The sequence below is a fragment of the Caretta caretta genome, chromosome 16 (assembly GCF_965140235.1).
Source record: "Caretta caretta isolate rCarCar2 chromosome 16, rCarCar1.hap1, whole genome shotgun sequence".
Classification (NCBI taxonomy): Eukaryota; Metazoa; Chordata; order Testudines; family Cheloniidae; genus Caretta; species Caretta caretta.
In genome coordinates this window covers 1,461,593-2,615,025 of record NC_134221.1, presented here as the reverse complement: position 1 = coordinate 2,615,025, position 1,153,433 = coordinate 1,461,593, and the positions used below count along the sequence as shown (strand labels likewise).

Genomic DNA, 1,153,433 nt, shown 5'->3' with positions numbered 1-1,153,433 from the left:
AAGACACATTACTGTTGCTCATTGTCAAAATTGTGCCTCAAAGTCTCCCTGATTCGAATAGCCTCCCATTGTGCCCCTCTAATAGCACTGGTATCTGGCTCCCTAAAATCAGCCGCCAGACAATCTGCCTCTGCACTCCATTCTGGGGGAAACTTTTCATCTTTAGCCTCACAAATATTATAGAGCGCACAGCAGGTTGCTACGACCATGGGAATATTTTCCTCATTTACACCTAACCTGCCAGAAAGGCAGCACCAGCGCACTTTTAATATGCCAAATGCACATTCTACTGTCATTCTGTACCTGCTCAGCTTGTTGTCAAAGTGCTCCTTGCTGCTGTCCAGGTTTCCTGTGTAAGGCTTCATGAGCCATTAGAGTAAGGGGTATGCTGGGTCTCCAAGGATCACTATGGGCATTTCAGCAGCCCCCATTGGAATCTCCTGGTAAAGAAAGTCCCTGCATGCAGCTTTCTACACAGGCCAGTGTTTCTGAAGATGCATGTGTCATGCACCTTCCCTGACCACCGCACATTCGATGTCAGGGGAAGGCCCATGATGATCCACAAGTGCCTGCAATACCACAGAGAAGTACCTCTTTCTACTGATGTACTCTGTTGCAAGATGGTCCAGGGCCAAAATTGGGAGATGTGTGCCATCTATCACCCTGACGCAGTTTGAGAATCCCATTGCTGCAAAGCCATCCATTACTTCACACACATTTCCAAGAGTCAGAGTCCCTCACAGCAGAATACAATTAATGGTGTTGTAAATGTGTGTTAACACAACCCCAGTGATGACCTTCCTGACTCCAAACTGATTTGCAACTGACTGGTAGCAGCCTGGAGTCGCCAGCTGCCACAAAGGTATCACCATGTGCTTTTCCACTGAGAAGGCAGCTCTCATTTTGATGTTCTTACACCGCAGTGCTGAGATGAGCTCTGCACACAGTTCCAGGAAGGTGGCTTTCTGCCTGTGTTCCCTGTAAGCTGTGCGCTTGGGTGGCTGCACAGAAGAGATTCAAATGCCACCCAGCTGATAGCAGAAGGGGAACAGCCATCAGCATGTGTTCAGGTGCCCCTCCCCACAAGTTGCTGTGTCCTGAAGCTGCTCCTGGGACCCTCCTGCTGGCTGTGCAGAGTAGGGGTGGGAGGGGAGGAGGGTGCTGATGTCAGGGTGTCCCCCTCCCCCCACCCCTGTACCCCATCTCCACAGAGCAGGGCAGAGGGGACAGCTTGGCTCAGGAGGACTCAGAGCTGCTGCAGTCTGAGGTCTGCATGGTGAGTGGCTGAGTGCCTTTCTTAAAGAGACAGTGCACTGTTTCTGAGATTTCCCCAGCAGCCAGCTCACACAGTCTCTGTCTCTCCCCCTCCCCCTGCCCATGTACCCCATCTCTGCAGAGCAGGGGAGGGGAGTCAACAGAGCTCAGGACAAAGCAGGGGAGCTTTCAGTAAGTGTCTTAAAGAGACAGAGCACGGCTTTCGCCAGCAGCTAGCACACACACTGACTGTGACACACACTGTCACACACACTCTGCGTCTCTCACACACACGGAGTCTCTGTCACACAGAGTCTCTGTGTCTCTCTCTCACACACAGACACTGTCTTTCTCTCTGTCTCTCTCACACAGACAGTCTCCGTGTTACAGACACACACACAGAGCTTGTAGGTACAGAAAACAGGACCCCTCAGTCAGGTCCATCTTGAGGGGTGGGGAGCCCAGACCCAGGTTTTGGGCCTCTCCCTGCTCCCCACCCCAGCTAGCTCCAAGCTGAAACTCCCTCCAGCAGTCTCACTCAGCCACACACCCCAGCTCCTCCTCCAGCCTTTGTCTAGTTTTCCAGGCAGAAGGCGTCACCTGGCTCCAAACCATCAAGTATCATCCCTCAAGTTAAGTCACACCCTTATATCCCACCACCATCTAGTATCAATGCAGTCAGTAAACTAGTAAAACTCCCATGCAACATTACCAGGTTAATACTCCCTACTTCATCACACACAACCCCTCAATACAGCTCTCAACGATTTCAGCTTAGTCAGGGAGCCTTACTGCTGGTGCACACTGTCCCACAGTAGGTCTAATACTTAGATCAACCTATCAGTGATTTGAGCTCTGCAGCACATAACAAAACTCTTAATTGAGTCTAAATTAGCTCTTTTATTATACCATAGAGAGAGAAAGGATCAAATGAGCCAGGACCAGCACAAAAACCTATCCGTACCCTCTTTCAACTCATTGGGCTTTGGAACCCATGTCCCCTGCCTAGCAAGTGCTCTTCAGTTGAGGGTGAATCCCTCCATTGGGGTATGCCAGGTACAGTTCTGTTGCCCTTCGTTCACACAACAAGGATAACAAACCTTTATTACTCTTGCCCCAATAACAAGGAGACTGGGGATCCAACACCAGCCACAAGTGATCATTTGGGAAAGCAGTCCCATCATGCTGAGCACCTAGGCAGGGTCGGTGTGTCCATGCAAACAAGATCAGCTTCTGCAATCTTTTTCCACAGCTCACCACTAGATGTCAGGGGAGAGCTCATCCAGACTCTGCTTACATCAGCTTACTGAAGGATTGGCTAATGGCATGGGTTTTGGGTAAGATCTGAAGTATACTCTGACCTGGAGTGAGTGGCTGGCTCTCCAGAGCTGGAAGATCCTAACGTGTAATGAATTGTGGGTTTAATAGCTTTTCATCATAAAGTCTGGTTTGTCTGGGAGGGCCATGAGGGGCTGAGGGCCTGAAGGGGACTGTCTGTGGTTTCATAATAACTAGTATAGTATTTTGGAGCACACATTTGTGACTGGCTTGGTGATGTCTTATGACAGAGTTCAGTGGGTTCCCTGTATACACTGGGGTTGCATTCTTGAAAAGAGAGATGGATACTGAAACAATGGATACTGGGGAATTTTTCCCCATAAGAAATAATGGGATGGGGAGGATGCGTTCACAACTTCTCCACACTTGCCTATGACAATGGTCTTTTCACCTAAACAGTGTCCCTTTTTACAGCAACAGGTTACACAATAATACACATAAAATATTGAATGAAATAATGCAGACCGCTACTAATACCGTTCAAACACAGAACATTTTAATACAGTAAATACAGTACAGTAATACAGTATAAAACAGTGTCAATTATGCTAAACTTAGGTAGGGGTGGAGGCTGGGTTTTCTTGGGCTGGCTTTTCTGTGGCTGGCTTTTTGGTTGCAGAAGTCTTAAGGAAGGATTTTATCAACATCTGCTCTCCTGCATGAATCTTTGAGTGATAGATCTCCCTGTAGCAAGCCACTGCATCATTGAGAGCCCTGGAGGCTTTGGCAGACAGTTCACAAAAAGGATCACTGCTCTGTATGATTTCTGTCATCTCATACAGCAATCCAAAGAAACAGGAAAGATTCTTTGTCATCAGACTTCTGGTTTCCTTCTCTACGTCATCATCAGCATCGTCCTTGCTTTCTTTGGCTATCCATTGTTCATCCAGCTCAATCAGTTCCCCATTTGTCAGTTGCTCCATGTGAGATTCCAAAAACTCCTGTACATCCTCCTCTACCTCCTCGAAGCCAACATCCTTCACTCAACTTAAATGTATGCCCCAAATTAAAAAACACAGTAAGAGAACCCAAAAAGTGCCACCGGGGCTAAACAACAAAAACAGGAATAAAACTACCTCTGTAGCATAGAAAAATTCACAAGCTAAAACAAAAGATAACCGAATGCATTTCCTTGCCCTACTTACAATTTTTGTGGTTTTATTCTTGTTTTTGTAACTGTGAAGCTGAGCTAGAGGGGAATCCTCTGTGTTTTAAATATTTTATTTACCCTGTAAAGTTACCTTCAATCCTGATTTTGCAGGTGTGATTCTTTTATTTTTTTTCTTTATAAATAAAGTTCTTCTTTTAAGAACCTGATTGATTTTCAGAGTTCTGAAGACAAATGGTCTGGTTTGTGCTCACATTGCTAAGGCAATTGGTTGGTATATTATTCTCAAGTCTCCCCAGGAAAGGGGGTGAAGAGGCTTGGAGGGATATTTTGCGGGGGATAGGGATTCCAAGTGACCCTTCCCTAAATTTTTCTGTAAATCACTTGGTGGTGGCAGCAATACAGTCCAAGGACAAGGAAAGGAATTTGTGCCCTGGGGAAGTTTTAACTTAAGCTGGTAGAATATACATTTAGGGGGTCTTTCATGTGGGTCCCCAAATCTGTACCCCAGAGTTCAGAGTGTGTGGGGGAACCCTGACAACTCATATCCAGCTTCTCATCCACTGTAATCCCCAGGTTCTTTTCTGCAGAACTGCCGCTTAGCCAGTCGGTCCCCAGCCCATAGCAGTGCATGGGATTCTTCCGTCCTAAGTGCAGGATTCTGCACTTGAACCTCATCAGATTTCTTTTGGCCCAATCCTCCAATTTGTCTAGGTTACTCTGGACCCTAGTCTCCAGCGTATCTACCTCTCCCCCCAGCTTAGTGTCATCCATGAACTTGCTGAGAGTGCATTCCTTCCCACCATCCCTGATCATTAATGAAGATGTTGAACAAAACCGGCCCCAGGACAGACCTCTGAGAGACTCCACTTGATACCAGCTGCCAACTAGACATCAAGTTGTAGATCACTACCCATTGAGCCCAGTGATCTAGCCAGCTTTCTATCCACCTTATAGTCTATTCATCCAATCCATACTTTTTAAACTTGCTGGCAAGAATACTGTGGGAGACCATAGCAAAAGCTTTGCTAAAGTCAAGATATATCACGTTCACTACTTTCCCCATATCCACTGAGCCAGTTATCTCATCATAGAAGGCAATCAGGTTGGTCAGGCATGACTTGCTCTTGGTGAATCCATATTGACTGTCTCTGATCACCTTCCTCTCCTCCAAGTGCCTCAGAATGGAAGTATTATTTATTCCTTCTCATAACACAAGAACTAGGGGTCACCAAATGAAATTAATAGGCAGCAGATTTAAAACAAACAAAAGGAAGTATTTCTTCACACAACACACAGTCAACCTGTGGAACTCTTTGCCAGAGGATGTTGTGAAGGCCAAGAGACTATAACAGGGTTCAAAAAAGAACTAGATAAATTCATGGAGGATAGGTCCATCAATGGCTATTAGCCAGGATGGACAGGAATGGTGTCTCTAGGCTCTGTTTGCCAGAAGCTGGGAATGGGTGACAGGATGGATCACTTGATGATTCCCTGTTCTGTTCATTCCCTCTGGAGCACCTGGCACTGACCACTGTCGGAAGACAGGATACTGGGCTAGATGGACCTTTGGTCTGACCCAGTATGGCCCTTCTTATGTGTTCCAATTCACATCGGTCCTGATCCATGCAAACAACGGCGGATATGCGGATCAGGACCAATGTAAATTGGAACACATTCCCCTATTGATGAGCGATGGATATCCAAAGCAATGAATTAGGGGGAAATGTATACCGGGGACTCCCTGTACACCACCAGGCTGGGGGACATGCCTGTTTTCTGCCAGTCTGACCTGAGATTGGCGCTCTGAGCTGTGTCCTATACCAGGCAGCCCTGACAGGGAAACCAAAATAGCAGTCCCTTTGGTAGCCACTGGGAGTGGGTTTTGCCATCACTGGACACAGCAGGCCCAGTTTCAAACTTGGCAGCCAAATACCTGTTTTAGGTGCCCAGCTGCTGATGTAAATGGCCTGGTAATACTACTCAGCTCTTCTAGGTCCTGAGCCAAAGCTCACTGAAGTCAGTGGAAAGACACCCACGGGTTTGGATCAGAGCCCGACAGAAAGTTCAGTGTCATCATCCCCATTACCAGTGCCGGGGGTGGGGGGGCAGCTTTTCCACAGCAGCTCAGTGGCAGAGCCAGGAAGAGAACGCAGCTCTGTCCATTGGACCATGCTGCCTCCCAGAGGGAGCATTTGGTGTTTATGTAGATACCACAGGGCAGCATCTACTCTCAGTGGCTCTGCGATGCAGTGATTCTCAATGTGTTTATACAATACCCAGTCTGTCTGGGCCCTTTAGAGTCGACCCTCCTCAAATGTAACTAATAGCTAGCAATGATCATGAGAACTGAGTTAATCAGACTGATTCTGGATTGTCACTGAGGGAACTGAGACAGGATCTGGCCCCAAAAAGCAGACCCAGGTCAGATCCTGGAATCAGTGGGAGTTAGGTGCCTAAACACTTTGAGGAGCTGGGCCTCTGTCCTCAGTTACACACCAGTTAGCTAAACAGAGACGCCAGCCTGCACTTGTGTGACAATCCAGACTCCCCAGGAAGAGAACAGGGAGTCAGAACCCAAAGAACAAGCAACTGAATCAACGGATCATATACAACATTCTTATACTACAAAAGTGTACCAAGTGAGGTTCATGTAAAAACTGGGGACTTGCTGCTCCAGAGTATCCTTGTGTAGTATATGGATGGGATGTGTACAAAGCGTGAAGGTGTGCTGGAAATGTCTCCCTCCAGGTGCGTGGGAGGCCGTGCAGAAACCCAGCCTGCCCTAGATAAAGGAATGTAGATTTGCCGCTCTGCCAGAACGAGCCCAAGACACTGAAAGTACATCGACATATGAGGTAAACAAAGCAGCCAGCTTGGTGAGCACACCAGGGCCCAGAGTCTGCACCCCAGGAAGCCTTCCTGGCACTGGAAGTATAGACAATGGACTATGGGTAATATATGAGGGGAGAAAAAAGCCATTGGCATTATTCATCACAGAGGGGAATAGTGTCCCCGAGCCTGTGAAAGTTGGATCCTCTCATCTGGACGGCTAGGGATGCTGGTAACTTGACTAAGAAAGAAAACTGTTTAGGCAAATATTGTAATGTGGTAAAATAAAGTTCTAGTTACTAGAAAGTGTGTTTTGTTTTATTAATAGCCTGATCTGTCTCTCTTTCTCTTGCCTAGTATCACTTCAATGCCTCTTCTTTGTTAATAAATTTCTTTTATTACAATACCATCTGGTGCTGTGTATTAAAGTGAAGTGTGAGTCTTCAGCTAACCTAACAGGCTGATGTGTGCTCCATCTCTCTGGAGGCAGTGAACCTAATAATATCTGTGAGTGTCCAGTGAGGGACTGGACACTGCAGGGAGATGTCTCTGTGGAATTCAGGAACTTTGTTGCAGCCCAGGGGATCTTTCCATTCACTCGTATATATAAAATATCCTTTGTGATTGTTATAAAAATAAAGGGAAGGGTAACCACCTTTCTGTATACAGTGCTATAAAATCCCTCCTGGTGTGAATGGCTGCTATCAAGTTGGTCTCTGATCTGTAGACAATGGCAGGCCTAGGTAAAGCTGGTGGGTGTGCTAAGCACACTTCATTCAGCAATTAAGGTCCTTTGATGTAGCGATAGCTGGAAACAATAGAAACCACCACCCAAGGCACTTGGCTGCATGGCAAGGTCTGCTTAGCACTACACCTTGTATCAAGTTGCATGTATGAATGAGGCAGAACACCAGGATACAAGGAGAAAAGCAGCGGAGTGTGCACATGAGACAGAGCACCTTGGAAACAGAACACGCTTCAGAGATAGGCTTGGGGATCTGAGAACAAGGAAGCTGCTGCTGTTGTTTCCTCTGTGCTCAGGACCCCGGACTTTGTATATTCTTTGTAACTGAACAGACCTGCACCAATGAAAGCCCCAACTCATGTCAGCCAGCTCTCCTCCTGACAGAAACAACTGGCATTACCCTGGGTACTACTGCTTGGGCCAAAGGGGAAGCACCATTAAAATATTTCTGGTGCCAACTAAATGAGTCCAGTGACCAGCTGGGCCTGCCAGAGTCCTGGGTCTGGTCACTCCACAGCAGAGTTAAGGGAGCAGCTGGCCCCAGAGAGATCTGGATCAACTCAAAAGTCAGAGAAGCAGGATTTTCAGATAGACAGGGGTGGCATGTTTGTGTAATTTTTGGTGGTGCCCAGAACAGGTCCATGTCCTGCCTCCCTGTAACGAAGCAGCCTCTGGCAGGACACAACTGAGAGTATCAATTCAGGACAAAATTGCTTAGAGCAGGGCAGTTACAGCCCAAAGCTTGAGTTCCTTTACTATTAAGGCACACCAAACCAGCCAAACAGAAAGGACTTTGGTTTTACCCCGCTGGCTAACCAGAAGTCATACAAGCAATTCCCTCAGATAATCCAGTTCCCTTGTATCACCACCAGCACCGCTCCTTATGGGGATGAATGGTTATGAAAACCAATACCCCAGTACAAGAAAAAAGGTTCTCCCGATCCCAAAGGACCAAGCCCCAGACCCAGGTCAATAGACAAATCAGATCTTACTCACAAATCACACTGTTGCCAATCCTTTAGAATCTAAAATCTAAACATTTATTCATAAAAAGAAAGAAATATAGATGAAAGTTAAAATTGGTCAAATTAATTAATTATATACTGCAATGGCAAAGTTCTTGGTTCAGGCTTATAGCAGTGATGGAATAAACTACAGGCTTAAATCAAGTCTCTGGAGTACATCCACAGCTTGGATGGGTCATTTGGTCTTTTTTTCAGAGCTTCAGTGTAGCAAAGTTCCTCCAGAAGTAAGAAGCAGGATTGAAGACAAAATGGAAGTGATACAGCTGCCTTTTATAGTCCTTTTGCCATGTGGCTTGTGTTTCCTTTGTTCCAAATACAAGCTACCAAGCACAGGGCCTGGAAAACCCTTAGAGTTCTCCCCATAGGCAGGCCCCTGCATGCCTTGCTGAGTCACAAAGTGTAGCTGCCATCTCTCAATGGGTCAGTTGTGTAGCTGATGGTCCTTAATGGGCCAACAAGCAGGCTAGGCAGTGCTGACGCCAAATTATCTGGGGTGTCACCCAGAAGCACAGCACACATTTGAAATACAAACAGTATAGAGCCAATACTTATAACTTTAAATACAAAAATGATACATGCCTACAGATACCATAATCATAACCAGCACATCATAACCTTTTCATGGACACCTTACTTGACCTCCTTTGTACAAGATTTGGTGCCACTATAGGACCTTGGTTGCAACAATGATCTATACGGTCACAGTTTTCATCAACAACATCACACACACCCCAAACCTGCCTCAGTAGCCGATATATATTTTTTTAAATAATGTAAAACTGTGAGGGCTTTGGGGCGAGACTGGGGATGAGGAGTTTGCTGTGCAGGCAGGCTGCCCCGGGTCTGGGGCCAGAGAGGCGGACTCACCACAGCCCTCTCCCCGCCAGCAGCAGTGAGCTCCAGGGGAGGGGCCCCCCTCTCTCCTCTGGCAGCACACTCACCTCACACCACTGTCACTGCACATGCTCCTAGGGCCCCTCTCAGGTCCAGGAAGCCCCCTTGCCTTCCCCGTGGTGGGTGCCGAATGGGGGGGCTGCCATCCCATGTGCGAATCCTCCCCTGCTTCTGACCCTCACTGTAGCCTCGCTGGGAGTGGGGGATGTGGCTGCCCCTTTCCCGACGTGGGACAGGAGCAGTGACTGCGGGTGGGGTAGGGGGGCAGTGCTGGTGGAGGATCCCGCTGCAAAAGGGAAGGGTCTGAGGTGGAAGGGCAGGGGCTGGGTCAGCCTGCCCTAACACTAGTGGAGCCAGTAGAGCAGAGGCAGCGTGGAGCTGCAGGGGAGAGGCAGAGACGCTCTGGGGTCTGGGGGAGGCGCACAGGGGCGGCAAGTGGGGGCCGAGGGACACTGGGGGAGGCGCATGTGGGCAGCAGGCAGGGCAGGGGAAGAGACCCCGCCCCAAACATTGGTGGAGCCGGGCCCCTGGGCCCTGAATATTGCTGGAGCCCGGCCACCATGGGCCCATATAACTCCCCGCCCCTGCAGATAGATCAACTTCCTTGGGATGGGGGAGGGAGGGTGGCCCGGGGCTCCGTGTTGAACCCTTCAGGACAGTCCTTCTGGCATCTTTGTCCTCTGACCCTTCATGGATCTTCGCTCTCCTCCCTTGACCCATCTGGGTTTGTAATAAAAACTTATAAAATAAAAATATCTGCAGCCTGTCCCCCGAAGGTGGTCACAGCCCCCTCTCTCCCGGAGCGCCTGGGTTCTTCTCTTAATAGCACCTGGGCCCTTCTCTCTGCTGCAGGGAGGAAACAGGCCTGTTTTCCAGCTCAGGGTTTCTGGCTAAGTCTTCACCCCGCGCCAGCTCCAGGTCACTCTGGCCCTAGGCTTCTCTCTCTCCTCCCCTCCTGCTCAGAGTGGAGCAGTCACCCCATCCAGGAGCCTCGCTCATTGGCCCCAGTCCCTATGGAGCTCTCTGTAATTGCTGGCCAGAGCCAGTGGGAGATGTCAGACCTGCACGCCCTGCGAGGGAACCCAAGAGGCTTCCACAGAAAAACACTTGGTGGCCACAGCCAGGCTTATGCCACATTGGTGCACTGTCTTTGTACGTCAGGGTGTGGCCACACTGCTCAAAAGCCCCCCAGCTGGCTCTTGCTGGTATTTCTCACGATCCCATCCTGCCATGAATCTTGCTCTTGCAACAAGCACCAGGAAGGATTATTAAATGTAAAAACTGTAATAACCACAGGAGTCACCATGGTGAAAAGAAAACGTAGTTTCTCAGCTGCCTGGGACGAAGAATTTAAATTCATGTAAAGAAGTAGGAAAGGAGAGAACTATGCATTTTGCAGCTACTGTGATACTGATGTTTCGATTCATGGTGAAGGTAACGTAATAGAACACTCTGAGACAGCCAAATGTATATGAAATGCAACGGATGTTACAAAAAGTTCAAATAGGCACTGTTAGTTCAGAAGTTCACGTACTGCCATTGAGGATAGTGGTACTTCAGCAGAACTCACCAAAACGTTTCAAGCTGTTAAGCACCCTCCACTTCTAGTGATGTTCACAGACATTTTCAGACATTCCGAACCTGCTAAAAGCGTATCCTGTGGAGAACATACACCAAAAGCACTTTGTGAAAATGCACTAGCCCCATATTCTGTTTCTAAGCTTACAGATTACCTTCAAGAGAATGACATTTATTATCTGATATCCACTGATGCCACTAACAAAGACTACATTAAATGTTCCCCACTTGCCACAAGCAGGATTCACAAACATAAAACCATGAGCAAAAGACCCACCCCAGACAACGTTAGGAAGTATCCTTTTGCCTCAGGTTCTTGAATCCTACAACAAAGTTCCTTCAATGTGCTCCTCCCTTCTTTCTCCACCTCACCCCACTTACCGTAGTTGTCCTTGGTCAGTGAAGACCCAGAATTCAGAGGTGCATTTGCGTGAGTTCACCTGCCACTGTGGCAGGGTGTGGGGGAAGAAGGTATCTTGCTTGCTCTGCCATCTGGGCGCTTGCTCTGACATCAGCTGCCCTGCCAGCTGTGACCACCACTCTGCTGCGTCCAGTAGTCACTGCTCCACTCCATCTGGCAGTCAGTCACTTCGTCAGCCACTACCTTCTGCTGCCACCTGTATAGGCGCTGACTTCCCCGTGGGTGCTCGACCCCCCCCCCCCGGTCCCGCTCCTGCCTGCCCCAATTCCACCCCCTTCCCCCAAGTCCCTGCCCCGCCTCCCTACTGCCTCGTCCCCTGAGCGCGCTGCTTCCCCACTCCTCCCCCTCCCTCCCGGAAAGTCCTAAGCACCACCAAACAGCTGTTAGGCGGTGGGCGGGAAGCGCTGGGATGGGGAGGAGCAGGGACACAACATGCTCGGGAGAGAAGGAGGTGAGGTAGGGGTGGGGGTGGGGGAAGCTTGGCTGCCGGTGGGTGCAGAGCACCCATTAATTTTTCTTTTCAGCCCCGCAACACCCACAGAGTTGGCGCCTATGGCCACCTGCCTCTCTACTGTGACCTCTGCAAGTCAGTCTCTTGAGGTTCCACCCAGCTATCAGTGATTTTCTACTTAGTTGGGGAGCCTTAGTGCTGAAGCAGGCTGAGCAGAAATGCTGTCCCGCAACAGATGATTTCAGCTCTAGTAATCACTTAACAAAACAAAAAACTCCTAATGGAGCCTTAGTTAGCTCTGTCTTTGAACAGTGGGTAAGGGCAGGTTAAACCATGCCTAGGACTCTTAGGCAAAGCCCACACCTCCAGGCAGAGACACCTGTCCCCACCAACCTTACTTTTCACAGGGATCTGGCATCTGAGCCCCTTGATTAGGGGTTCAGTTCAGTTGAGGGTGACCCTCTCAATCAGAACTATCCGAGCACGCATCTGCTGCCCTTTACTTCTACAGAAAGGATAACATTTCATTACCCTGCATTCCATGCTAAAGTGATTTGTAACCCAACACCAGCCAACTTTGTTACCTGCACACTTTAGGGCACTCACCTTTATTCAGTTCCTAGGGCTCACGATGTAACCCACACTTACCCAGGGCTCAGGGCATACGCTTCTGTGGGTTTGCAGGACCTTTCACTGTACACAGTAATATCTTTAACCTCTAGTTATTAACAATCATCAAGCAGAATATACACCTAAGCATACAATGATATGCTCAGTGTATCATTAATGGATATGAAGTTATGAGAATTGTGTTGTATGGTGGTCACTAAAACATGCTGTAAGTTGGGGAATCAGCCAGATGTTAGCTCCTCAGAGACAACAGCAAGGAAAGTAACCAACGCCCGGGCAGGGTGTCAAACAACCATCAACAGCCATTGTCCAGCAAGGGAGCTACAATGCAATGACTCACCTGCATGAGGCCACATCAGGGGAATTGATCCTACCACGGATCAGCTGTTTCGTGGCGTCTGGAGGCACTGGTGGGAGGAGCGAGATCACAGTGTGCTCGGGGGAGGGGGCGGAACTGGGCGGGGAAGGGGCGGGAAGAGGCGGGGAAGTGGTGGGGCAGGGCCTTAGGGGAAGGGCTGGAGTTGGGGTGGGGCCTGGGTGGAGCATTCCCCGGCAGATTAGAAACTCAGTGCCTACTCCACGCGTGCCTAGGAGCCCTGCGACCCGCTTGGGCGATTTAAAAGGTCCTGGTGTCCTGACTGCTACCACCACTCCCACTCAATCACTTAAAATTTGTTTTGTAGTCAATAAATTTGTTTAACTGTTTATCTTTACCTGTGAGTTTGCCTGAAGTGTTTGGAAATCTGCTCAGGTTTGCAAAGGCTGGTGTAAATCCACTTTCCATTGATGAAGCAGTGAACCAATTAATAAATATGCACTTCTCATCTTGAGCAATGCCAATGCCTGAGATGATGATGATGCCTGAGATGATGGGGCGCCCAGGATTTCCAGGTTTATGGATCTTGGGTAGTAGATAGAATATCCCAGGTCGGGGTTCCAGGGGTGTGTCTGTGAGGATTTGATCTTGTGCTTTTTCAGGAAGTTTCTTGAGCAAATGCTGTAGTTGCTTTTGGTAACTCTCAGTGGGATCATAGGGTAATGGCTTGTAGAAACTCGTGTTGGAGAGCTGCCGAGCAGCCTCCTGTTCATATTCCCACCTATTCATGATGACAACAGCACCTCCTTTGTCAGCCTTTTTGATTATGATGTCAGAGTTGTTTCTGAGGCTGTGGATGGCGTTGCGTTCCGCATGGCTGAGTTTATGGGGCAAGTGATGCTGCTTTTCCACAATTTCAGCCCGTGCACGTCGGCGGAAGCACTCTATGTAGAAGTCCAGTCTGCTGTTTCGACCTTCAGGAGGAGTCCATCTAGAATCCCTCTTTCTGTAGTGTTGGTAGGGAGACCTCTGTGGATTAGTATGTTGTTCAGAGGTATTTTGGAAATATTCCTTGAGTCGGAGACGTTGAAAATAGGATTCTAGGTCACCACAGAACTGTATCATGTTCGTGGGGGTGGAGGGGCAGAAGGAGAGGCCCCGAGATAGAACAGCTGCTTCATCTCAGGCATTGGCACCCTGACAGCAGGATTGTCTGGCTATGTAGACTCCCTCCTCAGGCCCTACGCTACCAGCACTCCCAGCTACCTTCGAGACACCACTGACTTCCTGAGGAAACTTCAATCCATCAGTGATCTTTCTGATAACACCATCCTGGCTACTATGGATGTAGAAGCCCTCTACACCAACATTCCACACAAAGATGGACTACAAGCCGTCAAGAACACTATCCCCGATAATGTCACGGCTAACCTGGTGGCTGAACTTTGTGACTTTGTCCTTACCCATAACTATTTCACATTTGGGGACAATGTATACCTTCAGATCAGCGGCACTGCTATGGGTACCCACATGGCCCCACAGTATGCCAACATTTTTATGGCTGATTTAGAACAACGCTTCCTCAGCTCTCGTCCCCTAAAGCCCCTACTCTACTTGCGCTATATTGATGACATCTTCATCATCTGGACTCATGGAAAAGAAGCCCTTGAGGAATTCCACCATGATTTCAACAATTTCCATCCCACCACCAACCTCAGCCTGGTCCAGTCCACACAAGAGATCCACTTCCTGGACACTACAGTGCTAATAAACAATGGCCACATAAACACCACCCTATACCGGAAACCTACTGACCGCTATTCCTACCTGCATGCCTCCAGCTTTCACCCTGACCACACCACACGATCCATCGTCTACAGCCAAGCTCTGCGATACAACCGCATTTGCTCCAACCCCTCAGACAGAGACAAACACCTACAAGATCTCTGTCAAGCTTTCTTACAACTACAATACCCCCCTGCAGAAGTAAAGAAACAGATTGATAGAGCCAGAAGAGTTCCCAGAAGTTACCTACTACAGGACAGGCCTAACAAAGAAAATAACAGAACGCCACTAGCCGTCACCTTCAGCCCCCAACTAAAACCCCTCCAACGCATTATTAAGGATCTACAACCTATCCTAAAGGATGACCCAACACTCTCACAAGTCTTGGGAGACAGGCCAGTCCTTGCCTACAGACAGCCCCGCAACCTGAAGCAAATACTCACCAACAACCACATACCACACAACAGAACCACTAACCCAGGAACTTATCCTTGCAACAAAGCCCGTTGCCAATTGTGCCCACATATCTATTCAGGGGACACCATCACAGGGCCTAATAACATCAGCCACACTATCAGAGGCTCGTTCACCTGCACATCCACCAATGTGATATATGCCATCATGTGCCAGCAATGCCCCTCTGCCATGTACATTGGTCAAACTGGACAGTCTCTACGTAAAAGAATAAATGGACACAAATCAGATGTCAAGAATTATAACATTCATAAACCAGTCAGAGAACACTTCAATCTCTCTGGTCACGCAATCACAGACATGAAGGTCGCTATCTTAAAACAAAAAAACTTCAAATCCAGACTCCAGTGAGAAACTGCTGAATTGGAATTCATTTGCAAATTGGATACTATTAATTTAGGCTTAAATAGAGACTGGGAGTGGCTAAGTCATTATGCAAGGTAGCCTGTTTCCTCTTGTTTTTTCCTACCCCCCCCCCCCAGATGTTCTGGTTTAACTTGGATTTAAACTTGGAGAGTGGTCAGTTTAGATGAGCTATTACCAGCAGGAGAGTGAGTTTGTGTGTGTATGGGGGTGGGGGGGATGTGAGAAAACCTGGATTTATGCAGGAAATAGCCCGACTTGATTATGTAAAGAGTTGTCACTTTGGATGGGCTATCACCAGCAGGAGAGTGAATTTGTGTGGGGGGGTGGAGGGTGAGAAAACCTGGATTTGTGCTGGAAATGGCCCACCTGTTGATCACTTTAGATAAGCTATTACCAGCAGGACAGTGGGGTGGGAGGAGGTATTGTTTCATATTCTCTGTGTATATATAAAGTCTGCTGCAGTTTCCACGGTATGCATCCGATGAAGTGAGCTGTAGCTCACGAAAGCTCATGCTCAAATAAATTGGTTAGTCTCTAAGGTGCCACAAGTACTCCTTTTCTTTTTGCGAATACAGACTAACACGGCTGTTACTCTGAAACCTGTCATCTTGAGCAGTGCAAGATGGTATATTCCTGAGTCAAAGTGCTGGGAGATTAACCAGCCCTTTTGGTAGCGTATATGTAGTCTTGCATGTTGCACCATGAACGTTGTGGCTGCCAGGTGTCCTAGCAGTTGTGGGACAGTACGAGCCAGTATTTGAGGGCTGACTCATACCTCTGAGATAAGATTTGTCAGAGTTGTGAATCTGATTGAGATGTGCCCCAATGAAGACCAGTTGTTGGACTGGGATTAGAGTGATAGTGGTTTGGATAGTGGATGTGATAGTCCGTTGTTTCTTGTTGAGTTGGTCCTCTGAGAAGGTAATCGTCCAGGTAAAGGAAGATCATCATTCCCTGTTTGCGTAAATATGCTGCAACTTCCGCTAGGATTATGGAGAAAACTCTTGGAGCAGTAGATAGGCCGAATGGTAGTACTCTGTACTGAAAGTGTTTGTGTCCTACTGTGAATCACAGGTGTTTTCTGTGAGCGGGATGAATGGTGATATGGAAATAAGCATCTTGGAGGTCAAGGGCTGAAAACCAGTCCCGCTGTTGCAGCACTGGAAGTATTGTGCCCAGTGTGACCATTTTGAACTTTTGGGAGTGTACGAACTTGTTGAGCTTCCTGAGGTCCAAGATAGGTCTCCATCCCGCATTCTTCTTCTGGGTCAAGAAATAATGGGAGTAAAATCTCTTCCTCCTGTATTGTGAAGACACTTGTTCCATGGCATCTAGTTGTAGAAGATAATTAATTTCTTGTCGTAACAGGTGCTCGTGAGAAGGGTCCCTGAAGAGGGACGGGTAGGTGGGTGGGGTAGGTGGTTGGGAGATGAAGGGATGGTATATCCCAAACGGATGATTTCTAAATCCCATTGGTCCGATGTTATTAAGGCCCAGATGTGATAGAAGGAATGAAGGCGATGACCAAAACATGGGAATGGATTGGACATAGGCACTGCTTAGTGGGGGAGACAATTTATGTTGCCTCTATATAAATCCAGGGTATGCCCACACCTTGAATACTGCATGCAGATGTGGTCATCCCGTCTCAAAAAAGAAATATTGGAATTGGAAAAAGTTCAGAAAAAGACAACAAAAATGATTAGGAGGATGGAACAGTTTCCATATGAGGAGAGATTAATAAAATTGGGACTTTTCAGTTTGGAAAAGAGAAGACTAAGGGGGATATGATAGAGGTCTATAAAATCATGACTGGTGTGGAGAAAGTAAATAAGGAAGTGCTATTTACTCCTTCTCTTAACACAAGAACCAGGGGGCCACCAAATGAAATTAATAAGCAGCAGGTTTAAAATAAACAACAGGAAGTATTTTTCACACAATGCATGGTCAATCTGTGGAACTCTTTGCAGGAGGAGGTTGTGAAGGCCAAGAGACTATAACAAGGTTTAAAAATGAACTAGATAAATTCATGGAGGATAGGTCCGTCAATGACTATTATCCAGGATGGTCAGGGATGGTGTCCCTAGCCTCTGTTTGCCAGAAGCTGGGAATGAGCAACAGGGAGTGGATCACTTGATGATTACCTGTTCATTCACTCTGGGACACTTCGCATTGGCCACTGTCGGAAGACAGGATACTGGGCTAGATGGACTTTTGGTCTGACCCAGTATGGCTGTTCTTATGAGGTCATTCAGACCATTAACCAAATCTTCAAAAATTGTGGTTTAGGAAGAGCCGATTGGGAAGTTGGCCCTTGGGATTGGGGTGCTCTCAGATGCTGTGAGTGTTGCTGTTGATTATTGTAAGGCCATTGTTGCTGTTTATTGTTGGAGGGATCTCTGATAAGGTTGGTATTTTCTTCTCTTTGTAGGTGGGGGTATAAATCCCCAGAGTGCGCAGAGTGGCCCGAGAGTCCTTCATTGAGTGGAGCACCTCATCAGTTTTATTCGAGAACAACTTTTCTCCATCCAAAAGTAAGTCAGTCTTCTACTTTAGTTTGTAGTTCTCTAGGGATGTCCGAGGCCTGCAACCAGGATGCCCGGGGCATCCCTACGGCTGTGGTTCTGGCTGCTGTGTCCACAATGTCTAGGGACACTTGGAGGGCTGTTCTGGCTATTAGTTGACCCTCATTTACAATGGGCTGAAATTGTGATTTGTTTCTCCTTGGGGAGCTCTGTTGTGAACACGCTCAGTTTCCCATAGTTATCGTAACCTTATTTTGCCAACAAGGCGGAATAGTTGGCAACTCTGAATTGTAATGTGCCTGAAGAATAAACTTTTCCCCTGAACAGGTCAAACCTCATGTGTTCTTTTTCCTGTGGTGTCAATCTATACTGGGTTTGCTTGCTGCATTGGTTAGCGGCATTGACTACCAATGAGTTGGAAGGCAAAGAGGAAGCCTGCCCCTTTTGCTGGGACATAATACTTTCTATCTGCCCTTTTGCGCGTTGGTAGAATTGAGGCCGGTATCTGCCAGACTGTTTCCGCTGGCTCCAAGAGGACATCATTGATGGGAAGAGTAATGTTGGAGGTACATGATAATTGTAATATTTGTACCTGTGTATGCTGGTTCATCTGTGCTTCCTTCAATGGGATATCCTGGCTTTGGGCAACCTGTTTAAACAGCTCCTGGAACTGTTTGAAATCGTCCGCCAAAGTAGGCAGTGGTGGCATAATTGCCTTATCTGGGGAGGAGGAAGAATTTTGTGCAGGAGACGTGCAGCCTTCCATGTCATCCCCACCTTCCTGAGCCTTGGGTGGCCTGGAGTGTGGACCTGAGTAAGTTGCCCAGGGTTCCCAGTGTGCCCATTGTATGGGGAAGGCCATTGGAGGGTACATCCATGGGGATCCACACCATAGTTGAGCTGTCTGGTGGTATCTTGGCCCCATATGGCTCCAAGGTGGTCAGTGTGCTTTCGGTGAGGGATGGTGCAGTGAGAATGTGCTTTGTTTCTGCATCTCATCACTGTCTTTGCTAGAAACATGTGCCACATCATGAGAGCTGTTGGGATCTCCCCCACAGACTGTAGGGGAGCCCTCGGTACTGAGTATCAGGAGTGTGGTCCCGACAATATCATCAAGTCTCTTGGGTGCAGCAGAGACTGTTGGTGCTGATGCCTGGACTGGCGCCGACTGCTGCTATGAATGTTTGCTTGGTGTGGTCTTGGTTTTCTCCACTGGTGCGGACTGCGCTGTCGGTGCCGGGGGCAGAGGCATGATGCTGGAGGAGACACATGGTGCCAGATCCCTTACGGGTGAACTTGGTGCCGTGGGGGAGGCATGTGTTTGTCTGTGCCTCGACTCAGTCTCCTTTGCTCAGGCCTCGGCGATGCTGGAGGTCCCCGGAGCATCGCAGGTGCTCACCCGAGCATATGTCGGTACCGGGGGTAGCGACCTGGCAGGAGACTGCTGATGTTTTTGCAGTGCTCTCTGAGGAGAACTTTGAGCCCTCTTTGGTCTTTTAGAAGGTACGTTTCCATTTTCAGTTGGCGGAGTGCCTGGAGAGGCAGTCTGCTTGTCCAAGTTGTTTTGGTGAGTATCTGAGTGTGTGTTTGTTGTGAGGATCTGAGTGTTGTATCTGAGTGTTTGTTGTGAGGACAGTTTGACCGTGTGTTTGATTGGTTGGTTGGTTGAAAAGAGCGGGAACTGAGAGTGCTTTGTTCCAGGTGAGCCTGACTGTATAAAAAGCCAGTCGGCAGTGAACCAGCTGAGCGGCGGGGAACCGCAGAGCAGCTAACAGCAGGAGTTTGCCTGGGAGTTCACCTGGGGAGAGCCCACTGAGGCTTACGTCTTGCCGGCTTCTCTGAGTAGTTACTGCATCTCCTGAGGAAGCTCGTTGAAGGAAGGTAATATGGATGGGGGGGCGTTCAGCTGTTGTGACTTGCACTGGATGTGCCATGTTTGTCTTTCTTCCACAGGACAGAAGCGACTTTGTCTGTACAAAGTGCAAGCTGGTCTCCATATTGGAAGAGAAGGTTCAAGGTCTGGAGCAACAGGTATCGACCCTGCGTTGCATAAGAGAAACTGAAGATTTTCTGGACAGACATCAGGATATGCTTCTACGGGCACAAGGTTCTGAAGATTCAGAGCAGGCTGCGCAGTGGGGACAGGAGGACGGTGAAGAAATTTGGCATCCTGTGACCTCCAGAAGAAGAAAGGGGAACGTCCATGTACCAGCAACGCAGATACAGGTAAGCAACCGTTTTCATGTTCTCTCCACAGGTACCAATGCGGAGAGTGGACTAGATGATACGTCTGAGGGAAGGGAACAGAAGGAGACTCCGCCATTGGAAGGCATGAGATGCACTGTCCTAGGGTTGGGGGTTCCACGACCACCGCTCCCAAGAGAAGGAGGCGGGTGGTGGTGGTCGGGGACTCGCTCCTCAGGGGGACTGAGTCATCTATCTGCCGCCCCGACTGGGAAAAACGAGAAGTCTGCTGCTTGCCAGGAGCTAAGATTCGCGATGTGACGGAGAGACTGCCGAGACTCATCAAGCCCTCGGATCGCTACCCCTTTCTGCTTCTCCATGTGGGCACCAATGATACTGCCAAGAATGACCTTGAGCAGATCACTGCAGACTACGTGACTCTGGGAAGAAGGATAAAGGAGTTTGAGGCGCAAGTGGTCTTCTCGTCCATCCTCCCCGTGGAAGGAAAAGGCCTGTGTAGAGACCGTCGAATTGTGCAAGTCAACGAATGGCTACGCAGGTGGTGTCAGAGAGAAGGCTTTGGATTCTTTGACCATGGGATGGTGTTCCAAGAAGGAGGAGTGCTAGGCAGAGATGGGCTCCACCTAACGAAGAGAGGGAAGAGCATCTTCACGAGCAGGCTGGCTAACCTAGTAAGGAGGGCTTTAAACTAGCTTCACCGGGGGAATGAGACCAAAGCCCTGAGGTAAGTGGGGAAGTGGGATACCTGGAGGAAGCACGAGCAGGAGCGTGTGAGAGGGGAGGGCTCCTGCCTCATACTGAGAACAAAGGGCGATCAGCGGGTTATCTCAAGTGCCTATACACAAATGCACAAAGCCTAGGAAACAAGCAGGGAGAACTGGAGGTCTTGGCAAAGTCAAGGAATTATGATGTGATTGGAATAACAGAGACTTGGTGGGATAACTCACATGACTGGAGTACTGTCATGGATGGATATAAGCGGTTCAGGAAGGACAGGCAGGGCAGAAAAGGTGGGGGAGTTGCACTGTATGTAAGGGAGGAGTATGACTGCTCAGACCTCCGGTATGAAACTGCAGAAAAACCTGAGAGTCTCTGGATTAAGTTTAGAAGTGTGAGCAACAAGGGTGATGTGGTGGTGGGAGTCTGCTATAGACCACCGGACCGGGGGATGAGGTGGACAAGACTTTCTTCTGGCAACTCGAAGAAGCTACTAGATCGCACGCCCTGGTTCTCATGGGAGACTTCAATCACCCTGATATCTGCTGGGAGAGCAATACAGCGGTGCACAGACAATCCAGGAAGTTTTTGGAAAATGTAGGGGACAATTTCCTGGTGCAAGTGCTGGAGGAACCAACTAGAGGCAGAGCTCTTCTTGACCTGCTGCTCACAAACCGGGAAGAATTAGTAGGGGAAGCTAAAGTGGATGGGAACCTGGGAGGCAATGACCATGACATGGTCGAGTTCAGGATCCTGACACAAGGAAGAAAGGAAAGCAGCAGAATACGGACCCTGGACTTCAGAAAAGCAGACTTCGATTCCCTCCGGGAACTGATGGGCAGGATCCCTTGGGAGAATAGCATGAGGGGGAAAGGAGTCCAGGAGGGCTGGCTTTATTTTAAAGAATCCTTATTGAGGTTACAGGGACAAAACATCCCGATGTGTAGAAAGAATAGTAAATATGGCAGCCGACCAGCTTGGCTTAAAAGTGAAATTCTTGATGATCTTAAACACAAAAAAGAAGCTTACAAGAAGTGGAAGATTGGACAAATGACCAGGGATGAGTATAAAAATATTGCTCGGGCATGCAGGAGTGAAATCAGGAAGGCCAAATCACATCTGAAGTTGCAGCTAGCAAGAGATGTTAAGAGTAACAAGAAGGGTTTCTTCAGGTATGTTGGCAACAAGAAGAAAGTCAAGGAAAGTGTGGGCCCCTTACTGAATGATGGAGGCAACCTAGTGACAGAGGATGTGGAAAAAGCTAATGTACTCAATGCTTTTTTTGCCTCTGTCTTCACGAACAAGGTCAGCTTCCAGACTACTGCACTGGGCAGCACAGCATGGGGAGGAGGTGACCAGCCCTCTGTGGAGAAAGAAGTGGTTTGGGACTATTTAGAAAAGCTGGACGTGCACAGGTCCATGGGGCCGGATGCATTGCATCCGAGAGTGCTAAAGGAGTTGTCGGATGTGATTGCAGAGCCATTGTCCATTATCTTTGAAAACTCATGGCGATCGGGGGAAGTCCCGGACAACTGGAAAAAGGCTACTGTAGTGCCCATCTTTAAAAAAGGGAAGAAGGAGGATCCTGGGAACTACAGGCTAGTCAGCCTCACCTCAGTCCCCGGAAAAATCATGGAGCAGGTCCTCAAAGAATCAATTCTGAAGCACTTAGAGGAGAGGAAAGTGATCAGGAACAGCCAGCATGGATTCACCAAGAGCAAGTCCTTGCCTAGGGAGGTGGTGGAATCTCCTTCCCTAGAAGTTTTTAAGGTCAGACTTGACAAAGTCCTGGCTGGTATGATTTAGTCGGGGATCGGTCCTGCTTTGAGCCGGGGGTTGGACTAGATGACCTCCTGAGGTCCCTTCCAACCCTGATATTCTGTGATTCTATGAAGTCATGCCTGACTAATCTAATTGCCTTCTATGACGAGACAATTGGTTCTGTGGATGAAGGAAAGCAGTGGACATGTTGTTCCTTGACTTTAGCAAAGCTTTTGACGCTGTCTCCCACAGTATTCTTGTCAGCAAGTTAAAGAAGTATGGGCTGGATGAATGGACGATAAGGTGGATAGAAAGCTGGCTAGACTGTCGGGCTCAACGGGTAGTGATCAATGGCTCCATGTCTAGTTGGCAGCCGGTATCAAGTGGAGTGACCCAAGGGTCGGTCCTGGGGCCGGTTTTGTTCAATATCTTCATAAATGATCTGGAGGATGGTGTGGATTGCACTCTCAGCAAATTTGCGGATGATACTAAACTGGGAGGAGTGGTAGATACGCTGGAGGGGAGGGATAGGATACAGAAAGACCTAGACAAATTGGAGGATTGGGCCAAAAGAAATCTGATGAGGTTCAATAAGGATAAGTGCAGGGTCCTGCACTTAGGACGGAAGAACCCAATGCACAGCTACAGACTAGGGACCGAATGGCTAGGCAGCAGTTCTGCGGAAAAGGACCTCGGGGTGACAGTGGACGAGAAGCTGGATATGAGTCAGCAGTGTGCCCTTGTTGCCAAGAAGGCCAATGGCATTTTGGGATGTATAAGTAGGGGCATAGCGAGCAGATCGAGGGACGTGATCGTTCCCCTCTATTCGACATTGGTGAGGCCTCATCTAGAGTACTGTGTCCAGTTTTGGGCCCCACACTTCAAGAAGGATGTGGATAAATTGGAGAGAGTCCAGCGAAGGGCAACAAAAATGATTAGGGGTCTGGAACATATGAGTTATGAGGAGAGGCTGAGGGAGCTGGGATTGTTTAGCCTGCAGAAGAGAAGAATGAGGGGGGATTTGATAGCTGTTTTCAACTACCTGAAAGGGGGTTCCAAAGAGGATGGCTCTAGACTGTTCTCAATGGTAGCGGATGACAGAACGAGGAGTAATGGTCTCAAGTTACAGTGGGGGAGGTTTAGATTGGATATTAGGAAAACCTTTTTCACTAGGAGGGTGGTGAAACACTGGAATGCATTACCTAGGGAGGTGGTAGAATCTCCTTCCTTAGAGGTTTTTAAGGTCAGGCTTGACAAAGCCCTGGCTGGGATGATTTAACTGGGAATTGGTCCTGCTTTGAGCAGGGGGTTGGACTAGATGACCTTCTGGGGTCCCTTCCAACCCTTATATTCTATGATTCTATGATCCTGTTTTGAGCAGGGGGTGGGACTAGATGATCTCCTGAGGTCCCTTCCAACCCTGATTCTCTATGATTCTAAGTTGGGTTGTAGGGATTTTCCCATTACAATCATTTTTAGCCTGAGAACCTGGTCACATCAGGCTCTGGCTTTCAAATTGCTACAATGGACATCTTTTGGAAGAATATGCACCTCACGCAGACAGCGTATGCACAATGAGTGTCAGTCTGAAACAGGCATAGCTTTGCGGCAGAAGCAGCAGTGTTTGATGCGTAGGGAGCCAGGTATTTTAACAGCTAACCGTCCCCCACAGGGAGGAGCTAAAGAAATAAATCAATTTTTTTCCCAATAAAACTAGCTATAACTTTCTAACTAACGAGCTATTTAAAATATTTTTCTAATGGTTTTAGGGAAGAGTGCCAATGCTGCCTCAGTGCTCTGTCTTCAGCTGAGGATGGTTGAGAAGGGACTGGAGGGGTCGGGTCATGTGTGCACTAGAAGTGGGACCAATCGCACTGCAAGACGCCTACTGTGCACGTGTGACCCATGCGGACTCTGCTACCGTAAATCTCCGATGGACGGCACCGGGATGCACTGACACCTCAAGTGGAGCATCCACGGGGCAGCACTCGAAGAACTTTGGGTGACAAGAAGAAGGAGCCCATTGTAACAGGCTACCACTGCCTTGTCTCCCCCAGACCAGGATCCCCGGTAGCTTTGGTGGGAGGTGTGTCCATTAGAAACAGCATCCAACAAAGCGTTATTTTTCAGAGGGGCGGCATGGATCTACCTTCTGCTTCCTCAGATCCTTCCTGCGAACCCCTTCTGCCACGAACGCTTTCTACACGAGTGTTCACATTGATCTCTCCGCACCCTCCTGTGCTTGACTTGTTGTCCTGCCTGTGTTGAGTTCTTCAGCAAGACCTCATCATGTTATCTGCAGTGCCAGGTCCATATAAGGTGCTACCTCCATTACTAGTGCAGTTGCTTGGTAACTAGCATTGCATAATGATAACTAAGCACTACTCATGGGTTTTGGCACAATCCTCTCGTCTTTCATCCTACCACCAGGGAGAGCTAAGGACATGTAGCATTACAACTCCCCTCTACCAGGGAACAAGAGGAAAAAAGGAATCATGGCCCAGTCTGCCACTTCTCTGCCACCAGAGAAGATGGCAAAGAGCATTGAAATGGGAGAAGGAAGTGCCAGGCTGGATGGCAGCACCACTCCTTCAGGGGGAGGAGGGCAGGATGGGAGAAGAGAATTACGAGGGAGGGTGTGATAAATAAAGGGGGGGATAGCTCCCTTTGATGGACACCCAGCCAGCCAGTTAGTTGTAAAATCCTTCTTCATAGCTTTACTATGTTCTTTACTTTGAACATGTTCTTTACTTGCTTTACCTGTAAAGGGTTAAAAAGTCCCCCAGGTAAAGGAAAAAAAAAAGTGGGCACCTGACCAAAAGAGCCAATGGGAAGGCTAGAACTTTTTAAAATTGGAAAAAAAAACATTCCCTTTGCCTGTTGTTCTCTGGGCTGGAGGAACAGAGCAGCCATGCTATAAGCAGCTTAAGCCAGGTATGATCATAAATCATCAGATCATACCTAGAACTACTTACCTGAACCCCAAATGTGTAAGTAGATCAGAATGTGTAGCTAGACGCGATTAGGGTTATTTCTTTTATTTCTTATTGGCTTGTGGATTTCTCTGTGCTAACCCCAGATGCTTTTGTTTGCTTGTAACCTTTAAGCTGAACCCCCAACAAAGCTATTTTGGGTGCTTGATTTTTGGAATTGCTCCTTTAAAATCTAGCAAAAGCCTAAGTTCCAGATGCATTTTCTTTTTTTGTTTTTAATAAAATTTACCTTTTTAAAGAACAGAATTGGATCATTGGTGTCCTAAGAGGTTTGTGCGTGTTTGATTAGCTGGTAGCCACAGTTAATTTCCTTTGTTTTCTTTCTCAGCTTTTCCCCAGGGAGGCCGGGGGTGAAAGGGCTTGAGAGTACCCCACAGGGAGGAATTCCAACGTGCTCCTTCCTGGGTGGGTTTTTTTCATTTGGGTGGTGGCAGCGTTTACCAAGCCAAGGTAAGAGAAAAGCTGTAACCTTGGGAGTTTAATACAAGCCTGGAGTGGCAAGTATTAATTTTTAAAATCCTTGCGGGCTCCACTTCTGCACTCGGAGTCACAGAGTTGGCATTCACCCTTGACAGAGGGGCTTGCCTCTCTCACTTTCTCCCACCTATCAGCAGATGGAGGAAGCAGCTTTACCATGCTGGGGAGCCCTGGGAGGCAAGGAGGCATACTTGGATGAGAAGAGATCTAGAACTTTATGAGCAGGTGTGGAGAGCACCATGATTGTTGCCTTCTTCTCCTCAGGAATAGAAACCAGGTTCCCCCCTCCCAGGAATCTCAGCACAGAGACACTTGTCTTGCTTGGGATTCTGGTACTTGCTTCACACACAAGCAAGGAAGCAGAGTGATGTACCCTCTTGCAACAGCAGATGATTACCAAACCTTCCTGAGAAGATACATAGAACTTCAGCACCCTTAGCGCCCAGAGGCCATCACCCCAGCCCATGGAGAAACAGGGTTTGGGACAGGATGGCAAATATGGAATTGGGTGTTCATCTTCCGGATGACTGCTGATGAAAGATGGAATGTCATCTCAGGGAAGAGCGGAAGACAGAGACTGAGTCGGGGCCTAGGAGACAAAGTGAGACCAATTCTTACATCTGTCTGGGCAGACGTCACTGTAGCTAAAATTGTCACCTTAAAGACATTTTGAGGGCTCAAAGGGGGTGTAAGAGCATGAGAGTATGGACAGAAGTAGAGACTGTTCTATACAGCTGACAAAAGGATCTGGCCCGTGGTCAACCTGACTGTTATGATGCTCTCCCTGGGACTGTGAAACGATGCAGTGATGGCCATGTGCCTGGAAAGACCCTGTGAAATCAGCAGAGATCAAGGTTTTAATCTCCTCTCAACAGAGTTAAATGCAAAAATCTTGTCAACATGATCACATCAAGTCAGAAGTCAGGCACTGAAATTAAGGTTTCCATGGTAACCTTGGCTTCCCCCACGCTGGACATATGGAGTATTCTGATTTAGTATTTATGCTGAGAAATTTACACCTTAACCTATCCAGAGCCAGAATCTGCACTCTGGCTGCACTATTCCAGTTTGGTTTTGATGTGAGGTGCACAGAGGTAAGTGGGCAAAATTGGGTCCTGTATGTATAGTGCAGGCAAGAGTTCAGTCTTCTCTGAGAACACTTTCTGTGTTTCTTAGCTTTGAGTTTTACAATCGTAACCATCATTACAATGACTTGGGGAGCCCAGGCTCTCTAAGGGAGAGATTCAGTTCAGGTGGAGGAGGATACAAGGTACAGGAAAGCTGGATTTGTCTTGGTAAACAGAAAATTAAAGCAAGTCATTAAAAATGTTTTCCTGGCACCCTCCCCTTCTCCTTTTACCTTAAACTCTTAAGGGTTGCATCTACTCACATAGCTTTAACCATGACGAGAAGCTGGATATGAGTCAACGGTGTGCCATTGTTGGCAAGAAGGCCAATGGCATTTTGGGGTGTATAAGTAGGGACATTGCCAGCAGATCAAGGGACGTGATCGTTCCCCTCTATTTGACATTGGTGAGGCCTCATCTGGAGTACTGTGTCCAGTTTTGGGCCCCACACTACAAGAAGGATGTGGAGAAATTGGAGAGAGTCCAGTGAAGGGCAACAAAAATGATTAGGGGACTGGAACACATGACTTCTGAGGAGAGGCTGAGGGAACTGGGATTGTTTAGTCTGCAGAAGAGAAGAATGAGGGGGGATTTGATAGCTGCTTTTAACTACCTGAAAGGTGGATCCAAAGAGGATGGATCTAGACTATTCTCAGTGATAGCAGATGACAGAACGAGGAGTAATGGTCTCAAGTTGCAGTGGGGGAGATTTAGGTTGGATATTAGGAAAACCTTTTTCACTAGGAGGGTGGTGAAACACTGGAATGGGTTACCTAGGGAGGTGGTGGAATCTCCTTCCTTAGAAGTTTTTAAGGTCAGGCTTGACAAAGCCCTGGCTGGGATGATTTAGTTGGGGATTGATACTAAACTGGGAGGAGTGGTAGATACGCTGGAGGGGAGGGATAGGATACAGAAAGACCTAGACAAATTGGAGGATTGGGCCAAAAGAAATCTGATGAGGTTCAATAAGGATAAGTGCAGGGTCCTGCACTTAGGACGGAAGAACCCAATGCACAGCTACAGACTAGGGACCGAATGGCTAGGCAGCAGTTCTGCGGAAAAGGACCTAGGGGTGACAGTGGACGAGAAGCTGGATATGAGTCAGCAGTGTGCCCTTGTTGCCAAGGCCAATGACATTTTGGGATGTATAAGTAGGGGCATAGCGAGCAGATCGAGGGACGTGATCGTTCCCCTCTATTCGACATTGGTGAGGCCTCATCTGGAGTACTGTGTCCAGTTTTGGGCCCCACACTTCAAGAAGGATGTGGATAAATTGGAGAGAGTCCAGCGAAGGGCAACAAAAATGATTAGGGGACTGGAACACATGAGTTATGAGGAGAGGCTGAGGGAGCTGGGATTGTTTAGCCTGCAGAAGAGAAGAATGAGGGGGGATTTGATAGCTGCTTTCAACTACCTGAAAGGGGGTTCCAAAGAGGATGGCTCTAGACTGTTCTCAATGGTAGCAGATGACAGAACGAGGAGCAATGGTCTCAAGTTGCAGTGGGGGAGGTTTAGATTGGATATTAGGAAAAACTTTTTCACTAAGAGGGTGGTGAAACACTGGAATGCGTTACCTAGGGAGGTGGTAGAATCTCCTTCCTTAGAGGTTTTTAAGGTCAGGCTTGACAAAGCCCTGGCTGGGATGATTTAACTGGGAATTGGTCCTGCTTTGAGCAGGGGGTTGGACTAGATGACCTTCTGGGGTCCCTTCCAACCCTGATATTCTATGATTGGTCCTGCTCTGGGCAGGGGGTGGGACTAGATGACCTCCAGAGGTCCCTTCCAACTCTGATATTCTATGATTCTATGACCCCTGTGCTGAAGACTCATTGATCTACCTCTCCACTTCTGACCGATCTCCCTCCATCTACTCCTGCATCTTGGCCTCTCTCTGATATACCACATTGGGTAATTTGCCATCAACTTCAACTAACATGATCCAAACTGAGCTCCATATCTAACCTCTTCAGAGCAGAGACTATCTTAGCATGTGTGTTTGTAAGGCCAGCAGCACAATGGGCCCTCAAGTCCGACTGGGGCTTTTGGGAGCTAGTGTAATACAAACAACAAACATCACTTGAATGGAGACCTCATGAAAACAACTCAAAGATGAAACCTTATGCAAGTTCGATAAAAGTAGCATCCCAGTTGTACAGTCCAACCTTCAGCTGCTAATAGGATTCCATGTCTGACCATGCTTTTAGAGTGCACGTTTGCTCTCTTATTTTATCTATCACCATTCATTCCAGAGTGCTTTACAAGTTCCACAGGGATCACTTCCTCTCCTATGGAAAAAAGAGTGAGGGGGGATTTGATAGCAGCATTCAATACCTGAAGGGGGGGGTGGGTTCCAAAGAGGATGGAGGTAGGCTGTTCTCAGTGGTGGCAGATGACAAAACAAGGAGCAATGGTCTCAAGTTGCAGCAGGGTAGGTCTAGGTTGGATATTATGAAACATTATTTCACTAGGAGGGTGGTGAAGCACTGGAATTGGTTACCTAGGGAGGTGGTGAAATCTATAGGGGTTGTTAAGGCCTGGCTTGACAAAGCCCTGGCTTGAATGATTTAGTTGGGGTTGGTCCTGCTTTGAGCAGGGGGTTGGACTACGTGATCTCCTGAGGTCTCTTCCAACCCTAATCTATGAGTCTATGAAATGCAGCAATCTTCTCGGAAGCAGCTCATGTAGCCAAAAGAACAATGGTTCTAGTGAATCTTGACCCATTTTTTGATTAGGAAGATATGGTAGGTAGGAACAAAGCACCTCAGCTCTTGCTTAGGTAGGACTTTACTCCCAGATGCCCCAATATCTGTTCTGTACTATTTGATGGTATACCTAATGCAGTAATGCAAGTTACGCAGTGGAGACCAAGGTTTGATCTTAAGGTAGTGTGTCCAACCCCACGTTGTTTCCGAATGGTGACATGGAGGGTGGGGGAAGCACTGAGTGAGGTTTTATGATATGCGAGTCCATCAGCAGCAAGCAACAGGTGGCTAATACCTCCAGAACGCCCGATGTTCTGCTTGGAAAATTTGCCTTTTAAACTGACACACTACAAAAATACAGTGCTATCATATAGCTGAACAGCAATTTACCTACAGCAATTTATAAGAGACATAATCCACATGTGTCCTGGGGTGGCTTTGGCTCCAAGAAATTGCTGCTTCTACCAGCCATGAGTTGGCTGATTGCGTTTACCAGCCATCCAAAAATCAAGTGAATTGGTACCTCCTGAAATACAACAAAGCTAGAGTCAATGTGCTTCTGCAGAAGCTTCCGCACTAACACAAATGGCTACTCCATGCTTTGTTTAATCCAAAAGCTGCAAACTGGAGGTGCTAGCTAAAAACCTGCAGAAACGAATTTTCAAAGAGAAAGCCCAATCCACAGATTAACTGCTTCTGACAGGCATAATCCTGTATGTTCAGCACTGCTAGCTGGGGCATTTCCTAGGTGCATACTCAAAGAACTGGGGGAAGACCCATTTAATTCAGTCACAGGCTAGCGAGCATCTTCTGGATCAACACGGGCCACTGCACCTTGTTAGAGTGGAACAATCCTGTCAGCAATACAGCTTCTTGGTGGGGGTTCCCCAGCTGGCCTCCCAACACAAGTGCCTGGCACACTAGACTTCAGAGGGGAAGGACTATGTTCAGGCCACTCCTGAGGCTGCATTCGCCATAGTATCATGAATGTTTAGGTGGTGCTCAGCATTGATCCTCATCTTCCCCGTGAGACAGAACGAGCATCCCCACCCTATAAGGGGAGAACTGAGACTCCGATTAATGCAGCAGAGACAAGAACTGAACCCCGATCTTGAATCCCAGGGCAGTTAGTTAACCACAAGGCCAGCTTTCCTCAAAGCTGCTTCAAAGGTGTGTGTGTGTGCACACGCGCATATTAGGAAGTGTGTGTGTGTATATGTGTGTAGTTGCGGGGGAGTCTCTATAGCCCCTTTTCTCTTTAGGGGAATGTTTAGGAAAGCAATGACTACCATGATTGTTACTTGTTCCAGCCATTCCAGTGCTGACTGTGTTTTGGGCTGAGAAATCCTGGCCCTCAGAAACAGACAAGGGACCATGTCAGTCAAATTGGGCTAATGATTCGGTTTGGGAAAATCTCTAGAATCCCACCCCACACCCAAAAAAAAAAAGAAAAAGAATTGACACAGCGCAGTAGAATGTTTTAATGAGATTTACAGAGATGCTGCAGCCTTGTGCTAGCTGGAAAGTGAAACCATCTAGGAAGTGACTATAAAGAGGAAAGAAACCAATGACTCTATTGTTATTGGCCCAGGTGACACAAATGCAATACTTGAACAAAGCACAGAAGGGGAGAAAATTCAGATTTTTTAAAGTTTTAAATTTGAACAATCCTCTTCCGGTGTTTAGTAAACACACAAGGAATTTTTTTTAAGCTATGGTTTGTCCCTGACAGGGTCCCTTTAAGGAAACAGCTACTAAGTCATCAGGAAGGATTGAGAGCACTGGCCTCTTGTGAAACTGCCCTGGAAGGTCATGAAGTCTCCTGAGTTCAAGCAAGTGTTGCAATGGTTAAGCTGTGTACATAAGAAAAGGTTCAGAGGCAGATGTGTACAATAGAGAGCTTTATAGTCAGAATGGAGTGCACTAGGTTTTCCAATGCAAAATGGAACATGATCCAAAATCTTTACAGAGCAGAAGCACTTTCAAAAACACTTGTCCAGCTGTACCGCAAATGTCATTTCCTTTTTGGAGCAGAGGCTGCAAACTGGTTTGTATTCTTCCCTGGTGTGTGAAGTTTGAAATGTCCCATGCAAATTCTCCAAAGTGTCACACGAAACAAAACACTTTGAGCCAGGCAACTGCTAATGGAAAACGTACCTGAAATGATACTCCGCTCATGCAGCAAGACCCCAGTTTGTTGTATATAGAAAGTTACAAGTGCATTTCTCAGGAAAAAAAAATGGAGCAATGGTCTATAGTTCAAGGCAACTCTGAAGTGGAGGATGGATCCAAAGCAGTATCCCACTGATTGGGGAAGTGGAAGGAAACCTGAGTTTGGATTTCATCTAGTTTCCTTCAGACAGTCCACATTTTACTACTAAAAAGAAAAAAACAACCCACACGCAATAGGGCTATTTAATAAATGCACAAAAATTTGAACGGGCTTCCCAGGGCTGAGCCTTGGAGGGAATACAACACAATAGGGTCATAAGTATTAACAAGTATCAGAGGGGTAGCTATGTTAGTCTGTATCCACTGTATCCAGTCAGACTCCTCATTGTTTTTGAATATTAACAGGATCTTTAAAGATGGGGGGGCCACTCACCAAGACAGTGGAAGGCATGAATGGCAGGGCAAGGGCGTCAACCATCCATGACCTACGCTGCTGTGCATGCACCATACATGGTTCTTTGATACCAGAGCCAAAATTAAAAGGCTTTCAAAGCTCATGTGACAATAGGTGGTTCTGCATTCCACTCTGGGCAAGGAAGTGTCCCACACTAACTGCTAGGTGGCCTAGTAAACCTGGCTTTCAGTGTCTGGAGAACTTGATGGACACTCTCCCCAGCTCGAGTGGTTTCCCCATTCAGTGCAGAGGCAGCCTTTGTTTTACAGCATACCCTGAGAAGCGAACGCCTTGCCATGCTAACACAGTTCTGTAAACTCTCTTGAAATTCTGGTATCTTCATTTCCATTTGGCAGTCATGTCCCTGAGAGGTGCTGTAGGGCTGGATTACTAGTGTATTCAAATTCAAGGCCGGGGCGTCAAGGAGTGTTTAGGGGAAAGTGTCAATTTAGTTTCTTTTCTAAAAGATAACTTTCCATTGTCTTCCCAACTGCACAGCGGCTTACATATAGCGCCAGAGACAATGGGGCCATAGGAATCAATGAGGCTTCATAGATTCCAAAAGCAGCACCACTGAGAGTTAATTATTCTGCTGTGCAGAAAGATCCCCAAATTATACTCACTCTTATTTCAGGCCCTGCAGCTGCTTCATTAAGAGCTGTACAATCAGATATTTTGCTAATTTAAAGCTTGTTGATTGCCTTACGGCGCAAAGGCCAACAACACCTTTCTCATTAAAAAATATGAAGGATAAAAAGTTGAAGACTTGATTATTCACAAGGTGACAGCACGATGCATTCAGATGGCATATTTTGCTGCATTCATTTATTTATTAAAACAGGAATTTCAGGGGTGCAGCAGTGGAATATGGTGGGGGTGGGAACAGGTCCACTCATCTTTCCCTCCCCACCCCCTGACAACTACCAGATTGGAACTCTCTGGAGAAAGGAAAGAGGGTTAGACACTGGTAGGGGGAAATGATAAGTCATTGCCACGATACCATACTGTGAACTTTAACCTTCCTCAAGTATACCACGGCTGTGTTTTCCTTCCACACAATGACTGCACCAGAACAGCACACACAGATGTAAAGCTTTTTTGTTCCACCCTCTCTGTTTCAATAGTACTTATGGCAGACAGCCAAAGCTTTACACATCTGTACACGTCCTGGCATGGCTTGTATGGAGAGTTGGTGGCAGGCCCCAATGGAGTCTGCTGATTGTACACACTGCAGGCCTACAGCTCCTCATAGTCCCCACCCCCTTGCTGCTTGCTGGCGCTGGCTCCTCCTCCCAGAAAGGCCTCCAGTTCATCTATCTCATTGTTTTTCTCCTTGCTTCTTTTTTTCTTTTTCTTCTTCTCATCTTTGCTCTCCTCCTTCTCCTTGCACTTCTTGTGTTTGCTTTTCTTCTTCGTAGACTTCTCTTCTTCCTGCAAGATGAGAAGGCAATTAAAGCTTTTTTCTAATGGCACCAGTAACCCATCATGCATCATCCTGAAAGTGGGACCCTAGGGAGGAAGCCTACCTATCGTGGGAATTTTATATGGAAGGAATAAAATCCAATATCTAGGAGGGATGGCGTTAGTGATCTCGGACCCGTCTGCTATTATAGATGGGGATCATGTGAAGCAACGTTTGATTTACACTAGCCGTCCTGTCAGATAAGGATGGCTAGTCAGAATGCCAACAAGTTTAGAGAGAGAAGGTGGGTGTGGTAATATCTTTTATTAGACCAACTTCCGTTGGTGAGAGAGACAAGCTTTTGAGCTACACAGAGCTGGGAAAGTTTAGAACTGATGCACCTCACTGAAGAACAAATCTGCTGATTATCTCTGGTTAGCTCTTAAGATTTATTCTTTCTTGGACACTGCTGAATTGAGAGAGAATTTTGTTGCTAGATAGTACATATGCTGTCTGTTCTATATGCATGCTCTGTACAATCAAATCCTATACTACATTACATCTCTGATTTTAACTTAAGTTTTACAAATTTCCTTGTAAGTTGGAAACTGGCTAATAGCCTGGAGACTTGGGGACTCCAGATCCCCTTGCCTCTCCAGGGTTGGAATATGGAAGAGAAACCAGTCACTAAGAGAGCCAGCCACAATTCCTGTAGCATGCCAGCCCCCCTCTGGCAGACTGGCAGAGAACATGCTGATGGAGTTTACACCGGGGAATGAAGCTGTACCTCTTTGCTCTTCTTTTTCTTCTTCTTTTTCTCCTTGGAAGGAGGTTTTTCTTTATCTGTTCAAACAAAAAACCCAAAAAGTTGTTTTCTCTAGCAAAATTAAATGGTTAAAAAAGCCCTCCTCTCCTGCTGCTAAGGAGGACACTGTATATGGTTCATTAGAGCTGAATGGAGGGGAGATCCTGATTCACAACACCAAACTGCATGGCACTGAGAAAATAGCTTCTTCCCCAGGAATGTTAGCTACAAATGTGGGGCTGTTCTTTACTTTACAATTATAAAGCTATGTCCATTACTAAGTCTCTGGGCACATGTTCAAATATAACTGACATGTACTTGTTGACTGGGGTCAGCTAAATGGAACCTCAACAGATCCAATCACTACATTTCTCCTGGAAAAGCCTGAGCAAACAGATAAGCCCACAAGTCAAACAAACTCACAGTTAAATTCCCTAGTAAAGGGGCAGCTGCTGAAAACATACTGCCTCCAGCCCTTCAGTTCAACTCTAGGGTCTGTGGACAGAAGCATTCCAGCTGATCTTGACTACCACAATAGGGCACAAGAGGATGAAGGCAGCTAGTCAGCTGAGTTCACCAGTGAAGGAAGGCAGGTGTGACACTCAGAGTCTAGACACCCAGGGGAAAACAGGGGGTTTTAACCCCAAAGAATAAACAACTGAATCAACCGATTTATAGTAAATAATACTGTATACCAGGGTGGCCAAACTTACTGACCTGCTGAGCCACATACAATAATCTTCAGAAGTTCGAGAGCCAGGGACACTTCGGAAGGCGCCTGCTGGGGCTCAGGGTTTCAGCCCTGCTCCTCCTGAGGCTAAAGCCCCGAGTCCCCCTTCCCCACTAATCAGAAGCTTCCGTCCCACCACCCCGTTGCAAGGTAGAGGTCCCAAGCTCCCCGCAGCAAGTCCGATAGGTAGAGAATGGAGGTGGGAGGGACGGGGCTCTGCGAACGGCACTTTAACTGTAAAAGAGCTGCATGCAGCTCACGAGCCACAGTTTGGCCACTCCTGCTGTATACAAAGTGTATTGAGTAAGATCTTATGAAAGCTGATGAGACACAGATCAATATCACTGTGAAATGTCAGTATTAACACTATATGAGGTATTATGGATATTATGCTTTAAAGTCTGCGACCAAACCAAGGGAGAAACAGCTTCTCCTCCTGACAGGTGTGAAGGCAGCTGTCTCCCTGTCTCTATAAATTAAGCATTGTGGAACCAAAACAATGGAAGCCCAATTTACATACAAGTCAACCGGGGGATGGGAAGTCAATAAGACGAGAAAAACAGCAGAGGCTATCCCGACTCCTAGGGACAAATCAATGCATTCTGGGAAATAGAAGGAAAGGCAAAATGCCATTTTGTTATCCATCACAGAGGACAAAGTGGCCAGCACCCTCTAGCTCTGTGTACACTCAGGGGCTGAAGATGCTGGTGGTGTGATGTAAGATGCAAGCTGCTTAGGCAAAGATTGTAGCTTGCTAAAGTTAAGTCTTAGACACTAGAAAGTGGGTTATTTTTGTTTGTATCTAGACCTGTCTCTTCTCTTGCTTAGTATCACTTCCTAAGAGCACTTCCGTCTCTGTTCTTTATTATTAAACTTATTCTGAGTTTTACTATAAACCATCTCAGTGCTCTATATTAAAGTGAGGTGTGGGTCCCCAGCTAGTATAACAGGCTGGAGTGTGCACTCTCTCTATACAGGCAGCAGACTTAGTAATTTCTGGAAGTGTCCAGTAAGAGACTGGACACTGCACGGAGATGTCTCTGGGGAACTCGGGTTTCACTGAATGTTACCTGCAAGGCAAAGGTTAGGTTGGCAGGATCTCTCAGATTTTGCTGGGGAGGCAGACAGTGGTGTGGCAGGGAGCAGACAGACAGTTCAAGCTCCAGCAAAGCTCTCTCTTGTTCAGGCAGAGAGGTAACAGTGGCTTACGTTTCCAGGCTCCCTGAGGAGAGAGAGTCAAAGTAGGACTGTGTGGTTCTCCCCCCTGCCCTTTTCCTTAACTTGCAAATACTCTACAAGGCAGAACCCATAAGGGGAGGAAAACAGCACATTGCTAACACCATTGCTAGCTCTTCCTCTGCCTACCCTTGGGGGCCTCCCCCGCTCAGACTTGCATCCTGAGCCTGGTGACTTTTACCCAGGCCCTGGTCTTGCCTTGCTTGGAATGCAGCCTGCAAGCCCCTGCTGACGAAAGCCAGGCAGCGGGAACTAGCTGGTGTTAGGCATGTGTCTGGTGGTGAAGTCCATCAGGAAGTAGGGAAGAGAGGTGAAGGAGGAGGTGGCTTATCTGCACAGCATCTGGGAGCACGAGGACTTCATTAACAGGATAACATCTGGCATAGAGGATGCTTGCCAACTACCAACGACAACAGCAACACCAAAGGAGGAAGGAGTACTGGCTGCTCGCCCCCTTGGGCAGTAGGGTGTGTTCCACCCCATCCAACCATTGAGAGAAAGAACCAGTATACTGTACTTGCAATAGGAGGTGAGGAGCAGACCCCAGTGGCTGAAGAGGGCCCACCTGCTCCCAAGACTGGGAGGTCCATGGCCACTGCACCTAAGAGGAGGATGTGTAGGGTGCTGGTGGTCAGAGACTCCCTTCTGAGGGGGATAAAACCATCCATCTGCCAACCTGACGATGTCCCTGCATGCACGTTGCCTGCCGGGAGCCCAGATCTGAGGTGTTATGGAAAGGTTTTCGAGGCTCTGGGTAATAATGAAACTGCCAGGTATGACCCTGAGCAGATTAGCAGTGAGTACAGGTCTCTGAGAGCAAGGGTGAAGTGGTTGCGGGAGAGGGGGCACAGATTGTGTTCTCATCTATCTTCCAATTAAGGGTAAGGACCTATTCAACTCCAGGATGGACATATGGCTGCACAGATGGTGTTAACAGTAAAGCTTCAACCTCTTTGACTATGAGATGCTGTTCCAGGAAGGAGGTATTCTGGAAAGACATGGGGGTCTACCCGATGAAGAAGGGAAAAAGCATTGGGGGGGGGGGGGGGTGGAGAGAACAGAGAGATGTGAAAAATTACAATAGTGTCATAGAAGCAGCAAAAGGAAATTAGTGGGAGAATACACTCAACATCTTGGATGTCTATACACAAGTGCAAGGAGTATGGTGAATACACAGGAAGAACTGCAAGTATTAGTTCATAATTAAGTCATAATTTAGCACCATAGAGACTTGGTCGGATACATCTCATGATTGGAATATTGTTATAGAGGAGTACGCTTGTTCAGGAAAGACAGGCAGGATAAAAAGGGAAGAGGTGAAGCAAGAATACATACACTTGTTCTGAGCTCCAGAAGGTGGTGATATGCAAATCAGTTCAAAGTCTCAGGGTAAAGATAAAAGGGGGGGAAATAGGGGTGATGTCATGGCAAGGATTATTATAGGCCACCAACTCAGGTAGAGGCATTTCTAGAACAAATATTGGAAATATCCAAAACACAAACCTGGTAGTAATGACGGACTTTTAACTACCTCACACATCTGTTGGAAAAGTAATACACCAAAAGTAAAATATCCAGTAAGTTACTGCAACGTGTTGGGAACAGTTTTTTTTGTTTCAGAGAGTGGAGGAAGTAAACATGGGGGTTTTATGCTGACAAACAGGAAGGAACTGGTTGTGAATCTGAAAGCTGAAGGCATTTTGGGGCAAGTGATCATGAAATTAGAGATTTCACAAGTCTAAGGAAAGGAAGGAGTGACAGCAGCAGAATAATAAGGACAATAGATTTCAAAAAAAGAGAAGGTTACTCATCTTGTGCAGTAACTGAGGTTCTTCGAGATGCGTCCCCCCATGGGTACTCCACTTCAGGTGTCGGTGCGTCCCACACTGCTGATCTGAGATTTTCAGTAGCAGTGCCAGGTTGGGATGCGTGTGTGCAGTAGCTGTCTCGCAGTGCTGTTGGCACTTCATCTAGTGCCCTCGTGTCCCAACCCCCTCAATTCCATCTCTATCATAGAGTCCTTACTGTGAACTCCAAAGCAGAGGGGAGGAGGATGCGTAGTGGAGCACCCATAGGGGGACACATCTCGAAGAACCTCAGTTACTGCAAACAGTGAGTAACTTTCTCTTCTTCTTCGAGTGATGTCCCTGGGGGTGCTCCACTTCAAGTGAATGTAGAGCAGTGCCTTCCATGAGGAAGGAAGTGACTTCAGAGTGGAGTTTATTGCTGAGGCTAGTATAGTGAGGCCTAGTCGTGTGTCTGAGCTTGAACTGAGCGTAATTGCATAGTGGTTCGTGAATGTGCGTTCAGAGGCCCACGTGTCCGCTGTGCAGATGTCTAAAATGGGAACATTATCTACCTCCATAGCATTCCTGCACAAATTTCTTGTTGTGTGGGTTCCGATGCCCGGAGGGGCTTCAGTGTAGTGAATAGCACATATGATACAGCTGGATATCCATTTAGATAATCTTTGCGTCGATATGGCAGAGCTCTTCAATCGTTCTGTTGTTGACACAGAGCATCAAGGTGACTTTCGAAAGCGCTTCATCCTGTCCAGATAAAACACCAAGGCACAGTGCACATCCAATGTGTGCAGGACCGCCTCTTGAGCGCTGGTGTGTGGTTTTTGATGGAATGTAGGCAAGTGAATTGGTTGGTCGAGGTGGAACGAAGACAATATTTTGGGCATAAACTTAGAAAACATCCTAAGTGTCACTTTATCCTTGAAGAATATTGTGTATGGGTGTGAGCCATGAGAGCCCCTAGCTCCCTGACTCTTCACACCAATGTAATGGCAACTAGGAATGCCACTTTCCTAGATAAGTGAAATAAACAGCATGTGGCTAATGGTTCAAAAGGGGCTCTGGTTAGACTTCTAAGAATCAGATTTAGGTCCCATGCAGGCAGGGGTTCTTGGATGTCTGGGTACATATTCTGTATGCTTAGTAATTGGGTGAGCGAATACTGACATTCCGTCTATCTGTTGATGGAAAACTGTGATGGCAGCGAGGTAAACTCCGAGCCCTGAGTTCTTTAAGGACAATAAATAATCTAGGATTAGTGGAAGTGGTGCCCGGCTTGCAGATATTTGTTTGTTCTGGCACCACAGGAAGAATCTTTTCCATTTTTGGAGGTAAGTAGAACGCGTGTTGTGTTTTCTGCTGTTTATTAACACTTGTTTTACTTGCTCTGAGCAGGTTAGTTCATCGTGGTGCAGCCATGAAGGAGCCATGTCTTCAGGTGAACTTTCTCCAGGTCCAGATGGAGGACTTGACAGTCGTCCTGAAAAATAAGATTCTGTAGGAAAAGGAGAGTGAAAGGTGTGCAGGTTGCCATGTAAGGGAACCATTTCTGTCTGGGCCATGTTGGTACAATGAGTATTATTTTGCCGTCGGTTCGTATTTCGTGCATCACTCTGGAGATTAGACGTATCAGTGGGAATGCGTATAGAAGAGGAGCATTCCATTTGATGAGGAAAGCATCCCCCAGGTATCATGCTCCTAGTCCTGCTCATGAGCAAAACTTTGGGCATTTCTTGTTCATTGATGTTGTGAACAGGTCTGTGTGTGGGGGGATCCCCACATGTGAAATATATGTAGTGTTAAGTCATCGTTCAGTTCCCATTCGTGCTCTTGGGAAAACTGTCTGCTTAAAGTGTCTGCCATCATGTTCAGTCAGCCCGGGAGGGATGCTGCTGTAACAGATGTGTTTTATGCACCAGTTCCATAGTTTTAAGGCCTTCTTGCATAAGGAGTGGAAACATGCCCCACCTGAAGGTTTATATAGAACATACACACAATGTTGTCCATCAAGACCCTTATCGTTTTGCCTCATAAACTGGGGAGGAAATGTAGGCGCACGCTGCAGACTGCGGGTAATTCAAGCACGTTGATGTGTAAGAGTGTTTCCGTGGGGGGCTACTTGCCTTGGATTGTATGTTGGGTTAGGTGAGCTTCCCATCCAATCAGTGAGGCATCTGCTGTAATTTGTATGGAAGGCAGATCCTGTTGAAACGGGATGCTTGAGCAAACTTTTATTGGGTTTGTCCACCCTCACAGTGAATGTGGAGTCGTTTGTGTAGGCTGTGCTTTCGTGGAATATATACTCAGTTCAGCCGCCCTTGAAGGCAGCGCAGGTGCAGTCTGGTGTGTTTTAACAGAAGGGGTGGCCACCACATATCCCAGGAGTTGTAGGCAGGTGCGTGCAGACACCCACGGGCTATCTGAGACCACCGATATGAGGGAGGTCATCACTGTGAATCAGGGCATCGGCAGCGATGCTTTGGCCTCCACTGAGTCCAGGTGTGCTTCTATGAAGTCCAATTGTTGTACTGGAGTTAGGGCAGATTTCTTTCTGTTGATTTGTAGCCCTAGCGAGTGAAAAGAGATGGTCTGTCGAGTGATGTGTAATATTTCCATCTGGGTAGGGCCTTTGAGTAGGCAATCGTCTAAGTACGGGAATACCAGTATTCGCTGTCTGCGCAAGTGAGTAGCTACCACCACTAGGGTTTTGGTAAAGACTCGTGGGGCTGTTGACAGTCCGAATGGTAGTACTCTGCACTGGAAGTGATCTTGTCCCACTAAGAATCATAGGAATCATCTGTGAGCAGCATGGATGGTAATGTGGAAAATAAGCACCTTGTTGGTTGAGGGCGGAGAACCAGTCCCCCTCTTCGAGCACAGGGATGATAGAATTCAGTGTGACCATTTTGAATCTGTGGGTACGCACAAATTTGTTGAGTTTTCTGATATCGAGTATGGGTCGCCAACCTCTGTTTTTCTTTAGAGTCAGGAAATAATGGGAATAAAATCCCTTCCCTCTGTGTTGTGTTGGACGGCCCCTAATTGTAGAAGGTGATGTACTTCTTGTCTCAACAGGTGCTAATGAGAAGGATCCCTGAAGGAGGACAGGGAAGAGGGATGGGTAGGTGGGATGGAGATAAATGGGATGGTATAACCCCTTCGGATGATCTCCAAAACCCGATGGTCCATGGGGACAGTGGACCACATATGGTAAAATGGTCAAAGCCGATCACCAAAGATTTGGGTTGCTTGTTCTTGTGGCGCTGGTTGTCAAGGGAGGTCGCTCAGACCCTTGACCAACGCTTCAAAATTGCATCTTGTTTGGTGATAAATATTATTTAAAAAGTTGACCGGTTAACCAATTAAAGAGAAAGGGAATGGGGCTGCTCTGGCCAGCAGGTGCAAAACCCAGGGCTGCTCCTGGGGTTGACTGGCTGGCGCGGTCTGAGGCTCCGGCCAGCAGGGGCTGCGTTCGGTTAGTGTGGCCCGTGGCTCCAGCCAGGGCTGCGACTGGGGTTGGCCGGCCACCGTGGCCTGCGGGGCTGGGCTTGGCCGGCCAGTGCAGCTGGGACTATGCTGGCTCACCCAGGCCTCGGGTTTAATGGTTAAGATGGGTTAACCGGTAAGACTAAAGCTTACTGGTTAACTTGTTTACTGTTTTACATCCCTACTGGCTAGGCAGTAATATCGCTGAAAAAGAACTGGGAGCTATAATGGATAGCAAATTGAATGAGTCAACAATGTGATGCAGTTGCAAAAAAAGGCCAATATTCCAGACTGTCTTAATAGCAGTACTGCAGGTAAGACACAGGAGGTAACTGAGCCGCACTTGCCACCGGCACAGCCTTATCTCTAGTACGGTGTCCAATTCTGGGTGCCACACTTTAGGAAAGATGCTGATAAACTGGAAAGAGTCCAGAGGAGAGCAACTAAAAAAATAAATACTGACCTATTCGGAAAGGTTAAAAAACACAGGCATGGTTAGTGTTGAGAAAAGACGACTCAGGGGTGACCTGATAATCTTCAAATATGTTAAGGGCTTTTATAAAAGGGTGGCGATCTATTTGTTCTCCATGTCCACTGAAGGTAGATAGGACAAGAATTAATGGTCTTAATCTACAACCAGGGACATTTAGGTTAGATATTAGGAAAAACTTTCTGATTATAAGTGTAGCTAAGCTCTGGAATAGGTTTCCAAGAGAGGCTGTGGAATCCCATCATTGGAGGTTTTTAAGAAGAGGTTGAATCAACTCCTGTCAGGGATGGTCTGATCCCACCTCAATGCAGGGGACTGGACTTGATGACTTTGAGGTTCCATCTAGACCTACATTTCTATGATAAGGAGTAAGGCAGTCTCTAAGCTAGCCAGGACCCAAAATACTTATGATTTTAGTTATCAAAAGCTACCCCTTGAATTGCATCTGGAAATGACTTGGAAACCAGCGCATACTTCAAAAATTAACAAGTCTTCTGCATCTATCACTGCCAAGGAAGCCAATCCTGCATTAGCTGAAGCTTCTGAGTGGTTGTCAAGGGCAGTCCATGTAAAGTGTATTTGTAGTAATCTGGCCGACACAAAGGTCTGGATAACAGTGTCAAGACCCACATTAAAGGGGGAAGGGAAGATCACAGCCTTCTGCTAAAAACTCTTTGCTTAAGAAAATTCTTTAACTCCAGGAGGACCCGTAAATTTCGAGCCGAGGACAAATACTGTGCTTACTCTCGAATAACAAGGACTGACACCAAACCTGTTGCACCTTCTAGATCTTCCACCATACTTGCCAACATCCTTCTCATCTGCTCTGTGCAAAGCTTCATCTAACTTACTCTCATCCACCAGTTCAAGGACTAGATACTGGGGAAACAGCTAAACTGCACGGCTTGGGTCTGACTGAAAAGACAGGCCTGTCTATTGATGGCACCACAGTCCAAACCATTTCATTCTCTGCCCTTCTGGCATCATGGATGCATTGAACAGAAGGGCTGACAGAAGGGAAGCCATGTAAACACCCTTGGGGCAGATAAGCAATTACCCAACCCCACTATTTGGGGTGGGGCTTCAGAGGAGAGAACGGAGTAACTGAAGTTTAATTCCACCCACTCAAGTCACTTACACCTCATAGGTCAACACTGAAAGTTGCTGACACCTGGCCTCGTCCATCATTAGCAGTAATCTATCAGGCCCAACACAACAGGGCAGCGTAGGTTATGGGAAGTCATAGGGCTAAAAGCAAGGCAAAATTAAATGTGAGTTATTGATTGAGGCCTCTGTAGAGAGAGTCCCATCCAGCTGGGCTCTGCAGGTACAGAAGATGACAGGCTGATAGAGCTTGGATAGGCTTTGACATCTTAGTCATAATTTTAGAACAACTAATCAATGTCAAATCCCTTCTACGCCTCTTACAGCTCCCCCGCCACTCCCAAAGAGTCTTTAACGTCCCATCATTCCAGGTTACTTCCCAGGCAGATCAACAGGAAGCAGTCACGTGGTAATGCCAATCCATCCACAGAAACCTCTCTGCATAAGCTATGGTTGGCTCTTGGGACGGGGAGGACCCACAATAATACTCAGAGCATGCCAGTCCTACTGCTCCACTTACACCCTTCCCAAAAAGTGATGGTTAGCAATGGCCAAAGTGCTCAGACTTGATGCCGCAAACGCACAGCTCCAAACCCTACATGCTCCAGTACCGTGGTGTCGGGCACAGAGTCTTAAGCATGCAAAGCTGGGCAGGAAATCTCAAGAAAAGGCTCTCAAGAAGTGCCCTTACTTCTAGTAGGGCAGGAAAAAGCGCAGTAGTCTCTCCCAAGGCATCAGCAAGTGCTCCCCCAGCTGAGGTTAGTCAGGGCAGGCATGGGAGAAAGTGAAAGAAAGTTAATTATGCTTTGGCAAAGCTCATTAAATGCTCACACAGGGCGTTGGGTGAAGTTGGGGATGTTTTACTTAATGCAAAATTGATTTGCTTAACTTTGGACCTATTCAGCGCAGTGAAAAACCCAGCAGGACAGGCTCAGACATATGACCTATTTTTACCTTCATCACTGCTCTCTTTGGGGCCTGTTTCTTCCAAACCCAAGCCAAACAGATCAGAGTCATTTTTCAGCTTGAAGGAGTGGATTGTAGGCTTCATGGGCTGAGGCGGCTTTGCTAACGAGGTGTCTTCATCTGAGATGTCAGAGGGGTCTTCTCGGACTGGGAATTCACCCTAGAGAATGAAAGTAGACATATCATGGACCCAATCTCAGCTACCAAGGAGTCTAAACTGATTGCTCAAGCAAAAGCCCCATCTCCCCTCTACCTAGGATACATTTCTGCTCTCTAAAGGGGAGCTGGGGGGGTGGTAGAACGGAGGTATTTTCAAGAAGCTGTCACAGTTTCATCCAAAGGGCAGTTCTACCTATTTCATGCCATGATGGAACTGCCTAGACAGCACTGGAACTGTAGCTCTGGTGTGAAATGCCCTGTGGTGCTTAACATTTGTACTCAAAAGGCCAGCCTCTTGGTGCTGTGGGGTTAAACATGAGTCCCAGATACATCAGGCTTACCAATTGCACTAACAGGCACCGCCATCCTGGAAAACCTTCAAATACAATGGACTCAAACCTATATTGTGCCCTGGCAGAGTCACAGAGGGGAATCCATGCCATCCTGGGGTCAAAAGGCAGCACATATCCAGGGGAAACATTTCATGGGGCTGGAGCAAACCCCCTCTGCTCAAGGAAAGAGGGAGCTGCATCTCTCATGATACAGAGGCTAAAAGCTGGGAAATTGCAGGGGCCAGGTAAAGCCTCAGAAGGCTCCTCTCACCCTGCAGCTGTGCCCTGATCCTGGAGCACAGACATCTCACCATGTTTGCCACTTGACACTTAAGGAGTTAACTTATTTCCTTTACAGTATTCTTAGCACTAGTCCAAACATGACCTGCCTCTCTTGCTGAGCTGCCTTTCCGGCTCTGTATGCAGCCCTCCCCGTTAGTGGAAGGGGCACAGCTTCTTTCACTGCTCAACCTGACCAACACATTGTGCACTGAAGAAGCGTTCTTCTATGGAGGGGTATCTCCCTGACGCCACTACAATGCGGCGCTTCCCAGCAAATCCTGCTGTCTAATCAGGTACCAGAAGTCATAACCTTGCTCAGAAAGCCACTGTTTTTACAGTGAAATACTTGGAACGGTGAGCATTGGCCACACTAAGAGAACAGAGTGTTACTGAATGAGGCCAGTATGACACATGGCCAACGTCATGGACAAACTAGGACAGGTTTCAGAGTAACAGCCATGTTAGTCTGTATTCGCAAAAAGAAAAGGAGGACTTGTGGCACCTTAGAGACGAACCAATTTATTTGAGCATAAGCTTTCGTGAGCTACAGCTCACTTCATCGGATGCATACACTAGGATAGTGACTCTCCCCACACAATCATGATGTGACATCAAACCAACTCTATAGGAGCCCTCTACAGTTACTGGCTCAGTATACAGTACTTTGTCTGCAAGCATAGGGGCTTCTTTACACAGTCAATCATGGCTAGTTGTTTCTGTACAGATGAGCCTAATGGTTCTAACTGTGGACTATCTAAGGCAGGGACATCCAGAGTTTGCTCATGTAAAGGCCACAACAGGGAACTGCTAGGATCTCTAAGAATTCACTGACTTCTCTCATCTTTAATATGAAGGAAGGCCCAGGGGAGATGCCAGGTCCTCTCTGATCTGGGCAGTCTTTTGCAGGTTGCATCTATGTTAAAGTTGAGCAGCTGCAACCTATCTTGGGAATGTCGTGGATATGCTATGGATACTCCAACTTCAGCTGTATGTTGGATTGCCCCTCTATAATGGCATTTGGGGCTTCAATAGACTTTGCCAAGCAAAGGAAGGATTCAACACAACTTCACCATGGCTTTTCGATTCTTGTGTTGAAAACAGGGAACTGTGTGCACACATTCACTCTCCCTCCCTCCTCTTTCCCCATTCTCCCCCCCTCCCCCAACCTTTAGTACATGAAGATCCAGATAAAAAATCCTCAGCATTTGGGTTTCATACTTTCCATGTGGCTGCTTGAGCTCAGTTTATCTACAGTTACTGAGAATAATCTGTATTAGGGCTGTCGATTAATTGCAGTTAACTCACACAATTAATTAAAAAAAATTAACTGTGATAAAAAAATTAATCGCCATTAGTCACACTGTTCAACAGAATACCAATTTAAATTTATTAAATATTTTTGGATTTTTTCTACATTTTCAAATATATTGATTTCTATTACAACAAAGAATACAAAGTGTACACTGCTCACTTTACATTATAATTTTTATTACAAATATTTGCACTGTAAAAATGATACACAAAAATAGTATTTTTCAGTTCACCTCATACAAGTACTGTAGTGCAATCTCTTTATCATGAAAGTATAACTTACAAATGTAGTTTTTTTTGTTACATAACTGCACTCAAACAAAACAATGTAAAACTTCAGAGCCTACAAATGCGCTCAGTCCTACTTCTTGTTCAGCCAGTTGTTAAGACAAACAAGTTTGTTTACATTTACAGGAGATACTGCTGACTGCTTCTTATTTACAATGTCACCTGAACGTGAGAACAGGCGTTCACATGGCACTTTTGTACCTTGCAATGCTGGTTATTTATGTGCCAGATATACTAAATATTCGTATGCCCCTTCATGCTTCGGCCACCATTCCGGAGGACATGCTTCTGTGCTGATCATGATTGTTAAAAAAAAAAATGCATTCATTAAATTTTTAACTAAACTCCTTGGGGGAGAATTCTATGTCCCCTGCTCTATTTTACACGTGCATTCTGCCATGTACTTCATGTTCTAGCAGTCGTGGATGATGACCCAGCACATGTTCATTTTAAGAACACTTTTGCTGTAGATTTGACAAAATGCAGAGAAGGCACCAGTGTGAGATTTCTAAGGATAGATAAAGCACTTGACCCAAGGTTTAAGTATCTGAAGTGCCTTCCAAAATCTGAGAGGGACGAGGTGTGGAGCACGCTTTCAGATGTCTTAAAAGAGCAACACTCCGATGCAGAAACTACAGAACCCGAACCACCAAAAAAGAAAATCAACTTTCTGCTGCTGGCATCTGACTCAGATGATGAAAGTGAACATGCGTCGGCCCGCTCTGCTTTGGATCGTTATCGAGTAGAACCTGCCATCAGCATGGATGCATATATTCTGGAATGGTGGTTGAAGCATGAAGGGACATATGAATCTTTTGTGCATCTGCCACATAAAGGGATAGCTCAGTGGTTTGAGTATTGGCCTGCTAAATCCAGGGTTGTGAGTTCAATCCTTGAGGGGGGCCATTTAGGGATCTGGGGCAAAAATTGGGGATTGGTCCCGCTTTGAGCAGGGGGTTGCACTAGATGACCTGCTGAGGTCCCTTCCAACCCTGGTATTCTATGATAAATATCTTGCGATGCCGGCTACAACAGTGCCATGCAAACACTTACTCTCACTTTCAGGTGACATTGTAAACAAGACACGGGCAGCATTATCTCCTGAAAATTGTAACCAAACTTGTTTGTCTGAGCGATTGGCTGACGTAGGACTGAGTGAACTTTTAGATACTAAAATTTTACATTGTTTTATTTTTGAATGCAGTTATTTTTTGTACATAATTCTACATTTGTAAAGTTCAACTTTCATATAAAGAGATTGCACTACAGTACTTCTATTAGGTGAATTGAAAAACACTATTTCTTTTGTTTTTTACAATGCAAATATTTGCAATCGAAAATAAATATAAAGCAAGCACTGTACACTTTGTATTCTGTGTTGTAATTGAAATCAATCTATTGGAAAATATGTAGAAAACATCCAAAAATATTTAAATAAATGGTATTCTATTATTGTTTAATGGTGCGATTAATCGTGATTAATTTTTTTAATCGCTTGACAGCCCTAATCTGTATACTTAAAAATACAACTGAGAGACGCTACCATTCGGCTTCAACAATGAGAAGAACATTAGTGGCCTGTGTTTGAACAATAATGCTCTTCAGATGGTTTAACCCTTGTCTTGCAGCTGGCGCTCTTGGGATACTTGGAGATCAGACAAGATCACTCCATTGCTGCTTCTAGGCTGAGCTAGAAAGCAGTGACGCATGCATGTTATTTACCACTTTCTTCCTTTGGCTGTCAGACTCCTCGCTTTCAAAGTCCGGGTCATCCATCACAAATGAAAGCATCTGGGTGGCTATCGGTCCCTCCTCATCACTGTCAGACTCCTCAGGCTTTTCTTCTTTGCTCCCCTTCAGTTTGGAAGCCGAGTCCTTGTTCTGGGACATGGTCCTTTGTGCCTGGACTGATGCTGTCTCTGTAGGAGCAGCAGCTCCAGTGGCTGGCAGATCGATGGGGAGCTTTGGGCTGCTGTGTTTCTCAGATCCAGAATGGGGAGGTAAGCTGCCTGGAGGCTTCTGGTCAGGTGCTTTGGTGGAAGCTGCTTCCTTTTGTGGTTTAACTGAATTTTTGGAAGACCTTTAAAAAAGGTAACAAGTTGTCAGCTACAACTCTGTAACAACCACAAAAGGGTGAGCTTGGAGCCCTCCCATCATATCCCAGCTGTGCAGGGGCTGCAGGCCCACTAAGTCACAAGGAGCCAGGTGTGGTGGAAACAAAGAGGGAAATGTCCACCTTGGATCCATCAGGAGTGGTCCCACCACACAATTAAGCTGCCCCAATGGGCTGTTTCAGAAGGTCAGACCGCTGGAGTAAGGAAGATATTGGAATCTGCCAGACTCCACCAGGGACACTGGAATGTTAATGTTTGACTAATACTTTTCTCCATTACAATTGAGGCCTCCCTGATCATATGGAAAGGGGGAAGCATAACTAGTTGATTTTGTTAGAAATCAGTTTCATATAGACAAATATTTCCTTATTCAGATCCTCCCAAAGAGGCAGCACTCGAAGGGATAGAGGAACGTTGATTAAAAGCATGGGATTTATACAGTCACAGTCTTAGCAAGTTGGAACCCCTGGCTTTCATCCTATGACCTCATGCCAAATCCCTTCTCCTGCATGAAGGAAAGGAGGACTTGTGGCACCTTAGAGACCAGGACTAACTGTGAGCCCTCGGGAGACAGGAGGTATCTTAACATAACATGCGTTATCTTTCTTATGACACTCAGATAGTGACAGTGTTTGAGGAAAACCAAGAGGCTCCACCTCTTGCCTGTACTCTTCCATGTCTACTCCCCTTATCTCTCACACTGAACAAGTGAAACAAAGTGACTAATAGTAACTAATCAGTTAGCGGAACCTATTCTAGGGGATTTCTCTCATCTACACCTAAGCAGTGATGAGACTCTATAGGTTTTATACTAGCACTCAGACCCTGGAAATCTTTCTGGCAGTAAGCCAAATGCTGAAAGATAGCCCAGACATCCCTGAGGACACAAATACTTGAGATCAACGCACTTGCTTGTGGGCAAAGCCCTGTTGCATTATTTATATGACGGCACACTTCCTATTCCATGCAATTTACACCATATTCTGTGGGATCCAATCTCCAGCAAGAGCAGCAATGCCATTCCCCCATGCCAAAGTGCTGCTTGTTTTGGTGCACAGAGAGGGCATCACAAGCGCCGTCTGTGCCCTAAGCAATGAGTCTTGAGACCCACCCACACCCACTATGAAAAAGTGCTCAACGGCTTACCCAGCTCCTCTTGTTCAAATTTTGGAAGAAGGCTGGGCCACTCCCTCATGAAGAGCGGCTCACACTCTGTGGAAGGATTGCTTGATATGACAAATCAAGTTAGCCCTTTGGCTCCATTTGTGTTACAATTTCATCCAAACTGAATAAACTGGATGGTGATCAGTAATACTACTATGCACTTCCATAGCACCTTCCATCAGAGAATCTGTAGTTTGTGAACTGTTGCAAAGTTGGCCTCAGTTGGTGAGGCACAGATAACCCCATTTTACAGCTAGGGAAACAGGCTCAGTGAGATTAAGTGAGCTGGTTAAGGCCACAGTGAGTCAGTGGCAGGACTGAAAAAAGACCTACATCTCCCAACTCCCAGTTTCATACTTTAGCTAGTAGACTATACTCCTTCATACCATTGTGTCTTGTAGTCAATGTCAATGTCTTCATCAGCCACGATGGTGACCATAGCATCCTCCATTTCTGCCTCCTCCTCACTTGACAAAGTAATATTTTTGCTTGGTACAAGTTCTGTTGCCAATGAGGGTTTGCTGGGCACTTTGTCATCTAGATCCAGATCATCTTCAAAACCAGCTACCATGGGATTCCCTTCAAGAGCCTCCCCATCACTGTAAGATACAGAAGTGTTAAACAGAACCCCTCAGGGTGCATTCAGATGCATACACTCCTACTTCTAGAATGCAAACGAAGCACTGGTGTTCCAGACTAATGCAACCTGAGTTCTAGGATCTCTTCCCTACCTTAATGGAGGGCCATCTGTGGTTAGTCCGGGTCATCTGAAGATACCAGTGTCCTATTTGACCGTGCACTCCCTGACCTGCCATAGAGCTCAGGCAGTATCTGATCACCAGAGCCAGAGGCCTGGCACAGCCCAAGTTCCACACTGGATTATAACATGGGGAGTGTGGTGGGGCAGCAAGTAGTGGTTAGTACAACCAAGATCTTGGGTGAGACCTCACAGCTGCAGAACATCTTTGTGCCTCAGCGAGGACTTTACAGGAACATTTCCCGAACACTGTGCACGGTATGAGTTAATTAAAAACCAACAGGAATCGCATGCCTTAATCCCCATGTCCTGTGATTCAGAAATATCCCATATTGTCACAGTGGCAGGAATATACCTTCAGCGTTTAGCTCCTCTGTGTTAATTCTATTCTATAGTGCTCCCTGAAGTAGGCAGCTACCCAGACACTATAACAATGCTTAACATTCCCCAAATTAAATTAACCTAAGGACACATTTTAGAGTGTAAGAGCCCTTAAGGCTCCCTTGACTGAACAGGGTTATGGATTCTGAGACATCTTGATAGGGAGTTTCACTGCAGAATTATAAACTGGGAATTCTTGGCTTGATTTCCCAAGGACCTGCCATATTAATGCTTTCCTCAAGATTTGCTCACGTCAGGAATACAGATTATTTTCACAATTCAGACCCAGGAGACTTTATATCCCCTTCCCTTATCCTGCCTGCTTTCTCTATTAAGTAGTTTTTATTCAGAGAGGATCATTTGCTTTTGATAAATGGATGTATTATGTTGGTGTCCAAACCACATAGAACATTCACCTTCCTTTTAATGACTTGTTAAAGATTTCACAAACTCATCTCATTAGCTTCCAAATACAAAAAATAACATTTATGGCATGTGATGGTTAACACTTCAGAGGGTTAAAGGAAGGCGCTGGGACTCCTCCTCAGGTGGGAGGGATAGCTCAGTGGTTGGAGCATTGGCCTGCTAAACCCAAGGTTGTGAGTACAATCCTTGAGGGGGCCATTTAGGGATCTGGGGCAAAAATTGGGGACTGGTCCTGCTTTGAGCAGGGGGTTGGACCAGATGACCTCCTGAGGTCCCTTCCAACCCTGATAGTCTATGATTCTATGACTGACTAATCGTCCCTCAAGCTTCAGACCTGGTTTTCTAGTTGGTGTCTATCATCACTCAGACCCCCCCCGGCCAATGCCCAGCAGGACACTGACCAGCTGTGGATGGTGGAAGCTGCCACACGTGCTTGCTAAAGGAACATGACGTTCAAAGGACTTTAGTTGATTCCATTTCTACTCACCCAGCCATTTTTTTTTTTTTTTTTACAGACTATCATTCTCAAGTGGATGGTCTCAGGAATTTGTACCTTTACCAACTGAGTGTGTATGATGGAGAGAGCTCATTTCAAATTTGACACTGCGGTAAGTGTTGATTTCAACTGACCATTTGCCTAGATCATCATGCAAAATTCAGGTTTTACATGCAATCCCCTTGGGGATTCCTCTGCCTCCCTTCTGGAGTGCTAAAGAGACCCTCTGCTTTCTAAACACTGCAGCCACCAATGCTCCAGCTGAGGGAGGCTGCCCAGGATTCCTTCTAGAGCCCAACACTGCTGCTGCCACGATGAACCAAAGAGGTGTTGACTGCTGAGCATTAGGGACATGCTGCCCCCCAGGCTGAGTGGGTTGCCACTGCAGCCCTCACAGCCCACACCAGACTCATGAACAAGAGAGAACTGGCTCCTGAACCCTGATCTCCCATATAAGAGGGCACAGGCTCACCCCACAAAAACGAGCTAAAACATGACACCGGGGGAAAGGGAGGGAGGGAGGTTAAAAAGAGGTTTCTGGGGATTAAAAAGAATGTGAGTGAATTTCCCTTAAATGTCTTAGAAACAATGCTGCAGGTGGCTTTATTTTAAAATGCTATTGGTGGCGTGACATGCTCTAGAAACCTCACTCTCTAGATTATAGTACTGTCTTGAATATACAGCAGTAGCTTAATTAATGCAACTATAGCTATCACCTGCTGTTAGTGCAATTATCTTCCCACCAATCAGCACACACACTAGACTTAGGCACGGATCTTTAAAATGTCCTCAGTCTGGATAGAAAGAACATGTACACGCACAGGTGAACAAAGTGGCTCATCCCCACATGCAGCATATATGTAAAGAGACTGACTGCCTCCATCACTAGCTTCTACACAAATCTCCTAGCTGCAGCTTAAACAGCAAAACAATGAAGTGAAAATACATCAGGAAAAACACTGCTGCAATACAAACAAGGTCCGACAATGCAAAATTAGTATCACTTTGTGGCACTGACTCGCGGGTTGGAAGGAACTTGCAAAGAATGCAAAAATAAGCATACTGCACCAGTCTCAACAGCCTGCCAAACCTGCATTAATCCTGCACTACTGTGGTCCCCAATATGGGCACCCAGCACCAAAGAAGTATGAGATTTAAGGTAAACCCTGCTGACATGATGCCAAAGAACATGCTAGGTGAGGCCCCCCATACTGAGGCTCAGTGGCATATAGGGCAAACTCCATTTCAAATCCTGAGTGTACTGCTTTCAGTTCAGAAGAAACGGAGCAGCCTTAGCTCTCTCCCTAATGTACCTTCCCCTACAGAGAGGCTGAACAAACTCCTCCTGCCACTTTAATTTAGGAGCTAGAGAAACAGAGGGGAAGGAACTAAAATCTAGTTCAGCAAGGAAGCTGGAGGGAACTTGTGCTGTGGGAGAGGGGTGGTATGAGCATGCGCCAGGGCAAGGGGAGGCTCCACAGTGTGAAGGAAACCCTGTCGTCAGTTCCCCTCACTTGCACTCTCAACACAGCTGGGTGACACTACTGAAACAGCTGTCCATGGAGGTGTATATGGGGGGGAGCGGGGAGGGCAAGAAAACGACTGGGACGACAGACAAGTTCAGAGTGATGCAGATTTAAGGATATAGAAAGATAACTAGATGGTTAGTAAAGATAAAAGTCTAGTGAGGTGGTGAAAACAGATCCACAGTTTCACACAGAACTCACCTTTCTAATCCTGTATCCCACCCATAAGCATAACTTAACTACTTCCGGCAAGGCCAGGAACAGAGAAGAAATGGGGACGTCTATTCTGAGTCTGATAAGCTTCTTTAATACCCTTCAAATACATCTTAGCATAGTGCATCAGACTAAGGATAAGCCAGGCAAGCCCTGTGACCGGGAAATAGGAAATATAACTGTCTCAATGAGCTGCTCAAGGAACATATATTTCAAGAGTTCTCCCTATACACTACAGGACAGAAAACAGGCCTTAAAAAAACCAACAAAAAAAAATGGAACTTGGGACACAATCCCATAAGTCTTCAAAGACTTGTCCTTGTGCTGGTTGTTAGCCATGTGATTCCAATTTACTTTAAAGAGGAATTACATAGCTCAGCCGTTCTCAGCTTGTGGTCTGTGAACAACCCACAGTCCTCCCATGGGGCTGGCTCACTTCAGCTAGGCCACATTTCAAGACTGCTAAAGTACACAGATATATTGCTCTAATATGACTTTTCCATGTCAGTAATTGGTGCAGTGGCCAAAGGGATATTATGGAATCACAAGGGGACGGAAGGGGTCCACAAAGCATAACATGGTCAACACTGAAATCATTTGAGAATCCCTGATATAGCAAAAACCATGTAGCATCCTAATGCCAGTTTGATGTTGCTGCTGCCTCTTCAGTTCATGGAGCAGGTCCTCAAAGAATCAATCCTGAAGCACTTAGAGGAGAGGAAAGTGATCAGGAACAGTCAGCATGGATTCACCAAGGGAAGGTCATGCCTGACTAATCTAATCGCCTTCTATGATGAGATTACTGGTTCTGTGGATGAAGGGAAAGCAGTGGATGTATTGTTTCTTGACTTTAGCAAAGCTTTTGACACGGTCTCAAACAGTATTCTTGTCAGCAAGTTAAAGAAGTACAGGCTGGATGAATGCACTATAAGGTGGGTAGAAAGTTGGCTAGATTGTCAGGCTCAACAGTAGTGATCAATGGCTCCATGTCTAGTTGGCAGCTGGTGTCAAGTGGAGTGCCCCAGGGGTTGGTCCTGGGGCCGGTTTTGTTCAATATCTTCATAAATGATCTGGAGGATGGTGTGGATTGCACTCTCAGCAAATTTGCGGATGATACTAAACTGGGAGGAGTGGTAGATACGCTGGAGGGCAAGGATAGGATACAGAGGGACCTAGACAAATTGGAGGATTGGGCCAAAAGAAATCTGATGAGGTTCAATAAGGATAAGTGCAGGGTCCTGCACTTAGGACGGAAGAACGCAATGCACAGCTACAGACTAGGGACCGAATGGCTAGGCAGCAGTTCTGCGGAAAACGACCTAGGGGTTACAGGGGACGAGAAGCTGGATATGAGTCAGCAGTGTGTCCTTGTTGCCAAGAAGGCCAATGGCATTTTGGGATGTATAAGTAGGGGCATAGCGAGCAGATCAAGGGACGTGATCGTCCCCCTCTATTCGACATTGGTGAGGCCTCATCTGGAGTACTGTGTCCAGTTTTGGGCCCCACACTACAAGAAAGATGTGGATAAATTGGAAAGAGTCCAGCGAAGGGCAACAAAAATGATTAGGGATCTGGAACACATGACTTCTGAGGAGAGGCTGAGGGAACTGGGATTGTTTATTCTGCAGAAGAGAAGAATGAGGGGGGATTTGACAGCTGCTTTCAATTACCTGAGAGGTGGTTCCAGAGAGGATGGTTCTAGACTATTCTCAGTGGTAGAAGAGGACAGGACAAGGAGTAATGGTCTCAAGTTGCAGTGGGGGAGGTTTAGGTTGGATTTTAGGAAAAACTTTTTCACTAGGAGGGTGGTGAAACACTGGAATGCATTGCCTAGGGAGGTGGTGGAATCTCCTTCCTTAGAAGTTTTTACGGTCAGGCTTGACAAAGCCCTGGCTGGGATGATTTAATTGGGGATTGGTCCTGCTTTTGAGCAGGGGGTTGGACTAGATGACCTCCTGAGGTCCCTTCCAACCATGATATTCTATGATTCTATGATATGATTCTATAACACAGAAAGAAAACATGTCAAGGCAAAGCAAAAGTGTTCTTCTGAATGAAGTCACCACACTAGTAAGTCTCATGAAGGGCTCAATTACAAGAAATCCTACTCCACTGTATCGAGGATGGGCATCTAAAGGTTATGCCTACATTAGCACTTTTGTCAGTAAAAAAAATGGTTACCTACCTTCTCATAACTGTTGTTCTTTGAGATGTGTTGCTCATGTCCATTCCAAGTAGGCGTATGCATGCTGCGTGCACAGTCACCGGAAGGTTTTTCCCCTAGCGGTACCTGTCAGGTCAGCCAGGGCGCCCCCTGAAATCACGCCTTCAAGGCGCTGCATATAGGGCCCTGCTGCCTCTTCAGTTCCTTCTTGCCGGAGGCACCATTAGAGGGGAAGGTGGATGGGCCTTGGAATGGACATGAGCAACACATCTCTAAGAAAAATAGGTGTGAGAAGCTAGGTAACCGTTTTTGATTCTTCTAGTGCTTGCTCATGTCAATCCCAAGTAGGTGACTCCCAAGCAGACCACTGGAGGAGGGATCAGAGCTCATAGGTCAGCGTTCACTGACTGAAGCACCGCTCTGCCGAAAACTGCATCATCCCTGGCATGCTGGATGATGGCATAATGCGAAGTGATTGTGTGGCTCGACAACCAGGTCACTGCCCTGCAAATCTCCTGTATAGGGACTTGTGCCAGGAATGTGGCCAAAGAGGCCTGCACCCTTGTAGAATGCGCTGTTAGGGTTGGGGCTGGTACTTTTGCCAGGTCATAACAAGTCCGAATGTAGGACATAATCCACAGAGAAATTCTTTGGGACGATACTGGGAGGCCCTTCATCCTGTCTGCTATCGCGAATAGATGGTTAGACTTCCAGAATGGTTTTGTCCTTTCAATATAGAAGGCCAGAGCCTGCCTCACATCCAGGGAATGGAGTCTTTGTTCCCTGCTGTTAGCGTGTGGCTTAGGGCAAAACACTGGGAGGAAGATGTCCTGACTTGTGTAAAATTGAGATACCACCTTTGGCAAGAAGGCTGGATGAGGCCGCAACTGGACCATGTCCTTATAAAAGACCCTGTATGGAGGTTCAGATGTCAAGGCTTTGATCCCAGACACCCTCCTGACAGAAGTTATTGCCACCAGAAATGCTACTTTCCACAAGAGGTAGAGGACTGAGTATGTTGCTAAGGGCTCGAAGGGAGGTCCCATTAACCTGGAGAGCACCAGGTTAAGATCCCATGTTGGTATCGGATGGCGGACAGGAGAGTATACCCTGTCCAGGCCCTTGAGAAAATGACTTACCATCAGGCTAGCAAAGACCAATCGACTATCCACCCCTGGGTGGAATGCCAACATGGCTGCTAGGTGAACCTTTACAGGTGACACCACCAGATCTGACTGCATCCAGTGCAGTAGATAGTCTAAGATGAAGGGTACTGATGCTTGAGTTGGAGACGTGCCCCTTTGTGTTGCCCAGATCGAAAATCTCTTCCACTTAGCTAAGTAAGTAGCTCTAGTGGACGGCTTTTGGCTGCTGACGAGGACATCTCTGACATGGGGTTTAGTCATGAAGCTTCCATGCTGTGAAGTGGAGAGATTCAAGGTTGAGGTGCTGGAGGTGACCATGGTCTTGGGTGATCGGAGTGGCTACTGACAGTTCCAGGAGTGATGCGTACCAGTGTTGGCGGGGCCAGGCAGGTGCTATTAGAATGACAGACGCCCTGTCCCTTCTGATCTTGAGCAGGGCCTTGTGAATGAGCGGAAAGGGTGGGAAACGCATAGAACAGATGGTCCTTCCCAGGGAGAGGAAACATCTGTGGTTGAGCCCAGGCTGTGATTCAGGAAGGTGCAAAACTACCGATACTTCCTGTTTGTTTTCTTTGTGAACAGGTCCACCTGGGGAATTCCCCACTGTTGGAAGATGCTGTTCATGATGTCCGAGCAAATGGACCACTCGTGGCCATGGAATGATCTGCTGAGATGGTCCGCCAGCTTGAAGGCTTCCTGGCACAGAGGGGAGGAGCATGCTCCACCTTGTCTGTTTTATATAAAATATCGCTGTTGTACTGTCCGTCATGACTGATCCAATCCTACCTGGAGGGCAGAAGTGTAAGGTTTGAGAGGCTAAGCGAACCACCTTCAACTCTCTGATGCTGATATGGAGCAAGACTTCTGTTTGGGACCAGAGACCTTGCGTCCTGAGCTAAGTTCCCTCTAAGCCATGCAGCAGCCTTTCAAGGGCTGCGGCGGGGAGAGGCACCTCTCCCGCAGCCCCGACCTGCCGTGGCGGCTTCGGGACTGGGGCCGCAGGAGAGGTACCTTTCCCAGCCGCTGCGGCTCTAGGGCGGGGGCCGAGTTTGTATTTTGCATTCCAGCCCTTCACTCTCTCTAACTCAAATCAAAGCCCAGCTGAAGCCAGAGTTCCTACAGTTCCTGTTTCACTGAGTTTTGAAAGGACAGTTTCCTCACGGAACCCATCAAGCAGCCCCAGGTTCACACAAAAGGGTCACAACAAACCCTTTCAGCAAAGCTGGCCTGAGCTTGAGGTTTGTAACAAAACTTAGATCCAGGAGAGTCGTGTACAGTTTTGCCTTTGCTGTGAATACTTCCCCCAGCACATCTCTCATGTTGTTTACCAGTGTCAAAATGGTATTATGGGTATGGACACTTCTTACAGCTGCTGAAAATTTTAACAGTTTTCTTACCGAGGGAGTGAAATCTTGCTGTCCATTGCACTGGTGTAAATCCAGTGTAACTCCATTAATATCCATGGTGTGACTAAATGCTGAATTTGGCCCGTAGTCTGTTATTCAGCTGTGAAATTTTCTGCTTGATATTAATCCCAGAAGAACCCAAGTCTTCCTCTTGAGCAGAGGCTACTGGGGGAGAGGTGCCTCTCCCCACCACAGCAGGTCCGGGGCTGCTGTGGTGAGAGAGGGCTGGGGGGAGACCTCTCTCCCCGCCACAGTCCTGGGGCAGCCTGCACCCCAAATCCCTCATCCCCAGCCCAGACCCGCAGCCAGAGCCCTCACCCCCCCACACACCCCAACCCTCTGCCCCAGTCCTGAGCCTCCTCCCACAATCTGAACCCCTCAGTCCCACCCCCACCACACATCACCTCTCACCATGGACAAGTGCCCTCTATTGTTCTTGTGCCTCTTGTGAGGCGCTGGTGAGTGCGAGCAGTGCCGTGTTGCTGTCATGGACTTTGGCGCTGTGGAGTGATGGTGCCGAGGGTTTCTATAGCTTCTCTAATGGAGGCCGGCATGCTCTGCATGGAGGTGCTGGGTGCCGTGTCCTGCTGGCCTGGAGCCAGTTGGGGATGAAGAACTGCCTCCATGAGGAGCTGCTTGAGCCTGAAGTTCCTTCCCTTTTTAGTTCTAGGGCAGAACCCTTTGCAGATCCTGCAACAAAACTGTTTGATGTGCTTCCCCCAGGCACTTTAGACAGGAGTCGTGGAGATCGCCCTTTGGCATGGGCTTGTTGCAGGTCCCGCACGGTTTAAACCCTAGGGATCAAGGCATGCCCAAAACCCGAAGAGGGGAACGAACTGTGTTTGGGGGACCCGCAAACACTAACTAGCTACTAACTAACTACAACTAATACTAACTATTTAAATATTTACAGATTGAAGATACAAAAATAACTAGAGGAAACGCTTGCTGAAGCAAGAGAGACACTCAGCTCCAACAACCATTACTGGCGGTAAGAAGGAACTGGGGAGGCAGAGGGTCAGCAGGGACCTATATGCAGCGACTTGAAGGCGCGATTCCAGGGTGCACCCAGGCCGACACGATGGGTACTGCTAGGGGAAAAACCTTCCGATGACTGTGCACTTGGCACGCACCCACCTACTTAAGCAAACACTTGAAGAACGTATGTGAAAAACACGCCCTCCTGACCGACGTAAGTTACACCAACAGAAGCGCTGGTGTGGACAGCGCAATGTCGGTAGGAGATGCTCTCCCACCAACATAGCTACCATTGCTCGTTGGGGATCGTTTAATTATGTCGACGGGAGAGCTCTCTCATCAGCATAAAGCGGCTACATGGGAGATCTTACAGCAACACCACTGCATGGTCTCTACTATAGACATGGAAGCATGTCCTCTGGAATGGCGGCTGAAGCATGAAGGGGCATACGAATGTTTGGCATATCTGGCACATAAGTACCTTGCAATGCCAGCTACAAAAGTGCCATGTGAATGCCTGTTCTGACTTTCAAGTGACATTTTAAAAAAGAAGCAGGCAGCACCATCTCCTATAAATGTAAACAAACTTGTTTGAGTGATTTGCTGAACAAGAAGTAAGACTGAGTGGACTTGTCGGCTCTAAAGTTTTACATTGTTTTAGAGTGCAGTTATGTTACAAAAAAATGGACATCTGTAAGTTGCACTTTCATGATAAAGAATGCACTACAGTACTTACATGAGATGAACTGAAAAATACTATTTCTTTTATCATTTTTATAGTGCAAACATTTGTAATAAAAAATATAAAGTGAGCAGTGTACACTTTGTATTCTATGTTGTAATTAAAATCAATATATATGAAAATATAGAAAAACATCCAAAATATTTAATAAATTTCAATTGGTATTCTTTTGTTTAACAGTGCGATTAAAGCTGCAATTAATCACAATGACTCTGTTTGAATTAACTGCATGAGTTAACTGCGCTTAATCGACAGCTCTATTTGTAACAGACGCTTCCAAGTGAGACTCTCGAGTAAAGTCACAAAGTGACACAGCCTTTCAGTTTTGGAGCACGATCAAAGCCAGAAACAAAATTAGGCTGCAACGCAGCTTTCTGGCATTCGAAGGGTGTCAGGAAGAACAATGCTTGGCAATGACAAACTCATCCTGCCAATGCAGTAAATGGGATTCTTCAAGCATCTGCTGCCAGGGCAATTTACAGAAGAGCAGCAACTGTTTAATATCGAGAGCTAACATAGAGGCCAATAGTAGAAGAGGCTAGAAAGCAATCAGGGAGAAGTGCAGGGGGGGATGGGATTTGGAAAGTATATAATTCACTCTCAACCACTGCTTCCATCATTGGCTCTGGATGACAGTAAATTCCTGAGTGGAGTTCAAGGTAGTGGTTCTAAGCGGTTTTGGGACCTGGCTAATGGGAGAGAGACCCAACCTCTCTTCCTGTGAGCGATACTATAATTACGGCTAGCAGACGTGCTCGAGTTGGCAGCCTCTCCAATTTAACAGGGATAGGTGTTGCTAGCAGGGCATGCTGCAAGCCATTTGATTTCTTGGGTGTTCAGGAAAGGAAGAGAAAGTGTCTGAGGTGAGGTCGGTTACCTTACTGGGATACATACACACTCTTTTGGGGTTTGCACTCTGTGTAGCATACTGTGTGTATTAAGACCATAAGGCCCTAGAGAATGCTGAGGAGTCACACATGATCCCTCAGTCACGCAGACTGCACTTCCGAGTGCTATTTCTATCCCACTCCTCTTCCCCCACCCCCAGTTCCTGTCCTCCTTACCTGTCGCTTTCACTGGGGTCCTTAGTCCTAGTTATCCCCTTGTCTCTCTGAGGGATTGGATCTTCCAGAAAGCTGCGGTCCAGGCTGTCATCGGGAATAAAGTCCTCCACACTCTGCACTTTTGCAGGGACTTCACTGGGGGGAGTAGTAGCAGCATCTGTAGATGGAACAGTGATCAGGTAACACACAACAGAACAGTTTGGCACAATTGGCGCAGCTGATGTGGCAGAGAATTTACTCCTCTAAGCATCTCAAACCCATGCTTCTCTAGCATGCGGAGGGTCACTTCTGTGTGCAGACGTGTAGCTAACACCACAACAGTCTTCGACATTTGCTGTGTAGCAGAAGGAATGCAACAGGCCATTCAGATCAAACCACTGCTTCGCATGAAGGTAGCCATGAGCGGCCTTTTGGCTACTGCTGGTTTAGCATGTACCAAGCTCAACTTATCTTTTCCTCCTTAAAACTCACCTATGCCACTATAACCTACAGAGTGCTGCCAGCTGATAACAGGGGTTGTGATTACAGCCAGGACTGGCTTTTTACACCTATGAAATGTGCACAAAGCTAGTCCATGTTAAAACTCCCGGTTACTGTTCCCTTGCCTTTCACCCGGCTTTTTCGCACACATGATTTTGTCATTTAAATTGTAAACCTTTCGGGGCAAGGACTGTCACTTACTCTATCTTTGTAAGCTACCTAGCAAGAGGCCTCCAACAGATCAATGCCCTTAGGTGTTACGTAAAATAAGAGTTACTTTAATAGGTCTTATTTGTGGAGCAATCTTTATTCTTCTCCTAGGTTAATCTTCATCCCAGATTCTTAACACAAAGAAAAGCAGTTCTCAAACAGATATGAAAAGTGTGACTATTTGCACTTTTGTTTGCAGCATCCTTTAAGATGAACAATGACTTTTCCTGATTGCCCTAGTGCAAGTTTTCCTAAAGAAGCAGAGCCTAACGTGACTTTTTGTTCACTTCCTTGCTTGGGTAACAGCATCACTGACATCAGGGAATAACTTAAAAAAAAAGTTACTGCTGCAGAACATGTATGTGTAGCTCAAACTTTCTTTTGCAGATCTTATAAAAACACACTAGCTTTCTGAAAGTTACTCTGACAAAATAATGGATAAAAAGGTTATAACACTGGGGTTGGACTGTGTCTATTTTTCTTAGTGAACCCATTGCCTCTCTGCATTCAGTTCTATGTGATTTCATTTCCAGTGTAAATTGTGAAGGAGACTGGCCACATCTTGCTGTTCATTTGCATTTTCACTTTTTTGTTTCTTTGGACAAAGCATAAAAAGACCTGCAGATCAGGAGTTTCCAACTTTCCTCCTTTCTCCCTATTTCCTGCTTCCAGGGAACCGGCACAGGTAAGAAGAGTTATAAAATTGCAATTGGTGGGTTTTGTCACAACTGATAATAGATCCAGGAGATAAGACATCATGTACAGAATTAAAACTGAACTTGAGTGTGCATTTTGAGCGCCTCCCCCTTTCTGTGGGTGTCTTGATAGCTTTATGAACTCCTTAAAGTGACAGTTTGAAGGAGGAGGTTATTTAGCAAAGGGTGACTCAAACCCCTGTCATGCTAATAATCGCTAGGCAGTGGCAGCTCCAGTCAGCTTTGTAGGTAAAGTGAATGTAATGGGCAAATTAAGGTCTAGCTCAGTAGAAATGAAAGCAAAGAACAAATAGATATAAACTGGTCATCAGGAAGTTTAGACTTAAAATTAGACGAAGGTTTCTAACCTTCAGAGGAGTGAAGTTCTGGAATAGCCTTCCAAGAGGAGCAGTGGAGATAAAAGACATAACTGGCTTCAACACTAAGCTTGATAAGTTTATGGAGGGGATACGATGGGATAGCCTAATTTTGGCAATTAATTGATCTTTGACTATTAGCGGTAAATATGATCAATTGCCTATGGTGGGACACTAGATAGGGTGGGATCCGAGTTGCCACAGAGAATTCTTTCCTGGGTGTCTGGCTGGTGAGTCTTGCCCATGTGCTCAGGGTTTAGCTGATCGCCACATTTGGGGTCGGGAAGAAATTTTCCTCCAGGGCAGACTGGAAGAAGCCCTGGAGGTTTTTTGCCTTCCTCTGCAATGTGGGGCATGGGGTCACTTGCTGGAGGATTCTCTGCACCTTGAAGTCTTTAAACCACTATTTGAAGACTTCAGTAGCTCAGACATAGGTCAGGGGTTTGTTACAGGAGTGGGTGAGTGAGATTCTGTGGCCTGCATTGTGCAGGAGGTCAGACTAGATGATCATAATGGTCCCTTCTGACCTTAAAGTCTATGATTCTCTGATTCAATGAACAGCCCTGGATGTCTCTGCACTGGGACGGTCTGATACTCGTTCTCCATGACCTTGGCATTACTTTGCTCTGCTGTTTATTAACAATAAGACGTAACCATGGGCCACTCTCCTCCTCCTGCCAGCTGTGCTGGTGCATATTTCCCCAGAGAGAAATCTACTGCAGATCCAGAACAGTGCTGCAGTTGTGTGATCACTTCAGATTTCTGGCTGAATGATTATGTTCCTTAAATACAAACAGTAGACTGCTCTTTGTTAACATGCAAGTGTGCTTTGCAGCTGACACACCTACATACAGGCATCAGCTGCATGGGTTTCTATTACCCTTTTGATTTTTATGCAAGTGGCACAGGCCCAGCAGTGGGGAAGGACACACTCCTACTCAGAAGCTGACAGTTTATTACTTTCCCCAGGAGCGCTCTATATCGAACCCCTCCCAGCCTCGAAGTTCAACATCACAGCCATCATCCTGCTGCTGATGGGAGTCCCTTTCCGCGGCTAGCACGAGCCCTGCTGGAGGTACATGGCGAATCAAGCAAGGCAGCTGGAAGAAAAGAACGAAGCAACTGCTCTACACTCTTTGGATTTGTACTGAACAGATATTAGCCTCGCGCTGCTCAGACAGGAGGGCTGCTGGCTCTGCCTCCAACAGGGAGCAGAAGGGCTACAGCAAAGAAACAGGGACAGTGGGGATGTGCAATATTGTAAGCATGACCATGCACCCACTAACAGACAGAAAAATCCAGGTTCTCTCTGCATCAGCACCTACCTGGCTGGGGAGGAGACGTCTCTGGGGCCGGAGAAGTTCCAAAGAGGCGGGAGATAATGCTGCGCTTTTGCAGTGGGACTGCAACAGGCATTGCTGGGGAGGTTGTAGCTGGGGATGATGTTTGCGGTAGCTGAGCCTCTAGGGGAGGCACTGGTGACAAGGATGATGGAGGCTCAGGGGACGTTGTTGCATTGGCAGGCGGCTGCTGAGGTTGTGGTGGCTGGGGGGTACCCGGACTGGAACTGTCTGTTGACGTGCAGCTGGGAGGTACTATGGGCGACTGGGAGCCAGAGGAAGGGCTCTGTCCATTAGTCGCCATTGGGGACGCGTGTCCTCGACTTCGGGCTTCCATCATTTCAAGAAAGCTGCAGAAAAGAATGGAGTGCAGACATAAGGACTGGAACAGCACAATCCACGGAGCTTCTCATTAACGACACTGCTTCTCTGGCTGCAGCCCATGGCTAGGAGCCAGGAGAGCACGGTTCCAGGCCCAGTGCTGCCAGCGACTTCCTGGGCAACCTTAGACAAGTCACTTCACCTCTCTGCGCCTAACTCACCCCAAATGGAAACCTAGCACACAATGAGGACCAAAGGTTAATCAGTGTTTGAGAAAGTGCAGTGAGCTCCTTGGATGGAAGGCACCAAGATACGCAAAGGGTTAGAATCTACCTCATTCCATGTTCGCACAGTAAGTTCTCTGGCATGAGTCTCCAGGAGGAAGCCCCGTACAGCAACTCCAGCAGTCAAGTCACCCTCAGACAGTGGTTCCTAACCTTTTCTCTGCTGCAGCACTCCTTGATAACTTAATTATTGAAGGCATCCGATGAAGTGAGCTGTAGCTCACGAAAGCTTATGCTCAAATAAATTGGTTATTCTCTAAGATGCCACAAGTCCTCCTGTTCTTTTTGCGAATCCAGACTAACACGGCTGCTACTCTGAAACCTTAATTATTGAAGGCACACCACCATATTATCTTCAGATGAGCAATTCAGAACAAGGCTAGCAGGGTTAAAATCAAAACCGCCATGACAGCTAAGGTTAGATCGCAATCTGTCTTTTGTGCCAGAATTGTCAACAGTGGAAACTAACATTAAAGCTAAATATAAGAACTCCGGACAAAAGCATGCTCAGTGGAGAAAGTGACATGCACTTGAGAATATTATTTTGGGATGACAAGCAATTAATAATTAGTCATTTCTTCTCATTCCCAAAATAGTCTTCCCAAGGGTGTGTAACTTTCTTTGCTGTTTTTAAATACAATATAATTAAGTCCCACTCACAGTATTGCCAAACTCAAGAGATCAAAAAATAAATGAGTCAGAACCCAACACATCTGGAGACCGTAAATAAGGGCCAAAGAGAGGATACTGTTTTTTCAGTCTAACAATTGGTGAACTGCCCCTGCCGCTCCCCAGAGAGAGTTAGTGCTGCCCATGCTCCCACATGTATTGGGTACAAGGATTCTGGCCCCTGTTGCAGGAGGTCTCACCCCCACATCTGCCCATCCCCTGCCCAGCAATGAACCCTGCTCCTCAACTTCCAAATCAATCCCGTGCCTCTAGTATCCAAATCAGTTCTCCAGCCCCCATCAGTTCTGTACTCACCCTTCCCTAGTCCAGCCCCTGCCTCACCCCAATTCTGCCCCACACCCCTAGTTCTGCCTCCCCAGCTCCCCCACCTCACACACAGCCCCCTAGCCACCAGTTCAGTTCCCCCCACCTCACCTCTGCTTCTCCCAACCCTGGGGGGCTGCAGCAAGGTCCTGCTTCTCTTCCAGGCTCTTCCCCCACCCCGTGCCTGGCAGATGCAGGAGGGAGGGGCAGAGGAGCCAACTAATTGCTCACAGGAGAGGAGTGGGGAGGAGAGGGAGATTGAGATTGGTTGCTCTGCCCTTGGAGGAGGCGGGGCAGTGAGGCAGATGGCCAATGAGAAGGCAGATTCCCCGCTTTCTTCCCCCTCCCCCACTCCACATGTAGTTTTTCAAAACATGCCGCATCACACTTGTTGGGGCCTGCCAGCACACCAGCTGGGAAACACTGCTCTACAACAATGGAATACCAGCCCCCAGCCCCCCCATATTTGTACACAGCACAAAGTGAGCCTGGGAGGGGACACTTGAATATTCACCTAAAGGATAAGAGCCAGCACCGGGCACTCCCACTGAGGGTTGCTGGAATTCCCCCCCTCAATAAGGCACCAGATACAATGCAGTCCCCTCCTCCCCCTCAGCACTGAGGAGCGAAAATCCTAAAGAAACTGCTGTCCAGATTGGGTCTCATGTCGCAGAGCTCTAAGGCTCTTACCATCAGAAAGGCTGCAGCTTTACACCCTTAGCCCTGGTCTACACTAGGACTTTAGGTCGAATTTAGCAGCGTTAAATCAATGTAAACCCTGCACCCGTCCACACAATGAAGCCCTTTATTTCGACTTAAAGGGCTCTTAAAATCGATTTCCTTACTCCACCCCTGACAAGTGGATTAGCGCTTAAATCGACGTTGCCGGCTCGAATTCGGGGTACTGTGGACACAATTCGATGGTATTGGCCTCCGGGAGCTATCCCAGAGTGCTCCATTATGACCGCTCTGGACAGCACTCTCAACTCAGATGCACTGGCCAGGTAGACAGGAAAAGAACCGCGAACTTTTGAATCTCATTTCCTGTTTGGCCAGCGTGGCAAGCTGCAGGTGACCATGCAGAGCTCATCAGCACAGGTGACCATGATGGAGTCCCAGAATCGCAAAAGAGCTCCAGCATGGACCGAACGGGAGGTACGGGATCGGATCGCTGTTTGGGGAGAGGAATCCGTGCTATCAGAACTCCGTTCCAGTTTTCGAAATGCCAAAACCTTTGTCAAAATCTCCCAGGGCATGAAGGACAGAGGCCATAACAGGGACCCGAAGCAGTGCCGCGTGAAACTGAATGAGCTGAGGCAAGCCTACCAGAAAACCAGAGAGGCGAACAGCCGCTCTGGGTCAGAGCCCCAAACATGCCGCTTCTATGATGAGCTGCATGCCATTTTAGGGGGTTCAGCCACCACTACCCCAGCTGTGTTGTTTGACTCCTTCAATGGAGATGGAGGCAATACGGACGCAGGTTTTGGGGACGAAGAAGATGATGATGATGAGGAGGTTGTAGATAGCTCACAGCAAGCAAGCGGAGAAACCGGTTTTCCCGACAGCCAGGAACTGTTTCTCACCCTAGACCTGGAGCCAGTACCCCCCGAACCCACCCAAGGCTGCCTCCTGGACCCAGCAGGCGGAGAAGGGACCTCTGGTGAGTGTACCTTTTAAAATACTATACATGGTTTAAAAGCAAGCATGTGAAAGGATTACTTTGCCCTGGCATTTGCGGTTCTCCTAGATGTAGTCCTAAAGCCTTTGCAAAAGGTTTCTGGGGAGGGCAGCCTTATTGCGTCCTTCATGGTAGGACACTTTACCACTCCAGGCCAGTAACACGTACTTGGGAATCATTGTAGAACAAAGCATTGCAGTGTATGTTTGCTGGCATTCAAACAACATCCGTTCTTTATCTCTCTGTGTTATCCTCAGGAGAGTGAGATATAATTCATGGTCACCTGGTTGAAATAGAGTGCTTTTCTTCAGGGGACACTCAGAGGAGCCCGTTCCTGCTGGGCTGTTTGCCTGTGGCTAAACAGAAATGTTCCCCGCTGTTAGCCACAGGGAGGGGGGAAGGTTGAGGGGGTAGTCACGCAGTGGGAGGAGGCAAAATGCGACCTTGTAACGAAAGCACATGTGCTATGTATGTAATGTTAACAGCAAGGTTTACCCTGAAAGAATGTAGCCACTGTTTTATAAAATGTGTCTTTTTAAATACCGCTGTCCCTTTTTTTTTCTCCACCAGCTGCATGTGTTTCAATGATCACAGGATCTTCTCCTTCCCAGAGGCTAGTGAAGCTTAGAAAGAAAAAAAAAACGCACTCGCGATGAAATGTTCTCCGAGCTCATGCTGTCCTCCTACACTGACAGAGCACAGACGAATGCGTGGAGGCAAATAATGTCAGAGTGCAGAAAAGCACAAAATGACCGGGAGGAGAGGTGGCGGGCTGAAGAGAGTAAGTGGCGGGCTGAAGACAGGGCTGACGCTCAAATGTGGCGGCAGCGTGATGAGAGGAGGCAGGATTCAATGCTGAGGCTGCTGCAGGACCAAACCAGTATGCTCCAGTGTATGGTTGAGCTGCAGCAAAGGCAGCTGGAGAACAGACTGCCACTGCAGCCCCTCTATAACCAACCGCCCTCCTCCCCAAGTTCCATAGCCTCCACACCCAGACGCCCAAGAACGCAGTGGGGGGGCCTCCGGCCAACCAGCCACTCCACCACAGAGGATTGCCCCAAAAAAAAAGAAGGCTGTCATTCAATAAATTTTAAAGTTGTAAACTTTTAAAGTGCAGTGCTTAAAGTGCTGTGTGGCATTTTCCTTCCCTCCTCCACCACCCCTCCTGGGCTACTTTGGTAGTCATCCCCCTATTTGTGTGATGAATGAATAAAGAATGCTTGAATGTGAAGCAACAATGACTTTATTGCCTCTGCAAGCGGTGATTGAAGCAAGGAGGGGCGGGTGGTTAGCTTACAGGGAAGTAGAGTGAACCAAGGGGCGGGGGGTTTCATCAAGGAGAAACAAACAGAACTTTCACACCGTAGCCTGGCCAGTCATGAAACTGGTTTTCAAAGCTTCTCTGATGCGTGCCGCGCCCTCCTGTGCTCTTCTAACCGCCCTGGTGTCTGGCTGCGCGTAACCAGCAGCCAGGCGATTTGCCTCAACCTCCCACCCCGCCATAAACGTCTCCCCCTTACTCTCACAGATATTGTGGAGCACACAGCAAGCAGTAATAACAGTGGGAATATTGGTTTCGCTGAGGTCTAAGCGAGTCAGTAAACTGCGCCAGCGCGCCTTTAAACGTCCAAATGCACATTCTACCACCATTCTGCACTTGCTCAGCCTGTAGTTGAACAGCTCCTGACTACTGTCCAGGCTGCCTGTGTACGGCTTCATGAGCCATGGCATTAAGGGGTAGGCTGGGTCCCCAAGGATACATATAGGCATTTCAACATCCCCAACAGTTATTTTCTGGTCTGGGAATAAAGTCCCTTCCTGCAGCTTTTGAAACAGACCAGAGTTCCTGAAGATGCGAGCATCATGCACCTTTCCCGGCCATCCCACGTTGATGTTGGTGAAACGTCCCTTGTGATCCACCAGAGCTTGCAGCACTATCGAAAAGTACCCCTTGCGGTTTATGTACTCGGCGGCTTGGTGCTCCGGTGCCAAGATAGGGATATGGGTTCCGTCTATAGCCCCACCACAGTTAGGGAATCCCATTGCAGCAAAGCCATCCACTATGACCTGCACATTTCCCAGGGTCACTACCCTTGATATCAGTAGATCTTTGATTGCGTGGGCTACTTGCATCACAGCAGCCCCCACAGTAGATTTGCCCACTCCAAATTGATTCCCAACTGACCGGTAGCTGTATGGCGTTGCAAGCTTCCACAGGGCTATCGCCACTCGCTTCTCAACTGTGAGGGCTGCTCTCATCTTGGTATTCATGCGCCTCAGGGCAGGGGAAAGCAAGTCACAAAGTTCCATGAAAGTGCCCTTACGCATGCGAAAGTTTCACAGCCACTGGGAATCGTCCCAGATCTGCAACACTATGTGGTCCCACCAGTCTGTGCTTGTTTCCCGAGCCCAGAATTGGCGTTCCACAGCATGAACCTGCCCCATTAGCACCATGATGCATGCATTGGCAGGGCCCATGCTTTCAGAGAAATCTGTGTCCATGTCCTGATCACTCACGTGACCGCGCTGACATCGCCTCCTCGCCCGGTATCGCTTTGCCAGGTTCTGGTGCTGCATATACTGCTGGATAATGCGTGTGGTGTTTAATGTGCTCCTAATTGCCAAAGTGAGCTGAGCGGCCTCCATGCTTGCCTTGGTATGGCGTCCGCACAGAAAAAAGGCGCAGAACGATTGTCTGCCGTTGCTCTGATGGAGGGAGGGGCGACTGACGACACGGCTTACAGGGTTGGCTTCAGGGAGCTAAAATCAACAAAGGGGGTGCCTGTACATCAAGGAGTATTTCAGGCAGGACTTCACGGAGGGTTCCAATAAGAAATGGTGCACCTAAGTTATTGTTCTTATTGGAACAAGGAGGTTAGCCTGGCCTCTGATTGATACATGGCTAGATTTACCTCGCTTCACCTTCTCTGTGAGTGACTGCAGTGTGACCTAGAGGAATGAGTCCCCTAGACAGGGGAGGAGGCAAATGAGTACAAAACAAATCTGGTCTATTTCTTGTTTTGACCCACTCCATCTATCTTTTACATCTTTGGCTGGTAGCAGACGGTGCAGAAGGACTGCATGCCATCCACATCTCATGGCTGCTCGGCAGAAGATGGTACAGTACGACTGCTAGCCATCCTCATCTCTTGCCTGCCTGGCAGAAGATGGTACAGTACGACTGCTAGCAGTCCGTATCGCCTGCCCGCTCACCATAAGACGGTTCAATAGGACTGACTGCAGGACTAAAGAGAATGACCTGGTCAAGTCACTCCAAATTTAGTCCCTGCGCCCATGTCTGCCCAGGCGCTCCCAGCCGACGTGGCCAGGAGCACCTCGGACATGACGATGACGGCTACCAGTCGTACTGTACCGTCTGCTGCCACAAGGCAAGGGGTTGCTGCTACTGTGTAGCAATGCCGTACCGCGTCTGCCAGCACCCAGGAGACATAGGGTGACGGTTATCTGAGCGGGCTCCATGCTTGCAGTGGTATGGCGTCTGCACAGGTAACTCAGGAAAAAAGGCGCGAAACGATTGTCTGCCCTTGCTTTCACGGAGGGAGGGAGGGAATGGGGGCCTGACGATATGTACCCAGAACCACCCGCGACAATGTTTTAGTCCCATCAGGCATTGGGATCTCAACCCAGAATTCCAATGGGCAGCGGAGACTGCGGGAACTGTGGGATAGCTACCCACAGTGCAACGCTCCGGAAGTCGACTCTAGCCTCGGTACTGTGGAAGCGCTCCGCCGAGTTAATGCACTTAATGCACTTAGAGCATTTTCTGTGGGGGGACACACACTCGAATATATAAAACCGATTTCTAAAAAAACGACTTCTATAAATTCAACCTTATTCCGTAGTGTAGACATACTCTTAGAGAAGAGCAAAGTAAATGCCAATTTTGACGTAGTTCTGCTTTACAGTCAGGATGATTATTGACTCCTTTAGTTCAGACATACATCAAAGGACACTATGTGGGAAATGGGCAACAGGGGACGTATCACTCTATGATTACCTGTTCTGTTCATTCCCTCTGGGGCACCTGGCATTGTCCAGTGTCGGAAGACAGGACACTGGGCTAGATGGACCTTTGGTCTGACTCAGTGTGGCCATTCTTATGTTCTTATATTAACAGAAAGATTTTAAATGGCAATAGCCCCTGCTAAACTATGAAATGGTCTCAGAATAAGATAGAGCAGCCATATGAAGTAAAGCTGAAAGATGCAAGGAGGATCCCTAAATGAGAACTCCCACTTAGAAGTTCCAACAGATGCTATGGGCACTGCTTGTATTTCACGAAGCTTAACTAGGTCTCCTGTGCAGAAGCTATGAATTTAAATGCATCCCTTATAACGTCAGCAGCCTCAGCAATAACTTTGTGCAGCAGACAGACAGTGGATACACCAAAACAGTGAATACTACCTGATACAGATCACCACTACATCCTTTGGGAGACCAAACCAGCCCACCTTCTCCAGCAGAGATATTCCCAGTTGTGAAAGAGCAGCTTGATCTAAAACCCCTCAAGGTCCCTTTGAAGAGAGGATTTCATGGGGTCAGGAGTGAGAACATGTGCTTTATAATCAGTAGCTGTGGAGCCTTCGTGAACAGCCAAAGAACAGGCTTGCCTCACAAGGAGGCAACATTCATGTTGAGTTACAACCTGCTAGGAATCCAGCTGTTGCTGGAGCAAGAACGCTCCATTTCCAAGAGCTGGACAGCTCAGCACTAACAACCTCACACAGTTACGAAAGCTGAACAGTTCACAAGCAATCCACTAAGCAGGGGGCTCATCTGCAGAGCCCTGCAAATCTGCAGATATCGGTAGACCATGTTTGCAGATCGCAGATCAACTGTGGATACAAATTTTGGGATGACCAGCAATTAATAATTGTCATTCCCAAAATAGTCTTCCCAAGGTTGTGCAACTTTCTCCGCTGTTTTTAAATGCAGTATAATTAAGTCCCATTCACAGTATCGCCAATCTCAAGAGATCAAAAAATAAATGAGACCGACCCCAACAAATCATGAGATTGGCCCCCAAAATGGTCTCTATTCATCTGACCATGTAGAAGAGCAACCTGTGGAGGTTCCCTAACAGGCTCGACATCAAACCTGGGGCAGGATGGAGATTCCTTAAAGAAACATAAGGGACACCTCACTATCTGACTTAAAGGAAACTGGTGCCCTCTAAAAATCCTGTGTGCACATCTCATTCCCCCACCACCCAATCTTGCCCTGGCAGCTGGCTATCTGGGGTGACAGCCCCTCACTGATGTGGACTGCACCTCAGAATATCAAACCCTCCTTCTGCAATGAACTTTTCTGGACTCAGAGTTCCAGAGCGGATCACTTGCTACAAGCAAGACGGCAGAAATAAACCAGGACAGAAACAGACCTGATTATATGGGAGTTTAGAGGCAACAAGACTAGGACCTGCTGTACTTTATACCTCCCAGAGGATGCACCAGAGGGTTTCCTGAATGTGCTTTACACCCCAGAAAGCCAACTGCCAGGGTCATTGCCTCTGCTAAGACTGCTATTAAGAAGGCTAATTAGCACCATACTGTGGTGGTTATATGGATACATCTATTGTGAAGTCCTCCTGAGTCCCCACTCAGCATTAAGGATTTTTGCCTTGAATTAGCCCTTGACTCCAACAAAGAGATGTGAACCCACAGAATTACTTCTGGGGGAATTCTGTGCCACTTGCACACGCACAGAATTCATGTCCCCCGCAGAATAATAGAGTCTGACGGGGAAGCTGCAAAAAGGGAGCCTGAGGGTCCAGTATGATGGGAAAGGGAAGTCAATCTCCAGGGGAAAGGAGAGGTGAGGGCATAAAGTTGTGTCCTCGGGGGGGGGGGGGCAGTGAGTGTGGGAGGAGTAGCTGAGGGGGATCAGTCCCTGTGGCAAGGGTAGTGAAGGAGGGGGAGCTCAAGAAAAGTGGGAGGCTAGGAGCAGCTAAGTGGGTCTTGTGGTCTGTTTGCCCCCAGAGAAACTGAGAGCACCTTCGCCTGTCCCTGGGAAGAGACTGGGGACAGACCCCACTAAGCTAATGTATTCTCTGAACTGACTTAATCTGCTCTCTACCTTCCTTCCCATCTCTCCTATTAGAGTAATTTATACCTTGATCCTGCAATGAGAATCCATGTGGGCACAGGGGTCTGCCCACCTAGAGTTCACAACTTCAGCAGGTCTGTAATGTGCAAAGTTCACTGACATAAGAATGGCCCTACTGGGTCAGACTAAGAGTCCATCTAGTCCAGTATCCTGTCTTCCAACAGTGGCCAGTGCCAGGTGCCCCAGAGGGAATGAACAGAACAGGGAATGATCAAGTGATCCATCCCCCATCACCATTCCCAGATTCTGGCAAACAGAGGCTAGGGACACCGTTTCTACCCATCCTGGCCAATAGCCACTGATGGACCAAATCCTCCATGAACTTATCTAGTTCTTTTTTGTTATGGTCTTGGTCTTCACAACAACCTCTGGCAAGGAGTTCCACAGGTTGACTGTGCTTTGTGAGAAGAAATGCTTCAAATACTTTTATTTGTTTTAAACTTGCTGCCTATAAATTTCATTTGGTGACCCCTAGTTCTTGTCTTATGAGAAGTAGTAAAAAAACTTCCTTATCTACTTTCTCTATCATTCACGATTTTATAGACCTCAATCATATCACCCTTTAGCTGTCTCTTTTCCAACCTGAAAAGTCCCAGTTTTATTAATCTCTCTTCATACGGAAGCCGTTCCATACCCCTATTAATTTTTGCTGCCCTTTTCTGAACCTTTTCCAGTTCCAATGCATCTTTTTTGAGATGGGGCAACCACATGTGCGCACAGTATTCAAGATGTGGGCGTACCATGGATTTATATAGAGGCAACATGATATTTTCTGTCTTATTATCTATCCTTAATTATTCCCAGCATTCTGTTTGCTTTTTTTCCTGCTGCTGCACACTGTATGGATGTTTTCAGAAAACTATCCACAAAGACTCCAAGATCTCTTTTTTGAGTAGTAAAAAATGGTTACTTACTTTCTCTTAACTGTTGTTCAAGATTCCACATTAGGTGTGCGCACGCCGCATGCACGAGCGTCGGAAACTTTTTCCCTTAGCGGCTCCCGGCGGGCCCCCCGAGTGGCGCCACTGCGCCCCGCATATATAGCCCTACTGGCCTGACCCCCTCCAGTTCCGTCTTGCTGGTGACACCGACAGAGGGGTAGGAGGGTGGGCGGTGGAATGGACGTGAATAACACATCTCGAAGAACTACAGTTACGAGAAAGTAAGTAACCAGTTTTTCTTCTTCGAGTGCTTGGTCACGTCCATTCCACATTAGGTGAATCACAAGCTTACCTCTGGAGGAGGGTAGGAGTCATGGAGCAACTGCTCGGAGGACCGCTCTGCCAACTGCCGCATCCTCTCTGGCCTGCTGGTTGACCGCATAGTGGGTCGTGAAGGTGTGCACCGAAGACCAGGTGGCTGCTCTGCAGATCTCCTGGATCAGGACCTGTGCCAGGAATGCTGTGGAAGTCACCTGCGCCATAGTCGAGTGGGCCGTGACCGGAACACCTGCGAGCTCATAGCACGCCCGGATGCAGCTTGTAATCCAAGACTAAATCCACTGTGCCGACACTGGGAGGCCTTTTCACCTCTCAGCCACAGCCACAAACAGCTGCGCAGATTTGCGAAAGGGCTTGGTGTGCTCCAAATAGAACGCCAGCACTCGACGCACATCCAAGGTGTGCAAGCTGTGGTGACTCGGGTCCGTATGGGGTTTCGGGAAGAACACTGGCAGACAAATATCCTGGCCCAGATGGAATTTGGGACTCCACCTTATGGAGGAACTTGGGGTGCGGCCGGAGCTGCACCTTGTCCTTGTGAATACTGTATGGGGGCTCACAGGTGAGGGGCCCTCAGTTCAGACACCCTTCTGGCTGAGGTAATGGCAACCAGAAACGCCACCTTCCAGGAAAGGTGGAGGAGAGAATAGGTAGCGAGGGGCTCAAAAGGGGGTCCCATGAGTTTAGAAAGGGCCAGGTTAAGGTTCCATGGAGGGACTGGGGGGGCGGGAGTACGGGAACACTCTCTCCAACCCTTTAAGGAACCGCCCCACCATTGGGTGGGAAAACACCGAGCCCCCCAAGAACCCCAGATGCAAGGCAGAGATGGCTGCCAGGTGCACTCTGAGTGAGTACGGGGCTAGCCCTTGCTGCTTGAGGTGCAGGAGGTACTTCAGGATGGCCTGCACCAGGGCCTGGCCCGGCTGCACCTGTTGGGGTTCACACCAACATGAGAACCTTTTCCACTTTGCCGTAGAGGGCTTTCTACTGCCAAGCAGAATCTGCTGCACGGGAAGGGAGCACTGGCTCTCCAGGGCGTTTAGCCACAGAGCCTCCACGCCGTCAGGTGCAGTGACTGCAGATCGGGGTGGAGAAGCCACCCACCATCCTGTGTAATGAGGTCCCAGTGTAGGGGCAGGACTACTGGGGTGTCCACCGACAGCTCTAGGAGTGATGTGTACCAGTGTTGGCTGTCAAACAGCCAAGTGAAAGTGCAGTGCCTGACAGTGTTGCCGAGTTGGTTCCCCATTTTGAATTTGCGAGCTTCTGGAGTATGTTGTTCTAGGTGCTAATTTGGTCTTTTCTCTTCTCCATGTATGCTTGAAAGAAAGCGTGGTCTAGCATCACTCCAAGGTAGACAGGATTCCAGCAGTGGGCAAGCAATACCCCATTTCAGATGAGTTGTCTATTGGCTTCATGATTTGAATGATAGAAAAAGAATCACTTGCATTTTGGCTGGGTTGGTGCACAATTAGTTCTTGCTGTAATAGACTGAGAGCCCAGAGAGTGCCACTGTTAACATAGCTTCAATCTGAGAGAGATCTTTGGCTTGGGAAGCGATGCATAGGAAAAACAGGAAGCCTGCTAAACAGCCAGTGAGGCAACTGGATGATCGAGATGTTAAAGGAGCACTCAAGGATAAGATGACCATTGCGGAGAAACTAAATGAATTCTTTGCATCAGTCCTCACAACTGAGGATGTGAGGGAGATTCCCAAACCTGAGCCATTCTTTTTAAGGTGACAAATCTGAGGAACTGTCCCAGATTGAGGTGTCATTAGAGGTGGTTTTGGAACAAACTGATAAATTGAACAGTAATAAGTCACCAGGACCAGATGGTGTTCACCCAAGAGTTCTGAAGGAACTCAAATGTGAAATTGCAGAACTACTAACTGTAGTCTGTAACATATCATTTCAATCAGCTTCTGTACCAAATGACTGGAGGATAGCTAACGTGATGCCAATTTTTAAAAAGAGCTCCAGAGGTGATCCGGGCAATTACAGGCCAGTAAACCTGACCTCAGTACCGGGCAAATTGGTTGAAACTATAGTAAACAACAAAAGAAAAAAAAAATGAGCCCTGCTCATGACAGTGATCCAGAAGTAAAGAAACAGATTGATAGAGCCAGAAGAGTTCCCAGAAGTTACCTACTACAGGACAGGCCTAACAAAGAAAATAACAGAACGCCACTAGCCGTCACCTTCAGCCCCCAACTAAAACCCCTCCAACGCATTATTAAGGATCTACAACCTATCCTAAAGGATGACCCAACACTCTCACAAGTCTTGGGAGACAGGCCAGTCCTTGCCTACAGACAGCCCCGCAACCTGAAGCAAATACTCACCAACAACCACATACCACACAACAGAACCACTAACCCAGGAACTTATCCTTGCAACAAAGCCCGTTGCCAATTGTGCCCACATATCTATTCAGGGGACACCATCACAGGGCCTAATAACATCAGCCACACTATCAGAGGCTCGTTCACCTGCACATCTACCAATGTGATATATGCCATCATGTGCCAGCAATGCCCCTCTGCCATGTACATTGGTCAAACTGGACAGTCTCTACGTAAAAGAATAAATGGACACAAATCAGATGTCAAGAATTATAACATTCATAAACCAGTCGGAGAACACTTCAATCTCTCTGGTCACGCAATCACAGACATGAAGGTCGCTATCTTAAAACAAAAAAACTTCAAATCCAGACTCCAGCGAGAAACTGCTGTATTGGAATTCATTTGCAAATTGGATACTATTAATTTAGGCTTAAATAGAGACTGGGAGTGGCTAAGTCATTATGCAAGGTAGCCTGTTTCCTCTTGTTTTTTCCTACCCCCCCCCCCCCAGATGTTCTGGTTTAACTTGGATTTAAACTTGGAGAGTGGTCAGTTTAGATGAGCTATTACCAGCAGGAGAGTGAGTTTGTGTGTGTATGGGGGTGGGGGGGATGTGAGAAAACCTGGATCTATGCAGGAAATAGCCCGACTTGATTATGTAAAGAGTTGTCACTTTGGATGGGCTAGCACCAGCAGGAGAGTGAATTTGTGTGGGGGGGTGGAGGGTGAGAAAACCTGGATTTGTGCTGGAAATGGCCCACCTGTTGATCACTTTAGATAAGCTATTACCAGCAGGAGAGTGGGGTGGGAGGAGGTATTGTTTCATATTCTCTGTGTATATATAAAGTCTGCTGCAGTTTCCACGGTATGCATCTGATGAAGTGAGCTGTAGCTCACGAAAGCTCATGCTCAAATAAATTGGTTAGTCTCTAAGGTGCCACAAGTACTCCTTTTCTTTTTGCGAATACAGACTAACACGGCTGTTACTCTGAAACCAGTGATCCAGCTGTTGCTTCAAAGTGAAGTTACCAAAGAAAACACAAGGTGGCACACAACAGACTTATTCAGCTTATGTAGTTTATCCTCTAGACCAGTGGTCTCCAAAGTTTTTGGATCACGCACTCCCACGGTGCCGCCGAAGAAAGAAGAGCGGAAGACCTGTTGCTGAAGGTCACCTCTACGAACTGTGTGAGCATCTTATCTTAAACCTGCTATCACCACTCCTTGAAAAGCACATAATCCCAGAGCAAGATTGGTGCCTGACTTGCCAAGGCAGAATCCATCAAGTGCTGCTGAACATCATTCAATACATCAAAGATAGATTTGAAAAGGGTACAGTAACAGGTACAGTGTTTTGTCGATCTATCAGCTGCATGACACAGTGAATCACTGAAGGCTTCTCACTAAAATATTCAACATGATAAAAGATCACTATTAGAGAACTGATGTTTTTACATCCAACTATGCAGGAGGTGGAGCTGATGAAATGGCTTACCACAAAGGAGTGCACTCTCGCCAATACTATTCAGTATCTACACAAAAGATCAACACGAGGTTTTCTCTGTGCTAACATAAGAATGGCCATACTGGGTCAGGCCAAAGGTCCATCTACTCCAGTATCCTGTCTTCTGGCAGTTGCCAATGCCAGGTGCCCCAGAGAGACTGAACAGATCACGAAATCAAGTAATCCATCCCTGACACCCATTCCCACCTTCTAGCAAACAGAGGCTAGGGATACCATCCCTGCCCATCCTGGCTAATAGACACTGATGGACCTATCCTCCATGAATTTATCTAAAGTTCTTTTTTGAACCCTGTTATAGTCTTGGCCTTTACAATATCCTCTGGCTCATTTTTTTTGTCCTTGGTCACGTCCAGTACATCAACACAAACAGACAAAACTTGATTACTTAGTGCTGTTTGGACCCATGTGCACTTCAAAAGGGACACTTTCAGTTTTCTTGATCCCATAGCTTTTACCCACCACATGGGCTGGGGGGGGGGGGGGAATCAACTGGGATGTGCCTATTTAAAAGGCTTCACCAAACATTGCTACCCCTTGCGGCGGATATGCGGATTGACTCTTTAGAGACAATGGATATAATGGAGATATATATATATATATATATATATATATATATATATATATATATATATATATATATATATATATATATAAATAATGGATATAACACAATGGATATAAACTGTTTAGGAAGGGCAGGCAGGGCAGAAAAAGGTAGTTCCCAGGATCCTCCTTCTTCCCTTTTTTAAAGAGGGGCACTACATTAGCCTTTTTCTAGTCATCCGGGAACCTGAAAGCCAACCTGTGTTCTGTCTGGCTTGTACATTACTACAATAAATACCCTGCAGTTGGAAGTTATTGAACACAACTGTTGATACACCCAAATTTGAACAGAATCCGATTTATTCCTCCAGAGCGGTACTGGTTCTACAAGGCTAACCGGAGTAGAAACTCACTCAAAGCAGGAAACTAAGTGGATATGATACTGAACACACAGGAAACATACTCTGAAATATGACCACATTTTAATAAGCTTCTAGAACTATTGAAGAGATCAACAGAAAATACCTTAATGTCTCAGAGACAAAATGAGCGCTAACGCGATTAGCCAGAAGACGACAGCCAAAAGAATGGGAACTGTTTCCTTGCTGAAGCACTAGAGTGCACTGTGAGCACTCCCTTCCACCAGGAGAGGCTGTGACATACTCCTCCATCACCCTTGCACCACGTGCCTCATTCGCGCTCTGCCATTTCATCTCATCCAGCTCCCTTCAATTTCTCCCCCTCCCATAGGTCACATGTCTGAAGGGAATCCAAAGAACAAGCTTTGCATTGGAGAATCTCCTATTTTACATAAGAAATGAAGTATCCAAACAAATACTAAATGATATCCATTGGACCTCCCCTGGTTGATGTAAAGTGCAGTGCTGCCCAACAGACAAGAGCTATGTAGATTTCAGCAAAAAGATTAGAAAGGAGGGCTCAATGACATACATTTCGTAGTTTTGGTCCTCTGTCTCCTGCTGCACTGAGAGCTCTTCCAACGTAGCGTCAATATCGAGCTGATTCGTCTCCAGCTGCCGTAGCAACGTCTCCCTCTGAAGAAAGGAAAATAAAACAGAAGTCTGAGTAGGAACAGTCACTGTACTAGATATCTGGGAGCTTGCCAGTACTGCGAGGTCTTGTATCCGCACTAATGTCACCATTCCACCCATCATAATGAATTAAACAGCAGCTACGGCCCCCGACAAGGTGTTCAACTTAAATAAAGGAATACAATGGAAAGCAGAGGGGCCGAAACAAGGTATTCATTCTGAAAGTCAGCATCCTCTGTTGTAAGGATGAGTGTGTGTCACAAACATGCTGTGTGCAGGAAAGTGTAATATGCTACAGAGCAATAATAAAAGAATTTCAACTAAACGATTGCTTATGTCCCTTTATGAGAAGAATATACAAAATGATACACATCAGCGACATCACTACTTTGCACCAACACTGTTTGTAGATTCTCTGGATACAAGAACTCTCCATTATCACCAAGAGGCAGGGTTCAGCTGGTGCAGTGAGCGGGTCGCGCATTTGCTTTCTAATGGGACTTAATTCAGTCATCCAGCTGGATGAATATAAAAGAACGATGCTCCTATTAGTGTACAGACGCACTGAAGATACTGACACCAAGGAATTCATTTGCCTTTACAGCAGACATAATGGCTGCTTAAGAGAAGGCTCATTTCTAAGCCATCCCAACACCTGGCCTTTCTTCTTTATAATCAGGGCCCTACGTATTCTGCAGCCAAGCAATTTGCCACAGAACTATGATTTGGAATCAAAGCTTGGATTTTAGAAAGCTATGTTTCTAGTCAACATGGTTGTGACAATAACCCTGTAAACATGAATTGAATGTAAACCAGTGTGGCCAACCCTTGAAATTCTAATCAGGAGAGTCACAATATTTGATGTTTTATTTACAATCGTCCTCCCGCCCCCATTGCTGGAATCAAATTATTTAAGAATTTCAGCTTTATTAATTATTATTAAATGAAAGTGTCTAGCCCTCAGGACTGCAGAGACGAGATTGAAACTATGACCTCAAGAACCAGAGGGCAAAGAAAAAAGAACCCAACATTATTTAAAATTTAAATTTTATTTGTATTTAAAATTCTTATGATTTTTAAGCCACTCATGAATTCCGGAGCTTGGTTCACATGTTTCCAACACTTGGGGTTGGCAATATGCTAAACCAAGGCAGTGTTGTCTTCCTGAACATGGACAGCCGGAGGCTGTGTCTAAACTAGCAAGCCTACAGCAGCACAGCTGAATGGATGCAGCTGCACTGCTGTGAGACTGCTCGTGCAGCCGCTCTGTGCCAACAGGAGAGAGTTCTCCTGTTGACATAATAAAACCACCTCCAGGAGCAGCAGTAGCTATGTCAGCGGGAGAAGCTCTCACAGACACAGCCTATGCACTCTACCACTTATGCCGGCGAAACTTACGTCGCTCGGGGGGGTGTTTTTTCACACCCGAGCGACATAGTTATACCAACAAAAGTTTCAGAGTAACAGCCGTGTTAGTCTGTATTCGCAAAAAGAAAAGGAGGACTTGTGGCACCTTAGAGACTAACCAATTTATTTGAGCATAAGCTTTCGTGAGCTACAGCTTTTGTGAGCTACAGCTCACTTCATCGGATGCATCCGATGAAGTGAGCTGTAGCTCACGAAAGCTTATGCTCAAATAAATTGGTTAGTCTCTAAGGTGCCACAAGTCCTCCTTTTCTTACCAACAAAAGTGGTAGTGTAGATATGGCCTGAGACAATGGCTCGGAGGTGTGAACAGTCCCACTTAACTCAGCCGTTTCTTAGCTCTGAAACAGAAAGACAACACTTTAAAATGTCACATTAACTATTTCACTGCTGACTTCTTAGAAGAAACATCTTGCTAATGTGCTTGATGAATAATCCCAGACTGCCTCTGCAGGTGTTCAAGTCTCAACTGTCCCATACCCAGATGCTAAAACCTTCAGCTTCTGACTCCATACCATATGGGAAAATTCACCACCACCAGCCTGCTCGCCTTTCCTCACAAAAAAAAGTCAACTAAAAGCACACCACACTGGGCTAGGTTTTGATAGTGACTGAACAAACGTGGGCTCCATCCATAGCTTTTTGATGTAGGCCTCTTGGGGAGTCTCACGCAACAAGCTACACAGATTTATGATGACACTAAGAGCCAGGACATTCCATGTCTGGAGTGGCACCATCCACGTCTCCCACAGGCTAGGGACCAAGAGGTGCAGGAAGTGGCCATCTGTGCCTGAGCACAAACATGTCCCGATTATTACTTTTACCATGGCAGTACCCCTTTCCATGAGGGCCCACTTGTGCCAGGGACTGTAGATACACAATTCCTACCCCAAAGAGCTTACAGTCAACTTGAAGCATGAGAAAAGGGGGAGGGAGAAAGATGTCCCAAGTTTGACCCTGAACTGTGAAGTCTTTTTTTAATAATTCCCTAACCCTCAATGTTCCTTCAAGTTGTCTGCTATGAGAACGAACTTGAGGTTTATTTTTAGTAATCCATGGGCTATATTTTTACTTCATGTATTAGAACTGGGGTGAGGAATGTTGCATCATTCAGTGCAGGGAAATCTCTAATAGCCTCAAATGCAAGTGAGAAAAACTAGCGTGTAGTCCACAGACCAAAATCCTAGTGAGAAGGCAAACATTTTTTGAACAGAGTGATATTTGGTCAGCCAACACACATGCTGTTACACACAGACACATACTAAACCGTGTTGTTGACTTTTGGAGCTAACAGTCAGTCATGTGTAGACTTAAAAAAAAAAAAAAAATCAAACTCAGTGTTCTACAGAACAAGCCAAGCAACTAGTCCACCCTAGAATTTTTCAATCTAAACCTCAAACTTATTTTAACACTAAATTACTCATTAGAACTGAGTTAACTGAGCTCTAGATAATGCTTTGACTGAATGCCACCTTCAGTGCTCCAGTGGAAAAGGCAATTAGATGAACTGTCTATGCACAGAATAGTCTCTTTACATGGACTGTTCTGAAGGGATGGCTGAACCTCTGACAGTCACACACCAACGGTGCCCAGGAAAGGCCTGTCAGGAATACCTGGTGGACTGAACTGCTTTCTGGAGTTAATCAGTCCAGCTCATGGCAGGCAGCTGATAAATAAGTGAGGAGACTGGGCTGCTGGAGGGGACTTGCTTTATATTCAGAGTATGAGTTTCATCCTCCGCTCTCTTGTTGCAAGATTCATGAGTAAGATGAAGACAGGGAAGCGTAATTTAAAACTAAGCCACACCACCACACACCAGACAGGAAGGAGAACACTGGCCCTGTGAGAGCAACCTGGGATCTCAGATACAATTAACTAACCCACTAAGAGCTGTAAGATGTTATGTTTCGGTACATGAAGAGACCAGTCACTATCAGGCAGAATGGCTGACTAAACTGTATTTGCCTTTTGCACCGGAGAGATTTCCTCTCCTTTACCCTTACTTTGTAAGGTAGAGAAAGGGCAGTTAGTTTTTTGTTTTTTCTGGAGACTGAGTCACTATGAAAGCAAGAACAGCATCACTGTGGGCTAGGTCTAGTGCATTCATCACACACTGTTCTCCAACATGTTGCACTTCCTCTCTGTAGTGAGCCCCAAAGGGTCCACTCCTACTCCCACTGAATCCAAGAGCAAGATTCTCATTAGTACAGCAGGAGAAGGCAGAGGCCTGGAGTGACTGAGCCACATAAGTTAGTGGTTTGTTTCCCAAGAGACCTGGTTACAAATACAGGTGACACAGGAAACACTCATTCTGTGGTTTCTGAGCTTTGGGACAGGAAGCGCTGCATTCAAAACCCTGCATATGTTTGTGAGAGGTGGCTGGAGAGCATGTCAATGGCCTGACAGATTCTGACAAGCACGGAGAAACAAATTCTGGGCTGAGGGAAGTGAAATTCCAAGTACCTTTGTAAGTGGCATCAACTGGAGTCGGTCCATCTTAGCCTTTTAATGATAGGGAGAGGTCAAAGCTCATCAGCTGCAGGCTTTTAGTGCAGGAGGCAAACATATCTGCATGCATTTTTATCTAACAATGATGTCAGTGTGTATGCCAATCAAAGTCCTGCCTCTGGCCCTTGTGCTTAGTTGTGTCCCACTGTCGCAGTAAAACATAATTTATTTTTATACTACAAATTACATCACATATTATACAAGGTAGAAAGTTTAATATTTCATGTCACTTTAAGTTAAAATACTACTCAAAGATCTAAATTCAAACATCTTTCTTAATCATGCTTGCTTCATGGGTGTAGGAATATTAGCAGAAGCCTGTTCTAGATAAGCTAATGGTCCTTGAGGCATTTCTGCAGGTTTTTTGTGTTGCACATTCATGTCTTCTAGAACCTGCTGCCAGTGACGCAGTTTACCCAAATGCTTCTGAATTAGTGACAGAGCAGGCTCCTGCTTGAATCCTCTCCCACCCTCAATGTGAACCTAACAGCTCAAGCAAAGAGTCTAGAGTAACTGGTTAAACAGTAACCTCTTCACACATTAACTCTGGATTTGCATTTCAGGTATTGCTGCAGCCAGCTGCACCCAGCACCACAGTCCGTGAACTGTACTGGATGGCATCTCTAATGAACAGAAGAGACTTGGAATGCAAGTAGGTCATCTCAAGCACATCACCCATCTGAGCAATGGCCACTCAATCTTAGCACCACAGGGACTCTAAATCACATTCTTTGCGTTTCCATGTAAACAGACATTAATTACCTCTTGATTCAGTTCAGTTATTTTATTATACTGCATTGTTTAAAGATTATTAAGCAGCCTTATTTGCTTCAATTCTCAGTTACATAAATCATGTACATCAAGTTTGTTTTTTCTCAGCATATATAAATGAAAGGTCCCTTAAGATTCCCCTCTCACTAAAGGTGCTAAAGCACAGACAAAGCTATGAAAAACTTGAGCACTTTCTGGTAATGCCTCCATTTAAGACAATCATTCCACATATTGACAGGAGAGAGTATCATTATGAACTGTGATCAGAAGCCCAGTGAGTCTGGCAGAAAGCCTGAGCTGGCTCTCCCCGGGTAGATATGGAACAAGGGGAGACCTGTAAGAGTGCATTCCAGCAGTAATATGGGAACAGGTTATTCTGCGTGGTTTTTGGCAGGATGGCACTTTATTGTAGAAACCGAGGCTGCAAACCCCAAATATCTGTACCACCAGACTGTAGCTGTAGGGATTTCGACATTCTCTACTGAGTGCAGAGATGAGTGCAAGTGTCAGATTTATACAGTTTCTCCTTGGAGAATTTACTATCTAGCTGGATTTCACTGTGTTTTTATACCAAGGTCTCTCTTTCTTTGCTGTGTTTGCTTTACGGAGTACTGAATGGATGACAGACATTAACTGAGCTTTAACCAGTCTGGACTAGCATTTGAGCTATGTTTGTTCTTCTAGATACACACACACACACACATACACAAAATGTATTCTTTAAAGTTAATTTAGTGCTGATGAAAGACACTAGAGTGTGATCTGAAGTCCTCTGACCATGGAGAGGGTACAGCCATGGCAGTGCCACCAGACCACACGCGTCCCCGCACTATGCCAGCAGGACCACAGCCCCTGTGGGGTACAAGGTATTTCAGCCACCATGGCCCATTCAGTCCTTGCCTCTCTGATGAGGCTGCCAACAAGGGGGAGAGATTTCCAAGATGCAGATACCTGTCCAAAGGAACCAGACAGACTGCTGAACAACCATGTCAGAGTCAAGATCTGTGGCTGCCACCAAAGGGGGCTTAATTTCAATTGAAAATCAGGACACACAACTTTTCACACATCCCATAAGCCATTCAGTTCACTGATGGATATTTTCTTAATGGAGTTTTAATTAATTGGCCACATTTAAGAAAAGTTTGTATATTAACAAAAATACACGTGTGTAACAGTTTAGATACCATTTTGACTTGTTGGCCTATTAACACTGCAATGTACAGATTTATTCCTGCACATCCTGTACATTGCACGGTACAGACCCTTGGAACCTTTATACATTGATAAGGGTATGCTTAGGTAGGTAATGAAGAGCACGCACTTCACCAGCAGTGACACATTGCAGTTATGGGAAACAAAATGCTCAGTCACTTTTGTTAACAACACTCTCCTGAAAGCAATAATCTGTCCAGGCTCCTTTAACAACTGAAAAGCAGGTCATCAGAGGAAAAGGATCCCCACATGAGTTCCTGTGGAAAGGATAGTTCTCCCCACCCACTCTGCACCATGTAAATCCCGGACTCTTACCTGCAGCTGCAAGAATGGGATGTTGAAGAATTTGTGCAGGTACTTGAGGCCAAAACTGTTCTTCATGGAAGATTCAGCATAGCGAAAATAAGATGAGCCAGGAGGTCTGTTCCAAATCAGATGAGCAGAGGAAAGAAAATTACACAGAGACCAACTGACTACATACAAAGCAGAGGCACGTGCTGACTCCTATACCGTGAGCAATCCTCATCTCTCAGGAAAATCTTCAACCCCAAGACTTGGGCTGACAGTTCACCCTGCTAGGGGGCTCATTATTTTGTTTACAGCTCATAAGGAGCCAAATTAACTCTTTACCCCTTTAGAAGGCTGGTGAGGAAAGGCTTAAGTGCAGCTGTTGTGTTATTGTGTCATGCAACCGACAGTCCGAACTGCTCTGCTGGGACGCTGGGCCAATGGCTTACTGAACCAAGTATTTCACAGCTGTACAAGTGCATTTCTTACAGTGCATTTTTATTTCTAATACCATAAACAGACCTAAATGAAGCTATTAAAAACCTCGGCACTGGGCATGAAAGTTACATTAGTTCACCTTGGATAACGGTGTGTATAATATGAATAGATGTGGCTATAAAAGAACTAGTACAAAGCCACTCTTTGTGATGGATTCCATTTCTACATGTCTGATGTAGGCATAAGTGAGTGAGAGACTTTACAAGAAAACGTGTTACACAAAAAAGCTTTTGTAAAAACCCTCAGAAGGAGAAAGGCAGGATGAGGTGGATTGATTGATTGCTGCCGAACAAGGGCAGTATCTATAATGAAAGAAAAGGAGTACTTGTGGCACCTTAGGTACTGCTTTTCTTTTTACGGATACAGACTAACACGGCTGCTACTCTGAAACCTATAACGAAAGAGAGCCTTGTGGCCAGATTCCAAGAAATGCCAGAGTAGAGGCTTGGCAGGCAGTTGGGAGAACACAGCCTGGAAGTGATCAGGATCTGTAGTCTTGCAATGGGGATGCTCGATCTCTAGGGTGTGGGAGAGAGGGAGAAAAAGCTAGTGGCACTATGCTGGTTTCAGAGCATGGATGCTCATAGAACAGTTGTGTAGGGGGAAGTAATATGCAAAATCTTTCAGCAAGGAAAAAAAAAAAAAAAAGACAGCCCAAAAGGAAGGGCTGAAGTACAATTCCATTTGGATAGAGCAGTTCTGAAAGGCCTGCACCACAGGGACTCTCACTGCTATTCACTGACTCTGTGAACTGAGAATCACCCCCCCCAGTGCAGGCCTTTTAGGTTCGGTAGGAACACCACAGAGTGAGAAGAAAGCCCAGTATAAAGGGACAATATACAGGGATATCAAACCCAAAAGGATGAGAAGGGAGCAATTCAATGGCTCACACATGTCTGGAAGATAACAGCAATGCTGTTAACTGGGGCTGGATTGCATGGAAAAGAAGGGGAGGCGTGCTGCTCTCCCAGAAAGCCAGTATGGTGCCAGCCCTGTTTACCTGTTCAGATTATCAATGAACTCCCGCATGTCATCTGGCAGAATGACCCTGTGCTCTCCCATATCACGGTAATTCCCAAGCACACACACTGGAACATGGGTGGGCACTTTAGGAAGCTCCCTCAATATGTAGTTAAATGTCCTTTACCAAATAAAAGGCGAAACAAATAATTAGTGTGAGCACACTTGATGGGTTAGTTGAACTCTCAGCAATATTACATTTACAGCTTACATGCACACAATGGAAACTAGCATACATAGTCAGAAAAGTTGCAAAGCAAACAGAAAAATTCAAAGTACAAATCTCACATGTGAGTTTCCTCTGAGGCCCACCTACAGACGACACAGACACATTCTGAGTTAATATTGTTATTTCACAGAGAACAGCCCAACTACCTCAGTCCTGTACCTTGAGCAGGGACCCATATAAAATAGTCTAGAAGGCTACACTCTGCACTGTTGTGTGAGGATAGGGAGAATATTCTCCTCACCCCAGCTGGTGATTGGGATTATGCCCTTTTTGCTCTTGTTGTCATCAAAGATAGTGTAAGTTACTCCTGGGGGAATTCCGTGCCACTGTGCACAGGAAGGAAACATGTCCCCACTGCAGATTTCTTTGCTTCCCTGCAGAAAGTGACAGGGAAGTTGTGCCAGGGTAGGGGTGGGGCTGGGAATGCCCAGGGATGTAGTTTGGAGGGGTGTTGCCCCCAAAACAGAGGCAAGGTGGGGGGGGCACACGGAGTCATGTGCCACTGCCCCCCCACTCAAATTCTGTGGGCGCAGAGGTGCCTGGATGCTGCCTCGAGTCCCCGTGCCAGTTGTGCTTGCCTTCTGTGTGCTGGGATCCACCCTGTCCAATAGTGAGCGCCCTGGTGGGGCAGGTCGAGGGGGGTGGGGGTGGGCGTGGTAAGGCTGGAGGAAAAAGGCAATGGGAAAGGAAGGGGGTTGAGATATGGGAGAAGGTGGGGAAAGGGGAGGTTGTGGGGTGGGGGGATGGGATGGGATGGTGGGGCGGGAGTCCAGCATGCGGCATCCCCTCTGCAGCAGCTGCAGTTGGGGCTCCCCCATTAAGGAGGCACATCGAACCCCCACCGCCCCTGCACCACCCCGATGAGCCCCCCCAGACACCGACCCCACTGAGCCCCAACCAGCTGCACCTGCACCCCCACCCGACCTCCCTCACATCCAGACCCCCATGCTGAGCCCCAACCCCCTTCACCTGGACTGCCCTGCACAGTCCCATTGCCCCTGCACCTGGAACCCCCCAATGAGCCCCTGTACATTCAGATCACCCACGGAGCTGCCCACACCCAGACTGCCCCACACAGAACCCTCTTCCCCACACTAAGCCCCTCTACACTTGGATCCTGCTAGGCTGAGCCTGCATGCCCTGATGCAGAGGGGCAGGACCCCAGGGTGTTTCTGGGGCAGGCTTGGCCCTTACACAGTCTCATAGTCAGGTGCAGCTTCACCGCGGAGTCCCTGTTCAGGGGTGGGGGGGCTGTAGGATGATCTCCCACCTCAGTGCAACCAATGGCCTGTGCTCCTCACTGCTAGGCTGAAGCCTCCACATTTATTTACTGACAAATAAAATCTGCAAAATTTTAAAATATTGTGCTCAGAATTTTTAATTTTTTGGTGCAGAACGCCCTCAGGAATAGGAAGTGCAATTCTTATACACAGAATCAGCAAGTTTGCTAAGCTATTTGCCTTTACAATTCGGTGTGGTAGTGAGTTCCACAGGTTATATGCTACATATAGAAATATTTCCTTTGATCCACTTTAGGTTTATCATTTTAACTGAGGGCCCTCCTTGTCTCGTGCTAAGGAATTTGTGTTCAAGTATCCCTGTCTTGCAGCCAGTACACACTGTACCGATACAGAGTGGCTAAAGTTGCATGATCTATATCCCAGTGTCTAGACAGGCTGATCTATTATACGGATAAGTAAAATAGCTTTAGCACCTGTCTATTTTGAAGTGCTGGAGTGCAGAAGTCTGCCAAGAACTCTAATGAAATTAAAGAGCATACCAAACAACACTGCATCGGGTGGTGAGGCCTACAGAAGAGAGTTCCAGCAATGGGTAACCCTCTCCCATTAGGATTTCATGTATTACTGCCCATAGGGGTTCATGACATCTTTTCACCCAAAAGACAGCAATTCTCCCTTGTAAGCTGAAGGCACAAGCGGTAGCTTGGGCCAATCAATGTCCCTGACACACTAGGACTACTCTCAAAAAGAAAAGGAGTACTTGTGGCACCTTAGAGACTAACCAATTTATTTGAGCATGAGCTTTCGTGAGCTACAGCTCACTTCATCGGATGCATACCGTGGAAACTGCAGAAGACATTATATACGCAGAGACCATGAAACGTCTTCTGCAGTTTCCACGGTATGCATCCGATGAAGTGAGCTGTAGCTCACGAAAGCTCATGCTCAAATAAATTGGTTAGTCTCTAAGGTGCCACAAGTCCTCCTTTTCTTTTTGCGAATACAGACTAACACGGCTGTTACTCTGAAACTAGGACTACTCTATTTGTTTTCCTCTTCCCCAGTTCCTGCCACCCCTGCACTCTCACTTTCACCTTCCCTTCCCATCCCCACTTCCATGTTTCCTCTCCCTTAGCAGAGGGAATAAAAAAAGAGCCCAACAAATGAAGCCCCAAGCTGTGTCCACAGAGCACTTACAAACCCACATTTCCCTATTCCCCTCGGGCTCTCTTCCCTGTTCCCCACTGTTTGTGACTTTCACCTCTCCCATTAAATATTATGCCTACACTTGAGACTGGAAGCTCTTTGGAGCAGGGACTTTGTCATCTACCTTTGGAGGTGCTCAACACACTCTGGGTGCTGGATAAGTAACTTCTGCAAAAGGCATTTTCTAATTGTTTCCCCTCAGCCTGCTGCACAGTGGGAATTGCAGATCAGTGGACATGGAGGGAGACAGCTAGTTTAGAACAGATTAAGTTGTGTTTTACAGGGGAATAGATTAAAAACAGGCAAAATTATTTTAGGTGCCAGGAACCTGTTTCAGCTCATTGGACCTTTATGTGCTTAGAAATCACAGAATCTAAAGATCATTTGTTTTGATTAAACAAGTGAGACTCAAGCTGCATGTATCACTGCTCCTCTCTTACCACTGCTTGGTGATGTCGAACATCATCACTACTCCATTGCAGTTTTTATACACATCAAGAAACTCCGCATCCAGAGCCAACTCTGACTCTGCCTGGAAACAGAAAGAAACACAAACCGTAAATACTCCAGCTCTTACAGCTTCAGACTTCTAAGAAAAACAAATCGGTATCAAGAAGAGTACCAAGGTTTCCAATGGGAGCATTTCCACAAAAAAGAGCACCACTGGATTTTACCCCACCACTTGAACAAGGCTTCTCAAATAGCTCACTGCTTACACCGCCTGAGTGAGCACGATCTGAGAGCTGCCAGTGTTCTGTGAAAAGCTAAGTGTTCGATTTAAGAGAGCAGGAGTATTTTAGCACTTGCAATCTCATTCTCCTCTCGAGCCCATCACCCTAGATCCCCTCTTGACAAGCTGATTCCATAGACAGCTACAGGATACAATAGGCCAGTAGTTCTCAAACTTTTGTACTGGTGACCCCTTTCATATAGCGAGCCTTTGAGTGTGACCCCCCCCCTTATAAATTAAAAACACTTTTTAATATATTTAACACCATTATAAATGCTGGATGCAAAGTGGGCTTTGGGGTGGAGGCTGACAGCTTGCGACCCCACCATGTAATAACCTCACGACCCCCTGAGGGGTCCTGACCCCCCAGTTTGAGAACCCCTGCAATAGGCAAAACATGTCTAGAGTAAAGCAGCTCCCTTTCTTTGTTCCTTTCCAAACCTGAACGTTTGCTGTGCTATGCACTGCTGATCTGCACAGCCAGAGAGTGTCTTCTGCTGCACCCTTCCCCAGCCCTGAGTGAGACTGGCACTTTCTAGCAGCAATATTGATTGGTAACAATAGTACACTTTGCCGCATTAAGATTGTTTTCCAAATTCAGTATTTGCAGTCCTAATTGCAAATTTGCAGGATCCCATTACAATCTTGTACCTGCAGCAGGGCTACATCTTAATGTGAAATTACCCTCCATTCTAATGGCACAGCAGCAGTATGATTTGCTTTCATACATAGCTTCACACTGGGAAAGTGGGCTTCGAACTTATGACTGGGCATGTCATGGCCAGAGAAACACCTGAATCAAAGGGAGTCTCTTTATCTATGTGCTAGCAGGGAAGTCACTAGATTGGGAATGAATTAACCCCTTCTGTACACCAACCATATTGGCCCATTGATTTCAATAGAATGGTTACAGAGCACAAAGTGGGATACTTCTCATTCACTGGGCCCTGCAGGGAACCATCACATGACCAAGAGCAACGAAGCACTTCAAGAATTAAAAGAGATTAAGTGAGCAGAGACTTCAAGCCACCCTTTCCTGAAAGGGGAGCACAATGGGATTTTTGTGAAAGAAGCTCTAAGTGCATCTGGGGTCAAAACGCTGTCTGGGGAGGCAGGCGTCACATGTCCTGACTTCACATGTATACATGTCGTGCACAACAGCAATGCTGCTGTCAAGAGGGCATATGCTCCCTTCAGTTTGCTCCCATCATAATATCTGGTACTAATACTCCCCTTTCCACCTGCACATTTCAAAATACTTTTAAAAAGGTGAGTGATCGCTTTCCCCACTGTACAGCTGATCAGCTAAGGCATCGCGTTAAGTGATTTGCCTCAGATCACACAATGAGTCAATGACGAACCCTGAAAAGGTACCTTGGTCTCCCTGTTCTGGTTCTATCTCCCTTTTGTCATCATAACTCAACAGATACAATGCCCTAGAGGGAACAGGGGAGGGTGGAAACTGCCAGAATTGCTGCAGTGGGTCAGACCCTCCGTGCAATGCCCTGGGGCAGCCTAGCGCCTCAGCCTGGAAGCAAGTTCCGGCTGACGTGTCAGCCACATCACCCTGAACACAGATATGAGTGCGAGCTACATCTGAACTTTGACATAAGAGATTGCATGTTGTCAGCTGTCAATCACTTAACAAGAACAGGGAGACACATTTGCATCTCAAAGGTGGCTCACCTCCTGAGGGTCGTTCTCCAGTTTCAAACCATCTCCACGTTTTTTGCATTTTCCTTAGAAAGGAGAGAGTTATGGAAGAAACATTAAATTAGGCAGAGCATTCCCCAGTTGACATTTGACCTTGGTGTCACCCAGAGATTTGTGGATTTTCAGACTGAGCCAGATCTGGGAACTAAACTCTACAATGCCTGGTAAAACGCTATTGCTCAAATAAATTGGTTAGTCTCTAAGGTGCTACAAGTACTCCTTTTCTTTTTGCGAATACAGACTAACACGGCTGTTACTCTGAAACCTGCTATTAACTCTAGTCTCTCTGGCTGGTGCAATGGTCATCAAGAGTTAGGTCAACCCAGCTGCGTGGCTTGGGGGAGTGAAAAATCCATCTCCAAGCAACGTAGTTAAGCCAACCGAACCCCCAGTGTAGACAGAATTAAGTCAAGGGGAGAATTCTTCTGTTGACCTAACTACCACCTCTTGGGGAGGTGGATTGACTAGTGACAGGAAAACCCTCCCCATTGCTGTAGTGAGTATCTACACTGAGGCACTAAGCTGCACACCTGCAGCATTTCTAATGAAGACATAGCCTCAGTAGACTATGTGTGTTTGAGGATAATTTCTCAGTGGCAGGTTTGTCCTTGGACAGGATAAAGTGTTTTGCATCCTACATTTAAAGCAGACCCACTTCTTTCTATAAGCTTGATAGAGGGGGAGTCAGCCGGCCTTGAGGGGAAATACTATCAGGTCTGTTTAACATGAAGGTTAATAGAAGGAAAGCCTACTGCAGCCCTCCTGGCAAACAACCAGAAACGAATGAAAGAACACCACCTGGGGCCTGCTCTCTGTAAAGAAAGAAAAGAGGCTCTGACTGTTCCACCTTTTGTTCCTGCTAGCACTGGAGAAGCACAGTGCAACAATACCTGACAACTGAATTGCACAATATAGCCAACTGCAAAAAGGCAAACATTTCAGGATGCAACCTTCCCAGGAAAGATTATGAGAGCTCAGTGCTGTTGCATAAACCTGAAGCAAACAGTATTATGAATGCTTTAAATGTGGTTTTAGAGAATCCATTAGGTGCTTTGGTTTGAACTGCTGTAAGGGAATTTAACAACCAATATGATTAGGGGCAAATGGGACAAACTCCTGAGGAAAGACAAAAAAGCTAAAAACCATGCAACTTGTCTAAACCCTAAAGGAGGATTGTGGTGGGGAGAGGGGGAAGAGAAACACCCCACAAGTATACGAAGGGAAGGCCAGGAAGAGGCTGCACAAAGGGAATCTTATGGCAATTTATAAGATGCACCAATCCAAAGAAGCATGCACAATAAATTTAAGTGAAAGGGCAGGAAAAGCTTAACAATAAGGCCTGGTCTACACTACAGAGTTAAGTTGACACAGGGACAGCCCCGTGGCGGTGGTGGGGTGGAAGGGTGGCTGCAGCGGTGAGCCCCACGGCAGCGGGTAGGGGTGGGGGGTTGCAATGGTGAGCCCCGTGGTGGTGGAGGGGGGTCTGGGGGGGCGGGGAAGAGACTACCTGCAGCGGTGAGCTCTGAGGTGGGGCTGACAGCCCCAACATTGCTCCACTTAAGTTGTTGCAACCATTCCTGGTGATGACACGCATCACCTGCAGAAGGAGGGTAACGCAGACATGAAAAGCCACAGTAATTACTGTGGTGGCTGTACATTGACCTAACTTGGGCCGATATAATTCTTTAATGTAGACAAGACCTAAGATCTATTGGGCTGTGGAATCATCTCACAAGAGAAGGGAATTTGGCACTCAACACATTTCAGAATTCAACTGGACAAAAAACTAGAAAATGTACTACCAAAAACCAGTCCTCCAGTACATTGGCCAAAGGCTAATCTAGATGAGCCAAACAGTCTTCTTACTGAGGAAGGTCACAGAAGTTAGAGTACTGCTAAAATACAACTTTCATATACAAAAAACAACCCTCAGCCTCTTTCTGTCTTGGATAACATACAAACACCCTTACAGGGATTCACCCCTTTTCATCTGCTCAATATTCACTTTAAAAAAAGCTGTTAAAACTGTTGCATGTATCCTGAGAGGAATAAGAAAAGGAGTACTTGTGGCACCTTAGAGACTAACCAATTTATTTGAGCATGAGCTTTCGTGAGCTACAGCTCACTTCATCAGATGAAGTGAGCTGTAGCTCACGAAAGCTCATGCTCAAATAAATTGGTTAGTCTCTAAGGTGCCACAAGTACTCCTTTTCTTTTTGCGAATACAGACTAACACGGCTGTTCCTCTGAAACCTGAGAGGAATGTGAACATTAGGGCTTGTCTACACATCGACACTATTGCAAAAATTAGCCAGCATGTGAATTTAAAACACAAAAGCGATTCTATACTGGCTCCCAGGGTGGACACTCTTATGCTGCACTAAGACTGCTTTTGCGTGGTTGAACTTAATCCTGCTATTCTAGGTATTTCCCCATGTAGAAATGCTCAGTTAAGAAACTGCTTCATATACCTTAACTCTCCCCCATAGGGATGACAGCACCTTACTGTATTGTTCTTTTGGGAGTGGGGAACATATGCCTCAACTGCCGGAACCAAATGGCATGGAATCCTCCTATGCAGTGTTAACGTCTTTAGTCGCAACTGTGCAGCTCAAAACTAAGTGGCAGGTTTACGTATCCAATGTGACGCAAAAGTAATTAGCTCCCATATTAAAGCTGCTATGCAGGCCATGTTAAGGGACCCACAGGACTGTATTTAAAGGAGTCATTTGGCATTGTGAGGTGTACTGAGAGAAGGGCATTTTTTGCTCGGGAGAGAGACGATACTGTGATGTTCTTAACTCCCACTGCCCAAAGGTTAAACCAGCATTACCCCAACATTTGAAAGCTGAAGCCTCCTTCAAGAAAATTAAACTAAATCAATTAATCTAAAATCAACCTCACCATGGGCTGTTAAAGATCACCCAGAATTTTAATTAAAGGAAATTAAATTGTATTTTAAAATGCGTCCTTAAAATTTTTAGGAATATTGTACATTCATACGGGATGTTAAGAAATGTTTGAATGTGTGATTTTAAACTGAAATAGAACATTGCTGTGCAAGATTACAGTCATATTCCTTAACGAATTAAAAAAAAACCTTGCAACTAAGTAGCAACATTCAATTTTTTCATTAACAAAACACCGCACTCCCCTGGGTCCTTGGGCTTGGCTGCTCTGCGGGGTTTGGATGCCTTGCTGGGGTTGGCACCTTTTAGACTAGGGGAAAGAATAAGTGGTATCTTCCAAGCCCTCCTACTCACGGCATCAAAATGAATGGTCATTCAGAGTAGATTGTGGAGAGCTTTATATTGTGATCCTTCCTCTCCTTTCTTTGATTATTTCATTGCTCTGAAAAGAATGTAAGCGGACATTTAAAGTATCACTATGGGCACCCGATCTAGCACACATTAAAACATATGGTGTGGCTCACCCCTCAGAGCTATTGTTTCAGGTTCTTTGCAAATTCCAGCTGCCTTGGTTAAGCTTTTTCCTCTACAATCACAACAGCTAGAGACAAATGAAAGCTGAGGTGCTAGAGAAGAACTGATCATTTATCTATGTTCAAGTTAAAGAAAAAAACAACCTCTAGTGAACTGACTGCCAGTTAACTCAAGTTCACTAACATGTTCTTATAAATCACAAACACGTGGGGTGTTCAGACTAGCATGGACAAGCGAGTTAGCTAATTTGAAACAAAAAGGCAATCATTTAACTCAAATTAAAAATTCTAGTGTACACAACTCTGAGAACCCTGTAACCGTCCCTCCCCACTCCTCCAGGGGGTGCAGCCCATACTTTGCAAAACACTGGCTTAACACAGCTGTTCACAATTTGTTTAGAGTCACACGAATTGAAATACATCATGGATTAAATACCACAGTTAGTACTAGTGAGTTCACTTATCACATTTTACAGATACTGATTTTGTTTTAGAAATTAAAAGAAGAGCAAACTTAGAAAGTGTTCTTCTGAATTAACTCTGCCCCCAACTAAAACCTCTCCGACGCATTATCGAGGATCTACAACCTACCCTGAAGGACGACCCATCACTCTCACAGATCTTGGGAGACAGGCCAGTCCTTGCTGACAGACAGCCCCCCAACCTGAAGCAAATACTCACCAGCAACCACACACTACACAACAGAATCACTAACCCAGGAACCTATCCTTGCAAGAAAGCCACTTGCCAACTGTGCCCACATATCTATTCAGGGGACACCATCATAGGGCCTAATCACATCAGCCACACTATCAGAGGCTCGTTCACCTGCACATCTACCAATGTGATATATGCCATCATGTGACAGCAATGCCCCTCTGCCATGTACATTGGTAAAACTGGACAGTCTCTACGTAAAAGAATAAATGGACACAAATCAGATGTCAAGAATTATAACATTCATAAACCAGTCGGAAAACACTTCAATCTCTCTGGTCACTCGATTTCTGACCACAAAGTGACTATCCTTCAACAAAAAAAAGTCAAAAACAGACTCCAAAGAGACTGCTGAATTGGAATTAATTTGCAAATTGCATACAATTAACTTAGGCTTGAATAGAGACTGGGAGTGGTTGAGTCATTATACTAAGTGAAACTATTTCCCCTTGTTTATCCCCCCCAACTGTTCCTCAGACGGTCTTGTTAACTCCTGGAAATGTGCTGGAAATGGTCCACCTTGATTATCACTTCAAAAGGTTCTCTCTCCCCCTACCCCACTCTCCTGCTGGTAATAGCTCATCTTAAGTGATTACTCTCCTTACAATATATATTTTTTCATGGTCTGTGTGTATATAAAATCTCCTCACTGTACTTTCCACTTTATGCATCCGATGAAGTGAGCTGTAGCTCACGAAAGCTTATGCTCAAATAAATTGGTTAGTCTCTAAGGTGCCACAACTCCTCCTTTTCTTTTTGCCAATACAGACTAACACGGCTGCTATCCTGAAACCTTTGTTCCAGATGTTCATGACCAAAAAGGTTTAATGGAATTATAGAACTGCAGAATCTGACACTGAAATTCCTTACTGCAATCTATAGATCAGTCTATCTTCAACAGAACCTATTCTGACAGTTTGAATGCTCCTGCTACTCATTTCTGTTGAGTAAAAGAAGCCTTTGATGCCAGCCCCGCAGCAAAGAAATGAAATGCTTTTATAACCATTTTATTTTCAGTGTTTAATCCATCTGAAAAATACAGAATGAATGCTTGTAAAATATGCTTTTTTGGCAGATGTGGATGTAAAACAAATCGTGACAACAGGAAATGTGTTTAGCTTTTCCTTGTTGAGGTCAAGGACAAAATAGAGCAGTTAACCAATAAATGCTCTCCTCAGAGGATTTAAACATGATAGTGCTTCGCCTGTGAAATCAGAACAAAGGAAGCCAGCAGCTTAGGAATTCTTCCATGAAATAGTCTGGCCCATCATAAACTCCTCAGCAGGTTTACTAGAAAATATTAATCCATAAATGTTCACACTCAAAATGGCACTCCCCATGATAAGCAGTCCTTACAGAATTCCAGTATTCGACAACTGAAATAATTTCTGTTGCTAATGACTGGTTACAAAAGGGTTAACCCAAAACAACGGGGGTATGGTTATTCATTGGAAAGCTTCAGACAGGCAGCAGAATGGTGGTCAGCCACGCTTCCCAGCTAGTAGATATCAAGAAATTAATGTTAGCTTTAAAAAAAAAGTTCGGAGCACTTTCTGAACAATGGAACAACAACTTCAAAATGCCACATTCAGAGTGTACGAGTTGGTGGCATTTTCAAAGGCAGTTTTGTAAATGCAGCACACTGCACAACTCTAAGTATACACATTACACAGGGTCCACTAGGAGAGGGTAAAGCAAAGATCAGATCCCATCAGCATTCAACTGCAACAGCACTGGAGGCTTTGCTAAGAAATGGCTACGGTCTAGACTAGTGTCACTCTCACCCAAAGCATCATGCAGGAGGATTTTTTGGCCTGAGTGCACATGACGAAAAATTAAATGAGATCATATTAAAGGATGAAACAGTGAGATATGAACAATTCCTTAATGGCTAGTTTGCATTTTTGCTTGAGGTGCGTTTATCACAGAATTGCACTACTGTCAGAGTTGGACTGCATTACACTGCACTAACTAAGCACATAAACCTGTAACTACTTAAAAAAAACTTGGGTTTGTTTATTCCATAAACAGGGATTCTAACAATGACATTTTCCCCTTTAAACTTCAGGCACACTCCACCACCGGAAGTCAGTTAACTTCTGCAAATGCCAGGTCTGTCTTAGCCTGTTTTGCCACCAGGATGACAAATCTTTGGAGTTTAAAGTGCAGCTCTGCTCTGAGAAGTAACTCAGATATAAAATAAAATACTGGCGTCACAGGATCACAAGTTCACAGTAGAATCATAGAATATCAGGGTTGGAAGGGACCTCAGGAGGTCATCTAGTCCAACCCCCTGCTCAAAGCAGGACCGATCCCCAATTAAATCATCCCAGCCAGGGCTTTGTCAAGCCTGACCTTAAACACTTCTAAGGAAGGAGATTCCACCACCTCCCTAGGTAACGAACGCACTCCAGTGTTTCACCACCCTTCTAGTGAAAAAGTTTTTCCTAATATCCAACCTAAAATCTTCCCCAATGCAACTTGAGACCATTACTCCTTGTTCTGTCATCCGCTACCACTGAAAATAGTCTAGATCCATCCTCTTTGGAACCACCTTTCAGGTAGTTGAAAGCAGCTATCAAATCCCCCCTCATTCTTCTCTTCTGTAGACTAAACAATCCCAGTTCCCTCAGCCTCTCCTCAGAAGTCATGTGTTCCAGACCCCTAATCATTTTTGTTGCCCTCCGCTGGACTCTCCAATTTTTCCACATCCTTCTTGTAGTATGGAGCCCAAAACTGGACACAGTACTCCAGATGAGGCCTCACCAGTGTCGAATAGAGGGGAACGCTCACGTCCCTCGATCTGCTCGCTATGCCCCTACTTATACATCCCAAAATGCCATTGGCTTTCTTGGCTACAAGGGCACACTGTTGACTCATATCCAGCTTCTCGTCCACTGTAACCCCTAGGTCCTTTTCTACAGGACTGCTGCCGAGCCATTCGGTCCCTAGTCTGTAGCTGTGCATTGGATTCTTCCGTCCTAAGTGCAGGACTCTGCACTTGTCCTTGTTGAACCTCCTCAGATTTCTTTTGGCCCAATTCTCTAATTTGTCTAGGGCCCTCTGTATCCTATCCCTACCCTCCAGCGTATCTACCTCTCCTCCCAGTTTAGTGTCGTCTGCAAACTTGCTGGGGGTGCAATCCACACCATCCTCCAGATCATTAATGAAGATATTGAACAAAACCGGCCCCAGGACTGACCCTTGGGGCACTCCGCTTGATACTGGCTGCCAACCAGACATGGAGCCATTGATCATTACCCGTTGAGCCTGACAATCTAGCAATTACTAGATTCAGTCAGTCAGTCAATTACTTCCCTATAGACAAATCTGGTATGAAATAAAAAAAAAGATGGACTTCCTGGATGCCAGCGCTGCATGCTTAGAGTAACTTCTGAAAGTGAAGCTGGGGTCTGGCTCGCACTTCACCAGTAATCCTGATTCAACTGAGCTCTAATAAAGATTAATTTAAAGCGCACGTGAGTGGCACACTTCTGTACACTTTGAGATAAAAGAGTGCTCCTGGGATTTAATTCATGGTTCTGTTGAGGGTATGGAAGCCAGAACAGATTCCAGCTGAGTCTCCCAAGGCTCTAAGGGTTCTGCAGGAATGGAAAAACAGGAGTAAGATGATAAAAATGTAAATTTTCATCACTAGTCAGCAGATCTGATCCAGATCACAAAGGATTACATAAAGGGCAGATCTCCAGAGTAAGGGGGTGCTATTTTTACAAAGTATTTTTCTAACCATTATTGCACTTTTAAAAGGATATATGTCCAAGTCATTTTCCCAAATCAAACAACTTCAGTTCATGCAAAAGAATGTGCTGCTATAAATGGAATTCATATGTAACTCTTTTCTGTCAACAGCTTCCAACTGTGTGTTTGGTACAGCTTTTGGCTTCCTAAGAACTAGAAATACAGTTCTCTTTCTGATATGCTATCATGTTTTAAAAGCTACATTTTGTCATCACATGTAAATACTCAGCTCCCAAGACTTTGTTCAAAAATGTATATATTTTAAAACACATGCTGTTTTTTTCCCTAGTAGGCATGTTATACAAATGGTTTAGATTAGTGCACAGAAAATGCAATGATTTAACCGGATCTAAGTAATTCACTTTAAACAAAAAAAAACCCCACACTATTTTGCACAGTGAAACTATCCTTCTAACAAGATTATTCCTTCAAAAAGACAGTTCAATGGGTACTACTATAAACAGAATGAACTAGTGGCCTAACAAGGGAGAGGAAATGAAGTTTACCAAACATACTAGGAATCAGATCATTTGGTCCATTTTTGAATGAATGGAGCCAACTTCGTGAGAAGTTCAGGCTTCTTGCAACTGCTTCTAAATTCTTTGTTCACCCTGAAGTTAAGATGGCAAATCTGAGCCATCTGAGCCCCTCTGGTAATGAGGGAGAATTCCCAGCCCTGCAAGGTTACTTCAGGAAATTAACACAAACATTTCTATCAAAGAAAGGAAAGCAAATAGTTTATAAATTTCACATAAAAATTCTTCTAATTTAAGTTTTAAAAAAAGGAACTAAGTAGCATTAGAAAGGAAACAGTAAGTCTTTACCTTTGTCAACTACGTCCCAGACTTCAACCTTTACGATATCATCAGTGGCTAGAAGTGGAATAAGGACACAAAACTTTAGAAGGGAGGATTTGGAAAAAAACAAAACAAAACACTAACCCAAAGCAAATAGGTTACAAAGCTAAAAGAAAGAAACAGAATATCTAAATGCAAATAAAAACCCCTTAAAAACCCCACAGCATTCCCTCTCTGATGTACTTCAACTGCTGCTCTCTTTAAAGAGCTCCTTGAAAATTCATGGTAATAGATGAGAGATTTATAGACAATTTTTTAAATTAAGTTGCAAATTTGGAACACATTACTTCATGAGCGCATCAAAACCCCATTTGGATTCTTTTTTGTATCATACAGAGAGCTGCCACCCTCTTTTTTAAGACTAGAAGTTAATTAAATGCTGAGAACAAAGATCTTTATGACAGAAAACTTCAGAGTAGAGGTATTCTAAGGAGATCAACTTTACTAATATTTTTAAAACCCTCACACAAATGCACCAAACAGGAATTGAAACATATATCAAACAAGTCACACACACAAGGTCTGTTTCTGTGCGAATTCCAAGTCATATTAGCTTACTCTGACAAAAAAAAAAATATTTTTACTCCTGAAAGCACTACAGAGCCAACAGCTATAGGAGAGTAAACTGGATTTGTCTAACTCAGATTTATTAACTAAGTTCCAACTGCAGAAACTTTATTACTAATGATGCATGAGCCAGAAACAGCTCAGCTTCATAGTGCAGGGTAAGTTTCAGAGTAACAGCCGTGTTAGTCTGTATTCGCAAAAAGAAAGAGGAGTAACTTGTGGCACCTTAGAGACTAACCGATTTATCTGAGCATAAGCTTTCGTGAGCTACAGCTCATTTCATTGGTTAGTCTCTAAGGTGCCACAAGTACTCCTTTTCTTAGTGCAGGGTAAGCAGTTGCAGTTAGAAAGCCACACTTTTGATCAGTCTGAGTAAGCGATCTGATACCATAAGTAACACAGCCCCCCACAATGCCTTTGTTAAAGCGTTTCTCTTCAGAGAAGTGCACACTAGGGACTGAAACAACAATTTGTACTGGCAACACCTATAAGTACACAGCAACTGAGCAAAGATTGAGCAATTGAGCACAGTGGCCCAAGTAATAAAAAAAATATTCCCCTATCACACTGATTAAATTTAACCGACTATGACTTTCAATCCAGGAAACCATGCACTGTTGGTTTAGCTAACAAGTATGAAAATCCTGTAAAAAGAGTAACCAGTACAAATAGAAAAGGTCTCTTTGAACTTATGCATGATTGCCCGTCTAGCCCAATATAGTGCCCATATTTAAAAAAGTGAAGAACGAACCTGGGGAACTACAGACCAGTCAGCCTCATTTCAGTCCCCGGCAAAAACATGGAGCAGGTCCTCAAGAAATCCATTTTGAAGCACTTGGAGGATAGGAAGGTGATCAGGAACAGTCAACATGGATTCACCAAGGGCAAGTCATGCCTGGCCAACCTGATTGCCTTCTATGAGGAGATACCTGGCTCTGTGTCATAGAATATCAGGGTTGGAAGGGACCTCAGGAGGTCATCTAGTCCAACCCCCTGCTCAAAGGAGGACCAATCCCCAATTAAATCATCCCAGCCAGGGCTTTGTCAAGCCTGACCTTAAACACTTCTAAGGAAGGAGATTCCACCACCTCCTTAGGTAATGCATTCCAGTGTTTCACCACCCTCCTAGTGAAAAAGATTTTCCTAATATCCATCCTAAATCTCCCACACTGCAACTTGAGACCATTACTCCTTGTTCTGTCATCTGCTACCACTGAGAACAGTCTAGAGCCATCCTCTTTGGAACCACCTTTCAGGTAGTTGAAAACAGCTATCAAATCCCCCCTCATTCTTCTCTTCCGTAGACTAAATATCCCCAGTTCCCTCAGCCTCTCCTCAGAAGTCATGTGTTCCAGTCCCCTAATCATTTTTGTTGCCCTCTGCTGGACTCTCTCCAATTTTTCTACATTCTTCTTGTAGTGTGGGGCCCAAAACTGGACACAGTACTCCAGATGAGGCCTCACCAGCGTCGAATAGAGGGGAACGCTCACGTCCCACGATCTGCTGGCAATGCCCCTACTTATACAGCCCAAAATGCCATTGGCCTTCTTGGCTACAAGGGCACATTGTTGACTCATATCCAACTTCTCATCCACTGTAACCCCGAGGTCCTTTTCTGCAGAACTGCTGCTGAGCCATTCAGTCCCTAGTCTGTAGCGGTGCATTGGATTCTTCCGTCCTAAGTGCAGGACTCTGCACTTGTCCTTGTTGAACCTCATCAGATTTCTTTTGGCCCAATCCTCCAATTTGTCTAGGTCACTCTGTATCCTATCCCTACCCTCCAGCGTATCTACCTCTCCTCCCAGGTTAGTGTCATCTACAAACTTGCTGAGGGTGCAATCCACACCATCCTCCAGATCATTTATGAAGATATTGAACAAAACCAGCCCAAGGACCGACCCTTGGGGCACTCCACTTGATACCGGCTGCCAACTAGACATGGAGCACTTGATCACTACCCCTTGAGCCCGACAATCTAGCCAGCTTTAAATCCACCTTATAGTGCATTCATCCAGCCCATACTTCTTTAACTTGCTGACAAGAATACTGTGGGAGACCATGTCAAAAGCTTTGCTAAAGTCAAGGAATAACACATCCACTGCTTTCCCCTCATCCACAGAGCCAGTTATCTCGTCATAGAAGGCAATTAGATTAGTCAGCCATGACTTGCCCTTGGTGAATCCATGCTGACTGTTTCTGATCACTTTCCTCTCCTCTAAGTGCTTCAGAATTGATTCCTTGAGGACCTGCTCCATTATTTTTCCACGGACTGAGGTGAGGCTGACTGGCCTGTAGTTCCCAGGATCCTCCTTCTTCCCTTTTTTAAAGATGGGCACTACAGTAGCCTTTTTCCAGTCGCCCGGGACTTCCCCGATTGCCATGAGTTTTCAAAGATAATGGCCAATGACTCTGCAATCACATCCACCAACTCCTTTAGCACTCTCGGATGCAACGCATCCGGCCCCATGGACTTGTGCACGTCCAGCTTTTCTAAATAGTCCCGAACACTTCTTTCTCCACAGAGGGCTGGTCACCTCCTCCCCATGCTGTGCTGCCCAGTGCAGTAGTCTGGAAGCTGACCTTGTTCGTGAAGACAGAGGCAAAAAAAGCATTGAGTACATTAGCTTTGTCCACATCCTCTGTCACTAGGTTGCCTCCATCATTCAGTAAGGGGCCCACACTACCCTTCACTTTCTTCTTGTTGCTAACATACCTGAAGAAACCCTTCTTGTTACTCTTAACATCTCTTGCTAGCTGCAACTCCAGGTGTGATTTATCCTTCCTGATTTCACTCCTGCATCCCCGAGCAATATTTTTATACTTCTCCCTGGTTATTTGTCCAATCTTCCACTTCTTGTAAGCTTCTTTTTTGTGTTTAAGATCAGCAAGCATTTCACTGTTAAGCCAAGCTGGTCGCCTGCCATATTTACTATTCTTTCTACACATCGGGATGGTTTGTCCCTGCAATCTCAATAAGGATTCTTTACAATACAGCCAGCTCTTCTGGACTCCTCTCCCCCTCATGTTATTCTCCCAGGGGATCTTGCCCATCAGTTCCCGGAGGGAGTCAAAATCTGCTTTTCTGAAGTCCAGGGTCCGTATTCTGCTGCTTTCCTTTCTTCCTTGTGTCAGGATCCTGAACTCGACCATCTCATGGTCATTGCCTCCCAGGTTCCCATCCACTTTTGCTTCCCCTACTAATTCTTCCTGGTTTGTGAGCAGCAGGTCAAGAAGAGCTCTGCCCCTAGTTAGTTCCTCCAGCACTTGCACAAGGAAATTGTCCCCTACATTTTCCAAAAACTTCCTGGATTGTCTGTGCACCGCTGTATTGCTCTCCCAGCAGATATCAGGGTCATTGAAGTCTTCCATGAGAACCAGGGCCTGCGATCTAGTAACTTCTGCGAGTTGCTGGAAGAAAGTCTCATCCCCCTGGTCCGGTGGTCTATAGCAGACTCCCACCACCATACCACCCTTGTTGCTCACACTTCTAAACTTAATCCAGAGACTCTCAGGTTTTTCTGCAGTTTCATACTTGAGCTCTGAGCAGTCATACTGCTCCCTTACATACAGTGCAACTCCCCCACCTTTTCTGTCCTGCCTGTCCTTTCTGAACAGCTTATATCCATCCATGACAGTACTCCAGTCATGTGAGTTATCCCACCAAGTCTGTTATTCCAATCACAATTCCTTGACTTTGCCAGGACTTCCAGTTCTCCCTACTTGTTTCCCAGGTTTCATGCATTTGTGTATAGGCACTTGAGATAACTCACTGATCGCCCCTCTTTCTCAGTATGAGGCAGGAGCCCTTCCCGCTCACGCGCTCCTGCTCCCTCCTGGTACCCCACTTACCTCAGGGCTTTAGTCTCCTGTGGATGTGATATATCTTGACTTTAGCAAAGCTTTTGATACAGTCTCCCACGGTATTCCTGCCAGCAAATTAAAGTATAGATTGGATGAATGGACTGTAAGGTGGATAGAAAGCTGGCTAGGTTGTTGGGCTCAACCGGTAGTGATCAATCGCTTGATACCAGCTGCCAACTAAACATCGAGCTGAGTACCCCAGGGGTCGGTCCTGGGGCCGGTTTTGTTCAACATCTTTATTAATGATCTGAACGATTGGATGAATTGCACACTCAGCAAGTTTGCAGATGACACTAAGCTGAGGGGAGAGGTAGATATACTGGAGGGTAGGGATAGGGTCCAGAGTGACCTAGACAAATTGGAGAATTGGGCCAAAAGAAATCTGATGAGGTTCAACAAGGACAAGTGCAGGGTCCTGCACTTAGGATGGAAGAATTCCATGCCCCGCTACAGGCTGGGGATAAACTGGCTAAGCGGCAGTTCTGCAGAAAAGGACCTGGGGATTACAGTGGATGAGAAGCTGGATATGGAGTCAACAGCATGCCCTTGTTGCCAAGACGACTAATGGCATATTGGGCTGCATTTGTAGGAGCACTGCCAGCAGATTGAGGGAAGTGATTATTCCCCTCTATTAGGCACTGGTGAGGCCTCATCTGGAGTACCGTGTCCAGTTTTGGGGCCCCCACTACAGAAATGATGTGGACAAATTGGAGAGAGTTCAGCGGAGGGCAACGAAAGTGATTAGGGGGATGGGGCACATGATTTATAAGGAGAGGCTGAGGGAAGTGGGGTTATTTAGTCTGCAGAAGAGAAGAGTGAGGGGGGCATTTGATAGCAGCCTTCAACTACCTGAATCGGGGTTCCAAAGAGGATGGAGCTCGGCTGGTCTCAGTGGTAGCAGATGACAGAACGAGGAGTAATGGTCTCAAGTTGCAGTGGGGGAGATCTAGGTTGGATATTAGGAAACACTATTTCACTAGGAGGGTGGTGAAGCAGTGGAATGGGTTACCTAGGGAGGGGGTGGAATCTCCTTCCTTAGATATTTTTAAGGTCAGGCTTGACCAAGCCCTGGCTGGGATGATTTAGTTGGGGTTGGTCCTGCTTTGAGCAGGGGGTTGGACTAGTTGACCTCCTGAGGTCCCTTCCAACCCCGATCTTCCATGATTTTATGATTGCATCTCATCTCTGGCGAAGGGCTAGTCTACACTTGCAATGCTAAAGTGCTGCCAGAGCGGCGCTCTAACGGGGCTGTATAGTCACAGCAGAGCCCTGGGAGAGAGCTCCCCCTGCGCTCTAAAACAAACAACAACAAAAACCACCATCTCCACGAGGGGCGTAGCCACCGGCGCTTTACAGCGCTGAAACTTGCTGCACTCAGGAGGGTGTTTTCCCATACCCCCGAGAGAGAAAGCTGCAGCGCTGTAAATTGCCACTGTAGACAAGCCTTAAGTCTGGTTTTGCAAAGCAACTCCTACTCTGCATCCAATTTTCTAGCCTGACTGATTGAGGCACAAGGTGATCAAGTGACTTGCCCAAAGTCAGAGTGCCACAGGCCTTGCTGGACTAAAAACCATGATCTTCTGAGTACTGAGCCTTTTGTTCAGCCAACGAGACAACACAGTCCTTTGTCTCTATCGCAGGACGTTTCTCAAGTCATCCATTCACAAGGCCAGATTTTGCCACTCTTGCTCATACTGAGTAGAATCTTACTCCACAAATAGTTCCACTAAAATCAACAGGGCTGCTTGCAGAGTACTGCTCACTGTGGCTACATCTACACGACACACCACTCCTGGCAGCTGGTAAGGTATTCAGCTATATGACTCCATGAAAAACAAGCTATGCCCATTCTGCAGCGTGTAGCTACACATGTCAATGAAAGGTTTTGGAAGGGGGGGGAGGCAGTGGGGAAAGGCTCCCCCCGCCAAGCTTTTCCCTATTGCTGGAGTCCTTGCAGGGAAATAACCTTGCAGACACAAAACAAATGTGGACTGTACATACGGTACTGCCTTCTTGAACCTGCAGATAGAGCTAGTACAGCTACGCAGCACGAGAGTGAAATTAAGGACACTGATCAGGTTTACGACCAGAGCCTGGGTCTGGATACAACGTGTCAATTTTACACTCCTGCAGAAAGCTGTGGAGACAGTGGAGTGATTCAGAGAAAGACAACACACCAGACTTGCAGACAGTTAGGAGGAACACAGCACAAATCTGTCTCCAAACACACACTTACAGCAGCCAGAAGGCTGAGAGGAGAGGCAGAGTAATAGAAACACCCTCTTCCCCATGCAGCAGCCAAGATACTTTGCAGAGAGGTAAAGTCAGTGAGACCCTCCACCCTCTTAACATGCAAGAGGCTGGGGGAGGGGGGATGGAGGAGGAGAAGAGGAGAGAGGAAGCTCCTCTTCCCTTCCAGCAGCTAGAGGGAATTGGGGCCTTAGAAGCCATCGAGAGAGAATAGCATGGCATATAGAAGCAAGAGGGAAATGGGTAAGTATTTGCGATACAAATGATCCAAGGGAAAATGATTTTCATAAGTACTTACTGGGTTAAATAAAACAAGGAGTCCTTGTGGCACCTTAGAGACTAACCAATTTATTTGGGCATAAGATTTCATGGGCTAGAACCCACTTCATCAGATGTAGGAAGTAAAAGATACAGGAGCAGGTATAAATACATGAAAGGATGTGGGTTGCTTTACCAAGTGTTAAGTCAATCTAACGGGATAAATCAATTAACAGCAGGATACCAAGGGAGGAGAAATCTCTTTTGAAGTGGTAAGAGTGGCCCATTGCAGACAGTTGACAAGAAGATGTGAGTAACAGTAGGGAGAAATTAGTATTGGGGAAATTAAGTTTAGGTGTTCTAATGACCCAACCACTCCCAGTCTTTATTCAGGCCTAATCTGGTGGTATCTAGTTTGCAAGCTAATTTCAGTTCTGCAGCTTCATGTTGGAGTCTGTTTTCGAAGTTTTTTTGTTGAAGAATTCCCACTCTGAGGTCTGTTATTGAGTGACCAGAGAGACTGAAGTGTTCTCCTACTGGTTTTTGAATGTTATGATTCCTGATTCAAATTTGTCCATTTATTCTTTTGCGTAGAGACTGTCTGGTTTGGCCAATGTACATGGCAGAGGGGCATTGATGGCTCATGATGATGTCCCTTGAATAGATATGTGGATAGAGTTGGCACTGAGGTTTGTAGCAGGGTTGGTCCCTGGGTTGGTGGGTTTGTTGTGGTGTGTAGTTGCTGGTGAGTATTTGCTTCAGGTTGGGGGGCTGTCTGTAAGCAAGGACTGGCCTGTCTCCCAAGGTCTGTGAGAGTGAGGGGTCATCCTTCAGGATAGGTTGAAGATCCTTGATGATGCACTGGAGAGGTTTTAGTTTGGGGCTGTAGGTGATGGCTAGCGGCGTTCTGTTACTTTCTTTGTTGGGCCTGTCTTGTAGTAGGTGACTTCTGGGTACCCTTCTGGCTCTGTCAATCTGTTTCTTCGCTTCACCAGGTGGGTATTGCAGTTTTAAGAATGCTTGATAAGGATTCTGTAGGTGTTTGTCTCTGTCTGAGGGATCAGAGCAAATGCGGGTGTATCTTAGAGCTTGGCTGTAGACAATGGATCGTGTGATGTGGTCTGGATGAAAGCTGGAGGCATGTAGGTAAGTATAGCAGTCCATAGGTTTTCGGTATAGGGTGGTGTTTATGTGACCATCGCTTATTAGCACTGTAGCGTCTAGGAAGTGGACCTCTTGTGTGGACTGGTCCAGGCTGAGGTTGATGGTAGGGTGGAAATCGTTGAAATCTTGGTGGAATTCAACTTGGGACACCATCGTAAGACCTAGCCACATCAGCTACACCATTCGGGGCTTGTTCACCTGCACATCTACCAATGTGATATATGCCATCATGTGCCAGCAATGCCCCTCTGCCATATACATTGATCAAAATGGACAGTCTCTACGTAAAAGAATAAATGGATACAAATCAGACGTCAGGAATTATAACAGTCAAAAAACAGTCTGAGAACACTTCAATCTCTTTGGTCAGTCGATTACAGACCTCAAAGTGGCAATTCTTCAACAAAAAACTTCAAAAACAGACTCCAACATGAAGCTGCAGAACTGGAATTAATTTGCAAACTAGATACCACCAGATTAGGCCTGAATAAAGACTGGGAGCGGTTGGGTCATTACAAAACCTAAACTTAATTCCCCACAATACCAATTTTCTCCCTACTGTTACTCACACCTTCTTGCCAACTGTCTGCAATAGGCCACTCTCTTACCACTTCAAAAAGAGATTTCTCCTCCCTTGGTATCCTGCTGTTAATTGATTTATCCCGTTAGATTGACTTAACACTTGGTAAAGCAACCCACATCCTTTCATGTATTTATACCTGCTCCTGTATCTTTTACTTCCTACATCTGATGAAGTAGGTTCTAGCCCATGAAAGCTTATGCCCAAATAAATTGGTTAGTCTCTAAGGTGCCACAAGGACGCCTCGTTTTTTGATACAGACTAACACTGCTACCACTGAAACTGGGTTAAATGTTATTTTCCCATGCTAAAAATGAACAGTAGTTATACCAATTGTTATACTCTACACACAGTCTAGTTTTTAATTAGCCACTGCATTCCTGACTATATCATGAATATACAAGCAGATGATTAGCTCTTAGTGCTGCTAGGTTAGCCTTTATGACATAGAAGACATTATGGGCAGCATTTCACCTCAGTTGCTTCTGAAGGCAAGTATCTACACCGGGAGAGTTACAGCACCGCTCAGAGAGAACTGAAGGGAAACCGCTGTTGTGCGTTCACACTATCAGCTGCCTGAGCAATAGGACTTGCAGCACTTAGTGGTATTTGGAGCACTGCACTCTGGGCAGCTATCCCAGAGAGCACCTCTTTCTCTTCTGCCACTAAGATATGGGAAGGCAGAGAGGATCACGGGGCATCCTGGGTCCTGTCCCAGTGCCCCACGATGCATTGCTTCGCATCCCAGAAATCCCTGTGCTTCAATCAATTTAGCTCCAAATTTCAATGGTTTCTGTACTGCACACCCTGCCTCCTCGGGCTGCAGGAATGGATCCCAAACTGTTGACCAGGATGCTGCTCGCTCCAACCAACACATCACGAGTGGCAGTGGAGTTATTCCTTAAACTACAAAGGTAAGAGCAGTCAGACATTGATCTCCCCGTGCATAGTAGCTACAACACAAGATTGCCTGTGGCATTCACGGAGGTGCTGACCACAGAGGAATGGCGCTTTTGGGCTCGGGAAACCAGCACTGAGTGGTGGGATCACATTGTGATGCACGTCTGGGATGACGAGCAGTGGCTGCAAAACTTTCGCATGAGGAAATCCACATTTATGGGACTGTGTGATGAGCTCGCCCCAGCCCTGTAGCGCCAGGACAGAAGAATGAGAGCTGCCCTGTCGTTGGAGAAGCACGTGGCGATTGCACTGTGGAAGCTGGCTACTCCAGACTGCTACCGATCAGTCACCAACCAGTTCGGAGTGGGAAAGTCGACCGCTGGACTCGTATTGACGAAAGTCCGCAGGACCATTAATCGTATCCTGCTCCGAAAGACCGTGACTCTAGGCAAGGTACGTGACATTGTGGATGGCTTTTCACAAACGGCCTTCCCTAACTGTGGAGGGGCAACAGATGGCATGCATATTCCAATTCTGGCATCAGACCACCTAGCCACCGAGTACATTAATCGCAAGGGGTATTTCTCAATGATTCTCCAGGCACTTGTAGATCACCGTGGGCGTTTCACAGACATTAACACAGGCTAGTCCGGAAAGGTGCAGGACGCACGCATCTTTCAGAACACTGACCTGTTCAGGAAGCTGCAAGCAAGGACTTTCTTCCCGGACCAGAAGATCACCGAAGGGGAAGTCGAAATGCCCACTGTGATCCTGGGAGACCCTACCTACCCCTTAATGCCGTGGCTTATTAAGCCATACACAGGGCAACATGACAGAAGCAAGGAGCGATTCAACAACAGGCTGAGCAAGTACAGAATAACTGTGGAGCGTGCTTTTGGCCATTTAAAAGCCCGCTGGCACGGCCTCTGTGGGAAGCTGGACCTGGATGATGACAATATTCCTATACTTATAGCCATGTGTTGTACGCTCCATAATATTTGTGACGGGAAGGGTAAAAGCTTCACTCAGGACTGGACCGCAGAGGTTCAGCACCTGGAGGTTGAGTTTGAACAGCCAGAGACCAGGTCAATTAGAGGGGCGCACAGTGGGGCCATAAGGATCAGAGATGCCTTGAGGCAGCAATTTGAAGCTAAAAGCCACTAATATTTTGTTGCTATGCTCAGGAGTGCAGTGCTTGTAATGCTGGCAGGTGATTGGTGCAGACGACGCAATATGTGAGTTTAACATAATTGTATGTTGCTTTGCGGGGCTCTTCTTGCTTTCAATTAATAGAATAAAGATTGCTTTCAAACCAACACAATTCTTTTATTAAAAAACAACAACTGGAGGAGAGTCAAACCAAAAAAAACCATCAGCAGCAAGGGGATTGCGGAAGGCAAGGCCCCAGGAAGAGGAGGGGTCCTGGGATGGTTAAAAATTTTGTATGTCCAGGGATCATATCCAGCCTTCTCCTTTGGAGTACAATGTAGCTGGTACTGTACTTCAGCAGGGCCGAACTGCAGAGGGATGGGTGTTCAGTGCAGTGGGAGTCCGCAGTGCTGGACTGTGAGGGGGGAGGAGTGGAATGCAGCAGGTAGAAACTGGAGCCAGGAGGTTGATAAGAGTGTTGGCAGTGTCTGGGGGGAGGATGAGAGAGTTTTGCGGCAGCGGCAGCAAGGGAGATCAGGCACAGAGCTGTTCAGCTTGAAGAGCTAGTATCGCGTGGAGCATGTCCTCTAGGACCTCCATAACCTTTAAGAGCCGCTCCATGGCTTCATTCTGGCATGCTACATTCTCCTTTCGGTCCCTCTTCTCGCTGTCCCACCACTCCTTCAATTCCTGTTGCTCAGCAGCGGAGTGCATCATAACATCACACAGAAAGTCCTCCTTAGATCTTCTTGGCTGCTTTCTAATTCTGCACAGCCATTCCGCCGCCGATAACAAAGAGGGAGGCTGGGTTCCCAAGGTCATCTCCATGAAGTTTAAACACAACATTTTACAGAAGCAGTATTGTTTGCAACACAGACAACACTGATTCAGTGCTTTAAAACACAGCCGGTACTCACACACCTGTCACTAACTGGCTGACCCCAAGCAAGCACACATGAGTCACGAAACCCCAAAAAGGTAAGCAGCCACAGGGGAGAGTAAATCCATCTTCCCGGATCCTGCTGTACACTGGGCATATGGCTCTTGGGGAAAGCCAGCACTGTGGGGGGCTGATAATTACTCCAGTCCCCACACTTTCCATAGGACATGATCATTATGGACGATATCTCGCTGCTGAGGGTCAGCAGGGAATCAAGGGAGGGTCTTCTCCAAGACTGTGGATTCCGCCCTGGCCCCATGTGGCTCGCCTGTGTGCGGCAATGGTCTGCCGTCCCCCCATGTCGGAAACTGTCAAGGTTCCTCCCCCACTCTGAACTCTAGGGTACAGATGTGGGGACCTGCATGAAAAACCTCCTAAGCTTATCTTTACCAGCTTAGGTCAAAACTTCCCCAAGGTACAAAATATTACACCCGTTATCCTTGGAATGGCCGCTACCACCACCAAACTAATACTGGTTACTGGGGAAGAGCTGTTTGGACGCGTCCTTCCCCCCAAAATACTTCCCAAAACCTTGCACCCCACTTCCTGGACAAGGTTTGGTAAAAAGCCTCACCAATTTGCCTAGGTGACTACAGACCCAGACCCTTGGATCTTAAGGGCAATGAACAATCCTCCCAACACTTGCACCCCCCCTTTCCTGGGAAATGTTGGATAAAAAGCCTCACCAATTTGCATAGGTGACCACAGACCCAAACCCTTGGATCTGAGAACAATGAAAAAGCATTCAGTTTTTACAAGAAGACTTTTAATAAAAAATAGAAGTAAATAGAAATAAAGAAATCCCCCCTGTAAAATCAGGATGGTAGATATCTTACAGGGTAATTAGATTCAAAAACATAGAGAACCCCTCTAGGCAAAACCTTAAGTTACAAAAAAGATACACAGACAGAAATAGTTATTCTATTCAGCACAATGCTTTTCTCAGCCATTTAAAGAAATCATAATCTAACACATACCTAGCTAGATTACTTACTAAAAGTTCTAAGACTCCATTCCTGTTCTGTCCCTGGCAAGAAGCAGCATACAGACACACACAGACCCTTTGTTTCTCTCCCTCCTCCCAGCTTTTGAAAGTATCTTGTCTCCTCATTGGTCATTTTGGTCAGGTGCCAGCGAGGTTACCTTTAGCTTCTTAACCCTTTACAGGTGAGAGGAGCTTTCCCCTGGCCAGGAGGGATTTCAAAGGGGTTTACCCTTCCCTTTATATTTATGACAGAAACAAAGCAGCTCTGCCGAAGAACCTGCAGCAGCAGATTGCCCAGTGTCTCCACGAGAGTTTCCAGGAGATCTGAAGGAGAGTCCTGTGAAGTGAAGGAGTCAATCAGCAGCCTGTTCCACGGCTCAGACTTGGCAAGTGGTGGGAGACAAGCCTGCTTTCTGCAACCCTCCTTCCCCCAACAACTCACTTCAGCGATTCTCAAAATCAAATCCACTTACCAAGGGCCTCCTTTCTTGTTTGCACTTCGCAAACATCCGATAGCTGTGCCTGGCTAGCCACCTCCAGGATAGAAGAGAGTTCCTGGCTGCATGCATCTCTGACCTCCGAGTCATCCTCTGCGTCCCCCCACCCTCCACATCCTCGTCCAAGATTTCCTCCTCCTGGCTTGGTCCACTATCAACTGGCATGCGAGCCACCAACGTATCCACAGTGGCCTTTGCAGTGAAGTTGGGGTCGCTGCCAGGTATCACATCCAGCTCTTTGTAGAGCCGGCAGCTCCGCGTGGGCACAGCACCGGAGTGGCAGTTTGCCTCCCGCGCCTTGTGGTAGGCGTTCCGCAGCTCCTTCACTTTGACCCTGTGCTGCAGTGTGTCCCGGTCATGGCCCCTTCCTGTCATGCACCGTGAAGTCTGTCAGTATCCTAATTCTTACGGCTGGTGCGCAGCTGGGACTGGACAGCCTCCTCTCCCCAAATGCTGAGGAGGTCCAGCAGCTCGGCATTGCTCCAAGCGGGGGTTTGCCTGGTGCGTGGAGCAGGCCTGGCCACCTGGAAAGATGCGCTGAGACCACTGCACGCGTCACCGAGCAGACAGGACGGGGACTTTCAAAATTCCCAAGGAATTTAAGGGGTGGGATGATGGTTGGTCACCAGAGGGCAGGGCAGTGGAGTTCAAACCGATGACCAGAGAGGTGAGAACAGGCATTGTGGGGCACCTCCCAGAGGCCAATCGCAGCGCTGTAATCAACCACTGTGTCTTCACTGGCACCACAACAGTAGCCCCGGAGCAGAAAGCTCTACACCGCTCATCGGGGTGGCTTTTTTACAATGCGACAACTGCGCAGTTTCTGCGCACTCAGTGGCTTGGCAGTGCGCACACCTCAGGAGTTACAGCGCAGAACGCTGCTTTACTGTGCAGAAACTTGCCAGTGTAGACAGGGCCTAAAGCTTACCAAATTCCACAGACAAGAGATCAATGGATCAGAGAAACAGTTTGGTTCATTCTCAGAAGAAAAAATCCACATCCCTCTAATAAAATGAATTCTTTGCCAGCAGTCTAAGATTTCAGAATAATCACAAACAACTACTTAAGGATCTCAGAATAATTGTTTGAAATTTAATTAGTCTTGGGAAATGGCCGACACGGTCCTCGTTATTCACACAGCATGAGTGTGGCACAGGCAAAAGAAATTGTAGTCTTCCCCCTAACAGAAGAAATTAGCCAGCAAGACAGTAATTACGTCTGGGCTGACTTCTCAAAATGCCCATGTCTTGTCTATCTTCAGTGGTAAGTTTTTCACAGCAGGAAACGTCTCTTATTATGTTTGTTAAAAGCTGTGAGGTTTTTTTTTTACAGCACTGAGTAATTTTTAATAAGATCAGCAAGTGAAATTCTTTCCCATTAATTCTCTAAAAGTACAAAACAATTATTTTCTTTAAAGTGAAACAAACTGACAGCAAGAGACAAAATGTCAGCTCTGTAATCTCTCAAGTGTCCGTCAGACTCCCCTCTCCCCACCGCATATTTCCCCTTGAGAAAAGCCCTTCACCTTGCAATACACATGGCTATCATTTCCAAACACCAAGTTCTATTATAACAGAGCTTTACATTAACTTTGGCCTTACACAAAAATTGCCTTCAGTTATTGGATTCCCAGCAAAACCAGCCTGCTAAATGGGCTGCCTCTACACTAGAAAACATGGAACCTGGGATCCAACAAGTACAGATGCAATCCAGTGTTTGGAAACAAACTGCTTGGTTTCCCTCCACCTATGGAGCACAGCTTTCAAATATTTTGGGCATGTAATTTGATCGCCTAATTAGTGCAAGTGCATGCACAAAGCAAGTAATTGGTGCTGTAAGGCGGGGTGGGGGGTTGTTTGTTTTTAAAATCAGACCTCAGTTTCCATTGCAGTATTTATGAATAGTATGTGCATTATCCCTTTTGCTTAGGGTAAAGGCTGGGGGGGGGGGGGGGAGGGAAACCACCACAGAACATGAAAAAATATTGCTTCTACAGATGTAGCCACCATTTGGATGTTAACTGCCTTTAGGTTTGCCCACTACCATGGAAAAAGAATTTCCCTGTTTCTTATTTTGATCTCTGACAGCTCTGCTCGTAAAATAGTCTGGAGAATACTCCAAACTATTTTCGAAGTCTTTCTTGTACTCCACAATAAGACTGACATTCCAAGAAGCCAGAGAGAGGGAAGAGAGCTGAGTGACAGGTCTCTGCCTTACACAAGGAAGTACCAGAAGAGCCTTTATGCACTGCAGAGGCTGCAAGACCATGACTAAGTTGCGCAGCCGAGTAAGTGCCTTATACCAGCTAATGCGAGACAAACAGAAAGAGGTGCTCCTAAAGTAAAGGTGCATAGGGGTGTGACAGAGTCACAGGTCCGATGCTCTGGAACTTCTCTTTATGACGACAGAGAAGACTCAGGGTAGCATGATTCCCCGCAGGGCATGCTGTCCAGGGCAAGGAGCACCCCCGGCCCTCTGAGTTCCCAACAGCAGACTGCCCAGGTTCCAGCAACTCCTCCCTCCAGAGCCCTGCCACTGGACCTGCTCCACAAAGTTTTGCTACTGTCCCGCCAGGCAGAGATGCATGCCTGCTGTTAATGGGGGGGCCCCACAATTTAAAGGTTTGGCCATCCCCAGAACAGCTCGAGTCACCCCCTCCCCCCACACCTCCCAAGCAGGCCACCCACTTACCCTCAGTCTCCCATTCTGGAAAGCAGTGGCCCCTCCCTGCAGCTCCCAGCTGTTGCTCCTGCCTCTCCCCAAGCACAGCTCCCCAGCCTGGCCACACCATGCGCCCGAGTGGGCCTGGCAGAACTTGGAACAGCAGTCTGCCTGCGCTGGCACACTGCGAGCTGGGGAGCCAGGCTCTGGAGGGTCCAGCCGCCCCTGGCAGAGGCCAGCAGCTCTACAGCGCCAATTCTGCAGGAAAAAATGAAATTCTGTGCAGAGCATTGATTCTGCGAAAATTCTGCATTGCGAAGTGGTGCAGAATTCCCCCAGGAGTAACAGCTGGGAAGACCAAACCTTTTAAATTCTAGTCAGGGTAGATCAGCCAGAGCCATTGGCAGAGAGGAAGCAATAGAAGGCAGCCACAGAATCAGTTTAGTAACAGAAAAGTCTACTTACACCTTTGCAGACCCAATTTAATATGCTATTTAGCTCTAAGGGGATGATTCTGGGGTGCAACTCTGGGAGGCAAAGCACAAAACCCACAGTCTGGAATTGGGAGGGTGCAGCTAATGGGGCTTTAAACCACCTCTGACCCCCCCATAATACCTTAGAATTGGGAGGGTGCAAAGCAGCCCTCAATGAAAGTTGTCTGCCAAAGTTATTGCAGCCCAAGATGAGTTGCCTACAAATGGCAGTGCAACCCAGAACTGTGGGCACTGCAGTATGCCAGGGTGGACTAGGTCCAGAGACCCCCTTCTGGAGGCCTTGTGGTAATGCAACACCCTGCGCCCGATAGAGCAGAGAGAAGTCCTCCAGGCAACTAGAGTGGCTGCAGAGAAGCAGCCAATCCGGGGGCAGAAGAGCCCTACATAAGACAAGCAGCAGAGCAGAGAAGCTTAGTTACTGCATGGAGTTTGAGGGAGGGAGGACTGGGTGTCTGGCTGGCTAGACGAGCAGCAGGCCACAGACAGCTCACTACAGAGAGTTCACCAGGCAGAACTGAGCCCAGGGAAGGCTGCCGAAGACCGGATGCCCGGCTGGCTGGCTAGAGTAGCAGCAAGACCATGAAAAGGTCAGTGCGGGCAGGCTGAGCCCAGGACCAATCCAAACCAGGCAAGGGTACAGAGATCATAGGATTGGAAGAGACCTCAAGAGGTCACCTAGTCCAGTCCCCTGCACTCATGGCAGGATTATATTATCTAGACCATTCCTGATAGGAGTTTGTCTAGCCTGCTCTTAAAAATCTCCAATGATGGAGATCCCTAGGCCATTTATTCCAGTACTTAACCATCCTGACAGTTAGGAAGTTGTTCCTAATGTCCAACCTAGACATCCCTTGTTGCAATTTAAGCCCACTGCTTCTTGTCCTATCCTCACAGGTTAAGAAGAAAATTTCTCCCCCTCATTGTAACAACCGTTTATGTACTTGAAAACCATTATGTCCCCCATCAGTCTTCTTTTCCAGACTAAACAAACAGTTTTGTTTTTTATTTTTTCAATCTTCCCTCATAGGTCATGTTTTCTAGACTTTTAATCATTTTTGTTGCTCTTCTCGACTTTCTCCAATTTGTCCACATCTTTCCTGAAATGTGGCACCCAGAACTGGACACGCTACTCCAGCTGAGGCCTAATCAGTGTGGAGTAGAGTGGAAGAATTACTTCTCCATGTCTTTCTTACAACACTCCTGCTAATACATCCCAGAATGATGTTCACTTCTTTTGCAACAGTGTCACACTGACTCATTTAGTTTGTGGTCCACTATGACCCCCAGATCCCTTTCCGTAGTACTCCTTCCTTGGCAGTCATTTCCTATTTTGTATGTGAACTGATTGTTCCTTCCTAAATAGATTGCATTTTGTGGCAAAGTACCTTGTTCGCATCAGCAGGCCCAGTTCTTTTTAGCCTTGGAGACACAGGTTTGGGCAAGGCAGTCCTTCTGGGTGGCACAAGGTCAGGCTATACCTTTCCTCAGTCAGTCCCTTGTGCCTGTTTTCCTTTCCCTTCTGGGGAGGGAATGCAGCCTCCCTTCCTGGAAAGGTTCGGTGTCTTGCTGCTCCTAGTCTACTGGCAGCTTCCCTGCTTCTTTCACTCCCCCTCCCCCTTTCCTAACAGGGGAGGGTTTTAAAAGGTCTCAAGCAGTTGGAGTCAGCTGAACCTAATTGGTTCTCTAGCAACCCCTTTTCAGCTGAACCCTATTAACCTGTGGTTACCTCTCCTCAGTGGATAGGGAGGGGCCTTTTAACCTTCTGGGACTGATTACTACCCCCTGCTTTGTAGCTGTTTGTCCTGGGTTTACCACAATTTGTCCTTATTGAATTTCATCCTGTTTACTTCAGCCATTTCTGAAGGGTACAGAGATCATATAGTTTTGAATTTTAATCCTAACTGCCAAAGCACTTGCAACCCCTCCCACTTGGTATTGTCAGCAAACTTTATAAGTGTACTCTCTATGCCAATATCTAAATCACTGATGAAGATATTGAACAGAACCGGACCCAGAACTGATCCCTGTGGGACCCCACTCATTATACCCTTCCAGCATGACTGTGAACCACTGATAACTACTCCCTGGGAACTGTTTTACAACCAGTTATGCACCCACCTTATAGTAGCTCCATCTAGGTTGGATTTCCCTAGTTTATGAGAAGGTCATTCAAGACAGTAACAGTATCAAAAGCTTTACTAAAGTAAAGACATATCCCATCTACCACTTCCCCCCCATCCACAAGGCGTGTTAGCTTTCCTTGACAGGGTATCAAGTTGGTTTGACATGATTTGTTCTTGACAAATCCATGCTCACTGTTACTTATCACCTTATCTTCTAGATGTTTGCAAACTGATTGCTTAATTATTTGCTCCATTATCTTTCCAGGTACAGAAGTTAAGCTCACTGGTCTGTAATTCCCTGGGTTGTCCCTATTTCCCTTCTTATAGGTGCCATTTTCCAGTCATCTGGAATCTCTCCAGTCTTCCATGACTATTCAAAGATAAATCACTAATGGCTCAGATATCTCCTCCGTCAGCTCCTTAAGTATTCTATGATGCATTTCATCATGCCCTGGTGACTTGAAGACATCTAACTTGTCTAAGTAATTTTTAACTTTGTTCTTTTCCTATTTTAGCCTCCGATCCTACCTCATTTTCACTGACATTCACGATGTTAGACGTCCAATCACCACCAACCCTTTTGGTGAAAACCGAAACAAGCCATTAAGCACCTCTGCAATTTCCACATTCTGTTATTTTTCTTCCTGCACCCCTTTGAGTAATGGGCCTATCCTGTCCTTGGTCTTCCTCATTCTACAAATACATTTGAAGCAAATTTTCTTATTACCCTTTGTCTCTAGCTCGTTTGATCTCGTCAGAGATGGGCACTGTTGGTCTGGTTGCAGACTGAGTCCAGGGACAGCTGCTGGAAAAGGACACCAGCTGAGGGTACTGAGATGGGCCCCAGATGGGTGACTGAAAAAGGCAGTGCCTCAGGGAAGAAGCCTTAGAGCTACAGCCCCATACCAGGGCCGAGAAAGAACTTGGACTATATACCCTGGAAGGGGGGACAGCGTGGGTGGCTCGGCTAGCGGAGAGAACCAGCAGCCAAGGGGGTGCCTGCGAGAGGCAGGCACCACCCTGATGTAAAACCAAAGCAGGCTCACACCTAACCAAGAGGAAGGGGACCCGTGAAATGACTGTCTGCAGGCACAATTGGCCAGAGAAAAGGGGGCACACATGGGAGGCAGGTGGGTGCTGACACCATTATAGGCATGCACCATGGCCCTGCTACCTCTTCCCCTAAGCCTACCCGCTTCTGCCTCCTATGATTGAGCTATGAAAGGGACTCCTAAAATAATCTGCTGCTGTTTTATGTATTTTCTGCATCAGCAACGTTCTGCCCACGCTGTAAAAATTCCAGTTCCTTTATGCTGCCATAGCAGGAAGAAGACTTCTACCCCATCTCTGCAACTCAAGCAAGTATCTTCGAGTATCATTGACAAGATGTAGTAATTCTGTTTTTCAATGCTTCTTACTTGTATTAATATCTCTACATAAGATTATTAGAACTACAAGCATTTAAAAAAATCTAATTCACTTTTCATCATTGTCCAGTATGGATTTACACTCCCAACTGCACAGTGAGACTGCTCATTTTCACCTGCTGGTACTAAATGTACTAACGCAGTACTCTTGTACTTTAGTATCCAGCCCCCTAGGGACACAGTTCAATATCATCTGTTTTCATTGAAACAGCAAAAAAATACAATGAACATTTCAATTCATATTCACATTTTGTTAAATTTCTTCCTGTGATTTTTAACTACTGAGGACATCTGTTTAAATGGTTGGTAATGTAATTACTGAGTGAAAGAATTAAAAAACAGGATTATTTGAATAATCAAGTAAGAGTGATGGGGACCCATTTTAACTCCAAACTGGACAAAACCGCAAGAGACAGCTGAGGCTACAGAGGAATTCCTGCCTCCAAAGCAGAGACTATTCCTTCCCCAGGCACCCTCCATTCCCTCTCCCTTCTTACTTTTATAGTTCCAGTGGATGCTGGTGACTTGGATCTCCTGAGTAGGAATATATTCTTCAACAAACTTCTTCCCCTGGAGTCGATGCCAGAGTGTGGTTTTCCCTGTGTTCCTGTCCCCTCGGATTACAATTTTCACTGGGGGTGGGGGGAGAAGTACAAAAAGTTGATTAAAACAAATCTTGGGAATGCTTGGAAAACTTAATTTGAAAGTGTTATTCTGACGTAATTAGATCTTTCATGTTACACATGCATGGTATTTCATTACAAGGTATGAGCAACAGCCATTCAAATTCCTGCTTACTCAGCTGCCTAATTTAGTTCGGCAGGAAGAAACAACTTCAAGATGAAGCCACTTATCTTTACCCTTAGGGCCTTGCATAACTTCACTCTATGTCTCTGCCCACATTTCTGCCTAGTTCCCATCCTGCTGCCTTCCCCCCCTCACCACCCTGGGTAATCTTAACACCTGCTCAAGTTTCAAAAAGTTCTTCCACACTTATCTTTGAGCTTGCACCATCCTCCTCCTCCTCCCCACATGCCCTCCCCTCGTTTTCAAATTTTCCTTAAATAGTTTTCTTATCCTCAAGAAAATAATGATCTCCTAAAGCTATCTGCACAACTTTGAAACTGGCCAGTCAGCTTGGATATCTGAACTGCTCTGTCTGAGGGCCTGCCTCCTTGAGAAGGTTGCACGAGTTTTATTTAAAAGGTGTGAATTTAAAATGATAGAATTACACTGGTGCAAATGGCTGTGTGGCCACTCTTTGGTTTAAGCATGGCCTATTTTAATTTCATTTAAGTTGATTAGGAACAAGTTTAATCTAAAAACGAGCATGGCCTACAGTGATTTGCACTGGTTTAACTATATCCCTGTAACCACCAATTTAAATTAAATCAGCGCATCTTATTTCTGTAGAGAAGACCTGTCTTGTCTCTGATTTAGGGCACATCTACACTGGCAAAGTTACAGCGCGGGCAGTTACAATGGATTTTCTTCAGCACTCTCTGAGCGCCACTGTGTGTTCACACGGTCAGCTGCCTGCACAATAGCGTGTTCACACTTGCAGCAGTATTCAGAGCAGTGCACTCTGGGCAGCTATCCCACAGAGCACCTCTTTCTCTTCTGCCACTAAGACTTGTGGGAAGACAAAGGAGGTCAAAGGGCATCCTGGGTCCTGTCCCAATGACCCATGATGCATTGCTTCGCATCCCAGAAATCCTTGTGCCTCCGTCCGCATTTGGCGCCATCTTTCAACAATCTCTGTACTGTGTGCCCTTGTGTGCCCTGCCTCCTCGGGCTGCAGGAATGGATCCCAAACTGTTGACCAGTACGCTGCTCGCTCCGACCAACACGTCATGAGTGGCAGTGGAGTTATTCGTTAAACAACAAAGGTAAGAGAAGTGAGACATTGATCTCCCCACGCATAGTAGCTACAACACAAATTGCCTGTGGCATTCACAGAGGTGCTGACCACAGTAGAATGCCGCTTTTGGGCTCGGGAAACAAGCTCTGAGTGGTGGGATCACATCGTGATGCACGTCTGGGATGATGAGCAATGCCTGTAGAACTTTCAGATGAGGAAAGCCACGTTCATGGGACTGTGTGATGAGCTCGCCCCAGTCCTGCGGCGCAAGGACAGGAGAACGAGAACTGCCATTGAAGAAGAAGTGTGTGGCAATTGCACTGTGGAAGCTGGCTACTCTAGACTGCTACCGATCGGCCTCTAAACAATTCAGAGTGGGAAAGTTGACCGTTGGACTTGTGTTGACGGAAGTCTGCAGGGCCATTGATCGCGTCCTGCTCTGAAAGACCTTGACTCTGGGTAACGTGCGTGACATTGGCATTCCCTAACTGCAGAGGGACAACAGATGGCACACATTCCAATTCTAGCACCAGACCACCAAGTCACAGAGTACATTAATCGCAAGGGGTATTTCTCAATGATTCTCCAGGGACTTGTGGATCACCGTGGCGTTTTACAGACATTAACACAGGCTAGTCTGGAAAGGTACAGGATGCATGCATCTTGCAGCGTTCTGAACAGGTCAGTTGTCTGAAAGCAAGGACTTTCTTCCCGGACCAGAAGATCACCGTAGGGGAAATCAAAATGCCCACTGTTATCCTGGGAGACCCCACCAACCCCTTAATGCTGTGGCTTATGAAGCCATACACGTGGCAAGTTGAAAGCAGCAAGGAGCAGTTTAACAACAGTCTGAGCAACTACAGAATGACTGAGTGTGCTTTTGGCCATTTAAAAACTCGCTGGTGCTGCCATAGGAATATGACAATATTCCTATGCTTATAGCCATGTACTGTACGCTCCATAATATTTGTGACGGGAAGGGTGAAAGCTTCACTTAGGGCTGGACCGCAGAGGTTCAGCACCTGGAGGCTAAGTTTGAATAGCCAGAGACCAGGGCAATTAGAGGGGCTCAGCGCGGGGCCATAAGGATCAGGGATCCCTTGAGGCAGCAATTTGAAGCTTTCAGAGTAACAGCCGTTTTAGTCTGTATTCGCAAAAAGAAAAGGAGTACTTGTGGCACCTTAGAGACTAACCAATTTATTTGAGCATAAGCTTTCGTGAGCTACAGCTCACTTCATCGGATGCATACTGTGGAAAGTAATTTGAAGCTGAAAGCCACTCATATTTGTTGCTATGCTCAGGAGTGTCTGAGAGTCTCTGGATTAAAGTTTAGAAGTGTGAGCAACAAGGGTGATGTCATGGTGGGAGTCTGCTATAGACTACCAGACCAGGGGGATGAGGTGGACGAGACTTTCTTCCAGCAACTCGCAGAAGTTACTAGATCGCAGGCCCTGGTTCTCATGGGAGACTTCAATCACCCTGATGTCTGCTGGGAGAGCAATACAGCGGTGCACAGGCAATCCAGGAAGTTTTTGCAAAACGTAGGGGACAATTTCCTGGCGCAAGTGCTGGAGGAACCAACTAGGGGCAGAGCTCTTCTTGACCTGCTGCTCACAAACCGGGAAGAATTAGGAGGGGAAGCAAAAGTGGATGGGAACCTGGGAGGCAGTGACAATGAAACGGTCGAGTTCAGGATCCTAACACAAGGAAGAAAGGATAGCAGCAGAATACAGACCCTCGACTTCAGAAAAGCAGACTTCGACTCCCTCCGGGAACTGATGGGCAAGATCCCCTGGGAGAATAACATGAGGGGGAAAGGAGTCCAGAAGAGCTGGCTGTATTGTAAAGAATCCTTATTGAGGTTACAGGAACAAAACATCCCAATGTGTAGAATGAAGAGTAAATATGGCAGGCGACCAGCTTGGCTTAACAGTGAAATCCTTGCTGCTCTAAATACAAAAAAGCAGCGTACAAGAAGTGGAAGGTTGGACAACTGACCAGGGAGGAGTATAAAAATATTGCTCGGGGATGCAGGAGTGAAATCAGGAAGGCCAAATCACACCTGGAGTTGCAGCTAGCAAGAGATGTTAAGAGTAACAAGAAGGGTTTCTTCAGGTATGTTAGCAACAAGAAGAAAGTCAAGGAAAGTGTGGGCCCCTTACTGAATGAGGGAGGCAACCTAGTGACAGAGGATGTGGACAAAGCTAATGTATTCAATGCTTTTTTTGCCTCTGTCTTCACAAACAAGGTCAGCTCCCAAACTACTGCACTGGGCAGCACAGCATGGGGAGAAGGTGACCAGCCCTCTGTGGAGAAAGAAGTGGTTCGGGACTATTTAGAAAAGCTGGACGAGCACAAGTCCATGGGGCCGGATGCGTTGCATCTGAGAGTGCTAAAGGAGTTGGCGGATGTGATTGCAGAGCCATTGGCCATTACCTTTGAAAACTCATGGCGATCGGGGGAGGTCCCAGATGACTGGAAAAAGGCTACTGTAGTGCCCATCTTTAAAAAAGGGAAGAAGGAGGATCCTGGGAACTACAGGCCAGTCAGCCTGAACTCAGTCCCTGGAAAAATCATGGAGCAGGTCCTCAAGGAATCAATCCTGAAGCACTTGGAGGAGAGGAAAGTGATCAGGAACAGTCAGCATGGATTCACCAAGGGCAAGGCATGCCTGACTAATCTAATTGCCTTCTATGACGAGATAACTGGCTCTGTGGATGAAGGGAAGGCAGTGGACGTGTTGTTCCTTGACATTAGCAAAGCTTTTGACACAGTCTCCCACAGTATTCTTGCCAGCAAGTTAAAGAAATATGGGCTGGATGAATGGACTATAAGGTGGATAGAAAGTTGGCTAGATTGTCAGGCTCAAGGGGTAGTGATCAATGGCTCCATGTCTAGTTGGCAGCCGGTATCAAGTGGAGTGCCCCAAGGGTCGGTCCTGGGGCCGGTTTTGTTCAATATCTTCATAAATGATCTGGAGGATGGTGTGGATTGCACCCTCAGCAAGTTTGCAGAGGACACTAAACTAGGAGGAGAGGTAGATACGCTGGAGGGTAGGGATGGGATACAGAGGGACCTAGACAAATTGGAGGATTGGGCCAAAAGAAATCTGATGTGGTTCAACAAGGACAAGTGCAGAGTCCTGCACTTAGGACAGAAGAATCCAATGCACCGCTACAGACTCAGACCGAATGGCTCGGCAGCAGTTCTGCAGAAAAGGACCTAGGGGTTACAGTGGACGAGAAACTGGATATGAGTCAACAGTGTGCCCTTGTTGCCAAGAAGGCCAATGGCATTTTGGGATGTATAAGTAGGGGCACAGCGAGCAGATCGAGGGACATGATCGTTCCCTTCTATTCGACATTGGTGAGGCCTCATCTGGAGTACTGTGTCCAGTTTTGGGCCTCACACTACAAGAAGGATGTGGAAAAATTGGAAAGAGTCCAGCGGAGGGCAACAAAAATGATTAGAGGACTGGAACACATGACTTATGAGGAGAGGCTGAGGGAACTGGGGATGTTTAGTCTGCGGAAAAGAAGAATGAGGGGGGATTTGATAGCTGCTTTCAACTACCTGAAATGGGGTTCCAAAGAGGATGGCTCTAGACTGTTCTCAGTGGTAGCAGATGACAGAACAAGGAGTAATGGTCTCAAGTTGCAGTGGGGGAGATTCAGGTTGGATATCAGCAAAAACTTTTTCACTATGGGGGTGGTGAAACACTAGGGAGGTGGTGGAATCTCTTTCCCTAGAAGTTTTTAAGGTCAGGCTTGACAAAGCCCCGGCTGGGACGATTTAGTCGGGGATCGGTCCTGCTTTGAGCAGGGGGTTGGTCTAGATGTCCTCCTGAGGTCCCTTCCAACCCCGATATTCTATGACTCTATGAGTGCAGTGCTTGTAATGTTAGCAGGTGATTGGTGCAGACGACTCTATATGGGAGTTTAACATAATTGTATGTTGCTTTGCAGGGCTCTTTTTGCTTTCAATTAATAATAAATAAAGATATTATAAAGCGAATAAAGATCGCTTTCAAACCAACACAATTCTTTTATTAAAAACAACCCGAGAAGAGAGTCAAACCAAAAAAAAACAAACCATCAGCAGTGAGGGGATGGGAGAAGGGAAGGTCCCAAGAGGAGGAGGAGGGGTCCCGGGATCGCTAAAGATTTTGTCTGTCCAGGGATCATATCCAATCTTCTCCTTTGGAGTACAATGCAGCAGGTACTGTACTTCAGCAGGGCCAAACTGCAGAGGGAAGGGTGTTCAGTGCAGTGGGAGTCTGCAGGGCTGGACTGTGAGGGAGCGAGGAGTGGAATGCTGCAGATAGAGACTGGAGCCAGGAGGTTGATAAGAGTGTTGGCAGTGTCTGGGGGGCGCATGGGAAAGAGCTTTGTGACAGCAGCTACAGGGGAGGGAGGGCGCGGAGCTGCTTGTTTTGAAGAGCTAGTGTCACCTGGAACGTGTCCTCTTGACAGTCCATAACCTTGGCACTCTGTGGTTTCATTCTGGCGTGCTGTGTTCTCTTTCCGGTCCCTCTTCTTGCTGTCCCGCCACTCCTTCAATGCCTGTTTCTCGGCAGTGGAGTGCATCATAACATCATACAGAAAGTCCTCCTTAGTTCTTCTTGGTTGCTTTCTAATTCTGCACAGCCGTTCCGCTCCCGATAACAAAGAGGGAGGCTGGGCTCCCAAGGTCATCTCTGAAGTTTAAACGCAACATTTTACAGAAGTAGTATTGTTTGCAACACAGACAACACTGATTCAGTGCTTTAAATCACATCCAGTACTCTCACACTTGTCACTAACTGGCTGACCCCAAGCAAGCACACTTGAGTCACGAGACCCCAAAAAGGTAAGCAGCCACAGGGGAGGGTAAATCCCTCTGCCCGGACCCTGCTGTACACTAAACACATGGCTCTTGGGGAAAGCCAGCACTGTAGGGGATTGGGGGGGAGGGGGCTGATAATCATTCCTGTCCCCACACTTTCTACAGGACGTGATCATTATGGAAGATATCTCACTGCTGAGGGTCAGCAAGGAATCAAGGGAGGGTCTTCTCCAAGCCTGCTGCTTCTGCCCTGGCCCCTATGCAGATCATCTCTGTGCAGCAATGCTGTCCCCCCTCGACAGCACAGTGGCACGGGAATGTTACCATTCATGGGGCAAAAACAAAACAGCTCTGCCAAAGAAACTGCGGCAGTGGATTGCCCAGTATCTCCATGACAGTTTCCTGGAGGTCTCTAAGGGAGATTCCCGTGAAGTTAGGTAGGGAGTTAATCAACAACCTGTTCTGACGCTCAGACTAGGCATGCGGTGGGAGACAAGCCCGCTTTCTCCAACCCTTCTGCCCCCAACAACTCATTTCAGCGATTCCCAAACTCAGATCCACTTACTGGGGGCCTCCTCTCCTGTTTGTGCTTCGCCAATCTCCGACAGCTATGCCTGGCTAGGCTCCTCCAGGGTAGAAAAGAGCTCCTGGTTGCATGCATTTCTGGCCTCTGAGTCCCCCTCCCACTCCACATCCTCATCCAAGATTTCCTCCTACTGGCTTGGTCCACTCTTGACTGGCACATGAGCCAACCAAGTATCTACAGGGCCTTCGCAGTACAGGTGGGGTCACTGCCAAGTATCGCGTACAACTCTTTGTAAAACCGGCAGCTCCGGAGCGATGGTTTGCCTCCTGTGCCTTGTGGTAGGCGTTTCGCAGCTCCATCACTTTTACCCTGTGCTGCAATGTGTCCCGGTCATGGCCCCTTTCTGTCATGCATCATGAAAACTGTCCATAGGTATCCTAATTCCTACAGTTGGAGCGCAGCTGGGACTGGACAGCCTCCTCTCCCCAAATGCTGATGAGGTCCAGCAGCTCAGCACTGCTCCAAGCAGGGGATCGCCTTGTGCGTGGAGCAGGCATGGCCACCTGGAAAGATACGCTAAAACCACTGCATGCATCACCGAGCAAACAGGAAGGGGACTTTCAAATTTTCAAAGGAATTTACGGGGTGGGGATGACAGTTGGTCACCTGAGGGCAGGGCAGTAGAGTTCAAACCAATGACTAGAGGTGAGAAAAGGCACTGTGGGACACCTCCCAGAGGCCAATCATAGCGCTGTAATCACCACTACACTGGCAACATAGCGCTGTAGCCCTGGCGCAGAAAGCTCTATGCCTCTCGTGGGGATGGTTTTTTTTACAGCGCTACAACCGTGCACTAAGTGGCTTGGCAGTGTGTTCACCTCAGGAGTTAACAGTGCAGAAAGCCACTTTACTGTGCAGAAACTTGCCAGAGCCTTAGAGTGCAAGTGCCTTGCAGCAAGGACCACATCTTCTACTCTACTCTTACGAGAAGCAGAACACAGCAGTGATTCTCAGCAAAGTAATACAGAAAAGTTGAGACAGTCTGGACTCACTGTGGAAGGTATATGTGCCTGAGGCAAAGTCAGAAAATGCCAATATAATCAAATGCATTTGTAATGACTGGAAACCAACAGCATAGGCCACCAGTCTGCTCTAGTAAAGACTGAGAGACTACATGTACACACACACACAAATTGAAAAGCCACTCAATCAAGGAACCTAATTGTGTGTGAAGAAAAAACCCACGTACTCTAAGGATAAGAACTGACCAAAACATCATGCTGAAAAGCTAACAATATAAATGGGATTCACCACAGCTTCATCGAGCACATGACCTTAACAACTCAAAGATAAGCAATGAATTCTGTGTTATTTCTAGAAGCCTGCTCTCACCTTCAGAATGTACAGAAAGTATAGCAAATATGGCAGGCGACGAGCTTGGCTTACCAGAGAAATCTTCAGTGAGCTTAAACACAAAAAGGAAGCTTACAAGAAGTGGAAGCTTGGACAGATGAGTAGGGACAAGTATACAAATATTGCTCAAGCATGCAGGGGTGTAATCAGGAAGGCCAAAGCACAATCGGAGTTGCAGCTAGCAAGGGATGTGAAGGGTAATAAGAAGGGTTTCTACAGATATGTTAGCAACAAGAAGGTGCTCAGGGAAAGCGTGGGACCCTTACTGAATGGGGGAGGCAACCTAGTGACAGATGAGGTGGAGAAAAGCTGAAGTACTCAACGCTTTTTTTGCCTCAGTCTTCACAGACAAGGTCAGCTCCCAGACTGCTGCACTGGGCAGCACAGTATGGGGAGGAGGTGAACAACCCTCAGTGGTGAAAGAACAGGTTAAGGACTATTTAGAAAGCTGGACATGCACAAGTCCATGGGGCCAGATGCATCCAAGGGTGCTGAGGGAGTTGGCTGATGTGATTGCAGAGCCATTAGCCATTATCTTTGAAAACTAATGGCAATCGGAGGTGGTCCCAGACAACTGGAAAAAGCTGAAGACAATTGGAAAACAGAAAATATAGTGCCCATCTTTAAAAAAGGGAAGAAGGAGAATCCAGGAACTACAGACCAGTCAGCCTCACCTCAGTCCCCCAAAAATCATGGAGCAGCTCCTCAAGGAATCCATTAAGAAGCACCTGAGGAGAGGAAAGTGATCAGGAACAGTCAACATGGATTCACCAAGGGCAAGTCATGCCCGACCAACCCGACTGCCTTCTATAATGAGATAACTGGCTCTGTAGATATGGGGAAAGCAGTGGACATGATATACCTTGACTTTAGCAAAGCTTTTGATACAATCGCCCACAGTATTCTTGCCAGCAAGTTAAAAAAGTATGGATTGGATGAATGAACAAGAAGGTAGATAGAAAGCTGGCTAAATCGTCCGGCTCAATGGGTAATGATCAACGGCACGATGTATAGTTGGCAGCTGGTATCAAGCGGAGTGTCCCACCAGCTGGTCCTTGGGCTGGTTTTGTTCAACATCTTCATTAATGATCTGAATGATGGAATGAATTGCACCCTCAGCAAGTTTGCAGATGACACTAAGCTGGGGAGAGAGGTAGATACACTGGAGGGTAGGGATAGGGTCCAGAGTGACCTAGACGAATTGGGAAGATTGGGCCAAAAGAAATCTGACGAGGTTCAACAAGGACAAGTGAAGAGTTCTGCACTTAGGACAGAAGAATCCCATTCACTGCTACAGGCTGGGGACCAACTGGTGAAGCAGCAGTTCTGCAAAAAAGGACCTGGGGATTACAGTGGATGAGAAGCTGGATATGAGTCAACAGCATGCCCTTGTTGCTAAGAAAGCTAATGGCATATTGGGCTGCATTTGTAGGAGCACTGCCAGCAGATCGAGGGAAGTGATTATTCCACTCTGTTAGGCACTGGTGAGGCCTCATCTGGAGTATTGTGTCCAGTTTTGGGGCCCCCACTACAGAAAGTATGTGGACAAATTGGAGAGAGTTCAGCGGACGACAACAAAAATGATTAGGGGACTGGAACACATGATTTATGAGGAGAGGCTGAGGGAACTGGGCTTATTTAGTCTGCAAAAGAAAAGAGGGGGGATTTGATAGCAGCCTTCAACTACCTGAAGGGGGGTTCCAAAGAGGATGGAGCTAGGCTGTTCTCAGTGGTGACAGATGACAGAACAAGTTGCAGTGGGGGAGGTCTAGGTTGGATAGTAGGAAGAACTATTGCACTATGAGGCAGGTTTCAGAGTGGTAGCCATGTTAGTCTGTATCAGCAAAAACAACAAGGAGTCTTTGTGGCACATTAGAGACTAAAGTTTATTTGGGCATAAGCTTTTGTGGGAGGTCATCTAGTCCAACCCTGTGCCCAAAGCGGGACCAACCCCAACTAAATCATCCCAGCCAGGGCTTTGTCAAGCCAGTCCGTAAAAACCTCTAAGGATGGAGGTGGGTTCCACTTCCAAGGACTCTTCGTTGTTTTCACTGGGAGTGTGGTGAAGCACTGGAATGGGTTACCCAGGGAGGTGGTGGAATCTCCATCCTTAGAGGTTTTTACGGCCCGGCTTGACAAAGCACTGGCTGGGATGATTTAGTTGGGGTTGGTCCCACTTTGACCACGGGGTTGGACTAGATGACCTCCTGAGGTCTCTTCCAACACCAACCTTCTATGATTCAGCATCAGGGTCTAGTTCTTTTAGACATTGGTCTAATTTTTTAAGTTTGATTATCTTGTCAGATTAAATCAGAAATCATTAGGTGAAATCCTGGCGCCACTGAAGTCAATGGGAGTTTTGCCATTGACTTCAATGGAGCCAGGATTTCACACACGACTTTGAGGCAAAGAATTTGTTCCTCCTTAGGAAATGGACTGCTCTTAAGTAATTTCTCACCCCTGAAACTGGAACAAGTGATTAGCATTAAATTCTGCGTCATTTTGCCAAAGTAGCCTAATAACAAAAGGCAGCCCTTCGTCCAATGTTCATACTGTATCTAAAGGAAAGAGATACAAGTGGAGGACTGCTATTGCTTGGTTTCAAGATGTTTGTATCACGCACTTAAATATTTTAAATAATGTACAATATATAAGCAGCCATTAAAAATGTTAGTTAAAAATTATAGTTGCCTTTTTTTGGGACTATGTTTATATAAATACATGACTTTAAAAGACCAAAAATAAGGTTAAAATAATATGCAGTACTTATAGTGTTTTGCACCTATAGATGTGACAGAATCCTTAAAGAGGTAGGTAAACATTATTATCTCCATTTTCAAATGGAGAAATACATACAGAGAGGTGAAAGGCTAATTTTTTTGGTAAGCAATTTTCCTTAAATCATGCAGCAGGTCAGCAGTAGGGCTGGAACAGGAGCCCAGGTCTCCTGCCTCAGAGCTATGCCCTACCCAAAGGATCAGACTACCTCCCCTCGAGAGTCCTTTAAAAATCTATGCCCAATATTAAATTACAGCTTAGGTTATTAAAAGGGAAAGACTTAGAACTCAGATGTATCTTTCACCATTTATGCTGTTCACACATCTCAGTTTGAAAAAGGTAATTATGCTGGCCAGTTTAACTTTTGCTTATAATTTGTCTCAATTTTTGCTTCTCTTGAACTGTGCTGTTGGGTTTGGGTTAACTCTTCAGTGGTGTGTTAAAACAGAAAAAGTTTAGTTCCAAAGGCTTAGAAGTCAGGTCTTCTGAAACATTTTAAACACCACACAAAAACCTACATTTGAAACCCCCACTAAGTTGAGTTGGACATTTTTATGTTACCTTAAAATACCATGCATTTGCTGGTTAAGGGCAACCACACCATTATTATCTCTCTTGTGGTGCCTACTGTTTGTAACAGCAGGGGATGGATCACTGAAAAACTGCCCTATTATATTCATTCCCTCTAAAGTACCTGGCCTTGACTACTGTCAGACGACAGGATACTGAGCTAGATGGACAACTGAATCATAGAATATCAGGGTTGGAAGTGACCTCAGGAGGTCATTTAGTCCAACCCCCTACTCAAAGCAGGACCGATCCCCAGCCTGACCCAGTATGGTCATTCTTATACTGTGCAACTTGTGCCAAGACACTCAGAATAACCACTCAAATAACAATAGGGTGAATTTAACACTGCCTTTGTTTTTTTAATTACAATCACACCCTCCTTATTTTAGGGTAGGTTTTTAAAATGTAATATGCCCAGGCTATCTATTTCTTCATTTATCATGTGTCAAACACTCTTGCCACTGCTGCATGTATGTAACTCCGATAAGGTACCGGGTATCATTAAAAAAAAAAAAAAAAAAAAAAGACATACAGCATCACCAGTAACTCAGCACTCAGGATTACCTGATTGTCTCTGGCCAACAGCCCTTTGGATACTCTTAAATTTGAAATGAGGAACATCAATAAGGTACATATAGGTATTACCACTTATGATAAAGGTAGGCTTGCAGCTTTAATTTGATCGTAAATAGTGGTTTAAATTAAAGCAACACCCACAGGTTTTTAACAAGCATCAGAAGTAATTTGTGGGGGACAGAAAAATGTGAGGAAAAAAAAGTAACAAACTGAGGTGTGTTCACCTACTGTAATACAATAATACAAATAAACTATAATATATAAATAATAAACTATAACAAAGAAAATCAGGTTTCAAAACTTCATAAAAGGATACAATATATCCATGAGACCATTTTTCTACTTTCACAGGGAGAAAAGCAGAAGACTGGTAGAATATTTGATTTCCCAAAACCACTGGCCTCAATATTTCCTACTAGTGGGTGATTTTTAGGCAGAGCTTACACAGCATGTGTCTGTCAGTATTATATTGATCTATTTCCAAAGCCATCTGAAAGGAGAACACAGACTTCTTCCTTTTGTTCTGTGACGTGCCTGCCCTCTCAAACAGTTTGAGGGAGGCAGCCCAGCGGGCTCCCATCTCCAGGCAAGAAAGAGAATATGATAGCTAGATCTTTCAAACTGCTTCACATCTTTTGCTCTGATCAGTTACCATCAATGGGTAGTTTCAAGGGAATCCTCAGACATATAATCCCAGAAAGGCTGGGAGAGGAAGAAATGAACGAATGTGGCTGAAGGCCTATCACCACCGTATGTAAACTTTCAGTTTGTAGTATGGCAGTGCTTATAGTTTATTTTCTTCTCCGATACTAAAAAGCCAAGTATGGTGGTATGCCCACAAGGCACAGTGTGGATGAGGAGTATGTGAAAATACACGTGTGGTACAAGTATGAAAATATATTTTGAAATATGATTCTCCATTGAATATTAGTGGCTGCTGCTTAGGCTATTAGGCCTTGCCCTATTCTGAAATCATACCCTACAAAGACGCCAACCTCTTCTCTTCGTTTGAAAAGTCTATATTATTGGGCAGGGAGTGGAAGGGGTTTCCTCAACAAAGTGCTTCAATGTATTTTTTCCTATAACCAATGCCAGCTGTCCAGAACTCATAAGCATAACTCAGCACTTAATATAGTTAAAGAACTATCCACCTGAGGGTTTTCTTCCACTTCTTTTCTTAAATATACTACACAGCTATGGAAACTGGCACAAAGAATCACAGAATATCAGGGTTGGAAGGGACCTCAGGAGGTCATCTAGTCCAACCCTCCACTCAAAGCAGGACCGATCCCCAACAAAGAGGTGAAATGACACAACCAAAACCACACAAATCAGTATCTGAGCCAGATTTAGAATGTAGGAATTCCTGACTGCCAGTTCATTAGCTATAGCTCTTATGAGCAATCCTTCAACAAGTCAGTGTATGAGCTAAATAAATGTGTGGTAAGGAAACAGAGTTCAGTTTCATGTTTTGAATGGATCATCACCAAAAAAAAGGGAGCATTTTTGTAACAGCCACGACAGCGAACCAAAAATTTGGATTTGTGCAAATGTAGGAAAAAAGGGGGTTAAAGGCATGACATTTATTTATATACAATGGCCATGAAAAGCATTTTCATTTTTCCCCTTGAATTTCTTTTTTTTTTTTTTTTTTTAAAAACTTACAAAGGAGCATTGGCAAAATAATGTAAGAGTTTTCCCCACAGGAACACCCTTTCTGCCTGACATCCCTTACTATCCTATATCCAACTCATGTTATAACTTTGGCTAAGATTGTATCATGGTTATTTTTAGTAAAAGTCACAGACATGTCATAGGCAACAAAAAAAATTCACGGAAGCCCTGACGTGTCTGACTTTTGCTACTACAGCTCCATGGTTTCCCCTGCCACCATGGTGGCTGGGAGCTGTGGGGTTCCCCCTCTGCCCATGGCTGCTGGAAGCTGCAGGGAGAGGATATCGGCCAAAGAGAAAACAGGACACCCCCAGCCGCTCACCTGAGGCATCCCGCTGCCCCCCACCCCCACCCCACGTGAGGCTGTTGCCCATCGCTGAAACCCTGAGGGCCCCCTCAGGAGTTTGTCACCTGTTGCTGGAACCCTGAAGGGGGGCTGCTGTCGTCTGTCACTGGAACCCTTCCAGGACCCAGCTGGCTGCCAGCTCCAGAGCCCACAGCCCCTGAGACTGAAGCACAGAATGTCACAGAGGTCTCTGGAAGTCACAGGTAGCCTTAGTTACAACGCCTCATGCTAAGACTGTCCAACCTGCAAGGGCCACACACGCATGGCATTCAAAAATAAATACACCACGTGTGTCTTAGTGGACCACCTCCCAAACCCTTTCACAAGCTGGCCTGCATCTTCTGTAATTATTATATAAGAGCAACACTGAGAGAAGAGTTACTATGGCAATTGGAAAGCTTCCCCCAAGGCAGCGACAGAAAGATTCAGTTCCATCATCAATATTAAAAACAGTAATCCGAACACAAGTACTGTCAAGTCACCAAACAAAACCCTTCCACAAGCTTTTAGCAATGTAACAAAGGTAAAATGGATGTACTTGCTAAGGATTCAATAGGACTATGCTTGGTGGCTTTAGTGTCTGCATTTTTGACCAACTGTATTAATCTTAAAAATGGATATAGCTCCACACAATTGCCACACATTCTAACAGGTTTCAGAGTAGCAGCAGTGTTAGTCTGTATTCGCAAAAGAAGAAGTACTCGTGGCACCTTAGAGACTAACCAATTTATTACACATTATTCTTAGTATGCCTAACAGATGCGAACCAAATGCTTCCTCTGGTATAACAAAAACACATACACATCCCAGCTCAGAAGGGCTGCTGACCATCCTTTCTACATTTCTAATGCTAGCCTCTCCCTTCCCCTCAACTGTGGTTTCTATCCCCCTCACATCTCCCCAGCTGTGCAGACATGCATAGAAAACTATTCAAGTCCAACATTTACAAATCAGACATTATTCCACACTGCTGATCTCCTCGCAAGCCATCTGCACTCTGACTTCACTACCTACACAGATCCATCCAGGTGAGCTAATACTCACCGTGCTGGTGTGTGTCTATTTTCAGAATGGATGATATAACTATCGCCTTATGTCAGTGTTTCCCAAAAGTGGGTCTCAACCGACCCCTGGACCGCGGGAAGGTTTAGGTGGGTTGCAGGCCTGATTTGGAGAGGAGAAGACTGGAGAGGGAGCCTGCACAGTGGTGGCTCCTGTCCCACAGGGCTGGGCCCATCTCCCTATTCTGGGCATTGGAGATCGAGCCTGCTCCACACTCACCCCCACAGCAGCAGTCCCTGTCCCAGGGGGCTGGACCTGGCTCTCCAGGCATTGCGACCTGCTGCACGGCATTGCAGCACCACTCAGGTTTGGCTCAGCTGTGGAGGGGCGATCTCCAATGCCCCTGCAAGACCTCTCCTCTGCACTGGAATTAGGGCTGCAGTGCCAGAGCAGAGGGTACTGCTATGGGTGGTCAGTGCCACAGCCTCGGAGGAGCAAGGAAAAGGCGACAGCAGCGGAGGACACTGCCGACTTACGGTTTTTGGCCCCTGGGTGGGTCTCAAAAAGAGAAAATGCAGCTGCTGAATTGCTTAAGTAAAAATTGCTTAAGTGTTTTGGAACCACTACCCTGTGTGTCACAATTATTACTTGTGCACGTATTTCACCTAGTGCCCCTCTGGGTCTCAAGAAATGTTTTATTAGAAATAAGAGATGCTGCAATTGCCTACGAGAAAACATTCATTTAAATGCCTATTGAAAAAGAATTCTAAAAAATGTACCTGCATAAACTGATGCCCAATGTGAGACTAATGGACCTAATAAAACTAGATATGGCGCCTTCTTCACCTTTCACTAACCTTTACGACGGCAAAATTCCACAATATTCATTTAATAACAAACAGCGATTAGCACCTGATTGGAAAGAACCACTTTCCTGGGATGTAGCAAAGATCATCCAAATGTGGGGGGGGGGAGGGGGGGAAGGAGGAGAATGGAGGGAAAAAAATTTCCTGGCATTTTAATGGACTGATCTTGAGAAATGTTGCGCTCCTATAACTGCCGATGAAGTCAGCAGAGGTATGTGTGGGGGGTGTAGGCCTTCAGCACCACCCAGCCCCTAAAACAGGAAAAGTTTTTGAAACAAGCATTAAAGATTTGAGTTTTCTGTCTTTCTCCCTTTCCTTTCACTCCATCTCCCACATCTAGTGGAGCTATTTAATGCCACAAAGCGTTTCGGGGACACTTTGTGAGAGGAACAGCACACAAAACAAAGGGCTAGTACTGTGTGGTTACAGTTTCATTCCTCTGCACACAACAGCAGGAATGATGCCGCTCTCAGGGCACGGACGTTTCCAACCCGAGAGATTATTCCCCGCCCTCGTATTTCCGCACCCCCAAACCTTCAAGCTCCTACTCACTGTTATACTGGACCCCCTTGGCAAACCTCCTCTGCAGAGCCTGGTTCATGGACTGCAGCCCTGCAGGGATGTTCTTGTCGCGGACGGGAGCCTGGTCCGAGCCCACGAGTTTCTTCAGGGCCGAGAACATCTTCCTCGCCCCCCGCCTTCCCAGGGGCGCGGACCCTGAACAGCGCGCAGGAAACGCGCCTCCCGCCGGAGCTCGGCAGCCGCCCGTCCAGGGCAGCGCGCGGGGCGGGGGCGGTTTATGGGGCCATCGGGGGCCCAAGCAGACACAGTTCTGTGCCGGGGGAGGAATCACCCCGTTGCACTCCCAGGCCTGCCCCCCGGCGCGGGCTGCGGGGCAGGACGCGGGCGGCAGCTCGGGGCTGGCCCCGCACAGACCGAGCGGGCGGGGAGGTCCCGGCGCTGCGTCGGGAGGTTAACGCCGCATCCCCGGTCCTGGGGCAGAGAGCGGCGTGGCCGAGTCTCGACGCTGCCCAGGGCTCCTCTGGGTCGGGCTCAGCCCCGCCAGGCCCTCGCAGGCGCCGCCGGCCGCCGACATAAGAGACATGGCTCGGCCCCCAGCGCGGCCGCCATCTTGATCCTGTCGCTTTAAGGAGAGAGGGACGCGCGCAGCCAGCGCAGCTACGGAACGGCGCGCGGGACAAGAGAGTGACCCTGACGCACACCGGCCCGCCGTCCTATCCAGCCCCGCCCACTCAGCCATGCCCCGGCTCCGCATCCCGCCCCTCCCCACCATCCTGCCCAGCTCTGCCCACGCAGCCCCGCCCCCGCCGCACTGGCCCCGCCCCCTTCCCGCGCGTCAAGCCGGGCTCGCGCACCGCCGTCCTGTGGCCGGAGCCGCCGGGGCAGTGCGGGCCGCGAGCCCGGCCGCGGGGGGGCGGGCGCTGGGCGCTCGGGTTGCCGCGCGGGCCGGGGCTGACTGGCCCGGCTGGCTTGTGGACTTTCCCGCTCTCAGAGAGAGGGGGCGGGCCCGAGTCGCCTGCAGTGGGGTCGGGGCTCCCGGGGCGGGCTGTCGAAGGGAGACGGGCCGCGGCGTGGCCTCCGGGCGGGGAGCTGGGGTAGCCCTGGCCTTCTCCTGTGGAGGTGGCTTGTTTGTCCCCTGCCTTTCAAAGGTGATAACCCTACTCAGCGCCTGACAGGATTGGGCCCTCACCAGCCCAGCCGCGGCGCTGACAGCTTCTCGTGGCGCTGAGTGGGCCTGGGCAGCATGAGGCCAGCCGAGCAAAGTGAAGAGCTTTATTAAGCCTGAAATAAATTTGCTTTTGGTGTGAGAGGGTGGCCCGGGGCCTTAGGGGCCTTTCCGGCCTCCTCGCTGCTTCTTCTTGGCTGCCTTGGTCATGGTTTCAATCAGGCGCACACCCTGCTTTTTGATCTCGTCCCGGTTGGGCACGTAGCTGTGGTCAATGTCAGCAAAATCAAAGGCATCTGTAAAAGGACAAAGCCTAGTGAAGCAGGCTGGGACAGCACCTGGCACTGGAGCAGCTGCTGCTTTTCAGCTGTAACACAAGGGGCTAAATCCCCAGCAGAGGTCCCTAGTATTAGGGCTTATGGCGTCTTTCTAGGCCTCAAGCTGGCAGTGGGCAGCACAGTCACATCAGCTTGAAGAAATCTGGTGCTATCCAGCAAAGCACAGTTGTCAGTACATTCATTGCAAGCTACATTCCCATTCCCAGTGCCTCGGACTCTGAGCTGTCAGGACTCAGCTCACTAAAATAACTGCAGTGTTGCCATCTCTCATGCCATATGATGTTTTCTATAAAGCTGCAGCTCCTGGAGCCATGTGATTATGTGTGAATCTCAGCTTTCATTTAAAAGAAACCTAAGTTTCTAGCTGTAGTGGTTGCGGAATAAAGCTCAGAAACTTGAGGCTCCAACAGCAGAAGGTGAATAAACAGACCTCAACATGAATTAGTCTTTAAAATTGCATGAGGTTTAAGGCAATCTGATGCCGTTGGAGGCCTGACTCCTCATTTTTGAAGGGGATAGCAATGCTATAACTAGGCAGGAGAATGGCGAGGATGTACATAGAAGGTGAGAGATATTTACCCTTGACTGGAGGTTGCAGAGGAGCAGCCCATAGGATTCACCCATTTCTTACTCTCCTACCATCCTGAAATCCCCTAGACTGTAGTGAGAACCCTTGGCCTTGGAGGGAGGGATGTGGCTCCCCACACACAAACCATGTGAGCCGCAGGACTGACTGGCATCTCCAGTTTTCTAAACCAGCACCAATTTTGTGTTAGTCAGTGGGGGTCCATGTCTGATCCTTCAGTGGAATGCAGTTGATGGGACTCTGAAGTTACAGAGGATGGAGAGGCTGTTGCGAATGTTGCTGAAAGCTCTCCCCAGCAGCTGGCTGGGATCTCCATTCTAACTACAGGTCCTCAGTGCTCTCCCAATTCCAAGATCTTCATACCTCTAACGGCGGCATCTTCATCCTCAAAAGAAATCTTCAGGTTCTGACGCTCATTCCTTGTACTTTCCTCCAGGAAATTCCTAACTTTCACATAGGTCTGTAAAAAAACACTTCAGTTTAAATATTGCATAGGTGGGGAGGGGGACAAGACGGGGGCAATGGACACAGGGTATGTCTACATTTCCAGCTGAAGAGGTAATTTCCAGGTCAAGGAGACATTACCCGTGTTAGCTATTTGCAAGCTAACATGCTAAACATGGAGCATAGCCACGGAGGTGCGAGCAGTGAGTGAGGCTAGCCACCGGAGTACAATCCCATCAGAGACATGAGACGTACTCAGTGTGGCAAGTCTTAGCCTATAGCCCAGGAGGGGTCAGCCAACCTGTGTGTAAAGCACCACTAAACTCTGGAGGCTGCTGCGATCACAATGGTGCAATTCATGGCTGGGACACGGAGTCTCTGGTTGCTAGATGTTGCTTCTTGATATCCCTGATTTGCACTATTTTTACTGCACGGTGCTCAGATGCTGCTTGGCAGGGGCTTATACACACATGAAACAAGTGAAAGATAAGGGCAGCTGCAATGTGCCTGGGAGCTCCTGGCAAGTTACCAGTGCAGCCCCTTTGGCTGGGCAAAGTTTGGGCATCTCCAACCTGTCAGCACGACTGTGTTCTGGGACCTCCTCCAGGCTTTAGAGAGAGGAGACCTACTTCCTGGGGACTTCAGTAGCAGTGCCGCTGTCCTGCTGCCTGGGCCCCTCTCAGGGGAAGGCCCCCATGCCTGACCAGGAGGAATAGCACACCTCATTGTTCTCCTCCCTGCTGAAGTTGTAGGATGGAAGGTTGGTCATGACCTTTGTCAAGTGCAGCAGCTTTGTCTCACAGAACTGCAGCTTGTCGTAAGCGTCACTGGTGTCCACGCGAATGTCACCCTAGGGGCAAGGAGACAAAGTGATACAGATGATGCTGTCTCCTGAGATTTCTTCCAGTGTCTGGGGTGCAGAGGGAGCCAGCAAGTGGGAACAAACACCCAGGAGGTTCAGGACAGGGGATGAGAGTCCTCGGCAATTGGGGAATTGCTTGCCCAGGCTGGGTGCTGGGCAGAGGGAAATTTATAAAGTGCCTTTCCCCACATGGCTGCAGTCACACCAACTGGGATGTGTTTAAATTAGCATCCGAAAAGCATGTTGGATTTGTGCCCAAACAATAAGAATAGGGCATTTGCCACCTAGCTTCAGCCACACACTGAGCCACACGCTGAGCTTGGCCACCCAGCTTCAGCACTAGGCTCTGCTGAGATCCTCAACTCCCCCTGACCTTGACCTCTCCTGTTCTTTCCAAGGGGCAATGAAAGCTCGTTCTGCCATGGTTGTGTACAGTGAGATTCCATGGTCATGCAGAAGTTGCAGTGCCTTCTCTGTCTGCAACTTCCACATTACTGAACCCCTGAACCCCAGCCCCAGCGAAAGCAAAGGAGGCCTGGAGCCCTCCTGCTGCAGAGAAACTGCTGGGATATATATATATCTCGGTTCTTTGCCTTTGTTTACTAGGCCTTCTACCCACACAGTTCCAAAGATTCCATCGCTATTAGGGCTGTCGAGTAATCTCAGTTAATTCACATGATTAACTCAAAAAAATTAATTGCGATTTAAAAAATTAATCATGATTAATCACAGTTTTAATCACAATGATAAACAATAGAATACCAATTGAAATTTATTAAGTATTTTGGATGTTTTTCTACATTTTCATATACATTGTATTCTGTGTTGTAATTGAAATCAAAGGGTATATTATTTTTTATTACAAATATTTGCACTGTAAATATGATAAAAGAAACTGCTTTTTTCAATTCACCTCATATGTCATAAATATAAAGGGAAGGGTAACCACCTGTCTGTATACAGTGCTATAAAATCCCTCCTGGCCAGAGGCAAAACCCTTTCACCTGTGGAGGGTTAAGAAGCTAAGATAACCTTGCTTGCACCTGACCAAAATGACCAAAGCTGGGGGGGAGAACAAAGGGTCTTTCTGTCTGTGCGATGCTTTTGCTGGGACCAGAGCAGGAATGCAGCCTTACAACTCCTGCAAAATTAGTAAGTAATCTAGCTAGAAATGCGTTAGATTTTCTTTTGTTTAATGGCTTGTAAAATAAGCTGTGCTGGGTGGAATGTGTATTCCTGTTTTTGTGCCTTTTTGTAACTTAAGGTTTTGCCTAGAGGGATTCTCTATGTTTTGAATCTGATTACCCTGTAAGGTATTTACCAACCTGATTTTACAGAGGTGATTCTTTTACTTTTTCTTTAATTCAAATTCTTCTTTTAAGAACCTGATTGATTTTTCATTGTTCTTAAAATCCAAGGGTTTGGGTCTGTGTTCACCTGTACCAATTGGTGAGGATTATTATCAAGCCTTCCCCAGGAAAGATGGTGTAGGGCATGGGGGGGATATTTTGGGGGAAGACGTCTCCAAGTGGTCTCTTTCCCTGTTCTTTGTTTAAAACTCTTGGTGGTGGCAGCATACTGTTCAAGGACAAGGCAACGTTTGTACCTTGGGGAAGTTTTTAACCTAAGCTGGTAAGAATAAGCTTAGGGGGTCTTTCATGCAGGTCCCCACATCTGTACCCTAGAGTTCAGAGTGGGGAAGGAACCTTGACATCATACAAGTACCGTAGTGCAATCTCTTTGTTGTGAAAGTGCAACTTACAAATGTAGGGGTTTCTGTTACATAACTGCACTCGGAAACAAAACAATGTCAAACTTCAGAGCCTACAAGTCCACTCAGTCCTACTTCTTGTTCAGCCAATCGCTAAAACATACAAGTTTGTTTACATTTACAGGAGAGAATGCTACCTGCTTCTTATTTACAATGTCACCAGAAAGTGAAAATAGGCACTTGCATGGGACTTTTGTAGCTGGCATTGCAAAGTATTTACGTGCCAAATATGCTAAACATTCGTATGCCCCCTCCATGTTTAGGCTGCCATTCCAGAAGACATGCTTCCATGCTGATGACGCTCGTTAAAAAAATAATGCGTTAATTAAATTTGTGACTGAACTCCTTGGAGGAGAATTGTATGTCCCTTGCTCTATTTTACCTGCATTCTGCCATATATTTCATGTTATAGCAGTCTTGGATGATGACCCAGCACATGTTCATTTTAAGAACACTTTCACTGCAGATTTGACAAAATGCAAAGAAGGTACCAATGTGAGATTTCTAAAGATAACTACAGCACTCGACCCAAGGTTTAAGAATCTGAAATGCCTTCCAAAATCTGAGAGGGACGAGGTGTGGAGCACGCTTTCAGAAGTCTTAAAAAAGCAACGCGCCGATGCAGAAACTACAGAACCCGAACCACCAAAAAAAGAAAATCAACCTTCTGCTGGTGGCATCTGACTCAGATAATGAAAATGAACATGCGTCAGTGCGCACTGCTTTGGATCGTTATCAAGCAGAATCCGTCATCAGCATGGACACATGTCCTCTGGAATGGTAGCTGAAGCATGAGGGGACACATGAATCTTTAGCGCATCTGGCATGTAAATATCTTGCGACACCAGCTACAACAGTGCCATGAGAATGCCTGTTCTCACTTTCGGGTGACATTGTAAACAAGAAGCGGGCAACATTATCTCCTGTAAATGTAAACAAACTTGTTTGTCTGAGCAATTGGCTGAACAAGAAGTAGGACTGAGTGCATTTGTAGGCTCTGAAGTTTTACTTTGTTTTAATGTAGTTTTTTTACATAATTCTACATTTGTAAGTTCAACTTTCATGCTAAAGAGATTGCACTACAGTACTTGTATTAGGTGAATTGAAAAATACTATTTCTTTTGTTTTTATACAGTGCAAATACTTGTAATAAAAATAAATATAAAGAGAGCACTGTACACTTTGTATTCTGTGTTGTAATTGAAATCAATCTATTTGAAAATGTAAAAAACACACAAAAATATTTAAATAAATGGTATTCAATTATTGTTTAACTGCGCGATTAATCTCACAATTAATCGCAATGAATTTCTTTAATCGCTTGACAGCCCTAATATATATATTGGTTCTTTGCCTTTGTTTACTAGGCCTTCTACCCACACAATTCCAAAGATATCTATATCTATATCTTTGGAATTGTGTGGGTAGAAGGCCTAGTAAACAAAGGCAAAGAACCAATTACACGACGGAATGAATTATAAATGGTTGCCTATGATTTCTGCAAATTGGAGTTGTTTATTGATCCAGAGTCCCATGTGAATATAGACGTGGTTTTTGCTGGCTCCCCGCATCTTATGATCGAAAGGAATCTCAACTGACCATCGGGACCATTCTGACCTTTGGACTCTGGTATAGTATATTTGGGGCGTGAATGTGGAGTGAGTAAGGTTTGTTTTGTAATCAATAAAGAGCATTTAGAGTATTATATACAAACACTGTGTCCGGTATCTGCCTGCTTCCCATCCCGTAGAGAGACTTTTTGCGGGTCTAACAAAACCTTCAAAATATGACCCAGACATAAACTGATGCAGGGAGGCCTGCCTGAGTCTGCAGCCAGCCAGCACGAAGCATGAGCTCTAAGCGGAGTGAACTGCCCCAGTAATCTTTAGGAGGGGAATTACTGTTTGAGTGGAGGGGAAGAGAGCCCTTTTAGGTGATGTCTGCACTGCTTGCATACCCATTCTCTCATCGAGCTAGTACACATACAAATAGCTACGTAGCAGTGGCTGAGCCAATGCCAGGTGCCCCAGAGGGAATGAACTGTACAGGCAATCAAGTGATCCATCCCCTGCTGTCCAATCCCAGCTTCTGGCTGTCAGAGGCTAGGGACACCCAGATAGGGACGCCAGAACAGGGAAGGCCAAGAGGCCATGGTTTGTCCACTTTTTGCCATGGCCCTGGCCCCTGCCCCTTCTCTTCCCCATGAGGCCCCGTCCCCCGGCCAGCTGGAACCCGGCCGATAAGAGTGTCCAGGGAGCCTGGGCAGCTGTGGGGAGCTGCAGACCATCCATCTACCCAGGGTTGGGAGGCCTGAGAGCAGCTTCCAGCCTGTGTCCTCGTCTCCCAGACCCCCACTCCAGGCAGATGGAGACTCTGCAGCTCCCCACAGCAGCATAGGCGGCTCTTACCATGGCCCAGCTGCAGCTCTTTGGCCCCCAAGGCCCTTCCCCCAGGTCAGGCAAGTTGGAGCCGGGTCAGGGTAAGAGCTGCACAGGCAGCTGTGACCCCCCCCCCCCCCACTTTTAGGAAGAATCTGTCACCCCTGCACCCAGAGCATAGGGTTGCATCCCTGAGCATCCTAGCTATTAGCCACCGTTGGACCTCTCCCCCCTGAACTTAGCTAATTCTTTTTTGAACTCTGCTATAGTTTTGGCCTTTGGAAATGGAAAGAGCATGCAATCTGCTGTGGCTGAATGTGACGGGGTCTACAGGCCCCATACTGAACCAGGTCTGGGAGCAGAGCAATGCTGGGCTAGGCAAGTGCAGGGCACATTCGCCAGTGGAAGAACAATGTAAAAGGACACTGGTAGCCCAGAAAAGCGGGGGAGACACAAGGTGGGCACACCAGGCTGATACTGAGAGCTGTACCAGAAGTGGCAACAGCTATGTGAAGGCTGCTGTAGCAGCATGGAGAGCGAGCGTGCAATACACTGCCACGAGTGAGGGAGAGTACCGCTTCTCCGTGGGAATGACAAGGTGGCGATGGTGATGTAGTGGGTTGGGGGTGAGCCTAGTTACAAGCTCTCAGAGCAAATGACATGATGCTGAAGAGGTAGGAACAGAGAGCCCTCTCCTGCCCAGCCCAGCCCAGCTCTGCACTGCACTGTGATAGGAAGGGCAGGAAGAAGGGGATTTAGGGCACATACATGGCCAGGCACAGTGATCCCGCACAGGCGAATGAGGAGGTTGTCAACGCCATTTTCAAAGCTGAGCAGAAGCTCCTGATTCTTCTGCGTTTGGGTGTGCACCTGGTGTAGCCGGACCTCTTCCTCCTCCAAATTCTTCTTCAATTCTTCCTCCAGTTTCCTAGAGCTAGAGGGTGAACACACACACATACACACAGAGGCGCACCCACACACACACACACGCATATACACACAGGCACACATGTTCCATCACACACGCACACACACAGGGCCCAGGAAGGCTGTTATTCATTCGGATTATACTTATGGAGCCCCATCCACACAGCATCTGGATGCTCTTTACATGGCTTCGGTAAGCGCTGTCAGACACTGTACAGGAGCACACATGCCGCGAATCCTGCACCACAGCAACGTTAAAGGGCAGGCATGGAGGAAATCTAACCAGTGGGCACCTTGACCGAGATTCTGGAGCCTGCAGCTGGGGGGCAGCCTGGGCCATGAAGTGCATCTTACAAGGCCTGGCTTTCATGTGTTTCCAGGAGGGGCGAATTCTGGAAGTGAAGGCCTGCAGCTGAGAATGCCGTGCTCCCTCCAAGAGGGACCCTGGTTCTGCACAAGTGGCACTTGTGGGTCTCGGACACATACCAGAATCCTTTGCCCCAGATGCCATGTCATCTCTTTTGCAGCACTGCTGCAAACAGTGCTCAGGATTCCAGCGGAATCAAAGATGTGCCCTGCAGAAATGCAGAGGATGAAGTGGGGGGAAGGGAGCAGGCTGTGAGGATTTAGAGGACATCAGATCCCATCCTCACACCCAGGGCACCAGTAGTTATGGGGCTGGCACCAGCCATGGTAGAAAATGCACCCTATGAGCCTGAATTGCAACATGTGCCCTCCTGTCAGAAGCTAAGTCACCAGGGTGAAGAGCCAGGAGCAGATGGTGGCAGCACAGAGCCCAGCCAGCACTGTGCACGGGGTAAATACGTACCTTATGGAGCTTGGGGACTGATGGAATTTCAGCTCAGCACGTTCCAGTTCCAGCTCCTTCAGCTTGGCCTCCAGCTCCTCACGCTTCTGCTCACACTCCACTATCTGCTGTTGCAGGTTCTCCCCAGTCTTCTGCTGGGCCAGGAACCTCCCTGCGATGTCCTGGCCAGGAGGAGGCATCAAAACAAAATGCATCAGACCAGGAAGAATACAGGACCTATGAGATCCCAGCTCCACTCCCGGAGCGTGGGGGCTTCCACCAGCTAGCCAGCCACGCAAGCCACACCCTGGAGCATGTGAGATCAGCACTGCCCAGTTACAGGGATAGTTCCCACTATTTTGGGGGATCATTGGAGGGACTCCTCAGTAGGAGCAGTGCAGCAACAGGCTGTGGCTTTGGGGTCCCACATTAGACCTCAGCAAAGCCCCTTAGATGTTGCAGGTGACTTCTTAGCCCTTGTCTAAGGCCATCCCTGCCAACTAGGGCCTGGCATCAGTGGGCCAGATCCTGAGCACTGGAGTCACTCCTCAGTCCTTAATCAGGCAACAATTCCAATTCAGAGCTGACTCTGATGCCTCTTTTCCCTTTGCGCATGTCCCAAGAATCTTGTCCCTTCACGACACAGTGTCTGCTGCTACCTTAGCTCTGAAAATCAAACTGCTCTAGTGAGCTGGAGCAAATGGGGAAGGGAAAAGAGCAGCACACTGTCCAGCCACTCTGGGCCAAGGCAGAAGGGGGCTCAGACAGCAGCTCCCAGCACACAGGATGCCCTGAGGGAGTCACCAGGATGCTCTCAGCAGTCAGGGCTGTTGAGAGAGAGACAAGCACTCAGCTCTGGGTGAGTCTGCTCAGGTTTCTGGGGATACCACTCCCTAGACGCTTCAGAGGGTCAACAAGGGCATAAGCGTAGTCACGCTGGTATAAATATTACATCCCCTTAGCACAGGCACACTCATGCTCCTAGCAGATCCCGGGCCTGGCGGACAGGACAGGGACATGGGCAGGGCAGGGGGGAAGCTATCCACACCCAGGGGTGCCGGAACAATTTGTACAGTGGGGGTGCTAAGAGCCACTGAACCAAAATGTAAACCCTCTATATGATGAAAACCACTTCAAGCCAGGGGGTGCAGCAGCAACCCCTGAACCCCTAGTTCCAGCACCTATGCCCACACAGGACAGGAGCTTTCGGCTCCAAGGCTGACAATCCAACATTACCTCCCTAGTAGCAAAGCCCCCAAGCCCTGAGTGCCTTACCCAGAGGTGTGAGCACTGCACTGCACACTTTATCTTGTCTACATCAGATGTCACTTGGTCTTGATACTCAATCTGGGCTTTGGAGGCCTCCAGCTTTGCACCTAGGCATGGGGAGGAAGCAGCAGAGAGAATACCAAAGTTATATCCCCCAGCCTGGGGCAGGCTTGGTGGCCAGAGGAGGGGATGGAACAGGGCAGGTGTGCAGGGGGTCACAGAATGACATCCAAATGATGGCCAGGGGTTGGAGCAGCAGGAATGAAGAATCTATGGGCAAGGTATAAAATAACAACTGAGTTCAGATAAGAGCTAAAGAGACATTCCCTAAAACCTCCCAGATCTCCCCTACACCAAACACACACAAATCTACAGCAACATGGCAGGGGACAACCCACTTGACAAATGAAACACTAGGTTAAGCATTCCAATACAAAGACAGGATCTCATTAGCTAATCATGCCCTGCTCCTAGCAAGGTCTGTCTCCCTCTTTAATGCCATCCTTGAGCCAGGTCCGTCTGTCCGTCCCCATGCAGGGCCAAAGAAAAAAAACCCTTCCTGGTATGCAGGGGCCCAGAGGTAGCTCCCCGAGGTGTAGTGACAACCGTGTCAAAAGGACCAAGTATCACTATTAAATTTGTACGGGGTTTCCTGGTTCTGCTTGCAGACTAGCTAGGCTAAGGGGGCTCTGTGCAAGGGAAGTGTGCAATCTGGCCCTTGAGTGGCCAGTCTGCAGCCAGCCAGTCTAGAGTGAGGTGGAGTAAGTTGTGTCTCTCTGCTACAGGGAGCAGCCTGCTTTGTCTCTCTCTTGTTTTGGTTCTTGTGTGTTATTGTTCTGGATTCTAAGAAATAAAGTTGTTTGACATTACAATTTCCAGCAAGAGTATTTATGGTTTTTATCTAACTGCTCTATGTGTGTTCCATGAAAATAACACTCCCCACACAGTGGTGCCCCACCAAGAGGCTTAAGTGATGCAGGGAGCCTGGGGTTGCGCTGAATTTCACCCAGGCTTGGGGTCAGTGCTGTCCCCAACGACCTCAGCAAGAGCAGGATGAGGTTGCATGGGAGCAGACAACTCCCAGCCAGAGCTGCCAGTGATGAATACTCATTGAGTGTGTTCTCTGGGAAGAGACCTCAGGCAGAAGAGAAATAGTCACTCCCAGAAACCAGGGTTGCCCATCTCCAAGCTGGACATTCACACCCCCTGCCTGACACCCTGCCTCAGGCAGCAGCCAACACCTGTTTTCAGAGGCCTTGGGGTGCTGCCTGAGCCCTCAGCAGGCTGCACCCTGGAGCAGCTCCCGGAGTTACGAATGCTAAGCCACCAGGGTACTGGGCTCCAGTCCTTCCTTTCCATCAGCATGTGCACAGCAGAGGAAGCTTCCAGTAGCAGGCCTGGCCGAAATGCAACCTCACCTTTCAGCGACTCACGCGACATCAGGCCTGGGAAATCCACATTGAGCTCTCGCCTGGCTTGCTGCAAGGGAATTAGAAGCAACTGAATGATTCACCGAAAAGCCTGGGAGGAAATGAGGCACCTGGACCATGCCAAGCCAACTTGGCTTCAGGGCAGAGCCAACCCAAGAGGTTGGGTCCCTGGTAATGATCCAGACATGTAGCTTCTCTCAGCCGGGGGGATCCCAAAGCACTTTATAGACAGGGGCCAGGTTCTGGCTAGATTATATGCTTATCTGGCCCCCATCACCACAGTGTCTGGCTGCCTCCCAATCTCTAATGTTTTTACCCTGTGCGACAGTGCAGGAGTATTATCCTCATTGTACAGACGAGGAGCTGAGGCCCAAGGACTTGCCTATGGTCACCCAGGGTATCTGTGGAGGAGCAGGCAGGTGAATGCAGGTCTTCCATTTCCTAGGTCAGCACCTGAACCACGGGATGATCCTTCCCGTCAGATCTCACGTCCACCAATGTAACTCCAGAGTAAATCCACTGTCGCCTCCCAGTCTGAGGCCCCTTGTACTTTGCATTGTCGCTGACACCAGGGAAGAGAAACTGTAAAATGCCACTGTTGTGTTTCACACCCACTCTGCCAAGGTGTCAGTCCTGACACAAGTGTAGGGTCACAGGGATCAGGCCCAGCACACGTGGCCATCAGTCATTGAGTCAATGCACCCATCCTGCACCAGCAACCTCCTGCAGCTTTCTGGCTCGGCAGAGAAGGACAATTTCTCCAAGGGACCCTGAAGGGGGAGCCTTAAGTAGGTGAATGTCATTACCCAAGCTGGGGCCTGCCCGGCACCAGGGATAACAACTCATTTCTGGTATGAGGAAGAGGATGGTCCTGCAGTTATAGTACAGCGCTAGGACTCCTGGGTCCTAGTCCCAGCTCTGCCACAGGCTCATTTTGTGACCTGGCAGAAGTCACTGTCCCTCTCTGTGCCTCAGTTTCCACACCTGCAAAGTGGGGATAATGGTACTGATCTACCTCACAGGAGGTTGAGAGGCTTCAGTCTTTCTGTTTGAAGACCCATGACTGGAAGGAGCGATGAGGGCAAAGGATGATTGTAACCAAGAGCCAGGACTTGGGTTTCTGGCTCATCCAAAGAGCACCATTTCCAGCAGCAGCCCTGCTGACTCAAAGGAAAGAATCGCCTAGGACAGGTCCTTCTGCAGCGGCTGGAGTCAGGGCAAGGGCTACATTACCCCCACTGCTCCTCGTGGAGTTCACTCTCCCACCCAAGCACTGGCTGTGCTTAGCTTCTGGGAGCTGAAGAGACCCCAGCCCAACGCCGCACTTTTCACATTGGATTCCATCAGTCAAGCCACAGGAGTTGATGTTCACTGGGCAGCTGCTCACCCCAAAGGCATCCTGTGCTAGGGGCTGTCAGGGTCGAGAAGGCCATAAATATTCCCCTGCTGGGGCAAACTTCCCATTCATGATCCCCAAGCCAGGCACACAGCGTGAGCTCACTTGCCCTTCTGCGCCCATAGCTCACGTGGACTCACCACTCTCCTGTGCCGCTCGCTCGCATCCTTGACCCGGATCCTGTCAATCTGCTTCTTTTGGAAGTTTAGGGAATTCTCCCTGAACTTTCTCTCTGCAATGAACTCAGTTTCCATATTGATCATGTCCGCCTGGAGTGTGGCACAGTCAGGGAAGGGAATAACAATTATCACATCAATAAAGCCTCTTCCATGCCAAAGTACTGCACAAGCTGCATCCCCACTGCACTGCTACAATGCAGCCACCTCTGGGGCAGAGGGTGGCAGACAACTGGCCCATAGTGCACTGCACAGCATGGCCAAGGATGCCTCGGCAAGCCCCTACATCCTACGAAATGTGCCGTGGGATCTTTAGAGCCTGGGCAGGGCAGCCAGGCCCTCAGCTTTTAAGGTCTTTTCCAAAAGATTCTCCACAAAATAAATTGCCAGGGACACTGAAGCAGCCAGGGTTTGAACCCGTCTGGGTATTTCATACCTAGTACTTTCAGCAAGCTGTCCCCAGCACCCAGGTGTGGGGTGGCTCTAGGGCAGGGGAAGCCTGGTGGGCACTGGAATCCCCCACTCAGTTTGTTCTGCTCTTTATGGCAAGAAAATTAACCGGAGTAGGGGCCTAAGTCATTCCTAGAAAGGTCACTGCATGCAACAGATGCTGCAGCCCTTGAGCCAGGACCTCTCCCAACATGCCCAGTACCTGATTCCCAAGCAGAGTTCTCACCTTGGCTGCTTCTGTCGCTTCGGTGGCATCCACAGCCATCAGTCTCATGCCCTTCAGCTCCACCTGGTAGACTTCTACCATGTGCTGAAGGACGTTCAGCTGCAAAGGGAGCTGGGCTAATTCCTACGCACAGAGACACAGACAGCAATTCTCACGACCTATAGCACATGCTGGTGCAGTACAACCCTGTGCCCCCACCCAGCATAATGGAGAATCAATGAACCAGCTCTGGAATCAACAAGGAACTCAACGGCAAAACTCCTGGGCCAGATTCTCGCCTGCACAACATGGGTACGGGGAAGGGGCGTTGGATGCTAAGGGACCACAGACCAACTAAGAACAACTGTAAGGGAGCAAAGTTTCACCCCATCCTACTCTGTTTCCCCTCACTCCCATTACATCTCCTCTCTCTCCTGACACAGCCCCTATGTTGGTGGGGCAGAGCCGGCTCCAAAGAAATTCCCAACTGGCCAGATCATACCACACCTAGTACCACTCATGTAAAGAACAGGGGCTTGGGGTGCTTTTAGCTCCCCAGAATTTAGGGATTGCATTAATAAATCAAGGAGGCACAGAGTTTGGAACCAGAGCTTGTTTAGCTCACAAATTTAGTCCTGGCACAAAACTGCGCACAAAAACATAAAACAGGAATAAAAAGAACAATTTACAAATGTGAAAAAGTTGCAAACAATGATTTTTGCTCTGCATTGCTTGCAATGAATTCTTCTGCAACATCTGTAAATTATCAGCTTTGTCCTTGTGTACATGTAAAAAATCACACACCGTTGAGCTGTGATTGTCCCATTGTGGATCAAAGCCATAGTTTAACACGCTGAAGAGTGCTGAAACTACCTTCACTTACACCATTGGTTGCTGTTCCAGCAAAATCAGGTATATCAACTTCACTGCTTTGGAAAACAGCCAATGTTTGGTTTGGCAGAGCAAGCTGAGATATTTATGAACAGCCTTCACCAATCTTTCTGTAAGATGACAGTTGACTTGAAATAGATGAGGCTGAGTAACCAGTTGATCATGGTCGAAATCGGAACAATACCTCTGTAGCACATCTTGAAATTGCGTCCCTGTTACAGTTCGTGTTGTTATGAGCGTATTATTTTTAATAATTTGTAGCCTCTCTGTTCAAATCTTGATTGAACACTAAACGTGTAAAATAAATTACTTTGAAGTAGATGTACTTATCAAATTTCTTTGTGTATTTGGGTAGCTGAGTTCACCTGTTCCTATTTGCATTTTCTTCAGAACTTTTCTCTTTCTTGGAAGCTTGTGCCTTCTATCTTCAATTTCAAACTTCTCTGGCAGATTTTCTCCCAGAGTAAGTTGTAGTTTTCATCCGATTGGATGGACTGAAGTGAATTCAGTGTCATTTTCATATGGGATTGACCTTCTATTGCTGAAACGTCTGACCCTTGCAGAATATGATACATTGTCTACTGTTTTTAGGACTTCTCAACCTAGTTCAATACCAAGAGGAAATTTAACTTTTCCATTTGAATTCTGAGCTCTAATTTCAGGATCTTTCATTGCGTCCTTTGCAACCTCTCAAGTTGTCCACAGTGAAAAGTAGCTCTCAAATGAAGCCAATGCTTCTGCACAGAGAGTCCATTGCTGGACAGAGGACACAGATGTTTGGTGGTGTACTGAACACTTCATATTTTATGTCCTGAAGTACAGCATCTTGTTGGGGTGACTTTTTTACATCATTTTGTAATTTCATAAGTGGTATCTTTCAGGATAGAATTGTCACAGACATTGCAACCCCATGCAGTAGCTTTGGGGATCATTGTATTAAACTTATGAATGGTTTCTATATGTTTGTGTTCTGCTCCGGGGGAGGGTTACCACAGCGCCTCCAGGAACTAAAAACAGAGGGCGTGGTTACTCCTGGGGATTGGAAACAACCCCAAAGAAGCACCACCCTGGGGTGGTTTGCATATACTGGCTCATGCTGGGTTTTCCACAGATTAGAAAACAAAGAAAGGGTTTTTGGTATAAAAGGATGAGCTTGAACTGATCCAGGGCCTTCTCTCCAATCTGGCAAATGGATGTGAACTTTTGTCCAAGGGGCTCCAATCCTGCTGAAGGGTTGGGAGGACCTTGACCTTTGCCCCAAAAGACTGAGGGTGACTCCTGGTATAATTATGGGTGTTTACATCTGTTTACTGTTTTTATACTTTTTCTCTGTGATGCTTTTACCTCAAGAATAAAGGTGCTTGCCTAGAAAGAGCTGGGTTATAGCTTGTAAGTGTTGACAGTACACTGGTCATCGCCTTCAGAGACAAAGGAAAGCACAGGGACTGGCCTGCAGGCAGACTGGCTTGCTGAGTATATCACAGTGTAAGGCAGGGAGCTGTGCAGAATTAACCCCCCACTCTCCCAGGCAGAATGAAGTGGAACAAAGGACCCTGCCCAGAGACAGGTGATGGCTAGAAGCCTGAAACTTTAAGTGCACACCCTCCAGGGGGAGTACAGGTACAGTTACCTCTGAAACTGCAACAAGTATTATTTTTAATAGCATCCTGACATGCTTATGATTCCTCCTGTTGAAATCTGGTTGCTGCACCTGATACAACCTGGCATATTAATGGCACCAACCCAGCATTGTCCATGACAGTTGTTGATCCTCAGATTTAGGCACAATAATACCTTTAATAACTGATACCATTACCTCTGTCAATGTGCAGGCCACATTGTACAATGCAATGAACTCCTCATGCACATTCATCTCATCACCGACATATTGTAGGCATAAAGCCACTTGCTCTTTGTTGGAGAAATCCGTTGTTTCATCCATCATCACTGTACACCTCTGCCCAGAAACCCTCTCAGAAATCTGCCTTCCCACTTTAAGAGCCACCATGTCTATTAGCTCATTTTTAATAACTGAGCTTGGGAATTTGTCTTGACTCTTTTTCAGCCCCTTTGAAATACCAGAATCACATTCTGTCTGCAAGCAATGCAGCTGAATACAGCTACAGTTGAACTCTCCAGGTAAGGCCCATTTTTGGGTTGTTCAGTATAAGGGTCTTCCAATGCAAGTCCCTGTCTGGCAAGATACCACGTATGACTTAGTATTTCCATTAGGATCTTCTGGTTTTATTCTTTCTTCTGAGAGTACTGAAAACTTAGCATGACCCTGACATTCTCTGGGTCTTTTGAAGAACATCAACCACTGTTCAACACGGCTGTTACTCTGAAATCAACCACTGAGCCACTGAAAACCATGAAACCAAGATGAGCAGAGAGAACAGTCTTTTCCCCAAAGGGATCTGCAGGGAAAGACTTATGTCATGGCTGATGAGATGTCTCAGAAATGCTAGCGGGCATTTGGTTTCTGTTACAAATGATAGTGAGACAGCTTAGTTTTATAACCAGCAGGGATTGATCCACTCCTTGGTTGGAAGCGTTGGTTCCTCCTGTTTTAAGTGATTTCATTTCAGCCTTGAAAATATCCACTTTGTTTCTGTACTTCATGCAGTCACTGCTCACTTAGTGAGAAAGGCATAGGATTGCAGAATTGAAACACACACACACAATCTCTCCTGGTAAATTGAAACATTTAGATGGCCTCTTGGTTTCTGAGTCACTGTGTACTTTAGAGGTCCGTCTAGAAGGAGGCAGAAAGAAGAAAGCGAACAGCCTACACCTGATCTGTTGGTTACTGAATGTAAGGGGACTGTTGGCCCCTTACTAAAACTCATGAGGTTTTTTTGGTTGGCCATCTCCCAGTACCAAAAGGAAGGGGAAGGGAAGGTGGGAAATCAGGACCCTGAGACTGACAGTCCCCAAGAGCAATGGGGAGAGGCCAATGCTTCAGATCAGTCTGATTGACAAGGTGGGTGGGCTAACGAGGGAATCGGAAGACCAGGGTGGTCCTGTCCTCCAGGTGAGCTGGAATTGCCTGGGTCGGACAGTGTTGGGCCAAGATAAGGGGAGAGCAGGGGCCCGAGCTGAGCTGTGGAGCAGGGCCGTGTCAGCCAGAGAAGCAGCCCAGGGAGCAGACCTGCACTGGGAGCAGAGGGGCCAGAGGAGCGGCCCAGGGAGCAGACCTGCACTGGGAGCAGAGGGGCCAGAGGAGCGGCCCAGGGAGCAGACCTGCACTGGGAGCAGAGGGGCCAGAGAAGCAGCCCAGGGAGCAGACCTGCACTGGGAGCAGAGGGGCCAGAGGAGCGGCCCAGGGAGCAGACCTGCACTGGGAGCAGAGGGGCCAGAGGAGCGGCCAGGGAGCAGACCTGCACTGGGAGCAGAGGGGCCAGAGGAGCGGCCCAGGGAGCAGACCTGCACTGGGAGCAGAGGGGCCAGAGGAGCGGCCCAGGGAGCTGCGTTGAAGGCAGAGCAGCATCAGGGCTGTGGCACAGTGGGGCTGGGGCTGGGGCTGGAGCAGTCTGGAGCTGGGTGCAGGGAGCTGCTGGGAAGAGTGCTGGGGGACCCTGGGCAGGGGGCCTAGTGCAAGAAGACACCCCCAGCCAGAGGCCTTGCAGGCCAGACTTAGAGGGGAAATGTAACCCCGATGGGGGAGTGGGGCTGAGGCTGGGAAGAAGGGTCCTGCCACCTGGAGCCTGAGGGCATGTGGCCACCACCAGAGCAAGTATCCAACCCGCAGCATCCCTGCAGCACAGCCAGGGCCTGGGCAGGGGCTTGGGCTGGGGGAGGGACAGACTGTGAACTGCCCAGACGCTCCAGAGACGCTGGTTGTGACGTCCCTGGGCCACAGAGTGGGGTGACGGGTTTTCCTTTCACCTTTCCCATTTTTTCCTTATTTTTAAAACTGATTCCTGTTTAATAAATTGAATTTGCTTTGAACTGTATGGAACGATCAGTGGGTCAGGGAAGCATCCAGAGCACAGAGAGCACCCCGGAGTGGGGGCACCCTAGTCTCTGTCCTGCGTGACCACAACAAGGTGGGGGGTCGAGCCCCCCAGGAATCCTGGGCCCAGCCTTGTTGGAGTTATGAGGACTCTGCCACCCAGGAGAGTGGAAGGGAGCCCTCGAGGTCAGGCAGGCCTCGGGGTAAAGGGAGTGGGAGCGAGGACTCAGATCCTTTCGCTAGCCCACTTCACTGGTGTAGTGTGTAAGCAGGGAATTCCCCACACTAATGGGACCATTCCCCCGCTTACATGTAGCAGGCTTTGCTCAGGGGCCAGTAGACCTAGTAGTCAATCTGCGGCAGTCTCTCCGAGCCTTGAGGCAGTTCTTCCAGGCACTCTGGGGGCCCAGCAGCCAACCCACAGTTCGTCACCTGCCACCCAGGAGGCCAGGGGAAGAGAGAAGGAAGCACAGGAGGACCTGGCCCCTCCTTGTCCCCCAGGTCTGGCCCAGGGCCCAAGTAGAGAGAGGCAAGGGGTGACTCAGTCCCTTCCAGCTGCCATTCCAGCTCAGCCTCCCCTGGGCCACTTCCTACCTTCCCTGTTTCCCTTCAGTTTGGGGCATGGCTCCAGCCTTATGTCTACACAGTCTTGCTAGTTGAGGGCTTCAGTTGAGGTGGGGGAGATGTTTCCCAGCTCACCCTCAGAGTCCAGTAGTCCCCCCTTAGTTGCAGGAAGTGGATTCTGGGTGAGTCTGACTCACAGTCCCAGTCCTTCCCCGATCCATTGCTCTGCTCAGTGGCTGCAGCCAGTCTTTCCTCCTTGCACGCTCCCCACTCCCTCCTGCCAGACTGCCAGGGCTCCATGCCCAGCAGCTGTTGGGGGAAAGGCCTTCTTGGCCCAATACTGCTCCCCCACTCCTCTGCCCTTAGTGGGGGCTGTCTTATGCTGGGAAGCCACTCTTCTGTTCTCTTTACATGGCCCTCGGGTGCCTCCTCAACCAGCGACTCTGACAAGAAGAGGGAAGCTGGAGCCCTTAGCCACCCAGGTGAAGGATCCTGGGCCAGAGGCTGCACAAGAACAGGTGAAGGATCCTGGCACTTAGATGTCTGGCCTGGCCTCCCCTATCCCTTTGTGAAAAGAGCACATGCAACTCAGCACAGGGCAGGAAAAAGAGAAGAGCCAGTCAGGTGGCTCTGGGAGCCAGCCCCAGAGGAATGGCCACTGGCTGGACCTGTCTCAGGTCTCCTTCATGAGAGAGGATCTGGATTCCAAAGTCCTTGTGCACCGAAGAAGAGAGAAGAGAGCTGCAGGAAGAGGGGGAGAAGCACAGATGGGGGTCTCACCCAGGCACTCAGAATTCCCCCTCACAAGAAGAAGAGGCCCTGCTTGCTGAGCCATTTCCGAGCCAGGGAAGAAAGGAGTCAGAGCCTGGCACAGGAGAAACCTTCCCCATCCCTGATGACCAAGGGCCAGCTAATACCAAGGGACATGAAGCAACCCTCAGAGTCCCCCCTGGATTCAAGAGAACAGAGTTATCAGCAGACTGTGCCTACTACAATAATTACATCATGTCAGAATGAGAATCTGCAGCTGTTATTTGATTATTTTTCACTCTAGCCCCTTTCCCCTCCCCCTCCAAATAGACAGGCCTTGTCTACCCCTGCAGACGGTGCAAAGGGGCAGAATGGGAGCTGACTCTGGATCTTCAAAATACAGTTGTGTTTTCCAAACAGCTCCATACAGCATGCTTTGTTGTCCTCTCCTTGAAGCGTTACCCCCTGCAATGTTGCACACCACCTGCTTCTGGTTTCTCAATGCCTGCCAGACTGCAAATCACACCCCCAACAGCTCCTGGCTTTCTCACTGCAGCATTGCCCAGCCCATGCTTTGCAATAACATACACTACAGCAGAGGTTCTCAAACTGTGAGCCGTGGAGAGCTCCATGCAGCTGGTCCGCAGATAGTTCCCTCTAAGGTGCGTGCCTGGATGGCCGCACACAAGAGGATGAAGGGCCACGCACCTAATTAGTGGAGCCGTGCAGGCATGGCTCCACTAATTAGGTGCTTGGATCCTGGGGAAGATGCACATGTAAGGTGAGGTGGTGGCCATGGGGGGCAGGGGGCAGTGGGGAGAGAAGGAGGGGTGGGGGGAATTTGGGAAGTGCAGTTCTGTGGTGGCCAGAGAAAAAGGTGACCTTTCAGAGCTGCAGCTGCTGGGGAGAGACGGCCCTCCTTCCCAGCCCCAGCTCAGGGGCTGCTGCGGCAGGGGAGAGAGGGAGAGACCCTCCTCCTTCTTTTACAGGGGCTGCTGCAGCGGGGGAGAGAAGGCACATCCATCACATTAGAAAGGTAAGACTACTGGTATTAAAATATGAGTTTTGTACTTTTATTTGTAGAACAAAAAAAGGGTAATTATTAAGGGTTTTTTTATATAGTGCTTTTATCCAAAGCACTTAACAATAGTTAGCTAACGGTACAAACAACATTTGGAAAGATCATTAAGTAGTCCGCCAAGACCCTCAGCAATGTTCAAGTGGTCCGCGAAAAAAAGGTTTGAGAACCACTGCACTACAGATTTCTCGCCACATCACTGCATGGACTGCACACTGCAGATTCCTCACTGCATAACTTCATGGATTGCACACTGCAGATTCCTCTCCACAGCCCTGCATGGACTGCACACTGCAGATTCCTCACCGCAGCATTGCATGGCTTGCACACTGCAGATTCCTCACCGCAGCACTGCATGGACTGCACACTGCTGATTCCTCACCGCAGCATTGCATGGCTTGCACAGTGCTGATTCCTCACCGCAGCACTGCATGGACTGCACACTGCAGATTTGTCTCCACACCACTGTGTGGACTGTTCTCGGCACACTGAATCTCAGAGATGTCTGCATTTATCGACACAAACTGGTAACATGAATTGCTTGGATTTTTTAACAAGACACTGTTTACACCGACATTCAGCACTGGTGACTTCCCAGGACATGAATGTCTGATTGCCTTTTAGACCAAAAATGCCTTTCCCAAGATGAGCCTATTATGATCTGCTGACTTCACCATATTCCCCAATTCTAAAGCTCTCAATCCAGAATGAAAACACATCAGCAGGACTGCGGCTTTTCCAAACACGCGCCAATCATGTTATTGTTCTGGCAGCCCCAGCTTGCACCCTACTGTGGAGACATGTAAGGACAATAGGCAGCTTCTCCAAAGAGATAGGTTTGCCACCCGTCCGGTTTTCTCCCAGACAATCCGGGTTTCAGCTCGTGTGTCTTGGTGCCATTGGACAGGCCCTGGTGTCCGATGTTTTGATCTGTGAAGAAGGTGGCAACCCGAGGTAGAAGGAAGGAGACAGCTCAGCAGCAGCTGCCGCCGCTGCCTCCTGCAGTTTGTGGCGGCACATGGTGCTCAGGGGCAGGGCCTTGGGGGAAGAGGCAGAGAAGGGGCAGGGCCTCGAGGGAAGAGGTGGAGCAGGGCGGAGCCTTGGGAGAAGAGGCGAAGAGGGTCAGGGCCTTGGAAGGAAGAGTCAGGGCAGGAGGCGGGGCCTCGGGTGTCTGATTACCAGCCATTAGAAAGGTGGCAGCCCTCCAAAGAGGGCCAGCATGGGGCTTGGAAAGGGAAGCCATCTCACATATCTGGGCCTGTAAATCCCAGAGCCAACTCCCAGGGATAAGGCTGTGGTCCAGGAGACAGGAGCTGGTCTCAGTGAGATGATTCTCACTGGACCAGCACAAGTCCATGGGGCCGGATGCGCTGCATCTGAGAGTGCTAAAGGAGTTGGCGGATGTGATTGCAGAGCCATTGGCCATTATCTTTGAAAACTCATGGCGATCGGGGGAGGTCCCGGACGACTGGAAAAAGGCTAATGTAGTGCCCATCTTTAAAAAAGGGAAGAAGGAGGATCCTGGGAACTACAGGCCAGTCAGCCTCACCTCAGTCCCTGGAAAAATCATGGAGCAGGTCCTCAAGGAATCAATTCTGAAGCACTTAGAGGAGAGGAAAGTGATCAGGAACAGTCAGCATGGATTCACCAAGGGCAAGGCATGCCTGACTAATCTAATTGCCTTTTATGACGAGATAACTGGCTCTGTGGATGAGGGGAAAGCGGTGGATGTGTTGTTCCTTGACTTTAGCAAAGCTTTTAACACAGTCTCCCACAGTATTCTTGTCAGCAAGTTAAAGAAGTATGGGCTGGATGAATGGACTATAAGGTGGATAGAAAGTTGGCTAGATTGTCAGACTCAATGGGTAGTGATCAATGACTCCATGTCTAGTTGGCAGCCGGTATCAAGTGGAGTGCCCCAAGGGTCGGTCCTGGGGCCAGTTTTCTTCAATATCTTCATTAATGATCTGGAGGATGGTGTGGATTGCACCCTCAGCAAGTTTGCAGATGACACTAAACTGGGAGGAGAGGTAGATACGCTGGAGGGTAGGGATAGGATACAGAGGGCCCTAGACAAATTAGAGGATTGGGCCAAAGAAATCTGATGAAGTTCAACAAGGACAAGTGCAGAGTCCTGCACTTAGGACGGAAGAATCCAATGCACCGCTACATACTAGGGACCGAATGGCTCGGCAGCAGTTCTGCAGAAAAGGACCTCGGGGTTACAGTGGACGAGAAGCTGGATATGAGTCAGCAGTGTGCCCTTGTTGCCAAGAAGGCCAATGGCATTTTGGGATGTATAAGTAGGGGCATTGCCAGCAGATCAAGGGACGTGATCGTTCCCCTCTATTCGACGTTGGTGAGGCCTCATCTGGAGTACTGTGTCCAGTTTTGGGCCCCACACTACAAGAAGGATGTGGAAAAATTGGAGAGTCCAGCAGAGGGCAACAAAAATGATTAGGGCCTGGAACACATGACTTCTGAGGAGAGGCTGAGGGAACTGAGATTGTTTAGTGTGCGGAAGAGAAGAATGAGGGGGGATTTGATAGCTGCTTTCAACTACCTGAAAGGGGGTTCCAAAGAGGATGGATCTAGACTGTTCTCAGTGGTAGCTGATGATAGAACGAGGAGTAATGGTCTCAAGTTGCAGTGGGGGAGGTTTAGATTGGATATTAGGAAAAACTTTTTCACTAAGAGGGTGGTGAAACACTGGAATGCGTTGCCTAGGGAGGTGGTGGAATCTCCTTCCTTAGATATTTTTAAGGTCAGGCTTGACAAAGCCCTGGCTGGGATGCTTTAGTTGGGGATTGGTCCTGCTTTGAGGAGGGGGTTGGACTAGATGACCTCCTGAGGTCCCTTCCACCCCTGATATTCTATGATTCTATGATTCCAGGTAGAGACTGGCTTGAGCCAAGACTCTGGATCCAAACACCCAGGAGCTGTGGGGAAGTTGCAGTTTACAGCTGAACACTATGGCTGGTTTATCTCTAGCCGCAAAGCAGACCCAGCACAGCAAGATCATTAGTGCAATCAGCTTCTCTTAAACAATGCACCTGGCACCTAATTTCCAGGTGGACAAGGGGTTGTCTTGAGTGATCCCCTCTGGCCAATGCCTGGACCTGCTCCTTTATGCTACTCCATGGTCCATGAGTTGGGTTCTAGTCCCATCCCACAACTGTTTTGCTCTAAATTAACGAATTAGAGCTTGATCCTGCCCACACCAGTGGCAAAGGGTGGGGCCCTAAGGTGGCATTATGACCCTGTTTGGGGCATACGGTAGCCTGGGGAGATCATATGGTGCGGGGAGGAGGCTCACATCCTTCAGGAAATCAACCATCTTCAGATACAGATAATAAATCTTTTCACCAGTCCTGATTTTCATAAGCATTTTCTCTGTGTTATTCTCCAGCTGACGAATCACCTGCAACAGAGAAGGATCTTGTGTCGCTTTGCTGGGTTGCCTGGAACATGAGACTGCTCCTGGGGACCAGATGGGCCAACTCAGAGTCCTGGGGCTGGCTGGCTAGGGCTGCAGAGCCCTCAGGAATGGGGAGGGCCAATTGGTTTGGTGCTCCAGTAGACTTATATTCATTTAAAATCTCTTTTTGACACAGCCCCGGGGCTCTCCTCTGGTAGGTTAGGATTCTTCCAGGCTGCATTGCCCTTAGCCATGGACTGAAGCCCAGCATCCTCCCCATGAGAGGCCACTGACTGTGTGAGCTCCTTTCTTCTGGCGGCTACAGGGGACAGGAGGGATACTGATAATGGATTCCAGCTAGGGGTGACAGTGGGAAGGCTGCATGCTGCTGGTGTACAGAGCAGGGCAGCCAGCCTGGGAACTTCTGGGTGCATGAGCCCAGGAAATGGGGCTTCAGACCTGCCTTTCATCTCCTCTCTTTGCTGCTCCTGCCCAGTAGCATTAGTAGGTTAGTTTGTACTGGGCCCAGGTTCTCTTCCGCTGCGGACTTTGTGGTACTAGCGGTGCAGTGGAAGGACTGGGGTCAGTCTCTGCAGCCAGGGGAAGGTCTGGGGTCACTCTGTGGCCACCCCTCTGGCTGAACTAGAATTGGAGATGGACTCCCCAGGGGGTTCCTCATCCAGGCCTCTGCAGCTGGAACAAGGTCCCTGTGATGTGGGGCCTTCACGGTGCAGAAGTGCAAGTGAGCACACAGGTGCATGTATGGCCTAAGTGTGCACATGCATGAGTGTGCTTGGTTGGGTATGAGTGCCCATGAAAACTGGGAAGGACATGGGGACTGTCCAGAGCTAACCATCATCCAAAAAAGCCACATCTTGGGCTGGTTCCAGAGATGCCCATGCCCCTGCAGGTCCAACTGAAGTCAGTTGGACCTGTAAGTTCACAGCCCTTCCCGGGACCTGGCCCATTGCTATTACCACAGATTTCTGGCATGCACAGTCTTCCACTGGAGCTGAGCCCTTATCACCTGCTGTTGTATCTGGCCCTGTCTGTCCACTCCTTCCATGTCTGCCAGGTGTCGCAGCTTTCTCTGCAGCCCCTCCAGCATCCCGCCCCGCTTCTTCACCTCATACAGCAGCACATTGTGCTCATTCATTCTGTCAAAGATGGAGTTTTGCAGCTTCTCTCGGGCGGCCTGAAAGAGACACAGTGGCACTCAGGGAGCACTGGGTGGGCTCACCCACGAGCAGCCTGCAGAGGGCTTGGCCCCAAGTGAGCTTCTGAACCACCCCACCCTCAGCCAGCCCAAAGGCAGCCTGGCGATAGGCAGAGATCCCAAAGGGAGGAGAGCCAGGGATGAGGTGATGGCCACAATAGCTGCTGATTGTGCATGGCAGGTGCCCAGATACCACAGTGACAGGAGCAGGATAAGCCCTAAGATCGATGTCAGACAGAGCCTCGAGCTGGAGTCCTGCTGGGTGCAGGCTGGGAGATCTGGGCTCTGGGGTGTGGGTTTGGCCCAGTGTAAAGAGTGGGACCCATCACTGGAGCTCATGCAAGCTGTGACACACCAGGTAGGAATCCATGCAGGGGCTCTTTGCAGAATGCAGATCTGGGTCTGAAAGTCAGTGGAAAAGTCTGATGCTCTAATCCCACCAAAGCCTGGAAATCAGTAGTACACACCTGTGCCCCCAGAATCCCTCTCCTCTCCCTGGTGCTGCTCCCGCCAAGGGAAAACAGGGCCACTGGGGCTGGAAGTGACCGCTGATCTGCCAGCAGTGAGGGCCCCAGCTGAGCTGATGCTGTAGCCCCTGCTGCTCCCCTGTTAACCTCTGGCATGTCTTGAATCCAGCAGGAAGGGAAGGTCCCTAGCTAGGGTGAGGACAGCACCGGGGCAGTACGTCACGGTGACAAGCCTTTGAACTGACAGTAGTTGGTGTGACTGGCAGGAACACATTGTAACACAAGGGAGCCACATGAACCTTTCCTGGGGTCTCTGCTGCACACTGCCACTGTTCAGAGATCTTCTCTGTGACAATAGCACAGACCCTCCTGCTCCAGAAACAAAGGCCTTGCCACCTGAGCTAGAGGAGAATCTCCAGTAACTGTTAGCAGTATAGGGTCTATGGCACACAGTCGAGCAGTTCTGATTCCATCCAGCACAGGGTGGTGGGACACACATGAGTGTGTTCACACATGCACACACACTCCCCAACTCACTACAGTACAGTCCCCTGGAGCAGAGGTTTGATGGCATATCACTGAGAGGGACAATTTCCTTTAGGGCCACCTCCAGTCCTCTTTCCCCCGTTTTCTCTGCTCTGTCACTGAGCAGTAAATGCCAGACAGACTGGGTGTGTGCTCTGCCAATTACCTCCACGGTGCTCCTGGCTAAATGCATCTTCAAGCGCTTTTGCTCCCAGCATGCCCGGGAAATCGTCACCTTGTCATACTGTGGGCAGGAGAGGAGCAGAGAGAAACTTGGGATCAAAGTTCTACTTCTAATAATTTGTGAGTGCATCCGCACACAGTAATTGTTAATGCATTATTCCCAGTCAAGGGCTGACCTCCCTCCCAACCCCCAGCTACGGGAGCATCCTCAGCTGCCAATGGCTGAAAGCAAGGCAGGGTAAGGCGAAAGTGTCTACACATTTTAGGGGCCTCAATTTTTGGCTTCCCCTCCTGAGACAGCTAGAACCTGCCTTTCAGAGGGGCTGAACTTCCACGCCCCCGGCTGACTAGTGTGGGTGCTCTCAGCACTCAGTGCCTCTGGAAACCAGGCCCAGGATAGATCATGTTGGGGCCCAAAGCACAGATGCCCCAAACTATGCCATAGTGACTTGCCCAAGATCTCACAGCAAGTGAGATTGTCAGAGCTTGGCTTAATACTCAGGAATTCCTGGGCCCCCGTTTTTACTCAGACTGCTAGGCCATACTGCCCCCTGTAGCCAGCCCAGTTCTGACTAGCAGGCCAGTTTTCAATGTCCAAGGGGCAGAGCTGCTTGGGGCAGCTGTAGCTGGCCCATGAAGAAACAGCCCTGCCCCACGGAGCTCACACTGCACTGCAGAGCCAGTGGGAGAAGCTCAGACCCTGGGAGGACACACGGGTCACTGCTGGGGGAGGTCAGCATTGTGGGCAGGGGAGCCTGGAAGGCAGCACAAGGATGATGGGGAGAAGGATCCAAAGGGGGCACGGAGGGAGGGGAGCAGGAGGAGAGCTGGCCAGGGCCTCCCTGGGAGAAGCGGCCTCCCTGAGAGAAGCAGCCTGCCTGTGCTGGGGGGCACAGCGGGGGCAGTGCCCGGAGCTGGGGAAGTGCGTGACATGGGCAGGACGGGGGTTAGTAGCAGCCCTGGCTGGGCAGCGAGGTGGCTGAGGGAGTCCAGGGGAGAGATGCCCAAGGCTGGGAGCAGGGTGTGGGGGGATGAAGAGCAGAGGGGCAGCCTGGGGTGGGCAGGGGGCCCGGGGGGCTGCAAAGCTGGGTGTTGGGGCAGGAGAACAGGGACCAAGGGGGCAGGAGGGGATCCAGGCAGCAGTACTGAATGGTATTTCCCTTTGTCTCCTGCTGGCCCCGGGGGTGGAAGGTGAATCCGCTCAGACCTGCACAGTGTTGGAGAGCCTCAGCTGGAGCAGTTTGGGGTGCTGGGGCTCAGGGATTGCACACACCCTGATGGCTCTCTGGGTTAGGCTTAGCAAGCTTGCCCCTTGGCATGAGGGCAGAGCCAGGCGCTGGCAGAGCAATGCCCCGGCTGGGGGCGTGGGTACCTTCTGAGCCACGCCCAGGGTGCACATCTCCTTGTGCACATTCCCGCGAAGGAAGCTGATGAGCCCTTTGTTCTGAGTGAGCTTCTCCTCCGTCGAATGCGCAAAAAGCTTCTTCCCTTGTTCTAGAGGTAAACTGAGGATTTCAGTCAAAGGGCAGACCCAGGTCCCTCGCCACGATGCGCCAGGCTCTGACGGGGAAGGCCTGGCACTGCATGCTCCGCTGCGAGTGGGTGGAACTCACCGTCACAGAATTGGTGCCCAGGGCATGTCACTGAGGTGACCAGCTGAGGATCTGGCTCCACGTTTAACCCCCACCCCTTCTGGATTGGATAATTCTATGGAAACATCTTGGGATTTCCATTGTAGAGGTCAAATTCTGCATCCTCAGCCAGCCACACATTGCTGCTGCAGAAGCCAGACAGCCCCATGCACCCGTGGTCTGACCTACAGCAGCCCCAGCCCAGACTTTGGGCAGGTGACTCCCAGTCTGGGGTGCCCCTCAACAGCTCCTTTCACCGAGGGCCAGCACAGCAGCCTCTCTGGGTTTTTTTTGCAGGACCCAGACCTCCCTCTGCCCAGGGGATTTCTGGTGTGTGTCCATAAGTGTTAGGCAGCCAGGATTTGGACCCATATTTCTAAAGGCTCACAATGCCCATCAGGCATCATTGAGGGTTATTGGTCACTAGACCTCCATGCCCACCCCCACCTCCCAGCTCATCAATATCTGTGGGGTTTCCTTCTCCCACATCTCATCTGAGCCCTTTCTGGAGCCTGCTGCAAACCCAGCTACAACCTCATCGGACCTGCTGCCTAGGATTGCACTTGGCTCCTGGGTCCTGGCAGCTTGACGGGCTCAGGAAGGCTTTTCACTCCAGCCTGTCACAGCCTGGCCAAGAAAGAGAGCATCACCTTGCAGTGAGATGATGGCACGCAGCTCCCGGATCTGCTGCTTGATGTCCCTCTTCCTCTGGAACTTCATGGTGGCAGAATGAGGCAGAGAGTATCCTGTCACAGTCACTCAGACTTTGGGTCCCTGCCTGGAGACACTTCTAGCCCTCTCCTCCCACCAGCCGCTGAGCAGGAGAGAGATCTGCCTTTAGAATCAGCTTTTCTATTGTCCTTGTACTGTGACATCAGGAGGATCTTTGTGACACAGTCACGCATCACTGGGTTCTCAGTGGTGGCAGTTGGGTGCGTGTGTGTTCTCTTTGCGTGCTGTCACAGCCTGCACAGGGAGCTGGTCTGACAGGCCTCAATAACACTACCTAGAAAGACCACAGACTGGGTTCATAGAATCATAGAATATCAGGGTTGGAAGGGACCTCAGGAGTCATCTAGTCCAACCCCCTGCTCAAAGCAGGACCAATCCCCAATTTTTGCCCCAGATCCCTAAACGGCCCCCTCAAGGATTGAACTCACAACCCTGGGTTTAGCAGGCCAATGCTCAAACCACTGAGCTATCCCTCCCCCCTTTGTTCCGTGGCAAAGGCCTTGGCCAGGTTTATTGTCAACGGAGCACGGCCCTAGGACCCTGGCTCCCTGGTTACAGGGACACTAGCACATGTATGCCCATGACAATGGACCAGATCAGCCAGCAGCAGGACTGTCTGCTGCCCCCTCAGCTGCCCCCACAGCCCCTCCAGCGGCTGCTCCTTCCACACATCGATACAAACAAGTTCATCCATCAGCCTGTCCTCCCATCCTTGTCTTACTTGGGTCGTGTGTTCCTGTGCCAGCTCCCAGCATTGTGCTTATATCGCACCTGTGTGCTGGGGTGGACCTGGGCTTGCCTTCCGGAACGTGTTTACATGAATACCCAGGGCCTAGGACTTCCTGGGAGTGCCTGTGTTGCAGCAACGCGAGCTATGCCTTTGCCAAGTTCATGTGCAGGACATGAACTTCCAAGCAAGCATCTGGTTTACGATGATTGGCAATCCCTCGATTCGAGGATGATCTATACCACAGATTTGCATATGGGTCCTGAACTGACTCAGGAGTCTGATCCTGGAACCGCAAATCCACCCACAGTACCATGTAGGTACTGACATTTTGTGGCAGGCCAGCGGCTTGCGAGGAGAAAGTTATTTCTTTTTCCTTCCTCCTCTTTCTCTTTTCAGCTTCAAGGACAAGACGCTTCTCCACAAAGCAGGCCACTGCCTGATGGAGGATATGGCGCCATTGGGGTCGGTTGGTGGCTTGCTCCTCCCAGCTTGTGATGTCCACATCAGTTTTCTTAAGATACACTTTCAGTGTGCCTTTGTAACATTTCCTCTGACCACCACAGGATCTTTGACTATGGGTGAGCTGAGAGTAGAGGACTGGTTTTGAGAGGCGAGAGTCTGGCATCCGCACACAATGTCCAGCCCAGCGAAGTTCGTGCATAAGAATCATTGCTTCACTGCTGGTGACATTGGCTTCAGTGAAGGATGCTGGCGTTAGTGTGGCAATTTTGCCACTTGATGAAAAGGATCTTCTCGAGGCATCCTTGGTGATACCTCTCCAGACTCTTGTGGTGCTGTCGATAGGTCACCCAGGTTTCGCATCCATACGGAAGTGTAGGAACTACAATTGTCTTATAGACCTGGATCTTGGTGTCCTGCTGTAGGTCACAGTCCATGAAAACGCATCGGAGCAATTTCCCAAAGGAAGCATTTGAGCACTAGATCATGTGCTGGATCTCATTCTCGATTTTTGCATTTTGAGAAAGTTGGCTACAGAGGTAGCAAAAGTGCTCAACTGTCTCCAAAGTCTGACCCTCGATGAAGATTTGTGGTGGGTCATGTGCAAGGCTTGAAGCAGGTTGATAGAGCACTTTAGTCTTCCCTATATTGAGTGAGACTGTCTCCTCTTGAAGTCTAAGGTCTTCAGGGTGTTGGGATATATATATACATTGTGATTCATATATCCATGTAATATGTTATAGGTCATTGTGGCCTGGTATGAATGACGCGTGCTTGACATGAATGCGTGCATTGCAAGTTAGCAACCAAAGCAAGGACTTAAGGTCAAGGACTATTAGAACTCTGTGCAAAAACAATCTTATGTTCTGAGAAAAATATGGAAAATCATCAGAAAAGGAAATAACACCAGCTGGACTGATATAAAATTGTATAAGAATTGGAGGAAATGGCACACCTGGGATCATGGCGGCCCGCCTAGGATTGTCTCTTTGGAATTGTGTGGGTAGAAGGCCTAGTAAACAAAGGCAAAGAACTGATGATGAGACAGAATGGACTATAAATGGGTGCCTATGATTTCTGCAAATCGGAGTCGTTTATTGATCCAAAGTCCCGTGTGGATATAGATGTGGTTTTCGCCAGCTTCCCGCAACTTATGATCCTATCCTGATGGAAGGAACCTTGACTGGCCAATGGGACCATTCTGACCTTTGGACTCTGGTATAGTATGTTTGGGGCGTGAATGCGGAGTGAGTAAGGTTTGTTTTGTAATCAATAAAGAGCATTTAGAGCAGGGGCAGGCAACCTAGGGCACGTGTGCTGAAGGCGGCACGCGAGCGGATTTTCAGGGGCACTCACGCTGCCCGGGTCCTAGCCACCGGTCCGGGGGGCTCTGCATTTTAATTTAATTTTAAATGAAGCTTCTTAAATATTTTTAAAACAGTATTTACTTTACGTACAACAATAGTTTAGTTATATATTATAGACTTATAGAAAGAGACCTTCTAAAAACATTAAAATGTACGACTGGCATGTGAAACCTTAAATTAGAATGAATAAATGAAGACTTGGCACCCCACTTCTGAAAGGCTGCCGACCCCTGATTTAGAGTATTATATACTAACACCGTGTCCAGTATCTGCTTGCTCCTGTATCCCCTAGGAAGACCTCTATTGCGGGTCTAACAAGTGGTGGAGAATGCGGAGGGGAGAGAGATATTAAGGAGTGCCGGTTTTCGAGATGGGGTCTTACAATGTTGGGGGAGTCCTTATTTAAGACTAATAAGGGTGATTCTTTATTTGTGAAATGTGTGAGAAAAAAAAAAAACGTGTGAGATACCACGTGGTGTTAGTGTAATAATGTTTAAAACACTGTTTAAGAAGAGAAGTAAAGGAGTGGAAGAGGCACCCCAGTGGACTAAAGTTAAAGTCCCTTCTCTGTTAGAGAAGGAGATTATTGCATTTGGGACATGGTCTTGGATGGAAGGTGCGGTGGAACCAGATGTACATTTGATACTTTAGAGAACAGGTTTGAGAAATATGTACAGCTGTACAAGCCTAATGCCAGTAAAAAGCAAACGGCTGTAGTATGGCTGTTGTAGCAACCTGTAAAAAAGGTAATTGCGTGTAAGGGGGAAATCTGTGAAGAGTTGCAAACATTACAAGAGAATTTTAAAACTTGCCAGGAAAATATGGAATGGGAAGTGAGGCAAGCACAGATAATGCAAACTCAGAACTAATGGGGAAACAAAATAGGGAATTGGAGAAAAGAATGATGGATTGGGAAAAGATTAAAGGAGACAAAGATAAATTAGATCATCAAGTGATAGGAATGAAACAGTTAATTTGAGATTTCTCTAAGGAAAAGGAAGAGGCGATCACAAGCATTTCTCACTGTTGGTGCCAGAAAACTATAGCAGCATTGAAAAAGCAAGAGCAAACACAGGAGCTGCAAGTTGTGGCTGTATGTCAGAAAGAGAGAGATTTGGATTTGGATTCCAATGATATTTGGTATGGAGAGGATTTGTGAGGGGGGTCAAGAGAAAAGGGAATTTGGCCAACATTGAGAGGGGCTTTATACTATGTTGAGGGAAGAAATAAGAAACTGTTCGGGAGAGCCTAAGCCAGGAAAGTCTGTAGCAGCGAGAGAACCGAGATCAACCATTAAGGATGCAGCGGGGGAGATACAGTCAGAGCAGACACAAATAATCCTTGCTAGTTCATCAGACTTACAATTGATGGTAAAGTCAGTAGGCCCAGTGAATATGAAAAATTTAGCCACATGGCTAGTACAGTGGGCAGAATTAGGAGGAACAGAGAATTTAAATATGAGTGAATTTTATAGGTTAATCAGGGCAGCTACCACTGGAGAGATTAGACAGGCAGTAGATAGAGTGAAAAATGCTTTGGATAGGCAGCCAGAAGCACAACATCTGATACCATGATTTATTATGCTGTTAGGGAAAGAGACAGGTCAAAGACCCATGAAGGTGTTAACCAGTGCAGATTACATGAAGCCTGGAGATTCACCCAGGGATTACCTGTTAAAGAGAATAACTTTGGGATTTGTTACCAGCTTTGCCTGTTACTTTTGGGTATGCTCATTTATTAGGGTTACTCTCTTGGGGGTGGGGGAGGTGTCTGTACTTCTATCAATGGACTGCTTGTGACACTTGTGTTCTCACACAGAGCTCTACCTCTCCCTGCTGCAAGTTCCCTCCCAATGGAGCTATCCTGGAGGACCTAGGTTCCCCAGGGCTGGGTTCTTCCAGCCCCAGAATCAGATGAACACACAAACACAGATACATTAACAGAGCACATCTGAAAGGACCAAGTTAATCAGCACTCCCAAGCTGACCCCTTATATGTCCCAGGACTCAGCAGGCTGAATCCAACAGCACCTCTAAGCTGCCACCCTCATATGTCCCTGGTTCAGCACGTCTCTACCCCCACTTCCACGTTACAATTGTTCTGGTCGTAACCCACAGGAGGAGCAAACCCCACAGGATTTTTCGGCGCTGCAGGGATCTTTAGCTTAGGTACGAGGAGTGTTGCTGCAGAGCGAATGAGGAAACCAAAGAACACCAACGAGGGGGAGAGAGAGAGAGAAGCAACCAGCTTAATCATGAAAGTTATTTATTGCCAGGTAATAAACATAGGGGAGCCAAGCAAACAAAACAGTTATAATATTGAATCTAACTTAAACTTGATTATGAAAATCAGGTTTAGAAAACTAAAACTGATCACGCAAATCAGGGTCAGAAGGCTATATCTAGAGAGAGAGAGCTGGGTTCTCACCACTCCGTGAAGCTGGAATCGACCAGGGGTCCCAGGTGGTGGTGGTAGCTGAGGGACAGGCAGAGCCCCCAGCATGATCAGTCAGGAGAAGTTGAAGTCCCAATGGACCTGATGCAGATTTTGGATCCAGGCATCAGAGCACTCACTTGAGCATGGGTCGGGGTTTTTGTAGAGAAACAGTGGTTCAAGGGAGAACACTAGATCTGTTTGTGTAAAACTGATGGCTCAAGGGAGTATCCCAAACTTGTTTTGTTCAGGTTAGATAATGGGAGCTGATCATCCCTGGCTATGGGTGGTGTTCCTTGGAGGGAGCTCACAATGTAATTAGGGAGCTTCACTATTTTGGATTTATTACTAGAATTGGTCTGATAACTACTGAGCTGGGTGTGTGTAGGCGTGGGTTCATTAACATCTGGAGCAGAGATCCCCCATCATGCAGTGCTTCCCTGCTTTTCTGGTCCCAGAGTTCCATGCGGTTCTTGCCTTGGAATCTCTGTTCTCCATTCTATATGCTAATGGAGATGCCTCCTTGTCCCATCGTTGATGTAAATGAGGCTAGGGGAGTTTCTTTAATCCTGTCACCCTTAACCCAGGGGTTTAGGTGTGTCTCCCACGGCCTTTTCATTGCTTTTTGTAAGTCTTTCTTCTGATCAGTTTTGCTTCAAGCAGAGGCTGCAGGGGGGAAGGTCTTTCATAAGTCAGACCGGCTGGGTACTGCGCCCTAGTTCCCCAAGAACACAGAGCTGCAAGGTTATTGGCTGGAGAAATTGGAGGTTGCCAGACATGTCACAGATGGTTCTTTGATGGCAGTTCATTTGAATCAGAGGGAATTTTGGAATGATGTGTTTAAAGGATTAGACAGACATTTTTTAGCGCTGTCTACTAATTTGGTGAACCAAGCAGCCCAGGATGAGGGGTTAACTGTTATGGATGCACTGGAGCACTGGATAGTATGCCAAAGAATAATTAAAGGGGGAAGACAGGTAGAAGGATTGAAACCCAGAGTACCTTTTAACGTATTCAAAGGAGAGTGCTGATCGATCAGGATACCGTGAGAGAGAAAGAGGCCGCGGTAGAGGACAAAACATCCCACCTCAAGGAGGTAGAGGGTGGAATAATCAAAATGAGCCCCAAAAGGGAGTAGACATGGAGACGTGGGATGGGAGACGAACTGATGAATTGACCAGAGAAACGCAAAGGATGGAAGGAAAAATGTTTAAGGAGCAGAAAAAGGTTGCAGCTGGGCAAGCTGAGGGTTCAGCGAAACCGGCTCCACAGGGAAGCCCAGATGACCAGTCGCTCCCCCTGGAAATGGGTCCTGAGGAGTGGGAGACGGTAACTAGAGTACGATGGGATTCAAACAGGAGGCCTAGGACAACTGTCATTGTGGGAGATAATGGACCCAAAAGTGTCCTATTGGATAGTGGGGCTGGTGTAAATATTGTAAATAGAAGTTGTGATTTGACTCGATATGTGTCAGAGATCATTACAGCAGCCTCCTTTATTGGGGAAAGAGTGATAGGAAAAATGTATCATTCAGTCGAAGTAGCTATACCCAGAGAGAGTGGGGGATTTTTGTTGTAAAGAATCAATGTTTCAGATAGATCAGGCGGCTGACCCAGTAATATTGGGGACTCCTTTTTTGAAGAGGAATCGGGTCGTTTTGGATTTAATGAATGGAGTTCTGTGGCATGTGCTCGGCTGGACGGAAAGTGTCCTGACAGCAGGGTACACTCCAGGAATACGTGCTGCAGACGCAGTAGAGGAGATTATACCGGATCAACAGGATGTGGGTAAAGAGGTTTCCCGACGTATGGATTAAGAATAAAGCAGCATGTGGTAAAATCACAGGGGACGAAGTGCCACCACAGAGACAATATAAATATCCTTTGCAAGCAGAGGCAGGAATTAAGAAAATAATTGAATCATTAGAACAACCCGGAGTGATTGAAAAGGGGAATTGTGCGTACAATAGCCCAATTTGGCCTGTATTAAAAGCCTCTGGAGGTTGGAGATTGATAGAGGGTTTAAGACAAATTAATAAAGCTGCCCCGCCTCCCGCACCCCTCCAGGCATGAACAGTAGCAGATCTACCTCAAGTGATGGCAAGAACACAGGGCCCTAAATGGCTCTCTGTCACAGATTTGGCAAATTGTTTTTTCACCAACCGACTGCATCCCGATTCTTGGGCCTGCTTTGCGTTTACTTTCAAGGGAAGACAGGACTTATTTAAAAAAATTCCCCAGGGCCTGCACGGTGCCCCGGCTATTGTACACCAACATGTGGTGTGAATGCTGCATCAATTATCCAAAGAGGATCGGGAGAATGTCACCTCATATGTAGACAACAGATTAGTGTGGGGGACACTGAAGAGGAGGCGACTGAGTGGACTACAAAAGTGTTAAGAGTAATCCAAGAAACGGTTTTCAAGGCTAACAAAGAGAAAGCCCAACTAGTGCAGAGAAGAGTGAATTATTTGGAGAGCAAGGAATTCAGGTAGAAATTTACCAAGGCCAGAGGATTCTCATGCATTGAGGGTGATGTTAGGAGGGTTTAACTATTTAAGGAAACACACCTGGAATTCTGCTGCTATAACTGGACCCTTGTGGAGTTTACTAAAAAAGAAAGTAGAACGGGACTGGGGGCCGGAACAAGAAAAAGCTTTTTGTCATTTAAAACAAGCCTTGATGCAAACTCCAGCTTTGAAATTCCCAGAGATAAACCAGCCATTTGTGATTAAGTTGGCAGCAACTCAATGAAGTCTAGTGGCGGTATTGATGCAGGAAATTGACAGGAAGTTAATCCTGGTAGCATACAAGTCTAGAAGATTAACTCCTACGGAGCAGCAGTTTGGGATCTGTGAAGGAGAATGTTTAGCTGCTGTGTGGGCCATTGAAGCTTTTGCTTTGACTGCTGGCCCAGCCGCTATTCTAATGCAACACCTCACTCTCCCCTGAAGTATATTTTACCAGGGAAACTGCAGGGGAAAGGCGTATTCAATAGCAGGATGGCCCAATGGACCTTGATGTTAACTAGCAGAGATGTTACTTATGAGAATAACAAGCAAGCAATGATGTTACCATATGCCCTCCTGACGGAAGGAGAGGAGCCTGAATGCCCACTTCCAGAAACTGCACCAAAGTTAGTTGAAGAAGCACCCCCGGTAGATGAAGTGTTAAGCCGCAGGGAAAAAGAGGTTTGGTTTACAGACGGTAGTTCATACCATGAGAACTCAAATTGAGGGGGAAACTATTTCTGATTCTATGAGTTTGACTTCAGCTCAGGGAGCAGAGGTCAGAGCTCTTGGTGACCAGCTTAAACAGAAAAATAATGTTGCAGACTGTCTTTATGTCTATATGAATTCAGACTTTGTGGAACAAGGACTGTTATACTGGATTGGGATTTGGAAAAAGAATCATTGGGAAACAGCTGAGGGGAAAAATGTGGTCCAAAAGAAGGATTGGAAATCTATCTATGATTGGTTGAAAAAAGACCCAGGAAAATTAAGAGTAAGACATATTAAAGGTCATCAAAAGCGGGAAGGGAATGAAAAACATTGGAATGATAAAGTGAATGCATTAGCTAAATTAGCAGCAAAGGAACCTTTGGGAGTTATTTCAGATTAACAGCCGTGTTAGTCTGTATTCGCAAAAAGAAAAGGAGTACTTGTGGCACCTTAGAGACTCACCAATTTATTTGAGCACAAGCTTTCGTGAGCTACAGCTTTTGTGAGCTACAGCTCACTTCATCGGATGCATCCGATGAAGTGAGCTGTAGCTCACGAAAGCTTATGCGCAAATAAATTGGTTAGTCTCTAAGGTGCCACAAGTACTCCTTGTCTTTTTGGGAGTTATGGAAGTTATTAGAGCTCAAGCCATAAAACAGGAGGTTAAACCTGAGGAAAGATGGGGAAACTGGAATATGCAAGGTGGCTATGTGGTGAATAAGAAAACAGGAGAGGTAAAGTGGCTACCTGACAAACTTCAAAGAGAAGAGATTATTAACCTGTGTCACTCTATGGCCCACCAAGGAATAGAGCAGGAGTCGGCAGCCTTTCAGAAGTGGTGTGCCCCAGTCTTCATTTATTCGCTCTAATTTAAGGTTTCACGTGCCAGTCGTACATTTTAATGTTTTTAGAAGGTCTCTTTCTATAAGTCTATAATATATAAGTAAACTATTGTATGTAAAGTAAATACTGTTTTAAAAATATTTAAGAAGCTTCATTTAAAATTAAATTAAAATGCAGAGCCCCCCGGACCGATGGCCAGGAGCCGGGCAGTGTGAGTGTCACTGACAATCAGCTCGTGTGCCGCCTTTGGAACATGTGCCAGAGGTTGCCTGCCCCTGGAATAGAGAATACTCTCTTTAAGATAAAACCAATTGGAATATGCCCTGAGGCGCAAGAGGACGTAGAAAACTTTGTTAAAAACTGCATAAGGTGTGCAGCAGATGGGAATAGACCACCGAATTCGGGACCCTTGTTGCACGAAAGAATTTGTGGGGCCATGGAGTAGAATACAGATTGATTATATTGTTAAATTGCCTAAGACCCAAAGGGGGAATCAGTATTTATTAGTGATAGTAGATTTCTTTTCTCATGGGTGGAGGCGATTCCCACCAGAAATCATACTGCAGAGACCACTGCCAAAAAGTTGCGAGAAGTAGTGTTTAGTAGTAGTGTTTTAGTACTGTTTACTTTACTCCAAAAGTAACTGATTCAGATAATGGGCCACATTTTGTAGGAAGAGTAATTAAAAGTTTATTAAAAACCTTAGGAATTAGTGATCATCCTCCAGAGACAGTCGAAAGGACGAATCAAACTATTAAACAAGCTCTACGCAAAGCAGTGCAAGAAACTGGCAAAGATTGGGACGATAAATTGCCAGTGGCGTTGGTGGGAATACAAAGCAGTGATCAGCTGGGTCCTGGCTACCAGTCTATCAAATTCTCTTTGGAAGGCCTATGAGACTGTGGAGCCCTTTACTGTATGAGGAAGAAGAAGAAGAAGAAAAAGAAGAGGTATCAGTTACCAAATGGGCCAGGGAGTTACCAATAGAACTTAAGAAAATGGAATTTAAACTGACTGACGCCATTGAAAAAGCAAGAGACTATGTGGATTCTCATGTGGCTCAGGACAGTAAATTATGGAAAACCAGAGATACAGTAATGTATTTGAAATTAACATCGAAAAATCATGTCCTGGAGTCTAAATGGGTTGGACCATTTTCCATCATGAATAAAATGTCACCTACTGTAGTGCAGATTAAAAAGGGGGGAAAGGGAAAGTGGGTCCACACATCACAATTAAAGTTATGGATTAAATAATGTTCCTTTCTTTTTCTTTTAGTTTATCTTCCAGAGGGAAAGGAATGCCCAGTTGCACCGGAGATTATCCTGTATGGACCTTGGATTTGGAGTTTGTATATGGTGTTACAATTTTTGTAATTGGTTTATTGCTTATGTTTGCTTTGCTTTGCATTTTGTGCTTAGTAAAAGAATTATGTTGTGTGCATTATATTTTAGGAAGAAAAAAATAATACCGGAGCTTGAGCGAAGATAGACGAGGTTAGTGTAAGTATTTAGAATAATACGGCTGGAAGCATCAGACATTATTCCTATGGAATAATGGCCATGGGTGTAATATTGAGGATCCTCATAATTCAAAAAGGGTGGAAATATGGTTTCTGGCTTTTATGTTTTTTGAATATTTGGGGAAATTTAGGGGTACGTGGACATACATATGGGTGCATCTCTAAGATGGAGGTGTGGATGATAGGGAATTATACATTTGACTACTCATGGGACAGAATGGGAAAACAGGATCAAACAAAACCAGATGTAAAGAAAAACCTTTTGAGGTAAAATTTGAAATATGGTGGGAAGATGGCAAAAATGTGACATGGGAGTATCTAAAGCCAAAAGTTTTGGAAGAGCAATGGAGATATTTGTACATACTAAGGAGCGAAGGTCACCTAAGGTTTAGATTTAGTAATGATGAGAACAATCTGAATATGAGTACTCTGAACTGTATCTTTTGGAGTTTGGGATTTGATGTAGTCACCCTAGATGTGACTAATGAACAAGAATTGGCTATTACTCATGTGGGATGGAGTGAGTCAATGGCTCTGAAATTATGGGAATATGGTGTAGTAGCAAATCCTTCCATAATGATAAGACTGAGTTGTTTTAGGCAAATCAATGCGGGAATATATTTTTGGGGATATGGTTGTTTTTTTTGTTTATTAATCAGATACCACTAAACAAGATTGCACCAAGAATCATGGCAGATGAGCACCCATATAGGAGGGGAGAAGTAATTGAAGCCCCAACCGTTGTGGATAAAACAATCTGGTTGGAAGGAGCGTGGCAACAACAGTGAGCAGACGGGACTATACGAAAGAAGAGCGGTTTAGGGGAATGATCGTAGCTAGTATTGGAGCTGGAGTTTGAAACTTTGCTATTGAGATGTTACAAGGGGAAACGTCAGCTTTGGGTAAGATTTTGGGGGCTCAACAGACACGTGTGACACACAATTTTGGTGCATTATCGGAAAAAAGAATAAGTGTGGAACTCCAATTGAAACAAGCCCAAGCCTTGAAAATGTCTCTAAATGTAAATCTATTGGGTGTGTCTGGGATGGACAATAAAACTGAACCAGCAATACGACGTGTACAGATGCAGACTTAGGGGGTACAATACGTAGAGAGAATGGTCAATCTGTCAAGTAATGGGCAATGGCCTTTTGAATGGTTCAAAGATCCCCATATATAGAATCAACGAATTACAGGGTGAAAGAAACATATGGAGTTTAATTGGGATCAAGCCACTCTGAGGGGAGAGTAGAAAGGCAGAATGCTGTTACACAACACAGGGAAGCAACGAAAAGCAGCAATGGACTGGGTGTTGTCAAAAATTATTAATGGAGAGTTATGGCAAATAGAAATAAGTGGGACACGCTTGATTCAAGAAGAAGGGGATTATAAATTAGTAGAATTAACAAAACATTGTGAAGAGTGGGGATGAAGCAAATGGGCGTGCTCACAACTAACTTAGTCCCTAGACAGATGTCATTTGAACCATTCAAGCGGACAATGTACCACGCAATATTTAGCCTCTAATGGCACAAGAGTGTTTGATTTAGGCAATGGGTGTATTTGTGTGATAACTACTGAAAAACATGTATTTTGTGGAGGTATGACAGAAAAAGGCCCAACTGAGTCATGTAAATGTAATGTAACAGAGGTCAGTATGAATGGAATTATTTACCGAGGGGCTCTATTTTTAAAAAGGGAAATTGTTTGGGAACCAAAAGGTGCGGACCGGGCCTTTGATCTGGGGATACATGGGGAACAGTGGGAGAAAACTGATGAATGAAAGCGAAAAAATCAGGCAATATGCAAAAGATGTCTCCAAGCCTGCTCAGCTGGGGAAAATTAACATCCTGATCCACACGGGTCAGATATTAAACCTGGGGAAAGAAGGAGAAGAATTGGTGATTTCTCATTGGTTTCATGTTTTTAAAGGATGGTCTCCCAGGGTACCAGCTCTTCTAAATTTAATGCTACATCCTAGTGTGATATTATTTGCATTCATGAGTTTGTTAACCTTTATTATGCTATGTTTATACTGCCAAATAACAAAGTGACAAGAAGTTTTGGAGCAAGTGATCTATAAAATTGAATTGCTTGCGAAATTATAATGTGATACAATAAGTAATGGCATTAATCATGTATCAAGGGAGGGAATGTTGGGATATATATTGTGATTCATATATCCATTTAATATGTTATATGTCATTGAGGCCTAGTATGAATGACGCGTGCTTGACATGAATGCGTGCATTGCAAGTTAGCAATCAAAGCAAGGACTTAAGGTCAAGGACTTATAGAACTCTGTGCAAAAACAATCTTATGTTCTGAGAAAAATATGGAAAATCATCAGAAAAGGAAATAACTGATATAAAATTGGATAAGAATTGGAGGAAATGGCATGCCTTAGATTATGGCGGCCCGCCCAGGATTGTCTCTTTGGAATTGTGTGGGTAGAAGGCCTAGTAAACAAAGGCAAAGAACCGATGATGAGACAGAATGGACTATAAATGGGTGCCTATGATTTCTGGAAATCGGAGTTGTTTATTGATCCAAAGTCCCGTGTGGATATAGATGTGGTTTTCACCAGCTCCCCATATCTTATGATCTTATCCTGGCGGATGGAACCTCAACTGGCCAATGGGACCATTCTGACCTTTGGAGTCTGGTATAGTATGTTTGGGGTGTGCATGTGGAGAGAGTAAGGTTTGTTTTGTAATCAATAAAGAGCATTTAGAGTATTATAGACGTTCTTGTTAAACCCTGGATTTGTGCTGGAAATGGCCCACCTTGATTATCATACACATTGTAAGGAGAGTGATCACTTTAGATAAGCTATTACCAGCAGGAGAGTGGGATGGGGGGAGGTATTTTTTCATTCTTTGTGTGTATATAAAAAGATCTTCTACACTTTCCACAGTATGCATCCGATGAAGTGAGCTGTAGCTCACGAAAGCTTATGCTCAAATAAATTGGTTAGTCTCTAAGGTGCCACAAGTCCTCCTTTTCTTTTTGCGAATACAGACTAACACGGCTATTACTCTGAAACCTATACCAACACTGTGTCCAGTATCTGCTTGCTCCCCATCCCGTAGGGAGACCTCTATTGAGGGTCTAACAATATGCTGATGATTGTGTCATCCTTGCGCACACTGAGAATGACCTTCAGCCGGTACTGGTTTTTCTTGCAAAAGCTTACCGAAGCCTAGGACTCTCACTCAATATTGACAGGTTTCAGAGTAGCAGCCGTGTTAGTCTGTATCCGCAAAAAGAAAAGGAGGACTTGTGGCACCTTGGAGACTAACAAATTTATTTGGACATAAGCTTTCGTGAGCTACAGCTCACTTCATCAGATGCATTCACTGGAAAATACAGTGGGGAGATTTATATACACAGAGAACATGAAACAATGGGTGTTACATACACACTGTAACGAGAGTGATCAGGTAAGGTGAGCTATTATCAGCAGGACAGCGGGGGTTGGGGGGAAACTTTTGTAGTGATAATCAAGGTGAGTGATTTCCAGCAGCTGACAAGAACGTCTGAGGAACAGTGGGGGGGCAAGGGGAGGGATGAACATGTAATGACCCATCCACTCCCAGTCTTTATTCAAGCCTACACCAACATTCCACACAAAGATGGACTACAAGCCGTCAGGAACAGTATCTCCGATAATGTCATGGCAAACCTGGTGGCTGAACTTTGTGACTTTGTCCTCACCCATAACTATTTCACATTTGGGGACAATGTATACCTTCAAATCAGCGGCACTGCTATGGGTACCCGCATGGCCCCACAGTATGCCAACATTTTTATGGCTGACTTAGAACAACGCTTCCTCAGCTCTCGTCCCCTAATGCCCCTACTCTAATTGTGCTATATTGATGACATCTTCATCATCTGGACCCATGGAAAAGAAGCCCTTGAGGAATTCCACCATGATTTCATCAATTTCCATCCCACCATCAACCTCAGCCTGCACCAGTCCAAACAAGAGATCCACTTCCTGGACACTACGGTGCTAATAAGCGATGTTCACATAAACACCACCCTATACCGGAAACCTACTGACCGCTATTCCTACCTACATGCCTCCAGCTTTCATCCAGACCACACCACACGATCCATTGTCTACAGCCAAGCTCTACGATACAACCACATTTGCTCCAACCCCTCAGAGAGAGACAAACACCTACAAGATCTTTATCAAGTGTTCTTACAACTACAGGTTTCAGAGGAACAGCCGTGTTAGTCTGTATTCGCAAAAAGAAAAGGAGTACTTGTGGCACCTTAGAGACTAACCAATTTATTTGAGCATGAGCTTTCGTGAGCTACAGCTCACTTCATCAGATGTTTACCGTGGAAACTGCAGCAGACTACAGCAGGAAATAGCCCGACTTGATTATGTAAAGAGTTGTCACTTTGGATGGGCTAGCACCAGCAGGAGAGTGAATTTGTGTGGGGGGGTGGAGGGTGAGAAAACCTGGATTTGTGCTGGAAATGGCCCACCTGTTGATCATTTTAGATAAGCTATTACCAGCAGGACAGTGGGGTGGGAGGAGGTATTGTTTCATATTCTCTCTGTGTATATAAAGTCTGCTGCAGTTTCCACGGTAAACATCTGATGAAGTGAGCTGTAGCTCACGAAAGCTCATGCTCAAATAAATTGGTTAGTCTCTAAGGTGCCACAAGTACTCCTTTTCTTCTTACAACTACAGTACCCACCTGCTGAAGTGAAGAAACAGATTGACAGAGCCAGAAGAATACCCAGAAGTTACCTACTACAGGACAGGCCCAACAAAGATAATAACAGAATGCCACTAGCCATCACCTTCAGCCCCCAACTAAAACCTCTCCAGCGCATCATCAAGGATCTACAACCTATCCTGAAGGACGACCCATCACTCTCACAGATCTTGGGAGACAGGCCAGTCCTTGCCTACAGACAGCCCCCCCAACCTGAAGCAAATACTCACCAGCAACCACACACCACACAACAGAACCACTAACCCAGGAACCTATCCTTGCAACAAAGCCCGTTGCCAACTGTGTCCATATATCTATTCAGGGGACACCATCATAGGGCCTAATCATATCAGCCACACTATCAGAGGCTCGTTCACCTGCACATCTACCAATGTGATATATGCCATCATGTGCCAGCAATGCCCCTCTGCCATGTACATTGGCCAAACTGGACAGTCTCTACGTAACAGAATCAATGGGCACAAATCAGATGTCAAGAATTTTAATGTTCAAAAACCAGTCGGAGAACACTTCAATCTCTCTGGTCACTTGATTACAGACCTAAAAGTGGCAATTCTTCAACAAAAAAAAGTCAAAAACAGACTCCAACGAGAGACTGCTGAACTGGAATTAATTTGTGAACTGGATACAATTAACTTAGACTTGAATAAAGACTGGGAGTGGATGGGTCATTACACAAAGTAAAACTATTTCCCCATGTTTATTCCCCCCCCCCACACACACACTGTTCCTCAGATGTTCTTGTCAACTGCTGGAAATGGCCCACCTTGATTATCACTACAAAAGGTTTCTCCCCTCCCCCCCTCTCTCCTGCTGGTAGTAGCTCACCTTACCTGATCACTCTGGTTACAGTGTGTATGGTAACACCCATTGTTTCATGTTCTGTGTGTATATAAATCTCCCCACTGTATTTTCCACTGAATGCATCCGATGAAGTGAGCTGTAGCTCAATATTGAGAAGACTGAAGCTTTATGATAGGACCCGACTGGCTCACTGCCTGGCTTTTGCTGCGTTTGGTTCAGGCCTCAGGTCCTGCACCAGGCCCGGTGCTCCAGGCACTCTCTCTGTGTGCCCTTCAGCAGTTTCTGCTGTCTCAGGACTCCCTGCCTCCATAGGCGAGCCTGGCAATGACAGGCCAGTCGCCTCATGTCAGTCCCAGGCAATTGGCTGAAGCTGTAGAGAAGAGCAGAAGTCTCAGACACATAAATGAAAACAATTTCTTGGGGAAGAGTTAACATGGCTTCGGTAAAGGGAAATCATGCCTCACCAGTCAGACAGCTGCAGCTGCACAGGAGCCAGCAAGCAGAGCTGTAACAGGGGAGTCTGAGGGGGAGTGTGCAAGGGGAGTTTGTCTTGTGGTGCTTGTTGGGGGTTTGTTTTTGCTGTGGGGGGTGGGGTTTTGGTGGGGTTTGTGTTTCCCAGATTAACAGGGTTTAGGTGGGAAGGCGATGACAGACACAGAGGCAGCAGTGGGAGTGACCCATGTCGTGGAAGACACAATGGGGATGACTGTATGTGGAAGCTGCCGTATGTCCATGATCCTGGAGGGGGTACCTGATAAGAGTTTTGTCTGCATGAAATGCCGTCTAATAGAGCTGATGGAAGAAAAGATCCGAGGATTGGAGATGCAGGTGGAAAGTCTGCTTGAGTTTAAAAGGGGGTTCAAGCAGATTATGGAGCAAAGACACGAGGCGGCTGAAGGGAAAATCTCAGACTTGCAGATGAAAGCCAGACCGAAGGACTCTGAGGGGAGACTGCTGGGTGAAGAAAATGGACAGTGGAAGCATGTGACTAAAAGAACCAGGCAGAGGAAAAGACGGGCTAGTGAAGGAGAAATAGAGCTCAAGAACAGGTTTGCAGAGTTGGAAAATGAAGAAGGGGCTCAGCAGGTGGTCACTGAAGGTGGAAGGGCAAGGAAGAAGAGAAGAGCGGCTAGTCCTATAGGAAAAGGGGAAGAGTCAATGGAGACTACACCAAATATGAGCCCCACATGGATACAGGATGGGTCCAAGAGCATTACAAGGGAGAATAGGAATGGAAAGAACTTGCAGCCAGAGGGAACAGGGGATAGACCGGAGAATCGCACCGTCACCAGGAAAAGGCAGGTCTACATGATCGGGGACTCCTTACTGAGAAGAATGGACAGGCCTGTAACTAGAGCTGATCCAGAGAATAGAAGGGTGTGCTGTCTATCAGGTGCTAAGATATGGGATGTGGACCTGAGGTTGAAGAGGATCCTAAAGGGAGCAGGAAAGAATCCCCTAATTATCCTGTGAGAACAAATGATATAGCTAGATTCTCGCTGGAACATATCAAGGGAGACTATGCCAGGCTGGGGAAGACACTTAAAGAAATTGGGGCTCAGGTGATCTTCAGTGGGATTCTGCCTGTACCTAGAGAAGGGCAACAAAGGTGTGACAAGATTATGACTATCAACAGATGGCTCAGGCAGTGGTGCTATAAGGAGGGCTTTGGGATGTATGGTGACTGGGAGGCATTCATGGACAGAGGACTGTTCTCTCGGGATGGACTTCATCTGAGTAGGAAAGGAAATAGACTTCTAGGATGGAGGCTGGCACAACTGATTAAGAGAGCTTTAAACTAGGAATTTGGGGGAGATGGTTGCGAGATGTCCAGGTAATCTCCCCGCCGGATTTTAACATTAAGAGGGAAGAAAACAAAGTAAGAAAGGGTACAGACATGGGTAGGAGAATGGACATAAGGAGGAAGGGCAGTGTGGATACCAGTCTAATAGGTGATACTGGCGGTAGAATGTCTGTGCCTAATCGGGTAAAGAATGTGAGTGAGGCCAAACAGCAAAAATGAAGATGTTTGTACACCAATGCGAGGAGCCTAGGTAACAAAATGGAGGAACTAGAGCTACTGGTGCAGGAAATGAAACCAGATATTCTAGGGACAACAGAAACATGGTGGAATAGGAGTCATGACTGGACTACAGGTATTGAAGGGGATGTGCTGTTTAGGAAAGACAGAAATAAAGGCAAAGGTGGTGGAGTAGCATTGTCTATCAATGAGGAGGTAGACTGTAAAGAAATAAGGAGCGATGGAATGGATGAGACAGAGTCCATCTGGGCAAAAATCACATTGGGGAAGAAAACTATTAGAGCCTCCCCTGGGATAGTGCTTGGGGTGTGCTATGGACCGCCGGGATCTAATCTGGATATGGATAGAGCCCTCTTTAATGTTTTTAATGAAGTAAATACTAATGGGAATTGTGTGATCATGGGAGACTTTAACTTCCCAGATATAGACTGGAGGACAAGTGCTAGTAATAATAATAGGGTTCAGATTTTCCTAGATACGATAGCTGATGGATTCCTTCACCAAGTAGTTGCTGAGCCAACAAGAGGGGATGCCATTTTAGATTTGGTTTTGGTGTGCAGTGAGGACCTCATAGAATCATAGAATATCAGGGTTGGAAGGGACCCCAGAAGGTCATCTAGTCCAACCCCCTGCTCAAAGCAGGACCAATTCCCAGTTAAATCATCCCAGCCAGGGCTTTGTCAAGCCTGACCTTAAAAACCTCTAAGGAAGGAGATTCTACCACCTCCCTAGGTAACGCATTCCAGTGTTTCACCACCCTCTTAGTGAAAAAGTTTTTCCTAATATCCAATCTAAACCTCCCCCACTGCAGCTTGAGACCATTACTCCTCGTTCTGTCATCTGCTACCATTGAGAACAGTCTAGAGCCATCCTCTTTGGAACCCCCTTTCAGGTAGTTGAAAGCAGCTATCAAATCCCCCCTCATTCTTCTCTTCTGCAGGCTAAACAATCCCAGCTCCCTCAGCCTCTCCTCATAACTCATGTGTTCCAGTCCCCTAATCATTTTTGTTGCCTATGATTCTATGATTCTACAAGGAGTGGAAGATGGGAGGGATTAGTAAGGAAAGCTACCTTATTGAGGTCAGAACATGACAATCCAGGAAGTTTTTGGAAGTTTTTGGAAACTGTAGGGGACAATTTCCTGGTGCAAGTGCTGGAGGAACCAACTAGGGGCGGAGCTCGTCTTGACCTGCTGCTCACAAACCGGGAAGAATTAGTAGGGGAAGCAAAAGTGGATGGGAACCTGGGAGGCAGTGACCATGAGATGGTCGAGTTCAGGATCCTGACACAAGGGAAAAAGGAAAGCAGCATAATACAGACCCTGGACTTCAGAAAAGCAGACTTTGACTCCCTCAGGGAACTGATGGGCAAGATCCCCTGGGAGAATAACATGAGGGGGAAAGGATTCCAGGAGAGCTGGCTGTATTTTAAAGAATCCTTATTGAGGTTATAGGGACAAATCATCCCGATGTGTAGAAAGAATAATAAATATGGCAGGCGACCAGCTTGGCTTAACAGTGAAATCCTTGCTGATCTTAAACACAAAAAAGAGGCTTACAAGAAGTGGAAGATTAGACAAATGACCAGGGATGAGTATTTAAATATTGCTCGGGCATGTAGGAATGGAATCAGGAAGGCTAAATCACACCTGGAGTTGCAGCTATCGAGGGATATTAAGAGTAACAAGAAGGGTTTCTTCAGGTATGTTGGTAATAAGAAGAAATCCAAGGAAAGTGTAGGCTCCTTACTAAATGAGGGAGGCAACCTAGTGACAGAGGATGTGGAAAAAGCTAATGTACTCAATGCTTTTTTTGCCTCTGTCTTCACGAACAAGGTCAGCTCCCAGACTACTGCACTGGGCAGCACAGCATGGGGAGCAGGTGGCCAGCCCTCTGTGGAGAAAGAAGTGGTTTGGGACTATTTAGAAAAACTGGACGTGCACAAGTCCATGGGGCCGGATGCGCTGCATCCGAGAGTGCTAAAGGAATTGGCGGATGTGATTGCAGAGCCATTGGCCATTATCTTTGAAAACTCATGGCGATCGGGGGAAGTCCCGGAAGATTGGAAAAAGGCTAATGTACTGCCCATCTTTAAAAAAGGGAAGAAGGAGGATGCTGGGAACTACAGGCTGGTCAGCCTCACCTCAGTCCCCGGAAAAATCATGGAGCAGGTCCTCAAGGAATGAATTCTGAAGCACTTAGACGAGAGGAAAGTGATCAGTAACAGTCAGCATGGATTCACCAAGGGAAAGTCATGCCTGACTAATTTAATTGCCTTCTATGACAAGATAACTGGTTCTGTGGATGAAGGGAAAGCAGTGGACGTGTTATTCCTCGACTTTAGCAAAGCTTTTGACACGGTCTCCCACAGTATTCTTGTCAGCAAGTTAAAGAAGTATGGGCTGCATGGATGCACTACAAGGTGGGTAGAAAGTTGGCTAGATTGTCGGGCTCAAGGGGTAGTGATCAATGGCTCCATGTCTAGTTGGCAGCCGGTATCTAGCGGAGTGCCCCAAGGGTCGGTCCTGGGGCCGTTTTGTTCAATATCTTCATTAATGATCTGGAGGGTGGTGTGGATTGCACCCTCAGCAAGTTTGCGGATGACACTAACCTGGGAGGAGTGGTAGATACGCTGGAGGGTAGGGATAGGATACAGAGGGACCTAGACAAATTGGAGGATTGGGCCAAAAGAAATCTGATGAGCTTCAACAAGGACAAGTGCAGAGTCCTGCACTTAGGACGGAAGAATCCAATGCACCGCTACAGACTAGGGACCGAATGGCTCGGCAGCAGTTCTGCAGAGAAGGACCTAGGGGTGACAGTGGACGAGAAGCTGGATATGAGTCAACAGTGTGCCCTTGTAGCCAAGAAGGCCAATGGCATTTTGGGGTGTATAAATAGGGGCATTGCCAGCAGATCGAGGGACGTGATCGTTCCCCTCTATTCGACATTGGTGAGGCCTCATCTAGACTACTGTGTCCAGTTTTGGGCCCCACACTACAAGAAGGATGTGGAGAAATTGGAGAGAGTCCAGCAAAGGGCAACAAAAATGATTAGGGGACTGGAACACATGAGTTATGAGGAGAGGCTGAGGGAACTGGGATTGTTTAGTCTACGGAAGAGAAGAATGAGGGGGGATTTGATAGCTGCTTTTAACTACCTGAAAGGTGGATCCAAAGAGGATGGATCTAGACAATTCTCAGTGATAGCAGATGACAGGACAAGGAGTAATGGTCTTAAGTTGCAGTGGGGGAGGTTTAGGTTGGATATTAGGAAAAACTTTTTCACTAAGAGGGTGGTGAAACACTGGAATGCGTTACCTAGGGAGGTGGTGGAATCCCCTTCCTTAGAAGTTTTTAAGATCAGGCTTGACAAAGCCCTGGCTGGGATGATTTAGTTGGGATTGGTCCTGCTCTGGGCAGGGGGTTGGACTAGATGGCCTCCAGAGGTCCCTTCCAACTCTGTTATTCTATGGTTCTATGATTCTAAGGGATAAAGTGAGACAGGCTAAAAGTCAAGTAGAGTTGGACCTTGCAAAGGGAATTAAAATCAATAGTAAAAGGTTCTATAGCCATATAAATAAGAAGAAAACAAGGAAAGAAGAAGTGGGACCGCTAAACACTGAGGATGGAGTGGAGGTTAAGGATAATCTAGGCATGGCCTAATATCTAAACAAATACTTTGCCTCAGTCTTTAATGAGGCTAATGAGGATCTTAGGCATAATGGTAGCATGACAAATGGGAATGAGGATATGAAGGTAGATATTACCATATCTGAGGTAGAAGCGAAACTCAAACACCTTAATGGGGCTAAATTGGGGGGCCCAGATAATCTTCATCCAAGAATATTAAAGGAATTGGCACATGAAATTGCAAGCCCATTAGCAAGAATTTTTCATGAATCTGTAAACTCAGGGGTTGTACCGTATGACTGGAGAACTGCTAACATAGTTCCTATTTTTAAGAAAGGAAAAAAAAGTGATCCGGGTAATTACAGGCCTGTTAGCTTGACATCTGTATTATGCAAGGTCTTGGAAAAAATTCTGAAGGGGAAAGTAGTTGAGGACAATGGTAACTGGGACAAAATAAAACATGGCTTTACAAAAGGTAGATCATCTCTGATTCTGGGAGAAGGGCCCTTGGTGGCTCAGCCCTGTCACATTCTGTCTTGTCTGGCTCAGCGAGCAGCTCCGATCCCTCAGAGTTAGCCCTTCCTATGCACTCCTTTGATCCTTTCTGTCTCTTGCTTGGAGGCTTTGTGCATGCCCTTGGAACAGCCCCCCCCCTCCTATATGCACCAAGTTCCTTTCCTCTACTGCTTTGATGGGGCCATCCTACCCAGAGCTCCTCCCCAGAAACACTTATCCTGCTGAGCCGCCTTGCACTGGTGCCATTGGCCTGCACCTTGAATCTGCAGGGCAGTGTCGCTGCAGGCCTCTGGACTGCTGTGCGCCCTGCCAGTGTCCAAAAAATCAAGGGGCTTTTTAATTCTGCAGACAAGAGAGAGAGATCATCGTCTCACTGTCTCACTGCTTGGGGAGCCACAGGTTTCCTTCTGCAGCCCCTTGGAAGGACTCATCCAGCCAATCTGAGAACCACCATGAAATGGGCCAAACCCCAAACCTTTTAGCCTAGCCCCCTCCCAGCTCCATATGATGGGGGTCTGGCTAAAACAGCAGCCAGCAATTTTGTAAAATCAGAGAGATGAGATTTGCGGGGGAAGAGGCAGGACAGGTGGTTTGGTGGTTGATGCATAGGACTGGGGATTGGGACCATTTCTATTCCCACTTCTGCCACTGACTCATTCTGTGACCTTGGGAAAATAATTCCTTTGTGCTGTGCCTCAGTTTCCCCATTTGTGAGATGGGAAGAATACTTCCCATGCTCACAACAGGGTGGCAGGCTAACGCCATCCTTTCTACAGCTCTTTGAGATCCTCCCATGGAAAGAGCTTCAGAAATATTAGTATTGGGTTAAAACAACCTCAGCCCGAATCATCCCAGTTTGCCAATGACAGAGGCAGCCCCAAACCAAACCTTTTATCCGCCCTCCTGTCCCTGCGGCAACAAACCCAGATGGTTCTTATACCAGGGAACCTGTCTCCAAAGCAGCTCTGGGTCGCTTTGGAAAAACTAAAGCAGCTGTTGGAGGAGCATCTGGCTCATGTTGCTCCGGGGCGGGGGGCACACAGCCCCTCATGGCTGCAGGCTTTTATCAGAGACTCTAGCAGGAGTCTGCAGGATGACCCACGCACCCAGAGCCGGGGGTGGGGCAGGGCTCGGCTGGAATGAAATTGCCCCAACAGGGAGAGGAGCCAGTTGCTAGCTGAAAACCTCGGGGTTGCTGCAGATCATTCCCCAAGCTTTAATTGCCCACCGTGCCTTTCTTGGATGAAGCACTAGAACTGCTGCTTTGACTGACAGGAAACAGCTGTGCCCAGTATCCAGCATACCACAGTGATACCTCCTCCCATGAGAGCTCTCGTTGGCCTGGCAATGGCAGTGGTCCCACTGTGCAATGCACAGCCATCTGCTGGCGAAAGGCACTGGCTTGATAGGCCTGGAGAGGGACCCTCACAGCCCGAGACAAGAGCCCTGTGAAGGGTAACGACCTGCTGCTGGTGAGTCGAAGGACGGAAAGACGGAGGAGAGTGTGGCCAGTGTGAAACCAGCAAGGAGGCCTGCCATGAAATCTCTGCTCTCTCTGCTGGGAGATGATTAGCCAAGGAGCCAGGAAGCAGGGGCTGGAGGGCCAGAGCTAAAATTCACTGCCCAATACTTCGTTAATGCAGAGATTAACTTGAGTGGCAGCACCTTGCACCCCGCCAGAGCATTAGTGCACCTCAACTTGACCCTCTGAAAACCAGGAACTACCCACCAGGCATCCCCAATCCCTGTCACACTGCCCTCCCCACTCCCCCATCTCCATCCCCAGCCTCACCCACCCCATGGCCATCAGCATCCTCAAGCCCTTCCGGTCCTATTGCCACCTCCAACCCCAACCCTTGGCTCCATCCCCATCCCCAATCCACCCCGACTCCATGGGCTGGGAGTCAAGACTCCTGGATTCTATTCCCAGCTCTGGGAGGGGGTATGGCGGGACCTTGGGCTCCAACCCTGCCTGTTACTGGCTCATGTGTGATGCTGGGCCAGTCACTTTCCCTCGCTGTGCCTCGCTTTCCCAGCTGGGACGTGGGTAACAATGCCCACTCCTCCCTGGAAAGCATGGTGGGGATCTGGGTGAAAAGCCACCAGTGAGTCCTGAGAACAACTGGTGTGAGCTAGCTCTGCAGGCCACGCCTCAGTTGCAGTGCACAAGCCCAAGTCTTCACATGCCCCTGGGAAGGTTTGCTCCTAACCCAGGTGCGTAGATTGTCCTGGCTCCCCGGGTAGCAATGCTTTGAGAGCCTGGGCCTCACTGCTGGGTTTCATTGTCCTGGCCCACAAGGTGGAACCACCTCGAACCTCTGCAGGGTCTGAGAGTTGACAAGTCTGTTCCCCCAACTCCTCTGCAGCCCTGGGCCCTGCTGGCAAGAGCTGCATTCCCACACCTAGTGTAAGAATCCTGCTTTGTGGCCCTATCAGCTAGTCCTGGGGCAGCTAGCCTTTTGCCAGTGGGGGGCAGTGCCAGGACTCGGCACATTGGGCACATCACAAGGGGAAACTCAGGGGCCTACAGGATCAGGCGACAGCTGAGAGGTGGTTTGGAGAATCACAGAAATGGGCTGGAAGGGACCTTGAGAGTTCATCAGGTCCATCCCCCGCATGCTGCGGCAGGACCAAGTTAGCTTAGCCCAGCAGTTCTCAAACTGTGGGTTGAGACCCCATTGTAATGGGGTCATCAGGGCTGGCGTTCGACTTGCTGGGGCCCAGGGTTGAACCTTGAACCTGGAAACCAAAGCCTGAGACCCACCGCCAGGGGCCAAAGCCCACAGGCTTCAGCCCTGGATGATGGGGCTCAGGCTTTTGGCTTTGGCCCCTCCCCTGGGGCAGTGGTGCTCAGGTGGGCCATCCTCTTGGGGTCGTGTAGTAATTTTTGTTGTGCGAAGCAGGTCGCAGTGGAATGAACTTTGAGAACCTCTGGCCTAGCCCATCCCTGACGGGTGTTTGTCAAACCAGTTCTTAGAAACGTCTCATGATGGCGATTCCACAAACGCCCTAGGTAATCGAATGCCAACAGCACAAAGCGCTGCACAGACACTGGCTTCTAATTTTCCCCAGGGATGCTCAACCTTCACTCAGGCTCTGGCCCTGCCCCCACTCCACCCCTTCCTCCAGCCCCCACCCCACCCAGCCCCACCTCTTCCTGCTCCCACTCCACCCTTGGCCCCACTCCTGGCCCCACCCCCGCTCCACCCCTTCCCCCCAGACCCCACCCTCCCTCTTCCCCATCTCTTTCCATCCCCTCCCCCAAGTGTGCCCCCTCCCACTTCCTCCCAACACCTCCTGCATGCCGTGGAACAGCTGATCACAGCGAGCAGGAGGCGCTGGGAGGGGGTGAAGTAGATTGGTCAGGCCGCCAGTGGGTGGGAGTGCGGGGGAAGGGAGGGGAGTTTGGCTGCTGGTGGGTGCTGAGCACCTGCTAATTTTTCTCCATGGGTGCTCCAGCCCTGGAGCACCCATGGAGTCGGAGCCTGTGCTTCAGGGCTTGAAGAGGCAATTAGGGACCTCAGCCCACAGTCTCGCCTTCAACAGTGGCTTTAAGAGATATTGATTCTTGTTCCAGCTTATTGCTCACCATGGGGTGGGAAATGTTCTGCATCCCTTACTTGGAGCCAACCCTGAGCCCCACGGGACTGGGCCTCAGCTGCATCGTGGCACTAACCATTGTGAACTAATGGCTTCGGGTGACTTGCCGTGTGTACCTGCCCCCCGAGCACCTGCACAGCAGCTTTCAATGCCTGGAACCCCCACCATCCATGCTGCACCCAGGAGGGAGCCGGTGAACTGGAGGACCCAAGACTTTTAGCTTCCAAATTTCAGCTTCTCTTTCACATTTTCTGTGTTTCCCACCCCCCATTTCTCTTAGTTCATCAAGTATCTAATCAGAGTTCTCTTCAAAACAAGCGCTGGGGGTTCTTACGGGCCTATTCCCCATTGTTAAATTAGAACTGCCTGCCTGGAACATCCCAGTTCGGGACCATGGGAAGAAGCCTGAATCCAGAAGGGTGTAGGCCCTATTCAGAAACACAGATCCTGGTTTCATGCTAACGTCCCCAGGTCCATCAGAGAGCAGAGACTCAGGAAACAAAGGAGACACAGAAACAGAATCTTACTCCAAGTTTTCCAGGAGGCATCAAATGCTGCGCAAGGCTGGAAGCGAAACCAGGCCTGGTTAGATAAAGACCAGGAAGCGTGACTTTGCTGGCTGCAGAGGACACGGTGAAGGGAGCATGGCAGGAGAGGGTGGTGGGAAAGAGAGTCGGAAGTGATGGATGGATTGCATCAAAGAAGATGGGGAGCTAGTGGCTCTTAGTGCTGCCTCGGACAGCTGATGGTGGCAGATGCTTACACATCTTGGTGATGGGATAAGGGGAAGACCAAGAAGAAAGCCCAAGGGATGTGTGCACACACACACTATGCTCATTTATCATTGTTTATTTGAGAGAGATTTCCTGTTCATTGAACCTGATCTGCACACAATCAGCACAAACATTATTCCAAATGCTCTCCTAGCAGGGGCTCCCTGCTGGGGCTTTTTAGCGATTCCAGCTGTCACTCCCCGTCCCCGGGTCCCCTTCAGTTGGACAAACCCAGAAATTCCTCCTCTCCTATAAGAAAAGGGAGAAAACGGGTCACCACAGGCTATGCACAGAGCTGCACACGCACCCAGAGGCCGTGGCCACGCGCATGGTGTGAGTGCTGGACAGGCAGCCGTGGAGTCCCGCCGACACCAGAACTGTTCGATCAATACAGACACGGAATTAGGAAACAATTTCTTTCAGTGGGGTCACAGGTCTGCACCCCCTGGGAGGGTGCTTCCCAGCATGGGTACACACACACTAGCTCTGCTTGAGCCAGCGTGCTAAATAGCAGTGTCACCAGCCATTAGCTCAGGCCAGCCACCTGACTACAAACCCGCCCGGACCCCCAGGGACAGACGCAGGTGGCTATCCCAAGCTGCCCCCCGGCCACCCTGCTATTTTTAGTGTGCTAGCTCGAGCAGACCTAGCACCTGTCTGCCAGCCCATGCCGGGAAGCCCGGTCCCAGCTGCAGTGCAGGATAATACTGCTGCCTACTGAGATCAGCCTGACCATCAGCCCCAGAGTCTGTACCCTGCAGCAGCCACTCTCCCTTCCAAATGCTTCTCAGGGCCTTTTGAATGTCTTCATTGGTTTCTCATCTATGGGATTTCTAAGGGGTCCATCACCAGAGGCTCGGGTACACAGGGGCAGATTCGACATTCCCTACTTAGGCCAAAGACTCTAAGCTCATGGAGAGCGAGGCCTGCCTGACAGGGCCTCCACTGCAGAAAGGCAATGGCAGCAGCAGGTTGACAGTCGCTATGTATGTGAAACTCCTGAGCAATAGCATAGCCGCTTGCCAGTGGCTGGAGCCCTCATCCAGCCCAAGGTACACTCAGTGGGGAACAGGTGAGCTGCAAGACCCTCCCTTCCATCACAGACATGACTTCCTTAATCCTTGACCCACACAGCTGGCACATGATATAACCCCAGAATTAGTCCTTCTTCCCATCAGAGCTCAGCAGGGTCTGCCAACTTTCCCTTGAGATACTGGCACTGGGCTGGGTACCTGGCAGATCTGGGATGTACCTGTGACAGGAGGCAGAAGCCAAGTGGTTAATGGAAACCTATTTGCCAATAGCAGCTCAGAGCTAAGTGCATCGTGTAACAGAGCTGTTGACGCATTCAAGACCAACCCAGAGGGGAGTAGTACCTACTGGCTAGAGTAGGGAACTGGCCAAAAGGATACCTAAATTCTGTTCCTGCTTCTGCCACTGACTCAAGTGACCACGAGAAAGTCACTTAGGAAAACACTTTCCAAGGTGGGTGCCTGCAGTGAGCACATAGAGTTGTGGTTCCCAAACTGGGGTTCATGAAATGTTACAGGGGTTCTCAGGGAAAAAATTCCCTAATGGCCGACAGAGCTGTCCCTAGGGACCCCGGGCAGCATGGGGCGAGCAGCCCGGAGCCCCTGGACTTCCAAGAGCGAAGCAGATTAAAGCAAGCATATCTATCACACTGAGGAGATTTAAACTTCAAGATTCTTTGTAAGAAATAGAAAGGGAGGTGGATATTTTTTGCTGTTTTTAAAATTAAATAGGCAGCTAGTATTGTTTTTAAAATGATTATGAAGAACAAGTTTAAGCTTTGTTGGAACATGCGTCGTTTGCCTGGACTGCTCAAGACCTGAATGCTTGTGTAGAAGGAACTCTTTGAGTTGGCTTCTTAAATCCGTTCATGCTGTTTCGCAGCTGATACTCCTTGATGAAACCTAGGAGCCTTGTCTTATAACAGGCTTATTCAAAGTGATACAAGCTACGAAAGTGAGATCTGGGAAGAGTGTTGCTGTTTTCATAATGTAATAAAAATACTGTAATGATAAATTAATAATAAATAGTGTGTAATAAGCATGTCATAAAAACAAATTTTATATTTCCAAGATCACTGCTTTTATAATTTATACTCAGGTAAAGGAGAGAATCCCTGGAAATATTCATTTTTAGAAGGGGGATCACGAGACTTGACATTTTAGTGAAAGGGGTTCACAGGTTGTTAAAGTTTGGGAACCACTGCCCTAGAGCCATAAACCAGGCACACTGTGAATAGAACCAGCCAGATTTTCCAGCGTGTTGCCTTTACTTGGAGCTGCAGGGACTCAGGGTCTCTGAAATCCAGGCTTTTATATATGGATTTAGATACTTAACTGTAGGCACCAAGTTTGATAATGTTGGCACTAGCCTGTCTCTGTGGTGTGCCTCAGTTTCCCTGCCTATTAAAAAGGAGCAACCTATTCTCCACAGATGTAAAGGACTGCTGAAAAGTGCTGCATGGCAGGAAGCAGGGCCTGCCACAGAGCCAGTCTCCGGGTAACCTAAAGAGCGCAGCTGGCCTGTAGCCAATGAGAAAAGCCAGCAGACCAGTCTTAAGCCCAGCAGCGGCAGTTTAGTGGCTGCTCAGAGCACTCGCTCCCGACTGTGATAGCTCTTGTTCACTGCCAGCCCTGCTCCTGCCTTGTCTCACTCCAGGTGACGTCGGCTCTGACCCTTGGCTCTGGTTCTGACTCTGGGCACCAGCTCCTGTGCTAACCATGAGGCATGGCTCCCGCTTTTATCACAGGGCATGATCACTCACTTCCCAGTCACTGATGCAACATTAGTGCCAAGCTCTTGTTATGGTTTCAAATGGTTAACTCTGCTCACTCACCAGCGGGGGCAGGCAAAGCAAAAGACAATAGGAGACTGAGGGGAGAAAAGGGGGGCCCAGGTGTGGGGATTTTCACCCCAGGGGGAGACCTGTGTGCAGCCGTGGCACCTCTGAGCAGGGCAGGAAAGAGGACGTGAGAGGCATAGGCACCAACTCTGTGAGTGCTCCAGCTCCGGAGCACGAAAACGAATGAGTGGGTGTTGAGCACCCACTGGCAGTAGGGTTGCCGCCTTTCTATTTGCACAAATCCGAACACCCTTGTCCCGCCCCCTGCCTCACCCTGCCCTGCCCCTTCTTCAAGGCCCCGCCCACTCCATCCCTCCTCCCTCGGTCTCTCGCTTTCCCTCACCCTCGCTCATTTTTCACTGGGCTGAGGCAGGGGGTTGGATGCGGGAAGGGGTGAGAGCTTCGGCTGGGCCAAGGATGAGGGGTTTGGGGTGCAGGAGGGGGCTCCAGGCTGAGGCCGAGGGGTTCGGAGTGCAGGAGGAGGTGGGGAGGGGCTCCAGGCTCAAGTTTGGGTGCAGGAGGGAGCTCAGAGCTGGGGCAGGGGGTTGGGGTGCAGGAGGAGGTTCAGGGTTCAGACTCCGGCCTCAGGCAGCTCCTGGAAGCAGCTGGTATGTCCCTGGGAGGCCTGGGATGGAGCTGGGGTGGGGGGCGCCCAGAGGAAGCCAGTGCCTGAAGCGAGAGAATCTGGGGGCAGGGCTGAGGGGGTAGAGAGACGGGGTGTCTGCTGCGGTGTCAGGTTACATCCTCAGTAGAAGAACCAACTTCCCCGAGCTGCAAATGCTGGTGGGCGGAGAGGGCCGGAGCCGATGGCTGCTGCAGGAGAGTTAGCTTTGAGGTAGTACCGTGCGAGCCGTACCGTCTGCTGGGACCCCGCAGTACTCCTTGCACTCCTTCTCCGTGTAGAACTTGTTCCCGTTGCCCTGGCAGCCTCCATAGTTGAAGGTAGTGCACTTGCCCTGGCTTGCGTCAAAGGCCCAGAGCATCACTGGTTGCTGACAGGGCCCTGGAACGATGGGTAACCTGCAGGCCGCTGGGAGAAAGAGACAAGAGGGGAGAAAGTGGAGCACCATTCTTCCCAGGCCCAAGGCCTGGGCCCGCCCCCAGTTATGGACCGGGAGCCCGTGGAGGGAAAAGGATGCATGCAGTGGGTGTAGCCCGGACCTGAGGCCTTTCTAGAGAGCCCATCACCGTAGTATCTAGGCATGTTCTCTCCATCCCCTCATTTCACTCCACAGAGATGGACTGGAACGGATTTCCCAGGGTTGCTCTGAGCCCAGTGCAGCAGTTCAGGGCAGAGAGGTTGGAAAGGTGCAAGACACCACAACAGTACAGCAGTTGGGGCAGTGGCACAAGGACAAACCCACAATTCCCTGACCGCAATCAGCCAGGCTCGCCACGGGGCTTGTTTGGTTAGGCTCATTGTGCCGCCCGCCCTGCAGCTGAGTATCTTATATTTATTGTTGGGGATAGCTGTGGCTGAAGGCCCCAGGGTAATCCAGGGGGGAGACTTGGGAAGTTAACCGGATCAGGTCTTTTATGGCAAACAGTAAATTTCACTGAAAAATGCTTTTTGGGGGGCACTGAAACTATTTGGAAATTTGGGTCGAATTCAGTGAATAGTTTCAGCCTCCAAAAAAAGAAAAGGAAAAAATTGTTAGAAAACAAGAAAACAACTTGTTTCAGCCATTTCAGTATGAAATGTTTCGAGTTTTATTTTAAAATTGTGTTTCCTTTAGAAATATAGCTAATATTAAACAAAAGGTGAAAACCACCCAAAAATGACCCAAAATGAAACACCAAAAATAATTTCATTTTGGGTCAAAGGAATCGTTTTGTTGGATCCAAAACAGATGGGTTTTGCTTTGGCCCCTGAATCACAAAAATCAGATCTCGCCACCTCTCCATTTTCAAGTCACCTCCTGCAGTCGGGCCTTGGACACGGATGCCGTCTTGTCTCATTTTGGCCCCTGGCTGATTTCTCAGAGCTGTCCCCACTGCGCTGAGCTCCCTCCACACTGACAGCACATGAATGTGTCACTTCCCCCTGGCACGGAGCCTGGGTCACTTGAACAAGGAAAGAGCTCTGAAGCAGGAAGCCTTGACCACAAAGGAGGAGCAAAAGGCTGGGGGCCCACAGATCAGAGGGATGGTGAAATCTGCCCCTCCTGCACTGGCCAGGGACTGCATAGACGGTTGCTTGGACTTTAAAGGGCTTCCCCCCCTTACCCTCGGTTCTGCAGGTCTGAAGACACTCCTTTTCCGAAGGGAAGTTGTTCCCATTCCCAAGACAGCCGCCATAGTGGAAGATCTCACAGGCCATAGAAGAGGAGTTGTAGAAGAACCGAACTTTCATCCCCATGCAGGGGCCCACATCTTTATTCAGCAGGCAGAAATCTGAACACATCAAGAGGGTTGATCCTAGTGAGCTGCATTTTACGGCCACAGAACCACATGCTGTGTGATGGTGACATCCAGGGGCTACATGGCCGTGTCCTCTTCCCTCTGCCCACTGAGCTGTCTCCCCGGGGACATAGCCTAACCCCCAAACCTCTGAGGAGATTCAAACATCTCCCATTTCCATGTGCTGCTTTCCCCCACCTGTGGGATTTCCCATGGAGATCACCCAGCTCTGTGGGGCAGGGGGAGCAATGGTTAGATCTGGACTAGGGGCAGGTTTGTAGCATAGGAAGCTGTGTCCCACAGGAAAAGGCAGAGAGTCCCAGCTCTCTGATGGCCACACAGCAGTTGCCAGTAGCCCTGGAAGGTCCCGAGGCAGGAGACTTTAAAGTGATAGCACCTGGCTGCCTAGAAAAGCTATTGCAGGTAAAAATCGAGGTTTTCAACATGAATTTATTCTGTGTTTCTGCTCCTGCTGAGGTCTGTGCACAGCCATCCCTTTTCCAAGCAGAAGGAGAAGAGTTCCAGTGGGAGTACTCCAGCCGTCCCCAGAGAGTGGTGATAACTTCATCCCACCCCACCCCCACCGTGCAGAGACGCCATCTTTGTACAGACCTTCCTTTTTGCTGCTGAGTGGTAGCAGGGGACCTGCAGCTGAGCCCTCTTGCTCAGGCAGGACAGCTCTCCGAGACCTCTGCACACAGAAGAAAGAGCAGCCTATTAGGTGAATAAGTTTCCATCGACAATGCAATGGAACAACCGTGAGCCATAAGTCCCAGCATCTTTCCAAGGATGGCAACGAACGCAGAAATTCCCCAGGCCTATAAGATGAGGGACACACAACCCTGCTGGGAGCAGGAGCAGGAGCAGGTCCATGGGCGGAACCTATTCTCCCAAGTGAAGGATGGGCCCAGGAAATCACTGGGATTTCTAACAGAGCTTCTGCAGCATTCTGCAGCTTCCGCTCCCTCTTCACCCCTGGGAACAGCTGGGTGGGGTGGGGGTGTCAGTCCCAGTTTGGCTAGATGTATGGGGGGGTCAGCTGGGGGGGGGTCGTCCCGGCTCGAGTGGATGTACCAGCGGCGGGAGGAGGGGACAGCTGGGGGTGTCCATCCTAGCTCTGGCTCTCTCTGCTCCTGGCGGGTGGGCTCCAGCCAGCTACCCAAGTACGTCCCTGGGGGACGCATGGGACTGCACTCACGTGGCTAGTCCATCCGTGTCACAGTGGCCATGCTGCTATTTCAGCTTCACCAGAGCTAGCACAGCGGCTGGGCTGCACAGAGGCACCCACGGAGCCAACCCGAGCAGCGCCGTCAGTAACGAAGCGAGCAGCTGTCGTCTATCAGGCAAAGGAGTTTGTGCACCCCTAAGAACGGGCTACCAAGGCCGTAGAACAAAGAGCTGCAGCTTGCGCTGGGTGCCCCATTCGAGAGGACCCGCAAGCCAAGTGGCATGACCTGGAGTCACAGTGCCAGTCAGTGAAGTTTGGCTCTGCTCTTGGCCTCCGTGATATCTTGTAGCAGTGAGTTCCACAGACTAAGTGTGTGTTATGTGAAAAAGTACGTTAGGTCATCCTGTGATTTGGCAGGAGCTGGGACAGGTAATGGGACATGAAGCCTTTCGCCTCTTTGTCACCTAAAAGTTATTGGCCATTTGATAGCCCCTGTATGCCATGCATTTAGTGGTCTCAGACCACTTCCTACTGAGCAAGTGTCTCACAAATAACCTCCACTACAGCTGAGACTAATTGAGGGGCTGTTGGTACCAATTGGCACAAATTTACCCAGCTGAGGGCTTGGCCCTAAGGTTTAAACAGGCCACAGATACTGACATGCCTTCTCTCTCTTCAAAGAGGGTCCCTCTGAGTCCAGGTGGGGCACATAGGTGGACGGCGGGGCCTCCCGGATCCAGAACTAGCTACTTGCACCAAACATGGAACATTAAAGTAAAATCAAATGTAACAAAGCAGAGTCTTCATGGGGTCTTGCCTCTGCTTAGAAGTTAATCCCTTGCGTGCATTTCGTTCCACTGTACCCTAGGCTCCTTACAAGGTCTACTGTCATCAGGGATACAAGCACATCAGGAGACGTCAGTGCTGGTGAAGGGCCATCTCCCAAGGTGGCTGAGAAAGCCAGGCTGGGCCCTTCTGAAGAGCTGCCAGCCTGAGCAGCATGCACCCCCTTAATCCAGCGGCCTGGTTACCACAATGAACGTGGAAATCCAGACTGCATTTTCTGGAGGGATGCCTAATGCTCCAGCACAATTCTCTGAAGACCCAGGAAATTCAGCTTGTGAGGTTCCTTCCAGTCCCGCAACTCACCTTGGGTTCAGGTTGGGTCTCACTGGGAACACATTCACCTGCACCAAGGGACGGGACAGGAGAGCGTTAGTAGGATGGGAGAGAGGAGTTGGAAACGGATGGAGAGGCAGCTCCTAACTGGCCTGCCCAACTCTGTGAAGTTTGCCTCTATCATCACAGGACACATGCACTCTCTGTGGACTTCTAGGAGGCCCCAAGCTCCCCCCAATGTCTGCACACAGAGCGAAGCCTAGGAATCCCACCATTGTTCCATGCTATCTCCATGGCCCCTTGTTGCGGGTGGAGTCTGAACTACATGGAGCTGGCGAAGGCAAGAGCGGGCAGAGTGAGGGCAGGAGGAATGGGCAGGTGCAGCTGGTTGGGCCCTTGGATTCTCTCCCACCACCCAAGACCTATGTGACAGATGTTAAGGCAGCCCCAGGCTTTAATACCAGGCATTGCTAGGGAATAGGCTGGCAAGGCTCTCATGGACCGTGCTGCGTATCTGTGTCAATACAGCCCTGTCCCCATATAGCAAATGAACAGAAAGGCTGAGACCTACCCTGCCTGCCCCCATCAGGAGAGTTTCCTGCATAGAACGTCTGTGATTTCCTCACCCTCCCCTCTGGCCTTTTACTCACCCATCAATCACCCAATGCTTACACTTCTGTTTGGATCGCATCACCCTGAAATTGCAAGCCCACCCGCACGGCCACAGCTGTACAGTGCCTGGCATGAGCAGGTGGGGGCAGTTCAGCGTCTAGAACCAGAGAAGTGTGGGGCTGGAAGGGACCTGGAGAGGCCATCTCATCCAGCCAAACAGGACCAAGTACCTCTCCCCCATCCCTGACGGGGTCTGTCCAACCGGTTCTTAATCCCTCCAAAGACAGGGATTCCGCAACCTCCCTCACGAACCTATTCTAGTGCTTCACTGTCCTAACATCCAGCCTAAATCTCCTTTGCTGCAGATTACCCCCGTTCCTTCTTGTCCTGCCTTCGTGGACACTGATCTTTATAACAGCCCTTAACATGTCTGAAGCCTGTTGTCAGATCCCGACTCAGGGTTTGTTTCTCAAGACTAGGCGGGCTCAGTTTTCTGAACCTTTCCTCACATCTTTCCTAACGTGCAGCGCCCAGAACTGCACACAGCACTCCAGCCAAGGCCTCCCCAGTGCCAAGCAGGGCAGGGCAGTTACCTCCTGTGTCCTCAGGGAGCTCCCCATCAGGTGATTCAAATGCAGAGTGACTGTGTGTCTTAGTAGTTCAGCCCTTCCAATGCCACAGCCCATGCTCCCCTTTGGGGCCTAGGATCACACTACAGATAGTTTGCCTCAGTTTCCCCTCTTGGAGTGTTCAAATAAAACATCCCCCAAGCCTTCCCTTGGCCAGAAGGACTCCTCCTTGGGGACTGGGTTTATTCATATGAAATAAATTACAAATAAAACTCAAAATCCACATCAGAGTCCTCCCAATATACAGTTTCTCTTCCTCCTGACAGGCTCCTGGCCTAGGGCAACTGCCTGGTCTCAGGCACCTCTCTGCAGAAGCCTTTCATCACACTCTGCAACAGCTTCCCCCACTGCAGCCTCTTGCTGCTCTCCCCAGGCACTCACCCTCCCCGCATTGCGCACTCAGCCATTGCACAAGCCACCCTGGTACAGCCATATGGACAGTTCAGTCCCTGGTTCTTGTCCCTTTCCTTCTCCACCGTGGGGGCTCAGCAGAGCTGCGGCTGCAATGAGCTGAGCAGGGGGGGCTGTGGGTGGACTGTCATTCACCAGGGACCTCTCTGGCCAGCTAGCGCACGAGCTCATGGAGGGGATTCTGTCTAACTCATCAGTGGAAACGTATGCAACCTCGCCGGTAGGGAGCACAAGTGGGCGTAGTGTGAGGAACTCCCCCTCCCTGCCGGGGAACTCCTGGCATTCAGGAGCTGGGCAGCATGTGTGGGGCAATCACCCAGCAACGAGCGAGGGTGCTGCTGACACGTCGGGGCTGGGAATGAGGACAAGGGTTCCCATTCTCCACACTAGTGGGAAATGATGCTGCTTGGGGGTGCACTATGCCTAAGCCTCCTGGAGGCCTGCAGCCATCTAACTAACCCGTGCCCATCACCACAGCATCTGGGCACCTTCGAGCCCATCATGCGGCTCTGTTCTGGATTGTAGCTGAAGGTGCGTGGGGCCTGGGAGCCTGATCCATTCAGAGACGGCCAAGTCGCCTTGTCTCCACACAGCTCCTCTCTGCTACTTCTTACTCACCACAGATGTCTCTTCCTTTCTCCCACTTTCCTGCCTCTTGTCCACCCCTTCAAGCCCCTGGCTGCTCGGCTCTTCTGACCTGCCTGTGGTTCTACACCCCATAGTCTTCATAGTAATATTATTATGATATGATTATGGCATAATTATGATGTATTTTGTGCAAGATAAGGCATGTGAGATATCATTGGAAAGGTTATGATTTACTGAATGTGATTATCCTATTCGTGTGCATGTATCATGTTGGTATCTAAAGTTAGGAATATTGTCTACGCATCTATTACAAATATATTTACATATGGGGAATGCCCACTAGACAGAATGCAATCAGTCTAGATGGCTCGCTGGGAAGAGCCATTAGGGAAAACAAGAGGTCTGAGAACAGGGGTGGGCACACTTTTTGGCTCAAGGGCCACATCAGGGTTCCAAAACTGTATGGAGGGCCGGGTAGGGAAGGCTGTGCCCCCAAACAGCCTGGCCCCTGCCCCCATCTGCCCCCCTCCCACTTCTCACCCCCTGATTGCCCCCCTCAGAACCTCCTACCCATCCAACCCCCCCTGATCCTTGCCCCCTGACCGCCTCCTCCCAGGACCCCCTGCCCCTAACTGCCCCTTGGGATCCCACCCATCCAACCCCCCCTGCTCCCTGTCCCCTGACTGCCCCGACCCCTATCCACACCCTCATCCCTGACAGGCCCCCCGGGACTCCCACACCTATCCAACCACTCCCCGTCCCCTGACTGCCCCCTGGGACTCCCTGCCCCTTATCCAAACCCCCCTGATCCCTGCATCCTTACCATGCCGCTCAGAGCAGCAGAACTGGATCTGTGCCGCCCGGCCGGAGCCAGCCACGCCACCGCGCTGCCCATCAGGAGCTTGCAGCCCTGCCACCCAGAGTGCTGGGGGCACAGTGAGCTGAGGCTTCTGGGGAGGAAGGACAGCAGGGGAGGGGCTGGGGGCTAGTCTCCCCAGGCAGGAGCTCAAGGGCTGGGCAGGATGGTACCATGGGCCAGATGTGGCCCGCGGGCTGTAGTTTGATCACCTCTGTCTTAGAAGATGCTAATCTCCCACCGGGGAGCCTTCCTGGGGACACTTCCTGAGGATGCTACAAACAGCCTCCGAGTAATGTCTGCTGTGTCCCTACAGGGGCATGTGACCAAGTCACCTGGTACTGGACTCCATCTTGAAATACCAGTGTTTTTCCACTGACTGGGTGTGGAAACTAAGAGACAAAGGGTTCCCGCCATATACAAAAGCTATTTAAGGCAGGGGAGTGACACAATTGTGGTTCTTCACTGACTCCCTGCCCAAGAAGATTGCTGGAAACACCTGAGAAACAAAGACTGGACTAGGGAAGAAGGGCTGAACCCAGGCTAGAGGGATTTGTAGCCTGTGAAAGAAATACCTGGAGTTTTGAGCTGCAAACAAGTTTAGCTTGCCCTCAAGAATCTCTACCAACTGCCTAAAACAAAACTTAGGGTGAGAATTTGCTACTGACATCCAATCTCTTTAGTATATTAGGCTTAGATTGTGTTTTAGTTTATTTGCTAGGTGATCTGTTTGCTATCCCTTATAATCACTTAAAATCTATCTTTTGTAGTTAATAAACTTGTTTTTGTTTTGTCTAAAACCAGTGTATGGGAATTATAACTGGGGGTAGTAAGCTGTTGCATATCTTCCTCCACATTGAGGGAGGGGGTGAATTTCCTAAGCTTGCACTGTACAGTTTCCTGTGCAGTGTAAGATGGTATAATTTTGGGTTTACACTCCAAAGGGGGGACGCATACCTTAGAAAGTGTGAGGTGCCTTTGCGGAGCCTTCCCATGCAGAGAATCCCTAGATCTCAGCATGTGTGTGTAGTTGCAGCTGGGTGTGTCCCTACCAGTATGTGTGCTGGAGGGCGCTTGAGGCCCTGTCACAGCAATACAAGTGAACCCAGGTTTGTGGGTGGACTCAGTGGTGGGTGGACTCAGGTTTGTGGGTGGACTCAGGTGGACTCAGTGGTACCCCAATTCCAGGTGGCACCCTGGGGGGAACCCATCACACAGCCATGCTGCATTCTCCCTCCCTGCTATCGGGCTGGAGTGTGGTCTGGGAAGACCGGGCGAGTAACAGAACATAGAGACCATGGAGGTGCCTGAGGCTGAGGGGAAGAGGGGGGCCCTGCAGTGACATCTGATCATAGATGGGTTACCTTTGTTAATCATGATGAAGATGGAGTCCTCAGGAATCCCCATCTCCTGAGCAAACTGCCTGAAATCCACAATAAGGCCTTCTCGCAGCTCCGGGCTCCTGCCTGGAGAGAACCCAAACTTCAGCAGGTGTGTGAGTGGTGTATGGGTTGGGAGAGGGTTTGAAATCCCACCTCCTCTTCCCTCCCACAAAGCTCCTGTAGCTAAAGGCAGGCCCACTCTGGGCAAGCTTCCCCTTCCCAACTCAGTGTGAGGAGCACACCATTTAGAGTATCAGGTCAGACCTTTGCTCCATCAGCCTGTCCCCAGCAGTGGCCAAGTACTTGTAAGGACCAATATTTGTATTGCACCTCAATCCTGATGAGACACAACCCTTGACACCCTAGCCCTGGGCCTCTCCTGAGCAGACCCTGCCAAAGCCAGAGCAGATGACCCCTAATTGGGGGGATAATTGTGTGTGGACTGTGACCAAAGTTGGGCTGGGCCAGACTCTCCAGTTCGGAACAGGTGGGGAGCCCCACGCAGGTCAGATCACACCCGGGCAACAGCCTCACTGTCACCCCGTGATGGATGCTGGGGCCTGAGCGCTTTGCCGGCACCACAGCCAGATGCCATGGTCACAGACACCTGCCATAGAGTTTGGCTGTAATGGTCAGTCCGAAGCTACTTTTCTTCTGCATTAGAATGACGGCGTATTCCTCATAGTTGGTGTGCACCACGTAGAAGTCGATGGTCACGTCCCAGCCTGCAGAAAAGGAAATACACACACAGCTGCAAGAGGGCACTTCTCTAAAGGGACGTGAATAGGGGATAATCTGCCATTTGAAAGTGGGCTAGATGAAATGAGGCAGCTGGGCCAGGGTCCTAGCCTGTGCTATTTGCTGAACCTGGCTGCTTCTGCCTAAGCCGTGGTGGCTTTGAAGTTGCCACAGTTTGAGCTAACCTGGCCTCACTGCAGGGAGAATGTACCATCCTTGCAGGGCCCCAAGGCTACCCCACAGTGTATGCGCTGCACCTGACCTGATTTCACTGGCCATGATTCACTGCTGCATTACTCTCATTTTATACCCAGGTAACTTCACTGCATCTAAGAGAGTTAAAAACAATGGGTGATAAACAACTTAAACTGATTCAAAAGAGAAACTGACAGGGCTCTTTTAATTACGATTGCTGTTCGGGGATCTTCAAAGTTAGAGGAGGAAGAGATCTGGAACAGGATTGGCCCCTGCACTACTTTCTTCGGACCTTTATCCCAAAGCCTGGATTTAAATGTCCTAAGCTACGGAGCTTCTACCACTCCATTGGGAGATTGTTTCACAGTCTCTACTAGATTTCCATGTTAGACTTTACTTCCCAGGTTGGTTGCATTTTCCTTCTCTTCATTCCATCCTAGCTGGGCTGTCGTCCCTTCTTTTTCTACATCAGGTTCTGCATCCAATGGTTCTGGGTACATGCAGCTCTAGGAGAAAAGCAGAGTTGTCCTTCCCACACTTACTGGGGTTATAGTAGGTGTATTTTCCAGGTACGTTGGTTTTTTGGCACTCTCCGGAAACCTGTGTGCAGACACCTTGCCTGGGAAAGGGAGAGAAAACCTCTAATAACTGCAGCTATTCCCAGTCCCACTCCAATCACGGGCCACCCGAGTTCTTTAGTCACTGCCAAGTGATGCACTGTAGGCCCCTAAGGCAGTGGATCCATTGGCCCTGCCCCCACCCCAGCACCCATCACAAGAGACCTTCAACTCCTCCCCCCCCCCCCCGACTACTTTCTGTCCCAATGAGTCTGGTGGACCTGGGCCTCCACAGATGAGAAATAAGGAGCAGGATCTGACCCTGCATGATTAGTATAGTGGGACAGTACCAAGCAGTTTTGCCTCCTTTTATTTTGTACTGTCATTTTAAGGCTTTTTAGGCTTTGGTGCTGGAAGCAGGGAGGAGCCTGTGTAAACGTCTTTTGATGCTTCCAAGTCAAAAGGTCCCAGGCACCTCCAGTAACATCAGCATTAGTCAAAGCTGCACTTGCTCCTCAGCTGGAGTAGATAACAGCTCTGCAATCAACTTGTGTGTCTGTTCAGGGGCTCCCTGACAATCACGTGGGAGGTTTGAATGTTTGTACTTCCATTGAAATCCATTCCCTCCTTCCAGGGTGTAATTCCAACCAAGAGATGCCTGCGATTGAGAGTTAATTTCTCCTTTGGCTCCTTCCCGCTGTGCCCAGACTCTCCTCTCATTTCACCCCCAGAGCTCAAGGGGTTTTATGAATAGGCTGTTTAGCGATACCCCCATTTTGTAGCTGGTGAATCTCAGGCACAGGCGGGGGAGCCATGTGTCCATCATTGCAGCAGGCGGCATGTAAGCAGCCCCCTGCAATACTGAATCGCAATGGGCCCAATTTTCAGGACCATCCAGCTGAAGCCAGTAGGACCTGCAGGGGGCAGAAGCTCTGAAATAGGCCACTGGAGGGAGCTGCAGCTCTGAGTCTCCGGGGTGCACAGTACATCCTGTGTTTTGGGTAACTGGGGAACAGTAGTTCCTGGGAGCCTACCTGAGTCTGGTGCTGTTGGTGCTGATCCGATTACTGGTCAGCCCTGGTCCCAGTACCAGCGTGCCCATGTTGAATTTATCCTTGTATTGCTTCATCCAGGTGCACGTTGTGCCCGTGGCAATGTCGTACCATTTCCCGTAGATCTAGGAGAAAGGAAAGCACAGCCTGTGACTGCTCAACCTGCGCCCCAGACAGGCCCGCCAGGGACATTCCACCTCTGCTGAGGATTTGGGGAATTTTCAGGGTTTTCTGCAGAGTTTAAACTTTCATTGCAAAATACTGATGAGCCTGATCTTGTGGGGCACCAAGGGTCAGCTTAGGTGCCCAAATAGCTCTGAGGGCCTGGGCCTGAGACCCTACAAATCCCACGGACTTCAGTGGGGTTACAGGCTTTTCAGGAGCAGGTCCCTGCTCTTCTGGCTGCTTTAGGAGTGTGAACCAGGCCTGACTTGCCTGGTCTTCAGCCAGCCTGCACCAATGACAGTGCTAAGAGGGGTGAGCTACGCCATACATCTCCAAGGTATACGAATTCCAAAATCTAATGATTGCAATTTAAATGTTATCATTAACATTTCACTGTGGGTTGTCCAGAAACATCTGGCTAATGCACTTCTACTTGCCCTCCCAACTTAGTGTCAGACCACTGCCTCCTGATTCTGCTGGTGGGGCAGCAGGGAAAGCTGCTGCTGAATCCTAGCTGTTCCTTCCCTGCTGGGCTCAAGCTCCAAACCCTTATTCTCACATAGCTGCGCATTACACCACTGGGCCAGCCCTGTAGCCATGTCTCTGACCAACAGCTTGTGCCAAGGCTGAAGAGACAAAGTAGTTAATGCACAGTGCAAAGCCTAGATCAGAGGTCCCCAGACTGTGGGGCATGCCCCTGGCGGGTGGGCAGAAGAACATTTGCGGGGGGAGGGGGGGTGCTGCTGGGGCCCTGTTTGCTGCTGGGGCCCAGGCAAGGCCACATGGGAGGAGGGGAGGGAGCGCCACCCAGCTCTGCTCCTGGCCCCAGCCCTGGCTGCTTGCCCCACACCTGGGGCTCCACTCCCGGCCAGCCCTGGCTGCCAGCCCAGTCCTCAGGGCTCCTCTCCTGGCCCACCCCTGGCTGTGGCCCCAGCCTTGGCCTTCTTATCCCTATCCATGTCCGCCCCCCATCCCGGAGCTTCAGCCCACTCCCGGCCCTGGCTCTGGAGGGAGGGGCATAGACAGGGGTAAGGTGGGGCATGAGGTAAAAAGTTTGGAGACCCCTGGCCTAGATAGATACCTAGGTTATGTCTACACTACAGCCGGTGTCGGCAAAACTTATGTTGCTCAAGGGTGTGAACATTCCACCCCCAATAACAGAAGTTACGTGACATAAGCATTCCTGGGCACCGTGCTCTGTCGGCGGGAGGTTCTCCTGCCAACACAGCTTCTGCCCATCGCAGTGGTGGTTCTGCTATGCCGATGGAGAGCTCTCTTCCCCACACACGCTGCACTGACCCGGACAGCCTCACCATGGCTCAGCCTGGTAAGCAGTCTGACTCCTTCTCAGGGTGGCCTTTGAAAAAAGTGTTGTCTATTAAACGCCACTTAAAAGGAATCGGACGGGGACCACTTGGCTCCAGAGACTGGCACTGGTTCATGTGACAGCTCTGCCCACAAGATAGTTTCCCCTCAGATTCCCTTGACTGGTTGCTCCCACTGCAGTCTATCCGGATTCTTTTCCACAAAGCAAATTGTTCCCTGTCTGATACAAATCCTGCAGCCCCACAGCCATGTACATGGGCACCCTACATGGGAAAGGTGCATTGCCCATATCTGTTATATCACAGACGCTCACTCATTCACTTCCCCCTCTGCACACACTTAAGCCCTTCCTATCAGGGTGTCTGCAGTGAGATGCAGCACCTATCCCAATATGCATTCATCACAGGTGCACCCAGACTAGCACCCTAGCTCCGTACCCCCCTACCTGATGTGGGTCAGAGTGAGACCTTTCCAGCTCTGGCCCAGCTCTTGTTGGAAGAGGACCTGAGACGATGACTGAAAACACTGGCATTTTTAGAGACAAAACACACTTCACTTTTCTAATCTGCTCCTGAGAATTAATGTAAGCGCTAGACAGTTGTTACCCGTTCAGGGTCGAAATTCTCCTGCACTTGGATATCCTGGGCTTGGCTCCCAGTCGGGCTCCCTCTGGCTGTGGGCAGATTGGAAAGAAAGAGAAGGAAGAAGACCCCCTGGAACTTCATGGCCCCGAGGTTTGTTGTGCCCCTCAGCTTCAGAATGGACGGACTCAGCCCTGGAAAGTGGATGCTGCAAAATGTGAACTCCAAACCCCTGGCCACTGCAAGAGGTGAATGGCCGTGGGTGGGCAGAGCATGTCTGAGTACATCCCAGGCAGCCAATCAAACAGAGAGCGCAGCCCTGAGGGATTCAGATAGTGCAGGCTCAGTGAAATGGAGACTTCTGGATCAAGCTGGGGGCTTGCGGCGTCAGAACCGCTTGCACCTTTCAGGTGGCTGACCAGTTCACATTGTTTGATGGGCTGTTTCGCTGCCAAACAGAAATGAGCTGGTTTCTCTGGTGAAGCAGCAACGGGGTTAACACAACAACCCGCAGCATTTTAGATGTTGTTAGCAGCAGTCACTGTCAAATAGCTTTGTGTGAATGCAAGTGTCTTGAAAATGAGGGACTGATAGTCCTGGCTAGAACAAAGCTTGCTCCTCACAGCTCTGCCTGTGCCCTTTGTTCAGCCCTGGGATCGCTCTATGTCCAGCTCTGCTACTGCCCCTCAGTCCTGACCCACAACCTGCCCCACTACCACCACCAAGGCTGATCCAGCCCCGGGATCTCCACATGCAGCTCTGCCAGTGTACCTCAGTCCAGCCCTGGACTTCTCTCCCAGACTGAGAAGCATGTTGAACTAAGTGGCATTTTGGTGATTTGAACCACTGTCCACTAACGACTCAGAGGAGAAACCTTGGTGCTATTTTTGTTTGTGCCCTGAGACAGAAGATACATGTACAACTGCTGAGCTAAAAGGCTAGTCAGAACAACACTGCATTCTTCGAGCATCTTCCAGCTGAGTCCTAAAGGCCCCCTCTGACAGGGATGATGGAAGTCTCCTCCTGCCGCTGAGATGGAGGTGCAGTGAGACATGCTTGCAGCAATGCTGTTGAGCCACTCAATGCCTCAGTGCTGTCCTAAGAGTCCAGAAAAGTGAGGGGTCTCCAAGAATGAAGCCAGGAGATCACTTGTTTTGTTTGTGGCGCATGGCTCCCAAATAAAAGCCCATTGTTTAAGAAGGTCTGTGGCTCTGTATGTTATTACAGCAGGGAAGCAGCATTGTGTCCACTTTTCAGATGGGGAAACTGAGGCCCAGAGTAGTGAAGTGATTTGCCTAAGGTCACAGAGTGAGTCTGTGACAGAGCCAGGAACAGATCCCAGGTCTTCTAATCCTCCATCCTGATGTTTAACTATAAGACTTTCCTTCTCCAGGACTAACCCACAGGGACTAACCCACCATCTGGTGAACAAAGCCTTCTCTCCCTTGGTTACTTAGGAGCCATAGAGAATGGAAAGACAATGTTTTCCATGTGTAGCTCCCTGGTGATATCTATACTTAGATTGGATTTGATGGGTTACTGCAATCAACAAACGGCCGAACTTCTTGTTTCCTCCTCCACAGATAGGATCAGAGGTTGCAACAAACATTGTGTTTGCATCAGTTCCCACTGCAATCTCTTCTAGAAGCCATCATGTAACCATCAGCCATAATTAACTAGCTGTTGGCATGGCCAAACCACAATAAATCTTAGCAACTGACAATGAACCTTTATCCTCTAGCCCCAGAGAGGCTCTTTCACTCTCTTACAGTAGCAATGGAAAGGGTTTAATACAGATCAGTCATGCAAGGCCAGGTTGGCTTCATGTTCCCCTTGCTGCTCCCCATCACTGTTTGTGTTCAAAGACTGATTAACTAAATCAAACAGTGAGAGGGAAACTGCAAACAGCGCCAAGGACAACCCCCCCCAAAAAAAAAAAGTTTAAAATCAAGGTTTTTAACCTAATATTTGCAAATAAAGGAGCAGAACCAGAGAAGCTGGCTGCAAACCCCATCCTGCCCTTTCCCCACTCCTGCAGAATTTTCCAATCTCTTCTTCTGGGCTTTTTGCCTGAGAGAGGCATGAGTAACCAGCTGCCTTTAGTCCCTCCCCTTTGTAACTGAGAACGCCTTCAATTATTAAAGCTGAAAGAATGTTTAACTAAACACTGAATTCAGCCTTCAACTAAAAAACAACAAGGAGTCCAGTGGCACCATAAAGACCAACAGATTCATTTGGGCATAAGCTTTTGTGGATAAAAAACCCACTTCTTCAGATCTATGCATCTGAAGTGGGTTTTTTACTCACAAAAGCTTATGCCCAAATGAATCTGTTGGTCTTTACGGTGCCACTGGACTCCTCGTTGTTTTTGTGGATACAGACTAACATGGGTACCCTCTGATACATGGTAGCCTTCACCTAGGATGCGATTTGCTAGTGCAAGATCTTCCACTCTCCTTCTCAAGTGTGGAGCTGTGTGAGAGAGGGAATGAGCTTCCCACACCTGGGTGCATGTCACTGGCCAATAAAGCTGCGCATATACATTTGTGTTGCCAAGAGTGGGCCAGAAGAACAGCATGTGTGAGAGTGACTGTAAGCAGATATGTTGCATTGACACAATGCTGAGGTCTATGACAACAGCCACAAACAACTGGGGGCTTCTCTCCTAAGCACTATTTTAACAACTGCCTGATTGTTATGGTGGGCAACTGCCTGACTACTCCCAGATGAGCTCTGTCCTGACACATGGACCAATCCAGACTCGATGGAGGCCTAGGAGATAGGCTGGAGCCTGTACTTCCATGTGTCATTTAGAACTGGCCTTGTTTGGAGTCTGTTATACTTAAGGAATCCAGAGATGTTCTACAAAGACTAGAGCTCAATGCCTGTAATGAAATGGAGCCACCACTGTCGCACAATAATAGCTGGCACAGAGCTGTGGAACGGTTATATTAGAGGGGAAATATGGGTGGGCCACCTCAGTAAGTGTTTGGGGTTTTAACTTCCACATGGACACCCACTGGCAAACAGCTTGGGTCAGCATCTGACCCAAAGGGTAGCATCCCCAAGGGTGGCCTAAACAGGCATGAACCTGGAATAGGAATGGAACCTAGGAATGGCCATACTGTGTCAGACCAATGGTCCATCTAGCCTGGTGTCCTGTCTTTCAACAGTGGCCAATGGCAGGTGCTCCAGAAGGAGTGAATAGGAGCATGGCAATCACTGAGTGATCCATCCCCAGTCATTCAGTCCCAGCTTCTGGCAGTCAGAGGCTAGGGGCACACCTAAAGGATGGGGTTGCATCCCTAACCATGTTGGCTAATTGCCATTGCTGGAACTGTCCTCCATGAACTTATCTAGTTCTTTTTTGAACATCCCCTGGCAATGAGTTCTACAGGTTGACTGTGCTTTGTGTGAATTACTTGCTTATGTTAGTTTTAACCCTACTGCCTATTAATTTCATTGGCTGACCCCTGGTTCTTGTGTTATGTGAAGGGGAAAATAACTCTACATTATTCATTTTCTCTACAACAGTCGCAATTTTATATATCTTCATCATATCCCTTCTTAGTCGTCTTTTTTCCCCCCAAGCTGAATAGTTCCAGTCTTTTAAATCTCTCCTCATATGGAAGCAATTCTATACCCCTGGTCATTTTTGTTGCCCTTGTCTGTACCTTTTCCAATTCCAATATAACTTTTTTGAGATGGGGTGACCACATTTGCACAAAGTATTCAAAATGTGGACCTACAGTGGATTTATATAGTAGAATTATGATATTTTCTGTTTTATTATCTATCCCTTTCCTAATGGTTCCTAACATTCTGTTCGCTTTTTAGACTGCTGCTGCACATTAAGTGATTGTGGATAATTCTCTGAAAACAGAAAAGGAGTACTTGTGGCACCTTAGAAACTAATGTCTCCAAAATCTCTTTCGTGAATGATAACAGCTAATTTAGACCCCATTATTTTATATATATAGTTGGGATTATGTTTTTCAATGTGCATTATTTTGCATTTATCAACATTGAATTTCATCTGCCATTTTCATGCTCAGCCACCCAGTTCTGTGAGATCCCTTTGTAACTCTTTGTAGTCTGCTTTGGACTTAAATATCTTGAGTCAATATAATCTGCAAACATTGCCATCTCATTGTTTACCCCCTTTTCCAGATCATTTATGAATCAGTTGACCAGCACTGTCCCAGTCCAGATCTTTGTGGGACCTAGTATTTACCTCTCTCCACTTTGAAAACTGGCCCTTTATTACCACCCTTTGTTTCCTCGCTTTTAATCAGTTACTGATCCAGGGAGCATCTTCCCTCTTATCCCATGACTGCTTACTTTGCTTAGAGTAGGGGTGGGGAATGCTAGCTGGCATATCAAACTGAACAAAAGCAGTGTCACTTGCCCCATAACCTCAGCCGAGCAGAACACAACACCATCCACAGCCTCAGAAACAACTCTGACATTATAATCAAAAAGGCTGACAAAGGAGGTGCTGTCGTGATCATGAATAGGTCGGAATATGAGCTAGGCAGCTCTCCAACACCACTTTCTACAAGCTATTACCCTCTGATCCCACTGAGAGTTACCAAAAGAAACTACACCATTTCCTCAAGAAACTCCCTGAAAAAGCACAAGAACAAATCCGCACAGACACACCCCTGGAACCCCGACCTGGGTATTCTATCTGCTACCCAGATCCATAAACCTGGAAATCCTGGACGCCCCATCATCTCAGGCATTGGCACCCTGACAGCAGGATTGTCTGGCTATGTAGACTCCCTCCTCAGGCCCTACGCTACCAGCACTCCCAGCTACCTTCGAGACACCACTGACTTCCTGAGGAAACTACAATCCATCGGTGATCTTCCTGAAAACACCATCCTGGCCACTATGGATGTAGAAGCCCTCTACACCAACATTCCACACAAAGATGGACTACAAGCTGTCAGGAACAGTATCCCCGATAATGTCACGGCTAACCTGGTGGCTGAACTTTGTGACTTTGTCCTCACCCATAACTATTTCACATTTGGGGACAATGTATACCTTCAGATCAGCAGCACTGCTATGGGAACCTGCATAGCCCCACAGTGTGCCAACATTTTTATGGCTGACTTAGAAAAACGCTTCCTCAGCTCTCGTCCCCTAATGCCTCTACTCTACTTGTGCTATATTGATGACATCTTCATCATCTGGACTCATGGAAAAGAAGCCCTTGAGGAATTCCACCAGGATTTCAACAATTTCCATCCCACCATCAACCTCAGCCTGCACCTGTCCACACAAGAGATCCACTTCCTGGACACTATGGTGCTAATAAACCATGGTCACATAAACACTACCCTATACCGGAAACCTACTGACCGCTATTCCTACCTACATGCCTCCAGCTTTCACCCTGACCACACCACATGATCCATCGTCTACAGCCAAGCTCTGCGATACAACCACATTTGCTCCAATCCCTCAGACAGAGACAAACACCTACAAGATCTCTATCAAGCATTCTTACAACTATAATACCCACCTGCTGAAGTGAAGAAACAAATTGACAGAGCCAGAAGAGTACCCAGAAGTCACCTACTACAGGACAGGCCCAACAAAGAAAATAACAGAACGCCACTAGCCATCACCTTCAGCCCCAACTAAAACCTCTCCAACGAATCATCAAGGATCTACAACCTACCCTGAAGGACGACCCACCACTCTCACAGATCTTGGGAGACAGGCCAGTCCTTGCTGACAGACAGCCCCCCAATCTGAAGCAAATACTCACCAGCAACCACACACCACACAACAGAACCACTAACCCAGGAACCTATCCTTGCAACAAAGCCCATTGCCAACTCTGTCCACATATCTATTCAGGGGACACCATCATAGGGCCTAATCACATCAGCCACACTATCAGAGGCTCATTCACCTGCACATCTACCAATGTGATATATGCCATCATGTGCCAGCAATGCCCCTCTGCCATGCACATTGGCCAAACTGGACAGTCTCTACGTAAAAGAATAAATGGACACAAATCAGATGTCAAGAATTATAATATTCAAAAACCAGTCAGAGAACACTTCAATCTCTCTGGTCACTCGATTACAGACCTAAAAGTTGCAATATTACAACAAAAAGACTTCAAAAACAGACTCCAACGAGAGACTGCTGAATTGGAATTAATTTGTGAACGGGATACAATTAACTTAGGCTTGAATAAAGACTGGGAGTGGATGGGTCATTACACAAAGTAAAACAATTTCCCCATGTTTATTTCTCCCCACCTCCCACCATTCCTCAGACGTTCTTGTTAACTCCTGGAAATGGTCCACCTTGATTATCACTACAAAAGGTTTTCTCCCCGCCCCACCCCCCACTCTCCTGCTGGTAGCTCATCTTAAGTGATCACTCTGGTTACAGTGTGTATGGTAACACCCATTGTTTCATGTTCTGTGTGTATATAAATCTCCTCACTGTATTTTCCACTGAATGCATCTGACGAAGTGAGCTGTAGCTCATGAAAGCTTATGCTCAAATAAATTGGTTAGTCTCTAAGGTGCCACAAGTACTCCTTTTCTTTTTTAGTAGTGGTTTGTTTATATAATCAGCTGATCTGAGAGGACACATTCATCATGGTCTAATCTTGTGCCATCAGAACCAATATATTTTTATTAATATTTATGAACATTTTAAACTCTTTAATATGACAAAATCTATATCAGTTAACAAACAAAGTATGTCTTTTACCAAATTACATCTCTTATTTTCTTAAATTTGCAGCTCTAAGCTGAGAGAGTGTGTCACATAAAAACAAGTTTTGAAACTTATCAAATGCCAAAAAATTAACAAGTGTCTAAATCTGAGGCCCGCCTTGGAGCTTGAGGCTCAGGCCAAATGGCCCTTCTGGGCCCCCCACAATTAGCCCTGTCCACAAGAGGGGTGGAGCCTATGTCATTGTCTGTGTAGATGCTGCTGTTACTTACATCAGCTGTTTCCTGCCATCAGCTATTGGCTGTCATTCTTGTCAGTTTCATAGCTCCTTGCCAGAGGCATCATTTTGGAGGGTAGGGGGGGCTCCTGCCCCTCCCTGAGTTTCATACAGGAGGTGTGCTCCCAGGCCGAGCTCTTAACTGCAGCACAGTGGAATGGGAGTTCTGCAGTGGAGAGGTGCCCCTGGGGCAGGGAGCCAGTATTTTGTTTACAAACGGAGGCAGGGTGATTAAGGGTATGTCTACAGTACGGAATTAGGTCGAATTTATAGAAGTCATTTTTTTAGAAATCGGTTTTATATATTCGAGTGTGTGTGTCCCCACAGAAAATGCTCTAAGTGCATTAAGTGCATTAACTCGGCGGAGTGCTTCCACAGTACCGAGGCAAGCGTCGACTTCCGGAGTGTTGCACTGTGGGTAGCTATCCCACAGTTCCCGCAGTCTCCGCTGCCCATTGGAATTCTGGGTTGAGATCCCAGTGCCTGATGGGGCTAAAACATTGTCACGAGTAGTTCTGGGTTCATATCGTCAGGCCCCCGTTCCCTCCCTCCCTCCGTGAAAGCAAGGGCAGACAATCGTTTCGTGCCTTTTTTCCTGAGTTACCTGTGCAGACGCCATACCACGGCAAGCATGGAGCCCGCTCAGGTAACCGTCACCCTATGTCTCCTGGGTGCTGGCAGATGCGGTACTGCATTGCTACACAGCAGCAGCAACCCATTGCCTTCTGGCAGCAGACGGTGCAATACGACGGGTAGCTGTCATCGTCATGTCCGAGGTGCTCCTGGCCATGTCGGCCAGGAGCGCCTGGGCAGACATGGGCGCAGGGAATAAATTTGGAGTGACTTGACCAGGTCATTCTCTTTAGTCCTGCAGTCAGTCCTATTGAACCGTCTTATGGTGAGCAGGCAGGTGATACGGATTGCTAGCAGTCGTACTGTACCATCTTCTGCCGGGCAGGCAAGAGATGAGGATGGATAGTAGTCATATTGCACCATCTTCTGCCAGGCAGGCAAGAGATGAGGATGGCTAGCAGTTGTATTGCACCATCTTCTGCTGAGCAGCCATGAGATGTGGATGGCATGCAGTCCTTCTGCACTGTCTGCTGCCAGCCAAAGATGTAAAAGATAGATGGAGTGGATCAAAACAAGAAATAGACCAGATTTGTTTTGTACTCATTTGCTACCCCCCCATCTAGGGGACTCAATCCTCTAGGTCACACTGCAGTCACTCACAGAGAAGGTGAAGCGAGGTAAATCTAGCCATGTATCAATCAGAGGCCAGACTAACCTCCTTGTTCCAATAAGAACAATAACTTAGGTGCAGCATTTCTTATTGGAACCCCCCGTGAAGTCCTGCCTGAAATACTCCTTGATGTAAAGTCACCCCCTTTCTTGATTTTAGCTCCCTGAAGCCAACCCTGTAAGCCGTGTCGTCAGTCGCCCCTCCCTGCGTCACAGCAACGGCAGACAATCGTTCCGTGCCTTTTTTCTGTGCAGACGCCATACCAAGGCAAGCATGGAGGCCGCTCAGCTCACTTTGGCAATTAGGAGCACATTAAACACCACACGCATTATCCAGCAGTATATGCAGCACCAGAACCTGGCAGAGCGATACCGGGCGAGGAGGCGACGTCAGCGCGGTCACGTGAGTGATCAGGACATGGACACAGATTTCTCTGAAAGCATGGGCCCTGCCAATGCATGCATCATGGTGCTAATGGGGCAGGTTCATGCTGTGGAACGCCAATTCTGGGCTCGGGAAACAAGCACAGACTGGTGGGACCGCATAGTGTTGCAGGTCTGAGACGATTCCCAGTGGCTGTGAAACTTTCGCATGCGTAAGGGCACTTTCATGGAACTTTGTGACTTGCTTTCCCCTGCCCTGAGGCGCATGAATACCAAGATGAGAGCAGCCCTCACAGTTGAGAAGCGAGTGGCGATAGCCCTGTGGAAGCTTGCAACGCCAGACAGCTACCGGTCAGTTGGGAATCAATTTGGAGTGGGCAAATCTACTGTGGGGGCTGCTGTGATGCAAGTAGCCCACGCAATCAAAGATCTGCTGATATCAAGGGTAGTGACCCTGGGAAATGTGCAGGTTATAGTGGATGGCTTTGCTGCAATGGGATTCCCTAACTGTGGTGGGGCCGTAGACGGAACCCATATCCCCATCTTGGCACCGGAGCACCAAGCCGCCGAGTACATAAACCGCAAGGGGTACTTTTCGATAGTGCTGCAAGCTCTGGTGGATCACAAGGGACGTTTCACCAACATCAACGTGGGATGGCCGGGAAAGGTGCATGATGCTCGCATCTTCAGGAACTCTGGTCTGTTTCAAAAGCTGCAGGAAGGGACTTTATTCCCAGACCAGAAAATAACTGTTGGGGATGTTGAAATGCCTATATGTATCCTTGGGGACCCAGCCTACCCCTTAATGCCATGGCTCATGAAGCCGTACACAGGCAGCCTGGACAGTGGTCAGGAGCTGTTCAGCTACAGGCTGAGCAAGTGCAGAATGGTGGTAGAATGTGCATTTGGACGTTTAAAGGCGCGCTGGCGCAGTTTACTGACTCGCTTAGACCTCAGCGAAACCAATATTCCCACTGTTATTACTGCTTGCTGTGTGTTCCACAATATCTGTGAGAGTAAGGGGGAGAGGTTTATGGTGGGGTGGGAGGTTGAGGCAAATCGCCTGGCTGCTGGTTACGCGCAGCCAGACACCAGGGCGGTTAGAAGAGCACAGGAGGGTGCGGTGCGCATCAGAGAAGCTTTGAAAACCAGTTTCATGACTGGCCAGGTTACGGTGTGAAAGTTCTGTTTGTTTCTCCCTGATGAAACCCCCTGTCCCTTGGTTCACTCTACTTCCCTGTAAGCTAACCACCCTCCCCTCCTCCCTTCAATCACTGCTTGCAGAGGCAATAAAGTCATTGTTGCTTCACATTCATGCATTCTTTATTCATTCATCACACAAATAGGGGGACGACTACCAAGGTAGCCCAGGAGGGGTGGTGGAGGAGGGAAGGAAAATGCCACACAGCACTTTAAAAGATTACAACTTTAAAATTTATTGAATGCCAGCCTTCTTTTTTTTGGGCAATCCTCTGTGGCGGAGTGGCTGGTTGGCCGGTGCCCCCCCCCACCACGTTCTTGGGCGTCTGGGTGAGGAGGCTATGGAACTTGGGGAGGAGGGCGGTTGGTTATAGAGGGGCTGCAGTGGCAGTCTGTGCTCCAGCTGCCTTTGCTGCAGCTCAACCATACACTGGAGCATACTGGTTTGATCCTCCAGCAGCCTCAGCATTGAATCCTGCCTCCTCTCATCACGCTGCCGCCACATTTGAGCTTCAGCCCTCTCTTCAGCCCACCACTTACTCTCTTCAGCCCGCCACCTCTCCTCCCGGTCCTTTTGTGCTTTCCTGCACTCTGACATTGTCTGCCTCCATGCATTCATCTGTGCTCTGTCAGTGTGGGAGGACAGCATGAGCTCAGAGAACATTTCATCATGAATGCATTTTTTTTCTTTCTAATCTTCACTAGCCTCTGGGAAGGAGAAGATCCTGTGATCATTGAAACACATGCAGCTGGTGGAGAAAAAAAAAGGGACAGCGGTATTTAAAAAGACACATTTTATAAAACAGTGGCTACATTCTTTCAGGGTAAACCTTGCTGTTAACATTACGTACATAGCACATGTGTGCTTTCGTTACAAGGTCGTATTTTGCCTCCCCCCACTGCGTGGCTAGCCCCTCAACCCTCCCCCATCCCCGTGGCTAACAGCGGGGAACATTTCTGTTCAGCCACAGGCAAACAGCTCAGCAGGAACGGGCTCCTCTGAATGTCCCCTGAAGAAAAGGACCCTATTTCAACCAGGAGACCATGAATGATATCTCACTCTCCTGAGGATAACACAGAGAGATAAAGAACGGATGTTGTTTGAACACCAGCAAACATACACTGCAATGCTTTGTTGTACAATGATTCCCGAGTACGTGTTACTGGCCTGGAGTGGTAAAGTGTCCTACCATGAAGGACACAATAAGGCTGCCACCCCCCCCCCCCCCAGAAACCTTTTTCAAAGGCTTTGGGAGTACATCCAGAAGAGCTGCGAATGCCAGGGCAAATTAATCCTTTCACATGCTTGCTTTTAAACCATGTATAGTATTTTAAAAGGTACACTCACCGGAGGTCCCTTCTCCACCTGCCGGGTCCAGGAGGCAGCCTTGGGCGGGTTCGGGGGGTACTGGCTCCAGGTCCAGGGTGAGAAACAGTTCCTGACTGTCGGGAAAACCGGTTTCTCCGCTTGCTTGCTGTGAGCTATCTACAACCTCATCATCATCATCATCATCATCATCTTCTTTGTCCCCAAAACCTGCTTCCGTGTTGCCTCCATCTCCATTAAAGGAGTCAAACAACACAGCTGGGGTAGTGGTGGCTGAACCCCCTAAAATGGCATGCAGCTCCTCATAGAAGCGGCATGTTTGGGGCTCTGACCCGGAGCTGCCGTTCGCCCCTCTGGTTTTCTGGTAGGCTTGCCTCAGCTCCTTAAGTTTCACGTGGCATTGCTTCGGGTCCCTGTTATGGCCTCTGTCCTTCATGCCCTGGGAGATTTTGACAAAGGTTTTGGCATTTCGAAAACTGGAACGGAATTCTGATAGCACGGATTCCTCTCCCCATACAGCAATCAGATCCCGTACCTCCCGTTCGGTCCATGCTGGAGCTCTTTTGCGATTCTGGGACTCCATCATGATCACCTCTGCTGATGAGCTCTGCATGGTCACCTGCAGCTTGCCACGCTGGCCATACAGGAAATGAGATTCAAAAGTTCACTGTTCTTTTCCTGTCTACCTGGCCAGTGCATCTGAGTTGAGAGTGCTGTCCAGAGCGGTCACAATGGAGCACTCTGGGATAGCTCCCGGAGGCCAATACCGTCAAATTGTGTCCACAGTACCCCAAATTTGACCTGGCAAGGCCGATTTAAGCGCTAATCCACTTGTCAGGGGTGGAGTACGGAAATCGATTTTAAGAGCCCTTTAAGTCGAAATAAAGGACTTCATCGTGTGGACGGGTGCAGGTTTACATCGATTTAACACTGCTAAATTCGACCTAAAGTCCCAGTGTAGACCAGGGCTAAGATAAGAAAGGGCTGGTGATTAAATTAAGAATCTGGATGTAGACAGATGAGCCTGTAAAACAGGAATCCCTCTGCAAGGGTGGGGGGTGTTGAAGAGAGAACGCAAGGGAATGGAAGAAATACAGCCAAGCCCTCTCTGAGCCAAGGTTACATTAAGAAAAGGGGGAAATTTGAGGGGTGTAGGTGAAAAGAAGGGGCCAAACTCAGGGAAGGGTTAACAGTGGTACAGAGACATTCCCATGCTACCTGTGGTACTTATGTGGCCCCATCACCATAGTATCTGAGGCGGCACCTCACAAGGTCTCACCTGTTTCTCCTCCCAGCCCCTCGGTGAGGTCAGGCCATGCTGTTATCCCCATTGTACAGATGGGGCACTGAGGCATACACAAACTAAAGCTAGATTTTCAAAGGTATTTAGGCACCTCATGGGATTTTCAAAAGTGCCTACAAGGTTAAGTTCTTTGTAAACCCCACTAGATGCCTAGCTACATCTTTGGGTGCCTAAGAAGGCTTTGAAACTCTGTCCCTAGGCACTGGTCAGAGGTCGTACAGGAAGTTCCTGGGGGGAAGTAGCACCCAGGTCTCTCAGCGTTAGTTCCCTATCCACTGGACCAGCCTCTCTTTGCTGCATACTGCAAAAAAGGAGGACTCGAATAGATGGGAGCAAAACCAAGGCGTCCAGTTCTCTGAGCCCCAGTCTACACTACAGGGTTAGATCCTATTTAGCTGCATTAGGTCGATTTTATAATGAATGCGTCTACACAACCAACCCCGTTCCGTCGCCCTAAAGGGCTCTTAAAATTGTCTTCTGTACTCCTCCCCGGCGAGGGAAGTAGCGCTAAAATCAACCTTGCTAAGTCAAATTTGGGGTAGTGCGGACACAAATCAATGTTATTGGCCTCTGGAAGCTATCCCAGAGTGCTCCAATGTGACCGCCCTGGACAGCCCTATCAACTCCGATGCACTAGCCAGGTACACAGGAAAAGCCCTGGGAACTTTTGAATTTCATTTCCTGTTTGGTCAGCGTGGCGAGCTCAGCAGCACAGGTGACCATGCAGTCCCCCCAGAATCGCAAACGAGCTCCAGCATGGAGTGAACGGGAGACACTGGAGCTGATTGCTGTATGGGGAGACGCATCTGTGCAGGCTGAACTCCGATCAAAAAGAAGAAATGCTGATATATATGCCAAAATCACACAGGGCATGGAGGAGAGAGGCTACACAAGGGACACACAGCAGTGCCGCGTGAAAGTCAAGGAGCTCAGGCAAGCCTTCCAAAAGACAAAGGAGGCAAACGGTCACTCCGTGTCAGAGCCCCATACATGCTGCTTCTGTGATCAGCTGCATGGCATTCTAGGGGGGGACCCTACCACTACCCCACCACTGTCCATGGACAACTGCAAGGGGGCAGTCTCACACAACACAGAAGAGGATTTTGTGGATGAAGAAGAAGAGAAGGAGGAGGAGTAGAATGCGCAGCAGGCAAATGGTGAATCCCCGGCAGCCAGGATCTTTTGATCACCCTGGAGCCAATACCCTCCCAAGGCCAGATCCCCAACCCTGAAGGCGGAGAAGGCACCTCTGGTGAGTGCACATTTGTAACTACAGTACAGGGTTTAAAAGCAATAGTGTTTAATGTTTGATTTGCCCTGAAGACTTGGGATGCATTCGCAGCCAGTACAGCTACTGGAAAAGTCTGTTAACGTGTCTGGGGATGGAGCGGGAATCCTCCAAGGTCATCTCCTTGAAGCTCTCCTGGAGGTACTCTGAAAGCCTTTGCAGAAGGTTTCTGGGGAGGGCTGCCTTATTTCGTCCTCCAAGGTAGGACACTTTACCACTCCAAGCGAGTAGCAAGTAGTCTGGAATCATTGCAGCACAAAGCATGGCAGCAAATGGTCCTGGGTTTTGGTCTCATTCAAGCAACATTCGATCTTTATCTTTCTGTTTCAGCCTCAGGAGAGTGATATAATTCACGGTCACCTGGTTGAAATAGGGGAATTTTTGTAAGGGAACAGTAAAAGGACTCCGTTCATGCTGGGCTGTTTGCACTTGGCTAAAAGGGATCATCCCAAAGCCACACAGAGGGGTGGGGGGGAGGTGTGTGCTGCACATCCACCCCAAAACCACAGCCCCTCCTTTTAAATGGCAAACCCAACTGGCATTGCATGCTATGGGAAAGGAGGATGCTGCAGTTTGAAAACATTCTTACATGTTATGAAGGCGTTAGAAGCCAACCCCCCGTATCCTTTGGCTTACCATGGCTGCCTGGAAACCTAATTTTGTTGCCCAGCCATGTCACCATACCGGCAGGCTCAATATAAAAGGCACAGCGCACCTACCTCTTCTAATCGTCCTGGTGTCTGGCTGTTCAAAATTGGCAGCCAGGCAATTTACCTCAACCTCCCACCCCACCATAAATGTCTCCCCCTTACAGATATTATGGACCATACAGCAAGCAGTAATAACAATAGAAATATTGGTTGCACTGAGGTCTAACCTAGTCAGCAAACAGTGCCAGCGCGCTTTTAAATGTCCAAAGGCACATTCTGCCACCATTCTGCACTTGCTCAGCCTATAGTTGAACCGCTCCTTACTACTGTCCAGGCTGTCTGTGTACAGCTTCATGAGCCACGGGAGCAAGGGGTAGGCTGAGTCTCCAACGATAACTATCGGCGTTCCACTGTATCAACCAGCCCCACTGCCGCCATAATGTCCCAATTGCCACATCCCCCGTGCTTTCAGGAACATCTGTGTCCATGTCCTCCTCACAATCGTGAGGGGTTTACAATACTCACAACAGCAGCGGTGAGCTGAGCGGGCTCCATGCTTGCCGTGCTATGGCGTCTTCATGGGTAACCCAGGAAAAAAGGCAAAAATTATTGTCTGAAGTTGCTTTCATGGAGGGAGGGAGGGGAGACTGACACGTACCCAAAGCCACCCGCGACAATGTTTTTGCCCCATCAGGCATTGGGAGCTTAACCCAGAATTCCAATGGGCAGCAGAGACTGCTAGAACTGTGGGAAGCTATCCTTCCCACAGTGCACTGCTCCATGAGTCGATGCTAGCCACGGTAATGAGGACGCAGTCCGCCGACTTAATACGCTTAGGGGGGACATACACAATCGACTGTATAAAATTGATTTCTAAAAATCGACTTCTATAAAATCGACCTAATTTCATAGTGTAGACATACCCTGAGACTCCAGCAAATGGTCCCAGGTGATCAGGAAGGATGTCCTGGCTGACAGCATGAAAAGCAGCACAGAGGTCAGGAAGGATGAAGAAAGAGAGACAATGAGAGTCAGATGAGAGGAGAGCACTTAACCCCCAATGGGTGGCAGGCTCTGCCCCATGCTGGGTTGTACTGGCTGCTGTGCAATTTTAGATTCTAACTGAAAGCCATTTTGTTTTGTCATTTTTTGTTCTGAGCTGGAGAAAAGGAAGGAATGAGAAAGAGTTGTCTGAGTATCAGATGTGATTATACATCAAATTCTTAGGGTTTCAGATGTATCCAGGCCAATTCCAGAACAAAGAACAGAAATTGCATCCACAGAGTCCATAAAGTCGATGATTATTGTCAAGATTTGTATTATTCACTGGGCACCATCTGTGTGCTCAGCACTGTTCAGAATATGCCAGAAAATGTAGTCCCTGAGCCAATGCATATAAGATGTGTAGCCCAGGATAAGATGGCTCAGATATTTAAGTATGAAGGGTAGAGTTGAGCACTTGCTAATAACTGTGAGTGGAGGCACTGATGGGAATAGAAGTTTTATTTAAGGACTAGAAGATTTGACTTTCCAACTTTCTTTCAAGAGGAAGAGCTGCCCAGAGCTCCTGTGTCTATTTTCCTTTCCTGTCTTCAGTGGCCCTGATATAGCTCAGAAGTCTCAATTTTTTTCTCAACTTTAAAATGTGTTTGGTTTTAACTATTCTCCTGTGAGAATTGTAACTCAATCACTGCACTGTTGTGTTTAAGAGCCGTCTGGAAAGTCACGAGCCTTTTAAACTGAAGGGAAAGCCGTGTTGCCAACTCTCATGATTTTGTCATGAGTCACATGATAATTGTTTCCTTAAAGCCCCAGCTCCTGGAGTCAAGGGGAGATGTGATGATTTCAGCCCTGAGTCTTAAAGAAAAATGAAGTTTCTAGTCCTTGTGACTGTGGAGAAAGCTTCAAAATGTGACCCCAGTGCACCTAAAGATTCAAAAAGCAGAAGGCAAAGGAAAAGAACCCCACAGCTATGATTTGTACATAATCCCATGATTTTAAAGCCAATCCCATGATTTTTTGGTGATCCTGACTCAGGATTTTTAACATGTGGGGTTGCAGTACTATGAATTCCACTTGAAACTGTCAGTTTCACTCCTGTTCAAGGTCAGTTTCTAATCTATTATTTGTAGTGATAGAGCTCCAGGCAGGTGCAGTATAAACTCATGGGGCCTTGCCCTTTTAGGATTCTTCCAAAAGTGAAATGATCTATTCCAAAGCTTGGGGAATGGCAAAAGAGTGACAGAAAGTAACCTAGATTTTTCTACAAATGTTTCAATTGTTGTACTGAAGAGTTAGTAGCAAAGTAAGAATATACATTAAAATTTTAAATGTAACCAGTGTCCCTTAAGTGACTTGTCACAAGATGTCAGAACATGTTAGTATTAGAGCTGAGTGGGTCTAATATTTATTTATTTTCCTTTCTTTATATGGGAATTCTGCTGCAAAATCCTACCTCAGCGCCTCATCGTGGCACAGCGGTGACCCTGGCCGTCTGACAGCTATGGTAGTGGGGCATATACCCTGGTAGGCGTAAACATGCTACAAAGGTGTCAGACTATCCAATCCAGGGAGGGGGATTGCTCTCTCAGAGGAAAGAGCGCTTTTCCTTCTCCTTAGAGGTTGAAGGCTAGCTAAGCTTGAGGAGGTACGCATGTGTGCTCGCCTAGCCAGTGGGATGGCTTGAAGTTAACAGCTAAACAACACGAGTAAATGGGTCTTAGGTCCCTGCACGTCATTGAACCATTCTATGGTGGTGGAGCGGAAATTGAGCAACGAGAGGTTGCTAAAAATGCCAGGTGCCAGGCCAACATGGAAAAGGCCGACGTTCGCTGCGTGTACTTACAACTGTAGGTCGCTGGCAAGGGAGGAAACTTTAAACCATCTGATGGAGGAGAAGAAAAGGATAAGATGTGATATCCTCGGTGTCTGCGAAACCCGACGAAAGAAGGAGCTGGAAGTTAACTGGAAGGATGGAAGCGCTGTGAGGCTCGGAAAGGGAGATGGTGCTAGAAATGTTGGAGGAGTCGGATTTATCGTCAGTAAGGATTGGTCTTCGAAAGTCATATCATGCCAGCTAATATCATCACGTACTGATGTGCTGCATCTTCAGATGAGTCAAAAGCTACCCTCAAGGTCATCCAGGCCTACGCTCCCACAAGTGCAAGTGAGGACAAAGAAGTGGAAGAAATCTACTGAGAGCTCGAAAGAACCCTTGCGCAAAAGTCCATTTACACTGTCACAATGGAAGATTTCAATGCCAAGGTCAGGAGAGGGAAAGCTGGCAAAAAGTTCATAGGGAGATAAGGCAGCAGCGAAAGGAATGAAAGAGGAGAAAGGCTGGTAGCAATGGCAGAAATGAAAGAACTGTACGTGGCAAACACCTGGTACAAAAAGAAGACCACAAGAAGGTGGACGTGGAACATGCCAAATGCAAAGAGCAAGAATCAAATCAACTATATTTTAGCCAATAAAAGGCACATCGTTCAAGATGTCTCTGTGGTGCAGCCCTTCAACACCGGCAGTGACCATCACCTGCTTAGAGCGAAGTGGTTTTCGACGAAGCGGTGGAAAAGAAGGCGCTACAGATGGCAAACAGGAAACAGCGGCCGAAGACATTCGATGAAGCAAAACTGAAGAAAGCGATTTCTGGGCTTGACTGGAGCCAGACGGAAAAATGTGATGAGGACTATAGTGTCTTTGCTGACAAGCTGAGACACTGCATAAAAGCAGCTGAAATTGAAAAGCTGAAGAAGGCAAAGGGAAGAATCTTGAATGAAACAAAAAGCTTGTTGGAGAAGAGGAGGAACATGAAAAAGAGCTTGGATAACAACCTCGAGTACTCCATTCTGTGCAAGCTTATACGGCAAAAACTGAAGGACAGCTTTGAGAACTTCCAGAAAGAAAAGCTCCTCAAAACAGCTGAATCACACAAGAGCCTCAAGACATGCAAGCAGGAATTGATGCAGTATAGATTGAGCATAACAGCATTGAAGAACAAGGACGGAGAGACAGTAATCGACAGAGCAGGGATGGAGGAGGTCTGCAAGGACTTCTATACAGAACTGTTCAAATCAAGAATCAACGTCCCTCTCCCAATGCTCCAAGAGTCAGAAGAACGCATCCCCCCAGTAATCATCAGTGAAGTCCGAAGCGCACTACACCAGATGAAGAAGGGAAAAGCTCCAGGCAAAGATGGAATAATGTCAGAAATTATTTCTGCAGGAGGCGAAAAACTTTGGAAGGCCCTCGCTTTAAGAGTTAGTCGATATCTTGAAGAAGGAAAAATACCATCAAGCTGGAAGGAGTTGAATACCATCTTGCTGCACAAGAAGGGTGACAGAGAAAATCTTAAGAACTACCGCCCTATATGCCTGTTCTCTCACATCTACAAGCTCTTTACAAAGGTAATAAGGAACCGACTCTCGCAGAGTCTGGATGAACAACAGCCCAGAGAGCAGGCAGGGTTTAGAAGAAATTTCAGCACGATCGGCCATATATTTACCCTTAGCCAGCTCCTAGAAAGAGCAAGGGAATACAAACTCCCGCTGTGCATTGCTTTCATCGACTATGAAAAGGCCTTCGATAGCATCAAGTTTAATGCACTATTAAAGACGCTCATAGAGCGGGGCATTAACACGCAGTACATCAGTTTGTTGAAGGAAGTGAATACTGGATGTACAACAGACATTACTCTCCTCGAAACTCCCCTCCGCATTCCAGTCGAGAAAGGCGTAAAGCAAGGAGATACGATTTCACCGAAACTATTCAACACCTGCCTCAAAATGGTTATGAACAAGATCAATTGGAGGAGGGGTGTCAACATAAACGAAGAATGATTATCCCAGCTCAGATTCACGGATGACATCATATTAATTGCCGAAAGCACCAACCAACTGCAAAGCATGCTATGAAGTCTCGACAAGAAAAGCAGTCAGGTTGGCCTGAAAATGAACAGCTGCAAAACGAAATACACGCGATCAGACGTCTGTTTGCCTTTTTGACTGCCGCTGCACACTGCAGAGAAAGAAAAGGAGTACTTCTGGCACCTTAGAGACTAACCAATTTATTTGAGCTTAAGCTTTCATGAGCTACAGCCGCTGCACATCTTCAGAGAAAGAAAAGGAGTACTTGTGGCACCTTAGAGACTAACCAATTTATTTGAGCATAAGCTTTCGTGAGCTACAGCTCACTTCATCGGATGCAATTGGTATGCATCCAATGAAGTGAGCTGTAGCTCACGAAAGCTTATGCTCAAATAAATTGGTTAGTCTCTAAGGTGCCACAAGTACTCCTTTTCTTTTTGCGAATACAGACTAACACGGCTGTTACTCTGAAACCTGTCTTCAGAGAACTATCCATAATGACTCCAAGATCTTTCTCCTGCTTAGTTGTAGCTAAATTAGCCCCCATCATATTGTATGTATAGTTGGGGTTATTTTTTCCAATGTGCATTACTTTACATTTATCCACATTAAATTTCATTTGCCATTTTGTTGCTCAATCACTTAGTTTTATGAGATCTTTTTGAAGTTCTTCACAGTCTGCTTTGGTCTTAACTATCTTGAGCAGTTTACTATCATCTGAAAACTTTGCCACCTCACTGTTTACCCCTTTCTCCAGATCATATATGTCCTAGGACTGAACCTTGGGGAACACCACTAGTTACCCCTCTCCATTCTGAAAATTTACCATTTATTCCTACCCTTTGTTCCCTGACTTTTAACCAGTTCTCAATCAGATCTTCCCTCTATCCCATGACAACTTAATTTACGTAAGAGCTTTCTGGAAATCTAAGTACACTATGTCCACTGGATCTGCCTTGTCCACATGTTTGTTGACCCCCTCAAAGAACTCTAGTAGATTAGTAAGACATGATCTCCCTTTACAGAACCCATGTTGACTTTTGCGCAACAATTTATGTTCTTCTATGAACATCTGAGAGTGCTAAAGGAGTTGGTGGATGTGATTGCAGAGCCATTGGCCATTATCTTTGAAAACTCATGGTGATCGGGGGAGGTCCCGGACGACTGGAAAAAGGCTAATGTAGTGCCCATCTTTAAAAAGGGGGAAAAGAAGGATCCGGGGAACTACAGGCCAGTCAGCCTCACCTCAGTCCCTGGAAAAATCATGGAGCAGGTCCTCAAGCAATCAATTCTGAAGCACTTAGAGGAGAGGAAAGTGATCAGGAACAGTCAGCATGGATTCACCAAGGGCAAGTCATGCCTGACTAATCTAATTGCCTTCTATGATGAGATAGCTGGCTCTGTGGATGAGGGGAAAGCAGTGGACGTGTTGTTCCTTGACTTTAGCAAAGCTTTTGACACGGTCTCCCACAGTATTCTTGCCAGCAAGTTAAAGAAATATGGGCTGGATGAATGGACTATAGGTGGACAGAAAGCTGGCTAGATCGTCGGGCTCAATGGGTAGTGATCAATGGCTCCATGTCTAGTTGGCAGCCGGCATCAAGTGGAGTGCCCCAAGGGACGGTCCTGGGGCCGATTTTGTTCAATATCTTCATAAATGATCTGGAGGATGGTGTGGATTGCACCCTCAGGAAGTTCGCAGATGACACTAAACTGGGAGGAGAGGTAGATACACTGGAGGGTAGGGATGGGATACAGATGGACCTAGACAAATTAGAGGACTGGGCCAAAAGAAATCTGATGAGGTTCAACAAGGACAAGGACAGAGTCCTGCATGTAGGATGGAAGAATCCCATGCACCACTAGGGACAGACTAGGGACCGAATGGCTCAGCAGCAGTTCTGCAGAAAGGACCTAGGGGTTACAGTGGACGAGAAGCTTGATATGAGTCAACAGTGTGCCCTTGTTGCCAAGAAGGCCAATGGCATTTTGGGATGTATATGTAGGGGCATTGCCAGCAGATCGAAGGACATGATCATTCCCCTCTATTCGACATTGGTGAGGCCTCATCTGGAGTACTGTGTCCAGTTTTGGGCCCTACAAGAAGGATGTGGAAAAATTGGAAAACATCCAGCGGAGGGCAATAAAAATGATTAGGGGACTGGAATTCATGACTTCTGAGGAGAGGCTGAGGGAACTGGGATTGTTTAGTCTGCGGAAGAGAAGAATGAGGGGAGATTTGATAGCTGCTTTCAACTATCTGAAAGGGGGTTCCAAAGAGGATGGCTCTAGACTGTTCTCAGTGGTAGCAGATGACAGAACAAGGAGTAATGGTCTCAAGTTGCAGTGCGGGAGGTTTAGGTTGGATATTAGGAAAACTTTTTCACTAGGAGGGTGGTGAAACACTGGAATGCGTTACCCAGGGAGGTGGTGGAATCTCCTTCCTTAGAGGTTTTTAAGGTCAGGCTTGACAAAGCCCTGGCTGGGATGATTTAGTTAGGGATTGGTCCTGCTTTGAGCAGGGGGTTGGACTAGATGACCTCCTGAGGTCCCTTCCAACCCTGATATTCTGTGATTCTATGTGTCTGACAATTTTATTCTTTCCTGTTATTTCAACTAATTTGCCCGGTACTGATGTTAGACTTACTGGTCTGTAATTGCCAGGATCACCTCTAGAGCCCTTTTTCAAATATTGGCGTTACATTAGCTCTCTTCCAGTCATTGGGTACAGTAGCTACTTTAAAGGACAGGTTACAAACCATAGTTAAGAGTTCCGCAATTTCACATTTGAGTTCTTTCAGAACTCTTGGATGAATGCCATCTGGTCCCGGTGACTTGTTACTGTTAAGTTTCTCAATTAATTCCAAAACCTCCTCTAGTGACATTTCAATCTGTGACAGTTCCTCGGATTTGTCACCTACAAAAGATGGCTCAGCTTTGGGAATCTCCCTAATATCCTCAGCAGTGAAGACTGAAGCAAAGAATTCATTTAGTTTCTCTGCAATGATTTTTTTGTCTTTAAGTGCTCCTTTTGTATCTCAATCGTCCAGGGGCCCCACTGGTTGTTTAGCAGGCTTCCTGCTTCTGATGTACTTAAAATATATTTTGTTATTACGTTTTGAGTTCCCCCAGAGTAAAATGTAGAGCTCAAAGGGATCATTGTAGGGGGCTGGACTGGATGTGGCAGGATCCTGTAAACCTAGACCATCCCTGATGGGTGTTTGTCCAACCTGCTCATAGAAACCTCTGGTGATGGGGATTCCACAACCTTCCTGGGAAGCCCGTCCAAGAGCTCACCTGCCCTTATCATTAGAAGGCTTTCCCTACTATCTCACCAAAATCTTCCTCACTACAGATTAAGCCCATTACTTCTTGTCCTACCTTCAATGGACCTGGAGAACAATTGATCCCTGTGCTCTTTCTAACGGCCCTTCACTTATTTGAAGACTGTTATCAGGTCTCCCCTCAGCCTTCTTTTCTAAACATGTCCAGGGTTTTAACCTTTCCTCATAGGGCAGGTTTTCTAAACTTCAATTTTGTTGCCCTGCTGTGGACTCTCTCCAATTTGTCCACAGCATTCTTAAAGTGTGGTGCCCCAAACTGGACACCATACTCCAGCTGAGGCCTCACCAGTGCTGAGTCGAGCGGGACAATGACCTCCCATGTCTTACATACTACACTCCTGTTAATATAGGCCAAAATGATATTAGCTTTTTTTTCGCAACTGCATCACATTGATTCACATTCAATTTGTGATCCACTGTAACCCCCAGATTGTTTATAGCCATACCACCACCTAGCTAGTTATTCCCCATTTTGTAGTAGTGCACTGATTTTTTTTCCTTCCTAAGTGAAGTATTTGGCACTTCTTTTTATTGAGTTTCACCTTGTTGATTTCAGACCAATTCTCCGATTTGTCAAGGTGAATTTTGTATTCTAATTCTGTTCTCCAAAGTGCTTGCAGCCTCTCCCAGCTTGGTATCATCTGCAAATTTATAAGCATGTTCTCCATTCCATTATCCAAGTTATTAATGTAAATATTGAATAATACCAGACCCAGGACTGATTCCTGTGGGACCCCACTAGATATGCCCTCCAAATTTGATAGTGAACCATTAATAACTATTCTTTGACTACTGTCTTTCAACCAGTTGCACCCCCCCCAGAGGTGATGCGGGGGGGAGGGCATGGAGGATCAAGTGCTCCCCCCCAGATTGGCTTGCCGGGGGTGGGAGGGAGAGGGGCTCTGTTCTGCTCTCCCTGCGCCTCCTCCGGGCACGTTCGCCACTCTCCCTGGCACGTTCGCCGCTCTCCCTGGCAGCTGGGTGTGGAGCAGGATGGAGCCACTTCTGCCTGAGAGAGCCTGGCTGGGAGTTAGCAGCAGCCTGCTCCCTGCCTGAGCTGGGCTGCTGGGGACAGGACCGAGCCTGTTGCGGGGGGGGGAAACTCTCGTATCCGTCCACATATTCAAGTTAGGCTGACTGGTCTGTCATTCCCAGGGTCCTCTTTGTTCCCCTTTTTAAAGATAGACACTGTGTTTGCCTGATCCAGTCCTCCCTCTGGGACATCACCCATCCTCCAGGAATTCCCCAAGATAATTGTGAACGGTTCCAAGATTCAGATTCAGCTAGTTCCTTAGGTATCTAGGATTAATTTCATCAGGCCCTGCTGAACTGAATACATCTAATGTATCTCAATATTCTTTAATCTGTTATTTCCCTATTTTGACTTGCGTTCCTTCCCCCTTGTCAATATGAGTTGTGTTGAGTGTCTGATCACCATTAACCCTTTTAGTGAAGACTGAAGCAAAATACGCATTAAATAGCTCAAAAAGAAAAGGAGTACTTGTGGCACCTTAAAGACTAACCAATTTATTTGAGCATAAGCTTTTGTGAGCTACAGCTCACTTCATTGGATGCATACTGTGGAAACTGCTCTAAGGTGCCACAAGTACTCCTTTTCTTTTTGCGAATACAGACTAACACGGCTGTTACTCTGAAACCTGTCATTAAATACCTCAACATTCTTGATGTCACTGTTCTTAGTTCTGCTTTTTCACTAAGTAGAGGACCTACACTTGCCTTCATCTTTTTCTTGCTCCTAATGTATTCAAAGAATCTCTTATTGCCTTTATATCCCTTGCTAGGTGTAACTCATTTTGTGTCTTTGCCTTTCTGGTTTTGTGCTGTTCTATTATCCTCCTTAGCAATGTAACCATTGTGACAGGGTTGGGCCAGATGGCTATAGGAGAGTAATAGAAGGCAGATATATTAGCCCCAGGTTAAGTAGGTCCCTTTTCCCGGGGTAAGGTAACAGGGAAGGTTCCAGAACAATCAGGAACCTTCTCAAGACAATTAAGACAGGCTGATGAGAACACCTGTAGCCAATCAAGAAGCTGCTAGAATCAATTAAGGCAGGCTAATCAGGGCATCTGGGTTTTAGAAAGGAGCGCACTTCAGTATGTGGTGTGCGTGTGACGAGCTGGGAGCAAGAGGCACTAGGAGCTGAGAGTGAGAACACGGAATGTTGGAGGACTGAGGTGTACAAGCATTATCAGACATCAGGAGGGAGGTCCTATGGTGAGGATAAAGAAGGTGTTGGGAGGAGGCCTTGGGGAAGTAGCCCAGGGAGTTGTAGCTGTCGCCCAGCTGTTCCAGGAGGCACTCTAGACAGCTGCATTCCACAGGGCCCTGGGCTGGAACCCGGAGTAGAGGGCAGGCCCGGGTTCCCCCCCAGATCCTCCCAACTCCTGGTCAGACACAGGAGGAGTCGACCTGGACTGTGAATTCAGAAAAACGGCCAAGCTGAGGGCTGCCATGAAGCTCCAAGGCGAGCAAATCCGCCAATAAGCGCAAGACCCACCAAGGTAGAGTAGGAACTTTGTCACACCATGTTTCCACTTTGTGTATCATTCCTCTTTGATGTTCGGGTCATTAAAGAGCTCCTGATGGAGCCATATTGGCCTCTTACTATATGTCCTGTCTTTCGTTCACATTGGATTAGTTTGCAGTTGTGCCTTTAATATTGTCTCCTTGAGCAACCCTCCTCTCCTGAACTCCTTTTTTCCTTAGATTTTCTTCCCATGAGACCTCACTTTGATATTACACCCCATATTCTTCATAGAAATATTGTTGTGATATGAATAGGCACTGTGTTTGATATGTAAAGATATGTTTTATGCAAGATGGGTCCTGTGGGGTATAAGTGAAAAGGTTATGATCTATTGAATGTGTTTATCCAGTTTGTATGCATGTATCATTTCTGTACCTGAAATTAGGAATATTGACTATGTAACAATTACCTCTGTGTGTATATTTGGGGGAACGCCCACCAGACAGTAGGCAATCAGTCACAATGGTCCATTAGGAAGAACAATAAGATTTGGAAGATACTAATCTCCTGCCTTCCTGAGAAGCTCCTGGGGTTGCTTCTTTGACACTGCAGGGTCAGGTGATCGTGTCACCTGGTACTAAACCCCCATCTTGGGCTTTCAGTGTTTTTCCATTAAGAGGGGGTGCGGGGGAGTCAGACTGGGAAACAAAAGATTCCCGCCTTATGTAAATTCTATGTAAGGCTGGGCAGTAAGTCAAGTAAGTAAGTAAGTAAGTCGGACTCTTCTCCATTGCCTCCCATCCAAGAAGGAAGATTACTGAAAACCCCTGAAGGGAAAGGCAGGGGATGAGTCCAGGCTGAGATAGGGGTCCAGTCTGTAAAGAGAAATAACTGGAACTCTGAGCTACAGAAACTCTGCAACCTGCCTAAGTCAACATTTAGTGTGAAAAATTACATTATGTAACCTGTTTCTTGACTGTATTAAGCTTAGTTTGCACATTTTGTTTTATTTGCTCAGTAATCTGCTTTGTTCTATTTGCTATCCCTTATAACAGGAGTGGGCAAACGTTTTGGCCCAAGGGCCACATCTGGGACTAGGAATTGTATGGCGGGCCATGAATGCTCATGAAATTGGGGTTGGGGTGCGGGAGCGGGTGAGTGCTCTGGTTGGGGGTGCAGGCTCCGGGGTGGGGCCAGAAATAAGGAGTTAGGGTGCGGGAGTGGGCTCCGCGCTTTGGGATGGGCTGGCGATGAGGGGTTTGGGGTGCAGGAGGGTGCTCCAGGCTTGGATCGAGGAGTTCAGAGAGCAGGAGGGGGATCAGGGCTGGGGTAGGGGATTGGAGCATGGGGAGAGGCTCAGGGGTGTAGGCTTTGGGCAGCACTTACCTCAAGAGGCTCCCAGAAGCAGCAGCATGTCCCTTCTCCTGCTCATACACGGAGGTGCAGCCAGGAGGCTCTGCACACTGCCCCGTCCGCAGGCACCACTCCTGCAGCTCCCATTGGCTATGGTTCCCAGCCAATGAGAGCTGCAGGGGCAGTACTTGAGGCGGGGGCAGCGTCCAGAGCAGAGCCCCCTGGCTGACCCTACATGTAGGAGCTGGAGGGGGGACATGCCGCTGCTTCCAGGAACCATGTGGAGCGGCCCCTGACCCTGCTCCCCAGCTGGAGCGCCGGAGCATGGCAAGCCCCAGACCCTGCTCCCCAGTGGGAGCTCGAGGTCCAGATTAAAACGGCTGGTGGGCAGTTTGCCCACCCCTGCCTTATAATCACTTAAATTTTTTTTTGTACTTAATAAACTTATTTCTTGTTTATTTCAAAACCCAGTTTGTGCAATTTGTATCTGGAGGGACGGGGAGGGCAAAAAGCTGTGCACATCTCTCGCTGCCCTGAGGGAGAGGGCAAATTTTTATGAACTTGCACTGTACAGATCTTTCTATGCAGCGCAAGACAATATTATTTTGGGTTTATACTTCAAAGGATGTGTGCACGTGTGTGCTGGCCATTCTCCTAGCTGACCTCAGTCTGTGTCTGCAGCTGCATGTGGCCTTATCTGTGTGCGTGCTGGAGAAGGCTGGAGAGCCTAGCATGGCAAGAACAGGGTCAGGAAACCCAGGCTGGTGGAAAGAGCGGGGCTCAGTGAGACCCCAGCACATCGGGTGGCACTCCAAGGAGTGGGGTCCAACCTGTCACAGTTACCTACCAGTTTGAGTTTGTTAAAGTCTTTTTTTTAAGTCCATTGTCCTTATTTTGCTACTCACTCTTTCCTTTCCTTAGACTCATGAAATCTATCAACTATCCATGCCACAGAAGATCACAAAGGAGGCCTATGTTCAGCTGCAGGTCACAAGAGGACCTTAGTCTTCTGATCCTCACTATCTCTCTCCCTTGCTTGTTGACAACCCTGGATAATGCACTCCTGGTTGCCTGGTAACAAGATGGCATGGTTCCAGTGTGTAAATTTGCTCACTAAAAATTATTCCTGCAAAAATGGAAATGTCTATCCCCACCAAACACTGATGCCTGGCTCAGTGATATGGCTGACCTCGCACCTAACAAACAACTGGCATTCTGCTGAAGGAGAATGCCCGAAAAATTCAAAGCAATGTGGGCTTCCTTTTTAGAGGCTTATGATTAATGTGGACCCTGAAGATAAAAATGTCTCTTCTCTCCCTTTATTGTGACCTTTTTTACTTATGTTGTGTATTGTGATGAATCAGGTATTCTAGTGTATCTGTTAGGTTTGGAAAAAATAATAAATTATAAATACCCGAAAAAAACCACTAGATGGTGCAATAGACTAAGGCATGAGCTACTCACTTCTGCAGATCGTCAAGTCCAACAAACAGCTAGTGAAATCCAACAAAACCCATTGCCAACTGTGTCCACATATTTATTCAAGTGACACCATCATAAGACCTAATCACAATAGCCACGCCATCAGGGGCTCGTTCACCTGCACATCTATCAATGTGATATATGCCATCATGTGCCGGCAATGCCCCTCTGCCATGTACATTGGCCAAACCAGACAGTCTCTATGTAAAAGAATAAATGGACACAAATCTGACATCAGGAATCATAACATTCAAAACCCGGTAGGAGAACACTTCAGGCTCTCTGGCCACTCAGTAAAAGATTTAAGGGTGGCAATTTTGCAACAGAGAAGCTTCAAAAACAGACTCCAACGAGAAACTGCTGAGCTTGAATTAATATGCAAACTAGATACCATTAACTCGGGTTTGAATAGAGGCTGGGAGTGGCTGGGTCATTACACATATTGAATCTATTCCCTTAAGTTAAGTATCCTCACACCTTCTTGTCAACTGTCTAAATGGGCCATCTTGATGATCACTACAAAAGTTTTTTTCTCCTGCTGATAATAGCTCATCTTAACTAATTAGCCTCTCACAGTTTGTATGGTAACGTCCAACTTATCTGTATGTGTATGTATATATATCTCTTACTATATGTTCCTTTCTATGTATCTGATGAAGTGGGCTGTAGCCTACGAAAGCGTATGCTCTAATAAATTTGTTAATCTCTAAGGTGCCACAAGTCCTCCTGTTCTTTTTACAATATATTTGGGGGATTTGGCAGCTTTTCCTCTTTGGGAACTGATCCCAGCTTTCCCCAAACTGTATATTATCCTTCTGTTTGCTGAACAGTTTGGGGGAACATATTCAACCCCGTAGGTTTACACAAATTCTCTTCACAGAATGCTCCTTCCAGTACTTCGTATCTGTGTGAATGATCACCCTAAGCCATAGGGGACAGCTTCTGTTCTGTAAGTGGGTGAGTTAAGGAGGAATTATTGGGAGCTGAATCTCTCATGGACAAGGTGGAGAGTATCTAAGAGAAAGAGACTTGGTCAACAGCTAAACATTAGATTGACCTAGTGACGTTGCTCCAGGCTGAATAAACAACCAAACAAACAAAAAACACACCAAAAAAAGAAAAGGAGTACTTGTGGCACCTTAGAGACTAACCAATTTATTTGAGCATGAGCTTTCGTGAGCTACAGCTCACTTCATCGGATGCATACCGTGGAAACTGCAGCAGACTTTATATATACACAGAGAATATGAAACAATACCTCCTCCCACCCCACTGTCCTGCTGGTAATAGCTTATCTAAAGTGATCATCAGGTGGGCCATTTCCAGCACAAATCCAGGTTTTCTCACCCTCCACCCCCCCACACAAATTCACTCTTGCCACAAGTACTACTTTTCTTTTTGCGAATACAGACTAACACGGCTGTTACTCTGAAACCTGTCAATTTATTTGAGCATAAGCTTTTGTGAGCTACAGCTCACTTCATCGGATGCAATAAAAAAAAGCAGTGCCGCTGATCTGAAGGTATACATTGTCCCCAAATGTGAAACAGTTTTGGGTAAGGACAAAGTCACAAAGTTCAGCCACCAGGTTTGCCGTGACATTATTGGGGATACTGTTCCTAACGGCTTGTAGTCCATCTTTGCGTGGAATGTTGGTGTAGAGGGCTTCTATATCCATCGTGGCCAGGATGGTGTTTTCAGGAAGATCACCGATGGATTGTAGTTTCCTCAGGAAGTCGGTGGTGTCTCGAAGGTAGCTGGGAGTGCTGGTAGTGTGGGGCCTGAGGAGAGAGTCTACATAGCCAGACAATCCTGCTGTCAGGGTGCCAATGCCTGAGATGATGGGGCGCCCAGGATTTCCAGGTTTATGGATCTTGGGTAGCAGATAGAATACCCCTGATCGGGATTCCAGGGGTGTGTCTGTGCGGATTTGATCTTGTGCTTTTTCAGGAAGTTTCTTGAGCAAATGCTGTAGTTGCTTTTGGGAACCCTCAGTAGGATCATAGGGTAATGGCTTGTAGAAACTTGTGTTGGAGAGCTGCCTAGCAGCCTCTTGTTCATATTCCGACCTATTCATGATGACGACAGCACCTCCTTTGTCAGCCTTTTTGATTATGATGTCAGAGTTGTTTCTGAGGCTGTGGATGGCATTGCGTTCCGCATGGCTGAGGTTATGGGGCAAGTGATGCTGCTTTTCCACAATTTCAGCCCGTGCACGTCGGCGGAAGCACTCTATGTAGAAGTCCAGTCTGCTGTTTCGACCTTCAGGAGGAGTCCACCTAGAATCCTTCTTTTTGTAGTGTTGGTAGGGAGGCCTCTGTGGATTAGTATGTTGTTCAGAGGTATTTTGGAAATATTCCTTGAGTCGGAGACGTCGAAAATAGGATTCTAGGTCACCACAGAACTGTATCATGTTCGTGGGGGTGGAGGGGCAGAAGGAGAGGCCCCGAGATAGGACAGCTGCTTCTGCTGGGCTGAGAGTATAGTTGGATAGGTTAACAATATTGCTAGGTGGGTTGAGGGAACCATTGCTGTGGCCCCTTGTAGCATGTAGTAGTTTAGAAAGTTTAGTGTCCTTTTTCTTTTGTAGAGAAGCAAAGTGTGCGTTGTAAATGGCTTGTCTAGTTTTAGTAAAATCCAGCCACGAGGAAGTTTGTGTGGAAGGTTGGTTTTTTATGAGAGTATGCATTTCTGAGAGCTCATTCTTAATCTTTCCCTGTTTGCTGTAGAGGATGTTGATCAGGTGATTCCGCAGTTTCTTTGAGAGCGTGTGGCACAAGCTGTCAGCATAGTCTGTGTGGTATGTAGATTGTAATGGATTTTTTACCTTCAGTCCTTTTGGTATGTCCATCTGTTTGCATTTGGAAAGGAAGATGATGTCTGTCTGAATCTGTATGAGTTTTTTCATGCAGTTGATAGATTTCCACTCCATACGGCTAAATGCAGTGCCTTGCATAATGACAGGTTTCAGAGTAACAGCCGTGTTAGTCTGTATTCGCAAAAAGAAAAGGAGTACTTGTGGCACCTTAGAGACTAACCAATTTATTTGAGCATGAGCTTTCGTGAGCTACAGCTCACTTCATCGGATGGATCGGCTACAAAGTCTTATATTTGCTATTCCCTTGTCAGATGTGCTCATATAAATATACCTATGTGCACAGTCCCACCTGAAGAGGCTGTTTTCAGGCCTTCACCTGGGTCTTTGAATTGACTACTTAAAACATAAGGTCTCATGTGCAGCATACCCTTTTACTGTCCGCCAAAGGCAGGGATGGAACCCATTGGTCTTCACTATATGTCACATTGTCATTCCCAACATCTTCTCCCACTTACATGAATGCACGTCCCAGATAATTCCCCGACACCCACATACCATGTATAGTGAGCCAGGTCCCCACCAAGCAGTTTATGTTCACCCAGTCTCCATCAATCAGGCTTCTGTGTCCAGCACACAGACTTTCATTTATAATGTGAATAGCAGCTAAAACCCACCCTAAATCCAACATTTACAAATTCAGTCCCTGGCTGCAGCAGACCCAGTCATGACCCACCCTTTTGCCAAACATGGTCTTAGAAAGTGTATCATAGAATCATAGGGTTAGAGGGGACCGAATGGATGATCTAGTCTAACCCCCTGCCAAGATGCAGGATTTGTTGTGTCTAAACACATGGCTCTAGCCTGCTTTTGAAAACCTCCAGTGAAGGAGCTTCCACAACCTCCCGAGGCGTCTGTGCCATTGTCCTACTGTTCTGACAGGTAGGAAGGTTTTCCTGAGATTTCATCTAAATCTGCTGTAGTTTGAACCCAGTGCCTCTTGTCCTGCCCTCTGTGGAAAGAGAGAACAACTTTTCTCCATCTTTTTTTATGGCAGCCTTTCAAGTATTTGAAGACCACTCTCATGTCTCCCCTTAATCTCCTCTTCTCCAAACTATACCTACCCAGCTCCTTCAGCCTTTGCTCGTGTGACTTGCGTTCCATCCCTCTGACTCTGGCTCCTTTCCAGTTTCTCTGCATCCTTTCTATCCATTGGTGATCAAAATTGGACACAGTGCTCCAGCTTTCAGAGTAACAGCCGTGTTAGTCTGTATTCGCAAAAAGAAAAGGAGTACTTGTGGCACCTTAGAGACTAACCAATTTATTTGAGCATAAGCTTTCGTGAGCTACAGCTCACTTCATCGGATGAGGCTCCAGCTGAGGCCTAACCAGTGCCGAGTAGAGCAGTACTATTGCCTCTCATGCCTTGCATGTTATGCCTCTGTTAATGTAACCTACAATTGTCTTTGCTTTTTTTGCAACAGCATCGCATTGTTGACACATGTTGAGGTGTGATCCACCACAGCTCCCAGATCCTTCTCAGCAGTGCTGCTGCCAAGCCAGTTCTTCCCCATTCTGTATTTGTGCATTTGGTTTTTCTTCCCTACGTGTAACGCCTTACATTTGTCTTTGTGGAATTTCATTTTGTTGTCTATAGCAGCGTTTCTCAAACTGGGGTCCGCGAGGGAACTCCAAGGGTCCGAGGGCCCCGCTGATCAACTCCTCCCCGTCCCTCCCAGCACCTCCTGCACACCCGGGAACAACTGTTCAGCAGTGTGCAGGAGGCACTGGGAGGGAGTGGGAGGAGCAGGGACATGGCGCACTCAGGGAAGGGGGTAGAAAGAGGCAGGGAAGAGGAGGGGCAGGGGTGGAGCAGGGGTGGGAAGAGGTGGGGCGGGATAGGCCTTGGGGGAAGGGGTGGAGTGGGAGTGGAGCCTGAGGCTGAGCAGGGTGCTTGGGGGTCCGTGAAAATTTTTAAATCAAAATGGGGGTCCTCGAGTTGCTAATGTTTGGGAACCGCTGGTCTATAGCCCACTTCTGCAATTTATCCAGATCCCACTGAATTTTAGCTCCAGCCTCCAAAGTGCTGGCACACCCCTCCACACACACCAGGTTTTGTGTTATCTGCCAATTTGATCAGTGTGCTCTCTAGACCTACATCCAGGCCATTAATAAAACTGTTAAACCACATCAAACCCAGAACAGATTCCTCTGGAACCCCACTAGAGACCTCCCTCCAATCTGACATCATTCCATTAATAGTTACTCTTTGTTTGTGGATGTTTACGCAATTATGTGTCCACTTAATGGTCGTTCCGATGAGCCCGCATTTCTCCTGCTTACTTGTCGGAATGTCATGTGGGATGTGTCAAAAGCCGTGCTGAAGTCCAGGTATATTATACCAGTCCAGGTCCACTGCATTCCCCCTATCCACCAAATCAGTTACCCTGTCGAAGAAGGAAATCAAGCTGGTTTGGCCTGATTTGTTCTTGGTAAATCCAGGCTGGATGCTGGTGATCACCCTCCATCCTGCAGGTGTTTGCAAACTGAATGATATATACATTGCTCTCGTAGCTTCCCAGGTATCAGACTCAGACTGATGGGTCTTCTAGTTCCCCAGCTCCTCCTTTCCCCCCTTTTTAAAGATGGGCACCACATTAGCCCTTCTCCAGTCTTCTGGGACCTCTCCTTCATCCATGAGTTTGTAAATATTATTGCCAAGCTTTCTTCAGCTAATTCCTTCAGTACCCCTTCAGGTTCTCATGGGAGACTTCAATCACCCTGATATCTGCTGGGAGAGCAATACAGCAGTGCACAGATAATCCAGGAAGTTTTTGGAGCGTGTTGGGGACAACTTCCTGGTACAAGTGCTGTAGGAACAAACTAGGAGCCGTGCTCCTCTTAACATGCTGCTTAAAAACAGAGAAGAATGGTAGGGGAAGTTGAAGTGGGAGGCAACCTGGGCAGCAGTAACCATGAGATGGACGAGTTCAGGATCCTGACAAAAGAAAGAAAGGAGAGCAGCAGAATACAGACCCTGGACTTCAGAAAAGCAGACTTAGATTCCCTCAGGGAACTGGTGAGCAGGATCCCCTGGGAGGCTAATATGAAGGGGAAAGGAGTCCAGAAGAGCTGGCTGTATTTTAAGGGCACAGAAACTAACCATCCCAATATGCAGAAAGAATAGCAAATATGGCTGGCAACCAGCTTGGCTTAACAGTGAAATCTTCGGTGAGCTTAAACACAAAAAGGAAGCTTACAAGAAGTGGAAATGGAGGAGTATAAAAATATTGCTCAAGCATGCAGGGGTGTAATCGGGAAGGCCAAAGCACAATTGGAGTTGCAGCTAGCAAGGGATGTGAGGGTAATAAGAAGGGTTTCTACAGGTATGTTAGCAACAAGAAGGTGGTCAGGGAAAGCGTGGGACCCTTACTGAATGGGGGAGGCAACCTAGTGACAGATGATGTGGAAAAAGCTGAAGTACTCAATACTTTTTTTTGCCTTGGTCTTCACAGACTCCTAGACTGCTGCACTGGGCAGCACAGCATGGGGAGGAGGTGACCAGCCCTCTGTGGAGAAAGAAGTGGTTCGGGACTATTTAGAAAAGCTGGACGAGGACAAGTCCATGGGGCCGGATGTTCTGCATCCGAGAGTGTTAAAGGAGTTGGCGGATGTGATTGCAGAGCCATTGGCCATTATCTTTGAAAACTCATGGCAACCAGGGGAAGTCACGGACGACTGGAAAAAGGCTAATGTAGTGTCCAACTTTAAAAAAGAGAAGAAGGAGAATCTGGGGAACTACAGACAGGTCAGCCTCACCTCAGTCCCTGGAAAAATCAGGGAGCAGGTCCTCAAGGAATCCATTTTGAATCACTTGGAGGAGAGGAAGGTGATCAGGAACAGTCATGCCTCACCAACCTGATCTCCTTCTATGATGAGATAACTGGCTCTGTGGATATGGGGAAAGTGGTCGATGTGATATACCTTGACTTTAGCAAAGCTTTTGATATGGTCTCCTACAGTATTCTTGCCAGCAAATTTAAAAAGTATGGATTGGATGAATGGACTATAAGGTGGATAGAAAGCTGGCTAGATAGTCGGGCTCAACAGGGAGTGATCAACGGCTCAATATCTAGTTGGCAGCTGATATCAAGCAGAGTGCCCCAGGGGTTGGTCCTGGGGCCGGTTTTGTTCAATATCTTCATTAATGATCTGGAGGATTGGGATGATTTGCACCCTCAGCAAGTTTGCGGATGACACTAATCTGGAGGGAGAGGTAGATACGCTGGAGGGTAGGGATAGGGTCCAGAGTGACCTAGGCAAATTGGAGGATTGGGCCAAAACAAATCTGATGAAGTTCAACAAGGACAAGTGCAGAGTCCTGCACTTAGGATGGAAGAATCCCATGCACTGCTACAGGCTGGGGACCGACTGGCTAAACAGCAGTTCTGCAGAAAAGGACTTAGAAATTACAGTGGACGAGAAGCTGGATATGAGTCAACAGTGTGCCCTTGTTGCCAAGAAGGCTAACGGCATATTAGGCTGCATTAGGAGGAGCATTGCCAGCAGATCAAGGGAAGTGATTATTCCCCTCTCTTCGGCACTGGTGAGGCCACATCTGGAGTACTGCATCCAGTTTTGGGCCCGTCACTATGGAAAGGATGTGGACAAATTGGAAAAAGTCCAGTGGAGGGCAACGGAAATTATTAGGGGGCTGGGGCACATGGCTTACGAGGAGAGGTTGAGGGAACTGAGCTTATTTAGTCTGGAGAAGAGAAGAGTGAGGGGGGATTTGACAGCAGCCTTCAACTACCTGAAAGGGGGTTCCAAAGAGGATGGATCTAGACTGTTCTTGGTGGTACCAGATGACAGGACAAGGAGTAATGGTCTCAAATTGCAGTGGGGGGAGGTTTAGGTTGGATATTAGGAAACACTATTTCACTAGGAGGGTGGTGAAGCACTGGAAAAGATTACCTAGGGAGGTGGTGGAATCTCCATCCTCAGAGGTTTTTAAGGTCAGGTTTGACAAAGCCCTGGGTGGGATGATTTAGTTGGGGTTGGTGTGACATTCCCCTGGTGTTATCTGGACTGGTGATCTGCTAGATCACTCCAATCCTTGACTCTGGGAGCAAGCCTTACCCTGCTCTGCTGTGAGAACCCCCACTCCTGGGCTGTTCATGCACAGCATCTAGCATGTCAGCTGCTCCTTGGATTTTGAAACCGAATGACACGAGCCAATATCTCTGGTCCCAGACACAACCCTGGGAACCTCCATCTTGCAGTGTCCAGTTATGCCCACTGGACTCCGCAACCTAAAATGAGTTTGTCAATTTAACAAAGAAATTGATACGTACCAGGTTTGTTATCCCAAAGCGAATCTCTGACACGCTTCAAACCAAACACACTGCTTCAGGTAGAATAAACAAACACATTTATTACTACAAAAGATAGATTTTCATAGAATCATAGAATCATAGAATATCAGGGTTGGAAGGGACCTCAGGAAGTCATCTAGTCCAACCCCCTGCTCAAAGCAGGACGAATCCCCAACTAAATCATCCCAGCCAGGGCTTTGTCAAGCCTGACCTTAAAATTATCTAAGGAAGGAGATTCCACCACCTCCCTAGGTAACGCATTCCAGGGCTTCACCAACCTCCTAGTGAAAAAGTTTTTCCTCATATCCAACCTAAACCTCCCACACTGTAACTTGAGACCATTACACCTTGTTCTGTCATCTGCTGTCACTGAGAACAGTCTAGAGCCATCCTCTTTGGAACCCCCCTTCAGATAGTTGAAAGCAGCTATCAAATCCCTCCTCATTCTTCTCTTCCGCAGACTAAACAATCCCAGTTCCCTCAGCCTCTCCTCAGAAGTCATGTGTTCTGTTAGGATAAAGATATTCAGGCCTGTCTGCAAAGGCCTGTACTTTAAGAATTTAGGTGTATTCTTATCACTTGGCTAGTTCTAGAGGTATAAAAGAAAGAATCAAAATCACTGTCTGCTGTTGTAAGGGTCTTCTCTTACTGTGACAGTCTGAGGCCCTGTTCTTAGGCTCAGGCCTTTGGCTAAGCAGCAGAGGCAGCCATAAGCTGGGAAGCGAATGGTCACATCCTCACATTCCAAACTAGTCACACTGAAATAAGGTGCTATTGGGCTGTTAGGAATACAATCCTGTCCTGATAGTGCCTATCACCTCCAGAGAAAGGGAAGTGCCTAGAAAATGTAAAAGAAAACTTAGTTTGATAGCATCCTGTCTGGCAAGAACTCACTTATCAATAGCTGGGATGTGAAATCCTCACTTTTGTATTGTTTTGTCATTATAGTTCCCACTTTGCTGATGAAGTGAGCTGTAGCTCACGAAAGCTCATGCTCAAATAAATTGGTTATTCTCTAAGTTAGTCTCTAAGGTGCCACAAGTACTCCTTTTCACTTTGCTACTGTTTGTCTGTATAATCTCTCGGGTTCTGTGATTGTTCCTGTCTGCTGTATAATTAATTTTGCTGGGTGTAAACTAATTAAGGTGGTGGGATATAATTGGTTACATAATCGTGTTACAATATGTTAGGATTGGTTAGTTAAATTTCAGGAAAATGATTGGTTAAGGTATAGCTAAGCAGAACTCAAGTTTTACTATATAATCTGTAGTCAATGAGGAAGTGAGTGGGTGTGGGTGGGCATGGGCATGGGCATGCAGGTGAGGGAAATGGGAACAGGGAATGGGGCTGGGGAAATTGGAATCATGTTTGGCTAAGGGTAGGAATGGGAACAGGGACACAGGTGTAAGGCTCTGTGATGTCAGAGCTGGGAAGGAGGATACTAAGGAAGGAAACTGTAATCATGCTTGCTGGAAGTTCACCCCAATAAACATTGAATTGTTTGCACTTTTGGACTTCAGGTATTGTTGCTCTCTGTTCATGCGAGAAGGATCAGGGAAGTAAGTGAGTGAAGGAATAAGCCCCCTAACATGTTCCAGCCCCCTAATCATTTTTATTGCCCTCCGCTGGATGTTTTCCAATTTTTCCACATCCTTCTTGTAGTGTGGGGCCCAAAACTGGACACAGTACTCCAGATGAGGCCTCACCAAAGTCGAATAGAGGGGAACGATCACGTTCCTCGATCTGCTGGCAATGCCCCTACTTATACCGCCCAAAATGCCATTGGCCTTCTTGGCAACAAGGGCACACTGTTGACTCATATCCAGCTTCTTGTCCACTGTAACCCCTAGGTCCTTTTCTGCAGAACTGCTGCCTAGCCATTCGGTCCCTTGTCTGTAGCAGTGCATGGGATTCTTCCGTCCTAAGTGCAGGACTCTGCACTTGTCCTTGTTGAACCTCATCAGATTTCTTTTGGCCTAGTCCTCCAATTTGTCTAGGGCCCTCTGTATCCTATCCCTACCCTCCAGTGTATCTACCTCTCCTCCCAGTTTAGTGTCATCTGCAAACTTGCTGAGGGTGCAATCCACACCATCCTCCAGATCATTAATGAAGATATTGAACAAAACCGGCCCCAGGACCGACCCTTGGGGCACTCCACTCGATACCGGCTGCCAACTAGACATGGAGCCATTGATCACTACCCATTGAGCCCGACAATCTAACCAGCTTTCTATCCACCTTATAGTCCATTCATCCAGCCCATACTTCTTTAACTTGCTGGCAAGAATACTGTTTTAAGTGATTATAAGTCAAAGCACAGTCCCAAACTGACCAAAGGAAGGGGGGTGACTCACTCGAGAGTCCAACAGATCCTTTGTTGCTGTCTAGGCCAGTGTCCTTTCTTCCTGTTAGGCTGAGCTGGGTTTGTCTCAAACATGCCCTGATGAGGTGTGAACTGCCCCTCTGCTCTTGGGGAGTTTTTGCCTGGGCTTGCTTTAAGCCATAAGGACTCATTTTCAGCCTCATAACTATATACATGAAATTACAACATATAACATTACTATAACAACAATTACTATACCATAACAACAATGCTCAGTACATCATGAGCCTTCTGAAGACACCCGACATGACAAACTTTACATTAGATACCACACAATCAGATGAAAGGATGAACATGGGGGTGGAGGGTGTTCCCACGAGGTACAGAACATCACAGTTGGTCCTGCTTTGAGCAGGGAGTTGGACTAGATGACCTCCTGAAGTCTCTTCCAACACTGATCTTCTATGATTCTATGAATAGCATCTGGCCCCACTGATTTGAATTCATTCAAATTGGTCTTAAAGTCTTTGATGTGTTCTTTCCCTATCCTGATCTGCATTCTTTCCCCTTTATTGTCTGTGGTAACTTCACTAGTCGTCCGATCATATGTTATTTTTTGTGAGAAGACTGAAGCAAAGTAGGCATTGAACAGCTCTGTCTTTCTCTCGTCTTCTGTTACCAGCTCACCACCTCCATTGAGCAGCAGACCCACACCATCCCTGAGTTTTCTTTTTTGTCTGACATATTTGAAGAACCCCTTCCTGTTATCTCTAACATTTCTTGACAGCTGTAACTCATTCTTTGCCTTCACTTTCCTGATTTTGACCCTACATGTTCGTGCTATTCCCATGTATATTTCCTTGGTGGCATGCCCCTCCTTCCTTTTCCTGGATGGATCCCTCTTGGTTTGTAGAGAGCTAAAAAGCTCCTTGTGCAGCCACATTGGCCTCCTGTGGCTCTTCTTATCTTTCCTCTGCGTGGGAATAGCTTGATGTTAGCCTATAGCATTACATCTTTTAGGAACTGCCAGTCCCATTTGACTTCTTGTCTTCCTAATTGGTCTTTCCATGGGACCTTGCCTGCTATTTCTCTGAAATCCTGTTGAAATCCTCCTTTCTGAAGTCCAGTGCCCTTGTTTTGCTGTTCTCATGTCCTCCTTTCCATAGGATCTTGAATTCTATCTGATCATAATCACTTCCTCCCATGAACTGCCGGCTGAGGGAGGCTAGCCCCCAGCCCCACCCTTTCTGCCCAAGGTGATGCCTCTTCCATGCCCCCCTCCCGCTGGAGCCCAGCGCCCGCCCCGCTCCCAACCCTGGAGCACTGGGAAGGTGAGCGGCACGGCCCGAGCTGGGGCCACCCCACAGGGTGACTGGAGCCAGGCCAAGAGGGAAATGGTGGGGGGGGCGGTTGGGGGCGGAGCGTGGGCAGGGCCAGCCTGGCTGTTTGGGGAGGGACAGCTTCCCCCAGACTCTGGTACCCACTACCCGTTCTTCCTCCCAAGTTTCCAACCACCTTCACATTCGCAGCTAATTCATCCCTGTTGGTCAAAACCAAATCCAAAACTGATGTCCCCCACATTGTTTCTACACATGCTAAGAATTTGCAGGACATATTCTGTTTTGCTCTACTTGTCATCCAACAGACAGTGTTGGTCCTGCTTTGAGCAGGGGGTTGGACTAGATGACGTCCTGAGGTCCCTTCCAACCCTGAGATTCTATGATTCTATATTCTGGAGCGTGCACCAAGCAGCAGGATCTGGCTGCCCTGTTCTGATGTCTGCCCAAGGGTGCAGTTAACTGTTAAATCCAAGCTCTGTGGGCCTTAGTGTGAGCAGCCCCGTCCCAGGGCCCATCACGCTGCACCAGGATCTCCTGCTCACCAGAGGCGCTATTATTTGAATCCTGCCAGGGCTCTGCTGTGCTTGGTGCTGCCCTGTCCCCCCAGAGAGGCAGGTGGCCAAAATCCACCTCCGGGGGTTAAGCACCAGAGACCACTCCCACCCTCCTCAGTGGAAAGAGCCTCACTGGAGTCCGTGGGAGTCAAAGCAGGTGCTAAACAGGTCGAGGGAGGAACAGGGAGAGAATGTCTCTGGGGTGCTCCATTCCTGATCACCAGGAGTCTTTGAGGGGTCCAATTAGCCTCTGGAGTGAGCGCCCCACAGCCCACTACAACCAGGAGGAGCCCCTGCCCATAGGCACTGACTTCATGAGTGCTCCGGGGCTGGAGCACCCACAGGGGAAAATTAGTGGGTGCTCTGCACCCACCGGCAGCCAAGCTCCCCTTACCCCTTGCCCCACCTCCTTCTCCTACCTCCTGAGCACGCCGCATCCCCGCTCCTCCGTCTACCTCCCAGCCACCACCAAACAGCTGTTTGTCAGTGTAGCAAGCTCTGGGAAGGAGGAGCAGGAGCAGGAACATGGCACACTCAGTGGAGGAGGCAAGGAAGAGGCAGGGCTGGGCTGGGGATTTGGGGAAGGAGTTGGAATGGGGCAGGGAGGGGGCAGAGTTGGGGCAGGGACTTTGGGGAAGGGGTTGGAATAGGGGCAGGGAGGGGGCAGAGTTGGGGCAGGGACTTTGGGGAAGGGGTTGGAATAGGGGCAGGGAGGGGACAGAGTTGGGGCAGGGACTTTGGGGAAGGGGTTGGAATAGGGGCGGGGGGGGCAGAGTTGGGGCAGGGACTTTGGGGAAGGGGTTGGAATAGGGGCAGGGAGGGGGCAGAGTTGGGGCAGGGACTTTGGGGAAGGGGTTGGAAGAGGCGGGGCAGGGGTGGGAAAGGGCAGGGCAGGGGCAGGGACTCTGGGGAAGGGGTTGGAATAGGGGCAGGGAGGGGGCAGAGTTGGGGCAGGGACTTTGGGGAAGGGGTAGGAATAGGGGCAGGGAGGGGGCAGAGTTGGGGCTGGGGATTTGGGGAAGGAGTTGGAATAGGGGCAGGGAGGGGGCAGAGTTGGGGCAGGGACTTTGGGGAAGGGGTTGGAATAGGGGCAGGGAGGGGGCAGAGTTGGGGCAGGGACTTTGGGGAAGGGGTTGGAATAGGGGCAGGGAGGGGGCAGAGTTGGGGCAGGGACTTTGGGGAAGGGGTTGGAATAGGGGCAGGGAGGGGGCAGAGTTGGGGCAGGGACTTTGGGGAAGGGGTTGGAATAGGGGCAGGGAGGGGGCAGAGTTGGGGCTGGGGATTTGGGGAAGGAGTTGGAATAGGGGCAGGGAGGGGGCAGAGTTGGGGCAGGGACTTTGGGGAAGGGGTTGGAATAGGGAAAGGGGGGGCAGAGTTGGGGCAGGGACTTTGGGGAAGGGGTTGGAATAGGGGCGGGGGGGCAGAGTTGGGGCAGGGACTCTGGGGAAGGGGTTGGAATAGGGGCAGGGAGGGGGCAGAGTTGGGGCTGGGGATTTGGGGAAGGAGTTGGAATAGGGGCAGGGAGGGGGCAGAGTTGGGGCTGGGGATTTGGGGAAGGAGTTGGAATAGGGGCAGGGAGGGGGCAGAGTTGGGGCAGGGACTTTGGGGAAGGGGTTGGAATAGGGGCAGGGAGGGGGCAGAGTTGGGGCAGGGACTTTGGGGAAGGGGTTGGAATAGGGGCGGGGGGGCAGAGTTGGGGCAGGGACTCTGGGGAAGGGGTTGGAATAGGGGCAGGGAGGGGGCAGAGTTGGGGCTGGGGATTTGGGGAAGGAGTTGGAATAGGGGCAGGGAGGGGGCAGAGTTGGGGCTGGGGATTTGGGGAAGGAGTTGGAATGGGGCAGGGAGGGGGCAGAGTTGGGGCAGGGACTTTGGGGAAGGGGTTGGAATAGGGGAAGGGGGGGCAGAGTTGGGGCAGGGACTCTGGGGAAGGGGTTGGAAGAGGCAGAGCAGCGGTGGGAAAGGGCAGGGCAGGGGCAGGGCCTTGTGGAAGGGGTGGAGTGGGAGTGGGCTAAGGGGGCGTCAAGCATCCAGAGGAAAGCGGGGAAGTCGGCGCCTATGCCCCCTGCCACCCGGCTCCTAGCCTGGGCACTGGGGCTGCCTGGAGCTGAACGGGAGAGCAGAAGAGACTCGGAGGGAGGGAGAGGCAGGTGGCTGGCTTGGTACGTCTGTACTTGGAGCTGGCCGTGCAGCTTTCAGTACGGGTTGATGTACGTGCATCACCCCGAGCGTGAGCTCGCCTGCGCGGTTAGTACGTCCTGCCACCCACGCTACACGCTGCTGTCAGTGCCCAGCTGGGAACCCAGCTCCAAGTGTAGACGCCTTCTGTCTGGTTCTCAAAAAGAAAAGGGGTCTAGTGGCACCTTAGAGACTGACCAGTTTATCTGAGCATGAGCTTTCCACTGAGTGCACCCGATGCAGTGAGCTGTAGCCCACGAAAGCTTCTGCTCAAATAAATTTGTTAGTCTCTAAGGTGCCACAATCCTCCTGTTCTTCTTGCAGATACAGACGAACAAGGCTGCTGCTCCGAAAGCTGTCTGGTTCTGTTAGTGTGTGTGCAGCAGCCAGCTCTGTGGGTTTGTGTGGGGCAGTAGGTGGCCCAGTGTCTCCTTGAGAGTATGTTTGTGTGTGTGTGACAGGGCGAGAGCCTCTCTTTGTCTGGGCGTGTCAGTGTGTGCATCCCTGCATGTGTTAGTGGGCCTGTGTGTCAGGCACCACTCTGTGTCTGGGAGTGTGAGTGACTCTTGGCCTGTCTGGCTGAGCGCCCCCCCTCTGGCTGGCTGGCTGGCTGGGTGCGTGTCCCCTTTGGCTGGCTGGCCTGCAAAAATAAATCACAGGCAGTGATGTCTGGGGGGCTCAGGCTGCCTGCCCTGGCCCCACGCTGCTCCCAGAAGCAGCTGGTTGCTGGCATGTCTTTGCAACTCCTGTGGGGAGGAGGGCAGCTTCGCCCACTGCCCCCGCCTCCAGCACCGTCCCCACAGCTCCATTGGCCAGTTCCCAAACTCCCTCCCAGACCCCGCACCCCTCCTGCACCCCAATCCCCTTCCCAGCCCCCTCCTGCACCAAACTCCCTCCCAGACCCCGCACCCCTCCTGCACCCCAATCCCCTCCCCAGCCCCCTCCTGCACCAAACTCCCTCCCAGACCCCGCACACCTCCTGCACCCCAATCCCCTCCCCAGCCCCCTCCTGCACCAAACTCCCTCCCAGACCTCGCACACCTCCTGCACCCCAATCCCCTTCCCAGCCCCCTCCTGCACCAAACTCCCTCCCAGACCCCGCACCCCTCCTCCACCCCAATCCACTCCCCACCCCCCTCCTGCACCAAACTCCCTCCCAGACCTCGCACCCCTCCTGCACCCCAATCCCCTCCCCAGCCCCCTCCTGCACCAAACTCCCTCCCAGGAAAAAGACTTGTATACAGTGGCCCCACAAAATCTAATAGCCCCGGGCCCACAGGTGAGTTAATCTGGCCCTGGCTAGCTGGGTGCATGTCCCCCTCTGGCTGGCTGGCTGGGTGTGAAGGAGGCCCAGCTCCCCCATTCAGGTATTGGCTGTGAGCGCTGCCCCGGGCTGGGAAGAGCCCAAGGTCGGAGCACGACTCTCCCTGCACCTTTGACAGCGTAGCCTGGCCCGACAGATGGCTCCAAAGCAGCCCACGGGCTACAGTTTTAACCCTGACATGCAACTTCTTTTTGTTGCCTTTCCTTCTGTGTCGCCCTCGCCCCCACCCCTTTGCCCCCCTTCTCCTCCCCCCCCCCCCCCCCCCCCCGCTCAAACCACACACACAAGTGAACTTCGCTGCATTTTCCAGCCTTTAAAAGAATAACGCAACAGTTGTCTGCAGGCAGGGCATGGATCCTGGCGGCCTTGATTTTCTGTGTGGCTGGGCCGGGTGAATGGGGCTATTGAGACCCCGACGACTGGCACCTCCGAGAAGGGATTGTCTCCCCTTCCCCCTCCCCCTGCCTTTCCCCTCCTGCCCACCCTCCTTCTCGCTTTCAATTCCGTCCCGGGGAGAGGTGCTCATTGGCCAGGGGCCTGAAAAGGAACAGAGGAGACAAGGGCAGGATTAAAGGCACACTGGTTAGGAACAGGCAGTCTGAATGCAAGATGCGCCGTCTGGGAAAGAATGGGGGCTCAGTGGGGCACCAGATCAGTGCGCCTCCCCCCATTCAGTCCTGCCCGCATTCCTGCATCGCTAAGCAGGGCCTTTTCTCCCCACAGCCAGGCCTGCCAGCTCCAGGCTGCCTTGGAGTGCACCTGCCATTGCAGGTAGGCATGGGGGCAGGGTCTGTCTGTGCTGACTGCACATAGTCCGTTGGTATTTGGTTCAGCTGTAGGTGCCAGGCCCGGTGAAGGCTGGGGGTGTGTCAGAGGGATGGGGGAGAGGGGAAAAGGAGCAAAGACATTTTGCTAGGGAATAACCCCCCCGGCACTCACAGGGTGACCTCTCGGCGCAGCGCCGTGCCCTCTGCCTGCGGGCAGTCACTCTGCTTTGGGTGGGGTGGGGAAGCCTCGTGCACAGGCGGTGGGCAGAGCTAGTCAATACTTCCCCACTGTTCAGTGGTTTCAGCCGTGACATGGGTATGGAGTGCAGGGGACACCAAGCTGGGAGGGGAGGCTGCTGCTTCGGGTAACAGAGTTAGACTCTGGCAAATTACAGAAATGGGCTGAAATCAACAAGATGAAATTCAGCAAAGGCAAGTGCAGAGTACTTCACTTAGGAAGGAAAAACCAGATGCACAGCTACAGAGTGGGGAGTAACTGACGAGGCAGCAGCATTGCTGAAATGGATCTGGGGTTATAGTGGGTCACAAATTGAATGTCACCAATGTGATGCAGCTGCAAGAGAGGCTGACGTTTTGGGCTGGATTAACAGGAGTGTTGTATGTAAGCCACAGGAAGTAACTGTCCGGCTCTGCTCAGCACTGGTGAGCCCTCAGCTGGCGCACTGTGTTCAGTTCTGGGCGCTACACTTCAGGAAAGAGGTAAATTGGAGAGTCCACAGGAGAGCAACAAAAGTGGTCAAAGGGTCAGAAAATCTGACCTGTGGGGAAAGGTTAAAAATCCTGGGCATGTTTAGTCTTGAGAACAGAAGACTGAGGGGGGACCTGATAACTGTTTTCAAATCTGTTAGGGGCTGTTATAAAAAGGAGGGGGATCATTGTTCTCTGTGACCACTGCCACAAGGGAGCAAGGGAGATTTAGGTCAAGTTTTAGGAAAACCTTTCAAACTCAGAGGCGCTAAGCTCTGGAACAGGCTTCCCAGGGCAGTTGTGAAATCCGTCCTTGAAGGTTTTTAAGAACAGGTGGGACAAACAGGTCTCTGTTTACTTGGTCCAGCCTCAGCACAGGGGGCTGGACTCGATGGCCTCTGGAGGTCCCTGTCAGCCCACGGCTATGACCTGAGGCCTGGCATGGCACCGTGTGCCAGGCTGATCAGTGCTGAGATGACCTTAGGGGTCCTGGGCAGATGCTAGCAATGGAATCCCCAGAGTCCCCATTTCACAGGTGACAGCACAGAGGGATGAAATGGCTCAGCTGAAGCCATGCAACAATGTGCTGACAGATGGGGGGCCTGGCTGCCAGCCGGATGCTTCATTTACTAGCCTCCATGTAGGAGTGATACATACTGGTGACCGAAAGGCAACCCATAGCCTTGCCGCTGCCATTGGTCTCCTCTTGCTAGTCCAGCACCAGGTTTTGCAGTTGTGACTTAAATCAGGCCTTGACCACAGGCCCTGGCCCCCATGAAAACCTTGGGCACTACTGACTCCCATCCCCCACTCATGAGGCTGAGGCTGCACACGGTGGAGCAGAGGACTGGCCACGGGAGGTGGCAGGCAGGGAGTGGGGACAGCTCTAGGTCTTGGCCCTTTCCCTGATCCCACTGTGATTAACCTGGGTGGAGAGGAAGGGGTCAGTGTGGCTCTCCTGTGGGAGCCCAGCGCAGTGGCGGGCAGTGCCCCTCACTGTCTGTCACTAACCCAAACCAGCACTTCCCAGGAGGAGACACCTGGCCTGTGGGATGGAGCTGCCTTTGCTGGAATCTGCTCTGTGACTCTTGCCAATGGTGCTGAGGATCCTGTGTGTGGTCCCAGTGGGAGGCCTTGGGAACGGGAGCAGCGGTGTCCGCCCACAGGACACCGTGGCAGCTGTGCTGTGCCCTTAGACAGTGGGAGGCCGCAAGCTCTGGCAGGTGGGAGCCAGGAACGCAGTCTGGGTTCTTACAGGACCCCTCCACCATGGGACCAGCTCAGCACCCAGTGTCCCACTGTGACACCGGTGCTGAGCTCTCAGAAACCTCCAGCTCATGTGCTCCCAAACAGCCAGATCTTTATCCTCCCAGCACCATGGTACCTGCCTGGGGAAGGAAAGAGCCTTCACCTGACTCCCTCTGCGGGGCTGAGCCCTGTTCCCGCACTGCTGCCAGGTGAGCCAGGCTGGACCTTGGTCACCTCCCTGGAGCTTGAGTGGCTGGTCAGATGACACACGCATGGCCATGCCACCACAATGGCGCAGCCCCCAAAGCCCAGCAGGAGGCGCCTGTACGTGTGCCCTGGGCGTGGCATGAAGCCTGCCTGCCCACCCCCACCCCCCCCACGGAGAGGGCAAGAAGGGGCTGGGGATGAGCACGAGCCCTCATCCCCCATGGGGAGCTCAGCTCCCATGCAGCAGTGCCTCCCCTGCGCCCCCCAGGGCTGTGCGTGCAGGGGCCAGGCGCTGCCCCAGGCCACAGCCGCCGCTTGGAGGCTCTGGCAGGTGCATGGGCATCACCTGCGGGCTTGTTCTGAGGCTACAGGAGCCATGTATGGGGCAGCGATGACGATGCTTTGCATGTCTGTGGTGCTCTCCGCTCCCAAACCACCTTCAGATCTCCCCAGGGGTGAGAGACGGGCAAACAGCGGAGGCTAGGGCTGGGCCTGTCCAGCCAGGCTCAGCATGAGGCACCCAACTCCCACCGACTTGCCCCGACTCCTGTGAAAACCCCTGCCTGAGGGTTCAGCCCAAAGTGACGTGAAAAGCTGGGGAAAGGGCTCAGCTCTCCTCAGAGCGGGGCCAGAGCTGTTTGCCCAGGGCGGCCTCCCCCCAGCCAGAGCATGTCTGGCTGCGGCTAGCAGAGCTCGCGCGGCCAAACCAGGTCGCACGCGTCTGCACTGCGCTCGCAGCATATGGAGCAGCTTGAGCAGATGCTCCCAGACGTGGCAAGTGGGGGCATCCTGGCTGGACAGGCCCGTCCAGACCTGGGGAATTGACTTCCATGCCATGGCTTCACTGCTTTGGTAGCCAGGCTCACTGGGTAGGTTTGCCAACTTTCGAATTGCACAAAACTGAACACCCCTGCCCTACCTTCTGCCCGAGGAACTGCCCCTACCCTGCCCCTTCTCTGAGGCCCCGTCCCTGCTCACTCCATCCTCCTCCCTCCTTCTCTTGCTCTCCCCAGCTCCCACTCACTTTCACCGGGGTGGGGCAGGGGGTTGGCATGCAGGAGGGGGTGAGGACTCCGGCTGGGGGTGTGGGCTCTGGGAAGTGGCTGGGGCAGAGGGGTTTGGGGTGCAGGAGGGGGCTCAGTGCTGGGGCAGAGGGTTGCGGTGTGTGAGGGGGAGCAGGATGCAGGCTCCGGGAGGGAGTTTGGGTGTGGGAGGGGGTTGAGGGCTGGGGCAGGGAGTGCAGGGTGCGAGCTCTGCGAGGGAGTTAGGGTGCAGGAGCGGGCTCTGACCGGGGCAGGGGATTGGAGTGCAAGAGGGGGTTCGGGGTATGGGCTCCGGCCGGGCGGTGCTTACCTCAGGTGGCTCCCAGAAGCAGCAACATGTCCCTCTGACTCCTAGGCGCAGGGGCAGCCCTGGGGGCTCCGCGGGCTGCCTGCACCCACAGGTTCCCAGCCAATGGGAGCTGCGGAGCTGACACTGGGGGCAGGGGCAGCGTGCGAAGCTGCCATGGCCGCCCCTGCACCTAAGAGCTGGACATGTCAGCAGATTCCCGGGAGCCGCACAAAGCCAGGGCAGGCAGACAGGGAGCCTCCCTTAGCCCTGCTGTGTCGCCAACCGGACTTTTAGCAGCCTGGTTAGTGGTGTTCGACTGGAGCCACCAGGGTCCCTTTTTGCCCAGCGTTCCAGTCAAAATCCCGCCATCGAAATGCAGACACACCCTTCGTTAACTCCCAAAGCAAAACCCCCCCAACGTCTGGGGAAAACAAGGTGAAGTCCGGAACTCTTTGGGTTCTGCACAGCCCCCGTCCCCACAGAGAGGGCAGAGTCCAGGTTGCTGGGGGAAGCTCAACTGGGCCCTGATTGACAGCAGCTGGTCAGGAAAAGCCCATTCATCAAAATTGAAACTTTTTGTGGGAAGGGCTTGGGTTCAACTCAACTTATATCAGGAAGGTCTCTCAGGGCCAGGGTCTCTGGTCATGACAGACAGGCAGGCAGAGAGCACCACCCGCCCCAGACTTGCCAATAGGCCAGTGGTTAGCGACAGCACCTGCCATGGAGGAGGCTCCATTTTAAGTCCCTAACCTGACTCAACAGTCTGGAAAAGCTGTTGTCTGGCCAGCTCTCGTTCTGAGGTTCCAGGGTGAAGTTCTCGGAATTCACACCCTGATTGCATGCGGTTTTACAAAGAGCCCAGGAGGCCCCAGAGCTGGAGTCTGTGCTTTGAGTCGGAGTCTGCACTATAGTTTCTTAGGGGTGAGATTGCAGCTTGGGCTGGCCTACAGGTGCTAGCTTTGATCTAGCTAGTGTGACTGAAGATGAAGCTACCCAGGCTAGCAGTGTGAGTAGGGACGGCATGGTTTGTGCTGCTGTGACTTTCAAGCTTGATTAAAGCTATGGTATGTCTACCCGGGCTGCAATTACCCCTCCCACTGCCAGGGAGACGTCTCTTGGGTGGGGCAGTGCTTGCTGGCTGCCCAGAAGAGCTGGCAGCTGAGCTGGTTGACAAATGAAGAATTAGTTTCATACAAAGTTTTTTAGTTGATATAGTTTTCTAAACAAGCCCATTTGCCCATTTTCAGCTTTTTAAAAAACTTTTATTTCAATTTCTCCCCCTCAGTGTTTTTATTGCAAATGTGTTCAGAGCTGGGCTTTTGGTAAATCGAAAATGTCGATAACATTTTTGAAAACTGTAGTGAAAAGAAGGCCCGATTCTGTTATCAAACAGTGGGGAAGGTGGGTGTCTATAGCGTTCCATGGAAAATTCCATTGGCCACTGTCGGCAGACAGGATACTGGGCAAGATGGACCTTTGGTCTGACCCAGTGTGGCCGTTTTTATGTTCTTTATGCAAAAAAAAAGAAAAAAGGCAATTTTTCATCCCCAAAACTTTTTGACCAGCCTATATGGCAGGGAAAGAGAGGGTTAAAACACATAAGCATTCAAATATACCACAAGGACCAACAAAGGCTGGGAAGGTAACACTGCGAGCGCTGACTCAATAGAGACCTTCTGGGATTGAACACTAGCAATAAACTGGGGAAACCCACCACACACTGAGGGAGCTGCTGGAACCAATGTCGATTTCCCAGTTACTATGATTTACTATCCGTCTTGCAGCAGTGCCCATTCACGCAAGCCAGGATCAGGACCCTATTGTGCCAGGTGCTGCATGTACATGGTAAGAGAGGGCCCAGCCCCTGAGAAAGGGTGGGGGGCAGGATTGCAACCCACATGCAAGTGATCGGGGGAGGCTGGCAGCAGGCATGTGAGTTACATGATTTTTATTTTTCGGTGGGTTTCTCTAGATCTGTAAGTGCCCGGGCACACGTGCGCACAAGCACACGCACACACTCGTACATACACCCGCGATACATAAACGTTGAAGCTGCCTTAGGAATTTAGATGCTCTTTTCCTATTAATCTCTCATGGGAGCTGGGTGCTGAGCTCCTACAGTAACGGCGAATGTCAGCTAGCTGTCCTCTGGGGCTGGCTCTCCTGGGAATCTCACTACCAGACGCAGCGGCACGCTCCTTTTTGTGCTGTGTGATTGCGTGTCTCCCACAGCAGTGGAGATCGGAGCAGGCCCTAATGGCACTGGGGCCCCACAGTGCAGTGCCACCAAGGAAGAATGGAGAAAGAATAGCAAGTCTTTCCTCAAAGTTTGGGCTCCTGGGCTAGATTAAATAGTATAAACTGAACTATTTCCTTTCCTAACCCTTGCTGGGCTTAACCGACAGCACTGTTAGCAGTGCCGGTAGCAGGATTTGTTACAATGCTCCTTGGATTCACATTCCTCACAGGGGGAGGGATAGCTCAGGGGTTTGAGCATTGGCCTGCTAAACCCAGCGTTGTGAGTTCAATCCTTGAGGGGGTCATTTAAGGATCTGGAGCAAAAATTGGGAATTGGCCCTACTTTGAGCGGGGGGTTGGACTAGATGACCTTCTGAGGTCCCTTCCAACCTTGATATTCTGTGATTCCAGCACAGAAGTGTTTGTTTGCTTTTAAAGGGAGCCTCCTTGAACATACAAAGTTGAGCTGCCAGCTGGCCAAGGCTTTGTCCATGTGATGCTTTAGTCCACGCTAGAGGGGTATAAATTCTAGCACCCACTGGCATGCTGCACGCTGACTGGCCCTGCTGGCCCCTGCTGGCACTCACTAAAAGTTCCCTAGTCCACATAGTGTCGTCCTGTGCCAAACAGGTCTCCACTAGGGAGTTTTTAGTGTGCGCCACCAGGGCCCACCTGGGCCAGTTAGTGTGTAACACTCTAGTGCACAGTAGGATTTACACCCTGCATTGTGGACTAGCACAACATGTAGACAAGCCCCTGGTGTGTTTTTTGGTCACTCCTGGGTCACTAGGTTCAAGGTCTTCAGGGGCCATGTCACCACAGCTGGAAGGCTCCATGACGAAGCCCATCATGGGTCAGTCCCAGCCCGCGCTTTCCTTGCAGCTCCCCGTGGGTCCTGAGCCCCTCCATCCCCGCCAGCCCTCAGCAACTGCAAGCGCACCAGCTGAAATTCTCAATGGCTGTGCGGCCCCTCTGGCGAGTCTCCCATGGATCTCCTTATAGCGAGCATGTGCCTCGGTAATGCCAGCTCCTGGAGTCACGGGAACGAGCTGAGTCTCCGCTCTCATCTGGTAAAGTGAGTTTCTTGCCCTTGTAACACAGGAAAGTTCGGGGGCCCCTGAGCCCCCACGCGCGCTGGGGGCGGAAGCAGAACAGGACCCTCGGGTTTATCATGATGTGAAATCTGATTTTCAAACCAAGCTCACACCTTTTGCAGCATCGCTCCTGGGTTTGAACGCTGGGTGTTGGCAATTGCGCAAGGACAGGGAGTGATTCTTAGTGCCTCCATCTTTGGGTTTTCCAAGAGAGGCCCTTTAAAGGAACATGATTTTCAGAGGGTGAGTATCTCTGCTTGGGGCCCCCAACACCATGAATCGCTTTTGACCAGTTCGGCTGCCCCAGGTAATAGAATGGATGGGTGGGAATAATGTGCACTACTGCCCTCTGCTGGGTGGAATCAGAACGGCTCAACTGTGGATGGTCATGTTGCCTTCTTGTGATTTAGATCTACAAACTCAATATATGGCCCAATGGTAGTTCCAGGACTACAGTGTCCAAGCTGGGGGAGCTGAGGTCACATGTTCTTGTCTGTGCTCTTGCTGATGGCTAGGATGATTATGGACATGGCAAGTGCACAAGACACAATGTCCCTGCTGGGGCCCAGCACGCTCTATGCTGCCATGAAATGTGCACTGCATGAGATGGACATCCTGGAACCTAGCGGAAGCAGCTATCAACATTAATAAGGCTGGAGCAAGGAGATTCTGAGTTGGTACCATCGCAGTCTAGAACTGACAAAGGCTGAATCAGTTCATCCCCCAGCCTTCCGGAGCAGGGACCCAACCAACCAGCACTGCCCACTGTCAGGCCACTGCCAAAGGAGAGGTTATGTTTACTCCTGCCATCTCATGGCAGGTTTTCCACTGCTGGCTGCTTCCACCTGATGACAGCTGGCACAGATCCAGGGCTGAATTTCACCCAAGATCCCCCCCCCCCCCCCTTTGGAGATGACTCTAAAACTGGAGGCAAAGAACATGTCATTTGCATGCACACATACACACATCTCACGCACACCCCCATCTCATACACACACCCATATATACCCACGCCTCATACAAACACACATCCATGTGTCCACTGACACACACACCTGGTCTTATTCCACTCAATGAGATCAGAAATTATTTGCATAAGAAAACCTGAATGATCAGGTTACTTGTGACAGGGAACATGCAGACTAAGGTGAGTGATTTAGTGACCGAGGCTCCAGTCCTTTAGCATCTGTGTAATTTTAAGCATGTTGTGAGTCTTTGCAGCTATGCACATGCTAAAAGTTATGCCTGTGCTTACAAACCTTGCTGAATTGGGGCCCCAAGCAGAGCACTGGGAATCAGGATATTCTGCCAACTGCTGCGTGAACACATGCAAGTCACATGGGGCCAGATTTTCAGAAGAGCTCTGAGACAGATTCTCAGGTGCTTGGCACCCACAATCAGGCTGAGTGCTTTTGAACATCTAGCCCTTAAAGAGACATGGTCATAGGGGGCTGGGCTTTTCAAATAGGGGCGGTTTTGGGGGAAGGGGGGGGTTAAAAACATACATGAATTTTCAAGTGTCTGTTTGTGCGCCAGTGGACAGAGTATTCCATATGGATTTGAACTTTCTCCTGCAGTCACTAACGTATGAGAACCTGGAAGCAAAACTACTAGGAAGTGAAAAGAAATGTGGGTGTTGGGAAGAGCTGGATTTTCAGTCTGGTTTTGGCCCATCTGTTATTCAAGAAGTGAAGTCCATGTGCCTTTCTAAGAGTGTGCGTATGGGTATTGGTAAAAAAGCAATCCCTCCCCTAGGCTTTGTCTAAACAGGGAGGGATTTTGCTGATGTAGTTAAACCAGCAGTAACCTCCGCTGTGCCCAGTCATACACAACTCCAGTATAGACAGTGAAGCATGTTAGTGTAGATGCTTCCTAAATCGACACCAGGGCGAGACACACGCTAGGTCAGCAATTTGTCGGACAAGGTGGGTGAGGTTCTGTGGCCGATGCTATGCAGGAGCTCAGGCTAGATGAACACAATGGTCCCTCCTAGACTTAACATCTCTCTTTCCTCTTGGCTAGTTTGGGGCCTGTGTCCCTCAGTGGGGTGTTTGTTCCACATTTGGTAAGCAGAGAGTTCTGAATGACAGACAGACAGACACTTCAGCTGGTGCCTCACGAGCACAGAGCAGAGCCCCTTGCTGCAGTGACTCCTCCATGGTACACGAGATGGGGAGCTCTTGTTAGCAGCTCCCCCATCGTTCTGCTCCAGCCAGTGCAAAGGCTGAGTGTTTACATCTGATTTCCTAACAAAACCAGCAGCTGCGCACGCCGCTCGGCGGAAACCTGAACACGGCAAAGAACAAAACCTCCACAGAGGAGTAAAGGCCTTGGCCACCAAAGAAAAATGAAATTAGCAGCACAGGTGAAAGAAAATAATCTGCCTGTGGGCTGCGCGGGGCCCTTTGTCCCCCCTCCTGCTCGGACGAGGGCTGAGAAGTGTAGTATTTACAAATTCTGCAGCAGACACAACCCCAGTGCCGCGAAGCCCTGCATCTGGGAGCCCTTCCTTCTGCCTTATTTGGGGGAGATGTGCAGTGTGGTTTGGTTTGGTTTTTATGCAGTGCTATGAATACCCCGGGCCTTTCTGCTCACTGTTTAATGGATTTGAATGTGAAAAGGTGGGGAAATTGGGGAGAGGGCAAAGGGAAGAGGAGGGGGGCTGCCCTTTTTGTTCGGGAATGCCGCTCCCGCGGTGGATTTATTTAGCTTTTGGAGGGCTCGGGGTCTTTCTCTCTCCCCCTCACAGAGGCTCTCTTCCTTTCTGCCTTGCGCTCATTAGCATAGCAGCTGCTCCATGAGAAGGGCTAGTCAAGAGAAAAGGACAGAGGCGTCCTGGGAATGAATAGGGGGGAAATAGCTGAAAAGGATAGAGGCTTTGAATGAGGGGGAGGCTGAAAGATGTCGCTATAGCTTTGAATTTGTTCAGAGCGAAATAAGAGGGTGCTCTCAAAGGGACAGCCATGGAAGGGGAGCGGGTGGGAGGGACAGCCCCTCCCCCCTCCCCTCCCGAGGGTGACTGCTGCAGGAGGACAGGAGAAAGCAGGAATAGCAGCTAGAGAGCAGTGAGGGACATCGGACCCCATAGAACAGCGCTGGGGGAGGGGGCAGAATGGAGGGGATCCGACCCTGGAGAGAAGAGTGCAGGGATCACAACGGGCCTCCCTTCAGGCCGCCACCCCGGGCTCCATTCAGCAGGGGAAGGTGTTGAAATCCACCTGGAGAGAAGCATGCGCATGGCATCCACTTCTGTCAGCAGCCCTTAAAATAGTGTCCTTTGGCCACCTCTGTCCTGCAGACCAGCCCCACCAGCCAGCCCCACAGGCTGAAAGGACTCCTGCCCCAGTTCCCCTCTGGAGTGGGGTGCTGTTACGCTAGCCAGCTTCCCAGCAGAGGGTGCTGCAGTGTGCTTATGTCCAGGGTCACATCCAGGAACACGGTACCTGCGGAAGCAGGAATAAAGATGGAACGATGCACTTTCTTGGCTCTGCCTTCACGCTCACACACAGAACATGGGTTCAGAAGGGAATTGGCTTTCACAGGCATGTGAAATCAGAAACTAGGACTAGTGCAAAAAAAACAAAACCAAAAACCCAGAGAGTAAACAGTTATCCTGGCAGCAAACCTGATCCCTCTCCCTGAGCAGATGGACAGGAAAGAGGATGAGTTCAGCAACTGGACAGTCTTTAGAGTACAATGGGAAAACTACAAAATTGCAGCAGGCCTGGATAAAAGGGAAAAGAAAATAAGAGCAGCCACACTCTAGCAGGAATGGGCAAAGGCTGTCACATGCTTCAGAAGCACCTGAAGATGTCAGAGGCAGATTGAGATGTCAAATGCTAGAAATGCTCCAAAAACATTTTCAACCCATAAAAGATGGCATATATACAAAAGGGACATTTTTAATAATTGTTATCACAAATCTGGAGAAACAACACAGCCATATACTGCCCAACTGTGTGAAATGGCTGACTCGTGTGACTATCAAATCTTAAAAGATGAACTGATTTATGAGAGATTAGTAATAGGGATGAAAGATGCAGGCGCTCGAATCAGAATGCTTAGAAAACCTACTCAAACTTTGCCAAGAGCTATAGACATGCATAGCTAGTGAACAAAGTCCCACCCCAATGCAGAGCATAAGTAGAGCATAAGACAGAAGTAATTCATCAAGTAGCACAAGGAAAGCATAAAAGTACACCAAAAGTTGTGCAAAAGCAAATGCACAAATACAAAGCAAAGAAAATAAGCAAAATGCAAAGGAAGACCTGTGGGTGCCGTGAAGAAAAACATGATACTGGCAAATGCCCTGCCTATGGGGTCATATGTAATTATTGTGACAAGAGAAATCATTATGCTAAAGCTAAAACTTGCCAGCAAGTAAAGCAAAGAAAAAAATGCACCCAATTGAGGACACAAGCAGTGATTAAAAGAAGGAGATTTTGCATGTGCATGATGTAAATATGGTACAAAAAAGCAAACTGAAATGGCTTGTAAAGCTCAGACGAGCACCAAATGCAAAGCCAATGCAGCAGCCCACAACCAAACAGGAAATTGAATGCCATCTAGATAGAGGGGCATCCAGGAATGTGTGAGGCTGCAAAGACATCTTCAGTAGGAGGAGAAAGCGAAATTGCACCCAAGCAAAGCCAGATTGAAATTAGATGCTGGAATGATTGGAATGCCATTAAATGATAGTGTAAATTACAAGCAGAAATTTCAGGTAACACACACAACACAGAAGCTACTGTATTCAGCTAAAGCAATTTCTAAACCTTGGACAGACAATTCTTACAATAGAATCATAGAACCATAGGGTTAGAAGGGGCCACAAGGGTCAGCTAGTCCAACCCCCTGCCAAGATATAGGATTTGTTGTGCCTAAGCCATCCAAGGCAGATGGCTCTCCAGCCTCCTTTTGAAAACCTCCAGTGAAGGAGCTTCCACAACCTCCCTAGGCGTCTCTGCCGTTGTCCTACTGTTCTGACAGGTAGAATATTTTTCCAGAGATTTCATCTAAATCTGCTGTGCTGTGTAGTTTGATCCCATTGTCTCTTGTCCTGTCCTCTGTGGCAGAAGAGAACAACTTTTCTCCATCATTTTTATGGCAGCCTTTCAAGTATTTGAAGACGGCTATCGTGTCCCCCCTTAATCTCCTCTTCTCCAAACTAAACCTACCCAGCTCCTTCAGCCTTTGCTCATATGGCTTGTGTTCCATCCCTCTGTCATCTTTGTGGCTCGCACCTGGATCCTCTCCAGTTCCCCTACATCCTTTCTATCCATTGGTGGCCAAAACTGGGCACAGTGCTCCAGGTGAGGCCTAACCATCGCCAAGTAGAGAGATACTATCACCTCTTGTGACTTACATGCCTTGCCTCTGTTAACACAACATACAATTTCATGGTTTTTTGCAACGGCATCGCATTCCTGATGCCTGTTGAGGTGTGATCCAGCACAGCTCCCAGATCCTGCTCAGCAGCGCTGCTGTCAAGCCAGTTCTCCGCCATTCTGCATTAAGAGGAAAAAATAATGGAAACAATAAAGCAAATGGGAGAAGAAGTCAAAGACCCAAGCAATGTAAACAGAGCACTGGGAAGAGATGACTACCAAATAATTACAACTGAAGAACTATTACCTGACTTGGCAAAAGCAAAAATCTTGTCAGTACTGAAGCCAAAGATATTGGCACGTGCTATTGGATACAAAAAGCAGCTGTTGCTCCACATTCTGGACATTAGCAGGTCGCCACAGAGGCTGAGAATCCCATTTGGGATCAAACCTGTGATGGAAGCTTATCAAAACCGCCCAGAAGATGTGCACACAGGACTTGCAGGGATCAGCCTCATAGCTTATGGCGCTTTGGTGTACAGATGCGGAGGCATCATTGTGTAAGCAATGGCAGATCACGATCACAACTTCATCAGTCTGCTACAAACAGACGGAACATCTGAAACTGAATAAAAAGAAGATGAAATTGTGACTGGCCGCCGTCCTATACATGGGACTTATGCTGACCTTCATGTGCTACGACCTGACCCTGAAAAGATAAAAGCAATGCAGCAGATGCCCATACTTCGCAATATTAAATCAGGTCAGAGACTATTCGGATTTGTAAATGAAATTTCTTCCAAGCCTCTTGGCTGTGTGCAGATGCCTGAGGCAACTTCTGGACAAAGATGCAGCATGGACCTGGTTACTTCAAAGTACTGAGGAGCTGGGGGCGACTATCCCACTGAAATATTATGGTTTGAATGACGAGGCAACTGATACAACGTATGCCAACGTGACGGGGCTTGGGACATCACTCCTACAAAAGGGACAGCTTGTAGCTTTCTCATCAAAGTCACTGTCACCAACAGAACAAGGATACACCCACATTGAAAAGGAATGTCTTGCAATAGTGTTTGAATGTGACAAGTTCAGCCAGGCCAGGATGGGAAACCGTTTGAGTAGATAGTGCTCATAAACCACTAGAGAGTATTTTTTAAAAGCTGCTGCTGATAACTCCTAAGCATCTTCAGTGCATGATACCGAAACAGAAATGCTACATCTTATCTGTATGCTACAAGGCAGTGACTTCAATGTACACAGCTGACTTCTTATCCAGAGCAGCCTTGTTGCATGAAAATACAACAACTGAACAAGAATATCAGATCCTCAACATGCTAGAAACACAGAAAACAGAAAGATACAGAAATCATCACCCAAGCCAGATATGTGCTGATTGAATAAATCTGAAAACAAATGATCCGAGACAAAGCTTCACAAGTGCTAATATCTGCCATTCTGTCAGGATAGCATAAGGAGAAGCCCTGCCTGCCTCTCAGGGATATTGGAACTAACAAGGTGAACTCAGTTACTATGTAGCATCAGATATAAAGGCAGTCAAATCAAAATATCCAGATAATTGAGAACAGAACCTCACTCAAGAATACATTGGAGCCATTTTGCAACAGAAACATGTGTCCGGGAAGCCTGTGATACCAAACGTATATGGGCCAAACATAACCGTGGGTATCCGAGGACTGGTGAGCAGTTGGGATCCATGTGGAGAAATGCAGGCTGCAGCAAAAAGAAACAACGAAAATACACACCCTCCTCAACAGACCTTGGAAAGTAGGAATGGACCTTTTCACCACAAGCCACAAAGACTACCCCATTCTTGTAGATGGCTATTCATACTTCTGCGAAATAGATGAACTGCCAGACACTACTGCAGCAACCATCACAGACAAAGCAAGGAAGCATATCAGCAGGCATGGTATCCCGAGCTGTATAGGTTCAGAAAATGGACCCCAGTTGACTTGCAGTGAGTGTGTGCAATTTACCTGGGGATGGGAATTCAGTCATATCACATCATCAGCCTACCATGGCCCATCAAATGGCAATGCCAAATCAGCCGTTAGAATTGCTAAGATTCTCTTAAAGAAAGTTGAAAAAGCAAAGACAATGCCTGGCCATCCTTGAATGGAGAAACACTCCTGTAGAAGGCACGAATAGCAGCCCAGTAGAGCGCTGGATGTCAGGATGCACAGGTTGCCTCTGAGTTTGGGAAGGTTGTTCTTTCACACCTGAGTATTGTGCCAATAGCCCCAGCAGAACTGTGAGCAGCAGTGGTGGAAGGACTACCAGACAAAAACAAGAGAGGAACACAAAGGCCAACACCTACCATGACTGATGAGCTGAAGACCTCCCAGAACTACAATGAGGAGACCCAGTCAGGATAAAATTACTTCCTCAGAACAAATCATGCACTTGGGAACAAGCTCCATGTGTTGAACAGATCAATCCTAGTTTATATAATGGCATATATTACACTGGAAACACAAATATATACACCCACTACGAACACAAGACAAAAATAATGATGTGGAGGATGGTGACATATGTCCTCCGCTGAGACTAGATCAGCAGGACCCAGAAAGAACCCAGGCTGATGAGTGAGTGATAGGTCTTGGAACAGACTGTCAGAACTACCCCACCAGGAGAAAGAAGTGCAAGGTTATGTCATCATAAGAAAGACTCGCACATGCTCCAACATAGAATCATAGTACTGCAAGGGACCTTGAGAGGTCATCTAGTCTAGTCCCCTACACTCAAGTTAGGACTAAGTATTATCTAGACCATCCCTAACAGGTGTTTGTCTAACCTGCTCTTAAAAGTCTCCAGTGACAGAGATTCCACAACGTCCCAGTGCAATATATTCCAGGGCTTAACTACCTCGACAGGAAGTTTTTCCTAATGTCCAACTTAACTTCAAACTGTCTGCAAAAAACATGCAAGACTATATTATACAAAGATGTGAAATAACAACCCACTCAGTTCCAGAGGAAAATACCTTAGTTTCCAAGAAAGTTAAGATTTATTTAATTTAAAAAAAGAGTTAGTGTTAAGTTGTGTTAAATGTTATATGCATATACACACACACACACACACTCTTAATGGGGATATAATAGAAAGTTAAGTATGGAAGCTGGTTCTGGTATTCATTTTTAATTTTGCTTTCTCCAATCAATGCGATAAAAGGGTTGTTTAATAGCTAATTAGCTTCCTGGCAGGAGGCGCTACAATGTGATGATGTACAGGGGCAGGTCTCGGAACTTGGAGAACTCACTTTCGGGAAGTGCTTGATGAGGGAGGATAGTAAATATGGAGGAAGGAATGAAGCTGGAATATTGCAGGGTCTTGGCTTTCTCTCTCTTTGTGCTGGCATGCAGAACGGGCTGTATGTGACACAAAGGATAATGCCCAGTGACTACTGTCTCTCTTTATGAGACATTTGGAGGATATTTTCTTGGGAAGGGGAGGTTTGTCATGATTCCATAACCAATGAACTGCTGCTCCCGCCATTCCCTGCCCCTTACACCTGGGGCCTGGATCAAAGGAGAGGCATCATAGGCATGCGCAGCACATTTAATTAGGGCATGCACGCAGGGAGCCCCGCCCTAGCCCTGCCCCCACCCCGCCCCACCCCCATCCCCTCCATCCCACTTCCTGCCTCCTGACTGCCCCCCTCACAATCCCCAACCCACTCTGCTCCTTGTCCCCTGACTGCCCCCTCCTGGGACCCCTCCCACTGTAACTGCCTCCCTAGGACCCTACCCCCTACCTGTCTCCTGACTGCCCTGACCCTTATCCACACCCCCACCCCCAGACAGACCCGCAGGACTCCCACACCTATCCAACCACTCCCCGCCCCCTGACAGGACACCCAAAACTCCCGACCCATGCAACTCCCCCTGCTCCCTGCCTTCCCCAACCCCTCTCCACACCGCTGCCCCAACAGGCCCCCCAAGAACCCCCGACCCATCCAACCCCCCTGCTCCTTGTCCCCTGACTGCCCCCTCCAGAGACCCCCCCCATCCCCTAATCAGCCCCCAGGACTCCACCCCCCCGTCCCAACTGCTCTGACCCCTAGCCACACCCCTGCCCCCTGAGACTCCCACGCCCTATCCAGCGCCCCTGTTCCCCATCCCCTGACTGCCCCCAAGACCCTCTGGCCCGTATCCAACCCCCCCGGCCCAGCTGAGCCCCTTACCACACTGCTGCTCAGAACAGAATCCCCACCAAATCCCACCCTCTCATGGTTCCCTCCCCACTCTGAACTCTGGGGTACAGACACTGGGACCCGCATGAAAGACCTCCTAAGCTTATTCTACCAGCTTAGGTTAAAAACTCCCCAGGCACAAATTCTCCCTTGTACCTTGGGTTTAAGTAACACTGCCACCACCAAGTGATTTTAACAAAGAACCAGGGGAAAGGACCAGTTGGAGTTCCACTTCCCCCAGCAAACCCCTGGGTCTTGGAACAATGGAAAAATCAGTCAGGTTCTTAAATGAAGGATTTTATTTAAAGAAAAGGTAAAAGAATCCCCTCTTTAAAATCAGGATGGTAAATACTTTACAGGGTGATCAGATTCAAAACAGAGAGGACTCCCCTCTAGGCAAAACTTTAAAGTTACCAAAAAATGAGATAAACCTCCCTCTACCAAAGGGAAAATTCACAAGTTGAAAACAAAAGGTAATCTAAAGCGTCTTGCCTTATTTACTTACTCTTTTTGTAATATCAGAGACTTGTACAGGATGGTTTATACGAGAAGGAGTTTTTTTCACCTGATGCTTCTCTGCTTTCCCCAGAGAACACACCACAAAGCCTTCCCCCACCCAAGATTCGAAAGTATCTTCTTTCCCCGTTGCTCCCTTTGGTCAGGTTATTTGAGCTTCTTAACTCCTTACAGGTAAGGAGGAATTCTAGGCTACCCTTAGCTGTATGGTTATGGCACACCCCCTGGACATCCCCTTGACCAATGACATGAATCAAGCCGGAGCGCAGCGGTGGAAGAGCGCTATGACTGACCTAAGTCAACAAAGGTCACATGTAGCGCTGGGGAGGCGGCGATTGGCTGGGTGGGCCCAGGCAGGCGGGGGCCCAAGGGGGGGATCACGGTAGCAGCATGGGATTCGCTGTGTGACACAATTACAATAACTGTGCAGCTGCTGGGGAAGTTTGTATAGGCAACAAATACACCCTGTGCGGGCAGGCGGGGGGACCCTGTCACCAGGAGTGGCAGGTTTGGAGAAATTTTGGTGGTGCCCAGAACTCGCCCGCACCCAAACTCCACCCCAAACAAACTCTGCCCCCCACCTGCCCAAGGCTCTGGGAGGGAGTTTGGGTGGGGGAGGTCTGGAGTGCAGGCCCTAGGCTGGGGCAAGGGATTGGGGTGCAGGGTGGAGACTCTGGGCGGGAGCTTGGGGATGGGAAGGGGTGTGGAGGGAGGGGGTGCAGGTTCTGGGAGGGACTTTTGGGGATGGGAGGGGTGCAGAGGTGAGGGGTGTGGGGTGAGGGCTGTGGCTGCAGATGAGAGGTTTGGGTGTGGGAGGGGTTCAGGATGACAGTAGGGGTGTAGGGGGTGAGGGCTCTGTCTGGGGCTGAGAATGAGGGGTTTGGGGTGTAGGAAGGGCTCAGGATGAGCGTAGGAGTGTCGGGAGTGAGGGCTTTGTCTGGGGCGGGGGTTTGTGGTGTTGGAGGGGGCTCAGGGCTCGGGCAGAGGGTTGGGGGGATGAGGGCTCTGTCTGGGCCTGGAGATGAGGGATTTGTGATGTTGGAGGGGGCTCAGGGCTGGGGCAGAGGGTTGCGGTGCAGGGGATGAGGGCTCTGTCTGGGACTGGGGATAAGGTGTTTGGGAGGGGCTCAGGGCTAGGGTAGAGGGTTGAGGGTGCGGTGGGGGGGTGAAAGCTCTGGCTGGGGTGTGGGCTCTGGGGTGGGGCATGGCTGGGGATGAGTTTGGGGTGCAAGCAGGCTGCTCCGGGACAGGGGCCAGAGAGGACGACTCCCCCCAGCCCTTTCCCTGACGGCAGCAGCGAGCTCTGGGGGAGGAGCCCCCTTTCCCACCCCCCGAGCAGCACACTCCCCCCACCCCCCCACTGTCAGTGCATGTGGTCCTAGGGCCCCTCTCAGGCCCAGGAATCTCCCTTGCCTCCCCCGTGGTGGGTGCCGGGGGGGGAGCTGCGTGCACCTCCTCCCCTGCTGTTGCCCCTGCCTGTAGCCTCACTGGGGGCGAGGGATGGGGCTGCCCCTTGCCCAGCGTGGGGCAGGAGCGGTGATTGCGGGCGGGGGGGCCCCCTTTGCTGGTAGAGGGTCCCGCTGGAAAAGGGAAGGGTCTGAGGTGGAAGGGCAGGCTCAGAGTCAGTCTGCCCTGGCAGTCAAGAGGGGCGGTACTGTTGTAGTAGCCAGGAAAGGTACTAACAAACTTCAGCAGGACTTGATTTTTTAAAGTGGAAACCTCTTTTCCAAGCTGCTGCTGCACCCTCGGTAGCTCTCCCTCAGCCTCTACAACTCCTCCCCCCTCCTTTCTGTTTCCTGTCCTTTCAGACTCCAACAGCCAGTGCTCCCAGTTCTAATCATTACAAGCAACATCTAAACACCACAGTCCCTCCTCTCTTAAGAAACTCTCCCAATTACAATAAACGTTGTTCTAACCACAGGAACAAATAGGAAACAAGGCACTATATTGTTGACAGAAATATTACACTAAAAACACTGTAGATACTACATAACATAGTCTCTAGTCCAGACAGGTGGTCGTCTGGGTCTGACAGGCCGTCTCTCAAGCCCTGGTTCCAGGGCAATGTCCTGTTGTGTTGATACTATGGTGAAGTCATCCAGTGCAGACTGGGTGTTGGCATAATCTCCTCTTGCTGCATAGGCAGGTGCAAGATAAGAAGCATTCCATACCCGCCCATCAGAAAGTTGATAGATGTCAGGTCCCTTCTTCTCTATGGTTTTAAGAGGAGCTGTGAATTTATGGTCCCCTTTGTATAAAATTCCAGGTTTTCGTATTCTAACGAAGGAACCGCACTCAAACTTTGGTTCTTTAGCACCCCACCACTTGTCTCTGAAAGCCTTAGACTTTGCTTGGTTCTGTTCAACTGTTTTTCTCACATCATCCTCGGTTGGGGCCTCAGGTCATGCCTTTAACAATCCAGAAATGTTCAGTTTAGTATTCATCTGCTTCCCATGCAGTAACTCTGCGGGTGATCTTTGCGTTGTGGCATGTCGTGTAGCCCGGCATGCTTGCAAGAAATCAGTAGTGAAGATTATCCACAATCAACCTTCCAGTTTAGCCATTTGCAAACTCTCTTTCAAACTTCTGTTAAACCATTCCATTTCCCCATTGGCTTGAGGATAGTATAGGGATGACCTTCTGTGTAAAATGTTCCTCTCTGCCAGAAAAATTTCAAACTCCAGGGAAGTAAATTGACTACCATTATCTGAAACCAGTTCTTTGGGGTTACCTTCCCTCCTAAAAACTGAAGAGAGGAGCTTAATTACTGTAGCAGAGGAGATTTGCGATGTAAATGCTACCTCAGGCCATTTATTGAAATCATCTATTAAGGTTATTGTGACAGGGTTAGGTTCACCACTGCAGCGCCTCCTGCTGTTCACTCTGGGAATTAGCTCAGTTCATGTGCAGTGCCCCCTGCCAGTGGTGTCCCGTCCATCTCTTGCCCTAGATTGGCGTCTCAACCCGCGTTGCTCCCAGCTTGCAGTGTCCTCTTCAGGACACTTCCCTCCGGCAGTGCCCACTGCTCCAGTCTCACCCCCTTCCGGGGGTTTGGTGTTATCAGCAGTCCTTCTCTTCGCCCCAGTCACAATGGCCAACCACACCCCAAAGTCTAACCCCTTTTGGCAGGGGTCTGGTGCAGTCTGTGATGGCCACTCCTAATGGCCAGGTGGAAGGGGGGACCCAGGCCCACCCTCTACTCTGGGTCCCGACCCAGGAATCCTTTGGCAGCAGCCTTCCTGCCTGCCCTCCTTCTCTCCCTTTGTCCATCTCTCTCCCTGGGCCGTTTCCCCTTTGGCCCCTTTGCACCGGCTAGGCCCTTTTTCTCAGGGCCCGCAGCCTGGCAGGTACCAGGCGGGAGTTCCCTTCTGCTCCCCCAGCCTGTCCAGCACTGCGCTGTCCCTGGTGCTAGTCTCCTCATGCAGGAGACAGACCTTCACCCTCCTGGGCAGCCTTTATATAGGGCCTAGCCTAGCCCTGATTGGCTGGCTGTAATACTCTCCCTGATTGGCTCTCTAACAGGCCCTCCCTGATTGTCTGCTGCCTTGTGCAGTTGCTCTGGCCTGTTGTAGCCCAATCTGGCATGGGGGTGGGGCACCACACCACCACAGTGATGGCATAACTACAGTCACTTGGAGCAGTATCAAAGGGTCCTAAAAAGTCAATCGCCACTTCTTCCCATGCAGATTCAGGAAGAGGAACAGGCTGTAATGGAGGGGTACAGGTCACTGCTGTCTTATCATGCATTTGGCAAGTCACACAGGATTTTATGAATGCTTCCATTTGAGAGTCCATCCCTCACCATCAATACAGATCCTGTAGTCGTTGTTTGGTTTTGAAAATTCCTCGATGAGTATCGTGTGCCAGGTGTATGAGTTTTGACTGTAATTCTTCTGGCACAAGTAGCCGGTGTGTACCTCGTAGCACACAGCCATTGAGCAAAGAAAGTTCATCCAGAACTCTAAAATAAGGCAGCAAAACTGGGTCATGGTTTTTAGGATTACTGGGCCATCTGTTTGTCAGAAATTCCCATAGTTTTTGTTGAATTGGATATGCTGAACAAGCAGCTTGAAATTGTTCTCTTGTAACTGCAGTAAGAGTGCTTGTAATAAGCACAACTACTACATCCTCATCCTCCGGTGGACCATCTGGAGAAGACAAAGGCAGGCGAGAAAGGCAATCAGCTACCACATTTTGGTTTCCAGGCTTATATTCCAGTTCGTAATTGAAAGACAGTAGTCTTGCAGACCATCTAGCAATATGATATCCTGCTCTTCCCAGTCCTTTCGTGGTGAGCAACGTCATCAAAGGGCTGTGGTCTGTGCACAACTTGAACATGCGGCCCCACAGGTAAATTCTAAATTTTTCAGTCGCCCAGACGCAAGCAAGTGCTTCTTTTTCGACTGTCGAATATTATCTCTCAGCATTACTTAGAGTCCTTGAAGCAAATGCAACAGTCCTCTCTGTGTTGTCCTCATGAAGTTGTGTGAGGACAGCCCCAAGTCCATAATCAGAAGCATCAGTAGTTACAATTGTGGGCAATGCAGGAGTGAATAGTGCAAGTACTGGACTACGTACAATCAAGTCTTTCACCATTTCAAAACTAGCTTGTGCTTCCATTGTCCACACTAAGGTTGAACTTCCCCGTAGTAATTCTTGTAATGGTTCAATGACAGAAGCATAATTGGGAATGAATTTTGAATACCAGGAGGTAAGATCCAAGAAGGAACGTAAGGTCTGCAAATCTATTGGAGGAAGAGCATTTGAAATTGCCAGGATATGAGCCAGATCAGGTTTTAGTCCAGCCTGTGAAATTGTATGCCCCAGAAAGGAGAGTTCAGTTTGTCTAAATTTGCATTTGGACTATTGAGCTTGAGGCCTGCTTTGCTGATGCAGTTTAGTACAGACTGCAGGTTATTGTCATGCTCGTCAGAAGTATTTCTGAACACGATAATATCATCCAAATAGCGCTGAACTTCATGTTGATTCTTCAGAATAAATGACATCATTTTTTGGAAGGCACTTGGGGCTGATGCGAGATCATATGGAACATGTTTAAAATGGAATAGTCCCTCGTGTAATAAATGCTGTGAGGTCTCTGCTATCTTCATGCAACATAACCTGGTGGTATGCGCTCTGCAAATCAAGAGTAGAAAACATCTTTGCTCCATGGAGTTCTGCAAATACTTCTTCTATGTGAGGAAGAGGATGGCTGTCAATCACAATAGCTTTATTTGGCTCCCTTAAATCCACGCAAAGGCAAATGCCTCCACCCTTCTTCTGCGTCACTACTATAGGTGAAATCCATTCCGAGGAGTCAATCTCTTCAATAATGTCCTCTTGAATAAGTTTTCTAAGTTCCTCTGAAACAGCTTCCCTGACTGAAAATGGTAAGCACCGTAATTTCTGTCATATAGGCATCACATTATTCCGCATTTTAACTTTATGCAGAAACCCATAAGCACAGCCGAGTTTCTCCTCAACCTGGTGTTGGGTCCCAGCTGAAACTGGTGTGTGTACTTCAAGAGTGCTTTGCTGAGGAAGATCAATTTGTCCGTTAACTATCCTGAGATTTAAAGCAGCCAATAAATCTCTGCCAAGGATAGGAGTGCCTTTGTGGACAATGTAGAACTCTGCAGTTACACAGCAATCACCAAAAGTGACTATTGCTGGCAGGCAGCCACGTACTGGAATATGGTTTTTCAAATAGCGCACCAAGTGAAGTTTGGGTTCAGTAAGAGGCACATCTTTAAAGTAATGCAAATAGATGGAATCAGGTAGTATAGATACTGCTGAGCCAGTGTCCAACATTAACTGAATAGAGTGTGATTTGCCTGAGGGTATGGCAGAAACCTTTACAGTGCACTTTATTTGTTCTGGAATATGTGCAGTAGTGATTTTGTCCATGCTCAGCACAGTAACATCTGGTATTGTAACTGCATGCACCTGTTGATTGGACTGGCTGCTGTGACATACTTTAGCAAAATGCCCAATCTTTTTGCAATCATTGCACTGAGCTACTTTTGCTGGACATCCTGTTTTGCTTAAAAGGTGTTGTGGGTATCCACAGTGAAAGCATGCCTTTACTGTATTTTGAATTTGCTGATTTGGTGGTTTTTCATTAATCTCTTGTAATTGTTTGTCTGCAGCGATAATGAACTTTTCTGCAAAGGAGTCACAGCCTGGACTGTGCCTCCTGTATCCATGCTCATTATTTTGGCTTCAGCTGTAGCTGACTCAATCTGGGTAGCAATGGTTATTGCTTTTTCTAGTGTAAGTTGTGGTTCTCGAAGTAAATGTTCTCTTACACGAAGCATGGTTGTTTTCTCAATGAGCTAGTCTCTAATCATCTCATCTGCCGTATTCCCAAAGTCACAAGTTACAATCAGACTCCTCAGGGAAGCAATATACTGCATTATAGTCTCCCCTGGTTTCTGTTCACGCTGGCGAAATCTGTAGCGATTAGCTACTACATTCACTTTTGGTACAAAAATTTCTTTAATGCAATGAGTGCAGTCTCATATTTCTCGTCTGCAAGGGGGAAAGTGTAAAATATACGCTGCCCTTCTGCTCCAAGGCAGTGGATTAGCAGAGCATGCTTTTTTACTTCAGAAATCTCTACAGCACTGATTGCAAGCAGATAAGTCTCAAACATATGGATCCAGGCAGTAAAAGCAATTGGAGGCTCACCTGGGCTTTGTAGAAAGGGTGCAGGTGGGTTCAGAGGCAGAAGATCCATTCTCATTGCCAGAATGTTGTATAGCCAGGCAAGGTACTAACAAACTTCAACAGGACTTGATTTTTTAAAGTGGAAACCTCTTTTCCAAGCTGCTGCTGCACCCTCAGTAGCTCTCCCTCAGCCTCTTCAACTCCTCCCCCGTCCTTCCTGTTTCCTGTTCTTTCAGACTCCCAACAGCCACTGCTCCCAATTCTAATAATTACAAGCAACATCTAAACACCACAGGTACTAGGACCCTGCGACAGCAGTTGCTGCAGGGTGGCAGCATTGAGCTGCAGGGAAGAGGCAGGGACACTCTGCTCCAGGGCCCGGGGAGGTATGCGGGGGAAGCAAGAGGAGGTTGGGGGAGGCACGGGGGGGCAGCAGGTGGGGCCAGGGGGACACCCGGCCCCAAATATTGGTGGATCTGGGCCCCTGGGCCGACTCCACTCACCCCACGCTGCTGGGGCCAGCAGCACAGCAGTGATGTAAACACGGCTCCACCGCCATCGCTGCCTGCAACTGCTGCAGCCTCCTCCTCTTCCTCCTCCCACCCCCCCGTGAGCCTCCAGTGGGGGAGGGGGGAGGAGCAGCCTTCCCAGCCAGAGCTCAGGGCATTAGGGTGTGCCTGGGCACACCTGGCACACCCCATGCACACGCCTGTGAGCAGCATACTTCCTGTGGTCTCACGTAACACTGGTCTGCTGAGCCTTGTGGCAGCAGAATGCCTCCTGGGAGGGTTTACAGCCACTTAGTGCCAGCTTTTCAAAGAGTGCCCATCAGTACCGAGCTCACCAGAAAACTGAGCTCTGATTATGGGTGCTGAGCCCTTGGAAATCTGGCCCTGAGCTCTTGGAAAAACCTGATTGTGATGGGTTACCCCCCACTCCAGGATGCCACCTGATATACTGGGGTACCACTGAGTCTGCCTTTTCCACCAGCCTGGGTTCCCTCACCCTGTCCTGCTGAGCCAGGCCCTCAAGCCTCCTCCAGCACACATGTACAGGTAGGGACACACCCAGCTGCAGAAAAACACAGACACTGAAATCAGCTCTGCTTGGGAAGACTTAGCTCAGGAATTGCCCAGCACTCAAGTGCACACCCCCTCTGCAGAGCAAACCCAAAATTGTATTGTTTTGCGCTGCACAGAAATCTGTACAGCATAAGCTCATGAAAATCACCCCCTCCTTCCAATGTGGAGGAAGATATGCACAGCTTTCCCTGCCCCTTCCCCCAGTTATGAATTGCACAAACTGGGTTTTGGAAAACAAAACATGTTTATTAACTACAAAGGATAGATTTTAAGTGATTATAAGGGTGAGCAAATAGATCAAGGCAGATTACTGATCTCTGAGTAGTTACTACAACTCCTGAGTGAGCTCGTGGAAGGAAGGTAAAATGGATGGGGGGTGTTCAGCTGTTGTGACCTGCACTGGATGTGCCATGTTTGTCTTTCTTCCACAGGACAGAAGTGAGTTTGTCTGTACAAAGTGCAAGCTGGTCTCCATATTGGAAGAGAAGGTTCAAGGTCTGGAGCAAAGGGTATCAACCCTGCGTTGCATAAGAGAAACTGAAGATTTTCTGGACAGACGTCAGGATATGCTTCTACAGGCACAATGTTCTGAAGATTCAGAGCAGGCTGCGCAGCGGGGACTGGAGGACGGTGAAGAAACTTGGCAGCATGTGACCTCCAGAAGAAGAAACGGGAGCATCCATGTACCAGCAATGCAGATACAGGTAAGTAACCGTTTTCATGTTCTCTCCACAGGTACTAATGCAGAGAGTGGACTAGATGATACATCTGAGGGAAGGGAACAGAAGGAGACTCCGCCAATTGGAAGGCATGAGATGCACTGTCCTAGGGATGGGGGTTCCACAACCACCGCTCCCAAGAGAAGGAGGCGGGTGGCGGTGGTCGGGGACTCTCTCCTCCGGGGGACTGAGTCATCTATCTGCTGCCCCGACCGGGAAAACCGAGAAGTCTGCTGCTTGCCAGGAGCTAGGATTCACGATGTGACAGAGAGACTGCCAAGACTCATCAAGCCCTCGGATCGCTACCCCTTTCTGCTTCTCCACGTGGGCACCCATGATACTACCAAGAATGACCTTGAGCGGATCACTGCAGACTACGTGGCTCTGGGAAGAAGGATAAAGGAGTTTGAGGCACATGTGGTCTTCTCGTTCATCCTCCCTGTGGAAGGAAAAGGCCGGGGTAGAGACCGTCAAATCGTGAAAGTCAACAAATGGCTATTTAGGTGGTGTCAGAGAGAAGGCTTTGGATTCTTTGACCATGGGATGGTGTTCCAAGAAGGAGGAGTGCTCGGCAGAGACGGGCTCCACCTAACGAAGAGAGGGAAGAGCATCTTCACAAGCAGGCTGGCTAACTTAGTGAGGAGGGCTTTAAACTAGGTTCACCGGGGGAAGGAGACCAAAGCCCTCAGGTAAGTGGGGGAGTGGGATACCGGGAGGAAGCACGAGAAGGAGCGCGCGAAAGGGGAGGGCTCCTGCCTCATACTGAGAAAGAGGGACGATCAGCGAGTTATCTCAAGTGCCTATACACAAATGCAAGAAGCCTGGGAAACAAGCAGGGAGAACTGGAAGTCCTGGCACAGTCAAGGAATTATGATGTGATTGGAATAACAGAGACTTGGTGGGATAGCTCACATGACTGGAGTACTGTCATGGATGGATATAAACTGTTCAGGAAGGACAGGCAGGGCAGAAAAGGTGGGGGAGTTGCACCGTATGTAAGGGAGCAGTATGACTGCTCAGACCTCCGGTATGAAACTGCAGAAAAACCTGAGTGTCTCTGGATTAAGTTTAGAAGTGTGAGCAACAAGGGTGATGTCGTGGTGGGAGTCTGTTATAGACCACCGGACCAGGGGGATGACGTGGACGAGGCTTTCTTCCGGCAACTCACATAACTTACTAGATCACAGGCCCTGGTTCTCATGGGAGACTTCAATCACCCTGATATCTGCTGGGAGAGCAATACAGCAGTGCACAGACAATCCGGGAAGTTTTTGGAAAGTGTAGGGGACAATTTCCTGGTGCAAGTGCTGGAGGAACCAACTAGGGGCAGAGCTCTTCTTGACCTGCTGCTCACAAACCAAGAAGAATTAGTAGGGGAAGCTAAAGTGGATGGGAACCTGGGAGGCAGTGACCATGAGATGGTCGAGTTCAGGATCCTGACTTAAGGAAGAAAGAAGAGCAGCAGAATACGGACCCTGGACTTCGAAAAGCAGACTTCGACTCCCTCAGGGAACTGATGGGCAGGATTCCCTGGGAAAATAACATGAGGGGGAAAGGAGTCCAGGAGAGCTGGCTGTATTTTAAAGAATCCTTATTGAGTTTACAGGGACAAACCATCCCGATGTGTAGAAAGAATGGTAAATATGGCAGGCGACTGGCTTAACAGTGAAATCCTTGCTGATCTTAAACACAAAAAAGAAGCTTACAAGAAGTGGAAGATTGGACAAATGACCAGGGAAGAGTATAAAAGTATTGCTCGGGCATGCAGGAGTGAAATCAGGAAGGCCAAATCACACCTGGAGTTGCAGCTAGCAAGAGATGTTAAGAGTAACAAGAAGGGTTTCTTCAGGTATGTTAGCAACAAGAAGAAAGTCAAGGAAAGTGTGGGCCCCTTACTGAATGAGGGAGGCAACCTAGTGACAGAGGATGTGGAAAAAACTAATGTACTCAATGCTTTTTTTGCCTCTGTCTTCACGAACAAGGTCAGCTCCCAGACTGCTGCACTGGGCAGGCAGCACAGCATGGGGAGGAGGTGACCAGCCCTCTGTGGAGAAAGAAGTGGTTCGGGACTATTTAGAAAAGCTGGATGTGCACAAGTCCATGGGGCCGGATGCGTTGCATCTGACAGTGCTAAAGGAGTTGGCAGATGTGATTGCAGAGCCATTGGCCATTATCTTTGAAAACTCATGGCAATCGGGGGAAGTCCCGGACGACTGGAAAAAGGCTAATGTAGTGCCCATCTTTAAAAAAGGGAAGAAGGAGGATCCTGGGAACTACAGGCCAGTCAGCCTCACCTCAGTCCCTGGAAAAATCAGGGAACAGGTCCTCAAGGAATCAATTCTGAAGCACTTAGAGGAGAGGAAAGTGATCAGGAACAGTCAGCATGGATTCACCAAGGGCAAGGCATGCCTGACTAATCTAATTGCCTTCTATGACGAGATAACTGGCTCTGTGGATGAGGGGAAAGCGGTGGACGTGTTGTTCCTTGACTTTAGCAAAGCTTTTCACACGGTCTCCCACAGTACTCTTGCCAGCAAGTTAAAGAAGTATGGGCTGGATGAATGGACTATAAGCTGGATAGAAAGTTGGCTAGATTGTCGGGCTCAAGGGGTAGTGATCAATGGGTCCATGTCTAGTTGGCAGCCGGTATCAAGTGGAGTGCCCCAAGGGTCAGTCCTGGGGCCGGTTTTGTTCAATATCTTCATAAATGATCTGGAGGATGGTGTGGATTGCACCCTCAGCAAGTTTGCAGATGACACTAAACTGGGAGGAGAGGTAGATATGCTGGAGGGTAGGGATAGGATACAGAGGGCCCTAGACAAATTAGAGGATTGGACCAAAAGAAATCTGATGAGGTTCAACAAGGACAAGTGCAGAGTCCTGCACTTAGGATGGAAGAACCCCATGCACCGCTACAGACTAGGGACCAAATGGCTCGGCAGCAGTTCTGCAGAAAAGGACCTAGGGGTTACAGTGGACGAGAAACTGGATATGAGTCAACAGTGTGCCCTTGTTGCCAAGAAGGCAAATGGCATTTTGGGATGTATATGTAGGGGCATTGCCAGCAGATCGAGGGACATGATCGTTCCCCTCTATTCGACATTGGTGAGGCCTCATCTGGAGTACTGTGTCCAGTTTTGGGCCCCACACTACAAGAAGGATGTGGAAAAATTGGAAAGAGTTCAGCGGAGGGCAACAAAAATGATTAGGGGACTGGAACACATGACTTATGAGGAGAGGCTGAGGGAACTGGGGTTGTTTAGTCTGCGGAAGAGAAGAATGAGAGGGGATTTGATAGCTGCTTTCAACTATCTGAAAGGGGGTTCCAAAGAGGATGGCTCTAGACTGTTCTCAGTGATAGCAGATGACAGAACAAGGTGTAATGGTCTCAAGTTACAGTGTGGGAGGTTTAGGTTGGATATGAGGAAAAACTTTTTCACTAGGAGGGTGGTGAAACACTGGAATGCATTACCTAGGGAGGTGGTGGAATCTCCTTCCTTAGATATTTTTAAGGTCAGGCTTGACAAAGCCCTGGCTGGGATGATTTAGTTGGGGATTTGTGCTGCTTTGAGCAGGGGGTTGGACTAGATGACCTCCTGAGATCCCTTCCAACCCTGATATTCTATGATTCTATGATTCTATGATCAGAGCAAATAAAACAAACATGCAAACTAAGCTCAATACACTAAAGAAACTGGTTACAAGTAGCAATTTCTTATGCTAAATGTTGTTTTAGGCATTTCTTTCACAGGCCAGACACCTTTTCCAGCCCAGACTCAGCTCTTCTCCCCTACTCCCCGCCCCAGTCTTTGTTTCTTGGATCTTCTCAGCAGTCATCCTGGGCGGGAATTCAGTGAAGCAGGAGCCCTGATTAACTCACTTCCCTGCCTTAAATAGGATTTACATATGGCGGGAATCTTTTGTTTCCCTGTTTGGGCTCCACCCCTTTTTGTGGAAAAATACTAGCAGGTCAAGATGGGGTCCAGTACCAGGTGACATGATCACATGACCCTGAAGTGTCAAAGCAGTATCCCAGGAAGCTACTCAGGAAGGTGAGAGATTGGCATCGTCAAAGTCCTATTGTCCTTCCTAATGGCCCATCCAGGCTGATTGCCTACTTTGTGGTGGATGTTCCCCAGGTGCAAACACTTGATTGATACAGAGTCAATATTCCTAACTGCAGATACATGCATAGAAATAGTATAATCATAGTCAGTACGTCATAACCTTTCCAATGATACATCACATGACCCATCTTGCATAAAACACATCTTAGTTATGCCATATTCACATCACAACAATATCTCTGTGAAGAATATGGGACATAGTGTCACACTGGCGTCATCTTCTTTTGCACTGTTATTGTTTTGTCACCTCTTTCCTGGCTGCGGGTGTGAATATGGGGGCACCAGAAGAGGGAAATCATTCCATTTCTTCACAGTCACCATGCATTTTCAAAAGTGCTTCATGAAATTCTTCCTCTAATCTAAAAAAGAAAAGGAGGACTTGTGGCACCTTAGAGACTAACCAATTTGTTTGAGCATAAGCTTTCGTGAGCTACAGCTCACTTCATTGGATGCATTCCTCTAATCTATCTGTTTGTCTGCCTGTCCTTTGGGTATTTATATCATACCAAAGCGATGCTGGTTGAGCACACTTGTTTACTAAGGAGAATGCTGTCAAGTAGTATAGGCTCACAATGTCATCTTCTTCGTTGTCTTTATTTTTTAATTTATTTTTTGTAACTAAATCAAAATAACAGAAGGCCAGAGCCTTGGGCTGTGTGAACAGAGCTAGGGTGAGTTACACCAGCTGGGAATCTAGCCTAGCGGTTGGAGAAACTAATCTGAATGTTTTCAGTAAATAAATAAAAGTTTTGAGTGAAGACAGGTCTAAACCTTCTTCCCCCGCAATTCTGTTTAATCATTTGCCTGCAACCTAAACACAACTGCATCCCAAGACATGGAAAATGCAATGGAGGAGATGCAGAACATGAAACTGACCTGACCAATCTAGTTCACTGTCCAGATTGAGTGAAATCCCCTAAAAGTAAATGGTGGAAAGTAGAGAAGACGAGTAAGATATGTTTGGTCTTAAATCAACTCACATGTTAGCAACCGAAGGTAGGATTTTGTTTTAATCTTGGTATTGTCCCTTTAACATACCACAGAAAAATATACTGTCCCTTTTTTCCCCCTGTTTTTGGCACTGGCTTTTTAATGAGCTTTCCTGCGTGACGGAAATGATTATTAACAGACTGGTAATTAACAGAGTTCCTAGAACGAAATGCTAGTTGCTTTAGAGCTCAGGTTAAATCAATGAATAAATAAACAAATCACCAAGTTCTGGCTGGGAATAGCTGCACGAAGCCCAGCCAGATTTTGGGGCAGGCCAGACATGGAAGGGGGAGATGTGAGATCTCAGATTTGTATCAATGGTGATTCCCATTTTTAGATCAGCATAAATTAAGGCCTCAATCCTGCAACCAAACCCATGTGAAAAGTGTCTGGCTCCCATGTGGAGCCCCAATGGGACACTAGGCCCTGCTTAGTCCTACTCCTTTGTCTCTGACTGTGTCACTTTTTAATAGTACTTGGTGTTGAGCTGTTCCTTGGCGGGGAAACACAGTGATGGTCTAGCAGAGCCCTGGGGTGACGTTTCAGACTGGAGCAGCTTCAGTTTAGTGGGTGACGTTTCAGACTGGAGCAGCTCAATGTTTATGGAGTGAAGATGAAATTAATGCCAAATCCTGCACCTGCTGATGTGGATATATTTCAGTGCAAAAATAATCTAATCTAATTTAATTTAACCTAATCTATCATATTTCTAAGGCACCTGTCACTGAGGTTTCTCATATTTGTGTATAAAGTACTCTTGTGAATGACGCCTGTGTGTAAACTATGGTGCTGCAGAAATAATAATAAAGATGGTGATGATGTCTCTGCTTCGGCCCTGCATTGACTTGCACCTTTCTCTCTGTATCAGCCGTAGGGGATGTGTATGCTAGAAACACTACAGCACCGTAGCATAGACACCACTTTCCATCACTGTAGGAAATCCTCCTTTCTGAGAGGCAGTAGCTAGGTCAACAGAAGAATTCTCCCATTGACTTAGCACTCCCACACTGCGGCTTTCGTCAATCTACTTCCATTGCACAGGGAGTGGGGGTAAGACAATCTAACTTTACAGCAAAAAGAAAAGGAGGACTTGTGGCACCTTAGAGAAGCTGGTGCATGCATCCGATGAAGTGAGCTGTAGCTCACGAAAGCTTATGCTCAAATAAATGGGTTAGTCTCTAAGGTGCCACAAGTCCTCCTTTTCTTTTTGCGGATACAGACTAACACGGCTGCTACTCTGAAACCTGACTTTATAGAGCAGACCAGCCCTTATACGGCACAAGTCGCAGTGTCACACCCAACTCCTAGGCCCGTCTCAGCTCTGCTCCCTCTCTGGGAGGGAACAGTCTCTGGCAGATTCCCCACTCCAGCACCCTGGGGGGCAGCATGGAGCCTGGCACACCTGAAAGACAGGCTGGATGGAGGGGATGTGGTTCAACAGAGTGACCAGGTAGAGCGGCCACTCACCATGTGTCTCCCTCGGAGCCCACAGTGGAGGAGGAAGAGGGCAAGGACAGTGCTGATGGGTGTCTTCTAGCAAGTAGATGCACTGTCCCAGCAGAAGCGCCTGCAGATGTCATACCCCCTCGCGCACCCAAAGAGGGTGCAGCATGTGAGCCCATCCATGGCCAACCAGCTCCTCTGGCCAGTGCAGCTGGGGAAGCCAGAAGGGCCCTGGCACTAAGTCCCTCCTGCCCTTTGTGGAGCTGATCACCACTAATCCCAGGCACCCTGAGTGTGAGGATACCCTTTGTGCCTGGCTCCCACCACTGTCTCCTGCCATGCACACCCACCACCCCTGAGTCCTGATCAGTCCCAAGCATATGTCGGGTGAAAAGCAGCCTCACCAGTGATGCAGGACCAGGGCAAGGACCACAGGGACATTCCAACAGAACCAGGACTGCCTGTAATGACTGTGGTTACGCAGGCCACGCCGACGCAGGGCAGGGTTGTCTGAGGTCTCCTCAGGCTAAAGAGAAATGGAGGCTGAAAGGCCCAGCGCCTCTCCTACAGAAAATCACATGTAGTGAGAGCCCCACTGGACACAATGGCTGGGGAAAGGCCAGGTCTAAAGCAGAGCACACTCACTAGGGCAAGGTATGCACGTTCTGGAGCCTACCCGTGAGAAAGGCATCGCCAGGCAGACAGAGCCCTCCCAGCCAAGCACAGACTCGGCTGGGATCCATCGTGCAAGTGGGCGTAACACGTGGGCTTCCTCTCCTCGGGAAGGCTGCCAATAGTACTGAGCAATGGGGGCAGGGAGCAATGGCTCTGCCCAAATCCCACATTCAGGAGGGGATGCAATCATGCATAAGCCGCTGCTCCACTGGGCCCAGACCTGTGTCCTTCAGGCCCTGCGTACTCTGGCAAGCTGGACTGAAATCCCCCCGCAGGTCACTGTGGGGTGGGGTGCTCTGCAGTGGCCACGGAAAATTGTCCAGGCAGTTCTGTGCCACTGACAAAGTGGAGGTCTGGAGCAGATTAAACCTGAAGCTGAGCCCCGTGCTCAGGGCAGGCGCTGTGGGGCTGGTATTCGTCCCACTGATTGGATGCCATGCCCATTCGCAGTCATCAAAGGGCAGCAGATTCTGTATTGACAATACACCAACTGCCTGACTGAACTGGGGCACTTGGGAGCTGGGTTGGCGAGGGAGGTAGCTAGAGCCGGTGGGATAAGCACATTCACTGGGCGTTTCTGGTGCCATGCACAGTGCTGAAATAGTGAATGGTGTCACCGTTTGACTTACTCTGGGCCCCACTGACCACAGCTCCCAGGTTTCTTTTGTAAATGATTCTGGATCCCATTCTGCAGCAAGAGGATGAGCAGGGTCTGACTGCCTGCCAGTTTTCAGCTGCACAAGGGTACACTTGGGGCTCTGCTAATGTTGTTAGAGCTCAGCTTGGCTGTGGAGCTCAAGGCCACGTTTGGCCAGAACAAAGAGCGTGCAAATCCAGAGAGCAGGTCTCACCCCAGCCCGCTGCTGAGTCTAACTAGCCACAGAGGTGAACAGCCTGTGTTACAATATGTACATACAAACTGAAAGCCATTGCAGAGACACACTCTGGTTAGGCACCATTCAAACGAGGTCCACTAATGCAAACCAGGGCAATACAATAGACACGTGACAGTATATACAATAACAGTACAATAGACACGTGATGCATAGCCTGCTTGTACGCTCAACCCAGGGCTAACCACACAGAAGTGCCCCAGGGATGGCAAGCTGGCACAGTTGGCTCCTATACTTGCCTCCCTGCTGCCCCTGTGCAGAGGTCACCGGGGCTGTGTCCAAGCGGAGCGGGGGGAGGGTTGAATATGCTGCGCTCCTCAGCTGGCCGATGCCTTTCCCCCGCCCCCCCACCCAACTGTTCTAAAATGTGCAGAGAATCTGGAAGCTGTAACTGGCTCCCAAACATCCCCCATGCCCACCGTTGCACTATGGACAACTTGCCTACACGTTGGTGCTTTGCCCATGCAAGATGGTGCAGATAAGCCAGGACTTGTCTCACAATAAGCATGAACTCTGCTTAGTACAACTGAGACTTGCTGGATCAGTCACTTGCATCAGAAGGAAAGGGCAGATGCCAAAGAACAAGCATGTACAGTGGGGAAAGGAAATGCAAATTCCACAGAGTGCCCACAAGCAAGGGCACTGCGAGGCAGACAGAACCCAGCAGCAGCAGGCGTTCCAGCTCCACAAGGGCACAGACCCTGAAGGGAGCTGCTAAGGGAGCTGCAACAGCGTATGGCATGGGCATGGGCATGGGCATGGGCATGGGTCCCCTTGGGTCTCCGGAACTGTCCCTTGCTATGGAGCGATGATGTGTGCATGCGTGAGGCATGGCATCAGACTGCAGGAAGAGGCCTAAGAACCAGCAGCAGCCGAGCAGGGTATTTTGAGCCAGGCACGGACTCTGCACATGCCTGCCTGGAAAATGTGAGCTGGGCTGAGATGCCTGGTTCGTGACTCTGGGTCTTGCTTGGTTCTGAATAGTCCCTGCTTTGGAGCCTCCTGCACCCGTTTCCCAGCATGCCCTTGTGCTCAGAGCCCCAGTGCTCCCTTTGAACCCTGTGATTTTAGACCAGGTCTCTGTGGGAAACATGCAGCTGACCCCCTGCTGGAATGAGACCTTGACAACCTGGCCAGGAAGGGAAACTTTTACCTGGAATGACAACTAATGACCCGAAGGCTTCCAAGCGTTGCTTGTGTTCCCACCCTATTGATGGTGATGAGTCACGCTCAGGGGCAAGACTGGACTAGGTACCCCCTTCCGCTGTGTGTGGGCTCCGTGGATCATGGCGCAGAAGTGGGAAGGACTGCAGGGTATGACATGCAGGGGGAGGTGTAAGTGGAGCTGACCTGGCCAAGGTCTCTAACATATTCCCTCCCCACCGGAGCAACCAGAGAAATAATTGTGCCTCTTAGGCTCCAAATTCATTCCCAGCTCTTACTCTGGGAGGTCCCCGCCTAGTCTCACATCACCATTGCTTCTATTGCTCATACTGATCTTGGCAGCATGCTGGGCCCAGCCCAGTACAAGCCCAGAGCCCCAAGGAGCGTCGAGGTTAATCTGAGCTCTGCAGTGCAGGTGAGAGTACCAGCCTAGGGGAGGCAGCACGGGATGTCAGCGGGACACAGTCATGTATTAGGGCTGTGCCTGTTTTAAGGCACACTGAAGCTGATGGCCAATGAGCTCACTCTTTAGAGTCATAGACTTTAAGCCAGAAGGGACCATCTTGATCATCTAGTTCAGTGTTTCTCAAATGCGCACCAGGGGCTTTTCTTGTGGCCACAGCTGCCTGGGCTGTGATGGGGGAGAGAGGGGGTCTTCAGTAGTGGTTGGGCCCTGCCTCCCTCTGGAGAGACAAAAGCTGGAGGAGCAGGCAGCCAGTGAGTTCCTCACCTTCCCGGGGTTGTTGGGTCGGGGTTCAGCCCATGGGTGGTGGGTGGCAGGCTCCGGCCATGGGGCTTCAGGCTCCGTTCCCTGGCCTCGCGGTGGTGGGCTCTGGCCCCAGTCTCTCACTCCCCATCACCCTGGCCCTCGCTGCCTCCCCCAGTGCCTCTGCACCCACCCTGTGGTGTTTAGGTGTTGCTTGTAATGATTAGAACTGGGATCACTGGCTGTTGGAGTCTGAAAGGACAGGAAACAGGAAGGAGGGGGGAGGAGTTGAGAGGGTGGGAGAAAGCTACAGAGGGTGCAGCAGCAGCTTGGTAAAGAGGTTTCCACTTTGAAAATAAAGTCCTGTTGAAGATTTTTAGTACCTTGCCTGGTTGATACAACACCACCTCCCCATCCAGGGCTTAATTTGTCCCCAGGCTTGCCGGGACTGAGTAAGTCTGCTGTGAAAAGTGATATTTGTATGTTTGTTAATATCACTTTTCACAACAGATCATAGGGCTGTGATTCTATAGAATCATAGAATCATAGAATCTCAGGGTTGGAAGGGACCCCAGAAGGTCATCTAGTCCAACCCCCTGCTCGAAGCAGGACCAATTCCCAGTTAAATCATCCCAGCCAGGGCTTTGTCAAGCCTGACCTTAAAAACCTCTAAGGAAGGAGATTCTACCACCTCCGTAGGTAACGCATTCCAGTGTTTCACCACCCTCTTAGTGAAAAAGTTTTTCCTAATATCCAATCTAAACCTCCCCCACTGCAACTTGAGACCATTACTCCTCGTTCTGTCATCTGCTACCATTGAGAACAGTCTAGAGCCATCCTCTTTGGAACCCCCTTTCAGGTAGTTGAAAGCAGCTATCAAATCCCCCCTCATTCTTCTCTTCTGCAGGCTAAACAATCCCACCTCCCTCAGCCTCTCCTCATAAGTCATGTGTTCTAGACCCCTAATCATTTTTGTTGCCCTTCGCTGGACTCTCTCCAATTTATCCACATCCTTCTTGTAGTGTGGGGCCCAAAACTGGACACAGTACTCCAGATGAGGCCTCACCAATGTCGAATAGTAACAGATGTACTGTAAAAAAGCAAAAGAAACAACAAGAAAAAAGACAAGAATGTGCAAAACACATTATCTGTGTTTCTATTCTGTTTAGGTCCACTAAAGAATAGAGACAACTGTACATTATTTTTAATATTGAGTCTTCAAAAAAAATCCTACATAAATAAATTACAATGATTTGGGCATGTATTTGTGCATATTTATTTGTTTTTCCTAAAGTTAATTACGTATTTTAGGAAAAATTGTGAGAGCAACCCCCAGCAAGAGTTGGTAGCCGCACTCTTGAGGCCGCCAAAAATTTTGTTGTGAGAACCCCTGGTCTAGTCTGACCTCCTGCTCAGTGCAGGCCACAGAACCTCACCCACCCACTCCTGTTATGGACCCTAACCTCTGGCTGAGTTACTGAAGTCCTCAAACATGATTTAAAGACTTCAAGTGACAGAGAATTCACCATTTATACTAGTTTAAACCTGCCAGTGACCCATGCCCCATGCTGCAGAGGAACGTTAACGCATGCTTTCCCCCCGCCCCACCCCCCGGGTCTCTGCCAATCTGGTATGGGGGGAAATTCCTTCCTGATCCCAAATATGGTGATCAGTTGGACACTGAGCATTTGGGCAAGACACACCAGTCAGACACCTGGGAAATAATTCTCTGTAGTAACTCAGAGCCCTCCCCCTCTCGAGTCCCATCTCTGGGTGTTAGAGATATTTGCTAATAGTAGGTTTCAGAGTAGCAGCCGTGTTAGTCTGTATTCTCAAAAAGAAAAGGAGTACTTGTGGCACCTTAGAGACTAACCAATTTATTTGGGCATAAGCTTTCGTGGCTACAGCCCACTTCATCGGATGCATAGAATGGAACATACAGTAAGAAGATATATATATAGATACAGAGAAAGTAGAAGTTGCCATACAAACTGTAAGAGGCTAATTAATTAAGATGAGCTATTATCAGCAGGAGAAAAAAACTTTTGTAGTGATAATCAAGATGGCCCACCTGCTGATAATAGCTCATCTTAATTAATTAGCCTCTTACAGTTTGTATGGCAACTTCCACTTTCTCTGTATGTATATATATATCTTCTTACTGTATGTTCCATTCTATGCATCCGATGAAGTGGGCTGTAGCCACGAAAGCTTATGCCCAAATAAATTTGTTAGTCTGTAAGGTGCCACAAGTCCTCCTGTTCTTTTTGCTAATAGTAGTCGCAGATGGGCCATATGCCATTGAGGGCAACTCATCATATAACCTATCAAGCTCAGTCTTGAAGCCAGTTAGGTTTTTTGTCCCCACTGCTCCCCTTGGAAGGTTGCTCCAGAACTTCACTGATCTGATGGTTAGAACCCTTCATCTAATTTCAAGGCTAAGCTTGTTCATGGCCTTGTAGCAACACAGCCATTTTAGGAAGGGTTTGAATGAGGAGAAGGCAGTGGTGTGGTGAACGGGAATTGTGAGGGGGGCAGGAGGTCCATGCACTTGGACAGTGTGGGATGTCCCTGTGGGTAGGCCTCGGTGTCAGGGAAGCTCTGAGGCCAAGTGTCTCTTGGACTTCCTGCAGACGGGATTTATGTTTCTGGGGAGGTTAGCAACTGGCAGGGGAGTCCAGGCTGGGAGCCCCACCCCCCAGGACTCCTTCCCTAGTTTGGTGTTGGGCCTTTCTCAGGAAGGAACTGAAAACTGAGCTGAGAACTAGTGTCCCATTTTGAATTGATTTTGGGCTCCTCACAAATGAGGCCTAGGATGAAATGAAGCTGTCTCAGCTTACTCAGGCCCTAGTGCAGAATGTGAACCCATCCTTTGCACTCCAAGCACCAGCTCCAGGAGCCTTTGGTCTCACTTTCATAGTAGCTCAATGGCAAAACCTTCACATTTCCCCCCAATAGCACATGGTGGGCATTTACCCAAGCACTGGGATTAAGTGCTAAAGGCATAGAGAAGCAGAGGCAAAAACGTAAGCCTGGAAACATAGCTGCCTTGAACTTCTATACTTAAACCCTCTTCCTCCCCGCAACCCTAAAGAGTAGTCAACTGTGTTTTTTAAAAAGGTAACTCCTGTTCTGATCTCCAGTCTGGTGCATTATCATAGTCATACAAACTCCCAACAAAGCATCTATTTAAAATGGGCTGAATTTTGATTACAGGCCTTCCCCTCTCTCTCACAGGCTTTCTTTCTCATTCAGTACTTACTGTGTTAAGCTCCCTGAAATTCAAATAAAATCCCCCGCCCCCCATGTGTTGTTTGATTCAACCCTGATGTCTAAGCTTGCCGAATGAAGGGGAATCTAACAGAAAGACAAAGCTGTGGGCTATGTTGACTTCCCATCATCCCCGAGGACTGGGGAGACTGATCCATCTGTTTTGGAGTCAGTAGTACAAACAAAAGCAAGAGACAATGGCAGGAAACACTTGAAAGTTCAGATTCTTTCTTTGGTTTCTCTTGGAACAGCAGAATCTACGTAATGTGGCCAGCGGACAATAACATGCAGCCAGGGAGGCACAAAAATGCCAGAAGAATGTGCTTACGACACGAAACAAAGACATTTTGGAACAAAAATAGAAAAGGGGGGGGGAAATCTTTGGAGTTCCTAGATTTCTTGGATTTGGTTTCTGTAGAGCAGAGGGCTGCAAATCAATGTAGCCGTGTGAAACTTCTGCTAATAATTCTGATAAAGGAAAATCTTTTATGACACCTGATTGTATTTTTCCTTAAAGCGGTGCAACATAGTCTAGAAAACAACTTTCCTATCCTGCAGTTGTGATTACATTGTATTCTCTTCCATCGCCGTCTCTACAGCAAGATGCAAAACATTCCCATGATATTGTGAGTTTCTCCTGAATTTCTTACCCATGCAGATGCAGGAGATGTGAAGTAGCTTATCATGTATTGAGACTGGAGCCAGACTTGGGCCAGTTTCATATCTGTTGCCTGCAAAGGTTCTATGTCCATGGTCATATCCTGCTTGCCTTATTCATACAGGTCATGCCACTGTAGGATGAGTAGGGGCTGCAGGATCGGACACACTGAACAGTTGAGCTTTACCGCCTTGATTTGGCTGTAGAGCTACAAAGCACTGGATGGTGAGTTTTACAGTGGTATAAGATATATGGTAATCTGCTGAGGTTCAACAAGGACAAGTGCAGAGTCCTGCAGTTCGGACGGAAGAATCCCATGCACCGCTACAGGCTGGGGACCGACTAGCTAAACTAAGTGGCAGTTCTGCAGAAAAAGACCTGGGGATTACAGTGGACGAGAAGCTGGATATGAGTCAACAGTGTGCCCTTGTTGCCAAGAAGGCTAATGGCATATCGGGGGAGGAAGATAGCTCAGTGGTTTGAGCATTGGCCTGCTAAACCCAGGGTTGTGAGTTCAATCCTTGAGGGGGCCATTTAGGGATCTGGGGCAAAAATTAGGGATTGGTCCTGCTTTGAGCAAGGGGTTGAACTCGATGATCTCCCTTCCAACCCTGATATTCCATGATTCTATGATTAGGAGGAGCATTGCCAGCAAGGGAAGTGATTATTCTCCTCTCTTTGGCACGGGTGAGGCCACATCTGGAGTATTGTGTCCAGTTTTGGGCCCCCCATTACAGAAGGGATGTGGACAAGCTGGAGAGACTCCAGTGGAGGACAACAAAAATTATTAGGCAGCTGGGCCACATGATTTACGAGGCGAGGCTGAGGGAACTGGGGTTATTTAGTCTACAAAAGAGAAGACTGAGGAGGGATTTGATAGCAGCCTTCAACTACCTGAAGGGGGGTTCCAAGGAGGCTGGAGCTCGACTGTTCAAAGTAGTGGTAGAGGACAGAACAAGGAGCAGTCTCAAGTTGCAGTGGGGAGGTCTAGGTTGGGTATTAGGAAAAACTATTTCACTAGGAGGGTGGTGAAGCATTGGAATGGGTCACCTAGGTAGGTGGTGGAATCTCCATCCTTAGAGGTTCTTAAGGCCCAGCTTGACAAAGCCCTGGCTGCGATGATTTAGTTGGGGTTGGTCCTGCTTTGAGCAGGGGGTTGGACTAGATGACCTCCTGAGGTCTCTTCCAACCCTAATCTTCTATGATTCTATATGGTGCCAGGGAATTGATGAGCCCAATCCATTTCCAATTACAGTTAACCGAGTAACTCGGTGGGAGTTGCAGGAAAAGCAGCTAGCAGGAGAGTGCAGGAAGGTGGAAGGTAAAATAGGCCAGCCAGTACTTCCACTGGCAACTCTTCTGGGTGCTCAGGATAGAAAAGACAGCAGTGGAGACTCCCTGGCCAATGCGTAAATAACTCCACAGCTGAGTTTGGCCCGAAGTATTTGGCCTTCTAGAACATTTGGGCTTTGAAAAATTATTTTTCTGACTGACTTATCCCAGTGTACCCTTGTCAACTGAGCCTCTCAGAGAGGAGCTAGTGAGGGCAGAGCAACGGTTATGGCTGATAACTAGAAGCCAGGATAAGGAAACTGAAGTGTTATAGACAGAGGCATGAAGGGGTCTGTGAAAGATGTGCCCCAGGCCGTAACGGGAGCCCAGGGTTGGATTAGAGCTGATCCTATGATCAGCACACTACGCCAGTAGTTTTCCAACCTGTGAACCCTGGACCCCTTGGGGTCCACAGACTATGGCTAAGATTTCCAAAGGTATGCACCTCCATTTAAAATGTTTTAGGGGTCTGCAGATGAAAAAAGGTTGAAACCCATGGCACTGGCCCACAGCTATACACCCACATTACATTTCTGGCTGGCACTGGATCCTGACTATGGCAGTGTCCAGGCCAGACAGTTCAGATATGCTCACACTCCAGACATGTGTCCTCACTCCACGAGGGACAGCAGTGCATTCTACATGGTCTGTAAGATGTAAAGTAGGCTAGTCATTGGATTTGGACGTGTTTCTTAGCCCTAGTCTACACTACAGGGTTAGGTTGAATTTAGCTGCGTTAGGTCGATTTTATAATGAATGCGTCTACACAAGCAACCCCGTTCCGTCGACCTAAAGGGCTCTTAAAATTGACTTCTGTACTCCTCCCCGATGATGGGCGTAGCGCTAAAATTGACCTTGCTTGGTCGAATTTGGGGTAGTATGGACGCAAATCAACGTTATTGTCCTCCAGGAGCTATCCCAGAGTGCTCCAATGTGACTGCTCTGGACAGCACGTTCAACTCCGATGCACTAGTCAGGTACACAGGAAAAGCCCCGGGGAACTTTTGAATTTCATTTCCTGTTTGCAAAAAGAAAAGGAGTACTTGTGGCACCTTAGAGACTAACCAATTTATTTGAGCATGAGCTTTCGTGAGCTACAGCTCACTTCATCGGATGCATACCGTGGAAACTGCAGCAGACTTTATATACACACAGAGATCATGAAACAATACCTCCTCCCACCCCACTGTCCTGCTGGTAATAGCTTATCTAAAGTGATCATCAAGTTGGGCCATTTCCAGCACAAATCCAGGTTTTCTCACCCTCCACCCCCCCACACACAAACTCACTCTCCTGCTGGTGATAGCCCATCCAAAGTGACAACTCTCTACACAATGTGCATGATAATCAAGGTGGGCCATTTCCTGCACAAATCCAGGTTCTCTCACCCCCTCACCCCCTCCAAAAACCACACACACAAACTCACTCTCCTGCTGGTAATAGCTCATCCAAAGTGACCACTCTCCCTACAATGTGCATGGTAATCAAGGTGGGCCATGTCCAGCACAAATCCAGGCTTTCTCACCCTCAGTTTGGATGAGCTATTGCCAGCAGGAGAGTGAGTTTGTGTGTGTGTGTCTGTCCCCGGGAAAGAAAAAAAAAGGGGGGTGGGGTGGGGGGTGAGAAAACCTGGATTTGTGCTGGACATGGCCCACCTTGATTACCATGCACATTGTAGGGAGAGTGGTCACTTTAGATAAGCTATTACCAGCAGGACAGTGGGGTGGGAGGAGGTATTGTTTCATGATCTCTGTGTGTATATAAAGTCTGCTGCAGTTTCCACGGTATGCATCCGACGAAGTGAGCTGTAGCTCACGAAAGCTCATGCTCAGATAAATTGGTTAGTCTCTAAGGTGCCACAAGTACTCCTTTTCTTTTTGCGAATACAGACTAACACGGCTGTTATTCTGAAACATTTCCTGTTTGGCCAGCGTGGCGAGCTCAGCAGCACAGGTGACCATGCAGTCCCCCCAGAATCGCAAACGAGCTCCAGCATGGAGTGAATGGGAGACACTGGAGCTGATTGCTGTATGGGGAGAAGAATCTGTGCAGGCTGAACTCCGATCAAAAAGAAGAAATGCTGATATATATGCCAAAATCACACAGGGCATGGAGGAGAGAGGCTACACAAGGGACACACAGCAGTGCCATGTGAAAGTCAAGGAGCTCAGGCAAGCCTTCCAAAAGACAAAGGAGGCAAATGGTCGCTCCGTGTCAGAGCCCCATACATGCCGCTTCTATGATCAGCTGCATGGCATTCTAGGGGGGGACCCTACCACTACCCCACCACTGTCCGTGGACACCTGCAAGGGGAGAGTCTCACGCAACACAGAGGAGGATTTTGTGGATGAGGAAGAGGAGGAGGAGCAGAATGCGCAGCAGGCAAGTGGTGAATCCATTCTCCCTGGCAACCAGGATCTTTTGATCACCCTGGAGCCAATACCCTCCCAAGGCGGGATCCCCAACCCTGAAGGCGGAGGAGGTACCTCTGGTGAGTGCACATTTGTAACTACAGTACAGGGTTTAAAAGCAATAGTGTTTAATGTTTGATTTGCCCTGAAGACTTGGGATGCATTCGCAGCCAGTACAGCTACTGGAAAAGTCTGTTAACGTGTCTGGGGATGGAGCGGGAATCCTCCAGGGTCATCTCCATGAAGCTCTCCTGGAGGCACTCTGAAAGCCTTTGCAGAAGGTTTCTGGGGAGGGCTGCCTTATTTCGTCCTCCATGGTAGGACACTTTACCACGCCAAGCGAGTAGCAAGTAGTCTGGAATCACTGCAGCACAAAGCATGGCAGCAAATGGTCCTGGATTTTGGTTTTGATTTTGGAAGCAACATTCGGTCTTTATCTTTCTGTTAGCCTCAGGAGAGTGATATCATTCACGGTCACCTGGTTGAAATAGGGGAATTTTTGAAAGGGAACAGTAACAAATAGCCACGTGGAGGGGTGGGGGGGAGGTGTGTGCTGAACATCCACCCCAAAACCGCAGCCCCTCCTTTTAAATGGTAAACCCAACTGGCATTGCTTGCTATGGGAAAGGAGGACACTGCAGTTTGAAAATATTCCCACATGTTATGAAGGTGTTAGAAGCCAAACCCGTGTACCCTTAGGCCTACCATGGCTGCCCAGAAACCGAATTCTGTTGTCCAGCCGTGTGTGATGTGTCACCATACCGGCACATGCTCAATATAAAACGCAAAATGCGACCTTGTACCTAAAGCACATGTGCTGTCTGCTGTGAATTGCTTGATTCACTGTGAAAGAGTCTCCCTTTTGTTCTCAGAAATGTATCATCTAAAATTTTACTTTCCCTTTTTATCCCCCTGCAGGTGCAAATGTTTCTATGCTCCCCCCATCATCTCCGTCCCTAAGGTTATTGCAGATTAGAAGGCAAAAAAAACATACTCGCGATGACATGTTTTCAGAGCTCATGCAGTCGTCCCGCACTGATAGGGCACAGCTGAATGCATGCAGGCATTCAGTGGCAGAGTCCAGGAAAGCATTAAGTGAGCGCGATGAGAAGAGGCAGGATGCAATTCTGAGGCTAATGGAGGAGCAAACGGACATGCTCAGGGGTCTGGTGGAGCTGCAGGAAAGCCAACAAGACCACAGATGGCCGCTGCATCCACTGTACAACCGCCTGCCCTCCTCCCCAAGTTCCATATCCTCCTCACCCAGACACCCAAGAACGCGGGGGGAGTCTCCAGGCACACAGCCACTCCACTCCAGAGGATGGCCCAACCAACAGAAGGCTGTCATTCAAACAGTTTTGATTTGTAGTGTGGCTACAATAAGCAATGTGCCCTTGTCCTTCCCTCCCCCCCACCCCACCCTACCCCACCTGGGTTACATTATCAGTTATCTCCCTTTTTTTTTAATTAATAAAGAAAGAATGCATGGTTTCAAAACAATAGTGACTTTATTTCCTTTCCCAGCTGTGATTGAAGTGGGGAGGGTGGTTGGCTTACAGGGAATTAAAATGAACAAAGGGGGCAGGTTTGCATCAAGGAGAAACACACACAATTGTCACACTGTAGCCTGGCCAGTCATGAAACTGGTTTTCAAAGCCTCTCTGATGCACAGCACACCTACCCATGCTCTTCTAATTGCTTTGGTTTTTGGCTGTTCAAAATTGGCAGCCAGGTGATTTGCCTCAACCTCCCACCCCACCATAAACATCTCCCCCTTACTCTCACAGATATTATGGAGCACACAGCAAGCAGTATTAACAATGGGAATATTGGTTGCGCTGAGGTCTAACCTAGTCAGCAAACAGCACCAGCGAGCTTTTAAATGTCCAAAGGCACATTCTACCACCATTCTGCATTTGCTCAGCCTATAGTTGAACTGCTCCTTACTACTGTCCAGGCTACCTGTGTATGGGAATAGGGTTAGGCTGGGTCTCCAAGGGTAACTATTGGCATTTCAACATCCCCAACAGTAATTTTCTGGTCTGGGAAGTAAGTCCCTTCTTGAAGCTGCTCAAACAGCCCGGAGTTCCTAAAGATGCAAGCGTCATCCCATGTTGAGGTCGGTGAAACATTCCTTGTGATCCACCAGTGCTTGCAACACCATTGAGAAGTACCCCTTGCAGTTTATGTACTGGTTGGCAAGGTGGTCCGGTGACAAGATAGGGATATGCATTCCGCCTATCGCCCCACCACAGTTAGGGAAACCCATTGCAGCAAAGCCATCCACTATGACCTGCACATTTCCCAGAGTCTCTACCCTTGATAGCAGAACATTAGTGATTGCATTGGCTACTTGAATCACAGCAGTCCCCACAGTAGATTTGCCCACTCCAAATTGATTCCCGACGGACCGGTAGCAGTCAGGCATTGCAAGCTTCCACAGGGCTATCGCCACTCACTCCTCAACTGTCAGAGCAACTCTCATCTTTGTTATTCCTGCGCTTCAGGGTGTGGGAAAGCAACTCACAGAGTTCCAGGAAAATGGCCTTATGCAAGCGAAAGTTTCCCAGCCAATGGGAATCATCCCATACCTGCAAGACTATGCAGCCCCGCCAGTCTGTGCTTGTTTGCCGGGCCCTGAATCGGTGTTCCACTGTATCAACCAGCCCCACTGCCGCAATGATGTCCCAATTGCCACATCCCGTGCTTTCAGGAACGTCTGTGTCCATGTCCTCCTCACAATCGTCCTCGTGCTGCCGTCTCTTAGCCAGGTTCTGCACATACTGCAGTATAATGCGCGAGGGGTTTACAATGCTCACAACAGCAGCGGTGAGCTGAGCGGGCTCCATGCTTGCCGTGCTATGGCGTCTCCATGGGTAACCTAGGGAAAAAGGTGCAAAATGATTGTCTGAAGTTGCTTTCATGGAGGGAGGGAGGGGAGACTGACATGTACCCAAAACCACATGCGACAGTGTTTTTGCCCCATCAGGCACTGGGAGCTTAACCCAGAATTCCAATGGGCAGTGGAGACTGCAGGAACTGTGGGATAGCTTCCCACAGTGCACCGCGCCGTGAGTTGATGCTAGCCACGGTAGTGAGGACGCACTCCGCCGACTTAATACACTTAGTGGGGACATATACAATCGACTGTATAAAATCGATTTCTAAAAATCGACTTCTACAAAATTGACCTAATTTCATAGTGTAGACATACCCTTAGAGCCTTGACTACTATGTGGGCTGAGGGTGCTCAGTTTCTTGGCCTCAGTGTGCCTCCATTTCCCTCACTGTAATGGGGAAAATGCCCCTTGTGCCTCAAAGGGGGATTGTTGAGCAGCTCAGCTTGCGAAGCACGCAGTGTTTCTCCTGGGTGTCAGGTGTGGTACAGATTCTACCCAGTGCATAGGCTCTGAGCCGAGCTCTCTGGCTCTCTCCCACAAACAGGAGCATGTAAGACCTCAGGCAGAAGCCAGTTCGGCAAGCGCCGTGCACCTGGAGCTCTCTGTGAACTCAATGGGAGCGCTGTGCTGGAGCGGCTGACGGCCTGTTCCCATGGATGCATCTGCTGTAGTGACAGTGGCTCCCATGGGTTTGGATTCGTTAACGTTTCAAAATGAAGCTGGGACGCAGGTCAGAGCCATAGAGTTCAAGGCCAGAAGGGGTCACCAGCTGCCCCCAGATGTCACACGCCACCTCCCTCTTCTGCACACTAACCCAGAGCTGTGGATTCTTTACTATTTTGCCCCTAGAAGGCTGGAGCTGGAGAAGGCTCTGTCCTGGAACTCCTAAGCTAGGCCTCACAAGAGCCTCCCACATGCTGCTGCCTCCCACATGCTGCTGCCTCCCACATGCTCACCCTCCCATTGCCACCCCGAAGCACTAACCCCACCGAATTGGCCTCCCACCCACTCCTGACTGCTGCTCAGAGCCCTGGGCAATACAAATGCACTGAGACAAAATGTTAGGACTGGTGGCTTGGGAAGGTTTTTTCCTGTTAAAAATGGAGGGATTATTAATGTGCTGCTCTTCCACCCCAGCCATACACAAGCTGCAAGCAGCCTGTGTGTAAACAGCAGCCAAAAGCAGCAACTGCTAAGTCACAACTGCATGCCCACCTCACCGGCCGCTCCTGAGGCTGTTGCAGGCTGTTTGTGATGCTACTCTTCAGCATAGCTCAGTTTCCCAATAGCTCAGGAGCCAACACCCATGCAGGAGCCATGCAGGAGCCATTGCCAGAACAAGCTCCATTAGGGTAGGAAGCTCTGGAGGAAATGAATTACTTGTGGACACAGCTATTTTTCCTCCTCTAACTGTTGTGAGGTTTGTAATTAGGCATTTTCAGTGCCAGCAAAATTATCATGAAAAATGCTCCAAAAGCAAAGGCCTGGTCCTGACTCAGCCAAACCTGCAATCAGCTTCCTTGTGAACACTGCCTCAGCCAAGCTCGAGTGGACAGCAAGCGCAGAGTGGGATCTTGCCTCCTCCATGTGCTGGGCCTTTGGGCAACTCTGAAGTCAAAAGAATGCTACTCTCTACACTCCTCCTGCCCAGGGAAGACCCTTCCAAGTGTGGGCCCAACCTCACACCATCACAGCCTGTGGGAACCCACTGGGAGTGAAGCAGTGGAGTTAAGGGGCTGACCCCTTTTCAGGGGTTCAGAAGTGTTTGCTCCAGGCTGCAGCCTGGGCTGCAATTAGTTTTATGCAGTTTTCAAAATAAAAATCATTGCTTGCTGTAGTCAAGGGATTGGCAGCATTCTAGGGAGAGCTGGGCAGTTTCTGCCCCTTCCTGGCATTTAACTGAAATATGTTTCTAAATAAAACGTACAGGGTCTTACTTCATAAGGCATATCAGCCCATGCTAGTATCACACCAGTACTGCACCCAGGCTGGTATCACACAGATGTGATCCAGACAATGCTGAATGTTTCCCAGAGCAGCTGGGCAGTCAGCTTGCTAGGGTTATATATGCTTGTGTATTCACATTTTGGCAAACCATGCTCAGGGCTCTGGTAATGCACATCAGGAAGTGCTCTCTCACCAGCCTATGTGCAGGGTCCAAAATTGTTAGCCTGGGGCTCGATCCAGCATCCATATAAGCCAACAGCAAAACTCCTGTGGATATCCATGGATGCAGGATTGGGCATTTATAGAAAGATGGGGCAACCCCAAACCTGGAGCTAATCTCCACCAGCCCTTGGGAATGTTCAGACTAGGGTCCTAAGCTTTGCATGATGTATGGCCCGATCCTGCTCCCATTGAAATCAACAACAAAACATCCACTGACTTCAAGGGGTGTAAGCTCGGGCCCACAGTTCCAGTAACAAGAGTCTTTATCTAGAAGTGTGCATGAGCAGATCTTGCCACACAGCAGCAGAGGAGCCTCCTGCAGAATGCTGAGCACCTACAAGGCCAGCGGGGCTGGGCAGGGCAGCTTACACCTCTCACACATTGCCACAGAGCTTGGGTTTTTCCATTTAACTTTATTTTCAGCACATTAAACTGAAACACTCCACTCAGGAATCAGTAACAGCCGTGTTAGTCTGTATTCGCAAAAAGAAAAGGAGTACTTGTGGCACCTTAGAGACTAACCAATTTATTTGAGCATGAGCTTTCGTGAGCTACAGCTCACTTCATCAGTAGCTCACGAAAGCTCATGCTCAAATAAATTGGTTAGTCTCTAAGGTGCCACAAGTACTCCTTTTCTTTTTCCACTCAGGAAGTGACTTCAACTCCCAAACCCAGCAACTTAAAGTGTAACCTAAAGCACCCTCATCAGCCTGCGTGGCTCAGGGACAATGGGGTTTACGAAATAATGTGCTGGGTGTGTGATGGGGAATATCTACATGCCCATTAGCCTGATCCAGGAGGTGCTCCCATAGACTTCACAGTGGAGCGAAGGATGCCCAACACTTCACAGGATCAGAACCTAGATGCTGGGATTGAACGATGACAATGCCTTGCAACCCTCTGAATGACACCTCTGGAGTTAGTTCGATGCAAGGCTGCTATATTTAATTTTTCTATACAAATGAATGGAGACAGCAGTTTAATAACTTAGACATGGGATTTCAAATCTAGGGGATAGAATTGTATTGAAGCCATGGCTAGAGGAAGATAGTATTTGCTCATCATCCTGATCTAAACCAGCATATTCAAGGAATAATTAGCACAGAGGTAAATGCAACATGTGATTAAAAGAGAGAGAGAGAGACACTAACTAGTTCACTGTCAGAAAATGAGAGTACAATCCTGTAGCATTTACAAGCCTGAGATTTATTCTACTCCCTATTGCTTGGAAATGCTTCACAAATCTTTATTTACTCCAGAGTTCAACAGATGCATTGGCTTTCCATGTTCCGCGTTTTCAAATACATTCAAGGACACTTGGATAAAAGGCAGTGTACAACACAAGCTTCTGATCAACGTTTTCAACACTGGACAGGAGCAATGCCTTTGCAATGTAGCTAACTGCTTTCTTGTCCCAGGCACATGGGGAGTTGTCACTACCAAGACTGTCACTTCACTGATGTACGTGTGGGAAAGAACAAACCAAAAAGCCACATTTTTTTTTATAAAAAGAAAATGAAAAATTTATTTATAAATTTCTCACTCTGGGGCTACAAGTCTATGTCAGACACTCCGGAATATGCTGTACTGTACAGACTTTATCCAGTTAGAAATGATCATATAGTGACCCACATACAGCTTCAATATAAGCCTAAAAATTCTTAACATTAATTAACATAATTAAAAAAGGTATTCGCATCTAGAGAAAAATCTACAGAAAAACTCCTTTCTGGAGCAATCTGTGCATCAGCGTCAATGTCTGCTTCCTTCACCGACATTATCAATATAGTCTTCTGACAAAAAACAACAACAACAAAAAAGATGACTGCCAAAAGGTGACCAGTCATGCACAAAAGAGCCTCCCCCAACCTGTCTTTTTTCTTCTACTCCCCATTTTGGCATGAAGGGTCAGCAGCACTATGAGCCAAACAAGAGGGGGGAAAAAAAACCTCATTTAAATTTGAATAAATCAGCATCCCTTTTATTTCTCAGGATAACAAAATATATATATATATATATATATCTCTGGGGTTTGCGGGGTTGCATAGAAAATTGAAACTATAGGGACTAGGAAGGGCAGCAGCTTTTCAGTAAAATAAATTTAAAAAAAAAGTGATGCAAAAATACATCAACGCACAATTCCAGAGCAAACCCCCTTCCCCAATGTACAATTTTCGAATTCAAATCATGCCTAAAGCTCCAAGAAGCCGAAGAGGAACAATACTTTTCTTAAACTCACTTAGCAATTCACACAAGAGATTCACAGTCTTAACAGTTATTTTATAAAAATATAAATATGGGTTACATTATGTTGTCTTTACAACACTGGACAGAACTCCCTTTAGCATTGGGTTTATAACCAAGATTTCTTTTAAAAAATCAATCTAGAACTTGGCTTTGAAATACACGATGGTTTTAATAGTATGCCATAAATGTTATGACACGTCATGGTGGCAAATCCATTAGTTTAAAAAAATGTGCAACCGTCTGGTAACTGTAATAAAACCTCATTAGAAAAGATATTGTCCCCCCCCAACAGAGAAGCACCAACCATCTTCAGTGCTCACAGAGAAAGTTTGCAAACTAAGAAGTTCCTTTTAAATTACAGCATTAACAATAGACACTTTCGAAAGGGCTTCTTTTTTTTAAATCTGGAACTTTTTAATCATATAAATTGTTTAAGAGAGAAAAAACTGCAGGTGAAACCATCATAGACAAAGCAGAATATTCAGTGCAATGAAAAAAAACACCCATGGCAGACTCAAGTTTAGTTTTAAGACTAGAAAAAATGCATATTTTCCAAACCGTACTTTGAACCATTCACAAATAGCTTCAGACGAAACCAGGCACACAAACGTCACCCACAAATATATACATATATGATAAATAGTTATAACAACAACAACAACAAAACAGTAGATAACTATTTTTTTAATTGTAATGGTTTGGAAAAGGGGAATACGAGAGGACAGCAAGGAGATGGCAGTGGTAAGGGGTTTAGTGCAGACAAACCTAGAGGGATAAAAGGCCAACCGTGGAAAGGAGACTTCTGAAATTTTCTGCATTTTTTTTAAATGGATGTTATTGTGCCATGGCAACAAAAAGCAGCATTGCAATTCCATGTGCAGTCACTTCCAAATGCAGGTTAAGATGGGTTCCTCTTCCGCCCTTTCATTTATATGAAGTCAGATGGAATCATTCTGCATTGAGAAGTGTTCGCCAAGTTTCACCAAAGTTAGAAAAAGAAAAAATCCCAAACTATTTCTCAGTAGTTTTCGGGTTGTCCTTGAAACTTTCCTCCTAGACTGCAGGGGGCGCTCACGCTCTTTTCCTGTGCAAAAGCAATTCCTCCGCCCGGAGAGTTGAGTCCGTTTCACGTCCCTCGTTTCGCCGCCCGGGTTCGCGCGTCCCGCCAGCGTCCGCCTGCCCGGGACGGGTCGCGCGCCCCTGCCGCGAGCGCCGCGCGCGGGGTGGGTTCACGAGCAGGCCCGGGCCGGGTCCCACGCTCCAGGCGGGAGGCGGCGGCGGGCGGCGGGGGACGTGTCTGCCGGGCTGCGGAGCGGAGCCGCAGGAAGCGGAGCGGGCTGCCGGGGGGGCGGGAGTTCAGCTCGGCCACCCGCCCCGCGCGTGGGGCGCCCGAGAGCCTCCGCTCGCGCCGAGCTGCGGGGCTTGCCCGGCCACAGAACGCGAAGGCCGAGCACCGACGGGCGTTCCGCAGATCGCATCGTGAGCGGATAAAAACGCCGGAATGGATTCACTTCGGAGCCAGCACGCTTTCCACGGGACTGACACGCCACCAAACGCATCAGCTGGGGGGTCCCGGGAGCGGGAGGCGAGCGCACGTTAAAGCATCTGACCAGATCTCTGCCTGAAACCGTGAATACTGTGAGCGCAGCCGAGGTAGATGGCAAAAAAAAAAAAAACAAAAAAACAAAAAAAAACAAAAAAACCAAACACACCCCAAACCAACCGAGACCGAAGACAAATTACAGTAGGAGAAAAAACCCTTGGCAGACAAAACCCCTTGGAAAGCAGTTAAATGGTTTTTCAGTAAAATCTTTGTGGGCCCCCAGATTTCTTTGCAAAAAACATGGAGTCCGAGCAGCTTTGTCATTTAAACAAAAATAAACAATCCACCCAAGCCCCACCTCTCCCCTGGGTCCGGCGATGCGGCTGCTTCGCCCGCCCCGAGGCGGGTCAGTCACGGCTCCCGGGCCGCGGCCCCCCAGCCCACAGGCGGCCGGCTAACCTCCCGGGGGGCGCCCGCAGCTCGGGGCAGCGGGCGGGCGCGATTTAGGAAGGCACCGTGGTCCCGGGCTAGGCAGCCGGGGGGAGGAAGGGCCCAGCCCGCCCCTCGGAGCGGTCCCCCATCTCCTGGAGGGCCGGGTCCTGCCCTGCCTGCCTCACCCGGAGCAGCCCGCGGGGCGCAGCGCGCTGGCCCAGGGCGGCCCCTCCGGCGCCCGGGGCTGGAGTCCGCAGGGCGCCCGGCGCGGGGCAGGGGCAGGAGGCAGCCCGGGCGGGAGCCGGGTGCGTGCGGGGCGGGGATGTCCCGGGGTTGCCCGCTCCCAGAGCGGCCCGAGCAGACACGGCCCCTGTCCCCGCCCCGGGGGGCTCCAGCCGCCCGCCCAGCCGGTCCTGCAGAGCGCGCCGCTCCCCGCCACGGGGAGCCCCGGCCCGGCCCCGGCCCGCTGCGCCCCGGCCCCGGCCCGGCGGCCGCGGCGTCACCGGCTGCCCGCGGAGTACTTGGCCTTGGTGATCAGGTAGAGCACGATGTCCTGGTGGCCCCCGAAGGCGGCGATGTGCAGCGCGCTCCAGCCGTCGCGGTTGGCCAGGCGGATGTCGGCGCCGAACTTGACCAGCAGCTTGACGAGCTCCAGGTTGCCGTCGATGACGGACTGGTGCAGGGCCGTCTGCCCCTCGGGCCCGAACGAGTTCACGTTGAACTCGCAGTTCGTCATGTTCTGCAGCAGCGACTGCAGCTCCTTGGTGTTGCCCTTGCGCACCGCCTCCTGGAAGATGCGCTGGCTCTGCGGGGCCGAGCAGGTGGACAGCTCCGTCTGGCTCATGGCCGCGGCCGGGCAGCGGGATCCGGGCGCAGCGGTGCCGGGCGGGCGCAGGTCTCCGCGCCGCCTCGCCCCGCTCGCCCGGGGCGCTCGGCGAGCCCGAAGCTAGGGGCGGGGGCTCGGTGCACCCTGCGGCTGAGCGCGCGGCCCCCGGGCGCGGATGCTCATGGAAGCCCGCGGAGATCCGAGCGCGGCGGCGGCGGCGGCGGCGGGGGGCCGGGGCGCGGGGCAGCCCGGGGGCTGGCGGATCGGATCGGGCCCGGCTAAGGGGCCCCCTGGGCACCACGCTTCCCCGCGGTGCGGCTGCGCGGCCCCCCGCGCCCGGCCCAGCGACTTCCGTGCGGCTCCCAGGCTGCGCGAGGCGGGCGGCCGGCGAGCGCCCCGCTGCTGCCGCCGCCGCGGCTACCCGCCCCGGCGGCGCATCCAGGTGCAGCCCGGCGGCCGGAGGGGGAGCCTTGCTCGGTCCCTCGCAGCGGCGGAGGCGGCGCTTGGAGTCTCTGGTGTTGAGCCCGCGGCCAGGGGGAGATGGGGCAGCTGCTGTGCCTGTCCCGGAGAGGGGCTCTCGTCGGGCAGCGGATCCCCCCTTTTCCTGAGCGCTCCCCCAGGCGAATCCCCCCGCAGCCACGTCCCTGGGCGTCTTTAGAGGGCAGGGTACCCCGGGCAGCTCCTTTTAGGCAGCTTTTATTTGCATAACAATAGCAAGTCCGTGACGCTTCGCCGTATCCACAGGGGCGGGGAGGGCGGACGGTGATTGGATTTCACCCAACGGGGAAGGCGGGGGGGAGGGGATGGGACATTGATACATTGCAGAGGGCGGAGCTCCCCCCGCCCCCCCCCCCCCCGACCACGCTGGGGGGAGGGGCGGTGATCGATGGAATGTTGATACGTTTAATTTAAGAAAAAAACCCGCCCCCCGTGACTAGGACCCTGTGGGGAGCTGCGGGGAGGGCAGGCGTGGGGGTGTCTGCATTGCGCCGTGCTCTTCTCCATGCATTGCAGTGACCAGTTCGGAGCAGCCGGAGATGCTGTTTGGGGCAGAAATACGGCACGTGAAGTTCCTAGTTTCTGTAGATTTTATTTTTGTGACGGGGGCATGTAAAGCGTGTTGAGCTCCAAAGGCCACCACGTGCAGAGTGCGACCCTATTTTCCCTTCCGATCTACAGGTCGTGCTTTCCTTCTCCTGCCCCTCATGCAAAGGATCCGTGGCCTATGGGTTTGAAAATACTCAATACAGCTTGATCTGAAATAAATGTGGAAAGAATTCAAACCACGTAGGATTATTGCGCTCTCTAAAGGTAGGGGTCGCTAGTGGACAAAAATGGAAACCAGAGGGCTCTGAATTTCTGTGCTTCGCAAGGAAACAGCCTGCAAAGGGTGAAAGGGATAAGCAGCGTGACCCGGGGTCAGTTATTTACAGTGTGAAGAGGCAAAAACTCGGACTAGGACCCTCCGGCTTTTCTCCCTTTGTAAAACATCCAGGGGACTTGTAATATTTCTCCCCACCCACGCCCCGCACCTTGTGCTACATAACTACGGAGCAGATTTGTAAGTGACACACAACACCAATGATAAACAGGTCGGCAGTTTTTAACTTTCCAAAATGGGTAAGGGGCATTTATTTAGAAAATAAGGCAATCTCTTCTTTTCACCCCTCTGTTGATCACTGCAGGAAATGGGTTCCTTTTAATCACAGACTTTTACTTGTATTTTGTCTTTGGGGAGTTGCCATTTGTTGCTCTTGCCTGTTATAATCTCCACATCAGCTCATGTTGTAATTAATCTTCTGAAAAGGGAGGCTGCCTTGACTACCAGTCGGATTCAGATGGTGGACTTTAGTACAACTAAGGAATTGCTGCCAATTTACTACTAATATATTATTTCCCAATCCTCCAAAACCAACAATCTGTGAAGGCTGAAGACTGGTCATTAAGGAGACTACAAGTAATGAAACTCTTAGCCCCAGAAAAGCCAGGATAGGCTGTTGCACAAGATCCAGTAGAATCCTGTGATTACTCTGGTTTTTTTGGAGCACTCCCAAATCAGTGTGAGATCTCTGATCGTATTAATAAAAGCAAAAATGCTTTAAGAATATGGGTGCTGAAGAGATGCTGGGGGTGGAGAAACAGGAGATTTTGCAACTAGTTTGAGGACCTCACCAGGCTAGTAGAAATGTGAGAAAGCCATAGCCTCCTTCCTTGTGACAGCACTAGCTAGCTACCAGGATGTTTAGTGCTTTAAAAAGCCTCCCTCCTTCTCTACAAATAAAAGGTATCACTTCTCCTTATATCATGTAATGGCAATTCTGAGATGTACCTTTGTCTCAGACATGGCTCAGGTTCTGCACTCGGTTAGGTGGCTGTGTGACTGAAGAAAGTGCCTGATCCTGGGAAGCGCCAAGCGCCCAAACTCCAGGATCAAAATTTGGAAGCACACTGCGTTGAACTCCCTGTGTAACTGAGAGCAAAATCTAGCCCCATATTTTTAAATTAATGACTGCACCTTTTCTAATACATTTTTTCAGCAGCAAGTTCCAGCCGTCAGGTTCCCTCTTGGTTTTTTATAGTTTATGGCTTGTCCTGTGGTTGCTGGAAATTAAAAAGAAATAATTCTTGATAGGTTACAGAACAAGATACACATCCTTGCATTGTATGGCATGTTACAACTTGTGTCCCCTTTGAAACAGTCCTGCTGGCATTCAGATTTGTGAGGGGATTCTCTCAACTTCCAGTGTGGGGCTGCAGTCAGTGAAAGGGGAAGAAAATTTATGATTGCATAAATATCTGAGCAGACTGCAAGCATGACTCCTCCTACAGACCCCTCCTCCAAATAACAGCATCAGTAAAGCCAAGACCTGGAGAAAAGATATATACATACAGACTATTGGCCATGCATCCGTCAGTGCTCTATAGCCAGGTGGATAACATGGACTAGCAGCCTGGGCTAATGCTAGTTAATATAATATTTAGCAAACAAAAACCTGAAGATCAGATAGCATTTCTCAGCAACATTACACTGCAGACACAGCTAACAGCATATGCAGTGAGGGAAGTACAGGCCAGGCCTGCTTTGCAGCTCTATTTGGAGCTCAAGTGAACCCAGTTGAGGGCATTTTCGATGGAGCTTTCAATGGCTGAAATGTTGCAAAAGAGGATTTTCATTAGGGCTGTCAATTAATCACATGATTAACTCAAAAAAATTAATCAAAATTTAAAAAATTAATCGCAGTTTTAATCGCACTGTTAAACAATAGAATACCAATTGAAATTTATTAAATATTTTGGATGTTTTTCTACATTTTCATATCCATTGTATTCCGTGTTGTAACTGAAATCAAAGTGTATATTTTTATTACAAATATTTTCACTGTAAAAATGATAAACAAAAGAAATAATATTTTTCAATTCACCTCATACTAGTACTGTAGTGCAATCTCTTTGTCCTGAAAGTGCAATTTACAAATGTAGATTTTTTTTTTGTTACATACCTGCACTCAAAAACAAAACAATGTAAAACTTCAGAGCCTACAAGTAATAGAATCATAGAATATCAGGGTTGGAAGGGACCTCAGGAGGTCATCTAGTCCAACCCCCTGCTCAAAGCAGGACCAATCCCCAACTAAATCATCCCAACCAGGGCTTTGTCAAGCCTGACCTTAAAAACTTCTAAGGAAGGAGATTCCACCACCTCCCTGAGTAACGCATTCCAGTGTTTCACCAGCCTCCTAGTGAAAAAGTTTTTCCTAATATCCAACCTAAACCTCCCCCACTGCAACTTGAGACCATTACTCCTTGTCCTGTCCTCTTCTACCACTGAGAACAGTCTAGATCCATCCTCTTTGGAACCCCCTTTCAGGTAGTTGAAAGCAGCTATCAAATCCCCCCTCATTCTTCTCTTCCGCAGACTAAACAATCCCAGTTCCCTCAGCCTCCCCTCATAAGTCATGTGTTCCAGACCCCTAATCGTTTTTGTTGCCCTCCGCTGGACTCTTTCCAATTTTTCCACATCCTTCTTGTAGTGTGGGGCTTCCTTCGATGGCCATGAATTTTCAAAGATAATGGCCAATGGCTCTGCAATCACATCCGCCAACTCCTTTAGCACTCTCGGATGCAGCGCATCCGGCCCCATGGACTTGTGCGCGTCCAGCTTTTTTAAATAGTCCCAAACCACTTCTTTCTTCACAGCGGGCTGGTCACCTCCTCCCCATGCTGTGCTGCCCAGTGCAGAAGTCTGGGAGCTGACCTTGTTCGTGAAGACAGAGGCAAAAAAAGCATTGAGTACATTAGCTTTTTCCACATCCTCTGTCACTAGGTTGCCTCCCTCATTCAGTAAGGGGCCCACACTTTCCTTGACTTTCTTCTTGTTGAAGAAACCCTTCTTGTTACTCTTAACATCTCTTGCTAGCTGCAACTCCAGGTGTGATTTGGCCTTCCTGATTTCACTCCTGCATCCCCGAGCAATATTTTTATACTCTTCCCTGGTCATTTGTCCAATCTTCCACTTCTTGTAAGCTTCTTTTTTGTGTTTAAGATCAGCAAGGATTTCACTGTTAAGCCAAGCTGGTCGCCTGCCATATTTACTGTTCTTTCTACACATTGGGATGGTTTGTCCCTGTAACCTCAATAGGGATTCTTTAAAATACAGCCAGCTCTCCTGGACTCCTTTCCCACTCATGTTATTCTCCCAGGGGATCCTGCCCATCAGATCTCTGAGGGAGTCAGTGTCTGCTTTTCTGAAGTCCAGGGTCCGTATTCTGCTGCTCTCCTTTCTTCCTTGTGTCAGGATCCTGAACTCGACCATCTCATGGTCACTGCCTCCCAGGTTCCCATCCACTTTTGCTTCCCCTCCTAATTCTTCCCGGTTTGTGAGCAGCAGGTCAAGAAGAGCTCTGCCCCTAGTTGGTTCCTCCAGCACTTGCACCAGGAAATTGTCCCCTACATTTTCCAAAAACTTCCTGGATTGTCTGTGCACCGCTGTATTGCTCTCCCAGCAGATATCAGGGTGATTGAAGTCTCCCATGAGAACCAGGGCTTGCGATCTAGTAACTTCCGTTAGTTGCTGGAAGAAAGCCTCGTCCACTCAGTCCTACTTCTTGTTCAACCAATCACTAAGACTAACACGTTTGTTTACGTTTACAGGAGATAATGCTGCCCTCTTCTTATTTCCAGTGTCACCAGAAAGTAAGAATGGGCATTTGCATGGCACTTCTGTAGCCAGCATTGCAAGGTATTTGCATGCCAGATACGCCATAGGCGCTGACTCCATGGGTCCTCCGGGGCTGGAGCACCCACGGGGACAAATTGGTGGGTGCTCTGCACCCACCAGCAGCTCCCCGCCCTGCACCCCCACCCCAGCTCACCTCCACCTCTGCTCCGCCTCCTCCCCTGAGCGCGCTGCGGCTCCACTTCTCCCCCTAGCTCCCAGCGCTCGGGGAAGAGGGGGGGCCGGGGCGGGGATTTGGGGAAGGGGGTCCAATAGGTGAAGGGAGGGGGCGGAGTTGGGGTGGGGACTTTGGGGAAAGGGTTGGAATGGGGGCGGGGCAGGGGTGGGGGCGGGGCCGGGGGGGTTGAGCACCCACCAGTGCTGGGAAAAGTTGGCGCCTATGAGAGATGCTAGACATGCGTGTGTCCCTTCATGCTTCGGCCGCCATTCCAGAGGACAGGCTTCCCTGCTGATGACGCTCATTAAAAAAATAATGCGTTAATTAAATGTGTGACAATGAGTTAATTACATTAGTGACTGAACTCCTTGGAGGAGAATTTCATGTCCCCTGCTCTGTTTTACTCTCATTCTGCCATATATTTCATGTTATAGCAGTCTTGGATGATGACCCAGTCCATGTTGTTCATTTTAAGAACACTTTCACTGCAGATTTGACAAAACACAAAGAAGATACCCAATGTGAGATTTGTAAAGATAGCTACAGCACTCGACCCAAGGTTTAAGAATCTGAAGTGCCCTCCAAAATCTGAGAGGGACGAGGTGTGTGGAGCATGCTTTCAGAAGTCTTAAAAGAGCAAGACTCCGATGCGGAAACTACAGAACCTGAATCACCAAAAAAGAAAATCAATGTCTGCTGGTGGCATCTGACTCAGATAATGAAAATGAACATGCGTCAGTCCGCACCGCTCTGGATTGTTATCGAGCAGAACCAGTCATTAGCAAGGACGCATGTCCCCTGGAATGGTGGTTGACGCATGAAGGCACATATGAATCTTTAGCGCATCTGGCATGTAAATATCTTGTGACGCCGGCTACAATAGTGCCATGAGAACACTTGTTCTCACTTTCAGGTGCCATTGTGAACAAGAAGTGGGCAGCATTATCTCCTGCAAATGTAAACTAACTTGTTTGTCTGAGCAATTGGCTGAACAAGAAGTAGGACTGAGTGGACTTGTAGGCGCTAAAATTTTACATTGTTTTATTTTTGAATGCAGTTTTTTGTACATAATTCTACATTTCTATAACAGTTCAAAAAAGAACTAGGTGAGTTCATGGAGGATAGGTCCATCAATGGCTATTAGCCAGGATGGGCAGGAATGGTGTCCCTAGCCTCTGTTTGCCAGAAGCTGGGAATGGGCAACAGGGGATGGATCATTTGGTGATTACCTGTTCTGTTCATTCCCTCTGAGGCATCTGGCATTGGCCACTGTCAGAAGACAGGATACTGGGTTAGCTGGATCTTTAGTCTGACCCAGTAGGGCTGTTCTTATGTGCTTCTTATGTATTAAAAATACCCATGACAAAATCTTAACCTTAATAATAAGACAGAAAATATCATAATGCCACTCTAAAAATCCATGGCACCCACAACTGTGTGCAGTTCCAGTCACCCCATCCCAAAAACATATTTTAGAATTGGGGAAAAGTACAGAGAAGGGCAACAAAAATTATGAGGGATACAGAACATCTTCTGTACAAGGAGAGATTAAAAAGACTGGGAGTGTTCATCTAAGAAATGACTAACGGGATATGAGAGAGGTCTGTAAAACATGACTAATGTGGAGAAAGTGAATAAGGAATAGGAAGTTACTCACCTTGTGCAGTAACGATGGTTCTTCGAGATTTGTGTCCTGTTGGTGCTGTAGTGTAGGTGTGTCTGTGTCCTTGCACTGCCGATTTGACAACTTTGGTAGCAGTGTCCATTTGGCCCACAAATGCGCCATCTCTCCTCATGCTGTGCCATGAGGTTAGCAAGCATGTGGGCGCTAACCATCCTCGGGTCCTTCTCTACCCAGAGTCATAGTGAGAACTCTGAAGTAGAGGAAAGGAGGGCAGGTCATGGAGCACCCACATGGTCAGGGACACATATCTTGAAGAACCATCGTTACTGCACAAGGTGAGTAACTTCCTCTTCTTTGAGTACTGTCCCTATGGGAGTCCACTGTAGGTGACTCCAGAGCAGTGTCCCCCTTGGAAGGCTGGGACTTCAGAGTCGGGTCAGTCACAGATGACAGTACTGTGGAGCCAAAGATGGTATCGGAGGCAGAGTCCCCAGCAATCACATAATGTTCTGCAGAGGTGTGGGCTGACGCCCACCTCGCCACTCTGCAGATCTCTGAGATGGGGACGTCCTTGAGGAAGGTGACAGATGAGGAGATCGACCTCGTGGTCAGTGACCCCAGAAGCATCACATTATGAATTTGGTAGCTGCCTGATGCAATTCAAGACCCACTTGGAGAGTCTTTGAGCTGATATTGCTGAGCCCTTAGATCTTTCCACCATAGAGAGAAATAGTCTACGGGACTTCCTGAAGGCCCTTGTCCTATGGAGGTAGAATACAAGGGCTCTCCTAACATGTAAGGTGTGTAGTATGGCCTCCCTATTGTCTCGGTGAGAATCATAGAATCATAGAATATCAGGGTTGGAAGGGACCTCAGGAGGTCATCTAGTCCAGCCCCCTGCTCAAAGCAGGACCGATCCCCAATTAAATCATCCCACCCAGGGCTTTGTCAAGCCTGACCTTAAAAACTTCTAAGGAAGGAGATTCTACCACCTCTCTAGGTAATGCATTCCAGTGTTTCACCACCCTCCTAGTGAAAAAGTTTTTCCTAATATCCAACCCAAATCTCCCCCACTGCAACTTGAGACCATTACTCCTTGTTCTGTCATCTGCTACCACTGAGAACAGTCTAGAGCCATCCTCTTTGGAACCCCCTTTCAGGTAGTTGAAAGCAGCTATCAAATCCCCCCTCATTCTTCTCTTCCGTGGACTAAACATCCCCAGTTCCCTCAGCCTCTCCTCATAACTCATGTGTTCTAGGTGTGAGGCGTGGGGTAGAAGGCAAGAAGATAAATAGATTGATGTGAAACAAGGAGATCACTTTAGGGGTGAACCTGTGATGCAGCCTAAGTGTAACCCTGTCCAGGAAGAATACTGTATATGGGGGATGCGCCATCAGAGTTGCTATTTCCCCTATTCTTCTCGCCGCGGTAATTGCAAACAGAAAGACCGTTTTCATCAATAGGTGTGCTAGCAAAGAGGTGGCCATTGGTTCGAAGGGGGGCCTAGTCAGCCCTTTCAACACTACGATTAGGTCCCACGAGGGGGAAGGAAGTCAAGGTTGAGGGAAGAGGTGTGATATTCCCTCGTAGTGGTTGGGTGTGATACTGCCGAGCACCTAAGTTCCCTCTAAGCTGCATGGTTGCACAGCAGGCTATAAAGGGCCACGGAGTCATGCAGTCACAGGGGCCTGGAGAGGTAGGGGTGGGCAGGGACTGGAGAGGGGAGCAAGCTGGGGCATGCAGGGCTGCCATGGGCCTCTCCCCCGGCCCCAGAGCTCCTGACACTGGGGAGAGGGCTCAGGGGAGTCGTCTGGCCCCAGCCCCGGGGCAGCCTTCACCCCAGACTCCTTATCCCTGGCCCCACCTCAGAGTCCTCATGCCCAGCTAGAGTCCTCACCCCTGCACCCCAGTCATCTGCCCCAGCCCTGAACCCCCTTCCACACTCTGAATCCCTCGGCCCCCACCCCCACCACACATCACCTCCATATTGGTGCATATAACAAAATTCATTCTGCACATGGATGTAAAATCTTAGAGGGAACATTGCTGAGTACCCTTCTAAGGTTTGGTGAAATGCTGTCATAGCTGCTAGGTGGACCCTGAGCGAGCACAGGAATAACCCCAATTTTCTAAGGGTCAGAACATATTCCAGAATATGTGGAAGAGTTGCTGACGCCAGCAAGATCTGTTGGGACGTGCACCAAATCTAGAACCTGGACCATTTCTGCAGGTAAGTGTGCTGTATGGCAGACTTTCTGCTGTGCAGTAGAACCTCTTGCACTTCCTCTGAGCATGAGCTGTCTAGATGCTGGAACCACATAGCAGCCATGCCTTGAGGCGAAGGAGCCCCATGCTGGGATGTATGGTGCGCCCTTTGTTCTGAGAGAGAAGGTGCAGAGTGGCCAGAAGGGAGATCAGTGGGCACATCACAAGCTGCATCTGGCAAGGGTGCCAGGTCTGTCTCGGACACATAGGAGCAATCAGAATTATGTGAGCTCCGTCCCTCTTTATCTTCAGCAGGACCTTCAGCAGAAGAGGAAACTGACGGAAGGCATAAAGACAGTCCTTGTCCCAGAGAGTGCTGTCCACTCCCCACCTTGGAACAGTATCATAGACACTTCTTGTTCTGGTAAGTGGTGAACAGGTTTGTGGATGGTGTTCCCCACCATGTGAATAAGTTGTGAAGTACTGACGAGTGCATCTCCCACTGGTGGTCATGCAGGAATGTCTGACCAAGTTTGTTCACTATCTTGTTGTGCATGCCCAGGAGGTAAGCCATGTACAAGGAGACGTTGTGAGAGATGCACAGTTCCACAGTTTCATTGCCTCCATGCAAAAAGAGGGCAATCTGGCTCCTCCGTGGTGATTGAAATAGTATATGCAGGCTATGTTGTCAGTTAGGATCTTTATTTGCGACCCTGTTATCAGTGGAAGAAAATGGGCACAGGTGTTCCTGCCTGCTCTCAACGCGAGGCGATTGATATACAGAGATATCTCCATTTGCCTTGCGCTGGGAGGCATTCAAATGCGTGCCCCGTCCTAGGAGGGATGCATTGGTGGTAAGGAGCAACAAGGGTGGTGCCTGAAAAAAGGAGATCCCTTTGCCTACATTGGCTGTGTTCTTCCACCAGTCCAAGGAGTTCCTGATCCGGGTGGGCAGTGACAGGGGTTTGGCCAGACTGTCCCTGTTCAGTCTGTGAACGAAGCTGAACCACAGCTGTAGGCATTGTATGTAAAGTCTGGCGTATGAAATCACCGCCGTGCCGGTTGCCGTATGCCCCAGGAGCTAGAGGCAGATTGTAGCTGGCACTCAAGGGCTGCATTGAGCCATTTCTATAAGTGATACCAGGGATAGAAACCTGTCCTGAGTTAGGAAGGCTTTGGCCTGTCGTGCGTCTTAGGTCAGCCCCTATGAATTCCAGGTGTTGCACTGGTGTGAGGATTGACTTCTGGGAATTGGTCTGTAAGCCCAGCTCTGTGAACAAGCGTATCATGTCCTCAGTGGCTCGACAAGCCTCCAGAAGTGACTGGGCTCTGAAGAGATAATCGTCCAGGTAAGGGTAGATCATTATCCCATGGGATTTTAGATGGGTGACTACCACTGAGAGAACTTTGGAAAATACTTTCAGGGATGATGAAAGTCCGAAGGGGAGGACCCTGTATTGGGAATGGTCGTTTCCCAGAGTGAACCTGAGGAAACATCTGTGAGCCAGTAGTATTGAAATATGAAAGTAGGTGTCTTGTGGGTCAAGGGCCGAAAACCCGTCTCCCTGTTCCAGTGACAGAATGATTGTCAATAATCTGACCATCGTGAACTTCTGAGCTTTGATGAACTTGTTGAGAACTCTGAGGTCCAGGATGGGTCTCTAACATCCCTTCTTTTTGTGTGTTAGGAAATAGCGAGAGTAGAACCCTTTGCCTTGTAGCTGTTGAGGTATTGGTTCCATGGCTCCTAACTGCAGGGGGCGATCTGCCTCCTGCATAGTAGACTGTTGTGAGAAGGGTCCCTGAAGAGGGACGGGGAAGGGTGTTGTGGAGGGGTAGGAAGGTGAAGTGGATAGAATATCCTGATCTGATGATGTCCAGGACCCATCTGTCCAAGGTTAGGCACTCCCAGGCACTGCAGAACACTGCCAAATGGTGGCTAAATGGGTGCATGGTCATAGATAGTAGTGGGGAGTGGTTTCGCGGTGCCTCGACCTGCCTGTCAAAAGTGGTGTTTAGGGGCAGGGGGTTGGGTTGAGGTCTGGGAGCCCAAAGACATTCGCTTTGAGAGCTTTCCCTTTTTCCCTGGGGCTCATGGTTCCATTGTGACAGGAATTAGGATGAATAAGGCCTCTGTTGGTATTGGGGGCTAAAACATCTCTTTTGTCCTGGTGTGTAGATTCCCAGTGACCCCAGAGTGGCCCTGGGATCCTTCAAGGAGTGGAAAGAGGCATCGGTCTTCTCAGCGAAGAGCTTTACCCCTCCAAAGGGGGGGATCCCCCACCGTGGTCTGCACCTCCTTTGGGAATCCCAAGAGGTGGAGCCACGATGCCCGTCTCATCACCACTGCCATGGAGTGTCGAGGGCCGATTGCAACGATGTGTTTGCAATAGGTTGCCCCTCCTGGATGATGGCCTTGAAGGAATACCGGGAGCTCCCCGGCAGCTTATCAATAAAGTTGTGTAATTTATTGTAATTTGTGTCATACTTTGTCATGAGTGCCTGGTAGTTGGCATTGTGAAATTGCAAGGTGGCCAAGGAGTACGCCTTCCTACCAAAGAGAGCAAGGTGTTTCCAATCTCTGTCATAGGGTGTTGTCGTAGAATGGTGCTGTCGGCCATGAAGTTCCCAACATCTACCACAATGGAATTGAGTGGTGGGTGGGTGAATGGGAATTCTGATTCCTTTGTGAGGACGTAATATTTTTTGTCCACTTGCTTTGTCCCCCCTCCGGTGTCAACACAAGAACAAAGTCTTTTCTTTCTTCTTTTTGTTAGTTTTGGGGTTTTTTTCCATTTTTTTTAGGCACAGCCATATAAAAGCCAAAAGAAAGCTAAAGGTTTCTAAAAGCTAAAGATTAACAACTGAAAAGGAGAGTTAATGATCTGCTAACAGACAGCTAAAGGCTCCATTTCTAGTCAGGGCAGTTGAGAAGCCGCTGATGATAGTGTAGCAGGAAGAGAGACAGCGAACTGACACCGTTATGGAAGTTCTCCGCTCAGCAGAGCAGGGACACAGACGTACCTACAATGGAGCACCCATAGGGATACTACTCAAAGAAGAAGTTATTTACCCCTTCTCATAACACTCGAACCAGGGGTCAGCTAATGAAATTAACAGGCAGCAGGTTTAAAACAAACCAAAGGAAGTATATCTTCACACAATCCACAGTCAACCTGTGGAACTTGTCAGGGGATGTTGTGAAGGCCAAAATATAATAGGGTTCAAAAAAGAACTAAATAAGTTAATGGAGGATAGGTCCAGCAATGGCTATTAGCCAAGATGGTTAAAGACCCAACCCCATGCTCTGGGTTTCCCTAGCCTCTGACTGCCAGAAGCTTGGACTGGACGAGTGGGGATGAATCACTCAATGATTGCCTGTTCTCGTCACTCCCTCTGAAGCATCTGGCATTGGCCACTGTTGGAAGACAGGATACTGGGCTAGATGGACCTTTGATCTGACCCAGTCTGTCCACTTGTATGTCCTGAAGGTTCCAACAAAGGCATGTTTTCTCCTTGTTGCCTTTGTGGGCCTGGCCCTTCCTAATGTTATTGGCCGACAATCTAGAGGCTCCTACTACCTCTGCATCCCTGTGGTTATGAGTATAATGCACTTAAGGCCAATGAGAGCTTTCCATGAAAATATCTGTCAGGGGAGCCAGGGAACTCTGGGAGCTTCACCTTGCCAAGTTTCTTTGGAATCATCCCATGGGGGAAGGGGGAGCTGCCCCCATGGAGCAGGCAGTGGTTGTCGATATGCAAAAGATCCATGGGGAAATCCCGTGGTCCCAGGGCATCTAGAGGTCTAGTGCCTTCATGTGGCAGCCCAGCCTAGCCCCCGCCAGTATCCCAGTTGTGCTTGGGCAAACCATCCCCTTCAGTAAGGCTGGCACATCACAGAATGGGAGCGAGAGTCTGTGGAAACCCCCTTGGGTTTACAGGTAGATGATGCCACAGAGCTTGGTTTATTCTAGGCTCATGCCCACACGGGAAGAAAAGAACAGGTAATATATTTAAATAAATACAAATAGATAGGTGCCTTGACATACCCAGAATGTTTTGCAGAACAGCAGCTGAGTTGTCCCTGAATGTACCTGAAATAATTGACAAGTGACTAAATAACTTGGGATCCAACTTTAATAATGTGTATTTTGGTGCACTGAAAGCTGTGTTAAAATTACAAGCTATCACTTTAAGTTATAAGGGTTTCCTGGTTCTGCTGGTAGGCTAGGGGAGTCTGCAGGGAAGAAGCAAGTGATTACAGCTGCAAAGAGTTGGCCTCTAGAGTGGAGTGAGTTGTGTTTCTCTGCTTTGGGGTGCAACCTGCTTTTTTTCTCTCTGTTTTTGTTTCTTGTGTGTTAGAATTCTGGATTCTAAGAAATAAAGTCGTGTTATGTTGTAACTTCCAGAAAGAGTATTTTATGTTTTCATCTACTTTTTCCATGTGTGTGCAATGAACATAACACATATAAACTCATATTTCCCTGTCCCTGAGTTCCTTGGCAGCTCCGTCTAGATCTCTAACTGTAAAGGGCCCCTGGGGAGGGTAGTGGACCTTGAATCTGTCTGTGCTTGCAAGGGAACATAGTACATGGTACAATGGTTGCTGACTTTCTGGCTCATTAGGGCTGACAGGAGGCAGATTCTAGTCCTGTGAGAGCATATAGTGGAGAGGGAAGTGCTTCCACGTGGGCAGGAACCTGGAAAACTGGGGTGTGCTTAGGACTTAGGTGTACTTGTCTACACTGAGCTTTTTGCTGCCCCCAGACCAGCTCTTTGGTTGGTAGCAATGGTTGGGGAGCTGGTTAGCGTAAAGAACAAGATATTTTTTCACCACAGTGTTGATTTAATTTGCCATGAACATGGCTAGACACATGTGCATGGTCTATTCCAGAGCTCTTACCATTAATGGCAGTGCCATGGTGGTAGGTTCTAGGAACAATGCTTGGGGGCAGACACAGCCTTTTACTTACAGCGCCTGGTGAACTAGGGACCATTTCCTGGCTGCACAGATGAATGATCATTACTCAAGAGAGAAACCTGTATGAACTGTGGAATATTTCTGGGTGAATGATGTCCTTTATTGTATATGTGCCCTCTGCTTGGGCTCCAGGGACAACAAGACTACATAACTGGGTGCTTTGGATTACTGTGCCCACTGCTTTGAACAAATTATAAAGTTTTACAGGCAAACAGCATGATCAGAAACCTAGGGTACTTGAGCCCAGTGGAATCTTGCCTACCCTTCAGGAATGTTAATTGCTGTTTAACTGTTCATGTACCAAAGTGTTCTGTGCCCATCTGAAAGCTGTGAGTGTGATTTATATTGTGTAGAGATGGTCTAAACTCACTTTAGAGGCTGCTTGTCTTCCTCAGTGAACATGGTGGCTGACCCAGACCACCATCCTGCCCAGAAGGGCCTCACTCAATACAATTCAGACACAATGTGCTTTATCTAGGATCAAATCTCTTTCAAAGCAAATGACTGAATTGCTGAAGACAAAAGTGCAGGAATTGCTGACTATAAATGTTTCTGGGAACAACATGCAAGAATGGAAACTGAATGTGGATGGAAAGCCTGGGGAAAATGTACCAAAATATTACACCATATTGGGTAACAAAACTATGTTTGAATAACGGGTGTTTTGGCATTTCATTCTAGGGCTTTATCTCTGATTTACAAAGGCTATCCCTATTCTTACCAGCTCATTCCCAAAACAAATGATCCCAAACTCCTCTAATTCCCAGCATCATTCACCTCTGACACCACCTTGTGTCTCTCCATATGGCCACTGGGAAAGCCAGTCTTGGTGGTGGATCTGGCAGTGTAATGTCTTCCATTTGGCCCAGCTCTAGAGCAAATGGTGAAACCTGGGTGGGAAATGTAAAGCTGGCCACCTCATTAGAAAAGTTGGGTGTGACATTTTCATGGCAATTATGTCCACTGAAACAGGCAGCATAAAAATACATCCATCCAAATAAAGGATCACATGATAAAATCTTACTGGTAAAGACAGCTTAGTATCAGCATAGCGCTAAACTCCTCTATTCTGGCATCACCACGGAGACAGCACTGCTCATGCTAACGGCAGTGAGAATAGCCGAGCTGCCTACAGGTTGCTTTCAGAGAATATTTTTCCTGCCTGGCATTGCTGGGCTGGGATTCTGTGATTAGGAGAGGTACAGTAAAAACCAAGTCAAACCCCAAATGAACTCTCCTGAACTAAATATACTGGGACCTAAACAGCAGACTGATGCTTGGAGCTACTATATCACCACTCCGAAGACAACAACACACGTCGAACTGCCTTTCCCTTCCCCCAAGCCACCCGGAGTGCGCTCTTCACACGGTGGACTCAGTTGGAGTTAACTTTCTGTGACCCAACTACCCAGAGTGGGCACATTTGCAGTATGGTTCTCTGTGCTCCAGATCCCGTGAGTTGGATTTCCACTAGGAAGGAAAGCCCTTTTCGTGCCAGAGGACTACTCAGCCCATGATATGGCCTGCACTCAGCGAAGGAGTTCCATGGTGTGGGAAGATAGCTGTCGGTTGGGTGCAATCCAAGAAATTGGTTTCCAGGGCCATTCTGCATCAACTGAGACACAGACGACACCTCTCCAAGCTGTTCCGTACCCTGAGTTTTACTGGCCATCACTGATTTCATATGGCCTATGATTTAGCCTTTCCCACTCCTGTCTCCTCCCGCCTTCCCAAACACAGCTTCTCCCACCCCTGCCCATGCCCTGCCTCATGAGTGCAGCCTCTCCCTCCCTGCTCCTCCCCACCCTCCCTCCCATGTCCATCCCCTCCGCTCCGCCTCCCAAGCACGGCCCCTTTCGTGTGCCTTAGGGTACAGCCTTGCCTCATACCGTCCCAGGCTGGTTTTCCCACTGGCTGTGTGGTGGCACAGGGCCGAGTACTGAGGGAGGCTGTCGGAGGCAGGATCTCTGTGCTTCGTTTGCTGCAGTGCAGAAGTTAGAAAGGGTGTCATGAACGAAGCAGGGGCTGTGGGGAGAGAGAGGATGGATCCATGGTTCAGGCAGTTAATAGCCACTCTGGAGAATTTGGGTCTATCTCTACCTCAGAATTCCTGTGTGATGTTGGGCAAGTCTCTTAAACCAAATTGGTCATAGGTGGTCACCTTGTGACCCAGCGTGAAACCCCGGGGTCTTATTGCAGAAATGCTGAGCACTGGGAGCTGGGTTTTGAACCTAGAACGTGCTGCAGAATGCTAAGGACTCAAAAAAACAGGTCCTAGATGTCTCAAATTGAGCACCCAAAACCAGAGGGTACTTTTTTACCTTAATCTCTCTGTTCTCTCAGCTCCCCAGTTGTGAAATGGGGATAATACCCACTCATTTCACAAGGGCATTGTGAAAATAAGTGCATTCATGTTTGTGCATTCATTCAATGCTATCATGGTGAGCACCAGAGAAAAGCCCATGAGGAAATAAATAATTCTGTCTGGAGAGGATGGTTTGAATAGTAAATGAGTGCATGGGGCCATCCATTGAAGACTGAGGATAAAACAAAATACCGAATAGTTGCTCATTAAGTGAGCACCATCCATCCTGTGCACTGAATGAGGCAGGGTCCTACGGGAAAGAATAGCATGTGATCATGTAATTAAAGACTGTCTCCTAATGCATACACACAAAGGGGAGCACATGAAGGCAGCAGAGGCAACCTTAATTCTGGCATTACCTCATTTTTGAGTGCTTGACTTTGTTATCCTAATAATGTTCTTTGAACACAGTTTTGTGTGGGTAATACAAATATAAATCTTAGGGGTTGTCTGAACACAGACTGGCACTGAAAAACAAAATGGGGTGAATTTCAGATCTGTTATTTCAGTGCCCATCTGAGTGTGGACTCTCTCAGAGTTTTTTATTTCGATTTAACTGAAATTGGTTAAGACCCTCAAAGGTGTGACTGACTCACCATCATGCTGGCAAAGGTGTGGATACAACTGTCAGTGCCAGTGTGTGCCTTAGCGAATGCTCTTTTTCTACAGCACAGAATATGTGGGATGTGCAGCATTGCTGGCCTGTGCCGTCACACGCTCCCGTGTCCCTTTGCATGCACACACAAGCCCGTTTTGCTTCACAAATGTAAAAAGTATTTTTAATTGTTCCCTTTCCACCATTTCCTCTGCACAGGAGCCTTTACTGCGGAGTTGTACAGTACAGGACTTAATGTCACAGGCAAAGAATTGACTACGTGCAAATCTGGAACTGAATTAACCCCACACCCCCAAGCATGCACAACAGGGGTTTGGAATGAGCTCACTTTGGCCCACTCAGGCTCCCTCCACCATTGGAAAGAGCCTTGATGGTTAGGGTTAGACTGGGACCTGGACTCCATGTCTCTGTCCAGGAACAATGGGGACTAAGAACTCCTAACACACCCTGGTGTGGACACCTGGCCCTTTGGACTGGGTGCACCAAAGGAAGCGTGGGTGCGAGTGAACAGCGTGGTGGGGAGTGGAGCAGCCTCTCAGCCAGCTGAGCTGGCCTGGGGTGGCTGCTGCCATTTGCTGATGGTCTAAGCCAGGCGCAAATGTTATCTCCCCTCCCTCTCCTCCTCCCCTGTCCCTGGAACAAGGGGGCTGCAGGGAGGGAACTGCGGCTTTGGGGGGAGGATATCTCTGACTCACAATGTCTCCAGCCTATCCCTGGCTTAGAGCTGTGTTGAAAGGCTTCCTAACCAAGCTATGCATCAAACCAAACTGAAGTGTTTGGGCTAAGTCTTTATATCACAGGAGTCCATGCAATAAGGAAGGCCAAGCAGAAAGCCAGCCTGCAATGACAGCTAAGCGAGACAGGGTGTTTGGGATGAGCAGACTGGAGCACTGTCCGTGGCTCTTAGTGCATTCCTGCTTCCCACAGATGGACATCACGAGTTATCGCATTCAGCACAGATCCACGGCTATTAAGGGAAACCCCTGGAAACAGAGAATTGCCCACAACGGTTTTACTCAGGAGAAACTTGTCTCCTTCCTTTCAGGAGGTAGTAAGCAAAAGCTGGAAAAAGGGGGAAATGGCTTTTGTTGTGTGTATCTGACGTTTGACAGACGCAGTGTGAGCAGACCAAGGCCGCTCTGTGATATCCGGTGTGGGAAAAGTGGCACTGATAATTCCACGAACCTAGTTAGTAAATCCCTGTCATCTTCCTGCTTCAGCTGCAGTGAGCTGGAGTTTAACCAGGCAAGCTGTGAATTCCTTGGCAAAAGGAGACCCTCGGCTCCTAAAGGGGCCAATTCTGCCACCTTTTCTCTGGCTGAGTAGCACCCGACTGCTCAAACAGTTCCCTGGAAGCCAAAGGGGCTGCTCGTGGAGTAAACTGTTACTCAAGTAAGGGTGTCTGAGTCTGGCCCAAAGGTGGCAGAATCGAGCCCAAAGTAAGCTCCTTCCTAGGGGCTGTGTCAATCAGCTACTCATGTCACCTCATTTTGTTATTGTTCTGCCCTATCTAAATATTCCAGATCAGCCAATTTTGCTACAAGAAAGCTGGACACCTATCATGGGCCCAACCTGTGAGGTGCTGAACATGCTCAAATTTCCATTGCAAACAATGGGAGCTGGGGATGCTTAGCACCTTGCTGGATTGGGCCCTGACTGCAGGAGTGTTGCCACTGCAAGCAAACTGGTGAGCAAAATAACTAATCAGACAGGAAAAGCACAGTACAAATGTTAATTACTGGCAGAGGGGCAGGAATCCATGTTGGGGAAAGGCCAGAAAAAACTCCAATTTAACACACAACAGTATTTGAAGTTTCAATTTTTGAATGAAAGACAAACCATGTGATAGGTTTCAGAGTAAGGTATTGTTTCATGGTCTCTGTGTATATAATGTCTTCTGCAGTTTCCACAGTATGCATCCGATGAAGTGAGCTGTAGCTCACGAAAGCTTATGCTCAAATAAATTGGTTAGTCTCTAAGGTGCCACAAGTACGCCTTTTCTTTTTGCGAAACCATGTGATGTGTTTCTGTGTCTCTCCCAAACCTAGGTCGGCTTTCTGACACCAGTTAGAGTTTCAGGGTGTTGAGAGCTGGGATTGTAGCCAAACTGGTGGCAATAACTTTCAAAAGCCCAACAGATATTCCACCTCCCCCAACTCTTGGGTTTTCCTTGCAAAACCAGTAGTCGCACCCAGTGATTTATCTGTTCTGTTCTAGGAATAGGGGGGTGGGGGGATGTCACACAAAGGTCTGGATGCTGCAGACATGGGAATGGGGGAGGGGGGTGAACAGTGCACTGTAATACGGTTAGCAAATGACCATGCAAAACAACAGAGAAAAACAGAGAGAGGGAGAGACAGAGGAAGAAAATATTTTCCCTGCTTAGGAAAATTTAGTGCCAGAGATCAGGGGCTGATGTTCCCCTGGCTTCTTCTTAATCCCAGCCGCATTGACTGAGAACGTGTTGAATCCTTGGGCTTAAATGTGCTTTACAACACTCAGCGCTGTGGACTGGGCGAGCTGGATTTCTGTTTGCAAAGAGCAGCAGCCAGGCAGTGTCCTTTGGGGAAGGATGCACAAGAGAGCCCAGCAACCCGCCGAGGCCTCCTTAAAGGGAGCCGAGGAACCCAGGGGGAGGGGCCAGAGGCAATCAGGATGGGGGCGTGGCCCCCAGTTAATTCATTGAAATGTGTCAGAGAGAGCGTGGGAAAGAGCAGAGCTTTTCTTCCCAGCGCCAGAGGAGAAAGAGAGGGAGAGTGGATAGCGATCAAACAACAAACAGGCTCAGGGCAGGCTGAGAGGAAGCACTGGGCCTAGTGCAGGAACTGTGGCAGACAGGCACTGGGCAGGACAGGCCTTGGGCCTTTGCCTTCGCCGCCAGCATCAACGTCAATCCGAATTTATGACTGAAGATGTATTTCGGAGGGGGACGGGATGTTGACTGATGCCCTGGCACAGGGCAGGGGGCCATCTTGGATGCCCTGGGCTGAGCTCTTGGGCATTTTTCTTCGCTGCTGGGTTTTTTCTTGTGATTTAAAAAAAATGCAAAAAATGTTCAGTGATCATTGTTAGCTGCAGGAAACAGATCCAGATTCCCAGGTCACTCTCGCAGTTTGCATTCCTATAATATAAATAACGAGGGCTGGAGATGGAGTGCAAGGGAAGAGACAAGTGCTGGCTATGGATGTAAAAATTTAGGGGTTTTCCTTGCAAACTGCTGAGTACCCCTAATGCCCCCTGGTTTCAAAGGAACCTGAAGCTGGTGAATACCGTGCAGGGTAGTGGTCTCCCATCCAATCCGTGCATCACGTTTACACAGCACCCAATGTGCCCTCACCAGTGTACAAACCAGTCATCTCATAGGCTGCCAGAGGATGCACCGTGCGGTTCTGGGCATCAGAACTGCTGCTGCACAAAATCCCATTCTAGCTGGAGCAGCCCTACCAAACACATGCCAAAGGAAGAGTTCAGAGAGTATAGACAATGAAGGGAAATCATTCACCACTCAAAGGTCCGAGCTAATCTTTACCTACAATGGCCCATTGGAACAAATAGGGCTACTCACGGAGTAAAGACTGTTCACACGAAGAAGAGTTTTCAGGATCAGTCCTGTTCGAGTCATAGAATTTCAGGGTTGGAAGTGGCCTCAGGAGATCATCTAGTCCAATCCCCTGCTCAAAGCAGGACCAATCCCCAATTTCTGCCCCAGATCCCTAAATGGCCCCCTCAAAGGATTGAGCTCAACGCTAGGTTTAGCAGGCCAATGCTAAAGCCACTGAGCTGTCCCTCCCTCTCTCCCATTAGAATATCAGGGTTGGAAGGGACCAGGGAGTGCCAGTTCTAAACCCTGCTTAGAACCAGGCCCCAGTTCAGCTCAGAACTTCTGCCTGTGTGTAAGTCCCACTGATTTTTGGGCAGCTGAGATATTCAGCGCCTTACTAGCTCCAGCCTGAAGTTGGCAAGTGCTTGGAGAAATCAGGCAGCCAGAAGTGAGTGGAATTACAAAGCCAGGGCCCTTGAAGAAGTGCAGGAAAGGCCTAGCTGATACACAGCAAAGGCTGCCACTCCTGCTGCTAACCCCTTCACACACACACGCAAAGTGGGAGATGAAGGTGTGGGGCAGCTTTGGTCACATGTGCTCTCTGAATGACACTTCAGCCTTTGACAGTTGCATGGGAAACTACAAATTGCACATTCCAGGTTACCCTGGAATCCATAGAGAGCCTGGTCAAACACAGGCCCTGATCCTGGAAAGACTCATGCACATACTTACATTCACTCTTCTGCTGACATCAGTGGGATTAGTCACAGTGCATAAAGTTAGGCAGGGTCATAGGTGCGGATCCTGCAATGGGATCCAAGCCAGGGGGCACTTAGGCCTACCCGGGGATCCATGGACCCCAGGCAGGTGTCTGCACAGGCCCTGGGAGCAGCAGTGCAGATCCAATTGCCCTAGTGCGGCCTTAGATTAGACTAGCCTCCCAGAGTGTTTGCAAACAGCGTTTCACAGCCATGGAGAGGAACACCATGCTTTGAAGTTTAATACATCAGGTATTTCCATTTCCTCCCCATGGCAACAGTCACTAGGCCATATGACAAGCCGGCTCAGTCAAACAGCATCAGAGTGGATTTGGCTTAACCAAGAACAGACATTTGTCAAAAATGGTAAACAGGGACTATTGGCACCAGTATAAATGTAAGAGAAATGGTTTCTGGTTTATGTGGTTTTATTTGCTCTGGAGTTTATGCCATATTTTAGCTTGAAAATAATTTTATGGCTCGTTTAATACTCAATCCCTAATGCTAACAGTTGATAATGGCAACCCTGCAATCTGACAGCAGGAAAATGCTTCTAGGCCAGTGGTTCTCAAACTATTTACCATTGTGGGCCGCATATGCAGCTCTCTGTATTTTAGGCAGGCCACATCCACACAATATCTATACTACCTGCATGGCCCTGATGTCACATGGGCCGCAGCTATGTGCTGTTTGGGCCGCAAGCGGCCCACAGGCTGTGGGTTGAGAACCACTGTTCTAGGCCCTGGGCTTCATGGTTTTAATACATTTACATATGGAGAAATCTCCCCCCTCATTCCTTGGCTAGGATCCGAGTCCAGTGGATCCTCCAGCAGCTCTCTGATCCCTGGGATGCTATATTCAGTGGATCCCCTGTCAGCTCTCTGATCATGGGACGCCATGTTCAGTGGATCCCCACCCTGGTTGCCGCCTGATACATGGGATGCCATGTTCAGGGAGCTATTATATAGATATCAAATGGTAACAACTTTTTGTCACTACCACCGGGGCTGATTTCAGGGCATTCTGAGTGGTCTCTTGAGCCAGCCAAGCCCCAGACATTGTTCATTTTATACAGGGAATATTCAGCCAGAGTGGAACGTTTGATTCCTAACCAGGACTTTGTCCTGTGAAATCTCCATTCCAGGCTTTGCCATGAGCCCAGGGCATGTTGGGACAGGACTTGGGGACTTTAGTCTGCACTGGGCTGCATGAAGTCCAGGCAAGGCTTGTGATGTATATATTTCATTGCCTAAGTCAGTGCCTTGATTTGAGGCTCTCTCCTGTCCTCTGGGGTGTAACTATAACCCTCCTTCAGAGACACCCCGAAGGGAACCCTGAAGCAGGGGCATGCTCATGGCTGAGTGAAGATGTTGAATAGACCAGAAGCTGTTTGCGCCTATAGGTGGCCTATGAGAAGTGTTGCCTTGGGTTCAACCTAAGTCCCAGGGGGCAAGTATCCACTTTGCACACGAAAATACCCCCCCACAACCAGCCACTAACTGCCCCCCCAGCTGGCAGCCAAACCAAGGAGAACACCCCACCCAACCAGGTCAGCACGTCAGCACAATGCGGGACAGCGTGCATTGCCACGGCCTCTGCTGTAGCCCCACTGGGTACCTAGACGGAGTCTCTTCCCAGCGCTGCTGTTAGCCTTCATTTAAAAGGCTGCCAAGGCCATCTGAGGACTCGATCACTGCACCTAGTTCTTGAACTCACCCAGCCATGAGCCAAGTAAAGGAAGCAAAAATCTGTAGCTTTACGTGTTGCCTCTGCTCAGCGCTCTGAGCCCAGAGATAGCGCCGGAGGACAGGGCTTAGCCAAAGCCTTTGCTTCACAGAGGTGTCCCCCAGTATGGGTCTGACCTCCCCCAGCCCGGCTCCAATTCAAGCCACAAAGTCACGGCATGGACAGCTAAGCTGCTTGCTCACTGAGCCAGTCAAATATGCAGCATGGTTTCCGCTCCAGATTACACCAGGAAGGAAGTTGGCTCGGAAGGGGATGGGGCTGAGGTGGGGGGGAGAGGGGAGGGAAGCACATTCCTGGCTAGTGAGGAATAGTGTTTAAAAATTCATTTGTAAACGGAAGCTAGCTGGAGCGCCAAACACCTTGTCCCTATCAAACTCATAAGGCTATGCAGGGAATACACAAGGGGGAAACCAGTACTCAGACAACGTAAGAAGTAGCATGCAATTGGTCAGTGTTTGCAGTTCAGCTGGGCAAATTGTGTTAATCAAAGCAAGAAATCCAGCTCTGGGCTAGTCACTCAGTGTCAACAGCGCAGTATCACTGCTACCCAACAGTGTTTAGCTCTGAAACAAACCCAGCCCACAAGCCCTGCTCAGGCCGCCGGGACGCACAGCTGTGTTCAAGACAACCCCCGTCCGAAGGTGGATTTCCGAGCACTTTGAAAACTCAGCGGCTCCACAGTGAGCTAGACTGAGCCTTAACTGCACTGGTGTCCTGCCCCACTGGAATAAACACCAGCCGGGCCAAATGGCACATTTGAGCAATCAAGCGATTTGCTCAGTGTAGGCCAAGGAGAGTGTGTGATCAAGTGGGATTCAGTGACACTGGGTCTCAGCCGGCTGAGTCTTAATCACTTCCCATTTCTGGGCTTCAGTTTCCCCATCAGTGAGACATGCCATCGTAATAGCTCCTTCCCTCTCTGCCAGGGTGTTACACACTGTCACCGAGCACACCGTTAGCCTGGGGAACTCACTGCCTCACTGAGGCCAAACCTTTGCAAGTTTCAAAAAGAGCTTGGCCATTGATACGGCTGGCAAGCCAATCCAGCGTCAGAATGGTAGAACAAGAGCTTTTCAGAGGCCCATTCTGCTCCTCAGTCTGACCTCCTGCAGAGCGCAGGCAAGAGAGCCCTGCTCTTTTGAAGGGCTATCAAGCCTTCTGCTTCAGGGATTGAGCCACCCTCACATAGAGGGGGTCCCTCAGAGGCAGATTATCTCATTGCTGCCTGCTGCAGGGTCCCTGCATCTTCCATCCAGCACTAAGCACAGGCAGAGTTTAGCAGCTAAACTGGGCTGGCCAGTCCTGGGTGCCTGGGCTGAAATCTGCTGTGCGGTATTTGTGCAAAAGGCTCTACAGGAGGGGGCATTACTGTTACTGCTGGTAGCCGGGGGGGAGAGGAAGGCCAACCATGAGTGTTAACAGGAGCTTTCGCAAAGGGGCTTTTCAGTGGAAAAAGGCCTCCATTCCCAGGCCAAGCGCAGTGCCAGCCGTCTCCCCACCAGAAAGGGAACAACGTCCCTGGGCAGCCAGTGTCTCTCAGGTGAGCTCCTTCCACCTCATGCCTTCATTTATGAACCACATGTGCCTAACACACCCGGGCTGCCCTTGCCACATAGGCTCAAACAACAAAGAGAAAGGGCTCATTACCGTGCTAATCAATGTTAAACATTAGTACAGCAGCAACAATGGCTTCAAAAAAAGCCGCCAATTAGGAAAACAGTATTTTTGTCTGATTAAAAAGCTGGGTTGAATTCTCTTTGATGTTTACCCGCCATTCAAAACTGGCCAGTTTATGACTTCCTGAGTGCTGCTCAAGGCCGGTTGGGCAAGGAGCTGGGCTTTGAATCCACCTTTATTACTAGAGATAAGCTTGGCACGCAGATTACATCGCCAGCATCGTGGCCTTTGTGCAAGGTGGAGCCGAGTCCCAAGCCACTGGGAGCCAGCACTTGGAGCCTTGCTTCAGATGGCTCAAACCTACCACCTGCAGATCACAGCCTAGGCTGCTTCCACTTCCGCCATCGGTATAACTGGTGAGGTGGAAAAACATATTGCCATCCTCTTTGTGGGCCAGTCCATACAAGGAGTCAATACACAGCTCTCCTGGGGGTTACACAAGGATGTGTTATCCAGCAGAGTTCTGGCTTCTAGCCCACTGGGAACCGTAAGGTCTAGTGGTTACAGACAACATAGCTCCATGTAACAATGATCCTGCAACCAGGCCATTTGCTTCTAAACAGACGAGCTGTTACTACTTAAACTGACAGCACGAGCAGAGCCACAAACCTTTACAGGTGGTTGGGTGGGGGAGGGACACAGAGCCAACGTTTTGTGTGGGTTACACAAGCACATTCTGAATGACTGTAAGGTAAAGTGGCTGGAAGGCGGGGCTCTTATACTAGAGATCTGGGTTCTCATTTTAGTTCTGCCTGATGTGACCTTGTGCAAATGCTCAGTCACTTTAGCTGTGAAAAGGATGATGGACAGTAATCCCCCCCACCCCCACCCCCATGCAGGAAAACTTGGCACATGCTAAGCAGCAGGAAGAGTGCAGTGATATTAACACTAATCAGTGAAAGCGCTGGGACCTGACGAGCTGGGAGGCGTGTTGCATTCACTCCGCTCTCCCGTCCCCCAAACTGTGTGCCAGCCAGAATATTTCACGGCATGACTAGGTCATAGACTATCATGGTTGGAAGGGACCTCAGGAGGTCATCTAGTCCAACCCCCTGCTCAAAGCAGGACCAATCCCCAATTTTTGGCCCACATTTCTAAATGGCCCCCTCAAGGATTGAACTCACAACCCTGGGTTTAGCAGGCCAATGCTCAAACCACTGAGCTATTCCTCCCTACAACCAGGGATAAACACACCTCGCTGGCCGGAGAGGCACCAGCATCAGCAATGCTGAGCTCGGATTTCTATGGCAAGCTTTTGTTTTAGCCTGTGTGGGGTGGGGAAGAGTGCAGCGGGCCTGACCCACTCACCCAAGAAGATTATGCCCTGGCTTCTGAGGTAAGAATGGGGGAGGGGGCTGCTGCCTGTGCCCTCCCTGCCTCTCTGGGCATGGTGAGAGGACCCCTGCTGTGGCTCCTGAGGGGAGGGGACTCTGGTGCCATGACTGGGGAGAAAAAGGGAACCCCTGGGCCGCTTCAAGAAGGGGATGGCATCATGGGGTGGGGATGGGCCCCTGTGTCATGGGGTGCTTAGAGTCCCAGATGGCCTCAATGCGGCCCCCACGCCTGACCAGCCCCAAAAAGATCCCTGTAACAGCTGCATCTAAAAGTCTGTGAGAGAGATTCTGACCCAGTTATGTTGGTGTAAATCTGGAGCCACTGCAGTTTAAATTAAAAGGTTCCTCTGACTTCCCAGCAAGGTGTCTGAGACCAGGATCTGGCCTGGCCACTCCAGCTCTCTGTCCCGAGGAAGACAAAGAGAATTTTCTTCCAGAATTACCAAGCTGGCTTGCCAAGCCAGGTTTGCAGCACTTCCACCACGGCATTCCCGCTGGGAATTTGACTTCTCTCCCTTCTTGCCCTAACGCAGCCAAGAGTTTGGCTGCAGGAAACAGGGTCCCCATCTCTCACAGCTGTCCATGCCTGCAGCGGTCCCTGAGCCAAAGGCTGGGGTCTGGCCTGGCAGCTCCTAACCACGGCTTTGTTTAGTTAAGGGGCTCGGCAGGGCTAAGGGCAGTAGCTAAGGGCTGGTCTGCAAATGGAGAGGCGCTGAAATAACGCCAAGTCCCAGCCAGTCAGTTCAGTGCGAGGTTGGGGGTGGACACGCATATTTGGGGGTAAAAGTGGATGAGCGAAGAGCTGGGACGCAGCCTCCCCATCGCTCTGGGGGTTTCTGAGAAGGAGAATAACAACACGTCTGGCTCGTCTGCTCTGAAAGCACCATCGGTTTGACGTGGGAGGCATAGAAGGGACATCAACCACAAGCCTCTTGCCCCGTATGCCACTCCCCAAAGGGTAACAACAAGCTGAGGGAGTAAAATCACCCACAGCTTTTCAGACCCCAGGCTGCTCAGAGTGGCTCACACCCCCGCCCCCTGAAGAGCTGTAGGCTCCCCCAGAGTAGCCAAAGCAACAAGTCTGCTGCAGAGCACGTGGAGTGGGACAAGAACTGTGCCCCATAAAACCAGCTTCCCTGAGTCTTTGGGCCAGCTTGGCTCACCTCCCTCTGTGTAGCCCAGCCCTGCTGCAGGTCTGGCCATGAACCCATTGTGCCTGATGCCCTGTGCCCCACAGGCCAGGAAGAGGCATCTGCTTATCAAAGCTGGTAGCTACATTCAGGACCAGGCTTACAATGACGCTGGGCCCACACTGGCAAGGGGCCCATCATGGACCCATCTAACCCGTCCTCACAGCAGGGTCTGGCCCCTCACCCAGGCAGTCCAGCGCCCAGGCCTTGCTATGTGAGTGGCTCCCAGCCAGCAGGTCCCGCTGGCCTGCAGGGGGTTTGCCACCCAGCCGCTGGGCTCTGCCATGTGGGCTGGGCAGGGCTGCTGGTTGTGGGGCCAGTGGGCATGGCCAGCCCAGGCAGGTTCGTGGGGGTTGAGTTCCAAAGGTCTGCCCTGCTCCCCAGCATGGCTCCGGCTCCAGCTCCAGCTCCAAGCAGTCTCTGCTGCCCGCCACTTGTGGGGTCCCGCCCGCCTCCGCGGGGCTGAGCCACCGGGGACTGATGCAGAGGCCTGGCATGTCTCAGCCAGTAGGAGGGGAGGAGCGCGAGGGGCTCGGGCAGGCCCCACAAGGCAAGTGGGTCCTGAGGGAGCCCAGCCCGGCCAGGCCCCAGCCTGCTCTGGCCTGGCTGATCGCACTGTTCCCAAGGGGCTGACGTGATCTCCTCCCTGAAGGGACATCCCCATTGCCTCCAGCTGGCCCCTCGCTCCAGAGAACGACCCTCCCCCCCGCACTATGCCCCATTGCCCCCATGGGAGCCCACAGATATGTTTGGCACCAGGCCCACAAAAGGTTAATGAGCCCTGGCTGTATTGTCCTGTGAGATGAGGGGCTGCAGGACTGGGACTGACTCTTGCTCATGGTAACTAGATTTGCTGAGGGCTCGCCTCCATGGTCTTGTCCCTCAGGGCTGGGGCGTGATTTGCTGCAATTACCCACACAGCGTACACAGTGGGGAGCCACCCACACAGCAAGGACACGTGTTCAGCCCTTCTGTGTCCAGATGGGGTCATGAGCACAACTCCCCTCCTTCCTCCTTTTTGCAGGAACAAGGACTGAGCTGAGGGGATCCCATCAGCAACAGACCAAGTGTCTCTGCCTGAGAGTGGAGACAGCATTTTGGGAGCAGCAGTAAAGCCCAGGGAGACCAGTTTACTACCAGCTTTGCTTCAGGGACACAGCAGAGAGGACCAATGTATCTGTCCAGCAGGCAGAGCAGGGCAGGGTCCTGTCTGATCAGCTGGCAATTGGAGGCATTCCAGTGTTTACTCCATCCGTTCATGCAATGGGACAAATTCAATCCCGCAATTTTCAACTCTATTCAACAAACTGTAGAAGGCTCAGGCTGGCGTCCATGGAATCTACCAAGGAGGAAAGCGAAGCCCGTACCTTTCCCCCAGCACATGATTTACCACAACTGGTTGCTGCCATGCGTCGCTTACCACTGGCATGGATTATCCCAGGCATTTGGTGAGTTCGTCCAAGGAAACTCAGGAGAATGTCAGACAGTTCTGTGACAGTCATTCTAAGCATGGTCACCCTAAGGCCTGGGAGACTCCAGTCCCCTATCCTGCCACAGACTTTGTGTGTGTGTCCTGGGGCAAGTCACTTAGGTGCTCTGTACCCCATGGGTAAGAATGGGATAATACGACTTCGTTAGCTCACAGGGTGTTGGGCGGATAAATACATTAAAGCTTGGGAAGTGCTGTGAGCGTGACTGATGAATATGCTCGGTAAGAGATAGGGATGATTATTATTTCTACGGCACCTTTCAGTCCACAGTAGTCCAAGCCTTTTACACACACAGCAAGCTGAAATATGTATTATTGGCAGGGATTATGGCACCCACCACTTGAAATGCACCCATCTCTGGGGTGGAACACAGGAGCTGTTTAACAGCACAGGGCAACACGACACAATAGGTCAGTGCTGGAAGCTAAGACAAACCTTGTTATCACTTGATACTGCTGGGAGACAGGAATGGAATTACAGAGGTGGGAATTCAGCCATGACTCTGAGGCACACCTCTACCTTTATAAAAAATGCCATGCAATTGTCATTCTCACACCTGGCTAGGACCTGGCTTTTACATCTTATCTCAAAGATAACCCAGATCACAATTACTTGCAGCCTTGGTGCAGCATGGGGCCAGAGGACAGCATGACCAGCACTCTATGCAGCATGCTGGGGCTGTTTCTTGGAGGTCCCATGCCCGATCTGACCAGAGTGGTCTGGGTTAGCCTGTGAGCCCTAGGACGAGAGCTGCACAGGGTGGTACAGCTGGCATAGGGCCGTTCAGAGATCAGGTTATTTTGGCCAGTGTTTCCCAAAGGGTTGAAAACTGAGCCCTGCTTCAGAAAATCATGCTCCCCTTCAGTCCCGCCACGTGTGGTTAAAGGCCTGCACATTGCCCCGCCCTGTGGGAAACCCTGGGGTGTGTGTTTTATAGTCATGTAATCCACTCGTCTTAATACTAAGGCATTGCTAGTCACTGAACAACAGGAGTTAATATCTAGCCAGAGCTTCTTAACTGTGGTCACGGTCTGACTAAGGAAAACCCAACAGCCACTGTCAGCTCCCCACCGTAGAGAGTCTCGTCATTCTCTTAAAGCCGCAGTAACACCATGTTAATTTATTTCCATTTAGCTATATAGCTATAGATCAGAATTAGCTCAACAGCACTCTGTAAGTCTTGCCACAAGTTTTCTTTGACACAATGACCGTCTATATTTGCTTCTATATTTGCTGTTTTACTGAAGGTCGTATTATTTGGAGGAATGATGGCATTTGCATTGTCTTGCAGCTTTTGGAGCACTACTGTGTCATTTCTTCTTTCAGCTGAGTCTAGCCTTGCAGGTGACACTTGCCAATGTCTCTGATTTAGTCTAGACACTTGTCCATTAGTAGCCGTGACATCAGAAGCTAGCAGTGCTACCTTTCCCCATAATTTGCAAACTGGATACAATTAGCTTAGGCTTGAATAGAGACTGGGAGTGGATGGGTCATTACACAAAGTAAAACTATTTCCCCATGTTTATTTCCCCACCCCCATCCCCCACTCTTCCTCAGATGTTCTTGTTAACTGCTGGAAATGGCCCACCTTGATTATCACTACAAAAGCCCCCCCCCCCCCCCCCCGCTGGTAATAGCTCACCTTAAGTGATCACTCATGTTACACCCATTGTTTCATGTTCTCTGTGTATATAAATCTCCCCACTGTATTTTCCACTGAATGCATCCGATGAACTGAGCTTCAGCTCACGAAAGCTTATGCTCAAATAAATTGGTTAGTCTCTAAGGTGCCACAAGTCCTCCTTTTCTTTTCCCCATAGTGGCTCTCTGAGCCCAAATTCTACCATTTCAGAACATATTCTATCATTCACTTTCAAATAAGGTGGTTCTTGTGATTCTCAATCCTAGTAATTCTTTTGAAAAACCTGACTGATATTTAATCCTTTCCCTATAGCCTTCTTAAAAACCCTGGGTAATCTGTTTCTAAGCTTTCTGTTAAATAACAACTGTGCAGGTGATAAACCTGGTTGTAATGGCAATGGTCTACAATTTAATAATGCCAGAAATAAATCGTATTTGTTTCTTCAGCTTTTGTTTAACACTATTTTCAGCTAGCCCATTATCTTGTGGGTAACCTGGACTTGATGTACTATGTTTGAAATCCTATGACATGGCAAGACTTTTATAGACTCATACACATTAAGGCCAGAAGGTCATGATCATCTGTCTGACCTGCACATTGCAGGCCACAGCACCTCACCCACCCACTCCTGTAATAGACTCCTAACGTCTGGCTTTTAAATCCTTGAGTGTGAAACTGAAATCTTTCATTTCTTTTTGGTAAACAGTATTCCTCAAATTCTTTAAGACAAACTCATAGTCAACTTGTACTCTAAGCTTAAGCTCAAAATATTTTTTTATTAAAGCTAATGTTAAAAATGATATAATACACAGGTTAAGGAAAGAGTGTCTGTAAGTCTGGGTATAGTGCTTAGTCCTTTGGGCCCTCTACTGGTTTAAGCATTTCCAGTCCAACAGGTCATTTTCAGCTTCTCATAACTCTCTCAAAGGTTTGAATTTGGCAGTATGTTCATTCTTAGCACTCTCACACTTGTTCTCAGTACGCTCAACTTCAACACAACTGATCTAAGGGCTAGTCTACACTACCGCGCTCCATCGCCACAGCTGCACGGATGCAGCCGTAGTGCATCTGGTGAAGACACGCTATGCCGACAGGAGAGCCGTCTCCCATCAGCATAATTACTGCACCTCAACTAGAGCCTCTTCCGCCGACATAGTGCAGTGTGGACACCGCTCTAAGTCAGTGCAACGTATGTCGCTTGGAGGGGAGGGGGGGCTTTTTCACCCCCCCCCGAGCAACATAATGTACATTGACTTAACGAGTAGTATAGACAAGCCCTCCGAGTGCTTGCTACCAGCATGCTGTTCATCAGTACCCTGCTCTCCGCACGCCTGCGCACAGAGCGCTCATTCTCAGTGCACGCGCTCAGGACGCCCACTCGCCGCAGCCTAGTCCTCACCACGCGTGCTTGCAGCATGCTCACTCCCTGTACACTTGTGCTCAGCATGGTCACCCTTCGCGTGTGAGCTCCGCATACTCATTCACAGCACGCTCATGCTCGCCAGGCTAATCCTCAGCACGCTCGCTCACCAGACGCTTGCTCTCAGTACGGTCACTCTCAGCAGGCTGGCATTTAGTCAGGGAGCCACTGGTCTCTGGAAATGTCTCCAGTTGACCAAGCTGTTGTCAAGTACAGAAACTGAAAAAGAAAACAAATGCCATTTTTCTGATAACATAAAAAATGACGTGAGCATTTTTAACCAGCTCTCATGCCCCAGTGAGGGCTGATGGGCCCTGTGAGCGAGACGAAGGCCCCGCCCAACATGCACTAGGGACTTACAGGTTTCTCTGGTGCATAACATTAGGTGCGGCTGACATGCTGTGCTGGCTGCGGGGGCCATCGTCCCCAGGTTGCCTGCAGACCGGTTGGTGGGCTGAGTTCACTGAGCCTTAACAAATGTACTTCATGCTGGCAACAACCACCTTTGCTTTGTCACTTCCGAATGATTCACTTGACATCCTTGCAGTGCAGTCAGTGTGTCTGGAATACGCTAGACCGTGCTCTGCCCCTGCTCTAACAACACTGGCATTTGCAATAGGAACATAAAAGTTGTGGATTATTTTAGCTGCAGTGACAAGGAGCAGAATAGCCAGGGACAGAGCTATTGCTCTACCCTTCAGCTGGCCTAGGATCTGAGCATGTTACACTTGCCTAGAAGTTGAATTAAGAAGAATCTCAGGGCTGGGGTGGTCAGTTTGAGCTGGCTGCCTTGTCCTGGCTCTGGTCTCCCACTGCTGTACTCAGCTACATGCAATCTGGTCCCACTAAACTATCCTATCTTCCTGTATTTGAGCTAATCTCTGTTCCCAGCATGGCAGCCCCCAGGGTGCGAGCCTAGGTTTGAACTACACAGACACTCTGGAGGCCCAGGACTCAGTCCGAGCTGGGTCATAGAATATCAGGGTTGGAAGGGACCTCAGAAGATCATCTAGTCCAACCCGCTGCTCAAAGCAGGACCAATCCCCAATTTTTGCCCCAGATCCCTAAATGGCCCCCTCAAGGATTGAACTCACAACCCTGGGTTTAGCAGGCCAATGCTCAAACCACTGAGCTATTCCTCCCCCCACCCCTTCATCCTCGGAAAGTACTGTAGAGCAGGGTTCTCAACTTCCTTCTTTCTGAGGCCCCCTCAACATGCTATAAAAACTCCATGGCCCACCTGTGCCACAACAACTGGTTTTCTGCAGATAAAAGCCAGGGGCAGAGTGAGGAGGGGAGCAAACAGGGCAGTTGCCCAGGCCCCAGGCCCCAGGGGGCCCCCACGAAGCTACATTGCTCAGGCTTCGGCTTCAACCCTGAGTGATGGGGTTCAGGGCCCTGGGCTTCAGCCCCATGCAGTGGGGTTCGGCTTTCCACCCTGGACACCAGGGAGCCTAACACTAGCCCTGCTTGGCGGACCCCCTGATGCCTGCTCGCAGCCACCCCAGGGGGCCCCAGCCCCCTGGTGGAGAACCACTGCTGTAGAGAACCCAAGTACCCTGTAGCTAGTTACATGGGGGTCTTTCAGATGAGCCTTTACAGCCCTGTTCGACATAGACCCTGAAGCCCCCCGGGCATTTCTGAGAAAGCAGCAATGTGTCTTGGCCATGCTTTTCCCCATGGCTGTTGTGTGCATTGTTGGTGGGGCTGGCAAAGTGGGGGCTGCTAGTTTGGGACACTTCCCAGTGGGGCTCACTATGGAACTGGCAGCTTTTATTCACTCCTGGAGCTCAAAGTGAAACTGGCTGTTTCCTCCATCACCTGATGGGCAATCGAACCCCAAATGCAGCGTCATCACCCTTGCAATTGTCACTGCTGTGCTGGGGAGCTAAGAGACTGGGACAGCCTTGTCAGTATGAGGATGAGTGGGGAGGGAGGGACCACAAGCTGCTGAGGCCCTGGACAAGCCAAGGAGTTTGCTGTTCCTAGGCAGCATGGCCATCACCAATCTCAGACCAGCGGAGCAAGGGCTCTTTGGAAAGGGCAGTTTTAGTATCACCAGTGGGGACTCGAACAGGGACGAATGACTAAATAAAGCTGCACAGGTCATTGGAGGGATCCAACTGGCTGCCTTTGCCCCTGCCCCTGCCGGCTCAGCACTGTGGGTGAACACTGGCTGCCTGAAGGCTGTGGCCTGGAGGGCGGGAGCCGCAGCGTTAGCATGGTGAGAAGCGTTTGGAAGACATGTCTGGGAGTGCAGCGTGAGCTGCCTGTGCAGGAATTCCACTGGCCCGTAAATGACATGCTGAAGCCAAGAGACCCTCAGGCCCTGTTAGCAATAACAGCAGTTCCTGGCAGTTAATGAGGATTAAGTGAGGATTTCTGCAAATGCTCCTTCCATAAACGAGGGTGGAGCTTTTCCAGCCTGCCACGGCTGTGAGCAGCACAAAGCCAGCAGTGCCTTAATGCTGAGAATAACACCAGGCAGTTCACAGCTCCTCTGGCTGAGGGCCTCCCAGTGAAGCTGGTGGCAATGTCACGGTTACCTCTGTGCCTTCCAGCAGGACCCCTGCTCCAGCTCCCCTAGCACTGGCCACATTGCCCAGTGGGAGTCCCGGAGGAGACCACTTGACCACAAGGAGACTTTCTGTGGCTCACGGAGGTGTGCCCAGGGCCCTCCTTTGCTCACAGAGCTCTGCCATTGGGCATCCCACAACTCCCTACATTTCTCCTTAGCGCTGGGGTCCTGAGCTCAGTGTCCCGCATCAGCCACCACTTGCTGCACATCCCTCTTCCCCAGCCCTTGACCTTTGTTTTCATTTCAGTTGGCTTTGGGGACCTCCCAGCGCACTGATGAATGGGCCATTGTTGCTCTCCTGGGCAGGGCCTGGCCTGGCATCCACTTAGGGCAGTAAGTCTGCACCCTTGCCTACACCCATGCATGCTTTGTCCATGGGCACCCGAGTAAGGCAATTCAGCCATCGGCTGGCTAGCTCCAAGCCGAAGAGAGGCTGCTTTGGAGCGCCCTCAGGCAGTGGCTTGCAGGCATTTGTGGTTGGAGGGCTTTAAACTAGGTTAGACGGGGTCAGGTGAACTAAGCCCACAGGTAAGTCAAAAACATGGAATTATGAGAGAAGGGTCGGAATCGGGGGGGGAGCATGGGCTGTTATAGCAGGGATAAAGGAGAGATAAGACAGAACTGGGGGGGAAATTAAATCAGCATCTTAGATGTCTGTATACTAATGTGAGAAGTATGGGGAATAAGCAGAAAGAACTCAAAATGCTAGTAAATAAACAGAACTATGAATATTGGTATAGAAGGGTACAGCTTGCTCAGGAAGGACAGGCAGGGGGAAAAGAGAGGAGGTGTTGCCTTCTATATTAAAAATATACACACGTGGGCTGAAGTTGAGATGGAAATAAGAGACAGACTTGTTAAGAGTCTCTGGGGAAGGATGAAAGGGGTAAAAAACAAGGGTGAGGTCACGGTCGGGGGCTACTACAGACCCCCTAGCCCGATAGAAGAGGTGGATGAGGCTTTTTTAAACAACTAACAAAATCACCCAAAGCCCAGGACTTGGCAGTGAGGGGGGACTTCAGCTCCCCAGGCATCTGCTGGGAAAATAACTCAGCAGGGCACAGATTATCCAACAAGTTCTTGGAATGCATTGGAGACAATTTTTTATTTCAGAAGGTGGAGAAAGCTACTAGGGAGGAGGCTGTTCCAGATCCGATTTTGACAGTAACTGGTTGAGAAATGAAAGTGGAAGGCAACTTGGGTGAAAGTGATCATGAAATGACAGAGTTCATGATTCTAAGGAATGGTAGGAAGGAGAACAGCACAATAAAGACAGTGGATTTCAAGGAGGCAGACTTTAGCAAACTCCGGGAGTTGGTAGGTAAAATCCCATGGGAAGCTAGTCTAAGGGGAAAAACAATTGAAGAGAGTTGTCAGTTTTTCAAAGAGACATTATTAAGGGCACAAGAGCAAACTATCACACTGTGTAGGAAAGATAGGAAGTATGGCAAGAGACCACCCTGGCTTAACCAGAGGTCTTCAATGATCTAAAACTCAAAAGAGAGTCCTACAAAAAGTGGAAACTCGGTCAAATTACAAAGGATGAATATAAACAAATAACACAAATATGTAGGGGCAAAATTAGAAAAGCCAAAGCACAAAATGAGATCAGACTAGCTAGGGACATAAAAGGAAACAAGAAAACATTCTACAAATACATTAGAAGCAAGAGGAAGACCAAGGACAGTGTAGGCCCGTTACTCAATGAGGGGGGAAAGACAATAACAGAAAATGTGGAAATGGCAGAGGTGCTCAATGACTTCTTTGTTTCAGTTTTCACCAAGAAGGTTGGTGGCAACAGGATGTCTAACATAGTGAATGCCAGTGAAAATGAGGTAGGACCAGAGGCTAAAATAGGAACAAGTCAAAAGTTAGATGTCTTCAGATCACCAGTCCTGATGAAATGCATCCTAGAATACTCAAGGAGCTGACTGAGGAGATATCTGAGCCATTAGCGATTATCTTGGAAAAGTCATGGAAGACAGGAGTGATTCCAGAAGGCTGGAAGAGGGCAAATATAGTGCCCATCTATAAAAAGGGAAATAAGGACAACCCAGGGAATTACAGACCAGTCAGCTTAACTTCTGTACCTGGAAAAAGAAAAGGAGTACTTGTGGCACCTTAGAGACTAACCAATTTATTTGAGCATAAGCTTTCGTGAGCTACAGCTCACTTCATCGGATGTGAAGTGAGCTGTACCTGGAAAGAGAATGGAGCAAATAATTAAGCAATCAATTTGCAAACACCTAGAAGATAATAAGGTGATAAATAACAGTCATCATGGATTTGTCAACCAACCTGATAGCTTTCTTTGACAGGGTATCAAGTCTTGTGGATGGTTTGGGGGGAAGCGGTAGATGTGTCTCTGGACTTTAGTAAGGCTTTTGATACTGTCTTGCATTACCTTCTCATAAACAAACTAGGAAAATACAACCTAGATGGAACTACTATAAGGTGGGTGCATAACTGGTTGGAAAATCGTTCCCAGAGAGTAGTTATCAGTGGTTCACAGTCAAGCTGGAAGGGCATAACAAATGGGGTCCCACAGGGATCGGTTCTGTGTCCGGTTCTGTTCAATATCTTCATCAGTGATTTAGATAATGGCACAGAGTGTACACTTACAAAGTTTGAGAACGATATCAAGCTGGGAGGGGTTGTAAGTGCTTTGGAGAATAGAATTAAAATTCAAAATGATCTGGACAAACTGGAGAAATGGTCTGAAGTAAATAGGATGAAAGTCAATAGGATAAATGCAAAGTACTCCACTTAAGAAGGAACAATCAGTTGCACACATACAAAATGGGAAATGACTGCCTAGGAAGGAGTACTGAGGAAAGGGATCTGGGGGTCATTGTTAATCACAAGCTAAATATGGGTCAACGGTGTAAGACTGTTGCAAAAAAAGCAAACATCATTCTGGGATGTGTTAGCAGGAGTGTTGTAAGCAAGACACTAGAAGTAATTCTTCTGCTTTACTCAGCGCTGATTAGGCCTCAGCTGGAGTCTTGTGTCCAGTTCTGGGCGCCAAATTTCAGGAAAGATGTGGACGAATTGGAGAAAGTCCGGAGAAGAGCAACAAAAATGATTAAAGGTCTAGAAAACATGACCTATGAGAGAAGATTGAAAAAAGTTGGGTTTGTTTAGTCTGGAGAAGAGAAGACTGAGAGGGGACATGATAACAGTTTTCAACATAAAATGCTGTTACAAGGAGCAGGGAGAAAAATTGTTCTCTGAGGAGAGGACAAGAAGCCATGGGCTTAAATTGCAGCAAGGGCAGTTTACGTTGGACATTAGGAAAAACTTCCTGTCAGAGTGGTTAAGCACTGGAATAAAGAGGGTTTTGCATACAGCTTTAGTGCCCATGGGCATTGCCAAGGCTTCTGCTGCCCACTGGGAGCCTAGCTGGCATGGGGCATGGTTTGTGCTGCTGGAGTGTCAAGAGGGGCGAACATCAGAGCCTACAATATGGTTTCTATCTAGCTTTGCTAGTGGCACAGCAACCCGGTGCTGCGCGCCAGGCCCGTGCCTCCCGGTGTCGGCTCTGGCACCAGCACTGGCCTTCTAGGAGCACCGGCGTGGTGCATACACCCCTCTTCCGCAGTCCCACAGTGTCCAACCCTGTTGGCAACGGAGGGGAGGGAGGGAGCCGGGGAAGTTCACCAGAGACAAGTCAGTGGCTTTGCAGCCTTGCATGACCACCGCACTGTGCCCTCTGAGGCATGAGGCCGATGGTAATGTAGAGCAAGCTGGGGGGGAGGGGGTGCAACCTCCTCCCTTTTTTCCCAGCATGGCAGAGCAGCTAGGGGGCTGCCATGCTACCACTAAGGGTACGTTTACACAGCCTACAGCTGTGAGCCTCCAAGGCCAGCTCAACAGATGTGGGCTCATGGGGCGTGATACAGCTGTGTAGACGTGACGGTTTGGGCAGAAGCTTGGGCTTCGGAGCCCCACGCTACAGCAAAGCGCTCGGTAGCGTGAGCCCGAGTCTTTCGCTCCGGGTTGTGGCGGGGGAGGGCTTGCTGCTGCTGACTGTGTAGACGAGCCTTAAGTGGCCTCCCACCTGCCCTGCTGTGCTGTCTGACAGCCCCAATGAACACTGCTTGCTCTGGGTGTGTGTTGCCTCTCCCTGAGAATGGCCAGAGGCTGTCGCTGGCTGTGAGGGTGAGCAGGAGTGACCAGGTTTCCAGTAACCCCTCCATGTTCCAGAGCTGAGCCATGCATCTCTCCACCCAATGGCAGCTTAGTGTAGGCACCATGGGATCCCAGGGCCCTGAGTTCAATGGATTTGGGAGCATGCAGTTCTGGAGATCCACCCTCTGCTGTGTGGGATTAGCACCCCCAGGGTCCCCGCATTTTCAAAGATTAGTTATCAATGGTTGGCTGTCAAACTGGGAGGGTGGAAATAGTGGGATCTCGCAGGGTCAGTCCTGGGTCCAGCACTATTCACTATTTTCATTAATGACTTGCATAATGGAGAGGAGAGTAGGATCTGAAATTTGCAGGTGACGCCAAATTGGGAGGGGTTACAAGCACTTTGGAGGACAGGATTCGAATTGAACAAATTGGAGAATAGGTCTGCAAGAGGAAATTCAATAAAGACAAGTGAAAAGTACTTCATTTAGTAGAGAAAAATCAAATGCACATCTACAAAACGGGGAATAACTGGCTAGGTGATAGGACTGCTAAAAAGGCTCCGGGGTTATAGTGGATCACAAACGGAGCCTGAGCCACCAGTGTGATGCAGTTGTGAAAAAGGCTAATATCACGCTGGGTGTATTAGCAGGAGTGTCGTATGTAAGACATGGGAGGTGATTGTCCAGCTTTACTCGGCTCTGCTGAGGTCTCGACAGGAGTTATGTGTGCAGTTGTGGGCGCCGCACTTCAGCAAAGATGTGGATTAACTGGAGGGAGTGCAAAGAAGGCCAATGGCATTTTGGGATGTATAAGTAGGGGCATAGCGAGCAGATCGAGGGACGTGATCGTTCCCCTCTATTCGACATTGGTGAGGCCTCATCTGGAGTACTGTGTCCAGTTTTGGGCCCCACACTTCAAGAAGGATGTGGATAAATTGGAGAGAGTCCAGCGAAGGGCAACAAAAATGATTAGGGGTCTGGAACACATGAGTTATGAGGAGAGGCTGAGGGAGCTGGGATTGTTTAGCCTGCAGAAGAGAAGAATGAGGGGGGATTTGATAGCTGTTTTCAACTACCTGAAAGGGGGTTCCAAAGAGGATGGATCTAGACTGTTCTCAATGGTATCAGATGACAGAACGAGGAGTAATGGTCTCAAGCTGCAGTGGGGGAGGTTTAGATTGGATATTAGGAAAAACTTTTTCACTATGAGGGTGGTGAAACACTGGAATGCGTTACCTAGGGAGGTGGTAGAATCTCCTTCCTTAGAGGTTTTTAAGGTCAGGCTTGACAAAGCCCTGGCTGGGATGATTTAACTGGGAATTGGTCCTGCTTTGAGCAGGGGGTTGGACTAGATGACCTTCTGGGGTCCCTTCCAACCCTTATATTCTATGATTCTATGATTCTATGAAAGGAGAGAAACAAAAATGACGAAAGATTCAGAAAACCTGACCTGTGAGGAAAGGTTAAAAAAAAGGGCATGTTTAGTTTTGAGAAAAGAAGACTGCGGGGGACAGGACCTGACATCAGTCTTCAAATATGTGAAGGGCTGTTACAAAGAGGCCTGTGTTCAATTGCTTTCCATGTCCACTAAAGGTAGGACAAGAAATCGGCTTAATCTGCAGCAAGGGAGATTTAGGTTTGATAGTAAGAAAAACTTTCAAACTCTAAGGCTAGCTAAGCTCTGGAACAGGCTTCCCGGGGAGGTTGTGGAATCCCTGTCACTGGAGGGTTTAAGCACAGGGTGGGCAGACCCCGTCAGGGATGGGCTAGGGCAGGGGTGGGCAACCTATGGCCTGCGGGCCGGATCCAGCCTTCCAGCCATTTTAATCTGGCCCTCGAGTTCCCACTGAGGAGTGGGGTCTGGGGCTTGCCCCGCTCTGGCGCTCTAGCCAGGGGGCAGGGTTGGGGGCCACTCCGCACAGCTCCTGAAAGCAGTGGCTATGTGTAGGAGCAGCCAGGGGGCTCCGCTCTGCATGCTGCCCCCCCCCAAGCACCGCCCCACAGCTCCCACTGGCCTGCGGATGGGGCAGTGCACAGCAGAGCCGCCTGGCCGAGCCTCCATGTAGGAGCCGGAGAGGGGACATGCCGCTGCTTCCGAGAGCTACTTGAGGTAAGCACCACCCAGAGCCTGCACCCCTGAGCCTCCCCGCACACCCCAACCCCCTGTCCCAGCCTGATCCCCCTCCTGCCCTCCAAACCCCTCGATCCCAGCCCAGAACACTCTCCTGCACCCCAAACCTCTCATCCCCAGCCTCACCCCAGAGCCTGCACCCCGAGCTGAAGCCCACTTCCCCCCAGCTGGGAGCCCCTTCCCGCACCCTGAACTCCCCATTTCTGGCCCCACCCCGGAACCCACACCCCCTCCCACATCCCTACCCCAATTTTGTGAGCATTCATGGCTTGCCATACGATTTCTATACCCAGATGTGGCCCTCGGGCCAAAACGTTTGCCCACCCCTGGGCTAGGGTCACTTGGGCCTGGACTAGATGGCCTCTTGAGGGCCCTTCCAGCCCTACTGATCTATGATTTTATGCTGAATTGGCTGGTCAGGATTTGGCTCCCACTGCCTGAGAACAAAGGGAGCTGACCCCAATTAGCTGTGCCAGGAGCCCCTTGCTCCGTTCTGGTGGGAGCCCATTCCAAGAGGTGGACACCCCCACCAGCAAGGCAGGGAGGAGCAGTCATCAAGAACCTCATTACCACAAAGGCTGGGGGAAAAGACAGAGCCCCTCCATCTAACAGCTGGGTGTGAAGCACATTCTCCTCATCCCACCCATCTCAGAAACGGTCAGGGGACAGCGGTGATGGGGGCCTACCCTTCAAATCTGGGGGACCTGGGCCTCACCCCTGGTTACGACTGTCGCCTCCATCTCCACCCATCCATTGGCACTGCATGTCTGCCCTGTGGAATCCGACCAACGCTTGCCGGCTGCTTCCCACCAGACCTTTCCCTGTCTCCTACAGAGCCCCATTCTGCCAGTGGGGCCACCATGTTCTGTAAGGTGACCCGTGGCCCTTGGCTCTGCACAGGACGAGGCAGTGTGGCCACAGTTGGTTCTTGGTGTGATGCTGGCAGACCAGGTCTGATCAGGGCCACAGGCCAATTCACTTGTGTATTAGTCTAGATAAAGTGAGTGTAAATGTAAGAGTGTATTCAGGTGTGAAAGCTAGTGGAATGTTACTTGTATTATTTTCATGTATCTGTTCCTGTTATAATGTAATAGCAAACATCTACATTGTGTACACCCCTGTAACGAAACAACCCATCAAAGAAATCTTGTGAAATGCTAAGGAAAGACGTAAAGACTTTAACAGAATATCCTAATTTCAAAGCAAGTGGCCATTATGTATAATCGTTCAAGGTCAAAAGACTAAGTGAATTCCTCACTCTCCATTATCAAAGGAAAAGCCCATGTGGAAAGAGACACTGTCAACTTGTCTTCTGTCAGAAGATATAAGAATGGATTCAGGGAAAGACCCTTCATGTCTGTACTGTTTGGACTCTTACAGCGAAGTGTACTGGGTGCAAAGCAGAGATCCCCAGAGACAACCTGGGTACCCTGAAAGACTTTTGGGAAACTGGCAGTTTATTACATCACTGACACCACTTGGAGTTACAAACTGTGACTCACCTGTGCATATATTTTACCTGCTTTAACCTCAATAACTCTCATTTCCCTTTCTTAGCTAATAAACCTATGGTTAGTTTACTATAGAATTGGGTGCCAGCCTTGTCTTTGGAGTAAGATCTGGAGTACCAGCTGATCTGGGGTGACTGGTCTCTTGGGACTGGGAGAAACCTGATGTGGTGTGGTTTGGAGTTTAAAGAACCTTTTATCACAAAGTTCAGCTTGCCTGGGTGGCAAGATAGACTGGAGAGTCTGAGAGGACTGTCTGTGATTCCATGGTGAGCCTGGTGGAGTGATCCAGGAGTTCACATTTGTTATTGGCTTGGGGAAATGTAATTACAGACCACACCGCCAGTTTGGGGTGACTGGCCTTGTTTTCTGACAGTCTGCCCTGAGGTAGGCACTCACAGTTGTGAGCCATTCCAGACAGCGTGACATGTAGCCTAGTTTGGGGATGGGGGTCTGCTGCTGACTGAGCCCCACAGCCCCACTGTCTCTGCCTGGGGTTGGGAGGGGAAGATGGGGGAATGGAGACCAAGCTCCCCACCAATGAATAACCTCGCTGGGAGCCCCCGAAGTCCTAGCCCTGGCCCTGTCTCCCCAGACTGGGAGGTCCAGCATCCACTGCCTCCCAGTTAGCTGAGCAGTCAGCCCTTCGGACAAAGATGGCCACTACTTGTTGCATTTCAGATGAGCTAGGTGAAGCCCTGGGGTCCTGGCGATTTGCTAAAGGGTCCTTGGCTGGGCAAGGCCTGAATATCACCCATGCTGCAGGGCAATGTTACGGGGAGACAAGAAATGATACAGTGCTTCATGGGAGCAAAGGGAGGCACTCAGCACCTTCTGGAGGAGCCTCCAGTGCCTCTCAGGATCAGGCCCAAGAGAGAGACAGCTGAAGCCTGGGGACTGAGGAGGTGGCCAGCTCAGTGCCTGCAGGCTGGGAGGTGTTGGGAGGCAGTGGAGTTCCTCACATCACACTCACGTCCCACTCTGGAGCTGGAGGGAGCTGCTCTGTGGCAGGAGGGCTGTGTGGATGGGGGTTCTCTGAGGGCGGCATGGACATGGCTCCATGGGTGGCTAGTGAGCAACACCCCTTCCCCCAGTGACACCAGTGCAACAGAGGACAGGGATTGGTCCTGGAACATCTCAGATTTAATGATCTCCTTGGAGGCCATTTGATATCAGGCCTGTAGGTACCATGGCCCATTACAGTATGGATTATGATAACCCTTTGCCCCAAACCTCAGATAATGGCTCCCCCGAGGAACCAAACTCCCATCCCTTAACATCAAACCAAAGTCCATTTCCTGTTAAAGCCGCAGTGGCTCATCGGGGAATCAGGATCCAGCAGAGATTCCCAGTCCCTAGTCAGGAACCCTCCACCTCAGCTCAGCTCAGCTCATAGAAGCTTTGGCTTCCCTCTGCGGTGCCCAAAGCTTCCTTAAACTGAGAGACCACTCGCCCAAAGTGTGAGCCCTCCCAGAATACTTTGCCACACTGGGTGCAACAGTAGAAGTAAGACAGGTCTGCTTTGCCCAGCACCCCAGGCGGGATGGCTGCTAGCTGCAGGGAGGCACCTGTGGCCAGCGTCATGGTCTCCACATTGAGGTCTGAATCCTCTAGCCACTGGCAGTTTGGATTGTAAACTGGCTGCGGGTAGTCAAATTCTGAGGTGTCAGACGCTGGGTTTGTCTTTTGTTTCTCTTCAGACTTTGCCAGCCACTCTGTGGAAACAGGAGAGAACAAACAGACACTGAATACTGAGTAACAGGTGTGATTAGCTGGGTTGGTGCTCAGCTACCTTCCCCCCATGTAACCTTTCTTTACTCTAGGTTCATCAGCCACGCAAGGAACTGGGATTGCAGGCAGAGGGCTGAGGAGACTGTAAGACTTTCTGATTCTGGGCTGCTGCATGGGCCGATGCAATTCTGGAGTTTGCTTTAAGGGTCTGTCTCTCCTGCAGTCAGAGGTGTGACTACAGCACAGGTGGATGTCCCCAAGCTGGCTTTGATCTAGCTAGCTCGGATAACAACAGAATGGACTAGCCGCTTGAATAAATACCCAGAGTCCTGGCTGGCCTTGTCCACATTGCAAGGGAATGTGCAGGCAGGCATAACCATGCTAGCTTCACTCTAACTGGAATACAATACTGAAGACATGGTGACACAGGCTTCAGAGCAGGGTAGAAACCCAAGTATGTACCCAGGGTTCTGGCAGGCTTGTGATCTGATTGGTAGCCCATGCTAAAGCCCTTGCCACCAATGCTAGCTAGATTAAAACTAACCAGGGTAAAATGACCTGTGCTACATCACACCTTCCCTTGCAGCGTAGACATACCTTATCTTTAGGGCCCTGTGTAAATCACAATTTCATGAAGGGCACAGAAATTGTGATAATGCCCCCAAACCGTGATATTTACAATATATTTTAAAAGGAAAATGTCCATAATAAAGTATTTAACACAAGAGATGACCTCAGCTTACAGTGCTGTGTGCATGCAGAAGAACAGAGTTCTGTGCACATGCAGGGGCAATCCATGAATGAGGAACGGTTGAGGTTCCTTCCCCACTCTGAACTCTAGGGTACAAATGTGGGGACCTGCATGGAAGACCCTCTAAGCTTATTCTTACCAGCTTAGGTTAAAAACTTCCTCAAGGTACAAACTTTGCCTTGTCCTTGAACCCTATGCTGCCACCACCAAGCGTGTTAAACAAAGAACAGGGAAAGAGCCCACTTGGAGATATCTTCCCCCAAAAATATCCCCCCCCCCCAAACCCTACACCCCCTTTCCTGGGGAAGGCTTGATAAAAATCCTCACCAATTTGCATAGGTGAGCCCAGATCCAAACACTTGGATCTTAAGAACAATGAAAAAGCAATCAGGATCTTAAAAGAAGAATTTTAATTAAAGAAAAAGTAAAAGAATCACCTCTGTAAAATCAGGATGGTAAATACCTTACAGGGTAATCAGATTCAAAACATAGAGAATCCCTCTAGGCAAAACCTTTCGTTACAAAAAGACACAAAAACAGGAATATACATTCCACCCAGCACAGCTTATTTACCAGCCAGTTAAACAAAAGGAAATCTAACGCATTTCTAGCTAGATTACTTACTAACTTAACAGAAGTTCTGAAGAGCATTCCTGACCTGGTCCCGGCAACAGCATCATACAGACAGACAGACAGACCCTTTGTTCCCCCCCCCACCCCCAGCTTTGAAAGTATCTTGTCTCCTCATTGGTCATTTTGGTCAGGTGCCAGCGAGGTTATCCTAGCTTCTTAACCCTTTACAGGTGAAAGGGTTCTGCCTCTGGCCAGGAGGGATTTTATAGTTCTGTATACAGAAAGGTGGTTACCTTTCCCTTTATATTTATGACAGGAATGAGTGAAGTGACTAATGATGCTTAACTTCAATTCACAAATAAAACAGAAATAAGCAAACATTTAGGGGATTCCAGATGCTTGTGTTTGCTGCAGATTTTAATTGTAAAAAATCATTTACATTCAATTGTAATATTCATTCCATGCATATGCCTTGAAATTGATTAACTTTACTTGTAAACTTCATTCTGGAAACTCTGTGAAATTCAAGATTTTTGCCATTGACACTGCCATGAATTTTCTAAAAACATGAATCGTGACTCAGCCAGGGTGTCAGTTACAGCAGCCTCTCTGGTGGTGGTGCCTCAAAGCAGGACAGCTGTAGTCATGGGCACTGCTTCCCAGGCCCTGGGTCCACCCTCCGCATGCTCCTACCCTGGGGGAATGTAGGGTGTGTGCCTATCGTGGCCCACAGCAGTGCCTACACCAAAGGAATTCTCCCTTGGCCCCAGTGACATACAGGGGCCAGAGTGAGGAGCTGGGGGGACCCTACCCCCAGAGTATCATCTGTGGCTGCTGTAGACTGTATGGTAATGGGGAACTCTGCTGATTGCTGTGGCCAAATGAGGACACACAGAGCCCCCAAGTTAAGCTTCAGCAACTGCTGCTCATCCAGGCGGCCTGCAGCCATGTCACTTTGGGTTGCCTGGATGTGCTTGGATAGGAAACCACCAAGGAAAATGCAGGTCCTGGTGATCAGAGGCAGGGTCTCTACTGAACCAATGGCAAAATGTGTTGCTTGTGGGTCAAGTGCTCATGGTAGTGCTGTCTGTTATGTGTACTTTGAAACTGAGGTCTAAACAATTGAAGCTCATTAAATATCAGACTGCACATTCCACAAGAGAAAGGATATTAACCAATGTCTTGGATAAATGCCAGTTTGGGCAACACATTCTGTAATTCCCTCTAAAGTTTATGTCGATATGGTATGCTTTGCTTCCTGACATGAGATGTTGTGTAGTTGCTGTGTACTTTCAAACTGGTGTTGCGCTACACCCCAGAGGTGGCTGCATTTCAGAGGACACCGATAGAGAGAGAAAGCAGAAAGCTTGCAAAGTGTTTTGTGATCTGTGAGGATGAAAGGAGCTGTGCAAATGTTAGATAGCATTATGAATTATTATCTGGATTAGCGATCAGCTTTGGAAAAGTAATTGACTCAATTAACAATCTACACTGGATTGTTCTAGATTCAGGTCCTAAAGGCATAAGGCACTAGATGGTCTAGGTGTAGTGTTTTGCAGAAACACAGAATTGGAGCACAGTTATGCAACCCCCTTGTTCCTCCCCTCTGTCCCCCCAAAACAAGGTGATGTTTGTTCTGAGGTGAAAGAAGCCAAAGAGACATGCTCCTCTGACTCCAGGTGATGTGATCCTGCACTGATAGCTCCCTGGGGAGTTCAGTCTGTGCACCTGCTCCTGGCAGGCAGCTTTGGCTGGGCACTTCCTAGAGCATACGTGCTTCCATCTAAAATCCCATTGTGGGTGCAGGGACTGATGCCATTGCCAACAAAGACACAACACCTATTAGTTTTTGGCACTGCAATGCAGGTTTTCATTGCTTGTGTCCCAGTGGCGAGGGCGCGGCTGGGTCTTGGGATCAAGGAGGCAAAAGTCCAAGATTGACTTGACTGTCATCCATCAGGAAGTCTGGCAGAAAGTGACACAGGGAGGCAGACTGAGTATATTAGCAGGGGCTGATTCATCCTTGGCATGGAGAGCTCTCCTGCCTAGACAACAGTTATAAAACAAAAGGCAACTTACATCTATCTGGTATGACATCACTGGGGCTGTTCCTCTCCAGGACACAAGAGAGCTCCGTCAGGAGTTGCCTCACTGTTCCAGGGAGTGCAGTAGAGTAATACAGGAATTGTACTTAGCTCTTCAGCCCTAGATCTCAAAGCACTCTGCACAGACGCCCAGTGCCATTCTCCAGTGCCTGTGGCAAGTGATGAAGTGACCTGCCTGAGGTCACAAAGCAGAGCTAGGGCTGACTCCTGGGCCAGTGACTCCTCCACCGGCCCGTAATGCCCCACGTGGGTGGAGACTGGAATTCAAACACAGGGTGGTGTTGCTGGAGAAAAATCCTAGGGTTGAAACCAAGAGGGTTCTAGAGACGTATGTAATATGTTCTGTAGAAATGGCTCTGAAATCCTATGGGGATAAATTCTGTTCTGTCTCCTGAGAGCCACAGCCCAGGGGGGCAGGGGAGGGGGAGCTTTAAATCATGTTTACACTCTCCAGAGTCTGTGCTGCTGTGGGGACTGCATGAGCAGCCCCAGGGACGGCCAAGAATCCCCCCGGCCCCAGCACTCAGTGTGTTGATACTCCCTGTCCTGAGCCCACCGTGCCCTGAGGCAGAAGCTGCAAGAGAGGGCTGTGGAGAAGCCCTTACAAGGGTCTTGCACAGCTGGAGGAATCTTTCTCCTGCCTCTTCTCGCTCCCTCTGTGGCCCAGGAATGCCCCAGAGCGGCACACAGGAGTGGAGCAGAATAAGCCCTGTGGAAGGTCCAGACGCAGGTCCTTCCTTCGGGCTGGTTAACCCTCGCTTAGAATTCCATGGCAGGGAGAGTTCAGCTGCCTGCCCCACAGCGCTGTGTGACCATGCATGGAAAGAGTAAGGGCCACCTCAATAGAGGTGTATTCCCAAGCCAGGAGCGCTGCTAAGCATACTCTGAGCGCCTGGCTATGCAGGGCCTGTACCATGTGTATGCATTTACACCTCTGCCAAGAGGCTATGAATTGCTATCAAACCAGAGGAAGGGTGGCCGTGTGGTCAAAGCACATGGTTGGCACTCAAGGGCCCAGGTGCCTGGTTCCAACTCCGATAGAGCTGATCTTGGAGAAGCCACTTCCTCCTTTGTGTCTCAATTTCCTCATCTGTAAAACTGGGGTAATAATCCCTCCCTCCCTATCCCACAGTGGCATTCAGAGACTTCACTAATTAATGTATAAAGTACATTCAGATCCTCTGATGGAAGGTGCTGGAGAAGGATCCAGTATTATTATTCTAAAATAACGGGTTTCTCAGCATGCGTCTATAATCCTGGCCCCAAGGGGTGTGAGAGTCATGACAGACACAGCTACCACGTTAGCTGATACATTTAAAAATGTCTAAGCACCCTGTGACCAGATCCAAGCACTGCTGATCAGTAAAACGGGAATGCCCTGTGAATGTATTATATGCCTTTTCTAACATTCCATGTGGGATCTCTTTTCTAAACTATCCGACCGCCACAGAAAGGAAACAAAGAACTGGGTAAATGTGATGACAGACCCTGACCAAAATGTAAAGACATGAGGGCTGTCACTCAAACCAACACCACCCAGGAAGATTTCAGGACACAGTCTATGGCTGGCTTAAGACACTCCTTGTCCTAAGCTTGTTGTGTTCAAGTCCATCCATGGAGTCTTTAAATCAAGGCTGGATGTCTTTTGAAGGGAGCCACGTGCTGTTAAATTCAGTGCAGGAGTCACTGGGGCAGTTCTTTGCCCAGTGCTATGTAAGAGCTCAGCATAGATGATCACAGTGGTCCCTTCTGGCTTTAAAAATCTGCAGATCTAGGTAGGGACTTTTCAGTTTATTTTGCCTGTTTGACAAGGGGCAGGCAAAGCCGAGGGAGGCACCGATTCCAGGCCAGAAGGGACCACTGTGATCATCTAGGTGGAGCTCCTGCACAGCACAGGTCAGAGACCTGCCCAACAGTCATTCCTACCGCAGAACTTTTAGAAAAACATCCAGCCTTTGACTTTAAAACTGCCAGTGAAGGAGAATCCACTAGGACCTTGGTAAGTGGTTCTAGTGGTTTATTATTCTGACTGTTAAACATTTACCCCTTATTTCCAGTCTGGAACACAGACTGACTGTGTGACCGAGGACAAGTGATTACTCTCTTGGGCCTCACTTCTGCAGAATGGAGAGAATAATCCTTCCTTTCTCCTGCCCACCTTTCTTCTGTCCTGCCTATTTAGATTGTAAGCTCCTAGGGATGGAGACTGGCTCTCACTATGTATCTGGGCAGCGCTCAGCATGACGGGGCCTTGCACCTTGGCTGGAATCTCTAAATGCTACTGTAATACCGATAATCAGGGGTCACCCAATGAAATTAACAGGCAGCAGGTTTAAAACAAACAAAAGGAAATATTTCTCACACAACGGACAGTCAGCCTGTGGAACTCATTGCCAGAGGATGTTGTGAAGGCCAAAACTATAACTGGGTTCAAAAAAGAACTAGGTAAATTGATGGAGAATAGGTCCATCAATGGCTATTAGCCAAGATGGTCAGGGATGTAATCCCATGCTCTGGGTTTCCTAAGCCTCTGCCAGATGCTGGGACTGGAAGACAGGGGATGGATCACTCGATAATTGTCCTGTTCTGCTCATTCCCTCTGAAGCATCTGGCTCTGGCCACTGTCAGAAGACAGGATAGGGGCTAGATGGACCATTGATCTGGCCCAGTATGGCTGTTCTTAAATTCTAATAATGATCAATAATAATGATGACCTTAAACACAGCAGTGTGGAGCCCCCAGAAGTATCGACCTGATTTTCAGGTCGGTGGCTGTATTCAAAAATAAAATGAAAAAAAAAAGACAAACTGAAATTTGGTCTTTGTCTCACTGAAATGAAAACCCACAAAAAAGTCATTTGGGTTGAACGAGGCAACATTTCAGAACATACTATTTGCCAAAAAATCCACCAGCTCTAGTGCTGGGGATGTGGTAAAATCCCTGGTTTGCCCTATCACATCGCCCCCCTTCTGTCTTTGAAAATGCATGTTCAGCCCTGAAATGGTTAAATATAAACACCCCTTTCGGTTTTCTTCTCTGAAGGTACCAAGCTGTCATGGTTGGGCTTTACTGATAGTCAGTTGAGCTTTTGTGCTCTTCCAGGAAGGCCTGGCATTTCCCCGTCTCTTTGGAAATCTCCCTGTCTGTCAGCCATGGTGCAGCCCTGCGAGCTCTCAGCCCCGGGGACTTCACACCTCTCCCACCGCTAGCATGTGGGATTTAAAAAAAAAATTCCTCAAGGCAGCCTGTACAGCGTGAAGTACCAGCTCCCCCTGGCCACCACTCCCCTTCCCCTGTGGGATGTGGCTGGTGAGACGGGAGGGGGCGGGAGGGTCATCGTTACAAAGAGAAGGAGAGAAAGGCTTGTGACACCCAGCATTTTGCCTTTCGATCGGCCCCAGCCCCCTCTTAATTGTGGTGCTTCAATGGGTTGAAAATGCAACATCACTTCAAAGTAACAATTTTTCAATGGGCGCTTGTAAAGCTCCCGCCCCACCCCCCTTGATGGAATTCGGTTCAAAGGCTTTTGAAGATGCCTGTGTCCCTGTGGCAGCCTGTCTGAAAAGGCCACTGGGAGCCAGTAAGCAGGGTGCCAACTCGGCAAACAATCTTAGAAAAAAGTTGCTGTGAAAAGGTCATCTCCGTGGTGGCTCTGGAGAGAAAGGGCTTCGTCTGGAAGGGGCTGGGGGAGGAGAGGGGAAGATTTCTTTAAGGAGGGATTTTTCTCCCCCTTCCTTTCCTAAAGCAGGGTAAATATGGCGCCTTATATTGTGAGAGTGCTAAAATACACAAAAACGAGGCGTCCTTGTGGCACCTGAGAGACTAACCAATTTATTTGGGCATCAGCTTTCGTGGGCTAGAACACGGGCTCTGGGACGAAAGAGTCCAACAGCCTTTGTGCAAAGGGATTTCTGACATTTTATTCTGTGTACGATTTATAGCCCACCAAGGGTTTGACGAGCAGAATGTATCTCCCTGCTTTTAAACAACTAAGAAGTGTGCTAAAAGCAGGGGTGTAATTGGGAAGTGACAAGTAGAGCTATTCTTCCAAACTCCTCCCACAAACTAAGCTCCGCCCACTGGAGCTGCCAAAAGGAGCTGCCACAGACAGCATAGGTTGCACAGATCTTCACAATATGCATGCCCTTTCCCCATGTTCTGTGTGCCAGAACTTCAGTGGCATTAGCAATGCTGACTTTCCCCTCAGGATACAGGTTACCTCATGAGACTCTCTTGGGCAATGGCAGACTCCTTCATGCACACCCATTGACGTGGGTCTCATTACCCCACTGCGCACAGCGCCCAACCTTCTGCTCTCCTAGTGCTGGCTCAACCTAGGAAACTGGATAAGAATTATAGAATCATAGATTATCAGGGTTGGAAGGGACCTCAGGAGGTCATCTAGTCCAACCCCCTGCTCAAAGCAGGACCAATCCCCAATTTTTGCCCCAGATCCCTAAATGGCCCCCTCAAGGATTGAACTCACAACCCTGGGTTTAGCAGGCCAATGCTCAAACCACTGACCTATCCCTCCCCCCAAGTGATGGCCATGTCCTATGCCCTATGCGATGTCCTATGCTCATGAAAAAAGAGACACTGAGAGGACCAGAAATCCTCATTTCCCTCCACTCTTTATCTAAGAGTCTTCTCCCAGTCATCTCTGCCAGGGCTGCGACTTGATGCTTGGGTTCCAGGATCCAAATGCAGCTGCAGCAGCTGCGCTGACATGGTATGCGTCCGATGAAGTGAGCTGGGGCTCACGAAAGCTGATGTCCAAATAAACTGGTTCGTCTCTAAGGTGCCACAAGTCCTCCTGTCCTTTTAGCAGTAGTAGTAAATATTTATGAGGGTGGCACTGGAACGACGGGATGGTCTCCATGACAGCAGGTGTTGCTAGCGCCGTAGAATCCAGATTAGCCAAACTGCCGGAGTGGTTCTGATATTGGGAGGCAGGAAGAGGATCACAAAGAGCCTGTGGGAGGGCTGGAAGGAGTGGCAGGCCAGCTTCCTGGGTCCCACTGTAACAATTTTCATGGCCTATTCCAGGGCCTCACTTTCACACTGGTAGCAGTGCTTAATCCCGCGCTATTTAGGGTGAAATGGGACTTCTTGCCTGTTGAGACAAACCCAGTGTTGCAGGGAGTCAACTAATCTCCATGAAGAGGAGTTGGGGCTCTGGAAAAGGGGACATGCCTACACCTTGTGAGGACAGCTGAATGCCCAGGCAGCTCTGAGGTCATGAGGGGTAAAAATAAGGGGGTATTCTTATTGATGAAGTTCATTCTTGGAGAAATGAAGCCCCCCCAGAGAGGGGAAACAATGCTGGCAGCAATCCAGCTCTCAGAGTGTGAGGGAGTGCTTCTCTGACCTGCTGTCTTCCCGAATAAACGCTCCCCCACTGGTCAAACACATAAATAACGACCCCGCTCACTGTCCAGCTACAGATCCCCAAACACTCTGCTTTACAAAGCATTAACTCCACTTTACAGACAGGGCAGACAGGCCCTGTGAGGCTAAGTAACTTGCAAGCGAGTGTCGGAGCTGGGACCAGATCCCAGCCCCCTGATTCCTATCCCATGCTCTTTGCCCTCTGTGTAAAGTGGTGGCTAATGAGAAGCCAGGCTGGAGGCTGGCCCAGCTTGAGGGGGATTTGTTTGAGAGACGAAGGACTAGAAGGGGGAGACCTGGTGATCAGAAGCACTGAATTCTCCCTGCAGAATATGATTGTGGTACATTCTACCCACTCTTGTTAAGGACGCCAGTGGAAGGCATGAGCTGACCAGTCCCCCCAGTGTCCTTTATTCATGACAAAGCACTCTGCAGAACCAGGTCCTTGCGAGCCTGGGTCCCATTGTTAGCAGGATCCCCCGCACACCAGCACTGAGTTGGGCACAGGGCTGGGGAATTCCTAGCATAGCACCCATGGGAAGAGCAATGGACCAGGAGCAGGGGAAAGGTGGTTTTCAAGGATGGGATTTTTTAATGGAGCTTTGCTTCTCCATCACTTAGGCATTTTGAAACCCCTACTCTTAAATGTTTGCTTAGGCCAAACAATGGTAGACACCATGCTTAAAAATACTCTCCATATGTCGTGTGAGTTCCAGGCTGGGGTAGGAGGCTCTCCCAAACTTGGACCCTGTCGGAGGGTATTAACCTAGTCTCACTTGGGGTGCTTATGCCACCCCAGCAAAGGGTCCATCTCCTATTATTTTCTCATACAGGCCCACCTATGGCAGACAGCCTGCATTCCTACCCGTGAGGCTGGAGAGTTTGGACCTGGGCACCAATGCTCTGGTGTCTGTACTGGCTGGGTAGCAGCAGTAGGTCCCTGTGGAAGTGTGATCCTCGAGGAATAATGGCCACCTGCCATATCCTGAGACACACAAAGTTCTGCCAGGCAGTTCTGACATGCTCACAGCCACACCTGGCTCTCAGGGCTGTCACTGTGAGCACTTCCCTCACACTGGCAACATACTCCCTTGTAATGTGGCTATTAAGAGCTAGGTGTTCTGAAGAAAGCACTTGTCATAAAGACTTTGCACTAGTCTGAAAACACACCCGGGAGCATTCTTGGAGGACAAAGGTCCATGAGAAACCTTCCCTTGGTGAGAGATGGCTCCTGATAAGGGAAGTTCCGAGCCTGAGAAACACACTCTATTGAAGGGAACTGAAGATGCCTGATTATCTTTTCCTTCCAGATAATTGTGATAAGCAAAGGACAAAGGACTCTGGATTGTGCAACCAGTGCAACACAGGAGGGGCCAAGTTCTTAGGGCTTTCTCGGAGCCAGGTAGGATGGAGATTGGGTGCTAAGCCCTGTGCCCCTCTTTGCCCTGCTGATGCAAAACAAGAAGGCAAAAAATGACATGAAGCAGTCCAAGACTCTCCTCGCTCTCAATAGGGTTTCATGGAAGGGAAAGGGATCATGCTGGATTCTCTGCCTTCCCCCTAGCCTCCCCAGAAACCCTGCCTGGGTTGTCCCCGACAAGTGAGCACAATGTTTTGTTTTCCTAGGTTTTACTCTTGCATAAGCAAAGGACAAAGTTGGCTCTTGCTTATTCTCTGCTCACCGTCAGTATAATACTGATGTGATGTCTGCACGGCTCTGGGAACCCACAGCTACTACCTGTCAGGGTATCTGCAGCATGGGAGGGGGAAGGGGGCTGACAGACATTTCTAATGAACATCCAGCCTCTGAGACATTCATGCCGGGCTCTAGGTCTATCCCCAGCTCTGTCCCGACCTGCTTTTCGGGGCCGGGACTCTCTCGCTGTGTATGTAGAGCACCCGGCACAGTTCAATGCCATTACTATTTGATATTTATATTGTGGTATTGCCTAGAGATCTCAAACAGGCTGGGGCATGTTGTGCTAGGTGCTGTACAAACCTGTAGGAAAAATGGGGCCCCAATCTCATCTGGGGACGCTAGGTGAGCCTGTAATAAATAATAATAATTCAGAACAACATATTATGGTTATGGGGTTGCTCTTTCTAGTGTACACTCAACCTTGCACTGAATGCTAATCTTTCTGGGGCAGTTTGGTCTAACGGTTGAGGATGGGAGTGAATATCAGGACTTCTGCCTTCTATCCCTGGCTCTGCCACTCACTGCCAGACCTCATGGAAGCTCCATCACCTAGCCGTGCCTCAGTTTCCCCACGTGCAAGCGGGAATAATAGTGCTCACACACCTTTGCCATTGATGAGTGAAAAGGGGTATGTGGCTCCTTCAGCTGGAGATCCCTGAGCACTGTCCCTTGGGGTCATTACCCTAAGCCCGCTGCGCGTGTTCATGGATGTCTGGGCTGGGTAACTGCATGTCCACCCTTATGTGGCAATCGGATCGGCACAACATTCAACATGGAGTGCCAGAGTGCTGGCTTCTACGCCTGGTAGTGGAGCGAGCCAAAGTAGCATGCAAAGGTCAGGCATGAGGTTCTGTAGCATCTGATGAAGTGGGTTTTAGCCCACGAAAGCTTATGCCCAAATAAATTTGTTAGTCTCTTAGGTGCCACAAGGACTCCTTGTTGTTTCTGTAGCCCTCTCGTGAGTGCTCAAGCCTACCTTATTTTAAAGTGCAGCTCCATCTCAGCTTCAAGTTTAATTAACGGAGGGCTCTAAACAGACTGATGCCTCTTTAGCTGCAGGCTTGAGTCCAGGGCTAAGGAGGCGGTGGGGTTCACCAAGTTGTGAGGAAGTGCCGGTGGGTTTTGTGCATTACCCTGGCAGCCCCTAGTGTCAGAATCACTGGCCTGGTTCCAGAGAGCTTTGGTGGAGAAGGGGGGGGATGTAGAAAGACCCCAACTCTTCCCTGGGAGACATGGGGCGTAAACCTCAGCACAGAACAATTTATAGCTGCAAAGCTTTCCCTGTTTGGCTGCTTCCTCCCCCCTTCCTGAGATCACAGGCCACACCGCAGAGTGAAGGGCTGAGAAAATTCTCACGCTGTAATCAGCAGTGCAGTGAAGAGTGACCTTAAGAAGCTGGGGGGAGGAAGGGAAAGAAATACTGAGTCACTTCTGCGGGCAAGTGAGTGGGAAACGTGCTAAACAAACAGGTGTCCAGGGTCACAGCCAGGGAAGCGCTCATGGGCTGTATGCACAGCAGCCTATTTGCAGCAACCCCATCTTAACAGTCATTTTTCCCATGCTGTTTTTGTGACATAAACAAGGATCCTCCATCCACCCTCTTGCCATTTGCACTGTCCCACACCGAGGGTGCCTCTGGAGCCCACCACACTGCACAGTGCTGCGTTCACAACCACCAGACCTTTTAATGAACAGCCCTGGGTCTCTCCAGGGATTTATTCCCAGCTCTGCTGCTACATGGAGCAAAATCTGGGAGGACTGGAAGGATCAGTAGCATCAGCTTGAGCCTGGCTCAGTGCAGGAATCTCAATCCTGACCTGCAGCATCCTGCTCGTCAGTCCTGGGCCTGCACGTGTTGCGCCAGCGCCCCTCAATATCCCTGTTTGTCTAGCGTCGGGGATCGTCACTACTGCCACACAATACCCCCAGCCAGTCCAGCCTGAGCCGCCCTGCTACAGCTCCCCACCTCTGCCCGCCCTGCCACCCCCGGCCGGTCCAGCCTGAGCCGCCCTGCTACAGCTCCCCACCTCTGCCCGCCCTGCCACCCCCGGCCGGTCCAGCCTGAGCTGCCCTGCTACAGCTCCCCACCTCTGCCCGCCCTGCCACCCCCGGCTGGTCCAGCCTGAGCTGCCCTGCTACAGCTCCCCACCTCTGCCCGCCCTGCCACCCCCGGCCGGTCCAGCCTGAGCTGCCCTGCTACAGCTCCCCACCTCTGCCCGCCCTGCCACCCCCGGCCGGTCCAGCCTGAGCCGCCCTGCTACAGCTCCCCACCTCTGCCCGCCCTGCCACCCCCGGCCGGTCCAGCCTGAGCTGCCCTGCTACAGCTCCCCACCTCTGCCCGCCCTGCCACCCCCGGCTAGTCCAGCCTGAGCTGCCCTGCTACAGCTCCCCACCTCTGCCCGCCCTGCCACCCCCGGCCGGTCCAGCCTGAGCCGCCCTGCTACAGCTCCCCACCTCTGCCTGCCCTGCCACCCCCGGCCGGTCCAGCCTGAGCTGCCCTGCGTTCTGTCAATGCCTGCCAGTCCTGACCTACAGCTCCCCACCTCTGCCCGCCCTGCCACCCCCGGCCGGTCCAGCCTGAGCCGCCCTGCTACAGCTCCCCACCTCTGCCCGCCCTGCCACCCCCGGCCGGTCCAGCCTGAGCTGCCCTGCTACAGCTCCCCACCTCTGCCTGCCCTGCCACCCCCGGCCGGTCCAGCCTGAGCTGCCCTGCGTTCTGTCAATGCCTGCCAGTCCTGACCTACAGCTCCCCACCTCTGCCTGCCCTGCCACCCCCGGCCGGTCCAGCCTGAGCTGCCCTGCTACAGCTCCCCACCTCTGCCCGCCCTGCCACCCCCGGCTAGTCCAGCCTGAGCTGCCCTGCTACAGCTCCCCACCTCTGCCCGCCCTGCCACCCCCGGCTGGTCCAGCCTGAGCTGCCCTGCGTTCTGTCAATGCCTGCCAGTCCTGACCTACAGCTCCCCACCTCTGCCCGCCCTGCCACCCCCGGCTAGTCCAGCCTGAGCTGCCCTGCGTTCTGTCAATGCCAGCCAGTCCCGACCTACAGCTCCCCACCTCTGCCTGCCCTGCCACCCCCGGCTGGTCCAGCCTGAGCTGCCCTGCGTTCTGTCAATGCCTGCCAGTCCCGACCTACAGCTCCCCACCTCTGCCTGCCCTGCCACCCCCGGCTGGTCCAGCCTGAGCCTCCCTGCTACAGCTCCCCACCTCTGCCCGCCCTGCCACCTCCGGCTAGTCCAGCCTGAGCTGCCCTGCGTTCTGTCAATGCCTGCCAGTCCTGACCTACAGCTCCCCACCTCTGCCCGCCCTGCCACCCCCGGCTCGTCCAGCCTGAGCTGCCCTGCGTTCTGTCAATGCCTGCCAGTCCTGACCTACAGCTCCCCACCTCTGCCTGCCCTGCCACCCCCGGCTAGTCCATGCCTGGACAAACTTTCAGCAAAGACTCCCACCCTGCCAAAGGAACCATGGCACAATATACAGGCAAGGTGGAAAAACACCCACTGGAGATGAGGACGAGGTCACCAAGATTGTTTTGCTACTGACCTAGAGAGGATTGGAACCCGTCAGGAGTGAATGCCAAGATGATGAACCCGTTGTGAATCCTCGGGCTGAGAGCTTTAGCCACGATCTTCCACTTCCCATGGGGGTCACCATCACTGGTAGAGGAGAAGAGCCATGTTCTGCCACGTCCTCTTCCTCCCTCTGCAATCTCAGCCACCAGAATGAGGCCCCAGAATGCACTGACTTCTCCCTCTGGGGCACATCCATCAGAGAGTGACAGCACCTTATGCAGCAGCTGCAGGGTGGATGAGGTAGCTCTGAGGACAGCCATCCGCAGCAGGGCCAACCATGGTAGTAAAGTCAGATCTGTCACATGGCAGCCCCCTTCCCTGGGCAGCAGGTGCGGGTCGCACCCCTCTAGTGTGAGAGGCAGATATCCAATTGCTGCTGCAAAGGCTGTTCTATTTCAGCTGGTTGAGCTTGGGGGGGCACGGATGGGTCTTTCAGAAAGGTCTGATCTATTTCACTTCTATGGGCTTTCAGTGCAAGCTGTGAGGAAGAGGGGGGTGGAGATCCAGTCAAAATGCAACAGAGTAAGTTGTTGTTACAAGTGCTCTGCAGTTTGCTTATACTAGTGCGTCACATTGACTCAGCAATTCCCAGATTCCCAGACCAGAAGGGATCATCTAGTCTGATCCCCTGCATAGCACAGGCCAGGGAACATCCCCAAAACAATTCACTGTGAAATAGAGCAGCTCTCTTAGAAAAACAGCCAGTCTTGGTACAAAACTTGCCAGCGACGGAGAATCCACCATGACTCTGGGTAAGTTGTTCCAATGGTTAATTACAGCTTCAACATGCTTTACAAGTCCTGGCTCAGTGCACCTCCAGTCCCCTGTGAGGCAGGCCAGTATTATTCCCATTTTTCAGATAAGGAAACTGAGGCACAGAGAAATCAAGTGATTTACCTAAGGGTAGCCAGCATCAGAGCTGGAATCTGAAGCTGGTTCCAGATTCCCAATCCCCTAGCTAAGCCACTTGATTACACATCTCATAGGAGCCACTGCAAATCCTGAATGTGGCAACCTCTTGTGATGAAGATTGTAATGTGAGTTGGAAACACTGCACACCAGCTATCAGCTGAGACAAAAAGTCTGCACACAACAACCTGCCCAAGTATTTGCTCTCTGTTCTCAGAGCTAGGACACCCCCTCTGCATGCTATGAAACAGCTGCGAGCTTGACATCCAACACGTCAGCAACACATCCAGCCCAGAGCAGCCTGCTCTGCCACTGTGCACAGCATTGCAATCAGGAGCAGGGCATCCCAAGGTAACCGTCTGGTCCCTCCTCATATGTCCTAGGTTGATATATCTGATCCTCCATCATTCTCAAGCTTGGAATGGCAAAAGGAGTCATAGACAGCATAGAAAAATCACAGGTGCAGTAATGAAAACCGACTCATACATTTGAAAACCAGAAGGGGTTGATCATCTAGTCCAGGGTTCATCAACCTTTGGCATGCGGCCCGTCAGGGAAATCCGCTGGCGAGCCAGGACGGTTTGTTTACCTGCAGCATCCGCAGGTTCGGCTGATTGCAGCTCCCACTGGCCGTGGTTCGCCGTGCCAGGCCAATGGGAGTTGCGGGAAGCGGCAGCCAGCACATCCCTGGGCCCATGATGCTTCCCGCAGCCCCCATTAGCCTGGAACGGTGAACAGTGGAAGCTGCGATCAGCTGAACCTGCGGACGCTGCAGGTAAACAAACCAGCGCGGCCCGCCTGCCGATTTCCCTGACGGGCTGCGTGCCAAAGGCTGATGATCCCTGATCTAGTCTGACCAACTATATAACTTAGGGCCTAGAATTTCTCCCATCAAATTCTGTATCAAGGTCATAACCCCTGGTGGAGCTAGAACATGTTTTTAAAGAAGAAGAATATCAAAGGCAATGAAAAGATGCTACTAGGAGGCAGAACAAGGCTGGCTGTTTATATGTTTGCTCCTGATTTGTTGGGAGGCCGTTACCAGAGCTTGCCAGATTGAAGACAGGCAGACATGAATGTGTCTGAGTGCATGGCATATATGGGACATAGCCAGGCATGTCTACAAAAGTCAGCAAAAATAGTGACAATTTTTCACAAAAAAATTCAAATTTTTAATCTAAAGTACCCAAGCATGACTTGTGTCTGGGTTCTCACATTGCCTGATTTCTCCTGTCACAGCCCTACTAAGATATCAGTCACCAGGGCTGGCCCCCATTACAGTGAGTCTAGGCAAGTGATATTTTTGATCTCCCCTGGCCTGGTTCAAATGACCTATGTGACGGTCTCCCATTCCACACTGTGGCTGAAACAAGGCTGGCCAGCGGGTGGCGCTCCACCGTAGTGTCCCTGGAAACGTGGTGACCTAGGTGTGGGCATGTGTCGCCTGGGCCTAGTGGCCCCATTAGGGACCCCACATTACGTCCCATGTAATTTTTAGGTGTCTTATCATTTCAGTCTTGTTTTTGCAAAATCAGTTTTGCAGCAGAATCCTCCCCAGCGATGTTCTTGGGGTTCGCAGCGCTGGGGTGAGGGTGCAGTGCTAAGCTAAGGGAAGGCACAGCTCAGTGAGCCTGAACCATCAACCCACAAACACAAAACTGACTTGCTCATTTTCCCCCCTTTGTCATGGATACATAAACCACCCCTGGGAAAGCGGTGGGGACCACCATGCTGGGAATTCCAGCTGAGGCAGTTCTGTCTGGGCTTGTGAGCAATTTCTGGCAAATCTGGATAAACCCTAAACAGACTGGATTGGAAAATGTGCCCAAACCTTGGGAAACCTGTACAAAGCCCAAGGTAAAAATTCAAATGAGTTATTATACAAGAATTAAATGTCCATTAATAACATAAAAGCCCAGCCATAAAAGGAAGGGAAACAAGTCAAACAGAACGGCACGGAAAAATACCTTACTAGAGACGTTTCCAACATGGCAAGTGCCAAGGGGTTCTTGTCATTCACCGCCTGAACCCCTCGCAAAACTGATCGGCCTTAGCAAATGGCCCTTTGCAGCTTCAGGCCCATCTGCGTGCAGAAGGCCAAAACCGTGCTAGCTGCATCCTTTAGTTGCATTTCAGTCCCTCGGGCATGGTCTCCATCCATATGTGACTCACACAGACAGTTGCTTTAGCATCACATACTCCGTTATCTCACTGTTCAGTCCCCTAGCAATCACAATTATCCTCCCAAAGACCCTGAAAAGCCCACAGTTGAAAACATTTGAGGAGACAGTCCCCAGCCTTGCTTGGAGAGAGTGGAGGAGATGCATGGGTTATTGTGGAGAAACTGGAGATTATTCTCATTTCAAGTAACTGTGGGATGCAAAGGGCTGGATCCTTCAGGGCAGAGTGGCTGCTTTGTGTTGCACTGCCAGCATAATCTGGCTACAACCACAACCCATGGAGTATTGCCCCAGTGCAAAGGTGACCTTGCAGTGACAGAGCGAATGCTGCATGCCCTCTCTGGTCCTAAAATCTATGAATCAAGGTTCCCCTAAAATCTCTCAGCCAGAATTGCTGGCATGTGATTCAGATTATTGGCTGAGCAAAGCGAGGGCCTATGCTCAGCTCAGTGGCCTTTCTCTGCCTGCCTACCTGCCTGTCTGGATGTAATGCAATAACTTTTGGACACTGCATCTGATTTCAGGGATGTTCTAGATGCTGGAACTAGGGTGCTGCTTCACCCCTTGGCTTGAAGTGGTTTCCATTATATTCAGGGTTTACAGTAGGGGTCAGCAGACTTTCAGAAGTGGGGTGCCAAGTCTTCATTTATTCACTCTAATTTAAGGTTTCACATGCCAGTTGTACATTTTAATGTTTTTAGAAGGTCTCTTTCTATAAGTCTTTAATATATAACTAAACTATGTTGTATGTGGGCTGAACCTATTGATTGCAGTAAAAAACAGAAAACCAGATCTCCCAGAAAGAAAAAAATAAAATAAGAACAGAAGGGGGGGGCACAGTATGGGGGAGGGACATACAGAGCCCCTGGTACTGGGAACACACACAGAGCCTCTGGCATGGGAAGGAATGAAGCACCCAGGCATGAGAGGAGAGCGAATGGGGGGTATAGAAAGTGGCAGGTGTGTGGGACAATGGTATGAGGGAGGGGATACACAACGTGGTTGCAGGGAGTCCCTGAAAAAGGGGAGGGGAGGGTAGGACATAGGGAGTTTGTGGGGGGGGCACTAGGGGAATGCAGTAAGCCCCAGGTGTGTGCATTGAGCTCAGCTGGCAGAAGCAATGACGTGCGAGACCCTCTAGTCACATCACACTCCCTACGTACTAGGCTCTGAGGAGAAAGGGGCACCTATCACAGCTGAATATAAACCAAAGCATTTCTCTTTTCCCATCCAGGACTCTGGAAACTGGCTGAACAGGCTGGGCCAGCCTTGGGCTACTGTGGAACGGGAACAGCTCTCAGCAGGGAAAGCTCTGACAGGACAATTCCCCCCAGCCAGGCAGAGTACTGGGAATGACAACCACACAGCTACTGCATCTTCCCCTCAGCCCAAAGGTCCTTGCATTTAATCAGTAGTAAACCCTTTGCATTTATAGAGCTCCAAGTGTTTCACAAAATAAAGGAATGATCATTGTCCATACACTATAGAGACAGGGAAACTGAGGCAAGGCCAGATTAAGTGACTTGCTTAAGGCTGCGCTGTGGGTCAGTGGCAGATCCAGCAATGAACTCAGATCTCCAGACTCCTCTTCTAGTGCACTGCCCACTGGACCTCATTGCCTCTCATCACAAACTGCTTCTATGTCACTCACTGAAATGCTGCCACAACGGGGCTGAAGCACAGCAGCTGCAGCCAACACCACAGCAGAGCAGATTGAGACAGGAAATGAAGAATACCTCCCCACCGTGTCTCTAAGGCAGTTCGAGCTGGACTGTAATCGCTCCAGCTGCAATTTGACCCAGTTTAAGAGTAGCCGTGGAGGCAGCATCTGAGGCGTTAGAGACACTAGCAATGAGAAGTCACTTTGCAGCCTGTGGTTGACACAGTTTGCAGAGAGTTAGATGGGAAAGTCCTTCGACTGTAACTAATGCATCTACAGGAAATCATTGCACCCAGCATTCAAACAGCCCTCTCCACCCAACGGCCAGTGGACAAGTTCTTCTAAATCATAGTGCAAAGGAAAAGAATCCGTGTGGCTGGATTACTATAGCTGTACTTAGAGGTCCGGAAGTTTTTCTGATCAGGGTCTTTTTTTGCAAGCTCAGAAGGGTCTTGTCTATGGTGCAAGTCCTTGGCAAACCTACACCAGGTCTGGAAATGCTCTTTCCTGGCTGAGCCTGATTCCCTGGCACTCCGCACCCTGTGCAGACAGGTACACCAGCACAAAGCGGGGGTGAAAGACTCTGAGTCTGATCTGGTAACGTTTTACACGCTGCACCACAAGGTGCAGCCTGCAGAATCAGAGGCTTCCTGTCTGGAAAGGGCTAGAATATCATCTGTGTGGGGCTGGGTTTTTCCAAAGGGGGAGCTAGCCCCCCAACTCCCATTGGCTTTGAGTTGGGTCCCTAACTCCTTCTGTAAAAGCGGCAAAGAGTCCTGTGGCACCTTATAGACTAATAGACGTATTGGAGCATAAGTGGAGCATAAGTATTTTGCTCCAATATGTCTGTTAGTCTGTAAGGTGCCACAGGACTCTTTGCCGCTTTTACAGATCCAGACTAACACGGCTCCCCCTCTGATACTTAACTCCTTTTGGAAAGCCCAGCTGTAGTTCTTGCTGCAACGTTTCTATTTTATGGAACTGCAATCTCAGTAAAAAGACTCAGAAATGAGTCCTTCAATTAAAAAGGCCACACAAATAACAAGGGGCTTTAGGAGTGGCTACGGCTACTATCTTTACAATACCCAGCTGCATGGAAATTGCTGGGGAGAAGAGATGATCGAGGAATTGCAACACAGTGCTGACTTCACCTATTGCAGCTCTGTACCTGAACACTGTCCACACACCAATACTATTGTGTGGGTCTAAATCTTTGTAACTTATTTTTGTACTGAAGTCAAATGACCAACAAATCACAAGCACAAAAAAGCTGTTATAAAATGTCCACTTTAAACACAATCCTCATCCTGCAGTTACTAGGGCTGGGTTCTCAGCTGGTGGGTAGCTCTTACCTGTTGCTTTCTACCCAGAGACCTAAAAGAGCTTTCCAAAGGTTGGTATCCTTATCTCCATTTTACAGATGGGGAAACTGGGGCATGGGGCAGGGAAGTGACTTGCCCAGGGAGGGGAGAGGTCAAACCAGAAACTCAGGTATCCTGTGCCCCAGTGCTGTATCCACTAGTCACACTGCATCCCATGGATTCCCTTTTCTGTTTTGCCTGTAAATCAGACTGAAAGGTAAAAGTCTGTCCATGACCACGCTGACCATCTTAGGCAGTTGATCACTCCCCCGCTATGGGCTCCCCCAACCCGTGTCTGGCTGTGCCCTGAAGCAGACGGAGCGACACTGATTTACACCATCTGAGGAACTGGCCTGCAGAGCCTCAGGATGCTGAGACATTTAACAAATCTGGAGTTGGTCCCTGGGCTATTGCAAATCCTGCCAACAGAGTGCAAAGGTGCTCCAAGCACAGGAGCACAGTCCCCTCACCGGCTCAGGCAGGAACGCAAACCCCTGGCCAGGCTGCATTAACCTGGTAGGTGCCCACTCTGTTACCTGCATTATCTTCTTCTGTTAAGAGTCCACCGAACTGCATCAGTTGCCTCATTTGGTCTTTGGAGATCTTCAAGTACTTGTCGCAATTACACAACTGGCAAAAGGAAGAGAGAGGAAGATTAGAAAGAGGGTGGTAGCGGAGTCCTCTGCCGCTCTGCAGCACCTTCTGTCCAAGGATCTCACAGCATTTTGCAAACCAATGAATTCAGCCCCACAATGGCCCTCTGAGGTTGGTCAGCATCATTAGCATGTTACAGCTGAGGAAACTGAGGCACAGGGTCAGAGAGTGAGGCTGTGACAGCACTAGGGTAGGACACAGATCTCCAGAGTCCCAGGCTTTGACCCTCCTTCCTGTAGTAGAGGGCAATAGGGAAACCCACAAGAGAGTTACAAGATCAGGGGGAAAAAAGCAACACCCCAACCCAACTCATGGCTGCTCACACTGGCTATGCAGCCGGGGTGGCACTCCCAGCCTGCTGCCGCGTCACAGGGCTGCCACATGCTCCTCCAATGACCCTGCATCCCCAGCCCAGTGTCAGGCACAGAGATGAGCTGTGCCCTGCGCCAGGCCTGCAGCAACATGCTGCCTTGTGCCCACTTTGGATTCTGTCATGGCCTCTGCAGCCAGCTGGCTAGGTGGAATGTGAACTCTTGACCCATCTGACAGTGCAGCCCCAGCTCAGGGATTTCAAGGGATCTGTTCAGGCTTCCCCAGATGTCAGCCAGCTCAAAGTGAAGAGTGGGGTATATGTGTGGGTCTGGAGGGAGGTAGCTGGGGGAGGCACTCTGCCCCAGCTAGTCACTTACAGCAAACCCAGTTTATAGCTTGAACTCTGGGTCAAAGTCTCAAGAGAAAAAATAGCTGCCCAGCTTTATTGTGTAATGCTCCCATAAAGAATAGTGTATCGAGATGACCATTAAAAGCCCATGATAGGGCTTCTTCATTAAGAGCTCATAATTTAACATGGCAAATTTTCTGCGGAAAAGGACCTAGGGGTGACAGTGGACGAGAAGCTGGATATGAGTCAGCAGTGTGCCCTTGTTGCCAAGAAGGCCAATGGCATTTTGGGATGTATAAGTAGGGGCACAGCGAGCAGATCGAGGGACGTGATCGTTCCCCTCTATTCGACATTGGTGAGGCCTCATCTGGAGTACTGTGTCCAGTTTTGGGCCCCACACTTCAAGAAGGATGTGGATAAATTGGAGAGAGTCCAGCGAAGGGCAACAAAAATGATTAGGGGTCTGGAACACATGAGTTATGAGGAGAGGCTGAGGGAGCTGGGATTGTTTAGCCTGCAGAAGAGAAGAATGAGGGGGGATTTGATAGCTGCTTTCAACTACCTGAAAGGGGGTTCCAAAGAGGATGGCTCTAGACTGTTCTCAATGGTAGCAGATGACAGAACGAGGAGTAATGGTCTCAAGCTGCAGTGGGGGAGGTTTAGATTGGATATTAGGAAAAACTTTTTCACTAAGAGGGTGGTGAAACACTGGAATGCGTTACCTACGGAGGTGGTAGAATCTCCTTCCTTAGAGGTTTTTAAGGTCAGGCTTGACAAAGCCCTGGCTGGGATGATTTAACTGGGATTTGGTCCTGCTTCGAGCAGGGGGTTGGACTAGATGACCTTCTGGGGTCCCTTCCAACCCTTATATTCTATGATTCTATGATTCTATGATTCAAATCCAGCCGTGCTCTCTAGGAATCCCCATCCTGCCCCCCAAATAAATGAATGCCTTCAACCTTTCATGGCTAGCCAACTCCAGCCCAGCTCAGCACTGGGAGGACAGACACCTGCTGCTTCGTACCCTGAAGTATAACTCACTCAGCTGGGACCTGGATGCTGCCATAAAGCACCAGAAGCTGAGACTGTCTGTAAATGTCAGCAAGACCCTATGAGCCAGAGTTACAGCTTTGAAACTCACTCTTTGGCTCTCCCTACAATATTTGCATAAATAGGCACAGAACTGAAAAGCTTGCTGAGGTAATGAGCTTTCTTAATGGGGCACCGTTGCCTTACAAATCACTTCTCTGGGACAGATTTTACTTATCACAAGTAACACACATGGGCCCACAGTCTCCAAAATGACTAGTGATTTAGGGGTCCCAATCTGAAACATCTTAAAGGGGCCTGGTTTTCAGAAAGCACTGAGCTCTGTGACAGGTTTCAGAGTAGCAGCCGTGTTAGTCTGTATTCGCAAAAAGAACAGGAGGACTTGTGGCACCTTAGAGACTAACAAATTTACTTGAGCAGAAGCTTTCGTGGGCTACAGCTCACTTCATCGGATGTTGTAGCTCACGAAAGCTTATGCTCAAATAAATTTACTAGTCTCTAAGGTGCCACAAGTCCTCCTCTTCTTTTTGAGCTCTGTGAAAATCTGACCCCTTCACGTTGTGCTGGGGTTGGGCCTCAGCAACTGAACACACCGGGTCACTCTGCACTTTGGAAATCTTAGGCCAAGATTCCTAGCACTGAGATTGGAGGAAAAAATATTTCTCTCTCTTTTCCAGTTGGTTGCGACTGCAGGTAAAAATCCTGGCACAAGTGAAGTCAGTGCTCAATCTCCCACTGACCTCAATGGGGCCCGGATTTCACCCAGGGCCTTTAGCGGTGCTCTGTTGCATCAGTTTCACTGTTCTCCCTTGTACCGGCAGTTAGTGTAGGTCTTCCACACAGCAAAAGGGGAGAGACAAACTATTTAAAACGCGGGACAATGTGACTAATGCCACAAAAATTTATAGGGGGACTCAGGTGTGATTCCCAAAGTGACCTGTAACTCACTAAAAATCCCAAAGGATTAGGCTCCAAGTTGACTAGTCCCTTGAAAGAGCTGCAGCCAAGACAAGTGATTAGAATCATAGAATCTCAGGGTTGGAAGGGACCTCAGGAGGTCATCTAGCCTACCCCCCTGCTCAAAGGTGCATACATTTTAAATGCAGTGAGTTTCCTGGTTGGGGTCTGATCCAAAGTCTACTGTATGAAGTGAGAGTTTCACTGACTTCAGTGGGCTTTGGATCAGGTCTTTAGCACTTTTGATATGTTTGTGGAGCACTAGCTGGACGCGGCAGAGAGGTCACATCTGGGGGCTATGGCTCCCCTTCTCCTCAAGTGGGAGAATCAGAGAGGAAAGTGGGACAACTATTCGTTAGAAAAAAATATACAATCACAGCTCTGGCACCCACCTCTCAAACCACACGCAGGGATGGGGCAGAGCTGTCCCCAGTCTGGACAATAACTTGGCAGTCAGGCACTCCAAGAAATGAGGCAATAAACCCCAGCCTGCAAATGACTCAGACTGTAAAAGGCCTCTGCCTTCCGCTCTCTGAAGCTGCATTTCAAGCAAAGCCTGAGACAGTGGGTAAAACGGAAAGTCTCAGAGAGGCCATGCTATCGGGGACGAGAACTCTTCAGAGAATTCACTTTCCATGCACTGTGGCAAATGCTTTGAGTTCTCTGATCAGCCACTTCCTTCCAGCCCTGTAAGGCTGTTTTGCAGAGTACAAGGTGCCCTAAATGCAGTAACATCCATTTTCCCCCTCCTCTCCTCAGTGCCTGGGCCTTGCCACATGACTGGATCAGATCAGACTGGTTTGGAATCCAGCAGTGACCAAAACCTTTGCAAAGGAAGGAGACTATCCCCAGGGTTGCTGGCCCATTGAACTGTGCTGTACAGGGAGGGCTGGAAGGAAGCCTCCCCTCAGACCCTGCTTATGCCCTTCAGTAGGAAAGCTGATTTGATTATAATTTTAGGGCCAGATTCTGGGATTCTCCTTGGGTGGGGGAGAGAGGAAGCAGGGGCTCCCTGGCACACCTGGTCCGTGGCAAAGCTCCCACTGACTTCAATAGGTCCCGGATTTCACCCCAAGTGGGGTGGGGAAGTCAGATGCCCCAAAGGGGGTGTGGCTGAGTAAGGATGGCCCCAGGGCCTCAAGCCCTTTCTGCACCAGCTAGTAGCTCAAAAAGTGTATGGGAACCTCACCTCTGTGCCCTGGAGCCTGCTGGGGGCTCCCCGAACCTCTCCCTATGGTGGCGGTGACTCTAGAGACCATGATAATGGCCTTGGTTTGCAAAGCTACCCAGGGTATTATCCACTGAACCCAGAGCTGTGGGAAGGGAACAGTGTAGCCCCAGTCTGGGTTCGCTGACTCCTTGTGGATAGATCACAGAACAGCCTGACCGGCAAGCCTGGAGGCCTTGTGTGGAGTCCAATGCACACAACCTGCCAATGCCCTGCAACTTCCTCTCTTGTCAGCAGGCTCAGACAATGCAGTCAGCCAGTGGTCACAGGGCCTGACAGAGCAGCACATGGATGGCGCAGGCATAACCTGGGGAGCTGAGGTGATGTGGCAGGAAGAGGAGCTCATCACTTTGAGGAGCTTGCAGGGGGATTAACTTCTCCAGCCATCAGAGGTCTCTGCTCTCCAGCCAGCCAGGTAGTGGACAGCTTTGGACTCAGCACTGATCTGCGACTCTCAGATTACAACAGTGTTATGAAATGCTGGCTTCCCATTCTGCCTGGTGCCCTCTTCTCAGGCAGGACCTGATCACCCTTCAATCCCTCCAAGCCAGCCTACAACAGATCACTCTGCCTGGCATGAAGGCAAAGGCCACAGAGGAATGACAGCTTACAGAGCCCCACCGAATCACGTCTCCTACGCAACAAGGGCACTGCTCTAGCTCCTCATTCAACACCTGGTCACAATCTAGGACCTGGTCCTGATCTTTAAGGCCTTCAACAGACTCAGGCCTAGCTACGACCGGAGATGTGAGGGGCCAGGGAAAAATGGAAACTGGCGGGGGGGAGGAGGACATTTTTTCCCTGTTTTTTTCTGACACCTGGTATGAAAGAACTGGAAATTTTGGGACAAACGTAAAAGAAGCTGTTACATACAATATTTTCTCTCAGAATGAACAGTGAAAGAACTTTCAGAGTAATGTTTAAAGCAATGTTACTGCTGCCCTTCTAATGCTTTCTAATACTAGTAAGTATTGAAAATGAAGATACTTTAGAAAAGTACAGTATTAGAAGTAAAGAAAGTTTAGTTTTGATAAGCAAGTAACTACTGCAGATATTTCAACTTTTCCCAGAATTTTGGGGGAGGTTTGAAAACCCCCAGAAACACACATTTTTTCCCCATGCCTTCAAATTTTTCTGAAACTTTACATCCCTAGTGACAGCACCTCAGAGACTGCTCCTCCATCTGTGACCCAACTGCCCTCCAGGGGGCTCTGCAGATGCTAGGGTTTGTGGGGCAGGACGTTCTCAGGGAAAGGCCCTCACCTGTGGAGCTTCACACCAATGGAAATCAGATCGGACTCAAGGCAGACTCCACTTACACTCAGCGTAAGACCTCCTTTTTCACACTGCCTGATCCCAACAGCCAGGGCTGGCTTGGCAATAAGGATGGAGAAAGGAGATAGAAGAAGTGAAAGAAGGAAATCTAAGTAATGGCCCCTGATTCCAAGAGTGTAGGGGAGAAAAGAGACCTCTGTAGGGTAGTGTCACTAAGTATTCAGAGCCTATATACAGTACTTCATTACTGAGAGAGTGAAAGAGAAACATGGTGATGACAGACAGGCGGACAGAGTCAGTGGCCTACTCCCCTCCTAAGTACGGTTCTAAATCAACAATGCCAGGATCACTTTTTGATACCACATGATTTGCAAGTTGTCTGCACACATGGGAAGAGGGACCCTGCAATCTGATTCCTCATTTCTTGTTATATGCTCTGTATTAAAACATGAGGCTTCCCAATTCTTCCAGTTCTCAGATGCTGCAGAGCAAGCAGCTTTCGATCCTTTCCCAAGCATTCACTTCCCTGAAAACCTGCACAGGCTTGTTGCTTTTGGGGTTGGTTTGTTGTTTTTTTTGACACTTTCATGGAATGAATCTGGTTCAGTGGGTGGTGCCCAAGTGACTCCCCCCAGCGGTAGGAACACAAATGGTCAGACGTGACACAGAGCTCCTGCCAGAGTCTGGGAAATACACAGCCCAGGGAGGGAGTGGTGCCGATGCAGCCAGATGGAAAAGGGCAAAAGAGCTTTGCAAAAAATTTACGGAAACATTTTCAAATTCACCTACATGATGTAGGAGCCTAAGCCCCATTTTCAAATGTGACCTAAACCCCACAGATTTTCAATGGGACTTAGGCTCCAAATGCCCATGGCACTTTTGAAAATGGTGCTTCAGCTCCTAGGTCACTTAGACCCAAATCCTCAAAGGTATTTATGCTCCTAATGCCTATGGATTTCACGGGGCCAATGTGGGCCACAGGCACTTTGGAAATGTTACCCTTAATCAATATTTCTATGTCTTTTCTTCCTTAGCATTTCAAGAAGTGTTGGCCAACTCAGGCACCAGTGAATGCATGGGAAGCGTGAGACCTGAGCGTGCTCATGATTACCAACAGGAGCGAAATCTAGGTCCAGCTCTGGGCCACATGAGAAATCCCTGCAAGTCTCCCATTCCAAGGAACCGTGTCTGCCCACTGAAAACAAACATTCCTCCTTCACTCTCTTTTTTAAAAAGACTCAACCAAGGAAAAAGTGACACCAGATGCGCTCTTCTGAAACACCAGGAACTCAGGGGAAAACCTGGTTGGGAGAACCAGAATTCTTACAGAAGTCAGGTCTGCACTGTGAAGAATCACGAGGGAGTCACTTCTGATTTCCCGAGGAACAAAACATAAGGCAGGGTTAAATTATAACTTCAGGAGGTTATCGGATCAGATCTTCTCAGGGTTTAACTGTCTTGAATAAACACAGACCTTAAATCTCATGATTGTCTCACTTTTCATTTGCGTGCCACTCCTGCATTTTAACTGCATCTCTTCTAGGTGTAACCATGCTAGGGCTTAGACAGAAACTCAGAAATGCTTCTGCACAACTTGCAGGTGAGGTTGAGATGGGACCAATTTACTGAAATGCCCTGAAAAATGTTTGAGAAAAACTGGTGCACTTTTTGACCACAGGGGAAGAGACTGTTTCTCTTTTCATTGAACATGAGCTCTGTCTGCACGGCAGCTGGGAATCGACATGGACTCCCGTCAGTATTTCCCATCTCTGAGGCCAGCTGAAATGCTGATGTCCAAGCTCTTGATAACAGAAGCTCTGGGTCGACTGAAGGTCAGTTAGGGATTACTGTCTGAAGCTCAGCTCCTGAGCTGTGCAGGATCATCTCCAGAGTCTCTAAGAGCAGAGACCTACTGCAACTTCTTTCCTGAGAAGTTCAGGAGCCCCTCAAACCAGTTCACTCTCCTCTATCCTTCTCATTGCTCTGACACTCCTGAGTATGACCCTGAGGTCTGTTTACACATGTTACTGGGAGTTAGGCCCATCACTGGTTCCTCCCTGCAGTGGGCGAGCAGACCCCTTTGTGGGGAGGTTCTACAGCCTTCTCACGTACGCATCTGCCTTTGCACACTCCACTTGCATGGGAGACTGCTGGGGCAAGGCCTCTTTTGAGTGATGCTGGCCCCTACAAGCTAAGAAATTTTCTCCTGGGCAAGATTTGCACGTGATGCTGAACAGAGCTACAAAGGCTGCTGCTCTGCAGGGCACCTGTGACCTACCCAATGTGTATGTCTCACAAGCCGCCTTGGGACATCTGGCATGGAAGGTGCCTTATACATTTTATTGGATTGCAACACAGCAGACAAAGGTGAATTGGCCGCATTTATTGCATTCCCTTCCTTGTCACACATGCAACTTGGAAAGCTTGTGCCAAAGTCTACACAAGGCAGCCACCCTCACTATACAGCTCCCAGTTCCATCCAGAAGGAAAGAGCACCTTGTTTGATTTGTTCAGAAGGTATTACAAGGTGACTGAGCCAGCTCTGTGCCTGGGAGAGCAAACAGTCAGGCTTTTGAGTGTGTTTTCCGTCAAGCAGTATCATTCTTCCAAAACATGGAGTGCCGAGTGTTGCAGGTTCACACAGCACTGTACAAACACAGATAAGGAAACGTTCCCTGCCCCGAAGAGCTGACAGTTTAAATAAGACAGGCAACCCTAAGCTATTCCAGATGGGAAGAACTTAGGGGAGGCTGGTGTAGGTCTAGAAAACAGGAGACAAGATGCTCAGGAAGGAGGAGAGAAAAAGGCTATTGGCAGATGAATGAGAGAGTCTTGCGGGAGTAGGGGGCAGTGTGATGGTAGCCATGGACCTGAGGGTGGGAAGAAGAGACAAAGGAGATGGAAGGGGTCAGGCCTGGGAAGAGGCCAGATCTCCTGGCTTCCAGCCCAGTGCACTGTCTATTGGTTCATGCCAGCACTTGCTGGTCCCCATTGTTAAGAGTCTCAACATGAGGCCAAGGGCTGGATGGGCCATGGAGGCAAAACTTCCCTCTGGCCTCAAGAAGTGGTCAGACCTGAGACACATTGGTAGGAGGAGGAGCTGATGTTTCTGTTGTGGGGATATGCACAGACTGGCCATCTCTAGAGCACAAAATCACATTAGCAATAATTCCAGCTGTTCAAAATGAAATCTCTCCTTGCAGTTTGGCAGAGTGCTCCAGTGGACAAGGCACAGGACTAGGACTACTAGGTTCTCTCCCCAGCTTGGCCACAGATCAACTGGGTGACCTGGTGGCCTATGGGGGGAATAAGGTTTATCTCCTAGTCCTAGACCAGAGGTGGGCAAACTACGGCCCGCGGGACCGTCCTTGCCTGACCCTTGAGCTCCTGGCTGGGGAGGCTAGCCCCCAGCCCCTTCCCGGCTGTCCCCCCTCCCCTGCAGCGTCAGCTCGCTGTGTGGATAGTGTGGCTGGCTCCATCCAGGCAGCTGGGCTGTGAGCTCCTGCTGCTCTGAGCGGCATGGAAAGGGAGCAGGGGTGGCGGGGGCTGGGGTGGGATAAAGGGTAGGGGGTCTCGCGGGGCAGTCAGGGGACAGGGATCGGGGGCAGTTGGATGGGGCAGAGGTTCTGGGGGGTGCGGTCAGGGAATGGGGAACAGGGGGGGTTGGATAGGGCGTGGGAGTCCCGTGGGGCCTGTCACAGGGCAGAGGTGTGGATGGGGCCAGGGAGCAGAGGGCTTAGATAGGGGGTGGGATCCCGTGGGGGAGGAGGGGTAGGATTGGGGCAGGGGGGTCCTGGAAGCGGGCAGTCAGGGGACAAGGAGCAGGGGGGATTGGATGGGTCGTGGGTTCTGAGGGGGGCAGTCAGGGGGTGGGAAGTGGGAGAGGGAGAATAGGGGGTAGGGGCCAGGCTGTTTGGGGGCACAGCCTTCCCTACCCGGCCCTCCATACAGTTTTGCACCCTGATGTGGCCCTCGGGCCAAAAAGTGTGCCCACCCCTGTCCTAGACACTCTCTTGCTATAAGGCTACCCTCCCTCCTGCAACACCCCCGCCTCCTGGGCCATGAATGCCACGACCAACAAAGCCAACCCCAGGCCCCAGCTCCCAAAGGAGTGGGGCAGGCACAGCAGACAAATAACCACTTTGTGGCAGTGGCAATTAATCATCATAAAAATTTCAATGAAAATGGGTTTAATATCCCCCCTAAACATGGTGGAACCAATCGAACGGCGTGGGCAGCTTCCCGTCAGGAACGCTGCCCTGATCAAAGCGCACCAGCCATCTCCTGTAGAGGGGCGAGACGAGCCTGCCGGGGCGTGCCGCGGCAATGCTGTCCCAGAGCAGCCTTCTCAGGCTGAGCTCCGCTGATGGGGAGTTATACAGAGGTACTGGTGGGGAAGGAAGGAGCCTCTCAATGGGAAAAGGACTGACTTGCATACGTCTGTTTTCCCTGGACCTGTTGTGCTAGGTTAGAAAAAACAGGGCCCAGAAAAGGTGGTGCAGATATAATTAAAGCCAAAATTCATGGGAACATTCTTCAGCCCTTACTGACGATGACACAACTAACACGAGCCTTGCAGTTCCGATGGGAAAATATTCAGAGGGGTTGAGACAGCTAAGGCGGAATGCAACTGCCTGGCCACATGACTCCCCTCAGCCAACGGGACCGGGAAGGGGTTGCATTTGAACAGGGGCAGGCAAGCCGTTCGTCAGGTAGCAAAGGGAGAGACAATGTCTCCTTTGGAGCAGCAGCAAGAGGACATCAATCAGAGCTGCCTGAGCGTGACAGTGACGGGCTGCAGCTCCGCCTGGAGAGCCGTTTGGCTTCCCTGCGCACGACACCTGCTAGAGCTTGTAGCTGCGCCAGGAGGGTGCAGGGAGCCTCAGCACTGCCCCTGCAGCAGCCACACGCAGCGATGAGCCGACCTGCTGACTCCAAACCCCTGGCACATGCCCAGTGAATGGGCAGGAGCAGAGCAGCCAGTGCCTCTCCTCTTCCTCCATGCACAACATCTCAGGTGAAGTTCATGCCACATAATCCCAAGCCCCTGTGGAGCAAGGAGAGCATCATCTCTCCAGGCGCCCCAGCCCTGTCCTGAGTGGCATCAGGGCTAGGGCTGGCTCAGTCTCTGGGGACTCTCTGCTCAGATGGCTGCCAGCTGCTGTTAATGGGATGTTATTCCATGGGCCGAGAGCAGCTGGCAGGGGATCCCCTTTGGCGATTGCCAGCCGGGGCTGGCTTCACGCTGCTGACCTGGAGGTGAAAAGCTCTGCCCCAAACCCCGCGGGTCTCCAGGAACACAGGGCACCAGGTCTGGGACACGTGAGCAGGGCAGAGAAGTGCTGAGAGAGAGAGGGCTGGCAGAGAAATGCAGGTTGCCGCAGAGCCTTTATTCCAGGTGAGCACACAGCAGAGGAGGAGCCCTCCCTTTCTCACGCTAGGGCAGCCCTTGCCAGCTCACGCTTAGTCACCGGCAAATCCCAGGCTAGCTTCGTTCTGCCCCCTGTGAAATGGATCTTGGCTGCGCCCCTGCTGAGGCAATCCCAGACCTCGGGAGCTGTGGCAGGTGTGTGTTCCCACGGCAGCCCTGCTTCCAGCTGCCAACTGCTAGGCACAAAGAGTGCACGGCGCTAGCCCCATCGGGCACAGGAATCAGGCATCTCACACATGGCCCGTCTGTCTGACAAGGGCTAGGTCAGAAGCCAGGAAAGCCGAGTTTCCTGGCTTGGAGGGTGATTTGGGGGAATGAATAATTTCCCAGCTCATTGGAAAGAGGAAAAATAGGGGTGACTGTCAGCTAGAGCCAAAGGTGTTTAAAGACTCAGTGGTTAGAAGGGAGGGCTTGGGGGTTAGGACTCCTAGCTGCCACTGACTCACTGTCTGGCCATCAGCAAGCCTCATGGCCCTGCCATGCCTCAGTTTAAATGGAGATAAAACGCCCCATCTTTGTATGGTGCTCTGAGCTCGGTGGCTGGCGGGGGACGTAAGCGCTGAGTACAATAATAACCAGGTGAGTGCAAAGGCTTCAGCCAAATGACCCCCCCAGCATGGCCAAGGCTGAACTGAAGCATTCTGCACGGAGACTGCTGGGCAAGGCACGTGTGGAGCCTCTTCCGCAGCAGAGCTACCTGGGGCGGGGGTTGTACTCTTCGCTACCGGGCGGCCCCTGAACTGCTACTTCCCTTGGAGCAAAGACTCTCAGAAGCAGCTCAGACAAGGGCCCTGCTGGCACGACTGGCTCTGATTTCCAAGCTGTTTGACTGGGGGACGCAGATAAATGGCATACAGCTGCCCAGCAGCAACTTCTCCATGCACAGAGGTGCAGGACAAGTAACCCAAGGAGAGTGCCTTGTCATCTGTGACAGCCTCCTGCTAAGAGGGGAGAGAGTGAGATTGTAGGGAAATCACTTTAGACAAGAAGATGCATAAAGAAATGCATTATTGAGCCCTAGAGAACAGAGGGGACAGTCCTGAAAGCCACGTCCTTCCTGAGCCCCAGGGAGTGGTGTGGCCAACCCATGAGCCAGCAGGCTTTCCTGAATGGCCAGCAGCCTGGGATGGTGATTCTTTGTCAGGGTTATGGCCTAGTGCAGGGGTAGGCAACCTATGGCATGTGTTCCAAAGGTGGCACGCAAGCTGATTTTCAGCAGCACTCACACTGCCCGGGTCTTGGCCACCGCTCCAGGGGGCTCTGCATTTTACTTTAATTTTAAATGAAGCTTCTTAAACATTTAAAAAACCTTATTTACTTTACATACAACAATAGTTTAGTTATATATTAAATACTTATAGAAAGAGACCTTCTAAAAAAGTTAAAATGTACGACTGGCAAGCAAAACCTTAAATTAGAGTGAATAAATGAAGACTCGGCACCCCACTTCTGAAAGGTTGTTGACCCCTGGCCCAGTGGATGGGGACGTGCTATGGCTATAAACCTATGCTTTGCCCCCTAAGTCTCCCTGCTGTTTCTATTAGCTACAGCCCTGTTCCCCATTCTGGTCCTGAACAGCTGTGCTATTTTCTAGGATTAGGGGTGTGGGAGTATTCTTGCAACAGAACCCTCAGATTGGGGTGCATTTAATGGGAAGGAGAGATGGGAGGGGAGTGGAGTGGAGCAGGCTGGGGACACATGTCCCTAATGGGGCAATGGCTAGTTCTCTCCTGCCCCCTAAAGCCTTCCATACTCCCACCCTGACTTACAGCTTCCCCTCTGCCTCACCACAGCCTTTCAGCCTCCTCCTGTAGAAACTCTCCCTTTTTCAACAAAACCTGCTTCTCCTGACCGGCTTGCTCCGTGATGTCACAACTCAGTGTTTACGACACTGAGGTGCTGGTGAATGTGATGTCACCAACGCTGGATTGTGACACCACGGAGTGAGTCATGCAGGAGGAGCGGCTGTTTCTACCCAGCTATCTTACAGACTCAGTGAGGATCTGGCCATGTCACAGGGTTAATGTCTTTGCCTAGGCTGGCTGGGGCATGTCAGAGGTTCTTTAAGATCTCTGTCCAGAGCCACTGCTGTGAGCTCCCTGAAATCTGTAAGGACAGGGATCAAGTTGCAAGCATGCCCACTGCAAACTAGATATCTTCAGAAATCTGAGCAGACTCAGACAGAGCTGAATCCTGGGACTGCCCTGTTTAGTGCATACTGAATATGACACAGTTCAAAGGAATTAATGAGCCAAACGGAGCCAGGGGAAACACCCCTGATGGTCAGATTTTCTCTGTGTATATTGGACAGGGAGGAGAATGCAGGTGAGAATGCCTCTGGAATGGCAGGACCAACTGGGGAGCTGGTTTGATACTGGCTCTTCTGGATCCTGTTTGTGCAGAATGATACCTACCTTCTCTCTCCCACCTGGGTGGGGAATTGATACGCAGGTTATTTCAGATAGGGAAGGTGATGCAAACTACAGATGACATTCTTCCCTTCCCAGAGCTAAATGCTGAGCCAGTGACAGAGGAAACCTCAAAGGGCGCCAAGCTTTGGATGCTCTGAGCTGGAATCCTGACAGTTTCAGTGACCTCTCCAGCTCCTCTCAGACTCACAGGGGGAACAGCTCCTCTATTTGGGCTTCCATCCCAGCTCCAACCCAGGAAGCTGAGAAGCTTAATGAAAAACTTACAAGACACAACTTTAACAACCAAACTTTCTGGAATTCTACAAAGCTCCCAGGGCCTAGGGTGAGCTTGGCTGAAGTTCTGGAGGTTGGTTGGTTCATATTTAGGTGAAGGTTCTGGTGGTTCATATTTTAACTAAACCATTTTTGCTGAGCCCTTTATCTGCCCACCCTTAGTCGTCCTAGGAGACCCATCAACCTAGTATGAAATCATCAACCTAGTACTAAATCAGGGGATTGGTCCTGCTTTGAGCAGGGAGTCGAATTAAATGATCTCCTGAAGTCCCTTCCAACCCTGATATTTTATGATTCTATGATGATTTAGGCTTTGAACACAATAATTTAGGTAGCTGTAATAATGTCCAAAAGAAAATCCACCTCTCTTTGGCCCCATGACAGCAGAGGTTGTTTCATTATTTCTGTAGTTAAATGGAACAATGTGAACCTCATGCTGCCTGTTTAAGCCATTATATGGACTGTGAGTTGAATGTTAGAACTGGCTTGGCTGGATCTACACTGGGGAAGTGTCACCTCCTTGCACCCCTGGGACTTTCTGGCTTGGGAAAACCCTCGGTAAGTCAAAAGAAATTGTAAATGTCAAATAGGTTTCCAAGTGCAACAAGTTAACTCCTAGCAGCGCCTGAGGTCAGCGCAACACAACAGCTGTCTTTTACTCAGCATCTCTCTTTTCCTAATCAGGTCCCAATCTCTTCCATTCCTTTCCTTCCCCACCATCAGTGCATGGTTGAGCCAGATGTCACCTGGGGGAGTGATACTGAGAAAGGGCCACTCCCTGATGAATGGTTTCAGAGGAACAGCCGTGTTAGTTTGTATTCGCAAAAAGAAAAGGAGTACTTGTGGCACCTTAGAGACTAACCAATTTATTTGAGCATGAGCTTTCGTGAGCTACAGCTCACTTCATCAGATGTTTACCGTGGAAACTGCAGCAGACTGCAGTTTCCACGGTAAACATCTGATGAAGTGAGCTGTAGCTCACGAAAGCTCATGCTCAAATAAATTGGTTAGTCTCTAAGGTGCCACAAGTACTCCTTTTCTTTTTCCCTGATGAATGCAGATTGCGGGTCTCATTTCTGCTGTTACAATCAATGAGCCTGTCGTTAAACACAGGGTCCTGGGCATCCAAAATCTTAATTCAGTTGTGCATCCAGATTAGAAAATTCACCACAATGGAAATGAAATGAACCTGAAAAGCCTGGCTAAGTTTCCTCATCCTAATGGCTCATCAGATCAAACTGTCCTCCACCACCAGAGGCAATACAGGGAGAACAAGGGTTTCTCTTGAGAGTTTGGTGCTTCTGCTCCTGCCCCAAAGCAGGAAGTCCAAAGATTTGAGGAAAAATTAAAAGTAAAAAAAAAGGGTAACGAGATTTTACAAATTTCAAATAAAGGTTTGTGTTTTGGTTTGGTCTCAGTTTGGATTGAAGGTTTGTGCCTGGTTTTATTTGATCTGTATTGGTTTGCCCAGGCCCCGTGTGTGTTCAAGAATGTTTACCAGTGTCGGTGTATGAAAGTGTGTGTGTGTACTTTTGTATATATTTATATTTTCCATCACTCTTTTCCCAAGTTTCCAGCTCCTCCTTGTGACATACACAGTTCTGACCCCCAGACAATCCCATCTTGTTCTCATAAACTCACTGGGCCTAATTCTCTGCTGCCATCATGCACCTTGTGGTGTCATTTACACCGGTGTAAATGACGTCTGCAAGTGCAGAGGAGGGAGAGTCAGCCTATGGACAGCCACTCCTTCCCTTGGAGAGAATGGCCATCACTCAGACATGGCTTCAGAGAACAACAAATTTCTGAGCATCCTGAGGTGTTTCTATTTTCCCTTTGCACTAGGCAACTTTTATCTTGAGCTACTGACATCCTGGTAGCCGGGAATTCTACAGCTGATGTCAACATGTGGCAGCCAGGGAAGATTTAATACCATCCCAGTGTAGGTGGTGGTGGGGCAGTGAAGAGATGGCATGCTCTTTGCTCATTTTCTCTTGTTGCTTTTAAAATGAACTTACATCTTGCCATCGTCTATCCCCTGAAGGATCCCAACGTGCTCTACACCTACAGTCTATGCCTGACTGATCAGCGATCACACGCAAGGCTCTGCTAGCCCACCCCAGAAAAGCAGCAAAGATTTGACAGCACACAACAGCTCAAGTGACCCATTGTGGACAAACACTGATGAGCACTGTATCCTGTTTGATTATATAACAGGGTGGCCTGTGAGAGCAAGGGCCATGATTCAGTGACCAAGGAGGTCCCTTAGTCCTAAATTAAATCTGCAGGGGGAATTTAGGGAGGCAGAATGTGACGTCCTAAGCTGGAATTTGGCCAGGACTAACATCCCTATTTGTTCAAGAAACGATGGTATTGTTATGACCGTAAGAGGCAGGTCTCTGCCTGTCACTGGGGAAATGGGAGTCGTGTTGGGGCAGTGGTACACTATTTATTGATTCATCAGCATCACTTCCCTCATGGGCACCCAGGCGTTCCTTAGAGGTCTCTCATGCAAGTACTGAGCTAGCCCAACCCGCTCAGCTGGTAAACTCTGTGGGATCACAGCCCATGACAATACAGCATTCCCACTGCTTTCTCTGCTCCCTCTTCACTATTAGTCATAGGTTTCTGGAAGGTTTCTCATGCATAAGAAAGTGTTTCAACTTATATCAGCCAAATACTCCTATTGTGAGTGACCCACTCCAGCTACTGTGAAATACAGAGTTGAAACATGATGTTTCTATTCCCCTTGGAGGTAAAAGGTGTGGGAAATCAAACATAAGGAATGTCTTTAATTAGTCTCATTTGCATAGCAGTTGGAGAGGCTCACCTGATTGTTAAGGGCCTCATTTGTTTGGGAGCATAAAACAAGAACCTCAGTGCATTCAAATGGAGCAGATTAGCGGAGGTTCTGTGATGACAAGATTGGGAGATACAGCTGGAGGTAGGTCATCCATGGGTCAGAGTCAAACTGGCCAGAATTGAAGGCCAGACTTGTTGGGTGACTTTAAAAGGTACTATCTCCAGCTGTGTTTTATTTTCAGCACTCTGAGGAATTGCTCCTTGGAAGACATCTCCTCCTGCTTATACAGCCATTTTCTTATGGCTGCCCATATCAAGAGGTTAATAGCAACAGGCCTGATCCTGTGAGGTGCCGAGCATATTCTGGGACCTACACCGAGGGGATGGACATGTGTAAGAACCCAGGTGGAACAGAACAGAAATGACGTCAATGGGAGTTCAGAGTTTGGATACCCCCCCAAAAAGTGCTCAGCAGGGTCTATAGTGGTTGCTGCCCAAGTCAGCTGTGCTCTGAGAATCCAGTAGCCAAGGCAGCTGTTTCACTCATGGACAAAGCTGTTGGTACCGACCAATAAGATATCAATTCCAGCATGCGTTGGTTATTGTCGGTCTGTCTGAGTGTGCTACAGGAGACACTCAGAGCAGCTACTTGGATCCCCCAGTCAGCTAGCACAGGCCATGCCATTGTCATTCGTGAGCTTTATTCTGGGAGCTTTAGAAATACATGAAGGAACTTTGCTTTCAATGACCGTAGTGATGTTCCAGTGCTCAGAGAGCGTGGGAAATACAGTGGGCCTGGAGAGTGGTACTGAGTTCTTTGAGGACTGCTAAGCTTTTTGCATACTCTGGATACATGACACCCACACTACTGTCCCTAGCTTGTCACACTCAGACACTTGCTGAGTATGCACACAGCCTGGGATACACGCTGTCATGGGGCAGCCCTGCTTGGCACACCCTCCTGCCGTGGGCTGTCGCATGACAGGCACACTTGCTTCACTTTTCCCTCTCCAGCTTTCTTGTCTCATTACTACCCCTCCTTAGGGCTGGTTTATTACAACAGCACAGTCCAAATAGTCCATACCGAAAGTCCCAACCCTGCAGTCCGTTCCTCACTCCAGTGCAGGCAGTAACTAAAACTCTGACATCTCGTCTCTTAATGGCACCAGCACCTTGGCCACACCTGGACTTGCTGTCAGTCCTCCCCAGCCCTGATACCAGTACAGCCATCCCAGCCCTTTCAACTGAAGTGCAGTCTCGCTCTTCCCAGTGTGAGCCCCAAAGCCTCTCTGCTGGGAGCATCCCTGGACCTCTCGCTGTCCCCCTGGGTACAGCTCTCTGACTCCTCGAGATGGCAGTGGGCAAGCTCCTCGCTGCCTGCAGCCCTCTTTAGTTCTTGGCAACAGCTCTCCAGCTTACAGCCAGCAGGCAAGGCCCTCTTGCTGCCCGCCTGCCTTCAGCCTTCCTCCAGGAACCACCTTCTGCTTCCTTCCAGGACTCCTCCAGTTCCCTGGTCTCTGGCAGCTTTCACCTGCCCTTCCTGGCTGAACGAGCCTGCTCTGATGCACTGGAACCTCCCCCTGGCCTCCAGTTCACCAAGTCTCTCCTCTACCAGGTCTTGTCTTCACCGATCCTTCATAGCCCCAAGGTGCTGCCACGCCCTCTTACCCGACTAGCTGGGAGAGGCCGTGGCAGCTCTGATACAGGAGAGCTGGACCTACTGCACTTCATTTACTGGGGCCAGCTACGCTGTGACACACACCCAATTCCTCAGTGTGCACCATGTACACACAACAGCATGCCCTCGCCACACATACCCATTCCCAGCATGCCCCTGCTGCATGCATCCCCCGTGTGCAGCACATCCATGGGTTCACAGTGCATGCCACCCACACCCAGACCCACAAGGGTGCACTGCTGACACTCATCCACAGCCTGTGAAGCATGACACACTTGTGGCATGCCCTGGACATCCTGATCCACAACCTCCCCAGCATGTGCACCCCCTGCCGCCAACGAGCTGCACTGCAATCCACGGATGATCCACTGAGCTCAGAACAGCATGTATCACTGAACCTGGCCCACGGGGCTTTGTCTCACAAGCCTGGCACATCCAGCAATGAAGCATTTAACCCTCCAGAACCAGATCCATGGCAATGGCATGCAGTACGTTTCCATTTCTTTGTATATACAGTATATGCCATCCCGCAAAGCTTGTACACAGCAGTGCAACTCACTGATCACTGGGCCCCCCTCATTCTACTGCCTTAATACTACATTGCCTTGGGCATATAAACTGAACTTCCTGGGCTTAGTCTCTCTGAAATGAAGAGTTTCATGTCAATGAGACTGTCCCTATCTTGCACTAAAACCATATGCAGAATTTAATTAACACAGATCTCAAACTGCATATCTTTATTTTTCTACTCTCCTTCTGCACATCAATAAGCAGCCAAACCAATAAGCATCCAAACTTGCATTCGTCCTGACATCTTGCCAGCTAAAGTTTGGTCCAAATCAGAACATATGAAGAACAGCTGTGGTCTACACCCTTTTAGAAAGCTGGGTCTGCAGAAGACCTAACACAACCTTAACTGCAGAGCCCAGCAAACGCTGCAGCAGGAGCACGGTTTGCACAGCGCCTAGCACAGTAGGGTCCTGGTCCATGACAGCTGGGGCTTCTATGGGGCTAGGGGAACACAAACAATAAAGAAAGAAAGAGTGTTGCCTAGCATCGCCCAAGCTTTAGTTTAGAGAGTAGCATGCCCACTTTTAGCTGTGGATGGTCCATCATTATGAGGAAACCAGGAGGGGGTGAGGGGCTGGTCTCAGCCCAACTGTAGGAACATCTTGCTCTGTACTTGGTTAGAGAAAACGAAACCAGCCCATTTCCATTCTCATTCCTGCTGCACCTGGTTGCACCCTGTCCATGCACATAACATGCCTTGCACCAGCTCAGCACGTCGCATTCATGCCCGGCTGAGAGCATCTTCGTGATGCCATACACCTCCCAGAACAGGATGGACCTTTCCTGTGTGTGTGAATGTGCAACGTGACACCATCAAACGCTGGAAATGTGAAACACACAAGTCTGCTCCTGACCATTCATGTGACTGACAGAGGCAGGACCACCTTAAAAAAGCATGATGGTTTCCTTGCTGGTACAGCACGGCAGAAGAAGGGTTAACATTCCAGGGCTCAGTCGAATTACTGTTACTCTTGATCATGCTGAGCTGTATCCAGCTAGCTACACCTCTCCCGCTGAATACCGGAGTCTGTTCTTTTTGGACTGAAGATGGCCAGGCCTGGTGAATTTGGATTTGTTTCTTCTTTTTAATATGTTTGAGCTAAAATTGACCCAGGTGCTTTAGAGTTATTCATGTGTGACAAACATCAGGGTTCTTCCCCTCTGCTCCAACTGGAAACGCTGCATCTAGAAACCTGAAACACAACCTACGCTCTCGTGAAAGCCATTGAGGTTGGCTTGCTCTGCAGTGCTCACTGAGACCAAAGGCCAAGAAGGGGACAGCAAGGGGCACACTGGGGGCACGCTGGGGCATCAAGGGGGCATGCTGGGGGCAGCAAGGGGGCACCAAGACAGGCATTCTGGGGGCACCAAGAAGGCAGCAAGGGGGCACACTGGGGGCACGCTGGGGTCATCAAGGGGGCACGCTGGGAGCGGCAAGGGGGCACACGGGGGGCAACAAGGAGGCAGGAAGGGGCACGCTGGGGGCATCAAGGGGGCACACGGGGGGCAGCAAGGAGGCACGCTGGGGGCACCAAGGCGGCAACAAGGGGGCACCAAGACAGGCACACTGGGGGCACCAAGGAGGCAGCAAGGGGGCACACTGGGGGCACGCTGGGGGCATCAAGGGGGCATGCTGGGGGCACCAAGGAGGCAGCAAGGGGGCACACTGGGGGCACGCTGGGGGCACCAAGAAGGCAGCAAGGGGGCACGCTGGGAGCGGCAAGGGGGCACACGGGGGGCAGCAAGGAGGCACGCTGGGGGCACCAAGGAGGCAGGAAGGGGCACACTGGGGGCACGCTGGGGGCATCAAGGGGGCACGCTGGGGGCGGCAAGGGGGTACACGGGGGGCAGCAAGGAGGCACGCTGGGGGCACCAAGGCGGCAGCAAGGGGGCACCAAGACAGGCACACTGGGGGCACCAAGGAGGCAGCAAGGGGGCCTGCTGGGGGCCCGCTGAGGGCAACAAGGGGGCATGCTTGAGGCAGCAAGGGGGCCCACTGGGGGCACCAAGACAGAAACTCTGAGCACGATAATTGTGCCTCCTGGGCAGCTGCAAAGCTGTGGGTGTTTTATGCCTGAGAAAGACCCAGTTTTGTCACACTCGGCGCAATACTTCATACAAACCCGACGGCGCGTTTGTTTATTCAGCGGCACTACTGCAAGTTCAGGTCATGAAATCAAGCTCTGAGATGGCAGCTCATTCGAAAAATGAAGACTGAATGGTCACCCTTAACTCTGCCCTCCAAAGCACGCACTGACATCGAACGCTGGCCGCCCCTTTCACACTGTCTCCCATTCATCAAGTAACACAAAACATGATACGCACATGCAGCAGGCACATGTCTGACTACCACGTAACACAGACTCTGCGTCTGACAGTACCAAAAGCCAGCCCCTCTGTCGGCAAAAGCCTTCAGAGCAGGAGCAGTGGAATTTCCCGAAAAGGGGGGGGGGCACGAGAGCCTGAATCATGGCCCCGTCCCAGCATTGCCCCTTCCCCCCAATGCCCTGCCACCACACTGCCCCTTCCCCCAAAGACCCGCCCCCATGCCACACCCAAGGCCAAGGCCACACCCCCACACCGCTTCTTCCTCCCAAGCACCTGCTTGCCCCACCTCCAGTGCTGTGGATGTGACTGAGACAGGCCAGAAGGGCCCGGCTCCCTTTCAACCTGACTCGTTACAGCCGAGTCCCCACTGGTGCAGTGTTGAGGGGCACAAGCAAGTGCTGGGGGGTGGGAAGGGAGGGATCATGTTTCAGTTGTTGTCTTAAGCTGGGAACACATGCTCCTGTACGGTGCACTATGGAGTCCTGAGGGGACGCTCTGCCCCGCACATTTGAGTTGGATCCCAGCTGATCACTGCCTGCTGCTGTGTGTTTACTCCAAGCTCCCCTTTCCACCTCAGCCAGCAGGAGCTTGGTTCCTAGGCAGCGCTAACTCGGGCGTGTCCCCCTCCCACCATCATTTCTGGTGTGACATTAGTGGGCCATATAAGTAGGGGCATTGCCAGCAGATTGAGGGACGTGATCGTTCCCCTCTATTCGACACTGGTGAGGCCTCATCTGGAGTACTGTGTCCAGTTTTGGGCCCCACACTACAAGAAGGATGTGGAAAAATTGGAAAGCATCCAGCGGAGGGCAACAAAAATGATTAGGGGGCTGGAACACATGACTTATGAGGAGTGGCTGAGGGAACTGGGATTGTTTAGTCTGCGGAAGAGAAGAATGAGGGGGGATTTGATAGCTGCTTTCAACTACCTGAGAGGTGGTTCCAAAGAGGATGGTTCTAGACTGTTCTCAGTGGTAGAAGATGACAGGACAAGGAGTAATGGTCTCAAGTTGCAGTGGGGGAGGTTTAAGTTGGATATTAGGAAAAACTTTTTCACTAGGAGGGTGGTGAAACACTGGAATGCGTTACCTGGGGAGGTGGTGGAATCTCCTTCCTTTGAGGTCCCTTCCAACCCTGATATTCTATGATTCTATGATCAGACTGGGCACGTTTCACACCCACTTTACACTGGTGTGAATGACTGTGCAAGATGCAGGGCAATGGGGAATCAGGCAGCAAACAAAGAGCAAACTGAAGATCCTTCCAGACAAGGAAGAGGAGCGTACCACTGTACACAAGTCAGGCCTTGGATTAGGCTGGGTACATCGGCGCTGGAGTCTAACAGCCAGAACCTGCTATCTCTGTCCTTCTGCATCCCCAGTCAGAAGTATCTATGGCTCGGCTCTGGCATGCCCCCAACAATGCTCAGAGCCCTTCACTACAACACAGGGTTGGCCCAAAGCACGAGCCACTGTATTCCAACAGTGCAGTCTACAGGCACCCTCATCTTTGTTAGGAGGTGTGGCCATAGACAGGAGCCAGAGAGAGCAAGACATGCTGGGACTTACAGGCTTCATAGGCTGTAGCCAAGATGAGGACAGCTGCTGGGCAAATTAAGTGCTGCCACTGGATCCTGGCAAGTGGTTAAGATGGCTCCTGGCTAGGCAAAGTTTAGGCAACCCCCTGAGTCCTGAACACAGTAACATAAAGCCTAAAGCAGTGGTTCTCAAACATTTGTACTGGTGACCACTTTCACACAGCAAGCCTCTGAGTGTGACCACACCCTTTCTGAATTAAAAACTCTTTTTAAAAAATATTTAACACTATTACAAATGCTGGAGTGAAGCGTGGTTTGGGGTGGAGGCTGACAGCTTGTGACCCCCCCATGTGATAACCCTGTGACCCCCAGTTTAGACCCCCTGGCCTAAAGGCTCAAACTCCAGAAGCTTAGTCAGATTGTCAGCTCTTCGAGGCAGGGACTGTCTTTTTGTTCTGCGTTTGTGTCAGACCTGTCCTGGAGCTCCTCTAAATACGGCTCCTACCATTAATACGGAGAAGGCAAACAAGGAACCCAACATTTATTATTGTTATGACTCTCTCAATTTTAAAGCCAATTTCTTGATCTTTAAGGCTTCAGTTTGGTGGCCCTGTAACCATTCATCTTCAGGTCTTGTGGGATGGATGGCATCAGGGCAGAGCATGGCACCTCACCCACCCCGAGTGCTAGGATCCTTAGGTGTGTTTCAAATGCTGCTTTTTCTAGTGAGACTTAAACAGAAGCTGCAGTAGAAAATGGGAATTACAAAAAAAAAAAAAAGCGTGAGAAAGGAAACGTGAGCCAGCCCCGAAGCGATGTAACCAATCCAGCAGAAACAATAGCCCGGGAAGAAAAACCAGTTCCTACACACAAGGTGGAATAGGCAGGGAGAGGGAGGGGGAAGGGCATAGAAAGGCAAACCCAGTGCACTTTCAAGCACTGCAAAACAACAAGGCAATTATTAGCCTGAGAGCTGCTAAGGGCAACGCTCCCCCCTTCCCTGGGGGCCCATGTGAAATCAAGATGGATAGCATGGCAAATGTGCCTTCCCAGACGGCAGGGCTGCGGGGTGCCCCCGGCCACTTCCCAAACTGGCTAAGCAGCTGGGGTGCCAGGATTGCTGGTGTCTGAGGGCAGATCTCCAGAGCGAAAAACACCCTGCGCAGTGAGGCTTAGAGCCTGGCTCACCTGCGGTAGATGTTTGGGCTCAGGAGCCTGGACTCCAAACCGCGCCCGAATGGCTACACTGCTGTTTTTAGCCCTGCAGCACGAACCCCGCAAGCTTAAGACAATTGACCGAGGCTCTCAGACTTGCTGCTGAGGGTTTTCTTTCGCTGTGTAGACGTACCCTAAGCCACTTGACATAGGAGCCTGACCGGAAAAAGCCGCTACTCGCGGGCAAGACACTGACACCCCAAAAGGCCCTGCCTGCCCATCACTATGATGGGAGGCCTGGCTGCCCCTGCTGGGTAGGCAGAGTGACACAATAGCTGCCCTCTAAGTCCCACAGCGGGGCCAGATTGTCAAAAGAGCTCCCACTGAGGAACCTAAATAAGGGATCAGAGTTTCAAAGGGCTCCTGGGGAGAGTGTACATGCATGTGCCTGGGTTAGCATACGTACATGCCCATATGTGCGCTTGTACATGCGTGTCTGTGCGTGCAGGTGTACATGTGCGAGTATGTATGTGTGCATGTGCATGCGTGTTTAAGTGTGCTTGGGGGTGCACACGTACCAGTGAGCATGGGAGTGCATGTACATGTGTTCTGGTGGGTACTTGTGGATGCGCACGTGTGCGTGTGTGCACATGTTGGGCATTGAACCCTGGTGAAAAGGTAGCCCTGATTTAGGAGCCTAAATGGGAGCTGAACTCCCTTGGGGGGAGGGATAGCTCAGTGGTTTGAGCATTGGCCTGCTAAACCCAGGGTTGTGAGTTCAATCCTTGAGGGGGCCATTTAGGGATCTGGGGGGCAAAAATTGGGGATTGGTCCTGCTTTGAGCAGGGGGTTGGACTAGATGACCTCCTGAGGTCCCTTCCAACCCTGATATTCTATGATTCTAAGCATCTGGCCCCATCTTGGGATGGATTTCTAGCAAAGCAGATCATCTGCTACTAACTCCTAATACACAGGATTTGGGTCCACCAGATACCTTGCTTTGGGAGATACAAGGATGGTCCTTAGGGGAGATGGAAAGGGACACGCTGAACATCACTGAATTCTGGGGGATGGGGGGTTGGACTGGACAGAGGGTAGGAACGTCTTCTCATCTGTACGTTTCAGAAATCATCATCAATAAATTACACAGGTAATCTGTCCATCTGTCTCTCCCTGGCACATAAGCCAATAGGGTCCTTTTGAGACACAAGCCAGCAGAATATAACCTGTTTGCCAGGTCAGTTAATGGGGTTATCTACTTGGTCTGGTTTTTCTTCAAGGGTCAATAAGGATACAAACTATTGCTGCCTATTGACCTAGACTCAGGACAGACAGCCAATCAGCTCCATGGATTGGCTCCAAGTTGCTAATGTTCCTAGACACCTCCGTGAGGAGCGCCCATGGCATGTGGCGAGTGCAGCGTGAAGGCCTACCAAGCTAGGTTGTAACAAATGCCTCATGCTGGCGAACTAACTACTCCTGGCCAAGAGGCCTTGATATTTATCCAGTAGTGCTGCCCAGCCCGGGAGTGCACTGGCAACTTCCCAAGCCGGATGGAGGCAATGGAGCCAACTGCAGGGGCCTTCATCTGACACAGTGGACGATGGGTCTCCAAGGAATCTGTCTCAGGACTAAAGCCCAGATTCTCTCTTTGTTGTGAGATCAACCACCAACCTGAGAAGATCGACAAGACTATTGGCCACCAGAACTGCGGGAGGGGAACGTCGATGGGGGGCTAATGGAATGTCTGGCTCTGCTGATGCCATCTCTAGTCCTGGAGGACTGATTGTGTCCTGAAATGCCTCAACCTCCTCTTCAGGTCCAGGCTACCGGTTATTACACCAGGATTCCTACCGCTCCTTGCCAATAAATGGGAGCAGGGTGAAGTGCCTTCCTCCCCGACACTGTCTCATCCGCACTCGCCAGGAACTCATATAGCAAGCGGATGCTGTTTGCCCATGTCTGTACTAGGGACATTTCCTCACTGATACCACCCCCAGATCAGCTCTGAGGTCCACAATGCAATGGGGATAGCTGGCTGCCAGAGGTAACAGGTATGCCTGAGAGTCACATCGACGGATCCCCTAATTTCCAAAGTCCTGGCTGGTTAACTCGGCCTGGGATGCTCTCCACTAGGCAGGATGCACCACAGCTTGCTCCCTCAGGCTTACACAATCTTGAGGAGGAGCCAGAAGCAAGCATGTGCCCCTCCACACACAGTTTCTGCAGCAGATCAGCACTGGCCCTGGACCTCACATTGAGATTCCGAGTCAGTTGTTACCATCACTAGCCCTGCTTTTATACACAGGGAAAGTGCAGCCTAGAGACAGGAGGGGAATCGAACAAGGTCACACAAAGAGTCACTGGGCGAGCTCAGAACAAAACCCTTGTGTGTCATTCACAGCCCCCTGGGCTAACCACTAGACACAAGGCCTCTGCCTTTCAGTCCAGAGTGAAGTCAAATGCCATTGGCTCACATACTCAATGGTATCTCAGCAACCAGAAGGGGTAGAGACTTTTGTTTTTAGAAGAGAAGCTTAGACTCTGTAGAAAACATCACAATATGCAAAATCTGTAAGGGCTTTTCTTACCTTGTTGATTTCAATTGCCCCGGCCATTAGTATACAGCCCGCATTAGAGCTGCCTCTGCTCCTAGTATTCATGAATGTTTCTTCCATGGTTCGAATGCAGAGCCCATGGCCATGGGATCCTAGCATCATCCCAGGATCCTCTCAGTTAGATATGGACAATTCATGGGTAGTCAAATCAATGTGGGGACAACAAAATCACATCATGTTTCCATAGGCTGTGCTGAGTTTGTCCTCTGGGTCAGCGAGCCGATATAAACAGCATGGGAAGACACAGTCCTAGCTCTTCCTTCTGGCTATTACAGGCCAAGCAAGAGTTCGTGTACGTCTCCGGTTTTTGCTGTGGCTCAGAAGAGGGTGAGGATGTAGCTCTGTTCCCAGCAGATGTTTCTGCCTTGACACGCGGTGAGCCCTCAGAACACTGCAGCTGGATTGCTGCTTCCCATCATGCTGAGTCAGCTTTCCAGGAGGCAGAGCTCTCTCGCTCCCAGAGACCACCAAAGGGGGCCTTGGATTTTCAAAATACCTGTCTGAACTCAACAGAAGATGGCTGTCCAGGGTGGTGGTGGTGGGGGGTGTTTTTAAATAATTGGTATCAGCATCTTGATAGCCCGAAGTTCTCATGGTTACTCCTGTAACCTGTCAATCTTAGCACTCATTGATAACTCACAGTTGGCTTGGAATCTTGGCCACACAGTGATCGGCTGCTGTGTGACTGCAGCTTGTCCGAGACACATGCAGATATGTGACCTGAGTACCTGACATCCAAATTCAGCCCTTCAGTTAATAAAGGAATAAAGATCTGAGGGCAGGGATCCCACATTTGCAACACTGTGGGCTCCACAGGCAACTTTCCAGTAGCCTGAGGGTGGCATGTATGTTGCACACCCAGGTACATGCAGTCTACCCCAGAAATAAACCCAAATGGCCATTCCATATGATGGGGGTAGCTGTGCCTGTACAGGGTGGAGTACATGATCCCTGTCACCCTGATCCGCATGGCACTTTGGACTCCTAGCTCCACAAGTATGACACCTTGGCTGTCTGAAGGCAGAGGCGGAGTGAAGGGGTCACAGATGCATTACGGGCTTGCAGGTTGCACTTTGGTCTGCCCAGCAAAAGGAGACTAAAAGGCCAACAAGAAAACTCTGGGAGGCTGGGAACAATTCACAGAGATCCTCACAGCAGAGTTTTCCTCTGTGTCAATGGCACTGGGGAGTCCATGCTTCTTGGTCAGTGGCTCCAGGTCAGCTCTGCTCAGCTCTTGGTTCTTCTATTTGCTGCTCCTCCAAACTGAGTCTGGGTGGGATCTTTCCGGATCACACATCCTCAGCAATAAAGCATCACCAATTGCAGCGTTGTCCTCAGTGAGCGGGAACTGAACCCACCTCCCTCTCCCAAAACCACGCTTTTGTCTGCGGCACCGCTGCAGTGAGGAAAGCCAGCAGACACCGCTCTGATTCAGACAAGGAGCCAGCTATGAGAAGATGCCATTACATGCAATCACATTTCAGAGTAGGACAGCTGCTGTCTACTCTAATACTGAGTGCTTCCCATTCACTGATCCTTGTATCTCATTTTGGAATCTTCCTTTTGAAAGCCTCATTTATTTACAGTGATCAAATGCTCCCAGTTTCCATAAGATAGCTAAAGGTGTGCATTAAGACCCAGAGATTACAGCTCCAAGCATGCAATTCTCCTCCTTAATCAAAGTGACCAGAACTTTTAGATCAGAGGAGTAGACGTCATGATGGGATTTCTCTGTAATGTATGCTTTGAGTGACACACTTGCAAAAGGGCTGCTTTTATTGTATACCTCAGCCCCTTGTGCGCTATTGTGATCACCTCCACATTTGTTGCAAGCTAATCTTTTCTCTGCCATTTGTTTCCCCTTATGTTCTATCTTTGTGCCTTGGGATGCATTTTCAATTAGATGCACTTCAGTACTTTCACTGCTTGCTGATGCTTTCACTTAAGCAGATTTCCCAAGTTCTCCAAATATCCACTCTTCTTTCCAAAGCCAAGTCCTATTTCTCATAATAACCCTTGTTATCAGTTATGCCACAACAAAATTAGACCCATCAGACCACCTGTGAACTGTTCAAACTCACACAGTTTCGCTTTATTCCATAGGTTGTAACATACTGGCCAATCTTCTCACCGAGAACCTGGTTTCTTGTGAAGAAAACGTGCCTTTTTCACGTGACGTCCTTGTATGGGTCACAGGACCTTCTCAGGTTTCTGAAGGCCTCTGCCTAGCAGTTTGCAGTCCTTCCTGCCCTTGTGGACATGCTATCGCTCTCCAGTGCCTCTGGACCTACCATACGCAGCATGGCGGAGAATTTCACCCTCCTAGAGTTGCCAGCTCACACTATTTTATCAGAAGCTGGGAGTGGGCGACGGGGGATGGATCACTTGATGATTACCTGTTCTGTTCCTTCCCTCTGGGGCACCTGGCATTGGCCACTGTTGGTAGACAGGTTTCAGAGTAACAGCCGTGTTAATCTGTATTCGCAAAAAGAAAAGGAGGACTTGTAGCACCTTAGAGACTAACCAATTTATTTGAGCATAAGCTTTCGTGAGCTACAGCTCACTTCATCAGATGCATACTGTGGAAAGTGTAGAAGATCTTTTTATACACATAAAGCATGAAAAAATACCTCCTCCCACCCCACTCTCCTGATGGTAATAGCTTATCTAAAGTGATCACTCTCCTTATAATGTGTATGACAATCAAGTTGGGCCATTTCCAGCACAAATCCAGGTTTTCTCAATCCCCCCCCCCCAACAAAGCCCGTTGCCAACTGTGCCCACATATCTATTCAGGGGACACCATCACAGGGCCTAATAACATCAGCCACACTATCAGAGGCTCGTTCACCTGCACATCTCCCAATGTGATATATGCCATCATGTGCCAGCAATGCCCCTCTGCCATGTACATTGGTCAAACTGGACAGTCTCTACGTAAAAGAATAAATGGACACAAATCAGATGTCAAGAATTATAACATTAATAAACCAGTCGGAGAACACTTCAATCTCTCTGGTCTCGCGATTACAGACATGAAAGTTGCGATATTACAACAAAAAAACTTCAAATCCAGACTTCAGCGAGAAACTGTTGAATTGGAATTCATTTGCAAATTGGATACAATTAACTTAGGCTTGAATAGAGACTGGGAGTGGCTGAGTCATTATGCAAGGTAACCTATTTCCCCTTGTTCCCCCCCCCCATGTTCTTGTCAAACCCTGGATTTGTGCTGGAAATGGCCCACCTTGATTATCATACACATTGTAAGGAGAGTGGTCACTTTAGATAAGCTATTTCCAGCAGGAGAGTGGGTTTGTGTGTGTGTGGGGTGTGTGTGTGTGTGTGTGAGAAAACCTGGATTTGTGCTGGAAATGGCCCAACTTGATTATCATACACATTGTAAGGAGAGGTTTCAGAGTAACAGCCGTGTTAGTCTGTATTCGCAAAAAGAAAAAGAGTACTTGTGGCACCTTAGAGACTAACCAATTTATTTGAGCATGAGCTTTCGTGAGCTACAGCTCACTTCATCAGATGCATCTGATGAAGTGAGCTCTAGCTCACGAAAGCTTATGCTCAAATAAATTGGTTAGTCTCTAAGGTGCCACAAGTACTCTTTTTCTTATTATAAGGAGAGTGATCACTTTAGATAAGCTATTACCATCAGGAAAGTGGGGTGGGAGGAGGTATTTTTTCATTCTTTGTGTGTATATAAAAAGATCTTCTACACTTTCCACAGTATGCATCCGATGAAGTGAGCTGTAGCTCACGAAAGCTTATGCTCAAATAAATTGGTTAGTCTCTAAGGTGCCACAAGTCCTCCTTTTCTTTTTGTTGGTAGACAGGACACTGGGCTAGATGGACCTTTGGTCTGACTCAGTATGGCCGTTCTTATGGTCTGATGAGTCTCCTGACATTTGGCATTTGCTCCTGGAGTTAAATGATTACCCAAGAATCTCAGTTTTCATTAGAGAAAAAAAATTGTAGCTTCCTTGGTTGTGGAGTAAATCCAGGAAGCAAATGAGCAGAACCCTCAATGTATGATTTTAAAAAATCTTGTGGTTTTTGTGAGCCTGATGTGATCTGTGAACTCCTGAAGTTGGCAATACTAGATTTCTCTTTGATGCCACTCTGGCTGGGCTGCAGCCACCTGCTCCCATTCTCTGCCAGGATCCCTTCCAGACAGGGATTCGGCTGGTTTCCTTTGCTTCACTTTTGTCCGAGATGTCATTTACATGTGACACCATGTAACACTGGTGCGACACACAGGAATGCCAGTACCGCAGACTGGTCTTGCTTCCTACTCACAAACCTCATGACCCGGGTCAGGCTAATACCCCTGTGCCCCATGGCAGGGTTAGTATATGTTGCCTGTAGTGATTGCTGTTCCAGCCCTTGGTTTTACAATGTTTGAAAATCCCTGGCTTCCAACTCTCCCCTCGCTGTCCCCTTTCACAGGGCAGGAGCTCTTACAGATGCAGGGAGGCTCAGCTGATGAGCTCATGGCTGCAATCCATGACAATAACAGGAGACATGCCTGCAAAAACTGAAGGCTCAACACAAACATGTTGTTTCTCTGTCTTGCTGACCCAACCATACAGCTCTGATTGTGCAATCAACTAAGCCACAATCCAACCCGTGGCACTCAGCACAGACATGCTGTCACCATCTGCCTCTAGGCCTGCCGGGTTCCCTGGAATCTCTGACTTCTCTGGGGCCGATGCCACTCAGCTCACATGTCTACTTTCCGTACCAGGGCCAGGTTTTGTGAGCTGCAATACAGAAGGTGCAGCCCAGGAGGAGCAGGGGAAAAGGCGGCTTTAAACGTGCTTTGTGCCATCTGGATTCTGGGCTGGTGCAGGAGCGAAAGTGGCATAAATCACAGCAACCTTTCCTGGTTGTCCATGGCCTGAATCACAGCCCATAATGCCTAGCGCTATGGCTGCTCTCCCTCCTGCCACTGGCAGAGCATGGGTGAGTGCAGAATAAAGCAGCTTGTGACAGCCCTATGCTGCTCCCATGCTGGCCCCCTACAGCTCACTGATCACCCCTATCTGCCTCTGGAACAATTTATAACCGGGGCAGTGCGGGGGGCAGAACCAGCCCTGGATATTTTAAGAGATTGTTTCATTGGATTAATACAACCACAGAACCAAGGTGTGTCATGAGGATAAGTGTGAAACTGACCGAATCCCCAGTGTTTTTCTCCTGTTTCTATGGAATTCTTTAGATATTTTCCCCACAACAAATGGTTCAGTGCATTTTTTCCTTAAAGCACCCTAATAGCTAGCAACCCATGGGCAACCCCACAATAATAAATAGGACCCTGCAGCCCACTGCTCATGAGCAACCCTGCAATACTAAACAAGTATGTTTAACCCACCATCCATATGAAACATTACAAACCAATACGGAGAAAAAGGGTGCAAGCAAATACATTTCAGTTTCCAGCGTCCAGAGGCTGTGATTAACATATGACTGATCTCTGGCAATGCCTTGACACATCAAACTTTGATGAGATGTCAGAGAAAGTCTCCCTCTGTCTCCAACAGCTGGGGTGAAGAGAAGGAATCTAAGCGGATCTCCTAGCACCCTACCAAGCTCACAGAAAATGGATCTGCTCTCTGTCCAGGCGAGCTGTCACCAGCAATGGGGCTGGAGCGGGTGGGTAGGAATGCCGGACGTATGAGCAACTTAAGTGAGACATGGTGAATGTGTGGCAGGGAAAGGTCTTGTTCCACCATGTGGAAGATCTAGAAAGAGACAGGCATGGTGCCCCAGCACGCTATTATCTCGGGATGCTGCTGACTGAGAGGCCCAATCTCCGCAGCAGAAAGAGCTGGAAGAGCCTAAAACACTCACTGGAGGGAAAAGGTAAAAGCGAGAGCTACGTGGAAGCTGCTGGATCCTGTCATTTATTGTGCTCCAAATCCTGCTGCCTATGTAAAGAACATGCACCCAAGGAGCCCAGTCCCTGCCATTCTGTAGCAAAACAACAACACTGATCTTGGGCATGAATCCCTGCTGGGTTCTGCACCCAAGCCCCTTAAATTCCACTGTGAAACTCACCTGGGTCCTGCTAACATGGCATTGCATGGCCATGCTGCAGGGACCCCCAGCTGTGATGGTTGGCCTCTCTGCACCTACACCCTGCCCGAACAACTGTGCTTGTACCAGTGCATTCTGGGAAACAGTCTTAGCTGCTGGGGTGGGGGACAGAGGGTTGTGGGGTGTCTCCCCACTGCACAGGCCTGGGATTGGTAACCTATTTACGCAAGGCACAGGTGGAAGGACCTAGGGGGAGCCTGACACTTGGGTTACAGTCATCTGATGACCATGAATGTGACACTGCTCAGTAAAAACAGCGAGGGAATGCATCTTGGGACGGATTTGCCCCACCCAGCCTGGCTCTGTGTGCTGCTGCAGCAGCCTACGTGAACTGAGGAAGCCCCTGATAACTCCTAGTGCAGGGACTACATAAGGCTTCAGTGACTCTTGTAAACCACAGTTTAGGGGCGTTCCGGAGGTGGGACGAGGTAGGGGTGTAGCACATAGATCCTGGGTGGGGCAGCCAGAGACGGGCTAGCTAAATTGTATCAGGAACTGTGCCAGCCCCTGGAACAGTCTAGGATGGAGAGGACACAACACTGTTAAAAGCCACCCCTAGGCTGCACGCACAATCCTGCCCCCAGCATTCACCCAGAGCCCTCCAGGTGCTGTGGGGCAGGAATCTGTTGGGCTGATTGGAGTGTCCTGGTGTGACTGAGAGTTGAGTTTAGCCCATGGGCAGAGGCAGATTGCAATTTATTGAGGCCCTAGGCACAAAGAACCTTTGGGCCCCCCACATTCTGGTGGCCCAGAGGCACCAGAACCGGGGCAGCCATAGCCCCCCCACTTTTGAACATGGGCGTAGTAGCCTCAGGCAGGTGTGGAACAGCGGCAGAATGGGCATAGTTCGGAGGGCAGGGGGGATGTTGCCTCCTCAAACTGCAAGGCTCAGGCCAGACAGGACAGGACAGTAACGTGGTTACTATCTTGGCACAAAGCCCACGTGGCAGGCTGAGGAGCAAGAAGGCTGAGCCAGAAGCAACGGGAGTTGGACCAGAAGAGCCCTCCCTGCTTGTGACCTTCCCGGGGCTCCCCACCGCCTCCCAACCAGGGCAGGGCCTCTTCTCCCAACAGATCATGTCTGCAGGCCTTGAGGAGGGGCAGAGGGCCAGACTGGAGCCCCCGCCCTGCGTCCCACCAGCAGCAGTGTGCTCTGGGGGCTGGGGACACAGGGTGGGGGCTGCTCTCAGGCACCACCCCACCCCCTGTCCAGGACAGGTGCTGTGTTTTGGGATCCCCACAGCAGCCCTGGCTCTTACCACTGCCTGGCTTTGGCTTCTGGCCTGGCCAGCGGGTAGGGCCCCGGGGGAAAGAGGAGAAGCAGGGAGTGGGGCCTCAGTTCTGGCACCAGTGGCCTCTCCACTTGTACCCAGGTTCCAGTGCTCCTGCGGGGGCCCCTAAACTGGCTGGGGTCCCTGGGCATGGGGCCCATGGGCCCAGGCATTAATCCACCACTGCCCATGGGCTGTCTATTTCTGGGCTGGGTGAAAATCTGTCAAGCTCAGGGCCTCCCTGGTATCATGCTGCCCTGTGAAAAGGTCCCTATAAGTCATCACAGCCAGGCCCTTGTTGGATATGCTCAGCAGAGGGGCCAAGGGTCGAATAGGCCGTGGAGAGAAAACTCTCCTCTGACCACAGAGGGGGTAGGTCTGGGGTGGGGGTGAAGCTCACTCTTAGGGTACCTGGGGGAACCGTGCACAGCCACTAGCCATGCTGTCTGTGAGCTTGGGGTGCCAGGTTCCAGGGCGTGCATCTCAACACACAAGAATCCCTTGTAATTCAGCCCAGCCAACACTACTTTGGCATGAACTGTCATGTGCCCCAGCACTGGGCACTCTCCTTCGCCATGGCTACGCTCCTGGGCAGGGCATCCCTCATAGTAAAAGAAACCTGAATGAACCCTCTGCAGAAGCAACTCATATCAATTCCCCCACTTAACCCCACTTCCCGGCTGGCCTCTCCCAGCACAGGGGTGACCTCATGTGGACTGTCTGAATACACAGGGATTGCCCTGTCTGTCTCATGCCAGCACTGAATCTCTGGCTTTACTGCAGGGACCACTAGGCAAATGGCATTCTAAGGAGTTTGCAGCCCTCGTGCAGTCTCTGTTGGTTGCAGGTTCACACCCACAACCGGTCCACTCAGTCTGCGGTTTAGGAAGCTCCTGGATTCCTCACCAACACAAAGCTCACATCTAGCAGCATCCATAAGCAATGCTTTCGATCATCTCTGGGTGGTTAGGAGACTCTGTCCCCTCCTGGCCTCAGTTATACCCACTGTCATCACCTCTCACCTGGGCTACCACCATGCCACATACCTGGGCACTAAGCCATCAGTGTTTAGGACTCTCCAACTAGTTCAGCACATCTCAGCAACACAGCACGGCTTCCCACAGAAGAGACAATCCAGTTGAAAGTCTCCATCCTTATCTACAAGGCGCTCCATGGAGTGAGTCCAGGATAGCAAAAAGATTACCTCCAGCTGCAGGATGAAGACTATGGCCAACAAATCCACTCTTCTGGCCCAATGGGATTCTCAACAGTAAGGATAAAGCTCATGGCTGCAGGAGACAGAAGCTTCTTGGGGGGCGGGTCCAAGATCACGGAATGAACTCCCCCAGGAGCTAACAACCATCACAAATCAACCTAGCTTCTACTGCAAGTGCCGGGCGCACTTCCCATACTGGCCTTCTCTAACATACTGTGTGTAGATAATATATATACATACAAATTCAACACAAGACACTCCCCCGAGAACAGGACCATGGAATTACATTTCTCCTCTGCACTTAGGGCCTGATCCAAAGCCCTTTGAAGTTAATGGAGTCCTTGTACTGGGCTTGACTGGGCTTTGGATCAGGTTCTAAGAATTGACCAGTCGCGTCTCAGGGCTTTTCCTGCCCCTTTTTCGCTGCACAACGACACAGCCCAAGGGGTTGCACGGCTTGTCCCCAGTGGGTCAGGAAGCTGCACTCCGCTGGAAGGGCACACTTTGTGGGGTTATACCTGATCATTCATCACAAAACTCAGGAGGTCTCTGGGGTGGAGAGGGAAATGATGGGAACAGGAAACAAAGGAAGGTAAAGAAAAGGGCCAATGAATTTCTAAGCGGCATCCCATTTAACTGCACTGCCTGGATCTGTAGCTTGAGCAGTTCACTTTGCCGCAGAATAAAGAAAGGAGGGACCCATGAATATCTGAAGTCCCGAAATCCTGTTGTAATGGGAGTAATAATTCAGTGTCTCTTAGTGTATCATTCAAACCCAGAATTAGCCCTTCAGTCGGGCTCCAAACAGGTGAATTCTCCCATGCCTGTGCACTAAGGGCTGCCTTCCCCAATGACTTTTAGTGTAGGTCCCAGGCACTGGGACTCTCATCATCTAGAACTCTCATCATCAACCTATGAAGCCCACACTCACCATCAGATGGCAAAGATGCTTGGAGTGGAATCCCCATTACTCCCTGTAGGGCTGAAACCATTTCCTCTGCAATGGAAACATGATCCCAAGGTGCAATCCCATGGCCTGTTGATTTCATAGTGTATCCGGATCCCAAGGCAATGAACCACAAAGCTCGCTACTGATAACAAATCCATGCAGGGAGCAAGGAAAGGTGGCCTTCAGTGCAGCTGTCTGCTGGAGGTTCTGCACTGCATGGGATGGGGAATTAGAGACAGAAGAGCCAAGGTAGACATAGGAAGGCAAATGGAAGCCACAGGGCTTTAAGGTGGAGACCAGATGTGAGCATCCACCTGGGCGAAGAAAAGGGCAGTGTCTGGTCACATCCCTGCATAGGCTGGGAGCTGGACTTGGAGCAGGTTTATGGAGGGATTTAGGTTGGGAAAGGGCACGGAGCCCACGGTTCCCAGGAAACCTCTGCCACACAGACCTTCTGGGTTGGTTTTTGCTCAGAGACCAACTCATCACCCCCCTGCACCTCCAACCCTGCATCCCCAGCCCCACCCCAGAGCCCGCACCCCCAGCTGGAGCCCTCACCCCTCCTGCCCCCCAACCTCCTGCCCCAGTCCAGAGCCCACTCCCACACCCCGAACTCCTCATTTCTGGCCCCACCCCAGAGCCCTCACCCCCTCCCGCACCCCAGCCCCCAATTTCATGAGCATTCTTGGCCCGCCATACAATTTCCATACCCAGATGTGGCCCTCGGGCCAAAAAGTTTGCCCACCCCTGCTCTATCTCCTACCCACTCACCTGGCTGCACATTGCATCTCATGCCCACATTAAACACGAGCACAGTAGCCAGCCTGTGGGCAGGCTGGGGAGCGAGGAGGAAGGGAGGGTGCATTCACAGATTCATACATTCTAGGGCCACAGTGGACTATTGTGATCATGGTCTGACCTCCTGCAGAACACACGCCTGAGGACTCTCCACAATAATTCCTACAGCAGATCTTTCAGAAAAACATCCAGTCTTCATTTAACAATTGTCAGTGACCTGGTAAATTGTTCCAGTGCTTCATTATTCTCCAGGTTAAAAATGTAAGCCTTATTTCCAATCTGAATTTGTCTAGCTTCAACTTCCAGCCATTGGAGCATGCTACACGCTCTGTGCTAGACTGAAGAGCCCAGTATTAAATATTTGTTCCCCATGTTGGTACTTATAGACTGTGATCAAGTCACCCCTTCCCTGTCAGCACCATGCTTCTGCAGTTAGAGCGGGTGAGATGCAGCGCTCCTCTGTGCAATGTGCCAATGAACTGAGGGAGCAGGACTAGCTTGGGCTGAGCAGGCTGCCACATGAAGGCTGGGCTGAGAGACACCCCACTGGCCATCCCTCACTGGCAGCCAGCTGCCTCATTCCCACTGGAAGTCAATGGGTATTGCGCACCTCACTCTCATCCGTGCCTTGGAAGGTCTTCCCCAAACGACCATCTGGACAGGAATGGTTTCATGATTTTTTCAGACAAGGCTTTCCCCTTGTGGATTGGGAAGCCAAACGCCACAACACTCTGCTACTTCCTGCCTGAGAACCAGAGCCCGAAACTAACGACAGACACAGTTAAACTCAATTGGTTGCAACAGATCAGGGCAGCTTCTCTCCTCCAGCTGAATGAAACCCACAGAGCCCACAAGCAGCAGGATGCCACAGAAGCATGCTCAAATGGGAGCACTCTTCCAGTAGGGATAATCAAGGCTGTTGTTACTAACACAGGCAGGAAAATATTTGGGACAGAATTTGCAAATGCGGGTGCCTCACCTACTCCCGCCTCTGGTTCCCACCCTCTGGGAGATGTGTTGCACAGCCCCATTGAAAAGCAATCCTGACAACATTGTCACCCTGGCGTTAGGCACTGCATCCAGATTTAGGCACCTGAATACAAGTGGCTGATTTTCAGAGGTGCTCAGCAGCTACAGCTGGCTACAAGGGAAGTCAGGTTTTCCCAAGGAGCAGGGCAGCAACCAGATGGTAACTCTGAGGGTCTCAATCTGCTCAGGGGACGGTGCCAGCTCTTTGGTGCTTCCTCCCTGTTCCGTTCCAGCTCAGCTGTCCTGGCCAGCGGGTGCATAGGGCAGGCAGAGCCAACTCCCTGTCCACTGTCACTCTGAGAGAGAAGTCACAGCGCAGAGGCAGCTGTTCTCCCTCCACAAAGGCTCTGGTGAAGCACGTGGCCTGTACAGGGATGTAAGGGGCTCCTTTCACCTTGCCCCCTGCTTGGGCCCAGCCAGACTCACTGCAGAGCCCAGCATGCACTGGGGATGCTCAGAATCAGGCAGGGGACTCAGCACCCCTAACTCACAGCACTTGCCTATTGGCAGAACGGGGCCCTCAGTTAAGGGCCTGCAGACGTGTGGCCACCTCACTGTGCCCCCTAGTATCCTAAGGACAGCACTCCACCTCATTTTCCCTTCTTATCTGGGACCCCCAAATAAATTCCTCTCAGGGTTTTCCAATCCGGCCACAGCAGCCCTCCTTAAGGGCTGATTTGTTAATGTAACGCTCAAAACTAACTACAAACATCTTCCTTTCAGCCTTTGCTGGGCACAGCCCAACACCCCTCTCTGAGTCCTTCCCCGCCCTATCTAGCTGGAGCCATTCCCTTGCTCAGGGTCTTCCTTGCAGGTGCCTCTTTCACATCCCCTGTCTCAGTACAACCTCCTGAGCTTCCCCCTTCCTGCAGCCACCAACCAGCCACCTTTCTAGCAAAGGTGAGGCCCACTCTGTGAGCAGGGCTGGCTTGGCCCCAGGGTCTGAACCCAAGGCAAAGCCACCCTGCTACAGGACTGAAATGTGGATTTCGTTGCCTAACCTAAGGGACAAAAGTTGCACAATGTTGGACATTCTGCTTTCTGTTGTCATTGCACAAAAAAGCTTTGGCTCCCCTGAGTGATGGGGCCCACACCTGACAGTGCTGCTGTTAGAAAGAGGGCTGTTCTGAGTGCACGGCTGGATCCTTGTGCAGCATGGCTGGGGCTCAGCACATGACATGATTTGTCACCTGCCGCACAGAAATAGCACCAGAAGCTGGGTACGGCTTTGGTTTATATGATAAAGAACAAAGTTCTTTCGGTGACTCTCCTCCCAAGTTTGTGTCTGTTCCACTATTTCTCTTTTTGCAACAGGGCAAGCTGCTGTTCTTATTTCCCATGTTAGAGGACACGAGGGTTGTGAAGGGGATGGGTCAGGAAAAAACACAGGAAGCTTTCTGAATCCAGTGCACTGGATCCATTTTTTTTGCCAGGTTCAGATAAGGACCCTCCTTCTGGGGAATGGGGTAACCTATGGGATTGGAATCAAGACTTTGGGGATGGGGAATGGGCAGTGGAAAAAGGCAGAAAAAATGGTAACCTTTGCCCTGGGTGCACTGGTGTCCTGATTTTTATGGGGACTGTTCTATACTCTGCTCCACTTTGCTGTCATTTCACCCAGCAAAACAGCAGAGGTCAGCTCGATAAAAGGAGTGTTTCTCTGCTATCTGGCAATCCAGCAGGCTCATTCCTGTACGTTTGCCTTCGACCATCCAAACACACTCATTCTCTTACTAACTCAGTGACTGCAAACAACAGAGTTCATGGAAGTGAATGACTCTCCCTCCTTATTTACCCTCTTCTCATGATGCTTCCCCATGGCCTCCCCACGCCTCCTCCCCATGCCCAGGAGCTGGGCCCATGGTGAGAATGCTATTTACTCACAAAACAGAAGCACACTTGCCAATTTGTCCTGACAAGAGGGCTGCCCATTTAAACAGCTGTCCGGAAAGCTAGTAAAACGGGCTGACTGTCTGTAAATGGACACAGCATCTGGCAGGGCTGGGACAATGCAGAGACAAACAGCTCAGCAATCAGGGCTTGTGCTCCGTTGGTGGCAGGAGGCAGAGACAATGCCCTCGGCTCATCCAGCTGCAGGAAAAGGGCTCTCTCTTCTATCCACACATGGGATCTTCCACAAGACAGGAGCCAAATCGGCACTGGATCAAAGAGCTGCACGGCTCTACAGGGCAGCCATGTTGGTTGTGTTTTGCTGATGTCAGGCCCTGATGTGCTCCTGACACATTCCCACCTGCTTGGGAGGCAGTGGGGAAAGTGACACTCCTTAGGACATTTAACGGGATGCACTGAGCAATGGTCCGTAAGGAACAATCAGGAGATGGATGACATGGGTCCTAGGAGGGATTCCACTTCCAAGGCCTATGACAGGAACAGCCTCAGCCTCAGATTCCAAGTCCCCCGGACCTGTGATGAACACAGGAATTAAAGTGGGTTGGAAGGTGGCTTTAAGTCGTCAGTGTGCTGCGGCTCTCTGGGTTTGCCTGCCAGCCAGCTTCACTCAGAACAGTGTTGGGAAGCACAGAACAGCCACAGCACAATGTGCTCCAGTCACGTTACCCTCCCCTCCCCTCTCCCACCCCAATCCAAGGCCTGGACCAAGGCAGGTAGTGGCGGAGAGCTCCCTCGCCCAGCGGCTATTCCCGAGGGCCGTTTCCACCCCCTCTAGGTCCCATACAAGGACAACAGCACAAGGATCAACTGAGCCCGTGGATCTGTGGGCAGGAGGGGGTGAGAATGAGGCTGTGACCACGGAGGGCGATTATGCCTTGGGGGGGCCCTCGATCCTCCAGCCCTGCTCTGGGAAGGGGATCAGGATGTCAGTCTGTCAGCACTTTCTCCCTTCTTCTAAATCTCTCAGGCATTTATATAGTGCCCCTCACTGTGGCATCGGGGCTGCTCTCTGGGCAAGTGACCAGCTGAGGAGACTGTGAAGCCAGCTATGAAGTCCAGCCCAGTGGGGCAGCCCCTCCTGGGTCTGCCTGCTCTTGGCTCAGAAGCAGCTCAGCTGAGCTCACGCACCTTGCCTTCCATGTCTTGCTGGACGAGTTTGAATGGATTTTTCTCCCTCGAGGTAACTGAGCTCACACAGCCTAGAAACAACCTCAACCCAGCTACATGGAACTATCCCGACTGGTTGAGAAACTGACAAGAGCCAACCGGCCCTGTCTCTGAATGTAGTTCAGAGCCATCTGCTTCTGACAGGCAAGCAGTCGGGGCGTGCACGCCATGCGACTTGTTCTGTCACTGCCAGACCCCCAGCCAACACAGACAATCCCCAGGAGGCGCAGGAGCTGTTTGACCAGAGGAAGCCTTGCTTTTCATGTCTCAGATAATGGTGGTGAGGATCGAATGGTTTCCCCTGGGTTGTCTCTGCCCATTCAGCATGGCATCTCCATCTCTCACTGCTCTTGGTGCCACCTCCCAGCTTACGTCGCCTTCTTCAGTGAGTCCTCCTTCACCTCATCTCTCTCCCAGAACTGTCCAATGAGCGTGGGCCCTCCCCAGAGGTGTGGGAAGTACTGGCCCAGCTATCAGGTCTCTTTCCCATCAGCCAGCTGGCAGCAGAGGGCCTAGTGTAGCTTCTCATTTCCACCAGAGTCCTTTCTGGTGCAGAGTCCCTCCCAGAGCATCAGCACTCGGCATCACAGCTTCCGTTACTGCCCCATGCTTGGCTACCCGAGGCAGGCAGCACATGGTACTAGAACTGCCATGCACCTGGAGTCAAATTCCCTTGGCCAAATTCACTGCAGTTGTTTGGCTCTCAAGTCAGCTGAACCTGGACGTGCCCATTACTCTTAAGAGTCCGGTTTAGCTGTGCGTGTATTTCCCTTTGCATCTTGCATCACTCTGATGAATTTTCGTGCTTGTGACAGTAGCATGGTGTACATGCCACTGGTAGGCACGCTGTGGGCAGTACCTCGGTTGTTATCAGCATCCTCTGCTGTTCCCACAATGGACATCCCCTGAGCAGAGGCGGTCACATTTCCAAAGGACATTTGGTGGCTTCGCAATGTGGACAAAACCCACCAAGGGTCTAGTCTGAGCTCAGCAAACCCCAGTTCTTCCAATTAGCTTAAACTTTACTTTTGTGTTGCATGCAATGAAAAGGGTTAACGAGCATGCATGGGATGCACTCACCCACACACATATACACTGGGATGCACCCACACATGTACGTGCATGGGATGCACTCACACACATACACATGGGTTTGCACGCATATATACACACATGGGCATGTACTCACCTACATAACAGGGTTATGCAACCACATACATATACACACATGGGTAAGCACTCACATTTGTGGGTATACACACAGGCTCACACGCAGATTCATACACATTCACATGTGCACACAAACACACTCACATATATAGGTGCAGAATGGGACTCTTCAGGTTGAAGTTAAAGTTAGGTACCTGCTAAAGCACTTTGCTGGATTGGGACCATGGCGCTCAGCTCCTTGCAGGATCGAGCCCTTTCTCTGCCCCTGGATATTTTAACCATTCAGCATGACTCCTTTCGCTACACATTGCACTCGCAATAGGAGACTTATCCCACACAGGACAAGGGCTGTTAATCTCATTAGACTGGCTGCCCTTCTGTAAACACCTCCCCACATGCACACACACATCTACACACACTCATTAGTGAGCAGAGGAGTTTGCAATAACTGACCCGGAGTGAGGCAGATCAAAGCTCTTAGTTTGCTAACAACTATTAGCCAAACTGTCTGTGGGTTTTGGTGGCTTTGCTGAGAAGGAACCGTTCTCTGGCTCAGCCCCCACTCTGCTAAGATGTGTCACCATGAGACGGGCAACACTTCCTTCTTCATTCACGGCCGAAGCACTGCTGTGTGGGGCGTATCTGGGCCCCCTCCCCGCAAGGTAAAGGGAGAGCCTGAGAGGGCAGAGACTTGACCTTTCTACAAAGCCGTCACTAGCAGGAATGTTGTGATCACTTTGGGAAGCCCTTGGGCTGCTTCTAAGCTAAAAATACTCTCCAAAGACATTTCAAAATCTGCCCTCCTTCCTCTGGGAGCAGGCTAACCCTGCCATGCCTTCAGAGATGTGCAACAGACTGCAGCAAAGACAAGATGTGCCTGTCTGGAGCCCAGAATTCGGCATTCACTGTGCGCTGTCCTATTTGCTAACCCCCTTTTCTTGCTCTCTGTCTATCTGCACCTGCCTCCCACATACCTGAAGTGGCTTTCACATAAGACTAGCACACTGCAGCTGCTAACCCTCTCAATGACCCTGTAGAAATGATGGTGCCATTAGATCCTTGCTCATTAATCCCTGACCCAAGGAAAGCCAGTGGAGTATGTGCAGATACCGTTAGAAAGCACATAGCCACCTCTGTGGTGATGGGAGCCACGTGATATACTGTGATCACCGGCACTCTGCCCACCACGCCATCGCCAAGGGCACTAAGCCGCAGGGCCCCATCTCCGTGCAGCCTCGCACAGCAGCCACTGGAGAAAAGAACTGACCTGCTGCAGGAGTGTCAGTGACGTGCTGCTGCCCTGTTCAGAGCTGTCTCGATTCTGGAGAGATGTGACTCAATGTCTCTGCCCACTTTACCTCTCTTCTGTGATTTGCGTTGCCCTGGTATGTGGCCAGTCTGCTCCCTCCCCGGCTGGTCCAGAGAGATGCACACATAGTGTTAGATCTCAGCAGCGTGGCTTGGCAGAGCCCTGATCGGAGGAGCACTCCTAGATGTTGAGCAGGGCCAGGAGGGGTCCCCTCCCCAGTGCCCAGCTCCCTGCTCTGGCCAGGCAGCATGGGAAGCACTGGTGAGCAGAGTGGATGAGGGAAAGCAGCAGGAGGCTGTGGTGAAGGTCTCTCCCACTGGCAAGGCCTCTCATTGCTTCCTTGTGCTCTCCCATCCCCGTTTTCTCTTGTCTCAGACTGTCAGTTCTTTGGGGGAAGGGCTCTCTTTGTTCTGTGTCTGTACATCACCTAGGGGTACAGGGTCTGGGCGGAGGCCCCAGGTGCTATGGTAATACAAATTCATACAGAATAATAGTAATAATATAATCACAGGTTGAGGTTGAGCAACTTCTTGAAAATGGACAGCAGCAGGAGTCTACAATCCCCAGCAAATTCCAGTTCCATCCCAGCTTTTCCAGCCTGGCTAGGTTTCTTTGTATCAGGGAGTGTTCAGAATGGTTCACTGCCTGCTTGACTAATGAGAAGAGAGATTTCCCTGGGCCACTAAGAACAGGTCCCCTCCTGGGGCACTCCTGACTCTGAGAGCCCTGTCCTATGCTGTGAATGGGCAGAGAGCAAGGCGCCTAGCACACAGTGAGTGCCAGCTTGGAGCACTCTAACGTCAGCAGCAGTGACTCTGAACTAGGCTGTAGCAGAAATCAGGGCAACCAGCTCTTCCCCCGGCAAAGGGCTTGCCTGATAATTCTGTGAGTTACTGAGGAGCTGTCAAAGGTAACCCGCTGGACCACTATGCTATAAATTGATTTGTAAGCAGTACTGTGTAAATACCATTTCAAGCAAGGCAGACAAATCGCATCTTGAACTTTTAGCAAGAAAAGTTCAAAGGGATCCAAGTTACAGTAACAGCTCTTCCGCCCTTGGAAAACTCTCTGCATGACCCCGTCGGAAAAGGCAATGCTTGCAGTGCAGAGTAGCTAACCTGTCAAATGAGGGGACTATTACACAGTCTTGCGCTGCTGGCCACTGTGGCTTGACCAGTGTTTTAGCATGTGAACAGCAGGTTCCCAACAAGCCAAACTGGGTAACATGATGTCCCACCATCAATTCCTCGAAGGTTTCGAATGATCAGTTTCCTGCTAAAATGCATCTCCCCTGTGCATTGTGCTGCTGGAGGAGCACAAAGACACTGGGGTCCAGGCTCTGGTTTCAGCAGGATTTTTGTCTCATAAATCACAGCAATCTTACACGCACGCAGAACCTTTTCCGCTAAAGCAGAGCTCGCAGCTGGTGTAAGATGAGTGAGGCTGCACTGACCCCAAAGGAGCCACCCCACTCTACACCAGCTAGCCCAGGCCAATGCACTCAGACTCAGCTAAATATTGGTTGTTGCCCACACTGCTCACTTACAGAGCTATAGAAAGCAGAGAAAGGACCCAGGTGCCTCCTCCCCATCCCCTGCAGACACAGGACATTTATCCTGTATCTAGACCCTGCTCGCCCTGACAGACTCTCATCCCTGCTCAGCACCGCAGAAGGACCAAAGCCTTCAAGCCCCGGCCAGCAAGCCATGTCTCCCAGAACCCATAATGTGCTGATCAATTCACACTTGGGCAAGAATCCTCGGGTTACGTGTCTAATCCCATTCAGACCCGTGGAGACCTTTGACCAGGCACAATTGTAAGTGAAAAGGATCCTGCATGGAAGAAACCAAATTCCTTTCCCCGCTGCATTTCCTGGGCTTGCTCACAGCCCAGGAGTCCCCAGCATTTCCCCAGGGAGATCAGCCTCCTGGTTCAGCCAACAGTGCCCTGGAGGAGCTGCCTCAGTGGGTCAGGCAGTTCCAGTACAAAGGGGGGGGGGCTTGGTATGAAAGAGGGCGTTGTACTGGCACCCCTTCTGAGATGCATTAGCTCCCGGGGGCTCCACCTGAAGCTATGCTTGAGCCGCCTTTGAGGGTGTAAACGTGCATTGTATCCCTGGGAAAAACAACAGTCTTAGAAAGGCTTAACCAGGAAACCCTTTGGTACAGGAGACAGTGCAGGCAGATGATTGGTTCCTGGAAGAGGGGAAACCCATGGCAGCCCAGGTTGGCTGCAGGCCTCCTAATGGCCTTGCTTGGCTCTGCTTTGGCGCTTATCTTGCCAGGGCATTTTGAAACCTGCCTTGCCCTACGTCTGGCAATAGGGAAGGGCTTGTGAGTTAACGGGCAGTCCCTTTACTGGCATGGCAGAAGCAAAGCACAGAGCAATGTAGGTCCTCCAGAAACAGTAATTGTTGCCTTGCTCTTTAATTAAGAGACAGAGTGGTGGACTCGTGGTTGTTTTTAACTGCGTGGACAATCACTTTTAGTGGAGATCAAATTCCGGGCAAAGGAGCACTGCATGCTCCAGGGATCAAGAGTGGAATATGGACTTATTCAAATCAAGCCCAGGTTGGCAGTGACCAAAAACTATGACTATCTGGCCAGCTGCTTGGTGGAAAGAGGGGGTGACTCTCCAGTGTCAGTGAAAGTTGGTGTCAGTAGCACAAAAACACCATCGCAGCTGGCACTAATTGGTGACAATTTCACCAGAGACACCAAGGACAGAACATGCCCTGGAGACTGAACTCTCCTACCTGCCCTAAGTGAGGGCGAAGTCACACTGGTGGGGCCATAGCAACTGGGTGGCATCTCTTTAAAAAGTCCGAGCGTCTTTAGTGATGCTCACTGTGTTCTGAGTTTTAGAACCCAGCCAGAGCAGCAGTACGTACACAGCAGTACTGTGTATAGTGAACAAATAGTTATTTGGATCCCCCCTTGCCCCTGAGGTTTCTTTGTGTTATTAGTGTTGGGCAAAATACACAACAACTGGCAAGCTTGTTCTGCTGATGTCTCTGCTGTGCCTCCTCTGGAAGTGACTGGAAGACTTAGGGTTCGATCCAGTGCTTATTAGGATTGCCAACTTCCTGCTTGCACAAAACTGAACACCCTTGCCCTGCCACCTGTCCCTCCCTCCTCCGAGGCCCAGTCCCTTGCTCACTCCATTCCCCCCCCACCCCCGTTGCTTGCTCTCCCTACCTTCACTCAGTCACTCATTTTCAACAGCCTGGCTGAGGGGGTTGGGGTGCGGGATGCGGGGTGAGGGCTCCGGCTGGGGGTGCAGGCTCTGGGGTGGGCCAGAAATGAGGAGTTCAGGGTGCGGGAAGGGATTCCGGGCTGAGGCAGTGGGTTGGGATACGAGAAGGGGTGAGGTCTCTGGCTGGGAGTGTGGGCTCCGGGGTGGGGCCAGGGATGAGGGCTTTGAGGTGCAGGAGGGGGCTCAGGGCTGGGGGGTGGAGCCGAGGGATTCGGAGAATGGGATGGGGCTCTGAGCTGAGGCCGGGGGTTGGGGTGTGGGGGTGGTACAGGTTTTGGGCTGGGGGTGCAGGTTCTGGGGTGGGGCCAGAAATTAGGGGTTCAGAGAGTGGAAGGGGGCTTTGGGCTGAGGCAGGTGGTTGGGGTGTGGGGGGAAGTGACAGCTCTGGCTGCGGGTGCGGGCTCTGGGGTGGGGCTGGGGATGAGGAGTAGGAGGTGCTCCGGGCTGGGACCGAGGGGTTCGGACGGCGGGAGGGGGATCGGGGATAGGATCTCTATGGTTTGCCCGGGTGATTTAAAAGGGCCTGGGGTTCTCGGCCACTGCCACTGCTTCTGCACCCTGTGCAATTGCCCCCTTTACCCCCCCCGTCGGCAGGCCTGACTGGGTTAAATGGGCTGGAGGGGGGCTACTGGGAGCACAGCCTGCCCAGGGAGATCAGGGATGGAAGAAGATCAAGGCTGACAGAGGGAGCAAACCGGCCCCACCTCTCCTGTCCCACAGAGGCGACACACGGCAGTCAAAGGGAACTTTACCTGCTTGCAGACTAAGCAGCGGGACTAAGCAGAGCTTTCCAGCCTGGGAGTGGAGTCTAAGTCACAATCAGGGCTGGTATGCACATCGAGGACACAGGGCCCAGGGCCAATTCAGAGCTATCAAACACCCGTGAAACACCAGGGTGCTCCAAAGACCCTCCGTGCTCATGTGGGCAAAGTCTTCTTCCAGGTAAAGCTGTCACAGCCCAAGTGTCGTGCAGCTGGCAGAAGCCGCACCGGCACTCCCCTGGCTCCCTGCCCCTCACCCCAGCCCACCCGAAGCTGGGCCAGGGCAGTGCATGCATACAGTGCCTGGCTGCGCTGGGCGTGCACACACTCCAGCCAGTGGCCATGCACAGGGTGTGTGGAGTCAGCATGGCCCTGCCGTGGGAAGGCCGGGGCTCTGCAGGAGGAAGCCAGGCACCGGCTGGTGTGGGTTTGTCGAGTTGCACAGGACCAAGCAGCCGTTTGGCTGCAGATCAACCCCCTGAGCGAGGCAGAGGTTGGCTGCTGGGGCTGAACTCTGGCTGCCACGTCACAGAAGGGAATCTCTGCTCTGCATGAACGGCTAAGCCCCCTGAAAGAACCAAAGCCCTGCCACTTAGTTTGGAGTAGCCCCTAATGCCAGCCCCAGTGCATGCTGACCGCCTGTGCTCCCATCATCTGCAGAGTCCAGCAATGCCGCTGCCTAAGGGGAACAAGCTTGGCAGCCAAGCTATTCTGTGTCACCTGAACCGTACCTGCTGGGAGCGGAGTTATGTTCACGCTCAAACAAGGCAGGCTTCTAGTCCGCTTTCCCTGACCAGCGTAGCTAGGGATTAGAATCATAGAATCTCAGGGTTGGAAGGGACCTCAGGAGGTCATCTAGTCCAACCCCTGCTCAAAGCAGGACCAATCCCCAACTAAATCATGTTTGGGAACCATGTTACGAAGCTGCTATAGGCTACCCTGTGAAGTGTGCTCTGCACACCTTGATTTGGAGGAAAACCCTCTCCACGGTGACATCACACAGAGGTTTAAGACAGGAAGTGACGAATAACGCCGTCAATGGGAACCACACAAGGAATTTCAGGCAGGAAGGACATGACTGCTAGGAATGGAGTTTGCCGGGCTCTAGGGTCAACACCCTTCTCTAGCCAAGGAGCTGTACAGTCCACAGGGGCGTAGGGACATTCACTTCCCCTCCCATCCAGCGGCAGCTCAGAGGGAAGAGGGCCCCTCACTGAGTCACCATCCCACAGCGTGGCTGGCAGGGCGGGATCAGCAGCAGCAGCATTCCTGGAGCGCTGTCCCCAGGCACCATGTTGAGAGGTTCAGGGGGGTTCTGTCATCCCAGCCCCCTGTGTTGCTCTCATGGAGGGGATTTTGCAGACTAAAGTGCTCCCTGGGCCTGCCGCTCTCGCAGTGGGAGACAGCAGTGCTCCTATTCGACCCACGGGGCCCTCCCAGCAACACCACTCCACAGCAACGCCTGCTGGCAGGGCAAGGGACAGCCGCCCATCCCGGCTCCAGAGCAACGCTCCTTCCCGGGCACAGTGCCAGCAGCTAATGGGAAAGGTCAGGGGGCAAGGAGGGCAATGGGGATAGGCACATAAAGGACTCATTGTGCGGCCGGGTCCTCTCGGCTGTATTCATGCAGGGCTAGTAGTTAAAAAACAAAACGCAGGCCAGAAATATGACAAGACACCTCTTTCCCAGGCTGCTGTTAAATTCTAATTAAACATTTCAGCACGCTTGAGCCGACGTCTGCTTCTCAGGCCCAGATACTCAGCTGGAAAACATCCCGCGCAGCCTCCCCTCCAGTGGGAACGTGCTTGCACGAATACTGACCCCGAGAGACGCCTGGGGCTGATGTGGGGGGTGGGAGGATCGGCATTAAGGCAAGCAGCCTGTTCCCAGCCCTGACAGAGCTTGGCAACCCCAAACCATTTCTCCTGCATGTTTCCAGGGAGCGCGGACATGCCTGGTGCAGAGAAGGGAATGGGAGGATTTCATTTCCAGGTGTCATTGGAGCAGCCCTCGGAGAGGGCAACACCTGCCACCAGCTGCGAGATGCTTGGCTGGGCAGAGCGAACAGGACCAGCTCCAGAAACGTTCAGGCATTGTCAGGCCAGGGGACTCGCCTGACAACCCTTCTCCATGTGTGTCTGGCACAGGGCAGAGCGCCTCTCCCTCCTCCTAGCCCATCCTCACACCAATCACCCCACACTGAAGGAAAGGGGAGCAGGAGGAGTGGTTCTCCCTCCAACACCCTGTTATACACCCTTCTCTGAGTCTACCCCAAGCACGGAGCTGTCAGCCAGCTCCCCACACAGACCCATTCCCCAGCTCTTTCTCCAACACCCCCCAGCCCCCTGCAGCTCCCTGGGACACTGCCAGACAGGCAGAAATAGGAGTGCTAGGTCCATCCACCCACAATGGCAGGGCACAGTCCTCTGAGACAGCAGATACGAGAGAAGGAATGGGCAGCTTCACCCAACTGGAAGGGCCAGGTAGTCAGGGGACTCAAACATAGCCTAATGGTCCCGTGCACACCTTTGGCCACCCCCTCCGCAGGGAAATGCCCCGTCTCCTCCAGGCTCACACCTACACACACCTCCCCTCCGTGCTGGGCCCACTGAGCCCTGGTCTATACTGGGAAAAAGCACCAGGCAGAAAACATGGCAGTATGGCCAAGGGCAGTCGTGTGTGAGCTGGCCCTGATTAACCCACACGGCGCACTTTCTCCAGGCCTCGATTCCCCATCGGGAGAGAGGACTAATGACACTTCCCCTCTACCCAGCCCAGGAGCAGCCTGAGGCGGGGTCTGTCTCTGGCGCCCATGGGACACACATCTTAAACTCTTCTGTCACCATCAGCAAGTCTTTAGCCAGACCCTGTGCACGGAGGAGTGATCAGGGTGGCCGGGAATCTGTTATGCTTGGGGGTGGGGGGAGTGGGGAATCCAAGACAAGCTCTGTTCCTCGTTATCCAATCGACGCCTGTAACAATTTATACAACAGAGCTTTAGCAGCCGCACTAGGGTGGGCAGCTGGCTCCCTTTTATTAGTTATTTATATTACCCAATATATATTATTGTTCTAGGCGCTGCACATTGTTTATTAGGTGTATTATGGTAGCACGCTGGAGCCCCAGTCCTGGCCCAGGCCCCACAGTGCTAGGCGCTGTACATTTCTTATTAAGTTTTGTAGCAGGCTGCACTCCGATCCTGCCTTCCAGCACAACAGAAACCACTCCGACTACAGTGGTTGTGTATCCACACCTTGTCAATTACTCGTGTTCCCTCCAAAAGCACCTTCACAGTCCCAAGCAGCAGTGCTGGTTACAGCTTCCCCTGAGCTTTTGGCTCTTTCCCCAGGGCCTGAGAGGAACAGAGGTCTCCCTTCGCTAAGGTCTCTGTGAGACTGGCTCAGCTAGCCCTAGGCCTGTCCCTCACTTCCTTTCTGTGCCCTTCTGAGCAGTCGTGAGCTGATGGGCTAATTGGCTCTTCAGCACACCCAGCCTGCCAGCCTGATTAGTTAATTACATCCCAGCCCCAATGTGCCCTCTCTGGAGAAACCGATTAGTGCCATCTCCAAGCCATGTCACAGGAGTGTTACGGTAGCACCTAGAAGCCCCGGTCATGGCCCAGGACCCCTTCGTGCTCGGTGCTGTACAAACACAGAACTGCTGCTACAAACTAGCGCACGAACCATTTGTGTCATCACAAGGCCTGTACCTTGTCCTGATCCCTGCATCGCCAACCTCCAATATTCACAAATCATGAGTTGCCCCCAGCTCCAATAATCAGACTGACTTTAAACTCATGAGATGTTTTAAAAAAAATAATCAGTATTGGTAATCTTGCTGTCAAACTTTTCTCCCCAACCAGGAGGGGTAGACACTTATTGTTTGTTTGTAAATGAAAGCTGAGATTCTTATATAATCACAGGACTCCAGAAGCTGGGGTTTTAAGGGAAACAGTAAATAGCATGAGATCTGTGATAAAATCGCAGTGTCTGTAACACAGTGACACTGGGGTATAGCTACAGGGCTCAGTCTTGTGTTTTGAAGGCTCATAGGCACCCTCTTGGTTTTCATTCACAAAGAATGTGGCACATTATTGGGCCCTGACTTCTAGCTGGTTCTGAACTATTAACAACAACAAATAATAAATTAACACAAGAGCCAGCAGGAGAATTTTCATTCAAAACAAAATGTTAATGGTGAGCAGGTTTCCAGGACCATTTTCACATGCGTCCTGAAATCTCTTCCCGTCATTTTCTGACAAGCTGAAGTAAAACAAAATGGGGATTGTGCCCCTTTTCTGCTTTTTCGTGGTCGACAGAGGTGGTTATGAAAGGTGGTGTGTTATTTTTTTCAAACAAAAATGCCCATGGCTCAGTGGAGTGGGGTGATGTGCAGAATTATGCAGCTTGGTCTAACTTCACATTGAACAGTGACAGAGTTAGGCCAACAATGAGTCATTCTGAAAAATCTCACCCTTAGGTCTCATCTAGACTTTAAGATCACGTTGACTGGAGAACTAGTGAAATGATGGCACAGCAAGAGGCGAAAGATGAGGTAATGCTGAGTTGGGGTTTGACTCACACTGTTCAAAATTCTTTGTTGTTAATGTCTGTAAAATTTCAACAACTACTTATCACTCTGCAGAAAGGAAGTCTTTGCTAAAGATTTAATGGGCTGATTGGCTCTTCCAATCAAGGTGTGTTTGCTAACAATGAGCAGACTTCAGTAAGTGCTTCAGAAGAACCAGGCAAAAGCAGAGTTGACATTCCTGATATTTTAAAGATAAAAACAAGCAGAAAAACAAAACGAAACTGATGGAGAAAAGTTCGAGTGCTTTTTTATCCACCAGAAAGAACCATAGAATCATAGAATATCACGGTTGGAAGGGACCTCAGGAAGTCATCTAGTCCAACCCCCTGCTCAAAAGCAGGACCCATCCCCATTTAACTCATCCCAGCCAGGGCTTTGTCAAGCCTGACCTTAAAAACTTCTAAGGAAGGAGATTCCACCACCTCCCTAGGCAACGCATTCCAGTGTTTCACCACCCTCCTAGTGAAAAAGTTTTTCCTAATATCCAACCTAAACCTCCCCCACTGCAACTTGAGACCATTACTCCTTGTCCTGTCCTCTTCCACCACTGAGAATAGTCTAGAACCATCCTCTCTGGAACCACCTCTCAGGTACTTGAAAGCAGCTATCAAATCCTCCCTCATTCTTCTCTTCCGCAGACTAAACAATCCCAGTTCCCTCAGCCTCTCCTCATAAGTCATGTGTTCCAGACCCCTAATCATTTTTGTTGCCCTTCGCTGGACTCTTTCCAATTTATCCACATCCTTCTTGTAGTGTGGGGCCCAAAACTGGACACAGTACTCCAGATGAGGCCTCACCAATGTCGAATAGAGGGGAACAATCACGTCCCTCGATCTGCTCGCTGTGCCCCTACTTATACATCCCAAAATGCCATTGGCCTTCTTGGCAACAAGGGCACACTGCTGACTCATATCCAGCTTCTCGTCCACTGTCACCCCTAGGTCCTTTTCCGCAGAACTGCTGCCTAGCCATTCAATCCCTAGTCTGTAGCTGTGCATTGGGTTCTTCCGTCCTAAGTGCAGGACCCTGCACTTATCCTTATTGAACCTCATCAGATTTCTTTTGGCCCAATCCTCCAATTTGGCTAGGGCCCTCTGTATCCTATCCCTGCCCTCCAGCGTATCTACCACTCCTCTCAGTTTAGTATCATCCGCAAATTTGCTGAGAGTGCAATCTACACCATCCTCCAGATCATTTATGAAGATATTGAACAAAACCGGCCCCAGAACCGACCCCTGGGGCACTCCACTTGACACCGGCTGCCAACTAGACATGGAGCCATTGATCACTACCCGTTGAGCCCGACAATCTAGCCAACTTTCTACCCACCTTATAGTGCATTCATCCAGCCCGTACTTCTTTACCAAAATAAGGGCAAAGCCCCAATGTTTTTAAATTGATTTGGAGATCACCTTTAATACATGGAAATAGTACAATAACTGGTCGAGATAAAAGAAGAAGAGTCAAAACATCTGAGGAACCAACATCTATCTATCTGGCAACTCTCAGCTGTTTTTTTTTGGGTTCTTTTGCACAGCTGTCTAGGTTTATTAAATACAAGTGGAGGTTTGAATATTAGTTGCAATAATATATCAGTGTACCTGTTCCCAGGCACTTAGAGACCATCAAAACACAACAACTCACATGGACTCCAGCAAAGTTCATGTGTCCATATTGTCCTATATTAATCAGTTTGTTACTGGATTAAATTATAACACTGTGCAAAGCACGTCTCTAAAAGGCTCTTTTAAAGAGTAACAGGCTGAATCCACATCAAAAGTTGCATCTCCACTTTGCAGGACAAAGTAGCTGCCCCCAAACTGTTGTTTTGCTGAGCTCTTTTTTGCCTGAGTTTCCAGTATCTGCTTATGCCATTTTTAAGAGACGTAACATTCCCCTGCCCTGACTCAGGTAAGTAACCGAGCTGTAATGTTCTGGCACGATGTCATGTTGTTTGCCTGGGTGTATTCTGTAGGGAGCAGCTTTGCACCTCAGGCGTGATTCAATCTGAAAGGCTGGGGCAGAGAGAACCAACTGTACTGAACTTTCCCACCCTCGGGAGAGAGCTGCCGCACTACCCCTCGACAGCACGAGGTCGCCCTGTGTCCGCGCACGGTGGCACTGTCTGCACCTAGAGCTGGGGGTGTGATTCCCACGCGCCCAGGCATGCTGGTGGTGGCTCTCATCAAGCTATCGCGCTACAGGAGCAGAGCTGTGGGAGCTCAGACCATGGCGACACAGGCTAGCCACTCCACGTGCGTGCCCACAGAGCCCGGGCGGCTGCCTGGGCTTTAGCCTGCTGGTGAGGAGAGAACGAGTATGGCTGCGGGAGCATCATACCCCCAGCTCCAAGTGTAGACGTAGCTGAGTTAAGCAGAGCTTTTAAGAGCTTGACTTCACTGCAGTGCTAGCTCAAGGCAGAGCCTGAGTGTTGCCCCAGCCCAACTCCTGTCCACACTGTAATCTCTAGCTCGAGTTACGTGGTGTTTTAAATTCAAGCTAGCTGCCTTGCTGAGGGCAGGGTTGAAGCTTGAGCAACCACTGACACTAGAGCTACTACTGCAGCGGGGACTCAGCCAATCCAGCGCCCCGTGCAGCTCCAAGACGGCTTTGCAGGTGACGCTCTCCGTCGAGCTAGGCTAACTCGGATAACTTGAGCTAACATAGCAGCGAAGACAAGCCCTAAGACTATCTATGATAGCGCCATCCAGTGGCTCCCAAATATATGACACAAGTGACCATTGCAATGTGTTGAAAAAGTATAAAAACTAAACCCACCAAAAAATGAGGAAAATCCTTGAAACCGTCCACCAAGCCTGGCAACGTGATCCAGTGCCCTTTACCTGCAGATCACTGGCTCAGCTCTGGACCAGCTTGCAACCTAAAGTCATTCGCACTAGACAGTTCTTTGCTAGCCAACATGAAATAAGCTGCAGTTTCAGTCCATGCCCTTATGAATGATATCCATGTAATAAAAACCACCACTACAGCTAACAGCCCCAACCCCCTGGAAAGACTGTAAATCCATCATTCCAAACTTGCAAGGCCCTAGCACCCTGTCCTGCCCTGTCGGTCACAGACCAGACGGTGACAGTTTGTTCTGGGGATGCAGTGGTTCGAATTTAGACTCCTGGGTGGGTGGAATTCTGTGGAACTGGTCTCTCCTGCTCTGAGAACATTCCATCCTCCCTGCTTGCGTAATTGGAATTAAACTCCCCTAGTAAATATAGTGGTTCTTTTCTAATTCACCTTCGAACTTATTAACTGTTGCTCCAACACACAACCTCCCCTCCGGCACAACAGGACTGGCCGGGGGCAGCTGAACTTCCCTCTCCCCCAGCCTGTTCAGAGTTGAGACATATGGGTTGAGGGCACTGGAATAGCCTTGCACTGCTGCGATCCACGCTGTACCTGTTTCACGCACTCAAGACTGAGTAATGGAGCATTTTTCTCCAGCATGGAATTCCCCTAAGAAAAAGAGAAAAACCACCCTCCATCTGTGCCAATCTGTGTGAGCAGCAGCAAGGAATTGCTGCTCACAGCCTGTGGACTCCGTGGAGTCCACAGTCCCCCATCACTGCAGTGGCACAAGGGGTCACAGGACTCCCTACATTCTTAGTAAGTTGCTGCAGCAGAATGGCTGGCAATACAATTGAAGAATGGAGAGCCACAGGCCAGATCTTTACTTGGAAGCTGCAAGTTCTGTATTTGCAGGTGTCATTTGCACTATTCTTCAGTCAGGCTATTAAGGTAGCCAAGCGAAAGTGTACCTCACTGGAAAGCAGTGGATGTTGGTTAATTTCAACCTCACCTGTAGAGAAGTTGTTGCACACAAATCTTACTCACAATATCAGGGCTTTGGAACAGTCTCCCCAGGGAACAGAGGTGCCTGCTCCATGCACGGGCCATTGAGAATTAGGTTATGCAAATCACTAGATGATTTACTGTTGGCACAATCCTGGGGAATGGACCACATGGAACCTAACAGATCTTTCCCAATGCTGGCTTCTTGTATTCTGTGTTAATTTGCATCCCCATAAGCCTGCAGGGGACAGTGAGACGCAGCTTCCACCCTGACAGGTTTCAGAGGAACAGCCGTGTTAGTCTGTATTCGCAAAAAGAAAAGGAGTACTTGTGGCACCTTAGAGACTAACCAATTTATTTGAGCATGAGCTTTCGTGAGCCACAGCTCCACGATAAACATCTGATGAAGTGAGCTGTGGCTCACGAAAGCTCATGCTCAAATAAATTGGTTAGTCTCTAAGGTGCCACAAGTACTCCTTTTCTTTTAGCTTCCACCCTGAATCCCATTCCCTAGGGGTGGGAAGTTTATAGCTGCACTGTTTTAACATGCACTAGACTGAACTGCAGAAGTACATCTCCCCTTAGCCTAGGCCTGAAAGCACAGGGCTGCTACTGTGGTTGTGTGGCAGGGGTCCAGGGATGGGAATCAAGAGAGCTAGTTCCCAGCCTTACCACACACTTGTTGAGTGGCCTTGGGTGATCTTTGTGCCTCAGTTTTCCCACCTGTACAAATGGCTAGGGCCATTTATCTGCTCCGAGGCGCTCTGAGGTTCTCAGATGAAACGGCAATTTGTAAGTGCTAAGTAGCAGCGTTATTGATGCGAATTGTCCCAGCTGCGCCTGGCTCCCACTCTCCCCTTCTCCCTCTGCCCTGGGTCAAGAATGGTCCTCAGGGCCATGGGGACACCGGTGTATAAAAGATATGCTCCAATACAAACTGGATTAGTTCAGGGAAGCCCTGTAGACGGTGCTCTGCCAGAGGTCAGACTAGATGATCACAGTGGTCCCTTCTGGCCTTAGAATCTATGATTAGTGCACACAAATGCAAGGGACCCTGTTGGCTGCTTTGTTACCTTCCCAGCACTGACCAGCTCACACCTTCCTTTGCACCCATTAGTCACGCCCAGCACAGACGGAGGCTGCAGGAGCCCCCAAGTTGACTGACATGCTGAGGAGCAGAGAGGGAGGATCAGAATTCCCCGGCCAGGCTACAGCGTAACTGGGTCAAGAGAGGGCAATACCGCAGTGCACACACAGGGCCCTGGGCAGCTGCTGAATGCCAACCTCTGACTGGTGCTAGGTGCCCACCAGCTAGGTGGAGTGCAGATGGTGGGCGCATGCATCAGCATTCCCCACCCGGGGCATCTTGCTCCATCGTGGCCATAAGACCAAACCCAGTGACCTCACTCATGTATTGGTCTCTGCACCCCTATCATCCTGTTGCTGTTTGTTTTTAAACACCCTGCTGCAGAACCTCAGATCAGGAGACACCAGGCTGATCGCTGACTTAGTTGACAAGTTCTCAGGCTTTTCCACAGCCTGCCAATGCCCTCCCTCACTCCCCTTGAGGAAGCGTGCTCCTGATGAGAGAGTATCACGAGTAAGAAAGAAAAGGAAACAAAGACTCTGACATGTTCTGCCCTCCTGTCATCTTGACACGGAAGGAGGAATGCTGGCAGGGAGGGAAGGGTTCCCAGGGAGTACGAACTTCTCCCTGGGCTGCTGTCACCTCATAGTCCCTGGGGTGTGAGAATCAGACTCTTTATCCCTTCATTAGGCACTAACATACTGTACTAACCTTTTCACATGAAAGCTACAGTCTGTTCTCCAACAAAAGCTCAGAGTTAGTTCCCAGGCATGGGGGAAAATCAACAATCCTGAGCAGGGGCTCTGGGGCAGGCAGCCTTTCCCTGTTAGCGCTTTGTCAAGATCAAAGGCCAAGTGCTGATGGGCGCCCCAGTGCCAAGGGCTGTGTGTGATGCCTCCTTATAGGGGAGCAACACCCTCTGACACCAGCCTCAGCCAGAGAGGAGCCTGTGCTGATCTGTACTGATGTGGCTCAGGCTAGCTCAACCCACTGAGCGAGAGGATTGTGGTGATATGGCTGAAAGCTGAGGCAGGAATTAGGAGGGACAGCAGCAGGGTCTCTGGCGAAGCTGAGACACATCTGTCTAGGAAAGTTGAACCCCATTGTGAACTGATGGCCATGCAGACCATGGGCCTCTGTTGACTTCAGTAGCATCCCCTCTGATGCATGCTGGTTTGGAGAACAGAGCCATATCCCAGAAGCTGGCAGGGCACATAACCAGCAGAGATTCCTCTCTCCTATTCCCTGCTGTCCAGTGGGGTTCAAGGGAACGGGTTACAGGGCCCCACTTGTGGGTGGATGCTGTGGTAATTGGCTTCCTAGCTAATTAATCACACAGCCAAGGAATACTGGGAACAGGTAGTGATGCACAGAGGCTGCATTGTGGGAGGGACAGAGATGAACCCTCCAGAGATGAGGCAGTGGCTGGGATACCCACTGCAAGTGAAAGAATCAGCAGAGCCGCAACCTGCGCTGAAGTGAACTGAGGCTTCAGGGGCTTGGCTTGTTTCTCTGAATTGTTTTTGCCCATGTCCTCACTTCAGCCCAGATGGAAGCTGGAAGGACCAAAGCACCACACTTCTTCTGGCAACTCTGGCCAGCAAGATTCCCAGGCCACCAGATGGACAAACATGGAAGCTTCTGCAGCTACTGTTCAGTGTGGCTGGGTAACTGTTACCACACCCATTTTACCCATGGAGGACCCAAAGACCCCATTTTCAGAAGAGCTCAGCTCCCGGATAAGCCCATAAATGGCCAAGTCTTCAAGAGGGCTGAGCACATGGGTGCGCATTGGCTGCTGAGCTCTGTGAGGGAGGAACACGTCACACTGGCCAGGAGATCCCTCTATGGTGTACAGCAGGAAGGAAGGGGAACACTGCTAATTTGCTGTGGGAACAACTTTCCTCCTCAGGCTGTGTATTGAAGGTGATTGGCAAACGGTGGAAAATTGAGTTTGTGCCTTTTTTTTTTTTTGCTTCTTGATATAAAAAAGTGCGCTCCAGAGGGTCCTGTGTTAACTGAAAACAGGAGTATTTTTATGCTTTTTAAAAACTTTAACATAATCAGAAATGTCAAGTCTTGTTATCCCTGTTTTTGCTGGAGAACTCTTTCGTTGACTCAGTAAGTGGAGCTGAGAGGTTTCTCAGCCCTGAATTGAAGGAGTTGGGGTGCTGAATGCTTAACAAAGAGAGCTTTTCCCCAGAGTATTTGGAAACAACAAAGAGTTTTAAAGACTCTGAATAAAAATCGCCTCCCTTCTCACTTAATCAGGTGTCACGGCCTCACTGCTTCTGCTGTCGGAAACACACAAGTTCCCTGGGTGTCCCTAGTCTTCCAGGGTAGACAAAACCTGAATTTCTAATGCGACAAACAAACACCCACACACCCCTCCCGGCCCTTCTTTCTTCATGACAGAGAAACAAAAAGGGCCATGATCCCATGTTATTTCTTTTGCAGATCTCCTGTAACTCACTTCTCAAGTTATTCATCTCTGTAGCTGTACCTGTTGTGTTACCAATCATATGTGATGGCAGGCTTACTCTGAGAGCTGGTATCCCATCCTTTAGGATGATTTAGGAAATTAGTGCACACTGTATGGTTCATTCAGCCCTTGACCGTACTGAGAAGGTAACGTTGGTGGGTTTTGTGCTGTGGACACATGTTCACTAGGTCCTGGACTGAGACCACTGAGTCATTTCCTTAGGGCCTCTGGAGAGCCAGGGGATGGAAACCATAGGCATAGTTTGACTTCTATATTTGGGGTGGGAGACTGGAGGGGGGGGCATGGGGCTTAATACTATCAATAATAGGTATAGGTCTAATTTCTGAATTTACTGATTGCTAGTGGTACTTAAATTACAGTGTACTTGGAATCACAAACACAGTTTACATTCATTATTTAATTACCCTTTATTTTTTATTTTAACTTAATTAGTTGCCATGTTTACCAGCTACCACTTAAAAATCAACATTAGCAGAAAAACAACAGATACTTGACTACACAGAACAGAGCACTTTCAGGTAACTATGAATCATGTCTCACTGGTTTTCGATATACATAAACATGTGATGCACACACCAGACAAACCCATCACTAAAGCTTGTCCCCTTTCCTATCTGCCTAAGCGCGTTCCACTCCCATGTAACCTTCCCTGCTCGCTCTGTCACTACCCTGGGCTGGACACAGTCAGTGCTGTATGTTGCACAGACCCTTGGGACACACCTCAGATCTTATGTTCACTTGCTCCAGTGTACCCGTGCCGGTTAGAATGTGGCCCCTGTGGCTAGATGCTTGTGATTCTGGAGCAAGACTCTAATTTTATAGACTAGCAAAAATGAAACGGCCCCAAGCTGGAGCTCTGTTGTGAGGGTCAGGAGCTGCTCTCCTGCCCTCCCCTTAAGCAGCCCATGTAGAAAAATGAACCTGGATGCACAGAGTGCCTGGAGTCACCACTCCCCCCACCAAATGTTCCTCCGCAGGGAGGAAGCAGGCCCAGATAGATGGGAGAAATCCAGGCGCACCCCTAGAGTTACCAGGAGTCCAGGTTTCGACCAGAACTCCTGGTCGAAAAGGGACCTTGGTGGCTCCAGTCAGCACTGCTGACTGGGCCATTAAAAGTCCAGTTGGCGGTGCAGGCAGGCTCCCTACCCGGCTCCATGTGACTACCAGGAAGCTGCCAGCATCTCCCTCTGGCTCCTAGGCGTAGGGGCAGCCACAGGGGCACCGCACGCTGCCCCCGCCCCCAACGCAAGCTCAGCAGCTCCCATTGGCCAGGAACTGCGGCCAATGGGAACTGAGAGGGCAATGCCTGCAGGCAGGGGCAGTGCGCAGAGCCACGGGGCTGTGCCTACGCCTGGGAGCCAGAGGGAGGTGTCGCTGCTTCCTGGGAGCTGCCTGAGGTAAGCGCCACCCGGAGCCCAAAACCCCTCCCGCGCCTCAACCCCCTACTCCAGCCCTGAGCCCCCTCCTGCGCTCTGAATCTCTTGGCCCCAGCCTGGAGCCCCCTCGTACATCCCAAACCCCTCATCCCCATCCCCAGCCCAGAGCCCGCACCCCCAGCTGGAGCACTCATCCCCTCCTGTACCCCTGCCCCAGCCTTGAGCGCCCTCCTGCACCCTAAACACCTTATTTCTGGCCCCATCCCAGAGCCCGCAACCCCACACCAGAGCCCATACCCCCTCCCATACCCCAACCCCCTGCCCCAGCTTGGAGCCCCCACCCACACACCGAACCGCTCGGATCCACCCCCCAGCCTAGAGCCCCCTCTTGCATTCCAAACCCCTCATCTCTGGCCCCAACCCAGAGCCTGCACCCCCAGTTGAAGCCCTCACCCCCTCTTGCACCCCAACCCCCTGCCCCAGCCCAGTGAAAATGAGCGAATGAGAAAGGGTTGGGGAAAGCGAGCGACAGAGGGAGGGGGGTGGAGTGAGGAGGAGCCTAGGCCCCCAGAGAAGGGGTGGGGCAGGGGCGGGCCTTGGGGAAGGAGCGTGGCAAGAGAGGTCGGTTTTCTGCAAATAGAAAGTTGGCAACCCCATCATGTGTCGCCTCTGTGACGTATCCAGTTTCGGGGGGCAATGCCCCTCATGCTTCCCCCGATCTCCGCCCATGATGGTAACAGCTTCCAGGAGTTTCACTGCTAGTGTCACACACCCACATAATGGTATAATTAGTGCGACACGTCACTCTGTAAAGTAACAGAGTTAAAACTAGTAAAATGCAGTGGTGCTGCCTGCCTGGAGACATACCGTAGCCCGTCCTGGGGGCGCCCCACGGGAGTCTCCTGAGGTAGCTAAGCTGCTCTTACAGGAAGGCCACTTTTCTTCGAAGCTGCTGTCGTCTGATTTGGGTCATCGGGTTTGATCCAACCATATCAGAGGAATGGAATTCAGAGAGAAGCAAAGGTAAGATAAACGCACTCTATACAGGGGCCTCTCCTGGGCTTGGTTCGTTGCGGTGAGTTGAGTTAAGCAGTCAGGTTCACTATGACTGTGAAATACTGGTTACACAAACCCGCTGAGAAACACTGCACGAGTTTAACTTATTGTTCGGTACGGGTGCCTCAGGATCTGACAATGTGTGCAAACCCTACTGTATGTGTGGAATAAATATTTTAGCTAATATGCACTTCTTATTCACTATTTGTATTTCAGTAGCATCTGAAGACCCCAAATCAGAGCAGGGCCCCATTGTGCTGGGTGCTGTACAGAGAGTGAGAGACAGTCCCTATCTTAGAGAACTTGCCGTATAAATGGATAAGACACAAGATGGGAGAGGAAACTGAGGCACAGAAACTTGCCCAAGGTCACATGGCAGGCCAGTGGCAGAGCCAGGGACAGAACTCAGGTCATCTCAGGTCAGTCAAGGAGTAGTTGCAGCCAGGTCTACATTAAAAGGTTAAGCCGACCCAGCGATGTCGCTCAAGGGCATTAAAAATCTCAGCCCAATGCCCTGCCCATTGTACTCATGTCCCCTCAGGAGCTCACAATGCTTTAACCAAAGGTGATGTGTTAAATCTCACTACAGTCCTGAGAAGTCGGCTTTCTCAGACCCATACTGCAGATGGCAAAACTTAGGCCTTCCAGGCGAAGCCATTTGCCCATGGTCCCACAGCCAACTGAGGAGTACCACTGGGAATAGAACCCAGGAGTCCTGACCCCTAACATCCAGCTGGCTTGCCCTGGTCTGACGCTCCACAGCATATGCTGGCAGCTTGGCACAGGACAGCCAATCTGAGACCCTGAAGTGTCCTTTTAGTCTAAAGATTTAGGCCCAGATCCTCAAAGGTATTTAGGCTCCTAACTTCCATTGATATCTAGGTTCCTAAGTACCTCTAGGTTGCGTTTGTCCTGGATGAGGGTGGATTTCGGTTTCTGAAAGGCCTCCCTGATGTTTGTTTACGGGAGGCTCCAATGCAGACACCATGCTCTCTCTCTGTTTTGAATCTGCCATGGCCTTTGGGTTTCGGTCCTTTTCCCAGGCTGCCACCTGCGATGCAGGTGGTCAAGGCAGGGCAATAAGCCCGCACCGCGCAGCCCACTGGTCCCTTGAACAGGAATGTTAGATGCCCCTGAGTTAGGAACCCTAGTGATGCCCCTCTGGGCATCTGATGGTCTGGCAGGATGGTTTCTCTTTGGATCAGAAATCTGTGAGAGAGTCTGGGGGACATTCATGGGGCATTCTGCTTAGTTACAGGAATATACCCCATGTCCTGCTTCCCCGAGCAGTAGGAGCATAGACACCAACCTCTGCAGAAAATCCTCAGCCAGACGCTCCAGCCCTGTGTCAGGGGTAGCTGCAGCCAGGTCCACACTAAAATGTTAAGCTGACCCAGCGACACTGCTCAGGGGTGTTAAAAATCCACCCGCCTGAGCAATGTTGGGAAGCCAACTGAACCCACAGTGCAGACAGCTCCCACGTCTCGGGGAGATGTATTCACTACAGCGACAGGAGAACCCTGCTCATCACAACAGTGATCGGCTACACTGAAGCATGCGCTGCAGCGGTTTAAGTGTAGACATAGCTTGCGACTCTGCTCCTTTTTTTCAGGGTCCCACTGCAACTGCCTCTGCCCACTCACACACAGCATGGACTCAACCCTGGCTGCATGGGCTGGTCACCTGGCTCCAGGCATGAGCCCCCCTTGCGTCCAACTGTTCTGCACTACAAAACTCCCTGGCTCCTACTGATGGGCACGACGGAGAACTCTTCTCCCCCGCACCCCCCACTGAGGCCTGTGATTGTCTTGCACAGAAGACGCCTGCTGGGTGCCATTAGCACTTTTCAGCATAACAGTACCCATGTCCTCAGGCTAAACTATCCTCTGCTCAGTTTCACCCATTCCTCTTCTTACAGACCTGATTCCCAGCCCCGTTGGGGTGCCTTCTGTATATGAGTGGATGGAGCAAAAAGTCTTTCTAGGAGGCTAGTCCACCCGGGAGCTCGATTTCCTGTTGCTCTCTATCTGGCCAGGCATCCTGGAATGTACATATGCATGATACCGACACAAATATTTGCCTTGTGCCACTGCCCCAATCCCAGGCATTTAAATGTGGTCTCTCACCAGCCACAGGGGGCCTGGCCTGAAGGCTGGCTTCCGGCCCTGGCTCTTGGGCTTGGACCTGGCTGTAGCTGATGACAGCCTAGCTCCAGCGGGGCAGCTCGATAAGTGGCCTCCTGGGTCGCTGCTGCTAAGGCTGTTGTGCTTGAGAGTGATGCACTCAGTCCTCTAGCTGCACGTGTGTGCTGGGAGGATCAAGGAGCTAGCCCAGCTCCTGCACACTCAAGGAGAGACTCTGGCTCTTTGGTGCTTGCCTGTGAGCTGAATACGGCACCCATTGATGCTCAAGCTATTCCGGCCTTTGAGAATCTCCAAGCAGTTCAGCAGAATCCACCTGGGCAATGCACATGGACTCCATTGCTAACTCCACAAATCGTATTATGCTCAGTCCAGCTCCAGGGCCTTCTGCACAAGACATGACGCAACCCCATGCCGGAAGCTGGGACTGGATGACGGGATGGATCACTCAAAATTGCCCTCTTCTGTTCATTCCCTTTGGGGCACCTGGCATTGGCCACTGTCGGAAGACAGGACACTGGGCGAGATGGACCCTTGGTCTGACCCAGTAGGGCCGCTCCTATGCTCTGCATGGCTCTGAGCCAGCGCAACTGATCAGGGGCTCCAGAGGGACAGAGTCTGCACTGGCTGCACAGCAGCTCAACCCCCTGCTGCACATGGAGAGCACGGGAGAGAGGGCTGGAGAGCCCAGTGGGGCTGGACCTTGGTGATGTCAGTGCTGTGTCATGGGGCTGGCGGGAACCCGGCTTGCCTCACCCCTGCCTTTCTTCTTTGGCTGGAAGTTCCTGTTGTCCTGTGATTGCAGCCTCAAAGTGCTCCTGCAGCCAATCCCAGCCAGCCATGGATTTCACTGAGTTAACTGGAGCTGAACAGATACACCACCCTAGCCCTGCTGCGTGGCTACATGAACGTAAGAATGGCCCTACTGGGTCAGACCAAAGGTCCCTCCAGCCCAGCCTCCTGTCTTCCGACAGTGGCCAATGCCAGGTGCCCCGGAGGGAATGAACAGAACAGGGAATCATCAAGTGATCCATCTCCTGTCATCCACTCCCAGCTTCTGGCAAACAGAGGCTAGGGACACCATCCCTGCCATCCGACTAACAGCCATTGATGGACCTATCCTCCATTAATTTATCTAGTTCTTTTTTGAGCCCTGTTATAGGATTCATCCTCCCCTGCAGTGTTTATCCAGTCAAGCCTGGCCATTATTATTTCCAGGGGACAGATGTCTTTGCCCCCTCGAGTCACTGCAGTCTGATCGGAAGCTCCCAGCTGGCTTGGACTGGCTTTGTGGAACCAGGGACAGCAGCACTGTATGTGGCAGCAGCGGGCAGCGGGAGGGACAGTGAGCACCTCTGGTTTTAAGCTCGGGGACTGAAACACACGAGGCCACTTGAGCCCCGATTGCGCCTCCTCCAGGAACGAGCAGCAGCACTTGGCAGCGCTTGTCCATCTTGCTCCCTGCCTCAGCAGCGGGTCTGACGGAGGAAATTGAAAGCAAACCTCTCTGAGGGACCTGTCTCCTTAAGACAGGAGTTCACAGCCGCTGTGGGAGCATTGGGAATGGGGGCCTGAGCTGGTCAGAAGGGGGGGCCAGCTGAGGGGGCGGGAAGAACTCTGGGAGGACTGTTCCCAGTGAGCAAATGGCCACAAATCACCAGACCCACTATCCCTGAGGCTGAAGACTGACTGGGCCAGGGGGACCACACTGCCCTTCTGGCCCTGGCAGACAGGCCTCAGGCGCTCTGGCAGAGCAGTGCAGGGGAAGCTTAGCCTGCCAATGCCTGTTCTGTCTCTGTTTTGTGTATCCCTAAAAGGCTGCAGCCCTCCAAGGCTGCCAGTCCAGCCCTTTCCCCAGCCCTCATGTTGCACGCAAAGGCAACATAAAAACGACATGAAAAGATCCACATCCAGGCCCCTGACTAGAGCCTAGTCTGGGAGACAGTGGCATGGTTTGAGCTTCGTGACTGAGCTATTGTCCCGGCCTTTCTGTGCAAGGCATGTATGCAGCTCCCACACAAGCGCAGGGCTTCCAGCCTGCGGTCTCCGCTCACTTTACAAGACACGGAAAATGATTCCCATAAAAGTGAGAGTTACAGGGAGTTTTGAAGCAGAACGCCCTTTGGCGGCCCGTCTGCCAGAGACGCATCTGCTTGCTCCTGTTTAGTCTGACTCCTCTCAGGATCACTGCTACTCTGGCTTTGTCTTGGCCAAAGGATTGTTCATAATAAAAGGGCACCTCTGGCTCCATGCCGTCTGTGCCCTGCTAAAATTACAGAGTCCGAGTGGAACAACAAACAAGGCATCGAAACATCTAGGCTGGCATGCAGCTGGACTGCTGGAGAGCATCCAGGGCTAATTAGATGCAGATTAAAATACAGAGAGAAAGAGCAAAGGGGCCTGAGTTTGGATTCTGAAAACACTGCAGACACCATCACTATCTGTCACGTTTCCAGCAGCTTGGTTAGTAGTTTGTCAGCACAAGTGGGAAGGGGCTGCCTCCCAGCCACATTGCCAGGGCACTCGGATCACCTCCTGGAGGCTGAGATCCAGGATCAAGCTGGCTGAGTAGCTGAGCTTGCTCCAGTTCTGCTCATTCCCTGAGGACAATCCATCCTGGCCACTGATCACCTGGCACAGTCCCAGCGAAACCCGAGGCAGTAACGCCGGTCCGGTGCTATAGTAAATGGAGCCCATGACGCACCGTGTCCATAGTGTTGTGACCATCCCCTTCATTTGTGGGATCTAACTGTGCAGCTGAAAACCCAGGGAAGGAACGACCTGGTCCCAGGGGCACAGAGAGCAACTTGAGGAGACTGGGAGTCAAGAGGAGGCAGCATGAGCCACACAGCTTTCAGGGGAGGAGAGGAGAGAGCTCATGCTGCAGCCCTGTTGGCTGACCTCTACCAGCAGCAGGCATCCTTGGCTGGCAGTCGGCTGTCATTTCCTTCTCCCTCAGCCATGGGCAAGCAGATGCTTCAAAGGAGACCACTGCCCAGACGCAAGAGGCAAGGAAGGCCCAGATGTAGAAAGGGAAACGAGCACTCAGGCAGAAGTGCAAGCACATGGCGCCTTCACCAGGGATCGGCAGTGATGCTTGGGAAAGCAGCACCAGAGCCGAGGTTGGTGCAGTCGCACCCTGTCCTTTCGTCCAGCCTCAGCTGACGTTGTAAAGCCACCTTTCTAGGAGGGTCTAGTGCTGTGTGCAGTGGGGTGACAGGGTCGTGATCTCCCATTCATAGAGCTGTCACTCCTATGGTGAGAGCAGATCCAGAGTGGTGGGTTCCACAGATCTGCTGCTACGAGAGACGAGGCAGCGAGTTCAGAATCCGGCCCTTCCCGTAGACTGACACTTTTGTAGGTCAGCAGTGTCTTGGCCAGGCACCCCCCTCTCTGAGGGGGTTGGTATTCTGCAGGGCTGTGGACCTTGCGGCCTGCGAGGTGGATGTGCGTGGTGAGGTCTCCAGGGGTTTGGATAAGAGTCTGAACTTTGCGATGCTTATCTAAGGCAAACCCATGCTCCAGTCGTTTCAGGGTAAGGCCATTGTTCATTTCCATGTGGAACAAGATGCCTGGGTACTGCTTTGGAGCAGTAAGAAAAGGTTGAGCCACCAGGCAGGAGTGGGTGTTGATGGGGACTCTCATTTCACATGCCCCAGTAATTCTCCTTTTAGACTGGTGCTTGACCCATGTACACAGCTCCTAACCCCATCTGTGCAGGGCTATTTACCCTCACCAGGAACCTCCTAGCTTAGAGACAGCATCTAGAGAATCAAGAAAGCTGCTCAGCTGGAGAGACCTCCTGGGATGAGCTGCACTCTGAATTCCCCAACACCATCCCAAATCCCAATAATAGAATCATAGAAGATCAGGGTTGGAAGAGAACTCAGGAGGTCATCTAGTCCAACTCCCGCTCAAAGCAGGACCAATCCTCAACTATATCATCCCATTCAGGGCTTTGTCAAGCCGGGCCTTAAAAACCTCTAAGGAAGGAGATTCCACCCCCTCCCTAGGTAACTCATTCCCGTGCTTCACCACCCTCCTAGGGAAATAGTGTTTCCTAATATCCAACCTAGACCTCCCTCACTGCAACTTGAGACCATTGCTCCTTGTTCTGTCAGCTGCCACCACTGAGAACAGCCTAGCTCCATCCAATTTGGAACCCCCCTTCAGGTAGTTGAAGGCTGCTACCAATCCCTTCCTTACTCCCCAAACCCGTCCAACCTTTAGATTGGAGGCTCTAAGCTGCAACACTGGCCCTGCTGGAAGAGGCCTCCCCATACAGTCCGACCAGTGCCAGACCCTGTTCCAGACACAGGCACAAAACTCCATCTACAACTGCTGCCAACTGTGACTTTTCACTGCTGCTCAGCTGCTAGTCCTCTGGGGCTTGATAAACCTCTTACAGAAAGAACAACACTAGGAATCTGGCAGTATAATAAACTTTGGCATTTAATTCCTCAAAGTCAGATTTGCAATTTCTTCTGCTGATGACCAACTGATTGTTCCTTCTTAAGTGGAGTACTTTGCATTTATCCTTATTGAATTTCATCCTTTTTACTTCAGACCATTTCTCCAGTTTGTACAGATCATTTTGAATTATAATCATAGAATCATAGAATATCAGGATTGGAAGGGACCTCAGGAGGTCATCTAAATCCCATCCTCCAAAGCATTTACAACCCCTCCCAGTTTGGTATCGTCCACAAAATGTATAAGTGCACTCTCTATGCCATTATCTAAATCACTGATGAAGATATTGAACAGAACCAGACCCAGAATTGATCCCAGCAGGACCCCACTCATTATGCCCTTCCAGCTTGACTATGAACCACTGATAACTAGGGCTGTCAAGAAATTAAAACAATTTTAAACTGGTAACAATAATAATATACCATTTATTTAAATATTTTGGATGTTTTCTACATTTTCAAATAGATTGATTTCAATTACAACACAGAATACAAAGTGTACAGTGCTCTCTTTATATTGATTTTTGATTACAAGTATTTGCACTGTATAAAAACAAAAGAAATAGTATTTTTCAATTCACCTAATACAAGTACTGTAGTGGAATCTCTTTATATGAAAGTTGAACTTACAAATGTAGAATTATGTACACAAAATAACTGCATTAAAAAATAAAACAATGTAAAACTTTAGAATCTACAAGTCCACTCAGCCCTACTTCAGCCAATCGCTCAGAGAAGCAAGTTTGGTTACAATTTGCAGGAGATAATGCTGCCCGTGTCTTGTTTACAATGTCACCTGAAAGTGAGAGTAGGTGTTTGCATGGCACTGTTGTAGCCGGCATCCCAAGATATTTATGTGCCAGATGTGCAAAAGATTCATCTGTCCCTTCATGCGTCAATCACCATTCCAGAGGACATGCGTTCATGCTGATGACGGGTTCTGCTCGGTAACAATCCAAAGCAGAGCGGACCGATGCATGTTCATTTTCATTATCTGAGTCAGATGCCGCCAGCAGAAGGCTGATTTTCATTTTTGGTGGTTTGGGTTCTGTAGTTTCCGCATCAGAGTGTTGCTCTTTTAAGACTTCTGAAAGCGTGCTCCACACCTCGTCCCTCTCAGATTTTGGACGGCACTTCAGATTCTTAAACCTTGGGTCGAGAGCTGTAGTTATCTTTAGAAATCTTACATTGGTACCTTCTTTGCATTTCGTCAAATCTGCAGTGAAAGTGTTCTTAAAATGAACATGTGCTGGGTCATCATCCGAGACTGCTAGAACATGAAATATATGGCAGAATGCAGGTAAAATAGAGCAAGGGACATGCAATTCTCCTCCAAGGAGTTCAGTCACACATTTAATTAACACATTATTTTTTTAACGAGTGTCATCAGCATGGAAGCATGTCCTCTGGAATGGCGGTTGAAGCATGAAGGGGCATACGAACATTTAGCCTATCTGGCATGGAAATACCTTGCAATGCCAGCTACAAAAGTCCCATGCAAATACCTGTTCTTTCTGGTGACATTGTAAATAAGAAGTGGGAAGCATTAGCTCCCATAAAAGTAAACTTGTTTGTCTTAACGATTGGCTGAACAAGAAGTAGGACTGAGTGGACTTGCAGGCTCTGAAGTTTTACATTGTTTTGTTTTTGAGTGCAGTTATGTAACAAAAAAACTACATTTGTAAGTTGCATTTTCACGACTAAGAGACTGCACTACAGTACTTGTATAAGGTGAACTGAAAAATACTATTTCTTTTGTTTATCTTTTTACAGTGCAAATATTTGTAACAAAAATAATATACACTTTGATTTCAATTACAACACAGAATACAATGTATATGAAAATGTAGAAAAACATCCAAAATATTTACTAAATTTCAATTGGTATTCTATTGTTTAACAATGCAATTAAAACTGAGATTAATCACAATTCATTTTTGTAATCGCGATTAATTTTTTTGAGTTAATCGCGTGAATTAACTGTGATTAATCGACAGCCCTACTGATATCTACTCCCTCGGAATGGTTTTCCAACCAGTTATTCAGCCACTTTATAGTAGTTCCACCTACGCTGTATTTCCCTAGTTTGTTTACGAGAAGGTCACGCGAGACAGTATCAAAAGCCTTATTAAAGTCAAGATACCCCACATCTAACGCTTCCCCCCATCCACAAGGCTTGTTACCACAGGCGCCACCGGCTTCCTCCAGGCACCAGGGATGCTCAAACCTCCACTCTGCCCCAGGCCTTGCTCCCACCTGACCCGTTTCCCCAAGCCCCCACCCTCGCCGTGCCTCTTCCTGCCCAGTTCCACTCCCTCCCCCGAGTGCACCGCAACCCCGCTCCTCCCCGTCCCCCTCCCAGTACCTCCTGCACACCTCAGAACAGCTGATTGCGGCGGGCGAGAGGTGCTGGGAGGGAGCGGGCGGAGCTGATTGGCAGGGCTGCTGGCAGACAGGAGGCGCTGAGGGTGAAGTGGGGAGCTGGCTGCCGGTGGATGCTAAGCCACTAATTTTTCCTGTGAGTGCTCCAGCCCTGGAGCATCCATGGAGTGGGCGCCTATGCTTGTTAGCCTGTCAAAGAAAGGTATCAGGTTGGTTTGACACAATTTGTTCTTGACAAATCCATGCTCACTGTTACTTATCATCCTATTATCTTCTAGATGTCTTGCTTAATTATCTTTCTGGGTACTGAATTTAAGATGACTGGTCTGTAATTCCCCAGATTGTGTTTATTCGCCGTTTTGTATACTGGCACTATATATGCCCTTTTCCAGCCCTCTGGAATCTCTCCCATCTTCCACGACTTTTCCGAGATAATCATTAGGGCCCTATCAAATTCAGGGGCCATTTTGGTCAATTTCACGGTCATAGGATTTTAAAAATCGTAAATGTCATGATTTCAGCTATTTAAATTTGAAATTTGACAGTGCTGTAATTATAGGGGTCCTGACCCAGAAAGGACTTGTGGGGCGGTCACAAGATTATTGTAGGGGGGTTGTTGTACTGCTACCCTTACTTCTGCGCTGCTGCTGACGGCGGCGCGGCCTTCAAAACTTAGCGGCTGGAGAGTGGCGGCTGCTGGCCGGGAGCCCAGCTCTGAAGGCAGAGCCGCTGCCAGCAGCAGCGCAGAGGTGAGAGTGGCCTGGTACGGTGTTGCCACCCTTGCTTCTGCGCCGCTGCTGGTGAGGTGCTGCCTTCGGAGCTGGGCTCCCACCCAGCAGCCGCTGCTCCCTAGCTGGCCAGCTCTGAAGTCAGCACAGAAGTAAGGGTGGCAATACCATGTCCCCCCTAAAATAACTGTGTGACCCCCCCACAACTTCCTTTTTGGGTCAGGACCCCCAATTTCAGAAATGCTGGTCTCCCCCATGAAATCTGTATAGTATAGGGTAAAAGCTCACAAAAGACCAGATTTCAGGGGGGGGAGACCGGATTTCATGGTCCGTGATGCATTTTTCATGGCCACCAATTTGGTAGGGTCCTAATAATCACTAATGGCTCAAATATCTTGAAAAACAGCTCCTTGAGTATTCTTGGATGTATTTCATCAGGCTATGGTGACTTGAAGACATCTAACTTGTCTACATGATTTTTAATTTGTTCTTTCTCTATTTGAAACTCTGATCCTAAGTCATTTTCACTGGCATTCACTCTGTTAGATGTCCAATCACTACTAACCTTGTTGGTGAAAACTGAAAAAAAAAAAAAGTCATTTAGCACGTCTGCCATTTCCACATTTTCTGTTATTGTTTCTCCCCCCTCACTGAGTAATGGGCCTACCCTATCCTTGGTCTTAGTTTTGCTTCTAATGTATTTGTAGAATAATTTCTTGTTACCCTTTAGGTCTCTAGCTGGTTTAATTTCGTTTTGTTCTTTGGCCTTTCTAATTTTCTCTCTACATGCTTGCATCATTTGTTTATGTACGTGCTTTGTAATTTGACCTAGTTTCCACTTTTTGTAGACTCTTGTTTGATCACTGAAGATCTCCTGGTTAAGCCAGGGTAGTCTCTTGCCAGACTTCCGGTCTTTCCTACACAGTGGGATGGTTTGCTCTTGTGTCCTTAATAACGTCTCTCTGAAACCCTTCCAACTCTCTTGAACTATTTTTTTCCCTTAGACTTGCTTCCCATGGGATCTTACCTACCAACTCCTTGAGTCTGCTAAAGTCTGCCTCTTTGACATCCATTGTCTTTATTGTGCTGTTTTCCCTCCTACTCTTCCTTAAAATCATGAACTCTCTCATTTCATGATCACTTTCACCCAAGCTTCCTTCCACTTTCAATTTTTCAACCAGTTCCTCCCTATCTGTCAAACTCAAATCTAGAACAGTCTCTCTCCTAGTAGCTTTCTTCACCTTCTGAAATAAAAAATTGTCTCCAATGCATTCCAAGAACGTGTTGGATAATCTGTGCTCTGCTGAGTTATTTTCCCAACAGATGTCTGGGTAGCTGAAGTCCCCCATCACTGCCAAGTCCTGGGCTTTGAATGGTTTTGTTAGTTGTTTATAAAAAGCCACACCTACCTCTTCTTCCTGGCTAGGTGGTCTGTAGTAGCCCCCGACCATGACATTATCCTTGGTTTTTACCCCTTTCATCCTTACTCAGAGACTTTCAACAAGTCTGTCTCTTATTTCCAACTCAATGTCAGTCCAAGTATATACATTTTTGATATATAATGCAACACCTCCTCCCTTTTTACCCTGCCTGTCCTTCCTGAGCAAGCTGTCGCCTTCTCTACCGGTATTCCAGTCGTGTAGTTACTTGATTTGTATCTGAAAACATGGGGCTAGCTTGGTGCAGTGGATTCATGCACAATTTGCACAGCTCACCTATTACACAGGCCCACGGAATGCTTGACCTGACAGGTTAGTTTAGAAGATATCATCTCAAATATCCAATTGTCTCAATGAAGTTCAGCAGCCAAATTCCAATATGCCCTTTTATCCAATGCGCATTCCTCCAGCTGCTGTCTGACCCATGCTCAAGGCCCTTCCATCTAAAGGCTTTTACACGTGCTGCTCCTTAGACTTCTGCATACATTGGGCCAAAACATGTGGTTTCATTCCTGGGCACTGAGCTCTCCCTGGCTCTGAATGATGACAGAGCCATGTGAAATTTGGTGGTTTCTGGTCACTGTGGTTCCTGGATCATGATCATAAGATCATAGTTTATCAGGGTTGGAAGGGACCTCAGGAGGTCATCTAGTCCAACCCCTTGCTCAAAGCAGGACCGATCCCCAACTAAATCATCCCAGCCAGGGCTTTGTCAAGCCTGACCTTAAAAACTTCAAAGGAAGGAGATTCCACCAGCTCCCTAGGTAACCCATTCCAGTGTTTCACCACCCTCCTAGTGAAAAAGTTTTTCCTAATATCCAACCTAAACCTCCCCCACTGCAACTTGAGACCATTACTCATGAGCCACACAGGGTTCCAGTCTCTCCATTCCTCACTGACTGAGGTGTGAAACCAAAGCCCAGTTCAGCCCAAACTGCCAAGTTTTGCCTGCTCTCACATATGTGCAAAGCTGTGAGGTTCTCTTGCTTTCACCACGGAGCCATAACCTGGCCCAGACTGGCTTGAAGATGTCTGGCCTCTTGACGAGCTTGGGCTGGGTTCTGCATCTGGAATGAAACACAAGTTTTTCCTGTGTCTATAGTGAACATTCATGAGGTTGAGAGGCTGCCCTGTAGTCACTTATTTCCTCAATAGTTAGAGCGTCAAAGGAAGCATCTCTTCCCTCCCCCGCCCACTGTAGCAAGTGGCTTTTCACAAAGCTTTAAAAAGTTCCGCTGACTTTAAGGGTTCACACACTCCCCACTTCCTGGTTTTGGCTGTGAAAGGAAGCTGAAGTACAGAAAGGCTCTAGTGAGAGTACTGATTCCTAGCCTTGAGGACACCAGGTGGTCCTTGAATATCATGGGAAAACCTCAGTCTCACATCCCCAGCCCAAGCAGATCTGCTAAATTCACATACACATCTGAAATTCTAGGGCTCACCCAAAGTGAACTAAACCCCCTTAATAATATGAGATGCAACCACTACATGTCACACTTGGGTGCATTTTTTTTTGTCTGAGCTGTTTTTCCTTTTCTGCTCTGGTGCTTGTGAATCTGCTGAAGAAATCTGGTTTGTACAATATAGTCAAGCTGGAATTCCCACTCCACAACCAGACGATTGTTTGGTTCTGCCCCAGCAGTGGTGCCATGGTGGTAATTCTAGTGTAGACAGGGCAGCCTCAGGTGTCTTAACTGCAGCTGCTTAGCAAAATACAACAATATTTTTTGTGAGATAAACTTTTTGTAGATAAACCAAAACCTGAAAACTTTTGATTCTGAAATTCTCTCTCGAAACGACATTGAACATTCCTGCACGGAAATGTTTCATTGATGTTTCTGGAACCAAACCAAAGTATTTATTAGTTTTGACTTTGTTCACCGTTGAACTGTGTGTCACATGGTAATGGGCCCCTGTACGTGGAAATGGGGCCAGCCGCCAGCCACAGCTATGCCATAATTAATTAGATGCTTCCCAGTCTGATTGAGACTGATAAGGACAGACAACTGGGCCTTATAGAAGGCCTGAGAGCGCAGTCTGGATGTGGGGCCAGGGCAGCAGACAAGCTCCTGTGGACGGCCCTGAGCCAGGCTCTGCAGGTGGCTGAGTGCTCCAGGGGAGCCACCATGAGGGTCCCGGGCTCTACAGCAGAGCAGGGAAGGATGCAAGAAACAGAGCCTAGAAAGGGGCTGACAATGGCTCCAGGGAACCAGCCTGGGAGAGGGGAAAGACTCTCACAGGTACCCCAGAAGGGGCTGGGAACAGGGCCTAGAAAGCAAGCTGAAGTAAAGACCCGAAGGGCTTTCTGTTTGTCTGGTATTCTTCATTTGGACTTTTGCTACTCTGGAAGGGGTTATGTTTGTTTATCATTTGGCCAGAGGGCTAAGCTACATCTCCAGCACAGACTGGTGTGTGGAAAACCAAGGGGGGAGGGAAACTGAGGCAGGGAGTGGTAGCCATGCTACACTTAGCTAGCAGGGGACACTACGGGGCAGCCATGTCCTATGACACTGTGTCCTGCTGAGTCGCAGTGGTGCCTTATGGGAATTGTCATTTGGGTGCCTCATGCCCTCATTTTCTTCTATGGGCTGGGGACCCTCGCTGGACTACATATCCCAAGATGCACTACTCTCTCCCATCTTGCTGAGCTGTTGTGGTGCTTCATGGGAGATGTAGTCTGGCTGGCCCATAGAGGAGGATGGGAGCATGAGGCACAGCAGAGGCATTGCCAAATCAAGCTTTTTGGTTTTCAGGTGTTTGTTCTCTCAACAACAAAAAAAAAAAAAATAAAAAAAATCAGTTTTTCCCCACAGAAAGCAGATATTTTTCATGAAAAAATTCCTTTAGCTGCAAAGGTGATTTGTCATTGAAAACAGACTTGACAGAATTAAACATTATTCACAGCAGGGCTACATGGCACCGAGCATAACACACCGCTGGCTGCTGTTCCCCTGCCTATGCCAGCGCTCCTACCCTCTGCTGCTGTTGGTGGAGCTGAGTCAGTGACTGCAACAGTAGGAAAACTCGCAAAAGCAGCCTACATACAACCAAGGTTAGGCTTTGCTAATCAGCTCCCCACTACAGCATCTGGGCACCAGTTCCAACTGGCAAGCACCTTCCAACCAGCACCCATGACTTGCCCTGTTATGATGCCCCACAAGTATCTCAGCCAAGGCATAACCCCAGGTAGTGCCATTAACTTGACTGCAGCCATTCTCTATACAGGAGATTCTGGGGTGCTTCCAGCCTGGGAAGCATAGTAGAAATGAAGACAGTGGACCTTCATAACGAATAAAGTGATTCACTGAGAAAAAAGCATCTGCATTGTTAATTGAGCCTATAAAATGTCGATGTAGTGCTGAGTAAAAGGCAAAAATTACAGCTGTAAAGCTCCCCATGCAGCTTCCAAGATTCTCAAACAGGGACAGAAAACATCATAATGCCACTATATAAATCCATGATACACACCAACACCTTGAATACTGTGTGCAGTTCTGGGCACCCCATCTCAAAAAAGATAGGCTAGAATTGGAAGAGTTACAGAGAAGAGCAACAAAAATGATTAAGGGTATGGAACAGCTTCCATATGAGGAGAGATTTTTAATCTGGGACTTTTCATCTTGGAAAAAAGACAACTAAAGGGGATACGAAAGAGGTCTATAAAATCGTGACTGGTGTGGAGAAAGTGAGTAAGGAAGTACACAAGAACTCGGGGTCACCCAATGAAATTAATAGGTAGCAGGTTTAAAACAAACAAAACAAAGTGCTTCTCCACACAGCGCACAGTCAACTTGTGGAACTTGTTGCCAGGGATGTTGTGAAGGCCAAAAGTATAAGTGGGTTTAAAAAAGAACTAGGTAAGCTCATGGAGGATAGGTCCATCAATGGCCATTAGGCAAGATGGTCAGGGATGCAACCCCATGCCAGAGTGTCCAGCCTCTGAGTGCCAGAAGCTAGGAGTGGACAACAGGGGATGATCGTCTGTTCTGTTCATTCCCTCTGAAGCACCTGGCATTGGCCACTGTCGGAAGACAGGACACTGGGCTAGATGGACCGTTGGTCTGACCCAGTATGGCCATTCTTATGTTTGTTGAGCACTGGGCTGACGTCACCAGCTCATTTCACATCAGCCACCAGATGGTAACAGCTTACAGTAATTACTAAGATTGGAGTTGGGGCCTTAAAGGAGGAAGACTGAAAGGGTGTGTATCCCCTGGATAATTCCACGAGCCATCCAGCCTTCCCATCTCCATTTCAGAGGGCATGAAATCAACCAACACTCACCCCATCTCCTTCCACCTCGGCCCACCTGGATTTTTCTTCCCTCCCAATGTGACCTCTCTTCCTTTACCGCACCTAGATTCCCTGCATAGATCCTCCTGATAAGGACCTCCAATCCTTTTTTATGAAACTCTGCGCAGTCTTGTTGTTGAGCCAGCCAGACATAGAGAAATAGAACCCCGCAGGCATATCTAGTGGTTGTACAGTGCTTCTGGGACAACTTTTACCAGGGCAAACCCTCCCCCACGATGCACTAGTGGTAGAGGCAGAGGCATGGCATGGCAGGCACATACAGGGCAGGAGTTTGATTAAACAACACAGGGGAGTGGAGTTACCAGGGGAAAGCAGCTGGGAGAATGGTTTTTGTTGAAGGAATTTGAGTTTGGAATAGACAGGGAGGACTTGGGATCACGAGGGCATGTTGAAAATTATGTAAGTTTTCCTGCAACCAGTGCACTGGGCCACATCACTTCTCTATACAGCCCTGCTGGAAACCAGCAAACCTCTTTGATCATACTGAGTCAAACCTCCTCCTGCTGAACTTTAACCAAGTAAGGCCCACACCAGTCAAGAGAACTGCTGTATAAATTCCTTTCACCAATATTTTATCACAATATTTCACTATACTCTATTTGCTACATACAAACCTTTTTATGACTGTACTGAACTGGCCAGTGCATGTGTGTGCATGCACATGTGTGTAGCACCCCCCACTGCTGGATCAAGTCAGAATTCCTCAACTATGTTTCATAGTCCCAACACTGCTGATAGCTAGGGAACAGTCTCCTATTTCAAGTGATAGAGCCTGTGCTGTGGGGGCAGGAGAACCTGAGCTCTCTCCCTCCTGCCACCGTGATGTCCTGCATAGCCGTGGCATGCAGCAGAGTATGGGCTGCTTCAAGAATTTCATGTATGTTTCTTTCCAAGAAAACCCAGTAAAGGTTATTTTGGTTTATAAAATGTGCAGAAAACCCTGCTCGCTGGGATCCACATGGAGCACTGACAAAGAAACATGGGGCCAATCTGACCTTTCCATGCAGGAGCTCGGCTCTGCACCAGCCTGCCTCCATGCTATATAGGATGAACAACTCCTTCAGCACATGTCCCCCTGGAGACTTCCAGCCAACATCCTGACTGCACTGCAGGGGCTGCAGGTCACAGAACCGCTGCTCTGAGCTTTGTATCTTGCTGCCTGTGGTAGCTGAAGCTGAGCATCAGCCTGCAGTTTTGCTCAGAGGAGGGCTGCCGTGCAGTCTGTGCCCTGCCGGGCTCCGAGTGAGCAGTGAGTGAGCTGTGCACAGTGAGGAAGCCGCTTCTGCTACCCTGGGAAAGTACAAAGTTCAGACGATACCTTCACGCTGTGCTGAGAGCCACAAGGCGTAGACAGCAGGGAAATGCTTGCTGAGCTTCCCCTGATTTCTCATCACCTCTGCGCTTCTCAGCCCTGCTGCCTGCGGACTCTTTCATCTGAAAGAGCAAGTGGCCCTTTCATCTTGATCAAACTGCAAGGAGGTGAGAATCCACACAGCAATTCCTCTCCGATTGCAGCAACATTTCACTCTTTGCAAACAGCCCTGGTGATTTCCATGGTACCTTGGCGGTTAATTGGATAAAAACCTCTGTGACCAAATGGCTTGTAGTCAAAACAACACCACTTCCCCCATTTGTTCTCATCAGTCTGGGTCACTTGGCAAAACTGCTCATCTGCAAGGAACAGTTTCAGATGGGTGAGGAAGGAACGTATCACTGGCCAAAGCTCGTGCCTGAAACCATGCTTAGGCACCGATATTCAACGTAGTCAACATTTGCTTAGGGTGCTCAGCTCCCTGAAAATCTGGCCCCTTTTACTTTGGTACCTACAGACAGGCTTAGATGCCTAGCTCTAGGTAAGAATGGTTTGAAATTTTTGGCGTTTCTTTCTTTCTTTTCATCACTGCTGTTGTGAAGCATAAGGAGATGTCAGGTTTTGTTCTGGACTCACTTACACCACTGTAAACCATTAATAATTCCACTCATCTCACTGGAGTTACGCTGATGTAAAACCGAACCTAAGTAAGAGCAGGACCAGCTATATCTGGACTGGTAGATTTCCCCAACACATTTGGAAGGCCACTTTCAATGAGAATTGTCAGGTGATCCATAGATTTGCCCATTAGAAGGTACCATTATAATCATCTAGACTGACCTCCTGTGTAACACAGGCCAGAGAATTTCACCAGGGATTCCTTCAAGTAACCCAACAATTTATGTTGAATTAGAACACATTTTTTAGAGAAAAGAAAAGGAGTACTTGTGGCACCTTAGAGACTAACCAATTTATTTGAGCATAAGCTTTTGTGAGCTACAGCTCACTTCATCGGATGCATAAATTGGTTAGTCTCTAAGGTGCCACAAGTCCTCCTTTTCTTTTTGCGAATACAGACTAACATGGCTGTTGCTCTGAAACCTGCCATTTTTTAGAGAGTCGTCCCTTCTGCATTAAAGTCTTCAAATACTAGCCATACAGAAATCACTAGCCACAGAAACTTGCCAGTTCTTTAACAGGAAGCCAGAATTCTCATTAGTCTCACATCTACCCACATAAATAAGAATAAAATTAATAATGATTCAGCAAACAGCCTTAAACTATACAGCTTCCACCAGCAGAGCATTCCACATCCAAGTTTTGCCAGTGTTGATACTCCCTAGCTAGCAGCACAAGGGACTCTGAACTGGTGAGCAGCAGAGGATATTAATTCATAGCCAGCTGCTGGGAGTAAGGTATGTGGTGACTTGAATTCAACCTTACCCTTGCTGCACCTTGAAGAGACACAGAATGATCTTGTGCTTAATGAAAAGTACTGGAAGTAAGAATGCCTGAATTCTGTTCTTTGCTCTTTGCGTGACCAGAGACAGCATCAGCTTCCCTGTGCCTGAGTCTCCCTGGCTGTGTTATACTTCCCCACACAACATCAATGTTGCGAGGCCAAATCAGTCAATACTCATGATGTGCTTTGAGATCCTCCAAAAGGAATAGGTTAGAGGAGGAAAAGTACCTATCTGCTGTTGGTATAACCCAGGAATGTCATTCATTCCCTAGCCTCCCCGAGATGAGTTGTCTCATACTCCATGCTGTGCAGATGGTGTGGGGATGGAGGCTGAGAACTGCTTCTTCATCATCCATATGCAAAAACCCAAAGGCATCAGGGACGGCACACTTGCTTCCTTTAGGAGGGGAGAATCCCCCAGCCAGTGTCACCATTTCTCATTACCTTTATAGGACTATACCAAACCTGGCACAGTACAGACAAGGGCCCTGCCCTAACAAGAGAGGCTGCACTGGGAGGCCCGGAGAAGGCACAGTTTGTGGGAGCATAACAGAGAGAAGAAAAGGAGAAAGGCAGATTGGAGAGGAACTCAAAGAGGAGGGTGCACATAGTTAAAAGCACTGCTGGACATTGGAGCAGGTGTGCACAGATGTGCAGAAGCAGTGACGATGGGGGGAGATACTGGTTTAGCACAAGGCAGGACTAAGGCTGAAAGAATCAATAATGCAAATATAAGCTGCACATGCCAGCCGCACAGTCACATTGCAGGAGGGAGAGCTCCCTGGCCACAGTCTCCAAGATCAGTCAGACTGGAGGCATTAAAACCACAAGAGGCCCTAAATTCAAACTCAAACCATGATCAAAATATATGTTGGGGTGACAAAGCAGGACCCAGGCCAGGCTGGATCCTAACAGATACAAGAACAGAAGATACCACAGCTACTACCAGAGAGTTTAGGAAGAGAATGCATGGTCAACAAAATTCTAGAAGCTCTTAAAATAGGAATGAAAATCTTTATAATGCAATGTCAACCAAAAAGGAGATGAGGGATTTCCACCAAATACAAAATAAATGTCTGGCCGGAATCCATAAAAAGCCGTAAAAACAACGAGGAGTCCTTGTGACACTTCAGAGACTAACAAATATATTTGGCCATAAGCTTTCATGGGCTAAAACCCACTTCATCAGATGCATGGAGTGAAAAATGCAGTAAGCAGGATATATATTACAGCAAATGAAAAGATGGGAGTTCCCTTACCAAGTGGGGGGTTTTAGCCCACGAAAGCTGATGCCCAAATACATTTGTTAGTCTCTAAGGTGCCACAAGGACTCCTCGTTGTTTTTGCTGATACAGACTAACACGGCTGCCCCTCTGAAACCTAAAAAGCTGTTTCAGAGTAACAGCCGTGTTAGTCTGTATTCTCAAAAAGAAAAGGAGTACTTGTGGCACCTTAGAGACTAACCAATTTATTTGAGCATGAGCTTTCGTGAACTACAGCTCACTTCATCGGATGCATACTGTGGAAACTGCAGAAGACATTATATACACACAGAGATCATGAAACAATACCTCCTCCCACCCCACTGTCCTGCTGGTAATAGCTTATCTAAAGTGATCATCAAGTTGGGCCATTTCCAGCACAAATCCAGGTTTTCTCACCCTCCGCCCCCCCCACACAAACTCACTCTCCTGCTGGTAATAGCCCATCCAAAGTGACCACTCTCTTTAAAATGTGTATGATTATCAAGGTGGGCCATTTCCTGCACAAATCCAGGTTCTCTCACCCCCCTCCAAAAACCACACACACAAACTCACTCTCCAGCTGGCAATAGCTCATCCAAACTGACCACTCTCCTTACAATGTGCATAATAATCAAGGTGGGCCATTCCCCACATATCTATTCAGGGGACACCATCAAAGGGCCTAATAACATCAGCCACACTATCAGAGGCTCGTTCACCTGCACATCCACCAATGTGATATATGCCATCATGTGCCAGCAATGCCCCTCTGCCATGTACATTGGTCAAACTGGACAATCTCTACGTAAAAGAATAAATGGACACAAATCAGATGTCAAGAATTATAACATTCATAAACCAGTCGGAGAACACTTCAATCTCTCTGGTCACGCAATCACAGACATGAAGGTCGCTATCTTACAATAAAAAAACTTCAAATCCAGACTCTAGCGAGAAACTGCTGAATTGGAATTCATTTGCAAATTAGGTACTATTAATTTAGGCTTAAATAGAGACTGGGAGTGGCTAAGTCATTGTGCAAGGTAGCCTATTTCCCCTTGTTTTTTTCTACCGCCCCCCCCCCCCGATGTTCTTGTTAAACTTGGATTTATGCTGGAAATGGCCCACCTTGATTATCATGCACATTGTAAGGAGAGTGGTCACTTTGGATGAGCTATTACCAGCAGGAGAGTGAGTTTGTGTGTGTGTGGGGGGGGGGGGAATGAGAAAACCTGGATTTGTGCTGGAAATGGCCCACCTTGATTATCATGCACATTGTAGGGAGAGTGGTCGCTTTGGATGAGCTATTACCAGCAGGAGAGTGAGTTTGTGTGTGTGGTTTTTGGAGGGGGGCGGAGGGGTGAGAAAACCTGGATTTGTGCTGGAAATGGCCCACCTTGATTATCACACACATTTTAAAGAGAGTGGTCACTTTGGATGGGCTATTACCAGCAGGAGAGTGAGTTTGTGTGGGGTGGGGCGGAGGGTGAGAAAACCTGGATTTGTGCTGGAAATGGCCCAACTTGATGATCACTTTAGATAAGCTATTACCAGCAGGAGACTGGGGTGGGAGGAAGTATTGTTTCATGGTCTCTGTGTATATAATGTCTTCTGCAGTTTCCACAGTATGCATCCGATGAAGTGAGCTGTAGCTCACGAAAGCTCATGCTCAAATAAATTGGTTAGTCTCTAAGGTCCCACAAGTACTCCTTTTCTTTTTGCTAAAAAGCTGTGTGAGGCTGTGTGGGACTGATGGTTCCACAACCTACTAACCTTGGGGAAAACGCAATGGGTGGGATTTTCAACAGCATCTAAGTGATTTAGGAGCCTCAATGAAAATCATTGGGATTTGCACTCCTGAACCACTTAGCCTCCACCCAATGGTTCCCAGCTTGGCTTTATAAAGTGTAAGTCAATCTTCCTCTGCAAACTCTTCATAAAGCAGACAGACACCCTGTAGGGTCAATGTGAAGTACCAGTGTATACATGTGTGCACACACAGACACATATCATGGCCCAGATTCTCATCTCATTTACACCAGTGTCAAACTGGAGTAACTCAGCTGGCTTCAACAGAGTTAGTGCAGATACCAGTGGTGTCACTGAGTTCAGAATGTGACCTTGAGTAACAAACCATGCCGCTCTCACCATGTGCAGCAGTATTTTATTAATAAAGTCTAATAACAAGCTCTTACTCTACCCACCCTGTAGACACTAAAGCTAAGCTAACAGCCAGGAGGCTGGAATGGCTCAGACGGGCATCAACAGTCTGACCAAACAGGTTTTGTACCAAGCATAAGGCAAGTGTTTAATGTTGTCCATTGAAACAATTTGGTCCCGCCTCCTCCCATGTGAAATTAGCTCCGCATCGGTACTGTGACAGGGGGTGGATGGGATCGGAATCTAACTGCAACAGCTGAAGCTGCTGACCCAACGGTGAGCATGAGAATGGGCTGTAGGCACATTGGTGGAGGCATAAGGGCATAAGGGAAGGCAAGTACGTCAGACAAAAACAAAACAGTTTGTGACCAATCAGTTGCTGCCTTCGTTTACAGCAAACGGCCCAGTCCAAGCCAGAGGTGACACTGCAAATTCAGGGGGCTTGGGAAGAAACTCACCTGTGAAAGAAACACGGAGATCACTTTGTACCTGGGCACGATCTGCTGAGTCAGGCCCTGTCTACACTAAATTGGCAGTGCTGCGATCGATGCAGTGGTATCGATTTAGAGGGTCTAGTGAAGACATGCTAAGTCGATGGGAAAGCGCTCTCCCGTCGACGTCTGTACCCCGCCTTCCCAAGAGGCAGAAGCTATGCTGGTAGGAGAGCATCTCCCGTCGACACAGCGCACTACAGACACCGCTCGAAGTCAACCTAAGTTACATGGACTTCAGTTACATAACTCACCTACCTGAACTGGCGTAACTGAGATTGACTTGCCGCATCAGTGTAGGCCAGCCCTTAGTGCTGCTACTCGGGTGCAAATGCAGCCTTTAGCACTTTACACAGCCAGGCTGGGACGTAGCTACATCCCAGCCTGCAGCAGAATGTCTTGGGTCCCAGGACAAAGACACTCATGAAGCAATTGAGATACGGCTGAGAAAACACCAGCGGGAGGACAAAAGAAGCCAGGATGAGGCTGTTTGGTCATGGTTAGCTGTAAACCTGTTTGTGATGGTGTCAAGAATCCTGGGGTAGAAGGAGGATGGTTAGGAGGGGGAGTAAGAAAGGGGGAAAGGAGTGGAGGAGGGGGCTTAAAACACTTTCAGAAATACTTCCATGAACTCTATTTGCCTTTCTGATCGCTTTGAATTTAGACATTTGAAAGTAAAACAACCCCTTGTCCCAGGCAGTAGATCATCTCCTTCTCTGTCTTAGATCATGAGTCCCGACCCTGGAAGGAGCTGTATAAATGGAATTGATTTGCTGTCATTCATGAAGTTTGTTTACCTCATATCTGTCCAGATTTTAGAACAATAACAAGAGTAATACATAGGGACGGATCCTAAGCTGTGAGGGGATGGATAGAGCTCCACTGACTTTGATTTACATCAACTGTGGAGCTGGTCCACAGGCCAAGGCTTTCCAAAGTGACTAGTGATTTTGGATGCCCAACTTGAGGCACCTTAAAGGAACCTACTTTTCAGAAAGTTTTGAACATCTCCCCTCTCAAAAATAGGCCCCTGTATAAATGCCTCAAGTAGGGCATGCAAAATCACCAGTCTTTCTGGAAAACCTTGGCCAAAAGGTACAAAATGGGTCTTGACGGTGGGCTTGGCATTTCCTGCTTCTGCCACAAATAGCCAAATGCTTAGTGAAGAACAGATTGAAAGCAGCTAATGAACCAAGCTCTCTTCAAACAAATCAATGATTGGCACCTTCCCCTTCTTCATTCATCCCTTGTGCCTGGTTCTCTATCTCACACAGAGTGCCCCTGCTCTCTGTCCTCCACCTTGCCTTCTACACTTCCAGGCAATCTTCTCTCCATTCTTTCTGGTTGTTTCCCTCATGCTAATTTCCCAGCAGTTTTCATCCTTCTGTAAGGGTCTGTCCCCCTCTTTGCTCCACCCCCACTTTCTTTCCTCATAACATCTCTTTGCTTTCCCAACTGGCCTTCCTCCTTCTAGCTCTTTTTACCTGGAACAATTTCTCTCTCTTCCCCCCTTACTATTTTCTCGACCATTCTTTCTTCCCTTTATTTCTCCTTCTCCCTTAGTTCTTTCCCTGTCACTGTCTTCTGTTTCATCCTCAACTTGACCTCCCCTCACACCAGTTCCCCGCCCCATGTTCTCTTCCCGCATCCACCACTCACTCACTGCAGAAGACTCTAGTGTGAGCATTTTGCACTGTTGGTCCCATCGGTTCAGTTCTGTGGGGGAAGCACTGGTGGGAGTGCAGTTATCAATTGTTCTAATTGCCATTTCATCTGGCCCTGTGCTGAGCAGGTTCAATGGCATGTAACTTGAGATTCCAGCAGCTGGAATACACTAGCATTCTCCCCGTTGGTGACAGCCATGCTGAGGAATTTTAAGAAGAAAGTCTAGTGGATGCAAAGCCTGGAAAATGTGACAGGTCACTGAAGCTCAAGTTCTGACTCAGTTTCCCCACTGCAACCCATCTAAAGGCTAGCTGTGTCCGTTGAGTTGGCCCCACCAGCTTATTCAGAGATTCCTCCCCAAACACACTAGATGATGACTTGTGTTGCAGAAATGAATGAACTGCAGTTCAAGAAACTGAAAGCCACAGGGGCAGTTCTAGAGCTGTCCCACTTGATCAGTCAGAGGTTCCCTTGTCATTTCACTCCCCCCAGTTCCACAGGTACCAGAATAATTAGCCAGGACAATCTGGGGGCAGAGGGAGAGACAGACACATATTTGGTAGGAGTGGCTGGGGAAGAGGTTGCTACTGATATGCCCTGGGCTCCATGAACTTTCTGGAGGGATGGAATGAATTAAAGAAAACAAACAAAGCAGGGAGTTCCCCCTCCTGGAGAGGGTCACTTGGGACGCCTGCACTTTTTCAATCCATTTCCAGTTTGGCTCCTGCTTCCGCCTTTATCTGAAACCAGTTTCCGTTGTTTATCCCCAGCGCAGCAGATTATGAATGAGACACTATTAAAAGGTTCATTCTTCTGGCTGTCAGGAACAGCAGAACTGCCCCAGCTTTAGTGTGAAAAGTCTGCACATCTCTTGGATCGAGATAAAGGTGCGTGTTTGTGGATGGAGGGGTGTGCGTGTGCAAGTGTAAGGAAGGGAATAAAGGTGTGAAATGGACGGCACAGCTATCTGCCTCCATGGATGCTCCCTCAAGGGCCTGGGATTTTCGTCACTCCATGTCCTGACTAACACGGCAGTGAGCTCCGCAGCAGGAAAGGCTTAAAGGCTCAGGATGGGAAGGCTATGAGCAGAGGGGCTTGGAGATAGCCAGTGCTGAAATGGTTGAGGAGGATCAATGCTGTTTTGTCGCTCTGGAAAACCAGCTCTTACCTATTGAAATAAACAGTGCAGGAGGACAGTGGAGTGTTAGACCTGTTATTGAGCGAACAGGAAACAGCTGTATTCGATTAGGCCGGACTAATTTGGTGACTCCGATAGCCTGGGAAAAAAGCTCCCACTCCAGCACTATTTCTTTTCTACAGAAAATCAAACAGAAAGTAAACACCCTGGCCACATGGGGAGGGAGAGTGCCAACATTTCCCTCACTCCCCTTCTAGGGTCTGCAGGGAGGGGTCTGAGTGACAGCTCCTCCCGAAGGCCAATACCATGTGGTTAATCTGTGGGTCAGACAAGCCAAGGGAGCCACTGGTTGTGGGGAGATGCATGGCCTGTGGTGGTTCAGTGGCTGAGGTCATACAGGACAGTGTGATGGGCTGAGTGGGGGTCCTTCCAGCAGGGCTGGTGTCCTCTCTCCCTGCTGATCACCTGGAGATGACACTGAGATGAAGGGATTTGAGGAAATGGCAGAAATCCTGGCCTCATCCGCTAGCGAGGGCACCTGCCCACCAACCCTGAGATGGTGCCCAGACAGCTCCACTAGAATTGTCACCCGAATAGCAGCAATGCCCAGCCAGGGACCTTTGCCTGCGTAGAGGCCTAAGTGCTCTTCCAGCTGCAGCCTTGTCTGAGGCCATTCATGCCCCCGTCACGTCTAAGCTGCCCTCTTGCACGGTGCTATACCTAAGGCTGAGTGTGGAGGCCAGACCAAAGCATCAGCTGCTAGAATAAATAGAATCCCAGCTCCTGATCCTGGCCAGCTCCCGGAACAGAGTTAGACTAGTTGGTTTTGTGCCATCCCTCTGCCCCAGGCCCCAGCTCAGTCCTTTCAGCGAGTGGGGAAGGAAAGCTGAACGGTTTGGGCATGGCTACACTGGAAACTTCAAAGCATTGTTGCAGCAGCGCTCTGAAGGGCGAGTGTGGTTGCACGCGAGCGCTGGGAGAGAGCTCTCCCAGCGCTCCTGGTAATCCACCTCCACAAGGGGATTAGCTCCGAGAACTGGGAGTGCGGCTCCCAGTGCTCAGAGCCTGTTTACACTAGTGCTTTAAAGCGCTGACTTGCTGTGCTCAGGGGGGTGATTTTTCACATCCCTGAGCCACCAAGTTAGAGCGCTATAAAATGTTAGTGTAGCCAAGCCCTCTGTGTGCCCCCTCCACTCCCATGGTCAGGAATCTCCTGCGCTTGCCAAGTGCTGACTCCTCACCGATCACATTCCTGCTCTCTCATCTCTCCTGAGTCGCTGGTGGTGGCACAGAGCAAGTGAGTCCAGACCCACTGGATTCAGAAGCCTGGCTTCTCCCCTTCCAAATTCTAACCCAGGGGGCACTTGACAGCCCCCAGAAGCCCTTACTCAGCACTTTTGAGCTGCCCTGAACATCAGGACAGGTGGTGACTCTCATTCCACCCACCAGAGAGCCAAAATCTCGCTTCTCGGAAGCCAGGCCTGTTTCCTTCACAGCTCTTTGAAAGAACTGGCTGTTGCCCAGCCTTAATAGAGATAGGCTGCCTCTTCAGCTCCTAAACTCCCAAGTGGCCTCTAAGAATATTTATACTGCTGTCCACACAGATTTCTCAGAGATGGTAACGTGTCTCCTGAGCGAGCGGTGCTGTGCTGGGCGTCTCAGTGACGACCATATTCCCTGCTGGCCCAGTCACACACCAAGCTGCCTTGTTTTGCCAGCATAAGCCTGATTCTTAGAGGAGGCTTTTGTTTTTCATCCGTGAAATTTCTCACCTGGAGAAACACCACCCCACGGTGGGCAGCAGCAAACATGTTCGTTGCTTTCCTGCTTTGTCTCACTGCTGGAAAGCTAACACCAAGTCCTGGGGTGACACATGCACATGGCTTATTCAGAGGCTTACGTATCAGCCTGTCTGAGCTTTCATTATACTGCAGCTTCAGCTGGCCAAGGCCTTGGAGTCATACATTACTGGGATCTGTAGTGAGAGCCACCAAGCTGATACGGAGAGTGAGATGCTCAGAAGCAAGCTTGCATCCTCACCTCTAGGCGAGTCTTTGCAAATATAACTCATCCGAATGACTCAGTTCCAACAACAGGAGTAAGAACAAAGGTGAGAGGTAGGAGTTATCTCCTAAAGAGTCACCTGTTGACTGAGACATAAAACCAAGGCCCTGACCACTTGTGGTCACTAAAGGATGCATGGCATTTTTTGTCAGAGTAGTTAGTCTTGGAGCCATTCAAAGGGACAAAGTGTTCTTCACCGCCTGTCCTCCACTGTAGTGTAGTGTTGCTGCAAGCCGCTAACATTGGTTGTGTTCGACCCTGAAGATGGATGCATTTTAATGCTGATGAAGTAATCTCTTTGGGTGTGTAAGTGTGTGTGTCCAAGCACCCACACACAGACCAGAAAACTGGTTTGAATCCTTTTGGATAAAACACAGTAAACATACAATATCCCTAATAGAAATGTTTAAGCATCCCTCTGTTATTAGCAGCCTCTTGCCCTAGAACCTGTACAGAATTTAAGATTGCCTGTGGGGTTCTTGCTGTCAGCTTGGGGGATTAAACACTCCATGACTGGTGCAGGACTTAGTCAAGGGAATTTGCTCCCCTGGGTGCTTTGCTAGATTCTAGCAAGCATCACAACCTGATGCAAAGACAGCTGAATTTGATTTACCTTCACTCTGGTTTGGGTTTTTTATTTGGTTAGTTAGTTAGCCAGACAAATGCGCACTGGGTTTTTAATGCTACCTGGTCTGGAGTGACGTGTACTTTCTATGGCAGTGTGGCCTCACTGTGAAGTTAAGAGTTAGGGAAGTTCTGATCTGCATCTGAACTTCCTGCCTGATTCCGATCCCTAGAAACCAGAACCTGGACTTTGATGAAACTCAGATCCAGACCTGAGCTGTGCAGCTTCCAGGGCATTTCTCTAATATTCCCCCACAAAGGCAGCAGGTTGAAAATAGAGCATTTCCCTTCCAAGTTCATGTCTTGCTGTGAGACTTGACTGGTCAGATAAGAACCCTGAAGATGGAGTCAGTGCTGATCTCTCCTGCCCTGCCTGCTGTGGTTGCAGAGAGAGCAACGGTTTCCGAGATATTCCCTGTACTTGAACTGGAGACGCTGCTAGAGCCAGTGACATCCAGAATCAGGATGGTCTGTCTGAGTGAACCCTCTCTAGCGTTTCTGAGGACTGGCTGGTAAAGGGAAAGGAAACCAACACTTGTCAGGTCCATTTGTGTTACCCAGGGAGTGAACCTGCCCCATCTCCTCTGTCTGGGAAATGTTATTGCTACAGGGATATGCCAAATGGCCAGGATAAAAGACAAAGCCTCTGACCAAACCTTCCCTCAGGCCTTTCCTGGAGGGCTGATAAACTCTGAGTCACTTGTTTTCCATTTCACCTGCTTCAATCTGGGCTTCCTGCTTCCAGTGAGTCCTGCGGAGAGGCCACCAGGAAGGCTGTTCTGGTGAGACCTGTGCCTTGGTCACAAGCAGGAACATGTGGTTCCCATCCCAACGCTGCAGCTCTACAGAGGTGGATTAACACCCCAAATTTAGGATCCTCATGCACATGGAAAGGCACCTTTTAGCCTTTGGAGAGTCCCCCCTCACTGCTCTGGGATTGCTCCTACAACCTTTTCTCATCCTGAATACTATTGTACAGTGCATTCTAGGCTGGTTTCTCACCAGTGTCTCACCAGGGTTACGGTTGTGTCTCACCAGGAAACTGGCTAAAGCCCAAGAGGCTATTCTGGGTACAGATTGTAAATCAATACTTGAACCTCATGCGGAACTGATGAAGCACAAGGTCTGTCAGCACATTTGCCTTCAGCGTCAGCCAGACCCTAAACCGAATGGGAATCTCAGCTTGTATCTGTGAGGATCCCAGTGACAGTGGCCTATGCAGGCCCCTGGCCTAGGCCAGAGCGTGTGCTGAGTTCTGGGATGCTGGTTCCCACGTACTGCTATGACATAGCCAGCAGAACGCAAGAGAGAGGGAGTGAAAGAGGGGCCCTTTCAAGTGTGACAATAGAGCTTTCCCCCATCATCACTAGGCAGCGAGATACATGCTGCGCTGACATGGAACTCTGCACAACAAAAGCCAGTGTCCAAACAAATCTTCTCAGGCACTGGAGTCCCCCGGGTGACCTGGGGTTAGCCTGGACTTTTGCTACTGCCTGGCCCTCTGGAGGAAGAATGTCCCTTTACACTGTGCGCCACGACCGGTTCCCACGGATTTCAACCTGCTCCTCTATTTATCAGCACCGATCCTCTAATCCCTTTTGTGAAGCTCTGATTCAAGCTCAGTACAATGTAGCAAAAAGGGAGAGGGGAAGAGAAACAGCCCCAAAGAAGGAATTAAAACCCTTTACCTTTCCATGGCAATTCCCAGCCGCACTCTTAGGCCTTTACCTTTGTTTGTAGAGCTAACCTGTGGAAATGAAGCCAGGAGGAATCTAATCGGCTGGTGACTAGACTCTAGGCTGTGTTTAACAAAAAGTGCTAGCTGTTTTCTCCCAGGTTAATCCAGTTTTGAGTCTCTTTTGTGTTTTTTCAGAGACCAGAACATTCTAACTCCCAATGACTTCCTTCAGCATCTCTAAGAAATCAGGCCACTTGTACACAGGGCCTTAAATGTGGATCCAGGTACCTACTTTAAGGCAACCACCGTTACAAATTTTTGCACTAAGGGACTTTCCAGTCAGTACCAGAGCTGGGAATAGACTCTCAGTCTCCTGTTCTAACCACTAGACCATAGTCCATCCTGGATAACACAATCTCTGCTGAGCAAATGTCTCATTTCAGGAGCAGTGACAACTACACCCCAGAATATGCTTTCTGCGTGCAGATTGACCAAAGCTGGATGCTTGATTTGATGCTGCCTACAGATACTTTTTAACTAACACCATTCCTTCCCCCACTTAAACCCCTCTACTGACTCCTGTGTGCATTAACAGAGGATCCTTGAGCCCTTCCCGAGATAACTTGGGAACAAAACAGTTTCCATGGGTTGTGCTCCTTACAAATGAGTGGTTTTCAACCCATTGTCCTAAATCCAATGCTGTTTTCTTTGCAAACGGCAGGAAAAAAAAAAAGTAAAAGAGGAAGAGACAACCCCAAATGCTAATCTTGTTAGGTCAAACTGTTCTCTAAACAGATGGAGATATAAGGCAATGGGATTTTTGTCTTTTCTGGGAAGGGGTTAGATTTGCAGGGCACTAGAGGTCATTCCGGGCAAACTGGCAGCTTTGGTCTTTGTGTCACAAAAGCGAGCAGAAAGTAGAGTTATAATAAATGCTTGGAGCTCAGCCCTTTATTTGGGGGTCTGAGACTGGTTAGGGATTTACTTGCTGCCATCATTGTCTCTCCAGGATAAAGCTACCGTGAACCTTGGCTCCAGGTCCCACCTCCAACAAGGCCCAGTAAAAGTTGGGAGACTAACGTACAGAATAAAAGGCACCTCAGGATGAAGACTCGGTAAGAAAACCCAGAGGTTCATTTCAGCACAGAGCTCTACAAATGCGCCTTGCTCAAGGAGTGCCGTTCCCCAGCTGGAGAGTCCCTTCCCCATCGCAGCGTAGGGCTGGCAATGGGGAACAGCCAGAGAGACACCAAATAATTCTTCCTCATTAGGGTTTGCCATGGCTCTCGTGTCTACAGGCCTATGCCAGGTCCCTGTGCCGCTGTACGTAGGATATGGCCAGGCCCTGAGATGCCAAACATGCTGCTGATTTAATTAATAACCCTTAGTATGAGACCACCCAAAGCTCAGCAGCACAGCACCAGTTCAAACACAGGGCCTGCAGCGCCCAGCACAAACACAAATGTCACCCCCACGCACACAACCATATGCATACCCTAATAAAATGGGGAAAATTCCACAGGCCGCATGCAGGCAAAACCTTCATCGAAGGCAAAGTATTTCACAACGAATGGGCCCAGCTCCTGACCTGGGTTCTGCCAACAGGACAGGGCTGGTAGAGAAGAGTCTGGTTGTAGCAGGGGGCTCAACAGAAAAAAGTACCAGCAACCCCCATTCTGCCTTGTCCCCAGTCTCCCTGAGGTGCATTGACTGAGTGCATCTCCCAGAATGTCTCCAAAGCCAGGACTACTGTGGAACTCCAGCCAGTTTTAAAGCCACTCCCCAGGGAGGAGCCTCAGGAGGAGGGTCCTGGGGTATCCCTGGGGTGCAGCTCCCATCAGGGAGGTACAATCTATATATCCATGTGCTCAGAAACTGAGTTCATACAAGCACCTTAAGGCTGCAATTTTCAAAGGAGATTTGGACATGCAATTCCCATGAATTAATGTTAATAGGACTGGTGCACCTAAACCCTTAGGAGGCTTGGCAAATCTCAGCCTAGGGTTCAGAAACTCCTGAGAATCTGATGGGCAAAGCGAGCCCAGCTGGCTCTGCAGTGAGACAGGCTCTCACATTAGATTTGTAGCACATGCTGCTCCCACTGGGGTGGCAGAGGCATGAGAAAGGCCTCTGTGTCAGTGTGTTCATTCCTGGGCCTGGCCCAAGACAGAGGCGAAAGGGAGCTCAGCAAGGTTTAGTTTGGGGCGGGGGAGGGGGAGGTTTGTACTTTCCCCAGACTGGTTCATTGATCCCTTGCTACTTCCCAGACTCAGCCAGCTCGAGGCAAACAGCTGGCCTAGGACACTGGGAGCTCCAAACTGCACAGAAACCAGCAATTGTCCTGCAGCCATCCCCTCTTCCAGGCCACTTGGCTGACCCTCATGCCCTGCCATTTGCTCACAAGGTGCTGACTCCAGCAGCCTGCTCCAGAGGGCAGCTCCCCAAAGGAATCCCTGAGTTTGCTGTCCAGATGGAGACCAGTACTACCTAGCCGTACGGTTGCCAACTTTCTAATCACACATAATGTGAACACCCCTGCCCCGCCCCTTCTCCCCCCCCCCCCCGTGCTGCTCCCCTGCCCTGCACATCCCTAGGGGACTGTGAGGGGGGAGTGAGGAGCAATGTCAGGGCTCCCTGCATCCAGGTGACTTTCCCTGCCCGGGCTGCGTATGGAGAGGGCAGGAGAGCAGCAGCTCCTGATGCCTCAGCCCAGCCCAGGTGGGGAAAGTGACCTGGATGCAGAAGCCCTGGTGTGTGTGTTGGGGGGACTGTGTGAGGGAGACTGTGTGTGTGTGAGAGAGAGTGTGTGGGTAAAACCAGCGAACAAAAGCCAGAGCTGGCCAAAACACCAGCCATATGCTGCTCCCCCTAAAAGGGAACCATCTCACTAGCTCGTCCTTCACATTTCTCATCTCTCTCTACCAGGGCTTGAATTAAATGTTTGTATGACATTGGGGTGAATTAAAAAGCCGTTTAAAATGTTTTAAAAATAAAAAATATGAAAAACTTTAATACATTTTATTTACAGTGTCATTATTCATACTAGTCTTGCTAGTCCTTCCCCCCAGGCAGAGAGGCACAGAGACTAGGATCAGGACAAGCTGTGCCCTCAAAAGACCAGGCCCAGCCTCCAAACTGGACCAGACCCACATCCCTCCCCAGACCAAACCCCTGAACTGAACCAGACCCACATCCCTCCCTAGACCAGAGGCGCTGGTGAGGGGATGGGGCAGGGGGAACTGGGTCTCCCCCAGGAGTGCTGGTGAGGAGATGGGAAGAGGGCAGTGGGTCTCCCCCAGGGGTGCTGGTGAGGAGATGGGAAGAGGGCAGTGGGTCTCCCCCAGGGGTGCTGGTGAGGAGATGGGAAGAGGGCAGTGGGTCTCCCCGCGGGGTGCTGGTGAGGAGATGGGAAGAGGGCAGTGCGTCTCCCCCAGGGGTGCTGGTGAGGAGATGGGAAGAGGGCAGTGGGTCTCCCCCAGGGGTGCTGGTGAGGAGATGGGAAGAGGGCAGTGGGTCTCCCCGAGGGGTGCTGGTGAGGAGATGGGAAGAGGGCAGTGGGTCTCCCCGAGGGGTGCTGGTGGGGAGATGGGAAGAGGGCAGTGGGTCTCCCCGAGGGGTGCTGGTGGGGAGATGGGGCAAAGGGACTCCAGTTGCTCCGTGGAGCCCACGCTGAGGGCGCTTACCTGGAGCAAGGAGCACCCCCTCGCCAGGGTGTCCGTCCACTGGGTGCTGTTGCCACCTCCTGCCCAGCATGGACCGGGAGCCCCACGGTCCCCTGGCCTCCGCATGTGAATAATGGTGGGGCCAGGGGCGGGAGGCTGCATGCGCAGCACCCTTCCACCAGCGATGCCCCAGGCCTGGCAGGGGCCCCGAGAGCCCAGGGAGGAGGCGGGGGCCACGCCACGGTGGAGCCCAGAAACCCCTGGGCCTGCTGCCTAGCCTCCCCCCACCCCCTGCTCGCTCCACCAAGTGGTAGGAGCCCCTGGGAGAGGAGGTGGGGCCGGAGTGGAGCTGCAGCGGCTGAGGGCTCCTCTCCGCCCCGTCACTGGCCGGAGGCCTCAGCTGGCGGCCGGCTGGTTGAGAGGAACAAGTTGGATGGGGGAGGAGCAGGGAGAAGGCACCCCTGGGCCTGCCAGCCCAGAGGAGCGAGGCGGGGAGGGAGGGGCTGGGCTCGGGGGAGAGAACCAGAGCCATTACCCTTCCACTTTCTCCCCTGGGTGGGTGCTTTGCCCTCAAAAGGCGTCAGCAGGGAGTAGTTTCTGTTCTCAGGAGAGCAGTTGGTCTGCACTGCTTTGGATCGTTATCAAGCAGAACTCATCATCAGCATAGACGCATGCTCCCTGGAATGGCGACTGAAGCATGAAGGGACATATGAATTTTTAGTGCATCTGGCATGTAAATATCTTGCCACGCCAGCCACAACAATGCCATGCAAATGCTTGTTCTCACTTTCAGGTGACGCTGTGAACAAGAAGCGGGCAGTAAATGTAACCAACCTTGTTTGTCTGAGTGACTGGCTGAACAAGAAATAGGACTGAGTGGACGTGTAGGCTCTAAAGTGTTACATTGTTTTATTTTTAAATGCAGGTTTTTTTGTACATAATTCTACATTTGTAAGTTCAACTTTCATGATAAAGAGATTGCCCTACAGTATTTGTATAACTATTTCTTTTGTTTTTATGCAGTGAAAATATTTGTAATAAAAATAAATACAAAGTGAGCATTGTACACTTTGTATTCTATGTTGTAATTGAAATCAACATATTTCAAAATGTAGAAAACATCCAAAAATATTTAATTAAATGGTCATCTATTATTGTTTAACAGTACGATTAATCACATGATTAATCGCGATTAATTTTTTTAATTGCTTGACAGCCCTACTATAAATCCAATCCCAAGGAGAATACTGCTAAAGTCCGGGTGAGTTAGCAAATGCAGACCTTCCACTCTGCCCATTCCAGCCACAAGGATGCCCGCAAGAACCCTGTGCTCCCCCAGAGTGACACCAGCATGGGAGTGTCCCATTGCTGGGAATCCCAGCACAGCAGGGCCAGCCCCTCTAGGACCAGCCTGGGAAGCGTCCCTTGAAGGATGTAGCAACACCAAGTTACTAACGGACTCTCAGAGAAAGATACTGAAACCTGGGTGTCTGCACTTCGGTACCTAAATCTATATATGGATGCCTAAGTAACGAGCCTGATTTGAAATGGCCCTGGCTTCACATGGGAGCTACTAGTGCTCTGCGCTAAAACTCAGGCCACATATTTTGGTGTTTAACTTATAAAATCTTAGCATCCAGCCTCAGCCACAGATGTTTGGTTGTTGCCATCTGGGGATTTCAGTTCCAGCCACCTGTAGAATCAAATGCACTTGGCAAACAAGAGATAACTCTGCTCCTGACTAGGGGAGAGCAAGGGTGTGCGTCTCCTATGCAGAAGGCACAACACCCTACCTTACTCCTGCACTTGATTATGACTCCAACAGAAAAACCCACCTGTCTAGGCAAGAGGCCTCTAATTGGGTGTAGATGTCACATTCTGCACTTCCCAATGCCCTCCCATGCCCCAAAGACTTTGGTTGTTTTACAAACAGAAGCAGAAGCATATAGTTTCCTCTCTGTACCGTCCCAATCCCCTTGAATGCTGCTTTTGGAGACATTCCTAAAGGGCTCGAGCTGCTGCTACGATTATTTCTCTCTTGCTTTTTCATCAGGAGAGACAGAAAAGAGAAGTGTCAGCTCTGTGCTAAGCTGAGAGAAAGTGAGGCCCAGTTCCCAGACTCAGGGGAAGTTCTAGGCCAGGCGGACATGCCTGCCTGAGAGCAGACGTGGCCCCATGGGAGCCGAGTGTGAGAACCTGCTGATTGCTAAGCAGTGTGGGAAAGTGGGAGGATGGGCAGGCCAAGCAGACTGGCTTTAGTCACACTAAAGGCAGTGGGAAACAAACAGCCTGAGAGAGCAGGAAGGAGTGGCCAAGGCTGGGAATTTCTCTGTGCGCGCGCACAGAACTACATCAGAGCAAGTGAGTTACAGTATTTGGGAGAGGGGGGCACTCGGATCAAAGCAGAGCAATCAAGCGATTCATAAGGAAACCATTAATCTGCCACTCACTGGAAGGGATGCACTCACAGACCGGCAGCCTGGGGAGCTCTCTGCGTTCAAAGCTCCAAGACAGCCTGAAATGCTGCCCGGTGGGGGCAATGCTGGCACTGGCAGGGCATCCGGAGACGGCATATAGAGAGAATTTTAATTTCTTACTCCCTCAAAACAAACGGGTGTTGCTAGAAAATGGCTTTTAGGCTTTAGAATGCCCCTGTTGTGTACCACAATATACCACAGCCCCCCGAGCAGCCTGGGACACCATGATCTCTGCATATATCTGCACCCTTCCCTCATCTCCCCCCCAAAATCAACGGCCATTAAGGAGTGCAGGTGAAAGTGGTCGGATTCTGACATTTCACATTGAAACAGGCTCCAGGGGGAACACCACATTCTATGTTACTGTGGGTTTAGTTTTGCTTTGCTAACACTGGCAGGTGCATGTGACCTTGTCTACTTTCCAGTCTCCTGCTCTCACCTGGCTGCGCCCTGTCCTATTCAGGTCTCACTGCAGCCATTGCCATGGGATCTAAGTGTCGGGGCTGGGGCTGTCCCAAGAAATAGGGTCTGATATGAAATAACCTGGTTGATCTTACACAAGTGATTCAGTTTTGCAACTGACATTAAAATATTAAAGCCAAACCCTGAGGTACTTACTGGGCCCTATTCAGACAACCCCCCATTGGAGCTAGTGGGAGCAAAGGCTGAGTAAAACCTGAGGAAAGAGGTCCACATCTGGCCTGCGGTGATTAAACCCTTTGGTGACTAGGAGCAGCCTTTACTCCAATGTGGTACCATTCACTCCCTCGCTCTCCTGCACTAGAGACTATCACCCTCTCTCCAGCTGACATGCAGGAAGCCCATATCTTGCCCAACTGAGAGCCACACTAGAAATGTGCATGGAGCTTGAGGGCAGTATGGTCCCATGGACAGGCTGCATAAAACAGAGTAGACACAGTTGCCCTCATCTTTACTAGGGAAACACAGCCCATGGAAACTAGAGGCCTCAGCATGCAACGCTCCCTGCTGAGCCAATCATCCCTGCATGCTTGGCCCTGCAGCCTCCACAGACCCAACTCGATACTAGAGACAAGAGCAGAGCCCTCTGGGCCACAGCCTTGCCCACCGATCTCCCAGCATCTTTGTACTGGCACTGCCTTTAACCACAGGTCCCTGTGTTCATGAATAGTGCTAAGTCAAGCTTACGCCATACTGTGCATCTTCAGCACAGTGTAGATGCAGGACAGGGAGGCCAGGCTGACATGGATGACACGACCCTTTGCAGAAGATTGCTCTGTTACTATCTTTCTCCCCTTTGCAATGAAGGCTCTAGCCAGCTTTGCTCTGATATGAACTAGACGGGGGATCAAATGATCCCATAAAAAATCTTGCTTGGGAAGTATTGCTAAGCCACCCATTCTTCTGTACTTTAGCTGACAAATATTGCAGATCTTTGGCTATAAAATGCTGCTTTTACCCTTCCAAACTTTGCCTGCAAAGGCTGTGTTACAATCCAGGGGATCCCTGGGAGTCCTGCAAACCTAGTGTGCTGGTGCTAAATGTTTTCAAGATTTTCAGACTCTATTTAGACTTTGATGCTGCTGTCAAGAGGCTTAGCAAGTTGACTTCAATTGCTAAACCAGATGGCAGGCACTGGGAATGAGCTGGGCTTCAGGAAGTTAAGAAGATAGCAGAAATATACAGAGAGTGGAATTGGCACCCGTAGCATGATGCCCCTGACAGCTGTCCATCTGTCATCTTGGCTGAGAAAGGATACTGTGGAGGGCAGACTGTGCTAATGCCAGCTGAAAAAGGTGGGGAGAAAGAGGGCACCTTCTGCAGCTTTCACTTTTCTGCCTGGATCTAGTTATGCAAGGTGCTGGGCTGAGTTTTCCTGCCCTAAACAGCAGCTCTGCGGCACTCTGGAGAACAAGGGCAAGTTACTCAGCAGGTGGGAAAGAGTGAAAACTGCTGATGCTAAAAGGCAGGGCTGGCACTGACTTGGATCTGCACAGTGCCAACCCCTTGCTCCCAATGTCTCAATCTGTACACACAGCCATGTGTGACTGCACTTGCCCACACTGGTAATGTGGGATTGGGAGAAATATGGCTGTTTTTTCCTCCCTCAGCTTGTTAGAGACTCAAGCCTGTCCTGGGAATCACAGAAGAGAATCACAGAATCATAGAATATCAGGGTTGGAAGGGACCTCAGGAGGTCATCTAGTGCTACCCCCTGCTCAAAGCAGGACCGATCCCCAATTAAATCATCCCACCCAGGGCTTTGTCAAGCCTGACTTTAAAAACTTCTAGGGAAGGAGATTCCACCACCTCCCTAGGTAACGCATCCCAGTGTTTCACCACCCTCCTAGTGAAAAGGTTTTTCCTAATATCCAACCTAAATCTCCCCCACTGCAACTTGAGACCATTACTCCTTGTTCTGTCATCTGCTACCACTGAGAACAGTCTAGAGCCATCCTCTTTGGAACCTCCTTTCAGGTAGTTGAAAGCAGCTATCAAATCCCCCCTCGTTCTTCTCTTCCGTAGACTAAACATTCCCAGTTCCCTCAGCCTCTCCTCAGAAGTCATGTGTTCCAGTCCCCTAATCATTTTTGTCGCCCTCCGCTGGACTCTTTCCAATTTTTCCACATCCTTCTTGTAGTGTGGGGCCCAAAACTGGACACACTACTCCAGATGAGGCCTCACTAGTGTCGAACAGAGGGGAATGATCACGTCCCTTGATCTGCTGGCAATTCCCCTACTTATACATCCCAAAATGCCACTGGCCTTCTTGACAACAAGGGCACACTGTTGACTCATATCCAGCTTCTCGTCCACTGTCACCCCTAGGTCCTTTTCTGCAGAATTGCTGCCTAGCTATTCGGTCCCTAGTCTGGTTTCAGAGTAACAGCCGTGTTAGTCTGTATTCGCAAAAAGAAAAGGAGTACTTGTAGCACCTTAGAGACTAACCAATTTATTTGAGCATGAGCTTTCGTGAGCTACAGCTCACTTCATCAGTCCCTAGTCTGTAACAGTGCATTGGATTCTTCCGTCCTAAGTGCAGGACTCTGCACTTGCCCTTGTTGAAGCTCATCAGATTTCTTTTGGCCCAATTCTCCAATTTGTCTAGGGCCCTCTGTATCCTATCCTTACCCTCCAGCATATCTACCTCTCCTCCCAGTTTAGTGTCATCTGCAAACTTGCTGAGGGTGCAATCCACGCCATCCTCCAGATCATTAATGAAGGTATTGAACAAAACCGGCCCCAGGACCGACCCTTGGGGCACTCCGCTTGATACCGGCTGCCAACTAGACATGGAGCCATCGATCACTACCCATTCAGCCCGACAATCTAGCCAGCTTTCTATCCACCTTATAGTCCATTCATCCAGCCCATACTTCTTTAACTTGCTGGCAAGAATACTGTGGCAGACAGTGTCAAAAGCTTTGCTAAAGTCAAGGAACAACACGTCCACTGCTTTCCCTTCATCCACAGAACCAGTTATCTCGCCATAGAAGGCAATTAGATTAGTCAGGCATGACTTGCCCTTGGTGAATCCATGCTGACTCTTCCTGATCACTTTCCTCTCCTCTAAGTGCTTCAGAATTGATTCCTTGAGGACCTGCTCCATGATTTTTCCAGGGACTGAGGTGAGGCTGACTGGCCTGTAGTTCCCAGGATCCTCCTCCTTCCCTTTTTTAAAGATGGGCACGACATTACACAATCAAAACAGCTATAGGCACAACCTGGGGCTCACATGTGTAGGGACTAAGAAGAGGCTGCAGTGTAGGAAAATCACTAGCTAATGAGGAACACTAGGTCCCTTGTGGAATTTGTAAGGGCGTAATTTCAGACTCTGGGGACCCCAGAGGAGTAATGACGAATTGCTGGCTTTACTTTAAATCCCTTCAGTTTTTCTCTAGCTCTGCTAACCCCATTATTATTTTTCTGTTAGTTTCATCAAATCCAATTAAACCCCCTTTCTAGCCACACAAATCTCCCCTCCTTTCTCACCCCCCTTTCTTGTCTTGCCTCTGGCAGACTCTAAGGAACGCCTGCCCTGGGCGCTAACTCTTTGTCCACACTGCAGCTGTACAGGAGTCAATGGAGTCAAGTATGACCTGACCCAGTTCCAGAATAAAGATGGAGTTTAGATGGGACCCAACCCACGTGCCTATGACTGGGTTAAAGCCCTGGACTAGGCAGGGTTTTAACCTCAGTCTTGTCTCTGCTTATACAACAACTATTAACTGAGTTATAACCAGTTCAGGAGACAAATGTGGGGTAATCAAATCTCCCACTTCAGCGGCAGTCACAGGGCCAGATCCAGCGGCCTGGCTGACAAACGTCAGCTGGGTATATTGGCTGAGCTCTGTTGACATTAACAGAGTGATAGTGATTTTCCCCAGTTGAGGATCAGGCTTAACACTAATTCAGTGGACAGACAGATGTGTTTGTAGGACACTCAGTACAGACAACACAAAGAGCTACTGGTACTGAGTTAGCAGTGGCAGGCAATTGCAACAGCCAGGAGGTTTACCTTCCTCATGTTGGTAACTGCTCCGGGGATAAAGGAAATCCATGTTATCAGCAAGAAGCTACAACCTCCCAGAGGCTCAATAGCACTTCTGATCTTAGTCAGAGATAACAGACCAGACAACTACAGTGGCAAGGCACTGTGCAGCACCCTGGGCTGCAATGCTGAGCTCCTGAAGTACTGTCATTTCCCTGTGGGGATTCCTCAGCTACCCTGACTGACTCATCCACCAGCATCAATTTCATCTCCGTGCTCAGGTACACGCACCAATGTACCTATGGAGAAAATTTGTGAATGCACAATTATGTCTGATAATTTACATACTCAAACCATGGTTCCCACACAGCTGTAACTTCGTGTCCTGTGTATACTCTATACATCCTGTTAAATGGATACCTGACAGCAAGGATGTGGTTAATACCCAGGACTGGGCGTCAGGAGACCTTTGGTTCTAAACATTTTCCTGTGTGACTTTGGGAAAGTCACCACTCCATGCCTCAGTTTCCCTAACATGTGATGGGGATAATATGTACTGTGATTGATTAGTTGTACTGTAGTAGTGCTTAGAATCACCACGAGAGCAGAACTGCACTGTGCTAGGTGCTGTACAAACACATAGCCATAGTCCCTTCCCCAAAGAGCTTACATTCTAAATAGACAAGACAGACAAAAGGTGGGAGGGGAAACAGAGGCACAGAAAGTGGAAACCACTTGCCAGAGCTCACACAGGAAGTTAGTGGCAGAGCTGGGAACAAAACCCAGCTCTCCTGAATCTAAGCCCAGTGCCCTATCGACCAGACCATCCTGCCTCTCACTGAAGAAGAAAAACTTAAATAATGAATGGTTTCAGAGTAGCAGCCGTGTTAGTCTGTATCTGCAAAAAGAACAGGAGGACTTGTGGCACCTTAGAGACTAACACTTTTATTTGAGCAGAAGCTTTCGTGCGCTACAGCTCACTGCATCGGATGTTTGTCAGGCACTTTGAGACCCTTGGATGGATGCTGCTGTAAAAGGCCAACGTGCTGCTACTTAGGCACATTGCCCATGTTACAGTTATGGAAAGAGTCACAGCCTTGAATTTCCTGCTTTTTGTATCGGTGCATTCTCAGCTACGGTGTTATTTCTATTTACTGCTGGATTGATGTAGAAGGAACCTGTGACAAATCAGGTCAGTCTCTGAGCAATACTGAACAAAGCAGGAACTATTAAGAATCAGTCAAAAGAACCAATTATCTTAAATAGACAGCCAGCTAGAAACAAGGAACGTCTCAGAGGATGACAATGAGCAGGGTCCACCTATGAACAGGATATGCTCCCAAATGATACACAAAGAAATGGGACCGGAAAGGGAGGGGCCCTAGAAACACAGGTGGGACAGACAGGATTTGCTGAGCAGCCAAGGGTTTTAGGAGATCCCCTCTGCGAAGGTGTTCCCTGCCAAGGGGCCTTCACTGAACATGCCCAGCCTGCCAGCTGGTGCTAACGGGCCATAGGAACTGAGCCAACCATAGGATCCAGAGACATCAGGTGAGAGGTGAGTGTTCACATGCTCAGATGGAGATGTGGAATGGTACTCTATGCGGGTGACAAGACACAGGACAATAATGTGCTGTTGCCCCTGTGCTTGACATTGAATTCCTTGGCATTATTTTAAAGGTGCTGGTGTGTTTCTCTTAGCAAGGGGCTGAGGCTCGCCCATCCCTGTTCTTCCAGGCTGGTTTAAAGTCATCTAGAACCTGCAGGTCAATGAAATGCAGTAGGGCAACCCATGCCTGGAGTAAGCAGGTACAGCTACCACTGAATCCTAGTATAAGCCAGGGTTCAATTTGGCTCAATACCTGAATGAATCAGAAATGATGGCCCCTGAGACCTACAAAAGAATGGACATCTTCCATTCTCCCATGCTCAGTTCTCAATTCGGCTAATCCATCCTAACAGCTACCCAGGGCTCCAAAATAATGCATCTCATTTTCTTTTCATATCTCCTCCTATTGGGAGAAAGTGGCTCATCTCACTGGCATGCCAGAAACTCAGACACTGCACAGCTTTGATGGCAAAGGCTTACAGATGTGCCTGGAGCAGATAGTTGGGTGGTGGCTGAGCTCTATGACATTGGAAAAGCCTGGTGAGCTGCCAGGAATTATTTAAGCTCAGTACCAATGTGGACACAAGCACAAATGGATATAAACTGGTCATTGGGAAGTTTAGACTTGCAATTAGACGAAGGTTTCTAACCATCAGAGGAGTGAAGTTTTGGAATAGCCTTCCAAGGGAAGCAGTGGGGGCAAAAGACCTATCTGGCTTTAAGATTAAACTCGATAAATTTATGGAGGAGATGGTATGATGGGATAACATGATTTTGGTAATTAATTGATCTTTAAATATTCATGGTAAATAGGCCCAATGGCCTGTGATGGGATGTTAGACGGGGTGGGATCTGAGTTATTACAGAAAATTCTTTCCTGGGTATCTGGCTGGTGAATCTTGCCCATATGCTCAGGGTTCAGCTGATCGCCATATTTGGGGTCAGGAAGGAATTTTCCTCCAGGGCAGATTGCAAGAGGCCCTGGAGTTTTTTTGCCTTCCTCTGCAGCATGGGGCACGGGTCACTTGCTGGAGGATTTTCTGCTCCTTGAAGTCTTTAAACCACAATTTGAGGACTTCAATAGCTCAGACATAGGTGAGAGGTTTTTCGCAGGAGTGGGTGGATGAGATTCTGTGGCCTGCGTTGTGCAGGAGGTTGGACTAGATGATCATAATGGTCCCTTCTGACCTTAGTATCTATGAATCTATGAATCTTAACCAACATCAAATTGTTCTGACATCAACTTCATTCACAAATCCTGGACAGTTCTTGGGTTAAGCATTAGCTTCCCCATGCCTGCTGTGAGCCCTTCTAGATGCTCACACCTGCGGCAAGAATGGTCCTTCCTCTTTCCATTATTCTAGTACTGCAGAATCAAATGGACAAATCCCTGACCTTTGTGCCTTGGGGGTTACGTGTGAGATTCCATCAGGGTTGGCTTAGCAGAATTGCATGAGTCAGGAGGCCTGCATAGCTAAAAGCATCTCCATGAATTTTGTTCCCATCTATGTGGTCTCCTCTGCCTTTCTGTCTGCACTGGGAGCTGGGTTCTGAAGCACTGCGTGATCACTAGGCCAGTGCAGCAGTTCCAGTTGGCTTCATATTCTTCTCTCAGCACCAGCAGCAGTTGCAACCACATGAATGGTTAGGCGGTTGCAGACGTCTGGCTTTCTTACTACAGCATGAGCTTTTTCTCACCAGTCGCTCTCACACTACACTGTCTTGTGTCTCAAAGCAGCAGTCACAGCGTGGTCTAGGCTGGGAATCTGACAGTTTCTCCCGTGTCATTCAAAACAAACAGAGATGTAAAAAAGCAGCTTCTCTGCAGTGTCCAGAGAGACATGTGAACAAAGCAAGGGAGAGATTAAGTGGGTGGAGTGCCAAGAAACTGGGATGGGGACCTACAGGACTATAATAATAAATAAATAACGGTCATAGTGTGTATATATATTTATCATCCTCTCTACACCCCACCAGAGGGGCTTGCGAGGTCAAACATCACAATGGAAACAAACACGAGACTAGAGTCACAGCCTCTTAAAATACGACGTATCAACACAAACCAAGGGCCCCAATCTTAGAAAAATGCAATGAAAGGGACTGGAAGGCAAGGCAATAAATGTAGGTCAGTGGTGTGAGCTAAGACACTCTCCAGTGCCAGGCTCAAGGAGCAGACTGAGAATAAAGCTAGAGTCAGCACCATTAAAGATTTTCCTTAAAGTCGATCCAGCCACAGTAGAGGAGCCAGGGCAGGTGTAAGAGAATCAAAACACAGTAGCTCAAATCAGTGAGCCCCCTTGCTCCTGCACTCTGAGCATGCTGCACCACTCAGAGGTCTAGTCTGCCCTTACCCTCAGTTCACACTACACACATGCATTTGTTTTCCAGCTGTAGTGAAGCCTCACTATAAGCAAACACAATTTTAAAATATGCCCTTGTTTTTGCGGACCAGTTTTGCCATAAGAAGTGCATGAACATGCACGCAGGAGCCACACTGGTTAGAAAATTTCCATTCCAGGCAACTGATCTGATGAGCTCACAGCCAGTGACTAGACACTGCACTATGTATTTGCATTCATGTTGCAGACAGAAATAATTGATTTTTCCACATTTTTCAGAACACCTATGAAACTATGTCAGTAGGTCAGGGGACAAAACTGAGCATTTATTCAGAGTGCATATGCCTATGTCCACCCATGATATCACTGACCTTCCACCACACTGTGGATTGCAGAGGCACCAAACCATAAGTCTGTTATGGAGGCAGCTCATGGAAAGCAGAAATCAAGTGAAAAGTATTGGTCAAGAATTCTTATTAGGCGTGTGATAAGCAGAAGAGATCATATAAGGGAAGCTGGAGTTCGATAGCTGCATTCATGTGTGTGTGTGCGCATGTAGATATACACATAGGTATGTGTGTACACCCTCCACGTGGTTACATTTACACACATCCACATGACCATATACACATATATTCACCAGATGTGCATGCAAGAGCGGGCACCATACACACACACACATTTCCTGGAGACCAGCATCTTTAAACTACCCATTTAGCATTACATAGTCTTTAAATATGCTTTTCTAGCAGACAATTTCTCCACCACTGCCTTGAATGCATGAGATACAATCAAACAGGAAGAGACATAAGAAGTCCCAGTCCATAGGGGCCAGTCCTACTACCCTGACATGACTGGGTATTTATCATTGACAATGACTGCAGCAGGATGAGGCCCATAAAGGAGCCGTTTTCTTCTCCTGCATGGGAGAACCCACTTGTACACCACTACACTGCCTGAGCCACAGAATTCCTAGTCAGATTTCAAACTTCTTCTGCATTAAAAAGAAGATCAGCCGGAGGTTTGGATCAGTGGCCTTGGTCTGGCTCGTTACAGAGTTAGGGGCTGGACAAAGGTCAAGAGTGTTGGGATCCCAGGATTTGGGTTGGGCCCATTTCTGCTATAAACATGGTTCCAATACTTCTGATTTCTCTGCCCCACTGTGTGTGAAATGTTGGAGGTCATGAAAATGTACATTTGTGATCAGATCAGGCATGGCTTCTTCCACAGGGTAAATTTCCGTCACCTATGTTATCTTTAATAAACAGAATGCTGCTTTTTCCGCTGAGCTCTAAAACAGAGAAACTCATGTCTTCTTTAATTTTTCATCCTGTGAACATTTTCCCAGAGGGGAAAGCAGAAGTGACCTTCTGGAGAACCTCACTGGTGTGAAAGCATCATAAAAAGGAGAAATGTCACCAGCTACCCTACAAAGCAAAAAAGGAGGATAACAATGACCTAAACCTCCCAGGGATGTTACATGCACTGAGACCAAAATTCCTATGCTTGGATGGCACCAGTTAAACACTTAAATATGGATCTAGGAGGCTAATACTGGGCACTCAAGTGTGAAGATGTTGGACTTCATCTGTGGGTTCTGTTCCAATCAATGAATTCCTGTTAAGATAGGAGCTTGGTGAAAGTCACCTGGCTCTACAGTCCTGTTAAATGTGTTCTGTACTTTGTGTAATAAAATGCTTTTGAAGGTTGACTAGCTGGCTCAGGAGACTGTTAGGGGGATATAGCGTCTTTCGTTTCTACCTTGCCTGTGTGAGTCCAGCCCAGATTCGCAGGGGAGGTAAATCAGCTTTGTTGCCACCCACTGGCTGTCCAGTAACGCATATGAGGTGATTTTGGAGGGTCTCAGTCCACATCACAGCAGGCAGCTTTCACATCACAAAAAACCATCCTCACAACATGCAGCATTGTTGGGTGTCTGCACAAAGGCCAGAGACTGATACTGGTTGCATGGATTCTCCTGTGTCTCAAATATGGGACCTTTAAGTCAGGGGTTACTCATATCAGTGGGGCACCATGATGTACCAATCACGACATACCTGTTAAATAGTAGGCCTCCGTTCCCCAGAGCTGTCAGTCCAACACCGCGCACAGCAATGAGCTCGCTCACAGACAAATTACAACAGAATCACCAGTGATATGGACTGAGAGTCACTCTCTGCTGACACTGATTATTATTCTTTCTCCTGTCTTGAAGAGGAACCTGTTGGAGCTTTGGTAAAAACAGGAAACAAAATACTCATCAGGCTGCATGCTGCTTGTGCATGTACCTCGGACTCTTGTGCTGAAAGGTTCTTGTGTAACCACCTGTAGAATGCTTTTCCTTGGTGAATAGCAACAGATAATCCCTACCTTCCTGTCTCCCTGGCAGCCATGCACTAGGGAGCTATACATCTTCATTCTCCAGCAGAAGAACACTTATCAAACTGCACTAGTTGACTACTCAAAGCAACACATCCTGCATTTAGGGCAAATCACATGGAGGTTCCTTAGAAGTGGAGCTGATATGGCTGAATGGGGGTGAAAGCAAGAAGCCTTCATGTAGGGATCATGTAGGGTGTGCGTATCACCGAGATCAGCTGGCAGGTGTGAGCAGGACATGGTGAGCCGGGGGTGGATGGGTCAACCATCCTCCTCAGACACGTGGTGTGGGACTGCATAGAAGGCTATGACCAGGGCAGAGGACTTGCTTTATAAAGCACACGATCAAACAAGTGAAGTCTCTTTAAAATCCCTCCATGGCCAGGAACAAACCTGGCACCCAATCCCATGCGCACCCCACTTCCTAGCAGCAACAGATGCTCCCGTGCACAGCCTTGTGAGATTGGGCCATGGAGCATCAGATTTGGCCTGGAGATGGTGATGGAGTGGCTCTTTGAGTGAGGGTGACTGTTTCACTGACAGTGACAGCTTCATACCTGGGAGCACCATTCCAGAAACAGGACTGCTATTTTCTACATAAAGGGAGGCTGAACTTCCCAGCAAATCACCTCATGGGCAGCTGGAATCTGTTTCATAAGGAGCTCATTGGGAGGCTGGAATTGGAGAGCAATAATTGCTAAATATCTGTCTTGGGAGAATGAAATGTTGGCTGACTGGTCAAGCTTGGCTCATGTGATCTTATGGACCTGAGATGTTACCAGGACCCCAACTGTGAGCAATTCTATTCAGACTTTACAGTTATCCAGAGTATCCCAACCACATGGCAGCAGGTTACAGGAGGAGTAAAATTAGATGTTTCATCCATCCAGTTTGGGTACTTTGCCTTTTTATGTATATGATGCTGGAATATTACTGCTTTATTACCAGTCAATATAGAAACAAAGTATCAGTCACTAAACTTTAAATATGCATGGACTCTTGAAGCCTATGACCTTACTTAATCATATAGCCAATGAAATGAATAATGATCATGCTACTTTGAAATCAGTTCTCTCTGCCCTCTGATATGGAAAGACTTGACAAATCCTCTGCAATCATCTATGCTTGACTGTCCTCAATTGTAGACAGATGCTGATCTCCATCATTTTCAACAGCACCAGCAGCATCTTGAGGTTTCTGCATTTGTACTAACACCGCTACTCGCTTCTGCTGTCATACAACTTTTCAGTTGATTATTCAACTGTTCAAAGAGCCCCTGAATCCTAGGTCAAGTTAGGTAACTGCCCTATGTGTTAGGTTAGATCTGGTCCCAAATATGCTGTTCTACTTGCCTGTGTAGCTAATACTGATGCCCAGCAAATAGCTTCATTATCCTGCTATGTTTTACAGGACAATTAAGGTCCTCACATGTCCCTGGAATAATACACAGCAGGTCTAATTAAAACTACATGCCCCAGTACTTCCTTTGACCACCTCTGAGGGTCTGAGACCTTCAGGCTTCTCTACTCCTGCTTGCAGCAACAGGAAGTTCAGTGGCTACAATCCTTTGTAATGAAGTTCTTGTATCAGGTGATGCCACTGAAAGCCTCAGCAGTAAAGGCCTCTGTCCCCAACACAAATACAGCACAGACACTGGCCATACCAGCTTCTTCACCATGCTACTGCATCTCAGACCTGATCCAGAGAAACTACTGCAGAGTGAGAGATCTACCCCCATGGCCCATTCAGCCCTTGGCCTCTTTGCTGGGAATGCCAACGAGGGGGCAGTGGTATAATGGCACTTGCTCTGATGTGGAGAGTTACCCACTGGGGACTGGAATGAGACCATCAAGGCACTTTAAACAGGCCACCAAATGGCCATCACGTAGTAATAGCACACAGTCACTGTAAGCTCAGGCTGCAGTCATACTGGCTCTGTAGCCTATGAGCACTCCTATGAGTCAGCCAATCCCTCTTCAAGAGCATTTCAAAGATATCTGTACATTAAGAAAAATCCCTGTAGGGATAGTTGGCTTTTACTCCTTGATTGGACTCTGCTGACTCAAATTGGACCCAAAAAGATCATTGTTTGCCCCATCTCTAGAGCCACATTTCACTGGGTGTTTGTAGGCAGGCTGCCGATGCTCCTCTCTTCTGTTCAGAAGCTGTTTGCCAACATTGTTCTCAAAAAGGACACTTCTGCTTTCCCATCTGGGAAAATTCTCACAGAAAGAAAAATAATAAATGAGAGACAACAAGAGTTTCTCTTTCTCTCTTTTTTTTTGGAGTGGGGGTGGGGGGAGGAATACAGAGAAAAGCAAAGTTTTGTTTATTGAAGCTATCAAAGGTGATTTAAAATATATCATGTGACAGACCCATAATGCCTTTCTAAAATAAACACTAATCACAGACTTGTGGGTTGATGGCATCAGCTGATGAGCTCTCATGGGAAAAAACAGAGCAAAAGAAGAAACCATGTTCTCCAACACAGAGAAACTGAGTGAGTGAGAGGGAGAGATGGAGAATTGTTACTGAACTACACACATTACACACAGATTAGGCATCTGGTGCAGCAGCTATAGCCCATGTTGACGCCACCAGGCTGATTTCACCTCCTGCCAATATTATTAAGTGGAAGGGAAACAAAATCCACAGACTGTTTGCCTCCTAGCAGCTCACGCAGACTGGCAGCAAAAAATAAAAAGGCAGTTCTGACTAACCAAACCAGATTCCTTTCTTAGATGCATCCTCCGTGGATCACACTAAGATACTCTGTCTCCTTCTATAGTCAAAAATGCAATCAACAATACAGATGACCTATTTTTGCTTCCATTATTCCACTGTCTACCACCCTGATCGCTCTCCTTTTGCTCTGTGGTCAATGAGTAACTCTGCACAGTTGTTGCCAATGCAGTTCTCAGAGACAGTCTATGGAGGACATCATGGAACCTTTGTGTTTGCACCATTATCCCACAGGTCAACAGAAAATCCATGGAAGATACTTTGTCACTTGGCATGGGAGCTAATGTCCGTTCCAAAGCTCCTGCTCTGTCACAATTTCTGGCGCAGCCAAGGAGCCAGCTTGATACAGCATTTGAAATTATGTCTTGTCCAGCTGCTGGTATCCTAATGGTACTAGGCAGAGTCTGCTCCTTATGTAAAAGACAGAACTGGCTAAAAATCTCTATGAGACATACCAAATAAAGCATTATATGGTAGCATGGAAGGATTGCTCAGGCTGTACATTAAATGCAATTCAAACACTCTCAGCCACTGATCATCATTGATACAACACTAATAACAAGCCCACCACAGTCATCCCAGAAACTGAGCATTAGAGATGTTGCAGGTAACTTCATGCAAATCTGGAATAGTTGCATGAAAACACGATCCTTGATGCTTATAATTCACTGGCGCCAACTGCTTAATCCCAGGGAGTAGTTATTATCCTGTCCACGGTAGTGCATCACAGCTAGTTGCTGTGGGGATGATAATGACATCTGTGGATGATGGAAACATGGGGCAAGAGCCATAGAAAAACTAATTTCTAAAGATCCTGTTTTCATGCAAATATTCCGGTATTGTTTTAAAAAACACAAAGGCAAGCATGAGGCTCCATAAAATACTGGGGAAAATGCCGGAAAGACATTGTGCTGTATTCTCCCATTGAACAAATAGTACAAATGTAGACTCAGCTACAATCAGCCATAAAATCTGGATTATTGACCAGCTGTTCTAGCAACCCACTGTGAACTATTTCTGAACTTGTCACGGCTCAAATGTGGGTTACAACATGTGACAAAGACAAAAATGAAGGACACCAAAAATTATTCATGTAGAAAACTTATAATGATATTAATTACTTTTGTGTAAAGAACTTTCTATTAGATTTATGATTCCTTATTTCTGACCCAAATCATTTTTGACAATTAAAGTTAGGGGGACATCAAATGTGTGTAGAAAATAGGAACATAGGACATACGCCTAGATAGGTCCTCTTGGGTCACTGAGTCCAGTGTCGCTGTTGCAGATGACCCTGTGATGTCATCCTGTTTGTAAATGTATCACGTGAGGAATATGTAAGAACTTTGGGATTAAAATGAGTGTCATCACTCAAAAAGAAAAGGAGTACTTGTGGCACCTTAGAGACTAACCAATTTATTTGAGCATGAGCTTTCGTGAGCCACAGCTCACTTCATCAGAATACAGACTAACACGGCTGTTCCTCTGAAACCTGTCACTCAAAAAGAGGTTCCCTTGCAAGTTATGACTGTGAAATGTAATTTGCACTGGTCAGCCTGTTCTGAGGGGAGACGGGTACACGTTTGGTGTCGATTTCCAAAGGGGATGCTTTTTTTTTTTTAAATTATTAAAGTTTCCTGCAAAGTCTAAGAAGGACCTAAAAGAAGTTAGGAATATTTTTTTTTCATGGTTTGAAAAAGTTTTGCATCTCCCTGCAAAGAAAAAGAATGAGAGCTGCCGAATTAAAGCCAGAGAAGATTTACAGTCTGTAAAATAAAAAGGTGAGGAGTTCCCATCTGCAGTGAGAAATCATCATCATCTCTCATGTAAGAGGAAGCTGGTTTGGTGGGAAAATGTTCAACTGTCAGAAGAGGAGAGAAATATTGGAACTAACCCTCTGAAACTGGAAGTCACTTTGGTGACAACTATAAACATTTCAACAAGGTCAAGTGAAAAAAGTCTGAGCCATGATTGCTGTATCTGCACAAATGAGACCCCAAACCATCGAGCCTTCTAGTTACATTGAACAGGAAGAGAACATCTCTGTTTTCTTGCTGCACATTTTGGAGCCAAGAGCTCAGTTTCTGGTTCAGGTACCTTTACAGCCTCCTCCTTCAAACACTACAGTGGAAACAGAATGGTCCTGAACACCAATTCACAGGGCAATGGCAGTCCAAGCCATTCCATTCACAGAATCATAGAAATATAGGGCTGGAAAGGACCTCAAGGAATCATGAGCCCACTCCCTCCCCCCATACTGAGGCAGGATAAAGTATATCTATTCTAGCCCATTCCTGACAGATGTTTCTCTAACCTTTTCAGCCACAGAGGGACAGGTAACAATAAGGGAATACTTTGACTGCTTCGGCATCATTGCCAGGAGAAAGCTAACAGTTTGATACTGAATCTTTCCAATTACAGGTTTCAGAGTAACAGCCGTGTTAGTCTGTATTCGCAAAAAGAAAAGGAGGACTTCTGGCACCTTAGAGACTAACCAATTTATCTGAGCATGAGCTTTCGTGAGCTACAGCTCACTTCATCGGACGCATACCGTGGAAACTGCAGCAGACTTTATATATACACAGAGACCATGAAACAATACCTCCTCCCACCCCACTGTCAGCAGGACAGTGTCAGCAGGACAGTGGGGTGGGAGGAGGTATTGTTTCATATTCTCTGTGTATATAATGTCTACTGCAGTTTCCACGGTATGCGTCCGATGAAGTGAGCTGTAGCTCACGAAAGCTCATGCTCAAATAAATGTGTTAGTCTCTAAGGTGCCACAAGTCCTCCTGTTCTTTTTCCAATTACAGTATCTGAACAACTCACTGCCCAATATTTCTTCCAGGCCCACTGCCTTCCCAATCAAAGCTGCTACTCTGGCTTTACTAAGGGCATCAGTTCAGCTGTTAAAACAACAGTAGTTTGAAGCAGGTGCTTTATGTTGGTTACAAAGTGGATCTCGAATGGCGTGGGAGGGTTTTTAGTAGAGGCTGTTTTACACTAGCAGTAATATCGGCCTACAGAAAGTATCATTTACACACATGGTCTGATCCTCCTCTCAGGTTATGTCTACACAGGACCTGGGAATCTGTCTGCCAGCTTGGGTAGACAGATGCACGAACTCTGCTCAAGCGAATGTGCTGAAAATAGCCGTGTAGCCAGAGGTAGCATAGGCAGCAGCTTGGGCTAGCTGCCTGAGTACATAGGGTGACCACAGGGGTCTGTACTCTGATGGCTACCCCAGCTACACTGCATTTAGGGCATGGGCTTGGACAGAGCTAGCCCAGCTGTCACCTGTGCGGAGAAGCATGCTCCCAGCTGCAACGCAGACAGACCCTCAGAAGCAAACAGAGCATTCCAAAGCATCTGACACCTCTCCTGCTAATAATCAAAAAGCCCTTTCCAACAATGTACACAGAGATGCACATTGGGGAGAATCAGACCCTCCCAAGCGTATACCCAGATGAGGTATAACGTGCTTTGGGAATTCTCAGTTTACAGATGTTACAGAAATGCAAAATATTACTACTGAATTTCCTGGCTTTTGCCAGTTTTTGTCAAAATCCCCACACTATTGTTTTAATTTAACCACATACACACAGAGAGCTCCAATAAACTCAATAATGTCGAAGGAGTTTGATTTTTACCAACCGTTCTATCAAATCCATTGCATGTACTTTGAGAAAGCAAAAGATGAAGAAGACTGTGTGATCTGGGGAGGCAGAGAGACTTCACGGAGGTGTGGCTGAGAACAGCCCACACTGCAGCAGCGTTCTGATGGTTCCAGCTAAGATTTGACCAAACCAACAAAATATTCCCTTCCTCTTTGTAAAACACCTACCTTTCTTTGTTCTCTTTAACCATGCAACAGGGTAAACAGGGACTTTCTGGCTGCGGTGGAGATGCAAAACAGGGACAGTTCACTTGGCCTGTAATGAGCTCTGTTCTGTGCTATTTGAGATATTTGTACTGGATAGGATGTGACACCCCAACAGTCCTGCTGCTTTTCTGCTTGCTCCTGTAGTGAAGCCCAGATGCTGTGTTCATAGCATCAGTGTCTGCTCTGACTTCGAGGGATATCTGAGGTGTCACAGACTGAGTAGTATGGGGGGGATTTTCAAAAGCATTCAGCACTGGCCGAGCTCAGCTCCCATTGGCTTGAACAGGAGCAATGCTAGACCAATGATGATCACTTCTGAAAATTCAATCCTGCAGCTTCAAATGCAGGACTGAGTTAGAGAGAGAGAAAGAAAAAAAGACTGATATCAGCATGGAGCTTCAAGAGGGAGTGGAACTGACTCAACAAAGAATTCCTCTGAATATGAAAGAAATATTACATATATGTACCATGTGGAATACAAAACATGAATGGACTGTATTGGGGCATCAGTCATGTCAATTAATTTTCCTGGGGATCTGCCATACAATTACCTCCAAATTCTTTCACAGCTAACAGTTCCAAAAAAGTGGTTTCTTGTTACACATCTCTTGTGCATTAAAATTTATATTCTCAATCAGGTCCAGCAGTTAACCCTCTGAATAAACGACTGCACTCCGGAGTGGATGATTCTGAACTGGATTTGCGTTAAAGGTGAGTTATTAATAAAATAACAGCAATACTCTAAACGTATGCAGCAACTTTCATCCAAAGATTCCAATGTGCTTTGCAAACACGGTCTCTTAATAACTTTGTGCAATAAACAATGTCATCCAGTTTTACAGAAATGAGTCATGGAAGGGTGAAAAGACATGTGAGGTCACACAGTGAATCAATGGCAGAGCTTGGGCTAGAATTTATTGATACTGAATCCCAGTATTCTGCTCTAACCCTGAGACTCAATTCAGTGATAGACTCATGAACACTATAGCTGAAATATTATAATTGCCTTTTTGGAAAATAACAACCATTCCCCATATATATGATCAAATATATTGCAAAGCTGTGAAAAACATATGAGACACCTACAAAACATTGTACTCTAAAGGTATCTAGTGTGAAGTTGGATAATCAACCTAATTAACATCTAAGGGCTAGACTTTCAATCTCCCACATAATGCAAGTATTTTAAACCAGGAATTGTGTGCCCAGGTGTGGGCAGCTTCCAGTTCTGCCAGGCAACATTAGACAAAGAGGTCCACCCCTAAGGACAGCCAGATTTTATAACAAGTATATTAATGCTAGCAGAAAAACCCTGCTCCCTCCTTTACCTGATGAAATGTATGCTGGGGAGTGGGGATGGGTTATAAGGAAGGGGAACCACAGAAAGATCAGTAGACAATACCTCAGAGACCAAGGGCATACTTGTAGCAGTTGTAAATTGGTAAAATTCTACTGATTTTGATGGACAGATGTCAGTTTCCACCAGTTGAAGATCTGGCCCTGAATGTTTTAGGGCATGGTAACGGAATACAGAGTCTTCCATCTCTCCGTCACTGGATCAAATATAACTGAGGGTGTTGGCAACCAAAAATTACCATCTGACAGCTATTCAGCAGTCAGAGTGAAATGAGTTTGGTTGTTTCCAGTCCGTTCGTAGTGGGCAACCATCTCTATTGCAAAGAACATTATGGCTCCCAGCGCTGGAAGTCCCAGTAGAGAGGTCAAGAGTTGGATGGCATTGGAAGCTCCAAGGGACTCAAAATCAGCTTTGGTTTAAGTTCAGCCTTCTATAAGGGTATCTACAAATATTGTGTGGCTTCTCTCTGCCACTGCATGTAGACTTTTTTCTGTGTTTATTGGGAAAGGCTGCCACATAATGCAAGTCATGTAGGATTTTCCTGTATATCTGCTAGTGCTGGCTGGAGTTAGAGCAATTCAGAGAGCCCTAGGATGGCCGGTGGGCTTACAGAGGGATTCAATCATGGGAGAATGAGGTTTTTTAAAAGTTGTGGGCCTGTGACTACACAACCTCATCTTCGATATGGAACATGCTGCAAACCCCTTTGGAACTGAAATGAAAAAGTTTGAGCAGCTGCAAAGCAAACACAAATGGAGACTAAACCCAAATTATTGTAGAAAAAAGGTTTCAGAGGAACAGCCGTGTTAGTCTGTATTCGCAAAAAGAAAAGGAGTACTTGTGGCACCTTAGAGACTAACCAATTTATTTTAAATTGGTTAGTCTCTAAGGTGCCACAAGTACTCCTTTTCTTTTTTGTAGAAAAAAGGAATCTCTTCTCAGTGGGCTGTTGTATGGGATGTGGCTGCTCCATATTTTTAGTTCACATTCTGCCCATGTTTTTCTTATGTCTGCATCTTTGCCATAACATGCAAGAAGAGAAAATTTCAAATCAATGAAGAACACAGATTTGCTAATATAAATGTAGCACCATATGGAGGAGATAATTCCAACAAGCAGGGGCTAAGGATGCAGAGGGCTGGTCTTTGGAAATGGCCTACAATGCAGCTAACATTACTAATAGCAAATTAGACAGCAAACAAAAAGGGAACACAGACATAAAGACACTGCTGTGTGAAGAACAGTGCTTGGAAGGCACAGCACTAAATTCCCTGTAATTCTCAGGTGCACTGGAATCCTGGAGTGAGGAGTAATTTGAGAATGGTGGGAAGGGAAGGAATTAAGTCTGAGATTTTCAAAGCTGCAAGAGGGATTCAGATGCCTACATTAAAATTAATTGGAACTGTGTGCCCAAATGCCCTTCGCAGCTTTGAAAATCTCAGCCTAAATGCACACCAGAATTTTGACAGACTATAATCATATGGCAGGCTCAGGGTGAGAGGCTGGCATAAAGGTCCAGGCAGGAAATGGTTACAGCAGGAATCAATCTCATCAGCTGGCATGCCATTGCCTATGTATCTATGAAGATTAAACAAATGATCCCCAGAAGGTTTTGCTCATGTCCCCAGACAATTGAGGAAAAAATGTCAGAATCAAAATGTTGTATACACCGTTGCTGTAGCCGTGTTGATCTGACAATATTACAGAGATAAGGTGGGTGCGGTAATATCTGTTATTGGATCAGCTCTGTTGGTGAGAGAGACAATCTTTCGAGCTTACACAGAGCTGACCTGAAGACGAGCTCTCTGTGGCTCAAAAGTTTGTCTCTCTCACCAACAGAGTTGATCCAATAACAGATATTACCTCACACCCCTTTTCTCTCTAGAATCAAAATGATCACCCAAGTAAGTGTCTAACCCAAAGGACAGGGAGTAGTTCATCTCAGTAAGAGTATCAAAACAATGACAGAATAAAGATACTTTCTTCCTCTCTCTCCAACTACTTCTCATTTATGCATTTGCCTCAAATTTCTAATATTCACTACCTTCATAGTCACTTTATATCGCCGGAACTTGGAAATGGAGTACTCTTCCCAGAGAGATTGAACGGACACAAAGAGCTCCCTCCATAAGGATTATGGGAAAGTTAACTTGACCCCTTTGTGACAAATACCAACAGCATTTACGGTAGTGCTTTGGACAACCTGTCGCTGTTGGCCATCCAGAGGTTATCTGTATCACTTGAATACAAACCCCATCAGAAAGGTCGTAGTGCTCAGTGGAGCTGGGGGGAAAATCGGACACGTTTTACAAAACATTCATCCCCTTGTTTCCCTCTGGGCACATACCCATGACATTTTTCATGGCAATTTTTACTTTTACATTTTTCCATCAACTCCAGAGCTGACTGAAAAGCAGGATGAATTTTTCATGAAAACGTTTCATGAAAAATTCATCACATTTTTTTTCATTAAATGACCAAAAATGATGAGAAAGTGAAATTCAGAATATTTTGATCAGCTCTGCTAATGGTGTTGTCAATGAAACACAAGTGGAGAGTTTGTTATTTCATGAGACAACTGATCTCTTCTTTTTTTGGGTAAATTCCTAGTGAGATATGGCATTGTAGTTTTTAGCTAGTTGAGGCATATCCCAAGTAAGAGATATAGGGCTGATCTCAACTGCCTACATCAAGGTAAAAACTACCTGTGACTTGTCTCCACTATGATTTTACCTCAAGATAGCATGTCTTGATGTAACAACACACCCTTCTTGCAGTGAAGATATAGCTGTAGGTTAGTCCAATGTGTCTGCTATTTCCCGGTGGTCTCTCTTTTGTCTGAACACATCTTTGATCCTGCAATGAGCCTCCAGTAGGCCCTGTGCCTAAGCCCACGAAAGTCAAGGGAGCTCCATCCACACAGACCTTATTGCAGTCTCAGAGCTTGTCTGGCCCTTGCTAAGAAAAACTTTCCTGGGGCTAGCATTACTCCGTGCTGTGTACTTTGCAGGGCCACAACCTCCAGACACTTTATAAAGTGCGATTAAAAAAAAAACAGAAATTAAAAATTGCTACAATGGGATTGGCATGGAATGTGTGAGCAGCATTCCAGTGATCAATCATCCCAAGGAAACAGGTTTCAGAGGAACAGCCGTGTTAGTCTGTATTTGCAAAAAGAAAAGGAGTACTTGTGGCACCTTAGAGACTAACCAATTTATTTGAGCATGAGCTTTCGTGAGCTACAGCTCACTTCATCAGATGTGTACCGTGGAAACTGCAGCAGACTTTATATACACACAGAGAATATGAAACAATACCTCCTCCCACCCCACTGTCCTGCTGGTAATAGCTTATCTAAAGTGATCAACAGGTGGGCCATTTCCAGCACAAATCCAGGTTTTCTCACCCTCCACCCCCCACACAAATTCACTCTCCTGCTGGTGCTAGCCCATCCAAAGTGACAACTCTTTACATAATCAAGTCGGGCTATTTCCTGCATAGATCCAGGTTTTCTCACATCCCCCCCACCCCTATACACACACAAACTCACTCTCCTGCTGGTAATAGCTCATCTAAACTGACCACTCTCCACTTGGAGAGTGAGTTTGTGTGTGTATGGGGGTGGGGGGGATGTGAGAAAACCTGGATCTATGCAGGAAATAGCCCGACTTGATTATGTAAAGAGTTGTCACTTTGGATGGGCTAGCACCAGCAGGAGAGTGAATTTGTGTGGGGGGTGGAGGGTGAGAAAACCTGGATTTGTGCTGGAAATGGCCCACCTGTTGATCACTTTAGATAAGCTATTACCAGCAGGACAGTGGGGTGGGAGGAGGTATTGTTTCATATTCTCTGTGTGTATATAAAGTCTGCTGCAGTTTCCACGGTACACATCTGATGAAGTGAGCTGTAGCTCACGAAAGCTCATGCTCAAATAAATTGGTTAGTCTCTAAGGTGCCACAAGTACTCCTTTTCTTTTTCCCAAGGAAACAGTGCACTACAGAAGTGAGAGCAGACTTGTCTGATGACACATAGCACACTGAAGGCTGTTCTGCAAACATCTCTGATTGCTTTTTAATGTACAACTTGATGATTGTTGTTCTATATTTACTGAGTGTATTTCTCCAATGCAAAGACCACATGCTGTAAAACACCATATAGAATCACCAAATCATAGGACTGGAAGGGACCTTGAGAGGTCTTCTAGTACAGTCCCCTCCACTCATGGCAGAACTAAGTATTCTCTAGTCCATCTCTGACAGGTCATTGTCTAACCAGCTCTTAAAAACCTACAATTACATTCCACAACCTCCTGAGGAAATTTGTTCCAGTGCTTAATCACCCTGACAGTTAGGAAGTTTTTCCTAACGTCCAACCTAAACCTCCCTTGCTGCAATTTAATCCCACTGTTTCTTGTCCTAGCCTTAGAGGTTAAGAAGAACATTTTTTCTCCCTCCTCCTTTTATGTACTTGAAAACTGTTATCATGTCCCCTCTCAGTCTTCTCTTCTCCAGACTAAACAAACCTAATTTTTTCAATCTTCCCTCATAGGTCATGTTTTCTAGACCTTTAATCATTTTTGTTACTCTTCTCTGGACTTTCTCCAATTTCTCCACATCTTTCCTGAAATATGGCACCCAGAACTGGACACACTACTCCAGTTGAGGCTGTATCAGTGCAGAGTAGAGCAGAAGAATTACTTCTCATGTCTTGTTTGCAACACTCCTGCTAATGCATCCCAGAATGATGTTCACTTTTTTTGCAATAGTGTTACACTGTTGACTCATACTTAGCTTGTGATCCACTATGACCCCCAGATCCCTTTCTGCAGTACTCCTTCCTAGCCAGTCATTTCCCATTTTGTATGTGTGCAACTGATTGTTCCTTCCTAAGTGGAGTACTTTGCACTTGTCCTTATTGAATTTCATCCTATTTACTTCAGACCATTTCTCCAGTTTGTCCAGATCATTTCAAATTTTAATCTCATAGCACTTGCAACCCTTGCAACCCTTCCCACCTTGGTATCGTCCACAAACTTTGTAAGTGTATTCTCTATGCCATTATCTAATATTGATGAACATATTGAATAGATCTGGACCCAGAACTGATCTCCGCGGGACCCCATTCATTATGCCCTTCCAGCTTGACTGTGAACCTGATGTGTGACTGATAACTACTCTCTGGGAACAGTTTTCCAACCAGTTATGCACCCACCTTACAGTAACTCCATCTAGGCTGTATTTCTGTATACAGGAGGCAAAAGGTGTACATATGTTAGTGACCTTCACTCGGGGAGTATGCAAATGACAGCACTGCAGAAGCATTGTGTGATGGCGGGAGTACTCCAGAAGGAGCCATATGCTGGTCGTCCCACATGAGAGTCATTAGAACATTCCACCCCAGCACAGCATCCTGTGTTCTCTGGAGGCCTCATCTTTCACAGTGTCAGTATTGCAGAAGGGTCTAAGTTTTGAAAATGTTAGTGGCGTTCATTGTTGTATCCCTCCTCCATTAAAGATCCCGTAAACCCATGAGTTCAACTATCCAGGCCTCACAAGCCCTATCCACACAAGGAGAAAAAATGCTTTAAAAAATGAAATTAGCTCAATTGAGTTAGTTTAATAGGACTGAAAACTCCCCTTAGCACCATGTAGATACAGTTTAACACCTAACAATTGTGAGAGTTGGTCGTGTTCCCTTAAGATTTCATAGCAACTGGAGGCATCTGTCAGGTGTGACTCCCTGAGCATTGCTGTATAAAGGGACCACAAATCCTATTTCAGCATAAGGGCCCAGACAATGAGACTAGGCAATGTTACAATTGATGCACCAGCCATTCCACCAGAAGGCAAGGGAGACAATAACAAACAAAGGGCGAGACAGTCCATTTACAATGAAGAGAAGGCATTCAGTGTTATTTGGATGCAATTATTTTTTACATTTCACTCATCACAAGAAAATCTCTCCCCGAGACAAACAGCGAGGTGCTCACTTCGTTCAAAATCCAGGAGGCCCAAGAACAGATAGTATTTCATTGGTCAGTCTCAGTGCCGTTACCCGGACAGGGGAAAGGCAGCTAAGAGCTCTCTTGGTGAGAGTTCCCATTGCCCAGCCTTCCCGAACACTGGGTGAGATATGGGGACAGCACATCTACAAACAAATAGCTTGAGTTAATGGGACAGCAGTTAGTTTTGGCCCAAAGGGAGTTCACACCCTGTGTTGTTTTAGTAAATGACTGTAAATGGAACTTGTGGTGCAGGGAACAGGATGGAGAGAGACGGATGGGAACCAATTCATTCAAGGTAGTGGGGGAAGAGCATCACGTCAGGCTGGTGCTAACAGGAAACCAAGTGCTTCACATACATTAGCACCTCATCATATTAACACTTTTATTGCCACCACATCCTTTAGCAGCCACATCACACAGAGAGAGAGAGAGCGAGCGAGAGCAAAAGCAAGATAGAGAGCTCCTCGGCTTTGCTGCAATCGTTCAGCATGTCACCGAAGGAAGGGCCTTCTCCAACACTGCAACACCATCAGTGAGAGGCAGCCACCACTGGCACGGGGGTGCGTCTAGATCTGTGCTGGGAAAGCAGGCTTCTGTGGTCCAAGTTTGCAGAGGTTTTTTTTATTTTAAATACCAAAGCTTTGGCATTATTGTCATTGGGACCAATCTGCTGACAACAATGGGCAGCGCTTCTCTGGCGTGAGGCGTTTACAGAGCTTTATGACTTTAGTTAAGCCCCATCACACTCCTGTGGGGTAGGCCCATATTTTGCCCATGTTACAGATGGGAAAACTGAGGAACAGTGCAGGAATTGACTTGCTCAAGGTTTCACAGAAAATCATTGGCAGATAAAGAAATCCTAACTCCGCATCACTTGCTCTCACCACTGGACCACACTCCTTCTCAGAGCTCAGAACAGAACCCAGCAGTCCTGACTCCCAGTGTCCTGCATTGGTGCTCTAATAACAGGGAACAGAACTTTACAGTCTGGTCTCCTCCTACTCCTACAATTTCCTATAAGCCTCAATGCAAAATTATGTTTCATGTTCCTATTTGGGAGCTGGCTGGAATGTTTTGGGCACAAAAGTGGGGCTATTACAGTCCTCCAGAACATCCGAGGTGGTCTACATCCTTGCCCAGGGCTCTGGATACACTGAGACGTAGTATAAACAGTTTCTTGACATCTGCATTTTTTTGGATGGAGTGATGACTCTTGAAAGGAGTCCATCGACAGGGATTCCCAGTGCTAGGGGCGTACAAGAGGCGCAACGGCTGAAATGCTCTGACTGTGTCTCTGTACCAGGGAATGCTGGGAATCTCATATACAAAAAGAAAAGGAGTACTTGTGGCACCTTAGAGACTAACCAATTTATTTGAGCATGAGCTTTCGTGAGCTACAGATCACTTCATAGCTCATGAAAGCTCATGCTCAAATAAATTGGTTAGTCTCTAAGGTGCCACAAGTACTCCTGTTCTTTTCGCGAATACAGACTAACATGGCTGTTACTCTGAAACCTGTCATATACAAAAAGCACTTTAGTTGTGTAAATGCTAACTTCTAACCATGGGACACATTCAGCTTGGTAAAAACAAGAACATTCCGAGTCCATCTCTATCTCCCTTTGCACTGCCTGAAGACTGCCTCAGAGCAGTGCTTCACATGTCTGTGACTACAGGTTGAGCAGGAGAGAGACGGGGTAAGTCATGGACAGTCTCAGCCTTAAATCTGAATTTCCTTGCTTTTGTCAGTTTTAGTCAGGTTGCTAATGAGGTTTTATAGTGGCAATACTCACAGTCCCTTAATGGCAGCAGCATGGGAGGGTACAGCTATACCTGGAGAAGACACCTCTAACACGATTGCATCTCCACACTCTCTGCCAGGGGCAAAATGCCCAGCTCACTGGAGCTGGTTTCCAAAAGACAAACCTTTTGCCTGATCTTAGAGCATCTCCAGCTCCAGAGACGGCCAAACAAATGTCTCGATGAAAGGAAACAGAAATGGTGTCCTAAAGATCTCTTGGAACTCAGGCAGTGAAACTGTCCGGCAATGGGAGTGCAGGCAGCTCAGAAAGTAAATAACTCATACAATAAAATAATCATTATTATAATTTACATGGGGGAGAGGAGACGGTGGGGTTGTGATGAGAGACAACACAGGTCTCTCCTTTGCAGAGCACCACAATAATCGAGGAACTAACACCACATTTTAAATACTGCTGACGGGTACACTGAACACTGCAGATGGGCATCTCCTCAAAAAGCATTTTTCAACAAGGAATGGTACTCAAGAAACTGAGTGCTGCAGACGGAACCCTTTCCTTGGCTGTAGTGCCTCCCAGAATGTCTATTACATAACAAACCCGGGTGCCAAACCCACGATCTTTTCATTTAAGTGTCTGTTGCGTTTTAAATCTGAACCAGTAGATGAAAGGGGAAAGGTCCTAGGTACAAATAGCACCCAACTCCCATTGGAAATCAATGCATCTGACTGGCTTTGAAAATCTCCCCCGAAGCCAAATAATAAATAAACAAATAAATAATACCCCCTAGCTCTCCTCTAGCACTTTTCACCAGTAGATCTCAAGGTGCTTCACAAAGGAGATTATGAACATTATCCCCATTTACAGTTGGGGGAAACTGAGGCACAGAGCAGTGAAGTGACTTGCCCGAGGTCACCCAGCAGGTCATGGGAAGATCCAGGAGTAGAACCCTTATCTTCTGACTCCTAGTGGAATTCGCTATCCACTAGGCAACATAGCCTAAAATTGTGGGCATTACACTGGATTGGAACAGCAAGTCAATTACCACAATGTCATAACTTGTTAAAGTTGGCCCAATCCTAGCTTATTCACTATGGAGATGCCAGTCACTGCTCCATAGGGAAGGCTGCATGTATCCTGGGGCACTAACTCACACATACACATGTGCCTCCTTTCTCCACTGTGTCGCCAACTGTCATGATTGTATCAGGAGTCTCAACGGTAGGTTTCTGTTAGAACCCAGCTTCTGCAATCATGTTATTACCCAAGAATATCAGTGTCCACATAAAAATAGCTTCTGGCTCTCACCGCTCGAGAGAAAAACTTGGAACATGAACCTTCAACATTCCAGCACCAGAAGGCAACGACGAAGAACAAAACATTTCTTATTTTTTAAATCTTATGATTTTTGGGGTGCTTGATTCACAGTTTTTTAACACTTGGAGTCTGTCTGTAATATCTGTCTGTCCCACAACAAGCCTCTTGTCTCCCTTCCATTGGGCAAAGCACCCTGGGCATCTCCCTGCCTATCACATGAGAGGGAGAGAGACTTGCCTAACGCCACCCCCTGGGGAAAGAACATAAGAATGGCCATACTGGGTCAGACCAAAGGTCCATAAGCCCAGTATCCTGTCCTCTGACAGTGGCCAAAGGCAGGTGCCCCAAAAGGAATGAACAGACTGGTAATCATCAAGTGATCCATCCCATCACCCAATCCCAGCTTCTGGCAAACAGAGGATAGGGACGCCATTCCTGCCCATCCTGTCCAATAGCCATTGATGGACCTATCTTCCATGAATCTATTTAGCTCCCTTTTGAACCCCGTTATAGTATTGGCCTTCACAACACCCTCTGGCAAGGAGTTCCAGAGGTTGACACTGTGTTGCGTAAAAAAATACTTTCTTGTGTTTATTTTAAACCTGCTATCTATTAATTTCATTTGGTGGCCCCTTGTTCTTGTATTATGAGGAGTAAATAACACTTCCTTCTTTACTTTCTCTATACCACCCACAATTTTATAGACCTCTATCATATCCCCCCTTAGTTGCCTCTTTTCCAAGCTGAAAAGTCCCACCCTTATTTCTCTCTCCTCATACGGAAGCCATTCCATACCCCTAGCCATTTTTGTTGCCCTTTTCTGAACCTTTTCCAATTCTAATATATCTTTTTTGAGATGGGCGACCACATCTGCATGCACTATTCAAGGTGTGGGCGTACCATGGATTTATATAGAGGCAATATGATATTTTCTTGACATAGTATGTCTTATTATCTCTCCCTTTCTTGATAATTCCCAACATTTTGTTCGCTTTTTTGACTGCCGCTGCACATTGAGTGGATGATTTCAGAGAACCATCCACAATGACTCCAAGATCTCTTTGTTGAGCGATAACAGCTAATTTAGAGCCCATCCTTGTATATGTATAGTTAGGATTATGTTTTCCAATGTGCATTACTTTGCATTTATTAACATTAAATTTCATCTGCCATTTTGTTCCCAAGTCACCCAGTTTTGTGAGATCCTTTTGTAGCTCTTTGCAGTCTGCCTGGGACTTAACTATCTTGAGTAGTTTTGTATCATTTTGAAGCACGAGCAGGAGAGTGCGAAAGAGGAGGACTCCTGCCTCATACTAAGAAAGCAAGTTATCTCAAGTGCCTATACACAAATGCAAGAAGCCTGGGAAACAAGCAGGGAGAACTGGAAGTCCTGGCACAGTCAAGGAATTATGATGTGATTGGAATAACAGAGACTTGGTGGGATAACTCACATGACTAGAGTACTGTCAGGGATGGATATAAACTGTTCAGGAAGGACAGGCAGGGCAGAAAAGGTGCGGGAGTTGCATTGTATGTAAGGGAGCAGTATGACTGCTCAGAGCTCCGGTACGAAACTGCAGAAAAACCTGAGTGTCTCTGGATTAAGTTTAGAAGCGTGAGCAACAAGGGTGATGTCGTGGTGGGAGTCTGCTATAGACCACCGGACCAGGGGGATGAGGTGGACGAGGCTTTCTTCCGGCAACTAACGGAAGTTACTAGATCGCAGGCCCTGGTTCTCATGGGAGACTTCAATCACCCTGATATCTGCTGGGAGAGCAATACAGCGGTGCACAGACAATCCAAGAAGATTTTGGAAAGTGTAGGGGACAATTTCCTGGTGCAAGTGCTGGAGGAACCAACTAGGGGCAGAGCTCTTCTTGACCTGCTGCTCAGAAATGGGGAAGAATTAGTAGGGGAAGCAAAAGTGGATGGGAACCTGAGAGGCAGTGACCATGAGATGGTCAAGTTCAGGATCCTGACACAGGGAAGAAAGGAGAGCAGCAGAATACGGACCCTGGACTTCAGAAAAGCAGACTTTGACAACCTCAGGGAACTGATGGGCAGGATCCCCTGGGAGAATAACATGAGGGGGAAAGGAGTCCAGGAGAGCTGGCTGTATTTTAAAGAATCCCTATTGAGGTTACAGGGACAAACCATCCCAATGTGTAGAAAGAATAGTAAATATGGCAGGCGACCAGCATGATTTAACAGTGAAATCCTTGCTGATCTTAAACACAAAAAAGAAGCTTACAAGAAGTGGCAGATTGGACAAATGACCAGGGAAGAGTATAAAAATATTACTCGGGCATGCAGGAGTGAAATCAGGAAGGCCAAATCACACCTGGAGTTGCAGCTAGCAAGAGATGTTAAGAGTAACAAGAAGGGTTTCTTCAGGTATGTTAGCAACAAGAAGAAAGTCAAGGAAAGTGTGGGCCCCTTACTGAATGAGGGAGGCAACCTAGTGACAGAGGATGTGGAAAAAGTTAATGTACTCAATGCTTTTTTTGCCTCTGTCTTCACGAACAAGGTCAGCTCCCAGACTACTGCACTGGGCAGCACAGCATGGGGAGGAGGTGACCAGCCCTCTGTGAAGAAAGAGGTGGTTCTGGACTATTTAGAAAAGTTGGATGAGCACAAGTCCATGGGGCTGGATGTGCTGCATCTGAGAGTGCTAAAGGAATTGGTGGATGTGATTGTAGAGCCATTGGCCATTATCTTTGAAAACTCATGGCGATCGGGGGAGGTCCCAGACGACTGGAAAAAGACTAATGTAGTGCCCATCTTTAAAAAAGGGAAGAAGGAGGATCCTGGGAACTACAGGCCAGTCAGCTTCACTTCAGTCCCTGGAAAAATCATGGAGCAGGTCCTCAAGGAATCAATTCTGAAGCACTTAGAGGAGGGGAAAGTGATCAGGAACAGTCAGCATAGATTCACCAAGGGCAAGTCATGCCTGACTAATCTAATTGCCTTCTATGATGAGATAACTGGCTCTGTGGATGAAGGGAAAGCAGTGGACGTGTTGTTCCCTGACTTTAGCAAAGCTTTTGACATGGTCTCCCACAGTATTCTTGCCAGGAAGTTAAAGAAGTATGGGCTGAATGAATGGACTATAAGGTGGATAGAAAGCTGGCTAGATTGTCGGGCTCAATGGGTAGTGATCAATAGCTCCATGTCTAGTTGGCAGCCGGTATCAAGTGGAGTGCCCCAAGGGTCGGTCCTGGGGCCGGTTTTGTTCAATATCTTCATTAATGATCTGGAGGATGGTGTGGATTGCACCCTCAGCAAGTTTGCAGATGACACTAAACTGGGAGGAGAGGTAGATACGCTGGAGGGTAGGGATAGGATACAGAGGGTCCTAGACAAATTGGAGGATTGGGCCAAAAGAAATCTGATGAGGTTCAACAAGGACAAGTGCAGAGTCCTGCACTTAGGATGGAAGAATCCAATGCACCGCTACAGACTAGGGACCAAGTGGCTTGGCAGCAGTTCTGCAGAAAAGGACCTAGGGGCTACAGTGGATGAGAAGCTGGATATGAGTCAACAGTGTGCCCTTGTTGCCAAGAAGGCCAATGGCATTTTGAGATGTGTAAGTAGGGGCACTGCCAGCAGATCGAGAGATGTGATCATTCCCCCTCTATTCGACATTGGTGAGGCCTCATCTGGAGTACTGTGTCCAGTTTTGGGCCCCACACTATAAGAAGGATTTGAAAAAATTGGAAAGCATCCAGCGGAGTGCAACAAAAATGATTAGGGGACTGGAACACATGACTTATGAGGCGATGCTGAGGGAACTGGGATTGTTTAGTCCATGGAAGAGAAGAATGAGGGGGGATCTGAAATCTGCTTTCAACTACCTGAAAGGGGGTTCCAAAGAGGATGGCTCTAGACTGTTCTCAGTGGTAGCAGGTGACAGAACAAGGAGTAATGGTCTCAAGTTGCAGTGGGGGAGGTTTAGGTTGGATATTAGGAAAAACTTTTTCAGTAGGTGGGCAGTGAAGCACTGGAATAGGTTACCTAGGGAGATGGTGGAATCTCCTTCCTTAGAGGTTTTTAAGGTCAGGCTTGAGAAAGCCCTCAGTGGGATGATTTAGTTGGGGATCGGTCCTGCTTTGAGAAGGGGGTTGGACAAGATGACCTCCTGAGGTCCCTTCCAACCCTGATATTCTATGATTCTTTGATCATCTGCACATTTTGCCACCTCACTGTTTACCCCTTTTTCCAGATCGTTTATGAATATGTTGTATAAGACTGGGACCAGATCAGATCCCGGGGGGGAACTCTCTCCATTCTGAAAACTGACTATTTATTCCTACCCTTTGTTTTCTATCTTCTAACCAGTTACCAATCCATGAGAGAATCTTCGCTCTTATCTCATGACTGCTTACTTTGCCTTTGAGCCTTTGGTGAGGGACCTTTTCAAAGGCTTTCTGAAAATCTAAGTACACTATATCCACTGGATCTCCTTTGTCCGCATGCTTGTTGACCCCCCTCAAAGAATTCTAGTCGATTGGTGAGGCATGATTTCCCTTTACAAAAACCATGTCGACTATTTCCCAACAAATTATGTTCATCTGTGTGTCTGGCACCACAGAGATACGATGAAGCTCCTGCCACCAGCCAGATAGCTTCTCCAGGGCAGGCCAAGGTGCGTGCTCACCCCAGGGCGTGAGAAAGGCTGTGTCTCACCTACACATTCACTGGGGCTCCCTCAGCATGGGTTGCTTTGATCCTCAGGAGCTGGTGGGGTAATGCTTGGGACAGAGAACCTATGAGAGAGAGTTTGGGGAAGAGGGAGAGGCTCAGAAACTCACACTGCTCCCTTTCCCCCATGGAGACGCCCTAGCCTCAGGTGGAAGAACCTCCCTACCATTCTCATTGCCCCCCGACCCCGTACTGGCCAATGCTCTGCACCTCTCAGCCCACCCACCAATAACAGGTACCAGCCCAGGCCCCAGGACTCTGTGTCCTGCAGATCCCGCCCTCCCCACTACCCAGTCCCAGCCCACGCCCCAGGGCTCCATGTCCCACAGATCCCATCCTCCCGAGTACCTGGTACCAGCCCAGCACTCAGGGCTCCGTATCCCTCAGATCCCACCCTCCCCAGTACCCGGTCCCAGCCCAATGGGATGGAGGCACCAAGCAGCAGGGCAGTGAGGAACCTGTTTCTTTTATTGAATACAATGATCCAGGTGCAAATCAACATGTGTCACTCCACGTTCCTGTTTTACCCGCCTAGGCATGGGAAACAGGAGCCCTCGAATAAGTGGACAGGAGCAGGGCCAGCCTGAGGATAGTAGCTGCCACGGGTGGTGGAGCGGGGTTGAGGATAAATACACTAAACCTTGTGAGGGGCTCAGATACGATGGTGAGGGGGGCCACGATAGATAGGCAGGTAAATAGGTGTGTATGGGGATGAATGGATAACGTGCCCTTCCTCTGACCCAGCAGCGTACACCACCCAATGATGCTATGAGAGCAATCTTGTCTCTGCTCAGCTTCATGCAGTGCTGGAGCAGGGCAGAAACCCATAGCAGATGCTCTATAAGAAGCCAATTACAGGGGCTCAGCCTGGGCCTGTTGATGCTAGCAAGGCTCCACACAGGCACAGAGGTCCTCCCACATGGATCAGTTGGCTGGAGTGAGGCCTACCTGGCTATATTTTAATCTGTGAGGCAGGACAGTGCTATGACCTCCATTTTACTGATGGGGAACTGAGGCACAGAGAGACCAAGTGTAGCCAGACAGCCAGCCCCCCCCTCAGACCAGCATTGCTGGAAACACAGGAGGAAGCCGGAACAGGGCACTTAACATATATTCCAGCACAGCCTTTGAAGCTGTGAAAAGCACAGGTGTGCTGCTACAATGTGCCTCTGGGAACAGATACAACGATTAAGCTCACAGCAGGCAGAGGCCCTGTGACAGACATAGCTCTTAGCCCCTACTAAATAGCGTGATGCACACACACCAACATCCTAGGTGGGAAAATATTTACCCTGATAAAAGAAATGTCCAGTAGTCGACACTTATTGTTTCTCTCCTTTGCAAGTGTAAACTACTCTTGCGAAAGCTGGCGTCACCCAGACAGACCAGCCTCAATTTGGCATAAGAAAGGAGAATGAGAATAAAGGAGTACAGAGGTATAAGTAGGGGACCTACAGCACCATGATTTTTGAGTGCTTTTCACTATCTATCTGCTGGTCAGATAAGTGACAGCCTCCCAAGGCTTCTGCAGCTAAGAGGGTCCCTAAGCCTTGTCCCTTATTCGTCTTTCCGCGGAATTGAGTGACCGATCCTGGCTTGGCACCGCTGGAATCGAGAGATGCAAGGAGGGTAAGAAGCACCCACACCTGATCTCCTATCTTTAGTGTACACATATTTTGAAATAGAGCTCTATACTTTGTTTTCTTTCTTTGGGATTGTGGCTTCAGTTTTGTAACTTGTTTGTGTGTGTAACATCTCTACATTTAAATAAGTAGGCACTAGCAATTTTGTAACCACATGATTAGAATCTAGCTTAATAAATTTTGGTAACCATTTGTGCATAAGCCTGACTTGTTTTCTCTGGTTTACTGTAAAGCAGCCAACACAATTAAAGAACCTCAGCCGTTTTGGCTCTAAAGCCTGGCCATTAGGTGAGAGTACTAAGAGCCTAGCGTTGAGTTGTGCCGCCTCCACGGGGCAAACTCTTGGGGCACCTGTCAGTCAATCCTGGCTGCCCGCTGCGAAGGAGCTCTGAGCTCTAGCAGTTAAAGTCATGGGTGTGGAGAGGCTCTTAGTGCTGCCATTGGGGCACCTGTCAGTCAGTATTGACTGCCCGCTGCGAAGGAGTTCTGAGCTCTAGCAGTGAAAGTCACGGGTGGTTAGGACCTTGGGGCATCCGTCAGCCTAGCCCGGGCTGCCCGCCGCGAAGGGACAGTGCGTCCTAGCAGTTAAAGTCACGGATGGTATAAACGGGCCTAGCTGGCACCTCACCAAACATCCTTGGCCGTCGGCTAACACCAAGTGACTTGCCCAAGGTCACACAGGAAGTCAGTGGCAGAGCAGGGATCTGAATCAGGGTCTTGAATCCTAGGCTAACTCTCTAAGTATGGGGCAAACCTTCTTCTCTGCAGATATGATTGCCAGAAGCATTCTCAATGACTGTTTATGATCTGCAGTAGTGCCAAGAACCCTGGCTCCACTGTGCAAGGTGCTGTACACACAGAATGAAAAGATGTGCCCTGCCCCAAAGAGCTTACAGTCTCAGTCTGAGACCAGAGACAACGTGTGGACACAGCACACAGACGGGGAGCATAACAAATCCGTGAGCCTGTTATGGTTAGCGGGATACACAGAGATCACGTTGCACAAGCTGCCTAATCAGCAAGTGTGCCAGAGACATCATGGCACAGGCAGGCTATAAGAAGAGATTGTGATGACATGATGCATAATAACAAAGGTGCTTATTGGAAAATTTGATAAATGGGCAACTGAAGCCAGCATTGCTGGCGGAGATGGACATAAAAATCCACCTAGCCCTGCCCAATGGGAGACTGGCTCTTTAAAATCAGCCCAGCAATGCTACCAGGGCTGGGTTTCTGGCAGGTGCCAGTTCTGACTTTGCCACTGGCTCTTCTGAATGACAGCGAGATGTTTTGGAGCTGAGAGAGAGAGAAAAAGGCAGGGTTAGCTGCCAGGCAAAGAGAAGGATGCAGGTAAAAACAAAATAAAACATTCCCTCTGTGGGGCGTGACATGAAAAGAAGCCCTTGGAGGAAATAGTCACCTTAAGTAACACCTCAGCCACCAAGATCCAAGAGTCTAAAAGCCTTTTTCACAACAGATTTAAACTTTTCGGAAAGTGCCTGGGCAAGTTTGCAAGGGGGCATATTCCCAGGCTCACGGACTCACCTCTGCTCCCTGAATATTACTGACCCAACTGCCTTGAAATAGGGACTCTGGGAATTCTGGTATAACTAGCCTGAAATCCTGTCTGTAGCTTCTGTAGAGCAAACCACGGAAAGGGCCTGTTTTGACACAGATGACACTTAAAATGCAGATCTAAATATGAGAGGAAGGGCAGGTTTATGTTTAAGGGACTATGGGCTTGATCCCACTTTCACTCAAGCCAATGGAAAAACTCCCATTGATGTGAATCGTGCAGGATCAAGCCTTGAATGAGGACTCAGGAAAGCTGAGATCAACTTCCTGCTCTGCCACAGATGCCCTGTGTGACCTTGGCCAAGTCATTTAGGGGATATTGACATGGCAAAACCATGCTGGCAACAGTGAGTCTCAGAGCCCAAGTCTGCAGACTTGGCCTTGTGCTACTGCACTGACAATAGCCATGCAGACATTCGAGGGGTGAAACCAACCCACCTCCCACCAGCACTGGGCTTCAGAGCCTGAGCTCCAGCCCAAGCCCATGGCTATCTCTAGTGCTGTAGCGCAAGACCCAGGAGCCCGAGTCTGTAGACCTGCTGCTGTGGGGTCTTTTTTGCTGTGTAGATGTATCCAAAGGGTCTGTCTTCATTGCAGAGTTAACTCAGGTTCTTACTCGGATGCTGCTCCTAACCTCCCTCCCATCCACACACAAACCCTTTCACCTGAGTTTGGTGGTGATATAAACCCAGGGTAGCTGGTCTGGCCTTGGGATACAGGTTAGCGCTTGGGTGCGGTTTTCACTCAGACTAGCACACAGTGAGGATGAAGGTTAACCCACTCCAGTGCAGAAGGTCCCCCCATTTGTCTACAAAGACAGCCAAGTCCTCCCACAATTAACTGGGAAAGAATCATAGAGTGACACAGCTCACTGCATCACGAAGACCCATAGGATATCCCCCAGATGTCCTAAACAGGGAGCACAGCACCAATAAGGACAAAGTCATTCAGAGAGGGATTTGCGGTGTGGCTGCTCACACCTGGGCTAGGCCAACCCAATCACCTGAGTGAAGTTTGCATTGAAGGCATATCCTTAGAATCTCTGTGCCTCAGCTCCCCATCTTCATTTCTCCCACCGTTTGCCTATCTTGTCTACTCAGACTGTGAGCTCTGGGTGTAAGTACAGAGTCGCACAATGGAGCCTTCATCTTGGTCTGGACCTGAAGGTGCCCTGGTAATACAAATAATAGTAATGAGCAACAATATAGTGATGGGAATGTTTAGTTTTCCTTAGCTAGATTTCCTTAGCACAGGCTGCCTTACTTTGCCCTGGCAGAATTAGCCAATAAAATACTAATTTAGATATATGCCTTTTCCCTTAGCTGGACCTCAGCGCAAGTTGACAGAAAGAGTAGAACTGGGGGAAAGCTTGAAGCGCTAGGAGCTTTCTCCTGCGGAACAGATATGCATGTAAATCCCACTTTATGTCCCATACGCCGAGAACCCTCACGCATGCAGATATCACTGGACCTATGCACAAAGTGCCATTGTGCTGGTGCCGTTCAGGAGGCCAGTTCTGGCTGCATGCAGAGCCAAACTGAACTCAAATACTTGTACAAGCTCAGTGCAATCCTTCTGCAGCATGTTGAGCCATCCTTAGGCATGGACATGTCCTTCTAGGAAGCCTGGCTGGATAATAGTATCTCAGTGATCGCTGCCGAAGATGTGAGAGCAGAGTCCATTCTTTCCCTGTAATATGGAAGTTTTGAAAGGAATTGGTGTTATCTGTTCCCCCCTCCCCCACTCCCCATGGGTCTGCTGCTCTCTGATTATTGCCATGGGGACAGTGGGTCACCGTTGATGGATGAACTCCTCAAACCTTCGTTTGATTTGAGATACAAATCCTGAAAACATGGATTTTATGGGTGTTTGTAGACCCATAAAAACCTCCCTGGGGGAAAGATAAGAGCTGAAGGCAAATGACCTAAATGATGCTCAGAGGGATTTATGGGATCATCTTAAAAGGATTTATTGGGGATTCTTTTTTAATGAGGAAATAATTAGTAGTTTTATCTCCGCTTTTAGCAGCTTTCTCAGTTTTACTACCTTAAGCAAAAGGGTTAAGTGGGCTTCTTAATACAACAGTGACTTAGCCTTACCAGACAATCCCTTTCCTGCAAGGAAAAGTGTATTTTAAAAAGCCCTTTGCAGGGTAGAATACACAACAGAGCCCTTGAGCAGATGGCACTGGTTAGGGCTATATCACCGAGCTATTAACTAGCTAGTGCAAGTGTGAGCTTCATCTGCACTAAACTATTCTTCTGCTACCTATGGAGGGTGAGGAGCCCCAATGGGCCAGTCTGTATTCCACCCTTTTCTCCTCCCAGGGTAAAATGTGACATCACCCACCAGACGATTTTGCACCCAGCTGGTGCAGTTAAGTAAGGGGATCAGGGTTCAATGGAGACCCAAAAAGAAATCATCCTTGCTGGTTTGCCACAAGGAATGTTGCTCCTAGAAGATGACAGGTCTGTATGCTGTGCATGGCATGTGCCCATTCCTACTCACAGCACTGGTGTGCAGTGGGGTATGTTCTGCAGGGCCTGCGCTGGGGTGCAGTCCCATCACTCTCTGTTTTAGCATGCAGCACATCACAGCCTGACACAGGGATCTGACCAGTTGTGGCAGCTCCAACACACCATGACACTCAGGGACCTGAGTCATTTCCCAGTGTCAGTGACCTTCACACCGAGTGCTAGAGGACTGCTAATGGGCTGCTTCACCAAACCACCCCTTCCAAGAGCTACTATGGCTCTGTAAAAGGAAGTGGATGTTGTTTCCCTACCAGGCATTTGCTGAACCATTACTGATGCTAGTGAAATTGACAATTTGGGTTCTGGTTGGTCTAAGTCTTAATCCTGCCTCAGTGTAGTGGATTGGACTGGATGATCTCTTCAGGTTCCTTCCAGACTTACATTTCTCTGATTCTATGATTTAAATGTATGGTTCCACCAGCAGTTATTCCAGGCCCATGTCATTAAAACACGGATGGTATCCTAGAATACTACTGGATACTGGAAAAATTCCCCATCCTTCTTTGGGGGCAGATTGTGATCTGTCCTTCTGTAGGTGTGCAGAGAAGGAAGTAGAGGAGAGGAGGGAAATGCAAGAAATTTCTCTCCTCTTGCCACAGCCAATACAAGGCCAGGGCATAGTAGCAGTCTCTGTGAGCAAGGACTGTTTGGTCTTTGCTTGCTCTGAGGGGCAACTCACCCAGCAAAGTGCAGGGAGAGGCCCAGCATACCACAGAAAGTGCCAGGCGGGGCTATGAGAATTCTTTTCTTCTCACACCTGAACAACATCATTAGTTCAAAGGCTCTGCAGGCCAAACTCTGCCATCAGTGACACCTGTACAACCCCATGGATTTCGCTAATTAACTGGAATTTAGCAAAAAATCCAGTTAATGCATGAGAAGGAACAGCTCCCTCTTCCAAAGCTGTGTTAGCTCTGCTGGGCTCCCAGGAGGGAAACACAGTTCAAAACACTGTCACTAGAATCAGCAAAGCTGATTCTGGATATGTATATGCAGCCGCCTCCTGGAGAAGGGGTGATTTTTCAGAGAACGGCACTTTCAGTTCCCTGAGGTCTCTGGCCTCTCCCTTAGCAATGTCAGTTCTTGTGAAGGAAACTTCCTTCCCAACTTGTCTGTTTGCCAAAAGGTCTCTTTTCTTCACCAGTTTCCAGAGTCCCCATGCCAGATCCAGCAGGTCACCAGTCAGGCTGAGCTGGCCTCACTCACATCTGTCACAGTAACCTTTCCATACCCTGGAGCTCCAGAGCTTCCAGCCTTTAACTCTGCATTGATTTTTATGCTGAAAAAATAACTGTCTCTAGTGAATGTTAGTGCTGGAAAACAGTGCCTGACTGTCAGCTCTGGGTAGGGAGTTGACTTCATTTTTGTACAGACCAGATATACCCTGAGTGTTGGCACAGCAAGCTTCTCCCTTGCTGCCCCACTAATGACCTGGAACTCTGGAGCTTTCTGGCTTAGGCCCATAGTGCCAGGTGGGACTGAGCTGGGTTGAGACTTTGTTCTCATGCCCAAAGACGGATCAGACCCTTGGGAGCTCTCTTTTACTGCAATGAAAAAAAGAGAAATCCCCAGGATCCTGCTCCTTGAATAATTATATAGTATTTGCTTTACAGATGCTCTTAGAGACACCCCCCTGGGATCAGAAGTGGGACCGCTAAACACTGAGGATGGAGTGGAGGTTAAGGATAATCTAGGCATGGCCCAATATCTAAACAAATACTTTGCCTCAATCTTTAATGAGGCTAATGAGGATCTTAGGGATAATGGTAGCATGACAAATGGGAATGAGGATATGGAGGTAGATATTACCACATCCGAGATAGAAGCAAAACTCAAACAGCTTAATGGGACTAAATTGGGGGGCCCAGATAATCTTCATTCAAGAATATTAAAGGCACTGGCACATGAAATTGCAAGCCCATTAGCAAGAATTTTTAACGAATCTGTAAACTCAGGGGTTGTACCGTATGACTGGAGAATTGCTAACATAGTTCCTATTTTTAAGAAAAGAAAAAAATGTGATCCGGGTAACTACAGGCCTGTTAGTTCGACATCTATAGTATGCAAGGTCTTGGAAAAATTTTTGAAGGAGAAAGTAGTTAAAAACATTGAGGTCAATGGTAAATGGGACAAAATACAACATGGTTTTACAAAAGGTAGATTGTGCCAAACCAACCTGATCTCCTTCTTTGAGAAAGTAACAGATTTTGTAGACAAAGGAAACGCAGTAGGTCTAATTTACCTCGATTTCAGTAAGGTGTTTGATACGTTGTCACATGGGGAATTATTAGTTACATTGGAAAAGATGGGGATTAATATGAAAATTGAAAGGTGGATAAGGAACTGGTTAAAGAGGAGACTACAGCAGGTCATACTGAAAGGTGAACTGTCAGGCTGGAGGGAGGTTACCAGTGGAGTTCCTCAGGGATTGGTTTTGGGACCAATCTTATTTAATCTTTTTTATTACGGACCTCAGCACAAAAAGTGGGAGTGTGCTAATAAAGTTTGCGGATGATACAAAGCTGGGAGGTATTGCCAATTTAGAGAAGGACCGGGATATCATACAGGAGGATCTGGATGATCTTGTAAACTGGAGTAATAGTAATAGGATGAAATTTAATAGTGAGAAGTGTAAGGTCATGCATTTAGGGATTAATAACAAAAATTTTAGTTATAAGCTGGGGACGCATCAATTAGAAGTAACAGAGGAGGAGGTCCCTTCTGACCTTAATATCTATGAATCAGCACCTCATAGTGCTAGACACTGTGTATCTAATCACTGCCCCAAGGAGCTTTCAAATTTAGCATATGTTGAGTGACAAACATTAAGAGCTCACCTCATTCTTACGTTGGAAAGTCTCTTGGGAAGGTGCCAACTTTTTGTAAAGTGTATGTACAGCACATAGCAGAGTGAGGCCCTAAAACTGAACACTGATCAGGTTTTGGCTGATTGCTGCAAAATTCATAGCAGTTAGAGAGAGAAAAGACTCATGAGCCCATCATACCCATCCCCTGGCAGGAGAACATAGTCGATTCAACTGGACTACACTGGAGCTTTGATAAAAGGCCAAAGAGAAGAGAGAAGTCCCTAGGCCAGGGGTCGGCAGCGTTTCAGAAGTGGTGTGGCCCAGTCTTCATTTATTCACCTAATTTAAGATTTTGAGTGCCAGTCGTACATTTTAATGTTTTTAGAAGGCCTCTATCTATAAGTCTATATTATATAATTAAACTATTGTTGTATGTAAAGTAAATAAGGTTTTTAAAATGTTTAAGAAGCTTCATTTAAAATTAAATTAAAATGCAGATCTTATCAGTTGAAGTGAGCTGTAGCTCACGAAAGCTTATGCTCAAATAAATTGGTTAGTCTCTAAGGTGCCACAAGTACTCCTTTTCTTTTTATCAGTTTAGTGTGATCCTTGCCCTTGCTTTTCCTTGCTGCATTTTCCAATGTCTGGCATGTATTTGGATACTTTAAGCTGCACGCAGGCTTCTGAGTGATCAGAACCGGCTCCGAGAGGGACAGAGGACAGATTTCATGTGTGAAAATACCTGTTCACACAGGTATGTGGATCCAAATGCTGAAAGCATTGCAAACGCAATTTTCTTAATCTTCAAACAGTTAAATTTCGCTGGCAGAGACGTCCAGCAGGTCAGAATAGAGGCCCCATGATCTCTCTCGGTAGCTTCAAGTGCACTCTGCAGATCTCCAAACTTTGGTGCCCACAATTCTGAGCTTTTTAACTGAATGAGCTGCATTTCGAAATCTTCAACACCCATCCATTGAAATAGAGACAAATCCAAGCCCTGGTCTACACTACGAGTTTAGGTTGAATTTAGCAGCGTTAGATCCATTTAACCCTGCACCTGTCCACATAACGAAGCCATTTCTTTCGACTTAAAGGGCTCTTAAAATTGAGCCCTGACTCATGACTTTTGAACGCATGGGTTTGGCAATGCTGGTTTTGCATTAGGATAATCTAGAGGTGTCATTACTGTTACTGTTGCATGAAAAGTCAGAGAGAGAAGAGAATGAAAATAGATCAAACCAATTCAGTGAAACGACTTTACAGTGTCTTTTAGCCACCAGGATGCTGGCATTTTCCAGCGTGTTAGCCAGCAAAAGGCTTTAAGAGGCTGCAGGCCAGATTCTGATCTCAATGATGTTAGTGTACATTTGAATAGCTGAACTTGAGTCCATGCAGTTACTCTGGATTTTGACTTGTGTAGAAACTGGCTGTATGTGTGTATGTCTCCTCAGCATCCAGAGGATGGCGTAAAAAGCAAAACAAGGAGAGATATGATTCTTAGAATTACCAGTGAGCAGATGAAATAACAGAGCAATAGCAGCTGCTGAACAGCTTAGGGGACACTTAAGTGTTTTTGAGATGCAGCCTCATCCAAAATGGCTAGTTAGAGCCTTACGTGAGAGCGCAAATGCACAGTGCTAGATCATTCACCATCCCCCTTGCCTTCTTCTCTTGGGAGTCCTATTGTTTCTGTGCATGGAGGGGAAACTTTCCAAGCCCTGCATGAGGAATTTTGTGAGCAAGCAGGGTGAATGATTTCAATGGGAGCTGTGCCCCTAACTCTCTGCAAGACACATTGACATTTAAGCCTTCAGGTTTCACAGGGCCAGAGCCCTGTGCTGGTTTCTTAGCATCCCCTCTCAGACAAAATGGGGCTGCAGTGAAACCAGATGCAGAAGAGCTGACATTTTCTGGGACTCAGACTCTCCAGCTCCATGTTTTATATTCACTGTAGAGCAGATAAGAATACCAGGGTGTTGTGGGAAACAGGAAGACTTTATCTCTCATCCCATGCTGCTATCATAGCCTCTCTTTTTTTCCACTGGCCTGTTTGATATAAAAAGATACATATTAGGCTGAGGTGGCTTTGTGTTTGTGCATAGTGATTGAGCCTCTGATAGCTCCTTCTGCATGTGCCACAAAAGACCATGAAGTGTCTGGATCTCGCTAGAGTAAACTTATAGGCAGCTTTACAAACATCTCTTAAAAGCCCAGAGATATTTGGATTCAGACTGTAAGGGGCTGTCAGTACATTTCAGCTCCCCCATCCTTTCGTGGATGCAGGAGGCAAGCCTAGGTGGGGTATAGCAATCAGTTTTTGACCAGTTAATAAACCATTTTAATACCTGCTAATATAGCAACTGAATTATAGCCCATCAGGTCTGTAAATATTGAAACCCTGCTTATATTCCCAAACAAAAATTGTTTACATACTTAAGATTGCTACAGTAAGTACTATCAGCATTTCATTACAGCTTAAAAAAGCCACCAAAACGTAACCATTAAGAAGAATGCAAATGCTAAATAAAGGTTATGTGTATAATGATTTGAATATCCTTACAAATTCATAAATTTGCCAACAAAAATCTAGACATGTGAACACTAATATTAGATGTCCAATAATAACCTTAATTCTGACTCTCTTTGTCCTTTATGTACCACAGTTGCTGAGTCTTCCAACAGCTATGGCATAGAACAGAAAGTCAGTTGCATAAGGATGATTAATAATGTAAGTCCCTGTATTATGGCCAAAGTTTTCAAATTTCAGTATCTAAAGTCAGGCAACTAAATCCATATTTAGTCACCCATAGCTTTCATTGAAATAAATTTTAACTGCAGGCACTAAGCACCTTAAAATGAGACCATTCTAATTAAGGTGGCTAGATATTAATTAATTATTATTATTATAACTGTGGTAGTACCTAGAAGGCCTGGTCATTGACAAAGACCCCAGTGTGCTAGGTGCTGTACAAACACAAAACAAAAAGATGGCCCCTGCCTCAGAGCACTTACAACCTAAGTGTAAGTAATGGGTGCCTAACTCTTCTGAGAATCCCAGCGTTAGATCCCTAACTTTGCACAGCCCAGGTTACAAGTTTTGACTACAGATTCCCTGAAGGAACATGTCTTAGTTATGTATTAGGATTAGATCGCTAACAGCATTCTTTGTGTTATGAGCACATGTAATTCAACAGTCAGAATGTTAATCTGCAGCTAGATGTGTGTGCACTAGACCTGGGTATTGTTTACACTGTATGATGCAAGGCAGTTATAATTACAGTCACAGTGCATGGGATTGTGTTTTTAAGTCTTTTTCTTTTAGCTCGAGAGAGACTCAAGCCATATTTTGGTTCAGATCAGGACCCCACTGTATTCAACCCCAAAATTTGTGATTGTGTGTTCCGATAAACCTTCCATGTTTGTCCAGTCTCAGAGGTACTGGAGTGGGTTGGGTAAAACTAAACCTCATAAGTCAGGTTTACATTTACTAAACCAAAGTCAAGGGTGGTTCAGGGCATTTCATCCAGGCCAACAAAATACAGGGAGAGAAGTTCAGATGGAAGGTTCTGGCTTGGGCCCAGCTGTGATTTCAGCATTTATCCAATGAGGGGGATTACTTTGTTCTGCTGGCTTGTTGGCTGAGTGCACATCCTTCGGAAATTAACACCACAGAACAAGAATTTCTCATGAAAATAACAAATTATGCACAATATCACTGCTACAGAAATGAGTGCTCTGGTGTTAAGCAGCCCCAATCAATTCTGGACAACAATCAGGGATGGTTAATGCACACAGGGCTGGTTAACTGTATGGTTAATTCTAGCAAGGGCTGGTTAACCAGTTTGTGTGAATATTTGTCTGTCCAAATATAGATGATGTAACGTATGATATGGTTCTCATGCGTTTGCTGGGTTTCTGTTTATGCCTTCCATCTTATGGGGCTTAGAAATCCCTTTATGTGTGCATGTATAACTCATGTTAACAATATCTACACACACATCCCACAGAAGAGCAGAGCCCTGAATTCCTTACAGCATCTTTAAAGTTCAGACAACACTTTATGGCGCCTGCCTCCCAAAAAGGTGCTACTTTGCGGGAAGGATGGAGACATCTGGACTTTGGGTCTGAACTTCAAAACCACCAAGAGGAACAGAGTCACTAAGGGGGAAAAAATATGATAAACATCCAGACCTGGAAGAGGAGAGGGGAGGGGAATCAAAGGGAGGGATTAGCCAGGGAGAAATTGAAGGTCATCTTCAGTGAGAAAGAAATGAGCTAACGCCAGCAGAGCCAGCTTTAAAAAAAATTTCTTGTGCGTCTCCACCTCCCCCAAAGTCCGATGAGCACAGCACCTTCTTTTGTGTCTCCTGTGACCCAGTAATTATGAGTGTGGGAACGAGGTCTATCAGGGTACCCTGCACGGTTCTTTGGGCCTTGGTATCTGACAAAAGAGAGAAAAAGTCTGGGGGGAAAAAGCCAACGTGAAAACAGTTCAAGCTTGAGTTTTTCGAAAGGAGGAGCGGGGTTGGGGAGACAGAGGGGTTGCTGGAATATTGCTTTGCTTTTAGCTTCTTCCTCTCACTTGCTTTTCCTTTTGGGGCAGTGTAGCAGGGTGGCTACCCCACTCCTAAAATAGAAGGGGTTAAAAGCAGCCCTGGAGAGGGCAGTGGCTGGGGCTGGCTGATTGGCCAGCTGGCCTGTATCGAAAGGCTGGGAGCCAAAGGCCCCAGGAGTCTCTCTCCAGGCTGGGAGAGAGCAGGGCCTGGCTGCCTGCCTGACAGGGTGGTGCCGTGCTGGGGAAGGAGCAGGCTGAGAGGGGGCGCTCCGGGCTGGCAACTCCCCAGGTTGTAGGGCCTGATCCAAGGTCCATAGAGGTATTGGGTGGCAGAGGACGGCAACAGGTCCAAACCCACTTGCCTATAGTGAGTGGCCTTGTGTCTGCTCCAGGGAGCAGGGGCTTGGTGATGACTGGCAGTAGCTCAGACTGAGGCAAAGTGGGGATAGTGGGTTGGGGGTTCCCCAGGAAGGGGAGACCCAGAGGCAGAGTGTGCGGGTACTGCCAGGGGGCAGAACCCCAGAGAAAGGGGTACTGGGGTCTGTGAGGGACACGCGGGCTAGAGCTGTGCGGATCACCAGCCTGCAGAGGGCGCTCCAGGCTGGAAAAGAGCTAATTCCCAAAGACCAGCAGGAGGCGCCGCAGGGGTGAGTCTGCTCCTTTACAGGCAGAGATCAGAATTACAAATAGTAGAAATAGAGATCAGGTTTCCCTCCCCCTGACACATCCCAACAGAAGTCATTCCCAGAAGGTCTGACACTGCTCACCTCTCCTGGCACATCCATTAAACAGGGCCAGCACACCTCATACAAATTTAAAAGGCAGTTTTGCTCAACAACTCATTGTACACTTAAAACACAATTAAATGCATAGGTAGGACATAAAATAGTAAACAAAAGGACATATTAAGTCAAAGAATCAAAGACGAATATAATCATATCCCAACACAGCTCAGTAATGCCAGGGAAGTCTGAGGAATACATAGAAATACAAAATGCTCCACATGGTAGTTGCTATGGTCACTAGGGTTGCCAACTTTCTAATCCCACAAAACTGAACACCCTGCCCTGCCCCTTTTCTGAGGCCCCACCCTCCGCTCACTCCATCCCCCCTCTCTCTGCCCTCACCCCTTCACTCATTTTCATCAGGCTGAGGCAGGGGGTTGGGGTGTGAGCTCCAGGGTGGGGCCAGAGATGAGGGGTTCAGGGTGTGGGAAGGGGCTCTGGGCTGGGACAGGGGGTTGGGGGCAGGCTCTGGGGTGGGACCAGGGATGAGGAGTTTGGGGTGCAGGAGGGGACCCCGGGCTGGGGGGGTGGAGATGAGGGGTTTGGAGTATGGGAGGCAGCTGGGGTGTGGGAGGGTGTACAGGCTCTGGACTGGGGGTGCAGGCTCCAGAATGGGGCCAGAAATGAGGGGGTTCAGCGTGTGGGAGGGGGCTCCAGGCTGGGCCAGGGGGTTGGGGCGCTGGGGGTGCAGGCTCCAGGAGGAAGTCTGGGTGTGGGTATGGGCAGGAATTGGGGTGTGGGAAGGGGTGCAGGCTCCAGAAGGGAGTTTGGGTGTGGGAGGGGGCTCAGGGCAGGGCTGGCGTGCAGGAGGGGTGAGGGGAGCAGGATCCGGGCTTACCTCAGGAGGCTCCACGGAAGCTGCGACATGTCCCTTGGCTCCTAGGCACGGCCAGGAGGCTCTGCATGCTGTCTCCGCCTGCAGGCACTGCCCCTCAGCTCCCATCGGTCATGGTTCCTGGCCAATGGGAGCTGCGGAGCCGGCACTCAGGGCAGGGGCAGCGCATGGAGCCCCCCCGGCTGTGCCTCCACCTAGGAGCACGTTGTCGCTTTCAGGGAACCACATGGAGCCCCATAAGGAGCCTGCCAGCCCCACCAACTGGACTTTTAACAGCCCAGGGTCCCTTTTTGAACGGGCGTTCCAATCAAAAACCGGACACCTGGCAACTCTAATTCTGAAGGTGCTTACGGGACTGGAACATCCAACTCCTATTCATTTAGTTTTCATAATCTCAGCTTCTCTCTGATAACTTCTAAAATGTATACATATAATACAAGGAACAAACTGGCATGATCCTTCCTGAAGCTGCCCACAATCTTAGGCCTTGATCCCACTCAGACTTGTGTCCTGCACAACTTTGTACATGGGAGCAGGCTCACTGAAGCCAAAGGCCCCACTCACGTGCACAAAGTTAACTGGGTGTTTTTGCAGGAGTGTCGCCCTGACAGTGAAACAGAATTTTACCACTGAAGACCTCAGTACCACAATGCAAAATCTGAACTAAAACCTTTCCTATCACACTCAGTAAAATTTGACTTTGACACTTAGGGTATGTCTACACTACCTGCCGGACTGGCGGGCAGCGATCGACCCAGCAGGGATTGATTTATCTCATCTAGTCTAGACACAATAAATGGACCCCCGAGTGCTCTCCCGTCGACTCCTGTACTCCAGTTCTGCAAACGGCGCAGGCGGAATCGATGGGGAAGCTGCAGTTGTCAACTCACCGCAGTGAAGACACCACGGTAAGTCGATCTAAGTAGGTCGACTTCTGCTATGTTATTCATGTAGCTGAAGTTGCATAACTTAGATCAATCCCCCCTCTCTAGTGTAGACCGGGGTTAGTAAAGAAACCAACTGCTGAAATGTAGCGAACATCCCAATTGAATACACCACATAACAAAACAACATTTTACATTTAGATACTGGTGCTAACACTTCCAAAGCATCTTCATGATATAAAAACAACGAGGAGTCCTTGTGGCACCTTAGAGACTAACGAATTTATCTGGGCATAAGCTTTCGTGGGCTAGAACCCACTTCATCAGATGTATGGAGTGGAAAATACAGGAGCAGGTATAAATACATGAAAAGATGTGAGTTGCCCTACCAAGTGTGAGGTCAGTCTAACGAGACAATTCAATTAACATGATGTAGAAGCCCGAGTCCCATTTCCAAAAATGACCTAAGCACTTAGGAACCTCATTTAAAGCCAATGGGACTTAGACTCCTCAGGCCCAGATTCTCAATGGGAATTAGGGGCCTAAATACCTTCGAGGATCTGGGTCCAAGGGCCAGATTTTCAAAGGTATTTAGGAGTGTAAAGATGCAGACAGGTGTCTAGTGGGATTTTCAGAAAGCACCTCAGCAAGTTCAGCACCTAACTCCCATCCTATCTTCATCTTTAGGTGCCTAAATACCCTTGAAAATCTGGCTGTAAGTTATTTCTGCAAATGGGATTTAGGCTCTGTCTCTTTTATCCAAAAGGACCTAAGGGCGTGAGAACCAGCTGGAAGGTCAGAGTTAAGGTTGCCACTGGAATATGCTGTATGTGAGTTTTCACACATCTGCATTTTTAAAGAGAATGCAGGAGCTGCAAAGGCACGAGAAACTTTGGGGAGGATTTTCAAAGGGTTCAGCACTGGCCTAACTCTGTTTGACTCCAATGGGTCTCCAGAGAGACCAACCCTGTGTCTATATAGTTTTAATTGATCATTTCCATATTTTTAATGCTTTAGATTTATCAGATGTAGCATTCATAGTATGTATTATTTTCTAGTGGGTAGATAACCTCCTCTAATATACTTACCACTAAGTTAAATAATTTTTTGGTCTAGAAAATGCCTTTAGAAATATTGGTGTAAAGGTATATTAAAAACAAAACAGACTCCTGCAAGCACTGGACTGTATCATATAAAACTGTATGTAGTGAAGTGTCCCAGTCTAGCTCTCACTCTGTCAAGGTGAAACCCAGCATACTTTCTTTTCCCATCTCCTCTCAGCAGACCCAGATGTGTGTCTGCAGGTTGATTTGAGGGTATAATTCCGAGCTCAGGACAGACCTGTGGATGAGCTAACTGCCTCGACTACCCACCCGTCTGAGATGCTAAGCATAGTCTCAGGCAGCTAGCCCCTGACACTGCTCTATTTTTAGTGCATTAGCTCAATCAGAGCTAGCACAGACCTGTCTCCTCGAGCTCCTCAGCTCAAAGTGTAGAGGTACCCAGCTATGCCACACAGACTGAGGGATGGGATTATGAAGTGCATTAACCCCAGCTGCGACTAGGAGATGCAGATCCAACACTTCATACTTGATTTCAGCTAGGGAAGTCAGTAGCAATGAGGACAAGGCACAATGCAGCTCATGAAATCTTTTGTTCATATAGCCCTTTGTGACTGGAAGGCTCTTTGTCGTACAGATTGCTATGTTATTCTGGAAGTGCTTGTTGCAGCCCCATAGTTAAGCATGAGTTGAGTTTTCTACTTACTGTTAGTATATTATGGCAGAACCTAGAGGCCTGGGCAGAGACATTGGTGTTGGTGCTCGTCTCCAATTAGCCCATGATGCCTGCCTCCATTGCCGACTTGGTAAATTTTCAAACAAAGACCTTGGTGCTTTCTCCCATGCTACCCCAGGCTTGGGAGGTACTCCCTGTAAACCTCTGCAGCATGACCTCCTTAGCCACCTTCCAATCCCTCCTCAGAACTCTCCTTTGCCATGGCGCCTGCATAAACCCTGACCATGGTTAGGCTGCTGGTGTGCAGAGGCCATTTCCTGTCACATGGACCAATTAGGCTCATTGGTTATTTGCATTCTCCCATCTGGTGTCTCTTGTCCTGTACTTAAACTATGAGCCCCTAGGGCAGGGACTGTCTCTTTGTACGTACTGCCCCATGGGGCACTGGGCCATGCCCAGGGCTCCTAGCTGGTACAGCAATAACAATCATAAACCTGTTGGGTCCTGTACAGACACAGAATGAGAGACTGTCCCTGCCCTAAAGAGCTTTCAATCTAAATAGACAAAGGGCAGGAGGAGAAACAGCAGCACCAAGGGGTGAAGTGATTTGCCCAAGGTCACACAGCAGATCAGCCACACATTAGGGAAGAGGGCTGATGCAATGTCCTCCACATCACTTAAGCTCTGGGAGTGGCCACGACAGCCAGTGTTAAAAAGTTAAAAAAGTTAAAAACTTAAAAAGCTTAGGCTAGTATTAAAAAGCTTAATGTTCCAGGGGTGTTCCAGAGATGGACATGGAGAGGGGTTTAAATCCAGATTTACGTGGATCCAGTGACCAGGAACTGATACAATCTGCTTGAAGGGGCTGTACCTACTCTTCCATCCCACAGGTTGGAAACAGTTGTGGGGATGGCCTGTGCCTGGCCCCTGAGAAGTTTCCCTTCCTCAACTGCCCTGCACTTCCCTAGCATAGACTGCAAATGCGGGTGAAGTTAATTTCACCTTAACAACAAATGTTGGTAATTTTTCCTATTTTTAAAGAGCTTCCTTGGTTCATACTGGACTCTGTACAGGAGATTGTGATCGAGATCCCCACACCAAACTTCACTGCACTAGAAATACAGAGAGATGCAAAGGCCTTTTGATCACGGACACTCTCTGAAGAAGGAGTGATGTCACGGTTTGCAGCTCTGTAGGCCTGTCCTGGATTTCCTGCCACCGACTGGAGGAAAATCTCCATCCTGACACCTAACCTTCAAAATCTGGAAGTAAGAGAAATATGCATTTCATGATTTTTTTAAATAATCTGCTGCTAATGTAATCATTCTTCATAAAATTCCATAACACCCAGGCCTCATCAGAATTGGAGGGAAGGTTCCAAAAATCCGATTGCCATGGTTTTAGTAGCTGGTTTCTTTATCAAGAAATGGAAGTTACTGAAAGCCCTTGGTCCTCTCTAGTTCATCATTACAGCATCACAAGCTGGCCAAAACCCACCGCAGATCTTCCATTCTGAAAAACAGAAGACAAAGCCATTTGGAATGGAGCTGACAAACTTCTCCATAATCAATGGATTTATTCTTTTCCTTTCCACTGGATTTTGCCAATAGATGTTTGGGTATTCATTGAAAAACTGCATTCACTTAACTCTCCTTTGACTTGCCTAAACATTGTTTTATTATGTTTCCAAAGTAATAGCCGATGCCAAAATTAGAATAAGTGCCCTAAATGGATAGTAAGTTGTTTAATTTAGCATTTCAGCAAATGGGAACCATTCTTTATTACAGCTCCTAGGATAGCAGGAGAGTCATGTAACAGACCTAGGTGGTTAAATTAAAAACATCATCATATTTTAAATTCATCAGACGCCGTTTAGATCCCCAGAAATACAATACCACTCTTCAGTAAACAGGTGTGATCCAAAAGCAACTCTGAAGGGCCAGCTTTGGGGTGTATACACACCTCTTTAATGCTTTCCATGAACTTCCGTTAACTTCAAGTGATCCATAAAATAGATTGTTGATGTTTGTAGAGTGCTGTGACAATGTAACGTGCTGTGTAAGTGATAGGTATTATTTATTATTATTATTACTATCATGGGGGTATGGATCAGTGCTCATGTTGTACTCCCTGTCAGTACCCGGCCCATGCCGGGGAAGATAATGATCCAACCAGCGGACCAAATTTGGTGATGAATCCTGGCACATTGCGCATATGCTATTTTACAGCCAAGACATCAGCCAGCTAACCTTTCTTCTGTCCAGCAAAAACAGCAAATACAGACCTAGCAACACAATTAGATAATTTCATACATTAATATGGCAGTTAAGTATAATCAAAAGAAACTCAGTGGCTAGAGAGTTTGGAGGAAAGTGACTAAGTAATCTGCATATAATCATAGAATATCAGGGTTGGAAGGGACCTCAGGAGGTCATCTAGTCCAAACCCCTGCTCAAAGCAGGACCTAATCCCCAACTAAATCATCCCAGCCAGGGCTTTGTTAAGCCTGACCTTAAAAACCTCTAAGGAAGGAGATTCCACCATCTCTCTAGGTAACCCATTCCAGTGCTTCACTGCCCTCCTAGTGAAAAAGTTTTTCCTAATATCCCACCTAAACCTCCCCTACTGCAATTTGAGACCATTACTCCTTGTTCTATCATCTGGTACCACTGAGAACAGTCTAGATCCATCCTCTTTGGAACCCCCTTTCAGGTAGTTGAAAGCAGCTATCAAATCCCCCCTCATTCTTCTCTTCTGCACACTAAACAATCCCAGTTCCCTCAGCCTCTCCTCAGAAGTCATGTGTTCCAGTCCCCTAATCATTTTTGTTGCCCTCCGCTGGACTCTCTCCAATTTTTCCACATCCTTCTTGTAGTGTGGGGCCCAAAACTGGACACAGTACTCCAGATGAGGCCTCCGCAATGTCGAATAGAGGGGGAACGATCACATCCCTCGATCTACTGGCAATGCCCCTACTTATACAGCCCAAAATGCCATTGGCCTTCTTGGCAACAAGGGCACACTGTTGACTCATATCCAGCTTCTCGTCCACTGTAACCCCTAGGTCCTTTTCTGCAGAACTGCTGCCTAGCCATTCGGTCCCCAGTCTGTCGTGGTGCATGGGATTCTTCCGTCCTAAGTGCAGGACTCTGCACTTGTCTTTGTGGAACCTCATCAGATTTCTTTTGGCCCAATCCTCTAATTTGTCTAGGGCCCTCTGTATCCTATCCCTACCCTCTAGCGTATCTACCTCTCCTCCCAGTTTAGCCTCATCTGCAAACTTGCTGAGGGTGCAATCCATGTCATCCAACAGATCATTAATGAAGATATTGAACAAAACCGGCCCCAGGACCGACCCTTGGGCACTCCACTTGATACCGGCTGCCAACTAGACATGGAGCCATTGATCACTCCCCGCTGAGCCCAACAATCTAGCCAGCTTTCTATCCACCTTATAGTCCATTCATCCAGCCCATACTTCTTTAACTTCCTGGCAAGAATACTGTGGGAGACCATGTCAAAAGCTTTGCTAAAGTCAAGGAATAACACAGCCACTGCAGTTCCATAGTAGTTACTTGTTTGAAAGTGAATGGCCTTTGGACATTTGCAATATTTCTAATTCGTGTAGTTAGAACAGTTAGTGCATCACTTGAGTAATTATCTCAAGTTGCAGTGGGGAAGGTTTAGGTTGGATATTAGGAAAAACTTTTTCACTAAGAGGGTGGTGAAACACTGGAATGCATTACCTAGGGAGGTAGTGCAATCTCCTTCCTTAGAAGTTTTTAAGGTCAGGCTTGACAAAGCCCTGGCTGGGATGATGTAATTGGGGATGGGTCTTGCTTTGAGCAGGGGGTTGGACTAGATGACCTCCTGAGGTCCCTTCCAACCCTGATATTCTATGATTCTATGATCACCTGCTTCTGCAATGTGGGCAAAGCACAGGGCAGCACACAGCTCCAATCTGATTTAACAGGAGCACACATTCTGTGGGCCTTATTGCACATACTTCATGACTTGGAATTTAATTCCTCTCTAAAGCCCACCCTTTTCTACTGGTGTCCCACCATGTGGGACCTACTGTTCAGGAGTAGTCAGGTTTGGCATTTACCTATTCTGAAACTTGAAATCTGGTCTTTTCCCCCCATTCACATAAACAGCATGGTGGAGAGTGCAGTTCACTGGCCTGCTTCTCCCATGAACATCTTTGGGCTTTCTTCTATGCCGGTCCTTGCACATGAAACACCTTCCCTGAACTAATCCACATGGGCACCCCCCTCTCTTTCCATTCTTGGTCACTTCATGTATCTTGATACAAACTATGTTGCAAGTATTTTGGGGACAGACTGTTTCTTCTTGTGTGTCTGCACTGCACCCAGCACAATCACTGGTAATTTTAAAATCATGATGGAATGTTTTTCTGAAAGATCTGCTCTGAATCAAACAGGAATTATTTCAGGAAAGTTCCCTGGCCTGTGCTATGCAGGAGGTCAAACCAGATGATCACAGTGGTCCCTTTTGGAATCTAGGAATCTATCCTGGAGCTTGGGTATTGTGGCTACACAGACAAAAGTAACAGTAATAAATGTCTTTCAGATTTCTGTCTGTAACAGAGTGGTACAGACATGGCCTTTCTCTATCCCAGTGGCCACGATTAGAAGAGCAGACTCTAAGGAAACACAGCCATGGTCCATCTGCTTTTTCTGTAGTAAATCTATGTGCCTCTTAATGTTTTCCCATCATGACTTTCAATTCCCCTGAAGAGTTAACTTCAGGCTCATTTTGAAGCCCCAAACTATCTGTTTACTTCATCTCATACATGGTGACTAATTCCATCATTCTAAGAGTTGACCATGATGAGAACAAGTGGAACGATCAAGAAGCAAATTAAAAATAGCCAGCATGTGGCACTGTGTCAAGGGTTCATGTTTAGATTTTTTTTTTATTCCAAGTTTCTTTGATAAAATATTTTCCCATGCTGAAAAACACTTGGAATGTCCCCTTCAGAATGGCATTCCTGATGGATGAGCCACGCGCTCAACAGATTTCATGCCAGCAGAATTGTATTCCCCATGCTCCAGAATTCTCACTCCCACATGCACACCTTAGAGCTGAGAAAGTTGTATATTAATATGTACTAGATAGGATGGATACGTCTTATGGTAAGAATGCCATTTTGGAAATAAATGGTAAAGGAAGGATGATGGTCTTGTAGTTAATGCATTGGACTGAGAACCACAAGATCTGAGTTCTGTTCTTGCCTCCACCACTGACTTCTAGCTGGCTTAGGGGGAGATTTTCAAAGGTACAAATGCCTTTCACTTTCAATAGAAGTTGGGTGCTTAATTGTCCTTTTTCCCTTTCAAAATATCCACCTCAGTTTCTCTGTGCCACAGTTTCCAATTTTCTGCTTGTATGTTGTATTCCTTTCTCCCATACTTTGTCTGTCTTGTCTGCTTTAGACTGCAAGTTCTTTGGGGTAGGGCTATCTCTTCCTGTGTGGGTTTACAGCACCCAGCACAATGTGATCCCATCTTGGGTGGGGCCAAAGCTGGTCAAATTTTTTTTCTGTGAAAAATGTTGAACAAAAATAGTTTCATTTGAAATTTTGTATTTTTCAAGTGGAAATTTTGAAACAAAACAAAAGTTGGGTTTTGATTCCTTTGAAATAATTTTTTTTAAAAACAGAAAACTGATTTTTTTTTATTCTGAATTTGTTTCCACCCCCTTTTGCCCTAGAATAAATGATCTCTAGGGTTCAGCTTTTTCAATCCACTTTTTCTTTTTTTCATCTTTCATTTTCCCACTCAGTAACTTTTCAACACTTCTCCAACTTGGGAAAAGTTACAGAGTGGCAAAGTGATAGCATTTCACTTTGAGAAGTTATTGAGTGGGAAAAGGAAAAATTAAAACAAGAAAAAAGTGGGGAAAACACTCCCAACCCTAAAGATTGAATGTCTTTCATTCTACTGTGTTAGGTAACAAATAAGGAAAAAAGAGTGGAAAACACATTCAAAATTTCTAAATTTAGAAAAAAATTGGTTTAAAAAAACAAAATAAAACAAACATTTCATTTGAAATTTAATAAAACAAAAATTTTGTTTGCTTTGTTTATCAATTTCCCATAGGGGAAAAAATGTCAGTTTCCTATGGAAAAAGTTTTTCATGAAACCCCATTTTTCAGCAGGAAAAAATTTTGGTCAAAACATTTTAACCACTTCTACCAGGGCCAGTAGTTACTGTAATATAAATAGGAAATAATAAGCCATAAAGCAATGCTCCTCTTCTGTACATGAGCGAATACACTTCCATTACAAGAACCCTTCTTTTTTTTCCCATTGGTGTAGATCCTTTTGACATAATTCAACCCCATTATTCACTAGACTTTTTGTTTGTTTTCTAATATTTTCATTCAAGGATTGCCATTGAAAAATCAGCTCTTGCCAACAGTTGCCACTTAGTAGTTTATGAAAACCTGCAGCTTCCCCCTACACTGAGACCAGAAAATAGCTGTGGCCTCTCAGACATCACTGTGCAGCCATTGTTGGTGAACTGACTTTTAAATGGTGACCACTGTGATTTTAAGTGAATTTAGTGCTGGATTGATAGGTCTTATTGTCACAACATTCTCTCTCTCTCTCCCCATCTGCCTCCGCTATCACTGTCCTACCTCTGTCCCTGTGATGTGACATTCCATATTCCTTATGAAAATATGCTTATGATATAACTGAGATGTACTTTATGCAATGGCTCATGTGAGATATCATTGGAAATGGTATGATTTACTGAATGCGATTATCCAGTCTGTATCCCTGTATCATTTCTGTATCTGAAGTTAGGAATATGTATCTCTATTTCAACTGTGCTACTTTGGGTGATGCCCACTGCTAACACTTTAGGTACAACAATGGAAAAGACAGACAGGGCAGATGGCCGATCAGCGAGGACAACAGACTGTGAAAAGCTTGGCCTTCCTGTGGATACTCCATACTGCCACGTGGATGCTGTGATACTACAGGGTCAGGTGGTCTTGTCACCTGACACTGAACATTACTTGGGACTTCTTGTAACCTTCCACTGAAGGGAGGGGGGTCAAGTCTGAGAAACAAAGGATTCCCGTCTTATGTAAATCCTATTTAAGGGTGGGGAGGAAGGCAAATGGGACTCCTCCTCTCCATGACCTGTCTGCCCAAGAAGAAAGACTGCAAAAGCCAACTGAAGGGAAGGTAAGGGCAGGGAGTCCAGACTGAGACAGGGGTCCAGTCTGAAAAGGAATAACTGGAGCTCTGAACCACAGAAACTTTGCAACCCACCTGCAACAATGTCTAGGATGAGAAATACTATTTGTAACCAATTTCTTTAGTGAAACTAGCTTAGTTTGCATGTTTGATTTCATTTGCTTAGCATTCTGCTTTGTTCTGTTTGTTGTCCCTTTTACTACTTAAAATCTGCACCTTTTATAATTAATAACATTTGTTTTCTTTATTATTAAACCCAGTTTCTGTAATTTCTAATGGGGGGGGGAGAAGTGTGCACACCTCTCTCCACATTGAGGGAGGGGGCAAATTTCATAAAACCTTTGAGTATGTAGCCCTTAAAAGGAGCAAGCACCAGAGTGTTGGAGCAAGTCCCTTAAGATGAGTCGTCCCAGAGCTGATCTACAGCTGGGTGTGGACCTGCCTGTGTGTGTGTGTTAGAGGAGGCTTTAATAGCCTGGCTCAGCAAGACAGGTTAAAGGGGGCCCGTGCTGGCAGAACATGTAGACTCAGTGGTATCTCAGCACATCAGGTGGCTTCGTCAGGGGCATAACCTGTCACATTCCCCTTCTCCTACCTGTCTCAGATCTCTGCCTCACTCATATTCTCCCTGCATAGTCTCCTGTCTTCCGTGTGAACCATTGCCAATAAATTTCCCTACTTCTCTCTGCTGCTCTCCCGCCCCCTTATGCTCCCTCCTGCATCACCTTACACATATTCCCCCCCGCACCCACCATTTATTCACTTGCTCCTTACAGTTCCCTTCATAGAATCATAGAATATCAGGGTTGGAAGGGACCTCAGGAGGTCATCTAGTCCAACCCCCTGCTCAAAGCAGGACCAATCCCCAACTAAATCATCCTACCCAGGGCTTTCTCAAGCCTGACCTTAAAAATTTCGAAGGAAGGAGATTCCACCACCTCCCTAGGTAAAGAATTCCAGTGTTTCACCACCCTCCTAGTGAAAAAGTTTTTCCTAATATCCAACCTAACCCTCCCCCACTGCAACTTGAGACCTTACTCCTTGTTCTGTCATCAGCTCCCACTGAGAACAGTCTAGATCCATCCTCTTTGGAACCCCCTTTCAGGTAGTTGAAAGCAGCTATCAAATCCCCCCCTCATTCTTCTCTTCTGCACACTAAACAATCCCAGTTCCCTCAGCCTCTCCTCAGAAGTCATGTGTTCCAGTCCCCTAATCATTTTTGTTGCCCTCCGCTGGACTCTCTCCAATTTTTCCACATCCTTCTTGTAGTGTGGGGCCCAAAACTGGACACAGTACTCCAGATGAGGCCTCACCAATGTCAAATAGAGGGGAATGATCACATCCCTCGATCTGCTGGCAATGCCCCATCATATACATCCCAAAATGCCATTGGCCTTCTTGGCAACAAGGGCACACTGTTGACTCATATCCAGATTCCCGTCCACTGTAACCCCTAGGTCCTTTTCTGCAGAACTGCTGCCAAGCCACTTGGTCCCTAGTCTGTAGCGGTGCATTGGATTCTTCCATCCTAAGTGAAGGACTCTGCACTTGTCCTTGTTGAACCTCATCAGATTTCTTTTGACCCAATTCTCCAATTTGTCTAGGGCCCTCTGTATCATATCCCTACCCTCCAGCGTATCTACCTGTCCTCCCAGTTTAGTCTCATCAGCAAACTTGCTGAGGGTGCAATCCACACCACCCTCCAGATCATTAATGAAGATATTGAACAAAACCGGCCCCAGGACCGACCCTTGGGGCACTCCACTTGACACCGGCTGCCAACTAGACATGAAGCCATTGATCACTACCCGTTGAGCCCGACAATCTAGCCAACTTTCTATCCACCTTATAGTCCATTCATTCAGTCCATATTTCTTTAACTTGCTGACAAGAATACTGTGGGAGACCGTGTCAAAAGCTTTGCTAAAGTCAAGGAACAACACGTCCACTGCTTTCCCCTCATCCACAGAGCCAGCTATCTTGTCATAGAAGGCAATTAGATTAGTCAGGCATGACTTGCCCTTGGTGAATCCATGCTGACTCTTCCTGATCACTTTCTTCTCCTCTAAGTGCTTCGGAATTGATTTCTTGAGGACCTGCTCCATGATTTTTCCAGGGACTGAGGTGAGGCTGACTGGCCTGTAGTTGCCAGGATCCTCCTCCTTCCCTTTTTTAAAGATGGGCACTACATTAGCCTTGCTCCTTACAGTGCCCTTCTCTGCCTCCTGACAGCATCGAGGCTGCCATCTTCCCTTGGCTTCACTCCCACTGGGACATTAAGAGATGGAGGCCATCTTTGCTAAGGGCAGCCTAAACGTCCTTCAGTCCAGGTTGTAGGCAAATGACAGTCATTCAGACAGCCTTACTCGGCATTAGTTTCTGCAGACAAGATTTTATGCCTCCACTTCTGCTGCAGGCAAAACAGTGTGCTGTCAAGAATGGCAAAATCATGCTTAACCATAAACATTTCTTTTAAAAAAAATCACTGTATTAGATCTATCCAAGATTCGCCTCTGCAAATTTTTGTGTAGAGCATATTGTCTTAAAGGTACACACAGGAAATAAAACATGAGAAAGCCTGATGAATACCAGTCAGACACCAATACCAAACACTTCCAATTAAACATATTTAACACCAAACCAAACAAAAATGACAAAGGAAACTCGGGGACTTGAAAACTAAAATTGTGTGAAAGTTCACGATCAAAAATGTCATTTACATGATTTATATTCCTTGTTAAGCTAACTTCGGAACACAACTTCCATAGTATGTAGCTATGACTAGCACCCCCAGATATACACACACAAGCAGGGATGTGTGCATGTATGTGCATAAGATTTTCCTTTTCTGTGGAACATGGTAAGCAACCAATTCCAGATGGCAGCTTCTGCTTCTAATAGTAAGCCTCTGGTCCCGCTGCAGACTTCCCTCCTTCCCTCAACTACCCACCCACAGAAACAAATGTCCTCATTCAGCTGGCCTGTTACCATGACAGAGGTAACTCTCAAACACAGAGCTGACATTTATCTTGAACGGGAAAGGGTCAAATTCTACCCTTATTCCCATCTGTTCAAACACCACTGAACTGTGGCAGAATCTGGCCCTAAGTTAGAGCAGCCTGAGGGTCTGCGCCAGCCTTGGAGAAGGACTCTGTCAGGAGAAAAGCCATCCTCCCACTAGAGAGATTTATGCTTCTTTTGTCATGGGACATGTTACCATTAACCCCCACCCGCCAAAAAAAAATCAAAAAGGGAGGTTAGCCTTTCTGGTGGGAACACTGTACAAGCTAAGTAAGTTTCCCTTAGGGAATGGCACTAAAATATCAGAAGAAGGGGGGGGGGGGAGAAGAGGGGAAAGAATAAAAATTAAAAAGGCTGCGTAATCCTCCTGGGAAAAGAGCACTTTCAACTGCATTCGTGAGCTAGTCCATCTGATTGTCACAGTTCAGAATAGTTCAGATTAACATGCAGGGGGAAGAGCAAACTGCTTTCACAGTATTTCTGTCACAGCCTTATTTCAAAAATTGGAGCCATACTATCCTATTCACATCAATGGAAGTTCAGAGCCTGGACTGAGGGCAGGGGATGGCCTTTGAAAGAAGAAAGGCTATGGTAATGGCCAAAGGTTCAGAGTCCTCTCCAGTGTGTGAGCATGCACAGCTGTGCATCTTAGAAAAACAGCTCCTGCTTTTGCATACAGATTCTGGGCATTACACACAGGGCCCTACATGGAGTTTGTCTTCCATGTTTCAGAATACAGTGCTCCCAAAGACAAGTGTTTCAAAAAGCACTGAAGACATGGCAGACCTGGGAACAGAATCAAGGAATCTGGACCCCAAGCCTCAAGTTGTAATCACTGGACAACACTTCCTGCATTTATATTGCACTTTTTGTTGCATTACAAGTGCAAGGCCCCTAGGTGACATTCCAAGTCACAAGTATGTAGGGACAAAATGAGAAAGGCCAAGGCACAAAATGACATTAAACTAGCTAGAGATATAAAGGGTAACAAGAAAACATTCTACAAATACATTAGAAGCAAGAAGATGACCAAGGACAGGGTAGGCCCATTACTCAATGAGGGAGAACACATAATAACAGAATATGGAAATGGCAGACGTGCTAAATAATTTTTTTGTTTCAGTTTTCATCAAAAATGTTAGTAGTGCTTGGATGTTTAACATAGTGAATGCCAGTGAAAATAAGGTAGGCTCTGAGGTTAAAATAGGGAAAGAACAAGTCAAAAATTACTTCGACAAATTAGATGTCTTCAAGTCACAGAGACTGATGAAATACATTCTAGAATACTCTAGGAGCTGACTGAGGAGAGATACTGAGCCATTAGCAATTATCTTAGAAAAGTAATGGAAGACGGGAAAGATTCCAGAGGGCTGGAAAAGGGCAAATCTAGTGCCCATTTATAAAAAGGGGAATAAGGATAACCCAGGAATTACAGACCAGTCAGCTTAACTTCAGTACCTAGAAAGATAATAGAGCAAAAATTTAAGCAATCAATTTGCATCCACCTAGAAGATAATAAGGTGATAAGTAACAGTCAGCATGGATTTGTCAAGAACAAACAATGTCAAACCAACCTAGAATCATAGAATATCAGGGTTGGAAGGGACCTCAGGAGGTCATCTAGTCCAACCCCCTGCTCAAAGCAGGACCAATCCCCAACTAAATCATCCCCACCCAGGGCTTTCTCAAGCCTGACCTTAAAAACTTCGAAGGAAGGAGATTCCACGACCTCCCTAGCTAACGCATTCCACTGCTTCACCACCCTCCTAGTGAAAAAGTTTTTCCTAATATTCAACTTAAACCTCCCACACTGCAACTTGAGACCATTACTCCTCATTCTGTCATCTGCCACTACTGAGAACAGTTTAGATCCATCCTCTTTGGAACCCCCTTTCAGGTAGTTGAAAGCAGCTATCAAATCCCCCCTCATTCTTCTCTTCCGTAGACTAAACAACCCCAGTTCCCTCACCCTCTCCTCAGAAGTCATGTGTTCCAGTCCCCTAATCATTTTTGTTGCCCTCTGCTGGATTCTCTCCAATTTTTCCACATCCTTCTTGTAGTGTGGGGCCCAAAACTGGACACAGTACTCCAGATGAGGCCCCACCAGTGTCGAATAGAGGGGAACGATCACATCCCTCGATCTGCTGGCACTGCCCCTACTTATACAGCCCAAAATGCCATTGGCCTTCTTGGCAACAAGGGCACACTGTTGACTCATATCCAGATTCTCATCCACTGTAACCCCCAGGTCCTTTTCTGCAGAACTGCTGCCTAGCCATTCGGTCCCCAGACTGTAGTGGTGCATGGGATCATTCCGTCCTAAGTGCAGGACTCTGCCCTTGTCCTTGTTGAACCTCATCAGATTTCTCACTGATTAGGCCTCAACTGGAGTACCTCAACTGGAGTATTGTGTCCAGTTCTGGGCGCCACATTTCAGGAAAGATGGGGACATATAGGAGAAAGTCTCCATCATTGGAGATTTTTAAGAGCAGGTTAGACAAATACCTGTCAGGAATGGTCTAGACCAGTGGTTCCCAAACTTGTTCCGCCAGTTGTGCAGGGAAAGCCCCTGGCAGGCTGGGCCAGTTTGTTTACCTGCTGCGTCCGCAGGTTCAGCCGATCGCAGCTCCTAGCGGCCGTGGTTCACTGCTCCAGGCCAATGGGAGCTGCTGGAAGTGGCGGACAGTATGTCCCTTGGCCCATGCTCCATCCAGAAGCTCCCATTAGCCTGGGGCAGTGAACCGCAGCCACTGGGAGCCGTGATTGGTCAAACCTGCGGACGCGGCAGGTAAACAAAACTGCCCGGCCTGCCAGGGGCTTTCCCTACAGAAGCAGCGGAACAAGTTTGGGAACCACTGTCCAGATAATACTTAGTCCTGCCATGAGTGCAGGAGACTGGACGAGATGACCTTGCAAGGTTCCTTCCAGTCCTATGATTCTATGATTGTGCTCTGCTGTATGTGATGTGTGTGCACGAGAATGCGTGTAAGCTTCTTGACTTGTGCTGGAAGCAGTTGATGAACTGAAACATGAGAACTGAATACACTAATTTGAGCCTTCATAGCTACTATTGTTATCACTGACCAGAAAATGATGCATCCGCTTTTAAAATATCTAAATGAGGAGAGGTTCCACTCTTCGGTTCACAACTTGAAGGAGTGATTCTGGGATGCAGTCTGAGAGACTAGGTGTAGCTTGGATCATGCAGAGAAGAATGTCAGCGTCTTACTGAATTCATCATCTGGACCCATGGAAAAGAAGCCCTTGAGGAATTCCACCATGATTTCAACAGTTTCCATCCCACCATTAACTTTAGCCTGGACCAGTCCACACAAGAGATCCACTTCCTGGACACTACAGTGCTAATAAGCGATGGCCACATAAACACCACCCTATACCGGAACCCTACTGACCACTATACTTACTTACATGCCTCCAGCTTTCCTCCAGACCACACCACATGATCCATTGTCTACAGCCAAGCTCTACGATACAACCACATTTGCTCCAACCCCTCAGACAAACACCTACAAGATCTCTATCAAGAGTTTTTACAACTACAATACCGACCTGCTGAAGTGAAGAAACAGCCTGACAGAGCCAGAAGAGTACCCAGAAGTTACCTACTACAGGACAGGCCAAACAAAGAAAATAACAGAACGCCACTAGCCGTCACCTTCAGCCCCCAACTAAAACCTCTCCAACACATCATCAAGGATACACAACCTATCCTGAAGGACGACCCATCACTCTCACAGATCTTGGGAGACAGGCCAGTCCTTGCTTACAGACAGCCCCCCTCAACCTGAAGCAAATACTCACCAGCAACCACACACCACACAACAAAAACACTGACCCAGGAACCTATCCTTGAAACAAAGGCAGTTAGCCAACTGTGCCCACATATCTATTCAGGGGACACCATCATAGGGCCTAATCACACCAGCCACACTATCAGAGGCTCATTCACCTGCACATCTACCAATGTGATATATGCGATCATGTGCCAGCAATGCCCCTCTGCCAGGTACATTGGCAAAACCGGACAGTCTCTATGTAAAAGAATAAATGGACACAAATCAGACGTCAAGAATTATAACATTCAAAAACCAGTCGGAGAACACTTCAATCTCTCTGGTCACTCGATTACAGACCTAAAAGTGGCAATTCTTCAACAAAAAAACTTCACAAACAGACTCAAATGAGAGACTGCTGAATTGGAATTAATTTGCAAACTGGACACCATTAAATTAGGCTTGAATAAAGACTGGGAGTGGATGTGTCATTATACAAAGTAAAACTATTTCCCCATGTTTATTTCCCCCCCCCACACACACACACAATGTTCCTCACACGTTCTTGTCAACTGCTGGAAATGGCTCACCTTGATTATCACTACAAAATGTTTTTTTTTCTCTCCTGCTGGTAATAGCTCACCTTACCTGATCACTCTCGTTACAGTGTGTGTGGTAACACCCATTGTTCCATGTTCTCTGTGTATATAAAATCCCCCTACTGTATTTTCCACTGCATGCATCCGATGAAGTGAGCTGTAGCTCACAAAAGCTTATGCTCAAATAAATTTGTTCGTCTCTAAGGTGTCACAAGTCCTCCTTTTCTTTTTGTGAATTCCTGTAGACTCACAAACAAGGACAAAGCCTCCGTTTTCTCTAGGATGCTTTTCCTCCCTTCCCCAGTAGTGGGACTGTCACACAGCTCAGCCTTTCCTCTCATCCTCCTGAATTCAATCTTCCTATAAAGAAATATTTCCATAGGTGTGGATGGCAAGTCTAATGACACTGACAATCAGAGAATCGTAGGACTGGAAGGAACCTTGAGAGGTCTTCTAGTCCAGTCCCCTGCACTCAAGGCAAGACTACATTTTATCTAGACCAGTGGTTCTCAAAGCTGGTCTCCCGCTTGTTCAGGGAAAGCCGCTGGTGGGCCAGACCGGTTTGTTTACCTGCTGCATGTGCAGGTTCAGCCGATCGCCGCTCCCACTGGTCGCGGTTCACTGCTCCAGGCCAATGGGGGCTGCGGGAAGCAGCACGGCCCAAGGGGCGTGCTGGCCGCCCTTCCCACAGCCCCCATTGGCCTGGAGCAGTGAACCGTAGCCAGTGGGAGCTGCGATCAACTGAACCTGAGGACACGGCAGGTAAACAAACCGGTCCGGCCCACCAGGGGCTTTCCCTGAACAAGCGGTGGACCGGCTTTGAGAACCACTGATCTAGACCATCCTTGACAGGTGTCTGTCTAACCTGCTCTTAAAAATCTCCAGTGATAGAGATTCCACAACCTCCCTTGACAATTTATTCCAGAACTTCACCACCCTGACAGTGAGGAAGTTTTTCCTTATGTCCAACCCACACCACACTTGCTGCAATTTAAGTTCATTGATTCTTCAACTAGCCTCAGAGGTTAAGGAGAACAATTTTTCTCCCTCCTCCTTGTAACAACCTTTTATGTACTGGAAAACTGTTACGTCTCCTCTCAGTCTTCTCTTCTCCAAACTAAACTAACCCATTTTTTCAATCTTCTCTCATAGGTCGTATTTTCTAGACCTTTAATCATTTTTGTTGCTTTTCTCTGGACTTTCTACAATTTATCCATATCTTTTCTGAAATGTAGCGCCCAGAACTGGACACAATACTCCAGCTGAGGTCTAATCAGCATGGAGTATGGCAGAAGAATTACTTCACAGATTCAAAGGCCAATGACAGAAACTGCACTGACGACCTTCTGTCTTTCTCTTTCATCCTCCTCCTGTCCACTACACCATGTCAGGGAAGCACAGCACATCCCAATGTCCATGTTCTGTTTTCAGCACTCGGCTCCACATTCATACACAGAGGAATGTTGTGACAAACAGGGCACGGACTGCAATCTCCTGGACAAATTGTATTGAATTAAGTTAAGCCTTACTGAATTAAGTGTAAGTATGTAGGAGTTCACTGTATTACAAATGCAAATGTTTACGAATTCGTGTGGGGTTGCATGGAACTTCTTTAGGACGAAAACATGATTAATGCAATCTCTGGGAAGCATTATTAACTACAAAGAACTGCTTGGGACAACACGTATGAAGTGAGGAGACACTTGGCAGGCCTTTAGAAGCTAAGCCCTGGAGAGAGAAACCCATCGTCCACTGATTACCTGCTCCTGGAAACTCTGGATCAAAGACCCCCAAAATGTATAAAGGACAGACTAAACTTTGTAATGAGAGTTCTTGTTCTGAGAAAAGGGTTTTATGAACTTGAAACCTGTAGAAAACCCGTGTGGGATTAGAAGGATTGCTCACCTACCAGAGCCCATGCTGGAGTTGGGGTGATCGTTGGAAAACTTATCATATGTGTAGGTTCTTTTATTGATTTTATGATGTTTTCTCTGCATCGTTTTTACCTTAAGAATAAAACATGTTTGCTTAGAAAGAGCTGTGTGGTAGATTAACTGTGGTAATTACACTGTTAACCATCTCCGAAGAGAAGTCAAAACAAGCCTGCTTAAGCTGCCTGTCTTTTGCTGGGGATATCACAGTGTAGGCAGGGAGCTGTGCAACCTGGAAATATTTTGGTCTGTAGGGAGAAAGATGTATGTTTCAGCCCAAGAGAGGTGAGGCTGAGAAGCCAGAGTCTAGAGGGGTTGCCCTTGCAGGACAACAGAGGGGGAATGCAGGGTGCAGTTGCTCTGAACTGTGACAAACATATTGGAGTCAAGACAAGGCATGTGATTCTAAGAGAAGAATGATGCTGTGTTTCTATGTTTGTCAGTTAGGATCATCGCTTAATTCTCTTGTGCAACGAGATGAACCTAGGAGTTGGTTGAGCAGGGTCACTGCTGATTAGTGAATGGAGAAAGATACATTTAGTGTATCTCAGTTTATTTACACCTAATCAAGGAGTGAGCCTGCGGCCTCCTTTTTAAGAGTTGTTTGTTTGTAATAAAAATAATGTGGGTGTGGATTGAGGAGACGGGAGTCACGTTTTGCACAGAAAACTACAACCAGTGGAATGGATTGTCCTCTCATTCAGCACAGTATACATCAGAAGGATCTCCACTCAGTCTGATTCTCCTCTCTGTGACACTGGTGTACATCAGGAGTGACTCTGTTGAAGTCACCAGTGGGGGGAAGAGGAGAATCAGGCCCACCAAGTCTAGTCTGGAGGAACAAAATGATAGGGTTAGGCTGGTCTGTGAGTGATACTGTACACGCTGTACAAACAGACAGGGCAAGCTGCACTGGGGAGACCTTCTGGAATACCCTTTAATCTCTGCCTGGCACACTGCATCGACTGTAACTGCTATACGAGAGCCCTCTTCTCAAAAGCAAGGCTCTCTACAATGACAAAGAGTTAAGAAGCTCCCAGAGGCAGTTCTGTGAGAACATTTCTCAGAGGGCAGTGCACTTTTATTGGAAACAATTTTCCATTCCATTTATATCTATATAATAGGAGGTGGCTCTGGGGTCCCAGTTTTCCACAAGACCCAGACTTCATTTCTCTGGCTGTGGATGACCCTGGGTCAGCTGCCCTAAGAATAACAGAGGAAAGTTCAATGGGAGAAAAAGATCCGTTCTTTATGATATAAACTCCCAAACACTGTTTCATGATGCTGATGGCATTAAATTAGCACTTGGAAATTACGCATTTCTTATTTAAATGGATCCTAATATAATGAATAATAAATGAATCACATAATATAAAATATAAATAAATATATCTCCCCAGAAATGTACTTCTGAGAGAATACTAGGGTTGGAAGGGATCTCAAATGGCATTCTGCGGTTTTACCCCAGAAAGATAATTATTCATCAGTGACAAATTGTGTGATACCCAAAACTGCTTGGGAAATTATTTTTCTGTTTGAAATAGTTTGACAAAAATTATATATTTTTTTTCATTTTTGTTTATATTCTTCCTCACAACGTTCTGAGGTATTGTCAAAAAACTAAAATAGTAAATACTTATTTTTTCAGTTTTAGGGGTTTTGTTGTTTCAATGGCACCCCACATTTTTGGACAAAAACATTCTTTTTCCACAAAAATCTCCATGTCAAAAAGCTGTTTTACACAGAAAGAGGAAGTTCCTTACCTTGTGGTTAAGTGGAAGTTCTTTGAGATCTGTGTTCCACTGTGGGTGCATGCAAGCACATGCACATGGAGTCGGAGAATTCTTGCAAGAAGTGTCTGATGGTCCATGTGTGTACCCTTGCCCGCATCATGTTTACAACTGAGGGCAAACAAAGCTAAGTGGACCAACCCCAGCTCCTTTGCTACCCACAAATCCAGTAAAGGTCTGAAACAGGGAGAAGGAGGGTGGGTAATGAAATACAGAAAGGGAGCCCACATTTCAAAGGACCTCCAGTGACAACAAGGCAAGTAACTTCCTCTTCTTCTTCTTTGAATGCCAGTCCCTGTGTGTATTCCATTGTGGCTGACTGACAAGCAGTTTTCCTGTAGGAGGATGCAGATGGCAGAGCCATTTGGAGGACTGCTGTACCAAACGACAGGTCAGTGGTGGAGTTCTGCACTGGAGCATAATGTCTTATGAACGTATGGGTGGAACTCCATGTAGCTGCCCTGCAAAGGTCAAGTAAAGGTACTTCCTGAAGCAATGCCACTGAGTTGCTTGGACTTCTGTAGAATAAGCCATCACTCCATGAGGTGGAGAAAGACACAACAACTGGTAACAGAGCAGATGTGACAGGGTGCTGGGCAAAGGGTTGCTGATTCAGCCCCCTATCACACCAGCTCCCATTTAGGGAAATAAATAGCTGGCTGGAGATAACCTGGCCCTAATTGGGAAAGTAGAGACAGCTGCCATCTAATTACCCTGGAGCTGTATAAAAGCCTCAGGGGAAGGAAGCCAAGGGGGAGCAGAAAGAAAGGGAAAAGGCAGGGAGTGGAAGCAGGGAGGTAGCGCTTCCCTCCTGCCTGCAGATGGTGAACGGCCAACTGTATATAGTGAAACGGTGGTGGGAACAAGTCTGTGAATAAACTGCACCAGTGGTTACTAACCCCAGGGTCTCAAAGTGACTTTGTGAACCTAGCAGAGGCAGGAGCCATGGAAGCCCTGCCGTGCTCTGCTACACCAGGATACAGTCCGAGATCCATTTAGAGATCCCCTGGAAGGAAACAGCTTGACCTTGAACTCTTTCTGCTACAGCTTAGAAGTCTTTGTGCTTTTCTGAATTGTCTTGTCCTCTGTAGATAGAAGGTGAGATCGTGTTGCATGCTGATGGAATTAAGTCTCTTCTCCTTAGATGCATGTGGTTTTGTGAAAAAACAACAACAAGTAAGTGGATAGGCTGAGTTATATAAAACTACTTCGGGGGTGAATTTTGAATGTAGTGACATAGAGACTTTGTCCTTATGGAATATAGTGTATGGCAGATCTGCACCCAGCTCACCTTTTCTGCTGGTTGAGGTAATGGCCACAAGGAATACAACTTCCAGTGATAAGTGAGGCATGGAACATGTAGCTAATAGTGTGAAGGGAAGGTTAGTGAATGCCAAAGTACAAGGTTTAAATCTCAATGAGGGGCAGGTTTCCCTATTGGCAAGGAAATTCTGCTTAGGCCCTTCAAGAATATGTTAGTCAATGGGTGAGTGACAACTGAATGACCGTCTGATGGTGGATGGCATGCACTGATGGTTGCGAGGCAGACGTATAGAACTAAGGGAAAGCCCAGCCATTTTGTGAGAAAGAAGCGGTCCAAAACAAGTTGGCAGCCGGTATCAAGTGTAGCCCCTCAGGGGTCGGTCCTGGGGCTGGTTTTGTTCAACATCTTCATTAATGATCTGGATGATGGGAGGGATTGCAGCCTCAGCAAGTTCGCAGATGACACTAAGTGGGGGAGAGGTAGATACACTGGAGGGTAGGGATAGGGTCCAGAGTGACCTAGACAAATTGGAGGATTCCCCTCTATTTGGCACTGGTGAGGCCACATCTGGAGTACTGTGTTCAGTTTTGGGCCCCCCACTACAGAAAAGATGTGGACAAATGGGAGAGAGTCCAGCGGAGGGCAATGAAAATGATCGGGAGGCTGGGGCACATGACTTGCGAGGAGAGGCTGAGGGAACTGGGCTTGTTTAGTATGCAGAAGAGAATCACAGAATCACACAGAATATGAGGGTTGGAAGGGACCTCAGGAGGTCATCTAGTCCAACCCCCTGCTCAAAGCAGGACCGATCCCCGACTAAATCATCCCAGTAAGGGCTTTGTCAAGCCTGACCTTAAAAACTTCTAGGGAAGGAGATTCCACCACCTCCCTAGGTAATGCATTCCAGTGTTTCACCACCCTCCTAGTGAAAAAGTTTTTCCTAATATCCAACCTAAATCTCCCACACTGCAACTTGAGACCATTACTCCTTGTTCTATCATCTGGTACCACTAAGAACAGTCTAGAGCCATCCTCTTTGGAACCCCCTTTCAGGTAGTTGAAAGCAGCTATCAAATCCCCCCTCATTCTTCTCTTCTGAAGACTAAACATCCCCAGTTCCCTCAGCCGCTCCTCATAAGTCCTGTGTTCCAGCCCCCTAATCATTTTTGTTGCCCTCTGTTGGACTCTTTCCAATTTTTCCACATCCTTCTTGTAGTGTGGGGCCCAAAACTGGACATAGTACTCCAGATGAGGCCTCACCAATGTCAAACAGAGGGGAATGATCACGTCCCTCGATCTGCTGGCAATGCCCCTACTTATACATCCTAAAATGCCATTGGCCTTCTTGGCAACAGGGGCACACTGTTGACTCATATCCAGCTTCTCGTCCACTGTAACCCCTAGGTCCTTTTCTGAAGAACTGCTACGGAGCCATTTGGTCCCTAGTCTGTAGCGGTGCATTGGATTCTTCCGTCCTAAGTGCAGGACTCTGCACTTGTCCTTGTTGAACCTCATCAGATATCTTTTGGCCCAATCCTCCAATTTGTATAGGGCCCTATCTATCCTATCCCTACCCTCCAGCGTATCTACCACTCCTCCCAGTTTAGTGTCATCTGCAAACTTGCTGAGGGTGCAATCCACACCATCTTCCAGATCGTTTATGAAGATATTGAACAAAACCGGCCCCAGGACCGACCCTTGGGGCACTCCACTAGATACCGGCTGCCAACTAGACATGGAGCCATTGATCACTACCTGTTGAGCCCAACAATCTAGCCAGTTTTCTATCCACCTTATAGTCCATTCATTCAGTCCATATTTCTTTAACTTGCTGGCAAGAATACTGTGGGAGACCGTGTCAAAAGCTTTGCTAAAGTCAAGGAACAACATGTCCACTGCTTTCCCTTCATCCACAGAGCCAGTTATCTCGTCAAAGAAGGCAATTAGATTAGTCAGGCATGACTTGCCCTTGGTGAATCCATGCTGACTGTTCCTGATCACTTTCCTCTCCTCTAAGTGCTTCAGAATTGATTCCTTGAGGACCTGCTCCATGATTTTTCCATTAACTGAGGTGAGGCTGACTGGCCTGTAGTTCCCAGGATCCTCCTTCTTCCCTTTTTTAAAGATGGCCACTACATTAGCCTTTTTGCAGTCATCGGGGAACTCCCCCGGTCGCCATGAGTTTTCAAAGATAATGGCCAATAGCTCTGCAATCACATCCGCCAACTCCTTTAGCACTCTCGGTTGCAACGCATCCGGCCCCATGGTCTTGTGCTCAGAAGAGTGAGGGGGGATTTGATAGCTGCTTTCAACTACCTGAAAGGGGGTTCCAAAGAGGATGGAGCTCGGCTGTTCTCAGTGGTGGCAGATGACAGAACAAGGAGCAATGGTCTCAAATTGCAGTGGGGGAGGTCTAGGTTGAATCTGAGGAAACACTATTTCACTAGGTGGGTGGTGAAGCACTGGAATGGGTTACCTAGGGAGGTGGTGGAATCTCTATCCTTAGAGGTTTTTAAGGCCCAGCTTCACAAAGCCTTTGCTGGGATGATTTAGTTTGGGTTGGTCCTGCTTTGAATAGGGGATTGGACTAGATTACCTCCTGAGGTCCCTTCCAACCCTAATCTTCTATGATTCTATGTAGAGGAATATGAGTGGACTCAGGAGATACATGTTCCTGGTGCGCTCAGATGGAAAAATGCTTCCACTTGGCTGAATAGCATTTCCTATTTGAATCTTTTCTTCTATTATTAAGGATGATTTGTTGCAAGGATAGGTTCCTGGGTTAGTGGTTCTGTTGTGTGGTGTGTGGTTGCTTGTGAGTATTTGCTTCAGGTTGGGGGGCTGTCTGTAAGCAAGGACTGGCCTGTCTCCCAAGATCTGTGAGAGTGATGGGTAGTCCTTCAGGATAGGTTGTAGATCCTTGATGATGCGTTGGAGAGGTTTTAGTTGGGGGCTGAAGGTGATGGCCACCAGCCAACAGAACCACTAACCCAGGAACCTATCCTTGCAACAAAGCCCCTTGCCAACTGTGTCCACATATCTATTCAGGGGACACCATCATAGGGCCTAATCACATCAGCCACACTATCAGAGGCTCGTTCACCTGCACATCTACCAATGTGATATATGCTATCATGTGCCAACAATGCCCCTCTGCCATGTACATTGGTCAAACTGGACAGTCTCTACGTAAAAGAATAAATGGACACAAATCAGATGTCAAGAATTATAACATTCAAAAACCAGTCGGAGAACACTTCAATCTCTCTGGTCACTCGATTACAGACCTAAAAGTGGCAATACTTCAACAAAAAAACATCAAAAACAGACTCCAGCAAGAGACTGCTGAACTGGAATTAATTTGCAAACTGGATACAATTAACTTAGGCTTGAATAGAGACTGGGAGTGGATGGGTCATTACACAAAGTAAAATTATTTCCCCATATTTATCCCCCCCACCCCCACCCTGTTCCTCAGACATTCTTGTCAGCTGCTGGAAATGGCCCACCTTGATTATCATTACAAAAGGTGTCTCCTCCCCCACCCCCACCCCCGCCCTCCTGCTGGTAATAGCTCACCTTAAGTGATCACTCTGGTTACAGTGTGTATGGTAACACCCATTGTTTCATGTTCTCTACGTATACAAATCTCCCCACTGTATTTTCCACTGAATGCATCCGATGAAGTGAGCTGTAGCTCACGAAAGCTTATGCTCAAATAAATTTGAGTCTCTAAGGTGTCACAAGTACTCTTTTTCTTTTTGTGAATACAGACTAACAGGGCTGCTACTCTGAAACCTGTGAATGAATTAACATCACTGTCTTGATTTCTCTTTAAGTTTGTAGTAAACTATCTGTAAATGGCTGAAGATTGGTGATAACCTTATGCTAATCAATGGAACTAATTATCGGTGATGCTTAGGAAATAGGTCTACTTCAAAGCCATAATGCTTCACCTATTGTCACCCAAGGACTGCATACTGTCAAGAGGCTGCAAGAGATCTACCAATCCCAATCCAAATTACAGGAAAATCACTTAGGGTGGAGTTTTCAAATACAGGTTTCAGAGTAGCAGCCCTGTTAGTCTGTATTCGCAAAAAGAAAAGGAGGGCTTGTGGCACCTGTTAGCCTCTAAGGTGCCACAAGTCCTCCTTTACTTTTTTCAAATACAGTCAGTGTTGGCCTAACTCATCTCCATTGAAGTCAATGGAAGGTTTACCACTCCTAGCCTCCATTTCACTAGTATCTGTCTGACAAGAGATGCTAAACAGCCCTTGCTCTCCACTCACTTCAGGCTTCTTTACAGGCTAAGCCTTCATCTAAAAATCTCACCTACACACCATATTCACTGTCATACTCTTTGAGGGCTTGAAGGGCATGGGCTACATTTAACCAGAATGGCTTACATTAAAGTCTTGAGAAATAAAGCATCTAATGAGCACAACTGCTAGTCTTGGCCACAGCGCTGTAAATATATCACTTTCAGCTGGCAGGTTTTTAGTCATGAATGAATGCATTTTGGAGTGCCACCTTTGAAAACACCAGACAAGATTCCAGTTGCACTGCAACGTGTATTGCTTTGGTACTTGCCATTCATGTCAATTAGCTGACATGTTCTTTTCCTTCCCATAACCCTCTACTGCTGTCTCCAGTTCGTCCCCATGAAGTTCTCAGAGAATGGAAACAGAACTGAGTTAATACATCCTTCCCAGTGAAGAGCCAGGAATGGAAAAAGACCGTCCCTGGAAAACTATTCATCCAGGCACGTTTTATCCTTGTGATAATTTTCCTGAACTAAAACCAATTTTCTCACTAAGAAACATAGGACCTGACATTAGACAACTTAGATTTGTCACATTCAATTTGTTATTTACACTCTTTACTAACAATTGTGTCTCACTCTTCCCCGTGTCAGAGCCAGGATCCCTTCCATTCTGGACTCACTGGGCTAGGAAAGAGTCCCATCTGACCCTTCTCAGCTGAAAGGCATGGGTATTTATAGTGTGCATATACAGAGCACTTTACACTTTGTTCATTCTACTCCAGCTTTTCACTCATATGGGTAAATTTACTTTCATTCTATACAAACCTGGTAGAATCTCACATTTGTCATTCCATGTCATGGATACCAAAACTGCTGATTCTGACTGAGGTAGGTCCATTTGGCTTTTGTAAGCAGCAGTAAGAATGTTTGAATCTGCTTAGGAGAAATTGTGGAAGGTAGAGTAGGAGAAAGAAAAACAAACAGGGTGAGGGAAAAAAAGGAGCAAAAATGGGTGAAAGAGAGAAAAGTGAATGCAAAACAGATTATATGCTGTAAGACACCCATGTGTCCCAACCGAAGGTTAGGTTTCCACTATCCTGATTACACAGCACAGTCTGTCCTCTTGCATGAATATTTTGTTTAATTGAATCACTCTTGAAATTAACCATGTAATTAAAACACTAATTTTATGTATTAAAAAAATAGAGACATTGGCAAAACTTGCAACTCCACAAGATTCCTCCATCTTCTGTTTGTGCAGATAATAAATTAAGTGTTGTAATGCAAAAGCTACTTACTAGAAATACATTTCATAGAATCATAGAAGATCAGGGTTGGAAGGGACCTCAGGAGGTCATCTAGTCCAACCCCCTGCTCAAAGCAGGACCAACCCCAACTAAATCATCCTGGCCAGGGCTTTGTCAAGCCTGACCTTAAAAACTTCTAAGGAAGGAGATTCCACCACCTCCCTAGGTAACGCATTCCAGTGTTTCACCACCCTCCTAGTGAAATATGTTTCCTAATATCCAACCTAGACCTCCCCCACTGCAACTTGAGACCATTGCTCTTTGTTCTGTCATTTGCCACCACTGAGAGCAGCCTAGCTCCATCCTCTTTGGAACCCCGCTTCCAGTAGTTGACAGCAGCTATCAAATCCCCCCTCACTCTTCTCTTCTGCAGACTAAATAAGCCCAGTTCCCTCAGCCTCTCCTCATAAGTCTGGTGTCCAGCCGCCTAAACATTTTCGTTGCCCTTTGTTGGATTCTCTCCAATTTGTCCACATCCTTTCTGTAGTGTGGGGGACCAAAACTGGACACAATACTCCATATGTGGCCTCACCAGTGCCTAATAGAGGGGAATAATCACTTCCCTCGATCAGCTGGCAATGCTCACACTAACGCAGGCCAATATGCCATTAGCCTTGTTGGCAACAAGGGCACACTGTTGACTCATATCCAGCTTCTCGTCCACTGTAATCCCCAGGTCGTTTTCTGCAGAACTGCCGCTTAGTCAGCCAGTCCCCAGCCTGTAGCAGTGCATGGGATGACTCTGCCCTTGTCTTTGTTGAACCTCATCAGATTTCTTTTGGCCCAATCCTCCAATTTGTCTAGGTCACTCTCCCTACCCTCCAGCCTATCTTAGTGTCATCCGCGAACTTGCTGAGAGTGCAATCCATCACATCTTCCAGATCATTAATGAAGATGTTGAACAAAACCGGCCCCAGGACCGACCCCTGGGGGCACTCCACTTGATACTGGCTGCTAACTAGACATCGAGCTGTTGATCACTACCCGCTGAGTCCAAAGATCTAGCCAGCTTTCTATCCACCTTATAGTCCATTCATCCAATCCATACTTCTTTAACTTGCTGGCAAGAATACTGTTTGATACCATATCAAAAGCTTTGCTAAAGTCAAGGTATTCACGTCCACCGTTTCCCCCATGTCCACCGAGCCAGTTATCTCATCATAGAAGGCAATCAGGTGGGTCAGGTATGACTTACCCTTGGTGAATCCATGCTGACTGTTCCTGATCATCTTCCTCTCCTCTACGTACTTCAAAATGGATTCCTTGAGGACCTGCTCCATGATTTTTCCGGGGACTGAGGTGTGGCTGACCAGTTTGTAGTTCCCTGGATTCTTCTTCTTCCCTTTACACTCCTCCCTTGTCATCTGTTCAAGTTTCCACTTCTTGTAAACTTCCTTTTTGTGTTTAAGCTCACTGAAGATTTCTCTGTTGAGCCAAGCTGGTCGCCTGCCATATTTGCTACTCTTTCTGCACATCTGAATGGTTTGTTTTTGCGCCCCTTCTGAGGCTTCTTTAAAATACAGCCAGTTCTCCTGGACTCCTTTCTCCCTCATATTAGCCTCCATGGGGATCCTGCCCATCAGTGAAGTCCAGGGTCCGTATTCTGCTGCTCTCCTTTCTTCCTTTTGTCAGGATCCTGAACTGGACCATCTCATGGTCACTGCTGTCCAGGTTGTCACCGGCTTCTACATCCCCTACCAATTCTTCTGTTTGTGAGCAGCAGGTCAAGAGGCGCATGGCCCCTAGTTGGTTTCTCCAGCACTTGCACCAGCAAGTTTCCCCTAACACTCTCCAAAAACTTCCTGGATTGTCTGTGCACTGCTGTATTACTCTCCCAGTAGATGTCAGGGTGATTGAAGTCCCCCATGAAAACCAGGGCCAGTGATCTGGAAACTTCTGTTAGTTGTCCAAAGAAAACCTCGTCTGCCTCATCCTCCTGGTCTGGTGGCCTATAGCAGACGCCCACCACGACATCATTCTTGTTGCTCTCGTGTCTAAACTTAAACCAAAGACTCTCAACAGGCTTTTCTCCAGTTTCATACTGGAGATCTGATCAATCATACTGCTCTCTTACATACAGCACATACCCTCCACCTTTTCTCCCCCACTTGTCCTTCCTGAACAGTTTATACCCATCCATGACAGTGCTCCAGTCATGTGAATTACCCCACCAAGTCTCTATTATTCCAATCACAATAGTCTTATTGTAAAGCAAACATAGTATACAACAGATTGTAACAATTCGGTTTTATACTGGTAAGGTTAGTTATCACTTATAAAATTCCATGGGCTGATCCAGCTCCAATGACATCCATGGGAGTCTTTCTATTGTTCTTCCATGGGCGCTGGGCCAGTCCTTTATCAGCACTTGAAAATTCTCCTTGATCAATGTTTGTTTCTCAGTGAGTAGAGGAAAGAATCCAAGCCCATATATGTCTGCAGATGCCCTTAACTTCTTTTTGGCTTTGTAATGAGTTATTTGTATTATGACAGTGCTCATATGTGCTAGGTACTATATGGACATATATAAAGACAATAGATGCTCTGAAGAACCTAAAGTCTCTTCCCCTGCTCCAAAGAAATAAAAGTAATTAAATCTTATATCTCATGTAGTTTTGGAGAAGCCTCTGATTTCTAGGGTGTTGTTCATTATTTTTCTTTGAAACTGTGGGAATGTATCTTTTCTGCAAGGTTGTCAATATGTACAACAAATACAGGCTGGAAGAGAGCAGGATTTATTCATTTAATGCTGAATTTCAAAAGTGAGGTTGCAGAAAACGTTAAACAGCAATTTTTGCACCATTAGTTTGGAAACTGATGTAGATAAATGTGTGCACTTCCTCAGTATAGACACAGTTATATGCGTATAAAGGTGCTTATGTAGCTATAGCTTATTACTTTAATGTAAGCTATAGCAGGTTAGTACTAATAGCTATGGTGACTGGTGGGTCCAACAGCAGTTACACATTTGGTATTTGTAGCAATTCTGCGGAGCTCACAAAATGGACGATAAAAAGGTCAGGGTTCAGGGATATTGATGAAGTACTGTGGGAAATCTTGCAGAGCAGCTGCCCTTGCTGTAGCTGTTCTGTAGAATGTGTTCAGTCTTCATGGTCCAGCAGCAAATTCACTTGGGGAACAGGTAATTCTGGGCCTGTGTATGTGGGGATATGCAGGAAAATTAATCGAAATTAACTAAAGGTGTGATTTTGAAGTGGATTATTTAAACTGTATTAAATCCCTGTGTGAACACCCGCATTCGGAATTAAAGTTAAATTCCAACATGAATTAAATTAAGCTGAATTAAGGCCCCTTTAATTCTGAATAATAGCATACAGACAGGGATTTAATGAGGATTAATTTAAACACTTCAAATTCACAACTTAATTTGGATTAATTTTCCTGGATGTTGCCATGTAGACAAGCCCTGTTACACGATGCAAACGATGCGTGAAACTGCTGCCTTAGGTAGGGGGCAGAGCTGCACACAATTTCTGGGTTTCTTATTTTATGGTATCAAGTTGGCAGGAAAAGAAAAACATTCTGTAAAATGCTATGAATTTTGTGAAAATATTTGCAGGACCAAATTCTGCCAAGTCCATACAACATTCCACAGTGCATACACATATGCTTGCTTGCTGGCACGCTCTTTGTAATGATATTTATTAAACATTTGTGGATTTCCTGATAAAAAACCATGCGAAAGAGCAATGCCAAAGAGTGACTCTTGGGTGAAATTGACAAGATGCCAGAAATTGCAAAAACAGAGAGATTGCACATCCATTCCTTTATTACCACAGTAATCCCTCCAAATCAGGACTGAAATGCATTTGTGGGGGAAACTTACACTGACACTGCTAGCACCTATTCTAGAGATAAAGAGAGTCCTTTAGTCCTGCATTCAAGAACATTTCACCAGCACCAAATTAATATAAACACTTCCCATGTATGTAATTTTTTCTTTAAAATGGGATTGCTATGGTCTCTAATTTTCTCTAGACTATAATCATAACTGTGCAATGCTACACAGCTGTTGAAATAGTGTGTTATGCATGGAAATGGGCTGAACTTGTAGCTATAGTCCTGGTATATTTCCAGCACATACCGGAGTCATGCCATGATGCAACCAGAACAGTTAAGAGCATAGCCGGCTTTTAGACAAGGACCCCTGGTTTCAGTATGTGCCTCAGAAAGAACTGACCCCACTTCTGCATAATGAGACTTTACAAGTTTGTGTTACCCTCTGGTCCATACAACGCTATAACCCCTTCTTTACATCTGCATGGGGCAGTGATCATTGCACCATTCTGTGTGTAGGAGGGCAGCAGTTTATAGCAGCATAATCCTAAATTTATTTCCAGACTCAGCTATCACACTTTAATGAAGGTTTTCTAATGAGCTGTTTAAATAGTAATTAGAGGCTAACACTGAAGAGGGAGATAAAGTCTGTGGGTATCTAACTCTTCAGGGAAGGACCTGATAAGAAAGAACTGAATGATTTTTCTTCTGGGATCAATTCCAAACAGCAATTATCCCCTTGATATCATGCTGCTTAAACAGGAACAGATTGAAAAAATACTTTACAGTGGCTGGTGATGAATGGGCTGCTTTCCCTTCATTTTATTAGGAAGGGACTGGTTTTTCACCAGTACCTTAGAGACCAAATGTTTTTTCTGCATGCAATCAAACTCTGATTTTTATGTTTAGGCACAAGCGGCTGGACTTGGGTTACTAACTAACACTCTCAGATCAGAGGTTGCCAGGTCACTGACCCTTTGCTGTTTTAAGTAAGAAGCATTAAACTTTACTAAAAATGAGTCTCTCTCCCCTAATTATGTCGACATTGTTCCAAACACTGCGGCTATGAGTGTGCAGGATGACATGACTCAGACCTAAGACTCTCTCTCTCTGTCATCTGAGGTTGTCTGTAAGTTAAGTAAATTCTGCAGCCTCAGGTGATTCACTGTGCTGCAACACAAAACAACCCTTTATGGGATTAAAAAAAAAAAAAAAGAGGAAATGATCGAACCGTCAATTTTCTACCATACGATGACAGCTCCGGGAGCTGCTGGGGGCTTGGCTCAAACTGTTATGAAATTAAGCAAATCACAAAAACAGTGTTCAATATAACATTCAGGGCAGATTTTCTGAGAAGTGATTATTATTTATTACTTGTATCACCATAATGCCTTGGAGTCCCAGCCACGGGTCAGGAACCCATCTTGTGCTCAGCACTGTATAGACACAGAACAAGAAGTCAGTTGCTGCCTCAAAGAGCTTCCAGTCTAAGCACTGCCCAGAGCCGCAGAAAGTGCCCAGAGCCGCAGAAATGTGCTGGCAGGCTCTGTGTCTGCAGAAGCCCACAGAAGTGGGCAGGCAGCAAACATGGAATCACAAGTATAAGGCTCTAACTCAAATGAGAAGGCAATAGAAAATCTGGAATTAAGGCACTCTCTCCATCCACCAAGGATTTCACTCCGTGCCCATCACTATCGTATCTGAGCACCTGTGGTGTTCAAATGTTGCAGGGGTTTCAGATGCTAGATACCACATGCGCTATGATGCCTTGACTCACAAAAGCAAAGTTAAAGACAGTGGACAGACATAATTCTCCATTATCTAGAATTTGGTGGTGATACGCATGAAACCAATACCCTCCGTATACCTTCTGTTGACATACTAACCAGTCTATGGCTTGTACAGATCCTTGAGGTTCTGCAATACAGCCGTGGAAAATGGGAGAGCCATTTTCGTTGGCTGGAGGGGGATGCTCTCGATAGTTAGCACGATCCCCTTGATCCTGGTGATGAGGCCAATAACGTCAGCAGTACTGTCTCCTTTTGGCCACGGGAGTGTGAGACTAGGGTTATATCTACACTGCAATTAAAAATTCACAGGTTGCCCACGCCAGCTGACTTGGGTCACAGAGCTCAGATTGTGGGGCTGTTTAATTGCAGTTCTGGCTCAGGCTGCAGCCTGAGCTCTGGGACCCTCCCACCTCACAAGGTCTTAGAGCCTGGGCTCCAGCCCAAGCCTGAATGTCTACACAGCTACTAAACAGCTCCTCAACCTGAGCCCTGCGAGCCCGAGTCAGCTGGCATGGGGCAGTCGCAGGTTTTTAATCACATTGTAGACATGGTAGGGACAGGTTTGGCTGCATAACAGTGCACAGGCTACTGCTTTGCTTCTGCACTGGCCCCCAAACTCATTTTCAATCCTGAGTCTGTCTGGATTCAAAGCCAGGCCTCTAGCTGGAGCACTAAATATTTAAATAAGGCATCTTCTCACAGACTGACTCCTTCTCTGACTTAGTCCTATGGGGAATGGTGAAAACTGAATTCATATGCATGTTCAAGGAGACGGGGGAATGCTACAAACTCAGATTCACTGCATAATGGCACTGTCCTACCTACCTCCCATGGGGCTGTGAGGATTCCTCTGTTAATATCAACAAAGTGCAGTCAATGAGAGAGAGCTGGGAGGGGAGAGAGAAAGGTCTTATTCAAAGACAGATCTTGTGGTCCCAGCAAAGGGAATAAGACAGGATCTGCCAATGAGAACGGCTAGGTATATCAATGGACCCCTTTAAAAAATGTGCTCCCTGATCACAGTCCCCCAGCCCTCCAAACCTGCTCACTCACAGGTATACGGATCACGTCAGTCAGGTTTCTGCTCTCTGGCTGCACTGATGCAACCTGCAGGGAGAGACGAGATTCTTGGAGTTAAATGGGACAGACTCAGGGATAACTGTAGCATTTAGACTCTTTTTTTTCTTGCAGTAAATATCCTAAGCATATTAGGGTTTCATTTGGCTACAGAATACAAGGAACATAATGCACAGCCACAAATCCTGAGCACGGAAGGAGAGAAGGAAAAGCAGATCCTGACAGTTCCCTAGAGCTGTTCTTGCATTCGCATGACTTGTCTGGGGGAAGGGCATGCAGCGTGCCAACCGCTCAAGCTAACACAAGGACCATCGCAAGTCAGAGGGTACCAGAGGGTTACACACTACAATTCCTTCTTTGGCTCGCAGATTCAAAGGCTCATCCTGAGTAGTGTGCAAAGAGTGGGTGCAAGAACTCTGGACCTGTTAACTCTGCAAAAGGTCTCTCTTGGGAACATCTTTTAGAATCCACTGCCTTAGAACATTTGTTCGTTGTAGCAGTAACACACCACAGGAACGTATTAGTCAGCTATACCACCACCTGATCGTGCTTGGCCAAAGGATCCTAGATGGGGCCCCAAGACTCAGTACTTTGCTACCTTGGAATATCTGCAGTGAAGGGGAGAGAAGGAAAGAGTGTGCTTCAGAAAAAGACATAAAACACCCCAACCTGGAAACTGTCCAGCCTTCGCTGGGAAATTGAGCCATGCCTTGGAGGGGATGGGAATCCCCTTGGAAGATATTCAAAGATTTCAAGTCTGCTACTTCCTTCCACTTACAATGACAGCTAAATCAGAGAGCCTGTCCCTCACTCCCTGCATGTGACAGAGATTCTGTGCCAGCGGCTGGGAACCAGGGCTATAGGAAGCAGTCAGAGCTGGGGGGCTTGGAGGGGAAGAGGGTGGGGAACAGAACAGCATCCTCAAACAGTTTGTGAACATGTTGGATGCATGGCAGATATTGGGAGTGCTTCCAAACTCCCACTGCAGCCAAGAACAGGCCAGTCCAATGTAACAATAGAGAGTTTTCATTTCCTGAGGGCTGTTCCGTCTTAGGAGGGGCACATTCCAGGTGCTACTGACATACTGGAGCAAAACCAGCCTTCGAAGCAGACTCTCCTCCCAAGGTGCGTCTGCCTGTTAGCAAAATGTTTACTTTGTAAGTAACCTAAAGCTGTGCATTTCACCTTACAATTCAGCTAGGAGTACCCAATCTCAGTGGTCTTTGAGGTAGTTTGAACCTAAACAGGTAGGTCAGCTGAGCAAGACTGTTATTCTGCAGCGCTCAAAGGGAGAATTCACAAGCATTAGTGGAAATAACTAGAAAGTCTGACAATACTATTTTTATTGTGATGATTATGCAAAGCAATAGGGTTCACCCTCTGAGTAAACAGCTATGGTCTAATGGGTAAAGCACAGAATCAACAGTGAAGAGATACTGGTTGTAACCTTGGCACTGCTAAACATCTGGTGTATGACTAAGATCATTTAAGTGGTATATGCCTCAGTTTTCCCCTTCTAAAATGAGGATTACACAGAATCGTGTGCTTCACAGGGGTGTTCTGAGTGTTGACTTATTGATGTTAGGAAAGTGCTCTGAGATCCTCGGATGGAAAGTACCAGAGAAGGGCAAGGGATTACTATATGCTAAGGTTTGGCACCAATGATTAGCTAAGAAGGGAATTCAAATTCCTGTAGTTAACACTTGGCCCAGTAAACAATGTGCCAGATAAGGACATTTTGGAGTGGGGCTGACACTGCAGCTGTGTTCTCCGGATTTCCCCGAATCCCACGGCTCTGTAACCAGGGGAACGATACGCGAGGAAAAGGATGAGAGGGACGCAGACCAGCAGCATATTTTCCTGGCCCAGCCAGAGGAGGTGTCAAGCTCCCCTCACCGCTCCTGTTGAGGGATGATTTCCAGCTAATTGGCTGGGTCAGCACAGATGAGTAGAGAAGGGACTGAAATCCAATGCAATTAAAGATCTAAACAGCATAACCTGAAAGCTGCTTTGACACTGACATTCCTCCCTTAATAGCCCCATCACAGGAAGTCGAATACCCATAAACACACACACACAGCACATGCACACACACCTCTCTCACCACAATGGATCACATAGAAACCTGTTTGTTTAGTACTGGTCACTCCACTGTCTGCCCATTCCAATCAGCAGAGTAAGACCAGCGTGGTGTATCCCTGAGTTGTTAGTAAGCAGTCAGACATGCAAATCTATGCGAATATGTGCGTGTTGCAACGATATGGAAACTGCCTGGCAGAGAACTGTGGAGCCTTTTATGAGTAGATTCAGAAGAAAAGCTCAATGCACCTCCATGAAAAACAAATGTCTCCAGATGTTCATTTAAATTTCATATGCCTGGCAAGATTCCAGCAAAACACACATGGCTTGGACTTGATGGGCCCAGAAGGTGGGATTCAGACACAGATCCAGGTAAGGCTGAACTTTGAGACAACTCAGAGCTACAGATTCTGGTTTGAGCAGACTGCTGAAAAAAATGCAGGGATCAGCCATTCTCACAGGGAGAGAGCTGTGTCGCTGGAGCTCAGCAGTGTGTGCCTTCCCTGGCAGGAAGCTGTGTGTCTGAGAGGCGAGGAAACAAGAAGGCTTTGGAGACAGCAATCCCATGCAGCTCCTTGCTGGCTTTCCCTGCGACTGATCCAAGAGTGCCATGTTTACTTACAGCCTTCCTCTCTGCTCAACTGCCAAGCAGCCTTAATGACCGGACAAGAACCACTGGGCCAGGAAATGCACTGTATCACATCAGATAAAAAGGACATTACACAGGGATACCTTGCTGGCATTAACCCTGATTTACCTGGGCTCCAAGTGCTCTGCCCAGGGGCCATGGTTACTCCAGGACAAAAGAACTTTCGCCCCCTCTTGCTGCAATGAAGGCATGCACCTGGGGGAAGCATTCCCAACAGCAGCTCTTAGTTACCAGAGTCAGAATGTTAACGCCACAGGGTGTTGCTAAAACTGACATTGTTATAGCAGATGTGATTGAGTCCAACCAATGATAAAGACTTAGCAGCATACAGGGCTAGGGATCTGGGTTTAAATCCTCCTTATGACATGTGTGCTTGCTAGATTTTGCATTACTGCCTTACTCCCTGCATCACTGGAACTACAAACCCATCACCCATCCCTGCTATTGATAGCCACCGTTTGAAAGAGCAAGCCAGGCACTGAGAGTCTGGAGTAAAGTACGGAGATGGCCAGCAAAGTAAGATCTTCCAATTCAAGCTGGATTGATATTAAAACATGACGACAAAGTAGTTTTTAAAAGCTGTGAAAGAGGTGAACGAGATTTAACCCTCTAGCTCACAGCCGGGGAGGAGGGGCATTGGCCTGAGACTCTGAAAATTAGGGTTTAATCATTAGCTCTGTCACAGCCTTCCTGTGTGACCTTGGGCGTGTCACTTACTCTCTCTGGGCTTTGGTTCCTATCTGTAAAATGGGGATAGTAATTGTCCCTTTCGTCCTTGTTTATTTAGATTATAAGCTCTTCGTAACAGGTCCTGTCTCTTATTGTGTGTCTTGCACATAGCCCGGGAGGTCATCAACCTCAGCTGGGACTTCTAGGCATTACCACAATACAAATAATAGTAAAATATAGAATAATGTATTGGAGAAAGCATGTTTTGTCTCTCTTGCTCTTGATTTAGAGCTGCACATACAAAACATGTCAAACTGTCAGCAAGGCAGGGCTGCAAATCTTTAGAAACAGTGCACAGTGCAGAATGCACCAATCTTGAAGCATAAAGTCTTTTTCATGGTGACTTTACCGCTAGGATGAGACTCAGAAATGCCCAGGAAAGTATCAGTTTTCCCATAAACAGCCATTCTGACTTGCTGCTCCTCAGTATGGTATATACTGTACTCAGTAAACATTATTACAAAGACACAACATACAGTGCAATTACATCCATGAGCTGACCTGAGCTGGTAATTCTGCAGCCCTTCCGCGGTGACTCCATCAGTTTCTACAGCATTTAACATTTCATTTAAATTTCTCCCTCATATGGCGGTGAAGGAAACCATCTGTTTGTGACCTGATGCAGTGCTGTCTGCCTGAGTCTGCGGATAGACACAGTAAAACACTAAGCCTTATGAGGGGTGTGAACTGACATCCACCTCAATTGGTTGTTAACTCTTAAGACCAATGATGGCAACTGATAATTATTTCACTGCCGATCGTTTTAGCAGATCAGCCAGCTATTCTGGGATTGTGGGCAGACCAGGGGTTATTTCTGTAACTCATGGTAGCTAAGGAACAAAACTTGGCAGGAGCAGAAAGACAAAAACAGCACCAATAGTTTTAACAAAAACATTAAAATAATTTCCTAAAATAGTGTTTTCTGCAAAATTTGAGGTGGCAGAAGTCTCTAGAAATCCCTTGCCCTATAAACCCCAATCACCTACTCCACTATTTCCTTCCAGTTACCTAACTTACCAACCAACTGTTACTCTGAAACCTAACTTACCAACCCTCTCCTACTCTTTGCTGCTTAAACACCTGCCATCTTGTCTCCTTGCCCTCTTTCTGGTAATGGTGAAATGAGTCATCTAGGGACAACTAATGATTCATCATAAAACATGGTGTAATGAGGGTCGGAATGGGTGGGGAGAAATGGCTGTATTCTTCTGAAGCACCACCCCTAAACCCAAGCTCCATCCATAATGAAATATTATAACATGTTGTCATAGCAATTCAGGCAGCAAGACTTTACAGGAGGGAGAGGGAAACGGGAGCACCAACCAAATTCACATGGTTTCTGAAATCTCTAGAGGACCTTTTCTCTCGGATAAACTCTGTGATGGGGCAGCTGCTCCCAAGCAATGAGGTAATGCCAAACGGGTGCCAATAAGCAATTCTTATTGCGCTGCCATACATTCTGATACGCTCACATCCTCCCTGTGTGTAAAACAAGATAGGGGTATTTACAAAAATAATGGACATGTGGTCAAATGACCAAAAATACTGTGTGTTAGTGTGTTATAGCCCCATGGCCGACGTGCTAGCCAGCAGCTCAGGTACGGAGGAGGGATAGCTCAGTGGGAGAGGAGGGATAGCTCAGTGGTTTGAGCATTGGCCTGCTAAACCCAGGGTTGTGAGTTCAATCCTTGAGGAGGCCATTTAGGGATCTGGGGCAAAAATTGGGGATTGGTCCTGCTTTGAGCAGGGAGTTGGACTAGATGACCTCCTGAGGTCCCTTCCAACCCTGATAGTCTATGATTCTATACAGAGGGTAAGAGTTTGTCACACTCATTCTGATTTTTGTTAGGGCTTTTCAAAGAGGTTCAAACTTTTCATTAAATTAAAATATCCAAAAGGCTAATACAGCAAATACTGACTGGAACTGAGAGTGAGAGTACAGCTCCTCTGATGGTGCTGAGTTGTCTGGAGCCAAAGGCTGAGGGCAATATTAAACCACCTTAGGGAGCTATTTTAATCTGGCTGCATAAACCTGGCTGCATTTGGATTTTACATCTAGGTCTCCTTTGCATTTACTTCCATTCTACAGTAGTGAACAATAGAAGCCTATTCATAGAACAAAAACTCTTGCCCATTAAAAACAAGACATGTAGAGATGCAAGAGAGCCCCTTTTAAAGTGAACATCTGATGAAAATGGGTAAAAGTATTGTTCATTTTGCTTCTTCATTAGCTGTCTTTGAATTGAATTGCAAAACAGGATCCTTTCTGCAGCTCTACGGCCCTGGCACTATTTTTTAAAATTTATAATGTTTTATTATTTTTTTCAAATACAAGAGATATACCAAAATACAAAATTCATCATAACACACAGATTAAGTAAAGAGGGCTAGGATAAGGCAGGGGAAGGAAAGCGAAATATCTATCTTCAGTCTGCATTAATCAAAGACCTCTAAAAAGGCAGCCCAAATTACTTTGAATTTTTTGGGCATTTCTTTTCTGTGGAATGCCAATGGTTCGCAAGGAGGCCATATCATTAAGCCAGGCATGAGCATTTGGTGGTGATCTCTGGCACTGTTTAAAGAAGCATCTTTGCAAGGATATCCATCCAGCAGCCCCCTCCCACCTCCCACATCAAAATTAACAAGACCTGGCAGTAAAGCACAGCAGCAAAATATATCCCCATTAAACACAAACTTTTATCTTCACTTGTAAGGCCCATCACAGCCCAATTGCACCCAATTTACCATGCTTTATATTGGGATATTGATTCCCACCTCCACTCTGCCAATGGTACGAGCTTTCACTGCCCAGGTGTTACATTTTTGAACAATCACCTTTGGGGTTTCTCCCATGCTGCTCCATACACTTGCGAGGAGCTCCCTGTAACCATCTGCAAAACCAACTCATTGTCCTCCTTGAAATTCTCCTTTGCCGTGATGCCTGCAGAAAGCTCCTCAGTGGTTAGGCAGCTTGTGTGCCATGACGGCTACTTTTCATGCTGACCACGGTCATCTCACTGTTTCCTTGCTCTCCCCTCATCTGTTTGCTGCCCATGGTCTTACATTGCAAGCTCTCTGGGGCAGGAAGTGTCTCTATTATCTGCCAGTACAGTGCCAATCACAATGGGGCCCTGCCTACTGTAATAATAATAAAATACTAATATCCTACCCCAGCAAAGAAAAAATCAAATCCACTCCAATTCTGTCAGGGCCCAAACCAACAGACAGTCTTTGCAGTGTGTCCTGAAGGTGGACATATTCATGGAATTCTGGATTTGAAGCAGTGATTTCCAGAGCAAGGGATCCTTGGAGTCCTGCTTTCTCTTTTACACAGCTCCAGCCGCGGCGGTATAGCACAGGGAGAGAGTCATCTTTCAGGCAGGCAAACTCCAACCCATTAAAGGTTTCTTTATAACTCAAAACCAACACCTTCCACTCCATCCCGATACCAAAAGGCAGCCAGTGCAGGTCCTGGTGCACAGGGGTCATGTGCTCTGGGCACAATACACTGTGTAAGAAGCAGGCAGCTATCTTCCACACCAGTTGCAGTCCAGTGAAATTAAGGTGTAGCCCCACGCTGGTCACGCTGCATTAGTGGGATCTTGAGGGGCAAAGAGTATGGATAGGAGTAATGAGATCCAAAGCTGAGGGAAACAACCACAAGCTCCTAATCAAGATGGAGAAACACAGCCCTAGCTACTGTTTGATACCAATGTCTATAGACACTGCTAAGTGGTGAGTTCTGATGGCCAATGACAAGCACTCTCCACCAAAGGGGCAGATACAGCCTCTATCACCTCTTCCAGCCGCTTTCTTCAATTTACCATTATTGCCTCAGTCCTGTCTGGACTGAGCTTTAGCCAGCTTGCCTTCACCCAAGCCTCAGGCCTGGTCTACACTACCTAAGCTGCGTTAAGTCGATCTAATAATGTGTGTGTCTAAACTACCAAGTCCCTTCTGCCAAACTAAGAGGCCTGTAAAGAACTGCTTTTAACCTTGGAGGCCATCCCTTCACAGGTCCAATTGCCAGCAGAGCGTGATGCTGGGTAAGCCACCTCTGGTGAGTCCACATTTCCAGTCAAACTGTCGGGGTTACATGCTATTATTTTTTATGTTGAATCTGAAGAAAAAAGGAGGTGTCGTGGTTATTGGTGACCACTCCAGCTACGCAGAGGGAGCTCTTCAAAAAAGACTGCTTATGTGCACGGGGATGGCCCTGGAATCCTTCATGGAGATCTCTAGGAAGCTTTCATGGAGGTACTCTGCAATCCTTTGCAGAAGATTTCTGGGAAGGGCTGCCTTATTTCGTCCACCACGGTAGGACACTTTCCCAAGCCACTCCAGTATTAACTCTGCTGGCATCATTGCGGCACACAGCACTGCAGCATAAGGACCAGGTCTGTACCCAGACGCTTGCAGCATTTGCTCCCTTTCTGCCTCCGTTACCCTCAGGAGAGTGATATCGTATGTGGTCACCTACAGGAAATGGGGGAAGTTTTAAATGCTAGCCCTTAAACCACAAGCAATTTGACAAGTAATCCACCCCCTTTGGTGAATTCTGGGTCACACAACAACACTTTCTCAGGCGTGCCCTGGTTGTGGTTGGAAGGGATCACTGTGTATTGCAAGAAGCATTGAAAAAAAAAAGGGGGGGCAGCTTTCTGTTTGTCTCCCTTCCCCGCAACCTGGTGCTGCTTTTGTAAAAAACTATTTGGGGGCCTTTACACTGGTGCCTGTCCTCAAGCACCATCCAGGTTGCTAGGGAAAAGGGGCCTTTTCTCAAGTTCCAACCTGTGATCCCACGGATGTCTTCACAAAAGCAGGTTTCAGAGTAGCAGCTGTGTTAGTCTGTATTCGCAAAAAGAAAAGGAGTATTCATGTAGTGAGCTGTAGCTCACGAAAGCTTATGCTCAAATAAATTTGTTAGTCTCTAAGGTGCCACAAGTCCTCCTGTTCTTTTCACAAAAGCAGCGGCACAAGACCTCTTGCCCACACCTCGTGGTCTTACTCACAACGGCTGGAGCAGCAAACCAACTCCTGCAATAGCCAGTGGTTGTGATTACGTTGTGGCTTGCAGGGAAGTGCATTGAGGAGTGTTTCTTTTATAAAAAGAATTAACCTTGCACCAGAAACAATGCATGCACTGTCAATGCTACCCTTGTGCTTTGTATTCTTTACAGCTGAAACCTTGTCTGTTGATGCATCCTCCACACTGGGACAGAGACTTTCCCAGATTAGAAGGCGGAAAAAGATGACTCAGGAGGACATGTTCAATGAATTAATGTACGCGTCCGAGAGTGACAAGATGGAGCTCAGCACATGGAGGATTATGCTATCCAAAAGCCTGGACATGGACAGCGAGGACAGGGGAGCATGCAGGGAACAAGAGTGTGCCATGGAGGAAGAGATGCTGTGGATTATGAAGGAACAAACAGACATGTTGAGGTGTCTGACTGAGGTTCAAGAAAGGCAGCTGGATGCTAGAGTCCCTCTGCAACCAATGCTGAACCTGCTGCTATCATCACTCAGTCCTACATCCTCCTCCTCGAAACGTCCTATGAAGCGGGGGTGGGGATAGGTATCCCTTGCACTCAATACCAGGGGAGGATACAAGGACCAGAAGGTGCCCGTTCCCGAACCTTCGATTGCTACTATAGTGCATCTGTAAGCAAGCTTTCCTGGTTTCTCCCCTCAGAGTGTTATCAGCCCTTTTGCCCCAGGTTATCTTTGTTGTCTCTGTGTGTTTGTGACCATAACAAAAATTAAAGGATCAAAGAGAAAAGGCTTTTTATTCATTCAGCACATGGTGGTTGGTGGGGGTGGAGTTTACAGGGGAGAAATGCACTGGAGGGGACAGTTTGGTAGGGAACACCACAGGTAAGTGTCACATTACTCTGGCTCATTGCTGAAACTGGCTTTCCGAGCCTCACGGGCAGGGCCGGCTCGACCTTTTTTGCCATCCCAAGCAGCGGCGAAAAAAAAAAAAGTGCCCGCCGAAGAAGAATAAATAAAAAAAAGCTGCTGCCGAAGGGCCGGCGAGGGAGGCGTGCCGCCCCAGGGAAGGCCGCAGGGCCGGCGAGGGAGGCGTGCCGCCCCAGGGAAGGCCGCAGGGCCGGCGAGGGAGGCGTGCCGCCCCAGGGAAGGCCGCAGGGCCGGCGAGGGAGGCGTGCCGCCCCAGGGAAGGCCGCAGGGCCGGCGAGGGAGGCGTGCCGCCCCAGGGAAGGCCGCAGGGCCGGCGAGGGAGGAGTGCCGCCCCAGGGAAGGCCGAAGGGCCGGCGAGGGAGGAGTGCCGCCCCAGGGAAGGCCGAAGGGCCTCCCCAGGCACCTGCTTCCTTAGCTAGTGCCTAGAGCTGGCCCTGCTCGTGGATACGCAGAGCCCCTGGGACACAGCCTGGGTCAAGGTGTTTGAAGGAATTAGTCTCCTATGGCCCCAGAAGGTTAAAGGATGACGGATCAGTCTCATGCCAGAGGAAAAGATGAGCTAAATAAAAACAATTTCCTGTTCATTGCACCAGTGCCTGTTGCAGGAAACAATGGATGGTTCCCAAACGCAAACTGTCCCTGGTAACAAACCAAACATGCCAATGGGCTTTACACACCCACCCAGGGAAAGAGTTATTCCTGGTGGCTGCGGATTTCAGAGCACAGCTGTGGGTAACAGGAAATGCTCTCTACCACACTGGTCAGGAAAGTTTGTTCCCTTTTTTCCCTGTTGTGATTCAAAAATTGAAAAATTCTGACCAGTTTTCTGAGGGTCTTTTCCTGCCTCACAGGCTTATAACAAATATACCTGAAAGCAAAACTAGAGAAAGGTTCAACTCTTCCTGAAGTGACACAAATTCAGCACTATTCAGACTAGCTTCTCCATGGAAAATGAGTGATTTCTACTGAGAATTACAACAGGTGGGGAATCTAAGAATGGCCTTTTTTTCCTCATCTCCTCAGATGCACAAAGCCCCATAATCTTGCTTCCCTGATGTTTAGGCTCTGTTAGCAAATATTTTTGACACATTCTAACCCTACTGCCAGCACGGTTCCTATTTGATTCCATTAATCTTTTCCCCCCTCCCCTCCTCATACACTTGCACAAAAGCCCCAGAAGCCCAAGAGGAAGCAATTGCACGTTTGACATATTTGTTATTGTGTCTAGCTCTCTCTCACGCTTTTTGAACCCAGGCCATACAGCAGAAGGACGTAACCTTGAGCTGGGCTAAACCCTGCCGTTCCCAGCAATGGAAATGGGAGAGGGTCTGGAGCTGGAAAAACAAGGAAGTAGCTTTCCCCTTTCCCTTCCGCAGCAATTCTCCCCTCCCTCCCATCACCCAGACATTCCTGTCACTGCACTAGGCGGGACATTAGACAATTAAAACCATGGCATATTAAAGCAGAGTGAACGTCCCACCTGGGAGTAGGCAAAGTCACAGCATGCTGCTCAGAAGCCAGAAGGAAACTTGCAGGCTTGCTACTAAGGTCGATACAAGACACTGACTCACTCAACCAGCATTAGCGAAACAGTCCCCAATAGTCCTTTTCCTTTAGGAAATCCCATCAGAAATAGGCAGACATTTTGTTTTCTCTGTTACCATTATTTGTGCCAGTGGTTAATGGGAACTAAACCAGGTTGCTCTATTGCCTTGTCTGTAATGGTGCTGTAAGCAGTGTGTCTATCCCACGGTGCAAGGAGCACACCACAATGAAGGCCTACAAATACACGTTGTGATTCCTCCTTCGCCATCGCAAATCCCATGACCACTGTGGGCCCTGACTGGCTCCCTGGTCTGGGCAGTCTTAGCAGACGGAGCAACGAAGAGGCAGGTCATGAACTCTCCTCTTACCCTCTTAACTGGGCCCTCTGGGTCAAGACTGAGGCATGTTGCTGGGCTGGGCTGGGGTAGTAGCAATGCAGGCTTCCCATGTGGTGTAGATAAATAGAGGACTGTGACCCTCCGGGCTGTCAATTCCGCACCTCCCACCAGATACTGTTTACTCTAACTATTTAAAAAGAATACAAATCTTCCCTTTCTCTTTAGCTTATGCTGGACGCTCTGACAAATACTGTTATAAGAGCACATTGTCTGAAGGAGCTTGTACTAAGGTCGATTGGATCCAGGTGCCCTGGTGGAAACCTAATTAGGGTTCTGAACTCGCCTTGGAGAAAGTGTTGTATATTGCTCTCTATCAGCTTCATCAGGACACATCAGGAGTGGTTCAATAAATACATTTAATAATCAAGGACATGTCCAACTAAAAATTATGGCTTCCCTGATGCATTCCTCTTCCAACCGTACAGATCTCTCTCCTTTCCTTCTTCTACTGAGCATGGTTAGTAAAGGCTACTTTGCCTTTATGTGTATGTTTGAGAGGCACAGAGTCCTTAAAAGATAATATACTCAAGAAAAGCATCTTTCATATTTCTCTGTTACTACTGATGATATCCTCCCAGACCAGCTACTTTAACTGCTGAATCGAGAGCTGAAATCATGACCTTGCCATATCCCATCACAAGTGAATACAGTATCACACACACACTATAATGATTTCACTCCAGGATCAAGCAGGTAGAGAGGACTGGCTTAGAAGTAGCAGAAGTTATCAACTTTGATAACTAGTCAATAAGGCAATGGGAGGGCAGAGGGAGATGATAGAAAAAATGGGGGAAAAGTTGTGCTTTATAGTCTGACAGCTCTGACAGTTCCCCAGTATTTAAGGCCCTTTCTAACAGATTAGCTTCTTGAATCGGGGCTCTTCTAGGAGATGGGGGACATGGTGATTTACAATATTTTGGGTGTCAAAGATCCTCCTGAAAGATGCCCTCAACTCCCTGGACATAAACAGAGGTTCAGAAGGAAATGGAACTGATCTTAATCTGCCCTGAATATCCAATAATGTAATTTTGTCAACATGCAAGAAATACCTCCTCATGGTTTTGCCCAGCCTCATAACAGTGGTGTGTGTGTACCAACTGGCAGACAACTACATGACTATGTCATGACTTAAAGATGTTTGTATCCTTGAGATTTCACACCCAGTGTTAAATAGAACAAAGCCACATTAGCCATGCCCAGACCTATTGTTATGAGGGTTCCCAGGTACATGATACAAATTGAACCACCAGGGATTTTTTCAAAGAAGATGCAAGAGTGGCCAGCGGTGATGGGGTTATCACCACAAAAAATACCCAGGGCTTGAACCCTCTCTGGTGTAGACTGCCATGGCTCCACTGAGCTTAGGACAGAGAACCGTTGTTGGTGTAAATTGGTATAGCTTCACTGACATTCAGTTGAGCTATGCTGATTCATGCTATTTGAGGATTTGGCTCTCAGATTATGGATTAACAGAAAACCCCACTGGCTTCCCATTTAGGGATGGAAAGTTGAGTATATGTTACTTTACAACACAGTCACTGTCTCAGTGACTTCACAGCAGTTACCAGGAACATCTGTCTCTGCACCACCCCCCCAGCGAGGCAAGGAGAGTACCGCACAGCAGAATTAAGATACCAGAAATGTCAATCAGGAAGTAAATATCAGGGCCAGGATGCCTGGGGATGAGACAGGAGTCGATTAGACGTATCACACAAACCCCTCCTCTCCAACAGTGTGCTCCCCGTGAACAAAGCCATCCACGGCTCTTTTCACAGCTAGGGTTGGGAAAGGAGAGAACACAGCAGATAATGTTTCTTTTCTCACTGCCAGCACCTGCTTAGAGATTGCTTTCTGTGATCTTCATGGTTAACCCTGTACCAGGGTTTTACTGCCTTGAAAGAGATGAGAATGACCATGCAGACTAGAGGGGAGGACACCAGAGAAAGGGACCATCCCCCTTGCTCCCTCCCTCTCTTTGTAATGCCTCCATCCCCTGCGGACACATGGCCTTTCTGAATGCTTTGGGTATGCGCAGTGTACTCAATTCCCTGAGGGCAGCATGCGTGCATGCTCTCCCATCATACTAGAGACCAAGAGAGGAATAATATGAACATATATATTTAGCAGCAGCAAAATTATTTCTCTTACAGAAAGAATATTTCCATGCTGGGCTTTTTCCCTTCCCTTATCACAGATTGTATATTTATAGCGTGAGAATCCTACCTCGCACAAACAAATGCTGCCAGGCCACTGCACTCAGAAAGGGATCCAGTTCTGCACTCGTCTAAATGCCCCTTTTCGGACAACCCCAATCTCAGCTCCTCTCGTGGGAAACGCTAAAGAACCAGATCTCCCAAGAGATTTAAACCAGGGCCTCAAGCCTGGGAGTGCCTCTAGCATTGCCTTTAGGCAACTGAGACAGATAAATAGTCGCTGGGCTAGATCCTGAGCCTCACTCCAATGACACAAAGTAGCCCTAAAGCCAGCAAAGCTGCAGACCGCTGTATACGGCAGGCTCCCCAGCGATGCAGAGCCACAGTAGTGATTCCTACATCTCTTCGCCTCCCAGACCCTGATGCAAGGGGGACTTCACAGGGGAAAGGAGGATGGGCTGAGGCATCCCGGCCGTTGGGAACTGCTGGCTGTTAGAACAGCCTCTTGGGGGGCTACACAGAGGAAAAGAACCTTAGCTGGTGTCTATAGGTGTTACGTTATTGACTTCAATGGAGCTACTCTTGTTTACCCCATCTGGGGATCTGGCCCAGAAAATGGAAAGAAGGTGCTGGCTAAGCTTAGTTTCAGTGTCCAAACTGAGCGCAGCACCATGACTAGCTGGTGCAGGGCCATGAGAGCGTGAAATTCCTTCCCGCTAACCAACAGCTTTTTAGTAGAACAGGAGACATGCTGTCCTACTCTACCATTTTTCTCTGGTTATTTGTCCCTATAACCAACAGGACACTGCTTGCTGTGATAGCTGGGGGTAAGAAAACTGCCATCTTGCTATAGACAACAGCCCCCTGAGGCTACTTCCAGCAGCTGCCAACAGAAGGGGCACATCCCAACTCCGTACATCAGCGAACTGCCCATTGTACCATGGTGAGAAACCGTTCTTAATCCCTAGAAGAGGAGGTTGATTTCATGGCAAAATTTCCCCCGGGTTTACAGTTTGTCATGGATGAACAGGGGGGAAAATGTTGTCAATTATGGTGAATGTGAGATTTCTGCTTTGAAAGGGAGTGAAACAATACAATTCCTCTGGGCTGACAGGGCCTGGGGCACCCCTCCCAAACTCACATTTAACGCATTTCAGACAAAAATGCATCCAATGTTCCAGTTCCACACTGAACATGGGGATTTTATGGTCTGTGTGGCTTTCATGACATTAAGGTTGATACAGGCCCTTAATCATAGGTAACAGTTTGCTGGATGAAGCCATAGAGTGAGGGTTCAGGGTGTCAAGAGCCAGCTCTGCCTTTTCTCTTGCAAAGCTTGCTTTATTTTCTTCACACCGGTATGTGGGATACCACCCTTCAGGATGAGAACAAAATGCCAAGTCTCTGGGCTTCTTGCAAACTGCTGCAGTGAGACTTCTGATTTACATGAAAATAATTGCAATAGAATAGGAATGGAAAATGCATTTAAATTACTGAATACTAATAATATGCTATGGTCACAGGCAGAGACTTTCAACCAAAGATTTTAATGCTCTGGAGAAAAGTTAATTAAGTATCACAACAGTGAAAGATAAACAGCATGACATCCATTTTAAAGATGAAACTGAGGCACAGCACAGTGACTACCCCCATGGTCAACTAGTGAGTCAATGGTAAGTCTGGGTCCAGAACCCAAGTCCCAACTCTAATCACTAGACCACACTGTCTTCCAGCAGCTATCGCTGGGTAACTGTCTGCATGCAATGGACAAAGCTAAGCCTTCCGAAGAGTGAGAAAACTTGAGTGAGGAAATACTTGGAAAGAGATTCTTGGCAAAATCAGAAAGGCGAGGAAGGTAATCACCAAGCTACCTGATTGACTTAGCTACGTCATACGTGGCTGTGAAAAATGTTGTCCCCTGAGCACCATAGTTAGGTCAACCTAGCCCCCATTGTAGATGTGGCTAGGTTGACAGACGAATTCTTCCGTCAAACTAGCTGCCACCTCAGCATTGTGAGCAGCAGATCCACTACACACTGAGGCTGGGTATTTCTAAATCTGCTTTTCCTCCACTCATCCTCTAAAGGGGGAGGGAAGGCTCCTATAAACATTGTCGTCCTTTGTCCACTTCCACACTGTACTATCATCATGCCGAATACGTTTCAGGCCCTTTGGAATACTCAGTATGTGGGACAAGCCCATGCAAATCAGGATGGTCAGAGTGTCTTATCAGTCTCCGGAGAAAGGCCTGAGTGGCAGAGACCTACAAAGCACGACACAAAACGACCTGAAGGTTAAAATTATGGGTTGGGAGGTGGATTTTATAAACTGAGAAACAAAGGACTATGTTAATCTGCAGACATCAGGCCAGATTCCAATCTCCACTATGCTGGTGTAAAACTGGAGTAACTCCACAAAAGACTCCAATGTAAAGGAGAGGAGTGATGAAGTGGGTTCTAGCCCACAAAAGCTTATGTCCAAATAAATTTGATAGTCTCTAAGGTGCCACAAGGACTCCTTGTTGTTTTTGCTGATACAGATTAACACGGCTACCCCCCTGAAACCTGGCCCATCCTGTTTATTTCAGGCTTTTAGCTTGAAGAGCCCATGTCACCTGTGTAATGGCCAGACTAGGAAAAGAGAGGGAGTCAGCCTGGAAACATGACACAGTGCTGAGTGAACAGGATGCTATGTGTGCTACTGTTCAGAGTTCCTGAGGTTCATTCTGCACAGCTGCAGAGTGACAGCTGCAACAAAAACCATCTGCCTGCATGTTGGACTGGACAACCGGGAGAGGAGAGCAGGATGGATTTCCACGAGGAACTGGCCAAAAGGGAGCCAAGGTTCCCTTTGCAACAGAGGAAACTAAGTTTGGTGGAGACTTTATAAGGGTAGCCATCACTTCAGAACAGACTAATAGAGACTGAGCCCAGTCGAGCCCCGATGTGTATGGGGAGGGTGTTCCATGCTCTATGAGGAAGGGTAAGAAAGGATCGAGACAGAGGAACCAGGACAGAAGCATCAGGAGAGAAGAAAAAATTCCAGTAAACACAGTCACAATATCTACATAGACACACAATATCTGGCTATAACTTGATGACTCCCTTCACTGCCCATTCTGCATGGGGACCTGGGGACACTTTGTTAATTAGCAAAAAGAAAAGGAGGACTTGTGGCACCTTAGAGACTAACCAATTTATTTGAGCATAAGCTTTCGTGAGCTACAGCTCACTTCATCGGATGTTAATTAGCACAGTTGTGAGCGGGCAGTTTAATTTATCAGATGGAAATCCCAAAAGGAACAGCTGAGCTCACAGGAGCCACCAGGTCTGCATGGAATGAATATGGGGGTCACTTTCAACTGAATAAACTGCTCTGGAAGAGAGGATCTTCCTTTGCTCATTATCTTGTTGTTTCATCTGCCCTGTAATGGCAGGTGCTTTGATTAATGTATTAAAAGGTCACATCCAGTGGTTTCACTCTGGCTTGGTAGTTTTCACACGAGTTAGCATGTTGAGTTAAGGACTAGGCTCTGCCATCGTTTTTAACTCCATCTGTGAGCTCATGTGAAAACTACAAATAGCCTCATCTTCCCTAGGATTGTGCTGCGAGTTAGCTAACCCAAGGGGGCTCAGTAGAGTTAAAAACACACCTTTTTTCTAGTGAAGACATAGCCACAGTGGCAGAAAGGGAAGTGTTGAATAAATATTTCTGTTCTCTCTCTGTCTGGGGAAAAACAGATGATATGATCTCATCACATGGTGATAACACTGCATTCCACTAGTATCACTGGAGGATGTTAAATAGAAGCTACTAAAATTAGACATTTTTAAATCAGCAGGTCCAGGTAACTTGCCTCCAATGGTTTTAAAAAAGGTGGCTGAGGATGGGCTGGATGTTAATGTTGATTTTCAATAACTCTTGGAGCACCAAGGAAGTTACAGAAGACTAGAAGAAAGCTAATGTTTTACTAATTTTAAGGAGAAATGGGATGACCCAGGTAAGCTTGACATCAATCCTGGACAAGATAATAGAGCAGCTGCTAAGGGACTCAATTAATAAAGAATTAAATAATGGTAATATAATTAATGCAAATGAACATGGGTTCACAGAAAAAAGATCCTGTCAAACTAAGTTGATATCTTTTTTGATGAGATTACAGGTATGGTTGATAAAGGTAAAAGGGTTGATGTAATATACTTAGACTTTTGTAAGGCATTTGACTTGGTACTGCATGACATTTTCATTGAAAAACCAGAACGATATAAAATTAACATGGCACACATTAAATGGATTAAAAACTGCCTAACTGATATGACTGAAAATGTAATTGTAAACAGGGAATCATCAGCAAGAGGATGTCTTTCCTGTGGGGTCTTGCATGGATCATTTCCTGGCCATGCTCTTTAACATTTTTATTATTTACTAGGGCTGTCAAGCGATTAAAAAAATTAATCACACTGTTAATAATCAAATACCATTTATTTAAATATTTTTGATGTTTTCCACATTTTTAAATATATTGATTTCAATGATAACACAGAATACAAAGTGTACAGTACTCAATTTATATTTATTTTTGATTACAAGTATTTCTACTATATAAAAACAAAAGAAATTGTATTTTTCAAAAATACAAAAAAAAAATTTCAAAAAATTGTATTTTTCACCTAATGTAAGTACTGTAAGGGCAATCTCTTTATCATGAAAGTTGAACTTACAAATGTAGAATTATGCACAAAAAATAACTGCATTCAAAAATAAAACAGTGAAACACTTTAGAGCCTACATGTCCACTCAGTCCTATTTCTTGTTCAGCCAGTCACTCAGATAAATAAGTCTGTTTTCATTTTCAGGAGATAATGCTGCCCACTTCTTGTTCACAATGTCACCCGAAAATGAGAATAAGTTGTTCTCATGGCACTGTTGTAGCCGGTGTCGCAAGATATTTACGTGCCAGATGCGCTAAAGATTCATGTGTCCCTTCATGCTTCAACCGCCATTCCAGAGGACATGCGTCCATGCTGCTGATGGGTTTTGCTCGATAACAATCCAAAGCAGTGCAGACAGACGCATGTTCATTATCATCATCTGAGTCAGATGCCACTAGCAGAAGGCTGATTTTCTTTTTTGGTGGTTTGGGTTCTGTAGTTTCTGCATCAGAATGTTGCTCTTCTAAGACTTCTGAAAGCATGCTCCACACCTCGTCCCTCTCAGATTTTGGAAGACACTTCAGATTCTTAAACCTTGGTCGAGTGCTGTAGTTATCTTTAGAAATCTCACATTGGTACCTTCTTTGCATTTTGTCAAATCTGCAGTGAAAGTGTTCTTAAAATGAACCTGTGCTGGGTCATCATCCGAGACTGCTAGAACATGAAATATATGGCAGAATGCAGGTAAAATAGAGCAAGGGACATACAATTCTCCTCCAAGGAGTTCAGTCACACATTTAATTAACACATTTTTTTAACGAGTGTCATCAGCATGGAAGCATGTCCTCTGGAATGTGGCCGAAACATGAAGGGGCATATGAATATCTGGCATATCTGGCAAATAAATACCTTGCAACGCCAGCTACAAAAGTCTCATGCGAATGTCCGTTCTCACTTTCTGGTGACTTTGTAAATAAGAAGTTGACAGCATTAGCTCCTGTAAATGTAAACAAACTTGTTTGTCTTTTGGCTCTAAAGTTTTACATTGTTTTGTTTTTGAGTGCAGTTATGTAACAAAAAAAATCTACATTTGTAAGTTGCACTTTCATGACAAAGAGATTGCACTACAGTACTTGTATGAGGTGAATTGAAAAATACTGTTTCTTTTGTTTATCATTTTTATAGTGCAAATATTTGTAATAAAAATAATAATATAACTTGAGCAGTGTACACTTTGTATTCTTCATTGTAATTTAAATCAGTATATTTGAAAATGTAGAAAAACATCTAATATATTTAATACAATTGGTATTCTATTGTTTAACAATGCAATTAAAACTGTGATTAATCGTGATTCAGTTTTTTGAGTTAATTGTGTGAGTTAACTGCAATTAATCGACAGCCCTAATTTTTATCAATTACCTGGAAGAAAACATAAAATTATCACTGATAGAGTTTGTCGATGTCCCAATAATTGAAGGAGTAATAAACAGTGAAGAGGATAGGTCACTGATTCCAAGAGATCTGGAATGCTTGTTAAACTGGGCGCAAGCAAACAATATGCAATTTAATACAGCTAAATGTAAATACAGAGATCTGGGAACAAAGAATGCAGGCCATATTTATAGGATGAAGGACTCTATCCCAGGAAGCAGTGACTCTGAAAAAAGATTTGGGGGTAGTTGTGGATAATCAGCTGAACATGGGTTCCCAATGAGAATGGAATCCTGGGATGCATAAACAGGGGAATCTCAAATAGAGGTGTGATTTTACCTTTGTATTTTGCATTAGTGCAACTGCTGCTAGAAAACTGTGTCCAGTTCTGGTTTCCACAATTGAAGAGGGATATTGATAAATTGGAGAGGATTCAGAGAAGAGCTGTGAGAATGATTAAAGGATTAGAAAGACAAGGTGGATGAGGTAATATCTTTCATTGGACCTACTTTTGTTGGTGAGACTACATAAAAGATTAGAAAACATGCCTAGTGATGAAACACTCAAAGAGCTCAATCTATTTAGCTTAACTAAGAGAAGGTTAAGGGGTGACTTGACTACAGTCTATAAGTACCTACATGGGGAACAAATATTTAATATTGGGCTCTTTAGTTTACCAGAGAGATGTTTAACACAATCCAATGGCTGAAAGGTGAAGCTAAACAAATTCAAACTGGAAATAAGATGTAAATGTTTAACAGTGAGGGTAATTAACAATGGGAACAATTTCCCAAGGGTCCTGGTGGAGTCTGCATCACCAACAATTTTTAAATCAAGATTGGATGTTTTTCTAAAAAAATCTGCTCTATAAATTATTTTGGGGCAGTTCTCTGGCCTGTGTTACACAGGACATCAGATTAGACTATAAATAATGGTCCCTTTTGACCTTGGAATCTACGAAGTGAAGAGACCCAACACAACCCACACAACAAACAGTTAACCAGTGGAACTCGTTGCCAGGGGATGTTGTGAAGGTCAAAACTATAACTGGGTTCAAAAAAGAATTAGATAAGTTGAGGGAGGATAAGTCCATCAGTGACTATTAGCCAAGATGGTCAAGGATGCAACCCCATGCTCTGGGTGTCCCTCAACCTCTGAGTGCCAGAAGCTGGAACTGGATGCCAGGGGATGGATCACTTGATGATTGAATGTTCTGTTCATTCCCTCTGAAGCACCTGGCATTGGCCACTGTCGGAAGACAGGACACTGGGCTGGATGAACCATTGGTCTGACCCAGAATGGCCGCTCTTATGTTTGTGGAGTGAGGAGGGAACTGCATGGGCCCTATAGAGTGCAGTGAACAGGCTGGGCGAAGGGCAGGGAGAGATGTGCATGGCCGCTGCACAGTGCAGTGACAGGGCTGGATATGGAAAGAGAGATTGCATGGCTTCCGTCCCACTCAGGAAGAAGAAACAACAAGAGGAAGAGAAGAGAACTAATTCAAACAAACGATAAAACAGAGAAGCTATACAGTGAAGCCAGAAGTTGCTAATTAATATCATATTGCCTCAAGAGGATTCAAAGTGGAGAGTTCCCCTCAGAAACACAAGCAGACAAAGCTGGCTTGAACCTTCTGTGGCTGGGGCTCTGCATAGGCAGCCTGAGCTCGTGATCAGAAATGTTTGCAGCTGCTCTGGCTGAGTCCAGTGGTAGCTGCTGCTGGTACTGACTTTTCACTTAACTCCCTGAATGTGCTGGGGAGCTGGAATCAGAGCAAGCAACCCACGAAGGGGCTCCCCTCCCCTCCCCTCCCCTTCCCTTCAAGCCCTTAAACCACTAGCTTCAGTTCAGCTCGACTGGGCTGGTGACTTACATCTTCCTCCCCTCACAGGCGGAGATTATCCATGTGTACTTCTGTAGGACCTGGGAGCCCCAGTCATGGGCAGGACCCCACGGGGCTAGGGAGCCTCTCTCCATATCCCTGTCCTGCTTTTATCATTAGACCGCAGATGCGGCTACCTATGGAGGGGCTGCTGCTCCCAGCATTTGGAACCACGCTGCCCAGAGCTCAGGGAGGCTTGGCACAAACAAACACCCTCTCCACTATGGGCAGTGGTTGAATATGCAGTTGAGGAGGCTAGCCCCTGGCCCCTCCCTCTCTGGCTGAGGCCTCACCCTTCCCCTTCCAGAGACTGGAGCACACGTCCCCCTGCAGCCGCCAGCGCTGGGTGGGCAGGCGGCGTGGCCGTAATTCCCTCAGTTCCAGCATCCCCAGTGACAGACGGACGGGCAGCGCAGCCGTGGACCCAGCCCCCACAACCCTGGGCCTTGTGCACACGGCCCCAGCCTGCCAGCTACCCCCCCCCCCCCCCAGCCTCTCGGCCACACTGGGAAGGGAAGTGGAAACAGGCAGATGGAGGCCTGGGGGCAGAATGTGGGCGAAGCCAGGCCAGGCTGTTTGGGATGGCACAATCTTCCCCTGCTTATGCTATCCGCTGCCCATGCCCCCTGCATTATTGCATCAGCACATCCACCAGAAGGTCAGCAAATAAAGCAAGCTGCAGTAGCTGCTGAGTGTCTCTCATATGCTGTGCGATAAGGAGATTTACTGGGGAGCGAGATGAAGAACAGCTCCAGAGTCGACAGAAATAACTACAGACAAGAATTAAACTCACTGTTCAAGCCCAAGGGCCAGTCAGGAACAATCTGGGCTCCTTAAGACCGGAAACGACACGCATTGGTGTACGTGTGCGTCTGTCAGAAAGGCTCAGTGACCAGTCAGGACATCAGCGTTACAAGTTGATTGTGTGTGGTGGGCACCAGCACTCTACTCCACACGGCCCATTTCGAACAGTGCAGCCCCCTGGGCACCTTCACACTGCTGACATTATCTTGCACTAAAACAGGTTTCCTTCCCCCCAGTTTGGAATCCCCCCATCCCCCACCCTGCCGAAGTGCAGAATTGTCAGTATTCGGCTCTAAATCACAGACAGGCTTACGGGTCTAACATCTGGTGAACCAGCCAGGACAGACACAGCTGTTTTACCCCACTGCTGAGCTGGGATTCCTGGTTTTCTAAAGGGCTAAGGGCCAGATCCTGCTGCTGTCGAAGACAGTGGTGAAATCCTGACCCCACTGAAGTCAATGGGAGTTTTATTGTTCACTAATATGGGGCCAGGATTTCATCCTGGAAAGTTTCCCACTCACTGCAATGGAAGTAAGATGGTGGTCTAAAGTATCTGCAACCAGTAGTGAAATCTACAGACCTGTGACTTCCATAAAATTGCCTGTTTACACCTCATACTGACAACTCGATAATTTGTGGGGATTAGGGCAGTAAATACAATAAACCTAGAGAACAGCTGCAAGTTAAACTGCTGTGAAACATTATTCTTAGAATCAGTGTAATTAGTGTCCAGTTTTATTTTGTTCTAAAGTCAGCATTGAGATGGGATGTATTGGATGAGGTAACTGGAAAACACCTTGTTCGTCTGGATGCCTTTGACCAGAACCCTCCATTCATTTATAATTCTAGCCAAGCAGTCTAAAACCACTGTCTGTTTTTCAGGGTCTGTGTGTAATCATGGACTATTTCTCTATCAGAGGTGCAGGATTTACTTTTTATTGTCCTGATCCTTGGTATTATGTGGGATGCTGCCAAAGAAGATCTCAATGGAATTCTGCAGATCCCTCTGGTCAGTTTGTTTCATGAGAGCGTCCTCAGTAATGAAGTAAGTCTGTCTGGTTCTCTTGCTATTTTTGACTCTAGAAATGCAAGCGTAACGATCTTTACAGCATTCTCCCACACCTTTCATGCCCAATCATAGGACGCTGTTCTGAGGACTAAATGAATTATCATAGTTTCAATTCCCTGGTATCCTTCTGGTTCCTTTTGAGGGGATGCAAGGCCGGTTCTCTTTGCTACCCTAAAGACTGTCTGGAAAAGCATGTGACTATTTGCTGCTTTCATAAAAATGTTTGGTTTTTTAAAAATCTGTTTGCTTTTCATTGTCTTTTGTGAGCAAGTTATGCTGTTTGTATTACACCCAAGTGTTTGCATAATATTTACTTTGAATTGCTTTGTTTCTCTAAATACAGAATCTAAGCCCTATGTAAAGAGAGAAACATTTGTAGTTTTTGTACATGGCTTTCCTACCGCTGAAAACCAAGTCTAGATCCAAAGAGGATGGAGCTAGACTGTTCTCAGTGGCACCAGATGACAGAACAAGGAGTAATGGTCTCAAGTTGCAATGGAGGAGATCTAGGTTGGATATTAGGAAAAACTATGTCACTAGGAGGGTGGTGAAACACTGGAATGCGCTACCTAGGGAGGTGGTGGAATCTCCTTCCTTTGAGGTTTTTAAGGTCAGGCTTGACAAAGCCCTGGGTGGGATGATTTAGTTGGGGATTGGTCCTGCTTTGAGCAGGGGGTTGGACTAGATGACCTCTTGAGGTCCCTTCCAACCCTAATAATCTATGGTTCTATGATTTAAAACCAACCAAATGCATAACTCTTTACAATGATAGGGAGAACCTGAATTCTAGTTAATTTTAAAAAATCAAGTACTTATCTGTCCTGAGTCCCTTTGCCTGCTGTTTTTGGTTTTACTTTTACATATTCCTGTTTAACTTTTAAAATGGTGTTCTCTAACCTGCTGCTGTGTGAAATACCCAAACAAACAACAGGGCAAACTGCCTAGCAAATTAATCAAGGGAAACAGTGAAAGTGATGGCATACAAAGTACTGTTAAATGTCCAATTAAAAAATAAATAAAAGAGAAGCATTTTTCTCTGTTTCATTTATAGACATCCTGGGGTTTACAATCACAATAAGGAGTTAAAAAAATGTTCAGACAGAAGCATGAGTTTTAAGTTGGCAGAGTTCCTGTAATTCTAACATATGATTAAAATGCTAATTTAAAAGACATACCAACATCTACTACTGGTTAAAGACGCAAGGAACCCATCATTTGCAAGCAGTATGGATCTAACTACACGAAACTGCTGAATAGAATTTTCCAAAGAAGTTGCAGACAGAAGCTCTGTGTGAAGGAAAATCATGGAATTCAAACAAGCTGGAGGATTTTTCTGTGCTTCCACCAAGAAAATCAGAAGGCCAAGAAGCAACACTCCCTACAAGTGCTTACAATTTTCCTTGAAACTATTTTTCAATGGAAAACTGAGCTTTCAGCTAAACAACATTCTTTGCAAAGAGTGTCTGCTTTCTATGGAAAATTTAGATTTTATTTTGAAAAACGGAACACCTGAAAACCAAAATATTTCAGTCCACAACTGAAATATTAAAATTTGGAAAACTTGCTCCAGTGCCTTATGGGAGTTGTAGTTCAGCTGCCTCATGTTCCCAATCTCCTCTATGAGCGGGGCTCTCTAGCCAGACTACATGACGCACCATGGCCAGGAACCCCATGATAAACTACTTCTCCTCTCCAAGAGGAGAGACCATAGGGTATCACTGGAGATGTATTTCAGAGGGGTAGCCGTTTTAGTCTGTATCAGCAAAAACAACGAGGAGTCCTTGTGGCACCTTAGAGACTAACGAATTTATTTGTGCATAAGCTTTCGTGGGCTAAAACCCACTACATCAGATGCATGGAGTGGAAAATACAGTAGGCAGGTATAAACACAGCTGGGAGACAGGCCAGTCCTTGCTTACAGACCGCGCCCCAACCTAAAGCAAATACAAGCAACTACACACCACACAACAAAATCTTCATAAATGATCTGGAGGATGGTGTGGATTGCACTCTCAGCAAATTTGCAGATGATACTAAACTGGGAGGAGTGGTAGATACGCTGGAGGGGAGGGATAGGATACAGAAGGACCTAGACAAATTGGAGGATTGGGCCAAAAGAAATCTGATGAGGTTCAATAAGGATAAGTGCAGGGTCCTGCACTTAGGACGGAAGAATCCAATGCACCGCTACAGACTAGGGGCCGAATGGCTAGGCAGCAGTTCTGCAGAAAAGGACCTAGGGGTGACAGTGGACGAGAAGCTGGATATGAGTCAACAATGTGCCCTTGTTGCCAAGAAGGCCAATGGCATTTTGGGATGTATAAGTAGGGGCATAGCGAGCAGATCGAGGGACGTGATCGTTCCCCTCTATTCGACATTGGTGAGGCCTCATCTGGAGTACTGTGTCCAGTATTGGGCCCCACACTACAAGAAGGATGTGGATAAATTGGAGAGAGTCCAGCGAAGGGCAACAAAAATGATTAGGGGTCTAGAACACATGAGTTATGAGGAGAGGCTGAGGGAGCTGGGATTGTTTAGCCTGCAGAAGAGAAGAATGAGGGGGGATTTGATAGCTGCTTTCAACTACCTGAAAGGGGGTTCCAAAGAGGATGGCTCTAGACTGTTCTCAATGGTAGCAGATGACAGAACGAGGAGTAATGGTCTCAAGTTGCAGCGGGGGAGGTTTAGATTGGATATTAGGAAAAACTTTTTCACTAAGAGGGTGGTGAAACACTGGAATGCGTTACCTAGGGAGGTGGTAGAATCTCCTTCCTTAGAGGTTTTTAAGGTCAGGCTTGACAAAGCCCTGGCTGGGATGATTTAACTGGGAATTGGTCCTGCTTCGAGCAGGGGGTTGGACTAGATGACCTTCAGGGGTCCCTTCCAACCCTGATATTCTATGATTCTATGAAAAACACTAACTCAGGAACCAATCCCTGCAACAAAGCCCAGCACCAACTCTGTCCGCATATCTATTCAAGGGACCAGGGCCAGCCCACAACATTTTGGCACCTGAGGCGGGGAGCTCAAATGACACCCCCATGCCTCCTCGTTTGGGCCAAAACTTTAAATGTCTCAATTCTGCCTTCTTCCTGTTCTACTACTCTCATGGTGCTGCTCTGCTACCTACCCAATAAAGGAGAACTAACAACTTAAAATGCCTTGTTCAAAAATTTTAAGTAACACATAACTTTCAAACGCCTGAACAGCAAATGTAACTTTTCTTGTCTGCATAGTAAACACGGGCATTTTTATCTGTTTGAATAGTCAAAGTGGTGCTTTCTGTGACTTCTTGGTTGCAAAGATTTGAACTCCTTCCTGCTGAAGGTCCACAATTTGGGCCAGCTCATGCTCTATTGAGATGGTTGCAAGGCCGACAAGTCTCTCCTGTGTCATTGTGGAGTGTAGATGTGTTTTATTAACTTCAGCTTGGAAAAGCTGTGTTCTCCACTGACAACTGTTACAGGAAGTGTTAGAAGTATGCGCAGAGCAACAAAAGCATTTGGAAAGAGGGTGGTCATCTTATTTGTGCACATATATTCCAGAACAGCCTTTGGAGTTGATCCTGCTGAAACGTATCTTGAAAGGGCTTTCAGTTCATCACCTAAGTCACTCGCATCAATATCGCACATGTCATCATGTGTCAACACTGTCTCTAGTGCCCTGCATTGCTGGTGTAGGTCTTCTTCAGGTATAGTGAGGAGTTTTGGAATATCAGACAACATCCCAAATATACTGCTGTGTTCCTTGAGCTGCATGAAACGTTCTTCAACTGACTGTATTGCACAATCTAGCACCTCGTTAAAGAATTCAATTTTGAATTGTTGTTTGGGGTCTCTTATGGGATTATCCCGTGCCTCGTAATCAAAATGTCGTCTTCTTCGGTGACACTTGTATTCTTGAATGGGTGGGAAAATAGCTTCAGTGTGAAGTTCTTTTGCCAATTTCTGTGCACTCTTCAGAACGTTTCAAAATCCCTCACATGACCAGTAAGACTATAGGTATGACTTTGCTTTGTCCAGTTGTTCCATCGCTCCAGAAATATCAAGGTCAACACCTTGGAGTCTCTTGCTTACAACATTTATTTCAAACAGTATGTCACGCCACAACACTAAGCCACACAGAAATTTGAAGTTATATATGTTTCTGGTGGTTTCATTTCCCTCTGCCACTGTTCTCCCACGAACAGTTCCTGTCATAGCATTATCCTCCATAATGGGAACTACGGCATCATCTATCTTCCCAATTTGGCGTTTGATAGGCTTTATCGCCTCCACTCGACTTTCCCATCATGTGGCACTCAGTGGTTTCAGTGTCAGAGAGGATGTTTCCAGATGTTGCTTCAAAATTTGCCACCGATGAGTTGATACAGAGAAAAACACATAGATGCTTTGAATTACATTAAAAAATTCAGCAGCCTCACTAGAAGCTGATGCTGCATCACTTACCACCAAGTTCAATGAATGAGAACTGCATGGGACAAAAAAAGCTCGAGGGTTTAACTCTCGGATCTGTGTCTTTACTCCTCTGTTCTTTCCTCTAATGTTGGCACCATTATCGTAGCCCTGACCTCTCCTGTCAGCTCTCGCAGTTCCCGTCTCTTCCAGCTTTTTAAGAAGCACATTTGTCATACCAGCTCCTGTAGTATCATCAATGTCAATAAATTCTAGAAAATGCTCTCTGACAGTCACCATTGCAGGGACATTGTCACTAGGTTCTGTTGTTGTTACAAAATGCACCATTAAAGTCATTTGTTCTGTATGGCTGATGTCAGGTGTGCAGTCCAGAATAACAGAGTAATATCTTGCTGACTTCAGATCTGCTACAATCTTCTGTTTGACTTTTGTTGCCAGTAACTGTATGATCTCATTTTGAATTGTTTTTCCAAGTAGTGTTGTGTGTACATTTCTTGGGTGGTGACTCTTCTTAGATGCTCCTGGAGCACAGCATCAAACTCAGCCATCAGCTCCACAATTTTAAGGGAGTTTCCATTGTTTGGCACATACAGCTGATCTGAAGTGCTACACTGTCAAATATAAAGGGAAGGCTAACCACCTTTAAATCCCTCCTGGCCAGAGGAAAAAACCCTTTCACCTGCAAAGGGTTAAGAAGCTAAAGATAACCTCGCTGGCACCTAACCAAAGTGACCAATGAGGAGACAAGATACTTTCAAAGCTGGAGGTGGGGGTGGGGGGGGTAACAAAGGGTTCTCTCTGTCTGTGTGTTGTTTTTGCCCGGACCAGAGCAGGAATGCAGGTCAGAACTCCTGTAAAGGGCTAATAAGCAATCTAGTTAGATATGTGTTAGATTCTGTTTTGTTTAAATGGCTGATCATAGAATCATAGAATATCAGGGTTGGAAGGGACCTCAGGAGGTCATCTAGTCCAACCCCCTACTCAAAAGCAGGACCCATCCCCAATTAAATCATCCCAGCCAGGGCTTTGTCAAGCCTGACCTTAAAAACTTCTAAGGAAGGAGATTCCACCACCTCCCTAGGCAACGCATTCCAGTGTTTCACCACCCTCCTAGTGAAAAAGTTTTTCCTAATATCCAACCTAAACCTCCCCCACTGCAACTTGATAAAATAAATTGTGCAGAATGGAATGTATATTCCTGTTTTTGTGTCTTTTTGTAACTTAAGGTTTTGCCTAGAGGGATTCTCTATGTTTTGACAGGTTTCAGAGTAACAGCCGTGTTAGTCTGTAGTCGCAAAAAGAAAAGGAGTACTTGTGGCACCTTAGAGACTAACCAATTTATTTGAGCATGAGCTTTCGTGAGCTACAGCTCACTTCATCAGATGCATACCGTGGAATGCATTTGTTTTGAATCTGATTACCCTGTAAAGTATTTACCATCCTGATTTTACAGAGGTGATTCTTTTACTTTTTCTTCAATTAAAATTCTTCTTTTAAGAAGCTGATTGCTTTTTCATTGTTCTTAAGATCCAAGGGTTTGGGTCTGTGTTCACCTATGCAAATTGGTGAGGATTTTTGTTAGGATATAGATATTCAGGTCTGTCTGTAAAGGCCTATACTCTAAGAATTTAGGTGTATTCTTATCACTTGGCTAGTTCTAGAGGTATAAAAGAAAGAATCAAAATCACTGTCTGCCAGTATAAGGTCCTTCTCTTACTGTGACAGTCTGAGGCCCAGTTCTTAGGCTAAGGCCTTTGGCTAAGCAAAAAGGCAGCCATAAACTGGGAAGCGACCGGTCACATCCTCACATTCCAAACTAGTCACATTGAAAGAAGGTGCTATTGGGCTGTTAGGAATACAATCCTGTCCTGATAGTGCCTATCACCTCCAGAGAAAGGGAAGTGCCTAGAAAATGTAAAAGGAAACTTAGTTTGATAGCATCCTGTCTGGCAAGAACTCACTTATCAATAGCTGGGATGTGAAATCCTCACTTCTGTATTGTTTTGTCATTATAGTTCCTACTTTGCTATTGTTTGTCTGTATAATCTCTGTCTGGTTCTGTGATTGTTCCTGTCTGCTGTATAATTAATTTTGCTGGGTGTAAACTAATTCAGGTTGTGGGATATAATTGGTTACATAATCATGTTACAATATGTTAGGATTGGTTAGTTAAATTTCAGTAAAATGATTGGTTAAGGTATAGCTAAGCAGAACTCAAGTTTTACAATATAATCTGCAGTCAATCAGGAAGTGAGTGGGTGGGTGGGGGTGGGCATGCGGGTGGGGGAAATGGGAACAAGGAATGGGGGTGGGGAAATTGGAATCATGTTTTGCTAAAGGGGGAAATGGGAACAGGGAATGGGAGTGGGGAAATTGGAATCATGTTTGGCTAAGGGCAGGAATGGGAACAGGGACACAGGTGTCAGGCTCTGTGGTGTCAGAGCTGTGAAGGGAGACACTAAGGAAGGAAACTGGAATCATGCTTGCTGGAAGTTCACCCCAATAAACATTGAATTGTTTGCACCTTTGGACTTCGGGTATTGTTGCTCTCTGTTCATGCGAGAAGGACCAGGGAAGGAAGTGGGTGAAGGAATAAGCCCCCTAACAATTTTTATCAAGCCTTCCCCAGGAAAGGGGGTGTAGGATTTGGGAGGATTTTTGGGGGGGGGGGGGTAGACATTTCCAAGCGGGCTCTTTCTCTGTTATATATTTGTTAGATGCTTGGTAGTGGCAGCAATAAAGTCCAAGGACAAAAGGTAAAATAGTTTGTACCTTGGGGAAGTTTTAACCTAAGTTTAGGGGGTTTTCATGCAGGTCCCCACATCTGTACCCTAGAGTTGAGAGTGGCGAAGGAACCTTGACACAGTGCTAGGTTTTGCGTAGCAAGCATTCTCACAATGGCAATGAGCCTTTTCAGAACATTTTGCCAGTAAAGAGACTCTGATGCAATCTTCTCTTGATGCTGATCATCTTTGGTGGCCTTTAACCTTAGTCTCATCTCATGCTCTCTGGTGATTTGCTGCCTTCTCATGGCATGCCAGATTTCTACCCAGATTTTTCCAGTCCTTTGTTCCTGTAGAACCCAATGTGGCTGGAACATTAGACTGGAAGAGTTTGCAACAAAAACAGTATGCAGCATTCTGGGTTTTTGAGTACCTAAGCCATGGCCTCTCCATGTTATCACCATTGAGGATTTCACATCAGTAATGTGTTGGATGGAAACTTCTATTTTCATTGTCTTTGGGGAACATAGAATCATAGAATATCAGGGTTGGAAGGGACCCCAGAAGGTCATCTAGTCCAACCCCCTGCTCAAAGCAGGACCAATTCCCAGTTAAATCATCCCAGCCAGGGCTTGTCAAGCCTGACCTTAAAAACCTCTAAGGAAGGAGATTCTACCACCTCCCTAGGTAACGCATTCCAGTTTTTCACCACCCTCTTAGTGAAAAAGTTTTTCCTAATATCCAATCTAAACCTCCCCCACTGCAACTTGAGACCATTACTCCTCGTTCTGTCATCTGCTACCATTGAGAACAGTCTAGAGCCATCCTCTTTGGAACCCCCTTTCAGGTAGTTGAAAGCAGCTATCAAATCCCCCCTCATTCTTCTCTTCTGCAGGCTAAACAATCCCAGCTCCCTCAGCCTCTCCTCATAACTCATGTGTTCCAGACCCCTAATCATTTTTGTTGCCCTTCGCTGGACTCTCTCCAATTTATCCACATCCTTCTTGAAGTGTGGGGCCCAAAACTGGACACAGTACTCCAGATGAGGCCTCACCAATGTCGAATAGAGGGGAACGATCACGTCCCTCGATCTGCTCGCTATGCCCCTACTTATGCATCCCAAAATGCCATTGGCCTTCTTGGCAACAAGGGCACACTGCTGACTCATATCCAGCTTCTCGTCCACTGTCACCCCTAGGTCCTTTTCCGCAGAACTGCTGCCTAGCCATTCAGTCCCTAGTCTGTAGCTGTGCATTGGGTTCTTCCGTCCTAAGTGCAGGACCCTGCACTTATCCTTATTGAACCTCATCAGATTTCTTTTGGCCCAATCCTCCAATTTGTCTAGGTCTTTCTGTATCCTATCCCTCCCCTCCAGCGTATCTACCACTCCTCCCAGTTTAGTATCATCCGCAAATTTGCTGAGAGTGCAATCCACACCATCCTCCAGATCATTTATGAAGATATTGAACAAAACCGGCCCCAGGACCGACCCTTGGGGTACTCCACTTGATACCGGCTGCCAACTAGATATGGAGTTTTTCACTTGCTATGGCCCACGCAGTAAAAGGAAGTCCCTCAGATTACTGCTCAAGTGGGTCCACAGTCCTGGATCATCTAGACTTAACGAACTAATAGGGTACAGAATGTGAGTGAGGCCAAACAGCAAAAATTAAGATGTTTGTACACTAATGCAAGGAGCCTAGGTAATAAAATGGAGGAACTAGAGTTACTGGTGCAGGAAGTGAAACCAGATATTATAGGTATAACAGAGACCTGGTGGAATAGTAGTCATGACTGGGCTACAGGTATTGAAGGGTATGTGCTGTTTAGGAAAGACCGAAATAAAGGTAAAGGTGGTGGAGTAGCACTGTATATCAATGATGAGATAGAATGTAAAGAAATAAGAAGCGATGAAATGGATATGACTGAGTCTGTCTGGGCAACAATTAAATTGGGGAAGAAAACTATTAGAGCCTCCCCTGGGATAGTGCTTGGGGTGTGCTATAGACCGCCGGGATCTAATTTGGATATGGATAGAGCCCTTTTTAATGTTTTTAATAAAGTAAATACTAATGGAAACTGTGTGATCATGGGAGACTTTAACTTCCCAGATATAGACTGGAGGACGAGTGCTAGTAATAATAATAGGGCTCAGATTTTCCTAGATGCGATAGCTGATGGATTCCTTCAGCAAGTAGTTGCTGAACCGACTAGAGGGGATGCCATTTTAGATTTGGTCTTGGTGAGTAATGAGGACCTCATAGAGGAAATGGTCGTAGGGGATAATCTTGGCTCAAGTGATCATGAGCTAATTCAGTTCAAACTGAATGGAAGGATTAACAAAAATAAATCTGCAACTAGGGTTTTTGATTTCAAAAGGGCTGACTTTCAAAAATTAAGGAAATTAGTTAGGGAAGTGGATTGGACTGAAGAATTTATGGGTTTAAAGGTAGAGGAGGCCTGGGATTATTTTAAATTAAAGCTGCAGAAGCTATCGGAAGCCTGCATCCCAAGAAAGGGGAAAAAATTCATAGGCAGGAGTTGTAGACCAAGCTGGATGAGCAAGCATCTTAGAGAGGTAATTAAGAAAAAGCAGAAAGCATATAGGGAGTGGAAGAAGGGAGGGATCAGTAAGGAAAGCTACCTTATTGAGGTCAGAATATGTAGGGATAAAGTGAGACAGGCTAAAAGTCAAGTAGAGTTGGACCTTGCAAAGGGAATTAAAACCAATAGTAAAAGGTTCTATAGTCATATAAATAGGAAGAAAACAAAGAAAGAAGAAGTGGGACCGCTAAAAACTGAGGATGGAGTGGAGGTCAAGGATAATCTAGGCATGGCCCAATATCTAAACAAATACTTTGCCTCAGTCTTTAATAAGACTAAAGAGGATCTTAGGGATAATGGTAGCATGATAAATGGGAATGAGGATATGGAGGTAGACATCACCATATCTGAGGTAGAAGCGAAACTCAAACAGCTTAATGGGACTAAATCGGGGGGCCCAGATAATCTTCATCCAAGAATATTAAAAGAATTGGCACAAGAAATTGCAAGCCCATTAGCAAGAATTTTTAATGAATCTGTAAACTCAGGGGTTGTACCGTATGATTGGAGAATTGCTAACATAGTTCCTATTTTTAAGAAAGGGAAAAAAAGTGATCCAAGTAATTATAGGCCTGTTAGTTTGACATCTGTAGTATGCAAGGTCTTGGAAAAATTTTTGAAGGAGAAGGTAGTTAAGGACATTGAAGTCAATGGTAAATGGGACAAAATACAACATGGTTTTACAAAAGGTAGATCGTGCCAAACCAACCTGATCTCCTTCTTTGAGAGAGTAACAGATTTTTTAGATAAAGGAAACGCAGTGGATCTAATTTACTTAGATTTTAGTAAAGCGTTTGATACTGTGCCACATGGGGAATTATTAGTTAAATTGGATAAGATGGGCATCAATAGGAAAATTGAAAGGTGGATAGGGAATTGGTTAAAGGGGAGACTACAACGGGTCCTACTGAAAGGTGAACTGTCAAGTTGGAGGGAAGTTACCAGTGGAGTTCCTCAAGGATCAGTTTTGGGACCAATCTTATTTAATCTTTTTATTACTGACCTGGGCACAAAAAGTGGGAGTGTGCTAATAAAGTTTGCAGATGATACAAAGCTGGGAGGTATTGCTAATTTAGAGAAGGACAGGGATACCCTACAGGAGGATCTGGATGACCTTGTAAACTGGAGTAATAGGAATAGGATGAAATTTAATAGTGAGAAGTGTAAGGTCATGCATTTAGGGATTAATAACAATAATTTTAGTTATAAGCTAGGGACGCATCAACTAGAAGTAACGGAGGAGGAAAAGGACCTTGGAGTATTGGTTGATCATAGGATGACTATGAGCTGCCAATGTGATATGGCTGTGAAAAAAGCTAATGTCATCTTGGGATGCATCAGGAGAGGTATTTCCAGTAGGGATAAGGAGGTTTTAGTACTGTTATATAAGGCACTGGTGAGACCTCACCTGGAATACTGTGTGCAGTTCTGGTCTCCCATGTTTAAGAAGGATGAATTCAAACTGGAACAGGTACAGAGAAGGGCTACTGGGATGATCCGAGGAATGGAAAACTTGTCTTATGAAAGGAGACTCAGGGAGCTTGGCTTGTTTAGCCTAACTAAAAGAAGGTTGAGGGGAGATATGATTGCTCTCTATAAATATATCAGAGGGATAAATACCAGAGAGGGAGAGGAATTATTTAAACTCAGTACCAATGTGGACACAAGAACAAATGGATATAAACTGGCCACTAGGAAATTTAGATTAGAAATTAGACGAAGGTTTCTAACCATCAGAGGAGTGAAGTTTTGGAATAGCCTTCCGAGGGAAGTAGTGGGGGCAAAAGATCTATCTTGCTTTAAGATTAAACTCGATAAGTTTATGGAGGAGATGGTATGATGGGATAACATGGTTTTGGTAATTAAATGTTCATGGTAAATAGGCCCAATGGCCTGTGATGGGTTTTTAGATGGGGTAAGATCCAAGTTACCCGGGAAAGAATTTTCTGTAGTATCTGGCTGATGAATCTTGCCCATATGCTCAGGGTTTAGCTGATCGCCATATTTGGGGTCGGGAAGGAATTTTCCTCCAGGGCAGATTGGAAGGCCCTGGAGGTTTTTCGCCTTCCTCTGTAGCATGGGGCACGGGTCACTTGCTGGAGGATTCTCTGCTCCTTGAGGTCTTCAAACTACAATTTGAGGACTTCAATAGCACAGATATAGGTGTGAGGTCTTTTTTAGGAGTGGTGGGTGATATTCTGTGGCCTGCATTGTGCAGGAGGTCAGACTAGATGATCATAATGGTCCCTTCTGGCCTAAATATCTATGAATCTATGAATCTATGAAACTAAACTCAGCAGCAGCTGTTTCTTGCGCCTCCACCACCCTCTTCTCTGATTTACACTTTTCTTCAGGAATGTGCATGGTTACATCCATTTGAGATGGAGATATGGATGCTGCAGTAGCTGCCAGGTCACCTGCACTCTAACTGGAAGATCAGTCATCTCCTCACCACTCACATCTTCACTGGGGCCGGAAGGTTCACTGTGAACATGTGTGTCTATGTATCTCAGGAGAACTCCTTCCTGCTTAGATAGAAAAGTTTCCTTTGCTTTCTTTCTTTTTCTGAATACTGCCCCAGAGGGGGGTTTTCTTCTTTCACTCATGACTGCTGTTCTGGGCCAGCTATAGTGGCTCTTAACACTCAGTTGAAGGGGACAAATAAGCAGGCTGGTAGCAGGGCCTGAGTGAGGGAAGATATCAGCATCTTAAGGGCCTAACTGGCTCCTACTACTTCAGCTGACTGCCTGTTCTCCTCAAGTGAGTTCAGGGAAGCATCAGGAAACAGAAAGCTCCCTGAGAAGCCGGTGTTAATCAGTCCAGGCTCCTGGGGGTGCTAGAGGGGTACATAAGAAGCTCCTCCTCCACTCTCTCCCTGCAGCTCCTGCTGCTTTCTGTTATTCCCTCTCACCTTTTCTCCTGTCTGCCTGTTATATCTCTTGTGCCCTCCTTCCTCCAGCACAGCACTCCACCATCTCTGTGCATCTAGAGCAGAGAGAATCCATATGCACCAGCAGCAGACACAATTTTCTACACTCTGAGTCTTAGTGGCACCCCTTCCTCCCCTCACAGTCTGGCACCTGAGGCAGCTGCCTCAGTTAGCCTCATGGTAAGGCCAGCCCTGCAAGGGACACCATCGTAGGACCTAACCACATCAGCCACACCATCAAGGGCTCATTCACCTGCACATCTACCAATGTGATGTATGCCATCATGTGCCAGCAATGCCCCTCTGCCAGGTACATTGGCCAAACTGGACAGTCTCTACGCAAAAGAATAAATGGGCACATATCAGACATCAAGAATTATAATGTTCAAAAACCAGTAGAAGAACACTTCAATCTCCCTGGACACTCAATAACAGACTTAAAAGTGGCAATTCTTCAACAAAAAAATTTCAAAACAAGACTCCAACGAGAAACTGCAGAACTGAAATTAATTTGCAAACTGGACAACATCAAATCAGGCCTGAATAAAGACAGGGAGTGGATGGGTCACTACAAAAACTAATTTCCCCCTAGTGAAACTCATACCTTCTTGTCAACTGTTTGAAATGGGCCACCTTGATTACATTGGCCTCATTAGCACTACAAAAGTGATTTTTCCTACCTTGGTATTCACCCCGTCTTGTCAACTGTTGAGAATAGCCCACTTACACCTTAACTGAATTGGCTTGTTAGCACTGACCCCCACTTGGTAAGGCAACTCCTATCTTTTCATGTGCCGTGTATTTATACCTGCCTACTGTATTTTCCACTCCATGCATCTGATGAAGTGGGTTTTAGCCCACAAAACTTATGCCCAAATAAATGTGTTAGTCTCTTGGGTGCCACAAGGACTCCTCATTGTTTTTACTGGAGATGTAGTACAACCAGAGAGCCCAACCTATAGAGGAGAATGGGAGCTTAAGGCGCCTGAACTGCAACTCCCATGAGGCAATATGGCAGCATTTCTAAATCAAAATATTTCTATTTTTGGATGAAATTTTTTGGTATTCAGATTTATGCCAAAACACCAACATTTTCCATTGGAACCTCCCTCTCCTCATTTTTGACCAGCTGTAAGCCTAGTTACTAATGCCAACATACATTTAAATAAACAAATAGAGGCACCCTTAGCACTGACAAACACTTTTATGCCACTCTCCTCAGGTGAGCATGAAGGGTCATGGAAACCAGGACTGTGGGCAACAGGCTGACAGAAGCTCTGAAAACAGCCTAGTATATTGTTGAATTTATTGGTGGCTTCTTTCTCTTTTATAAGTAGGAAGGATGGTCTCATGAATAGGCCATTGAATTGGGGACCTGGATTCAATTCCTGGCTCAGCCACAGACTTTCTGTGAGAGCAAATCAGATAAACTACTCCATGTCTCAGCCTCTCATCTATAAAATGTGGATAATACTTCCCTATTTCACAGGCATGTTAAGGAGAAAGTCCACTAATGATTGTGAGGTGCTCAGGCACTGTGTGGATGAGGGCCATATAGGTACCTAGATAAATATTGAATGTTTCTTAGTTTTGAGGAGTTTGTTTTTCCAACCCCGACAATGAAGCAGACTATCCACTGGCTAACAAGAAAGAGAACAACCTGTTCAAAGACTCAGCAGGCTGTGTGCTTGATGCATGATTTTACAGGGCCCGCTCAGGCTGGTTACAAGACACGAGGCTTTATACTGCTTCAGAGTATAAAACAAATTAAAAGGAGTCTGCTTCTGAGGCTGCTCCAAGGCTTGGACTGTTGGGAAGGAGAGATCCGTGGGCACAGGGGAGTTGAGGGGGAAAAAGGGGCCTGACAAATATAGACTGTCCCCTGGCTATAATGGGTACATGTATTGTAAGTCTGTGTCCAGAACAAACAAGAGTGGATTGTGACGGGATTTATCAACAGGAGTTGGGCTGGGACAAGTTACTCACAGATGGTGAAGCAGCATGAATTATGAAAATCATCACAAGCAAAAGCCTTTATACCCTGCCACATTACTGTGTACTTTGTATATATTGCATATTTACGAGGGGGGGGAGGGGAGAATGTAGGAGCATTTAAAAGTGTCTATTCTGACTATTTATTGTATCCTTCCACCTGTTAAGCTAAGTGCCTTAGTTAGCTGTGCAGGGCTAAGAGGGAGAACTTGGTTAAAGCTAATAAATGTAATATAATTCCCACTCAGCACAACCTAAAACAGCTTTTCTAGACCTAAAGATGTCATCCATTTAAACTCCAGTATGCCAGGCCCTTTCCTGGCAAGAACTGAGAGCCAGGCTCTCTTTCCACAGGACAAAGCTCCCATTTACAGCCCTGCAGGATCCTGAGACATTGGACTTTAGAATCTTGACATTTTTATGTAAATGGAAAGGCGGGTTATCAGGGCAGAGTGTTTTCACTTAGTTCTTATGAGGTGTGACAGGGTCAGGCCAGATGGCTACAGGAGAGTGTTAGAAGGCAGATTAGTCCCAGATTAAGTAGGTCCATTTTCCCTGCATAAGGTAACAGGGGCAGTTCCAGAACAAGAAGGAACTTGCTGGAACAAATTCAGACAGGCAGGCTAATTAGGACACCTGGAGCCAATTAAGAAGTTGCTAGAATCAGTTAGGGCAGGCTGGCTAATCAGGGTACCTGAGTTTAAAAAGGACCTCACTTCAGTTTGTGGCATGTGTGCGAGGAGCTGGGAGCAAGAGGCACTAGGAGCTGACAGTGAGAAGGCGTACTACTGGAAGACTGAGAAGTACAAGCATTATCAGACATCAGGAGGAAGATCCTGCGGTGATGATAAAGAAGGTGTTGGGAGGAGGCCATGGGGAAGTAGCCCAGGGAGTTGTAGCTGTCGTGCAGCTGTTCCAGGAGGCACTCTAGACAGCTGCAGTTCACAGGGCCCTGGGCTGGAACCCAGAGTAGAGGGCAGGCCCAGGTTCCCCCCAAATCCTCCCAACTCCTGGTCAGACACAGGAGGAAGGTCTCTGGGCTGTTCCCCGACCCACATGATGGATCAGCAGAGACTGCAGGGATTGTTCTCCTTCCTCTTTCCCATGCTGGCCAGTGATGAGGTTAACTGAGTGAATGGCAGGTTTGAGCCACTAGCAAAAGTGGCCAAGCTGAGGGCTGCCGTGAATCTCTGAGACAAGCAAATCCGCCAATAGGCGCAGGACCCACCAAGGCAGAGGAGGAACTTTGTCACGGAGGATAATTAAAATGAAAACAAACCAAAAAAAGTAGTCTTCCAAATTGGTGTGAGTCCATTCCAATGTGTCGGAAGATCAATCAAGCCATTTGAACTGGGATACAAAATCAAGATGAGGATTTTAAACGTGTAACGATACTGCATGTCTCTACCTATGGGGAAGACTCCGCCTGCTTCTGAGTCTCTCACATCTGGACTCCAGGGTTCTCATTTCTGGAGCACACTGACCAGTTTCTCTTCCTTATGAAGATTCGGATTTCCCATCCATAGAAAATCCTCTTCCTGTCAGACTGGAATGCACGATGCTTCCCTACCTCAAAATGACTACTTCCCCACTTTATACTAACCTTGCTTTAAAAACAGCCAGACTGTGCAATTAAGGCATAGCCCAGGGCTAAAGAGCCCCAGGATGTGCTGAGCACTGTACAACTTTTTGAAGGGTGCAGAGTACACTCTCTTCCATGTCTGGCCAGTTGTGCTGACCGGCATGAGGAAAGACATAGCTTTAGCCTTCCAATTTTGCAGAGGCAGCACCCAGGGATGCATTAGTCTGGGGGGACTATCTCCACTTAGATATAAAACATTGATTAAAGCTAATGTTAAATAAATATATAATACACAGGTTAAGAAAAGAGTGTCTGTACATCTGGGTATAATGCTTAGATTATCCACAAATCCAAAGTTTGTTTTTAAAGTCATAAGATACATATAGTGTATAATCAACAATAACCCAAATTTAGGTGAATAAATTTAACAATACAGTTTAGATATTAGCACCCAAGTATTCAAGTACATCACTCACGAGAGTGTCATAAGAGGCTGCCTATAACTTAGCAACATCTAGTTCCATCTCACATGCAGAGTCCTGGTGGTGGGACTGAAGATGGGAAGGGGACTAAGCTGATAATCAATTCCCTTGTTCCAGGGGCCACACTGATCACCACACAGGGTTGGGAAGGACCCCTACCTCCTCCCATAGCATTACACAAATGGCTTGGAGCAACATTGGGATTTTCACCTTTCTCTGAAGCATCAGCTATTGATCACTGCTAGAAGTTGAATTCCAGACATAAAGAATGGATCGACTGTCTTAGAGGAAGTTCTATGTTTCTGAGCTTGAATGAACAGCTGAGTTGAAAACAATTGTTGGCTCGCTCATGACAGTGATTTGTACATTCAGTTTAAAGGCAGATGGGATAGTCCAAGAGGAGGGGGAGGGTGAAAGTCTGATGATATTGCTGGGAAGACTTAAAAGGGTTACTGCCTCTTTGGAACCCGATGTGTCGAAAGAATAGTAAATATGGCAGGCGACCAGCTTGGCTTAACGGTGAAATCCTAGCGGATCTTAAGCATAAAAAAGAAGCTTACAAGAAGTGGAAGGTTGGACATATGACCAGGGAAGAGTATAAAAATATTGCTCGGGCATGTAGGAATGAAATCAGGAGGGCCAAATCTCACCTGGAGCTGCAGTTAGCGAGAGATGTTAAGAGTATCAAGAAGGGTTTCTTCAGGTATGTTGGCAACAAGAAGGAAGCCAAGGAAAGTGTGGGCCCCTTAATGAATGAGGGAGACAACCTAGTGACAGAGGATGTGGAAAAAGCTAATGTACTCAATGCTTTTTTTGCCTCTGTCTTCACGAACAAGGTCAGCTCCCAGACTGCTGCACTGGGCATCACAACATGGGGAATAGATGGCCAGCCCTCTGTGGAGAAAGAGGTGGTTAGGGACTATTTAGAAAAGCTGGACGTGCACAAGTCCATGGGGCCGGACGAGTTGCATCCGAGAGTGCTAAAGGAATTGGCGGCTGTGATTGCAGAGCCATTGGCCATTATCTTTGAAAACTCATGGCAAACGGGGGAAGTCCCAGATGACTGGAAAAAGGCTATTATAGTGCCAATCTTTGAAAAAGGGAAGAAGGAGGATCCTGGGAACTACAGGCCAGTCAGCCTCACTTCAGTCCCCGGAAAAATCATGGAGCAGGTCCTCAAAGAATCAATCCTGAAGCACTTACATGAGAGGAAAGTGATCAGGAACAGTCAGCATGGATTCACCAAGGGAAGGTCATGCCTGACTAATCTAATCGCCTTCTATGATGAGATTACTGGTTCTGTGGATGAAGGGAAAGCAGTGGATGTATTGTTTCTTGACTTTAGCAAAGCTTTTGACACGGTCTCCCACAGTATTCTTGTCAGCAAGTTAAAGAAGTATGGGCTGGATGAATGCACTATAAGGTGGGTAGAAAGTTGGCTAGATTGTCGGGCTCAACGGGTAGTGATCAATGGCTCCATGTCTAGTTGGCAGCCGGTGTCAAGTGGAGTGCCCCAGGGGTCGGTCCTGGGGCCGGTTTTGTTCAATATCTTCATAAATGATCTGGAGGATGGTGTGGATTGCACTCTCAGCAAATTTGCGGATGATACTAAACTGGGAGGAGTGGTAGATACGCTGGAGGGCAGGGATAGGATACAGAGGGCCCTAGACAAATTGGAGGATTGGGCCAAAAGAAATCTGATGAGCTTCAACAAGGATAAGTGCAGGGTCCTGCACAGCTACAGACTAGGGACCGAACGGCTAGGCAGCAGTTCTGCGGAAAAGGACCTAGGGGTGACAGTGGACGAGAAGCTGGATATGAGTCAGCAGTGTGCCCTTGTTGCCAAGAAGGCCAATGGCATTTTGGGATGTATAAGTAGGGGCATAGCAAGCAGATCGAGGGACGTGATCGTCCCCCTCTATTTGACATTGGTGAGGCCTCATCTGGAGTACTGTGTCCAGTTTTGGGCCCCACACTACAAGAAGGATGTGGATAAATTGGAAAGAGTCCAGCGAAGGGCAACAAAAATAATTAGGGGTCTGGAACACATGACTTATGAGGCGAGGCTGAGGGAACTGGGATTGTTTAGTCTGCGGAAGAGAAGAATGAGGGTGGATTTTGATAGCTGCTTTCAACTACCTGAGAGGTGGTTCCAGAGAGGATGGTTCTAGACTATTCTCAGTGGTGGAAGAGGACAGGACAAGGAGTAATGGTCTCAAATTACAGTGGGGGAGGTTTAGGTTGGATATTAGGAAAAACTTTTTCACTAGGAGGGTGGTGAAACACTGGAATGCGTTGCCTAGAGAGGTGGTGGAATCTCCTTCCTTAGAAGTTTTTAAGGTCAGGCTTGACAAAGCCCTGGCTGGGATGATTTAATTGGGGATGGGTCCTGCTTTTGAGCAGGGGGTTGGACTAGATGACCTACTGAGGTCCCTTCCAACCCTGATATTCTATGATTCTATGAACCAACCTATGGTCTGAAACAGTGATGATATAAGAAACATGATAGAAGACTACTTGTGAACAGTGTATGGATATTTTCCCTTTGTGGCTGGCCTGCAACGAAGCAGCCCCTTCCCATCACAAGTGCACATATTTTGTGGATTCTCTTGCACTTTCATCTCTTTCTCTGTATCCTCTTTTCCCTGTATGGCTGAGATGTGTGATTTTGAATATGTGGGTGTTCAAAATATGAAAGGATAATGAGCAATGGGTAATTCTTTTTTTCAGAACTATGGTTAAAAAAAGGAATACGGAAGAGCTTAGTGGTTTCAAATCTAGAAATATCTACATTCCTTAGAAACACAGCTTCAAAATGCACACACAAGTGCACACTTAATTTACATGCACGGATAGCCAGTTTATGCAATAAATCATGGTATCTGCATTCAGAAGCCCCTTGATAATGTGCATCTCTGCCCATTTGTATGTGCAAATACCTAATTCATGTGTGCACTCGTCATGGTAACTGAATGCAAAAATCATGCACTCATTGCTTGTACATTTTTGTCCAGGCAAGTGCATCTATGACATGAGTATCACATTCAAAGGACATTCATGAATGAGTAAAGTCACTTGGCAGAGTTGTGTGTTTCTGGAGAGAAGGATAGTCATAAAGGATATGTCGACACAGCTGCTGGTGACAGACTTGCACCAGTGGGGCTCACGCTAGCATGCTACGAATAGCAGTGTGAACGTTTTGGCTTGGGCTGCAGCTTGGTCTCTCATGTTTAGGAAGGGGGGGTGCTTCAGAGCCCAAATATCAGAGCAACATCTACACAGCTATTTTTAGCGTGCTAGTGGGAGCCTGTTGCCCCAGGCTATGAAACTCACTCTCAGCAGCTGGGCAGACATACCTGGACTCAGCCTGTGCATTTTCAAAGCACCTCATTCACATACGTTTTCTGTAAGAAACAAATATTCTATATGGGTGACATTTTCAAAGGACTCTAGAAAAGTAAGATACCCAAATCCCAGCAGTCCCCAATGGGTGTCTAACCCCGTTGGTGTCCCCTGAATACCCTAGCCCTAAGGTTCTTTATCCAGCAAAAATCATCTTTCCCCTGTTCCACCTAGGGATGTAAATATTGTTTTAAAAAGTACCCGTTTAAACTATTAAAATTATATCTGTTAACTGTTTAATAGTTAACACAATGGGGGTCACACTCTGGGGTCAGGCTGCCGCCCAGCCCCACCAGGGGTGTGTGTGTCAGGGTCCAGGGCTGTTGCCTGGCCCTACACAGCAGGGCTTGGGGTCCGGGGCTGCTGCCTGGCCCCGCAGAACAGGGCTCGGGGGCCAGGACTCAGGGCTGCCACAGCGTGGGACTCGGGGTTTAGGGTCTGGGGCTGCCACATGGCCCCACACAGCGGGGGTCGGGGCTGCTGCCCATCTGTTTTAAACGTTACCTACAATATATTAACGGTAAGCCTAATACTTAGCAATTAACCATTTCCTATTTTAGATCCCTAGTTCCACCCTAATCTTAGAGAGAGGGTGTGACCTGTAAAATACAGCATGAAGTAGGAGTTGGAGCAAATGCCCAGGGTAAAGGGTCTGTTACCAGCCTTACCCCGAACAATGTCACCTGTGGCGAGGCTGTACACATTTTAAAGGAAAAGAAAAGAAGTGTTGTCTACTGGTTATAGCAAGGGACTAGAAGTTAGGTTTTTGGAAAGCTATTCCTGGCTCTGCTACTGACTCATTGTGTGGCCTTCAGCAAGTTACTTATGGTATCTGTTCTGTGCATCTGTTTACTAGTCTGTAAAATGGCTATAACACAGAGGTGGGCAAACTACGGCCCGCGGGCCACATCCGGCCCACGGGACCGTCCTACCTGGCCCCTGAGCTCCTGGCCGGGGAGGCTCACCCCAGGCTCCTCCCCTGCAGCCTCAGCGTGCTGCACCGCCGGCAGGGCAGCAGCGTGGCTGCAAGCTCCTGCCGCTCAGAGCGGCGTGGTAAGGGGGCGGAGGGCAGGTTGGATAAGGGGCAGAGGGTCCCAGGGGGCAGTCAGGGGATCGGGACCAGGGGGGTTAGATGGGGGGTGGGGGTCCCAGGGGGCAGTTAGGGATGGGGGTGTGGATAAGGGTCGGGGCCATCAGGGGACGGGGGGTTGGATAGAGGGTGGGGTTCTGGGGGTGATTAGGGGCAGGGGTTCCAGGAGGGGGTGGTCAGGGGACAACGAGCAGGAAGGGTTGGATGGGTTGGGAGTTCTGAGGGGGACAGTCAAGGGGCGGGAAGTGGGAGGGGGCGGATAGGGGACAGGGTCCAGGCTGTCTGGGGAGGTACAGCCTTCCTTACCCGGACCTCAATGAAGTTTCACAAGCCCGATGTGGCCAGAGGGCCAAAAAGTTTGCCCACCCCGGTACAGCAGTATTCAGCGTTGCATGCGACAGAATGAGCACACACCTTTATTACTAGGCTGTAAAATGCTTTGCACTTATTTCATTAAAAGCACCATAGGAGCTCCAAGTTTTATTATTTGTAAATCTTTCTTGTTTCATGTGTGACTTGTCCAAGTTACTGGCAAGTGATTTATTTTAGGAAAGGGGTTTATCATAGGACTGGAAGGGACCTCAAGAGGTCATCTTAGTCCATTCATGGCAGAACTAAGTATTACCTAGACCATCCCTGACGGGCTCTTCTAATCTGCTCTTAAAAATCTCCAATGATGGAGATTCCACAACCTCCCTGGGCAATTTATTCCAGTGCTTAACCACCTTGACAGTTAGGAAGTTTTTCCTAATGTCCAACTTAAACCTCCCTTGCTGCAATTTAAGCCCATTGCTTCTTGTCCTAGCCTCAGAGGTTAAGAAGAACAATTCTTCTCCCTCCTCCTTGTAATAACCTTTTATGTACTTGAAAACTGTTATGTCCCCTCTCAGTCTTCTCTTCTCCAGACTAAACAAACCTAATTTTTTCAATCTTCCCTCATAGGTCATGTTTTCTAGACCTTTAATCATTTTTGTTACTCTTCTCCGGACTTTCTCCAATTTGTCCACATCTTTCCTGAAATGTGGCGCCCAGAACTGGACACAATACCCCAGCTGAGGCCATATCAGCACGGAGTAGAGCCCAAGAATTACTTCTTGTGTCTTGCTTACAACACTCCTGGCCAATACATCCCAGAATGATGTTCGCTTTTTTTGCAACAGTGTTACACCGTTGACTCATATTTAGCTTGTGGTCCACTATGACCCCCAGATCCCTTTCTGCAGTACTCCTTCCTAGGCAGTCATTTCCTATTTTGTATGTGTGCAACTGATTGTTCCTTCCTAAGTAGAGTACTTTGCATTTGTCCTCCTTATTGAATTTCATCCTATTTATTTCAGACCATTTCTCCATTTTGAATTATAATCCTATCCTCCAAAGCACTTGCAAACCCTCCCAGCTTGGTATCATCCACAAACTTTCTAATACAGATTAACACGGCTGCTACTCTGAAAACTTTCTAAGTGTACTCTCTGGGCCATAAATCATTGATGAAGATATTGAACAGAACTGGACCCTGAACTGATCCCTGTGGGACCCCACTCATTATGCCCTTTCAGCATGACTGTGAACCACTGATGATTACTCTCTGGGAATGCTTTTTCAACCAGTTATGCACCCACCTTATAGTAGCTCCTCAGTATAATATGCTTATAGTGTGCTCTGGAATTAACAACTGAAAAGTCGTTTCACTGCAGAGTAGGCTATCTTGAAATTAGACCTTTAAGACCCAGCAGGCTGGATTCTATTCTGTGCTATTTTTACACTAATGCAGCTGGGAGGGAAAATGGGATAACAAAAATAATCAAATGTGCACAATTCTTAGCCAAATTAGGAGCAGATACCAGGTTCTGTATTCCTGACAGCACTTGAGAGAAGTTTCTATCCCAATTGGGTGCCAGCTGGACTGTTCACAGCAACCACTTCTGAAATTACCTCCAAATGATAGCCGAATAAAAGGGATTATCAATGAAAACCATCAGTGCTCAGCACCTCTGCAGATCAGGCCCTAACCATCTCTAGTCTCTGATTCATTTTAAGTCCTGCTCACCTTCCTTCCAGTCCATGTGATTTCTTTAAGCGAATGTGTTTAAATGATGTGCTGAATTGGAACTAAAAGTGTAGTTTAGTAAATTTCAATAAACATATCTTCTGAAACAAAGTGCTCAGTACAGACCCCATTCCACAAGCTAACAGAACAGCCCAGCCTCCCTTCACAACAGCTTTATGGCCTCCAGCATTGAAAATAATCCAGCATAAATCTAAAAATATCAACTTTTCAGGATGGAGAGGTAAGATGCCAAAAGACTCCACGTACACAAACAACTGGAGATTGGACTCCAAGTCAAATTTGCATTTTTCCATCGTTACCTAGCACTAGACCCAGCAATCTAATTTGAGCCACCTCTGGAATTTTTCTAATGCTGTCTTTAAGGATGATCTTGGCATAAATCAGTGAAGTGCACATTTCCTTTCCTACTGAATGAAGTTATTACAATAATGTGGCTTGACAACACAGTGCATTTGAAGTGTATTACAAGAGCTAACCTGTAGACATGCCTGAGTTTAGCTGACACACTTCAACAGTGGAGATGATTCTTAGGCACAGTGAGATGTGTGCAAGCATAATGCATCCACTCAAAAACCAGCACGCAGGAAATTAGCCAATTAGCCAGCAACAACATGTAGCAGAATTTGTACAAAGGGACACTGTTATGGAAGACTAGGTGGTGGAAGGGACAGTCTTCATAATAGCCAAGGGCAAGAATCAGAGGGGAAATGAGGAGTTTGTTGAAGTATAATCAAACATTTATGATGACCCTTTGAAAAGTTATCCTTGAATCTTGTTTATAATTAGAGATTGAATGTCAGAATTAATTAGGAGAACTTATTAAAATATGAATAAACACTTTATGCATAAAAACCACACGGTTTATAAATCTCAACAACAAATTGTGTGTCAGAAGCTTAAATTAGTGGTACAATTTGAATCACTTTGCAGATCTCCCGGTCCCCCAAGTTCCCGGGGGTGACAGAAACGGGGAGTATGGCAGCCCCAGGAAGTGAAGCTTTTATCACTCAGCAGGGACCCTTCAAGGCCATTACGAGAGTTGTTAGTGTACTGTCAAGGGTGTCCTATCCAGTCCTCAGTGGACTGGTAATTAACCCAGGGTTGTGGCGGATTCTTCATCACTGGCATTTTTTAATAAGGACTGGATTGCTTTCTAAAAACTGGTGGCAATACAACCAGGAATTAATTCAGGGGCATCCTATGGCCTGTGTTAGGCAGCAGGACCGGTTAGGGAATCACAGTGGTCCCTTTTGACTTTATAATCTATGAATCAAAAGTGACATGGAGGAACTTCAGGGCTCTCCATCCTGCAGAGACATCCTGATGCTGGGGCAGACAGACATAGAAGCGTCTATTTCTCCTTTTAATAAAGCAAATGTTATCATCAGAAAATATATGTTTTAAATCAAAATTCCATGCAGGAGACTCTTTAGGATAAGAATTGATAACTTCCAGCTCTGCATGTTTCACAAAGTTACTTTCAAAACAGCCCATTATCAGTGAGAAGGCAGCTAATTTATTTGCTCAGAATGATTTCCCTTCTATTTGAAAGTTAGAAGAGAACAGAGCTAGCTCTATTATTTTAATACTAGAAAGCACTACTTTATACTTTCTGAAAGATTGTGACTTTTATCTAGGTATCCCTTGCAACATGTGCATCCACACATCACATATGTTACAGTTTCAGAAACATTGTAAAATGGCAAATTCAATGGTGTCCCAATATTCCTCTGTTACTATCAAGACTTCCCAGAATTCATAGAAAAAAGTCTTCTCTCTCCAGCCGTCTGCCCATTTCTCAGACTCCCTCTGCTCTGTGGTCCTCTGCCACAATAACTTTCAGCTCCGCATCCTGACCTAATCCACAAACGGCAGTAGCCATTGCTTGCCTATGGTTTGGCACTGACACCATTATTCTCATGTTCTGGTATTGAGTGACCAATCCCCATATCATCTCTTCCCCACCACCATCAAAGCTGGTTGTGAGTGGTGGGACTCCAGACTGCAGCCTCTCTCCCATCCCCTGGGAATACAGGCTCTCTGGCCTCTTCTGGCCTTCCAGAAAAAAATGCAGAAATAATGGTCTAACAGCAAGGTTGGGGCTGACTCCAGCCTTTGTGGAAAAATTATATCATGTTTTCAACAACAACAAGTACATCCAAATGGATTCCTGTGGCAGCTCTGAGGATACAGCTCTCTGAGGCATCAGAACAGGGCACTGGTCTCCCCACATCAATCAGATCAGAGAGGAGGGGAGTGCAAAGAAAAAGGGATGCTTACATCAATGAATAGGTAAGAGAAAGAGTACATCCTCTCCGGCCACTTTTGCCCCCAAGACAAACTCCTCTCCCACCCTGTCTGCTATAGGAAAACTATTCACCAGGGACTCATTCAGAAGTGAGAGAAGGCCACATGACTGAGCCCTCCCTGCTGAATGGGAGAGTTAGCACTTAATAAATATTTCCCATGCTGTTTGCACCTCTCCCTTCTGATCAGTGCTGCTCTCACTCATTATGCATCCCTCTCAAGAGTACACGGGAACACACATCCGATGAAGTGAGCTGTAGCTCGTGAAAGCTTATGCTCAAATAAATTGGTTAGTCTCTAAGGTGCCACAAGTCCTCCTTTTCTTTTTGCGAATACAGACTAACACGGCTGCTACTCTGAAACCACACAGAACACAGACAGCGATGGAAGAAAAGCCACCGTAATCGCTCTGGTGAAGGTATATTTCATCTCTTTGGTTTTGTTTCAGTTCAGGTGTAAAGCCCTAGAAGCAAACTGGTGGCTTTTTCCAGCCATGTGCTCTGTGCTTCACCTCTCACAAGAAAGTCACTACATATAAATTATTGTCTAAAGATTACCTGGGGGATTTTTTCCCCCCAGTGTAAAAGGATGTTATTTTATGATTGCCTGTTAGCTGAATCCTCACCAAGTAAACAGTTAGAGAGGCTGAATCTTACGCGTGAATAATAATTGCTTGAATGTTTTCTTTTAGCTATACAGTACACACAGGATACAGCACTTCACTGACAAACACTAGTGTTATGCCAGTGGAGGCATTTTCCATTCCAAGTCCCTAGTCCATTAAATAGTCACAGCCACACAATTCACTCTGTAGGCAAGTTGTTGTACACTGATGGAACAGTGGCTGAATTTGAAGAGTAAACACTACAGTAATTCCAGTATCTAAACATTGACAAACATGCATCCAGATGAGAGGAGTTGATACAATCCTGTATAACTATTTTTGAGATAGCAGAGCATCAAAATCCTGTGTTTATCACTAGTTAATTAAGACATTTTCCAGGTGCATTCTTTGTGCTTGAGAAACTTAAAAACTGCTTTAAAAACAGCTAAGAGCAACTCCTTGTATCCCCCAAAACCTAAACCTTCAACCCTGGCATGGAGTTAGTCCTCAGCAAGGATTGGAGTCTTTGACATGTCCGATATGATTTACAAATAACAACATGATAAGTGTTTAAATACTAACCCTTTATGAGGCTGCGAACTGCCTTACATATTGACTCAGCTGTGTTTATTTAATACAATACTCAAGCATTTATTTAATGTAAAGTTAAAGATTGTTTTTTATTACAAATATCAAAGGAAATTAAATCCAAGCAACTGAGTTAGTGTGACATCATAAATGAGATTTTAAATTAACAAATGCCAAGAAATTCAAGTTATGATTTTGACAGGAGCACACTGCACATATTTATCGCTTTATCAAGTAACACAAAGTCTAGCATAAGTGCGGGTGTCTAGTGAGAGCTGTTGTGGAAAATACTATTTTGAATTGCCTGATTAGTGTGTGTTTTAAATCTTAGCAATAATGTTTGCATTGATATAGTTTTAGCATTTCATCTATTATATTTCTATTTCAAACACATACGAAGGAAAGAGTAAAAAAACTGAGTCTGACAGCTTTTAAAATACAGACCACAGGCCACATCAGATAGATGGCAAATACCTTTCTTAGTCATAGTTTTCTTTGTTTGGCAGGGGTGAAAGTGGGCTGGTAGTGGCCGGTACCGCGTACCGGTAAGAACCTGCCCCGGCCCATACCCAACCCACAGTAAAGTGTTGCCGCGGCAGCGCTTTCACCTCCCTGCTCCTTTCGCCTCCCCCCGTCAGCGGCCCTGCTGGTAGGGTCCATCCCGGCAGGGCCGCCGACGGGGGAGGGAAGGGGCAGGGACAGGAAAGCGACGCCACGGCACCGCTTTAAGGATGGTCCTTTGCCGCCGCCGCACTTTAATGTTGCTGCACCTCCCGTCGGCAGGGCTGCGGCAAAGGACCCTGCAGCGCTTTAACGTTCCTGCTCCTTTGGGCCCCCCCGGCCACCGACGGGTGGGGGGGGGGCAAAGGGAGCAGCTGCTCTGGGGCTGGCAATTTAAAAGGGCCCGGGGCTCCGGACGCCGCTGCCCCTACGGCAGCAATGGCATCCAGAGCCCCGGGCCCTTTAAATCAACACAGGAGCCCTGAATGGTGCGGGCCAGCCGGACTGGAAGGGCTGGCTGGGGATGCTGACCCCCAGCCCCACCCCTTCCACCCAAGGCCCCTCCCCTTTCACCCAAGGCCCCGCCCCTTCCGGGGGCTGGAGCTGTCCTGCCCCGTACCAGTCAGTGGCCTCAGTTACTTTCACCCCTGTTGTTTGGGTCCCCAGACATTGGTTTGAGTTCACGAGAAGGAGGAATTTGCTCCTACGATAAACAACAACATGAAAGACTGCTAAAAACTTGTCATGGAACAAGAAGATGTGAAGGACCAATATCTACCAATGCTCCAAACCCCTATAACTGAGGGATATCAGTCTTAAGGGAGGCAACAGCCTGACACCAATGGACAATTCCTGAGTACTCCCAAGGTAAGTGAAAAAGTCCCATGGTCCGTGCCGATATTCTATGGGGAAAATGCCTTCCCCACTCCTCACTGGCTGAGGATTCCAAATGTGTGCACACGAGCAAGAATCACCAGGTTTAAGTATCTGATCCCATTATACTCTGAGAGAGTCATAGAATTTAAGGCCAGAAGGGATCACCAAATCATTCAGTCTGGCCTCCTGAACATCACAGGCCACCAACACCACCCAACACCCACACACTAACCCCAACCGAACAAACCAGCCTGGCTTGTTTAAACCAAATTAAGTAACCAACTAAACTCTTAAACTCTTCACAGATTTAAAGGCAAGAAATGCTCTAATTTGCTACATAACATAGCCCAAAGAACCTCAGCCAATAATTTCTGCATCAAGCCGATGCCTAGAAATGAAACAGAAGTTATCTTTTAAAATGACAGCCAGTGTTGACTTAAAGACTGCAAAGGATAGAATGAATCCACCATGTCCCTAAGTGAGTTGTGCCAATGGGTAATCACCCTTCCCGTTAAAAACGCGTCCCTTGTTTCTACTCTGAATTTGTCTCGCTTCTTAAAGAGCCACTGTCAATAGGCTGCTCTGCCCAATATGTAATCCTGTCTCCAAAGGACATAAACCTGTCTGCCTGTCATGCATAAGAAACTCCCCCTAGCAGATCTCAAAAACGCAGGATGCAAACCTTCTAGTACCCCAACATCTCTGTTGCTTGAATCACAAAGACAAACACAGGCCCTGCTGCGTGATGCCACGGCCATTATGCCTGACTGGCTTGCTCTGGTTAGGAGACCTGACTCTACTTCTGATAAGGATGATTTCTCTATTCATGTTTCCAGGAAGAAAACAGACTGCGGAGCTGAGGGAGAGCAGCGGGCACACAAACCAGCCCACAGCTGGGAGGTGTAATTATAGGCCTGTAAGCCACCCACGTGTCTTCTTGAACACTCTCCTTGTGGTTTTACACAGGGAAAGGTCGGGCTGAACAGGCACACCTGCTGCCTAGTTTTCACATGAGGCCTTCATCCGGGAGGAAGTGCCTGAAGGACCTGTATTAATTAATTAACATCTTTAAGTCGTTGTTATACTCCCACAGTGATTACACCACACAAATGGAAATCTATACAATCAGAGGAAAGGGAGAGGAGATTATACTGATGTTGTAGGCACAATCTCCTGTCACCATCCCTGAAACATCACTAGACATAACCTGTGTGGTATGTAACCTGAGCAAAGGGGATAAACCATCCTTCTGAGCTAAGAAATTCTCTGAGCTGGAATATGGTCTCACTTTATGGAGTAACAGGCAAAACACTCCACAGACATCAGCAGGTGTAAAGCACTGGCCCCCAAGAGACTCACTCACACTGAGTTATCAGCTTATTTAGTCAACATTACTGTATTTACACTGGCTTTCCATTAAAGTTTACACTGCACTGAACATTGTTTTGACAACATGAAAGCTCCCTGACCAGAGTATCTCAGTGACCTTCTGTTCCCATTGACAACAACTGTAGTTTTCTCTGAAGTCTAGCAATGCTAGTCTTCTGGGGACTCCTAGAAACAAGCTCAGACCACTTGGATTTTGAGCTTTAGCTGTCGTACCCTTCAATCTGCAGTTCTCTTCCTTTGATCAAACTGAGTTAGTCCTCTCTCCTTTAAGGCTTAACACCATACATCTATCCTCCTCAATAACTTATGAAGATCAAGAAGGTATTTAAAGTTCATTGGGATGCTTTGGGGGAAAGCTATAGGAGAACAGAAAGTACTGCACCAGGAAAATCTTTATTGTGACAGAACGGTGCCTATAAAAGGTGTGTTCCCTGAGCCAAAGCACTTAAACATTTGCTTAACTTTATCAGCAGTTCTCAAACTGTGGGTCAGGCCCCCAAAGTGGGCTGCTACCCCATTTTAACCAGGTCACCAGGACTGGCATTAGACCTTCTGGGCTATAGGGCCAGGGCCAAGGCCCTGAGGGCTTCAGCCCTGGGTGGCGAGGCTCAGGTTACAGGCCTCCCACCTGGGGCTGAAGCCCTTGGGATTCAGCTTTGCACCCCCCTCCCCCACCCGTGGCATTGGGGCTCAGGCTTCGGTCCCCCCTCCTGGGATTGTGTAGTAATTTTCATTGTCAGAAGGGAGCTGTGGTGCAATGAAGTTTGAGATCCTTAAGTCAATGAGACTTAAGCAAGTGCTTAAATGCTTTGCTGAACTGCAGCCTAAATGTCCATATTTGGATGCAATATTACTGTATGTCTAAATGAAAAGGGACATTTACTAATGTGACAATAAAGATTTAAGATCCTAAATCAGTAACAGAATGTACCGTACAAACACGCATAGACCTAAAAATGATTCTTGGCATTAGCTAAGCTATCCGGAAAATGGCATCACAAGCCACGTCCTGGTAGGTAAAGAAAGGAGAAACTGAAATATCTTGTTTATTCTTTTTTTGGTAATTTTCAAAGCCTATTGTCACTGATGTGGGATCTTAAATAGTCAATTAAAATAATGTATTTATGGTGCACCAATTCAAAATGTGTGGAGAAATGCAATGAAAACAAGCACAGGAAGAAACCAGTGAAATGAGTGCGCAATGCAGTGAAAAGTAAATGTAATTAGAAAGCTGAGCTAGCAAGAAACAACTAATTAACAATAACTAAAACCACTTTATTTTTTAAAGTGCCTGGATGCTCCAAGCAGAGCAAATTCCACACTGTCTGAGCCACGCTGGCAAGAGTTCAGCCACCCATTGACCTCAGGTGCAAAGCTGGAACCACTAACAGTGGATGCTGATTGAACACAAAAAGCGAAAAATAAACCATCTCAGAGAAATTCTTTTGAACTGAATATGTGAATACAAAATAGGCCTCTTCACGTTTTATTCTGTGTGAAAGGGTCGATCTTCTATAAGATGCCTCCTGCATATATAATTAATAGTGCTTTTGTCTATGTCACTTGCATCCGACAAAGTGGGTAGTCACCCTAGAAAGCTTATGCTCCAATACGTCTGTTAGTCTATAAGGTGCCACAGAACTCTTTGCCGCTTTTACAGATCCAGACTAACACGGTTCCCCCTCTGATACTGTCTATATAAAGTAACTTAATGATCGACTGTAAAAGGAAGGAATGATGGTCAATCCTAGTGGATGATTCCTATAGAAACCATACCCTTGCTCCCCATAATGTAGGAAAGGGAATGTTTTGGAAGCTTTTAGCACAGCCTTGGAAATCAAGCCACAGAGCCTTGGAGAGCTGGGCTCATTCTGTATGTGAATAACTCACGTACTTCTCATAGCTTGTTGGCTCAGGTGACATCACATTAATCCCATTGCAGCAGGAAGCAGAACTGATACTTGGCTCACACAGCAATGAGAGTCCAGCAAAGGTAAAGGAATTGTGACCCAGCATCTATACTCTGCAAGAAGGAACAAATTACTTGAGACAAAACAGCACTCTCACTGACTAGCAGCTCCCAGCAACACAATGAAAATGTGTAACAACTGGGAATAGTTACGCCACTGTTCTGCATGAATGATAACTTCTACTTGGACTCTTCAGTAGAGATGGTTACACTAGTAAATGGGGACTACTGTTTTTATGCAAAAAGGCACACCATAAATTTGACATAGTTACAGAGGTACAGAATACAAAGCTATCAGACAGAAGGCAACAATCAAGTTAGCACAGTGATAACAGCAGAATTTAGTTTCCATATTATACTTCACAGCCGGATTTGCTGTGTACCCTGGGTTCAGCCCTGTAACCTTGCTCAACCAGAAGCAACATCTCCTTTCTACGTAATGGCTTGGTGCTAATCACAGTCTCTGTTCTGAGGAGTTTACAATTTGAAGGCCCAATCCCAAAAAGTGTTGAGCACCCAACTCCCAGTGAAATCACTGGGAACTGATGGTGTTTAGCATCTTGCAGAGTGAGGTTATTAATTGGTATGTTAATGAAGGATTTGTCCCTTTCCCCTTTTTTAAAAAAAATTAAGAGATATATCGCCTGAATCCACATATCAATATTAATCTCTCCCTGATAGTGAAAGTTTTCCCTGTGTGGCTGGATGCCATCTTCCCTGATGCTGCTGCATCACCAATGGCCAACTAGCAGGCCGATGGCTCAACTTACCAGTGGTGGCCATCAGCCAGAGTGCAAATGGCACTGGTTCTACAACTGGAGAGCCTGCTGCCACTGACAAAAACATCAGTGCCTAAGGATGTTTCTGTTGCTTTTGCCCATAAGGAGCTGCCAGCCCCCAACTGCCCCCAAGCTGTGTGTAAACACTGTTAATAATTAGTGAAGACCTTGAAGAAAGCGAGGTGACAAAATCTGCTTGGGGTTTGAATCCGCTCCCATGGAGTAAAACCTCAGAACTACCACTGAGCTCAGGGCCCTTGCTGAGGCACTGATGTGACAATGCTTGTCAACTCATTTTAGTAAAAACTGAACCTGGAGAAATTATTAACTTCAAAACCTGAAACCTGCCCCTCCCCCTGCACAACCCCCATCTTCAATTTGAAAACGAGAGTTTTAGCCTGAAAAAAATGAACCCCAAAGTGTTATTTCATGGGATTTTTCTAAACCCACATTTGACCCTCCACATTGTCCCGATCAGGAGTATCCCATCTCTGTTTATGTCCCCTTTGACAGTTTGGTTTAACCAAATAGCCCCCTCCTGCCCCTGCCACCCATTTACTTGGGCTGCTCCAGGGCTTCCTCCACAGTGGAGTTTTCAGAAACATCTGAGTACAGATGCAGCCCTAGGAGCCAACAAGCAAAGTCTGCTCCACTTTTAAGCCCTTATGCAGAAGCCAATCAGCAGATGGTTGGGAGATGTCCAGGTAATCTCCAGGCCAGATTTTAACATTGAGAGGGAAGAAAATGAAGTAAGAAAGGATACAGCTCTGGGTAGGAGAATGTACATAAGGAGATAGGGCAGCGTGGATACAAGTCTAATAGATCATACTGGCGGTAGAATGTCTGTGCCTAATTGGGTGAAGAAAGTGAGTGAGGCCAAACAGCAAAAATTAAGATGTTTGTACACCAATGCGAGGAGCCTAGGTAACAAAATGGAGGAACTAGAGCTACTGGTGCAGGAAATGAAACCAGATATTCTAGGGACAACAGAAACATGGTGGAATAGGAGTCATGACTGGACTACAGGTATTGAAGGGGATGTGCTGTTTAGGAAAGACAGAAATAAAGGTAAAGGTGGTGGAGTAGCATTGTATATCAATGATGAGGTAGAATGTAAAGAAATAAGAAGCGATGGAATGGATATGACAGAGTCTGTCTGGGCAAAAATTGCATTTGGGAAGAAAGCTATTAGAGCCTCCCCTGGGACAGTGCTTGGGGTGTGCTATAGATCTCCAGGATCCAATCTGGATATGGATAGAGACCTCTTTAATGTTTTTAATGAAGTAAATACTAATGGGAATTGTGTGATCATGGGAGACTTTAACTTCCCAGATATAGACTGGAGGACAAGTGCTAGGAATAATAATACGGTTCAGATTTTCCTAGATGCGATAGCTGATGGATTCCTTCACCAAGTAGTTGCTAAGCCAACAAGAGGGGATGCCATTTTAGATTTGGTTTTGGTGAGTAGTGAGGACCTCATAGAAGAAATGGTTGTAGGGGACAACCTTGGTTCAACTGATCATGACCTAATTCAATTCAAACTGAACGGAAGGATAAACAAAAATAAATCTGCAACTAGGGTTTTTGATTTCAAAAGGGCTGACTTTCAAAAATTAAGGAAATTAGTTAGGGAAGTGGACTGGACTGAAGCACTTGTGGATCTAAAGGCGGAGGAGGCCTGGAAGTACTTCAAGTCAATGTTGCAGAAGCTATGGGAAGCCTGCATTCCAAGAAAGGGGAAAAAGTTCATAGGCAGGAGTTGTAGACCAAGCTGGATGAGCAACTATCTCAGAGAGGTGATTAAGAAAAAGCTGAAAGCATTCAGGGAGTGGAAGATGGGAGGGATCAGCAAGGAAAGCTACCTTATTGAGAACATGTAGGGATAAAATGAGAAAGGCTAAAAGTCAAGTAGAGTTGAACCTGGCAAAGGGAATTAAAACCAATAGTAAAAGGTTCTATAGCCATATAAATAAGAAGAAAAAAAGGAAAGAAGAGGAGGGACTGCTAAACAGGGAGGATGGAGTGGAGGTTAAGGATAATCTAGGCATGGCCCAATATCTAAACAAATACTTTGCCTCGGTCTTTAATGAGGCTAATGAGACGTTTAGGGATAATGGTACCATGACAAATGGGAATGAGGGTATGGAGGTAGATATTGCCATATCTGAGGTAGAAGCAAAACTCAAACAGCTTAATGGAACTAAATTGGGGGGCCCAGATAATCTCCATCTGAGAATATTAAAGGAACTGGCACATGAAATTGCAAGCCCGTTAGCAAGAATTCTTAATGAATCTGTAAACTCAGGGGTTGTACTGTATGATTGGAGAATTGCTAACACAGTTCCTATTTTTAAGAAAGGAAAAAAAAGTGATCCGGGTAACTACAGGCCTGTTAGCTTGACATCTGTAGTATGCAAGGTCTTGGAAAAAATTTTGAAGGGGAAAGTAGTTGATGACATTGAGGTCAGTGGTAATTGGGACAAAATACAATATGGCTTTACAAAAGGTAGATCGTGCCAAACCAACCTGATCTCCTTCTTTGAGAAAGTAACAGATTTTGTAGACAAAGGAAATGCAGTGGGTCTAATTTACCTCGATTTCAGTAAGGCATCTGATACAGTGTCACATGGGAAATTATTAGTTAAATTGGAAAAGATGGGGATTAATATGAAAATTGAAAGGTGGATAAGGAACTGGTTAAAGGGGAGACTACAGTGGGTCCTACTGAAAGGTGAACTGTCAGACTGGAGGGAGGTTACCAGTGTAGTTCCTCAGGGATCGGTTTAGGGACCAATCTTATTTAATCTTTTTATTACTGACCTTGGTACAAAAAGCGGGAATGTGCTAATAAAGTTTGCAGATGACACGAAGCTGGGAGGTATTGCCAATACAGAGAAGGACCGGGACGTCATACAGGAGGATCTGGATGACCTTATAAACTGGAGTAATAGTAATAGGATGAAATGTAATAGTGAGAAGTGTAAGGTTATGCATTTAGGGATTAATAACAAGAATTTCAGTTATGAGCTGGGGACGCATCAATTTGAAGTAATGGAGGAGGAGAAGGACCTTGGAGTATTGGTTGACCACAGGATGACTATGAGCTGCCAATGTGAAATGGCCGTGAAAAAAGCTAATGCAGTCTTGGGATGCATCAGGCGAGGTATTTCCAGTAAAGATAAGGAGGTGTTAGTACTGTTATACAAGGCACTGGTGAGACCTCATCTGGAATACTGTGTGCAGTTCTGGTCTCCCATGTTTAAGAAGGATGAATTCAAACTGGAACAGGTACAGAGAAGGACTACTAGATGATCCGAAGAATGGAAAACCTGTCTTATGAAAGGAGACTCAAGGAGCTTGGCTTGTTTAGCCTAACCAAAAGAAGGCTGAGGGGAGATATGATTGCTCTCTATAAATATATCAGAGGGATAAATACCAGGGAGGGAGAGGAATTATTTAAGCTCAGTACCAATATGGACACAAGAACAAATGGATATAAACTGGCCACCAGGAAGTTTAGACTTGAAATTAGACGAAGGTTTCTAACCATCAGAGGAGTGAAGTTCTGGAATAGCCTTCCAAGGGAAGCAATGGGGGCAAAAGACATATCTGGCTTCAAGATTAAGCTTGGTAAGTTTGTGGAGGAGATGGTATGATGGGATAACATGGTTAATTGATCTTTGACTATTCATGGTAAACAGGCCCAATGACCTGTGATGGGAGGTTAGATGGGGTGGGATCTGAGTTACTACAAATAATTCTTTCCTGGGTATCCGGCTGGTGAGTCTTGCCCACATGCTTAGGGTTCAGCTGATCACCATATTTGGGGTCGGGAAGGAATTTTCCTCCAGGGCAGATTGGCAGAAGCCCTGGGGGTTTTTCACCTTCCCCTGCAGCGTGGGCACGGGTCACTTGCTGGAGGATTCTCTGTACCTTGAAGTCTTTAAATCATGATTTGAGGACTTCCATAGCTCAGACATAGGTGAGAGGTTTATTGCAGGAGTGGGTGGGTGAGATTCTGTGGCCTGCGTTGTGCAGGAGGTCAGACTAGATGATCATAATGGTCCCTTCTGACCTTAAAGTCTATGAGAACTGGCAGGAGCAAGGAAGAAATTACCTTCTGTTCCACATCATTTTCTCTTAGGGGGCTGTTGTGAACCTTCCTTTGGAGCACTTGCTACTGGTGATGTTGGAGGCAGGCTGCTGGACGTCATGGCTCATTGGAGTGACATGGTTTGGCAATTCTATGTTCCCAAACTCCTACTAGTGCAGGGGTGGGCAAACTTCTTGGCCCGAGGGCCACATTAGGGTATGGAAATTGTATGGCGGGCAATGAATGTTCACGAAATTGGGGGTTGGGGTGCAGGAGGGCATGAGGGCTCTGGCTGGGGGGGTGCAGGCTCAGGGTGGGGCTGGGGATGAGGGGTTGGGGGTGCAGGAGGGTGCTCCAGGCTGGGACTGAGGGGTTCAGAGGGTGGGAGGGGGATCAGAGCTGGGGCAGGGGGTTGGGGCGCAGGAGGGGGTCAGGGGTGCAGGCTCTGGGCGGCGATTACCTCAAGCAGCTCCCAGAAGCAGCGGCATGTCCCGCCTCCAGCTCCTGTGCAGAGGCGTGGCCAGGCAGCTCTGTGCACTGACCCATCTGCAAGCACTGCCCCTGCAGCTCCCATTGGACACAGGTCCCAACCAATGGGAGCTGTGGGGGCGGCGCTTGGGGCGGGGGCAGCGCACGGAACCCCCTGGCTGACCCTACATGTAGGAGCTGGAGGGGGGACATGCTGCTGCTTCCAGGAGCTGCACAGAGCGGGGCAAGCCCCCGACCCTGCTCCCCGGCTGGAGCGCCGGAGTAGGGCAAGCTCCAGACCCCCATCCCCAGCTGGAGCTTGAGGGTCAGATTAAAACTTCTGGAGGGCCAGATGTGGTCCCCGGGCCGTAGTTTGCCCACCCCTGTACTAGTGCATACATGCAGAGCTGGCATCAGTGAATAGCACATAGAGGGATGAAAGTCCCTCACCATGCAGTCAGTACAGAGATAATAATAACAACCTACAAAACACTGGCATTTCTCTGAATGTGAATAATCATAAGCGATGATGAGGATCACAAGCTGCTTGATGGGAAGTCTAGCAGGGCCACCCTTTGGACCCATACCACTGCTTCTCATCTACCCTGTATCTTTAACAAACAGGATCCAATTCATGATGTTTGTTTTCTCTCCCTTTAATAAATCCGCTCTGCTTCTCCCCTCCTCCCCCATATTATTATTTCTTGGGAGGTTTTGTTTGTTTGCCTCTAACTCTTTGGGAGCAGAAGCCCAAGAGTGGCAGTGGCAACTTCTCGAATCACCCCCGGTCAAATGGCAGAGATGGGTGAATGACATTCCAGAGCCGGCTGCAAGGAGATTGCTCCAATCCCCATGACACTTGTTAGTGCACTCTGACCTTGGTCCTGAGGGCAGAGGGGGACCTGTGTCTTGGAATGGTGACGGGATAAAAGCATTACTCAACCTTGACTGAGCTACAGCTGTTACTCGCATTACCACTTAGCCCGGGGAACACCAGCCATGGGAAAGTGCTCCTTATTACTGATGCCAGTAAAATCCCAGCCTAGCCAACAGCCGCACCAAATTTAAAATAATCCTAACAGTAGGGGGGCCATGGCAGGATTTCATTCAGCGACTCTAACTTCTCTTCTTCCAAACCTCAGCTAAACCCAAGTAGTATTTCACAGTCCTCTGTGCTGTAGGGTTTTTCGTTTTAATTAAGGTAACTTGATAATACTGAGTGCAAGGGACTGGACTAGATCAGTGGCTTTCAGACTTTTTTTCTGAAGAAAATTGTTGATGTCTGTGACCCAATGGCGCTGGGGATGAGGGGTTTGGGGTGTGGGAGGGGCTCAGGGCTGGGGCAGAGGATTGGGGGTGCAGGAGGGGCCAGGGCTCTGGGCTGGGGGTGCAGGCTCTGGGGTGGGGCCGGGGATGAGGGGTTTGGGATGCAGGAGGGGGCTCTGGGTTTGAGCAGGGCTCAGGGCAGGGGCAGCATGCGAAGCCCCATGCCCCCCGCCTAATAGCCAGACCTGCTGCTGGTCGCTTCCGGGGCACAGCGCGGTGTTAGAACAGGTAGGAACTAGCCTGCCTTAACTGGGTAGCACCGCCGACGGGACTTTTAACGGCCCAGTCAGCAGTGCTTACCAGAGCCGCCGCGAACCAGTGCCTTCCATTCCGATATCCAGTACTGGGTTGTGACCCACAGTTTGAAAACCACTGGACTAAATGACCTCTCGAGGTCCCTTCCAGTCCTATGATTCTATGATTTGCTCCCTGAACTGGAAGCCAGGACGCTGGTTACCTGGTAAGTTTGACACTGACACAAGACCAGCAGTGGCAACCCTGTGGTTTGCTTTTCAAAGCAGTGTGGTGTGAGTGTGTCACAGCTGGGTCAGGGGCAGCTGGACCCAGTCATCAGAACTGGGGCCCACCGTCATGGGACGGGAATCAAGAGTTGGCTGGGTCAGGATACTGGGAGATCAGAAGCAGGAGACAAACTTGAGAGCAGAACCACAAATCGGTAAGCAGAGTCAGGGGGTCAGAGGCAGGAGACAAACTGGAGATCAGAACCACAAGTCAGACGCCAGGAGTCAAGCTGGGTTGGGATGCCAGGAAGTCAAGCCACGGGAGTGGGAAGCACACAGTTCAGAACAGAGTGAATCCCAGCTGTATGAGCAGCTTCTTGTTCCTGTGATGGGTTTATATATAAGCTGTGGACCAATAAGGACTCTCAGGATTCTGCCAACCAGGTTCCAGGACCGAAGTCCTCTGTTGGGATTCAGCTTCCGCCCTAGGAACTGTTAGCACACCACTGCGTGTCAGATTGGGGCTTCCTAGCTCTTAAGAGTCCTAGGGACCTGGGTTCAAGACCCACAGTTCCTGATAGAGTGCACAGTGCTGTAGGCAGAGGGCATTCCCATCCTTTGCAACCTGCCCTCACTTTGCATTGTCAGTGGCATTTTGGGCTCCCACCTTTTATGGATGGTCAATGAGACGGGCCACTAAGGGTGAACGCCCCAGGGTATTTAAAAGTAGAAAGGATACTCTCAACTGGTTTATGCTGCTGCTTTCACAGGCCTCAAAGAAACAATCAACTAGTAGCTAAATTATCAGGCCACCTTCTACTGGAAAGAGAAGGTGAATAACAAGGGACTGTGACCACTGGGCCAGGCCCTGAAATGGGAAGAAACCTGAAGTAATAGACTGTGGACAAGAGCGATCCACTTAAACACCATGGGGTTAGGGACAGGTTATTTATTCACAGTCAGCTGTTCCAGGGCAGGGTGTCACCTTAGCCAATTGCTGAACATTTTTGCGGGCGGGGATGGCTAGGAGACACTGAGAAGAACAGAAGGTACATTCTGTCAGAAGAAGCTGGTATCTCAGACATCATTCAGCATGTTAAATACTGTATTAAACTGCTCTGGCAATGTGCATATTGACACGCAGAGCAGCTCTGCCAGCCCAACACTCATTCCACCAAAAGTAGTTGCCTATAGCTCTCATGCTCAGAAGCTATCTAGAGAAATTACACACACAAAACTACACTGAAAACATTATTACAATTGCAAAGTCAAACACGCAGGAGTTAGGAAATGCCAGAATGAAGGTTACCCGTACAACCATATTTCAACCCCCTTGTGCATATGTATTATGACAGTCTTTAATTACATAATGAATAATTTTCTTTGAATGTGTTTTTTTGTGTATAATTTCCTAAATTTTTTTTTTAAAGGGAAAAAACCCCAGAAATTCCATCATGTGGCATCACTCTGACTTCCACATGGGTCATCAGCAGGGCTGGACCCTGTAGATCCACTGCACAGACCGCTGCCATTGATTTAATGGAATAATTTAGAGCAGTAATAGTTTGTCATCCTCTATGTGGACCAGCAACACAAGGGGATGAGATACACACTTTGCCAGGAGGTTTCACAAGCATTTGCTGACAGCAGAGGAATTATGACACTCAAGAATCTTGGATTCCTGCTTCAGCTTGTTCCCCAGAAGCTTAACCCCTTCTGCCTTGTTGCTGCCAACCTATCCCTGTCCCACTCCTGTCTCTTCCCTACACATGGCCCCCAGTCTCATTCACCTTCCCTATCTTGTTCCTCTTTTCAGGCTTCTCACCCCATCCCACTCTCTTTGACCAACCAATAGCCTTAATCTCCCCCTCTGGATCCCTGTCAGAGTCCCAAAGTAGGGCAGATTTTCACAGAAACAGCAAAATGCACAGCACCTATCAAATATCAAGTCCTGCTCCAAAGCCTGGGGGCACTAGAACTTCTCAAACAAAAGGTCACACTTTTTATTTTTAAATACTGGAAAACAACATATTATTCCCTAGCCTCTGTTCTTGGAAACAGTTGACCTGATTTGGTTGAAACGTTACTGAAAATTGAACTAAAGCACACCCTTGGAATAGAAAATTTCCGCCCAAATGACTGAAGTCTGGCAAATTATAAGCAACCGAAAATATGATCTCCAACAGCAGAAGCAGATTAAGGTCTCCTAGGGCCTTGGGCCAGAACAAGTTGGGGGGGCCCGTCACCAGAACCGTGGCCCCTCCCCACCCTTCAGTCTACAGACCCACTGCCATTCCTCCCCTTCCATCTTCGGTCCTGCTCCCATTCCGCCCCTTTGGCCTGCAGCTCTGCCCGTTTCACCCCTTCCACCTGCAGCCCCACCCCTGTTCCACCCACAACCCCACACTGTTCTGCCCCTTCCCCTGCGGCCCCACCCCTATTTCTACCCCTTTCCCCTGCAGCCCAGCTCCCGTTTCACTCATGGTCCTGCCCCATTCCGCCCCCATACTGAGGCCTCACCTTCTGTTTGCTCCTTTCTGCCCCCCACCACTGCAGCGCCAAGATCGGAGAAGCTCTGTCCCCCTACCATGGCCTTGAGGCCACAGAGGGGAGTGAGAGCTCCTCCAGCCGTGAGGCCCCAGTAGGGAGCGAGAGGTCCTCCAGTCCTGGGGCTGCAGTGGGGGGTCCAGGCTCTGGGGCTTCCTCTGCCGCCCTGCACTTCTGCCAGGGATAGGGGTCGGGGTGCTAGGGTTTCCCCTGCCCACCCCGTGGCTTTTGCCAGGGCTCCAGGCTTTCGCCGCCCTGCGGCAGATTTCTGCTGCAGCTCCCAAATTGGCCAGAGCCAAATTGGCCAGAGCCAAATTGGCCAAATTGGCCAGAGCCAAATTGGTCACTGTCCAAGAGGCTTGTAGTTGGGGCAGCCCTCTCCCACTGCTCAGGCCACCACTGTAGAGAAGACTATGTGGGTACTTTGCAAAAGTCCTCGACTGAGATAGATCTGAAGCTGGGAGCGAAAGCTGCTCTGCCCTGAACAGAATGAGCCTTCACATGACCTTCACGCTGCAGGCCTGCTGGACTATGGCAGTGAGAGATGTAATCAGAGAGCCTCAACTCTTGTGACTATAATGCAAGTCTCACAATATTTGGTGTTTTTCTTAAAGTTCCAGCTCCTAAAGTAATGTGCTTATATGATACTCTCAGCTTTCATTTAAAAAACAGCCAGTTTCTAGCCTTTGTGGTTCTGGATAATAGCTTGACAATATGATCCCTAAAGGCTCAAAAACATTATTTTTAAAGGTTTCAGAGGAACAGTCGTGTTAGTCTGTATTCGCAAAAAGAAAAGGAGTTCTTGTGGCACCTTAGAGACTAACCAATTTATTTGAGCATGAGCTTTCGTGAGCTACAGCTCACTTCATCTGATGAAGTGAGCTGTAGCTCACGAAAGCTCATGCTCAAATAAATTGGTTAGTCTCTAAGGTGCCACAAGAACTCCTATTATTTTTAAAATCTCCTGATTTTTTATGCCAATCTCCTGATTGTCTGTGCCTGACTCATTAATTCTGAATGCTTGGGGCTGACAGAACTAAGTCGTCCAGACACGATTTGTTCGTGTTGGTGTTGGAGGAAACAAAAAGCCAGGAGGACTTTCTAAAATTTTTATCCACTCCACGTAAAAGCAGAAGGACACTGCAGCAGAGTGGCTTTCCTTGGCTTATGCACAACCCAAATCAGACATAGACATACACTGATCATGGGAATTAAAGTCGGGATTTAAAGTATAATTCAAAGAATTCTCATCCTTAACTCTGTCCTCTGCATCCCTGGTCATTCTTTCCTCACCCACCCTCCTGTTAGAAGTAGAACATTCTGCTCTGGCTCACCTCCTGAAATGGGTCACGCCTTCTGTTATCCTGACCCACACTTCTCATGCAGCATTAATCCTCCTCTCCCCGTTGCTGCCCCATTTCAACATTTTGCACTCCCATTTATTCTAATGTTATCGTGCACTAGCTAAATCACTCTGTATTTGCTAATTATATTGGGAACATATTAAGCAAGGTTCTAACCTCTTGTGCCAATATTTAATGACTCAACCTTCAGAAGGGATATCGTTAGACGGCGTTTGCAGACTCTGAGGAAGCAAATGATAAATTCCCCCAAATCAAAGACTAAGCAAAGCCATGGTGAAAGCCTCGAACCAATAACTATGTGGTTCAGAAGCATGATATCTTATAACCATCCTCCTCATCTCTGGTGTGCACAGAAAAGAAGTGCTTTCCTAGCTGATGATTACAGATGGACTTCAGCACAATAGAGCTGCATTATTCTCTTTTCCAGGGGTAAGATAAACTGCCAAGTGAATTGGAGATTAACTATCCAGATGAAAACAAATTCATTGCTATGCAACTGATAGGACTCAGGCATACCACGGCCTAGTTTAGGGCAGGGTGAAGTCAGGTTTGGATAGCTCTCTCAATGGCAAAATAATTTATTACCTGTATTCATGGCACTCTCTGTAAAAGGCCGCCTAACAATGGAGAAGCTTGGAGTCATTGTTCCTTTAGAAGGGCTCACCACTATAGCCCTCACGCCCCTGCCCCCATTTTCTCCCCCAACCCTCCTGGTGATGCACCAATAGGCCTCCCTGGTGTCCTTCCCACACCCCACTGTCTCTCTGATCTCACAGGAAGAATGATGCGGGGGGAGGGGATGACCACCACCGTCAAATTAGCTATTCATGTTCCAGGCCCCCTTGCAAATCCTTAACTTCTTGTCTCTTTTTAATCTTTTTCTCTAGAGAAAGAAAAGATCAAAGGGCTCAGGGCTGATGCTTTCTGAACTAGACACTTCTTGCCATGGGAAACAAGCGACAGAGGAGGGCTACACAAAGATGCACTGGGGGTGGAAGGAGGCTTTCTTCTTGGGAAATCCTTTCTACAAGCCCTTCCCCACAACCTCTGAAAGCAAGCAGCAGCCACCAAAACACTTACATCACCAAGCCAGGCACTGAAAACAAAATGCCCAGTAGAATTTTTTTAAGGGGTCACTGATTAATAATAGGTTTCAGAGTAACAGCCGTGTTAGTCTGTATTCGCAAGAAGAAAAGGAGGACTTGTGGCACCTTAGAGACTAACCAATTTATTTGGACTCCAAAGGTGCAGCTGAAATGTTCAGGGAAATTCAGAGGGTGGGCTGTCTGGCCCAAGTGCAGGCTGGGGCTGTGTCAAACAGCAACCAACACTCCATTGCTAGGTGTTACAGCAAGGACATTAGGCTGGATTCAGAGCCTCCGCTCTACACTTCCTGCTTCTTCTGAGTTTAGAACAGACCCTTGGGAAGAAATTTTCACAGGGAGGAGGAATGGGCACACCCACAAAAATGTAGACACACCCCTTCTTCCCCCAAACTTACAACACCAGCACTGATGCAAAGCAAAGAAAGCAAGGGTGAGCGTGCAGGCACCTCTGCATGCCATGCCCAGACCTGGGCACGCCAACGCAGGGCTTCATCACCACAACAGGCACCTGTACTTTGTCGCTGTACTGTAGTATTACCATGGTGGGCCTTTATTTATTTTTAAGGCATGCTATAAGAGAGCCGATAGTACTTATGGGCCACACGTTCCCCACCAGCACGAACAGCCAGGATGGAGGGGAGCTGAAAGGGCCAATCTCATGGAGACAGGGCAAGAATGCAAGGAAGGCAAGGCGGCTATGCAGTATGCTTCCACCTTCACCTAGCCACAAGTGCTGTGATGAAGCCCTGTACCCTTGGCTGTGTCAGGGGAAAGCTGCTCTTTGCAGTATGTTTCCCTTGAACTCCATAAGAATTACGAGACATGATAAGGACCATTGACTATTCCCCTCTACAGCTTTTAAACACTCAATAAGGGGGCTGAGAGCAACAAAAGGAAATGCCTCAGAGCAGGTGTTGGGGCTGGGAGACCCACAGATGCAGGGTCCTGCCACACAGAAGACCAAGGATCTATAAGTTTCTCTCCCAGGGTGTCCTGGATTTTGAACCTTTTTGGCCCCAGCTGTTTGCCGTCCTGCCCAGCTGCTTACCTCACTTCTGCAAAGGGGAGATGTGGCGAGGTGGCAGAAATCCAGGTATTGTGGATTTGCTCCAAATTAAGGATGTTACTCACCTTTTGTAACCTTTGTTCTTCGAGATGTGTTGCTCATGTCCATTCCATTCTACGTATATGTGTGCCCACATGCACACTTGTCGGAGATTTCTGCCTTAGCGGTATCCGTAGGGTCGGTCATGGTGCCCCCTTGAGTGCCACGCTCATGTGTTGGCATATAAAGCGCTGCCGACCCTACGCTCTCTTGGTTCCTTCTTGCCGGTAACTCTGACACAGGGGTAGGAGGGCAGGTAATGGAATGGACATGAGCAACACATTTCAAAGAACAAATGGTATTCTATTATTGTTTAACAGTGCGATCAAAACTGCGATTAATCGTGATTAATTTTTTAATCTCATGATTAATTGCAATTAATTTCTTTAATTGGTTGACAGCCCTAATACAAAATGATGGGTTCTAAATTAGCCGTAACCGTTCAAGAAAGAGATCTTGGAATCATTGTGGCTAGTTCTCTGAAAACATCTGCTCAGTGTGAAGTGGCAGACAAAAAAGCTAACAATGTTAGGAACCATTAGGAAAGAGATACATAATAAGACAGTACATATCATAATGCCACTATATAAATCCATGGTCACCCAATGAAATTAATAGGCAACAGGTTTAAAACAAAGAAAAAAAGTACTTCTTCACACAATGGACAGTCAGCCTGTGGAACTCATTGCCAGGGGATGTTGTGAAGGCCAAAATTATAACTGGGTTAAAAAAAGAAGTAGATAAGTTCATGGAGGATAGGTCCATCAGTGACTATTAGCCAAGATGGTCATGGATGCATCCCATGTTCTGGGTGCCCCTAAGCCTCTGATGGCCAGAAGCTGGGACTGGATGACATGGGATGGATCACCCAATAATTGCCCTGTTCTGTTCATTCCCTCAGAAGCTCCTGGCACTGGCCATTGTTGGAAGACATTCTTATGTTCTTAGAAACTCCCTAATTGGTGTTCTGGTGGGGGTGCAGGTCCTTTCCCCATTCTGCAGAAGCAGGAATGTATCTCTGGGCCCACTGTTGTGTCTCATTCTGGGCTAGAGATGCTCCCCTGAGCTTATTGTTGTAACAACCAGGCAAGGTACTAACAAACTTCAACAGGACTTTATTCTTAAAGTGGAAACCTCTTTACCAAGCTGCTGCTGCACCCTCAGTAGCTCTCACTCAGCCTCTTCAACTCCCCTGCCTCCTTCCTGATTCCTGTTCTTTCAGACTCCCAACAGCCATTGCTCCCAGTTCTAATAATTACAAGCAACATCAAAACACCACAATTATGTTAGTGTGCTCCTTGGGTTCAGTCATACACAAGGCATTAGGAGGGCTCAGGCTGGTTTTATGTATTTGATGTTCCAACATGTTGGGTCCAGCCCTGCACCTATTTTTGTCAATGGCAAAATTCCCATTGACCTCAATGGTATAGGACCAAATGCATTGGCTAAACCCCTACCGGGAAAAGGCAGATGCCAGGATACTAGGATTCATGCTATACAACCTGCTCAGAACATGCTGAAGTTCACCCCCGTTACAGTTAGAGGGGGCATCATTCCCAGTTCAGATGTAGAGATGAAACCTGTTTAGCTCCATGCTCTTACAGCCTCCTGTCCCAACTATCTTATGCAGTATCTTCTAATTCAGCAGACTGCTTTCAGAGTAGCAGCTGTGTTAGTTTTTATTCGCGAAAACAACAGGATGACTTCTGGCACCTTAGAGACTAACCACTTTATTTGACAGGTTTCAGAGGAACAGCCGTGTTAGTCTGTATTCGCAAAAAGAAAAGGAGTACTTGTGGCACCTTAGAGACTAACCAATTTATTTGAGCATGAAGTGAGCTGTAGCTCACGAAAGCTCATGCTCAAATAAATTGGTTAGTCTCTAAGGTGCCACAAGTACTCCTTTTCTTTTCACTTTATTTGAGCATAAGTTTTCGTGAGCTACATCTCACTTCATTGGATGCATTCAGTGGAAAATACAGTGGGGAGATTTATATACACACAGAACATGAAAAAATGGGTATGATCATACACACTGTAAGGAGAGTGATCACTTAAGATGAGCTAATACCAACAGGAGAGCAGGGGGAGGGAGGGGGAGAAAACCTTTTGTAGTGATAATCAAGGTGGGCCATTTCAAGCAGTTAACAAGAACGTCTGAGGAACAGTGGAGGGGGGAATAAACATGGGGAAATAGTTTTACTTTGTGTAATCACTCATCCACTCCCAGTCTCTATTCAAGCCTAAGTTAATTGTATCCAGTGTGCAAATTAATTCCAATTCAACAGTCTCTCGTTGGAGTCTGTTTTTGAAGTCTTTTTGTTGTAATATTGCGACCTATAGGTCTGAAATCGAGTGACCAGAGAGATTGAAGTGTTCTCTGACTGGTTTTTGAATGTTATAATTCTTGACGTCTGATTTGTGTCCATTTTTTCTTTTATGGAGAGACTGTCCAGTTCGACCAATGTACATGGCAGAGGGGCATTGCTGGCACATGATGGCATATAACACATTGGTAGATGTGCAGGTGAACGAGCCTCTGATAGTGTGGCTGATGTGATTAGGCCCTATGATGGTGTCCCCTGAATAGATATGTGGACACAGTTGGCAACGGGCTTTGTTGCAAGGATAGGTTCCTGGGTTAGTGGTTCTGTTGTGTGGTATGTGGTTGCTGGTGAGTATTTGCTTCAGGTTGGGGGCCTGTCTGTAGGCAAGGACTGGCCTGTCTCCCAAGATTTGTGAGAGCGATGGGTCGTCCTTCAGGATAGGTTGTAGATCCTTGATGATGCGTTGGAGAGGTTTTAGTTGGGGGCTGAAGGTGATGGCTAGTGGTGTTCTGTTATTTTCTCAGTTGGGCCTGTCCTGTAGTAGGTGACTTCTGGGTACTCTTCTGGCTCTGTCGATCTGTTTCTTCACTTCGGCAGGTGGGTATTGTAGTTGTAAGAGTGCTTGATAGAGATCTTGTAGGTGTTTGTCTCTGTCTGAGGGGTTGGAGCAAATGCGGTTGTATCGTAGAGCTTGGCTGTAGACGATGGATCATGTGGTGTGGTCTGAGTGAAAGCTGGAGGCATGTAGGTAGGAATAGCGGTCAGTAGGTTTCTGGTATAGGGTGGTGTTTATGTGACCATTGCTTATTAGCACTGTAGTGTCCAGGAAGTGGATCTCTTGTGTGGACTGGTCCAGGCTGAGGTTGATGGTGGGATGGAAATTGTTGAAATTATGGTGGAATTCCTCAAGGGCTTCTTTTCCATGGGTCCAGGTGATGAAGATGTCATCAATATAGCGCAAGTAGAGTAGGGGCATTAGGGGACGAGAGCTGAGGAAGCGTTGTTCTAAGTCAGCCATAAAAATGTTGGCATACTGTGGGGCCATGCGGGTACCCATAGCAGGGCCGCTGATTTGAAGGTATACATTATCCCCAAATGTGTAATAGTTATGAGTGAGGACAAAGTCACAAAAGTTCAGCCAGCAGGTTTGCCGTGACATTATCGGGGATACTGTTCCTGACGGCTTGTAGTCCATCTTTGTGTGGAATGTCGGTGTAGAGGGCTTCTACATCCATCGTGGCCAGGATGGTGTTTTCAGAAAGATCACCGATTGATTATAGTTTCCTAAGGAAGTCAGTGGTGTCTCGAAGATAGCTGGGAGTGCTCGTAGCATAGGGCCCGAGTACCCGCATGGCTCCACAGTAAGCCAACATTTTTATGGCTGACTTAGAACAACGCTTCCTCAGCTCTCTTCCCCTAATGCCCCTACTCTACTTGCGCTATACTGATGACATCTTCATCATCTGGACCAATGGAAAAGAAGCCCTTGAGGAATTCCACCATGATTTCAACAATTTCCATCCCACCATCAACCTCAGCCTGGACCAGTCCACACAAGAGATCCACTTCCTGGACACTACAGTGCTAATAAGCAATGGTCACATAAACACCACCCTATACCAGAAACCTACTGACCGCTATTCCTACCTACATGCCTCCAGCTTTCACTCAGACCACACCACATGATCCATCGTTTACAGCCAAGCTCTACGATACAACCGCATTTGCTCCAACCCCTCAGACAGAGACAAACACCTACAAGATCTCTATCAAGCACTCTTACAACTACAATACCCACCTGCCGAAGTGAAGAAACAGATCGACAGAGCCAGAAGAGTACCCAGAAGTCACCTACTACAGGACAGGCCCAACCGAGAAAATAACAGAACACCACTAGCCATCACCTTCAGCCCCCAACTAAAACCTCTCCAACGCATCATTAAGGATCTACAACCTATCCTGAAGGACGACCCATCGCTCTCACAAATCTTGGGAGACAGGCCAGTCCTTGCCTACAGACAGCCCCCCAACCTGAAGCAAATACTCACCAGCAACCACATACCACACAACAGAACCACTAACCCAGGAACCTATCCTTGCAACAAAGCCCGTTGCCAACTGTGTCCACATATCTATTCAGGGGACACCATCATAGGGCCTAATCACATCAGCCACACTATCAGAGGCTCGTTCACCTGCACATCTACCAATGTGTTATATGCCATCATGTGCCAGCAATGCCCCTCTGCCATGTACATTGGTCGAACTGGACAGTCTCTCCGTAAAAGAAAAAATGGACACAAATCAGACGTCAAGAATTATAACATTCAAAAACCAGTCAGAGAACACTTCAATCTCTCTGGTCACTCGATTTCAGACCTATAGGTCGCAATATTACAACAAAAAGACTTCAAAAACAGACTCCAACGAGAGACTGTTGAATTGGAATTAATTTGCACACTGGATACAATTAACTTAGGCTTGAATAGAGACTGGGAGTGGATGAGTGATTACACAAAGTAAAACTATTTCCCCATGTTTATTCCCCCCTCCACTGTTCCTCAGACGTTCTTGTTAACTGCTTGAAATGGCCCACCTTGATTATCACTACAAAAGGTTTTCTCCCCCTCCCTTCCTCCCCCCCCCCGCTCTCCTGCTGGTAATAGCTCATCTTAAGTGATCACTCTCCTTACAGTGTGTATGATCATACCCATTTTTTCATGTTCTGTGTGTATATAAATCTCCCCACTGTATTTTCCACTGAATGCATCCAATGAAGTGAGATGTAGCTCAGGAAAGCTTATGCTCAACTAAATTGGTTAGTCTCTAAGGTGCCAGAAGTCCTCCTCTTCTTTTTGTGAGACCAGTCTAGAGACTATACTGTGTTAGATTGTACGTCCCTCGAGGCTGGGAAAGTGGGAAAGTGTCACCCACATCCATGGATCTATAGCTAGAGCAAGCTGTAGTTATTAACAAGAACTGAACTAACTGAAAGTGAACCTGTGGCCTTTTTTGATCTGCTGGTTTAGAAGCTGGGTTTAACTGCTGTAGATTTTAAGCATGTGTTTCCTCAGTGGATTCAACAAATGCTGAAGCTCCCCTGAGCAAAGACAACAGTTGCCCCTACTCACCCTTCTAATACTTGAGCTACTTTCACCAACACCCCCCTCCCCCAACAAAGGAGCACAAGGGTTTTCCTATTATTGTAGCAGCTAAGTGTTTGTGCTGAAAGAAAAATTAAAACTGCCTTGGAAACAGATGCCAAATTAGCACAAGTCACTTACAAACAAAAATGCAGAAATTCTCCAGTAAAAAGATAAAATCCAGCTCAATGTGTTAGTAAATTAACCATTAGTCTGAGGTGATGGCAGGCGCAGTATCTGACGTCCGTCTCCCATGGGTGTATAAATGTATGATTCTTATAAGTCATGCTTTCAGAGTATTTCCACTGGGCACAAAACAAGCAGAAAATGCCTCCATCCTAAACTAGTCAAAGACTATGCATCCGATGAAGTGAGCTGTAGCTCACGAAAGCTTATGCTCAAATAAATTGGTTAGTCTCTAAGGTGCCACAAGTCCTCCTTTTCTTTTTGCGAATACAGACTAACACGGCTGTTACTCTGAAACTAGTCAAAGACTGTAAGTTTAATTAAACCATAAAGACCTTCTCAGTTTTTCCTTAGATGGCAAAATCTCTCTCCCACTTCAAGTTTGACCTGTAACATAAACTCTTGTTTCAGAGTAACAGCCGTGTTAGTCTGTATTCGCAAAAAGAAAAGGAGTACTTGTGGCACCTTAGAGACTAACCAATTTATTTGAGCATGAGCTTTCGTGAGATAAATTGGTTAGTCTCTAAGGTGCCACAAGTACTCATAAACTCTTGTGCCACTCCTGGGTCCCTCTTGAGCAGTGACCAACAAATCTGCTAAACTGAGGAGTGATATTGTAAAATAGACAACTGTCAAATGGGAATAAGCATGGACACTCAGATGTCTGTCTACCAGCGACCTAGACAAGGATTTTCATGCAGGTCTCCTATAAAAAACTTTACAAGTGCTAAGTATTCTATGTTTAGCATCTCTCCTCCCTACCGATAACTCAGTGTTTGTCCCCAGTATGTCCATACATACAGGGAAAGAACCTTAGTGGTCCATAAGTACTTTTGATGGATGATTGTGCATCAAAAGTATTTGATTAGCAATTTGCCTTTTGAGATAAAGAGGGTATTAAAACAAGTACATTAAGCACATTATGCCATGTAGCATCTATCCAGCACTCAGATACTGTAGCAGTTAGTGCTATAGAAAACCCTAAGAGGAACAGATAGACAGAATCTCCTGGTCACCTTACTTAACAACTAAGGTTGTTTTCCCAGCTTAGTAAAAACTCCCATACAACACTGTTATAGGTCAGTGTGAGTTGGATCCTGGCAACTGGGTTGCCATTATGGTGATGATCTGCAGAACGAGAGGAGCTGGATGAATACTGTAAAGAGATGTCCTTTTTTTAAAACAAAAACCTATGAATTCACTTTCACAGAATCATAGAAGATTAGGGTTCAAAGACACACTAGTTGTGTCTGCACTCCTTTTATGTCTTTCCATCTCTAACAAACTAGTTTACTGGAAGGAATGTACCCACACAATGAATTTTAAGAAAATTCTGGAGAATATTCCCAGAAATTGAATTTTGAGATTGTAAATATGAAAATATGCATTGGAAACCTGGTTCTAACCGTTCTTCTCAACTAATCAGGGAACAGAAACATACCAATAAAACAATTCAGCAAGCCAAATTTCAAAATACTCCAATGAACTTTTTGGGCCAATATACAGACCATGCACTATTGATTAGACTGGAATTTTCAAAGGACCCTAAAGGAGTTTTATGCTCAAATCCCATTGAAATGCAGTGTGAATTGGAATTCTAACTTTCACAGATGCCTTCAAAGATACCAGACTGAAAATCTTCAGCAAATAATTTCAAGTCGTATACAAATTACTGAATGAAGGAAAACTACAAGCAGTTTGCAGGCAATTTCTGACAAGATTCAGAAGTGAAATTCATAAAGTATATTATTTGCTCATTATAATTTTCAGTGTAACATCCTGAAGAACATATAGCAAGTCCCCAAGAAGTCTTCGTGTCCCTATGAGTGTCAGGCAATATTCCTTACGGCACAAAAATAGCAACAATTTACTTAGGACTAACCTTCTCTCCTTTCTGATCTTAAAACATGTACACTGCCTCCGTGCCACCCATCACAAAGAAAATCTGAAGAACATATCCACAACCCCTCAGGTCTGCAGGACTTGCCCAGTCACAATGAATATAGATGTTAACAGTGTACAAAGGGATTCCTCTCACTTTGACCATATGCAGGAACTAAAAGACAAAGTAATGAATACTCAGCAACATAGGAAGAGCCTCCACCAATGCCCAAGAGGACTGGTTCCCCACGGCCTGCTTGTGCGGATTATCCCAAAGTGATCACCTCTGAGGCCTGAGAACTTCTGCCACTGTTAATGTCATTGAGTGCTCTCGCAAGTGTGGATAAGGGATAAGGCTGGAAATTCATTCATCAAAATTAGGAATTTCATTCAGGTCTCCCAAAAGATAGAGCTTCTAGTGCAGGTGCTCAGTAAACAGCTCTTGAAAACATTTAAACACTCAGGATGCTAGGGAGGGGTGGCAAAATGTGTGTCCAGGGCTTCTTGCCTCTTGCTCTCCACTTCGCTCATTCTCAGCCTGTCCATTTATATTCTTCCAGCAGTGTCCATCAGCTGTCGCATCTGAGACTGCCACAGAAAGATGGAAAGCCCCCAAAGTCCAAATTTCCTCCCCACTTTGCTATTTTGTGTTTGTAATTTCATTTATTTTCATAACTGACTATGAAACCATAAACATCACTGCAGAAGCTGAGCTGGAAGGGAGAAGTTATTATTACAAGCATACATTTTTCACTAATAGGAACTGGGAAAAATACTGGCAGGCACTTCTTGTACTAATGTGCTTTATTGTACAGGCCCGTATACTGAATAAATAGTTTTCCGAGGGTCTGCAGAAGGGTTTGGCTGAGTCCTAGTCCCTCTTTAGCTTCCAAAAACCATTTAATGGTTCTCTTTGTGCATTTGCAACAACTGATATGGTTTTATTGGAAATGGAGACTGTTCAGTGGAGGATCAACAGCTAACAAAGGAAGACTCTTTCAAGCAGGGACTGGAACACTGAGCATTTGATTACTGGTCCACAATGCCCAGATGGCTTTGCAATATAGGAGTGCAATGGCTCAGCACTGCCCAGAATGGAACCCAGGTCCATTTTGGGATAACAGCCTAAAGGGACGTATAAACAGATGCAAAGAATGGTTATTACAGGCCCCAGACTGGGTACCTCTTTTCTTCCTCTCTCAGCTAGTATGATATTCATCCAGTGGTAGCATGGTAAACTGAGGACTTATCTTCACTATGGGGGTAAGTCGACCTAAGTTACGCTACTCCAGCTACGTGAATAACATAGCTAGAGTCGACTTAGCTTAGGTTGACTTATCCCGGTGTCTTCACTGTGCTGCGTCGATGGGAGGCACTCTTCAGTCGATGTCTCTTACTCTTCTCGGAGAGCTGGAGTACCGGGGTCGACGGGAGAGCGCTCTGCTGTCGATTTAGCGGGTCTTCACTAGACCTGCTAAATCGACCCCTGCTGCATCAATTGCAGCAGCATCTATCTCCCCGTAGTGAGTCCAGCCCTTAGTCTTAGATACGGCCTCACTCCATGATTCCCCCTCCTCAGCTATAATTCTTTCAGCCCAAGGGCAACTTCAGAAATAGATTAATGATCTGGAGGATGGTGTGGATTGCACCCTCAGCAAGTTTGCAGATGACACTAAACTGGGAGGAGAGGTAGATACGCTGGAGGGTAAGAATAGGATACAGAGGGCCCTAGACAAATTAGAGGATTGGGCCAAAAGAAATCTGAGGAGCTTCAACAAAGACAAGGGCAGAGTCCTGCATGTAGGACGGAAGAATCCCATGCACCGCTACAGACTAGGGACCGAATGGCTAGGCAGCAGTTCTGCAGAAAAGGACCTAGGGGTTACAGTGAACGAGAAGCTGGATATGAGTCAACAGTGTGCCCTTGTTGCCAAGAAGGCCAATGGCATTTTGGGATGTATAAGTAGGGGCACTGCCAGCAGATCGAGGGACGTGATCATTCCTCTCTATTCGACACTGGTGAGGCCTCATCTGGAGTACTGTGTCCAGTTTTGGGCCCCACACTACAAGAAGGATGTGGAAAAATTGGAAAGAGTCCAGCGGAGGGCAACCAAAATGATTAGGGGACTGGAACACATGACTTATGAGGAGAGGCTGAGGGAACTGGGATTGTTTAGTCTGCAGAAGAGAAGAATGAGGGGGGTTTAGGTTGGATATTAGGAAAAACTTTTTCATTAGGAGGGTGGTGAAACACTGGATTGCGTTACCTAGGGAGGTGGTGGAATCTCCTTCCCTTGAAGTTTTTAAGGTCAGGCTTGAGAAAGGCCTGGCTGGGATGATTTAGTTGGGGATTGGTCCTGCTTTGAGCAGGGAGTTGGACTAGATGACCTCCTGAGGTCCCTTCCAACCCTGATATTCTATATTCTATCATTCTAACATGGAATGAAAACGGACCATCTCATTTTTTCCTATTACTCATTTTATTCTACTGAGCTACTGCACATAGAGTCGAATCTTTATTTTGGCTCATGTCCTCTTGCAATATCATTACCCCTCTCACAAAGGAAAAGCCCTCTGGAGATTTCCAATGCAAACAGGCCCTTATTTTATCTACAACTATTTGAGTACATGACCTCAGATAACCCCTTGGCCAACTGTGTGCCAATTTCTAACTGCAGCCATGGGAACTTTAAATACAGGGAAGATTTTCCAGCCTCTCTCAAAGGAGAAGACACTGGATTTCTTGCTTGCTTTTGTTGCTGAATGAGTATAGGTAAATTAGGGCCTTTGGCCTAAGGGAGGAAATCCCCCAGAACAAACAGTATCAAAAGGATCCCATCAGATTGTCCCTCTGCAGCAGGAGGCTGTTCATTTGACACAGCAGCTCAACCACGTGTGACGACTTCCAGGCACTATCTTCATTGCTTCAGAATGCACTTGTTCAGCTTTAGGCTACTCCAAAGACAAAGTGTTGCACTTGGGCCAACAAACACATTTAAGGCTGTGTTTGGATTTTTCAAGGCTGGGGAGGGTTTTCATCTTCGTTAGTTGGCTATTTCTGTTTTTGGAGCCTGTGGCGGAGTGCCTTAAGCATTGGATAGGGATCTCAATTCCCTCCTGTACACACATCTCAATAAGGCTATGTAGTAAGTCTGGGATTCTGAAGAGCCCAAGGGACTTAGGTGCCCAGCTCCCATAAAAATTCAATGGGAATCAGAATATCAGGGTTGGAAGGGACCTCAGGAGGTCATCTGCTCAAAACAGGACCAATCCCCAATTTTTGCCCCAGATCCCTAAATGGCCCCCTCAACCCTTGGTTTAGCAGGCCAATGCTCAAACCACTGAGCTATCCCTCCTCCCTCTTGGGAACCTAACTCTCATAGACTCCTTGGAAAATCCCAGCCCAACAAAATCAAATAACTAACATTGGAAACAACAAAATGACAGCCCTAAAATAGTGATAATTATCTGTCACTGGCACAATCACAAATTGGGAACACATTTTCCTGCATTCGTACTGTTATTGGAAGTAAATTAATGAGAAGAAGGAGAGTGTCTCTGAGGTGCACACACTGTGGTGGGAATGCAGGGGCAATCCTCACCCTGACAAAACGGACCAGCAATTCTGCTCTCATAGCCCTTGTTTCAGTGATGGATTCTGCCACAGTACAACACACACAAAAGGTCCCTTATTTTGACCCTTCCGTGGACAGGAACCAACCTTAATAAAAGATTTAGCTTGTGCTGGGGACCCACAGGGAGAGCTGATTTCCTTTTATTTCCTGGTACTCCCAGGATCATGGAAAATGCAATAGGGACATTTCCCCAGTAAGAGCGTGGGTGATATCATGTGCTCATTTCATGAGCCAGCTTCCTCCCAGCTCTATGCTGGCACATATGCTCCGCTCATTGTTAATAGTTGAAGGTACATCAGACTTCCTCCAACTTGCTGCAAGAAACACATTAGTTTCCAGTTCAAAAAAATACGTTGGTGGTGAGAGCTCAGAGATTCAGTAGATGTGTCCTGGAAGCAGCTACACTCAAAGTATCATGTTAGCAGCTCTGTTCAGCTCCTGTGGCTGGGAGGCAGCAAGCCATCGTATAGTGACAGGTGGTGACCTTGTGGTCCAGACCGCCTTTAATTAAAACAATGGCCAAAATGAACATTTTCCCCCCACTCAGAAAATGTGCTGCTGGCAGTGAACCTTACTCTTAATGGCGAAACTTTTACAAAAAATATCAATGTGCCGGATCTTTTTTAAAAGGCTGCTGTGCAATAAAAGGCAGCGTCAGTTCGCAAACACTGAACGGGCTTGGGGTGACTGTGCTAGGCAGTGAAGTCATTCTTCTACCTTACAGGCATACAGAAGCAGCACATGCTTTCCACCTTAGAGGGAACACCTTCAGAGGTCAGACCTCCTACACTTTCTTCCCTTTTTGACCTCTTTGCCAAAGTTGCCTGACAGGGATGCCAGCTCAGGTGGGGTATTTTGAAGAAGGCACTTGACCATTAGGAACTGAACTGAAACCAACAACTCATTGAAACCAGGCCACTGAAGAGCCATCAAATGATAATGGTTGTCCTTCACTAGTGACTAGCCAGATACAAACCAATGACCTGGAGGTGAAAGACTTCAAGACTGCCTGACTAGAAAGGGGTGCAACTGGGGCTGACAGAAAGTTCCTGCTGCTGGAATTATGCTGGAAAGGTATGCGCCTCTTCTATAAACAATAGAAATAAGACTCAAGGCCAAGCAAAAAGCAACTGAAAATAAGCTGAAAAATAAAAACAAAAATAATCATGACTAATAATGTCCCTCCTGATCTGGATACAAGCGAAGGGTAACCACAATGAGGAGAGTCCCTTCACTTTGTAATCTGCTGGGCTCCTGCTATAACATTAACACTGTAAAGGCAGCAGATTTAAAACAAACAAAAGGAAGTATTTCTTCACACAACGCACAGTCAACCTATGGAACTCCTTGTCAGAGGATGTTGTGAGGGCCTAGACTATAACAGGGCTCAAAAAAGAACTAGATGAGTTCATGGAGCGTAGGTCCATGAATGGCTATTAGCCAGGATGGCTAGGGATGGTGTCCCTAGCCTCTGTTTGCCAAAAGCTGGGAGTGGGCAACAGGGGATGGGTCACTTGATGATTACCTGTTCTGTTCATTCCCTCTGGGGCACCTGGCATTGGCCACTGTTGGAAGACAGGTTTCAGAGTAGCAGCCGTGTTAGTCTGTATTCACAAAAAGAACAGGAGTAGTTGTGGCACCTTAGAGACTAACAAATTTATTTGAGCATAAGCTTTCATGCATCCGATGAAGTGAGCTGTAGCTCACAAAAGCTTATGCTCAATTACTTTTGTTAGTCTCTAAGGTGCCACAACTACTCCTTTTCTTGTTGGAAGACAGAATACTGGGCTAGATGGACCTGTGGTCTGACCCAGTCTGGCTGGTCTTATGTTCTCAAAGGAGAAAAAAAAAATTCCAAAATTTTGAATCCTCAACTTCAAAAGCAAAAACTTGATTCAAGAAGCAGTGTCTGGGTTCTGGGCTGGTCAGGATTATGGAATCCCTACCCACTTTTTTGTTGAATTTAGCCATTTAACAATATGTGCTCTCTGGATGTCTTTGCATCTCAAGCCTTTTGTTATTCTGATGTTTACAACCCCTTAAAAAAGGGGTTAAGCTATGTCCCTTCATTTGGAATTTACAAAAGGTCACTTCAAGGCTTCATTCATTTCCTCTGGTTCCAATCTGTGTGCTCTTGGTGTTCTTCCTCTTCATTTATAACCTGATAGCTGCAGGGCATTTAAAGTACATCATCCACCACCAGTTTCCTCTCTCCTTCAACATACATCAAGTTTTGCATTTAGGTTCTGAGAGCTTTAACTACTTGGTACAACAACAGCACAGTTCAAGATACAATGCCATGGATAAAATTTAACTGACAATTTTTTTCTTTAATGTCTATATTTTTTGCATATGAGGAATAAACAGATTTAAATTATTTGGATTCTAGGAGTGAAAGAATGAATCTTTAACTAAGTGGCCCAGAGGAAAAAATGATTCCTAGGGGCCATGTGGACTTCCATTGTATTGGTGAATAAACCCTGCAAGGTTTACTCTCAGAAGGGCTAGTAAAGAACCAACCCCTGCAGATCCCCTGGGGAATTAATATTCTAATCTAAGAGAAGAATCTTTCTCACCATGAATAATCTGGGAAATGTATTTAAAAATCATTGACCATGTTCTGCAGTGACGTAAAAGTTGCTGTAAATTACACAGTATTGTTGTAGCCAGGTTGGTCCCAGGATACGAGAGAGAGGAGGTGGGTGAAGTGATATCTTTCACTGAATCAACATATTACCACACCCACCATGTCTCTGTAAATTACACATCAGTTAGGAGATGACCAGGAAACAGCTGTGAAAGGGAGCCTAACTTCCACCACCTGGCGTTCAGCATGTGTGCCACCGCTGGAGCCTTTCCCGATGTGAAATTTACACCAATTAATAAATCTCTGGGGACAGATTTCACATCTTGGCTTAAGCTTGTGTAACACTCATTGATTTCAGATTTCAATACAATAGGAGTTGACCAATTTATGCCAGGGTTCAATGTGTCCCTCTGAGTGTTGGGGAAGGTACAGATGGATGTTACAGTGTATGCACTGTTTGTAGGTAAACCGCTTCATCTTTAAGCCTCATTAGATGCAACTCCTTCCCCCAGCACTGTGTTAGGCCCTGTCTACACCGCCACTTTACAGCACTGCAACTTTCTCACTCAGGGATGTGAAAAAACACACCCCTGAGCACGGCCAGTTTCAGTGCAGAAAAGTGGCAGTGTAGTCAGTGCACCAGCGCTGGGAGCTACTCCCCTCGTGGGGGCGGTTTTCTTACAGCGCTGGAAGAGCTCTCTCCCAGCACTGGTGCCACGACTACACAGCCACGTCAAAGTGCTGCCGCTGCAGGGCTTTACCATTGCTAGTGAAGACGTACCTTAGTTACACTCATTTTGCACACCCTCGGACTGTCAAGCCAATGCTAATTGCACTAATTCCACTTACACCTGCCTTTTGACCAACATAGAATCATAGAATATCAGGGTTGGAAGGGACCGCAGGAGGTCATCTAGTCCCACCCCCTGCTCAAAGCAGGACCAATCCCCAACTAAATCATCCCAGCCAGGGCCTTGTCAAGCCTGACCTTGAAAACCTCAAAGGAAGGAGATTCCACCACCTCCCTAGGTAACCATTCCAGTGTTCCACCACCCTCCTAGTGAAAAAGTTTTTCCTAATATCCAACCTAAACCTCCCCCACTGCAACTTGAGACCATTACTCCTTGTTCTGTCATCAGCTACCACTGAGAACAGTCTAGAGCCATCCTCTTTGGAACCCCCTTTCAGGGAGTTGAAAGCAGCTATCAAATCCCCCCTCATTCTTCTCTTCTGCACACTAAACAGTCCCAGTTCCCTCAGCCTCTCCTCAGAAGCCATGTGTTCCAGTCCCCTAATCATTTTGGTTGCCCTCCGCTGGGCGCTTTCCAATTTTTCCACATCCTTCTTGAAGTGTGGGGCTCAAAACTAGACACAATACTCCAGATGAGGCCTCACCAATGTCGAATAGAGGGGAACGATCACGTCACTCAATCTGCTGGCAGTGCCCCTACTTATACAGCCCAAAATGCCATTGGCCTTCTTGGCAACAAGGGCACACTGTTGACTCATATCCAGCTTCTCGTCCACTATAACCCCTAGGTCCTTTTCTGCAGAACTGCTGCCTAGCCATTCGGTCCCTACTCTGTAGCGGTGCGTCCTAAGTGCAGGACTCTGCCCTTGTCCTTGTTGAAGGTCCTCAGATTTCTTTTGGCCCAATCCTCTAATTTGTCTAGGGCCCTCTGTATCCTGTCCCTACCCTCCAGCATATCTACCTCTCCTCCCAGTTTAGTGTCATCTGCAAACTTGCTGAGGGTACAATCCACGCCATCCTCCCGATCATTAAGGAAGATATTGAATAAAACTGGCCCCAGGATCGACCCTTGGGGCACTCCACTTGATACCAGCTGCCAACTAGACATGGAGCCATTGATCACTACCTGTTGAGCCCGACAATCTAGTCAACTTTCTATCCACCTTATCGTCCATTCATCCAGCCCATACTTCTTTAACTTCCTGACAAGAATACTGTGGGAGACCGTGTCAAAAGCTTTGCTAAAGTCAAGGAACAACACGTCCACCACTTTCCCCTCACCCACAGAGACAGTTATCTCGTCATAGAAGGCAATTAGATTAGTCAGGCATGACTTGCCCTTGGTGAATCTATGCTGACTGTTCCTGATCACTTTCCTCTCCTCTAAGTGCTTCAGAATTGATTCCTTGAGGACCTTCTCCTTGATTTTTTCAGGGACTGAGGTGTGGCTGACTGGCCTGTAGTTCCCAGGATCCTCCTTCTTCCCTTTTTTAAAGATGGGCACTACATTAGCCTTTTTCCAGTCGTCCGGGACCTCCCCTGATCGCCATGAGTTTTCAAAGATAATGGCCAATGGCTCTGCAATCACATCCGCCAACTCCTTTAGCACTCTCGGATGCAGTGCATCCAGCCCCATGGACTTGTGCTCGTCCAGCTTTTCTAAATAGTCCCGAACCACTTCTTTCTCCACAGACGGCTGGTCACCTCCTCCCCATGCTGTGCTGCCCAGTGCAGTAGTCTGGGAGCTGGCCTTGTTCGTGTAGACAGAGGCAAAAAAAGCATTGAGTACATTAGCTTTTTCCACATCTTCTGTCACTAGGTTGCCTCCCTCTTTCAGGAAGGGGCCCACACTTTCCCTGAGCACCTTCTTGTTGCTAACATACCTGAAGAAACCCTTCTTGTTACTCTTAACGTCTCTCGCTAGCTGCAACTCCAGGTGTGATTTGGCCTTCCTGATTTCACTCCTGCATGCCTGAGCAATATTTTTATACTCCTCCCTGGTCATTTGTCCAATCTTCCACTTCTTGTAAGCTTCTTTTTTGTGTTTGAGATCAGCAAGAATTTCACTGTTAAGCCAAGCTGTTCGCCTGCCGTATTTACTATTCTTTCTACACATCGGGATGGCTTGTCTCTGTAACCTCAATAAGGATTCTTTAAAATACAGCCAGCTCTCCTGGACTCCTTTCCCCCTCATGTTATTCTCCGAGGGGATCCTGCCCATCAATTCCCTGAGGGAGTCAAAGTCTGCTTTCCTGAAGTCCAGGGTCCATATCCTGCTGCTTACCTTTCTTCCCTGCGTCAGGATCCTGAACTCAACCAACTCATGGTCACTGCCTCCCAGATTCCCATCCACTTTTGCTTCCCCCACTAATTCTACCCGGTTTGTGAACAGCAGGTCAAGGAAAGCGCCCCCCCTAGTTGGCTCCTCTAGCATTTGCACGAGGAAATTGTCCCCTACGCTTTCCCAAAACTTCCTGGATTGTCTGTGCTCCGCTGTATTGCTCTCCCAGCAGATATCAGGGTGATTGAAGTCTCCCATGAGAACCAGGGCCTGCGATCTAGTAACTTCCGTGAGTTGCCGGAAGAAAGCCTTGTCAACCTCATCCTCCCAGTCTGGTGGTCTATAGCAGACTCTCACCACGACATCACCCTTGTTGCTCACACTTCTAAACTTAATCCAGAGACTCTCAGGTTTTTCTGCAGTTTCATAGCGGAGCTCTGAAACATGATGAGTAAGTTACACCACTGTTAACATCATGTTGGCATTTGGCCCAGACTCCCATGGGAGCTACCTCCACTTACCCCAGGACACTTGGGGCTGAATTTGGCCCACCTTGGTAAACTGGTGACACTCCTAAGCCCGTAGTTGTGGGGATCATTCCTCTATTATTATTTGTGTTATGGTAGTGCCAGGGACTAAGGATATGGCCCTAGTGCAAGGCTTTGGACACAAGTAAGAAGCAGTCCCTGTGGCAAAAGGCTTCAATATAAATGGAAAGGAAAGCAGTGTTAAGGGCTGAGACTGCACACAAGCTGCCTGATCAATGTGATGGCAGCCACCAGCATGCCAGTGTCATGATTAAAAATAAACCGTTGTGTGGGACTTGTTGGGATAGAAGGAGCTTGTCGCTGCGGAGGACACTTACATGTGGCAGGAGCCTTTCACTGGGCGAGGAGAGGCTCTAGCAGGAGGAAGCAGCGGGGGAAGGCCTGGGTATGTAGAGAGCCATGCAGGGTACATACCCTGGGGATTCAGGTGTGTCGGGCACTCTGCTCACCTGAGCCATGCCTCCCTGACTGCACTGCTATTTATACCCGTGCTAGCCGGGCGTGCAGTGTCTGTACTCTACATGCCACCGTACATGTAGACGTACCCTCAGATTCTCAGCCTCCTCCCTAAAAAATTCTTTCCCCCAAGCCCACATGGCCCAAGGGAGGAGTGTACTATACAGGTCTGGTACACAGGAAGCCATCAGGAAAGGGCAGTGGTAGTTGAGCCCCATCATTCTCTGCAGGGACCTTGGAAATGACCCGCCACGTTTGCATACAGATTTGTCAGGCACAGAGAGAATTTTAACCATGAAATGTTTCTTTTAGAGTCAACATTAAGGTTTTTAAAAATATTACACATTCACTAACTTAATAAAGCACTTATCTGTGACTGTGATGCTTCTCACACACCATGCTCATCTTTAGGAAGGACATTAAAGCCTGCAGGAATTGGTCTGAGCCAGCCTGCTTTCACACAACTGACTATTTTAAATCTAGGAGATTTTCTGAACAATATCTGAGCAAAGAGAGAGACTAACATTCACTGTCACTAAGGGCCACCAAACTTCAGAAGAAAAGAAGAGACTCAAATGAAAGGAAAAAACCCACCTTCTTGTGAAAGCCACATCAGGAATAAGTTGAGCTGAGAGTAACCTTTTCAAAAGTGCTTAAGTGACTTGGGAGCCTAAGTCCCATTTTCCAAAGTGATTTAGTCACTGACTTTCAATGAGACTTGGGCTCCTAAGTGCTTACATCACTTTGAAAATGGGATCTGTGCTCCTAAGTCACTTAGGCCTGGTCTACATTACGAGTTTATGTCGGATTTAGCAGCATTAAATCGAATTAACCCTGCACCTGTCCACACAACGAAGCCAATTTTTTTGACATAAAGGGCTCTTAAAAGCAATTTTTGTACTCCTCCCCAATGAGGGGATTAGCGCTGAAATTGACACCGCCGTTTCGAAATTAGGGTTAGTGTGGACGCAATTCGAAGGTATTGGCCCGTGGGAGCTATCCCACAGTGCACCATTGTGACCGCTCTGGACAGCACTTTGAACTCGGATGCACTGGCCAGGTGTACAGGAAAAGCCCTGGGAACTTTTGAATCTCATTTCCTGTTTGGCCAGGCGAGCTTATCAGCACAGGTGACCATGCAGTCCCAGAATCGAAAAAGAGCTCCAGCATGGACCGACCGGGAGGTACTGGATCTGATTGCTGTGTAGGGAGAGGAATCTGTGCTATCAGAACTATGTTCCAAAAATCAAAATGCCAAAACATTTCAAAAAATCTCCGAGGCCATGAGGAACAGAGGATACAGCAGGGACGCAACACAGTGCCGCATGAAACTTAAGGAGCTCAGACAAGTGTACCAGAAAACCAAAGAATCAAATGGACGCTCCAGGACAGAGCCCCAGACATGCCGCTTCTATGTTGAGCTGCATGCAACTCTAAGGGGGGCCGCCACCACTACCCCACTCCTGTCCAATGATGGGGTACTCTGCAGACCGGGAAGATGAGGAGGAGGACGACAAGCTTGAGGAGAGCACACAGCACATCTTTCTCCCCGACAGCCAGGATCTTTTTATCACCCTGAATGAAATACTCCCAACTCAACCAAGCCGGAGAAGAGACCTCTGGTGAGTGTACCTTTTAAAATATGTTATAAAACATGTTATAAAAGCAAGCGTTTTTTAATGATTAAGTAGCCCTGAGGACTACTTTCGTGGCCAGGATGCATTCGTGGCCAGTACAGCTACTGGAAAAGTCTGTTAATGTGTCTGGGGATGGAGAGGAAATCCTCCAGGGACTTCTCCATGAAGCTCTCCTGGAAGTACTCGAAAAGCCTTTGCAGAAGATTTCTGGGGAGAGCAGCCTTGTTCCGTCCTCCATGATAGGACACTTTACCACGCCATGCTAGTAGCAAGTAATCTGGTATCATTGCATGACAAAGCCTGGCAGCGTATGGTCCCAGTATTTGCTGGCATTCAAGCAACATCCGTTCTTTATCTCTGTGTTATCCTCAGGAGAGTGATATTGTTCATGGTAACCTGGTTGAAATAGGGAATTTAATTAAGGGGACATTCACAGGTGGCCATTCCTACTGGACTGTTTGCCTGTGGCTGAAAAGAAATCCTCCCCGCAGTTAGCCACGCGGTTGGGGGGGGAGAGGGGGAATTGGCGCTGAGTTGTTTGCGTTTGGCTAGCAGGGATCTTCCCTGATACCAGCCACGCAGTGGGGTGAGGGGTAAAGCAATCATCCCAGAGAATTGGATGGGGGGGCGGGGATTAGTTTGGTTTCTGCTGCTGCACGTTAACAGGAAAACCGCAGCACTAAATGGCCAACTCAATGGGCTTTGCTTAGTATGAGAGAGGAGGGCGCTGCTGTTATGAAGGTTGCAGAAGCCGAAAGACTGTGGCTTACCATGGCGCCTGCAAGCCGAATTCTGTTGCCCAGCACTGCGTGTGTGATCTCTAACACCAAAGCCACAGGCACTCAATATAAGATGCAAAATGCGACCTTGTACCAAAATCACATGTGCTATGTAATGTGAATAGTGTTGTTCACCATGAAAGAGTATAGCCATTGTTCTGTAAAATGCATCTTTTTAAATACTTCACTCCCCTTTTCCCTCCAGCAGCTGCAAATGTTTCAAGCCTACCTCCTCTGTCCCAAAGGGTATCTCAGATAAGGTGGTGAAAAAAATGCACATGCGATGAAATGTTCTCTGAGCTCATGCAGTCGTCCAGCACTGACAGAGCTCAGCAGAATGCGTGGAGGGATACAATAGCAGAGTACAGGAAAGCGGCCGATGAACGCGAGGAGAGGTGGCAGCAGGAAGATCAGAGGAGGCATGAGGCAACGCTGGGGCTACTGCAGGGTCAAACGGACATGCTCCGGCGTCTGGTGGAGGTTCATGAACGGCAGCAGGATCACAGACTGCCGCTGCATCTGCTGTTTAATCATCCCAAACCTGCAACACTATGTGGTCCCACCACTCTGTGCTTGTTTCCCGGGCCCAGAATCCGTGTTCCACAGCATGAACTTGCCCCAGTAACACCATGATCTCCAAATTGCTGGGGACCGCGGTTTTAGAGAAAACTGTGTTCATGTCCTCATCACCGCGCTGCCATCGCCTTCTCGCCTGGTTTTTCAGGTGCTGATTCTGCATAAACTGCACGATAATGCGCGAGGTGTTTACAATGGTCATAACTTCTGCGGTGAGCTGAACAGGCTCCATGCTTGCTGTGCTATGGCATTTGCTTGGGCAATCCAGGGAAAAGGGCGCGAAATGATTGTCTGCAGTTACTTTCACAGAGGGAGGGAGGGTTGACTGACGACATTTACCCATAACCACCCGCGACAAATTTTTGGCCCCATCAGGCATTGGGAGCTCAGCCCAGAATTCCAGTGGGCAGCGGGGACTGCGGGAACTGTGGGTTAGCTACCCACAGTGCACCGCTCGGAATGTCGACACTTGCCACGGTACATTGGATGCACATCGCCGAATTAATGTGCTTAGTGTGGACGCATGCACTCGACTTTATACAATCTGTTCCCAAAAATCAACTTCTGTAAAATTGGAGTATTCGTAGTGTAGACATGGCCTTAGACATTTTTAAAAATGTTACTCTCAGTCTATAGATATCCCCATGCTATTGTTATACTATTCGAAAACATATAGTTATAGCTCTCCTATAAGTCCAGCAAGAATCCAATGTTTGAATTATTCAAGCTCTTTTGGTTTTGTTTGTTTGTCTTAGAGTAATAGTAACAGATTTTCAAAGTAATTAAACTTCAAGTCTTCTAAGGATTTCTGCCCAAATCTGCTTATTTATTTATTACTACATACATTTATTTGATATCCCCTACTGACACAGCTCTCTCTCTCTTTTGCTAAGCAGCAGAATGAATTATTCTTTGCTTGTAACTGAAAAAATAACGAGCTTGATCCTGCTTCGGTAGGAGAATTTGTCTCTGCACATTCCTCCTGCCCTGGGGCTCTGGAAAAGGACATCCTGCAACTTCTAAAGCTTGGAGGTCTTCAAGAGTTTGGCAGAAATCTTCCAGGAGGCCCATTATTAGCCATTTAAAGCTATCTATGGTATGGGTCTGAATTGCAGAGTTTTACAAAGCTGTGCAGAGGTAGCTGTCAGGAGAAGCTCCTGTTACAGGCAGGGATGAGTCACATCAATAACAACAAAATACCAGGAATTTTCACTGGGGACTTCAAAGGGTCACTGAGGATGTGTTTTTATTAACAAATAAGAAGGCAACTGAGAATTGTCTGTGACACTAAACTGAATATGAATGACACTGTATAAAGGCACAGAACATAGAAGGCATAAACCTTTGCTACCTTTCAAATGTATGTTTATTGTTTCCTGTTGTATTGCCATGATTCCGTTTTTCACTTTTGGAAACTTTGACCATTGTAACAGAACGTGACCCCTCCCTTGCACCTGTCATCAGGGGATCCTAAGGCACTTACTAAGAACAGCCATACTGGGTCAGACCAAAGGTCCATCTAGCCCAGTGTCCTGTCTTCGACAGTGGCCAGTGCCAGGTACCCCAGATGGAATGAAAAGAACAGGTAATCATCCAGTGATCCATCCCCTGTTGCCCATTCCCAGCTTTCGGCAAACAGAGGCTGGGGACATCATCCCTGGCCACCCAGGATAATAGCCATTGATGTATCTACCTTTCATGAACTCATCTAGTTCTTTTTTGAACCCTGTTTTACATTGAACCCTTCACCTTCACAACATCCTCTGGCAAGGAGTTCCACAGGTTGACTGCGTTGTGTGAAAAAATACTTCCTTTTGTTTGTTTTTAAACCTGCTGACTATTCATTTCATTTGGTGACCTCTAGTTCTTGTGTTATGAGGAGGAGTAAATAACCTTCCTTATTCTCTTTCTCTATACCAGTCATGATTTTATAGACCTCTATCATATCGACCCTTAGTTGTCTCTTTTCCAAGCTGAAAAATCCCAGTCTTATTAATCTCTCATCATATGGAAGCCGTTCCATACCCCTAATCATTTTGTTGCCCTTTTCTGAACCTTTTCCAATTCCAGTAGATCTTTTTTGAGATGGGACGACCACATCTGCACACAGTATTCAAGATGTGGGCGTACCATGGATTTATATAGCGGCAATACGATATTTTCTGTCTTATTATCAATCCCTTTCTTAATGATTCCCAACATTCTGTTTGCTTTTTTCACTGCCGCTGCACATTGAGTGGATGTTTTCAGAGAACTATCCACAATGACTCCAAGATCTCTTTCTTGAGTGGTAACAGCTAATTAAGACCCCATCATTTTATATGTATAATTGGGATTATGTTTTCCAATGTGCGTTACTTTGCATTTATCAACACTGAATTTCATCTGCCATTTTGCTGCCCCTAGTTACCCAGTTTTGAGAGATCCTTTTGTAGCTCTTTGCAGTCTGCCTGGGATTTAACTATCTTGAGTAGTTTTGTATCATCTGCAAATTTTGCCACTTTCCTGTTTACCCCTTTTTCCAGATCATTTATGAATATGCTGAATAGGACTGGTCCCAGTACAGACCCCTGGAGGACACTACTATTTACCTCTCTCCTTTCTGAAAACTGACCATTTATTCCTACTCTTTGTTTCCTATCTTTTAACCAGTTACCAATCCATGAGAAGACCTTCCCTCTTATTCCATGACAGCTTAAGGTTTAGCCTAACAACCCCCTGTGGTGGTGGATCATTCTTGTTCCCCACTTGCCCCCCCCATGCCCCCAGAGGAAAGAGACATACAGGGAGAGTAAGTGATTTCCCCAAAGTCACCCAGTGTGTGAAAGACTGAGACACAGGTAGAACCCAGGAATCCAGACACCCAGTCCCCTGCTCTAAGCACTATACCAAACCAGAATATTTTACTAACAACTCCAGAGCTAAAGGTGCTGAAAACTTTCCAGAGGATTGGGAAAGCTCAGTTCAGTTAAGTCTTGCTATTCTAGATTTCATCCAGATGATAACTTACAGATATCCTTCCCCTTTGACCATATCACTTGCACTCTGTCCATAATCCATCAACTATCATTTCACTACTCTGAACATGGCAAACATCTGCCACTGAAGAAGAAGAAAACTCACACAATTTGTCTGTCCCCTCCCTGCTCCCTGAGGCACAGGATGGACACTAGAGACAGTTTTAAGGTCCAGTATTTTGAGAACAGCTAGTTCTAGAAATGGGTGCTTTATCCTTTTGGAGAATTGGAAACCCTCTTTCCTATGGTAGAAGGTGGGAGATCTTCTGCTAGCCTTGACAGATTGTGCAACCACAGGCATTAAGATGACACTGTGTATATGAAATCTCTTTTGATTAATGTTTTGAGTTTTGTAAATGTATTGGTTATAATTTCTCTATCTCTGAAGCCTCTTTGAGTCATGCCACTAAAGCAACTTGAGTTTACAGGGGGAAGGAAACAATAAATAGATTTAAAAGCATTGCTCAAGCAGGTTTTCTCTGAAGTGTGGGAGCTGACTGTTTTGCTGAGGATGCCTGAGGCAGAACAAAAATAACAAGGAGTCCTAGTGGCACCTTAGAGACCAACACATTTATTTGGGCATAAGCTTTCGTGGGATAAAACCACTTCATCAGACGCATGGAGTGGCGGTTTTGGCCCACGAAAGCTTTTGCCCAAATAAATTTGTTTGTCTTTAAGGTGCCACCTCATTGTTTTTGTGGATACAGACCAACACGGCTACCCCTCTGATACTTAGTAACACAGAGAGAACATCAGCAGAATGGCATTCTTATTGTGAAAAGAATGAGGAGGACTTGTGGCATCTTAGAGACTAACAAATTTATTTGGGCATAAGCTTTCGTGGGCTAAAACCCACTTCATCAGATGCATTCAGTGGAAAATACAGTAAGAAAATATATACTTATTTTGTGGGTTTTAGCCCACGAAAGCTGATGCCCAAATAAATTTGTTAGTCTCTAAGGTGCCACGAGGACTCCTCATTGTTTTTGCTGATACAGACTAACACGGCTGCCACTCTGAAACCTGAGGCAGAACAGACTGCCACTTTCTCCCCTATTATCGTACTGGATCTACAAGGCTAACAGGAGAAAAAGCATGTTAGTGTCAGAGAAGTGAGTGGTGTGATTCAGAAACATTTGGGGGCTGATACGAAGAGTGACTTTTCCTCTCCTGACCCCCCCAGTAAAATCCTGAGGTTGGCAGTGATATGGTGGCAATAGGGAAGGCAATAACAAAAGAAGAAAGCACATGACAGAAGCCTATGAAATCAAACCCGCTCATTCTGTCTGCATGGAATCTGCATCCCAAAGGGGAGCGTTTAACAATGACTACGGCTCTGTACTGCTCACCTAAGTGGGCAGCCAGGTGAGCCTGTGAGAGAAACCATCAGCCATCAGGTACTACTTGTGTGAAAAAGAACACTGGCCTAATCTGTGCAAGGCCCCAGGAATAATGATCCGACAAGCATTAGCCTCTTCTTAACCGAAATGACTAGGAAACTCCTTGGGCAAAATGCCAGGCCCAAATCTCACCACTTCCTTTGGTTTGGTAGTTTATTCTTTGTTAAGGCTATTCTGGGTCTGTTTGGATTGCAGAGCAGTATTCTGCTGACATGCCAAGCCTCAGAGCATTGATGTAAACTGACTACCTGCGTTTTGTTTTCCTTTGACTTGTATTTCAGGACCTAGCCTGCTCTGTCCCCATGAGCCAAATTTAAAGGTATCAGAAGGAGTTAGTGTACACAAAGTGGCTGCAGGCTTGCAGTGCAGATTAGCTTTCACTTTCACAACTCACTGGCCGCAAATAAGAAATCTAATCTAAATGGTGGAACTTTGCATAACCGATTATTTTCACTAGTGTAACATGAGCTCTCCAGTAAAAGGCACTATATGCTGCTGATACAGGGAAAGCCCTGTTTGGGGAGGTATGACCTAACACCAGAGCCTGCTGCAAAATGGGATCTGCCAGAGACATGGAAGGGTGATGCAGGGTAAAAGGTGGGTCTGCCATCGGTAGGGATCATTCCATAGCCACAGGGTCTTTTTCTCTGAATGGTGAAAAATTCATTGTGCTTCTTTACTTTTGGCTTATTACCCAACTTGTTTAAACAGTGAAAATCAGGAAGAGTGCGAGAAACCATGGCAACAGACACAAACTAAATGAAATCACCGGTTAGCCTAGTGTGTAAAAAGCACAACATCGGCATGTTTGGCCTCAGTGGTTCTTTATAGTCCTTTTCCATACAACACTCATCCTCAGGGACTTCAGTTTCCATGTTAACATCCCGTCTGCCTGTTGTTCTCCCTCCTGGATCAACTCTCCCTGTCAAGATGGCAACTCACTTGACTTTGTCTCCACTAAACATTGCCCCTTGATCTCTCCATTGCTGAGGTCCCTCTGTCCATCCACCAACTCATCTCCTTCACCTCGACCAGCCCCCCTGTGATCTCCAGCTCATTACGGTCCATGACTGCTCTGCCATCCTCAGTAGCCTTCCTCTACTCTCTCCCCCTCTGCTCAGATCCAGTTGTCAGGTCGCCACACTCTAATGAATTCCAAACTGAATTAAAATAGGCAACAAAGACTGGATTTAGATTGAAAATTTATTTAAATCCAGTTTTCTTAAAACCTCACTATGATCCCCAAGCACTGGCACCAATTTTCCAAACTGCCGGGGGATGCTCAACCCCCGGCTCTGCCCCAGCCCCCGCCCCCACTCCATCCCTTCCCCCAAGGCCCCACCCCCGCCCCGCCTCTTTCAGGCCCCGCTCCATCCCTGACCCCTCCCTGACGGCACTGCGTACTCACTCCTACTCCCTCCCCCCAGAGCCTCCAGCCTGTACACCACAAGTTTTGGCCAAAACTCTTGTGTGCGCGTTCTCATTCTATTTTTTTCCTCTCTTGGCCACATCACTCATGTCATCATGGGAAATCAAAGGTTATTTATGTTCTTTCTCTTTAACAGAAGTTTATGTTTCTGCTGGGATTTTCTTCTCGACCCATATTCCTTCAGCCAAGTTAGAATCATAGAATCATAGAATATCAGGGTTGGAAGGGACCTCAGGAGGTCATCTAGTCCAACCCCCTGCTCAAAACAGGACCAACCCCAACTAAATCATCCCAGCCAGGGTTTTGTCAAGCTGGGCCATAAAAACCTCTAAGATGTAGATTCCACCACCTCCCTAGGAAACCCATTCCAGTGCTTCACCACCCTCCTAGTGAAATAGTGTTTCCTAATATCCAACCTAGACAACTCCACCCCCCACCCACGCAAACACACTGCAACTTGAGACTATTGCTTCTTGTTCTGTCATCTGCCACCACTGAGAACAGCCTTGGAACCCCCCTTAAGGTAGTTGAAGGCTGCTATCAAATATCCCCTCACCCTTTTCATCTGTAGACTAAATAACCCCAGTTCTCTCAGCCTCTCCTCGAAGGCATGTACCCCAGCCCTCTAATCATTTTCGTTGCCCTCCACTGGACTCTCTCCAATTTGTCCACATCCCTTCTGTAGTGGGGGGACCAAAACTGGATGCAATACTCCAGGTGGGCCTCACCAGTGCGGAATAGAGGGGAATAATCACGTCCCTCGATCTGCTGGCAATGCTCCTCCTAATACAGCCCAATATGTCATTGGCTTCTTGGCAACAAGGGCACACTGCTGACTCATACCCAATTTCTCATCCACTCTAATTCCCAGGTCCTTTTCTGCAGAACTGCTGCTTAGCCAGTCGGTCCCCAGCCTGTAGAGGTGCATGAGATTCTTCCTTCCTAAGTGCAGGACTCTGCACTTGTCCTTGTTGAACCTCATCAGATTTCTTTTGGCCCAATCCTCCAATTTGTCTAGGTCACTCTGGACCCTATCCCTACCCTATAGCATATCTACCTCTCCCCCCAGCTTAGTGTCATCTGAAAACTTGCTGAGGGTGCAATTCATGCCATCATCCAGATCATTAATGAAGATGTTGAACAAAACCGGCCCCAGGACTGACCCCTGGGGCACTCCACTTCATACCAGCTGCCATCTAGACATTGAACTGTTGATCATTTCCCATTGAGCCTGACGATCTAGCCAGCTTCCTATACACCTTATAGTCCATTTATCCAATCCATACTTTTTTTAACTTGCTGGCAAGTTATGATTTTGCCGGGGACTGAAGTGAGGCTGACCGGTCTGTAGTTCATCAGACACATCACTTCCCTTTTTAAAATATGGGCACTATATTTGCCTTTTTCCAATCATCCAGGACCTCCCCCAATTGCCATGAATTTTCAAAGGTAATGGCCAATGGCTCTGCAGTCACATCAACCAACTCCCTCAGCACCCTTGAATGCATTAGATCTGGACCCATGGACTTGTGCACGTCCAGCTTTTCTAAATAGTCCTTAACCTGTTCTTTCACCACTGAGGGCTGCTCACCTCCTCCCCATACTGTGCTGCCCAGTGCAGCAGGAGCTGACCTTGCCTGTGAAGACCGAGGCAAAAAAAAAAACATTGAGTATTTCAGCTTTTTCCACATCCTCTGTCACTAGGTTGCCTCCCCCATTCAGTAAGGGGCCCACACTTTCCCTGACCTCCTTCTTGTTGCTAACATACCTGTAGAAACCCTTCTTGTTACCCTTCACGTCCCTTGCTAGCTGCAACTCCCAGTTGTGCCTTGGCCTTCCTGATTACACCCCTGCATGCTCTAGCAATATTTTTATACTGCTCCCTAGTCACCTGTCCAAATTTCCACTTCTTGTAAGCTTCCTTTTTGAGTTAAAGCTCACCGAAGAGTTCACTGTTAAGCCAAGCTGGTCGCCTGCCAAATTTGCTATTCTTTTTGCACATCAGAATGGTTTGTTCCCTGTGTCCTCAATAAGGCTTCTTTAAAATAAAGCCAGCTCTCCTGGCCTCCTTGCCCCCTCATGTTATTCTCCCAGGGGATCCTGCCCAACAGTTCCGTAAGGGAGTCAAAGTCTGCTTTTCTGAAGTCCAGGGTCCGTATTTTGCTACTCTCCTTTCTTCCTTTTGTCAGAATCCTGAACTCTGACCATCTCATGGTCACTGCTGCCTAAGTTGCCACCCACTTCTACTTCCCAATTCTTCCCTGGTTGGTTATAAAAATCCATGGAGGGCTGGGAAGTGTGGGGAGTGAAACAACACTTTTAGCCTGAGCTACTATTGCCAGCAACTGACTCCAAGACAACACTTCAGTTTAGCTAAATATAAACCTACTCTGCATTAAAGCATTGTTATCTAGTGTTGTCTTGTCAGGACTCCTGGAGTCTATCATTGACTCTGCTACTGACTTGCTGTACATCCTTGGGAAAGTCATTTAATGCCCTACAGACCACTCGTCTCATATTTTACCTCTTTCTGTTTCTTAAATAACCTGAGATCCTTGGATGAAAGGGGCTGTACAAGTCCAAGACATTATTTTACTGTCATCTGTTATATCACTTACAGCAGCTGCACCTTTTGGGGAGTAAAGTCTCCCTGAAAGGCCCAAGCCCTGTATACGTTGCTCACTAATTTTACCATCTATTAGCTTCTGACTGAGAGTGCCTTCATATCAACAGATGAAATGCACCTGCATCAAAAGACATATTATTTTGAATTATGGTACATAGCAACACGGTTTTCTTTGATTTTGGGTGTGATATACTTCATACAACCAACACTACGAATGGTAGAAATTGTCCACTTTCTGGACAGGTGTGATTTAGTGTTTAAGATCTTCAGATTAACATTGCTGTGCAAGTCCAAAGTAATAGTCTTACAAAACTGATGCTGTCAAAAAATTACAGATCTGACAAAGTCTATGACTGGAATCAGTAGATATGATATACTGTACTATATACACTGGCAGAACTGAGCACTGAATCATTAATATGACATGATGTGTGAACAATAAACATTATAAGGGCAACAATGGACACACAAAAAAGTTCCAAAGCTTACGGAATGGAGAGAGAAACAGGAATCAGAATTTTGACTTCTTGACATAGTCAACACACTGAACTCTGATCTTTAAGAGACACCAGGGACTAGAAACCAACAGAACTTAAATTGGCTACAAATCTCCTGTTTTCTCATGACATTGGAGAGAAAACATAGGGGACAGTTTCTCTCAGACACATGGGAATTATAGCTGTATCACTGCCTTCTACAGAGAATTCTGCCTTTTCCTTACAGTCACTCTGTCATTGTCACCCTGTAACCTTTCCTTACTTTCTCCCAGTGTACCAAAATCATTGCTGGCCAATATACTTCACTGATCTGCCCAAAACCAAGAAAAGGGGGGAAAGCCTCATGCAGAGCGCTATAAAAGGAAATTTAATTTGTGTTACATTGTGTCTCCTCTACTATGCTAGTCTAAATAGAAGTGCCATTTTCACTTTGGATGATTCTTCACTGGCTCTGTTTCCACTGGCTAAATTCAGCATATTTCCAACTGGTATTGCTCTCCAGGAAAAAAATGCACATCCATACCTTGATTGGATTTAGTGCTGCAGGACTAGTCCAGCTCCAAGAAATGAGGATGAGAGTCCTCAAATGAAAATATTTGCTTTATAAATTGAGGATAATTCAATTGTAATGGCAAATTCGGCCTTCTCAGTTCTGGCATTGTGAAATACAGCCCACTGCATAACTAATGCTATTTTTTCAAAGTTTAATATTCACCTACAGCTTTGCAAGAGAAATGAGAGAAGATATACAACTACACAAAACAGAACCTGGATAGACTTTTTCATACACACACACAAAAAGGATCTACAGTCAAAACTTTGAATGGGAAATTTCACTGCAAGTGAAGCTTTTGCAGACACTGAAAAAAAAAATCTATATCATACTGACTTCCTTGAAGAAACGCAGCTGATCTGCTGCATTCCCATATTTGACTTCCACTGGTCTCTGAAAAATATAAACTTCACGCTAAAACCCTATGAAAACAGTCAACATGCTAGAGAGACAACAGTCTGCTCATAGCTGGTAAAAGGGGGAAAAAAATCCCAGGCTGTCATTATTTCCTTGCTATGACCTTCATGCTCCACTGGATTTCTGAAGATACTAAAATCTTGGCAGGAAAGTGCACAGTCTGTGGGAACCAGGCACTATTCTCCAGGCTCGCTGCTAAGAATTAGGCCCAGTCAAGTCTTTTTTTTTTGGCCCTGTGCTATACATGTAAGATAATGCAGTGAAATGCTAGTTTCATGCTGGAAATTATTCAGACCTTGTGCTCCAGGGCATAAGCTGACTGGCAGCAGAGGTCAGGAGGAGATTTTTTTCTACTTGTTTATCACACTGCAGAACTGGTCAGGGCATTATGCTTTTTTCTTTGCCTTCTTTGGAAGCATCAGGTGTTAATGCTGCTTACAACTTAGGTGAGGTTTTGTAACACAAACAAGGAACCCCAAGGCGCTTTCTTACACTAATCACAGGCCTACACACTCACTGGACTCTTTACTCATTACATGTAAAGCCCACTGGAATGTGTTCCCAGTGCCGCAGAAAGAAGCAGAGTTGTCTCTGACTTTTCCCTCAGCTTCAAGTGAGCACCATTTCTGGAAGAGCTGGCAAAAGTGATTCCTATCACAATGAATTAGTGATTCCTATCACATGCTACAGCATGTGAAAAAAGGGATCTATATTCATGACTGGGTAGTCTCTAATAGTTAGAACAGGAGACTGAAAGTCAGGACTTTTGGCTTCTATCCCCACAGCTAACTAAATTTCTGACCCTGGACAAGGCATGTATCTTCTGGATGGCTGAGTTAACCTAGCTATAAAATAGGTATAAACAACACCTGCCTATTATGAGATGTTATAAGGCTCAATTAAGGATTGTAAACCACTTGAGAACAACAAATACAGTGCCTCAAATTAAGGTCCTAAAGAAGTGCAATTTCCCCTTGATAAATTAGTACAAACCCTGCTGCTGATTAAACGTTGTTGTGTAAAATTGCTCACGCTGAAAAGGAGGCCCAGCTCTTACAGACGTCCATACGGAGTTCGAAGATGAAAACACTATGTAACTACTCGGTATAATCATTGATGAAGCTTGCTCGCTCAAACTCAAAACAATCCCATGGACAAGTATCTTTTGAGGCCAATTCACTACTTCTGCTGCCCTAGAAAGAGACAATAGTACCAGCTCTGCTTCCCAGTCAGAATCTAAGTGGTAAAAGTTGCAGATTATATCTAAAGTGCAAGGCCCAGGATAAACAGTAAGAGGGTCTCACCCTTTGTGTTGAACAATTACACTTTAAAGCAAGAAATCAAAAGTTCCACATTGGACAAGCATCAGACTGATTTTTCATCTCAGGGTGAGAGGGTGGGAGGACTAAGCTGCTAACTCATAGAATCACAGAATATCAGGGTTGGAAGGGACCTCAGGAGATCATCTAAGTCCAACCCCCTGCTCAAAGCAGGACCAATCCCCAACTAAATCATCCCACCCAGAGCTTTCTCAAGCCTGACCTTAAAAACCTCAAAGGAAGGAGATTCCACCACCTCCCTAGGGAACACATTCCAGTGCTTCACCACCCTCCTAGTGAAAAAGGTATTCCTAATATCCAACCAAAACTTCCCCCACTGCAACTTGAGACGATTACTCCTCATTCTGTCACCTGCTACCACTGAGAACAGTCTAGAGCCATCCTCTTTGGAACCCCCTTTCAGGTAGTTGAAAGCAGCTATCAAATCCCCCCTCAATCTTCTCTTCCGCACACTAAACAATCCCAGTTCCCTCAGCCTCTCCTCAGAAATCATGTGCCCCAGTCCCCTAATCATTTTGGTTGCCTTCCGCTGGACGCTTTCCAATTTTTCCACATCCTTCTTGTAGTGTGGGGCCCAAAACTGGACACAGTACTCCAGATGAGGCCTCACCAATGTCGAATAGAGGGGAACGATCACATCCCTCGATCTGCTGCCAATGCCCCTACTTATACATCCCAAAATGCCATTGGCCTTCTTGGCAACAAGGGCACACTGTTGACTCATATCCAGCTTCTCGTCCACTGTAACCCCTCGGTCCTTTTCTGCAGAACTACTGCCTAGCCATTCGGTCCCTAGTCTGTAGCGGTGCATGGGATTCTTCCGTCCTAAGTGCAGGTCTCTGCCCTTGCCCTTGTTGAACCTCATCAGTTTTCTTTTGGCCCAATCCTCTAACTTGTCTAGGTCACTCTGTATTCTATCCCTACCCTCCAGCGTATCTACCACTCCTCCCAGTTTAGTGTCATCTGCGAACTTGCTGAGGGTGCAATCCACACCATCCTCCAGATCATTAATGAAAATATTGAACAAAAACGGTACCAGGCCCTTGGGGCACTCCGCTTGATACGGGCTGCCAACTAGACATGCCAACTAGACCATTGATCACTACCTGTTGAGCACAACGATCTAGCCAGCTTTCTGTCCACCTTATCGTCCAGCACATACTTCTTTTACTTGCTGGCAAGAATACTGTGGGAGACCGTGTCAAAAGCTTTGCTAAAGTCAAGGAATAATACGTTCACTGCTTTCCGCTCATCCACAGAGCCAGTTATCTCGTAATAGAAGGCGATCAGATTAGTCAGGCATGACTTGCCCTTGGTGAATCCATGCTGACTCTTCCTAATCACTTTCCTCTCCTCTAAGTGCTTCAGAATTGCTTCCTTGAGGACCTGCTCCTTGATTTTTCCACGGACTGAGGTGAGGCTGACTGCCCTGTAGTTCCCCGGATCCTCCTTCTTCCCTTTTTTAAAGATGGGCACTATGTTAGCCTTTTTCCAGTCGTCCGGGACCTCCCACGATCACCATGAGAACTCCCATCTGGGCAAATCATGAGTGCTGTTAATCACAGGTCTTCTTCACCTGCAGGTGCTGACAAATTGCATCCGATGGATGAGCCTTTTATTAAACCACAGAGGGTTTCAAAGCAATATTACATTTCGCAAAGCTCTCAAGCTGGTAAAAAACAGTGCATATGGTCCTTGTTATTTCTTTATGTACAGCACTAGTTGCTTTACATACACACAGCAAGACACATCCCTTCCCAGAGAGATTACAGAGCACACAAGTCTGGACACTGGCTCAATGGAGAAGCTGAAATGTTGTCACTTCTGTGAATTTCAGTTTTTTTACACTCTTTGCTGATCTTGTGGGTCATGCTTTAGATAAAAAGGTAACTGAGTGACAAATGTTATTTCAAAAAGATGGCACAGCCCCAGTGGGAGAATCCCTCTGTCTCTGGAGAAGAAGAAAGGCCTTATACAATTAGGCTCCTTTTAATCTTCTAGGTTTTGTGCAGAGCGTAACAGAAAGCACAAGAGCTATATTAAAAACCTATGATTATTGCCCTTTCATAAAATTTCTGTCAGGCCTTCCCAAGCTCAGAAAAGGGACCACAAAACAAAATTGCTCTGGTCCCGCTTCCAAAACACGATCAAATGGGGAGATAACTACTCAGCTTACAAGTTTGTGAGAAAGGAGATTGTTGGATGTTCTCATCCTCATCTGGACCAACAGCACAACCCACATAAAAGGAACAAAAAAGCCTGCTGATCAGATTGCCGTGACAGAAGCTAACGAGAGACATGCACATTTTCAAGCTAAACTACAGCTTGAGGGATCTATATTATTACTTATCGACTAATATTTTCAGGGTTCCCAGACTGGCCTCAAAGCTTCCTGCAAAGTGCCCCAAGCATAGTGTTTTTCATCTAATCATAAGGCCTTTATATTTGTCCCAGACAAATGGATTGCTCCGTGCCATGTTCACTCTGCGTAAATCAGAGCTTGCACATGATGAGCTTCATAGCCATGAGGTTTGTTACCTTAACCGCACAAAGATGGAAACATTTGCTGAAACTGCTGTACCATTTCAGCTTCTAACTTGGTGGTTTCCTCTCACCCCCAGTGGTTTCAAAAAGGCTGGAGCAAGTCGCTTTGAAACTGAAAGGGCAAAGAACATTAGATATCAGATCTCCAGACAATAAAATATAGCAGCTAACTCACATCCTGCAGGACTTAGGCCGAGGTCATAAGTTAAACAGGACACCAGTAAAGATTTGCTTATTGGGGATCAGCGCATTCAATGAAGAGAAAGAAACAAGCTAGTAGAACTTATAGATAGTTACACAATAAACAGGGGGAGGTTCAGATGAAGAAACTGCAGTGGGGGTCAGAGATGTGATTTTCTTTTCTGCACGTTTGATTTTGGAAGGGGGTAATATTTGGTTTGTGATACAGTAGTGCCTACAAGCCCCAACTGAGATCAGGTCCCTATTTGTTAGGTGCTGTACAATCATATTGCGGGAAACAGTCCTGGCCCTGAACCGCTTCCAAGCTGAATAGATGCAACAGACAAAGGGTGGGAAAGGAAACAGAGGCCCAAACAGGGGAAGTGACTTGCCCAAAGTGACCCAGTAGCTCAGTGGTAGAACCAGGAACAGAATCCAGGTCTCCTGAGTCCCATGTAGTTATTTATCCACTGGACAATACTGCCCTCCAAGCAGGTAGCAGGAGAATTCTTTCCACCTTCAATGGAAGAGTGACATTTCACACCAGACATTCAAACACCAGCTCACACGCACTTTGCCATTCCAGTTTGAAGCTTGAACTTTGTATCCAAGGAGAACAAACCCAGCACATCTGGAGATGGACAGGCCCTCCTGGCTGAGAATGTGTCTGTAGGCTTCAGGCCAGAAAGATTTTACAGCCAAGTTATAAACCCTTACAGACTGTGCTCTTATATAGCAAGAGCAAGCTTTTATCTATCTGTCTGCTCTTTGAATCACAGTGACAAGCATTTGCAGTACAAAGGTTACCAGGGCTCTGAAGCTGACTCCTTCCACTGCATATCTCCTCAGTTCACCACCACTGACACTGCGACACTGCCTGTAAGATATCGCACAGAGCAGTATTACTCCCAGTGGAAAGTTTCCTGCTCCCCTCTCCTGAATTTAGCTCCACTATCACAATGGGTTTTCTATGGCAAAAATCTGTTTAGCCAGTAAAAGGAAATGATAGTCCTGTGTACCTCAGTCCTATTGCAAAAGATCATTAAATAAACAAACTTATCACTGTATAGTCAGAAATGTAAATGAAACTATCTGCAGCTGCTTCACTAGAGTTCATGTGAGATTTTATTGAGAGAGATTTCATAAAACCACAGGAGGCAGAGAAGAAAGATCTAGTAAGTCATCAGTCTCTGCCAGTACAGGTTTGTTCCCTACAGTATCTTTAGTGTTGTGATCAATCTACTTTTAAATGTCCAAGCAGTGGAGTTTCTCTGCTTCCCTTCAGAGATCATTCCATGTCTAACAGATAATAATCTAACCGATCAAAGTGCTCGGGATGCTGTACAACAAGATGATGTTGGTGAAAGGCAAAAATGGGTATTGATATGGGGTCTCAAACTTTAAAATTAATTTAGAATGTCCTGGATTTCAGCTATATGTACCTGTGTAGACAGACAGACACACACACACACACAATGGTCTGCTGAGGCATAATTTTACAACCTAAGCTTCATAAAGTCTTCCAACCAACCTGGTTTGGTAACTGACCTTAAAAAATCCCAGGGCAGTCCCTAAGAACTTCTCTAGGTCCTTCAAGATGAGCAAAGGCACCAGTATATGGATTGTATGATCTAAAATCTGTCTTCTAAACTCTGCTCTGTGAGACAGGGAATCAGGCAGGATGACACATTGCTTCCTGACAGGTTTCAGAGTAGCAGCCGTGTTAGTCTGTATCCGCAAAAAGAACAGGAGGACTTGTGGCATCTTGGAGACTAACAAATTTATTTGAGCATAAGCTTTCATGGGCTACAGCCCACTTCATCAGATGCATAGAATGGAACATATAGTAAAAAGATATATATACATACAGAGAACATGTCAGATCTGACATCAGGAATCATAACATTCAAAAACCAGTAGGAGAACACTCCAACCTCTCTGGTCACTCAGTAACAGACTTAAAGGTGGCAATTTTCCAACAGAAAAGCTTTGAAAACAGACTCCAACGAGAAACTGCTGAACTGGAATTAATTTGCAAACTAGATACCATTAACTTGGGCTTGAACAGAGACTGGGAGTGGCTGGGTCATTACACAAATTGAACCTATTTCCCTATGTTAAGCATCCTCACATCTTCTTGTCAACTGTCTGAAATGGGCCATCTTGATTATCACTACAAAATAATTTTTTTTCTCCTGCTGATAATAGCTCACTTTATTTACTTAGCCGCTAAGAATTGGTATGGCAACTTCCACCTTTTCATGTTCTCTGTATGTATATATATCTTCTTACTATATATTACATTCTATGCATCTGATGAAGTGGGCTGTAGCCCACGAAAGCTTATGCTCAAATAAATGTGTTAGTCTCTAAAGTGCCACTGTTCACATTGCTTCCTGCAACACACAGAAAATGCTTATCTATGATTGACTATCACAGCTGATAATGAACCTCCAGCTCTCTGGCAGTGGAATAGAACTTTCTTCAGCCAAGGGCCTGTAGTTGAGAGACCATTAAGCTCAGCTCCATGAAGACAAGGAATGATGGTGATGCAGGTCAAACATCCACATTGCCCAGCTGACCCTGCTGAATAAATATTATACAGTGCTTGGGCTTTCCCATTTGTTCCCTTGAAATCTCTGCACTAGCTTTTGTCAGATTGCCAATGGGACTTCTGTGATATGAAGAGAGTTGAAAGCTCCTGATTGCCTTTGCAGAAGTGACAGCTCTCATGCCAAGGGAGCACCAGAGTGAGCTCATATTCAAAGGCCATGGTCCTTAAGCCAGTCAAGACAAAGGGCTTGTCTACACTACCTGCTGGATCGGCGGGCAGCGATCGATCCAGTGGGGGTCGATTTATCGCGTCTAGTGGAGACGCGATAAATTGACTGCTGAGTGCTCTCCCCTTGACTCCGGTACTCCACCAGAACGAGGAGCGCAAGCGGAGGCGTCGGGAGAGCGTCAGCTGTCAACTTACCGCAGTGAAGACACCGCGGTAAGTATATCTAAACACATCGACTTCAGCTATGCTATTCACGTAGCTGAAGTTACGTATCTTAGATCGACCCCTTTGGGTAGTGTAGACAAGCCCAAAGTCAGAGTACATACTGTGGAGGGGATGGGGGGCATGGCTTACGGTGGTTTAAGGTCTAGTCTGTCCTTCATTCATCCTGAGTAAACACAATTAACGCCATTAAGTTTCTTGTCGGAAGTGCAGTGGGGCCTTTTAGACAAGATCTTAAAAACTAAGTTTTGCATACTCTGTGTTCATATTGAAGATCCCAAGGAACAGTATGGTTTTGCCTGGCCCCTCCCCTTTTTTTTTTTTTTGGTTAAAAATGCCCCACCAACACGGTTGTACAGCATGATCTGCACTGGTAGCCTGATTTCCAGAGGTCCTGGGCACCCAATACTCCCACTGGAATGAGGCAATAGCTAGTGAGGAAGTGATTCCTATAGCAAAGAGTTGTAAGGGGTTTGGGTTCCCTGTGAGAGGAAAGATACTGTACACAAAACAAGTTGTTAGTGCAACCTCGGAGACATCTGAATCTTCTTGGTTCTGGATGCAAGTCAGCACTGAAATGCCACATCCTTACAATGTGGTTAAATTTAATATAAGATATAGACGAGATCAACAGGGTGGATTAGACAGCCCCAAAAGCGGGTTGAGAAGCAGTAGGACTTTAGCCAATAGCTACTTGTAACATACAACAAACAGAGAAGATTTTGAGCTAAAATTACACAACTATAGCAACTACTTGTAGACATATCAATGTATAACAAGACACTGCAACAATATTTAGGCAGCCGCTTATATGAGAATACTGTACCGCATACTTGAGTCCTTACCTGCACATCACTATACTACAACCTTTAGTCCTATCTCTCTATTTTATATATATATTTACCTGTGTGCTTCGCTCTAAATATCTTTTCAAAAATACAAACCAATTTGACACAAAAACAGGGCCTGTCCCCTAGCATGTGTGAATAACTACAGCTCTTTTACCATCATAATACACAGGTACAGATTTTTTCTGGAAGGAGGAGGGTACGTAACTGGATTTTGCTAGGCATTGCTTTATACAGCATAAATAACGATGATTGAAGAGCAGCACAGATTACAGAACTGCGATGTTAAGCAGTTCTAACACCTGTATCATAAACTGGGGTATAGCTGTAGTCACGTGGGCCCAGGATATTAGAGAGACAAGGTGGGTGAGGTAAGATCATTTATTGGACCAACTTCTACAGTGAAACACAAGCTTTCGAGCCACGCAGTGCTCTTCTACAGCTCTGGGAAAGGTAGAATCATAGAATCATAGAATATCAGGGTTGGAAGGGACCGCAGGAGGTCATCTAGTCCAACCCCCTGCTCAAAAGCAGGACCCATCCCCAATTAAATCATCCCAGCCAGGGCTTTGTCAAGCCTGACCTTAAAAACTTCTAAGGAAGGAGATTCCACCACCTCTCTAGGCAACGCATTCCAGTGTTTCACCACCCTCCTAGTGAAAAAGTTTTTCCTAATATCCAACCTAAACCTCCCCCACTGCAACTTGAGACCATTACTCCTTGTCCTGTCCTCTTCAACCACAGAGAATAGTCTAGAACCATCCTCTCTGGAACCACCTCTCAGGTAGTTGAAAGCAGCTATCAAATCCACCCTCATTCTTCTCTTCCGCAGACTAAACAATCCCAGTTCCCTCAGCCTCTCCTCATAACTCATGTGTTCTAGACCCCTAATCATTTTTGTTGCCCTTCGCTGGACTCTTTCCAATTTATCCACATCCTTCTTGTAGTGGGGGCCCAAAACTGGACACAGTACTCCAGATGAGGCCTCACCAATGTCGAATAGAGGGGGACGATCACGTCCCTCGATCTGCTCGCTATGCCCCTACTTATACAGCCCAAAATGCCATTGGCCTTCTTGGCAACAAGGGCACACTGCTGACTCATATCCAGCTTCTCGTCCACTGTCACCCCTAGGTCCTTTTCCGCAGAACTGCTGCCTAGCCATTCGGTCTCTAGTCTGTAGCGGTGCGTTGGGTTCTTCCGTCCTAAGTGCAGGACCCTGCAGTTATCCTTGTTGAAGCTCATCAGATTTCTTTTGGCCCAATCCTCCAATTTGTCTAGGGCCCTCTGTATCCTATCCCTGCCCTCCAGCGTATCTACCACTCCTCCCAGTTTAGTATCATCCGCAAATTTGCTGAGAGTGCAATCTACACCATCCTCCAGATCATTTATGAAGATATTGAACAAAACCGGCCCCAGGACCGACCCCTGGGGCACTCCACTTGACACCGGCTGCCAACTAGACATGTAGCCATTGATCACTACCCGTTGAGCCCGACAATCTAGCCAGCTTTCTACCCACCTTATAGTGCATTCATCCAGCCCATACTTCCTTAACTTGCTGACAAGAATACTGTGGGAGACCGTGTCAAAAGCTTTGCTAAAGTCAAGAAACAATACATCCACTGCTTTCCCTTCATCCACAGAACCAGTAATCTCATCATAAAAGGCAATTAGATTAGTCAGGCATGACCTTCCCTTGGTGAATCCATGCTGGCTGTTCCTGATCACTTTCCTCTCATGCAAGTGCTTCAGGATTGATTCTTTGAGGACCTGCTCCATGATTTTTCCAGGGACTGAGGTGAGGCTGACTGGCCTGTAGTTCCCCGGATCCTCCTTCTTCCCTTTTTTAAAGACTGGCACTACATTAGCCTTTTTCCAGTCATCCGGGACTTTCCCCGTTCGCCAAGAGTTTTCAAAGATAATGGCCAATGGCTCTGCAATCACAGCCGCCAATTCCTTCAGCACTCTCGAATGCAACTCGTCCGGCCCCATGGACTTGTGCACGTCCAGCTTTTCTAAATAGTCCCTAACCACCTCTATCTCCACAGAGGGCTGTCCATCTCTTCCCCATTTTGTGATGCCCAGCACAGCAGTCTGGGAGCTGACCTTGTTAGTGAAGACAGAGGCAAACAAAGCATTGAGTACATTAGCTTTTTCCACATCCTCTGTCACTAGGTTGCCTCCCTCATTCAGTAAGAGGCCCACACTTTCCTTGGCTTTCTTCTTGTTGCCAACATACCTGAAGAAACCCTTCTTGTTACTCTTGACATCTCTTGCTAGCTGCAGCTCCAGGTGCGATTTGGCCCTCCTGATATCATTCCTACATGCCCGAGCAATATTTTTATATTCTTCCCTAGTCATATGTCCAACCTTCCACTTCTTGTAAGCTTCTTTTTTATGTTTAAGATCCGCTAGGATTTCACCATTAAGCCAAGCTGGTCGCCTGCCATATTTACTATTCTTTCGACTCATCGGGATGGTTTGTCCCTGTAACCTCAACAGGGATTCCTTGAAATACAGCCAGCTCTCCTGGACTCCTTTCCCCCTCATGTTAGTCCCCCAGGGGATCCTGGCCATCCATTCCCTGAGGGAGTCGAAGTCTGCTTTCCTGAAGTCCAGGGTCCATATCCTGCTGCTTACCTTTCTTCCCTGCGTCAGGATCCTGAACTCAACCAACTCATGGTCACTGCCTCCCAGATTCCCATCCACTTTTGCTTCCCCCACTAATTCTACCCGGTTTGTGAACAGCAGGTCAAGGAAAGCGCCCCCCCTAGTTGGCTCCTCTAGCACTTGCGCCAGGAAATTGTCCCCTACGCTTTCCAAAAACTTCCTGGATTGTCTATGCACCGCTGTATTGCTCTCCCAGCAGATATCAGGAAAATTAAAGTCACCCATGAGAATCAGGGCATGCGATCTAGTAGCTTCCGTGAGCTGCCGGAAGAAAGCCTCATCTACCCCATCCCCCTGGTCTATAGCAGACTCCCATCACTCTTGTTGCACACACTTCTAAACTTAATCCAGAGACACTCAGGTTTTTCTACAGTTTCGTACCGGAGCTCTGAGCAGTCATACTGCTCCCTTACATACAGTGCTACTCCCCCACCTTTTCTGCCCTGCCTGTCCTTCCTGAACAGTTTATAACCATCCATGACAGTACTCCAGTCATGTGAGTTATCCCACCAAGTCTCTGTTATTCCAATCACGTCATAGTTTCTTGACATCACCAGGACCTCCAGTTCTCCCTGCTTGTTTCCAAGGCTTTGTGCATTGGTATATAAGCACTTGAGATAACCTGTTGATTGCCCAACAATTTTGCTCAAGAAAATCCCTGAAAAAGCACAAGAACAAATCCGCACAGACACACCCCTGGAACCCTGACCTAGGGTATTCTATCTGCTACCGAAGATCCATAAACCTGGAAATCCTGGACGCCCCATCATCTCAGGCATTGGCACCCTGACAGCAGGATTGTCTGGCTATGTAGACTGCCTCCTCAGGCCCTACGCTACCAGCTATCTTTGAGACATCATTGACTTCCTGAGGAAACTACAATCCATCGGTGATCTTCCTGAAAACACCATCCTGGCCACGATGGACGTAGAAGCCCTCTGACCAACATTCCACACAAAGATGGTCTACAAGCCATCAAGAACAGTATCCCCAATAATGTCACGGCAAACCTGGTGGCTGAACTTTGTGACTTTGTCCTCACCCACAACGCTTCCTCAGCTCTTGTCCCCTAGCCCCCCTACATTACTTGAGCTACACTGATGACATCTTCATCATCTGGACCCATGGGAAGGAGGCCCTTGAGGAATTCCACCAGGATTTCAACAATTTCCACCCAAGCATCAACCTCAGCCTGGATTAGTCCACAAAAGAGATTCACCTCCTGGACACTGCAGTGCAAATAAGCGATGGTCACATAAACACCACCCAATACCAGAAACCTACTGACTGCTATACTTACCTATATGCCTTCAGCTTTCACCCAGAGCACATCACACGACTCATTGTCTATAGCCAAGCTCTACGATACAACCACATTTGCTCCAACCCCTCAGACAGAGACAAACACCTACAAGATCTCTATCAAGCATTCTTACAACTACAATCCCCACCTCCTGAAGTGAAGAAACAGATTGACAGAGCCAGAAGGGTACTCAGAAGTTACCTACTACAGGACAGGCCCAACAAAGAAAACAACAGAATGCCACTAGCCATCACCTTCAGCCCCCAACTAAAACCTCTCCGACGCATCATCAAGGATCTACAACCTATCCTGAAGGACGACCCATCACTCTCACAGATCTTGAGAGACAGGCTAGTCCTTGCTTACAGACAGCCCCCCAACCTGAAGCAAATACTCACCAGCAACTACACATCACACAATAAAAACACTAACCCAGGAACCAATCCTTGCAACAAACCCCGGTGCCAACTCTGTCTGCTTATCTATTCAAGGGACACCATCATAGAACCTAACCACATCAGCCATACCATCAGAGGCTCACTCACTTGCACATTTACCAATGTGATATATGCCATAATGTGCAAGCAATGCCCCTCTGCCATGTACACTGGCCAAACCAGACAGTCTCTACGCAAAAGAATAAATGGACACAAATCAGACATCAAGAATTGTAACATCCAAAAACCAGTAGGAGAACACTTCAATCTCCCTGGACACTCAACAACAGACTTAAAAGCGGCAATCCTTCAACAAAAAAACTTCAAAAACAGACTTCAACGAGAAAATGCAGAACAGGAATTAATTTGCAAACTGGACACCATTAAATTAGGCTCGAATAAAGACTAGGAGTGGAGGGATCACTACAAAAAGTAATTTTCCCTCTGCTGAGACTCACACCTTCTTGTCAACTGTTGGAAATGGGCAACATCCACCTTGATTGCTTTGGCCTTGTTAGCACTACAAAAATAACCAACTGTTGAGAATAGGCCACTTCCACCTTAATTGAATTGGCCTCGTTAGCACTGACCCCCCCAATTGGTAAGGCAACTCCCATCTTTTCATGGGCTGCAGTATATATACTGCTTACTGTAATTTTTACTCTATGCATCCAATGCAGTGAGCTGTAGCTCACGAAAGCTTATGCTCAAATAAATTGGTTAGTCTCTAAGGTGCCACAAGTCCTCCTTTTCTTTTTGCAGATACAGACTAACACGGCTGCTACTTTGAAAAAAGAACATTATCGGATATCTGAATATATCATTTTGTCCTGATGCAGTATCTGACCCAGACTATGTCCACACCATCTGATCAGCACTGTGATATTCCCATCTTATGGGTGCTACTGAACATCTGGACCACCCGCTTTCTGAGTGACTTACAGACACTGTTTCAACAACTTTTGAAATCAGATATAAGTGGAATTCTAGGAAAGCACACTCTGATGTGCTTTCCCAATATTCATTGCCTTTGGTGCAAAATTTGCAAGCTCCACAGTGCTGGGAAACCCTGGTAGCTATTTACCAGAGCGAATGAAACAGAAGATACTGTTTCTTGGCTCATTTCTTGGCCCACTGTAGACTTGGCTCATTTACCCATAAAGGAATGCTCCCTTTCTAGTTAGTTTTGTATATTTCTTCCCTTCCTCTCTTTAAAACCCTGATAAGATAAGAGATGTTACAAGTCACAAGATGTTACAAGTCACATTACAGTTTTCAAAGGAATCGATTTCAGCATGTTAATGTAATGACTGAAACAGTGAAACTGGAGGAGATCAGAGTATGGAGAAGATTGAGGCCTAACACAATCAAAAATTATTTTTTAAAAAACCCAAACAGTCCAAGAGTATCCAATGCCAAACACAACCTAGATCTATCAGCTGGCAACAAAGCAACCAACCTAACAGACCCTGAGACAAAAAAACCTAGCCTCCAAAACCTACAGACCCTTCCCCATCAGTGTAATCAACAGTTATCAAAATGACAGAGCCATATTAACCATGCCTTATAATTAAAACAGCACATGCTAGGTAGAGAAAGGAGGAACAAAGAAGACTATATCCATGAACATTAAGGTTAAAAGAAGATCTGAAACCAGATGCTAACACTCTTCATGTGCATCTGTGCTATTCTAACTTATTCACCAACATTTCTAAAGGATATTAGCACATTCCAAAAGACACACTCCTTTGTGAAACCTTTCCCAAGTCCAGGTGGGAAACCTGGAACCTCAAAGCAAGACCAAAGGATGTGAAAACTAAGTACTACAATGGTGTCAGCTGTGCACAGCTCAAGCAGTGATGCTAATTCAGAAAGGAAGAGTCCTACCTGACAACGGCTGAAGACATCTGCAAGGGATACTTGAACATTGAAGTGCTTCAGAACCTGGAAGGCCTGCTCCTTTGCTTTTTCCGAACAGTCCACAGAGAAACACCTTCCTTCTCCTACCTGGGACTGCAGCTTCAAAAGAAAATCACACACCAAAGAGATGTCAATCAATGCACTCACACTGCTGGGATCTGGGCTCATTTCCATATGGTAGCTTTGGTTTTAATAACAAAGTTTGATGCTATTGTGTTACCTCACTAAATTCAGATCTAGCAAACACAGAAGGTAATTTAACACTTAGCCACCTTTGTAAAGAGCTTGGAGCTTGCTGGAGCAATATAATGTTCAGAATATACCACATGACAGCCAGTTTGAATTCCCCTTTAATTTAGATACACAACTGTAGGGGTGCTCTCTAGGATGGAAATGGGGGATTTTATTTAACCATTGCTCTCATACTGAGGCCAGCTGGAAGATTGTACGCCAGTATGAGAAAAAACAAGCTAAGAAATGAGAAGCTAGCACTTGACAATAGCTTGGCACTGTGACATTGCATTCTATATGATTTTATAAAAATATGCTAATGAGTGTGAATATAATGTAACTAGAATATGCTTCATGCAAAAGGTCTCTTGTAAGGTATCATTACAAAGCTTATAATCTACTGAGCATGGTCATCCTATTTGAATAAATGTATCACTCTTGTATCTGAAACTAGAAATATGAAATATAACTCTGACGTCCTACTGTAGTTATGCAAAGTGTGGGCCATTAATGGTGATCTGGAATCTTAATGGCTCCCATTAACCAGGACAATTACCTGTAGATGGCTCTGTTTTACTGGTAAGTCTTCCTGTGTACCTGTGGGCTGGCAAGTGGGTAATGAAGTCTTACAGTGACTTGTGATCATGTCACCTGAACAGGAATCCATCTTTAACCTGGTGCTTTTCCATTGAGAAGAGGGGTGGGAACCCAGAGGGACAAAGGATTCCCGCCTTACGTAAAAGATATGTAAGTGGGTGGAACAGAACAAAGGGGGCGGCCATCATGAGAAATCCCCTAGCTACCACCTGAGCTGGAACAAGGGCTGTACCATGGGAAAGGATTGTTCCCAGACTAGGAAGGCATCCAGTCTGTGAAAGAAACTTATTGAAACATCTCTGAGGGTAAGATTTTATCTGTAATCAGTTTTATTACTGTACTAGACTTAGACTTGCGTGTTTTATTTTATTTTGCTTGGTAATTCACTTTGTTCTGCCTGTTACTACTTGGAACCACTTAAATCCTACTTTCTGTATTTAATAAAATCACTTTTTACTTATTAATTAACTCAGAGTATGTATTAGGGGCAAATAATGGGGGGCAAACAGCTGTGCATATCTCTCTATCAGTGTTATAGAGGGTGAACAATTTATGAGTTTACTCTGTATAAGCTTTATAAAGGGTAAAACAGATTTATTTGGGGTTTGGACCCCACTGGGAGTTGAGCATCTGAGTGTTAAAAGACAGGAACACTTCTTAAGTTGCTTTCAGTTAAGTCTGCAGCTTTGGAGCACGTGGCTCAGACCCTGGGTCTGTGCTGGAGCAGACTGGCGTGTCTGGCTCAGCGAGACAGGGTGCTGGAGTCCCAAGCTGGCAAGGAAAGCAGGGGCAGAATTTGTCTTGGCACATCAGGTGGCAGCCCCAAGGGGGTTTCTGTGATCCAACCCGTCACAGACACCACTTCACCTTCCTAAGTTTATCTGCACTGCACCTTTTTACCTCGAGTTAGCTGGTTGCCATTTAGCTTGGGTAGTAACTGTGGCCACTCCCCACACGTGTGTTCCACAGACAGGTTTAGCACAGATGTTTGTATCCTGGAAAACACATTTAGGGAACATCCAGACTAGCCTTTGTAAATGTGTTAACTACTTTGAGATAATTGGCAATCAATTAACTTTAGTAAACAAGCCTAGTGTTTACTAGTGTATAACCCTGCTGTCATTTTGTAACATACACAAGGGACGTACAAGTGCTATGAATCAAATGGCAGCAGTCAATTCCCCATACAATACTCTACATCCTAAAGTAGTTATTTTCCTAGTGCAGTTCCCTCCCTCTGCCTCCTACCAATGGGTCTGATCGTGAAGTATCTATGGAGCTAGGAGAAGTGTTAAAAGTAGAGTCAATGGAAGCTCCACTTCTGTTATGACTGCAGCACTGAGCCCTAAATAACCAGACAAGGGCCACGTCTATACAATCACTTATGCCAGCAAAATTTATGTCGCTCAAGGGTGTTAAAAAAAACAGCCCCCTACGACATAAATTTTGCCGGCGTAAGTGGTGGTATGCATAGCGCTATGTTGGTGGGAGAGCTTCTCTCGCCATCACAGCCACCAGCACTCCCGGAGGTGGTTTTATTATGACAATGGGAGACCGCTCTCCCGTCAGCATAGAGCGGCTCCGTGAGAGATCTTACAACAGTGCAGCTGCATCAGTTCAGCTGTAAGCTCATTAGTGTAGATGTGGCCTCAGTATTTAAAGGGTTCTTTCATGCACCCAGCAACAAACTGTATTAACTAGTAAACCCGCAAGGTAGATTCTATGATTACTCCAGCTCCAGGTACAAACAGAAAGTGAAGACAGGTAGGACTTTTTGTATCTGCAGTCTGGAATCTGTCGTCCTCACAATCCCCAGCGGTTTTACTGCTCTAAATGAATTTGTGGGTCACAAGACAGAATCATAGAATCATAGAATATAAGGGTTGGAAGGGACCCCAGAAGGTCATCTAGTCCAACCCCCTGCTCAAAGCAGGACCAATTCCCAGTTAAATCATCCCAGCCAGGGCTTTGTCAAGCCTGACCTTAAAAACCTCTAAGGAAGGAGATTCTACCACCTCCCTAGGTAACGCATTCCAGTGTTTCACTACCCTCTTAGTGAAAAAGTTTTTCCTAATATCCAATCTAAACCTCCCCCACTGTAACTTGAGACCATTACTCCTCGTTCTGTCATCTGCTACCATTGAGAACAGTCTAGAGCCATCCTCTTTGGAACCCCCTTTCAGGTAGTTGAAAACAGCTATCAAATCCCCCCTCATTCTTCTCTTCTGCAGGCTAAACAATCCCAGCTCCCTCAGCCTCTCCTCATAACTCATATGTTCCAGACCCCTAATCATTTTTGTTGCCCTTCGCTGGACTCTCTCCAATTTATCCACATCCTTCTTGAAGTGTGGGGCCCAAAACTGGACACAGTACTCCAGATGAGGCCTCACCAATGTCGAATAGAGGGGAACGATCACGTCCCTCGATCTGCTCGCTATGCCCCTACTTATACATCCCAAAATGCCATTGGCCTTCTTGGCAACAAGGGCACACTGCTGACTCATATCCAGCTTCTCGTCCACTGTCACCCCTAGGTCCTTTTCCGCAGAACTGCTGCCTAGACATTCGGTCCCTAGTCTGTAGCTGTGCATTGGGTTCTTCCGTCCTAAGTGCAGGACCCTGCACTTATCCTTATTGAACCTATTGAACAGGGCACATGATCTTCTACAATGGGTACTGTATCATTTCAACTACTGAATGCTATAGTTAAACATGCATTAATGGTATTTGGGAGGGTAATTGCATTCTGTTTCATTGAGGGATATGGGCATTTGCTATGGGGCTGAGTGCAGGGGCTGTTTTATTTTTTTTCACACACATAAAGCAATTCAAGCTTCCAACTGGGCCTGTGTTTGGCATTTCCAGCCTATCTCCTCCAAGCCTAAAGAAAAGCTCCAAAGCATTAGAACAGCAGATAGTGTTGTCAGTACTGATACAGCCAAGAAACAGGAATCTCTTTTTACTCCTTGGTGAAATGGATGGGAAGTGAATTGCATTGAATCATGATGGATAAGCCGCACAGAGCCACTTTGTTCTGGGATGTGTTTGCTTTATTTTACATTTTGAGATGCAGTGTAATGTCTCTCACCTCTGGCTGAATATAAAGTGTAAAAGAAACTTATTCCCATCCCTCTGACATTCAGAGCTAGAACAAGCCTTACAAAATCCTTTATATGTCAATGGCGTTCAGTACAGAAAACAGATGAAAAGTCAGTCCAGATGTTGCTTTCACATTTGCCTTTTCCTCTCCTCCACTTTATGCATCCCAGTCCATGAAATGACACTACACAAGAGAAATGCCAGAAACACTTAGCACTTACTGTCTGATATGGGAGTCCAGAAGTTAAAATGACCCTTCCTTCCTGCCTCGCAATCTGTGAATGATGGAAAAGCCATAATTAACACGGGTAAAAAATACCAATGAAAAATACCTCCCAATCAGATCATATTAAAAAACGAACACATTTGGTGACACAGATTCCATGCCATAAAGCCTCCAACATGAATGAAATGAGCCTCACACCCTTGTGAGATAGGGCAGAGCTATGGGGAACAAAGGCACAAAGACTTGTCCAAGCTCACACAGGAAGTCTGTGGCAGAGCTTATCTCATAACTTCCAGACCAATCCTTAACCACAAGACCATCATTCCAGTACAGAGTTTGTTCCGAATGATTGAGGGGTTCCCAAGCCATACTCTTGATGTTCATGATTTGGTGAGATTCATTTGGAATGCTTTGGTAATGAAACAGGCGAGTGACTCTAGAACCAAGATGCTTCACAAAGATGAAAATGTGCCTGATCTCTGTGTGACAGAGCAGTATCTCCACCTGTAAATGGACTACAGGCTACTGGGGTAGATTTCCCCTCCCCTTAGCTACTGTATATGGATTTACGTTTCACTCCTAACAGAGGCTGCATTCTGAACTAGGAATGGGGTTACTTCTCATCTCTATGCCTTGCCCTGTGTTCTGTTAGAGACCTTACTCTCTCTCTATGTATCCGACCTCAAGACATTGGGGCCTCTCCTCTGGTTAGGAGTCTGGGAAGCTCCCTCTGGCTCCTATCAACACTAGTCCTTATGCTGGCAAAAGGAAATGCCGAGAGATCAACGCAGTGCAGTCTCTCTACTTTCACCCCAGAATGAGCTGGGCTGTCACTAAGTGTAAACAGGAAAGGCAAAGCTTTAGAAATTAAATTGTGTGTTTTTTAAAACCACTTCAACTCTCTCTCAGCTACAAACCATGGCATGTTCTTCTTGGGCCCATCCAGTCTAGAGAAACACATTAGAAGAGAGAAATCCCTGAAGTCATAATCTCCCTTTGCAGTTGATTCATCCATGATTCAGCTAGGTACTATTATCATTATTATATCTTGAGGAGCTTGCCCATCACATGGAACATGATAAGGGTGGACTACACAGAGCTTTGTTCCGAACCTGTCTTGCCAGAGGGCCCTTTTTATTCTTACCTTTGTACAGTTACTAGCTACCACCACTAGGCTGAGAGAGCACTCAAGGCCACCCCCTAACATGCTGGATGGTGCTCTGACGCAAACAACAAGCTTACTCTCTTAGTAAGGCACACGTCTCCAGAGGAACTGGGGCCATGGGAGTGAAATCACCAGGTCAACTCCAACTCTCACTCTTTAGTGAGCATTACAAAACAGCACCAGGAAATCCAGAATGTGACTGGCTGATGGTGAATCACTGCTACAGCTTATGGCACATTAGTGCCTGTCCTGCTGGACCTTTATCGCTCAATTAAATTACAGGGATTTGCCAACAAGGGAAAAGAGATCTCTTAAATTCCTTCAGACCTATGTGTACTTCAAAATAACTCTGAGGATTTCACAGCGGGAACACTCCATTCAGACTTCCTGCTGCTGCGGTTAATTAGTTCAAGCTTGATAAAAGCCCCTTGTCTAAATGGCACTGGAAAGGCAAGGCAAGTCACATAAATAAAAATAAGAAAAGCAATATTTTTTCCTGAAATGTTTGTCGGCTTTTGTAGCAATGCCTGGCTGAAGTGCACAAAGGGCAGAGGAGCCTACCTTAGACGGAAACCAATGGGAAACATAATTCAAGGAGAAGAGCATGTTCTCTCCTCTTCATAGAGAGAAATAAACAAATGGAACTCTGGTACTAACTGGCCAGGAATCAAGTAAAAGGACAGACACCAAACTCCAGGCTCTAGCAGCAAGCTGGAGTGGGCCAGTGCACAGCACTCTGGACCAGGAGTCAGGGGATATGGCCTGTTCCCAGCTCTCCCAGGAAACAGAGGGGTGACTTTGACTAAGTCACTTCACCTCTCTGGGCCTCAGCTTCACGCTCAGGAGAGCAGGGATGATGACACAGACCTGTCTTTGTAAGGCGCTTTGAGCTCTCTGGAGGAAGAACTCTGTATAAGAGCTAGCTACTAGTATTTATTACTTGAAAAGGCACCACATGCCAAAGGGACTATCCTGTTCTGCTGTGGAGCTACTTTCAATGGCATTAGCTATGGAATAAGAATAGCGTTCTTCAATATGAAAGCACAACCTAGGTGCGGTAGGTGTTGTGTAAGCTTCATTGTACAGTGCTGTCTGTGCATCTCAATCCACACCTGCACCCAGTTGCTATGCCAGGCCCTGCAAATGTATCTCATGCTAGCCAGCAACACTCATGAGCCTTAAACAACTATAAATACGCTTTAGTCCTGACCTGCTGTGCGTTTGCTATACCCCTGACCTGCTATATCCCTGCTATTTGAGTCCTAGATTTCTCCTAAGCACACATTCCTGAAAATGAGCAACGGCTCCAAATCCCGACAGTAGTTTCATAACACTGGCTTATGAACCAGACCAAAACCACCCAACTCATTTGTACCAAGATCACACAGACATTGGGTTTGGTGTGAATTTAGGGAGCAGTATTTCCCAAACCACAGGAGGGATATTGCTCTACCACTACCATAAGCATTATTCCAAGAGGGTACAGTGCAAACCCAGAGATGCAGGCTTGCATCTTGCTTTTAAGCAACATCTCAGATAAAATCCAAAAGCTGAGACCATCCACTTAGTAATATTCACAGTTGCTTTAGCAACTGGTGCTGGAAAAACAATAGGAAGCAAATGCAAGGCGATTCAAGGGGCCTTGCTTGGCAAATGAGTTGCTAGAGGGATCTTTGCAATGTGAGAACAAGAAAGATGTACGTGTGTGTATGTACGTGTGATTAATGATACAATTGAAATAACTGTAATGGAAAAACAAACCCTGACTTTGCATGTGCATGTTGTGGGCCCAGGTGACACTGGTGGGTTATTATGATAGCATCTTTCAAACACACCAAGCCCTGGTGATCACTCTTCAAATCTCTCTCCTGTTTCTGGGAGAGCTGGTTGCTGACTTTCTGTGTGCGCAATGTTCAGCATTTGATTTTTATTTAAATCATGATTCTCAGATATAAAGAGGGCAGAGATATCCATTTTTATCTCCGATTATCCAAAGCTTCTGCAATGCAGTAACTCTCCAAGGGCTTTTGATAGCGAAAGGATGTTTGCCTGGTCACCATAGAGAGTACAATCTGAAACATCCTGTCCGGAGTATGATAAGGCATCAGAAGAAGAAGAGACGGATGGGGGGGAGGGGTAGATGCGGGATAGCTAGTGTGTTTTAATGACTCATGTAAGTCAGGGATGAGATATTAATTATTTCTCCAGAAGTTAAGGACCGCTCAGGATTCCAGCCAAGCAGACATCTGAAGAAGAAACTTCCTGTACACTAGGCCTGGTCATCACAGCATATTTGATAGCAACAAATTGTGTGGGCTGGATATCTCCATTTCTGTCATAGCAGAAATATGTGTGAAATGAAAAAGTGTGTGTCTCTTTCCTCCTAGCCATAGGGGGTCAGACATAGTGGCTATGGGAGTCCAGATTCAGTGCTAGCCACCTCAGCACATTTTACAGGTACTTCCTTCTTGAATGTTCAAATCTGACTCATTTCTAGACATCCTGGAGTTGTTTAGCCAGGCTGGGTGTAAGTGTACCCCATGCTAGCAAGCTAGGAAGTTTCCTGATATTTTATCCTGGAAATCTTCACTCACATGCAGCACAGTCCTGCTTTGATTACGTTCCCTCCGGGGTGTCTAAGAAACAAGCCAGACAAATTATTTCCCTTCCTGTGGTTCTATCCCATTATCGACCAAATGCCTTCTGGGCCCCAGTCTTTTGCCCTAGCCGCGATGGCACTGCACCATTATAAATACTCGTAAACTACTGGTCACACCTCATGCACTTTTGTTCTTTTAATTGCTTGGCAGCTCCCAGCACTGCTGTCCATGACAGAAGAGTGCAGCTATGAACAAGCTCACAGATCACAAACGAGATCACAGAGCTCTAAGGTGCCCCAAGTACTCCTTCTCTTCATGCAAACAGGGTTTGGTCCCACCCTCTCTCCCCAGGAAGTGGAAAGCATAGCCAAAATGATAACGGCCAGGTCTGCGAGGCCACTTGTGACAGTACTGAGACAGACAATGGGGTGTTAGCACACGAACAGGATAAGTGTGTAGCAGGCAACGCTCCCAGGCTCTTTGGGCAAGGAGGAATATTAATACCAACTGAAATCACATTTGTTTAAACACTGTGCTTTCCCTACATGGTGACAACTAAAGCAACCCAACCAAGACTGACCTCAGCAGCTTTTCTATGGTTGTCGTCATTCTCTAGCATGCGGACGTCCACTCCGAGGCAGCGAAGGTGGCGCCCAAGTCCCTGCAGCATGTTATCACAGACCACGCTGAACTCCTTCGGGGAGACAGAAGGAGGGGGACGCAAGGCCGCCATGCCAATCACTTTGGCTTGCTACAGAAAAACAGACATTCAGGGTTGACTGAAGTTTGTTTATTTTAGTTCAAATGTCTGCTGCCTGGAGAGTCCCCTGAGACACCATCCCATCTTTGGGAGGCTGTATTAATGTAGCAGGGAACCTAATCAGGGTACTTGGGGCTGCAACCCCAAACCAGCCTCCAATGCTCAGCTTTGCTTCTAGTATCTTCAAATTAATAGGCCAGGTTGCTTGAAAGACCTGTTTACAGTCTGTAGGTGGTGACAGAGCTTAGAACAGGGAGCAGCTGCAGGGGACATTATTATACGCAGTATTGCGGCTGCAGGGGCCGTTATCATACACAGTATCACGGCTGCAGGGGCCGTTATACGCAGTATCGCGACTGCAGAAGAAGTAGGGGGTCACCAAATGAAATAGGCAGCAAGTTTAAAATGAACAAAAGGCAGTATTTCTTCACACAGTGCACAGTCAACCTGTGGAACTCTTTGCCAGAGGATGCTGTGAAGGCCAAGACCATAATAGGGTTGAAAAAAGACCTAGATAAGTTCATGGGGGGATAGGTCCATCCATGCCTATTAGCCAGGATGGACACGGTTGCAAAACCATGCTCTGAAGTCTCCCAGGCCTCTGCTTGCCAGAAGCTGGGAATGGGCAACAGGGAATGGATCACTTGGTGATTACCTGTTCTGTTTATTCCCTTTAAAGCGTCTGGCATTGGCCACCATCAGAAGACAGGATACTGGTCTGACCCAGTATGGCCATTCTTATTTTCTTATCTCAGATACCAGTGGGTGGTCTCTGTGAGTATATGCTCACTTTTCAACGGTGACACAGTATGAAGATATTTACACTGTTAAATCTATGTTGCTGCCTTTTCTCAAAGAGACTTGAAGCTCTCTGGGGCAGAGCTTCTTCCACTTCGTACTTGTGCAATGCCCAGCACAATAGAGCCCGGATCTCAGTGCGTCCCTGGACACTACTATAATAAACATCAACAATAGTCACTTGACTAATTAATTGGATTGTACAGGTGACAATGATGGATCCTGAGTTCACAAGGAAGTCCAAGCCTGTAAAACTTATTGTAGCAACCTTTGCAGCAATAGCCCAGATATGTTTAATTTACAATATTCCCATTAGTTTAGGATAGTAAATTTTGCTGAAAAACCTTGTATGCAAATAGAAAGATGCTAACATCAATGGCAACTTGCTATATTCGCAAAAAGAAAAGGAGTACTTGTGGCACCTTAGAGACTAACCAATTTATTTGAGCATAAGCTTTCGTGAGCCACAGCTCACTTCATCGGATGCATTCAGTGGAAAGTGTAGAAGATCTTTTATACACACAAAGCTTGAAAAAATACCTCCCCCCACCCCACCCTCCTGCTGGAAATAGCTTATCTAAAATGATCACTTTCCTTACAATGTGTATGATAATCAAGGTGGGCCATTTCCAGCACAAATCCAGGTTTTCTCACCCCCCCCACACACAAACCCACTCTCCTGCTGGTAATAGCTTATCGAAAGTGACCACTCTCCTTACAATGTGTATGATAATCAAGGTGGGCCATTTCCAGCACAAATCCAGGGTTTAACAAGAACATCTGAGGGGGGGGGGGTTAGGAGAAAACAAGGGGAAATAGGTTACCTTGCATAATGACTTAGCCACTCCCAGTCTCTATTCAAGCCTAAGTTAATTGTATCCAATTTGCAAATGAATTCCAATTCAACAGTTTCTCGTTGGAGTCTGGATTTGAAGTTTTTTTGTTGAAGAATTGCAACTTTCATGTCTGTAATCGCGTGACCAGAGAGATTGAAGTGTTCTCCGACTGGTTTATGAATGTTATAATTCTTGACAACTGATTTGTGTCCATTTATTCTTTTACGGAGAGACTGTCCAGTTTGACCAATGTACATGGCAGAGGGGCATTGCTGGCACATGATGGCATATGTCACATTGGTGGATGTGCAGGTGAACGAGCCTCTGATAGTGTGGCTGATGTTATTAGGCCCATCTGCCATGTACATTGGTCAAACTGGACAGTCTCTACGTACAAGAATAAATGGACACAAATCAGTTGTCAAGAATTATAACATTCATAAACCAGTCGGAGAACACTTCAATCTCTCTGGTCACGCGATTACAGACATGAAAGTTGCAATTCTTCAACAAAAAAACTTCAAATCCAGACTCCAGCGAGAAACTGTTGAATTGGAATTCATTTGCAAATTGGATACAATTAACTTAGGCTTGAATAGAGACTGGGAGTGGCTAAGTCATTATGCAAGGTAGCCTATTTCCCCTTGTTTTTTCCTAACCCCGCCCCCGCTCCCCTCCTCCTCAGATGTTCTTGTTAAACCCTGGATTTGTGCTGGAAATGACCCACCTTGATTATCACTTTCGATAAGCTATTACCAGCAGGAGAGTGGGTTTGTGTGTGTGGGGGGTGTGTGTGTGTGAGAAAACCTGGATTTGTGCTGGAAATGGCCCACCTTGATTATCATACACATTGTAAGGAGAGTGATCACTTTAGATAAGCTATTGCCAGCAGGAGAGTGGGGTGGGGGGAGGTATTTTTTCAAGCTTTGTGTGTATAAAAGATCTTCTACACTTTCCACAGTATGCAACCGATGAAGTGAGCTGTGGCTCACGAAAGTTTATGTTCAAATAAATTGGTTAGTCTCTAAGGTGCCACAAGTACTCCTTTTCTTTTTGCGGATACAGACTAACACGGCTGTTACTCTGAAACCTGCTATATTGTTTGTATTTCTAAATAACGTTTTCCAGCAGAGGAAATAAATGCACTGACCCCTATGCAGGGAACCTTGTGTTTAACCCACTAGCGCCAGTGATCATTTCTCCAGTGAAATAGGAAAGTGAGAAGGATTTTTGCTACCCCCGGACTAGAGAAAGGCCTGCAGACAGGCTTGACAGGCATGGCTAATAGCCTGCTTGAGAGGTGAAGCCACTGTATACTTTGAAGAGATTGGGAGCAGTGTATAGTTCTTTGAAGATGTTTACAAACCTGCTTGGAAGGTGATGGCATTTCTTGTTGATTCAGCTGCTTCTTTGCCCTGTGTTTTGTGGTAGGTTTAGCCACCAGGCTCTCAGTGAGATCTGAACACAGGCCAAAGCCTAACGGATCTTCACACAGTTTCTTATACACCTCCAGCAAGCAGTACGCATCAGAAGCTACAAAACAGAATATGCCCATCAGTTTGGCTTTGACCAAAATAGAAAGAGAGGCTTTTGTGATGAAAACAAGAGGGACTTCACCTATACAAATGCAACTACATCCAATCGCCCTTGGTAGCTGCAGGTATCTAGCACTGTATCTTACAGTCTTGTATAGATTCAGTAAATATAATAATCAAACAGGCTTTGACCCATAATCCCATTTCATCAGTCCAGAACTAGCACAAATGTGGTATCTTTCCCCTCACAGAATTCAAAGAGACGGAGGCACACTCAGCCTTGACACAAAGAAGCTGCAACCCTCACTGCTTGAGACGTTCAATTCTAACTTGAGGATTTAGCCACGCAGCCCCCATTCATTTCAATGGAAATTGTGTGACAAAATCTCCTAGTCAGCTATGCAAATCTCAAACACTGACCTGAGTGGGAGTTGCCCCTGCTTACAGAAGGACTGAATTTAACACTGGGCTGGTACTGTTTTACCACTCCGTGGATTTCCGCTGTCTCACTGTGACTCATCTCTGGATTTATACCTACAGTTCACATTGACCTGCCTGGACCAAGGCCCCTATAGTATAGCTCCAAACGCCATCCATGCCCATTTTGAATTCAGTGCATCCTTGAGATATACAGGACATAATAGTGGTTTCCCAGAAAAGCTGTGTGCAGTGAAATGAAGCAGAAGGAAGTGGACTTTTTTTCCTTTTCAACTATTCAGAGGAGTTTCCTTTGAGATTATATTTCATCAGAGTAATTTGACTGGTAAAGAAATTCTTTTATCAGAGAAACAATGATTCATTGGACAGCTTACGCTCCAGCCATTAAAACTAGGTCCATACAAGGACAAACAAAACATGTGCTGGCTTCTTTGAACAGGAACTAATCTGCAAAGCCATTTTCCCCTCTGCTAGTTAACATTTTTTCCACATCTACACATCTAATGAAATGCGGGCCCATGACAGAGCTGTCCATAGCACCTTGCTCTACAGTTACATGCTAACCAGACCTGCATAGAGGATTTGTTCCTCCCGCAGCGGCCGTTTCTCCCAGTTGGAGAGCTGCTCAGTTTTATTAAGAGGTTTCCCCAGGACATGCTGCACCAGCAGACTGAGCCCTCTTTCTGGCTGCCTGAACCCTCTGTCTCCACAGCTCTTCTCCTGTGACAGTACATCAACTTGAAGGCTGCTCTTCCTCCAGCATTTCTGTAACTGAAGGGGGAGAGAAAGATGCAAAATAAACAGATTTCAAAACAGATCCTGAAAATATCACATGTTGCAGTGGGGTGGAAAGAACAATCAAGGCATGTGGTCAGGAAGCAATCCTAATGTAATCACCTTTCACTTCAGTAAAGGTACACACAGCCCTGCTATCTCAGACAAGGGCTGGCATGGCAAACTGGATACTCGAACAGATATTGGATATTTGCTTGACAAACACACTCGTTGGAAGTGAACTTGGTTTCAAAGCCTGGAAGGGAAACAACAGCCTAGTTTGACTGCATCATACCGGGAGCGCTTTTTTGAATTTTTTTATTTCATACTTTTTATTAAAGCAAAGTTACGATTGTATATTACCTATTACTTAGTCAGGACCAAGTTCATATTCAAAGAACCTGGCTAAAGATTCTGGCTTGCTGACTGTGGAGCCCTCTTCCTCTGAGTATGCTAAAAAGGGTGACCAAATTTCTCCTGGAGCATTTTCCTAAGATGTTAAGAAGTTGGGTCAGGGAGTGTCTCTTCTCACGCGTTTACAGAGCATCCAGAGGAGAGAGTCCCTGAGCCAACTGAGACCACTGGGCACTAACACAATACAAATAATAAAGAAATAATAACCACAGAACCCCAGCATCTTCCTCCCCATTTTGTTTTTTCTGAGCTGATGTGTTAAACAGAAAAGGTGCCCCAGGACTAGAGCAAACAATGACAATTCTGAAATGTCCCTCACTCAATCTGGATAGAACTAAGGCTGTGACTACCTGTGGACACTAGAGTTTCCCCAGCACTTCCTGAGTTATGACGACAACCCCAGGAGTTTGGCTAAATCCCAACCTACCTCCTTAAATTCCCCCTGCGGTTTCAAACAGATGCAATTTTTCATTTTCTTACTAAAATTACTGCATGCTGCTGCACAGCTACTGAGTTCTAACCTAAAGCCAGCTGCATTTCAGTAGCAGATGAGTGCAAATCCTGTACTGCACTGACTCTACAGCTCCATGCTCTTAATAAGGAGCTGTCTATTAAATCCATAACTACTCTATGGACACTACCAAATGTTAGAATAATGAAACTTTTATAATAAACTTTTATAAGTTTTATAAATTCTGCAAGAATTTGCTCATAGCAAGTATGAGTGTGATGGTTGTGTTCAAAAAGCCCCCCTTGGTGAATGGACCTCTGGCTCCATTTTAGTTCCTTTCATAAAGGCAAAGTGGAGAGCTATTAAAATACCCAGCCATGTCTTTTTAGCTAATCAAAACTGAATGCTTGTGTCTCTCTCTAAAGAATTACATCACCCCAGGAACTAGAGATGGAAAAGACCTATTAGGTCATCTAGTCATCTCCCTGCCAATATAGGATGCAGAAAGACAATGCTGTGAAATAATGACAGTTATCTTCCGGTACAATCAAGAGAAGGCATTTTCCAAATCTTCAGATTCCCATTCTTACTTGTTTATCTACTGCAAGCAGGTCCACTATGCCTTGCACCTGCTTATTCATTTCTTTAAAAGCAGAGCACGTAGCAGCTAGGCTGTGCAGGTCTCCGGACATCCCATAACCTGCAGAGACAAAGCCTCAAATCACACAGATAGAAAAATGGGTTCTGGGTACTGGTGCATGGCAGGCTAACCTGAAAGCTCTGGGTTCTGGTTCCAGGTGTGCTAACCCAGAAAGATATCAGTTCTGGTATGGGGTGGGTTAACCCAGAGAGCTATGGGTTCTAGTAGCAGATGAGCTAACCCAGAGAGCTATGGGGTTCTGGTTCCATGAGGGCTCACTTGGAAAGCTCTGGGTTCTGGTACTGGGTGGACTAACCCAGGGAGTTGCGGGTTCTGGTATGGAGCAGGCTAACCCAGACAGATATTTGTTCTGATACCAGACGGGTTAACCCACAGACTTGTAGTTTCTGGTGTGGGGCAGGCAGTGGTGGAAGCTGTTCACCCTGCTGCCTGCCATGGCGGCCATCTAATATAGAAGGCTCCCAAAGCAATAAGAGAAGAATCTTCTAAGAGCCTGTTCTAACTGGACTACATTACACCCTACTGGGGAAGGCCCCATGTATAGAGGGCAGGGAAGATGAAGTTCCTGTTGTTCCTATGTATGTGAAGTAGTGAGAAAGGCTGACAGTTCCTGCAGTGGAAAGCAGAGCATAGGGGAAAGCTTAAGTTACCTAGTTTAATGATGGTTGGATCTGAGAAGAGGGTCTGGACAAAGTGAGAAAGCTCCTCCATCTCATCTGGCTTGAGGAGCTGCAACAAATCCAGGAGGAACACCTGCTCCTCGATAGCAATCTGCATCACCGAGACGCGTGGCTTTCCCACCACTCCAAATGACGGCCTCCACTCCATGTCGATGCCAACAACCTGGCCGGGCTGCAGCACATACAAAAGGCTTTCTTTACTCAGGGCTTCTCTACATGGGACATAGACTGAAACAGCAATTGTGGAATAGCTCCCTGGCTGGACACTCTACTCTGGACTAAGAGTGACTTTACTGCAGAATAATTACTGTTTTGGAAGTGCACTAATTATTGTGAATAAAGTGGATTTTATCCAGATTACAGTGTCCCATGAGAAGTTTTTCCTGGTAGCTCGGGGTGAGCAAGCTTTTTGGCCCAAGGGCCACATCTGGATATGGAAATTGTATGGTGGGCCATGAATACTCATGAAATTGGGGGTTGGGGTGCAGGAGGGGGTGAGCACTCTGGCTGGGGGTGTGGGCTGTGGGGTGGGACCAGAAATGAGGAGTTCAGTGTGCAGGAGGAGGCTCTGTGCTAGGGGAGGGGGTTGGGGTGTGGGTGATGGGGGGGATGAAGGCTCTGGCGGGGGTGCGAGCTCTGGGGTGGGGCCAGAAATGAGGAGATCAGTGTGCAGGAGGGGGGTCCTGGCTGGGGCAGAGGGTTGGGGTGCAGGAGAGGGATCAGGGCTGGGGCAGAGGGTTGGGGCATGGGAGGGGTTCAGGGGTGCAGGTTCTGGGCGGCACGCATGGAGTGGCCTCCAACCCTGCTCCCCAGCTGGAGCATGGGAGCAGGGCAAGCCCCAGACCCCGCTCCCCACTGGGAGCTTGAGGGCCGGATTAAACTGGCTGGAGGGCGGATGTGGCCCGTGGGCTGTAGTTTGCCCGCCCCTGCGATAGCTTATTCCACAATAGCTATTCCAGTCAATCTCCAAGCCCACAGGCCTCAGAGATTTCCTACAGAAAGTGCCAGGCATGCTCCTGCTGCTCCTGGCATAGGCTGACATGTATTTGATGATGAAGGTCACAAATATTCCACCCCATGTTACATAATTGACACTAAAAAACCAACAACAGGGAGATGCTTACCTGCAGCACCTTCTCCCTCCACCTCAGTATCCCTTCCCATGTCTGCAGAAAGTGAATGTTCTCCCTGGGAATGGGGATCTGGTAATAACCCTCCTTCCTATCCTCTTCATAGTCATCCACTGTGCTCTCAGCATCTTCTACCCTGCACAAAACAAGAGCCAGCAACTTTTAACAGGGCCATCCTAAGATTTCAGGGCCCAAGAGACATCAGAAAGTCCTAGAACCCCTCTCCTCGCATCCCAGTCACCTCCTCTCACTCGATCTCTCTTCTCTCTCCACTTTCTCTGACCCTTTCCTTATTCTACTCTTTCTTTCTGTTCCTTTCAGCCTTGACTCACCTTCTCTCCCTCATCCCCTGCCCCTAAAATCACCAAAAAACATCAGTGTATGTGAGACAGAGATGGAAGCTTGGAGCACAAGTCCATTCCATCAATAACATATACACATTGGAAGTAGCCTCCAGACTAGAAAAGCCTCTCAAACCCAGACTTCTCATCATGCATTACTCACACTCCATTCTCTTTCCCAGAACTGATGTGACCTTAAAGCCAGCAAGTGAGCTCTGACTTCGAAATTAGCACATTGTAAGGACTCGACTTCCAGCCCCTCACCATGAACCCAGGAACCCACTAGCTGGCATGGCCCCATGCACGTGGACAGGCTGGCTCTGACCTGCTTAGGGCCCAAACCAGAACTTCGGTTTTCTCATTAGACAGGAACAGGCAGAGAATCACAGGCTGCCCCACCTACAGCAGGATTTCCACCACCTAGGGGCCATTGCCTCTGGCTCAAGAGGCCTCCTCTTCCATTGAGCTTAGAGTGGGATGGCTCATAAAGGGTTCACTGACCTCTCCTTCCTATGCCAGTTTCCCCCAGCCCTTTCCCTGTACAGCATCTACACCTGTTATTCCCTCTGTTCTATGGAGCTGGACAGACAAAAACCCCTAGAAGGTTTTCACACTACTCCACCACCTCCCTGCACTTTGGGGTCTAGGTGCTAAGAACAGTGGTAAGCTGAACTCACACCCAGACTGAGATTCCCCACCTGTTTCACTCTCCTACACTAAGACTTCAGGCAGTGCCCCAGAGAGAGGTGCAATGCGAGTGCATTAACACCCTGGCACTGTTAGGGAGATGTCTGCAGAAATGGGGTTTGTGAGTTATCATGGATTTCCTAGAATAGAACCTTACACAGCACGAGTTGGTTCCCCATACAGCAGAGGCTCTTGCAATAGCTTTGTAAATGCTGTAATAGCTTTGTTCTTGTGAACCTTCCAGATGATGCAATCGAAGGAAAGTAAGAGTAAGAGAAAAACAACTATTTTGTACATATCATGAATTTCTGGCTAGTCTCTTTCCCACAGAGACTTTAAATGGTTTATTATTTGAGAAAATATTTACTAACCTTGTGTTTCAGGGACTGTGTGACTAATTTTGTAACATAGCAGCTTGGTGCTGTGCAAACATTCCCTCGCAGAGATGGTATGTGTGCACGCTGAAGTCAATATTTGTGTAAAATATTTAATGAAGGTGTGAAATCTCATCTCTCCCGGAATATTCTGATCTGCACAGCTCAAGAGGAGCATATGGTGGGACCAGCAGCAGAGGTGATGTCATCATTCATACTCTGATACCATCTCTTTCTCTTGCAGCGTGAACGCCCTCTGTGGGAACCTGCTGCTAGACTGTTTCAAGTGCTAAGAAAAGAGAAGTGGCTACATTTGGATCCAGGGCTCCATGGACTGCAAAGTACTTCACCATGATGGGTTAGGATTCTTATCCTAGGAAGATTGCGGTACAGAGGGCTTCACTTACCCATCCAAATAGACTGCGAATGGCGGAGCTGGCATATGCCATTGAGGTTACTGACAGGTTGAGTTCTGATGTTGGTTTCCTGCCACGGTGCATGCCCGGAGTTTGTGGCTCTCTCGCAGGCATGGGCCCCGCCTGCCCGCTGTTTGGGGGCTTACCTTGCATGCAAAGAAAGGTCATGCGCTGCCAGTAAGGTACTGCCCCCCACCAGGGGCAGTCTCCTGCAGGCCCAGATTTCAGTGTCTCCTGAGCATAGCTGCTGTGCTTCCCTTGCCACTGGGCTCTGTGCCCTTTGCTGGCTGGTGGTGAGGTGGGGGCAGGCTATCATGTGTCTCCCGTGGCAGAGGCTAGCGGCTGCAGGACTGATAACGCTATGCAGTCCATGAGTCCCCAAGTGCAAGGCTGCCATTGCACCCAGGCTACTCAGCAAGACAGCCCAGAGCTCTCCTGCTTTGTACTAAACATTCAGGGCCAGATCCTCTTCCTTGTGCAAAGTCCAAGTAAATGCACGGGCTGCTTGGGGGAAAGAATACCTCTGTCCTTGGCCCAGTGGGCTGGTAGAGCCAGCAGCAGCTTCTTGAGAGACCAGAGGACTGCAATAGCCTTGACTGAGGCTCTGCACACCTGCAGGAATCTGGCTGCTGCGATAATCTGGCTGGTGGACAAGCATAGGAGCGTATGGATCCATGTGCCTCCTCTAGCTTGGCTCGTATCCAAAACACCTCCCCATGCTCTCATGGTTTAAGCCCCATGGAACACATTTTCACCGCAGATGGGAGTCGTGGACACCACTGCATGGACTCTCTGCATACTGCCTCCCTGCACAGCATAACCACACCAATTCTGCTATCTTTTATATCCTACGTGCTAGAGGGAATGGGCAGGTTGTGCCCCTCAGGTGGCGACATCACCAGTATCATGCAACTTCTGGATTCTTTAAACTTAGTGCTCCCACCCTAAGACCTGGCTACTAGATGTTTTGCTGTTAACTGCCTCTGTCTGAAATACCTCATGTACACTGCCTGAAAAAAAAAAGGGGGGGGGAATATACTCTGAGACATGAGTCAGGAAGGAAAAGCAAGATTCAAGAAAGAAGCAAAAAGAGGAGGAACACCAGACTAAGCAGCTCCTCAGCAGTTCGCTCTCAGATATTTGCACATGGATTCTTCAGAAAGTGTGGTGGATTTAACTTTAAACTATGGATTTAACTGAACAGCTACTGGAGCTCAGACAATCATTTGGACCGAATGGCTAGGCAGCAGTTCTGCGGAAAAGGACCTAGGGGTGACAGTGGACGAGAAGCTGGATATGAGTCAGCAGTGTGCCCTTGTTGCCAAGAAGGCCAATGGCATTTTGGGATGTATAAGTAGGGGCATAGCGAGCAGATCGAGGGACGTGATCGTTCCCCTCTATTCGACATTGGTGAGGCCTCATCTGGAGTACTGTGTCCAGTTTTGGGCCCCACACTACAAGAAGGATGTGGATAAATTGGAGAGAGTCCAGCGAAGGGCAACAAAAATGATTAGGGGTCTGGAACACATGAGTTATGAGGAGAGGCTGAGGGAGCTGGGATTGTTTAGTCTGCAGAAGAGAAGAATGAGGGGGGATTTGATAGCTGCTTTCAACTACCTGAAAGGGGGTTCCAAAGAGGATGGCTCTAGACTGTTCTCAATGGTAGCAGATGACAGAACGAGGAGTAATGGTCTCAAGTTGCAGTGGGGGAGGTTTAGATTGGATATTAGGAAAAACTTTTTCACTGTGAGGGTGGTGAAACACTGGAATGCGTTACCTAGGGAGATGGTAGAATCTCCTTCCTTAGAGGTTTTTAAGGTCAGGCTTGACAAAGCCCTGGCTGGGATGATTTAACTGGGAATTGGTTCTGCTTCAAGCAGGGGGTTGGACTAGATGACCTTCTGGGGTCCCTTCCAACCCTGATATTCTATGATTTGCAGTGTGAGCTGTAGCCACGAAAGCTTATGCTCAAATAAATTTGTTAGTCTCTAAGGTGCCACAAGTCCTCCTTTTCTTTTTATCCAAATGCAGCCTCTCTCTCTGCAGGCTGGGATTTCCCTCTATGAACTCAGCAGTCCAGTTTACTCAAAGGTGGGCGGGGGGTAAGATTCTGTGTTGTGTCTCTAAGAAGTAAAGTACAGAACTCTCCTCCTGAGGGCACTTTAAGCCACTTTTGTCTCTCCCAAATCCAAGCTGCTCTGGGGGCCAGAGAGGCCACTGGCATAATTCATATATTTCTGAAGTCGGTATAATCCATGATATTTACCTCTCCTGGACCTTGAGTTTCTGAAGTTCATCGGCCACTCCGTAAGGCAGGGTCTTCTCAGGTAAGCTATAGCGGAGAGCCCACCTGGCTGCTGTGTTCAGATCACAGTAGCTGACTAGCAGTTGGATCAGCTGCTCTTGTAGCCATCGATTCTCCCCAACTGTGTTCTGCAAGGAAGCAAGAGTAACAAAATCTGTTGGTGCAAGTTCGATCTTCAGCGCATGACTATAAATTTCCAAGGACAGGGTGCCCGAAGTGAGGAACTCTTCAGGAACTGGCAGCCTGAATTGACAGAGGAGGGAGCAAGAAATGAGCATGTGCATGTCCTTCCCACTTTAGAAGTAACATTGTTTGAGCCCAGACTGCTTTGGCTTACTCTACAGGCCTACTCTTCTCCCATGCAGATGGATTGCTCCTGGGGACCATGTGACTAGGGCACTCCAGATCATCTGAAGACCATGGGCAGAGCAAAGAGAGGACACGTGCCAGCAGTGTACCGAAAGGACAATGCAACTCAGACTGTGTGATGATCAGCATGTCCAGTTCATCTCACATACTGACAAAATAAAACAGAGTCAGCTTAACAGCTGGCCAGACAGAGAGCAAAGGTCTCCAGAGTCTGTTAGCTGTTTGAAAGAGGATTGGATTAAGGCAATCTGGGCTGAGGCATACCATGACACAGGGCCCACAGTGGCCTTACCATGACACTTCCCTACTGGCAAAAGCATTGGGGGGGCTCTCCTCCCCTCCCAGAGAGGAATAGCAGGATGGAGCTCTTCCCCCCACCTTGAAGCACCTGTGTAGGTGATTGGGCCTGCGCTCTTCCCCTACAATACACAGAGGGTCCTGCTGGGAGGTGTCAGCAAAGCCTCTCCCAGAGCAAAGGGCCTTGGGGTTAAACTGAGATGAATGGGACAATTCACCCCTCTCAGGGCTATTGTTTCAGGCTGTCTGAAAACTCCGGCAAATGTCACTGCATCAGCTCCAAGTCTTCAAGCTTTTCTTCACAACCACCAGGTCTAGAAACCCACTTAACAAATGAAAATGGCAACTCTGTTGTAATCACATGACTTCAGGAGCTGAGGCCCTTATAGAGCCAATGCCTTATCCAACCCTGCTCATAAACATCCATTATCTGCTTGTGATAATTGCTAAGCTAAAGATGCTCTCAACATGCTAGCTGTATTTTAAAAATCCCTGTAACATTTCATTACAGTGATTCACAGCAAAAGGTGGAATACAAACCGCTTGTCTGTTACATAATGAATTTCAGTTTTGCATGTAGTAAATTAATTACTGAATTAAACGAGCATTGGCAAGGAACTGCCTATCTTCATAAACACTGCAAAGTTTATGGGCCCCTTTCTGCTCTCCACTAACCACAGCCAAAGTGATTACTTTGTTGTATATTAGGAAGTGTGCTCAATTCTGCCATTATTTCAAACTTTTCTATTGTTTCCTAACACAACTAGGTGCAAAATCCCCAGTGTGCCAGCTGTATCTGGGCTCCCACAGAGTTGCTATCTAAGCAATAGCCTCCATATGCCAGATGGTTAAAAGGATCAACTACGTACTAAGGCATATGTGAGCAATGCATTGCCAAGGGAATCCTGCTGCAGACTGGCAGCACCTCTTGATGCTTCAGAACAAGACTGGGCATATGCAACAAAAAGGGAACAGTTCAAGTTAGGACCACTGTGTCACCTTGCACTTGCTCTGCAGGAGCCATAGCCTTCCTCGGGATGTGGCATTTGGCTTCCAGCATCAGTACCACAGAGACAAAAAGGAGTCCGATGGCACCTTAAAGCCAAACAGATTTATTTAGGCATAAGCTTTTGTGGGTAAAAAACACACTTCTTCAGATGAATGGAGTGAAAATTACAGATACAGGCATAAATACACTGGCACATGAAGAGAAGGGAGTTACCTTACAAGTGGAAAAGGAGTACTTGTGGCACCTTAGAGACTAACCAATTTATTTGAGCATGAGCTTTCGTGAGCTACAGCTCACTTCATCGGATGCATACTGTGGAAACTGCAGAAGACATTATATACACAGAGACCATGAAACAATACCTCCTCCCACCCCACTCTCCTGCTGGTAATAGCTTATCTAAAGTGATCATCAAGTTGGGCCATTTCCAGCACAAATCCAGGTTTTCTCACCCTCCGCCCCCCCCCCCCCCCCAAACTCATTCTCCTGCTGGTAATAGCCCATCCAAAGTGACCACTCTCTTTAAAATGTGTATGATAATCAAGGTGGGCCATTTCCAGCACAAATCCAGGTTTTCTCACCCCCCCACCCCCCTCCAAAAACAACACACACAAACTCACTCTCCTGCTGGTAATAGCTTATCCAAAGTGACCACTCTCCTCACAATGTGTATGAAAATCAAGGTGGGCCATTTCCAGCACAAATACAGGTTTTCTCACCCCCCCCACCCCCTTTTTTCAAAAAAACACACACACAAAAACTCACTTTCCTGCTCGTAATAGCTTATCCAAAGTGACCACTCTCCCTACAATGTGCATGATAATCAAGGTGGGCCATTTCCAGCACAATTCCAGGTTTTCTCACCCCCCCCCCCCCACACAAACTCACTCTCCTGCTGGCAATAGCTCATCCAAACTGACCACTCTCCCTACAATGTGCATGATAATCAAGGTGGGCCATTTCCAGCATAAATCCAAGTTTAACCAGAACGTCGGGGGGGAGGAAAGGGGGGTAGAAAAAAACAAGGGGAAATAGGCTACCTTGCATAATGACTTAGCCACTCCCAGTCTCTATTTAAGCCTAAATTAATAGTATCCAATTTGCAAATGAATTCCAATTCAGCAGTTTCTCACTGGAGTCTGGATTTGAAGTTTTTTTTGTTGTAAGATAGCGACCTTCATGTCTGTGATTGTGTGACTAGAGAGATTGAAGTGTTCTCTGACTGGTTTATGAATGTTATAATTCTTGACATCTGATTTGTGTCCATTTATTCTTTTATGTAGAGACTGTCCAGTTTGACCAATGTACATGGCAGAGGGGCATTACTGGCACATGATGGCATATATCACATTGGTGGATGTGCAGGTGAACGAGCCTCTGATAGTGTGGCTGATGTTATTAGGCCCTTTGATGGTGTCCCCTGAATAGATATGTGGGCACAGTTGGCAACAGGCTTTGTTGCAAGGATAGGTTCTAGGGTTAGTGGTTCTGTTGTGTGGTATGTGGTTGTTGGTGAGTATTTGCTTCAGGTTCGGGGGCTGTCTGTAGATTTGTGAGAGTGTTCGGTCATCCTTCAGGATAGGTTGTAGATCCTTAATAATGCGTTGGAGGTAACTATACCCATAACTATTTTACATTTGGGGACAATGTATACCTTCAGATCAGCGGCACTGCTATGGGTACCCGCATGGCCCCACAGTGTGCCAACATTTTTATGGCTGACTTAGAACAACGCTTCCTCAGCTCTCGTCCCCTAACGCCCCTACTCTACTTGCGCTATATTGATGACATCTTCATCATCTGGACCCATGGAAAAGAAGCCCTTGAGGAATTCCACCATGATTTCAACAATTTCCATCCCACCATCAACCTCAGCCTGGACCAGTCCACACAAGAGATCCACTTCCTGGACACTACAGTGCTAATAAACAATGGTCACATAAACACCACCCTATACCGGAAACCGACTGACCACTATTCTTACCTACATGCCTCCAGCTTTCACCCTGACCACACCACACGATCCATCGTCTACAGCCAAGCTCTGCGATACAACCACATTTGCTCCAATCCCTCAGACAGAGACAAACACCTACAAGATCTCTATCAAGCATTCTTACAACTATAATACCCACCTCCTGAGGTGAAGAAACAGATTGATAGAGCCAGAAGAGTTCCCAGAAGTCACCTACTACAGGACAGGCCTAACAAAGAAAATAACAGAACGCCACTAGTCGTCACCTTCAGCCCCCAACTAAAACCCCTCCAACGCATTATTAAGAATCTACAACCTATCCTAAAGGATGACCCAACACTCTCACAAGTCTTGGGAGACAGGCCAGTCCTTGCCTACAGACAGCCCCCCAACCTGAAGCAAATACTCACCAACAACCACATACCACACAACAGAACCACTAACCCAGGAACCTATCCTTGCAACAAAGCCCGTTGCCAACTGTGCCCACATATCTATTCAGGGGACACCATCAAAGGGCCTAATAACATCAGCCACACTATCAGAGGCTCGTTCACCTGCACATCCACCAATGTGGTATATGCCATCATGTGCCAGCAATGCCCCTCTGCCATGTACATTGGTCAAACTGGACAGTCTCTACGTAAAAGAATAAATGGACACAAATCAGATGTCAAGAATTATAACATTCATAAACCAGTTGGAGAACACTTCAATCTCTCTGGTCACGCAATCACAGACATGAAGGTCGCTATCTTAAAACAAAAAAACTTCAAATCCAGACTCCAGCGAGAAACTGCTGAATTGGAATTCATTTGCAAATTGGATACTATTAATTTAGGCTTAAATAGAGACTGGGAGTGGCTAAGTCATTATGCAAGGTAGCCTATTTCCCCTTGTTTTTTCCTACCCCACCCCCCCAGACATTCTGGTTAAATTTGGATTTAAACTTGGAGAGTGGTCAGTTTGGATGAGCTATTGCCAGTAGGAGAGTGAGTTTGTGTGTGTGTGTGTGTCCCCGGGAAAAGGGGGGGGGATGAGAAAGCCTGGATTTGTGCTGGACATGGCCCACCTTGATTACCATGCACATTGTAAGGAGAGTGGTCACTTTGGATGAGCTATTACCAGCAGGAGAGTGAGTTTGTGTGTGTATGGGGGTGGGGGGGGGGGCGGAGCGTGAGAAAACCTGGATTTGTGCTGGAAATGGCCCAACTTGATGATCACTTTAGATAAGCTATTACCAGCAGGAGAGTGGGGTGGGAGGAGGTATTGTTTCATGGTCTCTGTGTATATAATGTCTTCTGCAGTTTCCACGGTATGCATCCGATTAAGTGAGCTGTAGCTCACGAAAGCTCATGCTCAAATAAATTGGTTAGTCTCTAAGGTGCCACAAGTCCTCCTTTTCTTTTTGCGAATACAGACTAACACGGCTGTTACTCTGAAACCTTACAAGTGGAGAACCAGTATTGACAAGGCCAATTCAGTCAGGGTGGATGTGGTCCACCCCCAATAATTGATGAGGAGGTGTCAAAAATAAGAGAGGGAAAACTGCTTTTCTAGTGAGCCAGCCACTCTCAGGATTATCTGGCTATTTGGACTCTCTCCTCAGACCCTACGCTGCCAGTGCTCCTAGCTATCTTTGAGACACCACCAACTTCCTGAGGAAACTGCAATGCATTGGTGATCTTCCTTAGAACACCATCCATGGATGTAGAAGCTCTTTACACCAATATGCCACATGAGGATGGACTACAAGCGGTCAGAAACAGTATCCCTGATGAGGCCACGGCACACCTGGTGGCTGAGCTTTGTGACTTTGTCCTCACCCACAACCATTTCAGATTTGGGGACAACTTATACCTTCAAGTCAGCGGCACTGCTATGGGTACCCGCATGGCCCCACAGTATGCCAACATTTTTATGGAAGACTTTGAACAACGCTTTCTCAGCTCTCGTCCCCTAGCTCTTCTCCTCTACTTGCGCTGCATTTATGACATCTTCATTATATGGACCCACGGGAAGGAGGCCCTTGAAGAATTCCACCTGGATTTCAACAATTTCCACCCCACCATCAACCTCAGCCTGGACCAGTCCCCCCAAGAGATCCACTTCCTGGACACTACAGTGCAAATAAATGATGGTCACATAAACACCACCCTATACCGGAAACCTACTGACCGCTATACTTACCTACATGCCTTCAGCTTCCATCCAGGACACATCACACGATCCATTGTCTACAGCCAAGCCGTAAGATACAACTGCATTTGCTCCAATCCCTCAGACCGAGACAAACACCTACAAGATCTTTATCAGGCATTCTGAAAACTACAATACCCACCTGGGGTAGTGAGGACACAGACTGACAGAGCGAGACGGGTACCCAGAAGTCACCTACTACAGGACAGATCCAACAAGGAAAGTAACAGAACACCACTGGCCATCACGTACAGCCCCCAGCCAAAACCTTTCCAGCACATCATCAATGAGAGTATAAAAATATTGCTCGAGCATGTAGGAATGAAATCAGGAGGGCCAAATCACATCTGGAGCTGCAGCTAGCAAGAGATGTTAAGAGTAACAAGAAGGGTTTTTTCAGGTATGTTGGCAACAAGAAGAAAGCCAAGGAAAGTGTGGGCCCTTACTGAATGAGGGAGGCAACCTAGTGACAGAAGATGTGGAAAAAGCTAATGTACTCAATGCTTTTTTTGTCTCTGTCTTCACGAACAAGGTCAGCTCCCAGACTGCTGCGCCGGGCATCACAGCATGGGGAGTAGGTGGCCAGCCCTCTGTGGAGAAAGAGGTGGTTAGGGACTATTTAGAAAAGCTGGATGAGCACAAGTCCATGGGGCCGGACGCGTTGCATCTGAGAGTGCTAAAGGAATTGGCGGCTGTGATTGCAGAGCCATTGGCCATTATCTTTGAAAACTCGTGGCGAACGGGGAAAGTCCCGGATGACTGGAAAAAGACTAATGTAGTGCCCATCTTTAAAAAAGGGAAGAAGGAGGATCCTGGGAACTACAGGCCAGTCAGCCTCACCTCAGTCCCCAGAAAAATCATGGAGCAGGTCCTCAAGGAATCAATCCTGAAGCACTTACATGAGAGGAAAGTGATCAGGAACAGTCAGCATGGATTCACCAAGGGAAGGTCATGCCTGACTAATCTAATCGCCTTCTATGATGAGATTACTGGTTCTGTGGATGAAGGGAAAGCAGTGGATGTATTGTTTCTTGACTTTAGCAAAGCTTTTGACACGGTCTCCCACAGTATTCTTGTCAGCAAGTTAAAGAAGTATGGGCTGGATGAATGCACTATAAGGTGGGTAGAAAGTTGGCTAGATTGTCGGGCTCAACGGGTAGTGATCAATGGCTCCATGTCTAGTTGGTAGCCGGTATCAAGTGGAGTGCCCCAAGGGCCGGTCCTCGGGCCGGTTTTGTTCAATATCTTCATAAATGATCTGGAGGATGGTGTGGATTGCACCCTCAGCAAGTTTGCGGATGATACTAAACTAGGAGGAGTGGTAGATACGCTGGAGGGCAGGGATAGGATACAGAGGGCCCTAGACAAATTGGAGGATTGGGCCAAAAGAAATCTGATGAGCTTCAACAAGGATAACTGCAGGGTCCTGCACTTAGGACGGAAGAACCCAACGCACCGCTACAGACTAGAGACCGAATGGCTAGGCAGCAGTTCTACGGAAAAGGACCTGGGGTGACAGTGGACGAGAAGCTGGATATGAGTCAACAGTGTGCCCTTGTTGCCAAGAAGGCCAATGGCATTTTGGGATGTATAAGTAGGGGCATAGCGAGCAGATCGAGGGATGTGATCGTTCCCCTCTATTCGACATTGGTGATGCCTGATCTGGGGTACTGTGTTCAGTTTTGGGCCCCGCACTACAAGAAGGATGTAGATAAGTTGGAGAGAGTCCAGCGTAGGGCAACAAAAATGATTAGGGGTCTGTAACACATGACTTATGAGGAGAGGCTGAGGGAACTGGGATTGTTTAGTCTGCAGAAGAGAAGAATGAGGGGGGATTTGATAGCTGCTTTCAGCTACCTGAGAGGTGGTTCCAAAGAGGATGGTTCTAGACTATTCTCAGTGGTAGAAGAGGACAGGACAAGGAGTAATGGTCTCAAGTTGCAGTGGGGGAGGTTTAGGTTGGATATTAGGAAAAACTTTTTCACTAGGAGGGTGGTGAAACACTGGAATGCGTTACCTAGGGAGGTGGTAGAATCTCCTTCCTTAGAAGTTTTTAAGGTCAGGCTTGACAAAGCCCTGGCTGGGATGATTTAATTGGGGATTGGTCCTGGTTTGAGCAGGGGGTTGGACTAGATGACCTCCTGAGGTCCCTTCCAACCCTGATATTCTATGATTCTATAATCTACAACATATGCTGGAAAATGATCCCTCACTCTCACAGACCTTGGGAGGCAGGTCAGTCCTCGCTTACAGACAGTCCCCCAACCTGAAGCAAATACTCACTACACACCACACCATGGAAACACTAACCTAGGAACCAATCCCTGTAACAAACCCCGTTGCCTACTCTGTCCCCATATCTACTCTAGCAACACCATCAGAGGACCCAGCCACATCAGCCACACCATCAGGGGTTCATTCACCTGCACATCTTCTAATGTGATATATGCCATCATGTGCCAGCAATGCCCCTCTGCCATGTACATTGGCCAAACCGGACAGTCTCTATTTAAAAGGATAAATGGACACAAATCAGACATCAGGAATGGTAACATACAAAAGCCAGTAGGAGAAAACTTCAATCTCCCTGGACATGCAATAACAGATTTAAAAGTTGCCATTCTTCAACAAAAAGCCTTCAGAAACAGACTTCAAAGAGAAACTGCAGAGCTACAATTCATTTGCAAACTTAACACCATCAATTTGGGCTTGAATAGGGACTGGGAGTGGCTGGCTCACTACAAAAGCAATTTTCCCTCTCTTGGTATTGATACCTCCTCATGAATTACTGGGCGTGGACCACATCCACCCTGAATGAACTGGCCTTGTCAACACTGGTTCTCCATTTGTAAGGTAACTCCCTTCTCTTCATGTGCTAGTATACTTATGCCTGTATCTGTAATTTTCACTCCATGCATCTGAAGAAGTGGGTTTTTTACCCATGAAAGCTTATGCCTAAATAAAGCTGTTAGTTTTTAAGTTGCCACCGGATTCCTCATTGTTTTTGTGGATACAGACCAACACAGCTACCCCTCTGATACTTAGTACCACAGAGAGAACATCAGTGGAATGGCATTCTTATTGTGAAAAGAACGAGGAGTACTTGTGGTACCTTAGAGACTAACAAATTTATTTGGGCATAAGCTTTCGTGGGGTAAAACTCACTTCATCAGATGCATGCAGTGGAAAATACAGTAGGAAGATATATATTTATTTTGTGGGTTTTAGCCCACGAAAGCTTATGCCCAAATAAATTTGTTAGTCTCTAGGGTGCCACAAGTATTCCTCGTTCTTTTTGCTGATACAGACTAACACAGCTACCACTCTGAAACCTGATCCATATTGTGGTGACACTACATGCCTCCCTTCGTAACTGCAGACATGGTGGTTCTACTGAAGAACAAAAATACTGTACAAATGGCCATATTCTGCAGACCTGGTCAAAGTTTTGCCAGTATGGCTCTGTCAGTTACGAGTGTGAAAAGTGCCAAAATAGCTAAGCCAGCAAAAGCCCTAGTGTTTTGCCAATATAGCTTATTTTGTTCGGGGAACTGGTATAAGTTATACTGGCAAAAGAATTGTTTTGCCAATATACGCTGCACTTCCACTATAAGGGTTTCTTGGAATAGCTATACTGGCAAACCCTTTCCAGTGTAGACAAGGCCACAGAAGCTAAATGTACAGACATGCATTTTTTAAGAAAGCGCCATGTTCCTTCTGCACATTCACCAAAGATCCCTGCCCAGTAGCACAGCTGCACCTAAACTGTATTTGCAGGGTTGGAATTCATTCCCAGGGATTCTCTGCACCTTGCTTTTTCACCCAGGACGTGTGCAAACAAAGCCTGAACCCGTGGAATGCTGCTGGGGCCATCGGGCCTCATTCTTGAGATTCTTTGAGCAAGAAAAAGGTGAGACATTGTTTTCAAAACAGACAGTCCTGCTTCAGATCAGGAAATAAATCTGCTGATGGCCCAAAGTCAGAAAGGGAAAAAGAAAAACACAGAGATGCAAAGAAGATAGCGATTGGGAAAAAAGAAGAGGAGGAATCATGTTTGCAGGTGGCAAACATGAGTTAGGACAGATAGCTGCATGAAGCCAACTTCATTGTAAGTATCACTGGCTAAACTCGTGTTGCATTTCCGTGGCTCTTCCAAATGGTGAAGCATTTTTTTTCTCATGACAGCATCATTATTTTCAACCCTGTTGCTAAGGTAAAGGCGAGACATCCAGGAGGAGACAGAAGTGAGACAGGTATAAGAGGAGATGGGAGGTGGGGAGATCAGCAGGCAAGGAAAGTCAGTGTCTATATCCTGGGGTAAAAGGAGGAGAGGTTATTAGAGGGGAAAGTGATGGAGGAGGAGGAGGTGGGAGATTACAGCAGGTTTTGCAGTCTTCTCTTTGAAATGTCTGCATATTTCTGCACAGAAAGGAGGAGGGCAGGATCTTGGAGAGGGGAAAAATAGATAATGGGGATCATAGGAGCTGTACTCCTCATGGCTGGAGAAGCAGAGCTGCTTGGCAAGAGATAAGGGTGACCATTGATCAAAAGGGAGAGAATAATCCTCTAATGATCATGCACATGGGAAACAAATCTGAATAAAACTGGAAAGAGCAGCAACGAACCTGACAGGACTAGCCTTCACATGGGCCAGTTCCGGAACCCACTGTAGTAATGGGAGTCTTTCCATGGACCAGCATGGCTATTGGATCTGGCTCCTATTCACTACACGGAAGACCGATCCTGTCATAAAGCGATTATTTCTGTGGCCTCATATCCATGACTTTTTCTGATTTAGCTATTTGTCATAACTCATTTCCCCCTCCACACCTTCCCTACTAAGCATACCAGTCTGGATGCTTTGTCCATCTCCTATCTCTGTGCCTTCTTCTATGGCACCTTATGCAATGTGGCCTTGCTTCAGAAAAGCACTGAAGTATGATTTTCAGCGCTTTCCCGAATTAGGCCCTGAATCTCTTCCCTGTCCCAGGGTGCCAAGACCCTTCCTTATTCTCATTCAAAGTCCCTCCTGAACACTCAGTTCTTTTGCAATGAATTAATAACACAGTAAGACTACAAAGTCAGTCCATCCTCTGGGTTTCCAGCATCTGTCCTGTCATCTCTCTGTCCGACTTCCACAAAGTAACTCTTTGGACCAGGGACTGCCTTTACTTTGCACACAGTCAGTACTTAATAGATAAATATTATTGTTTCAGTGATTTCCATCTGGGAGGGACGATGGGTTTTTTTGAACTGTAACAGAATTAATCTTTTAGCCACAACAGTGGCTTTTGAGAAAAGTTAAATTTCCTCAGAGATATTACATTCTGAATCTGCGTGAAATGGAAAACAGCTTCGGTCAACAGAAAAAAATGCATTTGCTGCAAAACTAACTATTCCATGGAGGGCAAAGGCTTGCAAACGAACAACTTAGCAGGAGGCTATAATGGGGGTGTCTTGTCCCCAGAATGGCATGTGAACTGATGGAGATGGGAACATACCTCCTGGATGACATTTGCCATTACACAAATATTTCAGTTTCTGTAAATGAAAACTTTTGAAGAGAAAATAGGTATTTTCCCATGGGTCCATTAGCAAACCAGACTACAATGGATCTGTTCTGGTTAACGTCAACAACGACCTGCTCCACTGTTCCTCCGAACAAGAGAAAATTATACATCAGCAAGGCGTGTTTACATCCCTTTCAGATTCCTAGACATATCGTTCTACCCTTAATCCACAGCCACACACACAAATTCCCTAAACCACCATTATGAGTCACATACTTGCAAAATCTCACTGTCGCAAATGAGGCCAATAAGCGCTCCATAGTACAGCAGGAATTGATGACATCACTGTATGGCACAGTCATTTCAGAAACAATTGCAAGAGTAATCTAGTTACAGTGGCACCACTGCCCCTCAGAAGGATCCCGGGGGTAAACTGAAGAAGCATGCAGTATCATTCATTCAGGTTAGTCTCCCTAACTTTCACAATTCTGCTTTGGGGAGCGATGGGAAGGGAGCAGGAATACTGGCTGCAGCATTCTCTCTCTGCAGGACATTTGCTGCTGAGGGTAGCCTTCACACAGGCCTTTGGGATGAGTGTTGGGACATACCTTGCTGCTGGAAATAGGAACAGCAGCCTGAACCTCCCAGCTCAACCAGAATTCCACATATTCAAAACACTTTGTAATAAAACTGAGGAATCCTCATAACCCCTCTGTGAGGCAGGTCCATCATCATTAGTATCATTATTTCACAAAGGGGGAAACGAAGGTGGAAAAGTCATTTGCTCAAAGCCTCTCAAGGAGCCATCTGCAAAGCCACAATTAGAACTCAGGAGCATCTACTTCCCTAGTCTGTGCCTGTTAGACCTCACCTGGAGGACTGTGTCCAGTTTTGGTCACCAATAGACAAAAAGGATATAGGAAAACTGGAGAGCATCCAGATGCAAGCAACAAAGATGATCAGAGGGATGGAATGCAAGCCATTCGAGCAAAGGCTGAAGCACCTGGGTATGTTTAGTTTGGAGAAGAGAAGATTAAGGGGAGACATGAGAGTGGTCTTCAAATAATTGACAGGCTGCCAGAAAAAAGATGGAGAAAAGTTATTCTCTCTTGCCACAGAGGGCAGGACAAGAGGCACTGGGTTCAAACTACAGCACAGCAGATTTAGATAAAATCTCAGCAAAAACTTCCTGTCAGAACAGTAGGACAATGGCACAGACGCCAAGGGAGGTTGTGGAAGCTCCTTCACTGGAAGCTCTTTCAAAAGGAGGCTGGAGAGCCATCTGTCTTGGATGTTTTAGACACAACAAATCCTGCATCTCGGCAGGAGGTTAGACTAGATGACCCTTGTGGCCCCTTCTAAGCCTACGATTCCTCCAGACTACACCGTCTCCCTAGCTGTACTTTCCTCCAGACCAAGCCCCTCAAACAGCAGATCACACCCTTAGGGGACGTGTGAGATGGTTCATTAGCCAGCCCTCCAGTGTCACCAGAATAGTCAGCAGAGAACTTGTCCGCCTGCTTGCGTGTTAGGGAATAAGGTTCCCAGCATCACCTCCCTCCCCAGAGCCAGCACACTACCCAGGAGAGGGGAGGAGTTACCTCTACAAGAGCAAAAGTGCTTACAAAGACTAACAGACTGCTCCATTATTAAATGAACCAGATTTCAAAGGGATCATACAGCTTCCAGAGCCCACCTTCCACACTTTCTCAGATCAGTTACGAAATGATGAGGCCAAGAATCACTATACTTATCTCAGCCATGGGTCCTGCATCTTCCACCAGCAGCCGGACTTCAACAATATCCACTGACAAATTCAGGAGCCCTTTCAAACAGGGATCTCAAATACCAAAGATAAAAGAATCTGCCCTGACATCCTTGTAATACATGGCAAAGAACCGTAGAATTTAGGAGACATTTAAGCTACAACATTCAACTGACAATATTTCAAATAAGCAACATGTTCTCACCCTTACCACTATTGCAACAGAAACATCTGTAAATTCTCAGGTATAAGTAATTCAAAAACTATTCCATTTGTTAAGCCAAAGAAGTTAATTTTGTGCTTCTTGTATTGTTTCTAAGATCCACCACCTTTTGGCACAAGCCCCCGCCACCCCCTGCAGACCAAACTCCCTTCATTCTTAGCATTAGAAGTCAGCGTTTGGTACTGCAGGCACAGCATGATGAAGAATCAGAGGGGGCAGTGCAGAGTGGGGAAGAAAATTGGCAGCATGTGATGTCCAGAAGAAGAAAGAGGAGAACTAATGTACCCACAATGCAGATAGAGGTAAGAAACCATTTTCAGGCTCTTTGCACGGGTACCATAGTGGAGGATGGTTTGGAAGAGCCAACTGAGGGAAGGGATCAGAAGGAGACCCCATCGACTGGAAGGCATGGGATGCATTGCCCTAGGGATGGGGGTTCCACGACCATCACTCCCAACAGGAGGAGGTGGGTGGTGGTGGTCGGGGATTTTCTCCTAAGGGGGAGAGAGTCATCCATCTGCCACCCAGACCGGGAAACTCAAGACGTGCGCTGCTTGCCTGGAGCTAGAACTCAGGATGTGACAGAGTGTCTCCTGAGACTAATCAAGCCACTGGACCACTACCCCTTCCTACTTCTCCAATTGGGCACCAATGATACTGTCAAGAATGACCGTGAGCAGGTCACTGCAGACTATGTGGCTCTGGGAAGAAGGATAAAAGAGTTTGAGGTGCAAGTCATGTTCTCATCCATTCTCCCTGTTGAAGGAAAAGACCCAGGTAGGGACCATCGAATTGTGGAGGTAAATGCCTAGTTGTGCAGGTGGTATCGGAGAGAGGGCTTTGCATTCTTCAACCATGGGATGTTGTTCCAGGAAGAAGGATTGCTCGGAGGAGATGGGATCCACCTAACTAAGAGAGGGAAGAGCATCTTCGTAGGCAGGCTTGCTAACCTAGTGAGGAGGGCTTTAAACTAGGTTTGCCAGGGGATGGAGACCTAAGCCCTGAGGTAAGTGGGATACCGTGAGGAAACACAAGGAGGAGGGTGCAACAGCGGAGGCCTCCTGATTCATACTGAGAAAGTAGGGCAATTAGCTAGTTATCTTAAGTGCCTGTAAACGAACACAAGAAGCCTGGGAAACAACAAGGAAAAAATGGAAGTCCTGACAAAGTCAAGAAACTGAGATGTGATTGGAATAACAGAGACTTGGTGGGGTAACTCACATGACTGGAGCACTGTCATGGATGGGTATAAACTGTTCAGGAAGGAAAGGCGTGGGAGAAAAGGTGGAGGAGTTGCACTGAATGCAAGAGAGCAGTATGATTGCTCAGAGCTCTGGTATGAATCTGTAGACAAGCCTGTTGAGAGTCTTTGGGTTAAGTTTAGAAGCAAGACCAATAAGGGTGGTGTCGTGGTGGGCGTCTGCTATAGACCACGAGACCAGGATGATGAGGTAGACGAGACTTTCTTTGGACAACTAACCTAAGTTTCCAGATCACAGGCCCCAGTTCTCATGGGGGACTTCAATCACCCTGGCATCTGCTAGGAGAGCAATACAACGGTGCACTGACAATCCAGGAAGTTTTTGGAGAGTGTTGGGGACAATTTCCTGGTGCGAGTGCTGGAGGAACCAACTAGGGGCAGAGCTCCTCTTGACCTGCTGCTCACAAACAGGGAAGAATTGGTAGGGGAAGTAGAAGTGAGTGGCAACCTGGGCAGCAGTGACCTTGAGATGGTCGTGTTCAGTATACTGACAAAAGGAAGAAAGGAGAGCAGCAGAATACTGACCCTGGACTTCAGAAAAGTAGACTTTGATTCCCTCAGGCAACTGATGGACAGGATCCCCTGGGAGGCTAATATGAGGAGGAAAGGAGTCCAGGAGACTCCAGGAGGAGGCTGTATTTTAAAGAAGCCTTATTGAGGGCGCAGGAACAAACCATCCTGATGTGCAGAAAGAATAGCAAATATGACAGGAGACCAGCTTGGCTTAACAGAGAAATCTTCGGTGAGCTTAAACTCAAAAAAGGAAGCTAAAAGAAGTGGACACTCGGACAGATGACTAGGGATGACTATAAAAATATTGCTTGAGCATGCAGGGGTGTTATCAGCAAGGCCAAAGCACAACTGGAGTTGCAGCTAGCAAGGGATGCGAAGGGTAACAAGAAGGGTTTCTACAGGTATGTTAGCAACAAGAAGGTGGCCAGGGAAAGCGTGGGATGCTTACTGAATGGGGGAGGCAACCTAGTGACAGATGATGTGGAAAAAGCTGAAGTACTCCATGCTTTTGTTTTTGCCTCAGTCTTCACAGACAAGGTCAGCTCCCAGCCTGCTGCACTGGGCAGCACAGTATGGGGAAGAGGTGAGCAGCCCTCAGTGGTGACAGAACAGGCTAAGGACTCTTTAGAAAAGCTGGACATGCACAAATTCTTGGGGCCGGATGCAATGCATCCAAGGGTGCTGAGGGAGCTGGGTGATGTGACTGCAGAGCCATTGGCCATTATCTTTCAAAACTCATGGCGATTGGGGGAGATCCTGGAAGATTGGAAAAAGGCATAGTGTCCACCCTTAAAAAAGAGAAGAAGGAGAATCCAGGGAATTACAGACAGGTCAGCCTCACCTCAGTCCCTGGAAAAATCATGGAGCAGGTCCTCAAGGAAACCATTTTGAAGTACTTGGAGGAGAGGAAGGTCATCAGGAACATTCAACATGGATTCACCAAGGGAAGTCACGCCTGACCAACCTGATTGCCTTCTATGATGAAATAACTGATTCTGTGGATATAGGGAAAGCGGTGGACATGATATATCTTGACTTTAGAAAAGCTTTTGATACGGTCTCCCACGGTATTCTTGCCAGCAAGTTAAAGAAGTATGGATTGGATGAATGGACTATAAGGTGGATAAAAAGCTGGCTAGATCGTCAGGCTCAACGGGTAGTGATCAACAGCTCGATGTCTAGTTGGTAGCCGGTATCAAGCAGAGTGCCCCAGGGGCCAGTCCTGGGACCAGTTTTGTTCAACTTCTTCATTAATGATCTGGATGATGGGATGGATTGAACCCTCAGCAAGTTCGCAGATGACATTAAGCTGGGGGCAGAGGTAGATACGCTGAAGGGTAGGGATAGGGTCCAGCGTGACCTAGACAAATTTGGGCCAAAAGAAATCTGATGAGGTTCAACAAGGTCAAGTGCAGAGTCCTGCACTTAAGACGGAGGAATCCCATGCACTGCTACAGGCTGGGGACCAACTGGCTAAGTGGCACTTCTGCAGAATAGGATTACAGTGGACAAGAATCTGGATATGAGTCAGCAGTGTGCCCTTGTTGCCAAGAAGGCTAACAGCAAATTGGGCTGCATTAGTAGAAGCACTGCCAGCAGATCAAGGGAAGTGATTATTCCCCTCTATTTGGCACTGGTGAGGCCACATCTAGAGTATTGTGTCCAGTTTGGGGGCCCCCACTATGGAAAGGATGTGGACAAACTGAAAAGAGTCCAGCAGAGGGCAACGGAAATGATTAGGGGGCTGGGGCACATGACTTATGAGGAGAGGTGGAGGGAACTGGGCTTATTTAGTCTGCAGAAAAGAAGAGTGAGGGGGGATTTGATAGCAGCCTTCAACTACCTGAAGCAGGGTTCCAAAGAGGATGAAACTCAGCTGTTCTCAGGGGTGGCAGAAGAAAGAACAAGGAGCAATGGTCTCAAGTTGCAGTGCGGGAAGTCTAGGATGGATATTAGGAAAATCTATTTCACTAGGAGGGTGGTGAAGCACTGCGATGGGTTTCCAAGGGAGGTGGTGGAATCTCCATCCTTAGAGGTTTTTATGGCCCATCTTGACAAAGCCCTGGCTGGGATGATTTAGGTGGGGTTGGTCCTGATTTGAGCAGGGGGTTGGACTAGATGACCTCCTGAGGTCTCTCCCAACCCTAATTTTCTATGATTCTATGATTTATTCAGTCTTCTTCACTGGCTGCCTCTTACTTCAACTGGCCTCTGAGAGTTCAAGCTCATCCTTGCAAGATTCTGCTTTGGGTCATTCTTGGTAGTGTATAGTATATGCTATTTGCATAATTCTTTAGGCCCCTATTGTGTCTTTAATCCACATTCACCATGCCCATGGACATGAGCTGCATGTATGGGGTGTGGTCCAGACCTTACTGAAGGAAGATTCACCTAGCAAGACCTATCTTTTTTGCCTGATGAAAGAATGTGGAAGATGGACAACAGAACAGGTGTTCTTAAATTCATACGTGTATTAGGCAGCATGTTTGTTTCCTATTATCACTCTGGTTCCTCTTTCTTGCTTCATGTTATTTGGAGACTTAGCTATAGACGTTTTTCTTTTCAATAGTATGCTAATATGAGATCCTCACTGGATGACACCTTCTTTTCTGAAAATTCTTCAAAATGCTTAAATAAAATAATGAAGAGGAAAATACTTGCCCAGTAGCACTGACTCCCTCACTGGCAGGCTATGAAAAATAGAACCCTATATTAATGACCAAGACTTGGGTTATAACTTCTAATTTTTATTTCACCAGTCAAGGAGCTCACATGGCAGCAAGCCAGAGCTACAAGAAGTATGTTTGTGGGATCTTTAGCAAATGGAAGGATCGGCAGTGGATTTTTTTTCTTTAATCTCTCTTGGTGCATTTAAACTCCTGGTGCTTTTTGTTCTGTTGAAGGAATGCTTGAGAGGGCAGACTGAATTAACTCTGAAATTCACACCCTGGCAAATTGGACTGATTTCCTAAATCCATAATTACAACATTCCTCAGAGACACACATTCTTTCAGAGCAAACAAGCAAAGATTAGTTTCCTGATTTTTGTTTTGTTTTGTTTTTTGCTTCTAAACAATCATCTGTTTATGTGGTTCTATTCTGGGCACCAAACTGGTGAAGTAATCTCGCCTAAAAGTATAATAGAGCCAAGCTATCAACTGAAAATAGCCCAAACTCCTCTGTGAAATGCATAAGATTTGTACAGTCCCTTCACAATCCAGTGTATTTCTTGCAGAAGCACTCAGATAGATAGTGATCCATTACAGGGCTATGAAATAATCCAGTATGATTATTGGATGACTGGACTGTTTTACTGCTGGAGGAAACAGAATGCAGGGGAGAGGGATGTGTGTGTGTGTGTGTCTGTGTGTGTGTAAAATGTTGATAACATTGAGCAAATGTAGCTCTGATATCCGAGTGCCTCTTTTGGGCACATATAATACAGTTATAAAGGCCTAGATTGTAGCATCAACACCCTCCCCAAACTGGGGGGTAGGATAAGATATGCGCAGGGTGCCCCCAGAGCTCTGGGGAAATCATAGGCTTTAGCAGCCCCTGCTACACCTTTTTACAGTACAGCGAGCACTTCCTCTTTCCTTGGCATTAGCCAGTATGGAAGAGTGGGCAGCCCCATGGCCCCTCACCTCTGGTGTGCATCTCCCTGACTCCTTTGGGGAGTCTGGTACCACTGTGGCTCCTAGACTCCCATTGTCTTAGTGCAATGGGAGCACAAAGACTTGGGTTTTTCAGTCATCTTGTGGACTGCTGTGTTTTCATGGGTTAGGTGGAGTCCCGTTTAGATGTGTTGTACAGGTTACTATTTAGAATGCAGAGTCTTATACGCCAAAAATGGGGGATTATTAGGTTTTTTTGCCTAGTAATTTTCATAAGAACATAAGAATGGCCAGACTGGGTCAGACCAAAGGTCCATCCAGCCCAGTGTCCTGTCTACCGACAGTAGCCAATGCCAAGTGCCCCAGAGGGAGTGAATCTAACAGGTAATGATCTAGTGATCTCTCTCCTGCCATCCATCTCCACCCTCTGGCAAACAGAGGCTAGGGATACCATTCCTTACCCATCCTGGCTAATAGGCATTCACAGACTTAACCTCCATGAATGTATCCAGTTCTCTTTTAAACCCTGTTATAGTCCTATCCTTCACAACCTCCTCAGGCAAGGAGTTCCACAGGTTGACTGTGGGCTGAGTGAAGAAGAACTTCCTTTTATTTGTTTTAAACCTGCTGCCCATTAATTTCCTTTGGTGGCCCCTCGTTCTTAGATTATGGGAATAAGAAAATATAAGTTATAAGAAAATATCTTTTCCTTATTCACTTTCTCCACACCACTCATGATTTTATAGACCTCTATCATATCCCCCCTTAGTCTCCTCTTTTCCAAGATGAAAAGTCCTAGCCTCTTTAATCTCTCCTCATATGGGACTCATTCCAAACCCCTAATCATTTCAGTTGCCCTTTTCTGAACCTTCTCTAATGTCAGTATATCTTTTTTGAGATGAGGGGACCACATCTGTATGCAGTATTCAAGATGTGGGCGTACCATGGATTTACATAAGAGCAATAAGATATTCTCCGTCTTATTCTCTATCCCTTTTCAAATGATTCCTAACATCCTGTTTGCTTTTTTGACTGCTGCTGCACACTACGTGGATGTCTTCAGAGAACTATCCACGATGACTCCAAGATCTTTCTCTTGGAGTCATTAGTTGTAGCTAAATTAGCCCCCATCATATTGTATGTATAACTGGGGTTATTTTTTCCAATGTGCATTACTTTACATTTATCCACATTACATTTCATTTGCCATTTTGTTGCCCAATCACTTAGTTTTGTGAGATCTTTTTGAAGTTCTTCACAATTTGCTTTCGTCTTAACTATCTTGAGCAGTTTTGTATCATCTGCAAACTTTGCCACCTCACTGTTTACTCCTTTCTCCAGATCATTTATGAATAAGTTGAATAGGATTGGTCCTAGGTCTGACCTTTGGGGAACACCACTAGTTATCCCTCTCCATTCTGAAAATTTACCATTTATTCCTACCCTTTGTTCCCTGTCTTTTAACCAGTTCTCAATCCATGAAAGGATCTTCCCTCTTATCCCATGACAACTTAATTTACATAAGAGCCTTTGGTGAGGGACCTTGTCAAAGGCTTTCTGGAAATCTAAGTACACTACCTTTGTATCCTTGCAACAAAGCCCTTTGCCAACTGTGTCCACATATCTATTCAGGGGACACCATCATAGGGCCTAATCACATCAGCCACACTATCAGAGGCTCGTTCACCTGCACATCTACCAATGTGATATATGCCATCATGTGCCAGCAATGCCCCTCTGCCATGTACATTGGCCAAATTGGACAGTCTCTACATAAAAGAATAAATGGACACAAATCAGACGTCAAGAATTATAACATTCAAAAACCAGTCGGAGAACACGTCAATCTCTCCGGTCACTCGATTACAGACCTAGAAGTGGCAATATTTCAACAAAAAAACTTCAAAAACAGACTCCAACGAGAGACTGCTGAATTGGAATTAATTTGCAAACTGGATACAATTAACTTAGGCTTGAATAGAGACTGGGAGTGGATGGGTCATTACACAAAGTAAAACTATTTCCCCATGTTTATCCGCCTCTGCCCCCCCCCACCCTCCACTGTTCCTCAGACGTTCTTGTCAACTGCTGGAAATGGCCCACCTTGATTATCACTACAAAAAGTCGCCCCCCCCCCCCGGCCCCGCTCTCCTGCTGGTAATTGCTCACCTTAAGCGATCACTCTGGTTACAGTGTGTATGGTAATACCCGCTGTTTCATGTTCTCTATGTATATGAATCTCCCCACTGTATTTTCCACTGAATGCATCCAATGAAGTGAGCGTTAGCTCACGAAAGCTTATGCTCAAATAAATTTGTTAGTCTCTAAGGTGCCACAAGTGCTCCTTTTCTTTTTAAGTACACTATGTCCACTGGATCCCCCTTGTCCACGTTTGTTGACTCCCTCAAAGAACTCTAATAGATTAGTAAGACATGATCTCCCTTTACAGAAACCATGTTGACTTTTGTGCAACATGTTCTTCTGTGTCTGACCATTTAGTCTTTACTATTGTTTCAACTAATTTGCCCGGTACTGATGTTAGACTTACTGGTCTGTAACTGCCAGGATCACCTCTAGAGCCCTTCTTAAATATTGGTGTTACATTAGCTGTCTTCCAGTCATTGGGTACAGTAGCTGATTTAAAGAATAGGTTACGAACCATAGTTAATAGTTCCACAATTTCACATTTGAGTTCTTTCAGATGAATGCCATCTGGTCCCGGTGACTTGTTACTGTTAAGTTTCTCAGTTAATTCCAAAACCTCCTCTAGTGACACTTCAATCTGTGAGAATTCCTCAGATTTGTCACCTACAAAAGACAGCTCAGGTTTGGGAATCTCCCTAACATCCTCAGTCGTGAAGACTGAAGCAAAGAATTCATTTAGCTTCTCCGCGATGACTTTAGCATCTTTAAGTGCTCCTTTTGTATCTCGATCATCCAGGGGCCCCATTGGTTGTTTAGCAGTCTTCCTGCTTCTGACGTACTTAAAAAATATTTTGTTATTACCTTTTGAGTTTTCGGCTAGCTGTTCTTCAAACTCCTTTTTGGCTTTTCTTATTACATTTTTACATTTAATTTGGCAGAGTTTATGCTCCTTTCTATTTACCTCACTAGGATTTGACTTCCACTTTTTAAAAGATGCCTTTTTATCTCTCACTGCTTCTTTTACATGGTTGTTAAGCCACGGTGGCTCTTTTTTAGTTCTTTTACTGTGTTTTTTAATTTGGGGTCATTATTTAATGTAATTTAATACATTTAAGTTGAGCTTTTATTATGGGGTCTTTGAAAAGTGTCCATGCAGCTTGCAGGGATTTCACTCTAGTCACTGTACCGTTTAATTTCTGTTTAACTAATCTCCTCATTTTTGCATAGTTCCCCTTTCTGAAATTAAATGCCACAGTGTTGGGCAGTTGAGGTGTTCTTCCCACCACAGGAATGTTAAATGTTATTATATTATGGTCACTATTTCCAAGCGGTCCTGTTATAGTCACCTCTTCAACCAGATCCTGAGCTCCACTCAGGACTAGATCAAGAGTTGCCTCTCCCCTGGTGGGTTACTGTACCAGCTGCTCCAAGAAGCAGTCATTTAAAGTATCGAGAAATTTTGTCTCTGCATTTTGTCCTGAGGTGACATGTACCCAGTCAATATGGGGATAATTGAAATCCCCCACTATTATTGAGTTCTTTATTTTGTTAGCCTCGCTAATCTCTCTTAGCATTTCATCGTCACTATGACTGTCCTGGTCAGGTTTCAGAGGAACAGCCGTGTTAGTCTGTATTCGCAAAAAGAAAAGGAGTACTTGTGGCACCTTAGAGACTAACCAATTTATTTGAGCATGAGCTTTCGTGAGCTACAGCTCACTTCATCAGATGTATACCGTGGAAACTGCAGCAGGTGTCGATCCTACTGTTATATTCTTATTAGAGCCTGGAATTACTATCCATAGAGATTCTATGGAACATGTGGATTCATTTAAGAATTTTATTTCATTTGATTCTACATTTTCTTTCACATATAGTGCCACTCCCCCCATCCCACCCCCCACACAACCTGTTCTGTCCTTCCGATACATTTTGTAACCCAAAATGATTGTGTCCCATTGATTGTCCTCACGCCACCAGGTTTCTGTGATATTCATATCAATATCCTCCTTTAACACGAGGCACTCTAGTTCACCCATCTTATTATTTAGACTTCTAGCATTTGTGTACAAGCACTTTAAAAACTTGTCACTGTTTATTTGTCTGCCCTTTTCTGATGTGTCAGATTCTTTATGTGAATGTTTATCTGACCTGGCCCATACTTTATCCTCTTCCATCCTCTCCTCCTGACTAAAACTTCTATCTATCAATAGACAGGTTTCAGAGTAACAGCCGTGTTAGTCTGTATTCACAAAAAGAACAGGAGTACTTGTGGCACCTTAGAGACTAACAAATTCATTTGAGCATAAGCTTTCGTGAGCTACAGCTCACTTCATCGGATGCTTATGCTCAAATATGCTTATGCTCAAATAAATTTGTTAGTCTCTAAGGTGCCACAAGTTCTCCTTTTCTTTCTATCAATAGACTCGCCTCTAAGAGAAGTCTCTGTCCGATCCACGTGCGCCTCTGCAGCAATTGGCTCCCCCGCCCCATCTCTTAGTTTAAAAACTGCTCTGCAACCTTTGTAATGTGAAGTGCCAGCAGCAGCCTGGATCCACTTTGGGTTAGGTGGAGCCCATCCTTTCTGTATAGGCTCCCCCATCCCAAAAGTTTCCCCAGTTCCTAATAAATCTAAACCCCTCCTCTCTACACCATCGTCTCATCCATGCATTGAGACTCTGAAGCTCTGCCTGCCTACCTGGCCCTATGCGTGGACCTGGAAGCACTTCTAAGAATCAATTTTTTGATTGTAACTGACATTCCTCTGGCCACTGCTGTTAGTAGGCGGTGACAAGCACTGCGGAAACAAATACATTCATGAGATCCTCCATTTGGCTTTAATGGCCCTTGGTCCTCAGTGTGCTTCCGCTTCTTTCATATCACCCTGAAAGTCTTGGGGTGATTTGCACTTTGTATTGTAATATTCACAGCAATTGTGCTCCTTATATTTGGCTAGCTAACAAGTTCCTATGTGTCCCTGCTGTAGAGTTTAACAGTTTGCTGACCGTTGCATTTGTTAATCTAATACTGACCCTACTGAACCTGTAGCCATAAGCCAATTACCTTCTTCTTTATTCAATACAAAATCGCTTTCTGGTGAAGCTGTGCTTTCAAATGCATGCTTATTAGTGACCAAAACTTGTACACACTGTTTAGCAGCAATCTAGCACCATTGGGTTGGGGGTTTTAGGATTAGAAAGCTGGTGTTGCCTCATCAAAAAACATTTTGAAACAGTGTAAAGAGATTTTTCTTTGCAGTACTTTCTCCCCAGCTCTCCTCTCACTCTCACGTGCTCACGGATGCTTGAATTAAGGAGCTTTGGCCAATGTTTTCAAAGCTGAGGCGTAGGGAAGTAGGTGTCACTACCCCTCAGAATGCAGTTGGAGCCTGACTCACACTGAAACCCAGCTAAATAGAGACTGATTTTCAAAGCTACGGTGCAGCTGCAGCTCTCAACCTGGAGCTGCTCAGACCCTTTGAGAACCACCCTACTCCCAGTCTCAACCCGTCTGGCGCTTAGTTTGGAAACTGTCGGTCACTTTCCCTTTAAAACGTTCCATGGTTCCTGCTCCATTAGCCCAGCCTCACGTCAAGTCATTAGCTCGTTTGTGCCTCAGGACAACTGACTGCTCTGGAAATGGCTAGTCTGTCATCAAAAATACAAACCATTATAATTAGGACATTATAATCCCCCATCAAGCAGGTATGTTCTGGTATTTACGCTTGGTGACATAAATCATGTTTTGCCAAGTCTTTTTGGGCGGAGGAGGGGGCAGAACATGCCATTTGTCCAACTTTCCCCATGTATTTCCCCCCAAACAGCTTCAGGTTTGTTGAATAAGAAGGTCCAATTTCCTTTAGACCAATAACACTAACATTATTAATATGGATGCACATTTTACTGCTGTCAGTATAGAAAGCAGAATGTAATTAAAGATTAAGTGGTGCTTGATCCCCCAGTAAATGCAGATAGACCTGCTTTCTGGGTCAGACCCAAGTACTGTTCTCAGCAAATTGCGTCAGTTTTCAATGTCTGTGAAGTTATATCAGCAATAAATAAAGAAATTAAACTACTCACCAAATTTAACTGGAAAAATTAAAGAAAAACTATTTCTGAAATCTCTAGAATACCAGTGTTTCAGCTACTTCCATTCCCCTAACTTCTGTGACAGCCTTCATATTTCATAATGAACCTATCTACAAACTACACACTCTCTCCAAAGTTCTGTGATACTAACTAATGTATACATGAGAGGCAACAAACAAAAGCAGAGAGCTCTTCATGATTGTTACTTCTTCCACACTTCCTCCACTACTGGGCTTCTGGTCAGTTCCTGATAGTGTCACAAGGCAGACATGAAAGGTGTAGTAGCAGCAGCGAGGGAAAATTTGAAACACAGCCCTGGGAGAGGGAAGACACTGCCAGCTCTCAACTGGTACAGAGCAATGACCTCATTCCTAGGTTCATGAGATTTTGGACTTTAAATCTGTCACAGATCCAGGACTGAATATTGCCCATTCTGCAACTCCCTAAGCCAGGGGAGAATGAGAAAGAAAACCCCCTTTTTCATGTTTTGTAAACATGGCAGCTATTTAAAAGCTGCTCCAAGTTTTGGAATGTTAGAAGCAGCTCTGGTGCAGATTGTTTAACAGGCAGAGTGTATGCAAGGAGTCAAAGGTGACTGACAGCTGTCACATACGCATAGATACACTATAGTCACAGCTACATAGATTCCTAAGTGCAGATCTACAGCAGGTGTAAACGGTCACCGTTCTCTGGTGGAGCTATGACAATTTACACCAGTGGAGGATCTACCCCATTTATTTTAAGGTCACAAGAGACCATTCTGATGATCTAATCTACCTTTCAGGAAGACACCATCTTCAAGTGATGGAGAATCCACCATACCTCTAGGTAAATAGTTCACTCAAATATATAGTAAAAATAGATTTGCTAGACAGACAGGTACAGAAAGGCATTGATATATCAGTTGGTAACTATTCCTTGAATGACACTGTAGTTTGCTTAATGCCTTGCAGATTCTCAGTTCCTTGCAGTACATCAGAGGGAATTCAGATCAACTAAAGTGGCCGACAGAAGTCAGAAGCCCAAATGGAGCATGTTTATAAACTGAGCCTGTGACCTCTTGTGCTCATTAAAGATCCGACAAGTAGTAGGAGCATTAGCCTGTTATCATGGCCAAACAACTTAAGTAATAACTTTCTGCCTATTTCAATTCCCCTCAGAGTTTCAACAGGATTCTTCTTCACTTCGTATCCTGAAACCACTGTGTGTTGTTGTCCTGGAGCAGACTGGCTGTTGCATTTTAACTCCAGGGATAGCTACATTTCAATGGAGGATGAAGAGATCCCTGTAGATCCTTTGGGATTAAAACGGCTTAAAGGATCTTTAGCTAAAGGACTTTGGGAGCTTTGGAGCTGTAAATACAGGGTATTATTGATGTTTGAAAGACAAACAGATAAATAATTAGACTCTAAGAAATGTTAGAGTCTAAGAAAATTTAAGCCTGTGGTCTCAAATTCTGACAATCATTGAAGTGTGTTTTAGATAAAGGAGGGTACATGGTCCATGCCTACCTCTGCATGTTATCTCAGGACTTCCATTGGAATAGCATTTCATATGGTCTAGATCTTGGTGATCTGGGTAGTTTTTTTGGTTCTGTTCTGTTTTGTTTTACATTTTGTGGTTACCTTATTCTGTAAAGTCACATTAGTAACAAGCCTAGAATTTTTGTGGGAATAGAGTTATATAATTGCAGCAAATCCTAGCATCTGACCCCAGGGCCCTCAGAGAACAAGGCTTATGAGCTCAGCATGTTCGATTTTCATGGTCAGACATTTTAAATAAATAAATAAATTCTCTCATTGTCACAGCTGGGAAAGGAGACCTGATTAGCTGCAGCTTCTTCCAGAGCTGAACCTAGCTAACAGCTGGCTCCAGAGTCCAGCGTGCATTACTATAACACTAGGGTAGTCTGCAAATCAGAGGTCTGAACAAATGTACCCTTGTAGGTACTCTAGGAAGTACAGCAGTGCCTACCAACTTAAAAGTACACAATGTCGCCAAACATTAGCTAAACTAAAACAGGAAAGGATGATGAACTACAGCTTCACAATGGGTGCCTAATAAATCAGTGAAATAATTTAGAAATGCCAGCTCATGGTCTGAATATTAATTTTGCAGGTATTTCAGTTTTGAGAAACGAGGGAATGTCCTTTCCCATGAAGACATCTCTTCAGCAATTAGTGCAGGACATCTTTCGGACAATGTAAAAAGGCCCTGATCACTTGAGGTCATAAAACATGCCAGGGCACTATCTGCAACCTTGACAGCCTGGCTATGTTCCACTGGACAATTATATTCTGCCAACATTAAATGTACTAACTAGTTTCAACTGCATCCAACGCTGTTGTTAGTTACAGGTAGTGTTGCTGTGCACTGTTACAAAGTTACACCATTCCACCCCACAGGTGAAGGGATTTCATCAATGGGCAAATGACATACTTTTACACCTATCTAGATATACACACACACACATTCTTATAGTCTCTGGAACAATTCAATGCACATCGTAAACAGTCACACTGAACAGCTCTTCTACGGAGCTCACAACCCTGCCAAGCCCAAGCTACTCTTTGCTGGAATGCTCTGTGTCCCCAGCCAAGCCTCCCTCTCTATACCCACTGGCTTACGTACTAGAACAGCAAAAAAAAAAAAAACCCCCAAAACACAGGGTTTTGTGGTTTTGATGGGAGACAGCTTTTATTTTCTTCCCCCTTCATTTTCCAGACTTAAAACAGCTCAACTTTCTTAGTCAAACTTTCACATAACAAAAATACTGAGTGGTGGGCAAAGCCAAGCCTCAAACATCTCCTGGACAAATTCACAGCTGGTATAAACGGGCACAGTTCTAGTTAATTCAATGGAGGGATATGGTGTGAAAGTTATAGGTCCCTGAACACAAGAGAAACACCTAGTCAAGCTTAATTAGTTATTGTTAGCACTACAACTATAATGAATCTACATGAGACTGGAGAGTGTGATATCAAGCATATTTCTGTAAGTCACCCATGACTTTTCATAATTCATGAGTGGCACAATGAAGTACTCATCCCTAATAAGTGAAAGTGTCCTTTATCACACAGCCTTCTATTATGCCTTCAGTTTATACAATATTTTAATAGGTTTTTAATGTGTCCACTTTTTAAAGTTGGTAAAATGGCTGAAAAATATAGTCCATGTTTTCAGACCTCAGCAAAGTAATTTTCCATAGCATGCTTCTGAGACACTCCTCTTGGGTGGGAAACATCAGGATCCATGGCTCTAGCTCACCTATCATCCACCAAAATTAGAGGACAAATTAGAGGGCTGGGCCAAAAGAAATCTGATTTTCTCTGTCATACACATTTGATCAAAGTGATTTTTTAAAAAACTGTTAAGCATGCTGTGTGTACCCTTCCTTAAGCCAAAGAGAAAAAAAACCAACCAGCCTTCAATCCGGCTCTATTTCAGAAGGGGATTGGGGACAATAACTCGGGCAACTGGACTTTGTTCTGTTTTTTTCCTGCCTATCCCCCATCAAAGCACACCTTACCATCTATTTGTAAAGATGGAAACAATTTTTCTCTCCTGTCCTTTTCTATGCTACTTGTGAAGCAGTAAGGCAAACTGAGGCACAACAACGCAGCTGGCATTCCTCTTGACCAAAAGCAGCACTTCTTCCCCCTCCCTGCACTCTCCAGGCATCTACACATGGGGAAGGTAAGGGAGGATGTATCTGTCCTTCCCAATTAACCACATGTTCCCTGCCTTCAGTAGAGGCTGCAAATGTCACATATTTGATTCAACCAGCAGGCAGATACACGAAGCTCTATCGTGCCTTTTTGGCTGAACATAAACCTAATTCAACTACTCAGCATAGAAACATTAGGTCAGCTGGCCACACAAATGTGATATATTGCCGGCACCATGAGGACAGGGAGCTCCAAGGTTCTGACTCTCAGTTTAGATCATGGCTGTTGCATCGATCTGCTCAAAAAATGGTTTTTAACCCCATGGAAACTTTCAGCTTCTCAGCAAAAAATCAAAATGCAAAACCTTTTGGTTGACAATTGAAAATTTTCACCTGAAAATTTTAATTCAAAAATATCGCTGTGGTGCCTCTTGGGAGTCATAGACCAGATGCCTCATGCCCTAATGCTCTTTGTCTGGACTGTATCGCCTGCTATGCAAAGTCTCCCCCTCGCTGCGTGGCTCAGTGCGCCATGAGAGATGCCATCAGGTTGTGGAGCCTGACCCCTACAGAGGGGGCACCTCCTATGTAGCGCCGCAGCAGCGCTCTCTCATACCCATTTTCAGTCTGTGCGTGTTGTTTTTCAACAAAAAGTCAAAATTTTCCATGAGTGGCAAATGGCCGATGCTACTGCCGTGGGTCCCGTACTTTTTCTTGGTGTGGTGGGTCAGGGCGCTGACCCTTGCCCCTATTCTTGGGCATTGTGGGCTCCGCTAGTGCCCCAGTGGGAGACAGGGGAGCAGGGAAGGGGCTCAGGTCCGCTCTCCTACGCTTGGTGCCAGCCCCTTCAGCTTTGTGGGCTGCTTATCCTCTCTCCCCTGGGGTAGGGTTTCCCTCAGTCCTCTGTGCTGGAGGAGTCCCTCTGCCTTGCTTGGGCAGGGTTTCCCTTCCCGGGCAGGGTTTCCCTTCCCCTGGTACTCTGGTTAACAGCAATACTCCCCCAAACTCTAGTCAGCTCTCCTTCCCACTCTGTCTGACTGAAGCAGGGTTTTTCTTATTAGGTCTTGGGCGGGGCCTTAATTGGCTCCAATTACCCCATAGTAACCTTTCCCTAGTCTACAGGGAATAAGGCCTTGATCATCCTAGGGTTTATATACCTCCCATCTACCACTCTCCCGCTGCTCTCTGGCCCTGCTGTATCACACATGGAAAGCAGATACTTTGTGTGAAAAAATTCATTTAGTCAAAACCCCAATGTTTAGAAGGGGCCAGTGACAACTATTGAGTTTGTGCTGAAATATCTCCCAAGAATAACAATACAGAAAACAGGATTTCTGAAACATGCATGGAGCACATTGCCGCTTTGACCTTTCCTTTTTTAGTGCAGGTTTCAGTGTGGTAGCCCTGTTAGTCTGTATCAGCAGAAAGAACAAGGAGGACTTGTGGCACCTTAGAGACTAACAAATTTATTTGAGCATAAGCTTTCGTGAGCTAAAGCCCATTTCATCAGATGCATGCAATGGAAAATACAGTAGGAAGATAGATAAATATACAGAGAACTTGAAAAACTGGGGGTTGCCATACCAACTCTTAACGAGACCAATTGATTAAGGTCGGCAATTATCAGCAGGAGAAAAAAAACTTTTTTAGTGATAATCAGGATGGCCCATTTCAAACAGTTGACAAGAAGGTGTGAGTAATAGTAGGGGGACAATTAGCATGGGGAAATAGTTTTTAGTTAGTGTAATGACTCATCCATTCCCAGTCTTTATTAAAGCCTAATTTAATGGTGTCCAGTTTGCAGATTAATTCCATTTCTTCTGTTTCTCGCTGGAGTCTGTTTTTGAAGATTTTTTGTTGAATAATTGCGACTTTTAGGTCTGTAATAGAGTGTCCAGGGAGGCTGAAGTGTTCTCCGACTGGTTTTTGAATGTTGTAATTCTTGATGTCTGATTTGTGTCCATTTATTCTTTTGCGTAGAGACTGTCCAGTTTTGCCAGTGCAGTCACCTTGTTGGCATTGTGAAGCAGAAGCATATCTACATGTGGGATTATTTAGGTTTCCCTTCAGATGTATGGGTACACACTCTAATTTCTTTAATGTGATGCCAAAGACAGTAAACACTGATAACCATAAGAGTCAGGGCTGATAACAGGCACGGTTAAGCAGAACTGCTGTGATTATTATTTAGTTGTCAGAAAGATATAAATTGGCTCCAGAAACCAATGCACACTTTTCCTTCTATATTCAGACAGTCCAGCGTTTGCATATCCTCTAGTTTAGAGACATACAAAGAAACTCCTGGCTACAGTCATCATTTAGTGAGGTCTTATTTAACTCTTGATGTACAAAGACAGAATCTGCTATGGTATTGGTAGGTGTCTCAGCTCCTGGAGTAGGTACAATCCTTCAATGAGACTGTATATATAATGCACTCATTCTCCATGAACTGGCGGATACATTTTGTTATTTTATACCAATCTCTTTCTATATGACAATGTTAGATAATGGAAACAAAGACATGAATAATATCGGGTTTATCAAGTATCACTGAAGATACCTCCATTTCAAATACAAACGTGAATTCAGAGGTTTTTGCAAAGATGACGATTACCAACCCATTGCTAATCTTTCATCAGGCTCTGATTTGGCAAGGTATCTGAGCATGTGTCTAACTTTCAGCATCTGAGTAGGTCTACTGAAGTAAAGGGGAACTGTTAGGGTTTTTTTTTTACTTTGAACTCTGGGGTACAGATGTGGGGACACGCATGAAAGACCCCCTATGTTTATTTTTACCAACTTAGGTTAAAAAAATTTTAAGGCACACATCTGTTTTTGTTTTTGGACAGTATTGCTACCACCACCAAGTGATTTAGACAACATTTAGGGAAAAGGGCCACTTGGAGTTCCTGTTTTTTTTAAATATTTTTCCAAGCCCCTTTACCCCCTTTTTTGGGGAGGCTTGAGAATAATATACTAACCAATTGCCTTTAATAAAAGTACAGACCAGACCCTTTATTTTTAGGGCACTAAAATCAATTAAGTTTTTAAAAGAACAACTTTTTTATTAAAAAAAAAAGTAAAAGAAGCACCTTTGTAAATTAGGATGGAAGGTAATTTTACAGGGTAATAAACAGATTTAACACACAGAGGATGTTTTTTAGGCTTAACTTTAAAGTTACAAAACAGGAATAAACCTTTTTTTAGCATACGGAAAATTTACAAGCTAAAACAAAAGATACTTTAATGCATTTTCTTGCTATTACTTACAATTTTGTAATTTTAGATGTATTATTTTAGGATTTTTTTAGGAGATGTTTTTTTTGCCATTTGTTTGTTTGTTTGTTTGAGAGGGCACACAACAAAAAAACACAAACAAAACCTTTTTTCCCCAGATTTGAAAGTATTTTTTTTTATTGGTTTTTTTGGTCAGGTGCCAACTAGGTTGATGGAACTGACTAACCCCTTATAGGTAAGTGATTTTGTATCTTTGGCCAGGAGGGATTTGATATTACTGCATACATAAAAGTTGTTACCCTTCCCTTTATATTTATGACAGGAACACTCACACATTTAAAATTAGGTGCATGCTTACATACCTTGCTGACTGAGGGCATTACAAGATAAGGTCACTGAGGCCATGTCTACACTATAGAGTTAAGCCAACCTACGTTATATCGACTATCATAAACTGCTGTAATTACAAAAAGAAAAGGAGTACTTGTAGCACCTTAGAGACTAACCAATTTATTTGAGCATGAGCTTTCGTGAGCTACAGCTCACTTCATCAGATGTATACCGTGGAAACTGCAGCAGACTTTATATATACACAGAGAATATGAAACAATACCTCCTCCCACCCCACTGTCCTGCTGGTAATAGCTTATCTAAAGTGATCATCAGGTGGGCCATTTCCAGCACAAATCCAGGTTTTCTCACCCTCCACCTGGATTTGTGCTGGAAAACCTGGATTTGTGCTGGAAATGGCCCACCTGATGATCACTTTAGATAAGCTATTACCAGCAGGACAGTGGGGTGGGAGGAGGTATTGTTTCATATTCTCTGTGTATATATAAAGTCTGCTGCAGTTTCCACGGTATACATCTGATGAAGTGAGCTGTAGCTCACGAAAGCTCATGCTCAAATAAATTGGTTAGTCTCTAAGGTGCTACAAGTACTCCTTTTCTTTTTGCGAATACAGACTAACACGGCTGTTACTCTGAATGCTGTAATTACATCACTTGTGCATGTCCACAGTTGGTGCTCTAGCACCGACAGATGAGCAGCGCACCGTTGATAGCTACCCCACTATTCAAATCGTCACTTTCTTCCACTAGGAGTTCTGAGAATGCATTGCCGTGCATCATGGGGGTGGGATCACCACCTCATGAGGCAGTTTTCTCCATCCCATAACGCAAAGGGCCTCCAACTACATTTCATAACATTTTTCAGCTACCCCTGTAAACTTTGTGCCTGCCATCTCTGCCTGAAAGCACAGATCCTGCACTGTTCACCAGTCTTGTGATAAGCATTATGAACACAACATGGCTGATCCTGCAGTATTTCATGAGCTGTGAATCTGAACAGGAATCTGTGGGGCCTACCCTGCTGTGTGCCATGGAAAGAAACAATTCAAGACTGATGTTGGCATTCACGGAGCAACTACACACATTGGACCGTTGCTATCGGGCTCTCAAAACAAGCACTGAGTGGTGGTATTGTGATGCAGGTCTGGGATGGCAAGCAATGGCTGCAGAACTTTCATATGCACAAAGCCACCTTCCTTGAACTGTGTGCGGAGCTCACGCCTGCACTGCAGCACATGGACACCAAAACGAGAGCTGCCCTAAGGGGGGAAAGCGAGTGGCAATCACTGTGTGGAAGCTGGCAACTCCAGACTGCTACTGGTCAGTTGTGAATCAGATTGGAGTTGGGAAGTCCACTGTGGACAGTTGCGATGATGCAAGTGTGCATGGCCATTAATCGCCTTCTGCTGCAAAGGACTGTGACTTTGGGCAATGTGCAGGAAATAGCAGATGAGTTTGCGGCAATGGGATTCCCTAACTGCAGCGAGGATATAGATGGAATGCGTATCCCAATTTTGGCCCCAGGCCATGTTGTGACAGAGTACATCAACAGAAAGGGATACTTCTCTCTGATATTGTAGGCGCTAGTGGATCACCATGGTCATTTCGCTGACATCAATGCGGGGTGATCAGGGAAAGTGCTTGACGCAAGCATCTTCAGGAACATCGGCCTATACATAAAGCTGCATGCAGGGACTTTCTTTCCAGACCAGAACATTCCACTAGGGGATGTGGAAATGCCCATAGTGATCCTGGGAGATCCAGCCTACCCCTTACTCCCATGGCTCATCAAGCCTCGCACCCAGAAACTCTGACAGCAGCAAGGAGCACTTCAGCAACAGGCTCAGCAGGTGCAGAATGACTATAGAATGTGCATTTGGCAGATTAAAGGGTTGCTGGTGCTGCCTTTTTGGAAGGTTAAACCTCAATGAGGAAAATATTCCCATGGTCATAGCAGCCATTTGTGCTCTGCATAATATTTGTGAAGTCAAGGGGGAAAAGTTTCCCCAGGGGTGGAACACTGATGTGTTTCACCTGGCAGCTGATTTTAAGCACCCAGACACCAGGGCTAATAGGGAGGCTAAACGGAAAGCTATTCAAATCAGGGAGGTTTTGAAGCAGCATTTTGACAGTAATGTGTCTTGCTGTAATGCATGCAGCCGGGCACTGTTTACTTGCCACCTTGAATGATGTTTGTAATGATTCCTGCCTGAGCATTAATTGTAGTCTGAAAATGTGCTGATTGCCACTGTGTATGAATTTCTGCTGAAACCGCCGTGTAGGTCAAAAATAAAGAATCATTGTCTTTGTAAGACTAAATTTTTATTAAACAGCGATACACAGATTAATATTTCTTACAAGGGACATGACAGTGAGCAGCACTCTCTGAAATGAGGATCTCACAGCTGTGTGTAAGTCCAGTTGTCGTTACGGCAAATGTCCCTGGGGTGGAGTGCCAGGGATACTGAGATGGGCCGGGAACACGTGAGGAATGTGTGTGGGGAGTTTGGGGAAGGTATGGAAAGCAGTTCTGTAAGGGCTGTAGGGGGAGTCGAGCATGCATGTGTTCCAGCTGCAGCACAATCAGGGACCTGAGCATCTCTGATTGGTCCTCTATGAGTTGTATTGTCTGCTCCTGGCCCTCAATTATCTGCTCTTGCCCCTGTCTCTTCTCCCGGCTATCTATTTCTAGTTTTTCATTTATTGTCTATCTCCATGCTCTGTGCTTGCTATCAGCCTGATCAGACAATTGCAGCACTTCTCAAAACATGTCCTCCTTACTCCTCCTTGTTTGCCTCCTTATCTGACAGAGGCATTCCGCTGGTGCATAGGAGCTGGCCCTCAACAGCACATCTGCAGAAACAATACACAGAGTCAGTATTGCATGTGCACTCAGAGTCTTGAATCATAAAAGTTACACACACTTCTGTCTCATTTTCCCTTGGCAAGCATGAAGCACAGCTTGAGAACTAAACATGGGGAGTCCTCCCTGGCTGCGAGGGAGAGAAGGTGGGACAAAGGGTCTGGATGGTTTCAGAAGGGGATCCGTACAAGCGCCTAGGGACACTATTCTGAATAGTGACACCATTTTCCACAGGCAGGGGTGATCGAAGCTGAAATCACACTACTGAAGGTAATCGAAGATGCAAGGGTGCACCTCCTACATGCGTGCAGCTTCAGACCAGGTCCACATGCTGCTTGCCTGTGTGCTGCTTTGGTTCCTGCAGAAGTAATTGCTGATTGACGCAGCAAAGTTTTCTACAACGGGGGAAGAAACACAGCAGCTCTGCCAAAGAACCTTCGGCAGAGGATTGCAGAGTACCTGCAGGAAAGTTTCCAAGAGATCTCTGTTCAGAATTTCCAAGAGATCTTGGTGTGCATTAACAAACTTTTCCATAGGGCCTCCACTGGATAGCTGCACAGGGGAATGCAAAGCAGATGCAAACAATATCTAGTGTTGTTAATTTCAATCCCACATGCACCATGTAACAAAATAAAGGACTCCTCTACTTCATGTCATAGTGCAGTACCAAAGAAAAATGAGTACTTACCAGAGCTCCCTCTCCTGCTTCAGGCACATCAGAGCCAGACTGCTGGAACTAGCTAGACCCGTCTGGAGTTAAAAAGAGGTCCTGGCTCGCCACATCACCAGACGAGCCTGTTGCTTTTTGCACATCCTTCTCTAACTCAACCTCCTCGTCCATGGGATTGACTCTGCTGGCCGCTGCTTCCAGTCCCCAGAAAGTATCCACAGGGCTCTTGGTGGTGGAGGTGGGGTCACTGCCAAGGATTGCATGCAGCTCCTTGTAGAAGCAGCATGTTTTCAGCACTAAGCCAGAGGGACAGTTGGTCTCCCTTGCCTTCTGATACACCTGCCTCAACCCCTTGAATTTAGCATGGCACTGTTGCATGTCTCTTGCATGTCATGCCACGAGCAATCCGCTCACAGGTGTCAAGTTCCTACAGCTGGATCAGAGATAGTCTCCTCTTCCCACAGACCCAACAGGTCCAGCAACACCAGTGTACTCCAGACGGGATCACATTTGCTGCGGAAAGCTGGGAAGATGCATGTGAGCTGTCCACCCTGAGCAACCATGAAGAGGAATTTCAAAAATTCCTGGGGTTTTAAAGGAAGGGGGTGCATGCCTGTGTACCTAGCTGCAGGGCAGCAGAGTAGGAACTGCTGACAAGAGTGGTCATGATGGGCATTGTGGAACACCTCGTGGAGGCCACTTAAGATGACACAAGCAAGCACATTGTCTACAATGACATTGCATCACACTAATTTCGTTGCAAAAAGCTCTATGCTGCTCATCAAGGTGGTTTTATTATGCTGGCATAGCAGGAGAGTTAAATCAGCAGGGGGAGCATTGTTGTGTATAGACTTCCACTGTTTTGTCAACAAAACCTGACTTTTGTCGACAAAACTGTGTAGTGTAGACAAGGCCTGAGGTGGCAGAGGCAGGGAAACTCCAGCAGCTCCTTTCCATCTACCACATCTTTAGACCCCTCATAATCTGGTTACAGACCTAGGGAAGCATAGGGACTGACTCCCTCTCTACACAGCAGGTGTGCTCGACCCCTCCTCTGCCCCAGGCCTGCCCCTACTCCACCACTTCCACCAAGCCCCCACCCCGCCTTTTCCTGCCCCCTTTCACCCCAAGTCCCACTCCACCCCTTCCCCCAGGCCCCACCCCCGCTCTGCCTCACCTCTTCTCACCCCTTCCCCCAAGTATGCCCCATCCCGGCTCCTCCCAGCACCTTCTGCACACTGTAGAACAGCTGTTCTGTGGCATGCAGAAGACACTGGGAGGGAGGGGAAGGAGCTGATCAGAGCTGATCACCGGTTTGCAGGAGGCGCTGGGGGGAGGAGGGAGCTTGGGTGCTAGTGGGTGCTGAGTACCCGCTAATTATTTTCCGTGTCAGCGCTTATGTAGAGATGGCACTAGTTATGCTAAAAGATCTTCTCAAGCCTATGGACAATAGTCTACACTGGTATTCTTAGACACACCGGCAATGTTTAACAGTTGACACGGCGGGATGCTGACCTGTTTGCTTTGTCCTGTCTCTGATCCTGAAGAAGAAAGAAAGCCCTGTGTAAAAGGCAAAGGCACTATATCCCCCCCCCTCTCTCCCTCTGGATCCTCCCCTCTTCTGCTTCTCTATAAGCAAAAAGAGCCAACCCCTGGAAGGAAGGAGTTCACCATTTTCCTTCTCATGTTTAACAAACATACAGCTATCCTACTGGTGCTAACAGCCTGTTAAGTGGCTGGCAACCTGTTCCCTTCAACTGTCCAACCAAATCAGAGAAGTCTTTTAGCTGCCTGAGGTCTACACCCATAAGTATCAGGGGTAGCCGTGTTAGTCTGTATCCACAAAACCAACAAGTTTCAGAGGAACAGCCGTGTTAGTCTGTATTCGCAAAAAGAAAAGGAGTACTTGTGGCACCTTAGAGACTAACCAATTTATTTGAGCATGAGCTTTCGTGAGCCACAGCTCACTTCATCAGATGTGTACCGTGGAAACTGCAGCAGACTTTATATACACACAGAGAATATGAAACAATACCTCCTCCCACCCCACTGTCCTGCTGGTAATAGCTTATCTAAAGTGATCAACAGGTGGGCCATTTCCAGCACAAATCCAGGTTTTCTCACCCTCCACCCCCCCACACAAATTCACTCTCCTGCTGGTGCTAGCCCATCCAAAGTGACAACTCTTTACATAATCAAGTCGGGCTATTTCCTGCATAGATCCAGGAGTCCGGTGGCACCTTAAAGACTAACATTTATTTGGGCATTCACTTTTGTGGGTAAAAAACCCCCTTCTTCAAATACATCTGAAGTTTATGAAAGCTTATGCCCAAATAGTCTTTAAGGTGCCACCGGACTCCTTGTTATTTTTACCCATAAGTATCTGCCTCTGGCACCACCCAGCAGGACAATGCTGATAATTTAGGTGGGATTTTTAGGGGAAACCCTAGCTAGCTCAGCCACAGCTTCTTAATGACAGCAGGACTCTTACAGAGAGAGAGAGAGAGATTATAGGATTTCTCTTGGAGAATAAGAGAGAGCAGTGAATGCAAAGTTGTACTTCCTTAGGGATGTTTTGTGGACATCAGAAATCACACGAGTAGTGGTTTTTCATCACAGAATTTCCTAGTTTTTCATTATTACATATATATTTAATTACAATATTATGTCAAAATGTGTCTCTGAACTCTCCTGTTTACACTCCAAGAGAAGCCATATTCAATACCGTTAATTAGTTTTGTATCAGTGCTAACAAATCCATATAATGGTACATCAACACTAATCATAGAATATTAGGGTTGGAAGGGACCTCAGGAGGTCATCTAGTCCAACCCCCTGCTCAAAGCAGGATCTATCCCCAATTAAATCATCCCAGCCAGGGCTTTGTCAAGCCTGACCTTAAAAACTTCTAAGGAAGGAGATTCTACCACCTCCCTAGGTAACACATTCCAGTGTTTCACCACCCTCCTAGGGAAAAAGTTTTTCCTAATATCCAACCTAAACCTCCCCCACCGCAACTTGAGACCATTACTCCTTGTCCTGTCCTCTTCTACCACTGAGAATAGTCTAGAACCATCCTCTCTGGAACCACTTCTCAGGTAGTTGAAAGCAGCTATCAAATCCCCCCTCATTCTTCTCTTCTGCAGACTAAACAATCCCAGTTCCCTCAGCCTCTCCTCAGAAGTCATGTGTTCCAGACCCCTAATCATTTTTATTGCCCTTCGCTGGACTCTCTCCAATTTATCCACATCCTTCTTGTAGTGTGGGGCCCAAAACTGGACACAGTACTCCAGATGAGGCCTCACCAATGTCGAATAGAGGGGGACGATCACGTCCCTCGATCTGCTCGCTATGCCCCTACTTTATACATCCCAAAATGCCATTGGCCTTCTTGGCAACAAGGGCACACTGCTGACTCATATCCAGCTTCTCGTCCACTGTCACCCCTAGGTCCTTTTCCGCAGAACTGCTGCCTAGCCATTCGGTCCCTAGTCTGTAGCTGTGCATTGGGTTCTTCCGTCCTAAGTGCAGGACCGTGCACTTATCCTTATTGAACCTCATCAGATTTCTTTTGGCCCAATCCTCCAATTTGTCTAGGTCGCTCTGTATCCTATCCCTGCCCTCCAGCGTATCTACCACTCCTCCCAGTTTAGTATCATCCGCAAATTTGCTGAGAGTGCAATCCACACCATCCTCCAGATCATTTATGAAGATATTGAACAAAACCGGCCCCAGGACCGACCCCTGGGGCACTCCACTTGACACCGCTTGACAGTAGATAGTAATGAATCATTACTATCTACTGTACTATGAGACCCAGAAACCATAAAATACCTTACATTTATATAGTAAACCTACTGAAAATTCTCAGGACAAAGAAGATGATTTTCTGACTATGTTTACTGGTGGCCCTTGACACTTGTCTTACATAATTTAATAAATATTTGTAACTAAATAACCTCAGTATTTGCAGTGTTCAACGTGTTTCCTACAGTAAATACAGAGAATCACAAGAGAAGACCACAGTAATCTTACCTATTTACCCTAGGTAAAAATGGCAAGTCTTTTAAAGCCAATGCTGTAATCATAGACACATACATACCCCTCTACACACACAATTATGCCATGTGTGTAGGCAAGTTCTGACAAAGCTAAAAAGCTGTAATTGTGTAACATATAGTAAATTCTTTTAACACCAGAGTGGGATATTTTTAAATGGTCTTAAAATGAGGTCCACACAAAGAAACCCTAAAAAAAAGTGGTAAGGGAGCATTTCACACTCACCTGAACATGATCGGCCCAATTCTCCTGAGTCATGGTTTTCTGAAAAGACACCAAAAAAATCTCTAAAATATGTTTTTAAAACATCTGGTATGCACTGAAAATCTCTGGGTTCTCATATATAATCATGAAGAGCACATTAGAAAAATATTGCTTAGATTAGGTTGGATATTAGGAAAATTAGGTTGGATATTAGGAAAAACTTTTTCACTAGAAGGGTGGTGAAACACTGGGAATGGGTTACCTAGGGAGGTGGTGGAATCTCCTTCCTTAGAAGTTTTTAAGGTCAGGCTTGACAAAGCCCTGGCTGGGATGATTTAGTTGGGGATTGGTCCTGCTTTGAGCAGGGGGTTGGACTAGATGACTTCCTGAGGTCCCTTCCAACCCTGATATTCTATGATTCGTTAATTCAGAGAAATGATGGAGTACAGCACAAAACTATTATCCAAACCTCAATCTGCACTTACAGTATGAAGGTCACACAGAATCCTATCCAGATCATAGTGAAGCTCCTCATATACATTATAAAATAGAGATAATCCAACCAGACCTACTTTGTAGTGGGTGTGAAACTACAGATAACTTCCAACTGCACAGCTAGGTAGGACTGCTGAAAACTGAGACATTGCTGACCTCAGTAAAGCAACATTGTCTAATGTAACAGAATACTTAAATTTCATGATGCTCTCAGCACACCCAGTGCGATCTCCCAGAAACACAGGAGAATCCTCCAGGCCTATTCAGGCTGCTGTTGAGCAACTGAATACTGGAAAAAAAGTTCACATTGGTCACACGGAGAAGCGGCCCTCTAAAACATGAGTGTGCTTCTATTCAGGGAATTAATGAGCTTGGAATAGGACAAATGGAAGGTACCCTTCCCCTAAACAGCAGCCTTGTCTTTGTTAATGTACTTAGGATGACTACACTGCCAAACACAGTGGATCAACTCTGTACTCCTTGAGACCCAAAATGTTGATTGTGAGAGCACCTCTTGCAGTTTACTGAACACCCACAACTGCCACTGAAGTCAGCGGGAGTGGACAGCATTTGATGACTTGCAGGAATGGTCCCTATCATAAATATAATAGTATAATAAAATATACCCATAATTCTGAACTAGATTTATCAGTCTATAATATCTCAGTCCAAGCACTCGTAACAGAGATTTCTGAATCTCAATGCCTTTCTGTATCACTACAGCATGACTAAACTTCGCTTCCATAACAACCTCATATTTCCAGCATCTCTATTATATTGTTCAAATCAAACAAAAATAAATCCGTACACACATTGTACAAACATACCTCAACAAACCTCTTGTAGAAGAGATATTTCAGAGAGCCTAGGTGTCGCTGATTTATGACATTCGGACAGAGAACTGAAACAAAAGAAAGGCCTTTAAGTCAACACAACTTCTGAACTTCCTTGAAGCGTTCTTTTCTAGATAGTACTTCTTTCCTCCCCTGATATAAATATCATTTTAAATGATGAAAACACAGAAAGACGCTATCCAAACCTGAAACAAAGAGGGCCAGAAGCATCCTGGCCTTGCCTATATTAACACTGCTAACTGTGTTTAAAAACCAGATTAGTATTTGTAGTGTAAACAAGCCCATAAATATATTTTGCAATTTGGCATGTGCTACAATAGGCAGTTTTCTGCTGCTGCTGCTTCTTCTCTCTCTCTCTTTTTCTTTCTTTCTTTTCTTTTTTTTGAGGGGGTGGTGAGAAAAATCATTTAAGCCTTAGCGATATATGCACTGGACATACATATATCCTAAATATCCAGGACACGTTCCAATATAGAGGAAAATGTGCAAGAATTTAAATGCTGTGGAGCAGATTCAAAGAACAAATTCAAAGAAAACAGAATTACCAACATCCCAAGCAGAAAGTCACAGATTTTCAAGAGACGGACTACACACATCTTTGATGCACCAAGATGTTCCAGTAGCAAAAACAAGCTAATACAAAAGAGTAAAGACAAGGGGTACATTTTCAAAAGCGCCCAAATGACTTAGGAACCTAAATCCCATGGACTTTCAATGAGATTTAAGGTCATAAGTCACCTTGAAAATGTGACTTGGGCATTGTCTACCCTACACAGTTTTTGTCAACAAAAGGCAGTTTTTACTGAAAAAATAAAATCACCTCAACGAGAGGCATTGAACTTTTTGCAGCAAAGTTAAAACGACAAAGCATCAGCGTAAACGCTGCCATTCATTATATCACCAGAACTGGCCTCACCCAGTATCCCACAATGCCCACTGAGACCGCTCTGCTCACTGTTTTGAACTCAGCTGCACTCAGAGGTGAAAGTAAGCCGGCAAGAGCTGGTGCGCCGTACCGGGGTGGATCGGCTTCCCCAGGCGCAATTGAAAGTGGCTGGAGTCCCCGGCCCTTTAAATTGCTGCCAGAGCCCCGCTGCCGGAGCCCTGGGGTAGCAGCGGCCGGGCTGGGGCGGCGATTTAAAGGGCCCAGGGCGGTAGCGGCAGCCAAGCCCTGGGCCCTTTAAATCGTCCCCAGGGCTCCGGCAGGCTCCGGGGACAATTTAAAGGGCCCGGGGCGGTAGTGGTGGCCGGAGCCCCTTCCCCAGAGTCCTACTGCAGGAGTCCTGGGGAAGTGGCGGCGGGGCTCTGGGGATGATTTAAAGGGCCCAGGGCTCCAGCCACCGCTACCACCCAGGGCCCTTTAAACCGCTGCCAAAGGCCCCGGCTGCCGCTGTTACCCCGGGGAGGGGGAAGGAGGCACTTGCCAGTACAGGTTGGGCCGGGGCTGGCTCTGACCTCCCCCAGCACCACCCCTTCCGGGGGCCAGAGCTGCCCCAGCCCAGCCTCGTACTGGTAAGTCCCTAGACTTACTTTCACCCCTGTCATAAGATTTTCAAAATCATAAATTTCATGATATTAGTTACTGAAATCTGAAATGTCACGGTGTTGTAATTGTAGGGATCTTGGCCCAAAAAGGAGTTTGGGGGGTGGGGGTTCGCAAGGTTATTGTGGGGGGGTTGCGGTACTGTTACCCTTACTTCTGTGCTGCTGCTGACGGCGGCGCTGACTTCAGCGCTGGGCAGCTGGAGAGTGGCGGCTGCTGGCAGGGAGCCCAGCTCTGAAGGCAGAGCCGCCGCCAGGAGCAGCGCAGAGGTGAGAGTGGCCTGGTACGGTGTTGCCACCCTTGCTTCTGCGCTGCTGCTGGCAGCGGCGCTGCCTTCAGAGCTGGGTGCCTGGCCAACAGCCGCCGCTCTCCGGCCGCCTAGCTCTGAAGGCAGCACAGAAGTAAGGGTGAAAATACTGTGACCCCCTAAAATAACCTTGTGACCAAGCTTGCAACTCCCTTTTGGGTCAAGACCCCCAATTTTAGAAACGCTGGTCTCCCCAATGAAATCTGTATAGCATGGGGCAGGGGTCCTCAACCTCTTTCAACATGCTATAAAAATTCTGGGGCCCAGGGGTGGTGGAAATCAGGGCTCTGGGCCAAGAGGATGACCCTTGGGCATAGGCAGTTTGACTTCTATTGGGGGGGGGGGGCACAAGGACTGGAGAGGCTCAGGCCAGCTCCGCACAGCGGGGTTCAGGGCGGGAGCACCACCTCCACCCCCGACTCACCGCAGCAGACCACCCACCTGTCTGGGTTGTGGGGGGGCCGCAACCAAAAAATATGACTCAGCTCAAAAACTTTGAAAACCGCTCAGGATGCAGACAAGGGGTAGCTAGGGGCTGTGTGTGGGCAGGGGGAGAGATCAGGTTGTAGGGAGGGGATAGCTCAGGATGCAGGGAGGGGGATATGGGGGCAGCTCAGGGTGCAGACAGGGGGTAGCTAAGGACTATGTACGAGCAGGGGTAGCTAGGGGCTGCGTACGGGCAAGGGGGGTAGATTAGGTTGCAGGGAGAAGGATAGCTAGGGGCTGTGTGCCAGGAGGGCTCCCCCTGTGGTGGCTGCTCCCCAAGGGCTCTGCTGGCCCCCCTCATCCAGGCAGCTCTTACCGGCTGTGTGAGCAGCCAAGAGGGCTGGAAGCTGAGGAGCAGCAGCAACCCCAGGCACCAGCAACAGATGGGGGAATGCCATGGCTGCCCACTCCATGGTACCACCAGCCAGAGGAGCAGCTACCCTGCACTGCCTGGCTCTGGCTTCCCACCTACAACCCAGCCAGAGGGCAGGGCCTGAGGAGGCCTGGGGGAGAGGAGAACGTGCAGGGGGATGGAACAGCTCCCAGACTGCCCCACTCTCAGAAAGGCACTGCAGTCGGGGGGGCCAACACCCTTGTTCCCTGCTAGCTCTGCCCATGGGCTCACAGCTTCTGCCTGCGGGGAGCACCAGGGCTTAGAACTTCAGTCCCACATGGATCCCAGCTTCAGTAGGGAGTGGGGGACGCTGGGGCTCCCGGCTTCAGCACCACACCGCTCCTGGCTTTGGGGGCAGGGGGGCCTTGCCAGTTTCAGCCCCGCACTACTCCTGGCTTGGCGGAGGGGAAGAGGGGCACCGGTTTCAGCCCCACACGGCTCCTGGCTTTGGTGGGTGGGGGAGCAGCTTCAGCCTTGCACCACTCCCAGCTTGAGCCCCGCAAGAGGGTGCCGGGGCTCCTGACTTTAGCCCCATAGGAGGTGCCCGGGGCTCAGGGCACCGGGTTTCAGCCACGGGACCCTGCGGCCCCCCCGAAAAGGCTTGCAGACCCCTGGTTGAGGGCTGTTGGTAAAGGGTAAAAGCACACAAAGCACCAGATTTCATGAGGGGAGACCACATTTCACGGTCCGTGACGCGTTTTTCATGGCTGTGAAATTGGTAGGGCCCTAGTCATGTGGGACTCTGTCACAAGTCTTACTAAAATGAAGATATAGCACATCATCTGCTTCCCCATTACTCACAGAGAGTAACCCTGACAAAGAAGGCAATTGGGTTGGTTTAGCATGATTTCTTCTTGACAAAATTATGCTGGCTATTCCTTATAATCCTATTATCCTCCAGGTGCTTACAAATTGATTGATTGATTGATAGATAATTTGTTCTAGCAACTTTAGGCTGACTGGTCTATAATTCACTGGGTCCTGTTTGTTACCCCTTTTAAAGAGAGGTGCTATGTTTTCCCTTCTCCAGTCCTCTGGGACATACACCTGCTGTCCAGGAATTCTCGAAAATAATTGCTAACGGTTCTGAGATTCAGATTCAGCTTAAGTACCCTAGGATGAATTTGATCAGACCTTGCCAACTTGAATATATCTAACGTATCTAAATATTCTTTAATTTGCTCTTTCCCTATTTTGGCTTGTGTTCCTTCCCCCTTGTTGTTAATATTAAGTGTGTTGAGTATCTGGTGAGCCACAATCTTTTTGGTGAAGACAGAAGCGAAACTGGCATTAAATACCTCAGCCTTCTTGATATCACCAGTTACTAGCTCTCCTTCCCCACTCGCTAGAGGACCTACACTTTCTTTAATCTTTCTCTTGCTCCTAATGTATTTAAAGAACCTCTTCTTATTGCTTTTTATGTCTCCTGCTGTGCCTTAGCCTTTCTGATTTTGTCCCTGCCTGCTTATGCTACTCTTTTGTACTCCTCCTTACCAACGTGTCCACCTTTCCACATTTTGTAGGATTCCTTTTCGAGTTTTCAGGACATTATAGAGCCCCTGATGGAGCCATATTAGCCTCTTACTATTCTTACTATCTTTCCTTTCCACAGGGATAGTTTGTAGCTGTGCTTTTGATACTATCTTCTTGAAAAACTGCCAGGTCTCTCAAACACCCTTTTCCCTCAAAATTTCTCACCATGGGACCTTACCTACAAGTTCTGGGAGTTTGTTGAAGTCTGCTTTTTTTGAAGGCCATTGTCCTTATTCTGCTGGTCTCACTCCTTCCTTTCTTTAGAACCATGACATCTTATAATTTCATGATCACTTTCACCCAAATTGCCTTTAGATTTGCAATCAATTCCTCCCTGGCACTCAGAATTGAGTCTGAAATGGCTGCCCCCTGGCTATACAGCACTTTTCATCAGCAAATTTCCAAGCAGGTCAATATCATTATCCCCATTTTACAAATGAAGACACTGAGACAGAGAGAGGTAAAGTGACCTGCCCATAGTTACACAGACCAATGACAGAGCAGGGAATTGAACTCAGGTCTCCTGTGTCCCAGCCCACTTCCCTCTCCAAGATAGCATAAGACAATCTGTTGCAAGCGCTTTGGAGAAGGGGCCGTTCTTTCATTACGTGTTTGTATGGTCCTGGGCCTGGTGCATGGCTGAGGTTCCTACGCACCAGCACAAAGCAAATCTTGCATCTTGGCAGGGGGCTAGACTAGATGACCCTTGGGGTCCCTTCTAACCCTGTCGCTCTACGATTCCAATAAATACTCCCTCCCTCAACATACATCACTGGATGTGTATTATTACAAAATCTTGCAGTAGCACCATAATGGGATCTAGCCTGGATTGCATTTCGCATTTGGGACAGACATGTGAAACCAGGAATTCCACCCTTCCACCCATCTTAATCATTTGGTAGGGAGGAAGCCTAATACTAACAGCCAGAAAGCAAAAACAAATGTGATGTCCTCTTTACATACAGGGTTTGAAATAGACATACACACACACTGCACTGGCGTTACATGGTCTGTGGGTGTCTTTTGGGATGATAGCTCTTCAGTTTTGTAGATCTAGTGGTTGACTGTATAAAACTGATAATGCACCCCATTCCTTCTGATTCACTATTAGGTCCCACTCAACCCTGTCTTTACATTACAGCAAAAGCCTGATTCTCATTTGCACTAACTCGCTTCAGACTGCTCTTGCAATGTTAAGGGGCCTTCGTGTAAACGAGAACCAGCTCCCCAGAGTTGAAATCTTTGGACGTAAAGAAATAAGACAACTAAAGCCTTTATCTTCTGTACTGAGAGATATTTCCTATGGTCTATTTGGAGGAGGGAAGTGTTTTAGACCCATAGCACTTTCTCATGAGAAGAGTCCCTAATGCAGATTAGGATGAAGTGGCATAGAGTGCAGCTGGATAGGATATCCTTTTACTGTAATTTCCAGGACCCATTAATTTTACATAATTTCATTCCATGGCCCCAGGAAATAGGAAAAGCAGTCTCCATAGGGGAAAGGGAGCAAAAATCCACAGACTCTCGGAGGCTCTTGACCGTCCCATTAAACTTGTAGTCCAGACACCAGCTGGGCCTCCCAAGAAGACAGGGGCACAATGCTAGTGTGAGCACTTAGATGAGAGCCGAAAGAATGAGTGCCACACGGTGGGCTTCTGGCTCATCTGACGACGTGGCAAACTCTGCTTCAGAACAAGAACGGAAGAGTGGGTTTGGCCACAACAGAGTGCAGAAACCAAGAGACCTTTGGATTGCTCCAGAGTCCTCACACAGAGTCTTCTCCCTAGATTAACTAGGGCCCTTTAGGGGTCATCTTCAGCAGTAGCTTGTACTTCAAAGGGAAAAGACACAGTTCTTTAGAAAAACAGGGAAAATGACAAGGGAAGGGCCCAGGCCAGCAGCATGTTCGAAGCCCAACTCTCCTTCAGCAACCTGAAGAGAGTGAGTGGTGATTTGGCTTACACTATATTTCGTATCCTTGTGGGAGAAGGTGGGTGTACAAGCCAGTGGTCACTTCCAGGTAAAAGTTCCTGACCTTTTGTGTGAGAGGCTCACATCTCCTAACAATGAATTCACACAGGCATAGACAAAGTTGCACTGGTATTTGACAATAGGGCTGATACACGCAGCAGGAAAATCTTCCATAAGTGGTGGGAAACAATGGTTTACAACCCCAGATGATCTAATTTAATGGAACAGTGAATCCTTCTACCTGAACTAATGCACAGATTTCTGAGCAGCCCTCTTCTGCCCTCTACTGTTTAAATACATGAGAAATAATAATTCTCAGTATATATCGTACACTGTTATCCCTAGGGCTTAAAGGTTTGTACAAAATGCAATTCAGGATTAAATGTAAGGGAAAAGCTGGTGGCAAAAAACACAAAAAATAAGCCAGCAACAGTATTCGTGCCAGCAAGTTAAAGAAGTATGGATTGGATGAATGGACTGTAAGGTGGATAGAAAGCTGGCTAGATCATCAGGCTCCATGGGAAGTGACCAACGGCTCAATGTCTAGTTGGCAACCGGTATCAAGTGCAGTGCCCCAAGGGTTGGTCCTGGGGCCGGTTTTGTTCAACATCTTCATTAATGATCTGGATGATAAAATGGATTGCACCCTCAGCAAGTTTACAGATGACACTAAGCTGGGGGGAGAGGTAGATATGCTGGAGGGTAGGGATAGGGTCCAGACTGACCTACACAAATTGGAGGATTGGGCCAAAAGAAATCTGATGAGGTTCCACAAGGACAAGTGCAGAGTCCTGCACTTAGGACAGAAGATGCACCATTACAGGCTGGGGACCGACTGCCTAAGCAGCAGTTCTGCAGAAAAGGACCTGGGGATTACAGTGGACAAGAAGCTGGATATGAATCAGCAGTGTGCCCTTGTTGCCAAGAAGGCTAACGGCATATTGGGCTGCATTAGTAGGAGCATTGCCAGCAGATGGAGGGAAGTGATTATTCCCCTCTATTCGGCACTGGTGAGGCCACATCTGGAGTATTGCATCCAGTTTTGGGCCCCCCATTACATAAAGGATGTGGACAAATTGGAGAGAGTCCAGCAGAGGGCAATGAAAATGATCAGTGGGCTGGGGCACATGACTTACAAGGAGGGGCTGAGGGAACTGGGATTGTTTAATCTGCAGAAGAGAAGAGTGAGGGGGGGATTTGATAGCAGCCTTCAGCTATCTGAAGGGGAGTTCCAAGGAGGATGGAGCTCGGCTGGTCTAAGTGGTGGCAGATGACAGAACAAGGAGCAATGGTCTCAAGTTGCAGTGCGGGAGGTCTAGATTGGATATTAGGAAACACTATTTCACTAGGAGGACAGTGAAGCACTGGAATGGGTTACCTGTGGAGGTGGTGGAATCTTCATCCTTAGAGGTTTTTACAGTCCAGCTTGACAAAACCCTGGCTGGAATGATTTAGTTGAGAGTGGTCCTGCTTTGAGCAGAGGGTTGGACTAGATGACCTCCTGAGGTCTCTTCCAATCCTAATCTTCTATGATTCCATTATTCTAAGCCCTTGTTATTTATGCTAAGAAACCATTTAACAGGATAAGGTAAAACTTCATGGTTAAGGTAGTAAGTAGATAGGCTTTTCAGTTAATTTATGCTGCAATGGGACAATATCTATAAAGACCTGTCAGTTGACAGTGAAAGCAATTTCCATCTCCTCCCTCGCTAGTTAGGTGCATCAGGCATGCACGTTCATTCTAACTATGATGATGATGATGATTACTTGCTTTACTGAGGGAATCCCTCACTCACAGTTACAACATCAGGTACGATGTGTGAGATTAGCTCTGCTTTTGTGTGTGTTACTCTGCTTCCATATTGTATTCCTCCATATATACACTGTTTAGAGAGAGCATGGAATATCAGCTTAACTATTTCAATCCCATAACCAAACAGAAACTTTCAATAACAATATCTGTAAATCAGCTAATTCAGTCCCAGAGGGTCTCCAAAGGAAATATCCCATAATAATGAGCAGACTTGTTATAGCAGAACATAATGACCTATCTTTATATGCGAGGACCAGTTCTATGAAAATGAATAGCTTTCCTTCTCTCAGGCAGATGCCCATAATCTTCCTCCTTCCCCAGTTCAGCTAATTAAACAGAATTTGCATCCACTTTACTGGGAAAGCTAAGGGACTCAGAACAAAATCCCAGTGATGAGTGCATCACAGTTGTGCGTCAAGAGGAGGGAGCGTGCACAGGGCAGAGGAAGAGGACAACAAACTATAAGATACATGGAGCTATCATGTGGCTGTTTATTTTCGCTGGGATCCCATCTGCTGATATACTGAATCATCTCTGGTCTGTCTCATAACTCTTAGGATCGGTAACAACATAAGTTGTTTCGCACATTGAGGACTGGCCAGCTCCTAAATCTTGCTTAGGGGGATCAGTGGGGTTTACTGCACTGGGAGAAGGGTGAGTTTTCAGCTAATGGGACTTGCCTAGAACTGAGTTGCAGATGGGCCTACTTTCCCATGCCAAGAACCTCTACCCTCCTCCAGGCTTCCTTACCAAAAGCAACCTCCCCCTGCTGCCCAGTTTGCCTGGGATCTGTCTGAGAGGAGGTATGCTAAGTCTCGTGAATCTCGTGAAGAGGGTTACTGTCTGTTCGGTGGCTTGCATTGCTGCCTGCTTTTAGCAGGCAGTTGTCCAAGTATGGGAATATCATAATTGCATTTCTGCACAGGTATGCTGCAACCACGGCCAATACCTTCGAAAACACTAGAGGGGCAGTAGAGTGGCCAAAGGGAAGGACCCTGTATTGGAAGTGGTCCTGTCCGATGGTAAAATGGAGAAATCTGAGATGAGAGGATGTATTGTTACGTGAAAATATGCATCCCGGAGGTCAAGGGATGAGAACCAATCACCTCTTTCTAGAGCTGGAATTATGGTACCTACTGTGACCATCTTGAATCGTTGTGTTTTGATAAATTTGTTGAGTCATTGTAGATCAAGTATTGGTCTCTAGCCACCGGATGTTTTCTTTGTGAGAAAATAGTGGAAATAAAATCCTCTCCCTCTGTGTTCTCTTTGAACGGGTTCTACTGCTCCTAGCTTCATGAGGTGGCTTACCTCCTGGCACAGTAGAGACTCGTGAGAGGGATCCCTGAAGAGGGTCAGGGAGGGAGGATGGGTAGAGGCGTTGGGGGAAAAATGGGGGATGGAAAAACCAGTTTGTATGATTTCTAGCACCCATTTGTCAGATGTGATGGTCTTCCAGATTGGATAAAATGGAACTAAACAATATCTGAATGGTTGGGAGAGAGTTGGTGTCACCAGCACAGATAGACCTGGGGTTCTCGTGTCCTCAACCAAAGCTTCAAATTTGTTGTCTGGAGGTTGATGGTTGGGACTCAGCTACTGAAGAAGTGGACTGGCATCCCCTCGGGGGCCTGTGACTCAAATCACCATTTTTGTTGCGAATACATGGTCTGGCAGTAGCGTTGGGGTACATAATAATTTCGCTGGTTTTTCCTGGGTTTTGGTGTATAGATTCCCAAGGATCAGAGTGTCGCTTGTGAATCCTTGAGCGAATGGAGAGAGTCATCTGTCTTCTCATCAAAGAGTTTGGGACCCTCGAATGGCAAATCCTAAACCATGGGTTGCACCTCCTTAGGGAAGCTGGAGAGATGGAGCCATGAGGTCTCTCTCATCACAACAGCTGTCGCCACTGAACTTCCAGCTGTGTCCGCAGAATCAAGTGCGGCTTGCAGGACTCTTTTGGAGATGAGTTGTCCCTCTGATACAAGCGCTGTGAATTGTTCTCTTGTCCTCGGAAATAAAATCAGTCAATTCAGACATTTTTGTGTAGTTAATATGGTCACATTTTGCCAGAAATGCCTCGTAGTTGGCTATATGGAGGTGTAGTATAGCCAAGGAATAAGCCTTGCGGCCAAAAAGATCAAGTCTTTTCCACTCTTTGTCATGAGGTGTGGTTTTGGGCTGTTGTTGCCTATCACGTTCCTGGACTGCATCCACCACTACGGAATTGAGCGCTGGATGTGAAAAGAGGAACTCTGTGCCCTTGGCTGGTACATAATACTTTTTTGTCAGACCTCTTGCAGGTTTTGACAGGGTCCATCAGCACATCGTTCATAGAGATTTTGGATGAAGCAGATGTATGCAAAATGTCCACTACTTTGTGTTGTGCCACTTGGACCTCCTCAAGGGAGATGTCCAGGGAGCTAGCCACCCTTTTAAATAGATCCTAAAATAGTCTGAAATTGTCCCCTATATTATTGGGAGGAGGCATAATGGTGTCATCTGTGGATAGTGATGGCAAGTGGGTAGGTGGTACTCCTTCCAGGATCGGGGTTCTTCCTCATCTTCCTCCGGTTCCCCTGCCACCATCAAAGATCCAGGCACCAAAGCTGCAGATGACTGCTGTATGCCGGGTCTGGATGTGGCAGGCAGTCCCTGTTGTGTGAGGTATGCCGCCCACAGGTTCCAGTATGCCCACTGGGGTGGGGAAGACGTGGGGGGCCTCCAGGGCTGGCCGTACCATTGAAAATACTTGGGATCATTTTAATATGTCCCCTGAGGGGGTCCTGAGTTAGTCAGTTCATGGTAGAGGGGAGATTGTGGAGGGAGATCTCCTTGTCCTTCCTCACTCTCATCCCCCTCTTCACTCGAATAGGGAGGAGCAGATTGTATTGGAGATCACAGAATCATAGAATATCAGGATTAGAAGGGACCTCAGGAGGTCATCTAGTCCAACCCCCTGCTCAAAGCAGGACCAACACCAACTAAATCATCCCACCCAGGGCTTTCTCAAGCCTGACCTTAAAAACCTCAAGGGTAGGAGATTCCACCACCTCCTTAGGTACCCATTCCAGTGCTTCACCACCCTCCTAGTAAAAAAGATTTTCCTAATATCCAACCTAAATCTCCCCCACTGCAACTTGAGACCATTACTCCTTGTTCTGTCATCTGCTACCACTGAGAACAGTCTAGAGCCATCCTCTTTGGAACCCCCTTTCAGGTAGTTGAAAGCAGCTATCAAATTCCCCCCCTCATTCTTCTCTTCCGCAGACTAAACAATCCCAGTTCCCTCAGCCTCTCCTCAGAAGTCATGTGTTCCAGTCCCCTAATCATTGCCCTCCGCTGGACTCTTTCCAATTTTTCCACATCCTTCTTGTAGTGTGGGGCCCAAAACTGGACACAGTACTCCAGATGAGGCCTCACCAATGTCGAACAGAGGGGAACGATCACATCCCTCGATCTGCTGGCAATGCCCCTACTTATACATCCCAAAATACCATTGGCCTTCTTGGCAACAAGGGCACACTGTTGACTCATATCCAGCTTCTCGTCCACTGTAACCCTTAGGTCCTTTTCTGCAGACCTGCTGCCTAGCCATTCGGTCCCTAGTCTGTAGCGGTGCATTGGACTCTTTCGTCCTAAGTGCAGGACTCTGCACTTGTCCTTGTTGAACCTCCTCAGATTTCTTTTGGCCCAATCCTCTAATTTGTCTAGGGTCCTCTGTATCCTATCCCTAGACTCCAGCGAATCTACCTCTCCTCCTAGTTTAGCGTCATCTGCAAACTTGCTGGGGGTGCAATCCACACCATCCTGCAGATCATTTATGAAGATATTGAACAAAACCGGCCCCAGGACCGACCTTTGGGGCACTCCACTTGATACCGGCTGCCAACTAAACATGGAGCCATTGAATCACTACCTGTGGAGCCCGACAATCTAGCCAACTTTCTACCCACCTTATAGTGCATTCATCCACCCATACTTCTTTAACTTGCTGACAAGAATACTGTGGGAGACAGTGTCAAAAGCTTTGCTAAAGTCAAGGAACAACAAGTCCACTGCTTTCCCTTTATCCACAGAACCAGTTATCTTGTCATAGAAGGCAATTAGATTAGTCAGGCATGACTTGCCCTTGGTGAATCCATGCTGACTCTTCCTGATCACTTTCCTCTCCTCTAAGTGCTTCAGAATTGATTCCTTGAGGACCTGCTCCATGATTTTTCTAGGGACTGAGGTGAGGCTGACTGGCCTGTAGTTCCCAGGATCCTCCTCCTTCCCTTTTTTAAAGATGGGCACTACAGTAGCCTTTTTCCAGTCGTCCGGGACTTCCCCCGATCACCATGAGTTTTCAAAGATAATGGCCAATGGTTCTGCAATCACATCCGCCAACTCCTTTAGCACTGTCAGATGCAACGCATCCGGCCCCATGGACTTGTGCTCGTCCAGCTTTTCTAAATAGTCCCAAACCACTTCTTTCTCCACAGCGGGCTGGTCACCTCCTCCCCATGCTGTGCTGCCAGTGCAGTAGTCTGGGAACTGACCTTGTTCATGAAGACAGAGGCAAAAAAAGCATTGAGTACATTAGCTTTTTCCACATCCTCTGTCACTAGGTTGCCTCCCTCATTCAGTAAGGGGTTCACACTTTCCTTGGCTTTCTTCTTGTTGCCAACATACCTGAAGAAACCCTTCTTGTTACTCTTAACGTCTCTCGCTAGCTGCAACTCCAGGTGTGATTTGGCCTTCCTGATTTCACTCCTGCATGCCCGAGCAATATTTTTATACTCTTCCCTGGTCATTTGTCTAATCTTCCACTTCTTGTAAGCTTCTTTTTTGCGTTTAATATCGGCAAGGATTTCACTGTTAAGCCAAGCTGGTCGCCTGCCATATTTACTATTCTTTCTACACATCGGGATGGTTTGTCCCAGTAACCTCAATAAGGATTCTTTAAAATACAGCCAGCTCTCCTGGACTCCTTTCCCCCTCATGTTATTCTCCCAGGGGATCTTGCCCATCAGTTCCCTGAGGGAGTCAAAGTCTGCTTTTCTGAAGTCCAGGGTCCGTATTCTGCTGCTCTACTTTCTTCCTCGTGTCAGGATCCTGAACTTGACCATCTCATGGTCACTGCCTCTCAGGTTCCCATCCACTTTTGCTTCCCCTACTAATTCTTCCCCGTTTGTGAGCAGCAGGTCAAGAAGAGCTCTGCCCCTAGTTGGATCCTCCAGCACTTGCACCAGGAAATTGTCCCCTACATTTTCCAAAAACTTCCTGGATTGTCTGTGCACCGCTGTATTGCGCTCCCAGCAGATATCAGGGTGATTGAAGTCTCCCATGAGAATCAGGGCGTGCAATCTAGTAACTTCTGCGAGTTGCCGGAAGAAAGCCTCGTCCACTTCATCCCCCTGGTCCAGTGGTCTATAGCAGACTCCCACCATGACATCACCCTTGTTGCTCACACTTCTAAACTTAATCCAGAGACACTCAGGTTTTTCTGCAGTTTCATACTTGAGCTCTGAGCAGTCATACTGCTCCCTTACATACAGTGCAACTCCCCCACCTTTTCTGCCCTGCCTGTCCTTCCTGAACAGTTTATATCCATCCATGACAGTACTCCAGTCATGTGAGTTATACCACCAAGTCTCTGTTATTCCAATCACATCATAATTCCTTGACTGCGCTAGGACTTCCAGTTCACCCTGCTTGTTTACCAGGCTTCTTGCATTTGTGTATAGGCACTTGAGATAACCCGCTGATCATCCCTCTTTCTCAGAATGAGGCAGGAGACCTCTCCTCTCACGCGCTCCTGCTTGTCCTTCCTCCCGGTATCCCACTTCCCCACTTACCTCAGGGCTTTGGTCTCCTTCCCCCGGTGAACCTAGTTTAAAGCCCTCCTCACTAAGTTAGCCAGCCTGCTTGTGAAGATGCTCTTCCCTCTCTTCGTTCGGTGGAGCCCGTCTCTGCCTAGCACTCCTCCTTCTTGGAACACCATCCCATGGTCAAAGACTCCAAAGCCTTCTCTCCGACACCACCTGCGTAGCCATTCGTTGACTTCCACGATTCAACGGTCTCTACCCGGGCCTTTTCCTTCCACGGGGAGGATGGACAAGAAGACCACTTGCACCATCCTTCTTCCCAGATGCAAGGAGACTCGGTGCCAAGCATGACATGTTTGTGTTGGTGCCGATGATAGGGGAGTCAGGGACAACTAAGAGACGAAGAGGCCCTTGCGGCTGAGAAACTGCTGCGAGGTCTGTTTGATTGGCCCCTGAGGCGGTATCATTGTCGGTGCTGGGAGCTGCTGTGTATAAGCTGGCACTGAAGGCTGTGCCGCTGTGCGCACCGAGCATGCCTTTGAAGGAGCCACCGTTTGTCCCGGTGCCACGCTGTTGCGTGCGGATCGCAGCTTTGGTATTGGCTGTGCCGAGGCATGAGGCTTAGATTTCTCCTTAGTGCCTCTGTCAGAGCCGACTCATTTAGAGTCTCTGGCTCTAGCGGTACCGGGTGGTCCTGCTGTGTCTATAACCGGTGCCTACAGTGCAGTCGATGCCGGTGCTGAGTGCCCACTCATGGAACGTCATTTCTTGGCTGATTCCTGCGTTGGGGACACAGGTGCCTGCCTTTTTGATGTTTTTTGGCAGGTTGCTCAGATGCATGGTTGAGGAGGAACCCCTGTCAGAAGCCGTGGTCAGAGAAGTTTCACCAGGAGGGCTCCGGGCTCAGATGCAGGTTTGAGAGACTTCTCCTTAAGGAGGAGCTTTAACTGCAAATCTCCAGCTCTTCTTGTCCTAGCAGTGAGCTTGAGGCAGTGCGGGCACTTCTGAGTTGTGTGCGTTTCGCAGAGGCAGCGAACACACTGATCGTGGCCGCCTGAGACAGGTGTAGCAAGCTTGCAGTTGAGACAGCGTTTAAAGCCCAGGAAACCAGGCGTTCCTGTCAGTGGGGGCTTTCGCTCTCAGAGAGGCTGTGTATTCGAAGGTTCAACTGAAACTTCTCCCCAGCCAGTAGTTCAAAAGGCAAGGAAAAGGAAAAAGGGTTTTGTTTTGTTTTAAACTAGGTGACAGGGATAAAAGAAAAAGGGAAACAATGTAAATAGCTGTTAATGAGAAAACTAAGAAACTAACTGTTAAACTAACTAACTACTAAGTAGCGAGGCGCTGCTGATTGCTCCGACTCTGTAGCGGAGGGCGTAGAGAAGGAACTAAGTTGGGGGGCTGGTCACACAGCATCAGTTAACTGCCTGAAGCAGCATGAGATGGGGACCATGCATGTGCGACCCAACCGGGCACTGTTACCAGAAGTCTCTGAGTACAAGCACAGGGGCGCACAAACACTTAAAATGGAGCACCCCGAGGGACAGCACTCAAAGAAGAACAATTGGAATCAAATCCTCAAAAACCGCAAACACCTGCCAATGCATGTCCTGACTTGCAGCATGAGCTCTCCCTGGAACATTACCCTGCTCATATGCATGGAATTTCACAGTGTACTGTCATTTACAATAAAAAGAAAACTGATCAAAGGTTCCAAGTAATTCTTCAGTTATACTGTATGTTAATACCCATAGGTAAATTCAAGGGCTGAATTTTTTAACTGAGGCATTGTTTTTATTATCCTGCACGAACAATAATACAAACAACGTTACAGATCAAGCTGGTGGCCAAATCTCTTTCACACTGCAGGTACCTTGCTGGGGAAAAGATGAAGGAAACCTCTGGAAATATGAACATACATTGGGGTGGTGCACTTAAAGTCCCACCCGGGTTCCAGAAATAGATCCACATGGGAAATTCCATTAGAACAGGAAGAATCCTTCAAATTGCTGGAGTCTTTGTCACTATTTGCCCTGGCAGATCCACCTACCCCTATCTGCTGTACCCCCTAATCTCTTTTTGCAGAATCACTGGTACACACCCTACAGTCATTAATACAGCAGGTGCAGTTAGACAGATCTGGCAGTGTACGAATAAAAATCCTGGAGAAGCTAAAACTCACCAACAGGATATGATGATAATAATGATGCTTTGTAGTTATACCATATAGTGTTTTATACCTTCAGTGTGATTTCTAACCCTGGATAATTCAAAGGGCACTGTCAACTCCAAAAGCACATTTCTGTCTGAACATTTTTTCTTACTGTTGTTACAAGTAACATCTAAGGTTAAAGGAAACAAATCTCTGTTTTTTTTCAGCTTGCTCGCTCTGTGCTTTGACAGCACTTTATGCACGGACAATTTCACCATTTCTCCTGTACAGTCTGTTTCCTCTGTGTGTGGGTCTTTCACAGGTTTGGGAGAGCAATTCCTTCAACTCCCTTTGTAAATTGACAGGGGAAGTATGACCTAGTGGATGTTCAGACTTACAAGGCAGAAAATCCTCAGGTCAAACCGTGGGTGAACCATCAACCTGTTGTATGGTTTTAAACAAATCTCTTAATTCCTCGGTGCCTCAGTTTGCCCACCAATACAATGGGAATTAATTACAATTACATGCTCCGGGGGAGGGTTTGTGAGGATAATTCATTTATGTTTGAGCAGCGTTTTGGAGATGTGAAGATGAATATGCAACACGGTATCACTACAAGATGGAATAGAATTCACAGCTTAGGTTAACAAATAACATTCAGTCCCAGAAAACAGGGAAATATGCAATATCCAGTTGTGCTGATGGAGTGAGGGACCTACACCGGATGCAAATTATAGGGGGCACCTGAGGATTTCTGCCAAGAGTCATTACCTTGTTAATGTCACAATGCAAGGAAACCTAATTACCTCTCCCAGTAATAATCAATGCAAAATGTTAAAGAGAATGGATTTTGAGTGACATTTAGGAGTGAAGCAGATCCCTTAGAAGGATGTAAACTGTATTACTTCTCCCGTAAGGTTGCAAGAGCCCTTTAAATTCCCTTCAGCAGCAGCCATCCCTATTTCACAGGAAAGATATATGTGCCTCCTTCTTCTCATGGCTTATCTCTTTTAAGCTAATTGGCTTGTAACTCACTAAGTCAGAATCCCCAGATGAGTAATGTGTGGCCTCTTATGTGAGCCTGATGGAGCACGTACTTAAAGCCGACCATCACATGTTTATGCAGAACCATTCTGAAGCCAAGATTTATGTCATATCATGGAAGAAACAGCCAATTAGTCACTAGCATCTAGTTCTTCAACAACACAAAGTGAAAATTTCCATAATTTATGTGCTTTGTTTTTAAACAACATCAAATAAGCTCCAAATGACAGCAGACATTGCTTGCTGGACACGTGGGAGGATGGATTAAATGATTCACTGGAAAGGTGATTAAATGATTTAGTGTAATATCACATACCTGGATCTAGATTATATTGTTCTAGGAGCCTGAAGACCAGTTTGCTTAACATTTTGTGGTTGAGTTTGTTAGGTCGTAAACCTTGATACTGCCTGTAAACAAAACAAACAAAGCAAGGAAGAAACATCAATGCAAGCAGATAAGATACTTCTCCCTTTTAATAGCAGGGATGTTGTCTGATGCTTGGTGGTGGTAACAACTTCTTTTCCCTCCTCATCTATTACAGTTGAGCCTAAACCATTCTTTCCTCCAACTGGGTCTAAATTAGCTGTTACCACTCAAGAAAGACATCATGGATAGTTCCCTGAAAACATCCACTCAATGTGCAGCAGCAATCAAAAAAGCAAACAGAATGTTAGGAACCATTAGGAAAGGGATAGATAACAAGACAGAAAATATACTGCCATTATATAAGTCCATGGTACGCCCACACCTTGAATACTATGAGCAGTTATGGTCACTCCATCTCAAAAAAGTTGCATTAGGAAGGGAAAAAATGCAGGGAAGGGCAACAAAAATTACTAGGGATATGGAACAACTTCTGTATGAGAGATTAAAAGGACTGGGACTCTTACATTTGGAAACGAAATAACTAAGTAGGGATATGATAGAGGTCTATAAGATCATGACTGGTATGGAGAAAGTGAATAAGGAAGGGTTATTTACTCCTTCACATAATACAAGAACTCAATGAAATTAATAGGCAGCAGGTTTAAAACAAACAAAAGGAAGTACTTCTTTACACAACGCACAGTCACCCTGTGGAACTCATTGCCAGAGGATGTTGTGAAGACCAAAACTATAATTAAGTTCTAACAAGAAATAGATACGTTCATGGAGGATAGGTCCATCAGTGGCTTTTAGCGAAGATGGTCATGGATTCAACCCCATGCTCTTGGCATCCTAAGCCTCTGACTGCCAGATGCTGGGAGTGGATGACAGGAGATGGATCACTCAATAATTGCCCTGTTCTGTTCATTCTCTCTAAAGCACCTGGTATCAGCCACCATCAGAAGACAGGATACTGGCCTAGATGGACCACTGTTCTGACCCAGTCTGGTTATTCTTATGTTCTGGAAAGTCCTAGCCAATAAAGCCTCCATATGGTCCAATTAAACCTTCAAAACACTGCTTCTGAGACAGCAGCAAAGTGGAGAGCTTACTTTAAGGTAAGTGCTGCTCTTTCCATCAGTTAGCTGATACTTGTGTCTTCGTCAGCCTCCGATTCTCCATTCAAGGGCTTTAAGAGTTCACATCAGGACCTGACTTTCAGCAACCTAGTACGTAATACCCACTCTGCTTTTATTAGCATTGTATCTGCTGCGTGTATGCTGTTATTTTGATTGCACTGCTGGTGCTTACTTGGCATAAGCCACTTTAGTGGGAGGTGGTTTATAAATTAAAAAACAACCCTGATTATTTCACTGGAAAAGGAATGATGAGTATATACATTTCTTGTTTTTTGCCACTGTATCACGGGAATACTAGACACATATGCAAAGGCTTTTTTCTTTGACTAGGGCTATCTGCAGATGGCTCCCTCACAACTGCACCATTTCCTGGCTTAGCACTGCTATCTGAAGCTGACGGAAAGGAAATTTTCAGTTAAAAATTCAACTGAAATCAGGGTTACCAACTGACGATCCTCATTCTCATCCCCACATCTCTCTGCCAGATATGCACAATGGATATTGCGACTCTCAGCCTTCCACAGCAAAGCCCCAGAGTCAGATGGCTGTTGAGGTCTCCTGGATAAGATCTACTTCAATGTTTTCGTTTTTAGCTTCCCCGCACAAAGTGCTCAGCCCCTGACACTTCCAATGATATCAATGGGAGTGATAGGTGCTCAGTGTCTCACAGAATAAGGCCTTCGGAAAGACCAAATTTCACAGTTACCAGATTTTTTCCCTTCTCTGATGGGAAGTGACTTACCCTGTGGCTTTTAACATGTTATTAGTGAATGTAAAAAGAGCACTGGAAAACATATTGTCCTTAGCTGATAACTATTTAGCACCTGCTCATAATGTTATATAATATTGTATGCTGTTTGGATATAAGGAGGACAAAACGCTGGAAAATAGAATAATCTTATACCTTGAGATATCTGTAGTATTAAAATTAGGTTCACACCACATATCCAGGGTCTGCAAGAGTTTGCACTGGAGATCAGGATATTCTGCCACATAAGCCTCCACTAGGTTAGTTTTCTCTTGAAGTAGCAATGGAGTGCACATCTAGGAAGAAAAATAGTTTTACACTTGTAAAGCACTACAGAGACATTGTGCTTTATACCTAGTGCAGACTGCTGCCCATCGCATTGGCTCAGCAGCACTGGTCACAGCACTGGAGAGGCGGAGCCAAGTCTCCAGCCACTCCCAGCCTACAGGCACAGGAGCAGTCCCATTTTGCTGCTGCTCAGAATGTGGATAGTGAGCCTTATACCCCTGCATGCGTGCTCGGGATGGGCCACACTCTGTCTCAAAGTCTTCTATACCTAGGTCTGTAAGTGCTTGAGAAAAGTTTTCTGAATTGCTTCAACGTTAGAAAAATATTTCTACATTGAAATATGCTTAAAGGAAGTTTTCTACACAGAATTTTCAACACAAATATTACCAATAACATTACAAACCTTTGGCATTAGAATTTATTTAACCAAGGCCACCTCTTATCACCACATGGGTAGAAAATACCTCTTATCTTCTACACCCATTATTCTGAATGGGGGGAGCAGGGGAGGAGATGAGATTATTTTTGCATTTAATAAACCTCATTACAGAAACAATAATTTGCAAAACAGAATCAACACAGCTGAAGTTTTATCCCAGTTAGAAAAATATTCTATTAAGATGGAATGTAGTATAAAAAAATCTTTCAGTCACTTCACAGACTGAAATGTTATTTTTAGCAGCTCCCTAGCGACTTCTTGCAAATTAGATATTAGTGTATAGTACTGGTATATAACTTCCACTTTTGTGCAAGACTGTGCGTCTTGTTTAGCAAAGGATACATATGATGATAGAGGAGACTACAGGGGAAACAGACTTACCTTCTCCACATCTAGTTCCAGCTGTAAGTTTAGCTTTATACTCAGAATGGCTGCCTAGAAAACACAAAAGGTAGAAAATATTTCTGGTTGTAGAGGAGAATGTGTATTTGGGAGAGCTTATAAACAGATGTGTTTCTAAATTGAAGTATAGATGGTTTATACACATTTTCCACAGAATGATTCTTTTTATTGTTATATTCTGAATGTGCTAATTACATGCATTTGGCTGCACAGATTTCATTTACAAATCCACAAAAACATCATCAGTGGCACTAAATGTTTTAAACAGTATTAAACCTCAGAAGAAAAATTCTGAGATCAAGTACTCTGTTAAAAAATTTAGTGCAAAAAACCAGAGTCTCTAGTCAAGTGTTTGGAAAGACTCTACTGACAGATAATTTTCTCCAGAATACACATTTAAAAAATGGAACAAAAAAGGATATTTATGAGTTAACTTGAACACAAATCTTGCTGCTTTTAAATTTTCTATGCGGTTATATTTTGTGAAAACATCTCATTCATAAATTTGAATACAACTAAAATAAGATTTTTAGTTTCAATCACTTAAATGTAGCTCCACATATACTAGATGCGATGAATCACAAATAAAAGGATGATAATAATTATATTGTGCCCTTTTATGCTGTGTTCTGAACATTGATGAACTAAGTCTCGTAATCCCCATGTGAAGTTCCTCAGAATCAGTATCCTAATTTTGCAGATGGGAAAGTGAGCCACAGAGTGGCAAAATGATTTGAGGAAGGTCACACAAGCAGTCAGTGGCATAACCAGGAATAGAACCAAGATCTTCTGCATTCAAATCCTATGTTTTAACCCCAAAAACTTGCTTCCATACTGGCTTCAGTTTCCCTCCTCTACTAGGTGCAACTCCCACCCTAGTATAATAAGGTGATACAAAACAAAGGATAACTGTTACTCGTGAATTCAAAATCAATACACCCATACCATTCTGCAAGGGGGTTGCTAAAACATGTTCTTTGAGCCCTGATTCAGCAAGGCACATAAACAGTCCTTAAGCCCATCCCTATTTAGCAAATCACTTAACCATGCACTTAAGTCTCAGGCCTTGTCTACACTACCAGGTTTTGTCGCCAAAACTGCCGTTTGTCGACCCAAACAGTGAGTGCATACACACTGCAAGGCAACTTTTGTTGGGGAAAATGCCTGGTTTGGGTGACAAAATTCATCCACCCTCACGAGAGATTTAACTCTTTTTCCTCTACATTTTTGTTGACAAAGTGCAAGTGTAGACACCACGCTTCATTTCATCGCTTTAATTGGCCTAAAAGGAGGTATCCCACAATGCCCATCCTGACCCATCCCATCTGGTCAGTAGTTTAAACTCCACTGCCCTGCAGACAGGTAAACAACCATCCACCCCTCCCCCTTAGAAGCCCCGGGAATTTTTGAAATTCTATTTCCTGTTTGCTCGGGGTGGAGAGGTCTCATCGTATTTTCCCAGGTGACCATGGTGGTTTATCGCAGCAAATGCTGTCCCGCTTGGACCACTGCAGATCGGTTGGATCTGCTCAGTATATGGGGAGAGGTGGCTGTGCAGTCCCAGCTGCGCTTGTGTCAGGGTTCCTTCCCCACTCTGAACTCTAGGGTACAGATGTGGGGACCCACATGAAAGCTCCCTAAGCTTATTTCTACCAACTTAGGTTGAAACCTGGTACGCTGCCACCACCAAGCGATTTAACAAAGAATCAGAGAAAAGACCACTTGGAGACGTCTTCCCCCAAAATATCCCCCCAAGCCTTACACACCCCCTTTCCTGGGGAGGCCTGAGAATAATATCCTAACCAATTGGTTACAAAATGATTAAAGACCCAAATCCCTGGGTCTTGGAACAATGGAAAAATCAGTCAGGTTCTTAAAAGAAGGATTTTATTTAAAAAAAAAAAAAAGAAAGGTAAAAGAATCACCTCTGTAAAATCAAGATGGAAAACACTTTACAGGATAATCAGATTCAAAACACAGAGGATCCCCCTCTGAGCAAAAACCTTAAAGTTACAGAAAACAGAAATAAACCTCCCTCAACACAGGGAAAATTCACATAAAACAAAAGATAAACTAATCTGCCTTGCCTGCTTACCTATACTGGTTGCAATACTGGAGACTTGGATTAGGATGTTTTGGAGAAGATGTATTTCTGTCTGGCCTCTCTCAGTCCCAAGAGAGAACAACCACGTAAACAAAGAGCACAAACAAAAGCCTCCTCTCTCGCCAAGATTTGAAAGTATCTTTTGTCCCCATTGGTTCCTTTGGTCAGGTGCCAACCAGGTTATTTGAGCTTCTTAACCCCTTAAAGGTAAAGAGGAATTTTAGGCTACCCTTATGGTTATGACAGCTTGAGACGTAGGAATTGGGATACCTATGGGCAGATGTCCCAAGGCTTGTGCAAAAAGGGCTAAGATCGGGACATGTTAGAGTGCAGAGTGAAGATAAAGGAGCTGAGGCAGGCGTACCATAAGGCAAGGGAGGTAAACCGTCGCTCAGGTACTTCACTCTAAGACCTGCTGGTTCTTTAGGGAGCTGGATGTTATCCTCAGTCGTGACCCCACCTCCATCACCAAGAGCCCCGTGAATACTTTGGAGGGCACAGAGGCAGCAGAAAGAGGACCTAACCCGGAGGATGAAGTTATTAATGAAGAGGTGGAGTTAGATGAGAATGTGCAGCTCCCAGTGGAGTCACCCGGCGGGGCGGTCAGGCAGCCAGGAACCATTCTCCACTCCAGAGGTGTCTAGCCAGTCTCAGCAGTTGCTCTCTGGTGAGCAAGAAGCAGGAGATGAGATTTCTGGTAAGTGGCTGTGGTTTGTGTAGTATGGAGGTGGGTTCAGGGTACAGAAATGTGGGAGGCTGGCTGTGTTTCTGTGAGCTGGACGTTTCCCTGTATAGCTAATCAGTATGGCAAAACAGAGTGTTGATGCACGCCAAGATCTCACAGGAATCCTCCAGGGAGATCTCCAGGAAAGTTTCCTGGAGGTACTCGGTAATTCTCTGATGAAGTTTCCATGGCAGAGTAGCTTTGTTCCTTCCCCCATTGTAGGAAACTTTCCCACACAACTGGTCAATCACCTGTGCAGGGACCAAAGCAGCACATAGGTGAGCAGCATAGGAAGCAGGGCAGAAGCCACAAGCATGGAGTAGATGTAGCCTCGTTTCCCTGCTTACCCTTAGCAGTGAGATGTCTGCTAGAATGACCCCCGCCTGTGGAAAAGTGTGGAAGAATTTTAGAATTTGTTCCCTAGAATGCTGCATCACAACCCTTGCAAACAGTGTGTGCTCTTTTCCCCATGTGAAGTAGCCCCCTCCCCGCCCCTGCCAACACTCCCCATGCTTTGGCTGTTCGTGGAGATGTGTGCCTGGCTAGGGTCAGTGAGAAAGTGACGGCAACTTTGCAAAAGGTGTATTTAACAGAAACGTTTCAATGCTGTGCGTGAATTTAACAATCCCACTTCTGTGCATTATCCCCTGTGCTTCACCAGATGTGGCCTTCAGGAACACCCCACGCACCCCAGCCAAGCGTCTCCACCAGATAAGAAAGCGCCCAAGACGCAGCAAAGACGACATGTTCTGGGAGGTCCTGAAGTGCTGCAATGCAGAAAAAAGAGAATGAAAGGAGTGCTGGGAAGCCAAACGGCCAGACAGAAAAGAGAATTATGTGTTTACTTTAATCATCTGCTCAGTAGCATCCTTAATGGAGAAACAAACACAGATGCTGAAGTCCTTAATAATGCTGTAGACTGAGCAGATCAGTTGTTGACCTCATCTGCAGCACATTCAGAACTCTTTTCCATGCCTCCCCCCAAACTCCGCCCATTCCTTTCCACCTTCCTGGGCTTCTCAGTTTCCCCTTCACTCCACCCCTGCAGACAACTTTCACAATGATAGCTGGACCTACACACAACTGCGAGATTCTGCCCTTCCCTGGCTCCTCTTTTCCCGCCAAACATCTGTGTGTTTGTGTGTGCTGTTTCTTGCGCAATAAAAGCAAACTTTTATAATGGTAAATCATCTTTATTTTTTTTCTACAAGATGAGATTGCAGGCACTGCCAATACATGTACAGGCATTGTAATCACTTTCTTACAGGAATTCAAGACCCCCAAAGTCACCATTGCTTCCTAGGGAAACTACATGGGATGTAACATTGAAGCAGCTCAGACAGAGATATATGTTACTGGTGGTCATTGTCAAAGTGCTGCCTCAAAGCCTCCCTAATTCAAATAGCTCCCCTCTGGGCTCCTCTGACAGCCCTGGTATCTGGCTGCTTAAAATCAGCTGCCAAGCCGTCTGCCTCAGAACTCGACCCCTGAACAAACCTTTCACCCTTAGCTTCACAGAGATAATGCAACATACAGCTATGACCATAGGAATATTATCCTCAGTGAGGTCCAACCTGCCATAAAGGCATCGCCAGCGTGCCTTTAATCTGCCAAAGGCACATTCCACTGTCATCCAGCACCTACTAAGCCTGTTCTTGAACTGCTCCTTATTGCTGTCCAGGTGTCCTGTGTTAGGTTTCATGAGCTATGGGAGACGCAGGGTCCCCCAAGATCATTATGGGCGGTTCAACACTCCCCACTGTAGTCTTCTGGTTAGGAAAGAAAGTCCCACTTGCAGCTTTCTCTACAGGCTGGTGTTCCTGAAGATGAGTGCATCATGCACCTTCCCAGACCACCCCATCTTGATGTCAGTGAAATGCCCACGGTGACCTACAAGCACCTGCAACACCACAGAGAAGTACCCCTTCCTATTGATGTATTCCATCACAAGGTGCTCTGGTGCCAAAATTGGAAAATGTGTGCCATCTATTGCCCCTCCACAGTTTGGGAAAGCCATCCACTAATTTCTGCAAAGCCATCCACTAATTCATGCATATTTCCTAGAGTCACGGTCCTTCGTAGCAGGTTTAAAAGAGAACTGGATACATTCATGGAGGTTAAGTCCATTAATGGCTATTAGCCAGGATTGGTAAGGAATGGTGTCCCTGGCCTCTGCTAGTCAGAGGGTGGTGATGGATGACAGGAGAGAGATCACTTGATCATTACCTGTTAGATTCCCTCCCTCTGGAGCACCTGGCATTGGCCACTGTCGGCAGACAGGATATTGGGCTGGATGGACCGTTGGTCTGACCCAGTATGGCCATTCTTATGTTCACCATTCAGTGCTTGTTTCCCGAGCCCAAAAGCAACGTTCTACCCTGCACACCTGCTCTGTGAATGCCAAAAGCAATCTAAGTTGCTTCTATCCATATCACGCAGAATGTTGGGCGCCTGGAAGTCTTCTTCAGTTAGGAAATTCACGATTAACTGCACTGCCATCTGCACTGTCTTCAGAAGAGTTAATAGAGCATAGGAAAGCTGTGCGGGATCCATCCCTTCTCACAAAGATGACAGGGTGCACAGCAAAGAAGGGCAGTTGAAAAATGACGCGAAAGAAAGCCCATACTCCATAGGACAGAAAACAATGCATCACGGGACATTTAGCACTGTCCGACAGAAGGACTGCAGGATAGGTACCCACAGTGCATTGCTCACACTGTCAGTGATGATGCCCCCACTATGGATGTGATATGCTGACAGAGGGAGCAAGTGTGAACACAAAATTACGATTTTTATTAGGTTGACTTTTGGGTGCCAACGTCACTTTTGTCAACACAAATTGGTAGGGTAGACATGGCCTCAGTGAGTTAAATCTCAATCTTAAGCACATACTTAAGTGATTTGTTGAAATGCTTTTCTTGGTTTTATGACTACCAGTGTTAGAAACAAACAAACAGAAGGCCCTATTAAAGGGTATATTTACAGAGTCCAGATCTTTGAACAGAAAGGACATCAGATAGTATCAGCATGTTTACAATACGAATAATAAAAGAAGAGATAGGCCTAACTGAACTAAAAATGTGACTGACTTGGCTACTGTATCTGTTTTAATATTTATTTTGTTATTGTGATGTTTGGTATTGTTCAACTCCACAAAAAAGTCTTCTATAAAATTACCCCATTTTTAATACTATTTTTACAGAGGATAAGATCTCCAGGGATGTAACAACTCATTCAGGGACTCATTTTGCTGTCCGATAAGTATTTCAGCACATAGATTATGTGCTTTAGCTGATACTTAAAGATAAACCCCACCACGGTCACTGAGTATTTCTCCATCACACAGCTTTGTGCATACTCTACACTGGACCAGGAGTAGCCAGAATAACTGGAAACTAGTAATCCTGTTAACTTAGTTGTAGAAGCCTCAGATCAAAGTTGGATCAGCAAGGCAATCGGAATTCCAAATCCTAGCTGCCTTCACCACTCCTCCAACTGTTAAGCAAGACCAACAACTACCTTTTAAAAATGATCCCCTCAGCACATTATCCAGGAACCCTAAAATCCTTGTAATGTCTGCATGCACAATGCATTTATTAGGAAGGCCTCTACACGCACTCTGAAACCAACATAACCCACATGTGAAAATGTCTCTTACAATCCTGAATACTAGCATGTGCTGCCTTTTCTGCTCCTACTAATGCATTCCAGTTCCCAGTAAGAATAAAAATAACAGCAAAGAAATAACCAAGGCAAGCATTTGGGCTACATTAACTCCCCTGCCCCTCCCACACACTTCCAAAGTGGATCAAATTAGAAGCATGGGAAAGGTATATATTTTTCTTCCATTTCCCTTCCCAAGCCTATGGAGGGCAGGTACGTGATGAGGGCTATGTACTGACAGGGGTGCCTGATACAGGAAAAAGGGTAAAATAGGAAGAAAAGGTGATGACGAATGGTCTGATCCAAAGCCACTGAAGACAATGAGTCCTTTTATTGTCTTCCAAGGGCTTTGGGTCAGGCTCTGTTCGAGCAGCAGTCAGAATAAACATCATATCTGGACAAAACACAAAAATGATCCAAGATGCTGTTCACATGGGGACCGATGCCCACAGCTTGCCCTCAGTTAAGACATTCTTCTTAAAATGGCTACCTTCTCCTATGGTTCTCAGTGGCACTCGGATGACAGGCAAAGATGACCGTTTACCTGCTCCCCAGTGTTCTTCTCCACCTCATCCCACAGGGGGCCATCATCTTCCCTAAGCGCAATTTGGGGGTGACCATTAGGAATGATGGGATGTGGGGGGGAGATTTTGAAAGAGGATGATTTTTTGTTTATCTGAAGAAGATTTTGTGCGTTAGCCTTTACTGATGGGAAAACTTCCAGCTAAACAAAATAAAAATGAAAACATTTACCAATAAGTGCAAGTATTTTTCTTCAGATATTACCTGTTGCACCAGATCTACTCAAATAGAGGGGGAAACTCAGATGTGTGGGTGCGTGTGAGCACACACACATGCACAGTGTAATGCAAAGTACAGGGGGGATGGGAAAACAGGTGTGTGCACATGCAGGGGACTGTGGAGAACAGGATGGAGGAGAATCGGGTGTGGGTGTGCAGAGGCATCTGGAGGACAGGAGGGACCGGGAATTTGGATTGGAACTCTGTGTGCATGCGCATGCACATAAGTATGTTGGAAGACAGAAGGAAAGGGGAAACTGGACCGAACACTGGCTGTTTCGTGCAGCTTCGATGACACAGCACAGCTTTAAACCCAGTGTAACTAGTCAGTATGTCTGGCCAGGCTACTTTGTGATGCGCCTGAGTTACATTAAGCAGCAAGAGTGTATCTGTGAATCTGGCCCTAAAAGGTTTAACGTTGATATTGCCGTCTTCCAATTAGAAATATCACATAGAATCATAGAATATCAGGGTTGGAAGGGACCTCAGGAGGTCATCTAGTCCAGCCCCCTGCTCAAAGCAGGACCAACACCAACTAAATCATCCCACCCAGGGCTTTCTCAAGCCTGACCTTAAAAACCTCAAAAGTAGGAGATTCCACCACCTCCTTAGGTAACCCATTCCACTGCTTCACCACCCTCCTAGTGAGAAAGTTTTTCCTAATATCCAACCTAACCCTCCTCCACTGCAACTTGAGACCATTACTCCTTGTTCTGTCATCTGCTACCACTGAGAACAGTCTAGAGCCATCCTCTTTGGTACCCCCTTTCAGGTAGTTGAAAGCAGCTATCAAATCCCCCCTCATTCTTCTTTTCCGCAGACTAAACAATCCCAGTTCCGTCAGCCTCTCCTCAGAAGTCATGTGCTCCAGCCCCCTAATCATTTTTGTTGCCTTCCACTGGAGGCTTTCTAATTTTTTCATATCCTTCTTGTAGTGTGGGGCCCAAAACTGGACACAGTACTCCAGATGAGGCCTCACCAATGTCGAATAGAGGGGAACAATCACGTCCCTTGATCTGCTGGCAATGCCCCTACTTTATACACCCCAAAATGCCACTAGCCTTCTTGGCAACAAGGGCACACTGTTGACTCATATCCAGCTTCTCATCCACTGTAACCCCGAGGTCCTTTTCTGCAGAACTGCTGCCTAGCCATTTGGTCCCCAGTCTGTGGTGGTGCATGGGATTCTTCCATCCTAAGTGCAGGACTCTGCACTTGTCCTTGTTGAACCTCATCAGATTTCTTTTGGCCCAATCCTCTAATTTGTCTAGGGCTCTCTGTATCCTATCCCTACCCTCCAGTGTATCTACCTCTCCTCCCAGTTTAGTGTCATCTGCAAACTTGCTGAGGGTGCAATCCACACCATCCTCCAGATCATTAATGAAGATATTGAACAAAAACGGCCCCAGGACTGACCCTTGGGGCACTCTGCTTGATATCGGCTGCCAACTAGACATGGAGCCATTGATCACTACCCGTTGAGCCCGACAATCTAGCCAGCTTTCTATCCACCTTATAGTCCATTCATCCAGCCCATACCTCTTTAACTTGCTGGCAAGAATACTATGGGAGACCATGTCAAAAGCTTTGCTAAAGTCAAGGAATAACACGTCCTCTGCTTTGCCTCCTCCACAGAGCCAGTTATCTCATCATAGAAGGCAATTAGATTAGACAGGCATGCCTTGCCCTTGGTGAATCCATGCTGACTCTTCCTGATCACTTTCCTCTCCTCTAAGTGCTTCAGAATTGATTCCTTGAGGACCTCCTCCATGATTTCTAGGGACTGAGGTGAGGCTGACTGGCCTGTAGTTCCCCGGATCTTCCTTCTTCCCTTTTTTAAAGATGGTGTGACAAAGCTCTGTCCTTGCCTCCGTGGGTCCCGCGTTTCCTGGCGGATTTCGCTAGCCTCAGAGGCTCACTGTGACCCTCCACGTAACCCTTCTTTCTCTCGAGACAAGGGTCACAGTCTACTGAGCCATTTTCATCATAAGCCAGCAAGGGAGGTGAGGGGAAGTTATCCTTCCTTGCACAGTCTCTGTTGTCTCCCAGTCTCAGTGATTTATCAGGGGGTGGGGGAGCCCGGGTCCCCCTTTTACTCCGGGCTCCAGCCCAGGGACCCTAATAGTATCAGCTATGGTAGCTGACCTTTTAGAAACATGACATGTACAATTCCCTGGGCTATTTCCCCCACAGCAGCCCTCACTTCCTCAAGCTCCACTTCACCCTTACCTCAGGGCCTCCTTCCTTGTGCCTGATATGGTGTGTACTACTCAGCCTCTCCAACAGCACAACTTCCTTCCACAGCTCCTGACACGCACACCCACCTGACTAACTGGGAAGCTTTTAACTAGTTTCAGCCAGCCCCGATTGGCTTCAGGTGTCCCAATCAACCTAGCATTCTCCCTGCCTTCTGGAAAGTTCTTAATTGGCCCCAGCTGTCTTAATTGACCTGGAGCTGCTTCCATTTCACTTAACCTGGTACCAGGGATTTGTTTAGCCTGGAGCCAATATATCTATCTCCCACTACTTTTCTATAGCCATCTGGCCTTGCCCCGTCACAATGGGCACTACATTAGCCTTTTTCCAGTCGTCCAAGACTTCCCCCGATCCCCATGCATTTTCAAAGATAATGGCCAATGGCTCTGCAATCACATCCGCCAACTCCTTTAGCACATGATAACATCCTCATTGAGTTTCTTTTTTATTGTTCACATCTTAATTTTTTAATTAAAAAAAGAAAATTTCCACACAAGAACTATATTAAAATGCAGTTAACATATCAGTGTTTTGGGGTAAAATACATTACAGGGATGTTTTAATTGTGCACAAAGCAACCCAGGAAAGTCACAGTTAAGATTAAATTTAAAAGCAATCCAAACATATTAACATCTGGAAAGTCAGTTAGAGAACCCAAACAGCTTTAACTCTGCCCTATAGTAACACCATAGCAAAAGAACAATATAATGTATATTCTAACATCAGTTGAATCTAATAAATTTAAGACTACAAACATGAATATGCTATAATCATAATCATATTAGGCATCACTAGAGGGCTGAGTTAAGGTAGTCTGCCTGTCTGAAATGTGAATTGCTAGACCCTTAACATGTTTGGATTTATTTTAAGTTTATCCCTAACTCTGAATTTCCTGGGTTTATCATTCTTGTTTTTTGGAATAATTAAACCATCCCAGTAATGTATTTTACTCTAAATTACTGACATGTACTCTCAACCCTAACCTGTGTTACTGCAGCTTTTGTTAGAGACCACTAAGATTAAAATAAATAAATGGTATATTTTAATGCCTTTATCACCTAATTCCTAATTTTAGCAATTAGCCCTAGATACAATTAACAAATCTGTCTCTTTTATTGAAAACTAGCAAATATTAGCTCAATTCAATATATTTATGAAATCCATTTTCTGTACAAAATCAATAAATACAGAAGGAGAAGGTCATTTATTTGTTAAAAATGAAATGCAAAAATTATCTCCCCATCCCTGCTAAACCTTAACCCCAATGTTCTTGTATAAAAAACAAACAGAAAAAGAAAAAAGTCCCTAGATTTCTAATGCAGAGAGCTTTGAGTGGGAGTTCTCTCAAGCCCAGGAATATTTCTGGTTGTCAGAGGCTAAAAAGATTATTTATTGTTTCCTTCCTAAACCCAGCTCCACTACCACCTGTTCAGAATTTAATATAAAGCTGTTAAACAAAACCAGAACTTTGATGCTGATTGCGAAAACAAGTTTCACTGTATCTGACCCGAGAAGCACTTACCTCTGATCCACAGGCAAAGGAATTTGATTTTTTTTTAGCACAGCTATCTTTTTACCTTTATAAGCTGTTTAAAAAATGTAAATAAAATAACTCAGTGGACAATAGAGCGCATTCATCCCCCAGAAAGACAGCCGCCACCCTTAGACATGAAATATCGCAGCACATTAAGTCATGAGACCCCGCTAATCAAAGCTGACAGGGCACTGAATGTGATTTCTGCTGAGACTTAGCGATATCATGGGGCACTGAAGCATGCACAGCCTGCCAGACTGCCCCGTTCATGTGACAATGGCTTTTATTCGCTAAAGGGGCCTGCAAGTGACAAGAGTCTCCTTTGTCTTTAGATTCCTGCATTTGGAGTGCAGGAGAGGTTCATTCAACCAGCCCCAGACACTCTTTGAAAGGCTGAAGTGTAACATAAGATGACCATGAAACACTAGCTTGCCTTCTGCCTACCCCTCATTCTTCTAAAGCACAGCCTGGCCTATTCAGCGTCTCTTCACAGAATAGCATCGTACTATATTAGCCTCTGGTCTGCTGAATTCCATCATTGTTTAAAAATACCGGTGGCCATCTTGGTTTTCATAAAGCCATTCACCAACACCGAAATGGAGAGCTCAAGAAAGACAGTTCTGAAAGACTACAATACTATCAGCGCCTTGGAGTCCTGCACAACACATGGTGTGCATGAATTTAGTCCAGGCTCAGCCTGAACACAAAACGGTCTAATACACAAACACTAGATAGCTCAATGTATGGTTTAGGACAACTACTGAAACTCACCTTGCAACTATGCTTGGCTCATGAAGCAGCTATATAAGAAACAGGAACTATATCTAAAGGCACCCCAGCTGGAACTGTATAAATAGACATTTTAAATCCCTCTGCTTAGATACTACCCTCGTTACCAAACAATAGCATACACTCTAATCGTCAGCTTTAAAACCCCTTTTTGTCAACACCATAGTACTGCATTCCATCAGCAGCTGCCATCAACTGCATTCACACCAGAATGGATACACATCCAGAAACTTGCCACACAGCCACTTCTGCCTTTTTCCTTAACTGCCACCTTACTTACAGTCAGAAAAATAAAGCTCCCTCTGTATGTTTTGGGAGCACTAGTGCCATCCAGTGGCCAGTGAGGCTCATCTCATCCTCGCCTACTCCAGGGGTGCCTCACAGAATGCATATACTACCTGCCACTATTACAGCAGAACCTCAGAGTTACGAAAACCAGAGTTACGAACTGACCAATCATACCTTATTTGAAACCAAAAATACGCAATCAGGCAACAGCAGAGACCGGAAAAAAAAAACAGCAAATACAGTACAGTACTGTGCTAAACATAAACTACTAAAAAATTTAAGAGAAAGCAGCATTTTTCTTCCGCATAGTACAGTTTCAAAGCTGTATTAAGTCAATGTTCCATTGTAAACTTTTGAAAGAACCACCCTAACATTTTGTTCAGAGTTACGAACATTTCAGAGTTACGAACACCCTCCATTCCTGAAGTGCTCGTAACTCTTAGTAGCAGGAATTATTCACTTCTGTGGCATCTGACAACAAAAGGGTGCTATCTCCAAATAATTCAAGATTTATCTTCCCATAACTATTTTTTATCCCCCCACTACTTCCATCCATAGCCACAGTATTCTAATAGCACTGGAGGAGACAACCCAAAATTCACAAATCCCAAGAGAATGCTTTGCTCAGCTGCACAAATTACTGTTATTCTGACAGATAAATTGGTTCAGCCTTCGAGAAGTTCTAATATTGAAGGCCATGGGAGGGATCAGTTCTCCTTTAGAAGTAAATGAGATAACAAGCACACCAGTCTCTGGGAACATCAGGGACTTCATTGTCTGCAGAGACACTGTTCTCTTATGCAATTTGTGAGGGGTGGGACATGAACATGTGAGGCAAGGATGCAGACCTCTGAAAAAACTGTGCATTGTTCACATAAGAATATTAAATGTGTCCAGTGGCCTAAAGGGAGTGTATTTCTCTGGAGTAAAGACTGAAATCTTGGTGCCCCATTCTATAGATAACCCTTAGGGTTTAAACAAGAAGTTGGAGAAAGCAGAGAATAATATCAAATATTTAGAAGGATTTCAACCTTCCGAAGACTTAAGGTGGGACAGAAGGGGGCGAAGAGGCTCACATCTGAATATTTGTTACTGCCCCATCTGAAAGGAGCCCTACAGAAGGCTACAGTAGAATCAGCACGGGGATAGCTCAGTGGTTTGAGCAGTGGCCTGCTAAACCCAGGGTTGTGAGTTCAATCCTTGAGGGGACCATTTGGGATCTGGGGCAAAAATTGGGGATTGGCCCTGCTTTGAGCAGGGGGTGGGACTAGATGACCTCCTGAGGTCCCTTCCAACCCTGGTATTCTATGATTCTATGAAAGCACAATGTAGACATCCTCACCATGGCTTGCAGCAGAGGCCTCATAGTCCTAGTGCCAGGATTGTCTGTCACATTCTGTTACTCTACTCTGTCTTGGAGCATACAGGCCCAGCACTTGCATTTGTTCTTTTGGCGATACTATAATTGGGAGGAAGATATGGGTAAGGGAAATGAAATAGCTCTGATATCCCGTGGACAACACTGAGAAAAAACACCTTATTTGGTTCTTCTTCTTAAGGAAAAAGGATTATGAGCCAACTCTTCCTGCCCAAGGAGTGCTCAAGTCAGGGAAAGGATCCTAGAAAAACAGCTTCACACACAATTTGGAGCTTTCCAGTTCAAAATGCTTGAAGGAATCTGCATTTTCCAAAAGATAGCAGTGAAAAACTCATCTGTGTCCCTGGAGCCTCAAATGTCCAGCAAAATCTTATTTACAATCACACTTGAAATTAGTCAAAACACTTTGATTCAGTAATCCCATGAAACAGAGAATCTCGCTGGCAAGATTTTCAGTCAGGTGATATATACCACAAAAGATGTCCCTCACAATATTCCATTACTGGTCAAAACCAGGACATGTGGAAGGGATATTTTTTTATTTTATTAAGCACCCAAAATAAAGTACCCAAAAAATTAACCAAATTCTTGCGAACCTCACAAACGGAGTTGGGTTTGACTGGAGTTGTGTGCTCACCCACTATGAGGCATGAGGTTGAAGGAAGAGTAAATAAGTATCACCAAGTACAACGACCATACGAAATTACACCACGCACAGCCCTTGCTGCCATTACAAAATAGAACTTACACAGAAACATAACGAAAAACAGGCCCAGACACAAACAGAATCAGAGCTCTCAGTGTGCAAATCAAGTTGAAAATCAGGACCCACCTCTTTGTACTTGCCCTTGTGGTAAATATGACCAACATGTCCAAGCAAACTGTTCTGGTCTGCTGTACGTAGCTGAAAAATGCCAATCAGCGGGTCAAGGAGATTAACTTGGCTCTGGGCTAGTATTCTGAATACTCGGGCCTGGAGTTTCTTCAGCCTCAAGCCAGACTAAGAAATCAGAGTCAAACACAGGTTTCATAAAGACCAACAGAATTCAATGACAGTACAAAATGTAGCTTTTTAAAATATCAGACAAGACAATGCATTGGAAAGGGGTTCTCCAGCTCCCCCTTGAACTTTGACACAGAAATCAGGGCAACACGCTACACACATCATAGGCACCGACTCTGTGGGTGCTCTGGCGCTGGAGCACCCACAGAGAAAAATTGGTGGACCCACCGGCAGCCAAGCTCCCCTCCCCCACCACCTCACCTCCGCCTCCTCCCCTGAGCGCAGCGCGTCCCTGCTTCTCCCACTAGCTCTCAGCGCTTGCCACCACGAAACACCTGTTTCGTGGCGTAACAAGCTCCGGGAGGGAGGTGGGAGGAGCGGGAACGCGGCTCACTCAGGGGAGGAGGTAGGGAAGAGGCAGGGCTGGGGCAGGGATTTGGGGAAGGAGTCCAATGGGGCAGGGAGGGGGTGGAGTTGGAGTGGGGACTTTGGGGAAGGGGTTGGAATGGGGGCAGGGCAGAGGCGGGAGGGAGCAGAACAGAGGTGAAGTTGGCGCCGGGCCAGGGGCAGAGGCAGGTTGAGCACCCACCGGCGCCAGCAGAAGTTGGTGCCTATGACACACATTACTTCACAGTAGCCAGTTAAAACAATATTAAATGTTGGTGGAGTAGAACTTGGAGAGGCCTGGTGCAAACATTAATCTGAGCATGGGGGAACACCCCTTTTTGCTAACTTCTTGCACTATTCACACCTCCAACTCAACACGAGAGTAAGAAACCAGGTCAGAGGAGGTTCCTTTTGTGGTACGTGCCCACAGTAGAAACAAACCTCGTGGCGCTTGCATCCACCAGCTCTCCACAGGCAACCCTTCCCTGCTATGCATGAGAACTCAATTTTATTCCCAGTCTTGTTCCCAGGCCCTGGAGCGGCCCTGAGGCAAAAGGATGGTGTCATGACACAATTACTAATACATACTTTCATACATAATCATTCTATTAAAACTTTGGAGTTCTTGACTCTCAACCCTGTGTTTGATTCAACTACAACAGACTGTAATGGCAGAAAATAGAGTTCTCGTGGCTCTGAATGGAGAAGCTGAACTCGCAAACTCAGGCAGTTTGAAAAAAAAAATGAAAAATGAAACAATACAAAGACAAAATCACCTAAAGTTCACAGGGAGCAATATAGAGAAAGGAAAAATCTCAAGGTATCAGAATGCAACAGGCCAAGGAAATGAATGAATTACTACTTTGATGACCCTACAACTTCAGCTTGATCACCCAAGCTACCAGGAAGATTCATATTGTTACCACTTTCAGCACTCTGAGTGACAGAAGCTGCTACCACATTGCCAGAGTTACATAATCATACAGTAATTGTCTTCTATGTGCAAAACTGGAAGAGCATACAGTGATTGGGCTTATGGGATGTTGGTTCCAATGGGAAAGCCTCCAGCCAGGGAAAAGACTGAAAGGTCCATATTCCAGCAAGGCAGCTTGATTTGGGGAGACAGAAATTCTAGGCAGTGGGAGGAAATGGGAAGATATTTTAGCACCATTGGTGGTGTTTCACTCTCAGGCCAGCGTCACTGGAACATGCTACCTCAGTATGAATTCCATCAGCAGGTCACGTTATGCTTGTGGGTACACTAATGGAAACTGGACTATGGAATAAAGTGATTGGAGGAGGGGGAGACAGTTTGGGAGCATGAATATCCCTCTCTCTTTTCTCCAGGCTCTGTCTCTTTCTCTCTCTAACCTGCTGAACAGCAGGATGTTCCTTTATCCAAAGTTGCAACTCATTGGTGATGTAATACCCCAGGGACTGCCCTTTCCCCTTCCAGTCACTGCTGCTCTCCAGCATGTCCAGGAGTCCTGCCAATGGGTCTTCCAGAGCTGCAAAACCCCGCCTGGTTTCTTCCTTGAGCTGCTGAGATACAAAAACACATTGTCATGTACAAATAGATTAGTGAATCCTCCCTTCCCCCAGCTCAACACAAAGATTTTTTATTATTATTTAATTAAATCTATTCAGAGAGGTAACTGTTGCTATTCAACCACCATCCATGCTTCTAGTGACTTTTCATGTCATTACAGATTCCTTCATGGCCCACTGCACCTCAAACCCAATGGGAAAAGCAGCAATTGTCCACACTAATTATCCCATAAAGACAGAGAAGTTGTTCTGCAGGACAGACAAAGGGGCTTAGGATTTGGAGGAGGCGGGTGTTATTGGAGACAGTAAAGGCAGGCAGGTTTACAAACCCTATTATCTACACTTCTAACATACCTACAGATAAGAACACAGATTAAAAAAAACAACTCTCCATTCCTGCACTGTAAACGTTTATATTCATCACATAACCACTGCAATCACAATTATGCAACACCTTACATTAGAGTGGAAAACCCTGAGACTAAAATAGTTAAGGTTTTAAATACAGGATAAAACATTTACCATCAGACTTGCTGAAAACTCAAATAGCCTTATCTGAAATTCAATTTCCCCTTCTCCAAAGAAGGGTGAGGTATTTGGTTTAGGCTACCATTGCCATTTTAGAGTGGACATCTCATTAAAGTTATAAGATGAAAAGTTTGGAACATGGACAAAATTGATGTTATAAATCTAAGTAATTTCAGGGTGATCTGTTTAAAAAAGTTAAGGAACTGAATGCTCACTTTGTGAATGTTAATAGGCATCTTACTACCCATCTGGTCTAAGTGATAAATTAACAGTACTAGGCAATATCTTTATAATGTTTACATTAGAGGATAGTTTCCAAGAAACTCAGAGGGTTGGCAGGGAGAAGAAGTGGCATCCTTCAGTAGCCCCATAAGTACCTTTCACCACATGGGGCACGTACTGGCATGGAGCAAGGGGAGAGCAGAGACAGAAGAGAAGAATTCAGTAACAGCAGCTGCTCTCTTTTTTCTGGCTAAGAAGCAAAATCTGAAGGGTGTTGATTTCTGCTTCTAAGTTTTACTAATTTATTCTACATGATGATCCCAGTTGCAGTTTCCAATGGAAACAGTATAAAAAAGACGGAAAAATGACGTGGAAAACAAAAGAACATCTAGAGAAAATATGCCAGTCAGTTTTTTTTCCCTTTTTATTCATCTAAAATATGTATTGGAAGACAGTGTGATTTGCCAGTAATTTTCTGTATCCCCTTTCATGTTGGGAAAACCTTGAGACTATAACAAATATAAATCTGTTTCTCTTTCCTGGGTTATCAACTGCATCAAGAAGAATACTGATGACTAACAAAGATGTGTGTTTAGACAAAAGTCTGCTAAACTAAGTCTCCCTAAGTATATTTCCCTGTGGCAAGAGATTGTGATGTCAAACACAGGACTCTAACCTCACTGCAAAATTCAGCAGAAGGAGAAGCCAGGCTACAGTGGAACGTCAACCACAAATATCTGACACAACAGCCAAAGGAAAACAAAGCGACTAGCCAAATAAACTGCACTATGTATAAATGGTCTCTTTTTTCAAAGCCCCACTTCAGCACATTTGGGATTGAACGAGAGCTTTCTCCGCCCAGCTCAGCATCTCCTTTGGCTGGAGTCAGAATCCGAGCTTTGGCAAGATTCACCACAGAACACAATGGCCTTGTAAGATAGCAAGTCCTCACTCTCACACACATATCTCAGAACAGTTGCAAAACTGGCAAGATCAGCAATGACAATATGTCTGGATTGATTTTTGATTAAGGATCACTCAAATATTCTAAGCAGTGGGAAAATCTCTCTTTTAAGTCTGCTAATGATCTAAGGGAGTGATAAATGGTATGACAAATTAGAAGATTGGGCCAAAAGAAATCTGATGAGGTTCAACAAGGACAAGTGCAGAGTCCTGCACTTAGGAAGGAAGAATCTCATGCACTGCTACAGACTAGGGACCGAGTGGCAAGGCAGCTGTTCTGCAGAAAAGGACCTAGGGGTTATGGTGGACTAGAAGCTGGATATGAGTCAACAGTGTGCCCTTGTTGCCAAGAAGGCCAATGGCATTTTGGGATGTATAAGTAGGGGCATTGCCAGCAGATAAAGGGACATGATCATTCCCCTCTGTTCGACATTGGTGAGGCCTCATCTGGAGTACCGTGTCCAGTTCTGGGCCCCATACTACAAGAAGGATGTGGAAAAATTGGAAAACGTCCAGCGGAGGGCAACAAAAATTATTTGGGGGCTGGAGCACATGACTTCTGAGGAGAGGCTGAGGGAACTGGGATTGTTTAGTCTGCAGAAGAGAAGAATGAGGGGGAATTTGATAGCTGCTTTCAACTACCTGAAAGGGGGTTCCAAAGAGGATGGATCTAGACTGTTCTCAGTGGTAACAGATAACAGAACAAGGAGTAATGGTCTCAAGTTGCAGTGAGGGAGGTTTAGGTTGGATATTAGGAAAATCTTTTTCACTAGGAGGGTGGTGAAGCACTGGAATGCGTTACCTAGGGAGGTGGTGGAATCTCCTTCCTTAGAGATTTTTAAGATCAGGCTTGACAAAGCCCTGGCTGGGATGATTTAGTTGGGGATTAGGTCCTGCTTTGAGCAGGGGGTTGGACTAGATGACCTCCTGAGGTCCCTTCTAACCCTGATATCTATGATTCTATAATTGTATGTAATGTGCAGAAAGTAGTACATGAATGAACATCTGAAATCAGAGATGAAAATACCTATTAGGTCACCATGCTTATCACTCTGCCAGTGCAGGATTCTTCCCTAAAGTACATTTGCAATTATGTGGCAAGTCTAGCAATGATTCACATGACAAGGCTGCCTTGGGAGACTATTCCACAGCCTAATAAACCTCATGGTTAAGAAACTTTTGCTGATGTCCAGTCTATTTTCTTTTGCCCATTAGTCTGAGTTACAAAAGCAAAGAACCTTCTGCTAATCCTGATGGATTACTCAAAAATTAAGTTTATTTCTCTTCTATGTACAAATCATTGAAGTCTCTAAAATCCCAGAATTGGGGTCCTAACCTAAGGTAGAGATCTACTTTTCAATCAGTGTTCAAGGGGTGGAGAGGTGGGGGAGGTTAATGGAAGTGATTAATTCTCTTTAGCACTGACAGGAATCACATACATAAGCCACCGCACCCTGTGCCCGGTTGAAGCAATAGGTGCCTTGGTGAAATCAATGTATCTAATCTTTAACTTTACTCATTTACTGTTAATTCAAGGTTAGGGTCACTTTGCTTCAAATTATTTTATCTGGAACAGTGATGATGTCAAATGGTAGATAGGGGTGGGGTGAGTGGTTAGAAATTCAGGGCCTTATTCTGTTCTCAAATGAATGCATGAAGTTTCCCTTGGCATCAACACGGGACACAACTGTATATCTGAAGGTAGGAAATGCCCCAAAAAACTGATTAGTACCGTTGCGTGGCAGCAACCTGATGACAGCTGAGAGAGAAAAGTGTGTGTGTCTGTCTGTCTGTCATATATCAGTGCAGACATCAAGAGTACAGTCCCCACATTAGAATCACTGAATCATTTTACCCCTCATCGTCATTGCCATGCTTCCCTGTCTCCTGCCTCATCTATACAAATGACTTTTCTACTGGTCTGGAGGCCCATCTTTCAGTTTCAAAGAGAAGTGGTTCATCTGCACTGGCAGATATAGAGATATGTCAGTGTAGTGAGTGGGATCCATGTGGCTGTGCATGCTTGTCATGAGCCCACACGTGTACGATGAACATTTAGTCTGTAAGGGGGTCTGTCTTCCTTTGGCGTAATTCAGGAGCAGTTCACAGCAAATAACCTGAAATCACTTGCATTCCTGGGATGATGCAGTCTGAGAGACTTGCTGAGTAAGTTATGTAGGCTGGGATGAGTCATGGAGACCCTTAAGTTACAAAAAAGATGTGGTACAGTCTGCCCAGGACACTTTAATGGGAGGCTTTTTCATAATATTTTGGTTTGCAATCCACCCAAATTCCAGTTTGCACAGTGTATAGATTTTGATGATTATTTTTCCCTGTTGTTGTTCTGGTGGAATGACCTGTCCTCAAACCCTAACAATTAATGTTTTCCTCTTTCTCTAGCATAACTTGATAGAAAGCCCCCGTCTTCAGAACTGCTGAGCTCTAGTCTGTGTCAGTAATTGATGATTCAAAAAGATACCTCTTGATTGTTGTATTTCCAGCTGTTCAATTACTGAGGCTGGGGGACCGCAAGCCAGAAGAGCTGGAAGGTCTAAATGCACCAATCAAGTGTGATGACCGAGCAATTCCGACCCCTAGGATGTAGCACGTAGGCGAGGGCCCTTTGGGCACACTAGCACATTCGATTGGATATATTCCACACAACGATATCATACTTTGCAAGTTCCCAGGTATTTCAGGAAAACATTTCTGCTATTAACCTGGCTGCAGAGCAGAGACTGCTAAGCACGGGAAGCTAAACACCAACCAGGTATGTCTAATTTTTTTGTTAATTTCCTGAGTTCCCAAATTTAGATGAAGTATGTATCATTCCTGTGGAGAAATCTATACATGGCACCTAGAAAACACAGGGCTGTTTAAAAATATATCAATAATTTCACAGAGACACTGTCCAACCAAATTGCAGCACACTGCTCCAAAAATCAAAAATGAAAAGACATCATGAACTATGAAGGCTTAAATATTTATCCACTTAGAAAAGCACCCCCAACCCCCACGAGTAGATGTGCAGGAGATTTCAACACTCTCCTTGCCAGGCATAAGGATGACAGGGTACTTCACATCTTCAGATTTCTTACTCTCTACATTAATTGAACAAAAAATGTTTAAAATAAAAGATAACTTTGATTTTTTTTTTAAACAACTCAGCCTGTCTACTGCAGCCCTTGTATGTGTGTCCCACGACTGCTGCACATTGGACAAGGCTGCCTTTTATTTTCCCTTCACACTGCAGATCCGTAGGTCCTTCCCCTATGTATTGGAATTGAAAGCCATCATGAAGAATTGTGGGTCTGACCCAAGGGCTTTGAGGCTGGACATGTTTTGCATACCATTATTAGCTCCAGTGTGAAGGGGAGGTTCACTATACAGCCTTACCTTGTTCATCTCTTTCTTTGTCCAGAGGGACTGAAGAGTTTTCAGCAATAGGAGTGAGTCCTGGCCTGGAGAGGAGGGAGGAAGGGGGAGAAGGGAGAGAGAGAGGGATATGGAAGAAAAACAAAACAAAACAGATTTAGTGCTTATGTACAGGCAGTCCAGATACACTGGGGCACTGTTCTGCTGATGAAAAATAGGCCCCTCCGTGCCACTGTTTGAAACCACCAACCTTCCAACTGTCATTCAGGATTAAAGTGCTAAAATCCCTTACTCTGGAAGCCTAACAAAACCACAACAGACATCATCCATGCATAGCTTTAACTAAATACCCACACACATGTAAACGCTATTGCAGTGCAAAGCTCTCTGAGTGTATTTACAACGAAATCATGTCACCATTCTTCAGCAAATATGACTGCACTGATCTCTCCCATTTTTTAAATAAAAAACTGTACAGTACTAAGAAAAGGAGTACTTGTGGCACCTTAGAGACTAACCAATTTATTTGAGCATAAGCTCAGTACTAGAAGAGTTAGTTTCACGCTTGGTTTAGAAAGGATTATCAATGCTTTCTGAAACTTTCACTGGAATAGATGGAATAGACCTGGGCTTGGACCTCATCCCAGCACTCAGATGAGAGACAGGAGTGGGTGAATTTGTTTGGAGGCCGCCTTAGTAATTGTAGGAGACACTCTGTCAGTTGGCAGTAATTGTGTGCTGTGCTTCAGCTATACTTGTTTGTGTTATTAGATTAGGCCCAGGGTTTATGGTGATCCTGGCAAGGCATAATTTATTGGAGGATGAGAGAGGATGATATACTCAAAATCCACAAATGTGATGCCGACTAAAATTACGGGAACATCATCTGGGCTTTTCCACTGCTTTTACAAACCAAACCAATAATCACAGCAACTTTTTAAGCTTTCTTGACAAAAAGTGTCATCAGAAAGTTTTAAAAGTAGATTTTGTAACTACTTGAAAATTTAAATTAAAATCCCTTATTATTCATCAAACCAGTCAAAATGGGGTTCTTGGAGCCATCAACATTTAGGCATATTTAATTTAAAAGGCAATACAATTCTCAATATTGGTCTCTGCATGTTTCATAAGAATATTCTTACTCAATTTTGCACCAATTAGAACATGTTACTGGGGAATTTTTTGCTAAACTCTGAAGTCCAGAATGTAGTCATTAAAAATAGGCTCAGGCCTCTTGGTTAATTAACAGGTTTCAGCGTAGCAGCCGTGTTAGTCTGTATCCGCAAAAAGAACAGGAGTACTTGTGGCACCTTAAAGACTAACAAATTTATTGGTGCATACGCTTTCATGGGCTACAGCCCACTTCATCAGATGCATAGAATGGAACATACAGTAATGTAATATATACACACACACACACACAGATAAGTTGGAAGTTACCATACAAACTGTGAGAGGCTAATTAGTTAAGATGAGCTATTATCAGCAGGAGAAAAAAAACTTTTGTAGTGATCATCAAGATGGCCCATTTAGACAGTTGACAAGAAGATGTGAGGATACTTAACTTAAGGGAATAGATTCAATATGTGTAATGACCCAGCCACTCCCAGTCTCTATTCAAACCCAAGTTAATGGTATCTAGTTTGCATATTAATTCAAGCTCAGCAGTTTCTCGCTGGAGTCTGTTTTTGAAGCTTTTCCGTTACAAAACTGCCACCCTTAAATCTTTTACTGAGTGGCCAGAGAGGTTGAAGTGTTCTCCTACCTGTTTTTGAATGTTATGATTCCTGATGTCAGATTTGGTTTGAACAGAGACTGGGAGTGGCTGGGTCATTACACATATTGAATCTATTACCTCAAGTTAAGTATCCTCACACCTTCTTGTCAACTGTCTAAATGGGCCATCTTGATGATCATTACAAAAGTTTTTTTCTCCTGCTGATAATAGCTCATCTTAACTAATTACAGGTTTCAGAGTAGCAACCCTGTTAGCCTGTAACCGGAAAAAGAAAAGGAGGACTTGTGGCACCTTAGAGGCTAACAAATTTATTTGAGCATAAGCTTTCGTGAGCTACAAATCACTTCGTCGGATGCTTATGCTCAAATAAATTTGTTAGTCTCTAAGGTGCCACAAGTCATCCTTTTCTTAACTAATTAGCCTCTCACAATTTGTATGGTAACTTCCAACTTATCTGTATGTATATATATATTACTATATGTTCCATTCTATGCATCCAATGAAATGGGCTGTAGCTCACGAAAGCTTATGCTCTAATAAATCTGTTAGTCTCTAAGGTGCCACAAGTACCCCTATTCTCTTTTTGGTTAATTAAATAAACTTGAAAAAGAGACCCAATTAAACTACCCTCTGTACGCTATATAGAAAACCTTAATAACTGACTTCGAAATGTGGGAAAACTTGTATCTTAGTATCCCACTTCGGCTAACAGAAAAGCAACCTCAAGTGCAAAACTTTTGCCTCAACTCGGCTACATTATAAAGTGTGATAATTACAGAATATTTTAAGAAGCCAGTAGATTGCACGTTGAACCGAAAGCATTGTATCACTTGTTCATTGTATCACTTATTTCTACCACACGGTTCCCTCTAGGAAATACCACAATCAGCTTGACTTGATATTTACAATTCATTGCATAATATTTTACATCATCATTGGAAAAGTCAAGCTCCACAACCATTCTTGAGCCACTGACTTTTGCAAGAATAAAAATGCATCTTTTACACACACAAACTCATAACCCTCTCCTACTGCTTTCAAAGGGGAGGTGTGCCCACTTGAAAAGTCAATATATAGCCCAATGTGTTCAATAGAATTCATTGCAAATCTGAACCATTATTAATGTGTGGAACGCTTTGGGATGATAAAGAGAAACTAAGAGTTATGACTTTGCATAAGGCCAACAGTTAAATCTGTTACAAGCTTTCTAGACCTCTGTCATCAAAACAAGTTCCTTCTTTGGTGATTCCTCCCCCCCCCCCAAATCTTTCCACAGTTGAAGGAAAATCCCACCCAAATCTCATGACTGCTTGAATACAAGGATAGAACAGTAGCAATGCAAATAGTCTCTCCAGTCGACTTCCAGTGACGCAGCACTGTCACCAGCTCTTCTGAAAAACATATGCTCATCTCCTCAGATGTAGGATAAATGCTACAATGCAATCACAAATGCAAACCAACTTCAAAAACAATTAAAGAATTTTCAGTGGGATGTGTACAACAGACAAGTGAGCTATCACTCCCACATTTGCTCCCTCCCTGTCTATCCTGCTCCTGCATTTCCACAGCCCTGGTAGAACCCACGCATTCAGCAGACTGTAAGATCTTCCCAGCAGTTACTCCTCCTTTGAAAAAATTAGATAAGTTCATGGAGGATAATGGCTATTAGCCACGATGATCAGGAATATAACCCTATGCTCCAACTGCCAGAAGCTGTGACTGGATGACCAGGGATGGATCACTCAAAATTGTCCTCGTCTCTGCATTCCCTCTGAAGCACCTGGCATTGGCCCTTATTGGGAGACAGGATACTGGGCTAGATGGACCATTGTTCTGACCCAATATGGCCGTTCTTATGTTCTCCTGGCTGTCCGGGGCTGCTGTCAAGACACAGTTCCAGGCAGCCAGGCTACTTCTCCTTGTCTTTCCTGTCTTCCCACACTGCTGGCAGAGAAAAAGAGAGGTGGCAGTGGAGGCTAGCACCGGCTGCCGCAGTCTCTCTTGCTACGGGAAGGTCTAGTGGGAGAACAGAGGAAAACAATGGGAGAGAGGGCATAAGCAAGGCAAATTGGATAGGAAAGAAAGAGGGGAGTGGGATCGGACAAAGCGATACACTTACAGGGTGTGTGTATGTGGGAGAGCACAATAGTGAGAATGAAACAAAACTACAGTTTCTCCCCTGGAAAGCAACCACACTCCAGCGCACTGCAGGCCCTTTGTCTACATCCAAGATTCCACTGAACAAGGAATCATATATAGAAATAGTAAGTACACTACACAAATCCTAATTCTCAGCAGCAGTCCCGTCCACTCCCCTCTACAACCTCATGCAGACTTGGGGATGTCTATGAGAACATTCAATCAAGGTTCGGTGAATATAACATCTACTACCAGTGGCAGACAAAAAGATGGATTTGTGGGGTGGGAGGGCACAAATGAAGCTCAGAGGCAACACCCTTTGCTGCCCAGCTCCACTGCAATGTTCACAAGGAAAAGGGAGAGGGTGCTGGAGTTTGTATTGAACTCTGCTTGGACACCCTTATCTGTCCTACCAGACTTTGTGTAAGTGGGGGAATGGTCCCGCTACTGTGGGGAACTTTCCTGGCTTATACACTACCCCGGTGGAATGGGCTAGCGAAAGGATCTGAATCCTCGCTCCCGCTCCCTTTACCCAGAGGCCTGTCTGACCTCGAGGGCTCCTCTCACTCTCCTGTGTGGCAGAGTCCTCGTAACCCCAACAAGGCTGGGCCCAGGATTCCTGGGGGGCTCGACCCCCCACCTGGTTGTGGTCATGCAGGACAGGGGCTAGGGTGTCCCCACTCCGGGGTGCTCTCTGTGCTCTGGATGCTTCCCTGACCCACTGATCGTTCCATACAGTTCAAAGCAAATACAATTTATTAAACAGCAATCAGTTTAAAAATAAGGAAAAATGGGAAAGGTAAAAGGAAAACCCGTCACCCCACTCTGTGGCCCGGGGACGTCACAACCAGCAGCTCTGGAACATCACGGTGGTTCACAATCTGTCCCTCCCCCGGCCCAGGCCCCTGCCCAAGCCCTGGTTGTGCTGCAGGGATGCTGCAGGTCAGACACTTGCTCTGGCGGTGGCCAAATGCCCTCAGGCTCTAGGTGGCAGGACCCTTCTTCCCAGCGTCAGCCCCCCATCAGGGTTACAATCCCCCTCCAAGTCTGGCCTGCAAGGCCTGTTGGATGGGAGCATCTCCCTATGCTGGGCCCGCTGCCCAGGATCCCCCCTCACTCTCCCCAGCTGCTCATCATATCCAGCTCTGGACGGCTCCAGCTCCACCTCCACTGTGCCTCAGCACGGCTGCTGCTCTGCCTCTAGCCTCCTGGGCGGCTACTCTGGCCCCTCTGGCTCTGGTTGCTACAGCTCTGCTCCCAGGACAGGTCTGCTCTCTGGGCTGTTTCTGTGGCTCTGCACCCAGCACTGACCTGCTCCCTGGGCTGGTTCTCTGGCTAGCACAGCTCTGCTCCTGGAGGATGGGACCCCCCTTGCCTCCGGACTCCCTCGTTAGCCTGCCCACCCTGTCAATCAGGCTGACATGGAGCATTGGCCTCTCCCCATTATTCCTGGGTACTGTCAGTATCAGGGTCCTGATTTCCCATTGACACTTCCCCTTTCTTTTGGTACTGGGAGCTAGACAACCAAAAAAAACCCGTGAGTTTCAGTAAAGGGCCAACGTCCTCTTACATTTGGCTAGGAAACATGATATAAATTTGAAGTTCTTACCTTCTCTGGCTACTGGAAGGGAAGAGGCACTGTCTGTCTCCTCTTCCCCAACCAGAACCTCTGGGGGCAAGATGGAGGTCTCTCCCCCATCCCTCTGGCTGCTGTGAGGGGTGGAAAGATGTCTTCAATATTTTCCCTCTCCCACCATGGTTTGGCCCTTCTCCTCAGATTATCTCTAGTGCCTATCCCTGCAGCAGCCCTTAGATTTCACAAGCAGCGGCATGAAATCAACACTGTTCTTGACAGAACAGTGTCAACAGAGCTGTTACCACAGGGTTGTCAATAACTGCCCATGCAGGGTCTTGTCAGTTTCATTCTGCTGTGTGCGGTGAGCAGCACAAGGGGAGCAGCAGCATAGGAGCTGGCTGTCTGCAGGTTCAGGAAGAAGAACCTGCGTCGCCTCAGGTTTCTTTCCAACCAGACTAGCTATTTTTCAAATAGAAGTTATATTCAATAGAAACTGATGGCTTGCTATGGAAAGCTCCCCACTAACTACTGGCAAGTGGATTTTTCAAGTCCTGAATTAGATAAACTAATGACACAGGGATGGACCCACAACAAATAGGTGTGAGAAGATGGTGTGGGAGAGCTGGAGGAGATCTGCACTCTTAGCTTCCAAAACATGCATGCCAAAGAGAAGAGTGGGGAGCAAAGTCCAGTGTAGCCAGCGAGACCATGAATTTGTGGTGAAAAGTCTCAGAGTGCCCTGGATTGGCGATCTACTCTACTTCCCCAAGGCAAAGCAGAGACATCAATATCACATAAACAATCACTACAATGGGCACTGATCTTCATCCTCATTAGCAGGCTCCACAGAAGTGCCAAGCTCGGAGGGTTGTCCAGAAGCTCTGAGCCCTAGAAGAGGTCCCGCAGAAATACCCTGGTGGAGCCCTGGGAAAGAAGCATATTCTGCACCTGCTCATTGCAGGCGCAAAAAACCTGACTTCCCCTCTGGCCCCTTCCCCAAACACTAAATTCATGTTTTAATAATTTTTTTTACAGTAATTCAATAGCATTCAACATTTTTAATTAAGAAAATAAACCCTCTTCCTTTGTCCAGTAATAAAAGGGGGTCACTGTAAATCCAGTCTTTCCCAGTTCTCAATGTCTGCGGTTGCATTTAAAAACCATGAAAACCACAGGGTTTATATTTTTAAGTTGGAAAAGTGCCTCTCAGGAAAGCCAGAAACTTCTTTCTATTCATTCTCTTTTTTCTTTTTGCATAGATCATTCAGAACACATTGTGATCATGACAAAACTGGCACACACAGGCTGCTGAAGTAAAATGATGGTTTGGTCGTGTGTCATCTCAAAATTTTACTGAAATGTACTGGCAACAGAAATCCATTTTCTAACCAAAGCCACTCGTGTATCTTGCAGGGGAAAATGAGACGTCAACCCCCAAAGAAGAAATTCACCATTGAAAAATCTCTCCGTGTTTTTTCTTTGTGTCAAGAGCCAATAAACGCCATACAGCCTGAGGCCTGGAAGAATGATGGTCAGCTAATTAAAAGAAACTGAAAGTAAGAGAAAGAAGATAATGTATTGAAATTTAGGATTGCATCAACCAGTCAGTTACAGCTGCACTTTATAGCTGGAAAAGGTCAAGTTCTATTTGCCAATGCTCAGGCCTTCTCTAAGGCACTGTTAACTCATATCTCTAGCCTGAAAAATGGGTGGGCTTTCATTTTTTAAAAATTAAGTCTTTATTACCATGTCTAACAAGAGGCAGATAATAAATATAATGATTTTCAAACCAAATCCACGCATCAATTAGGTCATAACCTTAACTTTCCCCTTATGGTTTTTCCCTAAAATAATACTGAAACCCAGGAAACAAGCCTATCCTCAATGAACATCTTCAGTGCATCAGAATGATCATTTGGGACAATTCTGCAAAAGAAAAGAGGGTTGCAAATATTTAAATATCATACTGTGAGGCTGTACATACATGTAGGCAGCATATCTGGAGCTAAGAACTCAACAAATAAGTAGCTCACAAGTTGGAGGTGCAGGGTTGCGGGCAATCACACTCATATCACAGACACAAATGTACAGAACCAAAGCCATCAACTGCCTTGATTCCACATGCAAAGTAATAAACAGTTTAGATTTACTGAAGTCTTTATCAAAACCTGATTTGTCAACAGTCCCTCAACAAAACATTTGTGTCCTGACACGCAAAGTACGCTGGATACATAAAGTGGAAGGTTAGTGGGTTCAGGGACTAAGTTGAAATTCTTTGGGTGACATTAAAGATAAATTTCTATCTTTTCTTATTATCAGATATTGTTTTTTAAGGTAACTAACTTTGAATTTTCAGACTAACATTGGGTATAAAAAAAAAAAAAAAAGATACAAAGTTCCTCCATAAGCAACAGATAGATATTTACAACCTTTAAGTTTTCAGCCTTGAATATTCTTCATGTACACATCTTACATAAAGAAACTTCAACTTCACCACATACTGGTTGGAATAATTAGTCTCTCCATCCTTACTACACTCAAAGGGATTCTTTGAGCTTGTGAACATGTTTTTACAGGGAACTGCTCTTGCCATCGTGAATTCTATACTTTCTTTGTATTTATACACTCATTCATATAAACACATGTAACAAACACCTGAAGCAAGACATTTTTAAAATATTTGGGCAATTTTATAAGAACCAGCATTATACTTCACAATATACATTTTGAAGCCCTGCATCATAACTGCATTTAAGAGCTCACTAAGACAAAGCAGACATTAAGAGGAGAGGAAAAACAAGCAGTAGATGAATTTTGGATAATTTGAGAGACTGGAGAAAAGATGAATGTACAAATACCCAGATAGAAGTATACAGAAGGGAGTGCAACTCTCCTGGAGCTTTATAGGAGGCTTATTAAACAACTCATTACTACTGGGTTTTACTGTAGGAAAAAAAAAAAAAAGCACTGCCAACATGCTGACTAGCTAGTGGAATGGAAATACATACCAATTAGAGATTATGGTTACCTAGCCAAAGGATCGTTTAGCTCATTCATTGATTTTTAAAGTTAGATTCCTATTACTACAGTATTGTGGGATCCTGCCAGACCCTCCTTGCTTTGTGCTGAACGCTCACTGCCTCTCAAAAGACTCATTTAACCCTCTGTCAGCTTCAGTATGAGCATGAGGAGTCCCCGAGTAATATAGGAACTAAATGGGGAAATCCCTCAGAAAACAGTTAGAAGCTCAAAGGAAAGAGACCACCCACTGTCCAACAGCCCTGAAACATGTTCCTGAGAACTGGGGATTCAGTGCTGCTTTTGGCTTTTTCCAATTCCTTTCGCAAAATTTATCATGCTTCAGCTGTAGAGGCATCCAATTAAAAACCAGACTTATGGCCAACTAACATAACCCTCTTCTGGTTTAAAGCTTCTCTGGCTGCAGAAGAAAGGAATGGGGCCAAGCAATCAGTAAATCAGAATAAGCAATAGAAGTAGGCGGAATTCAGTCTCTGAATGGCAATGGTTTAGCCCATCAGAATTTAGAACAATCTACAGCATTGAGAAGCGGGTTTTTCATTACTATTATTCCGTCTCCTTCAGACCAATCAACTATGCATTCTCCTCCTAAGAACATGTGTTTTAAATGACATCTAATGGTATAGCCATAATTTCCACATACTTTCCAAACAGTGCCAAGATCACATTTCCTACTTTATTCACAGTGCAATGCAACCCCTGCTTCTTTTGTATTTATGCTGATACAACAGTATAGCTAAAATCGCCACTATTGATTTTCTACAACTGTACAGTCATTTTTTCTTTTAATATTTCCATTCTATTCACTATCTTAAATAGACAATTCACAAAGCACTTTACTGAATATAACATGGCATCATGTGGTGTAGTTGTGTACAAGAGTTGGTGTGGTAAGCTACTGTAAAAATATAAACAAAATAAAAATACAGGTTTCCAGTATGAACATTTTTTATAGTGATCAAAAAATAAACACATCAGGAGGTAATGGAAGAGACAGCGCTCCAAAGCAAGATAAACTCTATCATAAAGATGAGTAATAAAGCAAGGAAAGTTACTAACATGAAATTGTCATTGTCGCAGGGTAGGTCCACCTGTACAGGGGATGTCAGTTTGTGAGGGAATTAAAGTAGAGCTTGGGAGACCTAAATGTCCTAGTCTCCCAAGTCGCCACAGCAGCCCTGGCTCCTCGGGTAGCGTGGTCTAATGCTCGGAGACTGTGCAGCAGCCCTTTGGTTTTGGGCAGCGTGGCCCGAGTCATTAGGACCACACTTCTAGGTAATGCAGTGCGGCCTGGTGGCTGGAGTCAATGGGACTAGCCTTTCGTGGCAAGGCAGTGTTGTCTAGTGGCTTAAGTCAATGGGACTACCCTTTCGTGGCAGGGCAGTGTTGTCTAGTGGCTGAAGTCAATGGGACTACCCTTTTGTGGCAGGCCAATGCTGCCTAGTGGCTGGAGTCAATAGGACCACCCTTTTGTGGCAGGGCAGTGTGGTCTAGTGGCTAGAGTCAATAGAATTGCCCTCCATGGCATGGCAGAGTGGCCTAAGCGGCCAGAGTGGGGTGGGCTGCCACCCACGGGTGGGCAGCAAGCTAGGTAGGGGGACTTGGGCCCTCATTACTCCACCAGATCCCAGCCCAGGCCCTGTCTGCTGCAGGATTATCTGCCACCGAGTCAGCGGGTATCATTCTGAAACACACTAGGTCAAAGCCCTGTACCTCAACCAGATTAATGCTTAATCCCCTGGGGCTACTTCCTACCAGTTCTTCCACGGCTGGTAGTCTCAGGGGTTCCACGCTCTCTCTTCTGACTGTGGCATCAGGTGGCTGGTGGTCAGTTGGAGCCGCATCCCGGCTGGCTTCTGCACCCGTGAGTGCCAGCAGTCCCTCCGCAGAAGTCTGCAATGCAACTCTGTTCCCTTCAGCGGTCAGCCCAAACTGAGCTGAGCTACTCCCTGGTTACAGCTGGAGCATGCCCAGCAGGGACAAGGGGCATGGCCTTCTTAGCCCTCAGAATATGATTAACCCCTGCTGAACCAGTGCAGGGTAGGTACACCCCGTCACAGTTATGCTCAGAGATTCCAAGGCTAGATGGGACCACTGTGATCAAAGTATCATAGAACCACAGAATATCAGGGTTGGAAGGGACCTCAGGAGGTCATCTAGTCCAACCCCCTGCTCAAAGCAGGACCAATCCCCAATTAAATCATCCCAGCCAGGGCTTTGTCAAGCCTGACCTTAAAAACTTCTAAGGAAGGAGATTCTACCACCTCCCTAGGTAATGCATTCCAGTGTTTCACCACCCTCCTAGTGAAAAAGTTTTTCCTAATATCCAACCTAAACCTCCCCCACTGCAACTTGAGACCACTACTCCTTGTCCTGTCCTCATCTACCACTGAGAATAGTCTAGAACCATCCTCTCTGGAACCACCTCTCAGGTAGTTGAAAGCAGCTATCAAATCCCACCTCATTCTTCTCTTCTGCAGACTAAACAATCCCAGTTCCCTCAGCCTCTCCTCAGAAGTCATGTGTTCCAGTCCCCTAATCATTTTTGTTGCCCTTCGCTGGACTCTCTCCAGTTTATCCACATCCTTCTTGTAGTGTGGGGCCTAAAACTGGACACAGTACTCCAGATGAGGCCTCACCAATGTCGAATAGAGGGGGACGATCACATCCCTCGATCTGCTGGCAATGCCCCTACTTATACATCCCAAAATGCCATTGGCCTTCTTGGCAACAAGGGCACACTGCTGACTCATATCCAGCTTCTCGTCCACTGTCACCCCTAGGTCCTTTTCCGCAGAACTGCTGCCTAGCCATTCGGTCCCTAGTCTGTAGCTGTGCATTGGGTTCTTCCGTCCTAAGTGCAGGAGCCTGCACTTATCCTTATTGAACCTCATCAGATTTCTTTTGGCCCAATCCTCCATCTAGTTTGATCTATATAACACAGACCACAGAACTTCCTCAAAAGAACTCCATTTTGAAATAGGTCAGTGTTTCTCAAAGAACTGTCTGTGGAACAGCACTGGTCCCTGAGATCTACCTGACACAGTTTAGGAAGGCGGAAAGCTGGTCCCTGGCATCAAAAAGGTTGATAAACACTGAACTAGAGCATAAGGAGTGTATTGCCTCTGCAGAGCCACACCCTTGGAGTACACAAGGAGACTCAAGTTCTCCAACTGTTCTTATTTGAAAGTTCACTCTGCAAGGCGGGACTCCATTAGCCTTCTGGTCCCTTCTCCCTTCTTGAGGCCCAAGACAGTGTGATTCTTCCTGGAACCATACTGTTTCCTCTTTATTTCCACAAACAGCACCACCAGTTCTCATAGCAGTTTGGTTACGATGGTACTGCTTTGAGCAGGGGATTGGACCAGATCATAGAATCATAGAATATAAGGGTTGGAAGGGACCGCAGAAGGTCATCCAGTCCAACCCCCTGCTCGAAGCAGGACCAATTCCCAGTTAAATCATCCCAGCCAGGGCTTTGTCAAGCCTGACCTTAAAAACCTCTAAGGAAGGAGATTCTACCACCTCCCTAGGTAACGCATTCCAGTGTTTCACCACCCTCTTAGTGAAAAAGTTTTTCCTAATATCCAATCTAAACCTCCCCCACTGCAGCTTGAGACCATTACTCCTCGTTCTGTCATCTGATACCATTGAGAACAGTCTAGAGCCATCCTCTTTGGAACCCCCTTTCAGGTAGTTGAAAGCAGCTATCAAATCCCCCCTCATTCTTCTCTTCTGCAGGCTAAACAATCCCAGCTCCCTCAGCCTCTCCTCATAACTCATGTGTTCCAGACCCCTAATCATTTTTGTTGCCCTTCGCTGGACTCTCTCCAATTTATCCACATCCTTCTTGAAGTGTGGGGCCCAAAACTGGACACAGTACTCCAGATGAGGCCTCACCAATGTCGAATAGACATTGACCTCCTGTGGTCTCTTCCAACCCTGATACTCTATGATTCTATCCTCTCCTACCCCCTTCTCTGATGTTTGGGAAGTTTCAAAAACTGCCTCTCCTTCAGTGACCCCAACTCCTCCCACACCACCTCCCCACAGCTAAAAATACATCAATAGGTTCATGGCCTTGGGGGTGTGTCATAAACATACAGCTACGAGTGGTATAAAATCCCTCCTTCACCTGTAAGGCGATAAGGAGCTCAAATAACCTTGTTGGCACCTGACCAAAAGGACCAATAAGGGAAGAAGATACTTTCAAATCTGTGGGGGAAGGTTTTGTTTGTTTCTCTTTGTTGTTCTCTCGTGCACGGAGAGGGCCCAGGGCAGGAAGAACCATCTCCTAAAACCCCACCTGAAATAAGCATCTAAAATCATCTTTTGTTTTAGCTTGTGAATTTTCCCTGTGCTAAGAGGGAGGTTTATTCCTGTTTTTGTAACTTTGAAGTTGAGCCTAGAGACGAATCCTCTGTGTTTTAAATCTTTTACTACCCTGTAAAATTACCTTCCATTCTGATTTTATATCAGTGCTGCTTTTAAATATTTTCTTTATAATAAAGTTCTTCTTTTAGGAACCTGATTGATTTTAGTGTCCTAAAGAAAGGGTCTGGTCTGTCCTTTTATTAAAGGCAACTGGTTGATATATTATTCTTAAGCCTCCCCAGGAAAAGGGGGTGAAGTGGCTTGGGGGGATATTTTTGGGAAATAGGAACTCCAAGTGGTGCTTTTCCTGAATCTTTGTCTAAATCACTTGGTGGTGGTAGCAATACCATCCAAGGACAAGGAAAGAATTTGTGCCTTAGGGAAGTTTTTCACCTAAGCTGGTACAAATAAGCTTAGGGGTTCTTTCATGCGGGTCCCCACATCTGTACCCCAGAGTTCAGAGAGGAGAGGAAATCCTGACAGGGTGTTACATAGATAGAATCATAGAATATCAGGGTTGGAAGGGACCTCAGGAGGTCATCTAGTCCAACCCCCTGCTCAAAGCAGGACAAATCCCCAACTAAATCATCCCACCCAGGGCTTTCTCAAGCCTGACCTTAAAAATATCTAAGGAAGGAGATTCCACCACCTCCCTAGGTAACGCATTCCAGTGTTTCACCACCCTCCTAGTGAAAAAGTTTTTCCCAATATCCAACCTAAACCTCCCCCACTGCAACTTGAGACCATTACTCCTTGTTCTGTCATCTCCTAACACTGAGAACAGTCTAGATCCATCCTCTTTGGAACCCCCTTTCAGATAGTTGAAAGCAGCTATCAAATCCCCCCTCATTCTTCTCTTCCGTAGACTAAACAATCCCAGTTCCCTCAGCCTTTCCTCATAAGTCATGTGTTCCAGTCCCCTAATCGTTTTGGTTGCCCTCCTCTGGACGTTTTCCAATTTTTCCACACCCTTCTTGTAGTGTGGGGCCCAAAACTGGACATAGTACTCCAGATGAGGCCTCACCAGTGTCGAATAGAGGGGAACGATCACGTCCCTCGATCTGCTGGCAATGTCCCTACATATACAGCCCAAAACTCCATTGGCCTTCTTGGCAACAAGGGCACACTGTTGACTCATATCCAGCTTCTCGTCCACTGTAACCCCTAGGTCCTTTTCTGCAGAACTGCTGCTGAGCCATTCGGTCCCTAGTCTGTAGCGGTGCATGGGGTTCTTCCATCCTAAGTGCAGGACTCTGCACTTGCCCTTGTTGAACCTCATCAGATTTCTTTTGGCCCAATCCTCTAATTTGTCTAGGGTCCTCTGTATCCTATCACTAGACTCCAGGGTATCTACCTCTCATCCCAGTTTAGTGTCATCTGCAAACTTGCTGAGGGTGCAATCCACACCATCCTCCACATCATTTATGAAGATATTGAACAAAACCGGCCCCAGGACTGACCCTTCGGGCACTCCACTTGATACTGGCTGCCAACTAGACATGGAGCCACTGATCACTACCCGTTGAGCCCGACAATCTAGCCAACTTTCTATCCACCTTATAGTCCATTCATCCAGTCCATACTACTTTAACTTGCTGACAAGAATACTGTGGGAGACAGTGTCAAAAGCTTTGCTAAAGTCAAGGAACAACACGTCCACCGTTTTCCCCTCATCCACAGAGAAAGTTATCTCATCATAGAAGGCAATTAGATTAGTCAGGCATGACTTGACCTTGGTGAATCCATGCTGACTCTTCCTGATCACTTTCCTCTCCTCTAAGTGCTTCAGAATTGATTCCTGGAGGACCTGCTCCATGATTTTTCCAGGGACTGAGGTGAGGCTGACTGGCCTGTAGTTCCCAGGATCCTCCTCCTTCCCTTTTTTAAAGATGGGCACTACAGTAGCCTTTTTCCAGTCGTCCGGGACTTCCCCCGATCACCATGAGTTTTCAAAGATAATGGCCAATGGTTCTGCAATCACATCCGCCAACTCCTTCAGCACTCTCGGATGCAGCGCATCCAGCCCCATGGACTTGTGCTCATCCAGCTTTTCTAAATAGTCCCGAACCACTTCTTTCTCCACAGACGGCTGGTCACCTGCGCCCCATGCTGTGCTGCCCAGTGCAGTAGTCTGGGAGCTGACCTTGTTCATGAAGACAGAGGCAAAAAAAGCATTGAGTACATTAGCTTTTTCCACCTCCTCTGTCACTTGGTTGCCTCCATCATTCACTAAGGGGCCCACACTTTCCTTGACTTTCTTCTTGTTGCTAACATACCAGAAGAAACCCTTCTTGTTACTCTTAACATCACTTGCTAGCTGCAACTCCAGATGTGATTTGGCCTTCCTGATTTCACTCCTGCATCCCCGAGCAATATTTTTGTACTCTTCCCTGGTCATTTGTCCAATCTTCCACTTCTTGTAAGCTTCCTTTTTGTGTTCAACAGCAGCAAGGATTTCACTGTTAAGCCAAGCTGGTCGCCTGCCATATTTTCTACACATCGGGATGGTTTGTCCCTGTAACCTCAATAAAGATTCTTTAAAATACAGCCAGCTCTCCTGGATTCCTTTCCCCCTCATGTTATTCTCCCAGGGGATCCTGCCCATCAGTTCCCTGAGAGAGTCAAAGTCTGCTTTTCTGAAGTCCAGGGTCCGTATTCTGCTACTCTCCTTTCTTCCCTGTGTCAGGATCCTGAACTCGACCATCTCATGGTCACTGCCTCTCAGGTTCCCATCCACTTTAGCTTCCCCTATTAATTCTTCCTGGTTTATGAGCAGCAGGTCAAGAAGAGCTCTGCCCCTAGTTGGATCCTCCAGCACTTGCACCAGGAAATTGTCCCATACCCTTTCCAAAAACGTCTTGGATTGTCTGTGCACTGCTGTATTGCTCTCCCAGCAGATATCAGGGTGATTGAAGTCTCCCATGAGAACCAGGGCCTGCGATCTAGTAACTTCCGTGAGTTGCCGGAAGAAAGCCTCATTCACCTCATCCCCCTGGTCTGGTGGTCTATAGCAGACTCCCACCACCACATCACCCTTGTTGCTCATACTTCTAAACTTAATCCAGAGACACTCAGGTTTTTCTGCAGTTTCATACTTGAGCTCTGAGCAGTCATACTGCTCCCTTACATACAGTGCAACTCCCCCACCTTTTCTGCCCTGCCTGTCCTTCCTGAACAGTTTATATCCATCCATGACAGTACTCCAGTCATGTGAGTTATACCACCAAGTCTCTGTTATTCCAATCACATCCTAATTCCTTGACTGTGCCAGGACTTCCAGTTCTCCCTGCTTGTTTCCCAGGCTTCTTGCATTTGTGTATAGGCACTTGAGATAACTTGCTGATTGTCCCTCTTTCTCAGTATGAGGCAGGACCCCTGCCCTCTCGCGCGCTCCTGCTTCCTCCCAGTATCCCACTTCCCCACTTACCTCAGGGCTTTGGTCTCCTTCCCCTGGTGAACCTAGTTTAAAGCCCTCCTCACTAAGTTAGCCAGCCTGCTTGCGAAGATGCTCTTTCCTCTCTTCGTTCGGTGGAGCCCGTCTCTGCCTAGCACTCCTCCTTCTTGGAACACCATCCCATGGTCAAAGAATCCAAAGCCTTCTCTCCGACACCACCTGCGTAGCCATTCGTTGTCTTCCACGATTCAACTGTCTCTACCCAGGCCTTTTCCTTCCACAGGGAGGATGGACGAGAACACCACTTGTGCCTCAAACTCCTTTATCCTTCTTCCCAGAGCCACGTAGTCCGCAGTGATCCGCTCAAGGTCATTCTTGGCAGTATCATGGGTGCCCACGTGGAGAAGCAGGAAGGGGTAGCGATCCGAGGGCTTGATGAGTCTCGGCAGTCTCTCCTTCAAATCGTGAATCCTAGCTGCTGGCAAGCAGCAGACTTCTCGGTTTTCCCGGTTGGGGCGGCAGATAGATGACTCAGTCCCCCTGAGAAGAGAGTCCCCGACCACCACCACCCACCTCCTTCTCTTGGGAGCGGTGGTCGTGGAACCCCCATCCGTAGGACATGCATCTCATGCCTTCCAATCGGCGGAGTCTCCTGTTCCCTTCCCTCAGATGTATCATCTAGTCCACTCTCTGCATTAGTACCTGTGGAGAGAACATGAAAACGGTTACCTACCTGTATCTGCGTTGCTGGTACATGGACGCTCCCCTTTCTTCTTCTGGAGGTCACATGCTGCTAAATTTCTTCACCGTCCTCCTGTCCCCGCTGCGCAGCCTGCTCTGAATCTTCAGAACATTGTGCCCGTAGAAGCATAGCCTGACGTCTGTCCAGCAAATCTTCGCTTTCTCTTATGCAACGCAGGGTCGATACCTGTTGCTCCAGACCTTGAACCTTCTCTTCCAATATGGAGACCAGCTTGCACAATGGGATAGAAAAGGAGGTTGTCTACGCACTCAGGAACGGAAGAGGAGATGGTCTCTGGGACGGTCTTTCTACTAAGATGTAGCCCACACTCCAAAAAGTTGGAGACTTCCAGCTGTCTATAATGTAATAACCACCTAATGTATGTATAACAGATTGCCAGTGTGAATTTCAGATAATTTTAAAGGAATATTTTCCAAATTCCCCAAAGTCAGTAGAGGCTAGTTACTAGGAGCCGGGTAAGTTTGAATTGTACAGAATAGCTGTTCCTCACCCCTGGAATGTTTATAATGAACTGCAGAACACACACACACACACAGGATGAAATCATACAAAATGAGTGATTACTTACTTTCAGAAGCAACAAACCTTTTTAACAAAAATATTAGAATTTACAATCTTTTGTTACCAAGAGCAGTGCTTATTTCTTAAGGTTCTCTCCCTGAAACCCAATAAGACAAGTATGCCTTTCTAAAATATATAACTATGCTGACATTAACTGGATCAGAGCAATAAGAAAAGAAAATGAAGTAACAACATGGTTAGCGAACGGAGGGATCCTTCTTTATTAGGTATTTCTGGCTCCACTCCATCCTTAGGCTCAGTCTCCAGCTACAACTTTCTAAATGACAAGTGTTGTGACGTCTACCACAGTTCGAAAGTTCTTTCTGAAGTTGGAGACGGAGCTTGAGGATGAAGTGAAGCCAGAAGTACCTAATAAAGGAAGACCCCCTCCGTTTCCTAACTGTGTTGTTACTTCCATGCTCAGGATTAAGCAGATCTAGTGTTTCTTACTGAATTTCTCTGGAGAAAAATTTGAGACATTCAGAGAAACTCCTCAGAAACGAATGGTGGCCATGAGACAAAAACAACCCTTCACGTGATCAGTACATTCTGCAATGCCTCTAAGAGTCTGTCATGTTGACAAGATGATGGTAAAGACCTAGGAGAAGTCGGAATTTGGAGACAGAGACTGGGAGACAAAAGGGTGAGGGTGGAAAGGGAATGGAGCAAAGGGGAGAGAAAAAAGGGGTAAAGGCTGGGGGGGACGACAAAAGGGTAAAACAAAGACAGCATGAGGAAGGCAAACAGAACTGCAGTAAAAGACAGAAGGGCTAAAAGGGAAGAAAATATTGGAGAGCGAGTCAAAGGAGAAGCTTCTTATAAAGACTAAGCTGTTAAAAACACACATTTGAAGGCAAAACTAATCTTTTCTAGAAAATAAACAATTCCTCTTGCAAGAAAAACTCATACTGCTCAGGCAAAATGAAACCCACTCTTTAAAAAAGCAAGTTATGAAAGCAAAATGGCAAACCAGACAATTTTGCAAATAAATGTCTAGTTATTGGTGAGTCAGAAGCTTTTACATTTTTCTAATGCAACATCCCAGTTAAAAAATATCCCCATACTTTAAATGGAAATGGAATGTAGACATGAATATTTATTAATAAATATATATTTATAATAAATATACATTAAGTAATAAAAAGAGAAATCATAGAACATCAGGGTTGGAAGGGACCTCAGGAGGTCATTTAGTCCTACCCCCTGCTCAAAGTAGGACCAATCCCCAACTGAATCATCCCAGCCAGGGCTTTGTCAAGCCTGACCTTAAAAACCTCTAAGGAAGGAGATTCCACCGCCTCCCTAGGGAACCCATTCCAGCGCTTCTGATTTAAACATATAAACTTTTTTTGTTTTCAAAATGGCTAAAACTCATTTAAAAAAATACAGGCCAAATAAAATCTATTCACATAAAATTAAAGGCTAAGTCATCTGGTCAGAATTTCTCTCCCGAAATGAAAATGTTGTCAATGAAAGGAAAACTCACTGTTCACAAAATACCCCACTTTTACTAAGAAAAGTGCAGTTATTTTTTATAGGGCTGTCAATTAATCACTGTTAACTCAAGCGATTAATACAAAACAAATTAACTAGATTTTTTTTTAAAAGTCACCCTTAATAACAGTTTTAATAGCACTTTTAAACAATAATAGAATACCAATTTAAATTTATTATAAATATTTTGGATGTTTTTCTACATTTTCAAATATATTGATTTCAATTGCAACACAGAATACAGTATACAGTGCTCATTCTATATTATTTTTTATTACAAATGGTGTTTTTCAATTTACCTCATACAAGTACAATCTCTTTATCGTGAAAGTGCAACTTACAAATATAGAATTATAGAATTGTTTTTTTACATAACTTCATAAGCTGGAACAGCGAACCGCGGCCACTGGGAGCTGCGGGGGGCCATGCCTGTGGATGGTCAACGTCAGCAAAATGTCTCATGGCCCGCAATCAGACTACCCTGATGGGCCACATGTGGCCCGCAGGCTGCCCACCACTGGCCCAGACTGTTTATGGCCCTGCCCCACTTGAAGACCGAAGCCCCTTGAGAACCACTAATTCCCCCCTCTTTTTCTTTGCTTGGAAAAGTCTATAGCAGACCAAACTGCGAGGAGGCATGACCTCCCTCAGAGGCGGAAGCGGAGGGAAGGCCACGCCAGATTATAGTATTCTATTGTTTATGAGTGCGATTAAAACTGCGATTAATCCTATTTTTTAAATCTTGCAATTAATTGCGATTATTTTTTTAATCATTGACAGCCCTAATTTTGTATACAATTTCAAAACTTTAAAAAACACACAAGAACGAAAGCTCAAGGGCCTCTGACCTTTGGAGAGGTGTTTCTTATGTTTACCAAAAGTCCAAATTAATAAAATGAAGCCAAAATTTTTTACCCTAAAAACACCTTTAATCTTTTCATTATAAACTCATCTTTTTTTACATAAGGCAACAACCTTACCAAAAAAATGTCCCACCAAGAAGTCTTTTTTAAAGACTTCACTTTCCAAAGACTTCACTTAAAGACTACACTTTCCAAAACCCAATTCATAAACCCCCACCAAGAACATAGCAATACAGTTTTTACTTATTTTAACTCTCAGTTTAGTGACTTTTTCCAATTATTCTTTTTAAGCGATAGAAAAAAAAAAGGGGGGGGGACTTTTCTCTTGCTGCAGATGCCCCTTGAATGACAATGTTGACGGAGGGAGGAGTGGGATGGGGGATCACATTTCTGAAATAACAGATGGGGCTATTTGTTTAAGAGATGGGCTATCCAAACATCCAGACCCTCATCTAACCTCAGCAATGCTGTGTCTTGCTGAGCCTTGTTGCCTCTCTGATAATCTAAGAATACAGGCAAGTCAGCCTAATCACAATATTAGTAAATATTTCTTTATTTCATTAATCATGGTTTCACAGGACACAAAACAACAACAGAAAAACACAACCCAATTATAGAAAGCCAACAGTGTCTTCCTATAAGCCCAAGAAGCCTGGTAAAGATCAGGAAAAATTATGAATTCTAAAATTAATATATAAACAGTTTCCTTTCTTATCCTAAACATATTATTCTTTCATACTCAATGGTGCTGAGAATACCACAATAAAGGGACAGCAGGAGAAGCAGCAGACTGGAACTAAGTTTACAGGCTTTCAGTTAGGTACCCTAAACACTTTGCAGTTCAGAGGGAAGGATCAAATGCAAAATAATTGCTGAAAGCAAAAATAGTTTACCAATGTCCTCCCTTCCAAGCATCTCTGGAAATGCACAAATCCTAACGCTAATAGCCTTTGACTGGTTTTCCGTAAATACCGATTCTTCTATGTAAAACAAACTGTCCATAGTGAGGACTTCTATTCAGTGACTTGATGCTATTTGGTTCTGGTTTGAAGGGTATATCTAAACTTAAACCACTGACAGTTTAGTCTCCGTTTAGGTTCGGATGATATTGGCAGAGCTATGTGAAGGGAGAGAAGGAATCCACACTGCACCTATTTGGTCCTACTTGCCCTCTCTAGCCAGCATAACAAGAATCTCACCCTGGGGTTTGCTTTTTTTAAAACTAATTATTTTACAGTTCCTAGTAAACTGGCCAGATCTAGAAGTTTTACAGTTTAAAAAAATGGAAAGTCTCCAGCATTCTGATTCTGACATGAAGTATTTCTAGATTTTCTAGTATTTGTTCTTCCTGGAAAAAGATTATAACAGATAGTGTCTTTTTCTTAACACATAGACTAGAAGGCCAAAGACCAAAGACTAGAAGGCCAAAGCTGTCACTTGTGAGAATAATTTCCCATTAACATTAGGTATTAGAGAGAGCATCAGTCACTTTGGAGTTAAGGTTGTAACTAGCTTTCCCAATAAAAACCATGGTTTGTTCTATCCCCTCTACTATGCCTGACATGGAGAGCATGCATGGCAGTCGGTGACTGGAGCTGAGTTAATGATTTTGGGGGTACTTTAATTTTGCATTGCTATTGCTTTTGTTCTGTGTTAAACATTAATCTAACTTTGAATGTCCCAGCTTTCCAATATTTGTGGGGCTTTGCCCCTCTCAGGGTCTGATTCAATGCCCACTGAAGCCTGATTTCACAAGGCCCTTCAACTGCAATGTACTCAGTGTTTCATTCCACTATGTAACAGATATATATTTACAATCTTAACTCCAGTACATCACAGATCTTTTGGCTTGGGAATTTCCTATGGGAAAAGTCTTGGAAAACTGAAATGGATGATTCCTCATTCTTTATCTTTACGGGCTTTTTAAAATACAAATAGAAACAGACATTTAGGGGAGTATTATGGGGGCTATGGAAACATGGCTCCAATTTTTAACTAGTGTCTAATGAAGCTTTTACAACGGAAGATACTTCAATTTATTCTTCTCCTGTTTTGTGGTGAGATGCTGAATAGAATGTCCTAAGTGCGATGCTGCTATCATATTCAAGAATTTTCAAGAATGCGGTCATATTCTCTCCAAATACATTATGTTTTGTTTATTTATTCAGCAACTTGCATCTAAATCAGTGGGCGAAGATAAAAGGAGTGCACAGAAACTCACCAGCAAGGTTTCATCTCTCATTCTCAGGTATCAAAGTGTGGATCCCTTAGCCATGCCTGCCTGTGCCCCGTAGACTGCTCTGCCTGTTTTCCCAAAGGTCTGCTGGGATGCTGCCATTTTCCTCTTTGAACCCTCAGAACTCCAGATTGTCATAAGCTATCACCTTTCCACCTTGTGGATAAAGCACCCTCCCTCATCAAGACAAATGCCAATCCAGACAGCAGTGAGTAATCTTCTACCCTTCCCAATCCAAAGAGCTATAGCAACGTGGCAGGTTTTCTACCGTGACCTGTTGCCTTACCCAAGCAAGCACATATTCTTTCAAGGGAAGAATTTAATTGGAAGAAACATTGTCATCCCCCAACAAGCTGCAAACAGAGTCTTATTTACATAATGGGAAAGATCCAAAAACCTTAGACAAAAATAATTTTAAAAATCACAAAAGTTGGCGATAGAAAGGACCTACTAGACTGCCCAGTCCATCTGCCAAATAATTCGTAGATTCTGGGCCCGGTTCCCCTCTCTGCTTTGCTAATGAAATTACCTCGCTTTACACCAGTGTAAGTGAGAATCAGGTCTTCCAAATGCATACTGACACTACAAATCACTGTATTTTAAAAGAAAATATTTCAAAATTATTTCCTCCTTTATTTACTCGCACCCCAAAGTTGCTATTTTCCCCAGCAACCGTGAATGACAACCCCTCATACAGGATATTATGGGCAATACTGCTGCTTCAGCCGTTCCTAGGTGGGATTTTCAAAAGTGCAGTGGGAGTTGAAGACCTACCGTGAGGAATGTCACACACTGCTGTAGGAGGCTCAGAGAACCCCAGTGACTGATCTTTGCAGCTCCGAAGCTTTCCAGGTCACCTTTAAGTAATCCAGTCAAGAACCAAATTTATTTTCACCAATTGGCTCAAACAACCCCTTCTCTAATATGAGTTGTGTGCACTACAAATAAACTCAGGCTAAAATTTGCCAATTAGATAATGCTTTAGTTGACTACATAATTTGCCTCTGAATTTTCAGGATTCCTGGTAATGGGTACAGGAAAACCAAAGACAGAGAGATCACGTAAAAATGGCAATGTCCATTTATTTATGCAAGGCAAAACTGACATGTTTACCCCTTTATCTGAGGTAAAATTGGAACGCTCTGGTGCCCACCACACTTGACGCTTGTAAAGTTACAGCACACATACTGGAAGCTGAAGCACAAAAGAAAAGATACCTGTCAACATACCACTGACACACTTCCAGGAGGACTATTGGTTGCTATAGTAAATGGGGAGGGTTATGAGACTGCCTGGTTACAAGTATGACTGACGCACATCTCAAACAATGGTTCTTTTCCTGTTCGTATGACAAAAACAGGATGTTGAGAGGTGTTTATCTGAATGAATAAGATAAGCAAGCACTCTGACATTCATGGGGCAACACTCCCTCCCCCAACCCTAAACTATCAAGTGTTATTATATAACATATGGAACCATGGTTTCCCCACTACCAAGAAACTGCTCAGAAAATTTTATATGATCCATGAGCACCATGGCTGATACTACAAAATAAAAGCATTTTGGTTTAGACCATAATATGCAGATATTCCATTTTTTCTAGGAAAAAGCAGTCCTCTTTATTAGAGGTTTTTCAAAGAAAATAAATTTGTTTTCAAAGTGAAGTCTGTATGTACTTCACTTCTAGAGAAGATTACATTCCTGGCCTCTGTGGTAACACTAGGTGGAGCCTCTCACAATACCCTGCAGAACAGACTGCTTTACAAAGGAATTTGTGACACTGAATTAAGCTACTGTAACAAAGTGAAAACACCAGATTAGTTTGTGATACCCTGACTCATACTTAGTCATACCTTGCTTCTCTAACATTAATTTTAATGGGACTACTGGAGAGATAAAGTATTACCCAGTGTGACTAAGGTGTCACAAAACTGCTAGGTGTTGTGCTCATTGCCCAAAGTACTCCCAAAACGGCTCATGCTAGTAAGCCCCACTGTACATGCAGCGGTGTTTGCAGGAACTGGTCCAAAAGGGAGGGAGGCAGAGGAACTTTCATTTAATCTGAGCAACCACCACAGGAACTCTGGGACTTAGAATGACTTCAGTACTTGGAGGAGCCCTTACCATCTCAGCATAATTTCAACGATGAATTACGCAGCTTGGCATTACTGTATAAGCACTATACATATGCACTGAAGCTGCTATATCTTTAAAACATATTGTTCATTGTCCTAGATCTTCTGCTTCTGAAAGGCAGATCGGCTTTCCTGATACGTGCATCTTTCGAAAGGCAAGTAACACTGCACACAGGTCAAGGCTTATTGAGCTATTGCGAAAATATAATCAAAAGACATTCTGAGCAAGCCAAGAACACTAGATATCTACAGCTCTTAGAGCTCACGCTTAGTCTCAGAGTGCTGGTGCATGTTATAACTGCTTACTTTCACTTGCAGTGAACATGCTTCGTCATCTTTCTCTAACCTCCCCAGCAGTTCAGCAGAAAAGGACCTAGGGGTTACAGTGGACGAGAAGCTGGATATGAGAGTCAACAGTGTGCCGTTGTTGCCAAGAAGGCCAATGGCATTTTGGGATGTATAAGTAGGGGCATTGCCAGCAGATCGAGGGATGTGTTCCCCTCTATTCAACATTGGTGAGGCCTCATCTGGAGTACTCTGTCCAGTTTTGGGCCCCACACTACAAGAAGGATGTGGAAAAACTGGAAAGCGTCCAACGGAGGGCAACAAAAATGATTAGGGGACTGGAACACATGACTTCTGAGGAGAGGCTGAGGAAACTGGGATTGTATAGTCTGTGGAAGAGAAGAATGAGGGGGGATTTGATAGCTGCTTTCAACTACCTAAAGGGGGTTCCAAAGAGGATGGATCTAGACTGTTCTCAGTGGTAGCAGATGACAGAACACGGGGTAATGGCTTCAAGTTGCAGCGGGGGAGGTTTAGCTTGGATATTAGGAAAAACTTTTTCACTAGGAGGGTGGTGAAACACTGGAATGCGTTACCTAGGGAGGTGGTGGAATCTCCTTCCTTACAGGTTTTTAAGGCCTGGCTTGACAAAGCCCTGGCTGGGAGATTTAGTTGGGGATTGGTCCTGTTTTGAACAGGGAGTTGGACTAGATGACCTCCTGAGGTCCCTTCCAACCCTGATATTCTATGATTCTATGAACACTTCTCCTTACCTCTTCCCTTACTTACATTGTTGTTGGGGACAGGTGCTCACCTGCTGAAATTCAGAGCTGTCAGTGTCAACAAAATAAACTGACAGCAGATGTGTAGGACTGCTGGGCCATCTCTTAGCAACCTAATTCTCCTCTCCTGGTCATGTGATATATGGGCAACACTATTGGCTAGAAACTGCAAGGTACAAAACTAGCTTTGAAACAATTTAAGAACAGCCATACTGGGTCAGACTAAAGGTCCATCTTGCCCAGTGTCCTGTCTTCCAACAGTGGCCAATGATAGGTGCCCGGGAGGGAATGAACAGAACAGTTATCAACAAGCAATCCATCACCTGTCACCCATTCCCAGCTTCTAGCAAATAGAGGCTAGTGACACCATCCCTGCCCATCCTGGCTAATAGCCATTGATGAACCTATCCTCCATGAATTTATCTAGTTCTTTTTTGAACCCCTTTATAGTCTTGGCCTTCACAACATCCTCTGGCAAGGAGTTTTGCATTTTGTGAAAAAATACTTCCTTCTGCTTTAAATCTGCTGCCTATTAATTTCATTTGTTGACCCCTAGTTCTTGTATTATGAGAAGGAGTAAATACAACTTCCTTATTTACTTTCCCCACACCAGTCATGAGTTTATAGACCTCATAGACATAAAGGTCAGAAGGGACCATTATGATCATCTAGTCTGACCTCCTGCACAATGCAGGCCACAGAATCTCACCCACCCATTCCTGCGAAAAACCTCTCACCTATGTCTGAGATACTGAAGTCCTCAAATCATGGTTTAAAGACTTCAAGGTGCAGAGAATCCTCCAGCAAGTGACCCGTGCCCCATGCTGCAGAGGAAGGCAAAAAAACCCCAGGGCCTCTTCCAATCTGCCCTGGAGGAAAATTCCTTCCCGACCCCAAATATGGCGATCAGCTGAATCCTGAGCATGTGGGCAAGATTCACCAGCCAGATACCCAGGAAAGAATTCTCTGTAGTAACTCAGATCCCACCCCATCTAACCTCCCATTTATGGCCATTGGGCCTATTTACCATGAATAGTTAAAGACCAATTAATTGCCAAAATAATGTTATCCCATCATACCCCCCTCAACCATATCCCCCCTCAGTCGTCTCTTTTCCAAGCTGAAAAGTCCCAGTCTTATTAATCTCTCCTCATATGGCAGCTGTTCCATACCCCTAATCATTTTTGTTGCCCTTTTATGAACTTTTTCCAATTCCAATAGATTTTTTTGTCATGGGGCGACTACATCTGCATGCAGCATTTAAGATGTGGGCATACCATGGATTTATATAGAGCAGTGGACACCAACTTATCAATTGTAATCGACTGGTCGATCCTGGAGCCTCTGCCAGTCAATCATGCTCTCCAGCCACTAAAAGTCCAGCAGTGCAGGGGGGCTCAGGCAGGCTGCCGGCCAGCCCTGACTCCACTCTGCTCCTAGAAGCAACTGGCTGCTGGCACATCTCTGCAGTCCCTCAGGGGGGAGATAAGGTGGCTCTGCGCACTGTTCCAACTCTGCAGAGCTGCGGGGATGGCACTTGCAGGCGTGGGTAGTGGGTAGTGCATGGAGACCCGCTGCCCTACTCCCCGTCAGGGGCCTCAGAGACTTGCCGCAGCACCTCCCAGCCAGAGCCTGCACCTCGTCCCCCTCCTACACCCCAACCACCAGCCCGAGCCCGGAGCCCCCTCCTGCACCCAAACTCCCTCCCAGAGCCCACATCCCTCACCCCCTCTTGCACCCCAAGCCCCTGCCCCATCCCGGAGCCCCCTCCTGCATCAAACTCCCTCCCAGACCCTGCACCCTTCACCCTCTCCTGCACCCCAACACTCTACCCCAGCCTGAGCCCCCTCCTGCACCCAAACTCCCTCCCAGAGCTTGCACCCCTCAGTCCTGTACCCCTACCCCCTGCCCCAGACTCAGCCAATGCACACGCCACAGTTGAGAATGTTACACTGATTTGTGACAATCCTTGAAGGATTTTGGATCTCTAAACCACAAATGACACCGATAAAAAGTAAAACTCATGAAATATCCAGTGGATTCTATGAGACTAGGTGCAGTGTGACCTTATGACCCCTGTACCAAACTACCTCCCAGAGGCTGCACCCCGTCCCGCATCCTCCCCTTCGTCCCAGCCCGGTGAAAGTGAGTGAGGGTGGGGCAGAGCAAGCAATGGAGGGAGGGGGGAATGGAGTGACTGGGGCAGGGTAGATCCTGGGTTGATCTTAAATTCAAAAAGTGATCTTGTGCATAAAAAGATTTGAGACCACTATATTATGATCACCAAGCGGTCCAGCTATATTTAACTCTTGGACCAGATCCCGTGCTCCGCTTAGGACTAAATCAAGCATTGCCTCTCCTCCTGTTTGTTCAAGCTGCTCCAAGAAGCCGTCATTTAAGGTGTCAAGAAACTTTATCTCTGCATCCTATCCTAAGGTGATATGTACCCAGTCAATATGGTGATAGTTGAAATCCCCCATTATTATTGAGTTTTTTATTTTAATAGCCTCTCTAATCTCCCTGAGCATTTCACAGTCACTGTCACCATCCTGGTCAGGTGGTCGGTAATATATTCCTACTGCTATATTTTTATTATTCAAGCATGGAATTACTATCTATAGAGATTCTATGGTACAGTTTGGTTCATTTAAGATTTTTACTTCATTAGATTCTATGCTTTCTTTCACATATAGTGCCACTCCCCCACCAGCATGACCTGTTCTGTTCTTTCAATATATTTTGTACCCTGGTATTACTGTATCCCATTGATTATCCTCATTCCACCAAGTTTCTGTGATGCCTGTTGTGACAGTGCCCCCCATAAGGCTTTAGGGAAATATGCTTATGAATATATATATGACATAACTGGAATGTGTTTTATACTACATATGCCATGTAACATATCTATGTAAAGATTATGATCTACTGAATCTATTAATGCTGTTTGTACGCATTTATCATTTTTGTATTTGAAGTTGTGAATATTGGCTGTGTACTGGCTTAATTTTTAAGTAACCTTTGTAAAGCATTCGGTCAGTTTCTTGAGAGAGGAATGTGCAAATTAGGTGCCCAGTCAAGAAGCACTTAGCGAACAATGGATCTTGGAATGCTTCAATCCACATAAGAAGTCTACCTGAGGACGTTCAAGGAAGCATGTGAACCATGGCTGCTCCCTGTAAGTTCTGAGTCCTGCATGGACATGTGACTTGCCTGGGTGACTCCAGAACTCCATCTTGGAGCTGGACTTTGTATAGGAGAGAGGAGTCCACCCACAAGAGAAAGTCTATTTAAGCCCGTGGGAGACCCCTCCATTTTGTCTTCAGCTTGCTCAAGAGATAGCTTCTCCACCCCCAAGGATACCTGAAAGAAACTGGAACACAGGATAGTAACTACAGGGGGTGTGAGTGCTTAACTGGACCCAGACTAGAAGGAGGCTAGTCTGTAAAAGAGGCTCTTTTGGGAACAGAAGGCATGGTAATTCTGTGAGCATTCAGTAGATAAGGGACTGGACACTGTAGGGCATGTTCCAAGCACTCGGGGGCTGCTGTGTGCCTACCACTAGCTGTACAGGGAGAGCAAGGCATGCGGAGGCCAGGAAGGCAGTGCTTATGCTTCCAGAGGCTGGTGGTTTCAAGGAGCTGATCTACAGCAGGCACAGACAAGACTGCTTCATGCTAAGGGCAGGTAGGGGTAAGATGTCTGACATCCCTGGATAGCCCTGAGGAGCATCACACCATGTTTTCATTGTATACTGCTAGGCACAGAGTCTTCATCTAAACATGCAATATGATTTTATAAAGCACCAATTGCCAAATAACTTGTTCGCTGTTGCATGTACTTGACAAGTGATGTACATAATTAAAACATGATAACAGAACATAAAACCACCCTCTTAAAATTCAAAATGCAAGTATAAATGTGGTGCCAGCAATAGTTATATTTAAGACAGCTGGACAGTGGAAAGAGGAGGGAGATGGACTAAGATGGACAAGAGGGAGCAAGTTGCATATGGTAGGGATCAACAGAGCAAAGGCCTTAGCCCAATTGCCTGCTGTCCTAAAACACAATGGTGGGATCCCCAAAAGGCAGGTGGTATGTGAGGACAGCTTGGAATCATAACACTTGACTGTGACAATCCGTTGCCCTTCTATAGCACCTTCTATCCAAGGATCTCAAATCACCCATGAGAATTAATTACTTATAGCTGGGGCAAAACCAGGCAGCTGCTTAGGCCCGAAACCTGCAACAGACTCCACATGGATGTAAGGAACTGCCACAAGGAAACATGTTATCGGATGAGGGTCACGGTGAGTAGTGTTGCTGCAGTGAGGACGATATTAGTTCCATGAAGTCTGTACTGGCTTCTTCTGTGGTGCAACTCAAGGGTCTAACAAGTTCTATAAAGCACTGCACAAAGCTACCTGAGAAATCCACCTCTCTCTCTACATGATGCTGCAGGCTAAGATCACCTTCAGCACTCTTACATACAGTCTCTCTAAACTGCGGGAAGGAGGGTGTGACATTCTACATCTTGAGGGAGTATCCTGTAACCCCATATTCCTCATTTACATATAACTTGCATATAAAGCATGCCATGTGAAGTATCAGGGGAAAGGTTATGAACTGCTGAAACCCACAGTTCGTTCTATCTATATCTTTAGTGTATATGAAGCTCCTCAGACACAACAGCAAGGAAAGTAACCAACGCCCAGGCAGGGTGTCAAACAACCATCAACAGCCATTCTCCAGCAAGGGAGCTACAATGCAATGACTCACCTGCATAAGGCCATGCCAGAGAATTGCTCAACCTTGCCTGGAGACTCAGCAATACCCCCCGGACATGCCTGGACTTGTGTTCTCCAAGCACATGGACTAAGGGTATAAAACAGAACACAGGGGGGCCATGCTTGGCCTTTCTCCTGCCCGCACCTATGCTACAAGCAACAAAGACACTCAGAAGAAGACTGAAGACTTCAACAGAAGAGATTAGCCCTAGTTTAAGGAACAAACCTGTATATTAAGGACTGCAATATCCAATGGGGTGAGAAAAACTGCTTAATCTAGATGTTGCCCAGTATAATTGGATTGAGAGTTTAGACTACATGCTTATATTTTATTTATTTTGGCAACTAACTCTGACTTTTTGCCTATCACTTATAATCACTTAATATCTGTCCTTTGTAGTCAATACATTTGTTTAACTGTTTTTCTTTACTAGTGAGTTTGCCTGAAGTGGGGTAAATCTGCACAGGTTTGCAAAGGCTGGTGTATATCCACTTTCCACTGATGAGGCAGTTCACCAATTAATAAATAAATAAGTGCTCGTCTCGAACAGTGCAAGACGGTATATTCCTGAGGTACAAGGTTGGGAGCTGGGGGGATTTGGCTGGTGCCTTTCTCTGGGTGACTCGCGAGTGGCTCTGGGAGCATTCATGCAATCTAGCTGGGTGTGGGGCTCCACATGCGTTGGTCCCGAGTGATAACTGCGCCTGAAGCGGTTTGCTGCTTGTCATTAGCAAGGCATTCTGAGAGACAGCGCAGGCTGGACACAGTTAAGGGGGCATAGTGGTCCCACAGTCCCAGACTGTACCCCACAGATCCCGTCACAGAGGGTTTGGAGGGCTCTGTTTTTTGGAACCTGATTTTTCAACCAATCTGAAGGCATAATGTTGAGTCAGAATCTATTGACCTTCTTGGCAGAATGCTTTTACAGTGATAGTCATTAACATCTTAATACTTTCTCTCTGCAGGTCTTTATTGTTACCATGATATTCCCAGAAGTTTCTGTACTTAGTAAAAGATATGTCACAACACTTGTTAATAATACAGACTATTGTGAAGACTATGATAGCAATCCCTGTATTTTCTCTGGCTTTCCCCTGCTGAGGAGGATGTCAGAGCTCTAAAGAGCTGTATCCTGAGGTAAATGATTATGTTATTTGTTATTAAACTACATCTGTAATTCTAATTTACAAATCTAAAAAATTGTAAAGAATAATTAGGTTTCACAACACCTTTCCGAGACAGGTAAGCATTACTCCCCTTCTACAAATGGAGAAACTGAGGCTTGGGGAAGTTAAGTGACTTGGTCTAGGTCATGCAGTAAATCAGCTGTAGAAATGAGAACAACGACCCAGTGCCTGATTCTGATCTCACTTACACCACACTTGCATGAGTGTAACTGCATTTAACTTCAACAGAGTTCCTCCTTACTGACTCAGGTGTGAGATCACAATCAAGCCCAAAGAACCTCAGCTCCTAGTTCCTTGCTGTAACTACGAGGCATACTGCATAGTTAGTAACTACTCTGACAGATTACAGATTGATGTTCCACAGCATAGACCTGACCTCAGAATTTCTAATAAAAAAGCAAAATGTGCTTTGGTTCTGGTGAGAGGAGAAAATGCATCTCAGTGGGGAAAGGGAAGGACCTACCCATATGAGAAAGTGGATTTCTATCTATTTTGCCATATACTTTGTTTTTCTACTTGCTGCATGTATTTAGGTCTCTATAAAAGGCACAAAATGGAAACCTAATAATTGTCTGTGGCTTGGCTGGGTGACAGCTCAACTCCCAGCCTTTAATTCTAGGAAATGAGTGGCCACAAGTCCTTGTGACAGCCAAAGGCCTCTTCTTCCACTCTGATTTGCTGTTTGTCTTAGAAGTGGCCAGGTTAGTACTGGTTGCTTCATACTACAACTGGATGTGGGGTGGACAGAGAGAGAGAAAGAGACAGACAGATATAGAGACACAGAAAGACAGAGGGACAAGGATGAAAGAGAGGAGAATGAAGGAGAGACTCAGCCAAGCCAAACAAAATTTTGGTTGAATGATTACATCTACTGGAGAGTCCCCAGCTTGCTCACTTCCTTGCTGAGGAATTGTTTTAATTCTGTCTACAAGGTTTCAAAAATTCCCAAGGAAAGCTTCACTGTACTCACTAAAACTCGGAACTGGCTGAACTTCTGTTGGGCTGAGTTTCTAGGGTCCTGCTACATTCATCGCAGCAAAACCTGAAAACTACCTTGTGCGAAATTTTTCTGAGGTAAAACAATGTAGAATGAAGACACATAATAATACTTATTTTAGTTTAGTTATCCCAGGAAAAATAAATAGTTCTAACAGTTTTTATCATAATGTCTGGTTAGCTGACTGCAAGGAATGTCAAGAACAGAATGGAAATGGATAACAACAACAACTAGCTCTTACACTCCTCATAAATTTTAAAAAATGAGATGCACGAGTCTATAATGAGGTGAATGCATTACAAGCCAGATTCTCAGCTCGTGTAAATGGGCATAGCACCATTTAAATCAAGGGACTTACCTCACCCATGACTTCAAGTCATCACCACATCCCTTGTCACATGGTTTCTCACTTGCTCCTAGAACAGGGGTGGGCAAACTATGGCACAGGGGCCGCATCCAGCCCTCCAGCAGTTTTAATCCGGCCCTTGAGCTCCCACTGGAGAGCGGGGTCCACAGCTTGCCCTGCTCTGGCACTCCAGCCGGGGAGCGAGGTTGGGGGCTTGCCCCGCTCCACATGGCTTCTGGAAACAGCGACATGTCCCCCCTCCAGCTCCTATGCATAGGGGCAATCAGGGGGCTCTGCATGCTGCCCCCGCCCCAAGCACCGCCCCCGCAGCTCCCATTGGTCGGGAACCATGGCCAATGGGAGCTGCAGAGACGGCGCCTGCAGACGGGGCAGCATACAGAGCTGCCTGGCTATGCCTCTGCATAGGAGACAGAGGGGGGACATGCCACTGCTTCTGGCAGCTGCTTGAGTTAAGCACCTACCGGAGCCTGCACCCCTGACCCCCTCCTGCACCCCAACCCCCTGCCCCAGCCCTGATCCCCCTCCTGCCCTTCGAACCTCTCTGTCCCAGCCCAGAGCACCCTTCTGCACCCCCCACCCCAGAGCCCACACCCCCAGCCAGAGCCCTCACCCCTTCCTGAACCCCAAACCCCAATTTCATGAGCATTCATGGCCCGCCATACAATTTCTATACCCAGATGTGGCCCTCGCGCTGAAAAGTTTCCCCACCCCTGTCCTAGAATGTAGCTCTGGAACCTCTGATGGTGGTATGAATTGTCAGTAAAGTAAATAGAACCTCTCTCTCTCTCTCTCTCTCACACACACACACACACACACACACTCTTACTTTAAAGGAAAATTGTTCTTATGATAAATACAGAAACATGAAAACATGTATTTAAGTAAATATATGCAAACAGCATGTCTTGAGATAGCCAAGAGGGATCTGATTCCTTGCTGGAAAGGATGCATTTTTCTCCCGGAGGGGAGGAATATATGAGACTAATGGATTTCAGGTAATAAATCAAATTGGGGAACAAACGGGTTGGGCGCAAGTCTTTGGTGGCTATCAGAATTCTGCAATCTGACTAGCTGTGCACTGGCCCTTTCAGTCTGTATTCTCTGGGAGAAACTTAAAGTCTGAGCTGTAGCAAACCAAGTCACAGAACTGACTCCCCCTTCCACATCTCCTCTGAATTTGTCCTCTGAATTTGTAACATTTCATCATTCATTATAAAAAAGGAAGTGTCATAGGGTTGAGTGACCCACAGAGCTTCTCAATTCTTACCTACAAAAGGAGATACAAGTAGTTACACAGCGAGCTTCAGTACTAAGTACAAAGACTTCTTCAAAGTGTACTACTTACACAGTCCGCAGAAACATCTGCTTTGCCTCATTAGCAACTCTATGGATTTCTATTTCCAAATTTGAGGGTTGGGGGGAGGAAATGAGCTGTTGTAAAGATGCTACTGATGGAACTAGGAGCACAGAAAAGCCACAAAAAGACTGGGACAAAAACTGACATTAAGAAACAAAGATACAAATCTGTGGTTTTGAAGCTGGCCATCTCCCCACCACAACCACATGCACTGTTGGCATACCACAGGTGTATACCACAGGAGACAGTGGAAATGTGATTGCTAGGGGAGGGCTGGCAGTCCTGCATCCATAAAACATTCACCCAGAGGTGCATTTATGCCTCCGTTACATTTTCCAAAGTGTGTTTGAACTAACATCTTTGGAGATATTTAATCTCTTTGCTGCTGGCAGGATTTTTTTCCTTGTGCCAGCACTAACCACCATCTCAAAAAACAACCCACACCTAATTTGTCCTCACTTCAACACTTCCCATTGTGTCAGGCCTTCTATGTATCTATATTTTCGGTTGTAAGCCTGTTAGGGCAGGGACTATCTTTATATTTCTGTATTCTACAATCCAGAGCACAGGGTCTCTCAACTGTACCAACAAGAGTTTTCTACGGAACAAATTCAAGTGACTGGCCCGTCTCAATACACCAGGGACATTCCCGCCACAAAGTGGGCTTACTTCCCCAGATAAGCCCATTACACAGTACTGGTCAGCATGTGGTTGTGGGAGTCACAAGAGGGCTACACAAAAATGTAGGAGCATTCTCATCAGGAGTAAAGTCACAAGCATTGTAGTAGGGATGCAAACTGATTGGGACCCTTTTTTAAAGGTCATCCAGATTTTTATTTTTAGCCATTTGCACAACATTTGAAAACTCTGAGCAGTTGTAAAATATTAACCCTGTCTTTGAGATAGGAGGCCCCTTCTGCGTACAATGTTGCCCCACCCCTTGAAGAGATGTTTCTATTTTCTCACAGCGGGAATCATCATATTAAACACTAAGCAGCTATATCTAGTGACCTTTCCACAATGAGGATGAAGGGAATTTTTCTGGAAATAAGGCTCACTGTCCAATGGTGGAAGCAGCTGAGATCCATGGAAAAGATGGCTGTAGGGCAGCCATAATAGTCAGTGAAAGAAGGCCACCCAGCCAGTGCCTATGAAGGGCACCTAGCTGGCCCAATGAGAGACACCCGACTAATCAGGGAGACAAAAGGTCATCCACCCCTATCAGAGAGCAGACTGAAGAGGAGTGACTTGCAGGACAGGTGGAAGATTCACTTGGGAATATTAACTGAAAAAAACTCATCACCATCGAAGAGTCACTTACTGGTTTTTGCCTTGGGGAATAACGTTCATCTCCAGTAAGCGCAGCCCAATACGGGAAAGACTCTCTGAGCAACAAAACAGGAGAGCTCCTTAGGAGTAATAACAAGCAGCACATTTTTATGAAAAAGCAACAGGACCAGCATAAAATAAATCAGGGTTTTTGATTTAACAGGGCAAATACATTGAGCCCTCCCACCTGCTGCAAATCTCTGTGAGGAGCAAGATCTGGCTTCATATTTACCTAAATTGTCTGTCGTTCCCAGTTTCACTCTGAACTGGCCTAATGCCCTGAGGTTAAACTGTAGAACTCAGTCAGCTTTTGCACTCATATGACTTAAGAAATGGAATGTGGCCTTTTTTCCCACAAGCCCAGAGAACATCATAAATGCTGAACTTTAGCCCCTTTCTGAGCAGGCAGTACAATAGCAAGGAGGATGCTGTCAATCCCTGGAGGCTCTACCACTGAAAAACATCACCAGTCTGAAGTAAAAGGTCAGTGGTTACTTAGGATCACATCTCTTGTTTTCTTCAGTTTTTCCTCCTCTGTCAAAGGCAAACAGTTAAACATTCCCCCCTCCCTCCTTCTCAGAAATGCAGGAAGGAAGTGCTTGCAAAATAGTTTAATTTAAAAAATCTACAATCACACACAAAGAGCAACCACTGGCTTAGAACCTGGACAGAACTAGTTCTGTTTCTACGACCTCATAGTTCTTTAGAAAAGTAAAAATGAAACTTGATTATAGCAGCGTCATTCCCCTTGCTCCATGTACAGATGGAGGCTGTGTTTCTATTCTATTACACTTTTATTTAGGCGTAGATACCTCACATGTAAACATTTGAAACTGGTTACTACAGTCACTTTCTTGTACTCCTACAGAGCACAAATAGCTGGGTATTCTTTTTAAACTGAAGAAGTCACAGCCTATCTTGTGGAGAAGGTCTATGGAGTAGGGGGGAGATGAAAAACAGCAAACATGTTATGCTGATAATAGCCACTGAAGAGGACTAACAACCTCAGGTGTGGTACAAAGATACATTTCTGGTTCAAATCTGGCCCTTCTCAGTAGTGAGCAAATTCTGTACCAACTGTTCTAACTGCTGTTTAGTTACTTGTGTCCAGTTTATTGCTGCAAGTGTCTATGACACACACAGCATCACTCCAATTTGCAGTCCATTTTCCCAGTCTAATGGGGACCTGGCTGGATGTTGCTCAAGGCCATTTTGGTATAGCTGGGATTAGCCAGGTATTCTGAAATCCACTAATCTTATGCAGAAGAATACAAATGGGAAGAGACAGAGACACCTCTGCCATGATGGTCCAGCTGGTGTACAGACCCTGAAGCAATGGAAGGATATTCATGGAAGAATTCTCAGATATTGGTAGTTTATGCTCTGTGTCTTTGGGCATATCCTAAACATAAGCAGTCAGTCCTTTTGGCTGGACTGACTCATTTGGTGAGTTTCAGTGCATTGCCTGTTCCACACCAGCATTAGCACAACAGCTAGTCGATTTCTTCAAGGCCTCAGAGACGAATGAATTCCATGGATTTCTGTGTTTCTTATTGGTGCTGAGGCACCCTGACTTCCCCTTCTAATCAGGATTATGACCCATAACTGGTGTTAGAAGAGGCTCTCAATTCCCCGACTGCTTCATACACTTTGTGACCATGAGAACTGGTGATTGTCATTCCCATCTCTGTTGCCTGCAGTTTGTTCAGAATGCAGCATGTTACTCCTGCCCTGCGTTCCTCACATCGCTCGGCTAGAATGTGGTGGACTGATTTCAAGTTGGCAATGAGACACTGTCAACAAATCACATTTCTGCTGATTTCTTTTTACCCACTATTATCCTTAGTAATGCTTCGATAACTGTAACTGAAAAAAAATGAAGATAAACCCTTTTTTCACTTTATTTAGGAACACAGGAACTGCTAGACTGGCTCAGACCTGAGGTCCATCTAGCCCAGTATCCTGTCTTCAAGACTGGCCAGAACCAGATGCTGCTGAGGAAGGTTCAAGAATCTCTACAGTAGGCAGATTTCTGCAATTATAACATTTTGTGTATTGCCCACTTTCGTGGCTATATAGTCAGTTTAATAAAGCAGGGAGATGAAAACATTTACAAAACAGGGAAACAGGGTTGTAAACCAACATGAATTGACCAGGGGCTGAGGCTGGGTAGGACCCGAAAATACTTTTTACTAATATTTGAAACTGACATAATTTCAAACTGACACATTGTTTCTTACATCCCTGAGGGCTGTACAATCCTCTAATCTCCTCCTCAACCCTCATCCTGTTGGCTATCCATGCTCCATGAGTCTCTGTATATTAGGGATTTTACTGCTATGTTCCAGGCCAGCACTTTGGATGATGTTGGTGCTGAAGGCTATGGGGTGTGGAAACTGCTCCTCTACGCAGACAGTTGTCTCAGTTCATTTTCCCCCACTAAAGAAACACCTCAAGATTCCTTTTGCATTTCAGAGCTGTCCCTGTTATTAAATTACAACTATCCAATGCCATATTTCACTTTCTTGCTTACCCCAATCCATTTTAGCCTCTTCTTTAGTCACTGTACTCTTTTAATCAGCATTATCTGTATGTGTTTTAAGAGGGTTTCTAAAAATATATTGTTATTATTTGTACTGCAGCAGCACCTAGAGACCATAATCAGGATAGATAAGGGCCAGGGCTGGATTTAGGGGTGCCGTCATGATGTCAACTATGCGATTTTCTAGCCCAACTGGGCTATTTTTAGCTGTCAGTTGCTGGGGGATTTTGGCAGCTGTGAATCACGGTATTTGGGGCTATTTTGCTGCCCTGCTGCTGCTGGCCACACTGCTCGGATGTTCTTGGGAGGGAAGGAGCCTCCTGATCTGCCCCACCCCCTGCCAAGATGCCCCACATGCTGCTCGTCTTACGTCATGGCTCCTCTCCTTACGTGACATTTGCAGCATGCGCAGAATTCTTGTCCAAGGAAAGCAGAATTTTTTTCTGCAGAAAATATGTTGCAGTTCTGCCTTTTGCCCACCAGATGCCACTGTGGCACCAGAACAGCCTGAGCTGGCTGATGCTGACTGGTCTGGCAGGCAGTGGCAAACAGCTACCAGGTGGGTAGCTGATGCACTTTTTTCTCAAGTGAAAAGTCACATCAGCCTTCTGGGAGCCAGTTTAGGAGGCAGAGAGGACCACACAGGGCTGCTGGGGAAGTGGGGGCGGGGGTCGTCACAGGATCATATGGGGACTCCGGAGGGGGGCTCCAGGCAGGGCCACATGGGAAGGGAGGGCACTAACGATGCTGTGTCTAGATGCGTGTAAGGTGTAAATCCAGCCCTGATAAGGGCCCCAGTGTGCTAGGCACTGTACAGACACAATGTAAGTAGCAGACAGTCCCTGAACCAAGGGCTTACACTCGAAAACAAAACACCACAAGGAGATGAAACAAACAAATGGAGGAGAGTGGATGAGGCTAATAGTGGCAGGAACAGATTGTTCGATAGACTAGCTGGGTACATAGTCTTTTCCTCACTGCAGAGTTAGCCCAGGTTCTGGTATGGATGTTGCCCCAACCCCCCTCTCATCCACATAAAAAATCCTCTAATCCAGGTTTCAGGATGCTTTAAGCCTGGGCTAGCAGGATATAGGCTTGAGTTCAGGTTTTGCTTCAGCCTGAGCTGAAAACCCACCTGCTTTGCAGTGAAAACTCAGGCTAATTAAGACCAGGGGTTGTTAGTCCTCCAGTGCTATCTCACAATTCCATCTGAGCTGTACTTTCTTGTCTAATTCCTGCCTTATTCCACGCTGTATTTTGGCCCCATGTTTGCCTGCTCAATTTCTGCTACACTTCCACGGAATCAGAGATACCATCCCAGATGCCTTTGCCCATGGTGCCAGCTGGCCAGAAGCTGACACCAGCCTTCTGGTAAAGCTGTGGTGTGATATCAGTAAGACCCATAAGAGCACTTCTGCACAGGAGCTCAGGAAGGACAGACATGTTCTCCCAAAATACACTGTGAATGAATTTATAGTAGCCCAGTTTAATGCACCGCTAAGAACCCTGGGATATCCTGCCCAGCACACAGCTAGTACAGCACTACTGTAGATGCAGCCACACAGTTCTGGCGTGGGTAGGACTTTCCCATGGAAATGCTCCACCTGTGCTGGACTAGCCTTGGCTAGACTAGCCTTGGCTAACTTTTTGAAGTTGTAAGCCTTTTAATTGTTTTATTATTGGGGTACAACCACCCTGATCTCCTCAGCTGGGGCAGGGGCTTTATACATAAAATAGTAACATAATGGGCTGTAATACTTTGGTCTAATTTTGGTTGATGGGTTTAGTGTGCAGGTGCTGGGTGGTGTTAGTGACCTGTGAAATACAGGAGGTCAGACTAGGTGATTTGATGGTCCCGTCTGGCCCTAAACTCTATGACTCTACCTAGGCCAGTGGGTAGAAAGTATAGGAGAATCCTGCCCTAACCAGGGTTCAATAATACATAGCAAGGCTTTAGAATATACCCTTTCACAAACTGCCTTCTGTGAGTCTAACCTGGAAACTGTTTCATCAACACAATGAATTCATTCTCTGAGTACAGAGTTTACAGCATGTATTCACGTTTTAGCCTTGTTTAGACAAATTTATCCGCCAGACAATTTTACTACTGCCAGTAATATATTGGGAACACTGTAAACAGAATTCCACTGAACATTTTTAATAATGATGGCTCTTTCAGAAAGTACAAATGAAGACTGACAATCAACTAAAATTCAGTGGTATCATGGAAAGGCTGATAGTACACAGAAGACACCCTAGTTCAGGGGTTCTCACAAGAAAATTTTTGGTGGCCGCTCTGACAATTTTTCGTAAAATATTCAATTAACTTTAGGAAAAACAAATAAATATACTTGTCCAAATCATTGTAATTTATTAATGTAGGGTTTTTTTGCAGACTCAATAATAAAAATAATGTACAGTTTTCTCTGTTCTTTACTGGACCTAAACAGAATAGAACCAAATAATGTGTTTTGCAGGTTCTTGTCCCTTTTTGTTGTTGTTTCTTTTACTTTTTTTTTTGGTTGCTTACTTTTTTAAGACTTGCTAGCTAGTAAGTCTGTTTCTGTGAAAAGTGATATTTGTATTTTGTTAATATCACTTTTCACAGCAGCAGACTTGCTAGCTAGCAAGGAGGCAGTGAAAAGTGATATTAACAAACTTACAAATATCATTTTTCACAACAGACTTATTCAGCCCTGGCAATTCTGAGGGACAAATTAAGCCCTGGATGGGGAGGTGGGTAGGGAGGCAGCTCGGGGCCAGGGGTGATGCGGGGAGTGAGTCCAGGGACCAGAGCCCTGCAGCATGGGGCATGGGTTACTTGCTGGAGGATTCTCTGCACCTTGAAGTCTTTAAACCATGATTTGAGGACTTCAGTAGCTCAGACACACGTGAGAGGTTTATTGCTGGAGTGGGTGGGTTAGATTCTGTGGCCTGCATTGTGCAGAAGGTCAGACTAGATGATCATAATGGTCCCTTCTGACCTTAATATCTATGAGTCTATTAGCTGCACAGCCCGGTGAGTCCGTGGCCGGAGAACGCAGTGGGGGCCATGGGGGATGTGGGGGGGTGGTAAGCTTGGATCTGGTAGTCACTGCCACATGGCTGGGGGTTGGGGCTGGATTCCATGGCCCCATGGGTGGAGTCCGATACCCTGTGGCTGGGGGTCAGAGCATAGGGCCAGAGCCTGGGGCCAGAGGAGGCAGCAGGTGTGTGTGTGTGGGGGGGGTGAGCCTGGGGCCAGGGCCGGAATTAGGGCTCAAAGCCCGTAGCCAGGGGATGGAGCCTGCCACCACACGGCTGGGGCCTGCCACCCGCCACCCCAGATCTGAAGTCTGAGCCCCGCCACCTGCCCGCTCCTCCAGCATTTGTGGCTCCAGAGTGGGACAGGGCCCAACCCCTACTGGCAGCCCTGGGAGGGGCCACTGCTTTGCTCCTCCCACATCACCATCAAGGAGGCTGTGGCCACAGGAAAAGCCCCCAGTGGCTGCATCTGAGAAATGCTGCCCTAGCTGATTTAGTTAGCCCCTTGCACTTGAATTCTTTTCTCCTACACTAAGAACAGATGCTGAAGTTTTAATATATTCAAAAGTAGTTTTCCCCCTAAATTTATACTTACCCAAATGCTCCTGATTTTCCTGAGCAGCCCCCAGCCTAGGCTTGATTAAGCAGATCTCTTGATTTAGAAACCTATATTACCCCAAAAGGGATTTATATTATAAAGAAATGTAAAATTGACTGTTGATTTGAGGCCTGGCCTAACAAAGGATGCCTAGCACTGTAGTATAGCATAGTACCGAGAATGTAGCTAAATACTGCAATGCAATTTCAGACACAAAATTAGAAATATGGAGCTTTTATGAAACAGAGTTTCATAAATGACTCTCCTAACCCTTTCTGAAAGAGAGCCACTGCCCCCATACCAGGGATGAGGTCTTCAGGTTCTCCACCATATTTATTCCTTCTTTTAAGATGCTGCACTTCAGCCTTATATACCATGACTCTCATCACTGCCCTGCTCTGGAACCCATCAATATTACTGCTTGAATATCTGGCTGGGACATATGCCCTAGTAATATGATACTGACCAGTCACCTCCTACACCTGGGTACTTCTGGGGAATTCTGTGCCACTGTGCAATGCAGAAATTAATATTGTGCGTGCAGAATTTCCTTTCCCCCACAAAATTGACTGCAGTGCTGCTAGCCACCACTAGGGGCTGCTGGACCCAGCAGAGCCCAGCTCGCACATAGAAGACACTGCTGGGGGAGGGAGAGGGAGCTTGAGGGTTCCTGGCAGCTGCTGTTCCCAGCATGACCTGAGGGAAGGAGAGGACAGCGCGCAGCAAATTCCACGCAAACCTGGGACCGAGCATCAGGCTGTTTCTTCCTCTGGATTCCTGGGCTCTTGGAGATGGAAGGGAGTGTCTGGGCTGGGGGGCCACAACTGGGCTCTGGAGGGGAGGGGTGCGGGTATCTGGGCAAGGGGGGCCCCATACCTGGGCTCTGCGGGGGAGGGAGTACGGGTATCTGGGCAGGGGCGCCCTGTGGCTGGGAGGGGGTTCAGGTATATTGGCTGGGGTCCCCCACAGCTGGGCTGTGCAGGGGAAGGGGTTGTGGGTGTCTGGCCCCCCAGCTGGGCTTGGGGGAGGCAAGGGGGCAGAGACACAGGAACTGGGTTGTCATGGGGTTTCTTTAACTCTTTACTTCTGGGGGAATTTTTGTGTGTATGTCTGTATTGTTACAGACATATTTGACAGGTATTTTGAAATAAATTACCAAAATAATTGAAACTGGTGTGATTATGTACTGTTGTTTTGACAAATAACATTTGCAGAATTTTTTATTTTTTGGCACAGAATTTTTAAGTTTTTGGAGCAGAATGCCCCCTGGAGCCAAAGGCACCACTTCCATTGTGCTTCTGACCAGAAACCAAGCTCAGTCATTTTCTTGGCCTAAGACTGTATAAATTCTATTGACTTTTGCCAATTCTATTTTGCCAATTCTATTGACTTTTGCTACAGCAACTAGTTTATTAAACAAATCTTATTCTTTTTTTTTTTTAAGTGTCCTTTAAAGGAGAAAAGTTTAGTGACCAAGACATCTGGTTACAAAAGGAAGGGAAGAAAGTACCGAATAATCTCCGGTCACATGTAACTCACAGATTAATCTGGCTTGTACGTGAATTCCAGTGGTTTGGGATCATACAGCCTCCAAACTGTTTATGTGAGACATGTGTTTTTCCTGTTGCACTGCAGTAATTGTTTTGCTGATCCGGGTGATGGATCGTGGAGAAGATTGTGTCTGGAAATGTGCTCAGAAGTTGACAGGAAGCTGAGAGGGTCCTTGCCAGGACTTCCTTCCTGCAGACAAAGGGAGGAGGGAATGGGGGAAAAACTTGGCTGTCTCTGACTCTGAGAAAAGTCTTATCATTCCAGCTGGATTACATTAAAATATTTTAAATTTTTCAAAAGATTAAAGCATCCTTCTTCTCTAACTCCTACCTAAGTGGTAGGCTCAGTGGGGCTTAGACAATGAATTGTATTGAGGTTCTAAAAGTTGCAATGCAGCTGTAGAAGCAGAATCAGGTGTTGGAAACTGAACAAATGGAGATCAGATTTCAGAGATTTCCAAATAGAATGTCAGCCTTATTTGCAACACAGCTGGCAAACCACAGGAACATAGGGATTTCCACAATGGATCAGACCCAACATCCATCTAGTCCAGAATCCTGTATCTGAGAGTGGCCAGCACCAGACGGAGATGTAAGAACACCCCAGTAGGTACATGTGGGATATCATGCCCCCCATGAAGGTCTCATCCTGGTCTCTATTAGTCAGAGATTGGCTTAAGCCCTGAAGCACAGGGTTTAATATCCCTCCCCAAATTCTGTTGTCATTAACTATAACAACTTCAGATATTACTGAGCTCCATATAAATATCCAAGGCCTTTTTTATCTTGTTAAGCTTTTGCCCTCAATGAGCAATCCAGGAGCATTCTGGCCAACTCTTCCACCTCTCTCAATGGAGACAAAAAAAGATTTGCTTAAGGAGCCTTCCCTTGCACAGAGTCATCCTAGCACATATTTGTCAAAGACACTAAACTGTGATCCCTCGCACACTTAATTCATCTGCCCCCTATAATCTCCTACCATGGAGCCATCTTCCATCCACATCAACAAAAACACACAGAGGACACTCAAGAGTGGGAACTCTCACTCCCCTATATCAATGGTTCTCAAACAGGGGTTTTTCTGTGGTGTGGTGTGTAGTTGCTGGTGAGTATTTGCTTCAGGTTGGGGGACTGTCTGGAAGCGAGGACTGGCCTGCCTCCCAATGCCTGTGAGAGTGGGGGATCATTTGCCAGGATAGGTTATAGATTGTTGATGATGCGCTGGAGAGGTTTTAGCTGGGGGCTGTACGTGATGGCCAGTGGTGTTCTGTTATTTTCCTTGTTGGGCCTGTTCTGTAGTAGGTGACTTCTGGGTACCCATCTCGCTCTGTCAATCTGTTTCCTCACTTCCCCAGGTGGGTACTGTAGTTTTAAGAATGCTTGATAGAGATCTTGTAGGTGTTTGTCTCTGTCTGAGGGATTGGAGCAAATGTGATTGTATCTTAGGGCTTGGCTGTAGACAGTGGATCGTGTGATGTGTCCTGGATGGAAGCTGGAGGCATGTAGGTAAGTATAGAGGTCAGTAGGTTTCCGGTATAGGCTGGTGTTTGTGTGACCATCATTTATTTGCACTGTAGTGTCCAGGAAGTGGATCTCTTGTGTGGACTGGTCCAGGCTGAGATTGATGGTGGGGTGGAAATTGTTGAAATCCAGGTGGAATTCTTCAAGGGCCTCCTTCCTGTGCGTCCATATGATGAAGATGTCATCAATGTAGCATAAGTATAAGAGGGGCGCTAGGGGATGAGAGCTGAGGAAGCGTTGTTCTAAGTCAGCCATAAAAATGTTGGCATATTGTGGGGCCACGCAGGTACCCATAGCAGTGCCGCTGACCTGAAGGTATAAGTTTTCCCCAAATCTGAAAGTCACAAAGTTCAGCCACCAGGTGTGCCGTGGCCTCATCAGGGATACTGTTCCTGACTGCTTGTAGTCCATCCTCTTCTGGAACCAATCCCAGGAACCAGTCCCTGTAACAAACCCCGTTGCCTTCTCTGTCCCCATATCTACTCTAGCGACATCAGAGGACCCAACTACACCAGCCACACCATCAGAGGCTCATTCACCTGCACATCTACTAATGTGATATACGCCATCACGTGCCAGCAATGCCCCTCTGTCATGTACATTGGCCAAACCGGACACTCTACGTAAAAGGATAAATGGACACATATCAGACATCAGGAATGGTAACATACAAAAGCCAGTAGAACACTTCAATCTCCTTGGACACTCAGATTTTAAAGTAGCCATTCTTCAACAAAAAGCCTTCAAAAACAGGCTTCAAAAAGAAACTGCAGAGCTGCAATTCATTTGCAAACTTAACACCATCAATTTGGGCTTGAATAGGGACTGGGAGTGGCTGGCTCACTACAAAAGCAATTTTCCCTCTCTTGGTATTGACACCTCCTCATCAGTTATTGGGAGTGGACCACATCAACCCTGACTGAATTGGCCTTGTCAACACTGGTTCTCCACTTGTAAGGTAACTCCCTTCTCTTCATGTGCCAATATATATTTATGCCTGTATCTGTAATTTTCACTCCATGCATCTGAAGAAGTGGGGTTTTTACCCAAGAAAGCTTATGCCCAGATAAATCTGTTAGTCTTTAAGATGCCACTGGACTCCTTGGTGTTTTTGTGGATACAGACGAACATGGCTACCCCTCTGATATGAGGATTTCCACTGTCACTATTGAAATGATAAAATTTCCTCATGTAGATAAAGTCAGAGACAGACAAATCCACCTAAACAAAAAACCCAAATCAAAACAAACAAAAAACCCAGAAAGAAACAGACTCACTATTCCTCTAAAGGAAAAACCAAAACAACAAGTAGGCCGAGCTCTCACAACAGCCTCTACTTTGAAAAAGGAATGACACCCCTTCCCCCGCCAAAAAAAAAGCCTCATCCACAAAAAAAGAATTGGAAACAATGGAAACCATGAAAATAGCCCTCACATCAGGATAAGCACAGCTCTTTACACATCAAAATAAGTGCACAACTGAATAGAACTCTGACACTTTATAGACACCGCTTCTAGGTTCATAGATTCCAATGCCAGAAAGGCCAACTGTGTTCATCTAGCCTGACTTCCTGTGTAACACAGGCCACATAACTTCTCTGAACTACTGTCTGTTTGAATTAGAGCAGATCTTTCAGAAGAACATCTAATCTTGATTTAAAAATTTCCAGCAAATCCACTACAACCCTTGGTAAACTGTACCAGTGGTTAATTACTCATACTTAACATAGTTCTCAGGTCCCTCTTTCCTGCACAGGATTGGGACATGATGCCACTGTTTTTTATTACACATACACATGCATGTGTGCACACACACATCTATGCCTTTGCTGCACGTTACTTTGTAATCTAAATAGGAACTCTTATTAGACGGATAATTACTGCTGACACATGACTGAATAAAAGAAAACCTAGATGATGGATAAAACTGAATGATCACTTGTGTAAGGCATCGTAATTAAAACTGTACATTCTTGTGCACAGATGGGGGTTGCTGAAACACTTCAATTGTCAAACATTTTTTTAAAATCAGAGTCTAATTCCCAATGTTCTGACAGCTGACTATTCTCAGAGAGTCTTGAAGGTCCAGTCGCCTTCATGGCACATTGTAAGATGCATTTGACTGGTTAGCACTTGATTCACTGTTTTTGTTTTATTCCTGTTTGGGGTTTAATTTTCTGACACTACAGAAATTAGTAAAACATGCACAAAGCAAATCTTACTGACCAATACATTACAGATAGATCAGAGTGCCTGCACAGGCAGAAAACTCACCACCAGTGTGATCGCTTGGGCTGCTCTCCTGATTCATCCTTTCTAGATGGACACCAAATTAAAATGTTGAGCTAAAATGGTGCAGTCAGCGCTCCCAATTCTGAAAGGAAAAGTGCAGAGTTACTGCCCTGTGGAACCTTCACAAGTTCGGAAAAGGAAATTGTAAGTTTGCACTCCATAAATAAAGGGGTGTCTGACCTCGGCAAAGTGGGGGAGAAAGTGCCCTGGGATCTATTTTCTCATAGAAACTCCAGCACACAGTTTGAAGGATGAGGACTCCTAAGGGCAGGGCTGGCCAACCTGAACCTAAGAAGGAGCCAGAATTTACCAGTGTACATTGCCAAAGAGCCACAGTAATACGTCAGCAGCCCCTCATCAGCTCCCACCCATCCGGCTCCGAGCGCCTCCCACCCACCAGCAGCCCTACCAATCAGCGCCTCCCAATCAGCTGTTTTGTGGAGCGCAGGAGGCTGGGGTAGGGGGAGGAACGAGGGCATGGCAGGCTCAGGGGAGGGGACAGGACCTGTGGCAGAGCCAGGGGTTGAGCAGTGAGCACCCCCTGACACCTTGGAAAGTTAGCACCCGTATCTCCAGCCCTGGAGTCAGTGCCTGTACAAGGAGCTGCATTTTAACTTCTGAAGAGCTGCATGTGGCTCTGGAGCCCCAGGTTGGCCACCCCTGCCTAAAGGTATATCTACACTGCAGCTGGAAGATGTAATTCCCTGCGAGGGTAGACATAGGCATGCTAGTTCTGCTCAAACTAGCACCTAAAAATCCTACCTGACATGAATCTGGGCAGCTAGCTAGTGCCTGCTTGGCCATGCTGCTGTTTTTAGGCACTACCTCAAGCAGAGCTAGTGCATGTAGATCTAGCCAAGCTGGGAATCATACCTTCCAGCAGCTGTGTAGACACATGCTGCATGAGGAATTATTAATCTAAACCCACGGTGGAAGACAGCACAAAATCAGATGAGCACATCATCTCAATTATTCCCACATATTCAACAATGCAGCTTGATTTCTACATCAATGTAACATTAACTTTTAGGTTCATATTTCACAGACTCCAGTGTAAGTCAAAGCCACATCTTGAATGTTATCTGTTTATTTGTCCCCATTAACAAAAACAAAACCTACATAACTTTATAGTTTTGCGAACTGTTGATACAACAATCATATTTGCATCATTCTTACACTGCCCCACCTCCTTGTTTGCTCATCCATCCATTCATTACATCTTGGCTGTGGCTGGGAATAGAACCCAGGTCTCCTGAGTCCCAGTCCACTGCCTTAACTACATCCTTCCTGCTCACTCACATTAGAAGATTGTTTGTCAGGAATGAAATTCCCCTCAAGAATACCCAGATTTAGTGTTCTTGTGAACAGCAATGCACAGAAGCCTACAACTATACTAGGAAAGAGAAGGGATTTAAGTTATTGGATAACCTGTTAAAGGCTTACTTCAGGTATGTGTACTTTTTGAGTGTTATAAATACGATCCATGTGAAGTGAATGGTAGTCTCATGAGCACTTCAGAGGACAACATGCAACCACAGAAGATGACTTCCCCAGGGGTCTAGTGAGATATAAACATCACTCTGAGGGTGTCACTCACAGTGTCACCAGAAACTGACAATAAAATTATAGGTTTCAGAGTAGCAGCCGTGTTAGTCTGTATCCGCAAAAAGAAAAGGAGGACTTGTGGCACCTTAGAGACTAACACATTTATCTGAGCATAAGCTTTCGTGAGCTACAGCTCACTTCATCGGATGCATTCAGTGGAAAATACAGTGGGGAGATTTATATACACAACGAACATGAAACAATGAGTGTTACCATACACACTGTAATGAGAGTGATCAGGTAAGGTGAGCTACTACCAGCAGGAGAGTGAAGGGGAAAAAACCTTTTGTAGTGATAATCAAGGTGGGCCATTTCCAGCAGTTGACAAGAACCCGTGAGGAACAGCAGTAGGGGTGAGGGGTGGGAGGGGCAGATAAATATGAAGAAATAGTTTTACTTTGTGTAATGACTCATCCACTCCCAGTCTCTATTCAAGCTTAAGTTAATTGTATCCAGTTTGCAAATTAATTCCAATTCAGCAGTCTCTCGTTGGAGTCTGGTTTTGAAGTCTTTTTCTTGGAGAATTGCGACTTTTAGGTCTGTAATCGAGTGACCAAAGAGACTGAAGTGTTCTCCGACTGGTTTATGAATGTTATAATTCTTCACGTCTGATTTGTGTCCATTTATTCTTTTACGAAGAGACTGTCCAGTTTGGCCAATGTAAATGGCAGAGGGGCATTGCTGGCACATGATGGCATATATCACATTGGTAGATGTGCAGGTGAACGAGCCTCTGATAGTGTGGCTGATGTGATTAGGCCCTATGATGGTGTCCCCTGAATAGATATGTGGACACAGTTGGCAAGGGGCTTTGTTGCAAGGATAGGTTCCTGGGTTAGTGGTTCTGTTGTGTGGTGTGTGGTTGCTGGTGAGTATTTGCTTCAGGTTGGGGGACTGTCTGGAAGCAAGGACTGGCCTGTCTCCCAAGATCTGCGAGAGTGATGGGTCGTCCTTCAGGATAGGTTATAGGTCCTTGATGGCATTGGAGAGGTTTTAGTTGGGGGCTGAAGGTGATGGCTAGTGGCGTTCTGTTATTTTCTTTGTTGGGCCTGTCCTGTAGTAGGTGACTTCTGGGTACTCTTCTGTCTCTGTCAATCTTTTTCTTCACTTCAGCAGGTGGGTATTGTAGTTGTAAGAACGCTTGATAGAGATCTTGTAGGTGTTTGTCTCTGTCTGAGGGGTTGGAGCAAATGCGGTCGTATCGTAGAGCTTGGCTGTAGACAATGGATCGTGTGGTGTGGTCAGGGTGAAAGCTGGAGGCATGTAGGTAGGAATACATTGACGGTATACATTATCCCCAAATGTGAAGTAGTTATGGGTGAGGACAAAGTCACAAAGTTCAGCCACCAGGTTTGCCGTGACATTATCGGGGATACTGTTCCTTAGGGCTTGTACTCCATCTTTGTGTGGAATGTTGGTGTAGAGGGCTTCTACATCCATCATGGCCAGGATGGTGTTTTCAGGAAGATCACCAATGGATTGTAGTTTCCTCAGGAAGTCAGTCGTGTCTCGAAGATAGCTGGTAGTGCTGGTAGCGTAGGGCCTAAGGAGGGAGTCCACATAGCCGGACAATCCTGCTGTCAGGGTGCCAATGCTTGAGATGATGGGGCGTCCACGATTTCCAGGTTTATGGATCTTGGGTAGCAGATAGAATACCCCTGATCGGGATTCCAGGGGTGCGTCTGTGCGGATTTGTTCTTGTGCTTTTTCAGGGAGTTTCTTGAGCAAATGGTGTAGTTTCTTTTGGTAACCCTCAGTGGGATCAGAGGGTAATGGCTTGTAGAAAGTGGTGTTGGAGAGCTGCCTAGCAGCCTCTTGTTCATATTCCGACCTATTCATGATGACAACAGCACCTCCTTTGTCAGCCTTTTTGATTATGATGTCAGAGTTGTTTTTAAAAAAGAAAAGGAGTACTTGTAGCACCTTAGAGACTAACCAATTTATTTGAGCATGAGCTTTCGTGAGCTACAGCTCACTTCATCAGAGTTGTTTCTGAGGCTGTCGATGGCATTGTGTACTGCACGGCTGAGGTTATGGGGCAAGTGATGCTGCTTTTCCACAATTTCAGCCCGTGCACGTCAGCAGAAGCACTCTATGTAGAAGGCCAGTCATAGAGTCATAGAATCATAGAATATCAGGGTTGGAAGGAACCCCTGAAGGTCATCTAGTCCAACCCCCTGCTCGAAGCAGGACCAATTCCCAGTTAAATCATCCCAGCCAGGGCTTTGTCAAGCCTGACCTTAAAAACCTCTAAGGAAGGAGATTCTACCACCTCCCTAGGTAACGCAGCCTGTTGTTTCGACCTTCAGAAGGAGTCCATCCAGAATCTTTCTTTTTGTAGTCTTGGTAGGAAGGTCTCTGTGGGTTAGTATGTTGTTCAGAGGCTCTAAAGGTCTAGAAAACGTGACCTACAAGTAAAGACTGAAAAATTGGGATTGTTTAGTCTGGAGAAGAGAAGACGATGGAGATGAGTGAGGGAGGACGACCATGATAACAGTCTTCAAGAACATAAAAGGGTGCTATAAAAAGGAGAGTGATAAATAGTTCTCGTTAGCCACTGAGTACAGAACAATAAGTAATGGGCTTAAATTGCAGCAAGTGAGATATAGGTTAGACATCAGAAAAAAATTTCCTGTCAGGGTAAGCACTGGAACAAACAACCTAGAGAGGTTCTGGAATCTCCATCATTGGTGGTTTTTAAGATAAGGTTAAACACCTCTCAGGTACAGATAATACTTAGTCCTGCCACAGTGTAGCAGACTGCACTAGATCTATCAAGATTCCTTCCAGTCTTATGTTTCCATTATTTTAATGGGTCTGCATAAATATATCACACTAAGATGTGACTTTTTCCTCCCTACTGTGATTCTGTGACCCCCAAATATGTTGGCAGCAAAAGAATGCAAGGATAGGAGGAAGATTATTAAACCTATAAAATAGAGTATTCCCTTAATCCTCTCTAGAAAATAGTAACGTAAGTACATTATTGACCAGTCCAAGCAAACACACCCACTGAAACGGCACAGGACCCTCCCAGGAATATGGTCATATTTAGTAGGCAGCGGCAAAGGAGAAGAGCTTCCCCACTTGTAAAATAACATCTTTTCAGGTTGCTCACTCATGAGTTCCAGACCACAGTCACTGGCACAAACATTCAGCATTTGGGCAGATTTTCAGAACTCTGACAAGATTTCTTTCAAATTCCCTCTTGAATTTAGATGAGTAATTCCAGAAGACCAACTCTGTAACAGTTCTTACCTATTGGCAATATTCTTTTAGTGAGCAGCCATTTTAGGAAAGACCACAGCATACGTCAGCAGTCACGTTCAGAGATCTATAGAATACTTTTTAAAATGACACTTTCAGCTCTTGCTTCCCACAAATACCTCTTCTATTTGTTAGTCAGAACCCTGAGAATACCCCACTGTGACGACTTGTGAGAGGGGCACAAAGCATCAAGTGACCCTCCAGCAGGGCCAGGTGCCCCCAGCAGCTGGCCCAGGTGGGGAGAGGAAGGAGTGGTGTCAGAGCCAGAAGGGAAGAGGCAAGGCCAGAGCCTCTCCTCTTCCAGCCATTCTGCCTGGTACACTGCCTCGTGCAGCGCAGTGGCTGACCGGGAGAGTGTGCCTGGCTGCGGCAGCAGCAGGCTGTCCCCCACCCAGGCTCAAATTCTGGGGACGGGAGCTGACTCTGAGCATGCCGAGGATGGCAGGGGGGCTCCGACTCACTCAGCTCCTGTCCTGGAAGCCAAACCCAGGTGGAAACCAGGGCAGCAGGCATTCTCCCAGGCAGCCGCTGTGCTGCACTGGACAGCATCTGGGAGTAGCTCCACGGCCTGGCTGCCAGGAAGTGCAGTCAAACATGCCAGGGGGAGCCGGCAGAACAGGAGGACAGAATCCCCCTTCCCTTCCCCTCCCCATCCCAGGTAATGTGGGATGGGGAGGGGAAGAGCATGGGGGCCCCAGGCTGGGGGCGGGGTGGAGTCATGTGGGGAGGTCACATGTCCTCCCCTGTGCGTCCCTTCCATGAGTCACCTACCAGGGAAACTCATACTGATGCTGCTCTATAGCCCCGTAGCCTGATACCGAGAAATAAATGTCTCTCATTTTCACTCAGGTGTTGATCACATTCCTGCTGCTGCATTGCCAGTGTGTGAAGAAACAGATTAGGAATTAAGTCAGGCATCTATATAGCCATGCAGAGCACTAATCAAATCCCATTGTTTTGTGAGTCAGGTATTATCTTAATATCTAGTGGATGTGATGACTTGTGGAAAGTACCTTTTTCTTGGATACCTTCAGAAAAAACAGGCAGGTCATATCTCCATTTTGGCTACTGCCTCAAAACTATGTAAATTAGGATGGAATTTGTCATTCTACATATTCTGCTTGGACTATTTTTATTGTATAGAGCCCTGAGAATCTAGTCTAGTAAAACAATAATCTAAGAAATTATTTAACATACAAACTCTTCACATTTGGGCTGCACACAATGAGACTAGGTGTCCAGACGTAATGTGATGTTTGAAATGTTTAGCCACGGTGCAAAGAAGCTATACTATTAATGGCATTTCCCGCCCCCCTTCCCTTTTTCCAACTGTGACAGCATGGGGAACCCTGCTTTTTGTACAATACCTGTTTTTAGTTTCCCTCTGCAGACGTTTGCAGTTTTTCAAGTCATTGGCATTAAACGGACAGGTCCCATAATTCATTAATGTTTCTTGGCAGAAAAAAGAACCTCCAGATGCTGCTTCTATTTTTGTTGAATGGTAAAAAATCACAATTTCCCTTCTGTTTGTGGTTTCTTTCAAGCCTTAGGTTTTTAAAAAACAAAAACAAAAAAAAACTTCTCTCTTTTACATCGTATTAGAGTAATTTTGGAGTGGATGTTAAATTTAGTTCAATTATTCTCCATGCAGAGAGGTATTTTCTCATTTCTCCCTACTCGTCTACTCTTTTTACTTTCAGGCTTGAGTCTGACTGTGCACCATGAGTTAGTCTCATCAAGGTCTGAGCCTCGTATGTCTGGAGGAGGAAAATGTCTCTGACTTGGATCTTACATAGAGCTCAGCTCCATCAGACTTCACTAATTTTGCAATGGTTAATAATGACATTAGAAACAGGCCATTGTCATCATGTACAGAGTGTCTTCAAAAATAAACCTATATGTGAAACTGACAGGTTTCAGAGTAGCAGCCGTGTTAGTCTGTATTCGCAAAAAGAAAAGGAGGACTTGTGGAACCTTAGAGACTAACCCATTTATTTGAGCATAAGCTTTCGTAAGCTACAGCTCACTTCATCGGATGCATTCAGTGGAAAATGAGCTCACGAAAGCTTATGCTCAAATAAATTGGTTAGTCTCCAAGGTGCCAAAAGTCCTCCTTTTCTTTTTGCTATATGGGAAAGTTAGAGGAAGAGAGTTACAAACAGCTTCTTCACTGTGGAGTTTAACCAATGATTTCCCCCTCCAACAAGTATCTCACTGGCAGCTCCCAAGAAACTGTCACCGTGCCGTTCTGTTGGTGCTGTGAGAGCTATAGCTCATGGCTGTGACACCACTCCAATGACAGGTTTTGTTCTGGGCTTTTTAAAAACCAAAATGCCATAATGAGTTTCATAGTAATTTAACCAATCAGTTTCCAGAATGAAAATGATTCGAAGTCAGCTGAACGAATGCCTAGTTCACCTCCTGACAGCCGCAGGGCAGGGAAGGGGGAGGAAGGGAGTGCTCTGGCTGTGAGCCTCACCTGGGGCTGACAGTTCAGGCTGTCAGCACAGGGGAACAGGGCTCCACTGATGGATGTAACACTGTCTATACTGACACTGGGCCACCCTAACTACATTGACTTAAGTGCTACACTTCTCTCGGAAGTGGAGTTATTAAGTTGCTGTAGTGGCTGACTTACATCTGTGGGAGCCTAATTGTAGCACAGACACTTATAGAGTTAGGTTGACTTAAGCCGCCTTATGTCAACTTAACTCTGTAGTATAGACCAGGCCTTAGCAGTACCTGAGATCATGACTAAAGCTACGTTTTAGTCAAGGGCATTTTTAGTAAAAGTCATGGACATGTCACGGGCAGTAAACAAAAATTCACGGCCCGTGACCTGTCCATGATTTTTACTATATATTCCTATCTAAAACTTGGGGGCCGCAGGTGCTCCGGGGGATGGGGGGGGGCGGGAGGGAGTGGAAGTAGTCCAGAGGCGCCGTGGGTGCGGAGGGGGACGGGGGCCAGTCAGGTGAGGCTGAGTCCCTGGAAAAATCATGGAGCAGGTCCTCAAGGAATCAATTCTGAAGCACTTAGAGGAGACAAAAGTGATCAGGAACAGTCAGCATGGATTCACCAAGGGCAAGGCATGCCTGACTAATCTAATTGCCTTCTATGACGAGATAACTGGCTCTGTGGATGAGGGGAAAGCAGTGGACGTATTGTTCCTTGACTTTAGCAAAGTTTTTGACATGGTCTCCCACAATATTCTTGCCAGTAAGTTAAAGAAGTATGGACTGGATGAATGGACTATAAAGTGGATAGAAAGCTGGCTAGATTGTCAGGCTCAACGGGTACTGATCAATGGCTTCATGTCTAGTTGGCAGCCGGTATCAAGTGGAGTGCCCCAAGGGTCGGTCCTGGGGCCAGTTTTGTTCAATATCTTCATAAATGACCTGGAGGATGGTGTGGATTGCACCCTCAGCAAGTTTGCAGGTGACACTAAACTGGGAGGAGAGGTAGATACGCTGGAGGGTAGGGATGGGATACAGAGGGCCCTAGACAAATTAGAGGATTGGGCCAAAAGAAATCTGAGGAGGTTCAACAAGGACAAGGGCAGAGTCCTGTACTTAGGAAGGAAGAATCCAATGCACCGCTACAAACTAGGGACCGAATGGCTAGGTGGCAGTTCTGCAGAAAAGGACCTAGGGGTTATAGTGGACGAGAAGCTGGATATGAGTCAACAGTGTGCCCTTGTTGCCAAGAAGGCCAATGGCATTTTGGGTTCTATAAGTAGGGGCACTGCCAGCAGATCGAGGGACGTGATCGTTCCCCTCTATTCGACATTGGTGAGGCCTCATCTGGAGTATTGTGTCCAGTTCTGGGCCCCACACTACAAGAAGGATATGGAAAAATTGGAAAGAGTCCAGCGGAGGGCAACAAAAATGATTAGGGGACTGGAACACATGACTTCTGAGGAGAGGCTGAGGGAACTGGGACTGTTTAGTGTGCGGAAGAGAAGAATGAGGGGGGATTTGATAGCTGCTTTCAACTACCTGAAAGGAGGTTCCAAAGAGGATGAATCTAGACTGTTCTCAGTGGTAGCAGATGACAGAATGAGGAGGTCTTAAATTGCAGTGGGGGAGGTTTACGTTGGATATTAGGAAAAACTTTTTCACTAGGAGGGTGGTGAAACACTGGAATACGTTACCTAGGGAGGTGGTGGATTCTCCTTCCTTAGAAGTTTTTAAGGTCAGGCTTGCAAAGCCCTGGCTGGGATGATTCAGTTGGGGATTGGTCCTGCTTTGAGCAGGGGGTTGGACTGGATGACCTCCTGAGGTCCTTTCCAACCCCGATATTCTATGATTCTATGACTCAGTCTCTCTCCTTTTTTTTTTTTTTAAACAAAAGTAAGTTTCCAGTCCCCATGATTGTGAAGAAATGCTTGAAAAGGTTAATTGAATGTAACCTAAAATAAAAAGTCGCCAACCTTTAATATTTTTTTAAAATGTCATGATTTTTAAGTCAATCTCTTGATTTTCTGGGGACTGAATCATCATCTTTGAATGCTTCAGCTTGGTAATATTGTCATCTACACAAACTCAAGTACCAATATTGAATTAAACATTTAATTGTCAATAATCATTTCAGTTTTCCTTTAACTGCTCCATCACCACCTAACATGGAAGGATATGGAGCCAGAGAGGCACCCAGCACTACCCAACGCATCCCAGAAAGCACTGGATGGAGGTCCATTTTAGTTAAAGCAATACACATGCACATCTTTCAGGGTCCTGGCAAAGGCATTATGGATCTGATCCAAAGCCCACTGAAGTCAATGGGAGTCTTTCCATTGATGTCAACAGTTTTGGGATTTATGCCCTATGTCATAGTTCTGCATTGTTGTAGTTATCCAAATGTCATCACATTTCTTTGGTAAGTCAGTATAGTTACCTGTATATTAAGCCTATCTCTAGACATTTTCTTAGGTCAGTTTTATTCATCAGAAATACATGGGAGTTTGTCAATAATACCTTTCATTGTAAAAAGGGTATGAAAGGCAAAAGTCAAGTTCAAACTGTTCTCACTTAGCCAACTCCCTCAACACATAAATCTTCAAACTACACAGAAACCCTATATTTTATTTGTTGAAAGCAAGGGAGAAGGGCAACTATCAACATCAGGAAAAAAAAGAAGTCTGAAAGCAACACAGTCTGAATTCTGTGCAGAAGCAGCCCCAGGCAGTTTCACTTCTTTATCAATGGTCTGGAATGTTACTTGTCTGCATATAAAACTTCATAGCCCCATAGTGGATTGGCTGAGATGCTCACCTCTGACCCATCTGGACCCAGCTTGCGGAGCATTCCAGAACACAACAGCGAAGCAGAATCCGAAACATTTGATCTATTAGTGAGAGCGTGTAATGCCAGAACTCTCAAATTAAATGGAGAAGGACTTCTTCATTATCAATTAAACATATCATTTAGTTTATTACAAATCAATCTAATAAACATATCCATCACTCTCTGTCTCTGTTTTATACATACAGCTTTTGTTTAAGTAATTATGTTTTGGATTGTTTTGAAATGTAAATTTCCAGTTAATTACAATAGGATTCAGTGGAACTCTTTGTGTCTTGCCTGCACTGAACAGACCAAGTGTGGTTGAAGCCAGTGGAGTTATGCCATCTCCATGCACTCTCCAAGGAACATCCAATAAGAATACACAAATTATTGTGAAATCAAGCTAATAAATAAAATCTGAGACCTTAGTGCAAGCTCTTTGGGACAATGTCTTCATGCCTGTGTGGATAATGCCACATTGTGGGTATCAACAGAATACCAATAATAAACAAACAATAATAAATCTTCAGAAATGACTTTTTCAGTTACATATGCCAATGCCTAACAGTCTAGCAGAGGTTCACGTCTGACCATTCATACATTCAGAATCTGTAATTAACGTTGCAGATCACAAGACAGCAGCCACTTGCTGTATGACCCACTCCAGAGCAATTGAGTTACTCAGCTTTAGAGAGGCAGTGAGGTTAAAGGTACCCACTCTTTTCCCTCCCGTTTAGAATAAACAGATCACGGGTACTATCAAATTGAAGCAAATTTAATGGCATATGACTTAACTGATTTTTCCAGAAATTAAATGTGGAAGGTTTATTCAGAGGGTTGACAAAGATGATACAACAGAGGTTTTTGAGACGAGACAAACCTTTCTCTCAAAAGATAAATCTTTTCCCACCTGGGAAAATGCTCTAAAATGATGACTTCTCGAAGAGTCATCATTGCTGGAAGGATACAAACTTTCAGCAATCTTTTCCTCATAAAAGCTATGGTCTGAGGTAAATTCTGACTCTGAATGCATGTGTAAGTCAGTGCATCTTCTATCTGAAATCTTTTGACAAAATTAGTTTTTGACCCTTTCCCCTTCTTAGTCTTGAACAGCCAAATATTGACGGAGCTATTGAGGGAGAGGAAGACATCATCTCTGCCTTTCAAGTCTTTTCACAAACCAACCGTTAGATCTCCCTGTCAGACAGTTTTCTTGCTCATGTCCTGGAACTCATTTTTAAGAGCTGATTAAGAAGGGGCTCATTTGCACCCAGGGAAAGGGAAGTTGCCGTTGGCTGAGGAATAGCTGCCTCTTCTACATAATCAGATGTAGGTTTAATTTGAGCTATTTTGGAAGGATCTTCACCTACCATCACCTCAAAATGTAAGTAGTCCCTGTACAGAAAATGCCTCCCCTATCTTGGGAGCCCAGTACACACAGAGAGGCTTCTGCTTCAGCAGGGCAGGGGGATACATACCCCCAGCTGAACTAATGAGTTTTTCCATCCACAAAGGCAAAGGTGATTCAGCTGCAGGTCACAGCCTTCTAGGTTTCCCTTTCTTTAGAGAACTTGTAAAGCACTTTGCCAGCAGCGCAAGCAGATACACCCTGAAAACTCCAATGACCATGCTCCGTTTGCTCATCTTTCTGTTTTTTTCAAGTTAATCAGACTTGGTCCCTTGGCATGTTTGTTCAGGAAAAGAAGGTAAAACTGAGGGAAGGGAACCAGATGAGAGACAGGGAAGGATTTCTAAGTCAAAGGATGGTTTCTCAGCGTCCAGCGTGGCCATTTCTTACCCTGTGTTAACACAGAGAAAGGATGCTAGCTCTGAACCACAAGCTCCAGAGCTGAATTACAGGTCTCTCTTTGTTCGGGAAAGGGGCAGAGGGGCAGTGTCTGTATGCTGGTCTCCAGCACCCTCTGCTGGCTAAATATCACAGACATTGCTCAGAGTAGAAAATCCATTTGACAAACAACTACTACAGTGAGTAGAGGAAGTTTTAGGATGGAAAGGCCCATCTCCCTCTAGCCCTCCCACACCTTTCTTTCTTTTCTGAACAACTTCACTGCTCGAAGTTGTTCTCTTCAAATATCTGCCCAACCGTTCCTATACACTGACACTAATCACAGATAGTCCTCCTTGCCCTCGATGTTTCAGTCCATAGATTAAAAACCCCATATTACAAAACCCATTGGACTTTTCAATTGTTCTCCAGGTCCACTGAAGGAGGACAAGAAGTAACGGGCTTAACCTGCAGCCAGGGAGATTTAGATTAGATATTAGGAAAAACTTTTTAACTATAAAGATAGTTAAGTTCTGGAATAAGGTTTCAAAGGAGGCTGTGGAATCCCTATCATTGAAGGTTTTTAAACACAGGTGGAACAAACACCTGTCAGAGATGGCCTAGGTTTACTTGGTCCTGCCTCAGTGCAGGGGGCTGTACCTGATGAGCTCTCAATGTCCCTTCCAGTCCTAAATTTCAGATTCTTCCAGTGCTCATATCTTCCTTAGTGTTACCCTTCTCCCTTTTTTACCCACTGCCTATGTGAAAGAAAGAAAGAAAGAAAGAAAGACTATTCCCTTCCTTTCTTTCAGAAATGTGTGTACATCCGGGAGGTGATCTCTTCCTTTAGTATTAAGTTTTGAGGATGTAGAGAACTATTAAGCATAAAATACACAGCATGGACACCAAACAACAACATGATTCAATACAAACATCCAGCAATGACCACTGTGAAGGAGAAAAATCAAGAACTCTGCAGTGAGCAGATACCAAAAGTGAATGTTTCTGCTGGAATTCTCAGTAGTATAGTACATTCTAAATATTTTATATCACACATTAAGGTGTCCATTAAACAAGGGATACAGAGAATATACTTTGTGCACAACATTGTGCAACAGAAATCTCAATGTCTGGAATTTTATGATTTTGGAGTGCTCGATTTTTCCACATTTACACTGTTACTAGTTTTTTGAAGTTACTGTGACATTATACCCCATATTCTTTATGGAAATATGCTTATGATATGGATATGGCATAACAGATATGTTTTATCAAAGATGGATCTTTTAAGGAATCATCGGAAAGGTTATAATTTACTGAATGTGATTATCCAATTTGTATGTATGTATCATTTCTGTATCTAAAGTTAAGAATATTGAATCTGTAACAATTACAACTGTGTGTGTATTTGGGAGACACCCACCAGACAACAGGCCATCAGCCTTGATGGGCCATTAGGAAGAAACAATGAGACTCTGAAGATACTAATCTCTCTTCTTCCTGAGAGGCATCCTGGGACGTAGCTGTGATGCTACTAAGTCATGTGGTCCTGTCACCTGAAACTGAACACCATCTTGGACTTCTAGTCATTTTCCATTAAGAGAAGGGGGAGGTCAACACTGGGAAACAAAAGATTCCGGCCTTCTTTAAAACTTATTTAAGGCTGGGGAGTAAGGCAACCAGGACTCTCCCTTCACTGCCGTCCTACCCAAGAAGAAAGACTGCTAATAGTACCTGAAGAGACAAAGGAACTAATCTGAGGGAAAGACAAGGGCTGAGTCCAGACTGAGACAGAGAAGTCTAGTCTGTAAAGAGAAATAACTGGAACTCTAAGCCACAGAAACTCTGCATCCTGCCTAAGTCAACATTTAGGGTGAAAAATTACATTTTGTAACCTGTTTCCTTAGTGAATCAAGCTTAGTTTGCGTGTTTTACTTTATTTCCTTAGTAATTTGCTTTGTTCTGTTCGCTATCCCTTATCACTTAAATTTACCTTTTATAGTAAATAAACGTATTTCTTGTTTATAACATAACCCAGCCTGTGCAATTTATAACGGGGAGTGAGGGGGGGCAAGAAGTTGTGCATATCTTCCTCCACATTGAGGGAGGGGGCAAATTTATGAGCTTACGTTGTACAGATTCCTCTACAGTGCAAGGCAATATTATTTTGGCTGTACCTTCCAGAGGGGAGTTGCACTTGAGTGCTGGGCAATTTCCTAACTGAGCCTTCCCATAGAGAACCATTTGCAGACTGTGTGATTCTACCACTGGTGCTCCCTACCTGTGCATGAGTCTGATTCAGCAAAACCGGGAGAGGGAGCCCAGACGAGTGGAGCAGGCGGGCTCAGTGAAATCCCAGTACATCAGGTGGCATCCCAGAAGGGGGGGGGTCCAACCTGTCACAGTTACGTTCCCTGATTTTTATTTTATTGCTTTAGGGAGAAAAAGGAAGAAGAAAAACAAAACCCACAGTTTGCCAGTTAACACGCTAGGGCAGATAGAGGTAATGAATGTAAAGAATCCCATACATCACTACAGGCTGGGGAACGACTGGCTAAGCAGCAGTTCTGCAGAAAAAAACCTGAGGATTTTGAAGTATTCTTTTCATTTGACATTGGATAATAAAGCACAAACAAAATATTGGTCTCTGACCTGAGCTGTGGGGTGAATATATGCTTTGAGAGCTTTGCAGATATCCAAAACATGCCACGATTTCTCTTTGGAATGTGATGGATCTGAGCAGAAGGATGGAAGAACAATTTCCTGTGCTTATGGAGTCTGGAGTTAAGTTCTAGTATGAAGACAGGGTTGGTTCTGAATACCACCTTAGCCTTATGTTACGTGCAGTATGGATGATCCAGAAAAAAAGCTCCCAACTCAGAGACCCTATGAACAGACAAGATTGCTATCAAAAATGCCACTGTAATGGTTAGAAAGAAAAGAGTCTCCTTTATGAGTTGTTCAGACGAGAAGCAAGTAAGATTCCATAAAAGAATCTGATGCACGTTCATAGACTATCAGGGTTGGAAAGGACCTCAAGAGGTCATCTAGTCCAACCCCCTGCTCAAAGCAGGACCAATTAAATCATCCCACCCAGGGCTTTCTCAAGCCTGACCTTAAAAACCTCCAAGGAAGGAGATTCCACCACCTGCCTAGGTAACCCATTCCAGTGCTTCACCACCCTCCTAGGGAAAAAGATTTTCCTAATATCCAGCCTAAACCTCCTCCACTGCAACTTGAGACCATTACTCCTCGTTCTGTCATCTGTCACCACTGAGAACAATCTAGATCCATCCTCTTTGGAACCCCCTTTCAGGTAGTTGAAAGCAGCTATCAAATCTCCCCTCATTCTTCTCTTCTGCAGACTAAACAATCCCAGTTCCCTCAGCCTCTCCTCATAAGTCATGTGTTCCAGTCCCCTAATCATTTTTCTTGCCCTCCGCTGGACTCTTTCCAATTTTTCCACATCCTTCTTGTAGTGTGGGGCCCAAAACTGGACACAGTACTCCAGATGAAGCCTCAACAATGTCGAATAGAGGGCAATGATCAAGTCCCTCGATCTGCTTGCAATGCTCCTACTTATACAGCCCAAAATGCTGTTAGCTTTCTTGGCAACAAGGGCACACTGTTGACTCATATCCAGCTTCTCGTCCACTGTAACCCCTAGGTCCTTTTCCGCAGAACTGCCGCCTAGCCATTCAGTCCCTCGTCTACAGCGGTGCACGGGATTCTTCCGTCCTAAGGGCAGGACTCGGCACTTGTCCTTGTTGAACCTCATCAGATTTCTTTTGGCCCAATCCTCTAATTTGTCTTAGGAGGGCCCTCTGTATCCCATCCCTACCCTCCAGCGTATCTGCCTCTCCTCCCAGTTTAGTGTCATCTGCAAACTTGCTGAGGGTGCAATCCACGCCATCCTCCAGATCATTAAGGAATATATTGAACAAAACCAGCCCAAGGACCGACCCTTGGGGCACTCCACTTGATACCAGCTGCCAACTAGACATGGAGCCATTGATCACTACCAGTTGAGCCCGACAATTTAGCCAGCTTTCTATCCACCTCACAGTCCATTCATTCAGCCCATACTTCTTTAACTTACTGGCAAGAATACTGTGGGAGATCGTGTCAAAAGCTTTGCTAAAGTCAAGGAACAACATGTCCACTGCTTTCCCTTCATCCACAGAGCCAGTTATCTCGTCATAGAAAGCAATTAGATTAGTCAGGCATGCCTTGCCCTTGGTGAATCCATGCTGACTCTTCCTGATCACTTTCCTCTCCTCTAAGTGCTTAAGAATTGATTCCTTGAGGACCTGCTCCATAATTTTTCCAGGGACTGAGGTGAGGCTGACTGGCCTGTAGTTCCCAGGATCCTCCTCCTTCCCTTTTTTAAAGATGGGCACTACAATAGTCTTTTTCCAGTCTCCGGGACTTCCCCCGATTGCCATGAATTTTCAAAGATAATGGCCAATGGCTCTGCAATCACACCTTCCAACTCCTTTAGCACCCTAAGACGCAGCGCATCCGGACCCATGGACTTGTTCTCGTCCAGCTTTTCTAAATAGTCCTGAACCACTTCTTTCTCCACCGAGAGCTGATAACCTCTTCCCCATGCTGTGCTGCCCAGTGCAGCAGTCTGGGAGCTGACCTTGTTCATGAAGACAGAGGCAAAAAAAGCATTAAGTACATTAGCTTTTTCCACATCCTCTGTCATTAGGTTGGCCTCCCTCATTCAGTAAGGGGCCCACACTTTCCTTGACTTTCTTCTTGTTGCTAACATACCTGAAGAAACCCTTCTTGTTACTCTTAACATCCCTTGCTAGCTGCAAGTCCAAGTGTGATTTCGCCTTCCTGATTTCACTCCTGCATGCCTGAGGAATATTCTTATACTCCTCCCTGATCATTTGCCCAGTCTTCCTTTGCAAGGATTTCACTGTTAAGCCAAGCTGGTCGCCTGCCATATTTACTATTCTTTCTACATATTGGGATGGTTTGTTCCTGCAACCTCAATAAGGATTCTTTAAAATACAGTTCACAGGATGCAGAAGAAATGACACAGACCCCTTCTGAGAACTGATTTTAACACTACCAACACTTTCATAAACACTTTTAGCACAAGCTCTTGTACTGTCAGAGCACAACTTAGGAAGCATCTGTGAGACTTCAAATTGGGATATAGAGATAGGCATCTTTCAAATCTATTGAACTCAGGCAGTCCCACTTGTTGATGGCAGCATGAAGGTCTCCATCTTGAATTTTGATTTCTTCATTAGCCCGTAGAGATACTCGATGGCAAAAACTGCTCTGTAGACTTATTTATTTGTTTTTAATTAGGAGCAATATGGGGTAAGGTCTTGTTTCTGCTGAAAAGGAGGCAGTTTCAATTGCTTCAATTCAAAAGAGATCTAAGATGACTGTCTGCATACCCTAACTCCTCCTCCTCTTCCTCAGCCAGGCTTGTGATTTATTTATGTACAGGCTGAAAGAGACCATTCTTGCAATGCTGTCCACATACATTAGCACTGCTTGTGAAAGTAGGTGGGGCACTTAGGAGGTCTGATGACACGGTTGTTGTTTTTTATTTATTCTTGTTGGCCTGATGCCCCCAGTAGCTTTCATGCCCAAAAGAGGGGGCTGAGATTATGCCTGCCTAGTCCTGGATGCTTGTGAATGGGCCTGGATAATAAAGATGCCACTCTTTCAGGTAAACATTTTTCATACTTAGAAACAACTAGCCCCTGATCACCAGGGGAAAAGCACATTTATCTTTAGTAGTGATACCAGGATAAATTTTGACTGGTGGACACTGAGGAACCTTATTGAATGGAGGCCGTGGGAAGTTCGGGGTAAAAAGAAAGTTATGATGGGCCAAGAGGATCCTCACTGTCTGCTGGTTGTTCCACATTTAGGTAGTTGTCCCTTTGATCACTCCATAGTCATCTGCTGGGGGAAGGAAGTAGAGGTGGTAGCAAGGCATGACAACCTGCAACAGAAGCTGGAAGCAATAACCAGAACAGTAAGGCCTGGTACCCCACAGCAGTAGATGGGAATGACAGCCCAAAAGCTAAGATACAGCAACCCACAGCAGCAGCTGAAGATGACAGCCCAATACTTTCTCAGTCTTTTAGATGTGGCAGGAAAATCCGAATTCCACTATTAGACACTCAGGGCTGTATGAAGAGGGATCACAAGAATCATAGAATCTCAGGGCTGGAAGGGACCTCAGGAGGACATCTAGTCCACCCCCCGTCTCAAAGTAGGACTAATCCCCAACTAAATCATCGCAGCCAGGGCTTTGCCAAGCCTGACCCTGAAAACCTCTCAGGAAGGAGATTTCACCACCTCCGTAAGTAACCCATTCTAGTGCTTCACCACGCTCCTAGTGAAAAAGTTTTTCCTAATATCCAACTGTGACAGGGCAAGGCCAGATGGCTGTAGTAAAGTAGTGGGAGACAGATATATTAGCCATAGGCTAAACAAATCCATGTTACCAGGATAAGCAAATGGCAGCTGCTCAGGTCAATTAAGACACCTGTGATGCCAATTAAGATCTTTCTAGAAAGCAGGGAAGACAGCTAGGTTGATTGGGACACCTGAAGCCAATCAGGGGCTGTCTGAAACTAGTTAAAAGCCTCTCAGTTAAGTCAGGTGGGGGCGTGTGTCAGGAGCTGGTGGAGGAAGCTGTGCTGTGGGAGAAAACTGAGCAGTATAAACCCTATCAGGCACAAGGAAGGAGGCCCTGGGGTAAGGGTGGAAGTAGATATTGAGGAAGTGGGGGCTGCTGTGGGGAAGTGGCCCAGGGAATGGCACGCGTCTTGTTTCCAAAAAGGTCAGCTACCATAGCTGATACTATTAGGGTCCCTGGGCTGGAGCCTGGAGTAGAGGGTGGGCCCGGACTCCCCCCCATTTTTCCCCCTGAATTAACCACAGTGACTGGGAGACAACAGACTGTGCAAGGGAGAGTAGCTTCTCCTCACCTCCCTTGCTGGCTTACGATGAAAATGGCTCAGTAGGCTGTGACCCTTGCCTCTAGAGAGAGAAGGGCTATGTGGAGCGTCACAGTGAGCCTCTGAGACTAGCGAAATCCGCCAGAAAGTGCAGGACCCACGGAGACAAGGACAGAGCTTTGTCACACAACCTAAACCTCCCCCACTGCAACTTGAGACCATTACTCCTCATTCTGTCATCTGCTACCACTGAGAACAGTCTAGATCTATCCTCTTTGGAACCCCCTTTCAGGTAGTTGAAAGCAGCTATCAAATCCCCCCTCTTTCTTCTCTTCCGCACACTAAACAATCCCAGTTCCTTCAGCCTCTCATCCTAAATCGTGTGCTCCAGCCCCCTAATCATTTTTGTTGCCCTACGCTGGACTCTTTCCAATTTTTCCACACCCTTCTTGTAGTGTGGGGCCCAAAATTGGACACAGTACTCCAGATGAAGCCTCATCAATGCTGAATAGAGGGCAATGATCATGTTCCTCAATCTGCTGGCAATGCCCCTACTTATACAACCCAAAATGTCGTCAGCCTTCTTGGCAACAAGAGCACACTGTTGACTCATATCCAGCTTCTAGTCCACTATAACCCCTAGGTCCTTTTCTGCAGAACTGATGCCAAGCCATTCAGTCCCTAGTGGCTGGAACAGAGCATGGGATTCTTCCATCCTAAGTGCAGGACTCTGCACTTGCCCTTGTTGAACCTCATCAGATTTCTTTTGGCCCAATCCTCTAATTTGTCTAGGGCCCTCTGTATCCTATCCCTACCCTCCAGCGTATCTATCACTCCTCCCAGTTTTGTGCAGTGAGAGTGCAATCCACACCATCCTCCAGATCATTAATCAAGATATTGAAGAAAACCGGCCCCAGGACCGATACTTGGGGCACTCCGCTTGATGATGTATAACTATAGCTTGTCAGAGGCATCTGCAGACCTCATCATTACAGTTCAGAATACTCAGTACCCTTTTGCCTGAAAGTCTATTCTCTGCGTGGTTTGATTTTATGTTTTTGGCTTTTTTGTGGGGTTTTTTTTTTTTTTTTTAATATTTGAGTCTTTAGCTCTGATTCGGAGCATTGGCCTTCTCCTGTAAGCAGGAAGAATTTCCTTTGTGGGATTGTGTGTATGGATACCTAGAGGAGACTGCACTTGTCTATGGCCTGGTCTTTCCTAAATTGATTTGCCATGCTGCACTGCATGAATATGAGCCGGGAGCCCAGGCGCTGGTGGATTATCCCCTCTGCTGCACTCTGTGAAGGTTGCTGAGGATACCTGTTCTGCTGCACTCTGCAGATTTATGTACTTTGAGGGAACAGATTCCACTTTGTGTCTGTCAGAGTATCTCCTAGGGGAAATCCCTTGAATCAGACTCTTCAGAAGAAGGGGATTGGGGGCTTTTTTCCTTTACATTGGGGCGATTCAAGGGGTCTGAACACATGTGAGACCTCTTTCTTATGCATCCCTTTGATCCTCTACCTCAGAAGCAGAGAGAATTTCAGACTGATAGCTCCCGGAATGGGGGGAAGGGATCTTGGAGTTACTCTTTTGAATAGGTTTCAGAGGAACAGCCGTGTTAGTCTGTATTCGCAAAAAGAAAAGGAGTACTTGTGGCACCTTAGAGACTAACCAATTTATTTGAGCATGAGCTTTCGTGAGCTACAGCTCACTGATGAAGTGAGCTGTAGCTCACGAAAGCTCATGCTCAAATAAATTGGTTAGTCTCTAAGGTGCCACAAGTACTCCTTTTCTTTTGAATAGGTTTCTTGCCCTGAGAAAGGAGATTCAGACTGGAGGTTTGGGCTGGACTGCTCCAGAAGAGGGCTTCCTTGGGTCCCATGCTTTAAGGGAGATTCCTAGATGCTGACCTCACTCAGGGGCCTCGGACTGCAACCCTGGAAGGTCACAGGGAGTCCCTGGCCATTTGCTACACTAGTGGACAGCGCTGGGCTGACATTGCTGGCAGTGAGTAGCTTTGATCTACAGCATGCCCCCCCACTCAGCCTTGCAGTGGAATGAAGGGAAGGGCTGGGCCTGAGGACCCTTAGCAGGCTCTCCTCTCCCTGTCTCTGGATCCTTGTCAGTAGCTCCCTTCCTCCACAGTACTACGGGGAAGGCCAGGTTACAGCAGCTGCATGGAAAGCGTCCCTGGCCCTTTGCTATTGTGCCTCAACCTACATGGGGAGAAGGGGGAAGAGAGGGAGTGGCTTTTTGCTGGTCTCGGGGCTGCAACTGTAGCTTGTGCCAGGTCCAAGCTGAGCTGCTGCCACTGCTTCCCGGGTGCTCATCTGCTCAGGGAGGGAGGCTGCTGAAAACCCTGCCCAAGCCTGAGCACTCGAGAGAGGCCTGGGTCTCCACAGAAGAGGAACAGATTTCCACGCAGGCACTTGTCAGCGGGGTTGAGTGTCTGGCTTTCCCTCACTTTGCTTTCTCTGCCATGGTGCCCTCTGCATGAGTGAGCAGGGCATAGCAATCCCAGTGAGGAGAAAAGGAATCCTCTCTGCTAATAAAGGCTGACCCTGAGAGAATGGAGATTTTAAGCCTGCCCCCCTTTTTTTCTTATTCAAATTTGCTCTGCGGCAGGGAGGAGCTGGTCTGCTTGCCTGCAGCTGGGAGAGGCAGACAAAATTTACGCTGAAGTTTCTCAGATGTGGAGCCAGCCACACCTCTCCTGCCTCTGACTGACAGGTCTGATCTGCCTCCAAGGCTGCACAGAGCAAAGGACCCAATGTCAGGGATCTATGGATCTCATTACAAATAAGAAAGTGACAGATTTCAGATATGCCTAAGATTCTCCTTAGGCACCTGTGATGAGGTTTTCCTTACATTCCTCATCAACTTCTTTCCTTTGTCAAAATGGTCAACACACCATGATTTATTCAGAAAGCAATGTTTCTGTCCAGAAGGCTGCTTTACCTGTCAGACATTCCTCTTTTACCCTGGTTTCTTGTTTGTACCTTCCTGCATAGCCGTCACATATGAATGGAGTGTAAAGCACCCTGCTTTTTCTCAGATGCTACCTGGCTATTCCACTGCACAGAGCCATTTAAATTGAACAAGGGTATTATCAGGTGAGGCTTGCCAGCATGGGCACATTCTCAATGATGGGACTCAGGATTATAATGCATTAATCCAATATGGGTGTAGGGTAATTAAGAACATATGACTGTTACAGTCAAATAGTGTGGACCATTTTCATGCTAATATTGAGAATGCTTTTCCAACAGTACTAGTGAAAGAGGGATTTTATCATTAGTCTCACAATACTTGTTTTTTTCCTTAAAGGCACAGTATTTTTTTCCTGATGTCACGTGATTATACAAGAATCTCAGCATTTAAAAAAAAAAAAAAAAGACGTTTCTCCCTTTATGGTTTACAGAATAAAATCTTGAAAACATGAACTCTAAATTCTCGGAAACTAGAAGGCAAATAAAGAACCCAAACATTTATTCTTTAAAAAAATCTCCTGATTTCTAAGCCAACCTCATGATTTGTTAGGGTCCAGCTCATTATTTTTGAATGCTTCAGATTGATACTCTTCCCATCTGCTGATTGGGCAGAAAGGAACCACCTGATTCCAGTGTTACCAACTCACAGAAGTAAAGGAACTCTCCTCCCCTTCCCCCTTTTTCCAGTTTCAGCTGTGGTTACGAGGGTGAGAAAGAACCCAGGGCTTTAGTCATAAAGGTAATGTGTAATAAAAAATATACTGCAAAATGACATGAGTACTTATTCCATACAACACAGTCATCTTGGGCATTCAGAAGGTCGTTTTAATTTTAGATTCTTCTAATGTCCTGGATTATTATGTATCCTTAGATAACATAAGAGTGCCTACCTGTAAAATTGGATGGTTGGTAGAGTTTAATTAATTGCAGTTGTGGTTATTACATCTTCAGAGAGAATTACATTTTTTATGTCTACTGTTTAACCACCTTCTGAAAGGCCTTCAAGTTATGATAAGTTTAACCATAACATGATTTAAAAGTTAATATAACCATATTATACTCCTTTGGGGATGGGCAGGAGTTATTTCCATCAGATGATCTGGCATCTGGACAGTAGGCAACTAATTCAAAGTTGAGCTGGGGGCAACTGCTGCAAAGATTATATTCTTCATAAATCTTCTGCTACTTTCAACACTAATGCATAAAACTCTCCATGGGACATTTCTGTGGTGCCTAACAGCCTTGTAGGAGAGGAAGAAGGAGTAAAGCTGCAACTTCCAAACAATTTAGTAATCTCCTCTAATGCTCCAGCCATCCTCAAAGTACGGTTGCAGCAAGGCTCTTTCTTAAAGCAGTTAGTGGTCAACTTTGCACAAATAACACTCAAGAGATACTTGATCTTCATTGGTATGTAAACATGAAGCAGCAAACTGTGCTGGTTAAATCAGTGGATCTGAATCTCTCTTAAAGCTCTCGTTACAATAATTAAAGTCTAGCAATTTCCTGAAAGTAGAAATATAGAGAGAAAGATTGGGGCAAATCTGTGTTGAGTCATCTCTGAGATTCTCACAAACACACAACACTCGGGTAAAAGTTGACCAGGGATAAAATAATAATTTAAGAGCCGCTGATCATTTATTGGGTGGACTTTTACAAAAAATCTCTCTCTACATATACATACAGTTATAATAACTTAGCAAGTGAGGCACTGGCATTGGATTGCATAGGCTCCTTCAAGAACCACATGGAGCTATAATTCGTTTTAAGCATTCCACTACTCTTTTACAGTTCCCTACTTCATGTCTTGTACAGTGCCACACAGATAGCTGGTGCATAAAAAGTAGGAGGGCACATGCCATGGGGTCCTAAGTTCAAATATGGCCTTAGGAACTACAGGAAGGGGGAGTGAAAGGCTGTCTGACTATATTTTTAAGTGAGTTTTAAAAAGGGCAGCAGTCATCCACTTCCTGGGGTGGGTGGAAACATTGCACTGGCAGCCCTCTGCTCAGGAATTTTAAAAAAGAATGTTGAGAAAAATAAACAATTATGTTTAGAAGGGGCATTTCTATGCTAATCAATACTTTGAGCTCTACCATTGTTTCCCGCCCACTCCTCTAACAGCATGCAATGAGTAAATGTACTTGTGACGTTACGCCCCTCCCCCCCATATTGTTCATAGAAATCTTGTTACTATATGAATATGGCATAACTAAGATATGTTTTATGCAAGATGGGTCATGTGAGGTATCATTGGAAAGGTTATAATTTACTGAATGTGATTATCCAATTTGTATGCATGTATCATTTCTGTATCTGAAGTTAGGAATATTGACTATGTAACAATTACAACTGTGTGTGTACTTGGGGAACGCCTACCGGACAGTAAGCAATCAGCCACAATAGGCCATTAGGAAGAACAATAAGACTTTGAAGATACTAATCTCCCACCTTCCTGAGAAGCTTCCTGTGTTGCTGTTTTGACACTACAGGATCATGTGATCGTGTCACCTGGTACTCAAGCCCCGTCTTGGGTTTCTAGTGTTTTTCCATTAAAAGAAGGGGTGGAGGGTCAGACTGGGAAACAAAAGGTTCCCACCATATTTAAGTCCTATTTAAGACTGGGGAGTGATTTAATCTGTGCTCTTCTCCACTGCCTCCCTGCCCAAGAAGGAAGACTGTTGAAAACACGAAGAAACAAAGGAAATAAGCTGAGTCCAGGCGAGACAGATCAGCCTGTAAAAGGAATCCCTGGAGAGTTAAGCTGCAAGCAGTGCAGTTTACCTTCAAGAAACTCTGCAACCTGCCTAAAACAACACTGAGGGTGAGAAATTACTACTTGTAATCAATTTCCTTAGTGCATTAAGCTTAGGTTGCGTGTTTGTTTATTTTGGTCAGTAATCTGCTTTGTTCTGTTTGCTATCCTTTATAATCACGTAAAATTCATCCCTTATAGTTAATAAGCTTGTTCTTTCTTTATTCCAAAACCCAGTTTGTGCAATTCATAACTGGGGGTGCATGGGAGACGGGGAGAAGAGCTGTGCATATCTTCCTCCACATTGAGGGAGGGGGTGATTTTCATGCGTTTACGCTATGCAGATCACTATACTTCACAAGACCATATAATTTTGGGTTTACATTCCAGAAAGTGTGTGCACAGAAGTGCTGGGCAACCCCCTAACTGAGTCCTCCCACACAGACTCCACAGTGATTCTACAGTTCGGTGTGTCCCTACTTGTGTGCGTGCTGGAAAGTGGCTTGGAAGCCTGTCACAGCAGCACAGAATAAGGGGAGCCCAGGCTTGTGGGACAGGCGGGCTAAGTGGGTCCCCAGCATATCTGGTGGCACCCTGAAAGGGGGGTCCAACCCATCACAGTACTGTCGTCTATCATCAGGGTGAGGAAGGACACTAAATCGTGGCATGGATGAGCTGCTTTGTCCAACTCCAGCAAACAAAGAGGAAGTTTACAAACTCTAGGATTAATAACTGCAAAAGAAAGAAAGTTTCTCACCAATATGGAGCAGCTATTCCTGAAATACAGCACAGGTAGTGAATTACCATTTATGACCATGATGCAAACCTACAATACTTTGCCTAATTCCCTGAACAGACATCACCCCATGGTAAATAGTTTAAAAGTATGTGTAGTGTGGTCACACAGAAAAAAAAAATAATAAAATGACAACTAAAGGCAAACAAGAGAAAATATCAAGATGGGAAAAATATGACAATAAAAACAAATGGTGTGACTATCAGAAATTACAATATATATAACTAGTGCCCTACCAAATTCATGGCTGTGAAAAATGTGTTATGGACCATTAAATTGGACCTTCCCCATGAAATCTAGCAATTGAAGGGGAGGGGAGGGACAGGACTAGGGGCACCGCAGCCAGGGGCTCCTGGCCCCCTACCTCCAGCTGCTAGTCACCTCCAGTCTGGAACAGGACGGACTTACTCTTCCCCTGCACAGCCACTCGGGGGCGGGGAAGGGGGGGAGGGGAGAGATTAGATCCACCTCCGGGTATCTCCACTAATTAGGTGCCTGGACCCTGGAGAAAACACATATGTAAGGTGAGGTGGTGGCCTTGGGGGGAATAGGCGGTAGGAGGCAGTGGGGTGTGGCGAAATTTGGGACGTGCAGGGCTGCGGCAAACAGAGAAAGACTTTCCCCAGGTCCAGGGCTGCAGCTGCTGGGAAGATACAGCCCTCGTTTCCCAGCATCAGCTCTGTGGCAGGGGAGAGACCCTCCTCCTTCACAGCCCCAGCTCGGGGGCTTCTGCGGTGGGGGAGGGAAGGAGAGACCCCCCTCCTTCACAGCCCTAGCGCAGGGGCTGCCACAGCGGGGGAGAGAGGGCACATCCATTGCATTAGAAAGGTAAGACTACTGATATGAAAATATGAGTTGTGTGCTTTTATTTGTAGAACAAAAAAAGTTTATAATAAAGTTTTTTTTATATAGCGCTTTTATCCAAAGGGCTTTACAATACTTAGCTAACGGTACAAACAACATTTGTAAAGATCATTAAGGGGTCTGCCGAGACCCTCAGCAATTTTCAAGTGGTCCACGAAAAAAAGTTTGAGAACCACTGCACTAGATCATAATGAGAAGAAAAGGTGTGTTCTGAACTCCACATGGCCACCTTACATATGTCTGCAAGGGGTACGTCATTGAGTATGGTTGCACTTGATGCTTGCACTCTCGTGGAATGGGCCCATGCCCCATAGGTAAGGACCATCTCAATTGTTGTAGTACAGTGTAATGCACCCTGAGACCCACTTCAATTCTCTGGGTGGAGATGGCCTGCCCTTTAAGTCTCTCCGCTGTGGCCACAAATAGTCTAGGAAACTTCCAGAAGGGCTTCATCCTCTGTAGGTAGAAGGCTAGGGCCCTACAGACATCAAGGGAATGAAGCTGCTGCTTCTCTTTTGAGGCGTGTAGTTTGGGAAAGAAGGTTGGCAAATGTATGCAGGGGCAGGGAGTTGTATGGGCCCATGGTGGCCAGGCTCCAGCAAATTCAGGGCATGGGGGGCCTGGCTCCCGCAATGTTCAGGGCTGGGTCTCTCCCCCTCCCCCGAGTGTCCCTGCCAGCCCTAGCAGCAGGCGGCTGCTGCCTGCAGCTCCGAGCTGCGCTCCCTTTCCGGCCCCTGCTGGCTATAAAGGAGCAGCGGCGGGGGCAGACTGAGGCGGCTGCCGCGCCTGCCCAGGGACGGGGGAGGAAGCGCCTGGCAGTCCACCCCCACCCCGGTCAGGCAACTCCAAGTTGACTCTGAGGGAGAGGGTGGGCTCATCCTGGCTGGACCTCCTGAGCAGCATGGGGGGGCTTGGGTGAGTGTCGTGTCGAGGAGGGGCCTCCCCCGGAGCTCACTGTTGCCAGCGGGGAGAGGGCTGGGGGGAGTCCTCCTCTCTGGCCCCCCATTGCAGTCCCAGGGCAGCCTGCCTGCTGCACCCCAAACTCCTCATCCTCGGCTCAGCCCCATGCCCTGTACCCCAACCCTCTGTCCCAGCCCAGAGCTCAGACCCACCACCCAAACTCCCTCCCAGAGTCCGCACCCAGCATCCCAAACCCCCTCCCACACCCAGCACACCAAACCCCCTCCTCCACCCCCAACCCCCTGTCCCAGCAAAGAGCCTGCACCCAAACTCCATTCCAGAGCCTGCACCTCTCCTGCACCCAAACTTCCTCCCAGAGCCTTCACCCCAAACCCCCTCCCAGAGCCTTAGGCAGATGTGTGGAGCGGGTCGGGACATGGACCCATTCTGGGCACCACCAAAAATTATACAAACCTGCCACCCCTGAACGTATGGGTTGATTGACGTGGGAGCGGGAAACCACTTTTGGTAGAAGTTTGGGATGCAAGTGCAGTGAAACTTTATCCTTATGAAATGTGGTGAAAGGAGGGGGTGCCATCATGGCTCCCAGTTCACCAACCCGCCTTGCAGAGGTGACAGCCATTAGAAAGACGACCTTCATGGAAAGAAGAGAAAGGGAGCAGGAGGCCATGGATTCAAAGGGAGAATTCATTAATGACATAAGGACTAAGCTGAGGTCCCACTGAGCAGCGATAGGTGGGATAGGTGGGTATTTACATATAAGATCATTCCAGAACCAGGCAGTCAAAGGGAGGTTAAAACTGAATGACCCTCCACTGGATGGTGGAAAGCATTAATAGCTGCTGCATTCACCCTGATGAAGCTGAGAGCAAGTCCCAATGCCTTCAGATAGAGGAAATAGTCCAACAGCATCTGGATGCCAACAGTCTTGAGGGCAAGACCTTTCTGTTGGGCCCAAGAGGCAAAGCACACCCATGTATCTTGGTAGGATCATCTCATGGAGTCCTTCCTGCTATTGGAGAGGACCTCTCGTACCGCTGACAAATATTCTCTAACTAATGGAGGTGTCCATCCAAAAACCAGGTTGTCACATGAAGCGTCTGTGGATCAGGGTATCTGAGTCTGCAATTGTGTTGTGTGAGCAGTTCTGGGAACGTCGGGAGTTGGAGTGAAGGATGTTTCGACATGCAGAGAAGCAGAGGAAACCAGAACTGGTGAGGCCAGAATGGAACAATCAGGATCACTGTTGCCCTCTCCCATCAGAGTTAGTTAAAGACGCGTGGCATGAATGGTAGAGGAGGAAAGGCACAGTTGACCTGGTCCAACCAAAGACCAGGGCGTCACCCCACAAATGGGCACCAAGTCCTCCCTTTGAGCTGTACTGAATGCACTTAGAAAAGGAGTACTTGTGGCACCTTGGAGACTAACCAATTTATCTGAGCATAAGCTTTCGTGAGCTACAGCTCACTTCATCGGATGCATCGAATCCACTTGGTATTAGCGTGAGATGTAAAGAGGTCCCTGATTGGAATTCACCATGGACCAAAAACATCTGCAATTACCATGTGGTCGGTTGCAAAGTTCCTGCTGAGAACATTGGTCATCATGTCCTGGGTCCCTGACAGGCAGGCCACCAACAAGAGGATACAGTGTGCAATGCACCATTTCCAGAGACGCACAGTTTTCGCACACAGTGCTGGGGACCTTGTGGCTCCTTTCCTGTTTACGTAGTAAACCACAGTGGTGTTCTCCAACATGACAAGCAAGCCCGCTGATCAATTCCTGAAATTGACGATAGATGACACAGCTGCATTCAGGGATGACAAGGGGAACCTCTCCAGATTCGCTGGTATTTCTAGAGCCAGGCTGACCGGATGATGCATCCAGCCCCGGTTCCGAATATCTACTTGACAAAGGACAGGGTGATGAAACAAGGGATTCCTCCTGGGTTGAGCAAGATGGTTCTGAAGGTGAATATTGGGGCCATGAGCTCCAATATGGCCAACCTGGTTAATCCTCCTGTTGCTACAACTATACCAATGGCTCCTGGAGTGAGTGGATAACATGATTTTGGTAATTAATTGATCTTTAAATATTCATGGTAAATAGGCCCAATGGCCTGTGATGGGATGTTAGATGGGGTGGGATCTGAGTTACTATAGAAAATTCTTTCCTGGGTATCTGGCTGGTGAATCTTGTCCATATGCTCAGGGTTTAGCTGATCGCCATATTTGGGGTTGGGAAGAAATTTTCCTCCAGGGCTGATTGGAAGAGGCTCTGGAGGTTTTTCGCCTCTCTCTGTAGCATGGGGCACGGGTCACTTGCTGGAGGTTTCTCTGCTCCTTGAAGTCTTTAAATCATGATTTGAGGACTTCAATAGCTCAGACACAGGTGAGAGGTTTTTCGCAGGAGTGGGTGGGTGAGATTCTGTGGCCTGCGTTGTGCAGGAGGTCGGACTAGATGATCATAATGGTCCCTTCTGACCTAAATATCTATGAATCTATAAGACAAAGGAGGGTACTGCCACAGTGCCATCGGAACGCTCTGGTAAGCATGCCTTCGCAGAGGAACCAGAGTCCTGTACAAACGGGGATGCCAACAGGACCGATGGAACAGGGTGTGCTATAGGAACATGACCAGAAAGCAACAGATTCAACACAGGAAAGGCAGCACTCTTAGCAGGTGAATGGACTGGAACACATGGAGACCTCATCCAATCCAGGGCAAACTGTTCATGAAACCTAGGAGTACGTCCAGTTATCCCTAGTGTTAACAGCACCCAGTCCATGGATGGACCCAGGGCTGGTAAGGGGGTCTGCCTCAGTGCTAACAATTCATGCTGTGCCTGTGGTGCCAATGCAGAAGGGGTGCATGGTTTGGGGACTGATATATCCAGTGAACAATAAAATTTCTTCTCGCTCTTGTGGGCCTTGGGATGTGCTCCTCCTCTGTGACCGGAACTCTGTGAACCTTGGATCTGAAGGAAGACTTACATGCTTATGCGCATGCTTCCATGTTTCACAGCTAGGTCCAGGCAAGGGGTCCATAGCACTGGCACCAGTGGATCCGGACTGGGACTCCGCAGTAGGAGGTGCACTCCTGGACTGCTCAGGCCAATGTACAGGGGTGGGTTCTCTGGCCATGATCTGACTATGGCCTCATGGCTACATCCATGAGGTGAATCTTAAGGCATAGGGCCTGGTCTTCCTGGGTACAGGCAAGAAAGGAGAGGCAGATATTGCACCTGGACATGATGTGGGTGAGAGGTGGAGAATTCCCCCAACCTCCCAAATAGCTGTACAGTTAGTGGGGTGCTCATGGGAGCTTAGAGCCAATTTTCAGGCAATGACATTGTAATTTTGTTTTCCAGATGGCAGTACTTGCCTAGTATTTGGGCTCTATTAATATTATTCACATAAACTACTCCACAGAGTTGGAACAGAGCTATGGAAGTGTCCACTGGAGAGAGGAGAAGAAAATAAAAATACTACTGTAGAGAGCGATGCTACTGTACACAATATTAAAAAGGAGATGCCTTCAGAGCACAGTGTATTAAGTCATCTCTTTATTAAGTCCCTGACTAATTAAACAATCCTCTTGTCAAAGGGGATAGTCATTGTTTGTGTGACTAAGGCTCTGTAAATATAATGGGATAATCTGCCTCTCTCTCTTTTCTCCAATTCCTCTAAACAGCTGGGTGATGCGCTCCCTGCCCTACAGGAAACCTCCACTCATCTGTCATTCTTCTCTGTCCAGCAGATCACTGCTACTCCAAGCAGCATCTGAAGCCAAGCTGAAGACAATAACACCTCAGATACACAAGCAATCAATCTGTTACCAAGCCATGAAAGAGTTCAGCAGTCTTTGAGTTTCTGAGAGAACAATTAGCAGGAAAGAAGATGTAGTTCCTGTAAAGGGAACACAATGAAGTCTGCGTTGATCTACAAATTGCAAGGGAGAGTGCTGAAATACAAGCATTTCCATTAAATGCTTTTGACTTCACCATCAAGGAGTAGGAAAGAAGTTTAAAATGATAAAAGCAAAAGCTTTTATATAAGATGGCACCAGACTCACTGTTCCACCTGCATGACCGTCTGTTACAACTTTACAGGTCACTAGCCAACAGTTAAAGACTTAAAGAGCCAAATTTTCAAAGATGAACTCCAATTCTGGGAGCCCAGTTTCAGTCATCACAAGCTTAATTTTCAGAGGTGTTCATTCTCCACAATTCCAACTGGCTTCACCAGGAACTGTGGGTATCCAGCACTGCTGAAAAACAGGCCCCATTTTACATTACTCAAAATTACAGATCATTTTTGGAAACGTGAGCCTTTTTAAAAGTTAAAGTACTTTCTTGCAACCTGAAAGTTTAAAGATTTGCCAACATGCACTTCATACCACATTGCTTACATATGGCAGAGTAATTCCCTCTTCAGCAAATCCTGTGAAAATTCTGCCTTTGGTTACGCCTGCTGAGAGAATCCATGGACTTCCAGCTGTCACAGTTCAATTTTTTCAGATATAGAAATAATAATGTCAACAGCCATTAGTTGTCCTAGTTAAAGTCATTCATGGAAGTTTCTGTTTGTCTATTGCACTATACCAAGATAATAACCTAAAGACCAAGACAGGTTAAGAGTTTCGTGTAAGAAATTTAAGTATACAAGTATTTGGAATTTGAAAATCCAGACTTGGTATTCCAAAAACAAAATGACATCACTTTTAAAATATGCAGCCTTTGCACAATTCCTACCTCCAGAGTCTTGGGGAATGAGAGTCTGGGATTCAAAACAGGGATGGAGAGCCCTCTTTTGAATCCCAGACTCTCATTCCCAAGGCTCTGGAGGTAGGAATTGTGCAAAGGCTGCATATTTCTTTCTTAAAGCTAACTTCTGATCACCCCTAGCTGGCTGCAGCAGAACTCACAAGAGAGTAGTATCGATGACAAGACATGTCTCTGTTAGCAATCAGAACAGATTCATATGAAACCAGAAAATACATCAAATCCCATGTCTTCAGGTTTTGTTACAGCAAAAGAGCCAAAACTTCTGTGTGAGAAGTAAACGGAGAGCAGGGAGGAGATCAATTAGTATGTGAAGAGATGATCAAAACACCCTGGAGTGAGCAAAACAAAAATGATCCATGAGGCTCTCAAGCTGGGCAACATATGACAAGCAAGTCACTGATGAGGTCTGATCTAGCATTTATGTGGGATACAAGGGAAATTAGATGATAAAGACCAAAGGAGGCACACTAGACACACAAAAGCCCTCATTAGCATTCTAGGAAATATCAAAAACAGACTTAGAAGCTAAGACTCCATCTATACTTATAATTTAGATTAATACAACTACATTGCTCAGGTGTGTGTGCCATAGCTATGCCAACCTAAACCCTGGTGCAGATGCAACTTGGTCAATGGAAGAATGCTTTCATCAATCTAGCTACTGCCACTTGGGGAGGTGGATTACTTACAACAACTGAAAAACTCCTTCTGTCACTGCAGGAAATGTCTACACCAGGGGTCTGCTGGCGGGCCGGGCCGGTTTGTTTATCTGAAGCGTCTGCAGGCACGGAGCCCCGCAGCTCCCACTGGCCAACGGGAGACCTGCAGGAAGTGGCGCGGGCTGAGGGACATGCTAGCCACTGCTTCCCATAGCTCCCATTGGCCGGGAACAGCTGCGGGGCTCCGTGCCTGCGGACACTCCAGATAAACAAACCAGCCCGGCCTGCCAGCACCTTTACTCTGATGGGCCGAGTGCCAAAGGTTGCCAATCGCTGATCTACACTATAGTGCTACAGTGCGGTAGCTGTGCCACTGTAGCACACATAGTGTAGTCATGGTCTAAGAAGCTGGAAGAGAAAGGTTCAGTGCAAGTGGGCAGCTAATTCTTTCTGCACCTGAGCAGCTCTATACTCATGACAGACAAGTTTCAAAGAAAAGGAGGACTTGAGGCACCTTAGAGACGAACCAATTTATTTGAGCATAAGCTTTCGTGAGCTACAGCTCACTTCATCGGATGCATTCAGTGGAAAATACAGTGAGGAGATTTATATACACACAGAACATGAAAAAATGGGTGTTTATCATGCACAGTGTAAGGAGAGTGATCACTTAAGATGAGCTATTACCAGCAGGAGAGTGGGGGTGGAAGAAAACCTTTTGTAGTTTTGTAGTTCACTACAAAAGGTTTTCTTCCACCACCCACCCCCACTCTCCTGCTGGTAATAGCTCATCTTGAGTGATCACTCTCCTTACAGTGTGCATGATAAACACCCATTTTTTCATGTTCTGTGTGTATATAAATCTCCTCACTGTATTTTCCACTGAATGCATCCGATGAAGTGAGCTGTAGCTCACGAAAGCTTATGCTCAAATAAATTGGTTAGTCTCTAAGGTGCCACAAGTACTCCTTTTCTTTTTGCGAACACAGACTAACACGGCTGCTTTTCTGAAAAAAGTTTCAAAGAGCCACCCCTGTACTCTGCCAAGCAAACTAAGCACCTGTTTTATCTCCAGAGGCTGAGGGCTTGGCTACACTTGCGAGTTACAGCGTAATAAAGGAGCCCCGGGTGCACTAGTTCACTACGCATCCACACTGGCAAGGCACGTAGAGCGCTCTGACTCCGCGGCTACAGTGCTGCTGGTACTCCACCGCGGCGAATGGAATAACATTTGCTGCACCTTGGCTACAACACCCAGGAGTCAGTGTGAACGGGGTGTTGCAGTACTGCGCTCTGATTGGCCTCTGGAAACGTCCCATAATCCCCTTAAGTCACGTGGCCACTCTTGTCATTGTTTTTGAATCACTGTAAGAATGCGGATGTGCCCTTTCAAAGCTCCGTTTCTGACAGCCAGCATGCTTATCTGCTCCCAGACAAAGCAACCATTACTGTGGAATGCTGTATGTAAGAAAGAGAGATGGAGGAGGGAAGGGCGGGTCTGCTGCTGTCTGAACTTACAAGACAGCATGCTGACATGCTCACAGCCCCCACAAAACCCACTCTCTCTCCCCCCACATACACACAACACACTCCCTGTCACACTCCACCCCACCCCACCCCCATTTGAAAAGCATGTTGCAGTCACTTGTATGCTGGGATAGCTGCCCATAATGCACCGCTCCCAATGCTGCTGCAAGTGCTGCAAATGTGGTCACGCCAGTGCGCTTGAAGCTGTCAGTGTGGACAGATTGCAGCACTTTCCCTACTGCGCTCTACGAAGGCTGGTTTAACTCAGAGAGCTCTACATCTGCAAGTGTAGCCCTGCCCTGAGTCTGTGATTAGACCACTAATCTGAAGGGTAAGGCAACAGAGGGAGAAAACCTTATCCTGCAACAGATCCACTGATGCCAATATATCACCAGAAGGACGAGTCAGAGCTATCCAAGCCACCTGACAGTTAGGATGCTGTCACACAGAGCCCCATTTGTGGTTCACTACTCTGTATTAGCAACTCTTTGTCTGACCAGCCTGGTCGTCAGGCAGAGAAAATGAAGGTATCTTTACTTAAAAAGTAAACAAAGCCATCAACCTAGTGAATGGGGGAGAAAGCCTTTGACACACTGGCAATGAATATCATTGTAAAACGTATGTATTAACACTATATGAGGAATTATGAATGCTCACTGATATTATGCTTAAAGTCTGTGACCAAACACACATAGAAGCAGGTTTTCCCCCAGATCTGAGGAAAGGGAACTATCTACCTGTCTCCAATGTAAAATAAGCATTTTGGAATCAAAACTATGGAAGTCCAATTTACATAAGAATCAGCAGGGGGGTGGAAACTCCACAGGAAGAAAAACAGCATGAGGTCATCCCGCATCTTGAAACAGGGTCAACAAACTCAGAGACATACGGAGAAACAAAGAGCCATGTTGGATCTTTCACATAGGGAGACAATGGAAACCAGCACCCTGTACTTTTGTGGAAGGTACTGACTCAGAGAAAGTCAGCAATGGCTGAAGAAGAAAGATTGGTAAGCAGAGACCCTAGTTTTCTGTGATAAAAAAACCCACAACATTTTTTGATTAAAAAAAAACATAAAAATCTGTGTTTTCCCCCAATTAAAATGGAACGCTGAATTTTAGTTTCCCTGGCCACAATATATATAGGTATCTGTTGAACACAATGTTTTACTGATACATTTACAATTTTTAAGCTGACAGCCAGAGCGCCCATCCATTCTCCTGATTATATGAATTTCTGATTATCTGATCTGACCCCATTCCCAATTATATTGGATAATTGGGGTTCCATTGTGTATGTCTTTATTTTTTTCACAAAACGTAAAAACTAAAGGTTCTTTGCAAAAATTAAAATTCTGCATTTTTCCATGGCAAACGGATTTCTAGGATCCCTGTTGGTAAGAAATCTACCTTGAACAAAGACTGTAGCTTGTTAAGATAGGTCTTAGCCATTAGAAAGCCTATATTTATTTTTATTTGGCTATAATCATTTTTATCTTTATCCCTTGTACTTGAACTCACTTAAAACCTCTCTTTTTATGTTGTTAAACTTATTTTACTTTTAATCTAAAGCAACCCAGTGCTATGTTTCAACTGAAGTGATTGTTAGCTCCAATTAAAGTAATAAGTGATGCTTTTGTCTCTTTAAAGGAGCAATGAACCTTCTTCAGGGCAGACGGATTGGGGAAAACTCTGGTATGGGAGTGTGTTGGAGTCAGCTTACAAGTAGTAACAAGGTTGGTGGAGGCTAGGGTGGGGCTCTTGTGTTATAGGCACACTGCTGGGGTCAAGGTGTGGAATCGGGGCTCCACACCATACAGACACTCAGGGTATGTCTGCACTGCAATTAGACACTCATGGCTGGCCCATGCCAGCTGACTCTGGCTCTTGGGGCTCAAGCTGTGGGGCTGTTTCATTGCTATGTAGACTGGCTGCAGCCCAGGCTTTAGGACCCTGCAAGATGAGAGGGTCCCAGAGCTCAGGCTGCAGCCCAAGCCCGGAAGTCTACACTGTAATGAAACAGCCACACATCCTGAGCCCCGCACCCCCGAGTCAGTGCTGTGGATTTTTCTTTGCAATGTATACATACCCATAGGGAACTGCATGCTTGTCCGCTGGCTGTTGATGTCCGGGCTATAAGACACTGCAGCAGAGCATTTAAGCACCCAGAGTTAAAGGGCAGGCAGTAACACAACCTGTCACTGGTGTAAAGTTGAACCCCAAAACGTCACAGATGCATTAAATCCACTTCTAGTACGGATCCTAAGAGTGTCACTACCTCGCCATGCTGGCAGTCTCCATGATTTAACACAAGAGAACCTTATGAGCCAGGAATTCAGATGGGGATGCTTCTCCTCTACATAAGAACATAAGAATGGCCATACTGGATCAGACCAATAGTACATCTAGCCCAGTATCCTGTCTTCTGACAGTGGCCAGTGCTAGATGCTTCAGAGGGAATAAACAGCACAGGACAATTTTGAGTGATCCATCCCATCATCCAGTCCCAACTTCTGGCAGTCAGATGCTTAGGGACACCTCAAGCACGAGGTTGCATCCCTGACCATCTTGGCTAATAGCTCTTGATGGACCTATCCTCCATGAACTTACCTAATTCTTTTTTGAGCTCACTTATATTTCTGGCCTTCACAGCATCCTTGGCAATGAGTTCCATAGGCGTACTGCATGTTGTGTGAAGAAGTACTTCCTTTTGTTTCTTTTAAACCTGCTGCCTGTTAATTTCATTGGATGACCCCTGGCTCTTCTGCTATGTGAAGGCGTAAATAACACTACCCCAGTCACTTTCTCCACATCATTCATGATTTTACTATCATATCCCCCTCTTAGTCATCTCTTGTCTAAGATGAACAGCCAGAGTCTTTTTAATCTCTGCTCATATGAAAGCTGTTCCATCTCAAATCATTTTTGTTGCCCTTCTCTGTACCTTTTCCAATTCTAATCTATCTTTTTTGAAATGAGTTGACCAGAACTGCACGCAGCATTCAAGGTGTGGGTATACCAGGGATTTATACTGTCGCATTATGCTGGGATACAGCACAGATGTGTCTTTTACTGAAGGCAAGGTGAAGTCCAGGAGGAAATACGTACAGTGGAAAAGTCTGTGTTTTACTTTCCATCTGGTCTAGGGCTGCTGCAGGAAAAATTGCAGAAGTATTGTAAATGTTTTTATTTTACTGTATCATCAAGAGAGAGATTATAGTGCTATGCTTCAATTAGTAAATGCTCCTCATCTCAATCCAAGTTAAACTCAACAAGTATAAGGGAGACATCCCAAAAGAAATCTACCAAAGAAAAGCCAACATGATGTGATCCTAAGGTACTATAATTACAAAAATGTCCATATTTTTAACAAAGCAGCCTATATGAAATTAGCCTTAAGGCTTTTCTTCCTGCTTTCTCCCTTTTCTGTTTTTCTCTCCCCTCCTTTATATCCCCGCCCCAGCCTCATCACTACAGCCAAGTTTTAAACAATACACATGGAAAAGCAGCTTTCAATCTGTTCCTGGAATGGCTAACTTAATGAGGCCACATGGCATCCCAGGGCACTCTGGAGGGAAGGGTTCGAAATACTTATTAGTGCAGGCTGTACTGCTTTAAATAAATCTAAAAATATTTCAAACTGGCTAGTGTGTCAGCTTCTTCCCCCCTGCTGCCCAAAGAAAAGAGCATCCATATTATTTAAAGAATGAAGCAGTTATGGAAAAATAGAGAGATCCATTTTCCTCTCCAAATTTAAAGATTTATGGAACAATACAAATCTCTCGCAAAAAGCAGAAGACTTTTGCAAGTATCAAAATGCTCAAAAAACTGTTGCCTAAACAAATACCGGTTTTTCCTGAGGTATATTTTCCAGATGGTAAGAAATCAAAGTTCATTTCAAATTACAACAGATTATAAACAGACTTGGATTCATCCCAAACTGCATATATTAAATGTGTTTGGCCCCACTGAGTTCAAATTCTATGTGGCAGACTGAAGGAGATGCCAATCATGGGAAAACTCTACACGCGAACAGAAACGTCAGATTATGGATTCCTTCTTGAGCAAAGCAGAAAGACACGCTCTCCCATTTAGCAGATGACAGAACGAGGAGTAATGGTCTCAAGCTGCAGTGGGGGAGGTTTAGATTGGATATTAGGAAAAACTTTTTCACTAAGAGGGTGGTGAAACACTGGAATGCGCTACCTAGGGAGGTGGTAGAATCTCCTTCCTTAGAGGTTTTTAAGGTCAGGCTTGACAAAGCCCTGGCTGGGATGATTTAACTGGGAATTGGTCCTGCTTCGAGCAGGGGGTTGGACTAGATGACCTTCTGGGGTCCCTTCCAACCCTTAAATTCTATGATTCTATGATTTGAGGGTGTAACAGACCCCAGTGTTCTGCACCCTTTTTCTCAGAAAAAGAAGTTACATCTATTTATAATTTACATTGTCCTCTATATTACCATAAATACTGAAGGCTACTGGTGCTGCTGATATCAGTAATACGAAAATTGCTTTTCCAAAAAAATTTGGTTTGATTGCTGAAAGGAGAAGTTTTCCTTACCTGTAATAGCTGTAAGTATAATATCATATATGTAATATGAGTTAAGTATTATTAAATATTTTAAAACTATGTTAAAATGCTATTAAAGTTGCAATTCAAGGATGCAAAAGTTGAGAGATATGCCTGTGCAACCTTAACTTTCATCCCTTGGGCATATGATATAGTCTTTAATTATATGATCACATATAATTTTTTTGTACAGAGTCTTGCCTCATTCAGTGCACAAGCAGTAGCAGAACAAAATGCAATACGATTCTTCTACACATGGTTCTCTTGCATCAGCAGAAGCTACTGTATTGGCAACAAATGAAACAGAAATCTGGGTGGTCTTTCTAAGGCAGGGGTTGGCAACCTTTGGCATCCAGCCCGTCAGGGTAAAGTCGCTGGCGGGTCGGGCCAGTTTGTTTATCTGCAGCATCTGCAGGCACGGAGCCTCACAGCTCCCAGTGGCCGCAGTTCGCCATTCCCAGCCAATGCTTCCTGCAGCTGCCAATGACCAGGAACGGCAAACCGTGGACAGTGGGAGCTGTGAGGCTCTGTGCCTGCGGACGCTCCAGATAAACAAACCAGACCGGCCCGCCAGAGGCTTTACCCTAACGGGTCGGGTGCCAAAGGTTGCCGACCCCTGTTCTAAGGCTTAAGTCTCTTTCCAGTAAATGCTCTGAAATCTTTCCACGTTAACCCTGTGAATAAGGTCCTCCCCTGGAGAAGCATATGGCCTTGGGGACAATGTTGCCTCATCACCACCTGAAGAGTGTAGCACCAACTTATCTTTGCAAAAACTAGCAGAAGGTGCAATGTCACTAAGCTCACTCACTCTAAAAGCTGCTCATCACAAAAATGGCCTGTCATGTAAAAAGCTAGAGTCTGTTTTATAGTAGGGGTGTCATTAAGCACACACAACAACAGCCAAAGGGATACGTTAGAAACATTTAACTATCATCTACTGCACAGAAATATCATTTTGACTATGGCTACAAAATTTTGATTAGATCTGAATTTTTTAAAAATTAGGAAATATATTTTATTAGCCATCTGTGCATAACATGCTACAGAGCCTGTTTATGACCATTTTCACACATGTATAATTTTCCAGGATTATCGTTACTGTAGAAGAACAGTAATATTTGGCAATTTCCATCCTCAGCTATATTTCACATATCGTATAAGCAAACAAGATTTTTTTTAAAATGCACTTTCATACTCAATATACTTTGGATAGTGCTCTTACATAATTACTGTTTGACACCATCCACAAACACTCAGAAGACTTCTCATTTGAACCTTGAGTCACCAATACAAAAGGTTCACTGAAAAATGAAACACTAAACCAGAACTTTTAAATAGGCACTTAAATTAGGAAATCAGTTCTATAAACATAAAGTATCTGAAAAGTCAATTTATTATTGATAAATACAGGCCTGCCAATTACAGAATTCACAGTCTCCAAATTGGAGGCATCTGTATTCCAAAGTTACATCAAAACCCTGATTGCATCACTCTGGAATTTAACTCCTTAAGATACAAACAGAAATACCCTTAGCTGCAATTTATAAAGAATAACAAAGTGTTTAAAAACCTGATTTCTGAACAAAAATTCTGTACAGTAACTCCCCATTTAACATTGTAGTTATGTTCCTGAAAAATGCGACTTTAAGTGAAACGATATTAAACGAATCAAATTTTCTCATAAGATTTAATGTAAATGCAGGTGGTTAGGTTCCAAGGAAATTTTTGGGGGGCAGACAAAAGGCAGTATATACTGTACAGTACTGTACTGCATTTGGGAAGTGCCCCTGGCTTACCCCACATAGGCACAGCCCGCTGCAGGCAAGGACGCTAGGAAGCACCTTCACAGCAGCTGTGACAGCTTACCCGGAGAAGAACAGGAGCTGACTTTGCCTGGGGATGCTTCAGGCCTGCCTCTTCCTGTCCCTGCTCCACTCCAGACCCACCTCTTCCCACCCCCAACTCCACTCCAGCCCACCTCTTCCCAACCCCACTCCACCTCCTCTCCGGAACACACCGCATCCGCGCTCCTTCCTCCCACCCCGAAAGTCCTAAGCACTGCCAAACAGCTGTTTGGCGGCACTTAGGACTTTCTGGGGGGGGGGGGGTGGCATGGGAGGAGTGGAGATGTGGCGCTTCCCTGCTCTAGGTGTCTAGAGTGCCTCCTGGAACAGCTGCGCAACAGCTACAACTCCCTGGGCTACTTCCCCATGGCCTCCTCCCAACACCTTCTTTGTCCTCACCACAGGACCTTCCTCCTGATGTCTGTTAACACTTGTACTCCTCAGCCCTCCAGCAGCACGTCCTCTCACTCCCAGCTCCTTACATGCACACCTCACTAACTGGAGTGACAGCCTTTTTAAACCAAGTGTCCTGATTAGCCTTAATTAATTCTAGCAGCTTCCCAATTGGCTACAGGTGTCCTAATTAGCCTACCTGCCTTAATTAGTTCTAGAAAGTTTCTGAGTGTTCTAGAATAGTCCCTGTTATCTTATCCAGGGAAAAGGGACCTGCTTAACCTGGAACTAATGTATCTACCTTTGATCACTCTCTTGTAGCCATCTGCCCTGACCCTGTCACACAACGTTAAGCGGGAGGACGTTAAGTGAGGAGTTACTGTAGGAGTCTTATAAAGACGTCAAGTATTTAGCTCTCAAGAGATTTAGCAATTGAACAGCAGCTTCTCAATAGTTCAAGTATCAGAGGGGTAGCCGTGTTAGTCTGGATCTGTAGAAGTGGCAAAGAGTCCTGTGGCACCTTTATGCTCTAATATGTCTGTTAGTCTATAAGGTGCCACAGGACTCTTTGCCACTTCAATAGTTCAAGTTTGGTTGCTCCCATTTTTTTTATCTGACATTGTAAAAAGGAACTGTAGCTGGTCAGTATCCCTGACGCATTTCACCCAGTTAAACAGCAGCACCTACTGGTAATAATTACAACTTGGCTTATACTCTGCAACCAATCACATCTCCAAATCATTTTCCTCCCCAGAATAAATCATTTATTCAGTGGACAATGCTGCAGCACTCTACTGAAGATGAATATCCACTAATGTAAGTGGCGGTATGGTTCACTAGAGAAGTCACTCTATGCCTAGTCTGGTAAATGTTCTCTTGTACACTGCTACACTCTTTAAACATAAAAGCAGGAATCCACCCAAACAGCACATTGAGAAAATATCATGGAGAGGTAAAAATAACAATTAATAGTTAAAAGTAATCAGGCTGATTATTAAGACAAACAAAACATTCTCATTAGCTCCTTCTGAAATATCTAAACTACTGTGAGCAGTTTTTCTACAGAGAAAGTTTTTCACAATGAATAAAGAATTTGCAGTTAAAACTGACAACAGGCTTGTCTATTATCCAACAAAGAAAATTTTCTCTCCTCTCAGTAATAATTATTTTCATGTGATGGGATCCAATATGAAACAAAAGGTTTTTTGGATGAAGAAAGTAGAGGTAGATGGCTTGCTGAGCAGATAAGGAGCTTGAAGTACTCAAGGAAGATGTATGAATGTTCTCATGGCACTGCTAAAGAATAAATATCCTCAAAATCCACCACACACATAAATAAAAAGAGTTACATAGCCAAAGGGAACAGAATAATTCTAATAAACTAACCACCATAAAGACATACCTTATTGGAGATTATTTTTTTAAGTGTTCATTTGCCCCCTTTCATATCTCACCATTCGTAGCTGCTGGAGTAACATAAACACAATATAGCACTTAAAAGCAATCATAAATCTGAACTAAAACAACGTAGAAAAAGATCCAGAATTAATGCCATCTCCTGTGCTCTAAAAAGATGCAAAATTTTTTCAAAGGTTTGTAAGCACTGATGCCTTACAGTGCAACAATATTTTAAAATCCTATGCAAAGAAGACTTGGCCTACACTACAGACTTAAAAAAAAAAAAACGAGGAGTACTTGTGGCACCTTAGAGACTAATATTCATAGTAAATAGGCCCATAACAATGGATCAGCTCACTGAACAGCAGAACTTCCCATTCCTCCCTAGGCCAGACAAAGATACTCCCTCTGAGATGCATCTTTATACCCCAATACAAACAAGTTAGTACTGCCGCTCTGACATAGTTAGTTACTGCCCCCTGATGTGGTTAGTTACCACCCATCACCTTGTACATGGTGGTTCAATCAAAACATCTCTATTATGTACAGTCATCCTGACCTTATTTTTTAGGAGAGGTGAGTCTCAGCTTTGCCCAGTTGAGGGAGGAGCTATGTGAAACCCGCAAAGCCATAGAGACTGCTTTAAATAAGGAAAAGGCCAAGCGTAAGCAGATCATCGTTAAAGACATCCGGGAATGGCAAATTGAAGATACGGTAATGTTGCAAAAGCGGGGGAAGGCGGCTCACACTCTGGATACCAAGTGGGTGGGTCCATTCTCCATTGTGAGCTTCATCTTTAATCTACTTATGCATCTTACTGTTTCGTCATTAAATATCTGTAAATGTTTTAATCAGCCAGAAGGGTCGATTGGGCCTTGGCATCTGATGGATACTAAATACTCTCCCAGAATAGGAGGGGTGTCAAAGAACTAGAAAAGGTGGTGGGGCAATGCTGACTCTAGGAAGAGTGACAGGAGTGACTACTAAAAATAGCTGCCACCACGTGGTGGTTTCCATTTTAAGGATTCGCAAATCCAAGTTCTCATTTGTAGGAATACAAATGAGAAATTGCCACAGTGATGTACAAATGAGTTCCAGAGCAAATATTATTCACAGCTACATTAAAAAATTGAAAAATATAAGAAGATTTTCTACCCTTCTTAAAACCAAGATTTTAAAAGTAGCCAATTATTTGATTTACAAGATCTTGCCTAGCAACTTTTATCTAAAAGGGAATTTCTAGGAATTCCCAACAAAGAAGTTGTTCGAACAACTAATTTGTGCAATTAGTGCACAAATGTCTATTTCTCACACACAGCATTATGCAGAGGGTGGAGTCTAGAGTGTATCTGTATGCTTCTGGAATTCATAAGATACAAATTGAAGAAACACACCAGGAGCTAAAATGAGTTTCCGAGAATAAAAACAGCTGTTAAAGAAACAAAAGCCAAAAATTCTTCCTGGCTGCTTGCTTGCCTTCCCCCTCCCCTCCACCCCCCTTCAATTTAACTTAAAACAAAATGAAAAAAAAAATCTGTTGGAACCCAACTCGTCTCTAACTAAAAATGTGGTGTCTAGCCTAAAAACAGAGGCTGCTGGACATTATGCCAATATGAACAGGATTCCCATGGACCAGTTGTTTCTCAAGCCCTTAATGTGGTTCAACTCAGACAAGTGGTTTTAGGATTCCCAGCTAAAAATCTGCAATCTACATCTGCAATTCATTGGAGTTTCTTAATTTTTTTTATTTGTTCAACCAACGCCATGCAATCCGGTAACAACCAATTACTGATCCTGCAGGAGTCCCCACTTCCACTTCCTAAGAAGAGCTCCCTTGGCACTGGTAGTGCATGTGCATTTGATCAGTACTGGTTTGCCAGAATCAACAAACATTATCCGATAAAAGGAATGAAAATGCTTGGCAACCCAGGATACATAATTATGAGACACAGTCTAGGAATGGCAGGGACAGAACTTCTAGCTTCGTGTGTCGTATGAATCATTTCTCCCATTTCCTACAAGACTCTAGTAACATTACATTTAGGGGGGGCTCTTATGTTAAGAAGCTTATACAATTCTCTGTTTCAAAGCGAGGTGGATTAGAGCCAGTGGTTTTAATTTTATTTAAAAGAAAATGTAAAATTTCCATCTAACTGCTGGGAAGAAACTGCTGTGTTGGAAACAGCTGTGGGGTAAAACTTTCATTGAAATGTGCCAGAAATCAGGCACTCAAATGTCAGCGTTACTGGCTGCTGTACATCTAATCAGCTGGATGCAGTGCTAAGAACTAATGCCAGTCTTGCTAGTAAATCTCAACAATTGTTTTGTGGGAGCTGGATAGGGTTTACTATTATTTAGTTCTTATAAAATACATTACATGATCAAAGTGCTGTAGCAATCAGAACCTTCACATCACTCCTATGAGGCAGATAAATAATTATTAATGTCCCTGCCCCATTAACCATTTCAATCTTCCATTGTAATGGGAACCAAATATAGAACATTGTAAGAGTTAAAGGTATGCATTGCAAATTATATATCTAAAATCAAAAGTCCCACAAACTCATTTAAAAGAGATACCTGCACTGGTTGAAGAATTAACCTTATTTTTTTAGGCATTTTATAGTGCTTATCCCCTTATCATCCAAGTGAGTCAGAAGGAAACCTTGTCATATGGTATATAATGTGTCTTTACTGCCCTGTCCATCCTGTGCAGAAGGTAAGGTCATTGGGGACCATATTTTATCTAGTGCCACTGTTATGGTTAAATAAATTGTCATAAAACTCATAACTAAATTACATTTGGAGATGGTGTAAAGGGTCCCAATAGTCAGAAAGAACAAGCTATAGCAGACATTCCCTCCCCTTTGCACCAATTTAGATCAAGTTGTACATTTATGAGGAATTTTTTTTAATTCCTTACATTGATCGTGCTGCCATCACTATTGACTTCCCTAGCGAGCTTCACTGCCCCAGCACACAATATAATACCAACATGAGTTCCAGCAATGGGACACCGTAAGCTCTACAGGGCAGGGATTGTGTTTTCTTATACATCCGTAACGCACTTAACCTATTTAGGGCTCTACCATAATATACTGTATGACACTGGCGTATCTAGATACCTCTCATGTCCTTGACCCTTGACAATCTGGCTACAGACCTAATTTTGGCACAGAGTCTGCACTGTTTGTGCTGTCAAATGATCTCCTACTGACGATGGATAAAGTTTCAGTGTCCTTGCTAGCATCATTACATCTCTCAGCTGCCTTTGATACCACCAGTCATTCATTAAGTGTTGCTGACTCATCTATGGACTGTGGATCGTACTGCCCCCCAGTGTCTTGGTTCTTTCCTCTTAGAAAGATCACAATGGGTAGCTGTAAGCAACTGCTGTTCTTCCCTGAAGGGTCTCCAGTCCAATATACTATTCTGTCACTCCTTCTGTTCCACATGTACATGGGGCTGCTAGGCGGGTTAGTAAGGAGACATGGGATGTAGTGATTTCTGTGGGCTGATGACATCCAACTGTATGTGTCTAATTATCAAAATTGGACAACAATGCAGTTCAGTACTTCTGCCAGTTCAGACTGAGGCATGATTGAGAGTAAGCTGGCTGAAACTCAGCTCACCAAGACTGAGGTGAGGACGACAGGCTGGAGGAAACAGTCAGAGGAGATGGAGTACTTGTGGCACCTTAGAGACTAACAAATTTATTTGAACATAAGCTTTCATGAGCTACAGCTCACTTCATTGGATGCATTCAGTGGAAAATACAGTGAGGAGATTTATATACACACAGAACATGAAAAAATGGGTGTTATCATACACACTGTAAGGAGAGTGATCACTTAAGATGAGCTATTACCAGCAGGAGAGCGGTGGGTGGGGGGGACGGGACTCTTTAGTAGCAATAATCAAGGTGGTCCATTTCCAGCAGTTGACAAGAACATCTGAGGAACAGTGGACGGGGGGGAGGGGGAGTGTAAACATGGGGAAATAGTTTTACTTTGTGTAATGACGCATCCACTTCCAGTCTTTATTCAAGCCTCAGTTAATTGTATCCAGTTTGCAAATTAATTCCAATTCAGCAGTCTCTCGTTGGAGTCTGTTTTTGAAGTTTTTTTGTTGAAGTATTGCCACTTTTAGGTCTGTAATCGAGACACAAGAGAGACTGAAGTGTTCTCCAACTGGTTTATGAATGTTATAATTCTTGACATCTGATTTGTGTTCATTTATTCTTTTACGTAGAGACTGTCCAGTTTGACCAATGTACATGACAGAGGGGCACTGCTGGCACATGATGGTATATATCACGTTGGTAGATGTGCAGGTGAACGAGCCTCTGATAGTGTGGCTGATGTGATTAGGACATATAATGGTGTCCCCTGAATAGAAAAGTACTCCTTTTCTTTTTGCAAATACAGACTAACACGGCTACCACTCTGAAACCCGTCAGAGGAGATGGTGGCAGTAACATCAGCCCCTTTAACTGAGCCACTGTTTCTCCATTGGTCATGAAAATTCTCTATTTAGGGATGATTTTAAATGGAACTGGTCAGGAATTTTCTGTCTGAATGATTTTCTAATAGAAAATGCAGTTTCTAAAAAATTGATGCCCCCATCCTCCCTAGCTAGACTATACCTACCATAATACACCCAGAATCACATGATTCCCCTGATGCACCATGCAGCTCAGTCAGCAGGGTCCACTTTGCAGAATGGGAAATGTATTCTTCCAGAGAAGCCAGCCCACAGGAGAGAAAGGGGGAAACAATAGGCTTTACAATGGGGGCTCAAACCAGAACTCCTATAAGGAAGAGAAATGCAGCTTAATGATGATTTCCCTTAAACAAAGAATTTTTGGCCAATTCAACAAAACAAAACATTTTGATTTTAGGAATATTGAAATGTTTCATTTTGATTGAAAATGCTGAAATCTACTGACATTTCTGAATCAAAAACTTTTCAAATTTCTGCTCTGTGAAAAATCTCAGAATTTTATCTTTTCATCCTATTTCAGGACAAACACAAATGTTGAAAAAAGAAAAGGAGTACTTGTGGCACCTTAGAGACTAACCAATTTATTTGAGCATAAGCTTTCGTGAGCTACAGCTCACTTCATCGGATGCATACTGTGGAAAGTACAGAAGATCTTTTTATACACACAAAGCATGAAAAAATGGGTGTTTACCACTACAAAAGGTTTTCTCTCCCCCCACCCCGCTCTCCTGCTGGTAATAGCTTATCTAAAGTGATCACTCTCCTTACAATGTGTATGATAATCAAGATGGGCCATTTCCAGCACAAATCCAGGTTTTCTCACCCCCCCCCCAAACCCACTCTCCTGTTGGTAATAGCTTATCTAAAGTGATCACTCTCCTTACAATGTGTAATGTTGAAATGTCTAAATGTCAGTAATTCCCCCAAGATGGAAATTCAAAATTTCACTCAGATGTAATTTTAAATAAAGACATAAGAATGGCCCAGCGAGCCCAGTATCCTGTTTTCCAACAATGGCCAGTGCCATATGCTAAAGAGGGAATCAATAGCACAGGGAAATTTGAGTGATCCATTCCCTGTTGTCCAGTCCCAGATCTGACAGTCAGAAGTTTAGGGGCACCCAGAGCATGGCATTGCATCTCTGACCATCGTTGCTCATTCCATTGTGACGGGGCAAGGGCAGATGGCTATAGTAAAGTAGTGTGAGACAGATATATTATCCTCAGGCTAAACAAATCCCTGTTACCAGGATAAGCAAATGGCAGCTGCTCCAGGTCAATTAAGACACCTGGGGCCAATTAAGATCCTTCCAGAAAGCAGGGAAGACAGCTAGGTTGTTTGGGACACCTAAAGCCAATCAGGGGCTGTCTGAAACTAGTTAAAAGCCTCCCAGTTAAGTCAGGTGTGGGTGTATGTCAGGAGCTGGTGGAGGAAGCTGCGCTGTGGGAGAAAACTGAGCCGTACAAACCCTATCAGGCATAAGGAAGGAGGCCCTGAGGTAAGGGTGACGTAGATATTGAGGAAGTGGGGGCTGCTGTGGGGAAGTGGTCCGGGAATCGTACTCGTCCTGTTTCCAAAAAGTCAGCTACCAAGAGCTGCTACTATCGGGGTCCCTGAGCTGGAGCCCAGAGTAGAGGGCGGGCTTGGGCTCCCCCCTCCCCTCCCCGACTAATTCCTGAGACTGGGCGACAACAAAGACTGTGCGAGGGAGGATAGTTTCTCCTCACCTCCCTTGCTGGCTTATGATGAAAATGGCTCTGTAGACTGTGACCCTTGCCTCTAGAGAGAGAAGGGCTACGTGGAGGGTCACAGTGAGCTTCTGAGGATAGCGTAATCCACCAGGAAGCGCAGGACCCACTGAGACAAGGTCGGAGCTTTGTCACACCATAGATGCACCTATCATCCTTGAACTTATCTAATTCTGTTTTTCTGAACCAAGTTATGAAACCCAACTGTTGTTAGATGATCATATTAAAGCAGTAACCATAACCGCTTTTTCCAGCTGTATCTGACTAGAAGGATGTGACCTTTTCTTTTGTATGTCTCCCTTGTATGTCTTCCCCATATCATAGTCACTTCAAGGTTATTTGATATACTATTATTTGACACGTTACTGCAATACACTCTATATGGGGCTATACCTTAAAATTATTGGGAGACTAAAGCTGGTGTGGACTGCAGCATCTTGCTTATTGTGCAGGATATATCACAGGGAGTACATGGTACCAGTGCTGAGATGAGCACTGGCTGCTATTGGTCTCCAGGCAGAGTCTAAGTTGCTGGTTATGACTTACAGAACTCTATACTGCCTGGAGATCACCTACTTGAGGGATCATTTCTCTCCCTAACATACTGCATCAAGGAGTGTAAGTAATGAAAACAGCAATGGGATGTGGAGCAGAATTTGTAGGTGAAGACAAGAAGTCTGAATTTGATACAGACGGGAAGAGGATGGGTGACTTGAATAAACAAACTGGGGAGAGATTACTCTTTTCCAAGCACAAATATCTGAAATAGCAGCAAAGAAAATACTGAAAATGACTGGTTGAGCAAATTGCTATGGGTATAAATAGCTTTTTCCAATTTACTCCAGTGTGGAAAATATCCAGCAAACTGTAATGTTGAATCCAATTAATCAAAGTACAGCAGGAGTGCCAATGGGTGTTTATTTTGGTGGGTTCCTGTACGCTGTAACACGTCGGAATACAATTTCAGCCTCTGATCTGATTCTAGGTATGTTGTGTACCTAGCACTTTGAAATCAGAACAGCTGAGCGAGAAGCAGCTGTGTGAAAAGCACATGAGGCCAAGAGCTTCCATTTCACTGGTAGCCTTATGGTAGTTGCCACAACACCCAAGTAAACAAGATGGCAACAAACAGACACATTGTTTATCCTAGAGATTAGCCCAACATAAACCCGCACCCCTGTCCCATTTAAAATGCCCTTGTCCCCCTCATCTCAAAAGAATGGTTTGTCCCAACATGGGAGTCTATATCACATTGAATTTAATGGCCTCTCAATGCAATTCAGTCCACCACAAAAAGAGCAGGAAGGAGATTAACTTTACCCTGGAGAAGTTATTCACATTTAATAATTTCAAACAAGGTCTAAAATTTCATTTTGCTGTTCCAGGCTGGCGCCAAAGCTCCAGGCTAGATAAAGGGTATGTCTCCAGTGAAATTAAAAACCTTGCGCTCTGGCTCCAGGACTCTACGAGGTGAGAGGGTCCCAGAGCTTAGGCTGCAGCTCGAGCCTGGAAGTCTACACTGCAATTAAACAGCTCCACAGCCCGAGCCAGCTGGCAAAGGCCAGCCACAGGTGTCTACTTGCAGCGTAGTCATACCTATAGATACCAGTATCCAATATAATGAGCCCCTCTCTCTCAGACTAAAGGATCAGATAAATAAATCCATAAATCTGAGGCTACGTCTACACTACCGTGGTAAGTTGGTCTAAGTTATGCAACTCCAGCTCAATGAGTAACGCAGCTGGAGTCGACATAGCTTAGGTCAATTTACTGCGGTGTCTACCCTGCGCTGGGTTGACAGGAGATGCTCTTGTCGTTCAGGGTGGAGTACCGGGGTCGACCAGAGAGCGATCTGCTGTGGATTTGGTGGGTCTTTACTCGACCCGCTAAATCTACCCCTAGTGCGTCGATCACCAAAGTGTCGATCCAGCGGTAGGATAGACATAGCCTGAGAGTCACTCCTTTATGCAGTTTGGGCTTCTAACTTGTCCTCATGTAACAGGTGATCAGCCAAGGAAGGTCCCCTCCTCAGGGCAAAGCTTCAAAAGGCTGAGGTCTTGCGTAACCTGAGGGGGCACATTTGCCTACAGCTCCCCCTAGAGATTTCCTGGAACACCTGCTTAACTATGAAAGTTCATTCTTGTCTGGCCCATTGTTTCAAATAGTCCTTTGAAGCTCATAGAATCATAGAATATCAGGGTTGGAAGGGACCTCAGGAGGTCATCTAGTCCAACCCCCTGCTCAAAGCAGGACCGATCACCAATTAAATCATCCCACCCAGGGCTTTGTCAAGCCTGACCTTAAACTTCGAAGGAAGGAGATTCCACCACCTCCCTAGGGAACGCATTCCAGTGTTTCACCACCCTCCTAGGGAAAAAGATTTTCCTAATATCCAACCTAAACCTCCCCCATTGCATCTTGAGACCATTATTTCTTGTTCTATCATCTGCTACCACTGAGAACAGTCTAGAGCCATCCTCTTTGGAACCCCCTTTCAGGTAGTTGAAAGCAGCTATCAAATCCCCCCTCATTCTTCTCTTCCGCAGACTAAACATCCCCAGTTCCCTCAGCCTCTCCTCATAACTCATGTGTTCCAGTCCCCTAATCATTTTTGTTGCCCTCCACGGGACGCTTTCCAATTTTTCCACATCCTTCTTGTAGTGTGGGGCCCAAAACTGGACACAGTACTCCAGATGAGGCCTCACCAGTGTCGAATAGAGGGGAACGATCACGTCCCTCGATCTGCTGGCGATGCCCCTAGTTATACATCCCAAAATGCCATTGGCCTTCTTGGCAACAAGGGCACACTATTGACTCATCTCCAGCTTCTCGTCCACTGTAACCCCTAGGTCCTTTTCTGCAGAACTGCTGCCGAGCCATTCGGTCCCTAGTCTGTAGCGGTGCATTGGATTCTTCCGTCCTAAGTGCAGGACTCTGGGTTTACATTAGTCATGTCTCCCCTCCACAGACATTACATACACTCAATAATACATAAACATTTGCATTTTTAATACAACGAACTCCTAAGATATTTAAACTTAATTCAATTAGGTCTGCCCAGGATATTGCAGTAAATGGTCATATCTGTCATACATCCCATATATTTAAATGTCTGGAAGCTGGTGGACTAGCGTTGTCTATGGAGGGCACTGGATTCTCTAATTTGGTCCCCTTTGGGGTAGACCAGAGCCATGGTCTGTGGCACTTTAGGGCACTTTGAAAGGTTCATTTTTTACGAAAGTAGATGTTTTGTTTGGTTTTTTTTCCTAGAACTCTCCTTTACTTTTCTCTGGCTTCTAAAATAGAAAAGAAACTGTAATGCTTTTTTAAAATCACAATGATCCCTCCTGGCCTTGAAATCTATACATCTATGAACATTTTGTACATGTGCCTTGAGACATATAAGTGAGCACATTTAAAACACAATTTAGTGACAAATAAATAAATGTTGCTGCTAGCTTTGCCAAAATGTATGCACAGTTCTGAACTGGCAAATTAAACTGGCTTTCTGATTGAATGAAATTTGAACCTGGGTAGCTCTCTAAACTATTGGTGTGCATTCTCAATCACACAGATGTTTGAATCATAGAATCATAGAATATCAGGGTTGGAAGGGACCCCTGAAGGTCATCTAGTCCAACCCCCTGCTCGAAGCAGGACCAATTCCCAGTTAAATCCCAAACCCAGTTTGGTTCAGAAGAAGGTTATCTTTATTTCCAATGAAGGTTTCCCTGGCTCAGAGGTTGGCTGAGAAGCAGAAATGCAGAAAGGAAAGCCAGGTATGGTGCAAGTTGCAGCCACTAAAGAACTCTCTCCCCATACCCCACAATGTTAATTTTAGCACTAGTTATTTAACAGATGGAGAAGGTTCAGTTGTTGACAGGATACTAGCAATCATCAACCATTTTATCTTAGCAACTATCCCTAACAGCATTTCTCTCTAGGACATCTGCTCCAGTCAAGGAAGAGAATGGTGAAAGCTTTTTGGATAGCATTAATAAAAAGGGGGCACAGCTGTTGAGCCTCTGTATATCTTTTTATTCTTCCTTTTACATCATTACCAAAAAGTTTGGAAAAGAGCCTTCAGCCTCTGTGGTTGAGGAACATGCTCGTGCAGATTCCGCTAAAATGAATGCTTATGTTTCTAAAGGAGGTAACAAATGTCAAATGAATAGGGGAGCTGTGGGTATGCCACCAATGTGGATTGTCATTTAAATACTTTCTATTTAAGAGAACAATGGAAGCATGTGTCTGGGAAGGACTTAGGGGAGCGAAACACTCTTAACCTCCCTCAGCTGTTTGGCCAAGGGCACTCCAGAGAATTCTATAGAGAAGTCGACAATGAGATATACAGATTTCCAGGGGAAGCTGCATTAACATGTGCCTGTGGCACCCAGCAATACAGACAGGGAAGGAATAAACATTTCTGAAGCCCTGTGAATAAAGAATCATAGAAAGACCTTATTCCAAAATTTCCGCCATCTCAGGAACTCAAGAATATTTTTAATCTTCTGTAGCCAAGGGTTAGAAAGTAGGATTTTGTTCTCCACTTTATTGTGTAGGAAAGCTACACTATATAAAACTACTCCTGAGGGAATTCTGTGCCAAAAAATTAAAAATTCTGCACACAATATTTTAAATTCTGCAAAATTCTGCATATTTTATTTGTCAAAAATATCACCACATCAGTTTCAATTATTTTTGTACTTTATTTCAAAATACTTGTCAGCAAGTATATCTGAAACAATACAGACATCCAAAAAGATTCTCTGCAGCACCAATTCTGCAGGGAAAAATGAAATTCTGCACAGAACATTAATTCTATGCAAATTCTGCATTGCAGAGTGGTGCACAATTCCCTCAGAAGTACAAAACAGACATGCTAACTTTTATGTATTGGCTAAGTAGCTATCATACACTTTCACTTAACTTTAAAAGGGCACTATCAAACATTTAATAAAATTTTTACTGCTCCAATGTTTCTTCAAGGTTACAATATTGCAAAACATTTGCTTAATTTTCAACTTATTAAGTCAAACTTTATGTCAATGCTTGAGGTTAAGCACACGCTGAAGTGCTTTGTTACATCAAGGCCCAAATAGAGATAATATTCTGCATTAGAAAACTATTTTCACTGGGTCAAAAGAACATATCCGAGTCAACTTATCTTTTGAGTGTTGACCTGGCCTAAATGTTTCTCTCTCTTGCTTTAATGTGGTAATGATTTTTTTTTAAATCCCTTTTCATTCCCACCCCAGATGTATACTATATAACCTTTGACTAAGGAAAGAGGTAGGACTGTTGTGCTTATAAAGAGTCTGGATGTTTCTTTAACCTGAAGCAATATAGCTAGATATATCTGCTGGAAGCCAGCCTCCCCTGCCACAGTAGGGAAGATTGAAGAAGAACTGCATTAATTTTGTTACTATGCAGAGGGATGAAATAAAGATGCATTAGACCTCCCTTCCAACCAGTGGTGCAAGTAGAAATCATTTCTTGCTGGTACTGCACTCATGGGAGGGACACAAGGGGGGGCACATGACCTCCCACGTGACCCTCCATGTGACTCCTCCCCACCCAGCCTGGGGGCCCCAAAAGCTCCCCGTCCCTTCCAATACCCCCCTTACCTGTCTCCCCTGGTGCCACCTGTACTTCCAGGTGTCACTGAGGATCCAGCAGCACCCCAAATTGAAAACTTCTTAAATGAAAGAAGGATAGGAACAACAATCACCCCACTTTCCCTTAACACACTAACAGTGCCTCCCATATGTCCAAACCAAGCTTCTGCCAGCTTGCCTTTATCGAAGGGTATGTCTTCACTACTAACGTTAAAGCCCTGCAGCGGCAGTGCTTTGACGTGGCTGTGTAGTCGTGGCACCAGTGCTGGGAGAGAGCTCTCCCAGCACTGTAAGAAAACCACCCCCACGAGGGGAGTAGCTCCCAGCGCTGGTGCACTGACTACACTGCCACTTTTCTGCACTGAAACTTGCATCGCTCGGGGGGGGGGGGGGGGGTATTATTTCACACCCCTGAGCGAGAAAGTTTCAGTGCTGTAAAGTGGCAGTGTAGACAGGGCCTAAGTGTTGCTCTCCACCAGGCACTAGGAAAGCAAAGATGCTGCGCCATCTGGGTATGATGTAAAAGAGGCATAGAACTGTGTGGGCCATATGCAGCGTGATAGAATGACAGCCCACAATATTTTATTATTTTCCTCTGCCTGACATACAGGAGAGGCAATCAAAATCAGCCTGGCAGAACGTGCATGAGAATTGTCTCTGGACAGATAAGCAATTGATCAAAATCATTCTCTGATCTCTTGGAGCCAAATCCTGTTCCCATTGAAATCAAAAGAAGTTTTTCTATTGAGTTCAATGGGAGCAGGCTTTGACATTTGGAGAGGAAAGAACAAAACCACTCAAGCAAGGGCTATGTTGCTTATACCACAGGTATCAAAGGCTGCTGACTCATGTGACTTTATCCATTGCAAGGGAGAAATCAGCTATCAATGAAGCTAGAATAGTCTTTGTACCATATACAACTCATAAATCCATCTGCAAAGGATCAAGGAAATGTGAAGTCTTCAGATTACAGTCCTCAGTCCCTTGGTTAGAATGCTCCATCACTATATGTTCATAGACACGGTCTCCTGCTCCATCAGTATATGTTCATAGACACGGTCTCCCACAGTATTCTTGCCAGCAAGTTAAAGAAGTATGGGCTGGATGAATGGACTATAAGGTGGATAGAAAGCTGGCTAGATTGTCGGGCTCAATGGGTAGTGATCAATGGCTCCATGTCTAGTTGGTAGCCAGTATCAAGTGGAGTGCCCCAAGGGTCAGCCATAGGGCCGGTTTTGTTCAATATCTTCATTAATGATCTGGAGGATGGTGTGGATTGCACCCTCAGCAAGTTTGCAGGTGACACTAAACTGGGAGCAGAGGTAGATACGCTGGAGGGTAGGGATAGGATACAGAGGGCCCTAGACAAATTGGAAGATTGGGCCAAAAGAAATCTGATGAGGTTCAACAAGGACAAGTGCAGAGTCCTGCACTTAGGAAGGAAGAATCCAATGCACCGCTACAGACTAGGGACCGAATGGCTCGGCAGCAGTTCTACAGAAAAGGACCTAGGGGTTACAGTGGACGAGAAGCTGGATATGAGTCAAGTGTGCCCTTGTTGCCAAGAAGGCCAATGGCATTTTGGGATGTATAAGTAGGGGCACTGCCAGCAGGTCGAGGGACGTGATTGTTCCCCTCTGTTTGACATTGGTGAGGCCTCATCCGGAGTACTGTGTCCAGTTTTGGGCCCCACACTACAAGAAGGATGTGGAAAAATTGAAAGAGTCCAGTAGAGGGCAACAAAAATTATTAGGGGACTGGAACACATGACTTATGAGGAGAAGCTGAGGGAACTGGGATTGTTTAGTCTGCGGAAAAGAAGAATGAGGGGGGATTTCATAGCTGCTTTCAACTACCTGAAAGGGGGTTCCAAAGAGGATGGCTCTAGACTGTTCTCAGTGGTAGCAGATGACAGAACAAGGAGTAATGGTCTCAAGATGCAATGGGGGAGGTTTAGGTTGGATATTAGGAAAAACTTTTTCCCTAGGAGGGTGGTGAAACACTGGAATGCGTTACCTAGGGATGTGGTGGAATCTCCTTCCTTAGAAGTTTTTAAGGTCAGGCTTGACAAAGCCCTAGCTGGGATGATTTAGTTGGGGATTAGTCCTGCTTTGAGCAGGGGTTGGACTCCTGAGGTCCCTTCCAACCCTGATATTCTATGATAGTCCAGAGGCTGGAGCAGGAATCAAAAACACTGTTTAAACATCTTCCGTCCCCTCCAATCCTCCCCTCTTGAGGACTCCTGACCAACTTAACAGCACAATACATATGTAAACAAAGTTTGTTAGCATATGTATTATGCTGTTAAACCAATACAAAGAATGGATGCCCTCCCTAGCAGCATTCTGCTCCCATCCCCTCTCCAGAGGGGGTCTAGCCTCCCCATGTCTTTCCGGTACCCCGTACCCACTAAAAATCTCTTGCCAGTACTGCATCCTGGAGCGTACCACCCTACTTGCATTCCTGCTTCCAACCCCAAAAGATGTTAAGAAAGATCTACAGTTCTCATCATTCTTAAACTTTCTATATATTTACAAACTCTCCATGAGACAGTGAAACATCATACTGTGAATGCCACAAAAATTCTCCAATTAAGAAAAAATATGTACATGTAAAATCAGATTAATTTATTCTTTGCATGGATAATGTCCCTTCCATTCTCCGTAGCAAGAGAAATTTATTTGGTTTTTTAAAACACATTTCAGTGGCATTTAGATGCACAGTAGTCTCTGACTAGTAAGAAAATAATTGGTGGCACAAGTTGTGTTTTACAGCTGTTTTGGTGGGAGGAGGCCAGAATAAAAGTGGAAAGTATTTGCCTTGCATTCCCCTTTTGACCATAGGTTTTCTGACAAGTGCTTTCGGGCACATGGCAGCCAGAAATTGGCTCCTTGATTGTAAATCCCTAATAGCTCATTGAGAAAACTGCTATAACAATTGTACAGGAAACAGAAATCAATAAAAAGAAATAAGGGAAGAGCAGTATGATCTGAAGAATTTTGCCCCTTTAAACTACTTGAGGTTAATTATTTAGTAGCAATTAGGACTGTCAAATTATTTTTAAAAATTAATTGCAATTAATCATGAGATTAAAAACAATCAAGATTAATCACAGTTTTAATCGCACTGTTAAACAATAACAGAATGCCATTTATTTAATTATTTTTGAGTGTGTTCTACATTTTCAAATATATTTATTTCAGTTACAACACAGAATACAAAGTGTACAGTGCTCACCTGATATTTTATTAAAAATATTTGCACGGTAAAAAAACAAAAATAAATAGCCTTTTTCAATTCACCTCATACAAGTACTGTAGTACAATCTCTATCATGAAAGTGAAATTTACAAATGCAGAATTTTTTTTAACATAACTGCACTCAAACAAAAAAATGTAAAACTTGAGCCTACAAGTCCACCCAGTCCTACTTCTTGTTCAGCTAATCACTAAGACAAACAAGTTTGTTTACATTTATGGGAGATAATGCTGCCCGCTTCTTATTTACCATGTCACCTGAAAGGAAGAACAGGCATTCACATGGCACTGTTGTAGCCGGTGTTGCAAGGTATATACATGCCAGTTATGCTAAACATTTGTATGTATGGACTTGAAGACACTAAAGTTTTACATTGTTTTGTTTTTGAGTGCAGTTATGTAACAAAAGAATCTACATTTGTGAGTTGCACTTTCACGATAAAGAGATTGCACTACAGTACTTGTATGAGGTGAATTAAAAATATTGGTTCTTTTGGTTTTTTTTACAGTTCAAATATTTGTAATAAAAATAATAAAGTGAACACCGTATTCTTTGTATTCTGTGTTATAATTGAAATCAATATAATAGAAAATGTAGAAAAACATCCAAAATTATAATAAATTGAAATTGGTATTCTGTTATTAACAGTGCAATTAAAACTGAGATTAATCATGTTTGATTTTTTTAATCAAGTTAATTTGTTTTGAGCTAATTGTTTGTGTTAACTGTGATTAATGGACAGCTCTTGTAGCAATATTTTTTCTCCACAGAGAATAGGTATATCTCCATACTGCTCTTTGGATTTAGTCACTGGCTTCTATTTGGGACTATGTTGTAATATTCTCTTCTCTGATTTAGTCCTTTCCTATTATTACTTCTGTTAGTGTAGCACCCAAAAGCTCATATCAGGATCTAGGCCCATTATACTAGGCAGGTCACAAAGACAAAGAGGCATAAAGAGACTGTCCTTGCCTCAAAGAGATTAGAATCTAAGGCCTTGATCCTTCAGCAAGCTGCAGGCAGGCATACCCCTACACTCCCAGAGACCGGTGAAGTCTACACACATGGAAAAGGCACTTCCTCTGTCTCCCTTAGGTTTGTTGCTGGCCTGAAATAAACATAACGCCAGATGTAATTTACTAAGTGGTTGTAGGTCCTGGAAGAATCAGTCTTTGAGACAAAGAGGCAGTGTGATCAAGTTTATTAGGGCTTTGTAAATCAGCTCCAGAACTCTCAGCTGAGTCCAGCAGTGGTCAGAGAGCTAATGTGGGTCAGGTTTCAGCAGTATAAGATGCTTTTGTGCATGCTTACCATACAAAATTAAGATGAGCATAAACTAGTAAAGTCAGTCTTTAAACCAAAACTAAATCTCTTTCTAAAACACATGCTGTAGCTAAAACAGGCTGGATGATCATAATGATTCCTTCTGGCTTTAAAATCTATGAATCTAGTCAAATCCAAAGAAGCATTTCTCAAACCTAGCAAAGGTACTAATCCCCACTGAGGGCTGTGTCCAGGACAAGTTTCCAATTTCAGGTATTTTTGCAGTAGCCCTCTCTAAAAAAGGTGTGTATATTTTATTTTTTTAAAAACACCCTCAAAAACTGCAGGATTAGCTCAAAACTTACCAAAAAAGTGTCACATTTGAGCTAAGACTAAGCACAGAAAATGTAGGGCCAAAGGTGAATTTTTCATAAACTTATAAATGTGAAAAAACCTGGAAACTATTTGCAACCTCAGCTATAGTAGTCACTACCGAATAAGCACTACAGAAAAGCTTTGACTGATGCAAATTCTATACTCTATGCCAAATTGCTTAAAGCAGAGGTCCCCAACCTGTGGAGCAGAGGAACTTTTGGGGACAGAGGGTGGGGAGGGAGTGCCATTGATCACTACCCATTGAGCCCGACAATCTAGCCAGCTTTCTCTCCACCTTATCGTCCATTCATCCAGCCCATACTTCTTTAACTTACTGGCAAGAATACTGTGGGAGACCGTGTCAAAAGCTTTGCTAAAGTCAAGGAACAACACGTCCACTGATTTCCCTTCATCCACAGAGCCAGTTATCCCGTCATAGAAAGTAATTAGATTAGTCAGGCATGACTTGCCCTTGGTGAATCCATGCTGACTGTTCCTGATCACTTTCCTCTCCTCTAAGTGATTCAGAATTGATTCCTTGAGGACCTGCTCCATGATTTTTCCAGGGACAGAGGTGAGGCTGACTGGCCTGTAGTTCCCAGGATCCTCCTCCTTCCCTTTTTTAAAGATGGGCACTACATTAGTCTTTTTCCAGTCATCCAGGACCTTCCCCGATCACCATGAGTTTTCAAAGATAACGGCCAATGGCTCTGCAATCACATCTGACAACTCCTTTAGCACTCTCGCATCTGGCCCCATGGACTTGTGCTCATCCAGCTTTTCTAAATAGTCCCGAACCACTTCTTTCTCCACAAAGGGCTGGTCACCTCCTCCCCATGCTGTGCTGCCTGCCCAGTGCAGCAGTCTGGGAGCTGACCTTGTTTGTGAAGACAGAGGCAAAAAAAGCATTGAATACATTAGCTTTTTCCACATCCTCTGTCACTTGGTTGCCTCCCTCATTCAGTAAGGGGCCCACACTTTCCTTGACTTTCTTCTTGTTGCTAACATACCTGAAGAAACCCTTCTTGTTACTCTTAACATCCCTTGCTAGCTACACCTCCAGGTGTGATTTGGCCTTCCTGATTTCACTCCTGCATGCCCGAGCAATATTTTTATACTTTTCCCTGGCCGGTATCAAGTGCAGTGCCCCAAGGGTCAGTCCTCGGGCCGGTTTTGTTCAATATATTCATTAATGATCTGGAGGATTGTGTGGAGTGCACCCTCAGCAACTTTGCAGACGACACTAAACTGGGAGGAGAGGTAGATATGTTGGAGGGTAGAGATAGGATACAGAGGGCCCTAAACAAATTAGAGGATTGGGCCAAAAGAAATCTGAGGAGGTTCAACACGGACAAGTGCAGAGTCCTGTACTTAGGACGGAAGAATCCAATGCACCGCTACAGAGTAGGGACCGAATGGCTAGGCAGCAGTTCTGCAGAAAAGGATCTAGGGGTTACAGTGGACGAGAAGCTGGATATGAGTCAACAGTGGGCCCTTGTTGCCAAGAAGGCCAATGGCATTTTGGGATGTATACGTAGGGGCATTGCCAGCAGATCGAGGGACGTGATCGTTCCCTCTATTCAACATTGGTGAGGCCTGTGTCCAGTTTTGGGCCCCACACTACAAGAAGGATGTGGAAAAATTGGAGAGAGTCCAGTGGAGGGCAACAAAAATGATTAGGGGACTGGAACACATGAGTTATGAGGAGAGGCTGAGGAAGCTGGGATTGTTTAGCCTGCAGAAGAGAAGAATGAGGGGGGATTTGATAGCTGCTTTCAACTACCTGAAAGGGGGTTCCAAAGAGGATGGCTCTAGACTGTTCTCAGGGGTAGCAGATGACAGAACAAGGAGTAATGGTCTCAAGATGCAATGGGGGAGGTTTACGTTGGATATTAGGAAAAACTTTTTCCCTAGGAGGGTGGTGAAACACTGGAATGGGTTACCTAGGGAGGTGGTGGAATCTCCTTCCTTAGAAGTTTTTAAGGTCAGGTTTGACAAGGCCCTGGCTGGGATGATTTAGTTGGGGTTGGTCCTGCTTTGAGCAGGGGGTTGGACTAGATGACCTCCTGAGGTCCCTTCCAACCCTGATATTCTATGATTCTATGGTATTCTATATTTTAAGTTTGGAAATGACTGGCTTAAAGTAATGATTAGATACTGAGCATGGAGAAATGATTGTAGGGAAACACAGCAGCCATTACACAGCAATTAGCTCACACTTTGGAAATATTTTTATTGAGAGAGAACGTTGGCCAGTACACTGAAACTAAACCTTTGTTTTCCCCTTATGTGCTGCATATCTTTGACTTCAAACTCGTAAGTGAGCAAAGGGGATCTCTATTCATGTCTCATCCAAAGTATGGCAACTCTTGCAAAGTGTCACCCAATTTATTCCTCCCTACTGGAAGTGCAAGTCCTTAAATAAAACAGAACTTGACTGTTTCTTCTTAGTTCTGGCATAAGAGTGCTGCCGTCTGAGCCAGAGTTCTTAGTCTGTTACTGTCTAATAAACAGCTGTTAAGTGATATTTCCTTTCTGGGTGTTCTTCCAAACCACCCAATTCCTCTTCCTCTAAAGAAACCAAATGTATGTAATTCTATCTACCTGAGACCTTATACTGCTCCAATCAGTACTATATCTGAGCACCTAATTGTCGTTGATTTACTTTATCTCTTGGGAGGAAATGCTGTAAAAAAATTAACAGGGAATTAAGTTAGCATTTTTATTACAGCAAGACCAGGCTGCCATAGTGAAGGGTTTGCAGATACTGCCATTACAGCTCGCTATTCTTAACAGGTTTGCAAATCAACTAAAAAAAATGTTCTACTGGCTGGAACTCAGCCCAAAGTCTCTGCCAAAAGCATAGTTCTATATGCACTGCTTTTCTCTATAGCAAGGTTTCATTTCTCAGGGTGGGTCGCTTAGAATGTACTGTGATACTCAGAGTAAACGGGTATTACTTTAGATTAAAACATTTTTATTACTCATCTTATAGCAAGAACATGAGAATAGATTCATCTAATAGAATACATATTTATATCTGAAATAGCAAGACTTCAATTTAACCTCTTTCATTCGCCCCTCCACCCAAAGAAAAATAACTTAAGACCCAATCATGCAAAAACTTACACATACACACTGTGAGTAGCCCCCTTTATACATATGCTCAAGTTTTGCAGAATCAGGGCCTAATCTAATAGGTCTTCCTCTATGTCTCCAGATCTGTTATTCAATTTACCTAAGTGACATAATACTCATAGTTAATGGCAGTCAATGTTAGCAGTAAGGCTAAGACAACTCATGCCTTTGGTCTCAATATAAATGCACACATGGTACACAGAAGATGATCCTGGCATATGTTATAAAAGTAGGTTTAAGATTAGAGGTTGCTCTATAACATCATATCAAGGATAGCTATTTCTAACCTGGCATTCTAATCTCGAACGAAAGATTGGTTCAAAACTATCATGTCATATAAACTGAAGGTTACAACCTCTGCAGTTGATAAACAAAGAGAAACAGAAACAAACCCCAAGCCCCCCAAAATGAAGTGGCAGAAGTGTACATTGCAAATCAATCTAAATTGTGCTTCTTCAGTCCCTTGCCACAAAAAAAATTATCTGGTACTATTATTTGTGACAGCAACTCTCTGAAGCCAACCTAGACACACTGACATTCTGAAAGAGCATAGGGTGACCACGTTGTGACGGGTTGGACCCCCCCGTTTTGGGATGCCACCTGATGTACTGGGCTTTCACTGAACTTGTCCTGCTCCACCAGCCTGGATTCTCTCTTCCTGTTTTGCCAAATTAGGCTCTCCGGCCTCTTGCAGCACACACACACAGGTAGGGCCACATCCAGCTGCAGACACAGACTGAAGTCAGCTCTGTGTGGGAGGATTCACCCAGCACTAACATGCACACCCCTTTTGGGGAATAAACCCAAAATAATATTGTCTTGCACTGTATAGAAAAATCTGCATAGCACAAGCTCAAAAATTCACCCTCTCCCTCAATGTGAAGAGATATGCACAACTTCTTGCCCCCTCATTAGAAATTGCACAAACTGCGTTTAATAATAAACAAAACAAATTTATTAACTATAAAAGATGTGAAGTGATTATAAAGGACAGCAAAGAGAACAAAGCAGATTACTGAGCAAATAAAACAAAACACGCAAACTAATCTTGATTCTCTAAAGAAACAGGTTATAAAATGTAATTTCTTACCCTAAATTTTATTTTTGGCAGGTTGCAAAGTTTCTGTAGCTCAGAGTTCCAGTTATTTCTGGACCCCTGTCTCAGTCTGGACCCACCCCTGCCTTTCCCTTCAGGTTAGTTCCTTTGTCCATTCAGGTTCTTTCAGCACTCCTCCTTCTTGGGTAGGCAATAGAGGAGAATCCCGATCAACCCCCTCCCAAGCCATTAAAAAGGGTTTACCTAAGGAGGGAATACTTTGTTTGATCCTCATCCCCCTACAGTGGAAAAGTACCAGCAGTGTCCAAGGGGGTATTTTTCATCAGGTGACATTATCACCTGACCTTGTAGTGTCAATGCAGCATCCCAGGAAGCACCTCAGGAAGGTGAGAGATTAGTATCTTCAGAGGTCTCTTGTCCTTTTTAAATGAGTCATTCAGGCTGATCGCCTACTGTCGGGTAGGCGTTGCCCCCAAGTACACACACAGTTGTAATTGTTACATAGTCAATATTCCCAATTTTAGATACACAAATGATACATGCATACAAATTGGATAATCACATTCAGTAAATCATAACCTTTCCAATTATATCTTACATGAGCCATCTTGCATAAAGTCAGGTTTCAGAGTAGCAGCCGTGTTAGTCTGTATTCGCAAAAAGAAAAGGAGTACTAGTGGCACCTTAGAGACTTACCAATTTATTTGAGCATAAGCTTTCGTGAGCTACAGCTCACTTCATTGGATGCATTCACTGGAAAATACAGTGAGGAGATTTATATACACACAGAACATGAAAAAATGGATGTTATCATACACACTGTAAGGAGAGTGATCACTTAAGATGAGAAGGATTCTAGGTGAACTCCTCCTGAAGGTCGAAACAACAGACTGGACTTCTACATAGAGTGCTTCCGCCGACGTGCACGGGCTGAAATTGTGGAAAAGCAGCATCACTTGTCCCATAACCTCAGCCGTGCAGAACACAATGCCATCCACAGCCTCAGAAACAACTCTGACATCATAATCAAAAAGGCTGACAAAGGAGGTGCTGTCGTCATCATGAATAGGTCGGAATATGAACAAGAGGCTGCTAGGCAGCTCTCCAACACCACTTTCTACAAGCCATTACCCTCTGATCCCACTGAGGGTTACCAAAAGAAACTACACCATTTGCTCAAGAAACTCCCTGAAAAAGCACAAGAACAAATCCGCACAGACACACCCCTGGAATCCCGATCAGGGGTATTCTATCTGCTACCCAAGATCCATAAACCTGGAAATCCTGGACGCCCCATCATCTCAGGCATTGGCACCCTGACAGCAGAGTAGCATTGTCTGGCTATGTAGACTCCCTCCTCAGGCCCCACGCTACCAGCACTCCCAGCTACCTTCGAGACACCACTGACTTCCTGAGGAAACTACAATCCATCAGTGATCTTTCTGAAAACGCCATCCTGGCCACTATGGATGTAGAAGCCCTCTACACCAACATTCCACACAAAGATGGACTACAAGCCGTGAGGAACAGTATCCCTGATAATGTCACGGCAAACCTGGTGGCTGAACTTTGTGACTTTGTCCTCACCCATAACTATTTCAGCTTTGGGGACAATTTATACCTTCAAGTCAGTGGCACTGCTATGGGTACCCGCATGGCCCCACAGTATGCCAACATTTTTATGGCTGACTTAGAACAACGCTTCCTCAGATCTCGTCCCCTAGCCCTCCTACATTACTTGAGCTACATTGATGACATCTTCATCATCTGGACCCATGGAAAAGAAGCCCTTGAGGAATTCCACCATGATTTCAACAATTTCCATCCCAACATCAACCTCAGCCTGGACGACTCCACACAAGAGATCCACTTCCTGGATACTACGGTGCTAATAAGCAATGGTCACAAACACCACCCTATACCGGAAACCTTCTGACCGCTATTCCTACCTATATGCCTCCAGCTTTCATCCAGACCACATCACACGATCCATCGTCTACAGCCAAGCTCTATGATACAACCGCATTTGCTCCAACCCCTCAGACAGAGACAAATACCTACAAGATCTCTATCAAGCATTCTTACAACTACAATACCCACCTGCTGAAGTGAAGAATCAGATTGACAGAGCCAGAAGAGTACCCAGAAGCCACCTACTACAGGACAGGCCCAACAAAGATAATAACAGAACGCCACTCGCCATCACCTTCAGCCCCCAACTAAAACCTCTCCAACGCATCATCAAGGATCTGCAACCTATTCTGAAGGACGACCCATCACTATCACAAACCTTGGGGGACAGGCCAGTCCTTGCCTACAGACAGCCAAACAACCTGAAGCAAATACTCACCAGCAACCACACACCACACAACAGAACCACTAACCCAGGAACCTATCCTTGCAACAAAGCCCCTTGCCAACTGTGTCCACATATCTATTCAGGGGACATCATCATAGGGTCTAATCACATCAGCCACACTATCAGAGGCTCATTCACCTGCACATCTACCAATGTGATATATGTCATCATGTGTCAGCAATACCCCTCTGCCATGTACATTGGTCGAACTGGACAGTCTCTACATAAAAGAATAAATGGACACAAATCAGATGTCAAGAATTATAACATTCATAAACCAGTCGGAGAACACTTCAATCTCTCTGGTCACTCGATTTCAGACCCAAAGGTCGCAATATTACAACAGAAAGACTTCAAAAACAGACTCCAACAAGAGACTGGAATTGGAATTAATGTGCAAACTGGATACAATTAACTTAGGTTTGAATAGAGACTGGGAGTGGATGTGTCATTACCCCCCCCCCCGCTCCTCGGACGTTCCCGTTAACTGCTGGAGATGGCCCACCTTGATTATCACTACAAAAGGTTTTCTCCCCCCCGCCCCGCTTACTGGTAATAGCTCATCTTAAGTGATCACTCTCCTTACAATGTGTATGATAACACCCATTTTTCATGTTGTGTGTGTATATAAATCTCCTCACTATTTTCCACTGAATGCATCCAATGAAGTGAGCTGTAGCTCACAAAAGCTTATGCTCAAATAAATTGGTTAGTCTCTAAGGTGCCACTAGTACTCCTTTTCTTCTTGCATAAAGTATATCTTAGTTATGCCATATTCATATCATATTTCTATGAAGAATATGGGGTGTAACGTCACACACACATTTCAGAAAAACAGAATTATCTCCATTTTCAGGGGGTCTCCTGTGCTCCAACAGTTTTACAAAACAGTCTCTCGTTCTGGTTTTTGTAACCTTGCACAGGTTTCTGTAATCACCTGAAGGCGCTGCTGGCCAGCTTAACCAGAAATTGATGATAAACTTTCAGAGCACCCAGTGATTTCCCCTATCATCTGCACTTAAGAACCATCAGCCTTTTCTACACTAGCATTTTTTCCTGAACTCTTTCCCCATTGTGACAGATTAAAGAGTGGTAGCCATGTTAATCTGTATCAGCAAAAACAACGAGTAGTCCTTGTGGCACCTTAGACACTAACAAATGTATTTAGGCATAAGCTTTCGTGGGCTAAAACCCACTTCAGATGCACGGAGTGAAAAATACAGTAAGCAATATATATATTACAGCACATGAAAAGATGGGAGTTGCCTTACCAAGTGGGGGGGTCAGTGCTAACAAGGCTAATTGCGTCAAGGTGTAATTGGTCCATTCCCAACAGTTGAAAAGAAGGTGTATCGATACTCGCACCTTCTTGTCAACTGTTGGGAACGGGTGACATCCACCTTGATTGAATTGGCCTCGTTTGCACTACAAAAAGTAATTTTCCCTGTGTTGATATTTACCCCTTCTTGTCAACTGTTGAGAATAGACCACTTCCACCTTGACTGAATTGGCCTCGTCAGCACTGACCCCCACTTGGTAAGGCAACTCCCATCTTTTCATGTGCTGTAACATATATATATACCGCTTACTGTATTTTTCACTCCATGCATCTGATGAAGTGGGTTTTATCCCCAAATAAATTTGTTAGTCTCTAAGGTGCCACAAGAATTCCTCGTTGTTTTTTCTTTCCCCATTGTTTCTACTCTGTTCAGCTCCACAGGTGGCCACCACTTAAACAAGGCAATTGCAGGTGCCACAGTGTTAACTACTCTATAAATCTATTCAGATGAGATTATGCTTAACATCACTGCAGGGTCTTCAAGCCCTATCTACACTAATGAATGGTTCACTCCACTGGTGGAAGCAATGGTTGGAATAGTGTAGGATACAGTCATATATTCTGAGTGAAAGGAGAGTGGTGACTTTGCTGTTGAAAAGGAGGTGTCAACACCCCTCTCTGTCACCCACACTTCATTCACTCCAGTTGATGTCCACCAAAGCCATACCATGCATTCACTTCCTCCCTCCCCACCCTGTGAAAAGTTTCTTTTTTATGAAAATGTGGTCATCCTATCACGACTTAAAACAAACCTCAAAATATGTTTAGCAATAATTCTTTAGGATCTGCAAAACAGATTTCCACGGTCTAAGGGTCAACCTAATTTATCATCTTAAGCTATGACATGGATAAGTAATTACCCATTATTTCCTAAGTCTACTGCATCTTGAAGGCTGCAAGTGTAGTTTAATAAGGTACTCTACTTTCACAGTAACTAAATTAATACAGCACAGCTTCCCAAACCCAGTATCTCCAGTTTAAAAAAACATACTAAAAACCATGGTATGAAAGAGTCCCAGCTGTATAGGACCATTTATAGGATGCAAAGTTTACACAGAAGGGACATATCACACACCCCATTATGTCTCTATCAGCATACCAGCCTTTTCATCTGCCCTAAATAAAAACAACATTGACAACACATTGTGTCTGAGGCCAGCTGGGCTGCATACTCTTAGATTTGGCAAAGCTTAGATTGTTCTTTGCACTTCTAACAAACAACTCACTTACAAATGGAAAATTTGCTAACATTCTTAAATCTTCTTTAATGTTCAAATGTTATTAGGAACTTGTTCAACTAGGTATCCTGGAGGGATCAACTCATTGGCCACCAAATCCATGGAGACAAAGTTCTAGATTACTTAGAACCTAGTGGAATGAGACACAGCTTTCTTAGGACCAAAGGAGAGACAAAGACATTTTTTAGCCTGTGTACATTACTGTGCTAGCCCTTTACTGACACATCAAAACATGATCTTAAAGAACTTTAAAACTCGTTACAAACTATGTTAGGTGGACAAAGATATGATTGTCAACATATGGAAATGTTTAGGAAATGTCTCATTTTCTGTCCAAGTATTCTACAGTCAAATACAATAGAGTAGGCTAAATGTATAGCAATTCAGTGTTCTACACAAAGACTGTCAGCAAAAGTTGCTTATTTAGCTTATAAACAAAGTCCATTTGTCCTTTTCGTGAGGGAGGGAGCTTTTGAAAGATGCTGGCTGTATTATGGCAGGTAAGAAATAGCAAAGTACATGTAAACTAAAAAATGAAACACAAACTCCATCCAGCATATATGATGGAAAAATTCAGGTAAAGCAAAATTTTGCACAAAGGAAAAACCTTGGCTATACATTAAAATCATAAAATAAACTACCAGCTATATCTGAAAAGATCCGGGATCATAGAGTCATAGAATCATAAAATATCAGGGTTGGAAGGGACCTCAGGAGGTCATCTAGTCCAACCCCCTGCTCAAAGCAGGACCAATCCCCAATTAAATCGTCCCACCCAGGGCTTTCTCAAGCCTGACCTTAAAAACTTCTAAAGAAGGAGATTCTACCACCTCCCTAGTGTAACGCATTCCAGTGTTTCACCACCCTCCTAGTGAAAAAGTTTTGCCTAATATCCAATGTAAACCTCCCCCACTGCAACTTGAGACCATTACTCCTTGTCCTGTCCTCTTCTACCACTGAGAATAGTCTAGAACCATCCTCTCTGGAACCACCTCTCAGGTAGTTGAAAGCAGCTATCAAATCCCCCCTCATTCTTCTCTTCTGCAGACTAAACAATCCCAGTTCCCTCAGCCTCTCCTCAGAAGTCATGTGTTCCAGACCCCTAATCATTTTGGTTGCCCTTCGCTGGACTCTTTCCAATTTATCCACATCCTTCTTGTAGTGTGGGGCCCAAAACTGGACACAGTACTCGAGATGAGGCCTCACCAATGTCGAATAGAGGGGAACGATCACGTCCCTCGATCTGCTCGCTATGCCCCTACTTATACATCCCAAAATGCCATTGGCTTTCTTGGCAACAAGGGCACACTGCTGACTCATATCCAGCTTCTCATCCACTGTCACCCCTAGGTCCTTTTCCGCAGAACTGCTGCCTAGCCATTCGGTCCCTAGTCTGTAGCTGTGCATTGGGTTCTTCCGTCCTAAGTGCAGGAGCCTGCACTTATCCTTACTGAACCTCATCAGATTTCTTTTGGCCCAATCCTCCAATTTGTCTAGGGCCCTCTGTATCCCATCCCTGCCCTCCAGTGTATCTACCACTCCTCCTAGTTTAGTATCATCCGGAAATTTGCTGAGAGTGCAATCCACACCATCCTCCAGATCATTTATGAAGATATTGAACAAAACCGGCCCCAGGACCGACCCCTGGGGCACTCCACTTGACACTGGCTGCCAACTAGACATGGAGCCATTGATCAGTACCCGTTGAGCCCGACAATCTAGCCAACTTTCTACCCACCTTATAGTGCATTCATCCAGCTCATACTTCTTTAACTTGCTGACAAGAATACTGTGGGAGACCGTGTCCAAAGCTTTGCTAAAGTCAAGAAACAATACATCCACTGCTTTCCCTTCATCCACAGAACCAGTAATCTCATCATAGAAGGCGATTAGATTAGTCAGGCATGACTTTCCCTTGGTGAATCCATGCTGACTGTTCCTGATCACTTTCCTCTCGTGTAAGTGCTTCAGGATTGATTCTTTGAGGACCTGCTCCATGATTTTTCCAGGGACTGAGGTGAGGCTGACTGGCCTGTAGTTCCCAGGATCCTCCTTCTTCCCTTTTTTAAAGATTGGCACTACATTAGCCTTTTTCCAGTCATCTGGGACTTCCCTCATTCGCCACAAGTTTTCAAAGATAATGGCCATGTATTCCTTAGATAATGGATGTATTCCTTAGATAACTTCTCACTTCATAAACTTTTTCATCAGGTTTTCTAGTTTCTTTTCACTACCCCATGGGTCATAAATGTAGTATCCCAGAACAAATAGGATTTATAGCAAACATACCTTAGCACTTCTGTCATGGCTAATTCCCCACTCTAGCACTTCAAGTGCAGAAGGTGGGGGCCCGCAAGGATTCTAAAAATTAATACTGGCCACTCCAAGCTTGTATTAAACTCCCAAGGTTACAGCTTTTCTCTGACCTTGGATTGGTAAATGCTGCCACCACCCAAGCGCAGAACCCCTTGAGAGCCCAGGAAGGCACGCTTGGGAATTCCTTCCTGTGGGGTACCCTCAATCCCTTTCACACACACACACACCCCAGGGAAGAGCTGAGAAAGAAAAAAATGGAAATCAGCTGTTGCCACCCGCTAATTAAACAACATGTGCACAAACCTCTTAAGACACAAAAATCCAATTGTGTTCTTAAAAAAGGTAAATTTTATTTAAAAAAAAAGGGAGAAAATACATCTGGGAACTCAGGCTATTGCTAGATTTTAAAAGAGCACTACAAGGATTAAGCACCAAGAATAGCTTTCTTGAGGTCCAGCTTCAAGGTTACAAGCAAAACAAAAAGCACTTGGGGTTTGCACAGAGGAATCCACACACCATAAAGAAATAAAAGGGATAAACCTAATCACATCTTCCTAGACATTTCCTGATCTACTTATATATCTGAGTTTCCAAATGAGTAGTTTCTAGGTATGATACTGATGATTTTTTCATACCTGGCCCAAGCTTCTTACAGCATAGCTCTGCCCTGTCTGCCTCTCCCCGGAAGAACAACAGACAAAGGGGGAGTTGTTTTTCTATTTTAAAAAGCTCTAGCCTTCCCATTGGCTCTTTTGTCCAGATGCCCACTCACTTCCTTTTACCTATGCATAGCAGTGGGACTTTTTAACCCTTTACAAATAGAGCAATTAGAGAACAGCTACCAAGGGTATGTCTTCACTACCCGCCGGATCGGTGGGCACCGATCGATCCAGTGGGGATCGATTTAGTCTAGACACAATAAATTGACCCCCGAGCGCTCTCCCGTCAACTCCTGTGCTCCAGCACCGTGAGAGGCGCAGGCAGAGTCGACGGGGGAGCGGCAGCGGTCGACTCACCATGGTGAAGACACCACGGTAAGTCAATCTAAGTATGTGGACTTCAGCTACGTTATTCACCTAGCTGAAGTTGCATAATTTAGATCGATCATCCCTCTCCCCCCAATGTAGACCAGGGCTAAGAGGGATTTTAGAGCGACTGGCTGGCTGTCCATAAAAGGGAGGTACCCCCCACTTCATTTATCACAACTTCTACTAGCAAATCACTGCACAAGAGAAAGAAACTCTTCACCCTTTTGTCCGGGTTTGAGAAAAATCAACCCAATGGTTTTTCTTTTTTCTTCCCCCATTTTTTGAACTTCTGTATAACTCTGAAATCGTAACAAGAAGTTAACATATATTTGAAAGAACTGTAATATCAAAAACTTTAGGGTCTAATTTCAAGATGTGAAAACTAAACAGTTACAAGGAATAAGATCATCAATATTTTTGTCTCTCTTAAGAATCAATTACAAAATTACTATAGAGAATGGTTTAGAAGCCTAGAGGAAAAGACACGAATATCACAGGAAACAAAGGCAGGTGTAATGGGAGGAATCAACTGTCAATGGATGTTGAAAAGGGAAGTGGGGTGGAGTCATGAACTCTCAGTGGGTTTAGTTTGCTAGAATCCAGAAACTTCTGGAAATTATGCTAGACATATTATAATAAGGCTGTCTAGAAACTGGCTAGGTTTGGTTTTTTTTCCTATCTTCAGTCTTCACAGTATTGAATTCACTAAGTGATTGTTACTCATTCTGTAGAAAACCTGAAAGTCATCAATCACTATTGCAAATGGGTGATTACTCTTTAGTTATTACCAACCATCAAGGTATTGATTTAGCTGATTCAACATGCTTCAAGTTGAAGGAAGTAGAAGAGAACAAAAGATTAAATGGACAGAAGTATGAAAACAGATAAATCTTCCACAGTAAAATGTAAACATTGCCAAGAATGATTAAGCAATAAGACAGAAACAATGTGTGCTTAACTCAAGAAATGCAGAAAATTGGTTTCTTTGGATCCTTCAAGAACAAATGTGCAAGTGAACAAAATTTTGTCTTTGGAACTTGAAGAGCAGAACACTTATGAGAATGATGCCCTTTCTGATGCCACTATTGTCACTTAAACATAGCTGTGATGACAATTTAACCTTCTTCCAAGCCTTCCAGAAGCTCTTCAACCTGTCTCTGGTCATCTCTTACACCCCAAAATAGCAAAGATCAGTTAGCAAACATGCCATAACAATAACTGCAAGACAAAGATGAAATTGACAAGAAATCTGCAACCTTGTGTTATGCCAACATTGCCTTGAATGTAGCACAAAATTAGGAATGTAAAGAAATGACTGAAACACTAGGTCCTGGATATAGTCTTCCAGACAGGACAAACTCACAGGTCAACTATGAGATCCTACAAAGGAAGAAAAGAGGAAATGTAAATCAAGAATTAAAAGAATCAACATTAAAACAGGAGTGTCGACAGAATATGACAAATGATCCCATAATGTATGATACAAGCATCCATTTAATGGTATCCATTTAATGTTATTCTTTCTCCATCTGAAAAGAAAAGCACAGAATATTCTGCTCCAGTTTCTGAAGATGCTATCTAACAATACAGAGTAAAGGAGACATTTGCTAGGTCACTGGAAATAAAATGAAAAAGATTAAATAACTTTTCAGGTGCAATCAACCTAAACTTTAAACCTTCCTGAGAAAGTACCACCACCTAAAGTCATAAAGTGTACTGGCCAAGCTCAAAACTACTTCAATAACTACCTTTACGACTAATGGCTGACTGATATAAAACATAGAATGAATGCCCCAGCTTCCCAGTAACACTTGTTGGAATTCTCAGAAAGATGAAGTCTCTACATTTGTAGTTAACTACCATAAAAGTATGTTGATATTTGCACTGAGAACAACAATGAATTTATTAAAACACAGAATTCAACAAGAGATGGACTCTTCAGAGATACTAAACTTACAAAACAATTGAAAGAGGCTCTGAAGGGGCTTGAAATTACCAACTGACTACTGTGATGGTATCTGTGAAAATCTGGCTTCATCTGTTAACACCAGAACTAGACCCATAGAAGGATAAAATCAAAATATGAATCAAAGAAGCTATGAAAACTTTCAGTTGCTTAGTCAACATGTCTCATCTCAAATACAAAGGTCATAAGCTGAGCCCCAAATAGGTGGAGGAGGCTAAAATATGTCTAATGGAATGTAGCCTTGAGTTCCTTTCTTCCCTTCCAGCATTCAAAATTTTAAAAATCCAGATTTTTATCCAATTTATATATATTAAAGAAAGTTGGATCACAATGGTGGGAAAGTTATGAAGGAAAATTGTGGAAGAATAAAATTTAAATTGTGTCAGTTTTTAAAAGACCTGTGTTTCTGTCCAGCCACCTCAGCATTGACTGAGTACATACAAGAACATTCAGAATGGTTTTGGCAAAAACCAGCAGGGGAACGATGGCCTTAAAATAACATCCAAATATTAATAATTTTGGCTCCATGAGTTTTGGATTGACCTTTACACGTTTTGGCATGGGAGAAAACTGATCCCCAATCTTAGCTAAATTCTGTTCTGGTGCAGGGTTAATTGCTGAGCTGTAACTTTCTATTTGCTGTTTCAAAGTGCACAAGTAAAGTGATCAATACTTTACAGCAAGCTGCAGGGTCACTGTATTTCATTTTGCCAGTTCTATCAATGTTATTAGCCACACTTTTTGTTCTATATGTTTGTTGAATACAAACGAGATCTGTATTATTATGAGAACAAAGGAAAACAAAAAACCCAAGCAGGTCAAAGATTACCACATTTTATGTCCTCTATTGTAAGGCACCAAAACAGAGAAGGTAAAAATTTGTCCTGGGATACATACCAGGCAGTGATTCTGTCAAGGTGCTCCGTGGATGTCAAAAGTGCCTCTATGGAACATGCATGGCACTAAACCCTTACCCATGGATTCAGTATGGAGTCCTCTCTTGCTCAGAATATGTGCTTTATATTTAATGTTTAAAGCCTTTAATTTTACTTATAATTAAAAAGAAATTTCATCAATATAAAATACTGAATACAGAAGACAAGTTAACATAAAAAAATAAAGAAGTGTACAAGACACCATGAGAACAGATTTAAAGAGAATATTTTTACATCATCTTCTTGGGTAAGTTTAAAGAATTTTTGATGCTGGGAACTATATGGGCCAGAGGGATTGGTAATCAGAGAGAAACAGACCTTTTCACCTCTAAGTTGAAATCCAAACCATGTCGATAGTGGCCCAAAACCATTATCTTAACATCTGCTAGCTGTTTGGTAATCTGTGTGAAATGAGTTAGATTTCTTAGTATCCACATCACAGTCACACTAATTGGCAGAACACTGACAGTCTAAACCAGTGGTTCTCAACCTTTCCAGACTACTGGCCCACTTTCAGGAGTTTGATTTGTTTTATGTACCCCAAGTTTCACCTCACTTATAAACTACTTGCTCACAAAATCAGACACAAAAATACAAAAGTGTCACAGCACATTATTACTGAAACATTGCTGACTTTCTCATTTTTACCATATAATTGTAAAATAAATCCATTGGAATATAAATATTGTACTTCCATTTCCGTGTGATACTTGAGCCTGGTTTTCACTCAGGAGCCTTGTCACTCTGGGAGACAGCGAAGCAACAGCAACAATGAAGTTTTTCTCCACACTGTGTCTATTTCTACTCTTTGTCTCCAGAGCAGTCATAGCAGAAAATGAGACTTCGCAAAGATATGTTGACCCAAAAGGTAACAGAACATCCAAAGCATGGTTCCCAAGATCACTGTACTCTTTCTATACTAAACACCAGAACCAGAGTAGTGTGGAGTCATTAATCTTCATTTGCAGACCAGGGTCTGAGGACAACAAAAGATTTTCTTGCTGACTGGCAGTAAGCTTATGTTGCTAACATCTGACAAAATGAATGGGTTTCTCACCTAGTCGAGTTGAGCTGAGTTGTGTTGAATGTTGGGGAAATATGACTTGAACTCAGATGTCAAGTGGGCCAAATGATCTACATACGAGTGAAAGCTAAAAAATCTACTGCCTTACTTGTACGCACAGGGTGTTCTGTCTTCAAATGTCATTGCAAATGCACTGGCTTCATTCAGTTATTTGACAGAGTTTCTCCACAAAGGAAACACAAACCTTTAGTGGATTGCTACTTGCCGATGTGAATCCAAAAGCAATAGATTCCCTGGAGAACTGATAATGGCTTTTTCCCCCCCAATCATCTTCGATTTCTTTCACTGTCGCCATTACCGCTGCTTCCCGCTCTTCGTTTTAAAAATCTATCAATTTTTATATCACAAGCACATACACACCATGACAACTTCAACCTCATTAATCTTCTTGCACTCATCAGTAAAGGGCATAAAACACATGTCTAATACCGTGTTTACCACTTTACATTACCCTATAACATACAGAGCAAGTCATTGTCTGTCTGAAATTTTAGTTTATGATAACTTTGCTAGTGCTTTTCGTGTAACCTGTTGTAAAACTAGGCAAATATCTAGATGAGCTGACGTACCCCTTGGAAGACCTCTGGGTATCCCTAGGGGTACACGTACCCCTGGTAGAGAACCACTGATCTAAACAGAGAGGTCAAAGGCTGAATGTACAGCAGGCATGAGATACAAAATTAGTAAATTTCAGTTATGAGTATACATGCTAAACTGTAGTTTGTTGGGGGGGGAGAGAGAGAGAGAAACTTCACCCCCACATTCAGAATAAAAACACAATACAAACAAGCAAACAAACTTCCAGTGGTCCCTCTTTATGCATATTAGGTTCTTTATCAAATCAGAACCAAGCATGTAGTGAAGGCCATTGCTATTCAGCAAGGCACTTAAGCAGGTGTCTAACTTCAAATCATTGTGAATTAAAGATGTGCTTAAAGTTAAACATGTGCTAATGTGGTTTGCTGAATAAAGGCCGAAGTCCATAAAAGGCTTTAAATCCTTTTTGTTTTTAATCTCATTGTATTCTTTCTTCACTCTTCCTCAAAATAAAATAAATTAATATAACCACATAAATACTAGATAATAAAAAGGCCTCTCTTCCCTTTAATACTTCCTTTACATTTCCCCACAATAAGTGTGAGGTTTTACAACAGTGATCTCCAAATTTTTTTGTCCATGCCCCTACCTTACCTGGTCCGCCCCCACCCCCTCAAGCCATGGCCGGGAGCCAGGAGCAGGTGCACAGTCAAGGCCAGAAGCTCGGGGCCATGGCCAGGACCAGAGCTGGGCTGGTGGCCAAGGTCAGGGCTGGACCTGCAGCTGGGGGCAGGGTCAGAGTGGAGCTGGGGACTGAGCAGGACTGTATGGTGCTCCCTCCCCACCCCCACCACACACCCTCGAATGTTCCTCCACGCCCTCGTTTTAAAAGAACCAAAGCAGTTTTGAAGATCTGTGAGCAATGCCATAAACCAATGGTCCCCAACCTTTCTGTGAGAATAGCATATTCCTATTCCCAGAAGACTATGGCGGGCGCCAGACACCCCACCGCCGAAATGCCGCCAAAACGCAACAGTAGCAAGAAGCGTCACCACCAAACTGCCGCCAAGAAACGGCAACATGTCTCGGTGGCATTTCTGCTGCGTGGTGTCCTGCAGGCGCATGCAACTGCCATTTTGTTGCCCAGTCACCCATGTTTGTGAGATCCCTTTGTAACTCTTCATAGTCAGTTTTCATAGTGAACACTGGTGCTGCTCAGAAAGCAGCCCCAACTCCTTCTGGATAGCATGGGGCCTGCAAATTTTAAATAGAACTAATCCCTTATCATTGCGCCCGCGGACACCGCGTTGGGGACCCCTGCCATAAACTTTTAACAGTTAATCCTGTCAACTATCCTTTAGAACAGCGGTTCTCAAACTTCATTGCACCGCGACCCCGTTGTGACAACAAAAATTACTGCACAAACCTGAGTGGGGGGCCCCCGAAGCCCGAGCCCTGCCACCCCAGGCAGTGTGTGGCAGGTTTGGGCTCCCCCACCCAGGGCCCCAGCATGTTTAATGCCAGCCCTGGCGACCCCATTAAAATGGGGTTTTGACCCACTTTGGGGTCCCGACCCACAGTTTGAGAACCACTGCCAGAGAACAATGTTGGTGAAAGATAATCATCACTTCATTCCTAACCTCTCTACAAAATGTGTTTGAAGGATATATTATAAACAGGTTTTTAAAGCAGCAAAGGGAATCATGCCCCTGGTGAAGAATAAAGACATTAGTGTGAAAGGTATAGTAATTACGGGCACTATCGCTGGGAGATTTTAATTTATTACATTTATGTATCACTATAGACCAGACATTGTATGCAACTCCATGGGGGAAGATAATCAAAGCCCCTCCAGGAACTAAGAGCAGTGGGGAAACATTAGGCTAATTCAATCACGTTGTACAGTAACACCTCCAGAGAGGTACTACGTGCTGGGGGGGTCTCGCCTAAACTAGTTCAAAATGTATTTTCCAGAGGCTAACAGACAAAGGACTTTTGGATAAACAGCCTGAGTTTAAACTGACTAAGGGCCTTCTTTCTGATCCAGCAAACAGACAGACCCACCTGTCCAAAGTTGGAAGGATGACGCCAACCAGGGCCCTTGTGTAGATGAGGGGTGAGCTCTGGTAAGTTTATTAGAATGCATGTACTAAACTTTTTTTTATTCTGAATATTTTTCTGTTGTGCTTTTACTTTAATAAATGTGGTTGCTTAGAAAAAGCTGTGTGGTAACTTAGAAGTATGGGCAATTACCCAGTTCATAGCCTTAGAAGAGAAAGCAAAACAGAGATGCTGGCCTGTTTAGGCACTCAGTCTTGCTGAGGAACGCACAGTGTAGGCAGGGAACTGTGCAACCTGGAAAAACTTGTCTCCGCCCATGAGAGGTGATGGCTGAGGAGCCAGGAGCCTAGAGTCAGTACCCAGGCTGGACCATGGATGCGGGAATACAGGTGCAGTTGCCCTGAGCTGTGATAGTCAGGTTCATAAAATTATAAGAAGAAAGGAAAGTGGATTATTCACATTATCTGAATGTACTGGTGTAGGAAGTAACAGCCTAGCCCCAAAGAAAGTAAGGGAGAAATTTAGGTTTAGACTTTAGGAAACACTTCCTGATAGTGAAAGCAATTACGCATTAGGGCAGACCCTGAAGCAGGAAGGGAAGCATTTTCAATGGAATTGTTCAGGAGGTAACACAGCAACATAGGGTAGTGCTGTGGGTTTGACTATGGGACAGATAGTAATTATTGCATGACAGTCGCATGGAGCATTGCATTTATTGCTGCTCTGGGGAGATGTAATTTTTTATTTGTTTGAAGAAAGATAATAATGTCCATATAACAATAGTGACCAGCTCGTAAGTGGATGAATTTAATCTTAATATCCAGCACTCACACAACGTTTGGAGGGGGTAGTTTGGTTAAGAAGGGATCTAAATAAGGAAGACGATGAAAAGTCAGGTGAGTTTGAAGAGAGCACTTTTCCAAAATTTAGTGTTTTATTACTTTTTTGAAAGGCATACTTCACCCATGGGAAAGGCGTCTGGGCAGAGATGGGAGGCCAATCTGCAAGGAAAGAAACAAAAGCAGGCAACCATGGCTTTCTGCCTTTCAATCTTCAACTGCAGCCAGACGGAACAGGGGATAGACCGGAGAATCGCACCATCACCAGGAAAAGGCAGGTCTAAGTGATTGAGGACTCCTTACTGAGAAGAACAGACAAGCCTGTAACCAGAGCTGATCTAGAGAACAGAAGGGTGTGCTATCTGCTGGGTGCCAAGCTACGGGATGTGGATCTGAGGCTGAAGAAGATCCTAACAGGATCGGGAAAGAATCCACTGATTGTCCTTCATGTGGGAACAAATGATACGGCTAGATTCTCGCTGGAATGTATCAAGGGAGACTATGCCAGACTGGGGAACACACTTAAGGAAATCGAGGCACAGGTGATCATCAGTGGGATTCTGCCTGTTCCTAGAGAAGGGCAACAACGTTATGACAAGATTATGATGATCAACAGATGGCTCAGGCAGTGGTGCTATAAGGAGGGCTTTGGGAGGTTCTATAGCCATATATAAATAAAACAAAGAAAGAAGTGGGTCCACTAAACACTGAGGATTGATTGGAGGTTAAGGATAATTTAGGCTTGGCCCAATATCTAAACAAATACTTTGCCTCAGTCTTTAATGAGGCTAGTGAGGAGCTTAGGGATAATGGTAGGATGACAAATGGGAATGAGGATACGGAGGTAGATTTTACCACATCCAAGGTGGAAGCCAAACTCAAGCAGCTTACTGGGACTAAATCGGGGGGCCTGGATAATCTTCATCCAAGAATATTAAAGAAACTGGCACATGAAATTGCAAGCCCATTAGCAAGAATTTGTAATGAATCTGTAAACTCAGGGGTTGTACCGTATGACTGGAGAATTGCTAACATAGTTCCTATTTTTAAAAAAGGAAAGAAAAGTAATTTGGGTAACTACAGGCCTGTTAGTTTGACATCTGTAGTATGTAAGGTCTTGGAAAAAATTTTGAAGGAGAAAGTAGTTAAGGACATTGAGGTCAATGGTAATTGGCACAAAATACAACATGGTTTTACAAAAGGTAGATCGTGCCAAACCAACCTAATCTCCTTCTTTGAGAAGGTAACAGATTTTTTAGACAAAGGAAATGCAGTGGATCTAATTTACCTTCATTTCAGTAAGGCATTTGATACAGTTCCACAAGAGGTATTATTAGCTAATTGTCTCTGGATTAAGCTTAGAAGTGTGAGCAACAAGGGTGATGTCAAAAAATGGAAAATTTGGAAAAATGTAGGGGACAATTTCCTCGTGCAAGTGCTGGAGGAACCAACTAGGGGCAGAGCTCTTCTTGACCTGCTGCTCAGAAACGGGGAAGAATTAGTAGAGGAAGCAAAAGTGGATGGGAACCTGGGAGGCAGTGACCATGAGATGGTCGAGTTCAGGATCCTGACACAAGGAAGAAAGGAGAGCAGCAGAATACGGACCCTGGACTTCAAAAAAGCAGATTTTGACAACCTCACGGAATGGATGGGCAGGATCCCCTGGGAGAATAACATGAGGGGGAAAGGAGTCCAGGAGAGCTCAATGTATTTTAAAGAATACTTATTGAGGTTACAGGGACAAACCATCCCGATGTGTAGAAAGAATAGTAAATATGGCAGGCGACCAGCTTGGCTTAACAGTGAAATCCTTGCTGATATTAAACGCAAAAAAGCAGCTAACAAGAAGTGGAAGATTGGACAAATGACCAGGGAGGAGTATAAAAATATTCCTCGGTCATGCAGGAGTGAAATCAGGAAGGCCAAATCACACCTGGAGGTGCAGCTAGCAAGAGATGTTAAGAGTAACAAGAAGGGTTTCTTCACGTATGTTAACAAGAAGAAAGTCAAGGAAAGTGTGGGCCCCTTACTGAATGAGGGAGGCAACCTAGTGACAGAGGATGTGGAAAAAGGTAATGTGCTCAATGCTTTTTTTGCCTCTGTCTTAGAATCATAGAATCATGGAATATAAGGGTTGGAAGGGACCCCAGAAGGTCATCTAGTCCAACCCCCTGCTCGAAGCAGGACCAATTCCCAGTTAAATCATCCCAGCCAGGGCTTTGTCAAGCCTGACCTTAAAAACCTCTAAGGAAGGAGATTCTACCACCTCCCTAGGTAACGCATTCCAGTGTTTCACCACCCTCTTAGTGAAAAAGTTTTTCCTAATATCCAATCTAAACCTCCCCCACTGCAGCTTGAGACCATTACTCCTCGTTCTGTCATCTGATACCATTGAGAACAGTCTAGAGCCATCCTCTTTGGAACCCCCTTTCAGGTAGTTGAAAGCAGCTATCAAATCCCCCCTCATTCTTCTCTTCTGCAGGCTAAACAATCCCAGCTCCCTCAGCCTCTCCTCATAACTCATGTGTTCCAGACCCCTAATCATTTTTGTTGCCCTTCGCTGGACTCTCTCCAATTTATCCACATCCTTCTTGAAGTGTGGGGCCCAAAACTGGACACAGTACTCCAGATGAGGCCTCACCAATGTCGAATAGAGGGGAACGATCACGTCCCTCGATCTGCTCGCTATGCCCCTACTTATACATCCCAAAATGCCATTGGCCTTCTTGGCAACAAGGGCACACTGCTGACTCATATCCAGCTTCTCGTCCACTGTCACCCCTAGGTCCTTTTCCGCAGAACTGCTGCCTAGCCATTCGGTCCCTAGTCTGTAGCTGTGCATTGGGTTCTTCCGTCCTAAGTGCAGGACCCTGCACTTATCCTTATTGAACCTCATCAGATTTCTTTTGGCCCAATCCTCCAATTTGTCTAGGTCCTTCTGTATCCTATCCCTCCCCTCCAGCATATCTACCACTCCTCCCAGTTTAGTATCATCCGCAAATTTGCTGAGAGTGCAATCCACACCATCCTCCAGATCATTTATGAAGATATTGAACAAAACCGGCCCCAGGACCGGTTTTGTCTTCATGAACAAGGTCAGCTCCCAGACTGCTGCACTGGGCAGCACAGCATGGGGCGCAGGTGACCAGCCCTCTGTGAAGAAAGAAGTGGTTCGAGTACAAGAAAAACTTAGACGAGTACAAGTCCATGGGGCCGGATGCGCTGCATCCAAGAGTGCTAAAGGAGTTGGTGGATGTGATTGCAGAGCCATTGGCCATTATCTTTGAAAACTCATGGCGATCGGGGGAGGTCCCGGACGACTGGAAAAAGACTAATGTAGTGCCCATCTTTAAAAAAGGGAAGGAGGAGGATCCTGGGAACTACAGGCCAGTCAGCCTCACCTCAATCCCTGGAAAAATCATGGAGCAGGTCCTCAAAGAATCAATTCTGAAGCACTTGCATGAGAGGAAAGTGATCAGGAACAGTCAGCATGGATTCAACAAGGGCAAGTCATGCCTGACTAATCTAATTGGCTTCTATGACGAGATAACTGGCTCTGTGGATGAGGGGAAAGCAGTGGACGTATTGTTCCTTGACTTTAGTAAAGCTTTTGACACTGTCTCCCACAGTATTCTTGCCAGCAAGATAAAGAAGTATGAGCTGGATGAATGGACTATAAGGTGGATAGAAAGCTGGCTAGATTGTCAGGCTCAACGGGTACTGATCAATGGCTCCAGGTCTAGTTGGCAGCCGGTATCAAGTAGAGTGCCCCAAGGGTCGGTCCTCGGGCTGGTTTTGTTCAATATTTTCATAAATGATGTGGAGGATGGAGTGGATTGCACCCTCAGCAAGTTTGCAGATGATATTAAACTGGGAGGAGAGGTAGATATGCTGGAGGGTAGGCATAGGATACCCTAGGGCCCTAGACAAAAGAAGTCTGAGGTTCAACAACAACAAGTGCAGAGTTCTGCACTTAGGATGGAAGAATCCCATGCACCGCTACAGACTAGGGACCGAATGGTTAGGCAGCAGTTCTGCAGAAAAGGATCTAGGGGTTACAGTGGACGAGAAGCTGGATATGAGTCAACAGTGTGCCCTTGTTGCCAAGAAGGCCAACGGCATTTTGCGATGTACAAGTAGGGGCATTGCCAGCAGATTGAGGGACGTGATCATTCCCTCTATTCAACATTGGTGAGGCCTCATCTGGAGTACTCTGTCCAGTTTTGGGCCCCACACTACAAGAAGGATGTGGAAAAATTGGAAAGAGTCCAGCCAAGGGCAACAAAAATTATTAGGGGACTGGAACACATGACTTCTGAGGAGAGGCTGAGGGAACTGGGATTGTTTAGTCTGTGGAAGAGAAGAATGAGGGGGGATTTGATAGCTGCTTTCAACTACCTGAAACGGGGTTCCAAAGAGGATGGATCTAGACTGTTCTCAGTGGTAACAGATGACAGAACAAGGAGTAATGGTCTCAAGTTGCAGTGGGGGAGGTTTAGGTTGGATATTAGGAAAAACGTTTTCCCTAGGAGGGTGGTGAAGCACTGGAATGCGTTACCTAGGGAGGTGGTGGAATCTCCTTCCTTAGAAGTTTTTAAGGTCAGGCTTGAGAAAGCCCTGGCTGGGATGATTTAGTTGGGGATCGGTCCTGCTTTGAGCAGGGGGTTGGACTAGATGACCTCCTGAGGTCCCTTCCAACCCTGATATTCTATGATTCTATGAAATTGGAAACGATGGGGATCAATATGAACATTGAAAGGTGGATAAGGAACTGGTTAAAGGGGAGACTACAACGGGTCATACTGAAAGGTGAACCGTCAGGCTGGAAGGAGGTTACTAGTGGAGTTCCTCAGGGATCGGTTTTGGGACCAATCTTATTTAATCTTTTTATTACTGACCTCGGCACAAAAAGTGGGAGTGTGCTAATAAAGTTTGCGGATTATACAAAGCTGGGAGGTACTGCCAATTTAGAGAAGGACAGGGATATCATACAGGAGGATCTGGATGACCTTGTTAAGTGGAGTAATAGTAATAGGATGAAATTTAATAGTGAGAAGTGCAAGGTCACGCATTTAGGGATTAATAACAAGAATGTTTGTTATAAACTGGGGACGCATCACTTGGAAGTAACAGAGGAGGAGAAGGACCTCGGAGTACTGGTTGATCACAGGATGAGTATGAGCCGCCAATGTGATATGGCTGTGAAAAAAGCTAATGCGGTCTTTGGATGCATCAGGCGAGGTATTTCCAGTAAAGATAAGGAGATGTTAGTACTGTTATACAAGGCACTGGTGAGACCTCATCTGGAATATTGTGTGCAGTTCTGGTCTCCCATGTTTAAGAAGGATGAATTCAAACTGGAACAGGTGCAGAGAAGGGCTACTAGATGATCTGAGGAATGGAAAACCTGTCTTATGAAAGGAGACTCAAAGAGCTTGGCTTGTTTAGCCTAACCAAAAGAAGGCTGAGGGGAGATGATGATTGCTCTCTAAAATATATCATATGGATAAGTACCAGGGAGGGAGAGGAATTATTTAAACTCAGTACAAATGTGGACACAAGAACAAATGGATATAAACTGGCCATCAGGAAATTTAGACTTGAAATTAGACCAAGGTTTCTAACCATCAGAAGAGTGAAGCTCTGGAATAGCCTTCCAAGGGGAGCAATGGAGGCAAAAGACATATCTGGCTTCAAGACTAAGCTTGATAAGTTTATAGAGGTGATGGTATGATGGGATAGCCTAATTTTGGCACTTAATTGATCTTTGACTATTAGCAGTAAATATGCCCAATGGCCTGTGATGGGACACTAGATAGGGTGAGATCTGTGTTACTACAGAGAATTCTTTCCTGAGTGTCTGGCTAGTGAATCTTGCCCACATGCTCAGGGTTTAGCAGATTGCTATATTTGGGGTCGGGAAGGAATTTTCCTCCAGGGAAGATTGGTAGAGACCCTGGGGGGTTTTCACCTTCCTCTGCAACATGGGACATGGGTCACTTGCTGGAGGATTCTCTGCTCCTTGAAGTTTTTAAACCACGAGTTGAGGACTTCAGTAGCTCAGACATAGGTCAGGGGTTTGTTACAGGAGTGGGTGGGTGAGATTCGGTGGCCTGCGTTGTGCAGGAGGTCAGACTAGATGATCATAATGGACCCTTCTGACCTTAAAGTCAAGGAGTTGGTCTGTGCAAGAAGCATTTGCACGTTGGCTCATGCAGAGAACTTGACAGTGTTCAGCGATGTCTCGGAAATGAAGGAACTGGCTTCCTTTTGCACAGACTTCACTTGTTTGTGTATTTTTAACAGTCCTCTGAACATTATCGGACCATGTAAGTTCTGTGACTAACATCTGCATGCTTGCTGCCAAGAACATAAGAATGGCCATACTGGGTCAGACCAAAGGTCCATCCAGCCCAGTATCCTGTCTGCCAACAGCGGCCAATGCCAGATGCCCCAGAGGAAGTTAACCTAACAGGTAATGATCAAGTGATCTCTCTCCTACCTTCCATCTCCACCCTCTGGGCAAACAGAGGCTAGGGACACCATTCCTTACCCATCCTGGCTAATAGCCATTAATGGACTTAACCTCCATGAATTTATCCAGTTCTCTTTTAAACCCTGTTATAGTCCTAGCCTTCACAACCTCCTCAGGCAAGGAGTTCCACAGGTTGACTGTGCGCTGAGTGAAGAACTTCCTTTTATTTGTTTTAAACCTGCTGCCCATTAATTTCATTTGGTGGCCCCTCGTTCTTAGATTATGGGAACAAGTAAATAACTTTTCCTTATTTACTTTTTCCACACGACTCATGATTTTATAGACCTCTATCATATCCCCCCTTAGTCTCCTCTTTTCCAAGATGAAAAGTCCTAGCCTCTTTAATCTCTCCTCATATGGGACCCATTCCAAACCCCTAATCATTTTAGTTGCCCTTTTTTGAACCTTTTCTAATGCCAGTATATCTTTTTTGAAATGAGGGGACCCACATCTGTACACAGTATTCAAGATGTGGGCATACCATGGATTTATATAAGAGCTATAAGATATTCTCCATCTTATTCTCTATCCCTTTTTTAATGATTTCTAACATCCCCGTTTGCTTTTTTGACTACCGCTGCTCACTGCATGGACGACTTCAGAGAACTATCCACGATGATCTTTCTCCTGATTTGTTGTAGCTAAATTAGCCCCCATCATATTGTATGTATAATTGGGGTTATTTTTTCCAGTGTGCATTACTTTACATTTATCCACATTACATTTCATTTGCCATTTTGTTGCCCAATCACTTAGTTTTGTGAGATCTTTTTGAAGTTCTTCACAGTCTGCTTTCATCTTAACTATCTTGAGCAGTTTAGTATCATCTGCAAACTTTGCCATCTCACTGTTTACCCCTTTCTCCAGATCAGTATTCTTCCTCAAGAGCCTTCCACCCCACAGTTTGTCTGATCTTTGGGAAGATGTCCCCTTCCAGGATAACAGTGCATTTTGCCAGGCCTGCAATTCATGCATTTGCTTTTAGGTAGATGGACAACAGCTTCTTTCTTTTCCTGCCATGGATTGTCTAATCCCCAAGGAGGCTGTTTTCTTGGCCTCTTTAGAATAACCCTTCCATATGGAACTGGACCGTAGTGCAGACTCTTTAAACACCAGAGGGACTCCTTGTGGGTTGGGACTCATATTCATTCTGGCCTCTCTACACATCACCACACACAACTATCTCAACACTTTAAGCAGCATCCACTGCACTGACATCAGAGGAAGAACCAAAGGAGGTGCTGAGGGCTGACAACAGTACAGCACAAACTAGAACCGCTGAGACAGAAACTGCATCTGTTCCTCCTTTGGCTGCATCCACCCCATCAAGCTGGCAGCTTGGGGAGGAGAGGGGGAAGAAAGAGGAGAAGCAGGGCTTCTGAACTCCTTCTCCATGCTACTCCGATATAGGGGAATGGTCAGGTGACCTCTTGGACTGCTGGAGAGAAAGGCCAGCTCTAGGTTTCAAATTGTTAGGCACAGCTAATTTAGAGTACTGTTTTACTCTATTGGACCAGCTCTAATTTTCAGTTTTGCACCTATATACAGATGTCTTAAGAAGCTGCACCTTTGCTAATTAAATATATATTTACTCAAGAAAGAACAACATCCGTAATACCAATCGATAAATTTTCCTCTTCCGGGAAAGCAGGAGGGCTGCAAAAAGGACTGTTCCACTATCTGCGGGCAAGTAGGAAGGAAGGAAATGTGAATAAGCTTCTACAGGTCCATTTTTAATAGGAAGGAAATTAGATTTAAGTAGAAAAGGCTATGCTTAATATCACTGCACAAGCTGGGAAAAGCTAGAAAATTCTAGGCTAAGGATAACAGTGTGTCCTCACATCACATTGTTGGATCTTCCATCACAATGGTGAAGGGAGTAGAAGCTGGAAAGGCCTTCTTTGACTTTGCATCACAACCTTCACATTATTTAAACAGTCACAATTGGGTATTCACCTCCAAATAGCTCACCTTTGGCTTCTATAATGGGACTAGGGATCTAAATATTGGTTTAAATTAACCAGTTAAATGATTAAAATTATACTGTTTAACCAGTTAACCATTAACTGAGGTAGCTCCGCCAGGGCTGTCGCTGGGGTTTCTCCAGCCAGCCAGCACAGCACGGCCAGAGCTCGAGCCCCCTCCAGCCCGGCTGGGGCTTGGGTTCCGCCAGCATCCCACTGACCAGCCCGACATAGCCGGGGCTGAGGCCCCTCTGGACAGCCCGCCCACGCGGCCAGGGCTGCTCTGGCCGGCCGCCTGCCAGCCTGGTGTGGCCAGGATCCCTCCTGCTGGCCCGGCGTGGCCAGGGCTGCAGTCTCTGCTGCCGGCAGGGGATCGCCATGGTTAACAGTTAAGGCCAGTTAATCAGTAAGCCTAATGTTTACCGGTTAACCTTTTACATCCCTAAATGGACTATTAAAAAAATCACATATTTTTGCTTTTAAAAAACAGTGGTAACTCATAACTGAGCAGAGACAAAGACTCTGTTGATACAACAACATGTGGCTTAAATCTGAAAGGAGAAAGAAAGCTGTTCTGTTAAATTGACAGCTCTACACACAGGGCTTATATCTTAACTGGTATAATAAATCATGGAGAAAGAGTTCTGTTTGGCTGAAATAAGCATTTATTTGGACAGGGAACAAGTGGGTTTTAAAATCACTCTGGACACTGTACACAAAATTATTTCTTCATTTTACTTTCTTTGAGTATTTCCCAAAAGTTTTGCATTTGCTCTGTTTAGAGCTATTTACTCTCGTATTTAATCTATTCCATGTCAGCCTGCCAAAACCATTCAGCTCTTATCTAAACAGCTCCTCTCTACTCATTGTGGGGGTTAGATCTCGCTCCAAAGGAGCATTGCTGGTGACAAGAAAGCAGCTCACTCCATTGGCATTATCACATTGAACCCTGCCATTTTCCTGCACTAATCCAGATGAAGGATTGACATAAAGTCCATGTTTTCTTCTAACCGACAGCCAATCCCTCTCTTCCTCTCCTGACTTTCTCCCCTTTTACTAGCACAGGCCCTATCTTATTCCAAATAGCTTTTAACACTTTCTTTTCAGACATACATTCTTATATATGTATAAAACTTTGTGCAGTGGCTGCCACTGCCTGCCCACATCAGCACAGAATCTTAACATGCAGCGTATACTGAAACCAACAAAAAATACATGAGACTTAAAGTCCTTAGGCACTGATTCTCCCAGTAACTTTAAAGAGGTGCTCAAGAAGTTACCAGCTTTACTCCGTCCTTGGAACTCCACCAGAAACACCCCCATTGGTCTCTAGATCCTAACCAGTTGCACCATTGCTGGTGTACACTAAAAAACGAGAAGAACTTGGCAGAACATTCTAAGCACAATACTGAAATGTAACTGTAGATCGGACTAAGGACTGCAGCAGTGTGTTTTAAATAAAAATCAGATGGTACCTGGAACTGATTACAGCCCTCAAGCAAAGAGGATGCTGGCGTGTATTAATGACATTTAACACCCATAGGTCATTGTTAAGTGATTGGCTGACACATGCAAACATGTCATTATACTACTCAGATGAGCCTTCAAAGTAAGATGCAAACCAAAATATAAACTGTGCCATAAAACTAAACTAGCCTTTCCAGTTAGTTTGTGGAACTGAACTGTGAGAAAAAAGTTGTAGGAGACAGTACTTGACAGCAGAGAAAAGTATTTCATACAAGCATCTGGGGCTTCCCTTCACCAGCTTATATGGAGAACCATACTCCAAATTTTGTTCCACAATGCCCACCTTGTGTGTGTGGTAAAGTAGGGAGAGGATGAGAAAGTGTGACTTGGCATAGAATGTAAGTAAGGGGAGAATTTTTGGGATACAAGTTTTTGTCATTCAAATTCTGTTATCACTGATGGGAATAATGAGGGCAAAGCCCTTCAGAAAGAGTTAAAACCACCCCCTTCTCATCCCCTAAGTGAGAATTGCTATAAAAATGTCACCTCAGAATCCTATCTGGAAAATGTGTGCTTATTCCATTTCACCTTTGCTCTTCTGGCACAAAAAAAATTTTTTTAGAAGATGAAGATACAGTGATGATTGTGATAATATCTAACATTTACACGCTGACACTACCTTTCATTCTGGAATATCCCAAAGCATTTCAGAACAATATATACATTATTCATTTTGCCTCTCACTGAAAAGCAGCCACCTCTGAAACAAAGCTAAGAAGCTGTTTATGAGTTCAGAACCCCAAGCCTTTAACACAATTGCAGAAATCAAATGCTTTTAAAGCCCTGGCCATGATCTTCCATTGCCCTGAGTAGGAGAATTCCATTTTGCAGAGCTGGCCATTTGAGTCCCTGCTGAACAGGGATACAGTTCCATCAGTTCTTGGCTCATGCCAATCAACTACCTGGAGGTTTGTGCAAGGGGCTCAAGACCCCATCCTTCCCACAGTTCAGTAGTCACTCACACCAGGGCTCAGCTCCTGCTTTCCTCCCACTGCCACCATCTGATCAGTGGAAGTAGGGAGGACATGTTGGCAGTAAGTTCTCTGTCTCCCCTCCCCTTCAACTTGCTGCACGCTTTGCCTACAATGATTATGGAGCAGTACTAGAGGGAGAGAATGGGTCCACTAGAGGCCTCCCATTCTTACCAGAGAAAACCTGGGGAAAGCAGGAGAGGGGAGGGGATAGAGTGGGCAGTACTTCATCTTTAAAAATTATTCTGCATCCCAAAAATAAAATTACAGCCCTATAGCATTTTAGGAGTTCACAGCGCATGACAGAAGTCTTTAAGGCATACAGCAAAGAATGATCTTCTGGCTAAAGCAAAGGATCTGGAGCCAGGAGATATGAATTCCATGGTAAGTTCAGAGACAGGTGTCCTCAGTGACCATGGACAAGTCACATAACCTCTCAGGTTGGCATTATCACCCTCTGTGTAATCCAGATAACGACTACTTCTTAAGAGGCTCTGAAGGCACTATAAAGTAGTGTGGCCCAGTGGACAGGGAAAATTGGGTTCTGTTTCCAGCTTTATCACTGACCTATTGTATGAATTAGGCCAATTCACTCTCTCTTTCTGTACTTCAATTTCCTCATCTGTAAAAGGAAATAAAAATACTGGCCCATCTTTGTAAAGTGCTTTGAGGTCTGTAGATGAAAACGGCTAAACAACAACTAATGAATATTACTGAAACTGGAGAGGGAATTTACAGTTACAGTAAAGCAATGCACTGAAATTGAGATTTATGCTATACAGCCATGGGTCTGGTATATGAAGTAAGTACCATTTATTTAAGTAAGACTACTCAATCTGGGTATGATCCAATGTGAATTATTCAGAAACTGCATCAAATTAAACTGGGTGGCTCTGAATTTTTTTTTTAAATCAACATCAGTAAGTCATAGAGTATATTCACAGCCAAGCCATGACTCCTACATGCGAATAAGGCTCATCTTATGAGGGATAGCTCAGTGGTTTGAGCATTGGCCTCAATGCTCAAACGCAGGGTTGCGAGTTCAATCCTTGAGGGGGCCATTTAGGGATCTGGGGCAAAAATTGGGGATTGGTCCTGCTTTGAGAAGGGGGTTGGACTAGATGACCTCCTGAGGTCCCTTCCAACCCTGATATTCTATGACTCTATGATTCTAATAGCTAGGAAATTCAAAGCTAAAGCAGATTACTTGCCTTTAATTTAAAGTATTATCAGAACAAAAAACAAAATCACACCCCTCACTGGTGAGAGTTAACCATCTGTCTTACATTTGATTTTCCTGGCTTCTGCCACTTTTCTCAACACTTTAATAATACTTAACACTTAATATAAACACTTTTCAATTTCAAAGCACTTTATGCCCATTCATTCATTCATTCTCACAAACTCTTTGTAAGGTAGGAATTATTACCCTGCATATTATAGATGGGAATCTGAAGAAGAGATATTAAATGATTTGTCCATGATCATAGAGGGAGTCAGTGCTGGGATTAGAACCCCAGAGTTAATGGGGGTGGTTTTTGGTGCTCTATATTTAAAGAGGTTTTTTTTTTTAAAGAAATGGTGATGGGAGCATTAAAAAATACTAAAGGAACTATAACAGCTCTCAATGGGGTCATGCCAATCCATACTGTAACTACACTGATAAAAGCATATTATTTAGGTAATTAAATCCATAGTTAAGGAAGTGTGATAGTTAGCTGATAGACCGCTAGTACCTCCCACACACAGTATGAGTGATATATCCCAGATCCTAAACTTTGTACTCTTCAGAACAGCAAATTAAGAATTATGTTTACATCAATATCTATCTCTCTAACAGAAATGTAATCTTGTTAATGGTGATCTGTGTGGCAGTCCAAATATTTTTAATATGAAAGACTGCCCCCTAGTGAAATTGAAGGTGACGTTTTAGAATAAGTAAAGGGGTGACTATGCTCAGAATGGAATCAGATTTTTATGGCATTTTTAATGACTATGCCACACTTCATTCCCACTTGAACAACAGGGAAAAATAAATCAAATAGAGCTAATTTGTGAATTACTCCTTTGCAAATGTCTTTGGGTTACTTTTTAATCCACAGGCCCTGCTACTTGATGGTTTAGTTGTCTAAACTTCAGATTAAAAATACCTAGAACAACACACTTGAAACCAAAGCGCCAATAGCTCAGTGTCGCCCTTCCAAGGCACATAAACTGAGTTCTACACAATCTACTATGTCTACGAGGAACTGGAGTGAGGTGGTCATTTTGAAGAGACCTTATAAACTGAGATCCTATTTGCTTAGCATGGACATGTGAGATCCTCTAGGCTTCTCTAGTTGGGCTTCTACTATGTTCAAAGGAGTCTGAATGTACTAAATATGGAAATTCACTCTAACATTCTGGATCATGAAATGAAATGGCATGAATTGGGACACAAATGAATCCAACCTTTGCAATGCCAATGGGAATCACATATGAAGTCCACAGATCAAAAGGTAAAGGAACCTCCCAAATCTGTTCCCAAATATGACTGCCATATCATAAATCATCATAAAACAGGTTTCAGAGGAACAGCCGTGTTAGTCTGTATTCGCAAAAAGAAAAGGAGTACTTGTGGCACCTTAGAGACTAACCAATTTATTTGAGCATGAGCTTTCGTGAGCTACAGCTCACTTCATCGGATGCATACCGTGGAAACTGCAGCAGACATTATATACACACAGAGATCATGAAACAATACCTCCTCCCACCCCACTGTCCTGCTGGTAATAGCTTATCTAAAGTGATCATCAAGTTGGGCCATTTCCAGCACAAATCCAGGTTTTCTCACCCTCCACCCCCCCACACACAAACTCACTCTCCTGCTGGTAATAGCCCATCCAAAGTGACAACTCTCTTCACAATGTGCATGATAATCAAGGTGGGCCATTTCCTGCACAAATCCAGGTTCTCTCACCCCCTCACCCTCCTCCAAAAACCACACACACAAACTCACTATCCTGCTGGTAATAGCTGGAATAGAGGAAACTTCAATCCATCGGTGATCTTCCTGATAACACCATCCTGGCTACTATGGATGTAGAAGCCCTCTACACCAACATTCCACACAAAGATGGACTACAGGCCGTCAGGAACACTATCCCCGATAATGTCACGGCTAACCTGGTGGCTGAACTTTGTGACTTTGTCCTTACCCATAACTATTTCACATTTGGGGACAATGTATACCTTCAGATCAGCGGCACTGCTATGGGTACCCGCATGGCCCCACAGTATGCCAACATTTTTATGGCTGATTTAGAACAACGCTTCCTCAGCTCTCGTCCCCTAAAGCCCCTACTCTACTTGCGCTATATTGATGACATCTTCATCATCTGGACCCATGGAAAAGAAGCCCTTGAGGAATTCCACCATGATTTCAACAATTTCCATCCCACCACCAACCTCAGCCTGGTCCAGTCCACACAAGAGATCCACTTCCTGGACACTACAGTGCTAATAAACAATGGCCACATAAACACCACCCTATACCGGAAACCTACTGACCGCTATTCCTACCTGCATGCCTCCAGCTTTCACCCTGACCACACCACACGATCCATCGTCTACAGCCAAGCTCTGCGATACAACCGCATTTGCTCCAACCCCTCAGACAGAGACAAACACCTACAAGATCTCTGTCAAGCTTTCTTACAACTACAATACCCACCTGCAGAAGTAAAGAAACAGATTGATAGAGCCAGAAGAGTTCCCAGAAGTTACCTACTACAGGACAGGCCTAACAAAGAAAATAACAGAACGCCACTAGCCGTCACCTTCAGCCCCCAACTAAAACCCCTCCAACGCATTATTAAGGATCTACAACCTATCCTAAAGGATGACCCAACACTCTCACAAGTCTTGGGAGACAGGCCAGTCCTTGCCTACAGACAGCCCCGCAACCTGAAGCAAATACTCACCAACAACCACATACCACACAACAGAACCACTAACCCAGGAACTTATCCTTGCAACAAAGCCCGTTGCCAATTGTGCCCACATATCTATTCAGGGGACACCATCACAGGGCCTAATAACATCAGCCACACTATCAGAGGCTCGTTCACCTGCACATCCACCAATGTGATATATGCCATCATGTGCCAGCAATGCCCCTCTGCCATGTACATTGGTCAAACTGGACAGTCTCTACGTAAAAGAATAAATGGACACAAATCAGATGTCAAGAATTATAACATTCATAAACCAGTCGGAGAACACTTCAATCTCTCTGGTCACGCAATCACAGACATGAAGGTCGCTATCTTAAAACAAAAAAACTTCAAATCCAGACTCCAGCGAGAAACTGCTGAATTGGAATTCATTTGCAAATTGGATACTATTAATTTAGGCTTAAATAGAGACTGGGAGTGGCTAAGTCATTATGCAAGGTAGCCTGTTTCCTCTTGTTTTTTCCTACCCCCCCCACCCCCCCAGATATTCTGGTTTAACTTGGATTTAAACTTGGAGAGTGGTCAGTTTAGATGAGCTATTACCAGCAGGAGAGTGAGTTTGTGTGTGTATGGGGGTGGGGGGGAAGTGAGAAAACCTGGATCTATGCAGGAAATAGCCCGACTTGATTATGTAAAGAGTTGTCACTTTGGATGGGCTAGCACCAGCAGGAGAGTGAATTTGTGTGGGGGGGTGGAGGGTGAGAAAACCTGGATTTGTGCTGGAAATGGCCCACCTGTTGATCACTTTAGATAAGCTATTACCAGCAGGACAGTGGGGTGGGAGGAGGTATTGTTTCATATTCTCTGTGTGTATATAAAGTCTGCTGCAGTTTCCACGGTACACATCTGATGAAGTGAGCTGTGGCTCACGAAAGCTCATGCTCAAATAAATTGGTTAGTCTCTAAGGTGCCACAAGTACTCCTTTTCTTTCATCATAAAACACTTGTTTGAAAGGATATCACCAGTAAGAATGGCCATATAAACAATAATGGTGGTGAGCAAGTTCTTGCTAGAAGCTTTCAGAGCTGTGACTTTGCCTTTGTTCAGGTTTGCTTTAATGCATCTACATGAACAAAATATGCTAGCAGAACCCTGCAAACATGCACCATATGCTTTTTGATCTGGTGCAGTCCGTCCCATCATGAACAAACTCTACACCGGACAAGTCACAATAAAATTGGTCTTCAGAGCACAGTTTAAGTTTATTTTTAAAATTTCACTGTCAAACTATGAAAACAGAGCCATCCATCTTACAGAACTACTCATCAATATTAGCTTAAATAAATTTACGTCTAGTGGACCAGCAAACTTACCCAAGAAGGAGGACAGTGCATGTGTTGCCTGTTCAGTGATGACAGAATAATTCCTCCACTGTATACACTAAAAGGAATTAAACAAACCTATTAGAGTTTACTGATTTCTCTACATACTTAGTCCCTAATTCAGGACAGCTCTTAAACACATGTACAAGTCCGACTGAGGTCAATGGAATTTAAGTACATGCTTAACGTTAAGCAGGTACTTGAGTGCTAACCTGAATAGGGATGAATTTAAGCACATGCTTAATTGCTTTCCTGAAATGGGGCCTTAAACACTTGCTAACATCTCTACTACTTACTAAATGCAAAATCTCCACTAATGTAATATTAGGATTGCACAGTTAAAATCACTAAAGAGTGAAAAATGCAAAAGCTAAGCATTTTAAAAGCAATGTTAACTGTGCCACATTTCCACATCCCACATGGACCACAGCTTAGCAGAGAGACCATCTCCTTCCCGTTCACACTCATGTAATGTCCCTCTGGCAACTGCAGCAATTGCTAACCAGAAAAAATATTTTTCAATTATGTGGCCAATTTATATCAAACTTCTCCCAGGTCTCTTTCCCTTTGATATAACTAAATATAACATGATATAACATGCCTTGCATAGAGTTTGTAACTCTGATAATTTCTGAGTTGAAAGTAAAAAAGTTGCAATTTTGTCCCGTAATTCAAAATGCCAAAATCTATTTCCTTTGTTTCCAAAAACGTGAAGTTTCAATCCCAAACGGATACAATCCTACTTTTGTTTGTATAGTACCTAGCACGAGGCCCCATTATTGTTTGGGCCTCAGGCACTACCATAATAAACATGATTATTATTAATATTTTCCCAAAAGTTATAAGCCATTTTATATCTGACAAAAACCAAAGTGACTACTTGTATCCAGCAAACATTTACATATGCATTTTGCAAGCAGTGCAAAATTCCTACTGTGCTCAATCCCACATGAACTGATTTTGTTATTTTCCACCCAATTCTTTTTCTGACTTAACAACTCCTTCCTTGAGGAAGACTACTTTTAAAAGATCAGCAGTGGAAAGACAGTTTCCTGAATGTTCTTAAAGTGGGAATTTTTCTTTCAGAGACACATAACCCAAACATGACTGAAAGAATTTACATGAAACTTATTTTAAGTAAAAAGAAAAGGAGTACTTGTGGCACCAAAGAGACGAACAAATTTATTTGAGCATAAGCTTTCGTGAGCTACAGCTCACACGCATCCGATGAAGTGAGCTGTAGCTCACGAAAGCTTATGCTCAAATAAATGTGTTAGTCTCTAAGGTGCCACAAGTACTCCTTTTCTTTTTGCGAATCCAGACTAACATGGCTGCTACTCTGAAACCTCTTATTTTAAGTAATCACCGTCGAACATATACCAAGCATGGAAACTTTCAGTCCAGAATGAGAATTCTGGGGAAAGATATGAGCAAAAGAAAACATGGGATGATAATGAAAACCTTTTGCAACCTTAACTGTTGCTACCGGAGAAACCACAGCCTCACACTATATCCTGTTTCAGAGTAACAGCCGTGTTAGTCTGTATTCGCAAAAAGAAAAGGAGTACTTGTGGCACCTTAGAGACTAACCAATTTATTTGAGCATGAGCTTTCGTGAGCTACAGCTCACTTCATCGGACGCATACCGTGGAAACTGCAGCAGACTTTATATACACACAGAGATCATGAAACAATACCTCCCCCCACCCCACTGTCCTGCTGGTAATAGCTTATCTAAAGTGATCATCAAGTTGGGCCATTTCCAGCACAAATCCAGGTTTTCTCACCCTCCAGCCCCCCACACACAAACTCACTCTCCTGCTGGCAATAGCCTATGCTATTATTACCAGCTATTATTAATATTATGCTGCTATTACCAGCAGGAGAGTGAGTTTGTGTGTGGGGGAAGGGGGGCTGGAGGGTGAGAAAACCTGGATTTGTGCTGGAAATGGCCCAACTTGATGATCACTTTAGATAAGCTATTAGATAAGCTATTACCAGCAGGACAGTGGGGTGGGAGGAGGTATTGTTTCATGATCTCTGTGTGTATATAAAGTCTGCTGCAGTTTCCACGGTATGCATCCGATGAAGTGAGCTGTAGGTCACGAAAGCTCATGCTCAAATAAATTGGTTAGTCTCTAAGGTGCCACAAGTACTCCTTTTCTTTTTACACTATATCCTGGTGAGTTTCTGGAGACTGTTATTTACCAGCTGCTCTTCTCATCTGACAAGCTGATGAAAGAGCAAGACATGCACCACAGAAATTCATGGTAGTGAGATTCAATAGAGCATGCATTACTGTACATCCCATCTATAAAACATATCTGCACAGCTTGGCTAATGTGCCATGATTTGTGTGAACATATCACAATGCACATGTCAACAATGTCCACGAATAAATTGCTTTGTAAGATTGTAGTAAAGAGCATGTCAATGAGAGCACAGAGTATGTTAACAAGAAAGGAACTGCTCTACAATGTCAGTACCCTCACATTTACATTATTTGGTCACAGCTGCATAATGAAGAGCAGGGGCTGATTAAAAGCCACAGAGCACACGTACACATTGTGAAATACCAGTTTATCCCTTTTCTATTCTATGAAATATCTAACAAAGACCTTGATCATCAGAATTCCAGTGTGATGTACACTGAGTACAGTGAGCATGTTTCTGTTCTCACATGGGGCTACTTTTTTCCAAGAGCTGCGCTCATTTCAGCTTTGCATTTCACCTTTAACACAGTTCATCTTAAGGACTAACAAACACTGTTAAGTGTCTTTGGAAAAGAAACTTTTTGTGGCATGGAGGTACACAAAATCTTCAAAGCAAAACTTTATGGGGTTGGTTTTCCTCCTCTGAACTCACAAATGAGTTCTGTGAATAATATTAGTCTGATGCAGTTTCAAATGAGTTGCTCAAACCCTTCCCCTGACTAAATAGGTCTTAAAAAAATCAGTGTTTTTATTCTAACAAAAACCCTTTGTTAAATTACTGCAAGTGCAAAACTCCACAAAAAGTTATTATAAAACTACCTGTGCACCAGGTGAGCCAAATATGGCTCCTTCTTCTGCACACAATTACAGTAGATTCCATCTCCCCATCCATAAAAGACTGTCTGTGGAACTTATACCCAGGCATACATTGGATTTTTGGGATGTATTTCACTATACATTGGAGTATCTTCTTGTTGCCTGTGTATAACTGTTAGAAAAAGCACTGGGAATCAGAAATCCTAGGTTACCTGTTGTATGACCATGAGCAAGTCACTTCCCTCAGAGTAAAAAAGTGGATAACATAATCTATCTAGAGTACCTGGCAGAACTGTGAAGCACTTTGAGATGTGAGGTACGATATAAAAGGACAAAGTATTATTACTAATAAAATACACTGAACCCTATCCGTTTTTTTAATAAAAAACATAGCTCTGGCCCAATGGCATTAAAAAATCAACATTTTAATTTTTAGAGACTTCCATATGCTTCAGAGATTTCTCTGTCTCTGAGACAATGGTTATTCCCAGTCTTGGAGATGATAGCACAGAAAAGATAGTGAGAAACACTGCACTGATCACTTGCATAGACTGTTGTTCAGCCGTGACAAGATTCTGTCATGGTCATGGTTTATATATTGATCAGATGGGGCAGATGTGTTTGTTTTTGAGGAATTTCAACATAGTTCATAAAAAGCTCTATAATGGGACAGCTTCTTTGCATCTACTGCTCAGTTTCAGCATTTGGACACTACTTTAAATCTTGCAATGTGCATTAATTATATGGCTATGTCTACACTACAGACCTTACAAGTAAGGTCTTCCACGTAGCCACTCTCCTGCCGGCATAATTAAACCACGCCAATGAGCGGTGTTAGCTATGTTGGTAGGAGAGTACCTCCTGCCAACATAGCACTGTCTACACTAACACTGTTGTTGAGGGTGTGTTTTTTCACACCCTTGACTCATTTGCCAACAAAAGTGCTAGTGTAGACAAAGCCTATTTCTTCCTATTTAAAGCCCTGCAGTTTATGATTAACATAATAATATTTCCCTCATAATATCACCTGTTTGCACTCTTATTCTGCCTCAACTAATTGGAATACTGTCACCTGAGGCAATTTCTTTTTTAAATCCCCAACTGAAAATCTTCCTCTTCTCTTTTCCCTAAAACATTCTGTGATGCTGTGTAAGAAGGATGCTACATAAATATTGGACTGTATATGATCCTACATCCGGCAACTCTCACAGCTCCTTAGTGCCATACTGGCATCTAATGGCAGTGCCGAAAATTGCAAATTCACATCACTTAAAGGTACCAGGAAAGGAGGGATTTATGGTAGTGATATATTTCCATCATTTTATTTGAACAACAGCTTACAGATGAAGGGTCATAATAAACCCAACCAGAGATTACAGTATAAAATATTCACCATTGGTGGCCTTCTGTGGTAAGAATTGGAAACTTCATGAATTTAGCGAGTAGTGTGTTAGCAAAGAGCACTGCATGGCCAGTTTCATCAAGGCATCATTTGCCAACTAATGCGTCTCAGTTCTCCGTTTTACAAAACCAAAAAATCCCCACAACCCAAAAAATTAACAGGTTTGCTCCTATTAAGTCTCCCGAAGCTGTTTTTTTGCCTCCAAAAATACCAGAGGCCTTTGGCCACAGCTGTATGTTCAATAACTAAACTGTGGGTGGATGTTTGCCGCCTCCCCTTTTGGAGTCTCAAGTTTTTATTCACCAAGCGCGGCCCTGGTGAAAAGCGTGCGACGTGCTTACTGCTGCGCAGCCGGCAACCGGCCAAAGCGCCAGCGCAGCGCTGGGCTGGGCTGGGCTGGGCTGGGCTGGAGGCCGGGGCCGGCCGAGCCCCGAGCCCCGTCCGCCGCCACCCGCCTCTTCAGCGCGGAGCGTCAGGCCCCGAGGGCAGCGCCCCGCCCTGAGGGACCCCTGCGGCCGGCTCCAAGCAGCGGGGCGGCCTCCGGACTCGGGGGCCGCGGGGACCTGCCGTCCCTGGGGCCGCGCCCGGCCTCGCTGGGCCTCGGGGCCCCGGCACCGCACAGAGTCGGGCCGCTCCCTGCTCTGCCCCCGGGTCCAGCCCGGTCCCTCTGCCCGGCGGGGCCTGGGCTCCGCGTCCCGGGCTCCGCGTCCCGCTGCCGGCCCATGGCGGAGCGCGGCGTGGGGGGAGCCTGCGGAGCCACTCACCTGACAACGCGCCGGAAGCCGGTAGCCGCGGCCGGGCTCTGGCGTGCGGCGCCCAAATCCTTCCCCGCCGCCCGGCGGGCGGTTCCCGGGACACGCGCCGCAGCGCCGCCTATCGGCCGCGGCCGCCCCTCCGAGAAGGGTGCGAAACGTGCCTGGCTGAAGAGCGCCCCCTGGCGGTGTGTGCGCGGCCCCGCCCTCGTGCCCGCGCGTGCCCGGCCCGAAAGCCCGGGGTTGCCCGAGGGATGGGGCATCCTCAGCGGCCTGCTCCCCAGCTCAGCTCCCACCTCCTCTGGCGCCTGCAAGCCGGCCTGGCTGGCGCTGGGCCCTCAGCCCGTCGCGGCCCACACGCGGCGGAGGGTAAAGGAGGGCGCCCAGTGTCCCCACTGCCTTGGCTTTGGGTGCCCTCGCATGTCCCCTCTCCTGGGCTCTTCTCGGTACGGGCGGATCCTTTCAGTCTGCCTCCTGCGGAGCCTGTCCCGTCGCCACCGCCCGCCCGCCCGCCTGCCTCAGTCTTACTGGGAAGCCCCCCAGCAGTGAGTCGCAGAGCCCAGGGCACCTGACTCGGGTTGGAAGGACCCTGCCGCTGGGCAGCGTGTGTGTTCCCATGGGGCTAGAATCCGGGCGCTGGAGCCTGCGGAGGATGGAGGGTCCCAGAGCCCAGGCTCCAGCCCATCGGGAGCTCTGTATCGCTGTTTTCCCCTCTTTCTGCTCTGTCTTTTTTCAGTTGGGGTAACTACTCGGCATTCTGAATGAAAATATAACATCGCTTTACATAATGGTTTTAGTCCTGTTTTCTCTCCTGTTATTTTGATTGCCTAACGTTTTCCTTGCTTTTTGACTTCTGCTATGTATTGAACATAAGTTTTCAGAACTATCCACGGTGACGTCCAGGTCTTTTCCCTGAGTGCTTACATTTCCTTTAGATCCCAAAAACGTGTATACATAGGTTAAATTATTTCTTACTGTCAGGCTCAACGGGTAGTTATCAATGGCTCCATGTCTAGTGGGCAGCCGGTATCAAGTGGAGTGCCCCAAGGGTCGGTCCTGGGGCCGGTTTTGTTCAATATCTTCATAAATGATCTGGAGGATGGTGTGGATTGCACTCTCAGCAAATTTGCGGATGATACTAAACTGGGAGGAGTGGTAGATACGCTGGAGGGGAGGGATAGGATATAGAGGGACCTAGACAAATTGGAGGATTGGGCCAAAAGAAATCTGATGAGGTTCAATAAGGATAAGTGCAGGGTCCTGCACTTAGGACGGAAGAACCCAATGCACAGCTACAGACTAGGGACCGAATGGATTGTTTAGCCTGCAGAAGAGAAGAATGAGGGGGGATTTGATAGCTGCTTTCAACTACCTGAAAGGGGGTTCCAAAGAGGATGGCTCTAGACTGTTCTCAATGGTAGCAGATGACAGAACGAGGAGTAATGGTCTCAAGTTGCAGTGGGGGAGGTTTAGATTGGATATTAGGAAAAACTTTTTCACTAAGAGGGTGGTGAAACACTGGAATGCGTTACCTAGGGAGGTGGTAGAATCTCCTTCCTTAGAGGTTTTTAAGGTCAGGCTTGACAAAGCCCTGGCTGGGATGATTTAACTGGGATTTGGTCCTGCTTTGAGCAGGGGGTTGGACTAGATGACCTTCTGGGGTCCCTTCCAACCCTTATATTCTATGATTCTATGATTCTATGAACCTTTCATTTGCCAGTGTATCTTCTCTGCCATCATACTGCCCAGTCAGCTAGTTTTGTTCCTCACAGTCTTGCCTCGCCTTGACTAAAATTAAATAATCTTGTGTCATTAACAGATATTGTCACCTCCCTGTCACCCCTTATTCCAGATTGCTTACATATTAAACCACTCCAGTTCTAATACAGATCTTAGGGCAACTCACTGTTAACCTTTTGCCTTTAGTTCAAACTTCTTGTTTTCTGTCTCCTCGCTGTCAATATCTAATGAGATAAAACTTCACCTCTCATCTCATGGCTACTTAGTTTTCTTAAGAGCCTCTTGTAAGAGACTTTGCGTAATTAGCACAGGAAAAATATCAAATTCTGTTATGAGATGTAAATACAGAAGTATGGCTTCCCAAAGTCGCTAATCAACAGAACTGTTTTCATGCCAAAAAGAAAGGGGAGCAGCAGCAGTTCTCAGGTGATGCTCTGGCACACCGATGATTCATGGAATTCCTAGTCTGCAGAATGTTTGTAAAATGAGCAATAAGTGATTGGGGTGTATTTGACATGATATGGCGCCACAGAAAGATCTGTCTCATATCTTATAAAGTGCCCCACAAAATGACTCAGTTGGAGATCTGCTGTTCGACAGAATCTGTTGCTACTGGCACAGGAAAGAAACCTTCCAAGCAGCATGTAAGGAGAGCTGTTTTTCCTCTCCCTGAAAAGAAAATGGAGATGGTTCTTAACTGTAGATGGGCTCTTGATACTGCTATTCAACCCTAATATCCCCAGAAAGAGGGACTAGGACTAGACTGTCATTCCAAATGCTAAGCAGAGGAACCCACTGGTTCACTAGGGCACAACACCATTCAATACAAAAAAGCTGCACAAACAGGGAGACCTATTTGTACCCTTCTTTTGTCCCTAATCAAATTGGCTTTTTGTTACTCAGAACACACACCCACTCTTTGCAGCCACATACTCCAGGTGGATTCAGCAGGCTTACAATTTGTGAGGGTCTCTCCAAGTAAGAAAAGGGCTCCAAACTGGCAAAGGAGCCATGACTTGTCCAAATTCCAGAGAAGAAGATTGGGCAGTGAGTTACCTCTCCTACTGCTGAATTGGTTTAGTAATTGTTTAGCTGCCTCTCTTTCTTGTGCTGCTGAAGGAGGTTGCTGGATTATGATAGAACATATCTTTTTTATACTGCACAGGAATAACAGATTCCTTTATTATGTGGGCAGCGTGAGATTTCAGAGTCCTTAACTATTCATATCCTTGATTTTAAGTAGTTGGCACTTAAATTAGGTGATAGGTAACTATGCTGTTGTCATTTAGCAATCTTAACTGGCTTTGGAAAGCATTTTTATTGGGTTTCAGCCAGAACCCTAATGTTTAAATTGTGAACATAAATCCTACATTTACATGTGAAATGTGGAGTTTGAACATATTTTGTGCATGAAGTTTAGGATCCTGTGTTGAATCATTTGGCCGTAACATTTTTGCATTGTATTAATATGATTATTTTATTTTTGACTGTGTCCAAAAGCTTCCCAGGCCGTTCACAGAACACAGAGAAAGGCAGAGCACCTGGCCAGAAGTGTTTCCTATCTAATTTTATGCATTCCACCTTTTCTTTGTTAAATACAGTGAAATACTTAGAGTACAATGCAATACATGAACAAATCTGTGTTTTATATGCTTTATACAGATTTGAGGCCAGACCTGCATTCAGTTATACACAAGTGTGTGTAACTGAGATGTCAATCTCACCGTCTATGTTGAGGCAGATATTTAGGATGACTCCTCCTACTTTTGCTCATTTCCTTGAAATCTTTGTGTTTCTGAACCCATTGAGTAATAAAGGGAGTATTTAGCGAAGTATGACTTAGAGGCTGCTGAACTTCCTTGTTAGTCCTGAATTCCAGGCAGGCGCACCTGTCTGTCAGCAAAGACCTGGGTGAGGCTTTAGGCAGCTGCCAAGATAGCCAGACCCTGAAGGACTTTAGAGAGGAATCTGTTTTATTTGGGTATACGGAGAGAAAATGGCATATCGAGACTTAGTAAGAGGCTGGCATGAAGGAATTCTGGCTATGGATAAGGGGGACTGGGACTCTGCCTTGAAAATCTTCTCCACTATCGAAGAGCCATCCTCCAGGATCTATTTCAACATAGGCTGTGTGCATCTCTTAACAGGGAACCCTGAGGGAGCCTTGCAGGTGAGCAAAAGAAAACAAAGTAAAGCAAGTCAAAAATGTAGGAAGGGAATCTTGTGTTTTGTGTTTACTTTTATCTGGGAAAGAGAAAAGATGGTTAACTCTGAATGGAATGTGGAAATCTGCAATTATATTATTTCCTAGGAGATTTTCTAGTTATTATTATTTGTATTACCACAGCGCAGATAGAATGAGGAAAAGAAAATTATACTTTGCTACTGAACAAACCTTACAGTACATATTTCAGAGTAATTTATGGTTGCCTGATATCAGACAAATCTAATTCTGTTCATGCTCATGACTCTGAGAACAAGCGAGTTTCTCTCACATTCTGTTTCTCCCCCTTCCTCAATCAGTGAAGACTGTGTCTTAGATTTATATGTGATGGCACATCTAAGTAAACTCCTGGTGGTTTTTCCAATGTGGCTGTGAATTGATAGTGGCTCATTAATGGTAAACATATGTAATTGTCACAGTGGGTTACAACTGAGAGGCCAATCTAGTGGTATATTCTATAATTAGATATCACCAAGCCAGTAACAAATTGGCTCTCCTGAATTACTATATTAGTCTCACCATGCAAAGTAATTCACATTGGAAAACATAATCCCAACTATACATATAAAATGATGGGGTCTAAATTAGCTGTTACAACTCAAGAAACAGATCTTGGAGTCATTGTGGATAGTTCTCTGAAAACATCCACTCACTGTACAGCGGCAGTCAAAAAAGTGAACAGAATGTTGAGAATCATTAGGAAAAGGTTAGATAATAAGACAGAATATATCATATTGCCTCTATATTAATCCATGGTACACCCACATCTTGAATATTGTGTGCAGATGTGGTCGCCCCATCTCAAAAAAGATCTATTGGAATTGGAAAAGGTTCAGAAAAGGGCAACAAAAATTATTAGGGCTATGGAACAGCTTCCATATGAGGAGAGATGAATAAGACTGGTATTTTCCGCTTGGAAAAGAGACAACTAAGGGGGGATATGATAGAGGTCTATAAAATCAGATGTGGAGAAAGTAAATAAGGAAGTGTTATTTACTCCTCCTCATAACACAAGAACTACGGGTCACCAAATGAAATTAATAGGCAACAGGTTTAAAACAGACAAAAGGAAGTATTTTTCACACAATACACAGTCAACCTGTTTCAGAGTAACATCCGATGAAGTGAGCTGTAGCTCACGAAAGCTCATGCTCAAATAAATTGGTTAGTCAACCTGTGGAACTCTTTGCTGGAGGATGTTGTGAAGGCCAAGACTATAACAGGGTTCAAAAAAGAACTAGATAAATTCATGGAGGATAGGTCCATCAATGGCTATTAGCCAGTATGGGCAGGGATGGTGTCCCTTGCAGAGGATAGAACAGAGGTGGGCAAACTACAGCCCACAGGCTACATCCGGCCCATGAGACTGTCCTTGCCTGGCCCTTGAGCTCCTAGCCAGGGAGGCTAGCCCCCGGCCCCTCCCCTGCCATCCCCCTGCCCCCACAGCCTTAGCTTGCCCTGCGGACAGCACGGCTGGCTCCATCCAGGCAGCAGGGCCGCGAGCTCCTGCTGCTCTGAGCGGCATGGTAAGGGGATGGCGGCAGCGGTGGGGGATGGGGGTTGGATAAGGGGTAGGGGGTCCTGAGGGGCAGTCAGGGGACAAGGGGATTGGGGATTGGGGGCGGTTGGATGGGGCAGAGGTTCTGGGTGGGGGGGCGGACAGGGGACGGAGAACAGGAGGGGTTGGATAAGGCATGGCAGTCCAGGGAGGGCCTGTCAGGGGGCAGAGGTGTGGCTAGCAGTCAGGGGGGCAGTTAGGGAACAGGGAGCAGGGGGGTTGGATGGGGGTGGGATCCTGGGGGTGAAGGATTGGGGTGGGGCATCTTGGGAGCGGGCAGTCAGGGGACAAGGAGCAGGGGGGGTTGGATGGGTTGGATGTTCTGAGGGGGGCAGTCAGGGATGAGAAGTGGGAGGGGGTGAATAGGGGGTGGGGGCCAGGCTGTTTGTGGGACACAGCCTTCCCTACCTGGCTTTCCATACACTTTTGCACCCCAATGTGGCCCTCGGGCCAAAAAGTGTGCCCACCCCTGGGCTAGAAGCTGGGAATGGGTGACAGGGGATGGATCACTTGATGATTCCCTGTTCTCTTCATTCCCTCTGGGGCACCTGGCATTGGCCACTGTCAGAAGACAGGACACTGGGCTATATGGACCTTTGGTGTGACCCAGTATGGCCATTCTTATGTTCACGGAACTCCAGACAAACTTAGCACCCAGACAAACTGGTCTTAATGATGAAAGGCTATTACCAGAGCTGTCCTTACCCATACGCAAACTACACAGCTGCATAGGGCATCAGGAAATTTGGGGAACCAAATTGCCCCAAATTTCCTGGTGCCCTACACAGCTGTGTGCTGCTCCAGCAGCCAGCCTGATCCCCTGGCCGGCTGATCCCGCCAGGAAAGCTGCCCCTGTTCTCACCCCACGCCCACTCCACCCCTTCCCCCATAGCCCCCACCCCTACTCCACCCATGCCCTGCCTCTTCCCACCCCTGCTCTGCCCCCGCCCCAACCCCACTCCGCCCCTTCCCCCGAGCTACATCCTGGGGGACTGCAGCAGGGGTCTGGCACTTTGCGCCACTGGTGAGTGCTGGGGGGCGGTTCCCTCCTGCTCCCAAGTACCAAGGCTGGGAGCCAGAGGAGCAGAGCAGAGCAGGCTGGGGCCAGATCACTCCACTTCCCGCTGCCCTGTGAGTGCAGGGTCGGGCCTGCCCTGCAATCACTGGGCGGCAGGAAGTGGAGCAACCCAGCCCCAACCCGCTCTGCTCCACCCTCTCATGCTGGGGGGCAGTTTCCCACCAGACCCCAAGCCCGTGCCTGCTCCCCACAGATTCTGAGCACAGCCCCCCTGCTCCACACAGGCCTGGAGCTTGGCTGTAGACAATGGATCGTGTGGTGTGGTCTGGATGAAAGCTGGAGGCATGTAGGTAAGTATAGCGGTCAGTAGGTTTCCAGTATAGGGTGGTGTTTATGTGACCATTGCTTATTTGCACTGTAGTGTCCAGGAAGTGGATCTCTCGTGTGGACTGGTCCAGGCTGAGGTTGATGGTGGGGTGGAAATTGTTGAAATCCTCGGGGAATTCCTCGAGGGCATCTTTCCCAGGGTTCCAGATGATGATGATGATGTCATCAATGTAGCGCAAGTAGAGAAGGGGCGTTGTGGGACAAGAGCTGAGGAAGCGTTTTTCTAAGTCATCCGTAAAAATGTTAGCATACTGTGGGGCCATGCGTGTACCCATTAACTAACAGTAATGTTAGTTGGTCGTTTACGCTCTCCAATGGAATAATTTCACAAATATTGCATTTTTACAAGAATTCTCTCTAGGTCTCCTCACCACAGTCGAGTTTATTTAGTTCTAAATGTCTAACAGTGTAAGCATATGCAGTGCTGGAATGGGTAGTGATGGGTTTAGAAGGAGCCCTGCAGCAGCATAGGTCCCCAGAAGAATTCTGCCGGACTCAGCAAAACTTCTCCAGCTGAAGTGGGTCTCTGTCACTGTTTGGAGGTGGATAGTGTTCTTTCCTTGTGCCAGCTTAGTTTACCTGGTCAGTGCAAGGGAAAAAGAAAAAAGCATGGAGAGTCTAGACTAGTACAGTGTGTTTGCATTTCTCTGTGTGATTGTCATGTACCCCTGCAACGGTACAGTTGCAGTGCGCCCTTGTTGAGTCAGCAGTGTGCCCTTGTTGCCAAGAAGGCCAATGGCATTTTGGGATGTATAAGTAGGGGCATAGCGAGCAGATCGAGGGACGTGATCGTTCCCCTCTATTCGACATTGGTGAGGCCTCATCTGGAGTACTGTGTCCAGTTTTGGGCCCCACACTACAAGAAGGATGTGGATAAATTGGAGAGAGTCCAGCGAAGGGCAACAAAAATAATTAGGGGTCTGGAACACATGAGTTATGAGGAGAGGCTGAGGGAGCTGGGATTGTTTAGCCTGCAGAAGAGAAGAATGAGGGGGGATTTGATAGCTGCTTTCAACTACCTGAAAGGGGGTTCCAAAGAGGATGGCTCTAGACTGTTCTCAATGGTAGCAGATGACAGAACGAGGAGTAATGGTCTCAAGTTGCAGTGGGGGAGGTTTAGATTGGATATTAGGAAAAACTTTTTCACTAAGAGGGTGGTGAAACACTGGAATGCGTTACCTAGGGAGGTGGTAGAATCTCCTTCCTTAGAGGTTTTTAAGGTCAGGCTTGACAAAGCCCTGGCTGGGATGATTTAACTGGGATTTGGTCCTGCTTTGAGCAGGGGGTTGGACTAGATGACCTTCTGGGGTCCCTTCCAACCCTTATATTCTATGATTCTATGCACAGACCCTGTCCCTGGGCTAGCAGAGAAGGAAGGGCCACATCTGTTTGTATTGATTGCAAGAGAACACACAATGCGGTAGAGTGTTGTATCAACCAGGCAAGGTACTAACAAGCTTCAACAGGACTTTATTTTCAAAGTGGAAACCTCTTTACCAAGCTGCTGCTGCACCCTCGGTAGCTTTCTCCCAGCCTCTCAACTCCTCCCCCCTCCTTCCTGTTTCCTGTCCTTTCAGACTCCCAACTTCCAGTGCTCCCAAGTCTTAAGAATTATAAGCAACATTTAAACACTGCAGTAGAGACAACTGAAAGGAAGGGGTGGGCTCACTCCCGCTCTATATAAAAGGTCAGTTGCTGAAAAAGGCAGAGCGGAAGGAGGTGTGTAGGGGGAGAACAGTGCCTGCGGTGCTCTTTGAGGCTGAAGATGTATTTTACTCTAATGAAGGGAGAAGCTTGGCTGGAAGGGCTCGGTGATCCCTGGGAAGGGTGGAGGGACAGAGCCATGAAGTCCTGCAGACCAGAGAAGGAACTGATGGGCTTTGTGTGGGTCAAGTGAATGTCTGATATTTTCTTCCTGTAGGTTAATACAGCAATGTGGAAAAACTGAGGCACAGCAGCGTACCCCATGGAGAGCCATAGTGACCCTCTTACAGCCCCACATGGGTGTGCAAATTCAGGGGAGGGAGAGGGCCAAGGAGCCTTCCTGTCCTTATATCCCTGTGTAGGGTGAGGGCACAGTCTGGCCTGGGTCTGTGCTTTTCACCAGCCTTGACACGGCTCCCTTTTCAAATGCAGACAGTTCCAGTATATAGAAAATCCAGGATTTCAGGCCTTGTCCGTTCCCATCTGCGTTTCGCCTATTTATAATCATGGTAGAGGAGATGCACCCCTTACTCTCCAAAAGCACGTACTAACTAAAATAACCTTCCTGGATGGCGTTCTGCTTTGACACCCACTGCCATGAACTAAGTTTACCACAGCTATGCAATGGTTCCCTTTATTCATCTGGGAAGTAGGCCCATCTGTGGGTTTAAGATAAGCAGGAATACTGACTTTTATGTGCATGGTGGGGAATCTTTCCATTTTCTCCTTCGCATCCCCCACTCTCCACCCCATCACCACCTGCTTTCAATGATCCCCTCTCAAACCAAGTGGTACCCAAAATGATTCTTCCCACAGCTCATCTGTGTCTGCTCGAAGTGGCCAAGAACAGGCTATACAAGGTGCTTCCAGGTGTGAACAGCCAATTATGCTTCAGGCAAATAGGCCTTCAGATTACAGGAGCCTGGGGCTGCTTTCCACAATCCTGATTCCCAACAGGGTTATTTTAGGAACATTCCATCACTTTCTCCTGGGACTGTTCTAATCTGCAACAAATCATTTTGATGGTTCACATGCATTCTCCCCCACACAGGAACTGCTCCTGGGTTTCAGCCACCATGCCCTTCCATAGCTCTAACAAATGCCTTGCAATCACATCTGTCAGACATTAGCTCTGTTATGTGGTTTAGCTAACTCGTGTCATGTCTGTATTTTTCTTCTTAGGCCTTTGATAAAACAGTTACCAAGGACAACCGTCTAGCTGTTGGCTTCTTTCAAAGAGGGTTTGTCCATCTGCAGTTAGCAATGTAAGTGTAATGCTTGTCCATTTCACTCTTTGCTTCTCTTTCTTAAATGATATTTCACCCTTCTGAAGTGCATTTTGTCCAGTGTTCTCAATGCACTTTGCAAATATCAGTTAAGCCTCAGAAGATCTTTGTCAGTTAGGTCAGTATAATCTCCATGTTACAGTTGGGGAGGCTGAGGTTTAGAGAAGGGAAGTTACTTCCCCAAGGCGTCACAGTGAATCAGTGGCATAGCAAGTTACAGAACGCAGACTCTGATTACCATACTGCATTATATGTGTACTCAGACACCCCAAAAGCAAAAGTTAATAAACTTAAAGACAATGTAACTCGTAGCCATAGCACAGACACCCTCTCTAAAACTCTTGTATCTGAGTCCATCCAAAATCTTCCAGTCACTGAGCAAAGACCAGAAACATATCAGACAATTGATCTATCAAGTCTGGTATCCCACCTCCCCAGGAAAGACCGTTTACTAGGGCTGTCGATTAATTGCAGTTAACTCACACGATTAACTGAAAAAAATTAATTGCAATTTAAAACATTAATTGGAATTTTAATCGCACTATTAAGCAATAGAATACCAATTGAAATGTATTAAATATTTTGGATGTTTTCTACATTTTCATATATATTGTATTCTGTGTTGCAATTGAAATCAAAGGGTATATTATTTTTATTACAAATATTTGTACTGTAAAATGATAAACAAAAGAAATAGTATTTTTCAATTCACCTCATACAAGTACTGTAATGCAATCTCTTTATCATGAAAGTGTAACTTACAAATATAGATTATTTTGTTACATAACTGCACTCAAAAACAAAACAATGCAAAACTTTAGAGCCTACAAGTCCACTCAGTCCTACTTCTTGTTCAGCCAATAGCTAAGACAAACAAGTTTATTCACATTTACGGGAGATAATGCTGCCCACTTCTTATTTACAATGTCACCACAAAGTGAGAACAGGCGTTCTCATGGGACTTTTGTAGTCAGCATTGCAAGGTATTTAAGTGCCAGATATGCTAAACATTTGTATGCCCCTTCATGCTTCGGCCACCATTCCAGAGGACAGGCTTTCATGCTAATGATGCTCATTAAAAAAATAATGCGTTAATTAAATTTGTGACTGAACTCCTTGGGGGAGAACTGTATGTCCCCGGCTCTATTTTACCTGCATTCTGCCATATATTTCATGTTATAGCAGTCTCAGATGATGACCCAGCATATGTTGTTCATTTTAAGAAAACTTTCACTGCAGATTTGACAAAATGCAGAGAAGGTACCAATGTGAGATTTGTAAAGATAGCTACAGCACTTGACCCAAGGTTTAAGAATCTGAAGTGCCTTCCAAAATCTGAGAGGGACGACATGTGGAGCATGCTTTCAGAAGTCTTAAAAGAGCAACACTCCATTGTGGAAACTACAGAACCTGAACAACCAAAAAAGAAAATCAACCTTCTGATGGTGGCATCTGACTCAGATAAGAAAATGAACATGCGTTGGTTTTCATGGCTTTGGATCGTTATTGAGCAGAACCCATCATCAGCATGGGCGCATGTCCCCTGGAATGGTGGTTGAAGCATGAAGGGACATATGAATCTTCACTTCTCAGAGTTCAAGCAGCAGAGAGTTACTGTTCCTTCTTGTCAGGGATTTTTATTCTCTTCCCCCAGAGTTCAAGCTGATGGGATGAGTTCACCTGCAGGTCTACTCTCCCTGAGTATGAGGGGAAGCAATCAACAAAGTCTTTAATCTTTAATGTTTCTGTGAGGCTGGCAGACCAGGTCATGCTACAATGTATTCAGGTCAATTCACTTTTGTATTATAGATCAGTGGTGCAAGTAGAAATCATTTATTTCCAGTATTGCACTCATGGGAGGGACAGAAGAGAGGGCACGTGACTTCCCCATGTGACCCTCCATGTGACTCCTCCCCGGCCCCAGCCCGGGGCCCCCATGCTCTCCCCATCCCCGCCGACACCCCCTTTACTTGTCTAAAGTTTTACAACTGCAGATGCAGTGGTAAAATGATGCTTTGGGCCCCTGGTGCCATCTGTACTTGCAGGTGTCACTGAGGATCCAGCAGCACCCCAAATTGAAAAAGGAAGGACAATCACCCCACTTTCCCTTAACATACTATCAGTGCCTCCCTTATGTCCGAACTAAGCTCCTGCCAGCTTGCCTTTATCTAAGTGTTGCTCTCTGCCAGGCACTAGGAAAGCAAAGATGCTGCGCCATCTGGGTTTGATGGAAAGGAGGCATAGAACTGTGTGTGCCATGTGCAGCGTGATAGAACGTCTGCCCACAGTGTTTTATTATTTTCCTCAGCATGACATACAGGAGAGGCAATCAAAATCAGCCTGGCAGAACGTGCATGAGAATTGTCTCTGGTCAGATAAGCAATTGATCAAAGTCACATTCTCTGATCTCTTGGGGCCAAATCCTGTTCCTATTGAGATCAAAAGGAGTTTTACTATTGAGTTCAATGGGAGCAGGCTTTGACATTTGGAGAGGAAAGAACAAAACCACTCAAGCAAGGGCTATGTTGCTTATACTACAGGTATCAAAGGCTGCTGACTCATGTGAGAAAGTCAGCAGAAATCTTATCTTTGTCCATTGCAAGGGAGAAATCAGCAATCAGTGAGGCTAGAACAGTCTCTCTACGACATCTAACTCATAAGTCCATCTGCAAAGGATCAAGGAAATATGAAGGCTCCAGATTACCTTAAAGTCCTCAGTCAGTTGCTCCCCTCAGTATATGTTCATAGTCCAGAGGCTGGAGCAGAAAAGAGGCAAAATGGACCTTTTAGCTTCTGCCAAGTGCCAAGTAAAGGGAAATCTGGTCTCACTGTGAAAGATGGTGTTTGGAGTCACATGGGCAAGTTAAAAGAAAAGGAGTACTTGTGGAACCTTAGAGACTAACCAATTTATTTGAGCATGAGCTTTCGTGAGCTACAGCTCACTTCATCAGATGCATACTGTGGAAACTGCAGAAGACATTATATACACACAGAGACCATGAAACAATACCTCCTCCCGCCCCACTGTAGAACACTTCAATCTCTCTGGTCACGCAATCACAGACATGAAGGTCGCTATCTTTCAACAAAAAAAACTTCAAATCCAGACTCCAGCGAGAAACTGCTGAATTGGAATTCATTTGCAAATTGGATACTATTAATTTAGGCTTAAATAGAGACTGGGAGTGGCTAAGTCATTATGCAAGGTAGCCTATTTCCCCTTGTTTTTTCCTACCCCCCCCCCCAGACGTTCTGGTTAAACTTGGATTTAAACTTGGAGAGTGGTCAGTTTGGATGAGCTATTGGCAGCAGGAGAGTGAGTTTGTGTGTGTGTGTATGTTCCCCGGGGGGGGGGGGGTGAGAGAGCCTGGATTTGTGCTGGAAATGGCCCCCCTTGATTATCATGCACATTGTAGGGAGAGTGGTCACTTTGGATGGGCTATTACCAGCAGGAGAGTGAGTTTGTGTGTGGGGGGGCGGAGGGTGAGAAAACCTGGATTTGTGCTGGAAATGGCCCAACTTGATGATCACTTTAGATAAGCTATTACCAGCAGGACAGTGGGGTGGAAGGAGGTATTGTTTCATGGCCTCTGTGTGTATATAATGTCTTCTGCAGTTTCCACGGTATGCATCCGATGAAGTGAGCAGTAGCTCACGAAAGCTCAAGCTCAAATAAATTGGTTAGTCTCTAAGGTTCCACAAGTACTCCTTTTCTTTTTGTGAATACAGACTAACACTGCTGTTACTCTGAAACATGGGCAAGTTACATGTCCATCACCCCCACCCATATACTAGTTAGAATGTTCACAGGAAAAGTCCATTAAGTGTAGACAGGCGTTTTCCAGGGTCCATTGTGAGCTAAGTGTTCCTTAATGGGCCATTCAGCTTGACTTGTCCCTTCATGTGTTGGCTAAATACCTTGTGGGCGTTACCACAGGAGCAAACATGTAGGAAACATAGCTAATATTCATAACTTCAGAAACCAAGATGAATATACATGCATAGAAATAGCATAATCATAAGTACCAGCTATTTCATGTACATGACTATTCCCAAAAGTTATTCTGAAAAATCACACCACGTACCTGAGACCCTATGTGCCAGCACCATGCCCCACTGGAGTTTTGTTATCCGTTATGTAACAACAGAGATGGAGCCAGTGACATGACTCCATTTAGCCTAAAATGGCAAGGTTAATTTTTAGCTGTTCAGGTGTGACTGAGCCTTTAGTCAGTGAGGGCATACTGGCTGGCACGCATTCAGGTTCATAGAATTATAGAATCATAGAATATTAGGGTTGGAAGAGATCTCAGGAGGTCATCTAGACCAATCCCCTGCTCAAAGCAGGACTGACACAAACTAGGGGGGAGGGATAGCTCAGTGGTTTGAGCATTGGCCTGCTAAATGAAGGGTTGTGAGTTCAATCCTTGAGGGGGCCATTTAGGGATCTAGGCCAAAAATTTAGGATTTGTCCTGATTTGAGCAGAGGGTTGGACTAGATGACCTCCTGAGGTCCCTATGATTCTAAATCATCTCAGCCAGGGCTTTGTCAAGCCAGGCCTTAAAAATCTCTAAGGATAGAGATTTCACCACCTCCCTAGGTAACCCGTTCCAATGCTTCACCACCCTCCGAGTTAAAACCTTTTTCTTAATATCCAACTTAGACCTCCCCCACTGCAACTTGAGACCATTGCTCCTTGTTCTGTCATCTGCTACCACTGAGAACAGCCGAGCTCCATTCTCTTTGGAACCCCCCTTCAGGTAGTTGAAGGCTGCCATCAAATGGGCTTCAGTGTTCCTTTGCAGATAACTTTGTAATGTTCATAAACCTGGTATATGCTGAGGTGGTTTAAAGCATAACACAGGTTTTTAGGTTTGCAAATCTGTTAACCTCTGCCTCTTTGAGATTTTATTATTAATTATTATTATTATTTTGCTGGTCATAATGTGGGAGGGTATCCTCTCCGCCGTCTGCTCATGAGGTTATGTATGTGTCTTGTAGCACTCTTCTGAACACCAGTTGGAAGGGATTTTTTTTTCAGTAAGTGTGGACTGATTCTTTTCTCTCAGAAGGCATGTAATTTTTTCAGGTTCACACTGATTAACACAGAAAACAATTGGGGCTGTTAAGCTTTATTCAGATTCCATAGAAAATTAAGTTCAGCTATATTTTTCAGTACAGTGTTGAAATGGGTGTTTGTATATACAAATATCAACATGCTTAACTACTCACTTCCCCCAAAATACGTAGTATTTCAGTCTGTTTATATGCAATATGGGAGTTGGGTGAGGAACCATTTCAGCATATGTGTGATTTATTAGAAGACAAATTTTAAGTAGAACTGTATCCTAAACTGCATTATGATATTGTACCCAAATATTGCATTTCAATGGGAGATTCAACTTCTTTTATAGGAGCAGAACAGACTCCTGAAACTCTTACCACAAAAGTGGTCCATAGACACGCAAATAGTCCCTTTGTTTTCAATAAAAAGAAAAGGAGTACTTGTGGCACCTTAGAGACTAACCAATTTATTTATTTAATTGGTTAGTCTCTAAGGTGCCAGAAGTACTCCTTTTCTTTTTGCGAATACGGACTAACACGGCTGCTACTCTGAAACCTGTCATTGTTTTCAATGGGATTGATCGAATGATTAGGGGTTTACAGGATTAGGTTCCAAGTTTGTAAATTGTTCTAGATGAAACTGACAATGCCTGAGCTGTCAGATCAGAAGGAGCTTTATTCAAATATAGGTGGGAAGATGTGTGATGAGGAACATATTTTTAGCAAGTTCTTGGCAGATTCCTGAGGCAGCTGGTTTAAGGTTGTCAGTGTCATTTTGGCATTTTGGGATGTATATGTAGGGGCATTGCCAGCAGATCGAGGGACATGATCGTTCCCCTCTATTCGACATTGGTGACGCCTCATCTGGAGTACTGTGTCCAGTTTTGGGCCCCACACTACAAGAAGGATGTGGAAAAATTGGAAAGAGTCCAGCAGAGGGCAACAAAAATGATTAGGGGACTGGAACACATGACTTCTGAGGAAAGGCTGAGGGAACTGGGTTTGTTTAGTCTGCGGAAGAGAAGAATGAGGTGGGATTTGATAGCTGCTTTCAACTACCTGAAAGGGGGTTCCAAAGAGGATGGATCTAGACTGTTCTCAATGGTAGCAGATGACAGAACAAGGAGTAATGGTCTCAAGTTGCAGTGGGGGAGGTTTCGGTTGGATATTAGGAAAACCTTTTTCACTAGGAGGGTGGTGAAACACTGGAATGCGTTACCTAGGGAGGTGGTGGAATCTCCTTCCTTAGAAGTTTTTAAGGTCAGGCTTGAGAAAGCCCTGGGTGGGATGATTTAGTTGGGGATTGGTTCTGCTTTGAGCAGGGGGTTGGACTAGATGACCTCCTGAGGTCCCTTCCAACCCTGATATTCTATGATTCTATGATTATAATCCTCACTTATAGTTCTCTCACCCACAAAACTGGAAAATGAGGCATTTGTCTTCTTTGTGTTGCTGCTCCAGTTCCAGTTAGCAAAATGCATGTTAGACTAGTTTGGCTGCAAAGAAGAATTCTGTGTACACTCTGGACAACACCTGATTCCCATCAGGCTGCAGAACTGGGCTGACATCAGAATCCAAACATCCTCTGGTCAGTGCAAGCAGAGGCATTCCTCTAATGATTTGGACTTGATGTGATGCAGTATGAATGTTATGGATAATTCAGACCAATGGGGAGAAACAGAATAAAAAACACTCTTTAAACACCTTCCGTGCCCCCCCCCACACACTCCTCTTGAGGACTCCTGACCAATTTAACAGCACAATACATATGCTGTTAAAGCCGTATAAAGAATGAATGCCCTCCCTAGCCCAGTTCTGCTCCTTTAAGGAGCAGAGCACAGCCCCTGAAAGACTTTTGGGAAACTGGCAGTTTATTACATCACTGACACCACTTGGAGTTACAAACTGTGACTTACCTGTGCATATATTTTAACTGTTTTAACCTCAATAACTCTCATTTCCTTTTCTTAGCTAATAAACCTATAGTTAGTTTACTATAGAATTGGGTGCCAGCCTTGTCTTTGGTGTAAGATCTGGAGTACCAGCTGATCTGGGGTGACTGGTCTCTTGGGACTGGGAGAAACCTGATGTGGTGTGGTTTGGAGTTTAAAGAACCTTTTATCACAAAGTTCAGCTTGCTTGGGTGGCAATATAGACTGGAAAGTCTGAGGACTGTCTGTGATTCCATGGTGAGCCTGGTAAAGTGATCCAGGAGTTCACATTTGCTATTGGCTTGGGGAAATGTAATTATAGACCACACCACCAGTTTGGGGTGTCTGCTCTTGTTTTCTAACAGTTTGCCCTGAGGTAGGCACTCACAGTCATGAGCCACTCCAGACAGCATTACAGTTTCACAATGGCTCCTTTGTGGGTCTTCTTGGTGGGCAGGACCTAACACCTTCTGTAGGAAGCCAGTATTTCTACATTAATTAATGCTCCTTTCCATTTGATGACTTACACAGTTACAGAGGATTACAATGCAAACACTTCATATAATCTTATATACTCTTACGGGGTACAGATGTTATAAGTAAGATTAATACATGCAGCATCCTACAAGCCTTCATAAAGTCTAAACAATAAACACGTTCTTATAAATCTAAGTCATATTTTAACAATACTAACACACAGGTGAGTTAGACTGTTTTCCAGCTGTGCATCTGTCAGTGTTCAGTGAGGCCTGGGGCCTTGGCATGAGCTGGCACCTGGGCTCCTAGCAACACAGACCTCACTCCCCTTCCCCCCGTCCCTGTTATGATTTTAGTTGTCCCCATAAGGTGACCTTTGTGTCTCTGTGGCTGCTCCCCTCTGTTGGGGGAGGGTGGCCATTGCCATTCCTGTTGGTCAAAATGGCTGAGCCAAATTCTGCTCTGAACAACACTGGGGTAAATTCAGAGTAGAACTGATTGGAGGAACGTCAGTGGAATCATATTCTGTTAGAATGTACCGTTCCGTTGAGAAGTTCATTTAGGAAGAAGAAAGGGAGAGAAAGTTTAGACAATGTCAAAACAAAATGTTTCAATTCTTCATTTTGAAAAGACTATTCATTCTGATTTTTTAAAATTCTGTATAGAAATGAAATGTTTTCAGCAATTTGAAATGAAAAAAAATTCCTTTGCAGAGAACTTCACATTTTTCAAATTTGGAATGAAGCCAAATTTAGAACTCTGGAATTTGTTCTCCAAGCAGATCTTCCATCCTCTGCACAGCTCTAATTCAGAGCAATTCCATTTGTAATCAGTGGAGTTCCTCTGCATTTATACATACGTTGTTCAAAAAAGATTGATTCTCAGGGTTTGTCTACACAGCAGAGACAAACCCACAGCTGGCCGGGGCTTGGGCTGTGGGGCTGTTCCATTGCTGTATGGACTTCCGGGCTTGGCCTGCAGCCTGAGCTCTGGGACCCTCCCACCTCACAGGGCCCTAGAGCCCAGGCTCCAGCCCTAATCCATAAGTCTACACTACGATTAAACAGCCTCCTGCTTGAGCCCTGAGAGTATGGGTCAGCTGGCACAGGCCAGCCGCAGGGTGTTCTCAGTCCCTTCCCCTTTAGCTGGAAATTGTTGACCAGTATCAGCATTACCCTTCAGCACTTTCTTTTTCTCTGAAATTTCTACAAGGACACTAGTTAGGATAAAATTGAAAGGGATCCCAATTCCCATAATTGGAGCATAATGTGAATAGTTTCTAGAGTTAGCAAGGAACTGTTAGTCTTTCCACTTTCTCCCATCTCCTCAGTATCATGACTGCATTTTGGATGTCAAAAGTTAACAGACTCAGACAGTGGGATGAGAGCAGATCATCCTGGAGGAAAGGGAAACTACAGTCTACATTTAGGGATTCCATATGTTTCTCCAGTGAAGCTTCCTCTAACCCAGGCTGCTGGGAAGAGAAGAATCCTCTTTGCTAGTCTGGTTCCTGAGCTTGATACTTTTTTCTGCAAATTTGGGGATTCAGTTCTCATTTTCATCTTTATCCTTGTGCACTGCAGGTATGAAGAAGCTCTGTATGACTGCAGCATGGCCCTCACTCACCTAAGAAATAACCCTTTCATTGACTACAAACAACTGGGACTAAGGCACATGCTCTGTGCCTGGGAGGTGAGTGTGTGGGTGGGTGTTAGGGGGCTTATTCCTTCACCCACTTACTTCCCTGGTCCTTCTCGCATGAACAGAGAGCAACAATACCCGAAGTCCAAAGGTGCAAACAATTCGATGTTTATTGGGGTGAACTTCCAGCAAGCATGATTCCAGTTTCCTTCCTTAGTATCCTCCTTCCCAGCTCTGACACCACAAAGCCTTACACCTGTGTCCCTGTTCCCATTCCTGCCCTTAGCCAAATATGATTCCAACTTCCTTACTCCCATTCCCTGTTCCCATTTCCCCCTTTAGCAAAACATGATTCCAATTTTCTTACCCCCATTCCCTGTTCCCATCTCCCCCTTTAGCAAAACATGATTCCAATTTTCTTACCCCCATTCCCTGTTCCCATCTCACACACCCACATGCCCACCCCCACCCACCCCCAGTCACTTCCTCATTGACTACAGATTATATAGTAAAACTTGAGTTCTGCTTAGCTATACCTTAACCAATCATTTTCCTGAAATTTAACTAACCAATCCTAACATATTGTAACATGATTATGTAACCAATTATATCCCACCACCTCAATTAGTTTACACCCAGCAAAATTAATTATACAGCAGACAGGAACAATCACAGAACCAGACAGAGATTATACAGACAAACAACAGCAAAGTGGGAACTATAATGACAAAACAATACAGAAGTGAGGATTTCACATCCCAGCTATTGATAAGTGAGTTCTTGCCAGACAGGATGCTATCAAACTAAGTTTCCTTTTACATTTTCTAGGCACTTCCCTTTCTCTGGAGGTGATAGGAATACAATCCTGTCCTGATAGTGCCTGACAGCCCAATAGCACCTTATTTCAATGTGACTAGTTTGGAATGTGAGGATGTGACTGTTCGCTTCCCAGCTTATGGCTGCCTCTGCTGCTTAGCCAAAGGCCTGAGCCTAAGCACAGGGCCACAAACTGTCACAGTAAGAGAAGGCCCTTACACTGGCAGACAGTGGTTTTGATTCTTTCTTTTATACCTCTATCACTAGCCAAGTGATAAGAATACACCTAAATTCTTAGAGTATAGGCCTTTACAGACAGGCCTGAATATCTATAACCTAACAGTGGGTAGGAGATATGTCTTTACTTATCGGCAATGGAAAGCCAACTGGATGCTTTCCAAGCTGTGTGCATCATAATTTCTGTGTTTGACAGTAAAACCCTGATGTCCAGATCTACATGAGGATATCAGTGTACTACCAGTCCAACTTGCACAATATTAGCACTGCGCTGGAGCTTACCTGCTAGCCTGGGAAAACTGGGGGAAAGTGGTCTAATTCCAAAATTCAAACAGTATTTTTATATTGAGAGAGTGAGTAGCTGAAAAGAAGTGTGTACAGAACATGTGAGTGGAGATGAGACCACCCAGCTTTCTCTCTCTAGTTCTGCTGAGGTTGTTGAGGTGCAGTTAATCCAGTTAAGGAGTAGAGAGTGGTTCCTGAGAGGCATGTGTTTTTCCTTAAATTTCATCCCAGTAGAATCCATATCAGTGTTGCAATGAGCTAAAGATGCCATCTTTGACCAAACTGCAGTCTCTGTAGAGATCCCTTGAGGCCAATGCCTGTGTTGTGCATAAATTTTGAGAATGGAAGAATAAGCAAAAACCACATATCCATATTCCTGTACACAGAAATGTCTCATTATCTGCTGCTTATCACGGGTCCACCTGTTATGGATTCACAGGGCTGGTCTGTGCCCCAACCTGTAACCCATCCCTTGGGAGTGACCCTTTTAGTGGGCCAGGCCTCAAGGAACCACACAGTTCCACAGGGCAGGCCGTGGTCTGTCAGACTCCAAGACTGGGCCTTTGGGCACCAGTGGTCCCTGTCTCTTTCCGTGCCTATCTGCAGCAAATCCAGCCAAGCCAGATGCCTATGGGAGGCTGGTAGGGTTGCCAACCCACCAGGCAGAGGTGAAAGTAAACCGGTCCAGTACAGTATGACATACCAGGAAGAGCCGGTACACAGCCGACCATACCGGCAGGGGGCAGCTTCCCCAGGCAGACAGTTTTAAAGAGCCCTGGGCTCCCAGCAGAGCCCTGTGGCTCCCGGCTGCTGCCGCAGCTACCGCTACCATGGGGCTCTGGCGGTGATTTAAACAGCCCAGGGCTCCCGGCCACTGCTACCGAAGCCAGAGCCCCGGGCCCTTTAAATTGCCGCCAGAGCCCTGGGGCTCCTGGCCGCCGCTGCAGCTACCATTACCATGGGGCTCCGGTGGTGATTTAAAGGGCCCGAGGCTCCCAGACGCAGCTACTGACGCCGGAGCTCTGGCCCTTTAAATCGCAGCCGGAGCCCTGGGGTAGCGGCAGCGATTTAAAGGGCCCAGGGATTTAAAGGCCTCGCCCCTTCCACCCAAGGGACACCCCCCCCCCCCGCCTCCTCAGGATCCCTTAAGTTACTTTCACCCCTGCCTCCAGGGTTGTCCTGCAGTCTCCAGGAATGAAAGATTAATCTTTAATTAAAGATTATGTCGTGTGATGAGACCTCCAGGAATACATCCAGCCAAACTTGACACCCCTAAAGGCTGGTGCTGTGCCCAGGCAGGGCACAAGGCTCACAGCGAGTATTGCAACCGCGCAGGCAGCCTTCTCAAAACAAGGTGACAATTGATTAATCGCCTGGCCACAGAGTCTGGGAGTTCTCAGGTTGGCACCGGAAAGTAATAGTCCGTCCTGGCCACGCCAATGCAGTGAAAGTGGTTTTCAACTCCAGTACTGGCTCTGGCTCTTTGTCTTCATTCCAGATGAGAGCTGCTGAGTCCTTCCACAGGGCAGCCCTTATTCCAGCCACCCGACACCTTTTTGCCTTTGTTCTCCAGCTGAGTTCACGTGTTCTGCCTGGGAGGGGGGTGGGCAGGAGTTCCTACTATTAGGTGTCAACTGTTCAGTCATTGGGATGGGGCAAGAGGTGGGGATGGGGGTCTCATTGTCTCTTCACATCCTCTGTTGACCTGGATTGGTTTAAACCTGTTCTTTAATGACGCAGGACAGCAAAGTGACACACATACCTCATATCTCCTGAGGTGTTCCAGAAGTGTGTTAACCCTTTTGCACCCACAGGGTAGCAATGCAAAGTATAGAAGGAAACTGAGGCACACATAAATTCCTAAAAATAGGTCAGAAAATTCCCACTTCTTCACACATCCCATGGGCCTAACTGGAAGACATGGCCCTAAGAATGCAAACTGTGAACAAATCCCAAGTTGTACTTAACAAGGCCTGGTCTGCAATTGGTAATGTTATTTGGCACATTCTTTTAAACGCCCAGTGTTCTGTCCAATAATTATAAATGTAAACACAGAAGAAATTACTGCTGCACAATATAAAAGAAAGACAATTTACACAACTAATAATCTTAATGTCTGTGTATGTTCTTTACTCTGTGTATATAACTTGTATATTGGGGATTCTATCCCATGTGGCAGATGTAATGGGTTGTTGTGACTTCCCTAGCTCATGCACAGTGAATTCCTGTCAGGGTTCCCTCCCCACTCTGAACTCTGGGGTACAGATGTGGGGACCTGCATGAAAGACCCCCTAAGCTTATTCCTACCAGTTTAGAATCACAGAATCATAGAATATCAGGGTTGGAAGGGACCTCAGGAGGTCATCTAGTCCAACCCCCTGCTCAAAGCAGGACCGATCCCCAATTAAATCATCCCAGCCAGGGCTTTTTCAAGCCTGACCTTAAAAACTTTTAAGGAAGGAGATTCCACCACCTCCCTAGGTAACGCATTCCAGTGTTTCACCACCCTCCTAGTGAAAAAAGTTTTCCTAATATCTAACCTAAATCTCCCCCACTGCAACATGAGACCATTACTCCTTGTTCTGTCATCTGTTACCACTGAGAACAGTCTAGATCCATCCTCTTTGGAACTCCCTTTCAGGTAGTTGAAAGCAGCTATCAAATCCCCTCTCATTCTTCTCTTCCGTAGACTAAACATCCCCAGTTTCCTCATCCTCTCCTCATAAGTCATGTGTTCCAGTCCCCTAATAATTTTTGTTGCCCTCGGCTGGACTCTTTCCAATTTTTCCACATCCTTCTTGTAGTGTGGGGCCCAAAACTGGACACAGTACTCCATATGAGGCCTCACCAGTGTCGAATAGAGGGGAACGATCACGTCCCTCAATCTGCTGGCAATGCCCCTAATATACATCCCAAAATGCCATTGGCCTTCTTGGCAACAAGGGCACACTGTTGACTCATATCCAGCTTCTTTTCCACTGTAACCCTTGGGTCCTTTTCTGCAGAACTGCTGCCGAGCCATTTGGTCCCTAGTCTGTAGCGGTGCATTGGATTCTTCCGTCCTAAGTGCAGGACTCTGCACTTGTCCTTGTTGAACCTCATCAGATTTCTTTTGGCCCAATCCTCCAATTTGTCTAGGTCCCTCTGTATCCTATCCCTACCCTCTAGCGTATCTGCCTCTCCTCCCAGTTTAGTGTCATCTGCAAACTTGCTGAGCGTACAATCCACACCATCCTCCAGATCATTTATGAAGATATTGAACAAAACCGGCCCCAGGACCGACCCTTGGGGCACTCCACTTGATACCGGCTGCCAACTAGACATGGAGCCATTGATCACTACCCATTCAGCCCGACAGTCTAGCCAGCTTTCTATCCACCTTGTAGTCCATTCATCCATTTTAACCAGCTTAGGTTAAAACTTCCCCAAGGCACAAATCCTTTCCTCCTCCTTGGATGGTATTGCTACCACCACCAAGTGATTTAGACAAACATCCAGGGAAAAGGGCCACTTGGAGTCCCTGTTTCCCCAAAATATTCCCCCAAGCCCCTTCATCCCCTTTCCTGGGGAGGCTTGAGCATAATATACTAACCAAATGCCTTTAATAAAAGTACAGACCAGACCCTTTATCTTTAGGACACTAAAATCAATCAGGTTCTTAAAAGAAGAACTTTATTATAAAGAAAAAGGTAAAAGAAGCACCTCTGTAAAATCAGGATGAAAGGTAATTTTACAGGGTAATAAACAGATTTAAAACACAGAAGAGTCCCCTCTAGGCTCAACTTCAAAGTTCCAAAAACAGGAATAAACCTCCCTCTTAGCATAGGGAAAATTCACAGGCTAAAACAAAAGCTAATCTAATGCATTTCCTTGCTTTACTTACAATTTTTGTAATCTGAGATGCTTATTTCAGGTAGGGTTTTAGGAGATGTTTTTTTCCTGCCTGGTCCCTCTCTCTGTCCCAAGAGAGCACAACAAAGAGAGCACAAACAAAACCTCTCCCCCTCCCACCCCCAATTCAAAGTATCTTCTTTTCTTATTGGTCCTTTTGGTCAGGTTCCAACCAGGTTATTTGAGCTTCTTAACCCTTTACAGGTAAAGGAGGGATTTTATGCTATCCTTAGCTCTATGTTTATGACAACACTTCTCTGAGGAATTAAGGGACAGAGGTCACAGACTAGTGCAGTCTGTGTGACAAAGGGGTTTTGAGAAGTAAAAACATTTTAAACAGAGATGCAGCTATTGTACATTTTAGCTAGTCTCCTTTACATTACTTTGTTTCCTGTGTCCTGAATCTTTTTGAATGCACTGAAAATCAGGTAGAAAAAAGTTTAATACTTAGACTCCCCTAAATGTGGAAAGAGTCATTGTGTGTCTCCGGTCAGGCATGTCCCAGAACTTGTCAGGCAACTATTCATGCATGTGCTCCTTAAAATGCTGTGTAATAAAGCTTCTATACAGCAGCAGTGTGACTCTATGGATCTCTTCCTGCATTTCCTTCCACTTTGTTGTCATGCCTTTGAAAACAATGGGTATGCCTTTCGAAAGTGCAGGGCCCCAGGCATGTCTGAAGGGTGGCTGGGGGAATGGGATTGGTGCACACACTGGCAAGCACAAACATATATTCATGAAGCATTCTTTAGAAGATATCAAGATGTGTATTCACACCATGTTGACCATCGAATGTCCTCTGAAAAGGTTTCACATTTTGCAAAAAATGAAAACAAAATACCACTGGAGGACTTCACCATCAGCACAAGTGTATGTCCCCTCCAATGGCGATGGTGATAAATCATCATTTGTGATTAATGCTCTAATGATCTGCTTTCATCTTAGTATCTCAAAGATCTTTACAAAAGTAAGGGCTAAACCCTGGTCCCACACAAGCTAATGAGAGTTTTACCACTGAAATCCATTGGACCATAGTTTAGCCTTAATTAATCTCCGCAACACCTCTGTGAGGTGGGTAAGTATTATTATCCATGTGTCAATAACAATGAGGAATAGGACTCAGTAGTTCTGGATCCTAGTCCTATGATCTTACCAGCAGATCATGGCCCATCTCAGGTTATGTGCTTATTTTCCCCACATCAGTTCACTCCTCCAGCATCTGTCACTCGGACATCTCCCAGACTCCGTTCCCCTTGGTGCCACTGTCCAACAAGCCACTGCTCTGTCATCAACCTAAATGCTAGCTGAGGAGGATCTTCTTGTCAACTTTTCCACCATCTCTTTTTCTTCTGTCTTTATCTATTAGAAGAACAGTAGCATTATTCATAGAATATCAGGGTTGGAAAGGACCTCAGGAGGTCATCTAGTCCAACCCCCTGCTCAAAGCAGGACTAATCCCCAATTTTTGCCCCAAATCCCTAAATGGCCCCCTCAAGGATTGAACTCACAACCCTGGGTTTAGCAGGCCAATGCTCAAACCACTGAGCTATCCCTCCCCCATTACAGCCTCTGGCCTTTGATCAGGAGGATGGGCAATAACTATTGAGGCAGGAACCAGTGCTGGTCCTTGGGTTTGCCAGCAATGCACACTCCTAGGGAAAGCGGATATTGCTCTTCATTCTTGTCGCTTCCTTAATGCCGCTTATCTCCACTAGCCCAAAGGTTACTTCCAAATCACAGACACAGACCTACCTTTTTATGTCCTGGGCCCAGCTTTTCAATGTGGGCACCTTAGAGTTACATGCAGGTCTCCCATTTGGATGCTTACATTGCCTCTTGGGCTTGTAAATGCCGATTTAATGAGCCTAGAGGTTGATTTGATTCCTAAATGTGGGAATTGGACACCTTGTTAGGAAGCCCACGTGTGATACCTGGGCCAGATGTGTTCCATTATAGTGCTGCTAGCTGTGTAAGTCCTACATGCTCTGCTGCTCATTGTACATGTGTGTGCAGGCCTAACCTGCCGCATTAATAGCACACAGGGTCTGGGGAGAGCTCAGCGGAGCTTTCCTGAAAAGCATGGGGTTTTGAGGTCGGGGAAAGATGCAGGAATGCTACAGGCACCCTCTATAACATCTGGCTATTGACATCTGGACCGAGCTTAGCACCTCTGGGCCAGCCTCTTTGTGGTGTTTAGATGTTGCTTGTAATTATTAGAACTGGGAGCACTGGCTGTTGGAGTCTGAAAGGACAGGAAACACGAAGGATGGGGGAGGAGTTGTAGAGGCTGAGGGAGAGCTACCGAGGGTGCAGCAGCTGCTTGGAAAAGACGTTTCCACTTAAAAAATAAAGCCCTGTAGAAGTCCTTGCCTGGTTACTACAACACTCTTCCAGCCAGGGTTCAAGACTTGGTGGATCCTCATACTAAGTTGCCTGGTTGTTGTCTGAACTCTGTAGAAGAGCACATATCTGTCCATGTGACTCCCCACTGCTTTTCCTCCCAGAGTGTGGCTAGTGAATGTGCTGTCATTGAGTACGCTGTATGCCACAAAACAAGGGTATCACAGCAGCAGGATACATGCTTGCAGAAAGTCATAAAATATACACAGGGAAATGTTAGAGCCACTGGTGCCTAGAGTGGGACTAAACTACAGTGCCTCAAATGTTGTCAGAGATGATCCTCCTTTGAGAACTCTTCCTCTTTTGTGCCCCATGTACCTCTTTGCTTCCAGCACCCTGGTGACTAGTGCAGATCTGACCCAAAGGCTCTGAGCCTAGCAGGACAGCTTTATGAAGGGCAGAGTTTATTTTCTCTGAGCTCTGTATGTGAAGCTTTGTAAGACAGCTCTTGCAGCAGAATCCCCATGATCAACAGCAGAGGAAAGGCTGATCTGGTTGCTGTGTCTGTGATGCTCTGGGCACACCTTTCTGTTTCACTTGTGTTTCTGCATTTGGTTAGCTTCAATGAACTTCCAGTTGTTTTGATTCCTCGAGTTGCTGTTGAGAGTCTCATCCCCTTACTACTGGTTTTAGGTGCTGTACAATACTGCAGCAGTGCAGTGCCGGCTTGGGCTGTGGCAGGAAGCTAGAATAACCCTGGAGGAGGCTGTCAGACAGAGGCCTGAAGGAAGACCCACTAGCCTGGATGTTGCCCTTGAGCGGGTGCAGGTGAGACTGACTATAAATAAGGCTAAGATTTAGTCATGGAAGTTGCGTAGGTCACAGAATCCATGACTTCCAGCAACCTCTGTGACTTCAGCCTCCGTTGTGGTCGGGAGCTTCAGGGTCCCCCACTGCCTGCAGGGGCAGGGAGCTATGGGGTACCCCCACCACCTCTGGCAGCCCCCAGAGTTCCAAGCTGGCACTGGTGGAGGGGGAACCCCCAATCTTCCAGCCGCTGCAGGCCCCTGGAGCTGCAGGCGGCAGAGGAGCCCTGCAGCCCCCAGCTGCTGCAGGTGGCGGGGGGAACCCCTGAGCTCCCAGCTGCCATGGGCGGTGGGGGAACCCCCAGAGCTCCCAGCTGCTGTGGGTGGTGGGGCTTGCAGAGCTGCTGGAGGCAGGGGTACCCCACAGCCCCGAGCTGCTGCAGGCGGTTCCTAGCCCCTGCGCAGCTGCCCCGCTTCAGGAAATGTGGGGACCCACGGATCCCCATTTTGTCACTGATATTTTTAGTAAAAGCCAGGGAGGTCAGGGCTTCCATGAACTTTTCTTTTTTGCCCATGACCTGTCCATGACTTTTACTAAAAATATCTGTGACAAAATCTTTGCTTTAACTATAAAGGGTTAAACCCTGGGGATTTCATAGGGCCCAAGTTAAAAAGTCTCCACCTGGGCTATGAGCACTCCAAATATTGGAGTGTTCCAGCTGTTGTATCTGCCCCCTGCCTGCAACCTGCCTACAGTGGCTTTTCCTTCCAAGCATAGAAGTTGTGATAGCCTGTCAGAGCAATTGTCCATCTAATTTAGCATCCTGTCTCAATCACTACCAGATGCTTCAGAGATAACTAGTAACACCATAGTGAACAGTTATGGAATAATCTGGTCATAGGGGAAGTTTCATTTTAGCTGCTGCCAGTTAGGGATCCGCTTGTGTTCTAAAGCACAGTGGTGATCTGCCCTATAAAATGCTATAAAAAACCCTGTCGAATGTAACTCTGGATCTTCTTATTGTCCATAAAAATGGCTAATCCTTGGCGTCAGTGATATCTTGTGACAATGAGCCTCAGAGGTTAATTACTGGTTAATTCACCAGTTAAGTGCTGTATTTCCTTTTATTTGTTTTAAGTGTGTTGCTTTTTGATTTCATATCTTGTTCCTGTATTATCAAAGAGGGTAAACAGGAGCTCCTGATTTATCTTTTCTAGACTGGTCATTATTTTGTATACCTGTCATGTCTCATCTTACGCATCTGCTCCCCAGAGGAAACAGTCCCAGTCTTTTCATTTGCTCCTTGTACAAATCTCTCGCCATCCTGCTAATGACTTTTAAGACTCATCCCTGAACCCCTTTCATATCTGTCATGACTTGTATGAGGTAGGGTGACTAGAAGTAAACATAATATTCCAGAGAAAGCTTCACCATTGATTCCAAAAATGGCATTATGCTATTTTCAGTATTATTTTCATCCCATTCTTTGTACTTCATAAAAATTGATTTGCTTGTATGGGATCTGAATGCTAGACTCTAGTTACAATTTACAGAGAACATTAAAATCGAGGAAGATGAACAGGAGAAGCAGATTAGAGATTTATTTAGCAAATCTTATTTCATGCTCTCCCTTCATTTATTTCATGCTTCCCCATCCTGGTAGCTCCAGAAATCATCTTATGCACAGAAGTGTGAACTATCTTAGCCTCTACATGTTGGTCAAGTCCAGGTCACACTTTTTAAATTACATAATTTCTGCCACATTGAATTCCCTGGATTGACCAGACCCCATGGGGGAAGCAGTATTTACTTTTATTTTTTAAATGTTAAGCTGTGATTAATGATATCTGGTGTCCTTGGTTTGATCTCTTCCCCACCCCCCACACCTCCCACTGTAGAATCATCTCCTCCTGGAGCCCGTACATGTTCCCCTGGGGGAATTTTTCAGACCACGAAAGGAGGAAGTTGAGCAGCTGGATTCAAAAGATTTCCTGGGTAAACCCAAGGTAAGGCCCCCTAGACTGCAGAAAAGTCAGTCCTACTGTAAGAATGTTAGCATGGTGCCCTGGTGACTGAGGTCAGCAATGAGCAAACTACGATCCAGGGCTCTGGTTGCTCCTGAGAACGTTACTGCCAGGGTCCTCTACCCGCCACAGCACCGACAGCCTCCTGAGAGCAACATTGCTTGGGCCCTCTGCCAGCCGCAGTGCCTGAGAAATATCAGCTGAGATTCTTTAGACTCTAAGTGCAATGGCTCTGTCGTTAAGAACCAGTCTTTCAAGACATGTGGGCTCACCTAACCAGTCCCACAGGGTTTGACCCTCTGAGCTGTAGCAGATTCCCACTTGTTGTGGGATGACTTTTTTGTTGTTTGGTTAATGCCTTTTAGAGAATATTAGCAGGTCATCAGAAGATTTCTCTTCTCATTTCTGTTATCTCTTCACCCTTTGTGTAAGTGACACAGGCCAGGAGCCTCTTGAGTGCAGGGAAAATGAATGGTTGTGCTCTCAGATTCACTCACAGACATGTAGAAAACCAGCGTGGCAAGAGCTAGAAAACCAAGCCCCTGGAGTAGATGGGGTTACTGCCTGGACTCAGCTCTGCACTCTCCATTGTGTGCTGTGACTTTTTAAGCCCTGCCACTTGGTGCTAGGGACTCGCTCATGGGGAAACCAGGGTCAGTGGCTGGTTCCCAGAGGCAGTTTTAACAGGGCCGGGCTGTTCCTTCATGTGATCCAGAGGCTGATCTGATCTGTCCTCTGGCAGGTGATCTCCTCCGTCATTCCCAATGATGAGTACATCGGATTTGAGCCTCTCAGGCCACAGGTGAGTGGGACAGTGCAATGACTTATGGTAACTTGATTTATGCATGGCAAGGTCATGTAATGGCATCGCTGTCATATAGCTCCACTTAGGGTCCCCAGCCAAAGGCATCCATCAGGATGAGAACCTCTCATGGACTACATAATATTTTAGTGTGCAGAGGTTTCCCTGGGGCTCTGAGTCCTGCATGTCTCCCACTGCCTAGCAATTCCTACCGTCCAATTGCCATATCACTGCAGATATCCTTCCACTCCTCAGACCCCATCAGTCTTGCTTCATCATTGGCCAGAGGGGCTCAGATGAGGCACATAAGTCTCTGCCCCCTGAATGGAGCATTCTTTTCTCTGCACTAAATTAAAGCCGCTGCAGCAGAGTCTATGTAATGTTTAACTCACTTGCCCAGCTGTGTGAGCCTGGTTCCTCCGGGGGAGAGGGGTGCACTGTCATGTGAATGTTAGGAGCGGGGAAACACGCAAGTAGGTTGGTCTCCACTGGGTGGGGTGGGCAGAGAAGAGGGGGCTGCCAGCACTGCTCAGCAGTGTGGAGTGGCCTTGATGACTGTCCCTAAAGTGGTGATTGACAAGTGTGAACAGGAGAATAGGAGGGAAAATGTCAGAGACTGAAACTCCCGCTCAGACTCTGCATTTCTGCCTGATACAAGCTATTACAAATCATTGTGGGGAAGTTCTCTGGCCTGTGTTATAGAGGAGGTCAGCCTAGATTATCACAATGGTCCCTTCTGGCTTGGAATCTGGCTCTATGAAATAGATGCTGTTGTTTCTCCACAGAGACAGGGCTTTTATGAACCCAGTGTCAATGCTGTGCGGTAAGTTACCAGCCCCAGCTGGCTTTACTCTTCTGTCACTATTTCTATTCATGGCACCTTGTCTTGGCTGCAGAGGTTTTGGTTTGAAGACTCTGTAGCATCCCAGTCCTAGAGATCTATCACTGTGGAGAAAATGCTGTGTGTGAGAAAGGTTTGTGTGACTGTGATAGCCATTGTAGTTAACAACAACACCTGGCACTTATAGAATATTACGGTTGGAAGAGACTACTGGAGGTCATCTAGTCCAACCCCCTGCTCAAAGCAGGACCAACACCAACTAAATCATCCCAGCCAAGCCTTTGTCAAACTGGGCTTTAAAAATCTCTAAGGATGGAGATGCCACCACCTCCCCAGGGAACCCATTCCAGTGCTTCACCACCCTCCGAGTGAAATAGTGTTTCCTAATATCCAACCTAGACTTCCCCCACTGCAACTTGACACCATTGCTCCTTGTTCAGTCATCTGCCACCACTGAGAACAGCCTAGCTCCATCCTCTTTGGAACCCCCCTTCAGGTAATTGAAGGCTGCTATCAAATCCCCCCTCACTCTTCTCTTCTGCAGACTACACAAGCCCAGTTCCCTCAGCCTCTCCTCATAAGTCATGTTCCCTAGCCCCCTAATAATTTATAATAAGTCCACTGGACTCTCTCCAATTTGTCCACACTCCTTCTGTAGTGGGGAGACCAAAACCGGATGCAATACTCCAGGTGTGGCCTTACCAGTGCCAAATAGAGGGGAATAATCACTTCCCTCCATCTGCTGGCAATGTTCCTACTAATACAGCCCAAAATGCTGTTGGCCTTCTTGGCAACAAGGGCATACTGTTGATTCATATCCTGCTTCTTGTCCACTGTAATCCCCTCATCCAGATCATTGATAAAGATGTTGAACAAAACCGGCCCCAGGACCGACCCCTGGGGCACTCTGCTTGATACCGGCTGCCAACTAGACATCGAGCCGTTGATCACTAGCCATTGAACCCGACAATCTAGCCAGTTTGCTATCCACCATATAGTCCATTCATCCAACCCATGCTTTTTTTTAACTTGCTGGCAAGAATACTGTGGGAGACCATATCAAAAGTTTTGCTAAAGTCAAGGTATATCACATCCACTGCTTTCCCCATATCCACAGAGCCAGTTATCTCATCATAGAAGGCAATCAGGTTGGTCAGGCATGACTTGCCCTTGGTGAATCCATGCTGACTGTTCCTAATCACCTTCCTCTCTGCCAAGGGCTTCAAAATGGATTCCTTGAGGACCTGCTTCATGATTTTGCCAGGGACTGAAGTGAGGCTGTAGTTCCCTGTGTTCTCTTTTTTCCAATTTTTAAAATATGGGCACTATATTTGCCTTTTTCCAATCGTCTGGGACCTCCCCGATCACCACAGATTTTCCAAGATAATGGCCAATGGCTCTGCAATCACATCAGCCAACTCCCTCAGCACCCTTGGATGCATTAGATCTGGACCCATGGACTTGTGCACATCCAGCTTTTCTAAATACTCCTTAACCTGTTCTTTCACCACTGAGGGCTGCTCACCTCCTCCCCATGCTGTGCTGCCCAGTGCAGCAGTCTGGGAGCTGACCTTGTCTGTGAAGACCGAGGCAAAAAAAGCTTTGAGTACTTCAGCTTTTTCCACATCATCATCTTCCACATCACTATGTTGCCTCCCCCATTCAGTAAGGGTCCCACACTTTCCCTGACCTTCTTCTTGTTACTAACATACCTGTAGAAACCCTTCTTGTTACCCTTCATGTCCCTTGCTAGCTGCAACTCCAACTGTGCCTTGGCCTTCCTGATTACACCCCTGCATACTCTAGCAATATTTTTATACTCCTTCCAAGTTATCTGTCCAAATTTCCACTGCTTGTAAGCTTCCTTTCTGAGTTTAAGTTCACCGAAGATTTCACTGTTAAGCCAAGCTGGTCGCCTGCCTTATTTGCCATTCTTTCTGCACTTCGGGATGGTTTGTTCCTGTGCCCTCAATAAGGCGTCTTTAAAATACAGCCAGCTCTCCTGGACTCCTTTCCCCCTCATATTATCCTCTCAGGAGATCCTGCCCAAGGGAGTCTAAGTCTGCTTTTCTGAAGTCCAGGGTCTGTATTTTGCTAGTCTCCTTTCTTCAGGATCCTGAACTCAACTATCTCATGGTCACTACTGCCTAGGTTGCCACCCACTTCTACGTCCCCTACTTCTATAACACCTTGCAAGGATCTCAAAGCCCTTTGCAGATATAGATTAAGCCTCACAGCCACCCTGTGAGGAAGCTAAATACCGTGTCACAGGTTGGGAAACAGAGACAGAGAGAGGTTAAGTGACCTGTTCAAGACCACATAGTAAGTCAATGGCAGTGCCACTATTAGAACCCACAACTATTGACTCTCAGTCTTCTGGCTCTAGCCCCCAGGACAAGACTTCCAAATGCTCCTGTCAGCACTGCTGTAACTGGGGCCAAATTCAGCCCTGGTCTGAGGAGGTGCAGCTCCATTGACTTCCCTGGGTTTGTGCTTCCAATACTCCAGGGCTGAATCTGGCCCCTTGTTTTCATCTGGAAAAGCTAGAAGGTGGTTCCTGAATACGGTTGCCAACGGTCTAATTGCACAAACCCAAACACCCATGCGCTGCCCCCTTCCCTGCCCCTTCTCAGAGGCCACACCCCTTCTCAGAGGCCCCTCCCCCCCTCGCTCGCTCTCCCCCACCCTCACTCACTTTCACAGTGAGTCTGTGGCAAGGGGTTGGGGTGTGGGAGGTGGTGAGGGCTCCAGCTGGGGGTGCAGGTTCTGGAGCAGGGTTGGAGATGTGGGGTTTGGGGTGCAGGAGGGGGTGCAGGCTCTGGGAGGGAGTTTGAGTGCAGGAGGAGGCTCGGGGCTGGGGCAAGGGGTTGGGCTCCAGTTGGGAGGCGCTTACCTCGGGTGGCTCCCGGAAGCCTACCTACCCTGGCTCTGTGCGGTTGCAGGCACTGCCCCTGCAGCTCCCATTGGCCACAGTTTCTGGTCAATGGGACCTGCAGAGCTGGCACTCAGGGCAGGGGCAGCGCACAGAGATCCACTGGCCGCCCCTGCGCCTAGGAGCCAGATTACTTCTGGGAGCCACGTGGAGCCAGGGTAGGTAGGCAGGCTGCCTTAGCCGTGCTGTGCCGCCGACTGGACTTTTAGCAGCCTATTAAAATCTCCCAGATTGATTTCAATAGCCTCCAGGAGATTGTGGCTAATTCCAGAAGACTCCCTGTCAATCTGGGAAGGTTGGCAACCCTATTCTTGGAGCCACTTGAAACTCGACATTTTCATTCAGCAGGAAATGCTGACATTTTGAAATTGTTTTCATTCCAAATCTAAACAAAAATGAAAAATTTAAATTTCCTGTGAAACGAAGTTTTCCAAAACTGTTTGTTTCAGGTCAGTCAGAATGTTCCATTTAAATGAAATTGAAATGTTTCATTCTGATTCCAGCCGTTTATTTTACACTATAACTTATAGACTATAAATGCAAATACATTTCTAAATGAAAGGGCATTTCAAAACAACAACAAAAAAATCAAAATATTCTTTTTTGATTGGGTTGATCTTATTGAAACACTTGTAAGGAAACATTTTGTGAACCAGAATTTGTCAAAATCAAAATCAATACATTCTGACAGAAAGTTTCTATTGTATTGAAATGGTATTTTCTGATGGAACAATGCTCTGTCAGGAAAGTTGCACCCAGCTCTAGAGTTCACACACTAGGACAGAGGTGGGCAAACTACAGCCCAGGGGTCGCATCCGGTGCTCCAGACCTTTTAATCCGGCCCTCAAGCTCCGCCGAGGCGCGGGGGCCAGGACTTGTCCCGCTCCGCGCAACTCCCACAAGCAGCGGCATGCACCCTCTCCAGTTCCTACACTTAGGGGCAGCCAGGGGGCTCCACAGGCTACTTCCACCCCAAGTGATACCTCCGCAGCGCCCATTGGCCAGGAACTGTGGCCAATGGGAGCTGCAAGGTTGGCGCTTGCAGACAGGGAAGCATGCAGACCCACCTGGCCACGCCTCTGCATAGGAGCCGGAGAGGGGACATGCCCCTGCTTCTGGGAGCTGCTTGAGGTAAGCACCACCAGGAGCCTGCACTCCTGACCCCCTCCTGTGCCCCAACGTCCTGCCCCATCCCTGATTCCCCTTCCACCCTTTGAACCCCTTCATCCCAGCCCGGAGCAACCTCCTGCACCCCCAACCCCTCATCCTCAGCCCCACTCTAGAGCCCACACCCCAGCCGGAGTTTCCCTGTGGGAATTCTCAGAAATGGCTGGAAGGCAAAAGAGGGAACCTCTGTCTGCGCCAGTCTGTCCCATCATCTGCTGATGGCGTGTTCTTCTCCAAAAGTTCATGGGTTATCATCTCTGACAGACCATAAATATGATAATTGCACCATGGAGACACAGCCCAAGGCTACTGCTGCCTATGAGGGGAGATGTGCCCAAGGGAAGCATTCTCGAGCTTACTCAGCTCACAACTGAGAGTATGTGGCGAGGAAGGATCACCCTGTGGGAGGAAGGATGGGCTCGTGGTTAGAGCTCTGAAGTGAGACACTGGATCTGGGTTTCCAGCTCTACCACAACCCTCTTGTCATTGGACCTTGGACAGATTTAGGTGTCTAACTGGGTGTGGAGCCCCAATGAAAGTCCAGTCTGAACTGTAGGTGCTGAGCTCTTCTGAAAATTTGTCCCTTGATCACTCTTTGCCTTAGTTCCTCATCTGTAAAATGGGGGTAATGATGCTCTCCTACTGCACAGTGGTGTGGGAAGGAGACAGTCCTTGATGGTTGTGAGATGCTATGGGGATGGAGGCATGTAAGTACTAAGAACAGAGTAGAAGGATGTGGCTTTCCTCAGACGCCAGTGAAAAGACAGGTCCTCCAGCAGAATGCAGTGGGGACTCCACCCCAGAGAAGCGTGGCATTGTTCCAGGGTGCACTGGCACTTGAGGGGCAGTGAATCTCCTACAACTCTTTATATTTCAAAGTGCATTGGCAGAAGAGCCAGTGGAAAGGCCACAGGATGGCAACGGCTATTCCTAGCCTGAATGTCTCCAAGAAGGATAACCAGAGGGGCAAAGAGAAGGGCATCCCATTAAACCCAGTGGTGTCCACACCCCACAGTGGGAGAGTGACAGCCCCAAAGGGTGCTGAGTAAAGCTGTTCCTTTTTTTCCCCTCTCCAGAGACCACGACTCAGGTTACTATCGAGTCGTGACTCATTATTACCCAGAGGACTCTGAAGAGATGGCAGTGAAGGGCAGCACCATCATCTTTGTGCTAAATAAAGGGGCAGATGGCTGGGCTACAGCCATATGGGACGGACAGGTATGTGGAACTGGCAGGCTGGCACTCCTGCCTCTAGCACAGCATCAGTAGACACTACAGCACGCCCTGCCAGCTGGGGCTTGCTGAGGCTTTAATAGGATATAGACACTACAGCACGCCCTGCCAGCTGGGGCTTGCTGAGGCTTTAATAGGATGCTCCTTTGGTAGCTCTCAGGAGCAGGAGCAGCCAAGAGGGTGGGATATGACATTAACTTCTCTGAAGCTGCCAGTTCACTTTCAGAGATTGGACACTGTGACGGGGCGACGACTCACTGCTGCAGCGCTTCCTGCTGGTTGTCCAGGGAATTAGCTCTTTTCAGCCAGGAGCACCCTCTGCCGGTCGGTGTCTCGCCTGCTGCTGGCCCTGTGCCCCTCCCAGACCCCAGTGCCCTTCTAGATTAGGGTTCTGCCCCCTGGCAATAACCCCTCAGTCTGGGTCTCCCCTCCCCAGGGGACCCCCAACCCCCTATCCCTTTCTTACCTCAGTGGCTACTGTCAGTCATCATCTAGCCCCCACTCCCTGGGGCAGACTGCAGTCTGTACCACTCATCATTGACAAGGCGGGGGGTCAGACCAGCTGCCTTTGTCTAGGTCTGGGCTGTGCTGCTCCTCTGCAGCCTTAGTACCCTTTTGTGGGCCTTTACCTCGGGCTGCAGCTTAGGGCTCTGCTAGGCTGGAGCTCCCCAGCTCCCTCTGCCCTAGGTACCCTCCTCAGCTTCCTAGTCAGCCAGGTCCTCCTCTCTCCACATAGCTAGACAGAGTGTCTCTCTCAGCCCCTGGCTAACAGCCCTCTTATAGGGCCAGCTGTGGCCTGATTGGGGCATGGCCCCACCTGTGGCTACTTCCCCCAGTCAGCCTAGCTTTCCTCCGGCTACAGCCCTCTCTTTGGGCTGTTTTAAGCCCTTTGAGGCATGGCGGGGTGACTACCCCACCACAGACACTAACAGCAGCAGCTGTTAAGGTCTGTTCAGATCCCACTGACTTTTCCCCATCATCTCTCTAATTCCACTGGCCAGTAAACTGGAGAGCTCAGCTTTTTCTGATCCTTATCCCTTCCGACACACATGCATCCTGCATAGGGATTATGCAACTAGAAACATTCGGCGAGAACCACTAGCAGGTGCACAATTCACACTAATTGTGAAGCCTCGCCTCCTGCAGAATAAAGTGCACAAAATGTGTCTAGGGTTCATTCAGTGGCCTGCTCGCAACTGCCGTATGGAAAGCAGGGTCCTCAGAAGGGAGAGCAATGTGCTGCTGTGTCCGCAAGTGGGCATCACCTCCCACATGCAATCCTCAGTAGGCCAATTTAACATTAGAGGCCAGGAGCCCCGTCATGGGCCAGGATCGCTCTGTGCTGTGACCTGTACTAACTCAGAATAAAGGGCAGTGCCTGCTCCTAAGAGCTTACAATCAAAGTATAAGGCAGAGAAAACAGGTGAGTCCAACAGGCAGATGGGCGAGCACAAGGAAACAGTGAGGTAAGACTGGTCAGTCTGACAGGCAGTAGTCTCAGCAGCCTAACCATTGTCAAGTTCTCTGGTAGGTATCACAGCACAGGAGAGTTATAAAGAGGAAACCGAAGAAAGATGGAGGCAGCTCCTCCCGCGTGTGAAGGGCAACGTGGGAGGAAGCACAAAGGTACCTCTTTAAAAGTTAACAAGTGGGTGAGGAAGGCTGGCGGTTCAGAGGCAGGATTCAACATCTTGAGCGATGACGGGTAGGTGGGGACAGGCTGTGAAGGGCCTTGAAAGCAATGGCGCATAGTTTGTGTTTGTGATGATGGAGAAGGGTGGGCCAGCAGACAGAGTGACCTGGTCAGAGCGGCATGCCAGGAAATGACAATGCCACAAGGGTGTGAATGACTGAGGGGCAAGGTGGGGTTGTCAAGACCAGAGAAGACAATCTCCTGCACCGGGCAGAAGAGTGCCTGTTTCCGCTCAATGCAGCCTGGTTTCACCTTATTTTCTGTTCTGCTCTGTATTTCCCCAGAAACTGCGTATACCGAACTCTCACCTGGAGCCTGTTCATGCCCCCAAGGCTGATAAATGGGTAAGGGGACAATCTTGTGACTATGGGGTGTGGAAGGGAGAGAAAACACAGCCAGGCCACTTGTGCTGTGTGTCTGAACCACAGAGCAAGGCAGTGGGCTCTCTCTTCAGAAACACCCCATGTGTAGGTTCAGGGCTTTCAGCCAGCGAGGGACAATGTGAAATCCAAGCAGCAGGCAAAAGGTGAATTTTTTCCACAGCTCTGATCTGTTTCCTGCAGTCGAAGCTTCCATTTTGGAAAAAATCCATTTCTTTTACCCCCTCCTCCTCACAGCTAGGACCCTCCATATTATAACCAATGCAGCCTTGCTTTAATGGCTTGACCTGTCTGAAAGCTGTCTCCACTTGAATCCTCCAGCAGACAAGGTGTGACTCACACACATGCGCCTACTGCAGCAAGCAGGGAATTTCAGAGCCCACTTTCGTTCTGACATACTAGTGGCCTCTAGAGAATGAACTTCCACTGGCCCTACTGTAGTTGAGAAACTGGCTCTTCAGGCCTGACTCTGTTATCATTTATCCCATGGAGTTGGTAGTGTTCCCTACTGTAAAACCATTTCAGTGCAGACACCCAGTCTGTTCAGTGCAGAACCTTGGAGCTGAGTGAGGGGCAGATAAGCCCTTGGGTCAGAGGGATCAGCCATGGAAATCCCAGTGAAGATGGATTCCATTTTTGCTCAGATGGGGAGGTGGCCGTCCCCAGACTAAATGTGGGGTCTGGATCCCAGAGAGGTGAACAGAGCTAACAGTGCAGCAAAATAAAACAAACCCGTATGGGTACCAGGTGGGTAACCACCCTCTGGGGAAGCCTGGAGGAGCCTGAGTGCTCCATGTCATACCTGAGTTAATGAATCAGCAATCCCTGAGGCTCTGCCCACCTTTAAAGTCATAGCCTGCAATCTACTCAGTGACGCAAACCAGCTGCCACCTGCCCCTTCTGGCCAGTGGGGAACAAGGGAGCTGATTTCCCAAAACTTCAGTTCCTTAGAACTGTTCTGCTTCACAGTGGCCTCAGCCACACTCTCCTCATGTGTCTGATCAGTTCGTTTTCATTTTGTTCTCTCGCAGAAAGTCAGTAATGGGATCCCTCTTCCCCCTGTTAAAGTACCCCCCAACCGGCCCCACTTGCAGGAAATGGACCAGCAGCAGCCAGGTAAATCCTGCTTTCTGGGACTGAAGGGGCATGTGGGGGTAAGGATCCCAATGGGAGTTGTGTGGGATCACCCACCAGTGCCCCAAAACACCGCTGCTCTAGGGAACCTACACTACCGGCAGGGCTAGTTCCCCACTTGCAGCATGTGGTTCTGGGATGGACTGACCGTGTAACCCAAGAGCACCTTGGTAGCAGGGTAGATCGTGTGTGTCAGGGATGACTGCACACACTTTGCTTCGCTGTGGCCCACTCATTCTGCTCTGAACAGAGACTGGGGGCCACAACTGTGTCCAAATAGAAATGAACTGGTTGGCAGGCACCTGGTGATTCAGAGCTGGTGCGCAATAAATGCAGCTGCTGCCATTTGTCACTTGCCCCCCTTGCTATGGTGACGAGTACAGACAGGGTTCTATATACCTGTCCCGAGAGGGGAGGATGGACAGCTCCGGCCGTAGAATCGGTGGCTTCTCGTGCTGCCTGGAGTCCCTCCAGATGTGGCTCAGTGGGACCCCCCCAAAGCTGACCAACCCTATCTCCTCCAAAGAGGCCCTGCCCATTGTCATGATGGCTGTTTGGCAATGTTTTGCTCTGCAGGACCTGCTGAGGGAGAAGACACTGCTGCAAATGATGCTGATCCGCAAGCAGACTCGCAGGTGCAATGTTCCCCAATGTCACAAACCATTAAGGCTATAAAATCACTGGTGCCAAAGGTAAGGGTGGATTCAGCCCACTTCCCCCAAAACTCCAGAGCCACCACAAAACTTTGGGGCTCACTGGAAAGCCTTTTCTTCCAGACCAGTTCCCCCTCCCCCATCCCAGAGAGATCCTAACTCCCAGATGGACTTTTGTCTGTTACTCTTGAGTCCTTGATCTTCCTCTTCTTCTGTCTCTCCCGGCCCAGACTGTTGCTCTGTGCTGTTAACAACCACTGTGTTCTATTACAGAGAGCGCTGCATTTCTGGGGTTAGAGAAATCATCTCTGTATCCTTTTCCTACCTCACATTGGACTTGTGCCTACAGAGCCTTTCTTTGTCAGAGGCAGCTGCTGATGAGGTCACCAGCAGCCCCACTTTATTTGGCACAGCCACTAGACCGCCTGTGATTTTGGAGTCAGTGCTGTGTCAAGCTGCATGGATTGGCAGCTGAAATTTCCACAGGAAATTATGGGACCTGGCAGCATCATCTCAGGGACATGTTTGCATGATAATACAGGGAGTACCTGTCTCCCCTCTGGAGCTGAATACTCCTATGCTGAATACTCCTGTGCCGAGCAGATGTGTCTGAGTTATAGGATTCAGATCCAGACTCTTCCAAGAGGAAAAATGGAAGTGTTTGGATCCAGGGTTTGGAGAAATGCCCCCCACATGTGAAATTCACATCTGGATCCTGGCTCATATTCTATGCCACGTGGAGTTTGGTGGCACTGAGGTTGGCATTTGGGTTAAGCCCCCCCCCCCCCTTGACTCTGGTTATGGAAGGATGGGCTAGTGGTCGGGGCACTGGCCGAGATGTGGGAGACCTGTGTTCGGTTCCTTGTTCCACCAGGGACTTCCTGGGTAAGTCACTTCATGTCTCTGTGCCTCAGCACCCCAGCTGTGAAGGGGAGATAATAATATTTCCGTACCTCACAAGGACATTGTGAGGATAAATACATTAACTGATTGTAAAGTGCTTTGAGCTCTGCTGTTCCTCAGATGTTCTTGTCAACTGCTGGAAATGGCCCACCTTGAATATCACTACAAAAGGTCCCCCCCACCCCCCGCTCTCCTGCTGGTAATAGCTCAACTTAAGTGATCACTCTGGTTACAGTGTGTATGGTAACACCCATTGTTTCATGTTCTCTATGTATATAAAACTCCCCACTGTATTTTCCACTGAATGCATCCGATGAAGTGAGCTGTAGCTCACGAAAGCTTATGCTCAAATAAATTTGTTAGTCTCTAAGGTGCCACAAGTACTCCTTTTCTTTTTGCAAATACAGACTAACACGGCTGCTACTCTGAAACCTGCATAAGAATAGGCATTATTGTTATTCAGATATTTGCTGGTGAAATCGCTCTAACCAACCCACCGAGAGCAGATTCTCCTTTGCTTCCTGGTTGTTTGCAGGTCCCACTGGCTCAGGACAAAGCATCCTCCAGCGAGAACAGATCCATCCTGCTGAAAGTCCACTGTGACTATACAGTTAAAGTGAACAAGGCCCTGACCTTGTCAGACCTCAGGTCTCTGCTGCGGGAGACATTCAGCCAGCAGGCAGAGCTTGGGAAGCTGAGGTAGGCTTGGTCACAGACTGGAAATAGGGTTGCACTCTGGATACACTCAGCTGGTGCCAAAGGCTGAGTTGGAGTTTCTCCTTCCCAGTGAGCTGCAGCTTTCCTCTTGCCATTGCAGACAAATCATTGCAGTTCCCTGAAGAGGTGTTTGCCCAAGGAGCTAGACATAAGCCATGTCTGCCATCCGTGTTGTTCTCCACAGGGCATTTTGTCTTTCAGTAGGGCTCAGGCAGCCATAGGCACAGTTCACAAAATGAGTACATACAAAGCAGCACAGTGTCCCCTCTCCCAACTGAATGGTCACACAAAGCCCTGCCCCCTGGATATTCCACCTCATTGCTTTAGAGCACAACACTGACTCCTTGGGGACAGGGAATTTGTGAGCAGGGAGGTTTCACAGGACCAAAGGAGTATGGATCTGCACCTGCAGTAGTGAAAGAGGGGGAAGTTTAAAGAGAAATGCTATTGTAGACACCTCTGACCTGGAATGATTTTCTCCCAGCCAGGGCAACATTTAAGGCACACCAGGTTCAACTCAGTTGCACTTTGTGTGCCCAATTTAGAGGTCTTGTGTAAGTCTAAAGCAGACTGAAGTTTTGTCTACTGGAGCTGGAGGCGTAATTTCATATGCGCTAGCTCTGGTTGAGCTAGTGCGCTAAGAATAGCAGCGTAGCCCTGGTGGCATAAGCAGCAGAATGGGATAGCCAGCGTAAACCCTCTGCATCCAATCCTGTCTGAAAGCCTAGGTACGTATTCAGGGCCGCCAGCCCTTCCCCCGGCCTGTGGCACGACCGCTACACTTCTCCTTTTAGCACGCGAGCTTGCACACAGCTAGTGCAGGTCTGTCTGCCTGATCGGGGAATTACACCTCCAGCTCCACGCAGACATACCCCAGAGGTCCTGGACTGACATGCTTAGGAAATCAGAGGGAGATGCAAGCTGCACAAGTTTAGATTCACCTCTGAATTTGGCCCTAGTGCATTTTCTCTGTCCTCCTCTCTTACTTCAGCTGCAGGCTTTCAGACAGCAAAGAGTTCATTGTGATTTCGGGAGAAGAGGAACTGGGGAAGATGTGGCAGCAGGTGACAGATGGGAGGCTGACACTCTGGTGCCAGGTTCGTGCCCCTTTGGGATGCTGTTCTTCCTCACTAGATTCTGATACAATTTCTGCTCTGCCGTGCGGTTTACACCATGGCCTTGTCCCATAGGGCACAGATGCCTGTTCAGACAGACCTGTTCTCTACAGGATGGTAGCACATCATGGTTACACAGCGCAAAGGCCTGAGGATCTGGAATTCAATGAAGGAGACACACTGGACATTCTCTCTGAAGGTAGCTTTCTAGTTCTACCTGAAGTTCTTCACTGGGCAGCTTCAGGAGTCTGTTTGCAGGGAGGGGATGGGGACAAGTTGGGGAACAAAAGACTTCCTGATAGTTAAGCCACTAGGCCTTATGGGGGACTGACATGTGCATGGGCCTGTACTGGCCCTTTGCGCAGGGATGAATGTCACCCTTAGCAAGGCTCCCTGGTTAGGCAATTCAAGGGATTGCTCGGTCCTTACCCTGTTCCTTTGTGTTTTCCCAGTGAATGAGGAATGGCTTGAAGGCCATTGCAATGGCAACTTTGGCATTTTCCCCAAGTGCTTTGCTGCTCAGGCCAGCATTGAGGCTGCCCTCCCTTAGAGAAGAGATGCTTCTTCCTGCCAGACTCCACAAGAAGCCAACTGGGCTCTGGACCCCACCTCACCTTACTCATGTCTCCCACAGAACAGGAGAAGCTTGCGATAATTCATTCAGGTCTGACCATCGCCAGCCCTGCTAGGTATTTAAAGAAGCTGCCCACACAGGACGCTTCCCAGTGTGGGACCCCATTATCCAGAAACCCAGCAGGATTAGTTTCTGTAGCAGAAATAGCATTTTCTATGGCATGTGTCTGGCCTCAGTATAATAATAATAATAGAAGTGAGATGACAGGTCTGACTGGGGAGTGCGGGAGGTGGGATCTGGGAGCAAGGCATGGGGTGGTGTCTCATGAAGGACACTCTGAGAGGTGCTGACACAGCAAATGGAGATTTCCCATCTCAGACCCAGCCACCAGCTCTTTCTGTAGCAAGAACTTGGGGTTCAAAGGTGCAGATTAAGTGGCAAGAAGAACCAGCTCCTCCAAAAGAGGAGGCTGTGCTCTGATAGCGGCAAGGGGCCTGGCTCAGGCCTTAATCCCCACTTCCCACCAGGTGGAATAAAAGTGAGGGAAGCTGGACCTTGCCGTCACTGGATATGCCCATTCTGCCGTTAGAAACCCACGGCTGGCCCATGCCAGTTGACTTGGGCTAAGGGACTGTTTGAGTGCGGTGTAGGCATTTGGACTTGGGGCAATTAAATAGCTCCTTAGCCTGAGCCCCACGGGCCTGAGTCAGCTGGCACAGGCCTGCGGCAGGGGACTAATGGCAGTGCTGACAGACCCATTGAGGCCAGACTGTGGGAGGCAACGTGCCACCCAAAGAGCCAGAGCGCAGGGAGGCAGGCCTGATTCTCTGGGCCCCACGCAGTGTAGAAACAGCGCTGTTCTGGTTTGAGAGCATTTCACACCCACTTTGGACTGCTGTAAATGAGTGCACATGAATCAGGCATAGGGTGTGTGGCCCCTCCAAGACCCATTGATCTGCCAGAGGCAAAGGGCCCTGTGCCCAGACATCTTGGGTTGTGGGGATTGTCCCTGGTCAGCTGAACGCTGGTGGTGTCCCAGTCGGTTCCGTGAAGTTGGGCCACAGCAGGGAGCCAGACCTTGAGGGACTGAGAACTGGGTTGGAGGGAAGGAATGCAGGGCCTGGAGATAAAGAACAGGGTGGGGGAGATGGCCAGGTGACAGGAGCTGAGGCATTGGGGGGAGGGCAACCAGAGAAACAGGCCTAGCAAAGCCCAGAGGGATCAGGAAGTGGAGAGCCAGAAGGAGGAAGTGGTAAGTGGAGCTCATGGGAGTAGATAAAAATAACCTGTGGGGGAGAGGAGTGACCTAGGGTCTCTACTTTGCAAAAAGGGTCCCAGGAACTGCAGGGTGGTTCCTGGGCACCAGCCCCTGGGGCTCGCTCGGCCCATCAGCCACGCAGTGCATGAGCCTTTGGAAGTTCACTCAGCCCCACTGGCCTGAGGGAGCTCCCTTGGCCTTCCTTCCTGCCTGGACTCTCGCTCGGCCCAAGCCTCTGGGGAGTTGCTCAGCGCATCAATCCTTAATAGTCCTCCCCTGGCTCAGGGCCCTATGAGATCACACACCGTCTCTGCTGTGCTAGGCTTTCCAGCTGGCACAGGTTTCTGGAGGGTTGTGCAGCCCCTGTACACCAGGCGTCTTTGTCAGCACGGGTCTCTGTGCAGTGGCTCCGTCCCCTGACCCTGCAGCTCACGGACAGCGGCCTCTCAGCACTGCAGGGTGCTTACCTGGAACAGGAGGAGCAGGACACTCCTGCCCTCCACCCTGCAGGGCCTCTTCTTGGTCCAGGCCACTGTATGCTGCCTCAAACCCTTGCCCACCCCAGGGCCAGGCACAGCCTCTCTAAGGTCACTCACAGCCTGTACCTGGCATACCCTTTCTAGGGTCACTCAGCCCCTTGCACTGCCTGGCCCATGCCCTGCTGCCATAGCTATGGCTAGCCCAGGCACGTGAGCTGCAGCCTGGAAGAGGAAGCTGCCAGCAGGAGGGCTCCTTGTCTGGCTCTTGTTCCTCCCCTTAGACCAAAAGAGCCTGAATTCATTAACTTTTAGGGGGTGCTGTAAAAACCACGCCTCACAAGGGCTGAGGGGGTGGCTGGCTGGCTGGTTTGGGTGGGGCGACTCTCTCTGTTGCTGGGATTCCTTGGAGTTGGTTTAGTTGGGTAGGAGCCTGTGATGCTGTTGGAGGGAGTGTTTTTGTGAAGAGGTGTCTGTGTGCCTAGAGTGGAAGTTTTGGGGTGGGGTTTTACTTAAATCAAATCTATAATCCGTGCAGGGCCAGTGGAAGCAGCCTTTGCAGTGTTCAGCTCAAAATCCCCAAATCCCCAGCCCCGCCTCCTCCCCCAGACGTGCCGCATTTCCCCCCGCATTGCTTCCTGCGGCTCCCCCCCACAACCCCCCACCCTCGCTCACCTCCACTCCACCTGCTCCCCTGAACATGCCGCTGCTCCGCTTCTCCCCCCTCCCTCCCAGGCGAGGGGGAGGCAGCGCGTTCAGGGGAGCGGAAGTGAGCGGGGGGGGGAGAAGTGCAGGAAGTAACCGGGGGGAGTAGAGGAACCGCTCCCCACCCCAGCTCACCTCCGCTCCACCGCCGCTCCCTCCCCCAAGCACGCTGCCGCTCGGCTTCTCCCCCCTCCCAGGCAACAAACAGCTGTTTAGCGCGGCCAGCCTGGGAGGGACGGGGGAGAAGCGGAGCGGCGGCAGTGTGCTCAGGGGAGCAGGTGGAGGCGGAGCGGAGGTGAGCTGGGGCCGCGGGGGCACATTTCTAGGGCCAGCATGGCCAGCGCCGGAATGCCATCCCTAGAAATGGGCCGCCCCGAGCATCAGCTTGTTTTGCTGGTGCCTAGAGCTGGCCCTGGAGAAGGCTGCCGTCGTCTTGCCAGAGTGCGGCCACACACCTGCGGGCGTCATTCCAGGCACAAAAGGAGTAACAGGCTACGTGGCTTAAAGGTACAGGGCCCCATCCTGATCTGCACATGCCTTCCTCGTGCTCGGGATCTGTGCCTACATGCCTCCTTCTTCTGCATTAGCATCATCCAGCCTGACCTCCTGTTTAACACAGGCTGTCTCCTGGACTCCAGCGTTGTACCCATGGCTTCTAAGTGAGCTAGAGCATGTCTAGAAAGACAGCCAATCTCAACTGAAAGATGTCACGCGATGGGAAACTCCCCCATATCTTTAGGCAGTGATTAATTATTCTCCCTATTTTAAAAAAATGCCTTATTTCTAGTCCCAATTGGTCTAGTTCAGTTTCCAGGCACTGGCTCTCAGTCATCCTTTGTCTGCTCGGTTAAAGAGACTTCTGTGAACAGAGCTCTTCCCTTGGGAGATACTTCTAAACACTGATCAGCTCCCCCCTCAGCCTTCTTTGGAGGGAGGCATTCACTGAGAGGAACCAGGCAGACATCCTGAAGAGATGGCGAGTGCCTTGAAGGCCTCCCCACACTCGCCATCACTTGTGCCACTTCCCCTTTCCTGGGCTGGTGGGAGGGGCTCTCCGTCCATGACTCGAGCTGCTAAGTGGGATTCCAGAGGCACTGGATGAGAATGGCCAGCAGTGCCGCTGCAGCAGTCAGGACGATGAGGAAGATGGTGGCAGCCCAGAGCCCGCGCTGCTGCCCTTTCACTTGCTCGGGGGCCTCCGCTGGGATCATGTTGGTGAGGTTCAGCACGTAGCCCAAGGTCCAGCCAAAGTCCGTGTTCGCAGCCTGCCCGGGGAAAGAGCAAGCGAGCACTTTACTGTGCTGGCAACATACTTGGAGCCCAGAGCCCCTGCTGCTTCCAGAGCTTGTGGGGGAGAAATTCTTGTGCCTGTCTCTGCAGGTTCTGGTCCCTGAGACTAATACAGTCCGGCCTGGTTAGCTGGAGCTTGGCTTCTCTGAAGCCACGTGCATCAAAGATGTATCCCTATGCAGGAGTGTCATTACCATGGCTGTGCCCAAGGTCACTGTGCTATGCAAACGCAGCCAGCAGGAGCCAGTACACCAGGAGTCTGGCATCCTCTTCTGACCCCCCAGCCCCTACGGGGGCAGTAGAAGTGGTGCTCCCCTCAGAGGACTGATTCAGCCCTACACAGATATTCATTGCTAGTGTCCCCAGTGCAGCTCTCCCAGCGTCCCTCCTGCTGCCCCATTCTTGGATTCTGTACCCTGAACTGGCCATTGAAGGCCAGCCCTCATTAGCATTGGGGGCCCAGGGCCTTTGGGGTCACAAGCAGGGACTCTCCTTTGGGACTGGAACCATTGCAATGATTCAGAAGCAGACCTTGCCCCTGCAGTGACCCCTCTGATGGATGATTTAGTTTTATTTTCCCCTTACAAATCTGCCATCATTCTGCACACTTCCATCCCCCCCACAATGTTCCTGTGACCTCTGACGACCTCAGCCAGCTGTGGCAGAAGCCTGCTGTTACACCTATCTGACTCCAGTGAAATCAATGAGGTTCATTTGGATTTATGCCAGTGTAAAGGAAAACAGAATTTGGCCCTGTGGTCTCTAGGGAACGTGTGGTGAAGCCATGTGGCCACTAGTGCAGAACTTTCCATGACAGCACACCATAGCCTGCTGCTACCACCAAAGATCTGCTCTTCCTGTCGCAGCCAGGAGGAAGGATGTAGCCGGAATCAAGCCACTTCAGGGCCCAATCCTGCTAAGTGCGGCCGCTTTTGGTGTGATGCTGAGTGCCCTTGATTCCCAGGCGAACCAGTTGGAGTTGAGGGCACTCTGAACTCAGCAGGTCAGATTCTTAGTTACCAGGTGCAGGTGAATAGCCATTTGCATTAGTGGGCATAATTCTCACACTGTGTAGTGATAACTGGGGCCAAGGTTGGAGACAGTGACCCTGGGAGGAATGGCAGTTGCTGCCAGGTAGCTGCAGAAGCCGGACCGACAATGGCTCTTTACCTGTTGGCGGAAATGGATGTTGCTCCACATTTGCTCGTCAAATTTGTAACCCTCGTGTAGCAGTGTCAGGATGTAAAAGGCCGAGGGGCAGTAATTGTGTAGGCGGCTGTGACTCTCCTCCTGTGGGAAGCTGGCCTGGAGCTGAGAGAGCAATTGGGACAGACAACGCAGATAGCAGTTAGCAAGGGCCCTGCAAAAAGCCCACCTTCCCCAGTGGTGGAACAAAAGGGAACAAGCAGGATATAGTTCTGTGAAACAGCCGAAGTGTCTGTCTCCATTGCCTAGCCAGCAGCCCATATGGCCCCCAGTTACTGGTGCAGAAACCACAGCTGGGGCAGGAAGCCCAGACCCAAGAGCCTTTTTAGTAGTGTGCTGGGACTTGGCCAGTACTTTGACACTGAAGCTGAGATCCAAAGGGCCTGGCACTTTTTGCAGTTCAGATCTGAGAGCCCTGCATGGCTCCTTCCCATCCCACTTCCTAACCGCTCACTCCCTGTACACTGCTAGGACAAACCTTTCTGCCAGGATGTGCGGAGTGTGACTCCCACTTGCTAATGGGCCTTCAGAGCTCCTCTGCTTTGACGGTTTGTCATGCAACTCGGCGGCTTCACAGGATAATAGACAAACATGGGCTGAGATCTCGGCTGCTACCAACAAGAATCTCACCTCCTTCCAGCCTTTAGTGCAGAAGCCCCAGATGGTGGCATTGATGACACTCAGGGGCTGCCCGTTAGTCAGGTTCAGAAAGTAGAAGGTGTAGTAAAATCCAGAAAAGGCCTGTGCAAGAAGAGGAGACATTAAACCTGTGTCCTTCCAGAAGACGCTGCAGAGGAGCATAACAACAATAATTAACTTTCCCTTCTGGAGAACTCTTCATCCAAGAGGAACCCCAAAGTGCTTCACAGCAGTAATGAATTTCTCCTCACTCCCCGTCAAAGGCAGGCCAGCATTATTAGCACCATTTCACAAATGAGGAAATTGAAGCACAGAGAGGTGAAGTGACTTGGCCTAGGTGACAATGATAGTCAACAGTGGAACCAAGAGTAGATCTCAGGACTGGGCACCAGAGACCTGAACCAATGCCTGCAGTAGTCAGTGGAAAGTCTCCCAGCAATGTCACTGTGGTCTCGATTGCATACTGATGCCAATCTATAGTACCACATTTTAAGATTCATACAAATTCTATGTTTGTAGGTGCAAAGCAAAGTTAATGCTTTTGCAGTCTGGGCATGGTTAAGGTGAAGGGCTACATCACAGCTGAATTATTTTTGCATTTGTGAATGTAGTCTGAGATCGACAGCACAAGAGACTGAAATTCTTTTGTAGCCATAGATTGGGTACAGCATGGGCAATCAACATGCAAACTTTTCTCCTGCTACCCATGCCAGTGTGCCCAAGCTGCATCTTGAGCTAAACTATACCATCAAATTGCCTGTTTTCTGTGTTTTTTTTTAATACATTTAAATTCTCACAATTTGATTTACAGCCAGAGCTGGCCTAAAAACAGGGGCTGATGTGTGGATTTCAGGGAAGATTGCAAGATTTTGTTTCAGTTAAGTTAATGGATTTTGTTTCAATTAAGTTAATAGATTTTAATATCTATTCCCTAACCAGGACTAAGCACAAAGTGGTAATAATCCTCTTTGCTTAGCATGGAATTTCCTTTGCTTTTGCTTCTGCTGTTGTTTACTTGGAAAAAGAAAACTAAGAGAATTGTGTCTGATCACTCACGGAAACGAAAGATGCTCCCATACCATACTCAAGAGTGCTATTGAGATGCATTGACAAGAATGAACCCAATAACAATTAAATGTGTATTCAAATCCATGTGCAGAGCGCCTCTGATGCTCTTATGATCACACATGGAGATACGATTCAACATGGTTAGCTTCAAACATGCATGTGCAGACACACCTTGGCTCTAGCACAAAACTGGGGGAGCTGCAGGTGTTGTATACTAAGGGCTGCTTTGAAAGTGCCCCTCATTCCTCAGCTGTGGTTGGCAGTGCATAGGCACAACTCCCTTGGGCCCCTCAGTGGCATGAGTGTTTCCCAGGGCAGACAGATCACAGAAGTGACCCCCGGGAGAATTCAGCTGGAAGGTAGAAGGCAGCGTTATTATATTAAGAGCCATGAATGGCATGTAGAGCTGAGATGGGGTGAGTTTGTTTCACTCTGCTCATGACCCATCCTCCCCTCTGGGGAAGAACAGCCCCTGGACATAGGCGCATCAGATTTTCAGACATCTCCTCCCTAGCTTCGTGGTTCCTAATGGGGATCTCAGCATTTGTCCCAGGTCAAGTTTAGCTGCGGGTTACACGCACACAGTGATACAGCCTCCCTCCAGTTTAGCTGATGCCTCATCTATCTCCTCAGTCCTTTAGAGCGTTACTCCCACCAGTGTGGTAGCCAGCTACAATAGAAGGGAAGGTTTCCTTACGAAGAACTGCCCATGCCCCGGTGGCTGATAGATCCCGTTGAACCCGCACGTCCTGTTGGCCCCACACGCTGTGAAGTTGAAGAGTTTCTGGATGGCACTCCTGCACTCCGCTGGGGCCCCTGTCCCCCGCACCGTGAGGATCTGGCTGGGGTCATGTGCAACTGGTGCCGGGACGCAGGGACTGTCATACAGGGCAGCGGCAGTGACGTTCTCCTCGTATCCCTTGGGGTAGCACGGGTGGGAGATCTGCTGAGAGGTGAGGTTCTCCTAGAGAGAGGGGAACCCATTAGCAGCGCTCAGGCTTGGGATAGCAGCCAAACCCCTCCCCTCCCCACCTCTCCCCCATCCCCTCCAGTTTGGAGCTTCTGGGAGAGTGGCAGCTAAACCCTTATAGGAAAGTCCTATAGGATTTAGAAGAAAACGAGAACTGTCCTATGGGTTTTCTTATCCATCCCATTGTATTTGAGACTGCAAACCCTATCCTAGTATAGAAAGCTATAGGGTGGGTCACAAAGCCCATGCATACCCCACTCTGGGGCTGTCTGGGTATCTGACCATCTCCCCCGCTAGTCTCAGGCCAGGCACACAGATGATGGCGAGGAAGTCACTGCCCCTTCGACACATCACCCTTCTCTGCTTTTGTCACATGCGCCTCCCGGAGCTCTGCAGCCCCAACCCACCCAGCTCCATCTCCACTTCCCAACCCTCCTCCTGGTTTGTCCATCCCCAGCACATCCAAGGTCATGCCTTTTTGGGAGCCAGCTTCACTGCTGTCTGTGAGACGTCAGGACCCAGATCCCAGGATCTTGACCCTGCACGTCTTCGCACAGAACACAAGAGGGGGGCTCAGGGCTATCCTTCAGTACAAACAGGGGTATGAGTGAACTCAAGCCAGCTACCCCTGGCTGTCACCTGTGCACTGACCCATGTTGAGTTACCCCCTTGCACACCAGCTCCCTTATGCAGGTTAAGTAGAGCAGACCGAAGCACCAGCCTTATCCTGAGGCCCTGCCTGGCAGACCTCCCCCTTAGGCCTCACTCTTCCCAGCACCAGGGCTGGGCTTTCCTGCTTGCCACTTCTTCTGTGGATGTCTCTGCACAGCCCTCCTCACGTGCCCTGCGCAGGACACAGCCCTGGGTGTCAGGGCCTGGGGGGAGCACGGGATAGTCTCTCTGACACCAGAGCACTGCCCGGGTTGGGGTGTGTCAAAGGAAGAAGTAATGTAACATCCATGGCTTCTCGCTGCTGCCTCCTGAAACGTGTGGGTGGGGCCAAGCTGTCAGGGGAAGGACTTCAGGAGTAGAAAGGTGACACATGGTGGGCTGCCATCCTCCAGAGTACGGGTGGAAAATCCAACACCACATTGCTGCAACCTATGCAGCTCCCCCATTGCTGGCTGCACGGTGCAGCTCCTGTGGCATGCGAGGGGTTAATACAAATCCCAGGCAGAGAGAGAACTGTTGTGTAGCTGACTGGGCTATAGGATCTGCTCCTATTGATCTCCCTTTCCCACCAAGCCACTGGGTGCTGCTGTCGATTGTTCGCACAGTGTCAAGTCCAAGGACTAGCCAGCAAGAGGGGGTGGGGGGAAGACGGAGTCATAAATCACGTAACTATGAGTCACACCCTCGTCTGGGATTTCTGGGAGTTTCCAGGGCATAGGAGAAAGAAGGGAAACCATCTCTTGCTTCGACAGGGAAACCCTGCCTCACTGGGGCTTCTCTCTAGTACTTGCTCAGTTTCACAGATAAAGTCTTTGTTTTGCCTGCTCTGTGCTCTAAAGAAAAGCAAAAAGAAAAGGAGTACTTGTGGCACCTTAGAGACTAACCAATTTATTTGAGCATGAGCTTTCGTGAGTCACAGCTCACTTCATCAGATGTGTACCGTTGGCAAAGAGTCCCTGTCCACCCAACTTGACAATCTTCTGATGCTCTCGGAGATTTTCACGCTCTTCTCTGGCAAGTCAGAGCCATTTATAGTTTGTTACCCGTTTGTTGATGTACACAGGGTCTGCATGAGCTCTAGCGTGACATCCAGGGAGATCTGGCAAGGACGACTTCATGAACCAACCTTATGTGTACAGACACACCCACGCTACCGAGGCACACAGCAGGCTGGTGCTGCTTTGCCCCAGTGATCGCTTTGGGCTGGTGTTGGATCACCAGGCACTTTGCTGTTGGAGGCAGGGGTAATAAAGGGTTGTTCATAGGCTCAGCCTAGCCAAACTGCCTGCATGGCCCCACCCACACTCCACCCCTAGGGCCCTCCTGTTGCCCGCCGTGCTCTGCGGCAGGTCTTGGCTGGGGCCCGGGCCAGTGGCACTGGAACCAGGGGGGTTAGGGGGCCATAGCCCTCCCACTACCGCCTGGCCCGTCTACTTTTCGCTGGGGCGGACCTCGCCCCCTTCCCTTCCTTTTCCCCCCGTGGCCCCACCCCCCAGCCAGGCCAGTGTGGAGCCTGGTCAGGGAGCCTGGGCAGCTGTGGGGAGCCGTGGCAGACCCTCCACCTGCCTGCGGTGCAGGGGGGACAACCCCCAGCCCATGGCCCCGGCTGCTTGGGGAAGGTCCACGATTCCACGCTGGCTCCCCACAGCTACCCACGTGACTGTCCCCGACCTGGCTCTGGGGTGGGAGAGCTGGGGGCTCGGAGCTGCAGCCCAGCCATTGTAAGAGCCGCGCGGGCAGGTGTGAGGAGCTGCAGAGTCGTGGACTCTTCTCCTACCCCGGGTGGGCGGGGACATGGGCTGGGGACTGCTCCAGCCCCCCACACCACAGGCAGGGAGAGGGTCTGCTGTGGCCCCCTCGCCTTCCTCCGTCCAGAGCTGTGCAGGCAGCTGTGGAGAGCCTGGGTCCCTCCACCTGCCCTGGGTGTGGAGCCTGGGACAAAGGTAGGAGGCTGCCTGCCTCCACCTCGGGCATGGGCCCTTGCGCCTCCCCCCCACTTTTGGGAGGGCTCCGGTGCCCTTGCCTTGGGCTGGGGCTAGTGCGGGCTGGGCTGCAGCCAGGGCCTCCAGGTGGCTAGAGCCAGTGCTTGCACTGCCCGCCCACCCAGGGACGAGGGTCGTGCTGCCTGCCCTCCTGGCGCTCCGGGAGGGGTGGGGGTGCTGCCCACCTGCTGCGCTGGGGGCCGCAATCAGCTGCCTGACCACCTGCCTGCTGCTCTGGGGCTTGGGCTGGGGGCTGTGCTGCCTGCCTGCCTGCCCGCCAGGTGCTCCGGGGCTGGGCAGGGAGGGCTCTGGGCTCCAGCAGCGGAAGTGGGGTGGGATGGGTAGGGCCCCAGGCAGAGGGAGCAGGCTGGCCAGGGACTAGCCTCCCCAAGCCCATGGTTCACCTGCCACCCATGGGGTTGTTATCCTGGGGTGCCAAAACCCAGGGGAGTTGAGTGAGGGTGGGGACAAGTATCTGGTGGTGTGGGTGCTTCCTAAGGGTCTCAGACACCATTTGGTGACAGGTTTCAGAGTGGTAGCCATGTTAGTCTGTATCCCCTAACACCCCAACTTTACTTACACTACATTGATGACATCTTCAAGTAGAATAGGAGCGTTAGGGGACGAGAGCTGAGCATCTTCATCATCTGGACCCATGGGAAAGAGGCCCTCGAGGAATTCCCCCAGGATTTCAACAATTTCCATCCCACCATAAACCTCAGCCTGGACCAGTCTACACAAGAGATCCACTTCCTGGACACTACAGTGCAAATAAGCGATGGCCACATAACCACCACCTATACCGGAAACCTACTGACCGCTATACTTACCTACATGCCTCCAACTTTCATCCAGACCACATCACACGATCCATCGTCTACAGCCAAGCTCTAAGATACAACCACATTTGCTCAGACAGAGACAAACACCTACAAGATCTCTATCAAGCATTCTTACAACTACAATACCCACCTGGGGAAGTGAAGAAACAGATTGACAGAGACAGAAGGGTACCCAGAAGTCACCTACTCCAGGACAGGCCCAACAAAGAAAGTAACAGAACGCCACTAGTCATCACCTTCAGCCCCCAACTAAAACCTCTCCAACGCATCATCAAGGATCTACAACCTATCCTGAAGGACGATCCCTTACTCTCATAGATCTTGGGAGACAGGCCAGTCCTCACTTACAGACAGCCCCCCAACCTGAAGCAAATACTCACCAGCAACCACACACCACACAACAGAACCACTAACCCAGGAACCTATCCTTGCAACAAAGCCCATTGCCAACTCTGTCCACATATCTATTCAGGGGACACCATCATAGGGCCTAATCACATCAGCCACACCATCAGAGGCTCGTTCACCTGCACATCTTCCAATGTGACATATGCCGTCATGTGCCAGCAATGCCCCTCTGCCATGTACATGTACATGTACATCCAACAAAAAAACTTCAAAAACAGACTCCAGCGAGAGACTGCTGAATTGGAATTAATTTGCAAACTGCACACCATTAAATTAGGCTTGAAAAAGACTGGGAGTGGATGGGTCATTACACAAAGTAAAAACTATTTCTCCATGCTAATTTTTCCCCCTTACTGTTACTCACACCTTCTTGTCAACTGTTTGAAATGGGTCATCCTGATTATCACTACAAAAGGTTTTTTTCTGCTGCTGATAATAGCCCACGTTAATTGATTGGTCTTCTTACAGTTGGTAAGGCAACACCCATTTTTTCATGTTTTCTGTGTATATATATCTTCCTAATGTATTTTCCACTGCATGCACCTGATGAAGTGGGTTTTAGGCCACGAAAGCTTATGCCCAATAAATTTGTTAGTCTCTAAGGTGCCACAAGTACTCCTTGGGTTTTTTTGTGTTTTTTTTTTTGCAGAAACCATTTGGTTTTTCCTCTCTCTGGTGTGTAATAACAGACCTTATTAAGACACAACTGAGAGTCTTGCTGCAGACCAAAAGAGCTGAAGTCACTGATAACCAGGTCTAAGTATTACACCTGCTTTGGGACAATGTCTCTGATGCAAGTGACTGCCCAGTCTGCACTAGTAGAGAGGCTCCCACACTAACAGCTGAAAACACTGAGAGCTGTATTAAGTGGTGGTCCTCAAGGCATCCCAGAGGGTGGAGATTTGGGTAATGGTGGGTGGCCAGCAGAGTGGCTGATGCCGGAGTGAGCTCCTGGACAGTGGAGAGAGCAAGGGGCCTTCCCCCTCCTCCCCACCAGTGTGGGAGGTGAACTCACACAGATGCACCTCTGAACTCTGGGTCTTCACTGACCAGGGGCAACAGCTGTGAGTGGGGTGTGGTGGAGGGAGAAGGGAACTCCCTGACTGGATGACAAACTTAAGAACAGGTAAATAAGAAAATGTGACTCACAAACATTGTATCTGGCATAAATTCCAGACAAATAATCATTGAGGCTAAAATTTGAGAAGCTGCTGGACATTTTCATGAATACATTTTCATGGATAAGCTGGTGGGAAACAGAATAAAGTGAGCCACAAATAACAGCAGGGCAAGGCCACTACATGTTAGTCACCTGTTGTCAGATTCATCCCGATTCAGTACATGCCAGCCTGCAACTTTTTAAACACTGAGTGGAGGGTCCGGCACTCTTTTGCTCTTGCCCCTGCCCTGGCCTGTTGTGCTGCCATCAGGCGTTTATCTTTCCACTGGAAGCAGTGCAGCGAGTGTGTGCTGCGGGGACACAGCTGCTCTAGTTAGCCCCATGGCATGTGTGTTTCACTCCGCTGTATCCAGACAGTTGAGCAGCAGAGGAGGGGCATTTCACAGGGGCACCTGGAGGTTTGGCAGCTGTCAAGTGTGCACCTGCCTTGGAGACTTCTGGTACTTCAGCTATTCTCTGCTACCAATCATGGTTCAGCTGACTTACTGCCCAGAAGCAGGAAGCATGTGTCACATGGGTCTGACTGGAGGAGGACTCCTCTGGGGTAGAGAAGAGACTGGGGATCAATTTTTGTCCTATGAAAAATTTCAGTGAAAATGAATATTTTTCAGATTTGAATTAAAAAAAAACCGAACTCCCCAAACTGATGGGGTTTTTTTCAGTTTGTAGCAGCTAAAACCTGAGGGGGGGGGGATCAGTTTTTGGGGTTTTTTAAAGGAAAGCCTCCAATTTTCTGACAAAAAACAATTTTTTTCACTTTTGTTCCATTTTATCAAAAAGACATTTCCCATCCAAATTTTTTTTTGATTGAAAATTGTTGACCACGTCTATCAGGGGTTGACTATAAGATAGTGACCTACAGAAAGTGAAGGGGAAAATGCTAATGCCTCATACTGTAATTATTTATACCTTACTTAGGGCTGCCAGCAGCATCTTCAAGGCCTGGTCTCGCCCGTAGCAGAGGTAGCTGTGGGTATAAATGGAGTAGTTGGTCCCATACAGCCGGAAGAAGACTTTGGTGCTGTTGTCCTCAATGGTACCACTGGGCTGGAAGGTTATTTGGGTTGAAGCTCCTCCAAGATCCAGAGCTCCCAGAACCTCAGCAGACTGAGGCCGTATCCACTTCCCTGCAAAGGAGAACTGCCCCCACGACACACTAAGGATTAATTCACGCTGAAGAAAATCCAAGTTCTCATCACTTACTAAAGATGTTGCGATGGCCTCCTGATTGCAATGTCCCTATTTAGCCACGCCTTTAGTGGCAGGGCATTGATCTCAATGCCCAGCCAAGGTGCACAGGGCTAGATTCTCAGCTGCAGGCCAGCTCCTCTTGCTGAACATCAGCCTAGATCCACTGACTGCAAAAGAGCTAAAATGATTTATGCCAGCTGAAATTCTGGCCATATGAAAGAACGTTGCGTGGTTTCTTTGTAGGTGATAGCAGCAGCAAAGGCAACCTACAGGAGTAGGCATATTATGTTCCAAAATCTGTAAGGTTCCAAAATTGACTGAGAGGAAAAGCACCTCTGGGTTTTAAGTTGAAATTGCATGAGTTTGTTACAAACATCAACACAGATGTAAAGAGCAAACCTTCATTACTGCACTGGGCCGAGGGGGAGGCAATGCTAACAGGGTTCTGGGCTTCACTCAGGGGGCATTACCTTCCTCCAGTTATCTGGATAAGGCCTTCTGTTGCATGCGTATGCCATGGCTTGGCATAGGACAGGGCCCCCCCTGAGTCCAAGCACCCCATGGATGCAATGCTGATGGCAGCTATAGCTATTTGAAGGTTTCCCTGTTGTGGAAAGACACCAGAGCTCTCTTACCAAATGAAACACAGAGCTTCCTTTGTGAGAGGTTTGCTCCCATGCCAGGGGTGTCAGGAAGCCAGCTTCCAGAAACCTGGATTCCCATGTAGTGTGGAAATTCCCAGCTGGAGCCAAGCTGGGACAACCCAGAGAAGGGAGCACGTCTGGGGTATGAGCTGGGCTGAGACAACCTGCCATGTTGGCTCCTCGTCCGACCCGTTTTCCCTAGAGAAGGAGCAGCCCAGCCAGCCAAGGTCACTCCCCAGCCCTTCCCCCTCTGCCCAGGCACTGACCTTGACGAGTGTCTCCAGCAGGTAGTTGATTGTGATCCAGCCAAAAGATCCTTCCTCATTCCCAGTGAGGATCCGAGCACCACGGAAATCTACAGGGTACTGCTGGATGGTCTTGGAGACCTCTGCAAAGACCAGGTCGGCTTTTGTGCTGTTCTGCTCCCTGCAAATGAGGAGGGGAGAGATTCCACTGGGCACAGCACAGCACGCATGGGGGCTGCAGTGGAGGAAGGATTGCCCCTAGCATGCGGCACTCCACTGTGGTTTCAAGGATACTGATGTTAATGTCTATAGCAAAACAGCTGGGATGCTCAGGAGAAGGGTGAGAACCCTCCTCCATCTGATTACATGTCTCTTCTCAGGAGGACAAGGGGAACACAGGGAAGGGCTGAAAGATCAACCAATCGTGTCACTGAGAATGGAGGGATCAGGGATGCCCTAACCATCTCCACTGAGCAGTGTTGGTTTGTACATGGATAAAGAGGTGAACGGTTAATCTATCAGCTAGCAGTAATGGCCACCTCCTACCTCACTGCCACTGCCATACCCTCCCCTTCTAGTTGTTGATCCCCCACTCTCCTCTCCTCCGGCTGCTGGTTGCCCCACTGGCGGGGCCTCTGCCAGAACCACCCTGCATGGGCAGTAGGAGTTCCCAGTGCCCCTCCCCCATTCCCAGCTCCATTGTACTGGTTGGTGTGTATTTACTGTGGTCACTAGAGCACAGGCCCGTGTGTGGTGGGGAACCGGCCTTTCCCTGAGCGGAGCTGCCCTCCGCACAGTCGCTCCCGGTACCTCAGCAGCCGCATGCCTGCGGTAGCACCGAGGTAGGTGGGCGTTTCTCTCTGTTGCTCCATAGGGATGATCGTCATGGCCTTGTCCAGACAGGCCCTCAGGCTGGCTCCGGCATTAGCAGGGTTTTCAGCATAACTGGAGATCCCGGGTCCTGGAATAAAGCATCCCAGTGAGAGCCTGAGCTCAGCCGGGCCCCTGAGACAGGGACTGGCAACGCTGCCAGGTCCTGGCCTCAGAGGCAGATTAGGGGTTTGTGGGGCCCTGGGCCAGAGCAAGTGGGGGCCCCTCCCCACCCCTTCTGCCTGCAGTCCACCCCCCCGCTCCCCCCAGCACTCCTGCCGGGGAGCTGGGGCGGGGTGCAGGGGCTTCCCCTACTCCCAGGCAAAGTGCCAGGAGCACAGGCACAGCAGGGCAAGCCCCCATGCCCTGACCCGCTCCCCGGCAGGAGCGCCAGGTGGATGGGTTGGGGCATGGAGGCACCCATTTTTCTAGGGGACCCCAATTGGCTGGGGTCCCTGGACACGGGCCCTGTTGGCCCAATGGCTACCTGGTGCCCCGGGGCTGGAGAGCTCACAGCAAGGGTCAGACCCTGAAAATATTGGATTGTTCAGCACAATGGAGCCACCAAATGGAGCTGAACAGCCAGCAACAGCCTTGTCCCATCCAGTCACGGAGCTGAATCCAGCTCTGAGGTAACCAAGGCAGACGCATTATCTATGGGTGACACCAGGACTGAACGTGCCCCATTCTCCCCAGAAGCTAAAGTGAGCCCAACAAGCTCTCCCATTGGCTGGCGAAGCTCTTGGCCGGTACCACTCTTCCCCAGGGATGGTCTTGCTGAGGCAGTTTTCAGAGCTGATCGGGCTGCAGGTCACACCATCTGAAAAAACCTCAGGTAGCCAGAAAGAGCACAAGGCAGAGCTCCCCACCTTGGAGGAGAGGGTGAAGCTAGGAGTGATTATCACGGTCATTAAATCTGCACATGATCTGTGCAATTGGCTGCATTGCCATGTGGCTCCAGTAAATGAATCCACTTGTTGGGGTGTCCTTGTTTACATAAGGAGGAGAAAGGCAGGTGTTAGCTTTGCAGGGAAGAATGTACAGAGTAAATATGTGCAGGGGCACGAATAGTTGTGTTCATGACGTATGTGGCATGGCTGTTTGTTTGCCTCAATTAAAATCTCATTCTGTTTTGAGATTGTATTTCTGTGATTTCATCTCAATGAGAGTAGCTCAGCCCCTCCCACTGGCGAGACTGGAGCTGGAATGGGTATGTCAATATTTATCTTCCCCAGATTCCAATGGACCAACAGTTCCACTAATTCAAGCTCACTCACACCCACAGGACCTTTGGTTTGAGCTCACTTAACTGATAACTTGGCTCCCTGTGGCCTTGGAGCCTTGTCTTTCATCCAGAGCTCTAAAGCAGAGGAATCTATGGGATCCCAGCAGTGCTTGCTGGGGCTTCATTCCAGGCTCACACATGCACTAGGCATGGTCCACGCTGATTTCAGCTAGTCAGTTACCGCAGGAGTGCTGGGCTAACACTCCCTGCACTGCTCTGCCCACCCCAAGGGTTCTGTTTTAATGCTGTTAAACTGTTAAAGACAAGCGTAGTGCTAAGCTTCCCAGTTGTCACTGTGCTGCCCCCCTCAGCCCTGTGCTGCAGTACACCTCTCTGTCCCAGTCTTGCCCCACCCAGCTCTGCTTATACATCTCAGTCCTAACTAGCAGCAACTTCTGGGTCATAGAGTCATAGAATATCAGGGTTGGAAGGGACCCCAGAAGGTCATCTAGTCCAACCCCCTGCTCGAAGCAGGACCAATTCCCAGTTAAATCATCCCAGCCAGGGCTTTGTCAAGCCTGACCTTAAAAACCTCTAAGGAAGGAGATTCTACCAACTACCTAGGTAACGCATTCCAGTGTTTCACCACCCTCTTAGTGAAAAAGTTTTTCCTAATATCCAATCTAAACCTCCCCCACTGCAACTTGAGACCATTACTCCTCGTTCTGTCATCTGCTACCATTGAGAACAGTCTAGAGCCATCCTCTTTGGAACCCCCTTTCAGGTAGTTGAAAGCAGCTATCAAATCCCCCCTCATTCTTCTCTTCTGCAGGCTAAACAATCCCAGCTCCCTCAGCCTCTCCTCATAAGTCATGTGTTCCAGACCCCTAATTATTTTTGTTGCCCTTCGCTGGACTCTCTCCAATTTATCCACATCCTTCTTGTAGTGTGGGGCCCAAAACTGGACACAGTACTCCAGATGAGGCCTCACCAATGTCGAATAGAGGGGAACGATCACGTCCCTCGATCTGCTCGCTATGCCCCTACTTATACATCCCAAAATGCCATTGGCCTTCTTGGCAACAAGGGCACACTGCTGACTCATATCCAGCTTCTCGTCCACTGTCACCCCTCACTCAGCTCTGCTAGTGCACCTCAGTTCTGACCCTCAGCTGCCCTGCTGGTCCACTTCTGGGTCTCCCCATCCCTGCTGTGCAAATGCCCCTCAACCTCGATCTGCAGCACCCCCTGCTAGCCCAGCCCTGGGCGTCTCGTGCCCAGATTGACCATTGTGTCAAAGCTGAACAGTGATTTTGGGATATGGACAAACATTGAGGGGCTGGGACTGAGAACCAGCAAACTCATTTCACTGGTAATCCAGCCCCATGTAAAGCCAGGCTACCCCAGTTAAGCGACTGTCATGCTGCCCTGCTTAATGTTGGGTCTGTGTGTGTGCAAATAACCTGTGGGTAAAGTCTTCCCTTTGCTCTAGGTTGTTCCCCCAATAAAGATGGCTTCTCCACTGTCACAGACTGAGCTCAGCAACCAATCACAGCCTTTCTTCCAAGCCAGCTCTCCCATTCTGCAGTATGCCCAGCACAGAGCCTAAGGGGAGGGCTCAGGGAGGAGAAACAGAGAAACATCTGACCACGCTGACCTTGCACAGTGCAGGCTTCGGCCTGGCTGACGATGCCGGTGCCATTCTCCTTATCCGCTGGCCATTGGTAGATGTAGAGAGCCGTGTGCGAGGAGCCGGCGTCAAACACCATCCCGTACTGAAGGAGGACCGGAAGGGGACACGGGGTCAGAGAGCACTTGCTGCTACAGACAGGTTTTGGGATTTTCCAACTGTCCCCAGGGAGGCAGCCTGGAGGGGATAGCTGGGACCCAGCTTCACCTTGCAAGGTAATACAGGGAGCTGGTGGGGACTGGCAGGCAGTGGAAGTTCAGAGGCCAGGGGCAGAGACTAGCCAGTGGCAGCTGTGTAAAGACCCCCCAAGGAGCAGCATCAGGGATAAAAGCCAGTATGTCTGGCTGGCTCTGAAACCACAAGCCCCTGCTGCGTGAGCTAGCAGGGAAACCTCTGATGGTGCTTGGCGATGGGAAGATTTTGTCTCCTGTGAACCAGGCGCTACGGGCAGTGCTGTGCCGCCTTGTTGCCCAGAGTACTAGCCATGCCAGGCTATAGGGCTGTGTACAGGCGTCTCCCTCACCTCACTGACAAACCCCAAACATGCCCAAACCTCCTGTAAAGGCCTGAGCCTAACTCTTGATGGGGCATTGGCTGGATACCTGAGCTGCAGCCACAGGTCCTACCTTGGTGCCTGGAGGCAGGTAAACACCCTTCACACCCACAGCCACCAGGATGAGAGCAATGGTGCCAGAAACAACAATGACTGCCAGGAGACACCCAACAGCAACTGCCTTGGGACTGCTTCCCATGGTGACCTGCTAGAACAAGGACCCCGGGTGAGATCAGTCACATCTTTAACCCCAGCACCAGCCCTGGCAGGTACCACAAGCCAGAGAACTTTTCAATCACCTTCCTATTTGTCTGATCACAGCTTTGTTGTTAATGTCTCAGGCCCATTGGGCAGAGGGACCAGCTCCATATGATGGGTCTTGTGAGGCTAACAGCCCCAGGTGGGCTTGAACGAGCTACCCTCAGCTCTCCAAAGCACTGGCTCTCCCTAGGATTCTCCAGGGGCCCCTTCGATCACAGTCTGCTGGCAGACACCCTCTTCCTCCCACTTCTCAGGCCGCAAGACGAGGAGCTTCACAGCCTGGCATTTCTAGGCCAATGTTTTCCCGCCCCCACTCCTGCTGCCCCATCACTTCCCCTCTCCCCACAGTCTGAACATTGCCACTCACTTCCACTCTCTAAGTCAAGCAGGAACCCCAGACTACTGGGGCACTGGGTCTGAGCGACTGTCTGAGCCCTTTGGGATTCTCCATCCTTGTGCACCTGGCAGAATCAATTAATCAGAGCGGTGAGCAATGGAGGAGGCATGTTAGACCATCATGGCCAGGCCTTCCTCTTGGGGCCCATGTGGCACCTTCCCTAGAATGCTTTGTTCGCTCTAGATTGAAATGTTCCAAATGCAGGGCTGGTCTGGGAAGGGTCCGGTTCCTGCCTTACTGGAGTGGGAGAGGGATGTGAGCTAACCCACAGTTGGTCCCCTAGCCAGAGTGGGAAGGTGGCCCTATCTGTGTCCCTGAGTTACCCTCATGTACATACAGAGTGAAATCAAGAAGGGGATGCATGGCTGTAACTAGAAAAGTTTCAGAGTAACAGCCGTGTTAGTCTGTATTCGCAAAAAGAAAAGGAGTACTTGTGGCACCTTAGAGACTAACCAATTTATTTGAGCATAAGCTTTTGTGAGCTACAGCTCACTTCATCGGATGCATACTGTGGAAAGTGTAGAAGATCTTTTTATATACACACAAAGAATGAAAAAATACCTCCCCCCATCCCACTCTCCTGCTGGTAATAGCTTATCTAAAGTGATCACTCTCCTTACAATGTGTATGATAATCAAGGTGGGCCATTTCCAGCACAAATCCAGGGTTTAACAAGAACTTCTGGGAGGGGGGGGGGGGGAAGGAAAACAAGGGGAAATAGGTTACTTTGCATAATGACTTAGCCACTCCCAGTCTCTATTCAAGCCTAAGTTAATTGTACCCAATTTGCAAATTGGATACAATTAACTTAGGCTTGAATAGAGACTGGGAGTGGCTAAGTCATTATGCAAGGTAACCTATTTCCCCTTGTTTTTTCCTCCCCCCCCCCCCCCCACTGTTCCTCAGACGTTCTTGTTAAACCCTGGATTTGTGTTGGAAATGGCCCACCTTGATTATCATACACATTGTAAGGAGAGTGATCCCTTTAGATAAGCTATTCCCAGCAGGAGAGTGGGGTGGGGGGAGAGAAAACCTTTTGTAGTGATAAACACCCATTTTTTCATGATTTGTGTGTATAAAAACAAACATCTTCTGTATTTTCCACAGTATGCATCCGATGAAGTGAGCTGTAGCTCACGAAAGCTTATGCTCAAATAAATTGGTTAGTCTCTAAGGTGCCACAAGTACTCCTTTTCTTTTTGTAACTAGAAAGGATCAAAGAGGAAGACAATTAGGCCCATTCCCCCTTACACCTCCCAAGATAATCATCCTCCCTCCTTGAGGGTTCATGGCTCAGACAATTGCAGGTTGTCAGGACCTCATCCCCGATGCATCTCATTATTCACTCAAGCTATAAGCGCTCTAACAAGGCCAGAGCTGTGCTGCACAGCAGACCCTGGCAACCCCCAGAAGCATCACTAGACTCTGGTAAGGCTGCATAGCCCTTATCTGTCATGTACTCCGTTCATGTGTGGTCCAGTTCCCCGATGAATTCAGAGTAGTTAACCAAACACATTTGGTACATGTTACTGTACATAGTTATTGCAAAAGAACATGGACCAGTCCCAGAAACACATCCTGGCCATCTGTCCCAAAGAGCCATCCAGCACCAAAAGATAGTCTGAAAGTCACCAGGCTCAGTATACCCATGTCAATGCACTGTAGAAATGCTCACATTAATTGTGCACTGGAACATGTGTGACAACCTCAGGACCCAATCCAGCAGAGTGTTAAGAGCCCCCAGGAAATCTTACAGACCTGCACCTCCCACTGATTGCAAGAGGTGTTCAGCTCCTTCTAGGATCAGGACCTAAAATTCAGTGAGAAATCACAGCAGTAGACCCAGTGTGAGAAAATGACAGAGTCTTATTTTACGTGTGCAATGGCCTACCTGCCTAATACACGCAACAGCTGAGTAAAGACACTATGCTGTGCAACCTCCCCTCCCTCTCTGCCATCCAACCTACTGCGTAGGTTCTGCTTGGTCAGGAGTTGGGCTGGAATAAACAGAAACAGAAAAGTCAGCAAGCAGGATCCGTGGTTCTAAGGCATGTTGTCTAAGGCCACAGAACCCCTGTGTTCAGTTCCCAGCTGAACCACTGATTCCCTACATAACCTTGGCCAAGCTGCTTAATCTACTCTGTGCCTCTGTTTCCCCATCTGTACAATGGGGTTAATGCTCCCGATTGATGATGGCAAGGTGCTCTGATACTATGGTGATCGGAGGTCAGCCTTTTAAATCTAATACTGCCCAGCACCAGACACAACCATTGGAAATAGGTTCCATTAGTAGGAGTTCACAGTTGTTCCCCCTTGTTTTGTGGTTTCTGCACTTGCTGTTTACTGAACATACACAGCATTTCATTGCACAACAGGGCGTGAAGCACAGCGCATTTTGCTGTATTGTTTTGTTGGGGGCAGATGGCCTTAGAATATGTGAAATACAGTCGGTACAAGCGTTCTACGGTCAGTTTTTACTGTGTACTTCTTGGAAGAGAGGATGTCATTGGCCAAACCTTTTCCATTGCATAGAGCTATAGAGTTTGGACGCTAAGGCCAGAAAGGACCATTGTGTTCAGAGCCTGAGCTCCTGCATAGCAGAGGGAGTGATCTGGCACACATGGAGCAAATAATCAAGCAATCAATTTGCAAACATCTAGAGGATAATAAAGTGAAAAGTAACAGTGAGCATGGATTTGTCAAGAACAATTTGACAGTGTGACAAGCCTTGTGGATGGGGGGAAGTGGTAGATGTGGTGTATCTTGACTTTAGTAAACCTTTTGTTATTGTCTCACATGACATTCTGATAAACAAACTAGGGAAACACAATCAAGATGGAGCTACTGTAAGGTGGGTGCAAAACTGGTTGGAAAATCGTTCCCAGAGAGTAGTTATCAGTGGTTCACATTCACAGTCATGCTGGAAAGGCATAACGAGTGGGGCACTACAGGGATCAGTTCTGGGTCCAGTTCTATCCAATATCTTCATCAATGATTTAGATAATGGCATAGAGAGTACACTTAGAAAGTTTGCAACGATACCAAGATGAGAGGGGTTGAAAGTGCCTTGGAGGATAGGATTAAAATTCAAAATGATCTGGACAAACTGGAGAAATGGTCTGAAGTAAATAGGATGAAATTCAATAAGGACAAATGCAAAGTACTCCACTTAGGAAAGAACAATCAGTCGCACACACAAAATAGGAAATGACTACCTGGGAAGAAAGAAAAGGAGGACTTGTGGCACCTTAGAGACTAACCAATTTATTTCAGCATAAGCTTTCATGAGCTACAGCTCACTTCATCGGATGCATAAAGTACAGTCTTTCCACTGAATGCATCCGATGAAGTGAGCTGTAGCTCACGAAAGCTTATGCTGAAATAAATTGGTTAATCTCTAAGGTGCCACAAGTACTCCTTTTCTTTTTGCGAATACAGACTAACACGGCTGCTACTCTGAAACCTACATAAGGAAGGAGTACTGCAGAAAGGGATCTTGGGGTCATAGTGGACCACAAGCTAAATATGAGTCAACAGTGTAACACTGTTGCAAAAAAACCAAACATCATTCGGGGATGTTGTGACGATGTGACACAGCAGGGAGGGGGGAGTGTTGACCTGGGAATGTGCCCTGGGGGTGGGAGACCTGAGAGCCTGTAACCTGAGCCAGGAAGGGGAGGGGGAGGTAACACCTCTGCCCAGGAATGTGAACAGAGACTGCAGAAGGGAGCCTGCTGAGGGGGCTTAGTTTCAGTTTGGTGCTGGGTGGAGGAACGCAGGGAACCCCAGGGCTGGGGTCTAAGCTCCCTGCTCCCCCAGAAGGACTTGACTGAGGAGTCCTGGTTGTACCCACAACCTCTGTTTTGGACTGTGTTCCTGTTGTCCAATAAAACTTCTGTTTTACTGGCTGGCTGAGAGTCTCAGTGAATCCCAGGAAGAGGGGTGCAGGGCCTGGACTCCCCCACACTCCGTGACAACTGGTGGTAGCGGTGGGATGTACTGCACCCCGTGAACGGCGCTTCCTGCAGTAAGTGACTGGGGAGCAGTAAAATGAAGGGGGATTGACGGGGACCAGGCGTGCTGAAGATCCAGAGAGAGACGGTTTCAGGGGGCGGTTAACCCCTGGGAGTGTGTAACCAGAGAGAAGGACTTTTGCAGTAACAGGGTCCCCTGGGGGATTGCAGCAAGCAGTCCCAGGGGCGGAGGAGTCTGCAGCTCGACCCTGGCAAAGAGGGGTGACCTCAAGAAGGACTGGCACCCTAGGGGTTTTTCCTGGAAACCGTGGACAGCTGCCCGGCCTGCGAGTGGCCAGCAGGGAGATGTACGCTAAACACCTTAAGAGTGACCTGGTGGAGCTGTGCAGGCAGAGGGGGCTGCGAATCGGGAGGTCCACCAAGGAACAGCTGATTGCCCAGTTGGAGGAGAGGGATCGCTTGGATGACCCGATCCCTGTCCCTGAGGGAAGCCGCCCGGTGGACACAGTGTGGGCCCTGGGGCCTGAGCGGGCTGGGAGGGGTCAGACTGCTGCCAAGGACATCCCGAGACCCTTCCTACCTAGGCCTGGGGGAGGGGTTGGGGGAAGCCCAGCGAATACCGAGGGCACCCTAACCCCGACAGCCAGCAGGGGATCCTCCCGGTGGAGCTCCCCATCCCTGGAGCGGAGGCGGCTGGAATGGGAGAGGGAGATGAAAATGAGGGAGCTGGAGGATCATGAAAAACAACGTCAACATGAGCAGGAGGAGAAGGAGAGGGAATGTCAGGAGAAGGAATGGGAACGTCAGGAGAAGGAGAGGCAACGTAGGCATGAGCAGGAGGAGAAGGAGAAGGAACGTCAGGAGAAGGAGAGGGAGCGTCAGGAGAAGGAGAGGGAACGTCAGGAGAAGGAGAAACAAAGACAGCATGAACTGGAGCTGGCCAGGCTGAGGAGCAGTGGGGCCCTGGCTGCCATGAGTGCGGGGGGACCCAAGACTGCAAGGAGCTTTGATAAGTGCTTCCTGGCCCAGCGGAAGGAGGGGGAGGACATAGATAGCTTCCTGACGGCCTTTGAGAATGCCTGCGAGATGCACAGGGTTGACTCTGCAGACAGGTTCCAGTTTCTCACCCTCTTACTGGACCCCAAAGCCGTGGAGGTGTACAGCCGGATGACAGGGCCGCAGGCAGGGGACTACGAACTGTTCAAACAGGCCCTGCTCTGTGAGTTTGGGCTGACTCCCGAGATGTATCGGAGAAGGTTCCGGAGTCAGCGTAAAATGCCTGAGGTCACCTACCTACAACTGGTCAACCGGATGCAGAGATATGCCTGGAAGTGGACAGCTGGGGCCCAAGCTAAAGAGGACCTGCTTGACCTAATCGTACTGGAGCAGCTGTATGAACAGTGCCCTTCCGACCTGAGGCTGTGGTTGGTGGACAAAAAGCTAGAGAACCCCCAGCACGCAGGGCAGCTGGCCGACGAGTTTGCGAACAGTCGGTCAGGGGGTAGCCGGGAGGAGTCCCAAAAGAACAGGCCCCCCCCCGATGCAGAGAGAGAGAGTCACCAAGGGACCTCCCAGCGGGGAAATAGGGAGAACCCCCTCAAAAGGGGAACGCCTGGTGTCGGGCCCCTCCGACCCGCTCAAGGGGACCAACGTGACCTGAGCTGCTATCACTGTGGCCAGAGAGGCCACATACGGACCCAGTGCCCCAGGCTCAGGGACAGACTGAGCAGACCCAACCTACCCAGGCTTCCCTGGGTAGGGACCCAGCTGTACGAGGGGCAGATGACCCAGGCAGGGGGGCTGCCAGTTTACCACTTGCTTAGGAGGGAAGAGTACCCCTGGCCAGCTCTGCCAGAAGGCTGGATGCTCGGGACTCAGGGTGCTCGGTTTACAGGGTGGGCGCGGGGCTGTCCAGCCGGAGAGAGTACCTTGTACCCCTGGAGGTGGATGGAGGAAGGTCAGTGGATACTGGGATACGGGCGCAGAGGTGATGCTGGCCCAGCCCGAGGTGGTGGCCCCAGATTGGGTGGTGCCCAACACCTACCTGACCCTGACGGGGGTGGGAGGGACCCCATTTAAGGTGCCCGTGGCAAGGGTGCACCTGAAATGGGGGGCCATCGAGGGCCCCAAGGATGTGGGGGTACACCACCATTTGCCCACTGAGGTTTTGATGGGGGGAGATCTAGAGGACTGGCAAGCAAGCCCCAGACCGCCCTGGTTGTGACCCGTAGCCAGAGCCGGCAAGGGGCACTGCACCCTGACCTTGGGGAGGGTACCACACCGGAGGCTGGTGGGGAGGGAGTGCCGAGGGGCACAGCTCAGAGTGGCTGTGGCCTCAGACCCGGCCAATGAGAGGGAACCGGGCCCCATCCCTTCCCCAGCCGCTGAGTTCCAGGCCGAGTTGAGGAAAGATCCCTCCTTGCGGAAGCTCAGGGACCTGGCCGACCTTGGTGTGGGACGGACCATGAGGAGAGGCTGCCAGGAGAGGTTCCTGTGGGAGAAGGGGTTCCTGTACCGAGAATGGGCTCCCCCAGGGGAAGTGGAGTCCTGTGGGATCAGGAGGCAGCTGGTGGTCCCCCAGAAGTATCGCTGCAAGCTCCTGTACCTGGCCCATGACATCCCCCTCGCAGGGCACCAGGGAATCCGGCGCACCCGGCAGAGGTTGCTACAGAACTTTTACTGGCCCGGGGTCTTTACCACGGTCCGGCAGTATTGCCGATCCTGTGACCCCTGTCAGAGGGTGGGGAAGGCCCGGGACAAGGGGAAAGCGGCTTTGAGACCTTTGCCCATCATAGAGGAGCTTTTCCAGAAGGTGGCCATGGACATCGTGGGACCTCTCAGCAAGACGACCCGGTCGGGGAAGAAATACATTCTGGTGGTGGTAGATTTTGCCACCCGCTACCCCGAGGCAGTGCCCTTAGCTTCCATTGAAGCAGACACCGTGGCAGATGTGCTCCTGACCATTTTCAGCCAAGTGGGGTTCCCCAAGGAAGTCTTGACAGACGAAGGGTCCAACTTCATGTCGGCCCTGCTCCGGTGCTTGTGGGAGAAATGTGGGGTCCGGCACAACTGGGCCTCAGCTTATCACCCCCAGTCCAATGGGCTGGTGGAGAGGTTCAATGGGACACTAAAGATGACGCTGAAAACCTTTATGCACCAGCACCCGCAGGATTGGGACAAGTACTTACCTCTCCTGCTGTTCGCGTACAGGGAGGTGCCCTAGGAGTCTACCGGATTTTCACCTTTCGAACTGTTATATGGAAGGAGGGTGAGGGGCCCCCTGGACCTGATGAGAGACGAGTGGGAGGGGAAGGCCACTCCCGATGGAGAGTCAGTGGTGGAGTATGTCCTGATCTTCCGAGAGAGACTTGCTGAACTCATGGGCCTGGCCAGGGAGAATCTGGCCAGAGCCCAGAAGAAGCAGAAGGTCTGGTATGACCGCACGGCGCGGGCCCATGCCCACGCCACCGGGGATCCGGTGATGGTTCTCATCCCCAAGAGAAAGAACAAACTACAGGCCTCCTGGAAGAGCCCTTTCAAGGTTGTCAAGCAGCTCAATGAGGTAAACTATGTGGTGGAGCTGTTTAACCGGGCGCACCACCGCCGGGTGTACCATGTGAATATGATGAAGCCATATAATACCAGGGGGAATGTGGTGTTGGCCGTGTGTGGACAGTGGGAGGAGCAGGGAGATGACCCTTTAGTAGATCTATTCCCTGGGACCAGAGCTGGTTCCCCCCTGGAAACAATTCCCCTCTCGGATAAGCTAACCCCTGCCCAGCAAGCTGAGGTCAGGGGGGTGCTGCATCCGTCCCGACAGCTGTTTCCCAACCAGCCTGGACGCACTAATCTGACTGTCCACCAGGTGCAGACAGGGTCACACCCACGGATAAGATGCTCCCCGTTCCAAGTCACAGGGAAAACTGCTCAGGACCTGGAAAGAGAGGTCTGGGGCATGCTGGTTTTGGAGGTGATCCAGCCATCTGCCAGCCCTTGGGGCTCGCCGGTGGTGCTGGTCCCCAAAAAGGATGGGTTGGTCCAGTTCTGTGTGGACTATCGGAAGCTCAATGCCATCACTGTATCTGATGCCTACCCCATGCCCAGGCCGGACGAGCTCCTAGACAAGCTGGGAGGAGCTCGGTACCTCACCACCATGGACCTTACAAAGGGCTACTGGCAAGTGCCACTGGATGCAGATGCCTGGCTGAAATCGGCCTTTATCACCCCTCTGGGACTCTAAGAGTTTCTGACCCTGCCTTTCGGCCTCAAGGGAGCGCTGGCCACCTTCCAGCGCCTGGTGGATCAGCTACTGAGGGGGATGGAGAGTTTTGCCGTGGCTTATATTGATGACATCTGCGTCTTTAGCCAGACCTGGGAGGCCCATGTGTCCCAGGTTAGACAAGTGCTGGACCGACTCCAGGGGGCTGGGCTGACTGTAAAAGCGGAGAAGTGCAAGGTGGGGATGGCTGAAGTATCTTACCTGGGCTATTGGGTGGGGAGCGGCCACCTAAAGCCAGAACCAGCTAAGGTGGAGGTGATCAGAGACTGGCCCGCTCCCCACACCAAAAAGCAGGTCCAAGCCTTTATTGGGTTGGCAGGATACTATCGACGGTTTGTGCCCTGTTTTAGCGCCATAGCCACTCCCATCATTGAGCTATGCAAGAAGGGGAAGCCAGACAAGGTGGTCTGGACTGAGCAGTGCCAGGAGCCTTTCCAGGCGATGAAGGAGGGTCTGGTCAGTGGCCCAGTTCTGGCAAACCCAGACTTTGACAAGCCCTTTGTGGTGTTCACCGACGCCTCAGACACGGGACTGGGGGCGGTGTTAATGCAGGAGGATGAAAAGGGGGAGAGACACCCCATCGTATACCTGAGCAAGAAGTTGCTACCCCGGGAGCAACACTACGCAGCCATCGAGAAGGAGTGCCTGGCCATGGTGTGGGCCCTCAAGAAACTAGAGCCCTATCTCTTCGGGCGACACTTCACCGTGTACACCGACCACTCTCCCCTGACCTGGCTGCACCAGATGAAAGGAGCCAACGCCAAACTCCTGAGATGGAGCCTGCTCCTGCAGGATTACGACATGGACGTGGTCCACGTGAAGGGAAGTGCCAACCTGATAGCGGATGCGTTGTCCCAGAGAGGGGGCCCTGAACTTCCCCAGGTCACTGGTCAGAGTGACCCCGCTCAGTTCGGTCTCGAAGGGGGGAGAGATGTGAGGATGTGACGCAACAGGGAGGGGGGAGTGTTGACCTGGGAATGTGCCCTGGGGGTGGGAGACCTGAGAGCCTGTAACCTGAGCCAGGAGCGGGAGGGGGAGGTAACACCGCTGCCCAGGAATGTGAACAGAGGCTGCAGAAGGGAGCCTGCTGATGAGGTTTAGTTTCAGTTTGGTGCTGGGTGGAGGAACGCAGGGAACCCCAGGGCTGGGGTCTGAGCTCCCTGCTCCCCCAGAAGGACTTGACTGAGGAGTCCTGGTTGTACCCACAACCTCTGTTTTGGACTGTGTTCCTGTTGTTCAATAAACCTTCTGTTTTACTGGCTGGCTGAGAGTCTCAGTGAATCCCAGGAAGAGGGGTGCAGGGCCTGGACTCCCCCACACTCCGTGACAGATGTATTAGCAGGAGTGCCATCAACAAGAAGTAATTCTTCTGCTCTACTCCACGCTGAGTAGGCCTCAGCTGGAATATTTTGTCCAGTTCTGGATGCCACAATTCAGGAAAAGATGTGGACAAATTGGAGAAAGTCCGGAGAAGAGGAACAAAAATGATTAAAGGTCTAGAAAACACGACCTATGAGGGGAGATTGAAAAAATTGGGTGTGTTTAGTCTGGAGAAGAGAAGACTGAGAGGGGACATGGTAACCTTTTTCAAGTACTTAAAAGGTTGTTACAAGGAGGAAGGAGAAAAATTGTTCTCGTTAACCTCTGAGGCTAGGACAAGAAGCAATTGGCTTAAACTGCAGCAAGGAAGGTTTAGGTTGGACACTGGGAAAAACTTCCTACCTGTTAGGGTGGTGAAGCACTGGAATAAATTGCCTACGGAGGTTGTGGAATCTCCATCCTTGGAGATTTTTAAGAGCAGATTAAACAAACACCTGTCAGGGATGGTCTAGGTAATACTTAGTCCTGCTATGAGTGCAGGGGATGGGACTATATGACCTCTCGAGGTCCTCTCCAGTCCTACAAGTCTATGATTCTGTGATTTCTACTGAGGTCTTTTACTCAGCTGACTTGTCAGCCAAGCTCTTTCCTAGACTCTCCATCTCTCACAGCCTCCCTAAAGGCCACACTCTGCTCTCCGCCACACCCAGTGAAGGGGCTAGGGCTGTACTGGTTTGCACAGGGATGGCTGACCACACTTAATATTGCTAGCCCACCGACGATGCACAACAGGGAACAGAACACGCACTCTCCCTTAGCCGGGCTGGAGCTGTGGTGCTAACTGGAGAGCAAAGTCCCCAAGCTCAGACTCTGATATGTACAGGAAGCAGGTTGGCTGGGTGAGAAGGGGAGGGTTGTACAGAGTCATTGTTCAGCCCAGAACTGCACTTTACAGGAACTTCCCAAGCTGCCAGACTCTGTAAGGAAACACCCTCCTGCACCTCACCTGTGCTGCCGACAAGGAGACCTTTGGGGTCACACCGTGGTGCTTCTCTCCTGTGCTTGCATTAGTCCATGCTCGTGGGAGCGCAGTGCCGTGTGCTTGGACAGAGGCTGCCAGCACCTAGCACACCCTGAGGGAAAGTCCCCTCCCTATGGCCCACAACCAATCACCTGCCCCCTGGCAGCCTCTCCCTGTCAGGCCAAGGTGACGCAGCAGGTGCGGATATGGCTGGACTATTTACCCAGAGAAACAGGGCTTTGGTTTTAACTGTTTCACTGCTGGAGGAGGGGCCAGGCAGCATGACTAGGGGAATCTCGCTTTGTCCTTTGGATGCTGCCATGCCTGATACAACCCGGAGCCTCACCTGCAGCAGGTGGGGACGTTCTTGCAGAAACCGCTCTCTGGTCCCTGCACTTTCTGACAGCTGTGAAAGGCTTAACGTGGCTATTCCCTGAATCAATTGGAAATGTGCTAGCCCGAGCAGGAGGTTACCCTGCACCCACTGAGAGGAATCCCAGGGCCTGGGGGGCAGGGAGGCCCTGTGGAAACAATGTTTGCTCAGGACTCCAGGGCGTCTTCAGTCCAAATTAAGTTGCAGGCCCAGTGCTTTAAAAGAGACCTCCTGCCTCAGGCCCTCAATCTGTGGGGCAGGTCAGCTCCACCCTCCAGCCGATCTGCTGTTGCTGGACAGTGCAAATAGCGAGACAAAGAGTGGGAGACCTGAGTCCCAAGGAGCTATTCCAGTCCTGTCTCCCCCAACCTCTGCCAGTGTCTCTCAGTCCTGACCTGCCAGTGCCCTTCAACCCCAGCCTGCAGCCCCCTGCTAGTCCACTGCTATGCCTTTTGACCATGCTGTGTTCAGGGTCACTCTCTGCGCATACTCTGCACAGACCTCCACCAGGGCTTTGCTAGAGGATTGAGGCAGCATAGCCCAGGGGGCAGAGCATTTGACTGAGACTCAGGAGACCTGACTTCACTTTATGGACATGCTGTGACCACGTTTTCTCTGTCTTCCCTCTCACCTCCTGCCTATTGACACCAAGTTCTTCGGGACAGGGACTGTCTGTGTCCATGCAGAGCCTGCACAATGGGGCCATCATCTTCCTTGGGGCCTCTTGGGGCCCCTGTCTTTATTACTTCTAATGCCCAAGCGCTCACGAGCCTACGGAGTCATTTCCCCTCCACCAGGGCACTAAGCCCAAGGTTGGCTGCTAGCCATTGAGGAGGCAGCTTCATTCAAGCAGCACATGCTTCTGAGATAGGGGGTGTGTGTGTGTGGGTGGGTGTGCGTGTGTGTGGGTGTGCGTGTGCGTGTGTGCACGCATGCACACTATAGCCAAGCAACACCTTGCCAAAAATCAGCCAATATAACCCCTCCATTGCTGGATTCTCCTTCATGCCCCGTTGCCTGCAAGGGGCCACACTGGTGCGTTTGCAGGGACGTTCTGTCACATGTACCCAGCACGTTTGGGGGCCGTGAGGATGACCATGGTGCAGCGAAGATCCGGTTACTGCCATGGGACTCTTCTTCAAACTTCAGGGCTGGGCAAGAGTTGGAACTGGCACCTCCTGCCATTCTCTTGCCGCTCAGCTGTTGCCCTCCTGTCTCCTGAAGACACTCAGCCTGAGATGTATTCAGTGCTGTCGCTGCTCACCCACAGGTGTAATGAGCTGTAATGTGACCCCCCCCCGCCCCCCCAGCATGGACTGCCCTTTCTCAGGGCCCTGTTTGTGATGCAGCAGGGAGGGGGAGTGTTGACCTGGGAATGTGGCAGGGAAGTTTCACTGGGGATGGGAGACGGTAACCTGAGCCAGGAGGGGGAGCCCTGAGAGCCTGTAACCTGAGCCAGGAGGGGGAGGTAACACCTCTGCCCTCGGAACTGGACAAAGGCTGCAGGAGAGAGCCTGCTGGGGGGATAGAAGGGGGGTTGGTTTCAGTTTGGTGCTGGGTGGTGGAATGCAGGGAACCCCAGGGCTGGGGTCTAAGCTCCCTGCCCCCCAGAAGGACTTGACTGAGGGGTTCTGGGTGTACCCACAAGCTCTGTTTTAGACAGTGTTCCTATTGTCCAATAAACCTTCCATTTTACTGGTTGGCTGAGAGTCACAGTGAATCCCAGGAAGAGGGGTGCAGGGCCTGGACTCCCCCACACTCCGTGACAACTGGTGGCAGCGGTGGGATCTACTGCACCCCGTGAACGGCGCTTCCTGCAGTAAGTGACTGGGGAACAGTAAAACGAAGGGGGATTGACGGGGACCAGGCGTGCTGAAGATTCAGAGAGAGATGGTTTCAGGGGGTGGTTAACCCCTGGGAGTGTGTGACCAGAGAAAAGGACTTTTGCAGTAACAGGGTCCCCCGGGAGATTGCAGCGAGCGGTCCCAGGGGCGGAGGAGTCTGCAGCTCAACCCTGGCAAAGAGGTGGTGACCTCAAGAAGGACTGGCACCCTAGGGTTTTTTCCTGGAAACCGTGGAAAGCTGCCCAGCCTGCGAGTAGCCAGCAGGGAGATGTACGCTAAACGCCTTAAGAGTGACCTGGTGGAGCTGTGCAGGCAGAGGGGGCTGCACATTGGGAGGTCCACCAAGGAACAGCTGATTGCCCAGTTGGAGGAGAGGGATCGCTTGGATGACCCAATCCCTGTCCCTGAGGGAAGCCGCCTGGTGGATGCAGCGTGGGCCCTGGGGCCTGAGCGGGCTGGGAGGGGTCAGACTGCTGCCGAGAACATCCTGAGACCCTTCCTACCTAGGCCTAGGGGAGGGGTTGGGGGAAACCCAGCGAATACCGAGGGCACCCTGACCCCAGCAGCCAGCAGGGGATCCTCCTGGCGGAGCTCCCCATCCCTGGAGTGGAGGCAGCTGGAATGGGAGAGGAAGATGAAAATGAGGGAGCTGGAGGATCATGAAAAGCAACGTCAGCATGAGGGGGAGGAGAAGGAGAGGCAACGTCAGCATGAGCAGGAGGAGAAGGAGAAACAGAGGCAGCATGAAGAGAAGCAGAGACAGGATCAGCTGGAGCTGGCCAGGCTGAGGAGCAGTGGGGCCCCAGCTGCGGTGAGTGAGGGGGGACCCAAGACTGCAAGGAACTTTGATAAGTGCTTCCTGGCCCAGCGTAAGGAGGGGGAGGACACAGATAGCTTCCTGATGGCCTTTGAGAATGCCTGCGAGATGCACAGGGTTGACCCTGCAGACAGGCTCCAGTTTCTCACCCCCTTACTGGACCCCAAAGATGTGGGGGTGCACCACCATTTGCCCATTGAGGTTTTGATGGGGGGGGGACCTAGAGGACTGGCTAAGCAACCCCCAGACTGCCCTGGTTGTGACCTGTAGCCAGAGCCGGCGAGGGCACTGCACCCCGACCTTGGGGAGGGTACCACACCGGAGACACAGGACTCTACCCTGGTGGTGAGGGAGCGCCAAGGGGCACAGCTCAGAGAGGCTGTGGCCTCAGACCCGGCCAATGAGCAGGAACCATCCCTTCCCGAGCCGCTGAGTTCCAGGCCGAGTTGCAGAAAGATCCCTCCTTGCGAGAGCTCAGGGACCTGGCCGACCTCAGTGTGGTACGGACCATGAGGAGAGGTTGCCAGGAGAGGTTCCTGTGGGAGAAGGGGTTCCTGTACCGAGAATGGGCTCCGCCAGGGGAAGTGAGAATCTGGCCAGAGCCCAGAAGAAGCAGAAAGTCTGGTATGACCGCATGGCGTGGGCCCGTGCCTACACCACCGGGGATCTGGTGATGGTTCTCATCCCTGTGAGAAAGAACAAACTACAGGCCACCTGGGAAGGCCCTTTCAAGGTTGTCAAGCAGCTAAATGAGGTAAACTGTGCGGTGGAGCTGTCTAACCGGGTGCACCACTGCCGGGTGTACCATGTGAATGTGATGAAGCCATATTATGCCAGGGGGAATGTGATGCTGGCCATGTGTGGACATTGGGAGGAGCAGGGAGATGACCCTTTAGTAGATCTATTCCCTGGGACCAGAGCTGGTTCCCCCCTGGAAACAATTCCCCTCTCGGATAAGCTAACCCCTGCCCAGCAAGCTGAGGTCAGAGGGGTGCTGCATCCGTACCGACAGCTGTTTTCCAACCAGCCTGGACGCACTAATCTGACTGTCCACAGGGTGCAGACAGGGTCGCACCCTTCGATAAGATGCTCCCCCTTCCGAGTCACAGGGAAAACTGCTCAGGACCTGGAAAGAGAGGTCAGGGACATGCTGGTTTTGGGGGTGATCCAGCCATCTGCCAGCCCTTGGGGCTCGCCGGTGGTGCTGGTCCCCAAAAAGGACAAGTCGCTCCGGTTCTGTGTGGACTATTGGAAGCTCAGTGCCATCACTGTATCTGATGCCTACCCCATGCCCAGGCCTGGCAAGCTCCTAGACAAATTGGGAGGAGCTCAATACCTTACCACCATGGATCTTATGAAGGGCTACTGGCAAGTGCTGCTGGATGCAGATGCCCGGCTGAAATCGGCCTTTATCACCCCTCTGGGGCTCTATGAGTTCCTGACCCTGCCTTTCGGCCTCAAGGGAGCGCCGGCCACCTTCCAGCGCCTGGTGGATCAGCTACTGAGGGGGATGGAGAGTTTTGCCGTGGCTTATATTGATGACATCTGCGTCTTTAGCCAGACCTGGGAGGCCCATGTGTCCCAGGTTAGACAAGTGCTGGACCGACTCCAGGGGGCTGGGCTGACTGTAAGAGTGGAGAAGTGCAAGGTGGGGATGGCTGAAGTATCTTACCTGGGCTATTGGGTGGGGAGCGGCCACCTAAAGCCAGAACCAGCTAAGGTGGAGGTGATCAGAGACTGGCCCGCTCCCCACACCAAAAAGCAGGTCCAAGCCTTTATTGGGTTGGCAGGATACTATCGACGGTTTGTGCCCTGTTTTAGCGCCATAGCCACCCCCATCACCGAGCTATGCAAGAAGGGGAAGCCAGACAAGGTGGTCTGGACCGAGCAGTGCCAGGAGGCTTTCCGGGCGATGAAGGAGGGTCTGGTCAGTGGCCCAGTTCTGGCAAACCCAGACTTTGACAAGCCCTTTGTGGTGTTCACTGACGCCTCAGACACAGGACTGGGGGCGGTGTTAATGCAGGAGGATGAAAAGGGGGAGAGACACCCCATCGTGTACCTGAGTAAGAAGTTGCTACCCCGGGAGCAACACTACGCAGCCATCGAGAAGGAGTGCCTGGCCATGGTGTGGGCCCTCAAGAAACTAGAGCCCTATCTCTTCGGGCGACACTTCACCGTGTACACCGACCACTCTCCCCTGACCTGGCTGCACCAGATGAAAGGAGCCAACGCCAAACTCCTGAGATGGAGCCTGCTCCTGCAGGATTACGACATGGACGTGGTCCACGTGAAGGGAAGTGCCAACCTGATAGCGGATGCGTTGTCCCAGAGAGGGGGCCCTGAACTTCCCCAGGTCACTGGTCAGAGTGACCCCACTCAGTTCAGTCTCAAAGGGGGGGAGAGATGTGACGCAGCAGGGAGGGGGGAGTGTGGACCTGGGAATGTGGCAGGGGAGTTTCACTGTGGATGGGATACCTGAAAGCCTGTAACCTGAGCCAGGAGGGAGAGGGGGAGGTAAAACCTCTGCCCGGGAATCTGGACAAAGGCTGCAGGAGGGAGCCTGCTGGGGCGGGGTTTGGTTTCAGTTTGGTGCTGGGTGGTGGAACGCAGGGAACCCCAGGGCTGGGGTCTGAGTTCCCTGTCCCACAGGAAGACTTGACTGAGGGGTCCTGGTTGTACCCATAAGCTCTGTTTTAAACTGTGTTCCTATTGTCCAATAAACCTTCCATTTTACTGGTTGGCTGAGAGTCACAGTGAATCCCAGGAAGAGGGGTGCAGGGCCCAGACTCCCCCACGCTCCGTGACACAGTTACATTCAGATTGTTAGAATAATAGAAACATAGACTATCAGGGTTGGAAGGGACCTCGGGTGGTCATCTAGTCCAACCCCGTGCTCAAAACAGGACCAACAAGAACCAAATCATCCCAGCCAGGGCTTTGTCAAGCCTGACCTTAAAAACTTCTAAGGAAGGAGATTCCACCACCTCCCTTGGTAACCCATTCCAGTGCTTCACCTCCCTCCTAGTGAAAAAGTTTTTCCTAATATCCAACCTAAACCTCCCCCACTGCAACTTGAGACCATTACTCCTTGTACTGTCATCAGCTACCACTGAGAACAGTCTAGATCCATCCTCTTTGGAACCCCCTTTCAGGTAGTTAAAAGCAGCTATCAAATCTCCCCTCATTCTTCTCTTCTGCAGGCTAAACAATCCCAGTTCCCTCAGCCTCTCCTCGTAAGTCATGTGTTCCAGACCCCTAATAATTTTTGTTGCCCTTCGCTGGACTCTCTCCAATTTCTCCACATCCTTCTTGTAGTGTGGGGCCCAGAACTGGACACAGTACTCCAGATGAGGCCTCACCAATGTTGAATAGAGGGGGACGATCACGTCCCTCGATCCCTACTTATACAGCTGATGAAGTGAGCTGTAGCTCACGAAAGCTCATGCTCAAATAAATTGGTTAGTCTCTAAGGTGCCACAAGTACTCCTTTTCTTTTTGCGAATACAGACTAACACGGCTGTTCCTCTGAAACCTGTCAAAATACAGTTAGCCTTCTTGGCAACAAGGGCATGCTGCTGACTCATATCATAGGCTGGGGAAGGCGGTGCCTCCCCAAACAGCCTACCGTGGCCCCACCCATGCTCCACCCCCAGACCCTCTCCTGAAGTTCGCTGCACTCTGCCCTAGCCCGGGCTGGCTGGGGCTGGCCAGCCTGCTTCCTGCAGGCTCTCAGGGCAGCTGGTGCTGGGGCGTTGCTGCCTGCCCGGTGCTTGGACCATGCCACCAAGCTGCCCAGCGCACCAAATCCAGCCCCAGGGGCCAGAAACACACAACCATGGCCACCATCCAGGCCAGGACTAGGAGCCACTGAAGTTACCAGGCACCAACCAGGAGAGATGCAGCCAGCAGCATAGCCAGTCCTATGTTACTAAGGCAATGGCTAGACTAGAAAGCCCACAAGGCGCAGTTGCACTGATGCAGCTGTGCCGCTGTATCTGTGTAGCTGCCCTAAGCTGACGGGAGAGATGCTGTCCCATCCGCTTAATTACCCCGGCCCCCGTGAGCAGCTGTAGTTTTGTCAGTGGGAGAAGCTCTCACACTGACAGCCCTGTCCACACTGGAGCTTAGGTTGGTGTAACTTACGTCATTCAGGGAGGGCGGTGGGGGAGGCTTAGGGCTTGGCTACACTTGCAAGTTACAGCACATTAAAGGAGCCCCGGGCCCACTAGCTCACTACCTGTCCACACTGGCGAGGCACGTAGAGCGCTCTGACTCCGCGGCTGGTCCGCTCCTGGTACTCCACCTCGGCGAGTGAAATAACGTTTGGTGCATCCCTGCTGGAGCGCTGCGATGCCAGTGTGGACGCCCTGGTCCGTTAGTGCGCTCTGATCGGCCTCCAGAAGTGTCCCACGATGCCTGTGCTAGCCACTCTGGTCATCACTTTGAACTCTACTGCCCTGCCCTCAGGTTACCAACCGTCAGACCCGCCCTTTAAATTCTCTGGGAATTTTAAACATCCCCTTCTGGTTTGCTCAGCCAGGCGTGGAGTGCTCTCAGCAAATCTTTCCAGGTGACCGTGCCTCCACACGCCAGGCAAGCCCCAGTGCCTTGGTGCAATGGTGCTGGACCTCATCAGTGTTTGGGGGAGGAAGCTGTCCAGTCCCAGCTGTGCTCCAGCTGTAGGAATTATGATACCTTCGGGCAGATATCAAGGGACATGATAGAAAGGGGCCTGCAGTGCAGGATTAAAGTGAAGGAGCTGCGGAACGCCTACCGCAAAGTCTGTGAGGGAAACAGCCGCTCCAGTGCTGCCCCTGCAACCTGCTGTTTCTAGAAAGAGCTGGGTGCTATACTTGGGGGCGACCCCATCTCCACTCCGGGGACCACCACGAACACTTCAGAGCCCAGTGCAACAAGGCAGGAGGAAGAGGAGCAGCAAAGCGGGAGCGAGGGTGCTGAGGTGGAGGAAGACACCCGGAATCCCTAGATGCATGCAGCCAGGAGCTGTTCTCAAGCCAGGAGGAAGGTAGCCAGTAGCGGCGGCTGGTGCTTGGGGAAGGACAAACACCAGAGGAGTTTCCCGGTAAGCGGCTTTTATTTTGGTAAGGAAGTTATTTGGTGTGGGCTCTTGGGGCAAGGAGGGTTAGGGCTGCATGCATGCCTAGATGCGGAATAGGGCATTGATGTGCTCTCTCACATCGCGGTAATCGGCCTCAGTGATCTCTTCAAAGGTCTCATCCAGAACTTGGGCAATGCGCTTGCGCAGGTTTCTCGAGAGAGTCACTGTGGTCCTTGGCCCAATAAGGCTAACTTGTCCATGCCACTGTGCTGTGAGGGGCGCGGGGACCATTGCTGCACACAGGCAAGCTGCATATGGGCCAGGGTGGAAGCCGCATTGCAGTAGAAGACCCTCCATTGCTTCCGAGGTCACCCTCAGCAGTGAGATATCTTCCAGGACGAACTCCTGTGGAAAATGTGGGGACAGTGTTCAGTATAGGGGCCCCCTGCCGCTGTTGGCTCTCCCCAAGGCACAGAAACCCAGAGGACAGTACAGCCGTGAAACAATCAGTCACGCTTGACCTGTGCTTACTCACCATTTTGGGGCTCCCGTGGGTTATGTGCACTCACTTTGGGATGGGCAAATTATGCTATTGTGCAGACTGTGCTTGCCCTTAAGTACAGGGGAATCATTGCTCTGTCTGGTGTGAACAATGCTGCCTCTGATAAGTGTTGCATTTTTCCTTTACAGATGCAACTTTGAGATCTCAGCTGTCCCTGTTATCACCGGCTGAAAGACTCCAAAGAATCAGAAAGAGGCCACGTAGAAGCAAGGAAGACGTTGCATGAAGTAATGCAGCATTCAAGTAATGAAAATTGAAAAGTGCAGGAGCGGCGGGACAGTGAAAGGAGGATCCACCAGCAGAATGAGGAGCTCCGGCACAAAAGCGCGGTGCTCCGGCAGCAAAGCCCGGATCGGCTGATAAGCATCATGGAGCGCCAAGCGGACTCTATCCAGGCACTCTTAGCCATGCAGGCGGAGCACTACCGTTCCCGCACCCCAAGAAGCTCTTGTCCCAAAACTCTTTCCCTTGTGCCCCCTTGTCACCTCCAACCCACTTTCCCCAACATCCGGGTTCTTACTGCCACCAGCTGCCTCCAACACCTGTAGCTTTACCACCTAGCCCTGAAAACTACAACCCTTACCCACTGCACTGAGCCCCCATCACCATGCAGTACAGCCACCCTGAAGTGCAGCACTCATTGCACAGCACTCCAGACAGGAAGGCAGAGTATGATAACAGGACATGCGCAAATCTGTGATTGTCGCATTCCCCACCCCACCCCCTTGCCATTTCTGTTTCCCAAGCAGTTGTGTTTCTTTTCAATAAATGAATTTTCTTTTCAATAAATGGATTTTTTGGCTTTGAAAACATTCTTTATTACTGCATAAAGTAAAAGATACCTTAGCCCAGGAAAGAAACAGGCACTGCAAGTCAGCGAAGCAAACATAGATTCCTACTAACATTGGAACCACTGCACTTCACTCCCGTGCAGGGCACCAGACATTACTGGTGGCTTTCAGCCTCAAATTGCATCCCTAATCCTTGCAGCCCCGTACTGGGCTCCTCTAATAGCCCTGCTCTCTGGCTGTTCAAATTCAGCCTCCAGGTGTTGAACCTCCGAATTCCATGCCTGAGTGAATTGTTCACCCTTCGCTTCACAAATGTTATGGAGGGTACAGCACGTGGATATAAGCACGGGGATGCTGTCATTGGCCATGTCCAGCTTCCCATACAGAGAGCGCCAGCGGCCCTTTAAACTGCCAAAAGCATACTCCACAGTCATTCTGCACCGGCTAAGCCTGTTGTTGAACCACTCCTTGCTGCTGTCAAGTCTCCCTGTGTAGGGTTTCATGAGCCAGAGCATTAAAGCGGGGTAAGCGGGGTCTCCAAGGATCACAATGGGCATTTCAACTTCCCCTATGGTGATCTTCTGATCTGGGAAAAAAAGTCCCGGCTTGCAGCTTCCTGAACAGGCCAGTGTTCCGAAAGATGTGTGCGTCATGCATCTTTCCCGGCCAGCCTGTGTTAATGTCAATGAAACGCCCACTGTCATCCACAAGTGCCTGGAAAACTCTTCTGATTAACGTACTCAGAGGCTAGATGGGCTGGTGCCAGAATTGGAATAAGTGTGCCATCTATTGCCTCTCTGCAGTTACGGAACCCCATTTGTGCAAAGCCATCCACAATGTCATGCATGTTACGCAGAGTCATGGTTCTTCTGAGCAGGATGCAATTAATGGCCCTGCAAACGTGCATCAACATGATTACAACAGTCGACTGTTCCACTCCAAACTGGTTAGCGACTGATTGGTAGCTGTCTGGAGTTGCCAGCTTCCAGATTGCAATAGCCACCTGCTTCTCCACCATTAGGGCAGCTCTCAATCTTGTGTCCTTGTGCCACAGAGTGGGGTCGAGCTCCTCACACAGTCCCATGAAAGTGGCTTTTCTCATCAGAAAGTTCTGTAGCCACTGCTCGTCATCCCAGACTTGTATGACGATGTGATCCCACCACTCAGGGCTTGTTTACCGAGCAAAAGCAGCTTTCCATGGTGGTGACCATGTCCATGAATGCCACAAGCAAACTTGTGTCATATGCATTACTCGAGTCAATATCATCATTGGAGCCCTCACTGTCACTTTGGATCATAAGGAGTAACTCGACTGCCAAACGTGACATACTGGCGAGACTCATCAGCATACTCCTCAGCAGTTCGGGCTCCATTCCTGCAGACTGAAAGGGAAGACAGAGTGTGCAGCACAAAAAACGTTGAAAGATGGTGCCAAATATGGACGGAAGCACAGGGATTGCTGGGATGTGAACCGATGCATCACGGGGCGTTGGGACAGGACCCAGAATGCCCTGCCCCCTTCCCACAAGCCACAGTGCCAGAATGGGAAAGAGGTGCTCTGTGGGATAGCTGCCCATAATGCACTGCTTCCAATGCCGCTGCAAGTGCTGCAAATGTGGCCATGCCAGTGCGCTTGTTCCTGTCAGTGTGGACAGACTGCAGCGCTTTCCCTACTGCGCTCTCCGACGGTGGGTTTAACTCAAAGCGCTCTACATCTGCAAGTGTAGCCATACCCTAATTCACACCTCTGAGTGACGTAAATTGTACTGACATAAGCTGTAGTGTAGACAGAGCCTAAAGCACATTCCATGCTGGAGCCTTATCAGGATGAAATCCCGGCTGTTAGGAAGGACTAGGGCTGGTCGGAAAATAAATATTTTCCGTGATAAATTCGGAAAGAATTTCTCCCTCATCCACTTTTTTTTGTTTGTTTCTTTTGGGGTTTTTTTGGTGAAAGCAAAATTAAAATGTGTTTTTTTGGATCCACTCCATCACTCCCCAGGATTTTTATAGCTCTTACTCCTGGGGGAATTCTGCACCAAAAAATCCAAACTTTTGCAAATTTCTGCATATTTTATTTGTCAAAATAATACAATATAATCATACCAGTTTCACTTATTTTGTTGATTTATTTAAACTACCATACAGAAAAAAAAATCACAATAACTGTTCAGCATTTCCTAAACACATGAAAGTTAAGTTACAAATACATGTAACCAAGACCCTGCATTCCAGTTATAATCCTGGATTTTCATTTAAATTACATTACTTTTATTTTGGGGTTTGGTGTTCTGTAAAGTAGACTGTCACTTTAAATTTCTCAGACTTTCACACATGGAAGTCATACAGTTTTGCTAATCGTTGTCCTACATTTTGTTTAAATGGATAAGTAAAATAGATCCTGATCTGTAATCTAACCCCGTTGTGCCTCTCTGGCACAGGAAAAAAAGCAAGAAAGCACATAGGGCACATCTACACTGGCAGAGTGAGAGCACCGGCAGGTACAGCGCCGCTCAGAGAGCGCTGAAGGGAAACGGCCGTGGTGTGTTCACCCTGTCAGCTGCCTGCACAATAGCGTGTTCACACTTTCGGCACTTGCAGTGGTATTCGGAGCGGTGCACTCTGGGCAGATGTCCCACAGAGCACCTCCTCCTCTTCTGCCGCTAAGACTTGTGGGAAGGCGGAGGGGGTCACGGGGCATCCTGGGTCCTGTCCCAATGCCCCATGATGCATTGCTTCACACCCCAGAAACCCTTGTGCTTCCGACTGCATTTGGCGCCATCTTTCAACGGTTTGTGTACTGTGCGCCCTGCCTCCTCGGGCTGCAGGAATGGATCCCGAGCTGCTGACCAGGATGCTGCTCGCTCCAACCAACATGTCATGAGTGGCCGTGGAGTTATTCCTTAAACTACAAAAGGCTTGTCTACACTTCCAAGTTTTGTCATCAAAAGCTGGCGATAGCGTATAGCGTACACACTGCAAGGTCACTTTTTTGGGGAAAAAACCCTAGTTTTGGCAGCAAAAAACTTCCACCCCAGCGAGAGATTTTTGTCTTTTCCCCTCCCTTTATTGTCGACAAACAGCCAGTGTAAACACCACAGTTTGACCCCCGATTTTATTGGCCTCCAGAAAGTATCCCACAATTCCCCTACTGCCGCTCTGGTCAGCAGTTTGAACTCTGCTGCCATGCAGCCAACCCGCCCCTTCCCCTTGCAAATCCCAGGACTTTTAAATCTCATTTCCTGTTTGTTGGCTTCCCAGAGGAGCTTCCCAGGTGAGCATGGCTGGCTATTACCCCAAACTCGCTCCCATTTGGACCACCACTGAGTTGTTGGATCTGATCACTATATGGGGAGAGGAGTCTGTTCAGTTGCAGCTGCGAGTGACCCATAGGAATCAGGACACATATGGGCAGATTTCTCGAGGCTTGTGTGAAAAGGGCTGTGATCAGGACACGCAGCAGTGCAGAACGAAGATAAAGGAGCTGAGGCAGGCCTACCATAAGGCAAGGGAGGCGAACCATCACTCCAGTGGTGCACCTAAGACTTGCCGCTTCTGTAAGGAGCTGCATGCTATCATAGAATCATAGAATCATAGACTATCAGGGTTGGAAGGGACCTCATGAGGTCATCTAGTCCAACCCCCTGCTCAAAGCAGGACCAGTCCCCAACTAAATCATCCCACCCAGGGCTTTGTCAAGCCTGACCTTAAAAACCTCAAAGGAAGGAGATTCCACCACCTCCCTAGGTAACACATTCCAGTATTTCACCACCCTCCTAGGGAAAAAGTTTTTCCTAATATCCAACCTAAACCTCCCCCACTGCAACTTGAGACCATTACTCCTTGTTCTGTCATCAGCTACCACTGAGAACAGTCTAGATCCATCCTCTTTGGAACCCCCTTTCAGGTAGTTGAAAGCAGCTATCAAATCCCCCCTCATTCTTCTCTTCCGCAGACTAAACAATCCCAGTTCCCTCAGCCTTTCCTCAGAAGTCATGTGTTCCAGTCCCCTAATCATTTTTGTTGCCCTCCGCTGGACTCTTTCCAATTTTTCCACATCCTTCTTGTAGTGTGGGGCCCAAAACTGGACAGAGTACTCCAGATGAGGCCTCACCAATGTTGAATAAAGGGGAACGATCACGTCCCTCGATCTGCTGGCAATGCCCCTACATATACATCCCAAAATGCCATTGGCCTTCTTGGCAACAAGGGCACACTGTTGACTCATATCCAGCTTCTCGTCCACTGTAACCCCTAGGTCCTGCGTGTCCTGCTCACAGCCCTTTTCACACAAGCCTCGAGAAATTTGCCCCATGTGTGTCCTGATTCCTACGGGTCACTCGCAGCTGCAACTGAACAGACTCCTCTCCCCATATGGGTGGAGAGATAGCTCAGTGGTTTGCACTTTTGCCTGCTAAACCTAGGGTTGTGAGTTCAATCCTTGAGGGGGCCATTTAGGGATCTGGGGCAAAAACTGGGGATTGGTCCTGCTTTGAGCAGGGGCTTGGAATAGATGACCTCCTGAGGTCCCTTCCAACCCTGATATTCTATGATTCCTTTTCTGCAGAACTGCTGCCGAGCCATTCGGTCCCTAGTCTGTAGCGGTGCATGGGGTTCTTCCGTCCTAAGTGCAGGACTCTGCACTTGTCCTTGTTGAACCTCATCAGATTTCTTTTGGCCCAATCCTCTAATTTGTCTAGGGCTCTCTGTATCCTATCCCTACCCTCTAGCGTATCTACCTCTCCTCCCAGTTTAGTGTCATCTGCAAACTTGCTGAGGGTGCAATCCACGCCATCCTCCAGATCATTTATGAAGATATTGAACAAAACCGGCCCCAGGACCGACCCTTGGGGCACTCCACTTGATACCGGCTGCCAACTAGACATGGAGCACTTGATCACTACCGGTTGAGCCCGACAATCTAGCCAACTTTCTATCCACCTTATAGTTCATTCATCCAGCTCATACTTCTTTAACTTCCTGGCAAGAATACTGTGGGAGACCGTGTCAAAAGCTTTGCTAAAGTCAAGGAACAACACGTCCGCTGCTTTCCCCTCATCCACAGAGCCAGTTATCTCATCATAGAAGGCAATTAGATTAGTCAGGCATGCCTTGCCCTTGGTGAATCCATGCTGACTGTTCCTGATCACTTTCCTCTCCTCTAAGTGCTTCAGAATTGATTCCTTGAGGACCTGCTCCATGATTTTTCCAGGGACTGAGGTGAGGCTGACTGGCCTGTAGTTCCCAGGATCCTCCTTCTTCCCTTTTTTAAAGATGGGCACTACATTAGCCTTTTTCCAGTCATCTGGGACTTCCCCCGATCGCCATGAGTTTTCAAAGATAATGGCCAATGGCTCTGCAATCACATCCGCCGACTCCTTTAGCACTCTCGGATGCAGCACATCCGGCCCCATGGACTTGTGCTTGTCCAGCTTTTCTAAATAGTCCCAAACCACTTCTTTCTCCACAGAGGGCTGGTCACCTCCTCCCCATGCTGTGTTGCCCAGTGCAGCAGTCTGGGAGCTGACCTTGTTCATGAAGACAGAGGCAAAAAAAGCATTGAGTACATTAGCTTTTTCCACATCCTCTGTCACGAGGTTGCCTCCCTCATTCAGTAAGGGGCCCACACTTTCCTTGACTTTCTTCTTGTTGCCAACATACCTGAAGAAACCCTTCTTGTTACTCTTAACATCTCTTGCTAGCTGCAACTCCAGGTGTGATTTGGCCTTCCTGATTTCACTCCTGCATGCCCGAGCAATATTTTTATACTCTTCCCTGGTCATTTGTCCAATCTTCCACTTCTTGTAAGCTTCTTTTTTGTGTTCACGATCAGCAAGGATTTCACTGTTAAGCCAAGCTGGTCGCCTGCCATATTTACTATTCTTTCTACACATCGGGATGGTTTGACCCTGAAACCTCAATAAGGATTCTTTAAAATACAGCCAGCTCTCCTGGACTCGTTTCCCCCTCATGTTATTCTCCATGGGGATCCTGCCCATCAGTTCCCTGAGGGAGTCAAAGTCTGCTTTTCTGAAGTCCAGGGTCCGTATTCTGCTGCTCTCCTTTCTTCCCTGTGTCAGAATCCTGAACTCGACCATCTCATGGTCGCTGCCTCCCAGGTTCCCATCCACTTTTGCTTCCCCCCCTAATTCTTCCCGGTTTGTGAGCAGCAGGTCAAGAAGAGCTCTGCCCCTAGTTGGTTCCTCCAGCACTTGCACCAGGAAATTATCCCCTACCCTTTCCAAAAACTTCCCGGATTGTCTGTGCACCGCTGTATTGCGCTCCCAGCAGATATCAGGGTGATTGAAGTCTCCCATGAGAACCAGGGCCTGCGATCTAGTAACTTCCGTGAGTTGCCGGAAGAAAGCCTCGTCCACCTCATCCCCCTGGTCCGGTGGTCTATAGCAGACTCCCACCACGACATCACCCTTGTTGCTCACGCTTCTAAACTTAATCCAGAGACTCTCAGGTTTTTCTGCAGTTTCATACTTGAGCTCTGAGCAGTCATACTGCTCCCTTACATACAGTGCAACTCCCCCACCTTTTCTGCCCTGCCTGTCCTTCCTGAACAGTTTATAACCATCCATGACAGTACTCCAGTCATGTGAGTTATCCCACCAAGTCTCTGTTATTCCAATCACATCATAATTCCTTGACTGTGCCAGGACTTCCAGTTCTCCCTGCTTGTTTCCCAGGCTTCTTGCATTTGTGTATAGGCACTTGAGATAACTTGGTGATTGTCCCTCGTTCTCAGTATGAGGCAGGACCCCTGCCCTCTCGCGCGCTCCTGCTTGTGCGTCCTCCCGGTATCCCACTTCCCCACTTACCTCAGGGCTTTGGTCTCCTTCCCCCGGTGAACCTAGTTTAAAGCCCTCCTCACTAAGTTAGCCAGCCTGCTTGCGAAGATGCTCTTCCCTCTCTTCGTTAGGTGGAGCCCGTCTCTGTCTAGCGCTCCTCCTTCTTGGAACACCATCCCATGGTCGAAGAATCCAAAGCCTTCTCTCTGACACCACCTGCATAGCCATTTGTTGACTTCCACGATTCGACGGTCTCTGCCCCGGTCTTTTCCTTCCACGGGGAGGATGGATGAGAAGAACACTTGCACATCAAACTCCTTTATCCTTCTTCCCAGAGCCACGTAGTCTGCAGTGATCTGCTCAAGGTCATTCTTGGCAGTATCGTTGGTGCCCACGTGGAGAAGCAGGAAGGGGTAGCTATCCTCGGTGGTGACCCCACCTCCATCGCCGATAGCCCCATGGATACTTCACAGGCTGCTGAAAGAGGGGGGAACCTGGAGGCTGAAATTGTGGATGAAGAAGTCGAGCTAGAAGAGGCTGTGTTGCTCCCAGCGGGGTCGTCCAATAGGGCATGGAGCCAGGAACTTTTCTCAACTCCCGAAGCGCTTAATGGGGAGCAGGAAGCAGAAGAGACTCCAGGTAAGTTGCTGAGGCTTGTGTAGGGACTTGAAAAGTGGGAGGCAGGTAGTGTGTAGCTAATCTGCATGGCCAAGCAGGGTGTTGATGGACATCGAGACCTGCAGGGAATCCTCCAGAGGCTCTGGAAAGTTTCCAAGAGGTCAGTCCTCTGCCATAGATTCCAAGGGATTGCAGCCTTGTTAGGTCCCCCATTCTTGGAAATTGTACCATGCCATTTAGCAATCACTGGAGCTGGGACCCAAGTGTCACATAGCTGAGCTGCATATAGACTGGGGTGAAAGCCGGAAGCATTCAGAAACTGAGCCCTGATTTCTGTAGTCACCCTCATCAGCGAGATGTTGGCCACCTGTGAAAAATTGTGGGATAATTTTATGAGTTCCCTGCAAAGCTCCCCTGCAACCCAAGACCTTTTTGTCCATACGCACAACTGCCTTCCCCCACTCCTGAAACTCACCATGATTGGGGTGCTCACGGAGCTGTGTGCCTGCCTAGAGTCTCAGAGAGACAGTGATTTCTACGAGCAAAATGCTCTTTTTACTAAAATGTTTCAATTGTTTGCTGGAATGTAACAATCCCTCTTCTGTTCAGCACTGACCTTGAAGAACACACCATGCGCCCCGCGGACCGGCTACGACAGATAAGAAGAAACCCGAGGTGCAGCAAAGAGGAGATGTTCTGTGAAGTGCTGCAGCGCGATGAGAGACAGACCAGGGCATGGAAAGTGCTGCAAAGCCGAAAGGCAGGCAGATGATACAAGTGTTGGAGGATCAGACCGGGATGCTCACGTCCCTGATCCAGCTGCAGACTGAGCACATCTGTGGTCAACCTCCACTGCAGCACGTGCAGATGCACAAGTCTTTGCCAACCCCCCCGCCCCACGCCCACACATTCCTTTTCACTCCACAGCCCTCCTGGGTTTCCCCATCGCTCCACCCCCTCTCACGGCTTGGACAACGATGGCTGGAGCTACACCCAGTTGTGAGGTTTTACCCTTTTTCACAATAAATAACGGCTAAGGTATTTAATGGTACAGCGTTTTTAGTCTGTGTTCTACAAAAGCGTATAGCAATGAATCCACTCTCAGCTACAGGCTCCGAAAGCATTGTGTTGCATGGATCTTGGGCCCCAAAATTGTACATAGATGCAACAGGGAAGCAACTCCAAAGCAGACATGTGTTACTGCCCCGCATTGTCAAAGTGGTTCCTCAGAGTCTCTCTGATGTTAATAGCAGCCCCTGGGCTCCTCTGACAGCCCTAGCATCTGGCTGTTCAAACTGTGCAGCCAAGCACTCTGCCTCAGTGCTCCACACCCGAGCAAACATTTCACCCTTAGATTCACACAGATTATGCAAAGTGCAGCCTGCGGCTATGACCACGGGAATATTATCCTCGGTAAGGTCTAGCCTGCCATTGAGACACCTCCAGCGAGCTTTCAAACAGCCAAAGGCACATTCGACTACCATGAGGCACCTGCTCAGCCTGTTGTTAAAAAGCTCCTTGCTGCTGGCCTGGTGCCCTGTGTACGGTTTCATGAGCCAGGGCTGTAAGGGGAAAGCTGGGTCTCCCAGGGTTACTATGGGCATTTCCACATCCCACACTGTGATCTTGTGGTCTGGAAAGAAGGTCCCTGCCTGCAGCTCTCTGTACAGGCCACTGTTCCTGAAGATGCGTGCATCATGCACCTTTCCAGACCAGCCTGCACTGATGTCTGTGAAATGCCCCTGGTGATCCACAAGAGCCTGCAACACCATGGAGAAGTATCCCTTCCTATTGATGTATTCAGAGGCAAGGTGGTCCAGCGCTAAAATTGGAACGTGTGCGCCATCAATCGCCCCGCCACAGTTAGGGAAACCCATCTCTGCAAAGCCAGCCACTATTTCATGCACATTTCCCAGAGCCACGGTCCTATGCAGCAGGATGCGATTTATTGCCCTGCACACTTGGAGTAATACAGCCCCAACAGTGGACTTTCCCACTCTAAATTGATTTGTGACTGACCGGTAGCAGTCTGGATTCGCCAGCTTCCACACAGCGATTGCAACACGCTGCTCTGCCGGAAGGGCAGCTCTCAATCTGATGTCCTTGCACCGCATGTCGAGGCCAGCTCAGCACATAGCTCCAGGAAGGTTGCTTTAAGCATCCTAAAGTTCTGTACCCACTCGTTGTCATCCCACACCTGCATGACAATGCGATCCTACCAGCAGTGCTTGTTTCCCTCGCCCAAAAGTGACGCGCTACCCTATGCAGCTGCTCTGTGAATGCACAAAGCACTGATAAATTGCTGCCATCCATATCACACTCGGGTGCCTATAATTCATCCTCTGTTAACTTTGCGAGTAACTCTGCGAGTACCTGTGCTGCCACGTGCGATGTCCTCACCACAGCTAACGGCGCATAGCAGAGAAGTGCGGGATCCAGCCTCTCTCACTGCAGATGCTGGCGCGCACTACAAAAGAATGAGTTGGAAAAACGGCGCAAAAGGAAGCCAGAGACCTTTGGAGGGGTGGGACACAAAACAGTGCATGATGGTACATTTTGCACATCCCAGGATGTGCCGCTCTCCGTTTCTGCATTCCCACAACACCTAGCGACGGGTGGTGTCGCCAGGCACTGTGGAATACATACCCTCAGTCCATTGCTCTTGCAGTAGACAAAGGTGCCCTGAACGTGGATACGATCCTTCGACAGAGGGAGCAAATGTAGACACGCTTTGGAGACTTTGTTTTTGTTGATTCTTCCCTGTCGACATTAGTTTAATCAACAAAGCTTGCCAGTGCAGACAAGTCTAAAGACAAGAGGAGTGTGACATTGATCTCATCAAGCATACTAGCGACAACACGAGATTACTTGTGGCATTCATGGAGGTGCTGACCACAGTGAAACGCCGCTTTTGGGCTCGGGAAACAAGCACTGAGTGGTGGGATCACATCATGTTGCACGTCTGGGATGACCAGCAGTGGCTGCAGAACTTTTGGATGAGGAAAGCCACATTCATGGGACTGTGTGATGAGCTCACCCCAGCCCTGCGGTGCAAGAACAGGAGAATGAGAGCTGCCCTCCTGTTGGAGAAGCGCATGGCCATTGCACTGTGGAAGCTGGCTACCCCAGACTGCTACCGATCAGTCGCTAACCAGTTCAGAGTGGGAAAGTTGACCGTTGGACTTGTGTTGATGGAAGTGTGCAGGGCCATTTATCACATCCTGCTCCAAAAGACCATGATTCTGGGCAACCTGGGTGACATTGTTGATGGCTTTGAACAAATGGATTTCCCTAACTGTGGAGGGGCAATAGATGGCATGCATATTCCAATTCTGGTACCAGACCACCTAACCATCGAGTACATTAATCGCAAGGGGTATTTCTCAATGGTTCTCCAGGCGCTTGTGGATCACCGGGGGTGTTTCACGGACATTAACGCAGGCTGGTCTGGAAAGATGCATGACGCACGCATCTTTTGGAGTACTGGCATGTTCATGAAGCCGCAAGCAGGGACTTTCTTCCCGGACCAGAAGATCACTGTAGGGGAAGTCGAAATTCCCATTGTGATCCTGGGAGATCCTGCCTGCCCCTTAATGCCGTGGCTTATGAAGCCATACACGGGGCAACTTGACAGCAATAGGGAGTGGTTCAACAACAGGCTGAACAAGTGCAGAATGACTGTGGAGTGTGCTTTTGGCCATTTAAAAGCCCGCTGGTGATGCCTCTATGGGAAGCTGTACCTGGCTGATGACAATATTCCTACGCTTATAGCCGTGTGCTGTACGCGCCATAATATTTGTGAAGGGAAGGGTGAAAGCTTCACTTAGGGCTGGACCACAGAGACTCAGCACCTGGAGGCTGAGTTTGAACCGCCGGAGACCAGGGCTATTAGAGGGATACAGTGCAGGGCCATAAGGATCAGGATTGCCTTGAGGCAGCAATTTGAAGCTGAAAGCCACTAATATTTGTTGCTATGCTCAGGAGTGCAGTGCTTGTAATGCTGGCAGGTGATTGGTGCAGATGATGCAATATGTGGGTTTAACATAATTGTCTGTTGCTTTGAGGGCTCTGTTTGCTTCCAATTAATAGAATAAAGATCGTTTTCAAACCAACACAATTCTTTTATTAAAAGACAAGAACCGGAGGAAAGAGTCAAACCAAAAAACCATCAGCAGTGAGGGGATGGGGAAGGGAAGGTCCCAGGAGGAGGAGGGGTCCCAGGATGACTAAAGATTTGTGTAAGTCCAGGGATCAGATCCAACCTTCTCCTTTGGAGTACAATGCAGCAGGTACTGTACTTCAGTAGGGCCAAACTGCAGAGGATGGGTGTTCAGTGCAGTGGGAGTCTGCAGGGTTGGACTGTGATGGGGCAGGAGCGGAATGCAGCGGGTACAGACTGGAGCCAGGCGGTTGATAAGGACGTGTTGGCGGTGTCTCGGGGGAGCATGGAAAAGAGTTTTGCGACAGCGGCTGCAGAGGAGGGTGGGTGTGGAGCTGCTCAGTTTGAAGAGCTAGTATTGTCTGAAGCGTCTCTGCTTGGCGCTCCATAACCTTTAAGAGCTGCTCTGTGGCTTCATTCCGGCATGCCACGTTCTCCTTTCGGTCCCTCTTCTCGCTGTCCCGCCACTCCTTCATTTCCTGCTTCTCGGCAGCGGAGTGCATCATAACGTCACGCAGAAAGTCCTCCTTAGTTCTTCTTGGCTTCTTTCTAATTCTGTGCAGCTGTTCAGCTGCCGATAACAAAGAGGGCTCCCAAGGTCATCTCTGTGAAGTTTAAACACAACATTTTACAGAAGCAGTATTGTTTGCAAGACAGACAACACTCAGTGCTTTAAAACACAGCCGGTACTCGCACATCTGTCACTAACTGGCTGACCCCAGGCAAGCACACATAAGCCACAAGACCCGCAAAATGGTGAGTAGTCACAGGGGAGGGTAAATCACTCTTCCCGGACCCTGCTATACACCGGGCACGTGGCTCTTGGGGAAAGCCAGCAAGCCAGCAAGCCAGCAAGAAGGGGGGGGGGGGAATAATCATTCCTGTCCCCATTTTCCACAGGATGTGATCATTATGGAAGATATCTCACTCCTGGGGTAAGCAGGGACTCAAGGGAGGGTCTTCTACAAGCCTGGTGGCTTTTGCCCTGGCCCCTATGTGGCTAGCCTGTGTGCACAGTGGCACGGGAAAATTACCGTTAATGGGGCAAGAAACAAAACAGCTCTGCTGAAGAAAATGCGGCAGCAGATTGCCCAGTATCTCCGCAAGAGTTTCCTGGAGATCTCTGAGGGAGATTCCCGTAAAGTGAGGCATGCGGTGGGAGACAAGCCTGCTTTCTGCAACCCTTCTGCCCTCCTGCTTCAACTCACTTCAGCAATTCCCAAAATCAGATCCACTTATCAGGTCCCTCCTCTCCTTTTTGCACTTTGCCAGGCTCTGACAGCTGTGACTGGCTAACCTCCTTCGGGATAGAAAAACGTTCCTGGCTGCATGCATCTCTGACCTCCAAGTAGTCCTCTGCCTCTGGGTCCCCCTCCCACTCCACATCCTCATCCAAGATTTCCTCCTCCTGGCTTGGTCCACTACCAACTGGCACATGAACCACTGAAGTATCCACAGTGACCTTTGCAGTGAAGTTGCGGTCGCCGCCAGGTATCACATCCAGCTCTTTGTAGAGCCGGCAGCTCCGCGTGGGCGCAGCTCCGGAGCGATGGTTTGCCTCCCGCGCCTTGTGGTAGGCGTTCCGCAGCTCCTTCACTTTGACCCTGTGCTGCAGTGTGTCCCGGTCATGGCCCCTTCCTGTCATGCATCGTGAAGTCTGTCCGTAAGTCTCCTAATTCCTACGGCTGGAGCGCAGCTGGGACTGGACAGCCTCCTCTCCCCAAATGCTGATGAGGTCCAGCAGCTCGGCATTGCTCCAAGCGGGGGTTCGCCTGGTGCATGGAGCAGGCCTGGCCACCTGGAAGATGCGCTGAGACCACTGCACGCGTCACCGAGCAGACAGGACGGGGACTTTCAAAATTCCCAAGGAAAGTCCAGGGTGGACCTGATGGTTGGTCACCTGAGGACAGGGCAGTGGAGTTCAAACCGATGACCAGAGAGGCGAGAACAGGCATTGTGGGGCACCTCCCAGAGGCCAATCGCAGCGCTGTCATCGACCAGGGTGTCTACACTGGCCCTGCAGCACCGTACCCCAGGTGCAGGAAGCTGGACGCCGCTCGTCGGGGTGGGTTTTTTACAGCGCGACAATTGCGCAGTTTCTGTGCACTCAGTGGCTTGGCCACGTGCTCCCCTCGGGAGTTACAGAGCAGAACGCTGCTTTACTGCCCAGAAACTTCCCAGTGTAGACAGGGCCATAGACCTTCCTAGCTGAGGATTCTGTTACGGTCATTTACAATAATGCTCCTTTACACCATTCTGGCAAGGTAAGGAGCCTTAATTCACTAAGAATGGGAACAATTAACTAACAATGGGAACCTTAGCAGCCTGCCTGTTCAGTTGTTACATTTCTGCTTTGCCTCAGGGACAGAGCCTGCTTCACACTGCCCTAGGCCTCCAAGCCTGGGATGCAGCAACAGTGAGGAGAGAGACAGGTGCGTCTTTCTCACTCATTTGCACACAGGCAGGTGCCCAGCCCCAGCCCTTTATCCTCTCTCCACAGACCCACTCGCACACGCCTAGACTCCCTCCCCCTGCCCGCTCCAAGGTGATCTGCAGTCTCTGCTGCCAGCTGCTCCCAGCAGATGCACCCGGGCTGCCGTGGAAGAGACGTGTGTTCCCCACAGATTTGCTCCCCTATTTTTCTGCAGGGGAGCCAATAAATCTGCAGAAGATCTGAATTCTGCGCTCCCCAGAGGGCACAGAATTCCCCCAGGAGTAACCTCCCCCCTCCTTTTTTCCCTGGGGTGAAGAGGGGTGAGGAGAAGGGAAATCCAGGAAACTGAAATTGTTAAAATTCAATTTTTAAAAAAAATTGTTTAATTTTGATGAAAACTAAAAAATTTTAGAAAAACAGAAAAATTTCCAATAAAAATGTTGCTCGAATTGGAAAAGCCAGGCTTGGCATTAAGGCCTTTGCCTGTATGTAAGAAACGGTCCCTGCCCTGGGTAGACAAGACAGACCCACGATGGGAAGGCAAACATAGGTCTGGAGAAGGGAAGGGATGTTCCCAGTATCACACACCTCTGGCCGCTGCCTCTCGCCCTGCTGCGGTTTTAGCTGGATTTGACAAAAGTCTTGTCTGACTCTGCCTTTGGCAGGTTCCTGTTCCCCCCTCAGGAAGGGCTGTGGCTCAGGTCAGGCCTAGTCTTTTGCTGGCATAGCTGTGTTGGCCAGGGCTGTGAGGATGAGGATGATTTTGCCAGTGTAGGTCTGCCAGCAAAAGCCACAGCTGGGCCACCAAAAAGCCCTTTTGCTGGTACAGCCCAGCCCCGGCGCCCAATGAAATCAGCTGCGCCGGCAACAAGACCGTGGTGCCCCGTAAGCGGCACCTGCGGGAGCAGGTTTGACAGCTGTGCCGCCAGCGAGCCTGGCCCAGCTTTCCAGTGTGGACACGGCCGGGGCGCCGGCAGCAGGAATGTCTCCGCCTCTGTCCCGGGGACAATTTGTCCCCATTGAGCCCAGACCTCGCCTCTCTTTGGCATTGAGAGGGCCTCTACAGTGGGGCAATGGTGAAGAAAGAGTGGGAAGGGGAAACAGCAGAGAACTTGGCAGCGCCAAGAAACCCCCTGGCGCCGAGTCTCAGAGCCCGCGGCAAGAGCCCGGGCCGGGCGGGAGGCTGGAAGCCCGGCGGGGCGGGTCTTGGCGGCGGCTTTTGCTTTCGTTTTGCTTCTGCGGAGCCAGAAGCCGCCGAGCGGGTCGCGGGCAGCGCTCGCCCCGGGGCATGAGAGCGAAGCGGGTCGGCGCGGCGGGCCGCCTGCGCGGGAGGGCGGCCGGGCGGTAGCTCCGCGGCGGGCGGCCGCCGTCCGGGAATCCGGCGCGGCGGGGACCCAGTGACCCCGGCTGCGCGGCGTCTCCTCTGGTGCCGGGTCGCTGCGCGGGGCGGGGTGAGTCGTTCCTGGGCCCCGGGCCCCAGCTCCCAGCGGGATGCAGCGGGGCTGGAGGAGCCCGGGGAAGTTCACTGAAATGCAGCGAGGGTTGGGCACGTGGCTCCCTCCGGCTCCTCTGAAAAGCTCACGGAAGTGCCGGACCGGAGCCGCCCCGGGGGCCATCTCGTCTGGTGTCCTGGCTACACAGTCACAGCCCCCGCGGCTCCCGAGGGGGGCAGGGACCCTGCCGTGGGATAATCGCCCCCACATTAGTCTCCAGGGCACTGGCTCAGAGCTGGAGGCAGACGCTGAACTATCCCTGCCAGAGTGTTGTCAGCCGTCCCTCTGGGAAGGTGAAGATTTTGTTATCCACGTTAATGCCCAATCCCCTGTTGCATCTTGCCTTGTTGTTGTTGTGTGTATTGTGGTAGGACCTAGGAGGACCCCCAGTGTGCCAGGTACTGTACAAGGAGGCAGCCTCCGCCCCAGGGAGCTTACAATCTGAGGAAACGGGCCTTGTTGACCTCTTGTGGCAGGGAGTTCCACAGTATAGCTGTACACTGTGTGAAATAATATTTACTTCTACCTGTTTTGAATTTGCCACCTTTTAACCTAGCCTATATTAAATTTAAAATTCAAGCCTGGATCTCTGTTAGATCATCTCATCTATCTCCCTGGGGCCAGTCCAGGGCTGTTCCTATAATTCACCATTTTAGGGTATGTCTACACTACGGAATAAGGTCGAATTTATAGAAGTCGGTTTTTTAGAAATCGGTTTTATAAATTCGAGTGTGTGTGTCCCCACAGTAAATGCTCTAAGTGCATTAAGTGCATTAACTCGGCGGAGCGCTTCCACAGTACCGAGGCAAGCGTCGACTTCCGGAGCGTTGCACTGTGGGTAGCTATCCCACAGTTCCCGCAGTCTCCGCTGCCCATTGGAATTCTGGGTTGAGATCCCAATGCCTGATGGGGCTAAAACATTGTCGCGGGTGGTTCTGGGTACATATCGTCAGCCTCCCGTTCCCTCCCTCCCCCCGTGAAAGCAAGGGCAGACAATCATTTCGCGCCTTTTTTCCTGAGTTACCTGTGCAGACGCCATACCATGGCAAGCATGGAGCCCGCTCAGGTAACCGTCACCCTATGTCTCCTGGGTGCTGGCAGACGCGGTACGGCATTGCTACACAGTAGCAGCAACCCCTTGCCTTGTGGCAGCAGACGGTACAGTACGACTGGTAGCCGTCATCGTCATGTCTGAGGTGCTCCTGGTCGCCTCTGTGAGGTCGATCAGGAGCGCCTGGGCAGACATGGGCACAGGGACTAAATTTGGAGTGACTTGACCAGGTCATTCTCTTTAGTCCTGCAGTCAGTCCTATTGAACCGTCTTATGGTGAGCGGGCAGGCGATACGGACTGCTAGCAGTCGTGCTGTACCATCTTCTGCCGAGCAGTCATGAGATGTGGATGGCATGCAGTCCGTCTGCTGCCAGCCAAAGATGTAAAAGATAGATGGAGTGGGTCAAAACAAGAAATAGACCAGATTTGTTTTGTACTCATTTGCTTCCCCCCCCTCCCCTGTCTAGGGGACTCATTCTTCTAGATCACACTGCAGTCAAGATGCAGCGAGGTAAATCTAGCCATGTATCAATCAGAGGCCAGGCTAACCTTCTTGCTCCAATAAGGACAATAACTTAGGTGCACCATTTCTTATTGGAACCCTCTGTGAAGTCCTGCCTGAAATACTCCTTGATGTAAAGCCACCCCCTTTGTTGATTTTAGCTCCCTGAAGCCAACCCTGTAAGCGCCCCTCCCAGCGTCAGAGCAATGGCAAACAATCGGGCATCTGAGAGTGCTGTCCAGAGCAGTCACAATGGAGCGCTCTGATGGGGCTAAAACATTGTCGCGGGTGGTTCTGGGTACGTGTCGTCAGGCCCCCGTTCCCTCCCTCCCTCCGTGAAAGCAAGGGCAGACAATCATTTCGCGCCTTTTTTCCTGAGTTACCTGTGCAGACGCCATACCACAGCAAGCATGGAGCCCGCTCAGGTAACCGTCACCCTATGTCTCCTGGGTGCTGGCAGACGCGGTACGGCTTTGCTGCACAGTAGCAGCAACCCCTTGCCTTCTGGCAGCAGACGGTGCAATACGATTGGTAGTCGTCCTCATCGTGTCCGAGGTGCTCCTGGCCGCGTCGGCTGGGAGCGCCTGGGCAGACATGGGCGCAGGGACTAAATTTGGAGTGACTTGACCAGGTCATTCTCTTTAGTCCTGCAGTCAGTCCTATTGAACCGTCTTATGGTGAGCAGGCAGGCGATACGGACTGCTAGCAGTCGTACTGTACCATCTTCTGCCAGGCAGGCAAGAGATGAGGATTGCTAGCAGTCGTATTGCACCATCTTCTGCCAGGCAGGCAAGAGATGGGGATGGCTAGCAGGCGTACTGTACCATCTTCTGCCAAGCAGCCATGAGATGTGGATGGCATGCAGTCCTTCTGCACCGTCTGCTGCCAGCCAAAGATGTAAAAGATAGATGGAGTGGGTCAAAACAAGAAATAGACCAGATTTGTTTTGTACTCATTTGCCTCCTCCCCTGTCTAGGGGACTCATTCCTCTAGGTCACACTGCAGTCACTCACAGAGAAGGTGCAGCGAGGTAAATCTAGCCATGTATCAATCAGAGGCCAGGCTAACCTCCTTGTTCCAATAACAACGATAACTTAGGTGCACCATTTCTTATTGGAACCCTCCGTGCAGTCCTGCCTGAAATACTCCTTGATGTACAGGCACCCCCTTTGTTGATTTTAGCTCCCTGAAGCCAACCCTGTAAGCCGTGTCGTCAGTCGCCCCTCCCTCCGTCAGAGCAACGGCAGACAATCGTTCCGCGCCTTTTTTCTGTGCGGACGCCATACCACGGCAAGCATGGAGCCCGCTCAGCTCACTTTGGCAATTAGGAGCACATTAACCACCACACGCATTATTCAGCAGTATATGCAGCACCAGAACATGGCAACGCGATACCGGGCGAGGAGGCGACGTCAGCGCGGTCCCGTGAGTGATCAGGACATGGACACAGATTTCTCTGAAAGCATGGGCCCTGACAATGCATGCATCATGGTGCTAATGGGGCAGGTTCATGCTGTGGAACGCCGATTCTGGGCTCGGGAAACAAGCACAGACTGGTGGGACCGCATAGTGTTGCAGGTCTGGGACGATTCCCAGTGGCTACGAAACTTTCGCATGCGTAAGGGCACTTTCATGGAACTTTGTGACTTGCTTTCCCCTGTCCTGAAGCGCATGAATACCAAGATGAGAGCAGCCCTCACAGTTGAGAAGCGAGTGGCGATAGCCCTGTGGAAGCTTGCAACGCCAGACAGCTACCGGTCAGTTGGGAATCAATTTGGAGTGGGCAAATCTACTGTGGGGGCTGCTGTGATGCAAGTAGCCCACGCAATCAAAGATCTGCTGATATCAAGGGTAGTGACCCTGGGAAATGTGCAGGTCATAGTGGATGGCTTTGCTGCAATGGGATTCCCTAACTGTGGTGGGGCCATAGACGGAACCCATATCCCTATCTTGGCACCGGAGCACCAAGCCGCCGAGTACATAAACCGCAAGGGGTACTTTTCAATAGTGCTGCAAGCTCTGGTGGATCACAAGGGACGTTTCACCAACATCAACGTGGGATGGCCGGGAAAGGTGCATGATGCTCGCATCTTCAGGAACTCTGGTCTGTTTCAAAAGCTGCAGGAAGGGACTTTATTCCCAGACCAGAAAATAACTGTTGGGGATGTTGAAATGCCTATATGTATCCTTGGGGACCCAGCCTACCCCTTAATGCCATGGCTCATGAAGCCGTACACAGGCAGCCTGGACAGTAGTCAGGAGCTGTTCAACTACAGGCTGAGCAAGTGCAGAATGGTGGTAGAATGTGCATTTGGACGTTTAAAGGCGCGCTGGCGCAGTTTATTGACTCGCTTAGACCTCAGCGAAACCAATATTCCCACTGTTATTACTGCTTGCTGTGTGCTCCACAATATCTGTGAGAGTAAGGGGGAGACGTTTATGGCGGGGTGGGAGGTTGAGGCAAATCGCCTGGCTGCTGGTTACGCGCAGCCAGACACCAGGGCGGTTAGAAGAGCACAGGAGGGCGCGGTACGCATCAGAGAAGCTTTGAAAAACAGTTTCATGACTGGCCAGGCTACGGTGTAAAAGTTCTGTTTGTTTCTCCTTGATGAACCCCCCCGCCCCTTGGTTCACTCTACTTCCCTGTAAGCTAACCACCCTCCCCTCCTCCCTTTAATCATTGCTTGCAGAGCCAATAAAGTCATTGCTGCTTCACAGTCATGCATTCGTTATTCATTCATCACACAAATAGGGGGATGACTACCAAGGTATCCCAGGAGGGGTGGTGGAGGAGGGAAGGAAAATGCCACACAGCACTTTAAGCACAGCACTTTAAAAGTTTACAACTTTAAAATTTATTGAATGACAGCCTTCTTTTTTTTGGGCAATCCTCTGTGGGGGAGTGGCTGGTTGGCCGGAGGCCTCCCCACCGTGTTCTTGGGCGTCTGGGTGTGGAGGCTATGGAACTTGGGGAGGAGGGCGGTTGGTTACAGAGGGGCTGCAGTGGCAGTCTGTGCTCCAGCTGCCTTTGCTGCAGCTCAACCATACACTGGAGCATACTGGTTTGGTCCTGCAGCAGCCTCAGCATTGAATCCTGCCTCCTCTCATCACGCTGCCGCCACCTTTGAGCTTCAGCCCTGTCTTCAGCCCGCCACTTACTCTCTTCAGCCCGCCACTTACTCTCTTCAGCCCTCCACCTCTCCTCCCGGTCATTTTGTGCTTTCCTGCACTCTGACATTATTTGCCTCCACGCATTCGTCTGTGCTCTGTCAGTGTGGGAGGACAGCATGAGCTCGGAGAACATTTCATCGCGAGTGCGTTTTTTTTTCTTTCTAAGCTTCACTAGCCTCTGGGAAGGAGAAGATCCTGTGATCATTGAAACACATGCAGCTGGTGGAGAAAAAAAAAGGGACAGCGGTATTTAAAAAGACACATTTTATAAAACAGTGGCTACACTCTTTCAGGGTAAACCTTGAAAGTTAACATTACATACATAGCACATGTGCTTTCGTTACAAGGTCGCATTTTGCCTCCTCCCACCGCGTGAACGGATTTTGGTTGAATGCCAGCAAACATACACTGCAATGCTTTGTTCTACAGTGATTCCCCAGTACGTGTTGCTGGCCTGGAGTGGTAAAGTGTCCTACCATGAAGGACGAAATAAGGCTGCCCTCCCCAGAAACCTTTTGCAAAGGCAGAACCGCAAATGCCAGGGCAAAGTAATCCTTTCACATGCTTGCTTTTAAACCATGTATAGCATTTTAAAAGGTACACTCACCAGAGGTCCCTTCTCCGCCTGCTGAGTCCAGGAGGCAGCCTTGGGTGGGTTCGGGGGGTACTGGCTCCAGGTCTAGGGTGAGAAACAGTTCCTGGCTGTCGGGAAAACCGGTTTCTCCGCTTGCTTGCTGTGAGCTATCTACAACCTCCTCCTCATCATCTTCTTCGTCCCCAAAACCTACTTCTGTATTGCCTCCATCTCCATTGAAGGAGTCAAACAACACGGCTGGGGTAGTGGTGGCTGAACCCCCTAAAATGGCATGCAGCTCATCATAGAAGCGGCATGTTTGGGGCTCTGACCCAGAGCGGCCGTTCGCCTCTCTGGTTTTCTGGTAGGCTTGCCTCAGCTCCTTCAGTTTCACGCGGCACTGCTTCGGGTCCCTGTTATGGCCTCTGTCCTTCATGCCCTGGGAGATTTTCAGAAAGGTTTTGGCATTTCGAAAACTGGAACGGAGTTCTGATAGCACGGATTCCTCTCCCCAAACAGCGATCAGATCCCGTACCTCCCGTTCAGTCCATGCTGGAGCTCTTTTGCGATTCTGGGACTCCATCATGGTCACCTCTGCTGATGAGCTCTGCATGGTCACCTGCAGCTTGCCACGCTGGCCAAACAGGAAATGAGATTCAAAAGTTCGCGGTTCTTTTCCTGTCTACCTGGCCAGTGCATCTGAGTTGAGAGCGCTGTCCAGAGCGGTCAGAATGGAGCACTCTGGGATAGCTCCCGGAGGCCAATACCATCGAATTGTGTCCACAGTACCCCAAATTCGAGCCGGCAACGTCGATTTAAGCGCTAATCCACTTGTCAGGGGTGGAGTAAGGAAATCGATTTTAAGAGCCCTTTAAGTCGAAATAAAGGGCTTCATTGTGTGGACGGGTGCAGGTTTAAATCGATTTAACGCTGCTAAATTCGATCTAAAGTCCTAGTGTAGACCAGGGCTTAGAGGTTTTGGGGGTCTGACAGGGACCTGTATCTGCCCCATCCTCTTCCCTGCAGAAACCACATGGACTCCACCAGGTGTGTGCTCAGTGAAACTTTATTTCAATTCCCCTTCACCAATATCACCACAGTCCGCCAGGCTCCTGCCTGTTTACACTCGGCAGAGCTTTAGGCCCTCTCAGCAGGATGCGACGGGAACAGAGATCTCCCTACCGAGGCCTCTGCATCGGGAGGCTTAGCCCTGTTCCTCCTTCTCTCCCCCGCACGTCCTTCCTTCCTGGGCCTCTTCTATCAGCCGAGGGCTGATGGGGCCAGTTGCGTTCTTACCCTCCCAGCCCAGCAGCCTGGCTGGATCATTACCCCAGTCAGTTTCTTCTGGTGCACTAATTTGCCTCTCAGTGACCAGAGAGCAGGCTCCCCTCTGCACTCCCTGCACTGTCACGGGGGGGCGTCATTAGCAAGCTGAGGCGTTACCTTTCCTGGGCTTTGCTCGGGTTATGGAGAGAAGAAAAACGATGTAATGTGGACTGGGGGAAGCGACTGCCTGTTTCCTGCAGCATATCCGTACGGTGCCGCATTCTCACCACGCCGGCAGGCTTGTTCCTGCCTCTCATCTAATGTCCAGCCTCTGTCTCCTCTCGTGCCAGTGAGGGTCCAGAGCGCGTGGCGGAGGAGGGCGGTTGTTGTACTTTGGTTGCAGCACAGTAAATACAGCCCATGGGGCACCCCAAGGCCTGTCGATGCCCAGCTCACGCCAGGGTTAGCCAGCTCTAGGCATCCCGAGAAGAACTTGCCCTTCGCCTGCTCTCGCCTGCCTCCCTTATAGCTGGTTTCTCAGCTCCCCGTTAGGTTCCCTGCACAGCATCTCGTTTCCTCCTGGGGAGGCGAGCAGGGTGGGGGAGGGAAAGGAGCATGTGGAGAATCGCTGCCCGTGCCTGCCCTGCCTCTGGCTGCCCGCTGGGGGAGGGGGGGGGGTCAGTTTTGGTAGGTGGATTTGGACATGCCAAACATGCTTCACACCCGGACCAGGCTCAGACAAACGTCACTGAGAGCTGCCATTCCCAGTAAGGCCTGGCCTTGCGGTGGGGGACCAGGGAGGTTGCCCTGGGGTGCCAACATCTGGAGCTGCCATATTATGTGGCCAGGTTGGTTTTGTTTCCTGCCCCCATGGTGCAGAGCTTCCTGGGGAAGTTCTGGGGCTTGATCTGACCCAGCCCCATCTGCTCCGTGCAGGGAAGTGGGAGGGGGGAACTCTGTCTCCATCCTCTCCTCCTCCCCCCAACCCCCTGGTCCCTGGGTAGCTGGGGCATCCCCAGACCCTCCTCCTGCCAGTGATTTACGTCTCCCCCTGGCTGCCTGAACAGCTGCATGTGAGCTGCAGAGCTGCCTGGAGGGGTGACTGAGCACTGGTGCAGCTTCTCTTTGCTTTCCCACAGAAACCATTTTCTGCAACGAAGCAAAGGGATTCTGCTGGGGGTGGGGGGATTTTTCTGCTGCGCTACGGTAGCGCAGAATTTCCCCAGGAGTAACCTGTACACTGACTTATTCACAACGAATAATTGGCTTGACACAGTGCCATACGGCATAGCTGAGCTTGCTGGTCTCACCCACCCAAGCAACACCTGGCATCCCTTAATGTGAAAACCCTTTGACGTGAGCACAGAACTAAGCGCCAGGAACTCCCAGGTTCACCTATTCCCTCTGAGGCCTGGAATGTTTAGCCTCTGAATCCATTTGTAAAATGAGGGTCCTTCTCTCCGCACTGCTTGTATGTGTCTTAAGGTATGAATGATGTAAAATGCTTTCTTTGCATGCATGTCATTACACTCCCAAGCCTCTTTATTTTTCTGTATTAAATATATTTTACACAAAAATCAAACCCTTCCCCATCCCATAGCCCTAGATCCGAAGTGTGTGCCCTGTCTCCCACCGACCCAAACAGCTCTGCTAGTCTAGAAAGGGGAGGCGAATGTGTGGAGGGGCAAGGAATGGAAAATGAATCTAGAAATGGTGCAGGATCTTGCACTTTGACTTTGGGTTACAGTCTGGATGAGACTGTCTGCTAACTAGGAGAGCAGAACCAGCCATGGGTCAGAGATGATGGAGTTGGACAATGGGGGTAGCATTGTGATTGGCTGTTCTGCTCAAGTAGTTATGCCAAGGGCCTACGGCAACTTGAACTGTGCTCTGCATGGTGTGGCATGGAGCAGAAGTAGCCATCACCAGCAGTTCAGCCTCGCTGGGCTGGGCCTGGCCTGCATATTACGTTATTATTTGGTCTTATGGGAGCTTTTTCCTCTCTGAGCCTCCTCTGCTCCTCCCTGCACCAAACCCACCACCAGGGTCATGTCGTTTGCTGTACCATCTGGACGTACAATTGCTCAAATAATGTATGCTTGTGAGGCTGGAAACAGACTCACTGCAGCAGTGACAGGCTCAATGGAACACGTTAGCCACCCACCACCCTTGTACTGAACTTTCTCTAAGAGTAAACCCAGGAACTGGCTGGAAAGCAGGAAGATGGGGTGTGTTTGTCTTGACACAGCTTCTGCTTTGCTCACAGATTGGCGCAGCAATGTTAAAGCACCTGTTAGGGCGGGATATCAGGTGTCTTCTTGCAGTGGCTGCAGCTTCAGGAATAACTACCCTCATCCTCATCCTTGTTCAAGTGAAGGATGTTTATCTGCCTGCAAGAACCAAGGTAGGTGCAGTTGCTAGAGTACCTTGCCTTCAATGACTCATACAAAGACTAGCTAGCTGTGTGGGTTTGATAGCCTGTTAGAAATAATGTCACACCTTTTCCATGCCCGCAGACCTGCTGTGTGTCATTCTGTTTGTTAGTGGTTCTGCTGTGTAACTAAACTAGTTTCTCTTGACCTTTATTTCTACTTTCTCTTTTCAGATCTTATGAGCATCTTGTATGTTTCCTCTCCTCTGTCCTTCTTCCCAGAGTTTCATGTTCCTTCCCTGTTGTCTCTTTCATTCTTGCTTTTCTAAGACTGTTGCAAAACGACCACTTCCTGATTTCCCAGCCTCCAATAGCCGTGAACAGGCCCCAGGCTTGAGCTATTCCACGTGTGTCTCCAAATCATGAGAGCTCTGTGAATGTCACTACAGGGGTGTGAGGCTTGCTGTTTCACACCTCACTTCCCTTTCCACCTCTAACTTTATCTAACTGCAAAACCCAAGGGATAGAAACAAAGGCCTGGTTAAAGCTGGGCTGGAAGGTCAAGCCTGAAAGTGCAATTCTTTATACGCAAGAGCTGAGAACACATACAGCAGCCCTTGTGCAGCAGTGAGCGCTCTGTGATGTCATCTTCCCTCCCGGTTCCCCCTTCAGTATGGGATGGTGTTTGACGCCGGCTCCTCGCACACGGCTCTCTACATCTACCAGTGGCCAGCGGATAAGGAGAACGGCACTGGCATTGTCAGCCAGGCTGAAGCCTGCACCGTGCAAGGTCAGTCAAACGTTTCTCTCTCTCACCCTTATGCCCTCCCCTTGGCTGTGTCCGTGTGCCGAGAAATGTGTGTGAAATGCTTCTGTCAGGGGCAAAGGTTGCTGTGCTATTTACTGCCATGCTCTTGGATTAGCCCTCATGCCTAACACCACCTCCTTCTGCCTGGATCTCTATGCTTCAGGGAGAGCAACTGGGCCCCATTCATCCCTGGTGGGATTCCACAGAAGTCAGTGGAGTTGCACCAGGTGTGAGTTTGGCCACTGACACTATAGGTGCGGGACAAGCGCATTTATTATAGGTGGACTTTGCTTCTTTAGCTACCTGCAATATAGTGCAGTGGGCCCTGGGGAGCAAAGGTGGAGGCTGAACTGTTCACCACACCTCTGTGCCATGGAAAGACCTGCAAATCCAAAATTGGAGAAGTGAGTGTGACCCTCCCCTGTCCCTAGACTGCTATCCGGAAAGCAGGGGTGACACCCAGCTGTACTGTAAAATGCAGTGAGCCTGGGGGAATGAGACATCCCCAGGCGTGGACACCCCGATCTTTGCCTACATTCAAGCTCTGTGTCGTGGTGATGGGCAGACACCAGACGCATGGGTGTCCTATGGCCCAGCTGACAGGCAGGAGCAACCTCTCCCACAGTGGTCTACTGCAGGAGTGTCATTTGCTATGGGGCAAGGAGGGCAGTTCCCCCCCTGACCTTGGTTGGCCTCCACAGGCTTTTCCTAGGTCTGTATGCTCCACTTCCTGCACACCCTGAGGCTGCAGGATATACAGATAATGTTCTCTGGGCTGACAAGATTGAATTTTTCTGAAATGACACCCCTGCTCTGGTACCTCCCCCAAGTCCTGCTCACAGCCAGGACACACAGAGGCATGGAAGACCATGACAAATACCTGGGACAGGAGGAATCTTTATAGTCTCTGTGGGTCAGCGTGAGATTTGGGTTGGTTTTCTGTTACCCAGCCTGGTCTGCTCCTTCCTGGGACCATGAACTCCCCCGGGTCGGGACAGAAGGTTGGGAACATGCTGCTCTGGGATCTTGGTGTGGGCCAGGATCTGGCTTTGGGATGTGACTGGGGTTTGTGCCTGTGAAACACCATCCATGCTCCATAAGGCTGGCTCTGCAGCCTCGTCCTTGGGAGCGATTTCCCCAGCAGCTGCTGCGTGAGCGAGACAGCACGAGCAAGGGGGAGAAAGCTGGGAAAGAGGATGGACAACAGCAGGCCCTAGGTGACCAGAGGCCCTGGGCAAGGCTCCAGCCGTATCACTTCTAGCAGGCTTGGGCGTACTTGGGAGCTTCCTTCTCCACTGTCCTTTCACCCTGCCCCTCCAAGCCAGATCCCAAACAGCAGAATCCAGCTGCACAGCCCAGCCTTGAGGGCTGTGGGTCTGTCAGTGCAGAGAGGATGCAGCTTGCAGGTGGGGGCGGGGGACAGGGGGGATGCAAGTGCTCAAAGGAGGCAGAAAGGGATTGCCCATTCATGGATGGATAACGGTGAAGCCTCCAAACTGCATGGCCCGTGGCAGGTGTCTTTGCCTTGGGCAAGGCCTGCAGCTGGGAGGAGGGAATTCCAAGGGAAGGCCAGAACTGCGCTACAGGGAATCACTGGTGTGGGGCACTGGCGCCTGGTGCTGCTCTAGCTGCTTGGCATTGGGACTGTATCTGCAGCCTGGGAATGTCTCTGGGTATGCTTTTCACCCTGGAGATGACTTCCAAATGTCAGGCGTAGTCCCAAGAGAAGTGTGAACTTCTGGGAGACTTGCATCTTTCTCTGTGCTGCAGTGAAGGGATTTATTAACCGCCCGCCACTAGAACTAAACCTGGCCACATATGATCCGGATTCTGACATTGCCCAACAGCTGAGCGCAAAGGCAGGTGTCATGAGCAGATGGTGCATGGAACATCCCATCCCAGCTGCAGATCACCAGCGCCATGGTTCTGGCTCAGAATGACCATGCTGAACCATAGGGCATCCCTGCAGCTGGGCCTAGTGCGTTCTAGTGAGTTAATATTTAAGTAATCTGACATGGTCCATTTAAGACTGAACCGCTCCCAGGGAGCCAGCAGCAGGTCTATGGCTCTGGTGGTTGCCCTGCATTAGGGCCGAGCAATAGCAGTTGTTTACCAGCTCCTCTTCCCTGCATGCTGACGCCAGCAAACAACTGACCCTCACTCTGGGTTCTCCAGCCCCAGGTGCCAGCAGCGTTGCCAGTCCCTGTCTCAGGGGCCCGGCTGAGCTCAGGTTCACACTGGGATGCTTCGTTCCAGGACCTGGGATCTCCAGTTATGCTGACAACCCCACTCAGGCTGGAGCCAGCCTGAGGGCCTGTCTGGACAAGGCCATGACGATCATCCCTGTGGAGCAACAGAGAGAAACGCCCACCTACCTCGGTGCTACTGCAGGCATGCGGCTGCTGAGGTACCAGGATTGACTGTGAGGAGGGCAGCTCCGCACAGGGAAAAGCCGGTTCTCCACCACACAGAGGCCTGTTCTCTTGTGACCGCAGCACTGGCCTCTTGCGGAGCTGAAATGATGAGGCAGCCATGGCTTGGTGGTGAAGCCTCTGGTTCACCATACGCTCAAATCCTGCAGGGCTGACCTGGCCCTTCCCCCTCCCAGGTTAACCATTTCAGTCACCTGCCGTTCGCTGGGGGGAGTCTTTGGGGACAGACTTCAAATCCATGCTCTGCACACGTGGTAACATTTTCCATATGCCTCTGTCACACTCGTGCAGCTTGTCCACCTACTGCCTTCCCTCCACTCCAGAGTAGGCTGCATGTCAGTGGTGAGCGTGTGCATTGCTAAACTCCCAGGGGGGCTCCTGCAGGACAAGTCAGTCTAGGTAAGGCTCTTAACATCAGGGTGCCGTGGCAGTGTGAGGAGATGCAGTTGAAATTTTTGTGTAAGTACCAGAAACTTGTAATTAAGCATTAACTTCATTCCTGTTCTGTTACTGACTGACTTGATGGAGTGTCAGGAGCAGAGGGCCCTTTTCTCACCCACTTAGGCACCTCCAGGGAAGGTGCTCATGTTTAGGTTTGTTACCCCTCTGGGAAGGGATTAGATTAGGCAGTCCCTGTGCATGCCGCATCGTATCCATCAGGAGCCCAGTGGAATCTCTTCCCCTCCCCATTTTCAGGGAGCAGAACAGCACAAAAGCCGACCTGGTCTTTGCAGAGGTCTCCAAGACCATCCAGCAGTACCCTGTAGATTTCCGTGGTGCTCGGATCCTCACTGGGAATGAGGAAGGATCCTTTGGCTGGATCACAATCAACTACCTGCTGGAGACACTCATCAAGGTCAGTGCCTGGGCAGAGGGTGGAGGGCTGGGGAGTGACCTTAGCTGGCTGGGCTGCTCCTTCTCTAGGGAAAACGGGTCAGATGAGGAGCCAGAATGGCAGGTCTTCTCAGCCCAGCTCATATCCCAGACGTGCTCCCTTCTCTGGCTTGTCCCAGCTTGGCTCCAGCTGGGAATTTCCACACCACATGGGAATCCAGGGCTCTGGAAGCTGGATTTTGAGTCCCTGACACCCCTGACATAGAACCAAACCGCTCACAAGAGGAGCTGGTGTTTCTTTACCTAGGAAGGTGCTGGTGTCTCCCTGTTTCAGCTTCAGGCAGCAGCACGTCCATGGCGGGAGGGATTCGGGGAGACCCTGACCCATGCCAGGCCTCAGCTTTTGGATGAGACCGATATCTAGAAAGCGGAGGAAAAGACACCCCTTGAGAGGCAGCTGATCTCCTAGGCCCCACATCTCAGTGCAGGAGTCATGGACACTGATTAACAGACATGCTTCCTCGCTCAGCCTGCTTTCCTATGGAGATGGGCACTCTATCCCCTGGCCCCCCAGTGACGCTGTTCTTAGCTCCAGGCACCAGTGGTGAACTGATTCCTTGTGGCGGGGCAGTTCTCCTTCACAGGGACGTGGATACACCCTGAGGCAGCTGCGGTTGTGGGAGCACTGGACCTTGGAGGAGCCTCGACTCAGATAACCTTTCACCCTGGTCATGCCATTGAGGACAACAGCACCGAAGTCCTCTTCTGGCTGTACGGGAGCAGCTACTCGCTTTATACTCACAGCTACCTCTGCTATGGAGAAAACCAAGCCTTGAAGAAGTTGATTGCGTCCCTCAGAGCGGTATTCTCCTTAACCTGCTCATTCCCTCTTCCCCAGGCCTGGGGCTCACTGCGTTTGGTAGCACACGTGTACAGGGATGTGCACTTGGCCCTGTGGAGCTACTGCACCTTTGGCTGTACAGTGCAGCAAAAGGCAAAGCTAGTAATAACTTGGCACTTCATCTAATGAGACCCACATCCGTCAACTACTTACCCCTTTGCTCCCCGTGCGGGAGGTGTTAACCCTGTGCTGCGGAGGGTGTTAACCCTGTGCTGCGGGAGGGAAACAGGCAGAGAGAGGGCAACACCCTAAAATATTACCTCGGATGTGGGGTACCCACCGGAGGTGCCTCTGGCCTGGTTTTCAGAGCCAAGTGGCACCTGCAGCTCTCATTGACTAGAACTGGGCTTGCCAAGCACCTCTGAAAAGCTGGCTTGAGGTGTCTCCGGTTGGGCACCAAACATAGTGGCTATGTGCGAGTAGCTGCCGTAAGAGGCTCGTCCTACGCTCCAGGAGGAGTCTGTGGCCTGGGTGGGATCAGAGCTTGAGTTCTCTTGGCACTTAACTCCCCTGGCTGTAGGCAGGGGTGTGTGTACAGCACAGAGCTTTACCCAGCTCCGGGAATACCAGCAGCATAGCAGGCTCTGCATGGCCCTATGCCGGGGCGAGTCGCAGGGAGACTAGATGCCCTTCCAGTCTATCAGCGGGTTCTGTAACAGGGCACTGGTGCTGGGGCACATGCATGCGACCCAGGGCCCTCTGTCAAGGCATTGGCTCTGCGCCTGAGACAGCTGACCTCAGCTCACGTGACAGCTTGGAGGCAACGTTTTCTAGAAGAGGGAGCCTGCTCAGCTGGGACAGACAGTGGTGTCAAGGAGGGACCAAGTAGGGGCTCTTGGCACTAGGCAGGCAAAAGGTCAGGCAGGAGATTCCTGCAGGGACAGGGTTAGCAACCTAAACAGGGAGAGGCTGCCAACGAGCTCTCTCTTTCGGGAAGGGGTGGCAGAATCTGTGTGAGACGTGGCCCACTGAGCTGACGCTGAAATTCTGCTGTTGATGGGGAAGCCAGCCCACAAGCTGTCCCCTGGCTTGCTGGCTCCAGTTCCTGGTACAAATTGCGGGAAACAATGGGAAATGCTGGGCAAAGTGTCCGAGCGTGCAGTGTTTCTGTAAAGACGAATCAGTGCCCGCCCTTGGCTTTTGGCTCTTATCCACCTGTGTTCTCCCCTTTAAAACAAGCTGATCTAGCACAAGGTGACCTGACAGGAATGAGAAACCCGGCGTGAGATTGTCCATTCATCTGCCACATGCAAACCACAGGAGGATCCATGGCAAAACTTGCACCCTCACTGCCTTAGGATCTCTGTTGAGAAGGCTCTGGATGGTCCTGAATCTAAGTGGTTGCCCATAGAGTATAATATGAATCCTGTCTTGATCTTTTGTTACCTGGGAATGAATGTCTCCCGAAGGAGTGAGGCTGGTGGGGTGCAGGACTGTGAGCCAGTGGGTGCATAACGGGAGGAATGCAGAGCACTGGTGCTGAGGGGTTGGTCCCAATCCAGCCCTTGTTCTGCTGAGTGTACACAGGGGCTGTCAGCCTGCAGGAGCAGAGCAGGTGGGGCTAGTCAGACCCTTCTTGATGTTTTTCCCCTCCCCATCCAACAGTTTAATTCCTGCAGCTGGGTAGCTGCTCTTGAGGGAAAGGAGATCACAGCTCTGAATGGGCCCAGAGTGGAAGGGAATGTTCCCCCCTGAGAGATTAGCAGGCTCCTTCGCAGGATTCAGGAGAAAATCCAGTGTGCATAGGGACGGGCAGCATCTTGGGGCTGCCCTCTGCTTTCTTCACTGTGGGACGTTCCAGACTGCTAGGGCTGGCGTGTGTGTGTGTGTGTGAAGTGGCGGGGATGGGGGTTTGGCTGCTATCCCAAGCCTGAGCGCTGCTAATGGGTTCCCCTCTCTCTAGGAGAACCTCACCTCTCAGCAGATCTCCCACCCGTGCTACCCTAAGGGATACGAGGAGAACGTCACTGCCGCTGCCCTGTATGACAGTCCCTGCGTCCTGGCACCAGTTGCACATGACCCCAGCCAGATCCTCACGGTGCGGGGGACAGGGGCCCCAGCGGAGTGCAGGAGTGCCATCCAGAAACTCTTCAACTTCACAGCGTGTGGGGCCAACAGGACCTGCGGGTTCAACGGGGTCTACCAGCCGCCGGGGCATGGGCAGTTCTTTGTAAGGGAGCCTTTCCTTCTCTTCTCGCTGACTACCGCACTGGTGGGAGCTGGGTTCTGAGGGGGTGCTGTGGGGGGAAATTCCCATTGGTACTAATGCGAGCGAATGTCTGAAAGCCAGGACCAGCCCGGAGCACAGAACAAGCTGCTGTTATGTCTCTCTTGACATTTCCTTCCAGAGTGTGGCATCTTGGTGATAGCTGTCCTGGGGGCACGTGGGGCAGGGCGTGGGGAGAGTTATCATTTTGAACTCTGTCTGTACACAGGGGACAGTGAAGTGGACGTGTTGTCTACATGGGCAAGTGCAAAGGTTTAACTTAGTCTAACCCAGTGTGGGTAAAGCAGTGCCCAGACCTGTGCGGGTTCTTAGAGCACGTCCCATTGCAATGCCATACCTGTGCTAGTTTTACCCGCGTTAGAGCAACTACGAAGAGCAGTGTGATGTGGTGACACGGGTGTCACGAGTGCACCAGGGACCGAGGTTTGCCCGGCTAGCTTGCGCTGGACCCCGCTGCGGTGTCGACACCGCTCGTGTCAGCCATGCCAGTGTGGGCGAAGCTAGTGCAGGTAAGTCTGCCTGAGCCACAGTCACTCCTCAGACTGCAGGGCAGACGCCCCGGGGTTCAGACCCGGTTATTTTTCGGTTTAGCCTATGCTGATTAGGAATTGGTGAAAGCGAAACCAAAACACACGTCTCTCAGACTGCAATCAGAGCGTCCGCGGGCCTTGCTCCATTTAAATCCGCACAGTGTTCCCACCCAGACAAGGCCTTAGGAAAGGAAGTGGCTCCCAGCTCTGCAGTGTGGGCACCATGCAGACATGCAGGGGGTATGTGAATAGGCAGATCACGTGGACCGGTTCTGAGCTACAGCACCCTGCTCCTAACCCAGTGCCCCTTTTTTTCTGGAGATAGACTCCCAGATGCTGGTAGTGCTCCTGTGGCTTCCACCAAAGAGATGGGGGACGGTACCCCTCTTTCCCCGCAGCGTGAATGCTGTGGTCAGCAGGGAAAGATGGGCTCCACGCCAGTCCCAAACCTCCCCAGCCTGCATGTCGTACCTAGGGAGAAGCTAGTGCATGTTCCCGAATGTCTGTGCCCAGGAACTCGGGTGGCTTGATGCCTCAGTCCGTGCTGTCTCTCAGGGACAGTCATGCTTTCCTGAACTCCCCTTTCTCCCAGGCCAGTGCAGAGACTATGGAGGTGTTGGACTGACATATGCCCATTTCTCCTCTTGCCCATCCATATACCCATCAGACTATATTCCAGTGCTGCCTCTGTCTGGTGCAAGCTGCATCTCATGAATGTAACCCTTGTTATTTAGATCTTATCTACAGCTCTGTGTGCTGGGAGAACTAGAGGGGTTCCCTGGGCTCAGTTCTTTGAACTCACGAGACACTAGGAAGCTTGGGCTCTCCTCTCTGCCCCATAGAATCATAGAATCATAGATAGGCCTTGGTGATAATACTGCCCTACGAGCAGGTGCCCTGGAAAGTCATGCTTCCAGCCATGGGCAGTGGCTCAGTGCGTGTGTTCAGATCCATAGCTAGTTCTATCCCAGCTGTGGATGGAGAGCCTCCAAGCCCATTGCTCTGCATCAGGCACCGTTCACTGGCACTAATTTCATGTCCAAAGGAGGGTGAGAGAATCCGTCCCACACCCTGCCTCCTTTTCTGGGGCTGTCTCCTTTGAGATGGAAGCTGGTTTATGGAGACTGCAGTGAAGAGTCGGAGTGGCTGAGGCTCTTGGCCTGTGGAGAGCATGTCGCTGAGGGCTGGCTGCTTGGCTAACCTGCTTTGCTTGTTGTTTTAAGGCCTTTTCCGGGTTTTATTCCGTCTTCCACTTTCTGAACCTGACCAGCGGGCAGCCCCTGAGTGACGTTAGTGCCACCATCGAGCAATTCTGTGCTAAGGACTGGAAGGAGGTGAGACCCCCAGTTAGCAGCCACCAGTGCTGTCATGTAATGCCTGAATCTAGATGCACAGGGAAACTAGAGAACACAAGGGTACCATTAGCAGGCTGGGATTCTCCTTCCCTTGGGATCTTCTGTATGGCGGGGAACCTTGGCTTGGGCAGAAAGATGGGGGACAAATCGGTAGCTTCTGGATTCTAAATTATGCTGGGACTTCTCCCCCCCGGGTTTTCTGAAGGTCAACTGGCTCGTTGCACATCAGTGGTCTGTAGAGCATTTCCCGAAGGTGTGTGTAACGGCCCCTGCTGCGGTGCTGAATTATTTATCTGTCTCCAAACGGTGACGCATCTTGCTAGGTTCCCAGAGGTTTAAACCTCTGCTCCTCTCAGTGCCTTGTGCAGTATCTGGCTGAGGGTTAAATTCAGCCATGATCAGATTTGCTGATGGGTGGGCAGCAAACTGAGAGGAAAGACGGAGCAGTGGGAGCTGCAGAGAGCCAGGGGAGAGGGAATTGCAAAGCCCTGTCTATAGCAGGGAGAGGAAACAAACAGCCCAAGGCCACAGAGCTGGAGCCAGCAGTGGCTGTGCTGGCTTAGTAAAAGGAGTCACTTTCCATCTTGGTTCCGTCCTGTGAGCCTAGTTACTTGTGTGAGTGACCCAGGGCCATGCCATAGGGAAGCTGTGGCAGCGGGAATGGGAGGGGAGGCCCCTCTGTGTTCTGAAGGGATCAGAGCTCCCACAGCAGAGGCATTCTTTTGGTGACTGGAAGCAGCGAGGATAAGCATGCTGTAGGAGGGACCTTCCCTGGAGAAACCCTCTGGGCTGCTGCTCCTTCTCATGCAAAACCTGGGTGACAGATTCTTCACCCTGCCCTCTCAGGATGGAGACTTTGCTGGGCCCGAAGTCCTGAGGGTCCCAGTTATCCCAGTGGCAGAGCAGAGCATGCTTCCAGTGAGTGAGTGCAGGGTAAAGCAGTGAGGGGAGTGAGGGCTGCATGCCTTGGGTTCAGGGACGGGGCATAGAGCCCTTGCTGCCGTCTTAAGGTCCCCAGCATGGATCTGGTCCAGGTTGGTAGCAACTGGAGTCTAAAGCAAGGTGGGTGCCTCTGCCATGTGCCTGGCTTGGAGCTGAAATAGCAGGTCTGTGGGGGGTGGGGGGGTGGGGCGAGGGGGCCTCTCTGACTTGTGACTCGCGAGAGTAAAGTTACCAATGGGCTAACTGGGAATAGCAGATTTGCACTGACCTCCTTCCCCGCCCCTCGTGTCCCTAGTTGAAAATGGTGTGTCCTGGCATGAACAAGACCCGCCTGCAGGATTACTGCGCTGCCAGCACCTACATTCTCACCCTCCTGCTGCAAGGCTACAAGTTTGACAACCAGACATGGAGCAAAATCCAGTTCCTCCGGCAGGTAGGACGTCTATCTGGCAGGGTCCGTTGCCCCCCTGAGTGGGTCTGCCTTACCACTGTGGGCTCCCGAGGGAAATCTGCTCCATGAGTGCCCAGATGAGGGGAGATGGAGATAAAGGGTCTGTGTAGTCTTTACCCTGCTTCCCCCAGCCCAGCGTGCAACAGCTTTCCCCTTCTTCCCTCCCATGGGGGTAATACAGCCTGCTGGGGTTCTTGGCATTGGAATCTCAGCATTGGAATCACTGCTGCCATCCAGTGGCTGCTCAGCTACATTACACAATCCAAAGTATACAATTGTGCCAGTCTGGAAAAAAGTTGCATTTTGTCTGTGTCTCTCTCCCAATAGCCAAACAAATTAGGAACCAAAAGGCCACTTGAGTCACCCTGCCCGCCCCAATTCTCCTGCAGCCAGTGCAGGTCTGTTTCCTTCACTGGGAGCCTATTTGTGCAGTCTGGTGCAGCTGCCCCTAAAGGCCAGTCTCTCCGTTACGCTGGCTCTCACATAAATCCAGCCTGTGGCAGGTGAGCCTGAAACACAAGATAAGCGAGGCAGTCAGGTGGCAGGATTCCAACCCCCGCAGTCTGGATTATAAACCCTGCAGACGGTAGGTGCTCTGTGTGACGGGTTGGATTACAGAAACCCCCTGGGAGCTGCCACCTGATGTGCCAAGACTACTTCTTCCCATGCTTTCCCGGCCAGCTAAGGACTCCAACACAGTGTCTTGCTAAGCCAGACATGCCAGTGTGCTCCAGCACAGACCCAGGGTCTGAACCGTGTGCCCCAAAGCTGCAGACTTAACTGAAAGCAAGTTAAGAAGTGTTTCTGCCTTTAACACTCAGATGCCCAACTCCCAGTGGGGTCCAAACCCTAAATAAATCTGTTTTATCCTGTATAAAGCTTACACAGGGTAAACTCATAAATTGTTCGCCCTCTGTAACACTGATAGAGAGATATGCACGGCTGTTTGCCACCCCCCCAGCATTTACATACTCTGCGTTAATTAATAAGTAAAAAGTGATTTTATTAAATACAGAAAGTAGGATTTAAGTGGTTCCAAGACAGAACAAAGTGAATTACCAAGCAAAATAAAATAAAGCACGCAAGTCTATGTCTAATAAAACTGAATACAGATAAAATCCTCACCCGTTCCAGTAAGCTTCCTTTTACAGACTAGTTTCCTTCTAATCTGGGTCCAGCAATCACTCACACTCCCTGTAGTTACTGTTCTTTGTTCCAGTCGGAGTAGCTGGTTCCCATGGAGCTGGAAGGTGGATTAAGCTAGACAAGCTCGGTCTAAGCTAGACAAGCTCAGTCTAACCCAGGCCCCTGTATCCTCTGTAGCTCTGTGGGCCTAAATACTGCAGCAGAGTCCCTGCATTCTGGGCAGATCAGAGACTAGGATGTGATTTGTGTGTGCTGGAGGACAGGACAGATTATCCCATCACTGCCGACTGCCAGGTTCTTGTCCCTTCCCCTGACACATCTGATGCTGGCCACTGCCAAAGACAGGATACTGGACCATATGGATGTTGGCTCTGAGCCAGTCTGACAATTCCTGTGTTCTGTTCTAAGGCAGATCAATGGAGACTATATGAATGAAATCTGAAGATCAATAAACCAGTCCTGTCACCCCGGGTTTGCTGAGATTCCATTTAGTTTCTTTGGTGCTGTCTCTAGCCCCCCAGTTTTGCACTCACATAGCAGCACTGCGTTTGAAGCTGGCAGGCAGGGTGGGAGGTTTTGGCACACGGCACACTGGAAAGGCATGGCAGGGTTTGGTGCTGTGGGAGAAACTCATTAGCTGGATGCTTCTTGAAATACTCCATGATGAAACTGCTGATGTTTAACTTGCCACTGTTAAGTTTCAGAATTAACAATTCCTTGAGATGAATGAGGCAGGTTATGGCTCTCTGCTTTCATCTTGGGCTGTCTGCAGGCTCACAGCCAACATCAGTTACACGCTTCTCACTTTCCTCCCAACTGCGGGGGCTACATGCCCTTCAGTTGTTAAAGTTGCAAATTTAAATTCTAGAGCACAATTTCACAGCAATGGAGGATGGGGGCAGGTTCTGTGGCTGGGCATGGGTTCCAGTGCTGTGTGAAGACTCTGGGATGGGTTCCAGGGCCAGTCGAGGGCTCCAGAGCAGGTTCCAGGGCTGGGCAAGGGCTCCGGGATCGGGTGAAGGTTCCAGAGCTGGGTGTGGGCTCTGGAGTGGGTTCTGGAGCCGGACGAGGGCTCTGGGTGGGTTCTGGGGCTGGGTGAGGGCTCTAGGGCCTGTTCCAGAGCTGGGTGAGGGCTCTGGGGTGGGTTCCAGGGCCAGACAAGGGCTCTGGGTGGGTTCTGGGGCTGGGTGAGGGTTCCAGGGCTGGGTGTGGGCTCTGGAGCAGGTTCTGGGGCCGGACAAGGGCTCTGAGCGGGTTCTGGGGCTGGGTGAGAGCTCTGGGGCAGGTTCCAGAGCTGGGTGAGGGCTCTGGGGTGGGTTCTGGGGCTGGGCGAGAGCTCCAGGGGCAGGTGAGGGTTCCAAGGCTGGGTGTGGGCTCTGGAGCGGGTTCTGGGGCCGGACGAGGGCTCTGGGGTGGGTTTCAGGGCCGGACGAGGGCTCTGGGCGGATTCTGGGGCTGGGTGAGGGTTCCAGGGCTGGGTGAGGGCTCTGGAGCAGGTTCTGGGGCTGGACGAGGGCTCCGGAGCTGGACGTGGGTTCTGGGGTGGGTTCTGCGGCCAGGCAAGGGCTCCGGGGCTGGGTGTGGGCTCTGGGGCTGGGTGTGGGCTCTGGGGCTGGGTGAGGGTTCCAGGGCTGCGTTCTGGGGCTGGGTGAGGGTTCCAGGGCTGCGTTCTGGGGCTGGGTGAGGGTTCCAGGGCTGGGTGAGGGCTCGGGGGGGGGGGGGTCTGGGGCTGGGCAAGGGCTCCGGGGCCGGGTGAGGGTTCCAGGGCTGGGTGTGGGGTCTGGAGTGGGTTCTGGGGCTGGGCGAGAGCTCTGGGGCAGGTTCCAGGGCTGGGTGAGGGCTCTGGAGTGGGTTCTGGGGCTGGGCGAGAGCTCCAGGGGCAGGTGAAGGTTCCAAGGCTGGGTGTGGGCTCTGGAGCGGGTTCTGGGGCCGGACGAGGGCTCTGGGGTGGGTTTCAGGGCCGGACGAGGGCTCTGGGCGGATTCTGGGGCTGGGTGAGGGTTCCAGGGCTGGGTGAGGGCTCTGGAGCAGGTTCTGGGGCTGGACGAGGGCTCCGGGGCTGGACGTGGGTTCTGGGGTGGGTTCTGCGGCCAGGCAAGGGCTCCGGGGCTGGGTGTGGGCTCTGGGGCTGGGTGAGGGTTCCAGGGCTGCGTTCTGGGGCTGGGTGAGGGTTCCAGGGCTGCGTTCTGGGGCTGGGTGAGGGTTCCAGGGCTGGGTGAGGGCTCGGGGGGGGGGGGGGTTCTGGGGCTGGGCAAGGGCTCCGGGGCCGGGTGAGGGTTCCAGGGCTGGGTGAGGGGTCTGGAGTGCGTTCTGGAGCCAGGCGAGGGTTCCGGGGTGGGTTCTGGGGCTGCTGAACTGCACAATGACTACCTAAGAACAAGCTCACTCTATATTGCTGTAGATCACTGAAGAAGGCTCCGATTCACCTCCTTCCCCGCCCAGCACTGAGTGCCCAGGAGCCAGCCCTTCGTCAGTCCATAAAACTTTCCACTCTCTCCTCTCAGGTGGCTGCTGTGGATGTGGGCTGGAGCCTGGGCTACATGTTGAACCTCACCAACGCGATCCCTTTGGAGGCTCCCGACCAAGTGAAGGGGCAGCGGCCTGACCTGTGGGCAGCGGCCGTGCTCACCACCTGCCTCATGCTGGCCGTGATCCTCTGGGCAGGCCTGGCTCTGTGCTATCAGAGGCTCTTTGCCACCTATGAGACTATGCTGTAGCTGGCCGGTGCTCCTCGGGCTGGGGCCCTGCTGCCATCAGGAGCCACACATGGCTTTCCCCTGGAGCACATGTAGTCCCGTGTTTAGAGACATTTGTGGCCTTGCAACCTAGTGTCCCCACTAGCTGCTGGAGGCAGGGTCTGGGAGAGAAGCCCCTCCCCAGGGAGGGTGGGAATGTTGGGTTTGAAGGACAAGTGCCGCTTGTTGGCAAATTGGTGACACTTTTCAGTAAAATCTCAAGCCTGTGAGCTGTGCTGGCTTCCTGCTCTTCCTGCCGTGTTCCCTCCCGCCTCTTTCCGGTCAGCAAGGCCCCCTGTGCAAACAAAGTCCATCCTGAGGAGGGTGCTGCTGCGCCCTGCAGAGCCCAGTTTGGGGGGGATGGCCGAAACGGTTTGTGGGGGAGGAGCTTAGTCTGTAGTGAGTGTCCAGGGGGTGGCAATGGAGGGGGTGGAGAGGCTGGTTTACAGGGCTTGGGGAGGGGCGGTTGTGGAGCTGAGCTGGAGGTGATGGGGTGGCTTGGGAAATATGACAGAGAGGGGGAGCGGTGTGGGCAGGGGCCTTGGCCTGCTGGATTTGGGGTGCAGGGGGAAGCTGGAAGGGTGTTGGTGAGGCAGGAAGCATTGGCTAGAGCGCCAGGAGACTCCAGGGCCAGCTGGAGCAAGGCGGAGGGAATGGGAGTGACTGAGTCTCCTCCTGGTCCAGTGAGCACCAGACGACATATTCAGCAGTCTGCGGAAGCAGACTCTTGCCCTTTGGCTGTCTCTAACAAGGAGGGGCTGGGTGTGGCGCACAGGGTGTCGGTTACAGACTGGGTGTTCGGGCCAGGCTCCAGATACTGCCCTGGGTCAGGGTTACAAAAGATTAATATGGCAGGGGCCAGCCTCTTCTTACCCTGGCTTATACATGTGTAAGGGAGAGAGAAGAGAGGCAGGCACAGGTACCACATGGGAAAGCCACCCTGGCATATGAGGCTGCTCTGGGCGCTGCACAGAGAACTCCGTTTCCCATCAAACCCAGTAAGACTGGGTGCCTCTTCCCAAGCAGATCATTGTTCCACCTTGTCACTGGCTCTCAGCCTACCTGTGACAGGCCCTGCTAAAGTGAATGTCCAGCCCAGCTCCCTCTTGGGATAAGTGAGTGCCCAAGCAGCAGGACACTAGTTAATTACCAGCTGGTTCTTATAAAGGGTTATGGGGGCTCAGGCAGGCGAAAACGCCAAGAAGAAGCCCCTGGAGAAAGAACTCCTCAGGGCAGCGGACTAGGAATCTACCCCTGGCGGTCTGTCTTAGGGAACAGAGGCTCTGGGGAGATGAACTGTCCCCAGAATGCAGAAAGAGAAAACTCCTAAGGGGAGGGCTTCTGAGAAGAGTGGGGGCTGGTGAGGAAGCACAGCAGGAAAGGAAACTATGACTAGGGTTGCCAATTTTGGTTGGACGTGATCCTGGAGATTTCATCACTTGACGTAATCTTTAATTACCAATGAATTGTGAATTCCTGGAGACTCAACAATCCTGGAGGGTTGGCAACCTGAACCAAGGAAGAGTGTTCCTGGTGTGAAAGGCTCTGAAAGCAAAGAGGTATGAATGCCAAGTCTCACTGAAGCCTTGTTGCCATGAAAGAACTTCACCAGGTAGCGGTAGGTTCCCCAGCTGAGAGGATTTATATGCTGCTCTGAGGAAGGGGCATTGTGGTTTGACCTCTGTGGGGCCCTTGACCCAAGAGGATCAAGACCCTTCCCCAGCTGACAAATGGCCCTGACTCCAGAGGAGGGCTCTGAATCAAGAGGGCCTCACTAGTCAGGGACCTGGACATAAGTGGAATTATTGGACTAAAGTTAACGCAGACCCTTCCTGCTCCAGTTAGGATACTGGGTGGAGGCCTATTTGGGTAATGGTTTGCCTTTGGGTTAGATAAACTAGACCCCTGAAGGGACACTGCTCACTATACCTCAGTCTCGTTAGACTTATTGAAAGTCCATTAGGGCAAACTGAGGCAGAGATGTAATTATGGCTCTGCACAGGGTGGGGGGCTCCAGGCTTGAGGACCCCCAGTACATACTTCCAAATAGCTCACTAAACATGCTTGTAAATAAAATGAAAATCCTGTGCTTGCCAGTTCTTTCCGGGTCCCCCCACAAGTTTACAAGCACAAACTCTGAGGTGCTGGAAGTTCCAGCACGGTGGCTGCAGCATGTGGCTACTGCCCCATTGAGGGCTGAGGCAGCCAGAGATGCAGCGTTCCAAAGCCCTGGCAATTCCAGGCGTTTGCATGTGGAGTTGAACCTCTGAACAATACAGTGGAGGTGGATGTAGCTTGCAAACAACTGTGCCAACTGGAGGAGTAGTTCTGTGTCGGTGACTGCCTTGTAGTTAAACGTAAAGCCCAAGTTGGTGATTATTTGGGGGAGCTGGAGCAGTCTGGGTTCAGGGGTCAGTGTAAGTATAGTGCAGGTGGGTAATAGACTCAGCCATCCTCTGGGATGAGGCCCGCTAAGGTCTGTATGTCCTGGCTGATGAATGCACAATGCGTTATGGTTTCAGGCTGCTACCTGGGCAGTCATTAAACCCTGTGGGCTACAGGATGCAGGAACCTGAGGCTTTGCGTATTTCTGCAGCAACATCTCTTCTCCTGCTGCCTGGGGGCTATGAAAGAGGCAGCGACACAGGCTCATGTCATGCTGGACTTCACCTTGGAGAGGAGGTTTTATTCCACTCTGATGATAGAATCAGACTGACAACCAGGGCCTGGATCCCCTTTCATACGGTCTGCATCAGCTCTTCTGCGGGATGGGGGTCGGGGGCTGATGCTGGGATTGTTCCACAGCCTGTCTGCTCTCCCTTGCACCCTAGCTTTTAGAATGACGATAGGAAGAGCCCTCTCCCCCTTGAAAGTCCCATAGAGAGGTCAGAAGAACAGTAGGATGGCCAAAGTTGGGGGCATAGTTCAGCTCACTTCTAACCCATCACCCACTCTGACAACCCTACTGTACCTTGTGATCAGGTTCTCACTTTGTTCCCAAGTCTTCTTAGAACCCCTGAGAGCTCTGCAACAATATTAAGACCCACGGCTGGGTTTTCTGCTTCCGTAGCAACATTCTGTAGAGTTTGCAGGGTCTTTCCCAACACAGCCTCTCTGACGTTTTGGGGTTCAACCCAGACCAGTGACGGGTTGTGTCACTGCCTGCCTGGCATAACTCTGGGTGCCTTAAATGCTCTATTTATGCGGCTCACAGCCTGGACACCAACAGCTGGCAGACAAGCATGCAAGGCACATCCCGGACACCAACAGCCAGCAGGCAAACGTGCAGGGCATGGCACGGACACCAGCAGACAAGCGTGCAGGGCATGGCATGGACGCCAACAGCCATGAGACAAGCGTGCAGGGCACGGCCTGGACACCAACAGCCAGCAGACAAGTGTGCAGGGCACTGCCTGGCTTCTACCCCCAGTTAGTGTTTCAAAGTGACCCCCACACTCTGAGTCCTACATTTCCCAGAACTGTTTCCCTGCTGTGCCCAGGGAACACTCTCCTAGAACACTCACAGAAATTATTACACTTGCTGCTCCCGTAAAGAGAGGAAAAGCAGCTTGGTCTCTTGATGGGTGTTACAGTCCCTCCAGTTCAATCAAAGCACTGGGCTGGTTTGGATAAAAAGTAAAACAGTTTATTCAGTTACAAAGCCAGGTTTGAAGTGAGTTCAAGTACAAAGGATAAAGATAAAAGCTAAAATTTGGCTTAACAAGCCATGGTCTTTGTTCAAGTTAATTTCCTCACCAAGCTTCCTTTTCCAGTGATGGCTGACTGGTTCTGAGCCAGTATCCCCCAGAGTCCCAGCCGCTGGTTTGCCTTGTTGCCTCAGGTGAAGGATCATGGAAAGTTCTCTGCCCCTCTCTTATAGGCCAGTAAACCTTTGAAAAGTCTCTCTCACAGGTCACTGACCCTGCTGCCAGAGACAGGAAGGCTCCCTGGGGGTGCAGGCTCCATCTCCTGCTGAGATTGTTTTGTGCTCATGTTTTCCCCACTTGCTCTCCTGATGGCTTTGTTTGCCTGCCAGGCAGATGTGCTTCTCTTTGTCTTTGGTCACACCTTGTTCCATCTGTATGGAGACCCAGTCATGCAGGCGGAACCACATTCCTTTTTTGGGGGCGGGGGTCGGGAACCGGTTTATTAACTCTCCTTGACATGCCTGGTTTAAATACATTTGAGTCATGAGTCCAGCACCACTGTATAAGCTTTTGCAGGTTGATCGTACAACCATCAGAATATTACTGATAAGGCTATAGTGAGTTATTAGTTGTCCAAGGGCATATTTCGTGCCACCTTTTGGGTAAATATCCTGACACCAGCGTGTTAGGTGTAGTGAGTATGTCAGGCCTGTTGAGCAGCTGACACAGAGAAGTGAACCACCAACGGGCCGCTGGGTGACAGCCTCCCATCAGGAATTCAGTGTTCTTTGTCTGGGGCCACACGTCTCCTCTTACTTTGAATGTGGAGGCCTGGTATAGCTGGCTTTTCTCAAGGGCTAATACTGAGTGCACTGGGTCTTAGCAGCTCCTCATGTTTGGTTCCCAGTAATCGAACAAAGACTGAACTTGCTGTGCTATGCTACACGGAGGGCACACACAGTGTAGTGACGCATGGGTGTGCAGCAATTTCAAAGGAAGCTTGCAAGCAAACAATTGTCCACACAACCAACAAAATACATGTTCTTGAATGTGGAGTGTAGTCAAGCTTCCCTGCCAAGAAGGAGCTGGCCCTGACCTCCTCAATGTATCAGTGGCAGGGAAACTTTCCTGAGCATTGAAATGATTTTGGAATCAATCTCTTGGGCCATGTTACACAGAATATCATTTAACCTCCAGCCACCCACCCATCCAAACCAACTTCACGGACATATTCTTCACACTTGACCATCTTTAGGATCAGCACCTGCCGTGGGTGACAGAATTCCCTGAAGTTCAGACAGAGCAATGACATATGACTGGCAGCCCTGGACTGCCAAAGGGGCTAAGTGGAAATGCCTGCAATGCCATTTAAAAGAGTGAGTCAGCAAAGCCAACTCCACGCCCGAGTTCTCATCGGGGTCACCAATAGTGCAGCAAATGATTCCACAGCTGCCTCAGCATCTTCACCCAGGCAGGCCCAGAGAGGACGGGGCCGGCTGGATCCCCCTGCTGTGGACTCCTGGGTTTGGAGAGCTGTAGGGGATTTTGCTAGTAGCAGCTCTAAGATGGCCACAGTTTGGAGGCCACCACTCTCTGGGCAGCAGTAAGAAGCCTTCCCAGGTGGCCATTCAGCGCATGACGGCACAGTGACCCCGCCCTGTGGGGATCCTTGTATTGAGATCTGTGCACAGCAGTTACTTTTCTTCAGCCTATCCTTGTTCTCAGCTAGGCTGTTGGTCCAAGAGCCGTGCAGACACGGACACACCCACAATCCTGTCAGTCAGTCTGGGATGGGATGGGGATTCCATTGATGGCTTCCTTTTGACCCGTTTAACAATGATGACACATTGCAGATGTGCAGGGCACTCTGGAGCCATGCAGCATATGCACTCTGGCAAGATGAGCTTCCACTGTTGATTACCTTGGGAAGGTTTGTAGTCTTTCTCATCTCTGTGAAAGCAGCAGTTCATGGCACCCAACAATCTGCCTGCAGTCCAGGCTTCAGACTGAGCCGAAGCCCAGAAGGTGCCATGTCAGAGCTTTTAGATACATTGATTGTTTCTAATGCCTCAGAATGACAGGCATTTACTTTCACAGACCACATAACAGTTTCTCTTCTCTGCTTCCTGTAACAATTACTTTGCTAATGAAATAAAGTAGGAATAAATTCAAAGTTTCTGTGCTTTCTCCATAGAAAGTAAAACCCAGGGCCTAGCATTCGCAACAGAAATATTGATTAGGAAACAAATCACAGAACTGGACAGAAAATGAAGGCAGGTGATGGAAGACAGTGATGGAGATGATGTTACAGGCAGAGAAGAAATAGGATGAAATGTACTCCAGTGCATGGGCCAGGGAAAGACTTGTATACCACTGGAGCCCTGGCCGGATTTCTTTGGTGCAGAGACCTTGTGTGGGGTTGAATTTCTCCCATTAGAATTATCAAAGAGGACAACCTTCAAACATCCAACCAAGAGCAAAAATCCCAGGGCTCTCATTACTGACTTATTTAAAGATTTTTGGGGGACAGTCCTCCCACCCCCCTGGGGTATCGAGCAGAGCCTGGGAGGAAAGCTACTGGGGATGAACTGGATTTGACTGGTACACAAGGGTGGAACCGGGTACTCCTTGATCCTAGGCCAAGAGACCACTGAAGGGGTTTTCCCCATTATCCTTCACATCCTGAGGAGCTCTCATCTCCTCACACTCAAAGGGGCTCCTGGGAAAACCCCCTGGGGACGGAGGTGGGAACAGACTCCCTTTGGGAAGACTCCAACTGTTATTCTGATATAGCTGCTAATTCTCACTAACACTTGAACACTCAATTCACCTTTTAATTAATGTGCCAGTGGAAAAGTCTCATTAAAGTTATATCAAATGCAGGATCGGGCAGATGTCAGTTCTAAATTTACCAGAGACCAGAGCTAGGGCTTGGATCTCATTTAACCGCTGCAGACTCAGGTGATGCCTTCCTAGCTGCTAGGACCTCTCGGTCCTGGCAAAGCCTGACATGGCAATGTACTGCCCTTAGCATGAATTACTGGACCATTTACCAGTGCACCCACAGTGCAAGGGAGGGCTAGCAGCATGAGTCCCTCAGCAGCCCCGAATCCCTATGGGTGGGAGCAGAGGGAGAGATATGGTTTTGCAGGTGTGCCCCTCCCAAGAATGTTTGCTAAAAAACAGTCGCTAGAGCCAGTCAGGACAATGTATTTATGTGCCCTGCAGTGGGAGAGCGTGGGACTCATGTTAGAGCTCAGTGAATAACTGATTCTTCTCAGATCGCTGGAAGTTCCAAACGATTGAAGAAACCCGCAGAAATATGGTTTTGCTCAAGCTGAACCCAAACATTCCAGTGAATCAAAAATGTCCATTGTTTGGATTGACCCCAAATGCTTTGTTTTCAGGCATTGTTAAATTGTTCAGGCTAGATTCACACAATGGCCAGCAGAAGAGGACTCCTTCTTACAACTTTTAGCCCAGGAGTTAGGATGTGGGAGAATGTGTCTGACTCCCCCACTCCACCTGAGATGGGCTAAAGATTTGAACTCAGGTCTCCCCACCGTTACAGGAAAGGGCCCTCGCCACCGACGTGGGGGTCTCTCAGTAGCAGATGCTGAACCTTTTCCACTGTGTATAAATATTTATTGGAGCAGGGACTTGGGCCTCATCTATTGCTAGGTGAGTGCCCTAACCACTGGACTATGTTGTCAGTCTGTGCTGGTCTCTCTCTCTCACCCACTGACTATTGAAGCATGGGCAGCCAGTGACCCGGCTGATGGGGGAGGCTAGCCCCTGGCTCCTCCCCTTGTGCCCAAGGCCCCCTGCCTCCCCGTCTCCACCCCCCCCCCCCGCCCTTCTCCCTTGCAAGATCCCAGAGCACCCCTGCCACGGCCCCCAGCCCCAGCGCCAGGTGGCCAGCCCCAGAGCGCAGGGCAGCACGGCCCTAGCACCAGCCACCCTGAGTCCTTGTGGGAGGCAGGCAAGCCAGCCTGGGCCAGCCAGGGCAGAGCGCTGGGAACCGCAGGAGGGGGCCTGGCTTGGGGGTGGAACATGAGCTGGACAACGCTAGGCTGTTTGGGGAGCCACAGCCTCCCCCTGCGTACGATATCTGCCGCCGATGTTATTCAAGTATGTTGTACAAAGTGACAGTGTTTCATAAGAACATAAGAATGGCCATACTGGGTCAGATGAAGGGTCCATCCATTTAACAGGGTGCCCTGTCTGCTGACAGTGGCCAGTACCAGGTGCTTCAGAGGGAATGAACAGAATAAGCAGTTTCAAGTCCCACACCAAAATATCCTGTAGCCTGGTGGTAAGCACACTCCTCTGTGAGCAGGAGACCCAAGTGCATTCCCCACGCTACAGCAGGCGGAATTGAACTTGCATCTCCCACATTGCAGGGGAGTGCGCTGACCTCGCAGTGCAGAGGTGGTTGGAAGCCAGCTCCTCCTCCAGCTGTCTGGCGAATGGCACTTAAGCCTCTGGTGACTCCAGCCCAATTTTGTTTTTTTGGTTTTGGCCAAAATTATTCAGCAAATTTGTGTCAAATTCACAAATAGTTTTGGGTTGATTTTTCAGCTAATAAACCATATTCATCTGAAAAATAGTGCCCCGCTCTACTCTTGCTCCCTCCACTGATGGGTTCATGTAAGAGGCTTGTGAACCTGGGTTGCAGCTAGGGGCACGAGGGCCAGATTTTTTACAGGTATTTAGGCAGCTGAAGATGCAGTTAGGCACCTAATGGGATTTTCAAAAGTACCTAAGCTCCTAACTCCTACTGAAACCAAGTGGAGTTCATAAGAACACAAAAACATAAGAACGGCCATGCTGGGTCAGACCAAAGGTCCATCTAGCCCAGTATCCTGTCTACCGACAGTGGCCAATGCCAGGTGCCCCAGAGAGAATGAACAAAACAGGTAATGATCAAGTGATCCATTCCCTGTCACCAATTCTCAGCTTCTGGCAAACAGGTTAGGGATACCATCCCTGCTCATCCTGGCTAATAGCCATTGATGGACCTATCCTCCATGAATTTATCTAGTTCTTTTTTTAACCCAGTTATAGTCTTGGCCTTCACAACATCCTCTGGCAAGGAGTTCCACAGGTTGACTGTGAGTTGTGTGAAAAACTTTAAGTTAGGCACTTAAATGCTTTTGAAAAAAATCCCACTCGGTGCCTATCAGCATCTTTAGGTGGCTAAATACCTTGAAAACTCCAGCCTCAAGGGGTAGTGGCTCCAACTCCTCGTGCGATATAGGGCCTAGTTTAAATCTTGCTGTGGGGTCAGTTATGTTCTGGGGGTGCCCACCCCTCAAGTCTCCATTTAACAGGGTGTCTAAGGCCTCTCATTAGAGGCGGGTGCAAGGTGCTGAAGCCCTGGCCATCTGCTCCTGCTGAACGGCTCCTATCCCAGGAAGTGTATGAGCAAGCCAACAAGGCAGAAAGCCAGCGTCAGGACGATGAAGAAGATGGTGGCGGCCCAGAGCCCACGCTGCTGCCCTTTCACTTGTTCGGGGGCCTCCGCCGGGATCATGTTGGTGAGGTTCAGCACGTAGCCCAGGGCCCAGCCAATGTCCGTGTCCGCAGCCTGCCCGGGGAAAGAGGATTAAGGGGATGGCCAGGATGGTATTAAGGGGATGGCCAGTCCCCAAGAGGTGCAAGCTACTAGTAGCCTCAATTCCCACAGGGAGACGGGGACACCCAGATTCCTGACTTGCAGTGCGCGTAGTATGCTGCCTGAGAGTCACGGGCATGGGCACAAGGAACAGAGGCTGTCCTCGCTCTGCACCACAGCAGAGCACAGACTGTGGCAGCAAAACACCTTCCCAGCCCTTGGCTTCCAAACCCTGCCATAGGTCAGAGGGCACAGGGGCGTCTAGACCCTCTTTCTCGTCATTTCGGGTCCTCATCATAAAACTACCTCATGATTTTTGCCACAACTGCGCACAGTCCATCAGCACTTGCTGAGCTGCAGCAGGGACCCAGAATCGCAGGACTGAGGAGGACTGGTGGAGTTCTCAGGGTGGGAAGCCAAGGATTGCAAGAGCAGGAGTGGGGGCAGGTCAGGACTGAGGTGCACCGGCAGAGCTGTGGGCTGGAAGAGCAGGGGCATAGTCACTGCAGTGAATCGTTAAGCCTGCAGAGGAACTTCAGTGGCCTAATGGATATGGCATTAGCTTCCAAAGCCAGAGATTGTGGGTTCAAGTCCCATCTGGGGTCTCCTTCCTCTAGAGAGTAAAGAAACCTTGGTCTTATTTTGGGGGGAGGGATAGCTCAGTGGTTTGAGCATTGGCCTGCTAAATCCAGGGTTGTGAGTTCAATCCTTGAGGGGGCCATTTAGGGATCTGGGGCAAAAAAATTGGGGATTGGTCCTGCTTCAAGCAGGGGGTTGGACTAGATGACCTCCTGAGGTCCCTTCCAGCCCTAACCTTCTATGGTTCTATGAACAGGCATGGACTAGCAGGAGTAGCAGCCATGCCCTTCGGCCTCTGAAGCGAGAGCACCTGCGCCATCAGCTGAGCCGTGCTGACTCTAAGCCGGTTGACGTGCAATTCTTCCTCCCAGCCTCTGCACTTGGACTCTTGCTCACCTTCATCTGGAACTTGATGCTGCTCCAGCTGCTTTGGTTGAATTTGTAGGCGTCGAGCAGGAGCACCAGGATGTAGTTGGCGTTGGCGCAGTACTCTCGCAGCCTTTGATCTTTCTCTTTGGGGTAGCTGGATTTCAACTGGGGGGTGAACAATCAGCACAGGGGAGAGAAGGGGTGTTAATGGCAGCAGTGTGACAGGAGCTCTGAGCCTACAGCAGGGGCAGACTTTGTCCTGGCAGCTCCCTGACCGTCTGGGGTGTGGAGAGAGGGATTGGTGGCCCGCATCTCTCTCGGGTTCAGAGACAGATGCTTGCTCATCGACCAGGCAGGTATTTCCTAACTCATCAAATGAGCTGTGATTGGGCAACTGGGATGGCTGCCCCACCCCAATGTTAATCATGTACAACATGGCCATGACCTCATTCTCTGTCCCCAGCGGGACCCATGTCCAGCCTGTCTCTACTCTGCCCTGCTCTCCCCAGCCAGGAAGCTGTGCACCCACCCCAACAGGGCCCCCCCCTTCCGTAGGCTGGATCCGTCCTAAGAGCGTCCCTGTGCGCCAGGCCAGATAGGAGGGTTTGTACAGCACAGCAGCTGGGTACGTGCAACCTCAGCAGTGAAAATTCCTCTGGTGCTGACTGGCCATTCCCACTCCTCAGCCCTGCGTGGGAGTGACGTTGGTCATCCTGGGGAAGCTGCAGGATGTTTTCTGGGTGAAGGAGTTGGTGCTTTGGGCAGTTTTGTCCCCTCCCCTTGATTTAAATTGATCACTCGGGACCATTTCATTCCTGACGGTGGCCAACTGAGAGCCCATCAGCATGGCTTCTGGCTGCCACAAAGGGTGCCATGGAGTGACAGGATGCGCTGCCTCCCACCAGAGTGGGAGCATGCTGCATCCATGGGGCTTCAGGCTCCTGCCAGCCTGGGGAGAGCGGCTGGGCCTAGGAACTGAGCCTGCACCCCCATGGGCAGCTCAGAGCAGCGATTACTGGCCCTCTGACTGTTCCCAGGGCACTGAGCTTGGTGATACCACCTACCCCTTCAATAACCCTGGCCTGCCTTGTGTGAGAGTTCCCTTCCCCCTCCCCTCTTGGGACCCTTTGCTTTGCAATCCCCACAGATGGCCCCTGTAGCTTCCATCCCCCTCACAGCACGCACGTCTGTCCAATTTCTTGCACAGAACTTCTGGACAGTGTCCTCGACAATGGCCAGGGGCTGCCCACTGGTCAGGTTGAGGAAGCTGAAGGTGTAGTAAAAGGCAGAGAAGGCCTGAAAAGCAAGAAATCAAGAGGTCAATAGGAGGCCTGAGCACGGATTCCATTGTTGGCTTGACTTTGTGGAGTATGATCCTGTGCATAAAGCACCGGCCTGCAAGCTGTGCTCCAGCACTTCTCCCTTTTTTGAGCTCAGAGAAATCCCGTCTAGGATTGCCACCTTTTTCATGGCTGGTAACCAGATCCCTGTGGCCCCGCCCCTTTCTCTGTCTCTTCTCCAGATGCCCCGCCCCATCACATGCTCCTCTCCCTCCCAGCCCCGGAGGTGCCACCTCTGAGGTACATCTCCCACACATCCTAGGGGTAATAAGCACAATTTGCACATCCACAGAGGGATTTTCATTTACAAACACTCACTTGAACTTCTTCATTTACACACACACACACATACACACTGGTAGATTTGCTTCATCAGCAAACCTGTTCTGGGGCGCAGGGGAAGGGAGCTCCCCCTTTTGCATGTACAGCTGGGGTGAAAGGGAAGACTCCTCGCTATATTTATTTGGATGCTCAGATTGGGGTACAGAGTCCCCTTGTTTGCACTGGTACCTAAGAGAGAAGAAGGTCCCACCCCTTGCACACGTGGGCGGGAGGAATAGCTCAGTGGCGTGAGCATTGGCCTGCTAAACCCAGGGTTGTGAGTTCAATCCTTGAGGGGGACCATTTAGGGATCTGGGGCAAAAATTGGGGATTGGTCCTGCTTTGAGCAGGGGGTGGGACTAGATGACCTCCTGAGGTCCCTTCCAGCCCAGATGGTCTGTGATTCTGTGAGTGTGGAAGAAAGAGGTGCTCCTCCATTTGCAGCACACCTGCCTGAGAGAGAAGAAGACGAGAACACTTCCCCCCATTTGTTACACACTCGCCCAAAGGTCCATCTAGCCCAGTGTCCTGTCTTTGGACAGTGGCCAGTGCCAGGTGCCCCCGAGGGAATAAACAGAACAGGTAATCATCAAGTGATCCATCCTCTGTTGCTCATTCTCAGCTTCTAGGAAATAGAGGCTAGGAACACAATTCCTGCCCATCCTGGCTAATAGCTACTGATGGATCTATTCTCCACGAATTTAGCTAGTTCTTTTTTGAACCCTGTTATGGTCTTGGCCTTCACAACATCCTCTGGCAAGGAGTTCCACAGGTTGACTCTGCATTGTGTGAAGAAATACTTCCTTTTACTTGTTTTAAACCTGCAGCCTATTAATTTCATTTGGTGACCCCCTAGTTCTTCTGTTATGAGAAGTAGTAAACAAAGCCCTGGCTGGGATGATTTAGTTGGTGTTGGTCCTGCTTTGAGCAGGGGATTGGACTAGATTACCCTTTGAGGTCTCTTCCAACCCTAATATTCTATGATTCTATGAACACTTTCTTATCTACTTTCTCTACACCAGTCATGATTTTATAGACCTCAATCATATCTCCCCTAAGCCATCCATAAGGATAAGTGCAGGGTCCTGCACTTAGGACGGAAGAACCCAATGCACCGCTACAGACTAGGGACCGAATGGCTAGGCAGCAGTTCTGCGGAAAAGGACCTAGGGGTGACAGTGGACGAGAAGCTGGATATGAGTCAGCAGTGTGCCCTTGTTGCCAAGAAGGCCAATGGCATTTTGGGATGTATAAGTAGGGGCATAGCGAGCAGATCGAGGGACGTGATCGTTCCCCTCTATTCGACATTGGTGAGGCCTCATCTGGAGTACTGTGTCCAGTTTTGGGCCCCACACTTCAAGAAGGATGTGGATAAATTGGAGAGAGTCCAGCGAAGGGCAACAAAAATGATTAGGGGTCTGGAACACATGAGTTATGAGGAGAGGCTGAGGGAGCTGGGATTGTTTAGCCTGCAGAAGAGAAGAATGAGGGGGGATTTGATAGCTGCTTTCAACTACCTGAAAGGGGGTTCCAAAGAGGATGGCTCTAGACTGTTCTCAATGGTATCAGACGAGGAGTAATGGTCTCAAGCTGCAGTGGGGGAGGTTTAGATTGGATATTAGGAAAAACTTTTTCACTAAGAGGGTGGTGAAACACTGGAATGCGTTACCTAGGGAGGTGGTAGAATCTCCTTCCTTAGAGGTTTTTAAGGTCAGGCTTGACAAAGCCCTGGCTGGGATGATTTAACTGGGAATTGGTCCTGCTTCGAGCAGGGGGTTGGACTAGATGACCTTCTGGGGTCCCTTCCAACCCTTATATTCTATGATTCTATGATTCTATGATCCCTTTTCCAAGCTGAAAAGTCCCAGTCTTATTAATCTCTCCTCATACGGAAGCCGTTCCATACCCCTAATAATTTTTGTTGCACTTTTCTGAACCTTTTCCAATTCCAATATATCTTTTTTGAGATGGGGAGACCACATTTGCACACAGTATTCAAGATGTGGGGCATACCATGGATTTATATAGAGGCAGCATGATATTTTCTATCCTATTTTCTATCCCCTTCTGAATTATTCCCAGCATTCTGTTTGCTTTTTTGACTGCCACTGCACATTGAGTGGATGTTTTCAGAGAACTATCCACAATCACCCCAAGATCTCTTTCTTGAGTGATAACAGCTAATTTAGACCCCATCATTGTATATGTATAGTTGGGATTATGCTTTCCAATGTGCATTACTTTGTATTTATCAACATTTAAACATCTGCCATTTTGTTGCCCAGTCACCCAGTTTTGAGGGATTCTTTTGTAGCTCTTCGCAGTCTGCCTGGGTCTTAACTATCTTTAGTAATTTTGTATCATCTGCAAATTTTGCGACCTCGCTGTTTACCCGTTTTTCCAGATCATTTATGAATATGTTGAATAGGACTGGTCCCAGAACAGACCCCTGGGGGACACCACTATTTACTCTTTCCATTCTGAAAACTGACCATTTATACCTACCCTAGCCTATATTTTAACCAGTTACCAATCCATGAGAGCACCTTCCCTCTTATCCTGTCGCAGCTTACTTTGCATAAGAGCCTTTGGTGAGGGACCTTGTCAAAGGCTTTCTGAAAATCTAAGGTTTCAGAGTAACAGCTGTGTTAGTCTGTATTTGCAAAAAGAAAAGGAGTACTTGTGGCACCTTAGAGACTAACTAAATTGGTTAGTCTCTAAGGTGCCACAAGTACTCCTTTTCTTTCTGAAAATCTAAGTACACTATATCCACTGGATCCCCTTGGTCCACATGCTTGTTGACCCCCTCAAAGAATTCTAGTATATTGGTGAGGCATGATTGCCCTTTACTAAAACCATGTTGACTCTTCCTCAACAAATTGTGTTCATCTATATGTCTGACAATATTGTTCTTTATTATAGTTATTAAAAATATTGTACGGGCACGCAGGAGTGAAATCAGGAAGGCCAAATCACACCTGGAGTTGCAGCTAGCAAGAGATGTTAAGAGTAACAAGAAGGGTTTCTTCAGGTATGTTAGCAACAAGAAGAAAGTCAAGGAAAGTGTGGGCCCCTTACTGAATGAGGGAGGCAACCTCGTGACAGAGGATGTGGAAAAAGCTAATGTACTCAATGCTTTTTTTGCCTCTGTCTTCACGAACAAGGTCAGCTCCCAGACTACTGCACTGGGCAGCACAGCATGGGGAGGAGGTGACCAGCCTTCTGTAGAGAAAGAAGTGGTTCGGGACTATTTAGAAAAGCTGGACGTGCACAAGCCCATGGGGCCGGATGCGTTGCATCCAAGAGTGCTAAAGGAGTTGGCGGCTGTGATTGCAGAGCCATTGGCCATTATCTTTGAAAACTCATGGCGATCGGGGGAAGTCTCAGATGACTGGAAAAAGGCTAATGTAGTGCCCATCTTTAAAAAAGGGAAGAAGGAGGATCCTGGGAACTACATGCCAGTCAGCCTCACCTCAGTCCCTGGAAAAATCATGGAGCAGGTCCTCAAGGAATCAATTCTGAAGCACTTAGAGGAGAGGAAAGTGATCAGGAACAGTCAGCATGGATTCACCAAGGGCAAGTCATGCCTGACTAATCTAATTGCCTTCTACGACGAGATAACTGGTTCTGTGGATGAAGGGAAAGCAGTGGACGTGTTCTTCCTTGACTTTAGCAAAGCTTTTGACATGGTCTCCCACTGTATTCTTGCCAGCAAGTTAAAGAAGTATGGGCTGGATGAATGGACTAAAAGGTGGATAGAAAGCTGGCTAGATTGTCGGGCTCAAACGGTAGTGATCAATGGCTCCATGTCTAGTTGGCAGCCGGTATCAAGTGGAGTGCCCCAGGGGTCAGTCCTGGGGCCGGTTTTGTTCAATATCTTCATAAATGATCTGGAGGATGGTGTGGATTGCACCCTCAGCAAGTTTGCAGATGACACTAAACTGGGAGGAGTGGTAGATACGCTAGAGAGTAGGGATAGGATACAGAGGGCCCTAGACAAATTAGAGGATTGGGCCAAAAGAAATCTGAGGAGGTTCAACAAGGACAAGTGCAGAGTCCTGCACTTAGGAAGGAAGAATCCAATGCACCGCTACAGAGTAGGGACCGAATGGCTCGGCTGCAGTTCTGCAGAAAAGGACCTCGGGGTTACAGTGGACGAGAAGCTGGATATGAGTCAACAGTGTGCTCTTGTAGCCAAGAAGGCCAATGGCATTTTGGGATGTATAAGTAGGGGCATTGCCAGCAGATCGAAGGACATAATCGTTCCCCTCTATTCGACACTGGTGAGGCCTCATCTGGAGTACTGTGTTCAGTTTTGCGCCCCACACTACAAGAAGGATGTGGAAAAATCGGAAAATGTCCAGAGGAGGGCAACAAAAATGATTGGGGACTGGAACACATGACTTATGAGGAGAGGCTGAGGGAACTGGGGATGTTTAGTCTGTGGAAGAGAAGAATGAGGGGGGATTTGATAGCTGCTTTCAACTACCTGAAAGGGGGTTCCAAAGAGGATGGATCTAGACTGTTCTCAGTGGTAGCAGATGACAGAACAAGGAGTAATGGTCTCAAGTGGCAGTGAGGGAGATTTAGATTGGATATTAGGAAAAACTTTTTCCCTAGGAGGGTGGTGAAACACTGGAATGCGTTACCTAGGGAGGTGGGGGAATCTCCTTCCTTAGAAGTTTTTAAGGTCAGACTTGACAAAGCCCTGGCTGGGGTGATTTAGTTGGGGATCGGTCCTGCTTTGAGCAGGGGGTTGGACTAGATGACCTCCTGAGGTCCCTTCCAACCCTTATATTCTATGATTCTATGATTTCAACCAGTTTGCCTGGTACTGAAGTCAGGCTTACAGGCCTGTAATTGCCGTGATCACCCCTTTGTAAAAATTGGCATCATATTAGCTATACTCCAGTCATCTGGTATAGAAGCTGATTTAAATGATAGATTACAGACTACAGTTAGTAGTTCTGCAGTTTCACATTTGAGTTCCTTCAGAACTCTTCAATCTGGTCCTGGTGATTTATTGCTGTTTAATTTATCAATTTGTTCTAAATCCTCCTCTAATGATACCTCAGTTTGGGACAGTTTCTCAGATCTGTTTCAGAGTTCCTCAGATCTGTCACCTAGAAAGAATGGCTCAGGTTTGGGAATCTCCCTCACATCCTCAGCTGTGAAGACCAATGCAAAGAATTTATTTTCTCTGCAATGGCCTTATCATCCTTGAGTGCTCCTTTAGCGCCTTGATCATCCAGTGGCTCCACGGGTTGTTTAGCAGCTTCCTGCTTCTGATGTACTTAAAAAAAAAATTACCATTACTTTTTGAGTGCTTGGCCGGCTGTTCCTCAGATTCTTTTTTGGCCTTCCTAATTGTATTTTTACATTTCATTTGCCAGTGTTTATGCTCCTTTCTATTTTCCTCACTAGGATTTAATTTCCACTTTTTAAAGGATGCCTTTTTGCCTCTCACTGCGTCTTTTCCTTTGTTGTTTAGTCACGGTGGCTCTTTTCTATGTTTTTTAATTTGGGGTATACATTTAAGTTGAGCCTCTATTATGGTGTCTTTAAAAAGTTTCCACGCAGCTCACAGAGATTTCACTTTTGGCGCTGGACCCTTTAATTTCTGTTTAACTAACCTCCTAAATTTTGTGTAGTTCCCCTTTCTGAAATTAAATGCTACCATGGTGGGCCGCTATGGTGTTTTTTCTGCCACAGGGATGTTAAATTTAATTATATTATGGTCACTATTACCACGCGGTCCAGCTCTATTCACCTCTTGGACCTGATCCTGTGCTCCACTTAGGACTAAATCAAGCATTGCCTCTCCTCCTGTTTGTTCAAGCTGCTCCAAGAAGCCGTCATTTAAGGTATCAAGAAACTTTATCTCTGCATCCCATCCTAAGGTGACATGTACCCAGTCAATATGGTGATAGTTGAAATCCCCCATTATTATTGAGTTTTTTATTTTAATAGCCTCTCTAATCTCCCTGAGCATTTCACAGTCAGTATCACCATCCTGGTCAGGTGGTCGGTAATATATCCCCACTGCTATATTCTTATTATTAGAGCATGGCATTTCTATCCATAGAGATTCTATGGCACAGTTTGATTCATTTACAATTTTTACTTCAATTGATGCTATGCTTTCTTTCACATATAATGCTACTCCCCCACCAGCACGACCTGTTCTGTCCTTTCGATATATTCTGTACCCTGGTATTACTGTATCCCACTGATTATCCTCATTCCACCAAGTCTCTGTGTTGCCTATTATATCAATATCCTCATTTAATACGAGGTTCACCCATTTTATTATTTAGATTTCTAGCATTGGTATATAAGCACTTTAAAAACTTGTGCCCCTTTAGCTGTCTGCCCTTATACGATGTAATTGAATGGGACTTTTTTTTATTTGATTGTGTCTGATCAGACCCTGCCTGTATTTTATCTTTTTCCATCCTCTTGTCCTCACAAGGACATAGAGATACTCTATTAATAGATCCTCCCCTAAGGGATGTCTGAACCACGTGCTCCTCCGCACCTGTCGCCTTTCCCCCAGCCCTTAGTTTAAAAACTGCTCTACGACCTTTTTAATGTTAAGTGCCAGCCCTCTGGTTCCATTTTGGTTTAGGTGGAGCCCATCCTTCCTGTATACGCTCCCCCTTTCCCAAAAGTTTCCCCAGTTCCTAATACATCTAAGCCCCTCCTCCCTACACCATCATCTCATCCATGCATTGAGACCCTGCACTTCTGTCTAACTGGCCCTGTGCGTGGAACAGGGAGCATCTCAGAGAATGTTACTATGGAGGTCCTGGACTTCAATCTCTTACCTAGCAGCCTAATTTGGCGTCCAGGACCTCTCTCCTATCCTTCCTGATGTCATTGGTACCTACATGTACCACGACCACCGGCTCCTCCCCAGCACTGCACATACGTCTGTCTAGATGTCTCGAGACATCTATTATTATTGCCGAAACCCAGACGGTTTGGGAGAAACCGAACTGTTGGCAACCCTAATCCCATCCCCTCTTTGTGTCTGTATCCCAAGGGGTAATTTGGGGATAATTGAGCACATGTTCTTATGTAAACTGCTTTTGCATTACTGAGCTGTAAGTGCTAAGCATTACTGTTGTCAGGGGGAGAAGGAGATGCTTTCCAAGTTTAAAGGGATGAAGGAGTAGGCTTGGTTGAAACTCTTCTGTCAATAGTATTTTGCGACAGAAAATTGGGTTTTAGACTTAACACAGTTTTTCATGAAGAGTGTCTGGTTTCCAGGGAAAATTTTGACTGTTTGTGGAAAAAACAAATGTCACCCATGTGGCTAATAGGGAGATATCTCTAAGAGACCTGTTCGGGGGGCTGGGTAGCAGTGAGTTGTGTCTGGGTCATTGTTGCTAGGCGGATGTAGCACTCCCCACCCAGAAGCCTCTGGAATTGGGTGTGGCTGGTTTGGGTCTGCTCCATTCCCTGTTGCTGGGGTCAGGCTCCATGAGGGCGAGTGGTCAGGGCAGGGCTTTGCACAAGGCCAGGTGCTCTGTGCAGGCTGGAGAAGCTGAGCCCAGGAGCAGGAAGCAGCTGTTTGCCCTAACTCGATGATGTTGTTAACCCTCCAGCAGGGAAGCATGGGCAGTGTTAATTATAGAAAGCGGAAATTGGGAGGGAAAGTTAATTTCTCTTATTTTAATTGTATACTTGGAATGTTGCCTGATTTTAGACAACCTGTTTTATTTAAATTGTCTCAACTAGTGCAATTCACCAACTTTTGGGGAAGGAGTCATTTCTATTTTGCTAGTCTCTGTTTTGTATGTTCTTGTAACAGGGTTTTTTCAAAATCAATATACTTTACTGAGTTAATCAGTTAGTTGACTGGCTAACAGTGATGTCAGCAGAGGAGGAGGAAGAGTCTGCATGGAGTCCAGCTGAAGATTCCTACAGGCAAGTGGAGGGAAGATGTTGCTTTTGACTCAGCAGACTGTAACTTTGGTAATCAGAAACTCAGGTGAACTCAACCTAAGCTTTTGGGAACTCTGAGGGCTTGTCTTCACTATGGGGGTAAGTCGACCTAAGTTATGTTACTCCAGCTACGTGAATACCTACGGAGGTGGTGGAATCTCCATCCTTAGAGATTTTTAAGGTCTGGCTTGACAAAGCCCTGGCTGGGATGATTTAGTTGGGGATTGGTCCTGCTTTGAGCAGGGGGTTGGACTAGATGACCTCCTGAGGTCCCTTCCAACCCTGATATTCTATGATTCTATAATAACATAGCTGGACTCGATGTAGATTAGGTTGACTTACCCCAGTGTCTTCACTGCACTGCATCAACCGGAAACGCTCTCTGGTCGACTTCCCTTACTCTTCTCGGAGAGCTGGAGTACCGAGGTCAACCAGAGAGTGCTCTGCCATCGATTTAGTGGGTCTTCACTAGACCCGCTAAATTGACAGTGTCCCCAGTAGTGGAGACCAGCCCTGAGTTTCTTCTCACAGTGTTTCTGTGTGGACTGATCTGTTTAGATTTGTTTTCTTTATGTATAACTGTGAAGATAATGTATGTGGATTATAAAATAGCCATGTTATGTTTTAAAATCTAAGTTATTATTTATTATGTTTCTTTATAAGATTTTATAAAGTAGGCACTTAATTAATTCATTTTGGGACTTGAATTTGGGGAGATTGACCCTGTGCAGTCTCCTGGCTGAAAATCCTTAGAGGCTGAATTCTGGGTCTCCAGCTGCTTTTCTTTGTGAGTTGTGGGTTGTTTTGGGCACTGGAGAAAGGCTATGAAGTGAACTCTAGCACACACAAAGGTTACACAAACACCGACAAACTGGCAATTTTGATTCAGAAATTTTCAGTGCCTCATGGGAATTGTAGTTCCGGTACCTCATCCCCTTTCTCCTCCATGGGCTGTGCAACCCAGCCGGCCTACACCTCCATGGGACTCCCATGATGCACCAGCAAGAATGGGGAGACAATGGGATGGGAAATGAGAGTCCAGACAGAGAGTCCAGCCCCGACAGGAGAATGGGGCATGAGACACCCGAACTATAATTTGCATGTCAAAGCAGCAGCTCCAGAGGATGTCGTTTAATGTTGACCAAGCCAAATGAAATATTTAAATTTGCTTCCACAAACTGAAATAAGACGTCATTGTGATCAACAAATCTCAAAACAAACAAACAAACACCCATCCCCAAAAAACCAACCCTGGGGTTTTCAACACAAAGTTGAAATTTTCCCTGGAAAGTTCCTCTCCCTTCCATTTACCTACCACTGCAAGTGAAGGGTCACCCTGGGCCAGGTCACCACTCCATTCTCAAAAGCGCTATGATTTCTGTTTTGCAATACACGTTCCCTCTCTGTGCTGGCACATAAGAAGCTGCATTCCCTTTGCTCAGGGCAGCAGCCAGCCTGAAATGCTCCTGGGTGTGGTGAGATGCACTTCTCACCCTGGTCAGCCATGCACAGTTGTCTGAAAGGGCTGGTTTGGGTTTGCTGCATCTGAGTTTGGGGCTCCAGCTCAGTCCTGGGCAATTAGGGGCTGTGAGGGAGGCACACTCAGCCTCTCTGAAGGGGCACAAAGGGGCACTCAAAGAGAACAAGGGTTTAGAGATTGTTCAGAAGAGGGGTCAGAGAGGATTTGCCTTACAAAGAACTCCCCGTTGACCGGGGGCTGGTAGATCCCATCGAATGTGCAGGACTGACTCTGGCCACATGCCGTGAAGTTGAAGATCTGTTTGATGGCCATACGGCACTCAGTGGCATTCCCTGTGCCCACCAGCGTGGCGTTCCAGGAGGCTTGGGACAGGGTCTGCAGATGAGAGGCCGTGCAGGGGATGCTGTGAATGGAAGCTGCTTTGATGGTTTCCTGGTATCCTTCAGGGTAGCAAGGGTGATTAACAGAGCCCTGGACCATCATGTTCTGGGAACAGTGAAATCACATGGTCATTCGTAGAGTGAAGACTCATTCCTATCCCCTGCCCTCATTAAACCTGATGGGGCATCCCAGCTAGGGATAGGAACATACTGGGAGTCAGACAGGACTGGCAGGCAGCTCAGTGAGAGATTTTCCTTTCAAGGCCACTGGCCCAGCTGCTGGGGCTTCTTACTATGGAGTTGTATCATCATCAGATGTATTGTTGGCTTTGTCAGACCCAGACCTATCTGTGCACCTGCAGCCCCCTGCTTTTCCTCTCATGCAAGCCTCTTGCGGCTCTGGATGCACACTGAGCTGCATGGGAGAAGAGTGCAGGGGCTCTTGGAGGCTACAGGTGTTGCCAAGCCTCGGAGACCCAGCAGCCTCCCCAGCTCATCTGGCAAAGTGCAATTCAGGTCCTTCGGCATCACGCACAAACCCTCATGGCCATGTGGCCTCTAAGGTGAGTGTGATCCCCACTGAATCCCTTTCAAGCAGGAGGCTGAATGGTAGACAATGCTAGAGTCCCTGAACCCTGGCAGTGTCTTCCGCCTTGACAAGCCCCCCGCCCTGGCTCTAGCTCAGGGTCCCCACAGCCCGTAGGTATTTCTGCAACCTCTGGAGATGGCATCTCCTCCTCCTCCCTTGCACATCTCAGAAGGGCAGCATCAGTCAACTTAGAACCTTCCTGTTCTCCCCACTGTTCCTGCCTTACAAGGCCTCCATCAGCCAAGCCCCTGCTTCTCTCCTTGCCTCCCAGAGAGACCTTGAAAAATTTCCCCGCTTCAAACTCCTGCTCCCCTCCACAGGCCTGCTTTATACCAGATGCTGCTCCTCACCCCGCACCCCCATGGAGCCTGCTGCAGGTGCTAAATCCCCTCTGATGCCTCTCCGTGCGCTCCCATTTGCATTTAATAGAAACAAAATCCCATTGATAGAATGAGGGTAGAGTCAAACTGCCACCAAATGTTCTCTCACTTCTGTTATTTTCAGGATCAGCTGCTTCAGCGCCTGATTCTGTCCATAGCAGAGATAGCTGTGTGTGTAGATAGTGTAGTTAAACCCATAGAGCATGAACTTAGAGGCTTTTGTCTGGTCGGTAATTGGACCAATGGGGATAAAGCTGATTTGGGTCGATGCTCCTCCAAGGTCCAGTGCACCCAGGATCTTGGCTGATTGAGGATGGATCCAGTCACGTTGTCTGGGAGAATACTGCCAAGACAAAACAGGGATCACATGGAGAGACAGCTCCAGTCTTGAGTTATTCCTATGGGATGCGGGCTGTATAAGAACCAGTATAAAATCAAATTGAATTGAATCAAATAGAATAAAACAGAAGGGGTTAACTGCACTGCAAAAGTCACCTGCCTACAGAATCTGAAAATATAGCCTCTGAAAACATTTGGAACTGAAATTTGATCTGGTTTCACCCAGGAGTGACCCTTGATTTCCTTTTTGTGTTTACCAGGGAAACTTATTTATAATTTTTGCTTCTCTTTCATCTGTAGGCTTAAAAATGGCAGGTTTGTTTGTGTCTGTGTCATCTGATACTGTCTCTGGGATAATTGCTGTACTGAGGTGTCAATAGCTTATTGGTCATGGGGTTTTTAAATGATACATCCTCTGAGAATGATATTACATCATGCTGGAATACAGGGAGCTGGCAGGCTTGGGGATTGATACTGTAATGGGATAAGGAACCTTTCACCCCTATGTTACTAGCAGTAACGAGTCTGAAAGTTGTTACCATCTGACGGCTGCTTGGTGCCGTAGCCTCCATGCAAAGTTAGATAGTTTCTATCCAGTCCTTCCTGGGCATTATCATTGTGGGCTGCTGTCAATCCAGTACCTTTCATAAGCCTGAATTAATTTACGCATTTAAGAATCTAAAATAATAACAATAGCAGAGATGGGTGTTTCCATTTCCCACTAGCCACACCTTGGTGAAGGAGTCCAGCAGATAGTTGATGGTGATCCAGCCATAGGCGCCTTCCTCTGCCCCTGTAATGATCCGAGCCCCATGGAAATTCACAGGATACTGTTGTATACTCTTAGCAACTTCATTCAGGACCAGGTCTGCAGCTGATTTGTTTTTCATGCTAAAGGGTGTGCAAAGTCACAGCAGTGAGACAATGCCAGGAAATCCTATTTCACAGACGTTGGATTTCTGCAGCAAACATTCCACACCGCAGGAGACTGGTGGGTTTTCGTGCCTCTTTCTGTTAACTGAACCCAAACTGCATTTTTGTCTTGATTTAGAATCATGTAGATCAGAGGTGGGTAAACTACGGCCCATGGGCCACATCTGGCCCGCGGAACCGTCCTGCCTGGCCCTTGAGCTCCCGGTAGGGGAGGCTCGCCCCCGGCCCCTCCCCTGCTGTCTCCCCTCCCCCGCAGCCTCAGTTTGCTGCGCCGCCGGAGCTCTGGCCCACCTCTCCTGCTGGGGAATGCGGTGGCATAGCTGCGAGCTCCTGCTGCTCTGAGAGGCATGATAAGGGGGCAGGGAGCAGGGGGGTTGGATAAGGGGCAGGAGGATCTGGGGGGCAGTCAGGGGACAGGGAGCAGGGAGCGGTTGGATGGGGTGGGGTGGTCAGGGAGTGGGGGGGGTTGGATGGGGGGTGGGATCCTGGGGGGCGGGATCCTGGGGGGTGGTTAGGGGCAGGGGTCCCAGGAGGGGGCGGTCAGGGGACAAGGAGCAGGGGGGATTGAATGGGTTGGAGGTTCTGAGGGGGGCAGTCAGGGGGCAGATGGGGGCAGGGGCCAGGCTGTTTGGGGAGGCACAGCCTTCCCTACCTGGCCCTCCATACAGTTTTGCACCCCTGATGTGGCCCTCGAGCCAAAAAGTTTGCCCACTCCTGACGTAGATAAAAGCAAGGTAAAAATAACACTGCTCTCCTTTCATGGAACTTCACCCCAGGTTCTGTATAATTGTTTCATAGCATCTGTCTTTATTTGCTTTAAGTATTTCATAGATTCATAGATTTTAAGACCAGAAGGAATCATTACGCTCTCGTGTGACCTCCTGCAGAGCACAGGGCCTGGAATTCCTGCATCAGGCCCAGGAACTTGCAGCGGAACTAGAGTGTCTCTTCTGGAAGACATGCACCTTGGTTTAAAGACTCCAAGTGATGGGAAATTCATGAATGCCAAGGCCAGAAGGGACCATTGTGCTCATCTAGTTGGACCTCCTGTGCTGGATCATATTAAAGAAGTTCTGTATTAAAATCACAAATGAGTTTGATTCCCCATAGTTTAAATTCCAGGGTATTACTAATTAAGAGCTCTCTTGGTTTTTGGTACTGTGTCTCTCCCTCTCTGTGTGAAACTTGCAAGCTGCTAATTGTGTTAGTACATTCTAAGACAGAGTCTGTTCTCAAAGCAATTCTTTGTAACAACAACTACTCACACAGAGAGAGACTCAAAGCAATACTCTGTAACAACAGAAACAACACCCAGAGACTCCCCGCCCTTTTGTTGTATTCATCTCGCTTTGTTAACAATTGTGATTAAAATAGAGATACAGGATGTATGTGGATGAATGCTTGGTGTGGATAACAACTGAATGATCAGGGAGGTGCCAGCCTAAGAATCCAGTGTCCATCGGCTGAAGAAGGTGACAAGTGGAAATAACCAGAGGACCCCCGGAGGGCAGACTGGAATCCACCCAACAGCCACAAGAATGGGAGAACCAAAGAACAAGATAACATCTGGCAGCACGGAGCCGTCAGGAATGTGCCATCTGCTGATTGATTCAGAAGCAATTCCCATAGACTGTCATAGGAAGAAATTCCTATAAAAATGGACTCTAGAAAGTGAGAACTTTGGGGTCTGATTCTGCAAACCAACTTCCAGGAGCATCAGATGAGCATCTGACGAGGCCCTGCTCCCTCCTCGTGTCCAGGCCACCTGGCCAGTGGCTTGGCATAAGCAACTCTAAGGCTGGTAACTATGATAATAACCTTGTAGAACCTCTGTGTGTGTGTGTGTGTGTGTGTGTGTGTGTGTGTATGAATGAATGTGTGAATAAATATGAAATGAAATGGAATGGAATGTTATCGCTATAACTAACTGCTTACTATGATTCTTTCTGTATTCACAATAAATGTGGTATTTTGCCTTTTCCCCTTTTATAAGTTCCTGTTGGTTTTTATTTTATTGGTATAACATTTTGGTGGAGAATTGCAAAAGGGGGAATACTGGTAAAAAGCCTCAGTTATTGTAAATATTGGTGTGCACACCGCCAGCTCTATTGAGCTAGGCATTTCTATTAGGTTAACCAGACCTGCTGGCCTCCGGGAAGGTAGCAGGGGAAAAATGCATAGATTAAGCTACGATTACTAAACCTAAGTCCTATTGCTCACTGAGGTATCAGGGGCAGCAAGAAGGCCTAAGGGCCAGGCTAAGCTACTCGGTGGAATAAGGAGGAGCAGGTTCAGAGAATCTAGGCTGTGTCACTCGCTGACCTGTGCCAGGTGTGACGAGGAAATTTGATAAGCTACAATTTCAGAATCTAGGCTGTGTCACTTGCTAAGTAATACCAGGAGTGACAAAGAGATTGAAATATCCATGTTAAGATGTTTAAAAGAAAACAGGGTAAGCCAGTACCAGAGGGAGGAATGGAGTCAGAAGGAACTCCAACCTCACCTTTTGTTAAAGAAATTACACCTTTTAAACAAATCCTTCAAAAATTTGGGCACAGTCTTTGGACTAAACAAGCCCTAGCCGATGTCTGCACTATTTCAGACCTAGAGGATAGATTGGCTCAGTATATCCTCATATACAAACCTTCTGGTGCTGCCAAAAGAGATGCAGCAGCAATTTGGTTGTTGTGGGAGGCATGTAAGGATTCTTCCCTCCGCTTGTCTTCATGTAAAGAGGAAAAGGCACAAACGGAAAAGGGAGCAGACAATTGGAAGGTGCTGGCTACAAATACCCAGAGTCAGCTGAAAATAGTGAAAGAAGCACTCCAGGAATGCAAACAGAGAGAAAGATTCCTGGCAGACCAAGCTGAAGCCTCTGAGAAAATTGACAGGTTTCAGAGTAACAGCCGTGTTAGTCTGTATTCGCAAAAAGAAAAGGAGGACTTGTGGCACCTTAGAGATGCATACTGTGGAAAGATCTTCTATACTTTCCACAGTATGCATCCGATGAAGTGAGCTGTAGCTCACGAAAGCTCATGCTCAAATAAATTGGTTAGTCGCTAAGGTGCCACAAGTACGCCTTTTCTTTTTGAGAAAATTGAAAGAGAGAATCATGTGCTCCAAGGTATGGTAAAGAAATTAACCTTGAAGCAGGGCTGAGCACCTGCAAATCATAGTAGTTGTGAATCACTAATTAAGAGTCTGAGACAAAAATTGGGCTTTCCCTCTAAACAGGTAGCAGCCATTACAGCGAGTGAAGGGGGAGAAGGTCCTATGTACAGCACCCCCAGGCAGAATTACAAAGAGAAAAAGTTAACTCTGCAGAGGCTGGAGGGAATTAAGCAGCTAAACTTTGTGAAAATATTAAAAAGGAAAAGTATTAGAGAAAGAGCATTCTTGGTTTCTTTGCAGCAATTCTGAAGGAAAAATGGGCCCTTTTCCAAAGGAATGTCTGTAAATTAGCCAGGCAAAAATAAACTATCTGATTAAAATCATTTGACTGGACAATTAGTCAAATTTGCTAAAAGAACATAAGGGGGTTCTATTGGAACTTAACTGCCTCAAATGTATAAAGGGAATGAACGATGTAAAAACAGAGCAGTGTGGAAGGGATGTTAAGGAAAAGAAAATGTGTATGTATCTGTGTGTGTGTGTGTGTAAATATGTAAAGTTTGGCTGGTAACTATGATAACAACCTTGCAGAACCTGTGTGTGTGTGTGTATGTATGAATGAATGTGTGAATAAATATGAAATGGTTTTGTTTTGTTTTAAATAATGCCACTAAAAATCCATTTGACTCTTTAATTCAAAGTTGCAAAACTGACAGACCTTTTTGCTAGACACAGGTGATTAGTGTTGTTTAGCTTTGGGATTTGGCATTTTACCCTTAAAAGGTAGCTCAATGGTTTACAAAATTTAAAATGTTTTTAAGTTGTGGCTGCAGCAGGGCAGTCAAAATCCGGAGAATAAAAAAAAAAATTCTGGATTCTTTTTGTTTGTTTGTTTGGTTTTTGTTTGTTTCTTTGTTTTTGTAACAAAGTAGCAGATGAGAGCTGTAGTAAAAAAATAATAATAAAAAAGACAGTGCCCCTCTGAAGCAACAGCAGAGGTGAGGTGCACAAAACAAAAAGAAGCAATGTTAGAAACACTGAGTCTTAAAATGGCTCTGAGTAATCAGACTGTCACTTTGATAAAGGTACATGAAAACTCTGTAAGCAAAAAAAGAAATAATGACACCTAACGTAAAAATGGATCTGGATAATGTTCTAGAAGTTAAACGATGCACGAAAGCTCATGCTCAAATAAATTGGTTAGTCTCTAAGGTGCCACAAGTACTCCTTTTCTTTTTTTGATGGAAGGAATGTGCATTTGCCCCAGAACATGTGCAGGGTATATTGTAGAAGGGGCAAAAGAAATGCAAACATACCATGCTACTTAATTAAAATGCTATTCGGGCTCCAAAGGGAGCCACAATAGGTTGGGATTTCTTTTTCAGATTGCTGTGTGTTTTGGAAGCAGAAGTTAAAAGTGATCAAAACTCTGGTGAAAGTTTATTGTGTCCCTTTTAAGAGAGGGTCTCTGAGCTGCTGAGGGCTTTAAATCCAAAAGCAGGAAGAGGCTGTGAAAATGCAAATGACCTAAACGATAAAGGAAGGAAAGAACTAGTAGCACAAAGGAGCTGCAGATAAAGGACACACCTGGTCAGCAAACAAACTGTCTACATAAAAGGCATGGGATCACAAGAGAATTTTAATACATGTAATGATAAAAAGTACCCCTGTAACAAGATATAGTGTGAATGATTTTTGGAAAAACCCTTTAAGGTCATATGGTAATGATGCGTCTCAGCTATTACCTGTAAATAAACTTAAAGCTTAACACAGCAGGAAAAACATTATAAACTTGGTCTGCTGTATAAGAAGGGAAACTGAGGTACCCCACCTCAGGGATTTAATGACTAAACAGTGGGATAATTTCCCCATAACCCTTAAAAGATAAAAGCCATTGAAAACTGGCCTGCCTATAGAAAAAAACAGGAAAATATGGGGGTAATTCCTCTGTTTTGCCTGTAATCAGCAAGGCTATTTGTAAAAGAAGTATTTTAAGCAATAATCTGCCACCCCAAAAAGGGGTAGAAACATGTTCTTTTGTCTTTCAGAAAATCTGGAAAAGCTGATGCCAGTTGAAGAGCAACCCAATGCCATGAATCTGCTGTCACAATAGAAATTGTGTTTTGTGTTCTATGTTTTGTCTTGTCTTGTTGCTAGCACTGTTGTGTGTTTAAAAAATAAATAAATAAATAAAATACAGCAGACCTGCAGGTAATTAAAAATAAATTAAGCTCTCTGTCCCAGCTACAGGACAGCCTGATACAAAAACAAGTACATGCCAATGTAGACTTGGTCCAAATTGGTCTGGGTAACCTAAAAGGCTGATGGAATCTTTGGCAATGGCTTAATACTACCACATGGCTTATGCATAAGAAAAAATTTAGAAATAGGAAACTACACAGCCATAGCTATGGGATGCACTGAAATGCGGATACTTGCCCTAGCTACTTTGGAACACAAAATGTTCTGGGTCATATTGGGAAATATTAAGTGTTTGATGCATTTGTTAAAACAAAGAAAGAGATCATTGTTTGACACTTATCAATATGAATGGATGCAATATGTTTCCAGTATTGTAAAACCAGACTTGTTAATGGGAGAAATTGTTGTCAAAATTGCACACCAACAGTCCCTGGAGGCAAAGGGATTGAAGGTTAGCCTACTCCCCATATTACACATGGGATCCTTCTGGCTACCTGGACCTCAAGCCAGTGGGCTGGGGAGGGAGGGAAGCTATTGGACACTAGAGGTTGTACCGAATGGACTCCTCTAAAGTGGGTGTGCCTCACCTTGCCTGATGCCCCAGAACCTTGTAGTAAAGATACATCACTAGGATCATGTATGTGGGATGAATTGGAATCACAAACTCAAATTGCCTCACAGTACCTTCTCTTGAATAGGCTACATAGAAAGTGACACTGACGATTATAAATCTTAGTGTCAAAAGGGGGATTATGTTGGATCATATTAAAGTTCTGTATTAAAATCACAAATGAGTTTGATTCCCCATAGTTTAAATTCCAGGGTATTACTAATTAAGAGGTCTCTTGGTTTTTGATACTGTTTCTCTCCCTCTCTGTGTGAAACTTGCAAGCTGCTAATTGTGTTAGTACATTCTAAGACAGAGTCTGTTCTCAAAACAATTCTTTGTAACAACACCTACTCACACAGACTCAAAGCAATACTCTGCAACAACAGAAACAACACCCAGAGACTCCCCGCCCTTTTGTTGTATTCATCTCGCTTTGTTAACAATTGTGATTAAAATAGAGATACAGGATGTATGTGAATGGATGCTTGGTGTGGATAACAACTGAATGATCAGGGAGGTGCCAGCCTAAGAATCCAGTGTCCATCGGCTGAAGAAGGTGACAAGTGGAAATAACCAGAGGACCCCCGGAGGGCAGACTGGAATCCACCCAACAGCCACAAGAATGGGAGAACCAAAGAACAAGATAACATCTGGCAGCACGGAGCCGTCAGGAATGTGTCATCTGCTGATTGATTCAGCAAAAGCATGATGAAGCAATTCCCATAGACTGTCATAGGAAGAAATTCCTATAAAAATGGACTCTAGAAAGTGAGAACTTTGGGGTCTGATTCTGCAAACCAACTTCCAGGAGCATCAGATGAGCATCTGACGAGGCCCTGCTCCCTCCTCGTGTCCAGGCCACCTGGCCAGTGCCTTGGCATGAGCAATTCTAAGGCTGGTAACTATGATAACAACCTTGCAAAACCTGTGTGTGTGTGTATGAATGAATGTGTGAATAAATATGAAATTGAATGGAATGTTATCGCTATAACTAGCTGCTTACTATGATTCTTTCTGTATTCACAATAAATGTGGTATTTTGCCTTTTCCCCTTTAATAAGATCCTGTTGGTTTTTATTTTATTGGTATAACACCTGCACATCACAGGCCACAGAACCTCACCAACCCACTCTTGTGATAGATCCCTAACCCCTGGCTGAGTTACGGAAGTCCTCAAATCATGATTTAAAACTTCAACCTATAGTTATAGTCTAACCTGCTATACCACAGGACATAGAACTTTCCTGAAAAGCTTCCTAGGTCATATCTTTTAGAGACACATGCAGTCTGGATTTAAAAACGTGTAAGTTATCAGCTTCGCTAAATTGTCCATGAAGTGTCAGAGCTAAACCAAGGTGCCTCACAGCAGCAGACACTTGTTCCCCATTTTGAACTTAAATTTTGTGACAAAGTAATGGACAAAGAAAGTACCATAGAGAACCACAGGACTATTGCTAGGGTGCTGTCCATCTGAGGGGGAACTCATTAAAAGCTATAATTACACCGTCTATTCCCAGACAAAATCTTTAAATACAGTAAACACATTTCAGAGGAACAGCCGTGTTAGTCTGTATTCGCAAAAAGAAAAGGAGTACTTGTGGAACCTTAGAGACTAACCAATTTATTTGAGCATGAGCTTTCGTGAGCTACAGCTCACTTCATCGGATGCATACCGTGGAAACTGCAGCAGACATTATATACACACAGAGAATATGAAACAATACCTCCTCCCACCCCACTGTCCTGCTGGTAATAGCTTATCTAAAGTGATCAACAGGTGGGCCATTTCCAGCACAAATCCAGGTTTTCTCACCCTCCACCCCCCCACACAAATTCACTCTCCTGCTGGTGCTAGCCCATCCAAAGTGACAACTCTTTACATAATCAAGTCGGGCTATTTCCTGCATAAATCCAGGTTTTCTCACATCCCCCACACCCCCATACACACACAAACTCACTCTCCTGCTGGTAATAGCTCATCTAAACTGACCACTCTCCAAGTTTAAATCCAAGTTAAACCAGAACATCTGGGGGGGGGGGTAGGAAAAAACAAGAGGAAACAGGCTACCTTGCATAATGACTTAGCCACTCCCAGTCTCTATTTAAGCCTAAATTAATAGTATCCAATTTGCAAATGAATTCCAATTCAGCAGTTTCTCGCTGGAGTCTGGATTTGAAATTTTTTTGTTTTAAGATAGCGACCTTCATGTCTGTGATTGCGTGACCAGAGAGATTGAAGTGTTCTCCGACTGGTTTATGAATGTTATAATTCTTGACATCTGATTTGTGTCCATTTATTCTTTTACGTAGAGACTGTCGAGTTTGACCGATATACATGGCAGAGGGGCATTGCTGGCACATGATGGCATATATCACATTGGTGGATGTGCAGGTGAACGAGCCTCTGATAGTGTGGCTGATGTTATTAGGCCCTGTGATGGTGTCCCCTGAATAGATATGTGGGCACAATTGGCAACGGGCTTTGTTGCAAGGATAAGTTCCTGGGTTAGTGGTTCTGTTGTGTGGTATGTGGTTGTTGGTGAGTATTTGCTTCAGGTTGCGGGGCTGTCTGTAGGCAAGACTGGACTTCTACATAGAGTGCTTCCGCCGACGTGCACGGGCTGAAATTGTGGAAAAGCAGCATCACTTGCCCCATAACCTCAGCCATGCGGAACGCAATGCCATCCACAGCCTCAGAAACAACTCTGGCATCATAATCAAAAAGGCTGACAAAGGAGGTGCTGTTGTCATCATGAATAGGTCGGAATATGAACAAGAGGCTGCTCGGCAGCTCTCCAACACGAGTTTCTACAAGCCATTACCCTATGATCTCACTGAGAGTTACCAAAAGCAACTACAGCATTTGCTCAAGAAACTTCCTGAAAAAGCACAAGATCAAATCCGCACAGACACACCCCTGGAACCCCGACCTGGGATATTCTATCTACTACCCAAGATCCATAAACCTGGAAATCCTGGGCGCCCCATCATCTCAGGCATTGGCACCCTGACAGCAGGATTGTCTGGCTATGTAGACTCCCTCCTCAGGCCCTACGCTACCAGCACTCCCAGCTACCTTCGAGACACCACTGACTTCCTGAGGAAACTTCAATCCATCGGTGATCTTCCTGATAACACCATCCTGGCTACTATGGATGTAGAAGCCCTCTACACCAACATTCCACACAAAGATGGACTACAAGCCGTCAAGAACACTATCCCCGATAATGTCACGGCTAACCTGCTGGCTGAACTTTGTGACTTTGTCCTTACCCATAACTATTTCACATTTGGGGACAATGTATACCTTCAGATCAGCGGCACTGCTATGGGTACCCGCATGGCCCCACAGTATGCCAACATTTTTATGGCTGATTTAGAACAACGCTTCCTCAGCTCTCGTCCCCTAACGCCCCTACTCTACTTGCGCTATATTGATGACATCTTCATCATCTGGACCCATGGAAAAGAAGCCCTTGAGGAATTCCACCATGATTTCAACAATTTCCATCCCATCACCAACCTCAGCCTGGTCCAGTCCACACAAGAGATCCACTTCCTGGACACTACAGTGCTAATAAACAATGGCCACATAAACACCACCCTATACCGGAAACCTACTGACCGCTATTCCTACCTGCATGCCTCCAGCTTTCACCCTGACCACACCACACGATCCATCGTCTACAGCCAAGCTCTGCGATACAACCGCATTTGCTCCAACCCCTCAGACAGAGACAAACACCTACAAGATCTCTGTCAAGCTTTCTTACAACTACAATACCCACCTGCAGAAGTAAAGAAACAGATTGATAGAGCCAGAAGAGTTCCCAGAAGTTACCTACTACAGGACAGGCCTAACAAAGAAAATAACAGAACGCCACTAGCCGTCACCTTCAGCCCCCAACTAAAACCCCTCCAACGCATTATTAAGGATCTACAACCTATCCTAAAGGATGACCCAACACTCTCACAAGTCTTGGGAGACAGGCCAGTCCTTGCCTACAGACAGCCCCGCAACCTGAAGCAAATACTCACCAACAACCACATACCACACAACAGAACCATTAACCCAGGAACTTATCCTTGCAACAAAGCCCGTTGCCAATTGTGCCCACATATCTATTCAGGGGACACCATCACAGGGCCTAATAACATCAGCCACACTATCAGAGGCTCGTTCACCTGCACATCCAGCAATGTGATATATGCCATCATGTGCCAGCAATGCCCCTCTGCCATGTACATTGGTCAAACTGGACAGTCTCTACGTAAAAGAATAAATGGACACAAATCAGATGTCAAGAATTATAACATTCATAAACCAGTCGGAGAACACTTCAATCTCTCTGGTCACGCAATCACAGACATGAAGGTCGCTATCTTAAAACAAAAAAATTTCAAATCCAGACTCCAGCGAGAAACTGCTGAATTGGAATTCATTTGCAAATTGGATACTATTAATTTAGGCTTAAATAGAGACTGGGAGTGGCTAAGTCATTATGCAAGGTAGCCTGTTTCCTCTTGTTTTTTCCTACCCCCCCCCCCAGATGTTCTGGTTTAACTTGGATTTAAACTTGGAGAGTGGTCAGTTTAGATGAGCTATTACCAGCAGGAGAGTGAGTTTGTGTGTGTATGGGGGTGTGGGGGATGTGAGAAAACCTGGATTTATGCAGGAAATAGCCCGACTTGATTATGTAAAGAGTTGTCACTTTGGATGGGCTAGCACCAGCAGGAGAGTGAATTTGTGTGGGGGGGTGGAGGGTGAGAAAACCTGGATTTGTGCTGGAAATGGCCCACCTGTTGATCACTTTAGATAAGCTATTACCAGCAGGACAGTGGGGTGGGAGGAGGTATTGTTTCATATTCTCTGTGTATATATAAAGTTTGCTGCAGTTTCCACGGTATGCATCTGATGAAGTGAGCTGTAGCTCACGAAAGCTCATGCTCAAATAAATTGGTTAGTCTCTAAGGTGCCACAAGTACTCCTTTTCTTTTTAGTAAACACATTGTAACTTTGTGGTTATAAAAGACTATGGGAGTGGTTAGGGAGCTAGCCTTTGACTTAGGAGACCTCTGTTCATTTTCCTGTTCCACCACAGCAGCAGTCCTGTGTGACTTTGGGCACGTCACTTAGTTGCTCTGGGCTCAGTTCCCATCTGTACAATGCAGGTAATAGCATGTCCCTGCCTCGTGAGGATAAATACATTAAAGATTGTGCAGTGCTCACACAGTATGGTATGGGGGGCCATGTATGTCATTCCAAATTCAGGATGATGCTTTGAAAGTAACAATTCAAAGTTAAGGTTCCACAAAATCCTCGAGCCCACCTGACCCTCACTGCCACCACTACCTGGGGTCTGTCCAGTGAGGGAGACTCCATGTTGATGGCTGGTATCCCAACTGCTTTCCACTTAAAAATCATTAACAGTGAATGTCTCCCTCCCGCTGCCACGTCCAGGGCCAGAGGCCCAAGGGCTCAGCATCCCCAGTCAGGGCCAAGTTTTCTGGAGAGCTCAGCACCCAGCATGCACCCAGTGAGCTGAGCTCTGCTGAGGATCTGGTCTCTTTTTTAGGTGCCAGAACGGGAGCTAAGGGTGCTTGTGAGTGCTGAGCTTGTTCTAGCCATACTGGGTGGGGGTGTCGTGTCACCACAGAGCCTTTTGTTTACCCAGGAGTTGCTGTGTTATTACCTCAGCAGCCTCATGCCTGCTGTAGCTCCAAGGTAAACTGGTACCTCCCTCTGCCTCTCATCAGGAATGACCTTCAGGGCATCCTCTAGACAGCTCCGGAGGGACTCACCAGCTTTGGGAGGGTCACTGGCGTAGCTTGATATGCCAGGTCCTGGAACACAGTTATGTCGATAAGAGTGACTGGGGATGGGGCAGGGTTCAATGAGAGGATGTAAGGGCTGAAGCCTGGTACCTCATGGGAGTGTGATGGGTAACCTGCTGTGAATCCCTCAGTAACCACGTCACTTAACTCTCTGCTTTGCCTCCTGAAGCATGATCATTAGGTGGAAGGAGCCAGGTGGCATGCAGGGTGTGCTGCAGTGGGCAGTCTCTCACTCCAGGCCAGAAGACAGGGACCCCCTGGCACTTGGCAGCACAGGCTGGGTTATTCTGGAAGCCAGGCAGCCAAGCAGAATCACAGGGTCTGCTTGTGTCCAGAAGCTTCAATAATGAATCCTCTTTATTTGCGTTACAGACTAGCCCTGGCTTCCCTCTACCGGGAGGTAAGATCACAGGGGGCCATATTGTGCCCTTATGGCATAGTTCTGTGCTGCAGGGGCCACCTGTAACCTTTGAGTGCTTCTCACCATGCCAGCACAGTACCCAAACCTGTGGTCAAAACTCCTACATAGGAAGCTTGCTGCAGAGATACAGGCCACAGAGTCCCCGCTCAGCAGAGGCATCTGCATTAATTTGCCCCCATTGCAGCCATTTGTTCATGGAGACCAAAAGAGGAAACAGGCCCAGAAAAAAAAAGCAGAGATACTGGAGTGTTTCAAGCTCCCCAAAATAATGCGGGATAAGTTTAGCAACAGGTGAGCAAGCAAAGACTCCAGGGCCCAGCCCTGCCTGCTAACGGGAAGCCTGGGATTTCTTCTTGACTCAAACTCCCTTCCTAGCACCACTCAAAAACTGACATCAGGGAGATCTCATTTAACCTGAGAAATTATTGCACAGCGAGAGTCCCTCCTGCAGGGAAGTGGGAAAAGCCCTACAGCAGCTGATGAGCCTTGCTCTACCACTTACATTCTGGTACAAGATCTCATGCCATGTTGCCCAGGGGGTTGGTGGAGCGGTGCACTGAAAGCTGTTTTGTAATTGTACGTGATCACTTGGAGTCCTCTGGGGTTTTACTGGTGGTGCTTGCAGGTCAGAAGCTCTGTAAGGAAGTGTGCAATCTGACTCTTCAGCAGTCTGTCTGCAAACACCCAGCCTACAGCGAGGTGGAGTGAGATGTGTTTGCCTTAGGGAACAGGCTGCTTTATTCTCTATTGTTCTGGGGTTCTTGTGTGTTATTGTTCTGAATTCTAAGAAATAAAGTAGTATTACTTTTTGGGCTGTCAAGCGATTAAAAAAATTAATCGTGATTAATTACATGATTAAGCGCACTGTTAAACAATAATAGAATACCATTTATTTAAATATTTTTGGATGTTTTCTACATTTTCAAATACATTGGTTTCAATTACAACACAGAATAAAAAGTGTATAGTGCTCACTTTATGTTTATTTTTTATTACAAATATTTGCACTATAAAAAACCCCAAAAGAAATAGTATTTTTCAATTCACCTAATACAAGTTCTGTGGTGCAATCTCTTTATCATGAAAGTTGAACTTACAAATGTAGAATTATGTACAAAAAAACTGCATTCAAAAATAAAACAATGTAAAATTTTAGAGCCTGCAAGTCCACTCAGTCCTACTTCTTATTCACCCAATTGCTAAGACAAACAAGTTTGTTTACATTTGCAGGTGTTCTCATGGCACTGTTGTAGCTGATGTCACAAGATATTTAGGTGTTAGATGTGTTAAAGATTCATATGTCCCTTTGTGCTTCAACCACCATTCCAGTGGATATGCGTCCATGCTGATGACAGGTTCTGCTCAATAACAATCCAAAGCAGTGCAGACCAATGCATGTTCATTTTCATCATCTGAGTCAGATCCCATCAGCAGAAGGTTGATTTTCTCTTTTGGTGGTTTGCGTTCTGTAGTTTCCGCATAGGAGTGTTGTTCTTTTAAGACTTCTGAAAGCATGCTCCACACCTCATCTCTCTTAGATTTTGGAAGGCACTTCAGATTCTTAAACCTTGGTTTGGTTAGAAATCTCACATTGGTACCTTCTTTGCATTTTGTCAAATCTACAGTGAAAGTGTTCTTAAAATGAACATGTGCTGGGTCATCATCCGAGAATGCTATAACATGAAATATATGGCAGAATGAGAGTAAAACAGAGCAGGGGACATATAATTTTCCTCCAAGGAGTTCAGTCACAAATTTAATTAATGCATTATTTTTTTAATGAGCGTCATCAGCATGGAAGTATGTCCTCTGGAATAGTGGCCGAAGCATGAAGGGCCATATGATCGTTTAGCATCTCTGGCATGTAAATACCTTGCAATGCCAGCTACAAAAGTGCAAATGTCTGTTCTCACTTTCTGGTGACATTGTAAATAAGAAGAGGGCAGCATTATCTCCTGTAAATGTAAACAACTTTATTAGTCTTAGTGATTGGCTGAACAAGAAGTAGGACTGAGTGGACTTGTAGGCTCTGAAGTTTTATATTGTTTTGTTTTTGAGTGCAGTTATGTAACAAAAAAATCTACATTTGTAAATTGCACTTTCATGACAAAGAGATTGCACTACAGTACATGTATAAGGTGAATTGAAAAATACTATTTCTTTTGTTTATCATTTTACAGTGCAAATATTTGTAATAAAAAACAATATACACTTTGATTTCAATTACAACACAGAATACAATGTATATGAAAATGTAGAAAAACATCCAAAATATTTAATAAATTTCAATTGGTATTCTATTGTTTAACAATGCAATTAAAACTGAGATTAATTGCGATTAATTTTTTAAATCATGGTTAATTTTTTTGAGTTAATCTCTTGAGTTAACTGTAGCTAATCGACAGCCCTAGTTACATTGTAACCTTCCAGGAAGAACATTTTACCTGCTCTGTGTGTGTGCGCCATGAACATAAGAGCTGGCAGGGCTCTTTCACCACAGTTGTTGCAGTGAGTGCTGGCAGGTTCGGGGGGAGACTCTGGAGAGCCATATCTTCATTCCCAGTGAGGAGCAAGACTGGAAGCCAGGGATTCCTCCCTATCTCTTCCGTCATGGGTAGTGGCAATGTTCCTATCCCCTGCTCAGTCAGAGCAGAGAAGGAAAGGGAGGTGATTACCCTCTTGGAATGCAGAACTCAGTGATAATTCCTGCATTCCAAGGGGGTTGTCACAGTGTTCCTTGCCTGTGGTGGTGTGTCCCATCACTATAAGAGGAGTGAAAACCTGTGCAGATGCCATGAAACCACCCTGGGCTTCCACTCACAATAAATGAAGGGTCACTAGAGGTGGGTTCTGTTGTCTGTCCCATTATAAGTGAATCCAGACGAGGGGTGAGGGATAAGCGTTGTGGACTTATCTCTCCATGCAGTGTCACCTCTGTGGCTGAGTTGCCTGTGTAGATAGACACCTGTGGCTAGCTGTGGTGCACCCCGAAGTGCTGAGATTTTGGATGCTGCACTGAAAAGTCCCCCAAAGCCCAAGGTCAGGTTGGTTTGCTGTGCCCAGAGGCGGTGCATGGTGCCAGAGAGCAACTGGAAACAGGAATCTTGATTTCAGGCAACCTAGCTGCAGCAACTCTTGCTGTAACCACTGTGCTTCCCAGTGTCAGTAGGGCACGATCGTCTTCTGTGGAAGAGACTTGTTCACCAAACTCTTACACTTCATCCAATATTTCCACCACCCAGCTGTCCTGCTGCATAAGAAATCTCAGGGGAGCCCTGAGCCCAGGGTGTTTCCCTCACAGCAGGGCAGGCATACTGACCTTGGACATTACAGGATAACATCTGGCTGACCACTCCAGTGTCATTCGTTTTGTCAGATGTCCACTGGTAGACGAACAGAGAGGTGTGGGATGAGCCCGCGTCGAACACCATCCCATACTGGAAGGCATAACCAAGACCTCATGGGTCAGGTAAACTAGAGCAGAAACTGGACCCTTCCATCCTCCCTGCACTAATGTTTGCTCAGAGACTGAATAGGTCAGTGAGAGTTAGAGGCATGTGCTTCTTCTCCTTAGCTGAATGGGCCCTCTGATGTCATAGAATAATAGAATATCAGGGTTGGAAGGGACCTCAGGAGGTCATCTAGTCCCACCCCCTGCTGAAAGCAGGACCAACCCCCACTAAATCATCCCCGCCAGGGCTTTGTCAAGCTGGGCCTTAAAAACCTTAAAACCTATGCTTTAGTTGAAGGTAAAGTAGAAACAGGCAGGTCCCTAGAGCATGCTGCCTCAGCTAATGTACAATGCCACTGAAGTCGACCAGTTTCCAGCCCTGCCCCTGCAGTCCACAAACTGATGCTATTTTACACCATCGGAGCAACTGCATTTTCTTTGTTGCGGTTTTATTGATCGTTTATTTTCTTTGTTGGTTTAATGTTTGTCAGTGTGGTTCAAAGATGCCATATTGACAGCCCTAGGCCTGAAGAGCTCACCCCCGCAGAATGCAGGCTACGACGGTGTAATCTCTCCCTCCCCCCCCACCGCCTCCATGTGCTCAGCTCTGTACATGTCTGGGGTTGAGGGAAGGTCAGTCACTGCAGTGCTCATTGAGAACACCCATATGTTCACTGAGACCAGAATCCAGAATTTCTTCTCAGCAATCCATCTTTCACTCTGTGACTGCACCAACCATTCCATCATGCAGCATTTTCAACATCACAAACTCAGATCTGTGCAATTCTATGTCTGTGGCATCTACAGAGGCTCTGATGTGTTACAGGACTTTGCTATAGGACAGAGGTTTCTCAGAAATTTTCAAAGCATGGGTCACAACATACTAGAGACTCCCAGACAAAAACTATGCTAAGACAGAGTTAAGGTTGAGAGTTCATATGAGTAATTTAGGGTAAAATACATCACAAGGATTGTGAAAGTATTCCCAAATCCAAGCATTATAAACCTGGGAAGTTCAGAGTTAAGGTTACACTTAAAAGAAATCAAAATATGTTAAGCTATGAAACTGCACATTTAGGGTACCCACACAACCTTAACGCTGCCTTTATGTGACACCATGCCAGATCCATAGGAGTATGAGGCAAGCATTTTAGTATATGTGGTACCACAAGAGATTAACTGATTTGGAATTATGGATTTTCTTCTTCTTTCCCCCGCCCTCCTCGTGGTGAGCCACAACTGGCCCCTCTGGACTCCTATCTCAGGGACACCTCCTCCAATTCATAATCACACAGGCCACCTGATCTCCCATTTGCTATCTCAGGGACCACTTCCCCTCCCACTCATGGTTATATAACATCTCTATGGCAACGATGACAACTGTTTACATGAAAAAGTAACATTCGGAAAGTCTTTAGGCTGGGATTTCCAGAGAGATGTAAGGGACTTAGGTGGCCAAATCTTGAAAGTCAACAGGGGCTGGGCACCTGAGCTCTCAGAAAGTCCCAGTTTAGATGTACGTTAAGCTGTATGTTTATGGGATGTGGCGGCCAGAAATAAGGAGACTTAGGCTGTGTCTACACTGCCACTTTCAGAGCTAAAACTTCAGTCGTTCAGCGGCGTGAAAGAACCCCCGAGCGACAAAAGTTTCAGCCCTGAAAAGCACCAGTGTAGACAGTGCCCCGTCGCCGGGAGCCACTGCCCGTGTCACAGCTCTGTGTGGCCACGCTGTAACGTGGGCAGTGTAGTCACTGGGATGGGTCCTTAATTTGTAAAGGCACAAAATTATGTTCTCTTCTGCCCAGCTGGGCCAAACAGCGGTCTTTGATTGGAAGTTTGTACAGTGCCTAGCACAATGAAGCCCTGATGCTGACTGGGGCCTTTCGTTCCAATAGCAGTAACAATAACTCTGCAATTTCTTGTGTGATCTGTTGTATTTTTCAAACACATGTGAGTTCTGCCTGTATTTCAGTTTTTCTTCAGTATGCAGGGAGGTTGGGAAGTCTATACCTGCAAAGCTATGGCATGCACTCTTGCTTGTTGCTAAAAATATTAACTTATAAAATTTTTGGTAAACACTGAAACTTACAAGCACCCATACAATGCTACTGGCCTCTGTATTCTGTAGCTCAGGGACTCACCTTGTTGTTAGGAGGTAAGGAAACATTCTGGATCCTCACCAGGCTGAGAATGAAGACGATGGATGAAGACACAGCCAGCGCCACCAGAATGGCAGGGATGTAGCGTCTCAAATCGATGCTCATTTTAAAAGTCACCTGCACACACACACACATGCAGAAAAGTAGAAGGGCAGTTCAAAGGGTTGGTTGGAAGTGGCCACTGGGGATCATTGCTGTTTAACAGAAAGCGCGGGTTCCCTATCTGCAAAATGGGGATCATGATTCTGACCTGCTTTGTAAAGTGCTTTGAGATCAATTGATGCTGTAGAACGGCTGGGGATTATCATTATCCCTCACAGGCAATGTTCCCCTCTGGCCATTCATGGGTCAGCCTCTGTTTTTACATTTGAGGCTTATTTTTGCAACTGGATATTTTGGAGACATACAGATGAGCAGTCCATTCTGATCCCTGGCCCTGAGCCCCGGGCCCTGCCCTGCCCTGCTAATTTGGACTTTACCCTCAAATCAATGCAAAACGACCGCTGTAACCGGCACTAGCTGGCTGCTTCAGCAGAGGCTGAACTTCCCCTTCCACTGGGACCCCGGACTCCTTAGCCCGGGGAACTGGCCATTAGGGGTGGGCTGGCGTGGGTGCGTTTGTGCTGCCCTTGCCAAGGTGGTGCCTTGCGTAAGCATTAATGGAAGGGGCAGCGGCCAAAGTGGCTTGGCCCAGGCAGCCCCCCGAAGTAAAGGCAGCAAATGATCCCTCATAGAGGTTAACAGCTGGGAGCCGAAATACAGCTGTCACCGGGCTTGGTACCATGGAAAGAGCTGGCAAAGGTTTGCCAGCTTCCAGCTACCTTGTCTCAAATACAGCGCGGCCTGAAGAAAAATGCATCTAGGGCAACCCTCATACACAGTGAAGAGAAGGGTTGAACTCAGACCTTCCCCTGCCCCCACAACCAAGCCACTCAGCTGAAAGCCGAAGGGCAGGGATATTGTCTTGTGAGGGTCTCAGAGCATTTGCGGAGCGAGGCAGGGGCAGAAGGTTTGAAATATTGTACAAGGAACTCCAGGTATGAAACAGATTGTGCTGACTAAATCCATCAGAACCCACATGACAGATAATGATAACGACTGTAGTAAGATGAGGCCCTGAAACATAAACCGTTGGTATCAGAGGTCTGGTATGAGGCCTGAGGCCTGAACCGAAGGAATGGTCAAGACTTTGTTAACATAAAGCAAAGTTAAGCTGTGACCCAGAGGCAGGCCCTGCTCACAAAAGTTAGCAAGAAGAAGGCTGCTAATTGGACGTATACACATATCTAAAGGGTATCAAGCACTAATAGAATAAACATGGACCAGGATGCCACCAGAACAGTCCGGGACAAACACATTCCACAGAAATAATGAGGAACAGGCTGAACCATCCTAAAAGACAGGGTCAAAAGGACAATATGATGGATAGACTTGTTTGTTTGAACCAACATGTACCAGGAGAGAGGCAGCACCCCAACATGCAGAGGGGCTGTACCTCGATGCGTCAGGAGTGATGTGTAACTTGTTTGTATCTGTGTATAAGAATACATCCCTGAATGGTGTCTTTGTCTGGCCTAGGGGGCAGTGGAGAGTCCCGCCACTGACTCAGCTGGTCATTGTCAGGGGCACATATTCGTAGTATGTCCTATAGAGTCTGCGGGGAACTATTACTATGCTTCTTTTGACAATAAACCTGGCTGGGTGCCTTCGTACCTTATCAGACTCTGTGGTCATTGGGGGTTCTCTTGGGGTCTGCTGTGTCAGAGATCTACAGAGCTGGGGCAGCACACAGAGGAAACACATGCACGCAGCCGACTGTTGTCAACATTGAACAGAGCAGAGCACCACACTGGTGACGTCTGACAACAATGACAGTAGCTGGGTTTATTTTGAAGGGAAAGCCAAAGGGGAGGCCATCGGGACAAGAGAAAATTATATGGAAATATATTGAAATTTTGCTAATATTCACCCACAGAGGATCTATGGGAACAAGATGGTGATCCCAGTGGGAACTGTTATGGGAGGCCTCACGATGGCAGATATTTCATTTAGTTATTTATTACCCCGGTCGGTAGACATCTGTCACCATGGTAGCAAGGGATGCTTTCCATGGCGTGGAGTGTATCATTTCAGGCAGGCAGAGAATCAGTCTTCGCTCCCCTAGAGTCTCACAGACAGAGGACGGGGAGAGACTTGGACACCTGGCAGAGCCACCAGGATTCCACGTCTCACACTCAGCATGGGACATGGGTACACAGACGTCTGTCAGCTCTTTCTAAATTGGCCAAGTCCATGCTGAACGTGACCAGAGGCAAATGTCCAGTTGGACACACCCTTCCTGGGCAAACTATCTTGTGCAGCCACAGAGCTATGTGCTGCTTGCAGTGTGCTGCAGGTGAATCATTACCACCACTGTCTTATTATGCATCTGACGAAGTGGGTATTCACCCACGAAAGCTTATGCTCCAATACAGCTGTTAGACTATAAGGTGCCACAGGACTCTTTGCTGTGTCTTATTATTGTCTCCCAATCACTATCCCTTTCCTTGACTCTGGAGGGGGGAGACTTTGCCGCCTCTGGGATGTGGAAATCCCATGCCTGGCTGTGATGAGATCTGGTCTCAGGGGTCACTTGGAGGGATGCAGCGTCATGCTTCAGGTTTTCCACTCCAGAGGGTTTAGAGATGTGGAATCGTTCTGGACTTAAGGTAAATCCTTGCCATGGGGAGCGAGTGAGTGAGAACTTCACCCACGGTCTCCCTTTGAAGGTGGGTTGTGATTATGCTATAGCACCTGGCCTTGGCCAAGAGAGCCTGGATCATGATCCTGGGTGGAGAAAAGCTTCCTGCAAGGACAGCACTCTTGTGTGCTAAGCACACTGACTCCTGCAGAATGACTTCATGGGGGTAAATAGCCTTTCCCCCATTTCCTCCAATAAACTCCCTCTGGGTCCTTGTAAAATGAGGTGTACATTCCAGAGGTTAAATTCTAACATCTCATTTGCATCCCAGGTGATAAGGACAGGTAATGATTACCTTTAATTTCCTAGTAAAGAGAGCCAGCAATGTGTTCCTATATCAAGCCTTTTATTGAGGTTACAGGTACAAACCATCCTGATGTGTAGAAAGAATAGTAAATATGGCAGGCAACCAGCTTGGCTTAACAGTGAAATCCTTGCTGATCTTAAACACAAAAAAGAAGCTTACAAGAAGTGGAAGGTTGGACAAATGACCAGGGAGGAGTATAAAAATATTTCTCGGGCATGCAGGAGTGAAATCAGGAAGCCCAAATCACACCTGGAGTTGCAGCTAGCAAGAGATGTTAAGAGTAACAAGAAGGGTTTCTTCAGGTATGTTAGCAACAAGAAGAAAGTCAAGGAAAGTGTGGGCCCCTTTCTGAATGAGGGAGGCAACCTAGTGACAGAGGATGTGGAAAAAGCTAATGTACTCAATGCTTTCTTTGCCTCTGTCTTTACGAACAAGGTCAGCTCCCAGACTACTGCACTGGGCAGCACAGCATGGGGAGGAGGTGACCAGCCCTCTGTGGAGAAAGAAGTGGTTTGGGACTATTTAGAAAAGCTGGACAAGCACAAGTCCATGGGACCGGATGCACTGCATCTGAGAGTGCTAAAGGAGTTGTCAGATGTGATTGCAGAGCCATTGGCCATTATCTTTGAAAACTCGTGGCGATCGGGGGAAGTCCCGGATGACTGGAAAAAGGCTACTGTAGTGCCCATCTTTAAAAAAGGGAAGAAGGAGGATCCGGAGAACTACAGGCCAGTCAGCCTCACCTCAGTTGCAGTGGGGGAGGTTTAGATTGGATATTAGGAAAAACGTTTTCACTAAGAGGGTGGTGAAACACTGGAATGCATTACCTAGGGAGGTGGTAGAATCTCCTTCCTTAGAGGTTTTTAAGGTCAGGCTTGACAAAGCCCTGGCTGGGATGATTTAACTGGGAATTGGTCCTGCTTCGAGCAGGGCGTTGGACTAGATGACCTTCTGGGGTCCCTTCCAACCCTGATATTCTATGATTCTATGATTCAGTCCCTGGAAAAATCATGGAGCAGGTCCTCAAGGAATCAATTCTGAAGCACTTAGAGGAGAGGAAAGTGATCAGGAACAGTCAGCATGGATTCACCAAGGGCAAGTCATGCCTGACTAATCTAATTGACTTCTACGACGAGATAACTGGCTCTGTGGATGAGGGGAAAGTGGTGGACGTGTTGTTCCTTGACTTTAGCAAAGCTTTTGACATGGTCTCCCACAGTATTCTTGCCAGCAAGTTAAAGAAATATGAATGGACTATAAGGTGGATAGAAAGTTGGCTAGATTGTCGGGCTCAACAGGTAGTGATCAATGGCTCCATGTCTAGTTGGCAGCTGGTATCAAGTGGAGTGCCCCAAGGGTCAGTCCTGGAGCCGGTTTTGTTCAATATCTTCATAAATGATCTGGAGGATGGTGTGGATTGCACCCTCAGCAAGTTTGCAGATGACACTAAACTGGGAGGAGAGGTAGATACGCTGGAGGGTAGGGACAGGATACAGAGGGACTGTCATAAATATAAAGGGAAGGGTAAACCCCTTTAAAATCCCTCCTGGCCAGAGGAAAAATCCTTTCATCTGTAAAGGGTTAAGAAGCTAGAATAACCTCGCTGGCACCTGACCAAAATGACCAATGAGGAGACAAGATACTTTCAAAAGCTGGGAGGAGGGAGAAAAACAAAGGGTCTGTGTCTGTCTGTGTGATGCTTTTGCCGGGGACAGAACAGGAATGGAGTCTTAGAACTTAGTAAGTAATCTAGTTAGATATGCGTTAGATTATGATTTCTTTAAATGGCTGAGAAATTAAGCTGTGCTGAATAGAATGGATATTCCTGTCTATGTGTTCTTTTTGTAATTTAAGGTTTTGCCTAGAGGGTTTCTCTGTGTTTTGAATCTAATTACCCTGTAAGGTATTTACCATCCTGATTTTACAGAGGTGATTCTTTTTTACTTTTGACTTCTATTAAAATCCTTCTTTGCAGAAACTGAATGCTTTTTCATTGTTCTTAAGATCCAAGGGTTTAGGTCTGTGATCACCTATGCAAATTGGTGAGGATTTTTATCAAACCTTCCCCAGGAAGTGGGGTGCAAGGGTTGGGAGGATTTTGGGGGGGAAAGACGTTTCCAAACAATGCTTTCCTAATAAATAAACCCAGATAAACATTTGGTGGTGGCAGTGGAAGTCCAAGGGAAAAGGGTAAAATAGTTTGTACCTTGGGGAAGTTTTAACCTAAGCTGGTAAAAGTAAGCTTAGAAGGTTTTCATGCAGGTCCCCACATCTGTACCCTAGAGTTCAGAGTGGGGAAGGAACCTTGACAGGGTCCTAGACAAATTAGAGGATTGGGCCAAAAGAAATCTGATGAGGTTCAACAACGACAAGTTAGGACAGAAGAATCCCATGCACTGCTACAGATTAGGGACCGAATGGTTCGGCAGCAGTTCTGCAGAAAAGGACCGAGGGGTTACAGTGGACGAGAAGCTGGATATGAGTCCACAGTGTGCCCTTGTTGCCAAGAAGGCCAATGGCATTTTGGGATGTATAAGTAGGGGCTTTGCCAGCTGATTGAGGGATGTGATCGTTCCCCTCTATTTGACATTGGAGAGGCCTCATCTGGAGTACTGTGTCCAGTTTTGGGCCCCATACTACAAGAAGGATGTAGAAAAATTGGAAAATGTCCAGCGGAGGGCAACAAAAATGATTAGGGGACTGGAACACTAGCTGGAACACAGCCTCTGAGAAGAGGCTGAGGGAACTGGGATTGTTTAGTCTGTGGAAGAGAAGAATGAGGGGGGATTTGATAGCTGCTTTCAAGTACCTGAAAGGGGGTTCCAAAGAGGATGGATCTAGACTGTTCTCAGTGGTAGCAGATGACAGAACAAGGAGTAATGGTCTCAAGTTGCAGTGGGGGAGGTTTTGGTTGGATATTAGGAAAAACTTTTTCACGAGGAGGGTGGTGAAACACTGGAATGCGTTACCTAGGGAGGTGGTGGAATGTCCTTCCTTAGAAGTTTTTAAGGTCAGGCTTGACAAAGCCCTGGCTGGGATGATTTAGTTGGGGATTGGTCCTGCTTTGAGCAGGGGTTGGACTAGATGACCTTCTAAGGTCCCTTCTAACCCTGATATTCTATGATTCTATGATTGTATGATTGACCCTTCTGCTTATGTCATGTAACAGAAGGGGTTACCCAGAGTCTTTCTGCACTGGGGGGCTTGAGAGACCATCTCTGCATCACTGTTCCCAAACATTCCAGGCTCAGCCCTTGCTGTGCCTGCCAACTCCCCTCTACACGTGTTGGCTTTATCCCACCATGGTGCTTGGGCTAACCCTAACCCCATCTCAAGACCAAGACCGTGGCCTTGTCTCCATGTTAGTGCACAGGCTGGGGGAGACAGTAGCAGAAGTCCCAGTGTGTAATATGCAGTTGGGAGCCTTGGAGCAGCTGGCCCCTGCATTGCCCTTCATCTGGTTGAGCTGGCCAGTTCACGTACAGTGCGTGCTGGACAACCATGGTCAGTACAAGGAAGAGCCTTGCTAGGAGACCGAGATGATGCTTTCAGAAGCCCCATAGCACCTCCCCTTAGAGGAACCAGATTACATGACTCGTCCCAAAGGTAGCACCCCAGCAGCACAGCATCCCCTCCCAGTGTGGGGGCATCGGGAAGAGTGCCACTGACTGAATCAGCCATGCACACCTTTTCCTAAAGGGGGCCCATGGAATTCTCCCACTCAAGTATTAAGACCTAACCCGGTTTGGCTGATGAGATCTGATAAGGTCACAGTCTGAGGTGGTATCTCCTTAAATGTGGGGCAAGAGGATCTTACTTTTCTAGCACTGAGGTGAAACACAGTAACAGGATGTATATCCAAGGCACCAAAGCAATGCAAAGCAGACTGAGTGCGGGTGATGTGTAGCTCTGCACCCAGAGGTTCCTTTGTCCCACTTCTGTTCCATGGCAGAAGTGCTGACTTTTTTCTGATTAGAGATGTTTCGTCTTTCAACTTCTTCCTGACTTGAACAAACCTTTGCAAAGTTCAGGCTGAGATTTGCAAAGCTATTGAAGGGCTCAGGATGCCCAGTTCTCAATAACACTAGTGGGAATGGAACTGGGCATTCAAATCCCCTGGATGGCTTTGAAACCCACCTGTATTCTCCTGGGGCTGAGACAGTCCCCAGTGGAGTTCTGGGCAATGGGCAAACCAGTCTATAACATGTATTACTGGGACCTGGCCACACTGAGTGGGGCTCTGGAGAGGAAGGCTATTGGAAACAAAGTCCTTGAGCAGATGCACCCCAGAGATATGGAGCTCAGTCAGCAGTGTTCAGCTTCCCAGCAGCTTCCTCAGACCTGGCCTAAAGGGTGAGGTGAAGTGACTTGCTGAGTGGAGCCTACCCCTTGGCGTTCCACCCCCCTTTTCTTAAACCAAGGTATGTTTCTGCATGTGAAAAAGACTCTCATAGACGAAAGCAGCAGAATCAGTTTTACCAGGCTCCTCTGGCTGCACTATCCCTGAGGAAACTCCTACCAATGGGTGACAAGTGCTCACCGGGGCGCAGGTGAAGCCATGGGACGGAGAGGTGTGTGTGAGAGGAACTTGCAGTCTGCTGTTCATCAGGCTCTTGGATCTCCCGTAGTAGTGCAGCAACCTGACGCTGGCAGCAGCTAATAGCTGATGGTTCAGAGGACAGTAAAGAGTCCTCACAATGTACCAGCCAGTTGTGCAGGGGAGATGAATTCCTTCCAGACACCTACTGTGATTGGTTTGCTCCCTGGTGAAGTACATCACATTCTGCATCTCTACAGTACAGCCAGTGCCAGCCAGTTCCTTTTTAACATCCTGTTAGATAACCTGACACTGGGCCCATGTGGCAGGGAGTTTGCTTGGATGACCTCATCATGCACATGGAAGGGCAGTATACTCATTAGCTTCTTACAGTGACCCTCCTTCCCTACTATTCCAACTCTGAACCCTGCAGTTTATCCATTTCAAAGTGCACTGCGGTGTCTGATATACTAAAAATATACTCTATCTATCTATCTATCTATCTATCACATATATGCACATTACAAACTGGATACCTGAATGCAACGGAGAACATGTAATACAAAGTACTGCTGCATAAATGAGTTTCTGGAGATGCAGCTTACATTAGTTCCCCAAACTAAATGATATCAACAAGAGGACTTCTTGCTGGTATAGCTGCATCAGCAGAAGGGTGTTTGATGGCACAGATATATCAGATAGGGTGCGTGTGATATTTTTACACTTCTTGCTGACATAGCTATGCCAGTACAATTTCTAAGTATAGACCATCCTCAAGTAAATTTCTTGATAATTTTGCTAGGATTTGCTAGTTTTCCCAGGCAAAAACTTTGTTACTAAGGGTTGTAAATGTTTATGTATTGAGAAAATGATCTTATGAGGAAGTTGTAGATATAAGAAAAACAAGTGGTTTCAAAGCCAGGAAATTCTACATGAAAATGAAAAGAAAAGTGAAATAGTTGAATTATGCAGTGTGGAGGTAGCCGTGGGCCCAGGATATTGGAGAAACAAGGTGGATGAGGAACTATCTTTTAGTACATTGACTTCTGTTGGTCTTTTTCCCAGAGTGAAGACGAGCTCTGTGCAAGCTCAAAAGCTTGTCTCTCACCAACAGATGTTGGTTCAATAAAAGATATTACCTCACCCACCTTCTTCTCTATAATATTTGGCAGTCTATTATGGACCCAACCTTAGCTCCCCAAGGCTCCTCACCATCCCTCCATCTAATTCAGGGGGGACCCCATCACCCATAAATTGTACCTCTGCTCATTTGCCAAGATACAGCACCCAACTCACTCTTCTACAGGAACCACCCTCCCACACTATATTTGCTACATGTCTGACCATAGACAACTCTCCAATTCAGCCTCCCTTGATAGCCAAGCTGCACCATAATTTCATCTCCTCCCCCATGATCACTTGTCTCATTTCTATTCCACCTTCACATTCTAATAAAGAGAATACAATGTTTTCACTTCTTATCATCTGCATGTATAGAATCATAGAATCGTAGGACTGGAAGTGACCTCAAGAGGTCATCTAACTCAATCCCCTGCCCTAAGAATTATCTAGACCATCCCAGACAGGTGATTGTCCAACCTGCTCTTAAAAATCTCCAATGATGGAGATTCCACAACCTCCCTGGGCAATTTATTCCAGTGCTTAACCACCCTGACAGTTAGGAAGTTTTTCCTGATGTCCAATCTAAACCTCCCTTGCTGCAGTTTAAGCCCATTGCTTCTCGTTCTAGCCTCAGAGGTTAATGAGAACAATTTTTCTCACTCCTCCTTGTAACAACCTTTTAAGTACTTGAAAAAGGTTACCATGTCCCCTCTCAGTCTTCTCTTCTCCAGACTAAACAAACCCAATTTTTTCAATCTTCCCTCATAGGTCATGTTTTCTAGATCTTTAATGATTTTTGTTGTTCTTCTCTCGACTTTATTCAATTTGTCCACATCTTTCCTGCAATGTGGCGCCCAGAACTGGACACAATATTCCAGATGAGGCCTAATCAGCACGGAGTAGAGGGGAAGAATTACTTCTCCTGTCTTGCTTACAATACTCCTGCAGATACATCCCAGAACGATGTTTGCTTTTTTTGCAACAGTGTTACACTGTTGACTCATATTTAGCTTGTGATCCACTATGACCCCCAGATCCCTAGTCAACATACAGTTCCCTATACCACCTAACACCCAGTTATAAACTTGTAGTGACATTCTTCCTCTGGCCTTCTCTGGCGATGAAAGAATATCACTGTCTCAAAAGGTGGGCTCAGTCATGGCACTGACTTTCTCTGCATTGACATCAATGAGGTGAATGCTTCAGTAATTATTCTACCCGAGTTTGCCACAGGGGTTAGTGTTACCATGCTTGCAAACAGTGCCACAGGATGTCTAAAAGACCATTTCGTGCTCCACGATGAAGACTATGGTCAACAGCTCTGTTCCTCTGACACAAGGGAAGTCTCTACAATAAGAGTGAACCTTGTTCATGTGGAAGACAGACCTTTCTTGGGAGCCAGTCTGGGACTGGAACTAAGGACCAGGACTGGAACTAAGAATTAAGTTTAGGCTTGAACTTAGAGGAGTGAAGTTCTGGAACAGCCTTCCAAGGGGAGCAGTGGGGGCAAAAACCTAACTTTTCTCAAGACTGAGCTCGATAAGTTTATGGAGGGGATGGTATGATGAAGTTGCTTACAATGGCATATGGTCCATCAGTGACTGCTATTATGAAATATCTCCAATGGCTGACAATAGGACACTAGATGGGGAGGGGTCTGAATTGCTACAGAGAATTCTTGCCCAGGTATCTGGCTGGTGGATCTCACTCACATCTGGTTTAACTGATATCCAGATTTGGGGTTGGGAAGGAATTTCCCCCCAGGTCATATTGGCGGAGACCCTGGTATGGTTTTGTTTTTTGTGCCTTCCTCTGCAGCATGGGGCCTGGGTCACTTGCTGATTTGAACTAGAATAAACGGTGGATTCTCTGTAACTTGAAGTCTTTACATCAAGATTTGAGTATTTCAGTAACTCAGCCAGAGGTTATGGGTCTGTTACAGGAGTGGGTGGGTGAGGTTCTGTGGCCTGCAATGTGCAGGAGGTCAGACTAGATGATCATGATGGTCCCTTATGGCCTTGGAGTTTATTAGTTTATTAGAGACCACCCCAAACCTCCCCTCCTTCCACTCCAAGTGCAATACACATTTCTTTTACCTGCCTTCTCTAACAAACACAGGGCCACTTGTGTATTAAAAAAAACAAACCAAAAAACCCCATCCCAAACCTACCAAAACATTCCACTGAATACGCTTTTCCTTCTTTGGGAAGTATGAGGAGAAGAGAATGAGACAGATGTTAGGTTGCTTAACGTATGGGGGGGGCACTCAGATGCTACGCTGTGGAGTAGTATAAAAGCGTATGTAGCATAGAATAGAATCTTTAACATCAGCATATGATTTAGGATCAGGCTATATGTGTCAGCTGCAAGTCAGCATCGGCAGCACACTGCACCCCTAACGGCTTAGTGCACTGGCTCAGCCCTGACCCATAGGTAAGAGTGCACCTACTGTGTTGCCCACCCTCCATCACGCTGCTTCCTTCCGATTTTCCTTGAGGGGAGATTAATAAGACTGGGACTTTTCAGCTTGGAAAAGAGACGAGTAAGGGGGGATATGGTAGATGTCTATAAAATCATGACGGGTGTGGAGAAAGTAAATAAGGAAGTGTTATTTACCCCTTCACATAACACAGGAACTAAGGGTCACCAAATGAAATTAATAGGCAGCAGATTTAAAACAAACAAAAGGAAGTATTTTTTCACACAACGCACAGTCAACCTGTGGAACTCCTTGCCAGAGGATATTGTGAAGGCCAAGACTATAACAGTTCAAAAAAGAGCTAGGTGAGTTCATGGAGGATAGGTCCATCAATGGCTATTAGCCAGGATGGGCAGGAATGGTGTCCCTAGCCTCTGTTTGCCAGAAGCTCGGAATGGGCAACAGGGGATGGATCACTTGGTGATTACCTGTTCTGTTCATTTCCTCTGGGGCACCTGGCATTGGCCACTGTTGGAAGACTGGATACTGGGCTAGATGGACCTTTGGTCTGATCCAGTAGGGCCGTTCTTATGTTCTCTCCTATCCAAGGACTGACAAGACCCTGCCTGGTTTGGCTTATGAGATTGGATCAAATCATAGTCTGTGACAGCATCTGCTCACCAAAGAAACAGAGGGAAAGAAACACTGAAGGGTCCTGCTCTCCTGTTTCTGATATTACTAACATTACAAATGAAAAACATGCACATGCACCCACGTGCACTCACACACACACATCTATACATATATGATGGGGAGCTGTGTTGCCTAACACTTTTCATAACAAAGGATACTTGCAGCTTTTTCTTTGAGAAGCTTTCATACCTCCATTGTTAAGAGGAAAACTCCCTGGGCTAGTGAAGCCTTATTCTTTTGCCCATGAGATTCCGTTCTGCTTTTGCTGAGCTTTAATCTGTTAAAAATCATCATTTCCCTTCTCTCACTTTTGTTGCTCAGCAAAATGTTGGAGGTCTACCAGCAGAATATATGTGTGTGTGTGTGTGTGTGTGTGTGAAATATATATATATATATGTGTGTGTATGTGTATATATATTTGTAACCTATGTATCTAAAAATATATAAACTTATCTGTAGTGATTATCATGTTGATGCAAATGCAACCTTAAGTAATTTTTCTAATATCCAGTAAGAATCTGCCAACTATGATACCAACAGATGCTTTCTGTTTTTCTAAACCAAAGCTCAAAGCACTGGCATTATTTGGGGTAATTAAACTCAGTGATGTGCATCATCTTAGTGTTACTTTAGCTGTAGGCAAGCTGTAATAACATTGATTACGAAAGTCTCACATCAGCTTTCCTAAGGGTAAACATGCCAACCTCAAGCTGCACAGAGAATGACGCACTGTGCAGAGCTTGGGCTGAATGCTGCAGCAGTTTTAGGAACAGCATGCAGGGCCCCCCATTTCTCCACCATTGAGACTAGTGAGGTCATTCCAACCCTGAAGCTCTAAAGTGCTTTCAGCACCCCATGGCAGTCTGTATTCTCTGGATAACACGGCTCTGTTCAATTTCTGGGATCAGACTTCTTGCCAAAGGTTGACAAGTGCAGTACTATCATGGCTACTCTTCAGTACAACTCTAGCAACTTTACCTGCCAGGCTTGAATCTTTGTATTTACACTTTCACCAAAGTATAAAAGTTCCAGGCATTCCCTATTACTCATGCCTGCTCGCCTGCAGAGTCCAAGCTAGGGGGGAAAAAGCAGAGATTTCAAGAGAGCTGTGTGGCGCAAGAGGGTCTGATTCTCCTCTCTGAACATGACTTTTGCACTAGTTTGATTTCCGTTACTTCAGTTAGTCCTAATTTATCCAGGATAGCCAAGAGGAGAATCAGGCCCTTATTGTAATGCCTACAAAGCGTCTCTGACAATTGTGGCTGGGCCAGTGACAAGCAAAGACTTTTCCTCTTCACCTTCTTTTCCCCCCTTACTCTCCATGAGACACGTATAGATATCAAATACACCTGGAATCTGTTGTTAATAACTATAGGTCTTTCTGGCTCTTAAATCAGAAAAGCTATCACTCTGTTCCCCTACTAAAGACACAAGCAAGATCACATGATGTATGTTTGTTTACGCCATCTCTATGCCCCCAGGAATAGGAATTGGGCTGCTCAAAGGAAATCTTCAAACTATTGGTAATCCCTTGGTCAAGAGTCTCTCATAATCTAAATATAAAGGGAACAGTCTCTTCCTCTGACTAGCTAAAAAGAACTCTCCAAATTTTGGCAAACAAGGGTAACATCCTGCTGGCCTTTGCAGAGTGAACCATTGTATCCTGCAAGTTAATCAAGTTTTAGAGAGGGGTAGAGAAACTGTAATGTAAGTAGAGTCAGGATGAGCTCTAACCTGACATCTGGTGGTGAGCTGTGGCGGGTTGTGGAAAAGAACTTCAGGGGCTGATCTCATTTGCATAGGCACACCCACCCTGCCTACACGGTTACTTTGGCTGCTGTGGGATCTCCAGTTTCTCTGTTATTGGGGCAGGAAGAATAAAGTGTTATTATCCTGATTATGTGAATCAAGGACAGTGGAACTGTACTTGGCTTTTTATTATGATGGAGGGACTCACCATCAACTAAATAGCACTCGCTAGGCAAGGGACATAGATTCATAGATTCATAGATATTAAGGTCAGAAGGGACCATTATGATCATCTAGTCTGACCTCCTGCACAACGCAGGCCACAGAATCTCACCCACCCACTCCTGCGATAAACTTCTCACCTATGTCTGAGCTTATTGAAGTCCTCAAATCATGATTTAAAGACTTCAAGGAGCACAGAATCCTCCATCAAGTGACCCGTGCCCCATGCTACAGAGGAAGGCAAATAAACCTCCAGGGCCTCTTCCAATCTGCCCTGGAGAAAAATTCCTTCCCAACCCTAAATATGGCGATCAGCTGAACCCTGAGCATATGGGCAACATTCACCAGCCAGATATCCAGGAAAGAATTCTCTGTAGTAACTCAGATCCCACCCCATCTAACATCCCATCACAGACCATTGGGCCTATTTACCATGAATATTTAAAGATCAATTAATTGCCAAAATCATGTTATCCACCATACCATCTCCTCCATAAACTTATCGAGTTTAATCTTAAAGCCAGATAGGTCATTTGCCCCCACTGCTTCCCTTGGAGGGCTATACCAAAACTTCACTCCTCTGATGGTTAGAAACCTTTGTCTAATTTCAAGTCTAAACTTCCCGATGGCCAGTTTATTGAATTCCAATTCTCAGTAACTACAGAGAGATTGGGGGCAGCTGTTTGTGCTATGGGCTGTCTTTTGAGGGCTAACTGCACTGTCTCCACTCTGTAATAGCAGAGTTAATTTTGATTCTACTAGGAGTCTGGTTACAGATTGCAGAGCTGACTTCACTTTGGGCCAATGGTGTATCAGCACTGGGGCTTCCTTACTACGAGCTGAAATTACTGAATGCAGTGTTATGTAGTAGGGGGCCTGAAGATATACTGGTGAGCGGCTCACAGGATGGCTACCAGAGAGGAGCAAGTGGCGGAGAGGAGCGGCTGGCAGTGAAGGCTCCAGAAGAAACCCACAAAGAGGTGGGGCAGTTGGCCATCGGAGCACTTAAGGTGCTCCTTTACTCCCCCACATTTCCACACAGGCTGGGGGGGTGTTTAAAACTCTGCAGATGAACTTTTGAACTCTGGACTCACCAAGGACAGAGACTTTTGGGTTGCTGGACTTTGGGGTTGTTGGACTTTGGGTGATTTTGGGGTTGCTGGACTCAAGAACCAAAGGGAAAGGACATGGCCCAATTTGCTTGGGGTGGGTTTTTGCTCATGGTTTGTGCTATGAATCCTGTTGGTGGTGTTTCCCCAACATAATGCCACATTGTTTCTCTCTGTTATTAAAAGGCTTTTGCTACACTCAGACTCTGTGCTTGCAAGAGGAGAAGTATTGCCTCTTAGAGGCGCCTGGAGGGGGGGTGGTGGTGGTGGTGGTGGTATATATTTGTCCCAGGTCACTGGGTGGGGACTCAAGCTGGTTTTGCATTGTATTATTGGAATGGAACCCCTAGATACTGAACCTGGCCCTTGTTGCTGCCAACTCTGATGGGCAGAAGGGTTATGGGGCTTTTTCCATTGACTGTGAACCACTCTCTGCTGGTGCACTATGTTGGGGTTCAGGCTCTGGCTGAGCCTTTTGTGTAGGGTTATCTGCTGCTGGTGGTGCAGGTTCCATGGGGCCTTCTGGTGTTGGGGTTGCAAGTACTGAATTCATTGCTGGCACTGGTTCTGGTGCTGGTTGTTCCGCCGGTTCCGGTTCTGAGACTGGCTCTGTCTGGGTCTCGGTGACTGGATCCACTACTGCTGTTGCAGATGTTGGAATGGGGTCCAGTTCCATCACCTCTGACCGGGTCCTGGTAGAAGTTTCCGGAACAGACCTAAGTGTGACAGCTTGCTTAGCCTGGCTGCAGATGACCATTCCCACCCTCTTGGCTAGCTTCACATGATTGGCCAAGTCTTCCCCCAAAAGCATGGGGATGGGATAATCATCATAGACTGAAAAAGTCCACATTCCTGACCAGCCCTTGTACTGGACCGGCAACTTGGCTGTAGGCAAGTCAAAAGAGTTTGACTTGAAGGGTTGAATCATCACTTGGACCTCTGGGTCAATTAATTTGGGGTCCACTAAGGAAGCATGGATAGCTGACACTTGTGCTCCGATGTCCCTCCATGCGGTGACCTTCTTCCTGCCCAGACTCACAGTTTCCCTCTGCTCTGAGGGTATCTGGGAGGTATCTGGGCCTGAGGACCTCTGATTCTGGTGCAATGGACTGTAATCTGTTGGGGTTCTTGGAGCAGTTGGCCTTTACATGCCCTGGCTCATTACATTTAAAACATGGTCCAGCTGATGGGTCACTGGGGTGAGGTGGATTGCTGGTGAATGGTGTGGCAGGATGATAAGATGTCTGGAGTGTTCCTTGGGGTGTAGTTGGGGCCTTGAGCTGCCCCCGGTAGTAGGGTGTGGTCTGAGGTTGTCCCTTCTGGTATCCGCTCCAACTGTGACCAAGGTTGTTTCTCTCTCCTCCCACCATCTGTTTTGTTCTGGTTTGCCCCGCTTCTCTGGTGGTCTGGGACTGCTCGTATTGATCAGCATAAGAAGCAAGACTTTCTGCTGAGTCCATTTTCTTATCCCATAAACACTGTTTTATATCCTCCTTGGCCATATTCAGGAATTGCTCCTGAGTCATCAAATCACACATTCCTTCAAAGCTAGTTACACCCCTTCCTTTGATCCATTTATCTTTGACCCAGATCCTTCATCTGGTTTATATAAGCCACATTACTTAGTTCATGTCCTCCCTTAAGGGCTCTAAATTTTACTCTGTAAGTTTCAGGTGTAACTTGAAATTGCTTTAAAACCAAATCCTTGAATTTATTATAGTTAGAAGCCTCATCTATAGGCATCTTATTGAATATGTGCAGAGCCCTTCCAGTCAGTTTTGTGACCAATGTGGTCATATTGTGAGCTTCAGGAATTTTATGGAGTGTGCACAGTCTCTCAAAGGTGAGAAAGTATTCAGCAATATCACTGGAATCATCATACTGTGGACATAGTTGCTCCCATTTGTGGATTGTTAGGGTTATCCGGTATATTGTGCTGAGCCTTTGCTTTCTCCATCTCCAGTGCATGCTTCCTCTCTTTTACCTTCTCCTCCAGTTCTTTTTCCCTTGCCTCCATAGCTCTCCTCTGAGCAGCCTCTTGGGCTTTTTCTGCCTCTTTCACTGCCTCCAGTCTGGTTAACTCCAGCTTGTGTTGTGCCTTGGTTTCTGTCATCCTAGCCTCTCTGTTTTTAACTAACTTTACACCCGAGAGTTAGAAAGAAAACCACAAAACAAAACCAAAAACTGGCTTGTAATATTTTGCTGTGCTGTAACGTGATAGTTTTTTTTAAAAAAAGGATTTTTCTGTAGGCTGAGAATAGCTAACACCTTTGTCTCCAGGCAAATAGACAGAAAACCCTCTAGCAGCTCTTAGCTTAAAAAAAAACCTCTTTAGGTCTGCGAAAAACTTGTGAATTTCCCTGCAGGAGGTTAACCACCCTGCCTTTAAGTAGAGAAAACTCCAGCTCAAAAAAGAAGAATCCCTTTGTTATGCCTGCTGCTCTGTCCCCCAGGCAGAGACACAGAATCTACAGCTGCAATCCTCTTACAAAACCTTTTAAAATCCTGCTGTGCTTCTGGTTCAAAATGATCTTAAAAAAAAAATCTCAAAATGGTCCCACCGCTGCTACCATGTCAAGGTTCCTTCCCCGCTCTGAACTCTAGGGTACAGATGTGGGGACCTGCATGAAAGACCCCCTAAGCTTATTCTTACCAGCTTAGGTTAAAAACTTCCCCAAGGTACAAACTTTGCCTTGTCTTGAACCCTATGCTGCCACCACCAAGCATGTTAAACAAAGAACAGGGAAAGAGCCCACTTGGAGATGTCTTCCCCCAAAATATCCCCCCAAGCCCTACACCCCCTTTCCTGGGGAAGGCTTGATAAAAATCCTCACCAATTTGTACAGGTGAACACAGACCCAAACCCTTGGATCTTAAGAACAATGAAAAATCAATCAGGTTCTTAAAAGAAGAATTTTAATTAAAGAAAACGTAAAAGAATCACCTCTGTAAAATCAGGATGGTAAATACCTTACAGGGTAATCAGATTCAAAACATAGAGAATCCCTCTAGGCAAAATCTTAAGTTATAAAAAGACACAAAAACAGGAATATACATTCCACTCAGCACAACTTATTTTACCAACCATTAAACAAAAGGAAATCTAACGCATTTCTAGCTAGATTACTTACTAACTAACAGAAGTTCTGAGACTGCATTCCTGATCTGTTCCCGGCAAAAGCATCACACAGACAGACAGACCCTTTGTTCCCCCCACTCCAAATTTGAAAGTATCTTGTCTCCTCATTGGTCATTTTGGTCAGGTGCCAGTGAGGTTATCTTAGCTTCTTAACCCTTTACAGGTGAAAGGGTTTTGCCTCTGGCCAGGAGGGATTTTATTGCACTGTATACAGACAGGTAGTTACCCTTCCCTTTATTTTTATGACAAATATATATCACCAATATATTTTTCAGCCCATATTAATAACAGTCCAGCTGACTCTGGCCATTTGGCCACGCTTCCCGGCAACCAAGGGGAGTCCTACTGACTCTGGCCATTTGGCCATGCTTCCCAGAAGCCAAGGGGAGTCCTATTGGCCCAGGTCATTGGACCACGCAACTCTGAGGCTGAGGGTTGCCATGTAGACTTAACCACGGAGCTACCATGCCCTTCCCCCCACCCCCCAGCAGAGTGACATGGTGTACTTGCCCCGCGACACATGGTGGAGAATGCAGGCAACGGTTGGGACCTGCTAACAGGACCCAAGCAAGGGGAGACTGCCTGAAGTAAGCAGTGCAAAGACAGATGGAGACAAACATCCTCAAGCAATTCACCCAGATCCTCCACGGCGGGCGGAAGTAGTGTGTACAGCGGCATCAGCCTGCGACCCTCACCAAAGCTGTTAAATTGATGGAGGACTACCTGGCGGCAGAAGCTCCGGAGCCGCGATCCCCCGAGCCGGAAAGGGGAAGGATGGTCCAGCCGGAGAGAGTCCCTGTTGCAACTAACTGGGGAGAGCATAGCGCTTACCCTGAATCTTGGCTACCAGCTCAAACCTCGAGGAGAGGCAGCCAGCTGGCTGAGGACCAACCTGGATGGAAGAAAACCTGTTGGGGTGCACCCACCAGGGGAAGCTGGGATCAGTGCTATGAGTGTGGGCAAGAGGCTCACTTTCCCCAAGATTGTCCATACATGGATTGCAGTTACAGCCAAGTATGAGTAGCCAGCCCCGAGGCCTGAAGGAAGGGCACTGTGCAGGAGGACCTCGACGCAGGTCCTGGTAGACACCAGATGCAGCCAGAGCCTCATCCGAGATGATGTGGTACCTAACGCTGAGCCCACAGAGAAGGCAATACATGGGGGACATATGGCCATGGCTAGGCTTATGGCCATGGCTCGGCTTAAGATGGAGATTACCCCGCATAACGCGGTCCTCCAGGTTTGGGTCACCGCCAGATTAGTGTATCCCATGATCCTGGGGCGTGATTGGCCTTGGTTCAAGTTGCTCCTAAGGGGCTACAGGTGTTGAAACCTGGGCAGGGACAAAGAAGTGACCCCACAGAGAGGACTACTCAGCTGACCGGTGAATCTTGACCCAGGGAGGACCCTGCAGACCCCCGTCAACCACAGAGGAACCATCATCCCAGACTTTGAGATCCCCGTGGAGGATGCCAAGAGGAAACTCAAGAATGATGGGGATTTTGTCCAAGAACAGAGGGAAAACCCTACCATAAGCTATGCCTGGGAACAAACAATGACCCCCAGCCCAGAGGTAAGGGATCCACAAGGACCCCACTTTGAGATTCAGAGGGACCGCATCTACTGGGTGATTAAAGATCCCCAGACACAGGAAGACCTCTGACAGTTGCTGGTTCTGCGAAGGCTACGTCGTGGACTCCTGCACTTGGCCCATTTGGTGCCTTGAGTGGGACACCCCAGGAGAGAGAAGACCCTCCAAAGGGTGGCCCGACGGTTCTGCTGGCCAGGCATCCACCAAGAGGTAAAGTATTACTGCGCCTCTTGCTTGGAGTGCCAGCAGGCCAGACCATAGGGGATACCCAAGGCTTCCATCATCCCCTTATCCATGATAGGGGTTTTCTTTGAATATATTGGCCTAGACCTGGTGGGACTGTTAAACCCGCAATATAGGTCTCCCAACAGGATGGGGAGCAAGCAAATACTGGACACAGAGTTAATATATAATACTCTAAATGCTCTTTATTGATTACAAAACAAACCTTACTCATGCCACGTTCACACCCCAAACATACTATACCAGACTCCAAAGGTCAGAATGGTCCCGATGGCCAGTTGAGATTCCTTCCATCAGGATAAGATCATAAGATGTGGGGAGCTGACAAAAACCACATCTATATCCACACAGGACTTTGGATCAATAAACGACTCCGATTTGCAGAAATCATAGGCACCCATTTATAGTATATTCTGTCGCGTCATCAGTTCTTTGCCTTTGTTTACTAGGCCTTCTACCCACACAATTCCAAAGAGACAATCCTTGGCTGGCTGCCATGATTCCAGACGTGCCATTTCCTCCAATTTTTATACAATTTTATATCAGTCCAGCTGGTGTTATTTCCTTTTCTGATGATTTTCTGTATTTTTCTCAGAACATAAGATTGTTTTTGCACAGAGTTCTAATAGTCCTTGACCGTAAGTCCTTGCTTTGGTTGCTAACTTGCAATGCACGCATTCATGTCAAGCACGCATCATTCATACTAGGCCTCAATGACCTATAACATATTACATGGATATATGAATCACAATGTATATATATTTCAGAGTAGCAGCTGTGTTAGTCTGTATTCACAAAAAGAAAAGGAGTACTTGTGGTACCTGTAAGCAAGGACTGGCCTGTCTCCCAAGATCTGTGAGAGTGATGGGTTGTCCTTCAGGACGTTCTTGTCAACTGCTAGAAATGGCCCACCTTGATTATCACTACAAAAGATCATCCGTCCCCCTCCCCGCTGCTCTCCTGCTGGTAATAGCTCACCTTAAGAGATCACTCTGGTTACAGTGTGTATGGTAACACCCATTGTTTCATGTTCTCTATGTATATAAATCTCCCCACTGTATTTTCTACTGAATGCATTCGATGAAGTGAGCTGTAGCTCACGAAAGCTCATGCTCAAATAAATTGGTTAGCCTCTAAGGTGCCACAAGTCCTCCTTTTCTTTTTAATGTGTGTGTGTGTGTATGTGTATGTATGTGTGTATATATATATCTCCCAACAGGATCACTAGAAAGGAGCAGTGCAGGAATCTGCTACATCCTGGTGATCGTTGACTATGCCATCCGGTACTCCGAAGCTGTCTCTTTGCTGCCTGCCACTGCATCTAAGATTGCCAGTAAGCTGATGAAAGTCTTTGCCAGGGTGGGGATACCGCAAGAGATCCTAACTGATCAAGATACCAATGTGACATCCCATCTGATGGATGAACTCTGCCGCTGACTCAACATCCAGGCTTTCAAGACGTCAGTGTACCACACTTAAACTGACGGGCTGGTAGAGCGTTTCAACCAGACATTGAAAATGATGTTGCTTAAGTTTGTGGAAGAAAAGCCCTGGCACTGGGACATGTTACTCTTGGCCCTGCTGTTTGCTGTGTGGGAGGTCCCCAAGGATCGACAAGCTTCTCCAAGTTTGAGCTCCTCTACGGGAGGCAACTCTGTGGCATCCTCAACCTTGTTTGTGAGAACTGGGAGGAGCAAGAAACCTAGGTTACAGGCGTGGTCTGCTATGTGTTGCAACTGCACGAACAACTCCATACTCTGGGGACTTTCGACCAGCGGAATCTGTTACAGGCACAACACATACAAGAAGAGCATTATAGCACGGGGGCCAGACTCTGCTGTTTCAAGCTGGGAGATTGCTATCCTCCACGGAGTCCAAACTGATGGCCAAGTGGCAGGGACCCTATGAGGTCACCAGACGGGTGGGGCCAGTGGATTAGGAGATCCGGCTACCGGGATGATGGAGAGAGACACACATATACCACATTCACCTCCTGAAGGTGTGGAAGGCCAGGGAGGACCTGCTCATCACCCCTTTTCCCTCTGGAGCCCGAACTGGGGCCGCAAGTCGACGGATTCCCTAGAGTCAGGGCCAGCTATGATGGGCACCAAACTAAGCCCCGAGAAGCAAGGACAGCTACAGCAGGTCTTGCAGGCCTTCCCAGAAGTCTTATCTGCCCTCCCTGGGTGGAAGGAAGTCATGCATCGCCATATAGCCACCCTACCAGGCCAAAAGGTCCGTGATACCCAGAGGCCCCTTCTGAAGAAGATGTGGGAGACCGTCCAGAGGGAATTAGATACCATGCTGGAGCTGGGGGTAGTAGAAGAATAAAGGAGTGAATGGTGGAGCCTGATTGTCCTGGTCCCAAAGCCAGACAGGACCACTTGCTTTTCTTTTGACTTTCGGAAAGTCAAGGCTATTTCACGCTTCGATGCATACCCCATGCCCCCGGTGGAAGAACTCTTGGAGAGCCTACGAGGGTCAATGTTCCTGTCCATGCTCGATCTGACAAAGGAGTACTGGCAGCAGCAGATTTACCATGAAACAAATCGTGCGGTGGCATGGGGTCCCCAATGACAGGGGGCCCCTCAAAATTCAGGAAAAATATCTGACAACCTACCCCCGAGTCCCAACCAGTGGTGCAGCAGGGCTCAGGCAGGCAGAATGCCTGCATGCCATGGCCAGGGGTACCATGCTGCTCACGGAAGTGGCTGACTGCTGGCACATCACTGTGTGCCCCTGGCTGGGGGGAAGGCAGCTTTGCGTGCTGCCCCAGCTCTGGGCAGAGCACAGGGACCCGCTTCCTCCCTCCCTTGCAAGGGGCACACAGAAATGCCAACAGCAGGGCTAAGGCGGCACCCTGCCCGGCCGGCCTCCCTTCCTCCGTGCTGCTTTGCTCCCGGAAACTGTTCCCCAGGGAGACTCGATATTTGACCATCAAGAAAGAGGCGCTAGCCATGAAGTGGGCAGTGGAGACCCTGCGTTATTGCTTACTGGGAAACTCCTTCCAGCTAATTACAGACCACACACCCCTCCGCTGGCTCAATAACATGAAAGACACCAATGCTCAGATCATGCGTTGGTACCTCTCTCTACAGCCATATGTTTCTGCGTCTTTCATCAACTGGGTAAGGCACACACCAATACAGATTTCTTTTCGAGGTGGGATAGGGAGGAGGACAAGGAAGGACACCAAATAGGTGCCATATTGAGAAGGAGGGTGTGAGATGGGGTATACTTGCCCCACACTGGAGTGGAAGGGGTTAAGGCAGAGCTCTTAGCAGCGGAAGCCATGCCCCCTCGACCCTGCTGGGCATGCTCCAACTGCTACAGCAGTATTAAAGGGAGCAGCCTAGCTTAGTCTGGGCTGACCACGAAGGAGGATGGATGCACCTAGTTGGCTCCAGCTGAGGAGCAGCCAATATCCAGGAATGTGGGAGAAGAAGACCCCGAGGCCCAGGCAGGCACATAGGTACCTGTGGCTGCCCCAGGGATATTGTGGTTGCCACCCAAACAGCCCTGAGACTCCAAAGACACTCTGACTTCAACTGCAGGAGTCACAGTAGGAAGTAGCCCAGGGAGGGACTAGCCAGTGTCCCTGCAGCAATCAGCATGTTGAGAGCGGATTCCCCACCAACTTAGTGGCAAATCCATTCGCCACTACCAGGGCCCTGAGCTGGGACCCAGGGGAGCAGGGAGGGCCCAGGTCCCCCTACCCAGCTGTCCCCACTTCAGGGGGGTGGCCCATCACACCCCCTCCTGCTGACTTTGGCCGTTGGGCCGCACTTCCCTGCAGCCAAGGGGAGTCCTATTCACTCTGGCCATTCGGCCATGCTTCCCGGCAGCCAAGGGGAGTCCTACTGACTTTGGCCATTAGGCTGAACTTCCCCGCAGACAAGGGGAGTCCTATAGGCGCTGGCCACTGGGCAACGCAGCTCTGAGGCTGAGGGCAGCCATATAGACTTAACCGTGGGGCTACCATACCCTTACCCCATCCCCAGGATGATGGGGTGTACTTGCCACGTGACAAGGAGCTATAAAGGATTTGGTTGTGTTTTTTCTCTAAATTTTCTCAAGGAGTAAGGATGTGTCTGTCTAGAAATTATATGAATTGTATGTCACCAGAAGGAAAAAGAATATTGAAAGATAGCAGCACTTCATAGATATATACATTTGAAATAGTAAAAGAAATTTCTTAAAAAAGGGGAATTCCAATGCATAGTCTATGTTAATAGAGAAATAAAATCCTTGAAATGAATAATACATAAAAAGCTTCCAATAAGAAAAGGATCATGTATTGACCCTGCCTCCAACTACTGAATATCGAAACTGAGAGAACAGAAATCTGAGAATTCATTTGGCAAGTATCCAATAGAAATCAGAGGGTTGCCCTGTCCAACATTCCCTGAAAGCCAGGTATAAAACTGAGGTCATTGTGGGGGAGCTCACAGTTTGCTGAACCCATCAAAAAAGCTATTGAACCAATAAAGTGTTACCAGACACTTGGACAGCCTCTCCTCTCCCCCAAGGTCACAGAATTAAGAAGAGGAGTTAGCTGACCCCACAAAAGAAGTTGCAGAATCCAGAAGTGCCACAAGACAGTTGGACCAGCCACATGGACAGATTCCCCACATCTCAGGACTAGCAAGCCTGAGAAGAAGTGGTGAGATTTCATTTCAGAGACTGTTTTTCTCTTTCTGTTCTTTAAAATAAGTAACTGAAAATTCCCTTGTTGAGTCTGTATTCTTTCTAGGGAGGTCCCAATGATCTATATTTTGGAATTTAACTGAGCAATGCTATTTGCACATTTCTTCTTTATAAGTCCAAGTAGATTGGCCTAAGAGAGCCTCAAACCATAACTTTAAACAATTGATTTTGATGTTTTAAACTAGATCCTCTCAAGCCAAGCACCAGAAATGGTAGGGGCCACATGGATCAGAGTGCCCTAAGACAAACACATCCTTACTCCCTGAGAAAATTACTTGAAGTGTAATAAATGTATCAGAAATTCTGAAGAAATGATAACTGAAGATTACAAGTTTCAGAGTAACAGCCGTGTTAGTCTGTATTTGCAAAAAGAAAAGGAGTAACTTGTGGCACCTTAGAGACTAACCAATTTATTTGAGCATAAGCTTTCGTGAGCTATAGCTCACTTCATCGGATGCATACTGTGGAAAGTGTAGAAGATCTTATTATATACACACAAAAAGCATGAAAAAATACCTCCTCCCACCCCACTCTCCTGCTGGTAATAGCTTATCTAAAGTGATCACTCTCCTTACAATGTGTATGATAATCCTCACTTGATTATCATACACATTGTAAGGAGAGTGATCACTTTAGATAAGCTATTACCAGCAGGAGAGTGGGGTGGGAGGAGGTATTTTTTCATGCTTTTTGTGTGTATATAATATCTTCTACACTTTCCACAGTATGCATCTGATGAAGTGAGCTATAGCTCAGGAAAGCTTATGCTCAAATAAATTGGTTAGTCTCTAAGGTGCCACAAGTACTCCTTTTCTTTTTTTGAAGATTACAAGTAACTATACTAAGAAATCTTGGTGATTTATAGTCTTCCTTCATATAATCGCTGGTCCCCAACACCTATGTTAATTGCTTGCAAGACTGAATGTGTATTTTGTGTTCAATACACATCTAGGTTTGCTGCATCTAAACATGATCTATAAAACTGTTGATTATAGACCTATGTGGTTCTTAGTGAATTAATAAATCTGAGTGGTTAAAAATCTCAAAGTATCCATGCATGCAGGGGTAAAACTCAAGAACCCTACATTCAGAACTCCCTTAATTGCAACTGAGCAGTGAAAAAAAGGGGGTGGGGCATAGTGAATGGTCTTGACTTGGGAGACATGATTTTAAATGCTAAACCCTTCATCATGGTAATGTAGAATGTAACTACTGACACCTTGCTGTGTCCTTAGTTCAGTACCTAGGCAGAAGTAATTTGGCAGTCGGCAACAGTGTCTCATTGTTTCAGGATCACAGATCCCTGTTCTCCCTGATCCACTTAATTATCCCTCCTTTATGTCATGCAAAATGTCTTTCCTGTATGGTGCTAAATCAGGTCTTTCTGCATGACTGGTGTTTAGATGCTGCTTGTAATTATTAGAACTGGGAGCACTGGCTGTTGGGAGTCTGAAAGGACAGGAAACAGGAAGGAGGGGGGGAAGTTGAGGAGGCAGAGTGAGAGCTACCGAGGGTGCAGCAGCAGCTTGGTAAAGAGGTTTCTACTTTAAAAATAAAGCCCTGCTGAAGTTTGTTAGTATCTTGCCTGATTGCTACAACATTTTGGTGATGAGGATGGATCTTCTGCCTCTGAGCCCACCTGCACCCTTTCTGCAAAGCCCAGGTGAGCCTCCAATTGCTTTTACTGCCTGGATTCATATGTTTGAGACTTATCTTCTTGCAATCACTGCTACAGAGATTTCTGAAGTAAGAAAGCGTGCTCTGCTAATCCACTGCATTGGAGCAGAAGGGCAGTGTATATCATACACTTTTCCCCCTGCAGATGAAAAATATGAGACTGCACTCATTGCATTTGTCAAGGTTCCTTCCCCACTCTGAACTCTGGGGTACAGATGTGGGGACCCGCATGAAAGACCCCCTAAGCTTATTTCTGACAGCTTAGGTTAAAAACTTCCCCAAGGCACAAAATTTTTGCCCTTGGACTAAGGTATGCTGCCACCACCAAGTGCTTTAATAAAGAACCAGGGAAAAGGACCGCATGGAGTTCCTCTTCCCCCAGCTATCCCCCCAAGCCCTTACACCCCTTTCCTCAGGAGGCTTGAGAATAAACAAGTTGAGCACAGACCAGCTTGTGTTTCTTAGGACCCTAAGAACCCAGTTGGATTCTTAAAAAAGAGAACTTTATTAGAAAAACAAAACAAAGATGAAAGAAACACTCTGTAAGATTAGAATGGAGATAATCTCACAGGAAGTCAGATTCAAAACATAGAGAATCCCTCTAAGCAAAACCTTAAGTTACAAAAAGACACAAAAACAGGAATACACATTCTCTCCAGCACAGCGAATTTACAAGCCCAAAAAAAGAAAACCTAACGCATTTTCCAGCTAGATTACTTATTAATTTTACAGGAGTTGGAGGGCTTGCATCCTTGATCTGTTTCCGGCAAAGGTATCACACAGACAGACAAAAGCCTTCTCCCCTCCCCCCTCCAGATTTGAAAGTATCTTGTCCCCTCATTGGTCATTTTGGGTCAGGTGCCAGTGAGGTTACCTTAGCTTCTTAACCCTTTACAGGTGAAAGGATTTTGCCTCTGGCCAGGAGGGATTTTATAGCACTGAATACAGAAAGGTGGTTACCCTTCCCTTTATATTTATGACAGCATTAAAGAACTTTTTTGTGCCAAAAATGAATGTAGTAGCTAAGTGCTACAGTTTTCGCCAGTGTGAGCACAAAACGGGAGACTATAATGCAGTATATTACTTCCTTGAGGAGTCTGATTGTAACTTGTGACTTTGGGAATATGGCAGATGAGATGACCAGCTCATTGAGAAAACAACCATACTTCGTTAAGAGAACGCTTACTTCTAGAACCACAACTTACACTAGAAACAGCAATAACCATTGCTACCCAGATTGAGTCAGCTACAGCTGAAGCCAAAATAATGAGCACGGATACAGGAAGCACAGTCCAGGCTGTGACTTCTTTGCAGAAAAGTTCCCTATCGCTGCAGATAAATGATTACAAGAGGAAAACTAATGGAAAACCACCGAATCAGTGAATTCAAAATACAGTAAAAGCATGCTTTCACTGTGGATCCCCACTACACCTTGCAAGCTACACAGGACGTAGGGCGAAAATAGCTCAGTGCAATCATTGCAAAAAGATTGGGTATTTTGCTAAAGTATGTTGCAGCAGCCAGTTCAATCAACAGGCGCATGCAGTTACAATACCAGATGTTACTGTGCTGAGCGTGGACAAAATCACTACTGCACATATTCCAGAACAAATAAAGTGCACTGTAAATGTTTCCGCCATACCCTCAGGCAAATCACACTCTATTCAGCTACTGTTGGACACTGGCTCTACAGTATCTATACTACCTGATTCCATCTATTTGCATTACTTTAAAGATGTGCCTCTTACTGAACCCAAACTTCACTTCGTGTGCTATTTGAAAAACTATATTCCAGTACATGGCTGCCTGCCAGCAATAGTCACTTTTGGTGATTGCTGTGTAACTGCAGAGTTCTACATTGTCCACACAGGCACTCCTATCCTTGGCAGAGATTTATTGGCTGCTTTAAATCTCAGTGTAGTTAATGGACAAATTGATCTTCCTCAGCAAAGCACTCTTGCGGTACACACACCAGTTTCAGCTGGGACCCAACACCAGGTTGAGAAGAAACTCGGCTGTGCTTATGGGTTTCTGCATAAAGTTAAAATGCAGAATAATGTGATGCCTGTAAAACAGAAGTTACGGTGCTTACCATTTTCAGTCAGGGAAGCTGTTTCAGAGGAACTTAGAAAACTTGTTCAAAAGGACATTATTGAAGAGATTGACTCCTCGGAATGGGTTTCACCTATAGTAGTGATGCAGAAGAAGGGTGGAGGCATTCACCTTTGTGTGGACTTAAGGGAGCCAAATAAAGCTATTGTGATTGACAGCCATCCTCTTCCTCACATAGAAGAAGTATTTGCAGAACTTCGTGGAGCAAAGATGTTTTCTACTCTTGATTTGCAGACTGCATACTATCAGGTTATGTTGCATGAAGATAGCAGAGACCTCACAGCATTTATTACACATGAGGGACTATTTCATTTTAAACGTGTTCCATACGGTCTCGCATCTGCCCCAAGTGCCTTCCAAAAAATGATGTCCTTGATTCTGAAGAATCAACATGGAGTTCACTGCTATCTGGATGATATTATCATGTTTGGAAATACTTCTGAGGAGCATGACAATAACCTGCAGTCTGTACTAAACTGCATCAGCAAAGCAGGCCTCAAGCTCAATAGGTCCAAATGCAAATTTAGACAAACTGAACTCTCCTTTCTGGGGCATACAATTTCACAGGCTGGACTAAAACCTGATCCAGATCATATCCTGGCAATTTCAAATGCTCCTCCTCCAACAGATTTGCAAACCTTACGTTCCTTCTTGAGTCTTACCTCCCAGTATGCAAAATTAATTCCCAATTATGCTTCTGTCATTGAACCATTATAAGAATTACTATGGAGAAGTTCAACCTTAGTGTGGACAACAGATGCACAAGCTAGTTTTGAAATGGTGAAAGACTTGATTGTACATAGTCCAGTACTTGCACTATTCACTCCTGCATTAAACACTCCTACACTAAACTGGGAGGAGAGGTAGATATGCTGGAGGGTAGGGATAGGATACAGAGGGACCTAGACAAATTAGAGGATTGGGCCAAAAGAAATCTGATGGGGTTCAACAAGGACAAGTGCAGAGTCCTACACTTAGGACGGAAGAATCCCATGCACTGTTACAGACTAGGGACCGAATGGCTAGGCAGCAGTTCTGCAGAAAAGGACCTAGGGGTTACAGTGGATGAGAAGCTGGATATGCGTCAACAGAGTGCCGTTGTTGCCAAGAAGGCCAATGACATTTTAGGATATATAAGTAGGGGCATTGCCAGCAGATCGAGGGACGTGATCATTCCCCTCTATTCGACATTGGTGAGGCCTCATCTGGAGTACTGTGTCCAGTTTTGGGCCCCACACTACAAGAAGGATGTAGAAAAATTGGAAAACATCCAGCAGAGGGCAACAAAAATGATTAGGGGACTGGAACACATGACTTCTGAGGAGAGGCTGAGGGAACTGGGATTGTTTAGTCTGCGGAAGAGAAGAATGAGGGGGGATTTGATAGCTACTTTCAACTACCTGAAAGGGGGTTCCAAAGAGGATGGATCTAGACTGTTCTCAGTGGTAGCAGATGACAGAACAAGGAGTAATGGTCTCAAGTTGCAGTGGGGAAGGTTTCGGTTGGATATTAGGAAAAACTTTTTCACTAGGAGGGTGGTGAAGCATTGGAATGCTTACATAGGGAGGTGGTGGAATTTTCTTCCTTAGAAGTTTTTAAGGTCAGGCTTGACAAAGCCCTGGCTGGGATGATTTAGTTGGGGATTGGTCCTGCTTTGAGCAGGGGGTTGGACTAGATGACCTCCTGAGGTCCCTTCCATCCCTGATATTCTATGATTCTATGATTGCCCACAACTGTAACTACTGATGCTTCTGATTATGGACTTGGGGCTGTCCTCATACAAGGAGAACACAGAGAGGATTGTTGCATTTGCTTCAAGGACACTAAGTAATGCTGAGAGGAAATATTCTACAGTCCAAAAAGAAGCACTTGCTTATGTACGGGCTACTGAAAAATGGAGAATTTACCTGTGGGGCCGCACTTCCAAATTGCGCACAGACCACAGCCCTTTGACGACGTTGCTCACCCCGAAAGGACTGGGAAGAGCAGCATATCATATTGCTAGATGGTCTGCAAGACTACTCTCTTTCAATTATGAACTGGAATATAAGCCTGGAAACCAAAATATGGTAGCTGATTGCCTTTCTCACCCACCTTTGCCTTCTCCAGATGGTCCACCAGAGGATTTGGATGTAGTCGTTGCGCTTATTACAAGCACTCTTACTGCAGTTACAAAAGAACAATTTCAAGCTGCTTGTTCAGTGTGTCCAGTTTAACAAAAACTATGGGAATTTTTGACAAAGAGATGGCCCAGTAACTCTAAAAACCTTGACCCAGTTTTGCTGCCTTATTTTAGCATTTGGGATGAATTTTCTTTGCTCAATGGCTGTGTGCTAAGAGTTACACACCAGCTACTTGTGCCACAAGAATTACAGTCAAAACTTATACACCTGGCACGTGATACTCATCAAGGAATTGTCAGAACCAAACAACGACTACAGGATCTGTATTGATGGCCAGGGATGGACTCTCAAACTGAAGCACTCATAAAATCCTGTTTCAGAGTAGCAGCCGTGTTAGTCTGTATTCGCAAAAAGAAAAGGAGTACTTTGTGGCATCTTAGAGACTAACAAATTTGTTAGTCTCTAAGGTGCCACAAATACTCCTTTTCTTTTTATAAAATCCTGTGTCACTTGCCAAATGCAAGATAATACAGCAGTGACATGTACCCCTCCATTACAGCCTGTTCCTCTTCCTGAATCTGCATGGGAAAAAGTGGCAATTGACATTGTAGGACCCTTTGATACTGCTCCAAGTGACTGCCATTATGCCATCACTTTAATAGACTATTTCAGTAAGTGGCCTGAGATAGCATTTACATCACAAATCTCTTCTGCTACAGTAATTAAGTCCCTCTCTTCAGTTTTTTAGCAGGGAAAGTAAATCCAAAGAACTGGTTTCAGATAATGGTAGTCAATTAACTTCCCTGGAGCTTGAAACTTTTCTAGCAGAGAAGAACATTTTACACAGAAGGTCATCCCTATATTATCCTCAAGCCAATGGGGAAATCGAACGGTTTGAAAAAGAGTTTGTAAACGGCTAAACTTGAAGGGCGATTGTGGATAATCTTCACTACTGATTTCTTGCAAGCATACCGAGCTACACGACATGCCACAATGCAAAGATCACCTGCAGAGTTACTGCATGGGAAACAGATGAATACTAAACTGAATGTTGCTGGATTGTTAAAGGCATGACCTGAGGCCCCAACCAAGGATGATGTGAGAAAAACAGTTGAACAGAACCAAGCAAAGTATAAGGCTTTCACAGACAAGTGGCGGGGTGCTAAGGAACCAAAGTTTGAGTGTGGATCCTTCATTAGAATATGAAAACCTGGAATTTTATGCAAAGGGGACCATAAATTCACAGTTCCTCTTAAAATCATAGAGAAGAAGGGACCTTACATCTATCGACTTTCTGATGGGCGGGTATGGAATGCTTCTTATCTTGCACCTGCCTATGCAGCAAGAGAGATTATGCCAACACCCAGTCTGCACTGGATGACTTCACCATAGTATCAACACAACAGGACATTGCACTGGAACCAGGGCTTGAGAGACGGCCTGTCAGACCCAGACGACCACCTGTCTGGACTAGAGACTATGTTATGTAGTATCTACAGTGTTTTCAGTGTAATATTTCTGCCAACAGTATAGTGCCTTGTTTCCTATTTGTTCCTGTGGTTAGAACAACAATGTTTATTGTAATTGGGAGAGTTCCTTAAGAGAGGAGGGAATGTGGTGTTTAGATGCTGCTTGTAATGATTAGAACTGGGAGCACTGGCTGTTGGGAGTCTGAAAGGACAGGAAACAGAAAGGAGGGGGGGAAGTTGAGGAGGTGGAGTGAGAGCTACCCAGGGTGCAGCAGCAGCGTGGTAAAGAGGTTTCCACTTTAAAAATAAAGTCCTGTTGAAGTTTGTTAGTACCTTGCCTGGTTGCTACAACAATGACCCGATCTGGATGAATACAGAAAGTGTCAAAGGGGAGAGCATGGGAGCTTTACTGCTGGATGGAGGAAGCCACACTGGTGTCTGGAGAGTTATTTTTAAAGCAAACTATGCACTATTCTAATTTACCAATGAAATAAGAACCACTTTACAAACGCTAATGGTTATCCAGGCCAACCTGGTATCAGAGCTGAGTTCTCTATTCTCTTTTTTTTATTGTCATTGAAATGTAGTATATGGGAATTGGCTACACACTACAAAGTGAGGAAGACAGAAAAGAAAACAAAAGAAAAGAGCAAAGTAGCAAATGAAATCACCTTCCTCTAATGAGCCACATAACCTCATTGATGTTAGTGTGCGGCTGAAGCCACGTGAAACTGTGTGAAAGCTAAAGAGAAGATAAATGAATGAGGGCATCCATTAGTCTGATATAGCTCAAGTCCAAAATATCTATAAATCAGAGCAGGTCTGCAAGAGATCTGGGATCACAGGTATATCTGGTAGCACTAATTCCCTGAGGAATTTGAGATCCCAGAGAAATGTTTGGTTAAAATATCTTTTCGGTTATAAAGAAATCTGTTAAATTATAAGTTCAATTTTTATTTGCTGCTGCAATGGACATGGGATGGCTCTGTACTAATTTATGAATGATACACTCTGCAACCTGGTTACTGGGATGTTCATTGTTTGACTATATTGGGTTAAATCAATAGAACTGTTAGGAAACAAGCAGGAAGGTGAAAAATGGCACAAGGTAAGACACCCTTCAGCAGCCACGTGAGGGTGGTTACAGGTAATGGCAGAACCATTGACTCTGAGGGATCTGGCTCAACCTTCTACTGAGCCCACAACCAGGCAGAGCCAACAGTTGGGAACAGAGAAGAACAGAGAGCTCTGGATGGACAAATAGTGGCTCTCTACAGGGGAATGTAGTTGTTGTGGAGGGGCTGTCCATGCCAACATCCAAGATCCACTGGGGTGTCTGAAGAAGCCTGGTGGTCTGCCTGGCCCACCATCACAGGATGGTTTTAGGTATGATAGACAAATACACAGACTGTTTTAAAGTCTCTCTCTCTCTCTCTCTCTCTCTCTAAATGCTTTATTCCTACTGTTAAATAAACTATCCTTGGGTGTAAGGAATGCTTGTTCACTGCATTCACAGCAGCATTACCCATTGCTCACAGACTCTTGAAGGGAAGAACCACAGGCACTTAACCCAGCTGGACCTGTTGGGTAAGCCCAATGGATATGCAGGGTGTGTAACCCAGGGGCTAGTCTGAGAGTGAGAGAATCAAGTGATTCCACAGTAGGGTAGGTAAAGGCCTGATGCCTGACACCTGAGTGGGCCACTCAGAGAGACCAAAGAAGGGACAGAGATGCTGCTAGCCCTGCAGCCATGACAATTACTTGTGTTGTGACTAGAAATGGCTGAGTGGAACAGGGCACTAGACTGAAACGCAGGACATCTTGTTAGTTCTGACTCCCCTAATTATGGGTAACTTTGCTGACAACAGAAAAGGGAGCAGCTTTCGCCATTTCATTTCTCTCTCTCTTCTTTTATGAGAAGAATAATTTAAAAAATTTTTCCAAAAAGCTTATCGAAGTATCACTGATGTGCAGTCTGTAACTGAGAGACATGGTCCCTCCTAAATCTTTGAGTGAGTGGTTACGCAGCAAGCCAGCTGCTAGGACCAACAAATAATTATTTCATTCAACTACTTGCTCCCTCTAGTAAAAGTCTCTAGCACATGTTGAGGGTGGTGTAAAGTGCAGTAAAATGCTTGTAAGAGTTCTGTATGCGAAGTGTTTATACATTGGGCCAGACTGGGAACTCTTTCTCCCATCAGTGGGCAGTTACTCACAGTTGTCGTCTCATTGACTTTAATGGGGCTGTCTGGCCCAAAGAGCTTTACAAATGTGTATGCATGTATGAGTCATTTCACCCACCTCTGAAATGCAGCTGCTTCTGGAAAGGAAAATGACAACTAGTGAATGGACTTGGATTTATGGTCTCTGATATTTTGTAGCTTAGGTGTTATGAATACTTTCAGATGTGGAGGGAAACCAGTAGATTCTGGCTTTCTGTCTTGTTCTACCTAAAATAAAATGCTTAATTTGCCTTTTAGCTCACTTTTCAGTCACAGATGATGCTTGGCATCTTTTGGCAGAAAGTGAGAAGCAGTTTTCACTTCAGTAGAAACAGGCTGTTTCTTAAAAACAGCTGTGAAATTTGAAAAAAATAACAAGGAGTGTCTGAAACTTGGGTGGGAGCAAATGAAATCTCATGTCTGCAAAAAGGTTTTGTAGATGTGGTTGAAAGTTTCTTGAAACATAGGGAAAAACTGTGAAAATTCCTTCTCTAAAATCTAAAATCTCAACAATAAATTTTGTTGAAAAATCAGAACTTGGTAAATGTTGACCATCTCTGCTTTCTGGCTGAGATTTTCAAAGCCAACCACGTGGCTTGCTTTTAAAAGGAACTTGATGTCCAAATACCTGAGATTTTGCAAAGTGAAAGCACAGAGTTTTGCCCAATGTGAACACCTCAAACAGTGTGGGTGAGTTAAGTGTGTGTGTCACATGAGTAGACTAAACATGTGTCATAAATATAAAGGGAAGGGTAAACACCTTTAAAATCCCTCCTGGCCAGAGGAAAAACCCTTTCACCTGTAAAGGGTTAAGAAGCTAGGATATCCTCGCTGGCAACTGACCAAAATGACCAATGAGGAGACAAGATACTTTCAAAAGCTGGGGGGAGGGAGAAACAAAGCCTCTCTCTCTGTCTGTGTGATGCTTTTGTCGGGGACAGAACAGGAATGGAGTCTTAGAACTTAGTAAGTAATCTAGCTAGATATGCATTAGATTCTGATTCCTTTAAAAGGCTGAGAAAATAAGCTGTGCTGAATGGAATGTAGATTCCTGTTTTTGTGTCTTTTTGTAACTTAAGGTTTTGCCTAGAGGGATTCTCTATGTTTTGAATCTGATTACCCTGTAAGGTATTTCTCATCCTGATTTTACAGAGGTGATTCTTTTTACTTTTTCTTCTATTAAAATTCTTCTTTTAAGAATCTGAATGCTTTTTATCATTGTTCTTAAGATCCAAGGGTTTGGGTCTGTGTTCACCTATGCAAATTGGTGAGGATTGTTATCAAACCTTCCCCAGGAAGGAGGGTGTAAGATTTGGGAGGATTTTGGGGGGAAAGACGTTTGCAAATGGGCTCTTTCCAAATTATATCCCTGTTAGACGTTTGGTGGTGGCGGCGAAAGTCCAAGGGCAAAAGGTAAAATAGTTTTGTACCTTGGGGAAGTTTTAACCTAAGCTGATAAAAGTAAGCTTAGGAGGTTTTCATGCAGGTCCCCACATCTGTACCCTAGTGTTCAGAGTGGGGAAGAGAGAGGATGTTATCAAGATAAATTACAAGATGTAAAGGAGGCCTGGAGAGCAGAATGATGGGGAAGCTGACAGAGACGTTTCCCAGGGTTGGTTAGTGTCATGAACTCTAAACTATTGCCTCTGTGGTGACATCACAGGCTGCTTGACTCCACACCCAGCTGTATAGCTTACCAGGCACTGGAATAGGTTACTTTTTTATAAACAGGATTATGGTGTTTCTCTTGGCAGGCTTGCCGGTTTTGTAGGATGACTCAGCCAGGAATGAGATTTAAATATAGTGTAGATTGCAACAAGATAAACAAAGATTATTGGCTAATCATGCTGTTCCTCTTTCAGGTGAGGAAGTGTTATTAATACTTTCTAAACATTTTCATAGCGGGATCTGACCAGGCAAAGGCAGCCAGTCAGGTATGCCAGGGTAAGGGAGTCATTTCTAACTCAGGGTAACCAATCTCTATTTCCACCACTTCCCCATGTCAGGATTCTGTTTGATGCACACAGTAATACTCTGAAAAAAGAACAGGAGTACTTGTGGCACCTTAGAGAGTAACAAATTTATTAGAGCATAAGCTTTCGTGAGCTACAACTCACTTCATCAGATGCATGGAATGGAACATATAGTAAGATAAATTGGAAGTTACCATACAAACTGTGAGAGGCTAATTATTTAAGATGAGCTATTATCAGCAGGAGGAAAAAAAACTTGTGTAGTGATAATCAAGATGGCCCATTTAGACAGTTGACAAGAAGATGTGAGGATACTTAATTTAAGGAAATAGATTCAATATGTGTAATGACCCAGCCACTCCCAGTCTCTATCCAAACTCAAGTTAATGGTATCTAGTTTGCATATTAATTCAAGCTCAGCAGTTTCTCATTGGAGTCTGTTTCTGAAGCTTTTCTGTTGCAAAATTAAAGAAGTACTTGTGGCAGCTTAGAGACTAATACATTTATTTGAGCATAAGCTTTCGTGAGCTACAGCTCCCTTCATCGGATGCAGAATTGCCACCCTTAAATCTTTTACTGAGTGGCCACAGAGGTTGAAGTGTTCTCCTACTGGTTTTTGAATGTTATACTTACCTACTTGCCTCCAGCTTCCATCCAGGATACACCACGCGATCCATTGTCTACAGCCAAGCTCTAAGATACAACTGCATTTGCTCCAATCCCTCAGACTGAGACAAACACCTACAGGATCTATATCAAGCATTCTTAAAACTACAATACCCACCTGCTGAAGAGAAAAAACAGATTGACAGAGCCAGAAGAGTACCCTGAAGTCACCTACTACAGGACAGGCCCACAAAGAAAATAACAGAACGCCACTAGCCGTCACCTTCAGCCCCCAACTAAAACCTCTCCAGTGCATCATCAAACATTTACAACCTATCCTGAAAAATGATCCCTCACGCTCACAGATCTTGGGAGAGAGACCAGACCTGGCTTACAGACAGCCCCCCAACTTGAAGCAAATACTCACCAGCAACCACACACCACACAACAAAACTAATAACCCAGGAAGCTATCCTTGCAACAAAGCCTGATGCCAACTCTGTCCACATATTTATTCAAGTGACATCATCATAGGACCTAATCACATTAGCCACGCCATCAGGGGCTTGTTCACCTGCACATCTACCAATGTGATATATGCCATCATGTGCCAGCAATGACTGGAAAAAGGCTAATGTAGTGCCCATCTTTAAAAAAAGGAAGAAGGAGGATCCTGGGAACTACAGGCCAGTCAGCCTCACCTCAGTCCCTGGAAAAATCATGGAGCAGGTCCTCAAGGAATCAATTCTGAAGCACTTAGAGGAGAGGAAAGTGATCAGGAACAGTCAGCATGGATTCACCAAAGGCAAGTCATGCCTGACTAATTTAATTGCCTTCTATGACGAGATAATTGGCTCTGTGGATGAGGGGAAAGCGGTGGACGTGTTGTTCCTTGTCTTTAGCAAAGCTTTTGACATGGTCTCCCACAGTATTCTTGCCAGCAAGTTAAAGAAGAATGGGCTGGATGAATGGTCTATAAGGTGGACAGAAAGTTGGCTAGATTGTCGGGCTCAACGGGTAGTGATCAATGGCTCCATGTCTAGTTCGCAGCTGGTACCAAGCGGAGGGCCCCAAGGATCGGTCCTCGGGCCGGTTTTGTTCAATATCTTCATAAATGATCTGGAGGATGGTGTGGATTGCACCCTCAGCAAGTTTGCAGATGACACTAAACTGGGAGGAGAGGTAGATACGTTGGAGGGTAGGAATAGGATACAGAGGGCCCTAGACAAATTAGAGGATTGGGCCAAAGAAATCTGATGAGGTTCAACAAGGACAAGTGCAGAGTCCTGCACTTAGGACAGAAGAACCCCATGCACCGCTACAGACTAGGGACCGAATGGCTCGGCAGCAGTTCTGCAGAAAAGGACGAAGTGGACAAGAAGCTGAATATGAGTCTACAGTGTGCCCCTGTTGCCAAGAAGGCCAATGGCATTTTGGGATGTATAAGTAGGGGCATTGCCAGCAGATTGAGGGAAGTGATCATTCCCCTCTATTCAACACTGGTGAGGCCTCATCTGGAGTACTGTGTCCAGTTTTGGGCCCCACACTACAGGAAGGATGTAGAAAAATTGGAAAACGTCCAGCGGAGGGCAACAAAAATGATTAGGGGTCTAGAACACATGACTTCTGAGGAGAGGCTGAGGGAACTGGGATTGTTTAGTCTGAGGAAGAGAAGAATGAGGGGGCATTTAATAGCTGCTTTCAACTACCTGAAAGGGGGTTCCAAAGAGGATGGCTCTAGACTGTTCTCAGTGGTAGCTGATGACAGAACAAGGAGTAATGGTCTCAAGTTGCAGTGGGGGAGGTTTAGGTTGGATATTAGGAAAAACTTTTTCACTAGGAGGGTGGTGAAGCACTGGAATGCGTTACCTAGGGAGGTGGTCAAATCTCCTTCCTTAGATATTTTCAAGGTCAGGCTTGACAAAGCCCTGGCTGGGACGATTTAGTTGGGGATTGGTCCTGCTTTGAGCAGGGGATTGGACTAGATGACCTCCTGAGGTCCCTTCCAACCCTGATATTCTATGATTCTAATGCCTCTCTGCCATGTACATTGGCCAAACCAGTCAAAAGAATAAATGGACATAAATCTGACATCAGGAATCATAACATTCAAAAACTGGGCGGAGAACACTTCAACCTTTGTGGCCACTCAGTCAAAGATTTAAGGGTGGTAATTTTGCATCCGATGAAGTGGGCTGTAGCCCACGAAAGCTTATGCTCTAATAAATTTGTTAGTCTCTAAGATGCCACAAGTACTCCTTTTCTTTTTGCGGATACTGGTTTCAGAGTAGCAGCCATGTTAGTCTGTAATACTCTGAGGTTCTCTCCTTTGGCCTGAATGCTTTGATCAGTTCTAGTAATCCACTGGCCCACAATTTCAGGATGTAGCTCAGCTGGGACATCAGGAAGTGCCCACTTCTATATTTTAATCAAATTCAGGAAAACACTTCATCCCAGTTAGTGTGTGTGTGGGGGGGAGGTGCGGGGGCGGGGGTGCTGAAAGCTCCAATGATAAAAAGGTTGGGGGGAGGAGAAGAGAAAATAATGAAGTGTGAGCAACAGAACGGGGGGAATGGCCTGGGAAGTATAGGGTGATGGGGATGGATAACTATGGGGACTGTTAAGGCAACACACAGCTGTTCATCTTGCAGGCACTGCTTCGAAGCTGGCCTCATTTAGTAGTCCACGAAAGTTATAGCCTTGCAATGGGCTGTATGAAACAAACAGGTAATGTCACTCCAATTCCACAGGCTCCTCTGTAAGCTCAGAATCACACACGCATAACAGCCCCCAAAGTGGGGCTGACTGCATTCAAAATGACACATTAGGACAGCTATGCAGCATGTCCAAGGCATATGTGCTGGAATATACTGAGAAAACAAAAGGCTCTGGCTTCCCAGATACGGAGAGGTTTCAGCCCTAGGGGTCATTTATTCAAGTCGTCTGAAATCCTGGTCCCACTGAAGTCAGCTGAGCTCCGTTTTGTAAATGTACATTACTTTGTATACCTGCTGGAATAAGCCACATATCGGAACCTATGCAGGTAGAAGCCTAGAAGCAGCTGTTTGGCTACTGTGTGATTCTAAACCTCTTTCAGGTACTTCAAAGAGATGAAGCTAGCAGCACCCGTCTGAATTTGGGACACTCTCCAGAAGTAAGTGGCTAGGACCCTAAGACGGATTTGGTTATTTCATCTGTGCATCCCTTTTACACTGATAATATTTCAAGATTGGATTTTTTTAAAAGACATGTTCTAGTTCAAAAGGAATTATTTGGGGACACGTCTCTGGCCTGTGTTATTCATGAGGCCAGGTTAGATGATCACAGTGGTCCCTTCTGGCCTTGGAATCTATCAATCTATTTGTCATTGTCATTTGTTACCCAATGTAACTCCATGCAAGTTACCAATGTAATGTAAATCAGAAATATTCTTGGTTTTGTTTGACTAACATGATGCCCAATACGAGAGAGAGAGAGAACATCATGTAGTGGAAATTGCTTTTTAAAATGTGGGACGCATGGCAGGCAATAGCCCAAATATCAGCTTGGGATTTTACAGAGAGAAATGCAGCACGTTGGCTGGTCTGGGGCAGCGGGCAGCAGTGTATGGAGCAGCATCCAGGCAGCAGCAGCGCAGAGGAAGTGACCAGAGCCAGGGGGTGGACAGTCTGGTGAGAGGTGCCGGCTGGGACTGCAGGGAGAGCAGGGCTGGGAGCAAGAGCAAGAGGGCTTGGGGACCAGATTGTCTGGGGAGGAGGAGTAGAGGGCTTCAGGACTGAGAAGTGGGGAGAAGGGGTCTGGATGGCACCCCCACTCTACATGGCATTCCACAGCCTGGTAGGACAGCTCTTAGCAAGCAACAGTAACTTATATATATGGGGGGGGGGGTGCACATGTGACAAGGGGGCTTGCCCCATAGGGGCTGGAGGCCTGGGGCTAGACAAACCTGATTCCTAAAGAGTCACACCTGGGTTCAATCAAGTCATTCCCTACAAAAAGCAGCAGGGGCTGGAATGAAGGGGGAAGGGCAGTAAGTTGTGGGAAGTTCCCTGCAGAGAAGACCCTGATACCCGGGGGTTTGGAAGTCAGAGCTAGAGACTCAAGGCAGGAAAGCTAGGGAGTCAGCTGAACTAGAGACTACTGGGAGTGAGCAGGCTCCACCAGAAAGAGCTGGGCTGTGGGCTTTCCCTCCTGAGACTACAGGCAGGAAAAGCCTGGGAGGGTAAGACAGGGGGACTGTGTTGTAGAAATTTGAATTTTCTTTTGGAGCTTTATTTATTTATGTGACTAAACATGGGCCCCTTAGAAGGGGTGGTAAAGGGACAAGGCAAGTCTGTGTGGAGTCTGGTTAAGAAGCCCCTGAAGAGGGGGAACCAGAGGCTGGGTGCTGCAGGGCAACCTCTGGCTGTAGGGGGATCCTCAGGTCATGGGCAGCTTTATTACAATATAGAATGGTGGGTCCTTCAAACAGATAATATAGTTGGTGGGAGGCTGGAGTAAAAGGTTTGGGAACCAGTCCAGCTCAGGCTAAATGTTCCCATAACACAGTGAGAAATCCCTTCCCTGCCTGGAAATCCAGGCTAGGATTTAAGATACCTGGTATGATAACACTAATAATCTCCAGGTGAGTTTATTTAATCTGAGGTAAATCTGAGTGACGCACAGGCTCTGTCTGTGTCCAGCAGCCTCAATGACAAATCCACTTCATCTTCATTATAACTAGCTCCTGTCTCCTCTTCCCAATGAGGGGCACAGCAGTGACCGTACGGATGGATAAACTAATGGAAGATATTGTAGAGCTGGAGCCTAACATGGTGTGACTGCAGCAGCCACGAACAAGATAAGAGAAATGGAGGCTATTAGTATGTAATGAATTTCCTGACCCTGTCTACTGCAGATAGGTAGGATCTTTGGTGGTGTTGCTTGCCAAAGATTTGTATCTGTCTGATAGGAATTACTAATATCAGTCACTCACTCTGCCTGCAGGTTCAAGTTGTGCTCAGCAAAGAAATGGCTAGGAAGCCTGTCCTGGATATGGTCTGCAAAAGGGGCAGATTGTAGACAACAGCAACCCATAGGCATGGGCTGAACTCTGATGATACTAATCAGTGGTGCAGAGACAGAATCCCAGTCAATAACCCATTATTCACCCACGGACATGCCTGGACACAGCATACCGCGCAGGGCGTACTTTGTGCTCTCCTCACAGCCCACAGCGGTACCAGGTGAGAGCACGGGTGGCTCTAGGGTGGGTTCCGTTGCACCAGCAGAACACACAGCACCATTTAGATTTGGCCTGGCCGTGAGTGGGATGCAGTGTGGTGCACAAGGCCGCAGCATCACTCAGGTTTGACCCAGCCATCCCTCATGACGGAGGGGCTGCTGAGCCAAAGTTGAGTGCATGATGTGGCGACCTAGTGCATGGGGTCGTAGTGCCATTCATGTTTGTGCATGTCGCCTGCCCCGGCCATGCCCGGATCCCACTGTTGCTGCCGCTGACATCATCGTGCTGGGTCCGAGGGGACCCATGAGGCCAGGAGCCTGGAGATTGGAGTGGGGTTGGGGATAACACTCCCACTGGAAGTTGGCTAGAGCTCAGGGAGAGGTGGAACAGGAATTAGCCCCCTAGTCACACATAGGGCACAGACCCCCGCATACCCATGGTGAGGTCAGCGACCCCACAGGCCTGGGCACACTCTGACCCAACATCCACCTACTGAGCCCCCCGCTCCTTGGTATATTGTGCACCCATTGATGTGGGAGCTTGCTTCCGCCTCTGGGTTAAAGAATTCTTTCCATGCATGCCATTTCTGCTTTTTGGTTTTTTTCCTCTGTCACGTGTAAAGAGAATAATGACCTGAAATGAACAAAACAACCCACCTTAATTTGCAACAAGGGGGATGGGGCAGCTGCCAGAGTTACTAATCCTCTGCAAACAGTTACTCAGCAGGCCAAGGGTCACAAGCTCTAGCAGTGAAACAGATGCGCAGGGCGAACCTGCTTCCCACCCCCCATTCACGTAGGACCTGGGCACCAGGAGCCAAGATGCCCAGTGCAGGAAATGTGCATTTGCCACACAGAAGTTATGTTATATGCAATAACAAGCACCACCCCTATGTAATGAGCAGGTCTGCTTATATACAGATATAGTCAGCAGTATGGAATCAAAGCAGAGACTTTCAGCTCTTAAACCAAAACCACTCCTACTTGAGCTAACCGAAGAGGCCTCACTGCTTTAGGACCACCCACTAGGAGGACGCATGATTGCATGTGCTGAGGTAGGACTCTAGACATGCCTCTCTCTCTTTCTGGGGCAAATTGAATACTGTCCTCCTAGATCCTGCTAATATCAGCCTCACTGTTCGTTACTGTCAGTGTCAAACCAGAGAAGGGCAACAAAAATGATGAGGGGTATGGAACAGCTTCCATATGAGACTGGGACTGTTCACCTTGGAAAAGAGATGTCTAAGAGGGGATATGATGGAGGTCTATAAAATCATGACTGGTGTGGAGAAAATGAGTAATGAAGGGTTATTCACCCCTTCACATAACACAAGAACTAGGGCTCACCCAATGAAATTAACAGGCATCAGGTTTAAAACAAACAAAAGCAAGTACTTCTTCACACAACGCACAGTCAACCTGTGGAACTCATTGCCAGAAGATGCTGTAAAAGGCCAAGACTATAACAGGGTTCAAAAAAGAATGAGATAAATTCATGGAAAATTGGTCCATCAATGGCTATTAGCTAAGATGGTCAGGGATGCATTCCCATGCTCTGGGTGTCCCTAAGCCTCTGATGGCCAGAAGCTGGGACTGGATGACATGGGATGGATCACCCAATAATTGCCCTGTTCTGTTCATTCCCTCTGAAGCACTTGGCATTGGCCACTGTCGGAAGACAGGATACTGAGCTAGATGGACCATTAGTCTGACCCAGCATGGTCGTTCTTAGGTTCTTAACCACAACAATGCTGAACAAGGAAACTGAGATTATACATACATTAGGGCTGGAATTTCCAGAAGGCCTTTGCACCCTGCAACCACACTGTCCAAAGAGCTCTGCATGTTCTGTGCATGTTTAGCGCTGAGTTCACTTGAAAATCTGGCCCAAGTTGTAGGTGCTGACTGAGTACTTGGAAATCTGGACCCTCAGAAAAAAACTCTTTTCATTTCAAGCTTTCTTTGTGGTTCCTCCATAACCACAGCACTGCCTCCAGGGGGGATAGTATAATGGGGTGCCATGGTGGCCTGCCAGTCCCTTAGTGGATATGGTGTGTTTCAATAACCCTGGTTTCTAAGGCACAGGCTAACAGCCAGGAGCTCCTGAAATAGAGCCAGACTCTTATTCCTGGGGAAATTTTGCACCACTGTGTGTGCGCAGAATTAATGTCCCCCACAGATTTCTTTGCTTCCCTGCAGAAAAATGACTTTCTGACAGGGAAGCAAAGGGAAGCTGCAAGAGCGGTCACGCACCTCTCCCTCACAGTGCAGGAACTTCATTTCAGGCACCAGGAGCAATTGGCAGAGAGGTAAATCACTGCAGGGCTGGGGACACCCCAGCCAGTGACTCCTATGCTGTGCCGGGATCAGTAGCTAGTCCCAGCTGAGCTGGAGGTGGGAGAGAAATGGGCTTCCTCTTCCCCTGCAAAGAGTGGCTGGGACTATGTCAGACCCACCCCCAAAAACCTCCCTCGGCTGCAGGAAGCTCAGCATCCTCCCCACTTCCTTCCCCTATCACTCCTCAGCTGCAGGGGGAGGGGTCACTGTATGGGGAGCTGCTCCCCCATCCATCCAACCCCTATGCATCTGGACCTCCCATACCCGCTCCCTGCCAAATCTCACCCTGTACACCCAGACCCCGCAGCCCTCCATACCTGAACCCCACCCCACTGAACCTCAACCCCTGCATCTGGAGCCCCCCTGCAACCAGACCCCCAGCCTCCAGAACCCCACCTCTGCACCCAGAACACCCTCACTGAGCTCCTTGCACTTAAACCCCCACCCTGATGAGCCTCCACATACAGACCCCATCCCAGTGACCCCCAACTAGCTGCACCCAGACCCCCACCCCCAAGCCCCACTCCCCCAGCACCCAGACTCCCCTGCTAAGATCCCCACACCCAAACACCCTCTCCCCGGTGAGCCCCAGCCGCCTTCACCTGGAAGCCCCTGCAGAGTCCCATTGCCCCTGTACCTGGAACACCCTTAATGAGCCTCTGTGCATGCAGATCCCCCTACACCCAGACCCCCCAGACTGAGCTGCCAGCACCCAGATTGTCCCACACAGAAACCTCTCACCCCACATCTGGATCTGCCCTCCCCCGCCCCCCACCCCCCACGCTCCTTCACACTTGGATCCTGCCTGGTTGAGCTTGCCTTCCCCATACCTGATGCACCTGGCACAGAGGGGCAGGGCCCCAGGGTATTTCTGGGGCAGGCCCAGCCCTTGTGCTGTATCAGGGTTGGGTGCAGTATCACCACTGAGCCATGGTCGTGGTGGTGGAGGGGCTGCAGGATGATCTCCCACCTTCGTGCAGCCAGTGGCCTGTGCTCCCACTGCCATGCTGGAGCCTCCGCATTTATTTATTGATAAATAAAACTTGCAGAATTTAAAAATATTGTGTGCAGAACTTTTAATTTTTCAGTGTAGAATTTTTAATTTTTTGGCGCAGAATGCCCTCAGGAGTAGTCAGACTCTGCTATGGATTTCCTGTATGGCTTTGGACAAATCAGTGTTCTCTGCCTTAGTTTGTTCATCTGCCAGATGGAGCTTAGCTGAATCATAGAATCATAGAATATCAGGGTTGGAAGGGACCTCAGGAAGTCATCTAGTCCAACCCCCTGCTCAAAGCAGGACCAATCCCTGACTAAATCATCCCAGCCAGGGCTTTGTCAAGCCTGACCTTAAAAACTTCTAGGGAAGGAGATTCCACCACCTCCCAAGGTAACGCATTCCAGTGTTTCACCACCCTCATAGTAAAAAAGCTTTTCCTAATATCCAACCTAAATCTCCCCCACTGCAACTGGAGACCATTACTCCTCATTTTGTCATCTGCTACCACTGAGAACAGTCTAGATCCATCCTCTTTGGAACCCCCTTTCAGGTTGTTGAAAGCAGCTATTAAATGCCCCCCTCATTCTTCTCTTCCACAGACTAAACAATCCCAGTTCCCTCAGCCTCTCCTCATAAGTCATGTGATCCAGTCCCCTAATCATTTTTGTTGCCCTCCGCTGGACGTTTTCCAATTTTTCTACATCCTTCCTGTAGTGTGGGGCCCAAAACTGGACACAGTACTCCAGATGAGGCCTCACCAGTGTCGAATAGAGGAGAACGATCACATCCCTCGATCTGCTGGCAATGCCCCTACTTATACATCCCAAAATGCCATTGGCCTTCTTGGCAACAACGGCATGCTGTTGTTGCAGGCTGTGTGTCAGCATGAATCCGGTAATGGTTCTGAGTACATAGCACATGATATGTAACATAATATGTCTGCCACATAGACAACTTCTCTCCCCAAGCCTTGCTATCATAATCAGTCTGTATATCATGGGAGCATCTTGAGGCCCCAACTGAGATCAGGTCTCTGTTGTGCTAGGTGCTGTACAAACACATGGTAAGAGGCAGTTCTTGTCCTGCAGAGCTTGCAGTCTAAACAGACAAAAGGAAGCAATGGTTCAGTAACTCACCCAAATTCACAGGGGAGTAACAGAACCTAGATCTCCTGCCTTCTTGCATAGGGAATCATCTGCCAGCTTCCTAACCATTGAAGTGGCTACCACAGTGGGTATCCAGAGAGATTCCCTGTTGGTATAACCATGGGGCTATTTGCAGGGCACTCTCTGTGGGGGCACCTGCGGCATTAGAATTAGCTTCTCTTTTTTGCTGGGCATTTGAAAATGAGGGAGCATTATGAGGGCTGTGAATTATGGAGGGGAGGGTAATTTGAGCAGTTAGGCTGCCTTTTTAGCTGGTTGCATAAATCCACGTAAACAAATAATAAAACAAAGCAGGTGTCCTCCTCAGAGGTGGTCAGGTGCCCCCCACTGGATCCTGGCTCTGCAGCGCCCCCAATCCCACCCACCTCCCCAGCCAGAGGAAGCAGGGGAGAGTCAGCCCTCCCTTGGGAAACTGGTTTGTCAGCCATCAGGCAGACACAAGGTCCTTAGAGTTGATGATGTAGCTATAACATAAAGGTCAGGCAGTCTAATGATTCCTGCTGAATCAGAATGGGATTCCTATGAACAGGTGTGTGTGATGTGGCAATCCAGCTGTGTCGCAGCTGATTAGAAGGCACTGCCTCCAGGAGCCTTAGTGCTTGTACACACTAGCGCTTACTTCAGTATAACGGGGTGTGGAAAAGCCACCGCCCCCAAGCGTCGTACGTTACACAGACCTCAGGGCCGCTGTGGACAGTGCTCTGTCAGTGGGAGAAGCTACTGCTGGGCGCGGAGGTGGAGTAATTATGCCGAGGAGAGAGCTCTCTCCTGCTGGCATAGAGCACTAGCCGCGCTACATCGGTGCAGCTACATCAGAACAGCTGCTGCAGCAATTCTGGTGTAGACCAGCCCTTATTAATTTTCCTTTCTAAAGCTGATGCTCTTTCTGATCTCTGGTGGCCCTTTGCTGATGGCTTTTAACTCTCCATGGAGACAGGCCCTGACCTAAGGCCTGTCCCAGCAGTGCCCTCAAGTGCTTCCTCTGTTTGTCATGCTGGGTGACATTTCTGCTTTGGCCATGCACAGCTGATCTCTGGCGAGCAACTCTCTGTCTAGCTGACCTGCAAGCAAGAGCCACTGTGCTCTGCTCTACACTACACTGCAGCCTGGCCCAGGCTGATAATGAGCCCAGCGTCAAGGAGGCGGAATGGTGGTTGACAGTCAGCGATGTACCGTCTCTCCTCAGTGCCCCCACATACAGCTCAGGCCCACCTGCAATTTTACCTAAAGAGGGCTAAGGTACTCGACTACATGCCTGAAAGCCGTAGGGCTGAGTCGTGTTTGACCCCACACTGAAAGGACCACATCTTCTTTGGGTAAGGGCAGGCAAAGGCTGGCCACCCCGCTCCCTTGTGCGCTGTTGGCTGTGGAATTGAGGTGCCTTAGTGGCCTGAGCCTGTGAGCCCAGAGCTTGGGGGAACTTGGGCTTGACTGACTTTAAGGGGGGGAGTGAAGGCGAGCCACGCTGTGATCTTTGGGAAGAAGGGCGTACTGTGGTTCTGAGTGGGTTTCCTGGGTGTTGGAATGGGATCCAGATTTATATAACAATAGGCCTGACCCCAAGCCCTGGAACATCCACAATCCAGTTCCTGATCGGAATGTAACAGCTGCCTTCTCTCATTCGAATAGGTTGAGCATCAGTCCATCTAGACACATGTCCCTGAATCCAGAGACTGAGGAGCCTGGAAAGCTGGTACGGTTGGTCTGCACACTAGAAATCAGAGAGTGGCAAGCCTGAGTCACCCTGTTCCCTGCAGGACTGATGGTGGTGCTGCTTTGTCTGACCGAGCCTGACATGAGCGGTACTGGCCAGGGCTGTGCTATGCAGCGGAACCTGTTTCCATCGCCGCGTGCAGGGGATATTTGCAGTGTATTCAGTATGTACATTTACAGGAGGGTACATTCCCTAATGCAGGCCTGTGGGGCATTTCTCACAGCCCTGCATTCACCTTGTGAGTTCTGGTTCCCCCTACAAGTCAGACTAACCCTTGGTCTGCCTGATGTCAGAGACGTATCTAATTATGCTGATTTTCCCCAGCCAGAGGGGTTTTCCAGAGACACTGAGCCTGATTCTTGATGATGAGTCATTATTTTCAGTAGCTCCCTATAAGTGTAAAAAACCTACCTTCCTGAATTAATTGGAGATGAGAACAGAGGGTGCAAAGCAGTTGGAATAGGGTCACAATGTTCCATTTGCATGGGACGTACCCTTTAAGAAGGCTTACACTCCCACAACACCCTGGACTTTATAGTGCCGTCCTGCATGGGTGATGCATTTCTTCCTGTGCATTAAACTCAGCCCAACTCCCAAAATGTGCACCTGGGTTTTGATGCACTGCAAAGATCAGGGATCTTTTAGTAATACCCACAGGCTGTGGGTTCATGGATGGAAAAGGAGGGCTCAGCATAACCAGCTTCTAATAATATAACAGCTCCCTTCCCCTAGCACTGCACTCCAGAGTGAGCTGGGCATGAGTGCAGCCCTTGCTTGTTGTGCTTGTGCCTTGTGGGCAGGAGAGGAAGCATTAGCAGCTGAGCTCCAGTGTCAGGAAGACTCTGTCTCTGTGCTCTGGATGAAGAGGAGAGGCCAGGGCCATTCACTTGTGCTGAAGCGCAGCACAGGGCCCTGTTCTGGCCTAAATCTGCCTAGAAGACTTTCCTCACAGCGCTGGACTTTTCCAGGCAAAGGGGGCATGGTTCCCTTGTCTAAATGCCTAGGTGCTGCTGGGGCTAGTAACCCACCTGTGTGACAAATCCCTTAGGCGACTCTGCTTGTTCTGAGCAGCCAGATCCCTTTAAGCCTTTAATCCCCGCAGCCTATCAGGCCAAACATCAGACCCAACCCCAGGTTAAGAAGCGTAAAGCATTTGGAGCTGACATTTTATCCCATGCCATTAGCACTCGCTGCAAACTCCAGCAAGTGTCTTGGAAATGTCAGCTCAGGGGAAGCCAACAAAGAGCTAGAATGCCTCCTGTCTAGAGGCTCCAGGAAGCAGAAAGGATGGAGAGGAGAGGCACAGCCCGACTTAGATAACTACATACACTCCCTGGGACCACCTGAGTCAGCAGCTAAGGAGCCTCTTCTGGCCTGGTGACAATAGCCCTGGTGACAATAGCCTTGTGGCTGTTGATTTCAGGGCAGCCACATCCACCAATGGGCATCTCCCAGGGGAATCCCAGCTTCAAGAGCAAGAGGATTTAGTGTTGAGAGTGTCAGAGGAGCTCTAGTGTGGGCCACAGTCTCAGCACAGAGGGGCAGGCTGCTGGAAGCCAGCAGAGCTACATGCACAGATGCTATACAGGGAGTCACAGGGACATTATTACCATTGCTTGCATTGGTTCATTGCTGCGTTGACACAGTTCCTTGTGTTTGGCCCGATAAAGAATCTGTGGCTGAGACTGCCACGTCTGCATTTGGCTCTTGTCACAAACTCCCGGCTGAGGTAGCAGACCCCTGCTACCTGTAGTGGTGGTTGGTTTGGGAGGGGCTCCCAGCTCCAACGGCTTACTTCACTGGTGCCAGAGAGAAAAAAAGCAGCCCACTGTCCCTTACTCTCAGAAGAGAACATTCTTGCTTGGGGTGCTTGACCCAGCCCATTGGGTATGAGGGGCCAGGGTCCCTGTCACATGCACTACAGAACCCTGTGTGAGTACCAGGGACAGTCACAGTCAATGTGGAACAGGGGCTGCTACCTCCAGGCACACCAGGGATGGGGTATAAGTCCTCTCGAAGGGGTGGGGAGGAGACAAAGCCCCAATACATAGTGTTTCCTGTGCATCAGCCTGTGGAGTGTGCTGGGTGTCACAGGAGCAGGATGCACCAGGATGTGCATTACCTGCCATCCTCCTGTGCAGCAAGCAGTTTGCTGAGGCACAAACCTTCCCATGTTTCTCTGGGGGCAGCTGGGCTCTGCATGGCCCCTTACTCAGGGTTGTGTCTAAACAACATGATCAAGTCCCTAGGTGGTTTATATTTACTTGGCAGCATTGGCCCTTAAGTACATGCATTGCAGCTCCCATGTACTGCCCCTAGAGACAGCCAGGCACCCTTAATGGTTAACATCTCAGGATTCAGAGACAGAGGAAATGTGGCAAGTCCTCTGCTCCTCACTTGGCCATTAAGTAACTTCTGGCCTCAGAAGGCTCCACCTTGGAATAGGAGCCCTTTATTGACTTGCTGTCAGGAGTCTGCAAATGAAGGAAACAAGCGAACATACTTCTTCCTGTTTATAGCTGATGGTGAGTACCCCTCGACCCTCCAGATCCACCCTGAAAGTTACCTCGGGACCATCCTGGTCAAGGGAACTTTGAAACCAGAACAAGAAGAGACCACAGAGAGGACAGATTTCTTTACACAGCATTCTGCTCCGGGAACGAGAGAGAAATGTTTCTAGTGCCACAGCATCTTCCAAGATGCTGAAAAGGCTCCCTGTGAGCATGCATGGGCTGACACTCTGGGTGGAGTGAAAGGAAACAAGCCCTGAACTATTTCATTGTGTTACACTACACAGACTGCAACTCCGTTGTGGGAGAATCTCCGTGGGGAGTGCAGTTGTCTGGAGATAAACATGGTTCTTCTACACATGGAATGGTTCCACTGTATTCATGCCACTGAGCCATAGGACAAGCCAGGTGTGAACTCAGCAGGATGCTGGGTCTGAGCTGTGATCCTGGTGCACCCCGTCCTACAGCAAGTCACTTCTCTGTTGTGCTGTGTCATAAATATAAAGGGAAGGGTAAACACCTTTAAAATCCCGCCTGGCCAGAGGAAAAACCCTTTCGCCTGTAAAGGGTTAAGAAGCTAGGATAACCTCACTGGCACCTGACCACAATGACCAATGAGGAGACAAGATACTTTCAAAGCTGGAGGGGGGGAGAAACAAAGGGTCTGGGTCTGTCTGTGTGATGCTTTTGCCAGGGACAGAACAGGAATGGAGTCTTAGAACTTTTAGTAAGTAATCTAGCTAGATATGCATTAGATTCTGTTTGTTCAAATGGCTGAGAAAATAAGCTGTGCTGAATGGAATGGATAGTCCTGTCTTTCTGTAACTTAAGATTTTGCCTAGAGGGATTCTCTATGTTTTGAATCTAATTACCCTGTAAGGTATTTCCCATCCTGATTTTACAGAGGTTGATTCTTTTTACGTTTTCTTCTATTAAAATTCTTCTTTTAAGAAACTCAATGTTTTTTCATTGTTCTTAAGATCCAAGGGTTTGGGTCTGTGGTTATGTCATAAATATAAAGGGAAGGGTAAACCCCTTTCAAATCCCTCCTGGCCAGAGGAAAAATCCTCTTACCTGTAAAGGGTTAAGAGGCTAAAGGTAACCTCGCTGGCACCTGACCAAAATGACCAATGAGGAGACAAGATACTTTCAAAAGCTGGGAGGAGGGAGAGAAACAAAGGGTCTGGGTCTGTCTGTATGCTGCTTTTGCTGGGGATAGAACAGGAATGGAGTCTTAGAACTTTTAGTAAGTAATCTAGCTAGATATGTGTTAGATTGTGATTTCTTTAAATGGCTGAGAAAGGAACTGTGCTGAATAGAATGACTATTTCTGTCTGTGTGTCTTTTTTGCAACTTAAGGTTTTGCCTAGAGGGATTCTCTATGTTTTGAATCTAATTACCCTGTAAGGTATCTACCATCTTGATTTTAAAGAGGTGATTTCTTTACTTCTATTAAAAGTCTTCTTGTAAGAAAACTGAATGCTTTTTCATTGTTCTAAGATCCAAGGGTTTGGGTCTGTGGTCACCTATGCCAATTGGTGAGGATTTTTACCAAACTTTCCCCAGGAAGTGGGGTGCAAGGTTGGGAGGATTTTGGGGGGGAAAGACGTGTCCAAACTACGTTTCCCAGTAAACCCAGTTAGAGTTTGATGGTGGCAGTGGAGATCCAGGGACAAAGGATAAAATTAATTTGTACCTTGGGGAAGTTTTAACCTAAGCTGGTGAAAGTAAGCTTAGGAGGTTTTCATGCAGGTCCCCACATCTGTACCCTAGAGTTCAGAGTGGGGGAGGAACCTTGACAGGTTACCTATGCAAATTGGTGAGGATTTTTATCAAACCTTCCCCAGGAAGGGGGGTGCAAGGTTTTGGTGAAGATTTTGGGGGGAAAGACGTTGCCAAACGGGCTCTTTCCTAATAAAATAAAACCGCAAAAAGAAAAGGAGTACTTGTGGCACCTTAGAGACTAACCAATTTATTTGAGCATGAGCTTTCGTGAGCTACATCTCACTTCATCGGATGCATTCAGTGGAAAATACAGTGAGGAGATTTATATACACACAGAACATGAAAAAATGGGTGTGATCATACACACAGTAAGAAGAGTGGTCACTTAAAATGAGCTATTACCAGCAGGAGAGCGGGGGTTGGGGGCAACATTTTGTAGTGATAATCAAGGTGGGCTATTTCCAGCAGTTAACAAGAACATGTGAGGAACAGTGGGGGGTGGGGGGAATAAACATGGGGATAGTTTTACTTTGTGTAATGACCCATCCACTCCCAGTCTCTATTCAAGCCTCAGTTAATTGTATCCAGTTTGCAAATTAATTCCAATTCAGCAGTCTCTCGTTGGAGTCTGTTTTTGAAGTTTTTTTGTTGAAGTATTGCCACTTTTAGGTCTGTAATCGAGTCACAAGAGAGATTGAAGTGTTCTCCAACTGGTTTATGAATGTTATAATTCTTGACATCTGATTTGTGTCCATTTATTCTTTTACGTAGAGACTGTCCAGTTTGACCAATGTACATGGCAGACGGGCATTGCTGGCACATGATGACATATATCACGTTGGTGGATGTGCAGGTGAACGAGACTCTGATAGTGTGGCTGATGTGATTAGGCCCTATGATGCTGTCCCCTGAATAGATATGTGGACACAGTTGGCAACGGGTTTTGTTGCAAGGATAGGTTCCTGGGTTAGTGGTTCTGTTGTGTGGTGTGTGGTTGCTGGTGAGTATTTGCTTCAGGTTGGGGGGCTGTCTGTAAGTGAGGACTGGCCTGTCTCCAAAGATCTATGAGAGTGAGGGATCGTCCTTCAGGATAGGTTGCAGATCCTTGATGATGCATTGGAGAGGTTTTAGTTGGGGGCTGAAGGTGATGGCTAGTGGCGTTCTGTTATTTTCTCTTTTGGGCCTGTCCTGTAGTAGGTGACTTCTGGGTACTCTTCTGGCTCTGTCAATTTGTTTCTTAACTTCGGCAGGTGGGTATTGTAGTTGTAAGAATGCTTGATAGAGATCTTGTAGGTGTTTGTCTCTGTCTGAGGGGTTGGAGCAAATGTGGTTGTATCATAGAGCTTGGCTGTAGACGATGGATCGTGTGGCCGACCTTGATTATCACTACAAAAGATTTTCTCTCCCCCCTCCCCCGGCTCTCCTGCTGGTAATAGCTCATCTTAAGTGATCACTCTCCTTACAGTGTGTATGGTAACACCCATTTTTTCATGTTCTGTGTGTATATAAATCTCCTCACTGTATTTTCCACTGAATGCATCCGATGAAGTGAGCTGTAGCTCACGAAAGCTTATGCTCAAATAAATTGGTTAGTCTCTAAGGTGCCACAAGTACTTCTTTTCTTTTTGCGAATACAGACTAACATGGCTGCTACTCTGAAACCTGTCAAAATAAAACCAGTTAGATGTTTGGTGGTGGCAGTGAGAGTCCAAGGGCAAAAGGTAAAATAGTTTGTACCTTGGGGAAGTTTTAACCTAAGCTGGTAAAAGTAAGGTTAGGAGGTTTTCATGCAGGTCCCCACATCTGTACCCTAGAGTTCAGAGTGGGGAAGGAACCTTGACATTGTCAGGGTTCCTTCCGCACTCTGAATGCTAGGGTACAGATGTGGGGATCTGCATGAAAACCTCCTAAGCTTACTTTTACCAGCTTAGGTTAAAACTTCCCCAAGGTACAAACTATTTTACCTTTTGCCCTTGGAATTTTGCTACCACCACCAAACATCTAACCGGTTTTATTTTATTAGGAAAGAGCCCGTTTGGAAACGTCTTTCCCCCCAAAAATCCTCACCAAAACCTTGCACCCCCCTTTCTGGGGAAGGTTTGATAAAAATCCTCACCAATTTGTATAGGTGACCACAGTCCCAAACCCTTGGATCTTAAGAACAATGAAAAAACATTGAGTTTCTTAGAAGAAAATTTTTAACAGAAGAAAAAGTAAAAAGAATCACCTCTGTAAAATCAGGATGGGAAATACCTTACAGGGTAATTAGATTCAAAACATAGAGAATCCCTCTAGGCAAAATCTTAAGTTACAGAAAGACAGGACTATCCATTCCATTCAGCACAGCTTATTTTCTCAGCCATTTGAATAAACAGAATCTAATGCATATCTAGCTAGATTACTTACTAAAAGTTCTAAGACTCCATTCCTGTTCTGTCCCTGGCAAAAGCATCACACAGACAGACCCAGACCCTTTGTTTCTCCCCCCCTCCAGCTTTGAAAGTATCTTGTCTCCTCATTGGTCATTGTGGTCAGGTGCCAGTGAGGTTATCCTAGCTTCTTAACCCTTTACAGGCGAAAGGGTTTTTCCTCTGGCCAGGCGGGATTTTAAAGGTGTTTACCCTTCCCTTTATATTTATGACATGCTGCAATATAACAAATCACTGCACATAGCATTCAGCAAGACAGAAGAAGGTTCTCAGCTTACCTTTGCCTTCCCCGTGCAGTACTGGGAAGCACAGTCCCCACTCTGAGAGCTGACAATGCACAGCTGGAGAATCTGCTGGCAGGTAAGCACAGTGAAGTTTTAATCCAACTGTGCAGCTGTACAACATGGATGGCGCATATAGAGTTACTCAGCCAATCAGCCCACCCTCCCCACCCCCATGGCAGTATCTTTACTTGCCATGCAGTGCCTTCCTGACACACCCCTTAGGCATATCCTGCCCTGTCTGTTTATTAACAGGACGGTCTCTTTCTGCTCTTGTGATGACGCTTCTCTGGAGCATGTCAGCTTACAATCGTCTCAGTTGTAGAAGAAAACCACACTATTTCCTTGAGAGGTTTATAATGAGACATTTGTTTTCTTTGACTCTTGCTGTGTGTAAATGAGGTGGGTGAATGGAATGTATGCAACAGCAAGGGGCTAATCACATCATGGGAACCCAGCCACAGTGCAGCTAAGGGCTGGGCAAGCTTTCCCTCATGGACCTGCCAATGTGCCTCTTTGCCGGTCCAGTGTTCACAGTCCCTCCCACTTCCCAGAGCTCTGCCAGCTCACCTCTGTCCTGACCTGCAGCGCCCCCTCCTGCCATGCTGTTCCCATTCTTGGTCCCGTTCAGCAGACACTAATACTGCCAAATAGCAAATGTAACACCCCCCTGAGGGTAGACTTGTGGCTGCCCCCAGCCCACTTTCCACTGTGAGCTCAGCATGCGCTGAAGTGCCCAGGGGCTAGGTACAAAAATGGGGACTTCAATTCAGGGTTGCAATTGCTAACTCCTAGGCACCTTGCTGCCTCGGGGACTTCACTGCCTGGAGTTAGACACCCAGCCTCCTGACACAGTGCATAAGCAGGGGCACTGGAACAATGTGTGCAGTGCGGGTGCTGAGAGCCACTGAACCCAACTGTAATCCCGGTATGGCATGGAAACCACTTCAAGTCAGGGGGTGCTGCCACACCCCAGCTCCCCTAGTTCCAGCAGCTATGCACAGGGGAAGGTTAGGCACCACAAAAGCCAGCATACTGAACAGGGAGCTGCCTAAGCTAGCCCATAGGAAACACCAAGGAGAAGGGAGAGTTGCGACCTAACCCCCACCCCCCAGAGCCTCTCCTGGAGTTAAGCACTTAAGCCAGGTCAGCCCTTTCTTGCAAGGAGCAGTGGTAGATTTATAGCCCAGTGGTTACACTGCTCATCTCCAGGAACTGGGCTCAAGCCCCCAGTGCTGATTCAGAGCTGGAAATCGAATACAGGTCTCCCCCCTCCCAGCTGAATACCCTAAGCCTTGAGCTAGAGTGTGTGCGGGGGGACTGCCTCCTCTTCAGCCGTTTTGTGCGGGGCCCAATCCAGAAGGCAGTCTCTGAGGATGCTGACTGGATTGGGCCCCATAGGCAAGAAGGGCACGGGAACACCTGTCTTGAGGATCCTGCCATAGCTTAGGCACTGAGCAACTGGGTGGGTCAGAACTGGGGTTTTGCGCATGCCCACTGGCAGAAAGTTAGGTGCCTAAATCCCTTTGTAGACCTAGCACTTAGCCTCTCTGGATCCTTTTTTGTCAAATGTGGGTGATAATTCTTTCTTCCTCCCTTTGGCTGGCTGGGGTATTTAGATGGTGAGCTCTTCAGGGAAGGGACTGTCTCTTACTCTGTGTAAGGACAGCAGGACTCTGATCTTGGCTGGAGCTTCATACAAACAACAATAATGCATTCACTCTTCTCTTCATTGCAGTGGGACAGTACATTCTCTAACACATTCACTTAGACTGGTTGCCTGCCACATCCTGAGTTCATTGCTACCCACTGAAATGCTGAGGGATAATCCCAGCAAGCTGGAACAGCAGCACTCACAATGGAGTCCAGAAACCGGTGATGAGTGAATTTTAAATTTCCAATGTATACTAGCAACAACTGCAGCACTGGACACTTTCTGGGAATGAATGACCCACAGATGCCAAACTCACAAGGTTTATTGCCCTCCCATCCCAATAATAATGTTGCTTCTTGATAGCTATTTGCTTCACTGGAGGGTGTCACCCACAAGACTCCGCATAGTTGCCAGGATGGATGTTAGTCACATAGGACCTCATTCTTTCAAAAATGTAAGTCTAGAGCAACCCCAGGGAAGTCAGGAGAGTTACACCAAAGTAAAACAGGTGGGAGGTCAGGATCAGAACAACAGACTCTAACCAGTGTGAATCCTACAATGAACATTACCTGTGCCGGAACAGTAGTAAGAAGACACAGTATTGTCTGTTGGACTAAGCACAGGCTTGGAAACTAGGGACTCCTCAGCTCTTCAGTTCAAATCTTTGTGCTTACATGCACTGACTGCCGTTGTAGTTTAGGGCAAGTAACTCACCCTATCTGCCTTAGTTTCCCCATCTAGGAGTTGACTATGACAATATTTATTTACAGGGTGTTATGAGGATTAATTAGTTACCTTTGCTCTTGACACTTGGGCCAAGAAACATTTTGAGGCTTGCCTGGGAGCAGACTCCTGTGGTTCTTCGGACTTAAAATGAAGCTAACTTTAGAGGGTGGAATTTTACCAAGCCGTTGCCCTTATCATAGTCTGAAAACTGTTGTAGGAGGTATTTTACCAAAATATGGAACAAATTTCTATAGAACAGGATACTTAAGAAATAGCCTAAGAGAGGAGGAAGTGTGTGCCAAAAAGAGGAAATAGATAAAGCCCAGCATGATGTACAACAAGGGTGTAACTGCCCCATAATCATAGGGGAAGTAAGACCATCTACAGACTGGACACAGACTGCAGGTGAAGGTCTTTTACAGCTGTTGGTAACTTATGCCTCTCTGCAGATGGGCTGTCTTTACTAACCATTCATCAATAAATCCAGTCAAAGCTGACTCATCCGAGGTTTGTTATTATTTGCACTAATCCAGACTCGAGAGAACCCTTCTCACTAGATATATGACCAGAGTTAAAATCAGTATCAGTTATTGGTTATCAGTGAATTGGTTATTTGTTATTGACAATTCATTAGTGATCAATATTGTGAAGTGCTATGTAAGCACTAAGGATCCAATTCATCCCTGGGGGTAACTCCCGTGATGCAATTACACCTGGGTGAATTTGGTTCTGAATATTATTGAGATCTCCTGACACTGGCAACACTCCCACGAGAAATAGGCGCAGAGAGAATAACTCTATCCTTAAGAGAGCAGCTCCTTTCAGAGATGCTGGATACGGACTACCAGCCGGACCCGATACTGGGGAATTGTTGCGAATTGGTTTTTGAAAGGCTTTTTTAGCCTACAAATTGCTAAGGAAGCCCTGGAACTGAGACTGTTCCTAGCTGGCACTGACCTTCCTGCTCAGCACCTATGTCCAGTTGGGCTGATCTCAAACACAGTCCTCGGTGAGGTCACTAGCTCAACCAGTTTAGCATGCTGGGCTGACGGCAAAGCTCAGGCCCGTGAAAGGTTATTGACTCAACATCTCTAACATGCTGGTACTATGCCAAAGCACAGGCCCCTGTGGGTATGTCTGCACTGTCGTTCAAAACCCACAACTGGCGTGGGCTGAGGGGCTGTTTCATTGAGGTGTACATGTTCTGGCTCAAGCTGCAGCCCAGGCTCCAGGATCCTGTGAAGTGAGCGGGTCAGAGAGCTTGGCCTGCAGTCCGAGCCCCAGTGTCTATACAGCAATTAAATAGCCCCTTGGCCTAAGCCCCATGAGCCCGAGTCAGCTGGCATGGGCCAGCCGGCATGGGCCAGCCATGCATTTTGAATTGCAGTGTAGACATACCTTGCCTGGTCACTGGCTCAGCACCTCGAGTTTGCTGGACTTATGTGAAGGCCCAGAATTTGGCAAGGCCTCTGGATCAGCACCTCTGTTGGACTGGGATGGTGCCAAGGCACAGGACGTTGGGAGATTGCTGGCTCAGCTCCTCAGTCCTGCTTGGCAAATGTCACAGAATGTGCGTTTCTGAGCTCACTTGCCCAGGACTCAGCTTGTGGTGTGGTGGGATAGCCACTGTGCCAGCAGGGGTTCAGCACCTCTAGCTGCTGGGTGATGGGCCGGCATAGGCCCTTGTGAGGTTTATGGGTTCAGGGACAGAGAGCCCTCCTGTGGCTTTGGGTTTAGGCAAATTCTGATCTTTTACACATTAGTTAATTTTATGCTGTACTTTGAAACTATAAAGCACTGTGTAAGCAGCAGCTATTGCTCCCTGTCATTCATACTGAATGGTGATTAAACAATATTGCATGAGGAAACCCTCACACTAGTGACAAAACCAGAGCAAGTGGCAGCAGAGCCCTTCTGTGTTTGGCTAGGGAGTCCCTAAAATCAAATTGGTGGATGGGGAGGTCTCAACAGCTTTAACACCCATCTCAGTTCTATCACATATGCCTGTCATCTACTGCAGTGGGGTTTTGTGGCTGGTTGTCAGTATCACCCATTCAGGGGGCACTCTGTCCCCCTTGGAGTGAGCTTGCTGCAGCCTAGGCTAACCTTGCTAGGTCTCCCAGCTCAGGCAGTAAAGACTTGTGCCGTTAGATCCATTGGTCTCCAGTTTAGACCCTGGTGCTAATGAGCCACCCAGGAGGTGCAGCATTATGTCAGCACCAGCAGAGCACTTGCTGGGGCAGGATGTAGCAAGGGATCTCTGGGTTAAAGGACCCATAGACTTTGAGGCCAGAAAGGGTGCGTGTGTAAACACATTGTGCATGAGCAGAGTTCTCAGTGCTCTGTTAAGGTTGGTCATTTGGAGAAGGGAGCACATACAGCTAAACCTGTTATTAGACAACAGTCTTTAGACACTGCTCCGTGGAGTCTCCATATGCAGTTGGTTTGGGGATCATCTTCGTAAAGCAACTGATTTGATTGGGGATTTGCATGCTCCCAGAAGTCAGGCTTCTTGTCAAACACCAGCGCGTAGGCAGTGCTACCTACTAGTCAGAATGGGAGTCTGGCCTAGTGGTTGGAGCAGATTCAGAGGGCAGAGCCAGAGTCATGGTCAGGAGATAAGTCAAGTCAGAGTCAGGAGTTCTGAGGAAGGCAGAGACTAGGGCAGGAGCAGGAGTGGGAGCAGGCACAGGTTGTAGTAGGGCTGGTACAGAAAGCAAGTCTGGCATAACCGCAGGCATGGAATGCACTGAGCAGCCACTGGGCTGCTGTTGCTACAAGGCTTAAAGGGCGAGCTGTTGGCCATTCTGTCCAATCAGGTAGCATGGTCACTTAGTGACCATTTATTGGGCCCAGCCAAGCTCATTAGGTTGCTCAATGACCTTTCCCAGAGCCAGCTGAGTTCCTCATAGACTTTTTGACTTTAAAGCCAGACAGGAGCATCTTGATCATCTAGTCTGACCTCTCGCACATTACAGGCCACAGAACCTCACCCACCCACTCCTGTAACAGACCCCTAACCTCTGGCTGAGTTACTGAAGTTCTCAAATCATGCTTTAAGGACTGCAAGTTACGGAGAATCCACCAGTTACACTGGTTTAAACCTGCAAGTAACCTGTGCCCCATGCTGCAGAGGAAGGTGAAACCCCCCCCAGGGTCTCTTCCAATCTGACCCAGGGAAAATTCCTTCCTGACCCCAAATATGGTGATAAGTTAAACCCTGAGCATGTGAGTGAGACCCACCAGCTGGGAAAGAATTCTCTGTAGTAACTCAGAGTCCTCCCCATCTAGTGTCTCGTCTCCAGCCATTGGAGATATTGCTGTTAGCAGTCCCAGGTCAGATACATGCCATTGTAGACAGTCCCATCGTACCATCCCCTCCATAAACATATCAAGCTCAGTCTTGAAGTCAGCTGTTTCGCCCCCACTGCTCCCCTTGGGAGGCTGTTCCAGAACTTCACTCCTCTGATGGTTAGAAACATTAGCCTAATTTCAAGCCTAACTTGTTGATGCCCAGTTTATATGCATTTGTTTTTGTGTCCATACTTAAATAACTCCTCTCCCTCCCTCGTATTATCCCTCTGATATATTTATAGCGAGCAAACAGATCCAGTCACAGGGCGGTTATGAGGCTTAATTAATTGTTTATCATGTATTTTGATAAAGGATCGAAGGTGTAACAACAGTGCAAAATATTGTGATCACTGAATGCAGTGATGAGTACCATTGAACTATTACTCAATAAAAACTATAATCAACATCAAAGATAGTATTTGCTCTCAGCTTTTCTCCTAACCTTTTGCATAGTATTGCTGTGCACTGTTACACAGCTTCCATATACCACCCCAGAACTGAATGCATTTCCAGTTATTGTAACAGATACAATTTGCAATGGACTTGGGGGGACAGGGGCTATTGAAACATACTATATGATATAATTCTCTCTCCTTTTCCTGTCACAGAATCATAGAATTGTGGGACTGGAAGGTGTCATCAGACGTCACTGGTGTGGTGCTCTGCTCTGTTCAATGTTGATAACAGTCGGCCGCGTGCATGTGTTCCCTCTGTGTGCTGCCCTGGCTCTGCAGATCGCTGACACAGCAGACCCCGAGAGAACCCCCAATGACCACAGACTCTGATAAGGTATGAAGGCACCTGTCCAGGTTTATTGTCAAACAAAGCACAGTAATAGTTCTCCGCAGACTCTACAGGACGTACGATGAATATGTGCCCCCTGACAATGGACCAGCTCAGTCAGTGGTGGGATTCTCCACTGCCCCCTAGGCCAGACAAAGACACCATTCCAGGGATGTATTCTTTAGGTGTTTGCAAATTGATTGCTTGATTATTTGCTCCATTATATTTCTGGTCACTGAAGTTAAGTTGACCAGTCTGTAATTCCCCAGGTTGTCCTTATTTCCTTTTTTCTAGATGGGCACTATATTTGCCTTTTTCCAGTCTCTCCTATCTTCCATGACTTTTCGAAGATAATTGCTAATAGAGATATCTCCTCGGTCAGCTCCTTGAGTATTCTCAGGTGTATTTCATCAGACCTTGCTGACTTGAAGACTTCTAACTTATCTAAGTAATTTTTAACTTGTTCTTTCCCTATTTTATCCTAGGATCCTACCTCATTTTCACTGGCATTCACTATGTTAGACGTCCCATCGCTATTCACCTTTTTGGTGAAATTGAAACAAAAAAGGCATTTAGCACTTCTCCCATATCCACATTTTCTGTTATTGTCTTCATTGAGTAATGGGCTTACCCTGTTCTTGGTCTTCCTTTTGCTTCTAATGTATTTGTAATATGTGTTTTGTTACCCTTTATGTTTATTCTTATTTTGTGCCTTAGCTTTTCTAATTTTATCCCTACATGCTTATGTTGTTTTTTTATATTCATCCTTTGTAATTTGACCTACTTTCCAATTTTTGCAGGACTCTTTTTTGAGTTTCAGCTCATTGAAGATCTCCTGGTTAAGCCATTATCTTTACTCTGTTGTTTTACCTCCTACCCTTCCTTAAAATCATGAAATCTATCATTTCATGATCACTTTCATTCAAGCTGCCTTCCACCTTCAAATTCTCAACCCTATTTGTTAAAATAAAATCCAGATCAATGGCTCCATGTCTAGTTGGCAACTGTATCAAGCGGAGTGCCCCAAGGGTCGGTGCTCGGGCCAGTTTTGTTCAATATCTTCATAAATGATCTGGAGGATGGTGTGGATTGCACTCTCAGCAAATTTGCGGATGATACTAAACTGGGAGGAGTGGTAGATACTCTGGAGGGCAGGGATAGGATACAGAGGGACCTAGACAAATTAGAGGATTGGGCCAAAAGAAATCTGATGAGGTTCAACAAGGACAAGTGCAGGGTCCTGCACTTAGGATGGAAGAACCCAATGCACAGCTACAGACTAGGGACCGAATGGCTAGGCAGCAGTTCTGCGGAAAAGGACCTAGGGGTGACAGTGGATGAGAAGCTGGGTATGAGTCAGCAGTGTGCCCTTGTTGCCAAGAAGGCCAATGGCATTTTGGGATGTATAAGTAGGGACATAGCGAGCAGATCGAGGGACGTGATCATTCCCCTCTATTCGACATTGGTGAGGCCTCATCTGGAGTACTGTGTCCAGTTTTGGGCCCCACCCTACAAGAAGGATGTGGATAAATTGGAGAGAGTCCAGCGAAGGGCAACAAAAATGATTAGGGGTCTGGAATACAGGACTTCTGAGGAGAGGCTGAGGGAACTGGGATTGTTTAGTCTGAGGAAGAGAAGAATGAGGGGGGATTTGATAGTTGCTTTCAACTAGCTGAGAGGTGGTTCCAGAGAGGATGGTTCTAGACTATTCTCAGTGGTAGAAGAGGACAGGACAAGGAGTAATGGTCTCAAGTTGCAGTGGGGGAGGTTTAGGTTGGATATTAGGAAAAAAATTTTCACTAGGAGGGTGGTGAAACACTGGAATGCGTTACCTAGGGAGGTGGTAGAATCTCCTTCCTTAGAAGTTTTTAAAGTCAGGCTTGACAAAGCCCTGGCTGGGATGATTTAATTGGGAATTGGTCCTGCTTTGAGCAGGGCGTTGGACTAGATGACCTCCTGAGCTCCCTTCCAACCCTGATATTCTATGATTCTATGATTCATCTGGAGTACTGTGTCCAGCTTTGGGCCCCACACTACAAGAAGGATGTGGAAAAATTAGAAAGAGTCCAGCGGAGGGCAAGAAAAATGATTAGGGGGCTGGAACACATGACTTCTGAGGAGAGGCTGAGGGAACTGGGATTGTTTAGTCTGCAGAAGAGAAGAATCGGTGGGAGGAGGGGGATTTGATAGCTGCTTTCAACTACCTGAAAGGGGGTTCCAAAGAATCATAGAATATCAGAGTTGGAAGGGACCTCTGGAGGTCATCTAGTCCAACCCCCTGCCCAGAGCAGGACCAATCCCCAACTAAATCATCCCAGCCAGGGCTTTGTCAGGCCTGACTTTAAAAACTTCTAAGGAAGGGGATTCCACCACCTCCCTAGGTAACGCATTCCAGTGTTTCACCACCCTCCTAGTGAAAAAGTTTTTCCTAATATCCAACCTAAATTGCCCCCACTGCAACTTGAGACCATTACTCCTTGTCCTGTCATCTACTATCACTGAGAATAGTCTAGATCCATCCTCTGTGGATCCACCTTTCAGGTAGTTAAAAGCAGCTATCAAATCCCCCCTCTTTCTTCTCTTCCGTTGTCTAAACTATCCCAGTTCCCTCAGCCTCTCCTCATAAATCATCTGTTCCAGACCCCTAATCATTTTTGTTGCTCTTCGCTGGACTCTTCCCAATTTCTCCACATCCTTCTTGTAGCCTGGGGCCCAAAACTGGACACAGTACTCCAGATGAGGTCTCACCAATGTCAAATAGAGGGGAACAATCACGTCCCTCGATCTGCTGGCAATGTCCCTACTTATACACCCCAAAATGCCATTGGCCTTCTTGGCAACAAGGGCACACTGTTGACTCATTCCAGCTTCTCGTCCACTGTCACCCCTAGGTTTCAGAGTAACAGCCATGTTAGTCTGTATTCGCAAAAAGAAAAGGAGTACTTGGGGCACCTTAGAGACTAACCAATTTATTTGAGCATAAGCTTTCGTGAGCTACAGCTCACTTCATCGGATGCATTCTGTGGAAAATACAGACGATGTTTTTATACACACAAACCATGAAAAAATGGGTGATTATCACTACAAAAGGTTTTCTCTCCCCCTACCCCACTCTCCTGCTGGTAATAGCTTATGTAAAGTGATCACTCTCCTTACAATGTGTATGATAATCAAGGTGGGCCATTTCCAGCACAAATCCAGGATTTAACAAGAATGTCTGAGGAAGGGGGGGGTACGAAAAAACAAGGGGAATTAGGTTACCTTGCAAAATGACTTAGCCACTCCCAGTCTCTATTCAAGCCTAAGTTAATTGTATCCAATTTGCAAATGAATTCCAATTCAGCAGTCTCTCGCTGGAGTCTGGATTTGAAGTTTTTCTGTTGTAATATCGCAACTTTCATGTCTGTAATCGCGTGACCAGAGAGATTGAAGTGTTCTCCGACTGGTTTATGAATGTTATAATTCTTGACATCTGATTTGTGTCCATTTATTCTTTTACGTAGAGACTGTCCAGTTTGACCAATGTAAATGGCAGAGGAGCATTGCTGGCACATGATGGCATATATCACATTGGTGGATGTGCAGGTGAACGAGCCTCTGATAGTGTGGCTGATGTGATTCGGCCCTGTGATGGTGTCCCCTGAATAGATATGTGGACACAGTTGGTAACGGGCTTTGTTGCAAGGATAGGTTCCTGGGTTAGTGGTTCTGTTGTGTGGTATGTGGTTGCTGGTGAGTATTTGCTTCAGGTTGGGGGGCTGTCTGTAAGCAAGGACTGGCCTGTCTCCCAAGATCTGTGAGAGTGATGGGTCATCCTTCAGGATAGGTTGTAGATCCTTAATAATGCGTTGGAGGGGTTTTAGTTGGGGGCTGAAGGTGACGGCTAGTGGTGTTCTGTTATTTTCTTTGTTAGGCCTGTCCTGTAGTAGGTGACTTCTAGGAACTCTTCTGGCTCTATCAATCTGTTTCTTCAGTGTTCTTCTATCAATGCTTGATAGAGATCTTGTAGGTGTTTGCCTCTGCCTGAGGGGTTGGAGCAAATGCGGTTGTATCGCAGAGCTTGGCTGTAGACAATGGATCGTGTGGTGTGGTCATGGTGAAAGCTGGAGGCATGTAGGTAGGAATAGCAGTCAGTAGGTTTCCGGTATAGGGTAGTGTTTATGTGACCATCGTTTATTAGCACTGTAGTGTCCAGGAAGTGGATCTCTTGTGTGGACTGGACCAGGCTGAGGTTGATGGTGGGATGGAAATTGTAGAAATCATGGTAGAATTCCACCTTGATTTTCATACACATTGTAAGGAGAGTGATCACTTTACATAAGCTATTACCAGCAGGACAGTGGGGTGGGGGGAGAGAAAACCTTTTGTAGTGATAATCACCCATTTTTCATGGTTTGTGTGTATAAAAACATCATCTGTATTTTCCACAGAATGCATCCGATGAAGTGAGCTGTAGCTCACGAAAGCTTATGCTCAAATAAATTGGTTAGTCTCTAAGGTGCCACAAGTACCAGAACCAGAGATTACTGGTTCTGTGGATGAAGGGAAAGCAGTGGATGTATTGTTTCTTGACTTTAGCAAAGCTTTTGACACGGTCTCCCACAGTATTCTTGTCAGCAAGTTAAAGAAGTATGGGCTGGATGAATGCACTATAAGGTGGGTAGAAAGCTGGCTAGATTGTCCGGCTCAATGGGTAGTGATCAATGGCTCCATGTCTAGTTGGCAGCCGGTATCAAGTGGAGTGCCCCAAGGGTCAGTCCTGGGGCTGGTTTTGTTCAATATCTTCATAAATGATCTGGAGGATGGTGTGGATTGCACTCTCAGCAAATTTGCGGATGATACTAAACTGGGAGGAGTGGTAGATACGCTGGAGGGGAGGGATAGGATACAGAAGGACCTAGACAAATTGGAGGATTGGGCCAAAAGAAATCTGATGAGGTTCAATAAGGATAAGTGCAGGGTCCTGCACTTAGGATGGAAGAATCCAATGCACCGCTACAGACTAGGGACCGAATGGCTAGGCAGCTGTTCTGCGGAAAAGGACCTAGGGGTGACAGTGGACGAGAAGCTGGATATGAGCCAGCAGTGTGCCCTTGTTGCCAAGAAGGCCAATGGCATTTTGGGATGTATAACTAGGGGCATAGCGAGCAGATCGAGGGATGTGATCGTCCCCCTCTATTCGACATAGGTGAGGCCTCATCTGGAGTACTGTGTCCAGTTTTGGGCCCCACACTACAAGAAGGATGTGGATAAATTGGAGAGAGTCCAGCAAAGGGCAACAAAAATGATTAGGGGTCTAGAACACATGACTTCTGAGGAGAGGCTGAGGGAGCTGGGATTGTTTAGCCTGCAGAAGAGAAGAATGAGGGGGGATTTGATAGCTGCTTTCAACTACCTGAAAGGGGGTTCCAAAGAGGATGGCTCTAGACTGTTCTCAATGGTTGCAGATGACAGAATAAGGAGTAATGGTCTCATGTTGCAGTGGGGGAGGTTTAGATTGGATATTAGGAAAAACTTTTTCACTAAGAGGGTGGTGAAACACTGGAATGCATTACCTAGGGAGGTGGTTGAATCTCCTTCCTTAGAGGTTTTTAAGGTCAGGCTTGACAAAGCCCTGGCTGGGATGATTTAACTGGGAATTGGTCCTGCTTCGAGCAGGGGGTTGGACTAGATGACCTTCAGGGGTCCCTTCCAACCCTGATATTCTATGATTCTATGATTCTAAGTACTCCTTTTCTTGTCACCCCTAGGTCCTTCTCTGCAGAACTGCTGCCTAGCCATTCGGTCCCTAGTCTGTAGCGGTGCATGGGATTCTTCCGTCCTAAGTGCAGGACTCTGCACTTGTCCTTGTTGAACCTCATCAGATTTCTTTTGGCCCAATCCTCCAATTTGTCTAAGTCCCTCTGTATCCTATCCCTACCCTCCAGCGTATCTACCACTCCTCCCAGTTTAGCGTCATCCGCAAACTTGCTGAGGGTGCAATCCACACCATCCTCCAGATCATTAATGAAGATATTGAACAAAACCAGCCCCAGGACCGACCCTTGGGGCACTCCTCTAGATACCAACTGCCAACTAGACATGGAGCCATTGATCACTACACGTTGAGCCCGACAATCTAGCCAAATTTCTACCCACCTTGTAGTGCATCCATCCAGCCCACACGTCTTTAACTTGCTGACAAGAATACTGTGGGAGACCGTGTCAAAAGCTTTGCTGAAGTCAAGGAATAACACGTCCACTGCTTTCACTTCATCCACAGAGCCAGTTATCTCATCATAGAAGGCAATTAGATTAGTCAGGCATGACTTGCCCTTGGTGAATCCATGCTGACTGTTCCTGATCACTTTCCTCTCCTCTAAGTGATTCAGAATTGATTCCTTGAGGACCTGCTCCATGATTTTTCCAGGGACTGAGGTGAGGCTGACAGGCCTGTAGTTCCCAGGATCCTCCTTCTTTCCTTTTTTAAAGATTGGCACTACATTAGCCTTTTTCCAGTCATCCAGGACCTCCCCCGATCGCCATGAGTTTTCAAAGATAATGGCCAATGGCTCTGCAATCACATCCGCCAATCCCTTTCACACTCTCAGATGCAACGCATCCAGCCCCACGGACTTGTGGACGTCCAGTTTTTCTAAATAGTCCCAAACCACTTCTTTCTTCACAGACGGCTGGCCACCTCCTCCCCATGCTGTGCTGCCCAGTGCAGTAGTCTGGGAGCTGACCTTGTTCGTGAAGACAGAGGCAAAAAAAACATTGAGTACATTAGCTTTTTCCATATCCTCTGTCACTAGGTTGGCTTCCTCATTCAGTAAGGGGCCCACACTTTCCTTGGCTTTCTTCTTGTTGCCAACATATCTGAAGAAACCCTTCTTGTTACTCTTAACATCCCTCGCTAGCTGCAACTCCAGGTGTGATTTAGCCTTCCTGATTTCATTCCTACATGCCCGAGCAATATTTATATGCTCCTCCCTGGTCATTTGTCCAATCTTCCACTTCTTGTAAGCCTCTTTTTTTTGTTTAAGATCAGCAAGGATTTTACTGTTAAGCCAAGCTGGTCGCCTGCCATATTTACTGTTCTTTCTACACATCGGGATGGTTTGTCCCTGTAACCACAATAAGGATTCTTTAAAATACAGCCAGCTCTCCTGGACTCCTTTCCCCCTCATGTTATTCTCCCAGGGGATCCTGCCCATCAGTTTCCGGAGGGAGTCAAAGTCTGCTTTTCTGAAGTCCAGGGTCTGTATTCTGCTGCTTTCCTTTCTTCCTTGTGTCAGGATCCTGAACTCGACCGTCTCATGGTCACTGCCTCCCAGGTTCCCATCCACTTTTGCTTCTCCTACTAATTCTTCCCGGTTTGTGAGCAGCAGGTCAAGAAGAGCTCTGCCCCTAGTTGGTTCCTCCAGCACTTGCACCAGGAAATTGTCCCCTACACTTTCCAAAAACTTCCTGGATTGTCTGTGCACTGCTGTATTGCTCTCCCAGCAGATATCAGGATGATTGAAGTCGCCCATGAGAACCTGGGCGTGCGATCTAGTAGCTTCTACGAGTTGCCGGAAGAAAGCCTCGTCCACCTCATCCCCCTGGTCCGGTGATCTATAGCAGACTCCCACCACGACATCACCCTTGTTGCTCACACTTCTAAACTTAATCCAGAGACTCTCAGGTTTTTCTGCAGTTTCATACTTGAGCTCTGAGCAGTCATACTGCTCCCTTACATACAGTGCAACTCCCCCACCTTTTCTGGCCTCCCTGTCCTTCCTGAACAGCTTATATCCATCCATGACAGTACTCCAGTCATGTGAGTTATCCCACCAAGTCTCTGTTATTCCAATCACATCATAATTCCCTGACTTTGCGAGGACCTCCAGTTCTCCCTGCTTGTTTCCCAGGCTTTGTGAATTTGTATATACGCACTTGAGATAACCTGCTGATCGCCCCTCGTTCTCAGTATGAGGCAGGAGCCCTCCCCTCTCACACGTTCCTGCTTGTGCTTCCTCCCGGTATCCCGCTTCCCCACCTACCTCAGGGCTTTGGTCTCCTTCCCCCAGTGAACCTAGTTTAAAGCCCTCCTCACTAGGTTAGCCAGCCTGCTCGCAAAGATGCTCTTCCCTCTCTTCATTAGGTGGAGCCCGTCTCTGCCTAGCACTCCTCCTTCTTGGAACACCATCCCACCGTCAAAGAATCCAAAGCCTTCTCTCTGACACCACCTGCGTAGCCATTCGTTGACTTCCACAATTCGACGATCCCTACCCTGGCCTTTTCCTTTCACGGGGAGGATGGACGAGAAGACCACTTGTGCCTCATACTCCTTTATCCTCCTTCCCAGAGCCACGTAGTCCTCAGTGATCCGCTCAAGGTCATTCTTGGCAGTAGCATTGGTGCCCATGTGGAAAAGAAGGAAGGGGTAGCGGTCCGAGGGCTTGATGAGTCTCGGCAGACTCTCCATCACATCACGAATCTTAGCCCCTGTCAAGCAGCAGACTTCTCTGTTTTCCCGGTTAGGGCAGCAGATAGATGACTCAGTCCCCCTGAGGAGAGAGTCCCCGACCACCACCACCCGCTTCCTTCTCTTGGGAGTGGTGGTCGTGGAACCCCCAACCTTAGGACAGTGCATCTCATGCCTTTCAACTGGCGGAGTCTCCTTCTGCTCCCTTCCCCCAGACGTAACATCTGGGCCACTCCCCGCAATGGTACCTGTGGAGAGAACATGAAAACGGTTACTTACCTGTATCTGCATTGCTGGTACATGGACGCTCCCCTTTCTTCTTCTGGAGGTCATATGCTGCCAAATTTCTTCACCGTCCTCCTGTCTCCGCTGCGCAGCCTGCTCTGAATCTTCAGAAGCTTGTGCCTGTAGAAGCATATCCTGATGTCTGTCCAGGAAATCTTCAGTTTCTCTTATGCAATGCAGGGTCAATACTTGTTGCTCCAGACATTGAACCTTCTCTTCCAATATGGAGACCAGCTTGCACTTTGTACAGACAAAGTCGCTTCTGTCCTGTGGAAGAAAGACAAACATGGCACATCCTGTGCAGGTAACAACAGCTGAACACTCCCCATCCATATTACATTCCTACTATGAGCTTCCTCAGAAGATGCAGTAATTACTCAAAGAAGCCGTTAGGGTGTAAGCCTCAGTGGGCTCACCCAAGGCGAACTCCCAGGCAAACTCCTGCTGTTTGCTGCTCTGCTGACCCCCGCTGCTCAAGAGGATGGATCTAGACTGTTCTCAGTGGTAGCTGATGACAGAACAAGGAGTAGTGGTCTCAAGTTGCAGTGGGGGAGGTTTAGGTTGGATGTTCGGAAAAACTTTTTCACTAGGAGGGTGGTGAAGCACTGGAATGCGTTACCTAGGGAGGTGGTCAAATCTCCTTCCTTTTGAGGTTTTTAAGGTCAGGCTTGAGAAAGCCCTGGCTGGGATGATTTATTTGGGGATTGGTCCTGCTTTGAGCAGGGATTGGACTAGATGACCTCCTGAGGTCCCTTCCAACCCTAATAACCTTTTTCCATGGCCCATTGTTTTAATAGATGTGCCATTACCTTAAATAGTTAATCACAATATGCTGGCTAGACTGGATGTAAACTACTTTGTGTCTGTTACCCAGGAGCAAACACAAAGCCCTGGCTGGGATGATTTAGTTGGGGATTGGTCCTGCTCTGAGCCGGGGGTGGGACTAGATGACCTCCTGAGGTCCCTTCCATCCCTGATATTCTATGATTCTGGGACAAAGGCCCAGTTACAGATTCAGCCAAGAGGAGAGAGAAAAGGGTGTGTCAACTACGCAACTCACTTTATTGGGGGCTGGACTCCAGCAAAAGTTACAGCCAGTTGCTGATTCTCCCACAGAGGCTTTTCCAGCAGCTGAGACCAGCTAGCACAGAAGAGGGCTCCACCCATGTCCATTATTAGATGGGTGACAGTAGGATTGTGACAGGGCAGTCTGCCTCTTACAGGCAGTACTGCCTGCTGGTCAGTCCTCCCCAGCACGTGGCATGGCCCTTTAACCATTTGGGGGCTGATACACAAAGCGTGAGGAGCTATGGGGAGAGAGGAAAGAGGTCCCTGAAAGAAGTTACTGCATCTTTAAGGGCGCAAGACCTGGAGCCCTGCAGATAGGATGGGGAGGGCTCCTGTCTCACTCAGCCAATAAGGAATGAGCTGGGAGAAGGGGTCAGCGTAAATGCTGCCTCCTTTTTTCATAGCAGAGCAGATGCCTACATGCATGAAAGGAGTAAGAAGGCTCCTGCAGGGCCCTGAGTTAGCAGGGTGTAGCCAGGGAATCCTCTGAGGGCCAAGTGGA

At 47.3% G+C, this 1,153,433-nt stretch overlaps 9 protein-coding genes and 2 long non-coding RNA genes across 43 annotated transcripts; 4 read left to right on the top strand and 7 right to left on the bottom strand.

Annotated features, from left to right (window-relative positions):
• Positions 1-31,610: 31,610 nt before the first annotated feature.
• Positions 31,611-139,598, bottom strand: RABL6 (RAB, member RAS oncogene family like 6). Of its 4 annotated transcripts, XM_048822845.2 has the most exons (15): positions 138,971-139,598; positions 122,480-122,614; positions 102,094-102,141; positions 93,325-93,377; positions 91,349-91,440; positions 88,213-88,353; positions 86,742-86,847; positions 80,410-80,513; positions 64,407-64,771; positions 61,320-61,476; positions 50,408-50,620; positions 48,466-48,823; positions 44,360-44,531; positions 34,540-34,595; positions 31,611-33,781 (listed from the first exon to the last, which is right to left on the bottom strand). In XM_048822845.2, the coding sequence occupies exons 1-15, from the start codon at positions 139,098-139,100 to the stop codon at positions 33,587-33,589; spliced, it is 2,325 nt and encodes a 774-aa protein (XP_048678802.1). In that variant the 5' UTR covers positions 139,101-139,598; the 3' UTR covers positions 31,611-33,586. The 4 variants fall into 4 exon arrangements, with proteins under 4 accessions (XP_048678802.1, XP_048678803.1, XP_048678804.1 ...); XM_048822846.2 differs by lacking the exon at positions 102,094-102,141; XM_048822847.2 differs by lacking the exon at positions 122,480-122,614.
• LOC125623450 (uncharacterized) lies at positions 66,816-68,808 on the top strand. Its single transcript, XR_012665239.1, has 2 exons — positions 66,816-67,679; positions 68,268-68,808. It is a non-coding gene; the product is annotated as an uncharacterized LOC125623450 (long non-coding RNA).
• On the bottom strand, positions 139,392-168,543 carry CCDC183 (coiled-coil domain containing 183). The gene is made up of 16 exons (XM_075120585.1): positions 168,474-168,543; positions 167,565-167,686; positions 166,176-166,253; positions 164,829-164,996; positions 163,700-163,804; positions 153,167-153,289; positions 152,455-152,583; positions 150,907-150,967; positions 149,495-149,595; positions 148,241-148,401; positions 147,253-147,418; positions 142,195-142,323; positions 141,393-141,489; positions 140,273-140,401; positions 139,753-140,075; positions 139,392-139,562 (listed from the first exon to the last, which is right to left on the bottom strand). Exons 1-16 carry the CDS (start codon positions 168,541-168,543, stop codon positions 139,392-139,394), a joined length of 2,133 nt encoding a protein of 710 aa, XP_074976686.1.
• Positions 168,544-195,319: 26,776 nt separating this feature from the next.
• Positions 195,320-212,133, bottom strand: AMBP (alpha-1-microglobulin/bikunin precursor). Its single transcript, XM_048822875.2, has 10 exons — positions 211,934-212,133; positions 209,820-209,962; positions 208,771-208,847; positions 207,903-208,020; positions 207,278-207,375; positions 202,848-202,885; positions 201,143-201,221; positions 200,357-200,524; positions 198,987-199,160; positions 195,320-195,507 (listed from the first exon to the last, which is right to left on the bottom strand). Exons 1-10 carry the CDS (start codon positions 212,051-212,053, stop codon positions 195,476-195,478), a joined length of 1,047 nt encoding a protein of 348 aa, XP_048678832.1. The 5' UTR covers positions 212,054-212,133; the 3' UTR covers positions 195,320-195,475.
• Positions 212,134-305,781: 93,648 nt separating this feature from the next.
• On the bottom strand, positions 305,782-310,378 carry NRARP (NOTCH regulated ankyrin repeat protein). Its single transcript, XM_048822891.2, has one exon. The coding sequence runs from the start codon at positions 309,660-309,662 to the stop codon at positions 309,318-309,320; it is 345 nt and encodes a 114-aa protein (XP_048678848.1). The 5' UTR covers positions 309,663-310,378; the 3' UTR covers positions 305,782-309,317.
• LOC125623464 (uncharacterized) lies at positions 308,161-323,287 on the top strand. Of its 5 annotated transcripts, none has more exons than XR_012665217.1 (5): positions 308,161-308,496; positions 310,824-310,955; positions 319,183-319,291; positions 320,085-320,216; positions 321,047-323,287. It is a non-coding gene; the product is annotated as an uncharacterized LOC125623464 (long non-coding RNA). The 5 variants fall into 5 exon arrangements; XR_012665216.1 differs by having other exon boundaries at positions 319,180-319,291; XR_007353016.2 differs by lacking the exon at positions 310,824-310,955.
• A 29,811-nt stretch (positions 323,288-353,098) lies between these two features.
• EXD3 (exonuclease 3'-5' domain containing 3) lies at positions 353,099-917,673 on the bottom strand. 15 transcript variants are annotated; one of them, XM_075120432.1, is made up of 24 exons: positions 917,585-917,673; positions 912,381-912,447; positions 817,004-817,103; positions 813,199-813,399; positions 770,116-770,180; positions 764,830-765,000; positions 762,901-763,068; positions 748,512-748,565; positions 747,560-747,699; positions 745,466-745,557; positions 728,073-728,146; positions 726,772-726,810; positions 686,697-686,863; positions 682,607-682,748; positions 681,453-681,654; positions 680,732-680,841; positions 679,072-679,273; positions 677,896-678,062; positions 674,716-674,886; positions 670,366-670,419; positions 666,185-666,316; positions 553,130-553,183; positions 374,440-374,533; positions 353,099-353,692 (listed from the first exon to the last, which is right to left on the bottom strand). In XM_075120432.1, exons 5-24 carry the CDS (start codon positions 770,122-770,124, stop codon positions 353,358-353,360), a joined length of 2,577 nt encoding a protein of 858 aa, XP_074976533.1. In that variant the 5' UTR covers positions 770,125-770,180; positions 813,199-813,399; positions 817,004-817,103; positions 912,381-912,447; positions 917,585-917,673; the 3' UTR covers positions 353,099-353,357. The 15 variants fall into 15 exon arrangements, with proteins under 15 accessions (XP_074976533.1, XP_074976531.1, XP_074976532.1 ...); XM_075120430.1 differs by lacking the exon at positions 813,199-813,399; XM_075120431.1 differs by lacking the exon at positions 813,199-813,399 and having other exon boundaries at positions 764,830-764,997.
• Positions 917,674-919,094: 1,421 nt separating this feature from the next.
• NOXA1 (NADPH oxidase activator 1) lies at positions 919,095-975,413 on the top strand. Of its 3 annotated transcripts, XR_007353003.2 has the most exons (16): positions 919,097-921,482; positions 927,386-927,468; positions 936,546-936,654; positions 944,866-945,000; positions 946,878-946,985; positions 947,746-947,805; positions 948,591-948,628; positions 953,822-953,963; positions 955,956-956,015; positions 957,083-957,167; positions 957,762-957,877; positions 959,277-959,440; positions 960,450-960,555; positions 960,649-960,772; positions 961,026-961,262; positions 974,762-975,413. XR_007353003.2 is itself a non-coding variant. In XM_048822862.2 (15 exons), exons 1-15 carry the CDS (start codon positions 921,309-921,311, stop codon positions 961,121-961,123), a joined length of 1,602 nt encoding a protein of 533 aa, XP_048678819.2. In that variant the 5' UTR covers positions 919,097-921,308; the 3' UTR covers positions 961,124-967,873. The 3 variants fall into 3 exon arrangements, 2 of the variants coding, with proteins under 2 accessions (XP_048678820.2, XP_048678819.2); XM_048822862.2 differs by lacking the exon at positions 974,762-975,413 and having other exon boundaries at positions 961,026-967,873; XM_048822863.2 differs by lacking the exons at positions 944,866-945,000; positions 974,762-975,413 and having other exon boundaries at positions 919,095-921,482; positions 961,026-967,873.
• Positions 964,317-991,614, bottom strand: LOC125623445 (ectonucleoside triphosphate diphosphohydrolase 8-like). Of its 4 annotated transcripts, none has more exons than XM_048822864.2 (11): positions 991,499-991,614; positions 982,811-982,916; positions 980,335-980,469; positions 979,676-979,793; positions 976,734-976,884; positions 975,945-976,104; positions 974,753-974,983; positions 968,487-968,753; positions 966,713-966,823; positions 966,047-966,187; positions 964,317-964,851 (listed from the first exon to the last, which is right to left on the bottom strand). In XM_048822864.2, exons 3-11 carry the CDS (start codon positions 980,458-980,460, stop codon positions 964,660-964,662), a joined length of 1,497 nt encoding a protein of 498 aa, XP_048678821.1. In that variant the 5' UTR covers positions 980,461-980,469; positions 982,811-982,916; positions 991,499-991,614; the 3' UTR covers positions 964,317-964,659. The 4 variants fall into 4 exon arrangements, with proteins under 4 accessions (XP_048678821.1, XP_048678822.1, XP_048678823.1 ...); XM_048822865.2 differs by having other exon boundaries at positions 980,335-980,466; XM_048822866.2 differs by lacking the exon at positions 982,811-982,916 and having other exon boundaries at positions 980,335-980,466.
• A 24,588-nt stretch (positions 991,615-1,016,202) lies between these two features.
• On the top strand, positions 1,016,203-1,039,987 carry LOC125623616 (ectonucleoside triphosphate diphosphohydrolase 8). Of its 4 annotated transcripts, none has more exons than XM_048823245.2 (10): positions 1,016,203-1,016,418; positions 1,025,292-1,025,429; positions 1,026,069-1,026,186; positions 1,028,380-1,028,611; positions 1,029,333-1,029,492; positions 1,030,102-1,030,332; positions 1,032,275-1,032,541; positions 1,034,352-1,034,462; positions 1,035,721-1,035,858; positions 1,039,527-1,039,987. In XM_048823245.2, the coding sequence occupies exons 2-10, from the start codon at positions 1,025,304-1,025,306 to the stop codon at positions 1,039,737-1,039,739; spliced, it is 1,596 nt and encodes a 531-aa protein (XP_048679202.2). In that variant the 5' UTR covers positions 1,016,203-1,016,418; positions 1,025,292-1,025,303; the 3' UTR covers positions 1,039,740-1,039,987. The 4 variants fall into 4 exon arrangements, with proteins under 4 accessions (XP_048679202.2, XP_048679203.2, XP_074976601.1 ...); XM_048823246.2 differs by lacking the exon at positions 1,016,203-1,016,418 and adding an exon at positions 1,016,458-1,016,753; XM_075120500.1 differs by lacking the exon at positions 1,016,203-1,016,418 and adding an exon at positions 1,024,484-1,024,510 and having other exon boundaries at positions 1,028,461-1,028,611.
• Positions 1,039,988-1,043,381: 3,394 nt separating this feature from the next.
• Positions 1,043,382-1,136,741, bottom strand: LOC125623618 (ectonucleoside triphosphate diphosphohydrolase 8). Of its 4 annotated transcripts, XM_048823253.2 has the most exons (11): positions 1,136,610-1,136,740; positions 1,093,084-1,093,268; positions 1,081,453-1,081,587; positions 1,079,180-1,079,297; positions 1,075,298-1,075,448; positions 1,063,480-1,063,639; positions 1,062,519-1,062,752; positions 1,061,274-1,061,546; positions 1,051,155-1,051,265; positions 1,049,997-1,050,134; positions 1,043,382-1,048,994 (listed from the first exon to the last, which is right to left on the bottom strand). In XM_048823253.2, the coding sequence occupies exons 3-11, from the start codon at positions 1,081,573-1,081,575 to the stop codon at positions 1,048,812-1,048,814; spliced, it is 1,491 nt and encodes a 496-aa protein (XP_048679210.2). In that variant the 5' UTR covers positions 1,081,576-1,081,587; positions 1,093,084-1,093,268; positions 1,136,610-1,136,740; the 3' UTR covers positions 1,043,382-1,048,811. The 4 variants fall into 4 exon arrangements, with proteins under 4 accessions (XP_048679210.2, XP_048679209.2, XP_074976602.1 ...); XM_048823252.2 differs by lacking the exon at positions 1,093,084-1,093,268 and having other exon boundaries at positions 1,136,610-1,136,739; XM_075120501.1 differs by lacking the exons at positions 1,081,453-1,081,587; positions 1,093,084-1,093,268 and having other exon boundaries at positions 1,136,610-1,136,741.
• Between the last annotated feature and the right edge of the window lie 16,692 nt (positions 1,136,742-1,153,433).

Coding starts and splice junctions, on each gene's coding strand:
- CCDC183 (XM_075120585.1), bottom strand. CDS start 168,543: ATGAAGTTCCAGAGGAAGAGGGACATCAAGCAGCAGATCCGGGAGCTG. Junction 153,290..163,699: donor TGGTTGATTTCCTGAAGGAT/GTGAGCCTCCTC, acceptor CTCTGTGCGTAG/GAATTAGCCCAGCTCCCTTT. Junction 150,968..152,454: donor GCGAGCGGCACAGGAGAGTG/GTGAGTCCACGT, acceptor ATTCCCTTGCAG/CAAGCCAGGCGAGAGCTCAA.
- AMBP (XM_048822875.2), bottom strand. CDS start 212,053: ATGAAGTTCCAGGGGGTCTTCTTCCTTCTCTTTCTTTCCAATCTGCCC. Junction 207,376..207,902: donor ACAGCCAAACTCTATGGCAG/GTGTCTGTGACC, acceptor CTCTCCAGGCAG/GAGCCCGGAGCTGCGAGAAG. Junction 200,525..201,142: donor ACTCAGCAGCAAAAAGGAAG/GTCTGTACAAAG, acceptor TGATGTGTTCAG/ATTTCTGCCTGCTGAATAAA.
- NOXA1 (XM_048822862.2), top strand. CDS start 921,309: ATGGCATATCGAGACTTAGTAAGAGGCTGGCATGAAGGAATTCTGGCT. Junction 957,168..957,761: donor AATGGACCAGCAGCAGCCAG/GTAAATCCTGCT, acceptor TTTGCTCTGCAG/GACCTGCTGAGGGAGAAGAC. Junction 959,441..960,449: donor GCAGAGCTTGGGAAGCTGAG/GTAGGCTTGGTC, acceptor CTCTTACTTCAG/CTGCAGGCTTTCAGACAGCA.
- LOC125623618 (XM_048823253.2), bottom strand. CDS start 1,081,575: ATGAGCATCGATTTGAGACGCTACATCCCTGCCATTCTGGTGGCGCTG. Junction 1,079,298..1,081,452: donor CCTTACCTCCTAACAACAAG/GTGAGTCCCTGA, acceptor TATGCCTTCCAG/TATGGGATGGTGTTCGACGC. Junction 1,050,135..1,051,154: donor GTGCAAGAAATTGGACAGAC/GTGCGTGCTGTG, acceptor TTCACCCCCCAG/TTGAAATCCAGCTACCCCAA.
- RABL6 (XM_048822845.2), bottom strand. CDS start 139,100: ATGTTCTCGGCCCTGAAGAAACTCGTGGGCTCGGACCAGGCTCCCGTC. Junction 102,142..122,479: donor CATCCACTGGAACTATAAAA/GTAAGAAGGGAG, acceptor TTCCACTTCTAG/CCACTGATGATATCGTAAAG. Junction 34,596..44,359: donor CAAAGAGAGCAGTGATGAAG/GTAAAAATAGGT, acceptor TTGTTTGAACAG/ATAAAGAAAAACCTCCTTCC.
- EXD3 (XM_075120430.1), bottom strand. CDS start 817,040: ATGAATCAGGAGAGCAGCCCAAGCGATCACACTGGTG. Junction 765,001..770,115: donor CAAAGAAAGAGATGAACAAG/GTAAGGCTGTAT, acceptor TTTGTATCTCAG/CAGCTCAAGGAAGAAACCAG. Junction 678,063..679,071: donor GGAACAAATCCTCTATGCAG/GTCTGGTTAGCA, acceptor TCTGTTTTGTAG/CTTCTGATGCGTACTGCTTG.
- LOC125623445 (XM_048822864.2), bottom strand. CDS start 980,460: ATGGGAAGCAGTCCCAAGGCAGTTGCTGTTGGGTGTCTCCTGGCAGTC. Junction 979,794..980,334: donor ACCTGCCTCCAGGCACCAAG/GTAGGACCTGTG, acceptor GTCCTCCTTCAG/TACGGGATGGTGTTTGACGC. Junction 964,852..966,046: donor ACATCCATTTCCGCCAACAG/GTAAAGAGCCAT, acceptor TTCCCCGGGCAG/GCTGCGAACACGGACTTTGG.
- NRARP (XM_048822891.2), bottom strand. CDS start 309,662: ATGAGCCAGACGGAGCTGTCCACCTGCTCGGCCCCGCAGAGCCAGCGC.
- LOC125623616 (XM_075120499.1), top strand. Junction 1,026,187..1,028,379: donor TGAAGCCTGCACCGTGCAAG/GTCAGTCAAACG, acceptor TGGGTTCTCCAG/CCCCAGGTGCCAGCAGCGTT. Junction 1,035,859..1,039,526: donor AAATCCAGTTCCTCCGGCAG/GTAGGACGTCTA, acceptor CTCTCCTCTCAG/GTGGCTGCTGTGGATGTGGG.